General features: G+C 45.6%; 1 protein-coding gene across 2 annotated transcripts; it reads left to right on the forward strand.

Annotated features, from left to right (window-relative positions):
* The first annotated feature begins 167,351 nt into the window (after window positions 1-167,351).
* DDR2 (discoidin domain receptor tyrosine kinase 2) lies at window positions 167,352-904,372 on the forward strand. 2 transcript variants are annotated; one of them, XM_069231100.1, is made up of 17 exons: window positions 167,352-167,642; window positions 287,800-287,912; window positions 333,798-333,900; window positions 446,281-446,512; window positions 447,260-447,407; window positions 462,070-462,172; window positions 505,659-505,842; window positions 532,758-533,001; window positions 535,645-535,707; window positions 547,722-547,852; window positions 570,915-571,131; window positions 660,428-660,651; window positions 790,281-790,411; window positions 835,327-835,518; window positions 837,437-837,671; window positions 855,195-855,344; window positions 903,959-904,372. In XM_069231100.1, exons 2-17 carry the CDS (start codon window positions 287,831-287,833, stop codon window positions 904,094-904,096), a joined length of 2,577 nt encoding a protein of 858 aa, XP_069087201.1. In that variant the 5' UTR covers window positions 167,352-167,642; window positions 287,800-287,830; the 3' UTR covers window positions 904,097-904,372. The 2 variants fall into 2 exon arrangements, with proteins under 2 accessions (XP_069087201.1, XP_069087202.1); XM_069231101.1 differs by lacking the exon at window positions 535,645-535,707 and having other exon boundaries at window positions 167,433-167,642.
* The last annotated feature ends 249,061 nt before the right edge of the window (window positions 904,373-1,153,433 follow it).

A 1,153,433-nucleotide genomic window follows, 5' to 3' on the forward strand; every position in this document is an offset into this window, starting at 1 on the left:
GGCCTGGAGTTAGTCTTTGAGTGTGTGCTTCATCTCTTGACTGTGTGTGTAAAACAAATGCTTTGCACTACCCTCGGATAAGTCTAACTGTTCGACCACACTACTACAAAAGAGAGCATTAGTATCATCAACTTCAGCCTCTGTTATGCCTCTGGGGAACCCCTGGACCCTGTGCACACTATACCTCATTTTGGTATAGTGTATACAGAGCCAGCTTCCTACTAACCTCCTCCACAATTTCTTTGTCTCTACACAAACCTACAATTCTACTATTCTATGCAACATAAAGTAGCACTTTTTGTCTGCCCCTTCTAAAGAAAACAAAGAGAACAATTCAACAACCAGAATATTCAGATTTTAACACCCTCGGAATATTCTTAATCAAAAAGATTTTTTACACACACCAATAAAATCTTGACCTTCAGGAAATCATCTTAACCAATGCAATGCCACCTTTGCGCATCAGGTTCCACTAACACTGACCAATAGTAGTACAATCACAATAAACTGTTACTGTCCCTTTCTCGAAAGTGCAGTCGACAGCATCTCCCACCCTGCAACACAAATCTTTAGCAGACAAGAAGACCATTAAATCAACTCTGTATACATACTGAGATCATAGACTACCTCTTAGTCAGATAAACTCTTTATCTCCTTCGACAAAGGGGATAAGCCTCAGCAATTCCTAAGCATCAATAGTTAATTCAACACATTACACCAACATGTAAATAAAAAAAACACAATAATCAATAATCAATGACTATTTTGAAGCATAGCCCTACTGATACTCACACCCTCAATTTATCAACCACCTTAGAAATCTCCACTCCTTCAGTCTCGGGCTTTGGGCAATAGGAGATAGGCATCTACATACCTCGGGGCAATTTGTAATTACTACAGCACCTCTTTCTCATTATGTAAACCATTCTCTTGCCACCAACGTTGGTGGAGAGGGGAATTTTGAATAAATATTTGGTTTACGGCGTAATCCTACCAACTCATCAAATCAGCAGTCCTTGCTTGTTACTGGACCACACCGACAGACCTCTGCTGTAAGAATTAATCAGGAGCAGCAAATCAAATCAACTAGACATCAAAGTTTCCATTTCAGTCTTTTAGGAGTAATGATGAAAGTTGGTGTGAGTTTCAAAAGTATTTAAAATCTTTTAGTAAGTAAATCTTTATTGATAAGTATTAAAAAATATATATTATTTGAATATCAATATAATCAAATAACCACAGAGAAAATGCATAAAGTGCAGTCCATAAAGGAAAAGTCTCTATTCTAAGCTTGGGACAATAGAGGGAGAGGAAAGATTCAGTTAGAATCCATAAAGAGCTCTAAATTGAGAGGTAAAAGCATGAAGCTTTAATCATCAAATCTCAAATCACAAAGCATAAATTGCCACAAAGAGAGGTTCACAAGACTCGGTAGAGTCTCAGAGCAGCATAGATTCAGGCAGGGAAAATAAAAGAGTCTCTCAGAATGAATATGAAAAGTTTCAGCACAGGGCTCTGCAGGGAGTCTGGAAAGGGTTTGCAAAGAAAGTGTGAAAATGTGGTCCACTGACTACTGTAGGAACATTCATTTTTATAATATTTTCATATTATTATTCGGGCCAAGTTGTTTCCATCTTCAGTCAGCTCATTCAATCAGCTTGAGGTGTCTTCATGGGAATAGAAAAGCTTCCGTCACCAAAGCAGTCAAATGACAATAGCTCACTGATATTAACATTTAACTGAAACACTGTGAAACATTTTGTCGAAACTCAGGAGAGTTCTCACCATTTTTCTACTAAAAGAAATGTACAGATCATGGTTAGGTCTTTGCATCACTCTATTAGCTCATTAGTTTCTCACCTATTTCAACTAACAAATTATTATTTGTGTGAAACATTGTGCAGAAATGAACTACTCATTTTAATACATTATTTTATTCTTAACAAAATATGCAGATGGGAAGGTCATAATCTAACATTTTCTATTAAGTAATTATCTTCCCACCACATATGTGTCATTGAAAGTTTAACATTTCACATTCCTGACCTTAGGTCAGATGTAAAAACACAAAAATGCATGTTCAGGTATTCAAACATAATGTAAATGAGAATCCCTAGAGCTCTCAGTTGCTTTTAAATATGGCTTTTCATCCAAGGGCTACCTGTTGTTTCTACATGTTCATTGTATTCATTTTTATTATGTAACAACACTCTCACAAGACCTAACTATGCTGAGACCTTTTTTAGTTGCTAATGCTCAAGTCCAGAGATGGCCTTGTCTGGTATGTTGGAGTGCACTATTCCCACTGGTGCAGGACAAATGCTGATTAACATATGGCCAGTCTCTGTCTCATTGGCATGTAGGCAAACAATAATGAACAGGAATGTGGCCCAAGCTATTGCCAGTGGCTGAGTCTGTTACAAGCATCCACTTTGTGTTTTCATCAGCATTGAAGTTTTAGTCAAAGGTTTTTGCAGAGAGTGGAAGTTTGGAAGGCAGCGCTCTACTAACTATTATTGATTCTCATTTGTGAAGTAATTCCAGCACTGCAAGCTTGTTTTGTAGCACCGTGAGCAGCCTTATTCAGGGGGTGAGGATTATCATCTAGTATAAGGACCTTCATTTTATCAGAGATTAGACAGATAATGTTTGGATTCACCACTACTGGTTGTGCTGGATAACGTCTGTCATCTACTCATGCCTACCATCTACTTACTGTGGCTTGACGTAGTGCTGGGCTTATTCCACGCTCATGTGATAGACTGTGCTGGAGATGTTGTTATTTTAACTAGCAGTATGATCCAAAGATGATATTAAATGGCTGTTTCAAGTTCGTGTCTGACTATTGGATAGATCTTCATATTTCATCAGCGTCTTCCATTCTTGGTGCGTGTGTTGGCTGCAGGGACCAGCTGGTGTGAGTCAGGGGTCTTCTGCCATTTTTATCTCTTTTCTCTCCTTTTCATGCAGTTTGACTGAGACGTCTCTGACCGTGTCATGTTGAATATGCATCATCAAATGTATGATGCATGTGTATCAGTCCTGGAGAATCTTCCTGGGGATGGCACACTTGTCTGCATGGAAGCCATCGCTCAATAGGTACAGGACAGAAAACGGACTACAATATGCAGTAGCATGGACTACATCAAATAGGCAAGAACAAACTTGATTATACCCTGTTAACATCGTCAAAAGCATAAGAACGTTGAACATTCCAGGTTCTCTTTTAACATTCTGTAGTAATTTCAATGACTTAATGAATGAACTTCAATGAATAAGTGAAAGCCATGAAGCACTCGAAAGTCTATTGTAAGCATTTATGGAGCAATGTTCTTAGGTCCATCAGCAAGGCATGGTCATAGTATTTTTTAATGTAATCTAATGGTTTTATTATTGATGCGGTATAACAAGGAAGTTAATTATATGCACAGAAGCAATATAATGTTTTCCATAAACAGTAAAATGTCCCTACAGAAATTAACATGAGACACAGCTAAATAAAGTGAGCATAACATAAGTAAGTTTGGAAGAGAACGCACATTTAAGCACAACTAAACAAGAAAGTCCCTATGGAAACATACCATCATATATTATTAAATAGTGGTTTAAGATAACATATTCAGTCATATTGACTTTAAGGTGCAGTTACTGTTGATGGGGGACTCTTATTTGGGTCCACAGTACGTTTGTGGTAAACACAATCCGCCTAATGTCTGACTAGGCAACTGGAATCAGAATGAATAGAATAGACGTTGTCATTCTGTACATATAAAAGGTCCAAAATTGTGGCCTGCATTAGACGTGTCTCCTATCACATGTTAAGGTTACTGAGATCATTCATATTAGTATTACATTTTATGTCAAGACTGGACACTCATATTACTCAATTCTTTTCTTCTGTTTTGAGGTTGTGCATAGCAGCGCGCAAGAGCTCCTTTTCAATCTGTCATTTTCTATTCTGTGGGCTTTAACCACGCCCATCTCACGTCATCACTTTCATTTGTTCCAGGGCCTGCCTTTCAAAAATCCCTTGATGTCGTTGGTACATGCTTTACATTTAGAGGCTGGTGTGTTGCCACCTTGGAGGCTGATCCTGTTACATGGATTATTGCACGATCGGACAGACAGCTTTGTGTCTGCACACTATTTTTTCTCCTGCCTCGCTGCTTCACTCATGGCAGTATGTTGTTTCTTCGTCTTCCTTGGTTTCGGGCATCATGCTGTTTCTTTTCAATGGCTGCAGGGTCTTTTTTTGCAGTTTATGTAGTGCAAACTCGGCACAAAGGTATTGGAGAGCTTTATTTATTTATTTTGCAGTTTTATGCAAGCTCCATACAAAGGTATTACAGCGCTTTACATGAGCACCGGTTACATTACACAAGAAGACATTCATTTTTGGTAGCAAGAGGAGATTGCGTGATTTGCCCAGAATCACAGGATGTTGAGCTAGTGCCAAAACTCAAACCGTGTTCCCCATCTCCAAAGTCGTCAGCTCTCGCCCATACGCCACATACTCTCTCCTAGGGTTCTTTGTTTGGTGCGTGTTGGGGCAATATGAGAATGACTCGTTTTCTTTTATACAGCACTTGGTAATACAGGTTCTGCCATTTCATAGCACTGCAAAGCAGGTGCCATACTTAACAAAATTGTTATAATTCATTTCCATCGACCTTGCAGAGATGAAAAAAGCTATGTCAGGATTATTTCTAATTTTTGCATTTTTATGTAGCGCAAACACAGCACAACGGTATCGGAGGGCAGTATGTATTTTGCAGTGTTATACAGCACAATCTCAATACAAAGGTACTACATCACTTTACATGAGCACCAGTTAAATTACACAAAAACACACTCATATTTGGTAGCAATTTGACAAGAATCACAGGATGTTGAGCCAGCAATAGCACTCGAACCATGCTCCCCAGCTCCAAGGTCAGCAGCTCTCGCCCCTACACCACATCCTCTTCCCTACGTTTCTTTGTCTGGTGCGTGTTGGGGCAGTCTGGGAATAACTTGTGTTTTTTTTAAATATGGCGCTTGTTAATACAGGTTCTGCCCATTCAAAGCGCCGCAATAAAGTGCCATTTCTTAACAAAATCACTATAATTCATTTGCAGTTAAGCTGCTTCTTATGTTATTTTCTTTGTATACAGTCAATGTTTTTAAAAGTTAGGTTGGTATTGCCAATGTAGAAGAATAATTCATTTAAACGTTTAACACAAAGAGATATACGGCTTCCCCCTTGTCTTTGCTCCTAACTCTTTTGACCTCCTCATTCTCCAGGTTAAATGCCATGAAGGTGCCTCTTTGTGGCTTGTTTGGTTCTATAAAGTTTAGGTAAACACACTAGAAAGGGTTGCATCTCTAGTGTATCACAGCCAGTCTGTAAGAATGAAGCAAAAACACTTTCAAGGTGGCGGCCTTGTTGTGTTGTTCTCCTGCAGCAACAGGCCTGGGAGAGGTGCTGTGGCACCTGGCAATACATCACTACACTCCAAATCAAAACACACAGGTAAAAGGCATTGCCATTTACAACACATTTAGCTCTAACTCTCACAAATGCGAGACCTATTGCTCTACAAAAGCTGGTTTTCCATAGAAGCCAGATAAAGAGAAAGGTTATGTTTTTGAACAAATGAACTACAGTAACAAGCAACCCAAAAACTACTAATACGTACAACTGGGATGCTTAATCAGTCCATTATAAATAGGATTACCTTGAGACATTTCTTTCCTTTCATCTTTTTCATTTCATAATTGTACATGTGGGAATATCTGCACTGATTTTAGCATTTTTCTGATATCAGGGCTCGTGTTTGCCTGAGTCTTTTTATGGGCAAGCACAAAGTGCTCCGTCCATTCTGTAATCTCTCTTTGGGCTTGAAACCACGCCCATGCCACTTCAGTCACTTACATTGGTTTGTGGGCTTGCCTTTTAAAATCCGCTTGCTTTCATTTGTGAAAGGCATGCATAGGTCATGCCTTTTCCGGTGTTTAGCCCACCTACACAGCACCGGTAAAGTTCCAAAAACATATGTGGCTCGATGTTTTCAGCCTAGAGTCTGGACTACTTTATCTGTTTATTTTCCACGCAGCGCGATTGCGCTGCATTTTACATAGCGCAATTGCGCTGCGTTTTTTTTTGCTTTACAACGCTAATAGCTCTAACTCGAACAAATGCGAGACCCAATGCATTGAAAATCAGTGGCGGCCCGTCCTTTAGATCGGAGGAGCCACACCCTCGACCCCATGAAGAGTGTCTATCAGGCTGAACAAAGGTCAGCCTGACAGACACTCTTCATGTTCAGCTCAGGCAGCCAGGAGTGAGACATGCGCGATTTGTGCAGACTCCTGGCTGCCTGAGCTGAACTTTGCTGGGCTGAGGAGATCACAGCTTCTATGGGCGTGACCTCTTCGGCCCAGCAAAGGTGCCTCGAGGCCCTCCCCTGGGTGACGAGGAAAGCGTCACCAATTGACACTCTCCCTGGGCGCTTCAGTTTAAGCCCTGTAGTGCCCAGGGCGAGTGTCAATCAGTGACACTTCGTCCCAGAGTGGGGTGGGGTCAGCAGTCTCACTGACCCCATCCCACTCTGTGAAATGAATGTTTGGTGCATGCGTGCATGTTTGAATGGAATGAGTAAGTTTGGAAGAGAACGCACATTGAAGCACAACTAAACAAGAAAGTCCCTATGGAAACATACTATCATATATTATTAAATAGTGGTTTAAGATAACATATTCAGTCATATTGACTTTAAGGTGCAGTTACTGTTGATGGGGGACTCTTATTTGGGTCCACAGTACGTTTGTGGTAAACACAATCCGCCTAATGTCTGACTAGGCAACTGGAATCAGAATGAATAGAATAGACGTTGTCATTCTGTACATATAAAAGGTCCAAAATTGTGGCCTGCATTAGACGTGTCTCCTATCACATGTTAAGGTTACTGAGATCATTCATATTAGCAATACATTTTATGTCAAGACTGGACACTCATATTACGCAATTCTTTTCTTCTGTTTTGAGGTTGTGCATAGCAGCCTTAGGTCCAGTTACAAAGATATTTGAATTGGCTGAACTAATCAGGGACGGGTATATTACGGTTGATCCATCAGAATTATATTACTGGTCCCAGTGGGTCATTAGTTTTATTGGGAAAGCCAATTTGGCATTTATTTAGAACTATGCAAAGGCCTATTGATAAAATGAGATCCCAAGTTGGCTAATATTACTTCTTCAGAAGAGGGCCCTGCAGCTGTGTGCCGTTTTATTCAGGAACAATTGTATAAAGGAGCTCTACAAATGTGTGTGTCATTTTAACTCAATTTATATGGCTCAAATATTATTGAGAAAAGTCTTTGGGCAATGTGTTTTTTCAAGGACCAGTAGAAGATGTGGCCACTCTGCCAGTCGTTTCCAGTCCAATAATCAGTCCCAGTTTTCAAACAGCAAATGCCCATCTAGACACCATCAAAAGAGACCAATTGTTTACTCATACAGGCAAAGAGGTTTCATAAATCCATATTCCAGAAGACGGACAAGAGCTGCCAATAGTGTACAATCAGCTGATTTGATTCTAATGGAGCGAATAGCATTGTTTTTATACAACTGGCACCACATCTTAACAGATGCTTGGATTCTCTAAACAATCTTAAGATTCAAATAGAATTTTTCAGTCAAACTGTTCAAACTTTCCTTCAATCCTTTCTTCACCTTTCATGAACAGAACCTTCCTTGATCGCCCAAGAGGAAAGGAGCAATAAAACCCACTTTTCTCAATCTGATAGGTTTTCACAGCAACCTCTTCTTGGTGAAAAGGGAAGAACAAAAACTGTGCAGTCATAAATGTTCTCTACTTCCACCAGTTTGGTTATTGGCATTTGAAGATGGAAATGAGTTTCTATGTGAGGGTCTGTGTCCAGCCTTCAGATTGGATGGTCTCTCTCGACCTGCAAAATGCTTATCTACCTTATCTAGTTTTCCTCCCCTTCGAAAGTTTCTCAAATTCCAATGGAAAGACAAGATTTACAAATTCACAGTTCTTCAACTCAGTCCGTCGTCAGCTACTTGGTGTTTCAAACAGTTCCTAAAGTCTGTGATTGCCCATTTGAGATCTCACGGTATTCATATGTTGATCTGTGTAGATGACATTCTGATATCTCAAGACAAAAATGTTCTCATGCCTCAACTACAAATCTCCATTCATCAGTTGGGATGGTTAGGTTTAGTCATAAATCAGCCCAAAACCTTTCTTAAACCAATGCGGTCTGTAGAGTTTCTGGGTTTCTTGGTGAATTACAAATCATGTACTATTCAGCTTCCAGACACAAATCTAAACTCTATTAGATAGCAAGCATCTCTCTTATAAACCCTTTCTCACATATTACTCCATCACCTAGCTCACATAGTAGGAGTTTTAGCATTGTCTGTACAAGCTATTTTTTTTGGGGTCTCTCCATTATGTGAATATTTACCATCTAAGATGGGGCTGAGTTTCTCAGGTATGATTCCACTGGAATTAGAATGGGGAAACTATCTTCAGTTCTATCCAAGGTCTTTTATTAGAGTCAATTGCAAGTTCGTCCAGGTGGGGCGTTCGCTGCAGCCAGTTCTTGACTTGTGACACATGGTCACAGAAGGAGTTCTCCATGCATGTCAATTATTTAAAGATTCTTAGCGGTTCAAGTATTGACAGAAACATCATGCCATCTGTTATTTATTTCTCAAAATGCCCAATCTCACAGTAGTCAGGTATATCAATCACCTAAGCAGCGCCCTTTCAGAAATCCTTTCTTCTCTTGCAAAACACTTTTGTGGATAGTCTTGCAAAACACTTTTGTGAAAACTGTCTCCAGCACCGCTTAATGCTGATGATGAAATATCTTCAAGGTCTTCTGAACTCAGCTGTAAATTTGTACTCACCCCTTTTCAGAGACTTCCACAATTGGCAACTGCATGTTTTCATTTGTCAACATCTTCAGCAAATGAGGCCCTTTCTAATAGATCTCTTTGTCTTCAGACTGAACTCCCAGCTAACTCAGATTTGCAGCCAGAGAACAGACACTGTGGCCTTTGCAACAGATGCCTTTCTACATCCTTGGAGTAAGGGGTTACCCTATACTTTTCCCTCATTCCTCATCATGTCTCACTTCTTCTCCAAGATCTGTAGGGAATGAAGCCATCTGACGTTAATCTTTGTTGGCCATCTCAAATTTTGTTCCCAGATCTGTCAAATGTCAGTGAACATTCCAATCCTCCGTTTTGCTAGTTCATCTAAAACATTTTGTTGTAAGGTACTCAATGTCTATAAGTCCTTCATTTCCGCTCCCAGAACATCTTCGGCTCATCTTCTCATTTCATTCATAAAACCCCATTCTGCTGTTTCGCCTGTGACTTTGTAAAGATGAGTTAATTGGGTCGTGTTTTATGCTGACAATGTCATTTCTGTGCTTGGTGCTCACTCCTCCAGGTTTGCTATGGCCTATAAAAGTCTTTTGGACTGGGGCTAGATTGGAAGACATTCTGAGAGTGGCTTAGAGGCCTTCAGCATCAACATATTAATTATTTTAATGTAAGCTAGTTTGTTACACTTCAGTCTCTGTTTTTAATACACTTTAAAAATGCATAATAGGAGCCTCCAGCCTAGACATGAAATGTGAATTCCCAAGCGGTTAATGTAAGAAAGTACAAATTTTTATTAAAGACATGAAGGTGAGCATTCTCTCATCTCTGAAAAAACGGTAACTTGTAAATTACAGTTCTCTAGCGTGTCAACCCTCAAATACTTTTATATTACTAGTTTTTTTCTCTTTTACAATGCCACAATCTACAGTTCCCCTATTCTACCTGTTTATTCATCGGAGGACAAGGACTGGATTGCAGCAATTTTAATTTTCTTCACCTGTTGCTTCCTCGCTATGTGCTTGTTTCTACACAAAATGGATTAAAGTTAGGTGCATCAAGAAAGGAGATCTTATGTATAGTGGATTGATTAAGCCCGAGTTGTGTACATTGCATTGCTGGGTATTGTAGTTTGTTTTCGTCAAATATATGTTCTTGTTGTTCACATTATAGGGCTCTTAAGGAAATACACAGCAACAAAGAAATATATAATACTCACCCCTCTGTCTTTCATAAAATTACTATAATACATTAAACAATTTTTGGTCCTTGCATAAATCTATCCAAAAGTTGTTGAAATCCATTTAAAGAAATACCAGTAGATTGGGATAGTACTCCATAAACTGATGATGCTTAGGTGGTTCCTTTGTGAGAAGGATGTAGTCCGATTGGGCAACTGAAAACAATTTTCATTCACAAGAAATCTGCTTTTATTGCAAAAAGGGCAATATCTCTCTCAACCCAAAATGATCTTCACTTTTTGCTGGACCCTATATGTTTGCTGGCTTTAGAACTCTGTGGGGCAAATTTAGAAGCCCTTGCGTCCCTTAGCGCCCCTCAGCGCCACAGTAGCGTCATTTTTTTATGCTACAGTGGTGCTAAACAGGCCCTCATGCTGCGCAGTATTTACAAAGTGGCGCAATACTAGCATTGCACCACTTTGGAAACCCTTGCACCACATGACACTTGCGTCAGGTATAATGTATGCAAGGTGGGCGTTCTCCCGCAGGAAGGCCCAAACAAATGGTGCAGTGAAATTTACAAGATTTCACTGTGCCATTCCTGTATCAAGGGCAGGCGTTAAAGTGGGGCTGTTTTCTATGGGCTTCCCCGAACTTTGCTGGACTAGTGTCAACATTTTTGTTGCTAGTCCAGCAAAGTGCCACAGTAGCGTAAAAAATGTTGACGCTATTGTACTAACGCTATTGCACTAACATGGGCCATGGCGCACTGTAGTGTAAATACAGCACTACCATAATGTTGTTAGGGGGGCACAGGGCGACCAAGGAAACTGGTGCATCGGAGCTGATGCACCAGTTCCTTGAAACTATGCCCCTGTGTACTTTAACCCTGATAACCAATGGTAAAGTGCCTGTATTTACCCTTTAAAAATGGCTGAATTGGCAGACTCCTAATTGGCATACTTACCTTACCTATAAGGCCCTAGTATATGGTACAAAATGTACAAAGGGCCTGGAAGTTAAATGCTACTAATGGAATGCAACAACTACTGTAGTGACAGTGCAAATATGGCTTCTTCCCTACCACTTTAGCCTGATTGTTAACAATGGAAAACATACACTGAGACCTGTCAAAATAGACCATTTGTGACAGGTAAAGACCTTCCTTTTAGAAATTAATATGTCACTCCATGTAGGGTTTTTAGCCCAGATGGCAGGGTACATGGTATTGAAACAGATGTAATGTCGATATTTAATGATAACATGTCCTTACAGGTAGTGACTATCATCCAAGCTAATTCACTGTGCAGGTCTAGCTGTCCTATTAAGAAACCCAACGTACAGGGTAAAATATGAATACTGTGAATCAGGAATGGGACCAGCTAGAAAAGTAACTGAACAACAATCTTTAATGGTTGTTAACAATCTAATTCCATGGCAAAGTCACATGTTCGATCAATATTAGGGAAAAGTAATTTTATAAAGTTACATTTTCCTTGCCTCAAGTTCCTGTAGGTTAATTTGCATTGGCTCACCAGCTTCTCCAAGTCAGTTAATAACATTGCATAGGAGTGAAAAAGGTGTGAAATGCCTCCCAGAAGCAAATAATAGGCTGATCTCAATGGGCAGTGATGACTCCGCCGAACTCCACAGAATATGCAGAATGGGGACTGTGTGCATCATTTATGACACTATAGTGTTAAATTTTGTTTGAGTGTTAAATGTTGCTTGACAGGTCTGCTGGGTTTACATATTACAGCTGGGGTGCAGTTAAAAGGGAGACAACAGGATGCAAAGACAGTTGTTGTGTATCCACTGTCTGGTTGCTAAAGAACCTTACTTTTTGATCTACCAGGACATACCGTGCAACCTCAGTTTGGGCCCAGCTATATGCAAATCATTCGTAATCCTGCTCTAATGGGAAGTCAACCCCAAACTACTAAACCATATTCTCCCTGAACCAGAACACAAGTAACCCAGGACCTATATCACCCTACTTAGGGCTCATCAGCCACGTATAGCTTGGTTCCAGTGGCACAGTGTCCATGGGACCCACATCTGGGCATACCCATCCCACTTAGGGTGAGACCTTACCCATATTCAAGAACTAGAGTAGTTAGGACAATCGGTTATTCTGTCCAACAATATTAGGGTGAATTGCTATGCCTCATCTCTGATTCTCATCGTCAGGATATAAATATGGCTACTTCTAGGAGGCAGAGAGACTCTCAGGATACCTGGAAGTGCAAATTAGGACCGGAGGTGGGGGAGGGAGAGTCTGGACAGGTGTATGTATATGGCTGTGTTTTTCATGCCTTTTGTCACTGTCTCTGTGTCTGAGCTGAACATTGTTTTTACAACATCTGGCGTTATGTTCGATACCAAACTCATGGACTACTCTGGTGCCCCAAATTTATTTAGGAGTACAGGAAAAGCAAACTGCATCATTCAAAATACTTCTGTCATACATTGGACAATTGGGGTGGACTGAACAGTGTTTCCTTCCCGGAAAATAATCAAAACTGTTCAATTTTCCACATGGACCAACATAATAGATAACACAATTATTGTTAGAATTTTTAGTGGCACCCAAGGAATTTCAGGAAAATGGTAATTCACCTATTCAGTTTAGAAGCATTTGAGCCTTATTTGATGCTTTACTTTAAACATATCCCAGGTTTAGATTAACAGTTTTTAGAGGTACTCTCCAAGTGATTTTTTGCATACAGAAGCGATAACATTGGGCAGCTTTAAAGCATGTGTGCACATTGCTATATCCAACAGGATACCGTTTCAGGTCAGATGCGCGCATTACAAATACCAATAACATTTGTGAGAGATCGTTAATAAAGGATATTGATAAGCATTCATGGAACTGTGCCTCTTTGTGATATCTGTGCAGCTCATTTGTAGGTGACAGTGTTTCACCTTCTGGAGAAGTATATCACTAAATGTAATAATTATCTATTGAAGGACCAAACTACTTAAGCAAGTATGAAAGGTGATGTTTATCAACTATCCTCTGTTAAAAGGTTGCTTCTGAGGTGGCATGCTGTGCAAAATGCTAACGGACTGGATGTGGCCCGAGTAATTACCAGTGGATGAGATTAATAGAAGCATTCGATCCATCACGTGTTTTTAGGTCTCACCTGCATGCGCACGTGTTCTCACTTGCAAGTCTCTTGTGATCAACAATGGGCTGGAACCCACTCATTGGATACCACTGGCATCATTGTATCTCTTCTTTGCTGCCTTTTAACTGAGCACCATTTCTTTCCGTAGTGCACGGACCAAGCACAGATAAATTATGTTTGAGTAGTATTCCTCCCTGGCCAACTGCTGCTCGCGGTGTGATTCAGGTACTATTTATTCTAATAAAAAACACTATGACGCAGACAACACTGCCTGCATCATATCACTTTTTTCCCCCTCCCACTTCGTCCCTATTTTTTCTTCCTTCCCTCCCTCCCACCAGCCTTCCCGTCCCTGTTCATTCTTTCCCTCTTGTCAATGTTTTTTCTCCCCCTCACCCGCCCCGTCTCAGTTTCTTCACCCATGTAGCACCCCTCTCCCATCCCTGTTTCTTTTCCCCCTACCAGCCACCCTTCTCCGTTTATTCTCCTCCCACCCGACAGAAGGAAAAGAGAAGAGCTATGAAGCAGCCATTGTTGCCCACTTCATAGTGCTTTGTAATCACCTTATTATCCACCGCCAGCTGATCCCCCGCTACCCACTCCCACCCGATTGTCAAAGCCAATAGGTCAGCCATAGGCAAGATTATTTTTGGCAATGCTTGCTTTAAAATATTATAGCTCTGCTTAACACTTTACTCGGATCCCTATGTCAATTTTAGATATTGATATACTTTTGTTGTAAACTGTCCAAGCTCTTGCATTCAAGCAAGATCCCTTGATCCATCAATGCAGGAAACTTGGCAGAATGAATACTTGTAATTTCTTTATTCGGGGTGTGTATTCAATGTATTTTAATGACCCAGTAAAGCAATAATTCAATCGCTTTCTTAAGCGAGTTCAGAAATATTTCCTCTTCTACGGTAAAGTACCAAGTTATCATTGCCTAAATATATTTGAACAACAAAAACTGTGCCCTAAATTTCTTATAGAAGAATATCACTCCAGTGGACTTAATATAAGATCTACACACAATAGAGCAACATTTTTGTAAAATCTTTTAAGGCAAATGTGTGCGATTATATTTTTGTTACTTTTTTAATCTGCTTTCTGGAACTCTTAGGGAACAATTAAAGTTTTTTTTCTGGGAGAACTTTAGTGACAATAGCAGGTCTGAGAGGATACGTCTACAGTAAATACCAGGAACGTCAATCCAGTTCCCGATCTATCCCATCCATATCTGCAAAATGGAGGTGGCAATCTGGGAGTCACTTTCGTTTGGACTCGAAAACATATTCTTTCATGAAGGTGTTCTAGCTCCTTCTCCTGCAGTCAATGAAATCATGTCAGGTGAATCAGTAGGGGGGCGAGTTCATGGGCTTCTTAAAACTATTCCTGGGTCCTGACCCTGCCACATGGGACCCAGGCGGGCACTTCCCTGCCGTGCCGTGTGGAGACAGCGGTAGTGGGGGAAAGCGCTCAGGACATCTGCAGAGGAGGCATAGCAAGTAAGCCTTCTTTTTTTCCTTTGTTAAATGAAATTTAAAGTAGCCTGTGGAGATATTGGGGGAGGTAAGGGAGGAGGGGAGCGTCAGTTGGGCCGCAGGATAGTTTGAGGCCTCTCCAGCAGGAGCTCATGGCTGACTAGTGCGCGTCTGCCATGTTCACCCAGTGTTTGAGGCAAAGTTGCTTTAATAATTCAGGAAAGATGTAGGACAAGCTAAACCTAATTCACCTGTACGAGGGAAGAATCCAAGCAAGGCAAAAAGACCTAAAGAAATAGAGGGCAAAAATAGAAAGAAAGCCCCTGTCACTCCGTTGTTGAACTCTCTTTTTTAAGGCTATTTCCTTATCTTCTACCCGAAGTGTAGAGAGGGACCTTTCTAACGAAAACCTGAAAGAACAGAGGGCAAACCCCACCTTCCATCCCACAGTGAGACTACCTTCAGCAAGGAATGCTGATGGGGAAGGTGTATAAGACATTATGCAGGTTGATCCCTCGGTGGCAGTCATCAACCAAACCACTCGCCAGAATCGCAGGCAACAGATTTCAGATCCTCGCATCCCTTCCGAAAGGGCAAGAGTGAGAGTGAGAGTGGAGGTGAGTTTAGCTCTCATGGCGCACAACAATTTGATGTAACGTTTGATCCCAAAAATACCAGCATGATGGCTGGGAAAATAGAAGGGTCTGTGCAGTCAGGCTGGTCCCTTGCATCAATTGCTCTGAGCCTTGAAACTGAAATTCAAAAGAGATTTGAGGTTTCTGAAGCCAATCAGTTGGGAATCCAAACTTCCTGCCAAGCCCTTGGTAAAAAGCTGGATGACATCATTGAAAGACACACTCATCCAGGTCAATCACGATAGCCAGAAAAACTCTACTGGTATTACCCACCTGGGAAGGCAGAATCAAACATTGAGAGAGGATATAGAAAAATTCAAGAACCACTCTAGAAGAAATAATCTCAATATTTTAAATGTTCCAGAAGCAGGGGAGAAGGGGAATACGAAGTGGTTTATAATATCACTACTCAAAGAAACTGTCCTTAAAGATCAGCCCAATTTAAATCTCAAGACTAAGGTTAAGTATATCCCGGGCACATTTCTGATCTCTGCACCAATATTATGGCATTAGAGTTTTCAACTGAAAGCGAAAATCCCAGGTGGAACATAAATCAGGCCTTGCTGCAAGATGCAGAAATAGGTCAGGTATTGAACTAGGAGAGCCAAGACTTTTTTTACTGATAACCTTGGGACAGCTCCCTTAGCTTTTGTTTGGAATACCTACAAGGCCTTCATCAGGGGGATCATATTCAATCAAGTGCCTATTAAGAACAAGAGCTCTAGAGAAGATGTACACTCCATTGAGCGGTACATTAGGACCTTTGAAATCACTTTACATTCACACAACCCACAGGTGGATATGGACTGAGCCCTAAAGAGACTTAAGGAGTTACAGGTTAGATATAAAACCAGGGTCAAATTAAAATGCCAAGAGACATGTTATGGTTCCTATGAATTTAGCAGGACTGTGTATTATGTCAACAAAAACTTCACAATATAGAGACTTAGGGACATATTTTTGGGAGGCTTGCGCTGCAATTGCACTGAACGTTGTGATGCAATTGTGATGCAAGCACTACATCATGTCTATGAGAGAAAGCATTTGTTCAAATGTGTTTGTTTTTCAAGATTTCAGGGAAAGCTGCACCTAAACCAGCTGTGCCACGCAGAAATTAAAATAGCAAGATTGGCATTCCCACGTAAACAAATCACACAATAAGAATGCAGTGATATTTATGGGTTTTGAATGTGGGGGAGCCTGAAATGTGCCAACAATTCTGCCCTTTTGTAACCCAGTCATAGGAAATGATAGAGTGGCTGTGGTATAAAAACCTGAATATTCAAAAAACACATTGGTAAGTTCAACTACGAAGTTTTGATCTTGAGGCTTGACATCGCAACCACCACCACATAGGCAGCGAAGAAGGAGGGAGCGTGCGTTCTGGAGGCCATCTCCCTCATCAACCTCAAGAAGGACGAGATAATAAAATTCCATAGGCTCAGGAGGGAGTCCTTAATAGAATTGCTACAGAAGATTGGGCCAAGTCTGCTGTCACCAACTGCCAGGCCCACCAACATTCCTCCCCAAGTGGAACTGATGGCTGTGCTCCACATGCTGCCTCTGGGTCATTCCAGGTCACAACACCAAGAGTGGCAGGAAAATGCCAGGCATCATTTTCTGCCTTCTTATTCACTTTCATGGGTGCCATCATTAGTCTCACACCCCAGTACCTCCTCTTCCCGGGTTTCACCAACAACAGCTGGAGACCATGCAAGGCTTCTATGCCATTGCAGGGTGTCCACATCGTGGGTGTTATTGATTGCACACATCTGCAGTTGGTTTCCCCAGCAGAAACAGCACACATGTTCCAGAATGGAAAACATTCGTACTCAATCGATGTCCAAGCCTTTGTGGACCATCTGGGGATGTGCATCAATGTGCTGTCCAACTACCCTGGATGCCTACATCCTCTGGCACAGTATTATCAACATGCACTTCCAGAATGCCTGATATGGGAATGGCCTACTTGTTGGTAAGTAAATCTGAAGTATGCAATATACCAACAAACATGTATAAATGTATGACATAATATCCATCTCTGTGCCTGTTGATGGAGCTTGGGGCATATGTAAGAGTGGTGTGCCTCATACTTGCACCATACATAGTGGTACATGTGTGATGCAAACTCATAAGTCAGATATTTTAGGACACACCAAGACACTGTGTGTGGTTTGGAATGCCGTACTAAATCTGGAGTCATGCAATATAGCGACAAATGCTGTGTTGCATTACTGTGAGTAAGGCAGGTGTTCCATGCGCATTGTGTGAGTGTATCCATGCAGCTCCCAAGTTTGATGATGCATTTAATAAATGAAATATGCCTTCCCAGATGATGCATAACAAGGATGAATTATGTAATTTGTCCAAGTCCCTTCTGCTTCCTAATTGAGCTTCATCCTGTGCACACATAGATACAGGAACATGCCTTTAAAGATTGAGAATGTGCTGGAAGGTGCCCCTTCCTGCACTAAAACAATAATGCATGCAACACAGGCACCCCTGTGCTATGGTGCAAGGGTGCCTGTGTTTCTTCTAGGCAGACCACTATACCACTGCATAGTGAAAGGATAGGAATATACCATATGGCATAAATACTGTGCATTCCTACCCTTTCCCAGTGACGCAGTGCAGCACAGCAAGGTCACTTGCTGTGCTGCATTGTGCCTCTTTGTCAAATATCTGCCCGCTAGTGTCATGTGCCCATAATGGGAACAACGTACATCAATTTGTAGACAATTTTCCATTCTGTCATACCTTCACTAATCCTCTAATGGCAGTAGCAACATAACATCTGCGTGTAGTATTGACTCATCTCACACTGTCTGAATAGACTGAACCACACCATCTGCACTGGTTAAGGAATCCAGGTAATAATCATGTGGTACACAAGACAACTTAATATAAGTGCCAGCTGCACATGATGTCTAATTGTGGGATGAGAGTTTGTTCAGTGGTATACCTTGTCTCAGTATCAGTTAAACTTCAAAAAAATGTATGATGTATGAGCTAATCCTGTGTTCATAAGCAAGTATGTCACACATGGCTGACGACTTGTATGTTGGCCATAGTTCTTGAAGCATCTCTAGAAGAACTAGTTGTAAATTATATTTGTGTCATGCAATGTAAGTGTAGGCCACAGTCATGTGTAAAAGTCAATTTAGTGTACCAATGTGAGAGTCAACATGATAAAACACCCGCCTCTGCAATACTGACAGTCGAGGTACACCCACCGACGTATGTATCAAGCCACACTGACATATGTAACCAATGTGATACATCACCAGTGTTTTTTTGGCCCAATTCCCATTATACTGTTCCTTCTATGTTTAACTCACAAACTCAAACACAATGCTGTCAAACATGTCAGACACCAGTAACTAACACAGAAAGGAATGCAACCAGGGCAGGGCATCCTAATGTATCCAGCATCCCAATCTCAACATTCTCAAGCCACATCAATGATAACAGAATCAAGGCATAGAAGTACAGATTCCCCTTCAAGGTAAAATCAAATACACACAGGGTACTTGTATCTGCATCAGTGTGTTCTACCTACTAATGGCCCACATTGCCAGACCTATGTGGCTATATATGTTCAGCTGAAGGCTGGCAACAAAATGTATAACTAGCTATGTCACATGTTGCAAAATATAAACGTCAGCAGAAATTTGCAACATTAAAGTAAGTGAATACATCAAAGCCTAAGTCAAAGTCATGTAGCCAAGCAACAACATTCAGAAATTTCAAGAGGACATATGTAAGTGTGAGTGTCAAACAGTTGCCACTGTCCAACCCCACTTAGCGTTGAATATATGATACAAAACTGGATCACTACTTTGTCTCTATGCACATGTAGTCAGTGCACAGAACAAAGAGTTGTCCACAACTTTCAGAAATACCAATCACAGTAATCTACTGCCTAAACATGAAAGTCAGCGTGTGGAAGTATCCAAAGTATCAGGACAAGGACAACATTAGCAATGGCACAGATAGCTGGAAGAGACATGTGACAAACCATGGTCAACTGTATTTATAACCCATAAAGTTCTATACTGTAAGAAATATCTATAAGTTGGTCAGTTTACATAACTCACATCGGCAGGTATGTCTTTGTAACAATGTGCATAATAATTCATATATCTTTTTTTCTACTTTCAGCTGACCAAGCTTAGGGTTTGCAGCTGTGGGTCATGACCCTATTTCCCCATCCCGAGATGGAGGCTGAAAAAAGGTACAACCAAGTGCTGGGCAGGACTCTGAACATTGTGGAATGTACATTCAGTGTTTTGCAGTCCAGGTTTCGGTGGCTGGATATGTCTGTGGGAAGATTGCTCTACTCACCCCCTGTGGTGTGCAAGATCATCATGGCATGTGTCATATTACACAACATTTGTATCCAGACAAATGTGCCATGGGACTTTGATCCAGAGGAGCGTGAGCCAATGGAGGAGGAGAAGGACAATGTTGGGGACGTCCAACACATGATGGCAGGCAGTCAGGAATTATGTTGAATTTCTTCTCCTAAACCTTTTCCAGAATGGATAAAATGTCTAAAATATTCTTCAATGTTCAACATGAAAATGAGGGGCCTATTTACAAGCCACTGTGGCGCAGGGCGGTGCAGCAAGTGTATTGCTGCGCTGCCCTGTGCCACGGGGAAAGTGCAGAAATGCACTGTATCTGCAAGATACAGTGCATTTCTGTCCTTTCCCCCTGAATCAGTGCTGAAATTAGCTGCCTAGCACCAGCACAGGCACCCTTACACCATAGTGCAAGGATGCCTGTGTTGCAGGTTATTGTTTATGTGCTTGGAGGTGTCCTTTCCTGCATATAAACAATAAATAATTGCGATTTGTTACTTCTGTGTGTGCTTCAGAATGCTGCACACATAGAAGTAGCAAATTGTCATTATATATTGATTGTTTATATGCAGAAAGGGATACGTTCCTGCACATAAACAATCATTAAATGTGTTTTGCTTTTTCTATGTGTGCTGCAGAATGCAACACACATAGGAAAAGCAAAAATGAGGAGAAATAAAAGTATTTCTTCTCGTTGCGCCACTCTAACACCAACCATAGGGTGGAGTTAGTATTTGGCACTTCCCCAGATTTATGATTTCTCATTAATCTGGGGCAGTGTAAAAAGCAATGGCTGTTGTGTGAAAACAACCACAGCAACACCAATTGCATGCCCCTCTGCCGCAGAAAACTGCGTCAGGGGACATATTTACAAGGCCGCGTTAAACCACGCAAACTGACTTAGCGCCTCCTTGTAAATGTGGAAAAGGGCACAGCGCCTCTGCAGCATTGCTGAAAGTGACGCACCACTGGCACTAGGAGCTTGTAAATAAGCCCCTAAATGTTTGAACTAATTCTTTGTGTTGTCTGTATGTCACAGTCAATGTAAACAACAAGTCAATTACATTTTCTCCACTAAAAGCAGGCCTAAACATGTATCAGTCATGTTGTCAGACCCATTAAGCAACATGGGGCCATGGCTCTGAATATTCAGTCAAACAATGCAGAAATGGACTGCGATACAGTGTACTGCAAGTAAAGGACAGGCCAGGCTTGCCACATATTCACATCTAAATAGCACATTTCTGTCTTCAAACTCTTGAGCAGAGTAGTGCTGCACAACTAGCAGTCTTGCTGTACTCTGCAGCAGCAAAGTGTGTTCCGCATGGTACTCATTGAGTGTTGCAACACAAATCACCCACCATGTCCATAAATGTGACAGTGTAGTGTGTCTCCCCATGTGGAAATATGCAGAATGGATGCATTTTGCTGTAGCAGATGTAAAAAGAACAAATGATGGATAGAAAGTTGAACAATGGCAAACATTCACCCCTCCCCACCACCCAATACAGAGACCTGGGCCTAAATCCATTGTTTTTTTGCTCATCATGCCACTTCAGTTTGGACACAGCCATATGCAAATCAGCCCTGACTCTGCTCCACCTGGGAACACTTTCGTCCGAACTGCCAGGTTAGGTCCTCCTTCGACCTGATACAAGCAGCCTAGAACTGTTTTCCAGGTCTCATCCTTGATCAGCCAGGCTAGCTTGACTCCAGTGGCATGGGGAGCACGGGACCCATGTCTGGGCATCCCCATCCCACTTGGGGCGATAAATGCAAAAAGAACAAACTATAGACAACATGCTGAGCAATGTCAAACATTCAACAACATGGCAAGAGTAGCTTACCTCTGACCTGAGTGTACAAGTTCTTAGTTAAGGAGATCACAAATCTTGTATCATTCCAAAGGTGAAATGTAAGTTGAGTGTGTGCCATTACATATGCCTGTGTCAGGGAAAGCAGTCTTCTTGCACCAGGAGGGCCACACACAGTTCTGCCCTCAGAGTAAATGTACTGCTACTAATTTTGACAGGGGTAAGACAGAGATCATGTGTGTTTGGCAGCATTAAGATAATTAAACATCAGTAGTGAAAATGACCATGTGTACCTGGTTCACAGCAGGGAGGCCTAATGGCTCACTCATCTATTCCAAAGGTCTGTTGCTGTGTGTCATATTCACCCCTGCCCAATATCATGTTCTTAGAAGTATATTTGCATGATAACACCATGTGCAGAACACGTGCCTGTGCAAGACATACACAATAGAAAGGGTGCAATACGGAACAGTGTGCACATCATAAGGGCCTCATTACAGCCCTGGTGGCTGGTGGTACACCAGCGGTAACACCACCAAAAAGGCTAGCGGTGTACCAGCAGTGTATTGGGACCATGGCACATTAGCCACGGCCATACCGCCGGCCCCTGCAACTGACCGCCAGCCTTCTGCCAGGCGGTCATAATCCCCAGGGCAGTGGTGCAAGCACCGCTGCCCTGGGGAGAATGAGTCCCCAACCGCCAGTCTGTCCATGGCAGTAAACACCACCATGGAAAGGCTGGCGGTAAGTGGGACTCGGGGTGCCCCAGGGGGCTCCTGCACTGCCATGCACTTGGCATGGGCAGTGCAGGGGGCCCCCAGGCACAGCCCCATCGCGCATTTCAATGCCCGAATTTCGAGCAGTGAAATGTGCGATGGTTGCTGCTGCACCTGCTGCACATCAACATTGCAGCCGGCTCTATTATGAGCCGGCGGTAATGTTGATGTGACTTTTCCACTGGGCCAGTGGATGGAAACGCTGCTTCCGTCCGCCAGCCCAGCAGGAAAGTCATAACAGGGAGCCACAAATAGCGCCAGCACTGGCGGTATAGTGGCACCTGTAGCTTCAGCGGTCTTTTTGTAAGACCGCCGAAGTTGTAATGAGGGCCTAAGAGTGTGTGCTGTAAGAGTGTGTTCAGCTTCAGACACTCTAGCACAGTCAAAAGGGAGGGTAGTTCCCAACAGTGTGCGATGACTGAGTGTGAGTACTGCACATCATGATAATTTGTTTCCATCCTACATATGCGAATCACAGTATAGTTTCCATAATATGTTGTGACTGTAAACAGAGGGGCATATAAAGAGCATGGCCACACAGTGAAGAACATATATTCTCCCTACTGCGCAGCTATGTGCGAAAGCAAATTGCAAATAATGTTCTGTATCTAACTTAATACGAAATAGTGATGCCTTTTCCCAGGTGCTGTTTTGCCTGCCTAGGCCCAAACCAGGTACACTTGCACCAGGGATCAAGGATGAAACTATTGCATGCAGGAATGTACGTGAGCATGAAGGTATATGTTACTGCTAAGCAATATATCCTGTGAGCCATATTGCCCATCTATGTGTGCTGAAGAACACAGGACAAACAGACAAATGAAGTAACAACAATAATTTAAGGTCTAACTCCATGTAATGCTGGGAAGGAAGTGCTTACTGGTGTATTTCCAGGTTTGCCTGGTGTTGTATGTTTGTTAATACTACCAGATGTGAATGACTACCCATATGCAATGGTCAAGGAGCCCTTCTCTGGTGCAGAGTAAGGCAATGCATTGATTTGCAATGTATTGTGTCATGTGTGTCGCAGAACACAGGACATATAGAAAAATGAAGTAACAAGGAGAATTTACGGTCTAACTCCATGTAATGCCACTCCAGGGAAAAAAGTGCTTGCTGGCGCATTTCCAGGTTTGCCTAGTGTTGTATGTTTGTTAATGCAAATATAACCATCAGATGTGAATGCCTACCCACATGCAACGGTCAATGAGCCTCTCTGTGGTGCAGAGTAAGGCAATGCAGTGATTTGCAATACACTGTGTCACTCGTGGTTAATGACACTTGTCTTGGTTAATCAAGTTGGCCTTGTTAGGGTCAAACAATAGACAAACATTTGTGAAATACCTTTACCATAGTGCATTGTGCAAGTGCCACACATATTGGTTCAGACATACAGCCCTGAATGCAGACATGTCTTTACCACCACATTACATTCTAGAACTTGCCTAGCTTTGTGTGCAAATACATGGCTGCCTGACAATCACATGTGCCGTATTGGAAGTACACCATATTGTTTTAAATAATACAGTAAATCTGTAAGCTGCCTGGCACACTGTAGAATGGGTGATCCAGACTGTCTCTGTGGTGTGTATTGTAACACATCTAATAGCAGAAATCCTGACAGACTGACTGAATAAAGATATTGGGCAGAAGAGGGAATACAACAGCGTTGCACATAGGCATTGTAAACGCCTACTAACAGCATTACTGCAGCTACCTATGTCGACCCATGCCTACTACAAGCCACAAAAGGAAGATAAACTTGAAAATGTCTCAATACGTTACAATATTTACTTGTTTTCCCTCACAATAAATTGTCACTCAATATGTCGCACCTAAGAAGGTAAAACGTCACACATAAGCATACTATGACCACTAAAAAGTCACACATTAGCAAATTTTCCAACATGTCTAGTAAAAAAGGACCAATGAAAGTGTGCCCAAAGTATGTTTTCCTGCATTGCAAAATCCTCTACAGTGGATCCCAGACAATAGGCCAGTTGCGTGAGTCAGAACCCAGGCATCAACCCAGTTGCGTGGCATAATGCAGCAGTGATGCCAATTGTAAGCTGAATATGAATTCAATACGTGGAAAAAAACTGCATAAGTGCTAATGCATCATGCAATGGCAATTTCAGTACCAATGCGTCATAAAAAATTACACATTTATTGAAAACGAGCAGGGTACACCCAGGAAATGAGGCAATAGATGTGGCAGGCTGCATAATAGGAAATGTGAAGTTACTTTCAGTTTCTCTTACTCTGTAAGTTTGTACTGGGTGTTGGAGGTGTTAGGAGAGTGTGGGTGAGATTGTAGAGTGTTTTGGTCTTGTCCGTGTCTTGTCAGTGTGTGCTCTCTCCCTGTCTTGTGTCTTTGGCATACCTTTTTCATAATTTTGTCAACATAGTTGTCACTGTATTGTTGGTAGTTTGTATTTTTGGGGTTTATTCTGTTAGAGGTAGTTATAGTTGTTAACGGGCTTTATTTCATGCTTAGTGTGTTTGGGATGGAGAGGGACATGTCTGAGATGGGGAAGAACTTTTTCAGAGATTGGGTTTAGAGGACTGATATGGTTAATCGTCCATAACCTGCCCAGGATGCTGGTCGCTGGGAATAGGGTGAGCCAGGGTACCCTGCCAAGGATAAGAAGGATTGGTAGGAGTGTGCGCGCTGGCACCACCAGAAAACATTTAAGGTTGATCGGACCAGCGTTCAGATAAAGCATAGATAGGTTGGCATGGTTGCACGGGAGGCTGATCTCATTGACCTTCTTGGACTGGAGATTGGCAGACCCGTAGGTAGGTTTTATGTTCCTTCTGTATTTTTGTGATGTAGCTATATCAGTATTGCCAAACATAACCAAGGACTGTACATATTTTTTTTTTGTTTTTCACATTGCAACATTTAAGATGTATATCAGGATAAAATAATATGAGGAAATGAGGGAAACTAAAAGAACTTTATGTGCCTCAGAGTGACTGCATTAGGCAAACGTGAAGTAAGCAGTGGGCCATTTTCTCCTTTCCTATACTCTGGCACAAGGGGCTATTCAATGGTTAGCTGGTGGTAGTTCTAAATGAAAATGGGATTATGAGCATTTCCTTGGGTAGCATACATGAATGACCAGGGGATGCTCCAAAATTGCCAGAGCACCCACTGATGAAGGCTAAGCAGGAGATCTATGTCCAAACTCCATTTATGTGAAATCCTCCCTGTGTGCTGCATTGTGCTGCACATGTGCACAGATAAATATGCCTTATGAATATCTACATGTGCAGAAATGTGTCACTGACCTGGCCAGTGAACTGCTCTGCCTCCGGCAAGCTCCACCAGTAAGTGGAAGACCATCCTGTCTTGAACTCTGACCTCGGTCAGAAGTTCGAAGCTCTCTTCCACCCACAGACTTCTGCCTGTGCCTCATCCCTGGTGCCTAGTGGGAGAGCTCTGCTCTTCGGCTGGGCAGCATTCTGCCTCTTTTGTCTTTTCTCCTCCTTTTTCTCTTAGTGTGCTGTTTTTGTGCCTTTCGCTTTCTGCGCTTTCCTCTTTCTTTGTCTCTTTCCCTTTTCTCTTCCTTTTTCTTTTAGTGTGCTGTTTCTGTGCCTTTCGTTTTCTGCGCTTTCCTCCTCACTCCTCCCATTCTCAAATCTCTCTCTCTCCTCTTGCTCACACTCCCTGCCGCAGCTGCCCCCGCCCCCCTCCTCTCTCTCATTCTCCCCACCGATGCTGCCCCCGTTGCCCGCCCCCCTTTTTTCGTGCTGTTTCCCGCTCCCTCTCCCGCCTCACAGCTGTCCTCTACTCCCCCCTACCTACTTAATGGCAGCCGCTGCGCGGTAGGAAGAGCAACCTCACTGACCTGGTCAGTGAACTGCTCTGCCTCTGCATAGCTCCACCAGTAAGTGGAAGCTAATCCTGTCTTGAACTCTGACCTCGGTCAGACGTTCGAGGCCCTCCTCCACCAGCAGGGTTCTTCTGCGCCTCATCCCTGGTGCCTAGTGGGAGAGGTCTGCTCTTCTGCTGGAATGCCGTCTCCCTATTTTCTCTTTTCTCCTCCTTTTTCTCTTAGTGTGCTGTTTTTGTGCCTTTCGCTTTCTGCTCTTTCCTCTTTCTTTGCCTCTTTCCCTTCTCTCCTCCTTTTACTTATAGTGTGTTGGTTCTATGCCTTTCGCTTTCTGCGCTTTCCTCCTCACTCCTCTCATTCTCGCATCTCTCTCTCCTCTCTCTCACACTCCCCGTCGCTGCTGCACCTGCGGCCCCCCTCCTCTCTCTCACACTCCCCTCCGCTGCTGCCCCTGGGTCCCCGCCCCCTCCCCTCTCTCATTCAACCCGTCGCTGCTGCCCTCGTGGCCCAACCCCCCTTTTTTCACACCGTTTCCCACTCCCCCCTCCCAGCAGTCCTCTCCTTCCCCCCTCCCTACTTAATGATGGCTGTTGCGCGGCTGCGCCGCTGGCGTGCCAAAGGTGTGCCTAAGGCAAGCCTGTCCGCATCCTGACCGCAACCAGCGCAGGACCCCTGGACCTCTCAACCACCACCGCTACACGCCAGCAGCACTCATCGCACTCAACCCAGGACACGATAACAACTGTAAGCAGGCATCTCCAAGTAACACCAAAGGACCCTTCACCTGTCACCACTGCAAATTCACCAGCCTCCAATAACTCAAGCTGATCACAGCCTCAGATGTATCCTGATCAACAGTCGCTCCATCCACAGGCACGCCATCAAACTCTGGAACCTCATCAACACCACATCCCCGGACGTCTTTCTCACAGAAACATGGCTTAACCTCTCCTCGGCTCCGGACATCACCATTGCCATCCCAGAGCTACAAGAGCATCCACAAAGACCGCAGGAACCGCCCCGGGGAAGCCATCGCCATTGTCCACAAAGAGACCCTACGTATCTCCACCAGCACTGAAGACTCCACAACCAACATGGAACTCCTCCTCTTCCGGATTGGAACCAACCCTAACACCACTCTGCGGGGCACCCTTAAATACAGGCCGCTGGGCCCCTGCCCCCCTTTCTGTGACACCATCGCTGACCTAGCCACCACCCACGCTCTCACATCCAAGGACTACATCCTATTTGGGGACCTCAACCTCCACCTGGAAAACCCAAAAGACAACAACTCCACCACCCTGATCGAAAACTTCGCCAACCTTGGACTCAAGCAACTCATCACTGCACCTACTCACTCGGCCAGTCACACACTGGACCCCATCTTCTCCACCAGAAACACTTCTCCGTCAGCCACACCGCTGAACTCCAATGGACTAACCACCGCTGCATTCACTTCACCTTCAACAAACTCATTGGTTGCCACCAGGCTCCCCAACTTCCCCGCAGAAATTGGAACAAGGTCACGGAAGCCCAGCTCACCGCCAGCATCAATGCAACACCCCTCCAAGCTGACGACAACGTCAACACTGACGCACACAACCTCCACAAATGGATCATCGACTGCGCCAACACCCTCGCCCCCTACAGACACCCCACTACAGAGGCACAGTGAAGAAAGCAAACTAGTTCACACCAGCACTCAAAGAATTGAAAAAAGATCTGCAGAGGTCTAGAGAGGAAATGGCGTACCAACAAGACGCCCGCAAATCACGAAACCTCCAAAAACACTGTCAAACATCACCACCAGATCATTAGGATCACCAAAAATCTTGCCCTTCAACAACACATCAATAAAAATGCCCACAATAGCAAGGAACTTTTCACCTGCATCAAAGAGTTCACCAACCCCAACTCCAACTCCACCGACATCCCCCTGTCGCAAGAACTCTGTGAAAAACTCGCCAACTTCTTCCATCGCAAGATCGCAGACATTTATGACAGCTTCACCACCCAGGGCCCCCCCCACTCCTCTCACCACCAGCTCGTCGACCAAAGCATCACCACGCCCCCCCACCCTCCTCCGCTGGAACAACATCACCGACAATGAGACCCACAACATCATAGCAACCATCCACTCAGGAGCACCCACCGACCCCTGCCCTCACCACATCTTCAACAAAGCCAGCGACATCATCGCACCCAAACTCCGGCATACCTTCAACCATTCCTTCGAAAATGCCACCTTCCCAGAGAGTTTTAAACACGGCAAGATCAACCCTCTACTGAAGAAACCCACCGACAACCCGTCAGACCTCAAGAACTACCGGCCCATCTCCCTGCTCGCCTTTTGGCCAAAGTCATCGAGAAGGCAGTCAACAAACAACTCACCGCCTTCCTGGAAGCCACCAAATCCTAGACCTCTTGCAGTCAGGATTCAGAAGCTACCATAGCACCGAGACCACCCTCCTCGCTGCCACAAACGACATCCGCACCCTCCTCCCCTGGAACAACATCACCGACAATTAGACCCACAACATCATAGCAAGGCGAGACCTTCGCCCTCATCATCCTGGAACTTTCTGCCGCCTTCGACACAGTCTCACACGACACGCTACACACCCATCTCCACGACGCCAGAATCCAAGACTCAGCACTGCAATGGCTCTCCCCGTTTCTCACGGGCAGAACACAGAAGGTCCGACTCCCCCCCTTTCTCTTGGAAGCCACCAAGATCAGCTGCGGCGTCCCCCAAGGAGGCCCACCCTCTTCAACATTTACATGACCCCACTGGCTGCCATCACCAGAAGCCATGCACTCAACATCATCTCCTACACCGACGACACCCAACTGACAGTCTCCCTCACCAACAACCCGACCACCACCAAGAACAATTTCCACTAAGGAATGAAAGCAGTCGCCACCTGGATGAATGACAGTTCCCTCAAACTGAACTCAGATAAAACAGAAGTCCTCATCCTCAGGTCCACCACCTGGAACGATTCCTGGTGTCCCACTGCCCTCAGAAATTCCCCCACCCCCACCGACCACGCCCACAACTTTGCCGTCATCTTAGACTCATCGCTCTCAATGGACTGACAGGTAAGCGCCGTCTCATTGGGCTGCTTCCACACCCTGTGCATGCTTCAAAAAATCTACAAGTGGATCTCTACCGAAGCCAGAAGGACAGTCACCCAGGCCCTCGTCAGCAACCACCTCGACTACGGCAATGCACTCTACACCTGAACCACTCCAAGACCCGGAAAAGACTACAACGCATCCAGAACAACTCTGCCCACCTCATCAAGAACACCCACGACACAGCTACACTTCCCCTCTTCTGAGAGACCTACACTGGCTGCCTATTGACAAGAAAATCACCTTCATGCTCCTGACCCACGCTTACAGGGCCCTATACAACGCCAGAACAGCCTACCTTAACCACAGACTCTCCTTCTACACTCCCGCTAGACAACTCCGCTCCGCCAACCAGGCCCTCTCCAACGTTCCCCGCATCCTGAAGACCACAGCTGGAGAGGGATCCTTCTCCCACATCACCTCCTGGAACACCCTCCCCATCCACCTCAGGCAGTCCCCCACCCTGTCACAGTTCAGGAAGGACCCCAAGACCTGGCTCTTCGACTTATCCTGAGCAACCCCCCTACCTCCCCAGCACCTTGTGACCCTCACGGGTGAGTAGCCACGCTTTACAAATCCCTGCTTTGATTTGATTTGATTTGATTTTTCAGGGCAACATTAAAACATTATACCTGCTGATAAGGCATGCATCCTTGCACAAAGCTAGCACTTTTTACAAAGCTATAACACATCAGCACTCTGTACATTGGTGCCAGTGAAACCTAATAAGGCTTTAAGGACGTTACATACAGTTTATGCATGTCCTTTCCTATCATAACAACAATCCAAGGGTCAATGTTGTCACCCATGTGCCATGATACAATAGAGCCTGACATGATGCTGGCCAGCATTACTAAATACATCACATGCCAAATGCATGCATCAGGCATGTGATGATGCGTACATTATCTAGCCAGTTCAAGTCTGGAATTAGACTGGCTGCGTTGAATAATCTGGTTATTTTTAGATTTGTGTGTCTAAGCCATTGTTTAAATCTGAAATACTGGGATAACATAGTTTGTAAGATATAAATGTAAGCATATGTGAAAGCACTATTTACAACTCATTGTCCAAAATTATGGGGGTCATTCCAACTTTGGCGGGCGGGCAAAGTTCCCCCGTCGAAAGACCGCTCCGCGGTCAAAAGACCGCGGGGGTCATTTCGACTTTCCCGCTGGCCCGGCGGGCGACCGCCAAAAGGGCGCCCGCCGGCCCAGTGGGAAAGACCCTGCAACAATGAAGCCGGCTCCGAATGGAGCCGGCGGAGTTGCAGGGGTGCGACGGGTGCAGTAGCACCCGTCGCGATTTTCACTGTCTGCAAAGCAGACAGTGAAAATCCTAATGGGGCCCCCAGGGGCCCCATGACACCCTGACACAGAGCGCTCCCGATAACGAATCGGACAGTGCCGATTCGTCATTTCCGCGTTTCCCCGTTGCCGGGGAAACGCGACGAGAACGAGGCAGGCAGCCTTGCGTTGCCGAGGAAACCATTATGGTTTCCCGGCACAGCGAGTCAAATAAATCGGACGCGCCGCACCAGGAAGGCAGCACGGTCGGAGGAAAGGAGAGCAGGAGAATCGACGAACCCATTGGAGAGCAGGAGGGCCCGAGCATACTACCGCCTTGGAGGGAACCACGAGGAAACCCTGGGGACCCCAAAGAGACCGAGCACAGAAACCCTGAGAGGAGAGTACAGCCGGAGGACTGCTACAACGCCAGCCACGACCCTGGAGGGTCGTGGCTAACCAAGGAACGGTCCTTGTGGACTCAAAAGAGGGGCATAACCAAGAAAGGGACTGGGGAGGGGATATAAAGGAGAAGGGGGGGGAAGAAGAAGAAAAGGGAATTAAAAACGGGCACAGCAACCAGCACCTGTGTGGCACCTTCACAATACCCCTATTAGGTTTGTGTTTGGACACATTCACTTCCCCACTTCCTCACGACCACCAACCCCCTCCTTGTGTTTTACCCTTCTTCCCCAGTCCATAATAGGAAAAAGAGGAGAACCCTATTAGAGGACCCTATACTTACCCGGCCTTTTGTCCTTCTATTTCCGGTACCATCCTGGATTCCTCTGAGAGGGTACGCCATCACGCAACCTGAAAAAAAAAAGAAGAAAAACAATTAGAAGACAACACCACCCCTGGAAGGAAAAAAGCAGGCGAACAGGCTCACAAGTGCGGGAAGAATAACCACCTCCATCATAACCTTTATTTACTATCAATTATTCAGAATAAACCACTTATACATCAACTCCATACCTCTCCGTTGCCTTTATACTGTTCGAACTGTCACAGTGGTGTCAGAAGTGGGATCGAAGAAATTTAGGACCCCTCCCAGACAACCGAACAGTGGCAATCATGAGTGACACCCCCTCGTTGGAGGATATGATTAAACAACTGGCCGAAGGACAGCGACACCTGCAGCTGGTGTGGGAGGCGCACCAGCGAGAAGCAAAAGAGGACAGGGAAGCCTTGCAGTCAGCTCTGAAGAGCCAGGCCACCATCCTTGCAAATAATCAATTAGTTCACGAGACGGCCATGAAGAAATTAACTGAAACTATTGCGGCTAGTAAGGTTCACCCCAATGTCCCAAGTTCGGTGTTACAGAAGTATCAAGAGGGTGAAGACCCCGAAGCTTTTTTTACTAATTTCGAGAGGGTAGCTTCATCTGCCCAATGGCCTGAGGATAGATGGGGGCAGTTTGTAGCACCCTTACTTACAGGAATATTACAAGCGGCATACCAAGCAGCAAATCCGGGGGGAACTACGCCATACCAAGAAATAAAGACGAGTATCCTTGAACGGGTGGGCCACGACACTGAATATTATAGGGTCAATTTCCGGAAAATCAAATGGGGACCGAACGAAGACCCCCGAACTTTTTACTATCGTGTAAAGGATTTGGCTATGAAGTGGTTGGGTCCCTCAGGTAATAGTAGAGAAGAAGTGATCCAAACAATCATACTCGAACAATATCTTGATGCCTTGCCTACAGCGACAAAACATTGGATTCGTCAACATCCTAAAGTAAATACGGAAATGGCAATTGATCTAGCATGTGCCTATCATCGTTCGGTGGATGTAAAGAATGTACCAACACGACCCAGCCTAAAACCAGGGATACCCAACCTTAGAAACCCTTCCCGAACCCTCCGAGACGAACCCGTCCCTCGCCGGCCCATCGATCAACCACCAGTGACGGGACCCCAATGTTACAACTGTGGGGAATGGGGACATATCGCTCGTATGTGTCCAAGGAAACCAGACAGCAGTGAGCCAATGGAAATCGGAGTAACTCGACGACGGGTACTGTGTACAGGCCGAGGTAACCTGAGGTTTAAACATACTCTGAACATTAATGGACGAGCGGTATGCGCCCTTATTGATTCCGGGTGCAGCCAATCCGTAGTAAGGAACGATATAGTAAACATGGCAGGCAAGGAAGGAGAGCGATGGGTGAATATTTGTTGTATTCACGGGGATAAAGAGCAATACCCATTACATGATCTAACAGTAGAGTGGAGAAATTATCGGGATGTCCTCCCCATGGGGATAATGACCAATCTGATCGAGGAGTGTATCATCGGAACTGATTATGAACATTTCCCAGAACTTCTGGATCACGTCAGAAAACCCAAATGGATACAGGACTGGTGGGGGGAAGCTCCTTTTTCTAATAGCAATATTGAGTGTCCCATACCCCGTAGGAAATTGTCCCGTAGAGAGAAGCGGGCAGACAAAGCAAACCATCGGGAAAGACAGGGATCAGGACATAATCTAGGTCTTGTTGCCGAAATACATGATGTACCTATCAGTTTTCCCCAACGACAGAGAGAGGACCCTTCTCTTGCCCAAGCCTGGAAGTCTGCTAAATCAGAAGAAACCGAGGAGGTGGGTCCCTACTTCTTAATTAAGAAAAATCTTTTATACAGGGTAACCACTACTCGTGCGGGGAGCCATAAACTACAGTTGTTAGTGCCCGAATATTATAGAGAACAAGTCCTCACTTTGGCTCATTGTCAACCAGGTGGGGGTCATTATGGGAGGGAAAAAACCGAGGAGTACCTTCTTCGGCGGTTTTATTGGCCGGGGGTTTTTGCCCATATACGCAAATATTGCTCTCAATGTCCCAGGTGGCAACTCACTGAACCAGGTAAACCTAAAAAAGCCCCCTTAATGCCCCTACCCATCAAAGATATACCTTTTAGTAGAATAGGAATGGACTTGATCGGTCCTGTGATACCGTCGACTAAAGGTCACACGTATATCTTAGTTATGGTTGATTATGCCACTCGATACCCCGAGGCCATACCTTTGAAAAGTATAACAACCAAGACCGTTGCCCAAGCTATGATAAATGTCTTTTCTCGAATTGGATTCCCACGTGAAATACTTACCGACCAGGGAACCCCTTTTATGTCTACACTTATGAAGCAGGTGTGTAAGACATTAGGTATTTCCCAAATTCGTACTTCGGTGTACCATCCACAAACGGACGGGCTGGTAGAAAGGTACAACCGGACCATAAAAACCCTACTAAGGAAAGTAGTGGAGGACACGGGGAGAGACTGGGATCAGAAATTACCATTAGTATTATACGCAATACGAACTCATGAACAGGCCTCAACAGGCCATAGCCCTTTTGAGCTCGTGTTCGGGAGACAGCCACGGTCCCTTTTGGACATGGCCATTGAAACTTGGGAGGAAGAGGCGGAGGAAGGGGGAAAACCTTTATTAGAGTATACCCACACTTTACGTTCTCAACTCCACGATTTATGGGAAACAGTCAGAGCCAATATGGAACGCGCTCAACAGAACCAAAAACAGTATTATGACCGAGGAAGCAAGTTACGGGTTTTACAACCTGGAGATCAAGTACTAATTATGCGTCCCATGTCGGAACAAAAACTGGTGGCCAAATGGCAAGGTCCCTATAAGGTGTTACGATCCGTTACTCCAGTCACTTACCTAGTTGAGATAGCGACCACCCCTCAGAAAACCCAAATTTATCACATAAATCTCTTTAAAAAATGGGAAGAACCAACCAATTCCAACTCTGTCGTAGCAATGGGCCAGTTCGTCTCTCCTAGCCAAAACTGGCATATCGAGTTTTACCCAACCGAAAACCATGATGGGGAGAGACTACCAGTAGTAAACGAAACCTTAACGGAAGCGGAAAAAGAACAGATATATAGCCTACTAAAACCCTTCAAAAAGTTTTTTTCAGAAATACCAGGTAAAACCGCCTTGATAACCCATAAAATAAGAACTACCCCGGGTAAAATTGTCAGGTTAAGGCCATACCGTATTCCCGAGGCCAGGAGGCAGATTATGGAAAACGAAATCCAGAAAATGTTAGAACTCGGTGTGATAGAACCTTCCACTAGTCCTTGGTGTTCCCCAGTTGTTCTAGTACTGAAACCTGACGGTACTCTTCGATTTTGTATTGATTTCTGTAAACTGAACGAATATTCCATGTTTGACACGTATCCCATACCTAGAGTGGATGACGTACTAGAAAAACTGGGAAAGGCAAAGTATATGTCCACTCTGGATTTGACTAAAGGGTATTGGCAGATTCCCTTAGCCCCAGAAGATAAGGAGAAAACAGCTTTTGCCACACAGTCCGGTCTTTATCAATTCACCGTGTTACCGTTCGGGCTACATGGAGCCCCAGCCACGTTCCAACGGTTAATGGAAAGACTTTTGAATCCGTTTCAAACATTTACAGCAGCGTATTTGGATGATGTTGTTATTTTTAGTGACACTTGGGATGATCATCTACGACATCTACAACAGATATTCTACACTCTGGCACAGGCTGGCTTAACCGCCAACCTAAAAAAGTGCGTCATAGGACAATCAGACATATCATACTTAGGATATAAAATCAGTCAGGGGAACCTGCAACCGCAAACTACGAAAGTAGACGCCATTCTGAATGCACCTAACCCAACAACAAAGAAAGAATTGCGTTCATTCCTTGGGTTGGTGGGCTACTATCGACGATTCATACCCGACTATTCCACCCTAGCCGCACCCCTCACCGATCTTCTGTCTAAATCACACCCTAATCGGTTAGTCCCTTTTTCGGAGCAACAGAAGGCTAGCTTTGAGCACCTCAAATCCTGTCTGACTAGGGATCCGATTCTGCGATGCCCGGATTTCTCAAAACCCTTCCATCTATATACAGATGCCTCTGATGTGGGGTTAGGGGGTGTGTTGACCCAACCAGATGAAGACGGTAGGGATCGCCCAGTAGTGTATATCAGTAGGAAGTTATTTCCCCGCGAACGCCACTATCCTACCATCGAAAAAGAATGTCTGGCCATAAAGTGGGCCGTGGAGACCTTACAATATTACCTTTTGGGTCGGCCTTTTATACTGTTTACGGACCATGCTTCCCTCACTTGGTTAGCTGCTCATAAAGATACAAATTCGAGGATTTTGAGATGGTTCCTTGAACTTCAACCGTTTTCCTTTCAGGTACGTCACATTCCCGGTTCCCTGCAAGCCCCGGCTGATTATTTGTCTAGATTCCCGGACTCTACTGTGGTCCTCGAACAGGACCTTTCGTGGGGGGGGGGGGGTGTGACGGGGCATCCCTGACACAGAGCGCTCCCGATGACGAATCGGACAGTGCCGATTCGTCATTTCCGCGTTTCCCCGTTGCCGGGGAAACGCAACGAGAACGAGGCAGGCAGCCTCGCGTTGCCGAGGAAACCATTATGGTTTCCCGGCACAGCGAGTCAAATAAATCGGACGCGCCGCACCAGGAAGGCAGCGCGGCCGGAGGAAAGGAGAGCAGGAGAATCGACAAACCCATTGGAGAGCAGGAGGGCCCGAGCATACTACCGCCTTGGAGGGAACCACAAGGAAACCCTGGGGACCCCAAAGAGACCGAGTACAGAAACCCTGAGAGGAGAGTACAGCCGGAGGACTGCTACAACGCCAGCCACGACCCTGGAGGGTCGTGGCTAACCAAGGTACGGTCCTTGTGGACTCAAAAGAGGGGCATAACCAAGAAAGGGACTGGGGAGGGGATATAAAGGAGAAGGGGGGGGAAGAAGAAGAAAAGGGAATTAAAAACGGGCACAGCAACCAGCACCTGTGTGGCACCTTCACAATACCCCTATTAGGTTTGTGTTTGGACACATTCACTTCCCCACTTCCTCACGACCACCAACCCCCTCCTTGTGTTTTACCCTTCTTCCCCAGTCCATAATAGGAAAAAGAGGATAACCCTATTAGAGGACCCAATACTTACCCGGCCTTTTGTCCTTCTATTTCCGGTACCATCCTGGATTCCTCTGAGAGGGTACGCCATCACACAACCTGAAAAAAAAAAGAAGAAAAACAATTAGAAGACAACACCACCACTGGAAGGAAAAAAGCAGGCGAACAGGCTCACAAGTGCGGGAAGAACAACCACCTCCATCATAACCTTTATTTACTATAAATTATTCAGAATAAACCACTTATACATCAACTCCATACATCTCCGTTGCCTTTATACTGTTCGAACTGTCACACACCCGTTCCCGCCATCCTGGTTCTGGCGGTGTAAACCCAGAGTTTGTGGGTTCCCCTGGAGGCGACCAAGAAATTAGCCAAAATACAGCAAATATTTTCATTTTTGTAAAACAAAATGGGGAAAACAGGGCTGCAGAAAAAGGCTTGTGTTTTTTCCCCTGAAAAACGCATGCACAAAGGGTTGCAGTGCTAAAATCACCATCTTCCCAGCTTTTAGGAACAGGCAGACTTGAATCAGAAAACCACAATTTTCAACACAATTTTGGCATTTTACTGGGACATACCTCATTGTTACTATTTGTTGTGCTTTTAGCCTCCTACCAGTTAGTGACAGAAATGGGTATAAAATCAATGCTGGATCTTGGACAGCTAAACATTTCTGAAAAATAGACAAAATTCTCAATTCAGCAAGGGGTCATACACGTTTTTCCTACAGAAAATAACAGCTGAAATAAAAAAACACTGAAATTGAGGTAGAAAAACAGCCCTTTCTCTCAATGTTTTACTGTGTAACTTTTTCCTGCGATGTCAGATTTCCAAAAGCAGTATACCGTTACGTCTTCTGGACTCTCCTGGTTATGGGGATATATAGGGCTTGTTTATCAAGACCCCTAGTTACCCAGAGCCAGTAAAGGAGCTGCACCTTGCAATGGGTCTTCATTGTATACCGGCTATACAGCAATTCATTTGGTGAAATATAAAGTATATAAAGTATGAAAAATAGGTATCAAGGAAACCTTTGTATTTCCAAAATGGGCACAAGATAAGGTATTGAGAAGCAGTGGCTATTTGCACATCTCTGAATTCTGGGGCCCTCGTACTAGCATGTGAATTACAGGGCATTTCTCAAATAGTCATCTTTTTTACACACTGTCATACATTTGGAAGGAAACAATGTAGAGAAAGACAAGGGGCAATGACACTTGTTTTGCTATCCTGTGTTCCCCCAAGTCTCCCTATAAAAATGGTACCTCAATTGTATGGGTAGGCCTAATGCCTGCGACAGGAAATGCAACATGGACACATCACATTTTTACATTGAAATCTGATGTGTTTTTTGGAAAGTGCCTAGCTGTGGATTTTGGCCTTTAGCTCAGCTGGCACCTAGGGAAGCCTAGCAAATCTATACATTTTTTAAAACTAGAAACCTAGGGGAATTCATATTAGGGTGACTTGTGGGGCTCTCACCAAGTTCTGTTACCTAGAATCCTTTGCAAACCTCAAAATTTGGCCAAAGAAAAACACTTTTTCCTCACATTTCGGTGATAGAAAGTCCTGGAATCTGAGAGGAACCACAAATTTCCTTCCACCCAGCGTTCCCCCAAGTCTCCCAATAAAAATGGTACCTCACTTATGTGGGTAGGCCTACTGCCTGCGACAGGAAATGCGCCAAAACACCGCATGGACACGTCACATTTTCCCAAAGAAAACATACCTGTTTTTTGCAAAGTGCCTGGCTGTGGATTTTGGCCTCTAGCTCTGCCAGCACCTAGGAAAACCTACCAAACCTGTGAATTGTTGAAAACTAGACACCTAAGGGAATCCAAGATGGGATGACTTGTGGGCCTCTAACCAGGTTCTGTTACCCAGAATCCTGTGCAAACCTCAAAATTCTGCCAAACAAAAACACTTTTTCCTCACATTTTGGTGCTGCAAAGTTCTGGAATCTGAGGGGAGCCACAAACTTCCATCTACCCAGAGTTCCCCCAGGTCTCCCGATATATATGGTACCTCACTTGTGTGGGTAGGTATAGTGCCTGTGACAGGAAATGCCCCAAAACACTATGAGGACAAATCAAAATGATCAAATCCAAACGACCTGTTTTTGCGTGGGAGGTACCTGCGTGTTTGGTCCTGGGTTTTTGATCCTGGCCTCAGCAGCCATCTAGGGAAACCTACCAAGCCCAAACATTTCTGAAAACTAGAGTCCAGGGTGGTGTGACTTGCGTGAATTCCCCATTGTATTCTTACCCAGAATCCTCAGCAAACCTCAAATTTAGCTAAAAATCATGTTTTTTTCCCACATTTCTGTGTGGGATCACTGCACTGGCACAAATTTCCTACTACCCAAAGTACCCCTAAGTGTCACGGTAAAAATGATACCTCATTTGTGTGGGTGGGCTAAGTGCCTATGACAGGGAAGAGACAAAAATATGTTGCAAATAAGGGGGAACCAAAGCGGGTCCAAAAGGGCAGTTTGAAAAAAAAACACATTTTAGGCTGACAAGTGAGGCAGAATTTTTATCGGTATAGATGCGACAATGCTGGGCAGTAGGACGTTTGTGGATTCTTGCAGATTCTGGAATGTTCCATCACACAAATGTGGGGAAAATGTGTGATTTCAAGCAAAGTTGGAGGTTTGCAGGGCATTATGGGTAAGTAAATAGTGCAGGTGCATGTGAAGCACACCACCCTGGACTCACCCAGATGTTTAGTTTTCAGATGTGTCTAGGTCTCGAAGATTTTTCTTCATGGCAGCGTCCCAAAGTTTCAAAAGTGCAGCCCTCACCATTCCAAGTGGGACGATTTTGAGAGTCAGACAAGCTCTCATGGCCCAAATGTAAAACCAAATCTCAAAATAATTGAATGTCCTCTTGCTTTCTGTGGGGTAAGATGTTTTAGTGTTCAGGGGGGAGCTGAAAGTCTGTTACCCCCTTCAGCTGGAGTGGGGGTATAACAATGCCCATACTGGTTGGTAGCCACCACCCCACTATTTTTTTTTTTTTTTAATTCCCTGTCATCTATTGGGCTTTCTGCCCTCCTCCCAACCCCCCTGGGGAGTGGATCTGATGTAAGTGACTCATCTGCCCACTGGTGGGCAGAACAACTTTGTCCCCATTTATTTGGGGTGTGGGTATAGCCATACTCCCAACCTCTTTTAAAAAAAAAAAAAAAATCTTCCCTGTTCTCTGGCGGGTTTTTTGCCCCCCTTGCGGAAGATGGGCTTTACCAAAATAGGTTGATCTGCCCCCAAGGGGGACAGAAACGGCCTAAAATAAATTTACTCCCCCAAGGGAACGACCCTTGCCTAAGGGGTTACTCCCCTTGTGTGAAGAGGCGCCCCAAAAAAATCCCTGGTGTCTAGTGGTTTCTGCCCCCCTTGGGGGCAGATTGGCCTAAGTAAAGTAGGCATGTGTGCCACCGAGAGGGGCAGAAATGGCCTAAAATAAAATTGCCCCCAAAGGGGGCGACCCTTGCCTAAGGGGTCACTCCCCAGCTGTAAAAAAAAAAAAAACAATAAAAAATCCCTAGTGCCTAGTAGTTTCTGCCCCTCTTGGGGGCAGATCAGCCTAATTAAATAGGCAGATCTGCCCCCGGGGGAGGCAGAAATGGCCTAAAATAAATTTGCCCCCTAGGAGAGCGACCCTTGCCAAAGGGGTCGCTCCCCTTTTTTTAAATTGTCGCAAAAAAAAAAAAACATGTGTGCTGTGGTTTCTGCCCACCATGGGGGCAGATTGTCCTAATAAAAATAGGTTGATCTGCCCCCAAGAGGGGCAGAAATGGCCTAAAAACAATGTGCCCCCCCAGGGGAGCAACCCTTGCCAAAGGAGTCGCTCCCCTTATAACATTAGACAAAACAATCCCTGGTGTCTAATGGAATTCCTCCAGCATGATCGCTATGCAATTGTGCTGCAGAAATGCTCAGAGAGACATGAAAAGGAAAGGAAAAGCATGCCTCCCTGACCTCCCCCGCCTCCATACCGAGGAGAAACTAATCTTTTTTTCTTCAGTCGCGGCGGAGGCGGCCTCTTATGAGGTCAGCACGCGATCGCGCGGTGATGTCATCAGACGTCCCTGTGAGGGTCGAGGGGGTCGGAGTGGAAGGGGAAGCGATTCTCCGTCCAGACCTTTAGGAGGGTTGTGGGAGGCCCTTGGGACGAGAACTAGCGCTTCCCCGAGGGCCGGTACAAGGATGTAATGGTTATGTCTGTGGTGCCTCAGCGCCGCGTCACCAGACGTAACCATCATGTCCTTGGCGGGGAACGGGTTAAAAAAATACAAACAAATGTATATTTGTTTAGGTTTACATGTGTAGTTTATGTTTAGGGGTGGGTGTTTGATGATTAGCATGACATTTGTGTATATTGTTTAAGATAATTTAGGATAAGTGAAGTTAGTGTGAGGTAGTGTTAAAGTTAGTTAATTTAGGATAGGGAGTTGTAGGTAGTTTAGGGTATGTTTAGATAGTATAAGGTAGTGTTTAGGTTAGTTAGTGTAGGATAGGTCATTGTAGTTTGTTTAAATAGATTTGTTATTAGTAAAACCTTTAACGTAAAACCTTTTATACTTTCACACCATTGTAATCATTGCATCATTAAGAGTTTATAACACTGAGTATGTTGAGCTGAGTACATGATGTAGCAATTGCCCTGCAGTCTTTAGAGGTATATGTTGTTTTGTGAGAGGCTTATGGTTAACAGTTAGTGAATATCACATTTGAGTCACTCAAGGATTATTTCAAATTCTTAATGCATTGTAAGTGGTTGTAGTGTGATTTGACACACAGCCCAACACCTACTGTAACACTGAGTGTGAAAGACATACAGCATGTATAATGTGGATGGTTTAATCATAACAGATTACAGTTTCTGGGCTGTGCTGGGACACACACTATTGCCTGCCACTATCCCACACACTGTTGCACCATTGTGAAAGTACTTGTTGCTAGCTGGTTACAAATCAAGAATGCAGCCCCCACCTGCCTGGAAAACCTCAATCATCGTTGGCATTGAGTACTTCCGAAGTGCAGCACTACATGTGTGTAACTTTCTGCAACTACTTGCAAAGTTTGAAAACCATCCGTCTCCCATTTCCTCTTACCCTGGATAGGTGTTGCTTTGTTCCTGGGTCTGTGCCCTGGCTTATAATCAGTAATATCTGTGTATATTGTACAATTTATGTAATGTGTGGTTATACTCACACTCAATACATGTGAGGCTCATCAGGGGCAGAGGAACAAATGTATCCCACATATCCAAGTATACCTTTCAACACCAATTATCATTTCAACTGGACCTGGAAAAAAATTGTTGCATTTTATGCAAACTGACCTCCAAGTTGTTGGACTGACCTTCCACATCCTTGTGCAGCACAAGTATGATGTTAATTCAGAAAGAGTCTGGGCATAAGTGTCTGCATACTACCAGTACAAGCATGATTCAAGTTTTTTAGGGCCTCTTCATTGTAAGCACTGAGGCTATTATATGTGCTTGATCACGTTATCATGTTCACTGAGCTAGAAATATGTGGATGAGTAAAACAGTTTTAGTGGCTCACATGCCCCACAGGTCCCATTTTGAGCAGGTAGTCATTTGTTTAGTTAAGCCTTTTCATTATGTGCTAGTCAAGTAACTGAAGCTCATTGTCACACCATGACATTCAGTTGGTAGACAAGACATTCCGCATAATGACATGGCAGTGGATGTACATGATGTTTGGGCATATACAAAAAGAGCTGGTGATAGTGACATTAGCTCAATCTCCTTGAGATGGTAAGAAGTAGGTTTTGTATATACACATAACACATGTTATAAGTAGTCCTTTGTGCAACAGACATACAACACTCAGGTTTATAGGAGTGAATTGGCCAGCTTGAGCATGTTTACAATGTTGAGGCAACAACACTAAAAGTGATAGTAAGCAAAGGATGTCCAGATAGAGTCCAATTGGGAGACATGACATGCATCATGTAGCCGTGATGAGAATTTCAGTGAGGATATACAATTGCCATTAGGGAAGGTAGACCACTTCAACAGTCCACAACTGGATCAGATTAACAGATGCACAAACAAAAGGGAACAGTACTGGGTAAGAAAGGAGGTGGCATGGTGATAGGCACAGGATCACTGGGGGAGTCTGCGGCACAGACAAATGTTACCTGGCAGGTCTCTGACTGAAACTGGAGAAATATACATCTTCCTCCTCTGATGGGTATTTTGCGGCACCTGCCGAAGAGGTTTTTGTGTGTGGGGCATCTGAGGCACATTCACATCATACCCTGTCCGCAGTAGGATTTCTCTGTGCTAGCAAGGAAGGCAGCACAGTGCTGACAAGGGTTTGATGGCTTCTCAGCAATACAACAACATCGCTATGGAGAGCACCCGTTGCTGCTAGGTAGGAGTGCAACTTGCACTTGATAGGTGCCATGATGCTAATGATGGTCCCCAGCTTAGTGGCAACCTCACTGGTGTCAGATGTTTAGGCCTGTTGATTCTGACTCATGACACCATCAGTCAGCTAGGGACTCATCCATACTGTGGAGGCAAGTGTAGGTGCCTTTAACTGCCTGAGATGTATCCATATTGGGATTGAGTCACCTATGGACCCCTTCTATGGTGTCCGCTATGGTCCCCATACCCTCCCACACCTCATCAACCATCTGCTGCTGGACTCCTACCACTTGCCATTGGAAGACAACTTGGGGGTCCTCAGAGTCCACAGCTAATTCTGTGGGTGGTGGCTCCAGAGACCCTGTAATACTGTTGTCTCTTGCCATGTCTGGAGAAAGAGATTCTATGGAGTCCAGGAGTTGCTGGAAGGTGTCATCGTCCATGAGGGGCAGAATGTCATCACCAACAGGTTGATCATCAAGGATAGGCTGCTGAACAGGTGGTGTTTGTCCCACTGCAATGAAATAATAATATGTTACTGTCGCGGTTTCGGGCAGGTCTTGACAGGACTCTGGTAGGGACACCCCTTGAGGTCACAGAATCTCCCAAAGAGGTAGTGTACTGAGTCAGAAGAGCAGCTAAAGGCATACACTGGAAAAGACAGCTATGGAAAGGCACAGGAAACAGGAAAGTAAAAGCAGAGCAACCTTAGTGAGAACAACAGGGAACGGATTACTAATGGACAAACACTGGGGTTACCACTACGGTTGTACACAGGGTAGGGCTCGGAACTTCCCACAGCACAGGGAATGTCAATGCCTCTGTGCAAATGACTCTCACAGATAGTCACCCCGCAAGCCCCATAGAACGGAGGCAGCAGAAGTGATTCTGTCTTTGGACCCTTAGAGCACAAACAAGGATTGTACTTACATACACAAGACACGCTCTTGTGGGTCCAGCTGGAAACACAGTGGCAATTCCTTGAAAACAGCAATAGCACACTGTCACTGTTAGGAACTAAAGACTACATACAACACTAGACAAAGGATGAGGACTGGAATTGCCTCCTGGAACCAGGAGCCAACCCCAGTACAAAGGAAAACACTTATACACAGGTGAAGACTGATAGTACACTTACTAGACATGATAACCCAAGAGGAAACAGAAACAGAAGGAACAAACTAGGAGGCAAAAGCAGGAACAGGGAACAAGCTCAGGCTGAAGAAAAGCAGGAACAGGACTGGAAAACAGAGAGCAAGGTCTGGCTGGAACAAGCAGAAACAGGAATGGGAAACAGAGAGAAGGCTCTGTCTTGAACAAGCAGGAACAGGACTGGAAAACAGAGAGCAAGGTCTGGCTGGAACAAGCAGAAACAGGAATGGAAAACAGAGAGAAGGCTCTGTCTTGAACAAGCAAGAACAGGACTGGAACACAGGGAGCTGGAACAAGCATTAACTGGGCTGGGAAACAGAGCAGGTTCAGGCAGAAACAAGGCAGGAACAGAGCAGAGAAACAGGGAGCAGGCTCTGGCTGAAACACACAGGAACAAAGCTAGGAAACAGGGAGCAGAATCTGTCTGATGCTGTTGCTTCCATTTGGTGCATTTGTTTTGGTCTGCTGTTCTGATTTTTGAAATGTGTCTTTTTTTAGGCATCCCACAACCCTACACACACCTACAATGCTGATTTGCATCACTTTCAAATAGTTTATCAATCAATAGATCATGATTGTGTCACTTAAGGGCCAGTTGCCTTACACCATATTGCCTCCTTTTTGCATGCGTCAACATTTGTGACGCAGCTTAGGACCTTGCGACATGGTGCACAGTTCCATAGATATGGTGCATCCATGTCACAAGGAAATGGCACACCAAAGCACACTTTTTTTGATGCATCGCTGCCTCAGTTCAGCATTACATCCCTTCTCATAAATCTAGCCATTAGTCTACTCACATCATCAGTAAATGTTGGGTTTTTAGGCTAACTTAAAGTACCACATTTAAACCCTAACCTTTCAGGGTAATAGACCACTCTGATTCCCACAGAATTAGTGGAAGCACATCTAACCCTTTTATTGCACATCCAAGATGTCACAAAGAAAAGATATGAAAATACATTTAAAAATATTTATTGAAACGATCTTATTCTTGTAAATAAAACATGAGCTGCGATTATGAAGCAGATAAGACACATCACTGTAATAAGCATTATTAGATTGGTGAAAAATACAAACAATTCAACTAGATTAATTGCTACTAATAATAGCAGGAGTACCCCACGGCCAGACTTGTTGGGATGGTATAACCCCCATACCTTGGTATTATGTGTCAGGAAGCCAGCCTCAGTGCATTCACAAATGCACCCGTCTAATTGTGCAAGCCTGCACATTTATCTTTGCACAACTATTTTCTTTCTCATGATGAAGGTCGGAGTCAGCAGGGCAGCATCTCAGTCACAGATGTTCCATGATAACCTCAGTGCGAAGTGCTCCTCTCACCCAGTTTAGTATATATGCTGTATATATAATAAAACACAATCTGTTGGGACTGAAAATCCGAACATGCTCCAGAACCCACATCTGGCGTTTAGTAAAGTGTGCCCCTAAGCAAAACACCTACTCTTGCATGGACCAGTGATTGTTGTCGCCTTTGAGAAATGTTTACTTGAGCCAATGCTTGCTTTAGAACTTATGAAGGAATATGGGGCACATGTCAACTTGTTGCCTGAGCTTGTGGTCTCCTCATGACTCAGACTGGGTGTGCTCAGGTACCGCAGCCTTATGACTCAGACTGGGTGTGGTCAGGTGACTCAGACTGGATGTGGCCAGGTGCAGCAGGCATTTAAAGCCACACCATTCTTGAAGTGATTGCTTGCTGTCAGAGGTCTTCAGATGCAGAGTGGGATTCTCTGCTCCTCCTCGCTTGTTCCTGGATCATCTATTCCACAGCTCAGCATTGCCGATCCTAGAAAAGAAGAGATCAAGGAGATTAGCATCATAAAAGGCAGTATTACGCTGCACGTGCTTGAAAGGCTTCTTACCGGTTACCTTTCATAGTTGATTGCCGGATGTTCAGACGGGCAGCGCGCACTAGAAGGGCATGTTATCACTGTTTTGGGTTACTTGAATACTTGCTGTCTGCTGGATAATAATGCTCATTGTTGTTAGCTTGCAATGACAGTACAGATTTGAGCCCATGTTGGACAATTGTTATTTTAACGATGTACTATGAACATGTTTGTTATAGTTGAGCTTTATGTAGCATTTTATTGATACCAATCAATGTCTATGATAAAGAACACTCAGGGGCATATTTATACTCCGTTTGTGCCGAATTTGCGTTGTTTTTTTCGACGCAAATTCGACGCAAAACTAACTCCATATTTATACTTTGGCGTTAGACGCGTCTAGCGCCAAAGTTCATGGAGTTAGCGTCATTTTTTGGCGTGAACACCTTCCTTGCGTTAATGATATGCAAGGTAGGTGTTCCCGTCTTAAAAAATGACTGCTATGCATATGCGTCGTATTTATACTCCCGGGCAAAAATGACGCCCGGGAGTGGGCGGGACAAAAAAACCTGCATTTGCGCCAGATTTTAGCGCCTGGGTCAGGGCAGGCGTTAAGGGACCTGTGGGCTCAGAATGAGCCCAGAGGTGCCCTCCCAAGCCCCCAGGGACACCCCCTGCACCCTTGCCCACCCCAGGAGGACACCCAAGGATGGAGGGACCCATCCCAGGGAAGAAAAGGTAAGTTGTGGTAAGTATTTTTTTTTTTTTTTTTGTGGCATAGGGGGGCCTGATTTGTGCCCCCCTACATGCCACTATGCCCAATGACCATGCCCAGGGGACAGAAGTCCCCTGGGCATGGCCATTGGGCAAGGGGGCATGACTCCTGTCTTTGTCATGTTAATGGCGTCTGGGCGCCAAGAAAAAATGGCGCAAATCGGGTTAAGACGATTTTTTTGCCTCAGCCTGACTTGCCCCATTTTTGGACGCCCAAACGCCATTTTGCCCTACGCCGGCGCTGCCTGGTGTACGTGTTTTTTTTTCACGCACACCAGGCAGCGCCGGTCGGCTAACGCCGGCTAACGTCATTCAATAAATACGGCGCCCGCATGGCGCTTCAGAATGGCTTTAGCCGGCGCTAATTTTTTTGGCGCAAAACTGCGTTAGCGCAGTTTTGCATCAAAAAGTATAAATATGGCCCTCAGTGCTTGGCACATGTTAGTTTCAAAACATGAATCAAAGGTGTAGGAGGCTGACCAGGTTTGGTTGGGTACCTTGGGTACTTACACCTTACACCAGGTACAATTATCACTTCTTAGTGAATGTAGTAGTGTTCTAGCAGCTTAGGCTGATAGAGGTAGCTATAGCAGAGCAGTTTAGGCTGAACTAGGAGACATGCAAAGGTCATGCAATACCACTTATAGTTACACAGTACTTATACACAAGTAAAGACAATACTCAGTGTTACCAAAAATAAAGGTATTTATTTGGGTGACACAGTACCAAAAATATCTTAGAGACAATACTCCTTCTGGAGGTAAGTATTATACACAATATGTACACTAGATACCAAAATTAGACAAGTAAATAGTCATAGAACAATGCAAACAGTAGGCAATCCTATAGAATGCAATGGGAATAAATAGGTATAGGGGCAACACAAACCATATACTAAAAAAGTGGAATGTGAATCACAAATTCCCCCCTAGACAAGTGGAGTGTGTGCAGAATCGCTGGGAGTATAAGAATACAGTAAAGGTAAGTAAATTACCCCACCCCAGAGCCCAGAAAAGCAGGAGTAAAGAACTGTTTCCTTAGGACACACTACACCTCGTTTTGGGGATTTTGCAGCAGCCAGCCAAGTCTGCAAAGAACAACTGCTGCATTATTGGACCTGAGGACCTGCAAAGGAAGGGGACAAAGTCCAGAAGTCAAAAGAAGTCCCAGGAAGGACAGGAGCCCCTGCCAACCCAGAAGAGGGTGCAACAGAAGAGTCCCTGGTTAGTTGAAGACTGCAGAAATGCACCCTAGGAAGATGCGAGCGGGTTCCTGCATGATGCAAAAGATTTCCCACGGCATGAAGATCGTTGCAGACAAGATTTTGTGGTGGAAGGCGCCAATAAGCCTTGGCTACAGCAAAAGTGTATTTTTCTTCAAAATGGAACTGGATGAAACCAGGAGGGACCTGGGGGCCTCAACTCTGTGTGAGGAGGAAGAGGGGGCTCTCAGCACTTTAGAGAGCCCTTAGGATGCTAGGCAGCACCCACGGGAGTCCCAGGACACGGGGGCAAAGGAGGTGCAAAATGCGTTGATGCAGCACAACAAAAGAGGGTCCCATACCGCTGGAGAACAACTCAGCGAGTTGAGCATCACAGGGTGAAGTGCTGGGGACCTGGGCCAGGCTGTGCATGAAGGAATTTTGCAAAGAGTGCACAGAGGCCTCAGCAGGCAAAGAAGACACAAAACACAGGGGTACTGTCATTCTCAGGTCTTACCTCGTCTAAATTGCATCAGCAGGACCTCAGGACAGTCTATATTGATGATGTCCAAAGTCTGGGGGTCTATCCAACCCTAGCGGTCCAAGACCGCCAGGGCCGGGGACCACGGAAGCACCGCCAACAGGCTGGCGGTGCTTCCCAGCCCATTCTGACCGCCGCGGTCAGAAAAGGGGATCCGGCGGTTTCCCGCCGGATTTCCCCTGCATGGGCTGAATCTCCATGGCGGCGCTGATTCCGACCCCCTTCCCGCCATCCTGTTTCTGGCGGTTTTTACCGCCAGCTACAGGATGGCGGGAACGGGTGTTGTGGGGCCCCTGGGGGCCCCTGCACTGCCCATGCCACTGGCATGGGCAGTGCAGGGGCCCCCTAACAGGGCTCCATAAAGATTTTCACTGTCTGCCTAGCAGACAGTGAAAATCGCGACGGGTGCAACTGCACCCGTCGCACCCCTGCAACTCCGCCGGCTCCATTCGGAGCCAGCTTCCTTGTTGCAGGGCCTTTCCCGCTGGGCCGGCGGGCGGTCTTTTGGCGGTCGCCCGCCGGCCCAGCGGGAAAGCCAGAATGGCCGCCGCGGTCTTTTGACCGCGGAGCGGCCATATGGCGGTAACCGCATGGCGGGCGGCTACCGCCGCGATCAGAATGACCGCCTCTGTGTCCTTAGGAGCATGCGCGTTGCTGTGAGAGGAGTCCCAGGGTACCGGTCATCGCCTTGTAAGGTGCCTGCTTGGAGCAGGGGAGTGACTCCGTCACGCCACCTGAGATTTCTTTGGTTCTTCTGGTGCAGGATGAAGACAGGGAGTCCCCAGAGCATGCACACCATGGAAACTGTTGCAGTTGTTGACTCGGAGCTGAGGTTGCTGAAGAAAAGTGTCTCTTGTAGACACTTTGTTGCAGTTACAGCGTTTCTTGGAGCAGGCTGCGGCTGATCCGAGGTCAGAGGATGCTGAAGTTGTTGCAGAGGATTTCTGAACAAAACTTTCAAGCAGAATATGAAGAGAACCCACAGAAGAGACCCTAAATAGCCCTGAGAGGGGGATTGGCTACCTTACCAGGTATGGACCTATTAGGAGGGGTCTCTGATGTCACCTGCTGGCACTGGCCACTCAAAGCCCTCCATAGTGCCCCCACACCTTGCAAAGCAAGATGGCTGAAGTCTGGGACACTCTGGAGGAGCTCTGGGCACCACCCCTGGGGTGGTGATGGAGAGGGGAGGGGTCACTCCCCTTTCTTTTGTCCAGTATCCCGCCAGAGCAGGGGAAAAGGGGTCCCTGAACAGGTGTAGACTGGTTTATGCAAGGAGGGAACCATCTGTGGCCTTCAAAGCATTTCCAGAGGCTGCGGGAGGCTACCCCTCCCCAGCCTGTAACACCTATTTCCAAAGGGAGAGGGTGTAACACCCTGCTCTCAGAGGAAATGCTTTGTTCTGCTTTCCTGGGACTGGGCTGCCCAGACCCTAGGAGGGCAGTACCCTGTCTGTGAGGTGGCAGCAGCTCTAGCTGCAATGCAAGCCTCAGAGAGCTGGTTTGCCAGTGGGGTCCATGGTGGAGCCCCCAGGATGCATGGAATTGTCTTCCCGATACCAGATTTGGAATGGGGGGACAATTCCATGATCTTAGACATGTTACATGGCCATATTGGGAGTTACCATTGTGAAGCTACATATAGGTATTGACCTATATGTAGTGCACGCGTTTAATGGCGTCCCCGCACTCACAAAGTCCCGGGAAATTAGCCCCACCCCCAAGGCAAGTAAAAATAGTTTTATCTCAGAAAAGTAAAATTCTTAAAAAAGAAAGCAGAGATTTTGATTAAATTTCCTCCAAAGAGTTAAAAATCACATAAAACCCCAATAATTTCCTAACTAAAACTCACACAGTAAAAATAAAAAGAAGCAACAATCAGCTCCCCAACAGCTGGGATCAATTGAACCAAATTATATGTAGTCTATGCTGCACGTCAGCAGCATAGGCTGTGTAAATTAATAGTCAAAAATCAGGAGAATGGAATAGGGTCATTGGTAGTCTCAGCCGCTAGAGCCCTTATTCATAAAAATGGGTTCTCTGCAGCGGCACAAGAGAGCAGAATCCTTCTTCAATTTCTTGTGTTTATTTCTGGAATTACCTGACAATTTTGACTGTTACGAAAACTGACCTCTTGAGCGGCTCTATGACCTCCAGGAATGGTAACGGAACCAAGAATGAATTTTGGATGTGGACTGCGACTTGGAATGGTCCAGTATTCTTATGCTTAGCGATATAAAATTTCACCTCGCAGTCCCTTCGGTGCCATTGATGAACAGTCGCTCCAGGCCTTGGAGTCATTGCTCAACCACAGGCACATTTGGTGGGTATCCGTCACTGACATCTGTTTGCGGCAGTCCCTACAGAGCTTAAAACATGACATCCTGGGTGGTAACAACCCTTGCACACTGAAGGGAATTTTGAGACTTAGGGCCATATTTATACTTTTTGACGCAAAACTGCGCTAACGCAGTTTTGCGTCAAAAAAATTAGCGCCGGCTAACGCCATTCTGAAGCACCATGCGGGCACCGTATTTAATCAATGACGTTAGCCGGCGTTAGCCGGCGGCGCTGCCTGGTGTGCGTGGAAAAAAACGACGTACACCAGGCAGCGCCGGCGTAGGGGGATATGGAGCTTGGGCGCCAAAAAATGGGGCAAGTCAGGTTGAGGTAAATTTTTCGCCTCAACCCGATTTGCGCCATTTTTTTCGACTCCCAACCCCCATAGAAATGACTCCTGTCTTAGCAAAGACAGGAGTCATGCCCCCTTGCCCAATGGCCATGCCCAGGGGACTTCTGTCCCCTGGGCATGGTCATTGGGCATAGTGGCATGTAGGGGGGGCCCTATGCCACAAATCTTTTTTACAAAAATACTTACCGGAACTTACCTTAATGTCCCTGGGATGGGTACCTCCAGCTTAGGGTGTCCTCCTGGGGTGGGCAAGGGTGACAGGGGGTGTCCCTGGGGGCATGGGAGGGCACCTCTGGGCTCCTTCGGAGCCCACAGGTCCCTTAACGCCTGCCTTGTCCAGGCGCTAAAAAACGGCGCAAAAGCGGCCGTACGTCATTTTTTTTGACCAACCCACTCCCGGGCGTGAATTTTGCCCGGGAGTGTAAATACGGCGCACATGCCTCGGAGTCAATTTTTTAGACGGGAACGCCTACCTTGCATATCATTAACGCAAAGTAGGTGTCCACGCTAAAAAATTACGCAAACTCCATGGACTTTGGCGCTAGACGCGTCTACCGCCAAAGTATAAATATGGAGTTAGTTTTGCATCGGAATTGCGTAAAAAAAACGACGCAATTCCGGCGCAACCAGAGTATAAATATGCCCCTTAGTCTCGGATAAAAATTAAGGGAGTTCTGGATCTGCGCCTGGTGGCACAGAAAGAAAGAAACTGACATCAGCACCCAGGGGTGGTGCCTAAATGGGCTCTGCATTTCATTTCTGAAGCAGGATGGCATCAGTGCAGAGCTACACAGAGCCACCTGATAGAGCTGTTGTAAATAATGAGGGTCTCATACAACAATATAAATTCCTAGATGTCTCTTTATTCAACCTGCGAAACGTGACATGTCCCAGCCACCTTTCACACATTTCACTGCAACTACTGTAGTTTAAATCTTAACATTCTTTTGGAACTTTAGGGAATGTGTTCCACTACATCATAAATATGACACATTCTACTTCCTTAATAAAACTAAAATACATTGAACAAAAACATAAATAAATATCACATTTTCCCCCTAATCTAATCACTTAGCAATAATAAATTGAGAATACATTGAGAATGAATGCACGGAAATTGAAGAGGAAATTTTTAACAAAATAAGAAACATAACATGATAACAAAAATAAAACATATAAACAAGTGCTACCTAAAGTATATACATAACGAGTTTGGTTCTGGGGTTACCTTCCCTCATCAACTCATGGAGTGACTTACCAGGCCCCTTGTTCTCAGTGGTACAATAAGCCCACACCATCTCCTCAACTGCTTCACACACCTCTGATCTATTGTGCACTGATATCTGAATAGTCCCCTTCACCATGCGGTTCATGCGTTCTGAAATGCCAGCCACCTGGGGATTGTGAAAGGAAGTGCGATGATTGTAGGAAAGTACCATCTTGCCTGGAATGTTACCCCCTTTTCACTGTATGTATGTTTGTTTTAGCCCTTGTGTCACTGGGATCCTGCTAGGCAGGACCCCAGTGCTCATAGTAAGTGCCCTGTATGTGTTCCCTGTGTGGTGCCTAAATGTATTACTGAGGCTCTGCTAACCAGAACCTCATTGTTTATGCTCTCTCTGCTTTCTAAATGTTGCCCTGCAGGCTAGTGACTAAATTTACCAATTCTCATTGGCACACTGGTACACCCACATAATTCCCTTGTATATGGTACTTAGGTACCTGGGTATTGGGGTTCCAGGAGATCACTATGTGCTGCAGCATTTCTTTTGCCACCCATAGGGAGCTCAGACAATTCTTACACAGGCCTGCCACTGCAGCCTGAGTGAAATAACGTCCGCGTTATTTCACAGCCATTTTCACTGCACATAAGTAACTTATTAGTCACCTATATGTCTAACCCTCACTTGGTGAAGGTTAGGTGGCAAGTTACTTAGTGTGTGGGTGCACTGGCACTAGCCAAGGTGCCCCCACATCGTTCAGGGCCAATTCCACGAACTTTGTGAGTGCGGGGACACCATTACACACGTGCACTGCACATAGGTCACAATGGTAACTCCGAACATGGCCATGTAACATGTCTAAGATCATGGAATTGTCACCCCAATAACATTCTGGTATTGGGGTGACAATTCCATGATCCCCCGGGTCTCTAGCACAGAACCCGGGTACTGCCAAACTGCCTTTCCGGAGTTTCCACTGCAGCTGCTGCTGCTGCCAACCCCTCAGACAAGATTCTGCCCTCCTGGGGTGTGGGCAGCCCCGGCCCAGGAAGGCAGAACAAAGGATTTCCTCTGAGAGAGGGTGTTACACCCTCTCCCTTTGGAAATAGGAGTGAAGGGCTGGGGAGGAGTAGCCTCCCCCAGCCGCTGGAAATGCTTTTATGGGCACAGATGGTGCCCATCTCTGCATAAGCCAATCTACACCAGTTCAGGGATCCCCCAGCCCTGCTCTGGTGCGAAACTGGACAAAGGAAAGGGGAGTGACCACTCCCCTGACCAGTACCTCCCAGGGGAGGTGCCCAGAGTTCCTCCAGTGTGTCCCAGACCTCTGCCATCTTGGATTCAGAGGTGTTGGGGGCACACTGGACTGCTTTGAGTGGCCAGTGCCAGCAGGTGACGTCAGAGACCCCCTCTGATAGGCTTTTACCTCTCTTGGTAGCCAATCCTCCTTTCTTGGTAGCCAAACCTCCTTTTCTGGCTATTTAGGGTCTCCCCTCTGGGGTATTCTTCAGATAACGAATGCAAGAGCTCACCAGAGTTCCTCTGCACTTCCCTCTTCGACTTCTGCCAAGGATCGGCCGCTGACTGCTCCAGGACGCCTGCAAAACCGCAACAAAGTAGCAAGATGACTACCAGCAACAATGTAGCACCTCATCCTGCCAGCTTTCTCGACTGTTTCCTTGTGGTGCATGCTGTGAGGGCTGTCTGCCTTCACCTGCACTGGAAGCCAAATAGAAATCTCCCGTGGGTCAATGGAATCTTCCCCCTGCTAACGCAGGCACCAAAAGACTGCATCATCGGTCCTCTGGGTCCCCTCTCATCCTGACGAGCATAGTCCGAGGAACACAGGAGCTAGATCCAAGTAGCCCCCACAGTCCAGTGATCCTTCAGTCCAAGTTTGGTGGAGGTAAGTCCTTGTCACCCCACGCTAGACTGCAAACCTGTGTACTGCGTGATTTGCAGCTGCTACGGCTTCTGTGCACTTCTCCAAGGATTCCTTTGTGCACAGCCTAGCCTGGGTCCCCAGCACTCCGTCCTGCAGTGCTCAACCCTCTGAGTTGGACTCCGACGTCATGGGACCCTCCTTTTGTGACTCCGGTTACACCAATCTTCTAAGTGCCTACTCCGGTACTTCTGCGGGTGCTGCCTGCTTCTGTTGGGGCTCTCTGAGTTGCTGAGCGCCCCCTCTGTCTCCACCTCCATGGGGCGACATCCTGGTCCTTCCTGGTCCCCAGCAGCACCCAAAAACCTCTACCATGACCCTTGCAGCTAGCTTGTTTGCAGTATTTCTGCGTGGAAACAGTTCCGCAACATCCAGCACACCGTGGGACATCTTCCATCCAAAGCAGAAGTTCCTAGCCCTTTTTGTTGTTGCAGAATCTTCAGTTTCTTCCCCCCGGAGGCAACCCTTTTGCCCCTTCATCCGGAGTTTCCTGGGCTCCTGCCCCCCCTGGACACTATCGCAACTCTTGGACTTTGTCTCCTTGCCTTGCAGGTCCTTACGTCCAGGAATCCATCTTCAGTGTTTTGCTGGTGCTTGTGTTTCTTGCAGAATCCCCCTATCACGACTATTGTGTCCTTTTGGGGTCGTAGGGGAACTTTACTCCTACTTTTCATGGTCTTGGGGTGGGGTATCTTGGACACCCTGACTGTTTTCTTACAGTCCCAGCGACCCTCTACAAGCTCCCATAGGTCTGGGGTCCACTTGTGATTCGCATTCCACTTTTGGAGTATATGGTTTGTGTTGCCCCTAGACCTATGTTCACCTATTGCATCCTATTTTGATTCTACATTGTTTGCACTACTTTTCCTACTGTTACTTACCTGTTTTGGGTTTGTGTACATATAACTTGTGTATATTACTTACTTTCTAACTGAGGGTACTCACTGAGATACTTTTGGCATATTGTCATAAAAATAAAGTACCTTTATTTTTAGTAACTCTGAGTATTGAGTTTTTTTATGATATTGTGCTATATGATATAAGTGGTATTGAAGGAGCTTTGCATGTCTCGTAGTTCAGCCTAAGCTGCTTTGCCATAGCTACCTTCTATCAGCCTAAGCTGCTAGAAACACCTCTATTCTACTAACAAGGGATAACTGGACCTGGCACAGGGTGTAAGTAACACAAGGTACCCACTATAAGCCAGGCCACCCTCCTACATTGGTGGGGCAGCGGTGGGATAAGTACTTGCAACTGCTTTACCACTTTGTCATTTGGTGCTTTTCATAAGAAAATCATATACCATATAGTTCAGTATATGTACACTTAACCAAAACTGTTTACTTTTCTACTCTAAAACTTTTAACAACGTTTCTGAAAAGTTTTGAAAACTTCTAAAAGTTTTCCCAAAGTTTGAAAAAGTTTTTTCTGTGCTTTCTAAAGTTCTAAAACTTTTTCTCTCACTATCCTTAAACCTTTTTCTATCATGTCTGTTGTAGAGCCCACTCCCAAAACTGTTAATGCAACATATGAGAGTTTGAACGATAAAAGTTTGAGGGGTCTCTGCCTGGATAGAGGTTTGAGTATAGGTAAGAATCCTACAAAAGAGTTTCTCTTTAACATGCTCATTGTAGATGACCAGAACCAGTCTGGCCCATCTCAGGAGAGGTTAGAAAATGGGGAAGCTTCCCAGTCACACTCAGAGGAGTTCCATGCGGATGCTGTGGAGGGTTTTTACAAGGTCCTGCCCCCTAGCAGGGCACCTGGTGACACTGGTAGTGTTAGAGGGTCCCACACCAGTAGGGCATCTTTCACCCGTAGAGGCCAGGTTACTAGGGTCCAGACAGTTAGGGACAGGTCTCCCTCTGAAACTTCCCACATTTCCTCTGTGTCTAAACATTCCCAACCCACCCACCCTGAGGATGACTTAATGGAAAGGGAACTCAGAAAGCTGAGGGTAGAAGAGACCAGACTGAAGCTTAAACAGCAGCAGCTGGCCTTAGATAGGGAATCCCTAGACATAGAGAGGGAAAGACAGAGGTTGGGGTTAGTTCCCCATGGTGGTAGCAGCAGTATTTCTGATAGCAATCCTGTTAGAGAGCAAGATTCCAGGAATCTGCACAAGATAGTCCCCCCTTACAAGGAGGGGATGGCATTAATAAGTGGTTTGCTGCACTTGAGAGGGCCTGTATGGTAAAGTTGGTCCCTCAAAGGCAGTGGGCTGCTATTTTGTGGCTATCTTTCACTAGAAAGGGTAGGGATAGACTCCTTACTGTCAGAGAAATTGATGCCAATAACTACAAAGTTTTGAAAGATGCACTCTTGGATGGATTTGGCTTATCCACTGAACAAAACAGGATTAAGTTCAGAGACACCAGAAAAGAGTCTTCTCAAGACTGGACAGATTTTGTGGACTGTTCAGTGAAGGCCTTGGAAGGGTGGTTGCATGGCTGTAAAGTTTCTGACTATGAAAGCCTGTACAATCTTATTCTGAGAGCATATTCTTAACAATTGTGTGTCTGACTTGTTGCACCAATACCTACTGGACTCTGATCTGACCTCTCCCCAAGAATTTGGAAAGAAGGCAGACAAATGGGTCAGAACAAGGGTGAACAGAAAAGTTCATACGGGGGTGACAAGGATGGCAAGAAGAAGGAAGTAAGTCTTCTGAGAAGGGTGGGGACAAAAGTAAACATTCTGAGTCTTCATCAGGCCCACAAACATCCTCTGGGGGTGGTGGGTCCAAATCCTCTTCTAACAATCAGAAAAAGCCCTGGTGTTATTTGTGTAAAGTCAAAGGTCATTGGGCAAGTGATTCCACTTGTCCAAAGAAAAACACCAAATCTCCCACAACCCCTGCTGCAAATTCTAGTACCCCTAGTGATAGCAGTGGTGTTGGGAAATCTACTACTAATAGCCAATCCAAGGGTGTAGCTGGGCTCACTATTGGCAATGTAGTTGGGGTTGGTCTTGTTAGGGAGACCACAGAGGATGTTTTAGTCTCTGATGGTGGCCTTTGACTTTGCCACCTTGGTTGCTTGTCCCCTTAATATGGGTAAGTACAAGCAACTTCCCCTAATCAATGGTGTTGAGGTTGAGGCCTACAGGGACACAGGAGCCAGTGTAACTATGGTGATAGAAAAACTGGTCCACCCTGATCAACACCTACTTGGTCAGCAGTACCAAGTGACAGACGCTCATAACAACACTCTTAGCCACCCCATGGCTGTTGTGAATCTCGACTGTGGGGGGGGGGGGTTTACTGGTCCAAAAAAAGTTGTGGTAGCCGCTGATTTACCTGTAGATTGTCTACTTGGAAATGATTTGGAAACATCAGCTTGGACAGAAGTGGAGATGGAGACCCATGCAGCAATGCTGGGCATTCCTGGGCATATTTTTGCTTTGACAAGGGCTCAGGCCAAGAAGCAAAAAGGACAGGGTAGCTTGGATCCTGGAACAATGGACCAAGTGCTCCCTAAAGCTAGGGGTAGAAAGGATAAATCCCTACCCACTATCCCTCCCTCTACAGATGATTCCCCTTTTGAGGAAGAGGAATTCTCTCCCTGTGCAGAACCTACACCAGGGGAGCTGTCAGCAGACACTGCTGAGCTTTTGGGTGCAGGGGGCCCTGCCAGGGAAGAGCTGAGTGTGGCACAGCAAACCTGTCCCACATTAGAGGGTCACAGACAGCAAGCTGTCAAACAGCAGAATGGGGATGTCAGTGACAGTCATAGGGTGTACTGGGAAGACAACCTCTTGTACACAGAGTCAAGGGACCCAAACCTGGAGCTTCCAGGAGATTGGTCATTCCCCTGCAGTACAGAGAGTTTCTTCTCACCCTAGCACATGACATTCCTTTGGCTGGGCATTTGGGCCAGAAAAAAACTTGGGAAAGACTTGTCCCCTTGTTTCACTGGCCTCATATGTCAGAGGACACAAAATACTTTTGTACATCTTGTGTGACCTGCCAAGCCAGTGGCAAGACTGGTGGCACTCCAAATGCCCCTCTAATTCCACTTCCAGTGGTTGGGTGCCCTTTGAAAGGGTAGGGGTTGACATAGTTGGACCCCTTGACCTTCCAACTGCTTCAGGCAATAGATTTATCTTGTTGGTAGTGGACCATGCCACAAAATATCCTGAAGCCACACTTTTAAGGACCACTACAGCTCCTGCAGTGGCAAAGGCCCTCCTGGGAATCTTTTCCAGGGTGGGTTTTCCTAAAGAGGTGGTGTCAGACAGAGGTAGCAACTTCATGTCTGCATACCTAAAATCAATGTGGAAGGGGTGTGGTGTTACCTACAAGTTCACCACCCCTTACCATCCACAAACAAATGGTCTGGTTGAGAGGTTTAATAAAACTCTCAAAGGTATGATAAAGGGACTCCCTGAAAAACTCAGGAGGAGATGGCATGTCCTGTTACCTTGCCTCTTTTTTGCTTACAGGGAGGTACCCCAGAAAGGAGTGGGCTTCAGCCCCTTTGAACTCCTCTTTGGGCACCCTGTAAGAGGTCCATTGCTCTTGTGAAGGAGGGTTGGGATCAACCTTTAAAAACTCCTAAACAAGACATAGTGGACTATGTACTTGGCCTAAGATCCAGAATGGCTGAGAATATGAAAAGGCCAGTAAGAACCTTCAGGCCAGCCAGGAGCTGCAAAAGCAATGGCATGACCAGAAGGCTGTCCTGACCCAGCACCAACCAGGACAGAAGGTGTGGGTAGTGGAGCCTGTTGCCCCAAGAGCACTCCAAGACAAATGGAGTGGACCCCATCTTATTGTTGAAAAGAAGGGTGAGGTTACCTACTTGGTAGACCTGGGCACTGCCACGAGTCCCCTTAGGGTGATTCATGTCAACCGCCTAAAACCCTACTATAACAGGGCTGATCTCACCCTGCTCATGGCAACAGATGAGGGACAGGAAGAAGAGAGTGACCCTCTCCCTGATCTCTTCTCCACCACTGAAGCAGATGCCTTAGTCCAGGGAGTAGTTTTAGCAGATTGTCTGACTGCAGAACAGAAAGACAACTGCATCAATCTCCTAAGCCAGTTTTCAGACCTCTTTTCACTTGTACCAGGTACAACATCCTGGTGTGAACATACAATTGACACTGGAGACAGCCTGCCTATCAAAAGTAAAATTTATAGGCAGCCTGACCATGTCAGAGACTGCGTCAAACAAAAGGTGCAGAAAATGTTGAATTTAGGGGTGATTGATCCTATTGTGAGTCTACATTGTTTGCACTACTTTTCCTACTGTTACTTACCTGTTTTGGGTTTGTGCACATATAATTTGTGTATATTACTTACCATCTAACTGAGGGTACTCACTGAGATACTTTTGGCATATTGTCATAAAAATAAAGTACCTTTATTTTTAGTAACTCTGAGTATTGTGTTTTCTTATGATATTGTGCTATATGATATACGTGGTATAGTAGCAGCTTTGCATGTCTCGTAGTTCAGCCTAAGCTGCTTTGCCATAGCTACCTTCTATCAGCCTAAGCTGCTAGAAACACCTCTATTCTACTAATAAGGGATAACTGGACCTGGCACAGGGTGTAAGTACCACAAGGTACCCACTATAAGCCAGGCCAGCCTCCTACAATGATGTTTAATACCATGTCCCTCCAAAAATTCTCTCATCTCCATAGATGTAAGCTGGGTGCCATTATCAGTTATCAAAGTATGAGGAAATCCTTCTTTCCTTCTTTAATACGCCTCTCATTTTTGATGGTGTTCCTTGTGGTCACTTTTCACATAAATATAATCTCTAACCATTTTGAATATACGTCAACCAAAACCACCTCAAACCTTAATTCTTGATTCAATCCTGCCAATAGACTAATTAAAACCATACACACACTGTACCATGGTTCCTTGAGACTCTGAAAATGACCAGAATCAGACAGCACACCCACCTTCAATCTGTTCACACTTTCCTTGTAGTCCATACACCTTTCTACTCTCTGAGCCATTTGTACATCAATTCCCAGCCACTAGAAATGTTCATTTAGTCTTCTTTGTGTCATTGTCTGTCCCAAATTACCCTCCTGTGCCATTTGGATTATCTTGCTTCTAAGGTTTTCAGGTGGTAAACCCATCCCCCTCATTAAAACATTCTCCTCACTCAAAGATAACTCATCCATGATTTTAATGTAAGGTCTCACAGAAAGAACCGTGCTTTCTCTTCTTCCTCCATTGATAATCATTTTGCACACCTGCTTCATTACGTTATCAAGAGTAATTTCTTGCACCCACTCATCCTTTGTAAAGGCTCCAACTCCATCATACACTGCATCATCCAATCATACCACCGCATCTTCTTTTTCCTTGTCCATCACACTTGCTTTGTCCACTATCACTCAATGTACAGGCAAACGAGAAAGGGCACACGCGTGTACATTACGCTACCCAGAAATGTAATTCATGCACGCATCCTGCCAATGTAATCTAGCCGATCCTTTGCCAGCACCACCTACTGCAAGTACTTTCAATAGGGGTTCATGATCTGTTCTCAGTTTGAAACTCACACCCCATAAATATGTCCTGAAATATTCTGCAAACCAGGCTGCAGGCAATGCCTCCTGCTAAATAATAGAATATTTTTTTTCTGAGACTCTCAATCATCACAATGCAAAAGCTACAGTTCTCTCACCTCCTTTATGGATTTGGGAGAATACTGCACCAACTCCCGCAACACTTGCATCTACAGTGAGAACAGTGCTCAACTTGACATCAAATGGCAACTGGATTTTTGCTTTACACACTTCTGCTTAATATGATCAAAGCAACTTTGTTGTTCCTCACTTCGCTTGAATGTACATCCTTTCCTCAATAATATCTTTAAGCCTTTCAGGCAACTTTTTCCACAAATTTGGCATAGTACTCAATTAATCCAATACATTACCTCAATTGGTCGTTATCTTTTGGTTGAGGACCCATCTTTACGGCATCGAGTAAATCTTTCTGGAGTTTTACACCTTCTCCGGAAATCGTATGACCCAAGTATTCAATTTCTTCACACATAAGCACACACTTCCCTCTCTGCACTGTGAAACCTGCTTCCAGCAATTTGTAAGAACTTTTCTCAACACAATGTTATGTTGTTCTACTCTAGCTCCATATATCAAAATGTCATCTTGAAAAAAATTTATTTTGTGAAACCCTCAAATATTTGTGACATTAAGCCCATATTTATACTTTTTGACGCAAAACTGCGCCAACGCAGTTTTGCGTCAAAAAAATTAGCGCCGGCTAACGCCATTCTGAAGCGCCATGCGGGCGCCGTATTTATTGAATGACGTTAGCCGGCGTTAGCCGCCGGCGCTGTCTGGTGTGCGTTAAAAAAAACGACGTACACCAGGCAGCGCCGGCGTAGGGGGAAAATGGCGTATGGGCGTCCAGAAATGGTGCATGTCAGGCTGAGGCAAAAAAATCGGCACAACCCGATTTGTGCAATTTGTTTACGACGCCCATCCCCCATTGAAATGACTCCTGTCTTAGCAAAGACAGGAATCATGCCCCCTTTCCCAATGGCCATGCCCAGGGGACTTCTGTCCCCTGGGCATGGTCATTGGGCATAGTGGCATGTAGGGGGGCACAAATCAGGCCCCCCTATGCCACAATTTTTTTTAAAAAAAATACTTACCTGGACTTACCTTAATGTCCCTGGGGTGGGTCCCTCCATCCTTGGGTGTCCTCCTGGGGTGGGCAAGGGTGGCAGGGGGTGTCCCTGGGGGCAGGGGAGGGCACCTCTGGGCTCATTCTGAGCCCACAGGTCCCTTAACGCCTGCCCTGACCCAGGCGCTAAAATCCAGCGCAAATGCGGGTTTTTTAGACCCGCCCACTCCCGGGCGTCATTTTTGCCCGGGAGTATAAATCCGACGCAATAGCATCGGAGTCATTTTTTAAGACGGGAACGCCTACCTTGCATATCATTAACGCAAGGAAGGTGTTCACGCAAAAAAATGACGCTAACTCCATGAACTTTGGCGCTAGACGCGTCTAACGCCAAAGTATAAATATGGAGTTAGTTTTGCGTCGAATTTGTGTCGAAAAAAACGACGCAAATTCGGCGCAAACGGAGTATAAATATGCCCCTAAGCGTTGCCAGCTGATGATAAACCAAACAGCATTCTTGTAAAGCAAACTATCATTTCCATAGCAATAAAGGCAGTTAAGTCTTGCGAATCATGGTATAATCGGATTTGATGGCAAGCACTCTTCAAATCTAATAATGAGAGGAACGTGCCACCATTTAGCAAATTATCATTAATTATATTTTGATTGACACTGCGAAGAGCCACGCAAAATCTTAAACGTCTGTCCAATTTTTTTTTGTTATCACTACTGGTGATATCCAGGTAGGCGCTTCAATAGGCTCAATTACTCCATCCTTCACCGTTTCACTCAATATTTATTTGAATTCTTTAACTATTATAGAAAATTTCCTCACTTTGTGCTTCACTGGTACAGCCCCATTCCTCACCCTGATCTTATGTACATACCCTCGCAACTCGACAAACTCTTCTCTGAACACTTCCTTTACCTCACTCAAACTGTAATTCACACTTTTGTCATCAACTACCATTATTTGTTCCAGAACTCTGGGATTCACTCTGATGCTCAAATCATATTGGTGCATCCAACCTAATATAGGAGGTCCCGCTTCTGAAACATATACTTTACCTTGAGTTTTCCTCATCTTAAATTCAATAGTTGACATAAAATACCCAAGAATATTAATTTCTTCTTCCTGATACCCCCCCAGACAAATGTCTTTTGGTTGTAAGTTCACCCGTGACTACGTTTTGTTGAAAATATTTTTAAGTATAATGGTATAATGCGACTGTGGGAGTTGGTGCAGTTCTCTCCCAGATCCATAAAGGAGGTGAGAGAACTGTACCTTTTTGCATCACGCTCATTGACATACTCAAAATAAAATTATTCTGTCATTGAGTGGGAGGCATTGGCTACAACACACAAAGGACAAGAAATCAAAGTGAAGACCCAAAAGGGTGGGCCCCACCAACTAGAAACACAGCATATATGTTATGTTATGTTATGTTATGTTATGTTATGTTATGTTATGTTAACTGCCCTCACCCACTAATCATGGCATGCTTCATCATAGGGTTATGCTGGCACATTCCCACGCTGACCAACGTAAGGAATGGAGCAAAAGGGAGAAGGAACAACAACCTAAAAGGACAAACAGGGATCAGACATACAGACCACCACACAAGATTGTTAAAACTATCTAAAGTGAATACATAGTTAATCTTTATTCTGGGATTCACTGGATAGGATTTAAAGGATTAGAAAAATAGTGGTGATATAGGTATACAATCACCCCTTCACCTCAAATATCTGTTCTAGGGTCAACATGTTTCGGCTGTTTGCATCGCCCAAATAGGTTGTCTGGCCTTCATCAGGACCATTGATCCCTTCAACATAAAATTCCCTACCGGTTGTCAACCAATGTTTGATCAACGGATGAGCTTGGGTTCAGTTGTCCCCTTTTAGTACACACACTCAGGATTACCTACAATGGAATAGAAAGATAGACATGTAAACATGTGTGAAGGCTACTTCATTAATATATTTCCTCTTGCTCCCTCATATTTCTATTCCCTTTGCTTACACCCAAGTACCCTTCACCCCATAGTAGAACCATGAACTACATACAGAGTCTATTCTCAAATCGGGAATTAGTGCAAGCTCAATGCAAAGATATCCTTTTAAAGCACTCATCACCCCAAGCAGTGACCCAGGCAGCAAGCTTTACGATTTGCGTGAATATTTTCACTTACCGAGTTATCATTGTATACCTCCCAAACTGGAGTTCGGTGGGAGCACCTCCCTGTAGTCATCCTCTAAATATGAACAAAGAACAATGTGAAGAGGCATTTACAGCTTCATCTTTCATTCCCCTTAATGCGGTCAGATGATCACATATTACAGAAAGTGAAATTTGACTGTCTTACCACATGATCACATGCGCATTAATGGTGGTCATATTGGGTGTTCTATATGTTACCAATACTCCCAATAGTTACGTCTAGCTTGGATGCCATACGTGATTCAATAAGGTTGCTGAGCCGATCATGTTCTATCTATAATTATGAGGTCTATAATCTATCTTTCAGCGGCCAGGTGATTCCATGTATTATATTCTACCTGTTGGTGCTACCAGTGACGGCTTCTCCGTCCCCCTGACGGAGCAGAAGCTGCAAACCTTTCACAAGGAAGGGACAATAAACTATATTTATTGTCTCTTCCTTGTGAAAGAGGCGGGCCTTGGGGTGACGAGCAGTGAGGGGACTGCACTGTGCACTTGCCGGGCTGGAGAGAGCCTACACAGGCTCCCAGTCTGCCTGGGAGTGCCCTGTCTGGGCACCCCCAGCCAATCCTCATGCTGCTCTGAGCAGCGTGAGGATTGGCCGCAGGGCAGGCTGAGAGCCTGTGCATGTGTGCAGAGTCGACGCGGGAGAGAGGAGCGGTGCAGCGAGGAGCAGCGCAGAGGTAACTTTATTTTTTATTTTTAATTACATTTCCTCTACCCCCCACCCTCACATGCCACCCTGCCCCCTGTGACCCTGGCGAGCCGCAACTAGCTGCTACATTCTGACTGTCTTACCGCACGATTACATGCACACTTATGGTGGTCATATTGAGTATCCTATATGTTACCAATACTCCCAATAGTTACGGCTATCTTGGATGAAATACGTGATTCAATAAGGTTGCTGAGCTATAATCTGTCTTCCCGCCGTCAGGTGATTCCATGCATTATATTCTACCTGTGGGTGCTACATACATGCAATCACTCTCAGAATACACTTGGTTTTGTTTCAGGAATACCATTTGCAGTGCAGTCCATAAAGGCAAATACCCTTATTACAACATCATGCTAATTGTACTGCCGTTGTGCTCACTGTTTTTACATTTCATCCTTGAGGTTTAGATGGCTACACAGTTTCAGTTCTCTCTTGTGAAAGGAGCCACGTCACCTAGGATTGCATCATTTTACTTTTGAAGAAAGTTTATCTTGGCTCAGCGATCGCTCCATCATCTGCACTGGCGCTTATATTATGCTGCAGTGAGGATTTTCCCACCATCGTCACCCCCTCTAAGATGTCAAACCCGGTATGAGGATTTCAGCGACCATCTATAGGTGTGCATTAACTTATCATATGAGGTATGCAATGTAAAAGTAAAACAACTGCATATCTCTAGGTTGGGTGACCCCCTCCCCCATATATGTCACATCTCAGGAAGGTCTGGGGAGATTATATATGGTAATTACTGTCACCCTTAGTATGCCAAGGGCTGGCACCACCTGATCACATCACTCCCATCTCGGAGATCACTATGAGCCCAGTACACCTACAAGAGGCACTGCATCAAATCTCCTCGACCCTACTGATCTCACAGATATCACCAGCAATTCAATTGGTGCCAGGGTATGTCATCGTTTAATCCCTATTCATGACTCCAGATGTGGTAATTCCATTGTTTTCTCATCTAAATAAAAACATTTTCATGCCCACTGTATATGGGGGAATAGTGGGTTTATCCGGTACTGTCCAAGTAAAATCCCCTGCGTCATGACTTGTTTCTATAAAGTGGGTTGTCATTTTAGTTATTGTTCTCTTACACCTGATATTTCTTCGATGTTCCATAATATGGGTTTTTACCTTTCGTGTGGTCATTCTGTCGAGAATTCTACATTCCAGAAGGGGACGGTTGGGGCCGGATGGAAAGACGGAGGTGGGCGAGGGATCGTTTCTGTGCTTCGGCAGGATTCTACAACACAACATATCCACCCCCTTTACAAACAATGAATGACAAAATAGGGGATTGAAAACAATAATAGACCATCAAACAAATAAGTACAAATTACAGATTGCACATTAAAACAATCGGAAATAAAATTCATGGAGTTAAAACAAAAATAGGATGCACAATCCCATATAACTTAAAACTCTATACAAAGTTTTACTAGATAAACTACATATGTAGTATAAATTAAAATTAACTTCACTCAACATAATCTCATAAATAACCTGGAGGTTTACGAAGTCTTAACCCTACTCTTTTAGTTTGAACATTCCCTTTATTCATATTTGTAAGTGTTTCCATCTCTGTCTTAACATTCCCTTTATTCATATTTGTAAGTGTTTCCATCTCTGTCTCATGTTGACTTCCATTTTGCAAATAATCCCTCTCCTGTACATCCACTCTTCCTTTATCTAATAAATCTTCATCACTCATAAACAAAAAAACACTATTCTCGTCTGGAACCCATCTCTTAGAGCATATCTTCCTCTTTCCATTTCCATTACCTCTGCAATACAAGGCTACTTTCCTCTTATTCCACTGTTCACCATTTTCCAAAACAACATGAAATTCACGTACATCTTTAACCGAGTAGGGCCCCTGAAACTTCATAAAACTATTTCCAGAACCCACCACTCTAATTTTCACCAAATCTCCTTTCTTAATATCCTTTTCCCAAACTGATTGTGATGTCCCTGCACTCTTTTGGATCGAATCTCCTTCCTCTAACACTGACACCAACCATGATGGGTTAACTTTTGTACATGCTTTTCTGCCTCTCATCGCCTCAAAAGGAATTTTACCCGTAACACTGTGCACAGTGGTGCGATACGCCCACACAAGATCATCAACCATGGTACGTACATTCTTGCCATTCCTTATAGCCATGTTGATAACCCCCTTTACCATCTGATTGCACCTCTCTACCATGCCATTTGCCTGAGGATTGTACAATGCAGTACGGGAATGATGTATCCCTGCGTACTTAAGGAATTGTTCCATCTCATGGGAAACTAACTGTGTCCTATTATCTGTAATGAGTTTCGTTGGATTACCTTCTTCATGAAATATTTCCTGCATTGTCCTAATAGTTGCTCTGGTAGTGATCTCCTTCATAAATTTCACTGTCAACCATTTTGAATGCACATCAATCATTACTAAAGCGTACTTTAGATCCCATGGAACACCATTCAAAGGTCCAATGAAATCCATGCACACTGTATGCCACACTATGCCAGGATCTGATATGGATCCCAATAAACCTTGTTTTCCCACTTTCAATCTCTTCTCACTCTCCACACAATCAACACACCTTTCAACCCAATTACTAACATCACTATCAATCCCTGGCCACCAAAAGTCTTTTTTTCGTTAAAGTCTGCCCTAAATCACCTTCGTGAGCCAACCAAAACAGTTTGTATCTCACACCTACCGGAGGGACAAACCTGTCACCCCTCACAACGATATTCCTAGTGACCATAGACAATTCCTCCAGAATCTTTGCATAGGGTCGAACCTGAGGGTTCAATGTACTCTCTCTCCTTTCTCCACCAACAATTAAATTAATAACGTCCTTCATCACCTCATCTTTTTCCATTTCCTCACACCACTCCTCACGCGATACCACACCTTGAGTGCATTCCAGCACGTCTTCAACACTTGCAACAGCACCTTCGTTCTCATAGTCCTGTATACGTTGTTTATCTACCTCCTGCCAATTCAATGGCAAGCGAGATAAGCAATCTGCCTGAACGTTATGCCATCCAGGAATGTATTCTATAGTAAACTGATACTCCTGTAACCTTGCAGCTAATCTGTCCAGGCGTGGAGACACTTTGTTAGCAGTACTCTCAACAATGGTTTATAATCAGTGCGCAATGTTATCTTACGTCCCCAAATATAAGTTCTGAAATACTCAATGCCCCACGATGCAGCCAATGTCTCTTTTTCAATGACTGAATAATTCTGTTCCGATTTGGTCAATGACCGTGATGCAAATGCTACAGTCTCTTCTCCTTTGTCAGAGTTCTGCGAAAGCACAGCTCCTAGTCCAATTGCACTCGCATCCACTGTTATAATAGTTTTAGCTTCAACATTGAAAGGTACCAAAACTTTAGCTTCACACATTTCTTTTTTTATGTTTTGAAAAGCCATCTCTTGATCACTCTCCCATTGGAACTTTTTCCCCTTGCGTAAAAGTTTTCTTATACTCTCCGTTTTGTCAGTGAAATTCTTTATGAATTTGGAGTAGTACTCAATGAGTCCCATGAATGATCTCAACTGTTCTTTATTTTGGGGGGATGGAACCTTTTCAATGGCATCCAAAAGTTCCCTCATTGGTTTTACTCCTTGTTCAGATAGGGTATATCCCAAATACTCAATTTCCTCAACTAAGAATTTACATTTTTCTCTTTTTAGGGTAAGACCTGCACTCATAACTCTCTCTAATGCACACTTCAATACTTGGTTATGTTTTTCCAAGGTTTCCCCCAAAATTAAGATGTCATCTTGAAAGTACAGCACGTTATCAACCCCTTCAAACACATCACTCATTATTCTCTGAAACACACCTGCCGCAGAGGCCAACCCAAATGGCATCCTATTAAACTGATAGACCCCCTCCATAGTAATAAACGCAGTTAACTCTTCGGATTCATCATGCAGTTTGACCTGGTGATATGCACTCCTAAGATCTAACTTAGAAAAATATTTTCCACCTCTCAGGAGTAAAACTAATTCGTTAATATTGGGCAATGGATAATTATCCACCACAATATTCTGGTTAAGTGACCTGAGGTCGACACAGAATCTCAAAGACCCATCAGGGTTACTTGTGATGATCACTGGGGAGATCCAACTTGATGTTTCAATACGTTCTATGATACCCTCTTGTACCATGTCACAAATCATTTTTTTCACCTCACTCCTTGCCTTAATAGGAAACCTCCTCAATTTGTGCTGCACAGGAACAGCATCTTTCCTTAGCATGATCTTGTGTGTATACCCTTTAAGTTCTCCTACCTTATCAGTGAAAACTTTTTTGTATTCCTCCAATATATTGCCTAAGTTATCGTCTTGCAACAACATGACCCTATCATCTGTCCTGGGATCCAATCTTATGTGTAAACCATACTGGTGATGCCAACCTATAATTGGTGGACCATTAGCGGCCACATAAACCTAACCCTCAATTTGTCTCTCAGCAAAACTTATATTGGCCAACATGTAACCAATTATATCTATTTTCTCACCTTGATACCCACCAGGATTGATATCTTTTGGTAGAAGACGCACATTGGGCCATTCTTTAACTAATAAGCTCTTGGGCACAATTGTGTATAATGACACACGTACCATAAAATTTGCAGTTGGTCTGGGAGGTCTATGTATACTTCTTATCTCCTGTCCAGTGTTCTCTATGGATAAAACTCTATCTATTTCCTCGGCCTCCTCCATATGATCTTGATGTATGATACCTACTCTAGATTTTCTAGTATTCTTACACATATGTGCAAAATACCCCTTTTTACCACATTTCATGCAGTCTTTACCCAAGGCAAAACATGATTTTGAGTCTTCATTGTGAAACTTACTCCCACATCTCGTACACACCTTACTGTAACACTTGTTGACATTGTTATTCTTATTGGCACCCTTGAGCATACGCCCACCTTTTGTATTTGCCAAAACATCAGTTCCTTCTGTCATAACACAAGTTGTATTTGTATCAGAACTGCCATTGGACACTCTCTCTTTCTTTTCCATCTCCCTCATACAATATTCAGATTTTTCAACAACTTTTGCTATATCGATAGCATCCTTCAACGACGGATTTTTGGCTGCTCATAACCTCTCCTGCATTTTTTTGCTATGCCACTGAACGATTAATTGATCTCTTATTAATTCTTCAGTCATCACACCAAATTTACATTTGGTGGATAACTCTCTCAACCTTGTGACAAATTCGTCAATACTCTCCTCTGATCTTTGTGGTTGAGTATAAAATGTATGTCTTGCCATGACAATGTTGATTTCTTTCGAAAATATTTTTTCCAATCTTTTCCTCGCCTCCTTATATACATTCATTTCCGGTTGATCTTCTTCTACTAATGGTTGAGGTAAGTACTTAAATATGCGTTGGCCTTCCTGTCCTATAGTACTTAAAAGAATAGCTTTTTTTCTTACTGGTCTCAAATCTTGGCCATCAAGTGCCACCAAATAATTCTCAAAATAGGTGGATTACCTGGTTGTGCAAGGAACGGGGGAGGTGGCACTATACCTTGCGTATTGGTAGCCATGGTACCACAATGTAAATATTGGACAGTTTATTGTTAAATATATTTTGTTTTAAGATAAGTCCTGCCCACCAAATCTTAAAACATAATCTAGGCAATATCTAACATTGGTGATAGGCAGTTACACTTTTGTATAGTACTTTGATGACCTTTTACATTAAATTGTCCAATTTCAAAAGAGAAGACCGATTTTCTACTCTCAAGATGGCCGCCACGTTATTTGAAGATCGTTCCAGCCTGTATTTCTACCCCCAAGATGGCCGCCACGTCATTCGGGGTTTTCTTTATAGGCGGTAGGGGTTGTTTTGTTGAAAAATAGATTTCCTGCTTACTAGCTTCAATCCGCCTCAAAATTCATACACGTCGACCCTCATCTCCTTCGTGCCATACGAATTTCAGAAGGGAAGTCGCCTTCACCGGTCGCAGTCAGGATCGCGGGTCCACTCTCAACGTTTTCGTGCCACGGTGACGTGGAGGTGGAGGTAGGCGCTCATCGCCAATGTAATGAAGCACGTTGCTCCAATTAATGGTTAATACTTAAGTATATTTATTGCGATATGCTGCCAAAGCACAGAAACGATCCCTCGCCCACCTCCGTCTTTCCATCCGGCCCCAACCGTCCCCTTCTGGAATGTAGAATTCTCGACATGCACGTGCCTATCGAGAATTCTACAACACAACACATTCCAATATAGGGAAGGTTACAGGGGCACTTGATCAGATAGATCACATTTTCAGAGTTACAGTACATATGTTTTGTCTGTATCCAAGTGGATGCCAAACCTAAATCAACCATCTTGGTATTCTTCGTTAGAGGGCAGACGCTACAGGAGCCACAAGCTGTATGACCCCTTCGCTGGTGGTAAATTCTACATAAAGGGTTCATTCCTAGTTACTGATGGTTGGAGTCTTGTATGTATCAGGAGATCCCGGGTACTCGCACTTTTTTTTAAAGAAAACATTGTTTTTTCCAATTTGAGGCCACCCGAGTTTATAATTCTCCAATTTCTATTGATAATTTGTTTCACTGCGATGACGTGCAGGAGGAAATGATTTCTTACGTGTGCTGTTCTTCCTTACCGGAACAGGCCCTGCCGCGCACTGACTGCCGACAAGAGGGAAAGCTCTGCCAGGTATTGCTCGGCGAACCTTGTGCTGAGAGCGCAGTTGCTCCCACTTGCATCGCAATAACAAATCAGTACAAATGGTTGAGTCTGCTCTGTAATAAATTGCCCCTACGGCAGATGACAAATGATGCAGGTGAAGTGCTGAGACAGCTGCACTAATAGTGAAGTAAATCAATCACAAGTTTGACTCAAACTAGCAACGCACAAACATAAAAACACTACCTGGTGGCAGTCAGGGTTAAGGATTGCTGAAAGGTTAGTAACCCCAACAAAGCTTCAAAGACAGGACCCTCCTCCTCAGCAGTTCGCCTCGGTGCGCACGCACAGGATAAGCCTTCATCCATCACACAAATGTTGCTTGGCAGGTTCACATCTGGAAAGCTGGCAAATGGTTGCCAAAATGTTGTAAATAATGAAGGTCTCATAGAACAAGAGGAATTACTAGAAGTCTCTTTATTTAACCTGCCAAACGTGACATGCCCCAGCCAGCTTTCACTGCAACTGCTGTAGTTTAAACCTTAACACTCTATTGGAACTTTAGAGAACGCGTTTCATTACATCATAAATATAACAAGAGCTCCAAGGTTTCTGTATGGTCAGAAAATCTGCATTAATTACTACAGCTGGTGAGGTATTTATGTTTATATTGTTCATTTGTTTGGCTTACCAGAGACTTTCTTACAAGCCCACCGCCAGTTATTTTGAATGTCAAGTTTGCCAAATACCAAGGCTAATCACCATTTATTCTATTTCAGATCTCTTTCTTCCCCAACCCAACACTTCCTGACTCTTTTATGTTAATCCTGCAGGCTATATTTCATCCTTGTTTTTGCCCTTTGTGCCTTTTTTTCTGATTTTCTCTTCCTCCTTTCTCCCGTTCTCTTCTTGCTCTGGGTCAAAGTCTGGTGATGAAAAATGGTACATAAAAATGAATGTCGGAGTCCACCATCTGCGACTTTTGCCACAAATTAAGCAATGAGACAACAGAGCTGAGTTTACACTGCTGGGCCGTAGAGAACAAGCTAGTATATGTGCGCTAGGCAGAACGAGATAGTGGAATAGATTGTGAAATATGTACATTTGCATTATGTGACTGGCTTACTTAAGCTATGTTTTCTTACTCTTGCTATCTTTGCCCACAGGAAGTGTCTGTCTCTGACACAGAACTAACTGTTCCTGGCTCCTGGCTCCAAAGGTGCAAAAAGGAACACTAGCTTCTAATGTGCTCGGCCTAGACACTTGCTTGTATTTGTTTAATAATTAACCACAAGACCCTATTTGAAACTCATGGAAATTGGTTGGTGTATAAGTATGTGATCTGCCATCGCCTTAGGAACTTGTTGCATTCACTCATGCTAAGGGGGTCTCTGGCAGGTTGACATTGTGACTCGTAGGTTCTTATTTTTCTTTTGTTAATAAATACTTTCAGACTTTGGCTTGAGTGAGAAGATTTTCTTTAACAAAAGAGGCGCAGCTCTGTTCGGTACCTGGAGTGTGGACTTCACACAGCCACAGAAAACGATAAGCAGTGTATTGTGATGCTGATGCCCGCAGTGCAGCACTATGGAGAAGGACAAAATGGGAAATAACGCGCTTTTCCCTGTAATTGTTTTCATGCCACAACGCTGCCTATTAAACAGCAGCTTCCACAGCATAAACTGGTTGACGCGCAGCTTTGGTCAGGGCATGTTTTTTGCCCGGTTTAACGTGTGTTGTCCTCTTGTGTTCTCCTGCCTCAGCAGTGGGACACTAAGTAAAAGTACTGTATTTATGAGGATCCTGTACATTCAGGATTGTTTGCTCTGGCCTTTCCTGCACAAGTTGCCATGGAAACACCGCTTGACCCTTACCTCTGCGCCAAAATGCGTCCCCTCTAGCTCACTTCCAGATTGATGACACTTGAAGTGTGCCAAGGCCCCTAGGCAATCATTTTCTTTTCCAAACCTATTGTATACCATTCAATCTGTGGCAATATTAAATGATCATTCACCCCACTCTGCGCAAAACAGACAGAAGACTTTGGGCCTCATTACTAGTCTGGCAGTCCAAAACCCAGACCGCCAGACCCAAGGAGAGGAGACTGCCACAGAGCTGGCGGCACCCCCCCCCCAAAACCTATTACAGGGTTTCAACTGAGCTGACTGGTGGAAACCTCAGAAACTGGAGGTTTCCGCCAGCTCCTCATGGAGCCGAGGCCAATTCCATCGCACAGAGATTGCTCCCAGCACCCTCGGAATGCACTCTGCCTGCCATAGAGTGCTGCACAGGGGGCCACATTGTGGGCAATGCAGGGGCTCCCCTATGGCCCCCAGCACTGGGTTTCTGCCAGCCTTTTCATGGCGGAGTCCCTGCCATGAAAAGGCTGGTGAAACCTGGACTCGTGATTGGCACGGCGGTGCTGAACTCAGTGCCGCAGTGACTGACCATGACTCCAACCATCATCATGCTGCCGGAAACCATGTTCCTGGCGGTGGTGCCGGTCGGGCCGCCTGGAGTGCGACGGCCCGACCACCACCATGAGACTGGCGGTCTCAAGACAGCTAGCCTCGTAGTGAGGACCTCAATCTTTGGGGGCTACAAGGACACAGCAGAGACCCACTGTCCACCTAGCTAGACACCGAGCACTGCACAGCATTGCCTGGAATCTATGTGCCATTTCTCAGCTGTGCTGCTGTCTCCAAAGCAGCCATTTCTCTCTTCCCACAGACAGGGACAACTTAAACATTTGGGGGGCCCTGGGGAAAATGTGTTTTGAGTGCCCCTGTTCAGAACAGTTTTGAATTTATAATTCAATTTCAGCTCTTACATGCCCTTTTTGGCTACGTCACTAACAGTGCAGAGACACAATCAGATTCTAAATGTGTTTACATCTAATATTCAGGGATAGTGATGTGTGTTTTCAATATTGTAAAAAAGCAGAAGCTCACTAATATTACTGTAAATAATTTCTGTGACACCACATAATGAGTAACAAAATATGTTTAGAGTAATGCGAGACAGAAGAAATTGTGGAATGGTGCTAAATCCAGTATTCGTGGAATGTGAGAAAATGTTTGGGTACTTTTATTGCACAAAATGCATTAGTATAAAGATCCATAACTCACAGGGAACCGTAAAATATGGGGACGTTTCACAGTTCAAAGTGAAATACAGGTTCTATCATTCCATCGTCACATTCTAAGCCCCCAAACCACAATACAGAAGTCTACCATTATCAAGACCCACTAAGAATATGTGGCAAAGTTATTTGAATTATGCACGAAGGGTTTCTAAACTATGCAGCAAAAAAGCAAATTGTTCAGCACATTCTCTAGCAGTATTATTCTCATCTGCTTGAGGTAGAACGTGTTTTTTGTGACATCTGCAAATTATGTGGCAAATGTTGTAAATTCACAATTTTGTGGTATTGTTTTGTCAACAGTTTAAACATGAAAGATAAACCTAAACATTTTCATTCCAATTAGTGGCCATTGTTAGATGCACTTTGAAGAAACCAGCCTTTTCAAGATGACTCTGCCAAAATAAAAATATGATATAAAACATACAAAATAGGTAACACTTGGTCCTAAATTGCCATCTCATGGTTCCTGTGACATTTACCAACTACTGGGCTTTGAGCTTTGTGGTTTATATTACCGAAACCATTCAATAGCACTATTACACCCTGTTATGTGGTTACCTTATATATATATCCTAACTCTCCCTTATAAAAATATATCTATATTTTTACTGAAAAACACAGTTAAAAACTGAGGTATGGCTACTGCAACCTCAGATTCCTCACATTTTGAATTCCGCCACATGCCATACTACATCTGGCAACTTTTTCCATTACTCTTTCCGGTGAATCGATATTTGGCGTCATTGTACTCCGCAGCGGCTTCATCCCTGTTCCGGAAGGGACGCCACAGAGCCATATACAGGTGCTACTCCTGCGTGATGACATGTTTCCTTTTTTCACATCCTTTGATGCGAATCTGGAGCTCCACTCCTAAACTTTTTCAGTTCCTCACCAACTTTCAAAACATTTTTTTCAGTGACTCTTCGCTAGGCATGTCTTCCCCATAGCCCACTGGCTTCAAGCTGTGCCGCACCTGCAGGAAGTAAAGTTAGTCTTATACCAACATTACACCTGTGTTTGGTGTTTTGGATTTAAAGATGATCAAAGCCATGCAACAGTTGCTCTCTGATGCATCAGAAGGCCATCAGAGAGCAGGAGCCAAACATTGCAGCGCACAAGAAATGGTACTAGTCGGTGTCAAGACACAGGATTATTTCCTCTCCAGGTACTAGTGCTGCTCCAGGTCCCAGGTAGGTCTAAGACAAAGTCCAAGGATAAATCTCAGAGAAAACATGTGCAGATGGGAGTTCTCCTCCTGTCGCTCCCCCCAGTCACAGATCTCATAGTCTGCATTTGAAAGTCCTGATTCTACACCAGTCATCCAAATCTGACCCCATTCCATGGCAAGATCCAATGCGCCCAGATTTTCCGGGCTATCCTCAACTCTGCAGCATTAAGAGGTCTTCAAGGATTCATGCTGTAGCTGTTTGGGATGATTCTTAGTCGCCCTTGAGCATCCTCGGGCCACACAGATCGGCTGGGATCCCAATCGGGCTTCTGCCAGTGGGGCCTTCCCTGATGCCGACTGAGCACGTTAAGCTTTTGCCCGGTCCTAGCTGGCACCAGGCCATGTCTCCACATGCCAGTTTGGGCCACTACTACACTGGTCCCATTCCTGGAAACCCGATCGCGAAGCAGATTACTGATCCGGAGACGAGTTCAGATATATCTCGGCCGTGTCTCATGATACGATTATGAAGGCACAGCCAGTGGTGTTGGAGGAATCTCTATCAGTGTTGTGCGCCAATATCTTCCACACCTTAACCTCTTAGCTGCTGGGCCTTTCCCCTCCCCGCGCTGAGCCCTTTTTTGGCTATTTGGGGTGGTTCGCGCTTAGGCCTTCATAACCTTTTGTCCACATAAGCTATCCAAGCCAAATTTGCGTCCTTTTTTTCCAACATCCTAGGGATTCTAATGGTACCCACAGTTTGTGGTTTCCCCTGGAGGAGACCAAGAAATTAGCCAAAATACAGTGAAAATTTCGTTTTTTCCAAAAAAATTGGAAAAAAGGGCTGCCGAAGAAGGCTTGTGGTTTTTTCCCTGAAAATGCCATCAACAAAGGGTTTCTGGTGCTAAAATCACCATCTTCCCACCTTTCAGGAACAGGCAGACTTGAATCAGAAAACCACATTTTTCAACACAAATTTGGCATTTTTCTGAGACATACCCCATTTTTACTATTTTTTGTGCTTTCAGCCTCCTTCCAGTTAGTGACAGAAATGGGTGTTAAATCAATGCTGGATCCCGGAAAGCTAAACATTTCTGAAAACTAGACACAATTCTGAATTCAGCAAGGGGTCATTTGTGTAGATCCTACAAGGTTTTCCTACAGAAAATATCAGCTGAAATTAAAAAATATTGAAATTGAGCTGAAAACAACAGCTATTTTTCTTTATGTTTTACTCTGTAACTTTTTCCTGCGATGTCAGATTTTTGAAAGCAATATACCGTTATGTCTGCTGGACTCTTCTGGTTGCGGGGATATAAAGGGCTTGTAGGTTCATCAAGAACCCTAGGTACCCAGAGCCAATAAATGAGCTGCACCCTGCAGTTGGTTTTCATTCTATACTGGGTATACAGCAATTAATTTGCTGAAATATGAAGAGTGAAAAATAGGTATCAAGAAAACCTTTGCATTTCCAAAATGGGCTCAAGATAAGGTTTTGAGTAGCAGTGGTTATTTGCACATCTCTGAATTCCGGGGTGCCCATACTAGCATGTGAATTGCAGGGCATTTCTCAAATAGACGTCTTTTTTACACACTCTCTTATATTTGGAAGGAAAAAATGTAGAGAAAGATAAGGGGCAATAACACTTGTTTTGCTATTCTATGTTCCCCCAAGTCTCCCGATAAAAATGATACCTCACTTGTGTGGGTAGGCCTAGCGCCCGCGACAGGAAATGCCCCAAAACACAACGTGGACACATCCCATTTTTTTGACAGAAAACAGAGCTGTTTTTTGAAAAGTGCCTACCTGTAGATTTTGGACTCTAGCTCAGCCGGCACATAGGGAAACCTACCAACCCTGTGCATTTTTGAAAACTAGAGACTTAGGGGAATCCAAGATGGGGTGACTTGTGGGGCTCTGACCAGGTTCTGTTACCCAGAATCCTTTGCAAACCTCAAAATGTGGCTAAACAAACACGCTTTCCTCTCATTTCGGTGACAGAAAGTTCTGGAATCTGAGAGGAGCCACAAATTTCCTTCCACCCAGCGTTTCCCCAAGTCTCCTGATAAAAATGATAACTCACTTGTGTGGGTAGGCCTAGCGCCCGCAACAGGAAATGCCCCAAAACACAACGTGGACACATCCCATTTTTTGACAGAAAACAGAGCTGATTTTTGCAAAGTGCCTACCTGTAGATTTTGGCCTCTAGCTCAGCCGGCATATAGGGAAACCTACCAAACCTGTGCATTGTTGAAAACTAGGGACCTAGGGGAATCCAAGAGGGGGTGACTTGTGGGGCTCTGACCAGGTTCTGTTACCCAGAATCCTTTGCAAACCTCAAAAAATGGCTAAAAAAACACGTTTTCCTCACATTTCAGTGACAGAAAGTTCTGGAATCTGAGAGGAGCCACAAATTTCCTTCCACCCAGCGTTCCGCCAAGTCTCCCGATAAAAATGATACCTCACTTATGTGGGTAGGCCTAGCGCCTGCGACAGGAAATGCCCCAAAACACAACGTGGACACATCCCATTTTTTGACAGAAAACAGAGCTGTTTTTGCAAAATGCCTACCTGTAGATTTTGGCCTCTAGCTCAGCCGGCACATAGGGAAACCTACCAAACCTGTGCATTTTTGAAAACTAGAGACCTAGGGGAATTCAACATGGGGTGACTTGTGGGGCTCTGACCAGGTTCTGTTACCCAGAATCCTTTGCAAACCTCAAAACGTGGCTAAAGAAACACGTTTTCCTCACATTTCAGTGACAGAAAGTTCTGGAATCTGAGAGGAGCCACAAATTTCCTTCCACCCAGCGTTCCCCCAAGTCTCCCGACATAAATGATACCTCACTTGTGTGGGTAGGCCTAGCGCCCGCGACAGGAAATGCCCCAAAACACAACGTGGACACATCCCATTTTTTTGACAGAAAACAGAGCTGTTTTTTGAAAAGTGCCTACCTGTAGATTTTGGACTCTAGCTCAGCCGGCATATAGGGAAACCTACCAAACCTGTGCATTTTTGAAAACTAGAGACTTAGGGGAATCCAAGATGGGGTGACTTGTGGGGCTCTGACCAGGTTCTGTTACCCAGAATCCTTTGCAAACCTCAAAATGTGGCTAAACAAACACGCTTTCCTCTCATTTCGGTGACAGAAAGTTCTGGAATCTGAGAGGAGCCACAAATTTCCTTCCACCCAGCGTTTCCCCAAGTCTCCCGATAAAAATGATAACTCACTTGTGTGGGTAGGCCTAGCGCCCGTGACAGGAATAGATCACAAAACGGTCAATGTTGGTCCTTACATGAGGCAGCTGTTGACCCTGGGGTGATCCATTCCTGACGCAGGCACTAGGTGTAGGCACTCAAGTGGGGTAGTGTTTTTATCAGGACAGGTGAGGAATCACTGGGTGGTAGGAATTTGTGGATCCCAGCATATTCCTGTACTTTGTGTGACAGAAATGCGAGAAAAATAGAGTTTTTATTCAACATTTCAGCTTTGCAGGGTATTCTGGGTAAGAAAACTTTGGGGAATCCACACAAGTCACACCTCTGTGAACTCCCCGAATGTCTAGTTTCCAGAAATGTTTGGGTTTAGTGTGTTTCTCTATATGGCCGTCGAACCCAGGACCAAAAACACAGGTGCCTGCCTTACAAAACCAGTTTGTTTTGCGATAGATAATTTTGATGTCTCCACAATACGATTTGGGCGGTGGAATTTGGGGCTGAACTAAATTGGGGAGCTCCCAAGAGAGCACTCTCTCTCTCTCTCTGCTTGCCGCCGCATTCACCTGCTCTCTGGGTTGGGCTAACCCACTATTACCCAGTTGCACAGACTGCTTGCGAAGGGACAGCAGGACTGTCCTCATCCCCTCCCTCATAATGTACTGGAAGAGGAGTTATCGAATGGGACTCCTCCGACTGAAAAATCACTCCCAGAGTCTGCGCCATTGTCCTATCCCTCAGATGCTGTCTCAGTATCTGATGTCTCAGTCTCTGATCCTATGTCAGAGCTGTCCTCTATAACCTGAGTGCCGGCAGCAGTCATCCATCAAGATGCCATCTCTGCTATTGGCTAAACTGTTGCTCTAAAACACTAGCCTACGTAGACAGTCACAAAATCGATGGTGTGTGTGAGATACGTGCAACAGTAGAGGCCACCTTACCTGCGCTTCTTCCCTCAATCAGCACGTTCTTTCAAGACACTCAAAAAACACCTTGTCACATACCATTCGTCACAGTCTTTAGCACCTCCTGCGCCCAGTCCAACAATCATTATTGGTGCTCCCACTCACTCCTCCTCGGATTCCCTCATTACCACCCAGCAAAAGTGCCCTTCATCTCTCCATAGCCGCCCTCCACCCCACACATAAATTTCATTTGTATTATAGCGCAGGTAATGGCTGACTTTACTAATGTACTCAGCTATTTACATAAAATACAGATTTGTTCTTTGCAGTAGGCATATAAACCTTCTGCGCTTCTTTATGGCACTAAAACTGCCACTAGACAAGTCTGACCCTTTTGTAGCAGAAACATAATCACAATACTTATTTGACTTTTTTATTGCTGCCTAAAAGCTACAGTTGAAAAGCGTCAGTTGAAGTATGTGCATTGCTTTGAAGACGCAAGCTGCAACTGCAAGACAACTGGTGGCAAATCTATATATAAATATATATATATATATATATATATATATATATCACTTTTATATGTGGGTCTGGTTTTCCTGGGGGCCGATCGCAGCCCCCAGGGAAACCACACACATATTGACAAAAATGATATATACATATATATATATATATATATATATATATATATATATATATATATATATATATATATATATATATATAAATATAGATCTATCTCTATATATCTATCTATCTGGATAGATGCGATCACCTGCGATCGGGGGTCAGGAAACAGTTTCAGAAGGCCGCGTAAGAAAGGGGAGACTCTCCCCTTTCTTACGAGGCCTTCCCGAACGTGGGGAAGGCCGTTTTCCCCATTGGAACAGGAAGCGGCCGCAAGGCTGCTTCCTGCTCTGATAGGGAAATCAACATTGTTACATCAGCGCGCCGCGACGTCACAAAGGGGCGGGTGGGGAGCGGGGGGAGACACGGAAGAGCTTCCGTGTCTCCCTGGGACTGAGAAAAAAAAATAACCCCCTCCCTGGTGTCGCCCACTGGTCGTGACCCGCACCAGGGAGGTAGTGCGGGCGTCGGCCAGTGGCCGACGCCCGCATTGAAGGGGTTAAGGCTTTCTTTGCCTCAAACTCAGACACCGTACAGGTCCTTCATATAGTGCCATTTGACGAGGATGATGGGGAGAGATGGACAGTTTGTTGCCACCTCAAGGTGCTGGTGGTGGACTATATAGAGAGCACTAAAATACCAGTGGTCTTGGAATCTTACAGGAGTTGGATTGGACACTCCCTTTGGGCCGCCCAATGAGAAAGGAGCAACAGAGGGGCTGTAACTTGAATTGCCCAATGTGGAAACGAACGCTAATTTTCTCACAGAAATTTAGTACGCTGGCCATTCAACTTCAGATTCTTTGCTGCTTTTCAGTGAAAACATTCCAGACACACTAACTGTTGGTAGTCGAGGCATTAGGCAGCGGTGCTGGAAGTTGACCCATCATTAGGCAATGCAGGCCTGCTTCCGGTGACCTACCTTTCTCGACTCAGCACACAACAAAAGTCTTGTAATGCAGGCTTCAGCAAGGAAAGGCTGAATGCCTTCCTTACTGCCCCTCCTATTAGAGAATCGTAGCACATTTTGTGCTTGGCAAGAAAGTATTTTCCTCTGCCAGTTTGCCACTATGACCTGTGAAGGTGATCTGCCTACTGGACAGGTACATACATACACCATGGGATATGTAGAGCAAGATCTTGCTTGCACTCCTAATGAGTTTTGAAATATCTGCGTTCACATAGATAGACAGGACACAGCAAAATGTTTTGCTGGCTGGGCTAAGCACCCTGGAAACTCATCATCATGCCCGGATGTGCCCACAGTTTTCTCCAGGGATATGCAGACATTCCTCATGGATATGCCTTTTGATGTCTTCAGGCTGGTTAGAGACAAATGCTACAGGCCGCTCCTTGGGATTGCTCTCCCCACCCTGCCAGTTCCATCAACAATGCCAGAAGTTTAGGGATCACTCCCAGGGCCTGGCTTACTACCAGAAGCAGAAACCTCAGCCCATGCATGAACCTTCAAGCACTTCTGAGGATCCAGGAGGCATGGTGGTAGCAGAGGATGTGGCCACCAACAGCAGCCTGTTATCATCTTTCTCTTCCTCTGCCACCCCCAAGTCACTCTGATTCCCCCTTCAGGAGTCACCCATAGGCAGAAAGGGTTGAAAACACTTTTCCATGTGCAACCAGCAGACAGTTACCTCACACCAGTGGGGCCAGCACGTTATTTATCACTGTTACGCCTCCTCTTCTGGTCAACCTACACTATAGTTACTCCTTTTTGCCACTCAGACCTCAGCACAACATGCTTCCGTCTTTGTCAAAGAGGTTTAGTCATTGCCAGCTAAAGGAGCAACAGAGTCAGAGAGAAGGGGGTGGGCAACCGGTGCTACTGCTATTATTTCTGAGTGCCAAAAAAGGTTGGCCGGCCTTCGGAAGGACATATTCAAGATGCTGCCTCAGTTCCTCTGCATTAAAGATTTTGGGGAGCCAATGGTGTCCTTGGACTTGCAGGATGAGTACTTCCATGTACCTGTTCATCAGTCCTACAGGTGTTTCCTCACTCTCATGTACCTTTCCTGCAATCTCACAGATGTTTTCTCCAGTATGTTGTGGGGCAAGAACACTTTCAATTCACCATCATGCCCTTTGGCTTTACATCACACCCAGGCTAATGCGAAGTTTAAGGCGGTGGACGCAACCCATCTTCCTAGGTCGGGAGTGTACGTATTTCATACATCGAAAACTGGCTATTAAAGACTGGGTCTTCAAAATCAGTCGCAGACCACGTGGCGTTGACCATCTTGGAGATATTTTCCCTGGGGATCTCTATCAATGAGCCAAAATCTCACTTTCCTCCAGTGTACAAGAATTCCTTTATAGGGGCTATTCTGCATGCAGAGGCTTTGAACATTTTTCCACGTCAGCAGCGAATCCAGGATGCTTAGGGCATGATCCAATATTTTGGGTGCAGTCCTGTCTTCCAGCCCAGACATTTATGAGGCCTCTCGGTTTCCTGGCCTATTTTATCCTGCTGGTGCCTCATGCCCATTCGGACAAGTGGTCTCTACAGTGGAACCTCTGCCTTCAAAGGGCTCAGCATTGGGGGTGCTTCTCAGACAACAGCTGTCTGTCAGATGATGTGATCTTGGAGCTTCAATGGTGGATGAAGGATCCAGCCTGACTTGTGGCAGTCCGTTCTCCAGACCCCATCACAGTGTGATGGATGGATCAACTCTGGGCTGGGGTGGCCAACTGGACAAGGTGGACGTTGGAGGACTCTGGTCTCCAATGGAGCAGAGGTACTTCAGTCTTTGGGAGCTGCATACCAACCCAATGGCTCTGAAGATATTTCTTACTTTGAAGAATGGCAGCCAAGTGCAAATTCTGACAGGCGACATGACCACCATAGTGTACTGCAACAAAAAGGGTGGTGTGGGTAAGCGTTCTATGCCAGGAAGTGCTGAGGATATGGTACTGGCTGGACCTTCAGAGAATTTCCTTAACTCTCAGCCATCTGGCAGGGTCATTACACACCAGGTCGGACAAACTCAGCACACTCCATCCAGCAAACCAAGAGTAGTGTTTGCACCCTGACATAGCTGGAGGCATACTGGCCCAGTGAGGCATGTAATGGGTAGATTTTGTGCTACCTCTGAGATGGCTCATTGTCAAGCTTTTTGAGAGCTTGAGGTCCTGCCTCAATATTCCATAGGAGGCATGTTCCACATGCTCTGTGACACTGATTTTATTTGCATATTCCCACTTCTAATCCTTCTTTCTTGGTTTCTGAAGAAGGTCAAGAAGGGCTGGGCTCACCTAACCCTGATAGCCCCAGACTGGGCTTGAAGGGTCTTGTACTCCAACCTGCTGAGTTTGACCATCTGCCCTCCTCTCTGTCTACCTCTTCAGAAGGACACGCTCTCCTAACAAATGGGCATGGTTCTAAACCTGAACATCGACAACATGCAAATCAGTGTGTAGCGATTAACCAGAATGAGCTGAGTGAGCTTGATCTTCCTGAGATCGTGGTGGATAGCCACCTTTATTTTCTTTTGTCCTTGAAACAGCTCAGATTCATAATTCAGTGACAGAGTTGGCATCTGATCAGTTTTACTTATTCTCGCTATAGGACACGCTTTTTCCTCAGCTTTCCGAAGGCCCTTCATCTTGGTGTAATCATTGGACTTTCAGGGGAATGGGTGCTTATCCACCTCGCAAGTGGCACCAAATTTGAGACTTCTGATTGGAGAAACACAATCCTAAAACACTTACATGCTTTAGGTATTTTAGTCAGATCATATATTGTGGGTATACTGCCTGATTTCAGTTTTTGCTTATTTCTCTCCCAGCCAACAATATCATGTAAAACAGGAGCTTACATGAGTTGGGTGATAACAGCATTCTTTCCCATCTTCCTTCCTTCATAATCCCAAATATGATAAGGGCAGTGCTTATGTCTATAGTTCCTTGAAGTATCTCCGATATGGTCTGGCACACCTTAGACCAGAATGGTTGCAACATCTTGCAGGTAATGAACATATGCATGTCATCAGCCATTTTTTTCAACATTTTGGACAACAGTCATTCAATCACTTCCCACACTTCACCAATTTTGCGGGACTCCAAAAAACCCTGTGAAGAGTGAACAAGTGTTTTTTCCTTAAAGGTACAGCCTTTACTATCACTTATAAAATAGCAATGGATACTTGCCATAAACTTTCTTGCTCCCTCGTTGGGAGGCATTCATCCCATATCGCAATTGGGTTGCTTCCACGCCCTCAACTAATCTCCAGTACCATCTTGCCACTTCTATTTACCTTGGAGCCGTATTCTCCCATTCCAGTTCACTTGGACTTGATTCCTTTAATACCTCTTGGTGCTCTTTAGGCCATTCTACCAGTTGGCTAACTAAAAACTTGACAGCTGCCACTTGTTTTCTCTTGCAGAGTCTCCCATAGCAATAACCCTCCCCTACTCATCAGGTGTCCCCCATTCTAGATTCCTGCCTCTTTTAGCGTATGCACACTCTGATTTTTCAAACATTTTGATGTGCCTGGGACATCTTAAACTGAAGAAAATAGACTATAGTATGAAAATCCCAATTCAGACCTTATTTTGTACTAAAGTTAGTGCAGCTTGAAGTGCCTTCAGGTGAACTGTCTTGAAATAGTGCAGCCCACAAAACTTACACAGAAAGGCTCACACTCCCTGGCCCCCAGTCAATATTGCACAACAAATATTCCCTATTATTGAGAGGTCTAGTACTCCCATTAACATCCTGCAGTTTTTACATTAAAATGCCTAACAGTAGTAAATGGCTAACAGATTCTGTACATCCGCAACTGCTAGTCCCCCGCTGTCTTGTTTTCTCCTCAATTTATTCCATGAGATTCTATTCCTTTTGAGGCCCATATAAAACTACTTATTCTACCTTGTAGCTTAGCTATCTTCTTCTTGTCAAACGTTAGCAGAATATTTTCACACAAGAAAATAAACTTGGGTAAAGCCAGCATCTTGATCAGGTTAACCCTCCCATAGATGGTTAATGGCATGTTCTTCTATTATCTCAAAAGTGTATCTATTTGTGCTTCAACTATTGCAACGTTTACCTCTGGATTTGTTTCTAAATCTTGCTGAACAAATACCCCTAAATATATCATGCTCTTTTCCACTGGGCCTCTATTGTTGGGCATATTCCACGCCATTTTTCAGTTTTTGTTCTGTTCAGTGCATTGCATAGCCCGAGACTTGACCAAATCGTTTAATACTCGCTCAGCTTGTGGGACTGGTCCATCTAAGCTACATGTATATATAGACTGCCAGTCTATAATGCACATTTTCTCTCTAGCCAGTTTTAAACAAATGGGACTATCAATTTTTTTCCTGAGCTGATGCACTAGTGGTTCAATATACAGATTAAAGAGAAGAGATGAAGGGGGACTCCCTTGCCTGGTACCTGGAGTGATCTTTAACATAGAGAACAACTTCCCATTTACCAGCACACTAGCTGTGGGTGTATTATATATTTGTTTATTAACTCCAGGCAACTCTTCTTCAAAACCAAAGTGGGCCAAAGACTCCATCAGCTATTTCCACCTCACTCTGGCCAAAGGTTTCAATACATCAAAAGTCATAACTGCCAGGGGTAGGTTGTGTGATATGGGCAGATCTATTGATCCAAATAAGGTATGGGTCAACTCATGTAAATACCTGCCTGGAATAAAGCCTCCTTGTGCCCTGATGTATTAGATCATGTACCATCCTACTTAGCATCTTAGCTAAAATGCAAGAGAAAAATCTTATAGACACAGTTTAATAGGCTATACAACTCACATTTCTCAGAGGATCTATTTGATTTCAAGATTATGTTAATGGTTGCTTCATTCCATGGGGCTGGTATTGGGGGCTCCCTCAGCAAAATAACTCAATTAAACAGTCCCTCCCATAGGGGGATAAAAACATCATAAAGCCTCTGATATAGTTCATTCGATATACCTCCCGGACCTGACGCTAGCCCTTCTTTGGTCTTTTAATCTGCTCCCAAATTTCTTCCCCCTTCATTTCTGGGTTTAGATATATAAACTCTTCTTCACTCAGTCTAGGAATCTTCTAATTTGCTAACCAGCTCTTTATTTCCATTCCCTCCACTTCCTCTTCTCTATAAAGATCCTGATAAAGTTCTAGGATAACTTGTTCAGTTCTATTATTATCAACCGCCACAATACCTGACTCCTCATTCACAATCTCTTTTATGTTACTTTTGGTTTGATCTTGTCTGGCAATTTTCCACACCTTTCTCCATACTCGAAGTGCCCCAACCTACTAGCCTCCCAACTCTTAAGAAGCTTTTCTTCTATCTTGAGTTTAAAGTTCTGTTGGAAGTTTCTTAGACTTGGCCCTCACCTTAATTTTTCTTTGTCACATACCTGATTCTTTAGGGACCTTTCCATCTGCTCTAGCTTCTGCTCTGGCTGTATTGACTCCTCTTTTTCCTCTCTTCCTTCTATAGTATACCATATTGCCTATCCTTCCTCTCATGTAAGTTTTATATGCGGCCCAGACTACATTTACTTGTGCTGATCCTCTATTATGGCAAAAACTGTTTGTATCCTGCTAAAATGCTTGAGTGCATCTACATCAAGGAGAATCGTCCTGTATAATGTCGAAATAGGATTGTTTTTAACTTCTACCAGTTTCAGTTCCACATCTACTGCTGAGTGATCTGATAGATCAGCAGGATAGTGCTTGACATTGATCACCTCATTAAACACAGTATCCTCAATCAGAAAGTAATCGAGCCGTGAGTGGCTCCTATATTTCTTGCTATGGAATGAGAAAGCTCTGTCAGAGGCAGCCTTTTTAGTCCAAACACCACATGGGCTTAACTCCCTAATTAAGAACTTTAGATAGTCCCTTGTTTTTCTCTGGTTTACCATAGACCTCTGCGAGGGCCTACCTATTCTCGGGTCGAATACTATATTAAAATCTCTGCCCATTGTAATGGAGGACTTATGCTTGGCCAAAGCAGAACCTAACTGCTTAAATGCCTTTAGATCATCTATGGTGAGGCCGTATTACCCCGTGCAAGTAAACAAATTGTGAAATATTTTCATCTCTGCTACTACCTATCTTCCTAGACTATCAGTCTCATACTTCACTATTTCTACACCCTGATTTGCTCTTACTATAATTACCACCCCGTCATTGCTACAACGTGCTGAGTCCAATTATGATTGTTACACATCTGTAATTTGATTTGTAAGTAGTTGTCTTTCTTGTAAGATAATACATTTGCTTTCATATCCTGGAAATAGTCCATTATTAATCAACTTTTCCTTTTCATCCTCAATCCATTCAAACTCCGTTTCAGGATATCTGGTTTATTCATATCCCCCATCGACATTTTCTCCTAGAACTTGCTGGTATATCATCCGTGAACTGATGTAAACTCCCTGCCACCTCAGTATCCACTGCTGAGAGTTCTGAGGAGGTCTACCCCAACCTCCTTCCCACAAATGCTTCACCGGTGCCCTATTTTTCCCATTGCCATCCCCATCCCCAGCCTTCTCTCGACCCTGCAGAACCCTCCCCTTTCCATCTGTAGGCATGATTTCTATTGTCTTTTGACAACCAGGACGGTACAGAGCAATACAGGAACATTATTCCTTTCTACATCAGTTTTTTTTCACTTCCCTCCTGTCACCACAAAACCAAACCCCAAAAAATGATCCTAATATCCTTTTAAACAGTTTTTGCTACCTTATGATGATTTCTTCTTCATCTGTAGAACGAGGGCTTGTACCTCACTGGGTTCACTCAAGTTCATCATTTTATTCTCCCACATAACCCTCAGCATGGCGGGGAACTTCATCTGTACTTCTGCACCCAGTTCTGTGAGCTCGTCCATTTGCTTCCTCAGAGCCCACTGTCTGTCTAAAGTTGCATGTGCAATGTCTGAGAAGGTTTTAAAAGAGTGTTCTCCCACCTGCAAGTTTTTTGTTTTGAGGCCCAGAGCCGTTATCTGTTCTTTTAAGGAGTAGGTAAAAAAAATTACTAAAATCTTCTGTTGCTTACTTCTATTTGAATTTAGTTTAAAAGGGTCACAGTGAATCTAAATGTTAGACCTGGCATCCTTGGCATGGTCTCTCCTGTCTTTTTTGCCTCTGCTTCCCATGTTTTGACTGTGTGCTGGACTCTGTTTTGCTGTTTTTGGTACTCTTAGCACTTTACCACCAGTGACCAGTTCTGAAGTGCAAGTGCTCCTGTGTAAAATGTATGTGTAATGGGCTTTCCATAATTGGTATCTTTGATTTACTAGTAAGTCTCTAGTAAAGTGCACTAAAGGTGCTTAGGGCCTGTAAATCAAATGCTTCTAGTGGGCCTGCAGCACTGGTTGTGACACCCACATACGTAGCCCTGTAAACATGGCTCAGACCTGCCACTGCATTGTGTGTGCGCAGTTTTTACCTGCCAATTCGACTTGGCAAGAGTACCCACTTGCCAGGCCTAAACCTTCCCTTTTTATACATGTAGGGCACCCCTAAGGTAGGCCTTAGGTAGCCCCGTGGGCAGGGTGCACTGTATGTTAAAGGTGGGGCATGTACTGATGTGTTTTACATGTCCTAATAGTAAAATACTGCCAAATTTGGTTTTCACTGTTGCAAGGCCTATCTCTCTTATAGGTTAACATGGGGGCTTAAATATTTTTTTAAAGTACAGATTCCCTTTGAGAGCAGATAGAAAGATGGAGTTTGGGCTCTCTGAACTTATACTTTAAAAAAATATGTGTTAGTGCAGTTGGGTTTTAGACAGTTAGTTTGAAAATGCCACTTTTAGAAAGTAGGCATTTTCTTGCTTAAACCATTCTCTGACTCTGCCTGTTTGTGGTTTCCCTTTCTAGGTCAGTTTGACAGTTGGGCTGTTTGTGAATCCCCTCTAGAAAGTGAGACAAAGGGTGCTGGGGTGTAGCCTGCATATCCTGATGAGCCATCTGTGCTTGAGTGGAGGGAGGAGTGGTCACTTACACCTGAATGAGCTGTGCCTGCCCTCTCACAATGCAGTCTCCAACCCCCAGGTGTGTGTTTGGGCCCTGGCCTAGGCAAGGCAGGATCCTCCAAACAAGAGAGACTTTTCTTTGAAGTTTGCCTACTTCAAAGGCAGAAAGGGGTATAAGTAGTGAACCCAAAACCCCAGACTTTAGATTTCTCAAGATTACTTCTCAGATCAAGAGGAATATCTGCCAAGGAGAAGAGCTAAAGAGCTGAGGAGAAGTGCTGCCCCTGCCTGTGACTGTGCTTTGTTGGGATATCCTGCAGTTGCTGCTTCTGCCTGTGAATGGGGACAAAGACTGAACTTTGTTGTCCATTCCTGCTTGAGAAGAATCTCCAAGGGCTTGAACTAAGCTTGCCTTCTGTTTTGAAGTCTCAGGGCCATCAAAGACTTCCTCTGCCAGCACCTGGACTCTCTGCTGAAACACCTGCCCTGCCAAGCGGTGCTCCATCCAGTCCCTGGGCCCTTGAGAAGTGAAGTTGGCAGAACAAGGACTGGAGTGGGTGGGTGGAGGTGTTCCTGGGGCTTGAGGAGGGCACCTGTGGACCCATTCCATGGTTTTTAACCATGGAAATGGGTCCACAGGTTCCTTAACGCCTGGTCTGACCCAGGCGTTAAATAATGGTGCAAAGTAAGCTTTGAACCATTATTTAGCCCCTCCTCCCACCCGTGTGTCATTTTAGCATGGGGGATAAATATGGGGCTGTGGGGTTAGCACCATTTTTGAGATGGGAACGCCTACCTTGCACATTGACGCAAGGTAGGATCACGCATCTAGAAAATGGTGCAAACTCCAATATTTTGACATTTAATGTCAAAAATTAAATATGGAGTTAGTTTTGTGCCAAATTTGAATTTAAAACAATGGCACAAATGGGGTATAAATATACCCCTAGGTATATTACAGGCTGTTTCCAGGTAAGCCAAAGCTATATGTACCAGGAAGGAGAGGTGGGGTTTTAGTTCAGTATATTTTTTACAGGAATTTGGGCTTAGAAAAGTGTCTGCGGAGGCATGCCTCATTTCGTAATGATCGGAACAGGGAAGTCTGAACTCTATGCGTTTCCCCAAAATGTATCTCATTAAGCACAGCCTATGTCACCAGATTCGAGAAGGTACATTTTCGTGAAATGGAAAATTATATTTCCATGCTCAGATGTTACATAAACGCACTACTGAGGCCTGTAATAAGAGGCTTTATCTGTTTATATTATGTAATAATTGAAAATGTGTATTTCCCCCTTGCAAAGTAAACTGTAAACTGTGAATCGGACACGCTTTATAAATAAAATTCACAATTACAATTACACCCCTCTTTTGAAACATTCCGAAACAACCTGCACATCCTGATCACAAGTTATCTACAAATAAATGACCGCATATCTGAAAATATTAAATTTGCCTTCCTGAATTGAGATGGTCACGCGATCTCCTGTTCCTTTTGCGTTAACATACTACATTGCCGCGCTCATGTTTTGATTTATTGCTGTAAAATAGAAGTTATTCTGGTATAACCATTTGCTGTCAATGTTACTTCTGTCGAAGAATGTTATTCCATGTTGTAACACTCTCTGAATTTGAAAATGAAATATCGGTTTTGCTCCTGTACAGCGGTCTGACATACACTATATAACTGCTGAATGATGAATACATATAACACGGGATTCTTGGATAATAAGGCACTTCCAAATCTATTAGATTTCTGGTACAAACCTAAAAGCAATTTCCTGTCTGTGACTCAGTATGTTTGCCCAGGGCTATAATCACGTGTGCCTTTTCGCTGCTAAGAGGGCATGGCCCACATATTAATCTATTCTTGAACTTGAAACTTTGAGTCACTAAAGCAACAAATTGAAACCATGTGGTCCTCAAGTGAGCAATCATGTTTTTTAATACAAGCCACGATCCAGGACGGCGGGAAGTCCTTTGCAAACTATTTTCTGTAAGAATTGCTTTCCAGTCCTTTATAATGTTCATTTGCAGCTGTTTGCCTTTGGGGTGGGAACAAATTATACTTTGGACCAAAAGGCGGCAATTTAGCTTGCACAGCTCTCCATAGATCATAGGTTCTCAGTGGTGCAGGCCTCTATGCCTCTTGTCAATATGGCATATTACTGCCTCAAACCATATCTTATATGAAGCACAGGACTAGTCCTTATAGCCAACCGGGCTCCGGGTTATCTATACCATCAAGAAACAACTTCAGGATTCACTCAATAAGGTGCATATAAAGGGATTATACATCCAACCTAATCTGTAATAGTAATTGTGAGGGAATATCAAATATCTCATGAAATATATTTGTAACCCACTTTTATGGTGCAATCAACTCACATTGTATTCATATTAAAATAATGATACAGACAAAAAACATTGTTGAAAGAGTTGTGCAGTGCACTGTAGTACGCACTTCAACCAAAATCTCTAATAGGAAGCAAAGGGTGCCTAGTGTTAATGATGCAGAAGCCACTCACAGTAATGATGTTGCTATAGTACAGTTTTCTTTTACAGACCAATATTTTAGTGTCTGTGTTTCAACACAGGGAGCCTAAGCCAGTTGTTAGACCTGGCATCCTTGGCGTGGTCTCCCCTAACTTTTTGCCTCTGCTTCCCAGGTTGTTACTGTGTGCTGGACTCTGTTTTTGCTGTTTTTGTTACGCTGGGCACTTTACCACTGCTGACGAGTGCTGAAGTGCAAGTGCTCCCTGTGTGAAATTGTAGGTGTAATTGGCTTTTCCCTGAGTTGCATATTTGATTTACTAGTAAGTCCCTAGTAAAGTGCACTAGAGGTGCCTAAGGCCTGTAAATCAAATGCTACTAGTGGGCCTGCAGTACTGATTGTGCCACCCACATGAGTAGCCCTGTAAACATGGCTGAGAGCTGCCACTGCAGTGTTTGTGTGTGCAGTTTTAAACTGCCAATTCAAACTGGCCAGTGTACCCACTTGCCAGGCCCAAACCTTCCCTTTTTATACATATAAGGCACTCCTAAGGTAAGCCCTAGGTATCCCCATGGGCAGGGTGCAGTGTATGTTAAGGGCGGGACATGTACTGCTGTTTTACATGTCCTAACAATGAAATACTGCCAAATTTGGTTTTCACTGTTGCAAGGCCTATTTCTCTCATAGGTTAACATGGAGGCTGCCTTTAAATAATCTTAAAGTGCAGTTTCCCTTCGAGAGCAGATGGAAATATGGAGTTTGGGGTCTCTGAACTCATACTTTAAAAATACATCTGTTAGTGCAGTTGGGTTAAATTGTTAGTTTGAAAATGCCACTTTTAGAAAGTAGGCATTTTCTTGCATAAACCATTCTGTGACTCTGCCTGTTTAGGATTCCCGATCTGGGTCAGACTGACAGATGGGCTGTTTGTGAATCTCCTCTAGACATTGACACAAAGGGAACTCGGTGTAGCCTGCATATCCTGATGATCCATCTGGGCTATAGTGGAGGGAGGAGTGGTCACTCACACCTGAGTGAGCTGTGCCTGCCATTACACAATGCAGACTCCAACCCCCTGGTGTGTGTCTGGGGCCTGGCCTAGGCAAGGAAGGATCTTGTGAACAACAGAGACTTTCCTTTGAAGTTTGCCTACTTCAAAGGCAGAAAGGGGTATAAGTAGTGGACCCAAAATCACAGACTTTAAGATCACTTCTGGAATCAAGAGGAACCTCTGCCAAGGAGAATAGCTGAGGAGAAGTGCTGCCCCTGCATGTGGAACCGACTCAGTTACTTACAAAGTAACAGAAACCTACAGATACACACCATCTCTTTAGGAGAAGAAATACTGTAACAAAGTTTTTCTAAAAATAGAGCGGCTTGACAATCCCCTTTGTAATACAAGTCAGGCTCTTCTCCATTCACAAAGGAGCAAAACTGCGTCACTCCTTTACAGAACCATCTCATCTCTCCAGGTGATTTCATACTATTAAACAACTGCCATAGTGAGTGTGTAAATCTCTAGTGGTTAATGACAGAGCACGAAAACTAGATATTTTTAGGTTTACCAGATCTAACATGTGTCCTGTCTACTAACAAGAGTGAGAGCTCGGTTACAATAGACACTTCACCTAAAGGACTCTCTGTGAAGACCAAAGATTTCATGACAAAGACAGGCATCGACACTGCCTCAGGTATCGCACCACTGATCCTCCTCCGCTTCATCCACTGTCTACTCTGTGTTCAAACCTGTTAAGTGGATGACATGATAAGAGATTTCAGTGATTTGTTCCAGGGATTTGGAGCATATAAATATGTTGGTCAAGCCACACATCAACAGAACAATTTGTCAGTTGCATTGCAGCACCAATGAGTGACGTTTAATGCTATGCAAAATGTGGATGACGTGCTCACCAAGCTTGTCAGGACAAATGCCTTAGATAGGGTCAAAAGCTTAATAGGGTGGGCCTCCCTCGTCGTTTTACTAGTACAGAAAGCCCAGTGAATCATACAACAACATTGATATGCATTCTTTCGTCACTACAATTTGCAGGGAATACTATCTCAAGTCGCTGGTGGATGACTTTGTCATGGAAGTGAGAGACTCTCATTGATTCCCAAAGTTCAACCTGAACTGAGAATAGCACCATGTGCTTCTTGAACAAAAATCTTGAAACATTACGACCTTTTCAACACGTTTGTCTGTGGTGCTACAAGCTTCTTAATTCTTATGGATACTTCCAGCCGTATCCCCAAGCACCAGACAGAATCTAAATAATTTAAACAGCATTGCTCCCATGCATCAGTAGATGGCGCCGTGTACCTTTGCGTAGACTTTATTTTGTCCTGGAAGTAAAGATGGAGTCCAAAATAAGTAAGTACCAGTCTTGAAAGTCCTCATCAGTTCCATTCTTTTTGCGCCTTCATACAGGGATTTTGGAGCTCGCTCCCAACTTTTTCCTCGTTAGTTGTCAAGATCTTTTTTTGTTCACATTTTTTTTCTCAGTGTGCAAGGGAATCATTTTCTCTTTAGAAATTACAGGGTTTACGCTTTGTAAGGACTGTTGTTAACAAATGTATTTGACAGTGCCTCACTAGATGTGTCTCTAGTGTCTGGATTCGGGGCCCAACTCCAAGTCCCCCGAGGAGCGTGCCTGTATGAATCAGAGGTCGGGTCTCAAAGTGAAACTACACATTGCCAAACACCGAAAGGAATCACAGAAGTCTACATCCTGATCAAAGTTGAGGGCAGAGACCAATTATTGCTCTGGGGGGGCATACAAGCGACAGGTGCTCGTCGTGGTCCAAGTCTTCCGGTAAGTCGAAGCAGAAGCACAAAAGGTTCAACAGGATTTGGCCCAGTACCGACAATCACAGCCTGAGAAGTATGAGGGCATCAGAATGCTTCTCAGTCCTAGTCTCCAAACCAATTCTGCAGCTAAACCTGATGGATCCTAAGTTTCCCGGGCCGTGGGCAATGTCTCAACAGATGAAAACATTTAAAGAGGCCATGTCGCGTATCTCTGGCACTCCTCTGGCTCCCTTTCGCTCACATTTGGGACTCAAGTCGGTGGAGGCCTCCAGCCGGGTTACTGCTGGCAGGTTCACCTTCACTACATCTGCACCTTCTAAACCTGCCTTGGGTTACACTCTGACCCTGAAGCTGACTTACAATCCATCTGGCACCAAAGTCCACACCAATCCCTTTGACATTGACAATTCAGGCTAAGGACAACCATGTCCTAATAGTTCTTTCTGACCGAGATTAATTTGTTTCAGCACCGTCACATCCCAAAGTAGCACAGGAAAGCCTGGCCCCAGTACAATCCAATTCTGAAAGAAGAATGACTTTGTGTCAGATCTGCACCTCAGCGCTCCATCGACTTTTTGGTTCAGCCTCAATTCAGAGTCAACCACCCTTTGGAGATGATAATTAGGATGAGCGGTATTGTTTCCCCATTCTCTGATGATGTCAATTCATACATAGATTTGCAGGAGGCCAGTGGGTTGGACACTTGCACTGAAACTGGGTTGTTTTATCCCTCTGGGCCTCCTTTGCCTTGTTAAAGAGACGGACATCAGAGGTATTGGATTTACAACTGCAAACTATGGAATTCAAAACAAACATACTGACAGAAGTTTTTTACAACCTGGGTGAACTTCATCTGAACAATTACTTCCATTTACTGAAGCCCTGACTGACATCTTTATGGGTCCAGGTCCAAGACTTTAGTGTCCACCAGTGAAGAGGCAGATTGGCAGGCACCACAGGCCAGCACTAGGCAGCACCAACTTCTTGACACAGCACCCTATGCCAGAAAATTTGGTGGCTCGGACTTCTACCAGTAGGGTAAACCACAAATAATTTCCTACGACTCCCCTAGGCAGAGAATCAAATCAAGGCATTCGGGAAGCAGATGTCCTCAGCCACACTGGTCAGTCAGCGAAAGCTGTTTGTTGGGGAGATGTTGCCATGCTTTATGGGACATGTTTGACAAGAGCTTACTGGCAGTCCCCGAGGAATTGCAGGCCAGCCTGGCTCATACTTCCAGGATGGTCATAATACCACCAAATATATTATTCATTCTTGGCAGAATACTACCAACTGCTTAGGCAGAGCAGCTGGCACTGGCGTGGTGCTTCAACAACACTCTTGGATGAGATCCATAGGTTTCTCTGGTGAAGTGCAACCCTCTCTGATGGACATGCCATTCGATGAACCTCACCTGTTTGTCAAGAATGCCAATTCTGCATTGGAACGCTTTAAGGACATTCTGGCCCTTGTGAATTCCATAGGCTTTTTTACCAGTGTGAGCCAGTAGCTTTTCTGCTTTTGAGGCTATTCCAGAGGGTTGGCACACCAGCAATGCTAAGGACCACCTCCCCTGCAACAGGCACCCCATTTCTTTCGGGGATGGGGCAGAAATCTAGCAGACAAGGCCTGGGTCACCAGGAATAGCGCACTTTCTAGTCCACTGCTCCTGCGGCATCAGAACCTAAACTGCTTTAGTTTGCTCTTAGTGTCACAAGACCACACTGTGTAAGGCAGGATCAGACATTTCCTTCAACTGTGGGAAAAGATAAAATCCAACAGGTGGATCCTTCAGATCTTTCAAAAAAGCTAAGCCCTTCCATTCCTTTTAAACCTGCTGTGCCTCCTGCCCACGTCAGAGTGTCTTTGAGAGGAGCACCTGCCCATCATCCTCCAAAAAGTGCATGCTGTTCTGGTCAAAAGAGCCACTGAGGTGATTCCAGACACCGAAATAGAAATTGGCTGTTACTCACGCTATTTCCTCTTGTCGAAGAAGGATGGAGGCCTTTATCCCATTGTAGCTCATTGTACTTTGAACGTCTTTTCACGGAAGGACAAATTCAAGATGCTCTCACTGGCCCAGGTTCTCTCTGCCCTGGATGCGAGTGACTGGATGGTGGCTTCCTGAGCCCGGAGCATTTTCAGTTTGCTGTGCTTCGCCTCAGGTGTTTTAAAGTTATGGAGGCGGTGGCAGCACAGCTTCAGAGGGTGGGAATTCCAGTTTCCCCCTATCACGACATCTGGCTATTGAAGGGGCGAGTTCACCACAGTCAGTCGTAGACCACCTCCAGATGTCAGCGACCCTCCTGTCATCATTTAAGTTCAATATCAAAGTGCTGATGCCTTACATTTTTGCAGAGGCTCCTTTCGTTCGATCCATTCTGGATACGGTGCAGTTTCAGGCCTTCCCTCTATCATGAGTGCAGGACATTTGGGCTCTGAACCCGATGTTTCAGCCTCATTACTGGGTCTTGGTGAGAGTGACTCTGAGGCCATCTGGCCTCTTGCTTCTTGCTTATCAACTATGCCAGGTGGTATATACAAGCTCTGCAGTGTAACCTGAAGTCTGAGTGGGCCCTGCACCTGGGAACATATAAGACTCCATCCAGGTCTCAGAGGAGACTGCAAAAGATCTGCAGTAGTGGCTGCTTGATTGCTCTTGGACCAGTGGCAGACACCTCTGCCTGCCCCAACCAGAGCTGACAGTGGTGACGAATGCAACACTGCTAGGATAAGAGGCCATCTGGGATAGGTGTCGAGCAGAGGACTCTAATCTCTGGCGGAGACCCATCTCCACATCAACCTATTGGAGTTGCGGGCAATTCACCTGGCACTGAAATACTTCCTACCATCCATCAAAGGGAGACTGGTTCAGATTCTCATGAACAACAACACGGTCATGTGGAACCGCAACAAGAATGGTGAAGTGGGGTCCTGTACCAGAGTCACACTGTCTCTGGTGGTCACTAAAGTGTTGTGACATTTCTATAACCTTTAACCACATGGCTCTTACACCCCGAGGTGGCACAGGGCATCGATCAGCAATGGGGTGATCCCTGGCTAGATCTCTTTGCCACCATTAGAACCTGCAGTCTCAAAATGCTTGGATGCTGGAGTTTCCAAGAAGGATCTTTCTCTAATTCTGGAAAGATTGGAGCACAGGCCTCCTGTGCACCTTTATACCATGGCCTCTCCAGCCGAGCTCAGCAAAGGGCTTTGTCAAAGTGGATAGTTCTCTGTATTTAGATTGACACTCAGTGACCAAGAAGTAACTTTCTGAATAGTGTGAGGGCTAGTTCCACCAGGGGCAAAGACGCTACCACTGTGCTGGAACATGGAGTGCCTCTCCTTGACATCTGCCAGACTGCAACATGGGGGGTCAGGTCACTGCTGCCTTGACAAGCAGGACAGACAGGAGGAGTACATTGCTGATTCGGTTCTGTAGAACGTTTTAGTCTGACCGATTCCTAAGACCCACCACCTTGGGAGGTACTGCTTTGGTATATGTTCTAAAGGTGAGGAATCTGCAGTTAGAAGTATCCATCAGAAGAACAAGTTACCAAACATCAGGGACCTTTTGTGATGGATGTTCTAATGTACCACAGATTCACCACCACCCTCCCTCTTTCCCTTCTTGTGAAATGTTCTCTCTTTTCAATCTAAAAAGGTCCTAAATTAATGTTCTGCACACCGGTACTTCTGATTATTTCTAGGCTCTGTGTTATAGGGTGCGGACAGTCAAGAAATAAACTGAGCTGTCTGAGAAGTTGGACGCTCTTCTCTGGATTCCATACTTCAATCCAGTTCATCTGTCAAAATCCATTGCATGGACAAATACTTTGACCACCTACATGGTGGAAGTCAATGCAGGGGGACTCCCCCTTCCTCTCCAGTGCAGGAAAAAGGCTGATTGAGGAGTGAGACTTGACAGCCGCGTAAATAGACAAGAACAAACAAACCCTTCAGCCCATGCAGGTGAAAATAGATTTACTAAACATAACCCTCCCTCGGATGATGCAAGACATGCACATGGAGCAGTCTCCTGTGGAGTGACCTCCTCTGGACCACATGGCCTTGAATGTGAAGTCAATACAGGACTCGAGATTATAACTGTAAGGGAAGATTGAGGAATTGTGCCTGGACCTCTCTTTGCTTTGCCAAGGTCTGAGGAACACTCTTAAGAAGGTAACCAAGGCAGGGGAGAGAATTTTCAGAGGCTGAAGACTCCATACAAAAACTTCAGGCCACTTTACTGAGACGTTATGTTTGTCCTTCCACACATGCTAGGCTTAAGTGGGGTGCACCTTTGTGCCACTGCCTTGTCCAAAGTTACTTTCAGTTGCTTAGCACATGTGAGATTTCTTTGGGGAGTTTTAGTTCCCAGTTAACGATGGGTCGACAGATACTTTGAGGGGAGAAGTGTAGGGTGGAGAGCAATGGGGGGGGTTATATGTTCATGTTTGTAAGTCTAGAAAATTACTCCTATGTACTCTCCAATGAGATAAAGCAGATACTACTCAAATATTGTCGAAGTTGAAAGTAGGATAACCCAGTTACAGTTCAAATTCCAATCTTGAAATGTCAATGGAATAAATAACTGCAATAAGAGGAGACTGGTCCTCATTGGACCAAGTCCTGTCTGTTCCCACTGTCTCTGGTGCCAGAGAACAACCGAGAGGCCTTGTCATATTCTAGGCTTGAGTGAAATTTTGAGGCGTTTAGGTATCTGAGAATCCAAATTTACCACAATGACAATAACTTATTGAAGGGGAATGCGTATAAGACTCTTTGCACAATCCGTAGACTTCATTTTGTACATCACTCTTGCTGCGCTGGGTCTTGTAGCAAAAGCCAAGATCCTGATACTGCCAAGACTACTGTACTTTTTCACAGCCCTACCATTACTACTCCCCACACATTCCTTCAGGGAACTACATGGGCTGTTATTGGACCTGATATGGGGAGTGGGTAGGAAACAGGTGGTACTCTAAAAAATGCAGTGCCCACTCTTGGAGGGAGGAATTGGTTTCCCCAACTATGAGTTGGCTGTACTATACAGCAGCTCTATTACAGTGGCTTCTATGCTGGTTGGGAACAGCCCCCTGTGCAAAAAGATCCAACATTCAACACATACTCAATGGGGTGCACATTTATACCTGGTTATCAAAACCCCTGGAAATACCACCACAGGAGACTCATCTGATGAGAGCTGTCTGCATATGTTGGCATAAATATATCCACAAATGCAGATTGCTCTCCCTATATTCACCATTGATCGGCAAGTGAAAATTACCGACATTACAAGTTGCAACCCAACAACACAACTGGACACGTAGGAAGGAGGCAGGGATAGACCTAGTGGGAGACCTCTAGGCAGAGGGCGTTCTGTGTCCCTTACAGGAATTCAGGGACTCTTATTACCTACCCGCAGGACAATTCTTAAGATACAATGCTGTACAACATGGGGTTGCCATGCAATGGGGACAAAGTTGAAACAAACCACCTAAGGCATGACCACTACAAACAATATTATCTCATGGAGACACATGAAAAATCATAACAGATTTGTATGCTGCTCTGCAGGCACTAACACCACAAACCGGACACAAGTTTCAGGAACCATTGGGCAGCAGACCTTCAGATAGAACTCAAGCATTGGCCTGGGAGGCATGGCCGAGACGTCAAGATGACAGTCGCACTTTAGAAGTGCTCCCGACCTCTCCATCATCCGTCTTAATGCCCAGATCACCAGCATCTTAAGACCCCATCGGCTGTCAGAGAGCCTACAAGACCCCTGTGATGCCGACAGTGACGCGAAACAGAAGCCTCAATGGGTGGAACATGGCAGCCCCGAAATTGATGCGGCCAATGAAAATGGCAGCCGCCATCTGAGGCTCCGATCTAGACCGGGCCCACCCACTCAGCTAAATACCAGTTCAGATCTGCGCCAAAGGCTCTGTTGTGGACTGCCTTTGACCCGAGGGACGGTGGTGAACTTCGGTCTCTGAGTCCCCCTTCCCCAGTCTGCACTTACCTGCGGCCGCGCCCGGCTGCCATGGTGGGGAGAGCAAGGAGGAAAGACGCCGCCCTGCACACACCCGAGAGGTCCAGTGTGCCTGAGGGGCCTGGGCTCTGTCTATACGTGCACCGCCTGTGCTGTGGTTCTCTCTCCCAGCCGCTGCCTTCCCGGACCTGCAGACTGCCTTCCATGAAGTACGTGAACTGGGCAGGTCAGGGGGCAGGAGAGGGTGGGCAGCCCTGCGTGGCTTCACTGGGGACTCCACAGCCTAGGAGGAGTGCCTGACGTGGAGTGCTAGGGCCTTGGTGGATGGGCCCCAGGAGAGGCGTGTCGCGTCTGACTGCAGAGCTGATTTTGGGCCTCAATCTGCATTGACACGCCAAGGGAAGCAAGCATGCCTGTGCACAGTGTACGGGGCCCGCCTGACCCATTTTCAGGAGAACAGTGCCAACGGGGGTGTCTGAGACACAACAGACCCCCCCTTCTGTGATTGGCACACAGGATCACTGGCGCACCCTCTGAGTGAGGGGACACTGACAAGTACCTGCTGGGAGAGGCCTGCGGACACTTTCTGCTACCTCAGGGCGTGGGGTGCTGAAAATGAGGCACAGGACTGGGAAAGATACGTGGTCCTGATCTCTTGAGGACCTGAGCATTTCCACCCTGGAAACCTGAGTGATTAGCTCCTGAAGGACACTAACCTGGAGAAGGAGACTCATGAGTCTTATCCTTGCATGACAGCACCATTATGGGTGGTTGTGCCTAATCTGCATCACAAGCTCACATCTGAGAGTGCAGGGGGGGTGGCGCTGGAGTGCAGCAAGGCAGTGGTAGGGCCCATGTATCAACCTGATGCACCTGGGGTCCTGAGAAGTTAAATAAATATGATGGTGGCCCCAGCGCCCCACCTAGACACTCTGTTGGAACTCACACTCAAATTAATTATCTTCCACATCCTCCTGATTATTTTCTGGGCACGTGGGTCCATCGATTGGGGTCAACATTGGCCCACCCCCTTGGCATCAGCACCTTGTGTTGGTGAATAGAGGTGGCGGGAGAATGGACTAAGACGCTAAATACAGCAGACATAGGCAAAGACAAGGCGGCCCACTCCTCCACGACTCAAACACGGTTAAACCAATACACTACCACCCCACTGGTGGAGTCCATAACTGGCCCTCAGCCAACAGTTGACCTGGCCACGATCTTACAGGTGATCCAGTCATAATCTGAAGCAGCTGAAAACAAAATAGGGGAGGTCAGGGTGGAAGTTACATTGCTGTGTCAAGACTTCCGTAATGCAACAGCCAGGATCACGGAGGCTGAGGCCCGCCGTTCTGATGTCGAGGATGAAAAGAAAACTCTTAAAACTCAAGTAACAACTCTTCTGACACATACATGCGGACGATGCGGAGAACTGCTCATGACGTAACAATGTACATATCATTGGCATTCCCAAAAATGAAGAATCCCATTCCGATGGTGGAATTCCTCGAAAGTTGGCTCAGATCCTGGATGCCAGAGGCCCATCTGTCACCCTGGTTCTCATCAAAAGGGCCCACCGCGCACTGTTGGCAAGACTTCCCCCGGGCACCTCGCCTCGGCCAGTGATAGTCTGATTTTTTTAACTTTAGAGACAGAGACGCAGTCATACAGGTGGCCAGAACCCATAAGGTCCTGCGATGCAAGAATGCCAAGGTTCTCCCTTTTCCAGACTATACAAAGGAGGTCCGACAACAAAGTAGATCTTACCTCAACGTCAAACAAAAACTCAGATTGATGGGGATACCATACCATCTCCTTTCCCCTGCCCGGCTCCGAGTGGTCTACAATGCTTGCTTAAACTTGGTTCTTCGAGACCCCGACCTCAGCCTTACTGAGGAATAGTCGTTGTCCGACTCTGGGCGTAGTCGCCCTCCAGATTCAATACAATCCAATTATCGTCACACTGATGAAAGACATAGGACACAGTGGAAACGTCAATGCTCCCGGAGACGGGGGACATCCCAGAGAGCGAGATCTTCATCTCTGGGGCTGGGACATAGAGGAGTCTCGTCACGAGTAGTGACAACTGACAGGGCCGATACAGCACTAGAACAGACTCCAAGGTCTGGGGCGCTTTCTGAGAGATCCAACCCTGAAAGGATTCACTCAAGCAGCCATACCAGTTTGTCCTGAAGTCCCACAATTTAGTATCGGAAGTGGAACTGCTGCCTGAGGTCTACAACTTAACTGACCATGAATAGTTATACTATGTTAAGGTGATGTGGTGCTGATGGTTATCCTGTATTATAGAACATTTGTCCATGACTTGATAGTTTTAATTCTTCTTCTCTGTTCCTTTAAGTTTATACAGATTTGTGATTATATGGGTGACCAATGCTTATGGGGAAAGTATGGGGAGGGGCAGGAGATGGGGGGTGTAAGTCACGAAGCAAGTTGCTATTGTTTGGGTATATGTTCGACACACCAACTTTGGCACGCATGCAACTGGGAACACACCTTCAATGGACAGACATGCTTTATGGGTACAGGTGCCATTACAGTGCCCCACAGACTTGACACTGAGCAGTGAGACTAGGCCTGTCTGCCTATCCCCTCCTGTAGCGGCATCATTTAACTTCCCACTGGCAATGACAAGACCTTTTCAAATTTTGTCCTGGAATGTCAGCGGTCTCCTGGACAAGATAAAACGTGCCGCAGGCTTCACCTTTGCCCAGCAACATCACCCAGATGTGCTTATGCTACAAGAAACCCACCTGATGGAGGAATTTTTCCCTTTCCTGCCCCGGCAAGGGTATGACTGAGTTTATCACACTGGCTTCACTCGGGGATCCAGGGGAGTAGCTGTTCTACTGCAACGCTCCTTCCCGATGGTAGTTGATAAGGTCATCAGGGACAAACAAGGGAGATATATCATTCTAATGGGCGCAATAGAAGGCCACAGACCTAATTCAGTGAGTTTTTATGCCCCTCCAGTGGCAGTACAGACCTGCTTACGAGATCTCACAAAAATATTATTAGAATTACCCTGTCGCGTAGGCTCTCATTATTCTAATGAGACTACTGGATTTTGAGCAGCAAGATCATCCACGGTGTGAGAGACTGAGTCTGACCCACTGTGGGTGACACCTGTCACCCTAAATCCGGGTTTTGCTCCAGCTTACTACCAGTGCCTCATCTCTACCAAAAGATAGAGATGATTGGGCAGCCGAGCGCATGACATATTAGGCTTCTCAGGGAAGTTGTGGTCACTCAGGTCGCATCCGGTTCTCTCATCCACAATTCGGTCTCATATACAAATGACAATAAGAAGCAGTATAAGTTTTAATGACTGAGTTAATAAAACAACTGCATTTTAGATAGCAAAGCGTGAGCTGCAATAACCAGGACAACACAACATGACAATATTAAAATGGTGACGAGGAGAATGAAGCATAAGAATAACGCTATCATATTTTCACTAGAATTTATGGACTATTTCCTATCCAAGCCATAATCTGAGCATAGCATGTTACGCTCTGGTTCTGCCTTTCAGGTTCCCCCTGGAGGACATCGACCCTCAGACCTGAGCAAAGGCCTGTAGTCTGCGATAGCATCTGCAGCGAAGCATTCAGCAATCAGCATACAGTCATGGTTCCCTGGCTGGAATCTCCCTCTTAACGTGTAATGGGACTAGGAAGTGTTTTTATAATAACACATCTGATGTTCTAAGAAAATGTCCCTACGTAAGGATGTGTATTTTCTCCGAATGTTGGAGACTAAACTTCTATCACGTTCACCGGCAATGTACCAAACTGTAGCCTTGACTGAAGCACAAAGTGATCAAGAATGTCTTGTTTGAGAAGACAGTGCTGGGCTAAGCAAAAACAGTTAGATAGATGAAAATAAAACAAGACCGTAAAACTGGTTATTGTAAAAATAACAATGTGAAGCCGAATAAAATATATCTAGGTCAAAGTGCACAGCAGCCTAGTGTGTTAAACTAACGTGCATGGAGCTATAACTAAAATGGCTACACAACAACTCCACGGGCAGACACTGATAGGGGGTGACCTTGATGCTGCCCTTGATCCGGAGACAGACACGTCAAGCCTACCCTCCATCTCCCAATGCACAGCAGCACTGCACATATCAGACTGGCTCACATCTCTGGGACTAAGCAATGTATTGAGAACTTGGCACCCATGGGCCCATCAATTTATACAAACCTCAGCGGTGACCCACATACAGTTTAGAACAGATCTTATCCTTACTCCCAATAGAGAGTATAGGGCCATTGCTAAATCCTTCTGAGAGGCGTCTCTGACCATGCCCCACTTCTTGCACATATTGGATCTGCTTGGAGAGAGGCTTGTCCCCTACTGCGTCTTAACGCTTGGCATCTGCAACGCAAAGCCTGCATTCACTACCTACAGACTGAATTGCAGGCATATTTCGACATCAATGATTGTTCCGTCCCACTACCATCTCTGGGCGGCTAGTAAGGCAGTGATCCAGGACTTCGCCAAGGGATTTGTGCACTCTGAGAAGCGATTGCGCATGTCACATATTGGCCAGCTAGAGACCCAGGCCCTCTGGCTTAAGGCTGAGTTGGTAACACAATCCAGGGAGACAGATTCCCGTCACTTGCCAAGGATTCTGCACAAAATATGCAACCAATCGATTGAGGCGGCTAAACACCTGTGGAGGGTGTCCACATCCAGGGTATACGGCTGGGGGGACCAGAATGGGAAGTTACTCTATTGGCTGGTGTCCCACCACCAGCCATCCAGAATTATTCCCGAAATGAAAGACCCAAGGGGTAACACTGTGCATACCCTCCCGGAAGTGTCAGGAGCATCTGCCGAATACTATTGGTCCCTCTACACTGCCTCCCCAACGATTACCCCGAGTATTCAGCTCAGTTTCTCAGTGACATCTCCCTTTCACCATTACCTCTTTTTGAGAGAAAAATCCTAGATGAACCCATTTCCAGTACAGAAGGCTACCTCAGCTTTAGCCTCCGGGAAATCTCCGGGACCCGACGGCCTCCCGGTGAAAACTATGCTCAATTTTGTGAAATCTTAACACCTAGACTTCTTGCCCTATATGGAGAGGTTGATTGCACTGGTGTGTTCCCTCCAGAGATGGACATGGGCATGGATAGTGGTGATTCCTAAGACCCAACCTCCCTCCCGGGCGTGTGTGGACTATCGCCCCATTTTGCTGATAAAAGGTGGGCACTATATGTTAACCCCGAGGCCCTGGTACTGATTAATGGTACTCTGTCCCAGGACTTTCCCACACTACACGGCATGCGCCAGGGTTGCCCCCCTCCTATTCACCCTAGCAATGGAACCGCTGGCGCACCTAATCAGGAACAATTCTCTTTTTAGGCAGTGGAGATGGGGCAGCGACCATGATGGCCGCATAGCTCTCTATGCGGGTGACATTTTCATCTATCTGGCGGCCCACGCAGCCTACACCTATTAAAATGCTTTCAGGAGGCATCGGGCCTCTGAGTGAAGCCTTCAAAATCTTTGATAGTGCCCTTATCACCATCACATGACTGCTTTGCCTTGCAGGACACAGTGCCCATTAGGTGACAAAGTTTTAAGTATCTAGGTATTTGGGTGGCACCTCTCCCCGACCTAACTTGGGTCCTAAATCTGCGACCATTAACACAACGTGAAACTGCGGATTTGATGAAATGGCACTCCCTTCCATTGAACGTTTTATGTTGCATAGCACTCTTTAAAATCCTCTCCTGATTCTTATATAGCCTACAGAATCTATAATTTTGGCTGCCGCACTCCTGGTTTCATACCTTCGATACAACTATAGCATTCTTCCTCTGTCAGGGAATTAAACATCACGTAGCGCTGCAGCATTGTCAAAGGGGTCCATACGACGGAGGACTGGGCATGGCCAATCTTTATCACTTGGCGACTCAACTTTTAATCCTTTGTGAATGGTTTGCAGGAGGGATTTCGGATCCAGCATACAAATTGGAACTTAATACCCTGGAATTCTCTAAAATACTAGACATATTGTATGGTTCACTGATTCCAAAAGACTTAGCCTTGGGGATCAAAATGGTGTTCTTGGCATGGTGGGGGGCCTTGAGGCACACTTGGTGGGTGACAACTCTGACTCAACAGCCTCCTCTTTGAAGCAGTACCTGGCTGCGGGAGACAGCAACACTACGAGGGTTCACTAGATGGGACCAACTAGGAATTTCACAACTTGGAGATGTATGGCAAGGAACGCATATGTGTTACTTCCAGGAGCTACAGACGACCTACCAGTTTGCTCACTCACAATTCTATAAATAACTCCAACTTTGCCATGCGCTCCAGGAAAGGATGGTTGGGACCGCTGTAGGGGGAGGACTGTAGACGCCCTAATGACCCTGCAGCATCTATTCATGTTGTTCCGGCTGCAACTCATACAAGCATATTGTCTTTATGGGATGTATCTCTCCCCCACAAGACTGCACCGAGCAGGGCTTCTCGCAATCCTTGATTGTCCCAAATGTGATACAGCCCTGGCAGAATTTTACCATATGATATGGTCATGTCCTCATATCCAGCATTATTGGATTAAGCTGCTGGAGAAACTTTCAAAGCTCCTGGGATGGGTGGTTCCACTGTCCCTGTTGGTTGCGATACTGGGAGTCATGGAAGGTATAGGGGAACAAGAATGGATCAGATCTTCCTGGGCACTGCTCTTCAGGTTGCCAAAATAGACATTGCAGCTCGTTGGAAGGCTGCTACACCATTGACACTCTTGAGATGGAGAAGAGGGATGGACCGGTGTGCTAGGCAAGAGAAACCAGTTTATGAAGCACGGGGTTGCCCCTGTAAGTATGCCAAGATCTGGGGAAAATGGCTGGCGAAATATTGTAAATGTTATTGTTGTGGGCTCTCATAACTGCCTTTTTCATATATATGCATATCTTTTGTATACACCTGATCAAAACCATTGTCTTGCCACTGACTGTACTTGCGCAGAATCTGTCCTGAGAGTGTCATTTCAAACCTTCTGTATTTAATGCCTTCAAATTCATAAAAATTGTTTATCAAAAAAATAAGCAGTGGGCCTGAGCCCCGCAACAAGTACATGAGATCTTGCGAAATCCACGTTTCTGCTACACACAATTTAATTACTTACATCAAGCCTTAGCTCACACCAAGGCATATACAACAAATGTTTCCTGGGGTATCATCTAAGTGTCCCGGATGCAGTACCCTTAAGGCTGGATTCTTTCACATGGTATGGGATTGCATGGTCATACAGCACACCTAGGGGGAGGTCCAATCACTTCTACCCTGGTGGAGTGTGTGGTGCTGAGCACACCTGAACCATGCCTGCTGGGCCTTACTCCCAAAGCCAAAGGGGATACATATTTACACAGATTCAATGATCTAGCCTTTGTGCCATTTATGAGACAAATAGCAATGGCACAGAAGTCCGACACAGCTCCAGATATGAAGTTAGGCAAAGGCTGTACTAGATGTTATAACCAAGTCCAAAACTTGGGGAGGGAAGGGTACAGGAGCAGTGGTTTAGGATATATACCTGATGAATTTGGAAGCAAATAAAAAACATGAGGCTGTCCTAATTTCCCCCTCAGCTCATCCTAAGCCAGGCAGGTGGTTCATGCTCTGCACCATGGGCTCAGTTATGAAGCAGGAGGGATTTGGCCCCTGCCCCTTTGTGAACTCCATAGTCAGCCATAGAAATGAAACACACACTGGATGCAGACTTAGTGGCCCCTAAGCACAGGACAGAGATGTGTCCACCAGTATATTGTATATAACCAGGTTCCATTGGCTGGATACACTGACATGCAAATTACTATCTACTACAACCAGATTGGGATGCTGCCAATGTGGAAATGCACTCTTGTGATCTTTACTCACATGCAAGTGTTCCCAAATTGCACATGTACTTAATGTGGTACCCTAATTCTATGCAGGTGTTTTAATGTTGGCAAGTATACACTTACCACGGCAAGGGTGGGCTAATTGTTTTGGCTCTGTTACTTCAATGCTTAAGTTCTTCGTAGCGGGTAATGTCCCACAAATGCTATCGTGGTTAGGCCCGGGCAGAAAATGCTGCCCTGCTCACCGAGTGTTTTGAATTTGGCCACTTTGTGCCACGCAGAGTTGTGCTGAGCTCATGAATTTTGCCTTCCAGCGTGAAGCAGAGGTTTTTCTCCCATTCACACCCGTGAGATTTGTTTTGGCGCTCACTCGTGAGACCACTATATTCACAGGCCGCAACCAAGCGTGCACAAGATTTTGCTGCTTCGATGACACCGATATAGTGCCATTTGCGAGCACAAATGCACCTCAAGTAGATTTCCTACTCGAGAAGCAGCTAAATCTACTCAAAAATAGGTTATCTAGTGGATTTTCTTCTCCAATTAAATGTTCAAGTTGTTTAGTGCCTTTCTTGTTTAATTTTTTCTCCAACAGAAAGGAAGTCCCCAGAGACTCCAACTTACTGTTCCTGTCCAGTAGGCTCCTTCCAGTGCTTTGTCCATCTTCTACTCACTTTTAAATTGGATTTTGAGGTGGAAGGTTCACTCTCTGTGTCTCCTGGCTATGTACCTTTGGTCTAAGGACTTTGTTTTTGTGAAAAAAAGTTGTTGTGTAAGGGTGTTGGAAATGTTGCTGTGGTGTTTGGTTTAAACACTTCATTTAGAGAAGAGATGGCATTGGATTAAATTAAAAGTGTTGGCTATTTTTTGCATTTGTTTTTTCTGCAAAAAGTGTATATGTTGGGTAATATTTGACGGCATAGGAGGATGTATGTTGTTGTAAATTTTTTATAGCTCAGTTCATTTTCATCTTTTGCATTGCTGAATTAATGTTAGTGTTTTCTTCAGTTTTATCATCATGTCTCCTTTTTCTGGCCAGTGTGTGTGTGTGTGTGTGTGTGGGGGTGTGTGTGTTTGTGTGTTTGTCATCAGCCACTATTTGTCTTTGTATTCCATGCCATGTGGCCAGGAGCCCTTTTGTGTAGTCTATTGCCATAGACTTACATGTGTTCTTTGTTCCCCTTGATTCCTTTCTTGCTGTTGTTGTTTGACCATGTGGCTGGCAGCCATTTTGTGCATCCAGCCTGTGTGTTTTTGCCTCATGCTTGCATGTGTTCTTTGTTCCCCATCCCACCTTCCTCGCTGCTGTTGTTTGACCATGAGGCTGGTGGCCATTTTGAGCATCCAGCCAGTGTGTATTTGCCTTGGGCTTGCATATGTTCTTTGTTCTCCATGCTTCCTTGCTCTCTGTTGTTATTTGACCATGTGGCTGGAGGCCATTTTGTGTATCCAGTTTAATAATATGCTTGGGGATTACTGTAGTATATGTACACTAAGAATATGATTCTGAGGAACAGTGCTTACATTATTACAAGCTTTTTTGCATTTTTTATTATGCACCGCCTTGCCTCTCAGTAGGTTTCTTTCTTTTCGTCTTCCCATACAAACATCTGCAATTATTGATCATTTTTTTATTGTATTTTTTTTTATAATGTTAATTTTTATTTTTATTTTACCTTTTCAAATGTTTATTTTAGATTTTGTAATGTTTTAAAAAAATGTTTATCTTATTTTTCAAATGTATTTTTTAAATTTTTTGCACTTTGCCTTGAACTATCAATCCATCAATCCATCCACCATATGCACACATTTTCACTACAACATTCAGTTTTGTTAGGTATAATTCCATTTTCTTCTGGACACCCTTGCTGGGGTGCACTGCAGACACATCAGCAGCATAATTCATTTTCTAATGATTATTCAATTCTCCCTGGACCACCATACGTGGCTTAGGTGTTTTATGGATTATTCCATTTACCCATGCACTTCTCTGACTATCACAGGTGTCTCCTTTGGAACAGATGAAAAACTATATTTGTATGTTGTGTTGCCTGATTTGAAATGACATCTTATTGTACGGTGGTGTGGTTGGACTTTACAATGTTTGGATATGTTATTTATTATGTAAGTAACCATCCACACTAGTGTTGCATTTGCCTGTCCTATTTCAACGTGCAAAAATGCCACTTTTCACTAACTACATGTTTTTCTTGCTTGGTTGCTTTTAGGTGCACAAGAGAAGAAGAGACATTACCCGCAGTACTGCCAAACAGAAGGCCTGTACAGTGAATTGAGTCCTCCAATCTCGTCCGCTTGTACAGCTGAATGCCACTGGCAACTGAGAGCTTTAAGATGGCCCCAAAGAAAGCTTCTCCCAAGAAAGTGGTAAGGGAGGAGAAGCATCTTTTCACCAGTGGCATTCCGACCACCTTTTTCGGGAGACGTGTGCCTGTCACACTCCAGGAAGAAACCTGGGAGCAGCACTCCTGCATCAACAGCATCACCCCAACCTAAGCCATGTCTGTCAGTGAGGCAGCCACTGCAATCATGGTGACGCCAACAAGCAGCAATGTTGAATTGGATTTGTCAGTTTCACAAAGTAGTATCCAATTGTTTCAGGAAACAGAGCAAAGTGGACAGCAGCCACAGTCAGTAATAGTAGAGCTTTCTGAAGTTGGATCAGAACAAGAGGTTGAGCTTCCCGTCGAGGAAGAACCTCTTCTTTTAGAATCATTGGCTCCCAGATCTCTAGTAAGGGAAAGGAAGGGTACTACTCCAACATCTTCTCTAAGCACCACTTCTGATGACGATGACAGGGAATTGGAGTGGACTCCGGTAGAGTCTCAGAGACACTAGGAGAGGCAAGGGAAAAGAAAAGTTCCTGAAAGCCTTAGAATCATGGGAGGGGATGATGACGATGACAATGATGAGCTAGTCATTGTGGAAACTGGCACAGAGGTGTCCAAAATTACTATTCAACCTGCTCCGAGGGATGTGGCAAAGGTAGTACCGCCAGCACCCTTATTTGTAAAGCCCCAGCTGAGACCTGTACCAACGTCTACCTCAGTAGAAGTATGCACTGCAGAGAAGCAATCAATGACACACCCTCCTACCTTTAGCTCTTATTCAGGCATTGACAGCGGTCCACTAAGAAAGTACTTTTCCCGAGTTTGCATTTTTTTTATGATTAGCAAACAAGAGGAGAACATTGCAATAAGCTACATTTTCCACGCTAGTAATTGTCGAGGTAACTCTGGTTCACATTGTGGTACTGGAGGCCAAATGACCCATATGAAAAAATATCACTCAATTCAGTGAGAAGAGCACCTTAAAAAATGTGCTTAAATGTGGTTGTGGTGGTGAAGGTGAGAAGAGTCCAGAAACATCAGCTACAAGTCCAATCAAAGTGGGAGGTGATCAAGAAGAGGGTAACATCCTCATGCAAAGCAGCCTTGTCCCAAGCAGTGCGCCAGAGTCATCCACCTCAGCCACCTCACAATGGCACAAGAAGACTCAGAGTCAGTTGAAGACACCACAGAATACAATGACTGTCCCATGATGCATATTGAGTCTACCACCACTTACTTCTCGAAAGTCACCTGCATCAGTGGCCCCAGAAAAGAAGAAAATCCAGGCTACTATTATGGATATATTTAGGTAGGAGGGGCCCTACGACCGCAACCACCCAACAACACGTTTGTACAATGGGAAGCTGGCAAAAATGTTAGCACTGGACCTTCTCCCTTTATACTTTGTGGAAGGAGAGGAACTCTGAGAATTTGGGGCAGCCGTCTGTTAGAAATGGAAGCTTCCATATTGGACCTATTTTGCCAGAGTTGCTCTTTCCAGCACTGCATCACAATGTGCTGCAACTGGATGGACACCCTTTGCAGCAAAGTGTTGTCCACACTATCTAACTGATGACAGACATGTGGGCCAGCTGGCAGGTGACTGATTACATGTGCACCACTGCACACTTGGTCTCTTTTGCGGGGGTAAAGCAAAAGCTATCTACAGGTCTTGGCCCTGAAGAAAGTTGTAAGAGCATTCAGTGGCATTCAACAGTAGCCATGGTCGCCATGGAGAAATCACATACAGTTGCAAACATCTTGGAAGAATTTAACAGCAGGGTGTCTGAATGGCTGCGACCCACAGGCCTCAGAAATTGATTTGTTGTCACAGACAACAGCACTAACATAGTCAAGGCCATGGCAAACAGTGGCTATTTCAGGGTCCTGTATTTGGTGCACTGCATCAACCTGGTTGTGCAAGACTTTCTCAAAAAAGGAAACACAGTCAACAACATACTGACCACCTGCAGATGACTCTACACTCATTTCAGCCATTCTTTTATAGTCTGGAAACATTTGTGGATTATTCAGCATGCTACTAGAGTACCAGATACCGGAGGTGCCAGCACGTTGGAAGTCGACCTATTATATGTTGCAACGTCTGTTTGAGCAGTACAGACAGGTCAATAACCATGTCATTCAAAGAGGAGAGTATTCAATTAAGAAAGCTATGACCACAGATGCGGACAAATTGGGCCTAGTCAAATGTCTGACACAGATGCTGCGCCCTTTTGTGGTTTTGACATGGGAAGTTAGCAAGGAGGACTGTACTATGGGCCAAGCTATCCCATTGTTGCATCTGCTACAGGGCCAGCTAAAAAAGATGTCTGAAAGGTTTGCACCCAGAAGTGTGAATGAAAACCCAGAAGCGCATGCATTGGCTTGTAATTCAAGGCTGCAGAATGACATCATCTTGTCCAAAGAGTACATCTGAGACACCCTACTTGATCCATGCTACAAAACAAATTATCCCAACTTTCATTCCTTTTTCTGACACAAATGTTTCAAAATATAAGAGGTGGAATGCTGAGCAAGCTGGACACCAGGAAGAAGAAAGGCTAGAACTTAGAGTCCCACTTCACAGTTCTGGGGTGCTGCCTTCAACTTCCAGAGAGGGCAGGCTTGTCTCAACACAAGAAACAAGCCAACACCAGCAAAAAGAACACTGGCAACAACAGTAACAGAAGAATAGGACCCAACCCATGCATTGGCTTGGTTTCAAGTGACAGGTCTTAAGTCCAGCGCAAAGGCGAAGGTACAAGAGCTCGAGCAAGTGGCAGCACCAATTATCATTCAGAGGATGTTCCAGGAGTATCTGGATGACCCAAAAGAGGTATATGTGGATCCAAACCCATTGGTGTATTGTTATGGGAAGCACCACCAAAGGCCAGAGCTTAGCAGGCTGGCAATAAAGTAGATGACCTTTCCTGTAGCCAGTGTGTCTGCTGAGTGTGTGTTCAGTGCAGCTGGTGCAGTTGTTACAGTGAGAAGAACCAGTCTCTTGCCTCAAATCATGAAGAAATTGACCATGATCAAAATGAGCCAACATTTCATACCACCTGATTACACTGTTCTTGAAATACCACAGGGGGATGATGATTTGTCAGAATCAAGTGTGTTATCTGACCAACTTCTGGGTGAACCACCTGAGTTTGACGACAAACTCCACTTCCCAGACTGAGTATGCCAGTGCCATGATAGAACTTTTTAATTATTTCTCATTGAATTTCCTTCTTTGGAGAAAAAATAAAAGTAACTAGTGGAACATTAGGTTTGTGTTGGATTTATTCTGCCTCACAATTGTTTGTCACATATATGGCTGGATTGGAGTTGGACCAGTGTGCAGTAACGAAGCCTCCACATTCCCTTCAGGACATTGGAGACAATGCCTGCCTCCCTCATATGCCATTGCCAATCCATTTTCTGCATCACCTAGCAAGGCTGACCCTAGAAGATCAGTGATTAAAAGATTGCCAGTGCCAATGACAAATTCCAATGTGTTGCTAGCATCAAAGAGGAGATACAATTTTGTATCTATCACCTTGAGTGGATTGGAAGAGGTAAATACTAACTAGTGCAGCAATGACTGATATATTGAGTGATTGTGAGTGATGATTGGTGATGTATGTGGTGGTAAACTTGATTTTGAGGATTTGCAATGTTTGGGGTATGATGGGTGATCATTTTTCCTGATGGTGATTGGCCTGTTTAACTTAGTGAAATTTACCTGCAGGCCAAACACACCTTTTTTCTGGTTCTTCAGAGACCAGACCAGTCGCTTTAGCTAACAAACACCAATTCTGTTTTTCTATTTGTTCTTCAACAGCAGTGCACTACACAGGTCTAGCTCGCATGGGTTGAGAGTTGTATGGAGTTACTCGATATCAGGAGGAGCAGGATGGAAGGACTCAGGGTGGGACTACCTCAACAGCTAGTAGACAAAAGTTATCAACTTTAAAGAGAAACCATTATGATGATGAAGACTCTGAGGCCTATTATTCACTCAGCTCCATGGACTACAGAAAGGAGTGTTGATTTGAGAAATGCTATTGAGGCTATTGAGTTTGTGTTTGCTGCACTGCTGGCTCAAACATGAAACTCCTCTTTATGTTCTTGCTCTGCCTCTGAGTCTTCTTGGTATACTCCTGACTCCTCATGAAGCTTGCCGTGCTTACTTCTGTCCTCTCCTTTACTCTATAGTACAGTTACTGTTTTTCAATACGGAGGCCTTTTCCTAGTCATCTCCTGCACAAAGGAAACTTGGTGAAAGCTCAACACTGCAGCTCACCTACCAGACAGATTCAGCCAGGCACCAAAGAGTGATGGACATTCTCAGAAGAATGCAGTTCCACCACCCAATTTGGCAATACAGTATAAATTTCCTTTTAAAATCATAATTTTTAGAACTGGGGGGGTTAACTTAATTCCTCCATAATTTGTATTTTTCAAACCTAGAAATACCTAGAAGACATAACACTTAGGTGGTCATTACAACCTCGGCGGTCTTTTTGCAAGACCGCTGAGGGACCGCCGTGCTGACGACCGCCAGTGCAGGCGGTTTTCCACTCGGCGAATTATGACTGCTGGCAGCCCTCCGTCCTTTTCCGGACGGAGAGCCACCAGCAGCCATACCGGCTTTTGGCGGGGAAGTGGAGGTTGCTCCACCTCCACTGCCTTGTCAACAGAACACCGCCCACGGAATCACGTTCTGTGATTTGGCGTGGTGGTGTTCTGTTGATGGGGTGCTAGCGGCGGAGCAGCCCCCATGGATCCCATCCCCTCCCGGAGGATCAACGGAACAGGTAAGTTGATCGTTCGTTAAGGGAGGGAGTGGGGAGGTGTTGTGTGTTGTATGCGTGCATTGAGGTGTGCGTGTGAATATGTAGAGGGGGTGTGTGAGTGCGTTATGCATGCGGGGGATGTTGTGTTTGGAAATGTGTGCATGTCTGTCTGTATGTATGTCTGAATGGATGTGTGCGTGTATGTCTGTGTGTGTGGCTGTTGGCATGTTTGTTGATAAGTGTGTGGGTATGTGTGTTGGGGGTGTCTGCATGAGTGTACGGTGTGTGTGTCTGGGTTGCGATGTTGGGGGTAGGGGTGGGGAAGGGGGCCTGCCACCTTTAGGGGGTGGCAGGGGTGTGGGGGGAGGGCTCAGGGGTGGGGGTGGTGGGTGTTGGAGACCCCTTTCAGTGCCAGGGAAGGAATTCTCTGGCACTGATAGTGCTTACCGCCATGGATTTCATGGCGGTTCCCAACCCCATGAAATCCATGGCAGTCAGCCGGGTCGTGATACCGCCGGCGGTCTTGTGACGGCCGCCGGGCTGGAGACGCAAGTCTCCAGCCCAGCTGTCGTCTCCGCCCTGGCGGTCGGATGGAGAAGTGGCGGATGGTCATAATTCCATTTTTTTACCACTAGCCTGTTGGCGGTAAGACTACAACTTCTCCACCAACCGCTAGGGTCGTAATGAGGGCCTTAGTGATATACTATATTGGTTCTCTCTGGGGCTGATGGACTGTTGTTTGCAATGCATTTTATTGAACTGTGTCATACTCATTCCTTCATTTCCTTCCACAACAGATTGATGTTGGTGTGCTGCTCAGTGCCTCAATGAATATTGTTGTTGTTGTTAATTTTGTGTAGTGTTTGTCTTTGTCACACCTTTCCCCAAAGCCCCTTTCCCACCCATTCATCAAACCCCTAACCCTCTTCCCCTGGGCTGTGTGGCCTTTATAGAGGTTTGACTTAATTTTACACCATAAATGGATCACACACTTGCTGGGGCGGATGGGTGAAAGCAACACCAACTCACTGCATGATCCTCTTTTACATGAACAACAGCCCACACTGGCCGCATTTACTTACCTATGCATCATTCATCAACATCATCATTCAGGCCTTGTGTTGTGTGTTGTTTAAACACTTAAACTTATCCACACCACTCCTGACTGTGAGCCCACCTCTCCTGCCTCGAGGATTTCATTTCTTAAGTTTAGTTTTCATTAAATACTAGCTCCCTATTGCTCTGAGGAATTTGCTATTGCTAGTTTTTATTATCATATCCGGTCTTCTTTGTTGTGTGTCATCATACTGTCATCGTAGTAGTCTGTCTCAGTCCTTCTAAAGTTATGATATAAAATGACCCACTAACTCTCTGTTTTCTTTCAATCTAGTTGACAGTGATGGATAACCCTTTGATTAATCTTACAGCTGAAGTTTGCATAGGTAGCAGTGGCACCTTGCTTGTGATGTCTTTCCTGTTAGCTTGCTAGCCTGCTACTACTACTACCACCAGCACCATAAGATGGCACCTTGGAAAAATCATGCAGTAAGAAGTCTGAGCTATCAGCCCTCGCTTCATCTACTCAGGTAAGAGAACTATGGAGTTAAGTGAAATCATATAGTTAGCAATTAACTTCTACTGAAGATGGTACTTTTGAACATCTAGGTTTTGTAGGCAAAATAGGCAATGGCAATCACCCCCTAGTGGTCAATATAGTTATATAGGGCAATAGAGAAAGGGTATAACTAACTGACACACTTTGTAAGCAGATTTTAAAAACAAGCTACATTAAAAGACATCAGTGCAAACTAAAACACCAAAATGAAGATTTGAGGAATAAATAAAGTTAAAAAAAAGAATTCCTTGTTTATTTTTTACAATTATAAAACCCATCCTTTCCACCCACAACAAGCCCACCCCTTCGCCAAACAAATCATCCCATCCCCAACCAAAGTCCAATGAAACTAAGTCCAAATTCCAACAAAAGTCCAAATAATATGTCCAAAAAGAAGAAACCCAGTCACAACTCCCTTTCCACCCTCTCCACCCACCACAAGTGTCCATCCCACCAAAACAAAAAACTAAAAAAGGGTTTAAAAGAGGGCGTTCTCCGTGCAGGTCTAGAGATCATTGAGGGTTACTTCGATCTGTGCCACCCGGAGTTCCAGGCGCACAGGGTGTTGGAAGATGCAACACTGAAATATGCAGTCGGACCATGAGGGAGCAATGGGGGTGGGGGACAGTCGGGCTGCTGCCAGATGGCAGCAGCACTGATGGTGTGGTTGATACCGCTGGGAGGCTGAAGGCACTGTCGGCTGGTTGGAGGAGCTCAGACCCTTGGGCATGTTACCAGCTGCCTAAGCCTCATTCTCCTTCTTGTAAAGAGCTGCCAGCTTTTGGTATTTTGTGCAACTAGCCTCCAGTCTCTGCCCCCACAGCCGAGCTTCTACCTCCTGATGTGTAGGAGTATGTCCATCAGGAGTACCTACAGCAAGAAAGAAAAAGGAAAATGACAAATTTTAAACAGTGCTCTGTGCAAACAATTGTTTAATAAGTAGAGTGGCACAGTAGCAGTACATTGCTCGACCCCTTATGCCATTGAAATTTGGCTGATTACGAGTCACAGGGCCATTTTTTACCCACACGTGCCTTAGTGTAGTTGACGAATATCGAAAGGGTAAATTTTGAATTGCCCTGAACCCATTATGGAAGCCATGAAATATAAATCACTTGTAAATAAATGCGGTGCAGGCCAAAAAGAGACTTTTAAATGTTTTTTTGGGTGGCTGGTACAGAACTTAGGAAAGAATATAGGACTGAAGTACTAGGAGGTGACAGAGTGGGCACTGGGTTAAAAGGGAAACATACCTTGTTTTACATTTGCAGTGCATTGACAACTTTGTAAATGCCACATTAACTGAAGCAGATGCACATTGCACAGACTATACTCCCGAACTGAACCGCGCTGCAGTTATGTCATAGTAGCATGGGTGACTAATGGTCAGGGAGGTAATGAATGATGATGGGTGGGAGGATACGTATCTGCCTTGTTTAACAACTACAGTGAACCAAAGCTTTGATAACCAGCAAACCAAGCAAAGTAGGTGAACAGACATGTCCCTCTCCAAAAGAGCTCCCTTCTTGATCCAAGCAATTATCCATTCATCCTTTCATTGTTCTATTCACTCTTTGATACCCACCATTTAAGCTTTACATTCTCTCTCATCCAGTCTTTCACCTTTCCAATCCATCTAGCCATATAACCACCTGTCCATCCATACACTCAACTTCCAGTATCCACCCTTTCAACCATCCCTTCACCTATCCATTTATTTACACATGCATCATTCTTTACCATCTAACCATCCTCTAACCCATCCGAGCATCCTTTTACCCATCGAACCTTCACCCACTGAGGCATCCTTTCACCAATATATCCTTTTAACCATCCTTTCACCCACCCATGCATCTCCTATCACCCACCTACGCATCCTTTCACCCACCCACACATTCTTTCACTCATATATCATTTCAGCCATCCCTTCTATTATCCCTTTTCCATCAACCATCAATTGTAGTGCATGTTCATTACGAGCTTTTGTTTGCTGAGTTGCAGCTAGAAGAGGCTATTTAGAACTTAGCCCCTGCTGTAGCTGCTAAAGCAGGGGGTTCACAAGCAACACCCTTGCAGTGAGTTTAGTAATACTTGTCTATAAGCAAGCAATATGACCTACCAATGCCCGTCCCTGCTGTGGCTGGTTCTCCGCCTCCGACTGCTGCTACGTCCAACACACTTGTGCTGCTGCTGGTCCCTGCTCTGGTGGTTGGTGTGGCTGGAAAAAATGTTAGACATTTTAGATGCCAGGTATGCCTCCCCTTGTTATTTGTTGAGAAATAATTCAACAAAATACAACTACAATAGATAACTACAGTTCTTACTTCTTTGATCATTCACTTTAGGAATTATTTTGATTAACAATGTCAGAAAAGTCAGGCAGTCAAGTCAACCACAAACATTTCATAATGGAGGGGCAGAGCTAGGTCACCGAAGTGCAATGAAGGGGTGGAATGTTTGGTCAGTCCAGGAGGGCCTATAATGATATGGTGAGGTCTTGACTGGCAAATGCAATGGGACCGTCCTCATACCACTTTCCAGCCATGCTGCACTGTCATTGAAATTGCTGGTATGGTATACTACTGTATAAATCAATAATACATACACACAACATGGAGGGCACCATGGCAATGGCCACTCGATTGTTTTACTGTTTGAACATTAGAAAACCTTCACAAACATGTGTAGAAAAGCTGATTTACACATGCAATTTTCTTGGTAGAGTGCCTGTCCTAAAAATCTGTCCTCTTAGTTTAAAGTACCAATCCGCAAGATATATAAGCGGAGAAGGGAAAGCTAGGCTTAGTAACAAAGCAGAAGAAAGCTACATACTAATACAGACAGGAGGGAGTCAGGTACAGAAACATGAAAAATAGAAAAATGCAGGCAAAGCTTAGATAGAAAGAAATTAAGTACCAAAAAAAAGTAGAGAGGCACAGTAAAAATAAGAAAAAATATTCTAAATCAGGAGAGATGAAAGTTAGGGAAATAATATAACAGGAACACTTACTATGGTCAGCAGATCTGCCAGCTGCCGCACTGGTGGTGGCACTGACACCCTCATCTTCCAGACCCACCTGAGGCCTTGCCCGCTTCTTCCCCTTGGGTGCTGGGGTAAGAAATAAAGAAGAGAAAAAAACAGATTAGTGGTACACTCCCCAAAAAATATTTATAAAGGCAAACACAGTAACATTGTACTTTTCTAAATAAAATTGCCTATAGTACTAGTATTGACTCTAGTTGACCTATTAATTTTCTACACCTAAGCCCTAGTCCAAATTTCCTAAACTACATTTGCACCTATGTACCACTGCTACTGCATTCATATTGCAATGAATGATCTTTGCTTCTCAACCACCTTTGATGGGCCGACTTAGTCTCCCTTTTTTTTCAGTGCATAGATGCATCTTACACATCACTGGGAGATTGCATTTGGGACTGCAGAAGCTACATAAAGAAAGGCACAAAGAAGAGAGTGCTAACTCACTGATATTACTTACCACTCATACCACTATTTATTCTTGGTGACAGGAGGAGACTCAGTCTGCATAGTTTCTTAAATAATCAGCACAAACGTGCATTGTTGTGAGCAATTAAGAAGTACTGACTGAGCACCTTGCTAGCTCAAACTGGATCACATAATATTTGTTGTAACATAAACTTCACTTACTTCTGAGAGGTAGCACTGCTATTAGAAAAAAATAGCATTGTGAAACACACACAACAAATAAAGAACTATTTTCTCACTGAGCCCTGACACCTCGATGGCCAGCAGGCCGAGCAAGTGCTGCTCGAGGTTCAGTATGTCCACCCATTGGTGCGTCCACTGCTTCTGGGTGCGCTGGATCCCAGTGTGCCGATGCGCACACCAGTGCACCCTCCCCAATAGCAGTCAACAATCCAGAAGGGCATAACTGTTCCCAGGCCTGCTGCCAGCACGGACGGGAGGTGGTGCTGCACAAAGAACACAAGTGCTGCCATCTCTGCCTCAGTAAAAATGGGTCTGGCTGCACCCCTTGGCGGGGCCGACGTCTGCAGGGTAAGCGGCTGGAAGCTGCACCAGTGCCGCCACTCCCTCTGCTGTCCTGCTCTGCCATGGTACTGAGTAGAAAAAAAGGGGAAGAAATGGAAGGAAGCAAAAAAAAAAAAGTATTAAAAAAGTCACTAAAAGCACACAAACAAATGACAGAAATGTAAAATACACAAAGACACACACTGATGAAATAAAGGAAAATGGATAATTTAGAAAAAGGTGGTAGTGAAAAGATTAAGGGTGATGCACCACGCACAGCGATACAGAGAAAACAAAATGGCCTCACTCATGCAAAACATATGGGGTTGTTCACACCATATTTTCTGCATGGGAACGCACATCATGCTCCTGGTTGTGAAAAACGTAGCGCAAACGGGCGAATGGAGCAATTACACCCCCTGGTGGAATTCTGCTGAGTTTTTTAACCACTTGGCAGAGTTCCACATAGCTAAACTCCGTGAGCTACACCCACCTCCTATCGGTATGTGTTACAAAATCAATATTTCTGTTGCTGCAGAATAAACACCTCTTGGGATCTAACTGTGCTTTTCTGTGTAGACATTGCTTTAACAACATATATCATGCTGGATTTTCCTCTGGCTCTAGGGCAGGAGCCATTCCCCTTCATAAAACATTCTCCATGGTTAACCAAAAAGTTGAAATGGACAAGTTGGATAAATACATCCGCCTCAGGGTTCAAGGCTGGTCGATATTATCTGTCTGTCCCCCATTACCATGTTAGAGGAGACACTGAGTGGTCTACCAGCACTTTTGTTCTGCTCAGTGGTGGGAAAATTGGACAAGACTTGAAGAGGGTAATGGACGCCCAACAGTATACATGGCGCCTGCACAGAGATCACCTAGACTCAGATCGTGGGCGGCTGCTCTGGGGTTAGAGGACACTTGGTGTCTGTATTGTGGGGAGAAAGGGCATTCTCTTTCCTCTTTGGCATACATGATTCATTTTCCTGCATTGTTTATTGCTTCCTTCCCACTGTAGGGAACGGTGACATTAAGCTACTCCAAAGATGGATTTCTAATCATTCATGGGTTCAACTCTTGCTCTATGGCCAGGAGAAATGTTCCAGTGGGATGTGGAGACCGAACACTTAGTGGCTGGTGGACGGGGGATCTGAAGATTACTGTGAGGCAAGATGTAGAAGAACTATTTGCTTTCAATGTTAACTTGAAAGACTCCAAAATCTGCCTCTGGAGAGCATTTACAGCTGTTGTAAGATGAAAAGCCATGGCCTATGTTAGGGTTCGGAAACTGCGTAAAGAAGCCAAATAGTTGCACTGAAAATCAGGGTATCCCACCTGGACTACAAGATCCATAACCTAGGGCAGACTCAACTTCTGGGTAAAGCTAGGCTAGCAAACACAGGCTCAATATCTCTCTGGAGGAAGAGACTATGATGACGAAGGGGCAAACGGTTTTATTGATTAACAACCAAGGAAAGGGCCCCTCGGGATATTTCGGCCACACATGACTCAGAGGGCTGGATGGTTACAAAGGTCAAGGGAATTTCAGGTCTTTGCTTTGCACTTTAAAAACCTGTACACTCATGGCCCTATCTCAGAAGTGAAACGAGGAGTCCTCCAAGTGCCGATCTGTACATAAGGCAACTACGCTTCTCCAACTGACAACAGCTGGATCAAATGATCACTGACGAGGAAATCCTAATGGCTACTGAAAAGCTGCATTCAGTGAAGACACCAATTCCCAAGGGATTCTGGCAGAACTCTTTAAATGGTTTGCTTCGGTAGTAACCCCCATCTCTTGAACATGGTCAAAGAAGCCACCCAGAGTTGAAGACTACCCATGGACTTGGGTGAGACTTGGGTGAGACCACCGTAGTGGTGATACCAAAGTATGATCAGCCTCAGACCTCTTGCTCCTCCTAGAGGTCCATATCACTCTTAAACATTGAAACTAAATCACTTGGCAAGGTCCTGGCCGGCAGCTTAGCACAGGTCATTAGGTGACTTGTGCATCAGGAACAGAACAGCTTTATGCCTTGGTGGGGAACCAAACACTGCATCATAGGCTTACATATAGAATTGTTAAAGCGCCACAAGATTACAGGCCCTTCGGCTTCAGTCCTTCCGGACTTTGAGAAGATCTTCAACTTGGTTAGCTGAGGTTTCCTCTTCCAGGTTTTAAATCAAATGATTGCATCACCGTTATCTGGTCCCTGTCTTGGCTTCTTGGGTGCAGGTAAAAGGAGCACTACTGACCCCTTTCTGTTCGCCCTGTTAATTGAACCATTGGCAGAGTAGATCTGGAGAAGGATACTGAAAGACCGCATATTACTTAATGCAGAAAAAGTCCTTCTCTATCTCCAAGATTCTGCAGCGACAAGAGATTGGATGATGGAAATATTGGAATTTTTTGCAAGGCCTTGGGCCTTGTTGTCAACTGGACTAAATCCAGAATGGTCCCAGTCAGGATCGAGACTTGTTCCTGGGGGCAAGTTGCCATGGTTGCAAATTTGCCATGACAGTTTCAAGTATCTGGGAATGTATATCTCTCTAGACCTACAGATGTATTGGAACAATTACATAACCCCACTACTTGGCAAAACTGACTGAGACTTAAAGAAATGGGCCTCCCTGCCACCTTCTATTCTAGGTCAGATAGCAATGTATAAAATGATTGCACTCCCCCTGTGGTTGCACATACTTCCAAACTTCCCTTAGAGAGACCAACACTAACCTTTAGGAGACTACAAGCTTCTTATAGGTCCTTCTTTTGGGCAGGTAAAAAACCTAGGGCCATACTTATACTTTTTGACACAAAACTGCGCTAACGCAGTTTTGCGTCAAAAAAATTAGCGCCGGCTAACACCATTCTGAAGCACCATGCGGGCGCCGTATTTAATCAATGACGTTAGGCGGCGTTAGCCGCCGGCGCTGCCTGGTGTGCGTGGAAAAAAACGACGTACACCAGGCAGTGCCGGCGTAGGGGGATATGGAGCTTGGGCGTCAAAAAATGGGGCAAGTCAGGCTGAGGCAAATTTTTCGCCTCAACCCGATTTGCGCCATTTATTTCGACTCCCAACCCCCATAGAAATGACTCCTGTCTTAGCAAAGACAGGAGTCATGCCCCCTTGCCCAATGGCCATGCCCAGGGGACATCTGTCCCCTGGGCATGGTCATTGGGCATAGTGGCATGTAGGGGGGCACAAATCAGGCCCCGCTATGCCACAAAAAAAAAAAAAAAATGACTTACCTGAACTTACCTTAATGTCCCTGGGATGGGTCCCTCCAGCCTTGGGTGTCCTCCTGGGGTGGGCAAGGGTGACAGGGGGTGTCCCTGGGGGCATGGGAAGGCACCTCTGGGCTCCTTCAGAACCCACAGGTCCCTTAACGCCTGCCTTTTCCAGGCGCTAAAAAACGGCGCAAAGCGGCCGTACGTCATTTTTTTTGACCCGCCCACTCCCGGGCGTGAATTTTGCCCGGGAGTGTAAATACGGCGCACATGCCTCGGAGTCAATTTTTTTTACGGGAACGCCTACCTTGCATATCATTAACGCAAAGTAGGTGTCCACGCTAAAAAATGACGCAAACTCCATGGACTTTGGCGCTAGACACGTCTAACGGCAAAGTATAAATATGGAGTTAGTTTTGCGTCGGAATTGCGTTAAAAAAAAACGACGGAATTCCGGCACAAACGGAGTATAAATATGCCCCCTAGTCTGTACTTCAATAAAAGTGCATTGCACAAATTTAATGGAGGAATGAGGACAATGAACATCTTGCTGAACTACCATGTGGCCTATCTGCTCACTATCAATGACTGGCTTTTTGGGGACAAAAATGATCTGATGCACCACTTGGAAATAAAGCAGTTTAAAAAGAGGGGAGCCCTGCACTTTGTGTATTCATCCAGGCTTCAACCTTTTGTTCCTGGGGTCAGGAACTCAACTCTGCAGGCTTGGAGAAATGCTGTGTAACACTTTAAATGGTTCAAAAGCCCTTTACAATAATACCACTGCAGCCAGAACACTAGATGGCTAGCTGTAATAAGATCAGAAACTTTAGGACCTGGGGCTGCATGGGGCTTTCAAAGCAAGGGGATGTCTGGCCTGGTCGGGGTCCTACAGAAAATCATATGGTGAACTCAGATCAATTCATATTATACAATTCACAGTTCTTCAGATTTTTAAAGCAAGGGAGATTGTTCGATCCTCTGAAGAATTGTCCTGCAGCTCTCCCTGAGGTCAGCCCCCTAGAGTATAAACGGATTTGTGAGCCCATCACAGCTTGTGGTTTATCTAAACTCTACAACTCTCTTATAGTCAATGCTCCGGACTGTCTAGATGCTAGATGCCTTAACAAAGGACAGGAGGATATAGGGTCCTTGGAAAATGATGAGTGGAGAGAGGCACAGATCGCACTCCATGTTTTGCCAATCTCAGACCACGTCCAGCTGATCCATAACAATCAAACAATCAATCAATTCTATTAAGATTTAGATCTATCAGGAAAGCCACATTACTAATAACACAAAATCAAGACAAATTTAAAAAACCTTTGAAAAAAGTAACAATTCTAAAACAAATAATTTCACTCATTGGGTTAGCAATAAAAATGCAGTACATCATTCACTGAGCAAGCCCTATATTTCACGAAAAATGGTTTTAAAAAACGGCAACGATTGCAATGAAACTGAGGACAGACATGAAAGATATGGGCAAGGTCTTTTGAGAGATGAAACAAAAATCATATAATTTGTCCTGCCACTTTAAACCTTTCCAAGCACCAATGACCATGTTTAATAGTAGAATCATCGTCCTCTACAATAATACAAAACAGTGGACTCCGTGATCCAAATTCCAGGTTAGATAAGGTTGCAGTTTTGATTCAATACAAGTAAAAAGAACAAAATCCAACTATTCATTCCCCAGCACATTGACAGATCATTACCATCCTCATCCTCTTCCTCGTCCCAGCCCTTACTAAATGAGGTTTACCTCCTCTACTCCCTTTCCCCACACCTTAACCAAGCCTTGTTCCAGTTCTACTATCCCTCCAAACTCCTCCCATAAAACCCTTTCTAATGCCCAGCACTTCCTGTTTTCCTTTTGTGTGCATGTCCCACTCAGGCTTGGATGGGTTGCTGGGGGACCCCTTATTTAGGGTCGAGCACACAAGTGCTCCGTCCCTGTTGTAATCTCTCTTTGGGCTTTTAAGCACACCAATGTCACGCCTGTCACTTTCATTGGTTTGTGGGCTTGCCTTTTAAAATCCACTTGATTTCATTAGTGAAAGACATGCAAACATCATGCCTTTTCCGGTGCTTAGGCCTCCTTGAGCGCACCGGCCAGCTACTGAAAACATACGAGGCTCCATGTTTTCAGCCTGGTTTCCGGACTATTTTTTATTTATTTTTTCATGCAGAGTGATCGCACTAGGTTTTACATAGCGCAATCACGCTCGTTTTTTTGTTTTTCAATTTCAGCCCGACCACGCTGCAAAATACATAGCGCAATCACACTTTTTTTTTTCTTTCAATTTGGGTGGCAAGAAAAGACTGATTAGGAGCTTACAACGCTAATAGTTCGAACTTGAGCAAAAGCGAGACCCGTTGCATTGCAAATGCTTATTATTCCTTTTCTTGGTGTTTAATTCTATGGACATGCAGTGCGGGTTCATGTGTATTCATGGGCTGCAGTGGTGACACATATCATGGATTGGGGTGCAGAGGTGCGTTCTGTTTTTGCTTTTGTTCACTGTGCAGATGCAGGACATCTGGGGAACTCCAGCTACTTCTCTCCCTGCAGAGCGAGAGAAGAGGAAAGGGTGGCATGCGAAGTGCTGTGCTGCTGTTCCGGTTTCTACAACAGCAGGAGCTGTGGAAGACCATCTCCCTTTACAGGCTCGGGGGTATTCCACAGTGCAGTGGCTTGTGAGTTGGAGAATACTGGACACAAGGTAAGCCAAGTGTGTTGGTTTTCACTTACACTGTCAGTGGTTGGTATTGTTTGGTGGTGTTGCCTCGTGGAGGGGAAAGGGTGAGACAACAGAGAATTGCATGTTTATGTACTTCCTTAGGTGGCTAGTGCACCTCCTGTATTCAGAGGATATTAAAGGAGGACTGGTAATGGTGTTCCCTCTTCACTTATTCTTTCAGAATGATGTGCAAGAAATAGTGGTTGGTCTCTTTAAGCAGATGCTTTCGGTGTTTGGGGATTCTACCTTGGCCATTGGGTTTGAAACGTACTGCACTTAAGTGAACTCTGTATGGGGTTCTTGTCCCTTTATATTTACGTAGAACTCTAGGTGCTGAAGTTCCATTGTGAAAGCTCCTGCCTGATGGTCAAGATGTGCAAATATGCGCAGAAACTGAAGCATGCTTCTCCCTCTCACTCTCCGGGGTGTGAGGTTCTTCATGTTGCCAGGAGTAGTTCTCACAGCAAATCTTGCTCTTCTCCTGTTGTGCACAAGAATTTACAGGAGATGGTAAAATCCTTGTCCATTTCGGGGTAGGATGGAATCCCCTCATCATTCTTCTCCTGTTTCAGATTACTCTGGGATTTCAGTATCCTCTCCTTCCTCTGTTTCATCCTGAGTCTTACCAGATTATGATGAAGAAGATGTGGGGTTCCCAGATAACTCTTCAGCTCCAAGGGGGAAGTATATTCATAATGAAGAAATGAAGCCCATCCTTGACTATTGGTCGTCCAACTTACAGCTTCCCACTGATTCAGAGCAACCATCCTTCAGTGGAGATTGGTTCAGCCAATTTCAGAAACCAACAGTTCCTAAACTCCTTATTATTCCTGCAGACCAGTGTTTGTTGCAGAGAGAATGGAAGGATCCAAATAGAATTACTGTTTCTGGGGAGAGTGTATCCTTTGACATCAGGGGAAGTGGAACTCCCTCAAAGTCTCTCTATTGATACCCTGCATGGTAATCTCGTGAGGCATAATGCCCTGTTGAGTGGAGATGTAGTAGGGTCAAATACGATGGACAAAAAGGCTGAGGGGGCTTTGAAGTGGGCCTATGCTGGTCTGAGCCTTTCTATAAGGTCGGAAATGTATTCCGCTTGCACTTCCCAGTCCTTGGTGAAAGACTTTCAATCCCTATCTTCTGATATTTTTGAGGGTGAAGATTGTTCTCAACTCCTAGCACATATGGAGGTCCAGGTGAAACTCCTTTTGGATGTGGTTTTTGAGAGCTTTAGGACCTCTGCTATGGCTTCAGCTGGAGTAGCGTTGGCCAGGCATCATTTACACCCTAGGGGCTGACATACATAGCCTTCCAAATGCAGACAAAGTGATGTTGATAACAAAAAGGAAGGGGTGGGCAAGTACAAAGACAAGAGGCCCATTTTTTCTTTCAGTAGGTCTAGAATCCAGCCTACATCCCAAAATTATGTTCTCCTTCACCATCCTCCAGTTACCAAAGACAACTCTTCGCAGCATTCCTGACTATGCAGTGAAACCGTTTGGAGGTTGTCTGTTTTTTACAGGACTTTTGGCTCCCCAGGATCCATGACAAGTGGGTTCTACAGGTAATCAAAGAGGGTTACGCTATTCCCTTTTTTCTGGGCCTCAGACTCTTTTCTCTCTACCCCTCTTCCAGTTCACAGCTCCAAGAGGATGGCATTACTGGACAGTGTATTGACTTTAGTCAGGAAGAGAGCTATCATCCTGGTCCCACCAAGTCAACACCGGCAGGGAAGGTATACTCAGGACTTCCTGGTACAGATCATGGGAATACAGAATGACCATTGATTTGAAGCTACTGAACAAGTTCATACCAAAGGCCCATTTCAAAATGTGTTTCCTCCAGCAGATCATTCCTTTTATCTCGCAAGGGGTTTATCTTACCAAAATCGACTTCTAGGACGCTACCTCCATGTCTACATAGAACCAGCCCGCAGTTTCTCAGCTTCTGTATAGAGACAGAGCACTGGCAGTTTGGGGTCCTCCCATTCGGAATAAAAACATTCCCAGAGTGTTCACAAAAATCCTGGCTCTGATGATGGCTTACTTGCACGACAAGGGGATAAGAATTTTTCCTGCCACTTCTTTAGATATTCCTGATTGTGAATGTCTGTCCTTCTCTCTAGCTGTCAATGTCACATACACCCTATCTGGACTACTTATCTTTCGTCCCCCGGGTCCTAATGGGAACTTTTTACAAGCCCTACCCGATGCAGTAGCAGGCCTGTCCTGTAAAACTCCCAATTTTAAAATTCTTGGCGACTTTAACATCCATGTAGACGACGAGGACGGTCTTGCAACTAAGTATTTATTATCCGAGCTGGCCTCATTAGATCTCATACAGTTGAGTAAAGGACCTACCCATATTAAAGGGCACACTATCGATCTAGTCTTCAGCAACCTCTATAATTTAATCTCTCATGTCCCTCTTCCACTTATCTGGACTGATCACTATTTATTGTCTCTCACGTTTTCTTTTCTCCTCTCCTCTCTTCATCATATTCCAAGAAAAGCGACCTTCCGTCAATGGTCAAGACTTAATCATACAGACTGGCTAAACATTTTACACCTATCACAACCTACCTGTGATGAATCTGGCTTTTGCGCAATAGTAAAATTTAATAATTGGATATCTACCGCTTTAGATACCATATTACCCACAAAGATGGTCACTAGAAGGACCAATCACAAGATCAAACCATGGTTCACACCCCAATTGCTTCAACAAAAAAAGAAGTGTAAGCAACTTGGAAGAAAGTGGAGAAAGAACTATGACATCACCTCTAAAACTCAATGTAGGGAGGCGATTAGATAATTTCATGCGGAAATTAAATCAGCACAAGCGGCAATCTATACATGTAAAATTGAGCAGTCCGCTAATTCTCCCAAAGAGATCTTTATGATCCTCAAAGAACTGACTCTAGACCCTTCAGTAGACAATCTAGTGGAGGCTTCTACAGCTCATAGCAATGATTTGGCACATTTTTTTCAAAAGAAAATCACAGACATCTATTTAACATTTCCGCCTAACCATTCCCAAAAATAAGAGTGTTATTCAGATGACAATTCCCAACTTCCCAGATCCACTTTCGCTTCTTTCCAACCTACAGCTGAAGCCTTAGTCACTAATTATCTGCACACCATAAAATATGGATCCCCTTTAGACCCAGCCCCACCTCATGTTTTATCCTCGGTCTCAATCATAATCTCACCCACTTTAAAAGATATTTTGAACCAGTCTCTAACCTCTGGCCTTGTGCCCTAGCCCCTGAAACATGCAGTTGTTAAACCTCTACTAAAAAAAAACAAGCTTGATCCATCTCTCTTTTCTAACTATAGGCTGGTTGCTCTTCTCCCCATTGTATCAAAGATAATGGAAAAACATGTTAATAAGCAATTAACATACTTTCTTGAAGATCACAAACTCCTCCATCCTTCACAAATGAGATTTAGATCACACCATCGTACAGAGTCAGACCTGCTAGCAGTTGTGTAAGACACTCGTAAACTATTAGATTCAGGCTGACTCGCAGCCATTATTCTACTGGATCTCAGTGCTGCATTTGACACGGTGGATCACGATATATTACTTCAAAGACTCTTGGGTTTAGGAATTGAAGGTACAACGTTAGGATGGTTCTCCTCCTTCTTGAAAGATAGAACTTTCCAAGTTCTTCACTGCACATTTCTTTCCAACACATTTCCTCTTACATGCAGGGTCCCTCAGGGCCCTTCATTGAGTCCCACTCTTTTTAATGTTTATATGCTTCCTCTAGCTAAAATTTTTGAACCTCATGGTCTTTCTTTGGTGTCATATGTAGACGACACCCAGCTGGTAGTCTCTCTCTCCAACACCAGCAACACTCCTCAATCCAATCTATCTTCATGTCTTGTGGATATCGCCAGGTGGATGACTATCTCTAAACTTAAACTGAACGATGAGGAAATCTGAAGTAATGATAGTTGGAAACCAAGCTCTTCTCAAGTCTCCTTCTTTGGCTCTTGAAGATCTTAAAAATGTCCCTTTCCCTAAGGAAAAGATAAAAAGCTTGGGCTTCTGGCTGGACTCGCGCCTCAGGATGGATTGGCAATCTAAAAATCTGGCCGCATCTTGTTTCGGCGTATTGAGATCCCGGAGGAAAATTCTTAATATTCTTCCATTTCTGGCCAGAAGGCTTATCATCCAAGCTTTGATACTGTCTCGCCTAGACTATGGCAATTCCCTTTTCCTCAGCTCTCCAAATTATGTAATCAAAAGACTGAAGGTTGTGCAAAACGCCGCTGCACGCCTGCTTATGAACACACCCAGACATATGTCGGCCAAACCAGCATTGGCCTCACTTCACTGGCTCCCAATTAAACAACGGATTAATTTCAAGGCTATCTGCATGACACACAAAGCCCTTCATAACAAAGGTCCTATGTTTCTTAGGAAGAGTATCATGCCCTACATCCCGCAGAGGGTACTTAGGTCTTCACCTGCCTCACTGGTGATCATACCTCGTTTCAAGAAAGTAACTTGGGGAGATAGTTCTTTCCTAGTTAAAACCACGTCCCTCTGGAACTCTCTCCCTCTGGATCTCCGTCAGGAACAATTGGAATCTGCGTTTCGGAAGAAGTTGAAGACATTCTTGTTTACAGCATAGATCAATTTGGAGTCTGATTCCTCTACCTTAAGCGCTAGGAAGACTCCGGGTAGCCATGCGCTCTATAAATTCATTAAACTAAACTAAACTTTTCTAAACGATCTTCTGATTCAGACCTTTTCCCAAGCTATGTCTATGCTGCAGACAACTGCTGTTTGCAGGGATCTGGAAGACTTTGGGTTTCTCCTCAACAGAGACAAGTCGGTTCTGGTTCCATCTCATGACTTGGAATGCATAGGGGCAAACTTCCGGACGGAAGTGGGAACTGTCTTTCTGTCAGTGACAATGACAAGAAAGTTGTGTCACCATGTGGAGATCCCCCTTTGTCAGACTTCAGCCCCGGTGAGAGACTGGCTTCAGGTCCAGGGGGACATGGTAATTATAATATGTTGTTCATTCCCTTCTGGTATTATATGCTTCACCATGGGTCAATAAGCTAATTGATTGCTTTTCTGTTGTCTTGTTTTCTTTCTCCAGGTGGCTATAATTTTCATCATTCCCCGGGCCCATTTCCATCTGGATCATATTCTTCACCATTGGTCCTCGGTGTCAGAAGACTACGAGAGCCTCATTCCATTCAATCCAGTGATCAATTCTCATCTGGGCTAGTAGATACATTCTCCAGCATTGGCACAGGGTGCCCCCTTTGCCCTTCCAGATCCCTTGATTCTTACCACAGACACCAGCTAACAGGGTTGGGGAATGGTCCACTAGGGTTTTTAGTCCTCCAGGGAAAGGGTGCATTCCTCGAACTGGAAGGAACTGAAAGCAGTGTAAGAAGCATTAAGGCTCTTTCCGCCTCAGCTGAAGGGTTCAGCCATGGTGGCCAGAATGGGCAACTCAATAGCAAAAGCATAAATTAACGGGCAGTTTGATACAAAGAGTCAGTCCCTGAATCAGTTTGTTCTTCAGATAATGGCTTGGTCAGAGGTACATCTCTTGTCACTCAGGATGATTCACATTCAGGGCAGTCTCAATGTTCAGGCAGACAGAGTTTTTCCTGTTCCCAGGAGTTTGTCCTCCATACCCTGGTGTTTCAGGATTCCTGGATTCCTGCAACAGGTGGAGGGTTCCTGTCACAGATCTGTTTGCCAATTTGTCAACTACTCAGCTTCCTCCATTTTGTTTTCAGACGCAGTAGAGTCATTCCCTAGTAGTAGATGCCCTTGTCCCGCCTTGGCAGAGGAATCTCCTGTACGCCTTCCCTCCTTTCCCTCTCATCTGGAAGGTCCTTCTCAGAGTCCAGATGGAGGGGTTCGATGTGATTCTGATTGTCCCGTATTGGCTGAGGAGGGTGTGGTTTCCCTGGCGATCCCTGGCAATCTCCAAGGAATGGATTCTTCCTCTAACCCCATTCCAATCATTAGAGCAACCTTGTCACTCTCATCTCTCAGCTTTCTTCGGCTATTGGGCTGGAGGTTGACAGGAGGGGTCTGTTGAATAAGGATCTCTCCTTGTCTGTTTCTTTATTCTGCAGGCCTCAAGGTGAGAATCGATCAGGAATTTGTACAACTATCAGTGGGCCTCTTTTGATAAGTGGTGTCTCGCTAAGGGTTTTTCCTCCCTGGATTGCTCCCCTGAAACTATTTTAGATTTCCTTCAGGAGTAATTTGACATATGTTTTTCTGCTTATACGTTAAAACTGCAATGGTCGGCAATCATGGCTTTTAGATCTGCCTGTGGTGAACCGAAACATCTTGAGTTCCTGGTTAGTTGGCTTGTTTGGGGTTACTCCCTCCTTAGACCTAAGGTCAGGTTGTTTTTTTCCTCTGTTGGATTTACCCTTGGATTTGTCTCTTCTTCATGGTCACCATTTTGAACCTTTGGAAAATGTCTCTGAATTTTTTTTGTCATTGAAGATTTTTTTCTTGATGGCTATCACTTCGGCCAGGTGCCTGGGGGAATTCTGATCTCTTCAGTGCTGTTATCCTTACTTGAAGGTGTTTGATGACAGGTTTGTGTTGTCTTTAGGTCCAGATTTTCTCCCCAAGATTATCTCTCCTTTTCACCATAATCAGGAGATTGTCCCTCTATCTTTTTGAGGGAAGTCTCTTTGGACCCATCTGTGACTTCCCTAGATGTGGTGAGAAATCTTGAGGTGTATTTGAAGACATTCTCCTTGTTTTGGAAGTCAGATTCCTTGTTTGTTAATTTCGGTCATGCCAACAGGGCATGTAAGCCTTCGGGATACACGCCTGATCACTTGATAAAAATTGTAATTACTTTGGCTTACAAACATTCTGGACCTCAGTTTTCTGAGACAGGTAAGGCTCATTCTACTCTGTCTTCCTCCTGGGCTGAATGGGCTGGGGTCTCTGTCGCGGATATTTGTGCTGCTACAACCTGGGCTTCTCTGTCCACATTTGTGTCCCACTGTAGACTGAACGTTTGGAGTCTATTTTTGCTTTGGGATCCTTTCTATGGCTACTTCACAGATTTCAGGGTGAGATATTTAGTCCTGTATGGGTCTGGGTGGCTAACTCTTGCAGGACTGACATTTGGGGTATGTATTGAGGTGTGTTTTGTTTCAATAAAGATGAATAGTTCTTATATGTCTGGGTATGCTGGATTTTTTTGGTCCATCTTATCTGATAAGAAGGCCTTTGCTTGCCCTCATTTAGTAGGGGCTGGGACGAAAAAGAGGATGGTAATACTCTGGTTACTTACTGGTAATCTTCATTACTCCGATTCTCTCTTCCTCGTCCCAGTACTTTTATACACCCTCTGTCCCTCCCTGGATTCCTGGCCTTCTTATATGGGCTTCTCTGAACTACGCTTGCGTATGGCTCAGGAAGTGCTGGGGATAAGGGAGGGTTTATGGGAGGCGTTTGGAGGAATAGTAGAAATGGAAAAAGGCTTGGTTAAAGTGGTTAAGGTGTGCGAAAAGAGAGTAAAGTCGGTTAAGCTCATTTAGTAAGTACCGGGACGAGGAAGAGAGAATCAAAGTAATGAAGATTACTGGTAAGTAATCTGAATATTAGTTATTGAACTGCTTATACTACTCTACTTCAAATAAGTTTTCAATTGAAAGCAAGGCATTCCCTCTATAGCCAACATAGGGATTGTAAACTGCCTAAGTGTCTGGTTAACATTTTCAAAAAGCTTAAAACTCTTCATATTCTGCCAAAATCATTCTGTATGTGAAATGCATGTTAATGATTTTTCCGTACTATGTAAAAGCCAGTGTCAACAACAGAGGGTTGCTGCCAATCCTAATATAAAGCTGCTTGGTAAACCCATCTCAAGATGAATAGCTTCTATCAGGGCAAGGAAGTTTAAAGTGCAAATTTACCCTCCATTTTCTGCCGAAAAAAACTGTGTTTTGGGTGAGCAACTTCTATAGCATATAACAGAGTAGGGCCGGACTTTAGCCTGGCATACTGATAACAAGTATTGAAAGTGCCTTTGTCAAGTAGCTCTATATAGAGATAAATGTTCATCTACATAGGACTGTGTTTTGCTTGAGATATGCAAAATGTGCTCTTTGTCTAAGAGGTTAACTGTAAATAAATTCCCTAAATAAAGATATGAATCAACCTTTTCCAGCACCCCACTCCCCACATCCCATGTATACCTCTTATTCTTTTTGTTGCTCTTACGTCGACACGACATCACTTTACTTTTATTAATGTTAAAATGATGATTAGGGGCATATTTTTTCAAGCAATCCGATTGTTTTGTAAACCTTTAGGGGTCAGGTCCAAGTAAAGTATTGTCAGCTTAAAGCAACAATTATATATTTGGATGACCTAACTTCGGGGCATCGCCTCTCAGTTCATTCAATGCAGTAGGGAGATCATAAATATATAGGGAGAGTAAAAGGGGAGCAAACAAACACATTGTTTTAAGCCATTTCTGTAATGAATTTCATGGACAGCCCTCGATCACCTCCTAAAAGTCCAGGTCACCAAGTTGATGAGATAAACCTCAATTAGTATTTTAACAAGAGGTTCTGGTATTTTTAAGACACATAGGGGCATATTTATACTCTGTTTGCACCAAATTAGGGTCATTTCTTTTACCCTAATTCATTGCAAAACTATCTCCGTATTTATACTTTGGCACTAGACCCGTCTAGCGCCACATTTTTGGAGTTAAAGTTATTTTTTGGATGTGGAAACCCACCTTGCCCTAATGAGATGCAAGGTAGGCTTTCCGTGCCAAAAATGACTCTATGGCCTTACTGCCATATTTACGTTCCCATGCAAAAATGGTGCACAGGAGGGAGGTGGGGTCAAAAAATGGAGCAAAGCTTGCTTTGCCCCATTTTTTAACACCTGGGTCAGGGCGTTAGGGGACCTGTGGGCCCTATTTACATGGTAGAACACCATGGAATAAGTCCACAGGTGCCCTCCCCGGGCCCCAGGGACACCCCCGCCCACACCAGAGGGATAGCAGAGGCTCTGGGACCCCATCCCAGGTAAGTACAGGTAAGTATTTTATTTTATTTTTTTAAATGCCATAGGGGACCCTGAAATGGGCCCCCATACATGGCACAGAGTGCAATGGCCATGCCCAGGGGACCCTGTTCCCCTGTGCTGGCTATTGGGGTGGTGGGCATGACTCCTGTCTTTTCTAAGACAAGAGTCATGTCGTATGGATGGTTTTGCATCAGAAAATGACTCTAGGCAGGTTAGAGTCATTTTTTTTACTCTAACCTGCCTAACGTCATTTTTTGGTGCAAAAACCCCTTCTTCCATACCACCAGCCTCACGGGCCCTTTGCACCGACTTGCACCATTCCATAAATGTGGTGCCTGGCTGGTGCATAGAAATGGTGCAAGCCAGTGCTAAACTTTAAGTATAAATCAGGGCCATAGCTTTCGCTAAAGACTAGGCCTATCCAGATGGTCAAAAGGTGTTGAAAAGTCAGTATAGGCAGCATGGACAACATACACCGAGTAAGTACATATTTCTATAAAATCATATGTAATGCTGTCCTATTGTCTAAGGTGGAACTGTTTGATTTAAAACTGGTTGGCTCCAAAGATATTATATTGTTATCATTTGCCCAACTGTGTAAATGGATTGAGACACTCTAGGCAAATATTTTTCAAATAGAGTGAAGCAGTGTGATCGGCCCAGGATTACTCTGTAAATTCATGGGATCTTTCTCATGTAAAGAAAGTATGATACTACCCTTGCATGTATTGGGGACTTTCCCACTTGTATAACAGTATTTAAAAAAAAAGCACCAAATCGCTAGACCACAAACATAACTCCAACTTTTTGATGGAATATGTAATTGATCTGGACCCCCGGCCCCAGAAGTTCTAGAACTATGTATAATGATCATGATCAGTGATTTTGATGGACAGTAAGAGTCTGCTTCTTGTAGCGCACGAGAACCTATAGAATAATGATTCTCAATCTCAGGCATGTTACCAGCATAAAGTGTTGAGATATAGTTCGCCAGGCCTCACTCGTGACTGAGCAGATTTTTGTAGGATGCCCCACTTCTGCAGGTCACATAAATTATTCTCCAAAACTTTCTTGAGTCTCTTATCAGACTGTTGTTTAGCAATAACAGCTCTCCATCAAGCTGTCTTCTTTTTTAATAAATTAAATACATTTCTTCTCACCAGTTAAAAGTATATAAATTAGTGCCTTCGCAGTTTATTAATAATTTATTTAAATTAGAACCTTTACACGGATCCTTTGAGGGTCCTCTTTTTACCTGACAAACTCCTTGTATTCAAAAGTTGTTTTCTAACGAACTTTGCCATATCCTGCTCATATCTGGTCAGAAAGATTGACCCCTGTTCTGCCGTATCTTTTAGTGCATTGAATAATCCTGCCCTTGGATTTTCTTTAGTATTGGCTGACCAGTGCACCTTCCCATTAGATATATTAAGGTGCACTTTTTTTCCTACCATGTTGCAGGGAAGATTTTCCTCTGGGGGCGATAATAACTAAAAATCTTAAGATTTTATGAACACTCAGAGGGGTATCGATGATCTCAAATTCAGACGACAAGTTAAAAATGGGCAAGGTAACAATGACATAATCAATTATGGACCTGATCCAGCTCAATTAACTAGACCGGGTTTACTTTACATCTGTAAGGCTTTGAGAAGGGGCAGCAGACCAGACCTGGGCTGCACCCAATGCACTGATGGAAGGGGTATGTTTTTCCATATGGTCTGGGAATGCCCAGTCATTTGGTGATACTAGGGACGGGTGGAGGGCTGTGCTGGGGAGACAATACAGCTGCTCCCCAGGATAGTGCTACTGGAATTGCTTGAAGAAGAGAGCGGGCCAATGTGTCACAACTTGTTTCTGGGGATGTGATATATGGTGGCCAAAAGAGACATAGCTTACAAATGGATTTCTAAAGAAGCCCCGATTCAACAGGAAAGGCAGTGAGGGAGGGACTGTGGTGAACTGATGGAGTGAGGGATATTCCTGACCGAGGCATACCCACACAAACAGGAGAACATATGGGGTCCTTGACAAACATACTCACAAGCGGTGAACTAATGGCAGTATGCATAGGAAACATTGGTGATGATGAGGTATACTTGAACCATCACGCCAGGTATTTGTCTCACTATTTGTGGGTGACCTATCTGATCACAAGAACCTTTGTCTGCCTCTGTGGTCAAGATTTTACGGGGCTTGATAGAAGTACCTACTCATGTTCAAATATGTAACAGTATGACTTGCTCTTTCACACACCATCAGTGTGAGGCTATGTTAATTTGTTCTGTCAATTAACTTGCTTTATGAACTAATAACATTTCTGTAAAAAAAAAAAGAAAACTTACAATGCGCAGGAGTGGGGCCTAATGCGACTCCGTTGTCATTTCCGGGGTGGAAGGAAGTCAACATGAACCCACTCTGCACTACCTACTGGCGCATTGAAACATTGCTGTTTAAATGTTATGGATTCAGTCTGGTGCTTTGGACGATTCTAAAGTTGGGGAGCCTGCCATTAGTTAAAGTATCCACCAGAAAGAGCATTACTGAAAGTGAGTCTTTTGTTCCTCTGGCATCTCAAGTGCGACAGAAGTATTCCAAAACTGTGTCAGATGTTTTATTCAGCCTACTAAGAGCCATAAACCTTACACAAGCATATCCTGGTCCACGCACCACCATCACTTAGGACATCAGGCTGAGAGCTGCCTTCCAAGGACTCCAGGACAACGTAATGTTTAACTGCAAGGAGGATGAGGACCCCATCAAGAAAAAAAGACATGAAAATGGGTACTCCCACAAATCACTTCTGAAGAGAGAAGCTTTCTGGGTATTGTGACTTACAGTGAGTGGGAGGTTTATCCACAACCTGACATACCCTATAAGTCCACTTCACAACCTCATCAAGTCATCACAATGTCATAGGGATAATAAACTTATGAACATGCATCCAAAGCCCCACATAAGGTTTATCTTTCAATACCACTGTAAAGTACTACAACCAGACAAAGGACAATTAAATATCTATAGGCGCCAGCCTCACCAGAATCGAGAAGTTCTATTTCAAAAACAAGGCTGTGGTGAGGAGGCACCAGTTGCATACACCAGCAGTGCTTTTACTTTTACTAAGCAGCTCTACTTTTGAGAAATAGGCAAAGGCTATTCTGTGTGGGTGCCATAATTTCCAGCTGCACTTATACGGGGATTCCTTAAAAATGGCCATGGACCACAAACTTCTGATTCCGCAGTCATAAGAACCTTCATCAAAACCACCTCTAAGGATCAAGAAATGGATCCACAATTACAGGGATACTCCATGTACACTAGACTGATTCGGACAACCCTGCTCACTACCTTTCTCTGTATTCCCAGCCTGCCATATGCCATGAGGTTATGCAGGCTGAAGATCCGGAATATTATACCAGATTTGTGGTGGAAGCTCCCTGCTGCTACCTATCTCCACTCAAGACATCTGCATAACCTCCACAGATAATGACTACTTACTTTTGGCTAAGGCCTTGATTCAAGCCACCTGCTGGATGTCCTGTCTAGGACAGTATAATTGCACCAAGTTTGCCACAAAAACATTTTGCAGTTTACAATGTCTACCTGGAACTGTATATAACAAGGGATGTGTTTCTTCTCACAGGAACATGATCAAGAGTGACAGCTCATCTGACTATCTCCTAAATCTGGCCCATGCCAGGTATCAGGAAGGTCTGATCCCCCATTTGGATGCCATGAATGGTTGTCTGGTAAATGGGTGCACTATTGGGAAAACATCACTGAAGCAATACACTAAATTATCTGGGCCATTCTTAGTGCCGAATTCTACAGTCAACCTAATGGGTGCCACTTTTTGGAGCTGATCAGTGAATTCATCAAATATTAAGAGGTTGAGCTCATGCAAACTATTGGGGTGGAGGAGGTAACTGCAAAGGTCACTAAGCTCCTGGCTACCCCTGGGTTAATTCAAGACATAAGAATTGACAACTGACCCCTGTTGCAAAGACAATAATTTGACAACTAACTCAGATCCATGTGGATCAAACATCTCAATCATACTCCGTATCCCCAGGAGAGCTGTAAAGGTGAATGGTTCAAACATGCATACAGATATTCAGAAAATAGTACAATGATCTCTTTGCTCTTTACTTGAAAAGAAAAGTACTTTGATTCACACAAAAATACTGCAATACTGAATTTAAAATTAAGATTAGCAAAGAACACCGGAATTATCCAGCCCTTTTCTTGGCAGAGATATGAGTCCATGATTTCACAATAATTAGGTGGGAAGCGCCAAATGTTCTCATATTGTTAAGTCTGTCAGCAGTGTTTTTCAATGGTGCTCGTGTACTCCAGGTCCATAATCTTAAACACAGTCTCCAAACCTGCCAGTCAAACGTGCAATGCTGAACTCACGTGGTTTACTAAATTAATCCAGAAAAACGAGATGGGGAAATCGATCTCCTTCTTATACTCTGAAGATATGGCGAGATGAGTGCAGCCCCTCCTTAAAGTCAAGCAAGACCGAGGCGGCACTGGGTCACCAAATCACTAATAAATCATTGGCATATTTCTGTGCCCTAGTCCGAAAAGCGCTGATTAATTACAAGCATACATTGATCTTGTTCAAATTCTTACATCACTTCTATTAAACTCAGGAGTGGATAGGTAAATTTAAGCTGAAGAGTCATATACAAGAAGTACTGGTTTATAAATGTGCCATTTCTCCAAAGGGCATGGTCATGTTTTCTGGTCTCAGATATTTATATTGCTGATTGTCATAGTAAGAGCCACTTTGTGTCCATCACCTTTGTCTGGTTGTCGGGTGCCACTGCTGCCTTATCTTAGAAAACACAATGTTTTGTGTCCACGACACTAATATTGGTAAAACGACGAGTGGCGATGTCCTGGATGAGAAGAGAAGCTCCTAAAAGGGCCCAATAGCTCAGGGATATGGTGTCCTGTAAAGAGCAGATCGAAGTGAACACTACAGACTTGTGCCCCAAGGCTCACCCCAAAGACTTTTGGGAGCCACTTCGAACTTATCACCTGGAACAAAGGTCGACACTTGACATTTTGCAAATTCTGACCGCCCCACCATGTTTTAAATAGAGGTTTTATGATGTGAAGAGATTGTAAATACAAAAGCACTGCTGTAATTTATTATTCACATGGCCTTGATGACAAATCTACGGTACTGATTGCTGAGCAGCTACTCACTCAGCTACGAGGACAGCGCATGTTCACTGGCGCCACATTCATATTCTGTAATCTGGGAAATGTGATAATATACAATATTTCAAAAAGTGCAGTGCTGCCACCATTCCTCAAAGTCACTGAATTGTTGTAAAAAATGTATCGACTGGTCACCCTACCTGTCTTTGAGCCACCTCTAATCCCACATAAATACACATAATCAGACGAAGCTCTGAATAAGAAGGGGAAGGGGGCATGAGAGAGTGACAAATAGCTGGCACATGGTGGACTGCAATCATATCAAGAGCTCGGCAATTGTCTGTTCCCTCAATTCAATTTACCTACGATTTATCGGAAATAGATTATTCAAGGAAGCATTCACTACAAAGCTATACCTAAGCCTATTTATATCATGTGCCAATTGACTCTTTATACCTGTTTTTGCTCAACCTCACTCTTCAGACATTGAATTCCCTTTACTATGCTACGGTCTGCACCTAATTAAACGTATGAAGTCTCAGTTAGTCCTTTTCTCCGAGTAATCATATACAAATAATATGAACACTTGCTAGAGACTTGACCCACCTCAGTAATTATAATATCTACAGACAGTACCTTAACTCACTTGACTTTTTCTGAGACCACAAATAGGCTGAGCACTGACGCTCATGAAAAGAGTTTGTGGCATGTTCCTGCACACCCACAACTCTTTTATCCTAAGTATCATATTTCAAGATTTTGACGAAAGAAACACAAAAGCCACCAATAGCTGCGAAGTCTATTTGAAAAAATCTAAAGAACACTATCACAGCAATATGAGCTGGATCACAGGAGTCTAATGGGAAGCAGCGAGTGTGGTATGCTTTGCCTTCTTATGGTCCACGTTCCAAGATGGCAGCCGCTATTGAGACATGTTGTAATTCTTGCATTCCCAGTACACTGCAGTATTTGGGGCTGAACACTTTAAGCCCCTAGCCAGACACATCAGCTCATGTGTCAGCAGTGAATACAGATATGCTATGCTTTGTCACATTATAATTCTCTACATTTCCTGCCCAACTTTGCTAAAAGTCACATCAGCCATTTCCCCCTACTGCAACCTGTCACATGATGCATACAGGATACACAGGATAGGACAAAGCTACAGCTCGGTTTTTACTAGATGCAGTTAAACTGCCACCCACTCAGAACACTACTTTTCAAGTGGGAATGTATCAGTGTGTTTCACTTTACTGGGAGATTGGTCGCCACTTCAAATGATTGAATGATGGTACAATGTTCCTATGCGTTTGTACTGAAACCAATCAGACCTGCCCCAATGCCCACCCGCCAAAATAGCCAGAAGAGCCCATCGAGGAGTGACGATGCCAATCAGACATAAAGATATGGCATGCCAGGGGCACCATCCGATGCTCAGTGCTGTGAATCTAAAAATGAACGGGGCACCTGAGCATATATGCAAGTAATAATACGTCCAAAATAGATATTTTCAATAACATTTGATGTTATTTTAATTACTAAAATGCATTTTCTTAAAAAAATCTTCGTGGCAACATAGTCGAAACAAAGCAGCCTGGTACGAGACAATGTGAACAACAACAATACAAAGCTCAAATGAACCACATGTTTGAGGAAAGCAAAAGGGTGAGGTCACACATTTAAATATAATGTATATGGCTGTCAATCGTTAGCATGCTTAGACACCATGGTAATATGTGTGTATGTCTCTAAGGTCCATATTTATACTTTTTTAGCGCCGCAATTGCGTCATTTTTTGACACAAAAGCGGCGCAAACTTACAAAATACAATTACGTTTTGTAAGTTTGCGCCGCTTTTGCGTCAAAAAGTGGCGCAAATGCGGCACTAAAAAAGTATAAATATGGGACTATGTGCTACAAAGTCTGTCTGCCTTCCTGTTCAATAAATTTCTTATGTCAAAGTTTCATCTGCAGGAACGCTGCCGTGAGGTAGGTCCTTAACGGAGGATCGGCTGCTACCAACCCATGCACCCGCCTCCCAGCAAGAGATTCCTAGGGAGCTGTTTCCATAATTTGGGACGGGTGACCCGGACTTGCTAGATTAGCCAGTTGTAAAATTTTTGATAAAGTAAGTGACCGTAGCCGAGTAGACTGACGGTCACAGGCACAATGTGGTCTGATGTCCGTTCTTAAGGAGAAGTTCTTTTTCTTTTGTTCCTGAAGAAGCCTTGTTGGATCCTTTTGGACCCTAGAGACGCGAAACATGTAGACCCACTTGAGAGGGGGTAAAAAATACTTATTTTCCCCTCCTAATTACTTTTGAGAGAGTGGTTGAGCATTATATCAATACACTCCACTTGTTTTTTAACCTTGGCCTTAACCTTTTCTTAATCCAATGAATAAATTGATGATGAATAGAAGGGCTCTGAGCCAATTTTCTCTTTCCTACTCTCCTTTCCTTATTGATCTTGCTTGGTGGCATCCGCCCAGTTATTTTCCAACGGCACATCGATATTGTTAAAGATCTCCAGCAAAGTGCCCCTACATGGGTAGCATGTCAGACATTGCAGTGCCGGTCTGACGAAGAGCAGGCCCAATGATGAAGCATGACATCCAATTGGATGTGTGAGGGCTTGTGCTTCTACCTTTAGGGTTGTCCTGTGTTCTTCCTTTCCTCTGTTTGAAACAGTGTACCTTTTGTTTGTTTAGACTATACCCCAGAGACAGTACACTGGACAACTGATCTCCCAGTCCCCTCTCTTTTTTAAATAAAGTTTCAACCCAGCTAGAGTGACTAATCAAGATCTTCTTCCGGACCAGGTCAATGTATCCACCTAATTTCTAGCAGCAGGTTCCTTGTTCAGGAGAAATGCTGAGATCACACCAAAAATCAATAGAGACTGAATAGTGGTTGCACAATTCAGAAACAGAATATCTGTCTGAGATTGCAATAAGTGCACAGTCCTCTGTGCACAGCTTACTTTGATTTGCACAGAATGAAGGGTGTCAAAATACCTGATAAAATTGAAGGCCCAATACAAATCCCAGCCAGTGCGTAATTGGTGCAAAACACTATCTTGGAAATGCAGGCCTCACACCAACTCCCAAAAGGCCCTCAAAATACTGGGCTGATAAACTTCTTCTTACGGAAGGCTCTCCACTGCATGGTACAATCCATCATCTCCTCTCACAGCAGACAGGGGCATTTCTCCTGGCAAGACAATCTAGTGGTGCTTCCATCATGAAGCTTTGGTACAAACTTGAATTCAGCTTTTTGGGTATTCTCAAATCAAAAAGTGCCTGGTCAACATATATTCAGCTCATGCCTGAGCCATACAGCAGAAGTCCCTCCTAAGCTGGTTTCATCCAATACATATACAGATGTCCGATGGGCACAGAGAGCAGGCCAAATCTTTTGTGAATGCAGATCAGGCAAGAAGGATGGCGGAGCTGAGAGTACTCTGGCAGGGGAGAAGTAGGCAGGCAACAGAGGAAGGATCTAACACACAGTCTGAACACAGTAATTGCCTACAGCAGGATACGTGGGGAGGGAAAGAACATCAGAAGTGCAGGCAACTTTGCACAAAAAAACACTGCCATCTTTGGTTGTCATGCACATGTGAAAGCCACAATAGATTTCCTTCAGTTCTTTGTCAGAAATACACGAAATCACAGGGGTGTCAGTCTTCTTCTATAGTCGTCCTCATGTCATCCAGCATCGACCCAACTAGACTCAATAGCTCAACTGAGATTCAAGTCAGCCTTGCAAGCTCAAGACTAATATTCCACTTCATTACATCCTACAGGTGCCTAACTGATGCATATTTCATAGCGTTCACTGGAAAGTGGGGCTGCAGAATTGGCCAAATTAGTCTTATCAAGCATAGGCCCTCATTAAGCATTGGCGTTAACAGATCTGCCATGCGGCAACCATATTACCACCACGGCGGTTAACCCACTGAAACCAAGCCAGTTTGCCGACAGTACTACCAGTGCGGCCAGACCGCTGCCGACGGCAGTTGCCATCTTCAGGCTGGCCGTAGCCACTGCACCACCCACTCTAATACGACACTGCAGACCGCCACAATTTCCGGGGTGGGACGCCCACCACCCAAAGCCTGGTTGGAACAGCAAGTACAAAAGGAGCCACTCACCTCCAGGGTCGCAGACGACTCCGCGGAGGCCAGGAAAGCCACCTTGAAAACTTCCCTTTGCTCTGCCTTATCTTTCTTCTCTATGACCGCCGATGACATCGGTACCTACATCTGCAGAGCACACAAGGGGGGAAGAGGAGAGTGGCACACCCATACACACCATGCACGAACTTCAGCGCTCACACACGTGCACACACGCAACACAACACCCATACTGAGACACACAGAACACAGCCACGCCAAACACACAAGTCGCATACACACACCCCGGATTACAGCTACACAACCACACCAATAGCACCAACAAGCAGAGACACACAAACCAATACAAAGGCACAACACTACATACAATGCCCAAATACAATAAAGAACTGTGAATCTGAATGAAAAAATGCCTAGAAATGCACATTTCACAGCACATGATAGATAGATGGAAACTCATCAGAGAACAAAAATACTCAACAACTGTATGTGAAGTAAAACAACAGGAACCTTGTATTGAAAACATGAACATATAAATGGCAAATGCAGATAAACGAGGTCATAAAGCATCAAGGCCCCTAGGTCCAAAGTTCAAAGTCCAATGGGCACAACTGTGCCCGTCAAAGGCCCCAACTTGACTTCTGACAGCCTAATGTACTCCACAAGGTAGGGGCATCAATGGGGCAGGCAGGCACCTCAAGGGTCTGGGGGTAGGGGGTTTGATTTGGGAGGGGGGTCCTTGGGCTTTGGCTTGGGAGGGGGGTCCTTGGACTTTGGCTTGGGAGGAGGTGGGGGTTTTACCCTTGCTCTTGACGGAGGGGAAGGGGCCTTGGAACCATGTTTCCGGCCAGCTTCCTTCTTGAGAACAGGGAACAGCTTCTTCGCAGGTGGAGGGGCAGCAGAGGTAGCAGGGGGGTCACCGGAGGACTTGGAGGTGGAGGGACTTGGCGTGGGGAGGGAACCATGAGGGCGAGGGGCAACACGGGGTGGGACAGGGTCAGGATACAGGTTTAGGTGGGATAGGAAAAGCTTCTTAGGACCAAGGGGGATAGACTGGGAAACAGGTTTGGGAGTGGAGGTAGGGGGAGTGATCATAGGACGTGTAGGTGTGCTCGATATGGGTGCAGATGTATGCAGAGTATGTATGTGTGAGGTGGAGGAATGTATGTTGAGTGTCTGAGTGCGGGCGTTTATGTGTCCTTGGAGGAGGGATCGAAGAGAGGGTGGGAGTGGACAGACAGGTCGTGTGGATGAATGTTGGGGTGGTGTCGGCATGCAAGGTGGGTGTGGTGCATGTGTGAGTGATGGTGGTTGTGATGAGTGCGGATGTGGTGCATGGGGTGCATGATCTGCTGTTGTGGTGATCGAGGGCAAAATGGTGACAGGGACTGTGAGTGAGGATGCAGTGCTGGCAGGTGTGAGTTGTGTTGTGACAGCAAGGGAGGAGGTGCTGGGGGAGGCAGGGGAGGTAGTGGCTGATGTTGTGTCTGCTTTTGTGGGTTGAGTGTGTGCATGCTTGTGTTGTGATTTGTGGTGCCTGTGTTTGTCTTTGCGTACTCTGTCTGTTGATATGGGTGAGTGCTTGTCTGTATGTGTGGCTTGGCTAGGAGAGGGGAAAGGGCTTTGGGATGGGGCACAGGTAGCAGGAGGGAGGACGGAATTACTAGGGACACTGGCTGTCATCAATGAAGAGGCCAGAGCCTTAAATGATCTCAGAAGGCCAGTCAAGGCACTGTGAATGTCCTCCAAGTAGGCATTAGTCTGCTGCATCTGGGATGCCAGGCCCTGGATGGCACTCACAATGGTTGACTGCCCTACAGGGATGGACCTCAGAAGGTCAATACCCTCAGCAATGAGGGCAGCAGAGCTGACTGGGGTAGTGGCAGAGGTGCCTGCGGCGAAGGAGACGCCCACCTTACTGGGTGAGCGGGCATTGGCAACTGGGTGGGGAGCTACTGGGAGGGCGGTGCTGGTAAGGGGGAGGCAGACAAGGATGGTGCTGGGATGGTCCCCGAAGGTGCCGTCACCGCCAGGGAGCTTCCATCGGAGGAGGAATCTGTATCACTGATATCCGCTCCAGTATCTCATGTGGTGCTCCCCTCACCCTCCGTCACACTGGTCCGCTCGGCTTCGGTGGTATCTGCATCCTGGGTCCTGTGGGCTGCAGCCTCCCCACTCACTGGTGTCCCTACTCCTTCACCTGCTGATTCTAATTCACACAAATATAGAATTGTGCAAAAAGGAGGGGAGGGGGTGAAACAGATGGGAACATAAGGTCAATACCAATCCACATTGCACATATGTAGATCACAACAACATGCCTCTATGTACATTCCTGAATACACCCCCCTACAACATCAAAGGAGATCTCCCTACACCCACTGTGTCTACACTCTGATGTGCATGCACGATCATGATGCCACTACAATTACTCTCAGGTAGTACTCTACACTCTTAGGGCTCTTGAATACAGGACCATTACTGTGAGAAACCTGTCAATGAGTGACATGTGTACGTTGTCATACCTACCTGTGTCACCCATTATGGGCATGTATAGATAGGTCTGAATACCAACTGAAGATCCTGTATGTCCATGTGAAGTCCAAAAATTTGGCACTGTAAAAATGCCATGTACACCTGATGCTCAGATGCTCACCTATCACAGCACAACTGTATCCTACCTACATTAACTGTCATAGCTACAGTTTACATCTTTGATCCCATGGCTAACACACCCATCCAGTCCATTGCAAACTGTACAGGACATGCACTATGTCACTCACCCCCTTGTGGCTGATGTGTTGCACTCAAACGCCCATCTAACTCCGGGTAGGCCACCGCCAGTATGCAGGCCATCAGGAGGGTCAGAGTCTGACAGGCACCCCTTCCTCGTTAGGAGGCCATTCCCAACTGGGCCTCTGTGGTCTTCCGGGCCCAGCGTCTCAGATCCTCCCACCGCTTCCTGCAGTGGGTGCTCCACCGGGTATGGACCTCAAGGGTCTGTACTTCCTTGGTGATGGCTTTCCACAATCCTTTCTTCTGATGGGCACTGACCTGCACAGGAGACACAGAAGGAAAGGCACATTAATGTAGGTAAAACAACCTACACCATTCATAGACCTACCAACAGTACACTAATCAGCATTGTACATGACTATAAACTTCCACAACATTTCTAGCAGTCATATCCGTAGATACATCCTCCACTGTAACGTTCTGCATACATGTAGCAACATACATTACCATTATGCGCCTTACCTGCTGTTCTGGAGCCCCATACAGCTTTGTGTACAGGGGTAGGAACCCATCCACAAGTTTCTCCAGTTCTTCAGAGGTGAAAGCGGGGGCCCTATTCCCGGTAACACACGCCACCATGGCTCCCAGGAACACAGCACAGCAGCACACTCAGTGGAGGTCTTTATGGCTAGAGAGTCTGGAGTCAAGTGAGATACACTGTAGAAAATGGCGGTCACGGCCGCAGCGGTCTGCACTGTCACCGCCGGCAGTAGTCGTCATTGGTCCCTAGATGCCATAGACATGACGGCATACGCTGGCAGAATAAGCTCACTGACATCTTTCCCCTGCATGCAGGACAGGCAGCGCCAATTTTGCAATACAACTGTAACGAATACATTTATTAATTAAGTCACTACTCATTTCCAACATGGACATGCAATGAGTTACGCCCTGGGACAGTGTTAACTACAATTAGACAGCATGAACTTGGAGTGTGCACATATTCTGGGACTGACACCATGACATTGTGGGAATGCTCTTACATTTTGATGGTGACTGTAGAGTAGCATTGACAGACAAGCATCTCACTATTGTCATACATTGCAAATACCAGATGTATGTGTAACTGACATGGGAATTACAACATCTCAACACATTAAAGTCTGCTTTGCATGCAACAAGTGGCAGCATATGTGATGTTGATTCACCGTTTGTCACTCTGCAGTAGAATGCATGAATGGTAATTGTTGACATACTTGTGTTGTATGCCATGTGTAGATGCAGACCACTATGGAGGGTGAGGTGTGCACCTGTGTACCGGCCCCTGGTTTACTTGGCAACTATGGAAGATGCCACATTATCTCCCTCTATCGACTGAACCGTGCTACAACCAGGGAGCTGTATACCCAGTTGAAGACTGATCTGCTGCCAGCCATTCGACAAACCTACAGCCATTCCTCCAACTGTGCAAGTGGTCTCTGTCCTCCATTTCTTGGCCACAGGCTTATTCCAGGGGATAGTGGGAATGGCATCAGGCATGTCTTAACCTATGTTCAGCAAAGTGTTGGGGAAAGTCTTGTCCACCTTAGTCAAACATATGGACAGCTACAGTCAATGTCCCAAACCTGTAGATATGCCCAGTGTGAAGACTGATTTCTGTGCATTGTTGGTCGTGGCTTCTGTCCCTGCAGGATGTCTGAGTATGTGCCCATGTTTGCATGGGGGTTCCTCAGCAATGGGGTAGCTCAGTGGTGACTTGTGAGTCCTCAGGCATGACCATCATCCCACTAGCTGCAGCAGATGTAGAGGGCTGGTCAGTAGGTTCGCTAGTGGAAGGGGCCTGGTGGTGGGTGGAGGACTCATGCAGGACTGGGACAAGCTCCTGCATCAAGCCTTTCATGGAGGCCATGGTGTCATTGAGGACATGCCACTCCTGCATGGCCTCCTGATGGTACTCCCTCTGCTGGCTCTGGTTTTTCCCCAACAAGTCTACTAACTGGCCCATCTTTTCCTGGGATAAGTTTTATGCTCCCAGGACTTCTGCTATAGCCTCATGGGCAGGTGGCTCTCTGGGTTGTCCCGTTCTGTGACCCCTAGGTGCACTCCTACTGGCCCTAGCCCCCTCTACCTGTGTCTCTGGCATGGTGTGCCCACTCCCACTTAAACCAGGACCTTCACTGTCTTGTGTGGTGGATGCTGATTCAGGTCACAGTACAGGTGGGCACACTGTGGATTGATGTGGCCTTGAGACACTGGTGTGGGGGCGTTAGATGACAGGTGTTGTGGTGACAGAGGTTGTGGGGGGCTCCATGGTGTCCTGGGTGAGGTTGGTGGAGGTGGACTGCCCAGAGAGCCCTGATGGACCAGGTAGGTCTTCCAGTTCCAGACATCCTGTGTCACTGTCATCACTGGGGTCTTCATCAGGTCGGGGACTGGCTGTAAGTGGCACTAGTTGGCTGGCGACATTCTCAGTGGCACCTCTGGATGACAGGGATTGTTATTCACATCTGCCTAATGTACTTTACAGGGGCTGCAGGGTGAGTGCTATGTGTCATGCTACAGGACTCAGGTGTAGTTGTGAGAGGGGGAATATGCATTGTTAGGTGGCTACAGGGTGATGCATTGTGGGAGTCATAGTGCTTCATGCTGTACATGCATTGGGTGCATTTGGGAGTGTGAACTTTGGGATTGGTGTTAGTGGGGAGGGATGGAAAGGCATGCATTACAGGTATACTGCATACAAGGGGACTATAGGTGGCTTACCAGTTTCCAGTTGTCTGGGGATTCCACTGAGACCCTCAGGGTGCAGGATCGCAAAGACCTTCTCCTCCCATGATGTGAGCTCCAGGGGAGGTTGTGGGGGTCCACCGCCAGTTTTCATGAGGGCGATTTGGTGTCTGGACGGCATGGAGCAAACCAACCCCCTCATGTCGTTCCTCCTCTTGTGTATGTCGTCCTTTGTGCGTGGGTGGCTTCCCACTGAGTTCACCTTGTGGATGATCGTCCGCCATAACTCCATCTTCTTTGCCAGTGATGTTTGCTGGACTCGTGCCCAAACAGCTGTGGCTCTATCCTGATGATATTGTCCACCATGGTCCTTAATTCATCATCGGTGAGACGGGGGTTATTTGTAGGGACATCCTGAGTGTGATGTGTGTGTGAGTGTTAAATATTTAAGTGAAGTGTGATGCATGAGAGGTGTGCAGGCGTCTGTTATGTCTGTGTGCAGTGCGGACTTCAGCATGGACGTGCAATGTCTGTCAGTTATTTGTTGTGGCAAGGGGTTGTGGGTTGTGTGTGAGTGTGTGTGTGTGTTTTATGGGGGGAATGTGGTGTGTGTGCATGTGTTTCAGGTGTCGGTCATTCGAATTGGCCTAAGTGGTGTTTTGTTGCAGTGGAAGTTCCATCTTGGCCGCCACGGTCCCGACCGCCAATGGATTACTGCTATACTATGTCCGCTGTGCTGATTTGTGGGTCATATTGGGGGTGCGGTCTTCTTCTGCCATGGTGGTGTTGGTGGTGGCTTCGCATCTCTGCCGCCATCGTTCAGCCTGACGGTGTCAGTTTTGTGGCTGTGTTCTGGCGATTTTGTTTTTATATGTCGTAATTGGGCGGGTGGATTGCCGCCACCACTGCTGTCTTTTGGCGGCTGCCACCACGGCGGTCTTCGGGACAGACTGCCAATGTCACAATGAGGGCCATAGTCTTTTTTAGAAATGGTCAAATCACAGCTTTCTTCAACTCCAAGGTACATATCCTGTTGTAACCAGTGTGTACCTGGGGGGAGTGGACGCAGGTCAACATTTCCCCAAACTTTTCGGATATGTGGTGCTGTTAACAGTGACCCCAGTTTTAGGATAGGTCAGTGGGGTGAGGTTTAACCAAAGTGAAAGGTAAGTTCCGGGACAGGGTGGTCTCTTGTGCCATGCTCAGGGGTGGGAGTTATCAAAGACAAAGGACTTCTAGAATGGATGAAAGATGTCAAACTTGAGCTTCTTCCTCACATACATAGTCAATGCCCTGTATTAAAAGAGAGGTAATTGGTCAAGCCTTAAGAATTGCCCTTTCCAAAATGGATATGAGGTCCCCAATCCAAAATGAAGTTGAATCTTTTTCTGTAATGTCAGCCCTTGTTGAATCATACATAAAGGAGTTATTAATAAGTGATGGATGTGTCACAACACATTAGTTCTCAACTTGCTACTATTTTTTGTGCCAGAGCTTTGCTACTTGCAGCCTGAATTCTCTTTGAATTTTCTACTGGGTGTAGTTGCTTGGCTCTTTCATCTTCCCTGATGTCAAGGAGAGGTTGGTAACTTGCTTATCTACTTCTAAATAAGTTGTGTCTTCAATCATAAGCTAAGAGTTTTCCAAAGATGTTTTTTGCCCCTTCTGGTAGTTTCTTTTAACTGGTTCTCTCTTAAGGAGACACTTGACACTTTTCACTTGTACTGCTAATTGCACAGTGGCATATGTGGCTACTAGGAGACATCACCCTTTCCTCATGTAATAAGTATATAAAGTTAACAGATCTTCACAGCATTCAGTCCTTCACAGGAAGTTACATTTGGTTCAAAGATGTTACCAGAAAATGAGAAAGACTGTTTGGGAAATGAGTGATGGAAGTGTTGGAGATGGTGCAGTGCCAAATACAAGTGGAGTGATGGATGGATAGTGAGGATGAAAGCCTGAGTGTAGAAATGGATTATGGCAAAGACAGCTGAAATGAAAGAAGGGAAGATTTGAAAGCAGGGTGTGGCATTGGATTGGAATGTGCCTTAGAAATTATGAATATCAGAGGAGTGGTGTGGGTAGAGTTAGTAATGGGTGAAGGAGCTTTTATGTCTAGAATGAGATAAAAAGCAAAGAAGATTATGAAAAGGCGCTGAGAAAATTAAACAGGATGCAAAGCCATAGGATGAAACTGCAGCCGGTGCTTGGAGATTTTACGGGCATGTATGAAAGGCTGGTAGTCTATGTGGAAAGTTGATGGTAAAAAAAGACAATGGTAGGGCAGTAGTGAGGTCAGTGGTGTTTGTGGAAGGTGCACTTAATGAAGACATCTTGAATGCTATTACAGAGGATATAGAAGTTGATAAAGGATTTGGGAAGCAAGGGGCAATCACAGATAGAAAGATACTGAGGAAGTTGAGCATAATAAGGATGGGGGAATGGAAGGATGATGAGAAGACGGAAGTGGGTGATAAAAAGGTGATTATGAAAAATACATTTCCATACATGGTATTAAAGTGCCACTCAGAGCTCACTTGTCTTCACCAATGAAGGAAAGCTTTCGGAAAGGAGAATCTGTGGATCTATACAGGCTACAGCTCATAGATGTATTGATGAAAGAGGATGCCAAAGAGGAGGAATGAGAACTTGCTCTAGGATTCCAGTTAACATTGACACTTGGCATCTTTGTTTTCGATTTGCATGTGCATGTAATGTAAGCACTACTATGATGAGTCTCTCTGTATAAATGCTCTGATTACTCAAGGACAATGTGTAAACTGCGGCACAAATGCTGAAAATGTGACCATAAAAATGCAGATACCCATTATTTTGAGCAGATCGATTTTGGTGCAAAGTTGCAAAATGATGAGGTCAAGGTTGCCAACAACAACAGCAACTTGGAGTAAGGGGCCTATGCTATGTATATTCCAAGTCTAGGTTGAGTGGCTGGCTTTTATCCTAAAGGATACCAGGAGAATAACTTTGAAGGCAGGTTTAGGAAGGGTTTTAAAATATGTTATCAAGATCCAAGAGTATAAAGATAGGCACAGAATTTGAAATTAGCAAAGGTTTTGCTGCATGTGGTGCAAAACAAAACTTAAGGTAGGGTAGTTGGCCCCTTCTTCGAATGGAGTTTAGAGACCTTGATTGTGTCCCTTTTGGCAGGGTGTCAAAGAAGCCAGCATGTAAATACAGAGTATTACATCACTTGTCTTGGCAAGGTCAGTAAGATAATGATTTTATCTAAAAAAATTACGCTTCACTTCAGTATGCAACAGCGGATATGGCACAGGCACAGAAATAGTTAAATGTAACATAAAATCTGCTCTGAGGTTGCTTCTGGTGCATCATAGTGATCTCATGTTAATGTTAATATTGATGAAAACAATGTCAATGTACGCCATGGTATGTGTACGCACTACAACAAACGTGCATCACTGTTGTCGAATGTGACCTCCTCATCAACCCTGAGCCAGAAATATGAATTCAGACAAGCCCTACAACCTAGGCTTGAAGCAAGTTATTGACAGATCACAGGTGGGGTGACATGTAGCCCGTAGACAAATGGGCAAACAGGAAAACTCAGATCAAACCCTCAGATAGGCAGCAACACCACAGTTGTCCTAGGAGGCTGGCCCCCAATAAAACCCGTTTGGCCGGAGGGGTGCACGTTCCCAAAACACCATAAAAGTTAGATGACACTTGAAGTTAGGAACACTCAGCCAGTCAGAACGCAACACCCACACAACATTCAGTGATCACTTGCTTCCCATGCTGGACATCTGGAAATGTTACCTACTGGAACCCATTATGGGCCTGCAAGGTCGAGACCCATCTGCACACTTTATCAGATGGTCAGATTTATGACTCCATGACTTAGCCAAGATTCCTTTCTCTAAAGAATTCATAGAATTGTTTTATAATGTTACGAGAAATGTATATAATGGCGCTCAGAACCAACGCACCTCGAGACAGTCATCAGACCCCCAACTCTGAACTGCTGTCACAGCCGCTGCATTTAATTAAACCAATTGTTCCTTTTTTGCCAGACTCCTCCTGTCTTTCATTTTTTAAGGTAAATCCACATTCGAGCAACCTTATGAAACTAATTTGAGTGAATCATTTATGTGAATAAGATTTACCCATGGGTTGTGCCACTTCATTTGCTATGTTTCAAGTTTTTAGAATTTTCTTACAACCGGCTTTTATTGGTGCCCCTGGTTTTCATCAGGTGACACATAACTTGAATAATTTTCTTTTTGTAGGCAGACTAGGTGTTGGGACCTGTGATTTGCCTTTAACACAATCTCATATTCTGATGGGAGAATTGGGAGTTCTGATGTCTTCTAAGAAAATTGAAGGCCGAACCACGGTGTTGAAATTTTTAGGAACTGAATTGGTTATCGACAGAGTGGAGGATAAAAAATCCAGATTGTTGCATACACTACAGTAACGTAGTAACAAAGAAAATACATTTGAAAAATGCTTTGGCGTTTAAATTTCACCTTGAAGGTTGTTTGAACAGAGAGGATTATTTCGCACATGATTGGGTGTTAAAAGTGACTGGCCTGGCAGACTCTCAGACATACGAAATTACAGATAGTCACTGTTTTCCCATAACCTGTGTGGAGTGAATTGGCAACGTTATGGAGCTGTAAAACAAGGATGAATAGAGGGAGTGAGAGAAAGACACAGAAGCTCTTCTTAGTATTCTGTACGGCACTCAACCTTATCTAGTAAGAAGGTGGCAGCATGCAGGTAGAAGGAAAACTTTACACAAACAGGAACGAAAGTTTTAGGGTTTAGGAAAACAAAGCAGGGCACCTTGATTTTTATGATGAAATGACTCACCAGTCTCTGGACAAAGGTATGTTATAAGGCTCATCTAAACCCATCAGAATGCAAATAAAGAACCAAGGAAACCCTGGAGACATGAGGTACTGCAACTGACGAAAGGAGCTGGAATACACCAAGTGAAAAGCAAAACATTAAGGAAAACCTAATCTTGAGAGAACAGAAAAGGGAAGAAGAACACAAAGGTGCAAGTACGCAAATCCAGCTGACAAGAGCAAGGAGCTGGGGCAACTTAGGAAGCGCTGCCAGGCTAATGCATTACAAATGAACTCATGGTTTGTGCTGACTCTGCCTACCCTGCTCTGGAAGTGCATCATGTCTGACCCAGACGTACCGCCCTATCGTTTCTGATGGGCAACCCCACCTCTGGTGCATTCTCCACAATCTCCTGGCATATCGTCTGCTTCTTCTAGAGGTAATGCTAGTGTGATATTGAGTGGATTGCATGTGCACTATATCAGATTTTGTAACTATAATATATCACAGTAATGCCTGTAACCCAAGGCACCTTGCCTCATCCTGAGCCAGAGACCTGACATTGAGCTTTGCAGTGTGCAGTGTGGTATTAACACATCATAGGAGTGGGGTTTTCAGCTGGTCTGCAAGTTAACTTTCAAGTTTGGAAATAATTTTTGTCAAATTTCAATTGAGTTATGTTGGTTATTCATTATGAGTTGCATTGTCATGTTAAGGTATTTTCGCATGAAGCGGATGTAGAGATTCCTTCGGCTGACACCAAAAGGAGATACAGAGTTGTGGGAATTAGGAGACTGTAGGTTCAGGAGCTTGTTAAACATTTTTAGCACCGTCCACTAGGAGGAGTTATAGATAGGCTTGGCGTGAGTTTGTCACTACGAGTACAAGAATAGAGGGCAATTCATTAGGAGTGGAAAGAAGAAAAAATTATGTTGTACAGTTTATCATGTCTTTGAGAATGTGATTTATCATTGTTCAGGGGAATTGGCAGGTACATCTTTTTACTGTAAATATTTTTGAGGGTACGAGCCATCAGCGGTAGAAATAGGTAGGATAATACTGGCAGGCTTGTTGAGAAAAGGAAGAAATGCGAAGGGTGAGACGATCTATTATGGGTGGTTTGTTAGGGAAGATTTGTGGCGTCATAGAGGTTTGTTATTACTAGTCTTTCAATGTATTATCGGGCAAAATGGCGTACAAACCAAAACTCACCAATTAGGGGTAAAAGGCCTCTTTAATATAACAGGTCTCTGTAAAACAAATAACCTTGGCATTTAGCCTTACAAAACTAAAACTCCTCACTAATACATATAACTTCCTAAAAGCCCACCCCCAATCTCTACAAAACTTACCCCTCATCTATAACCCCTTCCCATCCCCACCTTGAACCAACCAATCCAGTACCCACCTGTCCTGCTGTCCACCTTCTGTAGTTACCCTTACCTTTTCCTCCCTTTTGTTCCTTGTCAAAACTCCCTGACCTCTCATCTTTGTGCATATGTACCCTCCCCACCCCCCAAAGCATGTCTGTAACAACCTGCCTAAACCAGACCAGCCTACCAGCAGCAGAAAATGAAACAGCACATTACCTAAAACACCTAGGACCTGTCCTATTAAAAACGATGACTAAACATTTTTCAATGTAACCTCACCCTAACTTAGACCAGGGGATCCCTAACTTAACCTGACTACATGAATGAAATAAATAAATAAAGCTGAAATAAATAAAATACATAAATAACATAAATTTGAGGCAAACCCTCATATAAAAAAAGGGGGAGGGAGGGAGGGCACAACTTCCAAAAAACGACAATACTGAGTGTGCCAAAACGGCCAAAGAGGCCGCCCACAATTTCCCCCTTATTTATAAACCCCCCCATTACTCCCACCCTTCCGCCATAACTAACCAATCCTAAAAAACCTGTGTGGTGGATTCTACTACCGATGCAGGATCAGCCCAGGGTTAGACCGGGCAATCCCTTGCTCCCCCCAATCTCCCATGGGCGAAATGGCATAAAACCACAACTCACCAATTAGGGGTAAAAGACTGCTTTAATAGAACACATATAAAACAAATAACCTTGGCATTTAGCCTTCCAAAACTAAAACTCCTAATACATATAACTTCCTAAAACCCCACCCCCACCCTCTACAAAACTTACCCTTCATCAATACCCCCTTCCCATCCTCACCTTGACCTGACCAATCCAGTTACCATCTGTCCTGCTGTACACCTCCTGTAGTTACCCTTGCCTTTTCCTTCCTTTTGTTCCTTGTTAAAACTCCCTGACCTCTCATCTTTGTGGATCTGTGCCCCTCGCCCACAAAGCATGTCTGTAAAAACCTGCCACACAGGAAAACCTGCAAGGTGTTTTCCTGCCCCACTAGAAAAATTCTGTAATTATTCACGATCCCATAAATTCTCACCTAGTAAATCGGAGATCCTCATTCTAAGGTCCAATAAATAATGCTTGTACCCCATCTTGCCTAAAAAGATCTACATCCCCATGCACAATCTCCTCATGCTGCAAAACTGAAAACCCATGAACATGACAAAAACTTCTCATCTCCCGGTTCACCTTTTTCCGCTGCTTTTCTATCCCTTTGAATGAATTTGCTCCCCTTCAAAATAGCCTAGGCACCAACTTCAAAAATGTATGTCCCAACTCATTTCTGCTTGATCCTCAATAGATCCATCTTCATGACCTTCAGAAGCCCGATAATGCCATTAAGTCATTTTTACCCAAATGAACCACCATTAAATCAGGACAAACCCCTTGAGCTAATCTTTTTGAAAGAACATATAATATTTCTTCCCACCTCATACCATTTTTGCCCACCCAACAGATCTTAATTCTGGCCCCATCCAAACCCAATTGCTGCCCAAAATGTCTTGATGAAGCCTGCTTCTTTGCCCACTGCATGAAGGAATGCCCCACTATGCAAAATTAACAAACAGGCCTGCCACACAACCTGAAAAAGGCAGAAAAACACACACAATTACCCATGAAAAACAACTGCCAGCCATGTAACATTTCAAAATGCCTCAGAATGGCTTGATCTAACATAACGCTTAAAACACTGAGACTTCCAACGACCCAAATCCATTATTGCCCTGTCTGATCACCCAAGTTGCTTAGCTTCTGTAGCTGCCTCAATTCTACACAAATCGGTACCATAAAATTTTGGATCCATCCCCAGTTTTTTTATTGCCATCTTCAAAACTGAAAGTAACTGATGCGACTTCAATTGTGCACCATCCTGATGAACGAATACAAACCTGGAATCGTCCAGCAAAATCCTGGCAAAAGAAGACCAACAATATACAGGACATTCAGGGGGATCTCTCCCGCGCATTACCACTTCATGTCCTCTCCCCAACTGATCAACCTTTGATGACCGTAACCACAAATAGATAACTCATTCTCTCATAAGCACTTCCAAGCGCAAAATACTTTTTTTACCTTTGACACCCAACAGCTCCGAGACTCTAAACGCCCCATGAAAAAGCCATGACATGCACAGGGACATTAGAACCACCTCCCATGGAGAAAAACAAGCTTCTTTTAAAACTAAGATTAAGCCTGTCAACAACTGCAACTTTATTGGGCGTCTCTGATCACACCTTGTATCCTCTTTTCTAGCCCAGCCCACGATTATCCTTCTGCAGATTTCTCCATCCATTGGAACCATAACCCCAAAAATACCTGACAACTTACCCGATATGGGTACTGCCGACAAACCCAAATCAGTCTGTTGCATGATGAAACTAACTAGATCCTCCCGCCTTTCTCTACAAGCCAACCCCCCACTCTCCTAACTGCACCCGATTTTAGAAATTCAGACCAAGCCTGATCATAACTTTTCCGTGTAGACGGAGCTATGGACTGTTGAATCAGCTCTAATATCCGCAAATTCCCATCTCCCACAATGCCCCAGGATCTGCTGTCTTCTGTGCATCTGCTCCCGGTGCAAGCCCACAGAATCTCCGCCACTGCGAACGAGATAGCGCACTAGCAATGTCATGATTAACACCTGGAACATACTTGGCCTTGAACATTATATTGAACTTCAACTAATTCAGTAAAAACAACCTCAATAATCTTAACACTTTCTCAACTTTTGCTTTCTGTAATTGCACTAGATTCACAACTGACTGACTGTCCACATTAAAAACCACATTTCTATTGGCTAATGTGTGTCCCTAAATCGACAATGCGACAACTAATGGAAACAAATCCAAAAGGGCAATACTATGCTTGGCTGCTTTCCATGCAGGCGGCCAACCGTCAGCAGACCAATGTCCATCCCAGAACAAGCCAAACCCATGCGCACCTGAAGCATCAGAGAAAATTTGAACTTGCCAAAACCAATCCTCATCCTCAAACATCGTCATTCCATTGAAATCTTGTGAAAAAGAAATCCACATACTCATATCAGCCCGAACACTGCCTGAAAGCCAGATATGGTGATGAGGCAACACCGCACCACTAAGTGCAAAACCCACCCTCCTACAAAAAGCCCTTCCAACTCTTACAACCTTACAAGCAAAATGTAAATGCCCAAGCAAACTTTGCATCTGCCTCAACTCCAACTTAGGTCTTTAAACTGCCTCATTTACCAAAGTAACCAGTGACTGTACCTTTTCCGTAGGTAAACATACTTCCATTGTCTTTGAATCTAGCTCAATACCTAAAAAATTCAAACAAGTCGTGGGCCCTTCAGTTTTTTTTCGAAGCCAATGGAACTCCTATATCGAGCACGGCATTTTGAAAAGTCAAAATAAGCTGTCTGGCATTCTCCTGAATCAGGTGCTCCCACCGAAAAGAAATCATCCAAATAGTGAGTTACAAATGTATAACCACTCTGTGACTGAAAGAAACACTGTAAAGATGAGCTAAACATTTCAAACAGAGAACACGAAACCGAGCAACCCATTGGCAACATTCTATCAACATAAATGGCATTGTCAAACTGAATGCCTAACAAAGAAAAGTCATCTGGATGCACTGGAAGGAGTCTAAAAGCTGACTGAATATCGGATTTGCCATTTCTGCCCCAATGCCACAGCTTTTCACCAGAGAAATTGTTTTGTCAACTGACACATAATGAACCATGGAGTCTTCTTGGACAATGAAATCATTAATGGATTCCCCCACCGGCCATGACAAATGATGAGTCAACCAAAACTCACCCTGTTGTTTCTTTGGCACAACACCCAGTTGGGAATTCGTCAAATTTGGCAACGGCCAGCAATCAAAGGGGCCCACAATTCTCCCCAATTCAATTTGCTTCCGCAACTTAGCCCTCACCACTTCTGATTATTCCATTGCCGACCTCAAATTTCTGGCCCACCTCTGTATTCTTGGCCCTTGGTAACATAACCTAAAACCTTCTGTAAACCCCCACAACAAAACCTTTGCCTCGGAGTTGTTTGGATAACATTGTAACAAATGCCGCAAGATCTCCAACTTAATAGGAGTAAGGCCCCTTACCAGCCGCCTGCTGCATGTGGCCCCTGCCCCTGTCACCGCCTCTACCATGTGAACCTTGGAGTCCCCAATGCATCTGTCCGAAACATTGGTAAACTGGATGTCTCCCTCCATAGCCGGAGCAGTCATGTCTAAATTTACATTGCTGTCTTGTACACACACTGCTGTTGAACAACCAGCATGCCCCATTCTGAGGCAGCTGTCCTCTCGACACATTCCCCACCCCATATTGGGTGGGACGACCCCGAAAGGCTTATATTGTAACGGCAAACCACTAGCGGTGTGCATTACCGGCGCGCTCCTCGCAGTCCGAAGCCACTGTGTCCATAATCCATTGTCAATCTCCCCCCATTCTTTAACCGGATAAATAGCCATCCTTGCCTGAAATTCCTCATCATATTTAAACCATCCAAAACCACCATAATCCATTTGAGCCCTCCGTACAATATCCATATACTTGAATAAAGCTACACACTTCTCCGGATAGCACTCACAATAAACGCTTGCATGTATCAAAAAGGCAGAAGTCCAGTTCTCAATAGTGGTAAGTACCTTGGGCCTACGTGCTAACTCCCACTCTTCTTCTTTTGAACCTTCCTTGGTCTGGACTTCCCTGTGAAGGAGCTAAAAAACATCAATAAATTCACCTCTACAAATTTTATCCTTCATGATCTGAGTGAGATGCACTCCCAAAGGCATCGACACTCCCATGTATGGAAGTTTTTTGTTTTTAACACTTCCTCCAGTCCCCTCTCTTTCAGCCTTATGCTCTTGAACTTGACTTTTCCCAATTTGACTCAGCTCCGACTTACCTGAACCCATAGTTGCTCCACTTACCTCTTGTGTTAAATTTCCACTGACCATATCACTTTCATCCTCTATAACCGCTTGAATCCCCATGTCTTTTACCAAGGCCTTTACACCCAAATCTGCCCTCACAACTTGGGATACCTCTCCCCTCCCAAAACATTCCCTTATCTCCTCATCTTGAGGTAAGTTTCCAGCTGTGATGGTATTTCGACTTCCTCCAACCCGACGATCGTCCCGGACCGCCCTTGTAGGTCCCTCCTGAAAAACACCAAAACTTCTTCCTCCTTTAGATTTTGACTGTTCCCCAAAACCTTCCTTTACCCCCTCTGTTGCACAATTTCTGCTTCTTCCGGTTCATCCCCATCATCATCATAATCTAAAACTTCTTCTTCCAAATCAAAATTCTGCTCCACACAACCAGCACCCCAGCTGGTAGATGGCTCTTCAGACACCAATTGTTGCACATCTTGAATTACTGGACCAAATATACCCCCCAATGTCAGGCGAGCTGCTCCGAGTCTCGCCCTCTCTTCAATCCGGTGTCTTGGTGGTGCCCTAGCCCCCACCGACACCCTCTGATTAACCGCAGGCCGCCCAAGCCATACTGATGATGACTGCTCCTCATACCCGCCCATTGCATGCTTGCCACACCCAGTCTCGGTACCATTGGCCCTGGCTGCCAGAAATCCAGTCTAACCTGCGCCATACCTGCCTTTCTACTAACATCAGTCTCACAGTATAATATACCTCTCATAGCTAACCCACCTTTGTCTGCAAATTCAATATGTTGCCCTGTCTGATATATAATCTGGTTATTGACATCCCATTCCTGAACCTTATGTAGCTTTGGACTAAATAACCTTGGAATAAACTGCAGCTTTCTGCCATCCTGCATCATCACAGGCATATTAACCACTTCAATACCTTCTTCCATAAGCGCTTCATCCTCCTCATCCGACACCACTATAACCATGCCACGATTTACTGCAGTGGGTGCCACCTTCTTTAAAGCCACTCCCAACGGTTTTTCCTCTAATGCTCTCTCCCCTCGCTCACTCATTGTTTCCAAGGGGAGTAGAGCTTGTTTTCTGACTGCCCTCGAGACGTGCGTCACCACAAGCGCATGCGCAATATCTCCCCAATCCCCCACGCGGCCCTCCTCTGCCACTGCACACTTCCAGGAGGCTCCTCTCCCTCTGGCTACAATATGCTGCCTAATCATCGCACCTGAATGACGTGCAAACCTCGCATCACCTCTACGACTGCCCGAACTTTGCACAAGTAAACACCACATTTATCAGCCTTATCTGCACCAACGCGCCCTGGCGATGCCCTAATTTTCCTTCCTAATACACTTTTTTGACTGAACGTTTTGTTTTACGATTCGGTGACGCGCATGCAAGTGCTGCCGCCGCCACGCCAGGCTCTATTTGGCCTCCTTAATCACACCCATGCCTGCTCCAACACCCCATCTTATAGAAGATCCTCTCTGCCTTCATCCTGCAACATTTTCAATGCCTGTATTACTTTATTGGAATTATCCTTTATGACCACTTCTGATCTAACCATCAACACCTAAGCAAAACAGCCAACACCAATTACACAATCTAAGGCCTACGTCACAACTTCCAAAAAACAACTATACTGGGTTGGACAAAACAGCCAAAGAGGCCGCCCACACCTTGCCCCTTATTTATAAACCCCCCTATTACTCCCGCCCTTCCGCCCTAACTAACCAATCCTAAAAAAAACAGTGCAGTGGATTTTAGCACTGACCCCCGATTAGCCCGGGGAAGACCAAGCAAGCCCTTGCTTCTCCCAAGCCTCCACTGTCCTACTTATGCAAGGCATGGTTATTTTTTAAGTACTTAGAATGTTATAGCTCTTAGGCACAGGAGGAGATTGGTGAGGCAGGATATCACAGAAGGATTCTTTTTGGGGGGAGTTTATTTGAGACAGCAAAAGAACTGACCAGGGTGGTAGGATTAGGTTTAACGAGGTTGTTGATGATCTTTAGAGGCCATTCACAATTTAGTGGACTTTTGTAAGGGTGAGAGGAGACTGTTGTTGAGAATTCTTTTGTCAAGAAAATGTGAAGAAACGGTTTGGCTTTTCAAGTTATGAGTATGTTGAGTCATGCTATGTTAAAATCCTGGTTTCTTCGGTGCTGTTTGGAGCACTTCTTCAGAATCAGAGCAGTAACAGAGGCAGATAAGATGGGGTTTCTGAATCTGACCTTTGACACACGGATCGTTGTAAATCTGGCTGCTGCCAGAGTTACATTAGGATATAAGGTCTTTTTGGATATGTGTTATTTCCTTGTTTATATTTTTATTGCATGTTATGTTCCAGGACTGTGAGCTGGATGAACCAATGAATCGACAATGGGACACTCCTGCCAGATGAGTAGCAAAGCAGGCCGACGCCAGGCCTTTTGCACAACTATTAGGAGTGGATGCCAAGTGGTAGCTATACAGTGGTGGGCAGGAGTGTTATACCCGTGGGCCAACTCTGACCCATGTTAGCTGACTTTTTTTTAGGTTCGAGGTTGTCTACATTTGTTGATATTAACCTTAGGAGAAAGCTACAGTGTACAACTATTGGGAATGTTACTTTTGAAGGCAATGAAAGCTGATTTAGTAAAAGTGAAGTATTAGTGGATGCAATTGGTCCCAAGATTGATATGGACTGGTACCAGGATGCATGCAGCAATTGAAAAAGCCCAGAAAACGTTATAATCGCGCAATAAGGGGTTTCCGTGCAATGCATAGTTTTGGTATGATTAAGTATACTGTGATTGATATGGAAGATGATACTTGTACAGATCAGAGGGCACTCATTTATTGTTTCTTGGAAATTAATATTATGAGTTGAAATCCTGAGAGGTGATTTCCAAACCTTTAGTTTTGTCTTTTCGTTTTTAACATAAACTGGTGTAGTATTTTGTTCTTCGATTATTTCTGTGGCTTGGGAGAGGGACACTCAAACACCTAGTTACTTTACTTTTTGTTACAGGATGAGAGAAGATGCTTGTGTTATTCTGGAGAGTTTAGTTGTTACTGAGGGGGAGAATCCAGCTTGTAGAGAGATGAAGGAAGTAGGCACTGAAATGATAAGACTTTATTTAAAGGAGGGAAAGATGGGCAAGGTCAAAGTGGTTAGCCAGGGGTTCACGAGGATCTAGATTTGAGAGGATGGTAAGATAGTTTTAGGACACATGTCTGATGTGAGCTGTGATTAGCTTTGGTGGCTTCAGGCTCTAATGAGTTTTTAAGGTGGGAATATTAGGATTTGTGTTTGCATTTGTGAGGTTGGATTTTTAAGTTATAATAAGTTATGATTATTGCTCACAGACCTGTCCTATGAAGCAGGTTTTTTTTCCATTTGAATTGTGCTGCCAGTTTTATGATTGTGCATTCTCGTCCAGGGGAGTGGAGGGATGTCATCTCTCGACTCTGGGATTTTTGAACATGTTGTGTAGTCCACGTGTCCCAGTGCTATGGTAGGTCAGTGGGGGGAGAGGGCGGTATGAGGTTTGGGTGAATATTATGGGGTAGGTCTGTGGCAGGACGACCTCTTGCTCGCCTAGAGGGGTTTAATCCCGGCCATCTTTATTGTTTGTTGAGATATGAAGGGGGTGGAGGTTTTTTGAGTTATTTGTTGGTTTTGCATGTTTCAATGACAAGGTAGTTTGGATTGCATAGAGGAAGCCTACTGATTTTATAAAAACATAAATAAAAAATGAAATGGGTATTTTTTTTATCAGGCCAGCCCAATGTATGGTTTTACTTTGCTGCTGTAAGGCAGCCTGCGACTTTAGAGAGCAGCTGCTTGCGTATACTGCACATCTGGATCGGTACTAACTGGTCTAATTCAGCCTGGGCGGCGGGTGGTGAGGGGAGCACTGAAAGATGGGACCTTTTTGGTACAGGAAGGATAGGTGGGCAAGGTCAAGGTGTCTAGGGACATGCTCAAGAGAAACCGAATCTGAGAGTATGAAGAGGTGCTTTGAGGACAAAAGATAATTGATGTGGGTTGAGGTTGGTTTTAATAGGGTTTGGGACTCCATGGACGTTTAAGGATGGGAATTTAAGGATTTGTGTTTATATTAGTGAACGTACGATTTCGCGTTGCAATTGTTTATGGTTGTTGTGCACGGGCCTGTCCTGTTAAGGTGGTCTTTTACACTTAAATTCTGTAGACTCTAGTATAGTTGTGCCTTCTTGTCCAATGTAACCTTTATAAATATAATCAAAATGGTCCGGTGGATACCATCACGGGTATGCTTTGTGCTACCAAAAATATTTGATGCATACGGAAAAATATGGGTGTCAAAATAAATGTAATGAAAAATAGATCACCCCAAAATAAATGTAATGAAAAATAGATGACCCCTATATTCCAGGCGCACATTAAAATGAAAAAAAGAGATGAAGGATTAGCCTAAGAAGGGAGTCGTTTCTCCATTGCCCCCTTTCTAACAATCAGATTGTCAGTGCCTGGGTTGATTCTCAGCTCTTCTTGATGGCCACTGAACAGTAAACCTGCATGCTGGCATGTAAAATATGTCATATCTCCCTTTAGAGTTAATTGAGTATAGATATTATAAATGCCCACGTTCCTTAACTGAACGTAACCGTTTTCAAGTTCAGCGAAGGTTTGTGAATGTTTTCAGAAGTTATTTGGGAAATAAAAGCATGGTTTTGTCCCAGGACCTGCATGACGACCCTCACGAGGCGCAGCAGCTAGAGAGCAGCTTTATTCCAGTGTGCACGTATTCCGTCCGGCCTGTGGTTGGCACGCTTGCTGTAAATCAAACCCTGGACACATTCCCTTGGGTCTGCAGCAATAATAAACCAGGCAAACAGCAAACAGTGCCCGACTGCTGAGTTTGGAGGATGTTTCTTCGCTCCTAATTGAAGCCAAATGTTGAGCAGACGGAGCTGAGCTGGGGCCGGGCCTGCGCGGTCCTGTGATGTCTGGATCAGTGCCAGGAATCCCTGGATGGCACGACTCTCCGTGAGTCCTTGCATCAGCCGACAGCTACCCTCCACAGCTTCCCGCGGTACGGCGCCCCAGAACCCGAGGAGCTTCGGACTTTAAACCATAGGGTGTCCCCACGACGAGGGGAAGCAGCTCAACAACTTTACTGCGTCCACAAGGTGCCAAGGCCAGCAGCTTCCATCCCGGGATCCCAGCACAGCACGTAAGTCTCATCTCATCCTTGGCTGTCCTGGTGGTAGTTCTTTTCCATGGGCAGGTTGACTGGCGGTTCGGGTTATTAGAAGATTCTAGAGCTTTGTTGTGCACTGGTAGGTAAGTTTTAAGCGATTGGTACCACTTTGAAATAGTGAGGTCTATTGACTCAGTCAGATGCTCTCCTATAGTTGCGTGCATGGCAGTCCAGAGCAGCTGCGTACCTATCTCATAGATGGATTCAGAGACTCGGTGAGTACCGTTTATGTAGGACACATAGCTTAATTTGTAAACAACAAATAATAATTCAATGTTCTCCTTAAGGGCCCCTTCACGTGACCTTCCCGACATCGGGGTTGTCGAATACTAAAGCTGCCTCGTCTTTAACTGATTCCATCGATGCCTCTTTTCCAGTGGCACTAAACTTACTGCATCCTTTTGTTCACTCTTTTCGTCCGTGCTTTCTGTAAACCTTCGTCACTGTTCTCCTGTCTTTCTCTTCCTGCTCCTTTCTCCTTTTCGTTGTGTGTCAAAGTCTAAGAATAAATAAATAAACACGGCTCACGGAAACGAGTGTTGGTGCCCGCCAAGTATACCACTGGCACAAATAAAGCATTTTGTCACACGGTAAAATACAACTACCTTTTGTTGGCTGACTGAAGTCATATTACACCTTCACAACAACAAAAAGTGATGGATGAATTGTTTAGGCCAAACCTTTTTACTCACTGAGAATGTCTGCTGGAAACTTTCCATTGTTGCGCGCTCTTCTCTGCAGTTAGTGAAGGAAACAGACTGTATAAAATGAGTTTGCTCTCCGCCGAAGGTGCAAGGCCTCAGTTCCGAGGCACTCAAGGACTTCAGAGCTACCGAGGACAGTGCGGTGGCTGTCGTAGTTTTGCCAGAACTCATGGTGTGGAGAATGTCTCCGAGTTGTGTGTTGCTAACTTTTCACCCGTCTGCCAACAGTGGCACTCGTATATTGTGGGTACACGAAAGGGCAATCAGCACTGTGCTCAACGAGAATGGACTGGAGCCATTCGCTGGTGTGTACCGGTGTTGAAGACTAGAATAATAGATGGCTTGGCAGCAAACATAATGGTTTATCCCCAAACGCACAGCTCAGTAATTATTCTAGAGCTAAGATTTTAAGACTTATTTGGACATCTTTAATACCTGCTAAGCATATCTTATTTTAACATGTTGATGTATAATTAATTGAGGGATGGCTTTGGAAACACTGCTCTGTATTTTGAACACCTCCTGTATGCAAAGCAAATGTATAAACCTCCACTTGACGTTCACAATAGTAAATTATCTCCTAACGCCCTGCGATGTTTTATGTCCTATAAATAAAGGCCACACAATAGATAAATCTAATTTGGGTCCATATTGCCATTGACAGTTCCCGGTAATACCATAAACCATGAGGTCATAGGTCAAGTGGTTTGTAAAAGTCATCAGAACCCTGGGATGGCACTATAGGATCATATTACATATGTTATGTTTTATGTATTTTTATATTATATGCTCTTGTTTAGGGTACTTAGCTTGAAACGTTTTTTTTCAAACGGGGAAATGTTTATCGGAAATAGTATGTGGAATACCAGACTATACCGTTTGGTTGTCTGCAGTAAAAATGAGAGAATAATAATCATGTAGTAAAGAATGCAGAATTTTAGAAGAACAAAAACAGAACAGTCGGTGCCTTGTTCAAAAACCCAGGGAGACACTGTTGAAGCTGTTCTCTGCATGATGCATCTAACAATGGGCATTATTTGGAATTATAATGTTTACGGTTTGTTGTTTTGTTGATCTTTTTATGAAAACATTATAAAACAATAGACAGAGGTTAGAGCAAGTGGAATTATGCGATTCTGTGCCTGCAACATTTACTGCATAATTGTGGATGTACCCCACTTGCCACATAATTCATTATTTTTTTTGTTTCTAGAAAATACCACTGCTACAGAATATGTCACAAAATACCACATTAATTTGCCTTTCATGCTGCATAATTTAGATAACCCTACTACATAATGATGGCCTCCGTTGCCGCCTGTTGGCTGTGGCCCTGACAATGGTAAAGGTCTGCAGAAGGGTTTAGGAGCTGTCATTATCATGAAGAAACCTATATTTCAAAAGTACCCATGAAATACGTTGCACATTTTTTACAGGTCCTGTGAAATATATTTGTTTACCACTGCATTTTGTCTAACAAAAGCTTCCCGACGTAATATATACCAATGCATATGTATATACATGCATACATTGATGTTAATTGTTGTATCAAAGTCCTCATATTGCTGGATTGTGGCTAAGTTCTCCTGGTGCAGCTGCAGTATTAAAAGCTGTAGTAAACATCTTCTGAATTAAGAGCTGTAATGAAGGCCTTCTAGTACCTGTATCGTAGAACAGGCTTCTGTGGCTACGGCAGCAGTAAAGATTTGGGCTCAGGTGTTTTACGAAAGGCCTACAAGGTTGAGTGGAGATGTTGTAAAGAGTCCAGAGGCTCTGCACAGTGGGAAAGATAAATGTGCAGGTGTAGTAACGACCCTCCTTACTAAAGACCGTAGTGAAGGTCTGGGTACCACTGGGAAGAAACAAGAGAAATAATCCCTTCTCTCCAAATACTTGCAGTTGGTCCAGAAGATTAATCCACAATGTCAAGTGTTGCAGTAAAGACCTGCTGGGCAAGCCTGTAGTAAAGTTTCAAGTTCAGGTGTAGTAAAGGCCTCCTACTTTAGGGGCTCTACTAAACGTTCTGATGCAGGCGTTGTAGTGAGTCCTTCTTACCTAGAGCTGCAGTGAAGTTCGGGTACAGATCTTAAAGTAAGGGCCTCTTAGCTGTAATCAAGATGTTGGTCGGGATGCTTTTGTAAAGGTCTTCAGACTAGGAATTACAACTGAGCTCCTTTCACGCATCTTGTAGTACAAGTCTTCTCTGCTCGGGTCCACAATGAAGGAGTTAGTGCAGGTGTTTTAGTGAAAGCCTCCCAGGCTGGGATGTGTAATAAAGGCTCTGGGGAAGGTGTTGTAGTAAAGACTTCCGAAGGTTTGTGGCTGCAGCTGGTGAACTTTCCAGTGCTGGTGAATACGTACCTGATGATTTGGACTGACTGAGGAAGCAAGGAGGGCAAGCCTGACTCTCTTATGTGGAAGTTCGCTCCCAAAATTGTTTTGCAAAATCAAGGGGCTAATTTGTGCATTTTTACTGCAGAGTAGTAATTTAAATGGATTAAAAATCCAGAGTAACTCAAAGGGCAGCAGTGAAGGCTTCAGTGCTTAATGTGGTTTCCGGTGCTCGGCACTTAGGACAGACTGCCACGTGGTGGTGTTGCTTATGGCTAATTTAGAGATTAGCACTACAGTTGTTTATTAATTCAATATACATCAATATGACTAATGCCTGCTGCCAAGCCATTGCTATAACCTGGGTGGCCTGTAATAAATAGTCCGAATTGTCACACTTGTATGATTGTTATGTTTAGTTGTTGTGTTGGTGGTGTCATTGGCAGCGCTGGCAGGGACAATAGGTGGTACAGGCTGCAGTGGCCTCAAGATGAGGGCCCTGGAACTTATTTTACAAATTAAGCACTGGAAAGCACCCATTCCTTTTGTAAAGTGCTGGCAAACCGTACCTCTCCAGAGGTATTGGAACTCATCCAATCCAAGAAAATTTGAAAGAATAGTAGTGGCAAAACTGCTGCTTGTTCGGGACAGTTTCCCTTATGATTGGTAAAAAGTTATAGGTACTAGATTCAGTTAAAATAATATGTTTAAACAACGCCACACAACCCATCATTTTTTTCTAAATGTATGCAAAATGTTTCTTCTTCAATACTACCTCTTGTAGGAAAGTGTCCATTATGTATGGTCACCCCCACTTATTGCCCCCAATGCTAACGTGTATGACTTTGTAAGTACACTGGAAGTCTGCTAACCAGTCCTCAGTGCCTGTGTTTTCTCCCTAAATTGATTTGTCGACATGGAGATTCCCTGATTGGCAAGACTTTATCCCCTTATAAGCCCCTAGAAAATGGTACCCATGGTACACCAGGGTACCCAGGGCATAGGTGGTAAAGGGGACCCCAGGGCTGTGGCACAAGTTTGTGCCACCACACAAAGTTTTGTTGGCAGGCCTGCCATTGCAGTCTGCCAGAGTGGTGCAAACTGCTCACGTTAAACTGTGTCCTCACCATGAGTGGCACAACCCCATACACTGCCTTATATATGTGTCAGCCACCCCTAAGGAAGGCTTCTACAGCCCAGAAGGCAGGGTGTGTTATATTTAAGGTAAAGGCATGTAAGCACAAGCTTACAAGTCTATAGTGTCCTTTCCATTAAAGTACACTATAAGTGCTGGCCGATCCATAGGATAACATCGGACTTAAGCCTGGGTAGGCCCGGGCTGCTAGCTCCATTATGGTACTGCCAAGGTATGTCGAGTTTGCTGTCAAACAACTTGCTTTCTCTCCCCCCAACAAAAGTCTGAGTGGAGAGATGGTTGACGTGCACCCATGTAGCACACTAGAGGTTGCTCACCTTTTTGCCACCCTTCTTTGTGCTCTGGCCGATCAGCCCACACTTTTTCTCATGCTTAATGCCATCAAGTCAGGTTTCTGATTTCCTCCCAGGCAGCCTCGGTGCTCCTAGGAGTCGGAGACAAAGGTTGAGGCACAGTGGCTTAACAAAACTTAAAGAGGCCTTCTTGCAAAGTACCTGGAGGAGGCCCCTTTCCCCCTGGACTCAGTCAGGGGCCTATTGCTCATGCACAGAGTGAGTGCTGAGGGGACCCCCTGGAGCTCAGGGTAGCCCCCGCTCCGTAGGGGCTGCAGGGGCCTTCGTTATGCCCCTGCTGAGGCAGGAAGGAGGTCACGCCTCCCACCCTCCAGCCGGGATAGCAAATAGAACCATCAGGTCGCTGAGCTTCAAAGACTTTACTGCCTCTGATAGCCATCTGTGCTGTCCCCCCAGCAGAGGAAACAGCCCTCCCCCTGCCCCAGGCATATTTGCTCGTGGTCAGGTGGGAAATTAGTTATGCATGAAAGTGCACACCCCCAGCAGGTTGACCACACCTTTAGGATGAGCTGCCCAGTCTGTGCATTAAATTCTGATCTCTGCCATCTTGGGAGTAGCAAAATATAGGGTTCTGAGTAGCTTAAGGTGACCTACCCCACCGGATGTGATCACCCATTGGCCACTAGTCTCCACACCTCTAACTCTCCTAAATTAAGGATTTAAGGGACTTCCCCGACACCAGAACCGCAGTTCTGACCAACCAACTTCAGAGATGGACAAAGAGAAGCTGTGCATCACCGACAATAAGACTCTGCTCACTGCACCAAGGCAAAATAGGGATACTCTATCCCTGAGGCAATGGACTGGGAATTGCATGAATGACCCTCATCTTTGGTTGAAACCCTTCCCTCCTGACCAGAAGGACCCTTGTGGAAGCCAGAAGCACCCTCTGGCTCCCTAGGACTAGTAGCAGTAGTCCCCTGCAAACTGTAGGTAAAAACACTCACAGGATCTGAAGTTTCACTGGCCATCGGGCCTACTGTGGGATCGTCGAAAGACAAGTCGTCAAATGTCTTCTGGGAGTTGTAGTCCTACCTACCTCCAAGTTTCATGGTGCTACACCGCTCCTTAACGCCGCCAAGGCTTGTTGGTTGCCAGTCAGATAACTAACCCCCACACTCGACATTGCAGGAACAGGGCACAACATGCAGCCTGCATCCAACATCTGTAATCCAGCCCCAGCTAAGATTTTGCATCCATTTGTTAGCACCGTTGTGAAAGCGGTAAAACCAGCACCAGCGCAAGACCCATTCAGCACTACAGACAGCCAAGATAACGCTGCACCCGGACCCCACAGACCAGGTAGAAGTGAACTGACAGTTGAGGCCTAGTCCTAGGACCCGCACAAGCTTAACCCTATAAGGGTCACTTGCAGCTCGACCTCCAAGTGATTGCTTGCCACAGTACTTAATTTGTAAATAAAAACGTGCTGCTGCCCAAAGCCCTCCTCTTAAGCACACAGCTGCTGTAATTAAATGTGGGAACATGGAATACTGAGGCGGTGTAATCCTGAAGCCACCTCTGGCCTCTTTAATCCATTTACAGCCACTCCCTGCCCCTTCAGCTCACTCTAGCAGCTTTCTGCTTTCTCTCTTTGTGACGCTTTTTCGTTTTTCCCTTCCTCCGTCTTTCCCATATGTGTCTTTTGCTTGCAGCAAAAGCTTCAGGCAGAAGAATAAGCCCCAGCCCTCAAAAATAAGTGCTGGTGCTCAGCACCGGAAACAACAAGCACAAATTAAGCAGTGGCTTCCCGTCTTTGACTTCAACACAAGTCCCAATCAGTACCACAGACAGGCACAGCAACACTGCACGCGGAAGGTACGAGTCAGTTAAAACTGAACTGACAGTCATGATCTGGTCCTAGGGACTCCACAACCTTAACTCTGTGTGGGTTCCATGCAGCTCGCTTTCTAAGTACGTTTTTGCAAACAGTGATATTTCTCCATAGACCTCAATGTAAAGTTTAAATGTCAGTTCTGCTGTGATTTAATATTGCTTCTAAAATGTATACCTCTGGTTATACAGATTCAATTCTGTTTGTTTTGGTGTCCAAATTAAGATAAAAATAATCTATATTTTTATAAATTGTTGGCTGATTTATTTCAAGTCGTGTCAATTACTTATCCTCCATGATGGTGCTATGAAATATGGAACACATGTTCCTCTAAGTAAAGCCCGATTGCTCTTTGCCACAATACCAGGCCTGAGCTAAGGATTTGCTGGTGTGAATCTAAGGACCATCTTTGAGGTATTGTGAGAGTATTAAAGGGTGAGGACTTACCCCAATACCACATAATACTCCACTTTCCTACACCGCTTCTTAGCAGCTTGAATAAAAATCTACTTGAAATGGCAAGGGTCGAAAATCAAAGGTTAAAATGTATGTAACTCTTACAATCACAAGCAACAAAAATCAGAGCTAGACAAATCTTACATGCTTGTACAGTAGTGCTGTTGTTCAGTTACACTGAGCTCACAGGATTGTAGAGCAAGACAGGTTACACCAGTCGTACCTGCTTCAGCTCTAGAGATCAGTATTGATTATATCATAAAACTCTTCATCTACGCAGATGATGAAATGCATCCTCACTAGTTAGGAAATAACATTTATAGCAGTTAGTACACGTTGGTACCCAAGCAACACAAAATAAGCAATATATCTAACAAAACAGCATAAATTATCCATTAAATATCAGCTTGATTTACATTTCTGAAGTGTGTTGTTAGGAAGATCGGTTGCCATTTCCTAAAAATTGAGACATTGCTTCAGGAAATAATATTTCATTTTGGATTTAAAAAAGATCAATTCCCTCAAAGAAAGAACTTCTAATTGTCATGGAAAACATTATGTTTGTCCTAAAAATGCTTGATTTTTATTTTTAGTGAATTCAAAGACCCATTTGTCGTGTTCACCAAGCACTAATGTGTACTGCTGTCACACATGATCAGATTCTGCCTTTCCTGTCCATTTATCATTATCATTAAATACTTGGGTTGCTCCTTACATGACAGGAAGTTTTAGGACCATTGTGCTGGGCATTCCCACAATTAAGAATGAGCACCACCTTAATGCAACTGACAGCCACAATTCTTTTAAGAACGCCGGGTATATGTCTAGGATAAGCCACTATTATTACAGAATGCATACTATGCAACATAGATGGGCTGTAATTATGCCAGAGATAGATCATTTCTAAGAATGCAAATGAGATGTCAGGAGGGATGCGGGCAATTATTAATCCAACCAAAGGAACAGTAACACTAAGAATGTTCACAATATGTCAGATATGAGTTATGGGCCAAAAGTATGCCAGGGACAGCCAATAAACAATCAAGAGTAGATAGTATAAGGCAAGAATGGGCAACTATTATACCACTGCTAAATAGTAAGTTACCAGGACTGCACACAATCTTTCATGGATGGGCCACTATTTTGCCAGAAACAGCCAAATTGTTGTCATGAAGATTCCCTGTGTGGCAAGGATAGGCCTTGTGACATCAGGAATTCCAAGAATGTCACCATGAATAATCATATTTTGGATATATGCAGATTGGAGGAAAATAACAGTCTCTATTGCCCAACGACCCTGAGAAAACAATTACGAATGCCCATTATATGCCAACTCCATGCAAAGAATAGGCCTCCATTGTTACAGGGATACCCAGCATGTTTTCCAGAATAGCCATTCTATATCAAGGATGAGCCTCTTTACTTGCGCAGCCTTCTTGCCACGTACCTTACTTCAAAGGACATTTCCCTGCTTGCAAACCACAAAAACAAACAGCAGATGCAGATGCAGGGAGATAAATTCCTTCTTGATAACAAGCATTAGCAAAGCCAATAGGTCTCGCCTATGGAAGAGCTGTTGGCTTTGCAAATGTGTTTTAGCCATGTTGTACACCAGCGTGGCTGCTATTCAGCATGGTTAAAAGTTAGTGGCGTGGAGGAGAGTGTCACGGAGTGGCATAGAATGGAATGGCAAAGAATGCAGTAGAGTAGAGTGGCCTAGAGTGTTGTGTATTGGAGTGGCATAGAGTGGAGTCACCTAGAGTAGCATACAATGGAGTAGAGTAGAGTGGAGTACAGTCGACCTGTGTACAGTAAATTGGCATAGACTGTTGAGAAGTATAGCGTCGTAGAGTGCAGTGGCATAGAGTGCAGCAATGTAGAATTTAGTTGCATACCATGCAGTGTCATAGATTAGAGTGTTGCATAGTAGAGGGCAGTGGTGCAGAGTGGAGTGGTACTGACTGGAGTGATTCTGAGTAGAGTAGAATGGCATAATGTGTAGAGTGCTGAGTAGAGTGGCACAGAGTGCAGTGGCGTAGAGTGGTGCAGAGTAGAATATAGTGACATAGAGGGCAGTAGCATAAAGTGGAGTGATGCAGAGCAAAGTGGCGTAGAGTCCAGTGGCGTAGAGTGATTGACATAGAATGCAGTATTACAGAGAACAGTGGCGTAGAGTGCAGTTTTGTAGAGTAGAGTGTTGTAGAGTGCAGTCGTGTAGAGTAGTGTGGCACTGAGTAGAGCAGTGTAAAGTGCAATGGCATTAAGTACAGTGCTGCAGAGTAGAGTGCAGTGGTGTAGAGTGCAGTGGTCTAGAATGCAGTGACATTGAGTAGAGTGTAGTGGCCTGGAGTGGAAAAGAGCAGAGTGGACTGGTGTAGAGTGCACTAGGTAGAGTGTTGCAGAGTATAGTGAGGTAGACTGCAGCTGCAAAGAATTCTGCAGCGTACAAGGCAGCGTCGTAGAAAGCAGTGGCATAGATTAGAGTGGTGCATAGTAGAGTGCAGTGGTGCAGAGTGTAGTGGTGCAAAGTAGAGTGGCATAGAGTGCAGTGGAGTAGAGTGGTGTAAAGTAGAGTCACAGAGAGTGCAGTGGCATAGAATGATGTAGAGTTGAGTGGCATAGAAGAGTGATGCAGAGTTGAGTAGCGTAGAGTAAGGTGATGTAGAGTGCAGTGAAATAGAGTGTAATGGTTTAGAGTAGAGTGGAATAGGGTTCAGTGGCATAGAGTGGAGTGGCGCTGAGTAGAGTGGCATAGAGTGTCGTGGAAAGAGTACACTGTTTCAGAGTAAAGTGGTGTAGAGTGGAGTGGTGCAAGATAGAGTGCAGTAGCGTATAATGGCCTAGAGCGTAATGGCTTAGGGTAAAGTGGTGTAGCGTGCAGTGGTGCAGAGTAAATTGAAATGGCATACAGTGGATTGCCATAGAGTGCAGGGGCATAGAGTTGAGTGTTACAGAATAAAGTGCATTGGCGCAGTGTATTGGCATAAAATGCAGTGTTGGAGAGTGGCGTAGAGTGGTGGGGCGTAGAATGGATTTGTGCAGAGTAGATTGGAGTGGCCTAGACTGGAGTGGTGTAGAGTGCAGGGGTGAGAAGTGCAGTCAGTGGTGTAGATTAGAGAGACATAGAGTGCATTGGCATAGAGAACACAGGCATAGAGTGAAGTGGCGTAGAGTGCAGTGGTGCAGAGTGCAGTGACGTGGAGTGGTGCAGAGTAGAGTGCAGTCATGTGGAGTGGTGCAGAGTAGAGGGGAGTGGCACATTCAGTTTTCTTAATATCACTATACAGTGCACAAACAATGTGTGAAAATGGCATCACCTAATGTATTGATTTGTTTTGATCATATTCAGTTATTTGTTTCCAACACACTTCAGAATTAACAAAAATGTGCATCATTTGGGCATTCATTATTCTGATAAATTCTGAAATACTTGCACAGTTCACTTAAAGGTTCTTCTGTACTAGATAAAACCCTTCTCTACCCGGTATCTTGCAAGCTGGAGCTTGAAAACAGAGCCTGATATTTGACCTCTGTTTTGGACGCACAGCAAATATGATAAGATGAGAACAAGATCTACAGGCCTGTTTACAGAAAGGAGGACTTGTGAAGGAATAAAAGGGGAATTGGTCTGAGAAGGCTTTGCGCCTTCAGAAGGATGAACTTGCTCTGGACAGCCTAAAACAAATAAGGCCAGCAAATAGAAAGCCAGAAAATGTGAGTTACCGTTCCCAGGGAAGCTTTCTGAATGTTCCCAAGATGTCTTTTGGTAAACCAGACAGCTGAACTGTCTGGTAGGCTTTGACTTCTAAGACAGCATATAGAAACCCACTAAATGTGAGTTACATACCATAAAGCCAATAGTAAGCAACGGGTGGAATGCATTCCCAGGGAAGCTTTCTGAATGTCCTCAAGATGCTTTAGCAAGCCTGATAGCTAAACAGTATAGCATTGAGCTACCCATGCAGAGATTATAGTGGGATAAAGGTGGATTGGAAGTACCTGATCTCGAACTATACTACCTCGCATTGCACCTAAAGCATGCAGTACATTGGTTCGATGCCGAACCCAACTGGGAAAAATCCCTCTGAGCCACTGCTACTGGGAGTAAGTACCTTGGGTTCCTCCTGCTGTGTGGTAATAGAATACCAGGGATGATGCCACATGTGTTGAGACTAGTATGCAGACTCTGGTAACAGGCAGTACAGGTGGTGCTGCATAGGGCGCCGCAAGCACCTGAACTGGTGGTATGGGAAATCCAGCACTTTGTACAAATGGCTCAAACCATGAGTATAGCCTTGGAATATCTATATTCATCGGGCTGGTTTATTACTTTACAGGAGGCAACTGAGACATTTATGCTGGGAAGGGGCCAGTTTCTCCAAAATGCCAAAATAGCAGCTATGGCTAGGGAGATATGGCCTGGGTTTTCAGATGCCCCAGACCCTACCCAGAATATGGTTGCAGTGCTGAATCTGGCAGGTGGTCAGAGAATAATTGCCCACATTTACTGCACTTTGTGAGCTAACAGGCCCGATCTCCCCTCAAGGTGGAGGGCACATGGAAGCAGCTGAGTGAGTTCCCCATTACGGCTGATGAATGGAATAGGATACATAGAGGTGTGCGTGAGGTCTCTGCCAATGCATGATTCAAATCATCTCAATACAACAGAGTCCATATAACATACCTCTCGCCCAGACATCTACACTCAATATACCCCTCTAGAAATGCGGGGTCTCCACACTGCAGATAATTGTCGCGGATTTCCTTCATGTTGTGTGGGGATGTCCTCGGTTTGTATGTTAGTGGGACGAGGTCTTGGGACACGTGCATAGTGCTTCAGGATAGCTGATACCCAGGGAATCGAAACAATGCCTGTTGGGGTTGATCCCTGCCAAAAAAAAATCAATAGGAAGCCTAGCAGGATATTTTCACTTGTTGGACTGACTCTGGCCAAGCGAAGTATAGCCATTAGATGGCTTAACCCAAACCCCGATGGCTGATTGGTTGTGAGATATGACTGAGTGGCCTATAATGCAGTGGTGTAAAGTTCTTTGGTGCAGAGTGGCACAGAGTACAGTGGTTCAGAGTACAGTGCAGTGGCTTAGAGTGTGGTGGCATAGAGTGCAGTGGCATAGAGTGCAGTGGTTTAAAGTAGAGTGGCATAGGGGGCAGTGACACAGATTGGAGTGGCGCTGAGTAGTATGGCATAGAGTGCTGTTACGTAGAGTACATTGTTTCAGAGTAAAGTGGCATACAGTGGACTAGTGCCGAAGTAGCACATGCACATATGAAAAAGTAAGGCGTGATAATAGACTGACGGATGATCTACTGGCATGGGGAGCCATAACGAGCGACAGAGACGGGGAGCCTATACAGAGATAGGGCTCTTGGCCTCAGGGGGTAGTGAGCCTCGACTCACTCAAGGTGTCACACACTGGCACAAAGAACTGGACCTATGCAGGTGGATGAACTGCTACAGTTAATCGGTAATGCATGTGTCATTTGAATAATGGTCTATAGAATGAGCTGAGCATGGCAGGGGTGGGTGTTTCTCATTTCTATTTTGTTTACTGGTATTTTATGCTATGTTCCGAATGACTTGGCAACGTTTTGGAATTCCACATACTGCTTGATATGGTTGTAATGAATGGTAATATTTCCAATAATGAAATTGTATAGTGTTGAAATGCCTATAAAAACATATTAAGAAAAACAGACACCTGAGCTGTCTGGTAACCTTCTCCCTAAAGATCTGGGGAGCAACACTAGAGGTTGCATGGGGACCTCTCCCCTAAACCTTCCCACTTTCCAAGAAGAGGAGAAGGGCGCGGGGTTTAACTTTATTAAATAAAATAGTGGGAACGGATCACAAACACTTAAAAAACATGTGAGTTGCAGCCCTCCTCATAGCCACAAAGCCAAGCCACTCATTCCACTGCTGTAGCCTAACATAAATAGAGAGAAGGGTCAGAGTCATAAATATCAATTCACCAAAAGGTCTGGGGTAGTAGAAGTGATATCACACACCATTTGACCTTTACGTTCACTCACACACATGTTTACATTTACATTCATGATCACACACATTCAAACACTCTCTCTCACATAAACACCCTGTCACCTGCTTGCATGAAAACAACATGCATTTAAATGCATTTGTTACTTACCTCAGCTGCCAGGGAGGGTCATATTCCAGCTAATTGTACTCCATTTTAATTACACTAATAGTGAATATTATTATTCACTATTAGTGTAATGAAAAAATTGACAAAAAACAAGGAGAGTGGAGCCCCAATTGATGTCCATAAGGATGAGCTGTCACTGTGTTCCTGGCACTGACTTTGCTAGCTCTGAGGCAGAGGGCCGCAAATACAGTGCCAGAGGTTGCAAGGGGCAAGCCCTAAATGTCATCCATGGGCAGAGCAACAAATTAAACAAAAACAAGCAGTTGGCATAGGCGATAGGTCTCACCATTGGGACCTTATAACTGTCAAGGTCTGTGGTACATCATCTATGATATACTGGCCCTATTAGTACCAGGCATTAATTAAAGCCCTTTAACAGTATTGGCATGTGTAGTCTCTGGCATTGGTGTCCTCCCATTATCAAGTCACTAAAAAGCCCAAACTGACTATCATACACAGTCTAAGGTAAAATGTACTTATCTATCAGTCATTAATGCACTTTTTTCAATTTTGGCATTTGCAATGCATGGTATGGGTGACCTTCCACATGGCCATGCCCTTTAAAAAGGCAGCTGCATAGTCTATATGGCACACATGCTACTACTGCTAGTCATTTGATGCCCTCACTCTGCCTAGCACATGGCAGCTAAGCTGCAGGGTGCCCATTAACTATCATGACAGGGATGCCCTTCTAACTCGGAGAGATGCAGTTTACGCCTCTCTGGCCCGTACCTGGCACAGGACTCCAGTTGCTACTCCTAGCTCTTTTTCTGCTGACCTCTTCCATGTGCGCTTGTGCAACTCCTGGTCTTGGCTCGTAATTAAAATGCACATGCACACAGCTTTCTGGTGGCAGCACAGCATGTCGGGAACTGTAGTCTGTTTATGCAATAGCCATGCACATTATAATCTCAGCAAGAGAGAACTGACAATATGTGGAGTCCCAGAAGGACCTGGGAGAGATGGCTGCCATCTTGGAGTGGTGCGACCCATATCCACGAGGGAAGGGGGATCACAAACATGCACAGGACATAAAATATAAGTTCGAGCAAAAAAATACTACTAAATCAATCATCTGACTGCCAACAGTTCTTCTGGGCAGTCATCCATTTTATGCAATACCCCGCAGAGTGTCTTTACTCTCCCTGTCACGACTACAGGAAGAGGGGGGAAACAAAACCATTACCGGTGTGACTGTGAAAATGAAATTCAAATAATGCTGCCTTATCATATTAAGAGCTGCTCCCAAGGAGTTAAATTCCTCAGACATTAATTCCTGCTGGCTGGAGTATTGCACGTACATATGCTGTTGCGGGGAGTGTGCCAGTCTACTGTCTAGGGTCATACTCTTAGGGGTGAGGGCATTTGCAGTTTGAGTGCCCCCACTTCTCTGTGCTACTCTTATCTTGCAGGCATGTCCGTTTGTGCCAGTGATTTCATGTTAAATGGGCCCTCCTCTCACTGCAGCTCACTTCTGAGAAACTAGGGACAAAAAGAAGCGGGTTATTGCAGTTATTGTAACCTGCTAAGGCTGCTATTTAGATTCTCTTTGTGGCATGTCCAGGTCCCAATTTATTGTCTCAGGTGGGCTGAGATATTTCGCATCGGAAGCCCCCAGCATAACCTTTCCTTTTGCAGACTTTGCAAGGGCACTGCAGAATAGGGGACCAGGGGCTCAATAGAAGGCACAGTTCAGGAGGAGTTGACGAAGGCGCAGGGGGCTGGAAATGCTGCAACCATCGCTCCCACTGGATGCCGCAGCCAAGCACAGCCCAGGTTTCAACGACTGTGTGTGCACAGCAGGCACAGAAGGCAAAAAAATCAGGGGTGTGCAGGCATATGCAAAAAGAGAGCGTGAGTTCTGCACTATTGAGAACCACATCATTTCAGATCAATAGTAAAAACAATAGAGGTTCACACAACAAATAAACACACGGATACACATGCATGCACACACACATACACACATGGACATGCACTACTCAGAGAGAACAACAGATGGCCATTAGCACATGTAGGTAGACACAGACATGCTTGCAGAGCCACACACACCCACAGGCAGAAAGAACACAAACAGCTACACAGCTTCCTATGCCGCTCTAACAGAATGTGCTGTGTTTATCATCGTGCAGCTGAAAGCATCACAGTATAGCCCTATGGGTAAATGGCAGCATCCCCAAAACACCTGCCTGTTGCCCTGAGCCTCGTCCCTTCTGCTGCGGCAGGACAGCACTCACCGTTTTCATTAAATAAATACATAAACACAATGCTGCTCGCCCTGGAGTGTGAGGAACTCAAGGGTTGAGGTCTGCGGCGTGTAAGATAGACTTGGTTAGGAGCCGGACACCACCTTGCCAAATGGGGTGTTCAAGCCTTCAAATCCAGCAAGGGTTGATAATCCTTCAGCGGACGGGATGGCCTTGAGCCAAACGCCACTTACTTTTGCTTTCTTTCGCCATTAAGAACCTGAGACAGTGGTCGAAGTGCATTAAAACAAGCAGCGATGGAGAGATTTGGGACGGGCAATCGTCGACTTGGGAGGGGTGGTGGAGTGGGGAAAGCAGTGTTGTGGGATGGGGTTGCGGAGACTGATGAAGAAACAACATACCGCTCACAACAGAGCTCGAAGCGCGGCGACTGAAAGAAAACAAGTCATGCACTTACCACAAACATGAGCAGGAAACAAAAAAAATAGTTCTAGAGAAAAAACCACTTAAGCACACCGGAAGATTAATACTAGTAGTTAGTCCCTGCTTCCTCAGCATTAGCAAGCAACGAAAATTAGTGACAAAGATGAAAGATTACCTACTAGAAATAAACCCTTTTGAAATGACAATCCAAGTTACCCATAAAAAGCCAAAAGGTGGGCTATAAGCCCATATAGTGAATACTGCTTGTCTCGAAGAGACAGCGCATGCATGCTGTTTAGGCTCGACCTTAAAAAAAGGTTAAACAAAATGGGGAAAATTACAGCGCAACAAACACTTGCACAAACTTTCAGTGGTGATTATTTTGCAGTGAAATATCCTAGAATTGCCTCTATTACATCAGGAATGGCCAAAACGTTGAAAGGAATTCCCACAGTGTGTCAAGGAAGGGCCTTTATTATATCAGGTATAGCCAAAATATTGTCAAGAACGACCACTAAAAAAAAGGAAAGTTTAAATTTAATTGCTAGAAAACAGATTGATATGGTATCATGAAGTTAAAGCCTTAACTGCTGGATACTAATTACAATTCTCACTGAATACTATTCTACAGTCTATGTCAAACCACCTGTGAGGCAATGCAGGTAGTCATGCCAAAACTGAATGAGGAACCAATTCTTTAGGTTTATATTTGAAGCTCAACCTCCATTACAAGGGCTTGTGGAAAGTTCTAGAGAATTGGATTTGGTCAGTGCTCACCAACTTGGCCTACCCAGACCAGAGTGGATTAATCCCAGAGCGATAAGACCTCACCAGACTTTAGTTGTTCCTAATGGCTAGTCCTCCAGGCAAAGGCTTATTGTACAATCTCTAGCTATACTAAAAACATTTTATATGCTGGGATAGTACTACCTGTATGTGGGTCTGGCACACATGATTTTTGGTGCGGTCCTGATATTGTAGATTAAACATTTGTCTTCTGAACCGACTGTAAGTATTTGGAAAGGAGAGAATGTTTCTCTTGTTCCTTCCCAGTGATTAATGGAGAGGTGCAGTGGAAGTTGTCTCTGGGTGTTTTTTCTTTGGAGTCTTAGTCTGCTACATTGAAAAATTATTTTTTAGAGTATTAAGTTAGGCTAATGTTCTACACAACATATCACTTTATCAGGATTATATCCTCTACTATATCCTCAAAAGCTGATGTAGCACCACAGATGGAACTTGTGTACAATTTTGGACTTCCCTTTGATTTGAAAGTTAATTGGAGCAAGCTGTGCTTGTTCTTTCTGAAGCCCCACTACCTGTACTGTCCTCACTTCAATGTGACCCACTGAAATGGGCCCTCACTTCATTTAAGTGCTGGATATTGTGGATGACAACTACCCTGGGTACTTTCATCTATCTGGTAAAAGCTCCTGCTGCTGGTGGCCGTCTCTGAGTTGGTCATGCTCCACATCTATTGTACTTCAATTTAAATGTGCTGGTGATACAGCCACAAAATGTGTGTTAAGGTCTGCAGTTATTGATGAGCTGATCTGGAGCCATGGAAGATGGCAGGTGACATTAGACAAAGAGGATTAGGGGTGCCTGTCTTTGAGCTGTATTGTTGAGTGGCATAGTTCACTCAAATGGGCTGCTAAGTGGCTGGCAGCAGAAGAAGCTACAGAGACACTGGCCCATATTTATGAGCTTTTAGCGCACGGAACAGCAACAAGTCGCCTTGCTGTGCTGCCTGGTTCAAAGGGAAATGGCAGGAATGCGCCATATCAATGGCATACAGCACATTCCTGTTCTTACCCACGGCACTGATGCTGTTTTGCCAGCCTAGCACCAACGCATGCACCCTTGCACCATGGTGCAAGGGTACCTGCATTGTAGGCAGGATTGTATTTGTGCAAGAGAGGGTACCTTCCTGCACGAAAACAATCCTAGAAGGCGGTTTCCTCTTTCTATGTGTGTTGCAAAATGCAGCACACATAGAAAGAGGAACAAATGAGGAGAAATAAATATATTTTTTCTTGTTGCGCCACACCTGGAGAGGCACGCGGTTTTGGTTCATACCAGGGTTTACAAGGTCTTGTACATCTGGGGATGCATCAAAATCCATGGACGTTGCCTGGGAATACCCACCCCAATGGCCATGGAGTGTATCCTTTCCGCAGAGTAAGGCAGCACAGCGATTTGCGCTGCCTTGCCTTACTCCGTATCTATCAGGCCATTCAAAGCCACACAAACTGCCTCTGCGTGTCCTAATAGGCATGATTTTAAGTTTTACACAGCCATTGCGTCAAAAAAAGTAAGGCAACAGCAGTGCAAGTGGCTCGTAAATATGCCTCACAGTGTTTGAAGATAGAAATATGGCCCCTGTGATGGCTGAAGCCACGTGGATTGATCTAATCCCAGATCTTCCTCTTTCAGACATCTATAGTGGTTGCTTGACACTGATGGAAACATTGCACGCAGTGGTTCAATGTATCTGTAGCCTGTGCACTAGATCTTTCAATGTGGTGTCTCCTCAGATTCCACAAAGCTGCACAGTTGCTATAAATAAGTAAGCAAGCAACAGTTATGTACACATTTTCAGATATTAGATCTGGATTTGAAATTCCCCCTAGCCACTACCTAGCAAATGGATGTGTAGCAAGAGTGATGAGTGAGTCATTGGGCTGTGAGTTGGCAGAATGGGTGAGGAAAGAGGTGCAACAGATTGTTTTGGGTCATGGCATGAGTCGCAGGGCTGTTAAGTACTGGAATTGAGCACTGCTACTTTCTTGTGCAACTGTTACAGTGGTCTGAGTGCCCAGAAGCAAACTGAAATTTGTCAAGAACTTTCTGATGAAAAATGGTCCAAGGTGGTGAGCTATGCATCAATTCTCCCATAATGAGAGATTTAAGTTACTTCATTTTAGTTTTCTTTGTCTGACACATCTGACTCCAAAGAAACTGACTAGGATGTATGTAAATGCAGTAGACCAAAGCATGTGGTATACAATAAGCAGAGCTGGCTTCCATCATATAGTGTGGAGGTTTTGCAATTTCCTAGGTGGGCGTTGCTATCTCAGTGACATAGGAAATCAAATGTGACTATTGGGACGTAAACATTTTCCGAGTGTACCTCTGTCCAGAGTGCCCAACTGTACTGTTGTCTGGATCCTAACTGCTGATTTTTTGTCATGGGTAAACATAGGTCATGCGTGATCGCCATGGCATAGGCCTGTCTCAAGAATTGTGACCTTGTTGGCCTGGGAGTGGTGTCCAAATTGCGGCCCTCATAGAGGTGGAAGGCTACTGCCTTCACCAAGAGTGAAGCAGCACAAGTGTGGTGGTGGCAGCATACTGTGTAGTGATCAGTAGCAGTGAACAAGCCCTTTTTATTCTGTGTCACTGGAGTGAGGCCTACAGGCTCACTCACCTTTTCAAATGTTCTGCAGCGGTGTGCTTTCTTCACCCTTAGCCAACATCAGGTATATTTAGATTGCTCTGCAGCGCAGTAGTGACTGTGCTGGATGTGTGTGTGCCTGTGAAGGGTACAGTACAGGAATAGAACAGTACTGTGCAGTATATGTGTAGTTAATAATGCATCTACTGAGTTTATGTATGACTGCAAGAAATGCATTATATGAGAGATGTAGTTCTGTGCAGTGTGTGCACAATAAAAGCATGTGCTGGATGTATGTGTGCTTGCATGAATTACAATACATGAATTGAGAAGTGTTGTGCAGCACATGGTGTGTGTGCTGGAAGTGTGTGATGGTAAATAACACACACTGGTATAAAACAAAACAGCTACAGTACTAAACAGTGCACATAGACAATGTGCGTGATGAATGTATGTGTGTCTGTAATGGCACAATGCATGGAGTTAGCAGTGCTGGGCAATAAGTGTGTTGTCAATGTACACTGAGTGCAAGTGTGCTTGCACTGGTACATTACATGGAGGACCTTAGGTTCTATTTTGGGAAGCCCAAGCCTGTCTGGTGAAGACACGAGGAATAAAGGAAATCCCCTCAGACAGATTTGTGCATTGCTGCATTCCTAAGCGCTGGATGGGACACACGCTGGAGGACAGGAGGAAGAGAGCCCTCCTTTAAACTTTAGAAGGTTGTTCTTTGATTCAGTGATACATCACAAGGGAGGGGGCTGGACACATCTTAGGAAGGAGATCGGAATGATAAGGGAATCATAAAGAGTAGGGCTGGGATGCATATATCACTGTGGCTAATATCCAGGTGTGAGCTCTGGCCACTCCCATGAATTGTGTTGTGGATCGATCAACTTCAGAGTGTTGCCTGCTGTGACCTACATGTTTTCAATGGTAAAGAAGAAAAGAAGTGTACACTTCAAAAGAAACAGAACCCTAATATAAAACTTTAAAGGCTCAGAACCTAAATCATATTTTGATCTCTGAAAATAGTCTATAAAAAGGTGAGGTTGAGACCTCAAACTCTGTCATCTGCCAAGCAGCCAGATGGGTTGTATGGATGTGGGGGGGGGTGCTCTGCAATACCTCTGCCTGTGATCAGGACTGGGGGCCAAGGCCTGCCAGTTTCCCTGCTGGGTAAGGGGAAATCATCCTGAGAAACCAGGATCACCTACCCCAGAGCCTGGAGCACCAGCGTCTACCATGCTAGCCAAGACCAGTTTTCCCATCTTAGGAAGAGGAATTCTTGTGGGGAGCGCGGTCCAGTGGGAAGCACTATCAAGAGGACTCCCTGGGTGAGGTGTGAGGAGAACAGCTGAGCATCGACCGAGCCGTTGCCCATGTGCAGGAATGGTCTGGTGACCCCAGTAAGCCAGGAGAGGGTCACCATGATTTGAGCCATGCAAGGAGTGCTGTGTGGGAAGCGCCAGTCCTCACCTCTTCGCCAGCTGAGCATCGATCAAGTTGTTGCCCATGTGCAGGAACGATCCAGCAACCCCTGTATGCCAGGAGAGGGTCGCCATGATTTCAGCCATGCAAGGAGTACTGTGCAGGAACACACTCAGCCTCGCTGCGGTGACCCCATATGCCAATATGCCAGAGGGAGCCACTGTTGAACTTACTTGGCCCAGGAGTGTAAGACTTGTGTCTGCAGATATCAGCGACCCTGTATGCCAGGAGGAACCACTGTAATGAGGTTGAGCACACTGTAAATGTTTGCTTTCAGATTGTGAGTAACACAGCAACCCAATATGTGAGGAGGGGCTGCCTGTACCACAGTGGACCAGAGTATGGCGGGTCTTTACCCAGACGGGAGTATTACTGCTGTGTCCAGTGGCTCAAGCCCGCACACTATGATCTTCACCTGACAGAATCCTTGAGAATGGCTGCTGAAAATGTGGCACTCACCCCATTCCCTGTTTGGAAAAAGTGACTTACCTCATGTTTGCCAAGCAGGAGCATCTCAGATCGCTGGAACGGACCTGCAGCGCTGCTCGAAGGAGGGTGCCTGTGCCTGCCAGGTGCAGCAGTGTATACTGCGAGCAGCCCAACTGCGCCAAACGGGATTAAGGCTTGGGAGCACATGCAGAGAGGGCACTTGCTACACCCCTGAATGTTTCCATTGGAGTGAAACTGGGCCTTTGAGGCCCTGAGGGCTTGCTGTTAGTGTTGCTGCGGCATCATTAACACCTTTGACTATGAACTAAAGGAGTCACAGGAAACATTTGAGTGCCGCCTTCTAGTACACCCTCCCTGGATATGGGACACCAGTGAATGAGAAATAACTCTGACCATGTTATAAGAACAAGTGTGGGACAGAGATTTGCCTGACAACGACTAGTGCTCCAACCTCAAGAGGATTGTGTTATTGCTTAAGAATGTCTTTATGCCTATGCATTTGTAGAAACAGAAATAAAATACTTTTTTTACTTATAAAAGTAAGTATTTGGCTGGTCATTGATTTATTGTTTGTACTGTGTACACTTTGATTTATGAGTTGTGGTCACATACTGGTATCTACACTTCCACCCAGTGGGAGCCTTTGACTGCTCGTCAACTACTACCACTGAGAGTCAAGTGCAGAAGGGGTTCTTGGGCCAGTTGCTCAGGATTCACAGCGGGTCAGAGAAATTAGAAATAGAAGGCCTCAAATACCACGGTTGGGCCCAGTAGCCCTCACGTGCCCGTGGCCCTCTGGAAAGGGTGTTGACAATTGGTCACAGTAACCATGGGATATGCCTGTGCAGCCTGTCAGACCGAAAAATTCTTAGTTTAACAGCTAGACTTGCTGATCTGGCTCTACTGACGGCTAAGTGCTGTATAGCGATGGCGTAGAAATCACATTTGGCCCCTAAAAAGTCTGCTTCCTTACAGAGGTGTGCATGTGGGCAGAAGTGACATGTTCAGTGTTGAGAAACATGGTATCAGGGTTTGGGCAGGCCTGAAACGACTGCCATGTAGCATATCAGAATGCTTGAAATGGGTGGGCATACAGAGTTTACACCTCTGAGAACATGACACGTAGGAATGTTGAAGCTATTTCGATGTATGAATGTATGTAGTTAACAAGGCAAAATAGATTGCTATGTTAATTCCTGACAGATACAAGAGGTGGCAGATTGTTGGTAACAACCTAATATTGAACATCCACCTAGCTGATTTTACTGTGTACACTGTATGTACTCTTATAGAATATATCTATTGGAATCAGACCATAATATGCCACCCTACTGGTAGTTATTTAAGATGGTTTGATGTATAGATGCTTTATGTTGACCCTGCGCTTTAAGTGTGTCCAGCACTCATAAAGCCGTTTGTAATGCAAAGTTCATGTAGTTTTACATTTATCATTAAAAAAAATTATTAAAAAAAATAATGACCATTGTGATCACAGTGCATCTAGGATGGGTCTGTACGATGCCAGGGATACTCAGAATGTCATTGAGAATGCTCTCAATGCCAGGTTTAATACATGGATGACCTTCTGTCTCCCCCACCCCAAAAACACATGAAACAAGAATTTGCAAGGTAATGGGTCTCGCATTTGTTCAACTTCAAACTATTAGTGTTGTAAAGTCCTCACCGGACTTTTCTTGCCACATAAATTGAAAATCAGAAGTAGTACAGTTTTACATAAGCAGGTTGATTTAAAGCGCCACGCCATGCACGTGAAGCAGCACACAAAAGGAAACAGAAGTTCGCTCGCAGTCAAACGCATCAGCAGCTGTGCAATTATCTATGTAACAGGGTCGATGTCATGCAAAGCGCTCGACTACTGCGTAGGAAATAAAAATAAAAAGTAGTCCAGAAGCCATGCGGAAAACATGGAGCCTCATATGTTTTCAGTAGTTTACCAGTGCTCTCAAGGAGGGCTAAACACCGGAAAAATCCATGACGTATGCATGCCTTTTACAAAAGAAATCAAGTGGATTTTAAAAGGCAAGCCCACAAACCAATGAAACTGATGAACATGACAGGAGCGTGGTTAAAAGCCCACAGAGAGATTACAACAGGGGCCAGTGCGCTTGCACAGTCGACCCTAAAAACCTCTGGCACCAATTCACAAGCTTATACGATACACACAAACACCACAAACAAATGAAATGGTAAAGGAATCACGTTGTATATGTGCGAAAAGGCTCTGCTGCTGGTGCAGTGGGAAAGGGATTAGGACAGATGCAGTGCAGTGTTTGATTACAGTATTCAAGTACTTAATGGCGCGTTAACTGGGGAGTATAACACAGCAAATAATATGTAGCAGATGATAACTGTGAAAGAGGCTCAAACCAAATGAACATGGAAACTGTGCGAGGCAGGGTATATTTATGGAGTGGGATATAGTCTACATTGCCAAAATCAAAGTATAGGCTCAGCATTACAAGAATAAATATGTAGATATAAAAAAGCAGCGATTTGCATGAGACATTATTTGTCATACAAATAGGAGCGTATGCGCAATAGAGTACAACAAGAAGAAGTACACAAACACAGGAATAAAGATGTAGGAAAAGTAAACTAGAAACATGAACTTGGGGGCAGCTTATGGCCCGTAGAAGACTCAGAATTTAGAAAGTAAGGGTCAGAGACCGGCAGTGGCAAGTTGAACACCCTGGGAGTTTGTGGTGGCTATGGACTTTGTGAATCCCCAAGAATTGGCAAAGCCAATGGGTTTTGCTTTTGAGACCTATTGGCTCTGTCAAAGCTTTTTTTTCATGCTGTACGTTTGTACAGCATGAACACAACAATAAAAAGGCAAATGACGCAGCTGCATCATTCTATAGGTCCAGTGCATCATTTTGTAGGTGTACACATATATTATGATGTAATCATATGATGTGGGTGCCATTGTGTTTTTTTGTGATCTGAGATGGATTGGGAAATAAAACAAATATGACCGTGATTAAGCACAAAAACATCTTTATTTCTGAAGCAGAAGGTCCAGCAGCATTTTGCTGCCTCGACCTCCGAAAAAGGCTAAACTTTAAAAAACAATAGGAACAAAGGGAGGGCCTGGAGCGGGCAATAGAGGAGTAGCTCAGAGTAGTTTTTTTTTGGGGGGTGGGGGCGTAAATAGAAGGAAGCACACAGGGCGAGGGAGCACACAAGGGAGGTGGGGGGAGGAGTTGTACCACAAGGGGGAAAACAACACGGCCAACGGGAGTAGCACACCGGCGAGAGCAAATGGAGCATGGCTGGAGAAGCAATAGGCAAGAGAGAGAAAGACAGAGGGCTAGGGAGAGGGAAGCATTCGTATGGGAGTGCAACACAGATCACGGAGGAGAAAAGCACACAAGGGAGACAGCTGTAAAACAAATGCAGTTTCATGGAGTGCTTAAACTAAAAGAAAGTAGTACTTTCCTTAACCCCTTCGCTGCCAGGACTTTTCCTACTCAGGTGACAGGCCTTTTTTTGGGGGGCCATTTTGAGGCAGTTCGCGCTTAGGCCCTCATTACTTTTTGTCCACATGAGCTACCCACGCCAAATTTGCATCCTTTTGAACAACATCCTAGGGTTTCTAGAGATACCCAGAGTTTGTGGGTTTCCCTGAAGGAGACTAAGAAATTAGCCAAAATACAGCGACAATTGTTTTTTTTAATGGGAAAAAAGAGATTCAGAAGAAGACTTGTGATGTTTTTCCAGAAAATGGCATCAACAAAGGGTTTGTGGTGCTAAAATCACCATCTTCCCAGCTTTGAGGAACAGGCAAACTTGAATCAGATAACCACATGTTTCAACACAATTTTGGAATTTTACTGGGACAGATCCCATTTTTACTATTTTATGTGCTTTTAGCCTCCTTCCAGTTAGTGACAGAAATGGGAATGAAACCAATGCTGGATCCCGGAGGGTTAAACATTTCTAAAAGATAGACAAAATTGTGAATTCAGCAAGGGGTAATTTGCGTAGATCCTACAAGGTTTTCCTACAGAAAATAACAGCTGAAATAAAATAATATGGAAATTGAGCTGAAAAAACCAGCAGTTTTTTTCCACGTTTTACTTTGTAACTTTCTCCTGCGATGTCAGATTTGTGAAAGCAATATACCATTACATCTGCTGGACTCTTCTGGTTGCGGGGATATATAGGGCTTGTAGGTTTATCAAGAACCCTAGGTTCCCAGAGCCAATAAATGAGCTGCACCTTGCAATGGGTTTTCCTTGTATACCTGGTATACAGCAATTCATTTTGTGAAATATAAAGAGTGAAAAATAGGTATAAACCTGTGTATTTCTGTATTTCCAAAATGAGCACAAGATAAGGTGTTGCGAAGCAGTGGTTATTTGCACATTTCTGAATTCCAGGGTCCCCATACTAGCATGGGAATTACAGGGCATTTCTCAAATAGTCGTCTTTTTTACACACTGTCTTACATTTGAAAGGAAAAAATGTAGAGAAAGACAAGGGCCAATTACACTTGTTCTGCTATTCTTTGTTCCCCCAAGTGTCCCAATACAAATGGTACCCCACTTGCATGGCTAGGCCTAATGCCTGCGACAGGAAATGCAACATGGACACATCACATTTTTGCATTGAAAACTGACGTGTTTTTGGGAAAGTGCCTAGCTGTGGATTTTGATCTCTAGCTCAGCCGGCACCTAGGAAAACCTACCAAACCTGTGCCTTTTTGAAAACTAGACACCTAGGGGAATCCAAGATGGGGTGACTTGTGGGACTCTCACCAGGTTATGTTGCCCAGAATCCTTTGCAAACCTCAAAATGTGGCCAAAAAAGCACTTTTTCCTCACATTTCGGTGACAGAAAGTTCTGGAATTTGAGAGGAGCTACTAATTTCCTTCCACCTTGCGTTCCCCCAAGTCTCCCGATAAAAATGGTACCACACTTGTGTGGGTAGACCTCGTGCCCGTGACAGGAAATGCCCGAAAACACAACATGGACACATCACATTTTCCCGAAGAAAACAGAGCTGTTTTTTGCAAAGTGCCTAGCTGTGGATTTTGACCTCTAGCTCAGCCAGGCACGTAGGAAACCAACCAAACCTGTGCATTTTCGAAAACTAGACACCTAGGGGAATCCAGGATGGGGTGACTTGTGGGGCTCTAACCAGGTTCTGTTACCCAGAATCCTTTCCAAACCTCAAAATGTGGCCAAAAAAACACTTTTTTCTCACATTTCGGTGACAGAAAGTTCAGGAATCTGAGACGCGCCAAAAATGTAATTCCACCCAGCGTTCCCCCAAGTCTCCAGATGAGAATGGTACCTCATTTGTGTGGGTAGACCTAGTGCCCGCCACAGGAAATGCTCCAAAACACAACATGGACACATCACATTTTCCCAAAGAAAACAGAGCCGTTTTTTGCAAAGTGCCTAGCTGTGGATTTTGGCCTCTAGCTCAGCCGGCACCTAGGGAAAAATACAAAACCTGTTCATTTTTGAAAACTAGACACCTAGGGGAATCCAGGATGTGGTTACTTGAGGCGCTCTCTCCAGGTTCTTTTACCCAGAATCATTTGGAAACCTCAACATTTTCCCCCCAAAACATTTTTTCCTTACATTTCGGTGATAAAATGTTCTGGAATCTGAAGGGAGCCACAAATTTCCTTCCACCCAGCGTTACCACCAAGTCTTTTGATACAAATGGTACCACACTTGTGTGGGCAGGCCTAGTGCCAGCGAAAGGAAATGCCCCAAAACACTATGTGAACACATTAAAATTATCAAACACAAAAATACCTGTTTTTGGAGGGGAGCACCTGCATTTTTGGTCCTGGGCTCAGCAGCCATATAGGCAACCCTACCAAACCCAAACATTTCTGAAAACTAGACACCCTAGGGAATCCAGGGAGGTGTGACTTACTTGGGTCCCCCAGTGTTTTCTTCCCAGAATCCTCAGCAAATCTCAAATTTAGCTAAAAAATCTAATTTTCCCACATTTCTGTGTGGGATCACCGCACTGGGACAAATTTGCTACTACCCAACGTTCCCCTCAGTATCCTAGTAAAAATGATACCTCACTTGGGCCTTCCAAAAATAGGCCCCCAAGGGGGGCACATATGGCCAACAGTAACGTGCCCCTATGGGAAGCGACCCTTGCCCAAGGAGGTGCCCCTCCAAACAAAACACACACACACACACCAATTCTGGTGCCTAAGTGGTTTCTGCTCCCCGGGGGCAACAGAGACCCTTGCCTAAGGAGTCGTGCCTAGTGGTTTCTGCCTCCCTTGGTGGCAAATTGGCCTAATAAATATAGGCCAATCTGCCCTGGGGCGGGGGGGTAGAAATGGCCTAAAATAAATTTGCCCCCCAGGGGACGACCCTTGCCTACGGGGGTCGCTCCTCTTGCGTAAAATTGACGCAAAAAAAATAAAATCCCTGGTGTCTAGTGGTTTCTGCTCCCCTTGGGGGCAGATTGGCTAAATAAAAATAGGCAGATCTGCCCCCAAGGGGAGCAGAAAGGCCTAAAGATAATTTTATCCCCAGGGGGAGCGACCCTTGCCTAAAGAGTCTCTCCCCACATATTAAAAAAAAAAAAAGATCCCTGGTGCCTAGAGGTTTCTACCCCCAAGGGGGGGTAGAACGGCCTAATTACAATAGGCCAATCTGCCCCCAAGGGGGGCAGAAATGGCCTACAACAAATTTGACTTGCCTAAGGGGGGTTGCTCCCCTCACGTGAAACTTACAAAAAAAAACCCTGGTGTCTAGTGGTTTCTGCCCCCCTTGGAGGCAGATTGGCCTAATAAAAATAGGCCAATCTGCCCCTTCTGGGGGCAGAAATGGCCTAGAGTTAATTTTGCCCCCAGGGTAGCGACCCTTGCCTAAGGGGTCACGACCCACATATAAAAAAAACACACACAAAAAAAAAGATCCCTGGGGTCTAGGGGTTTCTGACCCCTCCCCCCATGGGCAAATCGGCCTAATTATATTAGGCCGATCTGTCCCCAGAAGGGGCAGAAATGGCCATAAAATAATTGGTCCCCCTGGGGAGCGGCTCTTGCCCAAGGGGCCGCTCCCCTTATGGATATACAACAAACAAAAAAACTCCCTGGTGTCTAGTGGGCATTTCTGCTGCCCGATCGCCCTGCGCACTGCAGAAATGCTGAGAGAGACATGAAAGGAGAGGAAAGGCCTTTCCTCCCCTTTCATGTCTCTCTCAGCATTTTAGCTGCCCGATTGCGATGCGATCGGGCAGCAGAAATGCCCAATAGACACCCCTCCACGTGATCGGAGAAGAAATGCTTTTGCATTTCTCCTCCGATCCTCAGGGTAGGCCTCTGATGAGGTCAGGCGCGATCGGATGCTGATGTCATCAGATGCCATGGGGGTGGTGGAGAAGGGGGGCGATTCCCTTTCCATCCCTGCCCAGGGGAGGGGGGTGAGGGCCCATAGCAGGACAAGCTGGTCTTGTCCACGGCACTGGAGCGCCATGGCCGAGGGCGAGACCAGCTCTTTCTGGGCACCTGAGGGGTTAATGCGAGCAGTAGAAGGTAGAATAAGGTAAATAAAGAGACTGTGCTCCAGGGGAAGAATAATCACAAGATGAACAAAGCAAGCCATTGACTAAGAAGCAAGCAAATGAGAATGACAATAAAGCCAACCTATGGGAAATAATGGGCTGACTTTAAAACCACTGTACCATCCCGGTAAGCTGACAATAGGTCTTTTGCAACAAGACAGCTTGCACTGTCTGGTAGACTTGATCTAAAAATGAAGGTAAGTATTTGGGTAAGAAGAATATAGAAGTTAGCTAAGAACACAAAGTTGTCCTGTGAATAATAACCAAGTCAACTGTGGCTGACTTTCTTTGTATTACACAAAAGTGAACAGTCTTAGGTAAAATTAAACGTACTGCATATTCTGAAGACCCTATCCCATTTTGCCACTGAGTTTGCAACCCTCTGGCTCCTGCTAGTGAATGCATCCTTTTCCTGTGGTGTGTTGCAATGGCGGCTGGTAATTTTAGGAAGGAGGGGGGCGGACCAGACACATGCACTCATACACATGCGCACACACCCATTCACAACACTCATTACCAAAAATTCAAACATACATGCACACACCAAACATTAATTAAATAAAGAATCACACTTACCTGCAGCTCTGCCTTAGAGATAACCAGGAGAGTTGGGACTGCTGCCTTCCCTCACTGGCTGACCCTAGTGAGGAAAGGCAGCAGTCCCAAACTCCTCACAGAGTGTGATGGGGTCAGTGAGACTGCTGACCCAACCCCTCTCTGACAAGGTGTCAGTGATTGACACTCGGCCCTTCAGAGCTTAAACATTTAAGCGCCCAGGTTCGAGGCAATGAGTGACATTACCCCTCGTCATGGAGGGTGAGGACCTCGAGGACCTTTGCAGAGCTGAGGAAATCACGCCCACACAAGCTGTGACATCCTAGCCCAGCAAAGTTTAGCTCAGGCAGCGAGAAGCCTGCACATTTAGCATCTAGCTCCTGGCTGCCTGACCTGAAAGTTAGGAGTGTCTGTCAGGCTTACCTTTGCTTGGCCTGACAGACACTCCTCTTGAGGGAAAAAAAGTGGGTTCTTAGCCCCTGTGGACAGGCCGCGGCTGGCATGTTCATTGATTCCTTGTACTCCGGTCAAGTCTTACCCCTGCTCAAAAAGGCCACAGTGCATCGGATCAATTTTCCAAGCAATATTTTACATAATCATCTCCACTTTTACCTATTATGCGTCTGTCCTAGATGTACAGCAGACTCTGATACAGTTGGATAGAGGTGCCTGTTTGCTCGCATTCCTAAATCTCTCACCAGCATATGATACGGGGACCCATAAGGTCCTGATAGCCACCATGGCTGACCAAAAGGGCCTGTGGATGGAATGGTTGGCTCTGCTTAGATTTCAGTAGTGAAGGTTTTCTTTTGTAGGTGTATTAGTTCCATGTGCAGCGATAACGTTGAGCTGTAGCAGTGGTTTGATATAGGTACATTAATGAAGTTACTTTGTTCTAGATGCAGAAGTGAAAGTATTTTGCTGCAGGTGTAGCAGTGGCCGTCGATTGTTGTTGGTGCAGTTGTGAGGGTGGTTTGCCACAAATGCAGAAGTGAACGAATTTTGATTCAGGTGCAAAAGTGAAGGTGTCCTATTGCAGGTACAGTATAATATTGCTGTAGATACATTAAAGACAGTGGTTTGTTGTAAGTAAATTATTGGTGGTAGTTTGTTGTAGTCTCAGTAATAAAGGATTCTGTTGCAGTGTAACAATGACTGCAGAAGTGAAGTTTTTTGTTACAGTAGTTACAGTGTTTTGTTCCAGGTGAACACTTGACTGTGGTTAGTAACAGTCCTAGTGTGTTGTGTTGTGCTGTAGTGAAGTGCATTGTTTAAGGTGAAGTAATGAATATGCAGTAGTAAAGTAGTAAAATATTTTTGTTTCAGGTGAAATAAGGACTCTGGGTTGTGTGATAGTGATTTTGTGTAGACCTTAATGCCCTAATTTCAAGTGGCCCGCAATTCCAATGGTGCAAGCACTGGAAGTTACTACCTCTATTAAAAATATGAATTTAGTTGGAATCAGCAGTTCCATAGTATTTTACCTGAAGATTGCCCCTGCAGCGAGCACCGAAAGTGATTAGGTGAAATGTGTGAACAACATACGGTAATGTGCACTGTTAGTCTGATTCCTGCATGATAGTCCCCAAAGTCTCAGAATTATCATCAATTCACCCTCTCCCTTATTACCAGAACTATAGGCTCTGGTAATTACATGGGATGGGGATAACAGCCAAGGTACCAATCTGCAAGTAATCATGGACTAAGGGAAAAATCCTCAAATGACTTAAATGCCAGCAGCTGGGTAATATATGTCTTAGTACCGACCATTAGAAACAAGCATTGACAAAGCCAATGGGTCTCGCCTGTACAAGAGGTATTGGCTTTGGCAATGTGTTTTAGCCATGTTGTACACCAGTGTGGCGTGGAGTATCGTAGAGTGAAGTGGGGGAGTAGAGTGTTGTAGAGTGGATTTGTTGGAGTGCTGTAGAGGGGTGTAGGGTTTAGTCGCAGAGAGTGTTGTAGAGTGCAGTGTCGTAGAGTGTCATGGAACAGAGTGGAGTGGGTTGGAGCGGACTGAGGTAGTGGGGTGGATTGGATTGGGGTACATGGGGTGGATTGAGTGGAGTGGGATGGATTGGAGAGGGTGGAGTGGGCTGGATTGGATTGGGCTGGGGTGGATTGAGATGTGGTTGACTGGCTTGGTGTGCGGTGGATTGGAGTGGGGTGGATTAGATTGGATTAAGGTGGTGTGGTGGAGTGGATTGGAGTTGGAGGGCTGGATTGGAGTGATTGGACTGTGGTGGGGTGGATTGGATTGGGATGGGGTGGTCTGGACCGGGTGGTTTGGTGTGGGGTGGAGTTGGTTGTTTAGATTTTATTCAAGTGGATTGGATTGAGTGGAATGGATTGTGGTGGACTGGACTGGAGTCATGTGGATTGGACTGAATTGGAGTGTGGTGGACTGTATTAGAATGGAATGGATTGGGTGGATTGGAGTAAGGTGGAATGGATTTGAGTGGGATGGATTGGATCATATTGGAGTGGGGCGGATTGGATTAGAGTTGGGTGGATGGGACTGGAGTGGGGTGGATTGGACCATGGTGAATTACAGTGGGGTGGATTGTTCTGGGGTGGATTGGATTGGGTGGGGTGGATTTGACTGGGGTAGAGTAGGGTGGATTGAGAAGAGTAGGGTGGATTGGAGTCGAGTGGGGCGGATTGTATTGGAGTGAAGTGGGGTAGATTGGAGTGGGTGGATTGAGGTGTAGTGGGGTAGTCTGAAATGGGGTGAAATGAATTTGATTGGGGTGAGGTGGACTGGAGTGGGGGATTGGGTAGGTGAGGTGGGGTGGATAGAACTAGAGTGGGGTGGATTGGAGTGGGTTGGGTTGGGTAGACTGGATTAAGGTGGATTTGTGTGGATTGGAGTGGTGTGAATTGCATTGAGGTGGGGTGGACTGGATTTGAGTGGGGTGGATTGGATTGAGTGAGTTGGATAAGAATGGGTGGACTAGATTGGAGATGGCTAGATTGGAGTGGGGCAGATTTGATTGGAGTGGGGTGGATTGAAGTGGGGTGGATTGTAGTGGAGTAGGGAAGAGTGGATTTGACTGGGGTGGATTGGATTGGAGTGGGGTGCATTAAGGTTGATTGGATCAGATTGGGGTGGGTGGATTTGATTTGATTGGAGCAGAGTGGATTGTAATAGATTGGCTGCAATGGATTTGAGTGGGTGGACTGGAGTGCGGTGGGGTGGATTAGATTTGAATGGGGTGGGTTGGATTGGAATGGGGTGGATTAGAATGGGGTGAGTTGGACTTGAGTGGATGGATTAGAGTGGGGTGGATTAGATTAGTGTGGGGAGGATTGGATTGGAATGGGGTGGGGTGGATTGTGGTGGATTGTATTGTATTGTGGAGGAGTTGAGCAGATTGGATTATATTAAGGTGAAGTGGATTGGATGGTGTGGGGCAGTTTGGATTGGTGTGGGGTGGATTGTGGTGGATAGGAGTGGGGTGAATTTGATTGCATTAGAGTGGGGTCGATTGGATTGAGTTGGATTTGATTGGGATGGATTGGTGTGGGGTCCATTTGAGTAGGATGGATTGTTTTGGATAATACTGTACCTAGAGTGGTGAATGTCTTTTGTCACTTCACAACCCAGCAAGGATGACATGTGGCAATCCTATGCTTAAAGATTTTTGCTGTAGAAATGGCAAATGACTTTGTCCCTGTCTAGCTCGGCATGGATTGCACTGTGCTAATTCTATATTTAAAAACTTTGCTAGATAAACAGACATTTGAGGTGAGCAAATCCAGAGTATTGTTGGTGTTGCGGGGTGCTTATTACTGGAGCTGCTCTCCACCTAAATGTGGGAACTACCCAGAGATCTTTCTTCTTTTTTGCATAATTTATGTATAATTTATGCCTCACCCTATCCCTGAAAGGATTTTGTTTTGATATTTATATATATATTGCAGTCGCCATGCACAGTTGTCTCGTCAATAAGTTATTGCAAATGTTGCATTGAGAGTATGAAAGATGGCATAGAATATGTCATCAGTGATATAATATGTAGAGTAAATAGCTGTGCATGTGAAGGTGTGAGTTATAGGTACCTTAGGGCACGAGTTTTAGTTACTTGAAAGAACTCTAATTATAACTGCTGAATTTCTATGGTTTTGTAGGAGTAAATTCAGAACCTAACTATAACGTCCCTGTAACCATTGTTTTTTTCTGTGAATTTCTATTATTTTTTTAAGGTATAGTAAGTTAAATTGCTTTACATGAGGCCAACCCCCTATAAGCTCTCAACCTTGCACCATGCACTGCCTTCTCCTGTGTACAGTAGTGGTTGCCCACAAGTGCTGGCCTGCAGCCAGTCCCTGCAGCCAACCCCCTTAACTACCCAACCCGATGTTGTGCATGGCCCTTTGCATATGCATGTCGGAAGTTAACCACGCCCTCTGTGGGTGTGATAATAGGTGTGAGAGGACATATCTGGGGTCTGTCTGAGTGGGTCTAAGTGAGTGCATGAGGGTCTGACCGGGGGTGTGAGTGGGTGCATGAGGGTCTGAGTCGGTCTGTGGGTGGATGCATGAGTGTCTGAGTGGGTCTGTGAGTGGATGTGTGAGTGTCTGAGTGGGTCTGTGAGTAAGTGCGTAAGTGTCGGAGTGGGCGTGTGAGTGGAGAACTGATTGAGAGTCAGAGAGAGAGAAAGAAAGTGAAAGGGAGAGAGAGAGAGTTTTTAAGACTTTGATGTCTGATATACTTAGAATGAGTTATTTGCCTCCAATTTAAAATAAAAAATAATAATATTTTTTTATTTAAAAAAAAAAGTGAAAATGAGTACAGCTGGACTCAAACCCTCATAGCTCAGTGGGAAGGTCTGCGATTCTGCGACCTACACACTGAGCTATGAGGATTCTTTTATATTTTTGAGCCCATTATGGGCTTTCATATTATGTATTTAAAATTTTGAAAAATGTATCAAAAAGCCCTTTACGGGCTATCTGTCACCACAGGGGCAGCCTTAAGGGCTCCCTGACATCCCTATATATGTTTTTAAAACAAATATTGCAAACTTGTGGCAAAAAAATTATTTACAAAAATGTTTTATTTGCACTTGGGGGGGGGGGGGGAGGGAGGGGACCAGTGCTAAGAGGTCAGGGTGCCCCAATCGTGGCCCATTTTTTAATTTTTTTTCTGGCCACAAGATGGCTGCCAGCACTTCCGGGTTTCAAGTGTTGGGAGCCAATCAAAGCTGTGCATTTCCCTGCACAAGCTTACCTTTATGCGAGAATACTTTGTGGCCAGAGCTATTCAGATTTAAATTTCCCTAAATTTCTCAAAAACTATGAACAAATTTACTTCAAATAAGCAAAAGCGTGATCAGCGTGCCAACAGCTGGCTTTCTGCCAAACTTGGTGTAATTCCGTCCAGTGATTCGAGCTGTAGTCGTGTCTAAAGAATCCTATGGAAACTAGCATGGGAAACACAATGGGGGTCATTCTGACCCTGGCGGCCGGTGGCCGCCAGGGCCACCGACCACAGGAGCACCGCCAACAGGCTGGCGGTGCTCCCACGAGCATTCTGACCGCGGCGGTTCAGCCGCGGTCAGAAGCGGAAAGTCGGCGGTCTCCCGCCGTCTTTCCGCTGCTCGGGGGAATCCTCCATGGCTGCGGAGCGCACTCCGCAGCCATGGGGATTCTGACACCCCCTACCGCCATCCTGTTCCTGGCGGGTCTCCCGCCAGGAACAGGATGGCGGTAGGGGGTGCCGCAGGGGCCCCCGTAAGAGGGCCCCGCAAAGTATTTCAGTGTCTGCCATGCAGACACTGAAATACGCGACGGGTGCAACTGCACCCGTCGCACCCCTGCAACTACGCCGCCTCAATTCTGAGCCGGCGTCCTCGTTGCAGGGGCATTTCCTCTGGGCCGGCGGGCGCTCTTTTGGAGAGCGCCCGCCGGCCCAGAGGAAATGTTAGAATGGCCGCCGCGGTCTTGTGACCGCGGTGCGGTCATTTGGCGGCGGAACCTTGGCGGACGGCCTCCGCCGTCCGCCAAGGTTAGAATCAGGCCCTATGTTTTTTTAGGCCCCCTTTTTCTTGGCCCCCACTTGACAGATCACACCAAAACTTTCCATGCACAACAAGAATCACTGCAACACTTTTTGGGGGGAAATTTAGTGAAGATTTGTCAAACGGTGCCATAGATATAGGTAAGTCAAAAAACGCGTTTCTTATGGAAACATGGTCCTAACTTCCTAACTAAAACTACCTACTGACAAGGTGATTAAACACCTTTAACAGCAAAGACTGAGCATCCTGTTGATTTCCTTTTTTTAGTAACATGGAAACGGCTCTTGGAGATATGTTACTCAGTGGCAGTTATAGTTCGAACGGCGTTTCCATAGGAAAAGAATTATTTGGTTTGCTAAAACTTTGTTGCAATTTGATGAATCTTTGTGAAACTTTAAAAATACCATTCATCACTTCAGCTTTTTCCTGCAAAAGTTCAGGATGATCTGTCAAGCGATGGCTGAGAAAAAAGGTGTGGTATCAAAACAAATTTTCCCCATGGAATTTTCCATAGGAAAATTAGACGTAGTTACAGCAAAAACAGCTGAACAGAATTACACCAAATTTGGCAGAACACTATGGGGGTTATTCTAACTTTGGAGGAGTGTTAATCCGTCCCAAAAGTGACGGTAAAGTGACGGATATACCACCAGCCGTATTACGAGTTCCATAGGATATAATGGACTCGTAATACGGCTGGTGGTAAATCCGTCACTTTTCCGTCACTTTTGGGACGGATTAACACCTCCTCCAAAGTTAGAATAACCCGCTATATCTTGGTCCAGAAAGCATGCTTTTTGAGATGTGGTATAAATCCGTTCAGTAGTTCTGTAGAAAATAAGGTTCAGAACTAGTGTATATTTCAGTTCGCAGAGGATCTGCAGAGCCAACAGATCTAGAGATTAGACAGATGATTGGCTGCCACCACATCAACAAAGATGTGGCTGCAGTCATTTTAGGGCTTGGGGAAACATATGGGGTGTAGGAAATTGGGTTGCATGCTGGGGCGTTGGTAAAACACTGCTCAAGCAGCAGCCATAACTCTTATTAGGCTGAAATTAAAGCAAATCCCAAATTAACCTGTGCCTAAACCTCTGTTAGTGTGGCACAAATGCAGTCAGGATTAGCTTAGAGACAATGTGTAAAGTATTAATGCAGCACCTCAGACAGCAATAAAGTGAAAACACTGCACAACAAAAATCCCATACCAATTTAATAAAATAGGGTGAAATTCTATAAATTATTTGAGACCTAAACAACACAAATCTAATCAGTATAACCAGAGAGATGCAATTTTAAAGATTTATGTAAAAATGAGTGCCTAAAAGCACAAAGTGCCAACTGTTGTTATTTGGTCGTGCTGGACCAGGACAAAGTCACAAGTTCAAGCCAGTCACAATGGAGCGTGGGTCGGATCCTGGGACGAAGTTAGGCCAGTTGAACAAAGCACCTTAAATCCTGGCTGTGAGGCTTTGTGAGGTCCCACTTTGAGGATGCAGTGCATTTGAGGTTCTGATGCCAGATCCTGTGTCAAGGATGCTTCACTCAGTGGCGGTTCCGAGGAGCTCCAATGCGGGGTCCTGTGTAGAGGAAGCATCGCGCAGTGGCGTTCTGAGGAGCTGCGGGGCAGCGATGCAAGGTCCTGTGTTGAGAATGCATCGCTCAGCTGTGGTTCCGGTGAGCTGCATGGTTCCTCGTTGGGGATGCGTCGTGCAGTGTTGTTTCTAATACAAGGCAATGCTTCATGCTACATCAGATCTGTTTGAACCACAGCTGGGCTGGCGTACAACCTTCAGGCCCACTTCCAAGGATCCACGACTGGAGTAGCTCCACCAGCAGGGCAAGACTCAGCGCAGACAGAGTGCAGGTGCTGGGTTCAAGGTGGTTGAAGCCTTTTCTAACCTAGAGCTCTGATCAGGAGGCCAGCAAACCAGCCCTTGAAGTCACTCTGGTGGTCCTGGGTTTAAGATGCTGGTCCAGTCCTTTTGCACTCAAGCAGCAGGGCAGCAGAATAGCAGCGCAGCAGTCTAGCAGTCCTTGCAAGAGAGCAAAAGTCCTTCTGAGTCTTCCACAGGTCCAGAGGTATACTAAGGAGTTGGGGCTGAGGGTCCTCTATTTATACTTGGTGCCAGTAGAAGTTTAAAGAGGTTTCATCCCAAGGTGTAGAATCTCCTGCTTCCATGCTCTGGCCCCAGCTTATCTAGGGATACAAAAGACTGGTGTAAAACCTTTTGTGAGTGTGCTGAGGTAGGGTCTTTGTGAAGTGCAAGTGTGGTAGGTGGCCACTCCACACCCTATCAAGTCAAACATGGCCCATCCTGCCAACACCTATTCCCTCTTGTTCTCACCGTCTGGGAGCAATGCACAAAAAGTAACTGGCAGTTACGATTAGTCATTTGACCAAAGATATAGGCTGCAGGCTCCAAATGGTTAGGACAAGAAAATTCCAACTTTCTATAAGTAGAATTTTCAGAATTATGACTTAAAATCCGACTTTATCATTAAAGAGCGTTTTAAATTACAATTCTTTAGGCACCAAACTCGACATTCCGACCTACTCCCAACTGGAAGTTATTGCTTATTAAATGTAATAAGGTAACCCAAAATTATCCTATGGGAGAGGCAGGCCTTGCAGTAGTGAAAAACAAATTTAAGAGTTTATAACTATTAGGACATGTAGAACTTAAAAGTATGTGCCGAACATTTTAAATACAGCGCACCTTCCCTATTGGCTGTTTAAGGCCTACCCTAAGGGTGACTTACCTGTACTAAAAAGGGTGGTTTAGAATGGACAAAAGGTTTATTTTGTGATGTTAAAATGTCAGTTTAAAACAGTACTACTTTATTACAGAGTTGAAAGTAAATGAAATGTGCCAAATGGGTGTAAGCCAATTATACTGTGTTTAAAGGATAGAGCTCAGGAACTGGTTAGCAGTGGTAAAGTGCACAGAGTCCTAAAAGTCAACAAAAACGGATTCAGAAAACAGGAGGGTGAAGGTAAAAAGTTTGGGATGACACTGCAGAGAGAGCCAAGTCCAATGGGGAGAGGGAAGGGATACCATGCCCCCAGACCTGTAGTGAGGGAGTTTTCCTCCTGGGCCCAAAAAAATATATGCAAGATTGGTGCCAGCTGGGGTGCAGTAAGGGCTTTGGGGCACCCTCTGCAACCCTCTGTAATCCCTGCAACATATCATAGACACCTCAACTCCCAGGGGAAAAATAATTGCTGGCTTTCATTGGCATTCATTGAGAGTGCTGGCCGGAGAGAGTCATGTGCCCTGGTACTCCCCCCATGGTCCCCAACTAAAAAAAAAAGTTTGGGGAGTAGGTGTCCAAAGTAGGACCGGGACAGCAAAAACATTACAATAAGAATAATAAATGAGTGGCAGGAGCCGCTCATTTATGATTCACTGCTCCTTGCTATGAGTGCCCTATAATGCCCTTTTAATCCTGGTGGTGGGGTGGGGGCACCACTAAACATTTTGTTTAATGTTCTGGAAGGGTGCAGGCTGGAGCTCTGTGCTCTTCAACTGGAGTGCAGTGACCTCTTGTGGCTGGTTCTATGGTTGCACTTTGTGGCCTGAAAAAAAATCTAAAACATGTTTTGTTAAAAATGCTCTATTTAAAATGTTTTGTGACAATCACTATTATCAAACAATGTCATCTGTGAGTTTATAAAATAAACATTTGATTATAGTTATAGATTACTTTATGACAAAGCCTATAGGCGGGCTTTATGAATGTTGATGTGCTGACCCCTTAATAAAGCAGGCATGGCCACTTCTTGTATATTTTGGTATTCTGAGCCTTTGACAAAGCCAGTATGTCTGCCTTACTTAAAATGACACCCTTTATATTGCTACATGACATAGTCAGCAGTGCGCAGCTGTGGGTTGAGCACCCATGGGGAGTTGGGCATAGGACCTGCCCTGAGCCAAGGTCCTGTTCCCAACTTAACGCTGTGCAAGCCAAAGGCTGTACATGGCCTGGGGATGGGTGCCTGTTGGAAGTTGGGCCTGGCCACATTCTCAGCTACCTGCCTCACAGCTGCATTCTGTAAGATCTGTAACCTGTGGATCAGAAAGGCGGGGAGATCAAAATAAAGGCTGATTGTGTAATCCCAATGTGATGTCACTAAAGCATGGATTACAGTGTTTTAGACCTCAGTTGCAGTTGCAGCTCGCGGGGATTCCTTGGGGCGGTGCGGCGCAGGGGTGGAATTAATAACATAAAATAACATCTTAAAAAACTTACCTTGACTCCTGCGCCGCCACTCCTGTGTCTCCTCAGGCTGCAGGCACATGCTCCCAGCCTGCCCTGCGGCCAATCCTGATGCTGCTCAAAGCAGCATCAGGATTGGCAGGGAGCACCCAGCCAGGGCATTCCCAGGCAAACTGGGAGCCTGTGCAGGCTCTCTCATGCCTAGCCACTGTGCTGCTGGGCTACAGAGAGCCCTGTGTGCATGTGTGTTTGGCAGGCCCAAGACGGTCCTCCAAACACACATGCGCTCGGAGAAGAGTGTACAGTGCACTCCCCTCTGCTCGTCAAACCGAATCCCTCCCCTTTCATGAGGAAGGGATAATAAATGCAGTTTATTAACCCTTTCTTTGTGAAAGAATTTGCAGTGGCTGTTTCTGGTGGTGGGCAACGCTCCTCTGCCCTTATGGAGGAGCCACCTCTGTTCAGCTGGGAGTATATGTAAAAGACTCCTGACTGATCTGCTCTTCAGGAAGCAGATTGAAGAGATCTGCCTGATCTGGGAGGAGAAAAAGCGCTTAGAGTCAAATCGGATCCCCAAGTTTCTGGCCAACAGACCGTTTCCAGGGGTGTATTCAATTCAGCCGGCCATCAAAGATTAGTGGGGGGGAACTTAGGGGTTAAAGAAAATAAACTCTGTTTTATCAATACTCAACTTTAAAAAGTTTGAATCCATCCATTTGACTATGTCTTCTAAGCAGTCTTTAAACTTGACTAAGGCCGCTTAGGAGTGTTCTTGAAATGTGAACACCAGTTGCATGTCGTCTGCATAGGATACAACCTTCACTCCCGAGGTTTCAGCGAGGGTGGCCAGGGGGACCAAGTAGAGGTTGAAGAGCAGAGGACTAAGTGCACAGCATTGAGGTACCCCACAGACCAGAGGTTTGGAAGAGGAGAAAAAAGGGTGGAGGAAAACCCATTGGGAAGGCTCTTCCAGGAATGATTGTACCCAGGACAGGATTGTGGCCTGAAAGCCAAAAAGACATAACCTATTCAACAAGGTGGAGTGTGCCACTGTATTGAATAATGCTGATAAGTCTAACAACACAACCATAGCAGCAGAGACTTTGCCCTCCGATTCTCTGACAGATTCTGAAACTTGCAAGATGGTCTCCATTCTGTATCCAGCACAGCAGCCAGAGTGGGTGTTGTGCAATAGGTTGTTTGCCTTAACAAAGGAAGAGATTTGGCGATATACTAATTTCTGCAAGACCTTTATGGGAGCTGGCAGAAGTGAGATGAGCCTAAAGATGTTGAGCACATTCGGATCCACATTTGCTTTCTTTAAGAGAGGTATCAGGCATGCCTGTTTTGAGATGACCGGGAAGATGCTGGATTTCAAAGAGGCATTCCAAATCATTTTGCGAAAATAAATTTAGTGAGTATGTGGCCAATCTAAGAATATGAGGGGGACAGGGGTCCTCTGGGGAGCCAGATTTGCATTTTAACTATTCCTTAATTGAATCGCCCTTCGGATAAATGCAAAACTCAGAAAGAATGGGTACATGGCTGGCAGGCAGCAGCAGAGGGTCAACTGTACCAGCAGATCTCGGGAAAGTAGAATAGAGTTTTAGGATCTTTTTGTCAAATAAATCTGCAGCATTGTGCAGAGATCAAGGGCCACATGTAGCAAGCTTTTTGCACGTCGCAAACAGCGAATTTCGCTGTTTGCGACGTGCAAAACGCACATCGTAATGCACAAACCCCGTTTTGCGATTCGGTAACCTAGTTACCGAATCGCAAAACAGGATTGCGACTCGCAATTAGGAAGGGGTATTCCCTTCCTAATTGCGAGTCGCAGTGCAATGTAGGATTGGTTTGTGACTGCGAACGCGGTCGCAAACCAATTGCATTTAGCACCCATTTCAAATGGGTGGTAACCCATTCGCAAAAGGGAAGGGGTTCCCATGGGACCCCCTTCCCCGTTGTGAATGGCACTGTAAAAAAAAATTCAGAGCAGGCAGTGGTCGAAAAATGAAACGAAAACGTTTCATTTTTCGTTTTTGTAATGCATCTCGTTTTCCTTTAAGGAAAAAGGGCTGCATTACAAAAAAAAAAAATGCTTTATTGAAAAGCAGTCACAGACATGGTGATCTGCTGTCCACAGCAGGCCACCATCTCTGTGAGGGCCCCTATTCGAAAGGGGTCGCAAATTAAGACCCACCTCATGATTATTCATGAGGTGGGCATTTGCGACCCCCTTACGAATTGCAGATGGCCTCAGGGACACCATCCAACATTCGGATTTGCGACTTGCAAATTGCGAGTCGCTCTGACTCGCAATTTGCGGATCGCAATTCTGAATGTTGCTACATGTGCCCCCAAGTGAGGGAAATATGGTACTTTTAATTGCATCAGGGAAAGTGAAGGATTATTGATATTGATGACTTCTCTAGAGGAATTGGCAGCAGTTGCAATCCGCAACAAGAAGTGCTCCCTCAGAATTCCGAGTGAGTTTATGGAATTTCTGAGAGCTGTGGGTCATAGGACTTTCTCCAACTGTGCTCAAGCTTTTTGCATCAACTTTTATCTGCTCTTAGAGCAGGAGAGAAGCAAGGCGCCTTCAGCTTGACTCTTTTTTCAAAGTGGGCTTTGAGAGGTGCAATCGGATCCAATAGTAAGAAGATCCATTGGTTAAATAGGATCGCGTTGCTGTCTGGATTGTATGGAAATGCACGGAGAGTAGATTCCAGGGATGGCACAAAGGGCAACTTCATTACCTTCTGCCAGTTTCTCTTCTTTACTGGAATGGATTTAATTTCAGGCTGATTGTGTGGGTGACAAAATAAAAATGGGAGAAAAAAATGGTCCTTCCACACTAGGTGAATAGGGGCGTTAAACTGAAGACCCGAGATATTGGAAAAAATTAAGCTCAGTGTGTGGCCAGCAATATGAGTGGGGTGGTAACACGTGTCAAGTTAAGGCCTGGATCAACTGAAAGGCTTGGGAGCAGTTGGGAGCGTCCACGTGCATGTTACAATCCCCCAAGACTGTGATGTTGGTGTATTATAATGGTCATTGCATAGCTGTTGGAGCAGCTGTTGGGGCAGTCTGGGGGCTTATAGATTAGCAAGCCGGTGAAGGAGAAAGTGGAGGTAAGTTTATTGAAGATGAGATCCTCAGTATTACCGATTTCACCCAGTATTGATAACAAGACCTCCAAGGTATCCCTGAAAAAAACGGCTAAGCCACCTCCCTTCTTGTCTCCTTTCCGTTTAGCAGATATGATCTGATGGCCTGGGGAGATGGTCAGGGGAAGGTTAGGATTCAACCCTTCCTTACGCTAAGTTTTGTAAAGAAATATAAGGTCCTATGTTTTGTCAGATCGTAGGAGTTGTAATATTGGAGGAGTGCTTGGGAAGCGACCTGCAGTTAATGCCCACCATTCCATAAGGTGCTGTAACGGCAGAGGAATGCCATCCTCATGTCTTTCTAAAGCGTATCGTACACCCTTAGGGGTAAAACCTCAGTCCTTGCACACAAAGTCCCTGGTATTCTCAACACAAAGGTCATAAGGCAAAATGAACGTGCAGGGACACAATTCAGAGATAAGACTGTTTCTTGTGTGAGGGGCGTGGCCTGAGTGGAGGGGGAACAGGCAGCATGGCCAGCACTGAACACGATCCAGACAAGGATGGGCACAGATATGCTTCCTTTGGCGCACCACGTTGTACCAGCTGCAGTCTGCCGAAAGGGTCGCCTTTTTTGGGAAGATTGGGAGCAGGTCTTACAAACACTAGACTGTTCTCCAATCTAAAATGGCGCCCAGAAATGGCCCTAAGACACAGAGTAAAAATGGTGCTCCACTCCATGCCAATGTGCGGTTGGAAATGCTCTCAAAATCGATCTGATGATGCCTCCAATGAAGTGCATAGTGCTAAAGTGCAAATGATTCTAATAGTAGCAAAAACAGCTTAAATTACCTAAGTGCAAAGGTTTAAAACAAGCAAAGCAGTTATTGGCGTTTCACTATTATTTCCCTCCGTGTTTCTGGATTTCAGTAAAATTTGTTTCAGCAGGTTTTTAAAAACCAGGAAGCAAATTCAAACATGTACCATTATAAAAATGTAATTCTCTTGCAGTCTCAAGGCTAAACTTAGAGACAATGTGTTAACTATTTATGCAGTACACAAATTGCAAAACAGTGAAAACACAACAAAAATTCCAAGCAAATTAAAAACAATAGAGAAAATGTTAATAAATTATTTGACACCAAAACCATCAAAATCCAATTAGTAGACCTGGAGTTATGAATTTTTAAAGTTCAAGGTTCAAAATACAAAGTCCTCAGTTTTACAAAAGGGACATCTAGGTACCTTTAGTTCCACAACCAAGGGCCCAGGAGTGGATGGAGACCACTTGAGGTTTAGAGGTCTCTCTGGCTGGGTCCAGGTGTGGGTGCAAGATGGTGCCTGTTATGTCCCTATGGGTTTGAACAGGAGGCCAGCAAAACTAGCCCTTGGAGTCACTTCTGGAAGTTGTGGGTGCAGGTGAAGATGCAGGACTCCGTAGCAGGGCTGGCCTCTGAAGATTCAAGGTAGGCTCCAGGCAGCAAAACTGTCCTTCCAAGTACAGCAGCAGTCTGCCTGAGTGCACAGCAGGTCACAGTAGCAGGCAATTCTCTGAGAGCCCTTCCGCAGGTTCAGTGGTGAACTGAAGAGTGGGTCTGAGAGCACTGTGTTTATACCCTGGTGCCCTGCTCCTAGAAGTTGGGAGACGTTTTCAGAAGTGGTTGTTGATGTTCCAGGAGTTTCCTGCCTTCCTTGCCTGGCTTCTAGATGGCTGCACTGACAATACAGGGTTGTTAAGCCTACTGTGTGGTGGCAGAGCCTAGCCTATTCTGGTGTAATTGGGGCTGTGCTTAGCTCCTCCCCCATCAAGTTAGTTAATAGCCCTTTCAGGCTCTGCCAAATCCCACTATTGTGTGACTGTCTAGGAGGATTTACAATGTCCTAACTGTCAGTTACACCCAGTCATGTGACCTAACGCAGGCTGCAGGCACAGAGGTTTAAGGGCGAGAAAATGCAAATTTTCGAAACGTGGCATTTCCAAACTTGCAATGATAAATCCAACTTTACTATTAAAGAGGATTTATCATTATAAATCCATAGATACCAAACATGATATATCTACCACCTCTTGTTTAGGAATTACAACATATTATATATAATACAGAATCCCTAATGTTATCCTATGGGAAGGGTAGGCCTCACAGTAGTGAAAACAAATTTGGGTGCTTTTCACTAGTAGGGCATGTAAAACGTAAATGTACATGTCCCACCTTTTCATTACACAGCACCTTGCCCCATGGGCTACCTAGGGCCTACTTTAGGGGTGACCTATATGTAATAAAAGGGGGGTTTATGGCTCAGCAAGGGGTTTTAAATGCAGATTGGCATAGTAGTTGGACACTACATTCAGGCTGCAGTGGAAGGCCTGGGACATGTTTTAAAGTGCTACTTAAGTGGGTGGCACAATACGTGCTGCAGGGCCACTGTTAGCTTTTAATTTACAGGCCTCTATACCAAACTAAAAGGGACTTACATGTAAATTAAATATTCCAATCAGATATATGCCAATCAAATCATGTTTTAGGGAGAGAGCACAAGCAGTTTAGCACTCGTTAGCAGTGATAAAGTGCACAGAGTCCTAAGGCCAACAAGCAAAAATCCAGCAAAAAGTAGGAGAAGGAAGGCAAAATGTTTAGTGGAACCCTGTAGAGAGGGCCATTTCCAACAGGAGGTCAAGAAGGATGAAAAGTAAGTGAAAGGGGCACTACATGTCAGGTGTTTCTGCACATGTGGTCAGTGTAGGAAAGTACCATCTTGCCTGGCATGTTACCCCCATATTTCACTGTATATATGTTGTTTTAGTGTATGTGTCACTGGGACCCTGCCAGCCAGGGCCCCAGTGCTCATAAGTGTGCCCTGTATGTGTTCCCTGTGTGATGACTAACTGTCTCACTGAGGCTCTGCTAACCAGAACCTCAGTGATTATGCTCTCTCTGCTTTCTAAATTGTCACTAACAGGCTAGTGACCCATTTCACCAATTCACATGGGCATACTGGAACACCCTTATACTTCCCTAGTATATGGTACTGAGGTACCCAGGGTATTGGGGTTCCAGGAGATCCCTATGGGCTGCAGCATTTCTTTTGCCACCCATAGGGAGCTCTGACAATTCTTACACAGGCCTGCCACTGCAGCCTGAGTGAAATAACGTCCACGTTATTTCACAGCCATTTACCACTGCACTTAAGTAACTTATAAGTCACCTATATGTCTAACCTTCACCTGATGAAGGTTGGGTACAAAGTTACTTAGTGCGTGGGCACCCTGGCACTAGCCAAGGTGCCCCCACATTGTTCAGGGCAAATTTCCCGGACTTTGTGAGTGCGGGGACACCATTTCACGCATGCACTATACATAGGTCACTACCTATGTATAGCGTCACAATGGTAACTCCGAACATGGCCATGTAACATGTCTAAGATCATGGAATTGTGTCTGGCATTGGGGAGACAATTCCATGATCTCCTGAGTCTCTAGAACAGACCCGGGTACTGCCAAACTGCCTTTCTCGGGGTTTCACTGCAGCTGCTGCTGCTGCCAACCCCTCAGACAGGTTTCTGCCCTCCTGGGTCCTGTCCCAGAAAGGCCAGTCCTGGCCCAGAAAGTCAGAACAAAGGACTTCCTCAGAGAGAGGGTGTTACACCCTCTCCCTTTGGAAAAAGGTGTCAGGGCTGGGGAGGAGTAGCCTCCCCCAGCCTCTGGAAATGCTTTGATGGGCACAGATGGTGCCCATCTCTGCATAAGCCAGTCTACACCAGTTCAGGGATCCCCCAGCCCTGCTCTGGCACGAAACTGGACAAAGGAAAGGGGAGTGACCACTCCCCTGACCTCCACCTCCCAGGGGAGGTGCCCACAGCTCCTCCAGCGTGCCCCAGACCTCTGCCATCTTGGATTCAGAGGTGTGCTGTCACACTGGACTGCTCTGAGTGGCCAGGGCCAGCAGGTGAGGTCAGAGACTCCTTCTGATAGGCTCTTACCTGTGTTACTAGCCTATCCTCCTTCCTAGGTAGCCAAACCTCCTTTTCTGGCTATTTAGGGTCTCTGCTTTGGGGAATTCTTCAGATACCGAATGCAAGAGCTCACCAGAGTTCCTCTGCATCTCCCTCTTCACCTTCTGCCAAAGGATCGACCGCTGACTGCTCAGGACGCCTGCAAAACTGCAACAAAGTAGCAAAGACGACTACTGCAACCTTGTATCGCTTCATCCTGCCGGCTTTCTCGACTGTTTCCTGGTGGTGCATGCTCTGGGGGTAGCCTGCCTTCTTCTTGCACCAGGAGCTCTGAAGAAATCTCCCGTGGGTCGACGGAATCTTCCCCCTGCAACCGCAGGCAACAAAAGACTCCATCACCGGTCCTCTGGGTCCCCTCTCAGCACGACGAGCGTGGTCCTTGGAACTCAGCAACTATGTCCAAGTGACTCCCACAGTCCAGTGACTCTTCAGTCCAAGTTTGGTGGAGGTAAGTCTTTGCCTCCCCACGCTAGACTGCATTGCTGGGTACCGCATGATTTGCAGCTGCTCCGGCTCCTGTGCACTCTTCCAGGATTTCCTTCATGCATAGCCAAGCCTGGGTCCCCGACACTCTAACCTGCAGTGCACAACCTTCTGAGTTGTCCTCCGGCATCGTGGGACTCCCTTTTCTGACTTCGGGTGGACTCCGGTTCATTCCTCTTTTAAGTGCCTGATCCGGTACTTCTGCGGGTGCTGCCTGCTTCTGTGAGGGCTCCCTGACTTGCTGAGCGCCCCCTCAGTCTCCTCATCCAAGTGGCGACATCCTGGTCCCTCCTGGGCCACAGCAGCATCCAAAAACCCGAACCGCGACCCTTGCAGGTAGCAAGGCTTGTTTGCGGTCCTTCTGCGTGGGAACACCACTGCAAGCTTCTTCACAACGTGGGACATCCATCCTCCAAAGGGGAAATTCCTAGTCATCTTCGTTCTTGCAGAAACCAAAGGTTATACCATCCGGTGGCAGCTTCTTTGCAACCTAAGCTGGCATTTCCTGGGCATCTGCCCCCTCTCGACATTGTTGCGACTCTTGGACTTGGTCCCCTTGTTTCACAGGTACTCAGGTCCGGAAATCCACTGTTGTTGCTTTGCTGGTGTTGGTATTCCTTGCAGAAACCCCCTATCACGACTTCTGTGCTCTCTGGGGGTTATAGGTGCACTTTAAACCTACTTTTCAGGGTCTTGGGGTGGGCTATTTTTCTAACCCTCACTGTTTTCTTACAGTCCCAGCGACCCTCTACAAGCTCACATAGGTTTGGGGTCCATTCGTGGTTCGCATTCCACTTTTGGACTATATGGTTTGTGTTGCCCCTATACCTATGTGCTCCTATTGCAATCTACTGTAACTTTACATTGCTTGCATTACTTCCTTTTGTTATTACTGCATATTTTTGGTATTGTGTACATATATCTTGTGTATATTTGGCATCCTCATACTGAGGGTACTCACTGAGATACTTTTGGCATATTGTCATAAAAATAAAGTACCTTTATTTTTAGTATATCTGTGTATTGTGTTGTCTTATGATATTGTGCATATGACACCAGTGGTATAGTAGGAGCTTTGCATGTCTCCTAGTTCAGCCTAAGCTGCTCTGCTATAGCTAACTTCTATCAGCCTAAGCTGCTAGAAACACCTCTTCTACACTAATAAGGGATAACTGGACCTGGTACAGAGTGTAAGTACCCCTTGGTATCCACTACAAGCCAGGCCACCCTCCTACAGACAGTCAAACTTTTATCACTCACAGCATAAGGCAGCCAATGGATGAAGTGTGCTTACCCGTTGCCCAATGCCGTACACTGTGGTGTGTGATAATAATATGTCAATGATACTGGAACAGACCAGTGGATGAAGAGCCCTCACCAAAAGCCCATCTGAATGTTTTGGGGCAGTCCTTCTTCATAGTGCTGAGCATACTATCCTTGTTGCATGAAGACCACCTTAAATAAATTGTCGCCAGTTGTTTTCAGTGAGCAGAGTATACATTCTCTGGCTTGGGAAACGTGTACTGGGATCCTGGGATTGCTCCCAGAACCACCATAATTTTGTTCATTTGATGGGTCCTGTTAATTAATACAGAAGATATCCAAAGCCTCAGTCTCTCAGTGTTTTGTTTGTGAGAGATGCCAAGTGAAGCTCTCTCTTTCTGGACTCCTTTTGATCAAGAAATACAACTAAATGGAAAAATGCTTTGAGACACAATGGGGCATATTTAAGTAAAGTGGCGCTTCACAGAGCTCAGTGCCACTTTTCTTGCGCCCTTTACCGTCCCCCTACCGCCACCATGTGTGTGCCGTATTTAAACAACGTCGCTCCAAAAATTGATCCTCCAGACGATCACACATGATCAATATGTTTAGAGATCGGGCCCAAACGACGTTTCCAAGGCTGAGATGGAGCGCAATCACTTCACAAATTAATAAATGCAGTTGCACAAACTGATTGTCAGTTTCACAAGGCAGTGAAAGTTGCAAAGAAATCCCCAGGACATCAAGAACTGTGTCAAACAACAGAACGTTGGTAAAAAGCAAATCACAATCTACACTAGGCCCACTTAAAGGGATGTGCATCATTTATTTGAAATTGACAGTTCTACAATGCACATGCTTGATTTTATTTTTTCTAATGTCTTTGGTAGAAATCGATTTTACGACTAAAAGTAAAGGCTCTAAAAGTAGAACTTTGATTTTCAAGTTAAATACATTTATTTACCAAACCGTAACTACTCGGTTAATTAAATTGACAACCCAGACACGAATAATGTTTCATCTAGTCCCTCCCCTACAAAACTAACACCTCACCCCGCCTATCACTGTGAGCAATGTAAACGAAACATCATTTTTTTTTTTTTAAGTAATGTTTTGTATAAATGATAGAATCACTAATTTTGTAAAAAGTGTTGTTTTAAACACATACCATTCCTATAGAAATGGGGGAAACGATAGTGCCATAGACTGCCACAAACAAGTTTCCTAGAGGGTTTTAGTGTGCCTCACTATAGTTTCACGCATTTCTGATACAATAAATACCAGTGTCCAAGAGTGATAGAGAAACACTGGGACATACATTACAGGAGTTATAACAAAGAGGAGGCAGGGTTTAACATAATTTCAACCCAAAAACATGTTCCAAAGTTTATATTTGCACTGCTTCACTAGACTGCGGTATAGGAGTTGCACTTTTTACATTAAGCAGCTTTAATATAAGCTAACAAAATCAGTGATCTGACAGATTAAATATTGTCTCAGAACCACATTTATTAAATAGAGTTTCTGGAGTAACATTAGAAGAGTCCTCCTAAGACTTTTCAGTTGGCCACAATCATTTTGACCTAAACTGGTCGAATTTGCCATTTAAAAAAATATATATTTTAGAGGCTCCTCATTTTCAGAACCAAAAAATTGAGCAGTAACATGTTAACAGCTGACAATGTTAATGAACTTGGCTAACAAGAGTCTGATACCATCACGTGCATTTAACTGTACTGGTTAATGAAATGTTACAGTTTGATCAGTGTCATGCATCCAATACCATACACTAAAGATAATGGTATTTGAGATTCTTTTCTTATCTTTTTTCTCTTCCCATTCAGTCTTGCTTGTGTTCTATTCAGGAGATATACTTGCATATAATCCTGGGTGGGGAATCTACTCTTGTTCCAGCTTTGGGATGCAATATTGGGCCAGATGTACTAAGAATAGATCCAGTAAAAGGGATCTCAAACTATGCACCAACATCTACTGATTCCATTCTGATTTCGCAAACCAACCTATATGATATTCGGTTGGTTCACAAAACGCAGATTTATAGTAGATTGTAATTCGACCTACTTTATCGGTATTGATGAGGTAGGTCACAAATTGTGACTGACGATTAATCACATCCATCAGAGGGATGGTGACTTGCTGAGGTTGCTTTTAAATGAAGCAATTTTTTTTTTTAATGCAGCCCCTTTTCATTAAAGGGAAACAGGATTCGTTAAAAAAAAATATGAAAAGTTTAACTAATATTTTTTAAGGGTACGCAGTGGTCTATGGTCCATGGGACCACTGCCTGCTCTTAAAAATGTTTTTCTCAACATTCACAAAGGAGAAGGGGTCCCATCGGGACCCATTCCTGTTGGCGAATGGGTTACCACTTTCTTTGAGGTGGCGGTAAAATATTAATGTTTTTCAACCAGATTTCAGTTGCAAAACATTAATACATATCACAAGGGATCGGTATTTGGAAGGGATGTCTTTAATACTCCTCTTCCAAAAATACCAATTCCTTATGCTTTCCTAAACCCATTTAACAATTCTGAGGCCTTTTCTGAATGTTTGAGTGGGAATGCTACATTTCAAAAAGGGTTTTAGTCTTCGCAAACCCTCTGATTTACCGATTAAGAGGGTTTGCGAATGCAAAAACCCTTTGTACATGAAGCTCATTATCTCGGTAGCAAAATCTAACACTGAAGGTTTCCCTCTCTTTTCTCTGATATAGCTGTCATCATGAGTCCTATTCCCTCTCAAATTCATGAAGCTGCGGATGTTAATGCAATTGGCCTTGGAGAACGGCCCCCGCTCTGAGGGTAAACCAGTGGGGGGTCAGGCGGTGCACTAAATTTCTCATCAACATATAATTGCATAATGTAAGATTCCCAGACGTCAGAACTAACATCAATTTCAACCACTGGGCTGTGGCCTTCATCAAACTTATTGATAAACTTCCAGAATTTGCTATGGTCTTCAGCTTTTGGGATCTTGTACAAGATTAGCCATTGCAAGACTACGTATTTACTTTTTGTGTCCCAGATCTTCCTCCTGTACTCAGTTTGCAAATGGCGGGTTTGAACTTGAAACAGTGGATCCAGGCAAATGCCTTATTTGCCAGTATACATTTCTTTTCAGATGGATTCATTCTGCTGTAAACCATTTCGTATTCATTGCTCTGGTTGGTATAGGTACCCAATCCCACTTTGTTCAGCAGTGATGTAGTAATCCTTGGCCACAAAGTGACAAGTTCATGGCCCGTTTTAGAGCCAAAAACTGTCTGAAGATCCAGACACTCTGGCCAGATTTGCCAAAGTTTTAGTCTGTCCTTATTCAGTACTTTCCAGTTTAGCCTCTTCAACGACTGAGGAGGAGTGGAAACCCCAACCATGGGCAGGATCTCTGCACAATTCATGATAATACCCAGAGAGATTAACACAGGAGAATGATCACTCTATTGTCTGTTCTTGATCGCATAATCCAGACAGACTGTGGAAAGGGAGCAAGAAATATAAGTGTAATTCAGGATGGCACTTCTTCCATGGAAATTATGATTAAAGTGGCATATAGAGCTAAATTGAGTACAAAAAGTAAGAGGTACTGGCTGAATACTGGAGAAAAATAAGTTCACTAATTTTCCCAATGAAACTTAATTGAGATTTTCTGGACCTAATTTGGAAGGTCTTTGGGCCAAATGGACAAGGACTTCTTCTTGCCCCAATAAAATCAAGTTAAAACTCCCTGTGATGATTAACTCATGGTTGGAGAACACCGAAGATTAATTTATCAAGCTGGCTGATAAAGTCCTCAAGTACGGACCTCTTGTTCTTTCTGTGTTTGTTATGATAATTTAAATAAACATTTATTTAGAGAAGGTCAATTTTGATATAAGCAGTATTTAAGTTGGAAAATAATCACAAAAAGTATAAAGTTGTCTTGACAGCTGTAGAGATATAGGCGGCCAGGCCACCAGAGGGCTTGCCAACTGATCTGCTGGGGATCGCTGCTTTAGCAAATTTATCATAAAAAGTTAAAGGAATTGAATGCAATGCCCAAGCAGATAATATCCAACTGAAATAAAAATTAATCACTACTTTTATTTCCTAATATTCTGGCCAGGGTAGCAATATTCCAGTAGATGATTTTGAGTGAGTTAGAGGCAGAGCATTGGTCAATGGCAAGGCATGCATGGGTTTCGTTAAGGTGTTGATGGTGTGATGAAACAAGTGCTGCCGGTAACTAACTCCAGTCTGCAGTTTGGTCATGGTCTGCGAGGGAGGGGAGAATACGTTCCAGATGATTTCCCTCCTGGAGAGTAACCCATACAGCCCAGTTCACATCTACTGCAGAAGTAACAGGGCACAGGCAGGCTTTTAATATAGTATGATTTATCAACCTCAGCTCCAAGTGCATAACGTTGGAATGTTTAAACAAAACTCTACTATTGACACTTATTTCCAAATGTCTTTTGTTTCCTCAGTCCTGGGGGAAAATGGATGCTAATTATGTCTTCCAAAGTTAGGCCCCCTAATGTGGGATATGGGCTAATAAATGCAGAATGTTGCCCCTGTTTATAATGTCATGTGTGCCCCTTGTTCTGTATTTAGGCATAAAAAATAGAGGGGATCTAGAAAACTCTGAGCAACCTAAATTTGGAGCCTGATTTTCTTCCTCTGGGGCAGGCGATGGTGGGAAGATATAGCTTTCAGCTTCAAGAGAAGGCCCATCCATGGGTTATAATGCCCGTATGTTTAAGTCTACCATAACTTGGGGGATGCAGAATACCTATCGCCCGATACCTGGGACATATTGTTTGGGGTCAAGGGCAACAAGTTTTCATGTTTATTTTGTCCTTGGGACAAGTAGGCCCAACCCCCTGCGGCACAAACCATTTGGTTGCCAGTTTACAGAGAAGGGACTGTCTGCAGCTGAGGTAATGTGTGTTGATATGTTAATGGTATTCAAACTTGTATTTATGGTTCATTATTGAGAAGCCTTTATTATTAGGGTGAGTGCTGTAAAGAATATTTTGACAGTGGTTCCAGTAAAAAAAAAAAAAAAGTGTACACACATTTAAAAAGTTTGACAATATAAGGCTATGTTTAATGCTCCCCGAATGCGCTCTGATTATATGCAAATGTTTGCAGAAGCTTGTAAGCAAGAGTGATGATTTTTTGCTTCCAAATAAAATGTTCAGAAAAAAATGCAGGTAGTGAACAAAAACCTATTGCTACTATGAAATTTTAGGTGCTATTTCTTCGAAGTGTCATTTAGTAAAATGTGTTGATGCATGCTAGTATTTCCCAAAAATATTCCTAATGGAAAATCAGTGTAACATTTTCAACAAGATTATGGAAAGCATGAAAATAAACAAGCACTTGCAAAGCCAACCAATCCAACATCTGTCTTTTGGGTCCGTTAATGCATGCCTTGTTTTGACGTGGCTTTTGTAACACTTTATTGTTGTGGGAGCTGCCAGGCCCTCATCATTGTAACAAACACTAGCAAAAAGCAAAAAAAAACTTTTTGGTCTCAAAAAGCACACATTGCCACTAGTAGTGTAGCAAAGTTCCCGCAGTCTGCGTGGTGCAGGGAGATCCCGCCAGGGGAGCCCCTCAGCACAGCACCTGCCCTGTGCAGGTCTGGAGGGGGGCCTCCATGTTCTTTGCAGAGAGGCCCCCTCCAGTTTTGTTACACTGCTGATTGCCACAGTAGTTCCTGTCACGGAACAAAACGACTTTTGTTTTGTGCCAATATTCTCCTTGCGGGACAGCAGAATGCGATCCTCACAGTAAAGCCAGACGATAGATAGATAGCTGGATAGAGAAATAGAATATTAATAAAAACAAAATGTTTTGGTCAACGCCAGACCTAACTAGGGAGCCAAATCTTAAAGGAAGTCACAAAAGTGCACCCATGCTATATGTCTTTGAATTTACAGAAGTAGACAAGGAAACCGTACTCCTAGAAAATATCTGTGACTGTATTTTAGCACAAGCACTTATGTATGTGTAGATTTGCTCATGAGAAAATCTATTGGGCATTTACAAGTTCACTTTGACTCCAACTACTTTTTTTCCCAATCCTAGAAGAACTTTTACTTCTGCCATTGGCAGGAGTAAATTTCCAACCTTTCTCAACATGGGGAAAGATTAGAGAAGTGCTAGTGAACATCCTTAAAACATGCAAGTTAGTTTGCAGGCTCAAAGGCATTCCAGCCCTGGAACTATTGCTTACTGCTTCCTCCAGCCCTGGTACGTAGATAGTATTTGCCCTGGCATGATCAGAGAGGCTATTATCAGAGCTCTTACAGAATGAGATTGCTGCCATAATTTGTTGCCGCACTACATGGCACCAGTGGGACAAGTAGATTGTTTTACAGGACAAGTAGACTTAAGAAGCAACCTGTCCCCTGGACAAGTAGATATTTTATTTAATTCCACATCCCTGCATTAAATTTAAAATAATGCGTGCCAGAGCTAGATTTCCCACTCTTATTTTACGGCTCACCTATTGATGACTTCTTTACGGTATTAGGAAGGGAATGAGCCTAAATCTGTTGCATTGGTTTCCATGGCCCTCCGCCGGATTTGTAGGCACTGATGCAAATTCTTGTTTACTTTCTCTTGTTTAGATGGTACGGTGTTCAGGCTTTTCAATAGTTAGCCACACATGGTCTATATTTGATGGCTTGATTGATCAACTTAGCTTTTGCCTGGGGTACTGAGACTGGCAGGAATTCTCCCCCACTGTGGTTGAGGACTGCACTGCGCCAGATGATGGTGCAGGTTGGGCTGCAACTAAATTGGAGCCACAGGTGTGCTTTTCGGACAGACTGGGCGGTTCCTGGGAGGTATTCTTCTCCACCTTGATTGATGGCTGCACTGCTGCAGAAGACAGAGCAGGTAGGGCTGCAACAGAATTGGAGCCGCAAGCTTGTTTTTCAGGAGAGGCAGTATCTTGTTTGCTTGCTCCTTGTGAGTTGGAAAAGATAGAGTAAATTTTTTCTGCCTTGCTGGAGCTGTCACTTTGGGAAAAGCTATCCCTGAAGACAATATTTCTATTCGATTGATTTTCTTGTTTAATCTTTTCTTTTCTCTCTGTGTCAGGGATTTAAGGTCCAAGCCATAATCAGTGCCAGGGGCCTGCTCGTTGTCCCATGTGGCAGGCAACCCAGGGCAATAGTCTGACTTCTGCTCAGTTGTGGAAACAATAGAATGCTACAATGATTGTGTTATTGTTACATTTATTATTCCACAATTTAAAATTGTCAGTTAAAGACTGTAGCATAGCCGGGAGAGAGCTAAGTTTATCAACGATGGGTGTGCAAGCATTGCTGCAGAAGTTGTTTCTCAAAATAAGCGTGTCCATCATTGCATCATTGCATCAAATTTGAGCTGAATATTGTTATGTTTATTATCAAGTAGACCTACACAAGTGGCCAAGGACTATAGCAAGTGGATCTGTAACTCAAGTTTATGCGCTTGCCAGCTCAGTGCCATATTAGCAGTGGCCAGCGATCAACTGATAGAATCATAGACAGTGCAGTTACTGCTTGAATTCTGGAAAATAGACGGGAAATTAAAGCGAAAGACAGAGAAAAACTATTGAACACCAAGTCATCTATAAATTGAGCTTTTGCGTTATCCAGGGTAAAGCTGGCTGAATTGGAGGAGTTTGTACCATTGAGGTTGTGAGGCTCCTTAGCCTTAGGGGGAGAAGGCATATCTGCAGTTGAAGATAGTTCAATGATTTGCAGTGCATCACTTTCACATATACCCTATAATTTGCTTAGCAGAGTAGCACTCTGCACACATTTACATTTAATTGTTTCTAGAAACAACAGCTTGGACAATAACTTTCTTTTCAACTTTGCCACAACAAAGGATGAACAAAAAAGGCCCAAAGCCCGCTGATGCATCCATACATCCTTGCTGCCCAATCATATCTTAGACTTGTGTTCAAGCAAAATGCCATTACTCAAGATAATGGAAAGCGTAGTATACTTGTTCTGTGGGCTGATCTAATAAAAGGCACAGTAAAACAGGAAGTCTTGTCACTGTCATGGCTGCAGGTGGCTAAGCATCAGCAAACCCAAATGGGTCATTTTCAGTATCATAGCTGGATGCCACACGGGTAAGTTTCAGCACAACCAAAACAGAAACCATCACCAGTATCAAGGCTGGATACTGTCTGGAAAAGCAGCATCACAGTCAAGCAAGCATTCTTGTTAATTGGAACAAAATACCTCAGAAAATGCATGTCACCAAATTCCTCCTTCCTTGATTTAGGAAGCGGTCTTATGATTATTTAAAACAATGTGCGGACCAGGCAGTTTTAAAGTTTTTTTGTTGTATTCATCAGAAAGATTTGTAGTGGTTGATTATAGATCTGATCGAGGCCTTGGTGACAGCAGTGGTATGAGTTCTAGATAAAAAACAGGCAGTGTCTGCAATGAGGGTTTCAAATGTATAGCTACACGAGGCGAGGTCCGTTCGAAAGTTACCTGTTTGATCAATGATAGTGTGATGTTGTTAGAATCAGCCCTTTCTGCAGGGTTATATCCAAACTTTGTGCCTTCCTCATCCTATTTTTCTGACCCTCTTTTTGTTGGCTTTAGCACTCTGGGGCATTTTACCACTACTAACCAGTGCTAAAGTGCAGGTACTCTCTTCCCTAAAACGTTGTATGTTTGGCTTGCGCATGTTTGGCATGTTTAATTTACCTATGAGTCCCTTGTAAAGTGGCATACCATAAACCCAGTGTAGGAGGCTGGCCTGGCTTATAGTGGGTACCTGATGGTACTAACACCTTGTGCCAGGTCCAGTTATCCTTTATTAGTAGATTAGTAGTGTTCTAGCAGCTTAGGCTGATAGAGGTAGCTATAGCAGAGCAGCTTAGGCTGACCTAGGAGACACGCAAAGCTCCTTCTATACCACTTATATCATATAGAACTGTATCACAAGAAACACAATACTGAGAGTTACTAAAAATAAAGGTACTGACAATATGCCAAAAGTATCTCAGAGGATATACTACCTTAGGAGGTAAGTAAAATATACAACATATACACACAACTCAAAATCAGGTAAGTAAACAGTTAGAAAAGTAGTGCAAACACTGTAGAATACAATAGGATGCAATAGGACACAATAGGCCTAGGGGCACCACAAACCATATACTCCAAAAGTGGAATGCGAACCACGAATGGACCCCAGGCCTAGTGTAGTGTATAGAGGGTCGCTGGGAGTGTAAGAAAACACTAAGGGTGTCCAAGATAACCCAACCCAAGACCTGTGAAAAGTAGGAGTATAGTTACCCTACTACCCCAGAAAGACAGTAAAGTCAAGATAGGGGATCCTGCAAAGGCAACAACTGACTGCAAAGTACTGAAGATGGATTCCTGGACCTGAGGACCTGCAAAGGAAGGGGACCAAGTCCAAGAGTCACGCAAGTGTCCGGGGGGGGGGGCAGGAACCCACTAAACCCCGGATGAAGGTGCAAAAGGACTGTCTCTGGGTGGAAGAAGCCGAAGAGTCTGCAACAACGGAAGGTGCCAGGAACTGCTCCTTTGGTCAGAAGATGTCCCACAGTGTGCTGGAGGGTGCAGAGTTGTTTCCACGCAGAAAGACAGCAAACAAGCCTTGCTAGCTGCAAGAGTCGCGTTGAAGAAAATGGGTCCTGCCCAGGCCCAGGCAGGACCAGGAGGTCGCCCCTTGGAGGGGGAGACAGAGGGGGCGCTCAGCAACTCATAGAGCCCCCACAGAAGCAGGCAGCACCTGCAGAAGTACCTGAACAGGCACTTAGAAGACCTGAGGACAGCGGTCGACTCAGAGTCACATAAGAGGGTCCCAGGCGTTCAAGAAATCTGAGTATGGCGGTCATCTCAACACAACAAAAGTGGGCCCCACGAAGCCGGTGGTCAACTCAGCGAGCTGAGCAAAGCATTCCTTGCAAAAGTGCACAAGAGCCCTAGCAGCTGCAGATCACGCAGTACACAGGATTACTTTCTGGCGTGGGGAGGCAAGAACTTACCTACACCAAATTTGGACAGAAGGACCACTGGACTGTTGGGTTCACTTGGATCCAGCTCCTGTGTTCCAGGGACCACGCTTGTCAAGATGAGAGGGGACCCTGAGGACCGGTGATGCAGAAGTTTGGTGCCTGCGTTAGCAGGGGGAAGATTCCATCGACCCATGGGAGATTTCTTCTTGGCTTCCAGTGCAGGATGAAGGCAGACAGCCCTCAGAGCATGCACCACCAGGAAACAGTCGAGAAAGCCGGCAGGATTAGGCGCTACAATGTTGCTTTTAGTCTTCTTGCTACTTTGTTGCGGTTTTGCAGGCGTCCGGGAGCAGTAAGCGGTCAATCCTTGGCAGAAGTCAAAGAGGGAGATGCAGAGGAACTCTGGCGAGCTCTTGCATTCATTCCTAAATAGCCCTCAGAGAAGGATTGGCCACCTAATCCAGGTAAGCACCTATCAGGAGGGGTCTCTGATGTCACCTGCTGGCACTGGCCGCTCAGAGGCCTCCACTGTGCCCTCACACCTCTGCATTGAAGACGGCAGAGGTCTGGGACACACTGGAGGAGTTCTGGGCACCACCCCTGGGGTGGTGATGGACAGGGGAGTGGTCACTCCCCTTTCCTTTGTCCAGTTTCACACCAGAGCAGGGGCTGGGGGATCCCTGAACCGGTGTAGACTGGCTTATGCAAAGAGGGCACTATCTGTGCCCTTCAAAGTATTTTCAGAGGCTGGGGAGGCTACTCCTCCCCAGCCCTTAACACCTATTTTTAAAGGGAGAGGGTGTAACACCCTCTCTCAGAGGAAATCCTTTGTTCTGCATTTCTGGGACTGGGCTGCCCAGACCCCAGGAGGGCAGAAGCCTGTCTGTGGGTTGGCAGCAGCAGTAGCTGCAGAGAAAACCCCAGAGAGCTAGTTTGGCATTACCCGGGGTCCATGCTGGAGCCCAGAGGATGTATGGGATTGGCCCCCCAGTACCAGATTTGGTATGGGGGGACAATTTCATGATCTTAGCCACGTTACATGGCCATATTTGGAGTTACCATTGTGAAGCTACATATAGGTATTGACCTATATGTAGTGCACGCATGTAATGGTGTCCCCGCACTCACAAAGTCCGGGGAAATTGCCCTGAACAATGTGGGGGCACCTTGGCTAGTGCCAGGGTGCCCTCTCACCTAGTAATTTTGCACCTAACCTTCACTGGGTGAGGGTTAGACATATAGGCGACTTATAAGTTACTTAAGTGCAGTGTAAAATGGCTGTGAAATAACGTGGACGTTATTTCACTCAGGCTGCAGTGGCAGTCCAGTGTAAGAATTGTCTGAGCTCCCTATGGATGGCAAAAGAAATGCTGCAGCCCATAGGGATCTCCTGGAACCCCAATACCCTGGGTACCTAGGTACCATATACCCAGTGTGCCAATTAGAATTGGTGAAAATGGTCACTAGCCTGCAGTGACAATTTTAAATGCAGAAAGAGCATAAACACTGAGGTTCTGGTTAGCAGAGCCTCGGTGATATAGTTAGGCACCACACAGGGAACACATATAGGCCACAAACTATGAGCACTGGGGTCATGGCTAGCAGGATCCCAGTGACACAGGCAAAAACAAACTGACACACAAGTAAAAATGGGGGTAAGATGCCAGGCAAGATGGTACTTTCCTACACAGAGGGTCTGTAAATTAAATGCTACTAGTGTGCCTGCTGCACAAATTCCGCCACCCACACAAGTAGCCCTTCAAACCTGTCTCAGGTTTGCCACTGCAGTGCCTGCATGTGCGATTTACTGCCATATTGACTTAGCATTTCAAACTACTTTCTAAAGCCTAAACTCCCCTTTACTACACCTAAGTCACTCCTAAAGTAGGCCTTAGGGAGCCCTGTGGGCATGGTGCTGTGTATGTAACGGAGGAACTGTACTTTTATGTTTTAGTAGTGACAAACAGTCTATTTTGCTTTTGACTACTGTGAGAGATGCTCCTCTTATAGGTTAGCGTTGGGAATTCCCTTATAAATTTTGAAGGGGTATTTTCTGATCTGAAAGGAGTAGTGCTGGCATGTTTGGTATGTTTGGAATGATAGTAGGAAAACCTGCTTGCTGGTGTAGTTGGATTTTACATTACTATTATAAAAAATTCCACTTTTAGAAAGTGGACATTTCTCTGTGCTTATAACTCTAATGTTTATCAGCATGACTTTAATGCACGTCTAGGGCAGAGTGACGGCTACACTTTGTGCATACTTTCCAGACAGCCACAAAACAGGGGGAGCTGGGTGTGACAGGTGAGGCATCTGCATCCATCTGCATACTGATAGTCTTCCTGAGCTTGGTAGGGGGAGAGGTCATTCACACCTTACATGACAATAGGCTGTGCCCTGCCCTCACACAAAGGGCTGATTCCCCCTACTGATGTCTGAAGCTAGGGATAGCTTGAAAGGGGTTGTGTTACACTTGGAAGGGTTCCTTTGAAGTCGCCCCTTGAACACAGACATTTTAGAGTATAAGCACAGTGGCTCTGACCCCATATTCTAGACCACTTTTGAACCTCTCTCGGGAGGACTGCTGCACTGCACAAAGGACTGCTCTTCTGCTGTTGTCCTGCAACCTTCTACTCATTGGTTGGCCTAGAGTACTCACTGGATTGTTTTACTGTTTGTTACCCTGCTGCCAGCTGCTCTCTGACCCTGTCCTACCAAGGCACTGGGGTGCTCCCAGGAGAAACCGCAATCCCTACTAATTGCTTTGTTGTGCTGGCCAGCTGCCTATCTGCTGGGTGGGACCACCACTTTGCAGTTAAGGTTGGATGTGCTGATCTGTTGCCTGCTCCCTGTTTCTCTGCCCCCAAAATACTCTGCAAGGACTTAGTTGCTTGTCCTGTTGTCGAGGTATCAGGGCCCTAAAAGACCTCATGGTATTCAGGCACTAAACTGCAGGAGGAATTAGTGGCTGTTTTTATTTAACTACCACCTCGGGTTGTAGTGAGCAGCATACCCGAGTTTGCCCGCCCGGTGCTTTGAGCATCGGCGCTGCCGCACCAAGAAAAACTGGCTTTGGCTGACCCCAGCATCCGCTGTTCTTTTTCACAGGAATTTTCAGCCAGCCACACCCCTGTGATCGTTACTCTGGGTGCCGCTTGGGAAAGGAAAGTTGCGGAGGGTGAATAGAGTGCCTGGAAAGCCCAAGATGCCACGACAGGCTGCAGGCTCACACTGAGTCTTGGTGTGCTCTTTTCACTTTGGGCAGCTAGGCTGCATGCGACGAAGGTCACTGAGGACCATGGGAGGCGGGACGATCTCCCTGAGAGCAACGGAGTAACCGCAGGAAAGGTACTAAGCCCGTGCAGCTGCACCGTGCAATCGTGGGCAGCTGGGTTTGGGAGTTGGGGTCAAGGTTTTCTCACCTATCAGTACTCATTTCTGCACTTCCCTTTGTATGCTGTGAGCTTCCAGGCCCCAGAGGCACCCATGAGGCATGCCGGATGAGGTATGTCAATCCCCTCATGCTTAACCGCTCTCCCTCTACTGAGCATGCCAGGAGGATGATGCACACGCCTGAGTTCAACCCTGGAGAAAATACACTCACCCTGCATCAGTGCCTACTCTTTGTTTTGTGTGGCCATGGAGTCCCCATCATCAATGGCATAGTTCTGGTGGGGGTGGTTCCAGAATAACCATAAAGGCCGTATTAAGGGCACCTGTGCTTTTGCGCTCGAAGCATTGGGCCTGTTCTAAAGAAACCCACAAAAAGTACCATACCAGTATAATAGAAGCCCCAGTGCTTTTGTGACCTCATTATATGGTGGTGATGTATTTTGTGTTCCTCCCCTAACTGGCATCATGCGCAGGGGAGTTATGATACAGGCCTAATATGCGAATTATCTATGGTTTATGGATTCATAGTGATAACGTGGTGATCTATTGACATGCTATGGTAAACATATCATTTATGTGTGGTTTCTAACCAGCCTAACATCAGCATTTCATGCCACAATGATCTGTTCTATGTTATCCTGAATACCTGCAATGTCAGGATAACGAATACTACAGAAGATGTACAATATGTATGATTTATGTCATGTTTGATCTTGGATATATATATACACACACATATTTACAATAAAAGAGGTGTATTTGTTTATATAATCCTGTATGGAGTCTCTTTTATGGTGTATTTACTGTGCCACTGGTGTGAGTGTGTTGCGCAAATGCTTAACTCATTGTCTCTGGAGAGAAGCCTGACTGCTCTGTGCCAAGCCACCAGGGGGTTAGCACATGTTATCTCTGGTGTGTAACTGACTTGCCATGACTAGAGTGGTGGCTTTTGCCTAGCTTAGGTGCATACGGTAGCCAACCAGAAACCCCATTTCTAATTGGTGTCGACAAAAAGATTTATTGATTTACTTTTTTTGTTTTTGCAAAGTGCACACATCGCACATACCCAAGAATGAGCTGTTACTTACCAGTAATCTTCATTACTTCGATTAAGGTCCTCCTCACCCCAGTCATTAATGTATGAGGTGGTATTGCCTTCTGACAGGCACCCTAAAATGTTTTTTTTTACTTTTTATTTTTATGACAACAAAAGCTTTTCCCACCCTCCTCCATGTCTTCTAAAAACAAGACCAGACACAAAGACAGGGTGGGGGCGGGAATAGGACAGGGACAGGAGGACATTAATTGGGGTAATGAACATTACCGGTAAGCAACGGCTCATTGTCCCATCAAAGGACCTACTTGTCCCAGTCATTAGTTACTGTTTGAGGACACACCGACAACAGAATTATCCATTGAAAAATGCAACACATCCAGACAACAGTGCTTAATGAAATTGTGGTGGGACTGCCAGGTGCAGCCCTACAGATTTCCTGGATAGACACCCCCTGCAGCCTCAGCTCAAGAAATGGAAACAGATCTGGTAGAATGCCCCTGAACCTGGGTTGGAGGATCCAAACCCAAGGATCTATAGGATTGACAAAATGCCTGACATACCCACTTACTGAGTGTAGAGGTAGCCACTTTTCCCCTTAGTAAACCTGCTAAAAGATACAAACAGAGCAGGAGAAAGACGAACATCCTGAGTGCACTGCAAATAGATCTGTAGAGCCCTTCTAATGTCAAGAGAGGCGGGGATCCAACCATCACCCTCACCAGGAAACTCAGGAAGAATAACCTCCTGTTGCAAATGGAACTGCGAAGAAACCCTAGGAACAAAGGCTGGACCCAACCTCAGAACCACTCTTTCCGGCAGAATCAGTAAAGCCCCCAACTCCCTCAGTCGTCAAGCTGAAGTAATGTCTAACAGAAAAGACATTTTAGCAGACAACCACATCAAGCCATTCTCAAGCAATGGTTCAAAAGGCGACAATTGGAGACCCAGGAGAACAGTAGGTAAGCCCCAGGAAGGGACAATTATTGGAGACACTGGGCACCAGAGCTGAAAACTCTGTAACAACCTTACCACCAAAGGATCAATACCATCCAGCGCAGCACCCAACCCCCTCCATGCTCTAGCAGCTGCCCACTGAGCAGCCAGAGTATAGGGACACCATTTAAAATAAAAAAAACATCCCTCAGAAACTCCAGCATCTGCATCGAATCCCCTATAGCCACATCCACCCTATGAGCTGCACACCACTTCACAAAAGAGCCCCAGTTTTTATTATAAGGCTAAAGTGTAGAATCTTTACCAAACTTCTAAATATTTGTTACCAATAGAGCACCCTGTCATCTCCAGCGCTAAGCGCTCAAGAGCCAAGCAGTTAATTTCAGTTAACAGATGCTGGGGTAAGGCCGGAACTGGAAACTAAAGTGAGAACGGCATCGCTGGTAACCTTACAAAATTGCCTCGGACAACTGAAGCAACAGGGAGAACCAAAGGTGACGAGGCCAAAATGGGGTGGATAAGATCACTCACACCTTCTACACCCAAATCTTCTGAAGCATCCTTGAGGGGAGGGGAATTGGAGGGAATGTATATAGAAGACCTGAGGGCCAAGGAATTGAAAGGGCATCCACCACCCAAGCCTGAGGACAAATCACCTCCGAACAAAACCTTCGAAGTAGGACATTGTTGGCAGAGGCAAAGAGGTCAATCCATGGATCCCCGAGTCGGAAAAATGTCCCTGAGGAGGGGTATTGACAGATAGTAAAGGACTTAGGAGGGCAGATTGGTGCACAAACTGTCGGCATGGTAATTGAGTTGACCCTAAATGTAAATGGCCCTCATTGTTATGAGAATGACCCTCCCCCAGTGAACAAACCGGGGAAGCCAGATGATTCAGGGGGGTGCTCGTGTACCTCCCTGGTAGTTCAGATAGCACCAAGTCACCTGATTGTTGGTACCAACACCCAGATCCGACTCCCACAACTGGGCCTGAAACACCTGAGCCGCTTTCCAAATTGCAGCCAACTCCAGCCAATTGGAGAAACAAACCCTCTCCCCCTGGGACCATTGCCCTTTGCCTCCAAAGTCCCCAAACCCACCCCCCCAATCCCACAGACTGACATCTGTTGTCAACAGCAACGGAAGAGGGAGCTGAAAACTGACCCCACTTCTCCACGTTGGGAGTGTATAGCGACCAACCCAAGTCCTGAACAAGAGGAGGAGAAAGGGGAACTAGGGAGTTAAAAACTGCAAAGGAGGGATTACAAGGGACAACAGATGCTTGATGAGAGGTTTCCGGTGTAGACCATCCCAGGGAACCACAGCAGTGGTAGACACAATCAAATCCTGGACCCTTAACCAACTCTGGGCTGGAGCCAACTGCTGAGGCAAGAGAACCGTCAGGAGTCTTTGCAGAGTCTCTCTGCCTCTAAGCAGAAGGCAGAAAAACTGCCTCCATCTGAGTGTCGAATACTGCCTCAATAAACTGCAACCTCTGAACAGGGCAAGGTTCGGCCTGAATCCCAACCACTGAAGCAGAGCCTTTGTCAGTTCCACCACCATCCGAGCCTTAGGGAGGGAGGAAGCACATATCAAATAATCGTCAAGGAGTGGAAACACTGAGAACCCCTGAAACTGCAAAACACCCACAGCCAGAACCAATACCTTGATGAAGGTTTTAGGAGCAGTTGAAAGACTGAATGGCAACATTTGGAACTGGAAATGAACCTTGTTCACTGCAAATCTCAGTAACATGATGATGGACTGGAAAGTGTTCATCCAAAACGTTTCCACCTTCACCAATCTGTCGAGAGCTTTCAAATACAAGCTTGGCCAGAAAGAACCATCTAGTTAACGGACAAAGAACAGAATGGAGTAGAATCCTAATCCCTCCTCTGCAGGTAGTACTCTAATGACTGCCCTCTTGCTGAGCAGCTTCTCCACCCCTTACAAAATAGCATCTCAGTTTTGGAGGTCTTTTCATAATGGAGCATCCCAAAAACTGACCCACTGGGGGAGGGCCAACAAAGGAAATCTGATAACCTAGACTGATCATTGGCAAACCCACTAGGTGGAAATCAACTGGAACCACTGGTCCTGGAAAACCCAGAGTCTAGCCCTGACTCCAGGATAGTGATTTCTGACTAGCTCCCTGGGACTGTTAATTCTGGGATTGGAATTTATTGGTCAACGCAGCTCCCCGACCACAAGCCCGTCCTCGAAAGGGATGAGATGACACCACCATCGGAAAATTCTAATTGTGAAAGAAAGACTTCTTTTTCTGAAATGACTGAAAAGGTTTCAACATCTTCTTTTCCTCAGCTGACCTTTGCACCATATGTATCAACGCCTTTTGTGCCGCCTCCAGGTGCCATGGTTTAGTCCACAGGGACCTGCGCCCTGCCACCGCAGCCCCAGCCAAGGAGAAAAAAGCCCACATAATATCGAACGTGACATCAGAGAGGAAGTGAGCCAACAGTTCCATATGAACTAGGACAGGTGTTAGGTCCCCTTGGTCCTGAAGGCAATCAAATAGCCACTCGAAGTCCTTAATTAGGACCTGTGATGCATAAGCAGAATATGTACTGGCCCTTATCTCAAAATTAGAAGCTGCGTAAGCCTGCTTCAGAGCAGCCTCCACCTTTTTCTCAACAGGATCTGAAAGGGTTGTCTCCTCAGATGACAATGAGGAGGAAGAGGCCATAGGGGACAAAATTGAGTTAACTTTCTGAACCTGCAGGAACTGTTCATCAAATTGAGCCAGAAGTTATTGTTTGCTCAGAAAACAGGGCATACCTTGGTTATCAACATCCTTACATTCTTTAGCCCGGATTTCCTCGATAATGTCATGCTGGGGCAAATCATCTACCACCAAGGAACTGTGTTGCAAATAAAACCTATCATCCACCAGTGTTTTGGGTTTAAATCCTAGTATTTCACAAATATGTGCCAACATGTCAGAAAAAGAATTTCCCTGCACATATTTACCCTTAGGGGAGTTGTCCATATCCTCATCAACACCCCCCTTCTTCTTTTTGGCCTGAGGTTCACTTAAAGCAGCCTAGACTGCATTATTAAATGGATCCTGTAAATAAGATCATGAGATGTGCAGTAAATCCTTCTCCTCCAATTCTTGCATATGCTTCCGTTTAGAAGTAGCTTTCCCAGACATAGGGGGTCATTAGGACCCCGTGATCGGCGGGAATATGGAGAAAAGTACTGGCAACAGGCTGGCAGTACTTTCCTCCATATTATGACATTGGCGGTTTGGCTGAAAAATGCTTTTGGTGCACCGCAGAGTATGCAATTTGCAGGAGGCCTCCCCATTTTAAACTAACTGCCACCCCACCCACTGTTACTACTGTTGTATCAAAACATATTCTGTTTTGTTGTGTTTCTGTAGTGAATAATGAAAAAATAATTGATTGGAACAAACAGTTTTTTCTTGCACTTTAAAGATTTTTTAATCCACTTTCTGTTACTATTTTATGTTCTGTTTTGCCACCACTGTTGCATAACTTAACACTGTCCATTAAGATTATGGCCAATAGTATTTGTGTGATGTGTATGTGATGCTAAAGGAAATCATCACCAGTTAAAAAGGCTTTCTCTGGCTATTTTATAATTGCATTGAAGGTTGAAAAGACATTCACCTTATAAGGATTATATTTACAATGACACTGTGCCATTCTATTGCATTCAAGACGGAGGGTATGTAGAATTTTGTTGTATTGTTATTATAGCATGCCATCACTGTTGATGTTTTTGCAATGCACAATGTTCAATTGCTGCTCTGTCTATTTTCCATCTGGATATCTGCCTAAAAGCGGTGTTCCAATTATTGCATTTACTTGGTTTGTAAGATTCTGTGAAAACCTATTGCACTCTATGTTCAGCTTAATCATTTTGCTGTGCCTATTCTGCTAACTGGTGGCTACATATAACATAACATATTTTCAATGTCAATAATGATGTTTTTGTGAAACAAACAGATGGCTAAGAAAGACAGGCCTTGAAGGCGAAATAGCGGGTGATGTCATTGGGTGGGATTATGGTACTGAGGTCCTGTAATCACTTCAGTCGTTGTTGGCTTGTTGATTCTTGTTTTAATTATTTAATTTTATGCCAGCGGAGAGTTTGCCGAGAGGAAGTTGTTGGTCTATAATCACAACTGCACAAATTAAGGAATGAAAAGTGAATGAGAGACATGTCAGGCATGACAGAATTAAAAAAGAGGGATGTGGCGGAAAGAATAGCTGGAGTTCTGTCTGGGAATATGCTGTGAGTGTGATAGAAGCGAGATAAAAGCGAGTGACTTGCTGCGAAATTAAAGGGTCAAAGGCTGGGGATTCGGACTAGTGACCTGTCGATCACCCCAGAGTTCAGCAGCGAGCGCTTAACTCCCTGAACAACCTGTTGGATTATGAGGAAAGAAGATTCCGTGACCTAGATTCTGCAAGCAAAATCCCTTTGCACGAATACAATTTGGAATCTAATGTGCATGTTGCTAGTCAATCCGATGAACCATTGTGTTTGAACTTTGTCTTCTTTAAATCATTCACTTGCTGCAAGGCACAGTAGATGTTATTAACTGCCCATATCAGCTCCCCGTGAATCTTGAAAACGCACGAATCATCAGAACAGATTAAAACTATTAGCATTAGAGGGCCTTGGTCGTACATTTCACACGAGGCTAAAGTGAGACACTTGCAGACACTGTTCAGGCTCAGGGGCTGGTAGCACCAACTCTCATAAATCTATATGTGACATGTCTGTTGCTGTTGGTCTGAGCAGTGCTGTGCTCACTGCACCTCCTGGAAACCCTCTTTGCATCCCTGTACAGGCTTCTGGTGTGTGAACTGTTCTAGTGATGGGAATCGCGGGGTGGTCTTGTGACACAGGAATGAAGTACAGGGAACCTTCGCTGACAGGCTTTAACGATGAGTGTTAGTAGACAGACAGAATGATGAACTGTTAAGAATTTCCATTGACTGTCACCGAACACATTTTCCTTTCCATCCAGCAGTAAATGGAGATGTCTTCAGTGAAGACTGATTACACGTGCAGCTGTCTTACAGAGTACAAAGAATTCTTTTAAGAAATTCACAAATATAATTGCAGAGTATAACTGCTACTGCCTCTAAATGACATTACTTTGCATTGAGAAATTTCACTGTAATGCGTGTGCTTTGTTGCAACTGTTTTCTATTTCACTGAGTAAATAAAGAGTCAGCGTGAAATACTACAGTAATCCACCCCGTGACCCTTTGGATGAGTGAGTAGGTGAAGGAGAAGCCTCCCTGCTACGATACACCATGAAGATTTACGTTATGGCAATCTTCCCAGAGAGGAGATCACACGCCTGTCTGACCCCGCTCCCTATAGCCATCCCTCTCACACCTTCCATGCAGGGCTGGGAAATCTAGAGAGGCGTGTGATAGTGACATTCTTTGGTATAACTAGAAAGTGAGGCCTTTGTGCTGAGTAGCAAAATATATCAAAACAATACTTTATTTTATTATCAGTTTGAGACATATCATGTTTACTGAGCTATATAGTGTTAATGTGAACTGCTGCTGTGCAGAACAAAACATAAACATCAAAAGGTGACTGTGGCCCTAGAAAAAAAGGCATTTCATTCATCGAGGTAAATACTTTGCGAAGATCTTTCACTGTGAAGAATGTGGCTTGATGGCAGAAATTGTTAAGCAATTACCAACAAACATGATGAAAACCCTGCCTAAGTAATTATTATTTGAAATTTGCAGCTGGCTCCTCACTATATTTGGTTAAAGCAGTGGTTCTCAGACTGTGTGTGGCGTCCCTGGCTATTTGAGACGGCGCACCAATGAGCCGTGGCGCACAGATTGGGAACCAGTTGGTCTAGCACTTTCTCTTACCTGTCGTCGGACAGGAAAACAAGCAGGCATGGAGGATGGTGGGAGGGGCCTTTATTGTAATAAAAATAAAAAACAGACTACCTTGTTAAGGTGCCTGTAAGGAGGCGGGACCCCTCATACAGTAATGACTGGGACGAGGAGGTCCTATGAGGGGGTAATGCTATGGGGAGTGAAAAAAAAAAGTAGAAAGTATGAGGGTCACTGCAAAAAATAGGAAGAAATTAAATTGTACAAAACAAAAGTAAAATGTCCCAGATCATGGAAGCCTCGAAGGTTACGTTTTCTCTCTCGGGGGAACAGTCTTTTCAGTATTGATACCCCAAGAGTATTTTTTGTTTTCTTTTTGGGATACATAAGTCCTCCTCCTACACAGTATAACCACACGAAGAGATGGGCACAACTCTGATAGTTTTATATCACAATAAAACCACTGTCAGCATGTACCTAGCCTATATGCGCTATGTAGTGCACAGCACACAGAGAATCATAGCCTCAGCGGCTGCTTGGTCAGTCAACAGCAATCAAAGGCAAGGTTGTGAGCCCAGAGGTGAGATATTCATCTCACTCATGTCCAACTCTACTTGGTGTTACATCCATTCTTGCTTACTTTCAACCCTACTCAGGGTATGTGCCTCTCTTGGCCAGTCACCCACGAATAGTCAATGAGACTGGGAGTCACTGTCAGTCATCTACTTTCCCAAGTATCCAACACCATGATACACAATATACAGACCTGCCACCTCACACAGTGCCACTGTGTGACACACAATATCATCACAGGGTCACCCGGTGAGGAGCTGATATCACACTGTGGTAGGAAAAACGAGCTAAAAGTCACTGTAAACAGTGGTTTTCAGAGACTTGAATTGCTGACCACTAATAATGGATGTGAAAACACCCCAGGGCATTGGCAACAGCCTCAGCAAGCTTTTTTTAAGAAGAAGGAGGGGGCTTGGGGCAAAAGTGCCGCTTAGGTACTTCTCCGCACAAGGCCCTGCCCCCACCAAATACGCGCCCCTCCTCACATGGTTGAGATTTGGATTCAAGTTGGCTCGTCTGAATTTATAAAATAGAATTTCACCTCTACCAGCCACTTGTTTCAAAGGTAGACGGCAATATCACCCAGGAACTACGCTGGCACTGAAGTTCTTGTTAGCATTAAAAGCCCTTTTGTCGGTAGAAAACCATAATTTACCGTAGAACCGAACACAGAATGCCCTGTGGACCAGTCACTTTCTGATAACACGATCTGCTGCGTTCTGAACCCAGAAGCACTGCACATGCAGCTATCAGGAGTGTGCACCACATTATAAAAACTCTGAATTAAAAATAAATAAGTATAGTACTATGATTTTTATTGACTACATTTTGTTTGCTATTGAAAATAATCAGGAGCAATGTGACAGTTTTGAGATCTTGCAAGACATTTTTTTTATTACTGTTTTGCTGAAAAGCTAAACTAATTCTGTAAATTCTGTGGAATTGTTGGCATCTTAGGTGAAAATGCTATGAATAGTTCGCATTCACCTCCCTGCTTGGTGCTGGCCTGTCATGATGGGCTAAAAAAATGCTTCTTCAGCAGAACACGTGTTATACTTTTGAAATCTGGGTAAAACAAACCGCGTTGCTGTTTCACGGAATGCGAGCAGCTCCTCCGTGCCTGCCAAGTTCAAAATGGCGTAGATTCTCCAGCTCGGGAAGTGCTTAACAGATTTTCAACTGGGAGCAAGTTAGGGCTTTATTTTGCAAGTAAAGTGCTCCTACATTTGATTAGAGTCGTTTCTGATGTATTTTGGGAGGAATACCTTCATAGCTCTCTGACAGCCTTGTGGAAGCCTCTCATGTATTTGTTAAAGGGGAGATTACATACGTGCCAACATTTTAAACCTGTAAAGAAGGAAGTTTTGAAAATAAAATCAGAAGAACGTATTTTCTACATCGACTTCTATTTATGCAGAGACGATTTTAGGAGAGATACAGCTCATATAAAGCTATTTTGACTTTGAAAATCGTGAGTTTCCCACCTGATTCGCAGTTTGTTGGCATGTAAGATGTTGTTTTCAATCGTGGTTGAGTTGCACCATTCACCCTTCTGTTAGCTAGTTAATTTCAGTTTAGATAATTCATTGGTGAGCCATTTGTTAGCAGATTCAATTGCTAGCTTTGCTTTTTGTAGGTTTTTTGCTGTGGTTAGCTTGTCAGTAGTAGAAGATTTTTGCGGTACAGGTTCTTCAGCGTGGCTCAGTATCATCTGGTTAAACGGGTTGTTTTTGACAGCATTCTATGTTTCCACAAATAGTGGTAGACTGACATTTCTGTAGTTACTGGTTAGAATGGGTGCTGGTTCATGTTAGCCACAGAGAATAGTGGTAAATTACACATTAGACATGTAAACTGAGATGAATGAATAGTCAGAGCAAGCTGGGGTTGCACCAACATGCCGGCATTGTCAAGTTTATGTATGAACACACGGCTCAATATGTGTCAAGCATAGTGTAAAAGACAATCATTTCTGTGAATTAATCCATGGTTTTTGATGAAATGTTTGATTGGTATGGGCTGTAATGTGTCAGCCCACAGTTTGAAGTCACCATTATCACAAATGTCTTGGCTGCAATCTGCAAGTGGCTGTTCATTTTGAGGAATTCATCCAGGAATGTAGGTCTATATCTCGAGCTTGGATATTCAGCTTCGGCTTCATGTAATAAATGTGGCCAGTATTGTCAGCATGTCTGGGTCTCCAGGCCCCAACTGCCACTGCAGTGTCATCAGTCTTCTACCCATTGCAACCACAGTATTCTGGTGGGCCACCTTAGAAACTGTAGATTTACCCACACCCTTATAATTTGCATGCAAAAAAATGAGGTAAAATACAAGTTTTGCATTCCCAGATCTTGTGAGATAGTCTTCGATGGCCAAAATGGGAATTACTCACATTTAATGTTAAATAACGTGAATCAGTACCTTTGGAATGTCCATACTCTTGTTGTTAGGCCAAGCAGAGCTATGCATAGTATGCTATTGGCCTTCACCCTCATATCTGTATCACTGAGAGAATTTCTTGCTGCTCAAAACTTGTGAAGCCATTTTGGGGAGAAACAATGGTCCAATAATATACAATAAAGGACCTTTCTATAGATTTGCTGTTATTTTTTAGGAGTTCCTAATCCTTAGAAACTGATCTGTGAAAAATAAAGGACGTATCTAGTGAAGTGTTCTTTAAAAAGGGGAAATGTAAACTGAATAAAAATAACAAATATGGTCTTTTTAAAGTATCTTTATTTGAATGTTGCATATTGTTCATACAAGTTTTAAATCCATGACCCAATTACACAGTGATAAAGGCATACCCCTATTGTCATTTCTGTTATGATGCCTCTCAGGGACTTGATTAATAGGGCATATCACATCTAACAAGATATTACAATCATTAAACTACTTAACTACTAACTAAGTTAGGAACATTTAGTAGGCGTGGTCTTCTCAGATTCATCATTTGCGATACATGAATTATATACGCTATTGTAGAATTTAATAAGTGAGGAAGCCTGTCATCCCCTCTGCTAGAGGTAAGAGTGCTGACAATCTTATCCTTACAATCCCCCGTAGCTGTCTGGAGAAGTGCTCAGTTGTCCTGTGATGAACGACTCACAACAGTCTTCTGACTGATCCCTTTCGTATCCTCCATACTCCTCCAGGAGGTGATTGCTGTCAGCACTTCATACATACACTACAAATATGTGCAGCAGGGAGTCCTAAGGCTGCAGTCATGCTGCCAGCCCACTTCACAACAGCATAATACAAGTGTTTGTGCTAATGGAGTGTTTGTTGCTTTCCATGCCATGACAATGGCTCTTTTGGCCAACAACAGCTCCTGATCCAGAAACCTGTTCTCTGCTTTCCACATATGAGGAACCTCTGGAAAGAGGTTGAGCAGGCAACACTCTGTCCTGTCTAGTATGCCAGAAGAAGAAAAAGACACTCCGAAATTGGAACCGCTATTAGGGAGATCTACATCAAGAGATAAAACTCTGTATCATTACGCTCACTTGTCTGAGGTGTTATTATAAATTTTGTTCATCCTTCTTATTGTCAAGTAGGTCCTATGAAATGATTGAATTGAGTATATTTAAGACGTGTTCCTAGAGACCTTATAAGCATAGCCTAGCGATATCTTCCAGTCACATTCATTTTTATCTTCGCCCAGTGTGTCTCCCATTTCAACTTCATGTTTTTAGTGCGGCTATAGGCGCAGTGAATAGGGCCCTATAGAGCCAAGTTACCAACCTTTGTCAGTCCCTAAGGAGAGTAAGAGTTGCATCAATAATAATTACAATTCATGTGTCTTAGGATCTGTTGTTTTGTTTCTCAGTTGCCACAGTATAGAATTTACCAATGCTGCTTAGATTAGGAACTGTCTTGTTAGGACCCTGACATTGTCCATCATTTCATCTATGGTCTTGAATCCCCCCACAGGGCAGCAGTCTCCGACCATTATTATTCTCAATTCTGTTCAAGCTTTCATCAAAATGCACAAAGTTACCTCAGATCTTTGTCCAACCTATAGGCAATTCAAAGGGAAAGATTCTGCAGATATTTAACACAGTCAGGTTCCTCTAGCGTCTTTTAAGTGCTCAGAACAGCCAAGATAAAAAGAAAAATCAAACCTTGAGGTATAATAAAATAGCTCTGGGAAACGTAGAGGGTTTGGATATTGGGTACCTGGGGGTTAGGCAGGTGAGTAAGAGAAATCCTGTTCTCCAGCCTCATTTGTAAAAAAATCCAGTAATTAGAGGGTAGCATGAGGCTGAAGTCTATAGAACAATGGATGATGACAAGGGTCTCTAGTGTGTGTGTGTGTGGTATATATATATATGTATATATAAATATATGTATATATATACACACACACATGTGTTCGTTCCTCAGCTCAGGATCTCAGTGTGGCATGGAAATGCAGTAAAGACGAGGTAAATCACCAGCAGTTAGAAAGATGGGTGCGATCCTGGCAATTTCACTTACATAAATAACAATCTCTAACCTGGAAAAGTTAATTATAGCCAAACCCTATTCACTAGCCACAGAACAAAAGCAAATGTTAGTGCAAAAAGCACAAAGTAGCTTCATATACTTTTATAGCAGGCCCTGTGAACTTGGTCATACCTAAGGGTGCACTTTAGCTCAATTGTTCAACGTTGATAGTGCATAGTTGGTCCCATGAAGATGGAGATGTGTCCTGAGAGACCGAGAAGGGATTATTGGGTGTTAAGGACCCAGTAGATAATGCTGCAGCCTAAAACCCAACCTAGTGAAGGAGGGCATCTATGCATGGGCCGGAGATGAAGGATTGGGCAAGGTGGCACCATAAGATGCAAAGGAAGTCTGCAGGCAAAATCTCTCAAGAATGTGAAGAATGAAAGACATATGCTGCACTGCAGTCTAATTGAGAAAAACCCTCCAACTAATCCTTTGGGCAAAACTCAACAATTTATTGACCTGATTCTTGGAATGTCTCCCATGGTAGATAGCCTGCCCCAGTTGTATAAATGCAAGAGGTTCTCTCTGGGAAGTCTCTGGCAAAGCATCAGGACCTGCAATAGTGTTACATTCTCTAGTTGGTCTGCAAGCGGATGACAAACTTTATTTGCAGGGCAACATGTACCTTGGGATATACTGCAAGGGAAGGCTGCAGGCTCAGAGCTTCCAAGCTGAAGGAGTGCATTGATAGTTGTCACACTGCAGCCCTACAGGATATCCTGTCCTTGGGATATGGGGTAGGCCTCTAGGCATACAGAGATGCAGCTTAGCAGCATATCTTCGCCTCTGGATTCTTAATGTTGCATAGAGAGAGAGAAAAAAGAGTAGTGCATGCATGTGTCAGAGAGAGACCAGATAGAGAGAGAGAGAGACTGTTCTTCAGAGCTCTATGTGATCACCCCTCCACAGACCCCTAGAGACAGTTAGATGCTTAGCAGAAAATCCACAGGAGAGGTGGGATTTACAGTCTAGTGGTGTCAGAAACCACCTCAGGTTGTTTGTGAACTCTGAGTGGAGTGTCCCGGATTGTTTTAATAATGTCATGGGCATCTACTATCAGAGCCAGTTACCCTTTCCCATTTGGTTGTCCCTTTGCTTTCTCAATAACATTCACCCTGGATCTAGGACTCTCCCCAACCAGAACCTCAGGTAGTTGTCATCCCTAACAGGATGCCCCCCTTCACAATGTGTCCCTTATTCTGTAAATGGGGTCAGAGCTGCACTAAAGCTGCAGGTTGTTCAGAGAGTATGTGTAGACTTAACTTTAGAACCCCTTTATAATCCAGTGCAGTGCACAACATAATGAAGCATAATGGGCACGAGGACATCTGGCACTTTAAACTTCTATACCTGTTTTGAGCATAATTTTCTGACCACCTAGAACGGCCTGTTTTAAAGGTAGCAGGCAGCCATGTCAGCGTTAGTGTTATATGCCTGAAATCAAGTCCTGTATGGATCACTATACCACACCACTAGAGTGAGAATTGTAGGAAGCATAGTCTATGTGAAACCCATTTACGAGCAAACTGAGTGTTGATCTAGAATTGTGGGCAGTGTCCAAAAAGCAAACTCCCTTCAATTAGACTGGCTTCAGGCCCAATGCAAGCACAGAGGATAACCTAGTAGCACTTCAAATGCTTGTGGGAAAATCAATCAGCAAACTTCAGCTACTCTATGGCTGTTTTACTGACTTTTGGAAGACATTTGGTCATGTTGACAGTTATCTACTCTGGGAAAAACTCAAGGGGGTGAACATTCCTTCAAAACTCCTTGAAACTTGAGATCCTTCAAGGTGTTTACGCCATTGTTTATATAACAGTTAAAAAGCATTGGTGCTAAGACGTAACCTTGTTTGACGCCTTTGCTGAATTGGGATCTCTGTAGTGTATTCACCTCTTGTGCTGTATCTGACCTTAGTGGTATTGCCAGAGTGGAATTGGATTACTAGCTTCAAAATCTTTTCTGGGACTCCCATTTCCTTTCAAATTTGCCACAATTTAGGGCGGTCATTGCTCTCAAATGCAGTTTGAAGATCACAAATACCAAATACAGCAATGTTTTTTATAGACAGATCAAATTCAGTCTAAATACTTGGTCTACTGTGCTCTGATCTCTCCTGAAACCTGCTTGGTACATAGTTATTAGATCTCTTTCTTCCAGGCACTGGTCCAAGTGGGATAGCAACAGTTTTCAAAATATTTTTGCCACGCCATCGAGCAGCGAAATCAGATGATAATTCGACACAAGGTCCATGCAGCTTTTTTTTGTTCAGCGGCACAATTATTGATTTTCTCCACGATGAAAGAATATCTTCTGAAAAATCAGATGTTATAAGATTGAGTCGGGATTGCTAACCATAGTGTTAAATGTCTGAAGGGATTTTATCCATACCAGCTGCCTTGTGAGGTTTTTTAGCGAGGATCGCTTGGGCAACTTCCTTTTCGCTAAATTCATACAGTTGCTCCAAAATCAAGAGATTGCCAGGAATTGTGGAAGCTGTTGCAGCTTGTACATGGTCTAAGGTATGCTGCTTTAAAACTTCATGCTCGTTCATTGTTGACTTTAAGTCTGGTTTTCTGTTATGATCTGATTGAGGTTTCTCAATTAGATTTGGGGGTCACACCCATACATCTCCTGGAGTTGGGCTGATAAGTCATTTAACTCATGGTGCAAGGTGTCGCCATCGCTCTAGTACATAGTGGTAAAGTGGTCTATCCGAAGTTGTGAGATAATATTCAGCTCCATGTTCTTTGGAGGACCAACGCAGGTCCATCTGATCGTTTCCCAGAACTTCTTTGAATTTTGTGAATATGTTGCATTCAGGAGATCTTGCCACAGTTTATACAAATAATGCTTCTTTTTATACTTTAATAGCCCTTTTTACTGCTTCCTGCTATCAAGGAATAGCTGTTTGTTGGATTCAGACAGATGTTGGTTCTTTAAAGCTAGTGACAGAGTTTTTTTTAGTCTCATGCATTCCTTGTCGAACCAGTCCTGGCCCTCAAGAGAGGGATGTTCAGTGGCAGTATTGATTCTGTTCTTTTTCCACAGTTGTTTGGACCAGCAGCTCCTCGAACTTTTGTAGCTGCTGCGCCCCCCATTTACAGGTGGCCGGGCCGGCTTTAGGGCGTTGCGGCTGCACCGGGTGCTGACCTGGATTGGGGGGGCGCTGACCTCAGGGGGGGGGGGGCGCTGCATTTAGTAATAACTTAGAAACTTGCAATTTAAAAGCACCTCCTAAAAAGTTTCGGGAAGCAATTAAAATGTCAAGATACCTCTTGTGATTAATGTTCTTGCTAGGAAGAGAGATGGGAATTTTGTCTAGTGACAGCTTTGATTCGCCATAAAGTAGCGTAGAGGGTTATTATGCCTGCTGCAACCACTTTTAAAACAAATAAATGTATGTGAAAGGGACGCTATGGAGACGTGAGGGGCACATTTGCCGGGTGGTAGTGAGGTAATTCGAGGAGGTGGTCATGGGGCGGCGTCAAAAAAGACTATCACACATGGTGCCACCAGTGCTAAAGCTGACCCTGATAGGTGGACTTAAGACTGTGGTTTGTAGTGCTATCCGTTTGTGACTGGTAGTATAGATGTTTATATCGTACTTACTATAAATCCTGACAATGTTTTTCGTATTTGGTTTTAAAACGGTTTTAGGGATACTATGTTTTTGGCTAGAAGTTCACAACAGAGAGCCTGGCTCTGGATGCACCAAGACAAGAAGCAATGGATCATGGTCACTTTCGATCCTGACAGTTACTCCCATATTGATTATAAGATGCCATGCTTCGATATTTATTGCCATGTCGTCAATGACGCTTTGCCTGCCACCAGCTCGGAAGGTGGGTTTAGGTGGTTTGCCTTATTTGGTGTGTCTGTTCAATGGGCACATACCTCCTGCAACTAAGGCTTAGAAGATTAATTCACCCTTCTTTGTGTTGTGCAACACGCTGTAGTTGTTAGCGGTATGTTCCAGGCTCGGTCGTCATCAATTATTGATTGGTCCCACATTAGGGGATGCAGCTTGGTATTGAAATCACCGCAGACGAGTATACAGTTCTTTGTAGAACAAATAAATCCTTCTGGCATAATTTCAGGTGGGAGCTTTGGCGATTCTTCCAGTCTTTTCATCAAAAGGTATTCTTTGAGAAGCAGGATGTCTCAGTTCACTAGGGACCAACAATCTGGTGGAAGGTATACTTTCAAAATCATCTGCCTTTTTTTTTTTTTTTTGATTGCAGGTAGATGATATGTTGAGTGACCGTCTAGGTCACTGTATTAATGGTCCACATCACCTGGAAACAGCAGATGTCTTGGGTTAAAAAAGACAACCAATCCTTATCCTCCATCTTGGACCTTAAACCTGCTATGTTCCAGCTTATAATTTTTAACTGTGTTTTTGCCCTAGTGCAATTTGAAAATTTTAGGTTTATTTTTCTTCTTGAGCGACCAGTGACGGTCTTGATAATGGCTGGAAGACTGAATGGGATTTGTTTTGTAGTGTGTTATTTACTATATGAAACTTCATGTCTGCTAAGTTGGACCATTTGGGGAGCAGCTTGTGAGAACTTTGATGCATCTTGTAGTAGGGTATATCAGAAGGGAGAAAATCTAGTTGAAGTACAAACAGATTTTGCTTTTAAATATGTTAACATAATACAGATTATTGGTTGTTGTATGACACCATCCTGCGTTTTAACACCTGTATGCTACATGATTGTTTGACCTGGTTTTGCAATGATTTTCATTAATCACACAATAACAGTTATTTATTCATTCATGTGTGTTGCCAGCAGGAGACAGGTGACATTCTTGTAGTGGACAATATTCTGCGTCGATGTATAGTCCAGGTTCCTCTGATAGAGCGTTCCAACCTAATAATTTACCTGTATCTGGACGCTCTTAGGTCGATGAATCTTTTGACCAAGTGGAACTCTCTTCACTCGAGAGTAACCAATCAAATCAACAGTCAATAATCAATAACGAACATAAGCAATGCCCTGATCAACATAACACTTCACAATTAATCCAGAAAACATTTCGGCGAACCATGACCTTTCGGTCATGAATAACCACACCAGTTTATTCAAAGTTAATGCATTTATTTCCCTATATTAACAAAGCTAGCATGATATAAATGTGTCTCAACACCAAATGATATATGTAAATGAACATTAATAGCTGTCCATAACGGCGAAACAGATGCAATCTATGCAGCATTTGAATAACAATGCATTCGATGATAGCAACACAAACCACTAAAACTATAATCTGTAATGAGCTAATTGCATACATTGGTCAGCATAACAAGGTCTCAAATTGCATCGTGCATCAAATGAATCCTCATCTAACCTCAAATTAGCATCTGCATGTGGGACTTCATGCAAAACAATTTAGCACCATTAATATGGAAAACTCCTAACTAGGGTTCTTATCAAAAATCAGCAGTTGGTTACCTAAAAAGAAAACACAATGCAATTGTACATTTTCCTTTCATATTTACCAAATTCAATCAGCATTCAAGGAAGTCTTCGTCTCACAGGTACCGGTTCTGATCAGCATGGGACGGGGCAAAGGGGCAGGGTGGACGGGGCAATTGCCTCACGGCGGCAAGATAAAACTACTACTTCATGCAGAGGGGCAAATCAAAGTTAAAGTCTCTAGGGCGAGAATTACTTAAAAGTTTCTTTCTCTCTATTAGAGAAAGCATCAAAGTCTCATTCAAAATGGCGTCGCAGCAAGATGGGCCATAATGTCTGCAATGTCCTGCAAAATGGCGGGTGATTGGGCGATGTCCGATTTCCTTTCGTGCACCAGGTTTAAATAGACAACAGTTCAAATCCAGTAGGGTCTTCCATTGGAGGGTTCATAGGTTGGCTTCAAATTGTCCAATCAAAAACAACAGTTCTCAAGCTTCTACCTAGGCATACATTATCCTTGGAGTCGGGAACATAAGTTGCAACATATTTTACCAATTAACTCACTTTCAGAGCGTCCATTGTCTGCACCTGCAGATTGACCTTGGAGCAAAGAAGAAGATGCCAGGCTGGCACGAAACCTTAAAGATAAGCATGTGAACCGATCTCACTGGAAAAGTACAGCTTCAAGCAAGAATACACGTTTATTAGCACTTTGGAAAAACACGAGCATCTAAACCGTGAGACAAGGCAACTAGGCCAAAGCCTCCACTAAAGTTATGCTAAGCTAAAACATTTCAAACAAGCAAATCATAGCACACGTTTACGGTTATGTCGGATTAGTGCAATTCTAATACATCACGTTATATAAAGCACGCTTATAAATGTTGGCAAACTACTCTGAGGGCACATTTGTCCCCGTACAATCTTTACTAGTTCGGTCAAAGTCACACTTGATTACTGCAGCACTACGTTTATGCGCTAATAAATGTAAAACCTTAATTTCTGCGTCATCACCTCTAAGGCCGTAACAAACATTACTCATACCAGTTGCGTTCCAGGTCAGGAGTTGTATGGTCTAGTCACACAATCCTTCTCCTTTCCTGTGTCTATCATGGATAATTGGACCCAAAAGGGTGACACAGGTGTGCGAAACCACTGTATTGGAAACAAAAGCAAGAATGTATGTGTCCTGCAGAATCTTGAGCCATATAGTAACCCCAAGAACGGACCCTCTCTGTAGCCACCCAAACTGAATACTCCATCTTTGTTTAAAAACTTCATTTGTAATCAACCCCACAACTGTGCAATAAACTGTACTATAGTGCTGTATGCTTCAGCAACCGATTAACGCTACGGAAGCTATCCTAAAACAAAACACAACACCCATTGCCTCCGTGAATTTTGCTCAATATGCCCCACAGTACCTTCTAAAAGGTTAGCCCCCTATATAGCACACCTGTATCTCATTGGGGCAAAGTAGCACCCTCAAAGGCATGCCTTTGCACCTATTCAAATCAACCCTGTAAGCAAATCTGGAAATGAACATTAGGTATAGTCTCCTTCATGAGTCAGATAATTAGCAATCCCTCAACTCTGGATAGTGGGTATGTAGGAACACAATATTTTAGAGGCACCAGTTAAGAGACACCACAAGGTTGTCTTAATAAGGGCAAAAGAGTAAACAAAGACCCGACAAACGACTTTAATAATCGTCACTGAATCTGGAGCTTGTTTCTTAATTTGATTTTGTTTACCTTCTTTTCACTAAGGAGGTATTGCTTCATCTCGGCTGAAGCAACCCAGGGGTTGTGAAAAATACTTGCTTGAGCCTGTCTCGAAACAACAACTTATAGTCCATTTCAAGGCACTGTAGCTTCTTAACAAATGTGAATGTCCTCCATGTCTCCAACTCTGCTGTAGTGAATTTATGTTATGCTGGGTTGGGGCACCTGAAGCTTGACTGGGCCAGGGACAATGGCCTTTCTCGATGAGAACCAGACTTGAAAAGTTCACTTTGACCAAAGTATCTAAAAGCACACACTGCACATTATCCTTATTTGTTGACACAAGATTGCGTACTATTCTGAAGTTATTGCATCCTGTTATGGCATTGTGCTATTCATCCTTATCCCCTCCAGGAACTTGTCCATTTTAACCAGCTTTTCGCACCTAATGATGACACAATTTTCAGTATCAGATATTTCTTGTTCTAAGCAATGACTTCCCCCAGAGATTATTGCCATTAGATCAGCTTTCCGCCTTGTACAATAACAAATACTACATCACGCTTACTATGTCCCAACTACATTGTTCAAAATGGGTAGAACGACATCGACCACCTGCAGGAGAGGCTGTAACCAGACGGGCACATTTTACCATGTAATTTGGGACGGTCCAAAACTGTCTTTTTGGGTGAAGTGGTGGAGTGTCTAAATGATGTGTTGGGAACATCCCTCATCCTGGAGGCAAAGAGGTGTCTCTTGAATATATGGGGGAAAACGGATATCTCCCAAAAGCCATGAAGGTGGGCAAAGCACGGCATTGCAGTTGCAAAGAACAACATTGTCAGACCGTGGGGGAGGAACACATACCACTAGTGGCCGAATGGGGTAAAGATATGGATTGGTGCATGCTGGCGGAAAAAACTGTGTATAAAAGACGAGGATGCCTGAGGAAATGGGACAAAATCTATACCAGAGGGAGCCCTGGCCTGTTAAAGCACTGGTTGGTCATTGAATATCAGCAGAAGATAGCAGCTGCCCTTCTCCTTTACCTGGCCCTTCTCCGAACAGCTGGGAGTTGATGGGCAGTAGTGCTCCAGGAGTATCCATGTCACTCTAAGCCACCCCACACCCCATGCCCATCTGACTCAGAAGTTCACGATGACACTTGACTTCATGCCCACCAACAGTCCCCGTCACCAACAGACCTCTGCAGGAGAGAGACACAAAATATAATCCTATCTTTCTGACACCCATATCTGAATTTCCTAATAATGTACGGAAAATATAGAGTACCTGCAGTAATGGCTTGGGTGGCAGGAGTCTGTGAATTTCTGGACTTTTAATACAACGAAACCAGCTGGCTGGGCGCTTAAGCAGTGTGTGAACCTTCTTCTAGTGCAAGTATGACTTCCCTTTTTTCTGTTTTGTAAAATAGCTGGGTGGACATACAGAGCACGGTTAATACAAATACTGCTGAGGGGGTGAATGGCGCAGGGGCTTGACAACAATTCATATCATGTAATCTCAACTCTAGAATGAGATGACGGATGAGAAACGTCTGGTAAATATAGGCTAGCCAAGAATAAAAAACATTACTGTGATGGACATTTTTAGCAGACACTGTGATCAGCTGGATAGACTTGTTACAAAATACTCTTCGCCAATTATTTTCACATGCAGCAATCGATTTCTTATGACTTCCAGCTCATGCAAGATTTATTTATTCAAAAAGTATTTTATTTAGCAAACAGATATGTACTAAGGTCCATCTTTCTCTTTTTTACACTGAGCATTGCACTTATATGTAGTATAGGTTGGTGCTAGTTGCATGGGGATTGTATAAATAGCCAAGCATATAATTTTACACAAGTGGTAAAAAAGAACACATGACCTCTATTATCTCTAGACAGACTGGATTCATAAACAATGCTGCACTCTGGGAACAATTTATTAATTTACACAAAAACACATAAGCCTGCATCATGCTTTCAAAGCACATTGTTATTGCATTCATTTATGCCACTATAACTATTTCCTTTCTAGATAAGATTGAGTAATATATATTTGTAAATCTTCGATGAAGAGAGCAATGTTTATACCTGCCTTTGGTTGCCAGGTATGATGGTGTCACAGTATCTATGAAGGGTACATCTAGACATTCATTCACAAGCGGTCGAGGAGGGGAACGGAGTAGGTGCACAGTGAGCTCCTCCTTTGGAGTATGTTTGACTATAAGGGGACACTCCCCCTCCCATAGACCTGGGGATATTTGCCCTTCAGGATTAGGTGTAGCTTCCCACAGGTAGGCCCTCTCCTTTTACAGCACCCGAGCTCCTCCTATTGAGGTAGCCCTTTTCTCTTGCGTCTGTAGTGCATGACACTGAGGGATCCCAGGTCCTGAAGAATGCCCCAGACCTCTTTTGGCTCTTAGCAGTGGGCAGAAACATGCTGGCCAGTAACTAATAGATAGGTGACCCTGTGAGACTTCACTCTCCTATAGGTGTCCCATCATTTGTTCTTAATCTCACCAGCGGTCACCACGAATAAAGGTGTACTACTACACAGGTGACTGACTAGGTGTTTTTATATTTTCCCTAGCACAGCTGGATTCCACATTTTTCCAGATAACTTGAATTTCTGTACTCTCTCCTGTTCTTTTAACAGTGAGGTTGAGTCCGTCCAGGTGGCACTGTCCTATCCGGATGGGGCTAGGTGGTCATATGATGAAGCAAGACATTATATAGTGTGTGAGACCACATAGTCTGTAAAGGAAATTTCCCCCACCACATAGCTTAAAGCAACGCGCAAAATTATTCCCATATTGTGAGATAGAAGAGCCCTAGGTACATTTGTTACCAGTGGTTCCATCTAACGAATAATTCCATACTTCCTGTGTTTAGGGTACATCTAGACATTCATGTGAAACTGGGTAAACCTGAATTGTTCCCTAGATTATCTTGCTATGGATCTAGTAATCATGTGGTGGAGGGCATGGCTTGGATTCAATTATATGATCGGTAAGATCACTATGCAGGCCACTTCTCTCATGCATAAACACAAAAAATCGTAGAACAATAGATTTAAATGTGAAGTTACCTTTGCCTTTTACTGATCTGTCCTGGAAACATAATTGTCCGTTTATAGAGTGGTTAGTACCACTATAACTAGGTTGTTGGTACTCTCAAGTGGGGCAGGAAAAGGAACTGAGCCACATGATTGGAAAATGTATTCATGTAGGTGTTAGGAAATGGCCATCTTTTGTACGGTGTATCCCCAGATTTATTTATTTTGGCTCTAGAGCTCTGTGCACATTACCCTGGCTAACCAGTAGTTAATTGCCTATGCTCCCCCTTTTATACGTGGCTGAATTGACATCACTTTAATTGGCATATTTAACTTACCTAAAAGTCACTAGTATATGGTACACGGTGTACCTGGGGTCTTTAAGGTAAATGTCTCTAGTGGCCTGCAACAACTATGGTGCCATTCATTACAGTGGTAGTGCAGTATTGCTTCAGGTCTACCACTGTACCCTGACTGTAGCAAAGTAAAAAATGCAATTCAACCTTTCAAAATACAACATTTGGTGGGAAAAACTCCCTTATCAATATTAATAAGTCACCCTTGTAGCCCACAAGGCATGGTGCATGGTATTTAAAATCCAGAAATGTGCTGAAGTCAGATTTTCTTTCTAATAAATATTAAGGTAAAATAAATTTTAGAAAGTTACATTTTCCCTGCCTGAAATTCCTGGAGGATAATTTGTATTGGCACTCTAGTTTCTCCCAGGGAGTAATTAACCTTAAATAGATGTGAAATGCTTCCCAGAAGAAAACAATTGGCTGACTCGAAAGGGCAGAGATGACTCGTCTGAACTGCATCGAAAATGCAGGGTGGGGGCTGCAGCCATCCTTTTTGACTACCTGGTTCACTTATAACACTTAGGGCACACATGAAAGAGGAGAGAACAGGATACAGATACAGTTCTTGGGGGTCTACTGCCTGGTTGTTGAAGGACTATGCTTTTTCCTGATCAGACTTCTGTCTCTGGGCTTTCATATAACTCTTGGGGCAGACTTGAAAGGAAGGGGAGAGAACAGGATACCAAGACAAATTGTGTGGATCCAATGTCAAGTTGCTGAACAACTCTGCTTTTGTCCTACCAGATTTTTCCGTGTTTATTGTGAGTACAGTGACTGCCTCAAACTGGATTTTAGTATTATATGTGGGAAGACACTAGGACTACTGAAGTACACTGCCCACATACACACCTAGCCCTCAGAACCCAAGTTTACTGTGGTCAAAGACTTTCGCCATCATGAAAATCCCCAAAGTGGATAGGGTTGACCCTGGAAATGTTTATCCCATGTCTGGAGTCATTCCCATCCATTAGCTAGAGGCAGGCATAAATGTGGTATTCCTAGGCACCCACACCTGAACACCTCCTGGTAGTGCGGAAGATCTGAAGATGACTGGACCTGCTGTTGGTGACCTGAGAGGAGCCCTGAAGGACTGGACCTGCTCCCTCTTGTACCCAGGACAAAGTAATGGACTCCAAGGGTCTTAATGCTGGCCTCCTTTTCAGGCTACAAGAATACAACAAGCTACAAGATGCCTTTTCCTGGAAGTACCCTGCTGACCATTGGCAATTGGACTTGAACTGGATCCTAGTTTTGGCCTCTGCCTGTCAACCTGTGAAGTCTCTAAATGCCCCCTCCCCTGAGTTACTGTACTCCTGTGGTATATTGGGACTTAAAACACTAAGTCAGAAGCTAAAGATCTTTGACTGGGACTAACCTAGTTGGTGCATCTGACCTGCGCTCCACCGCAGTCCTTCTCAGGTTGCGCCTTGGGTGTGATTTACCACAACCATTGACTATCATTGGCTCTTTGTGCTTTTTGACACTATTTCTACTTAAAACTTTGAAAATTCTTATCTCAGGTTCCTCTGATTAGATTTTTGTCATTTTGTTTATTAAATTATACTCTATTTTCTAATTCAGTGAGGGATATTCACTGATTTGATTTTAACTTTTACTGTTTTCATACTGCATAAATGCTTTATACATTACACAGCCTGTCTGCGCTCTTCTATATTTACCAAGGGGTTGAACTCAGGTTCATTTAGTGACTTTATGGGTTCACCCTGACTACGGTTGTGGTTATTCCTTGAGGTGGGTAGTCATCCCCCAAATTAATAATCCAGTTACTTGCTGTAGGGAAAGCTGGATTTACAACTAAACCCTTCTGGCTTCACAGTAAACACATTTGTCATTAGGCCACATCTCCTTATAATGTCCAATAGTGTCTGGTTTGTGGATACAGTTTAGGTCCACTACAACTCATACGTCTGTCTCTTACAACACAATGTTTTCAGTCTTGGTGGATCTTGAGTAGAAACGTCAGCTATTGTTGACACCACACAATACTTAATAGAATTAACATTGCTGGAATAAAGCACTGAGTGCCATTCACCAGCCCATCTTGATACCTGGTGGAAGTCCAATCTTCCTACAGTCCTGGACTTTACTGCTTGTCACCTAGGATCGAGTTGGGCACGTTTACAGGTGATCTATGACTACCACAGCAGCTATTGCTGCATTTGTATTTCTTCTGTTTATACATTTTTAAGTTTCCTTCTCAATTACTCACAGTATTATCATGTAGCACACCCAGGAAGGCTATTGAAGTAAATATAAAGCATAAATCAATCTTTAGTGCATGAAATAGCTTTTGTGTGAGAAATGTTGGGGATCCATAAAGTGTGTGTATTATTACAAAGTCTCCTCAAACAATAAATTGCCATTAACAAAAAAAGGATGTTGGTAAATGGGGTAATATTGGGAATCATCTGCTGCATTCTAAATGATCAGTACTGCATACTGTATATAAAAGCAATAATCAATATTCAAATGGGCTCACAACATTTGAGAGGACTCATTACTCGGTGAGTCTCTAAACAGAAGCAAAAACAGAGCTTCTTGTTGTCAGTAGATATAGATGATTGCACAGCATAAAATGTACATATATTTTACTTTTTCCTTCAGCCAGCTAACACCTTTCATCTACTGGCTTACTCACTCTATGACCATGAGCATATAATTTTGTAATGAGGCACCAAGGTACATTAGTCTCGTATTTTCATATAACAATGAATATTATAAAACACTGTAACCCATTATGCTAAGTTATATAACCCATAATGTAAAATGAAAATAATGTAACCACAAATGTAACCACTCTCTTTACCACTCAGTGCCCCATAGTTGAGAAGTCACATGGGTTTGGCATTGAGATCCCTATGTGTGTGGAGCTACGGGACGCCAGGAGGATACCCTTCCCATGAGGTGACCATAAACTGGAACCTTTAATAAATCAAATATAGATCAGATCCTGAAAGAGGTACCAAGATTTATTACATGACTAAGCATGTCAGTTTTGGTGGGAGGGATGAACATTAAAAGTATAGGCAAGTTGGTGATGATGTGCAAAGGTCGAGGGAGGTAAACGTATGTTGGATACCTTGTAAATTTGTTGACGACCATATTAGTTTTGAGAGTTCAGTGCCCTTAATAGTCTGTCTTGCAGAGCTGGCTTCTATGTCACCATTCGTGGCATTGAAAGAAGGCTTTAAATCCCTCTCTGAATCATGCAGTATTTGCCTCTTGTTGATTATGCTCCTTTCCCTCCCACAGTTGTCTGCATTTAATTTTACAATACCATGCATTTTGAATATATGTGTACTTAATGGATGACCAGCAGTCCACAATGAGCCTCTTCAGTCTTTAAAGGAGTGAGAATTTCTCAAAAATGTTACAAATAAATTGTTTTAAAAAATTATGTTCATTTTAATTTAATGATACATTGCGCTTGGAAATGATGAATGTATTATCCCCAATTGTTTGAATAAATTTTGGGATACATACAATAAGGGCAGTGGTGGCCCTACCCAATTTGGAGAGTTTCCAGGAGCATATGGAGTCTGAGCTGATGGCAAAACGACAAGGCAATTTATTTTGTTTTAATCATGCACAACAGAGAATGTTACTCAATTATACCCACATAAATCTGTAAAGGTTTAACTCCCTTAAATGGTTAGAGCGTAAAGAAAAATCATATAGTTCATTCTGTAGGATATAATTCAATTAGACGTCATAGCAGGGTACAAAATACACACACAGATGATTATTAATAGCAATCTGGTATAAGCCGTTGAGGTGCATCAGAGTATCAAAGCCACTTTATAGGATGAGATTAGAGGGGATGATGTCCTTCCAAAGTACCGTAAATCAATGTAAGTTTTTGTACAGAAAATGCTTCTGTGGGGACCTCATTCAGGTTCCCCACACACTGGTCTACTTAAGAGTCTGTTTCCAGAACTATAGCAGTGGCTGATGGGGCTGGGTTTCGGTCATTTGTACAAGCCATTTTGCTGCTTGATGAAGAAACAGTGGCACAAGAAATAAAGATGCTAAAATGCTGGGTGACCTTGATGCACATATCAGTGAAGAATGCTCTTGAAAGGACTTTTTTCTTTTTGGATTTTCTAGTAATAATATTAAGTTAGGAAAAAAGATCTTTCACAAGATGTAGTTACACCTAACAAACTCAAAGTTATGAGAAGGAGGACATTTCGGAAGATTACTGCTAAAAGTTCAACCCCTGGAGATATTGGGATGCAATTAGCAGATATGCAACCAAGGACTCATAGCTCTCAGAAAACAACTTACCTCTACAAAGTACACCTTCTGATCCTAGTAGGTATGTGGTGGCATTCAGTCACCTTTGTGAGAGAATTTAGTTCCTCTTCCACAGATCAGGACTTTGAGGTGATTTCTCAGGGACAAGACACTATAACTTGGAGTATGTGGAATCTAAGCTCCTAGACTATGGATAGCGTGAATGAATTATCAGCTGGTAAAGAGTAATCTCTCTTACCTGTAGTCAGTAAACATTGGGGAACAATTGTGGCAGAAAGTCAGACCTTGCACTCAAACACATCCAGTTACAGTTTGCAACACACAAGGTACACCATAAATCACCTCCGCCATGGTCAATACACTCCTCAGTAGTTAGCATGTAAAACAAGAATTTGCAAGGCAAATAGTTTCACATTTTCTTGAGTTAGGGCTATTAGCATTGTAAATTCAGAACTGTACTTTTCATGCCACATAAACTGGTCAAGTCTGTGTAATAATTTCATCTTTTCCTGTCATGTTTTGGTGGTCATTCGTGGCTACAAACATCACAAATTTCTGTACAATAATTTAAACATAAGGCTGGAAAAGTATTTTCTTTTTATTTTAACAGAATTAAAATTCTTGCAAGAGTTATTGCCTCGCATTTCAACAATGCTCTAATAAAGTTAACATAGCAGAGCAGCCTGAGATTCATGTCCCCAATAGAGCTAAGCAATGTCTTGGGTGTGATGTCCTGAGTGCTGTCAATGAGGGGCCCTGGAGAGACAGACTCTGTGAGGCAAAGCAAGTTTCACATCATTGCTTCTAGTTTAGCTACATTCTACCAGAAAGGGCATATTGGGGCTTTTGTGACCAGTGAGCTAAACAACTGTGTGTTTCTCTTGTAAAATAAGCTTATTTTAGGAGCCAGAGGTAAACAAGAACAGCAATGGAATAAAGCCCAGTGACATGGGAGGAGGTGGGTGGAACAGAATGCTGCAATAAAACAGGCAGCTACCAGCCTAAAACACCCACAGTGAAAATGCAGCAACAAAGAAATAACAAAAACATCTGTCACAGCAACAGATAAAGAAACCAAAGAGGAATAATACAGTAGTTGATAATTTCTCTGAAATGGAAGAAGGAGGGAGAAAAAGGCAGAACTGACCACTAGTGAGCAAGACATTTTAAAGTACACTGCAACCAACAAATGAAATTGCTTTAAGCCATAAGAAGCATAATAAAGTATACATGAGGTTGAACGCTTACCCTCAACCTAAAAAGAGCAAAATATGGTGATCTTGTGAGTTATGGTGTGCACTGTATACTGCAAAAAATGTCTACTGTTTCAGTTTTGTGTTCGATGGTCTATAATCTTTAACAATGCATTTTTGGTGTGTGTATGTGTATATTTTTAGGGCTAAAATGTAATGGTGTATTACAAGCCAGCTTCTAAAGGAAACAAGGATAGGCCAGAAGGCTGGTTTAGCCGTACCTCCAAAGCTTCCCTCCAATATGCTGCTAGGCAGAGCCGGCTGTAATGCTAGGTTGCCAGTTGTGTACCCATGTGAATCTAATTTAGTACTGGACTTGTCACAATCCCCAAACCTGAAATGCCACTTGACAAAGATGCAAATTATTGCTGGATGTACCTTCTTCATTAAATCAAATTGTTAAATCTGCCTAAGAGGTATATAGAATATTCCTACAAGTAACAGAATATGAGTAAGTCATGAATTCATTTTATGTCCTTAAATATAGATGAATATCACAGCAGTAGTAAGTCACTCACTAGGAGGCACTTTAGCAGTGATTATTTCTCTTCGATGTGTTTTATCACCACCAATGTATGCTTGTAAGTTTGTTGCAGAGTAGGTCCCACCTATAGACTTCTTCCCCTGAACAATATAATTCACTGATTCACACCAAGGCACCCAAATGGCAGTGCTGAAGAAAGACTCATCAGCAATCCCCTGCTAAAAGGTCCCCGTAGAATTTCTACGGCAGCCCTATCTCTATTCTCCTCCACCTTATAGTGTCCTGTTGGACACGTTCTAGTGTTTGGCCAGCCATCACACAGAAGGTCATCAGAAGTGACCAACCCTTCAAAGCACACAAAGACTTCAAGCAGAACCCAGTGCCGAGAAGGCACAAGCACTGTGCCCTCAGGTGAAGAGGAGGCGGAAAAGAAAGTGACCCGCTGTCACTGCCCTGCAACGGGCCAAAGACTAACCAAGGAGTGTCCTCCCCCACACTGCCTCAAGACGGAGTCAGCAGCAACTCACAACAGGCAAGAGGAGAGTCGCACACCCTGAGTGGCACGACGCCACCACTGCAACACGGGGATGAGCCCATAGTCCTTCGACAGGACAGGACCTTCGAAAGGTCCACACGAAAGGAAGACAAGTGGCCAGATGCCACAACAAAGGAGAAGAAAGCGTGGCGTAGCACCACGCTATGAAGGAGGAAGAAAGGAGACTGTGTGACATCACCTGTCACACTGCAACAAAGAAAGGAAACTGTGTGACATCACCTGTCACACTGCAACACCTGACGGCCACAGAAGAACAAGAACGGAAAATCAACAGGGTGGAGAGATGGAGGACTCCCACAACAAAGGAAGAGTGCACCCACAGACAAGACAGCCACCAGGGTGCGATGACGTCACTGGAGACAGCTTGGCTGGAGTGCCAAATGTAAGGCGCCATGCGCGAACCGCGTACTTACCCCACACGTCAAAGGTGACCATCCAAGCCACCTGTCATCGGCTGCTTGAAGCAGATGGCACCACTGCTAGCTTGCATCTGCACATGAGCAAAAGAAATACTGCACTCGCTGTGACGAAGTTACTCCAATCACACTTACTCCAGCAACATCACTTGTCCAGGTCTCCAAACGGCAAACATCATCATTGCCATGTGCATCACGGTATCCATCAAAGGAGCAGTTAAACAACCAGAATGGAGTCCTACACCTCTGCTTTAATGCTCTGAAGAACTAGTCAACCAATGACAAACTGCTCGCCCTATCGGTATCCTGCTCTCGGTGACAAGAGCAAGTCGTGACCCAGATCCATCTACCCCTGTAATTGCACGAGCGACTAGGCAGTGGCTCCTAGGAGGTCTTGTAGCTGCCCTATGTGGCACACAAGCAGCCCCAGCGTAGACCACAAGCAGTCCTGTGACAACCCAGACAAGGGGCCTCTCAAGCTTTTGAGAGGACTGGACTTTGCCCCACCAATGAAGTCAAGGAGACAAGCAACGCTGTGCAATGGAGACTCCAACAGGTCGCAGCACACCAAGACTGTCTTCAGTGAAATAACATGACATCAACTAGACACCCTCCTGGCAACGTGAGAGACAATTGCCCTAAGACCGTCTGAGAACCCGCATGAACCTGATCCATGCCGGCAAGCGCCCTGACCACGAAACATCCACCCTTGTGGTTGCACGAATGAGATGACCATGGATCATGTCGGAGAGCCTGCAGCGGCCAGCAGATGGCCCACACGCAGCCCAGCACAGTCCATGCCAATCCTGTGGCAAACCCATCGAAAAGGCCTCGAGGAAGTTCCAGAGTGAAGAGTCCACAACCGAGAGGTGGTCTGGAAGCAGCTCTGCCGTCAGAGTGTCAAAATGTACAAAGGTTTCAGAGGAGGACTTCACTCCATCACAGATGTCATCCGTCTTCGAGGGATTGGTCTTCGTGAAGCCAGGACGTCTCGGCAAGCAGTTTCACAGTGGACTCCACCAACCCTCGTGATGCACCCAATTCGAATGACACACCCAATTCGAATGATACGCCCTATTTGAACAAATTGAACTGTAAACACCACCAGCCTCGCCACGAGTGCCCACAGGACTGAAACACGGCGCATCAGTGTACACTTATCCAACCATCTGACTGTCAGAATCCAGATTTCTTCCACACAGTGTTCATGCCCGGCTGTGACTGGTTAAATCATGAACTCATGCAGAAGGATCTGTGTGCTCCCAGCTGCACCTGCCCACTGCAATCCTGCGGCCTGCCTTCTCGAGGCCGAGAGACTGATGGTGGTGTTTTTGTTAATGTGTTTTTTCTCTTGCAGGTTGGACTTTGTTTTTGTTCCTCAAAATTTTGGAGGAATGTAGTGTCCTGTTGGACATGTTCTAGTGTTTGGCCAGCCTCTCTGCTGAGGGCTGGCCTCCCACATACACCCCACACCCACCCAACACAGGCGTCACTGGTCAGGTGACCCTGGCAATAAAAAGGGCCGGGCGCACGTGTCCAGGGCCAGTTCCAGATACCAAGCAACCGTGTCTACATCACTTATTTCTAGTAGCATGGGGGCCTAGGGCCCCAACACTACACACCTCAGTGTTGGGTCTCCTCCCTCTAGCTTCAGAAATGTGGGCAGTACACTTACACAGTATGGGAAAGCTGTATCCATTCACACATTTTGTGCCATTTCAAACCAAGGATCCTAAAATGTATCCCCCAGATACCAGCAAAAATGCCATGCACATGCCTTACACTCATGTACCATAAATAAATACACTCACCAGAAACGGGATGTCAGCCCAAAGGTCCGGGTGTCAGGTAACAGCATAACTTTAAACGAATGGGGATGGTAGGCACATTCTCCTTGAAACAAGGTTAATTCCAGTCTGCTAGTGCACTAAATCAATGTACTGCCACCACCAGTTTATGATAAAACCCTGCGACTTGGACAGTAGTCCGATGTCAATAAAGAGGCCATGCTTTGTGCTCCCCTCGGGATCTAGAACAGGTTTTCTTCCTTGGAATTGCCATGCGCAGTCTAGCCCTCAGTGTTACTGCTGGATGAGCGTGCCGATTGGGTCAACACAAACACGGGCACCAGGCTCACATGCAAGTCACTCGGCCCATGCACCATGCAGGGAATATTCCCGTCCCAACATCCCCATGTCCTTGCTTCGCTATATCGCTCGGGCCCATTGGTAGTAAATGCAGACTCATTCAGGTAGGCGGGCATGAGCTGCTTCATATTGTCATTTCTACTCTGTTGACATCTCTTTGTATTTACTGATGAACACTTAAAAGTCGTTTTTTTGTTTACGTGAAAATCTCCGTGCCCCCCTCCCCCCAAGCACACAACAGTAATTACGTGTACTTGTATCATCTATACCTGCGCTTCTTGGCTCTTTGAACCTGACCCACACCCACACCGTGGGCGCTCCTTCCTTGCCCACATATGTAATCTGACATAACCTCGAAGAAGAGACTCTTTGGCAGAAGTGGGGAACAAAACCTCAGCTTTCTAGCCCCTGGCATTACCTACAGGGTTGGCGGGAACAAAAGGGACCTTATGTGAAATGAAACTGTGGTAAAATAAATTCGTTCAGGGCGCTTTCCAGGAATAGCAGCACCGCCCTCACCCCCAAATACTGGCCTCCTGCACACCTCGCGTAGATAAACATGGCCTTGGCGCTAAGCTCCACCGCCTTCCGATCTGCAGGGGGAGCAACACGTTGCCATTTATATTGTGAAACTAAACACACACGCATGTCCTTTTGCTCTCTTTCCAAAGCACACAAGTCCTGCTTCACTTTTGAAAATTAACTCTTATTTCTGTCTAATAAACATGATACAATTTGAAGATATAATCACATACGTTATACTTGATTAGCTTTAAAAATCTCCTATATTTCTTTATTCGCTCTTATGACTGTGGTATTATGGTTCAAAATCAGTGCTCACTTCTGATACCGTCCTGTGTGGACCTCTAGGAGTTGGTTTGTTCACGCTGAAAGGTTTATAGCTGCGGAATCTTGGGTCCCGAGTTCTTTTCCTGCCTTGCAACTTGACCCCACAACGTGATATAAAGCAAATTATTGATTTTCTAGTGGAGCAAATGGTTAAGTTCCTAAAAATAGCAAAGAGAGAGGAGCCACGTAGGGCATAGATTTGAACGTCTGGCATTTCGCTAAGGAAAACTAGCAATACACTAATTAGACCAATAGATTCCGTTCGCATCATCTTCGTCAAAATGAACAAAACGCAACTCATATGATTTCTACCAACAAATTTGCATATCCACGCCCCGCCAAGAAAGTGATCACTGAACTCGAGAGAAAAGTTAAAATGTAGTAGCAAATACTCTATTGCCCGAGTTGCATAACCACACATCGAGATGGACACTTGCAAAACCTGAACACAACAAGTATGTTTATCACAGCAACCAACCCTCATTCGAACACCCACAGTATGAATCACTCTAAGGATAAAAGAGCAAACATACAAGTCTCAAAATATAGGATTTAATCAAAGCACACAGGAAGGACAACCATAGCACTTTGAACGCTGCTGGCAAAAAGAACAGAGATCAAATGAGCACATTTTTGCTCAAAGGGAACACCAGCAGCATCGTTATTAACGCATGGGATGCAGTGGTGCTGGGACAATTTTCAGAGTTCGGTTGCTGGCATCAATGTTACCTCAGTAAAGTCTTAGAGAAATTCAAGCGTCATTCTAAGAACAACTGTAGCAAATGAGCCACGCCAAATCAGCAGGACAGTGGTAAGAGTGTGGGCCATAGCTTTTGGTGCACTTTGGAGCACACTGTCTCACATCTTAGTAAAGTATGGTGTGGTAGTGCACATCTACAAACAGCACATTTGTCATTGAAATGGCTACTAATTTTGCCTAGACAGGCAGTTTTAGTGATAAAACTATCGGGCCTGCAAACAATAAGGTATGGAAATCGTGTTTCACATATATTTATCATTTGCGCATCACCAAGTTAAGTGGTTTGATTTGTTTTGTTTGTATTAAAGTCTATCTTTCCATCATACTTCAGAATTACAAAAAAAGTGCTTTGTTTGTGCTTTCCTAACTGCTGATGTATTTTGAATAATTTGTACAATTCATTTATAGATAGTTGTTGTATTGTTCTATGTTAGAAAATAAATTGACATCCTACAGCCTTTCTTTTCACACTCTATACCTTAGCAAGATTGTCAAATACTTCACTTTACAAAATGTTCTCCTAGTTTGAGAGAAAAAAGTAAATACCATCTCAGTGTTAAAAGAATAAGCAACAATTTGACAGAAGCTATAACCTAACATATGACCTCTGTCTTTGAACACACAGCAGATGTGACAAGATGAAAACAAATTTTAAAGGCATCTTTATTGCTCGCCCAACTTCTGAACTCAGGCATGCTTATTTTTAGGGTGCTGAAGAACCGCCCACACCCCTACTTCCAATGTTTATGAAGGGATGGCCTTTACTAGTCAGATATCCTGCTTTAAGGTCCCAGTCTCATGCACGTGCATCACTACTAGGCATGCATACTCGGGTGACCCTCCAGGAGGCGAAGAGGAAGAGAATATACTGGAAAAGTAAGTTCTAGGACTACAAAGATCTGGAAGAATAAAGAGACTCGTATACATCTAGTGCACCAACAGTAAAATCTCAAAATGTATCTTCTGAGTCTCCCCGGTTCCCATCTGTGTAGCGAGCAGTGAGTCAATCAAAGCTGCCCACTCCCATTACTTCCATCTTGTTACCATTTAGGTCGAAGCCTACCAGACAGCGCAGCTGTCTGCTTTGCTTATGACTTCCTATGGGCATTCTGAAAGCTTCCCTGGGAATGCATTTTGTCCATTGCTGACCTCTGGCTTTGAGGTCTGTAACTCACATTTTCTGACTTTTTGTTTGCTGGCTTTATTTGCTTAGGCTGTCTAGCATCAGTTCGTCCCTCCCATACCCTATTCACTGTATTCTACAAACTCACTGTCTGTAAACAGGCCTTTAACTCGTGTTCTTATCTTGTCATTTTGCATTCAAATGAAGATGTAAAATGTCAGGAGGCTCTGACTTCCTGGAGCTTGGGTTCTCTTTCTCTTACTTCAAAGTGAGAGAAATTATGTGACAATCCTGCCGAGTACCCATGTGAGATGAGCAGGTGTAGGATGTGGTTTTTTTTTGCATACAACCAAAAAAAGTGAAGTATACTAATGTTTCGAAATATATATCAGAATTAGTACAAATGAAGCACCTTTTTCTGATTCTGAAGTGTGATCGGAAAAAATATTTGAATACAATCAAAACACATTAATACACAAAGTGATGACATTTGAACACATTACGTTTGTGTGCAGTAAAACGTAATTTCAGTGCAAATGTAATGGTCATTTCAATTGAAAATCTCTTGTCTGTAATGGCAGTGCACTACCACACCATGCGTTCTGCACACTACAGTTTTCCACTCTACTGTACGACATGCCACTCCACTCTGCGCCACTCACTCTATGACACAACAGGCCACTCCACTCTCTGTCCTCCACTCTGCACCACACTCTACTCCAATCTACCCCACTCCATCCCAATCTATCCCACTCCAATATATACCACTCCAATGTACCCCAATCTATTCCATTTAGCTACAATCTACTCCAATCCAAACTACCCCACCCCAATCTACACTAACTCCCTCCACCCTACCCCAATCTACCCTGCTGTAATCTACCCCACTTCTTTCTACCACAGTCTACCCCCACTCGACTCCAGTCTACCCCAATCCATTCCACTGCAGTCCAATCTACCCCACTCCAATATATCCAACTCCAGCACAGTCTACCCCAATCTACCCCACTCCACTCCAATCTACCCCACTCCACACAATCTAACCCAGTCATCCCAACACTTCAGTCTATGCCACTCCACTCCAATCTGTCACACTCCACTCAAATCTACCCCACTCCATTCCAATCAACTTCAACCTACCCCAACCCAGCCCACTCCAATTTACCCCAATCCAACCCACTCCACTCCAATCTACCCCACTCCACTGCACTCCAGTCTACCCCAGTCCAATTTACGTGATTCCATTCCAATTTACCCCACCCCACTGCAACCTATCCAACTCTCCTCCACTCTAATCTACCACACTCGACTTCAATCTACCCCTCTCCACCACAATATACCCCACTCCAATCTACCCCACTCCATTCAAATCTACCTTACTCCATTCCAATCTAACCCACACCACTCCACCCCACTCCAACCCAATCTACTATACTCCAAGCTATTCCTCCCCAATATACCCCACTCCTATCTACCCTTATCTACTTCACTGTAATCTACTCCACTACACTCTATCCCACTCCACACAGGTCCACTACATCATGACCTATCCCACTGTACCCCATTCCAGTCCACCCAGTCTACCCCATTCTACTCCAATCTCCCCCACTTCAAACTACCCCACTCCAAACTCCCCTACTGCAATCATCTCACTCCAATCTACCCCACTCATATCCACCCAATCTGTTTCACTCCACTCTACCCCAGTCTACCACACTCAGTTCCACTCTACCCAATCGACCCCACTCCACTTCACTCCAGTCTACCACACACCACTCACCACTCTAATCTACCCCATTCCAGTCCAACCTAACTCACTGCACCCCAATCCACCAAACCCCTTCCCACGCCACACCACTCTTCCCCACCTACTCCACCCCAAACTACCCTACTTCGATCCACCCAATCTGCCCACTCCAATCTACCCAAATCTACTCCACTCCAATCTACCCACCCTAACCCAATCTACCCCACCCCATCCCATTCTACGACACACTCCTCAATCAAACTCACCTTCAGTATACCCCACTCCACTCCAATCTACCCCACTTCAAACTACTCTACTATAATCTACCCAATTTACCACACTCCAGTCTACTCCACTCTACCCACTTCACCCTATCTACCCCACTCCATTCCAGTTGTCCCCAATCTACCCACTCCAATCTACCCTAATACATCCCACTCCACTCTACCTCATCTACCCCACTCCAGTCTACCCCACTCCACTCCGCTTTAATCTACCCCACTTCTCTCCAATCTACCCCACGTCACTCCAACATATGCCAATCTACTCCACTCCAGTCTACCCCTCCACCCCAGTCTGCCCCACTCCAATCTACTCCAGTTCAGTCTACTGAACTCCACTTCAATATACCCCAATCTACTCCAATCCACTCCATTCTAAACTACTCCACCGCACCCCAATCTACCCCACTCCACCCCACTCTAATCTACCCCAGCCTATCCTAATCTACCCCCACACCACTCCAATATACCCAACTCTGCTCTAATTCACCTCAGTCTACCCCACTTCAAACTACCTCAATCCACCTCCACTCTATTCCATTCTGCCCTACTATAATCCACCCAATGTAACCCACTCTAGTCCATAACAATCAGTCTCACTACAATCCAAAATAATCTGCCTCATTACAATCCACCCCACTCTAATCCCATCCACATCGCTCCAATCCAATGCAATCCACCGACTCCAATCCACTCCACCTCATCTGATCCTCCCCACTCCGCCCCACCCAAATCTGCCCCACTGCAATCGGTCATACTCATTCTGCCCCACTCCCATCTGCCCCAACCAGATCCAAAACAATCTGCCACACTCAAATCTATCCCACTGTAATCCAAAACAATCTGTCCTACTCCAATCCAAAACAGTTTGCCCCACTTCAATCCAAAACTATCTGCCCAACTGCAATTTAAAACAATCGTCCACACTACACCACTACAGTCCAAAAAACCTGCCCCAGTAAAATCATAAAACAAAGTGCCCCATTAAAATCCAAAACAATCTGCCCCATTCCAATCTGTCCCAGTGCAATCCAAAACAATCTGCCCCACTTCAATCCAGAACAATCTGCTCCATTCCAATCCAAAACAATCTTCCTCATTCTGATCCAAAACAATCTGCCCTAATTCAATCCACAATAGTTTACCGCACTCCAATCTATCCAATCCACAATAGTTTACCACACTCCAGTCTGCCCCACTCCAATCCAAACCAATCTGCCTCACTCCAGTTACATACAGTCTGTTCCACTCCATTCCAAAACAATTTGCCTCACTCCAATCCAAAACAATCTGCCCCAGTCCAATATGCCCCACCCCAATCCAAAACTATCTGTCCCACTCCAATCCAAAACAATTGGTCCTACTCCAATCCAAAACAGTTTGCCCCACTTCAGTCCAAAACAATCTGCCCCACTGCAGGCCAAAACAACCTGCCCACTCCAATCCAAAACAATCTGCCTCATTACAATCCAAAACAATCTACCTCACTGCAATCCGCCCCACTCTAATCCCATTCATGTCACTCCAATCCAGTCTAATCCACCAACTCCAATCCAGTCACCATCACCCCGATCCACCCTACTCTGCCCCACCCACATCTGCCCCACTGCAATCTGCTGTACCCATTCTTCCCCACTCCCATCCGCCCCAACCCGACCAAAACAGTTTGCCCCAATTCAATCCAAAACAATCTGCCACACTACAATCCAAAAAAGCCTGCCCCACTACAATTCAAAACAATGTGACCCAGTAAAATCCAAAACAATCTGCCCCTTTCCAATCTGTCCCAGTGAAATCCAAAACAATCTGCCCCATTACAATCCAAAACAATCTGCCCAATTCTGATCCAAAACAATCTGCCCCAATCCAATCCACAATAGTTTACCGCACTCTAGTCTGCCCCACTCCATTTCAAACAATCTGCCTCACTCTAATCACATACAGTCTGTTCCACTCCATTCCAAAATAAACTGCACCACCCCAATCTAAAGCAATCTGCCCCACTCCAATCCAAAACAATCTGCACCACCCCAATCTGCTGTAACCTAATCCAAAACCATCTGACTCAATCCAGTCCAAAACAATCTGCCCCAGTCCAATCTGCTCCACCCCAATCCAAACCTATCTGCCCCACTCCAATCCCAAACTATATGCCCACTCCAACCCAAACCAATCTGCCCCACTCCAATCCAAAACAATCTAGCTCATTCCAATCCAAAACAATGTGCCCCAATCCAATCCACAATAGTTTACCGGAGTCCAGCCTGCCACACTCCAATCCAAACCAATTTGTCTCATTCCAATCACATATAGTCTGCCCCACTCCAATCCAAAACAATCTGCCTCGCTCCAACCTGCCACACTCTGATCCAAAACATGCTGCTCCACTTCAGTCTGCCCCACTCCAATCCAAAACAATCTGCTACACTCCAATCCAAAACAATCTGCCCTAGTCTAATCCAAAACAATCACCCCCACTCTAATCCAAAACAATCTGCACCACTCCAATAACAAACAATCTGCTTCAATACAAAACAATCTGCCCCACTCCTGTCTAAAACAACCTGGCCCGTTCCAATCTAAAACAATCTGCCCCACTCCAGTCTAAAACATTCTTCCACACCCCAATCCAAAACAATCTGTTCCAGTCTAATCTAAAACAATCTGCACCAGTCCAATCCATAGTAACCTAGCCCACTCCAGTCTTCTCCACTCCAATCCAAAACAATCTACTCAGCTCCAATCTGCCCCACTGCTAACCAAAACAATCTGCCCCACTCCAAGCTGCCTCACTGCAATCTAAAATAATACGCCCCACTCCAATCCAAAACAATCTGCACTAATCTAATCTAAACAATCTGCCCCACTCCAATTTAAAACAATCTGTCCCACTCCAGTCTGCCCCACTCCAATTTAAAGCATCTGCCTCACTCCAGTTGAAAACAATCTGCCCCACTCCAATCCAAAACAATCTGCCCACGCAAATCCAAACCAATCTGCCCTACTCCTATTCAAAACAATCCGCCCCACTAATAAAATAATCTGCCCCACTCTAATAAAATATCTGCCCCACTCCAATCTGCCGCTCTGCAAAACAAAACAATCTGCCCCACTCCAATCCAAAACAAACTTCCCCACTCCATCTAACCTACCCCACTCCAATCCACCACAATTCAAGCCACTCCAGTCCAACCCACCCCAATAAAGTCATCCCACTCCACTCCAATCTAATCCATCCCACTCAAATCTACCACATTCCAATCCAACACAACCCACTCCAACCCATTCCAATCCAACCCATCCCACTCCAAACCATTCCAATCCAACCTAACCCAATCCACCCCACTCCAATCCACCCACCACACTCAAGTCCACCCTGCTCTAATCCAATTCACCGTAATCTACCCCAGTCCAGTCCAGTTCACCTTAATCCACCCTACTCCAATCCAATCCACCCCATACCACCTTAATCGACTCTACCCCAATCCAATCCACTGTGCTCAATATCAATCTAATCCATCCCCCTCCAATCCAATTCATCCCAATCCAGTCCAATCCACCCCAGTCCAATTTAATCCACCCCACTGAATCCAATCCACCTCACTCCATTCCTGTCCACCCCACTCCAGCCCACCTCACTCCAGTTCACCACACTCAATCCAACTCACCCCACCCCAATTCAATCCACCCCACTTCAATGCATTCCACCCCGCTCCGATCCACCTCAACTCACCCCACCATATACAATCCACCCAACTCCAATTAACGTTTCTCCAATCCACCCCATCCTGTCCACCCCACCCCATTTCAATTCACCCCAGTCCAATTCAATTCCCCCATTCACTCCACTCCACCCCATTCTAATGCGCCTCACCCCACTCTACTCCAATCCACCCATTCTACCCCAATCCACCCCACTCTACTCCAGTCCTACCCACTCTGGTTCAATCTACCTCACCCCACTCCAATCCACTTTATTACACTCCAGTCCACCCCCACTCTACCCCAGTCCACCCCAATCCAATCCAATCCACACCACCCCAGTTCAGTCCACCCCACTCCACCCCACTCCAATCCAGTCCACCCCACTCCAGCCCAATACAGTCAACTTAATCTACCCCTCTACTGTACAATTCACCCCAATCCACCTCACCCCAAACCACTTTAATCAAACCCACGCCAAGCCACACCAATTGAATCCACCAACACTAATCCAATCGAAACCACCCACACCAATCCACCCCACTCAATCCAATTCACCCCACTCAATCCAATCCACCCCATTCAATCCAGTCCACCCCACACCATTGCAATCCACCCCACTCCAATCCTCCCCACTCCAGTCCAATCCACCACAATCTATCCTACTCAAATCCGATCCACTCCAATCCAGTGCACTCCACCCCAGTACAAAAAATGAATTTTACTCCAATCCACCCCACCCCACCCCAATCCAATCCACACCACCCCAGTTCAGTCCACCCCACTCCACCCCACTCCAATCCAGTCCACCCAACTCCAGCCCAATACAGTCAACCTAATCTACCCCTCTCCTGTACAATCCGCCCAATCCACCTCACCCCAAACCACTTTAATCCAACCCACGCCAAGCCACACCAATTGAATCCACCCACACTAATCCAATCCAAACCACCCACACCAATCCACCCCACTCAATCCAATTCACCCCACTCAATCCAGTACACCCCACTCCATTGCAATCCACCCCTCTCCAATCCTCCCCACTCCAGTCCAATCCACCACAATCTACCAACTCAAATCCGATCCACTCCAATCCAGTGCACGCCACCCCAGTACAAAAAATGCATTTTACTCCAATCCACCTCACCCCAGTCCAATCCACCCCACTCAATCCAACCCAATCCACTCCAGTCCACTGCAGACCAGTTCACCTTACTCCAGTCCAATTCAACCCACTCAATCCACCCCACCTCAGTACAATCCACCCCACTTCAGTGTAATCCATCCCACCCCACCCAATCCGAATCACCCCACCACAGTCCAACCCATCCTATCCAATCCAATCCACCCCACTCCAATGCACCCCACCCCAATTCAAACCAGTCAACTCCACTCCAATCCACCTCACTCCTATCCACCCACTCCACCTTCTCCATTGTAGTCCAATCCATCTCACTCTACTGTAGTCCAATCCACCCCACCCCAGTTCAAACCACCCCACCCCACTCCAATCCATCTACTCCACTAAAACTCCAGCCCAATAAACCCCACTCCAATCCATTCCACCCCACTCCAGTCCAACCTAATCCACCCCACTGCAATGCATCCCACCCAAAACCACCCCAATCTATTTCACTCCACTCCATCCCATTCCGATCCAACCCAAGCCCTATCACTTCAGTCAAATCCACCAACCCCAATCCAATCTAATCACCCCACTCCAATCCACCTCACCCCATTTCAATCCACCTGACTCCATTTAATTCACCCCTATCTACTCCAATCCATCCACTCTACTCCAATCCACCCCGCTACCTCACTCCACTCTAACCCACTCCACTCTATGACACTCTACTCCCCCTACACCACTCTATAACACTCTACTCTCCCACTCCACTCTACGCCACTCCAGCCACTGTTAGTCAGTGTGGCTGAACAGCAGCCACACTGATGTACACAGTGACAAAAACACATTGCCAAAGCCAATAGCTCTTCTATAGGCGAGACCTATTGGCTTTGTCAATGCTTGTTTTCCTGAATGGGACCGCTATGCATAGCATGGACTCCATGCCCATGGGAAAACAGAACATTGTCCCCCAGGCTCTGGGAGGACATCTCCCAGCAGAAATTCCTTTTCATTTTTCATAATCAAAGCCCTACTTTACAGGGGTGGGGTGGGGTGGCTGTATGTAACAAATGAAACAAATGGCCTGGTCATCCTGACGTCCTGGACAGTATTTTCCTACCATGCCCTTAGTGGAGGTGGAGGTGGAGGTGCTGCCCGGTGGCTCAACTGCTGACCTCCAAATAAAGTGCTGCTTTTGCCCTTTGCTGTCTGATGTAGTTTGGAATGCATGGTATTCTGCGCCTAAATGAACATATTACAGTCGGACCACCCTGCAGTCTCCTTGCTGGTTTTCTTGCTTTTTGCAAGAACTAGTCAAGAGGCATCACAGTTTGCTTTCCTGCGGAACGATGGCATCCTCCGGTTATATATACATGTCATGATTTCTGGAATTACATTCTTCAGCCTTCTTCCGCGTGAACGAGCTGACCAGAAGTGCCTTTCAGGGCTCCGCGACGGCTGAACAGACCGCCAGTGAGCCACCTCTGGAGAGTTTGGAGCAGTCCCTGCACTTGACTTCACAGACCAGAGGGGACCAGCAGCTGCATCCTGATGCTGATGCTCATTTGAGATCCTGTCTCCTTCCAAAAGACCTCTGGGCTGTGCGGTGGAGCACCAGAAATGCAAAGCTGAAGCTTTGCAGAGATTTGCAAACGCTGATCTAGGCTCAGATGCAGAACACCAAGATATGAACTGTCTAGAGCTATTCCATACTGCCCAGCTTCTCTCTCCAGAAATGTGGAGCTTAGAAGATGACCGTACTTGCAGGTTTCTGTTGTAGATGTACGGAGCTGCTCTAAGTGCTACACTGCAGACACAGGGAAACACTAGAAGAGCTTCTATCTACAAAATGCATACCCACTTCAAAAAGTGTATAAACCCCAAGCAAAATAGGAAGTTCCCAGTGCTTGAAATGGAAAAATAAAAGTGCAGGTACTCTGTAACAGCCGCGTGTTTCAGAGGAGGGCTTTGGGCATGGCACGTTTTTATTTACAAATTAAGCACTGCACACACCTCACACTGTGCACACATCATGGCTGGAAAATATTCTCCAGTTATGGGAAGAGCCACTCGCCTTTTCTTCTCAGTGTGTTTAGGTAAAACAAGCATTGGCAAAGCCAACAGTCTGGCTTTATTGTGCTGACACATGTAACCTCAGGCACTCACACATGCTGGTTATAGGCATTCATTACACAAATGTTTATCATTACATTAAAGCCAGCACTCTTGGCTTTTCCAGTGTTAAGAAAAAGTGACCAATAATGATTGCTTTCTGTCTAGAAGGCATATAGGAAATAATTGTGTGTGACAAACAGTGTGATGTTTGAGTATATTATCCATATTTAAAGCAGTCCCTCATGCCTCATGCATTCCAGTGGAGCACTTCCTAGAAGGCAAAATAATGTACCAGACAGCCATTAGCATGCAGTGAGTAATACTCCTCTGGTTGAGGCAAAAGAGAGCACCAGACATATATATATATATATATATATATATATATATATATATATATATATATATATATATAGATATATAGTGTGTGTGTGTGTGTTAAATAATTGGTAAAAATAGAATTGCAGACAGCTCCACTCCCAAGTCAGATATGAAAGAAGAGCTAAGTTACTAGAAGTTAAGTGTCTCCCAATAGGGAACCGCCACAACAAACAGAGCATTGTGCTTTGCGGGGTAATGTCACCAAATATACTTAGCACTAACAGTAGGCTCGTAAATTACAGAGTACACACTGGGACAAAAACACAAGAGAAAACTAAGCCCAACAGGAACAGCACAGTTATACGTGGGCTTTCATCCCCACAGTCAATTCCCACAAACATTTAAACGAAAAGCTCTTTGTGATGAGTTCAGACTTAAAAATGTATTGTGAGACTTCTGAATGAACGTTCTTACCACAACAGGCCACAAATCAAGGCCTGGCAGCATTTTGACTACAGGAGGTTTTTGTGGCCCACCGCCACTTTGAAGTATTTTTCGTGTAGCTACATCCTGTATTTATTTATGAAATCCTTTCACGCAGTAGTCATATGCAGTAAAGAACATACGGGTCATCTCTCCATTCTTTAGTTTTATCCATTCTTTCACTTATTGCAGAATCTCAAATCCATAACTATGTAACCTGTTACAAAAAATAATATTCAAGAAAATAACACCCACAGATTTGGGGGAAAGGGATGTGTCGAACCTAGAATGTGTAAGTCAGGTGTACTATGTTTCAGAACTTCTTGGCGGAAGTGAAATTGGCCTGCAGCTGGACTGGGCCTTAGTTTTCCTTTAGACTGGATATGTTTTCAGAATGCTTTCTGGTTCGTCTGTTATGAGATTTACATTATAGCTTGATCTTCCCGAAAGATGCATATACTTTAATTTAGGGGAATGATCTAAGAGCAGCCAGAAGCTCCACGGTCCCTGTGATGTCACCATGAAATATCGAGCTTGGAACTATCTGAATCCTGTGTGATTTCCCGTGGATGAGAGAGACTGAGATTGAGCTGAAGGCTGGAGGGGGCTGTATACCTGTATCTCCGCAAGAGCCTCCATTTGAGTTGGGATCCGGGGTTGAATTGTTATACTTGTTAGGAAACTATTCTTCAACCCTCCTCAGAGTGACGCAAAGAAAACACAAACACCAGGCAAGGCTCCGGAACAGATGAAATGCTTTTATGAGGTACCAAGGTTTATTGGCAGGCCAAGGCAGAAGGCAGACGCACATCCCAGTGTAACGTCTTACAAGCTGGCATCTTCTGCCCTGAAGCATATAAGTCAGGCATTTATATATGTTGATAAGTGCTGTCACTGCACAACCCAAAAAGGGGACACAGTCCAAACATGGGCACGCACATACAAAAGAAATGCTGCACATACAAAACTAGAAGTCCATAGTGTAAAAATATACAGAATGCAGTGTGAGCATGAGCACGTGAACAGACAACAGGTGGTCCCTAAAGAAATGGGGGCTGGGTTGCTGGCTAAACTTAAAGTGTGAGACTCAGCTAAACTTAACAACGTGGCCTGGAGAGGTTTGTTTGTACAACTGGCATAGGTGTCAGAGAGGTCAGTAGGGAAGTCTTACTGGGATTCAGATAAGGGTAAAGAGAGTTGGAACTAAAGTATAATATCTATAGGTACATACATGTGAATATATATTTTTCCCAACAATATCTCCTTTTTGATAGTAATATCATACTGGATTGCAAAAATATATATATACATTGCAGAAATATAGTAATAACATATCAAAAATACATATCTTTGGATGGCATTACACATTTTGTTCAGATGAAACACATATATTGTCATCTAGATATACATCTATGAGGTATTCATTATTTAAACATAGACTAAATGATATGCTAGTATTTAATCTAAAGCATTCATGTGTTATGGGTCTATAGCCATTAAATCAAACATTTCTTTGTGTGCTTCCTCTACATCTTGTTGTATTGTAAGATATCTGAGGGCTATCTCCTGCTCTGTAGGATGTAGGACTTTAACAGCAGAAAATGAATAGATGTTCTTACTACAGAACTGCTGGAGCATGGAGCAACAGCACTGGAGGCAACACAAAAGTACCACTATTGTTATAAAGATACCTAATAGCGCTAGAACTAAGCTCTTCAGCCATCCTGTTGGTAACCATGACCAAAGCCAGGACCAATTATCAGAATCAGACATTTTCTCTGCTCCATGAAATATTCTAACTGCTTTTTTAATTTGGGTGACATCCCTTGCTATGTTTCCACTTTTATTTAAAAAATAACAGCAAGAGGAATTCAACAAAACGCACAGTCCTCCTTGTTGTAGTGTCAGGAGGTCAAGGGCAATTCTATGTTGGATAGTCATGGCAGCCACTGAATTAATTTCCACCTGCAACTCTTGAAGTGCATCTCTTGTTGCATTGAATGCTATGGCTAGCTCAGCAGACATGTTAACAAGGGCCAATTCCAAATCATATACGCCATATCCAGGGATTAATATACGCATTAGCTCAAAAAATAGACCTTGTCTAGCCTCCAGAATAGGTGTATGTATATCTCTTTGATACCTATGAGCAAAACTCCCCAAGTTTAATGGCTCATGCACTGCAATATGCGGTACAACTGAAATGTTTGGTGTTAGATAAGAAATAGCACACATGCCTTCCCAATGCAGCGGAAGCACCTTGTAAGCCTTAGTTCCACAAATGAAATACATACTGCCCTGTAACTGTGTGTCCAATGTGTGATATTTACTGAGAGGAAGGCCTACCCCCTCAGGGAAAGTGTTCTGAAATTGGTCACACCATTTATAATCAATCCATGCAGAGTTTATAAAAGTAACATTTGCCCACGGCGCCATGTAAGAGCAGCGAGCTGACCATAAAGGATATTCTAATATTTTAGAAATCACACTTGGTGCCCTAGTATAATAATTTTCTTGTTCAATTAGTGGATCATATAGAAGACCATCAGGTGTTATCAACAGTGTTTCTCCAAGAATAGTGATGTTCCAGTAATGTAAAGTGTAGGTAACTTTCTTTCCTTGCCTCTTAGTTGTCCAGATCCTACTTATTAACTGTCTGTCCTTTAAATTCCAATTACCCGTGGTATCATCAAATTCTAATATGTTAGGACACTTGCTACTTGCGAGGTATCCTAAGTATCGGGAATCTGGGTTACATCCTGAAACTTGATGCTTTATACATACAGGAAAAGCACTGTCCTCTGCATTGTTCTCTCTCATAGGTGACACTGGGTATTCAGCTTGAATATTGGGCAGTATGGTACAACGTGGGTACCATCCAATCCTTCCTTCTCCACAGTCCCAAGTTACATTTGGTATAAGGCATCCTTTTCCTTGTGCATAATTCTGTATAGGCACAGGTGTCCCATGTAAGCCAATGGGGTCATTGGGGTTTCTGGATAATTCTCTACACATCCAGCAGTTTTCAAGACCTAAGACTTGGGCTACTTTCTCATGTACCGCAATGAGGGGATGGTCAGCTGTTTGTCTAAATACTGTTAGGACATACAAAATTAAGGTACTAAAAAATATTATTTGTACTATGCAATGCATTTTCTTTTTTTTTCAAAAGTTATAGAAATAAATATGAAGTCTGTTCAGTAAGGCAATGGCATGCAGTGTGCTGTCCTCGTCTTCCCCTACTAGTCTGCAGTAGTCTTGTTCAAGGGCGGTTTCACGGACCTGCCCTGCAGTGTCCTCTTCAGTCTATTTTTCTGCAGGTGTGACTATCACCTTTCTTCGAGACTACGTTGTGTGCTTCACTCAACTGCTTCAGTTGGTGTCACCTGACACTTGATGACGGACCCTCAGCGTGTCTCTTGGGAATGGTCTGGTCTGTCTCCCCTTTTTCTGGTAAGCTGTGCTGCTCCACGGGTTGCATGTGCTCATCCGTTGTAGGCACGTCGGTCTTTGTTGTTGATGGTGCGAATCTGCAACTAGTGCCGTGAATCCACTCAGGACGTCCCTGTACCTTCACCGCCGTCCGCGTCACCAGTAGCACAAGGTGTGGTCCAGTCCACCTAGAACTAAGAGAAACATCTTTTATTTTTCTCACCATGACTATGTCTCCAGCTTTAAAAGGATGTGTGGGCTCTGAGGACGGATGGGGCAAAGCTTCCTTCACCTGGAGATGGTGATGCCTCAAGACTGATGACAATTTTATAGCATAATCAGAAATGTTTTCATCTGTCCACAGCAGTGCTGCTTGAGATGCTTGTAGAGGCAACCTCAACCCCACAGACATAGGCCGCCCCATCAGTACCTCATGGGGGGACAAAAGGGTTGTCCTAGATGCAGTTGCCCTTATGGCATGCAGCACTAACGGTAGAGCATCAGGCCATTTCAGGCCTGTTGCATCAGTTGTTTTTGCTAATCTATTTTTTATAGTGGAGTTCATCCTCTCCACCTGTCCTGAACTTTGGGGGTGGTAAGGGGCATGCAGTTTCCACTCTATTCCTAAACATTCACACATCTTTTGCACCACTGCAGCCACAAATTCACCCCCTCTGTCGCTATTAATGCCTTGGGGGACCCCAAATCAGGGTATGATATCTTTCATCAAGCATCGCACCACAGTTGCCGCATCATTCTTCCTTGTGGGAAACGCCTCCACCCATTTTGAAAATTGATCTACACACACCAGCAAATATTTGAATCCATTCACTGGGGGCATATAGGCAAAGTCTATTTGGACATTGGTAAACGGCCCCTGTGGTACTGGTAAGTGATCATGTGTAGCAGGGGACCGGCCTTTAGTATGCTGGGCACAGACAAGACATTGGGAGCAGAATTGTGCAGTGAAGGCTGTTATCCCTGGTGCAAACCATTCCTGTCTAATTAGCTCATTCATCCCCCCTTGTGCCATGTGAGTGGGTCCATGAGCAAGCCTTGCAAGGGGAAGGAACATACTACGTGGAGCCACAGGTCTCCCATCCTGGTGGACCGAAAATCCCTCATCATTTTGCAAACACCCAGCATCAGTCCACACTCTTTCCTCAGCTAGTGCTGCAGACCATTGTGCTTCCTTTACATCAGCTAGTAACAACTGTCTCTGAATAAGCTGAATTTTAGGAATGCTTTTTGCCATTAGGGGCACCATTTGTATTGGCTGTAACATGCTTTCTCTTGCTGCTGTGTCAGCCTTGGCGTTTCCTCTGGCTATCTTGGTGTTAGCCCCTGTATGTGCCTCGCATTTTATTACTGCTATGCTGTTGGGTAGTAGTATTGCTTTTAACAAGTTCTTTACTAAAAGGCCATTTTGGATGGGGCGCCCTGCTGCTGTTATGAAACCACGATACTGCCACAGCTGGCCAAAATCGTGGACAACTCCAAAGGCATAACGTGAGTCAGTATAAATGTTAACACTTTTCCCATCGGCTAGGATGCATGCTCTTGTTACAGCATACAGCTCAACTTGCTGGGCAGATGTGCCAGGGGGCAGAGCTGCACTTTCAATTATGGTGTCTACTGTTGTTATCGCATACCCTGCTCTGTAATCGGTGTCTGTTAGTCTACTGGAGGAACCATCAGTGTACCACTCATAGTCTGCCTTTTCTAGAGGTGTCTGTTGTAAATCTGGTCTGGGTGTGGTGCATGTTTCTACAACCTCAACACAATCATGGTCGGGGGTCTCATCATAATCACCTATGGCAGGTAATAATGTTTCCAAATTAACAGGGGGGCATTTTTTAATGGTAATATTAGTGTTAGACAACAACGTGACCTCATAACCCGTGCGCCTGGCTGCCGAAAAATGCTGTGTTGCTGCTGATGACAACAACAACTGTACCGAATGTGGCACATAAACAATACAAGGGTAGTCCATCACAATGGGAGCCGACCTCTCTACCATCACAGCGGCTGCCGCCACTGCTCTCAAACAGGCTGGATGCCCAGTCACTGCCGAAGGCAAAGTCACAGAGTAATACGCCACAGGTCTTTTTCCAGAGCCATGCTGCTGTGTCAGTACACCATTTGCAATGCCGTCTTGCTCTGACACATAGAGATGGAAGGGTAGTTTGTAATCAGGGAGCCCCAATGCTGGCGCAGTACACAATGTCCCTTTCAGTTTCTTGAAACATTCTGCAAGTTCATTAGTCCATACAATGTTGTTGGGTGCATCCTGTAGTGTGCATTTCCTCAAGAATGCATCATAGGATCTGTACTCAGGGATCCACTGGCGGCAGTAGTTCATTATCCCCAGGAAGGACATCATTCCTTTCTTGGTGGACGGTGGCTGCATGCTTTGAATCATTTTTATTCTGTCAGGTGATATGCAGCGCGTACCTTTGGATACCACATAACCAAGGTAAGTCACCTCTTTTTGGCAGCACTGAAATTTTTACAATGAGGCTTTGTGTCCTCTCTCCTGGAGGTGGTTCAGCAGAGCTACAGTGTCTTTTTCACAAGCCTCTAGTGATGGGGATGCCACAAGCAGATCATCAGCGTACTGCAAGATGACACTGTTGCCTTCCAGGTGTAGGCTGTCCAGGTCTCTCTTTACTGCCTGTGCATAGACCATGGGACTCTCTGTGAAGCCTTGGGCCAGTCTTGTGAAAGTGTACTGGGTATCTTTTATTGTCAAGGCAAAGAGGTACTCACTCTCTGGATGGACTCTAATACTAAAAAACGCACTTGAGAGATCTATAACTGAGAAGAACTCTGCTTCAGCAGGTATAGAAGATAATATAGTATTGGTGTCAGGCACAACAGGTGCTAAGGGAACCACAATGTTGTTTATCTGGCGTAAATCCTGTATGAATCTATACTGCCCAGTGTTGCCCTTGGGCAACGGCATTATTGGACTGTTACAGGGGCTAGTGGTCTTTTTAATGATACCCTGTTGTAAAAGGGACTCAATCACAGGTTTTATTCCCTCCTCTGCCTGAGGTGACAGTCTATACTGACGCACATAAGGTAGTTCTGCATTCTCCTTAAGCTTCACTTTATGGGGAGGGCATGTTTTTAACAATCCTGCCTCATTTTTGTGTTTTGCCCAAACCTCTGAGTTCACTTGTTCTAGGACCTTGTTTTTTGTCAGCTGTAAAGCCATATTCCCTTCAATCTTGTCAAAAACTGCAGTCCTGTCATTTCTGAGCATACACAACGTCCAACACCATCCTTCTCCATCTCCCAACACAGACACAACTCCCAAAGGAAATGTAAAGTCCTTAGTTCTTGGTAAGACCCGGAGACGTTGGACCATGGGGCCCAAATCTTTAGGGTAAAATCCTGGTGCTACAGCTATGGACACATGTGGTTCTGAAGCTGGTACTTGAAATAACCTCTCTTCCTGTGATCCTAGCTTAATGCTGGCAGCACAACCCTCTTTTCCTACATACAATGTGTCTTCATGCAACTCCGTTGTCCAGTACAAATATTTGTCTGCCATGTAGGCGTACCATTCAGGCACTGGGCCTGTAAAAAATGCTGCAGTACAGTGTCTTGGCCCAGGTACTAATGCCAACTGTACTAACTTGATCATCAAGTCAATCTCAATGTCAGTGCTGTATTTAAACAATTCTTGAAACATGTCATTGTAGAAATCTCCCTGTAACGTGGTCCATTGGTATCGTGTTGGAGAGAGAGACAAAACTGGGTTTGGACATAGCATAGAGTCCTCATTCAATTTGCAAGCAGTAAGTGCTCTATTAGCCAATTCTAATCTGTCCTCAGGCACTTGTAAGTAAATCCCATTTTGTGAAAAATATAATGTTGCATGCAATTTACAGAGGAGGTCTCTTCCCAGCAAATTGATGGGTGCATCTGGTGACAGGAGAAACTGATGGGTCGTTGTGAAATCCTCAACAGAAACTGGAAGGGGTTCTGATAACTCTTCATGCATCAGCATTCCATTTACAGCTACAGTAGTTACTGTTTTACCACTACTGGGACCCAATTTGTTTCTTACTGCAGAGATAGTTGCACCACTGTCTATTAGGAAATAAATTTCCTTACCTCCTACCTTAATTGGGAACATGGGATTCTCCTCAGGCGTGTCAGATACCTTCATCATAAAGCACTGTGTTCGCCGGTTTTCTGTTGTTTGGGTCATCTCTCTCTCCACGTGGTCCTATGCTGATCCATGTCGCTCCTGAAAGGGATTCCTCAGGGAGTGCTGTGTTTGGTTGATGTCTCTAGGCATGGGTGGTGCTGATGGCTGGACCTTGTCCCTGTCAAACCTGTCATACCTGTTGTTTCTGTCTTTTCTCTCATACCGGTCATTTCTGTCATTTCTGTCTCTTCTACCTCTATAATTTTTACAGTTTCGGCCCCAGTGCCCATACCTCAGGCAAACATAGCACTGATCCCTAGCCAAGTCTCTTCTCTGGTATCCTTGTCCTTCATCCTGTCTATTACGCGCCCCCTGATAGTACATTCCCTCTGGCTCCTCCTCTTGCTGTACTTGTTGCAACATCATCCCTTTGTCAGTTTTAGCTGAGTCCTTTTTTACTTTAAAAATGCCATCCCTTTCCATAGTTGCCAGAAGTGTGCACAACTCTTGATATCCCTTAGCAGACCAGTCAGGGTGGCGTAGTTTACAACTATGGGCCACAGATGCTAATAATCCATTCATAAGGGTCTGAGTTGCTAATACTTTATATGCCTCTGTCGTGCGTGGTACACCTGCACTATTATCCCATGCTTCATTGAACCTTAGGATGTAATCAGCCACTGATTCCCCTGATTTCTGCAATGTGGCTGTTACTTGAGAAAAATCACCATGTTTTACTGCTAAGCCATTTATTGTGTCCCTGACAGACTCTAACCAATTCATCAATCTATTTTCTGTGACATCTATATTATTAGTCAGTATTGTCCAGTCCCTCTCCTGTGGAATTTGGAACGCACTCTTTACTAAAGACCATCTGCTACCATATCCTAGTTTTAGTAACATTTCTACGTCTCTGGGAAGGGGGGTATAAGCAATGCATATTTTATGGAGCCATTCATAATATTTCACACTGGCTGTGAATGGGTCTGGGGCATCCTTAGCCATTTGAGCTGCTTCCAAGGGGGTCCATGGTTTTAACATTGCTGTCCCTCCTAACACTATTTTTGGTGCAGTCATTCTAGCGTTTAATAGTGCATCATCAGTATAGGAGTTCTCACCCTTTCCTTTTAGCGCCCGTGTGCAAGACTGTGTAAGTATCAGCCGTTCTCTGCTATCTATCTTATCCTGGAGATTATGAATGGAGCGTTGTATTTTCTCCCTTTCTGTGTTCACTTCTTCCTGGAACCTGTCTGTCTCCCGCCTTCGTTGAGCTAACTGCCTGTGTTCCTCCTCATTGTTTTTTCCTTGTGCACTCATCCCTAAATCCTCCCTTAGACCAAAAGTGGAAGTTGGTACAGGGGTTTCAAAAGCAAGCGGTATGTCCCCCCCAAAGGACAGGTGTCTATTCAGGACCGGTGTTGTGGCACCACCTTCTCTGGCACTAGTTGGCATGTCAGATACCCTAGTTAAATCACCCTCCAGGGAAATATGGAAATAAGGCACACAGGGCATGCCTTGTTTTGGACCCAGACCCTGCTTGTGTGTGTTATTTCTTTCACAATGTACATAGGGGCCTGAAAGTGATGGGTAAATTGAAGTTGTTGGAGGAGGTGGAACTGGCCCTGCAGAATGGATGCTTTGATCCAATCTTAGGGGGCTGCTCTCATTGTTATTTCTACCTGTGTTCCAGGAATTGAACTCACTATTCACATCCAATCTCTGTCTTTTCCTTTCTTCCTCTGTAAGTAACAGTATCTCTTCCTCAGTTATTGTACTACTCATTATTTGCTCATTATTCCCTCCTTCCCCCAATTTTACATAAAGGCCATGAGGCTTGGAGGTCATAAACAGTTTCTTCAATTTATTTATATCAATATACACCTGGCGGTGAGTCCAAATACACAGCAGAGCAGCAGCCCTTCTTGAAGTAGTGGCATTTGGGATTGTTTTAACTCTGTCTATGTCAGCTGTTGTCAAACCACAGTGGTTACATAGTGACAGAAAATGCTGCTCTGTTTGCACATAGTTACTTAATTCCAATAAACATTGGCTATATGTTGTGGGCCAATCCTTTGCTAATTCTAGCTCCTTTTTATTATGTTTTTCGCATTCCCTGTTCACCACTGCCACTGTAGAACAGTCTCTGGACTCTGTGGAGACTATTTCCTGGCCTTTTCTTTTTGAAAGGAGAGCTTTCTTCTTAGCAATGGAAAGCCACTGCTGCAAGCAATCGCTTATGTAGTGTGAATCCTATGATGGGTCACCCCGTAATTCTATAGTTTCTGTCAATAGTTCAATATCCTCTACCTCAAGAGAACCAAATCTAGGCCACTTCCCGTTATTCCCTTTCCAAGTCCAAACTAGCGCGCAGAAAGGTGTCACATATTCCAGACAATTTATATCTTCTAGAACCTGGGCTGCAGGGCTATCTGGAGGTAATTTGAAACCTTTCTCTCCTGTCAACTGTTTAAACAACTTTTTAGTCTTTTTCAGCATTCTAGGGCTTACCACCATTACATTTCCTTTAGACTTTCCGCTGCCCATTGTGCCCTTCCCTCACAATTTTATAATATGAAAAAATAAACACAATGGTTGTATCCTGCAAAAAAAATTGTTAAACAGGGGAGAAAAATGTTATGCGGTGGTGGATAGAGAGAGAGAGATAGAGAAACCAAGAGCTGTTGACAATTTCGAGGCACAACATAAAACAGTTTTTCTTGTCTATTGCAGTGCTGCACTACTTTACAAATAATTCAAAATCATTGCAATGAAACATAGTGACGCATTTACACTTAATCAACACATAATTCAAATACAGCCATTGATCAATGACAGACTATTTGTTTGCGCGCGTTTCAAAATCATTTCTTGAGTTCCGGCGCCAGCCGATCAAATGCTTCCCAAGCTACACTCCAGGAGGGTTTTAAATAATTAATTAATTTATTTTCTCTCTGGGATTCCCATTAAACAAAAACAAAATTCTCTTCTTTCTGTTCAGGATCTCCTGCGTGGAATTACAATTCGCCGTACGAATTTGCCACTATCATTTAACGCAATGATACGGATAACTTTGTTACTCCTCAGTCACCTGTTTAAGAAAAAAATTATCTTCAGTCTGGCCAGGTTCTCCTGCGTGGAATTACAATTCGCCGCACGAATTTGCCACTATCATTTAATGTAATGATACGGATAACTTAGTTACTCCTCAGTCACCTATTAAATAGCCAGCTATATTTTTATTTAAATCAATCCCCAGTTTTAACTCTTAGCTAAGCGTTGAAAGGCCACAACAACAGGCATTCAATTAACTTACCCGTGGTGGCATTTCACACATCCCACTTCTGACACCATTTGTTAGGAAACTATTCTTCAACCCTCCTCAGAGTGACGCAAAGAAAACACAAACACCAGGCAAGGCACCGGAACAGATGAAATGCTTTTATGAGGTACCAAGGTTTATTGGCAGGCCAAGGCAGAAGGCAGACGCACATCCCAGTGTAACGTCTTACAAGCTGGCATCTTCTGCCCTGAAGCATATAAGTCAGGCATTTATATATGTTGATAAGTGCTGTCACTGCACAACCCAAAAAGGGGACACAGTCCAAACATGGGCACGCACATACAAAAGAAATGCTGCACATTCAAAACTAGAAGTCCATAGTGTAAAAATATACAGAATGCAGTGTGAGCATGAGCACGTGAACAGACAACAGGTGGTCCCTAAAGAAATGGGGGCTGGGTTGCTGGCTGAACTTAAAGTGTGAGACTGAGCTAAACTTAACAACGTGGCCTGGAGAGGTTTGTTTGTACAACTGGCATAGGTGTCAGAGAGGTCAGTAGGGAAGTCTTACTGGGATTCAGATAAGGGTAAAGAGAGTTGGAACTAAAGTATAATATCTATAGGTACATACATGTGAATATATATTTTTCCCAACAATACTACTGCGGACCTTGCCTCATAATAGATCATGAGGGAGTTCTAGCTTTTTTTTTACTCAAATTTGTTTAGCACACTCTTATATTAGAGTAATACTGGAAGGTTAGAGGTGGGCTCTGTAATCACTGGATCATAGGTGTACAACCAGGTTCTGAACTTAAGTGGCTACTCACACTCGCATCATAGTGCAAGTTGTAGTTTTATGTATTACCAGGCAATAATGCCCTAAAGGAAAAATGAGGTCTCATTTAACATGCAATTGCGCCCAAAGTGCTACTCAAGTACCTTAAGAGGATAATTAAGATTCATTGCATCTATAGAAACATAAATGTTTTTCCCCAGACATAATGAAGAGTTATAAAACAAGGTATGCATCCTTTTGCCACCCAGGATGTTACCACTCAGGTAAGTGCCGCACAGTTAAGTACCACACAGCCATGATCTGGTATAATACTTTACCTTACAGGTTAAGTATAGGTTTAATTGATAGGGGAGGACTAAGGATTTGAAGGGAGACCTAGGGTACTAGGATATTAAGTGTAAGGAATAATAAGGATTTTTTAGGTTTAGGGAAGGATAGAGCTAAAGGCAGGTAAAGGGTTTATATAGGTTTTAGGGACAGGTAGAAGTAAAGAGGGTAAGGGGTTTATAGCGTTCAGGGACATGTATAGGTAAAGGAAATGTAATAAATGATATAGTGCACAAAACCAGTTCTTTAGCAGTGTTAAGAGGGTTGAAGAGATATGTCCATGTAGGTTTTCTTGTGGTTTAATGTTGCCACCAGGAAGCTGATAGTGTGGTTCTTTTCAAATACAAGAGTGTGGGAACAGCAAACACGTGTTTCGTCCTGTGGACTTTCTCAAAGCTTAAGGAGTACTTCGCTTAATCAACGGATGATAAAAAGAGGATTTTGCTCACATGTACCATCTTTCTTTTCCGCCCTTTACTGCCCATTTCTTTGGTACTGTCGGTCAAACTCTGATGATGAATAATAAATTCCAGTCTCTAAAAATGAATGTCAGTGCCATCCCCATCCAAGCAGTCGTAAACAACTTTGCACTGCCTCTGGGCGTCATTTCTTGAAGTTTGGACTCTGTAGCGTCCACTTTATTACACCCTACGGACCACAATGGGTAGAGGGAAATGTTTTGCCTTGGATGTTGTTATGCACCATTTCCTTTGCTTTAATAAAAATCCAAAAATCTTTTTTCAAAAAAGCCAACCATGGGAAGATACTAATTTCAGATTCATTGTTCGTTGCCCTTTAAGAGGTACCCCAGTTGGAATAACATTACTTTCCATTATCATATAATCAGTGCCTAATTTGCTAAAAGTGCAGCGGCCCAAAGATATTCTTAGAAGCCTGCTGCTGCCAAATGATGGGGTTGCCGAACCACAGGAGAGACTCTTCATACCTCCGCCTCATCCCTTTACTTATCACCAGTTCCTTTTATCTTCATCTACCCAATGGAAGATTTTCATCTTTTCGTTCTCACTTTGCCCCTGTTTGTCTTTCTCTCAATTCGTCTTTCTTTCTCTTTTCCCGCCCTTTTCTCTCTTGTTCTGAGTTAAAGTCTGATGATTATAAATAATTCCTTGCCCTTAACAATGGGTACCTGTGCCCACCACTTGCAACCACGGGAAAAAATAAAGTACTGAAGCTAATTGTCATTTCTTGTTGTCAAGTTCTTCCTATGTATGATTTGCATACACCAGAGATGCAGAGTCTCGCAAAGAAGAATGATATAACCACTTAGATCTTTTTGAAAAATCTGCTATTGATTTCATTGTTGTTTTTGTTTTCCTATTGCACATTCTAGATTGGCGAGCACAGAAATCATTTGATGGAAAATGATGTCTTTGCCCTTGATTCCGTTCATGCTGCTGATGCTGCTGCACATCCCAAATTCTGCCAAAGCCCAGGTTAATCCAGGTAAGATTGAATTTCAGTATTGTACAAGCACCTATGCTAATGTTCTACAGTTGTGTGTATTCTGAACATGAATGTGCACCAGGTTAGTCATTGGCTTGAGCCTTGGCGAAGGTAGTGTAGGAATGGTCCAGGGTTCCACAGACAAGAAGGCCTATATTAGCACAAGGTTCCAACCTGTCCCTGCTAAGTGTGAACTTTGTTAGTTTCATCCTTGACTCCATAGGCCTAATTCACAAAGGTAATTTACACTCTTGACTAATTAACACTTTTGAGTAAGTTTGCTTCTTTTTTTTATTCACAAACTCAAAGTGTAAATTTACTACCAAAGTGTAAGCTATATGTCTTCACCCCCTGAATAAAGCAATTGGCTTTCTATTATGTAAGAAGGTGACGCATGACACTCATTAAAACCGTGTAATTCCTTGCTAATTCCATCCCCTTTCCCACCCACTCCCTCCAGTCCCAATCATATTTACTGTTAAAAAGTATACTTATGTTTGCGGAGACTCCGTAGTCGGGGCTAAGAACTCCACACGCATAAGTACAGGCAGTGCGGAGGCGTAAAACTCTGCACCAAGTTTGTGAATTGAAATTTGTAGTACATTATGTAGAACTACAAAATGTAATACAAAGTGCAGTTTTTGAATCAGGCTCCATGTCTGTATATTGGAAATTGTAGCTGCAATAAATAACTGAATTGCTCCCCCTTAACCCACTGCTCTTCACACCGCAAACCCTTTCAAGGCTATTTACAGAAGTGCAAATGGGTGCCTCAGGTACCATATGTGGCCCAAGAGCTTTGTTTACAGGTCTACCAGACAACATAGGTGGTATTTTGGAGTGCCCTCTCCATTCCCACAAGTCTTTGCAGTGATGCACTATCGTTTTATATGGAGCGTGCCCAGTTCACTCAGCAACAGGACCTACCTATGTAAATTCCAAGTCTTCCTTAGGTATCTAATGACGCCTGACCACAGCCATCACCACCCCTTAGCACTTCATCACCTCCGACAGGGCTTAACAAACTCACATCTGCACCTAATGCTTGTTGTGAAAGTGTGCCAGTGAGAGGATGTGGTGTTTCTATACAGGTGTGCCCCCGATTGCAATTTATGGTTAGGTCTAGTGGGGGCTGGTGCTATCCTACTGAGTGTGATTCTGTTTCAGGTCCTAGCAATAGCTCTTTGCAGTAGTGGATTGGTTTCAAAGTCCAGGCTATCTTTATTCATAGAAGTAATCATTAATTTTTAGATCTCCCTTAACAGCTCAGTTACTTACAAGACCAATTGTTTGGAATTCTTTAAAATATACTCGGAGTATTTCTCTCTTACCTCATGCTACTAGCTGTTCGGTGTATGATTTCACTTCTTCAAGGTGCTTGCATTACAATTCATGAGGGACTGTTTTACATCATAAAAGTACCCTGAATCATCATTATATTTATTTCATAGATGCATTGTATGCAGAAAACAATCGGTTTTGTCTGTGTTTTTTCACTGACCGCAGCAGGCTGTTGTTACTCTACTAGTCAGGACTCACAATTCAAGCCCGACCTGTTGGCTTTGCCAATGCTTGTAGTTCAGTGTTGTCACTGCTGTCAGTGCAATACGTAAGTGAACATTATTCACTTAGGCTTTGTCGATATCATTACACCTAGAAAACAAATAGCTGTGTCTCACCCCACCAAATGTATCCAAGGAACTTTTTTAGTCAGCTCTTACCCCATGCTGCCTTTGAGCTGCCATTGGCATAATACCCTTTTCCAAAACGAGCTATCCTTTGAATCTCCGTGCCTACCTTTTCCAAAAGTTAATCTGTGGTAGGCTGTGTTGCTGCTTCTTCTGCCATGTGCATAGCAGATGACCCCTTTTCACAAGAGACACTACATGCCAATCATGAGCTTGCCTTTAACACTTCCTTGTGATCTGCGGCAGTATTCGAATTTGCTAAGGAAATAGCGCCAAGTGTGTTGCTCAGATTACCAGTAGGCCGTTAAATTCCAATACTTGCAAAGTAATCAGGATGAAGAATTTGAAATTTACGTGATTTTTGTGGATACCTTTTGTGATTCAGCCCCACACTGTTTTCTTGAAGATGTGTACATAATTTCCCCTCTCAGTTCCTCCTGGAGTCACTCAGATCCACATAGTACACTCAGTGAATATAATGTGGGGCTGGTAAGGATACATTTATCTGGGCTAATTTTAACTCCACCTCATTGTGCCTCATAATGGTTGTCACCCTGTGCTGAAGTGCCCTCATGCCTGTCTTCTTGTGACTCAGCCTTTACGGAAAATCCATCTAAAGCCTTGACAACTTCCAGCTTAAGAGAGGCCTAAACATAAGAACACTGCTTCAGGTCAAATGCTGAGTGAAAGAAAACCTCATACATAAACATAATCAGAGCAACCAGCATCATGTCATACGGAAACAATCAGCCTTGGAAACAATCCCGGCTGTTAACAAATGGCAAAATCTCCCAAATAACTGAAAAGAGCTTTTTCAAAACCCCGGATCCAGTCAGCACTTTTGTCCTCTTCAAGTAAATGACTCACTAGCATCAGTCCATTCCAAACACTCAACATAGTCAGCTCCTCTGAAGGTCTTGTATTTTTCTGTGAACAGCAAAAAGCAGAAACAAGGTGGAGGGGTGTTTGACCCTTATGTAAGGTGTCATTTTAGAATGTTGGTGATATTCCGTTTGTGAAGTTATGCTGCATGTATCAAATTAGTTTAAACGTACAGTTAAAAATACTCCTGATTACATGTTTCTGGGGATGAGCCTGTCGGAATCAGTGCCTCCCCATCAATACCTACTTGCTTTTAGCATATTAATGTGGAGTTTTCTGAATATTTTGCCTGCTCTTAGCAGGTGCAGTGTGGGTGAAAAATACCGGACCTGTGTTGATCCAAGGGATTTATTAACCACTAAAGGGCTCCTGTTACTGGCCCCATCGAGATAACAGGGCCACTCATAATGAGGCCCATTGGTAAACTGTTTGTGGTACCCTAAAGCAGTGGTTCCCAACCTGTGGCCTGGGGACAACTGGGGGTCCGCAAAGCCTTCTCAGGGGTACCGTGACTGCTTAGAAAATTAAATAATATTAACAGATTAATACAGTGGTATATAAAGTGCCAAAATGTACAACTGAACATTTTAAAATGTACTGTAAATGTTAAGGAATTTGAAATTGGAAGCTAAATATTTTAAATTTGTACCCTCAGATTGATTCGTCTGAGCAGTGCAGGTGCATCAATCAGAATGTAGTATGAACGATGTGTGACTTCAATTGAATTTAGAAAAGGTCCAACCTTGCTATTAAAAATTTTTTTTTTTTCTTTATTTATATTTGTTTGCAAATTAAATAAAATGTGTTATCATGTGTGTATGTGTTTGATGAATGCTTGTTTTTTGTATTTCTGTGTGCATTGTTTTGTGTTTCAAATCATCAATAATGTTCAAGGTCCCTGGATTCCAATAATGATTCAATGGGGTCCCCGAGTTCCAGTAATGATAAAGTCGGGGTCCATAGAAGTAAAAAGGTTTCAGAACCACTTTCCTAAAGGCCTTGAAAAAATAATTTTAGTAGAAGTAACGGCCTGAAGAAGAATTTGCCTTAGGGATGGCAGAACACTCGCTATCCTGACTGCAATCTGCCCACCAGTCATTTCCGCACACTGAAAAGGACTGCTTTACTCTTGCTAAATGAGGGTTGCTTTCTGAAAAACAAATCTAATGATCTCAACGCCCTGGAAGTTTTCTCTCAGAGTGTGGGGGTCATTGTTGTTTTTCAATGTCCTTCACCACCAGGTTTTTCCTAAATAGGTGGGTGGTGTAACGCCCTGCTTCTTTGGGTCATCAGAGGAAGTATTTGTTGATAAAACAAATGGAGGCACTGTCGACAAACTACTTAAGGTCCACCTGCCTCTTTATGAGGCTGGAGACAAAGGGTTTTTCATGGGCAGGGTACTCCATCACTTATGCTATGGAGCACTCTGGATGCCAAGCTGTAATTAAGGCTCTAAATGTATTAGACATTGTATTTGTATGACATGGGATGTCCGCAGGGAAATCTTTTTCAGAGACCATTTCTATTTAAACTTTTCATTCTAAAACAATCAAAACAGTGCTCGTCCCCTCTTGTAAATTTTTTTCATAAATCTTTATTCATTTTATAGAAGACATAAAAGAGAAGTACGTACTTATTTTACAAAATTGTTTCACATGCCAGGAACAAATGTTGGCAGTTCTATTTTTGTGCTATATTATGGAATAATTGTTTGTCAGTTATGGTTTCCATGGTGTTTAGTTAATACCATGGAAGTAACAGATATAGAGGGGTCGCACATCCAACTTTAGGGACACGCAGTAGTGATGTTTCCATACTGCGAATGTGTGCTCACAAACTATGCACTTTGCTACCCGGAGGAGCAAAACAGATCTAAATCAAAGGATAGTTCTGAACAGCATAGACTCCAGTTTGTGTCACACCCTTCATTGATCGGAGGTAACCAACTTAAATACAGTATATTTATATTGATTACAATAGTCATATTAATAGTTGATTGCTGTTTTTTGTTGTTCTTCTCAAATGTTATGTTAGCAGTATTGTCAAACAATATTTCATTGGCAGAAAAAGTTACAGTTCACTAGTGATTTTAGAAACAGTAACCACAGGCAACACTTGTTTCTTCCGGTACACTCAACTTTTATAACCATTATTCCAATTGGTCAATAAAAAACATCATGACTGACATGAAATCAAACTGGTAATACACCATTGAAGTAAGCGGTGATTGATACTACATAGACAATAGTGGTCGAAGCAAGATTAAGAGATACATTTGAAGAAGGGGGAAGGAAAACGTATGTCCGTAGGAGAACAGGAAGCAAGGTAGTTTCACGTAGTAGGTCATGCATTTGGTCTGTATTTGATTCCTGATGCAGAAATATCATGGGAGTATAGTGAAAATAGCAACTCAGTCAAAATGCTTTGTATTAGGATATCAAGTTAAGTGCACCATTGCCTAAGCTTGTCTGAATTATGATCACAGGTGTCTTTTGAGGCATAGGGGCAGATCATTAGAATCCGAGTGGCTTTGATGTTTTCAGGTATAGTATACCTTAGGCCATGGGCAAGGTATAGTATGAGTAAAGTATAAAGGAGAACCATTGTCAGAGTGGTCCATGTGGGATATTAAGATATGTCTACAATATTCTAAATTGTCCTGAATTATGATTGCAAGCATCATTTTGCAGGCTGGTACACTTCTGAGTATTTATCAGTGATCAATAGTCAAGGTGATTTTGATTTTTGCAGTTATAAGTCATTATTAGACCACAGACAGTAAGAGGAATTGAGTTTGAAAGTATTATTACACACAGTGTCGTCTGCACTTCTTATAAAACACACCCAAGCCCAATAATTGTAATATGAGATAATATTGTAGTTTTTCTATCCGCATAGAAACTTTTGATAACCGTTTATAAAATTAAGCCTAGGACGAGGAGATCAGTGCTCTTGGTGCTTGATTGTGGGTTAACAGACCAGGGACCTAGATCTATATTGACAGGGTTGTGTATTATGTTTATTTGAAATGTATCATTGTGTTCTCAATTTCCTTCCAGAGTGGTCTTATGTGTATACAGTTAAAGAGCATATGTTCTATTTTTCCCGTTGGTTGAGATCATTCCAACATAAATTGGATTTTAAAAGGCCAATTTTAAATAATATATAAGGTGTCCAAAAGCTTCGATGTAGTGTTCAGAATTTACATTGAGCTAGTAGGGGGATATTTTGCCCTTTGTGGAGGATTTCCATGAGTCTGACCATACTTGATCAGTTAAAGGCTAGGGGTTTAGTTTGGCACACATACTTTTCTATTTTCTAATGTATATAAGTATTGTTTTTGGATTATCTGTGGTATGCAGTTTGTAGAGTTTTGCAGCCATATGTCCTTGTGAGACTAGTTTCCTAATTAGACAGTCTAGGTCAGTGGTATGTGGATTCTTTAGTTTACTTAAGTCTGTTGTGAGTTTATGGAGCCTGTAAAAGTCCAGATTCAGTAGTTCATATTTTTGTTGCAACATTGCGAATGAGATAGGGTTGTCTGAAGAACTGAGGTCTTCAGTATAGACAACTTCTTTCTCAATCCATTCCTTCTAGTATATCACCATTCCTTCTAATTTATCTATTTTATTCTGTATGGTAAATTTTAACTATCTCAAATAAAACAGTGCCTCATTTCGACCACAAAGTAACCCACTCAATCACAATGGGAGATGGTGGGGAGGGGAATGAAGGGAGGGGAAGAAAACTCCACTATTGCTATGTTAATCAGGATAGGCTGTCTAAGTATAACCCACCTTCCTGTGGCTAAGAAGGGAACTACAACTTAATGCAATCAAAGAATCAATGGATCTGGAACAAACACCCATAATCAGTCTCAAGTTACAAATGGGAGACCTATTCAGAATAATTTTCTCCGTAAGGATTTTGAGGAAAGTGGAGCGTTTCACTATTTGAGGGCTTCGGAAAGAAGATAGGCATTACCTTTTTTCCAGAAAGCAGAGTTTGTTGTCTGCTATTTTTGAAACTGTGGTTTCCATGCTGTACTCTTACCTGAAGCCTAATTTAGCTAATGTAGGATGTTGTTCCCCACTGAGTGTGAGCTTGGTCTCAACTCATCTTTATAAAACTTTAGCGTGGAAGGGTAATTTAGAGACCAAAGAAATTGTTCAAATGCTCTGGATCTAATTAAGCTTTTCTTTAGTAATAGCAAGACCAGGACTGCTTCTAGGTAGGCTCTGAATTATCCATGAGACAAGGATATGTTCAAATTAGGCTAGTATAGTGTAACCGAGAAAGTGCTTTCTTTAAGATGTGAGGTACAGATGGGTTATAAGAAATGGGATGAATACTTGGTGATATTCGCTACTTCTCTAAATGAGGGCCATGTAACCTTAGATTTATAGATTGTTTCGCTATTGTCTTAAACTTACAGAGAGTGCATGAGAGAGCTCTCTCAGTCTCCTCAACAAAGAAGACAAGGAACTCCTCACAGTTTTCTTTGGAGATGTATGTGATCCCTGGTGGGCAGAGTAGATTGTTGCACAATTTCAAACAGCTGTTTTTAGAATGGTCTGTTTCCATGATACCAATGTTTTAACTTGGTTACAAAATGTTGTTTGTATTTATTTGTTGCCAAATTCGGTCTGTGGGTTTGAAAGTTGGCTTTTCTTCAGTTTTTTTAATACCATTAAGTACCGTTTATGTTTTTTTAGCAATCTTGTACATGATCACTGTTGTGGTCAGAAAAGTAACGAAGATAGCGTAATTATTGAGCAGGCCCGTGACTATTGCATGGGCCATCCAGTTTGACCAGTGCTCACATCTTCAGAGGAGCAAAGTGAGCAGGGGATGAGAGCGTGATCTGACTAAATCATAAGGATGGGAGTATCGCTCTCATGAAATGATTCTTTAAAAATTAAGAGGTCCAGCATAGAGCTTTTTATGTGAGTGGATTATGCAATGCACTTGAATGAGGTCATTATTGAGTGGAATATAACACTGATCAAACTTTGAACTCTTTAAGGTTTCCCCATTGTAAATAGACATTTCTAGAAAGATAATGTTATCATCAACATCACCATCATCATCAAAATGTATTTTCTGATGGATACTTCTAACCAGATATTCCTCACCTTAGAACTCTTTCCAGGTGCCACACTGGATTAAGAAAACCTTTCATAGCAGTGCTACTACTTGCTACTTACCTTTTCTCTACTTCCATACTGTCCCAGAAGTGACGGATCTAGCCAGATATAAGTGTCACCCCTGTGCACTGATTTCAGTTCCTTTCTTTCTGTGCCTTCCAATGCAGATCTGGAGGTCCACTTGCAACTATGTTGGTTTTCTGTTGACTTCTAAATTATTCTACTAGTGTGCTAGGGAATTGATGTCCTCATTCAAAATGGTAGGTTTCAAGCTTTGCCACGACTGTAGGTAGCAATGTCGGTCACAGATCTACACCAGGTGTGCCTTTGGTATCTGGGCCCGGGTCATGCCTCTAAGTCTTACGATAAGTGAGCCCTCATGCATGCAGCAGTGATCTGAGACTGAGAGGCGAAGCTTTGTGTCGTGGAATACAATAAGTCATGCCAATCCAAGTTGCAGATCCTGTCCCAAGGCCATTCCTATGACTGCTCAACTTCACGCTCAAAGCCTTCCTAAATCCAAGTCCAAGTGCAAACACAGGAAAGCAAAGCAGAACTCAACCCCAAAATGCTACTCTGATTCCAAAGAGAAAGAGATAAGGGTATCATGATGTTAGTGACACCCATTTGAGGGCTCCAGACAGGAAACTGATTCCTCAGCTGGTCCTGATGTGCCCCAAATCTTTTAGACCATAGTACCCCTCAAGAAGGCAATGCCTCTGCTGCAAATATTCTGTGCGCTTCGGGCTCCTCTGGTGCACCTTCAAGCCCCATGGAACCGCAGGGGCCCACAGTTGAGTAACTGTTGGCGGGTACATTCTCAATGTCATCTGTCCTACTGGGACCCGTTAAAGGGCCCTATACCTAATCAGATATAGACTTATACTCTCTGCCCAAGATCCACACTGGTCCTGATTACACAGTCGCCAGTGCAGATGCCCTCAACCCTAGAAGAGGACCCAGTAGAGGCTCTATTTCCTTTTTGATTCTGACTCTGATCTTATGCTTGATCATGGGTCACTCTAGGATGCTGCTGCTGATGGTAATGGTGGTGGCTTGCTTCCCCTTCTCAAACTGATGACCCATTATATTGTATTGTAATTGTAATCGTATTTATATAGCGCTTACTACCCCTGATGAGGCGTCGAAGCGCTTTTCGATGAGTAGCGCGCTACTCTGGAACCCAACAAGAATTAGTGATGGATTAGTATCGGGAAATAATCAGTACAGTTTTAGTATTATTATGAGTTAATTTGAGCCGCGGATATGAGAGTTTGTTAGTTAGATTGACTGGAGTAATGAAGGGGTGGAGGAGAACAGAAATCCAGAAGTGTTAATTGGGAGTATATCCTTCATTTACTCAACCCAAAGGCTTGGGATGAGTAAAGGGGGGTGGAGGAGGGAAGAGTATGTGGAAGGGTTAGGGAGAGCATAGTAGCAGGGCGAGATAAATGCGGGAGAATTTAGTAGGGTTGTGTGGGAGGTCACAGTAGTAGAGTGAGGTTTGGTGAGTTAGATGTGGAAGCAGAGGTAAGAGCTTAGGCAGAGTTATTTAGGAGATGAAAGTAGTAGAAGGGATTTGGGATGAGTCAGAGTGAGAATGGAGGATAGTTTGATAGAGACATGACATATGAGTAGATAAGTGTGATAAGATGAGAGCAGGAATTCACAGATATCTAGTATAACAACCCACCCAGGAGCCATGCAAATGATCCACGAACATGCCAAGCACAGAAACAACATATACACATACATACATATATATATATACACACACACATGAATACACACACATATGCACATACAATACATAATTAGAACCATGGGTAAAAAATACTTAGTCAAACAGGTTTAAAGAGTGTGTGGTATTTTATTGTTATGACATAGTAGCGATACATATTTTCTAAAGAAACTATAAATAAATAGAAATATACATATAATCTGAAAAAATATTTATCAACATAGGCATATACAGTTCATAGTTGTTTGAATATGGTGGTTATGAAGGAAAGAGCCAACTCTTGAGTAGTTTTCTGAAGACAAGAAAGTTATCTGTGGCTCTTATAGTTGGGGTAATTAATTCCATAGTTTGGCTTCTTGGACGGAGAAGGATGTACCACTTATAGTCTTTTTCTTGTAAGGTGGTGTTCTAAGGCGGGGTGCCAATCTTGAGCGGAGGTTTCTTTTTTGGATGTATTTGGTAATTTTCTTTCTGATAAAAAGCGGTCCTGTTCCATGTATAGCTTTGTGGGTGATACAAAGCAGCTTGAAAGTGCATCTTCTGGCAACGGGTAACCAGTGTAGTGCTCTCAAGGCAGGGGAGATGTGGGCTTGCGGATTTACATGTAATAGTAGCCTGGCTGCGGAATTCTGTATACGTTGTAGTTTTTTCATAACAGATAGAGATGATCCATGGTAGAGGCCATTGGCATAATCCAGTTTGGATAGTAAAAGCGAGATAGCAGCTTGCACCTTGTGTGGAAATCCGAGGTGGGGGAAATATACTGATTTACAGACTGCCAGAAGTGTCAACCACTCACCTGAGTAAGAGCCTTTTCACCACTTGGACCACCACTGGAAGAGAGTGCTTTCTTTGCGATTTTGGTCCGGAGGGCAGCCTAGATGCTAGAATTACAGCTACCCTCCTTTGGGTGAAAACAAATGTTCTTAAAGAGATCTAACAGTCTGGGCCGGCTACTTCTGTGCTCTTGCTTCCATTTAAAGATGCTGTCACTGAAACTTTGATGGCTACTTGTCAAAGCCTTTTTCTTGCCCACCTGTGCCTGGATAGGTGGCCAGACATCACAGACTGGTGCTTAGTAACCCAGATTTTCCCACCAAGCACTCAACTCAAGAGAGCCTTATTGCACAGACCACAACCAATAAGGTGAATCCAAGAGGATTGACACTCTTGGCAAGTTTTCTTCCACCAGTCTAGCATTGCGATCCTTAACCCCTTCACTGTCAGGCCTTTTCCCCTCAGGTGCTGAGCCTTTTTTTTACTATTTGGGGCAGTTCATGCGTAAGCCCTCATAACTTTTTATCCACATAAGCTACCCATGGTACCCACAGAGACCAAGAAATTCGCCAAAATACAGCGAAAATGTTGTTTTTTAAAAAAATTGAAAAAAGGGGCATGACCAGTGAAATTTTCACTGCAGTCCATGAACATCAATTCAGCAAAATGCCAGGGGTAGCGGAAGTGACATCACACACTCATTTTTACCTTCAATTCCACTCACACACACATGCTTACACATACACACATTCACACTTCCACACACATTTGCTCATCTAAACAGACACACCCTCAAGGACGCACACAATATGCATGTAAAAGCTTTTTTTGTTTACCTCAGCTGTGAGGGAGGGTCTAGTCCAGCTAATTGTTCTCCGTTTTTTAAATTACGCTAATAGTGAATAATTAACCATTTTTCACTGTTAGTGTAGTAAAAAAAAATGAGTTAAAACAAAGAGAATGGAGCCCCAACCAAAGTCCATAATGAGGTGCTGCCACTGTGTATCTAGCGCTGCTTTTACCACCTCTGAAACCAGGGGTCGCAAAGGCAGTGTCAGGGGTCGCAAGGGGCAAGCCAGGGGTCGCGACTGCGACCCCTGGCGACCACCAAATGACATCCATGCTGCAGTCCCAGGGGACCTTTGTGTCTCTTTGACTCAAGTGATTCATGAGTCATGATGGACACAACATGATCAAGCATGTTATCCGCGCAGGTCTGGATACTATGAATTGCCGGGGAAGGGCAGTAGGTATTAGTGTTACACTTCATTGGCAGGGCTGTGTGCATCCTACAGTATTCTCTGGCAAGGTACAGGCCTTCTTCATGGATATGACCTTTGATGGGTTCCACCTTTTTGCTGAGAAGACAGACACTGCATTAGATTGCCTTAGTAGCGGCAGAGCTACACCACACTCTTTAGGAATGTTGTCTCCTGGTAAACAGTTTCCGCATCAATTCAGAAAGTGTAGAGGGTATTCCAGAGGGCTTGCACATAAACAAAGACAGCATTCCTTATTAGTGCAGTAGGCACCGCAGTCCATTTGAAGCCATGGACATCGGTTTTGGAAGGCAGCGTGTGGGCCAGAAGGAGATCCATCACATCAGATGCCATACCTTTTCTTTTTGCCCTGCCGGCTATTCCTCCTATACCAGAGCAAATTTCAGGAGGTGCTGCTGTTGCTCTCCAATATGCCATTGAGAGAGTTCTGAATACGGAAAGACGAGGGGGTTGTTACTTTTGCTGTTTCCTTGTTCCAAAGACGGATGGGGGCCTCAGGGCTATGTTGGACCTTTGGCTTCTGAATGCCTTGCCGCAGAAGGACAAATTAAAAATGACCACTGCATGCCTTCCAGCCCCTCCATCTCGTACCTCAATTTTTGGAAAAGATCTGGACCAACCGTTGACCATTTCCTGTGGTTCTTCAAATTTAGTACAACATATATCTTTCTTTTATACTTTGGCATATGGGTTCACATAAAGTCTAGCCCATAACAAGACGACTTAAGGCAGTGAAATCAGAAATAGAGCACATACCATTTCCTAACCGTGGAAGAAGCCCAATTTTCAATTGTTTCAATACGATTTGACTTAATATATCCCTAACAATCTTTACAATACAGTGTTACATTTGCATCATTGGCTATTGCATTCAGCATGTTACAACTAAGGTTATGGCAACCAATATAAACAGTGAAGTTTTTTCCCTTTTGTTGGTGCTGCTGCCAATGCAAGAAATTATCTCTAAGGCTACCTCCTTAACCTTAGATTTTTGTTTCAGCTGGTGTCTCAATTTTACAACCATAAACTTTGTTTTGCTTATATTATTTGTTTATTTCCTTTGCGGCAACAACTTTTGAAGCCCACCAACAGACGATGCATTGCTAACTCGGCAGCACCGCATTGTCCACAAACAATAGTATAGAGATGCTATCACTAGCTAACTTATGCGAGCTCGGGTTCATCTATGCAGGATCTTCACCAACCATATTAATGAACAGACTAAACAAAAGCAGTGCCAGGAAACATCCTTGGCGAACACAAGCAGCAGTCTGGAAGTTAACTGTACATTCATCAGACCTTCCACACACATCATAGCAGAGGTTGCTTCATGTAAAGCAAACCTTTCAGCATACCCAAATTATCTAAGGCAGTGGAGGAGCACGAGAATCAATTCTGACTTCAGGTCGATAAGTTAGGTTGCAGTGTTAGTACAGGTCAAATACAACCTCAGAACCTGCTTGATGGCGCCCACCACTTTCCTAAAGCCAGCTTGTAGGGGTTAAAGAATATTATTACAGTCTACTCCTTCTAATAGACTTTTTGAAAGGTACTTTACGTGCTCCATCCAGCAATGATATTGGTTGGTAATTTTCTGGATCAGAGTGTTTGGCTTTTTTTGCAGTGGGACAGTAATTGCTGATTTCCATGAATCAGGGACCATAACACTGTTGGCTACGGCTTTGAATACTGATGGTAAAAACGTTCCTTGGTTAATATTTTTAAGTCTACGGGCACCATGTTACGGCCTGTGTACTTTTTCGCCAAATAAGTTATTGACTAATGCATAGTCAATAGGGCCCTAATATCTTGTATTTCAAAAGTTGTGTTGGCACCCTAGTGGATTCTTCTCTCCGCCTAGCAGAGCATAAAACGGGTTTAAGTGTTCCATCCAGTCAATGGCACTAACACCCATTCCCGCCAGGTAGGCCTCACTTGGCTTTGCCATGTAAACATGTCCTAACATATGGTAGTACTTTTATTCCTTACTGCTAAATTTAGAGTTAACATTGGTAACAGAGCACCAGTAGACATGTCTTAGAAACTTACTGTGTTCTGCATCAGGGTAAGACAAGAGAACATAAATGGCTCGATCATGAGTTCCCCAGTTAATTGTGAAGTGTGCAGTAACTCTTGTTACCACACTTAATGGAGTTTAGAGGAAACACCACACCCTTACAGTTTTCCCCGGGCAAATTTGGGAGGAGAAACTTGTCGATATTTACTGGAGGCTAAATATACAGTAAATAACAGGACGCTGGATGTCATGCCCCATTTTGTTGGCAAACGTTTGAATGGAGAATAACAATCGCACCCGATAAATTCTGAACAAATCTATTTCAGATTTTGACATATGCAATAATTATGACATACAACACCGGGGCGCTCGTAATCGGGGCCATACTTTCAATATACTCCCACTCTCCCGTTCTCCACACACAGGAGAAAATAATGACAGTGCCCACAGTCGTGTATTCTAATATTGATACACACTGACAGTGCTGAATTAAGTTCCGGTCCCCAAAAATCAGTGCGGTGGGGCCACCGGCACTCATTTTTGGGAACCGGGACATAGTTTTCCTCATCAGACATTTACCAAAAGCAAAAGTGAGAAAACTCATAGAGAGGAAAGAAGAATGAATAGAAAGACGGAAAACCGTCACAAACGGAGAAAGCAGGAACTTGCTAGAGTGATGTAAGGGGTCAGGAAGTGAATTAAATGTCATGAGGTGGATTCAAGACTATGCAGCTCAGGTATTTGGCATGCCGACATTTAATAGTACGGGCTGCAGGCTTTTAAGCAAAGCTTTGGGTACCAGTACTCATTTGTTTACAAATCATGCACTTCACTCTAAGAAGATGAACCTCACGGGCCTAGAACCAAAATAAAGGGTGGGAAACACTGAGTTGAATTTCAACTGATTCTGCATTTGTCCCACAAGTTGCTGGGTCAATTAGTCACATTAACAACCTGGCAGCCATGATTAGAAGTATTGGTACTGTCAAGTAAACTTATAGCACGGCTGTCTCAGGGTTTATAAGTTCTATTGCCTACATGGTGATAACATGGTGGGTTTAACAAGTAAATTTCATCTAAACAACCAATGAATTGATTGATGCTAAGAAGATTCAGCCCAGACCTTTGTGACCCCTATCACTTCCCATGCAGTTGCGAGGAACAAAGTGAAGGTACCTGGCTTTCCAGCGTCAAGAATGCCAGCTCAACCTCTGCATGTTGGATCAAAAACCGTTAGAAAGCTGCGTAGATGGCACCGCTGTGATGGGATCCATGCACTAGATCAGTTGCAGGAAGAGGGAGTGAGGGGCCTGCTCATTCAGTGTGTGCTTGGCCATCTTTTGCCGTTTGTGGCAATCATCCTCTTAGTGAAAGGGGTACTTTTTACATCAAGCCACAGAGAGACTGTCCAGTACAAAGCAGGAATGTGGAAAGAGGCAAATGGTATGGCGCTCTGGATCAAGGAAGGGGCTGGTGCTTGTCAAGGTCATGCTGCTGTACCTGGACATGGAAATGTATTTTCTGGTCTCAGACATGACTACAGACCTCACCGGAGTCCTGACCACATTGCTCTGAATGTGTTCTCCTGTCTGTTTGTCTCAACATTGCATGCCATGCAGGGGCCACGTACACTTTCAGTAGTGCTACCAGAATGAGGATGATAGGGAAATGTCTCTGTTGGGGAATACTTCTGCCTTGCTACTGTCTATGCGCTATTTGCAAAACTTTTTCTCAAATATTCCTTGATGGAGAACCTTCAAACCCCCCCTTCACCATTCTACTGAGAGTTTAGCCAATCCAGAACTGTGTCGTTGTCCAATGCGATTTGCCATTCATTTTGCAAGAACCTCCTATAAAAGAATGCCTTAAGTCTCAAGATTTAATGGTTTTCCAGATTTTTTTATTTTATCCCACGTTGATCAAATGATGCCTTCACAGTGTGCTGTGTGTGAAATCTTGTTTCCAGCAACACCCACACTCCCTGTGAAGTTGCTTCTAGTTTCTATCCAGTTGTGACAACGTTTTTGCTCCTATTAGCTTTAGGATGTACCATTTTTAGCATATTCCTTAGTTGTTCCTTGGACAAGAAATCACTATATTAATAATAATTCCATTGGCCCACTGTGCTTTAAACTGCAACGCCCCCATGAATGCTCCCCAATTTTCCTTGTTGTACAATAATCCAACCATAAAAAACCTAAAAATGTACTTGTATTTAATATCCCATTAAAATGTTTAGTTATTTTCAGTTAAATCATGGGGGTTCCCCCTCCCTTCAGAAAGTATTTTATGTTTCTGGGGTTCTTAATATCAAAACATTAATTCCTGGCTACAGGCCTTCTTCCCGGCCAGACCACAGCAGCACAGCTTTACCAGTGCCTAGACCAGTTCCTGGCACCCAAAATGAACATAAACAGTCCTGTCCTGGGGGCATGGCCAAGCAAGCTAAGATGGAGGAAGTGCTTTAGCAGCACTCTGCATCATCCACCCTGCGTCCAAGCCTAAACTATGCTCTGGGTCAGGCATCCACGTTACTATCCTTCTGATAATGCCTGCTGAAAGGTTACGTCCATCTGTCCTGGAGGTGGGTAGCTCTTAACCCCCTACTTCATGGCCGTTGCCTGGATCACAGGCTGCATCACCCAGAAAATGATGGCTAGTGCAATGGTTAGCACGTGCATGCGACCACACTGGCTGAGACCCCTGCGAGTTACTGCATGGGTCCTTTTAGCTCCCTGAGTCCCTCTGGAACACCGAACATCACCTGTGGGGCCCTCAATACTCATACCGGGGCACGGCCTCCACAGCGCTTGCCAACCAGGCCGAAGACTCTGCAGCAGCCTCACTGATGGGCGACCCACACCAGGACCTGGCGGCACTACACAGACTGGTCTGAAGCCTGTGCTACAAGAGCTGATCCATGTAGAAACAATCCAGGCCTGTGCGACCTCCATGTCCCTACCTGCCATCACCAGGATCACAACCTGCATCATCCATAGGATGGCGGCCCATGCTCTGGCATAATGCAAGGCTGCATGGGAAGTACACCTCGCTCACCATCACCTGTATCTGCTGATCTCTCTGCGGCTTACCATCGGACTCCCAGTGGGATCTTAGGGCTCAGACTGGGGCAGGGCTCCCATGCCCCACACCATCATCCTACAGCACCCCACAGCTGCCATGCTGGTGGGTGCACCACACCGGGAGCCTCGGATACTGCAGCAGCTATGCTGGGATCTCAGCCACACCGGCTGCTGACCGCAGACTTTCACAGGTATGGCGCTGCATACCTGCGGGGGGCACCACCGACCGTATGGCCTTCTCGCAGCCCTGCGGTCCTTGAAGTGGGGGGGGCACACTCTTCCCACCTCCTTGCCCGCTGCCTTCCCCGCCAGCTGCATTAGTCAGGTGCTGATGGCCTGTGCCTCAAACTGGGGTCTAACTGAATACCTGAGGGGAAGCCTTCTGCTATTGTGTTAACCCTTGCGGCTTCCTGGGCGCAGCCATGAGTTGTAGTTCCTATAAGAGGTCCCTAGTGCCCCCGTCGGGGCACAGCCAATGAACAGACTTTTACTCCGACCTCAGACCCTGGGACTGCCACTCTGCAGAGAGGCCACCTGTGCTAAGGGTTGAGGGTGCAGTGCCGACCACGACGTGCGCTGTGTTATTAGAGCCTCCCCCCCACATCCCCCCCAAAGAATCTCCAGTTGCAGTGTGAGAAACGGCGGGGCCCCGTTGATCTTACTTACAGTCTGATGCTGCTTTAGCCCATCGGAGGCCAGTTCTGGGGGCCATAGACACTTGCACTGACGAATTAATCGCCGCCAGGCTTTCGGTGCCCATATCGGGACACCTGCTTGCCCGTGGCTGACTGGTGGGGCTGGACGTTGTGCCATTACCAATGGGAACACACTGTCTCGAGGTCGGTGGACACATCACCTGTCTTGGTTCCCTCATACTGCCTGCGACATCCCCCACCGGGGATTACCCGCTATACGACATTGCCTCCTCACTATCGTCAGTCCCCTGAACTGACCCATATTATCTGTCACACAGCCCTCGATGTCTGGATCCTAAAACAATACCCAGGTGGCGCGCTCTGTGGCCAAAAGCCCCCTGAACCATAACGTACGTACCCAGTCACATACCTACCCACTTTGCCAACATCGAAGGGACAAAGGCCCGTATTTATACTTTTTTTAGCGCCGCATTTGCGCCGCTTTTTGACGCAAAACGGCGCAAACCTACAAAATACAATGGCATTTTGCAAGTTTGCGCCGTTTTTGCGTCAAAAAACGACGCAAATGAGGTGCAAAAAAAGTATAAATACGGGCCAAGGTCCTTTCCTTGCCACAAACAACAATAGGCCGTCCGAAGACCACCACATTGAAAATAAAGCCGATACAACCCGATTCCCCTTCCACTGTGCCGGCCACTCTGCCACAGGAAGCATTGGGTGTACCCCTGGAGCCGTCACAAGATAAACTGGACTAAGTTTTAGCAGTTATCGAAAGCTCTAAGGGATCGATGGAAACCGACTTCCCTAGTCGCAGAACTGAGCTTCTTCAGAGACAACCATCGAAAAATTACAGACCGGGTAATAGAAGGCTAGAAAACACTGGCAACGCTGCAAACAAAAACATCGCACAACCAACGAGCCATTTGTGATCTAAAGGAGAGCGCCACCCTTGGCAGCATGGCAAAGTGCAGTCAGCAAGTGTGACCTTCCTTTACGAAGAGGCACACCACATCAGCCGGCGTCCATATCCCCAGAGTGGGACACGCTCTCCTTACAGTTCCATCAGCTCATGTCCCAAGACGATATTCTTCCGTGAACTCATCGCCCCGACACCTCACCCTGAGGATGCATGATGTACAATCTCCACATGAGTCAATATATTTCAAAATTATCCTCTGGCACCCTATTTCCCTCCTTTCCCTACATCACTCCATACTGCACCCTCGCATGACGGGTCTGCTCTCCAACCCTGCCTTCACAACTCCTATGCCGCGATCGAATCTCCACTCACCCTGTGTATCATTAACCAAACTTCACACATCTTGTCTGTCTCTGAAACCACCCCTTTACCCAGTTCTAGTTGTAAAGATATTGTATTGCCATTGTATCACATTTTCTAATAACTACGGGACCTATGCAATTGTTCGTAACAATTAATATGTACACTATCTTGGTGTCTCCTATTATAATACATTTTTGTAAAATCTAGCATATTGGTTCTGTTGAAATATTATGTTTTTTCACAATGCCAAATTCTAATAACATTTGGAAAAAAATAGTCCTGTCCCTGGAAAAAACATTTAATGGTTTGTGCAGTCAGGTGTGCTGGAACAATATTCAGTGCGGGGATTCTGGTCTTCATCATCACATTACTTAAGACATATGTGCTATGAAAAACTGAGGAATTACTTAAAGAATGACTGTTCTAAACGAGAAAGACTGATTCCAAGACTTTGACTCCAAGAAATGTAATGATTTGGCGACCTTCTTTGTGGATAAAATTGACAAAATTTATGCTGAATTCCACAATGACTCTAATCATGCCAGTATTATCACTAAATCCCAATCTACTCACTCTTTACCTTTTCCTATCATTCAAGAAACAACCCAAGTCAATCATTCTAACTTACTCAATGAATGGCTCCCTATGGATACTGCCTCTTTCTCTAATATTCTCACAAGCATTAAAACTGGTTCCCCGCAAGATCCTATCCCCATCTCGGTACTTCAAAAGCTTGACCCCTCCATACTTCTCTTCATTATGCAGTTTCTTAACTTGTCATTTACCGAAGCTTATGTGCCGGCATCATGGAAGCATGCAATGGTTCTTCCTTTACTTAAGAAAACTAACTCTGATCCTGAAATTTTCTCTAACTTTCGCCCAATTTCTCTTTTGCCTGTTTTTTCCAAAATTTTGGAAAAACATGTTAATTTTCAATTATCCCAGTTTGTAGAAACCAATAACATCCTCCACCCTTCCCAATCTGGTTTTCGTGTTGGCTACTCAACTGAGGCGACCTTACTGGGTGTGACTGAAAATATCCGCCAACAAATTGACAAAGGAGAAACTGTAGCTCTTATCCTATTGGATTTAAGCGCAGCTTTTGACACTGTATCTCTCTCATCTCTCCTAAAAACTCTTAATACTAAGGGCATTGGCGGCAAAGCCCTTCTGTGGTTATCCAGTTTTTTATCTAATAGGACTTTTCAGGTTTTCTCTCATATAGCTTCATCTTTGACTCATGCATCCCCTTATGGAGTTCCCCAGGGCTCCATTCTCAGTCCACTACTCTTTAATATATATGTCAGTCCTTTGGCGAGTATAGCAGAACAAGCTGGTTTAACTATTTTTTCTTATGCCGATGACACTCAACTTATTTTTTCACTCTCTTCTAAAGAAACCGCTAACCCTCCCTCTTTGCAAATGGGACATTTCTAAGATAGCCAATTGGATGCATTTTAATAAACTCAAACTTAATGGAGGTAAGACAGAACTCCTCATTTTTGGAAATAAAAAATCTCTTTGGGGCCCCCAACATTGGCCCTCTGAGTTGGGTGCCCCCCCTATGCCTTCCCTCTCTGCACGTAACCTAGGCATCATAATTGATGATCAGTTGAATATGAAAAAACAGGTGACCAAAGTAGCTTCTACCTGTTTCGCTATCTTGAAGTGGCTTCGCAAAATTCTCTGGATGCTTCCTATGGCTGCCCAGAGAACTGTGATCCAAGCGCTAGTTATTTCTAGACTGGATTACGGAAACGTGCTCTATTTGGGTGCGAATAAAGAAGCGCTACATAAACTGCAAGTTGTTCAGAACTCGGCGGCCAGGCTTCTTTGCCAACTTCCCAGAATCACTCCTACTTCTGGTGCACTTCGTGAACTTCATTGGCTAAGAATTGAGAATCGTATCAAATTTAAAGCCCTATGCTACATGCATAAAATTAATACGGGCCTAGCTCCTAGCTACCTTAATATCCTGGTCCAACAATACCGGCCCTCTCGTTTACTTCGATCCTCTAATCAACTAAAATTCCAGGTGCCCAAATTCAGACGTGCCAAAATGGGGGGACGCTCTTTTGCTTTCCTAGCTCCCTCTCTCTGGAATTCTCTTCCCTCTTACTTGCGTCATGAAAGGGTGTTCATTAGATTTCGCAAAGAGCTTAAGACATGGCTCTTTAACCAGTAATTGCCTAAGTTGCTCGCCTGAGCCTGCCTTTGTCTTGCATTGTCTTTAGCGCCGGGAAACCTTCGGGTAGCTGTGCGCTATATAAAATCAATAAATAAATAAATAAATTCAGCGTTAGTAGTGGCAGTCCTTTGTTGTTTTTTGAAAAACATGATACAGCTATCTTGTTAAAATACAGAGGGGTTCCGTACTGAGCGAGTTTAGTAGGGTTTCTTGATTCTAAATTAACTACCAAATATCTTTCGGCATAGGGATTGGTCCTGTGTCATCTTTTTTGCACCAATTTGTTGAGTCCAGTGGTTTTTCTTGGACCTCTAAAATGTTTTATTCAAGGACCTTTATCTGTGTGGCTGGCATGAGATCTCTTGGATGAGTAGGGTAAATTGCATAAGAATTTTTTTTTCTCCCACGTCAGCTTTACGTGGTTCGGGTTCTCCCACTTCAGATACAGAAGACGGTTGTTGTGCAGGTCCAGAGGAAGCTAAAGTCCTTTGTGTGGAACAACAAGCCTCCCAGGGTGGCTAAGACTGTTTTATACTGTTCTTCATGAGAGCGCAGGTTCGGGGTCGGGGGTTGAGGTGGTTTTAGGTTTTAGAGGTGAGGGTTGCAGTAAATTTATGGGCAGGGTGGGGTGTTGGGGTGGTTTTAGGTTTTACGGGCGGGGTCGCGGTAATTTTAGGGGTGGGGGTTGAGGTTATTTTTGGATTTAGGGGCGGGGTGGGGGATCGCAGTAGTTTTGGGGGTGGGAGTGGGGGGTTGGGGTAGTTTAGGTTTTAGCGGTGGGGTGGAGGGTTGAGGTAGTTTTAGGTTTAGGGGTGGGGGTTCCTGTAATTTTAAGGGCGGAGGTTGGGGTGGATTTAGGTTGTAGGGGCAGGGTGCGGGGTCGCGGTAAATATAGGGGCAGGGTGGGGGGTTGTTGCAGTAGTTTTAGAGGTGGGGATGGGGGTCAGGGGTGTCGCATGCTGGAACCATGTATGCCATTCCTGCATGCCTTTACCAGGAATGCCTTTACAATTAAAAATTGTTGTTAAGGCATTTGTGGTAAAGGCATTAGTGGTAACAACGCGGTCGTTGTTCCGACTGTGCTGTTCAGGCATGCGTGGTTCCAGCATGCGTTCTGACATACATTCAAATTAATTACTTGTGGTTTAGTGGCGGCTCATCAGGTGAATGCCTTTCGTTGGAAGGGCCCGAAGATCCCTACTATGCAACTGTGGTGGACAAAGATCTGGGATATCTATGCTATGGATAGCCTGACGGCTACTTTGAGGGATACTAGATTGCACTTTTACAAAATCCGGACCCCCCTTTCTGATTTTGTCAAAGTTAGCTCTGTAAAAGTCAGGTGTATGCTCCTCACCAAGGTTTGGTAGCTTTGCAGGTCTGGTAGGCCGAACTGGATTGAACATGATGGGAGATAGGGAGATGTGTAAATGTGGGGTGCACACGGTCAGTTCTGCGGAAAGTATCTGTTAGTGTTCCATGTCCCCTCCCTCCAGAGAATTGCCTTGCCCGGGGACTGCCTCACCAACCCGTTTTTACAGAGCGCTAGAACGCCCTTTGAATGTGACCAAGACAGGCTACATTGTACAATGGGCAACGGATCTGAATATTGAGATTGACGAGGGGGTTTGGAGTGCAATTTGGCAGAGGGCAGCTAAGTCCTCTATGTGTATTCAATACAGGGAGAGTGCTTACAAACTGCTCCTGCACTGGGATCTCACCCCCGCCAGCTTACCTACATAAGATGACATTTTCAAATGTGGAGGGAGTGTCCAGTTGTTGCTGATTTTGGGAGTGTGTGTTTCTCCAAAGTTAGGACATCCTGCAGGTCATGCTCACCCCCATCCTCTCAGGCACTGTTAGAAGCTCCTGACAAAAAGGGTCTTTATCCTCTCAACCCCTCTTCTGGTAAATTAATTGGGAAGCAGCCTGAAGAACGACGCCGGAACAACAAGGGTCATTGTCCACGAAAGCAGAACAACGCTTTCCTGAACAACGACCCTGTTTTCCTCTGCCTTAACCATGCATGCCCGGAACAACAAACATGCCTGGTTAAGGCAAAGGAAAACAGACTCTGGATCGGAGAGGACGCGGTCATGTAAGTGGGAAGTTGAGGTAGTTTAGGTTTTAGGGGCGGGGTGGTTTTAGGTTTGGGAGTGGGGGGTTGCTGTAAATTTAGGGGCAGAGGTGGGGTGGTTTGAGGGGTGGGGGTTGCAGTAATGTTAGTGGTGGGGATGGGGGTTTGGGTGGTTTTAGGGGTGGGGTCGCAGTAGTTTTAGGGGCGGGGTAGGGAGTTGGGGTAGTTTAGGTTTTAGGGGCGGGGTGGGGGTTTAGGGTGGTGTTGGAAATGGCCCTTTTTGCAGGGTTATCCCCAATCTTATTGCCTTCTTCCTCCTATTTTTTGAGGTCTGTTCTTTCTGGTTTATTGTCTCTGCGCACTTTACCACTGCTAATCAGTGCTAAAGTGCACGTGCTCCCTATAGAAACTGTACTGTTGATTGTTTTTTCCATGATTGCCATATTTGATTTACCAGGGCCTGTAAATCAAATGCTACTAGTGGGCCTGCAGCACTGGTTGTGCCACCCACATTAGTAGCCCTGTAAACATGACTCAGACCTTCCATTACAGTGTCTGTGTGTGCAGTGTTAAACTGCCAATTCGATTTGGCAAGTGTACCCACTTGCCAGGCCTCAACCTTCCCTTTTATTACATGTAAGGCACCCCTACGTTAGGCCCTAGGTAGCCCCATGGGCAGGGTGCAGTGTATGTTTAAGGTAGGACATACACTAGTGTGTTTTATATGTCCTAACAGTGAAATACTGCCAAATTCGAGTTCTCACTGTGCAAGGCCTATCCCTCTCATACGTTAACATGGGGGCTGCCTTTAAATATCTTTACAGCGCAGATTCTCTTTGAGAGCAGATGCAAATGTGGAGTTTAGGGTCTCTGAGCTGACAATTTAAACATACATCTTTTAGTGAAGTTGGTTTTTAGATTGTTAGTTTGAAAATGCCACTTTTAGAAAGTAGGCATTTTCTTGCTTAATCCATTCTGTGACTCTGCCTGTTTGTGGATTCCCCGTCTGGGTCAGTTTGACAGTTGGGCTGTTCACACCTCTCCTCTAGACAGTGACACAAAGGGGGCTGGGGCGTAGCCTGCATATCTTGATTAGCCATCTGTGCTGGAGGGGAGGAGTGGTCACTCACACCTGAACGGACTGTGCCTGCCCTCACACAATGCCGTCTCCGACACCCTGGTGAGTGTCTGAGGCCTGGCCTGGACAAGGAAGGATCTTGCAAACACTTGAGACTTTGCTGTGAAGTTTGCCAACTTCAAAGGCAGAACTGGGTATAAGAAGAAGACCCAAAACCCCAGACTTTTAGAATCTTTCTGGAATCAAGGGGAACCTCTGCCCAGGAGAAGGGCTGAAGAGCTGAAGGAGGAGTACTGTCTCTTTGCTGTGTTGCTTTGCTGGACTGGCCTGCAGTTGCTGCTTCTGTCTGAAAAGAGTGCAAAGGGTGAACTTTGCTGTGTCCTGCTTGAGAAAATTCTCCAAGGGCTTGGAGTAGAACTTGCCTCCTGTTGGAAGTCTCAGGGACAGCAAAGACTTCAGTTTCCTCGACCTGCAGCACTGGGAACTGTGTGTTCTATGCTTCAAGAGGAGAAGCCACTGCGACGCCGCCAACGACGCCGCTGGCCTGTACCGTGACCTGCTGACGCCACACGGAGTCACAATGCCCTGCTTCACACCACGACCCTGGTCTCCCCGATGCCATCATCGGACGACTTCACCGAGCCGCTGCTCGCACCGCGACCTGTGGGCCCCGCACTCCGGCATCGCGTGCTCACACCGGAGCCTGGGCATCTCCGATGCCGCCGCTCCTGCTGACACCGGCGCCGCTGCCTGCACCGTGGCCTGTGGACACAGCTCATGAGGTACACGAAGCACCGTTCCATCCTGCACCGCAGCCCCAGTCCACCGACGTCAGCACCATCGACTCCTGTGTCGTCACCAGGCATCTTGCCTGCACCATGACCTGTGGACACTGCTCGTGAGGGTCACAAAGCACCGTCCCATCCCGCACCGACACCAGCGCGTCAGCAATGACGATGACGCTGCCTGCACCGAGACCTGTGGACACTGCATGTCGCACCGCCCCACTTCACACCGCAGCCCTGGTCTCACCAACACCGCTAGATGTCGTCGCTGATCCGCTTCCTGCACCGTGACCTGTGGGCACCGCACGTCGCATCATCCCGCTTTGCACCGCTGCCCCGACACCATCCACGCCACCGCACCTGACTTCATCAGCCTGGAGTTCGATCTGCCACGCATGTGACCTCAAGCGCCTGACGACTCCTGCACCGACTCCGGAACCAACACTGTGACGTCAGTGACCCCGCTGTCCGGAGCTCACAGCGAAGATCACAATGCCCTGCAAATCCAAGATACTGTTTGCAGGTCTTCACGACACCGTAGCTGGCCCGCAATGCTGCGGCGTGATAGCCCCAGGTGGAGCTATCGACTTCAAGGAACTGTAGTTTTGAGTAAATCTTGCAGAATTCATATTTTTCTTACTGTATGTTGGATTTTTATCGTATTTGGTCTTGTTTTATATAGATAAATCTTGGCTATTTTTCTAAAACTGGTATGGTGTCCTTTTGTAGTGTTTTCACTTATTACTGTGTGTTATGTGCAAATGCTTTACACATTGCTTCTGAGATAAGCCTGACTGCTCGTGCCAAGCTACCAAGGGGGTGAGCAGGGGTTATCTGAGTGGGTATCTCCCATATCCTGACTAGAGTGAGGGTCCCTACTTGGACAGGGTGCAAACCGACTGCCAACTAGAGACCCCATTTCCAACATTGGTTGTCAGCGGTGAGGATAGGACTTGCATTTGCACTTGACCTACAGTGATTGGTGTACAGTACTACCATATCGTAGACCATTACGTGGCACATACCGTTTTTTGTTTTTGATTTATTTCTCTTTGACCTATTTTTAATCTTGAGTTCAAGTGGACCCCAGCGACATCATGTCTCAATCAAGAGCATCTTCAGTTGCATCCCAGGATTTGGTTTTTGAGGAGGATAGGTTGGAAACCATAAAGGAACTGAAGGCTCTTTGTAAAAACCTCAAAGTTCAGATCAGAGGCCTCACCAAAAAGGAGGAGCTACAGAAGGCACTGAGGGCCTGGGTAGCTGCCAGAACTGCCAGTGGGCAGTCTGAGGATCCAAATGGAGAATCTGCTGACACAAATTCTAGGGAAGATGTACTGAGGGTGCGGGAGCTTCCAGGGGGGGGAGGTACCCCCTGTGCCAAGCAGCAGCGGTGGATCAAAAGGCCTGACTCCAGAGGAGCTGGAGGACAGGAGAGAAGCCAGGAGGCACAAGATTGAGTTGGAGAGATTAAAAATGGAGGCTCAGAGGGAGCAGCGAGCCATGATAGATGCTTTTGGACCATGAGCTTAAAGTAAAAGAGCTGGATGGGAGGAGCAGGTCCAGCAAGGATGGTAGCAGCAATTCCTCAGTGCAGTCAGAATTGTGCACATTCCTAAAAAACATAGAGAGAGAGTACAAGAAGGGAGATGACAACCAGAGGTGGTTTCAGGGATATGAGGCGTCCATCCACATGAATGGGGTCCCTGAGAAGAAATGGGGAGCAGGATTGTGGAACCACTTCACAGAGGAGGGGAGGGACACTTTGCTAGCTTTGGGTAAGGGGTACAATCTCACCTACGCTGACATGAAGGAGGCCCTTCTCACTCGGTATGGTCTCACTCCTGACAAGTACAGGGATCAGTTTAGGCAGAGTAAGAAAACTGAGTCCCAGACTTGGTTAGTGTGTGTAGATTCGTTTTGCAGAGCACTGGATGGTTTTTAGGTTTTAGGGGTGAGGGTTGCTGTAAATTTATGGGCAGGGTGGGGGTTTGTTGTGGTTTTAGGTTTTAGGGGCGGGGTCGCCATACTTTTAGGGGCGGGGTGGGGGGGTTGGGGTAAATTTTGTATTTAGGGTTGGGGTGTGGGATCGCAGTAGTTTTAGGGGTGGTTGGGGTAATTTAGGTTTTAGCGGTGGTGTGGGGGGTTAGGGTAGTTTTAGGTTTTAGGGGTGGGGGTCCCTGTAGTTTTAGGGGCAGGGCGGGGGTTTGGGGTAGTTTAGGTTTTAGGGGTGGGGTGGGTGGTCATGGTAATTGTAGGGGAGGGGTGGTTTTAGGGGCGGGGTCGGGGGTCGCTGTAGTTTTTGGGGCGGAATGGGTGGTAGGTGTAGTTTAGGTTTTAGGGGCAGGGGAGGGGGATTAGGGTAGTTTTAGGGGTGGGAGTGGGGGGTCGCGGTAATTTTAGGGGCAGGGGTGAGGGGTTGTGGTGGTTTTAGGGGTGGGGAGGGGGGCCACTGTAATTTTAGGGGGGTGGGGTGGTTTTACGTTTTAGGAGGGGTGGTGGGTTGCAGTAATTTTAGGAGCGGGTGGGGGATTGGGCTAGTATTAGGTTTTAGGTGCGGGTGGAGGTTGCAGTAATTTTAGGGGCGGGGTGGAGTTTGGGGTAGTTTTAGGGGCGGGTGGGGGTTCACAGAATTTTAGGGGCGGGGTTGGGGTGGTTTTAGGGGCGGGTGAGGGTGTCATGGTAATTTTTGGGTAGGGATTGAGGTGGATTTAGGGGCAGGTCGCTGTAGTTTTAGGGGTGGGGGTAGGGGTTTGGGGTAGTTCAGGTTTTAGGGGCGGGATGGGGGTCGGAGTAGTTTAGGTTTTAGGGGTGGAGTCGGGGGGTCGGGTAGTTTTAGGTTTTGGGGGCAGGGGGGTCACGGTAATTTTAGGGGCAGGGTAGGGAGTAAGGGTGGTTTTAGGGGCCGGGTGGGGGGTTGCGGTAATTTTTGGAGCGGGGTGGAGGGTTGCAGTGGTTTTAAGGTCAGGGTTGGGGGTCGTGATAGTTTTAGTGGTGGGTGTGGGGGTTTGGGGTAGTTTAGATTTTAGGGGAGGGGTTGGGGTTGGGGTGATTTTAGGGGCGGGAGTGCGGGGTTGTGGTAATTTTATGGGGGGGTGGGGTTTGGGGTGGTTTTAGGGGTGGTGGTGGGGGGTTGCTGTAATGTTAGTACTTGTACTGCCTGCTCTTGGTGAGAGCACATTTTTTATATTTCTGTAATGTTTTGTTTTTTATTCCTTTGTTGGAATAATTTGATAAATAAAGTTGTTACAAATAAAAAAAACATGGTGAAGTATTGTCATTTGTAGAGAGCCCATTCTCTTTCGAAAAAGCCCTTATGTGTTTGAGGTAACCACGGAACTACAAACTTACTTTCAACTGGAAGAGAGTGAGGCCTTTGTTGTTCTTCAGTACTTGGGATGGGTTGCTTTAAACAGGCCCTTGGTAAACCAGTGTGCTTAGCATGAAATGACACTGTGTGCTCTATAAAGGTTAAATTGCATTGTCAGCCTGTTCCGGTTTAGTCCCTGGTTAGTGTATTTTGACTCTGAGTGTTAGTGCATCTTCTCACAAAGACATCACCCTCACCAGTTCGGCGCATCCAGAAATTGAGTTGACTGTGCCTTAGCCAAGTAGCTAGAGAGACTAGTTGTGGGAAAGGAGAGTCCCCTCTCTCTCATGTACTGAAATCCACCCATTCCTTAGTCTTTGAAATAAAGAGGATGCAGGAAAGAGGAGTTAGGTCACTTGGTTATTGTCTCTGTAGTTGTGGAAATAAGATCTGGATAATTCCGCTGGTGGAGGCGTAATAGTTCTCAGGCCTCTTTATGTTGGTTTCTGTGCCTAATTTGTAAACTAGTTTCCCCTTTGTGTATTTTCCCTCTCTTGCTCACAGAAAAAGTTTGATGAGGAGAAATAAGTGATAGTTCCCAAAAATGTGTATCGGCGGGCCCTACCGACTACCACCGGCTCACATTAACCACCCGCTGGTTCCTGTCCAGTGCACACAAAACCCTGAAAAGTGGCACGTGGCAAGCGTCTAATACCTCATAGTTTCCAAACTTGCCCAGGGATGCATTAGTCCACCATTTTGTGCCTACTTTCTGTCAAATCAGAAATTCCCTTCTCCTTTAACACTGAGCCACTGCAAAAGTATTGCCCTTGGTAAACAGGGTGCCAGGCGAAATAGTGAGTATCAAAAATATTGTGTTATTGTAAAATTAATATGTAACACATAAATGCTTATCGTGCCTGACAAACAGTGCCACCAGGGGGCCAGTAGAAATAATGGCCAATGAATGTTGCTTCTGAGTGGAATACTGTGCCTGGTACCGTACCACAGAAAAGTATGTTTTTTTTAATACGGGCCAGGATAAATACGTGAAATATTGCTACAGAGGATTGTACTATTATAAGCAGAGGTTTATAGCGTATATCATCTCACGCTTTCTACCTATGTGTTTAGATTGCGCCTAGTTGGCAGAATACCATTTGCTGTATCATGAAAGGGCACACCAACAAATAAGCATTGCGAGCATTTTCATGCCTTCTTTTGTACAAAACAATACCCTTCATTGTTGTTTTGGAACCTCGTTTTTAATTACTATTGGTGCATTTGTTTATGCTTGGCTAGTTCGTATTTTTTGTCCTGTGTTACTTATTAGTTGTGTTGCTGCTGATTAATTACACTATCAAATGCGTGTTGCACATTGCATTGCGCCTCACACAGCGATAAATAGGGCTGACCGTGGATCACCAGAAGCACTTCCAGTGTGTAACTGTGTGCTAGGTTGCAGCATATCCCTTAAACTGAAAATACACAAATGTTGGCAATGTTTTAGTGTAAATGTACAAAGACAGATAGAGTAAACAGCATGTGCAATTCCTTAGTTAGGGAGACAGAAAGTGAACTTTCCATTACTGATGGTACGGTGTGACCATATAATGTTTTCTTTCCAGAGGTACTTACTGTGCCCACTCACACAATAGCCACACGTATATTGCAGTACCAATTATTTTCGATACACACCTGTGCTTTAGATGCTTGTGGGGGATACAGAGAAGTTCCTCCCCAAAGCAAGAGATGTCATTAAATAATGATGCTAATTTATGACTGGTCAATATGTCAGTGTGCCCAGTAAGTTAATAATACTGAAGATCTGAAAAATAGCATTGCAGGATGGATCATATATTCATTCAGAGCCCTGTGTTTTTCACATGGGGTGATTTGCTCTTATTGCATGTGTGTGAGCATGTGTTTCTCTTTATTACATGACAGTCTGCAAAAGCTAAAATTACTGGCTTTGTTAGTGCATGTTTATCCTGTCTAATCGTCCCTTACACAGGCATTTTTCTCCCCATGCTCTGTGGTTTTCCCACTCACCTCCTTTTGCTTTCCCTATGCTGTTTGTTTCTACCCTCCCTTTTTCACTGACATTCCATTCCGTGGTGCCAACCTAGAAAGGCCATTTCATTGGCTGGAGCCAGTGGCAAGACAGTAAACATCATGGAACAAGCAGGTCTTTCACTGGCTCCCGGGCCTCTGTAGGCCTCTGAAAACATGAGCTGTTGTTACTAAGGCCTGCTTGGAAAGCGAAGCCAGGCGCTTGCATTCCAAGACGGAGGCAGGGAGTACTTTTCCACTGCTATGGCAATGGTATACTTTTTACGAACAGTCACAAAATCAGCAACTACAGACGGTCGTTTTGGGGGCAGCCATGCGGAAAGCGCGAGGCGCCTGGGGCGACAAGTCCCAAGCAAACAAGGGCCCAACCGCACTTCTCCTCCAAGGTGACCACTCTGTGAGACATTTTACTTCCTTAGACCCTGCCGTACAGGATGCGTGTCATGCATTGATATATTGATGTGTATTCTTTTAGCATTAACGCTTTATACCATTTTAAAAATATGTCCATAGTTGCTTCCATGCACTATGTGCTGCATGCCATAGGTGACACCTTCCACCAGTTTGGCCGATAGCAAGCATCGCCTTTAGTTTCCCTTTTCCAAGTATACTCCCTCAATTCCCAGCGTGCAAGGTGTTGTTATCTGATAAGTCCAAAACGTGTACAGTTGAAACTTAATTTTATCTCATCAGCTGGTAACACTCTGGACCTCATTCGAGTCCAGTGATCTTTGCTCACTATGCTGCTCCAGGAGGGGACCAATCCTTTAAAAATTCTATTTTGACCTCACAACATTAGGAACAGTCCAGACCAAGCTGCTATTCCATTTCCCGCTGAGGAAGTACACGCACAGTAGAAATATGTGTCAGCCTTGTTGGGCCTCCGTTGGGTGCAGCCTGAGTTCTGTGCCTGAGTAAGCAAGACTGGTTAATCCATTAGTTTCATCAAAGAGGGTACTTCACAGCTACCCCCCTTGACAGCCACCCTGTGGTAAGGCTCATCTTGCAGGCTGCTTTCGTATGAGACATAGTAAAAAATGAGTAGGAAAATCATCAGAAAAGGAAAAATAATACATGTGTGTATTCCTGGATGTGCTGAAAGAATAAACAAATCAACTTCTACAGAAAATGTTTTGTTCCATTGCTTCTGGTGAAGTACTGGCGCACAGATGAAGATACACGCAAACGCAGACACATCGGAAAACCAGGGAAGGCCTAGAGACCAAGACCAAAAGTAACATTTTTGCCGTTAGCAAAGATCATATGACCAAGCAGGGCACGAAATTAAAACGCAGGAAGCAAGAAAATAATCTGAAAAATAAAAGAAGCCAATAATACTTTGTTGCTTACACTGCAACTTTTAAAATTAAAATTGGGGTGCACTTAACAACTCAACCGACCATCAAAAGGCTCTACAATTCTTAGGATGCTATGTATCCAAAAAATAGCTTCAGTACCGTAGCTATGTTACCTTACTTTACTGGTTGCATTTCAGTTGTTCAGTTGTTTTTATGACTTTGTTTAGCCACAGTGTGTGCTACCTACCCTTGTTAAGCCTCACATCCTTTACGACTGCTGTACTGTGTGGGTGTAGGTATGATGTTGACTATTCCACATTTCCACAGTATCATTTTATTGCTGCAGATACCACATTCCCATTGCTGTTTCTGTAATGCCAATGCTTAATAAATGTGTGCTGAACCCTCTAAAGATCGTCTCCCAGTGCTGGTCTGTTTTGAAGTGTTTTCTCTCTGCTTTAGAGGTCAAAGGGAGACCTTTAATTATTTGTTAGGTCCACCTTCCTACAGCTATTTCTTGCGGAAAGAGTCATTCACTTTTTGAATCAACCAAGAGGAGTTTTTATTCTTCACTAGCCTTGAGTCTTTATTGGTGAATACGTTGAATCAGTCTGCCTAAGGCGTGTTTCATAACCACTGATTCGCGCCAGGAGTGAAACAGAGACTGACACTAATCACCAAAGGATGCACCGTGGAAGAAATGCAGAGAGCTGGCAGTGCCCAGAGCTAAAGACCTTTCATGAGTGCACACTCGTGATTACTGTTCCTCCTCTGTGCAAGTAGTACTATGTTTCTGCTGCTATGTTGGCCTGGTCAGAGTTAACTGGATCTTGTATTTGGAGCTTAGACTGATGATTGGTGTCTTTAGTATGAACTTTGATTCGTGAGCTGTTTCTATTGCATATGCTTTCCTGGTGCATTGATCTGTCTTCTGCATGGCAGGGTAAGGTGAAATAAGAGTAGAGACAGTGCCAGTGAACATGCAGTGATGCGAGTCCCTCCTTTAGAAATATTTGCATTCATCTGAGCTTTGTGCTGACTGGTGTCCCAGCTGCAGACTGGGTCTGGTTGAAAAGGAGGAGGCACGCGTGGTGGTGGGACTAGGGCTGTCGTACTGCGGAGGCTGTTTCTATTCACTTTGACCTCTCACGAGCGAGCATGCACTGCTTAGGGTCGTCTGGAAGGGGGTGTCGGTTCACAATGACCTCTCTCGAGCGAGCATGCACTGCTTAGGGTCGTCTGGAAGGGGGTGTCGGTTCACAATGACCTCTCACGAGCGAGCATGCACTGCTTAGGGTCGTCTGGAAGGGGGTGTCGGTTCACAATGACCTCTCACGAGCGAGCATGCACTGCTTAGGGTCGTCTGGAAGGGGGTGTCGGTTCACAATGACCTCTCACGAGCGAGCATGCACTGCTTAGGGTCGTCTGGAAGGGGGTGTCGGTTCACAATGACCTCTCACGAGCGAGCATGCACTGCTTAGGGTCGTCTGGAAGGGGGTTTCGGTTCACAACGACCTCTCACGAGCGAGCATGCACTGCTTAGGGTCGTCTGGAAGGGGGTGTCGGTTCACAATGACCTCTCACGAGCGAGCATGCACTGCTTAGGGTCGTATGGAAGGGGGTGTCGGTTCACATTGACCTCTCTCGAGCGAGCATGCACTGCTTAGGGTAGTCTGGAAGGGGGTGTCGGTTCACAATGAGCGCTTTAATGAGCAGTGCTCTGTCACTCATTAAAGGCCAATTTCTCTTTGCTTTTTCATGTCTCTGCAAAATAGTTTTTTAGGAGTTTGGTAGGAATGGTCCCTTTTCTTTTTAATATGCAGTAGGGTTACAGTTGTTAATAGTGATAACATCCTACTTCAGATTAACTTCGTGAACAAGCTAAAGGAATGAAAGTGAAGCCAGCTGCCAAGTGGAACTCGTTTTTTATTCTCTGCGCGGGACGAATTCACTGATACTTTATTGTTGATGTTCGTCACATTGTTCTTTATCATGATTTTCCTGCCATCAGTGTATTTTCTGTTTAGTATTCTACAGTGATGTTTTCCAGCCAAAATGGGTATAAAGTAATATCTTATATCGGTTATATCAATGTTTGTTTTTAATACACTCTGCAGTAACACCAGCGTTTTAAATAGTCCTCGAAACAGTAAACTTATTGTGTATTGGAATGGAATTTTCGTTTCTGAATACTGTACCGCCTATAAAGGAGGACACATATTCCATCCATGTGGCAAAAAGTATGTCGTAAAAGGCTTCAGGGTGTTAGATGTACATTACAGAAGAGGGCCCAGTGGAAAACTGGATTTGGAACCAGGTTTTGCACGTGGGCTTGGCACCGGCTCACAGGAGTGCCACAGAAGGGGCTCTGTGGTCAGTGGAATGTGCCAGCAGGTTTACTCCACGAGGGCACTGAAGAAGTTCCCTTTATTTGCATATGTACTTTGTTTATGTAAATGTAGGAATCTCTTTTCGCAGCCATTCTGTATGTATTAGCAAGAGTCTGCGGCCATGAAAATAATCATGACACTTGACCAGACCCATGCTACAGGCTCCGATAGCTCTCAGGAAGCGTGGTACAAGTGCTGACACCTGCCTCGTGAAAGGCTGTACACACCGACACCTTATCGCTTGGGCGTGGTGCAGATGCGGACGTTTTCAGAAGTACCAGGAACTGAACCATACTGTAGGTACTGATACATTGCCTGAGCATCCACCTCCCTCATAGTGCACAGTGTACACAACCTGACACCTTACGGTGGCCACGGCACCGGTATTGAGTCCCCGCGGGGGCCATTGCGCCGGCTCTACAGGTTCATACACCACAGGGGTACCTACCGTCCTTAAAAGGCCCGTCTAACGGGTGCTGAGATCTTACAGGGCCAATGTGCAGACACTGATGGAGTGTCTCAGAGCCGCCTGTGCAAAAGGCTTAAACACATCCCTGTGGTCCTGACTTAGGTAAAAGCACCTGACTGACAAATAGACTTCCACAAATTAGTTTTGTACCAGAAGCTTTTTTTTTTTTTTTTAAAGAACATTTTGTATGTTTTGCCCAACCGGCCTGTTCTGGCTATGACCCTCCTACCTCACTTCCTGACTATTGAACTGTTACTGAAAATTCCCTTTTCCTCTCTAAATACCTGCTATTTTAGCGGATTTTCATTTTTTTATGGATGATTATAATTTTAGATGTACAGATACAGATGACATGATGCCAATATAATCCTGGGTCTGGCACTTGTATAACAATGTTAATTCTTTGCTTGACGCGTATACCTTAGCATGATGATATTCACTGCTGGCTGATGTTTACATTGACAGCAAAGTAGTAATCCTTGCCATGTTTTGAGGACCCCCGGCATAATATGGCTTAATGGTTGCCCAGGCATTCATATCATGATGACACCAGCTTCTGGCATAAAGCTGTCAATGGCCACATAGGTGCAAAACCTGGCATATTGTGAGTATCCACTCATATGCACTACTAGTTGCATCCACTATAGCAGTGTATGGCAGGTTTAAACCAGTATTTGATTGACTGAGGAGCACATTTCCATTGCACCGCACTCTGTAAATCTCATTAATCCATATTTACTCACCTATTGATCTATCACGGATGTTATTGAATCACATATGCAGCAACTTTCCTGTGAGTTATACCACAATTGACCCCGAATAAAGCCATGTAGGGTGAGATAAGGAAAAGTTCTGTTTTGAGGAGGTTCAGTTTGAGATGGTCCTATTCATCCAGGATTGTATATCTGCCAGAGTAGAGGTTAAAGCAGTAATATTTTTGGGGGTGGAGGGATACTTTGTGGTAACTACTGAGTATTGTCGTTATAGAGATGATATGAGATGGTGGTGCGGCTAAATATAGATCTTAGAAGTCTAAGACATTTATTTAAATACTCTGCTCGTACAGCCTTTCATGCAAGCAGATAAAAACAATAAAATATTAAATTTCAGTTCAGTACCACTCAGTTTGAAATACAGAAACACATTTAAAACACGTGGCACGAGTAACTTAAAGTCGTGGGCAGGAAATAGACATGACAATGTCATCTATGATCTGTGTAAGCCTATTTCACTGGAAACCAGCAGCAAAATATTTATTTTGAACTTTTGGGACTCATATTTTAACACAATACAAGAAAGACAGAAAAAACCAAACCCATAAACAGCGGAAAAGCAAAGAAAAAGCATCGATTTCAAGTAAAATGATGATGAATGTAGTAGAATGCTGATTTCTTTTGGAAAAATACAGAAAGGGCAACAGCTGAGGAAATCGGTGTACGGATGAAAAGTGTTGGGGAGCGGATGGAGCCCTGAGGAACACCTTGTTTCATAGTTGAGGGGTCTAATAAGGTGTTGCTTATTTCATTTGCATCATATGGTTCAAACAATTTATCAAAAGGGGTCAGGAGCCTATTGGTCACCTCTCGTAAGTGTGGGTGAATGTCCCAATGTTTGATCGGCATATATTGGCACATATTGGATCTTGTGTAGCTCAGTTAGATTGAGGGTCTTATCACATTCTAGAAAGGACTTCACTGTCCTTTTTCAAACACATTTCTAATCATTAGGCACTCTCTCTTTCGCTATTTACCAGATCTCCTGCCATCCATCATTGGACAAACACGGGGTTAAATTGAATCAGCTTGTATTGGGCCAGCTAAGTGGTGGAAGCTCTTTCACCCCCATACTATCCCATTACCAAGAGGGGGGGTTTATTGATTTCTGAAACATATTACTTTCTTGGCTCACTTCCTTCCTGAGCCATGGGATATCCCACAGGGAACAACCTGCAAGAGTTCTTTCCATAAAGAGCCACCTATTTTCAGACTCTCAAGGGGACAGTATCATACCTCTTCTGAGCAGTGTAGTGTAATCCTCTTTGAGAATATTTGAGGTGTCCAAGCCCCCTCTACTTAGCTGGACCATAGCTATATTTTTGTCAAGTCTAGCTAGCTCTCCCTCTCGCACAAATGTTATCACTAGGTACTGTAGGGTTCCTATTTCTGTGAATGAGACCAACTTCAGTAATTCTTGAAAAAGACAGAGTAATTGTAGCAAGATGTTCGTCTTCACCACGTTGATCCTGCCCAACCAAGGAAGGTATTGTGGCTTCCACTTGGCTAGATATGCTGTAATTTGATTTTATAGGACTTGCCAATTGGCATAAGTCCGGTTTGTCACTGAGTGAAAACTACCCCAAATATTTGATCATTGTTTTGCCCACTTCTTCACACATCTATTTCTAAGCATTGCTTCTCTTCCCGTCTGACCATAATATTTAAAATCTGATTTTATTTTGAATTCCACAGCGCTTTCGAAGTCCTCCAGGTATCTTATGGATTTGGGCAATGAGGTTTTGGGTACAGTCAGACAGAGAAGCACATCGTCCACAAATAGGCTGATTTTGTGCTCTTCTGCCCCTAAGTACACCCTGCCGAAGGCTCCTATCAGTGCTGTTAAAGATTCAGTAAACAGAGCAAAACGTATGGACACCAAGGGGTAGCGTCATCATGTGGTTCTGAAATTGAGATTTATCAGAGCTTGCTCCATTCATCTCAATCTTTATTTCTGGATTTTATAATTAGCAAGGATTCATCCCTGGCTCTAGCACTATCTTAAGGAATTTCCAGCTCACCCATTCCAAAGGCCATTTCTGCACCTGAATATACTAGGAGAGCTGGAATTCCTTTTCTCATGATATTCTCTGTTAGATGGGTTGCTTTCCTAATGTTATCTGAGCCTTGTCTATCCCTTACAAAGCCCACTTGGACTGGCTCTATTAATGAAGGCAGACCATTTCTAATCTTGCAAGAACCTTCATGCTAATCTTAATATCTGCATTGAGTGGGGCTATATGTTTATATGATTAGCATTGTCTTACCAGTTTCCCCGACTTTGGAATACCCACAACCTTAGCCTCTCTCATTGATAGAGTAAATATCACGATTTCCTTTAATGAGTTGACAGGAGTCATAAATATGCGTAGACAGAAGCAATGTAGTCCTTGTCAAAGACTATTGATAGCACATTTTGGCCAGGAGCCTTGTTGGGATGTCATACATTTGATGGCAGTCAGGATCCCCAGCACTTCTAAAGGTTTATCTATGGTTGGGAGCTGGATCCCCTCAAGAAATGCACCTATTAGGCCCTGTTCTCCTCTCCTGCTGTCTATAGTTTTTACTAGAATACAAAAAATAGGCATCTCTTTTCTCGCTCATCTGTCACACTGTGACCATCAGGAGATTTTAATTTAGCCATAAGATTGTTCACTCTTTGGTCTCTCAGTCTGCTAGCCAGGAGTTAATGTGCTTTATTGCCTTTTTCATAAAATAGATGTTTTAAGTGTACTAGTTTTCTTTTATCCTTGGTCCTCAATACCCTCAGCTTGCCTTGTAGGAGTATCAGCACTCGCTCCTGAGTTCTGTCGGGTTTTTGCTTGTATTTGCTTTCTATTTTTTTGTACTCCTCTGTAAGTTTAGATTCTTATAGGCGTTCCTTTCTTTGCAGTCTTGTAGCCAAAGAAATATCTAGACCTCCGAACGTTGCTTTAAATACTTCCCAATTGTTACTGAGGGGAATTTCTTCTGGGTTAGTATATTAAAAGTAATCTCTCATGCCCTGTATTAGATCAGCTTCATTTGCTGGGTCTCTTGTTAGGTTTGGGTGATATTTCCAATTTCTCATTATTTTGGTATGAGCCAACCCTCCAAATCGGTCTCTATGTCGGAGTGGTGTGATTTTGTGTCCTCTGTCATTTTGGCATTGCGGAGCCTGTGGCGTAAGCTTGTTGAGATGAACACCTAGTCAGTTCTGTTATATTACTTGTGGACATGGGAAAAGAAGGGATAATCTGTCTCCTCTCTGTGGAGATATTGCCAGGTATCTACTAAGCCTTTTTTGGGAAATTTAAGTTGTATCTGCTAGGACATGGCCTTCACTGATTGGGTGTAGAGGGCTGTTCTGTCTAATGTTGGTTCCCAGATTATATCAAGATTGCTAAAAAATGAGATGCCCCCCTGCCATCTCTACCCAGTCTCTCAATCCTGTGGAGAAAAGCTTCTTGATCCATATATGGGGCACGCACACATATAAGAGTGTAGTTTATACCCTGGATCTCAGCAAAGACTCAAATGTATCTGCCCTCCGAGTCTCAGTTGGTCTAAGTTCCATCTATGCCACCCCCACCATTTTCGTTCCCTCTGAAGCCCATAACTGGACAGAGTAACTCCTTTTTTAGTTATTAATTTATAGTGTTTTAATAAGTGAGATTCTTGACTAAAGATAATGTTGGCGAACTTCTGTCTAAGATATCACCCTGACAATACATCTTTTATTGGGAGAGTGTAGGCCCCTCACATTTAGAGAAATTAATTTAAATCGTGATTGGTGATAATATGCTTGGTTGTGGCCCACTCCTTGGTGAAGTGTGTAGAAAGGTGTGATGGGTGTCATTAAAGACATAACCATAACCGTCTTATTAAGTAATTCACCATGAACAAAACAACTTTAAATATGGAATGTTCACCCATTTTCCCGCTTTTGAGTTGTCGGAAAATATGATCTCCACCATACTCGGTCTTCATGCCCTGTGGGAAAATAGCATACCACTTACAAAAGACTGTGTTACTTTATCAGTCTCTGTGTTTATTTCTTACTCATTCACATTTATTTTTGTTTACTGCGATTTCTTGTGTGACCTTGAGTAATTTTCATCTAAGATCTGGGATTTAGCATTGACAGTGCTGCAGTGTCACCTCCGTCCAAAACTTGACAGATGTATTCTGACACAAGTAATAAAGCAGACTTCGTACTGTAGGAAGGGCGGAATCCCGTTTGTGTCCTATGGAGTAAGTTATTGGCTTCGGTAAAGGTGGAAAGGTGCAGATTGTCCTATTTTTCTGAGGCCTTGGGGGAAGTAACAGCAAGACAGGCTGATAACTTTCGGGCTTAGTGGGGTCTAACACAGCTTTTTTAACCAATTGGGCCACCATTGCATGCTTTCAATTCAGTGGAACCTGGCCTGAAGCCAGGGAATGTTTAAGTAACTCCTGAAACACCGGCTGTACAGTTTCTACCCCTCGCTCCAAAATGAAGGGGGAAGCTGGGTCTTACGGTGAGCCAGACTTAACTGACCAATGAAAGGAGACAACCCCTCAGGTCCGAAGGATTTGATGTAAAACAATCTAGAACAGTACTCTTGAGAATTCATACCAAGAGTTAAAACACAGTGCGTCTCTGTAGTGCAATGGAAAGGATGGGTAGATAATTGCCACTTTATCAAAAAAGAATTGAGCTAAATAATTACATCCCTCCTCAGAAAGTGCAGTGTAGGCTGACACTCGAGATAATGAGGAGAGGGACTTCACAATGGAAAAGATTTCTCAAGAATAATTCTGGGCCAAAAGAGTTTTGTTGGCATAAAAATCATGTCGAGATTGTCTAATTCAGTCATGATAAGTTTAAGGGGCAAACCGATAATTAGCCTTACTAACAGGGTCATAATCTTTGCGCCGAAGACACTACAAGTGCTTGCAATTCTTTTTAAGCAGGAGTAGCTCCACACCAAACCACTCAGCTGATGGTTTCTATCTATGGAGAGTCCGATCAGCCAAAGGAGCTATTTGGCCTAATGCATCTCTAATCCAGCATTCCAATTGGGAAGTAGCTACATCAATACTACTATCAAGAGAAGTACAACTGGAGTCTGATTCTTGAGTAAAACAAGTAGGAGACACATTATCACACTTATGTGACCAAACTACCTGAATAGTGGATGGACAGGATGGGGGTTTGGCAAGGGAACCGAAAAGGAACAGTGCGATGGTCAGACCAGGTGAGCAGATGAGGGGGATCAATAGATAAATTAACCATGTTGGAAGAAATAGGATTGAGGATGCACCCAAGTCTCTGTGGAGGGGAAATAAATCTCCTCTAACCAAGAAATTGGAATAACGCAGGACAAAAGGAGATAGCACATTTTCTTAGGTCATTATGAAACTAGAGGCTGAGCCTGGAGGGTGGTAGATTAAGGGTCCTGTTAGAGTAAAGTTATTCAAGAGAGTTAAGGAGAAGAAAGCAGCTTCACACTCTTCAATGGGCAGTTCCATAAAGGAACATTGCAAAAACTTCTTAAAAATGATGGCAATACCACCCCCTCTCTGTGTTTGACTATCCAGTTTCACAGTTGTGAAACCTTTGGGAATGGTGTGTAAAATGTCATCTGAGGAATTTACAGTCAACCAAGTTTCTGTCAGAAACTAAGCTTCTGGCATATGATCTTCCAAAAAGTCATGTCTCTTGATTATGTTTGACTAGTGATCTACAGCTCAGACAGAAGAAGTTCGCTACAAGCAGAGACTGTGGCAAAACACTAGCCTTTGTGCTCAGATATGGTACAGTCGAAACCAGAAAACCACACTTTCCACAGCATGTCTGTGCTTGCATGAGGTCGAGCACATGGCAGCATGTATCTGGCAAAACAGTTGTTAATTGTTTCCTTTGGCGTGCCCGTGCCATAGCCCGAGATGGCTTCAGGATTATGCCATGTTCACACATTTAATCACAACAGCCGCATGTTTAAGAGGAGGGCTTTGGGCACCGGCCCCTTTGTATTTACAAATTAAGCACTGCCGCAGCCCGTCTTCTATTGGATCTTTCCAGACGGGCCCCTATGGGGACTAACTCACCAAGCTGCACTGGTTGCTTTGAAACAAAGAGTTTCCTTTAAAGCCCTGCACATTTGCTACAGTGCTTTTTCAAAAAAAGATCCTCACTATTTACACTCTTTTATCCAACCTTGAGTCCCTGCCAGGAATCTTATATCTTCCGGGGCACTGCTGGCTAGCATTCCCATAGCAAATAGAGTGCATACTGGGGGCTCCTCATTTGGCTATCTGGCACCAACATTGTGGAACTCCCTGCCTTGCCAGCTTCGGCAGGTCCCGTCGGAATCTCTTTTCCCAATGAAATTAAAAACCTGTCCTTTCAGCTCGGGCTGATAATACGATACTTTGGCAGTGCTTGCAGATCACTGGGAGTTGGTTTTTCAGCACTGGGACACTTCGTTGAAATATCCATGTGCTTTATAAGTGACATTATTATTATTATTTATTATTATTTATTGTCTGTTGCTGAGATTGCAGTGGGGGCTCTACTACATTATCTTCATACTGCCTAAGTCTTATCCCCCTCATAGTTCTCTGCTACACCTCAACCATTCTAGGTTGTTCTGAGTAGTTAAGGGTCGTAGCTTGTCTCTTTCCCTTCTCCTCTCACAGCCTCATCCTGTTGTGCTTTTAACAACTGTTTACAAGTTTCTGTCGTCTTCTCAGTTGTCTGTGTCTTTGGTTGCTCTCCAATGCTGCTGCTATCAAATCCGTTGCATAGTTGCTTTGCATTTGGGAGTCTTCGGTCTCGACCTTCCTGTTTTGTTTCTCTGAATTCTGAAGCAGGATTTCCCTTCCTTCTAGATACAGGCGCTTGTAAGAAAACCTCTAATGTAGGAAAGTGCACTATTATGTGGTGTTCTGAGACCACGCCATGTAATAATATCAATCTCTACCAGGTCCTGTTAGGTTTCTTTACCAAATCTTTAAGCTCAGTCCTGGGTAGCTGTGGCACGCAGCAGGCAGGCTTAGTCAAAGGAACAAGTGTAAAGCGCTTAGAAGTGCCAATAAACAGGTATATAAGAAACTCAATACAATACAAAATCCAACACCGATTTATAAAAATAGAGTATTTTTATCTTAAGTTGATACCAAAGCAACAAAAATCTAGACGAACTGAACAAATGATTTTTAAGAATAAGTAAATTCCAATAATTTTTTTTAATCAGCATTGCTGTTTGTGATCCAATGTGCTAGCATGACTACCAATCGTCTCTTGGACTGGCCATCACAGGTTGAGAGTCAATCATTGGAACCACTTAGGTCCAGGGAGACAGTTACCTCCCGGGTCCAGCGATCTCAGAGTCCTTATAGAGGATTTCACTAGGGTCACAGTTCCAGGCAAGAAATGGTCCTGATCGGCTGAGGATACAGGATGATGAGAAGATGCTAAGGATGCTGAGAATGCTGTAACTGTAGAAGAGATGCAGTGAGTATTCCGGGATCCACCGCAGTCTGCCTGAACATCAGGCCTCAGGGCTTGATTTCCCATGATGCCCCAGTGAAGTCCAGTGCAGGTCTAGTTGCCACTGGTCAACTCTTCTCTGGATACAGTGGTGTTCAGCGATTGTTCACAGGTGAGTGTCTCACTTGCACAAGGTCCAGGGTTGACTTCGATGAAGGCTAGGGTTGGGGGCACGTTGGGCAGATCAGGGCTCATCTCCCAGCCGGCACTTCAGTGTCCAGTTTTGGACAGGTGATCCTGGGCAGCTGGGCTCTCACAAGTGCAGGCTTCCTTCAGCTTTTGTGTCTCTGGTGATGAACAAGGGGCTAGCCACCTAGCCCTTGGAGCCAATTCTTCTATCCTGGCACAAGTGGATCCTTTTTCTGTGAGTTAGCACAGCAGGCACAGTCCTCTTTACCAGTCCCTTGAGGTCAGCAGTTGCAGTCCTTTCTTGGTGCAGCCTCTCTTTGCTTGATCCTGGAAGCAGCAAGGTGATCCTTCTTTTGTCTTTTTGCCAGCCCAGTAGTGCTCTGAGGACTGTGGGTCAGGGTGCCAGTTTTATGCCATCTTCTCGCTTTGAGGTGGCAAGGACTCCTAGCCATTAGGGCAATACTTCCCAAGAGGCTACCCTGCCCACTTCACGTCACTTCCTAGGTGTTCAGCCCTCTAACAATCTCAGGATAACCCTCTCTACTGTAAATGAAGATGATGCAAGCCTTCTTCCCCTGTGAGAAGCCATGAGCATACCCATGGGGTGTACCCAGCATAATGAGTCACTCCTCCTGGAAAACTGGTTCTGCAATAGGTTTTGTTTTTGCTCCTCTGTAGGAGATGAAAACTTGACTGCCTCCACAAAGGAGTGGCAGGACAAACGTGTGATCACCATTTGCTTCCCTGAGATGGTAGGCTCTTTAAAGCTAGGCCAAATGTGGTCACAGCTCAGTAGTCATCCTGCTGGGGGAGGTCACACTGCCTTCCTTAAGCAGTTCTCTTTGATCCCTGTGCTTGGGAGTGCTTCACACTTTCTAGCAGGGTGGTTACATGTGTTGTCAGGTGAAAACTACTGCAAGTAAACAGAAAATGCAAACAACATAAAATGGATTCCTTGTCACATAGGTTTTGACACAGGAATGGGTCTGCCTTTGCTGGTTTCTTTTAACATTTTCTGAGTCCTTTGGTTCCTGTTGAATATCACAAATGGAGGAATGCTATCCACCCTTGTTTGGCATTACTCTAAAGCACTTTGTTAGACTGTAGAAGAATTTATCTTGAAAAAGGCTAAATAATGGACGTACAGCTCCGCATTACCTTGGTATTTCATCAAGTCACCCTTCAGTACCTGCATTCACACAAAAAATACGATAAACTGACTTTGATGGCAGCAGGGTCGGTGATGCAATGTAGCTGGTAAAGCACTGCCCAAAGCCAACAGGTCAATGCGGAATCCAGCCCATATAGCGCCCGGTACGTTGTGGCAAGCTGGTGTCCTGCAGAGGAATTAAAGTAGCCTGAGTTAGCAGAGTTTTTTAAAACCGGCAACAAATTACAATGATCCTTGCACTTAATGAGATGTTCAGTATCAGACCTCTCCAGTGTCAGGCAGCAATTCGGAAAAGAAGTGTTAAAGCAATCACACAGTGCTAGGGATAAAAAAACAAAGAAATAGAAATGGCTCTGCGACCGCCATAAGCCAATATAGCCACACCCAACATCAAACAACCATATAGCTAATGAGTCCAAAAGAATACCAGAACTTCTGCTAACTCATTCCTATAAATCATAGTACTCAAACACCACAACAACAGCTATCATAGACCATAAAATAACTTCAGCTCTGTAGCTGGCACAGAGTACTACACCAAGCTGTGTTGGAATAATGGGAAGCCGGTAAACCACCCAAGCTATCCATTGACCGGAGTAAATCTCCCCCCATAGTGGATAAAGATGACACTGCATTGACCGCCGGCAATTTCCAACAGTCTGCCAAAGGCAGCCTCCGATGAAGACATAAGAACAATTCTACGGAAGATGAAGCACTGCCTTCAGTCCGTAGACTCCAAAATAAGTGGCTGTCATCACAGGGTGATTTTATGATGGAACAACTAGATGAACAAGTGTTGAGGCTTGATCAAGCCGAATGAAAATATCAGACATTGAGGATGAACTTGCCCTCAGGACAATAAAATAACCAACATGGAAAGAATGATGGAATGCATCAGATCTGGGAATGAAGATCTGGAAGCAAGATTGTAACTCAACTATTTAAGAGTGGTCTGTCAGAATCCATTGACTCTGGCAACTTGAAAAAGTATGTAGGAACGTTACATCGGCCTGCTCACGCACAAAAATGTCTCATCCTTCATAGTCAACAGAGTGCACAGGTTGCAGGCCCCAAGATCATTGCGGGAGCCTTGTCAATACAAATAACTGCCCGTTGGTTGAACTCTAGGGATCGGGAGACGATGCTGAGGTTGGCCCCTATGAAAACGAGATGTCAACTATATGGGTTCCCCAATATCTTTATTCCCAGTCTTCAGTGTTGTGGTTTAGATGGCTAGATGTTCATTCATTACAGTAGAAAACAAGGTAGTTCACTGCACTTGAGGTTCCACCTGGACAGAAAATATATATCTGCCTCAGATCAATGCCCAGACAGAACATGTCCTCTTGAAAGGAGCTGAAGGTAGTATGGAAGATAACAGATTACCCTGATAAATGTGCAGGACTTCATGCAGCATGGCAAAACTGATTGGTCTTCTAAAGAGACCTTGTAAATGACTGCTAAAGATAAGACCACGTTAATTGCGGGGTAAAAATAGGAAAGCAGTAGATTGAAGTTCAAGAATGCTACATATCACTAGCACAGCCTACAAGAATCGAATATATGAAGATGAAAAAAAATTGTTGCCTGGCAGATATCTCACGCCGAGTGTGTAAAGACATGACACTCAATATGAGTCTCACTGCCCTCAGTGAGGGTCCATTTGGCTTGTAGCTATTTTCTGAAGAGGTATTATTTTCTGTTTTCTTTATTTCCTGGAGGACATAATGTGAGGATAATGTGTACTTGTGCATAATTCCAGACTTTAGAAAAAGGCACTGGAATTTCTCACCTAGTGATGGTGTATTCTCCCAGATAACCATACACTAGCTTTCTATTTCAGTATTACTTTGGGTTTACTGTTTGTATAACGCAGAGAACTGAATGTTCCTGGTAAAGGGTCAAAAGTATGTATACGACCAGTATGCATTGGGCTAAAATGAGTGCATGGCCTTGATACCTAGGTAGCAAAAACTCTATAGAAGGACTACATTGGAGTTTTCTGAAGATTAGTTTGTTAGCTTATTTTGTTTTGTGGTGGAAAGGGTTAGTAACATGTCCTTCTCTTATTCCAGTGGTGTGCCGCTTTCCTTTGGGAATGTCTGGTGGTCACATTCCTGATGAAGATATCACAGCTTCCAGCCAGTGGTCTGAATCAACAGCAGCCAAATATGGAAGGTGAGTCCCTATTATCATCAGATACTAGTTTTGTCCATGGCGTATTAGCTGTAGAACAGATGTTGTTTCACTATGCTTTGTATGAAAGGAATAGAATGTGATATGTACCTATTACTGTGTACAGACAGCATTTTTTCTTTAGTGGGTTTGTTTCCGGCATTAAAGCTGTAACTGAAAATATGGCTATGTAACATGGTAGAGTGTGCACATTGGAAATGTTATATGTGCTAATGCCTTGTGTTCAAGACACAGCACCTCCTCTAGGTTTGCCCATGCTATTTGGGGTTACCTCAGATCTTGGGAGGAATTGGGTGGCCAAACTAAAAGTGGCATTAGAAAGAGAGTGGAGGTTGCTCTACTTTATCCTCCTCGGAATGTCGAGCCTGAGAGATGCTGCCTTATGCTTGGCTTTGGCATAATAACAATAAAGTGGAATTCCAGCCAGCAATGGATTGTCTTGGAGAATTCATGGAATTCAAGGAGAATGAAATTGTGATGCAGTATATGATTTGCTAATGCTTCATACACTCTGACTGAAAATTCCCGCAAGTGCAACTGCATACTTGTGGTGTCTGCTTTAACATTTTTAAAAGTGGGTATCAATTTAATTCTGCTGCACGCCCTGGCAGAATATATGTTTGAATGTCCAGTTACTGCCACAGATGTGGAAAGGAGAAGCTAGCTACCCATAAGTTAGAAAGCATATGACGATCTATTTAATATTTAGGTGCTAACAACTTCTAATTAGACAAAAACTCTGACTAAAAGAATAAATCAGAGCCACTGATTGTGTAGTTTTTGGCAGCTAATACTTCAATTTTTTTAAAAACTAAATCAAAGTTAAACACACCAAAATGCTTGCAGCATGCCGTAAATATGTTATGTTAAATCGACTTCTTGAGTGCGTCTACTCACTCCTAATGGAGTATCAATGCACTATAACAGGCTAACTTAACCAAGCAGAGAAATAAAAAAAACACATTATAACGTCACTATAATCACACCTATTGGTTTGAAGGAACCAATGCTTAATTTGGAAATAAAAAGGTGCCGGTGTCCAAAGCCCTCCTCTTAAACACGCAGCTGCTGAAATTAAATGTGTAGGCACGGATTACTGAGGCGGCGTAATCCTGAAGCCACCTCTGGCCTCTTCAGTCCATATATAGCCACTCGCTGACCCTTCAGCTCACTCTTGCAGCTTTCTACTTTCTCCCTTTGTTATGTTTATTCGTTTTTCCCTTCATCCGTCTTTTCCATATGTGTCTTTTGCTTGCAGCAAATGCTTGAGGCAGAAGAATAAGCCCCGGCCCTCAAAAATAAATGACAGTCAGTAGGAGATTAGGTGTTTGGTTTTTATGTGTTTTAAGGCCGTAAAGGATGTTCTTTTTTACTCCTCTTATTTCCTTTTTTAACTTAATTTTTACTTATCTTTTATCTTTTTACCGGTGGTTGTTTTGCTTTTATGGTTGAAAGTAACCGAATAAAGCTATGTATTGATGAAGTGCCGGTGCTCAGCACCGGAAACAACAAGCACAAATTAAGCACTGGAAGGAACTCTTGAATTATTTCATGCGGTTCAGCCGGTCCCGTGGCTTGGAGAATAATGCTGGGAAGCCTAAGTTTATGGCCTTAAACCCCCATCCTATGTCTAGGAACAAAATGGCTGTGGCTGGAGCTACTGAGCAGGTCAGGAACTTTGATTACTAGGGATAAGGCTCACGTACACAGTTTCTTGGGATTTCCAGTTGTCAAAAAGTAACTATTGTTTTGCATAAATCAGCAGCCATTGTGACAAAATTGTCAGCATCTAGTAGGACAGTCTTCTCAGCCCTTGAGGTATATAGAGCTGTGGCCCTTGGAGGAGCATTGTGAGAGGCAGGTATCTGGGCCTTCGGGGGCAGCATCCAACTCAAATGATCTGAAACTAAATTTGTGAGCTCTCTTCTGAATGCCCCAGTCAGTACACCTTTAATACCCCTGAGGAGGGATCTGAATTTAAAAGGGATTGATCGCATTGCCCGACTTAAAATCTTGATTTACTCGGTCAGAATTTGGATTATGTCCACCCTGGCCCATACAGAGCTGCTCTGGAGGAGCCACTACACCTTGGTTGAAAGCTGTGAAAGCATTGTGCCCCCAGCTGAAAACAAAGGAAGTATGGGAAGACCCCTGTGAAATTGGGAACACATCAGATTAAGAGTATTCATTGGGACCACATGCTCCAGGAAGTATGGCATGAGTCGAAGTCTGATGGTCTGATTGACAAGGTTCTAACTCTCAAATTCAAAGTATTTCTTAACTGAATTAATCCTTTTGATGCCAAAACTTTACACATTCGTTTTGGACTTGGTATATTCCCACATAAGGCCTTCTCAGTTAAGAGGGGAAAGGCAGGGGGGACAGCAGGAGGATGCCCCTGCTGTCATAACACCTTGGTAACAGGAAACCTTTTGGTTCTATTGCCACAGATACAAAATCCAGAGGTCAAAGTGGATTCTCCTGATAATGCTGCAACCTGGGTGTGAGACGGCACATGAAGGCCTTACGTCTATTAAAATCTGATACATCTGAAACAATTGTTCTTGCCCTGTCACAATTTTTAAAGTTGGCTTGGCACCTAAGATCTAGTTCAGTGTAGGCATGGGGTAGAGATCCTTCTTTGTCCATAAACTGCTGTACTCATTAGGCATGGTTACCTATAGTCAGTCTAGAATTGTTGGCTTCTGTAGTATAGCCACCTATATGTAAGCATTCTAGCCATTAGATGTATCTAAGACACATGTAGTCTCATAATGTTTTGACTATTCATCTCTGCAACCTGGTCATTGAAGTAGGATGATGCCTTCATTGTTTTTTAAATAGGACTTTTTAAAAGTATGTTTTACATACAGTGTTTTGCACAAGTCACTTTAGTGTTTGACCCTCTTATATCATTAGGGCAAGTGTATCAATGAATTTTGAATTGCGAGATCTACATCTTTGCTGCTTTTCTGAATTGTTCAATTTTTATTTTGAATCATGAACTTGTGTTCCAAGTCGAATGTGTTCTGGACATGGGACTTTTTTGTAAAAGTTGCACTTGCCAATTTACTAAAGCTTAGAGTTTGCACATGCTGATTCTTCTGTATATTCTGAACATAAGCCTTGACGCACTATCCCTTCAAAGTTGATTGACTTTTTACATTACAACCTTGCCTGGGGAATTGTGATTCCACACATGCAGAATAATGGATTGTTTCAATTTGCTTATTCGTATCTGGCTGATGAGGTTCATATTTAGGGCAAAATCGGTCCTAGGGTGCTCGTGGTCTGGTTTATGGAGGACCTGGATTGGCAGTTCAGCTTGGACTGTTCCTATTGCAGGGTAAAGACTGATTTGCATATAGCTGGGTCAAAATGAGATGGCATGGTTTGCAAATTTATGATGGATTGGGATGCATCCCTGATTGATACCAGTGGCTGAGATTAATTCAAGCATTTGATCCACAACTGTTTAGTATACTTAAGGTATGAAAATGAGCACCCTCCGCTTCTGGCCGTACGAATCGTACAAATCCAGAGTGAGTTTGCCAGGCAATGTCTGAAGATCATATGTTTCTGCCAAGTTGACAGAAGCGAACTCTTGCTTAAAGATAGTACGGCTTCTTATTATATAGAGTTCTATAGGAATGACATAGCAATTTCATACACTGCCTTTCCTAATAGGTAGCCAATGCATTGAATTCAGAAGTGGACCCTTGGCTGTCCTAGCAAAAAGATGGCAGCCCGATCTAGCTGCTGCTTGCTGCACTATATGCAGGTGCAACAGAATCAACTCATTTATGACTGTGAATAAGACATTGTCATGTTCAAGGCTATAAGTGATAAGGGGTTGCATAATAGTAATCTGGCACTGCAAGAGAATCTAACTGAAGAGTTTTCTAAGCATACGCAGAATGCCAAAGCAGGAGCCTCAAACCACCACATCTTGATTTTTCATACTGAGCATGCCGTCTTGCAAGATACCCTGGTTTTTGCATCCTTTTTGGAAGAAGGTGGAGGGCCATGTTTGTGTGGCACCAGTAGCCTATCTAGATTCTATTAGTCTTACCAAACAGAACAATCTCTGTCTCTTCCCCATTTAATTGTATGCACGTCTGACTGATCCTTCAGGCCACCAAGTGTAAGCAGTCACAAAATCTTGTTTTGATAGCTTCATGACTGCTGCTGACTGATACCTCCAGCTGTGTATCGTCAGCATAGGACGTCTATTAATATTTTTCTTCAGTAATTTGAGTAATGGGAGAAACTAGATGGGTAGACGGGAAGCTAGATGGGTCAGAGGTTTGATAGGTTGGAGGGGTCCATGGTTGGCTTCCTAAGTATTGGAAGCACATTGGCATACTTCCAAATCATTTCAACCTTAGCAGTTTTCAGTGAAAGGTTAAACATGTCAGCCAAGCAGGGGAAAAACAGGGGCAGGAATGAAGAGGCCACATGTGCCAGCAATAGGTCGTCTGGAGATCCTGAATGAATGGAGGGAATCAGGCCTGTTACTTGCTCAACTGCGATTTCGGCAGATATTCTAAGGCTTGGCAGGTCCATGGGAAGCGCATTGCTAATGGGTACAAGAGCATTGTGATTCTCTGTGACTCCCAAAATGTGGCGGATAAAAGGATTTGATGGCCTGGCGCTGTGAGGAGGGACTACGTGTCCCAGATATCCTGCAGATCTCCCTTGAGGTTGAGGAAGCAGACCGCTACACCACTTCACTGTAAACTGCTGAGGGCATCCTGTGGCGTGTGGGGGGTGAAAGGACTTGACGGACAGGTGCTGTGAGGAGGGACTACGTGTCCCGACTACCTAATAGCTCTCGCTGCTTGCATGAGAAAACGGAAAGCTCGTCCCATTAACGAGGCCCCCTCAGCTAAGGAAGGAATGGCTCCCAGGTCAATGTGGGGTAAATCCTCCATTCAAATGCCTTGGTATCACACGTAGATCAGAAAGTACGTTCTGGGACTTGTGTGAACAGTCCTTGTCATACCAATGCAATTATTCATCAGCCACCATCTTCTCCTATATCAACTCTGCAGACCCCAAAGAGAAAGTCTGTCCCTAGAAAACGTATTTCACCTCCAAATAAGGGTTTTGGTCAGCTGTCTCATGGTTTGCATCAGGCTGGGCAACAAAGCAGTCTACGTAATGCTTTGGATGGTATTGCTCACAAAATTGAGAGATTGGTAACTAAACTCTTGGAGCCTGTTTGTTTCTCGCCTGGAGCAGATTGAGCTGTTGATTAAAAATCAAGCTGAAGATGCCTTGCTGTAGGAAAGTACCATCTTGCCTGGCATGTTACCCCCATATTGCACTGTATATATGTTGTTTTAGTTGTATGTGTCACTGGGACCCTGCCAGCCAGGGCCCCAGTGCTCATAAGTGTGCCCTGTATGTGTTACCTGTGTTATGACTAACTGTCTCACTGAGGCTCTGCTAATCAGAACCTCAGTGGTTATGCTCTCTCATTTCTTTCCAAATTGTCACTAACAGGCTAGTGACCAATTTTACCAATTTACATTGGCATACTGGAACACCCTTATAATTCCCTAGTATATGGTACTGAGGTACCCAGGGTATTGGGGTTCCAGGAGATCCCTATGGGCTGCAGCATTTCTTTTGCCACCCATAGGGAGCTCTGACAATTCTTACACAGGTCTGCCACTGCAGCCTGAGTGAAATAACATCCACGTTATTTCACAGCCATTTTACACTGCACTTAAGTAACTTATAAGTCACCTATATGTCTAACCTTTACCTGGTAAAGGTTGGGTGCTAAGTTACTTAGTGTGTGGGCACCCTGACACTAGCCAAGGTGCCCCCACATTGTTCAGGACCAATTCCCCGGACTTTGTGAGTGCGGGGACACCATTACACGCGTGCACTACATATACGTCACTACCTATGTGTAGCTTCACAATGGTAACTCCGAATATGGCCATGTAACATGTCTAAGATCATGGAATTGCCGCACCAATGCCATCCTGGTATTTCGGAGACAATCCCATGATTCCCCGGGTCTCTAGCACAGACCGGGATACTGCCAATCTGCCTTTCCCGGGGTTTCACTGCAGCTGCTGCTGCTGCCAACCCCTCAGACAGGTTTCTGCCCTCCTGGGGTCCAACCAGGCTTGGCCCAGGAAGGCAGAACAAAGGACTTCCTCAGAGAGAGGGTGTTACACCCTCTCCCTTTGGAATAAGGTGTCAGGGCTGGGGAGGAGTAGCCTCCCCCAGCCTCTGGAAATGCTTTGATGAGCACAGATGGTGCCCATCTCTGCATAAGCCAGTCTACACCGGTTCAGGGATCCCTCAGCCCTGCTCTGGCGCGAAACTGGACAAAGGAAAGGGGAGTGACCACTCCCCTGACCTGCACCTCCCCTGGGAGGTGCCCAGAGCTCCTCCAGTGTGCTCCAGACCTCTGCCATCTTGGAAACAGAGGTGCTGCTGGCACACTGGACTGCTCTGAGTGGCCAGGGCCAGCAGGTGACGTCAGAGACTCCTTCTGATAGGCTCCTTCAGGTGTTGCTAGCCATTCCTCTCTCCTAAGTAGCCAAACCCTCTTTTCTGGCTATTTAGGGTCTCTGCTTTGGGGAATTCCTTAGATAACGAATGCAAGAGCTCATCAGAGTTCCTTTGCATCTCTCTCTTCACCTTCTGCCAAGGAATCGACTGCTGACCGCGATGGAAGCCTGCAAAACTGCAACAAAGTAGCAACGACGACTACTGCGACACTGTAACGCTGATCCAGCCGCCTTCTGAACTGTTTACCTGGTGGTGCATGCTGTGGGGGTAGTCTGCCTCCTCTCTGCACTAGAAGCTCTGAAGAAATCTCCTGTGGGTCGACGGAATCTTCCCCCTGCAACCGCAGGCACCAAAGAACTGCATCACCGGTCCTCTGGGTCTCCTCTCAGCACGACGAGCGAGGTCCCTTGAACTCAGCAACTCTGTCCAAGTGACTCCCACTGTCCAGTGACTCTTCAGTCCAAGTTTGGTGGAGGTAAGTCCTTGCCTCCCCACGCCAGACTGCATTGCTGGGAACCGCGTGTTTTGCAGCTACTCCGGCTCCTGTGCACTCCACAAAGATTTCCTTTGTGCACAGCCAAGCCTGGGTCCACGGCACTCTAACCTGCATTGCACAACCTCCTGAGTTGTCCTCCGGCGGCGTGGGACTCTCTTGTGCAACTTCGGGTGAGCACCGTTTCACTCCACTTCGTAGTGCCTTTTCCGGCACTTCTGCGGGTGCTGCCTGCTTCTGAGAGGGCTCCTTGTCTTGCTGGGCGCCCCCTCTGTCCCCTGACGCAATTGGTGATATCCTGGTCCCTCCTGGGCCACAGCAGCATCCAAAAACCCTAACCGCGAGCTTTGCAGCTAGCAAGGCTTGTTTGCGGTCTTTCTGCGGGAAAACACTTCTGCACGACTCTTCACGACGTGGGACATCCATCCTCCAAAGGGGAAGTTTCTAGCCCTTGTCGTTCATGCAGAATCCTCAGCTTCTACCATCCGGTGGCAGCTTCTTTGCATCCACAGCTGGCATTTCCTGGGCATCTGCCCACTCCCGACTTGATCGTGACTTTTGGACTTGGTCCCCTTGTTCCACAGGTACTCTCGTCTGGAAATCCATCGTTGTTGCATTGCTGGTGTTGGTCTTTCCTGCAGAATTCCCCTATCACGACTTCTGTGCTCTTTGGGGAACTTAGGTGCACTTGGCACCCACTTTTCAGGGTCTTGGGGTGGGCTATTTTTCTAACCCTCACTGTTTCCTTACAGTCCCAGCGACCCTCTACAAGGTCACATAGGTTTGGGGTCCATTCGTGGTTCGCATTCCACTTCTAGAGTATATGGTTTGTGTTGCCCCTATCCCTACGTGCCCCCATTGCATTCTATTGTGACTATACATTGTTTGCACTGTTTTCTATTGCTATTACTGCATATTTTGGTATTGTGTACATATATCTTGTGTATATTTGCTATCCTCATACTGAGGGTATTCACTGAGATACTTTTGGTATATTGTCATAAAAATAAAGTACCTTTATTTTTAGTATATCTGTGTATTGTGTTTTCTTATGACATTGTGCATATGACACTAGTGGTACTGTAGGAGCTTCACTCGTCTCCTAGTTCAGCCTAAGCTGCTCTGCTAAGCTACCTTTTCTATCAGCCTAAGCTGCTAGACACCCCTCTACACTAATAAGGGATACCTGGGCCTGGTGCAAAGTGTAAGTACCCCTTGGTACTCACTACAAGCCAGTCCAGCCTCCTACATTGGTTGTGCAGCGGTGGGATAAGTACTTTGCAACTACTTACCACTTTTGTCATTGTACTTTTCATAAGAGTAAAATATACAAAACAAGTTCAGTGTATGTACACCTAACCAAAAAGTTTTGCTTTTCGTCTCTCACTTCTTTTCTAAGTGCTGAAAAGTAACTCTAAACTTTCTAAAAAGTTCTTAAAAAGTTTTAAACGTTTTTTTCTGTCTCTCAAAAAGTTCTGAAAAACTTTTTTCTCACTTTTTCTATCCCTTAAACACTGTCTAAAATGTCTGGTACAGGCCAAACTCTTGATCTGTCCAACATAGCTTATGACAACCTTAGCTGGAAGGAAGCAAGGATTCTCTGTATAGATAGAGGTTTAGGGGTAGGGAAGAAACCCTCAAGACAACTGTTGGTTAATATGCTCATTGAACAAGACAAGACCTTAGGTGGCACTTCTGGTGAGAAATTAGCTGATGGTTCCCACTCTGATTCTGGGGCACCCCTAGCAAAAGATGTGGGAGGGAAGCTTTCCAACCTGCCCCCTAGCAAGCCACCTAGCATGGCTGGTACTGATGTGAATTCACATCACAGTAAGAGTGTTGTCTCACATCACAGTAATAGTGTTGTTTCTCATCATAGTAGAAGTATCACTTCTGTAGGCCAGAATGTTAGTGTGACATCTGTTAGGGCCAGGTCTCCTTCTGTTCATTCTCACCATTCTTCTGTTTCAAGACATGCCCTACCCACCCACCCTGATGACAGAGTGTTAGAAAGGGAGCTCAATAGATTGAGAGTGGAACAATCCAGACTGAAGCTCAAGAAGCAACAGCTGGATTTAGATAGGCAGTCCTTGGAAATAGAAAGAGAAAGACAGAAATTGGGTTTAGAAACCCATGGTGGCAGCAGCAGTATTACAAATAGTCATCCTGCAGAAGAGCATGATTCTAGGAATCTGCACAAGATAGTTCCCCCTTACAAGGAGGGGGATGACATTAACAAGTGGTTTGCTGCACTTGAGAGGGCCTGTGTTGTACAGGATGTCCCTCAAAGGCAGTGGGCTGCTATCCTATGGCTATCTTTCAGTGGAAAGGGTAGGGATAGGCTCCTTACTGTAAAAGAAAGTGAGGCCAATGATTTCAAAGTTCTTAAGAATGCACTCCTAGATGGTTATGGCTTAACTACTGAACAGTACAGGATGAAGTTCAGAGAAACCAAAAAGGAGTCTTCATAAGACTGGGTAGACTTTGTTGACCATTCAGTGAAGGCCTTGGAGGGGTGGTTACATGGCAGTAAAGTTGCTGACTATGAAAGCCTGTGTAACTTAATCCTGAGAGAGCATATTCTTAATAATTGTGTGTCTGATTCGTTACACCAGTACCTGGTGGACTCTGATCTGACTTCTCCCCAAAAATTGGGAAAGAAGGCAGACAAATGAGTCAGAACAAGGGTGAACAGAAAAGTTCATACAGGGGGTGACAAAGATGGCAAGAAGAAGGATGGTAAGTCTTCTGACAAGGGTGGGGACAAATCTAAAAATGAGTCTTCATCAGGCCCACAAAAACACTCTGGTGGGGGTGGTAGGCCCAAATCCCCTTCAAATCAAAACAAAGAAAAGAAACCATGGTGCTATTTATGTAAAATAAAAGGCCATTGGACAACAGATCCCAGTTGTCCAAAGAAAAGCACCAAGCCTCCTACCACTGCAACCCCTGCTGTTACACCTAGTGCCCCTAGTAATAGCAGTGGTGGTGGGAGCAAACCTACTAATAGCCAATCCAAGGGAGTAGCTGGGCTCACTTTTGGTAACTTAGTTGGGGTTAGTCTTGTTAGGGAGACCACAGAGGCTGCGTTAGTCTCTGAGGGGGCTATTGATTTAGCCACCTTGGTTGCTTGTCACCTTAATATGGATAAGTACAAGCAACTACCCCTAATAAATGGTGTTGAGGTTCAGGCCTACAGGGACACAGGTGCCAGTGTTACAATGGTAATAGAGAAACTGGTCCACCCTGAACAACACCTACTTGGTCACCAGTACCAAGTAACCAATGCTCATAACAACACACTTAGCCACCCCATGGCTTTTGTAAATCTCAACTGGGGGGGGGGGTTACTGGTCCAAAGAAAGTTGTGGTTGCCTCAGATTTACCTGTAGACTGTCTACTAGGAAATGATTTAGAGACATCAGCTTGGTCAGATGTGGAGTTGGAGGCTCATGCAGAAATGCTGGGCATTCCAGGGCATATTTTTGCTTTAACCAGGGCTCAGGCCAAAAAGCAAAAAGGACAGGGTGACTTGGATCCTGGAAGAATGGACCAAGTGCTCCCTAAAGCTAGGGCTAGTAGAAGTAAATCACTACCTACTATCCCTCCCTCTACAGTGGATTCTACTTCTGAGGAAGAAGAATTTCCACCCTGTGCAGAACCTACACCAGAGGAGCTGGAAGCAGACACTGCTGAGCTTTTGGGTGAAGGGGGGCCTGCCAGGGAGGAGCTGAGTGTGGCACAGTATACCTGTCCCAGACTAGAGGGTCTAAGGCAGCAAGCTGTCAAACAAGCAAATGGGGATTTCAGTGACTCTCACAGAGTTTACTGGGAGGACAACCTCTTGTACACTGAAGCAAGGGATCCAAAACCTGGAGCTGCCAGGAGATTGGTGATCCCTCAGGAGTACAGAACGTTCCTCCTAGCTCTAGCCCACGACATTCCCTTAGCTGGACATTTGGGGCAAATGAAAACTTGGGACAGGCTTGTTCCCTTGTTTCATTGGCCTAGAATGTCAGAGGACACAAAGGAATTTTGTAAGTCCTGTGAAACCTGTCAAGCCAGTGGCAAGACAGGTGGCACTCCAAAGGCACCTCTTAACCCACTGCCTGTGGTTGGGGTTCCCTTTGAAAGGGTAGGGGTTGACATAGTTGGCCCCCTTGACCCTCCTACTGCTTCAGGCAATAGATTTATCTTGGTGGTAGTGGACCATGCCACAAGATATCATGAAGCAATTCCTCTAAGGACCACTACAGCTCCTGCAGTGGCAAAGGCCCTCCTGGGAATATTTTCCAGGGTGGGCTTCCCAAAAGAGGTGGTATCAGACAGGGGAAGCAATTTCATGTCTGCTTACTTAAAGGCCATGTGGAAGGAATGTGGTGTGACATACAAGTTCACCACACCCTATCATCCACAAACAAATGGACTGGTGGAGAGATTTAACAAAACTCTCAAAGGCATGATTATGGGACTCCCTGAAAAACTCCGCAGGAGATGGGATATCCTGTTACCTTGCCTCCTTTTTGCTTACAGGGAGGTACCCCAAAAAGGAGTGGGCTTCAGCCCCTTTGAACGCCTATTTGGACACCTTGTAAGAGGTCCTCTAACACTTGTTAAGGAGGGTTGGGAACAACCTTTAAAAGCTCCAAAGCAAGACATAGTGGACTATGTACTTGGCCTAAGATCTAGGATGGCTGAGTACATGAAAAAGGCCAGTAAAAACCTTCAGGCCAGCCAAGAGCTCCAAAAGCAATGGCATGACCAGAAGGCTGTTTTGGTTCAGTACCAACCAGGGCAGAAAGTTTGGCTCTTGGAGCCTGTGGCCCCAAGAGCACTCCAAGACAAATGGAGTGGACCCCACATAATTGTTGAAAAGAAGGGTGAAGTCACTTACTTAGTTGACTTAGGCACTGCCAGGAGTCCCCTTAGGGTGCTCCATGTCAATCGCCTGAAACCCTACTATGACAGGGCTGATCTCACCCTGCTCATGGCAACAGATGAGGGACAGGAAGAAGAGAGTGACCCTCCCCCTTATCTCTTCTCTTCCACAGAACAAGATGCTCTAATGGAAGGTGTAGTTTTGGCAGATTGTCTTACTGCTGAGCAGAAAGACCACTGCATAAATCTCCTGGGTCAGTTTTCTGAACTCTTCTCTACTGTGCCAGGCACCACATCTTGGTGTGAGCACACTATAGATACTGGAGACAGCTTGCCTGTCAAAAGTAAGATCTATAGGCAGCCTGACCATGTCAGAGACTGCATAAAACAAGAAGTGCAGAAAATGCTTGAACTGGGAGTGGTTGAGCACTCTGAAAGTCCATGGGCCTCTCCTGTGGTACTTGTACCAAAACCTCATTCCAAGGATGGAAAGAAGGAAATGCGGTTTTGTGTAGACTATAGAGGTCTCAACCAAGTAACCAAAACTGATGCTCACCCTATACCCAGGGCAGATGAGCTACTAGATACACTGGCATCTGCCAAGTATCTAAGCACTTTTGATTTGACTGCAGGGTATTGGCAGATCAAGTTATCAGAAGATGCAAAAGCAAAAACTGCATTTTCAACCATTGGAGGCCATTACCAATTCACAGTAATGCCTTTTGGATTGAAAAATGCACCTGCCACTTTTCAGAGGTTGGTGATTACAGTCCTGCAAGGGCTGGAAGCTTATAGTGCAGCATATCTAGATGATATAGCTGTCTTTAGCTCCAGCTGGGATGATCACCTGGTCCACCTATGGAAAGTTTTGGAGGCCCTGCAAAAGGCAGGCCTCACTATCAAGGCTTCAAAGTGCCAGATAGGGCAGGGGAAAGTGGTTTATCTGGGACACCTGGTAGGTGGAGAACAGATTGCACCACTTCAGGGGAAAATCCAAACTATTATAGATTGGGTTCCCCCTACAACTCAGACCCAGATGAGAGCCTTCTTAGGCCTCACTGGATATTACAGGAGGTTCACAAAGAACTATGGCTCCATTGCAGCCCCTCTTAATGACCTCACATCTAAGAAAATGCCTAAAAAGGTATTGTGGACAGCTAGCTGTCAGAAAGCTTTTGAGGAGCTGAAGCAGGCCATGTGCTCTGCACCTGTCCTGAAAAGCCCCTGTTACTCAAAAAAATTCATTGTCCAAACTGATGCATCTGAATTAGGGGTAGGGGCAGTCTTATCACAACTTAATTCTGAGGGCCAGGATCAACCTGTTGCTTTTATCAGCAGGAGGTTGACCCCTAGAGAAAAGCGTTGGTCTGCCATAGAGAGGGAGGCCTTTGCTGTGGTCTGGGCACTGAAGAAGTTGAGGCCATACCTGTTTGGCACTCACTTCATTGTTCAGACAGACCACAAACCTCTACTTTGGCTAAAACAAATGAAAGGTGAAATTCCTAAATTATTGAGGTGGTCCATATCCCTACAGGGAATGGATTATACAGTGGAACATAGACCTGAGAGTACCCACTCCAATGCAGATGGACTCTCCAGATATTTCCACTTAGACAATGAAGACTCATCAGGTCATGGCTAGTCTTATTGTCCTTCGTTTGGGGGGGGGTTGTGTAGGAAAGTACCATCTTGCCTGGCATGTTACCCCCATATTTCACTGTATATATGTTGTTTTAGTTGTATGTGTCACTGGGACCCTGCCAGCCAGGGCCCCAGTGCTCATAAGTGTGCCCTGTATGTGTTACCTGTGTTATGACTAACTGTCTCACTGAGGCTCTGCTAATCAGAACCTCAGTGGTTATGCTCTCTCATTTCTTTCCAAGTTGTTACTAACAGGCTAGTGACCAATTTTACCAATTTACATTGGCATACTGGAACACCCTTATAATTCCCTAGTATATGGTACTGAGGTACACAGGGTATTGGGGTTCCAGGAGATCCCTATGGGCTGCAGCATTTCTTTTGCCACCCATAGGGAGCTCTGACAATTCTTACACAGGTCTGCCACTGCAGCCTGAGTGAAATAACATCCACGTTATTTCACAGCCATTTTACACTGCGCTTAAGTAACTTATAAGTCACCTATATGTCTAACCTTTACCTGGTAAAGGTTGGGTGCTAAGTTACTTAGTGTGTGGGCACCCTGGCACTAGCCAAGGTGCCCCCACATTGTTCAGGGCCAATTCCCCGGACTTTGTGAGTGCGGGGACACCATTACACACATGCACTACATATAGGTCACTACCTATGTGTAGCTTCACAATGGTAACTCCGAATATGGCCATGTAACATGTCTAAGATCATGGAATTGCCCCACCAATGCCATCCTGGTATTGGGGAGACAATCCCATGATTCCCCGGGTCTCTAGCACAGACCCGGGTACTGCCAATCTGCCTTTCCCGGGGTTTCACTGCAGCTGCTGCTGCTGCCAACCCCTCAGACAGCTTTCTGCCCTCCTGGGGTCCAGCCAGGCTTGGCCCAGGAAGGCAGAATAAAGGACTTTCTCAGAGAGAGGGTGTTACACCCTCTCCCTTTGGAATAGGGTGTCAGGGCTGGGGAGGAGTAGCCTCCCCCAGCCTCTGGAAATGCTTTGATGGACACAGATGGGGCCCATCTCTGCATAAGCCAGTCTACACCGGTTCAGGGATCCCTCAGCCCTGCTCTGGCGCGAAACTGGACAAAGGAAAGGGGAGTGACCACTCCCCTGACCTGCACCTCCCCTGGGAGGTGCCCAGAGCTCCTCCAGTGTGCTCCAGACCTCTGCCATCTTGGAAACAGAGGTGCTGCTGGCACACTGGACTGCTCTGAGTGGTCAGGGCCAGCAGGTGACGTCAGAGACTCCTTCTGATAGGCTCCTTCAGGTGTTGCTAGCCTATCCTCTCTCCTAAGTAGCCAAACCCTCTTTTCTGGCTATTTAGGGTCTCTGCTTTGGGGAATTCCTTAGATAACGAATGCAAGAGCTCATCAGAGTTCCTCTGCATCTCTCTCTTCAACTTCTGCCAAGGAATCGACTGCTGACCACGCTGGAAGCCTGCAAAACTGCAACAAAGTAGCAACGACGACTACTGCGACACTGTAATGCTGATCCAGCCGCCTTCTCGACTGTTTTCCTGGTGGTGCATGCTGTGGGGGTAGTCTGCCTCCTCTCTGCACTAGAAGCTCCGAAGAAATCTCCCGTGGGTCGACGGAATCTTCCCCCTGCAACCGCAGGCACCAAAGAACTGCATCACCGGTCCTCTGGGTCTCCTCTCAGCACGACGAGCGAGGTCCCTTGAACTCAGCAACTCTGTCCAAGTGACTCCCACAGTCCAGTGACTCTTCAGTCCAAGTTTGGTGGAGGTAAGTCCTTGCCTCCCCACGCCAGACTGCATTGCTGGGAACCGCGTGTTTTGCAGCTACTCCGGCTCCTGTGCACTCCACGAAGATTTCCAGCCAAGCCTGGGTCCACGGCGCTCTAACCTGCATTGCACAACCTCCTGAGTTGTCCTTCGGCGGCGTGGGACTCTCTTGTGCAACTTCGGGTGAGCACCGTTTCACTCCACTTCGTAGTGCCTGTTCCGGCACTTCTGCGGGTGCTGCCTGCTTCTGAGAGGGCTCGTTGTCTGGCTGGGCACCCCCTCTGTCCCCTGACGCAATTGGTGACATCCTGGTCCCTCCTGGGCCACAGCAGCATCCAAAAACCCTAACCGCGAGCTTTGCAGCTAGCAAGGCTTGTTTGCGGTCTTTCTGCAGGAAAATACTTCTGTACGACTCTTCACGACGTGGGACATCCATCCTCCAAAGGGGAAGTTTCTAGCCCTTGTCGTTCGTGCAGAATCCTCAGCTTCTACCATCCGGTGGCAGCTTCTTTGCATCCACAGCTGGCATTTCCTGGGCATCTGCCCACTCCCGACTTGATCGTGACTTTTGGACTTGGTCCCCTTGTTCCACAGGTACTCTCGTCTGAAATCCATCGTTGTTGCATTGCTGGTGTTGGTCTTTCCTGCAGAATTCCCCTATCACGACTTCTGTGCTCTTTGGGGAACTTAGGTGCACTTGGCACCCACTTTTCAGGGTCTTGGGGTGGGCTATTTTTCTAACCCTCACTGTTTCCTTACAGTCCCAGCGACCCTCTACAAGGTCACATAGGTTTGGGGTCCATTCGTGGTTCGCATTCCACTTCTAGAGTATATGGTTTGTGTTGCCCCTATCCCTATGTGCCCCCATTGCATTCTATTGTGACTATACATTGTTTGCACCGTTTTCTATTGCTATTACTGCATATTTTGGTATTGTGTACATATATCTTGTGTATATTTGCTATCCTCATACTGAGGGTACTCACTGAGATACTTTTGGCATCTGTGTATTGTGTTTTCTTATGATACGTTTGGCATCTGTGTATTGTGTTTTCTTATGATATTGTGCATATGACACTAGTGGTACTGTAGGAGCTTCACTCGTCTCCTAGTTCAGCCTAAGCTGCTCTGCTAAGCTACCTTTTCTATCAGCCTAAGTAGCTAGACACCCCTCTACACTAATAAGGGATACCTGGGCCTGGTGCAAGGTGTAAGTACCCCTTGGTACTCACTACAAGCCAGTCCAGCCTCCTACACTTGCCCAATCCTCCAATCTCGCTGACAGAACCGTGTGTGGAGCAGCTTATGAGGCTGGGCAACGATGTCCTTTCCAGAGACACTGTGCCTAATCAAGCAGCTGTTAGACTCAACGATGACCCTGCCTTAGCTTTGACCCCCAGACAGCAACAGGGTTCAGTTAATGAGGGGGTTAGACCTCCTTCTACAAACAGGGTGAATGGCAGAGATCCCCAACCTCCACCTCAGGAGACCCTCGCCACTGCCTTGTCAAAGGATAACCCAAGAAATCTGCATGATGGTCCCAAGTTGTTATGTTATAGGGAACTTCTGAAGTGCTCGTTCACCAAAAGGTTTTAAGGTGCTGGGAGCACTAGCAGCAGGGCGGAGAGGCAAATAATTGTAAGTTTGCCTAAAAAGCCATGCTTTTAGAAGGGTTATAAACTGCTCATATGAGGTGGCTGCTGTTATGTTGCCAGGAGCGAGTTCTAGACACCAAGAGCCGACACAACACACCTCATACCCCCAAGCCTTTTCCTGTTGTATTTAGGAATCTCTAAAAGATTGAGGTAAAAGACTGAGGTATGCTGGTCTGAGGTTACACCTTGGAATGTAATTCCACATTTTGGAAGATACATAGGCAGATTTTAAAGATTGTGCGATCCGTTTTAAACAGGGTTCTTTGTGCAACTGGAAGCCAATGCACTTTCTTTAACAAAGGTGTAGTGTAGCAATATCTTGGTTGCTGAAAGACCAGTCTACCTGCTTGATTTTGAACAAGCCGCAGTCTTTGACTAGGACCTTTAGGGAGACCTCGGTAAAGAACGCTGGCATAACTAATGTGGGACATCACTAGTTGGAGAACAATCTTGATGATGGACTCAATAGAAAAATAATTCCTGATTTTTTGTTTTGTTTGCAGAGCTGGACGAAGCAGGAAGAAGTCAATGCTGCAATCTGGGGGGTCATTGAACGATCTTTCTCGAAAAAATACCAAGGCTCTTCTCAGTTATTTTTGGAACAGGAGGGGGCAGAGGTCCTGTAGCCAAAAAGAAGGGCTCCAGCAATGCAATGAGTTTTTGAACATCACTACCTCGGTTTTGTTAATGTTCATTTTTAATTGATGGCAATTCATCCAGTCCTAGATAAAAATCATGGCATTCTGGAAGAATGCTATCGATTCTGGATTGTCCTCTAGATTGAACACTAGCTGCATGTCATCAGCATAGTTGTATATTTTTACTTTTAGGACTAGGGTTATTTGTGCTTTTAGCCTTTGTAAGGAGACTATCAATGGGCGAATATTAAGACTGAATAAGATGGGGGACGGTGCTTAATTTATAAATTAAAACGTTCAGGTGTCCAAAGCTCTCATCTGAATCATGCAGCTGCTGCAATTAAACGTGCAAGCACAGAATACTATAATCCTGAAGCCATCTCTGGCCTCCTAAATCCATTTACAGGCACTCCCTCCCCCTTCAGATCACTCTTGCAGTTTTCTGCTTTTTCCCTTTGTGGCGCTTTCGTGTTTTTCTCTTCCTCTGTCTTTCCTATATGTGTCTTTCAGTCACATTAAATGCTTGAGGCAGAAAAATAAGTGCTTGCCTTCAAAGATAAGTGTTGGTGCCCGCACCGGAAACCACCGACTAAAATTGAGTAGTGATGGGGGTGAGGAGGACCCAAAGGTACTCCACTGCTGAGATTGACCATGGAGGAACAAAAATGGGTGGCGATCCGACTGTGATCGGTCCGATAGGAAGGACTTCATCCAATCCAGAGCGCAGTAGAGTGAGAGGGGCAAATGCCTACCTGATGGCGGTCTAGAAAGGAAGAGCTTTCACTAAATGAGCAAAGATGATGAGCAATGTGGGCTTCCAGAATCTTAGTTAGATAGGGAAGAAGGGAAATTAGGTGGTAGTTCTTTAGACTAGAAGGATCATCCCAGGCTTTTCTTAGAAGGGGAAAAACAACTACTTCTTTAACAGTGTGGGTGACCATGCCTAGGCTCGAGGATACATTAAGCATGGCCAATGCCAAATTAGGGAATTCTGAAAAAATGGCTTTTTGGATCGAGGAGGGGGCAAATATCGTTAGGGGAGCCAAATTTGACATTTGTTAACAACTTTGACAGACCATCTCTAGTAATTAAATGGAATACATTAAGATAGGAGGGGTTTCTGTCTTCTAACGGAGCAGGGCTGCAAGGGGAACTAGAAGTGCCTTTGACTATTCAAATTTTTTTGATGAAAAAGATGTTTAGTTCATTGCACAAGACTTGTGTGGGGACCACTGAAACACTTAGGTGATCAGGATTAGATAATTTTGAGACTGTTTCAAAAATTACTTTGGATTTATTTCCAGAGGTTATGAATTTATTGAGATGTAATTGGATTTGGATTCCCAAATTAATTTCTTGTAGGACTTTAGCTGAAGGAGAAATGTATCCTTTTCTTCGGGATCATATGCTTTGCGCCATTTGCCTTCAGATGGCGTAGTGCAAGTTTGGCTTGTTTGAGTTAATTTGAGAACAATTTAGATGTCTTGTGTCGGTGATTCAAGTTCGTCCTATGCAGAGGGGCATGTATATCACTAGCTTCCCTGAGCCAGGTCATCATTGCCCTCTCAAACTCCTCAAGGCACTCGATCTGGGTGGGGAGGGATTGTGCCAGAGAGTTACATAAGGCAGTGAGATCTACGTGTCACCATTTCCTGGACAGGATGCCATGGCATGGAGTTGGTATTCTAAAAGAAGAACTCATACTAACTTTAATGAAATGGTGATCAGTCCAACAACAGGGGGTGACATGAAGGTTGGAGATGGAAAGATTCAATGTCCAAATTTGATTTAAAATGTGGCCCTTGACCTGGGTAGCTGTGGAAAGATGCTGGACAAAATTCTAACTAGTTAACTGCTCAGTCAGATAGGAAGAAACGAGGCCACCGTTTGGGTCATTAGACCATAAGTTAAAATCAACAAGAAGTAAAATATTTGCATAATCAATGGTCAGTGCTGACACCAAGTCGATCAGTGATAATGGAAACTGTGATGTGTGGCTAGGAGGTCTATGTAAGATAATACATATCGGGGAGTGGGTGGGGGGGCAGGGGAATCTAATTTAATTATTATGTTTTCTGCCAATGAAAGAGGTAAAGATGTGAGTCTGGTGAATTTTAACTGTGTTTAATGATCGCTGCTATTCCACCACCTTTTTTCCATGAGGTCTATTCAGGTGCAAATTATAAAAAAAACTATCTGGGAGAGCTGCTAATACCTCAGGCGTGGAATCCTCTGTTAGCCAAGTTTCTCTTAGAAACAGTATATCTGGGATTCTGACTCACGAAGGTCATAAATCCCGAGGTGTTGTTTTAACGTGTGTTAAGAAAAACAATGTTTAAGTCTCTGTTAGCGCTGAGCAGAGGGCAGTTTCCTTCAAAATATTCTGCCTCGCCTGTTTTTCCGGAAGTAAGGGGAATGGCATATTGCGATCTAAAATGCCCAAGTCATCCAATATTTGTATTACAGATTCCTCCAAATAGATATTGTTGGCTCTTAGAGCTCTAAAATCGTTAGAGGAATATATTAAAATTGGGGCATAATGGCTGGCACCGACCCTGACCGGCCCGCGGTGCACCCTCTGCTGCACACCTTCGCTTCCAGCATCAAGATAAGGGCCCGGAGCTCTAACTGACTCCGCCTTCACCGGCCCTGATTGGCTAAGCCGCCCCAGCCAATGAGGATATAACAGCGCTCAAAAACCAAGTAATTTAAAACCAATATTAAAACAGAAATGGAACTGTGCAAAATGGAAAGGAGTGCAAAGCAGGCAAAATGCACTACGGATACTAAGTGTGGCGCACCTGCACTGCCAGCACCACGATAAGGGCCTGGGGTTCTAACTGACTCCACCTTCACCTGCCCTGACTGGCTAAGCCCCCAGCCAATAAGAAAATGTCCCAGCACATCTAACAGCACGCCAAACCAGTTAATTTAAAACCAACATAAAAACAGAAATTAGAATGTGCAAAATGCGAAGGAGTGCAAAGCAGGCAAAACAAACTGCCGCCACTAATGGGCAGATGTAAAAAGGCGTTTGCGAGTCGCAAACGGCGAAAAATACCGTTTGCGAGGCGCAAAAGCCTCACCGGTATGCAGAAATGCATTTTGCGAGTCGGATCTGACTCGCAAAATGCATTTCCGACTCGCAAATAGAAAGGGGTGTTCCCTTCCTATTTGTGACTCGCAATGCAATGCAATTTCATTTCGGTCGCAAATGAAATCGCAGTTACCATCCACTTGAAGTGGATGGTAACCCAGTTGCAAACGGGAAGGGGTCCCCATGGGACCCCTTCCCCTTTGTGATTGGAAAAAAAATATTTTTTCAGGGCAGGCAGTGGTCCAATGGACCACTGCTTGCCCTGAAAAAAAACGAAACTAAAGGTTTCGTTTTTTTTTCCAAGTGCAGCTCGTTTTCCTTTAAGGAAAACGGGCTGCAGATGGGAAAAAAAAAACTGCTTTAATAAAAAGCAGTCACGGACATGGTGGTCTGTTGACTCCAGCAGGCCACCATCCCCGTGAGTGCCCGTACTCGCAATGGGGTCGCAAACTGCGACCCACCTCATTAATATTAATGAGGTGGGTCTTTGCGACCCCATTGCGAGTTGCAGAAGGTGTCTGAGACACTTTTCTGCATACCAAATTGCGACTTGCAATTTGCGAGTCGCACGGACTCGCAAATTGCAAGTTGCAATTTGCAAGCTACCTACATCTGGCCCTAAGTGCGGCGCTCCCACACTACCAGTATCAAGATATGGGCCGGAGCTCTAATTGAATCCACCTTCACCGGCCCTGATTGGCTAAGCCCTCACCCCCCCACCCCCAACCCCCGCAAATGAGAAAGTGTCTCAGTGTGTATAACACCGCTCAAAAAACAAGTAATTTAAAACCAACATTAAAACAGAAATTAACCTGTGCAAAATGCAAAGGAGTGTAAAGTGGGCAAAACACACTACTGCTACTAAGCGCGGTGCATCCACACTGCCAGCATCAAGATAAGGACCCGGGGCTCTAACTGACTCTGCCTTCACCGGCCCAGGTTGGCTAAGCCCCCAGCCAATAAGAAAGTGTCTCAGTACGTCTAACACCGCACGAAAACCAAGTAATTTAAATAAAGAAATTAAACTGTGCAAATGCAAAGGAGTGCGAAGCAGGCAACAAACACACTACTGCTACTAAGGGCCAGATGTACCAAGCAGGCCTTTTGCGAGTCGGAATATTTCTGATTCGTAAAATGCAATGTATCACATTTGCGATTCGGTAATAGCGATTTCTTAAAAATCGCAAATGCTATTACGGAATCGCAAATTGCGATACCGGCCTTATTCGCACCTATGGGGCCCATATTTGTGAATTTTTTGCATTTCGAAAATTGTGATTTCTTAACTGGAAATCGCAATTTTGGAAATGCAAAACCCCAGGGTGCTGCTGCACCACAAAAAGTTTTTTAGGACATGTAAGGTTCACACATGCCAAAAAGGCATGTGTGCTTTAAATGTACATTTTAAAAATGCATTTTAAATGCATTTTAAAAATTTGCACATGGTTACCACCAAGTTCAACTTGGTGGTAAATAGCGATTCCTTAATTCCCAATTCGCATTAAGGAATTGCTTCTTACATGTGCTTAGAAATCGCAAATAAGGAACCCTTACTTGCGATTTCTTATTTAGAGAGTCGCAATTTGCGACTCCCTAAACAGGGTCACAATTTTAAAGAATCGCTATTTTAGCGATTCCTTAAAATTGCTTTCAGACTGCCTTTAATACATTCTGAAATGGCTTTTTGCATTCGCACCATTTGCGAATGCAAAAAGCTTTCATACATCTGGCCCTAAGTGCGGTGCATCCACGCTGCCAGCATCAAGATAAGGGCCGGAGCTCTAAGTGGCTCTGCCGCTGACTGATGACCGGCCCTGATTGACTAAGCCCCCGCAAATAAGAAAGTGTCTCAACTCGTCTAACAGCACACACAAACCAGGTAATTTAAAAACCAACATTAAATAGAAATCAAAATGTGCAAAATGAGAAACACAATACTGCTACTCAGTGCTTAAAGTTATAATTAATCTTCCCCCAAAAGGGACCCCCCGTGTTGGGGTCCTTAACCACAATTCTGATGAACATTTCTCACAACTTAAGAATTAAGTGATGCATTGGTTGGGGGCTCACGCTTCTCTGGGGCTGTACTCTGGTACTTGGATCAATATGGTGAGGCGGGTGCACTTTATTGGTAGCGGGCAAAAGTATTTTTTGGGGGACCGTGTGATCATTAATTTCTCCAGGGCCGACATGGCAGCACGTGTTTTGAACTCTGTCAATCCATCTGCCAACTCTTTAAATTGTGCCTAGCCACTGGGCTATTTCTATAGGCCAAAATTAGTCCTCTATAATCTTGGTCCGGCACCCTCTCTGTGCCCCAGGAGCTGGAAAAACAGCACATGTGGCCCCTTTTATGTTGGAAGCCTCGAACAGATTGTTGCCTCTTGGCTCCCTTGACTGTTCAGATTGACTGACCCAGTCTGATTTCAGCCCAGTCTCTCCCACGGGGTTGAATATCTCTCGTAGAAGTGCTTTGCGGACTACAAACAAGTTAACTCTTATTAGCTGGCATATTGCTGGTCCTTGGGCTAAGCCCAATGATTTAGTCTGTGTGTAGTATGTGAAACAGTTTGCAGTGGTCTGCCTTCAGGAGATGTGCGACACAGATAGCTGTCACTTGAAGGGCTTCAAGTCCTAATTTGCTGAAGCCAGAAAATCCTGCAAAGGTCAGGCAATGAGTGGCTTGATTGTGTCCTCTCTTGCAATTGAAGGAATTGTGGAGGCTCTTGAAACTGGGTCCCCTAACTTGCAAGCTTTGTTACTTTCTTTTGAAGGGGCCCCGGCTCCCCTGTTGTTCAGTTTTTTATAACACCAAGATTTCCCTGCAGGAACCTAAGTAACATACATCTTCTGGATTGTTTTCCTGGTTCCTTGGAGGGCTCCAGACGAGAGGGTGTACACATTATACTGGTGGGTGATTTTAATTGTCATTTATGTGAGGATCCCTGTATTTTGCCTTACAAACCCAGTCACTGCTTCTCACCAGAGGGCTTGTATTTTGAATACAGCCCTTCAGGGAATCTGTTGAACTTGTTTCTTAGTAAGTATGATCTGGTTTTTACTCTTAACAAAACTGTTTATCCTGCCAGGGGTGTGATGGTTCCGACATTTACAGGAAAAGGATGTGCCTCATTTATAGATTTTATTTTTGTTTTGCCTTTCATTATTTCCCACATTTTTGAGGTCTCCATAGGCAGCAGCCCATATAGTGACCATGACCTTAACTGTATCTCCCTTAGATGGGGTAAGTCTCTAAAGCAGAAACCGGGAGGGCTTAGAGGAGCTCTTTAACCTTCAAGTTAGGGTAAATGCTTAGCTGGTCGAAGGTTTCTACAGATTTTTAACCTTGCCCTCGCCTCCAAATGTTTGCAGGAGCTTGTCACCTATTCCAGTGGGACTTCATGCCCCTGAAAGATTTTAGATGTCTTCTCTTATAATACAACAAATCTCTCACTTGTTCAAGGGGCTCTAGAGTTGCTACAGATCGTAAAAGGTTTGATAAAGTTTGTTCATTTACACTAAGAGAACTAAAACGCGCCCTTATGGCATTTTCGAGAGACGCTTCCCTGGTGTCATTATGGCATTGTAACTACAACGTCGAAATAAACCGTCGTGAAAATGGGATTAGGGATGTTGCATGGGGAAATCATTTGACCCAAGTTGCTTAAGGAATAATGCTGAGCTCTGGAATATTATCAATGTTCCTGTTTTTGCACAGCCAGATGTCCCTTCCCTAGTACATCATACTGTGGCAGACAGGTGGATTTCTCACTTTAGCGAGGTATATGATGGGGGAGCGGATATAGTGTGAATTGAGGCTGGTATGCAACTGGAAGAGATTTCCCTCTGTGTTTTTGCCCTGGAAGAAGTAAGGGAGGGCATTAGGGGTCAGTCTACAAACAAAACGCCAGGTCAAATGGAATCCCCAGTGATTTATACCAGAGTGGTGTTGATACCTGGGCCACTATCTTGATCAATGTTTTATAGGGATAGTCCTTCATGTTACAGACCAATCTCTCTTCTTGATTCCATAGTTAAGGTTTTGGGGGAGTCCTATCAGATAGACTCACGCAGTGGTCCGAGGAGCTTAGTATATTGTCAGACCTCCAATACGGTTTCAGGCTAGGAAGGTCAACGGTTGACCAATGTTAAAACCTTTACCTAATCTTGAATAAGTATACAGTCAGCCTTCATGGATATTTCACCTCAGCCTTTGACAGGGTTAATCGTGACAAACTTTGGAGGATTATTCTGGATATGGGGGTTGATCAGAACATAGTTTTTTTCTTGAGGGATCTCCACGCCGACACCAAGACTGCAGATAGATATACCTCAGATTCCCTTTGTACAGAGAGTTTTAAAGTGTTGTGGGCCAATAGGGAGGGGTGCATGTTGGCCCCCTTTTTATTTACCCTGTATATAAATAAACTTGAGCAAGATCTAGTGAAAGAGGAGGTAGATTACCCACAAGCAAGGGGCCTGCCTCTGCCAGTTCTACTCCATGCAGACAATGCCATTTAATGGCCAAAACGGGCAAGGGCCTGCAAGCACTTATTAATGCTTTTGTGGGATTTATGGGTGAGTTAGACCTCAGTACTACTATTCGTAAGTCACACATGATGGTAATCCCCCCAAGAAACACAAGAACGTTGACTTTTAAGATAGGGTTTTGTGCACTCACACAGATTAAAGCCTTCCCGTAGCTAGGTGTCTTATTTGACGCTAACTTACGTTGGACCAACTAACGAATCTATCCAGCTACAACGGTTTCTAAAGCCACCTATGGGAGCGCCATCTGGTGGTATGTTAAGCATGCCCCCCCCTCCCCCCCCCCTTTCAGGTAGCTGAAAACAAGTTTTTGCGATGGTTGCTCTGTGTCCCTCAAAGAACCCCTTTCAATATAGTGCATGAAGAACTGAGGCTTAGCTACAATACCAATACTATTGCCTTTTGTCCTCTTTTATGTTGGGCTGATCCGTGGGCCAAAGGAGCACAAATGAATAGGGATATGGAATCCCCCTTCTCGAAGAGCGTAGTTTTAAACAGGGGCGGCCAGCACTTTTATTTCTGCAAATGCTGACAGTTGACTTTGTTTTCCATGTTGCTAGGTTTCTAAAAGTACCTGTGCCCTCAGCACGCTACACTGTGCACGGGCGGCAGGCCCCTGACTGGTTCCAAGGGGGACTGGGGGCCCCCTACAGGTACTTTGTAGGGCGGCCTCTCTAAGTTTTGTTACGCCACTGGAAGGATGATAGCACAACGTTTAACTGGGGCTGGAATTGATGACACACAGCTCTCAGGCTGCGTACGCTCTTTCAACATACAAGAAATCTCTTTAGCAGACGATAAGTTGTTTCAATCCTTTTTGCTAGGAATGTCTTGTACGCTACATACGGCTGGCTGTTTATGATGATAGTCATTGAGAAGGTCTTGGAAATCGACTATATCGTGCGGGGACTTTGAAGTCTCCCTGCTCTTTACAATCTCTTAAACCCTTGTTTATCTCTTCTTAGGTCTTCCATTTACCAATTGGCTCTGGAAATATTACAAAGGGATTTTACTGACTGGGGGACAGTATTGTCGGAAGGCCGTGGTCAGCGCTGTGTTGCACATAACGGAAGCTGTTTCAATATCCACACAGTTTGCTGAATTCGATATATTCTGAAAGAAGAATGTTACCCATATTTATTATTAGAAAAATAAATGCATACATAGTTATATCATTAATATTTCAACGTAGTCTGTGATAACACTCTTCTAAACACTCTAGTCTAAAGGATTAGAGAGAACAAATTTTTAAGAAAACGAAGGACATTCCAATTATGTTCTTTTAAAAGTGTCAAAAATCAGATTGACTATTGATCTCTTTTAAACAGTCTGTTTCCACAGTGTTTTCCGCTGAGAGCTATTGACTCCTAGTATACTTACATCATTGGTTACTTCAGTCCTGTCAACAGGATAGCCTCATGATCTCTGATAGGCTAGCTGATGAAACAGTGAATGCCTACTGGCAGTAATTTACTGGCAGTAATTTACTGGCAGTAATAAAACGTTTTCTGGCCTGAGGTGAAGTTCCAGTGGAACTCAAATCAGCTGAATAGTTTGTTGGCATAGTCTGAAGTTATTCACAATAAAAGAGCTAATATTTGTATCACAATAAAATCACTTATTCAGAACCGAATAATTTTTTTTTTGGAGGAGAACAAAAAAACTAAGGGTCTGATTTAGATATTGGCAGACATGTTACTCCGTCACAAGACAGGTATCCCGTCCGCCAAAATCTAAATCTCATTATATCCATAGGGATTTATATTTTGATGGACGGGATATATGTCATTGTTGTTAAGGAATAACCTGTCCGCAAATGTCTAAATCAGGCCCTAAAATTTTGTGTATACTCAACTTAATCATTGATTAATGTGCTGAAGTGTACAATGATAAATACAAATATAATGGAATTCTCCTAAGTTTGTCATTGTTTGAAACCAATTTTACTTAAGGTTACTTAATACTTGTGCAAATATTTAATTTCCTTGAAGAATCCTAGACTTGTCAATGATGTTTTAAAGGGAGAATTTGAACTGGGGTGAAAGGTACCTAAAGAACACATTTATGCTGTGAATGTACCAAGGTAAAATATTGCAATTACCTTTGGCATTTCAATGATTGTTTTCGCTATCCGCAGCTTATTTTCAAACAACACTGTACATGATTTAATGTATAACAAAATGTGTATCTTCAATTTTGATTTAGATTGTTGGTGTCTAAATGAAGACAAAGTAAAGTAAGGTTATTCTCTTTTTTGTGATGTGAGGTTTCTGGCTTCCTAAAAGCTTTGCCTTGTATACTCAAGCGTATTTACCATCCCATCTGTACGTTAGGAAAACACAATTTACTCCTGTGAGACATTTGTGATTCAATAGTACACTGACACAACCATTGTCATTCAGGAAAACTATGGCAGCTTCATCAGTGGCATTTAGAAAAGAGTGGATCATTGGACTAAATTGCCACTGTCGGTCAGGGTCATCCTAATGAAAATGGTAATCCTCCCTAAACTACTTTACCTCTTCCAAAACATTCCAATACCCGTAACTAAATCATTTTTCAACCAACTGTTTTCTTTTTTTTTTTGTTAGCAATTCATTTATTTAGCTTATACAGAAAAACAGCACTACAGCGTTGCGTAATACAGTAAACAATATCAACAGCATGACAGGTTAGAAGTGTGTTTTCACATAGCCACTTTTTCAGAGCGATATCCAGAATTCATCAATTCCTTAATGACCTAAAGGCATATAGCAAGTAGGAAAATAAAGAAAAAATGTGGGGTGAATGGGGAGAGAGAGGAGAGAAGAGCACCAGGGCATCCAGAAGATAAGCTCCAGAACCTCCCACAAGTGACACCTAGTTTCTATGTAGGCAGGAGGGAGATCCAACGGGTCCATGCACACCAGCCACATCCCACTCATCTCCCCTATATATCACTAGTCCGCACCCCTCTTCACACTCTGGGATCCTGCCAAAATAGCCAAAGAACTGAGGTCCGCTCCTCCGCAACCGCCGTCATACTCCACCCCCTTACTCTGCTCGTCGCTCCCCTTATGCCATCCTCCCCAAGAATTCCATTCACTCAAACCATTGCGCTGCAGCACCCGGCAGCCATTCCTGATGGTCAGAGTCACACAAGCTCCCAGTAGTCTGCCCATCAATGTCTCCCTCCGCAGGCTCACCTCCCAGACATTCAGTCATACTGTTCCAAGCTTCCAGACCCGCCATCCATTTGTCACAGGTTGGGGGGGGTTGGGCTGGTCCAGTGAGTGGCAATGTGCTGCTTTGCCAGTATCAGCCCTAGCTGCGCAAACCGGCATGTCACTTTGCGACCTTTTTTGGGGACAGGCAACAATCCCAGAAAACAGTGCTGCATCGTCATTTCTATTTTAACTGTTGTGGTAACTTTTAGCACTCTCACTATCTCACACCAAAATGATTACAAGGACCTGGAGAGCCATGAGACATGTCCAAAAGTGGCAGGGGAGTTACTGCAGCGCACACAATTGTCAGTGCGTGCTGGAAACTTTCTGTGCTAACGCTCCTGCATCAGATATGCCCTATGCAAATAATAGAATTGTGCCAGTTTAAATTTGTCATTACTGGACCCTTCCTGCACCAGCGTGCATGCCCTGTTCCATTACCATCCTCAAGCGGTAGCTCTAGATCTGCATCCCACATCGCACGCATCGCCGACATATCTATTTGTCTATCTCTTTTTTGAGCTGCCTACACTCTGGAGAGGAGACCTTGAGTAGTAACCGGATCCAACTATGTCTTCATCAAATGGGACTCTGGGAGTTCCTCCGGAAAGGAGGTCCAAATCTCTCGAGCTGTACTCGATATACTGGTATAGTGCAGGAGCTGTCCCTGTCCAACTCCGAAGTGTGTCACAGGCTCCTCCAAGGTGACAAAAGTGCCATTCTGATATAAATCACCTGCATTGTTGCAGCTACCTATTCACCAGCTCGAGGAACACAAAAGGGCGCAGCCACCAAATTGGAAGCAGGCATGCATAAGGTGCTCGTCGGATCACCCGGGTGACTCCCGCTCCCATATCTGGGCCACCTGCGAGACCACAAATGGAGCACCCACCGGGAGCCCAGTACCACTCATTAGATGTGTTGGGAGTTCCGCTATAGGCACTACCCCGTCAAGTAAGTTTTTCCCTCAATTAGGTCCTTCATCGCACCAGAGGTCCGCATATTGTAATAGACCTGCCATATAATATAAAAGGAGATCCGGCACTCCCACCCCATCGTCCACCAGATCTAGTTTCAGTACCTTGAGATAGACCCTTCACCTCTTACCTGCCCACATCAGAGACACCAGCAACCTATCTATCTGGTGAAACTGTGCCAGTGGCACCTCACAAAAACAATTCTGCATAACATATAAGCAGCGAGTGAGGAATACCATTTCACTAAGCTCGACCTTGCCCATGACTGAAAATGGGAGTGTGGTCCAGAATTGGACAGAGGTGCGGAGTCCATCCATCACTCTGCCAATGCTCAAACTATATTGTAACTGAGGAGAGTGAGTCACCTTCATACCTAGATATTGAAATGACTCAGTCTCTCATGCCAGACCCACACGCAGGAGTTCCGGCACCGTTAGGTCAACCAGAGATGCCATCGAGTAGAGTACTGTCTTGAGCGAGTTGACACAGAGGCCCAAAATTGCTCCAAAGTCGTCCATAAAGCTCAATTTGAAGAGGAACCGAGCACTCCGGATCCCCACCTTCATACCCCACGCTCTGAGCCTTGCCCTATGCTGCACAGCCAACGGCTTCATCGCTAGCGCAAATAGGAGCGGGGACAATGGGCAACCCTGTCTTGTACTCCGCTCTATGTGCAGGGGGTCCACCGTCGCCCCAGGAAACAGCAACATGTACGTGTACCCCAGTGTCTTTAGCTTTTGCTTAACTCCACTAAATGATTATCGCTGGAGCTGAACAGTTCTCGTGTAGTCAGGGAAGAATCGTATAGTGTGATTCTCATATGAGGGGTCACAGAGCTTGTGCACTTCTTGCAGTATAGTGTCCCAATCTTTATAATTGAGGATATTGGCAATGATCGTCCTTGGGGGGCCTCAGGAGGCAGCCGAGAGGCTAAAGCCCTATGCACCCACTCAACTACAAACATAGCTGACAGGGGTGCTGCAGGCAGCACCTTCTTAATCCAGACCTCTAAAAATACTTCTGGAACGGCCTCCTCCACCCCCTCCAGGAAGCCCAGAACTCTCAGGTTGCACCTTCAAGACTGTCCCTCCGCATCCTCCACTCTCATCTGCAGCTTACACGACTTGGCCTCTAGAGTAGCCACAGCATCCTTAAAGGCATCTAGATCTGTTCATATGGTGTTCATCTGTTTTTCCGTGGCCACGGACCTTTCAGCCACAGCTCGCAGGTCGGTTTTTAATAGGTTAACATGTACCGCAATAGCTGTGATCTGTGTCTGCACCGCTTGCCCCGAAGTCTCAATGACCACCAGGATCTGGGCCTCGGAAGGCTCTCACACTTCCCCCGGCAGTTGTCTAATTTCACGCTGTGACCCTCCTCCAGGATGCTGCGCTGTTAATTGGTCCTTCTTAGTTTGCTGCGCACCTTTTGCCACCCTATCCTTGCCCATGTTGCTTAAGGCACAACGTGTCCATAGTGGTATGGCCCTTCAAGGAACTGCACTATGGAGAAGTATTCAACAAGTGAGTGCCTCACTCCGCATGCATATCATCCGCTGCCATGCTATGCTGGACACAGTGTGAAACACTTGCTAGGTCAGCACCCCCATCCCAGTCACGGCCCAGTCTTCCCCCAGTCGCAGCCGATCGCCTCTGAGCACGAGGGGTGCACATGGGAGGAGGGGGAGAAATGGACACCGCCCATAGCAGCTATCCATCAGCCATCACTTTCGTCTCTGCACTCACTGTCTGGCGCTGTCCGGTGTTGCATCCCGTCAAGTGGCACCAACCTCCTGGTAGTAGGAGGCTCACCGCCTCAAGCCGTCCTCTATTATCCTCCGGCGCGTCAGCCTCTGGCGTTTTACCCTGAAGCCGAGCCTATGCCGCCATGCCCCATATTGCTACCCTCGCTGCACCGTTTCTGGCCACAATGCCTCAGTGCGCTGCACGCACTCACCGTCTCCTCTGCACTTAAATTGAGGAAAAACCAAGGAGGGGCGGCGTTGGGAATCCGCCTACCACTCTGCATAGCACCCCCTTTCTCGGTCCCAGTCCTCCAGCTCAGGCAGCGCTGTCCGTGTCTCCGCAAAGCTGTGGTAGGCCTTCTCTCACCCGACCTCCTCCTCCTGCAGCGAGCAGGCAGCCGAGTGTCATGCGACCTCGCAAATGGTCGTGCACCACTGGCACTGGGGTCCTTGGTGTCCCGAACTCTGCGCGCGGCCTTACTCACGACCAGGGGGCAGCCAGCGCTCACCGCCTCAGCTCCATGCCAGGACCCTCTCTCACACACGGCAGCCATTTTGTAGGTAATGCCTCAGCTGCTCCTCTATATCAGAGCCGCAAGAACGGCTCCGGTCGTCACTCTTCTACCCTTGGAGCTGCACCTTGGGCCCCCCCAAACTCTACACACGTTCTCCCCGCTTTGCAGGGTCCGGGGGCAGCAGGATCATGTAGGATTCTGTACTTGGGGGCCAAGTCACTAACTCAGTGCTATCGGTTGGCCATTTTGCTCAAACAACTCTGTTTTCTAAAGCAGAGGGTGACACTGGCAGACTGTCAGCTCAGAATACCATGGGCAAAATGCCACTGCAATACAAGCTTGGGCAATTCGGTGTCCCACATTTGGAAATATATTACATAGTGGCTCAGACTCAATTTCCTCAGCACTGGGTACATGGCACTTGCCATGCCCCTTATCTGAATCTAGAATTTGGGTTATTGCCCCTACCCCACTCTGTGCTACTGAACCTAACATGAATTGACATACGGGCTGGTGGACACGCAATGGCTATACTGCTGCATAAAGACCTAAAATGTCTCCTTCAATGGCCGATTCAGACTCATACACTTACAGTTTCTGTATAAGACACATAACACCCCTTTTGCCATGCTCTGTTATAGTCTTTCCGCTGACCCTGGCTGTTGGTGCTGCAGAATCCTTGACGCAGGCTCTGTATATATAAAGTGGGCTTGCCCCGGCATCCACACCTACTGGCATACTGGCAGAAACTCACCGGCAAGCTACAGGCAATACCCTCCACAGACCTGAAAATAACACATATGGTAGCACTTCTCAGATACGTAAAAGATGCTACTAAGCTCTACCGTAAACTTATGGCATTAGCCCTATTGCTCACAAAGAGAAGGATAGTTATGAACTGGAAATCAAAAGTGGTTCCTAGATATGCCCAGTGGCTTCAAGATCTTACCAATTGGACTGAACATGCTGACATGTAAACCATTCTCTTCTCCCCTACCTCCAGACCGAAAAAATATATGGGCCCCACTACATTGGTATCTAGCCAGGCCATCTAAATATACCCACAACTCTGATGCTGGATATGGAAGATGGAGCATACACTGTGGTGAAACGTTTGTTACCTACTGATGGCGATTGCTGTGGACACAATACTGTAGCGTCTTCCCCATACTGAGCTTGCCTTTCAGAAATCACTTGATGTCATTGGTAAATGCTTTACGTTTGTTCATCCTTGGGGTGGTTTTGTTACAGCCTTGCAAACTGACCCTGTTCCATGGATAATTGCACCATTGCTGATATACTTCAGTGTCGGCGAACTTCTCTTTTCTTTTGTCTCTCCCCTTTGCGCTCCATGGCACTTTGAAGTTCCCACTGCTAATGTATGCAGAAGGAGATGTGACCTAACAATCGCACATGTTTTTTTTATTCACATGGAGTGCCTACTCTGGGAGCACTGTGTTTGATTTCACCGTGAACTATTTCCATGACCACAGTGTAGTTGCTGAATTGTATAAATGTGTGTGTTTTTTGGCTCTACACAGTCCTGGTTCAATTGGCTAAATAGCATATATGTGTGAGGTGCCTGGTAAATGTAATGTAGAATCCAGAAAGTTACCTCCGATCGTTAATGTGCACACCAAGCCCGTGCCACTTTATTGTCTAGTGGGCTTTCTCTGAACACTTCACGGATGCCGGTAGACGTAAACTAGAAGTCAGGCACTAGAGTGGTCCCCCTCGTTCCACATCATGGCGGGGTTCCTGTGGCTGCGGTTTGCAGGTCGCAGAGCACGCTCCAGTGCCGCCACGGTTGCAACAGAGTCCACAGTAAGGGAGGCTGCAGCGCCATCCAAAAAGAAGAGGTATTTGGATTAAAAGCCTTATGCATGATTATGCAGAGGCGTGTTGAGATATTGGAATGGGCATGAAAGAGCGTCCTCAGAAAGCCGCAGTCTATCTCTCCCTCCTTAACGGAGCAGGCATCTGTAACCACAACTCCCCCTTTGAAATGTCTTTTCAGTCGTCTCCTGGATGCTGTTGGAACCCTCTTGTTCCTCTCTCCCTGGACCCGGAACACATGCTCTGAAGGCCACTTACACCGATTAGTTACTTTACGCAACCAGGGCCGGCTTCGCTATCGGAGTCTGGTCTTCTTTGCTGTCACATATGAGGCACCCTATGACCAGGACTGTAACCTCTATGATTCCCTGTGCAAGCACCTTGTTCCTCGACTACTAGACTTCCCCAGCCAGGTGTGCGATGTGGGCTTTTTGGGATGCTGGTGGGTTTTGGATTTCTCTAAATCAGACCACACAGACTAAACGCCCTACAAATGCACAATGCAGTAACATCCTTTATGTGAATCAGTGTGCTGCTGAGAAAAGGGAAGGAAAGGTTATGGAGGCTTCTCATGAATTTCACTTAAATATTGAAAGGACTGTGTCAAACATTTTACTTAATATGCTATATTATTGACCTTAATTGAGTAGCAGATGTGGTCTTACCCCTTCAGTAGCAGACAGTGTCTTAATATAATCTGTGTGTTTTTCCTGTCCTGCAACACAAATGCACTTCGGCCACCTTCAATAAATGTTGCACCTAGTACATATGATAACTTAGTTCGGTGGACTTCATGGCTTCCAGTAAGCGTGCTGAACATATTTTCTTATTCCTACACTGCTTCTCAGAAATCATCTTTCCTATCCTACTATATTATGAAAATTGTGCTTTGAGAGGCTTGAGAATGTAAGCGATTTTCTACCGCCTCCATGTAAACATTCCTGTAGCCTTTTCTTGGTCTTTCACGCAGAGGCTGCACAATCCAATATGTTATCTTTACCATCTATTAAAACTTGCAATTTGGCTTCTGTTCATACACCCCAACTTTATTTTGGTGATTCCTCATCCCTCTCTGAAGAAGCCACGGAACAGTAAAATACAGTCAGTTGTGGAGGACACCAAGTTTGTGGTCATAGTCCATGTAACCAATCAACTTTTAAAAATATTTTAATAACTAAACCTGCGAGAGACCATTTGCAAACATTCTTTATAAAATTCCACAGAGCCCTTGCCCCAATTTCATATTGCATAACGTATTCCAAATGAAAAACACGTGCAGTGAGACCATATAGTCGCCGTTAAGCAGCAGCCCACATTTACTCTGGTGTTTTTTTTTTGTAACTGTTCACTTATGCAGCTTGACCAAGAGCCCACTTGATTTCTGCAAATGACAGGAGATCTTTGCCCCTGTCTCTTCTCGCACTGCTCAAGGTCTGCTGTTGCAAAAACTAGGTAAACAGTTAAGGGCCGATACTGAACCTTTCCATCTATGTAAAGGTTACATGCCCTTGAAAATGTTAGGCAACATTACAAGCTGTGCCTCTGGGTTGTTATGAACTGACACCAACTAACATGAGATCTTGCATTGGTGAGGCACTTTTGAAAGGCCTCCAATGCCTGAACAAGGTCTTTAATCCTTTTAAAGCATTTATGCACGTGACGGTGCCGCCCCCGCAAAAAACTCTGGAAGCATACATTTATATCTGTGCACTTTAGTTACATGCAGGGCCACTGGAGTTATATGGAAGGCAAAGACAAAATTATGAGGCAGGGTTTACCAATTTGTTGGACAAGAAAAGTCCAGTTGTGAATTTACAACACCAATAGCTCTAACTCAAGCAAATGTGAGACCCTTGGATTGCCAATGCTTGTTTGCCATTTACGGGCTATCTTGGACCACGGGGGAGCCTCAAGGCCGACACAATTCCGCAACAACATTTTGAAAAACATTTTTTTTTGCTCTGGGGTCAGAGTGGCTCTACTCTGACCCATTGTCTTTTTTTTTTTTACACTATTTTTGTGGGATCAGCTCAAGCTAAGTCCCAAAATGGCTGCCAACACTTCCTGGTTTGAAGTGTTGGCAGCCAATCAGAGCTGTGAATTTCAACGCACGAGCTCATCATTGTTCGCAAAGTCTTTGTGATCACAGATATACAAATTTTGACTTTAATATCTGAAAACTACTAAACGGATTTATACAAAATAAGCAAAAGCATATTCTGCGTACTGAAAGCTAGCTTTCTGCCAAATTTGGTGTAATTCTGTCCAACAGTTCGGGCTATATACGTCTCTAAAGGTCCTACGGAAATGAACATGGGAAACACAGCTTTTTTGACCCCCCCTTTTTCACAGCCCCCACTTGACGGATCACCCTGAAACGATCCATGTGCAACAAGATTCACCGGGGCAATTTTTGGGGGAAAGATTCATCAAACGTGCCAAAGATATAGGCAAGTCAAAAACGCTTTTTCTATGGAAACATGGTCCTAACTATAACTACCTAGTGACGACCGCTACTACTTGGTTTTTATATATATATATATATATATATATATATATATATATATATATATATATATAAATGAGTGTACATCTATGCTGGTTTGATCATACAATCTGATCTGGTTACTGGAAGATGTAAGCTGTCATCTTCAGTGTCATCGGTTACTGTAGTTGGTAAGGAGTCAGCAGCTGTCACTTAGTTTGCTAGGTCAGTTTTCTTTCACCATTTCGAGCTGAAGACCAATGAAACACAGGCCTATAGTAAGAAGAGTGTTTGGTAACAGACTTCCCAGGGCGCTGGGCACTCACCATGTGTCCCTTGGTAGACACCATTCTGAAAGGTTCAGCATAATATGGAGTATCAGATATTCTTTTGCGCATCTATCGGGCACTCACCAAGCAAGCTGTTTTTTGCATGTCGCCTCATGTCTGCATAAGCTTTAATTTCTCTGTTTGTTAACCAAGAGCCTGATTTAGACATCGGCAGATGGAATAATCTGTCCCAAACATGACAGATATAATTGGATCATAAGGCGGACGGGGCAGGCAGGGGAGCGCATGTGGGCAGGGGGAACAGCAGAGGGAGCCGGAGGACATGCCCATGTGGCTTGGAGAGCAGTAGCGCCAGGGTCGAGGATACTAGAGGGGCCTGAGCAGAGCACTTCCCTGACCAGCGCACTGCGACCCCATGAAGCAAAAGGGAGCTTCCCATTGTACAAGAGAGCGAGCACTGCAGTCGCAAGGACCGGAAGGAGAAGAGCATGTCGGAGAAGATTAGAGCTGCAGCGTGTCTGATGTCTAAGGTATAAGTCATTACACGATGAGAGGGCTTACAACACTGACCACACATGCTCAACACAGCCAGCTGAAATCTCTATAAACAACTCAGCAACCACACTGCAGGATATAACGCTTGAGACACCATTGCGGATCAACAAGTTCTAAAAACGTGGTTCCATAAGTTACATCAGAAACTCTTTATAACGCGCCCGAATCGAAGACTCTTGAACTCGTAACTAAAATTTACTCTATGCTACTGATCAATGTGGGGGCAGTGTCGCACTAACAGTCGATCTTTTTTGGCTGCACTTTGGAGTGCGTCCAAAATGGCGGATGCCTTTGGGCAGCGGAACCCGACATCGCAAACGGCGCACCTGGTTAACACTGATTCCTGTCGACTACGAAGTTTCCACATCAGCGGAGAAGGGAAAATCCTGAGGGCAGGCCCCGAGACCCAGAACATGATCCAAGCTCAAGGAAGGATCCCGCGTGTGAACAGGTAGCACGACTGAGCGAGCACCCACGGATAAGTGACAAAGCTCCCATTCGATCTAGAGAGCCTCTGCATCAGGCTCTAGGTTGCCAGAAGAAACTGAATAAAGTGCTTCCCCGACCAGCACATGGTGATCCCAAAAAGTAAAAGGAGACTCCGGATGCAGAGGAGAACGAGTTCGGCAGCTACATTACCCGGTAAGAGAATGATATAGTAGAGGAGACCGGCTACGTCTGCTATGCCAAGAAAAAGTCACTAAATGCTGCGGGGGTATAAAACACGGTTCACACGAGCCCAGCACAATCAGCTAGAATCTCTTCTAACAGAACAGCAGCAGCACAGCAAAAAGTAGCGCATTAGGCACCACTGCGAATCAGCAAACTTAACGAATGGGAAGCCATAGTGTATATAAGAAGCTCTTCTTAATCTGCCCAACGTATAACCTCTCAAACTATTAGCTAAAAACAATCCTATATTGTTGGTCAGCGTGACAGCAGTATCACACCAATACAGGACTTGGAACTGCACCGCGGGGGTTAAATAACAAAAAAAGAAAATCATCAAGATGACAATCGTAGCGCATAGATGGGGAAGACCACCAAAAAAGAGATTGCGACATTGGGGGTCCTCCATATCCTCGAACACACACAGAGGGGACTGGCCTCACAACGCATAGTTCACCAGTAACGGAACCCAATGAACCAACTCTCCAGGATGTATTACAAGCCATAGCAGCATCCCGAACAGCATTGGAAGTCAAGATAGATACGCTAAGTATAGACCTGGGGCTCCTAAGAGATGACCACAAAAGGCTGGCAGAAAGAGTATCCACCACCGAAAGAGACCTAGCAGAAGAAATTCCTACGTTGGCACTAACAAGTAACAGATTAAATAATGTGGATAATCGCCTTAAAACACTGGAAGACAGAGCGGAAGACGCTGAAAATAGGGCGAGGTGCAACAACATAAGAATCATTGGACTCCCGGAAAAAAGGGCAGGGTCAAACATGATAGACTTCCTGGAGAACTGGTTGAGGACAGAAGTCGCCCCGGAGGGACTGTCCACCTTCTTTGCCCTGGAGAGAGCCCACAGAGTTCCTAGCAGGAAGCCACCCCCAGGGACCCTCCCAAGACCTGTGATAGCGAAACTACTCCACTTCAGAGACAGAGACCACATACTGCAGCAAGCACGTCAGCGAGGAGAATTAACAATAGCGAATAGTAAGATCTCCATTTTCCCAGACTTTACAAGGGAAGTGCAAAGATGTAGAGCAAACTACAACACAGTAAAACGAACTCGAGATTCCCTATTCCATGCAATTTCCTGCCAGACTCAGAGTGGTCACCCCAACGGGTACAGAATTCTTCTCAACACCTGAGGAAACCTGGGAATGGCTGGAATCCAGACCAACACCAGATCGAAACTTTAGCCCACAACATGAAACGAAGCAAAGACGCCCCAGATCGAATAGGCGACAAACAGCCTACAGAAGGGATCCCCCCACCACAGACGAGGTCCAAAAAGAGAGTAGGCAGGCGATGGAAGCAGCAGCAATGATTGGCAGGGGAGCCGGGAGGTCAGAAGCTACCTCGCCTCAGAGTACACAGAAAGAAAATGAACATTCAGACTCCGACAGTGAGACTGCGACCTCCACACAATCAAGCGTATTGTTGCCCATGGTCACGCCAGGCACGGCTGATGAGATCATCTGAACAGCAAACACCAGCTCGGAATGCCCGAGCCGTAAGACAAGATGCACAATAAAAGATCAAGGCCTACTGCAACGAGATTAACAATCCGATTGAGGTAACATTTTTACACATTTCCCACAGCATCGATAATCGGTGTGATGGGATCGGTCCGGGGGATTCATGGAGCTCCCAATTACTAAACGACAAACGCAACACCCCGCAACAGCTGTGTATAACACAGCCAAAACTAGGATACTAGCTTAAACCTTGTTTCTAATTAAAAGTTTGGACATAGACATTATGGCCCTCATTATGACCCTGGCGGTTGGCGGAGAAGTGGCGGTCTTACTGCCAACAGGCTGGCGGTAAAAAAATGGAATTATGAACCGCCATGGTCATCCGCCACTTCTCCGTTCCGACCGCTGGGCTGGAGACTTGGGTCTCCAGCCCGGCGGCCGTCGCAAGACCGCCGGCGGTATCACGACCCGGCTGACCGCCATGGATTTCATGGGGTTGAGAACCGCCATGAAATCCATGGCAGTAAGCACTATCAGTGCCAGGGAATTCCTTCCCTGGCACTGATAGGGGTCTCCCTGACCCCCCCACCCCCACCCTTGAGCCCTCCCCCCACACCCCCCTCCCACCCCCCAAAGGTGGCAGGATCCCCCTCCCCACCCCTACCTCCAGCATCGCAACCCAGACACACACCGTACACGCATGCAGACACCACCAACACACGTACCCGCACACATATCAACAAACATGCCAACAGACACCCACACAGACATACACGCACACATCCATTCAGACATACATACAGACAGACACGCACACATTTCCAAACACAACACACCCCCCGCATGCATACACGCACTCACACACCCCCTCTACATACTCACACGCACACCTCCATGCACGCATACAACCCACAACCCCTCCCAACCCCCTCCCCTAACGGACGATCAACTTACCTGGTCCGTTGATCCACCGGGAGGGGACGGGATCCATGGGGGCTGCTCCGCCGCCAGCACCCCGTCAACAGAACACCGCCACGGCGAATCACGGAACGTGATTCGATGGGCGGGGTTCTGTTGACGGGGCGATGGAGGTGTAGCAACCTCCACTTCCCCGCCGACCGCCAGTATGGCTGCTGGCGGCTCTCCATCCGGAAAAGGATGGAGGGCTGCCAGCAGTCATAATTCGCCGAGTGGAAAACTGCCTGCACTAGCGGTCTTCAGCTCTGCAGTCCCTCGGCGGTCTTGCAAAAAGACCACTGAGGTTGTAATGACCACTTATGTCTGTTGCCTTGGGTATGGGGAGTTGGGATTATTGTTATTTAGACATGTTACAGTTTATGCCGAGTATCCTGGGTAAGATGCAAAATTACGAGCCAAATGGAATCAGCTACAAGACTGATGGGCGGTGCAAGGGACCTGAAATGTCTAACATGGAATGTTAGGAGGATAAGATCCATGGCCAAACGTTACAAAGTGTTTGCTTACCTCAATAGAAGGGGAATCCATGTAGCAATGCTCCAAGAAACACACCTAGATACGACCGAGGGCCAAGCTCTCCAGAAGCGCTGGAGGGGCAGGGTTTTTTATACAACCTACTCAGCCTTCGCTAGGGGGACCCTAATATGGATAAGAGCAGGAGTCCCCTATCAACACATGGCAACCATTAATGACCCATTAGGTCGCTACACTGTAATTACAGGAAAGTTAGACGGGAAAGAGATAACACTAGGTAGTATATATGGACCCAATTCAAACCAAGGAGGGTATTTAGCAACCCTATCATCAAAGCTAGCAGGACACTTATCGGAGACGATAATTTTGGGAGGGGACTCCAATTGCATGGCAGACATAGAACTGGACAGGTCACACACCCCCACTCCCCACTTCACAAATAGTACGAATGGCGCACACATACCATGCATGGCGAAACAACTGGGGACTAGTAGACATATGGCGTGCCCAACATTCTCAAGACTGAGAATACTCATTCTACTCGCACATGCATGACCTACACGTCAGATTAGACACTTTTCTCACCTCACCAGAACTACATAGGACAGTACAAGCGAGCGAATACCTTGCCCAAACGATTTCAGACCATAATCCACTTCTTGTCAGCTTGAATTGGTCCCGGACAAGAACTCCAATACCCACCTGGCGACTACAACCTGTCCTGCTAGAAGACGAGGCGTTTAAACACGCAGGGGAAGGACCCGACGGATGTAGCTTCCTATCGACCACTGTCAATGTTAACTACAGATAACAAAATATTAAGTAAAATATTAGCAACTCGGCTCATGCATCATTTGCCCCAATTAGTACACTCAGACCAAGCAGGCTTTATTCCAGGGCGCCAAACAGCACAAAATATATGCCGCCATTTAGCTTTAATAAACAGAAGTGGGTTCGATAAAAACGCAGCAGCAGTTTTTACCTTTGACTTCGAAAAAGCATTCAACAGCCTGGAATGGAGGTATTTACACGAAGTTCTCCACAAGCTCGGACTGGGAACTCGGTTTATTGCCTGAACGAAATGACTGTTCTTTAATCAAAAGGCCAGAGTTCGCACAGGGACTATTATCTCTGACAGCTATGAAGTTGCAACAGGAACTAGACAGGGCTGCCCTCTTTCCCCCTTGCTATTCGTGGTAGTGATAGAACCACTGGCCTGTATGGCTAGAGAGGGCAGAGCTTATAGAGGCATCACCATAGCAGGCCAGACCCATCATATAGCACTATATGCGGACGACCTTCTACTTTTTCTTAGGAATGTGGAGGGTGACCTACAAGGGGCTCAGTCGTTACTAAAAAACCTCGGAGACCTATTGGGCTTGAGAGTGAACTGGAAGAAATCCAGCCTCTTCCCATTTGAGGAGGGAGGGACCCCCCCCCCACCTACAGGAGAACTGCAGTAGGAACCAAGGTGCCTAAAATATTTAGGGGTCCATATTTACCATGACTCCCAGAACCTCTAGGAAGGCAATATAGAACGAGCGCTAAGAGGTATTAAAGGCTCAATGGGGTTCTGGACTACACTACCTATCTCAGTGGCAGGCAGAATAGAACTTTTAAAGATGATAGCCCTCCCTAGGCTACTCTATTTTTTTACGGCCCTCCCAGTATGGATACCGGGTAGCTTCTTTACTAACCTGAACTCTATGCTCAGAGGATTCATATGGGGTTCAGGCAGGAGGAGACTCTCGCTTGCAGCGATGCGAAGGACAACTGAAGAGGGCGGTATGGCTATCCCAGACTTCGAAGCTTATTACCTTACTGGCCAACTTCAGTAGCTGACCAGGTGGATGGCTGCCCGCACAGTACCCGAAAGTGAAATTTTACCTTTCACTCCTGAACTATTCGTTGACTGGAGCCATTCTGGACATGGTCGGCCCAAAGGCCAGTGGTCTTCAGGCTTTAGAGGACATCCACAGATGCTGGAGGAGACATCTACGTAAGACACAATGCCCCAGACCCTACTTCCCTGAAATTCCACTGAGATGCTTTTTAATGTTTCCACACAAAGGGAACTGGGGCGCGGTTAGGGGTTGGGAGAGTGCGGGAGCCACTACACTGGGCTCATTATACGAAGCAGACTCCTTGCTACCATTTGCAGACTTACGTGACAGATACCAGTTACCAGTGGGGAGTTTCCTACTACATAGAGCAATCACAAACACAATAAGAAGACACTGGGGTGCGGGATGTACAGAGCCCCCCACCTCGGAGGTTGCGCAGTACCTCGTGAGCTCAGCAGGGACACATAAAGCAGTAACCACCCTCTATAGAAAAATCTGAACTACCATGACCCGCCCCTTGTCGGACCTTAAACTAAAATGGGAAACGGACCTGGGGGCAACAATAGAAGGCCAGGTGTGGGAGGAAATACTATCCCGGACCACGAGAGCCTCTAGAAACGCCCAATTTAAATTAATCAATATATACGTTCTACATAGAGCATATCTAACGCCGGGCAGAATTAAAAGACACTTTGGGGTCTCGGGGGCTAGTTGCCCCAGATGCCGGGAGGAGGGAGCTGAATTTCTACACGTTTTGGGCCTGCCCAGTAATAAGTGAATACTGGCATGACATAACACAACTTTTCTCTGACATTACTGGGCGTGTGGTGCCAGAGTACCCCAGACACTGCCTTCTAGGAGGTTATCGGCGTAAGCCCAAACACAAATACACTAACCAATTTCAGGATCTAGCACTTGTCTTGGCCAAAAGAGAGATAGCAATGACATGGAAAGCGGCGACAGGACCAAGGATACAAGCTTGGACAAGGGAAGTCCTCAGATGTTCAAAAGCCGAAGAGACGATTAGACATAGAGATGCACGGAGAGACCAGGGGCCTATAAACAGAGCTAGGGCTTGGAGCACAATGGTAGGTGAATGGGAACTGCGAGTCGAGGAAGCTCAGGACCTCTGACACCCATAAGGGAACGCCGGCAGAATGGCACAAACCCCAGAAGCCCTCCATAAAACACGTACTCTAGCGAAGCACCCATACAGGAATGCCCCTATCACACCCATGAGCGAAACACATTCCAGACCAACCCATACGAGACCAAGGGCCAGATGTAGGAAAAATCTGGATTGCGACTCGCAAATTGCGAGTCAGACCGACTCACAATTTGCGACTCGCAATCCAGAATGTAGGATGGTGTCCCTGACACCATCTGAGACTTGCAAGGGGGTTGCAAAACCCCACCTCATTAATATGCGACCCCCTTGCGAGTGGCAGCACTAAAAGGGATGGTGGCCTGCTGGAGACAGCAGACCACCATGTCTGTGACTGCTTTTAAATAAAGCAGTTTTTTTTTTGTAATGCAGCCCGTTTTCCTTAAAGGAAAACGAGATGCATTACAAAACGAAAAAATGAAACGTTTCCGTTTCATTTTTTCAGAGCAGGCAGTGGTCCATAGAACCACTGCCTGCTCTGCTGCTCTGAAAAAATACCTGCCTGCCTGCTCTGAAAAAATGTTTTTCATGCCATTCACAAAGGGGAAGGGGTTCCATGGGGACCCCTTCCCTTTTGCGAATGGGTTACCACCAGTGTGACACTGGTGGTAACTGTGATTGCTTTGCGACCGCGTTCACAAAACAATACAGCATCGCGCTGCGACTCGCAATTAGGAAGGGGAAACCACTTCCTAATTGCGACTTGGAGTCCCGTTTTATGAGGCGGTAACCAGGTTGATGCTTGATGTTCAGATGCTCCAAAAACTCTTTGAATTCCTTACTGTTAAAGGAAAGGCCGGCTATTAGAATTCACAATATCTAGGATTCCCCATGTCGCGAATATGCCATCTAGTTTATCAATAACTCATTTCTGAGTTGTGGATGAGCGATCTTCAACCAAAGGAAAACATGAGTATTCATCTTCAACCACCATTAGATTATGTCCGTTATCAAGTGTACCAAAGAAATCAATGGCTGTTCTCTCCCATGGATGTCTAGGAAGTTCCGACATGTTCGGAGTCTGTTGAGTAACACTGGTTGACAGGCAATTGTATATATGACAGGCCTTTTCAACTCTTACATCTAAGTATGGAAACCAAACTTGGTCTTGAAGGGCTTTCTTTGTGGCAACGATTCTACGATGTTCTTTGTGAGCCACTTCAATCACTTTCTGTCACAGACTCTCCAGAATCAGGATTCTTGACCCTTGCAGTATAAATTATTCCTGAGTTATGGACAATTCATCTTTGGCATTTGTGTATTTTTGGCAGTCAGCATCTTTATTGAGAGGTCAAACTGTTTGTTACATGACTGATGTGTAATTATGGCCCTCATTTCAACCCTGGCGGTCGGTGTTAAAGCGGCGGTAATACCGCCAACAGACTGGCGGGAAAAAAAACGGGATTACATCCGTGGCGGAAACCGCCAACATAACTGCCACTTTAACACTCCGACCGCCACGGCGGTAGAAACAAACAGCACGGCGGACACTCCCAACAGACAGGCGGGAGACAAAGTACCGCCCACTGTATTACAAGAGGCCTATCCGCCACCTTTCCCGGGGCAGAACCAACGCTATCAAAAGCACGGCAGAAACAGTACACAGAAGGGAAAACACTCACCTCCCGACACCCAACGAGGAACCAGGACGCCATGGAGCCCGAACTTCAGGTGTTACCCATGTTGGTTTACCTCCTCTTCTACCAGGAGTACGAACGGCGGCAGCAGCGACCACGGTGAGTACTGAACCTACAACACAGGGGAGGGGGGGAGGAAAGAGAGTGACACACACAAGCAACACCCCCACCCTCACCTTCATACACAACAACATACACACAAATACATGCAGCAACATTACATATACACCCCCCCACCCCGTGGAAGAACGCAAGGAAAAAGGAAATGATTTTAATGATTGTAATCATTAAAAATCCATTAGTCAAAAGTCAAAATTTAGTATATACAAATATGTACAGCAACTACACAAGTCCGGATATTGTACTAATCATTGTCCGTGGACCACTGGGCCCAAAATGCATGGGTGAGGCCCACACATGATACCTGACTGGAAACGGAGAGAACACTGCTGGGGTATCAGATCGAAAATATACAGGCACCTCAGGAGGAGGAGGAGGGGGTGCACCTCAGCCTGATGAACGCACGACGCCACTGCTGCACGAGGGGGCTCCATGCCCATTGATGTATCCTGGGGAGTGCAAAGCCACAGTCTCTCAAGTCTCTCAAGTGGGTGGTTTGCCCACTGCTTTAATCTGGGGAGTGCAAAGCCACAGTCTCTCAAGTCTCTCAAGTGGGTGGTTTGCCCACTGCTTTATCCTGGGGAGTGCAAAGCCACAGTCTCTCAAGTGGATAACAGTCTCCACTGGTTCTGGAAGGGGCCTGGTGCCCAGTGTGCTTCATCCTGCCAAGGACTGAGGTAGTGGATGTGATACTCCACTGGTTCTGGAGGGGGCTTTGTGCCCAGAGTGCTTCATCCTGCCAAGGACTGAGGTCGTGGATGTATCTCTCCACTGGTTCTGGAGGGGGCTTTGTGCCCAGAGTGCTTCATCCTGCCAAGGACAGCGGTAGTGGATGTATCTCTCCACTGGTTCTGGAGGGGTCTTTGTGCCCAGAGTGCTTTATCCTGCCAAGGACAGAGGTAGTGGATGTATCTCTCCACTGGTTCTGGAGGGGGCTTTGTGCCCAGAGTGCTTTATCCTGCCAAGGACAGAGGTAGTGGATGTATCTCTCCACTGGTTCTGGAGGGGGCTTTGTGCCCAGAGTGCTCCACGTGCAGTGTGGCCGGTACAACTCCCTCACCTGGGTGTGCGTGCCACGAGATTTGCGAGGTTCAGGTAGCATGATACGCCATGGAGGCAGCGATATACCCCACACTGCTGCGGCTGCGCCTTCCACCTGCAGGTGCAAACAGTGATGGAAGAAATGCCTCATGGAAGCTACCCAGGGTCCAGGAACTCTCCTCCAGCCTCAGACGACTGATCAATGTGGATGGTAGTCATGTCAGCGGTGGTGCCTGTGTCCGAGGACGCCGCGGGGCCGGTGTCGGTGCTTGCGGCGGTGTCTGTTGTGGCAGTGCTGGCGGCGGTGCATGGGTCAGCACCTTCTGAGGGACACAGCAGGACGTCTCCTGCAGCATCGGACGGCTGCCCACTGGGGAAGAGGCTGGGGTCTGTTGCTGAGGCTATAGACGTGCCAGGGGCGGTACAGGTGGCGGTGCTTGTGGCGGTGTCTGTCGCAGCGGTGCTTGCGGCGGTGTCTTTTGCGGCGGTGCTGACGGCGGTACATGGGTCAGCACCTGCTGAGAGACACAGCAGGATGTCTCCTGCAGCCTCGGACGGCTGCCCACTGGGGAAGAGGTTGGGGACTGTCGTTGAGGCTGTAGACGTGCCGGGGGCGGTGCAGGTGGAGCTGCAGGTGGCGGTTGTGGTGGCGGGGCAGCTAGCGGTGTTCGCCGCCGTACAGGTTAGCGTGGTCGTGGACAGAAAGTGTGACACTCGTCCCTCAGTCGGTGCCACCATGCCCTCACCTGACCTGCTCTTCAGCTTTTGGCCCTTCCCCAGCTTTGATGGTGCCGCAGTTGTCTTGCCACTACCCCCTTTGTTTTTTGCTGAGCCCTTGGTGGCTGATACTTTCGCCTTCTCCCTCCAGGATGTGGGCACCTTTTTCACCTTGGCAGGTGTCAGAATGTCCTTGCCCTCGCTACGTGGCACACTGGCAGCCCTGATGGGTGGCGCACTCGATGACCCCGCAGTTGCTGGCACCACTGTGCCTGGGGATTTGGTGGCTGAGGTGCTGGGCTGGGACCTGGAAAGCCTGGCTCGAGGGGAAGGATGGGGGGGGGGGGGAGGAGGTGAAGGGAAGAGGTCAAGGTTTGCCAGGAAAAGGTTTTTAGACACACTGGGACAGGAAGATGGAGCGGGTTTGGGAGTGAAGGGGGTTTGGGAGTGGAGGTAGAGGTAGTGGTTGTGGGAGATGTACGTCTGCTTAATTTGGGTGAAGGTGGATGGGCTGGAGGCTTTTGTGAGGTGGATGGCTGTTGGGTGGGTGTGTGCCTGCGTTTGTGTACTTTGGGAGGAGGGCTCACTGACACACTGGGAGAGGACACTGGGCATGTGTGAATGGCAGTTGGGGGTGGTGAGTGCACGTGAGCGGTGTGTGGTGATCGGCGTGCTGGTGATGGAGGCAGTGGCTGAGGCTGTAGTGTATGTAGGTGTGAGTGGAGACGAGACAGGGAGGGAGGAGGAGGACATGGAGGAGAGGGACACAGTGGAGGCAGTGGATATTGTTGTGTCTGCATGGGGATGGTGCTTGTGTGAGTGCCTCTGGGATGTGTGGTGCTTATGCTTGCCATGTCCACTCTTGTGTGTTGATGAGTGTGCATGCTGGTTTGATGGTGTGCTTGGGATAGGCTGAGGTACAGGGGATTGGGTCTGGGTGGAGGAGGTTGGAGGGGGGAGGCTGGACACAGGGACAATGGTGCCATCAGTGCTGAGGCCAGAGTCTGAAATGCTCTCTGTTGGGCTGCCTGGCCAGAATGAATGCCCTTCAGGTATGCATTTGTTTGTTGCAAATGCCTCTCTACACCCTGGATGGCATTCACAATGGTAGATTGCCCAACAGTGAGGGATCTCAGGAGGTCAATAGCCTCCTCACTGAGAGTAGCAGGGCTGACTGGGGCAGGGCCTGAGGTGCCTGGGGCGAAGGAGATGCCTGGGTGAGTGGGCACGGGACACACGCTGAGGGGCTGCTGGGAGGGCGGTGCTGGTAGGGGGGGGGGTGACGGCTGTACCTGTTGATGCGGTGGGCACAAAGGTGCCCACCACCGCAAGGGAGCTCCCATCAGAGGAGGAGTCGCTGTCACTGCTGTCTGCTCCTGTCCCCGCCGTGGAGCTCCTCTCGCCCTCCGTCCCACTGGTGGCTTCAGACTCCGTTGTTTCGCCCTCCAGGGGCAAGTGGGTTGCAGCTCCCTCCTGCTCCGGTGCCAGTGCTCCTCCGCCTGATGATGCTATTCCACACAAGAACAGGGAGACCACAAAAAGTGGGGGGGAAAGACAGAAGAAAGACGTTCAGTGCATGCAACACCACTACCGTTGGCGGACACAACACACAGGGAGCAGCCCTCTGCACTACACCATGCACTGACAGTTCCTAGAAATTTCAGCTGACTATGGGGTACGAGGCCTAAGACCAATTGCTGCACACCTGGAAGTCACAGGAGCCTGACTAGGTGTAGATGGCTATTACCACTGGTGGGGTTGGGGTGCCACATAGCCTGCCTCACAAGGGACCTTGCCTACCAAGTTCGCCCTGGCCTAGGGGAACCCACTGCCCACCTTCCCCACCCAGACTCCTCGTAATGCGCGCAGAGTCAGCTGAATGAGAGTGTACTCACCCCCTTGTGGCTGCCGTGATGCCCTCAAGCGCCCATCCAACTCCGGATTGGCCACCGCCAGGATTTGGAATATCAGGGGGGTCATGGTGCGACGGGCACCCCTCCCACGTTGGGAGGCCATGTCAAAGCCCAGCTCACCTGAGTTCTTGTTCAGTTCTGATGGAGGTTGAAGACAATCCGACCCCACCCTGAAACTGCTTGTTCCAGCACACTAGTTTTTTAAAACAGTGCAATAAGAACAGAAGCTCAAGGGAAGGGGGGAAGTGGATAAAATAAAAAAAAGAGACAACACCGTTCTTGCGTTTCCACTGTTGAAGTGCTGCACAAATCTGCGGCCCTTTCTGACTTCTGTAGAAACTGGTGCCTAATGAAACATAAACAAAGAACAGATAAGTGCAACCTATTCCTAAATGGGTTCCTGACTATCCCTTTATTTATTAGAAATTCTCTTCTAAAAGTACCTCTTGGATCCTGGTCTCTAGTTTCCAGGTTTGGAATGTGTTACTGCTCTGGGATGTGTTTTCTATTACTGTAAAGCTTCTAAAACATTAAACAAATACCGTTATCAGAATTACCAATATCAAACATTCATCATAATATAACTAAAGCCTAAATTCCCAATAGCAGACTCACTTTTCCCATATTTCCAGAATCTTTTATAAAACAAATACTGTACTTTTACATCAAAATACAGCATGTAATTTGTGCAAGTCCTTGATTTACTGTTTGCCTTGCTGTCAATGGTTTCCACTGTTCGATTCCCAAAAGTTCCATGAAAAAAAACAATGTCCGCTTCACAAAGTTCCGCAAAATACTCCTGCAACAAAGAGCCTGAATCACAATGCTCGTGGAAGGCACTTCGCCTCAAACTGTCTATACAGGAATCCAGAAATTGCCGTCAAAGCTCCCTCAGGTAATAAAAGGTTTTGCACTTACTTGTTGCTGGCAAGAGATACTGATCAGTCTAACCTTGTCTTCTTTCTCTTTTGCAGGTTACTCGTAGGAGAGAGGCTGAGGCAAGGAGGAACCGGAAACCGGAAGAAGGAAGAGCCAGCAGCTGCGCCCATTGAAGTCAAAGAAAGTCTGTAAAGAGCAGGAGTGCCAGCGCCGAGGGATCTGTTCTCAGGTAAGCCGGAGGTAGACGAGCACAAGCACTGGGTGAGGCTCGGGGATGCCTTTTATAGACAGGGCTGGGTGTGGTTCGAAGAGCTGGGTGTGGTTTGAAGGGCTGGGTGTGGTCCTCACATGCTGCACATGTTTTTGGAAGGTGTGCAGAGCTGGGTGTGGTTTGAAGGGCTGGGTGTGGTCCTCACATGCCGCACATGTTCTTGAAAGGTGTGCAGAGTTTCAGTTATCATGCAAATGAGTTGGATTAACACATGGCCTAGGGAGGAGTGTTTTAAAGAAGCCTTGGTAAAAGCAAGGCCCAATGTGTAAACAAAACAGCACATTAAACAACATACACAGAAGCCTAGGGGGGGGGAAGATGAGATAACAAGAAAGGCTTTCAATAGTAAGTTTAAAAGGGAGCTATTACAGAACCCACTAGTGCAGTGAGAGGGGACATGCTCTTTGCTGTGTACAAACCCTAACAGGCCATTCCCAGCTGGGCCTCCGCCATCTTCTTGCTCCAGCGGCGCAGATCCTCCCATCTTTTCCGACAGTGGGTGCTCCGTCTGTGGTAGACCCCCAGGGTCCGAACGTCCTTGGCGATGGCACGGCAAATATCCTTCTTCTGGTGGGCCCTGACCTAGAGGAATGGTACAGGGGGAAAGGAAATTACTGACCCATCCGGACCGTCATACTCATTGTCCCCCAGTTCCCACCCTTGCCCTGACGCACATACACTCCCCATCCGCTCATGCAGGCCTCAGCCCCCCCATGTATCTTCCATCCACACCACTCAAAACAGGCATTGCCCATGCAGCATGCTCACAGTGTACTCACCTGTTTGTCTGGAGGACCGTACAGTTGTGTGTACTGGGGGAGGACCCCATCCACTAGTTTCTCCAATTCCTCCGAAATGAAGGCAGGGGCCCTTTCCCCAGACACATGAGCCATCGTCGCTTCCAGACACAGGTCACAGCAGCACTTGCAGTGTAGGTCCTCTCCTGTTGAAGGTCCGGTATCAAGTGAGTGAACAGACAGAAAATGGCGGTCATGTCCGCGGCGGTGCGTACCGTCACCGCCGGCGTACATCGTCATTGGCTCCTGGGACCCATAGGACCCAATGTTAACCAATGCAGAATTGCGCCGCCGTCTTCGACCGCCCACCGCGACGGTGTAGAACGCCAGCGCAGTTACTTCATATCCCCTTGTCCCACCTTAGAGGTCAGGCAGCCCCCATTTCAGGAGGCCACATTGGATGGATGTTAACTGCGTCACACCTATCTAGGCCGTGAATATAGACAGATACCGGCACATTGCAGATTAATAAAGTTTCTGCAAATAACACATTGTGATACCTCAGTGTTGGATGACTCTCTGCTGGCTGTTCTCCTCCATAGGGCACGTCCGCTGGGGCAGGTGATGAGATGGGGGCATCCTTCGGTGTACAGACCCCTGGTGGACCTGTCGACAATGGAAGAGAGATACATCCTAGTCACATACAGACTTGATCGTGCAACAATCCAGGAACTGTGTGCCCAGTTGGAGCCGGACCTGATGTCAGCTATCCGCCATCCCACAGGAATCCCCTCTCTAGTGCAGGTCCTGTCTGTACTCCATTTCCTGGCCAGTGGGTCTTTTCAAACAACAGTGGCCATGGCATCAGGGATGTCCCAGCCAATGTTCCCTAACGTGTTGTCCAGAGTGTTGTCTGCCCTGCTGAAAAACATGGGCAGCTACATCGTGTTCCCTCAGGTAGAGGATTTGCCCACAGTGAAAGGTGACTTTTATGCCCTGGGACATATCCCCAACATCATTGGTGCCATTGATGGTACACATGTGGCATTTGTACCCCCCGCAGGAATGAACAGGTGTACAGAAACCGGAAGAGCTACCGTTCTATGAATGTGCAGATGGTGTGTTTGGCAGACCAGAACATCTCCCATGTGAATGCCAAGTATCCTGGCTCAGTCCATGACGCTTACATTTTGAGGAATAGCAGCACCCTTATGTGATGGGCCAACTCCAGAGGCGCTGTGTGTGGCTAATAGGGGAGCCTTAAGTCCCCACACAGTTTCATTTGCTGTCTGGGTATGGGGCTGTCCCTAAGGGTTAGTGTGTGTCTAACAGTTTTTCCTCGACATTTGGAGGTGACTCTGGTTACCCCAACCTGTCATGGCTACTGACCCCAGTGAGGAATCCCAGTACAAGGGCAGAGGAACGCTACAATTAGGCACATGGGTGAACTAGGAGGGTGATCGAATGCACCTTCGGCCTCCTGAAGGCCAGATTCCGGTGCCTTCATCTGACAGGTGGCTCCCTATACTACTCACCGAAGAAGGTGTGCCAGATAATCGTGGCCTGCTGTGTGCTGCACAACCTGGCGTTGTGACGCCAGGTGCTTTTTCTGCAGGAGGATTTGCCAGATGGTGGTCTTGTGGCAGCTGTGGAGCCTGTGGACAATGAAGAAGAGGAGGCAGAAGAAGAGGATATCGACAACCGAAACAACATCATCATGCAATACTTCCAGTGAGACACAGGTAAGATGTCACTGCTTCCCACATCTCATTCTATTGTTGGAACTAGCATGTGTGTCATTTTCATTTAGTTTATGGACCCTGACTTGTCACTTTGACTTTCCATTTCACAGATCTGGGTCCCACTTTGTGCCCTCTGCTATGTTTACTGCTGGCCTACAGCTGTGTTACATTGGTATGTGAACAAGTACATTGACATTGCTATATTCCAGAGTTATTGCAATTGCACATTTGTGAAAGCACAGACTGACTCCAGATTGTTTTGTGATTGAAGTGTGTTTATTCCTGTGCTAATAAGTGGAGGGGGTTGTAAAATGGGCTGGGGGGATGGTGGAGGAATGTCCATGGCAGAGTCCAGTCTATTTGTTTCACAGGTGCATTGTCCAAAGGGGCATAGGAAATGAAGCAATTGCAGTTTAAGGATGGACAGGGTGACATAGTGGGACAGAAGGGTGACATTCATGGGGGTCTCATTTCCTGGTTGGGGTCTTGGCAATGTTCTCTGTCTTGTTCCTGGATCTCAGGGACCGTTTGCGGGTGGTTCTCCATCTGCAGGTGGTGGGGTGCTGGTGTCCTGTTGTTCCTGTGGCAGTGCCTCCTGTCCACTAGCGCTGGCGGAGGTGGAGGGCTGTTCATCGTCCAGGCTAGTGTCTTGGGCCCCTTATTGTGCCACTGTGTCACTCCTGGTGTTGACAAGGTCCACCAGCACCCCTGCAGTGGTGACCAGGGTGGTGTTAATGGACTTCAAGTCCTCCCTGATCCCAAGGTAGTGTTCCTCCTGCAGCCGCTGGGTTTCCTGAAACTTGGCCAGTACCGTTGCCATTGTCTCCTGGGAATGACGGTAGCTCCCATGATTTTGGAGAGTGCCTCGTGGATAGTGTGTTCCCTGGGCCTGTCCTCCCCCTGTCGCACAGCAGTCCTCCAGTTTCCCTGTTATCCTGTGCCTCTGTCCCCTGAACCGTGTGCCCACTGCCACTGCCCCCAGGTCCCTGATTGTCTTGGGTTGGTGGGTTTGCCTGGGTTTCCTGTAGTGGTGAACACACTGCTGATTGACGTGTCCTGGGGACAGAGGGGTGGGCCTGCTGGGTGGGTGCTGTGCTGGTGTTTCCTGAGGGGGGAGGCTCTGTGGTGGCTTGTGACAGTGTCAGGGGAACCGACTATCCCGAGGTCCCAGATGGGCTGGGCTGGTCATCTTGATCAGGCGTGCAGAGCTGCTGTCATCACTGTGGGCCTCTTCTGTGGGGGGACTGGATATGTCTGGCCCCTCCTGTCCGGTGACGTCGGGTAGGGGTCCTGTTGGGGTGTAAATGCATAATTATTGTATCTGTGTGTGCCATCGTGTGCAATGGGTGGTTGACCCTCTACTCCAGTGCTTGCATTATTGGCTTAGTCCTTGTGTGATTGGTGATTTTGGGACTTGAGTGAGTCTCTGTAGTAGACATGCTTGGGTGATGGGTGTCCATGCATTGGTGTTACATGCAGGGCTTGGTTTTGGGATGTGTGGTTTGTGTTGGTGGGGTATCTGTGGGTTGTTGGGGTGGTGATGGGTGTGAGGGTAAGGTTGGGAGTATGTGATGGCATGCAGGTGGGGTGGGGGATAAGGTAGTAAAGATTTGCCTTACCAGAGTCCAGTCCTCCTGCTACTCCTGCGAGGCCCTCAGAATGCAGTATTGCCAAGACTTGCTCCTCCCATGTTGTTAGTTGTGGGGGAGGAGGTGGGGGTCCACCACCAGTCCTCTGTACAGCAATCTGGTGTCTGGAGACCACGGAACGCACCTTCCCCCGTAGGTCGTTCCACCAATACATGGAAACGTTCACAAGCACATACCACAGCCAAACCTTCTTTCTTGGATTGTGAGTAAGCACTTCTGTTAGGGGCAGACTTCTATTAGCATAGACCACAATATGCTGTGGAGCATTTGGGTGTCCACTATGTTGTGCAATGGTAGTGCCTAACCTGACCAGGCTATAATCAACCACAACTTCTGATTGAAGCTTTGGAGTAAAGTACACCATTTCATTAGCATTTTCAATGGCATGTTTGATTCTCTTGAAACTTTCTCACATTCTTGCAACCACTGAAAAGAGACATTTTTGTTTGTCAACTCTCGTAGTGGAGCACTAGAAGGGGCAAAGTCTTGTATGCATCTTGAACAGTAACTGGCCAGGCCAAGAAAAGAATGTACCATTGATACATCTTGTGAAAGATCAGCATTTGACAGAGCTTGATCTTTTGTAGGATCAGGCGTCATACCTCCATCAGAAAAGTTATGGCCAAATAATTTCAGTTATGTTTTTTTGAACTCGCACTTGTTGGCATTTAAAGTCAAACCCACATCACTGAGTGATCCTTCTATGAAGCTTTGAAATGTAATATGTCATGGCTATAGTTGAATGCATTTACAATAGGTTGTTAACATGTCAAATGATGTTCTGCAACCAATGACAAACCAAAACGAAGTTTCTGGTATCTAATCTAACCAACATGTGTAGAAAAGGTTCTAATGTACCTGCAGCTGTCTTCAGGCTCTAACTGATAATAACATTTATTTAAATCAAGTTGAGAAAAGCCCTTGGCACCATTCAGTTGCGTTATCATGTCAACAGTGTGTGGCACTGTTGTCTTTCTCGTCCAATTGCTTTGTTTGCCTGACACATGTCAACGCTTATGCAAAAAAGCTTCTTGAGTGTCCTTTTTAGGCCCTTCTACTTTGGATGAAACCCATGGTGTTGGGCCAGTGGAATGCTCAATAATGTCATGTCATGCTCAAGAAACAATTCAAGTTCAGCTTCTTGTAAATGAAAAATAATTTGTCCATGTCCTTGAGCAACAGGACGGGCATCCTCATTAATGTGCAGTTTTACTTTCATAGTTTTTAGCATTTGTAAACCATGAAACAAAGAAGGGAATTGGCTTACTATTTCGTGATGAGAATGCATGTTGTAATTCACAGAAATCAGTCCCATATCTGCAGCCGTATTGAAAATGAGCAAACAGGCACTTGACTCTGTACTTTGAAGCACATGATTCAGCGGTTGTACCTTTGTTTTCTTATGTTTCACTGTCTCTACAAATTAACCTTGACTCTATGGGCATCTATGCAGTTCAAGTATACACTTTGGTCTTCGATCGCATAGGACGCAGTAATGGAGACAGTTCATTGAATTTCTCTTCAGATATCATGTTTATTGAAGCACCACTTTTGGTAATGAAAGGTATCGAACAGCCATTTATTTTTAATGTAATCTTTAGACAGTGTTGTCGGAGTTGGTTGCTTTGGTATGTCAACGTTTCTTTGACTGATATTTTCTTCACATGGGCCCAGTCTGACATGTGCACATTTTTCTGAGGTAAACATTGACATGGCACAATCACTTTCTTCACTTTCACTTATCTTTAGAGAAAGTTTAGTATCTTTTTGCCTCAACTGATGTTGCTGCTTGGCTATGTGAGTGTGCATCCAACTTTGCTTCTGGATCGTTCTAGCAGCCATTTTGTCTTTGCGCTGTGATGCACTTACTTTTTCCTTCACTTTACACACCATCACAAAATGGTTCTCTTTACCACAGCCTTTACATATCTGTCCAATGGTGTTAACCTTTTCTTCCTGTGGAAATGAAAATCCACATCTACAACACTACTTCTTTTTACTTGTATGCAGCACTTTGTGTCCTTTAGTCTTTTGCTTCGGATTACTTTTCAAACTCATTCCCGTGGGCACCTCCGGCCTACATTATCGGCAGTTTGTCTCTCAGCACGTTCCTCAGCTCTGGCAGCCATCAACACTTGCTCCAGACTAAGAGTTTCTCTAAGCATTCGTCATCTGAATGAATCAGACAAGCATCCATCAATAACTCTAAGATGCATGGCTTTTTCATCATTAAATTCAATTAACTTACAGTGTCTGATGAGTGCAACTAGTCTTTCCACTAATTAATCAGTTGTTTCACCAACTCTTTGACGGTCTTGACTGAAAAGGTACCATTCATAATCAACATTTGGAACTGGAGTGAAATTGAGATTCAACACATCTTTAATTTGACGGTATGAGACTTCTTCCACAGTTCTCAAAATTTTAGTTATGACTTCTTGCACACCATCACCAGCAAGATTGTTGAAATGCTTTATAATCTTCCTATTATCAGTCTCTTCAAATGCCTTAATGAAATCTTCAACTGTCTCTATTCAAGCAGTCCATCTATTGCCAATATTCTGCATTTTAAAGGTATCAGTAAAGTGGCAGCATTGTAGACTAGTGTAAAACTTACTAATCTTGAGAGTAGCATGCTCCCTGATGGTGTGACCGAAGCTCTCTCGGGCTCCACTTGCTGGACAGTTGTATCAGTTCCATTCCTGCCCTGACAGTGCAATGGCCAGCGTCAGGGTCATCCTTGGTGGGCTCCATCAGCATAGTGGCCCGCTGACATCTTTCTCGCCACTGCAGGTATGGACAGCTCCATAGGCACAACCCCAAGCACTTCTCATGGAGCCACCCTTGGCTGTAGGATGATGACTCTGTTTAATTGGTTTAGGTGAGCAGATGACCCTTTTATGTACTTGAAGGAACTTGTTTTCAGTCTCTTTTCACAGTGCTTTGTAAACATGCTTGTATCTGCCATTAGCATTAACACTCCGTACAACTTATAACTTTATTTTGCGTTGCAGCGCTGTACCTTTTAGTAGGGTCTTGGTCGTAGCTTCTTGACCAACAATGCGTAGTCTCCTTAATAAAGCTTTATTTCTATTCAAATGCTTCACACTGGCTGGAGTTGCACTTTGACTCCACATACTGGGCTGGACTGTTCCCATGGGGAACAGGGTCAGGACTGATTTGCATATGGCTGGGTCCAAACTGGGTTGGCATGGTGGACAAGAAAACAATGGATTAAACCTAGATCTTTGTGACTGGGGTAAATGTTTACATTATTCACCACACCGTCCATCATCTGTTCTCTTTGCTTTTATCACCCCAAGTGGGAAGGGTATGCCCAGATGTGGGTCCCATGCTCAGTACACCACTGGATTCAAGCTAGCCTGGCTGATGAGGAGTGATACCCTGAAACCGGTTGTAAGAGGCTTGATTCGAGTCCAGGAAGGACCTGGCCAGGAGGTTTGAGCTGGACTGTTCCCATAGGGAATGGAGTAAGACTGATTTGCATATGGTTGGGCACTAGGGTAGTGTGGTGGACCAAAAAACGATGGATTAAACCCAGGTGTTTGTGACTGGGGTGACTGTTGCATTATTGAGCATTCCATCCAACATCTATTCTTTTTGCTTTTGTCACCATAAGTGGGAAGGGTATGCCCATACGGGGGTCCAATACCAACTGGGCCACTGGATTCAAGCTAGCTTAGCTGATGAGGAGTAATATCCTGAAAATAGTCCCAGGGTGCATGATTCCGGTCCAGGGAGGACCTGGCGTGGGAGTTTGGGATGGACTGTTCCCATGGGGAACAGGGTCAAGACTGATTTGCATATGGCTGGGTCCAATCTTTGGTGGCGTGATGGACAAAAAAAGGTGGTTTAAATCCATTTTTTTTGTGATGGGGTGAATCTTTGCATTGTTCAACATTCCGTCCATCATCTGTTATTTTTGCTTTTGTTGCCCTAAGAGGGAAGGGTATGCCCAGACATGGGTCCAGGGCTCACTGCACCACTGGATTCAAGCTAGCCTGCTTATGAGGGATGATACAGTGAAACCGGTCCTAGGATGCTTGATTCCATTTCAGGGATGGCCTGGCCTGGCAGTTTGGGCTGGACTCTTCCCATTGGGAACAGGGTCAAAACTGATTTGCGTATGGCTGGGTCCAAACTGGAGTGGCGTGGTAGACAAAAAAACACAGGATTAAACCCAGATCTTTTTGACTGGGGGTGAATTTTTGCATTGTTCAGCATTCCGTCCATCATCTGTTCTTTAGGTCGAGCGCGCAAGCTCTCTGACATGTTTTAATCTATCTGTGGGCTTTTAACTAGGCCCATCGCACGCCCATCACTATCAATCGTTCGTGGGTTTGCTTTTTAATAACCCTTTGTTATCATTGGTAAATGCTTAATGTTTTCCCACCTTGGGTCAGTTTTGTTACCACAAGGGCCACCAACCCTTTTACCCTAAGTGGGAAGGGTATGCCAAGACATGGGTCCTGTGATCACTGAACCACTAGATTCAAGCTGGCCTGACTGATAACGGGTGACACCCTGAAACCAGTCCTAGGATGCATGATTCTGATCCAAGGAGGAGGTGGTTTAGCAGTTCGGGCTGAACTGTTCCTATGGGGAACAGGGTCAAGACTGATTTGCATATGGCTGGGGGGGCGTGGTGGACAAAAAGAAAACAGTGGATTAAACCCAGATCTTTTGACTGGAGGGTGAATTTTTGCATCGTTCTGCCTTCCGTCCATGATCTGTTCTTTTGGCTTTTGTCACCCTAAGTGGGAAGGGTATGCTCATACATTGATCCTATACCCACTGCGCCACTGGATTCAAGCTAGCCTGGCTGATGAGGAGTAATACCCTTAAAACAGTCCCAGGATGCTTGATTTCAGTCCAGGAAGGACCTGGCGTGGCACTTTGGGCTGGACTGTTCCCATTGGGAACAGGGTCAAGACTGATTCGCATATGGCTGAGTCCAACCTGGGGTGGCGTGGTGGACAAAAAAACTATGGATTAAAACTAGCTCTTTGTGCCTGGGGGCGAGTCTTTGCATTGTTCAACATTCCGTCCATCATCTGTTCTTTAGGTCAAGCGCACAAGCGCTCTGACATGTTGCAATCTATCTGTGGGCTTTTAACCACGCCCACCACACACCCATCACTATCACTCGTTCGTGGGTTTGCCTTTCAATAATCCTTTGTTATCATTGGTAAATGCTTAAAATTTGTTCCACCTTGAGGCAGTTGTGTTACCACAATGGACACCGACCCTGTTACATGAATAATTGCACGTTTGCCAATACGTTTGACTGCAAGCAAGTATCTTTTTCCTTTTGTGTCTCTCCTTCGCACTCATGCTTATGACGGCCATAGCGCTTTGAATCGGCTCATCTATGTCAACTGTTTTACTTTGCATTTTCAATTTAAATGGCAAGAAAAGTCCAGTTAGGAATTCACAACGCTAATAGCTCTAACTCGAGCAAACACAAGACCCATTGCATTGCAAATGCTTGTTGCTTTTGTTGCCCTAAGTGGGAAGGGTGAAACCAGTCCTAGGATGCTTAATTCTGATCCAGGGAGGACCTGGCCTGGCAGTTCTGGCTGGACTGTTCCCATGGGAAACAGGGTCAAGGCTGAAATGCATGTAGCTGGGTCCAAACTGGGGCGGCATGTTGGACAAAAAAATGATGGATTAAACCCAGATCTTTGTACTGGGAGTGAATATTTGCATTGTTCAGCATTCCGTCCATCATCTGTTCTTTTTCCTTTTGTCGCCCTGAGTGGGAATTGTATGTCCAGATGTGGGTCCCGTTCTCATTGCATCACTGGATTGAAGCTAGCCTGATTGAAGAGGGGTGATACCCTGAAACCGGTCCTAGGATACTTGATTCCAGTCCAGGGAAAACCTGGCTTGGCAGTTTGGGCTGGACTGTTCCCATGGGGGACAGGGTCAAGACTGATTTGCACATGGCAGAGTCCAATCTGGGGTGGCATGGTGGACAAAAAAGCAATGGATTAAACCCAGATCTTTGTGACTGGGGGTGAATGTTTGCAGTGTTCAGCATGTCATCCATCATCTTTTCGCGCTTGACGCCACATACGGCACTTCGACAGAGGCACACGTGGCATGCAGGAGCAGTTTGCTTGGACCACTGCAAACTCTCTAGGAGAGCACTTTCTTCTTTGGGGGACCTATCCACTATCTTGTAGCCAGTTGTAGCATCTTCCACACCCTGGATACCCCCCAATGACTACACCACACACGGAGCTGTAAATCACGTCTTCATTCCTCTGCATGTACCTATGAACTCCAACATTCTTAGTCAAGCTTTTATTGCATTCTATTCTAGTGATTATGTCACACTGATACGGAGTCCGTTAGGAGCCAGAAAAGTTTGATCCTAAGATATGGAAGACACTGCAAACATCATGATGTTATTCAATGCCTAGTGTCTCCCAAGTAATATTTTGTTCTGTGTTCATGTCGTATCACATAGATGTAACAAGCAGATCAACAGTACATGCCTAATATTGTTTGATCACATGAAAATAAAGTTTCAAAAACAAATGGAAACACAACTCACACTAAAATGTGCCCACTCCCACTACTACTGACCACACCATCTCTCTGCAAGATTGACCATCCCATGCTCAACTAATACTGTAGTCCCATTAAAAAAAAACAAGAACTTGTGTCACGCTCCCAGAGAAACCAGAGATGCAACAAATAGGTGTAGGAGGCTGGCCTGGCTTGTAGTGGGTACCAAGGGGTACTTACACCTTGCACCAGGTCCAGGTATCCCTTATTAGTGTAGAGGGGTGTCTAGCAGCTTAGGCTGATAGAAAAGGTAGCTTAGCAGAGCAGCTTAGGCTGAACTAGGAGACGAGTGAAGCTCCTACAGTGCCACTAGTGTCATATGCACAATATCATAAGAAAACACAATACACAGATATACTCAAAATAAAGGTACTTTATTTTTATGAAAATATGCCAAAAGTATCTCAGTGAGTACCCTCAGTATGAGGATAGCAAATATACACAAGATATATGTACACAATACCAAAATATGCAGTAATAGCAATAGAAAACAGTGCAAACAAAGTATAGTCACAATAGAATGCAATGGGGGCACATAGGGGTAGGGGCAACACAAACCATATACTCTAGAAGTGGAATGCGAACCACGAATGGACCCCAAACCTATGTGACCTTGGAGAGGGTCGCTGGGACTGTAAGAAAACAGTGAGGGTTAGAAAAATAGCCCACCCCAAGACCCTGAAAAGTGGGTGCAAAGTGCACCTAAGTTCCCCAAAGAGCACAGAATTCGTGATAGGGGAAATCTGCAAGAAAGACCAACACCAGCAATGCAACAACGATGGATTTCCTGACGAGAGTACCTGTGGAACAAGGGGACCAAGTCCAAGAGTCACGATCAAGTCGGAAGGGGGCAGATGACCAGGAAATGCCAGCTGTGGGTGCAAAGAAGCTGCCACTGGATGGTAGAAGCTGTGGATTCTGCAAGGACGACAAGGGCTAGAAACTTCCCCTTTGGAGGATGGATGTCCCACGTCGTGAAGAGTCGTGCAGAGGTGTTTCTGTGCAGAAAGACCACAAACCAGCCTTGCTAGCTGCAAGGGTCGTGGTTAGGGTTTTTGGATGCTGCTGTGGCCCAGGAGGGACCAGGATGTCGCCAATTGCGTGAGGAGACAGAGGGGGCGTCCAGCAAGACAAAGAGCCCACTCAGAAGCAAGCAGCACCCGCAGAAGTGCCGGAACAGGCACTACGAAGTGGAGTGAACCGGAGCTCACCCGAAGTCACAAAGGAAGGTCCCACGACGCCGGAGGACAACTCAGGAGGTCGTGCACTGCAGGTTAGAGTGCCGGGGACCCAGGCTTGGCTGTGCACAAAGGAAATCCTGGAAGAGTGCACAGGAGCCGGAGCAGCTGCAAAACACGCGGTTCCCAGCAATGCAGTCTAGAGTGGGGAGGCAAGGACTTACCTCCACCAAACTTGGACTGAAGAGTCACTGGACTGTGTGAGTCACTTGGACAGAGTTGCTGAGTTCAAGGAACCTCGCTCGTCGTGCTGAGAGGAGACCCAAAGAACCAGTGATACAGTTCTTTGGTGCCTGCGGTTGCAAGGGGAAGATTCCGTCGACCCACGGGAGATTTCTTCGGAGCTTCTAGTGCAGAGAGGAGGCAGACTACCCCCACAGCATGCACCACCAGGAAAACAGTCGAGAAGGCGGCAGGATCAGCGTTACAAGGTCGCAGTAGTCGTCTTTGCTACTTTGTTGCAGTTTTGCAGGCTTCCAGCGCGGTCAGCAGTCGATTCCTTGGCAGAAGGTGAAGAGAGAGATGCAGAGGAACTCTGATGAGCTCTTGCATTCGTTATCTAAAAAATTCCCCATAGCAGAGACCCTAAATAGCCAGAAAAGGAGGTTTGGCTACTTAGGAGAGAGGATAGGCTAGCAACACCTGGAGGAGCCTATCAGAAGGAGTCTCTGACGTCACCTGCTGGCCCTGGCCACTGAGAGCAGTCCAGTGTGCCAGCAGCACCTCTGTTTCCAAGATGGCAGAGGTCTGGAGCACACTGGAGGAGCTCTGGGCACCTCCCGGGGGAGGTGCAGGTCAGGGGAGTGGTCACTCCCCTTTCCTTTGTCCAGTTTCGCGCCAGAGCAGGGCTGGGGGATCCCTGAACCGGTGTAGACTGGCTTATGCAGAGATGGGCACCATCTGTGCCCATCAAAGCATTTCCAGAGGCTGGGGGAGGCTACTCCTCCCCAGCCCTGACACCTTTTTCCAAAGGGAGAGGGTGTAACACCCTCTCTCTGAGGAAGTCCTTTGTTCTGCCTTCCTGGGCCAAGCCTGGCTGGACCCCAGGAGGGCAGAAACCTGTCTGAGGGGTTGGCAGCAGCTGCAGTGAAACCCCGGGAAAGGTAGTTTGGCAGTACCCGGGTCTGAGCTAGAGACTCGGGGGATCATGGAATTGTCTCCCCAGTGCCAGAATAGCATTGGGGTGAGAATTCCATGATCCTAGACATGTTACATGGCCATGTTCGGAGTTACCATTGTGACGCTATACATATGTCGTGACATATCTATAGTGCACGCGTGTAATGGTGTCCCCGCACTCACAAAGTCCGGGGAATTTGCCCTGAACAATGTGGGGGCACCTTGGCTAGTGCCAGGGTGCCCACACACTAAGTAACTTAGCACCCAACCTTTACCAGGTAAAGGTTAGACATATAGGTGACTTATAAGTTACTTAAGTGCAGTGGTAAATGGCTGTGAAATAACGTGTACGTTATTTCACTCAGGCTGCACTGGCAGGCCTGTGTAAGAATTGTCAGATCTCCCTATGGGTGGCACAAGAAATGCTGCAGCCCATAGGGATCTCCTGGAACCCCAATACCCTGGGTACCTCAGTACCATATACTAGGGAATTATAAGGGTGTTCCAGTATGCCAATGTAAATTGGTGAAATTGGTCACTAGCCTGTTAGTGACAATTTGTACAGAGAGAGCATAACCACTGAGGTTCTGGTTAGCAGAGCCTCAGTGAGACAGTTAGGCATCACACAGGGAACACATACATATAGGCCACAAACTTATGAGCACTGGGGTCCTGGCTAGCAGGGTCCCAGTGACACATAACAAACATACTGAAAACATAGGGTTTTCACTATGAGCACTGGGCCCTGGCTAGCAGGATCCCAGTGAGACAGTGAAAACACCCTGACATACACTCACAAACAGGCCACAAGTGGAGGTAACAAGGCTAGAAAGAGGCTACTTTCTCACAATAGGGTAATCTCAAACTATTCACTTGGCAAGAATATGCTAAAAGCACCCAGGCTATGGTTTTAAGATACACAATCTACCTTGATCTTCAGTATTTATGGAACCCACCAAAATTGAAACTTTTTAAAATTTTTGGATAAATATTTAAAGTCCACATCAGACATTCCGGGACCTGCAAATCTGGCAGTATGTTTCATTGTGCCATCAAAATGGAGGAAGCACTTTGAACCAAATACAGTTCAAATGAATGACTACAACCCATGGTCTCTTTTATTCAGTCACACAAGCTACAACCGTAAGCTCCTGCTAATTCCAAGGATAATCTAGCCATCCGGAGGAACACTGAGAACATTTTTATTGGCACACGAAAAACACACTCGCCGTAATCAATTGGACTTGCATATCTTGGTTATCATGCCAAGGACATGGGGCATTTGTGATATAGCAGAAGAGCTGAAAAGCAGAGTCCTAGAAAGTCTGCAATGCAATTGGAAGCCAGACAGAGAAGAATCACTAAGGCAGCGAGAAAACACACCTGAAAGTCATTCTTACAATTTTGCTGGAGTTAAGTTCTTCATTTTACATTATTGTTAATATTAATATATTTATACGGCTCTCCATAAAGCAGCTTCTGCTGTTGCAAAGTGCTGTAAATAACAGTTGATACTGTTATCTAGTGTAATGCTAGATCTGAGAAGTATAAATGGCTGATTTTTGCCTACATGGGCTTCTCACCGATGATCCACATTTCACACTCAATGTCCACTTCTAGCAGACATAGCTTTTTTTAAAAATAAAGTCCATAGGTTTAGAGAAGAAGGAAGGGAGATGATGAGAAATAATTTTCTGTTTATTTTGAAAACATTCGTTGCCCCCAGATCTTTCACCCTCATTGTTTTCTAATGTACTGAAAATATATAAAGCTATCCCCCAACTCCATAAAATTCCTTAAGTGGATGTCTATTCCTACACATGGACAAACCTGATGTTGAAGCATGTAGAAGCTATAGGTAAGCGTTCAACTTCTTTTATAAAATGAATACATATTTCGTAGCCATTTTAGTATACCACCTAGTCTAATATACTCAGTCAGGTCCCACACTATAGTGGAATTACAGTAAGGAGAATTGCTGAGTAGTTTTACAACATCCTAGGTAACAAGAGGGTTAGATAATAATTGATATTAAAATTAATGTGAGTAAGGTCATAGAATTTTTCCATAGATGTACTCTTCACTTTACAGCAATCCTTTGTACATACATTTGAGGTTCTGAGAAAAATGTGGGTGTGAATGCAGAGAAGTTTAAATGGAAGCTGTAAAAAGGTATCTGCCACAGTCAAGAGATTTACACAGGGAATATGATCCTATAGAAGATTATTCAAAGGGCTAGGTTAATGTTAAGTTTACACTTCAACCTAAAAAAGCATTATTTTGTTATTCTAAACCGATGACAAATGTTAAAAATGTGTGTTATGCCGTACGCCAATGGTGGTTTCTGAACGGTGGCTCCGATGCAATGTTCAAAAGTGTTATAACATATGGCAAAATTTATGTTTTCTCTTGAAAGAGACTGGCTAATCAATTAAGCCTACCATGGCTTCAGAGGATTGAATCAAGGAAATCAACACCACCCTAGCTATATGACTACAAGACACAGTGACTGTTGCAGTATTCTTCTGAAAACATGTTTCTGCACCACTGGAGTCTCTATCATAAGTTGCAGCTGAATCTTCACAGAATCTTTCCTGAAGACGATTCTCTTTGTCTTCCTACAGATTTGTAGGTGGTATGGAGATTGACAGATCTGAATCTGGATGGAGCTCCAGGTACTTAGTAGATAGCAGGGAAGGCTTTTCATATTGTTTTCTACTTTTTGTGATTGGCTTGGTCAGTGCATTGTCCACTGGTGATCTTGATTTTTGCCCATAAGGTAGGGTGGTGTGTTGCAGTCGCTGCCTTGAAGGATGTGCTTCAGATCTTGAATGTAATATTGCTGGACAGTGGGAGCTCTTGGAGTTTGTAGAGGTAGCACTGTCATACATTCTTATTCCCTTGATTAGATGTGCAGCTCCTTGGATAGTTCTAGTGAAACATAACAAATGTGTATTCGCTATACCGGGCTGCAAAGGTTTGCACGATCGAAGAAGGAAAGGGCAATTTCTTGAACAGCTGTTCTGTCTTCCAGCGGCAAGTCATCAATGAGGCTAATGATGCTGAGACACATAAAAAAAGGATTGGGCTGATGAAGTTGATTTTACTGAGGTACTCCTTGACTTTGCAAAGAAGCAAGAGTTGGTGCTGTCTTGTCAATGTTTTTCTAGAAGCTTAGTTTTAATTGTTGCCAGTGCAAACCCATTTTATTCTGGTTTCCCATTTTAATGTGTAGTACTGGCCCTGAGCTGTCCAACAAGATTGGGTTGGGTTAGGACTAGTGAGCAGAAGCTGGTTTGGATCTTTACTGCTGCAGGACATGAGACAACACATCCGCCCCGCAAATTTCTAAAAAAGTGCAGTTTAAACACATAAGGCTTGATTTAGAGTTTGACGGACAGGTAACTCCGTCACAAATGTGACGTATGTCCCATCGGCTGTATTACAATTCCCGTAGGATATAATCAATCAGTCATTTGTAAAGTGCATCTCTATCACCCCTAGGGGTATCTGGGAACTGCTGTCATGTCTCTACCGAAAAGCGAGGTCTTGAGTTTCTTTCTGAAGGCCGCCAGGGAGGGTGCCATTTGGTGGTGGAGGGGCAGGTTGTTCCAGAACTTGGTGGCGATGTAGGAGAACTAGAGGCCCCGCTGCAGCTGTGGTGTATGTGGGGGGGCGAGGATGAGTGAGGCAAATTTCAGGTGTCTTGGAGGCAGTTGGAAGTTGAATTGATGGTTGATGTAGGATGGTCCTTGCTTGTGTAGAGCCTCGTATGCATGATAGAGAATTTTGAAATGGCATCTGCTCTGGATGGGGGGGGCCCGGTGGAGTTGTCTGAGGTGTGGGGGGGTGATGTGGGTCTGTTTGGGGAGGTCCAGGATAAGTCTGGCTGAGGTGTCTGTGGGGTCTGGAGTTTCCTGAGGTGCTGGTTGGAAATTCCGGTGTAGAGGGCGTTGCCATAGTCGAGATGGCTGGTGATGAGGGCCTGCGTGACGGTCTTTCAAGTATTGATTGGGATCTATCTGAAGATTTTGCGGAGTATGCAAAGGATGTGGAAGCAGGTGGAGGCAACTGCATTGACTTGTCGTGTTTTGGTTAATTGGCTGTCGAGAATGATGCCCAGGTTGCATGCATGGTCTGTCGGAGTGGGTGTTAGTCCAAGTACTGCTGGCCACCAGCGGTGGTCCCATACGGAGGTGTTCTTTCTGAAGATTAGTACTTCTGTTTTGTCAGAGTTGAGCTTGAGGCAATTGTCTCTCATCCAATTGGCTATGTTGGTCATGGTGTTGCAGAAGTTGGTTACGGCATTGTCTGGGTTGTTGGTCAGCGAGAGGATAAGTTGGTTGTCGTCTGCGTTGGAGATTATGTTGAGTCCATGGGATCTGACGATGTCTGCGAGGTGAGGCTGAGGGATGATCCTCAGGGAACGCTGCATATGATGTTCCTGGATGAGGAGATGAAGAAGGGCAGTCAGATGCTTTGTGTGCATCCTGTGGGAAAAGATGTGATTCACTTGAGGGCTCTTTGCTGTATACCAATGTTATAGAGTCTGTCGATGAGGGTGTGGTGGGAGGCTGTGTTGAAGAAGGCAGAGAGGTCGCAGAGGATCAGGGCCACAGTTTCTCCATGGTCGAGGAGTGTTCTGATGTTGTCTGAGATGTTGTTGGCCCAGAATCTGGATTGAGAGGGCCTTTTTGGGTACTTTCGCTAGGTATGATCGTAATATGGCAGACAGGATATCTGTCACGTTTGTGATGGAGTAACTCGTCCACCAAACTCTAAATCAGGCCCTTAATCCCCAATAAAACAAATGTGAACATCAACTAAATATTTACTTTCAGTACCTGACATCATAGTGTAGGTTCTCCAGTGTTGTACTCTTCTTGCAGCGTTGCAAAGGGCTTTATCACTTCATCATCCACCACATGTTTCAAGTTGTATTGTGTGTATGGCTTTAAAGGACCATTCTTTCCAATGAAAGGGTGAGTTGTCAATATACAGCACTACATTATACCAGCGAGAGACATCTATATGTAGCAATCCATTTTATTTGAAAGAGTGGTGTATGGACTTCCAGATATATATATATATTACACATTGAAAAAACATATTGTGTGGATCTGGTTCACGCTACCCCCTATAGAGGTTATCTGCATTAGTGCACCATTTAGGAGATGACATTAGATGAGGACCCCGTTAAGTGATTCCACTTCAGAATAGAAATAGTAAATTAACTGTGGAATTTGGTGCGCTGCATAGTAATTCTCAATGTTGGGAAGCCTTAATCCCCAGATGACATGTCTGTATACAGTTTGGACATTTGGGGTCCTATTCACAAAGGTAAACTTGGACCAAAAGTTTAAGCTTAGGCCAAAAGTGTACGTTTTGACCTAAAGTCTAACTTTACTCGTAGTAAAGTTAGACTTTTGGTCAAGTTTCTTCCAGGGTGCCCACTGCTGTGGTTTTGGACATGGGCATGGCCTTGCATTTTGTCCAAGGTATTTTGTATTCGAAAAATATAGAGAATGATTGTTTTATGGGCATAAGTTCCAGAATGGAGGATCCTGGCGAGGTCAGAGTCTGCAGAACATCATTTACATACATGATTTCTATGTCTCCAGCCCCTGTTTGCCCAATCAAGTCAAACACAGTTTTGTTATTATCCTCGGCCTTTTTCAGCAGTGCACTCCATGTTTCCTATGGTCTTGTACCTAGATTACCCCATACACGATTTACAACATTAGATTAGTCTGTACAGTTAATGTTTTTATTCACTGTTTGGCAGAGCCAGGAGACAGGGTTATGAAATGGTGATGTTTGGATGAGAACAGTGGCACAGATGTTCAGCACTAATTTTGCACCCAGGACTATCATAGGCTGGTGGCGAGACAAGATTTTATTTCTCCTTCATGGGGTCTGCCAGTTCAGTTGAGTTCAGAGGGAACCTCAGCCTGAAACATAAAACACAAACTTTAAAAGGTAGTGTGGAGCTGTTAGTTCCAGACTGACTGGTTGATAATGTCTGAAGAGACAATAAATAAACAATTTATGATGAATCATTCCTAAACCAACAGAACTGTCATTTTCCACGGCACCACATAAAGTTAAGATTACCCTTCAATACAATTTTTCACATTGGTTTCCTAGGACCACTTTTAGAAGTGAGTGACCATGAGAAAAATGCTGAAAATCTTTGTCTGTTATTAGACATGGCGCTTGGCAGCTAATTAATAACATGACCCATCCCGGTTAAACCATATGTCCTGGGAGATTTGGAGATCGAACAGTTGTTGTGTCTTCCAGCAGCAAGTTACTAATGAGGCTAATGATGCACAGACATGCAAGGAAAGGACTGGGTTGAGGACTCCAGTGCTACAGATGTCTAAGATGAGACATCTTTTTCCCTGTTCAGAATTGTTAGTGCACAAATTTGAGTTTGCTCCTTCCAGAATGAAGTCTGCAGTGGAAGCTATTGAAGTGCTCCTACACTTTGATCTTGCTCTTGCTCTTGCTCTGGTTCTTGCTCTGGTGTTTTAGCCTTGGCAGCTGGGGATATGTATGGTGGGACTGGGAACATGAACCATCTCTAACATAATTGTTCAAACAAATCCTTTTTCCTTCCATCACTCTAACTCTTTCTTCCCATCCATTCTCCATCTCTCTCCCCTCTCTCTTCTTCCTCTCCCTCAGCGTCCTGTATTGCTTTTCATCTGTTCTCTTTCCCTCATCTCTATCTTTTATTCTCGCTCGCTTTGTTCTTATCCCCTGCTATGGCTGCTGCAATAAACCCCATAGAGCTGCAGAGAATGAGTGGAACAACAGCAGCACCTGTGGGCCTTTGAAAAAGCCTCCAAAGGCTCCATGCCACGTGGAAGTGCCCAATTAGATTAAAGCCAGTTAGGGCTCTGGCAGAGGATAGGGGGGTGTTATTGTATCCTATTTTTTCTTATCCTACTTCATGTTATGCTATGTTATGATATATTATGTGGTATTTATAAACACAGGTACTCCTAGCCGTCTTGGCGCTGAATAGGGCTCCCCTCTACATACCCAATTAAAAGTGCTGCAATGGCATGTCATCTTTACAAAGCACCCTTTTCCACACAACACCTTTCCCACGCAGTGTTTAAAAACAGGCACAGGTCAGTTCCACACAGCCTACTTTCTAGGTACCTTCAAAAAGGAAGTACAATATATATATGTATATATGTTCGATGGCATGTGTAGCTGCTGCTACACATGCTGTGCATATCTCACCATCTAGTGTTGGGCTCGGAGTGTTACAAGTTGTTTTTCTTCTAAGAAGTATTTTTTCGAGTCACAGGATCCAGTGACTCCTCCTCTCAGTGATAGTGCGCATAGGGATCAACTCCTTTGTTAGATTGTTTTCTTTCCGCCGTCGGGTTCGGCCATGTTCCCTCTAACTCCTGTAGATCTCAGTTTGGTACTATCTGAACTCTCTTCTTTTTCTAAACATCAGTATCATTTTCGATTGCGTTTTTCACACTTATATTTCGGGCGACTGTTCCCTTCTCGGGCCTACTTCGAATCATGGTTGTCGAATGATGTCAGGCTGATGGATCGGACTCCATTACACTTTTGCCCTCGGTGTCACAGCAAGTTCCCATACACCGACACGGTGTGCAACCTCTGCCTCTCTCCCGATCACAAGAAGGAAAGTTGTGCAGCATGTCAATCCTTCCGTTCCGAGAAAACTCTGCAGGATCGAAGAGTGCGTCAGTTAGAGATGGCCTCCAAGTCGTCAGAATAAACGCCCAACATTTTCGGAGAGGAACAAGCTCAGACTGCAGTTTCCATCGCAGATTCTGATTACGTCCGAGACTCCGATGGGGAGAGCCAATCAATTCTAGTGGTGCAGTACGTGAGTACATCAGCCCCTTCCCATCACCAAAAACCATCTAAAAAGACATCAGCACTGGTCTTGGGTCCACCAATGCTTGTCGGCCATGGTCGGACCCGAAAAATACATTACGATGACCACCCCTCAGGTTCAGCACCAAAAAAGACCAGACTGTATTCTGCGTCCACCGAACAGCGTTCCACACCTGTTTTGGGATTGAGTAAAAGAGTGGAGACTTCCACCTCGGGCCGAGACACCTATCTTCCACATTGGAGCCAAAACATCCACCATCCATTTCGGAGGTGAAAAAACTACTTTCTCGGCTCGATTAAAACATTTGGTCTCCAAACTTTCAGAGCCAAAACCTGTAAGAGGGAAATATGCTCAACTACAGAGGCGTCTTCAGAAATAAGGCCCATACTTGAAGTGTTGGACGCCAAGCAGCGCAAAATCCAAATACGTAAAAGTACTGGAAGGATTAATGCTTCTCCTCCTTCTACCACTAAAAAGGAAATCAACTTTCCAAGAGACTTTAGAAGCTGGGCCTCCACCTGCAAAAATATTCAAGCACAAGGAGAAACTAAAGGCAGTACATCAGCCTTCACCACCACATTCTCCTTTCTTTGCTTCTGTCTTCTCCACCACCTGATAACTCCACCACCACCACCTTCACCTACACAATTTTCTCCACAATCCCCCGTTTCTTCACATGGGGATCAGTCGGGCGTCACTCCTTACAATGTAGACCCATGGCATTTGTATGACCCAGACCCTATTCCATCCAATGATCCTGATGTATACCCCGCTAGGCCATCTCCACCTGAAGACACCACTGCCCATAATCAGGTCACTGCTAGGGCAGCTGCATATCACTATGTGCAGTTGAATTCAGATCCCATAGAGGATGATTTTTTATTTAACACACAAGGAGTATCAATGGCTACCAATGCTCCCAGGCATGCTTAAACATGCAGATGACATTGTTAAGGAGCCAGTGAAGGGTAGGGTTATTACACCAAGGGTGGATAAAAAATACAAAGCTGCACCTTCAGATCCACTCTTTATCAAACAACAATTGCCACCTGACTCTATTGTCATTAGTGCAGCAAGGAAAAGGGCAAATAGTCTGTCCACTGGGGATGCTCCTCCCCTAGATAAAAAAAGCTGCAAGTTTGATGCAGCAGGGAAGAGAGTGACAATTCAAGCTGCTAATCACTGGAGAATTGCCAACTCTCAGGCTATTTTAGCCGGATATGATAGCGCTCATTTGTATTGTATTGTATTGTATTGTAATCGTATTTATATAGCGCTTACTACCCCTGACGAGGCATCGAAGCGCTTTTTGATGAGTAGCACGCTACTCTGGAACCCAACAAGAATTAGTGATGGATTAGTATTGTTAAATAATGAGTACAGTTTTCGTATTATTATGAGTTAATTTGAGCCGCGGATATGAGAGTTTGTTAGTTAGATTGACTGGAGTAATGGAGAGATGGAGGAGGAAAGAAATCCAGAAGTGTTAATTGGGAGTATATCCTTCATTTACTCAACCCAAAGGCTTGGGATGAGTAAAGGGGGGCGGAGGAGGAAGAGTATGTGGAAGGGTTAGGGAGAGCATAGTAGCAGGGTGAGATGAATGCAGGAGAATTTAGTAGGGTTGTGTGGGAGGTCACAGAGGTAGGGTGAGGTTTGGTGAATTAGATGTGGAGGTGGAGGGAAGAGCTTAGGCAGAGATATTTAGGAGATGAACGTGGTAGAAGGGATTTGGGATGAGTCAGAGTGAGAATGGAGGATAGTTTGATAGAGACATGACATAAGAGTGATGAGTAGATAAGTGTGATAAGATGAGAGCAGGAATTCATAGATATCTAGTATAACAACCCAAAGAACCAGGAGCCATGCAATGATCCACGAACATGCCAAGCACAGAAACAACATATACACATACATATATATATATATATATATACATATACACACAAACGAATACACACACATATGCACATACAATACATAATTAGAATCATGGGTAAAAAATACTTAGTCAGACAGGTTTAAAGAGTGTGTGTGTATTTTATTGTTATGACATAGTAGCAATACATATTTTCCAAAGAAACTATAAATAAATAGAAATATACATATAATCTGAAAAAAAATATTTATCCACATAGGCATATGCAGTTCATAGTTGGTGGTTATGAAGGAAAGAGCCAACTCTTGAGTAGCTTTCTGAAGACAATAAAGTTATCTGTGGCTCTTATAGTTGGGGGTAATGAATTCCATAGTTTGGCTGCTTGGACGGAGAAGGATGTACCACCTATAGTCTTTTTCTTGTATGGTGGTGTTCTAAGGCGGGGTGCCAATCTTGAGCGGAGGGTTCTTTGTTGGATGTATTTGGTAATTTTCTTTCTGATAAAAAGCGGTCCTGTTCCATGTATAGCTTTGTGGGTGATACAAAGCAGCTTGAAAGTGCATCTTCTGGCAACGGGTAACCAGTGTAGTGTTCTCAAGGCAGGGGAGATGTGGGCTTGCGGCTTTATATGTAGTAGTAGCCTGGCTGCGGAATTCTGGATACGTCGTAGTTTTTTCATAACAGATAGAGATGATCCATGGTAGAGGCTATTGGCATAATCCAGTTTGGATAGTAAAAGCGAGATAGTAGCTTGCACCTTGTGTGGAAATCCGAGGTGGGGGAAGATGCGTCGTAAAGTCTTTAAGGTGATGAAGCTTGTGCGTGCTAATTTGTCTACTTGGGCATTCATAGTTAACTTGGAATCCATGGTGATTCCTAGGTTTTTAACTTCCTTGGATAATTGAGGAGGTGGTCCGAGATCGTCAGGCCAGACGCACAGAGAGTCATAATTTTTCCAGTCACCACATAGGAGTATTTCTGTTTTGGAGGTATTTAGTTTGAGATGACTCCAGGTCATCCACTGATCAACGGCTCTGAGGCACCTGAAGATTTGTGAGTTTTCAATGTTTTTGGGGTCTTCTAATTTAAGTAGTATCTGTGTGTCATCTGCATAGTTGTAGCATGTGAGATGGAAATCATTGATCAGTTCTGGTAAAGATATCATGTAGATGTTGAAAAGCAAAGGTGAGATGATTGACCCTTGGGGGACCCCTGCTTTTGTGAAGTAGGGTTCGGACGAGAAGGGGGGTGAGTGGATGATATTTGCTCTTTTTTGAAGATAGGAAGGAATCCAGTCGAGAGCAATCCCTTGTATGCCTGCTTCGTGGAGTTTTTGAGTTAGGGTGTCATGGTAAACCGTATCAAAGGCAGCTGAGAGGTCCAAGAGAAGTAGTGCAGCAACTCCATTTCGGTCGACTGTGTTTTTAAGATCGTCCCAGATTGCCATGAGTGCTGATTCAGTGCTTCTTCCTGGGCGGAATCCAGTTTGGAAGTCTGAAAGTATAGAATTGTCTTCAATGAATTGTGACATCTGGGCGAATGCTGCTCTTTCTATCAATTTGCCCAGGAAAGGTCCATTTGTGATTGGTCTGTAGTTGTTGGGGTCTTGCGGGTCTAGGTTTGTTTTCTTTAATAATGGTCGTATGTATGCCTTTTTCAGGTCTGCAGGAAAAGTTCCTGAAGTTAAAGATTTGTTGATGATTCTTCTTACAGGTGTGGCAGCAGAAGTAGATAGCAGGATGTTCTTGAAGATTTGTGGTGGGCAAGGGTCAGAAGGGCAACCAGAAGGTCTGCTTGCTTTGACCAAATCCATAAATTCATCCTGGGATATTTGTTTGAAGGACTGTAGAGGTTGGGATGGTTTATTCTTAAAGGGTATTTTAGTAAAGGGGTTGGTGCTGATGATTTTCTTCTGTTTTAAATAGGAGTCCAATGTGTCTGCCTTGGTTGTGTAGTGAGTTGCCAATTTGTTTGTAAAATCTTGAGTGGCGGGATGACTTCCTTCCATGCATGTAGGTTTTCGAAATTCATTGAGAATTTTATAAAATTCCTTGGTTGTAGATTGAGCATTTTGAATTCTGTCTGAGTAGTATCTTTTTTTAGCTATTTTGATTGATGATTTGTATATCCTGTTAAGTTTGTGTAGCTGCAGTTTGTTGCATGTTGTAGACAAGTGTGGCTGCTGTTCATCATGGCTAAAACTTAGTGGCATATAGGAGAGTGTTATGGAGTGTCTTAGAGTGGAGTGGCGAATAGTGGAGTTGAGTGAAGTAGGGTGGAGCAGAGTGGAGTAAAGTGGAGTGGAGTAACCTGGATTTGCACAAAGTGTAATAAAGTGTCATAGGGTGGAGTGTCAGAGTGGAGTAAAGTTGTGGAGTGGCAAAAAGTGGAGTAGAGAGGTGGACTCAAGTAAAGTGACAAAGAGTGAAGTAAAGTGTAGTGTTGTGGAGTGGCGTACAATGGAGGGGCATACAGTGGAATAAAGGGGTGTAGAATAGAGTAAAGGGGCGTAGAGTGGAGCGCATGGTGTGTTATCAAACTGCCATTGTAGACAGCAAATTTTTAATTGAATGGCCATTACATTGGAACATATAGTTATACTGATAAAACTCTACAGCGCACAAATTATAATGTGTGGAAATGCCATCACCTAATGTACTGATTTGTTTTGATCATACTCAAATATTTGTTTCCATCACACATCCAAATTACAAAAAAGGGCTTTCTTGGTGCTTTGCTAATTTCTGTTATATTCTGAAATATTTGTACAGTTAATTTACTGTCATTTAAATGTTGTTGTGTGCTAGGAAAAAAACCTTTTCACATAAATCTTCTCACTTTGAAGTCAGAGAACAAAAAGTAAACACCAGACTACCTTGGAAGACAGTGCCTGACATTTTACTTCTGTCTGAACGCACAGCAAATATGACAAGAACAAAATGTAAAGGCCTGTTTACAGAATGCAGTAACTTGTGGAAGAATACAAGGAGCGATGGTGAGCAAGCTGAGCTCGATACAGACACGCTAGACAGCCTAAAATAAATAACGCCAGCAAATAGAAAGCAAGAAGTACAAGTTACTTACCTTCGGTGATGGAATATCTGGTAGAGACATATTTTAGTTGCAGATTCCTTACCTTAGAATTTTCCCCCAGGCGTCAGACCGGATCCGGCGATTCTTCCCCCGAGCAACACCCCCGCGCATCGGCAGGTGGAACCGGTCGACCCCGCGCGCGTGACCGGCATCGCAGTTGCCGCGACGAAGCCAGAGCAGCACACAGACGGCGCCCCAGCGCAGACACGTCAGCTTCTTTTAACGACTTTTCACGCTAAAGCGCAGAGCCGCTAAGAACACTGAGATTGGTGCGCCAGAGCTAAGGACCTCAAGGGGAATCCCTGTCCCTAGAAATCAGTTTGCAAGCGGGGAGGATGGGTGGGTAGGTAAGGAATCTGCAAATAGAATATGTCTCTACCAGATATTTTGTCACCGAAGGTAAGTAACTTGCACATCTGATAGAGACTTCTAGTTGCAGATTCCTTATCTTAGAATAGATACCCAAGCAATGCCATCCTTGGAGGTGAGCTGAGAACAAAGATCATCCTAGAAAGTCCTGCAGGACTGAATCACCAAAGTAGCCATCCCGACGGACCTGACTGTCCAGACAGTAATGTTTAGCAAACGTGTGCAGGGATGTCCACGTAGCCGCCTGGCAGATATCCAGGACGGGAACTCCGCGTGCTAACGCAGTGGAAGCAGCAGTTGCTCTGGTGGAATGATCGCTGAAACCCTCAGGGGGTTGCTTCTTAACCAAAGCGTAGCACATCTTGATGCAAAGAAGTACCCATCGAGAGATGGTACATTTTTGCACCGCCATCCCTTTCTTTGCACCCACATACCCGAGAAACAGTTGATCGTCCACCTAGAAATCTATAGTACGATTTAGATAGACCGCCAATGCTCATTTTGGGTCCAGACAGGGGAGTCTCTCCTCCTCATGAGAAGGATGTGGAAGAGGTGTAAAAAGTAGGCAAGTTGATGGACTGGCCTACATGAAAAGGCGTAATAACCTTGGGAAGGAAGGAAGCCTTAGTGTTTAACACCACTTAGTCCGGGTGCACAGACAAGAATGGAGGCTTTGAAGAAAGAGCTTGAAGCTCACTTACTCTGCGAGCTGGAGTGATGGCACCCAGAAAGACAGTTTTGAGGGTTTGGAGGCTGCAGCGGGGGGACTGGGCAGACCTCTGGTTCCCTGTCCCATGCCCACGTGAGATTCCGCATCCCCGGCCATGCAGCAGCTGAACAGCATGGGTGACACGGTGGCTGGGTTGAGGACACGACAGGGAGGCAAGGGGCAAAAGGTGGAGTGTTGGAGGCGAGGGGCAGTGGAAACGCCAAGGGACTGAGCCGTAGCCCGGGAGTCCTTGAATCTCTCTAAGGCCGGGTCCCCCTTGTCTTCAAAGAGACGGGAGCCATCAAAGGGCATGTCCATAATAGACTGTTGGACATTCCCCAAAAAAACATAAGTACGCAACCAGGCGTGGCGCCTCAAGGTCACCGTTGTAGCAACTGATCTGCCCAGAGAGTCGGTCGTGTCCAGCCCACATCGGATCGTGAACTTCGCCACATCTCTCCCATCGGTGACAGCTTGGGAGACGATAGCACAGGCCTCCTCCGGTATCGGTGGCAGAACTTGTGCGACCGTATCCCACAGAGAGTGGTTATAGCGGCCCAAAAAACATGCGATGTTCACGGACCACAGCGCGAGACTGGAGGAAGAAAACATCTTCTTCCCAAATTGTTCCAGCCTTTTTAAATTCCCTATCCGGGTGTGCGGAAGGGAATGCACCTGAGAAAGAGGAAGCCTAGACTACAAGACTCTCAGGCGTGGGGTGTTGGGACAGGAATTTAGGGTCGTTTGGGACGGGCCGATGGCAGCGTGCGATAGTCCTGTTCACAGGATGAAATGGAGGAGTTCTTACAATACCTTCCACCGGAACATCAAAAAAGGGCACAGCAGATAGTTACAAAAGGGCAGGCTGTCTCCAACAACAAAGTTAGAACCACTTTAGATGAAGCAGACACCCCAGCAAGGGGTATTAACACTAGTGTGGTTATGAGAAGACATCCATAGTTGCAGACTTCAGGGTTCAAATATGAGCTACAACAGGCAGTACTCAATATGCCTTTTGACAAACAGCACTCATTTGGCCCAAAGGTGAATACCACCATAGAAAAATTGAAAAAAGACTCTGAGACAGCTAAGGCTACGGGGGCCCTTTATACTACACCTGCTCGGGGTACTTTTCGTAAGCCCCAGTTTAGAGGTGGTTTTGAAACCATCAACATCAGCCCTCTACATCCCAACAAAAGCAGGGACAACAGTATTACACCAGAGGGTCTTTCAGAGGATCCTACAAGGGAAACAACTTTAGAGGTAGAGGGAAATCCACCACCACAAGAGGTGCCTCCACCTCAACTAAACAGTGACCTTCTCCACATCCCACACAGTATACATCTCCTGTCGGAAGAACATTTCTAGCACCAACATTACATCAGATCAATAGTTGCTGTCAATTATCCCAAATGGTAATTGCCTAGAACTCATCTCTACTCCACCAAACATTTCCCCTTGCTCGCACGTGCTTTCTTTAGGACACCTCAGTTTGTTATAACAAGTACAATCACTTCTACTCAGAGGTGCAATAGAGATGGTACCTATACCGCAACAAGGAACAAGAGTATATTCTCTATACTTCCTTATACCAAAAAAGGATGGTACTCCCAGACCAATCCTGAATCCTCAATCAGTACATTCTCTCAGAGCATTTCCATATGGTCACTCTTCAGGATGTCATTCCCCTACTACAAAAACAGGACTACATGACAGCATTAGTTCTAAAAGATGCTTATTTCCACATTCCCATACATCCAGGACATCGCAAATACTTAAGATTTGTGATATCAGGCAAGTACTACCAGTTCAAAGTGCTACCCTTTGAGGTAACAACGCACCAAGGGTATTTACCAAATGTCTAGCAGTGGTTGTGGAATACCTCAGAAGGCAACATATACATGTCTTTCCCTATCTGAATGGCTGGCTCATAAAAGCCAGCACCACTCAAACCTGTCAACAGCACACACAATACACAGTTGATACCCTGCGTAGTCTAGGGTTCACAATCAATTACCAAAAATCTCATCTGCAACCAGTGCAAATACAACCGTATCTGGGAGCAATTCTGAACACTCAATCGGCATTAATGTACCCACGCCCACAGAGAATTCAAGCTTTCCACAATCTCATATCTCAACTACAATACAATCAAACTTACACAGTAAGGTTTATCATGAAACTGTTAGGAATGGTGGCATAGTGCATAGCAAAAGTACCCAATGCACTTCTAAGCATGAGACCCCCTACAACAGTGTCTCTCACAACAATGGTCTCAGACACAGAGTCAACTTCACGATCTAGTGTTGTTGGACCGCCAAACGTACAACTCTCTGCAGTGGTGGAATCACACCAACTTATCAAAAGGGTGGCCATTTCAGGACCCTGTGCATCAGACCATAATCACCACTGATGCATCAATGACAGGTTGGGAAGCCCATCTCAACAGTCTTACTATTTTGGCAGAATGGACCTCAAGTCAACAAACTTGCCACATAAATCACTTGGAATTGCTAACAGTGTTCCTAGCACTCAAAGCATTTCAGCCACAGATCACCTTGACAAAAATGTATTATCTGCAAAAACGGGGGGGGGGGGGCACTTATCTCAATTGTCCCTTCTAGCACAGACAATCTGGAAATGGGCAATTCACAATCACATTTAACTACTAGCAGAATATATCCTAGGGATACACAACCAACTAACAGACCTCTTAAGCAGGTCGCAACAACAAACATACGAATGGGAGATTCACCCACAAATAATTCAACAGTACTTTCACATGTGGGGAGCACCAAACATAGACCTCTTCGCAACAAGCAAAAACGCAAAATGCCCAAACTTCACATCCAGGTACCCACACCCTCAATCCAAGGGCAATGCTCTATGGAAAAATTGGTCAGGGATATTTGCTTATGCTTTTCCCCCTCTCCCACCAATTCCATTTCTGGTCAATGAGATCTGTCACACCTCCCTCACTATGATACTCTTAGCTCCCACGTGGGCACATAAACACTGGTACACAACACTATTGGATCTATTTGTATAATCACATCACAAGCTCCCAAACAGACCAGACCTATTGACTCAAAACAAAGGTCAAATCAGGCATCCCAATCCCAGTATGCTCAACCTGGCGATTTGGCTCCTGAGGTCATAGAGTTTGGATATCTACAGCTTTGATCAGAATGTTTGAACATTTTAAAGGAAGCACGCAAACCTACAACCAGACAGTGCTATGCAGTTAAATGTGAACATGATGTATATTATTTCCAACCCAAAAACATTGATCCGCTTTAAGCATCAGTACAGGACATTGGGGCTCATTCTGAGCCCGGCGGGCGGCAGGAGCCGCCAAATGACCGCACCGCGGTCAAAAGACCGCGGCGGCCATTCAGACATTTCATCTGGGCCGGCGGGCGCTCTCCAAAAGAGCGCCCGCCGGCCCAGAGGAAATGCCCCTGCAACGAGGACGCCGGCTCAGAATTGAGCCGGCGTAGTTGCAGGGGTGCGACGGGTGCAGTTTGCACCCGTCGCGTATTTCAGTGTCTGCATTGCAGACACTGAAATACACAGTGGGGCCCTCTTTCGGGGGCCCTGCAGGGCCCATGCCATTGGCATGGGCACTGCAGGGGCCCCCAGGGGCCCCGCAGCACCCCCTACCGCCATCCTGTTCCTGGCGGGCGAACCGCCAGGAACAGGATGGCGGTAGGGGGTGTCAGAATCCCCCATGGCGGCGCAGCAAGCTGCGCCGCCATGGGGGATTCCAACGGCAGCGGAAAACCGGCGGGAGACCGCCGGTTTTCCTTGTCTGACCGCGGCCGAACCACCGCGGTCAGAATGCCCTGCGGGGCACCGCCGGTCTGTCGGCGGTGCTCCCGCCGACCCTGGCCCACCCCCATTGTCTGTTATTTGCTTCACTTACAAAAAAAAATCTTGCATACTCATCTATCAAAATTGATTTGACAGCGATATCAGCTTACCTCCAAAACAGACAGCATACTTCTTTGTTTAGAATTCCTATTCCTGTCATAAAAGCATTTATGGAAGGCCTTAAAAGAGGTATTCCACCTAGAGCTCCACCAGCTCCTGCCTGAATCTAAAGTTGTGCTCACAAGGCTTATGGGTCTACTATTTGAACCCCTGCATCTTTATATTTGTTTAAACTGTTGTGTTCCGTGAAAGCAAAAAAGAGAAATTTCTTATTAGGACAATCATTCTTCTTCTTGTATGTATCTTGATATAACACAATCCTGTGTCTAAAACACTTTGATCCACCCACCCAACTTTAAAGTAAATATTAGTACTCCCTTGAATGTCTTATATTGATGACTCCTACCTCATCTACATGCTGATCAGTATGATAATTTTACCTCCAACTCCCTTTGAAGTGAATAACTTTGCCTTTGATCTCCTTGCTAACCTGTGTACATCTATCTAGGGTTTTCCTATGTTGCCATTGGTCCCTGGATTGTTATCTGTATCCAGTGCTCAACTTTTAAAGAAAACAAATTAGTGCAGTGGCCCGAAGATGTTCTGAGTAACCCACTGAAGCCACTGCCTAATGCCGGGGTTGCCAAATGCCAAGGTTGCCTGATGTTGATATCACCTCATATTTCTTTTTTCTAACTCCCTACACTTGCTGCCTCACAGGGGCTGTTTTAGGCTTTGGCTACAGGCAGCTTAGCATTGGTTCCCAATGCATAACATATACTTAGAATAGGCTTTTGGTCAGTCCCAGGTTCCTAACTGGATGACATTGTTGTCGATCCCAGGCATCTTCTTTCAGTTCAGTGGCTTTCCTCCCTATATTTGATTGTGCTGTGCTGGAGCATTTCAGTCTTCTGGTGTTCTGAATGTATGAGTTGTATCCTTCCATGGCTGACCTAATGGGACTTTTATTTTGTATTTACTGCCAGTGGACGAGTTTGTGATTCCCTGTTCCCCCCTGTTAGGATCGGGGTATGACCCATCTCTGGGTCACTTCACCACCCCACTCTAGGGACACCAGAGCCATAGGGCAGAAAAAGTCCTGCCCATAGGCTGGAGTTGCTCTACACACCTGGCCGGTGTACTTCTCGGGGTAAACTAGCCATTCCACAACCATGGTCCGGCTAACCCCGTGTCCCTCAGACCAGTGACTGGGACCCCCTCCACTTTCACCTGGTGGAAGTGATGACTCCCACCCTATGGGATCACCAACTCACCCTCTGAGTTCACCTCCCAACTAATTGGGATTACAGCATGTCTATGACCTGTCCTTGGGGATTACCTCCCTCTAAGGCTGCATGGGCCACCACTGTAGAGGGGCCACCAGTGTTTTTTTTTCTTAGGACAGAGTCCCCCTTTCTTGTGTCCTAGCTGGGAACACTCAAAGCAAAAGGGTTGAAAATGGGGTGCCCTGGGCCATTATCCACCAGACCCTCCCTGCTTCCTGTCAGAAGGGACATGTGAAACTTTTTCTCCCCCGTTATCAAGGGACCTGTCTGTCTCTCCCTTGATGCCCCCTCCTTCTTCTGATGGGAACGCTGCCCACCCTTGGCAGAGTCTCCCCCATACAACTTCTTGTGGGCCCTGGTACTCATCTTGCGGTCCGCCTGCTGAGCAAGCTTCTTGGGGTCAATAAGCCTGCTGTTAATCAAGTGCTGGCACAGCTCTGGAAAACACAGACTAGACAAGTGCTCCCATACAAACAAATTGTACAGCTCCTTATAATCTGTTACCTCACTGCCCTTCACCCAACCATCCAGTGTTCTGCACAAGGAATTCACACACCTAAGCCAGTTCTGGGAATCAAGTTTCCTACTCTTCCTAAACTTTCTTCTGTACATTTATGGTGTCAGGCCCATACCTAGTGATAAGGGCACCCTTCATGGTAGAGTAGGTGAGCTCGCTAGCTACCCCTAGTGCCAACAAGGTGTCGCTGCTTTCCACTGTGAAGCAGTTCCACAAACCAGCCCGCCAGACTTTCTCAGGGACCCTATACATGTGTTGAGCTGCCTTATAACTCTGAAACCACCTGTGTATGTGATCCTCCTTAGTATACTCTTTTCCTAGATTCTTGGGTAGGTGCACCCTTCTCTCAGACTGCACTGATGAAATGCTGCCACCATCTGTGCTAGCCTTGCCTTTCAAGTCCAGCTCCTTTAAGCTCCCTTTGTGACCCAAGATAATTTTCCTTTCTTCTATGGCCAGTTTCTATGCCTCCATTTCCAGCCTGAGCCTTTCAAGCTCCAAAGTGTATGTCCCACCTTCCCGGCTGTCCTCCAGCTCCTCTGGGATCAGACCCTTCAAAGAAACATTGCTGCCTGCCCTGGAGGGTGCCTTCCATCTAGGCAGATTCTGTTGTGCCACAAAATCACCATGTAGACTCTGCGCCTCCAGATCCACACTATCTACTTCTGTGTGCTCACCAGCCTCCCTGGCTGCCAACCAGGCCCTCTGCATCTTTACCAGCTCCTTGACCAGCTCAGCCTTTCTAGTGAGGCCTTTAAAAGGACACCTGAACGCCTTGCAGAACTTTTTGAGCTGAGGCACCTTATTGGTCTCGAGCCTGTCCTGCACAAAGACCAAATGTGCAATAACTGCTCTTGGCTCACCAGACTAAGACATGATTGTGGATGAAATTAAGAGGTTGCACAAAAGCTCCAGAAGGCAAAAAGAAAAGGCCAACAGAAAAAAACAGTATGTGGTTGTGTAATGGTCTGCTATATGGAAGTAGTGTCACCAATCAATGTATGTCAAGTACAAATACAAGTCCTATCCTCACTGCTGATAACCAATTTTATAAATGGGGTCTCTAATTGGCAGCGGTTTGCTCCCTGTCCAAGTAGGAACCTTCACTCTAGTCAGGGTAAGAGAGACACACAGCTAAAATAATCCCTGCTCACCCCTTGGGTAGCTTGGCACGAGCAGTCAGGCTTATCTCAGAGGCGCTGTGTAAAGTATTTGTACACACACTCAGTGGTGACATCCCTCAAAAACTCCACCACCAACCCCACTTCGAATGAATATCCACCACCACCACTGCAAATCTCATATCTAGAGACAATTCTCTCAACGGTCCAATAAAATCCAAACAGACCGTATGCCAAGGCTTTCCAGGATCTCCTAAATTTCCACCCTCACACTTCTCAAGAACCAACTTCTTTTCACTTTCTCTACACAAGCTACAATTTCGCACCCATTCCTTGATCTGATTGTCCATGCCTGGCCACCAAAAGTTTGCTCTCACCCTTCTGGTGATCAGTCCTTACCCAAGATGACCTTCATTCGCCAGCTAGAAAATGCAGAACCTTAACCCCACAGGAGGAACAAAACAATCCCCCTTCATGATCACACCATCACCACAGACAGAGAGTTCTTCCAGCACCCTCCAATAGGGACTCACAGCTGGGGCCAGAGTGCTTCCCTCTCACTTCTCCACACCTAATCATTTTAATTACGTCTCTCATTACTGTATCTCCTTCCATTTCCTCTTTCCACTGCAAAACCGAAAATGAACCAGTACCACTATCCACTGCATCTTGTTCGGTGGCGACTGCACCTTCCACATTCGTATCTCTCACACCAACATCATCAACTTCTTCCCAGTTCAACGACAACCTAGACAAGCAATCCCCCTAAACATTCTTCCAGCCTTGTAAAAACTCAACAGTGTAGGTATACTCCTGACGTCTTACTGCTAGCCTGGCCAGCCTGGCTGAACCTGTTCCTGCACCACCTGGAGCTAGAATCCTTACTAGCGGCTTATGATCTGTCTGTATAACAAACGGTAAGCCCCACAAGTACACACAGAAATATTTGGCACCCCAGGCTGCTGCTTAAGCTTCACGCTCTATGACCGAATAGTTTTGTTCAGCCGATGTCAGAGTACAAGAGGCAAACGTCACGGTCCTTTCCTCACCGCCATGGAATTGTGAAAGAACCACGCCCAAGCCAGATGCACTGGCATCTACTGTGAGCGCAGATTTCAGACTTCTGTCAAACACTGTCAAAATGCCCGCTTGGCATATTTCCTTCTTAGTGTTGTCCTCACACTCTAGAATCTATGATGCATAGAACTTAGGAGGCATCATAACACAAGCGGTGTCCCACTGCACAATGATTGGCACATGTGTTCTCCCTGGCAGATACAAGCCATTGTTCTTTCCAGGTGTGAACTTCACTCAGTCTTTGGTGACATCACGGTTGTGGACACTTCCAGGTTGTCCTCGCCATGACTGTAGATTTGGTTGATGTCTGCAGCCCCCATGCTTTGCTGCTGCTGTGCTGGTCAGCTTGAAGAGAGTGCTCCTGCCCTGTCCAGAGACTGCCGCCTTAAGAGTGCCTGTCAATGCCTCGCTGATCAATGGCCTGGCCACAAACGAAGGGCAAGAGTGACCTCTCCTTATTTACTATTCCGCAAGAATACGGTGTCCCTGCTCCCGTCTGCCCAGCTATGAATTCCATTAATGCAGGGACGTTATTAGTCCTCAAACGTCACATGTAAAGCATTCATTGCATGTTTGTTGCTGAAGTGGCTGTTGCATTTAAAACACAGGCAATAGAGCACTTCCGCCTCAGCTGTGCACTCCTGTCCAAAGTTAGGGTAGGGGGGTGAGCATTAGTTTGGAATATGCTGCTAAGCGACTAATGCTGGAGCAAGTCACAGTTAAAAATACTGTGTCAATTATGCAACAAAATCCCTGTGGAAGTCTGACCACATGAAGAATGGCCTCTTGCTAGACGAGCTCCTCGTGCCGGTGTGTGACTTGGGGCGGCAGCTGAGCCGACGAGCTATGGGGGGCATAACCTCCCCCCCCCACCTGCCCCTGATGACTGGGGTGCCACGCCGCTGGACAAAGGGGATCGTCTGAGGGACAGCGATTTCCCCATAATTTGCCGATCGCAGCCGGCATGGTGCCACCGTAGAGGCCTGACAGCTTGCTTGCCTACCCGTCTCAACTGGGCCCGGCACCGCCGGTCCCGTGGCAATAACCAGGGGAGTGGCCCCGCAGCCCTGCAAGGAAGTCTGGGTCACAGGGCATTACGTGGAGCACCCCCCTTCCCCTCGCGGCCGGCTACACCTATCCATGCACTAATGCCCCTGAACCTCCCTCAGTGCTCTGAACACGCTGGCCGTCACCCTCCCGAGGTGACAGAGGCCAAGGCCCAATCCGGCAGCTGGGGGCCTCCAACAACGGCATTGGGACAGAGGACCTCCGCTGGTGGCCCTTTTATGCAGCCTTGGGCTGATAGCACCATCCCCTCTGCCTGGGAGACCGCGTGGACTGCGGACGTACAGCCTGCGCCACCACATTAGGTGCTACCCCATCTACCCTGCCATTTGGGCTGGGAAGTACCTCCACCGCTGCGGTGCACCTAATGAACTAGAGGCCCCACCTGGTCCCCCCCAACCTCATCACGACAGGAGAACTTCTGCACCCAGATGGGTCAACGCTGGGTGGTGGGTGAGGGGACACGTGGTTCACACCATCAACGGTGTTAGCACGGCTGAGAGGCCCCTCTGAACTAGGTCAACCGGTTTCTTCTTCTGACTCCATCGACAGCGCCATATACTCTGCATGGCTATGTCTGCCAGTAAACCCACTCGTCAGCTGCTTTTCTCAGAAGGTATTTCACAGCCATGGACCATGGCCTCCTCCCATGCTCCTAATTGTTGAGGCCCTAATGACGCCTCGGTAAGCACACGTCCGAACATTACCATGCAGCGCATACTACAGGAAATTACCGCAGTGGGGCGTCGCCTGGAAGTCATGGAATCTAAGATCACGGACCTTGCCACGGAATCCAAATCGATCAGGATGGACATAGCCAGATTTCAGGACAGGATGATGGAGTTCAACCACCGCCTCACACATGTTGAGGGCACAATCTATGCCTTGTCTGACAGTGACTAGGAACTACAGCTCCTCAGAAACAAATGTCTACTTCTTTTGGAATTCTGGATTGGAAGGAGGCACAGACACCAGGGCTTTCCTCAGGGACTTACTCCCTGGCCTCACAGGCCTTGTCATCTCCTCCATACTGGAATTCCAACGGGCCCATAGGATCGGCCCCCCCACAAAGACACTTCTGGGAAACCGTGCCCCATAATAGCGTGCTTTCTTAGACATGAACAAGTGCGCCAGTTGCTAACTCCTGCACGCACTCATGGCCCATAAACCTACGACAGATATGAAATACGCATAGCAGCAGATTTTTCCAGAGAAACCAATGAGAAGCGGAAAGTGTTCCTGGCCCTTCAACCCCACTTGTGGAATCTGGATGTTAAGTTTTGCCTGTTCAAGCCTGCCTGCATGTGGATAACGAAAGATGGCAGGTCCATGGATTTCTATGACCCAAACCAGTGGGTCACAACCTTTTCACTTCTGTGGACCCCCATTTTATCATTACGGGAACACGGGGACCCCCACTGAATCATTATTGGAATCTGGGGACCCCCCAATGAGTCATTGGGGACATAAACATTATTTAATTTTCTGAGCAGTCGCGGACCCCCTAAGAAGGCTTTGTGGACCCCCTAGGGTCCCCGGACCACAGGTTGGGAACCACTGACCCAAACGAACTGAGACTATATTTGGATGGCCTCACTGTCCAGCCTATGGATCATATCCCCCAGATATGCAGTCGGCATCCTCCAGTGCGGATGACCTCTTCTCCTCCCAAACCACTATCAGCGACCATCAGATCACCCCTATGTCACAAAAAAGGGGAAGGACCTTTGAACATCCACAAAGGTCTCAGGATGGCAAGGACAGCGCTTTTCAAGCAGTGGTGGCCCTTACTCAGGACCAATGCAGAGACAAGTCGAGATCCCCATTGAAACCCCTACCTCCAGGAAACTGAGTCCACAGGGACTACTGGGTTCATCACAGAACTTACCTGAGATCCTTCAGGGCGCTTACAAAGCGTCCGGCTAAGTATCTCACCTGCACCTTCCTGCTCTTATTGCAAATGTTTTATTGCATGGTTCTTTCTGTTTTGCCTTATGGCTTGTTTGTAGCTAACCTGTTAGCGACTAATGACTACTGTACTACTGTATAATGGTTAAGCATTGATGTACCACGTATGCCATATGTTAGCATGTGTGTATTATCGGCGACCCCCTGCCTGAAGTTGGGTTGCCTGGCCCTGTATCCCATCCGACTGAGGGCTATAATGGGTTAGTGTTCAACACTAACCCTCGTGTTGGAATAAGAAATATGCCACTGCGAAGCATTAGATCGCTATGCGACCATTTTCCATTTCCCATTTATCACGACCAGCCATACATTTTCTAATTGTCACCTCCTCCTTTTCCTTTTCTTTTCTTTTTGTCCTTGCCCTGCTCCAGGCTCTGTACTCAAGTCACAGTTCATCCCAACTTCCTTGTCCTTCCCTACATGTTTAGGGGCCATTCAGGGACAGGCCAACTGGCCGGTACTTATGGTGGTTGTCCAATTCTGCTCACCGTGTGGGGGCATGTTCCCTTGCCCCCCCTCCTAATAGTGTAGCATGCCACTCCCCCTCTCGCTCTGGTGGACATGAAAGGGGCACGTGGGGACTTCCACCCCCGCCCTGTACCCATATCCCGGCTTCATTCTTCCTATGTCACTGCTGGATGCTAGCGGAGCATCCCTGTGATGCTACAACACTGTGACCCTGACACCCAGTTCCTGGCAGAGAGTTAGAGGAGTTGGTTTACAACCCCTTATCACCAGCCCTTACCACTCCTTCCTTCTGGGGTCCTAATATGCATTATGATATATTAAATTCCTCTCCGGGGTCCCCCCCACCGCATTGCACACTGACACATATGGGTTCTTGCGCTTTCCTTTCCCTACTCCCACCCTCCATCCATCTCTGGCCCCTCCCTCAATAACAGCCTGGCCCATCCGCAGATGCTCTACTCATTGGCTCTGCCCACCTCCGGGTTGTGCCCGGCACGCCAGTGGCGCAAGTTTAGATCTGCAGATTAATGGTTTTTGGGTCTCGCAAAGTCTCCCCACTCGGTTTAGAGCCAGTTTCGGAACACTTCTTTTCCTCTTCTCGATTTCCCTTATTTCTCCCCCTCCTCTTTTCTTTTCTCTCCCTTCGCTCCTTACTCTCTCCCATTCCCTCTTCCACTTTCTCTTCTCTTCTCTCTTGCTGGTCTGTCCTTTCTCTTCCATTTTCCTCTTCCTCACACTACTACCTGTCACCCCTTTCTTCCCCCGCAACCCATAGCATCTGTTGCTGATCCTCCAACTCTTATCATGTCAATGTCCACAACAGATCTGGGGACCACCCGCACACTGAGGACCAGAACATGGAATGTTATTGGCCTCACACATTATATCAAACGTAAGAAGGTCCTGTCCTATCTACAGTCCAAAAGAGCAGACATTGCCCTCCTACAGGAAACTAACCTCTCTCACCTGGAGTCGGAGAAGCTGCACCGACTGACCGGAAATACACTTTCATACTGCCAGTCCATGGTACCCAGTCTAGACTGGACTATTTTTTAACCACTCGCAGAACAATCTCCCTGGTCAGGTAGTCCCAGATTCTGGAGGATGCTCTGTCGGACCACGCCCCTGCCCTACTTGCACTGGACCTATGCCTTGCCACTCCAACTTGCAAGCCGTGGCGCTTGAACTCTTTGCGGTCCCGCACACCACGGGGCTAGGAGCAGTTACATTGCCACGTCTCTGCCTATCTGGACAACAACAAAGGATCGGTTCCCTTCCCCAGGTTCTGTGGGCAGCCACAAAAGTGACTATACGAGGACAGCAAATGAGGGATGCCGCCATCGCCAAAGGCATTCTCATCAACGGATTCTGGAAACCACAATAGCAACATGCATGTGCAAATATACTGCGACTGTTTCCCCTCTCATACGTTGCCACCTTGATCAGGCCAAAATAGAACTCAATGCCCTGTACACTTCCCAGACGGTATACGCACTGCAGAAGATGAAGGGGTGGCACTATGAGCACGGAGAAAAGGCAGGTTGCCTCCTGGCAGCCCAGTTATCCCAACAGGAAGCAGCACTAGCTATCCCGGCCATCCAGCCACAGATGGCACAACCCTCACTCACCCTCAGGCAATAGCCTGTGAATTTGTGAACTTTTATCGGATTCTATACACTTCGGAGACAGAGGTAGATCACACCCGTCTTGCTGCGTCCTTCAAAAACTCCTTAATTCCAAGCCTCACCGACGAGGGTAGAGTACTGTTGGAGGAAAAATAAGTAAGGAAGAGATAATACAGACAATTTCTAAACTCCTTCACCATAAGGCCGCGGGTGAAGATGGATTCCCGGTGGAATTCTACAAATGGCCATGAGTGGAAACAGTGGATTCATTGTATGAGGCCTTCCGAGAAACGGCAAACACAGGTTCCCTGAACCCCATTTCTAATAGAGCGTTCATAGTGGTCCTACCGAAACCCAGGAAGGAACCTCTATTTTGCGGCAGCTATAAACCCATCTCCCTCCTCAATGGAGATATTAAGATATGAGAATATTTTGCTCACACTTACGGACCTCACCCATTCCCTTCCGGCATTGCGATCCCTCTTAGCCGACTTTGAGGCACTGTCGGGATACAAAATAAACTTGGACAAAAGCGAAGCATTACCTTTGTCCCCAGTAACCACTTGTATTGCAATAACGGAACTCCCAATCCACTGGAAACAGTCATGCCTCAAATACTTGGGCTCTACATTAATAGAGGCCTGGACCATATGTTGGCAGACAACCTGGAACCACTGCTTAGCCGCACAAAGTGGGACTTTGAGAAGTAGTCCCACTTGAGTTTATCCCTGTGGGGAGGGTGCAGACGGTCCGCATCGCCTTGCCACCCTAAACCTATGTACCTGGAATGTTTCCCCTTCAGGTCCCTCTCCCCATGTTGCAAGCAGTGGACAAATGCATATGCGCCTTTGTGTGGGGTCAATGCACCCACGGCTTGCCAGTGCTAAACTTATAGCCTGTTGTGCGTATGGCAATCTGGGCCTATCCATTGTAGAGCATTATGCACTGGCTCTTCACCTTTCCCAACTCTTTATCTGCTCCATGGGACACCGGAATCATCGATGTAGGTTGAGACTGAACACATACTGTTGAGGAGTGCCCAGGGACTCAACTTGCTTTACAATGCTAGGGATACCATGATCCGCCACGCCAACCCAGTGATACAGGCCATGTTGAAATCTTGGTGGAGGGCTCACCGCCTTTTAGGAGTGGACCCACAGACCCACGATCTTGTACCAATCTGGGGTAATGCCAGTTTGCTAATCGGAGGTGAGACAGCTAATTGGGAGGGTTGGAGATCGGTGGGCATTTTGTATATAGGCCAGCTTTTGGTTAATGGGGGTCTTAAGCCCTTTACGTCCCTCCAAGACTAATTTGGCCTCCCAAGACAACAATCATGGTGATACTTGCAGCTCAAGCACTGTTTTAACCGCCGCATGGGTGTTCGCCTGTGGACTCTCCAGCCTTGGCCTGTGCTTTTCTACCTCAAGTCCTGGGGTACCTCCAGGGGAGTGATGTCGGGCATCTACATCCTGATGAACCGCCACTTATTCTCCCTACCCCTCTTAACCACCCTCCAAACGAAATGGCAGTTGAGACTACAGGTAGATACGGAGATGGAAGACTGGGCTGACTTATTAGAGGCACAACAATGTGGTGCATGGGAGGCTCAGATGAAATTCTGCGTTTTTAAGACTTTACATGAATGGTACTGGACACCTCAGAAACTTAGGGCTGCAGAACTCCTATTACATGAGAACCTGCTGGTGGTGTCCTCATCCACATTTTTACCTGCTTCACATCCTATGCGACTGTCCCTCCATTCAACCTTACTGGGAGGCAGTGGGGAACATGATACAAGAAGTCATACCAATCCCATCCTCTCTTTCCCGGCCCCTGATCACTCTGCACGACACAGGTGAGATGCAAAATCTCTCTCGCCCGCAAACTCACCTACTACACACAGCACTGGCCACAGTTAAATTGTGTATCCTCCGACACTGGCATGCGACCATGCCCCCCACCCATGATGAATGGCTTACGGCAATGTAACAAACAGCCTCCCACAAACGATTTGTGTACAGTCTGCAGGATAGGACAGAGGTCTTTCTCCAAACCTGGGCCCCTTTCTTCATAATACTGAGCACTGATCGCAACCAACTTGGTTCCTCGGCATTCTCCTAGACCTTAGCAGGCCTTTTCAACCTACGCTGTACCTTCCTTCCCTCAAGGGCGTACCCATACACATTAGGTCATTCATATATACTCTTCCCCCACTATCCCCCACCTCTTCTTGCATCCCCCCCGGGTCACCCTTCTTATCTTCTTTACTTATTTCTTTCTCTCCTTCCTTCATTACCTCTCACTTCCTTACTTACTTACTCTCCCCTCGCCCCTTTCCTCCTTTCTCCAGTCTTTCTCTGTCCCTTTCCCTCTCTTTTGCCTTCTTTGAGTACTCCTCCCCTCTCCCTAGCACTGGATGCGAGCACCTTGTGATGGGTCATGCCATCCTCCTTACCTCCTTCCTCAACACCATTATTGTCACACCCCTAGCTCCCCACCATACACCCTAGGATGCACATAGGTCTGCCTTAGGACAAACGCCTAGGTGGTTCTATATTCTTCCAAAGTACGGACTTCGTGCTGGCCCTCTGCTTTAAACCCAACTTGAGTCAGCATTCCAGTGATGCACTGGAATATAGACTTCTCCGATTGACCCCTGCTTTCTGTTGTTGTACCCTATGACACTGTATCTGTCAGTCTATTGATTTTGTTGACATCCTAGAGGGTATCATTTTTCCTCATTGTTTCTGTATTGTTATGCGCCAGGTAATCAATAAACAATTGAAAAACAAAAGGAGCAGAATGGAAGAGTGAGAAAAGCCGAACTGGGTGAAAACAAAAGTGCTGAGGAAATTAGGCATTAGTAAAAATTCAGGTTTTAAGATTTTGTGCAAAGAAGAGTGTGCCATAATTTTGGTCCTGCAACTGCTGCCGAATGCCCTTTTGTCCATACTGGAGGATAGAGAAGGTATCAGAAGATATCAAAGGTCTGGCCAGCGAGTGGAACTTAAATCGTTTTTTGAGACTGTGGGGACCATAAAGATATAAACCTCTGTAAATGTGAGTCAGAGTCCTGAAGTGAATACTCCTTTCTATTGATCACCAGTGAAGGCCATTCAATTTAGTTGAGATAAAACAGTGCCAGGGAAAAAAGTAGTCTGGCTGCTGAATTCTGTACCAACTAAAGTTTGCTTGAACGTTTCTTGAGAAGGTCTAGGTACAGAGAGTTAGAGTAATCCTTCCCCGAAGTTTTAAGAGCAAGGATCACAGTTTCCCTAGCCTTAAAAGAGAAACAATTTAAGACCTTGTGGAGAACTTTTACAAATCTGAAGCAGGTGGATGTGACAGTGAGAATCTGGTGTCTAGAGGAGAGCTAGCTGTCGAGTGCTACATAGCTACTTAGACAGACATTTATGAAAAAGTTATAGCTTTTAGAAATATTCATGGCTCATCCACCACAACAATGCCATTAGTCAACTACGAAGTAAGTCAGTAGTCATGTAAACCTTAATCGCGGCCTGAATTTTTATTATTGATGGAGCAACATTACAGCCCTTTGAATCAAACATTAGAGAGGATTGAACTCATCTATATAAAAGTGTGTTCATATGTTATAATAAAAAAAAAGTAGGCTCTTTGAAATAAAATATTTTTCTATGATCACACATTTTAAGCAAGCAAGGTAAGTAATTATTGATTCAAGGTTATCTAGTTTCACATTTTAAAATTCAGCCACCAGATGGGTAGCGCTCTCTCTCTCACTCTCTCTCACTCTCTCTCTCTCTCTCTTTTCCTCTCTCTCTCTCTCTGTCTCTCCTGCGTGCATAAAACAATAAATATTTTGTCTTTCTTCTTGGCTTCCTGGCTCACAAGGAGAAAAACCAACAGAGACAGCAAACTTGACTCTGGGCTCCCATATCCCACCACCAAGCCAAGAATGTATTTATATGGGGAGCGTCAAACCCAAAACATCCCTCTAAAGCTATGCCCCCGATGGGTCCGGGAACACAGTCTGGTGTTCTGTGACTCCAAGGTTCAATAGTATTGTGGTTCAGACTTCAGCTATCATTCTACAATAGTTACGGCGTGGCTATCTAGGAGCTCTTGGTCGTGGCTGTCTTCAATAAAGTGGTCATTGGAGGACATTATACCAGTTTGGTGCAGAGTGCTAGTCTGCATCCCCGCAATGGTCAGCCATTCAGCGAAGCTCAAGAACCTGCATGCATGTAGCAGCAACAACGTTTAAACTACTGATACAGTTCTGAGGCTCCTCAGCAGCAACCATTCAAATCCACTTCACAGTCACTATTAAGTGCCTACCAGTGCGATTGAAACACTGAAGGAAAAGTCCACCCATCTGTGCAATTTTAAAGACCAGCACATTCCAGGGGCATAAAACCAGCTCCTTCTGAATCAGTGACTGCTGGCTTGATTACAATCCCAACTCCACACTGAAAAATGCAGTATCCACAGTGATATGCTGGCCATTTTGTCAAGTTGGGGAGTTTTGACCTGTGATACACTGGTACTAATGTAAATGCAGTAGATCGTCAGCACTGTTTCTTTCTGACAAACATTTGCAAGATGGTGCTGTTCCATAAGGGTAGTAGGTACTTCCCCGAGTTGGATACAAGGAGTACCCACCATTAAATAAAACTGCATGAAAATTCCAAACTGCTCACCACTTTCATGAACACGTTTGAAGAGCTTAAGCAAGAGACATGGGGGTGATTCCAACCATGGCGGTCGGTGATAAAGCGGCGGCCAACCCGCCAACAGGCAGGCGGTCCAAAAAATGGAATTCTGACCCTGGCGGGAACCGCCAACACAGCCTGCCACCTTAACACTCCGACCGCCACGGCGGGACACACAAACAGCGCGGCGGTCACCGCCAACAGGCAGGCGTCAGACAATGTACCGCCCACACTATCACAACTCACCAATCCGCCACCTTTTCCGGGGCGGGAGCCCCGCCGATAAAAACACGGCAGAAACAGACTACGAACGGGAAAACGCTCACCTATACACACTCCACGAGGACGGAGAACAGCATGGAACCCGAATTAAACATCCTACCAGCTATTGTCTACCTGCTCATCTACCACGAGTACGAACGCCGGCGCAGACGACAACGGTGAGTACTGCACCTACGACACACAGGAGGGGGGAGGAGGAAAGCTTACGAGCACACACATATGCGACCCCCCCCCCAACTATCTACACACCAATGCAGAGCACCAAGTCACAGTGACACCACCCAACCCCTCGGAATAATGCAAAGACATAATTAAAGTGAGAAACAAAATTTATGTATAAAAGAGGTTCTTTGAAGTCATGGTAAAATAGCAATATGAATTGTAAAAAATCAAGTAAGAACATTGCGAAACCGATAAACATAGGCAATAAGTCCTGCACAGTCACTTAAATTTCCACTGTCCGTGGGCCAAAGTGTATCAACACATGGGCAAAGCCCACACAGGAGACCTGAGTCCGTTGGAGAGAACACTGCTGGGGCATCAGATGACAAAACTGCAGGCACCTCAGGGGGAAGGGAAGGGGGGGGCACCTCAGCCACATGAGTCCACGACGCCAGATCCACGAAGGGTCCACCATGCCCACTGTGCCATCCTGGGGAGTGCAAAGCCACAGTCTCACAAGTCTCTACAGTGGGTGGTCTGCCCACTGTGCCATCCTGGGGAGTGCAGAGACACAGGCCATCAGGTGGATTACAGACTCCACAGGTAATGGAGGAGGCAGGGTGCCCCGAGTGCAGCGTGAACACTAGCTCGACACAGAACCGGCACTGTCAATGGGCCAGCGGTGCTTGACAGGAAGGGCCCAGCAAAGCGGTGTTTGAGACGGCGGGGCCCAGCGGAGCGGTGCTTGAGACGGCGGGGCCCAGCGGAGCGGTGCTTGACAGGTAGGGCCCAGCGGAGCGGTGCTTGAGACGGCGGGGCCCAGCGGAGCGGTGCTTGAGACGGCGGGGCCCAGCGGAGCGGTGCTTGACAGGAAGGGCCCAGCGGAGTGGTGCTTGAGACGGCGGGCCCCAGCGGAGCGGTGCTTGAGACGGCGGGGCCCAGCGGAGCGGTGTTTGAGACGGCGGGGCCCAGCAGAGCGGTGCTTGAGACGGCGGGGCCCAGCGGAGCGGTGCTTGACAGGAAGGGCCCAGCGGAGCGGTGCTTGAGACGGCGGGGCCCAGCGGAGCGGTGCTTGAGACGGCGGGGCCCAGCGGAGCGGTGCTTGAGACGGCGGGGCCCAGCGGAGCGGTGCTTGACAGGAAGGGCCCAGCGGAGCAGTGCTTGAGACGGCAGGCCCCAGCGGAGCGGTGCTTGAGACGGCGGGGCCCAGCAGAGCGGTGCTTGACAGGAAGGGCCCAGCGGAGCGGTGCTTGAGACGGCGGGGCCCAGCGGAGCGGTGCTTGAGATGGCGGGGCCCAGCGGAGCGGTGCTTGACAGGTAGGGCCCAGCGGAGCGGTGCTTGAGACGGCGGGGCCCAGCGGAGCGGTGCTTGAGACAGCGGGGCCCAGCGGAGCGGTGCTTGACAGGAAGGGCCCAGCGGAGTGGTGCTTGAGACGGCAGGCCCCAGCGGAGCGGTGCTTGAGACGGCGGGGCCCAGCGGAGCGGTGTTTGAGACGGCGGGGCCCAGCGGAGCGGTGCTTGAGACGGCGGGGCCCAGCGGAGCGGTGCTTGACAGGAAGGGCCCAGCGGAGCGGTGCTTGAGACAGCGGGGCCCAGCGGAGCGGTGCTTGAGACGGCGGGGCCCAGCGGAGCGGTGCTTGAGACGGCGGGGCCCAGCGGAGCGGTGCTTGACAGGAAGGGCCCAGCGGAGCGGTGCTTGAGAGGGCGGGGCCCAGCGGAGCGGTGCCTTTCTGCACGGCGGGGCCCAGCGGAGCGGTGCCTTTCTGCACGGCGGGGCCCTCTTCAGCGGTGCCTTTCTGCACGGTGGGGCCCTCTTCAGCGGTGCCTTTCTGCACGGCGGGGCCCTCTTCAGCGGTGCCTTTCTGCACGGCGGGGCCCTCTTCAGCAGTGCCTTTCTGCACGGCGGGGCCCTCTTCAGCGGTGTCCTTCTGCACGGTGGGGCCCTCTTCACCGGTGCCTTTCTGCACGGCGGGGCCCTCTTCAGCGGTGCTTGTCCAGTCATTCAAGGGAGCCAGACCTGGCCAGAACTCCCTGCTTAGTCGCCCTCCGACCGTGCAGTTGCTGGACCCTTCTGTGACGGAGTCCTGGGCCCGTGGGTGTCCTCCCTCACACCCGGGATGGGGCTTGTGGGGCCCTCCTGGTCCGCGCCCCTGCTGGCTGACTTCTCCGCCCTGCTGCCCTTGCCTTCCTTCAATGAGGCTCTCTGGCCCTTGCCTCCCCTGGATGTTGTGGCAGGTGACGGCCCAGGACTTTGCTCCTTGGGGGCAGCCGTGTCAGTCTTCTCGCGGTGGCCCTTGATTTTACGGGTCCTCTTTCCAGGGGGGGGGCTGGCTGTCCCCTTGCTGCTGGCCGATGTATCAGTGCTGGGAAAGGGTGGACTCCAAAACCCGTGCACAATGGTGACACTTTAAGCAGGGCTGGTGGTGGCTGAGGTGCTCTTGGGACTCTTAGCAGATGGAGGGGGTGGGTCAGGTGGGGCAAAGAGGTTAAGTTTGGAGAGGTAAAGTTTTTTAGGACCAATGTAAAGGGTAGGTGTAGTGGGTATGGGAGTGGAGGAAGAGGATGTGGTTGTAGGAGAGTCAGGTGTGCTGTCTTTGGGTGCAGGTGCTTGTGACGTAGGCTGTCGTGAGGTGGTTGGCTGTTGGGTGGGTGGCTGCCTGCGTTTGTGTGTCTTGGAAGAGGGGGTGACAGACACAGTGGGAGAGGACACAGGGGACGTGTAAATGGCAGTGGGGGTGGTGACTGCACGTGTGCGGACTGTACTGGAGGGTGTGCTGGTGATGGAAGTACTGGCTGATGGTGGTGTGCATGCAGGTGTGAGTGGAGACGTCACAGGGAGGGAGGAGGGAGACGACGAGGAGAGGGACACAGAGGTGGTAGTGACTGTTGGCATGTCTGCATCTGGGTGTTGCTTGGGTGAATGCTTGTGTGATCTGTGGTACTTATGTCTGGATGAGCTGCCCTTGGGTGTTGAGGTGTGTGCAGGCTGGTCTGATGGTGTGGATGGGATAGGCTGAGGAACAGGAGACAGAGACAGGGTGGAGGCAGTTAGAAGAGGGAGGCTGGAAACAGGGACAATGGCTGCCGTCAGTGCTGAGGCCAGAGCATTGAACGATCGTTGATGGGCAGCCTGACCCGAATGAATGCCCTCCAGGTATGCATTGCTCCGATGCACCTCGCTCTCTACCCCCTGGATGGCATTCAAAAGGGTAGACTGCCCAACAATGATGGTCTGTAGGAGGTCAATGACCTCCTCACTGAGGGCAGCAGGGGTAACAGGGGCAGGGCCTGAGGTGCCTGGGGCGAAGGAGATGCCCCCCTTCTTGGGCGAGCGGGCACAGAGCGAAGGCTGAGGGGCTGCTGGGAGGGCGGAGCTGGTGCGCTGGGTGGCGGCTGTACCTGTAGAGGCGGGGGGCCCGGATGTTGCCGCCACCGCTAGGGAGCTCCCTTCCGAGGACGTGTCGGTGTCGCTGGTGTCACCACGGGTCCCCGTTGTGGTGCTCCCCTCGCCCTCCGTATCACTGGTGACCTCGGTGTCTGTACCATGGCCCACCGGGGCCTTGTGAGTTGCAGCTCCCTCGTGCTCCGATGCCAATTCTCCTCCGCCTGATGATGCTAATGCACACATGCACAAGAAGATAAAGAAAAAGGGTGGGGGGAGAAATAAAAACAGGTTGAGTGCATGCATTGTCAACACCGTTGGCGGAGAGGACAGACACAGGAGCCTCATGCACTACGCCGCGCAATCGGGGTACACTACTCAGTACTTGTGACTAGGCCAACAGGTCTATGGACAACAAATGCGCACATGGGTGATGCAGGACCATGGATTGCTGTACTTGGCACCCTACAGTGGTGGGGGGCGGGGGCACAGGGCCATGCCTAAAGGAGGGGACTACACTACAGAAAGCACCCTGGCCTAATGTCACCCACAGCCCTCCTCCCCCACCCAGACGCCTCCACTGCGTGTAAAGATAGCAGAATGTGCTGGTACTCACCCCCTTGTGTCTGCTGTGATGTCCTCACGCGCCCATCCAAATCGGGGTAGGCCACCGCCAGGATCCGGGACATCAGGGGGGTCAAGGTATGACTGGCACCCCTCCTACGTTGGGAGGCCATCCCCAGCAGTGACTCGCGGTCTACCTGGTCCCGCGGCGGATGTCCTCCCACCTCTTTCGGCAGTGGGTGCCCCGTCTGTTGTGGACCCCCAGGTCCCGGACTTCCTTGGCGATGGCACGCCAAATGTCGACTTTCTGATGGGCGCTGACCTATTTGACATGTACAGGGTGGGAAAGGAAATTTCAACATTTTTCTGCATGTTAGATGTGATTGCCCCCCCCTCCCCAACCCTGCCATGTGGCACATGCTCTCATCTGTCGTGCCTTGCACTCCTCATTCGCTCCCCACCCCACCATCTTACATCCACCATACACAACCCAGGCATAGCCCATTCAACGTGCACCCAGTGTACTTACCTGTTGGTCTGGAGGACCGTAGAGTAGCGCATACTGGGGCAGGACCCCATCCACAAGTTTCTCCAACTCTTCTGAAGTGAAGGCAGGGGCCCATTCCCCAGTCGCAGCAGCCATTGTCTCTTCCAGACCGAGGTCACAGCAGCACTTGCAGTATAGGTCGTCTCCTGTGGATGGTCAGGTCTCGAGTGGTTAAGCAGATAGAAAATGGCGGTCACGCCCGCGGCGGTGCGTACCGCCGCGGTGCGTACCGCGACTGCCGGCGCACATCGTCATTGGCGCCTGAGACCCATAGGGTGCAATGTTAACCAATGCGCCTTCGCACAGCGGTCTTCGACCGCCTACCGCCACGGTGTGCCACGCCAGCGCATTGACCTCACATCCCACTGTCACACTTCTCAGGTCAGGCAGCCGCCATTACAAGGGCCCACATGGCTTAATTGCTACTGCGTCACACAGGCCTAGGCCTTGCATTGCCACTCATACAAGCCTTTCAATGCATAGCGATTCGTGTAGTGTGCAAGCTGTGTGAACGAACCTGTGGGTTGCTTGACTCTGTGCTCCATGTTGTCCTTCCTAGGCACCGTCCGCTGGGACTTGCGAGGAGAAGGATGAATCCTCCCGTGTACCGACCGCTGGTGGACCTGTCGACAATGGAAGAACGACATATTATACTTCGATACCGACTTGACAGAGCCACTATACATGAACTGTGTGCCCAGCTGGAGCCAGACTTGATGTCCCCCATCCGCCAACCCACAGGGATTCCCCCTCTGGTGCAGGTTCTGTCAGTACTCCATTTTTTGGCAAGTGGGTCTTTTCAGACAACAGTGGCCATGTCATCAGGGATGTCTCAGCCTATGTTTTCTAAGGTTTTGTCCAGAGTGTTGTCTGCCCTGATGAAATACATGCGGAGATACATTGTTTTCCCTGAGGAGGGTGATTTGGCCACTGTGTAGGGTGATTTCTATGCCCTTGGACATATCCCCAACATCATTGGTGCCATTGATGGGACCCATGTGGCATTAGTACCCCCAAAAGACAATGAGCAGGTGTACAGAAATAGAAAAAATTACCATTCGATGAATGTCCAGGTGGTCTGTTTGGCTGACCAGTACATCTCCCATCTAAATGCCAAGTTCCCGGGGTCAGTGCATGACGTGTATGTCATGCGAAATAGCAGCATCCCTTATGTGATGGAACAGCTACAGAGACACCGTGTGTGGCTAATAGGTGACTCTGGTTACCCCAACCTGCCTTGGCTATTGACCCCAGTGAGGAATCCCCGGACCAGGGCAGAGGAATGGTACAATGAGGCACATGGGCGAACTAGGAGGATTATAGAACGGACCTTCGGGGTCCTGAAGGCCAGGTTTAGGTGCCTGCATATGACAGGTGGATCCCTAATGTACTCACCAAAGAAGGTGTGTCATATCATCGTGGCCTGCTGTATGCTTCACAATCTTGCATTGCGACGCCAGGTGCCTTTCCTGCAGGAGGATGGTCCAGATGGTGGTGTTGTAGCAGCTGTGGAGCCTGTGGAGAGTGAAGAGGAGGAAGACGACGGGGACGACACGGACAACAGGGACACAGTTATACAACAGTATTTTCAGTAGCACACAGGTAAGAATCACCCACACCATTTTACATTTACTTCTGGCCTCCTGCATCTCTACTTTCTGTGTTTCCCCCCAGTTCCTTTTAACTGATTTTTGACTTTCCCTTCCCTTTTCAGAGCTGTATGACCCACAGCGTGACTTCTGCTTTGTTTGCCCATGGACTAATGCTTATTGACACTGGTATGTTGTCATCACAATGTAAATGAACATTATTGCACCATTATGTGTAATACATTTGTAAAGAATACAAGCAGACTCCTGACATTTGAAGAGCAATTGGTGATTTATTTTAAGTGCTGCGTATAGGTCCATGATAGTAAAACGGTGATGGGTGGGGGTGGAGTAATGTCCATGGCAGAGTCCAGTTCTCAGTAGCACAGGTGCATTGCCCATATGCCTGTGGAAGGATGGAGCTGGGGCAGTTCAAGGTTGGACAGGGTGACAATGTGGGACAGTGGGATGACATCAGGGGGTATCGTTTGCTGGCGGGGGTCTTGGCATCCTACTCTGTCTTCTTGTGTGATCTCAGGTTCCGCTTGTGGGGTGGTTGATCTTCAGCAGGAGGTGGGGTTCTGGTGGCCTGTCGTTGTGTGGGGGCCTCCTGTCCACTAGCGCCGGCGGAGGTGGTAGGCTGTTCGTCGTCCGGGCTGGTGACAGGGGCCCTTTGGGGTGCCACATGGTCCCGCAATGTGGTGACTATCTGGTTGAGGGCCAGGACGATGGTCCCCATTGCGGTACCGATGTTCCTGAGTTAGTCTCTGAACCCCATGTACTGTTCCTCCTGCTGTGCCTGGATCTCCTGGAACCTGGCCAGTACCGTCGCCATCGTCTCCTGGGAGTGGTGGAATGCTCCCATGATGGTGGTGAGGGCCTCTTGGAGAGTGGGTTCCCTGGTCCGGTCAACCCCCTCTCGCACAGCAGCCCTCCCAGTTCCCCTGTTTCCCCGGGCCTCTGTCCCCTGGCGGTGTGCCCACTACCACTGCCCCCAGGTCCCTGTTGTTGTTGGGGTGGTGGGTCAGCCTGGGTGCCCTGTAGTGGCGGACACACCGCTGATTGACGCGTCCTGGAGACAGAGGCATGGGCCCGCTGGGTGGGAGCTGTGCTGGTATTCCCAGAGGGGGTTGGGTCTGCTGTGGCCTGTGTCTGTGTGTGGGGAACCGACTGTCCAGAGGTCCCCGATGGTCCGGGCTGGTCATCAGGTTCTAGGTCGACAGAGCTGCTGTCATCACTGGGGGCCTGTTCTGGGGGCGGGATGGACAAATCTGGACCCTCCTGGCCGGTGTGTTGGCGTTCGGGCCCTGCAGGGGTAAAAGAGTATGGTTATTGCTTCTGTGTGTGCCATGGCGTGCGATTTGTGGGTGCCCTTGTCCCCCAGTGCTGGCATTCCCTTGTGGGAGGAGTTGTGAGGGTGGTTTGTGGGGGGGGATGGGTATGTGCAGTGGTCATGCTTGGGTGATGGGTGTCCATGGTTTGTGTTGGCATTCAGGGATTGGTGTTGTGTTGGGTGGGTTGTGCTGGTGAGACATTGGCAGGGAGGATGTGTGCTGGGGGGTTGGGGGTGAGGGTGGGGGTGTGGGTTGGCATGCTGGTGGTTGGGGGGGTGAAGTAGTTGGGATTAGACTTACCAGAGTCCATTCCTCCGCCTACTCCAGCGAGGCCCTCAGGATGCAGGATGTTCAAGACCTCTTGCTCCCATGCTGTGAATTCGGGTGGAGTGTGTGGGGGTCCGCCGCCAGTCTTCTGCACAGAGATGTTGTGTCTTGACACCTTCGACCGCACCTTCCCCCGTAGGTCGTTCCAGCGCTTTCGGATGTCTTCCCGGTTTCTGGGATGCTGTCCCACAGCGTTGACCCTGTCGACGATCCTTTGCCATAGCTCCGCCTTCCTGGCTATTGTGGTGTGCTGCACCTGTGTGCCGAATAGCTGGGGCTCTACCCTAATTATTTCCTCCATCATGACCCTGAGTTCTTGGTCCGAGAACCTGGGGTGTCTTTGGGGTGCCATGGGGTGGTGTGGGGTGGTGTTTGTGGTGATGAGTGTGGTGTGTGTGGTGGTGTGTGGTGTTTTGTGCGTGGATGTAGTGTGGGTGATGATGTTGTGTTCCTCTGTGTGTTGGGGTTTTCGATAGCTGTGCTCTCTCTCTCTCTCTCTCTCTCTCGCCTTCTCTCCGAATTTCTAGTAGTGGGGGTTTGTGGGTGATGTGGGTGTGTGTTTTATAGTTGATTGGATGTGTGGGTGTGGTGTGTGTATGTGTATCAGGTGTGTGTATTTCGAATTGTCCAATGTGGCTGTGTTTTGTAAAGGTGTGTGTATTTTGACCGCGGCGGTGTGTACCGCCAATGGAATACCGCGGTTGAAAGACCGCCGCGTGGATTCGTGGGTCGTAATAGCATGGGCGTGTTTGTGTTGGCGTGACGGTGGAGGTTTGGTCATCTCCAGTTTATCGCTGACCGCTGATGAGGCGGCCTTCCGTGGATGTCGGGTTTTTGGCGGTTTGGCAGTTGTGGGTCAGAATGACCGTGGCGGTTTACCGCGGCCGCGGCGGTAGAATGGCGGACTTCTGACCGGCGGTAAGAGCCTTTTACCGCCGAGGTCAGAATGACCCCCATGGTGTTTGATAACATGCAGCTTCATCACAAGGAAGAGCACAGTTAGTTTCCATTTCCTTTGCAAAGAGTAGCGTGACTGCCTATGAGAAATACTGTAAGAGGTCCATAGTAGACATGAAGAGGTCTAAAAAGGTGCAATTAACCAGATTTAAGTGTGCCCTTCAGGGAGAACTCAATGATACCACTGCTACTGAGATCAATTTTCAAGATCTCATTGATTAGATCACTGACATTAGAACTAAATGACTGATTGATTAACAGAAATGTTTCAGATCGATTAGGCCCATCCTGTGGAGAGATGAATGCTTTGTTAAAAGATACAGAAAACAGCCTGCTGGAAAAGCCAGGCTCACAGGGGGCAGGGGACATTCTTTTAGCCAGGAAGTACCTGCTGTCCTATCATATAATAAATGTTTCCAGACCTGAAAAGTGAGCACAGTTATTGGTACCAAGTTGACATCTTGAGCTATATCTGATCATACTAATGTGCAGTAATTAGTCCAGTCTAGATTGCTTCTCCTTTCTGATAGAGACTTTTAGCTCCACATTTCTCACCTTAGAATATTCCCCAGGCATCAGTCTGGGTCTGTAAAATCTTGAGAAGCACCACTGTGCAGGTGTTAGGTGGTGTATTTTGGCATCATCCACGTCAGAAGTGATTTTTCAGTGCCTATATAGGCACCACCAGGGCACGCTGATATCAGTTCCTTTCATTCCGCATCATCAGCGTGGATCTGCCTTAGACATTTTTTAACTGACTTTTTGAGGTTTTTGGCAAACATTTTTGAGCTTTGCTCCCGGTGTGCTAGGATATGTCTCCTGCAAAATCTTCAGGGTTCAATCCTTGAGGGGATTGTCACACGCATATTTCTGTGTCCACTCTCCACTTGGTTTGTCTGCATGAGCCGAGTGCAAATCAGTACACCGTAAGGCGATTCGAGAGTGGGCAATAAATCTTCTGGAGGTGTGGCAAAAGATGGTTCTGCGCCATCCCTGGTCTCGTTCCTGTGGAAGTTCTTGGGCCCTTCTCTGGAATCATTGCTGTGGACAATCGTTTTCCTGCTCCAAGACCTCCTTGTTGAAGTCAGGCAAGTCGAAGAAGCAAAAGAAGAAATAGTCAAAGCATTCTTCAACTCCACCCCTTCTGCTCGACCTCATGCTTATAAGCCTCGCTCAGTTCATCTGAGGATTGGTGTCAGGGCCCACTTCATGCTACCCTGAGTTTCATGGTGCGGGAGCAATGCCTGCCCAACGTAAATAATTATTTTTTGACTCTATGCATGCCATCTTTGGGCCACTGATTCCCTCTAGCACTCCTTTGAGCCGCACCAAGCCGACAGATGCCCCTGCTGGGTTACAGTGGATAGATTCACCCTAGACCCCAAACAAGCCCTCTAAATCTGACCCCCAGATCTGGACTGACACCACCAAGGGTGTCTCCTTCCACCCCGGCTTCATCTCTCCCAGTGCTGAGCTGATCATAATCCCTAACGCTGATCCAGTGCCGTTTGACATTGATGCTGGCGCCATCCAGTTACTATCATTCACTGGGTAATACACCCATTGACAGGCCCTACCTCCCTGAAGCGGGAGATGAGGTATTTGATTCCCTAGAGGTTCCTGATGATGATAACTGGTATGAGGAGCTTGGTGATGGGTGATGGCCAGTGGCTGGATACCTTCCCAGACTCTGGCATGCTCTCACTTCGGGGCCAGGATTCGGAGGAAGGTGTACCTTTAGCCACTGTGATGGGCAGTGTGGTGGAAGTCCTCAGTTTCCAGCTGTCGGCTGTGGAGGTCAAGACCAGTGTCTTGAAACAGATGCTTCAACTTGGGGCAGGTTTGCCTGAGCCCATACTCCCCTTTAATGAAGCCCTCAGTAATGTGGGCCTGCAGGCCTGGGCAAAACCTTGCACAGTGGCTCCTGTGCCTCAGCTGAGTGCTCATCGATACCGCCACACCCCAGGAGACACAGACTTCCTCTTCCATCATCCCTCCCCTGAGATCCTGGTGGTGCAGGTCTCAACAGCGAAGGTCAGCCCTAGCTTCCCACCACCCCACTGGATAAGACATCCAATAGGATGGACACCTTTTGGAAGAGCATATTCTCTTCCACCAGCCTTGCCTTGGAGTTGGTGAACAACGCATGCCTTTTGGCCCCGTTCGTCAGCTGGTGTAGACTGGATACCACAGACACCGTGGGTAGAGCCATGGCTTCTACAGTGGTGCTCTGTCACCATGCCTGGTTACGGTCCAGTGGGTTCTAGTGGATGTCTAGTCACCACTGATTGACATGGCCTTCAATGGCTCCCTCCTTTTTGTTGATAAGGCTGACTTGGCACTTGAGCCCCCTTGCGAGAGCAGGGACACTGTCAGATTATTTGGACTTTCTTTATCAACTGTTCCGCCACAGCAGTACTTTCCCCACTCCCGCAAACGTGCAAGGGGCAACTTTGGGGGTCCGTGGTACCAACCATACCCAATTCAGCAGCCTAAACATTCCCTTTGGAGATGGGGCCATGGAGCCTAAAAAGGACACAAGAGCCAGTACCAGCATGCTGCCCAATCCCCTTGCAACTCTTGGTGCCACAGCCTCCAAGCTTCTTTAGTGTCCCCTCTATCCAGCACTGCTATCCCATTGGAGGCAAAATCAGGTACCACCTGTCCCAAAGATCAGCAATTACATCCGACAAATGGGTGCTTCAGATTGTGCAGCCTACCATTTGTGGAAACACCTCAGCATCTCACACGATCCCAAGAATGGCTGACGGTAGACCGTTTCTCATTACTCCATCAGGAAGAGCAGGCTGTTTTGGCCAAAGGAGCCATCAAGAGGGTGCGTGCACCTGAAGTACATCGAGGTTTTTATTTCCACTACTTTCTGGTGTCAAAAAGGGATGGAGGTCTCTCCCCTATACTAGATCTGCAGCCTCTCAGCTTCTTTCTGAGAAAAGAGAAATTCATGGTGCTCTTGTTGGCTCAAGTTCTGTCTGCCCTGCATCCTGGATACTGGTAGCACTGGACCTGCTGAATGCATATTTCCACATCCCCTTTCAGCCGGCCGGCCCAAAGACGTTACTTGTGATTCAAGGTGGGCCACAAGCATTTCCAGTTTGCTGTGCTCCCCTTTGGCCTCAACAGTGCCCCTCGGTGTTCACAAAAGTGATGGCGATGGTTGCAGCACATCTGCGAAGGTCAGGGGTTCCAGTCTTCCCCTACCTCGACAACTGGCTGGTGAAGATGGGTCCACCCTAGCAGTTGTTGCCCATCTCCAGACCATGGCGAACCTTCTGCATTCACTGGGGTTCACTATCAACATGCCAAAGCCACACCTGACTCCTTCCAGAGGCTCCCATTCATCTGAGCCATTCTGGACACAGTGCAGTTCCTCACCTATCCTCCGGAGTGGCAAGTCCAGGATATTCATCTAGGATTCCAATGTTTCGCCTCTATCCTGGATTTTGATGAGACTGACTCTGAGGCAGCTGGGTCTCATGACATCCTGCTTCCTGCTGGTAAAGCATGTCCAATGGCATTTGCAGGGCCATCAGTGGGATCTGAAGTCCCAGTTGGCGCAGTATCAGATGAATTTTTCCGACCTGGTCCAGAAAATAGGAGGATTCAAAAAATCTGCAGTGATGGCTGCGGTGGCAGACCCCTTTCCCTTCCTCAGAGCTCACAGTTATGACAGATGTGTCACTCCTGGATGGGCAGCCACCTACGAGAGGTGGAGATCAGAGGACTCTGGTCCACATCAGTCTGTTGGAGTTGAGGGATTTTTGCTTCGTATTGAAAGCCTTTCTTCCGTCCATCAAAGGACAGCTGATTCAAGTGTTAACAGGCAACACCACCGCCATGTGGTATTGCAACAAACAGGGTGGGGTAGAGTCATAAACAATGTGTCAGGAGGCTCTGCTCCTCTGGACTTGAATGGAGCACCAGGATATTTTCTTGCTCGTGCAGTACCTGGTGGGATCTATGAATACCAGGATGGGTAAACTCAGTTGTCGATGCCTCACACATCACAAGTGGAATCTACATCCAGGGATGCTACAAGGTCTCGTACTAGACTGGGGAGAACTATGGCTTGATCTGTTCGCCACCACAGATAACGCACAATGTTAGCATTTATACGCGCTGGAGTTGCAAAGCAGATGTTGCCCACAGACTCATTCTGCCTTGGCTGAAACTCTGGACTTCTGAACTCCTTTCCACCAATACCACTCCTACAAAAAGTTCTCAAGATCAAGACCGACCGGGCCCAAGTCATCCTAGTGGCTTCTGCATTGGACACGGAGAGTATGGTATTCCGAACTCCTAAGCATCTGTCCTGTGGTCAGGCTGCCCCTTCGGGAGGATCCCTGTCACAACAACAGAATAGGGTCCTGCACCAAAAAACATGCGCACACTGCACCTTCATCTCTGGAGACTGAGCGGTGACAGCTGAGGATTTTCTATCTCCCTCACAAAATATAGGATGTTATCTTAGCTGCTAGGTGTCCATCTGCTAGAACTGTCTACGCCTGCCCCTGGGATAGGTTTGTGTCTTGATGTGTCTCATGTCATGTGGACCCCTCTGTGCACCTGTTGGAGGTTTTGCTGTTTGTTCTATTTCTACCCCGGCAAGGGCTTGCCATGAGTACCCTTAAGGATTACTTGTCAGCTATTTTGCCCTTTCTGTGGATGCCAGATAAACCCTCCGAGTTCCATTCACCGGTTGTGTCGCATTTTGTGAAAGGTTTACAGAGTTTATTCCTGCCTACTCTCTTTGTGACGCCTCAATGGGATCTTAATTTGCCCTTATTTACCCCATGAGTGCTCGTTCTGAGCCCCTTTATTGCTGCCCTGTGTGGCTTTTGACTCTCAAAATGGTTTTCCTGGTGGCCATTTTATCAGTCAGGAGAGACAGTGAGCTTCAGGATCCGTCACTTCAACCTCCATACACCAACTCCTTCCCTTTCCTTTCTTTGCTTTTCCTCCTTTTAGTTCACATTTTCTTAAGAGGATACTACAGATAACAGCAATGCACTGCATCCTGCATTGCCATTTCTTCTAATCAAGGCATCTATTTTTTAATTCTGTTATTAGTAGTGTATCATTAGTTTACCATTCCAAGATGGCTAACACATTGTTTCTAAGAATGGAAGCCATGGTGTAGCTTTAAAACAATAGGCGATGCAAAATACCACTGCAAGACCTGCTGCTGTGTTTAGCTGTGTTATTGCAACCATATGTCCACATATTTAGACTGCAAGATGTTTTCTTTTTTCTACTTGTATTCTTGTAGTTTATTTTGCATAAGTTGTTGAGTGTGTGTTTTACTTTGTTTGGATCAGAGAGTGAATGTAAGAATGAGTCAGTGGGTGGGTAAATGGACGAATGAGTGCCAACATGAGTGACAGAGTGCATGTATAATAACGTATTGAGCGCCCAAATCCATCAATGATCACAAGCCAGACCTGCTGACATTGCCATGCCAGTTTCAAAGAGAAAAGAAGTCTTAGAGAGTGATGTATTCAAAATTTTAGTAGTGACAACAAAAGTTGTCAAAATGTGACAGTTTATGCCATTTGGTAAGCACTAATGGTTTGAATGTAGTAATTGCACTGATGTTTTTATTAATATGATTTTGTTTATATTGTAGAGTTTGACATAGGAGTCATTTGAAATAAATCAAATATTAGAAGGATTAAACTGATATTATGATGTAATTTAGACTCTACATTAACAGTATGTATTGATACAATATTGCATTTCTAATGATTAATTATTTAAAAATGCATGTAAAATTGAAACAATTTTACTTCCCCATTATATTTAATGACATGTATTAACAATGTCTTTTGCCCAATAAAGTGACTGTAACACTCATCTTTACGAAGTATTATTAATGTTGAATTCATATGTTGCATATTAAATGTGTTTTACTAAAATATATTAATTAAACGTATTGTTGTAATTCTCTTGCGTTAGCCTAAGTGAGACCTGCTAAGTTTGTATTTTGTGACTGTGCAGGAAATGCTGATTCATTCCTTAACACGAGTTTTCTTTCAGACTTTGTTCCCATGAGAAGACTAGCTTTTGGTAATAGGCCCCTATTTTTTAGACATAGTGAGAAAGTGTAATAGTGTACTTGAGAATGGCACATCGTGGAACATGGACTGCCTTTGTATACAGTTGTTTCAAACTCGAAATTGAGTCACACAGATGGGAGACGTTCCCATGACAGACTTGGGAAAAGATGTGGATGTTTCAGTTTGGAGTCTTGTAATCAATTTTTATTGGATGATGGCCCTTCAGCGTAAATTGGACTGATACCTTTGGCGAATCAGAATTCTGTATGAGCTTTGATATATTGTTGACCAGTTGGACTTGGGTTCAGAAGATGCTTTTCAGATTTCCCACTTTGATGCTGTCAGATCCTCAGATTCTCCCAACTCCTGCTGATGAAGAACCCTGCATGCTGTGCCCCTTTGAGGTATCTTCCTCTCTTGCTTTGCCCTTTGAGATGTCCGACTGAGACTTATTCCGCTACAGAAGACTTTTGACCGAGTTTCCGACACGCTGACATTTTTTCCCTTTTTGTTTATCTTTTGTCTACCTTAGTAACTTGCAGTCCGAGATAAACTTTTTCCAAGTTATTTTTGCAATTTTTTTGCTTTTTGTCTTTTGCCCACCTGTGTTCCGCCTCACACATGTATTTCCCTGATAGGGTTAACTGTAAGGCTTTCCTTGTGCCCAGCTAAATTAATGATTCTGCTAAATTGAATTGATTGGTGATTGCAAATCCTGAGAGTTATGCCTTGCAAGACCATCTTGGATTTTAGGCTTATCATGGACCCCAACACGAGCCAAAAAAAATTACACTACTTGTTATCCATAGATAGTTTTAACCGCTGGGCCCAAATTAATTTCCGTAATTCCTTTAGAAAATTGCTTACCACTAGGGGATCATTTATTGTGCATTTGTGAACCACTAATGTATATTAAAAGAGCTTGTAAAAATGCTCTGCAAGGAGCTCATTAAGAATTGCACCCCCCCAACCAAACGTAGAGCACGACCCAATGATGATGCATGTAACCTTAGTGGGTGACGTTCCATGCATCCTGAAAAATTATCATCCCTGTACCGAACAATAGTCTACTTTTGCATCTTCAGACAACTCAATCAACACAGACATCAGTTTTGTTTGTAAAATATTCTGTCCCATATATCATTTCTTTAGAAATATATCTATAAATCCACCTTCAAAAAATATGTACTTCAATGTAAACTCCAAATGGACAACATTTAATGGAGATGTGTATGTAAATTCTTTGGAATCTCATAACTTTTGCATCTCTTGTCCACTTTTTCCTTATTTCAGAATGATTTTTCAAAGTTGCTGAAAGTTTTTTAAATAATTTGGTGAAGAATGGTCAAGCTGGCCTAACATTAAGTAAACAGTATGTTTATGATGCAAAGCTTAAAAATTCCCAAAGATACTTATAGTGTGTAAGTCATGAAATATTTTAGGAAAGAGTATTGCCAGTTCTTTCAAAATATGTGGTAGATTAATTGTGGTGTGAGATCCAGGTGAAATGAAGTGGCCACTCAGTAAACGGTTGTGTGTAGTCCCTAAAATAAAATGTATCTTAATACAAATGTTCCTGAGCTACACCTAAAAAAGGGGATCAATGTGCTTTCGTAGACAATAGCAAAAAGTTGAACTTCCTTTCAGTTAGATTCTGGTTTTGATTCCCCTAAAGAGTGAACAACTCAAACATGCGAGATATTAAAAAAAGTACAGAGAAGTAAAGACAGTGAACTAAAATATGTGACAGAGACTCCACTCCCAAGAAGTACAATGATACCTGGTAATCATCTAGAAAATTTAACATTAGTATGTTTCCTCTTCAATGTAAGTTCTGCAGAATTCTGGGAATTCTCCTTTTAAAAGCCCAGAATGCTCCAAATGTTATCTTCCTTGACCCACCTTACCCTATACTTATATATGCCACATCTTTGAGAGGGAATGAATAATATATCCACCACACCAAAATCCTGTACACTGAAATTCCAATAAAGAAAGACTGCGTGAGGTTGTGGGTGGAAGAGTCTATCTGCATTATGGTTAGTAGAATGCTTGCAGAGGGAAACTAATGCTTGGGCAAGCGACCACCAAACTTTAAACATAATAAATATATTTGTACTGTGATGTGAACTGTGAAGGGTGACATCAGAACAACTGAACAAGAAGTGAGATCTTTACCATCAATATAACGCGTTGACCACTGCTGAAAACATATATTGAAAGTAATGAATACATTTGACTGTAATGTCAAATGTATTATCTGTTGGAATTATTCACAGAAAATAAGATTTATAACTCTCTCTTGTGCTTGACAGGCTGGATTCAGAAGATGGTGATGGAGCATGGTGTCCAGAATCTTCTGTGGAGCCAGGAGACCTGAAGGAGTTCTTACAAATTGATCTCCGTGTGCTGCACTTCATCACCCTTGTGGGCAGTCAGGGACGCCATGCTGGGGGTCATGGAAATGAATTTGCCCAAATGTTCAAGATAAAATATAGCAGAGATGGAACCCGATGGATCTCCTGGCGAAATCGACATGGGAAAGAGGTGGGTTACAGTAGAAACAGGTGAGCATATAGAGGGGGTTCACATTTGCTGTGGGCTTCCGAAATTGTGAAAGATCAATAAACAGGAAATAGTGAAAACTGCTGTTTTCCCATTGGATTCTTCCACTAGAAAAATCATAAATATCAAGACTTTTAAAGAATAAGTCAATCAATAGACTACATTTTAAGACCTGAAGAGGAAGAATCATTTAACTCTTAGCATCCAATCTCTAAATGGTGTGGTTCACCGAACCTAAGCACTTTTTGGAAACAACTATAAACATATCTTGTCAAAGTGTTTCCTGATTGCTTGCAGGTTTCTAAAAGGACAGCACCTAGTAGATGTCCACTCCATTTAGGCCATTCTAGATATACTTCTTCATTCATTCTGAAAGGCATTCTTTGATGTGGCATTCTATATAGAGGTGAAGCAATTAATTGTTGTCCACACAGAGGTTCGACCTGAAACTAGAAGAATTTCTTTGAAGCATACGTGATAGAGATTAATGTCTGCCTAATCGAGTGCAAATTAACAGCACCCTAGAAAATCCAGGGATACAGTAAGGTGCAACAGCAAGTCTAAAGAGCAATTAGAAAGGTGATGCAGGACATGTGTGTCGCTGTCTTTTCGTGTTACAGGCTTCATCTTTATTTTTTAAGTGTATCAGTGGAAGAATTTATGCTATTGTATAGAATTTCACGTTTCCAAGTTATCCAAAATCATGGCTGTATATTTGTTTCTCTTCAGGTTCTTGAAGGAAACGCCAATGGGTATGACATTGTCCTGAAGGACCTAGAACCACCCATCATAGCCAGATTTGTTCGCTTCATCCCTGTAACGGATCACTCTATGAACGTCTGCATGCGAGTGGAGCTTTATGGCTGTGTGTGGCTGGGTAAGCCTTATTTTTGATGTACAGCATCCAAAACAATAAGTTCGGTATTTTATTCATCTGTTTAGTTTATGTACAGAGTTTTATATTCCCCTGACATTGTTACCTAGAGTACTGGTAGTATTGTGGTGGATATAGTCAGAATAGTAACAGAAACAGTGAAGGAAAGTTAGAGGCCACCTGGATCTGAGGTTTCAGCATTCTTCAATCGCTACCCTTGAATGTCTATATTTTGATACCTGTTCTAAAAGGTTCCCTGAAGTGTGGATGCTTCAGTTCAGTCTGAGTGTAGGGGCCTTTTCTGTTTTGGAATTTCAGTCCTTGCACTCCCAGACATCTTCCTCGATACCTATCAAACATTTGAATCTCCTTTGTAGAAGAGGGTGAGCAATAATCTCTAACTGTTATGTAGTGAGGGGAAAATTCTGGTATATATATATTGGCATTGTGAACTGTACACAGAACTATGAATTTAATTCTTAATTCCTCTGGGAGTCAATTGAGAGCTTTCAGTGGTTGTTTAACATAATCTTATTTCCTGAAGCTGAGACAGAGTCCAACAGGCTGAACAATTCTTGTTCATGCAATTTATACTACCATTCCAGGAAATCTCTCGGAGGCAGTCCAATGCTAAGTAGTCTACACTTGTTGGAGTCCAGTCAAACTCATGTTTCTCCAATACTTTCTCTTTTTGTTTTGTGGCCAATGTGATACACATGGATTTGTTATGTTACGCCCAAGACGTTCTGGAAACAATGCAGCTCCTCTAGCAGTGCTGGTACTCATACTTTACTATTGTTCAAAAAGCATAGAACATTGCAAACAATGCAACTTTAACCTGACCACAATTTATGTGCAGCCCCTGCTATCACGGCCTGGTATAACCTTTGGAACAAATGGCTCAATTAAAAGGGTGAAGAACATTAGAGACAGTGGGCAGTGCTGTCTAAGTCTCATGGAAAAAGTGATGGGTTCAGGGACACAAGATCAGACTTTCAGCTTGGTGGACTAATCCAGACCTTATCAAGGTCTTGTGGAGAAAATTTTAGTCCTCTCTATCACACTCTTCCTCTGCATCAAGCGAGAGAAGATTTGTCTGAGTAATTTTGCTTACAGCATTGTCAAAAAACAGCAAAGGCTAGTTCTGAATAATTACTAATCTGGCAATCTTTTGTGAAGTCTGTTTTGTAGGGAGAAACTAGTAATGGCCAGATATATGTAAGCTTTGTCATGATATCAAGATCATAATTTTCAATGTTTTCGAGATACCACATTCATTTGGAGGAATGTGAGGTCCTTTCATTAACAGTGACAACAATAACGGCATCCATCGGGCAACTCACACTCCGGTGTAAAGAATGCAGCCAGAAATATTTAGAGACCTTGTGGAACAGGGCAGTGGACAATATAATAGAGAACAAATGTGAACCCCCTGACACACAAAATAAAAGAAGTCCTGGTTAAGAGGTGAACACTAAGTTGTCAACATGGGCAAAAGTATTGTTGGTTAAAACAATTGTGGCACTATATTTTAATCACCCATTTGCAGTGCTGCCATTATGACTTCCCATGACATTGATTAACCATGTGACCAAACGGCTAAAGTTGTTTATCTGGGAGGGCAGGACACCACAAGTGAAAATTACCTGTATGCAGCCACCAAAATAAGGAGGGTTTTGATTACCACATGTAGAGACATACTGACTGTTATTTCTGTTTGTGCTATTAAAATACATGCTTTGGATATTCTCAGGTGGGTTAAGATATAAAAAGCTCTGGTTGGCAAGATTGAAGGAATATGGTTACTGTACACAAAACACAACCAGAGAGGATACATATTAAATCGTATTTAACATGTAATGCCTTGCACTACACACATGGTAACTTGATGAAGAACAGTAATTTACGTATAGAGGCTCCATTGTTGACAACATGCATATTAGGAAATTGGAACCTATATCGACAGGCCATGGAAGCATTGAATAACTACCTATAGATAGAAGGTTGAAAGCACTTCCATAAGTGCAAACCAAATTTGGACTCTGTCCGAAACAATTTTGGAACTATCAACGGTTGACTCACTGCATTATAAATACCTTTTTAGGTCCACAACCCATTGAACTACCATAATCTAGTCTGTATGATAGCCAGGGACCCCTACAAAGAGGCAGTTTCAGGGCTATAAAGGATCATGGCATATTTCACTTTCTTAAGTCCCGTAGCCGTGCTATTGAAAGAGTGGTGGTCACTTAGGTTACAAATTGACTACAGGCAAGAAGAATGGCACAAGTTACTGGTGACACATGATACATATCTGAGGGAGGGTTGGTTGATATTTTACACTGGTCTCCTAAAATGGTAAGAGCTACAGGAAAATGTCCCAGGGCAGTGTATTGGAGTTGTGACCAATCGGACAGCGACATAATACAATTATGGCCTTATTTACAGTTCAGCAGATGGCATACATTGTCAAAACATGGAGGATAGCCTGTCAGCTGTACAACAAATGCTATAGGCTGTAATGCATTTGTGCTATGGTAGACCAGATATCTGCCACATTTGTGATGTAGCAAACTCTAGATAATACCCTCAAGGGCATATTTACAAAAAAGTGGCGCATCAACATTGATGCACAACCACCCCAACGGCACCATGAGTGATTTACAATATGATGCACCATATCGCACAATACCACAATACCGTCAAACTTTTTGGTGCTATTGTGGTGCTTTTCTGAACTAGCGCCAAAAAGTCTGACGCTAGTCCAGCAAAGCACAGGGAGGCCCATAGGAGTTTATCAGTGCATCAATTAAATGCCTGCCCTGAGCAGGCATTAAAAATTATGAATTTCACTGTGCCATATTTTGGGCCTCCCTGCGTGGGAACGCCCCCTTGCAAATATAATGCCTGGCACTGGCATTTTGTGGGGCAAGAGTTTACAAAGTGGCGCAATGCATGCATTATGCCACTTTGTAAATATGGCACAGGAATATTGCCTCCTAAACGCAACATTATCATAAAACAAATGATGCTACTGTGGCACAAGGAAGCGCAAGGGGCTTGTAAATATGCCCCTTGGTGTTGGAGTGCAGAAGGTTGCAACAGTATTGAGCAGAGGTATGAAAGATTATGAATGACTCCGTGGACATTTCTGGTCTTCTGCTGAGTTAGACGGTATTTTTGCATGGTACATCAGAGTACCCATAGATTACTTACTAATGTAAGTGATGGTTTTCAACTGCAGTTGCTAAACTCGGTATATTGAGGTTACCATGGACAAGCAGCTGCCCAACAAAAGAGACTTTGGCGCAAGAAATGTTCAAGATGACCTCTTTCGAAAAAATTGAGTGGTTTGAGAAGATCTTGGGCAGCTTTATTCGGATGAATGGAGGTGAAGGGTACATACTTTGTATAGGGGACCAGGGGGGATACATAGAGAATGCAGTCTCTGGAGATGACTGGCTGGGGTATGTGAGGAAAAGGAGAAGCAGGTGACTCATTAGGAGACGCAGGCATTTACCTTGCTTCTGTTGATCCATTCCATCTTTCCTTTCTTTAGGTTCCTTTTACTAGCTCTATCCCTTTTCTGTGCTTTCCTTGATACTGTTCTTTCTTCGGTTATTCTCTATGGATATGTACACAGAGCTTGAACCCAGGATTGGTACTGCAACAGGCATGTGGGGGGAATACATTATGTTTAAAACTTCTTTAAGACTTGTTTTATTTCCTTTACTTGACTAACAGTGTTTAATTAATAAATGTGTCCAATGGATAATGTTTATGGTGTCATAATTTTGAAAAATATAACTACTAAAAAATTGTTAAAACAGGAACTAATTTACAAGACCAGAGAATGCCCACATAAACACATGACCCTTATGAGACTACTTCAATATTCCTAAAATATAATTAACACTACACCTATAGTTTAAGGCAAAGCTGGCAAAATGTATTTAATTTCCTTATATAATACTGTAAATGGTGATCCCCATGTCATGCATGAATCTAACCGGTGGTTCAAAAATTTAATAAAATCTGCTTTATTAAAAAGAACCCTAATCCTCTACATCCCTTCAGGTTGGAGAGAGAGGCATGCCCCTCTTGCATCAGTCGCTGTTCTCGACACCCTTTAAATCACTTTTTCCAGGTCTCTGGGGGTGGAAAATATCCCAAGCTATTTTGTGGCACCCAGGTCTGACAGTGTCCCTGTTTATCTAGCACACAAGCACAGGAAATGCATCCATAGTCTGGAGCTCGATAAGGACACATCTACATGGATCCTCATTTCAACCACACCTCAAACAGGAACTGTAGGAAAAAAGTATTATGCAGTGAGGCTGGTTAGGTCTCACTATGTAATACTCTCACAGTACCTGAAACTGGATGCTATGGATTCACAATAATAAACTCCTGGCTCTGTGTAAGTAGTGTGGCACACAGCAGTCCGGCTTCGCTAGAGGAACATGTGTTATGGATGATAAGTAAAAGACATGACTCAAAAGAAATCCGACACCAATTTATAAAAATAGAGCAGATTTTATATAAATTTAGACACCAAAATGAGCACAAATGGATCAGTCTAAATGGAGTTATGGATTTTAGAAGGAAAAATAAATCAGTGCAGTTCAATACTGTTAGAAATGGGGTTTCTGGTTGGCTAGGGTATGCACCTAAGCCAGGCAGAACCCACCCACTCTAGTCAGGGGAAGGGAGTTACACATCCAAGATAACCCCTGTTCACCCCCTTGGTAGCTTGACATTAGCAGTCAGGCATATCCCAGAGGCAATGTGTAAAGCGTTTGCACAACACACACAACACACGTGACACAATATGTACACCACAAAGTAAACAAAACACTGAGCTATGTACAAATAAACTGTATTGCACAAAACATAATTAGACCAAACATTACACGTTAGTAATACCCTGCTACCTTAGCAGTTGTCAGAACGTTACACAAGTTACTAATACTCTGCTAGAATAAGCAGTTGTCACAATGGAACACGCAAGTACTCAGGATTCTGCAACATAAGCAGTAGTCAGGGATCACAGTAAATAAATGCACTTGTCATAGAAAATATCATAAAGGCCTATATCAGAAACATTATAAAATTATATGGCAAGTCATGAGAAAGTAAACATACATCAGCCTAGCATGCCCATAACAGGAACATATAGCCAATATATATCATTAGAAAAATAACCCTGGAGCATACCACCCTCCCAGTGTCCCCAAAATTACCTTATTTTGTGGAACAAGGCACTCCTAGTGCCTGGAATGTCGTGGTGGGGCCCCTGACGCTCCTATGTGCTCAACGGGGCCCACAAGTGGTTCCTAGGGGAGAGGGGCGGTCAGCACCTTCTCTGATGTACCTAGCAGGCCCCTCCTGTGGCCCGTGATCTCTGTGGGGCCTCCCCCCGGGCCCTCACTGGCCCTCCAATGGAGGGGGGGGGACAAGGCAGCCCAACAAAGCAATGGGGACTAAAGGAAGGGGCCTCCGGTGAGGCCTCCCTTCTCCATTTTACCAAGCCCAAGTTGGGCAAACAAGGTGTGAGGCTCGGCGGCTTCCTGCAAGGACCTTTGGAAACGGAGAAGGCCTCCTGTGGTCATATATCCGATGAAAGGCAGAAGGGGAAGAGGCGCACTGCAAGCTCTTCTGAGCCCGGCGCCTCCTTCTCCCAGCACACTCGCACCCGATCCTGGTGAGCGAGTTCCCCGGCTGCGGTGGTGATGCCGCACTACAATTAGTGCCGGTTTGTCCACCTCCTTCAGTGCGCTTCACCCCAGGGGGACTTTGAAATGCTCGGCAGCTCCAGTCAACGCTTTCCCATGCCCCAGGGGCACCCACTGTAGCGCGTCTCCAATGCACTCAGATTTCCAGCAGAAAGGGAGCCCGGATTTGCAGTGGTGAAAGCGTGCGCTCAATCCAGACAGCGCTTACGAGTGCCAGGGTAAAAAAAAAAACACTCACCAGGCGCTGGGGGGGGATGCACTCAGCATATGGGCTCCAACGAAAGAAGATGGAGCACTCCTCGTGCTCTGACTGTAATGACAGGGGTCGAGAGCCACAGCACCCTGCCCCTGGAGACAGGAGAAGAAGAGGGAGCACAGGGCTGGCAAACCCAGCTGCAGGCCAGCACAAAAGTGGATGCAAGCAGTGGCAGTTCTTCCTAGTGACCAGGCAGGTCACACGTCAGCACAACAGCAGCAGTCCAAGGTGGGTCCTGGTGAGTCCTCTCAGCAGCGTCCAGTGTCCAGTTTCAAGAATGTTCTTCAGTCCTCAAGAGTGTCCAAATTGTGGGGAAAATTCCCCTGTACTTATACTCAGTTTACAGTGTCTTTGTCAATGAGGAGGAGAGGGGGTTCCAACCAGTTACAACTGGTTCTGCGAGTGCCCCTTCTCTCCTCCAGCACAGGCTCCAAACATCAGTGGGGGGTAAACGACCCTATTGTGGGAGGCCAGGGCACAGTCTTTACAAATGCAGGTGTGCCCCGCCTCTCCCTTCTCTGAGCCCAGGAAGACTATACAATATGTAGATGCACCTCTGTTACACCTCCATCCTCCCTGTGTACAGGCTGTCTGAAAAGTATGCACAAAGTCCCAACTGTCAGTCTGCCCATACGTGGATTGGAGTCAAGCTGCAAAAACACCAGAGTCATAAGCACAGATAAATGTGCACTTTCTAGAAGTGGCATTTCTGTAATAGTAATAAAAAATACACCTACACCAGTAAGCAGCATTTCTTATCACTATCACCACCGTACCAAACATGCCTACGCTACCCCTCATAAATCAGACAATACCCCTTACACATAAGGCAGGGCATTTCTAATGCAACCCTATGAGGAGGTAGCACTCACAAAAGTGAGACACCAAGTTAGGCTGTTTGTCACTACCAGGACAGGCCATGCAAACTGGCACGTGTCCTGCCTTCTACATACATGGCACCCTGCCCATAGGGCTAGCTAGGGCATACCTTAGGGGTGACTTACATGTAGTAAAAGGGGAGTTCTGTTCCTGGCAAGTAAAATTTAGATGCCAGGTCCATGTGGCAGAAAACTGCACACACAGGCCCTGCGCTAGCAGGCCTGAGATAGGTTTGAAAGGCTACTTCAGGGGGTGGCGCAAGCAGCGCTGCAGGCCCACTAGTAGCATTTAATTTACAGGCCCTGGGTATAGGGATATCACTTTACAAGGGACTTATAGGTAAATTAAATATGCCAATTAGGTGTAAGCCAATCATACCAATTTTACAAGGGAGAGCACATGCACTTTAGCACTGGTTAGCAGTGAAAAAGTGCTGTAAAGGGGCCAGGTCCAACAACTACAGTCAAACTTTAACATTGCGGTCAATGGAGAAAACAGCTAGTGACAATCAGTCTATTGCAGTTCCAGTCCAGTGGAAACCACTGGGGGTTAAGGTGATGTGGGTCCTACGACCAGGGTTTAGCAGTCAGTAAAATTTGACCTGGCTCGAAGGGCCCAGGTGCAGAGTTGACCTGTTTGTCCTTGGTGCTGAAAGCGGGAGCAGTAGGTGCTGGAAAAACACACTAGTGACACTTGTGACACTCAGTCATTTGCAGGTCGAGTTCAGTGGAACCCACTGGGGGTTAAGATGGTGTGGGTCCCTGGACAAAGGTTCACCAGGCAGTACAACTTTACCTGGCTTTTTACGCCCCGGGTGCTGAGTGGTACTGGCTGTCCCTGGTGCTGAATACGGGTGCTGCGGGTGCTGGTTTTACCAGACAGTATTAGAGAGGAAACTGATAAAAAAACAACAATGGGGCCACTGAGGTGGATGATTGAAGGTGCTGCAGGGTTCCCTCGAGATGCAGCATAGAACACAGGTACTGATAGCCTGGCTGGGCACCAACAAACCTTGGCAGCGGCAACCACAGTGTACGATTACTTCGACGTTCTGGAGTCCAGGGGGAAACAATAGCCATGTGAGACCTGCTAGAGGCTAGTACTACGTTTCCACAATGCACTAGACCATTTACTTTTGGACTATCCCTCGGCGGGCCTAATGGCCAGTGATTCTTTTGTTCCAGGAGCATGCTTTTACCTGTGGGCTGCAAGGGACTAGCACCTTTAGTCAAGGGGACCTCTGGAGTTGCCTTTGGTGCTCACAGACGTTTCTCTTGCCTTCGGAACATATCACTGATCTGGAATGAGTCGCAATAGTGCAGTTGCAGAGTGGTTGCCCCAGGTGCAGAGTACCACACCTTAGGTTTGTGCAGGTACTGAAGTCGCAGACTCCTGTCTCTTCTTTGTCTTTGGTTGCAAGCTGAATCAGATCTGAGGTTCTGGTGTCAGGGGTGACCCTTAAATCTTAGATAGGTCGCCTGTACAGACCAGGTATCCCACCATTAGACCTCTGAGCAGATTTTGATACAGTGAGTCATGTGGTTCTACGTGAGTGTTTTGCCGAGCTTGGGATCACTGGCTCCACTTATGATCCGCTCTCTTTCTTCTTAGAAGATTGTGAACAGGAGGTGACACAAGGGGACCTTAATTCCAAAGCTTTTACTCTGCCTTGAGGGGTTCCGCATGGGTCATCCCTTAGCCCCATGTTTTTTAATTTGTATGTGGCTCACTTAGCCAAAATTAGTCACTTGTTTGGCTTCACTACTATAGCATGTAGACGGCACCCAGATTGTGGTTTCAATCTCTGGGAACACCAAAGAAGTGGCAGACTGGTTTAACCACTGTATCCAGGCATTGAAACATAGATGAAACATACTTGTTTAAAACTGAATTCACAGTAAACAGAATTTCTTCTTTTCTGCAAAGATTGTACTTTCTGGAATAGATCTTGGTGGCCCCAAGCCTTGGGGGACCTCACAGGGCCAGCCCCGAAAGTTAGGAACCTAGGAATTATTTTTGATGCAGAATTGGCATTTGAGAATAAGGTCAATAAATTGTCATCATCTTGTTTCTTTGTTCTGAAAATGTTTTTTCTTTCATTCCTTTCGAGCTACAAAAACTGGTGGTCATATCCATAGTCCTATCTAGGTTAGATGATTGTAATGCCTTGTACTTGGGCATTAATCAGAGACCACTAAATATGTTCCAGTTGTTGCAAAATGCTGCCTGTCGCCTGATTAAGAAACTACCAAAGCACCAATCTGTTAGGGCAGCATTGGCAGATCTTCACTGGCACCTAGTCAGAAAGAGAAATGCGTTCAATGCATTATGTTTTGTACAAAAAGCACTCTATGGAAATGGTCCGTAGTATCTTAAAAATAAATTTTCGTGGTATGTGTCATCAAGACCGCTGCAATTTGCAACAACAGTTCAGATTCCTAGAATTAAGAAAGTGAGCTGGGGAAGTCGTATTTTTGTATACCACACTGGTCACCTCTAGAATAGATTGCCTTTGACACTTAAATGCCAAGAAAATGTAGGCTCCTTTCATAAGTCGTTGAAAACATGGCTGTTTGTTAAAGCTTTATAAAATAATGCTGTGACTGCTGTAAAACGTAGTATGTTGCTAGCGCGAAGACACCTAAGGGTATTTGCTCGCTTTAGAAACTGAAAGTCAAACTCAAAACTCAAACTAAGGGTGTGGCTAGCTTTCTGTGGCAGTACACCTCCTGACTACTTACTTTTTCCACCTGCCCAGGTGCAAATGTGCCTGGGGGCATAGGGATGCCTTATCCTCCTTTGGGTGTCAGCCTGATTCATATCAGAGGCAGTGTGGGCTATGAAACTCACTACTGTGATGTGAGACTTCACTATCCACTCTGTCAGAAAGTGAGGTGACACCTCTCGCCCAGGGACGCCTTCGTTTCCGACTCCTGGGATAGTTCACAACTCTTGGCAGGGAGGTCAGATTCCTGTTTTGGGGGCAGCACCTGCAGACTGCCAGCCCAGGCACCTTGTGCATGTCACATCAAATCTGACTTTGGAATAAAGTCAGGTTTAATAAGACAAGTCGTTTGATACCAAGCACAACATACTTCAATGGGGCCATAAAAAAGTTGGCGAACTTGGGATGCCCAGGTATCATCCCATTTTAACCTATGGCCCCCTGGCCACTTATAGTAGCCCTTAGTGGAAAGAGACCACTTTGAGGACGTATAAGCTTGCACTTATATGTCCACACCTTTAATATAATACGCCCTCCCTCCTGGGCTTAGGAGGCCTACCTCAGGGGTGACTGGCATATTTTAAAAGTAGTGCTTTGACCTTGCCACACATGGTGAGGCCAAGTCGAGTTGGAGCAGTTTGCACTGTTCCTGCAGTCTGCAATGGCAGGCCTGCTGTCATATGTTTAGTTGGGTCACTCAGGGTGCTTCAGGCTGGCTCTTGTGACTCATTTGACTCACATGCCCTGGGTACCACTGGTACCATTTACTAAGGACTTATATGTAGTTTAAGATCCTTGCCAATTGTGTGCACCAATTCACATACATCATATTTAGGTAGAGACCACTGGCACTGGGGCCAGATTAGCAGGCTCCAGTGCACTTTCAGACCATCAGCGCTGGGGCAAAAAGTGTGGGGCTGACATACAAAAAGGGCACTTTACTACAGGAACACTTTTAACAGGCACTGGAAAAGCCAATAGGTTTCACATAGGAGATCAATTGGCTTTGTCAAATGTTTTTTAAATGTGTGCTATATAACTTAAAGTTAAAAGAAGCTATATGATGTGGCCAGACGTCTTCATAGCGCTTTCTTTTACTTAAAGCTGTGCATGTTCAGACAAGTTAAAAATGCTGTTTTCCATAAACTTAAAATGCAGCTTATTTTCTTGAACAAATGCCCATTGCAGTTACCAATATGTCAAAGTGTAGCTCGCTAGAACCCAAGGCATGTAGAGTCTGTGGTATTATGGCCAGAGTTGCTGACTTTGGAGCTGGGGAACCAGGTTCAAGTCTCAGCATCAGCTCAATATCCTGTGTGTCTGTAAAATTGTGTTCTTGAATGATGTAGTTGGAACTTATGTAAAGCGCTCCAAATCCTTCTAGTTGACTTGACGCTATATAAAACAAGCTATGATGAGGTAGGAGGGAGGCAGCTAGCAACAGGGTGAGGAAGGGTCATGCAGTGATGGGAGCGAGGTAGTGGGAGGGACAGGCCAGCAATGAATGGGGAAGGAGCATGTGGGTAAGGGGCATGCAGCAACAGATGTGAGGTGGTGGTAGCGACAGGCAAGCAGCAAACAGAATGTGGATGCCGGAAAGATATAGATCATATATATATATAATGTTACAAGTGCACAGCCAGTGGAAGGACTCTGGCTGCCGGAAGCAGTACTTGGTCCAAGCTTCACAGCAAGGACGAAGGTGTGAAGGTGTGAAGCCAAGCAGGAGGAGGTGCTGATCAACAGGAAGAAAGGAAAAGAGAGTGATGTGGCAACCAATCAAAGGTAAGTTATGGGCGAGCTCTAAGCCCCTTTTAAGATTTTGTTTTCGTTGCAGGAGATTTTGCAAGCAACGGCGCAAGCAAAACCTAAAAACAAGATTATTCCACAAATGGTTGCACCTCACTAGTTTGAACCTTTCCTGTTACCACTGTAATGTAATCTGAAGAACTATCTAGTTATTATCCCAAAAGCACCTGATGGTTGAGGAAGGTATATGGGTCTGAGACAATGGAGTTCAAAAGAAGGGTACAGCAAGAGCAGACTACTGGGAATTGTTCAGTAGAATTTGAGCAAATTTTACTTGCCCTTATCTTGTCAATAGCTTGTCTGAGTAAAACGTTTAGATGGCCCCGACAAGTACTGGACCAGTTGTAAATGGGGACAAGAGTAGGTCCAATTGTGTCTTTATTAAAATATGAAGCATAAGGGCTATGAAAGGTGGTTGAAATGGTGTTGGAATGAAGGGTGAATCGACCTAGCCAGAAGAGCCTAGCCTGCCTATATGGGTCTATATTTATCTAATGCTAGGAGCACTAGCCAGCATCCATGACCAAATAAGTAGGCAGGCACACACTTGAAAAGAAAATGAGGATTCCAGGGAGGCATGGCAGATTCACCAGAACACAAAGGGGTAAGTCAGAGATGGCCACAGGGTATAGACAGAGCTCCCACAAAGCAGACACTCTGAAAGTGGATCATTCTACATCTGAAAAAAGCATATTTCTGCATCAGAACAGGTTTTGTGTTCATGCAAGGCTCAGAGATAAGTGAATTTTACAGCTAAAACCAGGCAGGGTTGAAGCTGCTATGGCATCTCAGTGATGGAGCCACTGAGGTCATTTGAGTGAAAACAAATCAGCCAAGCCTTTACCTGTTCAGGGGTCCCATCTCTATCTGTAGTACCTACTATTTCCTTACAGAGGAAACCACTAATACCACATTTTGCCTTGAGGCACACCATAGATAAGCCCAAACACTCAGGCATGTTCTATGACAGGCAGCCCAAAACATACATGCTAGGGTAGTGAAGGACACATGCTTGCGTACACTTTGGATGCTGCCCTGGCCTATAGATACAGTAGAGTTCCCTGAGCGCAAAACAACAAGTTACACATTCACAAATTGAAAGTTAAACAATTTGATCCTGTTATCGTTGGTAGTTTTAAGGATTTCATAGACAGTGAGGTGGCCAGAGAGACTGATGAACTCCAGGAAACAAAGAGTAAGTGGTAGGACACACATGTCACATATAATAATACTACTATTAGTGATAATAATAATAATAATAATTATAACAATAATGCCTTCTGTTCATATATTGCTTCACATCCTAGGGTTTTTGTTTCAAAGCAATTTACAGGTGTAACAGAGTGTTCCTGTTACTCAGTTTAGTGATTCTTAGTTTATCCACTATGGAAGGATGGAAGATAGTCTGCTATAATTCAGACTCTTGACCTGATTAACTCATGTTTCAGTGGTGAGCAGTCAACTTGTTTAAACCATTCTGCTGGCTAACCATTGCAGTGCTGTGACAGCAACACATAAGAAAGCCAAGAGATGCTAGCACAGTGCATAAATGTTGCAAAAAACGAAAGTACAAGGGCCCGAGGTATTAAATGGGAGGCTGCTGTAGCTTGCACTGCCTAATGGCCCTGCCAGCACTGCCTGAAGCTAGTGGTACTGTTATCTGCTAACAATCACACTCCAACACATGTGACAATTTGGACTATTCAGTGCCACCCAAAGCTGTGAGAATGGCCCTGACAAGGTATTAATATTGTTGGAATGTTAAATCACTTTAAAGTAATTTCTGCTTAAAAATCAATACAAAGCAAGTGGTGGACTGTCAGAAATGTGTGCCGGTGTTATGAAATAAGTGCTTATGCTGAGCACCGGAAAACACTGGTACAAATTAAGCATTGCATAGTCGGGTCTTTCACTACTGTAGAAAAATGGAGGAGATTGAGAGTGGTACAAAGGTGCTTTTGTGAGAGCAGAGCTGAAAAAGCTGGACATGTGTGGGTGCCTGAAGGAAGATTGATGAGAAACAGATTATATTGAGATGGTTGGGCTGAGATTTGTAACTGATGAGACAATTAAACACAGAGCAACCAAGGGTTTTAGAAAAGGGAAGATGGGATACAGGATAGTATTTGGATAGAAAGCAGGAACAAATGTTTTTAGCAGGGTTAGAACTACCATGGATATACAGAATTCTAGAATTCTAGAAAAGTGACAGAGAGGTGAAAGTAGTTGAAGGAGGAAAGGCCTAGTAATGTGTAACAGAATAATAATGGTTTTGAGATACAAACAGTGAAATTGAGTACCTTTTCATTAGATACGTTAATCTATTTGGTTAACTAGAAGCAAATAAAGACAACAAATACCATAATGGACTGATTCACCAAATAAAAAAGAATTATTGGAAACATGGTGTTGTTACACCCGCTTGGAGCAATCTGGAATCCCTAGTTATCAGTCCAAAACATTTAAGTAAACTTCCATCTTTAGCCCCTCCATTACAGACATAGGGTCTAATTGATGCAAAGCAGTTAGGGGAAAAGTCGTTTATATTGTTCAACTTCAGGGGATTCCCAATTGAATCCTGCTCCGGCTGTTGTTCTCTGTCGAGTGCATTTAATTGACAACACGCTTTTTAACTTACCTGTAGGTATTGACCTTAGCTCTCATAAGGGGCTTTCATGATATGGTTTAGCACTCAGTCTGAAGTTTCCAAATCACTTTTCAGTTTGTCATTCCTCATTGAGATGAGTTGTGTAGAATGAGGCTTTAGCTCTATGTTGATGCAACAGATGATCGAGTTTCTTTTTGGAATATCCTTGAGGCTTTGGGTTGGTGAATATATGTATGATCAGTGCTTCTGTTTTTTCCTTGTTTCGTGGTAAATCACTTGATGCAGCAGGGTTGTTGCTAGAAATTGTTAGAAAAATAAGACAGTTAAAATATATGCCAAAGAGATGTCCACATTTGTAGCTATAGAACTTGGAGCTTGTATTCCTGAGACCTTTACAACCTCATTCACACATTTCAAGAGGGAGTTCTCTTTCTGTTGCCTGGTATGCAGGATAGAAAATAAATGTGTTGATTTTGCTATTTACCAGTGTCTTTATTCTTTCTCTTTTCGGTTAAATTGACAAGACTGCCTTCTAGTGGTGCTGTAGCTTTATAAACTGTAACTGTTGTAATCATCTTCTCATGCTTTGGTCTTTGTCGGTGTAGTGAGCACTGCTTTGTCTTACGACCTGTGCTTTTTGCTTTATGTTTTAGATGGTTTGGTCTCCTACAGTGCTCCGTCCGGGCAGCAGTTCGAGTCTGAAGGGAGGTTAATTTACCTGAATGATTCTATCTACGATGGAGCAGTTGGATACAGGTACTATGTGGTTAATGAACCTTACACAATCTGGCCCGAAAGTAAAAAATGGTAGAAAAAAAGCAGCAAAGACGTGTCTCTAAATCATGAACAGTGCTTGGGTGTTTCCGCTGATTTGCTCTCGAGCATGGCTGCGAAGATGCTCATGAAAGTGCTTGGTGTGGCCTCAGTTTTTTGATAAACAGTAACACATCCTGTTTGGAGGCGAGTTATTCTTCACCATCAGTTCCTGCATATAAGCTGATAACATAATATTGTTTAGGAGCACATAGCATAGACTCAGTCACAAGAGAGGGTGATTTGGAGCCCTCATATTAGTGGAGTTATTTTACAGTGGAGTTATCCGTTGTTCCAAATGAGGACTATGTTCAAAGGTGCAGATTAAATATGTATACTGAAAACAAAAAATATAGAGAGCATGCTTTCATGCTATAATGTATTATGTTATGGGCAATTGGGGTGAACTACATACACGTAGGTTTCACTCAGTCAGACAACCATAGCTTCTAATTATGAGGAACATATAAAGTTGCACAGCAGGGATCACATTTTATTTCTGATAACGCGTCCCACCTCTAATAATTTAACTCACAGGGACTCGTTTTAGGCAAATGATTCTTTTGACCCTAATTGGGGACTCCTTAGGACGAGATATCTATTCAGCATTTCAATCAATAGATCAATAACCTTATCATTATTCACAATAACGATCAATCAAATTAGTTAACGACATTAATAAGAATCGAAACACACCATGACCTTTTAGCCATGAATAACCACACAAATTTAGTAAGATTTATGATATGTATTCCCTATTTATACTCTACTAGCAAGTTTATTAGTCTCAATACCAGAAAGCACATCAACAATACTACAATATGGCAACTTGAATAAGACTTTAGCAAAGCAAAGATCATGAACATTAGAACAAAGCACGACGTCAACATGAATCAACTTTAGCAGAGTATCATTAGCACATTATTCAACAAAGCATAGATTCAGTCATTTGTCTATTTGCACCCGATATTAGTGAACTCCTTAACTAACCATGAATTAGCATCAGCATGTTGGGCTTCATGCAAAACAATTTAGCAACACAAATTTAGAAAACATCTAACTATAGCCTCTATCAAAAGAGCAGTTGGTACCTAGAAAGAAAAGGCAAACAGACAATTACAATTTCATTATCATATAGTTACCCTCCATAATGGGTCAGCATACAGAGTCAGTCTTCGTCCTCAGGACATCAGTTGATTCGCCATCAGCCAGGACAGGACAGCAAAGTCTCAGCAAGACGGGCAGTAAGGGACACTTCCCTCATAAGGAGGAGAAGTATGTATCGGGCTAGGCATGAAGTGAGGATGGTTTAAAGTATCAGACAAAACTCTCTCAGGAAAGCAAAGTAATGGCTCAATGAGAATGGCAAAGTAAAGGAACTGTAGAGAATGGCTAGGTAATGGCACGTAATGACTGATTTCGCCTTGTGGCATGTCGTTATATCGAATCCGGCTAACAAGCTTCTAATTTCCAATTGGGCAATATTTGGTGCATCGTTATCTCTGTCCAATGATCCATTGATCACCTTACTAGAATTTTCTCTTAAGACAGTTCTCACGTAGTTTATTGGCTCCTGTAATTGATGTCTTCAACGGGTAGAATGTCAGGTAAGAAAAGTTACACTCGTTGCTCCAGTCAGTAGTTTCATTGTCTTTACCAGTTCAGGGGACCTTGCACCTGTTGCGAACTACACTGTTGCATTCGGCAAGAATGTCTCCTTGAGCAAGTCGGGTCTCATGAGAAAGAATTTACTACGGTTACACACACATCTCTAGCTTCTGGAAAAGTACAGTTTCATGTCCTTCAGGAAGACAGCACATTGCACGTCAGAAAAACACTTTTAATATGGCACCAGGCAGCTAGGCCCAGACCCTTGCTAACTTAGGCCTAGTGATTAATTTAGCAAAACCTTAACATATAACTCTTAATGCTAATACAAAATCATACATTAGTACATTATTAATTAATTATTAATCAATTTCATTAATCATCGTATACATTGGTGGCCACTCCCCGTGGGCACATTTCAAACGCGTACATTAGTAGCACATTAATACATTCTCTATGCAACTTCATTATACATTATTTTGCAAGCATTTCATGTTAATATTGAATATAAAAGCTACACTCCAACATTTCCATATAAATTACTGTACTTTGATATCTTACAATGAAACAATTGTTCACACTAGTATTTTGTATATTTACTTTTCTTGAGAAAGGCACACCACAACATAATACATACAGTAGCATCACTGACTGAAGCAGTGCTAGAATCATCCACACATAGGGGGGAAGCAAGTATCCTTTGTTTTATTGTACAATCCACACATGGTACAGGAGACATAGGTCCTCATTAAAGTGCGCTGGAATTTGGTGCATGGATACAGGGCAGTCAGGCTCTGCGATTCCATTTGGTCTCCCCGCATCAAATTCTCAAACACACAGGTTTTCTCCTTAGAGTGGGTGAATAACTGCACGGACCTGGAAATACTGGGTCTTTCTTCGTGCATTTTTTCCCATTCCAGGGAGAAAACTGATCATAATTCCCACCTCCTAAAAGGAGGCAGAAAGTGCCAGTCGAGGTAGGAGGAGGGTTAGGGTAGGCATCAGTCATGACGATGGGGACTTGCAGTGCTGGACTTTGAAAATAATTACTTGGCTGCGCAGTTCCAGTGGCTGACACAATGGGTGGCGATCAGACTGACACCTGGGTGCACACTTTAAATCAGGGAACAAGATGCCCACACGCTGGGTAGCATGATTCTGTGGCTGCAATACCCTTTTGAGAGGTACAAAACAGTGTTTCAGACACTGCAGTGATGCTGGGTTAGGGTGCTTCAGAAGACCCACACAAAGGTCCTGTACTCACCAGACATACCATTGAGGCAACCAGTTGCACTGCCACATGGGGCAGACTGGAGAGGACTGGAGACCTGGGTGGAAGTGGGAGCAATAATGATAGAGGACTTGTACTACGAGAATGCGTCCTCCCGTTTGAAGAATTTGGGCCTAGTAGTACCTCCCTGGATGTCAATTTCTCTTATATAGGGCAGTGACTTGTGCGATTTGAAAACACTTGGGAGGGGATTGGAGGGACCACCACATCATAGGATCTTTCAATATATTTTTTACATCCTCTGGGAAGTACAAAGCTGTCACTTGTTTGTACAGATTGATTCTAGAGGATGGGCGGATGCCTATACATGATTTCTGCACTAAATGGGAGACTGACCTAGGAAGCCCTACAGCTGATAAAGCCTGGGCTGACATTTTAGAAAGGGTACCAAGGGTGTTGCCCCCCTTCAAATTGAGTAACTACTAGGTAATCCATCGTGCTTACCTTTCAACAAGAAGAATTAACTGTCATGTCAATGTCGCAACTGCAAAATGCCCAAGATGCTTTCAGTGTACTGGGAACAAATTACGGACATTTCACAACATTGTTTGCTCAACTGGTTCCCACGCAGCAAAAAACGAAGCTACGAGCAGATTCCAGATTTTGGCTCTCCTATTAGCAAAGCCGGAAATAACACGCAATTGGAAGGTACCCGTAGGTCCCAAAGGGAACGTTTAGAAGAAAGAGTTGGAGTGATGGGCAGGATACGAGGGGTCGTTCTTGGTACAAGAAGCTAAAAGAGGGCGGAGCACCATGGAAATGGTACAGACATGGCAAACTTTGTTCGGAAGTCTAACGAAACCAGTTACTTCCCCAGCGGGCACATCAGGGGGAACCCCATGAAAACGAAAGAGTATACCCTACCTAGGCTAATAAAGATATATTATATGGTATTATATTGACTTCTATGGATCTGCTGCCTACCATACGCACAGAAAGACTATTGTGCACTAACTACCAGATCCAACCGCAACTGACCCCTCCTGAGGTGATTATTAATATGAATGAATTCAGAAGGAGGAAGGCACAGCGGGAAGGGGGTAGTTAATGCGAAATGTCTTAGTTGAATAGCAGCTGGAATGTTGCTTTAATCATTGTGTGCATAATATGAACTGGTGAAGAATGCTATCTGGTTGTTGTACAAAAATCTCAATAAAAGTTTGTTGAAAAACAAAAAGATCAGTCTGTCTAGGAGGCGCCTTCCTTGCTCCTCTATGCTGCTGCAGAGGTTTGGAAGGGGTCAGGCTGTGCTAATGCCTTCATCTCCTGCTCCTGCAGCAGTGAGGACAGGTCCGTTGTCCCTGAGCCAGGAATTATAGAGGGTCTGGAGTTTGCTGCCCTGATAATTGTGGACATGGAGATATTTGTAATTGCAGGTGATAGGGAGTTTGAGTTATTGCTCTGGTTGGAATTCCACCAGCTGTAATGAGGGTCATTGACGTTAACTATGGGGTTATAGTAACATTCATTTGCAGCTAATATACACTACATCTCTTAAAGAGGCATTTGGGAAAGCTCGGAGATAGAGCCTCTCAATGCTTTCTTTCTTTATATGATGTGGTCAGTCAGATTATTCCAAAAGACTCGGTGTGGGTAGTCATGCAACACAATTATAGGTATTAATCAGTTTTAGAACAACTGACATTTTCGGACTCAGAGTCCTAGTGCAAACTGTCTGTTCCTTAATAATGTAGTCAATACGACAAGACCACCTTCCTACAAATTTCGACCCTGTCACTTAATACATTTATAGAGATTTTTTCATTCTCTCAAATGTCCCATATTTTCACTCATCACATACCCAGTGAATGGGACACAGGGGATTTGTAGTCATGTGTTAAAGGGACTCTCACCGCCAAGAAGTAGCAAATTATCCGTTTCCAAAGTGGAGGGTAAAAGAATAATGCAAAGATAAGCTGTGAGATGTGGCACCCTTGACAGATACTTCTGAAAATTTGTATTCTAAAAGTGAGAAATGTTTAACTCTAATTTAATCAGTCACTATACCTAGTTCAACAGCATCAACTTAGTAACATTGAGGCTTAATCCAAATTCGTCAGAATGATATTGATAAAAGGACAATTCACATGATCAAACACTTTTTGGTGTCAAGGGGGAGTAATTGCACAGGCTGTTTTATTTCTTAGTTAGTTTAGTGTATATTAACTTCCTGATGTTCTTTGAGTTGCAGTGGTTTTAAAAGTAACCTCCTTTGGTTCAGTTTGATTAGGAGAGGGTCTAAACAGAAGGCAAATAAATTATAAAGTCTTATCCCAGCATTTTTGGGTTGAACTGGAACTTGTGGGGTATTTTGTGATCACAGTTCTGTTTAAGTCAGCCATTGTGGGTGTCATTTGACATCTGTCAAGAAAGGTGATACAGAGTCCCCAAAAACGGTCAATACGTACCTTTTAAAAGGCTGTCGGAAAACTATGTGGACCTTAGGCCTTATTACTTAGAAGGTCCCTAATGGGCTGCCAAACATTAGCAGTTTGTTAATGTTTGGCAGCTCCACACAGACTCTTTTCCCTTCAATAAAATTCAATAGTCTGATCTCTGCTAGATTAGTGGACAAAGACAGTCTAAAGAGAATAATGTTCTATAACATATTTAACCTGCAAATGAGAGGACCGAAATCTCTGACATTTTCCACTAATACATTAACCTTCAAAGGCCATACAAGTCCACTACGCTACAGTGATATGTCTACAGGTACTTGAATATTGTGTAAATTATGAGTAGGATAATTTGTACCTTGCTTGAGTTCACTGCAGTTTCCTACGCAGGATGTATTTCCTCAGGACATTGAATTAGTGTCTTCACCCCAACCACTGCTGCAAGCATTCAACTATAATTAAGTGCCAGTAACTTCACACTCAGAGTGAGGAAAATGTATATCCATTCACCAAGGACACCTCACTCACTAATTAAATCTATTTTTCTGATTTAGGGTGACATTAACAACACGATTTCCAAAGCTACTTGGTCTGGCATTAGCTGCCAACCTTTTGGCTTTATCAATGCATGTTTTGTTTTGTTATTGTTTTTGTAAACCATTGTTGTTGAGGAAGCTGCTAGGCCCTCATTAATATAAAAAATGGATAAAAACAAAAATATTATTTTGGTTTCAAAAGGCACATACTGCCATAGTAGTTCCTGGCATTGATGAGAACAACCTTATTTGCAAATGTGCTCTTGTGAAGCAGCACAATGCAATTTCTCACTGTGGGTGCAGTGGGCTGACACATTGTCCCATGTTGTATGCTATAGTGGGCAGAAGGAAAAATGTAACTGGCACCGGTGGATGATGGGGCGGACTGGAAGCCCCTTAAAGTAAGTTTATGATATATATTTTTTAGTAATATCAGAAGGTTTTGGTTAACACCAAAAATAATAATACTTATGGAGGCACTTAAAGACTCTACCTGTGTTTCATGAGACACTCATGACAATACTGCTTGTAAAGGATTCAGAACCTCTCTCTTATCTTCTATACCACCTCCACACATTGTACCATGAAATCGTGTCTAGCCTGTGCACTGACTGAATCGGAAATGTTGTAGTTTTCTGAAACCTATTTATGATCTATAAAGTGAAGTCAGCCTCTCAGCCTCTCAGCCATCAGGGCTTGCAATCTTGTTACCCGAAAGACTTCCTCTTGTAGCACAGAAATAGCCCAGGATAAGGCTCACAACAAAGAGACCTAGTTCAGGGGCTCAACTCTCAATCCAAAATGTTTCAGGAGAGAAGTCACTTCCCGAATCCCTGCCACTGACTTATTCTCTTGCTCTGTACTCAATTCCCATTCCTTTTATAACAATACTTACCTGCATTCACAGCCATGTATGTGTGTCATGTGACATATATTGATAAGGCTTGTTTTTGTCTCTTGTCTGTAAGGTATAAAGTTGGGCTAGGGCTTGGTTGCAGGTAGTTCCGCAAGTGCCCAGAGATGTTAGTAGCTATGTAGCCAATTTCTGTAGAGTGTCATGAACATGAAACAAGTTGATTTTGAAAACGTTTCAGTGAAGTTCCTGCTTGTAGTGGTGATTTTTGTATTAGATAGATAAGATATACATTCAATGAAAAAACAAAGGTTAAAGTAATGTTATAGTTAGTTGAACATGTCAGTGACAACATTACTAATTTGAATTAAACAAAAACAGAAAAATTCACCAATTATAGTTAGCAAGGCTAACTATAACTTGCGCCCGCCATGCACTGCTTATGACCTCACATATTACATTGCTCGTAACATGTTATTTTACATAATAATTTATTACATCACTGATGACATCATCCAAGCCTGTTTTGCACACAGTGTGCTATAAACTGGTATGGCATTAGAGGCCTGAAAATACGTACAGAATACCTCAGAATAATATGAAGCATCATTAATGTAATTACACAAACAACTCCTGTGAGTGTAACAAGCATGGGTTATGTCCAACACTGATCCTATACCATACACTTCACCAGTAGCCTAGTTCACATTCACAATCAACCACAGGTATCTGGGAAACCCTACGGGAGCATGATGGCCCAAGGGAAAAAAGCTCCCTGGCACAATCAGAATGCTAGATTTTTTAAATTTGGGTTCCAGGGACTCTTGTGAGAGTTCTGCAAACCCAAACATCTAGAGATCTTTGTTTAACCTTAATTTCTCGAAATCTACTGGTGACAGTGCTACAGAGCCTGCACATCAAACAACAATGTTTCAGTATGGGGTTAAGTAAACACAGAGAGAAGTCCACAATAGTCCTATGTCCGTAGTATACAGATGCAGAAGAATTACAGCCAGGCAATGGTAAAAATGGAAATAAACGCCATTTCCATTACCATTTGGGTTCCTGTGTGAGCAGCATAAGGCTTATCATTGTACATGCTACTTCAGTCTTCATTTTTACTATTGCCTGGCAGTAATTCCCACCACTGACCACTATATTTCTGTATTGAGGGAGTTCTCGTATTATTACTTTTCTCAGGCACACCATGGCCATATTGTACTCCATATAAAAACAGTATTTGCATTATGGTACTTCTCTGAACTTGTACTTATGACATTGCAACCATGATAAAGTCCATGGGACGAAACACGTGCCGGCTGCTGCTTTTTGAAGAATGAATTAACACCCATATTGATGACTGAAAATAAACCAGTACTTCATGACAAGGAACAAGATTGCCTGACTGGGACTTGTTTTACTCTTGTACAGTATGCTGTGGGATCCTTTGTTTGGTCTCAAAAACTACTGAACAGATTTACACCAAATCATAAAAAGCACAATCTGTGGGACCAAGATCTAGCTTCCTACTCTCTGCTAAATTTAGTGTAGTTCCGTTCAGCAGTTTTTGCTGTAGCTCAGTCTAAAGAAGTCTATGGAAAAAGCACAGAGATTTAGGCCCTCATTATGACCTCGGCGGTCTTCAAAGAAGACTGCCGAGGTCCCTCCAGACCGAAGACCGCCAGTGTTGGCGGTCTTCCGCCAACCATATTATGACTGCTGGCGACCCTCCGCCATATTTTGGTCGGAGAGCCGCCAGAAGCCATACTGGCGGTCAGCGGTACAGTGGAGGTTGCTCCTCCGTCACCGCCAACTTCATCAGAACACCGCCCACCGCATTATGTTTCAGTATTCGACGTGACGGTGTTCTAGTGATGGCTTGCTGGCGGCGGAGCAGCCCCCATGAAACCCGTTCCCTCCCGGACGAGCACCGACTCAGGTAAGGCGATCGTCCGACAGTGGAGGGGGTTGGGGGGGGTTGTGTGGTTTGTGCGTGAATGGGGGTGTGAGTGGTTAGAGGGGGTGTGTGAGTGCGTGTATGTATGCGGGGGTGTGATGTGTGTAGGGGGATGTATCATGTACGTATGTGTGCATGTATGTACACATGCATGAGTGTGAGTGGTGTGTGCGTGCGTGAGTGGGGGGGTATGTCTGGGGGGCCAATGGAGGTAGGGGGAGTGGGGGAGGGGAGGGGGCCCTACCACCTTTGGGGGGTCATGGCTGTTGGGGGAGGACTCTGGGGAGGGAGGCGGGGGAGACCCCTATCAGTGCTGGGAAGGAATTACCCATCACTGATAGTGCCTACCGCCATGGTTTTCATGGCAGAACAAAAACCTCGAAAACCATGGCGGTATGCGGGGTCATTATCCCGCAGGCAGACTAGTGACGGCCGCCGGGCTGGAGACTGTTGTCTCCAGCCTGGCGGTCGTTACCGCCGTGGCGGACGGTGTGGTACATTGGCGGTAATTACCACCAGCCTGTTGGCGGTGCTACCGCCAACTTAACATCGTCCGCCAGGGTTGTAATGAGGGCCTTAGTGTTTTGGGACCCCCCCTTTTTTTCCCAGCCCGCATTTGCTGGATCACTCCAAAACTTTCCATGCATAGACTAGTAAATAATCAGCAACGTTTTGGAAAGTTGTGTGGAGTGTGGAGATTGGACAAACAGAGCCAAACTTATGAGCAACACAATAAACGCTTACGATTATATATGTGTGTGTGTATATATATATATATATATATATATGTTCGGTGGCATGTGTAGCTGCAGATACACATGCTGTGCACATCCCGCCATCTGGTGTTGGGCTCGGAGTGTTACAAGTTGTTTTTCTTCGAAGAAGTCTTTTCGAGTCACGAGATCGAGGGACTCCTCCCATTTCGGCTCCATTGCACATGGGCGTCGACTCCATCTTAGATTGTTTTTTTTCCGCCATCGGTTTCGGACATGTTCCTTTTCGCTCCGTGTTTCAGGTCGGAAAGTTAGTTAGAATCTCGGAAAAATCGTCGGTATTGTTTGCGTTCGGTATCGGGTTAGTTATAACAGATCGACACCGACTTTTGAAGAGCTCCGGTGGCCCTTTGGGGTTTTTTAGATCCCCCCGTCGGGGCCTGGTCGGCCCGGCCACGTGTCTCTTCAAGGCTGATGGAACGGACCCCATTCCGCTTCTGCCCAAAATGCCATAACAAGTATCCATATACAGATCAGCATCTGGTCTGTAACTTGTGTCTGTCTCCAGAGCACAAGGAGGATACCTGTGAAGCCTGTCGAGCGTTTCGGTTGAGGAAGACATTAAGAGACCGAAGAGCAAGAAGACTGCAGATGGCGTCGGCGCCGACAGGACAAGGGCGTTTCAAGGAGGAAGAAGAAAGCTTCTCCATCCATGAATCGGACTCGGACGAGCTCGATCCTGAAGAAACGCCGAAAACCGTGAGTAAGACATCGAAACATAAAACTCACGAGAAGACAGCAAAAGCCCAGGGGACGCCACCGCCAACAGGCCATGGCTTAACCCGAAAGATAGGTGACCGATCATCAGCACCGAAAAAGGGCATGCATGTGGCGAAGTCATCCGACTCCGGTCGAGATACCGCCACACAGCAATCTCGGGCCCGAGACACCGGCCCCGAACAGATTCGGCACCGAGACAGTGGCACCGAAATGGTTCGGCACCGAGAAACCACGATGCCGAAAATAAAGAAGGTTGCCTCGGAGCCCAAAAAGGCGACCGAAAAGATTTTGATTCCGAAACATCCAGCATCAGAACCGAAAACAGGTTCCTACACAGAGGAACAGGGATTGTCCTCCCAGATGCAAGGACATAAGTTCGGAGAGGAACTTCAATCTGTTGAGCCAGACTACACTCAAAGAAGGCTCCACATTCAAAAAGACACAGGGAAGATAAGCACTCTTCCCCCAATTAAGATGAAAAGAAGACTTGCCTTTCAAGAAAAGGACAAGCAGCCACAGGCAAAGGTGGCAAGACAAACAACTCCACCACCATCTCCACCACCATCAATGCACACATCACCGGTAGCCACTCTACCACTGATGCAATCTCCGACTCATACTGCAATGAGTCAAGATTATCCTGATGCATGGGACCTTTATGATGCTCCTGTATCAGAAAACAGCCCAGAATGTTACCCTACAAGGCCGTCGCCACCTGAAGACAGTACATCCTACACGCAGGTGTGCTTCAAGGGCAGCTGCGTTTCATAACATCACCTTGCATTCAGAACCAATTGAGGATGACTTTTTATTTAATACACTCTCCTCCACTCATAGCCAATACCAAAGCTTACCTATGCTCCCAGGAATGCTAAAACATTCAAAACAAATATTTCAGGAGCCTGTTAAAGGCAGAGCCATAACTCCAAGGGTGGAAAAAAAGTATAAGCCACCACCAACAGACCCTGTTTATATTACGCAGCAATGTTTATATTACGCAGCAATTAACACCAGATTCTGTGGTTGTTGGGGCAGCTCGCAAGAGAGCAAACTCTCATACCTCGGGAGATGCACCACCTCCAGACAAAGAGAGTTGCAAATTCGATGCTGTGGGTAAAAGAGTTGCAGCACAAGCAGCAAACCAATGGCGTATTGCAAATTCACAAGCACTTTTGGCAAGATACGATAGAGCTGATTGGGACGAAATGCAGCATTTCATAGAACACTTACCCAAAGAGTTCCAGAAAAGGGCACAACAAGTGGTAGAAGAAGGACAAAGTATCTCCAATAATCAGATACGGTCATCAATGGACACAGCAGAATCAGCTGCAAGGACAGTAAATACTGCAATAACAATAAGGAGACACGCATGGTTGCGCACGTCAGGATTCAAGCCGGAAATACAACAAGCCGTGCTGAATATGCCCTTTAATGAACAGCAGTTGTTTGGGCCGGAAGTCGACACTGTTATTGAAAAACTCAAAAAAGATACTGATACCGCAAAAACCATGGGCGCACTCTACTCCCCACAAAGCAGAGGCACATTTCGCAAAACACCATTTAGGGGAGGGTCTCGAGGTCAACCTACAGAGGCCACAACCTCACAAGCAAGGCCCACTTATCATAGCCAATACCAGCGGGGAGGTTTTCGGGGGCAATATAGAGGGGTACAATTCCCCAAAAATAGAGGAAAGTTCCAAAGCCCCAAAACCCCTCAAAACAAACAGTGACTTCCAAGTCACACATCCCCAACACATAACACCTGTGGGGGGGAGACTAAGACAATTTTACAAACATTGGGAGGAGATAACAACAGACACTTGGGTACTGGCAATTATCCAGCATGGTTATTGCATAGAATTTCTCAAATTCCCTCCAAACGTGCCACCGAAAACACACAATATGTCAAAACAACATATAGATCTTCTAGGACTAGAAGTTCAGGCATTACTACTAAAAGAAGCAATAGAATTAGTACCAGAACACCAGAAAGGAACAGGAGTTTACTCTCTGTACTTTCTCATACCCAAAAAAGACAAGACTCTGAGACCTATATTAGATCTCCGAACATTAAATACCTACATCAAATCAGATCACTTTCACATGGTGACATTACAAGACGTAATCCCACTACTCAAACAACAAGACTACATGACAACACTAGACCTAAAGGATGCATATTTCCATATACCGATACATCCTTCACACAGAAAGTACTTAAGGTTTGTATTCCAAGGAACACATTACCAATTCAAGGTGTTGCCATTCGGAATAACAACTGTGCCAAGAGTTTTTACAAAGTGCCTAGCAGTCGTAGCTGCACATATCAGAAGGCAGCAAATACATGTGTTCCCGTACCTAGACGATTGGTTAATCAAAACCAACACTCTAGAAAGGTGTTCACAACACAACAAAGTATGTCATAGAAACCCTACACAAACTAGGTTTCTCAATCAACTACACAAAGTCACACCTTCTGCCGTGTCAAACACAGCAATACTTAGGGGCGACAATCAACACAGCAAAAGGGATTGCCACTCCAAGTCCACAAAGGGTTCAGGCATTTCACAATGTAATACAGGCCATGTATCCAAATCAAAAAATACAAGTAAAAAAGGTGATGAAACTCCTAGGCATGATGTCCTCATGCATAGCCATTGTCCCAAACGCAAGGTTGCACATGCAACCCTTACAACAGTGCCTAGCATCACAGTGGTTACAGGCACAGGGTCAAATTCTAGATCTGGTGTTGGTAGACCGCCAAACATACCCCTCGCTTCAATGGTGGAACAGTATAAATTTAAACCAAGGGCGGCCTTTCCAAGACCCAGTGCCACAATACGTAATAACAACAGATGCCTCCATGATAGGGTGGGGAGCACACCTCAATCAATACAGCATCCAAGGACAATGGGACACTCACCAAAAACAGTTTCACATAAATCACTTAGAACTATTGGCAGTATTTCTAGCGCTGAAAGCATTTCAACCCATAATAAGCTACAAACACATTCTTGTCAAAACAGACAACATGACGACGATGTATTACCTAAACAAACAGGGAGGCACACACTCAACACAGTTGTGTCTCCTGGCACAGAAAATATGGCATTGGGCGATTCACAACCACATTCGCCTAATAGCACAATTTATTCCAGGAATTCAGAACCAGCTAGAGGACAATCTTTCTCGGGATCACCAACAGATCCACGAATGGGAGATTCACCCCCAAATACTGAATACTTACTTCCAGAGTTGGGGAACGCCACAAATAGATCTATTTGCAACAAAGGAAAACGCAAAATGCCAAAACTTCGCATCCAGGTACCCACAAGATCAGTCTCAGGGCAATGCGTTATGGATGAGTTGGTCAGGGATATTTGCTTACGCTTTTCCCCCTCTCCCACTCCTTCCATATCTAGTAAACAAGCTGAGTCAAAACAAACTCAAACTCATACTAATAGCACCGACATGGGCAAGGCAACCTTGGTACACAACACTATTAGACCTCTCAGTAGTGCCTCATGTCAAACTACCAAACATACCAGATCTGTTAACGCAACACAAACAACAGATCAGACACCCAAATCCAGCATCGCTGAATCTAGCAATCTGGCTCCTGAAGTCCTAGAGTTCGGACATTTAGACCTTACACAGGAATGTGTGGAGGTCATAAAACAAGCTAGGAAACCTACCACTAGACATTGCTATGCAAATAAGTGGAAAAGATTTGTCTATTACTGCCACAATAATCAAATTCAACCCTTACACGCATCTGCCAAAGACATCGTAGGATACTTACTACATTTGCAAAAATCAAAGCTAGCTTTTTCTTCCATTAAAATACATCTTACAGCAATTTCAGCTTACCTGCAAATTACGCACTCAACTTCTCTATTTAGAATACCAGTCATAAAAGCATTTATGGAAGGTCTAAAGAGAATTATACCACCAAGAAAACCACCAGTTCCTTCATGGAACCTCAACATTGTCCTAACACGACTCATGGGTCCACCTTTTGAGCCCATGCACTCTTGTGAAATGCAATACTTAACATGGAAAGTTGCATTTTTAATTGCCATCACATCTTTAAGAAGAGTAAGTGAGATTCAAGCATTTACCATACAAGAACCATTTATTCAGATACACAAGCATAAGGTAGTTCTACGAACAAATCCTAAAGTTTTACCAAAAGTCATATCACCATTCCACTTAAATCAAACAGTAGAATTACCAGTGTTCTTCCCACAGCCAGACTCTGTAGCTGAAAGAGCACTACATACATTGGACATCAAAAGAGCGTTAATGTACTACATTGACAGAACAAAACTAATTCGCAAAACAAAACAATTATTTATTGCTTTCCAAAAACCTCATACAGGAAATCCAATTTCTAAGCAAGGCATTGCTAGATGGATAGTTAAGTGCATTCAAACCTGTTATCTTAAAGCTAAAAGAGAACTGCCTATTACACCAAAGGCACACTTAACTAGAAAGAAAGGTGCTACCATGGCCTTGCTAGGAAATATTCCAATGACAGAAATATGTAAGGCAGCTACATGGTCTACGCCTCATACATTTACCAAACACTACTGTGTAGACGTGCTAACAACACAGCAAGCCACAGTAGGCCAAGCAGTACTACGAACATTGTTTCAGACAACTTCAACTCCTACAGGCTGAATCACCGCTTTTTGGGGAGATAACTGCTTACTAGTCTATGCACAGCATGTGTATCTGCAGCTACACATGCCACCGAACGGAAAATGTCACTTACCCAGTGTACATCTGTTCGTGGCATTAGTCGCTGCAGATTCACATGCGCCCACCCGCCTCCCCGGGAGCCTGTAGCCGTTTAGAAGTTGATCTTGAACATCTGTATATTTGTAAATATATATATTACTTTAAACTACATTATGTACATACGTATTCACTCCATTGCATGGGCACTATTACTAGCATATACAACTCCTACCTCACCCTCTGCGGGGGAAAACAATCTAAGATGGAGTCGACGCCCATGCGCAATGGAGCCGAAATGGGAGGAGTCCCTCGATCTCGTGACTCGAAAAGACTTCTTCGAAGAAAAACAACTTGTAACACTCCGAGCCCAACACCAGATGGCGGGATGTGCACAGCATGTGAATCTGTAGCGACTAATTCCACGAACAGATGTACACTGGGTAAGTGACATTTTCCATATATATATATATATATATATATATATATATATATATATATATATAAAATGTTCGATGGCATGTGTAGCTGCAGATACACATGCTTTGCATAAGTCTGCCATCTAGTGTTGGGCTTGGAGTGTTACAAGTTGTTTTTCTTCTAAGAAGGTTTTCGAGTCACGAGATCGAGTGACTCCTCCTCTCGGTGATAGTGCACATGGGCATTGAGCCCTTTGTTAGATTGTTTTATTTCCGCCGTCGGGTTTGAACTCTCACTCTGGTAGATCTCTTTTCAGTACTATCTGAACTTCTCTCTTCTTTTCTATAAACATCGGTATAGTTCTCAGTCGAGTCTTCCATTCTTACATTCGATCCGATTGTAATCGCCGGGGTCGATTACACGCCCCTAAGAGTCGACCTCGCCCTTCTTGGGCCTACTTCGATGCATGGTAGTCGAACAATGTTAGGGTGATGGAACCGACTCCGTTTTGCTTTTGCCCTCGGTGTCATGCCAAGTTTCCATACACCGATCAACACTTGGTGTGCAAACTCTCTCTCTCTCCAGATCACAGAGAAGAGAGCTGTGATGCTTGTCAATCCTTCCATTTGAAGAAGAGCCTTAGGGATCGAAGAGCATGGTGGTCGGAGATTTTGTCCAAGTCGTTGGAACAAACACCCGACATCTTCAGAGAAGAACACGCACAAGAGGAATTGACACATCACGTGACCGTTTCCATCGCAGACTCCGATTCGGATCAAGATGCCGATGTCAACAGCCAATCTACACCACCATGCAGTACGTGAGTACATCAGCCCCTTCTCATCAACCTAAGGCAACCAAAAAGACTTCAGCACTGGTGTTGGGTCCCCCACTGCTTGCCAGCCATGGTCGGACCCAAAAAATACAATCAAATGACCAACCCTCGTGTTCGGTGCTGAAACATAAGGCCAAAGTGCAATGGGCACCCACCAAACAGTTAGCCACACCTATTTCTGGATCGAGCCGAAAATCAGAAACTTCCACCTTGGAGCCGAAAAAAATAGCAACACTTTCGGAGCCGACTTTTTAGGATCGACTCAAACATTTGGTGTCCAGACTTTCGGAGCTGAAACTAGCGGGTGGAAAATATGCTCCAGTTACTGAGCAGTCTTCTGAAATTAGGCCCATATTAGAAGTAATGGATTCTAAACAGCAAAAACTCCATATACGTAAGGACACAGGAAGAATCATAGCTTCTCCTCCTCCAACAATCAAAATAAAATTGACTTTCCAAGAAACTTTAGAAACTGGGCCTCGACCTGCTAAAATATTTAAACAAAAGGAGAAACCAAAGGCACCACAACAGCCTTCACCACCACATTCTCCTTTACTTCCTGCTTCTTCATCACCAGATACTCCACCACCACCACCCTCCCCTACACAGTTTTCTCCACAATCCCCTAGCTCAACACATGGTAATGATTTATATGACCCTCAACAGGATATAGATCCATGGGACTTTTATGATTCAGATCCTATCCCTCCAAATGATCCTGCTTTATACCCGCAAGACCATCTCCCCCTGAATATACCACTGCTTACAATCAGGTTGTAGCTAGGGCAGCTGCGTATCATAAGGTACACTTACATACAGATCTCATTGAGGATGACTTTTTATTTGATAACCTAACAACTAATAATAAGGAGTATCAGTGTCTCCCTTTGCTCCCAGGCACGCTTAAACATGCAGAAGACATCTTCAAAGAACCGGTAAAATCTATAATTATTACACCAAGGTTAGATAAAAAGTATAAACCTGCACCCTCTGATCCGGTTTTTATTAGGGCTCAATTGTTACTTGACTCTATAGTTGTCAATGCAGCAAGAAAGAGTGCAAATAGCAAATCTACAGGGGATGCTCCTTCTCCAGACAAAGAAAGTCATAAATTGGACGCAGCCGGAAAGAGAGTAGCAACTCAAGCTGTGAACCATTGGAGGATAGTAAACTCTCAAGCACTGTTGGCAAGATATGATATAGTTCATTGTGACCAAATGGAAGATTTGTTACAGTACTTTCCACCAGAACACCAGAAAAGGACACAACAGATAGTAACCTAAGGGCAGGCCATTTCCAATAATCACATTAGATCTGCTATGGATGCAGCAGACACAGCAGTAAACAGCAGTAAACACTAGTGTCATCATTAGAATGCACGCATGGTTAAGGGCTTCAGGGCTTAAGCAAGAAATTCATCAGGCAGTGTTGAATATGCCCTTTGACAAGCAACACCTATTTGGGCCAGTGGTTGATACCACAGCAAAAAAGCTGAAATAAGAATGGGTGCCCTTTACACTACACCAACTCGGGAACTTTTTGTAGGCCGCAGTTTAGGGGTGGTTTCAAACCATAAACCTCAGAGCCATCAACATCCCAACAGAAACAAGGGCCACATTTTTATAACAGAGGCTCCTTCAAAGGCTCTTACAGATGGAATAATTATAGAGGGAAAGGTATATCAACCGCCACAAGAGGTTCTTCCACCTCAAACAAACAGTGACTTTTTACAGATCTCCACACAGCATACATCTCCTGTGGGAGGAAGACTGGAAAATGTATACCCACAATGGCACAATATTACTACAGATCAATGGGTTCTATCAATTATCCAACATGGTTATTGCCTAGAACTTATTTCCAAACATTCCCCCTCGCTCGCACAAACTTACTCTGGAACATCTCAATTTATTAAAACACGAGGTACAGTCACAACTACTCAAAGGTGCCATAGAGATGGTACCTATATCCCAACAAGAGTCTGGAGTATATCCACTACACTTTTTCATACCAAAGAAAGATGGTACTCTCAGACCAATCTTAGATCTCAGACCCCTCAATCAGTACATTCTGTCAAAACACTTTCACATGGTCACTGTACAGGACATCATTGCCTTGCTACAGAAACAAGATTACATGGCAGCATTAGATTTGTTATAGCAAGGAAGCACTACCAATTCAAAGTACTACCCTTTGGAGTAACAACAGCCCCAAAGGTATTCACCAAATTCCTGGCAGTAGCTGCAGCATTCCTCAGAAGACAACACATACATGTCTTTCCGTTTCTAGGCGACTGGCTCATAAAAGTTAGTACAATTCAAACCTGTCAATAGCACACACAGTATACAGTGGACACCCTACACATCCTAGGATTCACTTTCAATTATCAAAAATCTCACTTGCAGCCAGCACAAATGCAACCGTATCTAGGAGCAATTCTGAACACTCAATCAGCATTGGCATACCCAAACCCAGTGAAAATTCAAGCATTTCACAATCTCATATCGCAACTGCAATACAACCACACTTACACAGTGAAGTTGATAATGAAACGATTGTGAATGATGGCATCATGCATAGCAATAGTACCCAATGCACGCCTACACATGAGACAACTACAGCAGTGTCTTTCACAATAATGGTCTCAGACACAAGGTGATATTCAGGATCTAGTGTTGTTGGACCGCCAGACTTATCACTCTCTGCAATGGTGGAACTACACCAATTTATCAAAAGGCGGCCCTTTCAGGACCCTGTGCCACAGACCAAAATAACAACAGATGCATCAATGATAGGTTGGGGAGCCCATCTCAACAACCTTACCATACAAGGGGATTGGGACTCAATTCAACAAACTTATCACATAAACCATTTGGAATTACTAGCAGCGTTCCTAGCACTCAAAGCTTTTCAAACGCAAATCACACATAAGGCAGTGTTGATAAGGGCAGACAACATGACCACAATGTATTATCTGCAAAAACGTGGGGGGACACATCTCAATTGTCACTGTTCGTACAATTTGGAAATGAGCAATTCACAATCATATTCAACTTCTAGCGGAGTATATTCCAGGGATACACAATCAACTAGCGAACCTCTTAAGCAGGACGCAGCATCAAGTGCGCAAATGGGAGATTCACCCACAAGTGATTCAACAATACTTCCAAATGTGGGGGACCCCAGACATAGACCTCTTGGTCAAGTGAAAATGCAAAATGCCCAAACTTTGCATCCTGGTACCCACACCTCAATCCAAGGGCAATACTATATGGATCAGTTGGTCAAGGATATTTGCTTACACTTTTCCACCTCTCCCACTATTTCCATTTCTGTTCAACAAGATCCGTCTCACGTCCCTCACTATGATACTCATAGGTCCCACATGGGCACGTCAACACTGGTACACAACACTGTTGGATCTTTCTGTAGTACCACATCACAAACTACCAAACAGACCAGACCTATTCACCCAGAACAAAGGTCAAATCAGGCATCCCAATCAAAGTATGCTCAACATGGCAATTTGGCTCCTGATGTCATAGAATTTGGCTATCTACAGCTTCCATCTGAATGTATGGATATTCTAAAGGAAGCATACAAACCTACAAATAGACAGTGTTATGCAGCTAAATGGAAAGTTTTGTATATTACTGTCAGCCCAAAAACATTAACCCACTTAAAGCGTCGGTACAGGATATTTTCTGTTATTTGCTTCATTTACAAATAACAAATCTTGCATATTCTTCTATTAAAATCCATTTAACAGCAATAGCTGCTTATCTCCAAACAGAAAGCATACTTCTCAGTTTAGGATTTCTGTTATAAAAGCTTTTATGGAAGGTCTTAAAAGAATTATTCCAGCTAGAGCTCCATCAGCTCCTGCCTGGAATCTTAACATCGTGCTCACAAGACTTATGGGTCCACCATTTGAACCCATGCATTCTTGCCATGGAAGGTAGCAATTACTTTTCTTAGTAGCAATTACTTCCTTAAGAAGAGTTAGTGAACTTCAAGTATTAACTTTAGAAGAAACTTTCTTTCAAATTCACAAAAATAAAATAGTCCGTAGGACAAACCCAAAATTCCTACCAAAAGTAGTTTCACCATTTCATATCAATCAGTCAGTGGAATTGCCAGTCTTCTTTCCACAACCAGATTCAGTTGCTGAAAGAGCACTTCATACCCTTGATGTTAAAAGGACTCTCTTGTAGAATATAGATAGAACAAAAAAAAGAAATCTGAAAGGCTAAACAACTCTTTGTGGCTTTTCAACAACCTCACAAGGGTAATCCTATTTCAAGATAAGGATTAGTCACATGGATAGTAAAGTGTATTCAAACTTGCTATCTTAAAGCAAAAAGACAGTTACTAGTAACCCCTGAAGCACATTCTACTAGAAGTAAAGGAGCTTCAATGGCATTCTTTGGAAATATGCCAATGGCAGATATATGTAAAGCAGCCACATGGTCAGCACCACACACATTTAGAAATGTCCTTATACAGAGCAACACGTGGTATGTAATCTCTGGCTCTCTCCTGACCATCGAGAAGAAGACTGTGAAGCCTGTTGGTCGTTCTGGTCGAAAAAGACACTGTGTGACCGAAGAGCCAGAAGACTTGAGATGGCGTCGAAAAATACAGAGTACATCGACACCGTGGAGGAAGAACAGGCCCAGGTGGCAGTTTCCATCAAGGACACCGACTCTGAAGAAGACTCAGAGGAAGATAGCCAACCGATCACTGCGGCTCAGGATGTGAGTACAACTGCACCTACGTCCACTACCAAAAGACCAGTTAAGATCTTGGGTGCACCACTGCCAGAGAGCCATAGTTCCACCTGAAAGAAAATAGTTGGCGACCGGCCTTCGGGTTCGGCACCAAAAAAGGCCACACCAGCTTTGATGCCGGAGTCGAGCAAATCTATCAAAAGCTCCACATGAGAGTCAAGCCGGCGTCCACACTCTTCAGAGTCGAAGTTTGTCATCCAGCTTCAGAGCCGAAACCACAGGCTGTATCTTTGGGACCCAAAAAATTGTCAACTTCGGACCTGAAAAAATATTCGTATACAGAGGAACAAGGACTTTTGAGACGAATAAAGCAGAGCTCAAAGACATTAGATCAACAGTCCTCTAATTCGCCAAAAACATCAGAGTATATTTCTGAAGATTCAGACATTCAGCCTAATCTTGAGATCATGGACACCAAACACTCAAAGATTCATATCCACAAAGAGACTGGGAGGATCATTGCTTCACCACCTCCACAAACAAAAAGAAAGTTGGTGTTTCAAGAAAATCTTGATACTGCTCCACCACCGGAAAGATTTTTTAAAGGAAGGAGAACCCTTGCAAAATTCTCCACATTCGCCACAACTTTCTTTCTCACCACCACCAGTAAGCCCACCACCATTGCCTTCACCAACACACTCCTACACTTATTCACATGGTGATACAATTGATCCCTGGGATTTGTATGATCCAGATCCCATACCACTAAATTACCCAAACTCTATCCTTCCAAACCTTCGCCACCAGAGGATACAACAGCATACACACAGGTCATTTCAAGGGCAGCTGCGTACCATTGGGTACTTATGCATAGTGAGCCTTTAGAAGAGGATTTCCTTTTCAATACACTATCCTCCAGGCATTCACGCTACCAGTGCCTGCCAATGTTACCTGGCATGCTAAGGCATGCAGATGAAATTTTTAAAGAACCGGTTAAATCTAGCATTTTAACACCATTTATAGATAAAAAAAATACAAGCCTGCACCTACAGACCCAGCTTACATCACACATCAGGTACCACCAGACTCTGTTGTCATCAGTGCTGCCAGAAAAAGGGCCAATAGCCAATCTTCGGGGATAGCCCTCCCCCTGACAAAGAAAGCAGGAAGTTTGATGCTGCTGGTAAGAGGGTAGCTACACAGGCAGCTAACCAATGGTGCATTGCCAATTCACAAACCTTGCTAGCAAGATTTGATAGGGCGCACTGGGACGAAACGCAGGAATTGTTACAACACCTGCCAAAAGAACATCAAAAAAGGGCTCAACAAATTGTTGAAGAAGGTCAGGCAATAAGCAACAACCAAATAAGGTCTGCTCTTGATGCTGCAGATACAGCAGCTAGGATCGTAAATACTGCTATAACCATACGTACACATGCCTGGTTAAGATCATCTCGTTTCAAGACAGAAATACAACAAGCAGTACTAAATATGCCATTCAACAAAAACCACCTATTGGTCCTGAGGTTGACACAACAATTGAAAAACTCAGGAAAGATTCAGACACTGCAAAAGCAATGGGAGTTCTATACACAACACCTTATAGAGGCTCCTGTCGTAAGCAACAGTTTAGAGGAGGCTTCAAGCCCCAATCTGCAGGTGCTTCCACCTCCCAACCTAAACTAGGCCAACAGCAATACCATAGAGTCCAACACTTCAGAGCCAGAGGAAAATTCCAGGCCTCAAAAAGTGTCACCACTCAATCAAAACAGTGACTTCCTAAGCATACCACAACCCCACACATCTCCTGTAGGGGACAGGCTGCAGCAATTCCACTCCCAATGGCAAAATATTACTACAGACCAATGGGTACTTTCAATTATCCGCAATGGTTATTGCCTAAAACTGATTTTTACTCCTCCAAATATTCCTTCTCGTTATCACAGACTGTCCCCAGAACACAACGTTCTGTTACAACAAGAAGTACAATCGCTACCACTAAAAGAGACAATAGAATTTGTTCCAAAATCTCAACAAGGAACAGGTATATATTCACTATACTTCCTCATTCCCAAAAAGGATGGCACTCTCAGACCCATTCTAGATCTCAGACCACTAAATCTATATACCCTGTCAGAACCCTTTCACATGGTGACTCGGCAGGACGTCATTCCACTACTAGAAAAACAAGATTACATGACTGCATTAGATCTCAAAGATGCGTATTTTCATATCCCCATACATCCAGCTCACCAAAAATACCTAAGGTTTGTGATAGCAGGAAACCACTACCAATTCAAAGTTCTACCATTCGCTATATTAACAGCTCCAAAAGTATTCACAAAATATCTAGCGGTATTTGCAGCTTACCTAAGAAGACAACTCATACATGTCAAGCATTATTATACAATGTCAACAATACACTCAATACACAATACAACCCTACACACATTAAGGTTCACTGTCAATTACCAAAAATCTCATCTTCAACCAGCACAGATTCAACCTTACCTAGGTACTATTCTCAATACACAAAAAGCCTTCGCCTATCCTAATACACAAAGGATACAAGCTTTCCAAAACCTCATACGACAAATCAACATTACACAGTAAGGTTTATCATGAGACTATTGGGAATGATGGCATCATGCATAGCAAGAGTACGGCATGCAAGATTAAATATGAGAACAACAGTGCCACTCACAACAATAGTCTCAAGCACAGGGTCAATTGCAAGATCTAGTGTTGTAAGACCGCCAGACGCACAAGTCCCTTCAATGATGGAATCACAGCAATTTAATGAAGGGGCGGTCATTTCAGGACCCTCTGCCTCAGACCACAATAACAACAGATGCATCAATGATAGGTTGGGGAGCTCATCTCAACAACCTTACCATACAAGGGGAATGGAGCTCAACACATTTAACTTATCACATAAACCATTTACAACTGTTAGCTGTGTTCCTTGCCCTGAAAGCATTTCAACCCCTTCTCAAACACAAAACGGTCTTGATAAAAACAGACGATATGACAACCATGTATTATCTGAAGAAACAAGGGGGGGACACATTCATCTCAACTGTTCCTTCTAGCCCAAACAATTTGGAAATGGGCGATTCACAATCACATTTACTTATTAGCAGAATACATCCCAGGAATACACAATCAGCTAGCGAACCTGCTAAGCAGGACACACCAACAGATACACGAATAGGAGATTCCCTCTCAGGTACTTCAAGTGTACTTTCAAAGGTGGGGGACACCAGAAAAAGACCTCTTCACAACAAGTTAAAACGCAAAATGCCAAAACTTCGTGTCCAGGCACCTACACCCTCTGTCCAAGGGCAATGCTCCGTGGATCAACTGGTCAGGAATATTTGCCTACGCTTTTCCCCATCTCCCACTAATTCCATTTCTGGTCAACAAACTGTGCCAAACTTCTCTCACCCTGATACTCATAGCCCCACATGGACATAACAACATTGGTACACAACACTCCTAGATCTGTTTGTAGTACCTCACTGCAAACTTCCAAACAAACCTGATTTGTTTACACAAAACAAAGGTCAAATCAGGCATACCAATCCCAGTGCTCTCAACTTAGCCATTTGGCTCCTGGAGTCATAAAATTTGGATATTTGCAACTTCCATTAGAATGTATGTAAGTTCTCAAACAAGCATGCAAACCTACAACTAGACAATGCTATGCTAACAAGTGGAAACGTTTTGTTTATTACTATCAATCTAAAAATATTGACCCACTTACAGCATCAATACAAGATATTGTATCCTACCTACTTCATTTACAAAAGGCAAATTTAGCTTTCTCATCTATTAAAATTCATCTTACCTCTCTTTTTAGAGTTCCAGTTATTAAAGCCTTCATGGAAGGACTAAAACGTATTATTCCACCAAGAACCCCACCAGTTCCTGCTTGGTATCTAAATATTGTACTCACAAGACTAATGGGGCCACCATTTGAACCCATGCATTCTTGTGAGATTCCATTTCTAACTTGGAAAGTTGCTTTCTTAGTAGGAATTACTTCATTAAGAAGGGTTAGTGAAATACAAGCATTCACTATTGAGGAACCTTTTTTACAAGTACACAAGCATAAAGTTGTACTTAGAACTAATCCAAAATTCTTGCCAAAGTTAGTCTCTCCTTTTCACATTAACCAAACAGTGAAATTGCCAGTCTTCTTCCCACAGCCCGATTCAACTGCTGAAAGAGCCCTTCACACTCTTGACCTTAAAAGAACTCTAATGTATTATGTAGATAGAACAAAAGAGTTTATAAAAACTAAACAGCTTTTCGTTGCTTTTCAATAACCACATAAAGGAAATCCTATCTCTAAAAAAGTATTAGGCAGATGGATTGTAAAATGTATCCAAAGATGGTACATTAAAGCAAAATGATTACTCCTAAAGCTCATTTTTAGGAAACATGCCCATGGCAGACATATGCAAAGCTGCCACATTGTCTACACCACATACATTTACAAAGCGTTACTGTGTGGATGTATTTTCAAAGCAACAGGCCAGTGTTGGTCAAGCTGTACTAAAAATATTATTTCAAACTACTTCAACTCCTACAGGCTAACCACCGCTTCTTTTGGGGAGAAGAACTGCTTTTCAGTCTATGCATAACATGTGTATCTGCAGCTACACATGCCATCGAACGGAAAATATCATTTACCCAGTGTACATCTGTTCATGGCATGTAGTGCTGCAGATTCACATGCACCCTCCCTCCTCCCCGGAAGCCTATAGTCGTTGCAGTTTCTTGTATATATATTTACATTTCCTTGGACATCTTATTTACTTATTACATTTTGTAGCACATTTACATTCTTTCACTCTATCACTCCTTCCTACACCCTTTTGCGGGAAAACAATCTAACAAAGGAGTCGATACCCATGCGCACTATGACCGAGAGGAGGAGTCACTCGATCTTGTGACTCGAAAAAAGACTTCTTCGAAGAAAAACAACTTGTAACACTCCAGGCCCAATACTAGATGGCGGAATCTGTGTGTAGCATGTGAATCTGCAGCACTACATGCCACGAACAGATGTACACTGGGTAAGTGACATTTTCCATACATTGCATGGACATCTTCTTTTCTCACCATACACACACACACACACACACATATATATTTATGTTCGATGGCATGTGTAGCTGCAGATACACATGATGTGCACAGTCCGCCATCTGGTGTTGGGCTCGGAGTGTTACAAGTTGTTTTTCTTCGAAGAAGTCTTTTCGAGTCACGAGACCGAGGCACTCCTCCCATTTCGACTCCATTGCGCATGGGCGTCGACTCCATCTTAGATTGTTTTTTTTCCACCATCGGGTTCGGACGTGTTCCTTTTCGCTCCGTGTTTCGGGTCGGAAAGTTAGTTAGAATCTCGGAAAAAATTGTCGGTATTGTTTGCGTTCGGTATCGGGTTAGTTAGAACAAATCGACACCGAATTTTGAAGAGCTCTGGTGGCCCTTTGGTTTTTTTTCGATCCCCCGTCGGGGCCTGGTCGGCCCGGCCACGTGCGACTTCAAGGCTGATGGAACGGACCCCATTCCGCTTCTGCCCAAAATGCCATAACAAGTATCCGTATACGGATCAGCATCTGATCTGTAACTTGTGCTTGTCCCCCGAGCACAAGGAGGATACTTGTGAAGCCTGTCGAGCGTTTCGGTCGAGGAAGACGCTGAGAGACCGAAGAGCCAGGAGACTACAAATGGTGTCCAAGCCGACAGGTCAAGAACGTTTTGAGGAGGAAGAAGAAGCTTTCTCCATCCACGAGTCGGATTCTGAAGAACTCGACGCCGAAGACACACCCCAAACCGTGAGTAAGATGTCGAAAATCAAGACTCACGAGAAGTCCACAAAAGCCCAGGGGACGCCACCGCCAACAGGCCATGGCTTAACCCGAAAACTAGGTGACCGATCCAAGGCACCGAAAAAGGGCATGCTGGTGTCGAAGTCATCCGACTCCGGTCGAGATACCGCCACACAGCAACCTCGGAGCCGAGACAGCGGCTCCGAGAAACTTCGGCACAGAGACAGCGGCACCGAAGAATTTCGGCACCGAGACACCACGCCGAAAACAAAGAAGGTTTCTTCAGAGCCTAAAAAGACTTCCGAAAAGGTTTCGGTTCCGAAACATCCAGCCTCGGAGCCGAAAACTAGTTCCTATACAGAGGAACAAGGATTAACCTCCCAATTACACAGATTTGGAGAGGAGCTTCAAGCTGTGGAGCCTGACTACACGCAAAGAAGGCTTCATATTCATGAGGACACAGGGAAGATCACCACTCTTTCCCCAATCAAAATAAAAAGGAAACTTGCCTTTCAACAAAAGGACAAGCAACCACAGGCAAAAGTGGCAAGGAAAACAACCCCACCACCGTCTCCACCACCATCAATACATGCATCACCAGCAACAACTCCACCACTGATGCACTCACCAGCTCATACTACAATGAGTCAGGATGATCCCGATGCATGGGACCTTGACGATGCTCCAGTGTCTGACAACAGCCCAGACTCCTATCCCACAAAACCGTCACCACCTGAGGACAGTACATCCTACACACTGGTGGTCGCAAGGGCAGCCGAATTTCACAACGTCACCTTACATTCTGAACCAATTGAGGATGACTTTCTTTTTAACACCCTATCCTCCACCCATAGCCAGTACCAAAGCCTTCCCATGCTCCCAGGAATGCTAAGACATTCAAAACAAATATTTCAGGATCCAGTTAAAGGCAGAGCCATAACTCCAAGGGTGGAGAAAAAGTACAAGCCACCGCCAACAGATCCAATCTATATTACAACACAACTAACACCAGACTCAGTAGTTGTCGGGGCAGCTCGTAAGAGAGCCAACTCTCATACCTCAGGAGACGCACCACCTTCAGACAAAGAGAGCCGCAAATTTGATGCTGCGGGAAAAAGGGTTGCAGCACAAGCAGCAAATCAATGGCGTATTGCCAATTCACAAGCACTTTTGGCAAGATACGACAGAGCTCATTGGGATGAAATGCAACATTTCATCGAACACTTACCCAAGGAGTTCCAAAAAAGAGCGCAACAGGTGGTAGAAGAGGGACAAAGTATCTCAAATAATCAGATACGGTCTTCCATGGATGCAGCAGATACAGCTGCAAGGACAATAAACACTGCAATCACGATACGAAGGCACGCATGGCTGCGCACTTCAGGGTTCAAGCCGGAAATCCAACAAGCTGTGCTCAATATGCCATTTAATGAACAGCAATTGTTTGGGCCGGAGGTAGATACTGCCATTGAGAAACTCAAAAAAGACACCGATACAGCCAAAGCCATGGGCGCACTCTACTCCCCGCAGAGCAGAGGCACATTTCGAAAAACACCTTTTAGGGGAGGGTTTTGAGGTCAACCCACAGAAACCACAACCTCACAAACAAGGCCTACTTACCAGGGTCAATATCAGAGGGGAGGTTTTCGGGGGCAATATAGAGGGGGCCAATTCCCAAGAAATCGAGGAAAATTCCAAGGCCCCAAAACTCCTCAAAATAAACAGTGACTCACAAGTCACACAACCCCATCACATAACACCTGTGGGGGGAAGACTAAGCCAATTTTACAAACTTTGGGAGGAAATAACAACAGACACTTGGGTCTTAGCAATTATCCAGCATGGTTATTGCATAGAATTTCTCCAATTCCCTCCAAACGTCCCACCGAAAACACACAATATGTCAAAACAACATATAGATCTTCTAGGACTAGAAGTTCAAGCATTGCTACAAAAGGACGCAATAGAATTAGTACCAAATCTACAAAAAAACACAGAAGTTTACTCACTGTACTTTCTAATACCCAAAAAGGACAAAACTCTGAGACCAATACTAGATCTCAGAACACTAAATACCTACATCAAATCAGACCACTTTCACATGGTCACGTTACAAGACGTAATCCCACTGCTCACACAGCAAGATTACATGACATTAGACCTAAAAGATGCGTATTTCCATATACCAATACATCCTTCACACAGGAAATACCTAAGGTTCGTATTCCAAGGAATACATTACCAATTCAAAGTGTTGCCATTCGGAATAACAACTGCGCCAAGAGTTTTTACAAAATGCCTGGCAGTAGTAGCTGCACAAATCAGAAGGCAGCAAATACATGTGTTCCCGTACTTAGACGACTGGTTAATCAAAACCAACACGCTAAGACAGTGTTCACAGCACACAAAATATGTCATACAGACCCTTCACAGGCTAGGTTTCTCCATCAACTACGCGAAGTCACACCTTTTGCCGTGTCAAACACAGCAATACTTAGGAGCGACAATCAACACAGCAAAAGGGATTGCCACTCCAAGTCCACAAAGGGTTCAAACATTTCACAAGGTAATACAGGCCATGTATCCAACACAAAAGATACAAGTCAAAATGGTAATGAAACTCCTAGGCATGATGTCTTCATGCATAGCCATTGTCCCAAATGCAAGATTGCACATGCGGCCCTTACAACAGAGCCTAGCATCACAATGGTCACAAGCACAGGGTCAACTTCTAGATCTGGTGTTGATAGACCGCCAAACATACATCTCGCTTCTATGGTGGAACAGTACAAATTTAAACCGAGGGCGGCCTTTCCAAGTCCCAGTGCCACAATACGTCATAACGACGGATGCTTCCATGACAGGGTGGGGAGCACACCTCAATCAACACAGCATCCAAGGACAATGGGACATACATCAGAGGCCGTTTCACATAAATCACTTAGAACTGTTAGCAGTATTTCTAGCGCTGAAAGCATTTCAACCCATAATAACCCAAAAATACATTCTTGTCAAAACAGACAACATGACAACAATGTATTATCTAAACAAACAAGGAGGGACACACTCGACACAGTTGTGCCTCCTAACACAAAAAATAAGGCATTGGGCGATTCACAACCACATTCGCCTAATAGCACAATTTATTCCAGGGATTCAGAACCAGTTGGCATACAATCTCTCTCGAGATCACCAACAAACCCACGAATGGGAAATTCACCCCCAAATACTAAACAATTACTTTAAAATTTGGGGAACACCTCAAATAGATCTATTTGCAACAAAGGAAAACTCAAAATGCCAAAACTTCGCATCCAGGTACCCACAAGATCAATCCCAAGGCAATGCTCTATGGATGAACTGGTCAGGGATATTTGCGTATGCTTTTCCCCCTCTCCCTCTCCTTCCATATCTAGTAAACAGGTTGAGTCAAAACAAACTCAAACTCATACTAATAGCACCAACATGGGCAAGGCAACCTTGGTACACAACACTACTAGACCTTTCAGTAGTACCTCATGCCAAACTACCCAACAGACCATATCTGTTAACACAACACAAACAACAGATCAGACATCCAAATCCAGCATCGCTGAATCTAGCAATTTGGCTCCTGAAATCCTAGAATTCGGGCACTTAGACCTCACACAGGAATGTATGGAGGTCATAAAACAAGCTAGAAAACCTACCACTAGACACTGCTATGCACATAAGTGGAAAAGATTTGTTTATTACTGCCATAATAATCAAATTCAACCTTTACAAGCATCTGCAAAAGAAATAGTAGGATACTTAATACATTTGCAAAAATCTAACCTAGCTTTCTCTTCCATTAAAATACATCTTACGGCAATTTCTGCTTACCTACAAATTACGCACTCAATTTCATTGTTTAGGATACCAGTCATAAAGGCGTTTATGGAAGGCCTAAAGAGAATTATACCACCAAGAACACCACCAGTTCCTTCATGGAACCTCAACATTGTCCTAACACGACTCATAGGTCCACCTTTTGAGCCCATGCACTCTTGTGAAATGCAGTACTTAACGTGGAAAGTTGCATTTTTAATTGCCATCACATCTCTAAGAAGAGTGAGTGAAATTCAAGCATTTACCATTCAAGAACCATTTATTCAAATACACAAAAATAAAGTTGTTCTACGGACCAATCCTACATTTTTACCAAAAGTAATCTCACCGTTCCACTTAAATCAAACGGTAGAATTACCAGTGTTCTTCCCACAGCCAGATTCTGTAGCCGAAAGAGCACTACATACATTAGACATCAAAAGAGCACTAATGTACTACATTGACAGAACAAAACTAATTCGAAAGACAAAACAACTATTTATCGCCTTTCAAAAACCTCATACAGGAAATCCAATTTCAAAACAAGGCATTGCTAGATGGATAGTTAAGTGCATTCAAACCTGCTATCTTAAAGCTAAAAGAGAACTGCCTATTACACCAAAGGCACACTCAACCAGAAAGAAAGGTGCTACCATGGCCTTTCTAGGAAATATTCCAATGAACGAAATATGTAAGGCAGCAACATGGTCTACGCCTCATACATTTACCAAGCACTACTGTGTAGATGTGCTAACTGCACAACAAGCAACAGTAGGTCAAGCTGTATTAAGAACATTATTTCAAACTACTTCAACTCCTACAGGCTGAACCACCGCTTTTGGGGAGATAACTGCTTACTAGTCTATGCACAGCATGTGTATCTGCAGCTACACATGCCATCGAACGGAAAATGTCACTTACCCAGTGTACATCTGTTCGTGGCATTAGTCGCTGCAGATTCACATGCGCCCACCCGCCTCCCCGGGAGCCTGTAGCCGTTTAGAAGTAGATCTTAAACATTTGTACATTTGTAAATATATTACTTAAAACTTTATTATGTACATACGCATTCACTCCATTGCATGGGCACTATTACTAGCATACACAACTCCTACCTCACCCTCTGCGGGCAAAACAATCTAAGATGGAGTCGACGCCCATGCGCAATGGAGTCGAAATGGGAGGAGTCCCTCGGTCTCGTGACTCGAAAAGACTTCTTCGAAGAAAAACAACTTGTAACACTCCGAGCCCAACACCAGATGGCGGACTGTGCACAGCATGTGAATCTGCAGCGACTAATGCCACGAACAGATGTACACTGGGTAAGTGACATTTTCCATATATATATATATATATATATATATATATACACACTTATATTTCAAGACTCTGTACTTCACCTTCCTGCAGGAAAACAATCTAACAAAGGACTCGGTGCCCAGATGCACTATCACTGAGAGGAGGAGTCACTCGATCTCGTGACTCGGAAACCTTCTTCGAAGAAAAACAACTTGTAACACTCCGAGCCCAACATTAAGTGGCGGACTTATGCAAAGCATGTGAATCTGCAGCACTACATGCCACGAATGGATGTCTACTGGGTATATATATATATATATCAACAACATTCATGAAGTACTTCACAAACGACCGCACTCCGGGATCTCTTGTTTCACAAATTTCATTTATTCAGGCTCAGTTAACTTCGTCTACAGCTCAACAATCACCTGCCCTACGCGTTTCGGTCTGAGAGACCTTGATCACAGGCATTTCCGGTAGGGGGTTTCTGTTTCCACATTTATATCTACAGATAACAATTCATTAAGACTCAACATATTTCTGAATGCACTTAGAAAATACTTCTCTCTGCTTGTTAAGTTTAATAACTGCGGTCTACACAACTAAAACTCTCCCATAATTTCCAAATAAATCCAATTATTAACTGGTGCACTATAAACTTATAATGCTGCATTCTGGGAGTTGTAGTTACCGCAAAACAAAACCACTTTAACCAATCTGTTGATACACCTCATAAATGTGCGTATGTGACATACTGTCCATGTCTCCCCCCATAATAAAAAAACTAAAATATTAACCAAACTGAATATTAGCTGCAAGTGCTGCAGAATAGAAAATAGAAAATAGAAAAAACTGTGTTTTATGATTATTTGCAATGGCTGCCATGTAAAATTACAAATGTACAAATAACTCCTCATCCTGATTCATCCCCATAGGGGTCAAGGTTCGAATCTCCAAGATGTGTTTAGACTCCAATTGTCATAGTCTCTTTTCTCTGTCCCCTCCTCGTTCACTTATGGGGACATGGTCAATCGCATAAAAAGTCATTGTTTCCCATTGGCTATCATGTTCCAACTCCATATGCTTAGCCGAGGCGTAACTTCTGTCTGTGTTGACGATGGCACGAATATGTTCAAGGATCCTTTTCTTTGTTTCACATATGGTGCTCCCAACATACTTTAAACCGCAGGGGCATTCAATAACATATACTGTGAACCGGCTCTTACAAGTGATATGTTGTTTAATGTTTTTTGCAACACCATTACCAATGGTGTATTCCTTGGTGTTTTTCGCAATTTTGCAAGCCTTGCAATTGCCACATTTCCAAAAACCTGGTTTTTTGAGCCAGTTGCCCCTTTTCTGAGAGCTAAAGTGACTTTTCGTGATTCTGTCCCGCAAATTTGGTGCTCTTCTAAAAGTCATTCGAGGAAAGTCTCCCATAATCTCCTTTACTATAGGATCCAATTGGAGAATAGACCAGTGTTTGGTTAGAATCTTCCGTAACTGGGAGACATTATTGGAGTATGTTGTGATGAAACGTATAGGATCCTCCGATTGACCTTCCAACACAGAAGTTTTTTTATGAACTAATTCTGTTCTCGAAATCTTTTCCACTCGCTGTTTTGCCTTATTAATACATTTCCTGGGATATTGTCTGGAAATAAATCTTTCTTCTGAGGCCTTTATATGTTTAGCAAATTCTCCAGATTCTGAACAAATTCTTTTTATCCGTAAGAATTCACCATATGGTATGTTCCATTTAGTATTAGGTGGGTGAAAACTATTGGCATGTAACACTGAATTTGTGGCAGTAGATTTTCTGTGTAATGTGGTATGTATCTCTCCTTCTCTTATATAGATTTCTGTGTCCAGGAACGTCACTCGTGTGTCACTGATTTCATAAGTGAATTGCAGTTTGGCAACAGTATTGTTCAGAACGTTAAAATATTCTTTAAATTCAATTTCTGTGCCATCCCAAATTAGAAATAAATCATCAATGAATCTTAACCAGCTAATGACTTTCTGCTGGAATCTTTCATTTTCTTCTGCCCATGCTATTCTCTGTTCAAACCAGCCCATTGTTAAGTTCGCAAAATTAGGAGAAAAGGAAAAGCCCATGGCTGTTCCTTTTATCTGTAAAAATAACTGCTGGTCAAACTGAAAGAAATTATTGGTAAGGCAGAGATGGATCATTTCTAAAAGCATTTCATTATGTTGGGCAAATTGAATATTTCTTTGGCTCAGAAAGTGCCTACATGCCTGGATGCCAATCTGATGTTCAATATTGGTGTATAGTGAAATGACATCCATTGTTATCAACTTATATGAGTCCTGCCACGGAATGCCATCCAAATGTCTCAATAAATCCCCTGTGTCTTTCAAATATGAATTTAAGTTACACGCCACTGGTGCTAAAAAGAAATCAATATAATTTGATATAGGTTCGAATAGAGATTGATTCGCTGAAACTATTGGCCTCCCAGGTGGATTTTTTAGATCTTTGTGAATTTTGGGAAGAAAATAAATTGTGGGAGTGACCGGATGTTCAACTGTCAGGTATTTAGCCTCCTCTTGATTAATGAGGCCATGTTCTATCCAATTTTGTAAATATGTTTGAATCTGAACTGCCACATGTTTTGTAGGATTGCTATTTATGGGTTGATAATAAGTTGCATCTGATAGTTGTCGCATTGCCTCCTGTACATATCTGTTTTTATCTTGAATTACAATATTCCCGCCTTTGTCTGCGGGTTTTATTATTAAAGTTTCATCTTTTTGTAAATCACGCAAAATTTGTACTTCAGTTTTTGTCAAGTTGTTTTTGCCACGAATCCATTCTGTTTTATACAAGTCATCAACAACAATTTCAGCAAGTAAATCAATTTTATTTCCTGCTGGTAATGCTGGGCAAAACTTGGACCTAGGTCTTTTTTTAGTTAGGCCTGCGCCTAATGGTATTATCGCCTGTGATTCGCTAATCGGCTCTTCCTCTTGCGTGCAATCCAGATTTATTAAAGTCATTAAGGTATCTTTATCTTGTACTGTTAATTCATAAATTGGCGTGGTGATACTCGTTTTACTAATGAGATTTGCATCTCTGTGAAACTTTGCCAATTTGATTTTCCGTATATATTTGTATAAGTCAATCCGTGTCTGTACTAAGTCAATGTCGATGGCAGGACAAAAACTGAGGCCTTTTTTCAATAAGGACTCTTCTTGTGATGACATTACTCTATCAGAGAGATTTATCACATTTAATTCTTGAATAATGTTGCGGTTTTCGCTCTGGTGTTTCTTTGAATTCCCCCTCTGTCCCCTTCTTGTGCGTTTGTTTTTCTTTCGCCCCGTCCTCGTCCTTTTCCACGTCTGCTGCTCTGTTGGTCCTTGGATTGTTGTTGGAGGGCGAGGCGCATTTCGTTTAAAAGTGTCAGATTCGATTCATGTGATGTTGCACTTCCATCCTCACTTGCGCTGGTGTCACTATGCACAGAAAGAGATTCAATACTTGAATTCTCCGATCTTTGAGATTGTGGCGAATCAAGTTGAGCTCCATATTTTGCACTCTGAAATTTGTGCGAAAATTTGAATATTTTTCCTTCTGCATAATCCTGTTTATCTCTCTGAAATTTAAATTGCTTGCGCGCTATAACAGTTTCCTCATGTTGCTGTACTTTCAAACTTAAATCATTTTTAATTTTCTTTTCTTCCTCAGTCAGAGTTAGAGAGTCCAAATCTTGTTCAAGATTTTTAAAATTTTGATAAATTACGGAGTGTCCTGCCGTCACCAGCACCACTGCTGAATTAAGTGCGCTAGTACATGCCAAAACAGGGACAATCTTTGAAATGCTTATATATATATATATATATATATATATATATATATATATATATATATATATATATAGATATATCTGACAGATGGCGTAATGCTTGCAAGCTCCTTACCGCCAGTGGTACCGACGGACAGTGCCACATCGTGGTTAAAATTACAACATCGGCGACTTCTCACTCTTTAAACAAAGTCACGACACCCATTGGAAGTTTCCAAATGCAACTTTATTCTGACTGTGCAGAGGACTCGTCAACGCGTTTTGGCATGTACCAAGCTTTTATCATCATTCTGACTGTTACTTTGTAGGAGCAATATATAAAAAAAACAACTTGTGCTGACACATGAAAACAAACTACAAGCAAGGTTCATCATAAACCATACAGCACCATTTTGAAATGGCTTTATTCATTATTCTGGAAATGTTGGTTAGCCTCAGAATACAGTTCTATGTTCACAATATAACTATTGTGAAATGTTCAATTTTACAGAAAATGTAAAACTTAATAAACAAATATAATTTGGCACTTTGGGTCTCTGAAAACCATAATTTGAGTTCCTTCATAGAATATACAAGCGTGCTTTGTTTAGGAAACAACATTCACTAGATATTTCATGGTTATTCCAAAATACTGGCCTATCAACCAATGTCACTATGTTACGCCCCAGTGGGCAATCTACACTTAAAAAACAGTATTATTTAAAACAAAAATTTAAAACTAAAATGATTTTGTTAATAAAAAATTCCATTCTCCCTGAATGTTACTGGTACTCTGTATTCAATAAATGTCAATATTAAATGATAGACACTGGTTCTATTGGTAATACTCAGATATTTAAGCCAAAGTGGGCTATAGCTACAGTGTGTTGTTTTTGATCAAAATAAACACTTCTACATTCATGAATATTAAACAGAAGCCAAAACAATCTAACGATCTAACCACAGACAGGTTGTAGACACTGGTTCTATTGGTATCACTCCTATAATTACAAAAGGGTTGTAAATAAAGTATGTTGTTCTTGGTCTACATAAACACTACTAAAGTCTTAAGTAATAAACATAAACCAAAACCATCCTAACCGTAGACGGGTTTAAGGCCAAACTCCTTGGGACGATGCAATGCCCCCCAGTAGAACCTCTGTCCCTGAAGAAGTTTTCATGTTGATCTTTGCTGTCTAATTTCAAAAGTTGCTGTCTTCTGACTTTGTCTCTATAAAAACATACACATGAAAAACATTAAAGTTAAGACCATTAAAACCCCTAATGATCTACAGATTGCTATACGGCTGCCGGGGGAGTTAAAGGTGGACATAAAATTCTTTGTCAATATTCAAACCAAATGGTTACTTGTTGTCCATTTCCAGGATGTACATGGACTCCAGCCTTCTTAACTCCCTCTCCCTATCTCCCCCTCTTGCTTTCTCGGGTACATGGTCAATGGAAATGGAAGTAAGCAGTGTATGGTCCCCTTGTAAATTCTTTGGAAGTGGCGAGCCACAGGATAACTTGTTTCATTGTTTTGAATAGCCCACAAATGTTGGAGTATCTGTTTATGCACTTTGTATTCCTGATGTATACCTTTGGGCATGGACAGAACAGGGTATAAGCAGCAAACTTAGTTTTGCAATTTTGCAGTTTTACAGTTTTGCCATGTATGGTTTTATGAAATAGTGTGTGCAATTTACTCTTGTTTTTACCATTAGCACATGCTTTGCATTTCTGACATTTACGGAATCATGGACTTGGTTTAAGCCACTGTTTAGCAGTGGTCACCACTTCACTCTTAACCAGAAAATCCTTAATGGAACGGGCCTTTCTAAAAGAGATCAATGGCCTAGATGGGACACTGGCAACTATTACTGGGTCACTGTTTATGAGGTGCCAGTGTTTCTTTAGAGCCTTCCTCACAATGTAGTGCTAGACATGATACGCAGTAATGTATCTTGTTACACCTCCACCGTTGATGTTAAGTTTTCTCGCACTCTGTCCAAAAAAGGCATCCTCGATCTAGATAAATACAGTTACAGTTATATAACTACTGAGATGCCCTAAATTTGGTGGCTCTTAAAGTGGTTTCTGTATACCCATGTGCTAGTAGCCTGTTCAACATATCCTCCTGGGTAGCCTCAAACTGTGTTTGTGTACTGCATATATGTCTAGCCCTTAGAAATTCACCAAAAATTATGCTGTTCTTAAGGGTTACAGGATGAAAACTGCATGCATGTAACATACTATTTCCTGCGGTTTTCTGAAAATCGTGGTTACGAATTTAGAATCTTGTACCAAAACCCTAACATTCAAAAAACCTTACAGGGACTGACTAGTTTGACATGTAAAATGCAAATTGATATTATTTCATTAATGATGTGAACAAACTGATGTGTTGAGCATTCATCGCCTTTCCACAGTACAAACAAGTCATTGATATATCTAACTAATAATATACTTTCCTGTGTCCATTCACTCATCTTGGGGCAGTAGAGTACCTTCTCATCTCACCAGCCCATATGTAATTCGCATAGCTGGGGGTGAAGCAGGTACCCATCGCTTTCCCTTGTTGCTGTTTTAAAGCATTCTCCATTGAAGAGGAAAATATTCTTTGTCAAGCACCACTCAATCTTCTTAAGGCGAACGTTGTTATGCACATAAAACTTTATTGAACTGGCCCTCAAAAATGTTGGGGTGCCCTCAGGCAAGCCTCATGCCTTATGCTGGTATAAAGAGAGAAGACATCCAAGCTCATCATTATCTTCCCCTCCTCCCACCTTACGTCAAAGATAATCTTTAGAAATTCAGTAGTCTTTTATGTATGATGGGAGATAAGGCACCCGGGGTAAAAGTGTGCTATATAAATTGAGGTGTTTTAGAAAAGACTCCCGATGGCTGCAAAAATAGCTCTCCCTAATGGTTTCATCTACTCTTTATGTATCGTGGGGATGAGATAAAATACTGGCAAAATGGGCTCATCAGTCTTCAAAAAACTGTATTCATCCCAGTTCAATAATTCTACCTTCCTCCATTCCATCATTTGTCTGGAAAAGTCTTCTTTGACCTTAGTGTACTCTTTTCATAAAATCCTTGTGTAACACTGCGTATCATTAAGTTGTAAATATGCTTCTTTCATGTACATATATTTACTTCATAATACAACACTGCTGATCCCATTATCTGAGACTCATACCAATCATCTCTTGCTTCCTATTTCTGTATGACCTGTTTGAATTTTCCATTCTGATTCACAACATGCCTTCTACTATGTTTGGACTCAGTTTACATTTTCCTCGATTCCCCAGTCATCGGTTCTGAAAATACCTCAATATTGTCATGAGTTGATGGTGGAATATATCTGGACATGGGTATAAAATTGGTATCTCCTCCTTCATCAAGTTCCAATATCATTGTAGGAAAGTGCCCTCTGTTTGGCATGGTTACCCCCACTTTTTGCCTTCTGTCAGTGTGTTTTGACTGTGTTCAATGGGATCCTGCTAACCAGGCCCCCATTGACTGTGCTTTCTCTCTCTAAATTTGGTTGCTTAGAACTTCACACACCCCACATTTGGCATACTGCTGCCCACCATATATTTCCCTAGTATATGGTACCCAGGGCATTGGGGCACCAGAGGTTCCCCATGGGCTGCAGCATGTATTATGCCACCCATGGGTGCCCATGTAAATTGTGTCTGCAGGCCTGCCATTGCAGCCTGCATGAAAAGATGCATGCACCCTTTCACTACAGGTCACTGTAAGTCACCCCTGTGGTACGCCCTCCTAGCCCAGAGAGCAGGGTGCAGGTACCTTTTTATGAGGGCATCCCTGCATGAGCAGAGGTGCCACTACGAACTCCAGCTTAATTTTTTCTGTACTTCGTAAGTGCGGGGAAGCCCTTTTACCCACGTACTGGACATAGGCCACTACCTGTGTCCAGCTACATAATGGTAACTCCGAACCTGGGCATGTTTAGTATCAAACATGTTGGAATCATACCCCAATACTATTACCAGTATTGGTTGTATGATTCCATGCACCCTGTGGGCTCTTTAGAAGACACCCAGCTTCGCTCCTACCAGTTTGCAGGGTTTTCCCGGGCAGACAGTTTGCACCAGTCCAGGGACCCCCGGTCTGCTTCCTCTTCCTGCAACTCTCCTCACTGCTGAGGGTTACCCTGGACTTCCCACCATGGGTTGAGTCCCCCTGGACCTACCTGGTCCCCGGCAGCCCTGCATTTCATCATCCACAACTCTTGCATTTGCCAAGGCTTGTCCATTGTTTGTTTTCATGTAAGTGTCAACACAAGTTGTTTTTGTATATATTGCATATACAAAGTAACGGTCAGCGTTGTGACAAAGGCCAGGTTCACACCAAAATGTTGACAAGTCCTCCGCAGAGTTGGAATAAACTTGCATTTGGAAACTTCCCATGAAGTGCAGTGACTTCCTTAGACGAGTGAGAAGTCGCTTATGCTAGAATATATATATGTATATATGTATGTCACTGAAAAACTAAAATGTTAAAGTGATGTTATAGTTAGATAAAAAAGAACAAGTTACTTATGTTCGGTAACGTATTATCTGGTAGAGACTCTAGCTTCACCTATAGGCAATTTTCTGTTCACCTTAATAGGATTATCCTCTTAAAGACTTCACATGATTAACGATTTTGAGTCAAGAGGTTGACAGGTATACATTTGTCACTGTGAAGATATCTTCTGGAAGGCTTTATGGTCAACATTCTGTAGTTTAGTAAAATACATGATACATTCCTTAGCTGAGTATCAAAGCATACAACGTTTGGGCCATGCTTTCACCACAAGTATGAGATAAACCACCTCTTGGACGCCCCTACAGTCTACATTATTCAATAATATGCAATGTCTTTAAACATGCACAGCTTATAAAAATTGCCTATACAACTGTATTACAGCTGCTTATCATGGGCACATGGCTAGATATCCACTGGTGGGTAATATATTGTCATCAGCAGCCTTGGCCATTCTCACAGATTTTGTAGAACAGGCATTGGCTATAAGTGACAACCTATTTTCAAACATAACTTTGCAACCCACGTCAGGTGCACTGGGCCCTTAACATGAAGTACTTCTTCTACCCCAAACTTTAGTGATTTGTAAAGAGTGCACCTTAAAGCTTTTACAAAGTACTACTACCCTTACCCTATTTGTATGCTATCAAACCAAATGTGTACTCTCAGTAACTCTATGCAGTATGTGACTTGTGTTAACACTGATGTCATCAGTGATGTAAACAATTATGCCAACACCTACCTATAACTTCACTTTAACCTTTGTTTTTGTTTTTCAGTGAATTTCTGTTTTTTTTAATGTAAGTTAGCATCTTATTAGCATACCTAGCTATAACGTTACTTTAACCTTTGGGTTTTTCAGTGAAAAAAATATATATATATGGGGATCTCACCCACCCACACCAGATACGACAATTGCACTACTCTGGGGTTTGAGGCATGTAACTTATACTTTTTTAGTAAATTTACACTTGAAGTTTGGGAATACTGAAAATAGTAAACTTACAACAAAGTGTAAACTTACCCAAAAGTGTTACTTACATTTGTGAATCAGGCCCAGAATATTTTATTCAAATGGACAAGGAAGATATTTGAGACTCTAATGAATCGTGTACACATTTGGTTATTTTTTATGGTAAATGCTTTAGGTTTTACAGCTTTGATGCCATTTGCCATAAATACTCAATGCTAAGGCTCTAGTTGTTTATTATAACAAAGCGGGAAGCTGCAGTAAAACACTGGAGGGTTAATTGACAGACTTCTGCTGGTGTTGAAGTACATGTTTCAGACTGCATGTCTGAATGTTTTACTGTTTTACTGACATGGATCAAAAAGATATCTGAGAACCATAGAAAATGTGTCCTCGTTTTAGCTTTCTAGAGCACTAACCATAATTTCTACGACAAAACCGACCCTCTAATTTTGTTAGTTTCTAAAGAAAATGCTTCAGGATGGCTTCAGATCTTCTACGCTTTTGTCATAAATAAGAATATTAGCGCACTGTAGTAGTTCATTAGAACACAGTGGGAAGCTGCATTAGAACACCAGGGAATTAACTGACTGGCTGCAGCTGCTCTTGGAAGTAAGTTTTTTTCAGAATGCCGGACTTTATTCTCACATGTATGAGGAAGATAGTGAGGATTTACAAGAACATGCTGACATTTTAGCTTCTCGAGCACCTTCTACAATCTTTGAGAAAAACTGTTTTCACTCTAACATTGTTCATGAAGGCCCAGCATGGGATCAGCATTTTTCACAGGGAAACTCATCTTAGAGCACGCCAAAATTGTCCTGTAATGGTTGCAACAATGTGTTGCTCATGTTGTAACCAGCCAGTCAAGGGAGGGAGTTTCTTTGGGACCCCTTTCCCCAAACTTGCCCCTTTAGGTCAGTGGGTCCTCACCCCCCCCCCCTTATATTTTATTTTGATTAATTTTCAGGGTGCACAGGCCATGTCCTAGAGACCTCTAATGGCTGCCACAACATATTGCTTGGGCTGTTCCCAGCCAATCTGGATTCATGGGGCCCCTTTAAAGGGGCCATTCAGGGCATATCTGGGCACCGAAAGTCCAAATATACCTATTTTTTTACCTCCTTCATTACCACTAGAGCACCCATTCAAATGCAAATTTCTTGGAAACAGCTGGTTTACTCCAAATTACAAAAATCACACTTTCTAAGTAAAGTTTTAATTTTTTACTGAATTTGGTGTCATTCCAGTCAGCTGTTTTTTTTCTCTATCGCTTCCCAAAATTTACTACGGCAATTAACATTGAGAAACAATTGTTTGCCCCTCTCCTTTTTTCTTAGACCCCCCCTTGACAGATCCACATGATACTTTCCATGAGCTGAGGTGGATGAATATTTTTTTGCCAAAGTTTGGTGATGATTTGTCAAGCCGCGCCAAATGTATTAGCAAAACAAAAAACATTCTTCCTGTGGAAACTCTGTCATATACACATATATATTTTATATACAAAGTTTAGTATGGTTACTATTTATTAGCATTGTTGAGGGTGGTAAGGGGCCAACTATCACAAGAGACCAAGCCTCGAGTAGATTATGATGCCCTAACATCTCTAAATAATGCTGATAAATGTCATATTACATTCTGCTCATCTGCATATATGGTTTATGCCATGACATTTTCCATGTGTGCTTGTTAAAAACAACAAAAACTCCTTCTGCCAAAATCAGGCACTTAGGGCCCGATTTATACTTTTTTAGTGCCGCATTTGCATCATTTTTTGATGCAAAAGTGGCACAAACTTACCCAATATAATTGAATTTTGTAAGTTTGCACCACTTTTGCATAAACAAATGACACACATGTGGCGCTAAAAAAGTTTAAATCAGGCCCTTAGAGGTTACATCTGTGCTATGAATTACAATCACATTGCAAAGGCTTTGTGACTATTCAGAGTTGTTCCCATATGTAAAATAGCTGTGAAAAATAACAATGTGTGAGACAGTAAGCAGTGTTTTTCACATATTATCACTCTGCTTCGGTAATTAGGTGGAATTTGACTTTTGCACTAAAGTTATAAATGTGTGATGTGAGTATATTAGTACAGGTGCCCTAAATAACGTGTTATCGTGCTACATTTATTTTTACTGTCATAGCAAACACACTATGTAACATACAAATGCATTCTGTTCAAGTATGCAGGAATGATTTATGCTGTTCTGACTTCCAAATTTCCTTCTTCAAAGCATGATCGAGGGACTTGGTCAGCTCACCGATGGAGTCTCTGGTCTTGATGACTTCACACAGACCCATGAGTACCATGTCTGGCCTGGCTATGACTATGTGGGATGGAGAAATGAGACTGCAGCTAACGGCTACATAGAGATCATGTTCGAGTTTGACCGCATTCGGAACTTCACGACAATGAAGGTTTGGAGAAGAAGAGGGGTATCACATACAAAGCCAATTATAGGTTGTGTTTACTTGAAAGAGCTTCATAATCATAAACACTGTTGTGTTTTGAGATCAGATCTCCCTTCCATTCTCTATAGCTTTACTTGTGTCTCTGTGTAAAGATTAAAATAAAAACACAATTTAGGCAGCTGAAGAAAAGTTGGAGTGTGTATGGAAGAGCGATTGAAGAAGGAAGTGATGTGAAGGGAAGTAGCTAAAACGGAGTTAGGCATTGAATGCCTCACACGCTGGTAAGATGAGAGGGAAGGAACATAGAGGATGGATGTGTAGCTTTTCAGACTTGGAGCAAAATGTGGCTGCAGAAGGGAGAGGGTGAAGAGTGAGTGTATCGATAAAATGTAGAGGAAGAGAATAAAAGGGGATGAAGGCAGCTATTACACAAAATGACAGCCTCAAGAAATGCTGCTAAGCCAGGAGGCTCTTTAACTAACAGTTACAACGTTTGCTGGTGAAGTAGCTGTTATCACCATTAGAACATATATTTTTGGTGAAAAAAATCATTGCTTGAGCATACAAATCACATCTATGTTCTGGGAAATGGTTTAATCTTCATAAATATGGAACCATGGATTCGGCAGAGTAACAGAGGTGTGTTCATACCGTGAGAAATATGGTTGTGTAGGCTGAGCAGGGATAATTGCAGAAGGCAAGGAGCTATTGCCTCTGTGCCATAAAGCATATTAATTCATTTATGTATATATTTTGTATATTTACATTGTACATACGTAGCCCTATGGTCAATGGAGCCCCTTATATTTAATAGGAAATACAACAGAATGCAGCATTAGAATCCTAAAAACATAAGTGCAAAGCAAGGCCAGAGTAAAAGGTCAGAGGAAGATTGCTGTGGAAGCCATTTGTATGGTAAAAACCTGGGTTTTTTAATGTATTTGGACGTTTACAGCTACATTTCGAAAGGGCAGGCCTTCAGCTTTTTCCTAAACAAAAGAAGGGATTTCTCGGATCTCTGAAGCCTACAACAGTGGTTCCCAACCTTTTGACATCTTTGGCCCCCCACTTTATCATTATTGGAATCCAGGGGAGCCTCCCCAATTTTCTAAGCAGTCACGGACCCCCTGAAGAGGCTTTGCGGACCCCCAGGGGTCCCCGGACACAGGTTGAAAACCACTGGCCTAGAAGTCATATATGAAAATTAATTCGTTTTAGTCTCCTTTACTTTACAGGTTTCCAGTATTACATAGGATTTGTTCCTTGTATTTCTGTGCCCTCCTGATATAAGTAGTTTGTCATTAAATTAGCGGGAGCATCATATTTGAATGACTGTATGTTAAGAACCCCCTTTTCAACAGATTCTGACCTTCAACAGTAGTCAGTGGAAGTCTCTCGAGAAAAGGGTGATGTCTGATTTCTTTGCCCTCTGATTAGCTGTGCAGCTCCATGAAAGATCACTTTGAGAGAGGGTAGAACATTTTGGGACAAGACCTCCTTGTAAAGGATTAATCCTGTCTAAGCGAAAGATTAATGCCTGAAATCTTTGAAAGAACTGTGCGGCTTCAGTTGGTTTAGAAGATGTTCCAGACTTTGTGTAGTATTGGCCAGACATGGAAATATTTTGATCTGTATAAAACCAAGAGGTCTTGCTATGTGAACCAAAGTTGGAGGGAAGGCAACATCTTTTGGAGTGCACAGCCGTTCATGTAAAAGCAGAGGGTTTGTGAGTTTATGAAGAAGTAGGAACTCAGTTTATTGTAATTAGGATGTGGATGTGTTACTCAAACATCCTAGGTTTCTAAGAATATTTTTAGTGGCTCAATGTCCCTTAGGGTGGATATTTGTACGCCCAGTTGGATATCATCAACTTATTGGTGTTTACATATTCTATTCTTGATTAAAATTGGACCAAGCGATTCCATGTACAGAGTGAACAGAAAAGAAGAAAGACTCAGTCCTTGAGGAACACCACAGCAGGTTAGGTGATTCTGTGATCTTTTGTTGACCGCTTTTTATTCATTGGAATCTGTTTGTGATGAAGGATTAAAACCATTTTAGGACTTAGGCATTCATTCAAGTTTTAGTGTTGAGAATGTTCAAAATATTATTTAATATTGTGCATGAACTGAGAGTAGTCACACATAGATTGACACATACTTGAAACATCAGCAGTTGGTAAAGATTTAGCAACTACGTGGATGACCAAAACGATTGTATATTGGATGACTTGCAGATCTATTGTAAGACTCCCAAGTATTCATTCACTGGTATGCAGATGACACACACATTTGCATGAACATTTTATATTTCAGCACTGTCATAACCATCAAAAATATATTTAAAAATGTATGTCAGATAAATTTCTGAAATTAAATTCAGAGAAAACAGAATTAATCTTGATTAGCTGATGCTTACCCTCTAAAATCAACGTGGACTGTGTAACTGAACTCATACCGGAAGGTTTCATGCCAAATTTAAAGAGAATATTCTGGTTTTATTCAACCCTACTCATAAATTCTCACATTAAGCACACCACCAAATCAGTCCAAGCAACCCTTTTTTCGATCAAACATATCAGACCCGCCCTTATAAAATCAGACTTTGCTTCAGTTGTACTAGCCATTGTCATCTCAAAAGCAGACTACAGAAACGAGCTGCTCACAGGAATCACGAAAAATGCCCTTGGTCCTCTAAAAACCCTCATTCATTTGGCTGCTTGTCTAACAGACACTAGGAGATTCGATCAAATTTAGCCCATTTTGAAACAACTCCTTTGGCTCTCTCTAAAGGCAAGGGTTGACTTTAAATGTGCCTGTCTGACTTGCAGAGCAGGGAAACTAGTCCAGTCGTCCTAGCTTCACCCCCGCCTCTCCATATCTAGTGTAACCTTCATTTTGGGACGGAAGAAATATAAATCTCACCAAGCCTGGGTCGCTTCGTCGATGCAGTCCTCACTCTCGAACTCTCTCCCAGATGAAGCCAGGTGCAAAAAAGGTTTAGGCTGCTTACGGAAACAGCTGAAAGCAATTATTTTCAAACAATATTTGAATGCTTGAAACACAGCTGCTAGTACAACCTAAATGAATATTAAATGTCGATCCAGAATTTTGCCTATGCATCCCAATCCTCCTTCCCTCCTTTCCTTCCCGTCTTCATCCTGTCCTTATCCTTTGAGTTTAACTCCTTATTAATACGGTAACTGATTTACCTTTTACTCTGTTATTTGTAATGCCTGGTTATTCAGGTAGAATTGTTCAAACTGTGCAGCCCTCTTACACTCCGTGTATAAGTATCGCTATACGGGAACAGTAAATAAAACAAGATCAAAAGACAATTTAACAGTCACACTCTAGTTATAATTAAATAATGTATTCATCACTAAGGGAACTTAGGGCCAGATGTACGAAGTATTTTTCAAGTCGCAAATGGCGAATCGGGCCGTTTGCGACTTGAAAAATGCTATTTGGGAGGTACAAAGCCCAAACTACGATTCAGTAACTTGTAACTGAATCGCAGTTTGAGTTTTGCGATTCGCTATTAGGAAGGGGCGTGTCAAGGGCATCCCTTCCTAATACCGAATCCAGATGATATGCATGATTGTTTTGTGACCGCGAATGAGGTCGCAAAACAATCGCAGTTAGCACCAGTTTCATACTGGTGCTAATCCATTCGCAAATGGGAAGGGGTCCCCATGGGACCCCTTCCCCTTTGTGAATGGCAGCAAAAATATTTTTTCAAAGCAGGCAATGGTCCCACAGATCACTGCCTGCTCTGAAAAAATGAAAAGAAAACTTTTCATTTTTGATTCTGAAATGCATCTCGTTTTCCTTTAAGGAAAACGGACTGCACTTTTTAAAAAAAACTGCTTTATTTAAAAGCAGTCACAAACATGGTGGTTTGCTGTCTCCAGCAAGCCACCATCCCTGTGAGGGCAGCCATTCCCAATGGGTTGCAAATGACCTACCTCATGAGGTAGGTCATTGACACTGTTGTATATCAGGTTTTGCAACTCGCAAATTGCAAGTCGTAAAACCTGATTTTTGTACATGTGGCCCTTAGTTCCTAAAATCAAGATTTGATACATTTTCTCAGACACGACTTGTGCCTAATCAGTGTTCGGGTTGTAAAATGGTATCAGGCCACTTGTTATTTGTCAAAAGCAAATAACCCCCCATCTGCCTCTCCCTCATCTGAAACAGAGGCACTACTTGCTGCCTAATTCTAAGCATTCCGCAATCTTGTATGCTAATCGCACACCCATCAAATACAGATACCCCAGAGTATATTTGCCAGGTGAACAATGTCACCATGATTTCGAGTTTCAGACTTTGCAATCTGTGATGACGCCCAAATGGCGTATGTTTTTGTTATGTACTGATTTGCTCAAACTCAGATTTCACACAGTTTGCTCGCATGATTTGACCTTGTTTTTTTGACTAGGGAAGAAGCATGTGGGTGATCACCTGCAAGGTTTAAAAATTAAGTTTGCCACCTGGTCTAGGCTGGTAAAAATATGGGGACAAGCAGTGAAATCTGGCATTTTTTCACTTTTGAAACACAAACCTAAAATATCAAACACAAAAAAATCAATTAAAAAGTATTTGATAGCTGTCTGAATCGTTTTAGAATGATTATTAGAGAAAATAGACGGATAATGATCATGTTACAAAAATTGCTCACAATTTCAACAAAAATCCTTTTTCACCTACCAGCTATTGGCTGTTCCAGAACAGAAAAATCATAAACAAATGCCTAGTATTTTTTCTACGAAAGACATCTGCCCTACTCATAATTAATGCCGAAATCAGGATTTTCATACCAAATGGAATGTCAATCTTGGAGTCAAAATCTTCTTCCCTGTTGTGGAGTTTCTCTTGACACTGTCATACCTTTTGTAGATACATTTGCCCTTAACTTGGTTGAATATCATATAGCTAATGCATATATTTATATATATATATATACATACATATATATATATCTATATATATACACACGGGCGCCACTAGGTTGTTATAGTTAGGACCATGTTTCCATAGAGAAAGCGTTTTTTACTTGCCTATATCTTTGGCACCATTTAACGAATCTTCACGATTTTTGTTTTTTAAAAAGTGGCCCAGTGATTCTTGTCGTGCACAGCACGTTTTGGGATGATCCAGCAAGCGGGGCCCGAGAACAATGGGGGATGAGGGGGTAAAAAAATGTGACTCTCCTAACTTAATTCCTATAGGATGTTTAGACACAACTACAGCCCAAACCACTGACGAAATTACACCAAATTTGGCAGAAATCTATCTTGCAGTACTGGGATTACGCTTCTGCTTATTTGTTGTAAATCCGTTGAGTAGTTTTTGAGATATTAAAAGGAAAATAAATTTGTGTATCAACGGACGCGGATCCTTTGCGATGCATTCTAAATAATGACGAGCTCGTGCAGGAAAATGCACATCTCTGTTTGGCTGCCAACACTTCAAACCAGGAAGTGTTGAAAGCCATTTTGGGACTTGGCTTCAGACGATACCCACTAAAAAAGTAAAAAAAAAAAAAAAAGAGGCCATGGTAGAGTCACCCTGACCCCTTAGATTTGGTGCTGGGGTCCCAGATAGACAACCACCCCCCCCCCCACCAAAGAGCTGAAAAGCATTTTTTTTTATTTTCACCATGATTCGTGGTGGATCTGGCAAAAAGGAAATAAACAAGCACGGGCTCTTGCACTTGTTTTCTATAGAGCCCCCAGGTGGGCCTAACTATGTTATAGTTAGGTAATAGAATTTTAAAAAAACATAGAACTTCATTGAAAAAACAAAAGTTACAAGGATGTTATAGTTAGGCTCATATTTTAAATGTACAAAACTATAGAAATTCAGCTGTTAGAGTTAGCTCAAGTAACTATAACTCGTGCCCTAAGGTAACTATAACTCGCGCCCACGCCATGCACTGCTAATTACCTCACAAAATACCACACTCCTGACATCTTTTATAACATCACTGAAAGTATTAATGTCATATTTGCAGTAAAACATTTTACGAAAACTGCATGGCGGGGCGCGAGTTACAGTTACCTAAGGGTACAAGTTATAGTTGCTTGAGATAACTCTAATTATACCAGGTGAATTTCAAAGGCTTTGTACGTTTAAAATGTGAGCCTATCTATAATTTCCCTGAAACCTTTGATTTTCCATGAATTTCAGTTTTTTAAAATTCTATATCCTAACTATAACGTCCCTGTAACCTACATGTATTTTATGTATGTATATACATGGAAGCCTCCAATACCTGTGCAAAAGCCTGTCTTTGATTTCCTTACTACAGCAGAGTTGTTACATCTCTAATTACCTGTAATAAGAAAATGACGAAGCTCCTTAAATGTAATCGCTGATTACAGTTCAGGCCATTTATATCTAAACTCCAAACTTAACTCCATATCAATTAAATCACTTCCATCCTGTAATCCAACTATCATTGTTTTCATAATCAAAGTCATTGACAATTTTCAACAGAATAGCAAATACTTCCCTCCCAATTATAACAAAGCAAATCTTCAGACAACAGACCCGTGACCAGTCTCCCTTCTCTTTCCCACTGATCCCCACTGCTGCCAGTAAAGAGTTCACGAAGTCTACATTCCCACTTCTTGTCCATTAGCATTTAACTAACACAACACTTGAAAGAGCAGACAGACAGCTTGGTACCCTGCAACCTTGTTTCATATACAAATAACTCAGTCAAATAAGTAACAATTATAAAAACTGTCAAGCTAGCACTTTTCCCGGACCAGCTGATGAAAATTATCCTCCATCAACAACTTCATACTCATTTTTAACCTCCCCACTGTCTCAAGGTCCTTTAGAAAACACTGTTGGCCAACGACAGACTGGCTGCAGCAAGCAGTGCCTTCTCAATGTTTTAGAGTCAAGTTTTGTCCTGTAAATAACACTTCTCAAAATCTAGAAAGATGCCTTAGTAGCAGGTTTTAACAATATTCCTTTGTGGACCTTTTATGATCTCAGCACTACCTTTGACTGAAGACTCCAAGATACTGCTCCACTGCCTCTAAAATATAGCAGGTTTTTTGCACTTCTCTCTCCCCAGTTAGAGTCCCTGTTCTCCAGCTTATGTCTGTGAAATTAACTGAGCCCATTCCTGTCCATCTCCGGTCAGGTCTCTGGGGTGTCCTGCAGCAGAGCTGAATCTGGCAGTGCTTTTCAACACTTTGCTTATGATCACACTACCTATGCTACTAGTCTACCACTCCTGTTTTGACTCTGCCCACGAACAGCAGGTAAAACCAAAATCATACCCTTCAAACTCACCTGCCGGTCAGTGAATCATGGATGGCTGTCGGCATTCCAGAACTCAGTGGAAACAACACTGAATTACTTTAATTCACTTACAACTGCACCACCAATCTCCAATAAATCCTACTACTTATTTTAGGATAGTACCTAATTCAAAAGATGATTAGCCTCCCTCCAATCAAAGTCCAGATCAAACTAGTGATTGGCTCCTCTTACCATTACCTACACCTCCTCCTCTTTCAACCTTTCTGAGAACCATTCAGTCATAGTAGGATCTATCAGCAGCATGACTAGATTACTCCAGGGCGCTCTACTGGCACCTGCTAAACTTTAAAATCTCCCATCTTTGCATAGCCCAAATTGCCACAGCAACACTAGTAGCTAAGGTGACAATCTGGGAATTCATTCCTTTTGTACTGACAGCGCTACACTGGCCTACCATCAAACCCCAAATCACTTTCAAGATTCTCACATCTAAGCACAAATACATAAGCAAAAAGGCCATACATTAGCACAACCAGACAAATGCAACAGCATACCCACAAGTACTCCTTGAGGCTATCCAATAAAAACCTATATGAGATTTTACAAACACCCTCAAGCTGGGGATAAGAACGCTTTGTAGGCTAAAGACCTCAGCTGTGGAATGTGCTCTTATTTGCTAACCATATCAATGAAAACCCCTTCGTTCTCGGAAAGAACACAAAACATATCTTTTATGAGTCCTTGAACTATTCCTTCGCCCTAGTCAAAAAGCTACTTGAGGCCAGACAGCCTGCAGAAGAATGCACTCTGCATTATTTCATTCATTCAGTGGAACTTGAAAGTGTCTTATTCAGCATCGCCATTAGGTTTATGTAGGGAAAGCATTATCATAAAATATTAATACAAACTACATAGAGCAGATAAATCAAGAATAAAAGATATGTAGAAACATCTATGCCAAGGTCATAAAACATTAAGAACGAGACTAATAAATGTTTAAGTCATTGCCTCCTCACGCTAGACTGCAAAGCTGTGTACCGCGTGATTTGCAGCTGCTCCGGCTTCTGTGCACTCTTCCAGGATTTCCTTCGTGCACAGCCTAGCCTGGGCCCCCAGCACTCCGTCCTGTAGTGCACAACCTTCTGAGTTGTCCTCCGGCGTCGTGGGACTCCCTTTTGTGACTTTGCGTGGATTCCAGTTCACTTTTCTTCTAAGTGCCTGTTGGGGTACTTCTGCGGGTGCTGCCTGCTTCTGTGAGGGCTCTCTGAGTTGCTGAGCTCCCCCTCTGTCTCCTCCTCCAAAAGGCAACATCCTGGTCCTTCCTGGTCCTCAGCAGCACCCAAAAACCTCTACCACGACCCTTGCTGCTAGCAAGGCTTGTTTGCAGTCTTTCTGCATGGGAACACCTCTGCAAGGTTCATCGCGACGTGGGACGTCCGTCTTCCAAGGAGAAGTTCCTAGTCCTCTTCTTTCTTGCAGAACTCCAAGCTTCTTCCAACTGGTGGCAGCTTCCTTGCACCTTCAGATTGGGTTTCCTGGGCTCCTGACCCCCCTCGACACTGTCGCGACTATTGGACTTGGTCCCCTTGTCTTACAGGTACTCAGGTCCAGAAATCCGTTGTCAGTGCACTGCTGGTGTGTGTTCTTCCTGCAGAATCCCCCTATCACGACTTCTGTGCTCTCTGGGGGTAGTAGGTGCACTTTACTCCTACTTTTCAGGGTCTTGGGGTGGGGTATTTTTCTAACCCTCACTTTTTGTTACAGTCCCAGCAACCCTCTACAAGCTCACATAGGTCTGGGGTACATTTGTGCTTTGCATTCCCCTTTTGGAGTATATGGTTTGTGTTGCCCCTATACCTATGTGTTCCTATTGCAACCTATTGTGATTCTACACTGTTTGCATTACTTTTCTTGCTATTACTTACCTAATTTTGGTTTGTGTACATATAACTTGTGTATATAACTTACCTTCTTACTGAGGGTACTCACTGAGATACTCTTGGCATATTGTCATAAAAATAAAGTACCTTTATTTTTAGTAACTCTGTGCATTGTGTTTTCTTATGATATTGTGCATACGATATAAGTGGTATAGTAAGAGCTTTACATGTCTCCTAGTTCAGCCTAAGCTGCTTTGCCATAGCTACCTTCTATCAGTCTAAGCTGCTAGAAACACCTCTTCTACACTAATAAGGGATAACTGGACCTGGCACAAGGTGTAAGTACCTCTGGTACCCACTACAAGCCAGACCAGCCTCCTACATTGGTTGTGCAGCGGTGGGATAAGTACTTGTAACTACTTACCCCTTTGTCATTGTGTACTTTTCATAAGAGAATCATATACAAAACAGTTCAGTGTATGTACACATAACCAAAAAGTTTTGCCTTTCTTCTCTAAAACGTTTTACAAAGTTCTGAAAAGTTTCTTAAAACTTCTAAAAGTTTTCTAAAAGTTAGAAAAAGTGTTTTTCTCTGTGCTTTCTAAAGTTCTGAAACTTTTTCTTTCTTCGCACTATCTCTAAACCTTTTGCTATCATGTCTCTGGTAGATTCAGCTCTTAAAACTGTCAATACAAGTTATGAGAATTTGAATTACAAGAGCCTAAGGAGTCTCTGCTTAGATAGAGGTTTAGTTATAGGAAAGAACCCTACAAAAGAGTTTCTGTTTAACATGCTTATTGTAAATGATGAGTCCCAAGCAGGCCCATCAGATGAGAGGTTAATAGAAGCTTCCCAGTCTGACTCAGAGGAACACCTTGAGGAAGGTGGGGAGGGTTCTGAACAGGGTCTGTCCCCTAGCAGGACACCCAGTAATGTTGGTAGTAATGGAGGTTCCCATCACAGTAGGGCATCCTTTATTCCTAGAGGCCAAGTTACCAGGGTCCAGACAGTTAGGGACAGATCCCCCTCTGTAGTTTCCAACTTGTCTTCTGTGTCAAAGCATTCCCAGCCCACCCACTCTGAGGATAACTTGTTAGAAAGGGAACTCAAAAAGTTGAGGGTTAAAGAGACCAGACTGAAGCTTAAACAGCAACAGCTGGCCTTAGATAGGGAATCCCTAGACATTGAGAAGGAAAGACAGAGGTTGGGGTTAGGACCCCATGGTGGCAGCAGCAGTATTCCTGATAGTAATCCTGTTAGAGAGCATGATTCCAGGAATCTGCACAAGATAGTCCCCCCTTACAAGGAGGGGGATGACATCAGCAAGTGGTTTGCTGCACTTGAGAGGGCCTGTATGGTACAGGGTGTCCCTCAAAGGCAGTGGGCTGCTATATTGTGGCTATCTTTCACTGGAAAGGGTAGGGGTAGGCTCCTTACTGTTAGAGAAAGTGAAGCTAACAATTTCACAGTATTGAAGGATGCACTCTTGGATGGATTTGGCTTAACCACTGAACAATACAGGATTAAGTTCAGAGACACCAGAAAAGAGTCCTCTCAAGACTGGACAGATTTTGTGGACTGTTCAGTTAAGGCCTTGGAAGGTTGGTTGCATGGCAGTAAAGTTTCTGACTATGAAAGCCTGTATAATCTTATTCTGAGAGAGCATATTCTGAATAACTGTGTGTCTGACTTGTTGCACCAATACCTAGTGGACGCGGATCTGACCTCTCCCCAAGAATTGGGAAAGAAGGCAGACAAGTTGGTCAGAACAAGGGTGAATAGAAAAGCTCATACAGGGGGTGACAAGGATGGCAAAAAGAAGGATGGTAAGTCTTCTGACAAGGGTGGGGACAAAGGTAAAAATACTGAGTCTTCATCAGGCCCACAAAAATCCTCTGGTGGGGGTAGTGGGTCCAAATCCTCTTCCAATAATCAACCTAAAAAGCCTTGGTGTTATTTGTGTAAAGTCAAAGGCCATTGGGCAACTGACTCCAGTTGTCCAAAGAAAAACACCAAACCTCCCACTACCACAACCCCTGCTGCAAATTCTAGTGCCCTTAGTAATAGCAGTGGTGGTGGGAAACCTACAAATAGCCAATCCAAGGGTGTAGCTGGACTCACTATTGGCAATGTAGTTGGGGTTGGTCTTGTTAGGGAGACCACAGAGGCTGTTTTAGTCTCTGAAGGTGCCATTGATTTGGCCACCTTGGTTGCTTGTCCCCTTAATATGGATAAGTACAAGCAACTTCCCCTAATAAATAGTGTTGAGGTTCAGGCCTACAGGGACACAGGTGCCAGTGTTACTATGGTCATAGAGAAGCTGGTCCACCCTGAACAACACCTACTTGGTCAGCAGTACCAAGTGACAGACGCTCATAACAACACTCTTAGCCACCCCATGGCTGTTGTGAATCTCAACTGGGGGGGGGGTTACTGGTCCAAAGAAAGTTGTGGTTGCCTCAGATTTACCTGTAGACTGTCTACTAGGGAACGATTTAGAGACATCAGCTTGGGCAGAAGTGGGGTTGGAGGCTCATGCAGCAATGCTGGGCATTCCTGGGCATATTTTTGCTTTGACAAGGGCTCAGGCCAAAAAGCAAAAAGGACAGGATAACTTGGATCCTGGAACAATGGACCAAGTGCTCCCTAAAGCTAGGGGTAGCTAGGGTAAATCCCTACCCTCTATCCCTCCCTCTACAGATGATTCTCCTTCTGAAGAAGAAGAATTTCCTCCCTGTGCAGAACCTTCACCAGATGAGCTGGCAGCAGACACTGTTGAGCTTTTGGGTGGAGGGGGGCCTGCCAGGGAAGATCTGAGTGTGGCACAGCAAACCTGTCCCACATTAGAGGGTTTCAGACAGCAAGCTGTCAAGCAGCAAAATGGGGATGTCAGTGACTCACATAGAGTTTACTGGGAGGGCAACCTCTTGTACACTGAGGCAAGGGACCCAAAACCTGGAGCAGCCAGGAGATTGGTCATTCCCCTGCAGTACAGAGAGTTCCTCCTAACTCTTGCACATGACATTCCTTTGGCTGGGCATTTAGGCCAGAACAAAACATGGGAGAGACTTGCCCCCCTGTTTCACTGGCCTAGGATGTCAGAGGACACTAAAGATTTTTGCAAGTCTTGTGTGACCTGCCAAGCCAGTGGCAAGACTGGTGGCACTCCAAAGGCTCCCCTTATTCCACTACCTGTGGTTGGGGTGCCCTTTGAAAGGGTAGGGGTTGACATAGTTGCCCCCCTTGACCCTCCTACTGCTTCAGGCAATAGGTTTATCTTGGTGGTTGTGGACCATGCCACAAGATATCCTGAAGCAATTCCTCTAAGGACCACTACAGCTCCTGCAGTGGCAAAGGCCCTCTTGGGAATCTTTTCCAGGGTCCGTTTCCCTAAAGAGGTTGTATCAGACAGGGGTAGCAACTTCATGTCTGCATACTTGAAAGCAATGTGGAAGGAATGTGGTGTTACCTACAAGTTCACCACTCCTTATCACCCACAGACTAATGGACTGGTAGAGAGGTTTAATAAAACTCTCAAAGGTATGATAATGGGACTCCCTGAAAAACTCAGGAGGAGATGGGATGTCCTGTTATCTTGCCTCCTTTTTGCTTACAGGGAGGTACCCCAGAAAGGAGTTTGCTTCAGCCCCTTTGAACTCCTCTTTGGACACCCTGTAAGAGGTCCACTCACTCTTGTGAAGGAGGGTAGGGAACAACCTTTAAAAGCTCCTAAACAGGACATAGTGGACTATGTACTTGGCCTCAGATTCAGAATGGCTGAGTACATGAAAAAGGCCAGTAAAATATCCAGGCCAGCCAGGAGCTGCAAAAGCAATGGCATGACCAGAAGACTGTTCTGATCCAGTACCAACCAGGACAGAAGGTGTGGGTATTGGAGCCTGTGGCCCCAAGAGCACTCCAGGACAAATGGAGTGGACCCCATGTAATTGTTGAGAAAAAAGGTGAGGTTACCTATTTGGTAGACCTGGCAACTGCCAGGAGTCCCCTTAGGGTGATTCATGTCAACCGCCTAAAACCCTACTATGACCGGGCTGATCTCACCCTGCTCATGGCAACAGATGAGGGACAGGAAGAAGAGAGTGACCCTCTCCCTGATCTCTTTTCCACCACTGAAACAGATGCTTTAGTGGAGGGAGTAGTTTTGGCAGATTGTCTGATTGCAGAACAGAAAGACAACTGCATAAATCTCCTTGGACAATTTTCTGACCTCTTTTCAATTGTGCCAGGTACAACATCCTGGTGTGAACACACAATTGATACTGGTGACAGCCTGCCTATCAAGAGTAAGATTTATAGGCAGCCTGACCATGTCAGGGACTGCATAAAACAAGAGGTACAGAAGATGGTGGATCTGGGAGTGATTGAGCCTTCTGGAAGCCCATGGGATAGCCCAGTGGTGCTTGTACCAATGCCTCACACCAAAGATGGAAAGAGGGAGATGAGGTTTTGTGTAGACCACAGAGGTCTCAATCAGGTAACAAAAACTGATGCTCACCCTATACCCAGGGCAGATGAGCTCATTGATACACTGGCATCTGCCAAGTATATTAGCACCTTTGATTTGACTGCAGGGTATTGGCAGATCAAATTGGTAGAAGATGCTAAACCCAAAACTGCATTTTCAACTATAGGAGGGCCCTACCAATTTACAGTGATGCCCTTTGCTTTGAAAAATGCACCTGCCACTTTTCAGAGGTTGGTGAACACAGTCCTGCAAGGGTTGGAGGCTTTTAGTGCAGCATATCTAGATGATATTGCTGTCTTTATCTCCATCTGGGATGAGCACCTTTGGAAAGTTTTGGAGGCCCTGCAAAAGGCAGGCCTCAAAAACAAGACCTCCCACAAAGTGCCAGATAGGGCAGGGTAAGGTGGTTTATCTGGGACACCTGGTAGGTGGAGAATAGATTGCACCACTACAGGGGAAAATCCAGACAATCATGGATTGGGTTCCCCCTACAACTCAGACCCAGGTGAGAGCCTTCTTAGGCCTCACAGGGTATTACAGGAGATTCATTAAAACCTATGGCTCCATAGCAGCCCCTCTTAATGATCTCACTAGTAAGAAAATGCCTAAAAAGGTATTATGGACAGCTAGCTGTCAGAAAGCTTTTGAGGAGCTCAAACAGGCCATGTGCTCTGCACCTTTCCTAAAAAGCCCATGTTACTCCAAGAACTTAATTGTTCAAACTGATGCATCTGAATTAGGGGTAGGGGCAGTCTTATCACAACTGAATTCTGAGGGCCAGGATCAACCAGTTGCTTTTATCAGCAGAAGGTTGACCCCTAGAGAAAAGCGTTGGTCTGCCATAGAGAGGGAGGCCTTTGCTGTGGTCGGGGCACTGAAAAAGTTGAGGCCATACCTTTTTGGCACTCACTTTATTATTCAGACAGACCACAACCCTCTACTTTGGCTAAAACAAATGAAAGGTGAAAACCCTAAATTGTTGAGGTTGTCCATATCTCTACAGGGAATGGACTATACAGTGGAACATAGACCTGGGAGTACCCTTTCCAATGCAGAGGGACTCTCCAGATATTTCCACTTAGACAATGAAGACTCATCAGGTCATGGCTAGTCTTCTTGTCCTTTGTTTGGGGGGTGGGGGTTGTGTAGGAAAGTACCATCTTGCCTGGCATGCTACCCCCATATTTCACTGTATATATGTTGTTTTAGTCTATGTGTCACTGGGACCCTGCCAGGCAGGGCCCCAGTGCTCATAGGTATGTGCCCTGTATGTGTTCCCTGTGTGATGCCTAACTGTCTCACTGAGGCTCTGCTAACCAGAACCTCAGTGGTTATGCTCTATCTGCTTTCCAAATTTGTCACTAACAGGCTAGTGACTAAATTTACCAATTCACATTGGCATACTGGTACATCCATATAATTCCCTTGTATATGGTACTGTGGTGCCCAGGGTATTGGGTTTCCAGGAGATCCCTATGGGCTTCAGCATTTCTTTTGCCACCCATAGGGGGCTCTGACAATTCATACACAGGCCTGCCACTGCAGCATGCGTGAAATAACGTCCACGTTATTTCACAGCCATTTGCCACTGCACATAAGTAACTTATAAGTCACCTATATGTCTAACCTTCACCTGGTTAAAGTTGGGTGCAAAGTTACTTAGTGTGTGGGCACCCTGGCACTAGCCAAGGTGCCCCCACATCGTTCAGGCCAAATTCCCCGGACCTTGTGAGTGCGGGGACACCATTACAAGTGTGCATTATACATAGGTCACTACCTATGTATAGCATCACAATGGTAACTCCGAACATGGCCATGTAACATGTCTAAGATCATGGAATTGTCACCCCAATACCATTCTGGTATTGGGGTGACAATTCCATGATCCCCCGGGTCTCTAGCACAGAACCCGGGTACTGCCAAACTGCCTTTCCGGGGTCTCCACTGCAGCTGCCGCTGCTGCCAACCCCTCAGACAGGTTTCTGGCCTCCTGGGGTCCAAGCAGCCCTGGCCCAGGAAGGCAGAACAAAGGATTTCCTCTGAGAGAGGGTGTTACACCTTCTCCCTTTGGAAATAGGTGTGAAGAGCTGGGAGGAGTAGCCTCCCCCAGCCTCTGGAAATGCTTTGATGAGCACAGATGGTGCCCATCTCTGCATAAGCCAGTCTACACCGGTTCAGGGATCCCCCAGCCCTGCTCTGGCGTGAAACTGGACAAAGGAAAGGGGAGTGGCCACTCCTCTGACCTGTACCTCCCAGGGGAGGTGCCCAGAGCTCCTCCAGTGTGTCCCAGACCTCTGCCATCTTGGAAACAGAGGTGTTGGGGGCACACTGGACTGATCTGAGTGGCCAGTGCCAGCAGGTGAAGTCAGAGGCTCCTTCTGATAGGCTCTTACCTCTCTTGGTAGCCAATCCTCCTTCCTTGGTAGCCAAACCTCCTTTTCTGGCTATTTAGGGTCTCTGCTTTGGGGAATTCTTCAGATAACGAATGCAAGAGCTCACCAGAGTTCCTCTGCATCTCCCTCTTCACCTTCTACCAAAGGATCGACCGCTGACTGCTCCCGGACGCCTGCAAAACTGCAACAAAGTAGCAAGATGACTACCAGCAACATTGCAGCGCCTAATCCTGCGGGCTTTCTCGACTGTTTCCAGGTGGTGCATGCTATGGGGGTAGCCTGCCTTCACCCTGCACCAGAAGCTCTGAAGAAATCTCCTCTGGGTTGACGGAATCTTCCCCCTGCTAACGCAGGCACCAAAAGACTGCAACACTGGTCTTCTGGGTCCCCTCTTATCCTGACGAGCGTGGTCCCTGGAACACAGCAACTCTGTCCAAGTGACTCCCACAGTCCAGTGACTCTTTAGTCCAAGTTTGGTGGAGGTAAGTCCTTGCCTCCCCATGCTAGACTGTAAAGCTGTGTACCGTGTGATTTGCAGCTGCTCCGGCTTCTGTGCACTCTTCCAGGATTTCCTTTGTGCACAGCCTAGCCTGGGTCCCCAGCACTCCGTCCTACAGTGCACAACCTTCTGAGTTGTCCTCTGGCGTCGTGGGACTCCCTTTTGTGACTTCGCGTGGACTCCGGTTCACTTTTCTTCTAAGTGCCTGTTGGGGTACTTCTGCGGGTGCTGCCTGCTTCTGTGAGGGCTCTCTGAGTTGCTGAGCGCCCCCTCTGTCTCCTCCTCCAAAAGGCAACATCCTGGTCCTTCCTGGTCCTCAGCAGCACCCAAAAACATCTACCGCGACCCTTGCAGCTAGCAAGGCTTGTTTGCTGTCTTTCTGTGTGGGAATACCTCTGCAAGCTTCATCGCGCCGTGGGATATCCATCTTCCAAAGGAGAAGTTCCTAGTCCTCTTCTTTCTTGCAGAACTTCAAGCTTCTTCCAACCGGTGGCAGCTTCCTTGCACCTTCAGCTGGGGTTTCCTGGGCTCCTGCCCCACCTCGACACTGTCGCGACTATTGGACTTGGTCCCCTTGTCTTACAGGTACTCAGGTCTGGAAATCCGTTGTCAGTGCACTGATGGTGTGTGTTCTTCCTGTAGAATCCCTCTATCACGACTTCTGTGCTCTCTGGGAGTAGTAGGTGCACTTTACTCCTACTTTTCAGGGTCTTGGGGTGTGGTATTCTTCTAACCCTCACTATTTTCTTACAGTCCCAGCGACCCTCTACAAGCTCACATTGGTCTGGGGTCCATTCGTGGTTCGCATTCCACTTTTGGAGTTTATGATTTGTGTTGCCCCTATACCTATGTGTTCCTATTGCAACCTATTGTGATTCTACACTGTTTGCATTACTTTTCTTGCTATTACTTACCTAATTTTGGTTTGTGTACATATAACTTGTGTATATAACTAACCTTCTTACTGAGGGTACTCACTGAGATACTTGTGGCATATTGTCATAAAAATAAAGTACCTTTATTTTTAGTAAGTCTGTGTATTGTGTTTTCTTATGATATTGTGCATATGATATAAGTGGTAGAGTAGGAGCTGCTAGAAACATCTCTTCTACACTAATAAGGGATAACTGGGCCTGGCACAAGGTGTAAGTACCTCTGGTACCCACTACAAGCCAGGCCAGCCTCCTACATCCATGAACAGCATTTCATGGCACAATTTCAAGATAATTTAATCTAGTTTTCCCAAAAGTTACTAAAAATCGAGATAAGGCAAAGAACAATGAAAGAGAGGTGTTGGATTGAGCAATTTGAAAGGTGACCAGACAACCCCGAAAGCCTATATTCAGAAAAAAAAGAATAATCCACTTCATCATGATATTGCGGTAGAGGGGCCAAAATAAAAATAAATGCACATTTGTCTCGTGTTGCTTGTCTCGGTAGCAGTACTATGATCTCATGGTGACTAAACCAACTAATAGTAAAATTTGCTAAAGGTAAAGTTCCAATTCCGAATTTCACATATAAAGTTTCAGCTAGTTGTGGAAGTTTACAATTTAAGTAAGTTTCCAAAAGAGCAGTATTTCTGAATAACAAAGAATGTTCAATAAGGATCATTTAACTGTTACAACGCAGTTTGCTATGCTTCATGCCAGCACAATAGATGTTTTAAGGGATAAAGCCATAGAGGGTGTTATACGTTCTGGGGTATACTGTTAATGTAGAAGCCCTAATTGCACCAAGAACTAACATTCTTAAGCCAAGCCTTTCCAGTGGCCAAGATCTCTTGAATAACATCTCTGAAATGCCTTAGTGCTTCATTTGAACAAGCTCTACATCAAAATATGGTTTCAATTTTGAAATGTGGTTAATACTTATTATTCCTAATGCTTTTGTTAAATAGATTGTTGGGGTACTCCTGGGTGATATAAAACAAAACAAAACTATTTTCTACTACCTCCATTTTCTCAAAATCTACTATACCCCTTTATGCACCTGGGAATTGTAGACTTCTAATAGTGGCAAGGCACCCTAGCATTTGCCAGAAGCTAATGTTACCTTCATTTAGCTCCTGAATAATTACATTTTATAAGGAAATTGTTAACCTAAATGCTTAGAAGGTTAAAAAATCATCAATTTAGTTTTAGCAGCATTAATTTAATAACCTCTTTTCCCACAGAAATCCAGGAAGCAATTCAGGTTTGAAGACTGCTTGATGTTTTGGAAATCAAGTAGGTGTCATGAGCAAAAAGAACCACGTCACAAAAAACACCTAACGATAAGAGGATTACAACACCATTTATAAACAAAGTAAATATAATGGGTGCCAATTTAATCCACTGACAAACTCTGCTGTTGTGGCAAAATTCTGGTGTGACTTCCCAACAGGGTCCAGATATGATTTCAACATAGTTGTCATCTTGAAGGAAACTAATTACATTAAGGAGATTGGCTGTAGTATCTTTTTCATAAAGGACTCTCCAAAGCATGTGTTTTGGCACTGTGACAAAGGCTGATTTTAAGTCAGCGAATGCCACTTATGGGCATATCCCCCATAGTCACATGTTTCTATATCAACAGCAGCAGCTCAAAAGACCTGGTCAGTTGTATTGGCATTATTCCTAAACAAGCCTAAAAGTGTGGAAATACCTTATCAGCCTAAATCCGCTCTTTCAGTTTTACTAGCAACAACTTTGCATATAACGTCTGTAAATAGTCAATCAGGCTAAGAAGAATGTCATCCCTGAGATTAGACTAACTACTTTCTTGTGGATTGGGAGATTTTCTGCACCCAGCCTTAAATGTGGAATTGAGGACCCGTGAGAAACTGTATTAACAACTCTATGTATATGTAGGCCCCACACCACTTGCTCGGATATATAAAAGTCATTGTGAATTTTATCTGTCCTAGTAGCTTTACCCAACTTTTGTGAGAGGATAGCTTTCATTACTTTTTCTAAGGAGAAGTTTACAAAATCTGGACAATGAGCAGTCTCATGGAACATTTTTAAAAATACCTCACCCACCACAGACAGACCTGTCTCACATCCCAAATAAAGAGCAGAAAAATACTGAATCCAGTTATTGGGCAGTATATGAGTTTCTAGTGGGCTAGAAAGGGCCAAATAGTCATGGCAACAATATTCTATAAAGCTCACGCCTTATCTAATTGCATCAAGTGAATCAGCCCATTGTTTCTCCTCCCACCCTTCATGTTTTCACTAAAAAACATCTTGTAAGATTTCCTAGCTGCCTTTATATTTTCTATGCTATACCATCAAAGGGCAATCATAAGTATCCTTTATGGATCTTTACAAGCCCAGTCATGCCCGGGTAAGGAGGACATATCTCCCCTATTCGCAGTTCAGTTTGTGGAGCAATAAGTGCCTTTCTGAAATGCTAAAAAATATGGATCCAGAAATTCTGTCATTAGTAGAGATAAACGATAAATGCCTTCCAAGGCAGAAAATATTAGATGGTAAAGGCAGGTAGACAGTCCAGATTTAAGATGGATTCCATTCTGACCCTCCTTAGGTTAGGGGATACAGAGAGTTATTATTCAAGTTACAGAAAATAGTAGAATAGGCTTCCCCACTTCAAACTAAGAATCTTACGCCAGATGTAAACATATACCTGGTCGCAATAAGTGGAAGCAAATTTCACACTTACTTTTTGTAACCAATATCTGATTTACTAACCAACATATGTACTGTTAGGGCAATCTGCAAAACTACCATGTGTAGGGAGGCACAGAACTAACAATAATAAGATAGGTTCTGTTATTTTCTGTCCCCCCACTACAAACACAGGGATGGTGACCTACAAGGGACATTACAAAAGAGGCCCAGCTAAAAGAACTACCACAAGATGGATAGGAAACGGGATTTTCCTGTAAGAAAACGCTCACCCACCAGGTTTACCTCTTGGTGGCATGCTTCATCATTGAATTTCTTCCCATTCCAGAACAGAGCGGGCATGCTATGTACTATGGGATACGTGGGAGCACTGATGTAGTCTTGTCAATGTGAATCACAGGAGGGACAGGAGTGGTGGGGTCTTGGGTGAGTTAAAAATACCTGTCTCCTAGTAATTCCAATGATTTAATAGATCTCTTGGAGATGGTATGATTAAAAAGGGGCTGCGGAAGTGGGGGATGTAATGTACCTGACTTCCTAGTTTACATGTTTCGGAGCCTTACCTCTAGGCTTCTTTTCAGGACCAAGGTTGACTCCCTGGTGCCTCTCCTTGTTTGACTACCTCTAATGAAAACATACATAATACCTGATCTGTGGTATGGTGCAATTCACCCAACTAATGTGGTTTCATAAGATGATACCTATCGTTTATTGTGTCAGCCAATGATACTCTATAGTATTTGGACTCTCATATCATAGATCCTCCGGGGGGGTGGTGTGCTTGTAGTAACACTTTCCTCAAAGCGACACTCCAGTGAGAAGGTGAGCATTAGGTACAGAGCGGGAGTGTCGCTTTGAGAAAGGTGTTACTACAAGCACACCACCCTCCCGGAGGATCTATGATTTGAAAGTCAAAATACCACCATGTGTGCATCATATTTAAAATACGGCACACCATGGCGGTAGTTAGGGGACTAAAGTCAGACTTTTTTACTCTAGTCTGGCGCTTTGCAGGATTGGCGTAAAAAATGTAACAAATGGAAGCCTCCTTTTAATGCATGCTCTGACCAGGCGTTAAAAATGCTGGTAAAAAATGACGCAAAGAAATCGGACAGATTTCTTTGTGTTATTTTTTTGGACTCCCTAACGGGGGGATGCCCCCTTTGCATACATTTTGCCTGGTGCAGGCATAATGTAGTGCAAAGGGTTCCAAAGTGGCGCAATGCATGCATTGTGCAACTTTGTAAATATGGCGCAGTGTTTTTGGCCTTCTAACGCCACATTAGCTTGAAAAAAATGCCACTAATGTGGCGTTAGAATGGCACTAGGGGCTCTTAAATATGCCCCTATGGGGCATATTTGAAAAAAGTGGCGCTGCACACAGTGCTCCCCCTCCTTAGCGCCCCCTAACGCCACCATGTGTGCACTGTATTTAAAATACGGAACACCATGGTGATAGTTAGGGGACTAGCATCACATTTTTTTATGCTAGTCCGGCACATTGCAGGATTGCATTGCAGGATTAGCGTAGAAAATGTTGATGCTAATCCTAAAAAGCACCCAGAGGCCCATTGTAACCAACAAAAGCTTCCTTTCAACACCTGCTCTAAGCAGGTGTTAAAAGTGAAGAAAAAATGACGCAAAGAAATCTGTCAGATTTCTTTGCGCCATTTCCCCCCCCTCCTGTCCCCCCCCCCCTTAATGGGGGAATGCCACCTTTGCATAATGTAACGCAAAGGGATACAAAGTGGCGCAATGCTTGCATTGCGCCACTTTGTAAATATGGCACAGCATTTTTGGCCTTCTAACACCACATTAGTGTAAAAAAAATACACTAATGTGGCGACTCTTAAATATGACCCTATATTTTATGTGGATAGCTGAGTGGATTAGTAAAGCCAGTCTTTACAAGTGCTTTAAAACACATGAATATATGTGAAAGGGGAGCGATAGAGAGATGAGGGGCACAATTGCCAGGTGGTAGTGAGTGAAACCGAGGAGGAGGTCATGGGGTGGGTGGTGCCAAAATAAACTGTCGCACAGGGCGTCACCAGTCCTAAAGCCGCACCTGTATCTGGTGGACTAAACTCTGGCATATTTGGAGTTCTCTACCTGCCTAGCAGAAATCTTTGTGCCTTCAGAGGAGCCACCACCATAGCAGATCCTCTGGAGGCATTGAAAGTTTGCTGAACGATTGCCATGTTTCCTGTAGCTGCTCAGCATACTGTTTGGTTTCCAAAAACAATAAATCAATCAGTATTTGTAGAGGCAGCTAATCACCTTCAAAGGTATTTAGCACCAGCAAACAAAAGGAGAAAAGGAAGACAGACAAAGGATTTTTTTATTTACAAGAGAAATAGTAAAAATTCCAGACCCAACCACTAGATGGTGGAAAAATGCACAGCACGTGAATCCAGAAAATTCTTTAAGCTGCAAAACTACACCTAGAAGTAAGAAATTTTACGTTGAGGTGATGGGTTCTGACGATGTTGGCCAGAGGCATCATGTAAATGTTGAAAAGGGTGAAGCTGGGGGATCAACATTAAGGGATGCCGTAGATGGAGCTCTTTGGTTCCGAGGTGAAGGGTGGCAGGTGAATTCTCCAGGTTCGCCCTAGGAGGAAGGATGAGATCCATCTGAGTGCACTCGCCGGATCACTGCTGATGAGTGTGTGGTGGGATACCGTGTTGAACGCTGCTGATAGATTGAGAAGGATCAGGGCCGCCAATTCTCCCCTGTCGAGGAATGTGCATATGTCCTCAGTGGCCATGATCAGGGCAGTCCCAGTGCTGTGGTTGACACGGAATTCAGATTGAGAGGTGTTGAGTAGGTTGTTCTTCTCCAGGTGTTCGTTGAGCTGGCCGTTGGTGGCCTTCTCGAGGACTTTTCCTGGGAAAGAGAGCAGGTGCGGCATCTTCTCTCCAATTGTTTGTTGCTGCGTTTGATTGTCCTGAGTTCTGGGTTTTTGAAACAATATGACACCGGTACCCTGGAACTTTTTTCCTCAGGGTCATATTTTATTTTTTCTGTTCGGGACCACCAGGCTTTTTGTGGTAGATCCTAAAAGGAACAAAAACATTGAACCATCCGCTCTAAAAAAGGCACACATTCTGAGGTACTTAAACCAACTCCATCAACTCCAGCGGGCTGTTGGTCTAAGGTTTTCGCTGACAAAAACATGACAATCCTCTATGCTTTGAATACAGTGGGTGTTTCATCATTTGGTGAACAGAGTACTGTTTGTGGCGGAGTACCTGTCCTCCAAACTCCAAATTAACCACTTTGTCAGTATGTATGTCCTGATACAGCTCTGATTTCTGTTTAAGGCTGTAAATCTAGCTTCAATGAGCTTATTTTCTTTAAGAGTAATTAGTTAAGAGGCATCAGCAATGTGAGAGAAGTGTAGCTGTACCAGAGTGTTTCGGAGATAAGTTAACCATGGGATAGAGTGCTCATCCAGGTGCTTTGTCAATTTTCCTACTAGTTCCAGGTAACTAAGGAGTGTGGATTAGACCACACAGAGAGCCATAGAGTGACAGGAGTCAATTTAATCTTATGAATGAGATAAGACACCCCAGTTTTTTTTCTGATATGTTAAAGTAGAAGTTCCTACCAGCAGTTTCAGAATCTTCAGTGCAAAACTATTCCCCAGAATCTGTAATTTCTGGATGTTCGTGCATCTATGTGCACTTGACCCATAAGTTGTGATTGCAATGGTCTTGGCTCTGTCTATCATGAGAAGTGAGAGAATGTGCTTAGTAGCCTGTCTTTTGTTGTGATTTGTTTTTATTGATTTTAACCACAAATCTCCCATGGGTGGTAAAAGACAGATAAGAAAGCAGTGTATAGACATTACAGTATATATCATAGAAAGAATCAAATGTCCATGACATACGCCAGCAGAGAACACAAAGTAACCCCTCACATCAGGCCCGGAGACTCATGCCTCCGCACAGCAATCTTATTCCATCCTGAAGGAAAGCATGTCTCTGTCCAAGGACCAAGGTTTAGCTGGGCAAGGTTCTAGCATTGCCCCTATGACTGGCCTACTCTCTCTCCCTCTGTACCTAAACAGCAAGACCTTACTCCAAAACTCCACCGTCCCATCTTCCTGAAAACTACCCCATTACCTTGATAACTATTATCCCATTAACCACATTGTCTTCATTGACAAAGTCCTGAAAGGTGCATTAGCTTTTTAACTTCAAAGCTACATCATCGCCGCAACCTACTGCAGGCATATCAGTCATGTTTTCTCCCACATTATATATTCAAATGCACAGCTCGATCCCCTGCCACTCCTAGCCCAACAATGTTCCATTGTCACACCCAGGCTAAGAAGTCCGTATGTGGAGGCCATCTGATTACTCCTGGCAAAACGTTGTATTGCAGTCCATCAACATACTGATTGTACTCAATTAGATTTTCAGATATTTTCAACATATGCTAACATGCTAGGCTTAAGAAAATGCCTGGACACTATTGAATCTTTCATGACAGCAGTATACATATAACCAGATGTGAAAGATGAGTTTACACTGATCAAATGAGCTGGACTATAACTGCAAATTGGGAAATGGATCCACATCATGCCGCTTGTTAGATTCAAACCCTTCATTATCAGAAGTGCCAAATATTTAGACTTCCAAATGTATTCCAGCCTTTCTTTCAAGGAACATGCATTCAAAAAACGAAAGCTGGTGTAGTATCAGTATCTCATTAGTCACCAATGCAACTATGATCCCTCCCGCCCAAGCTTTGGCCGCCTTAGTTGCCCACTCCCCCAAGATTGCATTAAATTCAGATCCTTATAAATTTAACTAAAGTATCATTGTAGCTTGTCTTATTGATTAAAACATGACCTTCAGTAGTGTGGACAGAGACTTACTCTGGAAAAAGCAACTTAACTAGGACCATTTTAGCTTGTGCAATTCAAAGCATCTACATCAGTGTCTTTGTGTAAAATTGGAATGTGATTTCTCCATTTCATTAACCAAGGTTCAAAGCAGGGACACATTTTAGTACTGATGCTAGTCATTCTTCAATCATGGCAGATCCGGGTAGACAACCTGTGAAACATATTTTCCTACAAAGCTTGTCTCTATACACACTTCTGTGTTGCAGTATAGAGGAAACATAATAAACTTAGACTGTGCTATATAAGGATTACAAAAGTTGTTGCAGGCTTTAGAACTTAGGGGTCCTCATTTACAAGCCCTTTGCGCCTGTGTAGCATATGTTTTTCATGCTACAGTGGCACAAACAGTCCCCCACACAATGCAGCATTTACAAACTGGCACAGTGGTACCATTGCGCCACTTTGTAAACCCTGGTGCCACCTTACACCAGTGCCAGGTATAATGTATGCAAGGTAGGCGTTCCCCCGGAAAAAAACCCGCAGAAAAGGCACTGCGATATTCTGTTCTGCCACAGTGTCATTTTTGTAACGCCTGCTCAGAGCGCACTGTGCTCTTTTTAATGGGGCCCACTTGGGATTACTGCCCTAGTGTCAACATTTTTGAAAGCTAGTTCAGCAATGCTAAGGTTTAGGGCCACAACTGCATCAGAAGTTTTGATGCAGTTGTGGACACTGTGCGCCGTGGAGCACTGTATTGTGAATACAGAGCTTCCATGGTGTCGTTAGGGGGGCGCACGGCAGCCCAAACAAAATGGTGCATCGATCGCTGCACCAGTTTATTGTAAATAAGGCCCAGAGTGTGTAATTAGGAAAATAAATTGTCAATTGATCAAAAACCAGTATTTTAATCTTTTGGTTATAATTGTCGTGAAACTAGCACTTGGTTTCCTAACAATATCTCAAATGAGTGCTCACCTTCACAACTAACTGGGACGCTGACTTTAGGAGTTTGATAGCCATTTGTTATATTTCAATCCTGAGAAGTAGATCTTCTACCTTGGTTTTTGATGTGAAGACAATCTGTCTCAAATTACCTGGTCCCACTGGCTCTCAAACCCTTTCTATAATTCAACCCAAAATGTTCCATAAAGTAGGAGTTTGAGACATTCCAGGGAGGCCCTATAAAGGCTTTGCTCTGTCCTGTGCACATCGTTTGTTTCTTTTTGATACTAAATGAAGGTTTTAGTCTGAGCCTAATTAAAAAGTTTTTTTTAAAGCCAGCAAAGTTGTGTTTCCCACCTCACCAATCCATTCTCCATGATGTAGGTCTGTTCTCATGTTCTTTCTCTCCCTCCTTCAGTCTAATTTTGCAAGTCTGCTCTCAAGACATATTGTCACCCTCTCTCAGATATGTTCTCACAATATGTTCTCTCAGACACCCCCCCCCCTTAAAAAAAAACATCTCTGAGATGCAATTCTGGTACCATGACTTGTTGAATCCCACCCCCCAATCTCCATGATACAGATTGTTTTCATAAATTCTGAATCAGGAAGAAATGCTCGCTGGTCTATATTGTGTAAATAACACAGAACGTAAATAGTTGTCTGATAATCAAGCATTAGAAGTCTGATCATTTAATGTCTGGATGAACTGACGTTCAATCATTATTAAAAAATGATTTAGCCTTCTTGGCAACCATGGCGTAGTGTTTTCCTGGGACTGGTAAACAGATTACTACTCAAGCTACAGATTGTTTTCATGACATTTTGTGTAACCCCCTCCCCCCAAAATCTCCACGTTGCAAATATGTTCACAGGACATTTTGTCTCCCTACTGCACTCCACTCTTACATGTTTTTTTCCTTTCCTCTAATTTCCCTGATACAGGTCCACTGCAATAACATGTTCACCAAAGGTGTGAAAATCTTCAGGGAAGTCCAGTGTTATTTTAGATCTGAGGCCAATGATTGGGAGTCAAACTCCATCTCTGCCAGCTTGGTTCTTGATGATGCCAACCCCAGTGCCCGCTTCGTCACTGTGCTGCTGCACAATCGCATGGCCAGTGCCATTAAGTGCCAGTATCACTTTGCAGATACCTGGATGATGTTCAGTGAAATCACCTTCCAGTCAGGTAAGAGGTTGGTTCCCATATAGTGGCAGGTGCAAAAAACCTGTGGAACTACACAAAGTTTTGTATTCATTCAGTGTACTAGGGTTTAGAGAGCAGACGTTTTCATCAAACTAAAAGAGGTATTCTTGAGTATCGCCAGATTGCAGTATGGTACAAATTCAATTAAATGTTTTTATGTTTTGGCATTGAAGAGGTGTGGCATTTCGCTGTGATAAAATGGAGTTGCATTTCATAGCAATGAAGTGACCTGGCATTTCATAACGACAGTGTTAGTACCATAACCACTGAGATCTTTTGTGCTGTGGACACACTTAGGGGCATATTTACAAGAAACTGGTGCATCATAGATGATGCACCACTTTTCTTGAGCCCTCCTTACTGGCATCTAACAAGACCATGGCAGTCGTTATCACAACAGCGTCAACATTTTTTACGCTATCGTGGCGCTTTGCTACACTAGCTTCAAAAATGTTCACACCAGTGCAGCAAAGCACAGGGAGGCCCATTAAATATAATTGGTGCGTCATTTTAACGCCTGCTCTGAGCAGGCGTTAAAAATGATGGAAAAACAATGGCACAGTGAAATATGTAAATTTCACTGTGCCATTGTTTCGGGCCTCCCTGCGCCGGAATGCCCTCATGCATACATTGTACCTGACGCAGGCATAATGTAGGGCAAGGGGGGTAGCAAAGTGGCCACTTTGTAAATATGGCTCAGCAGAAAACCCACCTTAGCGTAAAAAAATGACACTATGGCGGCGCTAAGGTGGCACAAGGGGCTTGTACATATGCCTCTAAATTCTGAGTTGTATCGTGACTCAAACCGTGTGCTCTGAAGATAATGGCACAGTTCTATATGTAAAACATATGCTCACCGAGGTCAGCTGGTTTCCTTGTAAAATGCTTCAATCGTACATAAAAAGCACTGACACAAGCCAAAAATCGTTTTCTACTTTGATGCAGATAAACGGCAAATAAGTGAACCAGACACCTACGTTGCTGAGGCAGTAGCAGTCTCTTTACTACCCGCGGGGAATAAAGGTTCTTTGTAAGGGAGTCTGAGTTCTCCCTCTTGGACCTTAGTTACATAAATCAGGCAACCGATTTCTGTTGATCAGATCAATGGAAAGTGTTTCGGCACAAGTAAAACGATTTTTTTACGGAGTCTGGTCCCTCTGTGAAATTAGGCATTGACCCTTGTGATTAACAGAATTTTATTTTTTGAAATAATTAATTGGTCGATGATTTTTTTTATCAGGTTTTATGACTTGCACGTCACCTCCCTATGATGATCATGTGTGTTCCTAAAATCGTTAGGAAAAATGTCACCTGCTTGTAATGTTAGATTACCTAATTCCTTTTACAACAGTGTCAAGTCGTTTGCTACACCACCAGATAATGATCTCATTTTATTTTCTTTGGTTTCATTGTATTTTATTCATTGCTGTGCTTTGTGATGGTTTTAATTAACTGTACAAAAATGTTATAAACTCACAAAAACAAGTAACAAATATGTTTCCCTTCCTAAGAAAAAACTTAAGATGTACCCTTTAGACGCCATAGGGTTTTTGAAGCCTGTTTTCAAGTGAACATTGTCTCTAGTGATATGTAAATGGTGAAGGTTAAACATATTTTGTTCATCTTATTCACTGCAGTCTTGCACACTACATTTCTGAGTGCGCCACACAAACTGCAAACAGTTAGTTAATATGAACAGCACCTAAGGTTACTGATGTTGCTATCAAAGTGGATACGAAAGACAGGACTCATTGAATTTGTATTTACTGCATTCTTCCTGTGAAATATTGTGTGACACTCCCCTATATTTCCAGAAAGACACTACAGAAGTCCAGAATAGATCTCCTAGGCACATATGTATCCTTGTGCCACGAATATTGATCCTAAGTATGTATGTTCTTGAGGTGCACCTAAGTCTGACAGGAAGGTCAAGCCCACAAGGCAGACATACTAGTGCTCTCCAAGCAGCTTCCCATTTCAGGGAGTGCATTGCATGTCTAAACCTGTCAAAATAAAGGGATAGCAACTTGGTATCAGTGGTGATCAGGAGTAGTGTCATGTGGCAACTTGTCATCTGTGCATTTCCACATTCTTACTGACTATGCTGGACGAGGCAACATCATGTCACGGAGCTATGAAGGCCCACAGCACAGCATTTAACTTATATCTCAGCATTCTCTCTTTCGATATGTATATTTCCAATAAAATAGATGAACTGCTGTTCACTGGTGTAAATAATGTAAAGGCAATGAGCTAGGCGACAGGAATGTTAATTGCTATACTTGTGTTTCCAGTTCTCTACCACTGAACGTCTGAGTGCCTCTTCCTACCAATCTATCATTCTCATAGCACAGTGGCATGCTTCCAGAACGTTCACCAGACAGGGCAGCATCTTAAGAATCCTTCAACTGCCATGAAAGTCGAAATTATTTTTAACAAATGGCCATGCACTTCTTAGGTGAGGTATCTTTAAGGGCTTTGAGGCTCCCAGGAAGTCGTAAACATTTGTTACTTAGCTCCGGTCCTGTTTCATGAATATATTGCTGACATAAATCAATAATACTACAGTGCTTCAACATAAAATGTTTCTTATTTTAGGATGTTTTGCATTTCATTTTTGTACAGATGCAGCAATGTACAACAATTCAGGAGGTCCTCTTGAGGCCCCGGGTGCCCCCACTACATACGGTATGCCATGGTTTAAAATTACTCTTTATCTAATCATAAGTTCACAGTGTCATGCGTGCAGCTTCTTGCGAAGGCAGACTTCTTCCTTACGCATCAAAGAAGCCTTTGGCCTTAATGATGAAGATGAAGAAGGGATTTTAGGAGAAAACAAGACCCACATCAGGCCACGTATGGAAGATGTACAGGGTAGATACTGACAGTAAATTACATTTAAAAAAATGTTGACTCCTGGAGTGCCCTTTTTTCACCATGTTAGTTCCAGTTACTTACATTAAATTAACAGATGCATGGCAGGATACTAAGTTTTCCTTTCGCCTCTGTGGTTTCCTGCTTAGATAGAGCTATGCCACAAAGTCATGTTCCATGTTTTTGAAGTCCTGAAGGTAGAAACCTAATGTACACCATTTGCTGCTACTTTTGACCAAGATTCAGTTGCAAGCCTACCACAGCTCTTTTGGGCCATCAACCCAGGTATTCCCCCCCCTTTGCTGTCATGATAACTGCTTTAATCTGATTAACCCTGCTGGTATGCCTGCCAGGTCCACCAGATTGCGATTTTGTTGGGACAGCCTCTCTCTAGGTAAACCTCCCTCTCCATATGTGCACAATGGTCCAAACCTCTCCTCTCGTTTCAGATGGCTGGGGTATTTCTGGAGATCCCCCTGCTAGCTATGTCATGCTGAGCCACCATACACTAATTCCTCAACAACAACCACTCACCTCGAGGGCCTCCTTCCTCCTCAGCCAGATCCAGCAGTGCCAGCTTGGGGGTAAGCTGCACCAGTCTACCCATTACCTACATCAGTTCCTGTCCAATCTGTTCCCTGTACTGCACCTCCTTGTGGCATTCCCATTTCATACGTAAGAAGGTCCCTATACTTTCACTACTCCTAAGGCATCCCAGACCCGACCTGCTGCCCATCTTCCACATCAGCTCCAGGGTGTAATAGGCCCTATGTAAATAGTGTAACTGGATGAGTGGAAAAAGTGCTGAGATCGCCAGGACCTGTAGTACCATCAGCACCTCTCTCCACTCATCATCCTCCTGGGTCCCAGTGTCCTTCTGCCACTTTGTCCTGAGGCTATGCATCAAATTGGGAATATTAACTTTCAAAGAATGAAACAGACTCAAAATCCTGTGCACTCCAATAGGTTCCATTGTTAGTCGGGCCTCTAGTGGGTTGAATTCAGGGGGCGACCAGGGAGTCTCTGCAGGAGATTCAGCATGCTCCTCAATCACAAGAACCTATAACAATGTGAGTTGTACTCCTTTCTTAAGTCCTCCAAGGATCACATTTATGCCCTTACATCTCCTAGCCTGGACAACCCTGTGATGTCCCACTTTCTAAAGTTCAAGGCCCTGCTCGGGGTCTCTAGCCAGTCACCCACCCACTGTGGCATCTCCTGCATGGGAGTTCTATAATATCAGATATGTTATAATGCAGCCCTGGTGTCATACAGGTAATGGTGCAACCCCTTCTCCCCAGAATCCTTCAGTTCTATTCAATGGGCTGGGTGGAGGCGATTGCCAAAGAGCCAGTCATTAATAGTTAGCTGGTGGACTGTTCAGTAGTAAAGCAGCAGGTTTATGGCGCTCATGCCCCCATCGTATGAATGTTGTGTTCACTTACCAAAGGAAATCCATGATTGCCATCCCGTGCAGATGTATGATCTGTAGGAGGACTGAAGACCAGTAGGGCAATTTTAAAGGGATAGTTCTAAAGGATATGTTATTATTTTGTACACGGCAATTCTGCCTGGAATAGACAGAGGGAGAGGGCCCTATTGGTTACCGGCCTGACCTGTCCTGGTCAGAAAGGAGTAATGTTCTGCTCCCAGCACAAAGACCTGTCCAGGGAGACCTGCAGTCCCAGTTAGCGGAACTGATTGGTGCAGCATTGTAGGTGTGATAACCTCACCCATTCCTGTTGCGATCACCTTAATGGCACTACTAGCTATTTAATCCAGTTGAACACTAGGCCTGAGGCTGGACCGAAGAGCTTCAGGACATTTATCACCTGCTCCCTCGTGGTCACTGGATTACTGAGAAAAACCAAGGCGTATCAGCATTTAAAGAAATGTGATCCTCCAAACCTCCTTCCATTTGAACCCCCAGAATTGGGCATCCCCCTGGACTAGTTCGGCCAACGGCTCAATTGGCAGGGCAAACAGCAGGGGAGAAAGATGGCGATCACCTTGCATAAAAGTTTAACACAAAGCCATACCTTGTGTTCAAAGGTCATGCAAGATACTGGCAGAAGGACTTGCTTGAGTTCAGAATGTCTTCAGCAAGCAGTTTACTGTTCAAAACAGTCTCAAGTTGAAACAATTGTCCAACATTTTGCTGATGCCAACAGTTCCACTGTTTCAAGATCAGGTCTTCAATTCCGCAATTCACGAAGAAGGCAACTGAGGCATTAGAACTCAGTTGAGGCTCACTGCACGCTGAAGAGGTGGGGTGGCATTAAATTACAAATAAAAAACTAAAAACTTACCTGCCTTGCCGCCGATCCTTCTTGCTGGTCACTGGATGCACAGGCTCCCAGCCTGCCCTGTGGTCAATCCTGACACTGCTCAGAGCAGCGTTAGGATTGACTGGGAGCGCCCAGCCAGGGTGCTCCAAGGCAGACTAGGAGCCTGTGCCTGCTCTCTCCAGCCCGGCGAGAGAGCTCAGTGTGCATGTGTTTTTGGCCAGCCCGGGACAGCCGGCTAAACATACAAGCACACGGAGGGGAGTGCTGTGCACTCTCCCTCCATGCTCGTCACAGCCTGTGGCCCCACCTCTTTACAAGAAAACAATTATACACAGTTTATTATTGTTTTCTTGTAAAGGATTTGTAGCTGCTGCTGCTGGCGGGGGGGAGCGATGCTCCTCCGCCATAGCAGTATAGCCGCCGCTGTTAAAACTTACTTTGTACATAAACATTTAAATCAATGGGACTACCAGGCATAGAAGTATGTTAGATGGAAAAATTATGATACAAGATTAAAGTGCAAAAACAAAAAGATAAAAAAGGTCTAAATGAGGAGTGCGTAACCCAGAAAGTGACATACTGAAGAAAAGTAGTTGCAGCAATTATAGAGAAGTTTTACGGATAACATATTATCATCAACATTTCAACATGATTTACATAGAGGTGATGCGTACAAAGCTTGAGGGCGTGAGAGCCCTTTTGCAAAAACCAAAAAAAAAGTGTATTAGAGGCATAAAGTGCAACTGCAAAAAAATAAAACACCAGGAGAACCAGTTGAGGAGTGAGTGACAGAATTCACACATAATAAAGTGAGATCAGAATTAAAGCAACCATGACACAGAGTAGACAGAGCAAGGCAAAGGTGGAAATACATAACAAAATGTACAAATAGGTAGACCTAAGATAGCAAACGTATATATGTAGTTAGCAAGGACGTACCAGTCTGCTCCAACTCACCTTAAATTCCTATTGGCCTAGCAAATGGAAGATAGTTTATGTGGATTAAGTGTCTTTAGCCAAGATGGAACTGAAAGTGAATCACAACCTCCCTCCATACAAGTTGCCAAAATCCATTAATGCAATAGTTGTAAAGATTGTTACATCAGTAAGTTTGGCCTTAGAAATGTGAATTCCTCTTGTGTAGTTGCTAGATACTTGAATCTGTTGTAAAAGATTACCAAATAAGTAACAAGCTGACAGATACATCACAGTAAGGGATGAGTCACTTGGTTAAGGATGGTGCATAGTCCTCCAAACACATATTGTGAACAGGCTTGGATAGGAAAGGCTCTGTGGCAGGCTCCTGTACCTTATTGGTGACAATCCTGATCCCATTGATGGAAATAATTAAATTGTGGCTCTTCTCTGGGTCTAGCTTTATCTGCAAAACAACTACAGCTGTTAAAGGCTCCAACATTCAAGTCTATGACAGCCCCAAGTGTTTGAGAGTAATTACCAGTTTCTGAAATAATGAAACCATTCCATCCATCGCTTGTTAGGCCTCACCTAGAAGCAGCTTTGGCTTTGTCATTGAAAGACCTATTGTATCCAATACTTCAACGTCTACGTAGAAGTAGCTTTGTCTAAACTCACTTCAAAACATTGGCTTTTCTGTTCTTCCTCTTTCAACTACTGGCTTGAGACATTCTCAATCACATCTTAGATCAGCACAAATGCTTTTGGCTATCTTACCTCATGATGTTGGATGTTCCTGTGTCCTTTCTTCTCCTGTGGATAAGTTGCATTCCAGACAGGATATCTTTTTCCAGCTTCTCCTTTTCTCTCTCTGCTTATCACTGCTCTGCCTTCCCTCCCTAAAACCCACTCTCTCTGTCTTCCCTCTTTCATCTCGCTCATTTTACAAGGTCCCGCCAGCAGCACACTTAGGTACTTGCTTGTGCACATACCTACACACATGCACTACGGCCATCGTGGAGTGTTTTTTTTGGTAATGAAGTATACAAAACCACTGAAAGATGGCTGCCTTCAGTTCGTATATATGTATACACACAGGCATACGTATTTCAATGTTTTTGCTATGAACAATGGCAGAGGCTGAAGTGCTTTGGAAGGTCAATAACAGCACCACTATGTCAGCCAGTAGGGAGTCAACACGTAGAAACAACATGTTTACCCATAATGTTTACCCTTAACTTGATGTTTGGTTTATAACGGTATACACCACCAAATATAGTGCTAGAATGACGTCTACATTGCTGGAGTTTCTCAGTGGACCTAGCCAAGTGCCCCACACAACTTCCATTGGCTGTTAGCTTTCAGCTACAGGATACTAAGCACTAATGCCAACCTCCTCAGTTTTGTCCCAAAGCTCAAATTGATGAAGGCAAGTGTCTGGTTGTATCTTGATGAAGACACACCCTCTCCTTAATTCCGAAAGGTGAATTGGAGTGGTGGCTTATGTAACAGCACAGAATTTGCTTGGATCTGTTCAGCCTGCAGTAGGGCTACCTCCTATGGAGACAAGTTCAAGGCAAAAGGCCCCCAGACAGTTTCTATGCTGGGGTAGTGGTCAGCATTCCAGTAGAGCCCCAAATACATTCCAGACCTTCTGCCACACTGTATTCTGAAAACCCAACTCACCTTTCCCGTTGGGCACTTGGCTTTTCAGCAGCACAGCATCACACTGTCAGACTTCTGCCTGAGCTTACCATAAAACTCTGATCCTTTATGCCTCGGTGCTCCAATCAATTTCCTCCTGTGCTCCAGAAGTGTCCACTTCAGATGTCAGTGCTCTGCACCAGACCCCAGACTGCACTGACAAGACAGAAGTAGTGATCTTCAGCAGGAACACCTCACCATGGGACACCAGCTGACCCACACTCGCACCCAGAATCTCAGAATAATCATTGACATCAAACTGGACATGACGACAGAAGTCTTGCTTCCATACCCTGAAGATGCTGAGAAAGTTCTTCTAGTGGCTCCAAAGCACCACTTGAAAAACTGTCACTGGTGCCCTATTCACTGGCAAGTTGGACTATGGGAACACCCTCTACGCTTGGATCACCAAACAACTCAATAGAAGACTACAAACCATACAGAACTCGGCACCCAGGCTCATCCTCCACCTCCTGCTCAGAAGTCACATCACATCACACCTCAGGGAACCACACTGGCCCCTGGAACAATAAACTGTGTCAATTCTGACTCCTTACCCACATATTCAAGGAATTACACAACTCAGGTCTCACCTACCTGAAAAGTCGCATCTCCTTCCACCCACCACCGAGACACCTTGCTTTACAAGACACGTACTCACACATATTCTATGCATGCAAAAAATTTATCAGGAGGACAGGCATTCTCCTACAACACTCCCAAAGTGTGGAATGACCTCCCATGTCACACCAGATCCTCCTACACTCTTCTTGAATTCAGGAAGAAGCTGAAGACCTAGGTTTTCAATTTACCAACCTACCATAGGCCAGACCATTCACACACACCTGCTCAGTGTCAGGATACCCTTGTAGGTGATAGTGCCCTTTACAATACACATAAGATAATATTTTGGAGTCCCTGGTGTTCAGGAGAAATCTCCTTCTTCTGATTTGCCAAAATTCACCAGAGGAAAATTGACCAATAATCACTTAGACAAAAACATTTGTTGCTGCAAGCACCAAAATCGGAAAGTTATTCGCCATTATTACAGAGACATTTGTAATTGGAGATATTTTTCACACCCAGTAATGATTCCAGGGGTATCATTTTATTGGAGCTTGCATAGCTGTCTACAGTTGGACTCAGAACTAATGACTCCCTATCCTGAGCAGTAGCCCAGGACATCAATGGCTTCCAGTCTGATGACAACGAAAGAGTCCTTTGTGGTACAAAAGAGAACCAGATGGAGTGGGTCCTCTTTGTACGTCACACATTGACCGACTCTGGAGAAGCTGAATCTCCAGGTGTCCCACTAACACCCATATCCAGGACAAAGATCAGCCATCAGATTTCAGCAATGAAAATCAAAGACTGGTCATAACACCCCTACCTTCAAACAAATATAACACCCTCACACACAGGACCCTCCCTGTGGGACTCAATCTCCAAAGGAGTCTTAAAATGACAGGGCAGAGAGCGCCATGCCTCATCCAGAGAAGCAGCTCTATAAACGGCTCAATTATCAGCATCTCCCATTCTACTCGAGGCACTTCAAAGCAGAAAGGCTCACTCAACACCAGAGGAAGCCCAATGTCAAGGAATTAATTCTCAGAGCAAAGAAGAGGCCTTCAGCATTTTAGCACCTGGAATGTCAACGGTATATGAATCTACAACACTACAAGTTGCCAACCGATTGTTACAGGTTAAATTGTTTTCCTCCCAGGTGTGATGAATACTGCACGAAACATTAGGCCACTAATAATTAGGGTCTAATTTCTGCTGCCATTGTGAGGGACTGCAAGTCCCAGGAACCACCAAGGAGCCCGGGGGCAGGGCCAGACATCCGCACCAGCGCTACAAAGTGCCACCGGCCCCCGCACTGCAGGACATTTCTGCTGCCATTGTGAGGGACTGCAAGTCCCAGGAACCACCAAGGAGCCCAGGGGGCGGGGCCAGACATCAAATCAAATCAAATCAAATCAAATCATTAACATTTATAAAGCGCGCTACTCACCCGTGCGGGTCTCAAGGCGCTAGGGGGGAAAGGGGGGGTTATCGCTGCTCGAACAGCCAAGTCTTTAGGAGTCTCCGGAAAGCGGAGTGGTCCTGGGTGGTCCTGAGGCTGGTGGGGAGGGAGTTCCAGGTCTTGGCCGCCAGGAAGGAGAAAGATCTCCCACCCGCCGTGGAGCGGCGGGTGCGAGGGACGGCAGCAAGTGCGAGGCCAGCGGAGCGGAGGGGGCGGGTGGGGACGTAGAAGCTACAGCACCAGCGCTACAAAGCACCACCGCCCCGCACCGCAGGACATTTCTGCTGCCATTGTGAGGGGCTGCAAGTCCCAGGAACCAACAACGAGCCCAGGGAGCGGGGAAAGACATCCGCACCAGCGCAACATAGCGCCACCGGCCCCCCGCACCGCAGGACATTTCTGCTGCCATTGTGAGGGACTGTAAGTCCCAGGAACCACCAAGGAGCCCGGGGGTGGGGCCAGACATCTGCACCAGCACTACAAAGCGCAGCTGGCCCCACGCACCGCGGGACGTGCACAGGCCAATGGCGGGCCTATCCACGCCCGTCAGCGACAGGAAGAGACAGGGCAGGGCCCCCCTCTTTGCTTTTTCAACAGGAATCCTCCTGGTGAGTTGTTAATACTAACTTCCTGTGCTCTTTCTATTAGCCTCACAGAGCCTATTTGAAGTTTTGATTATCCCCACAAGCAGGATGGGGAAAAGGAAAGCCAGGACAGGGAGGGACTAGGAAATTACCTAGCCATTCAGCTGAGAATTGTACCATGGAACAAATAGACAAACTTATAGCGGAAGTGGAATGTCTATTAGCCCCAAAGTCCAAAATACCTGTGAAGAGGGGGGCTGATGTTCCAACGAAGGACATAAAGTCCTTCTTCGCCCCCACAAGCAGAGAATCTCAGCCAAACTCCCCAAGGAGGAACCACTTGGAACCCATTATCCCCACAATCTCTGCATCTCCCACAGACAACTTGCAAGTGAGGGTTCCAATTTTGCACGGGCCCATATTTCCCTCCATAGAGTGCTCTAATTGTTTTGCACCACTTGCGTCCCTATTGAGCAGCAATAACGATGATAATAAATTTAAGGGCATAGAGGAGATATCAAACCAGACAGCTAATTTGGGGGAAGATTCTGTTGGGTCCTAGCTAATCAAATTGAGAGGTGAGATTGTGACCTTAAGAGAGTATATGATAACCTTGAGTAACACGATCCATGAGAAGCTGGATGGCATAACTGCTATAATTGGGAACATAAGGAAAGTGTCTCCTGTGTCTGACCCTAAGCGCCTTGAATCACAAATCCAGCAAAGTGGAACCCCCTTCCTTGGAGGACAAAATGAAGAGCGAGTAAACATGGCGCTATCAAGCACCAATGGGAAGAGACGCGTTGCCTCTGATGCAGCTAGCATACGACCAAGTGACAGTGACATATTGGAAGGGGAGAAACAAGATTTGTATCATAAAAAAGAGTGGTTGAAAACTAGGAACAGAGCTACCTCCTGGAAACCTCCCCAGGCTCTTAATAGTCCCAGTCAGCATGATTTGTTCCTGACGAACATCCCAAAGTTAACCTATGGACACAAAGAATCAGAGGACTCACTAAAAAACAAAGTAATCCATTGGATTAGAGGAACAAGGAAATGTAGATCAGTCATAAGAGAAGATATAGTTCATGCCCAGAGGTACTCAGGCGAAGGTCCTGGAATGGACTTTATAGGCTTGAAACTAACCAACCAGTCACTAGTAAAAGGATTACTTGCACTCGAACAAAGACCAAGACCTTGTATCCAATCTCAAATTAGTCTCAGCCGGTCAATTCCTGTCCCGATCGTAAACTTTTGCTGCATGGGAAACCAAAGTATTCCACCTTCCAAAAACTCATATAGCTTAGATCAAGCCCCAAGGGCTGAAATCTCAAATGTCGATTGACAAAAAGCCTCCCTCCCAAATGGATTGGGAAAGGGCACCCCAACCAATAAAACTGTGGAGTGCTGTGAATTGATTAGCCCTACACCTGGTCGTGTGGAAGTGAAGGATACAGTGCACTGGAACATCCCCAGGGGACGTCAGGACGGGAGAGATAGGGAAGTAACTATTTTCCCTATCAATGGCACAGACAAGAGGTTGGACTTGGGAGACCATGATGATTGTCAAATCAAACTTCAATCTTGGAATGTGGCAGAATTGAGACTCAAAACAAACAACCCAGAGTGGTGTAATTTCATAGCTCAGCACCAAGTTATCCTGTTACAGGAAACATGGGCACCCTCACCAACCCATAGACCAGGCTATCTGACTTTCCAGAAGTTTGCTCTCCCTTCTCCATCTGGGAGAGCCTCGGGGGATTAATAATCTGTCTGAAACAAGACTTGTTCCCGAAGGCAAAAGAGTTACCCTGCCCCACTAGCAATATATTGGTAGTGGAACTGGTAATCAGGAATGCTAAGGGCTACACTCGGGTAGTGATTGTAAATATCTATATCAGACCTGGGTCATGAAGCTCACAGATTGCTATGCTGAACCTTCTTACAGATCTCCTGATCCAGGTGCCTGGGGGAACAGGCCTAATTGTAGCAGGGGATTGTAATATGTAGCTAAGTGCCAAGGATGACTTTTCCCGACCAGGAACACATTATGTAGGCCATTGGGATAGATCAGGCCCAGCTAAGGAAATGACAAAACAAACTGGGGGAGTGATAGTTCTATTAGAGAATGTAATAAACAATGTGGGGTTAAGGCAAGTAAATGGGAATATCAAGTCGGATACCCCGGCTAAGCCAACATATAGAAAGGGAACTTATGCGAGCCTCCTTGATTACGTTTTTGTTGATGATGTCCTTTTGCATTCCCTTAGCGATATGGCAGTGCTGATAGTGACCACCAGTCCCTCTTTGCAGCTTTTTTACCCTCCACATTTAGAAGCAGCAACCTGTCCCAATGGGTGACGGGCAATAATGTAATGGTGACTAACAATAACAAAAATGTTAGATGGGCAGCAATGGCAAATGATAAGAGACAGGTTGCAAACTATGATGCAGTTGAAATGGTTTTTCTCCCCTGAAGTATAGTGATTTTTCATTAGTGGACTTCATTCACATGCACTGCTCCTTGATGAATCAGTTGAGGCCACTCTTTCTGGTAGTGAGAGAAAGAGGGAAAGCCATAGGCAGACCATTGAGATGGGTCTCTAGCTCTTTCCGCCTGGCCAAACTGCTGCAAAAAGAGAGGTTTGCCCAAAGTAACCCTACCTGACCTGGGTAAGGAAACATATATACAACAACAGTTGATCAAAAGGCTGGGATAAATTACTAAATTTTCTGACAAGAAGAGTGCCACATACTATCTTGGGGACATAATTTCTTTGTCAAAATGTATTCATCTCTAATTGTATAGAACAAAGAGAATCATAAGCAAAACAAACTCTCACAATTAAGTTAAACTATTACACCAAAACTAATATTTAACCAGGGCCCCCGAGCGGTGTTGGGAAACAAAGGAAATTCTCACACGGACTTACCTGAGATGAGTCCTCCATCCTTAGGTGTCCTCCTAGTGTGGGTGGGGGTATCCCTGGGGCCAGGGAAGGGTCTCTGACCATGCAATATGCCTACAGGTCCCCTTACACCTGCCCCTACCCAGGTGTTAAAAAATGGCGCTAAGCAAGCTTAGCGCCATTATTTAAGACCCCCATCCCCCGTGGTGGATTTTAGCACAGGAGGCTAAATATGGCGCAAAGGCCATATCGGCCTTTTCTGGACGGGAACCCCTACCCTGCATCTTATTGACACAAGGTAGGTTTTTTCCCTACAGAAAACGATGTTAACTAGTAACTAGATGTGTCTAGCGCCAAATAGTAAATATGTAGTTAGGTTAGCGTTGGATTAGCATAAAAAAAGTCAACGCAAACCTAGTATAAATATGGGCCTAAGTTGGATTTCGAGACCACTGAAAAGCTGTGTTTGATTATATTTCGACCCTGGTTCCCTTGGTGGTTTAACTACTTAGGCTTAAGGCTGTGAATTTCTTTATGTTTTGAGGTGAGATCCGTGACAGAGATTATTGATCTGACTCAGTTGAGATACTAATTTCCACTACCGAGGGTCGAGTTGGTCTTAATATAGCCTACACTGTATATATGTGTCAAGCAATCAGCTGTGATTTGCTGGAAATGAAATCGTTGGAAGGGTGGTTTAATTATATTATTAAATGTATGTATCTAGTTCTTTCTTTTGACTTGTTTCCTTTTACTAATGTTATCAATCAATGATATTGGGGAGTTAGGCATGAAGATGGACTTGTTGTGAAGTAGTTCTTTGAAGGCACACAATATTCTTATAAAGCTTGTATTATTGACCCTCTGTAAATTTTGCCTGATAATAATGATGGATAAAGCTTAGGAAACATTGACGTTGTCAAATATATACATATATAATTTAGTCAAGTAAAGGAAAATCAGGCTCCAGCTATACTTTATTAACAAATTGATCATTGTTCGGTGTTTGTATCAAACCTCAGGACACATCTTGTAAATTAGGCTGCATTGAATGCAGTCAGAAAGGTATTTCATTTCGATGTGATATTCATTAGGGAAACAACCGTGAACGAAGCAGTTGTTTATGTCCAGGGAATGTGGTGGGTGAGTGAGGTGAATATTTGGCTTAATTATGCGAATCTCAATAAAGAATGAAGAATATGTTTTTGATGGTATTTTTATGAAAAGCTTGTTTTCTGATGAGAATAATTTGATAATGGTGGACCAGAGAACTTTGAATCGATTATCTTCCTGGTCAGTCCACCAGTAGGCTAACTGTATTTAAGTATTTCAGGATAGACACACTTGCTGTATTACACACTTTTCTAACGATTGCTTGCTCTTTTTTCCTTCCTGACAACAGATCCAACTCTAAAAGTAGATGACAGTAACACACGCATACTGATTGGCTGCCTGGTCGCAATCATCTTCATCCTGGTAGCCATCATTGTTATCATCCTCTGGCGACAGTTCTGGCAGAAAATGTTGGAAAAGGTAATTAAAAGGAACTGCTCCTTTTCCGTGGATCCACAATAGCCATAGAAATATGCATGGAATTAATACAGAGGCACTGTATCGGAGATGTATTTATCTGTATGGAGCATTCATTGACAAGCCTCTAAATGCTTTAGACACCGTTAATAAGCCCTAGTGCTTTCAGGCATTCCTTCTTTACATACGCTGTAGGCTTTCTTGATTGCTACTGTCATTGACTGTAAAAAGAAAAAGCTATTGTGTATCTGCCATGGTATATCATCTATACTGATCTTGTTGCTCTATGCTACAAAATCCACAGGTTTTCAGTGTGATAGAGCTCAACCAGAAGAAATGCCCGCATGGATCACAAGTTTAACCGATTGTTGCATCTTGTTTGTGCTGTTAGCGCAATAGTTATAAAATATGTTTTCAGCAGCATGTCTCAAGAGCAACAAATCCATTGAATGGGTGCACTGGCTATTACACTGAATGGGAGCTGTGTGTTTTGTGTGCTTGGCCGTATGTGTATTGTTTGAGTCACTCTGCCAGTTTGCAGTTACACTCCAAGGAATGCAAGTATGAAAGAGAAATTCATCAAACAATGTCTCTGGACTGATGTGATTGCTGCTTGTGGTGTTTACTTCAGCGGTTTACATTTTGTTTTGAGAATAAGTTATGTATCTGATATCAACAATATATCATTGGGTAGGCCCCACAGTTATTTTTTTCTGACTTCGGGTTCGGAGCTAAAATATATCACAAGCAGAAAGATGGGTTTTCTAGCTTGGCACCCAAGACAAGAATATACTGAAGGGCATCAACAACTTCTGCAGAAAGCTGAACTCCATAATGACTACAAAACGCATCAAAATGAGTCATTCACATTGCTCAATCTTGCAAGCTTCATACTATCATTCCAAAATATATGACCATGCCTCTTTGGAGGTGGAGTTTTGAAAGTACACCTTTTCAGTGTTGTCCTTAATGTAATATGAAGTTGGCACAATCTTGTGGCACTGGATATGTCATATGTGCCTACCATGGGAACACATCAAAGAAAGTTGTTCAACTTGTCATTTCAAGTGTAAACAGACTATTCATCAGCACAATGATTGTAGGTGTGTTAATCATGGGGGCAAACCGTCAAAATAAAGTAGTTTTAGTGTGTATAAATAATGTGATGCAGTCTAAAACTCTTACGTTGCTTTGTGGGTAGTGAACCTGTAAGAAGACTCACAATTTCAGGTTGTAAAACTGACACTGTCTACACAATAGGGGTGCCCTAAACTCGTCACACACTAATGGGACCAAACACACTCCAAATCATGACCCCAGCACCTGATGTTTCCTGAAAGTCTGCCTCGTAACACAAGGTGATTCATCCCATGAAACCCTTTGTAATTCTAAAGGAGGATCGGCCTAGAAAACAAATGATTAAAGGCATGCCTTCTTCAGGTGCCAAGTGAGCTTCAGCCTGAAGACCAAAGGAAGTCTAAGTTCAAAAGTATTCCTTGTCACTATCACATGATCACACAACAGACAGTCAGGATTTTAGAGCAAAGTGCTCTTACAAATTCCACAAACAGCCAATCTTTTAACAAGATCTCAGATGGTTGTCTTTAGGCCGAGAAACAAAACTAAATCAATCAGACCTTCATTATAGAATGTTTCAACCTCAGGCAAGACTAGTACTAAGTGAAATATTTCTTCAAAAAGGTCATTTCACTTAAGCTAAGTACCTGCCACACTCCCAAACAAACAGTGGCCCCGGATCAGACAGGCACCACCCATCTTGCCATCTTAACAGGCACCTGTACATCAAGGCACACTACCCTACTCACCCTCTAAGTACATCACATACAAACACATACAATGCTGGGAACCATAGGAAGGCTTATGAGGAGCTGGTACAACGTTTTGAAGATGCATGCAAAAAATAATTAGTACAATCTGATAATGAAAAGCCTCTGGAAGAGTACCCTGTTAAATCTTCTCTGGAGGATGAAACATGAATATACCATGCTATAATGTAATGGGCCACTCAGCATGAAGTTGTCGATTTGGCTGCAGAAAAAGAGCAGGTAGATTTTCTTGTTGAAACATTGTCCAAAAATGGTAGAACAGTCAAGAATGTGCCTAAATATTAAACAGTTTTAAAACACAACTGCAGAAAATTGCACAACTGCCCAAGCGATTGATGCTTGAGAAGATCAGTGGTTTTTGTTGCCTCAGGTCAAGCACAAGTGCAGTGGTGGAACATACAAAATATCACAGTATTGCAGATCCCCAGCCTCACATCACATTCAAGATAAACACCTTCCTTTCGGTTTTGTGAGAGTACATCTATCCTATTTCTCAGTTAAGGGCAAATAGATCAATGTTAAACAACTGCACATCAATGTCTTACATCTAAAAGCAATGTTTCTATGGCTGACAACTGTAGGAAAGAACCCTCTTTTTTTGGCATGGTTACTCTCACTTTTAGCTTGCCGTCAGTGTGTTTTGACTGTGTTCACTGGGATCCTGCTAACCAGGACCCCAGTGACTGTGCTCTCTCCCTCTGAATTTGGTTGCTAAGGACTTTACACACCCCATAATCGCCCTACTGGTGGCCCCATATAAGTCCCTTGTATATGGTACCTAGGTGCCCAGGGCATTGGGGCACCAGGGCTTCCCCATGGGCTGCAGCATGTATTGTGCCACCCATGGGAGCCCATCCAACATGTGTCTGCAGGCTTGCCGGTGCAGCCTGCGTGAAAATGTACATGCACTGCTCCCTTCCATTACACGTCACTGAAAGTAACTCCTGTGGCAGGCCCTCCTAGCCCAGAGGACAGGGTGCAGGTACCTGTGTGTGAGGGCTCCCCTGCATGAGCAGAGGTGCCATTACGAACTCCAACTCCATTTTCCTGGACTTCGTAAGTGCGGGGAAGCCATTTTACCTGTGTACTGGTTTCCAGCTACATAATGGTAACTCCGAATTTGGGCATGTTTGGTATCAAACATGTCTGAATCATACCCCAGTACTGTTACCAGTATTGGTTGTATGATCCAATGCACTCTCAGTGCTCCTTAGAGAACCCCCAGCATTACTCCTACCAGTCTTTTAGGGTTTTCCGGGCAGCCCGCGCTGCTGCCACCCCACAGACAGGTTTCTGCCCTCCTTCTGCATGACCAGCTCAAGCAGAGGACGGCAGAACAAAGGATTTCATTTCGGAGAGGGAGGCAACACCCTCTCCCTTTGGAAATAGGTGGTAAATGGCTTGGGAGGGGTATCCTTCCCAAGCCATTGGTATGCTTTGAAGGGGACATCTGGTGCCCTCTGTGCATAAACCGGTTTGCATCAGTCTATGGACTTGAATCCAAGGTGGGCAGAGGCCACTGGGAGCATCTAAGTGGCCAGGTCAGGCAGGTGATGTCGCAGCCCCCTCCTGATAGGTGGTCACCCTGCTAGGTGACCAACCCCTCTTCCTGAGCTATTTAAGGCCTCCCTCCCCGGTGGGTCTTCAGATTTAATGTGCAAGATTCCAGCAGGACTCCTCTGCACCGTTTACTTCATCTTCTGGCCACTGGAACTGCAACTGGACCCTCGAGGAACCGACAATCTGCAACTACAGCGACAACTCTGTTCTGCAACATTGTTTCCCCGACTCCTTCCAGCAACTGCAACATTTCTCTGGCTGTGCATCCTCTGAGGGTGACGAGTCTTCAGCCTGCACAGGAAGCAAGAGTGAATCTCCCTTGGAGTGAAGGAGCCACTCCCCTGCATCCACAGGCATCAACTGCAATGGCGATCGGCTGCAAAGATCTTCTCTCCTCTGGGACTGGGTGGATCCTGCATCACAGGTGGTAGTCTGGAGTACTCCCCTTGGTCCTCTCCTTACCAGCTGTGCAACTTGGGTGATGGTAAGCCCTTGCCTCTCCTCGCAGGACAGAACCGTTGTGCACCGTGACTCTTGCGGCTACCAAGGCTTGTTCGTTCCTCCTGCAAGGGTTCTACAGGCTCCATGTAGCCCCGGCATCCAGCACTTTTCCCTGCAAAGCACAGTCTCCTGCCTGCTGCTCCAGCGATGTGAGACTCCTCTCCAGGTATGCTGAGTGGGCCTCACTGCGACTCCTTGCCTGCTACCTGTAGGTCGCCTAAGGGGGCTGCCTCCTCTTCTTGTGGCTCTCCCAGCTGCTGAGAGTCACCTCGGACTCCCCTCTTTGGGTAGAGTCCCCTAGGCCTTGTTGGTCCTTTTCAGCCTTACATAACCTTCTTCTCCGACTCTTGCATTTGACAAGGCTTGTTGGTGTTTTTCCAGCACCAGTGACTGACTGCATCACGACCGCCGATGTGGGACATCACTTGCATCACCTGTTGAACTCCTCTTCTGCTCCTGTGCTGCACTGCTGACTTTCTTCACCCACCATCGACCTGGTCCTATATCTACAGAAGGGTGGGTAGTGGCTCCTGCCACAGCCAGACGCTCCAACTTGAACTGGACTTGGTCCCCTTCTTTGACATGTCCTCTTCTGTCAGGATCCACCTTTCGTTTTTTCCAGTCTTGTAGAGTCCTTATCCAAAATTCTCCTGTGGGCTTGGGGGAAAAGCAGGTACTTACCTCTTCTTTCCTAGTAGCTGGGGGCATCCTGGTACTTACCTTTTGGGGTTTCTAGTTCCTCCAGCTCCCCTCTACTGATTCCACTTCCTTTGGTGGGGGACTACCTTTCACCTTCCACTTATTTAGTATATGGTTTGGTCTCCCCCTAGGGCCTTCACTATTTCTATTGTTTTACTATTTGCTATTGCTTTCTATGCTAATCACAGACTTCTAATGTGTACATAATAGTGTGGCTACTCACTTCCCAGTGGAGTATTGCCTATATATTATTTTAGTATTTGTGTTACCATAATAAAGTAACTTTATTTTTGTAACACTGTGTGGTTCTTTCATGTGTGCAAGTGCTGCGTGACTGTAGTGATATTGCATAAGCTTTGCATGTCTCCTAGTCTTGGCTGCTCATCCACAGCTACCTCTAAAGAGCCCTCGCTTCCTAGACACTCTACATCTCATTAATAGGAGATACCTGGACCTGGTATAAGGTGATAACACCATAGGTGCTCACCACACACCAGGCCAGCTTCCTACATTACTTCTGAAAACAATGTTTCTACAGCTGACAACTTTCCAAACACACTCACAATGCAAGCCTGTTCTAATAAGTCCAAACAACATGAGAGCCCTTGTATTACATTCAAAAACAGCAAGAGACCTCCTTTCTACTGCTCTCATTAATTACATAAAGGATGCAGCACTGCACCCTCAAACAGCACATCCACCTCTAGGAAAACACCTACCAAGGACAGACAAACAATTTCACAGACATTCTCTGCAAGCACAATCAAATCACACACAAGTCAGAACCGAATACCTAAATTCTCGATTGGTACTTCAACAGTAATGTGTACCAGATATAAACCTGTGTGTAACAGTTCACAAAAAATGCTTAAACATCACATCCAGGTTTCCACACGTTCCTCAGTAAATCCACTCACTGCAACTGCATCATAGATAGTGCAATATCTTCACTCCCCTGAGCAGGCAGGAGTAGCCTACACTTTTCTTCTGGGTAGACATGTCAGCTTTAGCAGCTTACTTGCAAAACAAACTGTTTGTGCTTGGGACATTCCATGGATTAAAACTTTATGCATAGTTTGTTATGACCAGAAAAAATGCTTTCTATGTTGATTATAGTTCTAAATTAACAAGGTAGAAACAGTTTAATTGTGCTGCATATGTGTTGTTTTTTCCTTTGTTACACCAAATAAAAAAAAGGTTTTAAATACAAAATAACAAGGGAGAAACAGAAGACGAACATTGGAATGTTGAAGCAGAAATCATATAAAAAGCCATTTTACCCCTCTGGCACTCCATTGTCTCCAAAGAGCCCCCAATATTCTAATTGGATTTATGTAGCACTTTCCACACCAATTTGCTGCAAATCCTGGGTTTCAGGCACCAAGGGCCATATTTATACTTTTTTGGAACGGCATTTGTGTTATTTTTTTACGCAAAAGCGGTGCAAACTTACAAAATACAATTATATTTTGTAAGTTTGTGCTGCTTTTGCCTAAAAAAATGATGCAAATGCGGTGTTAAAAAAGTATAAATATGGCCCAAGTCTGCAGGGGTTAGGTGCCTAACCCACAGGTGCAAAGACTTAGTACAGTGCACATTTACTGATTAAGGAAGTCAAATTTAATTGCAGCCCCACACAACCCAGTGAGCATTCCTGTGAGGCATTGTGTTTGTGTTTTATGAGTTGCTAACAGTCACATAAATGGTTCAGGTACACAGTGGTAATTCAACCCCAATTTTGTTATAAGAATAGCACACTCAAGCATAGCACTAAGAAAGACACTTTGGGGGTCATTATGACCCCAGCGGTCGGTGCTAATATGGCAGTAGTACCGCCAACAGGCTGGCGGTACTTACCGCCACATTATGACATTGGTGGGTTGGCTGAAGCCAAACTTCCAATAAACCACTCCAACCGCCATGGCGGTAGCAGCTGCCGGGCTGGATATAACCATCTCCAGTACGGCGGCCGTCATTGTGCCACCAGCGGGATTATGTCCCTGCCTACCCCCATGGTTTTCGGGTCATTCGTAATGCCACGAAAACCATGGCGGTAGGTCCTATCAGTGACAGGGAATTCGTTCTCTGTCACTGATAGGAGGCCCCCTCCCCATACCTCTCCAAACACCCTCCCACCCCCTCTATATCCCCGCTCCCCCATTCACACACACACATGCAGACACACACTCATTCACACATACATACATGCATTCATCCATTCACACACACATCCGCACACACATCAAAACATACACACAGACATGCATTCCAATTTTCATGCATACACCCACACACACATTCATGCACACACGCACACAGCACAAAACACACACTCGCATTCATGCACAGACTCACACATACATGCACACACCCCCACACACACACACCACCCCCCTCCACGGTAGGAGACCCAACTTACCTGGATACAGGGGGTCTTCCGGCAGGAGACGGGGCGGGGCGCTGCTACCACCAGCAGCGCCCACCAGCAGAACACTGCCAGGCCGTATTATTTGACATAATACGGCTGGCGGTATTCACTGGTGGTAGCAGCGCCACCTTACCGCCATCCCGCAGGATGGTAGCAGCCAGATTTCCACCCTTCTTGTGGCGGAAATCCAGCTGTGGTCATAACATGGCGGACGGATGATAGCCGCAGTGACAGTCTTTTACCGCCAATCTTAAAATTAGGGTCTATATATTTTAAAATGTTTTTTGTTGCATAGTACACAAATAATAATCACACAGAATATAATTAAAAAGCACTTATGCATGTTGCTAGCAACAAGAATAAAACAAACAGTTTTAACATGTTTTAGAATGTTCAAAACAGCCTACCACCCTAACTCTACTTCTATGTGTTACACCAGTGGTTACCAACCTTTTGACTTCTGTGGACCCCCACTTTATCATTAGTTGAATATGGGGACCCCCACTGAATCATTATTGGAATGAGGGGACCCCCCATTACGTCATTATTGAATGACGGTGACCACGGTCTAAACATTGTTGATGATTTGAAATGAAAAACAATACACGAAAAATACAGAAACAATCATTCATCATATACAAATGATAACACATTTTATTTAATTTGCAACCAAATATCAATACAAAATTTAATTGGAAGGTTGGAGCTTTTCTAAATTCAACTGAAGCCACACACCATCCATAATATATTCTGTTTGATGCACCTGCACTGTTCCCATGAATCAATCTGAGGATACTAATTTAATTTTTAGCCTCCAAATTCAAATTCCTTGACATTTACAGTATGTCTTAAAATGTTCAATTGTACATTTAGTCACATTATTCATGTACACTTTATTAATCTGTTAATATTAATACATTTTCTGCATTCACGGACCGCCTGAGGAGGCTTTGCAGACCCCCCCAGGAGTCCCCGGACCACAGTTTGGGAACCACTGTGCTACACCTGTGCGACAGTTTATTTTGGCACCCCCCCACCTCCTCAGTTTCACTCACTACCACCTGGCAATTGAGCCCCTCATCTCTCCATTGTTCCCCTTTCACATACATTCATGTGTTTTAAAGCACTTGTAAAGGCTGGATTTACTAATCCACTCAGCTATCCACATAAAATATGGGGGCATAATTAAGAGCCCCTAGTGCCATTCTAACGCCACATTAGCATCTTTTTTTTACGCTAATGTGGCTTTAGAGGGCCAAAAACACTGCGCCATATTTACAAAGTGGAGCAATGCAGGAATTGTGCCACTTTGTATCCCTTTGCATTACATTATGCATGCACCAGGCATAATGTATACAACGGGGCCATCCCCCAGTTAGGGAGGCCAAAAAAATAATGCAAAGAAATCTATCAGATTTAGTTACTTTATTTTTTTCTGGCACTTTTAACGCCTGCTCAGAGCATGCATTAAAAGGAGGCTTCCATTGGTTACAATGGGCCTCTGAGTGCTTTTCAAGATTAGCGTCAATATTTTTTACACTAATCCTGCAGAGCGCCAGACTAGCATAAAAAAATTCTGACTATAGTTCCCTAACTACCGCCATTGTGCGCCGTATTTTATATATGATGCACACATGGTGGCTTAGGGGGGATGCGCCACTTTTCCTAAATATGCCCTATAGTTCTGTTTTTTTGCAGCAGGCATATTAATCCTCTATGCTACTTTATGCTGAGTCAAAGCTGCCGCTAGGCAAAACTCCAATCTCCCTCCCTAACAGGAACATTAGCACAAGAGGTATCTTGACATTTTAATTGTTTCCTGAAGGCTGGACTCACAAGAACTTTTCAGCAGGTGCCTTTAAATCACAAGTTTCAGAAGTTATTGCTAAACACAGCCCCCCCCCCCACCGAGGTCAGCGCCAGGGGCGGCTGCACCGCTCGCACCACCCAAAAGCCGGCCCTGACTACACTATGAAAGCATGGAATAGCTAACTTGACTTGAGAGTTTCTTGGGGGCCTGTGCACTGCATATGTGTTTTCAGCTTTTCAGCCATGTTATCAGCTGAAAACACAGCAGCTAGGCTCAGATCCTCTCATTACTGAATCGACTCTTGACATAAGACTGGATGTACCAGCAGTCTGGTAGAAGCTCTTGTGATAACCTGGTATCTAGATCTTTCCAGCTTCATGGTCAATTCCTAGGATAGTGACCACTGACGTTTAGACTGAATTGCACAATCTAGTGGGGATTTTCCTAAGTCCAAGATGTAACCCGTCTAAACTAACAAGATAAAAATATGTGCACTTAGACTTCAGGTTTACCTTAATATCTACTGTTAAACCTTGAGATGTATATACCAAAGAGATTGTGTCAAACTTGTGTTATGTAATAACAAAATCAGAAAATGGCCCTTTCATTAGTTTTGCGAACACAAATGACATGCAGATTGTGGACTAAAGGCAGACAGGCTAATTTAACATTATAAAAAATGGAGTCTGACTTGGGATATATTTACAAAATGTAAAGCCTTATGTAAACATTCTCAGTAAGGGTCTCTGTCGGGCTAAGCTGTCTTGATAGACGTTGGAAGACTGGTTGGATTATCAAGGACAGCCAATGTGGTGTTCAGCTTCGTAGTTGACATGTTGATTGCTAAGAGTCAACCAGTCACTTGATGTGTCAATGCTGCTTGAGGTTTTGCAAAACTCAGATTCTGAACACACTGTGGCACATGATTTGGATGGGATTTGTTCTGCTGATAGGAGAAAAGCTTTTGAGACAGTGGATGGATAGAAAATATTAATTCAAGGGATAGGTTCTATGTTGCTGAACACTGCTGTAAGATGTTGTCTACTGTGACTCTCTTTTCCTGAACTACAAATTGTTTAGAAAAAGAGTAACTCGTAACATATGGGAGACAAGAACCTTCTACTTATTTGCAGTGCCTGCACAACTTTGATTTTGTGTGTGCCTTGACAACTGAAAGTTGGTCTTTGCACTTTAAGCATATTCTGTAGTTTTAGACGTTTTTATAATTATTTTTATTGAGATTTGACATAGCATACAAAAAACAACTACAATAAAGCAGTGTGTTCTTGTACGCACATAACATCCCCAACAGATGATTGTGTTCAATATCAGGTGTATTTCAAAGCTCTTTTGTACACCAGTGTAGGAGCCTTTAAAGTTTCAAAGTGGAATATATCACTCTCCATCGTCTGGTATTGCTTGACACAAGGCTCGAGGAGAATACCTCTATATTGGCACTAATCAGACCTTATTTTGTAATGTTTGTGGGGGCATCCTCTAGCAACACAAATAGGTCTTTCTGAACGTGTACAGTGGTCCAGACCCTTCTTCCACCCCTCTAGTGATGGGGGTTTGTTTCTTTCCATGACAGTGTCTCTCATGGCCACTACAGGACCCAACTACAGCAGTACCAATTTATATATGTTACTGTCTATGTCAATTGTAATGTGTAACAAAGTGAATTTGGGCTTTCCGGGAAGGCACAAACCCATCACCCTTCCCAGGCATAGGAGTACCCCTTCTCTGAAGAAAGTCACCTTTGTAATGGTATCTATGAAGTCTGCCCTCAGGGAGAAGCATTTCAGACAACTCGGTGAGGACACCATTTCCATCTTCCACACCCTGGTACATCTGGAGTATGCTCTGTGTGAATACTTCAGTTGTGTGCCTCTGAAATGTGATGCATTTGCAGACTCCCAGGGGGTGGCTCATTTTTTCCTCTAATCAGCTTCTGTCAGAGGGCTTAAATTGCTTTTCCCTTTCTTCTTGCAGATGACCAAATTAGTCCAGCGAAGTGGTCACTAGGGAACAAAAAACTTGCAATAGTTTATGATCCCTCAGTTTTCCAGCTAAAACTTTGGCCTCTATCGGGCTAGTCTGGGAGCTCCTCTAGGCCCAAATTATGAGGCATAAAGGCATGCAGAATCTGCAAGTATCTAAAGAATTGACTACTTTGGAGGTCGTAGTCTCTCAAGAGGTCTGCACACAATCTTAATATGACTCTGAACAGTGTCCGACCCCCAATTTTGAGTAACAAATAGCATCCCATTGCCTAAATCCATGAAACTCGGGCACCTGTCTCAACCAGCACCCCGGCCATAGAGGCGTCTCCTTTGTCAAACATCATGCCCTTCCCACATCCAGGAAGCCTCATACCAGATGCAAAACACCACTTTTCAGGCCGGTGGAAGAGAAAGAGAGGTCAAGCCACAATAATGTGGGTGCGAAATCTGCATCCACTGCATTGTCCATTTCTCAGAAGCAAGGACGGGTTCCCATCGCTGTTGAACCACCATTCCTTTATGATAATTGAATGAGAAGCCCTATAGTATTAATAGATGTTGTGGGTCGCTACATCTCCTTCAAAAGTAGATTTAAAGCATTTCAACAGAACAACCCTACAATGGTGATTCGAAGGAAGTTCCACAAGAATGCATCAATGCTAGTAAAGGAGGAGCTCAGAATAGTATATGGATAGTTTTGTAGTTGATTGAGCAAGCAGTATAGGACTTCCATTTTGTAAATAGAGGAGCATCCTAAGAAGCACAGAGGGTGCACCAACCAAAACCCCAGGTCTCGGTTTAAACAATTCACCTGTGGCTGGATGTTTCTCACCCACAATCTTTGCAAATCTTCTGTAATGTAAACTGTGAGGTACCTAACCCTCTCATTCAGGACCTGTAAGTCACCAGCCCATTCCAGTAAGGCAGACGGGCATCCAGTGGGGTACACAGAATATTTAGCTTTATTGATGGTATGCTCTGAGAATTTCCCAAAGATCTGAGGCATCTGAAGAGCCAGTGGTCCTGACAATTGATGATCATCCAGGACAAACAGGATGTTGCAGGCAGACAACACCTCCCTGTCCAGTACTCCTGGGGCCCACTCAAAACCCCCTAACCTCTGTGCTGATCTTCAACTGCCAGGCCAGAGGCTATGTGGCAAGAGCAAAAGGTAAGGGTGACAGTGGTGCCTCTGAAGGGTACCAAGCGTTACACTGAAGAGATGGGACACATATCTTCCTACCCTACTTTGGCAGGAAGGCCTTTTGTACAGCAGCCATATATAGTCAATGAACTTAGGGACGAAGTTAGTTTTAACCAAAAGCAGAAACAGATATTCCCAACTCATCAAGTAAACAGCGTCGCTTGCACTCCTGTCAACCAAGTCCAACGCATTGTGCACATGTCTAATATTAAGCCTTGTAACTCAATGAGGCTTAAAACCTAATTGTCCAGGGTGAACCAGTGAGCCGACTACTTTTAAAAGCCAATTGGCAAGAATCTTGCTCAGATCTTCACCTTCACATTGAGCAAAAACGTAGAACAGTATGAGGGACAACGCTTAAGGGGGTGTCGAGGTTTAGGGATGACAACTATCCTGGCTGTGCGTAGATCATGTGGAAGCATGCCTCTTTTCAAAGCCTCCCCAAAAACCTCTTTCATGGGGAACCCTTTAGGGCCTGGCATATTCCCCAACCCTCGAGGTGGTCTCTGTCTTCTGCTATCAGTGTCTCCGTAAGGGAGGTCAGTCATGAACTCCCCTACATACCCAAAATCAGATGTATCCACTCCGAAGTACAAGGCAGCATAGTAAGATGCAAAACAACAGGGAATCTACTGGTCCTCACTCACTTTATTCCTGCCCTCATCAAGGAGCTAGGCAAAAGTTTCACATTTGGAAGTGTTGCTGCATAACCAACCAAGGATCCTACTCGTTTTGTCACCCAGTTGATAAATTTGACTCTGAATTACAAGCCAACAAACAATGTCCCCTCTTAAAGTGGCTTTGAACACCTACCAGAGTGTACTGGGTGATTCACTGGGTGATTCAACTGAGCTTTTGTTCTGTGGCATTGAGTATATGTTGTTGGCACTGTGAGTCTGACAGATACCGTGTACTAAGCTGCCAGATGGTTTTGATATGTCCCTGTCTCAGTCAAAACAGCATTATTTCCAGGGAATAGTCTGAAAGTCGCCTCCCAATATGTGTGCCCCTACACACACTTTCTGGACCTCAGATTTTGGTACAAGGAAGAAATTCAGACAAGAGACTACCTGTGTTGCCTGGAGTAGAACATAAAGCATTTTTCTGTTGGGTCCGGGCTCTTCAGACATCTGACATTCTCAAAGCATCAATGAATCTAACAAAGGGCCGTTGCCCCGGTTTCTCCTGGATATCCAATTTGATCTGTTACTGGACTAATCTCCCACCCCATTTAAATCACCTTTCAATATCCAAGGGCCTGGAGGAAACTGTTGTTAAATCTTCAATGATCAGAAGGAAATCTACTGACAATGGTGTGGGGCATAAACAATAATCATGGATTGTGGTTCCCCTTATAGGAACCCTGTAACTGCAGCAATCTTCCTAACTTATCATGCCAGATTCTTGTGGCTTTAAAGGACACATGATTTCGGATCAGTATGACCACCTTCCAGACAATCTGGAGAAGCCTACTTAGAACACCAGGGAGAACCCCATCAGAGGAAGGAAGAAACGGACATCTGCTTCTCATCAAATGGGTCTCCAGAAGAAAGAGTATATCTGCAGCAGGGTGTTTAGCTGTTTTCAGTACTGCTCCCCTCTTGACTCTATCTAGCAGACCTTTAATGTTCCAGGTGAGGATGCCATGTGGCCTTGTGTTATCATATCAGCATGATCAGCCATGGGGAAAGCATGGGTGTTATCAAATGGATCATCAATGGTGGAAGTTGATGTTTTCGAACGACGTCATGGAGACGTGTCTAGTGCAAGTCAGTTGATATTAAACATGCTCCTTCTATTCACCCCTACCTATACTTTGAGAACTGGAAGTACCTGTCAAGGAATAAATTGGTGACTCTAGCCAACTAGGCAAGCAAACAACAACTCCATCTCCTTTCACCTGAACTCTCCTACCCCTGACCCACAAATCCTCAAGCAAATGTAAAAGGTTGGAGTTAGGATATACTTCTTAAAACACCCCACACATACAGTGGAACTTAAAACACACTCATTTAGGTCTGCAGCTCGGAGAGCTGGACATCCTCGGCTAGACTATCACAGAGCTTTGGTTCTTGTGGCAACCAAGACCTTCCCCTCGGACGAGGGACATCAATGATTCAGACTCCTTCCGGTCTTCTCCCCGGAACAGCGTCTTCTCCTCTTCCTAGTGGCATTAGAATTTAGCAACTTTGGAGTCAGTATAGCATGTGGACAAGGGGTGATCATTTTCAAACATAGGTAGGTTAGAAGCATTAATATGGAGACAGTGAATGAACAGTTGAGTGACTGTGGGAGTTGGCGAGTGTATGAGCAACTTTGTGAATGTGAGTGACTATTTTACAAAAGGGTGCAAGCCTAACCTGTGTTGAATGTGAAATGGCAGAGAAGGGCTCAAGCATACCAACAGGAAAGGATCACACTGTAAAATATCACTATTTCCTCTCTATTGAACCGGACAACCTTCAAGGAAACATTTGAACTGAGATGCACATACTTCCAATTGTCTCCTGTGACTTAATGGGCTGCCAGTAAAGCTTGGAATGTCTTTTAATGAACAATAAGGTGATTTACAAAGCACATGATGATGATGCTTAGATTTACAGTTACTGGTATGGATAGGGATTAGGATTAGGAATAGAGAAAGGGGTGGGATAAGAAGGTCTGGCCTAGGGCTGATTGTAGGTTAATGCATGGTATAAGATACAGGCTAACTATATTATATGACTATTGGGTTAATGTAGTGATGTCCATGTAATCCCTGCGAACATTATGTACATTTCTGCTTGATGTGGTGGTACGTTGATACATTGGTTACTACTTAGTGGTAGGTAAATATAGCTGCATTTGAGGCTGTAGTTTTAATCTGTCCGAAATACATCCAGTGTGTGGCAGTAGTTGACAAGAGAAACTTACTAGACAGCGAGTTAAATCGAAAGCTAACTAAATGTTCTGGAGCACTTCTGCAATATTGGGGAATCTCCTAGCTTGCATGGTAGCTGAGATAAAATAATGGCGCCTATGGAGGATGTGTGATATAGCATTAGCAAACAGATGATTGCTGCAAAATACGCAAGTGATTGAGCTTCCTTTAAAGAGAAGGGGTACAAATATCATACTCAGACAAATCATCCAGGGATAATACCGATATTAACAAACCTGTCCATCTTAAGTGACTATTAATGTCTACCTACCAAGCTCAGCTGTCATTATAAAATGCTAAGAATACATTATACCATAAATAATATAATATGAGTGAAACACAGAGTGCACGTTGAATATTAGTTTGTTTTGTAAAAAAGTAAAGAACACAGATAACTGTGCTTAAACACTAAACCATAAATCAGACTGATGTGTTGGAAGAATATAATTAAAGAGTAGAATATGTTGTATCTAAGACATAAGTAAATGCAGGAGGGCTTCTTGCAACAGAATCTCCTGACTCAGATGTATTCTAATGATAATATAATGGAGCAATACATCAAACAAATTCAGTTTTCATCCTAATTTTCATATGGCATGGAGCAGTTACATGGATCATAAAGTCCATACTTATTGGTGTCACAAATCACAATGATAGCTTTGTAAATGCTGTAGGCATTGTAGATGGTGAGACTGTGAAAACAGTGAGCACTTATGTGCTAAACATGGAGGGTGAGAAAACATTTATATTGTGTATTTCACTCAACCCTAGAATGACTCTTTTATTGAATACATTAGGTCTGATAGACATCTTGGTGGCACAACACAGGCAAGATATAGCTAATTTCTGTGACTCGGTTGTACAGTCTGCCTTGTTCTGTGAATTTTCAAGCACTTTCAGTCGCTATGTCAGATATAGCATGAAGTGGACATAGAGACACCCTCTTTATCCCATGGTTGTCTGGTACGGCCACTGTATGTCAGATACGTGCCAGGTTACAGCAAAATGGCTCACAAGCAGCACAAGATGAGTAGCACCCCTATCTCTTTCTCGACCCAAGCCCAGCCGCATTTGATTGTGGCTCCTAAGGAGGAAGAAGACCGGACCATGGTATAGGCACTTTGAAAAAAAAGTATAACCATGGAGTCAGCAGTGGCAGTACTGCAGAGCACATAGCTGAAATGCACCAAACAAAGACAGGTATCAGATTAACTAGGAGAGATGTGCTTTAGAAAACTCATGTGAATAACACTGACCTGTGCTGAATGGTGAAGTGATGTAAATTTAAAAAACATATAGAGACAAAGAATACAGGCTACAGCAAAGGAAATCGGTAGTTGTAATCTACAAGAGTAAGTCCCAAAATAGTACAATAGTCTCTTATTGATGCATATGAAAAGCATAAATGGATTGGGCCAAGAAGGAAGTTTAGAACAAGATTTTTGAGATGTCTATTTTGCCAGAGTGCCTTTAATAGGCCCAAATGATATGAAACCCTCCTTCTGTGACTGTCATCTTGAATTGGGAAGCTGTTATGGTTTTTGTAAGGCTCCACCATCTTGAGCTGGGCACGTCATGGGTTCCTATGGGTGCTTTCTTTTTTGCAAAGGTGTATGTTCAACCTGCCATATCTGTTCCTGCTGGGGGATTGTCTCCATATGTTGCTGCCAACTCCCCTGCCTGTGCCACCTCCTACCTTAATGAATCCACACTCTCTGTTGTCACAGATGTGCTGGCCTGAAGGATGCTTCTGAACATCTTCCATTCCTACAGCTCTTCCAGAACCCACTTGCATTACTAATAATTGTACCTGCAAGCATGTCCTAACAGTACAGTATGTTCCTCCCAAGGTTCTACAGAAACCCCTTCCAAGGGATGTAGGTCACTTGGGCATCAAAGACAAAATGCTCTAATCAATGCAAGAGCAAATAACTGTGACATTGGGACCCATTCCTTATCCTCTGCCTCACAGCCTTTCCAATCCACCAAGTAATCCAGTGACCTCAGTTTGTAGCAAGAGTCTAGTATTTCCATCATCTCAAATTCTTCCTGTCCATTAACAACCATTGAGGGTAAGGGGCGGACACCTCATGAATAAATAGTGAGAGTTCCACAGCTTTCAACAAGGCCAGGAAATATGGGGCCTATTTTCAGTGTCTGAGGCATAGTCAGATATACAGCATTAGGGCTAATGATTTATCTATGATATAAGATCCGTTGTATCTGAGTATTAGTTTAGGAATAGTTCCATGAATGTGTAAATGAGCAATAGAGAGTTGGGCTTGCATGCCCAGTTGATACAACTGCGCTCGAACATAAGGTTTCTCTGATTGTTTCTCGACGTCTTTTTATTGTGCTTAAGTGAACTTCATCCTCTGTGGACATCCTTGCTTCATGGCGTAAGCTATATTTCCTGCTTCAGCCATCAAGAATAGAACTGGGAATAATACTGTTTGGATTTAAGGTTTTTCACTGCTATGGCTTATGTGTATAAGTTCATATGGCTGTGAATGGTAAATAACACCTAGTGAGCATGCCTGAGCCTCTTAGGTGTCTGTAATTTATTAAATGAGACCTTTGGTAATTGTGGCTGGCAGAAAGTCCCCTTCTGAAGTCCAAAAACACATACACTAAAAACCTTGTGCATATTAGGTTGTGCTTTGTCAAGGGCAGTGAGTGTTGCAACATATTTACTGAGAGATTTAATCATGTCTTCACCAAAGAGAAGACCCTTAGGATTCTCGGAATGCTCCCTTTCCGCAAGGTCTGCAAGCTTTGGATTAATCTTCATTAATACAAGTGTAGTGTACGTCATTTGGCATTAAGGCCTGCAATTGCATTTCCAAGGAGAGCTCTTTGGCTCCATCCTCTGAGTAGGTTTATGTCCATGGGGTGCCTACTCCACCTAATCAATTATTGTCACCAGGGGTTCAACCACCTCAAGGAGGCGATGTTGATATGATTTAAGGGACTTCTCCAGTCTCTTCCTAGGATCTCTAATCAGTTTAAAAGGAAAGGTGATAAGCGCTGGGTCTAAATTAGGGGTAAGACACACTTTATCCTGTGTTACTGGCCTTGAGCATTCTGCCCTTAAAATGTTCCTTGCTCCCTTTTCAAGCAGATTTCAAATCCAGCGCTTTATGATCTTGGATACATGGTCAAGAGGCCACCACTCAGCACTCCTAGGGTGTTTTATGTTGTCCAGGGAAACATTTCCTCCCCTAAGGGATCTCTTCTTACATCTTTGGAGTTAGGGGAGTCATCATCCTCCGTAAATATTTCAAGGTAGGTAGAAGTGCTGTAGTTTGTAGAGTTATGAAGGGTATTCTTTGAAAAGACCTCCTAAGTCTAGGTATGATACATTATGGGATGTGAATTTGATTCTGACTTTGACGGGTGGCCCACAAACAGGTATTTAGGTTTGAGGGAATTGTCTTGGAAGTTAGCAACTTTATTATGTTTAATTTCTTTTAGAAGAGTTTCGGCTGTACGGATGTTAGATTTAAAGACTAGATTTTATCAACCAGAGGGATTTTTGTTTGACATAATTAGAAGAACTAAATGCATGTCAGAGTCAGTACTTTATCCTAATTTTGAGGCGAAACCCAAATTTTGTGTGGTCGGTTGTATAAAAGAATATGAAAAAAGGATGGAAGAATTTAGAGCGGATGTTGTCACTCAGTTATTGATATCATACGTGAAACCTTATAGAGAAGTTTCAGTTATGGCCATTGCTCAGTGGGTGAATAATATTATGAAAGAAGCAGGTGTGGATGTGCAAAGATTAAAATCACATTCAATAAGAGGAGCTATGTCCTCGCAAGTTTTTAATAGAGGAAGGTAAAATGCTAGCCTCCTGTCTTGCATAAAATCTGTCAGTGAGTTAGCCCTGCTAAACCATTACCTACCAAATTGCACTGTGAAGCCCTTATATTTTTCTATATGCACTATCACTTTAAAATGTGCTTTTATGTGAAAGGTGTGATGAAATTGATCTGCACCGGCAAATTCAGTAAAAATGAAAGAGATGATTAGTACAGCCTCCAAGCACACTGAAGTATTTGCATGAAGTCAAAAAAGAATCTAAGCCAAATTGTTTAGTCATCATGAAATGTTTTGATGGGTCAAGGAGACTTTTGTGGACACTGACGGTAAGAAAATATGCAATATTCAGGGCAGATGCTCCTTCTTGCCGATGCTATTTGCATTGGAACCCTTAGCTTAGTGGATATGAGTGGATGTACAGATTAAAGGTTGGAAATGGAACCCCCCTCCCAGTGGGAGGATCGTATCTTGCTATTTGAGGATGATGTGTGTTTAGCTAATCCCAATAGGACCCTGGAAAGAGTGGGCAAAATATTTACAATCCATGGGAAATATTATGGGCTTCAAATCAACCAGGGAAAATCCATGATCTTCCCGATGGGTGCGTGGAAGACAGGAAGTGGCCTCCCAACGCCACTCCATATTGAATTTAAGTGCTTTAAGTACTTGGGGATATGGATTTCCAGAGAGGAAGCCTCCCATTATGAGGACAATTTTGTTCCACTGCTTCGGAATTTGAAGGCAGATGTTAGACACTGGGGAGTGCTGCCTCTTTTCTTAATGGATAGGGCAGCACTGTTCAAAATAATGGCACCCCCACGTTTTACTTATATACTACAGAATAGCCCCCATATAGTTCCCCAAAGGTTTATTAAAGTCATTGATGCTTTACTGAGAAAATTGTTATGGCAAGAGGGTGACCATAGAATAACACTTTCCACTTTACAGTGATCCACCCATGAAGGAAGTATCTCATTGCCTAATGTTAAGCGATACAATGAGGCGGCACACCTAAGTGTAATCAATGATTGGGCATATGCACAAATGGAGAACCCAGCATTTAGATTTGACAATGAGATGATAGGAGGGAAGGGACATTTTCAAGTTCTTCATGGTGGAAAACTAAACGAGAATCCCCCCCCCCCCCACACACAATGAAAGCGGTCATGGCGATATGGCATGAGCCTCATAGAGAGATGTGATGGTGAGGGCACCTCACCCCTGGGACTTTATTGTGGGTAGGCACACAATTGACAGAGGTATCTGGCTTTAGTGGCTTCTGCCAGTGGGACGCAAAAGGTCTTAGTACACTGTCAGATGTATAGGACGCTAATGGGATGTCTTCTTCGTATATCTTCAAGTAGAATACAAGATGCTGCCTTCCCAGGTATTCAAGAAAGGATTGCACAGATGAGGAAGTTATGGAGGCCTTGCCTCTGGAGAATAGATTGCCAAAGGGGCAAATAATCACCAAAATGTTTTCTTTCACTTACCACCTCCTGATAAGGAATGCCCAAAGGGGTTTAAAACCCTTGAGGATGAGATGGCAGAGGAACATTGGAGGCTTACAGGATGAGGACTGGAGATAGGTGTTGCATTTCCCTAGGAAGGTAGCGATGAAGGCTCGTTACAGATTGATACAACTAAAAATCCTGCAGAGGGTTTATTATTATAGAGTTCTACTCCACAAACTGGGGAAAGTGTTGGATGATAACTGTTTCTAAGGATGTGGAATGCGGGGGACATTGCTTCATACACTCTGGGACTACCCGATTTTACATGAATTCTGTGAGGGAGTGACCCTCAGACTGGAGGGTGGGACTGATTTTCAGATTACTCTGGGAGCTCCGTTTAATTTTCTAGGGATATGGAATGAATCTGGTACACTTCCTACCAGGGCATATTATTTAACCTGGTGTTCCTCCTTGCCAAGAGAGGAGCAGCACATATGTGGGGCCCTTCAGTGGTTCCTACGGTGAGAGACTGGGAAATAGAAAAGAATATTAGCTATGCACAAGAAAAGATGATCTATAAGGGAAGTGGATGTACAAATAAATTTGATAAGAGATGGAAAAGATGGATAAATGATGTTTATGGTAAGTTGGCTGGTGACCTCAATGGGAGGGGTGTATTGGGGATTTGTTGTTTGGCATGCATATATATGCTTTATTGTTTGAAGTATCAAAAAATACTAGTATAAAAATATTGAGGGAGGATGGTGTAAATTGCATGAGTAGGTTGGAAGGTGATGAGGCTTCACTGATTTATATAGACATTGTAAAATAGAACCCTGTTTCAGCACTGTTTGACTACAAATAAGTAGAAAACCCGTACAATGGGTCCTCTACACCTGGACCTCATATAGATCATTGGTTGTAATGTACATTGGGCTATTATCGGGTCCGTATAATTTGTTTGTGGGTAAAAACACTTTAAAATTAAATTGAGTTTGAGAATCTTGGGATTATGTACCTAAACTTGTTTTCCAAAACTCCCGGACCATTAATTTCAGAAAATTTGACTTTTATCTTGAAACTTCTTTCCCCTGATTTTTATATCCCCCACTCTCCCTATTTTAATGCCTAATCCTAATCCTCTCTTTTTCCTTTCAGGTTACCCTTATCCTAACCTAACCCTAAACCTTAAAGTGTAATCAATCTCAACTGTCACCCTTTTATGCCTTACTCGTAATTGAATCCAGTTCCTACTCTGTATCCTAATCCTAACCCTCAAGCTAAACCTCTTCCTTATTGTAATGTGTCCCTTTGAGCTGACTCAAACCATTAGGTTGTATGTATGTCTTAACCTAAACATTACACTAATGCTAACCCAAACACAGTCACTTGTGTACTCTTCTGAGACATTTGTCTTTAATTGTTTTGAGCATCTCTTTTTCTTAACCTGATAAATTAGCCCTCTACATTGCTGTACTGTTCAAATGACATGGCACCATTTCCTACAATAATGTACGAAAAAATTAGTTTTTAAAAAAATGACACTTTGCCGCTTATCCTTAAAAATCAGTACAGAGTTTGCGCTCTTTCATGCATGTACATTTTTAATACCATTAGTCTATGCTGCCCTCATCCTTCATGATGATTTATTTATTGGTTTAGTGGGGAACATTGTTGATCATTCATCTGCATTTACTATTGTAGTGCATCCGATCTTCCACACTGTTGCTTCACCTATCACATGCACTCTTTCCTAATAGGTCAACTCGCTTTCTTGGAAAAATGTATTTTCCTCATTGTTACAGCACTTCTTCTGTATCTCTATAGACTTTGTCCAAGGGTCTCATTTTTGCAATGGCATCTACACTGTCATCTTTTGAGTTCACCTCCCGTTAGCAGAAAATGATCAAAATCATTCTCTTCTGTCTTGAACAACCCATTCATAGCTACTTTTCTATTATTCACATTAAAACTTCAAGGTGGGAGGTTATCTTCATTCTTGCTTTCCTCTACATCACAACTTATCTTCACATTCTGTTCATCTCAACTGCTTTTATTACTCCAGCTTCTTCAGCACACAATCTCATATTTTTCTTACTTTTTCTGTCCACACTCTTTAACTTAACACCAGGTACATTTTACAAAGCCTTTTGCTCAGACTATCTTCCTCAATCATGATTGTTCATTACTTTTCATTAGACTGATCTCTATCTTCTTTCTTATCTATCGTATCACCCATAATTCCACCACAATATGAAAATTCCATCTTCCTTGTGCCTCTCCAGGTTTTACCACTTTAGCGATTCTTGCACATCTTTTAATGGATTATGACTTTCTTTTTCACTCTCTCCGACTGCTGTTGAAGTTTGGCCAGCTTTTTGCATCTCCCTGTCTTTCAGCTCCATGTCTTCAGCATCACACTCTAAAATTATTCTTGTAGTCCTCTGGTTCAGTCAATCAGTAGATACAAGCTACACAACATACTTTGCCAGAGATCTTACTCTTACGCACTTGTCTATTTCTATACAAGGGGAGAGATGTATCTTCTTTCCTTTTTCTTCTTAATGGTCCTGCTCATTTTTGTCTCTATTTATTTGCCCTTTTTGCTAATCTTCAGAAATTTGTTTGGCGAAAAGTGTAACATTTAGTAAATGAATAATAATGGCACAATGACTTGGACCTTCAAGGCGAGGAGCAAGGAAAACAATATGAGGAAAATATAAGGAAATGTCGACCACCCCTGCAAATGGAGTGGCAGTTAACACAATTGTGGATATGGCAACACTTCTGTGACATGCACCTTCTGTCTTTCAGGCTTCTCGCCGTATGCTAGATGATGAACTGACTGTAAGCCTCTCGCTACCAAGTGAGTCCAGCATGTTCAACCACAACCACAACCGCTCCTCTTCACCCAGTGAACAGGAGTCCAACTCCACCTATGACAGAATATTCCCACTTGGGCCAGACTACCAAGAACCCTCAAGACTCATACGGAAACTTCCAGAATTTGCAACAGAGGAGGAGGAAGCAGGTTTGAGGCAAATGTTTTTTGTTTTTGAACAGATGATAACCCTACTCTATCCCTAATGCAGTGCACCACTTTTCTTGAAATATTCCTTATGGTGCACAGAGCACCCTTTTGTGTATAATACCTGGCCTTGCTGGTGCCTGGGGATGATTGTCACTGTCATCCCTCTCTATGTAGGGGAATCCACTAAAAGGACAGAGAGTTGATAAGCTCATTCATTATTAGATGGATTTTTTGGAAGCATTGCTACGCTATGTTGTCTGCCAGTCAGCAATGGAGGGGGTAATATAGAAGTCTGTTTTCTACGTAATTGGTCTATGTGAAAATTTGGCGTGTACTATATGGTATGGCTGGGTAGCCCTACCGGGCAGTATACTCACAAATACTGTCTTTGGTCCAGTCAGGTACGCTTACTCAAACTTAAGCTCAACCCTGTGTAGCTGTGGCTGTGAGCAGTAAGGCTTAGTAAAGGAGCAATGTGTAAAGCATTTAACAACACCAAACAACAGAATTTGAAAGAAACAAGTCACCAGGTTAGAAAAAGAGATTAACATCTTCATGATATTAATCTTTAGAGACCTTACCCATCAAAATCCACTGAAGGGTTCCAGAGATCTATATTTTTTTAAAGGAATAAATAACTGGTATCAATCGCAAACAAGCAGTGGTTACCAAAAACGTTTTAATCTTTTGAAAAGTTCGAAAAAGTTAATTCGGCAACTCCAGCCTAAGATGGGCAACCAAGTCTGGCAGGACAAAAGTGCATGGGGCCAGAGAGGATACTTTGGACAGTTACCTGGCCACCAGAGCATTGTTAGAGCAAGATCTAAACTTTACAGGATGACCGACGTATAATAGAGTGGTCATGATGCCAGGGATGCAGTCTCAAGGATGCTGTGCGATCTGTGGGGGTGAAGTTCTGTCAAGTCCTCAGTCCATAGATGAGTGGAGGTGACTCTGTCCATGGATTTTAGGGTCTCATGAAGTCCTGTTTGCAGGGTTCCATGGGGTGCCAATACAGACCTTGCGTATTTGCAACACAGTGGTCAGGGCACAAACCTTTGGTGTAGACTGGTGTCCTTCTGCGGTAATGAATCTGGTCAGAACTAACACTCACAAGCTCAGCAGACACAAGTGCACCTTTTGGCGATCTCCAAATTGTCCTTGATGTTGCCTGGCGTCCAGAAGCGGCAAGACTTCTGTGGTGGCTATCTAATGTGCAACTTGGGCTTCGTTGACTTTGATATCCCCAAAGTCGTTCATGGGGGGCCAGCCAACTGACCCTTAGAGTCTCTGCTTTGGACAGGGGCAGGAATCAGCTTTTTCCCAGACCAGGCATGCAGAACAGGGTCCAAACTCCACTAGCCTAAAATGCAGTAGGAGCAGTCGCGTCCTCTCTTTGTGTGTTTCCAACGGGTGCAGAGTATTCCTCTCACCAAATCCAGTGAGTACTGAGGGTCAACATACAAGGGGTGCCATATTTATCCCAGGAAAGTGCCCTTAGGGGACCACACGGTCACTAGCCAATGGGCTACTGGGCCACTTCCTACCTAATGGCACAGTTCCAGTGATGTGTGGCATCTGGCTATCCCAGAATGCCACATTCTTGCCCCCTTCACGATTGCACGTCCCTTCCTCAGTTGTGAAGAGCAAGGTAGCCCACCCCAGAGGTGTGGCTACCTGGGGACAACACGCCCTCAGTAAAACTGGTTTGGGGCGGTCCCTGGCCTTGTCTCCACACTGCCTACAGGGACAAAAGGCATCCTGCTCAGGGGTGTTGGGCCAGGCAGCCCATCAAAGGCAGCTTCCCCTTTGAAGCATTCCTCTAGGTTAATCCCATGAGTGGCCATTCTGGGAGATGAGGTGATACCTAGCTGCTGGGGCACTACCTTTGTCCCAGGCCTGGGAGCCGTTCACACGTGTCTCCAGGAGGTCAGAAAGCTGTCTGTGCTTGTGTGCTTTTGTGAGGCCACTGGGCGAGTAGAGCACACAGTTGTCACTTTTCTAAAAGTGGCCAACTATCAATAGTGAGCATCAGATCACATTTAATGTCACGATTAACTTGATACATTACATGACCCAATTAGGTAGTCTCAGTCAAAAGTTAGCTTGGTGTGGATGCCACCTGGTAACCCTGTGTTAGCAAATAAGCTATCAACTTTATCCACAGTAAAAACGACAATTTGGAAGTGTTGCTGTTGAGTCATATCAAAATCCATAAATAACAAAATACAGCTCCCTGCCAGCGGGATCCATAGGCTTTCTATAGGGGAGACCTATATATAGTGGTAAGGGGCAGGGTGGCTTTGTCATTAGTTTGAATGGCAAAGCCAGAATGACAGTGAAAACACAGTCCTTCAGTCTGCAGTGGCAGGCTAGGAGCCACTCGGAGTGGCAGAGCCAGTGCTCCAGCCCTGAGTGGCACTCTGCCATACATGCCCTGGGTACCATATACTAAGGACTTATAAGTAAGTCAGGCCTTGTCAATTAGGGGTATCCTATTTGACGTATATGTTTTATGGGGTTAAAACACTGTCACTGAGGTCTGGTTACCAGGCCTCAGTGCACTCTCAGAGTCGAAAAACCAGCAGCTAATACTCCAAACGGGAGTTAAAAGTTGGGGGAACCTGCAAAAAGCATGTTTCCTTACAGTCTACCTCAGTGATCAGTTTGTTCTCGAAGCAGACTGCATAGCTTTTTAGGCCAATGACAGAGCTCAATGTGTTTTTGCTGCTTCACAGGCTGGCTGCTCACTCACTTACCATCCCGTCAATTGTAGTGCTAAATATTTTAGGACTGGATTATGAATTTCTAAGTAATGAGTGACTGAGTTTTTCTCCTGACTCTCTTCAACAGTGACCCTAGTCATGACACTTTAACTAAGTAGCATGACTAAAAAATCAATTAGGATTCTAGATACCCTCTCGATTCACATGTTAGTTTAGTATTTGAACCAATATGCCTGTAGGAAAATATGGAGAAAGAAGAGATTTAGAGGTCAAAACTGAAAGATATGGTTTTCCTGCTTTTCCCGCCACTGGGAAAGATAAAGGGCCTGGTTACTACTTCAGTGGAGGGGATTACTCCGTCCCAGGTGTGATGGATATCCCGCCCCCGCATTACAAGTCCATTATATCCTATGGAACTTGTAATACCCCGGGCGGGATATCCGTCACATTTGGGACAGAGTTATCCCCTCCGCCGAAATCGTAATCAGGCCCACAATCTCAAACAAGGTACACAGTTAAATTGAGATCCCTGTCTAGTGGGGAGTACGGGAGATGTCGAGGAACAGAGCTAGTGACAGTGAGATATTGCTTGTTGGCAACAGTGCATCAGTGTGGTAGAGTACATGGGGAAGTAGATAGGAGCCTTGAAACAATAATGGTGTGCACGACCAAGATGGTATGGCAGAGCTTCCGTCTTATAGTTGAAAATGATTAGGGCAATGGCAGGTTTACATTGGCACAATATAGATTCGTGCTCAAGGTGCATCTGACCCCTGCCATACTACATAATATATACCCAGGCAGACCAGATTCTGGTCCAATGTGCTGTAATAGTTCTGATTGTAATATTACCTGGGATTTTAGTGTGCTAAGAATGTATTGGAATACATTTGTTCAAAGAATGGAATGTGGTGGAATGAATGATGCAGTTTTAAATTAAACATTGTATATTTGGGATACACCAATGTCTGAAAAAAGGTAAAATGAAACATACATTTGCGTCTCTTTGCATGTGGTTGTCCAGTGGAAGATAGCTATACCTTGTCTCCAACCGTCATGCCTCTCTGTGGAAAGATGGCAGAGTGATGTATTAGAGCGGCTTCTGATGAAAAAAATTGCACATGGTTAAATCCTATACACACTGAAAGGCCTGCAACAAAATAAGGCAGTCGAAAGTATTAAGCAGATCACTACTGCTCAACATGACACATGACCATGATAACCTGTTAGTTACCTTGTTAGTTTGTGAAATATGATTGTTGCACGTTGTATTGATTGTAATACTCATTCCGACAGCAGATTTTTTAACCTGGCACCCCTAGGCAAACCCTTTTGTTCCAATAACTAATGGTTTTCTACTAGAAAACAATATATATATATATATATATATGTGTGTATGTATGTGTACGTTCGATAGCATGTGTAGCTGCAGATACACATGCTGTGGATATACTTCTGCCATCTAGTGTTGGACTCTGAGCGTTTCAAGTTGTTTTTCTTCAAAGAAGTGTTTTCGAGTCACAGGATCGAGTGACTCCTCCTCCATTGCGCATAGACATTGACTCCATGTTAGATTGTTTTCTTTCCGCCGTCGGGTTCGGACGTGTTTCCTTTCGCTCCGATAGTTCAATTCGGAAAACTTTGAAAACGCTTCATTTTTCGCCAGTATTGTATCTATCGCGTTACATCTTCTATCGACACTTCGGTACCGTCGGAACAGACATCTCTACTTGCCCTTTGGGACGTGCACGCCCAACTCGGGCCTGGTCAGGCCGACCGCGTGGAAGCCTCATGGATTGGACCCCATTCTGATTCTGTCCTCGGTGTCGTGCCAAATTCCCTTATACAGACCAACACCTCGTCTGTAATCTTTGCCTTTCCCCGGATCATCCAGAAGAAAATTGCAAGGCCTGCCAATCCTTCCAATCAAAAAAGACACTTTGGGACAGAAGAGCATGAAGGCTCGAGATGGCGTCCAAAAGCTCGAACATCTCGACGTCGAAGAGGGAGAGATCATGCAAACAGCAGTCTCTGTTCGAGGTTCTGACTCCGACCAGGAATCTGAGGAAGACAGACCGGTCACGGCAGGACAACACGTGAGTACACCTCATCCCAAAGACCGAAATATAAGGCTTTGGGTACGCCACTGCCGGAAGGCCATGGCTCGACCCGAAAGAAGACACCCGGTGACCAAACCGCCAGTTCGCCACCGAAAAAGGCCACTCCTCTGAAAACATCGGAGTCGATGAAAGGCTCCGTGTCCGACTCAAGCAAACGCTCTTCGGAGTCGAAAGTTTGAAAATCACTTTCGGAGCCGAGACCATCCACATCGATACCGAAAAAGCCAGCTTCGGAGCCGAAAAGAGCAGGTTACACTGAGGAGCATAGACTTTCTAAAACACTCAAAGAAAGCCATAAGACTTCTGAGGAGGACACCCAAGTACAGCCAATACTTGAAGTGATGGACAAAAGGCAAGCCAGGATTCATATCCACAAAGAAACTGGCAGAATATTAACAGCACCTCCTTTAAAACCTAAGAGGAAATTAGCCTTTCAGGAGGAATTGGACACTACACAGCCTCCAGCTAAAGTACCAAAGCCAAAGGAGAGACCACCACCTCCTCAATTCATTTTCTCCTCCTCATTCTCCTCCTTACTCTCCACACCTGCATATCTCTCTTCCTACCAGCCCTGCACCAATGCAGTCACCATCACATTCATTTGACTTGCAACAAGATAATGTAGACCCATGGGTCTTTATGATCCAGATCCCATTCCCAGACTGCTATCACTCTAAGCCTTCACCACCTGAGGATAGTACAGGGTACAATCAAGTACTAGCTAGGGCTGCAGCATACCATAGTGTCACCATGCTCACTGAACCGTTGGAGGATGATTTTTTTGTTTAAAATACTCTCCTCCACGGATACAACATACCAGTCGCTCCCTATGCTCCCGGGCATGCTAAAACATGCTGATCAAATATTTAGCGAGCCTGTCAAAGCAAGAATAATAACTCCCAGGGTAGAAAAAAATACAAGCCACCTCCCTCTGATCCTGTCTATGTAACTCAGCAGCTCCCTCCAGACTCAGTAGTGGTATGCGCTGCCAGGAAGAGGGCAAACTCACAGTCGTCAGGTGATGCACCCCCACCAGACAAAGAGAGTAGGAAATATGATGCTGCAGGGAAGAGAGTGACATCCCAGGCAGACAACCAATGGAGAATAGCCAACTCACAGGCCTTGTTGGCTAGATACCACCGGTCCCATTGGGATGAGGTGAAAGATATAATTCAGCATCTCCCCAAGGAACACCAAAAGAGGGCACAGCAGATAGTGGAGGAAGGGCAAGCCATCACCAATAATCAGATTAGGTCTGCCCTAGACTCAGCAGACACAGCTGCCAGGAGTGTCAACACTGCTGTAACAATCACGAGGCATGCATGGCTGAGGTCCTTGGGATTCAAACCCGTAATCCAACGAGCGGTGTTGAATATGCCGTTCAACAAAAAACAACTTTTCGGCCCAGAAGTGAATACTGCTATTGAAAAATTGTGTAAGGATTCAGACACCTCAAAGGCTATGGGTGCACTATACACCACACAATACAGGGGATCCTTTCAGAAACCTCAGTTTAGAGTTGGATTTAGGGCTCAAACTGCAGAGGCGTCCACATTGCAGCCAAAACCAGCCTACCAACCTCAATACCAACGAGGTGGTTTTAAAAGCACATATAGAGGGCAGTACCCCAGAGGTAGAGGGAAATATCAAACACCTAAACAAACCTCACAACACACTAAACAGTGCCTTGTTTCATTCCCTTCCACTCCACACATCCCCTGTGGGAGGAAGACTACAAAGGTTCCACACCAATTGGCAAAACATTACCACCAAAAATTGGGTACTATCAATTATCTGCAATGGTTATTGCCTAGAATTGATACAAACTCCCCCAATCATTCCACCAATACCACACAAACTATCCACAGAACACATCAGTCTGTTACAGGAAGAAGTCAAATCTCTATTACTCAAACAAGCAATAGAACCAGTGCCACAAAATCAAGTAGGGAGCTTACTCACTGTACTTCCTGATTCCCAGAAAGGATGGCACCCTAAGGCCAATAGATCTCAGGACCCTCAACCTTTACATCCTGTCAGAACACTTTCACATGGTAACTCTCCAGGATGTTATCCCACTACTCCAAAAACACGATTTCATGGCAACATTAGACCTCAAGGATGCGTATTTTCATATACCCATCCATCCGGCGCACAGAAAATATCTCGGGTTTGTCATTCAAGGAAAGCACTATCAGTTCAAAGTGTTATCCTTCGGAATAACAGCAGCTCCAAGGGTATTCATTAAGTGCCTAGCAGTAGTCGCAGCCTCTCTAAGAAGACAACATATACATGTCTTTCCATATCTAGACGATTGGCTGATAAAATCAAACAGTCATACGCAATGTCAAAACCATGCGCATTACTTAATACAAACCCTGCACATGCTAGGGTTCTCAATAAATTACCAAAAGTCACAACTATAACCTGCACAATACAACACAATTCTAAATACTCAAAAAGCGCTAGTAAGTCCAAATACACAAAGAATACAAGCATTCCAAAATATAATCGCACAGATCCCAGGACAATGGAATGCCCAACAGAGACAGTTACACATAAATCACTTAGAGCTGTTAGCTGTCTCCCTAGCACTCAAAGCTTTTCAGCCTCTTCTCACACAGAAGAATGTTCTTATAAAAACAGACAACATGACAACCATGTATTATCTCAACAGGGAGGGACACATTCATCCCAACTGTCCCTTCTAGCCCAGAAAATTTGGAAATGGGCAATCCACAGCCAAATTCATCTATTGGGTTGGGCTCGAAGTGTTACAAGTTGTTTTTTCTTCGAAAGAAGTCTTTTTTCGAGTCACAGGATCGAGTGACTCCTCTTGGTGATAGTGATCATGGGCATTGACTCCTTTGTTAGATTGTTTCCCGCAGGAGGGTGAAGTAAGGAGTGAAGAATTGTGTATGTACAAATATATGTAGGAAGTAAAGAAGGTGCACCAAGACTACATTATGACATTCCTCTTTAGAATAGCGTTAGTACTACATTTCTCCATTTCAGGATGGCACTGATAACAAATGTAATCAAATCTAAGTACCTTCAAGCTCATCCTAGTCTGGGGCAATCCACAGTAAAACGATGTAACTTCTTTATACGATCACAAGTTGATGCTTTCTCTCCCTCGATGTTTAGCACTCTGTTCTTTCCAACCAAGGGTCTGATTTATGGTTTGGCGGACAAATTAAAGGCCAATAGCGTGGCAGAGGACTTTATGTCAGCCACTCTGTATTTACTCAGCTCAGCAAAATTTAGAGAAGTCCGCCAGCGCTGCGGACATCCCTGTACATTGGCAGTTCCTGTCAATATAAGAAAGGTTTGACAGACTGCTTGGTCAAACAAGACAAACAGCTCTCAAACTTTTTGCAAAGTTTTTTATTTTTCAGACACAAATTCCTAAAGTGGGAGTATGTTTCTGAAAACATAAAAAAATGAATGACCCCACACAATGGGAGTTTTCTCCCTTGGGACTGGGGTCATTTTTCAATTTTAAATGTTCCTCATGGCGACAGACCGTAGAAAAAAGCCATTGGATTGCCCACTCTAAATAGGGCAGACAATCAGATGGTTTTCCTCGGACTCGCTTAACAGAGTAAATTTTATTCTGTTGATGTAAACCTGGTAGTCTGCCCACCCCTAAATCTGGCGAGTGTTTGGCCAAGAGGGTACTTCGTCGCCATTTCATCCGACAACTCTCTCAACTAAACTCTAAATCAGCCCCTAAGTTTGTCCAGAGCCAGTTCAGTGATAGGGTGCAGTTAGGACCTTTAGTACTAACAGTTTCCATGGGGTCAGCCTGATGTTTCCAATGGATCTTGCTGTCAAGTGTATCACATTAATAGCAAAGTAGGATTTGTATCTGGAAAACTACCTCAGAAAAGGCCCAGACCCTATCAGACACAACAGGAGTGAGGTTCACCACATTAGACATCCAGAAATATACAGGCACTGAAAAATATAGGGGCAGAGAAGAGCAAGGTGCTTGAAAATCTGCTGTGCCCGGAAGGAATTAACCTGTGCCGCAGTATAGGTGGGATCTTCACCCATTTGGACTTATTTGTAAATTGATGTCATCACCACACAGGCCTCAAGTATTGCACATGGTATCACATAATCAATGTAGGTCTGGCTGCTATGTTTGTGTTTGAAAGGCAATTAGCATAGTCCTTCCTGAAGAGGGTAATGACTGAGAAAAATAAACTTTTAAAGCTGATGGTTAGCGCCGGGTGAGAATCCAGGTGTGGTTTACACGATAATGAGAATTAAGGTGCAGTTTACACCATAATGTCAAGATTGTTTGATCAATTTTATCTGTCACTGGATCGGTACATTACAAACCAAACTTCAGGGTGATCAACAATGAAGATTATTTCTTCTTTGCTTACGCATTCAGTGTTCTGCATAACACACTTCTTAGCAGCCACTTTAAAGCACTTAAATAGACTGCAAGGGGTACGACCATGTGAGCTCCAGAATAGCAATTCTCCCCTGAACACTGTGCTGCTGCTGATTACTTTCAGGGCAGCTCAAAAGAAGCTGTGATGACCAGAAGGCTGAAGTCGATGATGGGTGTTTGAACTCCCACTGCCCCTGATAGTGACTGCGCTACTCAGAAAACTGAGCCTTCTGTAATTAAATTGAACGAGTTCTGACCAAACACAAGGCTGACCTTGACTTAGCCAAAGGTGAACTACGATACTAGCATGACGCTCTTACAAGCGTTGAAACTGTGGTACTGGTGGAAGACCACTGTTAAGCAGTGCATTCTGAGGATCCTCTGACAGCCCAGGGAAGTGTTCTTGGCTAGTATGGAACCAGAGGAAGAAGATGAGGCAGACTTGTGGTGGTGTTGGGTGGGGAGGGATTGGGAAAGGGATGTTTCTGCATTTGAAGGTGTGGCACAGAGAGAAACATGAGATAACTGCCAATTATACTTTGAAGTGACCAAAATTTGAACTGTAAAAAGTATGGACAAATATCAAAGGAAACACAGGGTAGCCACAGGGATAACCCAACTAGGAAGAACATGGTGCTAGAATCTCTGATGCAGATGACAGTGTCTCTGTGGACGGACTCATACAGAGGAAGAACTTCTTGTTGGAGTACCTAATGAGAATGCATGAGAGATAGATGAGATGGCAACGAAGTCTGCACACCTGAAGAAGCTGTGTAGGAGGTAGGAACTAAAGTGGCAGTGGTGGAGCTGTGCTTTCTATTAATCAACTAACACAAGGATGTAGACAACGAAAGGAGAGATTGGAAAGCTCTGAGAAAGCAAAAACAGTTCCAAACTTGAAGATTCTTAATGGCGAATAAGCAAATCTATTGCTACGAAGATAGGATACCTGTTTGGCTAAAAGTATATCGCTTTCTGATAAGGAGAAGCAAAAACCAGTGATAAAAGGGCAGGCACAATCCTGCAAGATGACCTGTTCAGGGAAAACACATTAGGCCGGTGACAAAAACTTATGCTGTATGGAGCATTGAGCACTGTGCTTTCCTTGTACTCTCAGCAGAAGCAGACAGGCAGAGGTTGCAGGACAGGAAGAAAGCATTTACTGCAACGGGACTGCAAGCAGGTGTACTATACCCACTGCATCTCTGCTGGTCGATAGGTGAGATAACCTCAATGTTTTTACAGGTTAAGATGGCTGCATAGTTCCTGAAGACACTTCAGATGTGAAAAATGTGCCTGTGTGTCCTGTGTTCCACTTTTGCATTAAACACTCTCGTTTAAATAAGAATGATGTTATATGTTATTCATACTTCTCTGGGACCCCTACACCTCACCTGCACTTATGGTTTGACCGGAATCTTCTGCTTAGACCCTTGGCAGTGGACTACAGAGTACCAGTTACTGTCAGCAACACAATAAATGAATGAAAGCATTTTTCCTCCACCTCTCAGGATGATTCTTTATATTGAGAGTCCTTCATATGTTCTCTTGATTCCTGTGCCATTATGGGATGGAGGAGAGAGTGACAGGATCGCAGGGGGAGCCTCAAAGCTCTGTGGTCCTAACCGGCTTACCATGTCCGGTGGCAGCCGGCACTGCTCTCACAAGCAGGAATCAACTTTAAATAGCAGCTCCTTGCTTGCGGCAGCAATGATTTCATCTCTATGGGTGCAGGTAAACAGATTAAAACTCTGGTTTCTGCCAGCGGAAGCTGTTTGACAGCTCTCGCTGTCAGCAAGCGGACTTTGTCTGTTTTTGCTTGGTTGGTGCTATCATCTCCATTGCAGGGTGCGCAACCCCCCCTGCCGCCCCCCCCCCCCCAGCATGACTTTACATTGGCCCCAGCGAGGTAGCGGTCCCTGGGGATCCCAGGGGGCCAGGTTGCCCCCGCATTTAACTAAACATTAGCACCGGGTAGTGGTGGTCGCGGGGGCACGCGCCCCCCCTTGCATATTACTGAAAGTTGGACCCAGGGAGGTGCCTGTTCCCGGGCACAGGGGGGTCTGCAGGTCTCTGCCTGCATTAGCAAAAGCATTTTGTCTCAGGGAGGTTTTGGTCCTTGGGGTGTGTGTGTGTGTGGGGGGGGGGGGTCATGCGCCTCCCAATGCAATCTAGTAATCGCCCTGGGGAGGTGGTGGTCCCTGGGGGCTCAGCAAGCACAGGAGGGGGCCCCATGCGCCCCTCCTTATTTTTGGCATGCCCGCGGGAACTGGCCCACCCATGGGCTTCAGTAAAAAAAAAGGTGAGAAACCACACTTTTTTTTTTAAAACCTCAGAAAACATCTGTGGATCTACGTTTTTTTCTATCATTTTAGAAACAAATGATTTTAAGCCCTGGTGTCTTCTCTCTGGGACCCCAGCACCAGAACTAAGGGGTCACGGTGGCCCTATCCTGGCCCCTTTTCGTTTGCCTTTTTTGCTGGGACTTGGCTAAAGCTGAGTCCCAAGATAGCTGCCAACACTTCCTGATTGAAGTGTTGCCATCCAATCAGATATCAATATGTACCAACTAGGGGAGCCCTAATAACCCCACTGTACCTGGGCAACTCTGCAAAACCAAAATATCAATGAACACAGGGGATTAACATATTTACTTTGTGTCTAAGTGGACATATTAATTAATCACTGAACAAAATTACTTTCTTTCATCCTTATTATTTATTCCTGTTTGTCTATCTTTGTCTTGCTTTACACACATATATATATATACAAAATATACAAAGCACCTGCACATACACATACACTTATAGACATAAATGATATTAAACACACATCCAGTGGCAGCGCGGTATTGATCACTACCTCATTTTGAAGACTGTTGGTCCGACAAGGGCTTTAGCAGCCTAGTTTTTTAAATTGTGTTGGAAGCTGTTAATTCAAAAGACTCTTTAAAAAACTTTGAGTACCTTTGGATGTATGTTTAATACCATGTATGTCTATTAGTGTATGTGTATGTGTAGGTGCTTTGTATATTTTGTGTATATATATATATATATATATATATATATATATATATATATATATATATATATATATATATATATTAATGTGTGTGATTAAAAGATTAGTTTGATATAGTAAAGCGAGACAAAGAGAAACAAACATGAATGAATAATAAGGATGAAAGGAAGTAATTTTGTTCAGTGATTAATTAATATGTTCAATTAGACACAAAGTAGAGGCAATCAGATATCAGCATGGGGACAGCTGGATCCGCATAGGATCTGAATCCCTATATGTGAGAAACTAGGGCTGATTGCAGAGGCCCCATAACTTTTTGCCCCCATTTTCCACTTTATGCTGGTGTTTTCCTGACTCTGATGGTGCCCTGGGTACTGCTAACCAGTCCCAGGGCCTGTGCTCTGTGTAAAATGGATATGCAAATTAGGCTAATTATAATTGGCTAAGTTAACCTACCTATAAGTCCCTAGTATATGGTAGGGCATGTAGGTTTAGGGACCACAGCATAGGTGGTGCACACCTAGGTGCATTGCTGAGGTGCCCAGTGTCATTTTAAAAGCAAGCCTGCCTTGCTGGCTGCTTTTAAATTAAAGTTATATGCAAATTCGACTTTGGAATTAAAGGTACTTCCAAAGTCTTAAACTACCTTATTTTTACATATAAGTCACCCCTAAGGTGTGCCCTATGTGCCCCTAGCGCTGGGTGCCATGTAACTATAAGCAGGGACTTTATAAAAATAGATTTATAAGCCCTGGTGAGGTAAAAACAGCCAAATTCGTTTTTCCCTCATTGAAGTAAATGGCCTTCATAGGCTAGAATGGGCAGACTTTATTTTAAATTTTAAAGTCTCCTTAAATGTTACATACCAAGAATTTGGTATCAAATTAATTGTTGTAATAAATCCCACAACTTCCAGTTGTTGGATTTAATATAACTTGTCCAGGTAAAAAGTTTAGACTTTACCTAAAAAGTTGCCAATTTCAGCTCTGCATTGTTTTTGCTGCTGTGCTCTGATTGGCCAGCCTGCAGCAGCTTCTGCCAGGCTACCTTGATGAGGTGTGAAGTGGCCTGACTTCACACAAAGGAATGTGCTTGGGGGAGAGAATCTCCCCTCAGCAGATGGTGAGGCAGGAAGGGGGAGGGCTGCCAAACTGGTCTTCAAAGGCAGAGAAGGACATTTGCAGCACCCAACAACACCCCCACATCCTGCAACCCCAGACAATTAGGTGCCCCCTTGATTAGATTAGGAGAGGGCAGGAGAGGGGTGTGTTTATGATTTTTAGCCACACCAGTGGGTGGGCTCAGCCAGATGTAACCTCCAAAAATCAGATTCATCCATGTTGGATTTTTGGAGACTGTTGCCTTCTGGGATGGATTTTTGCCACACTTCCCAGGAAGTGGTCATCACAGGGGGACGACCCTGTACCTGATTGGAGGATCAGGACCCCCCTGCTTTTCACCCAGGAGCAAGGATAAAACTGGCAGACCTGACCCCACACCTCAGATCCCCACCAAATTTCAAGAAGAAGGAACTACAAGGAGAAGAAGGAATGCCCTGCTGGACCCCTGGCCTGCACCTGGACCCTGCACTCAGAAAGACTGCACCAGCTGCACACTTGGGCTTCACCACAAGAAGGACTTTGCCTGGCTTCCACTGGTTCAAGGAGGGACTCCCTGTTTGCTACAGGTGAAAAATTGCTATCCAGAGTCCCCTGCACCAACTCCTGAAAAAGTGACCAGCTGACCACTGTCCAGTGGCCAAAAAGGAGTTTGCGCCAGGTGTATTCTGGGAGTTGAAGTCCGCACTTCCCAAGGACCATCACAGAACTTCTGGACCCTTGGGGTGAGCTGTGGACCCCAAAAGAACCTTAAAAGAACATCTGGGTGAAGCCCCAGAAGTTTGGAAAAGATTGGAGAATTTTTGAAAAAAAGCTCCATAAAGTGACCGACCCGACGCGGAAATTCTAGCCGGCTTGCCTCAACCGCGACCCGGCCTGACTTCGTGGTTCGTCCCGGTAAAGAAAAACATCCAAAAAAGAGACTAAGTCCGAACGTAAAAAGTTGACCGGGACCTTCCAGCCATCGTATCCGAGAAGGGCTCCACGGACGTCGGATCAAGATCCAGGTTTACCCCGGTCGAAGGATTTTCATCTCGAAAAAACGACTAAGTCCGAAGGTAAAAATCACCACAGAGGAAACCGACTTCGCGTATCCGGACAAGGGCTCCAGGAGGTCGGATCCAACTGGCAGGTTCGTCCCGGGGAAGAAAAACATCAAAAAAGAGACTAAGTCAGAAGGTAACTTTTTAACCGAGGCCTCCCGCGACTTGTAGCCGAGCAGGGCTCCATCGCGGTCGGCCTGAAAGTTTGACTTTGCCCCGGTCCTGGTGCAACCAGATGACCCGATTGGCGCTTTTTGTTTCTAAGCGCTAGAAAATAATAATACTTTAAAAATTCATATCTCCGGTTCCCCTGAACCGATTTTAATCGTTTTTGTGTCATTTTAAAGATAAAAATATAAGCTATTTTTATAAATTGGTTTTGGATTTTTAAACTGTTTCCTGTGTTTTATTTAATTACTGTTTTGTGATATTTGAATGCTTTACACTTTGTCTCCTAAGTTAAGCCTTGACGCTCAATGCCAAGCTACCAAGGGTAGAGCTGGGATTAATTTACTGAGACCTAACTGTACTTATGTGGAGGTTTGTGGCTTGTTGCTAGGTGTAGGTACCTACCTGCCCTACCAATAACCCATTTTCCAACATAATTGGAAGCAGCGACGGGATCCTGTACTTGTGTTCAATATCACGTTACAGTTTTGGGTAAAACAAATTAAAAATCCTTTAAATTGTCCTAGTGCAAAAATTGTTTTTAATTTCTAATTTGGATTAATTTCAATTATTGAATTTTTGTAATTTTTCTAAATTCTTGTTTCCAATTTTTGCAAAAAGTTTTTGTTGACACAAAACTAGGGAACCATGGAGCTTGATCTGGCTAGCCTACCCACACTGACAGTAGTCCAGCTTAGGGGGTTGTGTATCGAAAGAGGGTTGCCTGCAACCACTGATCTCAAGAAGCAAATCCTGATCACATCCCTGACAGCATGGACTGAGGCCCAAGAGGTAGAGTCAGAAGAAGCTCCAGAGGAGGGAGAAAGAAGGGAGGATGCAAGCTCTAACCACTCAGGGGAGGGAAGGCATCTGACCCTAAGTGAGGACGAGGAAGAACGGTACTCAGTAAATACAGTCACTAGGGGCAGATCCAAAGCTAGTGGTGGGAAGGGGGTCCTTTCAGGAGGAGAGAACCCATCCATCAGAGAAAGAGAGCTGGAGGCCCAGCTAGCATACATAGCTTTGGAAGCAGAGAAGCTGGCCCTAGAAAAGAAAAAGTGGGCATACAAAGAGAAAAGAGATGGAAGCAGCGATAAAGAAGCTGAGGTGTCCATGGGTGGGGGAGTTTGCCCCAGATTACCCAAGGGGGTAGTTCCTGCTTATGTAGAGGGGGATGACATAGATAAGTGGCTGGGGGCCTTTGAGAGGGCACTCCAAATGAGAAGGGTTAGGCCTCAATACTGGGGTTCCCTTTTGTGGGAGTTGGTCACCAACTCAGGGAGGGATAGGCTTCTGACCTTAAGGGGGGAGGAGGCAGATTCATACCCTAGTATGAAGAGGTGCTTAGCCAAGAAGTTTGGTCTGACCCCAGAGCAATATAGAATGAAGTTCAGGGACACCCAGAAGGTCAGTACCCAGTCTTGGGTTGACTTTGTGGACATTTCACTAAAGGCACTAGAGGGCTGGATTATTGGTAACAAAGTAGATACTTATGAGGGGTTATACAATCTGATCATGAGAGAGCACATCTTGACCAATTGTACCCAAGAAAGGTTACGCCAGCATCTAGTGGACTCTAAGCAGACCAACCCTAGAGAGCTAGGAGAGGCAGCTGATGAGTGGTTGAGAACCAGGGTGGTTGTCAAGTCCCAGGGGGGAGACTCCAAGAAGGAGGAGAGTAAATCCCACTCCCACTCTGACAAGCAGAGACAGGGAGACCCAGGGTTAAAACAACTCTTGGACAGTAGGGCTTGCTTTGACTGTCAGCAGACAGGTCACTTCAGAGGAGATGCAGCCTGTCCAAGGAAGGTGGTTAGCACTGGGCTGTCCAGTGTAGCCATAGAGGAGGATTCCTCAGATGATGAAGTCCTCCTAGCATTGTGCTGGGAGACAGGACCAGATGGTAAGCTGGTGATCCCTGAGGGTGGGAGTAGGCACTTCCACCACATTCAAGTGAATGGGATCCCTACCACTGGCCTGAGGGACACCTGTGCCAGTCACACTATAGTGAGTGACCGGTTAGTGACGCCAGTCATGTATGTCCCAGGAAAGACAAAGAAAGTCAGGATAGCCACAGGGGAGGTCACCTCCAAACCTGTAGCCATAGTGCCCCTAGAGAGGGAGGGTATCCTTGACTGGATTAGGGTGGTAGTCAGTGCTGACCTTCCCCTAGATTGTATCCTGGGCAATGACCTCCCAGAGGTGAGTCTGGTCACAGATGGGGTGGTCGCCCAGGGCGCCCCCCCAACCCAAAGTCCTGGGGAGTCAGTCCCTACAGTTAGGAGACAGGGGTCCCCAAGAAAAGGAAAGAAGAAAAGGAAGGGTAGGCCACTCTTAAAGAGAGTTCCAGGGAGCCAAGGGCCCTCTGCCCCAGTAAGGGGGGAGCCCAGAGTTGGCACTGGTGAGGCCTCACCTGACCCCAAGTAAATCCTGAGTAGTCAGGCAGCTGTCCAGATGCAAGGTGTTGCCCCTGCACTGACAGAAGGGAGAGTGGAAGGAGGGTGTCTGCCACAGGAGGTGGTAGCCCCCCACTCTAGACAGCAAGAGGGCTGCCAGGACCCCAAAGATGCCCCTAAAGCAGCTCAGCCACCTGTCAGTGGAGAGCTTAGGGTGTGGTTCTGGGTACTGACAGCTGTCAGTAGCCTCTGCTGGGTGCTAGCCTTCCTGGCAGCACTGTACTTGGCCTGGGAGGCAGACCCCAAGGCCAATAGCAAAGTAGGCCCCCTGACCCTGTTGGTCATGGTGGGGTTGCTCAAGTGTTTGGTGACCTCTTTGGGTAAGCTAGGTGTTGCCCTAGCAAAGTTAGGAGTAGGGGAGGTGGGCACCTCACTACCCAAGTTGGCAGAGAGAGAGGAGGAAGACCCCCCTAGAGGGAAGTTTCAGTTTGAATTGGGTCCTTTTACTGTTGGGATGGCTTCACTACCCAGAAGGAGTGACCCTGACAGGAGGATATAAGGCAGAGTAGGCCCTGCAAAGGGACAGCCAGTTTTCTTCACTGTCTTCCTCGCCTAACAAGCCAGGAAGACTCTCCCAGGGTTGGGCTGAGTCTCCTGGGCGTGTGGGCTGGGGGGGGGGGGTTGTGTGAGAAACTAGGGCTGATTGCAGAGGCCCCATAACTTTTTGCCCCCATTTTCCACTTTATGCTGGTGTTTTCCTGACTCTGATGGTGCCCTGGGTATTGCTAACCAGTCCCAGGGCCTGTGCTCTGTGTAAAATGGATATGCAAATTAGGCTAATTATAATTGGCTAAGTTAACCTACCTATAAGTCCCTAGTATATGGTAGGGCATGTAGGTTTAGGGACCACAGCATAGGTGGTGCACACCTAGGTGCATTGCTGAGGTGCCCAGTGTCATTTTAAAAGCAAGCCTGCCTTGCTGGCTGCTTTTAAATTAAAGTTATATGCAAATTCGACTTTGGAATTAAAGGTACTTCCAAAGTCTTAAACTACCTTATTTTTACATATAAGTCACCCCTAAGGTGTGCCCTATGTGCCCCTAGGGCTGGGTGCCATGTAACTATAAGCAGGGACTTTATAAAAATAGATTTATAAGCCCTGGTGAGGTAAAAACAGCCAAATTCGTTTTTCCCTCATTGAAGTAAATGGCCTTCATAGGCTAGAATGGGCAGACTTTATTTTAAATTTTAAAGTCTCCTTAAATGTTACATACCAAGAATTTGGTATCAAATTAATTGTTGTAATAAATCCCACAACTTCCAGTTGTTGGATTTAATATAACTTGTCCAGGTAAAAAGTTTAGACTTTACCTAAAAAGTTGCCAATTTCAGCTCTGCATTGTTTTTGCTGCTGTGCTCTGATTGGCCAGCCTGCAGCAGCTTCTGCCAGGCTACCTTGATGAGGTGTGAAGTGGCCTGACTTCACACAAAGGAATGTGCTTGGGGGAGAGAATCTCCCCTCAGCAGATGGTGAGGCAGGAAGGGGGAGGGCTGCCAAACTGGTCTTCAAAGGCAGAGAAGGACATTTGCAGCACCCAACAACACCCCCACATCCTGCAACCCCAGACAATTAGGTGCCCCCTTGATTAGATTAGGAGAGGGCAGGAGAGGGGTGTGTTTATGATTTTTAGCCACACCAGTGGGTGGGCTCAGCCAGATGTAACCTCCAAAAATCAGATTCATCCATGTTGGATTTTTGGAGACTGTTGCCTTCTGGGATGGATTTTTGCCACACTTCCCAGGAAGTGGTCATCACAGGGGGACGACCCTGTACCTGATTGGAGGATCAGGACCCCCCTGCTTTTCACCCAGGAGCAAGGATAAAACTGGCAGACCTGACCCCACACCTCAGATCCCCACCAAATTTCAAGAAGAAGGAACTACAAGGAGAAGAAGGACTGCCCTGCTGGACCCCTGGCCTGCACCTGGACCCTGCACTCAGAAAGACTGCACCAGCTGCACACTTGGGCTTCACCACAAGAAGGACTTTGCCTGGCTTCCACTGGTTCAAGGAGGGACTCCCTGTTTGCTACAGGTGAAAAATTGCTATCCAGAGTCCCCTGCACCAACTCCTGAAAAAGTGACCAGCTGACCACTGTCCAGTGGCCAAAAAGGAGTTTGCGCCAGGTGTATTCTGGGAGTTGAAGTCTGCACTTCCCAAGGACCATCACAGAACTTCTGGACCCTTGGGGTGAGCTGTGGACCCCAAAAGAACCTTAAAAGAACATCTGGGTGAAGCCCCAGAAGTTTGGAAAAGATTGGAGAATTTTTGAAAAAAAGCTCCATAAAGTGACCGACCCGACGCGGAAATTCTAGCCGGCTTGCCTCAACCGCGACCCGGCCTGACTTCGTGGTTCGTCCCGGTAAAGAAAAACATCCAAAAAAGAGACTAAGTCCGAACGTAAAAAGTTGACCGGGACCTTCCAGCCATCGTATCCGAGAAGGGCTCCACGGACGTCGGATCAAGATCCAGATTTACCCCGGTCGAAGGATTTTCATCTCGAAAAAACGACTAAGTCCGAAGGTAAAAATCACCACCGAGGAAACCGACTTCGCGTATCCGGACAAGGGCTCCAGGAGGTCGGATCCAACTGGCAGGTTCGTCCCGGGGAAGAAAAACATCAAAAAAGAGACTAAGTCAGAAGGTAACTTTTTAACCGAGGCCTCCCGCGACTTGTAGCCGAGCAGGGCTCCATCGCGGTCGGCCTGAAAGTTTGACTTTGCCCCGGTCCTGGTGCAACCAGATGACCCGATTGGCGCTTTTTGTTTCTAAGCGCTAGAAAATAATAATACTTTAAAAATTCATATCTCCGGTTCCCCTGAACCGATTTTAATCGTTTTTGTGTCATTTTAAAGATAAAAATATAAGCTATTTTTATAAATTGGTTTTGGATTTTTAAACTGTTTCCTGTGTTTTATTTAATTACTGTTTTGTGATATTTGAATGCTTTACACTTTGAGGGTCATTCTGACCCTGGCGGCCGGTGGCCGCCAGGGCCACCGACCACGGGAGCACCGCCAACAGGCTGGCGGTGCTCCAATGAGCATTCTGACCGCGGCGGTTCAGCCGCGGTCAGAAGCGGAAAGTCAGCGGTCTCCCGCTGACTTTCCGCTGCTCTTTAGAATCCTCCATGGCTGCGGAGCGCGCTCCGCAGCCATGAGGATTCTGACCCCCCCTACCGCCATCCAGTTCATGGCGGGAAAGCCGCCATGAACAGGATGGCGGTAGGGGGGGTCGCGGGGCCCCTGGGGGCCCCTGCCGTGCCCATGCCAATGGCATGGGCACGGCAGGGGCCCCCGTAAGAGGGCCCCGAAAAGTATTTCAGTGTCTGCCTTGCAGACACTGAAATACGCGACGGGTGCCACTGCACCCGTCGCACCTTCCCACTCCGCCGGCTCGATTACGAGCCGGCATCCTCGTGGGAAGGTCGTTTTCCCCCTGGGCTGGCGGGCGGTTTTACTGGAACCGCCCGCCAGCCCAGGGGAAAACTCGTAATACCCGCCGCGGTCTTTTGACCGCGGCGCGGTAATTTGGAGGGCGGGATCCTGGCGGGCGGCCTCCGCCGCCCGCCAGGGTCATAATGAGGCCCTTTGTCTCCTAAGTTAAGCCTTGACGCTCGATGCCAAGCTACCAAGGGTAGAGCTGGGATTAATTTACTGAGACCTAACTGTACTTATGTGGAGGTTTGTGGCTTGTTGCTAGGTGTAGGTACCTACCTGCCCTACCAATAACCCATTTTCCAACACTATGGGCCTGATTCTAACTTTGGAGGACGGTGTTAAACCGTCCCAAAAGTGGCGGATATACCACCTACCGTATTACAAGTTCCATAGGATATAATGGACTCGTAATACGGTAGGTGGTATATCCCCCACTTTTGGGACGGTTTAACACCGTCCTCCAAAGTTAGAATCAGGCCCTATATATCTATATTTTTTAAACTCTAATTTCTCCAAAACGTCTGAAGGTATTTACACAAAATCACAATAAGCGCGCTCTCTGGAAAAAGAGCTGTCTGCCGAATTTGGTGTAATTCCGTTCAGTGGTTCAGCCTGTAGTCATGTTCAAAAATTTAAAAAATCCCATTGATGTAGGAAATCCACCCCCCTTTATCGAGACCTCCGCTTAACGGATCACCCCTAAATTTTCAAAACAGCAGCTAAACAGACAAGCGGCTCCAAAGTTATTGGCAAAACAAAAAAACGCTCTGTCTGTGGAAAAAATTGTCCTAACTATAAGTATCTACAGGCGACCACCAGTAGATAGATAATATATAGATAGATAATAAATATATATATATGTATATATATATATATGGTAATTTATACACACATACACACACACATATATATATATATACACAAAAGGATTCTGCATTACTACATAAATTGGCGATGAGGGCAGACAGTGTGCGGTGACCTCTACCCTTGGAAAGGTATTGTCTACAAGAACAGCAATCAAGTAGAAAGGAGTCAAAATAAAGGGAAATCAACAAGAATGAATAGGAATTGTAAGTTATTTCTTTCATTTGTGCTGCCTGAGGGAAGAATTGGTAGTTGTACAGCTTCTCTAATGCCAAATTGAAATTGAAATTTGGGCTATATTGAGACAAAATATTGGCCTGATCGTCTATTGTATCTAGAGAAGGATGCATTTTTCGCCCTCAGTATGCAAATTTCGCTCTAATCAGTGTGAGAGATTTAAATTAATTCAATTGTTGCAGAAATTGGAAGTAAAAATCTGTTGAAGGCGTAAGGATTTAAAAATAAATAACTGTCATACATGTGGAGCAGCATTTTTTTAACCCCCCCAACCCCAACCCGGGGAGGGTCTGATCCCGGGGGGAGACCAGTAAGTTGCTGGAGGAACACGCCAATGACCTCAAGAAGCTGACCAGGCTCCTCATGGAGCAATGGCCAAAGAGGGATACTGTAAGATCTCTTTGTCTAGTGTGTCTTGTTTTTTCCAGCTGGCAACAGGCATGCTCAGCAGCATTCCAGGGAGTGGAGAGAGGCAGTCTTTGTTTTTGTTCTTCGATGGCAGTGCCTGTGCCTCACTTGGCTCCATACCCAGTAAAACAAAGGCCTTTTGAGTAGACCAAGGTCTCTGTGGCCCTGCCAATCGCACACTCGACACAGGAAGATCCCCTTGTGATGCTGTCTCAACAGAGCACCTATCTCTTGGCTTCCACTGAGTTCCCAATAATGTTGCTTTCTTGGCTGCCATTTTTAGGTCAAGTGCTTTGACCTGTTGTAAGCATTATGGGTTTTTAACCACGCCTACCTCAAATCTCACTTTTTCACTCGTTTGTGGGCTTGCCTTCCAAAAATCCCTTGATGTCAATGGTAATTGCTTTACGTTTGTCCCACCTTGGGGTGGTTTTGTTACCACCTTGTAGACTGACCCTGTTACATGGATAAATGCACGATTGCCGATATACTTCAGCGTGGGTGAACTATTTTTCTCTTTTGTCTCCGCCCTTTGTGCTCCTTGGCAGCCATGGCCCTCACAGCATGAACAGCAACAAAGGCGCAAACTCCATCGGAAGTATCGGAGCGTTGAGCACATTGTTGACACTGTTACCTAATCAGAGCCATTTCTTTTGGCTCTCCCCTTTACACTCCATAGCTTTCCCAAAAACACATAATTGATAAATGCTTCATGTAAAAAAACTCAAAAATCCACAATTCAGCTCTCCTGGTGCAGCAATACTACAATATTCACTGCAGTTCGGAAAAAAACCTCAACCCATAATGCTTTGGAGGCATTCTTTTTCAAAACATTTTTGCCCATAACTCAGCCTGTGGTGGTCCTAGGACAATGGGACCATCAGCAAAATGTTCAGCATGACACACTGTTTCTTTATGGTTTTATAAGGGTCACCACACTAGGTTAGTGGGTACCACAAAATAATAACCCCTTCCACCATGCAGTCTCTCTCTTTTTAAGCTCTCATATGGTTGGGAATTTTTGTTTTACAGCTTACAGTAGTTCTAAGGGCCTTAGTATTGCAGAAGGCCTGCTAGGCCCGAAACGGCGTAAGGCACTATGCTCTCTAGGGGCTAAGTATATGGTTGCACTACATTACTTTGTACCATTCTATTTTCATGTTGTTATGCTCTCTAGGGGCTAATTATATGGTTACATGACCATGTTTCTTACAAATTATATTTTTATTGTGGTGTTCTCTCTGGGTTGTTCTGAGCATTACAGTCAACATACTACAATATTTGCTGCACGTGGTCGTCCCATAATGCTTTTACAGGGCATTCTTTTACAAAACATTTTAGCTCATTACTCGGCTTGTAGTGGTCCTAGGACAATGGGGCCACCTTTAAAACGTTCACAACAACCTGCACTTTCTGTCTAGATCATCTCTGGGTTCCCCACACCGCAAATTAATAAACCCTCTTTCCATTCAGTGTCTTTTAACCTTTCTCATGGCTGGAACTTTTGATTTACAGCTGAGAGTAGTTTGTGTTTTAAGGGTCTTGTTTGTAATATCATTGAAGTAGGCCTTCTAGCCTGAAAATGAGTCATGTACTACGTCCTCTAGGGACTAAATGTATGGTTATACTGCAATACTTTCAGTCAGTCATTTTGTTTTCCTACTATGTGGTAACATGATCATGTTGCTTACAAATGTTGTTTTCATTGTGTTGGGTTTATATGATAATTTCATATGTCTTATTAATCACTCCTTATTGCAATTATGACAATGATTCAGGCCAATTTAACATCGTTATTCCACTATGACTGTTTGAACACTCTTGATATGTCTGGGTGACTCTTCTAGTTTATTTCTCTTGTTACTCCTCCGTCGTTGTCTTGTTTTAGAAATTGTGTTAGCCAGTCAGCAACTCTGATGGTGGGGTGGTGGAAGTGGTATTCTATTGGAATTAGCATGGCAAATTTAAATTAGGATCCTAAATATCAACATTTTTATTTTTGGCTGCCGCTTGAGGAAGAAGGTAAATGGAAGTGCTTTAATTATATTCAGGGCCACTGGAATTATGTGGTAGGAAAAGACCAAATTATGCAGCAGGGTCGACCAACTTATGTGGCAAGAAAAGTCCAGTTATGAATTTGCAACACCAATAGCTCTAACTCAAGCAGTTGTGAAACCCATTGCATTTCAAATGCTTGTTGATTGGTATGTGGTTGAGGCTCATCAACTGGATGCTCCCTTGATGGAGAAAATATATTCATAAAAACCCTATGACTAGTTTCTAAACACGTTGTGTGTTTGCTCGTGCATATTGTCTCATGTCTTCATAGATGACCGCACTGACTACATTCTCGATAAAGTGATGGTCTTTACGTGCCTTCTCTTATATTTCTCTGTAAACCTAGGCGCTCTTTGTTTTCTGTTCCCTCGGGGTCTCTGTGTGTGCTCTTTGGCAGCTCTCTTTTCACTGGCTACTGTTGATAGAGCAGCGGTGCGTTTATGGTGTCCAGTTGGTCTTTCTTGAATGACCTTTTCTTTGGGTCCCCTCTGCACCTCTCTGACTGGATTGTGCTGGTCTCATTATTTTTCGGGGTCTGTACATCTCCTAACTGCACTCCGGCTGCACTGGTTGTAGCATATCCGTTTGTACTTCTGCTGCCCTTTTAATTCTCTGGCTGCTCTTTCTTCCTTCTCTAGATGTTCCCTATCCCTTCCTTCTCTGGCTACATCTTCCTCCCTCCGCTGGCTGCTGTTTCTTGTACAGTGGTTTGCACCATCTCTGATTACATATGTGATTGTCTGACTGCTGTTCATATCGAATTGACGAACTATGTCCCTGCTCTTACTTCACTCTTGCTGCTCCTCTCTGTAGCGCAGTTTGCCTCCAAACTACATCCTTCTCTTCTCTGTATGGCTGCGTGACGGGTGTCAGCACGTCCCACGACTGCATTCTACCTTCTGTTGCTATTGTCTGTAGCTTGGAGGTCTGTATCTCCTATGGCAGCTCTCTAGTCTGCCTACTAGTGCTGCATTTTATCTCACGTGGATGTTCTGTAGCTTGGTGCTCTGTAGTCCTCTGACTGCATTCTACCTCCTGTGACAGGCCTTCACAGCAAAGGGTTCAGCACGTCCTCTAACTGCATTCTTCCGCTTGGTGTGGCTGCTCTCTGTAGTTTGGGGGGGTCTCTCCCTCCTAAGACTACTCTCTAAAGTATGGGGTCCTTACCTCATAGAACTACATTCTACCTCGCATGACTGCTCACTGTACTGGCCTCTATCAAATGGGGGTCTGCATGTACTCTAGTTGCATTCTGCCTCCCATGGCTGCTCTCTGTACTGTGGGGTCGACACCTCCAGTGGCTACTCTTGAGGGCGAGGACTTCGTAGGGCTACACTCTACCTCCTCTGACTGGTCTCTATAGCTTTGAGGCCTGCACCTCTCACTGCTTTCTATCTCCTGGCTGCGCCCTCTAAAGTTTAGGACTGCTTGGTATCTCCTCTGGTTGCTATGGTTTCTCTCAGTGGTGTGTGGTCTCCCAGTACTGCTCAATAGTGAAGGGTCTCTACCTTCTATCACTGCCTCATAGGACTGCATTCTACCTCCTATGGTTGCTCTTTTTAGCGTAAAGGTTTGCACCTCCTAACTGCATTCTGCCCCTCGTCACTGCAGCATGGGTTCCGCGCTTGCAGTGGCTGCATTCTACTTGCTATTGCTGGCCTTTATAGCGTGGGTTTCTGAACGTCCACTGACTGCTTCCTATCTTGTGTGGCTGCTTCTATAGTATGGGTGGTTATATCTCAAATGGCAGCCCTCTCTAGACGGCTGGGTCTTTTCCTCATAAGACTGGTTTCTACCTCCTATGGTTGGTCTTGATAGCATGGGAAGGAGGGGGTCTGCACGTCCTCTGACTACTTTCTATCTCCTGTGGCTGTTCTTTTTAGTATGGGGTCTCTTTCTCCTGTGGCTGCTAGTGTGGAGTCTGCGCCTCCAGTGGTTGCTCTCGAAAGAGCGGGGTGTTTCCAGCATGCAAATGCCTGGAATCTCCCTCCTGTAGCTGTTTTTTAAAGCTTGGGGGTCAGAATGTCTGACTACTTCTACTTCCCATGGCTGTTCTCTTTAGTATACGAGTCTCTACCTCGTATGACTGGCTTCTATAACGTGGGGGTTTGCACTCCCTCTGACTGCTTTCCACGTCCTATGGTTGCCCTCTGTAGTGTAGGGAGGTGTTTTAAGTCGGATGAAAAAAACTGGAAGGTCTCTGAAAGGGATGTGACCTCTGTAACGTTAACTAAAAATCTGTGATTCCATAGTGTGCCGACCAAGTGGTATTTTGCTGCATCTCTGTGCCTTCTGTTATTGCCTCCACTAATATAACACAAATGACACACACCTAAAATAAGCAAGAACTAATGACTTTTTCAACGGTTGTCAGCTGTACGAAATAAATGAGTAGCAAAGTTTTGGTTGTAAATAATATTGAAAAATGTTTAAATTCTGAAATTATGAGCCTGAGGGGCATATTTATACTCTGTTTGTGCTGGATTTGCGCCATTTTTTTACGAAAATCCGGCGCAAACTTAACTCCATATTTATATTTTGGCGCTAGACATGTCTAGCGCCAAAATATTGGAGTTAACTGCATTTTTTAGCTGCGGAAAACTACCTTGCGTCAATGAGATGAAAGGTAGCCGTTGCCGGGCAAAAAATGACTGAAAGGCCCTAGCGCCTTATTTATACTCCCATGCAAAAATCACGCAAGGGAGGGAGAGGGCCTTAAATAATGGCGCTAAGCCTCCTTAGCACCATTATTTAACACATGGGTCTGGGCAGGTGTTAGAAGACCTGTGGGCCTTTTTCCGTGGTCACAGACCATGGAAAGAGCCCACAGGTGCACTTCCCTGCCCCCAGGGATACCCCCACCCACCCGCACCCACACCTGGAGGACACCTAAGGATGGGGTGACCCATCCCAGGTAAGTCCAGGTAAGTATTTTTAATTTTTTTTTAAGTGCCATAAGGGGGCCTAACTTGGCCCCCCCCTACATGGCACTGTGCCCAGTGACCATGCCCAGGGTACATAAGTCCCCTGGGCATGGCCATTGGGCTGGGAGGCATGACTCCCGTCTTTACTAAGACAGGAGTCACGTCCCTGGGCATTGTGCGTCAAAAAAATGACGCTAGTCAGGTTAGAGTCATTTTTTAAATTCTAACCTGACAAGTGCCATTCTTTCCCGCACAACCTCCAGTTTTCCTTACGCCTTCCCTACCCGGTTAGCGTCATGTATTTTGACGCTAACCAGGCCTTAGCGCTGGCTTGCGCATTCCTTAAATATGGCACCCGCCTGGCGTCCTGGAATGTCGCTCGCCGGCACTATACTTTTTGATGCAAACCTGACCTGAAGACACAGCCTCAAACTTCCAGACTCCTTACTCACCAGACCTATAGAGAAACCCACTCAGGTGATTAGGAAGAGTCTATTATACCTTTCTCACTCATGTAATTACTGAAACTGCGCCATCCTTACGTTTGATATCATGGGAAAACCCACTTTGCCCAACACTTTCTTTAAAAAAACTCCTTGTTATCATTTAAATTGAGTGACTCCTTACTAGCTTGATCGTAAATACATGAGGTGGGGCACCAACGCTCCACCTATTAGCACGACACATAAATACATGTGGTGCTCCAAAAGAAACTGCCCTTTGTAGATGTGTAAACTTATACCACACATTTTTTATCATCAAACTGAATATCTGCACATATTAATTGAACTTCCACAATAAGACATTTTCTCATCATGATTCATAATGAATTGTCTTGCACCCCATATTCTAAAAGAACAAGTAAGAAATAGTTGTGCGGGGAGATCCTGAGCTAGTCAGAACTGTAGAAGAGACATCATCATGTGTTATAGATAAAACAGGAGTTAAGTAAGAAGGGCTCTTCATCCTTGGTTATCACATGCATGTCACCTGCTGACTTAGGGCCTGATTTAGATCCTGGCAGAGAGGGTTACTCTGTCACAAACATGACGGATATCCCATCTACCAGATTATGATCCCCATAGGCTATAATTGGATCCTAATACGGCAGACAGAATACCTGTTACGTTTGTGGAGAAATAGCCCCCTCCGCCAGGATCTAAATCAGGTCATTAGACTCCATTGTAGAAACGCAAAGCTAATTCTCTGACACTGTTACTGTTGGAATAGAAAAATCCTCTGCATGGTAAAAGACATATACCCTTGCCCTGAGAGCCCAACTGTACTGTTGTCTGGATCCCTAATGCTGATTTTTGTTGTCATAGGCAAACATGGACCACGCATGTGTGCCATCACATAGGACTGCCTCATGGATTGGGGTCTTGTTAGACTAGGAGTGGCATCAAAAGCGCTACCCTAATAGTGGTGGAAGGTGGCATCAAAAGCGCTACCCTCATAGTGGTGGAAGGCTACTGCCTTCACCACCAGTTAAGCAGCACGAGTGCAGTGGTGGCAGCATACAACATAGTGATCAGTAAGAGTGAACAGGTCCTTTTTACCCTGTGTCACTGGAGTGAGGCCTACCAGCTGCTTTGTGCTTAACTTACCCATGGCCTAAATCAGTTGGATGTAGAGTGCTGCGTAGCACAGGAGTGGTGGCACTGCTGAATGTATATGTGTCTTGGAAAGGTGCCTTAGAGGGATAAAGCAGAGCTGTGCAAGCATGGTTTGTGCATGTGCTCAAAGTATGTAGGCCTGCAAGGAATATATTACATGAGATATAGTGCAGTGCCTGCTCAATGAAAGCATGTGCTGAGTGTATGTGTACTTGCGAAAAGTACAATACATGAAGGGTGAAGTGTTGTATAGTATGCATGGCGAGTGTGTGTGTTTTGCAAATACAGAAAGGATACAGTACTGAGCAGTGCACACAGTGGTTGTGTGTGCTGGAGGTATGTGCACCTGGAGTGGCATAATAGATGGAGGTGACAATACTGGACAGTGTGTGTCCTGTGTGCATACACAAAGTGCAAGTATTCTTGCAATGGTACATGGATTATGTTTTGGGGAGCCCAGGCCTGCCTTGTGAAGACATGAGGAGGAGAGGAACCTGCCCAGACATATTTGTGTATTGCTGCATTCCTGTGAGCTGGGTGGGACAAACCTTTTTAGATTGCACAACCGAAGAGGTTGGTAAATTCCTAAACAGTTTTAACCATTCACAATTTTTCTCACTGCCACTTAACATTGCACATTTGACCTCACATTCTTAGGATACCCTCACACTTATAGACTTCAGAATACCACATTGAACAAAAGATCTCTGCTAAAGTGACCCTTCGCGTGGCCGTAGGACATTACAGCGCCGGTCCTACAAGGAGCAGCCCTATTATGAACCATGACACCTCTAGTTGGGGTGTATGAGGGCATCAAGTATTAAGGGAGTAAGGGCCAAATGTACGAACACATTTTCCCATAGACACAAAATGGGTAAAACCCTTTGATACATCTGCCCCTAAATCCCATAGTATCTGACATGGGCAGCCTTATAACACATTCTTGATTAGGAACAGTATCCCAACATACGCCTTTGTTACTTGCTTCCCGAACTCTACGGTTAGAAACAGGTCTATTTCATCGTGTGGATATCTAACTGAACACCATCAGCCATTCTTTACCTAAAAAGTATAACTAGAGCCTTGAAAAAGTCCGAGAGGACGAAACACGTGTTGGCTGTTTTGTTGCTCATCTATGCCTGTTCATTCTGAGGAGTCAGTTTGTTATTGTAACCTGCTATATACTTTCTCATATGTGGATTCAAACAATTTTGAACTATGATTCAACGACCAATTACTGAGGATTAAACTTTTCCACACTAAGTCACCCGACTTTTGGACTCTCTTTGTTTGGAGTGCCCCGGTTTGCTCTTTTCTTAGATTATGTAACCTACAGCGCTCGACAGAGGTGGTTGTCGCCATCCACCTCTGTGTGTGTGCACCTTGAAACCCTCGGTGGTTGGGTTTCTCTGCACCAGGCTGGCACCCGCCACAGGACTTGCTGACGACATACTATTGTGTTTGTTGTTTTTTGTTTCTTGGTTTCAGATGTGCGTCGCTAAGCATCAACCACCTTGTTTCAGTATTGTAGTTGCACAGCACCAATAGTGTTCCCAAAATGCCTAGCAGTAGTAGCAGTTCATCTATGCAGGCAAAGCATTCATGTGTACCCATATTTCGACGACTGGGTCATCAAAGCCAGGTCTCATCCACAATGTCTCATCCACATTCAAGCCACAATATATCTGCTTCACCAGTTAGGGTCTACAATCAGTTTTGAGAAGTCCCATGTCCCCCCACTACAGGTTCAATCTTATCTCAGGGCTATTATCAATACACGCATAAGAGTAGCTTATCCAAATGCAGCAAGGATACAGAACCTTTAAACGCAAATTCTTCACTTCACCCCAGTGAGGGTAGTTATGAAACTTCTGGGAATAGTGGCTCTTGCATAGCAATTGTCCCACAGTCATGACTACACATGCATCCATTGCAGGACTGCCTCTCACGCCAATGGTCTCAAGCACAGTCATTCGGAGAATCTAGTGTTGGTCGACAGCCACACCTCTTGCACTCTCCAGTCGTGGAACAAAACCAATCTTTTCAAAAGGCAGCCATTTATGGATGCTGTTCCCAAAGTCATTCTCATAAGGAACCCTTCACCCATGGGATGGGATGCTCATCTCCACAACCACACAATCCAAAGTCTTTGGAATCATGTACACAAAGATTTGCACATCAACTATTTGGAGATGCTAGCAATTCACCTAGCACTCAAAGCCTTTGTATTACATCTCAAAACAAGGTAGTCCTCATACACACAGACAACATGACAACCATGTTTTATCAGCAGAAATGGGGGGACACATTCAATTCAGTTGTCTCGCCTTCCACATACAAGTTGACACTGGGCCATTCGTTACAACAGCTACATACTGGAGGAACACCTTCTGGTGACACACAACACCTTTGCCGACCTCCTCAGCAGGACGCCGCAAAAAGTCCACGAATGGGAACTCCACTTCAGAGTCCTACAACTCTACTTCCAAAGATGGGGTGTTCTGGACATAGACCTATTTGCAACAAAAGAAAATACAAAATGCCCATACTTCGCCTCCAGGTTTCTACATTCTCAGTCCAAGGGCAATGCTCTATGGATGAATTGGCCAGGGATATTTGCTTACGCTTTTCCACCCCTCTCTCTTCTTCCATGTGTGGTTCGGAAACTTACACAAACCTCTCTCACAATGATACTGGTGGCATGGGCAAGGCAACTGATAGAGCGGTCCGTAGTAATAATTTACCTGTGTTTGGACGCTCTTTAGGCCGATGAATCTTTTGACTTAGTGGGAACTCTTTGTACTCTTAATCGATCAATCTCATCAAAATCAATAATCAATAACGAACATAAGCAACACCTTGAACGACATAACACTTTACAATTAATCCAGAATACATTTCGGCGAATCCTGACCTTTCAGTCAGGAATAACCACACCAGTTTATTGCAAAGTTAGTGAATTTATTTCCCTATATTAACAAAGCTAGCACAATATAAATGTGTCTCAACACCAAATGATAAACATATATGAACATTAATAGTTGTCCATAACGTCGAAACAAGTGTAATCTATGAAGCATTTGAATCACAAGGCATTCGATAACGGCAATGCAAATCACTAATACGATAATCTGTAATGAACCAATGGCATACATTTAGTCAGCATAACAAGATCTCAAATTGCATCGTGCGACATATGGAATCCTCATCTAACCTCGAATTAGCATCTGCATGTGGGACTTCATGCAAAAACAATTTAGCAACATTAATTTAGAAAACTCCTAACTAGGGATCTTACCAAAAATCAGCAGTTGGTTACCTAAAAGAAACACAATGCAATTTTACAATTTCTTTTCATATTTACCAATTACGATCAGCATACAAGGAAGTCTTCGTCTCACAGGTACCGTTCTTCAGTCAGCATGGGTACCGTTTCTCGATCAGTATGGGACGGGACAAAGGGGCAGGGTGAACGGGGCAATTGCCTCACGGCGGCAAGATAAAACTACTACTTCATGCAAAGGGATCAAATCAAAGTTACAGTCTCTAGGGCAAGAATCATTTAAAGTCTCTTTCTCTCGATTAGAGAAAGCATCAAAGTCTCTCAAAATGGCGTCGCAGCAAAGTGGGCCATAATAGCTACGAAGTCAAAATGGCGGGATGTCCGATGATAGAGAGAGCTTCCTCTTGTGCACCTGGGTTTTATAGACAACAGTTCAAGTCCTGTAGGGTCTCCATTGGAGGGTTCATAGGTTAGCTTCAAATTGAACAATCAAAAACGACAGTTCTCAAGCTTTTACTTAAGCATACATTATCCTTGGAGATGGGTACGCAAGTTGCAACATTGTCTCCCAATTAGCTTACTCTCAGAGCCTCCATTGTCCGCACCTGCAAGTCGACCTTGAATTAAAGAGAAAATATGCCAGGCTGGCACTAACTTAAGATAAACATGTGAACAGTTTCTGTGGAAAAGTACAGCTTCAAGCAAAAATACACGTTTATTAGCACAGTGGAAAAATACGAGCATCTAAACCGTGAGACCAGGCAACTAGGCCAAAGCCTCCGCTAAAGTAATGCTAAGCTAAAACATTTCAAACAAGCAAATCGTAGCACACGTTTATGAGTATGTCGGATTAGTGCAATTCTAATTCACCACGTTATATAAAGCACGCGTATAAATGATGGCAAACTACTCTGAGGGCCCATTTTGTCCCCGTACAATCTTTATTAGTTCGGTTAATGTCACACATGATTATTTCAGCGCTACGTTTAAGCGTTAATAAATCAAAACCTTCATTTTCTGCTTCATCAATCCCTCCTCTGATGACTACTTGTCATCACACCAAACCACGCCCACAAGTTTTATTCCATTAAAATTCTGTCAGTTCCCTTTTCCTTTTAGTACCCCTAGTTTGCGCTTTGTATTCTTCCGCCATTCTTTTCATAATTTTCTCCTCTTTTCTTCTTTTAATTCTTTCCATAATCATTATTATTCCCCTTTTTATTCCCCAAATTCCAAATACACAAATTATTACTATTAATACTCCTTCTATTATTTTCAATAATATTCCATTCCAAATTCCCCCAATCCAATGTCCCAGTGAAGCAAGTCCCTTTCCAACCTTCTCCCACACTCCTGGTTCTTTCAATTCCTTCAAATCTGCACTTTCCTTTGTTAGATTAGCAAGCATAGTTTTAATCTTCACACTATTATCCGGTATATAGGTACAACAGTGACGTGCACCAATCATTTTGCAAACGCCTCCATCCTTTGCTAAAAGAATGTCTAAAGCAAGCCTATTTTGAAGAGTCATAGCTCTTTCTGCTGCAAGCTCAGCATCTATCAGGATTATAGCACCTGAAAACTTTGTCAACATGTTATCCACTATAGTAGACAACTTTCGTATCTTGATGGAATTCAACACAACTCCCAATGAAGGAATCATGGCTCCAAATATATCACCTACCACAGCAGCTGCGGTCTCTCTTTTCTGGATACAATGGGGTCCAGATGTCTTTTGAATCATCGATACGTCATCCAGTTGATAAACCTTTGGGAACACTATACCCAAATAACATCTCCCCCACCATCCCTTTGGAAGACGATAATAAGCATTATGCCCACAAATGTAATATACCCCTGGAATGACAGGGTCAAGTCCGTTCATCATGAATGTCCATTTGGCCTTAAAAATAAACGTATGTTTGCATTCACTCGCTCCTACAAAAATATTGTCATAATAGGATTCACCTCGATATATACAAAATTTCCCTACATGCCAAGCATCTAAAGCTATTTTCCCTTGTGTCTTTATAGCAGCAAAATCATAATTATCTACTGAAGTCCTCTTACTTAGCTCCTTTTCTAATTTCGCATTCATTTGTGCCCTTCTATCATCTGTGCGATCTAAAAAGCTTATTTCTACAGCAGAGACTGAGCAAGTAAGGTTCTCCCTATGAGCATGAGCCGTTTCAAAAGGTTGCATTGGCTCGAAAAATTCCCTCATTATTTTAGCATCCCAATCTTTAGCAATCTGGCTAAGCTGTGCTATTATAGGAACATAAGCAAAGGTAACATCATAATTCGAGTAAAAATACTGTATGTTAGTTTGACCATAAAACCTAGACATTACTATACTACATGTAATCCCATATGTAAGAGGCATGTGGTGATAAGTCACCCCTTCCTTTACTGATGTCGGTATCTGTGTACACACATAACAATCCTTCGCATCCATAGTCTCAACATACTCTGTTAGCAAGCGATAGAAAACGTTATACGAAAGCTCTTTCTTATCGTGCAAAAGCCTCTCATCCAATGTTAGTCTTTTCAATGGGGTTAGTTCAGTGACAGTAACAGGAGCAATAGTAGAAGCCTCGATATTCTCACTTTCACCCTTTCCATGCATTCCAAACACAATTGCCATTATTATTATTACACATGTAATTACCAAGCCTATACACACATATTTACAACATTTCTTTCTATTATTTTGCGTAGCGTACCTAGTCATGATCTGTATAGAATCAGAGAGCTAGAAGCACCTATAAATGAAACTATTTAGCAATTCTGTTACGAAGCTGAACGAGCGCAATGTTCACACCGTCTTCTTCAAAAGGCCAGTCACTTATCGGTTAGCAGCATTTGTCTCAATTCGGCAATAACTCAGTCTTTATCAGTTTAGCAAATGTCTCATCCTGTTTAACAATGTCTCAGCTGGTTGTTTCTTTCATGTTATATTGTAGCAAGCAATATCATTTATTCTTTCAATCGACAGAGTCTATGAAACTTTTCTTTTCTATTGGTATCTCTTCTTCTTCTTCGTTCTCGATGCTTAGAGATACAAACTCGTCAGTCCAATCATCATTGACTACATATGCCCATTCAGGACCGGAATACCTCCTGTTTGGTATCCTTTTTCTTTTCAATTTTGCTTCTCTTTTCGACTCTGCTTCGCTGGTACTTTCCTCTTTTGTCAAGTCTTTTTCCTCATTTGACGATTGTTCCACGACAGTCACTTCTTTTCTTTTCTCTTTCACTTTCGGCCTTCCTCCTTCGTTCAAACTTTCTTTACCCTTTTCTTTTATCGGTGAGATACTTAGTCTTCTCTTTGCACCATGTCCATTTGATGGACCTGCTGTCTTTTCTGTGGAAGCTTGAACCTTTTCGTTCTGTTCCGCCTTGTTCCCTCCTTCTGGGGAATCAATCACGTTCTCTTTTTCTTTTTCTGTATCGTCTGTTTCTGGGACAGCCCTCCTCTGATCAGGCTCTCCTGCCTCTTCACCTTTTTCGAGCCCTTCGTCACCGTTACTTTCTTCAGGCTCTTTATCACTTTCAGCTGTTTCAGGCTCCTTGTCGCCTTCAGCTGCTTCAGGCTTTTTGCTACCCTCAGCTGCTTCAGGCTCTTTGTCACCTGCAGCTTCTTCGTCGCTGTCTGAACTTTCTCCTTGGTCTCCCCCAAGCGAGTTGGTGTCTTCGTCGTCGGAGAATATCTCTTTCTCTCCTGCTTCTGCCTGTTCGCTTTCAGTTCGCTTTTGTTCTGTTTGAGCACTCGGCACTGCTTTATCAGGCACTGGTAGTTTCAGCGCTTCAACTTCCTCATCTGTGGGACACAACACCTTCTTTGTGTGACTGGCGTGAATCCAGTTGGGAACCCCCGCACACTTCACAGCAGTAGTTGTCGTCAGGATCACTTGAAAAGGGCCTTTCCAACGGGGTTCCAGACACGACTTTCTCACGTGCTTCTTTACCACGACCCAGTCACCTGCTTTCAGTGCGTGTCCTGGACCTTGGATCGGTGGCAAGGTGGTCGCTTCCACCTGGTGAGAGAAAGAGCGAACCACGTCAGCCAGTCCTTTGCAGTAGTCTAACACCATATCATCTGTAATATTCAAAAGCATGTTTGCGGGAACTGCAGGAAGTCTCATAGCCCTGCCCATGAGTATTTCATGCGGAGACAATCCAGTCTTTCTATCAGGAGTGTTTCTCATTGACATTAGTACTAAGGGCAATGCGTCAGGCCATTTCAAATTTGTCGATGCACATATTTTTGCCATTCTTGATTTCAGCGTACCATTCATCTGCTCCACCAGTCCTGAGGCTTCAGGGCGATAGCTACAGTGCAGCTTTTGCTCAATGTTCAGCGCTTCGCAAAGTAACTTTATCACCTCGTTATTGAAGTGACTTCCCCTATCTGATTCTAAAGAGATCGGGAATCCGAAACGTGGTATCAACTCCCTCAACAATAGCTTGGCAACTGTAAGGCTGTTGTTTCTACGTGTGGGGTATGCTTCAATCCAGTGACTAAAAATGCACACAACCACCAACACATATTTCAGACCCCCATGCACAGGCATCTCAATGAAGTCCATCTGCATTCGACTAAAAGGACCGCTTGCCCTACCAATGTGACTCGCGCTCACGACTGTTCCCTTTCCTGGGTTCATCTGCTGGCAAGTGACACATCGATGGCAAACTGCTTCTGCAGCTTGGCGAAATCTGGGGTTAAACCAATCAGTTTTGAACAATCTTATCATGGCATCTCTCCCTAGGTGAGCCTGCCCATGATAGAACCGCGCAAGCTGTGATAAGAGACTATTTGGCAAAACATATTTTCCCTCATGTGAAACCCATAACTCGTCTTGTCTCTTTATACATTGTGATTTAATCCAGGAATCCCTTTCATCCTCCCTGACATTGTTCTGCAGTGCTTTTAGTTCATCTATTGTATCTACGACCTTCAAGGCAAATGCTTCAGCTGGTTCGAGTTCTGGCTCATTTATTGTATTCCAATCATCCCTTAGTAATATACAGTTCAAGGCACAAAATCTTGCGACTTGATCCGCATATGCATTTCCCAGAGACACATAGTCCTGTCCTTTCGTGTGAGCACTACACTTTACCACTGCAACTTCGGCTGGCACTTGAATGGCGTGTAACAATTCCCTTATCCTCTCCCCGTTCTTCACTGGGGATCCTGAAGAAGTCAGGAACCCTCTCTGTGACCATAGTTGTCCAAAGTCATGCACAATCCCAAACCCGTATTGACTATCAGTGTAAATGGTGACTTTCATCAATGCAGACAATTGACATGCTCTGGTAAGGGCTACAAGTTCTGCTACTTGTGCAGAATAGACTCCTTGAAGCCATCCCGCTTCCAAGACCCCTGTTACCGTACATACAGCATATCCTGCTTTCAAAATCCCCATCCCATCTCTTAGACATGAACCATCAACAAAAAGAATTTGGTCATTTTCATCAAGCTTGGTATCCTTGATGTCCGGTCGAGGTTTTGTGCAAAATTCAGTCACCTGAAGGCAGTCATGCTCGACGTCTTCAGCGTTCTCAATTTCGGCATTTTCTCCAGGAAGCAAGGTTGCTGGATTCAACGTAGTGCACCTTTTCAGCTGCACATTCGGTGAGCCCAGAATTATCGTTTCATACCTTGTGAGTCTTGCTCCTGTCATGTGCTGTGTTCGGGAGCGGGTCAAAAGTATCTCAACTGAGTGAGGGACCATGACTGTTACTGGATGTCCCATCACTATTCCTTCACTCTGAGTGAGGCTGATACCAACTGCTGCTACGGCGCGCAAACACCCTGGGAGTGCTGCTGCAACCGGATCCAAAGTAGCTGAAAAATACGCCACTGGTCTGTTCACGCCACCATGGGCTTGGGTCAAGACAGACAAAGAACATGCATCACGTTCATGACAAAACAATGTGAAAGGCTTCGTGTAATCAGGCATACCTAAAGCTGGAGCCCTGCACATGCATTCCTTTAGTTCAACAAAAGCATCCATCTCATCTCCTTTCAGCTCAATTTCATCCAAGGCATCCTTCTGGGTCAATTTCAGTAGAGGCTTTGCTAGAGACGAGAAGTTGGGGATCCACTGGCGACAATATCCCACCATTCCCAAAAACTTCCTCACCTCCTTCCTTGTCTTTGGTGGACTCATTTGGAGTATACTTGTAATTCTTTCCTTCATTATTCTCCGTGACCCTTTCTCTATTTGGTGACCCAAATATTTCACTTTCTTCTGACAGAACTGTAATTTGGAAGGAGACACCTTATGTCCATTCCTTCCCAAATGGTTCAACAGAGCAATGGTATCGGCTGTGCAGCCACTTTCTGTCTTTGATGCAACCAGTAAGTCATCAATGTACTGTACTAGAATTGACTCGAATGGCAATTCTAATGCTTCCAGGTTTTTCTTTAGGATCTGATTGAATATTGACGGTGACTCAGAAAACCCTTGAGGAATTCGACACCAACTGTACACTCTGTCTAGGAATTTGAAACAAAAGAGGAATTGGCTGTCCTCATGAAGAGGCACAGAAAAGAATGCTTGTGACAAATCGATGACTGAAAACCATTCAGCATCACAAGGAACTTGAAACATTATCACAGCTGGATTCGGTACGACAGGGCAGCACTTGACTATGATGTCATTTATTTTCCTCAAATCCTGCACGAGTCGGACCTTTCCACTCGGCTTTATTAGTCCCATTATTGGCGAATTACATGGACTGCTTAACACTTCTTTCAGTACCCCCTGCTTTACAAATTCGTCAATGAGTTGAGCAACTTTCATGAGGGTATCTTGTGGCATGTGGTATTGTGGGGTCTGGGGAAAGATTGCATTGGGCTTTACAGTCACTTTTACTGGTTCCACTCCTTTCATCAATCCCACCTCTTTCCCTGTCATGTCCCACACTTCCTTTCCGACTGTTTCCCGTAATTCAGCTGGGATATCTTCTTCAGTTATCATCGGGAAAAGACAAATCAGAGGATACTCTTCATCTACAGTTTCCACCTCATCCCCCTCTACACTGTCCTCTTCTTCCCCGTCGCTGCTCGTCTGGATTGTTATTCCTTCGTTCGAACACATGATCGAACAACCCAATTTGCACAATAGGTCTCTTCCTAATAGTGCTATCGGGCTTGAGTCACATACCACAAACTGATGCACCCCTTGATTGTTACCGATGCTGACTGGTACCGGATCTGTTATTGGGTTCGTCAGATGTCTGTTTGCTACTCCCACCACTTGAACTGTCCTCCCTGAGAGTGGCAAATTTGGTACTTCACTGCTCTTAACTGTTGAACGTGTGGCTCCCGTGTCAACCAAGAATGAGACACGATGACCCATTACTCTTCCCTCTACGTACGGACCCCTTTGATCAACTTCCAAGGATGCCGCAAGCACACAATCTCCTTCTTCTCCTGAACTTTCACTCTCCCATATGTTATTTATTCCACTCTCACTGTGTAATGGGAACTGTTGTACGGTGCCATTTGTACTCATTACCTGACCCGTTACCTGCGGAGGAACCATCACTTGCTGCTGACTCATTGGTGCCAATGGTATTTGCATTTGCTGATTAGGTACCATAGGTAACTGCTGTTGCATCGGCTGCATTTGCATCATCTGCATACGAGGCATCTGCATCTGCTGCGGCTGCATAGGTTGTAATCCCTGCAATTGATTTACAGTCTGAAAATTTGGGCTTGGACCTCTCAATTTCGGTCCCCTCATTGTCTAAAATGCATTGACATCATTGTTTTGCTGACCAACACCTACACCTGCACCTACACCTGCACCTTCCTGCACCACCATCGGGCACTCGCGTTTCCAATGACCGACGATTCCGCACACGTGACACGGCATCACCTTCTTCATTGCCTGCACACCTGTCACAACAGTGTTCAAATCCGGACCATTATTCACAAAACCTCCTCTGCCTCTGCCTCTGGCCTGTGGCTGAAACGCCATGTTTCCCTGCAACTGCGGCTGCAGTTGCGGCACCTGCTGTTGGAACCCTTGCATCCCTTGCAAACCTTGCAGACCTTGCAAACCTTGCAAACCTGTTTGAGCTGCCTTAAGCTGCATCATCATCACCTTCTCTTTCAGCCTTTTCTGTTTCACTTCAATTTCGTCGCTACAGTATTTCGCATAAGTCAAGACCTCGTCAATCGGTTTAGACTGCCAACAAATCAAATGTGACTTTATCATTTGACTTATTTCTGGTCTCAGCCCTTCCACAAATCTGAACACAAAATGGAGCATGTCCTTCGCCTCTATTGTTTCCGTGCCACTGTAATTCTTGAACGCCTTCAACAACCTCTCATAGTAACTATGAATCGATTCTTTGGCCTCTTGTGCAGTTCGATCAATCTTCTGCCAATCCACATTCTTCACGGGTACCTTAGTCTTCAAATGCTCAATCACCTTATAGTACAAGCTCATCACCATAGGTGATGGTGCACCCATCTCCCTGTCTCTCTCTGGTTCACTTGTCGGCCAACCCACAGCTCTTTTGCAATCCTCCCACAAATCTGCCGGAACCACAATCTCAAAGAGAGTGTTCAGGTCTTCCCAGAGACATTTTGCAAGCTTCACAAACCTATCAGTCTGCTGATACCATTCAATCGGCTTCTCTCTTAGTTTGGGAAAATCGTCCGTAAAGGACTGAATGTCGCTTCTGTGCCATGGTACATGTACTAATTTTCCCCCTGCTGTCTCCCTCATTGGTAACATTGTTACTGTATCACTACTCTGCGGTCTTTTCTCATTGTGCTCTGTAGCACTGTCCCTCCTCTTTTCCTTCCTCTTTACCCACCTGCTTTCCCATTTGTCTAAGCACCTCCACACTTGTGAACTCTGCAGCAATTCTCTAAGGTGTGTCTTCATGCCTGCTGACCTCATGTGTTCAAAATCTGTGGTCCCAAAATCTAACCTGTAGCTCCTGCTCAAGTGTTTCGTCTTGTCTATGTCAACCCCGTTTCTGTCAGCTGCTTCCTGCACGCTCTTATGTATCTTGTTCACTTCCTTCGTAATCCTGGGACATAGATACCTCAGTTCTTCTTCTGTGTAGGACTCTAACCTGTTCACACCCATAGTCCCTTCCACCAATTCTTGTGCTTCCATGTTCAACCTGACCCTGTTCATATAGTCTTCTCCTTTCCCACTAGCTGAACTTTGTGTAGAATTCAGACTGTTGAACCACTGTGTCAGCTGTTGCGCATTCACCCCCATCAGGGTAGCGTTCACATCGACTGCCATCGATGGCTGCGGCAACTTTTCAGTGTTCGATGTTAGGGGTATTATCAGTGGGGGGCTCGACCTCACCAGTGTTGACTGAGCACATATGGGACTAAACTCCATCAAGGATCCAGACCCAGTTGGCTGAGCCGCTATCGGAGTTATCCCTGGGGTGTTCTCTATGCACCTCCTTTCTGTCCCATTCGGCAGCATTGATCCCTGACCGCTCGGACCCAAGTTAGGCTGACTATACAGAGGTACCGCTGGACCTACAGTAATGGGTAGTGATATCGCATCTGGGTTTTGTCCATTTCCCATGTTCTGAGGCATGTTCATTCCCACACCATGGGTCATCATTGCCGGCATGCCCATCTGACTCCCCGTCATTTGAGCATGTGCATTTCCTCCCTGCATCTGCTTTTGAGGCATCAAAAACTGAGTTGATTCAGCTTGTGCCATTGTTGGGTTGTAACCATTCTGTACTCCCCTTACGGTTGGATCTAGAATCATTCCTGCACTGTTATCACTACTGTAGTACCCTGGCATCTGCGGCTGATAATTTTCTGCTGGTTTCAACACGGGCACATCTGGATATATTCTCCTAACCTGCGGTATCTGCGGGGTTAACATCAGACTCGGGTCCTTTGATCCCGATGACGCTCCTGAACTCTGTGTTTCATTGTTCTGTACCGGTGCTGGAGGGGCAGAACTGGTACTTGGACCTTGTCCATTCCCTGCATAAGGCGGTGGACGGTCGTTCAGCAATTGCATTATTAATTCCTCGTCCTCTAACTCCTCTTCTCTTCTCAACTTTTCCTCGTCCTCTCTATCCTTGGAACACTTCCTGTCTGTCTTACAGGTGGCTTTCTTACCTGTCTCTTCTCCTTCCTTAGTAATTGCGGGGAACAATTTTATCCCCTGCAATACATCTGACCTCCACACCTTTTGTGCATTATCCCACCTAGCATCCGCTAGTGTCTTTTCTACCTTTCTCATCCTGGTCTCAAACTTCTTCTGCTGTTGCTGTCTGGCCATTAGTTCCCAAATTGCTAGAGCCTCAAACTGTGCTGGCCTTGGAGGCACCTTCATGTCATACATCGTGAATCTCAAATTCTCTAGAACCCTTATATTGAATGTCCCATGTATCGGGAACGCTACGCTCCCATGTTTCTCTGTCCACTTGTGCCATTGCTTTAGCCAAAGACACGGAGCTACCCCCTTCTCTTCCATTACAATGTAAGCTGGTGTACCCTCGGGCGGCGTCTCCTCTCCTACGCTCGCTTTAATGTAAGACTCCCCCTTCATCGCGCTCCTGAATGCTTTAAAGAATTTCATTTCCTCGTCTTTTATTTCACAAAGTTTATAATCAATAGGTGACTTTAATTCCACAAAAATTTGTAATCAATAGGTGACTTTAATTCCCGGAATACTCTTCACCTGCCTTTCCCCTTCCAAACGAGTCCCACGGACTGCGTCCAATCCGTGCGCGACCCTTCTCTGCAACCAACCTATCCCAGCGCGGCTCTTAGTGACGTCACACTCACACACACTGCGGCTGACAAAGCCTCGCGGCTAGTCTTCCTTCACTCACCTCCTCTCGTAACAACTTCTGCATGTATCGCGAGCTACCAAAAAATAAAACAGATCTGTCGGTTTACTACAGGAAGGGTACCACAATCGCTTCAGGACCTTAGGGACCTTTCACTAGCCTCGGGACTTTTCACTAGCCTCTGGCCGCTATTCCGTCTTTCTCAGTCCCCACATTCGCAAGCAAATCTGACCCGCAGACCTACTCTCAACTTGTCAATGATCTGTTCTAGTGCACTTAGAATCTTGTCAAAGCCCGAAGTCGAAGTTTCTTTCACTCCCTAACACACGTACCGACTTGTTGACCACGCCCGATCAACCTACTAAACCGCCCAGACCACAACATGGATCAACATACTCCGGAGTCTCTTGACCTCGCAGGGCCCGTCTCAACAACAACAACCACGTGGACCTTTTTATGCACAAAGCGCCACACGCACATGAAGTTCGACGACTTCCCTACTCTCACACTCGGAGCCGCACCTCCGCTATCTCTATGAAGTTCGACGACTTCACTACTTCTACACTCGGAGTCGCACCTCCGCTATCCTCTAAAAGAAAATCCTCGCAACCTTTTCACACACCCTGCGGCAATAAGCTGTGCAAGCGCAAAAAACCCTAACTTCACTCATACCATCACTAGTACCGCCAACGCTGATCCCACACCTCCGTTCTCTCCATTCGCAAGCTCCAAGATCCCGGGAAAGTCGCGGTGAACCTAGCCCATCATCATCTTGTCAATCCGTTTTATCCAAGAAAATCTAATTCAACCTCTCGAATGGGGTCTCAAAATGCGTAACCGTTAATTCAACACCATGTACTTTAGGAGTACAGGGTCCCAAAAGACGTAACCATCCTCTGCTACCATCTACTGATAGAGCGGTCCGTAGTAATAATTTACCTGTGTTTGGACGCTCTTTAGGCCGATGAATCTTTTGACTTAGTGGGAACTCTTTGTACTCTTAATCGATCAATCTCATCAAAATCAATAATCAATAACGAACATAAGCAACACCTTGAACGACATAACACTTTACAATTAATCCAGAATACATTTCGGCGAATCCTGACCTTTCAGTCAGGAATAACCACACCAGTTTATTGCAAAGTTAGTGAATTTATTTCCCTATATTAACAAAGCTAGCACAATATAAATGTGTCTCAACACCAAATGATAAACATATATGAACATTAATAGTTGTCCATAACGTCGAAACAAGTGTAATCTATGAAGCATTTGAATCACAAGGCATTCGATAACGGCAATGCAAATCACTAATACGATAATCTGTAATGAACTAATGGCATACATTTAGTCAGCATAACAAGATCTCAAATTGCATCGTGCGACATATGGAATCCTCATCTAACCTCGAATTAGCATCTGCATGTGGGACTTCATGCAAAAACAATTTAGCAACATTAATTTAGAAAACTCCTAACTAGGGATCTTACCAAAAATCTGCAGTTGGTTACCTAAAAGAAACACAATGCAATTTTACAATTTCTTTTCATATTTACCAATTACGATCAGCATACAAGGAAGTCTTCGTCTCACAGGTACCGTTCTTCAGTCAGCATGGGTACCGTTTCTCGATCAGTATGGGACGGGACAAAGGGGCAGGGTGAACGGGGCAATTGCCTCACGGCGGCAAGATAAAACTACTACTTCATGCAAAGGGATCAAATCAAAGTTACAGTCTCTAGGGCAAGAATCATTTAAAGTCTCTTTCTCTCGATTAGAGAAAGCATCAAAGTCTCTCAAAATGGCGTCGCAGCAAAGTGGGCCATAATAGCTACGAAGTCAAAATGGCGGGATGTCCGATGATAGAGAGAGCTTCCTCTCGTGCACCTGGGTTTTATAGACAACAGTTCAAGTCCTGTAGGCTCTCCATTGGAGGGTTCATAGGTTAGCTTCAAATTGACCAATCAAAAACGACAGTTCTCAAGCTTTTACTTAAGCATACATTATCCTTGGAGATGGGTACGCAAGTTGCAACATTGTCTCCCAATTAGCTTACTCTCAGAGCCTCCATTGTCCGCACCTGCAAGTCGACCTTGAATTAAAGAGAAAATATGCCAGGCTGGCACTAACTTTAAGATAAGCATGTGAACAGTTTCTGTGGAAAAGTACAGCTTCAAGCAAAAATACACGTTTATTAGCACAGTGGAAAAATACGAGCATCTAAACCGTGAGACCAGGCAACTAGGCCAAAGCCTCCGCTAAAGTAATGCTAAGCTAAAACATTTCAAACAAGCAAATCGTAGCACACGTTTATGAGTATGTCGGATTAGTGCAATTCTAATTCACCACGTTATATAAAGCACGCGTATAAATGATGGCAAACTACTCTGAGGGCCCATTTTGTCCCCGTACAATCTTTATTAGTTCGGTTAATGTCACACATGATTATTTCAGCGCTACGTTTAAGCGTTAATAAATCAAAACCTTCATTTTCTGCTTCATCACAACCATGGTTCACCACGCTACTAGATCTGTCATTAGTACCGAACGAGAAGCTTCCTCTACACATAGATCTTCTCACTGAGAACAAAAGTCAGGTCAGACACCCAAATCCCAAGAACCAAAATCTTGCAATTTGGCTCCTGAAGTCATAGAATTTGGGTATTTAAATTTACCTCAAGAATGTATTGACATTCTTAAGGAAGCACACAAACCAACCACTCGAGCTTGTTATGCAGCTAAGTGGAAGCGTTTTGTTCATTACTGTATTTCTCAAAACTGGAATCCTTTTCAAGTATCCACGCAAAACATTATTTTAAACCTTCTCCATTTGCAAAAAGCTAATTTAGCATATACATCTGTAAGGTAACATTTAGCAGCTATAGCTGCTTATTTACAAAACATACAATGTTCTTCTCTTTCTAAAATCCCTGTTATAAAGGCTTTTATGGAAGGACTTAAAAGAGTAATACCGCCAAGGCTACCTCGAGTCCCTTCCTGGAACTTAAATATGGTACTCACCAGCCTTATGGGACTACCTTTTGAACCAATGCACTCATGTCTTCCACAATTTGTATCGTGGAAGGTAGCCTTTCTAGTTGCAGTTACTTCCCAAAGACTTGTGTGTGAGCTTCAGGCATTAACATTACAAGAATAATTTTTTCAGGTACATAAGGATAAATTAGTTCTTCGTACTAATCCATCTTTTCTACCTAGCATTGGGTATCATTTTCATATAAATCAGACTATTGAATTGCCAGTTTTTTCCCAAAACCTGATTCGGTTGAAGAGAAAGCCCTACTCACATTAGATGTGAAAAGAGTGCTTATGTTCTATATTGATAGGATAGAACTAAAATATTTAGACAGACAAAACAACTTTTTGTTGGTTTTTCTCCACTATATAAAGGTAATCCTATAGCTAAATTTACTATAGCAAGATGGATCGTTAAATGTATTCAAATTTGTTATGCAAAAGCTAAAAAGGCACTACCTATTACCCCTAGAGCACATTCAACATGTAAGAAAGGTGCATCTATGGCATTTACAGGCAACATACCTATAGCTGACATTTGTAAGGCAGCAACATGGTCAACACCACACACTTTCACTGAACATTATTGTGTGGATGTTTTAGCATGATAACAATCCAATGTACGACAGTCAGAGCTACATACTTGATTCCAAAATACTGTCACACCCACAGGTTAGCCACCGCATTTATGAAGGCACTGCTTTTCAGTCTATGCAGAGCATGTGTATCTACAGCTACACATGCCATTAAACCGAAAATGTTACTTACCCAATAAGCATCTGTTTGTGGTATGTAGTGCTGTATATTCATGTGCGCCCTCTCGCCTCCCCAGGCCGCCTTTGGCTGTTACAGTACATAATACATGTTTTCATGCATGATCCTTGAGGATATCTGCCTTTCCATTACACTTGCGCACTCATGCGCATAGCAAACAAGAGGAAGAGTCACTATGTCCCGTGACTCAAAAGACTTTCAAACAAAAACAAGTTGCAGCCTTCCGGATCCAACACTAGATGGCGGAAGTATGCAGCGCATGTGAATCTACAGCACTACATACCACAAACAGATGCACATTGGTTAAGTAACATTTTCCTTTTTTGTAGTCTACCTCTTAACTTGAATATATGTACAATGTTGAGAAACCTCTAAGGAGAGCCCCTACTGCAAACGTGTAAAGAGTTTCAAACCATTCTCATTCCACACATATCCCACCTTAAAGATCCCAATCTAGACTGACTGCCAGAATCCCTCCAGATCTCTGAGTTCACCCAGCAAAGCCATGTTCCAGAGCACAGTCTCTACAGTTATGATCCCTTTTCATCCAAAAGTTGCAGCAGCTGCTCCAGAGAAGACTGGAAGGTTATCACAACCCTCTCACCATAGATGGTCCTATAATAACTTCTAAAGCATGCATATAAATAATCAAGGAAGGTTCCTGTTTCAGAAGAGATACCAAACAGCTGAACCGTCTCAACCAGATAATTGGTGGTGACAAGGCAAAGCTGTTAATTTGTTGAATGCATCTGCCAGTGACAAACATTCTCCAAGTTTGCAAATATCTAATTGAGACAATGAAGCTGTTTGACTGTTTAGCAATAAGATGCTTCAAAATATTGATGTGGAAGGTCAAAATCAGAAAACACTTGACAATTGTACTTCTCAGATTCCAAAGCTTTTATGCTTTTATCCCTGCCCCAAAAAGAAAACATAGGGCCTGATTTAGGGTTTGGCGGAGGGAATTACTCAGGGGGTTACTCAGTCACAAGCATGATGGATTTCCCTTCCTCCGTATTACAATTCCATTATAGCCTATGGAACTTGTAATAAGGTGGACAGGATATCTGTCATGTTTGTGACAGACTAACCCCTCCGCCAAACTCTAAACCAGGCCCATATTTATCAACAAACCAAAAAGTGCTCTTTAAACCTAACAAGAAAAATAATCGCCCCACAGGTTGAAGAATGTAAAAAATCTACATGAGTAGTTGGATTGGAAGATAAACAGCAAATGTCTCTGGAGATCTGAAAATTCATTGGCACTATATGATTGAATCAGGTTCTATGGCGACACCATGGTTTGACCTCAAAGAAGGCATCAGCATGCTTATGCCGTTACATCTAAAATGATCTTGATAACTCGAGAAATTGTTTTTTAGCTCACAACTTATCATCAAATCCAACAATGGTGGCTTACATCACTATCAGACACATGGACTAGGATGTGTAGTAACACTCCATGTTTCTGCCTTAGAACAAATATTTTATATTTACAGGCATTACTTTGGAAAAGGTGGGCATTATGAACATTTTCTCCTTGTTCCAACAATGTTAATTTAACCTGACTCCTGTCCATATCAAGCAATTCAGCTAGGTCAGAGCAGCGGCATACAAATGAAACCAAACCCTCAGACTTCTTATGAATACCTCAACAACGTCTGTGGTAATGGCCAGCAACATATCCAGTGAAATTCAAATGGACAACTGGCCCCACTCAAGTACAGTCAGGAGGCACTGTGTGACCACAAACAAGGGTTAAATCTATGCTATGCATTACTCTGAATCCTGACTAATGATGTCCAAAAGCTTGTGGACCACAACCTGTGGTACAAAGGCTGAAAATTGGCTTTGGAGTTGAAAGTGGGTTTGAAAAGAGTTACAAAATATAATCACACTAGATATGGATTTTCGATGATTGCTAAGCACATTTTGTGAGTTTGAGAACAGTTGGTTGAAGCTTGGTTCTCTTCTCTTCTTTCTTCCTACATATCTCAGGCATCGTCTCTCAGCTGCATTTCAGAGTCTCAACAACCCTCTCCAAATACATAGGAAGTCTCTGAAACAGCCATTTACTTTTCAAATTGACTTCTCCTTCAGAAATCCCAAAATAACATCCTCTTGTCCTTAGCAAGTAGAGCTGAAACTTTATCTTTCCCTGAATCTGAGATGGATTGCCCAGCTATAACCAAGAGTCAAAAATGTGCTTGTGTTTTGGTATGGCAGACTCCAGGATGAGTTTGGACACATAAAATATTATGTTTGTAATGTCTGCTGAAAATTCTGTAAATATTTATCATAAGAAGTCTGAGTAACAAAGAGGTCATACTTGTCCACAGAAGAGGACAATGTGAGCAAATGTATTGGTTATTACACAGAATTGTACATCTTGAAAGGTACACCTGAAAGGAGTAATATCAGCTCCTATCTTGAAGACATAGCACTAACATGGACAGGAGAGGTTTCCAGGGAGCCTACTCTTAGAACTAATTATTGCAGAAGATGTTAAAATTTTGATAGATAGCTCCATAAACTGTAAAGACCCTAGACGGAGTAGCAACTCGTGCCTCTAGTAGCGGCTTTGTCTTCTAGTCCGCAGTGAAACTGGTTTGGAGACCTGTAATGGGAAAGGACAAAGTAGCCCATTCAGCGACAGCATAGATGTGCATTGATCAGTTCACAACGGCTCCTCATCGACTCGATCTAGTCGGAGCCTGGGTCTAAGACAATACCTGCTGGGGGCCTGGCCACAATTTTCTAGGCAATTCAATCGTCACAAGCTGCAGCAGAAACAAAAATTGGAGAGGTCAGAGTTGATGTGGCCGTGGTACGTCAGGACCTCTGCAACACAACAACCAGGCTAACGAAGGCAGAGGCTTGATTCTCCAGTGTTGAGGATGATGTGAAAACTCTTAAAACTCAGGTGTCTGAACTACTGGTACGCACCTTGGAACTGCACTGAAGGGCTGAGGATGCAGAAAACCACTCTAGGCGCAACAACTAATTGACCTCCCCGAAACCATAGAACCTGGGCCGCTGGTCCCCTACCTGGAGAAATGGTTAAAGACATGGATGCTGTCTAAACGCCTCTCCCAGTGTTTTGCTATTGAAAGAGCACATCACGCCCTGATGGCCAGACCTCCTCCTGGTTCATCACTGTGACCAGTGATACTTAGGTTCTTCAACTACCAAGATAGAGATGCGGTCCTGCAAAAGGCCCGATCCCAAGGGGTTCTACGCTGTGGAGACACGAAAGTTCTTCTGTTCCTCGTCTACACCAGGGGAGTACAGCAACAGCCCAGGGCCTATACAGAGGTGAAACAGAAATTGTAAGCTATGGAGGTGCCATACCATCTCCTCTTCCTCTTCTAGAGAGTGATCTATGCTGATACATCACATTTGTTTGAGAAGCCTACAGCGGCCTGGAGTTGGCTCACAGAGGAACGCCTGCTGACCTCCTCTGAATGTAACTCCCTTGGGGGTGGGGAGGCACTGGGTATGGGTCTCTTATTGGTGCACCCCAAGCCCAAGAGGAAACGCACTCGATCCCATAGGAGGATGTCACGCAGGAGGTTAGAGTCTGGGTCTCTCCTGCCTTAATCTCGAAGTGGAGTCCCTGGGCCTGGACCGAGGGGAGAGGCCATAGAAATCATTTAAACAGGGGCAACCATAGGAACGCTCCTGATGGAACCTTCCCCTGACCATACCATGGCCTCCTGCGACACAGACTTATCCTGAAACCTGATAGGCTGTGATAGGCTGGCGTGCCTGAATTTGAAAACCGGCGAGTAACTTAATGACTTATGAACTTATTTATTTGTCAATATGTGGGGTGTTAAATAGTTTGAAACCTATCTAATGGAGGGGTCTGCCAATGCTCGTTGATAACGGGGTTATGATTTTTCATTTTAAAAGTTCTATAAGGGCGACAGATGTCTCTGGGGGGAAGTATGGGGTGAGGAGGGAGTTGGGGGGTAGGCGTACATAGAGTTTGACATGTACCAGTTGGTGTCTTACAGTACAGTATATAGTTCTTTTATTTTTCCCTTTACTCCACTACTCCATATACACACCTCAGCAAGTCAGGTACTCAAACAGGCGTTCACAAGACAACCTTGGTCTCCCTGCCCCCGGTCCATGAAAGGGAGGGACTGTGCTGGTACAGTTTAGGATGTTTACACAGATACATGATGGGTCCCTTACAAGTGCTCTCCTGGAATGTTAACGGACTCTTAGGTAAAATAAAGCGTGCAGCATTCCTAACTTTTGCACAACAACATCATCCACATGTGCTGTTGCTCCAGGAGAACCATCTTATAGGAGAGCACTGTCCCTTCTTGGTTCGGGGAGGGTTTGATAGGGTCTACCACACCAGTTTTATTCGGGGATCGAGGGTGGTAGAAATTCTTTTACATCACTCCTTCCCTATTATAGTCACCAAGGGGCAAAGAGAAAAACATGGGCGCTTCATAGCATTTTCTGGGTCACTGGAGGGCCATTTGATAAATCTAATAAGTGTGTATGCCCCTCCGGCGGCTCTACCTACATGCCTGACTGACTTAACTAAGTTACTCCTGCCCTTCTCCCAGGGGACTACTCTTCTTGGTGGAGATTTTAACACAGTACCAAACACCAAAGTGGATATCTTGAATACACCCTCCACCCACAGGCTTACCACAACCCACACCCTAGTGAGATGGTTGGACTCACTGGAGCTCTGCGATGCCTGGAGAATGAGGCATCCACGACATTGCCAATAAACCCATACATCAGCGGCACACCACACTCATTCTAGAATAGATCTCCTTTTGCTAACATTAGATTGTTTTCAGCTCACCCATGCAGAGATTCTTCCACAGGGCACTTCAGATCATGCCCCATTGCGATGTGTTATTGGCTCCAAAGGTGAGGGAAATCACCCTATGTGGCATTTGAATGCATGGCACTTGCAGCACAAGGGATGTGTACAACACCTACAGAAAGTAATTCAGGGCTACTTCGAACTCAGTGAGGGCTCAGTCGCCTCAAGGGGCACCCTCTGGGAGGCAAGTAAGGCTTTCCTTAGAGGGATGGCAAAAGCGTACATAAGTGCGCAAGAGAGGAAGCATTTGTCTCATGTCACCCTTCTGGAGTCCTGTGCCATTCAGCTGGAGGCTTATCTGACGCCACAGCCGACAGGTCCAGAAGCCCGCCAACTGTTGTTAATACGCAAAGAGATTCTGGATTACTCAATGGAGGCAGCTAAACAGTTGTGCCGGGAGTCGAATGCCCGGGTTTATGGTTGGGAAGATAAGAATGGGAAATTACTCTACTGGTTAGTCTCCCACAGCCATCAATCTAGAATAGTCGCAGAGATAGCGCACAGGGAAAGACAATGACAAATGTACAGAAGGTGGTGGAGATATTAGCTGATTATTATAGCGAGCTCTACAGGGAGGTGTCGACTGCTGACCCGACTTATATACCTCAGTTTCTGGCAAATGTCTACATTCCCGCACTACCCAAGATAGAGACAGAAATTTTAGTCAAAACCATTTCATGTGCAGACATAAAGGAAGCAATTTCATCGCTAGCCTCAGGGAAAACACTGGGCCCTGATGACTTTCCAGGTGAATATTATAAGGTGTTTCAAGACAGCCTGACACCTTAATTAATGGCCTTGTATAATGAGGTAGATCACATAGGTTCCTTCCCAGAAGTACTGGAAATGGCAACTATTGTGGTGATTCACAAAACTCACCCTGCATCAAGATCGTGTACTGATTACAGGCCAGTCTAGCTCATTAATAGTAATGTTAAATTGTCTGCTACTGTTCTGGCGACTCGTCTTAAGAGGGTATTACCTCTACTGATCCATGTGGATCAATGTAGTTTCATGGCTGCTCGAAGCACAATACACTGCCCCCTGATCTGGCCCTCCTGTTTGTAGATTTCAAAAAGGCATTTGATACGGTGGACTGGACGTACTTGCAGTTGGTCCTCCTTCGGATGGGTATGAGACCTTGGTTCTGCAGGATGGTGAACGCCCTTTACAGGAGCCCAGTGGCCCGCGTTCAATGAATGGCATTCTATCCCATTTATTTGCAGTCCGTTAAGGGACCTAACAAGGGTGCCTCTTCTCCCCTCTTCTTTTTGCCTTGGCCATTGAACCGCTGGCGCAACTGATCAGAGAGGACCCTATCTATCGGGGCTGGCACTAGGGCCACACCCCAGAAGACCGTATAGCACTAGCCCCTGATGACGTACTACTTTATATGGCGAATCCGGTTGACACTGGTTCACGTAGCCTTCATTTACTCCGCTGCTTTGCGAAGGCATCGGGGCTTCATATGAATCCCTCCAAGTCAGTACTGGTGCCATTGTCGCCCTCACAAGACTTTTATGACTGGCAGGACTAGGTGCCTAAATGCAGGCTAAGTTTGAAATACCTGGGCATTTGGGTGGCGCAAATTCTACAGCTGACATGGTCTCTTAATTTGGCGCCTTTGGCGCACCAAGCCAATGTGGATTTGTTGAAGTGGCAAACTCTACTCCTAAGTGTGTTGGGCCGGGTAGCATTATACAAAATGATGATCTTACCACAACTCTTAAATGTATTCCAAAACATCCCGCTCCCAATTCCACATACCTGGTTTCAGGCCCTGGACGTAACACTTCATTGTTTCTCTGGCGAGGGACGAGACACCGAATTGCACTGGCACATGACCAGAGGAGTATTTATGATAGGGTGATGGATATGACTAACCCATATTTGTACTATTTAGCAATACATAAATTGATCATTAATGACTGGTTTACCGGGAAATGGGCAGACCCCGCATACCGCCTGGAGCTGGCCTCATTGGGCTTCCCGTGGATTCTAGACCTTCTGTATGGATCCCTGATTCCTTTGGAGATGTCCACGATGACCAGAGTAGTGTTCCTTGGGTGACAGGTGGCCTTACGATATACTCAATGTAGTGGCACTTTGTTCAGCCAAACACCTCTGTGGTAGGGTACTTGGCTGAAAGAATCAGCAGCTCTGGAGGGCTTTAACAAATGGGATTCAATAGGCATATCTCAGCTTGGGGATATATGGGTGGGTACATGAATGAGATCTTTCCAAGACTTACAGGCTACTACCCTCTCTCCCACACTCATTTGTATAAATGCCTGCATCTCCTTCATACCCTCTCTACACACTTAGCACGTCAAGGCCATGTTCCCGAGTACAGCCCACTGGAGGCCAATGTCCTTATGGGAGCCCTCGGTAGGGGCGGAGTAACACAAGTGTACAAAATGCTGATTAACCCTGCACCAGGGAACTTGACCCAGGTGAGGACTCGATGGGAACACTGGGTGGGCCCCTTGAGGAGGAGGATTGACGAGACGCCTTATTGGCACCAAGGGAGGTCACCATGTTGTCCAGATTAGGAGTGATACAGCTATATTTCTTGCATGGGGCCTATCTTTCGTTGGACAAACTACATAGTGCTGGGGTTCGTATCGATTCTAACAGTGCAAAATCTCTAATGACAGCTTCAGACTTTTACCATGTGGTATGGACATGTCCACGCATTGTCTGCTACTGGACTAAGATTGTACGTGAGCTTACAAATGCAGTGGGATGGGTGGTCCCATTGTCCCCAATATTGGGCCTCCTGGGGGTGTGGGAAGGGGTGGACAGAATACGATCAGAATGCATTTTCATGGGGACGACCTTGATGGTGGTGAAAATTGACATAACAGCCTAATGGAATTCTCCTAATCTGCCATCCCTCTCACAATGGAGACGTGGGGTGGACTGGAGCACCCGACAAGAGAGACCAGTCTATGAAGTTCGAGGGTGCCCTCGTAAACACTCTAAGATATGGGGGAAATGGTGGGACAATTTCCATGATCAAATGTGGGGACTAAAGGATGTTAAGCTGTGCACTTACACCCGTAGCCTGCAATTGACTAGCAATATAAATGCTTCTAAACAAGGTGTGAATTCCTATGAAAGTATTAGTGTGGAGGATTGTAATGTTTTCCTTTTATATCTGTTGATTCAAAAGTCAAGTTAATAAAAAATGCTTATCAAAAAAATAACACATGATCACACCATCACCTTTCCCACAAACCACGTAACTCCATGGTGGGTATTTCTTTCATATGAAGAGAGCATGTTTGCAAAGATGAGTAATAAAAATAGAACCTCTAGTAAAAAAAATAAACATATCAAAAACCTGTTAGATATTTGTTGCAAAAAGATGTTAGAAACAGTTCAATACACGTCACTTAAAAAAAATCTAAATACATACATTTAATCGAATTATACATGTTTACATGCACAGGCATATGCTGTACATTTGTGTTTTGAGTATGGTGATCATGTAGGAAAGATCCAACTCTTGAGTAATCGTCTGAGGATATGATAGTTATCAGTGGATCCTATGTTTGGTGGTAACGAATTCCATAGTTTTGCTGCTTAAACAGAGAAAGATCCACAACCCATGGTTTGGTTCTTGTATGCTGGGTTTTGAGTTAAGGTGTCAATCTGGAGCTGAGTTTCCCTTGATATATCTGGTGATTTTATTCTTAATGAATAGTGGTCTTGTCCCATGCATTACTGTGTGGGTGACACAAAGCAGTATGAAGGTGGTTCTTCTAGCAACCAGTAACCAATGAAGGGCCCTCAAGGCAGGGGAGATGTGACCTTGTAGCTTTACATGTAGGAGTAGTCTGGCAGCAGAATTCTGAATTTGTTGTAGTCTTTTCATAGTTGATAAAGATGATCCGTGGTAGACGCCATTGGCGTAATCAAGTTTAGGCAATACAAGGAAAGATGGTGGCTTGTATACTCTGTAGAAATCCTAGTTGGGGAAAGATGCATTGCAGAGTAAAAAAGCTTAATCCTGCAAACCTATCCACTTGGGCATTTATTGATAGCTTGGTAATTCCAAGGTTTCTTACTTCCTTGGATACTGTAAGAGGTGGTCCCACATCATCATGCCAGGTGCAAAGCAGGTCATAGTTTTTCCAGTCACCACATGTGAGTATTTCGGTTTTGAACGCATCCAATTTGAGACAGTTTCCTGTCGTGCACTGATCAAAGGCTCTGAGGCAGCTAAAGATTTTTGAGTTTGCAATGTCTTTGTGGCTTTCCAGTTTAAGAACTATTTGTGTGTCACCTGGTAGTATTAGCATGTGAGCTGAAATGAATTGATCATTGCTGGTAATGGCTTCATGTAGATGTTGAAAAGCATGGGTGAGATGATAGAGCGTTGAGGGTCCTCTGCTTTTGTGAGGTATAGTTTGGATGAGAAAGGTGAAGTGGATGAAATGTGTTCTGTTTTGAAGGTAGGATGTGGTCTAATTGAGAGCAGTACCCTCTATGCCGGCTTTATAGAGTCTTTGGATTAGAGTGTCATGATAAACCCTGTTTCAGTCAACTGTGTTTTTAAGGTCATCCTAGATGGCGATGAAGGCACATTCTGGACGGAATCCTGTTTGGAAGTCACAAAGCATGGAGTTATCTTCCATGAACTGTGACATCTGGGTGAATGCTGCTCTTTCTATTCAGTTTGCTCAGGAAAGGTCCATTTGCAATCAGTCTGTAGTTGTTTGGGTCATGAGGGCTGGGGTTTGTTTTCTTTAATAATGGACATATGTATGCCATTTTTAAATCTTCTGGAACAACTCCTGTAGTTAAAGAATTATTGATGATTGCTGTGACTGGTTTGGCAGCAGACGTAGTTAAAAAGAATGTTCTTGAGGAAGTGTTGGGGACAGGGGTCGAAAGGGCAGTCGGCTGGCCTGCTTGCTTTGACAAGATCCATAAATTCACTTTCTCATAGTTGTTTTTCGGAATGTTGAAGCTAGGTTAGTCTACCCTTGGAGGTTATTGATGGAAATGGGTTGGTGCTGGTGGTTGTTCTTTGTTTTAAATAGGAGTCCAACATTAATATTTTGGTTGTGTAATGATTTGCCAGTTTGTCAGTAAACGTTTGAGCAATGGGATGAGCTCCTTCTGTGCATTTATGTTTATGAAATTCTGTGAGAATTAAAAAAATATATATTTGCACATTTAACATTTTCAATCTGTTTGAACAGTACAGTTTTTAGCTTGTTTGATTGTTGACTTGTATAATCTTGTTTTTTTTAATCTTTTTTTTTCATTGCTATTGAATGTAGAAAGGAATAAACATCAAACAGTCTCAACATTGAAATATCGATCCAGGGGGAACTTGGGGAATTCCAAAGGGGGTGGGAGATCACCCGGCAGAAGCAACACAGGGTGGGCACAGAGGCCCTCATTACAACCATGGCGGTCCGTAATAAAGTGGTGGTAATACCGCCAACAGGCTGGCGTAAAATACCGCCAAATTGTGCCTATGGCGGATAGAGCTCAGACAGACAGCCACTTTAACACACCGACCTCCAGGGCGGAATAAACAGGCACCACGGCAGTAGCCGCCAACAGCCAGGCGGAAGCCAATGTTCCGCCCACTGTATTATGACAGGCCAATCCGCCACCTTTTCCGGGACGGTACCAACTACATCAAAAGCTTTGCAGAAACACTGCACAGAAGGTAAACGACTCACCTGTGGAGACTCAGGGAAGAACCACACCGCCATGGAGCCTGAACTGCATATATTCCTGATGCTGTTCTATGTCCTGCTCCACCACGAACACCAACAACGGAGAAGATGACCAAGGTGAGTACAGCCGTCTAGCACACAGGGGAGTGGGGAGGAAAAAGAGAGTGACACACAGACACAACACCCCCACCCCCAACACCATACACACAAGCAGATGCTGCAGTAATACATATACACCCCGTACCCCTCTGGAAAAATGCAAGGACACCACCAATAGCTAAAAGTGAGTGTAATAAGATAAATAAAATAGTAATACGTGCATCTAATCTAAAAGTATATACATATTTACAAATCAAGGGACACTGCTCAGACCTCAATGTTAGTGGGCCACAGGGCAACATCACAAAGTCCAGGCCCCACTTTACTCCTGCGACAACACAGAGAAAACACTGCAGGGGCATCAGTTGGAAAATAGGCAGGCACCACAGGGGAACGGGGAACGGGGGGCACCTCAGCCGGCAGATGGAACAATACCACTGGTCCTGGAGGGGGCAACATGCCCTGTGCTTGGTCCTGGGGAGTGAAAGGCCACAGTCTCTCAAGTGGGTGACCTGCCCACTGGATCTGGAGGGGGCAACGTTCCCTGTGTTTGGTCCTGGGGAATGCAAGGCCACAGTCTCTCAAGTGGGTGACTTGCCCACTGGCTCTGGAGGGGGCACCATGCCCTGTGCTCTTCATACTGGGGAGGATGGGGGGAGTGGATGGCTTCTCCACTGGTTCTGGAGGGGGCATCGTGCCCTGTGATCTTCATCCTGGGGAGGATGGGGTGAGTGGATAGCTTCTCCACTGGATCTGGAGGGGGCATTGTGCCCTGTGCTCTTCACCCTGGGGAGGATGGGGTAATGGACGGGTTCTCCACTGGTTCTGGAGGGGGCATCGTACCCTGTGCTCTGGATCCTGGGGAGGATGGGGTGAGTGGATGGGTTCTCCACTGGTTCTGGAGGGCGCATCGTGCCCTGTGATCTTCATCTGTGGATGATGGGGTGAGTGGATGGCTTCTCCACTGGTTCTGGAGGGGGCATTGTGCCCTGTGATGCAGGTCTTGGGGAGTGCAATGTCACAGTATCTCAGGTGGGTGTCAATCCCACAGGATTGGCAGGGGCAGCCCACATAACATCCCATGGACGCAGGACTACACACTGTCCGCCGGCGGTGACGGCTGCTCAGTGGTGGCTCCTGCCCATCCCCTGCAGCCTCGGACGGCTGTCCCTGGTGTTGGTGGTCGTGCTGGTGCTGCTGCTGATGGTTGTGGGGGGAAGCTCCTGCCTATCCCCTGCAGCCTCGGACGGCTGCCCACTGGTGCAGGTGGCGGAGCTGCTCCTGGTGGTGGTGGTTTTGGGGGGAGGCTCCAGCCCATCCCATGCAGCCTCAGACGGCTGCCCACTGGTGCTGGTGGCGGTGCTGCTGCTGGTGGTAGTGGTGGTTGTGGGGGGAAGCTCGTGCCCATCCCCCGCAGCCTCGGACGGCTGCCCACTGGTGCTGGTGGTCATTCTGGAGCTGGTGGTGGTGGTTGTGGCGGGAGGTTTCTACCCATCCCCTGCAGCTTCGGACGGCCGCACACTGGTGCTGGTGGTCGTGCTGGTGCTGCTGCTGTTGGTGGTTGTGGGGGTAAGCTCCTGCCCATCCCGTGCAGCCTCAGACGGCTGCCCACTGGTGCTGGTGGCAGTGCTGCTGCTGATGGTGGTGGTTGTGGGGGGAGGCTCCTACCCATCCTCTGCAGCCTCGGACGGCTGCCCACTGGTGCTGGTGGCAGTGCTGCTGCTGGTGGTGGTAGTTGTGGGGGGAGGCTCCTGCCCATCCCCTGCAGCCTCGGACGGCTGCCCACTGGTGCTGGTGGTCATGTTGGTGCTGCTGCTGCTGCTGGTGGTTGTGGGGGAAATCTCCTGCCCATCCCCTGCAGCCTCGGACAGCTGCACCACCATGGTTGGTGGTGAGCGCTCCCACTTAGTCCCAGCACCAGGCCCCTTGTCCTTTCTGCCTGTGGGTCCAGGCCCCTTGCCCTCAGACAGCTGCCCACTGGTGCTGGTGGCAGTGCTGCTGCTGGTGGTGGTAGTTGTGGGCGGAGGCTCCTGCCCATCCCCTGCAGCCTCAGATGGCTGCACCACCATGGTTGGTGGTGGAAGCTCCGACTGAGTGCCAGCACCAGGCCCCTTGTCCTTTCTGCCTGTGGGTGCAGGCCCCTTGCCCTTCCTGGCAGCAGCTGGGGATGGCTCCTCGCTCCTCTTGGCAGCAGCTGGGGATGGCTCCTTGCTCCTCTTGGCAGCAGCTGGGGGTGGTACCTTGACTGTCCTGGCAGCACTTGAGGCAGGCACTCTTTCAGTGTGGCTGCCTGGTGCCCAGGGTCCCTTCCCACCATGAATGGGTGTGGACACTACTGGGCCCGCGGACTGGGTGGCTGAGGTGCTTGCCTGGGTTTTACACATTGAGTCCAGATGTGAAGGACGAAGAGGGAGAGGGGTAGGGAAGAGGTAAATGGTGGAGAGGAAAAGCTTCTTAGGGACATTGGGGTGGGAAGAGGGAGAAGGTCTGGGAGTGGAGGAAGAGAGAGTGGTTGTAGGGGGTGTCTGCTGTGTTTGGGTGCTGGTGCATGGGCTGGATACTGTTGTAAGGTAGATGGCTGTTGGGTGTCTGAGTGCTTGTGTTTGTGTACTTTGGGAGGAAGGGGCACAGACACAGTGGGAGAGGACACAGGGGACGTGTGCATGGCTGTTGGGGTGGTGACTACTAGTGAGGTGTGTATTCTGATAGGTGTGCTGGTGATGGCGGTATTGGATGAGGATGTAGTGCATGCAGGTGTGGGTGTACACACAACTGGGAGGGAAGTGGAGGGTGAGGAGGAGGGGGCCACAGTGGAGACAGTGGATGTTGGTGTGTCTGCATCTGGACGGTGTTTGTGTGAGTGCCTGTAGGATGATGTGTGGTGCGTGTGCCACTCTTGTGTGCTGTCTTGTGTGCATGCTCGTCTGCCTTTGTGCTTGGGATAGGTTGGGCTTGAAGGGAATGGGATTGGGTAGAGGAAGTTGGAGGGTGGAAACAGGGACAATGGCAGCCATCGGAGAGGAGGTCAGAGCCTGGATTGATCTCTGTTGGGCCGCCAAGCCAGTGTGAATGCCCTCTAGAAATGCTTTGGACTGTTGCATTTGGGCTGACAGCCCCTGGATGGCTTTCACAATGGTTGACTGCCCAACAGATATGGATTGCAGGAGGTCAATAGCCTCCTCACTCAGGGCAGCAGGGGTAACTGGGGCAGGGCCTGAGGTGCCTGGGTTGAAGGAGATGCCCACCCTCCTGGGTGAGCAGGCACAAGCTACTCGCTGAGGGGCTGCTGGGAGGCCAGTGCTGGTAAGGGGGGTAACGGCTGTACCTGTAGCTGGGGTGGGCACAGAGGTGTCTGCCGCCACCTGGGAGCTTCCATCGGATAAGGTATCCGTGTCCGAACTGTCCCCTCCAGTCTCCGCCGTGGTGCTCCCCTCATCCTCCGTCCCACGGGTGCCCTCACCGTCGATGGACTCTGCCTCCTGGATCCTCTGGGATGCAGCTCCTTCCGTTGCCAGTGCCTCTGCTCCTTCGCCAGATGATGCTAATGCACATAAGGACAGGATGACAAAACAAGAAAGGGGGGGAGAGAGACAAAGGCTACACTTGGTCAATGGCTGCACCAACACAACGTTGGTGTACACAGCACCCTCACACACAGGGTACAGCCCTACACATTATGCATGGCACTACCAGTAACAATGTCACCAGGGCATGGGGAGGGAGACATATCGCACTCTGGAGCATACCTGGGACCCACACACCCCTGCCCAGAAATGGATGCCTACTAGCTAGGTTGGAGGAATATCACATCAGAACCCTGCCCAACATGGGACCTACACTACAATGTCAGCCCTGGCCTAGGGGCACCCACAGGCACACTTCCCCCACCCGGATACCACCCCACCAGGCGTAAGTAGTAATGATGGGCTCTGTACTCACCCCCTTGTTGCTGCTGTGATCCCCCCAAGCGCCCATCCAGCTCCGGATAGGCCACCTCCAGTATGCGGGCCATCAGGGGGGGTCAGGGTTCGACGGGCACCCCTTCCAGGTCACAGCAGCATATGCAGTGTAGGTCCTCTCCTCTTGAAGGTCAGGTAGCAAGTGAGTAAACAGATAGAAAATGAAGTGACGTCCGTGGCGGTTCATACTGTCACCGTCGGCGTACATCACCATTGGCCACTGTACCCCATAGGGCTCAATAATAACCAATGAGGAGCGCACAGCGGGTCCCGACCGCCTCCCGCAATGGCGCACAACGTCAGCGGAATTACCTCACTTCTACCTGTCCCTCCATACAGGACAGGCGGACGCCATTTCAAGGGGGGGGCTAGACCATGGCTACTAACTGCGTCACAGATTACAATTGAAGATTCAAGACATATGCCACCAATACATTAATAAATCACATCATGCATTGAACTGTAGTGGCTACAATGTACAGATTATTACCGGATCCTCACTCTTTTGCCCCATAGATTACAACCGCTGCAGATGAACCCCTGGTGGACTTGGCAACAATGGAGAACAGGCACATTATCTTCACCTACAGACTTGACAGGGCCACAATCACTGAGCTGTGTGCCCAACTGGAGCCTGTCCTGATATCTGCTATCAGTCACCCCACTGGGATCCCCCCCTCTTGTGCAAGTGCTATCTGTGCTCCATTTCTTGGCAACTGGTTCTTTCCAAGTGACAGTGGGCTTGGCAGCAGGAATGTCACAGCCAATGTTCTCAGTAGTGATGACCAGAGTGTTGTCTGCCCTGATTAAACACATGTGCAGCTACATTGTTTTCCCCCAGTGGAGGTTTTGGCCACAGTGAAGGCTGACTTCTATGCAATGGGACATATTCCCAACATCATTGGGACGATTGATGGAACACATATTGCATTTGTCGTCCCCCCCCGCCAGAATGAACAGGTCTTCAGAAATCATAAAAGTTTTCACTCAATGAATGTGCAGATGGTGTGTTTGGCGGACCAGTACATCTCCCATGTCAATGCTAAGTATCCAGACTCGGTGCATGATGCTTTTATCCTGAGGAATAGCAGCATCCCAAATATGATGGGCCAACTACAGATGCACAGGGTGTGGCTAATAGGTGAGCCCTGGTTCCCACCCAGTGGATGTTGGTGTATAGGTGTGGTGTGGGCCATATGGCATAGTGTGTGGCTAACAGTTGTCCCTCCATATTTGCAGGTGACTCTGGTTACCCCATCCTCTCATCGCTACTGACCCCTGTGAGAAATCCCAGGACAAGGGCAAAGGAACGTTACAGTGAGGCACATGGGCGAACAAGAAGGATAATAGAATGTACCTTCGGCCTCCTGAAGGCCAGGTTTCGGTCCTCCATCTAACAGGTGGATCCCTGTGCTACTCACCCAAGAAGGTCTGCCAGATAATCGTGGCATAATGCATGTTGCACAACCTTGCCTTGAGATGCCATGTGCCTTTTCTGCAGGAGGAGGAGGAGGCTGGAGATGGCCGTGTGGCAGCAGTGGCCCCTGTGGACAGTGAAGATGAGGAGGCAGAGGATGAGTACTTTGATACGTCAATACTTCCAATGGAACACAGGTAAGACAGTGCAACTTCACATTTCAATGACAGTTTTGTGTTTTACATTGTCACTGGCAGGCTGTGAATTCCCACTTCTATGCCCACTCACTGTACCCTTTGGCAACTCTTTTTGCAGATGTTGGTGCACCACTATCGCTCCTGGTGTGTTCACTGCAGCCAACTACAGGTCTTTCCTATGTATACATTACTGTACAGTTGAATTGCAATGTTTAAACCTTGTTAAACAAATACATACTTAAGTCATTTGACATACTCCATACTTGTATTTTTTCAAAGGCTGTTTATTTAAGTGCTAAGAAGTAGAGGGGCAAGTGTAATGGGCTGGGGTGATGATGGAGGAACGTCCAGAGTAGAATCTAATCTATTGGTAGCACAGGTGCATTGTCCAAGGGGGCATAGGAAGGGGAGCAATGGCAGCTCAAGGTGGACAGGGTGACAGAGTGGGGCACAAGGGTGACACTCAGGAGAGACCAGGGGTCTTGGCAATAGTCTCTGGCTTCTGCCTGGATCGCAGGGAATATTTGAGGGGTGGTTCTCCTTCTGCAGGAGGACAGGTGCTGGTGGCCTATTGGTCCTGTGGCGGGGCCTCCTGTCCAATAGCAGCAGCGAAGGTGGAGGGCTGTTCAGTAGTCTAACTAGTGGCAGGGGCCCGCTGGTAGGACACTGCCTCCCTCATAATGTTGGCCATTTCTGCCAGCACCCCTGCAATGGAGACCAGGGTGGTGTTAATGGGCTTCATGTCCTCCCTGATCCCCTGGTACTGTCCCTCCTGCAGCCGCATGTTCTCCTGCAACTTGTCCATGATCTGGCCCAGTGTATCCTGGGAATGTTGGTATGCTCCCAGGATCACGGTGAGTGCCTCCTGAAGGGTCAGTTCCCTGGGCCTGTCCTCCCCCTGGCGCACAGCAGTCCTCCCAGCTTCCCTGTTGTCCTGTGCCTCTGTCTCCTGAACGGTGTCCTCTGTCCACTGCCACTGACCCTAGGTCCCTGATTGCCTTGGGTATGGGGGGTGCCCTGGGGTCCTTGTAGTGGTGGACACACTGCTGATTGACGTGTCATAGAGACAGAGGTATGTGCACGCTGGGTGGGTGCTGTGGTGGTGTTTCCTGAGGGGGGAGGCTCTGTGGGGGTGTGGGACTGTGCCTGACTGTCCGGAGGTCCCTGATGGGCCGGGTTGGTTATCCCGATCCTTGCGAGCAGATTTGCTGTCATCACTGTGGGCCTCTTCTGTGGAGGGACTGGATGTTGCTGGCAACTCTTCTCCCATGGCATTGGCTGGGATACCTGTGGGGATGTATATGCAGTGTTATTATTTCTGTGTGTGACATATTCTGCATGGGTGGGTTGCCCTCTACGGTTGTTATTGCCCTGGCAGCTTTTCCTTGTGTGAGTTGTTAAGTGGTGGGCTAGCTGATTCTCTAGTGTGCATGCTTTAGTGATAGGTGTCCATGCTGGTCTGTGAGTGGTCTCCATGCACTGGTGGTGCATGCTGGGCTGGGCATTGGGATGAGTGGGTTGTGATGGTGGGGTGTGTGGGAGGTGGTGGAGTGATGGGAATGAAGGTGGGGGTATGTGTTGGCATGCAGGTAGGGGGGTGATAGTTATAGAGAGTTGACTTATCAGAGTCCAGTCCTCCTGCTACTCCTGCCATGCCCTCAGGATGCTTGATTGCCAAGACTTGCTCTCCCATGTTGTTAGTTTTGGGGGAGGAGGTGGGGGTCCACCGCCAGTCCTCTGTACAGCGAGTTGGTGTCTTGCTGCAATGGAATGCACCTTCCCCCGTAGGTCGTTCCACCTCTTCCTGATGTCATCCCTTGTTCTTGGGTGCTGTCCCACGGCGTTGACCCTGTCCAAGATCCTCCGCCATAGCTCCATCTTCCTAGCAATGGATATCTGCTGCACCTGTGATCCAAATAGCTGTGGCTGTACCCTGACTATTTCCTCCACCATAATCCTTAGCTCATCGTCAGATAATCCGGGGTGTCGTTGGGGTGCCATGGGTGTAGTGTGAGTGGTGCGGGTGAGGGTGTGTAGGGTGATGTGTTGGGGTGTGTGATGTAAGGTGCATGGGTGGTGTATAGGTGATGGTGGTATGTGGCTCTTGTTGTGTGAGTGTTCTTGCTGTCTCTGTTGCCAATGGTTTGTATTCGTAAAGGGTTGTGGGTAGTGTGGGTGTGTGTTTTATAGTGGTGTGGGTGTCTGGGTGTGGTGTGTGTATGGGTGGGTGTCAGGTGTGTGTAGTTTGAATTGTCCAATGTGGTTTGGTTTTGTATGTGTGTGTGTATTTTGAGCGCAGCGGTATGTACCTCTATTTTGATCATGAACGCATCCCATAAATCACAAATGCCACATACTAAGCCCTTATCTCTCAATGCCCTCAATACAGCGGCCTCCACTCACTTGTATATTCTTCTTAAGTTTGTGTAGATGATGTTTGGAACACCTCAGTGACTTGCAATATCCTTATACAGCCATGCCACATGCCTCGCATTACGTGTTATATTAACACATTTAAAGTAATGGTTCAACATTACCGGAGTGCCAGAGATCGTCATGCAATAAATGGCACTTGCCAGGACTGTGACAGCATATCACCTAAAGCTAAACCTCATGTTGTGTCATGCATGCACTGCCCAAGGTAGTGGTTGCACTGCAGGGGCCAGTTGGAGGTGTCAGCATGAATGATTATGCAATCACTGACCACACCTCTGAGGCCAGCCTCACAGAATGTTGCCTTTGAGCCAGGTGAACCAACCCACAGTTGGCGTGAAGCAGTCACACTCTCCCTGCACCTCGCTCTCTCAGCACACATCACAACAGCAATGTATAAGTGAGTAGTCAAACCGGAGTTCTTGTACACTTAAATGAATGACAACAGAGGTCAGGGTTTATACAGAAACATGGCGAATTATGCCCACTCACAAATGCTTGCACAAGTCAAAGTACATCTACCTCGGCCAATGCCTGGAAGCACACATATCTACACTGTTGTAGGGCACAGCCTTCAAACTTCCAATCTTCGAGCAATCTTCCTTCCATCTCACCTTTTTGGGCCACAGTAATTATGGCCACCCACCCCCTATGCCCACCTCTCCAAGCATAGAACTATGCTGGCTCTCAGCGCTGTCAGGATTTCTAACTCTCTTAGTCCCTTTTTAAGCTTTCCCTCATGTCTAATGACAGAGCTTAAGGCAGCGCTCCGGAACGTGCTACATTGCTGCTCTGCCTCTCCAAAGGGAAAAAGTGTATAACGCCTTAACCCCAGTTAGCATACCCCTACAACTCCCAACTCTCACCCCTCTCTGTACACCTAGAATCATCAGCCCCACCAACTGGCCTGATGCACCTGATAGGTCTGCCAGGATAGGGCAGGGTGGGGATGGAGGGAGGAGTGGTTGTATGTGCACCTTAAGTGCGTATGTCTGTTTGGCTGGCTATGTTGGGCATTTTTTGAGATTGACAGAGAGAGACAATACTTAGTGGTAACTGTGAAATATGATCCTAGGTTGGCATTGACAGATTCTGATGACATCATAAACCCCAAGGCTGACCGACAAGTGGTTTATAAATGTCACCCAAAAAGCAGAAACCCAAGATGGTAATATAGGACCATACTACGCATGTAACCCTTTATGCACTTTTTTATTTGACATGATTATTTTGAGCACTTGAAAAGGTTTTTTTCCCAAAGAGGGTAATATTTCTTGACATCACTAAGTGAAATACTGGACAAGACTGTCTGACTGCCTGTAGTAAAAATAAGGGAAACATACTCAATTATATGATTTAGTATGTAGCATTTAGAAAAAATACCCTTTGCTTAAAAAAACATTCTTCTGTCGAAAGGGGAAATTGTGAAAGCTATTCTCTGCAAAGTAAAGCTAACAATGGATACTGGCTGAAATTATAGTGTTCATTTTTTAATGTTTCATTGACCACTGTTGAGTGTGGGGAGTGGGCTATGTCAACAATGGTATTACATAGTAATATTACATGCAGCACTGCAAGACTGTGTAACAAGGTCCACTACTTATAATAATTTGAAAGTGGTGGTTAAATTGAAAAGTTATAACTATGACTTCTGAACTTTTAAAGCTTGTGTACTTTAAACTTGGTTTCTATAGAGAAAATAGGTTTTCCTAACAATAACTAAGCTTTAACATTTGTTTTTGTATTGAATTTCATTCAGGTATGAGGGCTCTCTGTACCATTTCACTGTGCCCTTGGACACTATGATCACCTCAGCTGAACATTGAATTTCAATGTTTTTGTTTTAATTTTTTATAAAAATGTGTGACCCTAGGGAGCTTGCTAAGGAGATCCAACCAAGGGTGGACGGGGTTCGCAGCAGAAGAAAGGGGGGAACAGAAACAAGAGTAAGAAGTTCTCAAAATGGCCCCTAATTAGTTCCCAGGATCAGGGTTCCCAACCTCTTACAAAGAAGAAGAAATGGTTCCTGTCAGGTAAAACTGCAGGGAAAGGACCTCGGAAGTGCTTCTTCTTTTGTCAGGAAGGGCACTTCAGAGGGGCTCCTGCATGTCCTAAGCGGACACCACCTCCCAATGGTGGACATTAACTGGAGATGGCAATTGTAGCGCTTGAGGAAGAGGTGGCTCTAGCTAGAGGTGGGGAGACAGCTGAGGTGACCGTAGTGTCCATGGGGACAGTGAAATGGTACAGAGAACCCTCATGCCTGACAATACTAAAAAGTATAGGCAGTAAGTTACCATTAATGGGCATAGGGTGGAGGCTTTGAGAGACACAGGGGCCAGCATGCCTACTGTCCGGTGTCATCTGGTGTCTTCAGAGCAGGTAGTCCCTAATGTGGTCCACCAAGTTGTTGCTGTAGCCAACCGCAAGAATCAATGGAAGGTGACCCAGGTTCCCTTTGAAGGGTTGTGGGGGTGTCAGGATCCTTGAGGGTAGCTGTGAGTCCGTCCATGCCTGTGGATTGTCTGTTGGGCAATGACCTGTAGCATACCGTCTGGAAGGAGGTGGAGCTCAGGTCACACTTGGAGATGTTGGGATTGCCTGAATGGGTGTGCCTGAGCACACGGTCCATGCCAGCCCACGAGGATGGTAAGAAGGACCTGGAGCCTGAAAGAGTGGCATAGGTGTCTGTCAAGAAGAGGAATGGCAAGGGGTGCGAGAAAACCGCTCCTGAAATTCCAATGGTCCAGGAGGAGGCTGACATTGAGGGGGATTCCCTTGAACTTAGAGGGGAAGATGTGGGCCGAACTAGTGAACCGGCCTGAGCTGACTAATTGGCAGCAGAAGGAAGGTCACTCCAAGGAGGATTTCTGTGCAGCACAGAGTGAGTGCCCTACTCTTGTGGGCCTTAGGCCTAGGGAGCTGGTGATGCCTCTGGCAAGCACCTGATTTATTGGGAGAATAGTCTCCTATACAGTGAGCCGAAGGCTCCTGAACCTGGGACAGCCTGTGCACTGGTGGTACCCCAGTGCTTCAGAGTCTTCCGACTGGGTCTGGCTCATGATGTGTGTAGGAAGTTGGCTCTGTATGTGCTATTTCAAAGTAAGGAATAGCGTGCACAGAGTCCAAGGGTTCCCCTTAGAGGTAAAATAGTGGTAAAAAGAGATAATACTAATGCTCTATTTTGTGGTAGTGTGGTCGAGCAGTAGGCTTATCCAAGGAGTAGTGTTAAGCATTTGTTGTACATACACATAGACAATAAATGAGGTACACACACTCAGAGACAAATCCAGCCAATAGGTTTTGTTATAGAAAAATATCTTTTCTTAGTTTATTTTAAGAACCACAGGTTCAAATTTAACATGTAATATCTTGTTTGAAAGGTATTGCAGGTAAGTACATTAGGAACTTTGTATCATTTCAATTGCATGTATACTTTTCAAGTTATTCACAAATAGCTATTTCAAAAGTGGACACAGTGCAATTTTCACAGTTCCTGGGGGAGGTAAGTTTTTGTTAGTTTTACCAGGTAAGTAAGACACTTACAGGGTTCAGTTCTTGGTCCAAGGTAGCCCACCGTTGGGGGTTCAGAGCAACCCCAAAGTTACCACACCAGCAGCTCAGGGCCGGTCAGGTGCAGAGTTCAAAGTGGTGCCCAAAACGCATAGGCTATAATGGAGAGAAGGGGGTGCCCCGGTTCCAGTCTGCCAGCAGGTAAGTACCCGCGTCTTCGGAGGGCAGACCAGGGGGGTTTTGTAGGGCACCGGGGGGGGACACAAGCCCACACAGAAATTTCACCCTCAGCGGCGCGGGGGCGGCCGGGTGCAGTGTTAGAACAAGCGTCGGGTTCGCAATGGAAGTCAATGAGAGATCAATGGATCTCTTCAGCGCTGCAGGCAGGCAAGGGGGGGCTTCCTCGGGGAAACCTCCACTTGGGCAAGGGAGAGGGACTCCTGGGGGTCACTTCTGCAGTGAAAGTCCGGTCCTTCAGGTCCTGGGGGCTGCGGGTGCAGGGTCTTTTCCAGGCGTCGGGACTTAGGTTTCAGAGAGTCGCGGTCAGGGGATTCCCTCTGCAGGCGGCGCTGTGGGGGCTCAGGGGGGACAGGTTTTGGTACTCACAGTCGTAGAGTAGTCCGGGGGTCCTCCCTGAGGTGTTGGTTCTCCACCAGCCGAGTCGGGGTCGCCGGGTGCAGTGTTGCAAGTCTCACGCTTCTTGCGGGGAGATTGCAGGGGTCTTTAAAGCTGCTCCTTTGGATAAAGGTGCAGTCTTTTTGGAGCAGGTCCGCTGTCCTCAGGAGTTTCTTGTCGTCGTCGAAGCAGGGCAGTCCTCAGAGGATTCAGAGGTCGCTGGTCCCTTTGGAAGGCGTCGCTGGAGCAGAGTTCTTTGGAAGGCAGGAGACAGGCCGGTGAGTTTCTGGAGCCAAGGCAGTTGTTGTCTTCTGGTCTTCCTCTGCAGGGGTTTTCAGCTAGGCAGTCCTTTTTCTTGTTGTTGCAGGAATCTAATCTTCTAGGGTTCAGGGTAGCCCTTAAATACTAAATTTAAGGGCGTGTTTAGGTCTGGGGGGTTAGTAGCCAATGGCTACTAGCCCTGAGGGTGGGTACACCCTCTTTGTGCCTCCTCCCAAGGGGAGGGGGTCACAAGCCTAACCCTATTGGGGGGAATCCTCCATCTGCAAGATGGAGGATTTCTAAAAGTTAGAGTCACCTCAGCTCAGGACACCTTAGGGGCTGTCCTGACTGGCCAGTGACTCCTCCTTGTTGCTTTCTTTGTTCCCTCCAGCCTTGCCGCCAAAAGTGGGGGCCGTGGCCGGAGGGGGCGGGCAACTCCACTAAGCTGGAGTGCCCTGCTGGGCTGTGACAAAGGGGTGAGCCTTTGAGGCTCACCGCCAGGTGTTACAGCTCCTGCCTGGGGGAGGTGTTAGCATCTCCACCCAGTGCAGGCTTTGTTACTGGCCTCAGAGTGACAAAGGCACTCTCCCCATGGGGCCAGCAACATGTCTCTAGTGTGGCAGGCTGCTGGAACTAGTCAGCCTACACAGACAGTCGGTTAAGTTTCAGGGGGCACCTCTAAGGTGCCCTCTGGGGTGTATTTTGCAATAAAATGTACACTGCCATCAGTGTGCATTTATTGTGCTGAGAAGTTTGATACCAAACTTCCCAGTTTTCAGTGTAGCCATTATGGTGCTGTGGAGTTCGTGTAAAACAGACTCCCAGACCATATACTCTTATGGCTACCCTGCACTTACAATGTCTAAGGTTTTGCTTAGACACTGTAGGGGTACAGTGCTCATGTACTGGTACCCTCACCTATGGTATAGTGCACCCTGCCTTGGGGCTGTAAGGCCTGCTAGAGGGGTGTCTTACCTATACTGCGTAGGCAGTGAGAGGCTGGCATGGCACCCTGAGGGGAGTGCCATGTCGACTTACTCATTTTGTTCTCACTAGCACACACAGGCTTGTAAGCAGTGTGTCTGTGCTGAGTGAGGGGTCTCTAGGGTGGCATAATACATGCTGCAGCCCTTAGAGACCTTCCCTGGCATCAGGGCCCTTGGTACCAGAGGTACCAGTTACAAGGGACTTATCTGGATGCCAGGGTGTGCCAATTGTGGGATCAATGGTACATTTTAGGTGAAAGAACACTGGTGCTGGGGCCTGGTTAGCAGGGTCCCAGCACACTTCTCAGTCAAGTCAGCATCAGTATCAGGCAAAAAGTGGGGGGTAACTGCAACAGGGAGCCATTTCTTTACACAAGCCCCCCCCAGCCCACAGGCCAGGAGACTCAGCCAAAGCTGGAAGAGTCTTCCTAGTCTGTCAGGCGAGGAAGAGTAGAGGAAATGGCTGGTTTGTTGCAGGGCCTACTCTGCCTTACATCCTCCTGTTCAGGTCATTCCCTCTGGGGAACTGACCCACTTCCACAGTGATAGGACCTAGTCTGAACTGCCTCTTGTCTGTGCTTTTTATGTCTTTACCCATTCTCTCTATTTTGAGGTCAGAGGTATCCACCTCTGCTAATCTTATCTTAGCCAGGGTCACCCCTAGCTTACCCAAAGAGGTTACCCAGATCTGGAGTAACCCCACCATGACCAACAGGGTCAGGGGGCCTAACTTGTTATTTGGCATGGGGTCAGACCACCATGCCAAGGATAGTGCAGCCATAAAGGCTAACACCCAGCAGAGGCCACTGACAGCTGTCAGTGCCCAGAACCACACCTTTAGCTCTTCACCTACAAGGGAAGGGGCTAAGTTACAGGCTTCTTTGGGTTCAGGGTGCCTGTCTGCTGTATTAGAGTGGGGGGTTACCACATCTTGTAGTAAACACCCTTCTTCCACTCTTTCTTCTGTTAGCTGAGGAGCCACCCACTCAGGCTTAACAGTTGCCTGACTAGCCAGGACTTCTTGTGAGTCAGGTTGGACTTTATCAGAGCCACTTTTGGAGTTCTCCTCTACTGGAGCAGAATCTCCTTGGCTTGCTGGAACCTTGGCTAAAGGTTGTCCACCTTTCCTACTCTGTTTCCTTTTCTTTTTCTTCTGGGGCCTACTTGCATTTACTGCAGAGGCAGGCACTCCAGAATCCTTGGGAGAGGACTGGCCCTGGACCAGTTCTTCTCTTAGGCTCTGACTAACCTCTGGGTAATCATTTCCAAGGAGACAATCAAGGGGGAGGTCTGTACTGACTACCACCCTTCTCCAGCTAAAAGTTCCACCCACTTCTATGGGCACAAAAGCCACAGGCCTATTAGTGACCCTGTCTGGGCTAACTCTTACTCTGGCCATCTCACCTGGGATGTACTGGTTTGAGAACACCAGCCTGTCATGCACAATAGTGTGACTGGCACAAGTGTCTCTTAGGGCAGTGGCTGGGATTCCATTCACCTGTAGGTGGTGGAAGTGTCTACTTCCCTCTGGAATCTCCAACTCACCTGTTGGGCCCTTTTTCCAGTTGAAGGCTATGAAGACCTCCTCATCTGAGAAGTCATCCCCAATGTCTACACTGGTCACCCCTGGGATTTTGCTGGGGGGTTTGTTTTTGGGACAAGAAGTGTCCTTGGTGTGGTGCCCTGTCGGTTTACAGTTATGGCACCATGCCTTAGTGGCATCCCAGCTCTTACCCTGGTACCCACCTTTGTTTTGGGTTGTGTCTCTGGGCCCACTCACCTGGTCTGGTTTTTGGGGGCCTACAGGGGACTCTTTTTCTTTGTTTCTAGTGTCACCCACTTTCTCCTGGAGAGGCTTTGTAACCCCTTTCTTTTGGTCACCCCCAGTGGAAGTTTTGGTTACCCTAGTCTTGACCCAGTGGTCTGCCTTCTTTCCCAATTCTTGGGGAGAAATTGGACCTAGGTCTACCAGATACTGATGCAACTTTTCATTGAAGCAGTTACTTAAAATGTGTTCTTTCATAAACAAATTATAAAGCCCAACATAGTCATACACTTCATTTCCAGTTACCCAACCATCCAGTGTTTTCACTGAGTAGTCAACATAATCAACCCAGGTCTGGCTCGAGGATTTTTGAGCCCCCCTGAATCTAATTCTATACTCCTCAGTGGAGAATCCAAAGCCCTCAATCAGGGTACCCTTCATGAGGTCATAAGATTCTGCATCTTTTCCAGAGAGTGTGAGGAGTCTATCCCTACACTTTCCTGTGAACATTTCCCAAAGGAGAGCACCCCAGTGAGATTTGTTCACTTTTCTGGTTACACAAGCCCTCTCAAAAGCTGTGAACCATTTGGTGATGTCATCACCATCTTCATATTTTGTTACAATCCCTTTGGGGATTTTCAACATGTCAGGAGAATCTCTGACCCTATTTATGTTGCTGCCACCATTGATGGGTCCTAGGCCCATCTCTTGTCTTTCCCTTTCTATGGCTAGGATCTGTCTTTCCAAAGCCAATCTTTTGGCCATCCTGGCTAACTGGATGTCCTCTTCACTGGAGTTATCCTGAGTGATTTCAGAGTTGTTGGTCCCTCCTGTGAGGGAACCAGCATCTCTGACTATTATTTGTGGAGTCAGGGCTTGAGAGGCCCTGCTCTCCCTAAATAGGACTGGTAGGGGGGAATTTTCCTCCAAGTCACTATCTTCATCCTCTGTGTTGCCATCCTCAGAGGGGTTGGCCTTTGCAAACTCTGCCAACAGCTCCTGGAGCTGTAGTTTGGAAGGTCTGGGGCCCATTGTTATTTTCTTTATTTTACAGAGTGACCTTAGCTCCCTCATCTTAAGATGGAGGTAAGGTGTGGTGTCGAGTTCCACCACATTCACATCTGTACTAGACATTATGCTTCTAAAAGTTGGAATACTTTTTAAGAAACTAAAACTAGTTCTAGAATCTAATTCAAACTTTTAACAAACTTTTAAACTCTAAAAGAAATGCTAAACAGGATCTAACACAAGGCCCTAGCAGGTCTTTTAAGAATTTAGAAAACTTTTCAAATTGCAAAAATCAATTTCTAATGACAATTTTGGAATTTGTCGTGTGATCAGGTATTGGCTGAGTAGTCCAGCAAATGCAAAGTCTTGTACCCCACCGCTGATCCACCAATGTAGGAAGTTGGCTCTGTATGTGCTATTTCAAAGTAAGGAATAGCATGCACAGAGTCCAAGGGTTCCCCTTAGAGGTAAAATAGTGGTAAAAAGAGATAATACTAATGCTCTATTTTGTGGTAGTGTGGTCGAGCAGTAGGCTTATCCAAGGAGTAGTGTTAAGCATTTGTTGTACATACACATAGACAATAAATGAGGTACACACACTCAGAGACAAATCCAGCCAATAGGTTTTGTTATAGAAAAATATCTTTTCTTAGTTTATTTTAAGAACCACAGGTTCAAATTTAACATGTAATATCTTGTTTGAAAGGTATTGCAGGTAAGTACATTAGGAACTTTGAATCATTTCAATTGCATGTATACTTTTCAAGTTATTCACAAATAGCTATTTCAAAAGTGGACACAGTGTAATTTTCACAGTTCCTGGGGGAGGTAAGTTTTTGTTAGTTTTACCAGGTAAGTAAGACACTTACAGGGTTCAGTTCTTGGTCCAAGGTAGCCCACCGTTGGGGGTTCAGAGCAACCCCAAAGTTACCACACCAGCAGCTCAGGGCTGGTCAGGTGCAGAGTTCAAAGTGGTGCCCAAAACGCATAGGCTATAATGGAGAGAAGGGGGTGCCCCGGTTCCAGTCTGCCAGCAGGTAAGTACCCGCGTCTTCGGAGGGCAGACCAGGGGGGTTTTGTAGGGCACCGGGGGGGGACACAAGCCCACACAGAAATTTCACCCTCAGCGGCACGGGGGCGGCCGGGTGCAGTGTTAGAACAAGCGTCGGGTTCGCAATGGAAGTCAATGAGAGATCAAGGGATCTCTTCAGCGCTGCAGGCAGGCAAGGGGGGCTTCCTCGGGGAAACCTCCACTTGGGCAAGGGAGAGGGACTCCTGGGGGTCACTTCTGCAGTGAAAGTCCGGTCCTTCAGGTCCTGGGGGCTGCGGGTGCAGGGTCTTTTCCAGGCGTCGGGACTTAGGTTTCAGAGAGTCGCGGTCAGGGGATTCCCTCTGCAGGCGGCGCTGTGGGGGCTCAGGGGGGACAGGTTTTGGTACTCACAGTCGTAGAGTAGTCCGGGGGTCCTCCCTGAGGTGTTGGTTCTCCACCAGCCGAGTCGGGGTCGCCGGGTGCAGTGTTGCAAGTCTCACGCTTCTTGCGGGGAGATTGCAGGGGTCTTTAAAGCTGCTCCTTTGGATAAAGGTGCAGTCTTTTTGGAGCAGGTCCGCTGTCCTCTGGAGTTTCTTGTCGTCGTCGAAGCAGGGCAGTCCTCAGAGGATTCAGAGGTCGCTGGTCCCTTTGGAAGGCGTCGCTGGAGCAGAGTTCTTTGGAAGGCAGGAGACAGGCCGGTGAGTTTCTGGAGCCAAGGCAGTTGTTGTCTTCTGGTCTTCCTCTGCAGGGGTTTTCAGCTAGGCAGTCCTTCTTCTTGTTGTTGCAGGAATCTAATCTTCTAGGGTTCAGGGTAGCCCTTAAATACTACATTTAAGGGCGTGTTTAGGTCTGGGGGGTTAGTAGCCAATGGCTACTAGCCCTGAGGGTGGGTACACCCTCTTTGTGCCTCCTCCCAAGGGGAGGGGGTCACAAGCCTAACCCTATTGGGGGGAATCCTCCATCTGCAAGATGGAGGATTTCTAAAAGTTAGAGTCACCTCAGCTCAGGACACCTTAGGGGCTGTCCTGACTGGCCAGTGACTCCTCCTTGTTGCTTTCTTTGTTCCCTCCAGCCTTGCCGCCAAAAGTGGGGGCCGTGGCCGGAGGGGGCGGGCAACTCCACTAAGCTGGAGTGCCCTGCTGGGCTGTGACAAAGGGGTGAGCCTTTCAGGCTCACCGCCAGGTGTTACAGCTCCTGCCTGGGGGAGGTGTTAGCATCTCCACCCAGTGCAGGCTTTGTTACTGGCCTCAGAGTGACAAAGGCACTCTCCCCATGGGGCCAGCAACATGTCTCTAGTGTGGCAGGCTGCTGGAACTAGTCAGCCTACACAGACAGTCGGTTAAGTTTCAGGGGGCACCTCTAAGGTGCCCTCTGGGGTGTATTTTGCAATAAAATGTACACTGCCATCAGTGTGCATTTATTGTGCTGAGAAGTTTGATACCAAACTTCCCAGTTTTCAGTGTAGCCATTATGGTGCTGTGGAGTTCGTGTAAAACAGACTCCCAGACCATATACTCTTATGGCTACCCTGCACTTACAATGTCTAAGGTTTTGCTTAGACACTGTAGGGGTACAGTGCTCATGCACTGGTACCCTCACCTATGGTATAGTGCACCCTGCCTTGGGGCTGTAAGGCCTGCTAGAGGGGTGTCTTACCTATACTGCGTAGGCAGTGAGAGGCTGGCATGGCACCCTGAGGGGAGTGCCATGTCGACTTACTCATTTTGTTCTCACTAGCACACACAGGCTTGTAAGCAGTGTGTCTGTGCTGAGTGAGGGGTCTCTAGGGTGGCATAATACATGCTGCAGCCCTTAGAGACCTTCCCTGGCATCAGGGCCCTTGGTACCAGAGGTACCAGTTACAAGGGACTTATCTGGATGCCAGGGTGTGCCAATTGTGGGATCAATGGTACATTTTAGGTGAAAGAACACTGGTGCTGGGGCCTGGTTAGCAGGGTCCCAGCACACTTCTCAGTCAAGTCAGCATCAGTATCAGGCAAAAAGTGGGGGGTAACTGCAACAGGGAGCCATTTCTTTACAATGTGCCACTGGTAGATCATTTGGGGTAGGACAAGATCTTTGACAGGCTTGTCACCCACTTTTATTGACCTCAAAAGCGTAAGACCTCAGATACGTTCTGCAGGTTTTGTCTTGCCTGCCAGGTGAGTGACAAGTGGGGAGAAATGCAAGGCCCCCCCTACAACCTTTTCCTGTAGTGAGCATCCCTTTTGAGTGGGTGGGCACTGACATTGTGGGGCCTCTGTATCCCAAGACAGCAATGGGCAGCAGGTTTGTCCTGGTCTTGGTGGGCCATGCCACCTGGTACCCGGTGGCTATCCCTTTGAGAACAGTGACTACTCCCACTGTGGCCAGGGCACTGATGGAGCTCTTTGCCTAAGGGGATTTCCCCAAGGAGGTGGTTTCTGACCGCAATACCAACTTCATGTCCTTGTACATTAAGCCCATGTGTAAGGCACTTGGGGTAACTTACAGGTTTTCCACACCTTACCACCTCCAAACCAATGGGTTGGTTGAGAGATTCAACCATGCCATGAAAGGCATGATAATGGGTCTACCTGAACCCATGAAGCGTAAGTGGGACGTCTTCCTTCCAAGTCTGCTGTTTGCTTACAGGGAGGTACCACGGAGAGGGATTGGCTTCAGCCCTTTTGAACTTCTGTATGGGCACCCTTTGAGAGGCCCTCTCAGTTTGGTGAAAGAGGGCTGAAAGCAAGCTCCCAAGAAGCCGCCCCAGTATGCATTTAGCTACATTCTGGCCTTCTACAACCGACAGCCTGCTTTCAGAAACTCGCACAGGAGAATTTGGAAGCTAGCCAGAAGGACATGAAGCATTGGTACAACCAGAATACCACTCTGATTGAGTTAAAGCCTGGTCAAAAGGTGTGGGTAATTGTGCCCATGGAGCCCTGTGCTCTGCAAGACCACTGGTCTGGCCCATTTGAGGTGGAGCGCAAAAGCGGTGGACATGCAAACTCCTAGGAACCCTTTAAGGGTTCTGCACATGAACCGCCTCAAGCCACACTGAGAGATCTGAGCTGACCACACTCTTGGTCACAGATGATGGGGTGGAAGAGGAGAGTGAACCTCTCCCCGACCTCCTATCTTCCATAGAGCAGTATGAATCAGTGGAAAGTGTGAGCCTCTCCCCTACTCTGACCCTCAACCACCAGAGAGACTGTGACTGGTTGCTGGTACAGTTTGCATCTCTGTTCTCACTCACCCTAGGGTTCACCCATTGCTTCACCCATGATATAGACATTGGGGATAGCCTGCCTTGTCAAGTACAAAAGTTACATGTTGTCTGACAGGTTGAGAGCTACCAAAGGAGGAGATATGCAAGATACTAGAGCCTGGGTTATTGAGCACTCCAACAGTCCTTGGTCCAGTCCAGTGGTTCTGGTCCCCAAGGCTGCCCCATATGGTGTCACACCTGAACTCCAGTTCTGTTTAGACTATCAGGGGCTCAACGCGGTCACTAAGACTGACACACACCGCAGCCCCAGAGCAGATGAGCTCATTGATCAGCTTGGAGTTGTCAAGTTCTTCAGCACATTTGATTTAACGTCTGGATACTGGCAAATTACCTTCACCGAGGGGGCAAAAGAGAGGTCACCGTTCTCAACAACAGAAGGGCTTTACCAGTTCCGGGTCATGCCTAATGAGTTGAAGAATGCCCCTGCCACCTTCCAGAGATTGCTCAACCAGGTTGGTAACTGGGTTGGAAAACTTCAGTGCTACCTATCTTGACGACGTTGCAGTCTTCAGCTCCAGTTGGGAGGACCATTTCTACCACCTCCAGGAAGTGCTGAGTAAAGTGGACCCCTTTCTGACCTTCTGTTTTGACTGTGTGCTAAACTTCGTTTTTGCTGCCTTTATGACTCTGCACGCTTTACCACTGCTATCCAGTGCTGAAGTGCATGTGCTTTGTGTCTAAAACATGGTAGCATTGGGTTCTCCATGCTTGGCATATTTGATTTACTCGTAAGTACCTATTCAAGTGCACTATATGTGCCCAGGGCCTGCAAGTCAAATGCCTGCAGCACTGGTTGTGCCACCCACTACGGTAGCCTTTGAAACATACCTCAGGCTTGCCATTGCGGAGCCTGTGTGAGCAGTTTAAACTGCCATTTCGACCTGGCAAGTGTACCCACTTGCCTGGCCCAAACCCTCCTCTTTACTACATGTAAAACACTTCTAAGGTAGGCCCTGGTTAGCCCCGAGAGCAGGATGCAGTGTATTTAAAAAGTTGGACATGTACTTTTAAGTTTAACATGTTGAGGTAGTCAAAAACACCTACATTCATTTTTCACTATTGCAAGGACCATAGGCTGGTGTGGGATTACCTTAAAACATCTTTTAAGTGTAATTTCAAATTGGGAAAGATAGAAAAGAGGAGGGGGGTTGGTGTCTCTGGACTCACAATTTAAAAACTCATCCTTTGGTAATGGTGGTTTTTAAATTGCAGTTCTGAAAATGCCACTTTTAGAAAGTTGGCCTTTTCTTACTTTAACAATTCTGTGCCTTAGCCTGCCTCCAATCCATGTCTGGTCTGTGTGGGTTTAGGTGACAGCTACATCTGTGCATTCCATCCAGACAGCCATAATAAAACACAGGACACTCCATTGCCTCTGCATTCAATCTGCATACCAGTGGGTCTTCCTGGGCAGGAAGGGTGGAGGGGCTCTCACTCACACTTCAAAGGGTAGTGACTTGACCCTACACAAAGGGCTGATGACACCCACAGACCTCCTGGCAGACAGGACTGGGCTGAAAGGAAACTGGGGCACTTCAAAACCACTCTTTTAAGTCTCCCCCACCTCAAAGGCACATTTGGGAATAAGTACTGGGCCACTGACACCATCTAGTAGGAACACTTCTGGACTGAGGACATTCTACAAGGAAGAAGGATCGCTGGGCTATCAGGAGGTATTACCACTTTGCTTTTTGCTCTGCTGTGTTGGCCTGGTACCTGTTACTTCTTGCCTGTGAGTGACAAGACTGGATGTATCTGTCTACATCCTGCAATCTAAAGTTTCTCCAAGGGCCTGACTGAGTTTTCCTCCTGTTTCTGAAGTCTCAGGGACATCAAAGACTTCACCCGCATCTTGCTACCAGCACATGGATTTCTCTGCTCAAAGTCCTGCTCTGCCAAATGGTGTCAAATCGAGTCCTGTACCATTGGAGATGATTATCATGCTACAACACAAGAACTGATGTAACAACACCGGCGTGTCACTTAGAGCTGATGCATCCCACTGCAGAAACCTCACATGTGCCACTGCCTGCACTGAAGCCATAAATGCTGTTCGCTGACTTCAAGACGCAACAACCCTTACTTAGAGTGTAGCCCCAACTTGGCCGACTCAGCATCGACGCAACGGAACAAGTACTCATCGCTTCTGGAACTTGACACATCACCGATGTTGCCCAAACAGGAAACGATGCATCACCTGCAAGCATGACGCATCCCCTGCTAGGATCAAATCATCGTCATTGAGCCTCGACTCAACCAAGTTACTGTCCGTGGGTCTGTGTGACTTCTGTACCCAGCCTGTGCTCCATTGCAGTTCGACTGAACTTTTGGATTTTCCCCAGTCCAGTGCGACCAAAAAGCCCTGGGTGGGAGCTTTTGTCTTCTAAGCACTGCAGTTTGATTTAATCTTTCAAATTTCATTACTTGGCTTGTGTATGTTGAATTTTTGTCATTTTGGTCATGTTCCACTCATAAATATTGGCTACTTTACTAAACAGGTGTGGAGTTCTTTTGTGGTATTATAACTGTGTTACTGTGCACAAATACTTTACACATTGCCTCTTTAGTGTACCTGACTGCTCTGCGCCAAGGTACCAAAGGAAGAGTACAGGTAAACCATTAGTGTGCATCTTACGTGCCCTGATTAGGTTTGTGGTCCCTACTTGGACAGGGTGCAAACCTCTGCCAACCAGAAACCCAATTTCTAACACAGTACAGTGGCAGTGAGTGGACTGCAGGGGTATAGACAGGAGTAAAGTGTCCAATAGTGGCATACAGTATAGTAGAGTGTTGTAGAGTGAACTTACACAGAGTACAGTAGTGTGTGAAACATTGGAGTGAGTTAAAGTCTCATACAGTGGAATAGAGTTGTGTGGAATGGTATAACGTAGTGTGGAGTAAAGTACAACAGAGTGTATTTGTGTGTCGTAGAGTGGCATGGTGTGGAGTGTATTGGCGTAGTGTAGGTAGTAACCTGCTATAAATTGGAGTGGGGTCTCGTAAAGTAGAGTGGAGTGCTGTGTTCTATAGAAAAGTGTTGTATAGTGGAATAGTGTTGTACACTGGAGTGTACGGCATAGAGTGGAGTATAGAATTGGACAGTGGAGCGGATGGTGGTAGAGCGGAGTAGAATGTTGTAGAGTGCCATGAAGTGTGGTAGACTTTTATTGAGTGAACTTATATAGAGCAGAGGAGAGTATCATACGATAAAGCAGCGTAGAGTGGAGTGGCATACAGTGGGATAGCGTACAGTGGAATACTGCACAGTAGAGCGTAGAATAGTGGAATAGCATACAGTGGAGTGGTGTAGAGTGGAGTTGGGTACAGTGGATTAGCATAGAGTAGGGTGGCATACATTGAAGTGGTGTAGTGCAGAGTTGAGGAAATTGTACATTTGGAGTGACATATCATACAGTAGAGTGGAGTTCTGTATCGTACAATGTTGGAAACTTGTAGAGTGGAGTAGAGTGTTGAACAAACAGAGTGTGCTAGAATAGAGGTGAGTGCAAATTGGGGCAGTGGAGTGTATGGGGATAGAGTGGAGTAGAGTCTGGAAGAGTGGAATAGAGCACAGTAGAGTTTTGTAGAGTGGAGTTATATAGAGTGAACGAGAGCAGAATGGAGGAGAGTTCACTGGAGTGGCATAGAGTGGAGTAACATACAGTGGAGTGGTATAAAGTGGAATAGCGTAGAGAGGAGTAGCGTAGACTGGAGTGGCGTACAGTTGAGTGGCATAGAGTGTAATTGTATATAGTGCAGTATAGTACAGTGGAGAGGAATGGTGTACACTGTAGTGGTGTACTGCGCAGTGGGGTAGAGTGTAACAGCATACAGAGGAGTGGCATATAGTGGAATGGAGTAGAGTGGTATAGCATACAGTAGAGGGGCAAAGACTGAAGTTGTGTACAGCTTAATAGCATAGAGTGAAGTGGCGTACAGTGGAATAGCTTAGAGTGGAGTATAGTGGAGTGGGCTAGAATAGATTAGCAAAGAGAGGAATAGCATGGAGTGGAGTGGTGTAGACTGGAGTGGGGTAGAGTGAAATAGTATGTAGGAGAGTGGCACAGAGTGGAGTGGCATCAAATGGACTGGTGTAGAAAGGAGTGGCATAAAGTGGAGTGGTGCAGAGTGGAGTATCATATAGTGGAATAGTGTAGAGTGGAGTCGTGTACAGCAGAGTGGCATAGACTGGAGCAGCATATTGTGGAGTTGCGTACAGTGCAGTGGCAAACAGTGAAGTGTAGACTGGACTGGCGTACACTGTAATGGGGTGGAGTGTAATAGCATTAATTGGAGTGGCGTACAGTTGATTGGGTGTCCAATGGAATAGTGTAGAATGGAATGGAATATAGTGGAGCACCGTACATTGGAGTGACGTATGGTGGAGTGTCATACAGTGAAATAGCCAAGAGTGGAGTGCCACACAGTGGAATGGCATAGAATGAAATAGCATATACTGGAGTGGCATATAGCGGAGTGGCATACAATGAATAGGTGTAGAGTGTAGTTGCATAGAGCGTAATAGCGTAGATTGGTCTGGCGTAGAGTTGTGTACAGTGTAACAGCATAGAGTGGAGTGGCATAGAGCAGAGTGTTCTGGAGTGGCATAGAGTGTAACAGTGTGTAGTGGAGTAGCGTATACGGGAATGGTGTTCAGTGGAGTGGTGTAGACTGGCAAACAGTGGCGTGAGGAAGAGTGGAATAGCACAGATGTGTGCAAGTTGCCTTCTTTGAAGAAGTCTTTCGAGTCACAAGGTAGCATGGGTGCTGTGGTTCGACACTGTTGCAGTGCACTTTTCAGTTTACACTGTACCTTCCCTCCGTATTGTTCTTCGTTCGTGGTCCCTTCTTTCCATTGCAGGTCGACGTTCAAATTCTCTGCTCGAGGGGGTCCATATTGACTGTGGCCCTCCTAGCCCCCGCCCACTCGGGCCTACTTTTGTCTCTGTCACGTCTTTCTACCATGCTTTGTCAGTGATGTAACATACTTCTTTTAGGTATTGTCCTTGCTGCCATGCAAAATATCCTAGTACCAACCTTCATCAGGTCTGCAATCTGTGTTTGTCACCGGAACACAACAAGGCTGCCTGCAATGCCTGCCACTCCTTCCGCTCCAAAAAGACTCTTGGCTTTCGTCCACTTGAGATGTCGCATAGAAGCGGAGAAGATAAACTAGACTTTTTGGGTCCAGGGGATGGCGAGGTGAAACAACACTCATATCCGTTCGTAGAAGAAATCTCTGGCTCGAACATGGAGATCAAGGACCTCCCACCTGCTCAGCAGCATGGGAGTATGGCACCCCCTTCCCCTCAACATTGCATGCATTCCTTGCAGCCTTCAGCCAACTGATACACAGCCCCTCTGGAACATCAGAGACAAGCTTTCAGACCGCCACTACCTTTGGGACCTGGTTGGCACTGAGTAACTGCTTTGGACGCCCCACCAGCTCTGCCTTTTTGCCAAAGAGACCCAAAAGACAGAGCACTTTGGCGTCGGACACCCCTATATTGGCACCAAGCTGACCCTTGGCATCAGAATCATCCGCCTCGCCACCGAGCGGCACCTTGGCCCCGAAACAGAAGGCCCCCTCAGAATCAAAGATTTCGGTATCGACCGCCAAATCTGACACTGGAACTGTTGAACTCATCCTCCATAAGATGCAAGAGCAGCTCGACTCAAGACAGAAACAGCTGGTTATCCACCCACACAAGGGCCGCATCCTTGCTCACCCTTCTGGCCCTGCTGCTCCATCGCCGAAAAGTCAGTTGCCCTCCGAGGAGGCCTTGGATGTTCCAGTTCCTACAAAACTGGGCAAAAGGTGGATAAGGCATCCAGCCCTTTACCCCTTGCTGCACCACCACCACCACCTATCCCTTCGCTGCAGCCTTCACCCTCTCCACCTCCTTCTCCAGGGGATCCCCTTAACATCACACCCCATTCTGACACGGGTGGGCGTGATGGGGGTCAGGACACATTTGGCACTCCCCCTCAGAGTGACCCATGGGGCTCCTATGATATAGAGCCACCACATGACTCCGACCCAGACGCGAACCATGCCCGCCACTCCCCTACCGATGATTTGACATCCTTTCAAGAACTCATCATTAGAGCTGCCTCCCTCCATAAGGTGGAGCTTCACTGGAAACATCAAACACTACTCAAAGATGAGGTCAAAGCCTCCTCCTCAATGGGGCTAAAGAACCCGTTCCCAGCCACCATCAAGGTACAGCAGTGTCCTCACTGTACTTTCTGATACCCAAAAAAGACAGGTCCCTCAGGCACATCCTGGACCTCAGGCCCCTAAAGAAATACATCCTATCAGAGCGTTTTCACATGTTAATCCTTCAGGGTGTCATCCCACTTCTCCAGCAAGGCGACTTTACAGCTACACTCGACTTAAAGGATGCCTATTTCCAAATCCCAGTATAGCCGGCTCATTGCCAATATCTCAGATTTGCTGTTTGCAGAAGGCACTACCAGTTCAAGGTGGTCCCCTTTGGGGTCACTACTGCACCTCAGGTGTTTACCAAGTGCCTTGTGGGGGTAGCTGCACACCCCTGCAGACAGGGTGTCCATGTTTCCTCATATCTGGACGATTGGCTTATCAAAGCTGCCACCCATCAGCAATGCCGTAAACACACGCAGGGCACAATAGATCTGCTTCATTGCTGAGGGTTTACCATCAACGCCACCAAATCCTACCTCCGACCCCTACAGATTCTGCCTTACCTAGTGGCTATTCTAAGCACAGAGGTGGGTTAAACCTGCCTAAATTCTGCCAGGATACTGTCTTTTCAGGCACTGATTCCATTGTTCCAACCAGATCAACAACTCATAGTCAGGCCACTCATGTGCCTCTTAGGCTCGATGGCCTTCTGCATTGCTACAGTGCCTCATGGTAGGTTTCACATGCATCTGTTGCAGGAATGTTTGGTGAAACAGTGGTCTCAGACAGAAGGCCACTGGGACGATCTAGTGTTGATCAGCTGCCACGCTCATCACTCTGCAGTGGTGAAACACTAACAATTTGTTGCAAATGCGGCCTTTCCTCAACCTTGTTCTACAGACAATTATTACAACGGACACCTCCCTCACATGGAGTGGCGCACACTTACAAGATCTGACTGTACAGGGTAAGAGGGACCAAATATCAGGGTCTCCATATCAACTACTCGAGGTTTCTAGCTATTCACCTAGCGTTGAAGGCCTTCCTACCTCACCTGATAGACAAGGTTGTCCTTGTTTGGAGGGACAATATGACAGCCATTACCTTCAGAAAAAGAGTGGGACATGCTCTCCACAGCTGTCTCAATTATCGCAGACCATTTGGCATTAGGCTGTCTGTCACAAAATTAATTTGTTAGCACATTACCTTCTGGTAATGAACAGCGACTTTGCTGACCTACTGAACAGGATGCAGTAACAAGTCCACAAGTGGGAACTCCACCCACAAATCCACCTCCATTGCTTTCACAGATGGGGATTCCCTCAAATAGATCTGTTCACAACAGCATGAAAAATGCTAAATGCCCACTCTTTGCCTCAAGTACCCACACCCACAATCCAACAGCAATGCACTATGGATGAACTGGGCAGGGATATTTGCCTAATCTTGTCCTCCTTCTCCCCATTCTTCCATGTGTGGTTCGGAAGCTTTGGCAGATGTCCCTCACGCTCATCCTGATAGCTCCCACATGGCTTGCCAGCCATGGTTCACAACTCTACTCGAACTCTCTACCTGGTTCCGCATGAGAGGCCCCCACTAACAGGCAGGACCTTCTCACAGAAAATCATGGAGAAATCAGGCACACAGGTCGCTCAACCTTGCGATCTGGCTCCTGAAGTCTTAGAATTTGGATATCTTAATCTTCCACCTTAGTGCATGAGCTTTCTCGAGAAAGGCAGTAGACCTACCACCTTTGCCTGCTATGCGGCCTTATTGAAGAGATTTGGCTGCTACTGTCACTCAAATCAAACTGACCTGATTAAAGCTACAGTACAAAACATTGTCATTTACTTGCTTCATGTGCAAGTTTCTGGGCTAGCCTTAACTTTCATACAGTTACATCTAGCCGCAACAGCTGCATGTCTTCAGAATAGACAACACATCTCTCTCTTCAGGGTAACCGTCATTGAAACATTCATGGAAGGTCTCAAAAGAGTGATTCCTCCCCAGGTTTCACCGCACACTCATGGAATCTCAACACTGTATTCACATGACTCATGAGTCCACCTTATGGACCCCCTCAAGCACAAATCCAGGAAGGACCCTTCATCCAAATACATAGGGATAGAGTTGTCCTCCACTCCAGCCCCAAATTCCTTCCTAACGTAGTGTCTCAATTCCATCTTAATCATTGAATTTCCCTACCTGTTTTTTCCCGAAACCTGATTCAGTTGCAGAACACGCTCTCCATAGTTTGGATGTAAAACAAGCCCTAATGTATTACATTGATAGAACTAACACTTTTAGAAAGACACAACAACGTATTGTTGCTTTTCCTGAACACCATAAAGGGTAGGCTAAATCCAAGTCGGACATTGCCAGGATGGTAGTTAAAAGCATTCAAACATGTTCTGTTACAGCAAAAATAATTCTACCCATTCCTCCTAGATCACACTCTACCGGAAAATAAAGGAGACTCTATGACCTTCCTGTGGTACATTCCAATTGCTGATATATGCAAAGCAGCTACCTGGTCTACACCACACACTTTTACAGAACACTACTGTGTGGAATTTCTAGCCCACCAACAAGTTAATGTTGTTTAGGCAGTTCTTCGTAACACCCACAGGCTAGCCACCACTTTTGGGAAGGACTGTCTTACAGTCTGTTCACAGCATGTGTACCTACTGCCACACATGTTTAAAATGGAAAATGTTACTTACCCTGTAAGCATCTGTTTATGTCATGTAGTGCTGTAGATTCACATGAGCTCTCCCTCCTCCCCGGATGCCTGTGGCTTCTGCACTATCTTTTACTATCTCTTTACCTCTTATGCATGGACATCTCTTTATCACCGTGCTTCACATTCTATCCTCACCGCCGTGCGGGAAATCAATCTAACAATGGAGTTGATCACCATGTGCATTATCACCAAGAGGAGGAGTGACTTGCACACATCCAGGCCCAAGACTAGTTGACAGGAATATGCACAGCATGTGAATCTACAGCACTACATGGCATGAACACATGCGTACAGCTTAAGTAACATTTTCCTTATCTATTTATATATTTTTAAATAAGTTTACAGCCATGTACTGTGTTAGGTTCACAAAACTCTACCGTACTCAACTTCAGTATACCCAAAAAGCATAATCTCTGTACCATAGTGTACAATCCTGCTAAATTTCATGTTAATCTAACACAGCGGTTTTTTTGGTGCATCAAATTCAATAGTCTATGGAAAATGCATTAGTGAAAAAGCACATTTTGGGGCCCCCTTTTATCTTTGCACCCCCCTAACGATTCACCACAAACATTTATGCTTCTCAAAATGTAGAAAATGCTATAGGTCTGGAAAGTATTGTGGTGATGTGTCAAACGGGTGGAATGTTATTAGGGAGCTAATATCTGAGGAATTCATATCTTTGGGAATATTAACTATAGCTATAGAGTGGCAATCAGATTTAATGTGATTTTTTTCTTTTTATCTATTGTATTTGTTATGTATTTGTTTATTGGTTTACATAATCATGTGACCATAAATGTGCCTTTTAGTTGTTCATGTAGTAATTCTGAAACTTACATATGCAGTCTAGTTTATATTTTGGGCTTCCTTACAACTTTTAGTAGAATTGTGCGTCATATGAAGGCAAAAGTGAATGAAAGCCAATCATTGTTGTTATTAAAATCAAGATTATTATTTTTTCTTCTAATGGCCAATTATCATGTCCTTCATATAGTAGTTTTTGTAGCTCACTGCTAGGTCACTTTTCCATTTTGTTGCACAGGAGTTTATAAGGAAGATGTTTTTTGTTTGGCTTGGTGTGCACAGTTTTAGTTTGTGAGCCAGAAAGCATGCAAAGAAAACATGTGAAGATTAAGATGTATTCTGTTTGTGATTCTTTTGTTTATAGGTTTTCATCAGCATGTGACCATAAATGGGTCTTTCAGTTGTTCATGTAGTAAATCTGAAACTATACATATGCAGTCTAGTTTATTTTTTGGCTTCCTTGCTACTTTTAGTAGTATTGTGCTACAAGCTATCATAAAGTAGTTGGCCCTTATAAGTTTATAACCACTTCATAACACCACCTCAATATAAAAAATAATCATATATATATTCCAGGTATCTCCAACCAGACGATCGCGAGCTACCAGTAGTTCTCAGACACCTTCAGAGTAGCTCACAGACTTGAGTCCATTTTTAAATAAGCACAGGGTCACTTTTTTTGTTAACGTTAAGGGAAGGCTGTGTTTATTTTACATTATTTTCATCAGGATGAAGATAGCAAGGCCTCAAAATATGCAGTGCTGGAATCAGATTTACAGCCCACGGTGAGGCAGAGAGGTGAAGAATTGAAACACTAAGGTGTTTAACCATTAAATAAAAGTCCTTGTCAACTCAATATTGGAGTGAGAACAAAATGCAGTTTCTCAATGCTTTTAAATCAGACAAAATTAAAAAGAAAAGTTACCTTAATGGTTAACTTTTCGTTTTAATGTTCTTAAATTATTTTTCAAAGTGTTGCATTTACAAACAGCTCCCAGTGGACAGTAGAAAACTGTGCCATAGCTATAACTTAAAAATACTGTTGTTTTTTAAATGGGGGGAATTTAAAGTGCAGAAAAATTTCCATGTTATGAACATTTTTGCACTTTACATGTCTCCCATTTACAAAAAAATGGTTGTGTGTTTGTGTTATACATATAATGGTGCCACATATGGCAAAAGGGTCCTCCTGTGCCACAAGGGCATACGACACAGGCTTTCAGTCACCTATACACATATGCACAAATGTTCATACATTCCCAAAGACCACACTCTCACTGACATACATGGCAGCCCTGTCAATGTGCCCGTAGTTAAAGTATTTTCTTCAAACCACAGTATCTGGCTCTTTGGACATTAAGCCTAAAGTCAATGAAGTTGGTCATAGGGGAGTCTGGTAACACTGCGCAAGTTGCTTAAACTTCAGTAGCTCACAATGATTTTCAATGATCCAAAGTAGCTCTCTGCTACAGAAAATGTTAGAGACCACTGATATAGTCTAATGTACATTGCTGTCAAATTTCATTACAATCTGTTCAGCTGTTAGGCCGCTGCGTGAGATACAAAAGTCTATGTAATATGCATTGGATTTCAAGCGTATTTTGGGACCCTCCTTTTTTCTTTGCGCTTCTTTACCAAACACCGCAAAACTTTGGATCCTCCAATGGTGTATCAAGTGCAACAGCTCTGCAAAGTTTTGTGATATTCATCAAATGGGTGCAAAATTATTAAGGGACAAAAATCCAAGAAATCCCTATCTCTGGCAACCCTAACTATAAATACAGAGTAGAGTGTGTGTGTCTGTGTGTATGTGTCTGTGTCTATTGGTTTCCAGTGCATTATTAACTGTGTTTTGTTTCCTGTGCATTTTCACAAACTTTGAACACAGGCAGCCTATCATTTGATGTCTTATCCTAGGGACATTTCTTACTGTTTCTCATTTGTGGTCAGGCTGCAGCGGAGTTGGAAAGGCTGGACAGCTTAGTGGCCCTGATGGTGTCCCTCACTATGCCGAGGCTGACGTTGTGAATCTTCAAGGTGTAACTGGCAGCAACACATACTCCGTGCCTGCCATTACCATGGATCTCCTGAGCGGAAAAGACGTAGCTGTGGAAGAGTTCCCAAGGAAGCTTTTAACATTCAAAGAGAAGCTTGGAGAAGGACAGTTTGGGGAGGTTAGTTATTTTGTTTGATTGTTGTTTACGTATTTTGCTTTGCCTTAGTTGAATACCCTGCATTCGTAGTCTTTTCTGAGGCTTAATGGTTTGCGTAATGCCAAGAAAGAGACGCGAAAGATGCAGTTTTTTGCACAACAGGATTGTGCCACTCTGAAGAAACTTTTAAGAATGAATAACTTTTGTGAAGAAACCATTTTAAAGAAAAGTAGTAATTGCACGTGTTATTTTATTTCAGCTTAATAGAAATTAAAATAATAATGTTGGTTGTCGCTTCTAGTAAAAAAAAAAAAGTGCCTTAAAAATAAAGAGGTGTGGATGTTACACAGCACAAGGGTTTCTTATTGGGTTTAGAGTAAAGCACAGGTTTGTAGCTCTGGATCATGTGTGGGATGTTGTTAGGCTTAATATGGGTGAGTGTGTTTGTAGTACTTTTACTTCATTACTGAATTTGATAAATAAATGTCATTCTTGTTGTCTAATTAAATATTTTGTTTTTGAGAATGTTTAATGCTGGGTTCTTTGTGATTATTTTTCTTCATAATTATTCTTTATTGTGACTTAGATCCTTGCTAGAATTTGACTTTAGGTTTGAATACCATCTTCCGGAATTATGGCAATCCCTGATAGTCTCCTTGCATGACAACAGGCCACAATAGGCATGAACAAACACTTGTTGCCTGGCGAAGGGACGCCTGCTATCAAAATCTAAACTGAATAATCTGTGGATAAGTGATATTCATTGACCATAAATTGTGAAGTCACTCTACAGAGCCCATGGAGATATGTGTACCCATCCTCACGGAAGCTATTCTTTGCACATTTTTGCACTCATAAAATGATTATTTAATGAAGTTACCTATTTAAAATTATTTTAACATGCAGATTAATTGAGGCAATTCTAGTCTGTGTACTTGTAATGCTTTCCTTGTTTTCATCTACTCTGTAATTTGTAGAATAGCAGGTCATTATTATCAGTATAAGCATTAAAGGGTACCTGACTATTCAGTTGCAAGTAAAATTGGAATTTTAAAATTTCTTATATGGCACATGCTGTTCTCGTGATCAAAAATCACAATTTCATCAGCAATTTTATTAATTTTAATTCTGAAGTAGCCCTAACCCAAACCTTATCTCAAACACTATGCCAAAAATGTAGGCGTATTATGAGGATTTTGTTAGTCATAAAGCAAATGGAGAATGTTAAATATGCTGAATCGATTGGAATTGTATGTGATTGATCGCTTTTCCATTGGTCTAGATGGCCTGATATTCTCTAGTAAAACCTCACAAATGTCATTCTAGAAAGGGTACCTATAGACAATGGCCCCCAATAGCATGGCTTAACCTGAGTTCTCTCAAAGTGGATTTCATATCAAACGCACAAAAGGTGAATGAAGAATGCTAGCAATAAGTCTAACCACTGGCAATTGTTCAGCGTAGCATTCCAACTCATCGTTCTTTTGCCCACCGTGCTACCTAAGTTTGGGCACAGCCAGAGGCAAATCAGTTTTGACCCAGTAGAAACAGTCCAGCCTGAACTGCTGGGCTAGGCCTTACCTAACCCTTAACACTAACTACTCAAAAACAATTTCACCCTGACTGGGGTTCTTCAACCAGGTATAGCTTGGTTCCAGTGGCACAGTGAGCACTATGTACTCCTACTGAACCATCAACACTCACGGATACCAAACATATTCCAATATCCTCCTCCTCCAAACCAATAATTTCCTTAGCAGTGTTTTCCGGTTCATGCGCACCATTAAAATTACACAATGCTACCTTGCTCATGTGCCAGCATTTGGGACCCCTCAAATGTACAGCATTCTTTAAAAATTGAATGACCCTTGGAGGTTGAAAGAACTGACTCTGACGTTTATGAATCTTTCTTCGTTTCCTTATTCTTCGCCACTTACCAACTTTCACATCACAAGGCTTAATACCTCATTTATAATCATAAAATTCTTATAACCTCTTGGTGTCTCCCATCATTTTTCCTTAACCTCCTCAAAAGACCAGCCCAACAATCTTTCGTCTGGCCAGCCAACCCAGGTTGCACTTAGAACGTGGTTTCCTTCCGCATACTACTTCAAAGAAACTTAAACTTGTTGCTTTTGCTACAATAATTCTGGAAGTCCACACTATTTTTATTAATTGCTCTTCCCAAGCCATGTGGTTCTGAACAGACAGCTAGATAGCACCTTAAGTACTCAATTAAAATGTTCTACCATACCATTCACGCTTGGTTTATACAATAAGGTGGTCTATGAATTATACCTACAGCTGACATGTACTAAATTGTAAATTATGATTTAACAATTATCAAAGGACACCTTCACATAACAACTTTGTCCAAAAAATTTAAAACACTAGACATAGTAGCTTTATCAACAACTTGAATTCAAGGCCACCTCGAAAAAATGTCCCTTATCATGATAAGGAACTTTTCTTCATCTCCGCCTGATCCCACAATATCAACAACAATACTCTTCCATGGGGCACTTAGACACTCACAACTGCATAATGTGGTTTTGAGGACTTAAAGGCCTATCAGATGCCAAACAACTGGCACAATCCCTCACTACTTTCACTACTACTGTGGCTATACCAGGCCACCAATAATCACTCTTCACTGTCTGCATTGACTTTGCAATACCAAGATGTCCTTCAAGCCAAAGAACAATGCTTTTCCACTGCAGATCATTAGAGGGCACTACTCTATCACCTCTAAACAAAGATCCATTGAAATAAGAGAGTTCATTCTTCACTTCCCAAAAGGATCTGAAACCCCCCAGCATATTTTTATCAGGCCAACCATTCCTCACACACTCAATAACATTCTTCAGAATCAAATCCTTGTAACTTGCCTCCTTACAATCACCCTTGTCAAGAGCTTGTAAACCATATACAGTACAACTTTCAATTCTTCAAGTTTGTCTTCCTCAGTCTAAAGAGCCATCAGCATCCTTGAGAGAAAATCAGCTAACACATTCTTCTATTCTGATATGTATTTCAATTATTATAGGAAATCTTGTAAACACAGTGCTAAAAGTGCTAACTCACAGATGGGTTCACCACACCACTAATTGACAGAAGTTTAGCCAAAGATGTATAATCTTATCTTATTATACATTTGCCTTCCCAAATAAATGATTCGAAATAAGGGCCCATACAAATTTGAATGCTTCACACTCTATGACAGTACATTTCTCTTCTGATGAAGACAATGCTCTTGATGCAAAAGCTACAATATACTTTCCTATGTCTGTCCTTCTGATAAAGTACAGTTCCTAACTCCTTCCCGCTATCATCAGTAGTGACAATACTTAAGAATTGTGGATTTATCAAGTGAAAAGTTGTAGCATTGTAAATGGCTTTTTGATACCCTCACAAATTTGCTGGAACTCTTTAGGCCACATAAATTTGTTTGATCCTTTAGCATTTGTCTCAAATGGTAAGTCATATAAAATTCAGCAAGTCCAAGGGATGACCTGACATCATCCTTACACGTAGAAACCATAGCATCTGTGATGGCTTCCAACTATTCAGCCTTTGGTTTAACCCTGGCTACTAATTTCATACCCCAAATAAGTTACTTTTTCCTGACCAAATGTACAATTTGAAAACTCCATTATCAATCCATTACAATGCAGAATTTTCAACACTTTCTCCAATCTTAGACCATGCTCCTCCTTGCTTTTCCTCATGACCAGAATGTCATCCTGGAAGAAATTAACCCCTTTAACCTCCCCTTATGGATGTTTCATAAGCCTTTGAAAAACCACAGTGGTGGTTGCCAATCCAAATAGCATCCTTTTAAATTGAAAACAAAAACACCCTCTTGAATATTGAAAGTTGCCAATATTTTGCTCCCAGAATGCAGCAGTACTTGATTGTATACTGTTGATAAATCTATTGAGGCTAGAAAGTTTATGCCTTTAACTAATGACAGCATTAATTTATCTTTGGGAACGAAAACCAATCTACAAAAATGCTACTGCTCAAGTCCATTAGGTCCACACATAACCTCAATTTGCTTCTGGCCTTACACACTATGACCAGTGGAGCTAACCAACCTGAGAATTCAGTGGGTTCTATTATATCTGCCCAATTTCTCAAGTTCCTGGAAGCTACCTCTGTGAGTAAAATTGGCACACTTTTAGCTTCATGAACTTTTGGTGTTACATTTTCTTTCAGAACAATCTTATGCTCAAAAGAATGCAATTTTCAATTGTTACCATTAAATGCATGTGGGAATTTCTCCATCATATGTTTAGCTGTCATGCCTTCTTCATCCATTATCATAGCATGTTCTTTGCTTTCGTGGTTTAACACCATATCTAATTTCCCTTCATCAAACCATCCCCAAAACTGAAGGACCCTTATTAGCAGCACACAATTTTCTAACTGTTTGCCGATGCTTGAACTGTAAGACCAAATTCCAACAACCAAGCATTTCTATAGACTCACCACTGTAACCGTCTGGACTAGTATCAAGTAGTAATAGTTTAGAAGCCATCTTGTTTGGAAATTTGACCTTCCAAACACTCTCATCAACAATGTTGCATGGTAAACCAGAATCTGCTACAACAGGGATGCCTTATACCTCCTATAGTCATTGAACAAGTAGGTTTATTTTTCATCGCTCCAGTTTACATTATTTTCAGTATAATCTTTTCCCTTAGATTAAGAATCTCCTCATTATCAGATTTATCACTACCACTAGAGTCACTTATCATCCTGTTCTCTGACGTATTTCACTTTCTTTCCTGATTTTTTTGTTACATACATTTGCAAAGTGGCGAATCTTGCTACATGCACTACATATTTGCTTTTCTGCTAGGTAGCTCTATGCGAGATGCTTTGTGATATCACATCTATAACAATGACGTTCTTCATTCTTAATTAGCAGCTTATTATGTTTCCTATCCTTCCCATGAAATACAGATTTTTGTTTTCGTACATTGATGGTAGCAACAATATCTCTTTAATGCTTTAGCACATTTCCCTGAGAGCCGCAAAGTTGTTTAATAGAGAATCACAAATGACCCACAACCTCTCTTGTATTGCCTGATTTGCTGTATGCATAACAACCTGGTCTCTGATTAGATCATCCTACAAACTCACAGTTAATTGTCAGTTTGTTGAGTGCATTACATACTCATCAATCAAATCCTCCTTCTGTTGCTTTCTTGCAAAAGTGATCCCGATGCACACCTTAGGACTAAAATAAGCCTCAAGATTGGCTAATGCATCAATAGACTTATTACTGTCCTTGGAGCATCCCTCCTTAGGTATTTGTCAAAAAATTCTTAGACCCTCTGGACATAATGAATGAAGTGCAATATTTGTTTTCTCTGCCATATACAAATGTGAGTCTTCCACATTGTCTTAATAGTTTAAAAAATATTCTCTCTGGCCATTTTACCAAACGGTCACCAAATGTAGTTAAAATTCCTTTGATGTACTAATGTTGAAATTGTTTGTGTATTCCATAGTAAAAGTAAATGGAATAGCTCTAATTCTTCTCTTCACCTTAATTATAAAGATTAAGGGCCAGATGTACCATCACGGCCCATTGCGATTCGGTAATAGCGATTTTTAAGAAATCGCTCTTACCAACTCGCAAAGGGCCATGTATCACATTTGCGAATCTGTAATAGTGATTTCTTAAAAATCGCAAATGCTATTACCGAATCACAAATTGCGATACCGGCCCCATTCGCAGCAATGGGCCTGTTGACCCATAGCTGCGAATATTTAGCATTTCCAAAATTGCGATTTCTGAACCAGAAATCTCAATTTTGGAAATGCAAAAGGCCAGGGTGCTGGGGGCCTAAGGCCCCCTCTCCTGCACCCAAAAAACTTTTTTTTAAACATGTAAGGTACACACATGCCAAAAGGGCATGTGTGCTTTACATGTTTAATTTAAAAATGCAGTTTAACTGCATTTTTAAATTTGCACCAGGTTACCACCTGGTTGCAAAGCATGGTATTTTGCAAGTGCAAAATGCCATTTTTGGAAAAATCGCAATTTACGATTTTTTCCAGAATAGCCTTGCGACCTGGAAATTGCGAATCGCAAATTGCGACTCGCAATTTCCAGGTCGCAACGCAAGAAATCGCTATTTTAGAGATTTCTTATCTGTGGTCTACGAATGCATTTCATGCATCGCAGACCAAGGGTTTGCACTCGCAAACGGCCGAATTTACCGTTTGCGAGTGCAAAACCTTTTAATACATCTGGCCCAATATCTTAGCCCAGGCTTCACCACCTAATACATGTGCAATAGGAATTCCACTCAATATGCATGCAATGGAAAATGAACAGAGTCGCTCAATAAGGTGGTGACCAAAAGTACAACAAGAAGATTTTACTCTTCACCTGTGGTTTAGCTTTTCTCTTCCCTGCCATAAAACTTTCCATAATGACTGTAATCCACCTTCAATATTATCCTTAAACCAATCCATGATTAACACCAATATTTGGATTTCTCTCCCTTGAAGAGTAAATACCTTCCGATGCATGGCAAGGACTGACATGTAGCTACCTACCCATACATACTCCTCATAGATTCCTAAGTTAGACCAACTGAAAATGGCTACAATGTGAGGTCACATAATGAGCTTACACAATTGTACTTCTACAGATGTCGCCCACACCCTACTGGACGTCACCAACAGAACGCGATCTCCTGTAAGGCTGTTGATGCGTGAGTCCACTTCGTTCACATGCCAGGAGACCAATAGTAACCATGCCAGAGACACTATGTGGCCCAAATTGAGGTAACACTGGCTGCCCCTGAATTTTTCTATGAAAAACGCACGCTTATCTCCAAGGACCTACGTTATACACACCAATAAACGAATATTCCTTTGATTTGTTCATCTGGCGTTCAGCTTCTTATACTTCTCTTCAGTTTTATCTGTTTGGTCCCTTAATCCTGTGCTTTTCTCCAAATTTGTGTAGTAAAATACATATACAACACCGAAAGAGTCCGTTTATTAGTGACCGAACAGCTACAGCCTTGACATGAACTCTCCATGCTCAACTGACAGAGTGACATCATTAGAACTAGGAAGGTTGATGTGATACAAATATTAAAGGCACAAAGCACCTACCTAAAACTCCCAAATTCAGAGCTCAACTCTAGGATAAGCCCCCATCACCCCAGTCTAGACCCGATATTGACTTACTCACATCAACCCCTTCCCTTGGTCATCCAATGCTCAAAATGGTACAATCACAAAAATCCTCACAGCCTTCACACGTCACATGAGTGGAAAGCCGTCAGCCTTACATTCCTTCTATTTCTCACTCCTTTGTCAGTTTCAAGGAACTAATGAATTTCAGAGCAAAATTCTAACTGCAGTGAGGTGTAAATAAATATTTGCTAGCATGTGCTTTTGCCAAAAGGTAAATATCTTAGTTTTTCACAATTAATAATCTGTTCATCACATTGCAGAAAAATTCACACATTTGTGGTTCTTTGTTGTTGAATAATGTCATTTGTGATTCTTAAAGCCAGAAGCAGTGCTAACACTTTCAGCAGTCCTATGTTGCACTGAATGGCAAAGCAAGCTTAATGAACCCAGACATACCCATTTAATACATGTGCCATCCTCAAATATATTTGTGAGAGAAACGGGGCCAGGTCAAGAGTTGTTCAGGTCTTCAAATACAACTATGATTACATCATTGTAAATGTAGATAATATATGAAAGAGAAAAATCCTGTCAAATGAGCATACAAGAGTTTGATGTACACGTCTACCCCATTTGACATTTGCCAGGGGCATAAGAAATCCTTTAATTACTTGTGGTCTTTGTTGCACTTTTAAGGCCGGGAGTAAGGAATGAAAACTTGTCAAAATTATGTCAGTGATTAGTGACAACCTACAAAAGGAACTACCATCCTGTGGTTCTGTTAGAAAACCAGTGTTGCACTATTATGTGCTCCTTGAAGTGTAGTCATCGGTCCCTACCAACTGCATCATTTCACTCATCATTTGACTAAATTCCAGTATTTCCTCTTTTCCACTACAACGTTTGTTTATTTCTGCATTTCAAACCCTGCCATGCACAGTTTTGTCATCAAAAAGGTTACTGCAATTATTACGTTGATATTATCAATTATGTTATGAAAGATGGCATGAGTGCCGTAATTTGTGGGTTAATTAGCAATGCATGGCGAGGGCGCGAGTTATATTTATCTTAGGCCACGAGTTATAGTAACTTGAGGTAACTCTAACTATAACTGGTGAATTTCTGTGTGGTTTTGTATGTTTAAAATGTGAGCCCAACTACAATGTCCCTATAACCTTTGGTTTTTTAAGTGAATGTTTTTTTAATTCTATTTCCTAACTATAACATCCCTGTCACCTTTGTTTTTTTTCAGTGAACTTCTTTGGCCGTGCGCAGCAGTGGTTGGCCACAGTGCCTGTGACCAGGCACTGGGGTCCACAACCTATAAGCACCCAAGCTTGCACCATGCACAGCCTTCACCTGTGTGCAGGGGAGGTTGCCCACAAGACCTGGCCAGCAGCCAGACCCTGAGGCCAACACACATTAACCACCCAAACCCATACTGTGCACGAGCCTTTGGCAGTGTGCAACAGGAGTATGGCCATGGCTTCTCTCGGTGTGAGAGGGTTATTTGGGGGTGACAGCGGTTGTGAGATTGGCTGTCTGGGTGTGAGAGTGTGTACATCAATGTTTAAGTGGGTGCATCAGTGTATGGGCAGGTCTGTGAATGGGTGCATGAGGGTGTCAATGGGTCTGTGAGTGGGTGCATAAGTTTCTGAGTGGGTGTGTGAGTGGGAGATATTAATTGAAAGAGAGACAGAAAAAGAGAAAGAAAGTGAGAGTGAAAGAGATAGCGTTTTTTAAAGCATTAATATTTCATATACTTAGAATTAGATATTTGTGTTGGATTAAAAAATATATATATATTTTTTTTTTAACTATAATTTTTTTTTATAATAAAAAAGAAATGAGTCCAGCTGGACTCAAACCCCCAAACCTCAGTGTGAAGGTCTGTGACCTTCACACTGAGATATGTTTTTATTTTTGACCGCTTTATGGGCTTTCTGGAACCGCGAGGGAGCCCTCAAGAGCTCACCCGGGGTCCCTATTTTTTTTATATATATATATATATATATATATATATTTATTTTATTTTTAAACCCTTACAGGCCTTAAGGCTTCCCTCACAGTGCCATTGCTTCAGCAAGCCCTGAGCTGGTTTGACAGCAGCTCTGTGCTTGCAGAAGCATTTCATCTCTGTCCCCTGCAAGCATGCAGGTGACAGAGATGAAAGCTTTGGTTTTTGACAGCAGGACCTGCTTTACAGGTCCCACTGTCAAAAGCCAGAGTGTTTGCTGTGGTTTGGCTGCAGCTGCAAAGCTGCATCCAAGCCACAGCAAACAGCTATGTCCAGGGGGTGGGCACCCTGCGACATAGCAGGAGCCGACCCTGGGGGGGTGGCGGTCCCCAGGGCCATCAGTGGCTCCAAGAGAGGGGACATTGGGCCCCCCTCCACCCTCCAATGAGGACATAGCCCCGGGGGTGGTGGTCCCTAGGGCAAATGTGGGTTTTTTATTTCAAATATTTGCCCTAGGGTTGGTGGTCCCTGGGGCAGCGGGTGGACCACAGTTCCTCCCGACAATCATTATGTGAACACCCGGGGAGGTGGTGGTCCCCAGGGCAGCTGGGAGGGGCACACGGCTCCCCCTTGCATACAAATAATAAGCCCCGGCGGGGTGGTCCCCAGGGCAGTGGGGTGGTTGTCTGGCCCCAGCAAATAAATCACATTTTGCCCTGGGGCAAAGGGAAGGTGCCAGGGGCCGGCCCCCCCAAATAATAACACACAGCCCTTGGGAGGTTGCGGGCCCCATGTCAGTGGGGGACACGTGGCCCCCCACATACAAATAATAATCCCTGAGGAGGTGGCAATCCCTGGGGCAGCGGAAGGGGCCAGGAGGCCCCCCCCTGTTTTTTTTCTACACAGAAGCCCCTACTCTTGGCCTACCCGGGGCCATTATAGTAAAAAAGCGAAGAAGACAGCACTTTGTTTTTTTGGTTTTTGATTTTATGGCGGATCCATGGATCCACTGGGACTCCACTCGTAAAATAAAATAAATGCTTTTTATCCTGGGGTGGGGGGGCTGTAGAGTTCCTTTGGGACCCCACCACCATAGCTAAGGTGTAAGGGTGTCCATACCCTGGCCCCCTTTTCTTTTTCTTTTTTTTAACTTTTGTTTTGGGATTCGGCTGCAGGCGAGTCCCAAGATGGCTGAAAACGATTCAATGACTTCTGTTGTTGAAGTGTTATCAGTCAATCAGATCTCTGCATGAGATCAGGAGTGGTCTTAAAACCTTCGCTTCCCATGTGACAATGTGGATTTTCTTTAATTTCTCTAAAACTACTGTACAGAATTACACCAAAGCAAAAAAAAACACTCTTTCTGGACCAGGACTTACTTTCTTGCCAAATTTCGTTTAATTCTGTACAGTAGTTTTTGCCCTGTTGCTGTTCAAAATTCCTAATGAAAAATAAATGGGGAAAACTTGTTTTGGGACCCTCCTCCTTTTTCTTGCCCACCCCTGGACGGGTCACCCCGAAACTTTCCAGGCAGCAGCTGACGGGACTGGCAAATCTTTTTGGAAACTTTGGTGAAGATCCGTCAAGCAGCGCCAAAGATGTAGGCAAGTAAAAAAAATGCTTTTTATATAGAAACTAGGTCCTAACTATAACTACTTAGTGGTGACTGTCACTGTCACTGTCACTATGTAAATAATATATATATATATATATATATATATATATATATATATATATATATATATACAGTATATACACAGAGGGCAATTAAAACATGCGGAGCCAAACTCTTTAAATAATATTCTGTGGTCTGCAATTGACAATTTGAGCTACAGCAAGCACAGCAAAAGCCTTAAAGAATATCTGGACCAATGTCTAGTTAACTTTCACCTTGGGAATCTCTGGCCTTTATATATATATATATATATATATATATATATATATATATATATATAATCCTTGACAGATGGAACGATAACCATCCAACGGCTGCACCAATCCCTTTGTTGAATCTTGTCCATTAAACCAAAGTCGGATACAACATTGTTGAATTGAATTAGTTCAGATTTATTCCTTATAGTGGTTGCACAGAGTCCTGCAATAAAATGTCAACGCGTTTCGGCAAAAACGCCTTCTACTGGACAATTCCGGTCAAGAAACCGGCACCATATATACACAAAATGAAATCCTTCATTTGTTTTCATTATATTGTAGTGTGCTCTAATGCAGCAGCCATCTTGGAACATGCAACAACCTACACACAATCAACATATCTACACCCAGTTTTAACATTGAATGGTTGACATGAACTATTTTCAATGGTCTAGACATAAAAACATTATGTATTCCATATATATTTTCTAAATTCCTGGAGCTTATCCATAATTTGATGAGAAGAAAACTTGACAAAAAATTAATTGAGAATTGAAAATTAGAAAGTTTAAGAATTGTGAATGCTAATTAATAATTGATGATATGTCTCATTCATGTGTTGGCCTAACATGTGACTAAGTGATTACATGTACCTCTATTTTATCATGCCAAAATTGGCGTTGTGAGGACCTTACATTATAACACTTATTTGGCCAATGTCATCAATGTCTTCTGGTCAGCATTTTTCAATCCAGTTAATCAAATATATAAAATATATTCTTCAGTGTTGGTTTTTATATATGAATATTTTAAATACTTCAAACAGTTTGGGTATAAAAATCTCAAATGTTTTGTACGTTGTAAATAATGTAAAATATTGTAAAATATATAAAAAATTATTGATACATATAAACCAATTACTAAAATGGCTGTTACTTTATAATTCAATAAGAGATATGACGGCCATTGTATTTACAATTCTCACAATTAATAAGATCTTAGTCATTGTTCAATTCAAAATCTAAAACCAATAATAAAAAATGTCAAATGCAATGAATATATACAATTAATTGCAATATCTAGCTAAAACATATGGAATTTCGTCTTTTATATTGTCTATAAATTTAATGTCGACCTATCTTTTAGCCCCATTAACATGATAAAAGGAATGGATTTGTTATATGAGGTTGATGTGTTCTGTTTTAATCTATACTGCAAAGTTGTGATTACTATAAGTGTACAGGATGGAAACAGAGAAAAGCCACAGACTAAAGTGCAAGGTGCCCACTTAAAACAGAGGGCGCGGTAGTGAGTGATTGGCGCTCCTATTCCAAAAAATCTGGCCTTGTATAAATATATCACCACGGTGCACAGAACTCAGGTATCTACCCTCCAAAAATACCTACACGATATACCCGCATGGGATATCTGACAATAAACTAAAGAGTAATGGCACACATGGAGTATTTAAACAAACCAATGTAAAAAAGTTTTTTGGGTCAATGCAATCCAAACATCATTATTATCTGGTATGGCACAAAACAATAGTCTTTATATGAGTTTATTAAACCTTTATCCGAAATGTTTCTGTCTCTAAAATATTGTCCAACTTAATTGTTCATATTCACAATTTCATAATTAGTCCAATTATCCCATTCATATAACCGTAATTTCCAACTTGCTTGTCCGTCGTCAACACGTTTTTCATCCGGGGGAGTACCCCTGGGATTTCCTCAGGACTTTCTTGTCAATAAAGTTTCATTAAAAAAAAACTAAAACAATATTGTCATACATTATAAACAATTTCGGCTATACAGTATCTATAACCTAATCAATTTAATCATGTGCCAACCTAGTAACCAGGTGAGAACCCTGCTAAATGCCCTCATTTTTCTTTTTCTTAGTAATATCTCTTAACGTGAGCCTAAGTGAAAAAGTTTGTTTAATTTTAACCCCCTTCAAGTGTGAGATGTCTGATAGTGCATATAAAACAGATAAGTGCAGCCACCTTATAAGTTAGATTGAGGTGAAAGGTTATTGATGAAAGTGTAAATCTTGCTCCTTATTATCTGAGAAAGACCTCCCTGTGCTTCCTTATACCCCCAATGGTTAGAGGTGTATCCCCTTATTCCATTTAGTTTTAACTTACTAATTCCATTGCAACTTATTCCTTTAGTAGTTTCATAGTATCTCTCGAGTTTCGAAGAATAAAATCTAGTTATATGTATAATACAAAATAACAAATACATCAGTATTTCATCGATTTACGTTACTTTCATAGCAGATTATAGTGTTCGTTTTAAACTCAAGGGGCGCTTACCATTTCCTTGTTCCCTTGACTAAATTTTGAATCGTCTCTCCACGTTTTTCTTATTAGTAATACCTATTTCAAAATGACAACCGATTAATTAATTACCCCGACATCGTCTATCCGATCTGGGAGTATTAACTACTACTTTTGTGTCCTTACCTGTTACACGATTCTTTTAGATGCCAGCGAGTACGCTCCTGACCGTCTAACCCGAGTTGCTACGATGCGTTCTATTTAAACGCGTAGGTTTCATAACTGAAATAGAAGACGGACTTCAGAAATTCCGCCGTCTTTCTAGCGAAATAAACGATACACTTCTTTGTAAGGGTTCCCCTCTCCTAAATACATTCTAAAATGCTAGGAATCGAAAACGGACTATATTAACTTCACATATGTCCGTAAGAAAAACAGCCACACAAGTTAGTCTTTATATAATCATTAAAGGCTGATCCATATCCTACGTGCCCTGTCTCCCTACAACTGTAATTTATGCTTTCTATTCTAAATAATCAGTAATATTCTGGAGATGATAATATGGTAACAAACTAATAAATTACTGTACATATCATATGGACTTTTCACTATATATATCTAACCCGAGCCACTAACCCAAATCTGTAAATATATATAATTGAAAATATAAGGTACATCAGACACTCTCTAAAATAAGTATTTTTCATTTCCTTAATTTAATTAATTCCACCATGAACTAGTACTTTTATTAACTCAGTACCCCTGTACTCACTAGTTATTTCACACCCAGGAAATATTCCATCTCGTGATCTGTATTTAATCCTAGTTCTACAGCTCCTAATTTCATAATCCATAATGATTCCCTCCTTCTCAGAGCCAATTCTCTGTTACCTCCCGTGGGTTCTTTTCACATTGTTCAAAACCAAAAAATTTGAAATCTTTATGCGCCCCTTGTGCTTTACATATCATCATGTGAGAGGCTATCGGATAGCGTTCATCTAGTTGTCTTATCGCTCTCCAATGTTCAGAAATTCTTGTCTTAAGTGGACGTATTGTGCTACCCACGTATATCCTCTCACTTTTGCATATAGGCATATATACTACAAATTTTGTGTTACAATCTATGGCGGTCACCTCCAAATGGCCGCTCCGCGGTCAGGAGACCGCGGATGCCATTCTGGCTTTCCCGCTGGGCCGGCGGGCGACCGCCAAAAGGGCGCCCGCCGGCCCAGCGGGAAAGGCCCTGCAACGAGGAAGCCGGCTCCGAATGGAGCCGGCGGAGTTGCAGGGGTGCGACGGGTGCAGTTGCACCCGTCGCGATTTTCACTGTCTGCAAAGCAGTCAGTGAAAATCTTCATGGGGCCCTGTTAGGGGGCCCCATGACACCCGTTCCCGCCATCCTGTTCCTGGTGGTAAGAACCGCCAGAAACAGGGTGGCGGGAAGGGGGTCGGAATCCCCATGGCGGCGCATGGAGGATTCCCTGGGCCAGGGGAAAACCGGCGGGAAACCGCCGGTTCCCCTTTTCTGACCGCGGCGGTAGAATGGCCCTGGAAGCACCGCCAGCCTGTTGGCGGTGCTTCCGTGGTCCCCAGCCCTGGCGGTCATGACCGCCAGGGTCGGAATGACCCCCTATATGTGATTTTATTAATATTTTGCATCCTCTTCTGTCAAGAAACTCTTTTTTAGCTTGCCATGCCCATTTACACATTGCACATGAACCACACTTGAAAAAGCCTCGATTACGTACACTGAGCCAATCTACCTTAGTCTCATCTGGTAAATAGCTTGGACTCAAAATATTATTGAGGGTATTCCCTCTTCTAAATGAAACCTCCGGTTTGCTCCCTATATATTTCTTGAGCGTCTCCTCTTGAATTAGTATTGGCCAGTGTTTTTTCATTATTCTCAATAACTTCTGAGAGATATCCGTATAGTCTAAAACAATCCTCAATCTCTGAGCACTCTTGCTCCTGATCTCTCTATTTTTTTGAGATGTTAGTGATAATGTCTGTGAACGGGAGGTCTTGAGAGCCTTATTGCGAGATTAAGTATGTTATTCTAATAAGGAGCAAGATTTACACTTTCATCAATAACCTTTCACCTCCATCTAACTTATAAGGTGGCTGCACTTATCTGTTTTATATGCACTATCAGACATCTCACACTTGAAGGGGGTTAAAATTAAACAAACTTTTTCACTTAGGCTCACGTTAAGAGATATTACTAAGAAAAAGACAAATGAGGGCATTTAGCAGGGTTCTCACCTGGTTACTAGGTTGGCACAAGATTAAATTGATTAGGTTATAGATACTGTATAGCCGAAATTGTTTATAATGTATGACAATATTGTTTTAGGTTTTTTTTATGAAACTTTATTGACAAGAAAGTACTGAGGAAATCCCAGGGGTACTCCCCCGGATGAAACACGTGTTGACGACGGACAAGCAAGTTGGAAATTACGGTTATATGAATGGGATAATTGGACTAATTATGAAATTGTGAATATGAACAATTAAGTTGGACAATATTTTAGAGACAGAAACATTTCGGATAAGGGTTTAATAAACTCATATAAAGACTATTGTTTTGTGCTATACCAGATAATAATGATGTTTGGATTGCATTGACCTCAAAAACTTTTTTACATTGGTTTGTTTAGATTTAAATACTCCATGTGTGCCATTACTCTTTAGTTTAAAGTGCAAGGTGCTAATGAGAAAGAACTACGTCTATATTAAATATGTGTCTATAGCTAGTGAAAAACAATGATAAAAACTTATATCTATATATCCACTCTTCTGTGAATATCAATTTCAAGCGGAAGAAAGAATCTAAACAGATAAAAATCTGAAAGAGTCTAATCATGTTTCAATCAGGGACAAATTAATATTCCTATAAAATCTGCAAAATCACATATATCGTTTATGTCAATAAAAATGCCCCTTGTATATAAACGGCAGTTATGAAGATCATATTATATCCACAGTTCAATATGAACAGAATTTCACAACATTTTCAATCACCCTGATAGTGTTTCATGAGTATAAAAGGCATTCTATGCTTAATATCATAAATGAACATGTAGTTCAGCATCAAGATTATGCCCCCAGGGGGATTCGGAACCAAGCAATAAAATCATCTTGGATTCCATTTGTCTAAGCTCAGATGTTCTATCACCGGCCCTGGGATTATTCTTGATAGATTTGATGCCATAAAATGATAAAGTGCTAAGGTCCCCTTTATGTATATCCCAAAAATGTTTAGCCAGGGGATATGTTCTATCTTGATTCTTGATGGCTCTAAAGTGTTGTAAAAATCTGACTTTTAGTTTGTGGATGGTACTGCCAATGTATTTCTTATGACATCCACATTCAACAATATAAACCACAAATTCAGTGTCACATGTAATACGGTCCTTGATGTCACAGTAACGACCATCAAACGTTTGATATTTTTGCATGTTGTGTGCATAATTGCAAGCCTTACAGTGGCCACACTTCCAAAATCCCAACTTTTTTTACTAAGCCAAGATGTCTTTTCTTTTGTAGAGAAAAAGCTTCTAGTTAAATGATCCCCTAATGAGGGAGCCTTCCGAAAGGTTATGGATATATATATACACACACAAATATGTATGAACAGTGGGGGTTAGGCCAATGTGCAGTTAATGCTGTATTGGTCAAATTCATGATTTAAAAGTGGTTTTAAAAAGGAAAGAAATAATAAAGGGGAAGAATGTCCCAACAGAGGAGCCCAAGTTGGTTAAAAAAACAACAAACAGGGAATTGGGTGTGTAATGCATTGGGTACTGTGAGTATGTGATGGTTGGAAGAACCCCAATAGAAGTGTGGCAAGACAAGGTAATGGAAGGGTAATACTATTAATCACTTTTAATACAAGGGTTAGGAGTTTCAGCTGGACACTGTTACTGACAGGAAGCAACAGGCTTGATGCAGTAGAAGGCAGTGCACTCATAGTGAGGAAGGAAGCTGATAACTTGGTTGTTGGGGGGGGGTGTAAATATGTGAAAACACATAATTAACTGTTATCCAACATGAGTCTTTTATGTTTAATGGAAAGGTGGGGTACTCTGTTGAGCAGCTGGTAGTGAGTCCCTGAGGCTGTTGTTGAGATGAAAGAGCTTAGCCTCAGTTTAAAGACAAAAAGAAACCCCAGATTTCTGGTTGTGTGGGATGGGTGAGAGGGAAGAAATCAGATGCAGGGAAGATGAAGCTCTCTGTTTCTGAAAGTTGATTATGTGGAAATACTGAAACTAATAGCTGTAAGGCAGATTAATATTTTGTTTTGTTGTGAGTGAGGGGATAATGGAAATAAGATTTGCCTACTTTCTGCATACATGTGATATGAAAAGCAAAGATAATAGATAATCATACCCAGGGAAGAAGTGCAAAGTGAGAGTGGTAGGGGACCAAGTATAGAGCATTGAGGGACTATTACTGCTAGGGAGTGGGTGAAGACAGATCCGAGCTGGAATTGTGACTGAGAAAGAAGGGGGAAGTTGTGTGTTGAGCAGGACTTAGTGATCAACAGTTTGGTAAGTGGACTGGAACGGGTTCTGGAGAATTGATGTGATGAAATTAGATTTGTGCATGAGAGTTATTTCAGAGACAAGGACAATTGGAAAGCCTGATTTGGGCAATTCAGTGAGGTTGTTAAAAGATAACAGGTGAGACTTTTGAAGACAAGGCATGGTTAAGAGAAGAATGGTAGCATTGAGATGGTGGGGTAGTTAGTTGGTGATGAAGAGTTAGGTGTAGCTTTTTTTTAAAAGGCCTAACCTTAAGCAAGAGAGTCTGCTCTATTGAGGTCTAAGAGGTTCAGTAAGTGAAATAGAGAGGCAAGGATACTACAGTACATTGAGGGAGATTCTTCACATTTGTGGGCAGAGAGATTGCATTCAAGAAAATAAACAGTTACTTACCTTTGCAACAATATTTCTGGTTTAGATACAGTCCTCATGCAGATTCCTCACTTTAGTATATATTCCCTGGAGTCAGGCAGGTCTAGAAAAGCATTTCCCACAGTAGTAGCTTTCAAGCTATGACAAGCAGCGCTGTGCAGTTGCATCCCTGATCCTTCAGTCGGACATGACAACATTGCATAAAATAGGAACCAACACGCGCACAGATATAATTTCCTGATATTTTATTGTGTACCAACGAGGTGTACAGAGTGGAACTGAAAGAGCTGTGCAGCAATGATAGCAGCACAAATGTTTGCATTCCTTGGGATCTTATTACATACAATACTGACTCATCAGGGAGGGAGTGAGGGTGGTGAGGACCTGCAGGAAGATTAAGTTACCAAAGGTAAGTAACTTACTTTTGATGGATACACTAATTCTGCAGAATTCTCACTTTACGAATGAGCATCAAAGCAATATCCCCATAAAGGGGACTACTTAGTGACAACCATCTGAGGAAGTCATGCATCAAATCCCAGGCAAAATATTTATCAATCTATACTTGAGGTAAGAGACAATAATGTTTAGTAAATTTATGCAGTGGTGACCATGTTGTGGTGCATGGCAGATTTTAGCCACAGGAACACACATGGTAAGTGCTCTGGAAGCACCTGTGTCTCAACGACAAATGGTGCATTGTCACCGCCATGACTTTCATGGATCCAGCAAAGCTCACCAAGAAGGAATCCTCCAACCTTCCGTTACATGCAGCCAGTGTAGTGTGAGACAGAATGTCTAGGATCTAGTCTATTTAGACATTTTTCCTGCTGTTTCGTAAATGGAATCTCTGGCCCAGCTCTACAAGGTTTGCTTTCACACCGATGACAAGAGTGAACTTAGTTCAATGCACCAACGCTTGAATGTGAGAGACAGGTTTTAGTAGCCCCATAGAACTCCGGTCAGTTCATAGTCAAAGTTGCGTCAATGCCTTTAGGTAACCAACAGTCCCTAAACAGGGATCCAGAGACACCGTGGAGATCAGAAACAAACCTTTTTCAGTATTCTCAACCACACCGACACACGATGTGCTAAGAAAAAGGCACTTTAACTAAAAAGCATGTATATTTTAACAGCTGTACTCCACTGTTCAACACATCTAAGATAACCACACAGAATAGGATTAAAACAGCACAAATGCATGTTGCGAATAACAAAAATAAAATAAACTTTTTTACCATGGTTAAAATATAATCTAAAAAAATTAACACCCTTCCTAAAACCTAGTTCTGTGCACTATACTTCGGGAGTATTATAACTTGCAGCTAGATTTTCATAGGGAGAATGAGTGCACTGCATACTTTTTTTATAGCAAAACTATAATTATAACGTGTCAGGGGGGCCGTGGTCCATGCGAAAAGCGGTTCACAATGCAGAAGCGGAGTCCAGTGCAGGTTCAGATGGCACTGTTTTTTTAACTTCTTTTTATTATTATTATTGTTATTAAGTTAATACATTAAATAAACAACAGTAAACAAACCTGTCAGGTATGCTGGCAACCCTGCCCAACCATCACCACAGTCTGTGGATCTGTGTCCCAGCAGTAGACAGATATGCAGGTGTCCAGTGGTTTCCTCCTACGAAAGCACCTGTCCACATCCCTTTCTAGGGCCCCTTTACATCAGACCTTTTTTTTTAATTCATGACCTTTGCTACCCGCCAGGTTCCCCAGATTTTTCTTAAATTCCGCGAGCAGCCTCTAGCCTGGTAAACCATTTATTCGCCCCTCATGCACCAGTTCATATTTGATTCCCAGGTGCAGACTGATGGGGTCCCACTGTGACCCCACGTTCTGATCACATCCTGTATACCCACCATGAGAGCTACATTACAGAACAGGAATGTATACCGGTCCAGTGTTTGCTTCCCCTAAGTGTAATCAACTGCAGTGTGAGCTCCAAAGTGAATTCCAAGATCACGGAAAGCCTAAGTCTATTTTCACCCAGTAGTCCTGATTCTTGGGGCATCCTCAAAAGTGTGTAAACCAGGGCACCTCTCTGTCCACAGCTCTGCAAACAGGGTACCCCTCTGCCCTGCAAACACAGATCCGAATCAACTCATCCCATGCAGCTCTGGTGTAGTATGTTCTATGGAGTATCCTTAGTGGGATTAACCTTTAGCCTGCTCTGATGGCCACCTTGAGTGGATATTGGTAAGCCAAACCCCAATCACGGTCCTCTACCCTGCCCACGTCTTGTTGCCATTTGTCCCTGAGTTTTCGCAGCAGAGGCATGCTGTTGAGTAGGAGGGAGGGGTACAGCCAAGACACAGCACGGCTGGTCAAGGGAATCCTTAGTGCTCTGTATTCCAGGGGTGTTTCATCAGGAGCCTCCTACAACAGTTCTCTGTGTGTCGCAGGCGGTAAGGCAATTGCTGGTATGGAAATATTGGCTCCATGTCAACTCATCTTGCTCCTGTATTTCGGACAATGATTTCATCTCTCCTCCTCTCCAAACATCCCTCATCTTGGAAATATGCAACAAATTCCCTTCTTTGTAGACGTCCATTACACTTAGCCCCTGTAGCACCAGAGAGTCCCACAGGGGGTTCTCCATCATCAATTTCCCTTGCCATCCCAGGGTTCGAGTTGTTGTATGCCACATCTTGATCACCACCGCCGTGGCAGTCGGGGAGACTGGCCTCCCCTGCTTTCCGTAGAGCCATGAACCCCTCTGGATCCATTGAATGCCTTTCAGCCTGTACTGAGGTTTCCTGCTGTGAGGAAAAAGCCCAGTCATTGATCACCTACAGCTGCGTCACCCAATAACTTAGCCTCAAGTTACGTAGGTCAGTACCACAATTCAGGGGTTTCCTTGTGGGGGTGGTCATGGCTATCCAAGGTGCCCCGCCGCCCCAAAACAACCTGCATGATATGCCAGCCACTGCCCAAAAGAAATGATCTGGGACAGCAAAGGTGTTTTTTTGTAACACATACGAGAACTTGGGCAGGTAAATCATTTTACAGAGGTCTGCCTTGCCCATCAGAGAGATTGGGAGCCTACTCCAATGAGCCTAATTATCTCTATTGGAGTCCAAGATCATCAAGGTTTTCCCCAAACATCTGATGTTCGTCCTTCGTCATAAAGATTCCCAGATAACGGAACGCTGTGGGCTCCTACCTTGGGGTGTATTTCCAACCCAGGTCAGTGCCGCCCTCCATCAGTGGGGATGTGAGAAATTTGTGCCAGTTGATGCAAATCACCCCAGGATCTCCAGTGCACTGGGAACAGAGTGGTCTGGGTTGTCCAGGTATAGAAGAACATCGTCTGCATAAAGAGAGACCACGTCCTCCTATTTCCCATCTCAGCAGAGTTCCCGTATCAGGGCATCCTTTGGCAACCAGCAGGCCAGAGGCTCTATGGCCAGTGAGAAGAGCAGCGGGAGAGGAAACAACCCTGCCAGGTGTCTCTACCAAACAGGAACTCCCTGGAGACTTGACCCTAGCAATTGGGTCTTTGTATGACAGCTACATCTCGGCCAGGAATTGTGATCTTATCCCCATTTTATGCAGGAGTGCCCATAAGTAGGGCCATTGCACTAAATCGAAGGCCTTTGTTGCATCTAATGCCAATAAAACAGCAGACTCCCAGACCTGGTTGCAATGTGCCTGACATCCAGCCAACTGCGAAGGTTGTGCTGTGCCGCTGTATGAAGCATAAAACACGATTGGTCTGGGACCACTAATGTATCGACCACCTGCAGCAGGCGGTTAACCAGGACCTTCACCAATATCTTGGTCTACAGACTGAGGAGTAACGTTGGCCTATATGAGGCGCAGTAATCTTGTGGCTTTCCTTTCTTATGTATCAGGACTATCGTCACCTGATGCAGGTCTCATGGCAGCCTTAACTCCTTGTGTGTCCTAGAATACAACTAGTGCAGTAGGCCCACAACACAGGATTTGACATATTTAAGGAACTCAGACGCCAGACCATTTGTAAACCTGGGATTTACCACTCTTGATCTGCTGTAGTGCATCAGTGATCTCTTGATCTGTGAGGTCTATGTCAAGGGAGTGGCTTGCTTCCTCTTGCAGCCATGGTGGAAGGGGGTTCCATAATAAAACTCTCTTAGTAGGACTGGTCTATGTCATTCTGTGCTCAATATGGATAGCCACTTGTGCAGCCAGAACCTCTGCCACCTCCACCAGGGTCTCCGCCTTCCCTCCAAGGCCCTGTATCTAGCTGGGAGATCTAGTTTTGTCACTCCTCTTTCTCAGCCAACCACGCTAATAATTTACCTGCTTTGTCTCCCATCTCATAAGGTCTACACTGCCTCGCCCTGAATTGCGCTGTGGCCTTTTGCTCCACAAGACTATGTAGATTTTCCCTCAGTCTCTCAGTTGTGGCCCCCAGCCTCAGGGTGGGAGCTTTGGCGTATTTCGCTTCTTGCCAGAGCAGCTGTGCATCCAGCTTCTTGGCCTCTCTGTTCCTCTCCTTCCGCTTCCCAGACACGTGGGCTATTAATTGTCCCCGTTTGACTGCCTTGTACGATTCCCATAACAATATCTTCGAGTCCACCCTGCCCCGGATTTCTTTAAATTAAAGATCGGTAGTGTCTGGACTCAACTGTCTAGTGGCCCCATCTGTAGGCTACCATGGGTCTAGCCACCAGTCCCCCATTATCCTCGGGATAGCGGTGGTCAGTTGCATTGTCATTGGTGCATGGTCTGAGATGCCGCAAGGTAGAATTGTTGTGTGGGTAAATCTGTATGATGGGGCAGGGTGCCAGGAGGTAGCCAAGTCTGAATACGGACCAGATCTAGTTTGCACATATGTGAATTGTCTAAACAATGGCTGGTTCTTCCTCCACAGATCAGTCTTCCCAAGGGAGTCAAAGAAAGCCGCCAGCCACATGTCTGACCAAAGTCTATCCCCAGACCACATTGTGCTATCTAGGTCCACGTGCAGGGTCATAATAAAGATCACCTCCATCCAATGGAGCAGTGCCTTTGGGGTCTCTGCCACATACCTCCCCATTTTGTCCAGTTCCTCACTCTGCAACCCTATGGGGGAAGTACCAGGAAGCAAGCAAAAGGCTTTCACTGTTCCAGCAACCATCCACTGCCACTTGGCACCTCAGATTATCCACCCAGGTGTGGGTCACCTGGAGAGGGAGGGTCTTCTGGGCAAGGATAGTGACTCTCCGGGACCCCGTTAAGAAACCTGCGTGGGCAAGAAGAGTATAGCTGCCATGGTTTACTACTCTGCAGGTACTGCCTGCCAGGTGTGTCACCCCAGGTCCTTCCACATGATGCTACTTAAGTTTACTGCCCAGGCCTTTCACATTCCGGGACAACACCCTAAGGACTAGCCCCAGGCTGGTAGACTGTGTTGAATGTGTTGCCATGTATGCATGGTTCTGTTGGCTGGTGATATATGTGAGATGTTCCCTTCAAGCCACTAAGGCCCATATTTATACTCCCTTTGCGCCAGATTAGCGTCATTTTTTTTACGCAAATGTGGCGCAAAGCTACACCATATTTATAGTTTGACGCTAGACCGGTCTAACGTCAAAATATCCCAGTGTGCGTCATTTTCTAGATGCGTGAAACCGCCTTGCGTCAATGAGATGCAAGGTAGGCGTTCCCGTCTAAAAAATGACTTAAACACCCTTGCGCCACATTTATCCAACCGCGCAAAAATAGCGCACGGCTGGTAGGTGGAGCAAACACACCAGTACTTAAGGAAAACTCACAGAAGCAACATCAGAACTCAAAAAGGAAGACATGGAGGTGCTATTCATCCAGCATGCTTGAAGATGCAGAGCACAGGAGCAACAGCAGCAGCTACCAACACACCAACAGGGACCCCAAAGGCAACCCAGAAGGCAGGAGAGGATATTCAGGACCAGGACAACCCTTGTGGGCCTCAGGGAACATGACATCATCCAGAGGTACAGACTAAACTGGCAAGCCATACAGCAGCTGCTGCGCCACATTGAGCCACAGTTGGCAACCAGCTTGCAGACACCCCACATTATTCCACCAGAGACCAAGCTGCTAGCAGCCCTGCACATGTTGGCAAGTGGCTCTTTTCAAACCACTGGTTCCCTGGTTGCCGGGATCTCACAGCCCTCATTCTCCGCCTTCCTTCCCAAGGTACTTGATGCCATCATCTCCCTCACACCCCGCCACATCAGCTTCCCCAACACACAGCAGAAGCAGCAGAAGACCAAACAGGGGTTTTATCAAATCAATCGCTTCCCCATGTGCTTGGTGCCATTGACTGCACACATGTACGGATTGTGCCACCTACTGCAACGGAGCATCTATACCGCCACAGGAAGCAAACACACTCCATCAATGTGCAGGCCATTGTGGATCACCGTGCATTGATCACCAACATCGTGACAAAGTATCCTGGGAGTGTACATGATTCATTCATCCTCCGCCACTGCACCATCAATCAGCACTTCCAGGATGGACGATATGGCAATGGCCTACTTGTTGGTAAGTACAGAAATCTAGGAAGTTACACACAGCACAGCAACCCTGTAGGACACACAACACATACACCAATACATTGACACGTGGCCAGGAAGACACTAAGGTTGTGACACTGGTAGTCACGTTTGATATCCTGACCCAATGGGATACACACTAATGGACAATTGACAGATGCAAATAACAAGACATGCCACTCCAGAGCCACACGGGCCCAATTTAAAACCACACAATGACCATTACATGAGCTTAACTGGCAGTACAACTTGGAAGATGAATCTTCCAATATCACATCAATAACACTCTATCACACACCCTTCCGAGTAATACGTCCTGTGTAAGGGGTGTGTAATGTGTTTTGCTGCAGGTCAAACACCATGAGACACATAGCATGATGATGCTGACTCTAATGAAGGTGACATGGAATCATTGAGGCAGTACCAACATCTCACATCACTCCTGGGGTGACATTACCCGCTAGCAATAAGGAAGTGGACTGTGCTATGAAAATATGTGGATGTGACACTAATGCAAAGTGCACACTGCTACACATACGGATTGAGACAATTCCCAATATACATAACAGATGTACAGGCACATGGACCTTCTGACACTAAAACCTTCACCCCCACAACCAAGTTAGCCAGCTTTCCTGGAGCAAGTTCAGTAGTGTAGGCACATGTTTGCACATGAGCCAACTCAGTGAGTGCACAAAAATAGGTTTGTATAGAACTTGTCACACATGGGATAATTGTGCATTGCCAATAGTGAACACTTCAGTGCTTCCTACTTATGGAGATGTGTTGTGCATTGACACCTAGCCAAATAATAGGGCCTCACTGTTGCATTTTACATGCAATTACATATGTCAGATTGGATGGGATGTTCAGCCCATATAGTGCAACCGTGTTACCACCACATTGGAATCAATTGTGTGTGTGGAAGTATTATGTCACCTCCAGTGAAGGCACACGGACTCTTCTTTCACATTACATAATGCATGGGAGATACACTGAACAGCAAGTTTAGAAATATACCACTGATATCAGGTCAATCAGCCAAACACTAGTTTTGATAGTTAAACAACCCAATGCAGAAAGAACATCACAGAAGCCTAGGATCCCACACCATACCACAAACACTGAAGAGTCACAGACTAAACAAGTTGACAACTGCCACGCAAAGTGATAATCAAGGTGCAACCTACAACCGAATATTTATCCTCATTTTCTCTTTCAGCTGATCAGGGTTACAGGATCCAGCCATGGATCATGACCCCATTTGCCAATTCAAGCACAGCAGCAGAGTGTGCCTATAATGAGGCACATTGTAGGACACGCACCATAGTTGAGAGGACTTTTGGCATCCTGAAGTCCAGATTCAGGTGCCTGAGCATCTCCGGAGGCAGCCTCCTATATTCACCTGAAATGGTCTGCAAGACCATTTTGACCTGTGCCATCCTGCACAACATTTGTGTAAGAAGGAACATTCCGCTGTATGAACCAGACCCACAAATGCCTGAAGAGGAGGAAAAGGAGGATGCTGTTGGTGCAAATGAGTGTGAACATCCAAACACTGCTGCAGGATTGCGTTGCAGACAACACATCGTATTAAACTTCTTCTAACTATAGTCAGCATCACCTCTTTGTTATCATATGTCATTAAACACCTAACTTCATCACCCAGTCATGCTCTGGGTAATTTTTTATGCATCACATGATCCCTAGGAATCATAATCAGAGTTTAGCCTCATGGAGCATTGCAGAAATACACATTAGGATACTGAAAAAGCCACATCACATTTGATGGGTATGGATGTACAGCCAACATCACACACAGTGTAAATGACATATACCCTGTCCATTTCACATGTGAAGGGCAATATCGGCAATATCAGAGGACCACAGCTATGAGACACATCCATGTTGCCAACATGGTCCATTGCAGCAAATGACGCACAACTAAGACACCATCAATCATAAGGTAAAAAAGTGTTTCATACATGAGGCAGTGGATGTGCTATTGCATTGGTAACAGGAATGTATGACCAGACCCTTGACAGAAGTAAGTGTGACATCAGCTATCTAAGCTGAAAATGGATAGCACGAGTGCCCCAGGTATGACAAGCATTTCTCACAAGACATGCCCTACGCAGTCCATCCCAGGTAATAAGTACTGCCAATGCCTTTTTTAAGTCTCTCCCCACCCTTCTCTTGGGGGCCCTGTAAATGGGCTATCTGTACCCTGAGAATCTTCGACTACACACACCCAGACTCCCATTCTGACTCCTGTGTGCTTCCCACTTCTGTATGGCATGCCATAGTCATAGTTTATCAGTCTGCATGGACTTCAGGTCAAATAATGCACTGCCTGGTAGTCAGTAAGACCTGTAATCAGCTGTCCATTGCTTCCCATGTGAAAGGTCCAGTTGGCCCTTTGAACTTGAATCTCAACTCCACGAGTTGTGAGAGACTGAAGCTGCACACACCTGTGAGCCCTACCATGCAGACCAGCCATTTGAACCTGTCCTGCCCTTGCTGCTGCTTGGAACTGCTTAAGAGCTGCCATTTTCAGAATTTCCTTGTTGTGCATTGGCGTACAAATCACTTGTGTACCAGAGCCCTTGGGAGCTAGTGTAAAGTTGGAGACCACAGCACAAACTGTTTTTAGTTCCCACAGTGTTGTTCCAGCATTACCCAGTCAGAGTCTGCACACTGTGTATTTGCCTTGTTCATGTTTGTTCCTGACAGAGCCTGCATCCTGTTAGCCAGACTGGTTCCTGTCTTTTCGTTAACCATAGAGGTTCCCTGTGGCTACATCTGTCTCATAGTTGCTTTCCATGCCCTCTCTTTCCTCCTGGGATATTGTGTATGGTAGGTCTACAGTGAATCTTCAAATAGATAGTATAGTTTAATCATTTTACTCATCATAATCAGTTCTTGGACATATATTCAAATTGCCTAATCCAGCCCCCATCCCTTTTCTGGTTTTGCATGTATTCATTATTGGCAAACATTGACAGTGTGCTATGGCTGTATGCATGGATTCGGTACGGTGCTCCCAGCACAACAAACAAGGCTTGCCAATTTGTATGTGAGGATAAACATGTTTGTGCCCTGACGGTCGAGACACAGATTCACTTCTGCCGCCACCTTTTGATGGTGCTTGCGTGGTGACTAGCTGTGAGATTAATTAGCACAGAGGCACTGATGTTCCCTGTTGCAGTGGGAATTTTCAAGCCCACCCTGTGTACACATGTTGTGATGAAAGCTGCCTGTTTTCTATTACCCATCCATAAAGTTTTTAAGCATACCAAGGTTGCCCTGTCGTCAGCCTCATTAAAGTTCTGCAGTGCCATAGCTGAACTATCAGCATGTGTGTCATTAGTTGATCTTTGGCTTTAGGTCAAATCTGCTTTGAAGGATACTCTGTTAATTCAGGGAATGGCTCCACAGACTCATGACTAGACCTGCACATAACTATGACAACATGGAGGCCAATACTGACCCAGGGTACACATGGCCACACACTTGAACTGGACACCTTTGTGCAATAAACCACTGGAAATATGGGAAAACATGCAGCATGGTCTGCTGGTCCTTCACAGACCCAGGAGAAACATAGGTCATAGGTCATGTCAAACTGTGTTGTACATAACAATTTTTGATTGGATTTGAGACTCTGTGTCAGAAACACTGTACCTACCTAGCATGTTCAAATGCCTGACTGATGGGTAGTATACACACAAGTGACCATGAAGTGGTGCCCAGAATTTCATTAAATGTGATGGGTTACATTTCTGACATTGCCATTATCAACGGTCCTCTATCTATCCTGTGTATAGTTTGTCATGGGAGATGTTTTGTCCCCAAAGTCAAGGAAGTACACGTAGCATAATACGCAACAGATATAACAAACACAAATCATGACTGATGTACCTCAATGAATGGCATCTGATGGTTATATACAATTACAATACATTCATATATGCACATTTTGCAAAACACTTCTTGTGACGTTCACACAGAGGCACAAAAATAATTGAAATAGCCAATTCACAGACATAAACATACTGGCCATGAGTCTATTTGTTTAGTTGCGTAGCCTTGCTATCCTCTATTGATTCAACACCTGCTCAAACTAGGAAATACCAGTTTTATTCTAAAAGTCTGTGTTGCTGTTGCATCAGTTAAGCGAGCTAATCCTGCACAACAACATGAGTATTATGGTCCGCAGTAGTGTGGTCTGCCACGTGTGCCCAAACACTAGAACACACACAGCAGGTCATAACATCCTATCTTTGTATAGAATTACACAAACACAATTATAGACAATTGTTTTGATGCAAAAGCGTAAAAAAGACGCATATGCATTAAAAAATGTCGCTCACACCCATAATACATCGATTGGTCCCTAGCGCTAATTCCAACACTGCACCCCATGAAATCGGTTATCCATTAAAAATGTATTGATCCTTGAATGCTGGGGAAATTTTAAGCATATTCGTAAAAAAATATTGACGCAAAGCCCGTAAGCGTCATAAAATTTCATGCAATATAATAAAAAACGCTCCACGTTTGAGACAGGAATTGATGTAATAGGATATCCTGTTTACAGAAATGGTACAGTGGGTGTACTTTCACTTTCACTTTTGCAGTCTGTGATTCTTCTAGACTGTGTGGCTGTGTATAAAGTTGTGTCTGTGAATATTGTGCTTTTGTCTCCTGTGTGCTATTTCCATTGTCATCTGTTGTTTTTGTAAGTGTCTGTGTAAATCAGTGTTAGTGTGTTTTTGTAATTTTTTTAGATTAGATTTGTCTTTGTACTGTTGGGAGTGTGTTAGTGGGTATTGTTAGTTGGGCTATTGTTGGGCTGTTTGTGTGTTCTTTAAGTTTCCTTTCCATACCTCCTTTCCCTGTTTTTCCCTCTTTACCCTTTCCTATCCTTATTATTGTTGAGATGTTGGGAAGGCCACGTCTGGGGAGAATGGGTGAGGAGGAGCTGGGGGTGCCTTTGTGTGGCTGGTGTGCCACTCCCTCCCCCTGATGTTGGAGGCTGGTGGCAGGGTGATACAGGGGTATCACACGGAGGCTAGGAGGCTGAGGTGGGCAAAGGTGCTGTTCCACCTAAGAAGACTGTTCAATAGCCAGCGCAACGACCACCAATTAAAACATCGCTGGGCTGACCTGGTGGCCCAAGAGCAGGACCTGCTGGACCACCTGGGCGTGGTGATTGGTGGCCCTGTTGGTGAGTACAAATTAGACGAATGTGTATAGTAAAATGCTCTGTAGTGACAGTAGCAGATTTTGTGACATGCAATGTTTGTGGACATGTGGAATGCAAGTTGAACAAACAGTGGCCCTGATGTATATAATTTTTGCTACGCATTACTGTCATTTGTTGACGCAAAAGCTGCACAAACTTACAAAAGACAACTTTATCTTGTACATTAGTGCCGCTTTGACGTCAATAGATGATGGTAATGCAGCACAAACAAAAGTATTATTCAAGGCCTGTGAGTGTACCAGGAATGAGATGTATTTCACATGCTAATGCAAGGAACTAATGTAGTCCTCGTTTTTTTTAAACCATGTTTGAACAGTATTCATGTTCATACGTACAAAGATCTTCCTAACCTTTCTTAATATCTTAGGCTGATATTTTGACTTTGTTTGTGCAGCATTTAAATTAATTCTGGATGCCAAAGTAATGCACACTTGATAATATCTAGATATTTTGTGCTACTTTCCAGAGCTGTAGCATAAACAAATGAATCAAATGCTACACATAAAAAAAAAAATCTGGCCCTAAATTAATTGTTTCTGTGTGTTTACGTCTGGACAGATAATCTTTCACATGGCCAAATCTAATTGTGCCCGGATTCATTGCAGTAACACTAAACAGGTTCATCTCATGGCTTTTCGGAGTAGGCGTAGAAATCCTATTGAGTTGCATGGCCCAACAACATTTTCGCCTTGGGCACAATTGCTGGTACAGAGCTGGTGCATTTGCCATCTGTGTCACTATATAGCTAAACAATTTTCTACAGCTAATGGTTCATCATGGGATCCCTGAACTTTGTGAATGCATGGTCACAAATTATTTATTTGCATGATGTTGTGCAAGGGATTACTGACTGCTTCCATCATACATTTACAGTTAAGAAATAGTTTGCTATTTCACATATGGTACACCCCTGCTGATAAAGTGCAGCATATGTACAATTGTTAACTTCTCAGTATGAAGGCTATTACAGACATGGTGGTATGCTAAGATCAGCAGGCCAGCATTCCTGTGAGTACCGCCATTCGCAAGGTGCTTAGAAATAGAGACCTACCTCATCAAGATTGCAGAAGTAGGACATTTGCTTACACATGTTTTAATTAGCGGACAGTGTCAGTTTGGTTGTATTACCACAGATCACCCAACTTGGCAATTATATGATAATGAATGTGGCAAACTGTGATCTACAATACCTGATATGGGTACACAGGGTCCAGAGGAACACATTTCAGGTGCAATGACTACACCTGTGCCCATGCATTCTGTCATGGATGATCCAAGTAGACACTCTCAGCATACATGTTGTTTTGATTTAGATAAATGGCCAATCCATGTTTAGCGTAACATTGTCATCAAGTAATGATTAATTTGGAGGTGGCCAGTGTCATGATTTAGTCAGCTACTCATACCCTGATTCACACAGACCATTGATGCTGAAGACTTACCCACAGACATGTGCATCCCTGTTAAGTAATGAACATGTAGGACTGTATGTTTGACTTCCTAGCAGCATCTAGCTCCACATGTTGTGCTCTGTTTATGTGGCACTTGAGTCAAATGTTGTAGGCATGCATGCAGGTCAAGGCCAGATGGGTGCTTGCATCAATGTGCTTGATTTTGGAAAGGTGTCAGTGAGATGTAATGATGTAGACAACTGTCCACATTTTGAAAATTAATGTGGATGTGATTATCCAATGTTTGAGTAAATCCTAGTTGGCAGGCCTCCTTACCTGTGGTGGACTGACTAAACCCATGGACAGCTGTCCAAAGCTTCCTGGCTGTCCTTGATGTTTGAAAGTATGTGTTGCATGTCTATCCCCCCCTGAGGCACAGGGTTAGGGTTAGAAAATATGTGTACCTAGGTGTGAGGATCCCAGTGTAGAAGACATTCATGTAATTCAAACATTCATGTGTTTGAACCTACAATGGCCCCTCATGATCACCAACTGCATACCGTCCAGCCAGTTCCATTTACAATTCACAGGTCTTGTGGGCCTGGATTGTCATCCAGAAGATAGTCATTAGTTGGCCTGGCACATGTGGAGTACTTGCAGTATTTGTTATGTGACTAATAGCAGTACAAAGATGCACAGATCATTTAATTAAGTACACACCTTGTTGTGCATTGCTGCGTTGTTAGATAGTAGATGTTTAGGCTGCGTTGGCATGTAATTCCTCAGGGACATTCTATCATCTGTACTGTGATTTGGACTGTATGTGCTATTTTTTATGAAGTGTTAGACTATCATCTGTAGATGTATCACACAATGATGTCACTAATGTTTGTCTTTCTCTATTTTTACAGCTGCCAACATGAATGCCCATGAGATCAGGGAATTCCAGAGGAGGGCAATGCCTTACCGCCACATACTAGATGTGGAGGCTGGGTTCTGCAATATGGCACACCGTTATCGCGATGAGAGAGCCACAGGGGTCTGGAGGGCATTTGCCCAAGGGGGGGGCAGCCTTGCCCACAACAGCCACCACCACCACCACAGCTCAGACCACAGTGGCCCCAAGGATGACAGCCACTGTAGCAGGTCCCTCAACCTCGTCTGCTCCAGGCCCACAAGCAGCACCTCCTGCACCTCCCCCTCCAACCACGGCACTGGCAATGGCATCAACAAGTGGAACACAAACAACCCCAGCTGCTGCGATAGACAATCAGGACATACAGACACTGAAACGTGACACGCAAAGAATGTTGCGCGGGATGAACAGGCTGCAGCATGAAGTGTCCCGTAATAGCAGGAGACTGCGGGTTATCAAAAAAATCCTGCGGAGGTCCAATTTGTAATTAATGGATCCTCACCCATGATTTCCTCCCCTCCCTCCTCTTTCCTCGTTCTTATCTTTAGTGAGTTTAGGGGGCTTAGTGTTAGGTTTGAGTAGGCTGGTAGTTTAGTTAGTATAAGTGGGTTGGGGGGTGGAGAGGGTTATATTATTACATGTTTTTGTGGATGGGTGGGTGGGGGATGATGTTGGGGTTATGTAACATACAAAAAAAATATATTTATTTAGGATAAGTTAGTATGTGTTTAGGTTAGTAAATGTTGTCCTACATGTGTCCCGTCATATAAGGGGGGTGGGGGGTTGATGTTTAGAGTGTTTAGTTACATGTGATAAGTAAGTTTAGCTTAGGGTAGTTAGGGCCAGTTGTGGGTAATATATAGTTAGGATAGGTTAAGTTAGTTAAGGTGTTTCCCCTAGTTTAAGTTTCCTTTATTACTGTAAAGTAAAGTTTTAGGTACTCCTTTACAGTATGTGTCATATGCATGTGGATCAGGGCCTTGGCATGGGTGTACAGTGTCAATTTAGTAATTGCATTTCTGTTCCATCCTGCATCAGAATCCCATTATTGACATGGTTATTCCCAATTCCAAATGAGCTGTCACATTGGCAGCTACACCAAAGCTACTTCTCTATGCATCTGCCATCCGTTGCACCCACCACTCAAGGTTACTATGGTTCCCAATGTGTTGTGAAGGTTGGATGTGTTTTTAAATTTGTCATTGTTTGAGTCCTGAATTGGAATCTTGGGCACTGTGGGATGTCTGTCTGCAGCCTGATGTTCATGTGAACCCTGATAAGCTGAGTGATGGTATAATCTTATGTAGTTCTGTTTACATAACTCACACCTATCATTTTTTACATTGTACTCCCAGGTTACATATTTGTCCGTACACTCGTACACATCGATTCCTGCTGTATGGAGTATGTATGATGAAAATGTATAGTCAGATGTCACATACATAAAGATTGTCTTTAAGTGAATGTTGGCCACATTGAGTTTCAGCTTATACATATTTTGAAGCTGACTTCTTTCCTGTTCTACACAGCATTGTACTGTTTTCATTTCACCTCAGAAATAAGCCTAAGGAAGCACATATGATGATAAAATCCCGACCCCAGTGCATAGTTATCAGCCCACATTCTTTCAACACTGTTGTATTGACATTCTATGGTCATTGATATGTGACATACCTCACTAATCTCCTACACAGTTGATGTGTCACATTACACAGAGACAAAGCGGTTGTGTAAGTGCTATTTATTTTAAAGTGCTGTAGTGCAATATTTACAATTCCAGGATTGTGAATCCATTAGTGTGACACCTTCTATTGTGATGCAACACAAGTGCAATGTGAGGGACATGTCATTGGACATGCTGGGGTGAAGTGCCATACAGAGGAACATGAATTGCCAATGAGGTAGTGAGAGACAATTACAGTGCATAGTGTCAAGGTAAACAGTGTGCTGGAGAACAGTGCATGTGACCAACTGTAGCAAGACTGGCATGTTAACAAGCACAGGACCTAGGATATCAGTGCCCATGTGGCATGGACTTGTGCTACTGGGTACTCCTACGGGTCAAGGTGATCTGTTCCACGTCTTCATCTTCTGATGTGTGTCGTCTCCTCTGCCCTTGGTGGTGGTGGGTTTGAAGGGGTAACACACACTTCAGTGTTTGAAGACGTGGAGTCAGAATTCCTGGTAGCTTCCAACTGTGGGGCTATTAAGGGCATTACTGCAGCAAGGAGGAGCTGCTGGTTCTTGAGTATAGCAGCTACATCACTGTGGTAGACAGCCAGGTTGGCCGTGAGGGTGTCATGATTGCATTCGTGCACGCAGTGAAAGGTTTGGGATGCCAGGTGTTGTGGCAACTCCCTAACTGCTGTGGTGAATTCCCTTACACATTGTTGTAGTCCTTGCAGGAGGGATGGTAGCGCTTGCATGGCTGCTGCCTGTTCTACAGATGACATCATGCACGTGCGCATCCCCTCAAGGCTGGTTGCCATATTTTGCATCCCCACCGCACCTCCTTGGCCAGCTCCCGCTGTACTCCCACTACTGTCCTTTCAAAGGTGGTACCAGTGTCCTCAGAGTCCTCAGCTGGGTTGGAGCTGGCAGGTTGTACTATTGGGGTGGTGGGTGGGTCCTCTTTGATGGCTGCTGTATCTGTACTCCTCCTTGCGAGTGAAGGTGGGGTCTGGAGGGTTCCAAGGTGTCTTGGAGGGTCTGCTGGCTAATGTTTGTCAGCTCGTCACTTGTACCACACTTAACAATATGTAACTGACCCAGTCTCGGATATATCACATACACCTATATGTTGCTAAGACCAAGCACATACTATGTATAGCATTGGCATGGCACGATACAGGTGTCAGCATTGGTAGTGTGTAATGTTGATGTTGGGGAATGTGTGTTACATTGGATTGCACTGATGGTCCTGGCAGTGTTCCACTTCCTCCTGCGACGGTGCAGGTGCGTTTAGCTAGACACATATGTCCTCCTTCTCAATGCTGTTGTCTTAGCAGTATGACATTTGGGATGATGCAAGGTGGCATTGCAGCTTTTGTAACACAGGCACGGGGTAGACCCTGAAATGTGCAGTATGGGTATGACATTACTGCTGTGTACTTCATAATGTAAGTAACAATACCTGATGTTTATAGCGCCTATAGACATGAGCATTTGACAGGATTTACACTTTGTTCGGAATTACAGGGGATTGATAACGTCTTCATCTGGAACCCTCTATTTTGGGTGTGTTAGATCCATGGGCACGTAACTGCCATTAGCTACTTGACCTGCACACACAGCACAGGGGGTAGTGGCAACTGTTGTCAATGGTAAATACCACTTGCGGATATGGCCTAGTTCATGTAGCGACAATACCAGCTGTCGTGTGACAGCAGGCCAGTTTTATTGTACCCTATCCTCCTGGACTGGCTTTGCCTTTCCAACATCCTTGGCATGGCAGAGTAGCCCCATGCAAAGGTTGTTGGTGTAGTGTTGTGCTGTGCCCCTGGTTTCCCATGCACAGCCCATGCACCCGTGCCGTGCCCCTTTGCCCTTTCCACTGCCTGATTTTCATGGCTGACATGCATTGTGTAGTAGGTATGTCCCCCCCCTGCTTACAGTTAACATTTAGGCAATTTTGTCCCCCATGCAACTTACCCTGCATCTGTGTGGTTTCCTGGTAGTCTGCGCTGTCCTGTCCTTGAATCCCTGTGACGATCTCCTCTGGGATGACGGCTGCCACCATCTCGTCCAGGGCCTCCTGTGGTGCTGGACTCCCACCTCCAGTCTGCAGTGCTGCCTTCCTGTTCCTTGCCATCTTTTCCTTGGTCCTGCGCTTGCAGTCATACTAGCGTTTCTTGCACTCAGTGACTGTTCTCCGTACTTCTGCCACACTGTTTATCTTGTCTACAATTTGTTGCCAAATTGCCTCCCTCCTCCCAATTGGCAATTTTGAGGTGACAAAACGTTGATGCTGGTGTTCCGTCACCTCTTTCACCAGTATTTCCTGCTTCTCTGCACTGAACTGACACTTCCTTTTCTTCTTCTCCCTCTCCTGGGTCTTGTCTGGGTCCTCCTGGCTGGTTCCTGGTCGGTTGGGGTCTTCCTGGGGTCTCACATGGCTTCTGAGATCCATTTTGGGGCGCCTTAGCACATTTTGCTGTGTTTGCACCACTTTTTGACACACTTGCGAAGAAAAATGGCGCGTATCTGCTTTGCAACGTCGTAAACCGGATGAAAGTCATTTTCGCAGCATTAATGTAATTTTTCTTTACGACGTGGCGCAGTGGTTAGAGTAAAAAAAAAGACTCTATCTCGTGGTTTGCACCACGGAGCGTCAAAAAGTAATTTTGGCATTGGCGCAGTTTTGCGTCAAAAAGTATAAATATGGCCCTAAGTGTCCCCCAATAATTCCTCCAAACTCCCTTGCGCTGCAAGTCTAAAACTACCCGCCTCCCCAATGCTTGAGGTGTCTGTAACCCCAATGTAAGAAATTGAAACGTGAGCGTCCACAACTGTGGAGTTTCACTCAAGTAGTGAAGAGGGCTCGACTCTGTGGCACAGCTGCCCCCCTGTCAAGCACAGCAGGTCATGATGCTCATCCTCCCTGTGTATCTCTCAGTCTAGGCTCCGGCAGCCCTGACCATCTCCAGTCCCGCTAGATGACAATATCTGCCTTCACCAGGGTGACAGCCAGCGGTGCCACATCTTCCCCAGCTTCCAGGGGTCTTCAGAGTCGCTGGACACCCTGTCCAAATCCTGCGAGACATCCACCCATTTATTCGTCACGTCAAGGGTGGGGAATTGAAGAATGTTGGCAACCACTTTGACTCTTTCAGTTTCCACCTTAGTTGGGGCAGTTTGTGACCATCTGCATGATCTACACCCGGATCTTTGAGTTTGCCATTGCGCTAGTTGGTTTGGCTCCCTCGACTCTGGGAGCAGGAATCCCTGTAATTTGAACCAGTGCTGCGCCTCAGGAGCAGAGATGAAGAAGTGTGATTCTCCCCTGGCCAGTATTTGCTGCCACGCTTGAAGAACAGTGCGTATTTCAGAATCCAGAGGTGCCTCTTATTGATCAGGAAGGATTCTCTTTGGCGCTGTATGGCACTAGTTTAGTCGGGATGGATGTTCATTGCACTGCTAGCTATCTGCCATGGAGCCTGGGCACGCATCACCTGCAGGATGTGGTCTCTGTCCCCAAAGTTGAGCAGGCAGTCCATGACTGGCCTTGGCATCAGAGGCCTGCTCAGCACTCTGTGTACCCTTTCCACTGTGAATATTGTGGATGTTTTGCCACCCAACACCTCCGAGAGCAGTCAATCTTCCCGCAAGAGCTCCATGCTCAGACCCTCTGATTTCTCTGGGACCCCCAACACCCGTATGTTGTTGTGACTGGTTCTCCCCTCTGCATCTTCCACCTTGTCCAGTAATTGCCCAGAGATCTTCTGGAGAGCCTGGATCCTCTTCTCACCATCTACACCCTTGGGTTCCAACTGGACCAGTGTGACTTCCTCCAAGTCTCCTGCCCCTATCTGACAGCTTTTTATGGTCTGCCCATAAGAGCCCAAGGTCTAGGGCTACCTCATCACTTTTGAGCTCCAAAACTGTTTTTTATGTCCCTAATAACCGTCATGATGACTGAGGTGGGAGCTGACAGGTCTGTTCCCATTTTGGGTGTTCTCTGGTTGACTGGGTCCTCCCTCATCCTGCAGGGGTCCAATGCCACTCCTATCTTTGGTCCCTTGGGTCTCCCTATCCTGTCACCTCAGCTTGTATGCACCTCCCACTGTAGGGCCGCTATACACTGTGGGAGCTGGATGCCTCCCCCAGGGCCTTCTGCCCACTGAGGGCCGGTTCCCCAGCTCCTGTGGCTCAGACCTAGGGAGGCCAGGCCCACCTCAGGCCATGATTCCTTAACGTCCCTCCGCACAGACACAAGCACTTCCGGCTCACCCTAGGGCCCGGTCTTCACTGGCAGATGATGTACTGGGTGGGGCTCCCCGTCCTCCTTTCTATTCTGTGTGTGGTCCAGCACCACTCAACGTTTCGCCTGGTGGAAGGGCCCCCACTAGGCAGCTCCCTCACCTCCACACCAGGTCTCCTCCGACAGGGTGCGTTCGGGTGCCCTCCTCCTATGGGCCATGATTCACTGCTGGGCTCCTTTAGAGCTCTGGGTCTCCAGGCCAGTGGCACCTCCTTGCTGGCCTCCCATTACGTGGTCTTCCTCTGGTGGAGGAAACTGCCCGCACTCTGGACACCGTAGTACCCTACGGCCCGGCGTGCTGTTGCTTGGATTGGCTGTTAGGGCGAGGCGACCACTGTCATGAGGGGCTGCGTCTCCACGGGTGCCCGGCTCTCCCTCCACTGGTAGTGCCCCCGATTAATTCTTGGTGCTGCCGGGCAGCTCCATCCTGTCTCCGATGCCACTCTGAAGGCCTCAATGTCCCTGGAAGAACTGGGTCTGTGCTGACTCATGGTCGCAGGGTAGGATCTTCATGCTGCGGCTGCCACCATGTTGCCGGGCTGCATCTCTGCTGGTGACCAGCTCTCTTCCCCACTAGTGGCGCCCCCCTATCGCCACATGGCACCACTGAGTAGCTTTGCTGCCTCTCAGGTTTTGTCCCCGATAGCAGTCGATGGCCGCCCTCCCAGATACAGTAGGATTAATGTGTACATGGGACCATGAGCCGGAGAGCCATGCTCAGGCGGCCATCATGTTAGGCGCATTAGCATCCCCCTCAGTTGCCACTCAGTAAGTGGTCTCTCTGTTACAGAGGTTCAGCGGTAGTTTGCAGGTAAGCAAATCCTTTTTTAGGGAGACCAGGGTCTACTTTGACTTCAGCTGTGGGTCCCATGGGCTTGGGGACACCTCGGGAAGGTCTGGCTCGGTTTCCCAGCAGAAACATGGTCATCCAGCAGCAAGCAAACATTGCTTTCAGCTGGGCTTTTAATGGGTGCAGGTTCCTTTAGGTTTGGTGGTCCTGACGCTTAACAGGAGCGTAGCCACCTAGCCCTTTGGGTCACTTCTTCCTTCCTGGCACAAGTGGGGCTCATTTGCATGAGTGTGTACAGCAGGTACAGTCCTCTTTGCATCTCCCTTGGGTGTGGCAATTGCAGCCCAGTCTCTTGTGCAGCATCTCTTTTCTGGATCCAGGAAGTAGCAGTCCATTTATTCTGTCTTTTTAAAGTCCAGTAGTGATCTGAGCAATGTGTATTTTGGGTGCCACAATTATGACTCCTTCATGTTTTTGGGAGGGGAGGACTCACTAGCCAATGGTATAGTAGCTCCCAGTGGGCAACCATTCCCACTTGACATCACCTACTAAGGGCTTGGCCACCAATCATTACCAGGACTCCCCTCTCTACACCAAACCAAGATGTTGCAAACCTTCCCAGCCATTGGGTGTACCTATCATAATGAGCCGCTCCTCCTGGGAGACTGGCTCTGCAATAGGTTTCCCCACTCTGGGGGTGACACCAGCCTGTTGACCTACACAAAGGAGCGGGCAGGCTAAGGTGTGATTCCTTCACTATGGCAGTAGCCTCTTTGAAGCTGGGCCATCTGTGGCCACTACTAAACAGTCATCCTTATCGAGGAGGTCGCACCTCATCCCTTGAGCAATTCCATTTGTTCCTTGTTCCTGCGAGTGCTTCACACTTCCTAGGATGGGTCCAACATATTGTCCCACAGGAGAACTTTGCAAATTGCAACAAAGTGGTGACTTTCTAAAGTTACCAGTCTAATAACAGTTACCTTCAATCCAATTTCAGCAATGAGTTGGGTTAAGTGTAACAATTAATTTGCTACATTAGAATAATATTGGTCGTCCCAAATGGAAGTTAGCACATAGCGCAGTAACTAGTGAAACTCCCTGCTAGCCAACAAGACCACCGGTCTTGCTATAGCAAAAATAGCAAATTTGTGCTTTCACTGTCAGGACATGTTAAATGCTAAAGAAACATGCCCTTTAATTTAATATTAAGCACCCTGCCCGGTGGGCCCAGTCCTTCCCTAGAGGCAGCTTAATAATATCAACAAGCATTTGCAATGCAATGGGTCTCGCTTTTGCTCGAGTTAGAGCTATTAGTGTTGTAAATTCCTAACTGGACTTTTCTTGCCACATAAATTGAAACTAAAAAGTAAAACAGTTGACATGAGCAAGTCAATTCAAAGTGCCATGTCCACCATGAGCGTGAGCGTGAGAGTTATTGGCTCCCTCGGTGAATGTCTAGAAAGGATTGCGGCTGGGATGAAAGGCAAACCGAAACCAGAGTAGGGGCCATCACACGCTGTAACAGGAAGAAGCCTGACGTAGTGTGATGGCCAACAAAATGTTCACTTAGTGAAATCGCCTGGGAGGGAACTCTACACACAAAGGAGGGACATTTCACAAAATGCACCAATAAAAATGAAGCATTTAAGGCAAGCACAACAAATAATGAATAGCAGTAGTGGGGGTGGTTAAAAGCCCACAGAGAGATTACAACAGGCCAGAGCGCTTGCACGCTCGACCTTAAAAGGATGGTTTTGACCGGACAAAATAGTTTTTTTGTCTTGTTGAGTTGGCACATTTAAGCTGCCCGATCAGGCAGCAGTTTGCAGGACTAGAGTTATGTTTTCACCTTTTCACAGCAGGGGTGACAGAATCAAGTGCAGCAGTCCAATGATGATATTTAACTTACTAGTCTTGGCTACTTCTGGTACCATATATTCAGGACTTTTAAGTAAGTTAAATTAGCCAGTCAGGTATTAGCTAATTGTACATGTACTTTGGGGGTCAGAGCACATGCACCGGGCCCTGGGCAGCAGAGCAGGTCAAAAGACCAGCAGCATCAGTCAGAAACTTGGAATGGGGAGCAATGATCATACAAAAGGAGGTCCTGTCCTGCAGGGTGGAAGACCTAACTGTGAGAGCAGTTCTGCCATATGCCCAAAGGGAAGAGGTAACTAAATGCTAATTGACAACTGACAGGCAAACCAGACCGTCCTTGCCCAGTTGGGTCGATCAGGGTCCACTGCACCTTTGACATGGCTTTCAGCAGAAAAGAAATCAGTGGAAATGTGTACATTGGGTCCTGAGACCAGCTGAACCTGGGGGCAATCCCTGGTGACCATTTACAGGGAATTGCATGGCACAAATCTGAGAACGCTTCTTCTTGTCTGTAGCGACGCGGTCCATGGATGGACACCCTAATCTGACTTCCGCCACTTCAGGGCATGATTCTCACTCATGATCCATCAGCAAGAGGTGACAGAACATCTGCTTTCACGTTGAGGGACCCTGTCAGATTAGCTGCCACTAGAAAAAGTCCATACAACTGTTGATATAATGGACCATAGGTGTAGTGTCAAAGACACCACTGGAGTTCCTTCATCCGCCATCCTGGGCGCAGACCAAACAGGATGCACAAAGCCATTAGGCCAAGAACAAAGGACCTGGAGATACGTTTGAATCAGAAACATCAGAATCATCTCCTTAGAATGCATAATGCTCTGAGCAGGAGAAAAAGCCTGCCCACCACTGCACTGGGCCATGTCCAGCACTGCACCTATAAAGGTCAACCTCTGCACTGGAGTGAGGTAGGACTGTTGGGCATTGATGGAAAAACGTAAGACTTGGAGAAGAATCATTGTGCGCTGAAGATGTTCGCCGACCAGTGTTGGAGTCTCCGCTTTCACCACCCACTCATCCAAGTACAAAACTACTTGCTCTCCTGATGGTCTCCCACTGGCACATTCAAGAGAACACGAGGCACCATCATCAGCTCCAATAGTAGTACCATCAACTGATATTTCTGGGACCCCAAATTAACCCCAGGTAATGCCTATGAATGGGTAAAAAGTAGGTCAAGCGGCAGAGATCCAAGTTGGGTACTCAGACATCTAACCTTCTTTGGGACCATTAAGTAAATGGAGTAGAATCATTTGCCCCATTTTTCCATAAGTGACACCTCTATGGCCTTTTTGGCCAACAGGATAAGGCTCCAGAATCAAGGCATCTTTCACAAAGCTTATCATCTAAGGTTATGTCAATCAGGGTGGCCTGGAATTCTCTCAAAAAGCCTGTAGGACACACCCAGGCATGGTGGTGCTGTGGAACCCGTGTCCATGGACCAGGTCACTGTATCTGCAGAATCCAAGTATACTTAGAAGCATTCAAGCCATGAATGACTACTTCTTGTGATTAGGTACATTTGCAACTACTAACTTAACCACATTCTGCAAATATAGGCATTGCTGAACAACAGGCATGTGGCATTCACCTTCAGGAGCCTAAGTCGTCCAGTTATTTTCACTCCCTGTCTGGAGGGGCCGTAGTCAAGGCAATCAGTTCAGCTCTAAGGGGGAAGCCAGTAGCACCAGGTAGTCTGATGATGGATGAGAGGCCAAAAGCAGAAGGTCACCAGGAGGGTGTCTGTGTCCTCTGGTTATGTGTCTCTATAAAGCTGGGCTTGAGAAGAGCTGTTCCCTGGCAGCCAAAACAGACGATTTCAGTCAAGCTTCATTAAACAGGAACAATGGCTTGGTAAAGGAAGAAGATGATGATTGCAAAATATCTGTAAAACTATTACAATTTGGTATTTCATATTGCAAAGTCAGTTCGAGAGTTTCTACAGCTTTCTGCACTACATTGGCAAAAGGAGACTTCCTCTATCGGGACTTGAAGGGGTGAAGAATGTAACCTTCTGGAGATGTGTCTAGAACACTGACATTTTGTAAATTAAGGTAAAGACCAGCATCAGAGTAAGGTGGGGGATGTAGATTATGGGCCTCATCCTCTGTGCCACCATGCTCTTTATCAAGCAAGGTTATGGCCTCGGAATTAGATGGATTAACTCCACTGATTGAATATCTGTGTCCTATGTAGAATCTGTTTATTAAGGGAACCTCTGGTGTTCTTTTGTGCCACCTGGAGCCAAATTAGAGGATCATGATGGTATTGACTCTGAGGGTGACATGGAAACTGGTTCCAGGGGTGAATTTGTGGGTGGCGCCTGATGGACAGAGATGGTACTATGGTCCATGTGTCCTTTCTAGGTGCCGAGGCCATAGACTATGGAAGACTTGAGTCGAAAGGTGTTATGGTTGGATCCACAGGAGTTACCAAACCCAGAGGCGCAGTTCTGCCCTTGCAGAACAACCTGCCCAGAGTGTTCCAGAGTCAGCCTAAAGGTGTCCGATGTGGCCCAAAAGAAAGCCTCCACCTGTGCAGGGTAGAAAGGTGAAGCAGGAAACTCTGGCATGTTCTTCTGTAACTTTGGAATCAGCTCCAAGGACAAGGAAGATTTTACGTCAGGGAATGGCACTGACAGTGCTTAATCTGTGTAAAAAAAATACTAAGAGCAGAGACTCAAAATTATGCTTCAGGATCCTCATGCTGCCGAATGCCTGGCTTGCTGAATACCAAGGTTGTGTCACCTTGATTCCACCTCATGCCTCTTTTTTACATCACCATTCCTTGTATCTTTTTTCCACTCTTGCAGGTTTTTTTATCCTTGCCTTCTTCTTTTGTAACTTTTGTCCCAACTTGCTCTTTCTTTCTACCTATATCTCTCTTGCTTGTGATTATAGCCTAGTGATAAGTAAGCCCTGATCCCAAAACTGAGTACCAGTGCCCACCACCTGGAACCGCTGGCACAGATTAAACAGTGGGCACTTCTACTTTCTATGGTGCTTTTAGGTTGTTTCTGGGAAGAACATTTTGGAGATCGTTTTCTTTCAGGAGACTTACATATTGGCTTTGGTGTCTCATTGCAGTCCTTGACCAAGAAGAATTTTGCTTCAAGCGCTGAAAGCCTTCTGATGACTGCAGTGTCATGGGTGGACCCAAGGTCCAAGACCCAAATGCTGATGTTGAATTGATCAAATAAAGATACTTGCTTGCAGCACTTATGAAAGGGTTTGAACCCTGAAAGTTTCAGACAAGACATGTCAGCTAGTCGCTGTCAAAGTTGAGGAAAAATTCTGTAGTGAAGCACAGAGAGAGACCCCTGGACCACTTCCATGAGATGTGGAAAAACAGAAACTGATGCTAGCATGCAGGGTGGCAGCTATCATACAACAGTGATGTTGTGTCTGATGGATTAACTCACAGTTTGAGACACATGGGTGCCATGTGATTGTACTGAAGAGTTACTGCTAGGGTCAGAGCTTTTCCAGACCAGCCTAAAGCCTGGGTGAAACTATTCCTAAGGTGAGGAATCTGCAGGAGCTTTGTTGCGAATGAGAAGGCTTTGCCTCTGGCTTACACAGAGAAGTACTTTAGTGTGGGTGCAGAGCTGAAATAATGTGTTTTGTGTGTCAGATGTGCATAGTTGGTCTAGTATAGTATCAAGATATTCGAACAGCAATTGTTTGAACCAGTTGAGCAGTGTCGGTGGTCACCTCCTATGTGTTACAGTATTAGTTTATTCAGCAGAATTCTAGGGACAGTATGAAGTGTTCTTACACCCATGCACGACAGCTAGAATGCAACATACTATACTGCTCCTCCTTCTGTCATGTTTGATTGTCATGGCTAGAGCTGGTTACCGCCTGAGCTTTACCTTACTCTGGCACATTCTTTTCAGATGTCTTTCTCTGCTGTTTTCTCCATTGCTTTGGTGAAGGTTTAGGAAATTGGGTTCTTCTCACTGAACAACTATTAGGCCTTGACTGCCTTGTATATGGTGTATTGCAGAGTGAAGACACCATCCAGTTGGCAACTGAATTAGTCACAAAATAGGTTAACATATCAATTTGGGTAAACAGTCTGGGAATTACTGTCAGTAGACAACATCAGTCTATGAGCCATGCTAGGAAAACAGGATCCTATAAGATAGCCCACTCAGGGATGCCAGGACCTGCTTAATGTTACAAAACCTATGAGTTTTGTACGTCTGGGCTACAAAACCATAGAAATTCAGCAGTTATTTTAAAAGTTATTTCAAATAACTATTACTCGTGCCCTAAGGTAAATATAACTTACTCCCTTGCATTGCGTAGTTTTCTTATCAATAATTTTATTGCAAATGTTGCAGTGATAATATAAAAGATGCCAAAGAAGATGTAATCGATGATATAATATGTGGAGTAATTAGCTGTGCATGGCCCTGCATCCAAGCCCTTATAACCACCCAACCCAGTGCTGCACACATCCGTGGGCTGTGCGCAGAAGGGGTTGGCCACAGGGCCTGTTTCTGTCAGTGGATCTGTGAGTGGGTGTGTGAGTGAGTCTGAAAGTGGGTTTGTGAGTCTATGAGTGGGTCTGAGTGAGTGCATGAGTGTCTGAGTGGGTGTGTGAGTGGGCGAATGAGTGTCTGAGTGCATGTATGAGTGAATGAATTAGTGTCAAATGAGTCTGTATTTTTTTCTTTTTGCAGATTCTCTAATATCTTCAAATATTCATGAATATCACGCTTGGCCAATATTTCACTTTGGCAATGTTTGCCAATGTTTTTAGGTCGACCCTAGACTGCGATTGCACTGTCAGATGATGATCTTTTGTATGTACTGTGTGGGGTTTAACTCATCCCATCAGCTTGGATTTGTCTCATGTTTAAAAATCCTTGCTTGTCAGTGGTTAATTTGCATCCCGGTCTGGCCTTTTTGCAAGTGGTTCTCACCCCTGGAGTATTGCTCCAGGACTTCTTGGTTTCCGCTTTTCCCTTTTTAACTTTCTGTTCAGGAACTTTTTTTTTTATATTCCAACTCGCGGTTACCTGGCTGAGTGTGTTTCCTTCAAAGTGATGTTTTTAAATTGAAAACATTGCGTATATAGGCATACGTTACACTTGCAATTTAAAAGTATAAATAGGAAAGGACACTCTACCTTTAAAATGCCCCAAATGCACGTTATATATATTTTTTTTAAATAGCATTTATCGTTTCAGTTCGTTTCCTGCTCATGTTATTATTTAACAGCTTGTTTTTCGAGTTTGGATCTGTAATTGGGCCTCAGCGTGTCACTTTTCTTTTTCTGTGAAGAGCATTCTCGCTCTGATATTTACACCGGAATTTGAAACAATCCTGAACTGCATCTGGCCGCCTTCCCCTTTCCAATCTCGCAAAGTTAATGATAAATGGCTCTGTGTCTGTTTTCAAAATGGCAGTGTGTCGCTTTTAATTTAATTTCATTTTCAAAACTCCGCTTCCAATCTATCAGCCAAGCTGACTGTTTTCTTTCCCTACCAGAGCTAATTTTCAGTTTAATTACTTTCCTGCTTGTTTTCCCGAACTGCGATCCTTAACACTGCTTGGTTCAGGTTGGTTAGTTTGCTGCTTGTGTTCCAAGCCTGCCACCCCCTTCCAAATCGCACAAAGGCACCTATACATAGATGCGTGTCTCTTTTGTTAGGGGCTATGTTTTTTTATTTATCACTTTCCTGCCTTTTTTTGCTTTTTTTAATCAGCAAGAGCATTTTCACCCCGATATTCGAGAAACGTGTTTTCCTTCAAAATGATGTTTTTAGATTGAAAACGGTAGGCATACTGTTTAAACAATGTGCTTGCCTACGTATGTAACAGAAAGACACGCTGCCTCTCACATGCACATTAACTCTATCTGCTTATCTCTCATTTTCTTTCTTCAGTGGCTCCATTTTGGGTAAAGTATATTCGCTCTGACATTCAGTTGTATTTTTAAACATCCATGCATGGCATCTGCCTGCCGTCATCTTTCAATTTGCCCAAATGCACCAAAAAAACGTTTTATTAAGTGCAAACACAACATCACATTAAAAATATGGTTGCAGTTTAGGAAACATGAGAGACACCCTGCCTTTTACTTCACAAAGTAAATGCAAATAGAAAGGCAGAGTCTCTTTCCCTTGTTTGCTAAACTGCTGCACTATTTTCATTCAACATCGTGTTTATGCTTTAAAACAAAGTTTGTGCATATTTATTAAATCTTACACAATTATGAGTGCATTTATGCAATTAAAAAGGTTGTGTGTCTCTTTTCCAAATGTTTGTAAGGTAATATGCTTTAGGGGCATCTAAAAGGTAGTCTATCTTTTCCTTCCAATTTGCAAAAACAAAAACAGAAGCAGTTTTATACATACTCTTAAAGGACGTTTCCCCTCCACGAAACACTTAACTATTTACTTTACAAAGACTAAAATATAGGTAAAACACATCAGATGTGGTTTATTAGCTTCACCAAAGTTAGCTCAGTGGGAAGATTCCTATCTTGTAATTGCGGACGATCCAGTAAAGGTTTACATTCCCAAATAAAACCTGTATGCAGAGAGCGATAGTAATCTTTATAGTAATATGTCTGCTTTCACAAATGAACCAGAAACTATTCAGCTCTCCTTCACCACCCCTCCCTCTTTGTCGCACCCTTTCACTACCAATACAATAATGTGTCAGCGCTTACCAAACAGCCTGCATGCTGGCAGCCTGTTTCTCTTCTCCAAAGAGAAACAATTGGCCCAACCATTGTGCCCACACAATTGCTTGCCAACTTCAAAAAAGGATTTATAATAGAAACAAATTCCATACACAATCACATATATGCAACATTTTGTACATATATTTCTAACCATCTCAACAGAATGAAACATTTGCAATATAAATACAAAGCAACAAAGTTACAGGCATGCTGTCCTTAATATGCTGCACAAGCATATTACCAATAAGAATAATAAAGCTATAGTGGATACTCTGCAGGAGAAGGATTGACTAAGAGAGCCACAGTGTCATAACGCTACGGCCTCATGGCAGTGTGGGTATTCCTTCGCAATTTTTTTTTTTTTTAAAGTACATGTGAGGGAAGCTTGCATTGTATATTCTCTGTGAGGGAAGCTTCCATTGTACCTTCCATGTGAGGGAAGCTTCATTGTACCTTCTCAGTGATGGAAGCTTGCAATGACCCTTCCGTGTGAGGGAAGCTTGCATTGTACCTTCTCTGTGAGGGAGCCTTGCATTGTACTTTCTCTGTGAGTGAAGCTTGCATTGTACCTTCAGTGTGAGGGAAGCTTGCATTGTACTTTCTCTGTGGGGGAAGTTTGCACTGCTGCTGTGAGGTATTGGCTCTGTGTGGAAGAACCTTGCACTGCTGCCCGCCCTGTATCTGTTCCTTGTGTAAGGAAAGCTTGCATTGTACATTCTCAGAGAGGGAAGCTTGCACTGCTGCTGTGCTGTATCTGCTTTGTGTAAGGGAAGCTTACACTGCTTCTGCCTGTGCTGTATCTGGTGTGTGTGAGATAAGGTTGCACTGCTGCTGTGCTGTATCTGTGCTGTTTGTGGCGGAAGCTAGCACTGCTGCTGTGCTGTATCTGCTGTGTGTGATGGAAGTTTGCATTGTACCTTCCCTGTGAGCGAAGCTTGCATTGTACATTCTGTGTGAGGGAGGCTTGCATTGTACATTCTATGTGAGGGAAGCTTGCACCAGTTCCTAAATAAACTACCTATCCCTCTCTATCGTCCTTTCCATCCATGCTATGCAGCTCTCACCCATATATATTCACCATGCCACATAATTCCACAACAAAAATACACTCCGTACCACACAATTCCACATTGCACAATTCCACAAGTAACAATTAAAATACTTCCACTCCACAACACATGCATCCCCTACACTCCAAACCAAAACACATAAATAAAAGACATTCTCATTTACAATGCCAATACTTGTAACTCTCGCAACTGCGAGACCTATTGCATTGCAAATGCATGTTTCCTTTCCATTCTTTTGCTCCCTTTTACTTTTTTACTCATTCATATGTGTTTTAAACATGTTTTTGTGTTACAGTAATTCAAAGCATTTATACCAATAACACTAATCACATTTGACCCTGAAGCGCATTACAACTACAAAGGGTTTCTATACCTGTTTTAAGTATGCCAACCTGCACAAAAACACCTGTAATGTTCGATTAAAATTATAATGTGATAATATATATATTTTTTAATTAAAAGTTTTTCATACAGGCATTTAGGTGGCTGGATTTTTGTTTTTGTTTTTGTGCCACGTGTATCCAATGGAAAATACCAGTATGCCAAGACCATACCTTTTGACTTTATTAATGCTTATTATAGAAGAGATGAGGGACAGGCTTGATTTAGGAATAGGCTTGATTTAGAAGCAGCACAACCGTGCCTAGGCTACATCGACTGATTTCAGCAAGGAACAAGGAAAATTAACTTTGATAGTCTAGCGGGATCAAACAAAGCAGGCTCGGTCCAACCCAGGGGCTAGTCCATCTGTGTCCATTGAAGCCTGGAGAAGGCTCAGAATAGCCCATTTTCTTTCACCTAACCTGTTCTATCTTATATACTTCAGGTACTGTAGACACTTTTCATTCATCATGCTGGTTTTAACATTTCCATTTCTGCTACATGTTTGTCCATGGTAATATGTGTGCATTTGGATCTAGTTTTGAGTAGTTTTAAAGCCTATTGTTGGGGTTTATGCATCTTATAACGTGGCTATGTTTTGACATGTTCTCTGGTTTTCTTTCCAGTTGAGAGTGAGATTAGTGTTATTAATTGAGTTTAAAATGGGCAAAAGAAACTCCTAAGATATCTCAATTGCTCTCCCTAGAGGTATATTACTATTCAAATGATAATTAATTTGAAAATGATACATTTCATAATACAGTTAAAATTAAATGTGAATGAAGGAGGATATTCCCATTGAGCTAACTCTGAAAAATAAATATCTTCTTTGAGATATAATATTATCGCTTGCTATGTGTAATCAGTCAAGTTACTATAATGTAAAACTATTTAATCTAATTACAAATTAGTTGAGTTGATAGGAAAAACTTAAGAATATTTACTAAAGTTAATAACATATTAATTAAACTAATTAAGGATCAATATTAGGTACAATATTAGAATGATAATTATAAAACATTTGAATTTGTTTAGGATTAGCTAAAACACAATTAATGAAGTAAAATAATGAAAAGGGTTCAAATTAGTATTAGAGTTTGGTTAAGGTTGAAGAATAATGTATTTAAATACAAAATATGAAATTTAAACCGATCTTGATGGTGTAGCAGCACATTATGTTGTTCCCTCAATATAGTTGTAGGTCGAATATTTACCAAAACTAATAAAATAATAACTACATTAATTAAGTGTTAGTTTGAAGCATGGGATCAGAATGATAATAATGAATAAATGATATTTGTTTAGAGTTAGCTAAGACACAATACATTAAATTAATAAGGGTGAAACATAGAAACTTATCATTTGAATGGACATTGATGTTGTAGCAGTCCTTGTAACATCCTCAATATAGTTGTAGGTTGATGTTTTGGTAGTATATACAGCAACATAAACCTGCCAGAGTAAATAATTGTCTGGTCCTTCAAAGTGATGGACCAGGATAATCAATCTATTTCAAGGTGAGCGGTTAGCTTGAACCAGCAGAAGAAGTAGGTGTGCTGAAAGACAATTTTGATGACCCACCAACTTGCCCTGGTCAACAGATCAGTTAGACAGGATTCAGACATATCAAGATGACTGTGGACCACTATGGTCTATTAAGCAACAATGTAGCATAGAAAGGTGATTGCTGTAAGGAGGAGCCAGTTTGATTAAACAGATAAAGCAGAAGCTTCAGGTGGAAGCAGTAATGTTGTTGTAAGGAAAGTGCAGGGACGTAAGGCACCAGCTTAAAATGTGAGGCTCCCAAAGAAGTTAAGTGGCATTCTCCAAGAGGTGGAATGAGTTGCTGCCAAATTTAGTGATAACAGTTCTAAATAGGATAGGCAGCCTGTAGTGGAGAGGTGCTAAGTGGGGCCCCAGATTACTCCTACAATCAGCAAATATGACACAATTGACAGATGTGCTGAGAAGGCATGGTGGCAGAAGGGCAAAGTGTAATTTGCCTAGTGCAATAAACTGCATCTACTGTACGAATGTGCTCATACAACTCCCCCTTTGAATAGTACAAAGCATAAATTAACAAAATAAAACAAAGAATCGGGCAATTAGGGAATCCTCCAGCACCTCAAATAAGCAGAAGCTGTGCAAGCAGAGAGAAGACAAAAATTTATAGTTTTTCTATACAGTGCCCCAATGGAGATCATGTAATGAGATTGAAACAAAGGAGGTACACAAGTGAAACATTCTGAAAGCATGAGAAAATATGAAAGCGACCTTCAGATATCTCAGAAATTTAAACTCTTGTGCTATACAATCTTATATACTTGAAGTACTGTACAATCAGAATTTCTTGCTTTGCACAGGTTTACTCGGCATGGACATGACATGGTTAGCACTGAGCAAAAGGATGGCTGCAGCAGTTACAGTAAGGGAAAATTCCACAGTATGAGATCTTGGTCTCTCCAGAGTTACCAGCTATTTAGACCAGGGAATTTAGTGCCAGAGGAGAAAGAGATGAGTGGGGGATTGTGTGGTGGCAAACTTCAATCAACCCTCCATTGCTGCTCATTTCTTGGAACCCTCAGTGCTCCTCTAGGCTTTTTAATCCAACCAACATCTTAGCTCACCCCCTGGGTTACTTGTATAAGCCTGAGCTGGTTCGTACTATCAGTGGAACCTGGTTGGTCAAAAATGGCCCTCTCATGACAGCCCCTGTTCTAAGTCTGGCGAACAGATTTGCATCCTTAACCAATCTTGAGTCTTGCGACTGACTGAACCCCTCTGTTCAACCTGGGCCACCCTCTGGGCTTGTTTCTTCGCCAGATGTCACTTTGGTGGGCAACCTGATTGTCGCGTCGTTGCTTTCATGAAACATTGCTGGGTTGTCTTCCAAGTTTAACGATCCTTGCTGGGTGCAATTTGTCAAATTGTATCTGATTATCTGTCTCCAGGAAACCTGAGAGGTGAAAAATGGCTTCATATTAGAAGGATATAAGACCTACTTTTCCCCCACAGTACCGCAGTAGCTGGGGGGCCAGTGGGGATTTGGTCACTTTTGTGGCAGTGAGATTGTGTAGGCACGTTAAGGATTTGGATGGGAAAGCATATATAATGCAAGGGTTGAAACTTTTAGTCCCGGGTGGCTCCCCAATAGTATTGGTCAACTTCTACAATGCTAAGGCTGTGCGAAATGGGGACTCTAGTCTTTATCATTTATGATCAGCATTGTATTCCTTGTCTGTACTGGTCTGGGAAGGGAGTTTATAATGCTTGTTGGAGTCTTTAACTGTCATCTCTGTGAATGCCCTCTAGTGGTTGATGTAAATACGCCCACATATTTGTTGAATGAGGGGCTCCATCTAGTTCACACAGGGGAGGGCCCAGAACTTACTTCTATCTTAGGCACTTATAATCTTTCTTTGCTTTGGAGAAGCTGGTCACTTCTTCCAATTCTCCTATTCTGCCTACATTCAAAGGTAGGGGTTGTAGGGCCATCATTGATTTAATTTTTGTCTTAGCCAGCCTGTTTTTGAACATTTTGCATTTCAATTTTATTCATAGCCTCTTAAGTGACCATAATCCCCTACTGCTAGGCACTGATGGAGTAATTGCAGCCAGGGAGCGGGGCGTGGAGCAGGGGTGGGCTTTCTCTGTTGGACCATGACAGGAGCCTTAAATGGTCGCAGGTGGACCCCGTGTCTTTTAACACACTTTGTTTTTCTAGTTGAGAGCACAAGATAACCACTTGATGTTTGATGACACTTTTGTTTCTTACATTACTTTTCAGAACACCAGGAGAACTTATCATGGTTTCTCCTTTATGGGTATTCTCATATAGTACTGTTGTCCTGGTGCAATTTACGTGTTCGTCAGGTATGCAATGCAGCAATACTTTTCGGCAAATATTTTCTTGGCTTCTACTTACCTTAAACAATTATGTGGTATATTACAACTTTGGTGTTTTTGATTTTCTGATAGATTTGTAAAACAAACAGGAGTTTGTAACTTGGCTCATGGTTTCTTTGACGATTTATGAACTACTGGACGTTTATAGCCCGTTTGCTTTTTAATTATTGAATCTCAATCATCTCACAGTGCCACAGGTAAACATTACTATTGGCCCTTTTGCTTTTGACTTACTTTTTCACAAACAATACTCTTCTTGCTTTTTCACATTTGTACTCATAAGTGTGTGTGGTGTTGGCTATTTTATCTATTATATTTTTTTCACTCTGCTCAGCTCACATTAGGTGTCCTGGAATTGTATTCAATGGTAGTTGCTTTTTCACAGTTCTGTATAAACATACTGCAGTCACAGTTTGTGCAGTGACCGGGTCAATCCTGCTTATTCTGGTTTTGAAAATATTTATGTTTACACTTGCAATATATCATTATATCTTTTTGCATCCTTGAAAAAGTCGTCATAGACGAAACACGTGTCAGCTGCTCATTCATCTTGGATTAAAAAGCATATCTGTCCATTGAGCCCCAGGTCTGGACTATATTTTACTGGTGCTACTTGCTTGCTTTGATGAATTACAGGATCTTGCTCTGGGTGGTATTTTGTTGTTACTTCTGTGGGAGATTTCTCCCAACTTGCAGCACGTAGTTGGTAGCACAGTGCTGTCACCCGTGGAGCCTCTACATTATTTGTACTCTTATTACATTGTATACTATAAGGGTGGAGCGATTTCTTTTTTACCACTGCTACCATATCTGTATTCATACGAGATCGGCTGGACCCTAGAGCCCTGGGGAGGGATGTTTTGCATGCATTTGCAGTTTTAGTCTGTAAAGCCTCAGAATTAATGTCGGTTCATGTGCCTAAATCTGCCACACAGAATCCTAAGTGGTTTGATAAGGACTGTTCAAGGAGCCTGTGCCGGCTGAAGGAGGCCCTCAAGGCAGTTTCTAGGGATAGTAATTTGGCAGCCTCTTGTTGCTTGTGAAATAAAAAGGCTTTAGCCTCACGTAAACCCACCCAAGGGATAATGCCTGGGAGAAGCTATGGCAGGAATGTGAACTTAGAGATAGGTCACTTTTTTGCAGGGTGATAAACAGGCCTTGCTTCGCAGAGGGTAATGGCCTGGCAATCTGCTATCATATTTTAAAACAACAAAGGATCGAGCACTTTGAATGGGTGTATAACTTTGGGGTCACTCGGTGGAGTGGAGAGGGTGATAGCCGTGGTAAGGATGGCTAGTGTGGTGTTTACTATGGAAGAGGTCACCAATGGGAATTGTGCTTTATCGCATAATAAGGCTCCCAGCCCTGATGGGATCCCCCGGATTTGTTTCTGGACAATATTGAGTTTTGTGGCCCCGGTTTAACCCTGGTCCTGAATGCATCGGCAAGCCTTGTGGTCCAGCCCGGTTATTGCACCCGTTTTCAAAAAGAGGGATAAAGATAGTCCCCTGTGCTATCACCCCATCTCTTAGATTGACGCAGAAGTTAAGGTTCTGGGGAGGGTCATCTTAAATAGGTTGAAGGCATGGTCAGAAGCCAACAACATTCTTGCTTAGGTTCAATTTTGCTTTCGTCCCAGTATGTTGACCACCGATCAATGTTTGAACCTTTACTTAATTATCAACAAGTATACAGTTGCGTGGTCAGAATCCCTACATCTGGCATTCATGGACCTTACGTCCCCTTTTGATAGGGTCAATCAGGAAAAATGATGAGGTTTGCTTCTCGCATTACGAGTCGACCCGAATGTAGCACCCCTCTTGTCTGATTTGCATTCTGGTACCTCGGCTCCAGTGCGGTATTCCCAAGGAACTGCCTGCATCAAACCTTTTTCCACCAGTAGGGGGTTCGTCAGGGGTGCATTCTTGCACCGTTCTTGTTCATCCTCTACAATAATGGTCTGGAGCAAGCCCTTCTTTCTGTCCAGGCTGATTGTCTGATGCTGGGTTGTTACAGTGCTTCTAGTATTGGTATATGCCGAAGACGCGGTTCTCATTGCTCGGACTGCTGTAGGGTAGCAGCTACTCCTGGATAGGTTTGTGGCTTTTAGGGGGATTTGGACCTGGCAGTTAATTTTACTTAGGGCCTGAATTAGGTCTCGGCAGAGAGGAATACTCTGTTACAAATGTGATGGATATCCGATCCTTCGCATTACGATCCCATTATCTCCTATGAGTATTCCCTTTGCCAAGACCTAAATCAGGCCTTAAGTCTTATGTCATGGTCATAGGTTCTCGGGCGACTAGTTCCAAGACTTTTAAGGGGGCGAATCATGTCCTGGCAAAGGTTCCAGCCTTCCTGTACCTCGGGGTGCTATTCGATGCAAATAAAACTTGGAGGCCCCTGACTGAGGGAAGGAGGGTGGAGCTTTTCAAGGCCACGGGTCATAGTAAGTTTTGCAAGCAGACTGGGCTCTTGGTCACCACGCATTCTGTTCAAGCTCTATCATGTCAAATGTGTGTCCCAGCTCCTGTATGGCAGCGAGATGGGGGTTTGCGAAGACTGATACAATTCAGATTGTTGAAAATCAGTTCCTAGGAAGGCAGGTGCAGGTGCCTCAAAGCCCCCCTGCCTTCTTAGCGCACGCAGAGCTAGGTACCAAATATTTAATTGACTCAGTTGCCCTTAGCCCATTGTTGTGTTGGACCAACATCTGGGCTAGGAAGGGTCTCGAGATAAACAAACAGATTCTTGCGGATTGTCTGTTCCTTGAGTACGTGTGAATAATTTTGTAGATTGCCTATTTCAAGGCTGCCTTTTCCTCCTTAAGGAGAGAGGTCATATTCCTCAAGTCCAACTCTGTCGCTCCCTGATGTGCACAGGGTGAAAGCTCTGTTCTAGGAGTGGGCTTCTTTAGCTAGAGAGCAGGAACAGTTGATAAAACCTTGGTGAGGGGACACTTCCTTTTGAAAACTGTACTAGGCCTGGAGCTTTACTTCATTCAGGTTTCTGACATGAGGTACAGGTTCGCCTTGGCCAGGTTTAGATTTAACTTGTTGAATCGTCTCCTGGCTTCCCCCTGCGGCTGGGATCACCCGGAGTCTATGTTGGTTCGTGCAGGACACTTTGTATTTTGTAATGTTTTGCCGTTATTTTAGCTTACCAAGAAAGTTTATTATCCCTCTGCTGAAGCCCTTAAATTTTAACCAAGTCTGCCCTGCTTTAATGTATTTACAAATGTTACCAAATGTCCATTTTTTATGCTGTCTCTTTTTCTTTACGCACTGCCTTGAGATCGAGGCGTTCGAGACCAGGCTGATTTATGAATTGCTGCCTTGATTTTACCTTGTTTTTACTGCCCTCTTGATGTCAATTCTAACTATTTGTACGTTATGTATTGCCTTATAATGTACGGATTTTGACTTGTTTTTTTAGATGCTCTTCTATGGTTGTTTTGTTCAACCGAATAAAGGTTTTATGATGATGATGGCCGGTCGGGTCGTCATAATTTGGAATTAGGCCCTGGCTGTTGTCAATTTGAAATCAGTGCTGCGAGCCAGCATCTTTGCAAGAGTCTCATACAATGCAGAATGTTTCTAGTGTTCTGTGGTACCTCTGCACGCAAATTAACTTACATGTGGCTTCTGAGAGTCTGTGTTTGTTCCAAAAGCAATTGCCTGACTCTCCTGACACTTGCCGGCAGTTTCAGACCTCCTGTTCCATGATTCGAATGGCAGGAGCTTGCATGTTGGTGTTCTGGGCCATCTCTCCTCCCATCCGGGATGGATTTAAAGAGCCATGTCCACATTTAAGCTCCATCCTTCCTGCAGACCCAGGTATACCTGCGTGGGCATCTTGGATGTTGGTCTGACAATCATACAGTCAGCAAGCTGCCATAGAAATGTAGAGCAGGTCCTTAGGAGTCATCCTTTGAGCACAGCTGCTACTTAGAGCCCAAGAGCCCACTTCACTGACCTCTACCACCTGGGACAGTGCAAAGAATCAGGAGCCCATATGCAGTTCCCACTGTAGACAGCACTGTGTAATTTGCATTTCATTTTGGTCCCTGAAAGCGTGCCTTCTAAGTTTGTTTCAATTGGATTTGCAGTGATGGATTTTTTTTTAGATATTTGAGCTCGTTATATGCTTATATGCTTTCATAACAAGAAAGCACAGGAGGTTGATTCCCTTTTATTAAGCAATTGCTTATAGGTTCAAATCTCAGCAGGCCCTACTGTGCCCTTTATCTGTCTAAGGTCTTGAAAATGAGCACTTTTTACAGTGGTTTGCAAGAAGACCCCCAAAGCATAAGGAAATGGATAGCCCAGTCCTGGTGTTTGATCTAATAAGATAATGCAATCTAAGATTTGCGGTCTTATTTCCCTTTATTTAAACTAAGGAAATACCAGATTATAATGGTTTCAATGATCACGAATTAATGTGTGCAAGTCCCAAATTTTGGAGCACCAACTCAATAGAACACCTTCTCGTAGTTTGCTTTTCTTCTTTCTGGAGATTGTCAACTTACGTTTCAGTGGTGTTACCCAGACAATTTCTGATATTTATTAGATTATGTGGACCTAACTGCTTGGATGTGTTCACATCAAAAGTGTCACAAATAAGCTGTCAATATGTCACATGTGCGAAGAGTGACAGTTTTGAAATATTGCAGCCGGAACATTGAAAGCATGGCAGCTCCACCAGTCCACCTCAACTAACTCAGTCAGTCAGATGGTAGGCACTCTGTGGAGAGCTAGAAGAGGAGCACTCCTACATGATCCCTGTATCACCTTATCCCTTTCTTTATTTGTGACATATAAGAATGCAAGATTCCTAAGGGCCCCCAAATTACTATTTTGCAAAGGTGCATCATTTTGCCTTAACCACTGAAATAGTCCTCTATTTCTAGCAGCCATTTCTATGTACTTTCTTACAGTTTGCAATTTTTTTGCTGCCATCCGACCTACCAATTAGCCCTGACATGATTGTGCAATTGTCCTCATTCTTAGATCACAAAAAGGGCACAGCGATGTACACACTGTTTGCTAGTGAGAAAGAGCAACACATGCCAAACCATGTACACAGCAGTGGCATACGCGCATACATACTTGTGTATATCCTGTGAATGTGGTGCTGCATCATGCCACTTTGTAAATACAGCACTGTACCATGTGACTAGCGTATGAATTTGATTTGTATGCATTTGTGACACAACAGGGCTGTATGTTCATGGGTAGGGACACGGAGATGTTTGTTTCTGCCAGCAAGGTTTTGCAAAGCTCTAGATTATTAGCATTTGTGGAAAGGTCAGGACCATTAGCACCACTCCACAGCAGCCTCCTGTAGCCCATGCATTATTGCATTTTTAGTTGGGTACGCAGCCTTTTTTTTGTTAAAACTAACGTTATTTTCATTTTTATTTAACAACCAGTCAGTATAAAATGACAAGTCAATTGCTGGCGAGGTACATAAAATATGAACATAGAAATTACAGACTATCAGTGAGTTCAACCAAGTGTTGGAAAAGTCAGACAGAGCAGTGTGAATTATGCAATAGCAACAGGCATTTCCCATTACCGGTATACAATATTCTGGAAGAAGCCAACCCCGGAGACCCAATGTACGGCTCTCTGGTTAATGTCAGTGTGCGTTAGCATGGACGGGATCCTTCACCCCATCTCTCAACAGCACCAGTACTCCCACCAGGCATTGGACGCTCGCTCCAATAAGCACATGACCTGAACTTTGTAATGCCTCTATGACTCGGCTCCACTTGTTGCCTCGTCTCCAGTGTCTTCACTGCATGTGTGCGCCAGGTATGCCCGGTAAGGGCCCCAAATACCCCTCGGACTATTGAAAATGGGCAAGAGTTCATGATAGGTATCTGTTTAAGTATCACAGTACGTCATGTCAGTATGCCATTCTTGTATTGTGGGTGGGGGGGGGGCACCATCCAGCACAGTGCTATTCTACTCCGCACCAGTAGAAGTCCTAAAGTGACTAGCCGCCTGCAGGTCTTTGGGACAGTCCGTCACAATCCAGTATCGCTAACAGAGGAGTATGTGCCATGTCTTCTCTTGTCGCTCCCAGAACACTGCAAGCCAGTAGCACTGCATGCCTGGGCTAAACCATGCAACATGCACAAATCCAGCATCATCCCTCCGCACCATGGACGGCTGGAATCATCATGCAGACCATAGCGGACGAGTCGAGCAGGGGTGTAGTACACCTGATGAAGGTATTTGAAATGTATTAATAGGTGACGGCCATTCAAGTTCAAGGAGATTGTACAACCTGCTGAGCAGCAGTTGGCCGATGGATGACTATATCTAATTCCTCTTGCCAGTCCAAGCATGCCTTAGGGACATCCGGCTGTTGGGCCTCTTGTGATAAGGCAAGTTGTTTGGCATTTATTTGTAGCAGTGCTGTCCTTTACAGCAGATAAGTCAAGGTTGGTAGTTCCAAGGTTTCTGCTAGAGACCTGCCTATAAAAATGAAATTGTGGTAGTATTGTAGACACGTCAGTCTTTGCGCGTACTCACGTAAGACTCGTTCTTCAAAAAGTCTCCCTATGCCAAGCTTGTGTAAAGCATTCACCACCGCCCTCTCCTGCCCCAGTGGGAACCACATACACCACTCCAACAGCAATCAAGGGGAGTAGAGCTGGGGCCCAGCTTGCAGATCTGCTGAGTTCCTCCACAAAAAGTGTGTAGTACCGGAAGGATCTACTGGACCACTAAACAGAAATTGGGTTAGTGATAGAGGAAGAGCGGCATCCCACTCAAGGTAGAGGTGTAGCAAATCCGCAAGGCCATGTCACCAAAAGTGAGCATATATACTCTGCATGGCTGTTTAATAAGCTTCGATGTCCAGAGCTTTCAGCCCTCCCATCGTGTACGGGAGCATAAGGGTGTCCCAACGCACTCGCAGCTGCTTACCTACTCATGGCAAGCACCCCATCAGGGTACGCAATTTCTGGAACACTGCGCTAGACAGTAGAATAGGAATGTTGACAAAGAGAAATAGAAAATGGGGGGTATGCACCCACATAGGGAGAGGGATAGACTGATCCAACAGTCAATGGTCTCCGTCAGATGCCACATCGCCCTCCCATAGTTCTCTGACATGGCTACCTCCGGGTGCGTGTCGACCTGGAAACCCAAATATCGCACTGGGTCTGTTGTTCCCTGTAATGGATACTCCGGTCGTATTCTGTATTCTTGTAAATAAAGTGGCTGAAATTAGGGTGAAGATGAGGGATTTTTCCTAGTTGATTCACAAACCAGAATGGCCACAAAAGAAGGCAACCTCCCTTAAGACTGGAGAGATATTATGCTGCGGATTTATGACATATAAAAGAGGATCATCCACGAAGGTGGACACTATCAGGTTGTAGTGTGGAAAATGTATGCCCCAGTGGGTGTGGCATTCATGCAGAGAACAGGCCAGTGGTTCAGCTACGAGTGCATAGAGCAGCTGGGGAAGGTGGCAGCCCTGACATGTACCTCTCATAATAGGGATGGGATCAGACACTATGGGGGTTATTCTAACTTTGGAGGAGGTGTTAATCCGTCCCAAAAGTGACGGAAAAGTGACGGATTTATCACCAGCCGTATTACGAGTCCATTATATCCTATGGAACTCGTAATACGGCTGGTGGTATATCCGTCACTTTACCGTCACTTTTGGGGCGGATTAACACTCCTCCAAAGTTAGAATAACCCCCTATGTCATTAACTCAAACCTGTGCTGTCGGCTCAGTGTAAAGAACCTGGACCAACTTAAGAAAGACATTACCCACTCCCATACAGCGAAGCATAGAGAACATGAATCCCCACTCCACTATTGAATGCTTTTGCTGCATCTAAGAAGATCACTGTGGCGCGTACATCATGGTCGATGAGGGATATCGTACCAAAGAGGGTACGGAGACTATATATACGGGACGTACCAGGTATAAAGCCGGACTGCTCCAGACCTTATACCTGGGAGTAGTGGTGCTAGCGGGTTAGCTAGTATTTTTGCGAATATTTTCATAAAAGTATTCAGGAGGGACATTGGCCTGTAAGATGAGCAATGGTCCACTGGTTTACTTGGCTTGAGCAAAGTGCTTAAAGAGCCTTCCCACATCGTAGATACAGCCATCTTTCACCATCTCTTTGAAAAGGCTGATCAAATAGGATCAAATGGGATACAAGTCTACCCGGATAGGCCTTATAAAAGGCCACTGTCAACCGATCTGTGCCCGGTGCTGTAGCACTTTTCATATCTTTCAACTCCGCCACTATTTTTGTAGTGGGGAGCAGGGCCATGAGACAATCCCTATGTTAACTTGTCAGCCACTTCATGGTGATAATGGGACAGGTGCTCCATTGTGGCCTGCTCGTTGTAAGTGATCTGCAAGGTGTAGAGGTTGGGATAATAGTGGCAGAACCGATCTGCCACGTGAGTAGCAGCCTGAAGAAGTATATCCATCTCATCAGTAATGGTGAGCACTGAGCTGTCTTCACGGCTTGGACGAATAAGGGCAGCCAGAGTGGCACCCAACTGTTCACCCTCCGCGTATCGGGCGTAGCACGCTGGCATGTTTTGAGATGGCTATTCCTCGTATGTAGACCTTAAAGGCCTCCCAAACAGCAGCAAATTTCTCAGCTGGTCCCAGATTAGTGCAGATATATTCATTGATTGCCTGAGCAGCCTCTTCACAAAAAGCAGCATCTAGCAAGGAGTACTGCAGAAACCTGCCAAGAGCTCACAGGGGGTCTCAGACCATCCAGCTCCAAGACCATCAGCACTTGGGCACACAATCTTACTGGTATGGAAATGTCTGACTCGCATGCCCCTAATATTACTGACTAAGCAACGTCCCTGACTGTCTGGAAGTAAAATCCAGAAACAACTAAGAAAATGTAAACAAACTGTTGAAGCACATGCATGTTACAAACCATTAAAAACAAAATAGTACTGTCAGTAAAAGATAAGACTATGAACCATTGTGGTGTTCAGATTAGGAATATGTAAAAGGGGAAAAAACAAGCAGAATGATTGGGGCTTATGCAGCTATGAAACTACGGTAGATAAACATGGTAGCTCTGGAAGCATTTTTCATTTAGACCAAACTGTCTTGCAATGATTTAAAGGCCTTACACTTTTGGGGGATAAAGAGCTGTCATACTGTCTGAGTGCTTGCACCCCACAGGGAATTTAAAGCCTATTCTTTTTTTGGAGCTAGAGAGATGCCATACTTTCTGAGCTAATCAGTCACCTATTGAAGTGCACATGTAGTGCAAGGCCTTAGATAAGGAAAACACAGGACAATTGGCAGTTTTTCGTGTCTGTGTGTGTGTGTGTGTGTGTGTGAGAGAGAGACAGAGAGAAGCTCTAGTGGCATACTCCTACACGTATGGAAATGCGCACCTTGCTGATCTACAAAGCTGAATTCAAAACAGATCAGAATGGAGTAACTTATCTTATTCCTTGCTTGCAAGCTAAGACTACACACTAGTGTGGAGCAAAAGAGATACTGACACATTTCCAACACACAAGAATAAAGAGGTATAGGTGGTGCAGAGCCTTTTATTTCAACTTTTTCAACTTTTTGCTTCCTGGTGGACAATATCAATGTGGTGTGCACATAAGTGGGTTGAGGTTTTTTTTAAACACATGAAACAACAGGTCCTAGGACAGCAATACTGAAGGTTTGTGGTCAGTGAGAGAGGCCACCAGGAGCACGAAAAAGATCAAGAAGAGGCAGACGGAGCTCAAGAGGCACAACACAAACTGCAACCAGGTTTATGTGGTGCTAACAAAAAGGGAAAGGCAAGATACAATAAAGTAATGCAATGCTGGAGCTTTACATATGCTTAGAGGAAGAGACAAGGAAACAGCTAGGCATTAACATGTGAATATTATCTCTCCACACCAGCACCACCATCTCACCACACTTCACAAACATCCATTCACACTATATCACTCGCAACGGACTGACTTTAACAGCCATCCTTAATTCATAGTTCTTGTACCCCCAACTCACATTTTCATACTACTCCTCTTACCCCTTGGCCCCTCAAAGACCCTCACACTACTAACATCACAAGGACCCCATACAAATACATGCACCCAGATGCATAACAAAGTATTGCCTCTCACAACAACACAACAGACCGCATATACGGCATTTATACTATGAAATGTATACATGCCTCCTCCACATGTATACATGGAGATATCACAGAGGAATTCAAAAGCTGTGAAACATTCTGTCAGTCCCATGGATAACCTCTTCTAGGGGCCACAATGAGAATACTCACAAGTTAGAGATACTGTGATATCACTGAAGGTTATTAAGTGTGTAACGTTACTACTGCTACAACTGAAATTCTGCTGAATTGACATCCATTAACATAAGTCTAGTTAGATCAAATTGTAATTCACCATGTGACTGGCTGCAGGATAAACACTCTGGCTTAATGTACATCATTGCATGCCTCTTGTTAAGGTTTCAGTAGTGCTGAAAGTTTCTGCTTGGTAGAGAAGACTTAGTTGCAGTTAAATGGATCCATCATACGTAATAAGACAATGTCTAGATACCAACTTTATCATTATTGTAATTATTATTATTTATTAAGTGCACATTACCTGAAGTAACTTGGAACTAGAAACAGAAAAATGAAACAAGTAAATAATCAAAAACCTATGGGCATGCACATGTCTGCTGAAAATTGAGGTTGATGGACTTATAAATACAGAATCCTTCTCAGCATCACAAACAGTGAGTCATGTAAGGCAGATTTACTTTGAAAGCCGTTCCTGTAACCTGTGGTGTTCCCCAGGGTTTCTTACATGCTGCTTTATTGTTCAGCTTGCACATGAAGCCACTCAGAGACTTAAAGGAAGGGGCAGGTGTGATGATTCATCAGTCTGATGATGACACACAGCTTTACCAAAAGGATTCATCATTCCTAGAAATTATCTCACTGACCGACTGCCTTTCAAAGCTCCAGCATTGTATGGCATATATGCTTTGGAAGCTCAATCCTGAAAAAAATTAGTTAATCTTGATTTTCTGTCTACATGACGTGAAATTCAACCCAGTTTGGCATATTGAACTGCAGAATGTGGGGTTCCCCTCCCACTCTTTCCGATTATGTCAAATCACCTGGTCTATGGCTGAATTAAAATGTATCCATGTCAACATCTGTAAGGGATATTGCATTCAAGACCAAGGCATCACTTTTAGTCATCCAGAAACTCAACCCTTTTCCTTCTCCCAACAACTGCAGACAAGTCAGGCAGGAAATAACAGTATCTAAAATTGACTATGGTAATGCCATCTTTCCGTGTACCCCAGCTTCATTACTCAGCCCGTAAACGCAGTACTTCATTCAGACACTGGCTTTTTTCCTGCACAACAAAATGTGACATCCCTATTGTGCTTAGGCAATTGTACAGCCTGTCCACCTTAAACTGCCATTGCACCCCTTCCTATGCCCCAATTGTACAGGCTCCACCTCATTACTGGAATTAGACATAAGGTAGACTGCATTATCTACAAAGCACTACATTTACAGCGATCTAAGAACAGAACTGGACACATATTAACTCTGGAAACCCAGATATACTGAAACCACACAGCTATGAATAAATACATTTTTCATAAATGAGGTCCAGTACTTATACTCAGTTGTGCCTTTGATGTAGGGGTGACTTCAAAGAAGGGTCTTTGAAGTGCAAAGAGGTCCTTTCTTCATGTCCTGGCTCCAGACTCACTACAGGGGGATATGCAGCTCTTCATGTTGACGCAGGAGACTGCCCATTGAGATTTAAGTGTCAGCTCCTCCCTCCCATTCTGCCCAGGATGGCCCATCATGATTTTGATAACTTATCAGTCGTACTTAAGTGTCCTCTGAGTGTGGCTGTCTAGAGGGAATGCACAATCTGGTTGATACCCCACCCCAGACGTTTACTGTAGGCAGTCTGCAGGGGCCTAGGCTAAGAGCAGGGCAATGCCAACATAAACCTGACTTTACCATCAGAGAGGATTTATAAATATAATTCCTTAGGTATTAAACATGATATGTCTACTCATTCTCAATAAGGAATTACAGCTTATTAAATGTAATAAGGAATATCCAGTGTTAACCAAGTTTAATTTACAGGCCCTGGGCACATATAGTCAGGGGCACAGCTTGGTCAGTAAGACTTGGGGTGAGGGGGTTGTGAGCTGCAGATTTCCGAACAGTCATGCTGGCGTACAATGCCAAAATACATTATACGACAAACAGGGCACATGAGAAGGACTAAAGAGGCAGTAAAAAGAGAGATGAATGCTGATTGGCAGGGGTACTACATGAAAAAAAGACAATGGCCCTCATTACAACCCTGGCGGCCGGTGTTAAAGCGGTGGTAATACCGCCAACAGGCCGGCGGTTAAAAAAATGGAATCACGACCATGGCGGAAACCGCCAACATAGACAGCCACTTTAACACTCCGACCACCACAGCGGTAGAAACAAACACCGCGGCGGTAACCACCAACAATACAGGCGGAACACAATGTACCTCCCACTGTATTACAACAGGCCTATCCGCCACCTTTTCCGGGGCGGTACCAATGCCATCAAAAGCATGGCGGAAACAGGACTTGGAACAGAAACCACTCACCTCTCGACACCCAAAGAGGAACCAGGACGCCGTGGAGCCCGAGTTACATGTCCTGCCCATGTTGGTTTACCTCCTCTTGTACTAGGAGCAGCAAATACGCCGGTGACGACCACAGTGAGTACTGCACCTAGCACGCAGGCGAGGGGGGGAGGAAAGAGAGAGTGACACACACACATGCAACACCCCCACCCTCACCCACAACAACATACACACAAATACATGCAGCAACATGACATTTACACCCCGTCACCCCCTGGAAGAACGCAAGGACAAAATGAAATGATTGTAACAAGTGTAATCATAGAAAAATCATATAGGCCAAGATAACTTCAAATCATCAGTGTATACAAATATGTAAAGCAACTACACAAGTCCGGATACTGTTCCAATCGTTTTCCATGGACCAGTGGTCCCAAAATGCATGGGCGAAGCCCACACATGATACCTGACTCGAAACTGAGAGAACACTGCTGGGGCATCAGATCGAAAATAAACAGGCACCTCAGGGGGAGGGGGGCACCTCAGCCGGATGAACGGACAACGCCACTGCTCCACAAGGGGGCTCCATGCCCACAGTTTGGTCCTGGGGAGTGCAAAGCCACAGTCTCTCAAGTCTCTCAACTGGGTGGGTTGCCCACTGCTTTATCCTGGGGAGTGCAAAGCCACAGTCTCTCAAGTCTCTCAAGTGGGTGGGTTGCCCAATGCTTTATCTTGGGGAATGCAAAGCCACAGTCTCACAAATCTCTCAAGTGGGTTGGTTGCCCACTGCTTTATCCTAGGGACTGCAAAGCAACAGTCTCTCAAGTGGGTGGGTTGCCCACTGCTTTATCCTGGGGAGTCCAAAGCCACAGTCTCACAAGTCTCTCAAGTGGGTGGGTTGCCCACTGATTGGTCCTGGGGAGTGCAAGGCCACTGTCTTTCTAGTGGATGTTTTTCTCCACTGGTTCTGGAGGGGGCTTTGTGCCCAGAGTGCTTCATCCTGCCAAGGATTGTGTCATTGGATGCTTTTCTCCATTGGTTCTGGAGGGGGTTTGGTGCCCACAGTGCTTCATCCTGCCAAGGATTGTGTGAGTGGATGTTTTTCTCCACTGGTTCTGGAGGGGGCTTGGTGCCCAGAATGCTTCATCCTGCCAAGGATTGGGGTTGTGGATGCTTTTCTCCACTGGTTCTGGAGAGGGCTTGGTGCCCAGAGTGCTTCATCATGCCAAGGATAGGGTGAGTGGATGTTTTTCTCCACTGGTTCTGGAGGGGGCTTGGTGCCCAGAGTGCTACATCCTCCCAAGGATTGGAGTTGTGGATGCTTTTCTCCACTGGTTCTGGAGAGGGCTTGGTGGCCAGAGCGCTTCATCATGCCAAGGATAGGGTGAGTGGATGTTTTTCTCCACTGGTTCTGGAGGGAGCTTGGTGCCCAGAGTGCTTCATCCTTGCAAGGACTGTGTGAGTGGATACTTTTCTCCACTGGTTCTGGAGGGGGCTTGGTGCCCCGAGTGCTTCATCCTGCCAAGGACTGTGTTAGTGGATGTTTTTCTCCACTGGTTCTGGAGGGCGCTTGGTGCCCAGAGTGCTTCATCCTGCCAAGTATTGGGGTTGTGGATGCTTTTCTCCACTGGTTCTGGAGGGGGCTTGGTGCCCAGAGTGCTTCATCCTGCCAAGGATAGGGTGAATGGATGTTTTTCTCCACTGGTTCTGGAGGGGGCTTGGTGCCCAGAGTGCTTCATCCTGCCAAGGATTGGGGTTGTGGATGCTTTTCTCCACTGGTTCTGGAGGGGGCTTGGTGGCCAGAGTGCTTCGTCCTGCCAAGGATTGGGGTTGTGGATGCTTTTCTCCACTGGTTCTGGAGGGGGCTTGGTGCCCAGTGTGCTTCATCCTGCCAAGGACTGTGTGAGTGGATGCTTTTCTCCACTAGTTCTGGAGGGGGCTTGGTGCCCAGAGTGCTTCATCCTGCCAAGGATTGGGGTTGTGGATGCTTTTCTCCAATAGTTCTGGAGGGGGCTTGGTGTCCAGAGTGCTTCATCCTGCCATGGACTGTGTGAGTAGATGTTTTTCTCCACTGGTTCTGGAGGGGGCTTGGTGCCCAGAGTGCTTCATCCTGCCAAGGATTGGGGTTGTGGATGCTTTTCTCCACTGGTTCTGGAGGGGGCTTGGTGCCCAGAGTGCTTCATCCTGCCAAGGATAGGGTGAATGGATGTTTTTCTTCACTGGTTCTGGTGGATGCTTTTCTCCACTGGTTCTGGAGGGGGCTTGGTGCCCAGAGTGCTTCATCCTGCCAGGGACTGTGTGAGTGGATGCTTTTCTCCACTGGTTCTGGAGGGGGCTTGGTGGCCAGAGTGCTTCATCCTGCCAAGGACTGTGTGAGTGGATTCTTTTCTCCACTGGTTTTGGAGGGGGCTTGGTGCCCAGAGTGCTCCATCCTGCCAAGGATAGGGTGAGTGGATGTTTTTCTCCACTGGTTCTGGAGGGGGCTTGTTGCCCAGAGTGCTTCATCCTGCCAAGGACTGTGTGAGTGGATGCTTTTCTCCACTGGTTCTGGAGGGGGCTTTGTGGCCAGAGTGCTTCATCCTGCCAAGGACTGTGTGAGTGGATGCTTTTCTCCACTGCTTCTGGAGGGGGCTTGGTGCCCAGAGTGCTTCATCCTGCCAAGGGCTGTGTGAGTGGATGTTTTTCTCCATTGGTTCTGGAGGGGGCTTGGTGCCCAGAGTGCTTCATCCTGCCAAGGACTGTGTGAGTGGATGCTTTTCTCCACTGGTTCTGGAGGGGGCTTTGTGGCCAGAGTGCTTCATCCTGGCAAGGACTGTGTGAGTGAATGCTTTTCTCCACTGGTTCTGGAGGGGGCTTGGTGCCCAGAGTGCTTCATCCTGCCAAGGACTGTGTGAGTGGATGTTTTTCTCCACAGGTTCTGGAGGGGGCTTGGTGCCCAGAGTGCTTCATCCTGCCAAGGACTGTGTGAGTGGATGCTTTTCTCCACTGGTTCTGGAGGGGGCTTTGTGGCCAGAGTGCTTCATCCTGGCAAGGACTGTGTGAGTGAATGCTTTTCTCCACTGGTTCTGGAGGGGGCTTGGTGCCCAGAGTGCTTCATCCTGCCAAGGACTGTGTGAGTGGATGTTTTTCTCCACTGGTTCTGGAGGGGGCTTGGTGCCCAGAGTGCTTCATCCTGCCAAGGATTGGGGTTGTGGATGCTTTTCTCCACTGGTTTTGGAGGGGGCTTGGTGCCCAGAGTGCTTCATCCTGCCAAGGATTGGGGTTGTGGATGCTTTTCTCCACTAGTTCTGGAGGGGGCTTGGTGTCCAGAGTGCTTCATCCTGCCAAGGACTGTGTGAGTGGATGTTTTTCTCCAATGGTTCTGGAGGGGGCTTGGTGCCCAGAGTGCTTCATCCTGCCAAGGATTGGGGTTGTGGATGCTTTTCTCCACTGGTTCTGGAGGGGGCTTGGTGGCCAGAGTGCTTCGTCCTCCCAAGGATTGGAGTTGTGGATGCTTTTCTCCACTGGTTCTGGAGAGGGCTTGCTGGCCAGAGTGCTTCATCATGCCAAGGATAGGGTGAGTGGATGTTTTTCTCCACTGGTTCTGGAGGGAGCTTGGTGCCCAGAGTGCTTCATCCTGGCAAGGACTGTGTGAGTGGATACTTTTCTCCACTGGTTCTGGAGGGGGGTTGGTGCCCAGAGTGCTTCATCCTGCCAAGGACTGTGTTAGTGGATGTTTTTCTCCACTGGTTCTGGAGGGCGCTTGGTGCCCAGAGTGCTTCATCCTGCCAAGTATTGGGGTTGTGGATGCTTTTCTCCACTGGTTCTGGAGGGGGCTTGGTGCCCAGAGTGCTTCATCCTGCCAAGGATAGGGTGAATGGATGTTTTTCTCCACTGGTTCTGGAGGGGGCTTGGTGCCCAGAGTGCTTCATCCTGCCAAGGATTGGGGTTGTGGATGCTTTTCTCCACTGGTTCTGGAGGGGGCTTGGTGGCCAGAGTGCTTCGTCCTGCCAAGGATTGGGGTTGTGGATGCTTTTCTCCACTGGTTCTGGAGGGGGCTTGGTGCCCAGTGTGCTTCATCCTGCCAAGGACTGTGTGAGTGGATGTTTTTCTCCACTAGTTCTGGAGGGGGCTTGGTGCCCAGAGTGCTTCATCCTGCCAAGGATTGGGGTTGTGGATGCTTTTCTCCACTAGTTCTGGAGGGGGCTTGGTGTCCAGGGTGTTTCATCCTGCCAAGGACTGTGTGAGTGGATGTTTTTCTCCACTGGTTCTGGAGGGGGCTTGGTGCCCAGAGTGCTTCATCCTGCCAAGGATTGGGGTTGTGGATGCTTTTCTCCACTGGTTCTGGAGGGGGCTTGGTGCCCAGAGTGCTTCATCCTGCCAAGGATAGGGTGAATGGATGTTTTTCTCCACTGGTTCTGGTGGATGCTTTTCTCCACTGGTTCTGGAGGGGGCTTGGTGCCCAGAGTGCTTCATCCTGCCAGGGACTGTGTGAGTGGATGCTTTTCTCCACTGGTTCTGGAGGGGGCTTGGTGGCCAGAGTGCTTCATCCTGCCAAGGACTGTGTGAGTGGATTCTTTTCTCCACTGGTTCTGGGGGGGGCTTGGTGCCCAGAGTGCTCCATCCTGCCAAGGATAGGGTGAGTGGATGTTTTTCTCCACTGGTTCTGGAGGGGGCTTGGTGCCCAGAGTGCTTCATCCTGCCAAGGACTGTGTGAGTGGATGCTTTTCTCCACTGGTTCTGGAGGGGGCTTTGTGGCCAGAGTGCTTCATCCTGCCAAGGACTGTGTGAGTGGATGCTTTTCTCCACTGCTTCTGGAGGGGGCTTGGTGCCCAGAGTGCTTCATCCTGCCAAGGACTGTGTGAGTGGATGTTTTTCTCCATTGGTTCTGGAGGGGGCTTGGTGCCCAGAGTGCTTCATCCTGCCAAGGACTGTGTGAGTGGATGCTTTTCTCCACTGGTTCTGGAGGGGGCTTTGTGTCCAGAGTGCTTCATCCTGGCAAGGACTGTGTGAGTGAATGCTTTTCTCCACTGATTCTGGAGGGGGCTTGGTGCCCAGAGTGCTTCATCCTGCCAAGGACTGTGTGAGTGGATGTTTTTCTCCACAGGTTCTGGAGGGGGCTTGGTGCCCAGAGTGCTTCATCCTGCCAAGGACTGTGTGAGTGGATGCTTTTCTCCACTGGTTCTGGAGGGGGCTTTGTGGCCAGAGTGCTTCATCCTGGCAAGGACTGTGTGAGTGAATGCTTTTCTCCACTGGTTCTGGAGGGGGCTTGGTGCCCAGAGTGCTTCATCCTGCCAAGGACTGTGTGAGTGGATGTTTTTCTCCACTGGTTCTAGAGGGGGCTTGGTGCCCAGAGTGCTTCATCCTGCCAAGGATTGGGGTTGTGGATGCTTTTCTCCACTGGTTCTGGAGGGGGCTTGGTGCCCAGAGTGCTTCATCCTGCCAAGGATTGGGGTTGTGGATGCTTTTCTCCACTAGTTCTGGAGGGGGCTTGGTGTCCAGAGTGCTTCATCCTGCCAAGGACTGTGTGAGTGGATGTTTTTCTCCAATGGTTCTGGAGGGGGCTTGCTGCCCAGAGTGCTTCATCCTGCCAAGGATTGGGGTTCTGGATGCTTTTCTCCACTTGTTCTGGAGGGGGCTTGGTGCCCAGAGTGCTTCATCCTGCCAAGGATAGGGTGAGTGGATGTTTTTCTCCACTGGTTCTGGAGGGGGCTTGGTGCCCAGAGTGCTTCATCCTGCCAGGGACTGTGTGAGTTGATGCTTTTCTCCACTGGTTCTGGAGGGGGCTTGGTGCCCAGAGTGCTTCATCCTCCCAGGGACTGTGTGAGTGGATGATTTTCTCCACTGGTTCTAGAGGGGGCTTGGTGCCTAGAGTGCTTCATCCTGCCAAGGATTGGGGTTGTGGATGCTTTTCTCCACTGGTTCTGGAGGGGTTTTGGTACCCAGAGTGCTTCATTCTGCCAAGGACTGTGTGAGTGGATGCTTTTCTCCACTGGTTCTGGAGGGGGCTTGGTGGCCAGAGTGCTTCATCCTGCCAAGGACTGTGTGAGTGGATGCTTTTCTCCACTGGTTCTGGAGGGGGCTTGGTGGCCAGAGTGCTTCATCCTGACAAGGACTGTGTGAGTGGATTCTTTTCTCCACTGGTTCTGGAGGGGGCTTGGTGCCCAGAGTGCTCCATCCTGCCAAGGATAGGGTGAGTGTATGTTTTTCTCCACTGGTTCTGGAGGGGGCTTGGTGCCCAGAGTGCTTCATCCTGCCAAGGACTGTGTGAGTGGATGCTTTTCTCCACTGGTTCTGGAGGGGGCTTTGTGGCCAGAGTGCTTCATCCTGGCAAGGACTGTGTGGGTGAATGCTTTTCTCCATTGGTTCTGCATCGGGCTTGGTGCCCAGAGTGCTTCATCCTGCCAAGGACTGTGTGAGTGGATGTTTTTCTCCACTGGTTCTGGAGGGGGCTTGGTGCCCAGAGTACTTCATCCTGCCAAGGATTGGGGTTGTGGATGCTTTTCTCCACTGGTTCTGGAGGGGGCTTGGTGCCCAGAGTGCTTCATCCTGCCAAGGATTGAGGTTGTGGATGCTTTTCTCCACTAGTTCTGGAGGGGGCTTGGTGTCCAGAGTGCTTCATTCTGCCAAGGACTGTGTGAGTGGATGTTTTTCTCCAATGGTTCTGGAGGGGGCTTGGTGCCCAGAGTGCTTCATCCTGCCAAGGATTGGGGTTGTGGATGCTTTTCTCCACTGGTTCTGGAGGGGGCTTGGTGCCCAGAGTGCTTCATCCTGCCAAGGATAGGGTGAGTGGATGTTTTTCTCCACTGGTTCTGGTGGGGGCTTGGTGCCCAGAGTGCTTCATCCTGCCAGGGACTGTGTGAGTTGATGCTTTTCTCCACTGGTTCTGGAGGGGGCTTGGTGCCCAGAGTGCTTCATCCTCCCAGGGACTGTGTGAGTGGATGCTTTTCTCCACTGGTTCTAGAGGGGGCTTGGTGCCTAGAGTGCTTCATCCTGCCAAGGATTGGGGTTGTGGATGCTTTTCTCCACTGGTTCTGGAGGGGGCTTGGTGCCCAGAGTGCTTCATCCTGCCAAGGATTGGGGTTGTGGATGCTTTTCTCCACTGGTTCTGGAGGGGTTTTGGTACCCAGAGTGCTTCATCCTGCCAAGGACTGTGTGAGTGGATGCTTTTCTCCACTGGTTCTGGAGGGGGCTTGGTGGCCAGAGTGCTTCATCCTGCCAAGGACTTTGTGAGTGGATGCTTTTCTCCACTGGTTCTGGAGGGGGCTTGGTGGCCAGAGTGCTTCATCCTGCCAAGGACTGTGTGAGTGGATTCTTTTCTCCACTGGTTCTGGAGGGGTTTGGTGCCCAGATTGCTCCATCCTGCCACGGATAGGGTGAGTGGATGTTTTTCTCCACTGGTTCTGGAGGGGGCTTGGTGCCCAGAGTTCTTCATCCTGCCAAGGACTGTGTGAGTGGATGCTTTTCTGCACTGGTTCTGGAGGGGGCTTTGTGGCCAGAGTGCTTCATCCTGCCAAGGACTGTGTGAGTGGATGCTTTTCTCCACTGGTTCTGGAGGGGGTTGGTGCCCAGAGTGCTTCATCCTGCCAAGGACTGTGTGAGTGGATGTTTTTCTCCACTGGTTCTGGAGGGGGCTTGGTGCCCAGAGTGCTTCATCCTGCCAAGGATTGGGGTCGTGGATGCTTTTCTCCACTGGTTCTGGAGGGGGCTTGGTGCCCAGAGTGCTTCATCCTGCCAAGGATAGGGTGAGTGGATGTTTTTCTCCACTGGTTCTGGAGGGGGCTTGGTGCCCAGAGTGCTTCATCCTGCCAGGGACTGTGTGAGTGGATGCTTTTCTCCACTGGTTCTGGAGGGGGCTTGGTGCCCAGAGTGCTTCATCCTGGCAGGGACTCTGTGAGTGGATGCTTTTCTCCACTGGTTCTGGAGGGGGCTTGGTGCCCAGAGTGCTTCATCCTGTCAAGGATTGGGGTTGTGGATGCTTTTCTCCACTGGTTCTGGAGGGGGCTTGGTGACCAGAGTGCTTCATCCTGCCAAGGACTGTGTGAGTGGATGCTTTTCTCCACTGCTTCTGGAGGGGGCTTGGTGCCCAGAGTGCTTCATCCTGCCAAGGACTGTGTGAGTGGATGTTTTTCTCCATTGGTTCTGGAGGGGGCTTGGTGCCCAGAGTGCTTCATCCTGCCAAGGACTGTGTGAGTGGATGCTTTTCTCCACTGGTTCTGGAGGGGGCTTTGTGGCCAGAGTGCTTCATCCTGGCAAGGACTGTGTGAGTGAATGCTTTTCTCCACTGGTTCTGGAGGGGGCTTGGTGCCCAGAGTGCTTCATCCTGCCAAGGACTGTGTGAGTGGATGCTTTTCTCCACTGGTTCTGGAGGGGGCTTGGTGCCCAGAGTGCTTCATCCTGCCAAGGATTGGGGTTGTGTATGCTTTTCTCCACTGGTTCTGGAGGGGGCTTGGTGCCCAGAGTGCTTCATCCTGCCAAGGATTGGGGTTGTGGATGCTTTTCTCCACTAGTTCTGGAGGGGGGCTTGGTGTCCAGAGTGCTTCATCCTGCCAAGGACTGTGTGAGTGGATGCTTTTCTCCAATGGTTCTGGAGGGGGCTTGGTGCCCAGAGTGCTTCATCCTGCCAAGGATTGGGGTTGTGTATGCTTTTCTCCACTGGTTCTGGAGGGGGCTTGGTGCCCAGAGTGCTTCATCCTGCCAAGGATTGGGGTTGTGGATGCTTTTCTCCACTAGTTCTGGAGGGGGGCTTGGTGTCCAGAGTGCTTCATCCTGCCAAGGACTGTGTGAGTGGATGTTTTTCTCCAATGGTTCTGGAGGGGGCTTGGTGCCCAGAGTGCTTCATCCTGCCAAGGATTGGGGTTGTGGATGCTTTTCTCCACTGGTTCTGGAGGGGGCTTGGTGCCCGAAGTGCTTCATCCTGCCAAGGATAGGGTGAGTGGATGTTTTTCTCCACTGGTTCTGGAGGGGGCTTGGTGCCCAGAGTGCTTCATCCTGCCAGGGACTGTGTGAGTTGATGCTTTTCTCCACTGGTTCTGGAGGGGGCTTGGTGCCCAGAGTGCTTCATCCTCCCAGGGACTGTGTGAGTGGATGATTTTCTCCACTGGTTCTAGAGGGGGCTTGGTGCCTAGAGTGCTTCATCCTGCCAAGGATTGGGGTTGTGGATGCTTTTCTCCACTGGTTCTGGAGGGGTTTTGGTACCCAGAGTGCTTCATCCTGCCAAGGATTGGGGTTGTGGATGCTTTTCTCCACTGGTTCTGGAGGGGGCTTAGTGCCCAGAGTGCTTCATCCTGCCAAGGATAGGGTGAGTGGATGTTTTTCTCCACTGGTTCTGGTGGGGGCTTGGTGCCCAGAGTGCTTCATCCTGCCAGGGACTGTGTGAGTTGATGCTTTTCTCCACTGGTTCTGGAGGGGGCTTGGTGCCCAGAGTGCTTCATCCTCCCAGGGACTGTGTGAGTGGATGCTTTTCTCCACTGGTTCTAGAGGGGGCTTGGTGCCTAGAGTGCTTCATCCTGCCAAGGATTGGGGTTGTGGATGCTTTTCTCCACTGGTTCTGGAGGGGGCTTGGAGCCCAGAGTGCTTCATCCTGCCAAGGATTGGGGTTGTGGATGCTTTTCTCCACTGGTTCTGGAGGGGTTTTGGTACCCAGAGTGCTTCATCCTGCCAAGGACTGTGTGAGTGGATGCTTTTCTCCACTGGTTCTGGAGGGGGCTTGGTGGCCAGAGTGCTTCATCCTGCCAAGGACTGTGTGAGTGGATGCTTTTCTCCACTGGTTCTGGAGGGGGCTTGGTGGCCAGAGTGCTTCATCCTGCCAAGGACTGTGTGAGTGGATTCTTTTCTCCACTGGTTCTGGAGGGGGCTTGGTGCCCAGATTGCTCCATCCTGCCACGGATAGGGTGAGTGGATGTTTTTCTCCACTGGTTCTGAAGGGGGCTTGGTGCCCAGAGTTCTTCATCCTGCCAAGGACTGTGTGAGTGGATGCTTTTCTCCACTGGTTCTGGAGGGGGCTTTGTGGCCAGAGTGCTTCATCCTGCCAAGGACTGTGTGAGTGGATGCTTTTCTCCACTGGTTCTGGAGGGGGCTTGGTGCCCAGAGTGCTTCATCCTGCCAAGGATTGGGGTCGTGGATGCTTTTCTCCACTGGTTCTGGAGGGGGCTTGGTGCCCAGAGTGCTTCATCCTGCCAAGGATAGGGTGAGTGGATGTTTTTCTCCACTGGTTCTGGAGGGGGCTTGGTGCCCAGAGTGCTTCATCCTGCCAGGGACTGTGTGAGTGGATGCTTTTCTCCACTGGTTCTGGAGGGGGCTTGGTGCCCAGAGTGCTTCATCCTGGCAGGGACTCTGTGAGTGGATGCTTTTCTCCACTGGTTCTGGAGGGGGGTTGGTGCCCAGAGTGCTTCATCCTGCCAAGGATTGGGGTTGTGGATGCTTTCCTCCACTGGTTCTGGAGGGGGCTTGGTGCCCAGAGTGCTTCATCCTGCCAAGGATTGGGGTTGTGGATGCTTTTATCCACTGGTTCTGGAGGGGGCTTGGTGACCAGAGTGCTTCATCCTGCCAAGGACTGTGTGAGTGGATGCTTTTCTCCACTGCTTCTGGAGGGGGCTTGGTGCCCAGAGTGCTTCATCCTGCCAAGGACTGTGTGAGTGGATGTTTTTCTCCATTGGTTCTGGAGGGGGCTTGGTGCCCAGAGTGCTTCATCCTGCCAAGGACTGTGTGAGTGGATGCTTTTCTCCACTGGTTCTGGAGGGGGCTTTGTGGCCAGAGTGCTTCATCCTGGCAAGGACTGTGTGAGTGAATGCTTTTCTCCACTGGTTCTGGAGGGGGCTTGGTGCCCAGAGTGCTTCATCCTGCCAAGGACTGTGTGAGTGGATGTTTTTCTCCACAGGTTCTGGAGGGGGCTTGGTGCCCAGAGTGATTCATCCTGCCAAGGACTGTGTGAGTGGATGCTTTTCTCCACTGGTTCTGGAGGGGGCTTTGTGGCCAGAGTGCTTCATCCTGGCAAGGACTGTGTGAGTGAATGCTTTTCTCCACTGGTGCTGGAGGGGCCTTGGTGCCCAGAGTGCTTCATCCTGCCAAGGACTGTGTGAGTGGATGTTTTTCTCCACTGGTTCTGGAGGGGGCTTGGTGCCCAGAGTGCTTCATCCTGCCAAGGATTGGGGTTGTGGATGCTTTTCTCCACTGGTTCTGGAGGGGGCTTGGTGCCCAGAGTGCTTCATCCTGCCAAGGATTGGGGTTCTGGATGCTTTTCTCCACTAGTTCTGGAGGGGGCTTGGTGTCCAGAGTGCTTCATCCTGCCAAGGACTGTGTGAGTGGATGTTTTTCTCCAATGGTTCTGGAGGGGGCTTGGTGCCCAGAGTGCTTCATCCTGCCAAGGATTGGGGTTGTGGATGCTTTTCTCCACTGGTTCTGGAGGGGGCTTGGTGCCCGAAGTGCTTCATCCTGCCAAGGATAGGGTGAGTGGATGTTTTTCTCCACTGGTTCTGGAGGGGGCTTGGTGCCCAGAGTGCTTCTTCCTGCCAGGGACTGTGTGAGTTGATGCTTTTCTCCACTGGTTCTGGAGGGGGCTTGGTGCCCAGAGTGCTTCATCCTCCCAGGGACTGTGTGAGTGGATGATTTTCTCCACTGGTTCTAGAGGGGGCTTGGTGCCTAGAGTGCTTCATCCTGCCAAGGATTGGGGTTGTGGATGCTTTTCTCCACTGGTTCTGGAGGGGGTTTGGTACCCAGAGTGCTTCATCCTGCCAAGGACTGTGTGAGTGGATGCTTTTCTCCACTGGTTCTGGAGGGGGCTTGGTGGCCAGAGTGCTTCATCCTGCCAAGGACTGTGTGAGTGGATGCTTTTCTCCACTGGTTCTGGAGGGGGCTTGGTGGCCAGAGTGCTTCATCCTGCCAAGGACTGTGTGAGTGGATTCTTTTCTCCACTGGTTCTGGAGGGGGCTTGGTGCCCAGAGTGCTCCATCCTGCCAAGGATAGGGTGAGTGGATGTTTTTCTCCACTGGTTCTGGAGGGGGCTTGGTGCCCAGAGTGCTTCATCCTGCCAAGGACTGTGTGAGTGGATGCTTTTCTCCACTGGTTCTGGAGGGGGCTTTGTGGCCAGAGTGCTTCATCCTGGCAAGGACTGTGTGGGTGAATGCTTTTCTCCATTGGTTCTGGATCGGGCTTGGTGCCCAGAGTGCTTCATCCTGCCAAGGACTGTGTGAGTGGATGTTTTCCTCCACTGGTTCTGGAGGGGGCTTGGTGCCCAGAGTGCTTCATCCTGCCAAGGATTGGGGTTGTGGATGCTTTTCTCCACTGGTTCTGGAGGGGGCTTGGTGCCCAGAGTGCTTCATCCTGCCAAGGATTGGGGTTGTGGATGCTTTTCTCCACTAGTTCTGGAGGGGGCTTGGTGTCCAGAGTGCTTCATCCTGCCAAGGACTGTGTGAGTGGATGTTTTTCTCCAATGGTTCTGGAGGGGGCTTGGTGCCCAGAGTGCTTCATCCTGCCAAGGATTGGGGTTGTGGATGCTTTTCTCCACTGGTTCTGGAGGGGGCTTGGTGCCCAGAGTGCTTCATCCTGCCAAGGATAGGGTGAGTGGATGTTTTTCTCCACTGGTTCTGGTGGGGGCTTGGTGCCCAGGGTGCTTCATCCTGCCAGGGACTGTTTGAGTTGATGCTTTTCTCCACTGGTTCTGGAGGGGGCTTGGTGCCCAGAGTGCTTCATCCTCCCAGGGACTGTGTGAGTGGATGCTTTTCTCCACTGGTTCTAGAGGGGGCTTGGTGCCTAGAGTGCTTCATCCTGCCAAGGACTGTGTGAGTGGATGTTTTTCTCCATTGGTTCTGGAGGGGGCTTGGTGCCCAGAGTGCTTCATCCTGCCAAGGACTGTGTGAGTGGATGCTTTTCTCCACTGGTTCTGGAGGGGGCTTTGTGGCCAGAGTGCTTCATCCTGGCAAGGACTGTGTGAGTGAATGCTTTTCTCCACTGGTTCTGGAGGGGGCTTGGTGCCCAGAGTGCTTCATCCTGCCAAGGACTGTGTGAGTGGATGTTTTTCTCCACAGGTTCTGGAGGGGGCTTGGTGCCCAGAGTGCTTCATCCTGCCAAGGACTGTGTGAGTGGATGCTTTTCTCCACTGGTTCTGGAGGGGGCTTTGTGGCCAGAGTGCTTCATCCTGGCAAGGACTGTGTGAGTGAATGCTTTTCTCCACTGGTTCTGGAGGGGCCTTGGTGCCCAGAGTGCTTCATCCTGCCAAGGACTGTGTGAGTGGATGTTTTTCTCCACTGGTTCTGGAGGGGGCTTGGTGCCCAGAGTGCTTCATCCTGCCAAGGACTGTGTGAGTGGATGCTTTTCTCCACTGGTTCTGGAGGGGGCTTGGTGCCCAGAGTGCTTCATCCTGCCAAGGACTGTGTGAGTGGATGTTTTTCTCCACAGGTTCTGGAGGGGGCTTGGTGCCCAGAGTGCTTCATCCTGCCAAGGACTGTGTGAGTGGATGCTTTTCTCCACTGGTTCTGGAGGGGGCTTGGTGCCCAGAGTGCTTCATCCTGCCAAGGATTGGGGTTGTGGATGCTTTTCTCCACTAGTTCTGGAGGGGGCTTGGTGTCCAGAGTGCTTCATCCTGCCAAGGACTGTGTGAGTGGATGTTTTTTTCCAATGGTTCTGGAGGGGGCTTGGTGCCCAGAGTGCTTCATCCTGCCAAGGATTGGGGTTGTGGATGCTTTTCTCCACTGGTTCTGGAGGGGGCTTGGTGCCCAAAGTGCTTCATCCTGCCAAGGATAGGGTGAGTGGATGTTTTTCTCCACTGGTTCTGGAGGGGGCTTGGTGCCCAGAGTGCTTCTTCCTGCCAGGGACTGTGTGAGTTGATGCTTTTCTCCACTGGTTCTGGAGGGGGCTTGGTGCCCAGAGTGCTTCATCCTCCCAGGGACTGTGTGAGTGGATGATTTTCTCCACTGGTTCTAGAGGGGGCTTGGTGCCTAGAGTGCTTCATCCTGCCAAGGATTGGGGTTGTGGATGCTTTTCTCCACTGGTTCTGGAGGGGTTTTGGTACCCAGAGTGCTTCATCCTGCCAAGGACTGTGTGAGTGGATGCTTTTCTCCACTGGTTCTGGAAGGGGCTTGGTGGCCAGAGTGCTTCATCCTGCCAAGGACTGTGTGAGTGGATGCTTTTCTCCACTGGTTCTGGAGGGGGCTTGGTGGCCAGAGTGCTTCATCCTGCCAAGGACTGTGTGAGTGGATTCTTTTCTCCACTGGTTCTGGAGGGGGCTTGGTGCCCAGAGTGCTCCATCCTGCCAAGGATAGGGTGAGTGGATGTTTTTCTCCACTGGTTCTGGAGGGGGCTTGGTGCCCAGAGTGCTTCATCCTGCCAAGGACTGTGTGAGTGGATGCTTTTCTCCACTGGTTCTGGAGGGGGCTTTGTGGCCAGAGTGCTTCATCCTGGCAAGGACTGTGTGGGTGAATGCTTTTCTCCATTGGTTCTGGATCGGGCTTGGTGCCCAGAGTGCTTCATCCTGCCAAGGACTGTGTGAGTGGATGTTTTCCTCCACTGGTTCTGGAGGGGGCTTGGTGCCCAGAGTGCTTCATCCTGCCAAGGATTGTGGTTGTGGATGCTTTTCTCCACTGGTTCTGGAGGGGGCTTGGTGCCCAGAGTGCTTCATCCTGCCAAGGATTGGGGTTGTGGATGCTTTTCTCCACTAGTTCTGGAGGGGGCTTGGTGTCCAGAGTGCTTCATCCTGCCAAGGACTGTGTGAGTGGATGTTTTTCTCCACTGGTTCTGGTGTGGGCTTGGTGCCCAGAGTGCTTCATCCTGCCAAGGACTGTGTGAGTGGATGTTTTCCTCCACTGGTTCTGGAGGGGGCTTGGTGCCCAGAGTGCTTCATCCTGCCAAGGACTGTGTGAGTGGATGTTTTTCTCCACTGGTTCTGGAGGGGGCTTGGTGCCCAGAGTGCTTCATCCTGCCAAGGATTGGGGTTGTGGATGCTTTTCTCCACTGGTTCTGGAGGGGGCTTGGTGCCCAGAGTGCTTCATCCTGCCAAGGATAGGGTGAGTGGATGTTTTTCTCCACTGGTTCTGGTGTGGGCTTGGTGCCCAGAGTGCTTCATCCTGCCAGGGACTGTGTGAGTTGATGCTTTTCTCCACTGGTTCTGGAGGGGGCTTGGTGCCCAGAGTGCTTCATCCTCCCAGGGACTGTGTGAGTGGATGCTTTTCTCCACTGGTTCTAGAGGGGGCTTGGTGCCTAGAGTGCTTCATCCTGCCAAGGATTGGGGTTGTGGATGCTTTCCTCCACTGGTTCTGGAGGGGGCTTGGTGCCCAGAGTGCTTCATCCTGCCAAGGATTGGGGTTGTGGATGCTTTTCTCCACTGTTCTGGAGGGGTTTTGGTACCCAGAGTGCTTCATCCTGCCAAGGACTGTGTGAGTGGATGCTTTTCTCCACTGGATCTGGAGGGGGCTTGGTGGCCAGAGTGCTTCATCCTGCCAAGGACTGTGTGAGTGGATGCTTTTCTCCACTGGTTCTGGAGGGGGCTTGGTGGCCAGAGTGCTTCATCCTGCCAAGGACTGTGTGAGTGGATTCTTTTCTCCACTGGTTCTGGAGGGGGCTTGGTGCCCAGATTGCTCCATCCTGCCACGGATAGGGTGAGTGGATGTTTTTCTCCACTGGTTCTGGAGGGGGCTTGGTGCCCAGAGTTCTTCATCCTGCCAAGGACTGTGTGAGTGGATGCTTTTCTCCACTGGTTCTGGAGGGGGCTTTGTGGCCAGAGTGCTTCATCCTGCCAAGGACTGTGTGAGTGGATGCTTTTCTCCACTAGTTCTGGAGGGGGCTTGGTGCCCAGAGTGCTTCATCCTGCCAAGGACTGTATGAGTGGATGTTTTTCTCCATTGGTTCTGGAGGGGGCTTGGTGCCCAGAGTGCTTCATCCTGCCAAGGATTGGGGTCGTGGACGCTTTTCTCCACTGGTTCTGGAGGGGGCTTGGTGCCCAGAGTGCTTCATCCTGCCAAGGATAGGGTGAGTGGATGTTTTTCTCCACTGGTTCTGGAGGGGGCTTGGTGCCCAGAGTGCTTCATCCTGCCAGGGACTGTGTGAGTGGATGCTTTTCTCCACTGGTTCTGGAGGGGGCTTGGTGCCCAGAGTGCTTCATCCTGCCAGGGACTCTGTGAGTGGATGCTTTTCTCCACTGGTTCTGGAGGGGGCTTGGTGCCCAGAGTGCTTCATCCTGCCAAGGATTGGGGTTGTGGATGCTTTTCTCCACTGGTTCTGGAGGGGGCTTGGTGACCAGAGTGCTTCATCCTGCCAGGGACTGTGTGAGTGGATGCTTTTCTCCACTGGTTCTGGAGGGGGCTTGGTGCCCAGAGTGCTTCATCCTGCCAAGGATTGGGGTTGTGGATGCTTTTCTCCACTGGTTCTGCAGGGGTTTTGGTACCCAGAGTGCTTCATCCTGCCAAGGACTGTGTGAGTGGATGCTTTTCTCCACTGGTTCTGGAGGGGGCTTAGTGGCCAGAGTGCTTCATCCTGCCAAGGACTGTGTGAGTGGATTCTTTTCTCCACTAGTTCTGGAGGGGGCTTGGTGCCCAGAGTGCTCCATCCTGCCAAGGATAGGGTGAGTGGATGTTTTTCTCCACTGGTTCTGGAGGGGGCTTGGTGCCCACAGTGCTTCATCCTGCCAAGGATTCGGGTTGTGGATGCTTTTCTCCACTGGTTCTGGAGGGGGCTTGGTGCCAGAGTGCTTCATCCTGCCAAGGACTGTGTGAGTGGATGCTTTTCTCCACTGGTTCTGGAGGGGGCTTGGTGCCCAGAGTGCTTCATCCTGCCAAGGACTGTGTGAGTGGATGCTTTTCTCCACTGGTTCTGGAGGGGGTTTGGTGCCTAGAGTGCTTCACATGCAGTGTGGCAGGTCCCATTCCCTCGCCTGGGTGTGTGTGCCATGAGATTGCCTGGGAACAGGTAGCATGATATTCCATGGAGGCAGAGACACACTCCACCCTGCTGTGACTTTGCCTGCCACCTTGTGGTACAAACAGTGCTGGGTGTCGTGCCTCGTGTACGCTGTGTAGGGTCCAGGATGTCTCCTGCAGCCTTGGATGGCTGTCCACTGGTAATGTTAGCCATGTCTGCTGTGGTGGCACTGTCTGAGCACGTCGCGGGGCTGGTGACGGTGGTTGCAGGGGTGTCTGTGGCGGAGATGCTGCCGGTGGTGAATGTGTCAGCACCTGTGGAGGGAGACAGCAGGACGTCTCCTGCAGCCTCGAAGGGCTGCCTACTGGGGATGATGTTGGGGACTGTTGCTGAGGCAGCAGACGTGCAGGTTGCGGTGCAGGTGGCGGTGTCCACCGCCGTACAGGTTGCTGTTCTGGTTCACAGAAAGGGTGACTCTAGTCCCTTAGCCGGCGGCTCTGTGCCCTGTCCTGACTTACCCTTTGCTTTGTGTCCCTTCCCCACCTTGGATGTCGCTGCTGGTCTCTTGGCACTGTCCCCTTTTGGCTTGGAGGAGGCATTGCTGGGTGGTTGGTGCGGCTTTTCCCTACGGCATTTGGGCACCTTCTTCACCTCAGCAGGTGGCGGAATGGGCTGATCCTTGGCCTCGCTAGGTGGCACACTGGCAGCCCTGATGGGTGCCGCCTGCGATGTGACTGGACTTGATGAGACCATAGTGCTGGAGGATTTGGTGGCTGGGGTGCTGGGCTGGGATCTGGACATCCTGGCCCTAGGGGAAGGACGGTGGGGAGGTGTAGGGAAGAGGTCAATGTTAGCCAGGAAAAGTTTTTTAGACACACTGGAACAGGAAGATGGAGGGGGTTTGGGAGTGGAGAAAGAGGTAGTGGTTATAGGAGGGGTATGTCTGCTGAATTTGGGTGAAGGTGCATGGGCCGGAGGCTGTTGTGAGGTGGATGGCTGTTGTGTGGATGTATGCCTGCGTTTGTGTACTTTGGGAGGAGAGCTCACAGACACACTGGGAGAGGACACAGGACGTGTGCATGGTAGTGGGGGTGGTGAGTGCATGTGAGCGGTGTGTGGTGATGGGTGTGCTGGTGATGGAGGTAGTGGCTGAGGATGCAGTGCATGCAGGTGTGAGTGGAGACAAGACTGGGAGGGAGGAGGAGGACGTGGAGGAGGGGGACACAGTGGAGGCAGTGGATGTTGGTGTATCTGCATGGGGATGGTGCTTGTGTGAGTGCCTGTGGGATGTGTGGTGCTTATGTTTGCCATGTCCACTCTTGTGTGTTGATGAGTGTGCATGCTGGTCTGAAGGTGTGCTTGGGATAGGCTGAGGTAGAGGGGATTGGGTCTGGGTAGTGGATGTTGGAGGGGGAGGCTGGACACAGGGACAATGGCTGCCATCAGTGCTGAGGCCAGAGCCTGAAATGCTCTCTGTTGGGCCGCCACGCCAGAATGAATGCCTTCCAGGTATGCATTTGTTTGCTGCAAATGCCTCTCGACACCCTGGATGGCATTCAAAATGGTTGATTGCCCAACAGTGAGGGATCTCAGGAGGTCAATAGCCTCCTCACTGAGGGCAGCAGGGCTGACTGGGGCAGGGCCTGAGGTGCCTGGGGCGAAGGAGATGCCCACCCTCCTGGGTGAGAGGGAAACTCGATGAGGGGCTGCTGGGAGGGCGGTGCTGGTGGGTGGGTGGTTGCTGTACCTGTTGTTGCTGTGGGCACAGAGGTGCCCGCCACCGCAAGGGAGCTCCCATAAGAGGAGGAGTCGCAGTCGCTGGTGTCTGCTCCTGTCCCCGTCGTGGAGCTCCCCTCACCCTCAGTCCCACTGGAGCCTTAGACTCTGTAAATTCACCCTCAAGAGCCATGTGGGTGGCAGCTCCCTCCTGCTCCGGTGCCAATGCTCCTCCGCCAGATTATGCTAATGCACACAAGGACAGGGTGACAAATCAAAAAGGGGGGGAAAGACACAAGAGACACATGGTTAATGCCTGCAACACCACTACCGTTGGTGGACACAATACACAGGGTGCAGCCCTATGCACTAGCGCATGCACTAACAATGCAGGTGAAAAGCACATGCCCATGGGGGACTCTATCTAGACCCATTTCATGCACAGCTGGAACCCATAGGAGCCTGACTAGGTGTAGAGGGCAAATACCACCTTTGGGGTTGGAGTGGCACTGAGCCTGCAAAACAATGGATGTACCTTGGCGCGTCTGCCCTGGCCTAGGGGAACCCACAGCCCACCTCCCCCACCCAGACACCTCGTCAAGCGCGCAGAGTCAGCTGAATGATACTGTACTCACCCCCTTGTGGCTGCTTCCAACTCCGGATATGTCACCGCCAGGATCCGGTACATCATGGGGTCATGGTGCAACGGGCACCCCTTCCACGTTGGGAGGCCATACCCAGCTGTGCCTTCGCCGTCTTCTTGCTCCAGCGGCGCAGGTCCTCCCATCTTTTTCGGCAGTGGGTGCTCCGTCTATGGTAGACCCCCAGGGTCTGCACTTCCTTGGAAATGGCACGCCAAATACGATTCTTCTGGTGGGCACTGACCTAGAGGACATGTGAAGTAAGAATGGATGTTACTCCCCTGTACAGTTCTTCTCACTAATTGGCCGCAAACCTCCCACCCTGGCCCGGAAAAACATACACTCACCATCCTCACATGCTGGCCTGTGCCCCCGGTCTCTTCCATCCACGACACTCCATACAATCATGTGTCATCCACCATGCACACTGTTTACTCACTTGTTTGTCTAGAGGACCGTAGAGTAGCGTGTACTGGGGGAGTACCCCATCCACCAGTTTGTCCAACTCCTCCGCAGTGAAGGCAGGGGCCCTTTCCCCAGACACATGAGCCATTGTCGCTTCCAGACGCAGGTCACAGGAGCACTTGCAGTGTAGGTCCTCTCCTGTTGAAGATCAGGTATCAAGTGAGGGAACTGATAGAAAATGGCGGTCACGTCCGCGTCGGTGCGCACCGTCACCGCCAACATATATCGTCATTGGCTCCTGGAACCCATAGGGCCCAATGATAACCAATGCTGAATTGAGCAGCGGTCTTCGACCACCTACCGCGATGCTGCACAAGGCCAGCGCAGTTACCTCATTTCCCCTTGTCCCTCCTTACAGGTCAGGCAGCTGCCATTTCAGGTGGCAGCATGGCAGGCCAACTAATTGTGTCACAGCACTTTTGGCCAGGAATACGGACAGACAAAGGCACACAAAGATTATTTCACGATTGTGCTAAACAGCCTTGTGAAACCTATGTGGTGTATGACCCTCTGCTCACTCTTCTCCTCCATAGGGCACGTCCACTGCGGCAGGTGATGAGATGGCGGTATCCTCCGGTGTACAGACCCCTCTTGGGGATCTGTCGACAATGGAAGACAGACACATCATTATCACTTACAGACTTGATTGTGCCACAATCCAGGAATTGTGTGCCCAGTTGGAGCCAGACCTGATGTCAGCTATCCGCCATCCCACAGGAATACCCCTTCTAGTGCAGGTCCTGTCAGTGCTCCATTTCCTGGCAAGTGGCTCCTTTCAAACAACAGTGGCCATGGCATCAGGGATGTCACAGCCAATGTTCTCTAACGTGTTGTCCAGAGTGTTATCTGCCCTGCTGAAACACATGCGCAGATACATCGTGTTCCCTCAGGTGGAGGATTTGCCCACAGTTAAAGCTGATTTCTATGCCCTGGGACATATCCCCAACATTATTGGTGCCATTGATGGTACACATGTGGCATTTGTCCCCCCGCAGTAATGAACAGGTGCACAGAAACCGCAAAAGCTACCATTCTATGAATGTGCAGATGGTGTGTTTGGCAGACCAGTACATCTCCCATGTGAATGCCAAGTATCCTGGCTCCGTGCATGACGCTTACATTTTAAGGAATAGCAGCATCCCTTATGTGATGGGGCAACTCCAGAGGCACCGTGCGTGGCTAATAGGTGAGCCCAAGGTCCCCACACAGTTTAAATAGGTGTCTGGGTATGGGAGAGTCCCTAATGGTTGGAGGATGTCTAACAGTTGTTCCTCGATATTTTCAGGTGACTCTGGTTACCCCAACTTGTCATGACTACTAACCCCAGTGAGGAATCCCAGGTCAAGGGCAGAAGAACGCTACAATGAGGCACATGGGCGAACTAGGAGGATAATAGAGCGCACCTTTGGCCTCCTGAAGGCCAGATTCCGGTGCCTCTATCTGACAGGTGGCTCCCTATACTACTCACCGAAGAAGGTGTGCCAGATCATCGTGGCATGCTGTATGATGCACAACCTGGCTTTGCGACGCCAGGTGCCTTTTCTGCAGGAGGATGGGCCTGATGCTGGTCTTGTGGCAGCTGTGGAGCCTGTGGACAGTGAAGAAGAGGAGGCATACGAAGAAGATATAGACGACCGAAACAACATAGTCATGCAGTACTTCCAGTGAGACACAGGTAAGAGGATGGCACTGCTTCTCACATCTCATACTACTGTAGGACATAGCACATATCTGCCTTTTTACCTCTGTGTATGGACCCTGACATGTCACTTTGGCTTTCCATTTCAGAGATCTGGGTCCCACTTTGAGCTCTCTGCTATGTTTACTGCTGCCCAATAAATGTGTAACATTGGAATGTGAACATGAACATTGACATTGCTATATTTCCGAAATGTTGCAATGACACATTTGTAAAAGTACAGACTGACTCCAGATTGATTTTTTGATTCAAGGGTGTTTATTTCTTTGCTAATAAGTGGAGGGGGTGTGCAATGGACTGGGGTGATGGTGGAGGAATGTCCATGGTAGAGTTCAGTCTCTTGGTCTCACAGGTGCATTGTCCAAGGGGGCATAGGAAGGGGAGCAATGGCAGTTTAAGGTGGACAGGGTGACAAACTGGGACAGAAGGGTGACAATCAGGAGAGTGTTATTTCCTGGTGGGGGTCTTGGCAATGTTCTCTGTCTTGTTCCTGGATCTCAGGGACCGTTTGCGGGCTGGTTCACCTTCTGCAGGGGGTGGGGTGCTGGAGGCCTGTGGCGGGGCCTCCTGTCCACTAGTGCCAGTGGAGGTGGAGGGCTGTTCATCATTCAGGCTAGTGTCAGGGGCCCGTTTGTGTGCCAATGTGTCCCTCGTGGTGTTAGCCAGGTCTGCCAGCACCCCTGCAATGGTGACCAGGGTGGTGTTGATGGACTTCAAGTCCTCCCTGATCCCCAGGTAGTGTTCCTCCTGCAACCGCTGGGTCTCCTGAAACTTGGCCAGTACCGTGCCCATGGTCTCCTGGGAATGGTGGTATGCTCCCATGATGTTGGAGAGTGCCTAGTGGAGAGTGGGTTCCCTGGGCCTGTCCTCCCCCTGTCGCACAGCAGTCCTCCCAGCTTCCCTGTTATCCTGTGCCTCTGGCCCCTGAACCGTGTGCCCACTGCCACTGACCCAGGTCCCTGATTTTCTTGGTTTTGTGGGTTTGCCTGGGGTCCCCGTAGTGGTTGACACACTGATTGACGTGTCCTCGGGACAGAGGGATAGGCCCGCTGGGTGGGTGCTGTGCTGGTGTTTCCTGACGGAGGAGGCTCTGTGGTGGCTTGTGACGGTGGCAGGGGAACTGACTGTCCAGAGGTCCCTGATGGGCCGGGCAGGTCATCCAGATCCAGGCGTGCAGAGCTCCTGTCGTCACTGTGGGCCTCTTCTGTGGGGGGACTGGATATGTCTGGCACCTCCTGTCCGGTGACGTTGGGTATGGGTCCTGTTGGGGTGTAAATGCATAGTTTTAGTATCTGTGTGTGCCATCTTGTGCATTGGGTGAGTTACCCTCTACTCCTGTGCTTGCCTTGTTTTGTTTGCCATTGTGTGATTAGTGTTCTGGGGTCTGTGTGGGTGTCTTTACTGGACATGCTTTGGCAAGGGGTGTCCATACTTTGGTGTTGCATGCAGGGCTTGGTATTGGGATGGCTGGGTTGTGATAGTAGGGCATATGTGAGGTGTTGAAGTGATAGGGGTGAGGGGGAGGGTGGAGGTATGTGATGGCATGCAGGTGGGGTGGGGGATATGGTCATTAAAATTTTACTTACCAGAGTCCAGTCCTCCTGCTACTCCTGCGAGGCCCTCAGGATGCAGTATTGCCAAGACTTGCTCCTCCCATGTTGTTAGTTGTGGGGGAGGAGGTGGGGGTCCACCGCCAGTCCTCTGTACAGCAATCTGGTTTCTGGATACCACCTTTCCCCGTAGGTCATTCCACCTCTTCCTGATGTCATCCCGTGTTCTTGGATGCTGTCCCACTGCGTTGACCCTGTCAACGATTCTCCGCCATAGCTCCATCTTCCTAGCAATGGAGGTCTTCTGCACCTGTGATCCGAAAAGCGGTGGCTCTACCTGGATGATTTCCTCCACCATGACCCTGAGCTCCTCCTCAGAAAACCTGGGGTGTCTTTGAGGTGCCATGATGTGGTGTGGGTGATGTGTGAGGTGATGTTTGTTGTGCTGTGTGAAACGTTGTGTTGGTGTGTGTTGTTTGAGGTGCGTGGATGTTGTATGAGTGATGGTGTGGTGTGCTTGTGGATGCTGGTGTAGTGTTGGCTAATCTCCCTCTGTGATTCTTCACAAAAATGGCATTGTAAGGGGTTGTGGGTAATGTGGGTGTGTGTTTTTTATAGTGTTGTGGGTGTGGTGTGTGTATGTGTATCAGGTGTGTGTATTTAGAATTGTCCAATGTGGTTGTGTTTGGTAAATGTGTGTATATTTTGAGCGCGGCGGTGTGTACCGCCAATGGATTACTGCGGTTGAAAGACTGCCGTGCTAATTCATGGGTCGTGATAGTGTGGGCGTATTCCTGTTGGCGTGACGGTGTGGGTTTTGCTATTGCCAGTTTATCACTGACCTTTGGTGTGGCGGACTTGTGTGGGTGTCTGTATTGTGGAGGAATACGAGATGTGGGTCGTAATACCTGTAGCGTATATCCGTTGCGGCCACGGTATGTTGGCAGCCTTCAGCACGGCGGTAAGCGAGATTTACCGCCAGGGTTGTAATGAGGGCCAATATTTTTTAACACTTTCAGAGTAGAGAGGGAGAGTGTGTGTGTGCATTTTTGTCTCTGTTTAAGTAAACATTTCTTGTGAAATCTGACAGACACTTCACCATACCCGACTGAAAGCATCTTTACCCAACTATTTTCTTGAAAATACATTTATTAGGGGGGTGTAATACTCCAAACACCCCCACTGAAGGTACACCATTGCATGTAGTGCACTTTACTAGGTATTTATACATAAATGAACTATGTTAATTGTGGATGTACCAATCAAACCTTGTTTAGAGGAGAAAGGAAATGCACTTCAGCACTGGTCAGCAGTGGTAAAGTGCTCAGAATCATGAGGCCAACAAAAATAAATCAGCAAAAATGTGAGGCAAACAGGCAAAAGGTTTGGGGCAAGGCCACCCTAAGGCTGCCAGGTATAACACATATAATGATACATGTCTTTTGGTGTTTGAATGTACATTTCAACTACCATTTTTTGTAAAAGCAAACACTACTTCTGTATATTCTATTCTCCATTTAGATAGGAACAATGGACATTTACAGTGAAGTGCAGGAATTGTCTATGCAGTATGGACCACTGCAGCACATATGAAAAATAAATTGAGACTAAAGTGTTATCCACTTAATGTGACAACTTCTTTTTGGGTGTATATTACCCATCTCCTAGTGTTTAATAAAATCTTAGATTTTCTCTGCACCTCTACTGGGAACAGCCTCATTGTACGTTATTATTGTGGAAAGCCAATAGCTACTGGACCATAATGTTCCACAAAATATATGATTACTGTATGAAAGTTTTTAATTGGCTTGATAGGGAATTGTTTATGCTTAGGTCTGAAAGCCTCACAGAAGCAAAGTGTGGTGTTAATGATGTGAGCAAAGAAACAGCAATTTGCAGCCACATTTGCTAAAAAGCTTCAGGTTTTGAAGGCAGTTCTCAATTGGTACTCATTAAAGTTTCCAGTTCTTCCTGGTGTGACCATTAGGTTTGACACTCCGTTGGGTTTTAAATGAAGAGAAGTCATCAAAGTGTTATAAGCTGTTCATAGTTTCAGGGAGAGCAAGTTGACGTAAACTCCTATAATTTTTTAACATGTGCCTATCAGTAACCAAGGACAGCCATCACATGCCTGGGGTGGTCACCATTTGTACTAATGATACCCATTACTTTGCTTGGAAAAGCCACCAACCCCAAAGATGTACAGAGAATGTTTAAGCTGTCCGCAGTATGTGATAGAACTATTATGATAGGGATGACAACTACTATGCTTCGAATGGCCACTACTATGCCAAAGGATGCCCATAATATGCCAGGGCACACTAATCCCAGCCTCAGTTAAGCCACAGATAGTTAAATATATTCCCGGTATGGGAATCTTTTTGTTGAGAAGGGAGAGCAGCTATAACAAAGGATACCCTTATTTTGCCACAGAAACCAATATATCAGTGGTGGCCAATATAAAGCCAAAGAAGGCACAGTATGCGAAGGATGAATACAGTATGCCAAGGCATATCTAATGCCAAGGATGGTCACCGGAAGAGCCTGCAGTATTCCTAAGGTGGCCGGGATAATGCCAACGATGCTCTCCCAAAATGTGCCAGGGCAATAATTATGCCTGGTATGGTAACCATTATACCCCCTAACCCCCCCCCCCCCCAATTCCAGTAGAAACAAGGTATACACTCCCAAACACTGACAGAGAAGAATGCATTAACATGTGTGGAGCAGACACAGGCAGCAACCTGCGTGCGCTCACACACAGTGATGTACATATGTTTGATTACTTATACACACACATATTCACAGATACACAGGTACAGATTCACTCACTCACAAATATGTATACATAATACTCTGGGCCCTACACCTCTTCCCACGTCCATGCAAACAGGTGCCCATTGATGGTGCTTTGGAGTTTTTCCACTTGAAATGGAAGCATCTACACCCACCAAGAATCATTAGTTTTCGACATAGCAGAGGACATGGAGCTATAGGGCTTGCAGATACTAAGCCATGTGTCATAATGTCAGAAGACAGTTGTTTTTACTTTGCATATCATGTCAGAATTTATGCAGCTGCAAAGCACTGTTACTTACAGGTATTTCTATTGCCAGTTACCAAAATGTAATAGTACTCACTTTACTGAGATCAAAAGGATTTAAGTCTAAATTCATTTGCTGGGGCGCAAGTTCATAGATAAGTACTTCATTCATTTACCCATAGAGCTCTCTTTTCTCACCTTTGCGGACACCTAGGCAACAATAGGCTTTGAAAGGTATCACAATGGGCAGAGAGTAGGGGAGGGAGCAGGCTGGATTCTAGTCCATCTCGAAGAGCAGGCAATAATTGGGGCAGGGAAAGGCTAAGACAGCAATGACTGTTGAATGCCCACTTTCATATCCAGGATCTTTTTCAGCTTCAGTAAGGTTCAGCTTCTGCTAAAGCTCATGGTGAGTTTTTTCTCATTTTGAATGGGAGAATATCGTTAGTAAATACAAATCCCCACACAAATATTGTGTCCTAATCAATAATTACAAAAACACTGTTCTATTGGAGGTTGGTGAAGATATTCTACTATTAACTCCAATGGCGATGTAGATATCCATTTATTAACTCCAGTGGGCTGATGATGTTCTGGTATCATACCTTTGAGAATGTGTATAGTTTGGCAGTGAGTATCTCTTGTCGCCTCTGAGTCACAAATACATTTACTGCATGAGGTTTTTTGGCTAAATCAGAGGTGTGCCACTCTCATGCATAGTGGGTGTGAGCTTCTCTTTCATACTACCGCTCATAGTCAAACACATCTAGCTGAGATTGAAGAAAGTGAGAGTAAATGTCCAGGAAAGCACCCTCCAATCCTATACATATATCTGCATTTCCCAGGCATGGATACATCCCATACAAACAAAGCTCAAAGTATGAAAAAATGATAGGGGCGATGGGATACCTTTCCAGCCTCTGCATTATTATGGCAAGAATCTTATTCAACTCCTCAATCACCCAGCATCACGGGGACAGTGTTGGGTGGATGGGTATAGAGAAGGAGCCCGTCAACAGATGCTGGCTGCCATACTAGAACTGGTACTGATGGGCAGCCGGCTGTGGTGGCAGCACGCTGTAGTGGAGCTGAGCGTTCTGGCTGGAATACGACGAGAGGGCTTGGCCTGTCCCCCTAATGGCACACAAATCATGACTTCCTTTGGAGGTAGTGGAGGAGGCATTTTCCCTGGCATACCAGGCAGTTTTGCAGGTGCTCCGGAGTCTAGAACAAAGTTACAATACACATCATTAATCACTGACAGACAGCAATGCTGCAGATTCACACCGAAGGTCAGCTTCCTTCTGTCACATTAAGTGAACACTGCCAAATACAAGAGCAATTTGAAGACAAAAAATTCCGTTTACAACTTTTTGGTGTCAAAACAAAATTTGCCATTATCAGCATTACCAAAATGAATTGAACAAACACAGATAACTTCTGTTATACGTTTATCATACTTTAAATTAATTTAGAAAAACTGTTTATAAGTTCCAGTAGCACAAACGGGATCTTCTTGGTTATACTTCGATGCTTGACTTTTCAGCTGTGTGACAGCTTGGGGTCTGGGAAACTCAACTTGTTTGTTAAAAAAATCGAAACCTACTTTCAGACTCTGCATTAAATGAACTTCCAGGAAAAGCAGAACCTGACGCTTGTCCCCAGGTCACACCAAATCTGTGTCGCTTTTAGGCAGCTATTAAATAGAACTTCACCCCAGTCCTTTTTTGTGCATTATAATATGATAGGTAAGGACTGAAGCTGGAATTCTGTGGACAGTTTTGCTTTAATATATTGAAACAATATATATATTTAAGTTGCCCAAAAGAGTTTGAAGCATATAGCTTTTCCCAGGGCACAAGTCGTAAAAAACAGAAGTGGAGGGGACTAACCAAGTTAGGCAGTATGCAGGTGACTTTACAGCATGTGGCATCGCAAGTGGCATCACAGGAAGTGGCATCACAACCCATAATTTTACAGGAAGTAACATCACAAGAAGTGACATCAGACCTTACGACCTCACACATATGTTTAGCATGCCTATCATGAGTACATTTGAGTGCACTGAGAGTATACATGTAAACACACCTAATTTAGGCAGTAGACTCACACCTTTTCAAGCAACTTATAAAACAATTTGCCTATTGTCAGAGTAAAGCTTATTTTACCCAAGGATTAAACAAACAAACTACTCCAACAGGCACAAATTCAGCACATTTCCATGTAGATGTGATTGCTTTAGCTACCTGCGCTCTCTAGTGGAAATGATGATAAAGATAACTTGCAAGAAAAAAGCACACACAATTCCAGTCACAACTAGCACTTTCAAGTAAATATTGGCCTGCTGCAGGAAATATGGCTAGGTTGCATATAAAGACTATCCAAGTGAGGAGACTAGGATCAGCAAGAGACACCACAAACTATGGCCAGCAATCACTACATTAGAGTATACTTGCTAATAAGAACTCTGAATATATCAGGGCTCCAAAAATCTACTTGAGTTTTATTTTATGAGGTCAAGCTATTTTTAGATTCCACTCAACCCTTCTAGTCAGTGGACAAAAACAGGTGTTCTTTTCAGTCAGAAACTGAATTAGCAATTAAGATGCCTTTAAATCTTATTCTTGTCACATTTGCTCTGTGTTCAGAGACAGAGGTCAAAAGTCAGTTTGTCTTCTTGCAATGCAAATACTTTTCCTTGTGACAGCAGAGTTCCAGAGTTTTGTGAGGTGAACTGTCTGACCTATGTGAAATGAAAGACTTTTGGTATCAGGTTTTTCCTAACACACAACATTTATATAACTAAGTCAACTTTACAAACATTTCAAAATATATTTCAGTAGCTGTAAAAGACCATTTTTTCTACTTGTGTGAGATGAAAAAAATATTTTAATAGAATGAAAAAAAGTCTGAACACTTTACTTGGTGATGTGCAAATGATACTGAAACCCAATTTTGACAGATTATTATTAATGCACTATATAGTTTTATCAGTAAAGCTGCAAGTTAGTGGGAAGGTTTTTGGACATTTCTTGGAAATTTACTGTCTGTAAATGACAGTGCACTACCACATCATGCTTTAGTAATATATTTATTAAAAGAGTGTTTAAACATAAAATGAGAAACACTCCTGCCCTGATGGCAAAGCTATTAGTAAACTAAGGGGCATGTCATGCATGGATCATGTGTACCCTATATGTGGGCTGGATGTATTACACATGGAGCAAACGTTAGGGTATATAATCAAACAAAAGAGGATTTTTTTTACAGCAGAAATGCTGAGCTCACATATTTGAAGGTGCACTCATATGTGAGAATGAAAAAAAGGCTACTGTAAAATACAATATTTGCCTAGGATCACACAATTTGAGACCTTTTCCGGGTCAAGTATATTACAGTTAGGTCGAGTAGTTTATTCAAGCTACTCGACCTGCAGGTCTAGTAACATTTTTATGATTTTTCGAGGCCTGTACTATACATGTTACACTGTCCACATGTTGCTCTGGAGACACCCTACTTGACCTACTTGTTTACTATAACATTGGCCTGTGGGCTCACCTATTCACTGTAATCTCATTCTGAAGGAGTCAGTTCTAAGTAAGCACATAGGAGCTTACATTCCATACACAGCCTAACTCTTAATTACATCCGTCTCCAAGACCCAAGAGCATCATAGCAACAAAGCTACCCTGTGTTATTGTGTTACAATACAGGACATTGCAAACTTTGCAGCATCACTGCAGTGAGTAGATGTTAGAAGGGCAAAAAACAAGACCACCCATACCCCAGATTTAACACAGCCCTATATAGCGCTCTCGAATTTCCAGAGCTACAAAAAAACAACTTGTCTTCCTTTCAAGGGAAACAGCTCTTCAGCATTTAGCGATTGGAACTGGTAAATAAAGCACATCATTTAAAATGTTTGGAAATCATTTTGTATTGTGGTGTGACAGATGTAGATAACTGTGAATAAAAATGAAAGATATGAGTCATGGGGGACCAAGCAGGAGTATGCAGGGCAGTCTTTACTTGAAGTGAAATATGCACAGATGTGGCATTTGTCTGCCACCCATGCTCCAACCGCATGTACCAAAAATTAAAGACAAATATTAACCTTTGATGTAAAACAGGACAAATAAAGAAATATCCATCTAATGGCTGAAATTAACAACGTGAAATCAGAAAACCTGGGATGAATCCCACTTTGACCAAATTGTCTGATCCTAGGCAAATCTCTCTTTTGTGTCTGATTTAATAAGCTGAAATGTTGCACCATGTATAATAAGAATCTAGGCCACATATAGCATGCACTTAACTTTCATGTGGCTTCGGCCTGCCAGCCACACTCTAACCTCATGCACCAAGAATTAAATAAACAAACATTAACCGTTGATGAGAAATAGGAGAAATAATGATATGGACATTTAGTGGCTGCATTACACTAAGTGAATGCAGGAAACCTGTGTGCTGCCCATGACTTCCGAATGCCAGTTGGGTGCCGCAGACTCTAGTAGTGCATTTTAATGCACAATTTTCTCATAAATTTGGTAAAAAGCCATATGCCCCTAGAAGATGCTCATTAAGTATTCAAGTGCTTTCATGGTGTGATAAGCTAATGAAGGCCTCATGAGTTGGCCCAATTAGGTTTTTAAAGTGTCCCCATATGTCCAAAACTACCTCTACTGCTAGGACCAATATTTTGTCATGGGTGCCCCTTCTGTCCAAACATTACATACAATATACCAGTGCAAACATTTTACTAATGCTGCTGGCCACTCACATCAAAAGTATGTCTAGTATTTTGGAAACCGCAATGTGTCATTAATGGCCCCCAGACATATGCCACTGTTGTCCCCCCATATGCCATGAATGTCCTTCAATGTGCCAGCGCAAGCATTTTACCACATGTGCCACCTGTGGCACATGTGAAGAATTGTCAAGAATTCTATGTCAAGAATTTTTTTTCAGGATACCTGCGCTGGCATTTTTCCAGGGGTGACCCATGCCAAAATATAGCAACAGTTTGCCAGCGCTAGCATTTCGCTGTGGGCATCCCATATGCAAGTACTGCCTTCAGTATGCCAGCATCAGCATTTTATCAAGGGTGCATCTATAAGCCAAGAAGCATGCCAGTTCCAACAGCAGAACTGCACGTGTAACAACTCATTCTCACTCATGTTCACCAACATTCACTGACTCACACTCATACTCTCACACTCAAGTCTCACTCACTCATTAGTACTCACTTGCACTCATTAGTTTTCACTTAGTCTGTTGAACTCACTCTTACCCTGACTCACTTATTCACACTCTCAGACGCAGAGGGTAATGTTCTATTTATTACCAATATTTAATGTAGGGGGAGATCATAACTCATGATTGGTGATGAATAGCATATGAGAGTGCACATCGGCATATATGATTTATGAAACAGCATTTTTTCATGTGTGTTTTATTGAAAGATAGTTAGGAAAAACCATGCTACAAAGGATTAAATGTGTGCCGCAAGGTAAAATCACATTCAAGAGATCTTGTGACGATTAGTAGAGTTCTTTACCTAGGTAAAGTAATTGTTACTTGCTATCTGTGAAGCAGTAAAAAGTGTTTTGTTCGTCATTTTGCTCTACTTTGGTAATAAACTCGAATTTGATCTTTGCACTGGATGAATAAAGGTGTGAATGTGCATTATTACAGCTTCATTAAATGATGTGTTACAGAGCCCAGTTTGTTTTCGTGTGTGTCTGTGAGTGTGCAAATTAATAACACATATAGGCCCTCATTCCGACCCTGGCGGTCATAGACCGCCATGGCCGCGAGTGACGGAAGCACCGCCAAAAGGCTGGCGGTGCTTCCTTGCCCATTCTGACCGCTGCGGTAAAGCCGCGGTCAGAAAACCGGGTCCGGCGGTTTCCCGCCGGATTTCCCCCGGCTGGGCGAATCCGCCATAGCGGCGCTGCAAGCAGCGCCGCCATGGGGATTCTGACCCCCATACCGCCAGCCTGTTTCTGGCGGTTTTTACCGCCAGGAACAGGATGGCAGGAACGGGTGTCCTGGGCCCCCTAACAGGGCCCCAGCATGCTTCCAACTGAGAGGGATCCATTTTTGATCATTAGAGGAGCACAACTCCTGTATATATTACCTAAATTACAGAATTAGAACTTAGTCCATGAATAGCCTTCCAAATCAAGCCCAGGGCATTCAAGGCATTCAACTGAATTGGTTGCTTAATAGGGAGCATACTGAGCGTTTTGGTAAACATTGACACAATGGTCAAATGTTGGTAGAACTACCACAAACAATTTTGAACTTCTTTGAACTAGCTTTAAGTTGTAGTGAGTCACATTTAAATGTATGGCAAATCACTATGAAAGTCACTTATCTTCTTTTGTATCCATAGATCGCTGAATTATGGATAAAAGAGAAGCCTTTGTGAGAGGTGCAATTTTAGACTCATTACAAAGTTGTCAATGAGCTGCGTTTGTAACCACAGTGATATGCAGCTCAAACAATAGTGACAACTTAAATCAGAACTTCAAGATTCCTTAATGATTGAAGAGGTTAGGATGTCTCTGCAAGTTCAATAGGCCAGATCTCACGGGTTGAATGGAAATTCCCTGAAAGCAGACTCTCGGTTTGTCTGACATTGAAACATAGATGGTTAATGGATATATCCTCTGATATAGTTTAAATAAATGGTCTCATTAGCAACCGTGACAAATTATACTTGCAGATTACATAGGACTTGGGTATCATTCGCATACACCTGAAACCGCAGCCAATAGGATGCAATAAGACGAGAGAAGAGAATTAAATATACGGTATGTTAAACAAAAGGGGCTAGTAAGCAGAGTCCTGCAGAACCCAAATTGGTCCGTCTTGGACTAGTGTTCTAAACCGACCAACCCGGACAAACTGTACCCATTCGGTTAAAAATGAGAAGATTGAACTCAAGAGCTGTCCAACTCACCTCCAGCTCCAGTCATTGACAACGCAGACCACTGCCATATGCTGCAGTGAGATACAATCATAATAATTCAACAGAGTAGCCCCTGCTTTGTAATGTCAGCTTCTGTTCTGAAATGTCTAAAATGGAAGTATCATTACCCCCTAGCCCCCCACCACACCAGAACGCCCAGGGAGACTAAATGAAAAGCGGCGCTGGATCAGTGTAGAATATTAGGACTACCCATTTAAGAGGGTAAAATATACCCCAAGAACCATGAGAAAACATGGAAGGCATGGACGTTAAATCGGTATTGTGCAATTTAATTGATTGCTTGTATGAGAAGAAGTAGTCATGACTGGTGATCAAACTTGTGTTGCAACACAGAAGTGTAGTAAATGCTGTTTGTGGCAAACAGGTCACAATCAGCTATGGAACTTGTTATTTAATAAAATACAAAGGAAGAAGTTTAAAATAATATGAATAATACTAATAATAATAAAAGGGCAGTCTCCTTTTCTTAATGAGAACGGAAAACTGAAAGACAGTCTTCAGACATCAAGTTCTCCTTAATCAAGGACCAGATTTACTTATTTCCGCATGCAAAATACTGGAGGCAATTTATGACCAGCATTTTTGCGATCAGTAAAGAATTTTAGGAAGCAACCTATGTACTGACAGGTCAGTTCTTAAAATTCCAAATTGTACTGGATCCCACTCCGAGCTACCTCATGAATATTAATGAGGTGTGTTGCAAATTGGAGGCCATTACAGGGATGGTGACCTAGTGAGGTCAGCAGACCACCATCTCTGTCATCACTTGTAAATAAAGCAAACTTTTTCTTTAATGCAGCCCATTTTCCTTAAAGGAAGCAAGACTGTGTTTAAAGACAAAAGCTTCCTTTAAAAAAAAAAATGTTGTTTAAGAGTTGGCGGAGGTATGGCCTAGCACGTGATGGAGTGATACACGTGTCTTCATCTTTCCGGGCTCCAGTTCTGTTCTAGCCACCATATAAAGCACTGGGGCTGCCCCGTGGCCAGAAAAGCACCGGGGGACCTCCACACCATCCATGCACCAACCTGACGAAGATTACCTGAGATCTCTGGGCCTTCGGGACTGACCTGGGCCAACAGTGCCGCCATTTTAAACACCACATTGAGCCTGCAAAGCAGCCGCAACCTGCTGAACGCTCTGAGGTTTCCATGGCGGTTCCGCTTTTGGGTCCCCACGCCTCCTTGCCCTGTCCAGCTTTGCATTGTGGCCCCAGACGGGACATGAATTCCGACATCCACATCTATTTACCGGGGCCGCCGCTCCCTCTACAGTACTTCGGCCCGCCGGGAGGGGCAGACAAGCGGGGAGGGGTCGCCTCAGAGGACGCCTGGGCGGGCTTTACTAGAAAGGACTATCTTTGGCACCAGGGGTCTGGAATGGCAAAGAGAGCCCAGCTGACTGCTGTTGAGCCAGATGAAGGATCAACAGCCTGCTGGCCTACCACGTGACGGAGCATGGACGAGTATGGGCCCGCAGAGTGCAGCGGTTTTGGCAGCAGGTGAGCGCCTTAACACAGCTGATGCACACCTCTGCTTTAAGCAGTTAGGCCCTGCCTGAAGGCTAACAACAGTGCTTGTTGCAGTGACATGTAAGGGGGAGAACACCAGCCTGACTCCTGTGCGGTGCTATTACTGAGGACACACGTTAAATGCTCGCTTAGAGGACCCTGTCACTGCTGACAGCACCTAAGGGAGCTTGGACCCACCCGTTAGCTCCTGCTGCCTTTGACCTTGGACTGCGCCTTCCCCTCCTGACCAGGCTTTGGGGGCTTGAACATGAGCGCACCTTTCACTATTCTTTGTAGGCTCTGCGCTGCCTGAGGACCCAGAGGCGTCACCGTGGGGGCCTCATGGGGGTCGAAAGGCATCAAGTATCTGACAGGGTTGGTGCAAAATCCCTGCTTTCATTTCCTGCTCCCTATTTGCGGACCTCCCGGCAAGGGGGAGGGTGGGGGCTAAGAGGATAACTTCCACATAGGGAGCTGCACAAACAACATCCACTTAGGTGGTCCGGGGCACCAGGGGGAATGGTGGGAGGGCTAGGTGTAGATGGGGGTGGCGAGGAGCTGCACCCTGTACCTCCAGCCCCCTACTGCCTTGAACAGTCGACCCACTGCTCCTCAGATATACACCCCCAATATTGCTTGGATGCCCAAACTGTGCAGTGTCCCCTGTCCCTCCCTACTGAGAGAAGATACCTGACGAGAACGCACCTTCTGTGAGAGCAGCACCTTTGAGCCTTATCGTTGATGGAATAGGATCTAGCGTGGCCTTCCGCTGCAGTCCCTTGTTGTGATGGGGTGAGCGCCTGAGGCATCACCTACATGATTGACCATCATCAGCATGACTCCCCTACTATCCGGCCAGCAGTCCACTCAGTGGAGACGCTCCCAAAATGGACGCCCCTGCTTCTCTACGACGGGTGTTTCGTACTACTCCCTGGAGGCTGTTAACTCCTTGTACCTTCCAACACCTGACAGCAACACTTCTGAGCACTGGCCCCCACACTGGTGTTTGACTCCCTCTCTCCTTGAGCTATGTCCCGCAACAAGCCAACAAAGGAAGTACTGATGTCTTCACTTTGGAACAAAACTAATATGGTGGAGCAGGAAAAAACAACGGACAAGCCAGAAGCCCCCATCCCACCTCTCTCCTGATCACGCAGGACTTCATGGCACAATTCCTACAGGGAATCCGCACAGGGATGGGCCCGCTCAAAACAGATCTTAAAACTTGCATCAAAGACATCAGAAGGGATGTCACTGACATAGGAGAACGGGTCGATGACTGTCAATGCCAGATTGGAAGACCAGGAGATGCTATGGAGGTGAGTTGCGACACTAGAGGAACAACACATTGAACTTCAAGGTAAACAGGAGGACCTTGAAAATCAGGGCCGCCGCAATAACATCCGCACTCGAGGGGTGCCGCGAGGAGCAGAAGGCTCTGATATCATGGTGTTTACAGCGGCCCTTCTCCACTCAATAAAGGGCGACCCAGATGCCCCTCCGGCAACCCTTGACTGAGCTCACCGGGTAGCATCTGCTCTGGGCCGTCCTAGTGCAGCCTCTGACTTCCTGACCCATGTCCATTATTGCACAGAAAAATAAGCTATTCTCAAAATTACAAAGCTGCTATCTGATCTGGTCTTCCTGGGACACACACTCCAACTGTATCAGGACCTATCCGCCACCACACTATGCCGCAGAAGAGACTTTACACCAGTAACTGGTAAACTACGGAGCATGGACATTAAATATCAGTGGGGACACCTATTCACATTGTTATTCGAGTGGGAAAGGAAAAGGGGGAAGCTGCGCTCCCTCAGGGAGGTGGAAAAGCTGTTGGGCCTTGCCACAGCGGATAAAAATGAGCACTCTCCTTTGGGCGAAGCGTCATCTAACCCCTGTCTCAAGCCAGCTTGGTCCATTGTTTGATATCAACGCACTGACAAATGCCGAACGAGTCAGTGACCTAGGATGCAGGGTGAGACATTATTCAACGGGTCCGTATGATGGATGCAACCCCCTCGCTGACCCCCTCTGTTGCAGGCACTCTTTGAACACAGTGGCGATACCCTGCTGATGAACTGCCACTCTATGGTCGAGCCTGCACATTTGGCCACCATCCACGTCTTGCACTAGCAGTGGGAGTGGGCAACCCGGGGAGGCTCCTCACAACCTACTGCGCCACACCTCTCTTCTGACTCAATGGTCCCTCCATCTCCCAGCGGTTTCCGGGAGGGGGATTCCTCTGGCGAGATCCAGACACTGTTGTGCCGGTCTGTGTGGACACAGATGGCAAAAGTTGGACCCGGTTGGTCCATAAATGTTGTTGAGTTTTATTCACCCTTCTTCCTTTCCAGGTCTGGAAGCTCGAGTATGAACTGTGGTGGATATGGGTGTCTCCCCCTACTCATTATTTTGTCTACATCCTCTACCCATTCCTGTGGGGGCCTCTGGTTCAGACTACACTACAGACAGGTTTACCAATAACCTGTCATCCTTCACTAGTAGTATTAAACTTTTATCCCTCAACATACGCTGCCTCAACTCCCCAAGTAAGCGCACACAGGCTTTGGGCTACATCTTGCAACCTGACCCAGATGTGGTTTTCTTACAGAAAACCCATCTCCGAACGGTTGCAGACATAGAATGGCTCATCCAAAATAGCCTATGCACCACTGGGCTTATACAGATTCCAAAACACTGGGTGTGGGTATGCTTTGTAAATTGACCCTTGGACCCCACATTACCAAAGTAGTAACATAAGGGAAAAAACAAGAAATGATAGAGCAACTAGCCTAGGTGTTGAAAAGCCAGGTCTCAAGCTGTCTCCTTAAAAATAGGGTCACTGTCTCACATTACATTTTCTCCGGGAGGAAACATAGACTTACTATGCTTAACATCTACGACCCAAATACAGTGCAACGCGCCAGTATCTGCCACACTCTATGGGAATAACTTCAGGGGGTTGAAGAGGGCATAATAGTTGGAGGGGACTTCAACCTGGTTTGGGATTCAGCAATGGACCGACACTCCACCACCTACCAGGGGTTGGGAGCTATGTCTTTTCAATTGAAGAGGGAGATTACAGCCCTAGGCCTGACTGACACTTGGCACTACACACACCCTCATTCGAGGGACTACTCCTTTTATTCCCACGTCCACTCCACATTCTCTTGCATTGATTACATCTTTGTCACACATGCCCTTCTTCACACCCTCAAAACTCTCGAGATTTTGGATATTTCCATATCAGACCATGCCCACAATGATCTCGAATGGTCTCGAGTTGCGCCCTCTACGGAAGAATCTCCACATTGGTGCCTGCCTCTGCGGCTCCTTCGCGACAAGAAATATGTAAAGGTATCACTAACTATTTCACCCATAACACCGAGCATGCTCTGGGATCGGTTTAAAGCTTATATACAAGAAATCATTTCTTCGGTGGCCATTGCGTGGGGACTAGAGGCCCAGCTCTTAGAGGACGGTTTAACCTTCGATATTAAGAACCTAGAGCAAAATGGACAAGGCCAATCCTACCCAGCGGAATAAAAGACAGCACGCCATTCTGTGGGGCCAATTGCATGCCCACAGAACAAAGAGGGCTGAAAAGTTCCTTTTTGCACTTGATCAGCGGTATTGTGAAGTGGGTAACAAGGAGGGTTGGCTCCTAGCCCATAGATTATGCCAGATGCTGGCCAGGGCACACATTTGAAAACTCCACAGATCTGATGGGGTTTGAGTGATCACGGAGTGCGATAAGAGGCAGACATTTTACACCTACTATCAAGCCCTTTATGAGCGGGAGGATGCTCCCCACAAGCTAATTGACTCTTACCTAGCAGTGTGTGATTGGACTCGGCTCCATTATGGTTATGTGGAAGAGTTGGATGCCCCAATCACGCTGGAGGAAATTCACCTCATCCTTCGGGCCCTCCGACTGGGCAAGAAACCTGGGCCAGGTGGCATTCCAGTTAGCTTTTACAGATTGTTTTTGATGGATCTGGGTGAGCACTCAGCACAACTTTTAAACTCCTTTACATACACCACGTGCCTCACCCATACCTTGGCAGTGTCGGAAATCTCTTTAATCCCCAAATCTGGTAAAGGCCCAGAACTCTACTCCTCCTACCGCCCTATTGCCCTCATAATCACTGACGCAAATCTCTATACCAAGATGCTATCCACTAGGCTGGACCGCTATCTTCAGAGTTTTATTGACCCTGACCAAGTGAGATTTATTCGGAACCCCCAGGGAGCAGGGTGACACACCTGGTAGAAAAGGTGCACTGCCACCGAATCCTGGCCTGCCTTCTTTCGCTTGTCGCAGAGAAGGCATTTGATAGAGTGAACTCAGCCTTCCGACACTCTGTCCTGAAGAAATTCAGATTAACCCCCACTATGATCTCCAGAATCATGGCCTCCTATGCTGCTCCGACGGCCACCATCCGGGGCACTGGCTGCATTACAGATTATATATCTCTTTTCAGAGGCACCAGACAAGGATGCCCCCTGTCACCGCTCTTCTTTGCACTAGTGGTTGAATCATTTGCTATCACAATTCATTGCATCGAAGAGACTGAGGGAATCCTTTTTGGAGGGCAGATACACAAGGTGTGTCCTCTTTGGGGATGACCTGCTTCTTATTCTGACATGCCCTGCCACCTCACTCCCGGCTGGGGTGTCCTGCCTTCACACCTTCGCAGCGGCCTCCGGCTTTAAGGTCAATATGTCCAAGTCCAGCATATTTAACCTGACAATCCCAAATCCTTATGCACCTATACTGCAGAGCTTGGTGCCCTTCAACTGGTCCTCCAGTATGATCATATATCTGGGCCTCCATTTATTGTCTATACTTTCCACATGGATGGCAGAAAACTGGCCACCACTCTGCTGCATGATAGGGGAGGACCTCAGATGCTGGAAGACTCTCTAGGTCTTATAGGTGAGGGGGGGGGGTGATCAAGATGAATATCCTCCGACATGTCCTGTTCTCTTTCAGACCCTCCCTACCCCAGTTCTGCAAGACGATATCATGCAGCTCCAAAGCGACTTGTAGGCATTAATTTGGGGTGGAAAGAGACCCTGAATCTCCCCTGCAGTACTGATGGAGCCCTGTGACAGGGGAGGCCTGACTTGCCCTAACCTCCTGGAGCATATTGGGTGGCACACCTGTGATACATCTCTGCTTGGGTGGCACACAAGAGTGAAAGTCACTGGTTCCATATGGACAAGGCGTTAGCGTGTAGGCCTTTATGGGACCTACCTTGGCTTCCTAGGCAGGCTTGACCTCGCAGCTCGTATGCTGCTACCCTGACTAAGACAGTACTGGGGCAAATTAGTATTGACCTGCTTCCCCTCCCCAACACTCTGATCTCCCAAAACCCTAACTTTGCTCCTGTCCAGTCACTTCATGCCTTCCAAGCCTGGATGGACAAAGACTGTTGGATGTTACGCAGTCTCTTCTAGAGACCTATTATGAAGTCCTTTGAGTAGCGTAGGTCGGAGTACTATCTCCCTGAATCAGCTAGACTGCAGTACCTCCAGTTTCAGCATTGGGCACTCTATCCCTCAGTGTACTGAGTGGTCATTCGACCTTGTACCCCAATCGAAACCCTGGTGAGAACAGATGACGGATCGAAAGTGCTAATATCCAATACCTACAGCACATTCCAACACTCTACATCCACCGCCACCCAACCCTACCATATACATTGGAACAAGGAAACTCCCCCTAAAATATACCACAGCCTATCCCTGAACAAAACAGCTTACAAGCTTATGTTCCTTTGGTTTTACACACCCTCCCATTTATCAACTATTTACCCTGACACATCAACCTTGTGCTGGTGGTGCAGTCTGGAAGAAGGTGATTTTGTGCACATCTGGTGGACCTGCTCTCCTGTCCACACCTTTTGGGAAGAGGCTCTGAGCCATATCAAAGCCGTGGTGGGCTATGCCTTCTCTGCTACTTGCCTCACTGTCATCTTGGGGCTCCGGCTCCAGTCCCTTCACCTGGCGAGCATGACATACAATGAATGGGTGCTCATTAGCTACATGCTAGAGGTGCAAGGTAACTGATCACACTGGCGTGGAAACAAACAGCCCCATCATCCTCGGCACAGTGAATCACCCGCCTGTGGCATGTAATCGCATTAGAACAACTCTTCCGAAAATTGTCTGGTACAGATGCCAAATTTCAAAGAATGCTGTGCCCTCTACTTATCCACTTTTCCTGCTGAGTTTACCTGCTTCACTCCGCCGGAAATGTTCCTCTGATCCCTCACAAATCAGCACCTCTGACTCTCAATCATACACCCTCCTTGTTAGCTGAGCCCGTAGGGTAGAAGGACATCACTGATTGAACTCCCACCAATACCAAATGGATTTAACTCTGATCGGACTAATGTTTATTTTTGACTTTTGTTAAACATACTGTTAGTCCAAATCTCCCTTTAGACCCCCATCCTCCCAGTTTTCCTCTTTCCCCCCTCTATGCACAATGCACCTGTTTGCAGCAGTATATGAATCATATAACGACCAAGGGCATCAGCCTTTTTTACCTCACTGTCTATTGCTGGGCTTTTTTGCCATTGTATCTATTGCATATATTGCACTTTCTGTAAATTTCAATAAACAGATTTCAAACAAGAGTTGGTAGTGGTTCCTTCAGTAAACTTTGTTTTACATTCACAGAGAACAATAGCCCTCAAGGGTACCTCTTCCCTTTTCTGAATGCTTTACTATCTCCTATGTGGATTTGGTAAAATTTCAGTGTTTTTTTAACTGAATTTCAGTTGCAAAACATTAATAAATAGGATTCTCATTTTGAGTTTGAAAGGAATCCTACAACTCTCCCTTTCCAGATACCAAATATTTATCATTTGGATTCCCATTTTAGTTTAATTCTGTTTTATTGAGTTTCACCAAAGTAATTCCCACTTACAACCACTGGCCGGTGGGCGGCACAGAAAATCAACACCTTAATGAACAGAGATGAAAAGGTGGAAGAGAAAGGATATAGGGAAAAAGGAAGAAGGGTATATCAGACAGCCTCAACGAAATGCTCTAGTGCACACATCTCTCTCACAGGAAGAGACTAGGCGAAACAGGTTGTGATGGAAGTCAAATGTTATGAGGGAGTGGACTGTGTGAGTATTAATACACATAAGTAGATGGGACATGTTAACTCATGAAATTCCCCGGACAAGAACTGTAAGCCTGGAACCCAAGTTCTATTGAATTGAGGTAGGGCGTGGTGAACTGCCAATATAAGTTTCTCCATCCGCAAGATTTCCCATAATTTCTGAAGGCAATCTATGTGTGTCAGTATGACATCAGTGCATCAACGGGACAGTACCACCTGCCTGGCCATCCCTTAGTTAGTGTTATAGCCTGCCCTCTTGATGATTTCAGTGGATAAGTCAAGACATTGGGAAGGCCCAACAAAATATAACTAAGGAACCAAGATTAGCCAGTGTCATACATTATGTCAACATCTGCTAAAACTTCCGTCCAGAACCTCTGTATTTTAGGGCAGTGCCACAGTAGGTGTGTAAGAGTGCCAATTTGACCACAGTGTCTCTAGCAATGAGGATCCCTGCCTGGCCTCCACACGGCCACCGGTGTGTAGTACCAATAATGAGCGATCTTGAGGAACATTTCCTTACCCGATGTACTGCATGCTGAAGCACGTGCTCGGCACACAATGTCTTGCCACTTGCGTGGGGTGAACGCTCATTTGCATTCCTGTTCCCATCTCAGCTGTGCTGGGGTTTTACTAGGGTTGGTGGGGGTAAGCAAGAATATGTGAATGTCCAAGAGAATGCATTTGTCAGATAGGCAAGTAAGGAGCCATTTTTCAAAAGGGGTGAGCGGCCTGATAGAGTGAGGCTGCACCACCCAGTGATGGATAGCCATATATTGCCAAAATTCCAATGGGGACACCATAGTCATCCTGTAATTGAGCAAAGTCCATGATGCCTTCTGTACCAAGAAGGTCTCCTACCCTCTTGCAACCCGCCTTCTGCCAGCACATTTACGTTGCTCCCAGGGATGCCGGAGGGAAGTCCAGATTACCTAAAAGCAGGGTTAAGGGGGAGACACTGTAAGATAATCAGTTCATTCTTGCACTCCTTCCCACACTCCTACCCTTGCCTTCACTAGTAGGGAGACATAGACCACCACCGGTCGATGAACCCTAGGAAGCCAAAGTATCTTCCAGATGTGCACCGCGGCGATAGCATGATCTATAAAGCACCAGTGTTTTTCAGTGCTCGTCTTGGCCCGTTCCACACCCTATCCCTCAGTTGAGCAGCCTGGAGCACTAGGTGAGGCACACCCAATCACCCCCTCTGTTTGCCGTAAGTTCATCTGCTTCTTTGCCGTTCAGGCCTTTTTGTCTGCCCAAATAAAATCTTTTATCAAGTGAAGTATTTTGTCTAAGACATGAGCAGGCGGTTGTAAGGGTAATGTCTGCATAACAAAGAGGAGCCTGGGGAGCAAGGTAATCTTGACTGCAGCCAGATGCCCAAGCCACGAGAAGATGTACTTCTTCCAGATTAAGAGGTCTGTTCTAGCCCTAGAAAGGATTAAGGCATAGTTTTCATGAGCAGTGTGCTCCAGAGTATAGTAAAGTCAGAGACCTAGATACTCTACTCCCTGGGAGGTCCAGTCAAGTGGATGAAGCCTTTCCAAGGCCACCTGATTTGCTTTCGGGATTCTTACATTGAGGGCCTGTGATTTCTGAAAATTAATTTAAAATCCCGATGCCTTCCCAAAATCTTCCATTTCTGCCATGAGATGTGGCAGGGATGTGAGTGGTTTTGTCACCAAAATTATCAATCATCAGTGTATAAAGATAGTTTATGTTCCCGGCTTACCATGGGGATTCCATATTTAAGTTGGTGTTGCCTCACTCGTTAAGCGAAGGGTTCCCTATATAGGGCAAGCAGGAGTGGAGACAGCAGGCATCCCTGACGGCTGCGACAAGCTATCTCCAGGGGCTTTGACACCAATCCATTGACCCTGACCTGAGTCTGTGGGTGGGCAGAACTGCATCCGATCCATCGTCTGAACCAAGGGCCAAGCCCAAATCTAGCCAGAACACATTGGAGGTATTTCCAGTGGATGCAGTCGAAGGCCTTTTTGGCATCAACAAACATTAGCAGCGTGGGCAGGGATGCTCGGTGGGCCTTATCTATGAGATGGCAGAGATGTTTAGTGTTGATGCTGCAATCCCTCTCGGGTATAAACCATGATTGATCTGGGTCAATGAGGACTTGACTAATGGGGGTTAAACGAGATGCCAACACACTAGTGAAAATCTTGGTATCCACATTTAAAAAAGAAATAGGCTGGTACGACGCTCAGCGTGCCTGGTCCTTACTTGGTTTAGGAAGCCATTCTCATGGTGCCTGTAAGGGCTCCAGTGTCACTAAAAGAATTAAACAGGTGAGTCAGAAGCAGTGAAAGAATGGTTGCAAAGATTTTATAGAAATCTGAAGAAAACCTGTCCTGCCCAGGGGCCTTCCTCAATGGCATACGTTGGATAGCCGGCAAGTACTTCAGTCAATTGTATATCTTTGTAGAGTTTGAAAGATTTGTCCTGAGGAAATTGGGTGATAGACGCATAGGCTGCATATCGCTTGGATACCCTTGGGTCAAGCGCATCTGCTGAGTATAGGGTGGAGTAAACTTTTTCAAACTCAAGTGCTATATGTTCATCCTGATGGGTTCGAAACTCCTGTGGAATTTCTATTTTGTGAATCCCTGGTTTGCACAGTTTGTGCCCAGAGCTCCTGTGCCAGGAAGTGACCTGCCTTATTTCCCCGCAAAGAATTTCAGTTTTGTGCACAGGAGTGCATACTCTGCCTCATCTAAGTCTAAGGTCTTCAATTGTTTACGGGCTATTGTCCGTTTGCGGCATATTCCAAGGGAGCCCGTGCAGACGTGAGCCTCCTCCAAGTTCCCTACAGCCCCCTCCAACTGCTCACGTTTTTCCGCCATTCCCTATCTCTGATCTCTGTAACAATGGTGGGGTAGGAGAGGAGTTTGTGATTCAAATGCCAGGTGCGCTGCTGGGGTCCTGTATGAGGTAGCTGAAGAGTTATTGTTATGGGAGAATGGCCTGAGAGGGCCACTGCCCCAATATCCACAGCTGTTGTGTTTATGATGAGCTGTGAGGAAGTCAAGAAAAGGTCCAGGCGAGCATAAATTCGATGTGCCACGGGAAAAAAGGTGTATGCCCTAGATTGAGGATTGTACTGCCTTCACACATCCACTAGCCCCACATCTGAAGGCCATAGCTGACACCGTTGCGAAAGTGCTCCCGTTTATCCCACACTATGTATCGATCTGTCAAGGAAAGAGTCAAATACTGTGTTAAAGTCCCCTTCCAGAAGGGTGTCCTTGTCTGTGGTAGTCACCACCTTTCTGATCGCATCATGAAGAAATGCCGGTTTCACGATCGTTCGGGGCATATACCCTAGCAAGCGCAAAGGTGTAAATCCCACTTCAAGGGGCAAGGAGAGCAGCCTGCCCGGAAGCTCCGACTGCAATTGTACTACCCTCCCTGGAAAGTTAGTAGCCAGCAGAATGGCAACCCCTGCCCCCTTCCCTGATGAGAAATATTGCTGGTCAAACCACCAGGATTTCATGTGCCTCCAGTCTGAGTGGACCAGGTGGGTTTCCTGTCACAGGCAGAGTCCCTGAGGAAGGTGAGAAGTGCTATTCGTTTTGTAGAGGTGATAAAGCCTCGTATATTAAGGCTTAAAATCTTAACCATCATGTCAAATAATTGTGGAAGCTGACTAAGACACAACTAGGTAAGTGACGTGTTGGGGTCAAAGGGATGACCATGTTGGGAGAAATGCATGGTGCGTGTATGATGAGATGGGGCCTGTCTAGTGAGAATAAAGAAGGAAGAACCAAACAACAACACAACTTAATATGTCCCCTCCGTAGGACCAAACCATCAAACAACCAAAGGTCATGTCTCCGATAAGTGCCTTCTTCTTCGGTCCGTATGGTGGAAGACTGGGAACTCCCCTGAGAACATTCCTCCAATGTCCTTGAGGGAGCGAAGCAGCAATCAAACATGATGGGCCCTCAGCAAGGACCCCGTGGGTGCCAGATCGCCAATGCCAGTGGCACCTCAATCAGAGTCCAGTTCCGAAGCTTTATCCTGTTGCTGCAAATGACACAGAAGAGCCACACTTTCTTTACGGCTCTCCATGTCTGAGAGGTTCTAGACATGGTTCTTAGCTGTTCAGGAGGAGGTGGCTTGCGTATCCCTCAAGGTTTTGCGAGCAATCTTGGTGGGGGGACAGCGCCACCTTCCTCTCGCTGGTCATCCAGGTTGAGTAACGATCAAGCCTCCTCCAGTGTGTGGACCCTCCTGGTTTCTTTATTCAAAACAAAAGTCAATCTAAATGGATGACCCCATTTATAGAATATCCCACGCTCCCTGAGGAATTCTGTTTTATGTTGGAGCATTCTGCTGCATTGGAAAGTGATCGGAGATAGATCCTGATAGAGCCAGACCTTGTTGCTCTCGAAATCCACAGCTGCTCTATCCTGGACGGCTGCCATGATTGCTTCCTTTTGGTGATAAGAATGTAGACTCGTGAGAATGTCTTGTGGCATACCAGGAGATTTAGCCGGGCATCCTGCCCTGTGGGTATGATCCAGTACTATTTCCTTTTCGGCTAAGTCAGGGAACCACATGGCGGAAGAGACAAAGAACGTAGGACTCAAGGCTTCCAGAGTCAGCCTGCAACGGAACCCCCTTGATTTGAATGGTGGCGCACCAGGACCTGATCTCTAAATCCTCTATCTGGTAGAGAAGATCCTCATTTTTATCTTTAAGCATCAGGAGCTCCCTTCTGTGTGCCTCAAGTTCCTCCTCACAGGAGTCCCCTGCTTGCTGCCTGATATTGCCTCTTTGGCCCAGTTTGTTACGGTCTTTTTTAAGTCTTTAATGTCTGCCGCACTGTCCAGCTTAAAGGTGGCCAGGTCTTCCCTCAGGGTGCCAAACAACTGTTCAAGGAAGGACATGTAATTGGAGAGTCATCTGCTGTGTGTGATCCGGCATCAATTGGTGCAGTAAGTGGAGACTCATTTGGTAGGGACGCCCCAACTAAGTCAGCTTTCTTAACTTGAGGTTTCACGTACATATCGTTAAGAGTGGTATCCTTTTCAGTGCTTTGGTTGGATGACATTCTGGCGGAGGGGGATGCCACAACAACCAGGGGGCCAGACAGTTGACTTTCAATGTCACCTCTGTAGAAATAGTGGCCCCTGAGCCAAGGATGGGAGGTCTCTTTTGGCAAGCGATGCTCCCCCTGCATCAAGAGGAGTGGGGCCAGGGGGACTGGCACAGTGATGGAGTGACAGGGGACAAAGCTTGTGTTGCTATATGTAGGTCAACCTGGTGGTCTTCCCTACACCCAAGGTGATGCGCAGGTGTTCCTCCCTAGGGTCCGAGCCTCTCCAGATCTCTGCAATGTATAGGCGCAAGAACCAGTCGATCAGGGCCTCCTCTCCTAGCCCGAGGCTCCTCTAAGCATCAGTACACTGGGTGCCCAGTGGTGGCCGTGTTCCTTGAATATACCAATGTCCATAGAGGTCAGGTGGGGGAGAGATCCCCCCAACCTGGGCCAATGAAGACATTTCAAGGGGGGCAGGTGACCTGGTGGGGCCAAGACAGTCGGCCAGGTGGGCTAGACTTTGATGGAGGGGGACTGGGCGCTATGTGCAGTTAGTCCCGGCACTTGGAGACTGTCCTGTTGAATCAAGAACCTGTGGAGAGGCTGGGTCATGACCTCCAAGGGGTTAAAGCAGAGCCTCCCCCACCACAACCCACAGCTACCGACTGTTCCTACCAGGGGGGCGCCATCAGCAGTCCTTTTCTTATCACACCTCTGCTTCTTGGCTGGGCCTAAGCTGGGTCCTCCTACACTCCACACTGCATTCCAGGACAGGCCCCGAGCCACAGGCCCTACTGGGTTTGTCGGAGCCATCTCACCTCTTTCGTGCACATATCGGCGAGGCAGGGAACCGCAATAGGCATCCGCTGCTCAGCTCACCTCCCACGGGTGCCCTCACTCCTGCCGTCAGCTTCATTCTCTACTGGAGGCAGCACAGCCTCACTGTCGCCATTTTGGGTCGCCTTCAATCCAGTGCTCCATCCGTAGGCAGTCCTGGCGTAGTGCTGCAAGGTACTATTCGGTGATCGTGGCCACCCAACTAATGTGCAGGGGCCACAGCTTGACAGGGTGCTGTTGTAAGGGCTCCCGCTGCCTGCCTCTGCCCAGTCTATTGTTCAAGAGGTGGAGCTTCAGCAGAGCGCGTCTACATGGGTGCCTTGTTGGAGACGCTCCCACTTATTTTCCATTTTAGAAGTTGGAAAACCAATTTTTAATCCTAAAATGACGTGACATATGAGAAAACATCTTAATGGTTGTAAACACTGAATTTGAGCATTTGTGACAGTTACATTTCTTAGTACATCTGGCCCCGTGATTTGTAAATGATTTGTTACTACTGAGTTTTGTTAAAACTGATTTGGAATAGATCAATAACTTACTGACATATTGGGAATGAGCATACATAGGCTTTTTATTTTACCAGTCTAATGCAGTATATATATATATATATATATATATATATATATATATATATATATATACACACACACACACATATATATATATACACACACATACATATATATATATATATATACATACTCAAAAAAACTAGGTTAACGTAACATTATAGTTAGGTGTTGAAGTGAGATAAAAACTAATGTTTAAAAATGTTAATAAAACATGAAACTCACCAGTTATAGTTTACTGAGTTAACTATGGCTTGTGACCCCACCATGCACTGCTTATGACCTCATATTTTACACTCACGACATGTTAACTGACATCACTGATGACATCTCAAATTACATAATTGATGACATAACTGATGACACCATAGTCTTATACAGCACAGAGTTACAGAGTGTACACATGTGGGTCCATAGCATGGAAATAGCATAAGCCCTGGAGGCAAGTGTGATTGTGCATGTTGAAAGTTATATGGCTCACCGTTTACAAATCACTGAAGTCTGAAGTTCAAGTATGTCTCTATGTGACACATAGGGGGTGATTCTAACCCTGGCGGTCGGTGTTAAAGCGGTGGCCAACCCGCCAACAGGCTGGCGGTAAAAAATATGGAATTCTGACCCTGGCGGGAACCGCCAACACAGACAGCCACTTTAACACTCCGCCCGCCACGGCGGTACAAACAAACAGCGCGGCGGTCACCGCCAACAGCCAGGCGGCAGACAGTGTACCGCCCACACTATCACAACTCACCAATCCGCCACCTTTTCCGGGGCGGGAGCACCGCCGATAAAAACACGGCGGAAACAGACTACGGACGGGAAAACGCTCACCACTACGCACTCCAGGATGAAGGAGGACAGCATGGAACCCGAATTAAACATCCTACCTGCTCTCGTCTACCTTCTCATCTACCACGAGTACGAAGTCCGGCGCAGACGACAACGGTGAGTACTGCACCTACGACACACGGGAGGGGGGAGGACGAAAGGTTACGGGCACACACATATGCGACCCCCCCCCCCCCAACTATGTACACACCAATGCAGAGCAACAAGTCACAGTGACACCACCCAAACACCCCTGAAAAATGCTAGGACATAATCAAATTTGGAATAAATATTTATGTACCAAAAAGCTCCTGAAAATTATCGTACAACCATGAAAGATATTCACAAGAAAACAAATGACATACACATCAGTGTATAACTGAAGTAACAAGTCCTGCACATCCTACGAATTCATCATGTCCGTGGGCCAAAGTTTTGAGAAACAAGGGCAAAGCCCACACAGGAGACCTGAGTCCTTTGGAGAGAACACTGCAGGGGCATCAGATGTAAAAACTACAGGCACCTCAGGGGGAAGGGAAGGGGGGGGCACCACAGCCACATGAGTCCACGACGCCAGATCCACGAGGAGCCACCTCTGTACCATCCTGGGGAGTGCAAAGCCACAGTCTCTCAATGTCTCTACAGTGGGTGGGCTGCCCACTGTACCATCCTGGGGAGTGCAAAGCCACAGTCTCTCAATGTCTCTACAGTGGGTGGGCTGCCCACTGTACCATCCTGGGGAGTGCAAAGCCACAGTCCATCAGGTGGATGACAGTCTCCACTGGTCAAGGAGGAGGCATGGTGGGCACAGTGAACCATAAACAGTGATTGAGACGGCGGTGCCCAGCGGAGCGGTGCTTGACAGGAAGGGCCCAGCGGAGCGGTGCTTGAGACGGCGGGGCCCAGCGGAGCGGTGCTTGAGATGACGGGCCCAGCGGAGCGGTGCCTGAGATGAAGGGCCCAACGGAGCGGTGCTTGACAGGAAGGGCCCAGCGGAGCGGTGCTTGAGATGAAGGGCCCAGCGGAGCGGTGCTTGAGATGAAGGGCCCAGCGGAGCGGTGCTTGAGACGGCGGGGCCCAGCGGAGCGGTGCTTGAGAAGAAGGGCCCAGCGGAGCGGTGCTTTAGATGAAGGGCCCAGCGGAGCGGTGCTTGAGACGGCGGGGCCCAGCGGAGCGGTGCTTGAGAAGAAGGGCCCAGCGGAGCGGTGCTTGACAGGAAGGGCCCAGCGGAGCGGTGCTTGACAGGAAGGGCCCAGCGGAGAGGTCCTTGAGACGGCGGGGCCCAGCGGAGCGGTGCTTGAGAAGAAGGGCCCAGCGGAGCGGTGCTTGACAGGAAGGGCCCAGCGGAGCGGTGCTTGACAGGAAGGGCCCAGCGGAGAGGTGCTTGAGACGGCAGGGCCCAGCGGAGCGGTGCTTGAGAAGAAGGGCCCAGCGGAGCGGTGCTTGACAGGAAGGGCCCAGCGGAGCGGTGCTTGACAGGAAGGGCCCAGCGGAGCGGTGCTTGAGACGGCGGGGCCCAGCGGAGCGGTGCTTGAGAAGAAGGGCCCAGCGGAGCGGTGCTTGACAGGAAGGGCCCAGCGGAGCGGTGCTTGAGACGGCGGGGCCCAGCGGAGCGGTGCTTGAGAAGAAGGGCCCAGCGGAGCGGTGCTTGACAGGAAGGGCCCAGCGGAGCGGTGCTTGACAGGAAGGGCCCAGCGGAGCGGTGCTTGAGACAGCGGGGCCCAGCGGAGCGGTGCTTGAGAAGAAGGGCCCAGCGGAGCGGTGCTTGACAGGAAGGGCCCAGCGGAGCGGTGCTTGAGATGAAGGGCCCAGCGGAGCGGTGCTTGAGATGAAGGGCCCAGCGGAGCGGTGCTTGAGACGGCGGGGCCCAGCGGAGCGGTGCTTGAGAAGAAGGGCCCAGCGGAGCGGTGCTTGAGAAGAAGGGCCCAGCGGAGCGGTGCTTGACAGGAAGGGCCCAGCGGAGCGGTGCTTGACAGGAAGGGCCCAGCGGAGCGGTGCTTGAGACGGCGGGCCCAGCGGAGCGGTGCTTGAGAAGAAGGGCCCAGCGGAGCGGTGCTTGAGAAGAAGAGCCCAGCGGAGCGGTGCTTGACAGGAAGGGCCCAGCGGAGCGGTGCTTGAGATGAAGGGCCCAGCGGAGCGGTGCTTGAGATGAAGGGCCCAGCGTAGCAGTGCTTGAGATGAAGGGCCCAGCGGAGCGGTGCTTGAGACGGCGGGGCCCAGCGGAGCGGTGCTTGAGAAGAAGGGCCCAGCGGAGCGGTGCTTGACAGGAAGGGCCCAGCGGAGCGGTGCCTGAGACGGCGGGGCCCTCTTCAGCGGTGCCTATCCTCATGGCGGGCCCTGTTCAGCGGTGCCTATCTTCACGGCGGGGCCCTGTTCAGCGGTGCTCTTCTGCACCGCGGGCCCTGTTCAGCGGTGCTCTTCTCAACGGCGGGCCCTGTTCAGCGGTGCTCTTCTGCACCGCGGGCCCTGTTCAGCAGTGCTCTTCTCCACGGCGGGCCCTGTTCAGCGGTGCTCTTCTCCACGGCGGGCCCTGTTCAGCGGTGCTCTTCTCCACGGCGGGCCCTGTTCAGCGGTGCTCTTCTCCACGGCGGGCCCTGTTCAGCGGTGCTCTTCTGCACCGCGGCCCTGTTCAGCGGTGCTCTTCTCCACGGCGGGCCCTGTTCAGCGGTGCTCTTCTCCACGGCGGGCCCTGTTCAGCGGTGCTCTTCTCCACGGCGGGCCCTGTTCAGCGGTGCTCTTCTGCACCGCGGGCCCTGTTCAGCGGTGCTCTTCTCCACGGCGGGCCCTGTTCAGCGGTGCTCTTCTCCACGGCGGGCCCTGTTCAGCGGTGCTCTTCTCCACGGCGGGCCCTGATCAGCGGTGCCTATCTTCACGGCGGGGCCCTGTTCAGCGGTGCTCTTCTGCACCGCGGGCCCTGTTCAGCGGTGCTCTTCTCCACGGCGGGCCCTGTTCAGCGGTGCTCTTCTGCACCGCGGGCCCTGTTCAGCGGTGCTCTTCTCCACGGCGGGCCCTGTTCAGCGGTGCTCTTCTCCACGGCGGGCCCTGTTCAGCGGTGCTCTTCTCCACGGCGGGCCCTGTTCAGCGGTGCTCTTCTCCACAGTGGGCCATGTTCAGCGGTGCTCTTCTCCACGGCGGGCCCTGTTCAGCGGTGCTCTTCTCCACGGCGGGGCCCTGTTCAGCGGTGCTCTTCTGCACCGCAGGCCCTGTTCAGCGGTGCTCTTCTCCACGGCGGGCCCTGTTCAGCGGTGCTCTTCTCCACGGCGGGCCCTGTTCAGTGGTGCCTATCTTCACGGCGGGGCCCTGTTCAGCGGTGCTCTTCTGCACCGCGGGCCCTGTTCAGCGGTGCTCTTCTCCACGGCGGGCCCTGTTCAGCGGTGCTCTTCTCCACGGCGGGCCCTGTTCAGTGGTGCTCTTCTCCACAGCGGGCCCTGTTCAGCGGTGCTCTTCTCCACGGCGGGCCCTGTTCAGCGGTGCTCTTCTGCACCACGGGCCCTGTTCAGCGGTGCTCATCCAGCAGGTCAAGGGAGCCAGACCTGGCCTGGACTCCCTGCTCAGTCGCCCTCGGACCGTGACGTTTCTGGACCCTTCGGGGACGGACTCCTGGCCTCCTTAGTGTCCTCCTTCCCAGCTGGGATGTGACATGTGGGGTCCACCTTCTCCGCGCTCCTGCTGCCCTTCCGCTCCTTTGATGGGGCTCTCGGGCCCTTGCCTCCCCTAGATGGTGTGGGTGGTGAAGTGGCCGCACATTGCTCCTTGGGGGCAGCCCTGTCGGTCCTCGCACGGCGGCCCTTGTTTTTGCGGGTCCTCTTGCCGGGGGGGGGGGGGGCTGGACGTGTCCTTGCTGCTGATCGATGTATCACTGCTGGCAAAGGGTGGGCTCCAGAACCCATGCACAACAGTGACACCCAAAGCTGGGCTGGTGGTGGCTGCGGTGCTCTTGGGACTCTTTGCAGATGGAGGGGGGAGCTCATCGGAGGGAAAGAGGTCAAGATTAGCCAGGAAAAGTTTTTTAGGGCCAAGGTAAAGGGTAGGAGAAGTGGAGATGGAAGTGGAGGAAGAGGAGGTGGTTGTAGGAGAGTCAGGTGTGCTGTCATTGGGTGAAGGTGCTAGTGCTGTAGGCTGTCGTGAGGTGGATGTCTGTTGGGTGGGTGGCTGCCTGCGTTTGTGTGTCTTGGAAGAGGGGGTGACAGACACAGTGGGAGAGGACACAGGGGACGTGTAAATGGCAGTGGGGGTGGTGACTGCACGAGTGTGGACTGTACTGGAGGGTGAGGTGGTGATGGAAGCACTGGCTGATGTTGGGGTGCATGCAGGTGTGAGTGTAGACATCACAGGGAGGGAGGAGGGAGACGAGGAGGAGGGGGACACAGAGGTGGTTGTGACTGTTGGAATGTCTGCATCTGGGTGTTGCTTGGGTGAGTGTTTGTGGGATCTGTGGTGCTTGTGTTTGGATGAGCTGCTCTTGGGTGTTGAGGTGTGTGCAGGCTGGTCTGATGGTGTGGATGGGATAGGCTGAGGAACAGGAGACAGAGAAAGGCTGGAGGCAGTCAGAAGAGGGAGGCTGGAAACAGGGACAATGGCTGCCGTCAGTGCTGAGGCCAGAGCAGTGAACGCTCGTTGATGGGCAGCCTGACCCGAATGAATGCCCTCCAGGTACGCATTGCTCTGTTGCACCTCCCTTTGCACCCCCTGGATGGCATTCAAAAGGGTCGTCTGCCCAACAATGAGCGTCCTCACCAGGTCAATGAGCTCCGCACTGAGGGCAGCAGGGGCAACAGGGGCAGGGGCTGAGGTGCCTGGGGCGAAGGAGACGCGCGCCTTTCTGGGCGAGCGGGCACGGAGCGTAGGCTGAGGGGCTGCTGGGAGGGCGGTGCTGGTGCGCTGGGTGGCGGCTGTACCTGTAGAGGCAGGGGGCCCGGATGTTGCCGCCACCGCTAGGGAGCTCCCATCCGAGGACGTGTCGCTGTCGCTGCTCTCACCAGCGGTCCCCGTCGTGGTGCTCCCCTCGCCCTCCGGATCACTGGTGCCCTCGGTGTCTGTTCCTGGGCCCACCGGGGCCTTGTGTCCTGCAGCTCCCTCGTGCTCCGATGCCAAATCTCCTCCGCCTGATGATGCTAATGCACACATGCACAAGAAGATAAAGAGAAAGGGTGGGGGGAGAAAAAAGAAGACCAGGTTGAGTGCATGCAATGTCAACACCGTTGGCGGAGAGGACAGACACAGGAGCCTAATGCACTAAGCCGCGCATTCGGGGTACACTACTCAGTACTACTGACTAGGACAACAGGCCAAGAGACGTCAAACGCGCACATGGGAGATGCTGGACCCTCAATGGCTGTACTTGTCACCCTACAGAGGTGGGGGCCGGGGGCACAGGGCCATGCCTAAGGGAGAGGACTACACTACAGAAAGCGCCCTGGCCTAATGTCACCCACAGCCCTCCTCCCCCACCCAGACGCCTCCACTGCGCAGAAAGATAGGAGAATGTGCTGATACTCACCCCCTTGTGTCTGCTGTGATGTCTTAAGGCGCCCATCCAATTCAGGGTAGGCCACCGCCAGGATCCGGGACATCAGGGGGGTCATGGTGCGACTGGCACCCCTCCTAGGTTGGGAGGCCATCCCCAGCAGTGTTTCTGCGGTCTTCCTTGTTCCGCGGCGGATGTCCTCCCACCTCTTGCGGCAGTGGGTGCCCCGTCTGTTGTGGACCCCCAAGTTCCGGACTTCCTTGGCGATGGCACGCCAAATCTCGATCTTCTGATGGGCGCTGACCTATTTGACATGTACAGGGTGGAAAGGAGGAAATCATCAATGACCTGCATGTTAGATGTGATTGGCCCCCCCACCAACTTTGCCATATGGCACATGCTCTCATCTGTCGGGCGTTGCACTCCTCATTCGCCCCCCACCCCACCAACTTACATCCACCCCAATCCACACAGGCATAGCCCATTCCATGTGCACCCGGTGTACTCACTTGTCGGTCTGGAGGACCGTAGAGTAGCGCATACTGGGGGAGGACCCCATCCACGAGCTTCTCCAACTCTTCAGACTTGAAGGCAGGGGCCCTTTCCCCAGTCGCAGCAGCCATTGTATCTTCCAGACCGAGGTCACAGCAGCACTTGCAGTATAGGTCCTCTCCTGTGGATGATCAGGTCTCGAGTGATTAATCAGATAGAAAATGGCGGTCACGCCCGTGGCGGTGCGTACCGCGACCGCCGGCGCACACCGTCATTGGCTCCTTAAACCCATAGGGTTCAATGTTAACCAATGCGGCTTTGCGCCGCGGTCTTCGACCGCCTACCGCCACGGTGTGCCCCGCCAGCGCATTGACCTCACATCCCATTGTCCCACTTCACAGGTCAGGCAGCCGCCATTTCAAGGGCCTACATGGCTTCATTTTGACTGCGACACACAGGCCTAGGCCTTGCATTGCCACACATACACGCCTTTCAACCCATTGCCATTCTTTAACTGTGCAAGCTGTCTGTACGTACCTGTGGTTTGCCTGACTCTGTGCTCCATGTTGTCCTTCCTAGGCACCGTCCGCTGGGACTTGCGAGGAGAAGGACGAATCCTCGCGTGTACCGACCGCTGGTGGACCTGTCGACAATGGAAGAACGCCATATAATACTTCGATACAGACTTGACCGTGCCACTATCCATGAACTGTGTGCCCAGCTGGAGCCAGCCCTGATGTCCCCCATCCGCCAACCCACAGGGATTCCCCCTCTGGTGCAGGTTTTGTCAGTCCTCCATTTTTTGGCAACTGGGTCATTCCAGACCACAGTGGCCATGTCATCTGGAATGTCTCAGCCTATGTTTTCAAAGATTTTGAGCAGAGTGTTGTCTGCCCTGATGAAACTCATGCGGAGCTACATCATTTTCCCAGAGGAGGGTGACTTGCCTACAGTGAAGGGTGATTTCTATGCCCTGGGACATATTCCCAACATCATTGGTGCCATTGATGGGACCCATGTGGCTTTGGTACCCCCAAAAGACGATGAGCAGGTGTACAGAAACAGAAAAAGTTATCATTCAATGAATGTCCAGGTGGTCTGTTTGGCTGACCAGTACATCTCCCATGTAAATGCCAAGTTCCCAGGGTCAGTGCATGACGCGTATGTGATGCGAAATAGCAGCATCCCCTATGTGATGGAGCAGCTACAGAGACAACGTGTGTGGCTAATAGGTGACTCTGGTTACCCCAACCTGCCTTGGCTACTGACCCCAGTGAGGAATCCCCGGACCAGGGCAGAGGAACGGTACAATGAGGCCCATGGGCGAACTCGGAGGATCATCGAAAGCACCTTTGGCCTCCTGAAGGCCAGGTTTAGGTGCCTGCATATGACTGGGGGATCCCTGATGTACTCACCAAAGAAGGTGTGCCACATCATCGTGGCCTGCTGTATGCTTCACAATCTGGCATTGCGACGTCAGGTTCCTTTCCTGCAGGAGGATGGTGCAGATGGTGGTGTTGAAGCAGCTGTGGAGCCTGCGGAGAGTGAAGAGGAGGAAGACTCAGAGGACGACACAGACAACAGGGACAGAGTAATAGAACAGTATTTCCAGTAGCACACAGGTAATAATCACCCATGCCATTTTACATTTCCTGAAAGCCTCCTGCATCTCAACTTTGTCGATTTCCCCCCAGACCTATAAACATGATGTTTGATTTTCCCTTCCCTTTTCTGTGCTGTATGAGCCACTGCGTGACCTCGGCTTGGTTGGCCCATGGACTAATGCTAAGTTACCTCGGTATGTGTAATTCACAATGTTAATAATATGTAATTGATATGTAATGTGTCATACATTTGTAAATAAGACAGGCTGAGTCCTGATTGATTTCAGTGCAATGTGTGATTTATTATTAGTGCATAGATATCGGTACATGATAGTGAAACAGTGATGGGTGGGGGTGGAGTAATGTCAATGGCGGAGTCCAGTTCTCAGTCTCACAGGTGCATTGTCCATATGCCTGTGGCAGGATGGAGCAGGGGCAGTTTAAGGTTTGACAGGGTGGCAATGTGGAACAGTGGGAGGACTTCAGGGGGTATGTGATGCTGGCGGGGGACTTGACATCCTACTCTGTCGGTTTTTTTGATCTCAGGCTCCTTTTGCGGGGCGGTTGTTGTTCAGCAGGAGGTGGGGTTCTGGTGGGCTGTCGTTGTGGTGGGGCCTCCTGTCCACTAGCGCCGGCGGAGGTGGTAGGCTGTTCCTGTTCCTGGCTAGTGACAGGGGCCCTGTGTGATGCCACATGGTCCCGAAACGTGTCCTCTATACGGTTCAGGGCCTGGACTATGCTCCCCATAGCGGTTGAGATGTTGCTGAGTTGGTCGCTGAACCCCATGTAGCGTTGCTCCTGCTGTGCCTGGATCTCCTGGAACTTGGCCAGTACCGTCGCCATCGTCTCTTGTGAGCGGTGGTAGGCTGCCATGATGGTGGTGAGGGCCTCTTGGAGAGTGGGTTCCCTGGGCCTCTCCTCCCCCCCCTGTCGCACAGCAGCCCTCCGAGTTGCCCTGTTTCCCTGGGCCTCTGTCCCCTGGACGGTGTGCCCACTCCCACTGCCCCCAGGTCCCTGTTGTTGTTGGGTTGGTGGGTTACCCTGGGGGCCCTGCAGTGGTAGACACACCGCTGCTTGACCTGTCCTAGAGACAGAGGCATGGGCCCGCTGGGTGGGAGCTGTGCTGTTGTTCCCAGAGGGGGTTGGGTCTGCAGTGGCCTGTGTCTGGGTGAGGGGAACCGACTGCCCAGAGGTCCCCGATGGTCCGGGCTGGTCGTCAGGTTCCAGGTCGACAGAGCTGCTGTCATCACTAGGGGCCTGTTCCGGGGGTGGGATGGACATTTCTGGTCCCTCCTGACCGGTGTGTTGTCGTTCGGGTCCTGCATGGGGTAAGAGGGTATGGTTATTGTTTCTGTGTGTGCATTATCTTGCGTTTTATGGGTGCCCTTGTCCCCCAGTGCTGGCATTCCCTTGGGGGAGGTGTTGTGAGGGTGTTTTGTGGGGGGGGGGATGGGTATGTGCAGTGGTCATGCTTAGGTGATGGGTGTCCATAGTTTGGGGGTGGCATGCAGGGGTTGGTGTTGGGTGGGTTGTGCTGGGGAGACATTCTCAGGGAGGATGTGTGCTGGGGGGTTGGGGGTGAGGGTGGGGGTTAGCATGCTGGGGGGGCGGGTGAAGTGGTTGGCCTTGTACTTACCAGAGTCCATTCCTCCGTGTACTCCAGCGAGGCCATCAGGATGCAGGATGTTTAGTACCTCTTGCTCCCATGTTGTGAATTCAGGTGGAGTGGGTGGGGGTCCCCCGCCAGTCTTCTGCACTGCGATGTTGTGTCACGAGACCATCGAGCGCACCTTCCCCCGTAGGTCGTTCCATCGTTTGCGGATGTCCTCTCGATTTCTGGGATGCTGTCCCACCGCGTTGACCCTGTCCACGATCCGCTGCCAGAGCTCCGCCTTCCTCGCTATGGTGGTGTGCTGGACCTGTGAGCCGAAGAGCTGGGGTTCCACTCTTATGATCTCCTCCACCATGACCCGGAGTTCTTGGTCCGAAAAGCGTGGGTGCCTTTGTGGTGCCATGGGGTGGTGTGTATGAGGTGTGGGGTGGTGTATGTGATGATGTGTGTGTTGGTGTGTGGTGCTTTGTGCTTCTATGTGGTGTGTGTGATGTTGTGGTGTGCCTCTGTGTGTCTGGCTCTCTATTCTCTGATGTGTCTCTCTCTCCTTCGTCTCTGGTTTTTGTTGGTAGGGGTTTGTGGGTGATGTGGGTGTGTGTTTTATATGGTATTGGATGTGTGGGAGTGGTGTGTGTATGTGTTTCAGGTGTGTGCCTTTCAAATTGTCCAATGTGGTAGGGGTTTGTAAAGGTGTGTGTATTTTGACCGCGGCGGTGTGTACCGCCAATGGAATACCGCAGTTGAATGACCGCAGCGTGGATTTGCGGGTCATAATGGGATGGGCGTATTTCTGTTGGCGTGGCGGTGGAGGTTTGGTCTTCTCCAGTTTACCGCTGGCCGCTGATGTGGCGGACTGCAGTGGAGGGCGGATTTTCGGAGGTTTTGCAGTTGTGGGTCAGAATGTCCGTGGCGGCTGACCGCGGCCGCGGCGATATTGTGGCGGCCTTCTGACCGGCGGTAAGCGGCTTTTACCGCCGAGGTCAGAATGACCCCCATAGTATCCACCAGTGGATAACTGGGCATGCATCCATGTTAAATAGCTGTTATAAAGTGCTATAGGAAAATGCTGCGTAGCAAGCCTATATTATAAGCTATGGGTGTTTATTTCCAGAATGATGCTGAAGATTTTGAGACATTGCAGGTTGTTGAATAATGTAGAATATAGGGGTGTACCACCTAAGGTTGGTTTATCTCACGCTGATGTTGTAATAATGGCTTTTATTGGTTGTATGCTATTGTGCTCATCTCAGGCATGTGTAATGTATTTTACGAAAATATAGAGGGTTGTCCATAGGGCCTGGCTGAAGGTGTCTTTTCAGTGGCAAATGCATACGTTTCAACTGCTTGACTTAAAATTGCGGGTCATTAAAGAATCCCATTAAGGTGACTAGAAAATGGGCTACAGGTGTAGCACGTTGAAATACTTCAAGTCCACAATCCCTATAGGACACTGTCACAATGAATTAGTGATGTCATCAATATTGTAATTTGAGACGTCATCACTGCTGTCATTTACCATGCCATGAGAAATTTAGGGGGTCATTCCGACCCTGGCGGTTGACTACCGCCAGGGCCGGGGACCGCGGATGCACCGCCAACAGGCTGGCGGTGCATCCATGGGCATTCTGACCGCGGCGGTACAGCTGCGGTCAGAAACGGGAAACCGGCGGGACACCGCCGGTTTCCCGCTGCCCTAGGGAATCCTTCATGGCGGCGCTTCCGACCCCCTTACCGCCAGCCTGGTTCTGGCGGTTTTGACCGCCAGAACCTGGCTGGCGGTAACGGGTGTCGTGGGGCCCCTGCCAATGGCATGGGCACTGCAGGGGCCCCCTAACAGGGCCCCACCAAGATTTTCAGTGTCTGCCAAGCAGACACTGAAAATCGCGACGGGTGCAACTGCACCCGTCGCACCCCTTCCACTCCGCCGGCTCCATTCGGAGCCGGCATCCTCATGGAAGGGGGTGTCCCGCTGGGCTGGCGGGCGGCCTTCTGGCGGTCGCCCGCCAGCCCAGCGGGAAACTCAGAATTACCGCGGCAGTCTTTTGACCGCGCAGCGGTATTCTGACGGCGGGACTTTGGCGGGCGGCCTCCGCCGCCCGCCAAAGTCAGAATGACCCCCTTAATATGTGAGGTCATAAACAGTGCACGGTGGGGCTCAAAACATAACTATAACAACACTTTAACCTTTCTTTTTGCGTTTTTTTCAGTGAATTTCTGGTTTGTTTTTTTCCTATTAAAACTTGATAATACACCCAATCCCCTGGGCAACCTACAGCCAACGCCTCTGCTGCAAACAGGAGTCCGCGTGGGTGGCCAACACATTGCTGTGCACAGCGTTTGAGTGTTTGTAATGGGGGTAGGCTGAAGGACCCGGCCTCCCCAATAAAACTTTAACTGTGTTGGGTTACCATTGTGTGAAAGCTTTAGCAGTGGCTCCTGCAACTACTGGAATACCGCAGTGCCTCACAGGAGGGTTGCAATGGATCCCGCAAGAGTACTGTGGTACTGGTGACCCAAATCTTTTTTAATTTTAACTGCTTGGGGGTCCCTCTTAGTCTCCTCAACAAGTCCCTGAGGGTCATGGTGTCTCTTCCATGGCCCTTTATGCATTGTTTTAAAAACGTTTGCATGAAATGGAGATCAAGTACTCCAGTGGCTGCTGCAACATTTTCTTCAGAGTTTTGGCCAATCAATCAAATTGCTTGGTACCACTGGACTAGTCCTGGGAAAAAGCTCCCTTTGTTAATCAGAAGACCCTATTCCTAAAACCTTTCAGTATAGTAGGACTCCCACGGGTCCAACCATCTTTTTAATTCCTTCATGCCCACTAAGGGCACCTCTTTAAGTGCTGAATTTTCGAGAGCAGCTGAACAGATTTACACCAGATCACAAAATGCATGCTTCCTGAGAAACGTTGGAACATTCTGCCAAATTTGGGGCACTTCTGTTCAGACATTTTTTATGTAAAATTTGGCCTGTGCACTATATAAAAAAATGTTTCAATGCGCGTTTATTAGTACTCTTGATCTAACTAAGGTGTCGTTGAGCCACATTAATTTTCACTGCCATGGCATAGATATATGTCAAACTTCTCCCCTGAAACCTTACCCTCTTAAACATTGCCACCACGCCTCTGGCTGACAGACGATGGAGCAGTTGCATTCTGATTTAATGTGCCTGATCACATTTTCTTAAATCCTATTGGTTTCTGGCTTACGCAGTGGGTAGCTGTTGTCACAGGGGAAACATCACAAACAACGAGGTGAAGCCAACGAAATGCTTTTACCACGATGCATTTACAACGCATATGTGTTTACCATGCATGGCTTTACCACGCATGCCTTTACCACGAATATACCTTTCCCACACATGCCTTTACAACAAATTTCTTTGTAAAGGCATGCATGGTAACGGTGTATTCGTGGTAAAGGTTTTAAAGGTAAGTACAGGTAAGTATTAAGTGGGTTGAGTGATATATATATATATATATATATATATATATATATATATATATGTGTGTGTATATATAGGGGGTGATTCTGATTCTGGCGGGCGGCGGAGGCCGCCCGCCAGAATTCCGCCCTCCAAAATACCGCGCCGCGGTCAAAAGACCGCGGCGGGTATTTCAAGTTTTCCCCTGGGCTGGCGGGCGGCCGCCAAAAGGCCGCCCGCCAGCCCAGGGGAAAACGACCTTCCCACGAGGATGCCGGCTCGTAATCGAGCCGGCGGAGTGGGAAGGTGCGACGGGTGCATTTGCACCCGTCGCGTATTTCACTGTCTGCCAAGCAGACAGTGAAATACTTGTAGGGGCCCTCTTACGGGGGCCCCTGCAGTGCCCATGCCAGTGGCATGGGCACTGCAGGGGCCCCCAGGGGCCCCGCGACCCCCCCTACCGCCATCCGGTTCCCGGCGGGCGGACCGCCGGGAACTGGATGGCGGTAGGGGGGGTCGGAATCCCCTCGGCGGCGCAGCAAGCTGCGCCGCCTTGGAGGATTCCAACGGGCAGCGGAAAACCTGCGGGAGACCGCCGGTTTTCCTGCACTGACCGCGGCCAAAGCGCCGCGGTCAGAATGCCCTGCGGGGCACCGCCGGTCTGTCGGCGGTGCTCCCGCCGACCCTAGCCCTGGCGGTCTAAGACCGCCGGGGTTAGAATCACCTCCATAGTGTTTAGGGTGGCTAACAGTTATTGGCGGTAATTGCATTTTTATGTTTTAGGGTGGGTATGGGTTTTGGGGTGGTAAGGGCATTTTTAGGTTTTAAGGTGGGTATGGGTTTTGGGGTGGTAAGATAATTTTTAGGGTGGGCATGGGCTGTTGGGTGGTAAGGGCATTATTAGATTTTAGGGTGGACATGGGTTTTGAAGTGAAAAGGGTATTTTTAGGTTTTAGGGTGGGTATGGGTTTTAGGGTGGTAAGGGTATTTTTAGGTTTTAGGGTGAGTATGGATTTTGGGGGTAAGGGTATTTTTAGGTGTTAGGGTAGGTATGGCTTTTTGGGTGGTAGGGCATTTTTAGGTTTTAGGGTGGTTATGGCTTCTTGGGTCGTAAGGGCATTTTTAGGTTTTAGGGTGGTTATGGGTTTTGGCGGGTAAGGGCATTTTTAGGATTTAGGGTGGGCATGGGTTTTGGGGTGGTAAGGTTATTTTTAGGTTTTAGGGTGGGTATGGGTTTTGGGGTGGGAATGGGTTTGGGGATTGTAAGGGCATTTTTAGGTTTTAGGGTGGGTATGGGTTTTGAGGTGGTAAGGGCATTTTTAGGTTTTAGGGTGGGTATGGGTTTTGGGGTGGTAAGGGACTTTTTGGGTTTTAGGGTGGGCATGGGTTTTGGGGTTGTAAGGGTATTTTCTGGTTTTAGGGTGGGTATGGGGCTTGGGGTGGTAAGGGGGGTTTAGGTTATGTATGGGTTTGGGGATTGTAAGGGCATTTTTAGGTCTTAGGGTGGGTATGGGTTTGGAGATTGTAAGGGCATTTTTAGGTTTTAGGGTGATTATTGGTTTTGGGGTGGTAAGGACATTTTTAGGTTTTAGGGTGGGTATGGGGTTTGGGTGGTAAGGGGTGATAAGGTTTTAGGGTGGGTATGGGTTTTGGGGTGATAAGGTAATTTTTAGGGTTAGGGTAGGTAGAGTTTTTGGGTGAAAAGGTGTGTTTGTATATATATATATATATATATATGTATATATTCCATATATATATATATATATATTTGTATATATTATATATATATATACACACACACACACACATTTATATATATATATATATATATATATATATATATATATATATATATATATATATATATATAAATAAATGTATGTTATACTTACCTCTAGTTTTTTCCATGCATATGCCTTTACCAACCATGCCTTTACTTCAAACTTTTAGTGGTAAAGACACTCGTGGTAAAAGCATATGCATTGTAAAAACATTTCGTGGTAAGTGCATGCAAGGTAATGACCATGCATTGTATTTACCGCGTTGTAAAGGCAAGTATTGTAAGTGGATGCGTTGTTCCATCACACAACCTTGCCACAGCAGTATTGTTTTGATCACTTTTATGAAAATGCTGCCTGCAGTGTTTTGCAGCTTTGTGTTAGCTGGCACTCAAAGATAATGTGATTTTTTTATTTTTTAGGACGTTTTTAACAATTCTGATTCTTTTGTTTCGGAAATATTTGTTACTTGTAATGTTACATTACAAGATATACAAACAATTTCGCTGCACCTGTGAAAAGATTTACATTGCCACTACTACGTTTTTGCTACTCTCCTACAGATGTGTAAATTAACATCTGAAATACTGGGCCAGTTTTCTGGGTGTGTGACTGTTTATTGTGAAGGATGCATGTTTGCAGCATATTTTACAGTGGTTGAAAAGTGCATGCTGCACTAAGATTTTATATTGTCTCATTCTTCTCCTAGGTTCATCTTTGTGAGGTAGAAGGCATGGCGGAGTTTCTGGGGAAGGAGTTCACGATGGACATCAGTTCCAGCAACCAGCCTGCCTTGGTAGCTGTGAAAATGCTGCGAGCGGATGCTAACAAGAACGCCAGGTCTGTCAACTCAGATTGGGTCATTGGGTTTTCAATCTCATCAACCGTGTTCTCTCAGTGAGGACAGCAACTGCAGTGGTGCATTGTTGTTTGTGTGTGTGAGAGAGACACTAACATAATGACATGGCTGGTGCTTGTGCTCTTGTATAGAATTTCGAACTTTCTTCGAACAAAATAGAACAAGTTACTGACCAGTAACAATAGTCTTGAGCTTGAAGTTCTTCTAGATTCACATGTTGTCCAGTATGTTACCATATATTAGTTGAACCCGGAAACTTCCCCTGTTTTCCCATTGTTTCTTCTTTGGGTGTCACAAGCACAAGAGTGATGACAATGAACGTAAACTCACTATGGTCCGTATGTGGCTGCCTCTCTTAAAAAAATGTTCTGGGGGCATGGCTAAGATGGCCGCCGCGTAGGAGCCTTTTTCCAAAGCTCCACCGCCAGCCGTGTGGAACACCTGTTTGTGCACCCGTCGCACCCCCGGTGGGCCCGTGTGGTGTCCACTGGTACCGTGAGGGCCCCTGAGTCAGCCCGCAGTATCGGAGCGTACCCCATCGGCTTGCGGGGGCGGGTCTGAGGCAGGATGCGCGGGGCGCAGAGGCCTCCCAGGTATTGGACGGCAGAAGAGGAGTGAAGGGTCCGGTCAGCAGGTGTGCGGCATGTCAGACGCCCCTGACGCGTGCCTCCGTGGCTCGGTGGTGGTCCCCTGGAACCCAGGGCCCTTGAGCGGGGTCACGGGCCAGGGGCACTGGAAGGTGGCACGTCGGAGCAGACCGCAGCGGACCGCAGGTGACGCTGGAGCTGCTGGGGGCCTTCGCGGCCTAGCCGGATGACGAGTGGTGGTCCAGTCCGACCCCCTGATCGTCGCTCACCGTGCGGGCGAGGGACAGACCCTAGAGCGGCACTGACCTGAGGGAGCCCTGGATGGGCCCAGCAGAGCAATGGCCTGAGCGCTCGTGAGGCTGTTGACAAGGTAGGAGGCAGAGCTGGCAAAGGCGGAGAGCGGGATCCGGTCGGCACCCTTTGAAGACAGGAGCAACTGGGTCGCGGCTCTGGCCTTTGGCCACCTGTGACCACCGAGGCCGCTAGAAGATGCGTAATGAGAGCAGCGGTGCTGCACGGACAGAAAAGTGAACCTGCCTTCCACTGGAGAATCAGAGCAGCTTACCACTCAGAGCAGAGACTGCCTGGGGCTATGGGCCACGGGTGAACGAAAGGGGGGAGTGGGCGGACACCCCGACCCGAAGAACTACGTGCCTGCTGTGCCCGATCACTAACGGCGAGGCATGTGCCTGAGGTGGGTCTTTCCTGGGCACCTTAACCCCAGCACGAGCACTACGACGGAGGCCAGAGTGGGGGGTTCACTTGGAACTAGGAAAGGGACAATTTGCATAGCCCAGAGACTGGTCTGTGGGCCGTTACCCGTCCTGCCAACTCAAGCATCAGCGACGGTACAGTAGCACTCTAAGAGCCGAGGACATAGCTGTTACAAGACATAACAAGAAGGAGGGCTCCCTTAAGGACCTCTTCAACAAAACCCTGCTAAGAAGACGCTATCAGGCGAGCCCCCGGCAATGGAGGGTGGAGACTTGGTGGACTTGGTGGACTTGGGGGCACTGGGGGATGGAGAGGCGCCCCTAACCAGGTCCTTCATGGAACAGCTATTTGGGGCCCTACGTGGAGACTTTGCTACCTTGAAACAAGAAATAGCGGCAAAGGTCAAAGAACTTAAACGAGAAGGCGTTGACCTGGGGAAACGAGTAGACATACTGGAGCAAGCTTGCGATGCACGGGAGGAAGAATTGGACTGCCACAGGAAGGGAGCTTCTTACCCTGCTAGACAAGAATCAAGAACTGCAGTACCAAATTGAGGACTTGTAGAATAGGTCACGGCGTTCCAACATCCGAATTAAGGGCATACCATCGCAGGCTGAGACGGGAATACTTGAGGACTTTGTGGTGCGCCTCTTCCACCACGTGGCACCGGCCCTAAAGGACCAGACTGTGGTACTCAATAGAACACACAGGGTTGGCCGTCCTGCCCATTCTCCGGGTCAAGCCCAGGACATACTGACCTGCCTGCACCACTACAAACAAAGGGAGACCATAATGGCAGTGGTCCGAGACCAACCATTAAATGACTTTGAGGGCTTCCAAATTGGCCCATTCCAGGACTTATCGACGCTGACATTGCAGCGTCGTAGATCGATCAGACCCGTAACGGACTTTCTAAGAGAAAGTGGTATCAGATATAAGTGGGGCCATCCTTTCCGCCTCCACTTCGTCTGGCAAAATGAAACTCGCAGCATCTGCACATTGGAAGAGGCACAGGCCTTGGAGTGAATGCCAACCCGCCTCGGAGACATGGTACAGTCACCAAGGGAACGAGAGCAGCGACCACGCACTGATGAGGGCCGCTCAAAAACTCAGGCCAGACAAACCAAACAGCATAAACCCACAACGGCAGTTAGCCACAAAGAGAGGGCGGCGTTTGCTCAGACGTCTATGCAGCCAAGATAGCGTCTCAGATGTGGACTTGGACCAATGAAACCCACAGGATTCGTATACAACCCCCTCGCTGACGGAGAACTGCAGCCTGCTGGGCAGTTGGAGCAACAGAACACGAGCTGGTGAAGGTAAAGAGACACTTGCTTGAGACAGCTGTGTGGCAGAGCTCCGACCCCCTCCAGAGTGGTGATCGCCTTACGACAGCATGAGGACCGGACTCACCCCCAGTTTGATCCACGTTTGTTCCCAGGCGGGGAACACTTTTTCAAGTTTATACCTTACTCTCTGTTGTTTCCTTACCTACTTCCTATCCCTCTGTCCTGAGTTTGCAGGGGCCACACCTTACCCTATCGCCAGTCATGGGTACACATACCTGGGCCCCTTTATACCTTACTCTCTGTTTTTTCCCTACCTACTTCCTATCCCTCTGTCCTGAGTTTGCAGGGGCCACACCTTACCCTATCGCCAGTCATGGGTACACATACCTGGGCCCTGTTCTTGTCGGGCAGGGGCTTCCATCAACACTGTAGCGGTCGGCCTCACCTTCCCCATGACTAAATGTCCGGGGCCTTAATCCAGCAGTAAAGCGTCGGGCACTACTGATACAACTCAGAGACACAAGGGCTGATCTTTGCCTTTTACAGGAAACTCATTTAGTTCTTTCATACTGAAAAGGGCTGAGATCACGCTGGTTTGACAGACAATTCTACTCCTCAGGCCCTGGGAAGCGGGCAGGTGTGGCAAACCTGTTGGCCACCAGCTCCCCGGGACAGGTACTTGGTGTGCAGGCCGAGATTCCCAGGAGACTTCTCTCCCTTCACATAGACCTTCGAGGACATAGGCTGATGGTAGCTAACATTCACGGTCCGAATGACCAGCAGGAACGATTCTTAAGGGACTCCCTGGGGAGGGTTATGGTGACCCTGGACGAGGACATTGTGGTGGGGGAGACTTTAATCTAGTGCCAGACACCCAGCTTGACAGATCAGCCCAGAGATAGGCTAGACTGGTGCCTTCCCAAAGGACTTCGGGGAGTGGGTGAGGACTCACAGATATCTGGCGTAGGCAACACCCAACAGAGAAGCATACTCATTTTTTTCCGCAGCTCACCAGACCTATGCACGCACTGACCTTTTCCTCACCTCACCATGTGTTACCAACCGAGTGGCCAAGACTACGATAGGAGTGGCGTCCCTGTCAGATCACGCCCTGCTCACGCTGTCACTTGCCCTTCCACCACATGCTCCAGCTGCTAAATGTTGGTGCCTTAATGTGAGACTCCTAACCTACAAAGACATACTAGCGGAAATTGAGGACATGATAAAGCATTACCTAGAAGTAAATTATAGCCCTGAGGTTAGTGTTGCCACTTTATGGGAAACATTAAAAGCAGTTATTAGAGGGCAGTTCATAGCGATAGCGGCAAGACTAAATAAGGCCCGATGGGTAAAATGCCAACAACTAGAGGAGGACATAAGGAATTTGTAAGCCAGCCACGGTCAGACTGGGTTGTTGGTGGTGCGGAGACAGATTGCCATTCTTCGTAAGCAGCTTGGACGGCGATAGGGTGGAATACGCCCTGTTGCGGACCAAGCAGAAATATTACACAGGGGGTAATCGGGCGGGCCACCTACTGACTCACCGGCTTTGGGTGCAGGCTGCGGGAAGACATGTGGCAGAGATCCAATTGCCTGATGGCACGCGGACCTGCCAGGAGGAGCAAATCGTGAACCAATTTGAACTGTTCTACTCCGACCTGTATACAGCGGAGGAACTTGACGAGGATGGTGTGGAGGGATATCTGAACTCCGTCCCCCTCACCCAAATCTCTCCAGATGCTAGTGAATTGATGGACGGAGATATCACTACAGCAGAGGTCCTAGCGGCTATACACAGCCTGCCACTGGGTAAAGCACCTGGTGCAGACGGCTTCGGAGCGGAGTAATATAAGTCCTTTAGCCCCCTGCTGGTGCCAGTGTTGGCTCTATTATATAACACATTGGGTGCAGCTTCCCCTCTTCCCCCCACAATGCAACTAGGAGTGGTGACCGTCATCCCCAAGCCGGGGAAAGACCTGCGCCTTTGCTCCTCATACCGACCCATCACGTTACTGAACGTGGACGCCAAGATCTTTACAGGAATCCTGGCCCACAGACTGAAACCACACATGCAGGGCCTGATTGACCCAGACTAAACCGGGTTCATCCCTGAACGCTCCCGTAGCTATAACACTAAAAGACTTTGCCATCTATGGACAAAGAACAGCGAGCGCAAATCCCTCTATTGATGCGGAAAAGGCCTTTGACCGGGTCCACTGGTGATACCTCCATGAGGTTCTGAGGCACACCGGACTTGGTTCTAGATTCCGCAAATGAATACGCTGCACTTATGATAAACCTAGAGGTATGGTGTCTGTGAATAGCAAATTGTCCAAGCAGTTCCCAATTAAAAGGGGCACGCAGCAGTGCTGGCCCCTACTATTTGCCCTATTCATGGAGCCCTTTGCTGAACGTATACATAATAATCCAGACATAACTGGCCTACCGATGGCCTACCGATAGGCGGCAGAACACATAAAATGGCTCTCTAGGCAGATGACGTACTGCTCCAGCTCTCCCAGCCTCAAACCTCCCTGGCAGGGTTCATGACAGAACTGACGACATTTGGTGAAGTATCAGGCTTTAAAACTAATCTCACCAAATCATCGATCCTGAACTTAACTATCCAAGAGGCGGAGGGGTGCTCCCTGGAGGTGGGGCTCCCCTTCTGTTGGGCCGCACAAGTAATCACGTATCTGGGCCTGAACATACATCCCACGCCTGAAGCGACGGCGGCATGCAACTACACGAGGATATTAGACTCTGCCCGCACTGAACTGACGAAATGGAGGGCTTAAGGCCTCTCGTGGCTGGGTCGTATAGCTGCGATTAAGATGACTCTCCTGCCTAGAATACTTTACCTCATGCAGACACTGCCGCTGCAGTCGCCCCCCCCATCGGCTAGACAAATTGCAGGCGCTTATATGGGAGTATATTTGGAACGGTAAGAGGGCTAGAATGTCGAAGGGCCAAGCATCCCTACCTCAGGCGGAGGGAGGCCTGGGTGTCCCGCATCTGGTTAGCTACTACTATGCCGCTCAGCTGCGCTACATGGTTGAACGGGCCCGCCGGCAGATGGAAAAATACTGGTGATTTATCGTGGAGGCAGCAGCGGGAATGCACATATGGAAAGTGCCATGGCTCCCTAAAAAGCACCGTCCGCCTGGAGTGTATGTTTCCCCAGTCCCGAGAACTATGCTGGGAACATGGGGCAAGGTTCAGACGGCAAAGGGACTGTCCACCCCTGTCTCTCCCCAGACACCGCTTATCGGCAACCCCGATTTCCCTCCCACAGTCAGGGAACCAGCTTATCTAGAGTGGCAGGAAACACAATGCAAAAGAATCAGAGACCTTTTTGATGAGGAAGGTGTTATGATTTTTAGAAGATTACAGGCAGTGTATGGTCTCCCTGAGAGTGCGTACTGGCAGTACCTGGTTGTCCACCACTGGGTAACCTCCCCCGCTATTCGTCCCCATGTGAGCAGACCCCAAACTCACTTCGAACAGTGGCTCCTAACTAGGGTCACGGACAAGCGACTCCTGTCCGATATTTATGCTTTCTTGGTTACGCCGTCTCAGCTTCTCGACACATCAGCCAAACGCAAATTGGAGTTCGAATGCGAGCGCACCTTTACAAACCGTGAGTGGCAGGATATCCTCCACAGGACACGAGTGAAGGCCCGCGCCACAACCACCAAAGAAATGTTCCTGAAAATAGCCCACCATATGTACTATACACCCGCTAGGATGGCTACATGGGGAGTGCATAGCGATGTAGATGTTGGCGTGGATGTGGGATGGAGGGCAAACTCACTCACTTGTTATGGCATTGTCTGAAGGTCACCCTCTTTTGGGGTCCGATCCTCCAGGCAATAGATGATATTTACGACACCAGCATACCACAGTTTCCTAGTTATATCCCGCTGGGCCTCCCTAATCCCCTGACGTACCCACTCCGCTCCCCTAGGGGCCGGGCTATTACTCTGGCCTTGGGGCCACTAAGCAGGTACTGCTGGCACAATGGGGCTCAGAGTCCATCCCCACTCACACTGACTGGTTGCCTAAATTGTGGGCACGCATGGGCATGGAAAAACTGACGGCTGCAGTGACTAGTACACTGCCCCTCTTCGACAAAACATGGGGACCGGCTCTTAGATACATGTCAGCAGATTTTCGGGAACTGACCTGCCTCTCATACCTCTGCATACTGTGGCTGACAAGGGCAGAAGATTCTCAGGACTGAACGGTGGACTTGCCCCAGCCATACCACTCGAGCAGATAATTTGAACTCTGGGTAGACCCAACGGCTGACAACAGTACACTATTGAAATAAGGTCCCCCCCATACACCCCTTCCCCCTTCTCTTCTTTCTTTTTTCTGTTTCCTCCCCACCAGCCACTGGTTGTAGGTGGGACATGTTGTAATGTTTCTTAAGATCAATAAAAGAGATCTTAAACCTAAAAAAAAATTCTGCCATTGGTTTTGGAAGCAGCACAGAAGCTGCAAGTCAGCAGTGTTTAAAGCACAGGGAGAGAGAGTGGGAAATGCCTATGCAGGGATTTGGACCAGGAAGTGACATAGAGACAGGGTCAAAACGACGGGAGCACCTCCAACAGGCTGGAGGTGCCTCCCGGCGTATTTGGACCGCGGTCGCACCGCCGGGGCCGGCGGTATACCGCCATTTTAGCCCCGCCAGGGCCAAAACGACGGGAGCACCTCCAACAGGCTGGAGGTGCCTCCCGGCGTATTTGGACCGCGGTCGCACCGCCGGGGCCGGCGGTATACCGCCATTTTAGCCCCGGCGGTGATAATCTCCCCTACCGCCAGCCTGTTTCTGGCGGTTTGCACCGCCAGGAAGAGGCTGGTGGTAAGGGGACTCAGGGGGCGCCTGGGGGCCCCTGCACTGCCCATGCACTCTGGTTAGCTACTACTATGCCGCTCAGCTGCGCTACATGGTTGAACGGGCCCGCCGGCAGATGGAAAAATACTGGTGATTTATCGTGGAGGCAGCAGCGGGAATGCACATATGGAAAGTGCCATGGCTCCCATGCCCTGGGGGCCCCTGCACTGCCCATGCACTTGGTTAGGTACTACTATGCCGCTCAGCTGCGCTACATGGTTGAACGGGCCCGCCGGCAGATGGAAAAATACTGGTGATTTATCGTGGAGGGCATGGGCAGTGCAGGAGCCCCCAGGCAGAGCCCCGTCGCGCATTTCACTGCCCGAATTTCGGGCAGTGAAATCCGTGACGGGTGCTACTGCACCCGCTGCACATCAGCATTGCCGCCGGCTCAATTACGAGCCGGCGGCAATGTTGATGTGACTTTTCCGCTGGCCCAGCGGAAATGTCAAAATAGGGAGCCAGCCATACCGCCAGCAATGGCGGTATTCTGGCGCCTGCAACCTCGGCGGTCTGCCATGCAGACCGCCGAGGTTGTAATGACCCCCAATATGTGAAACATCGGAACATTGAAAGACCAGTGTCAAAAACTGAAGGAAACGTGTTTTTCTAAATGGACTTCAGCCACGGGGGGATGGAGGATGCAAAATTGGGGTTTTGAGACAGTCCTTGTTATCTTCAGAGCATTATGGACAAGAATAATGGAAAATACTTCATTTAGATTTTGTCAAAAGTACTAACTAAATTGCCATAAAAACTGCACTCACAGATTTTGCAATTTATACCTGCCAAAAAAACTGTATGTCAGAAGGGTGTACAGTTTGTCAAACTTACCTGACAAGAAAATGTAAACTAAGGGAAAAACAACAATGGGCACATTATGCCATTGCATGGCAAAACACATGTTCTTGAACGTTCTAGCTCTTTTAGATGCATAGGATCCAGGAGTGATGAAAGGCGACTGAAAGGCCCAGTGGAAGCAGCAAGGGTCCCACTTTGAGGTAGATGACGTTATCCAAGAGATACCCAAAAAGATCACAGAGAGGTTTGGAGTGTCCCACATGTGACTTTAGAAAATATGTATTTTTTAAATTAGAGAGTTTTCTAAAGTGCGAACACGACCTAAAGGTATCAGAGTGCTGTACACAGGGAGTCTTGTTACATAATATATAGTACTATGTATCATACAGCCGAGAGCACTCTGGACAACTTTATCAGTCCATACATATCAAATAGTGATCTCTAGTATCCACCATAGAGCGCTGGGCAAAAAGATTTTTGATCAAAACTGTCTTTTGGTGGGGCTGCCAAATGCCTACACATTCAACGAGATAAGGCAAGGTGTGGATGGTTGCTAAATCGAGTTAGCCCATGCACATTAAGTTAGTAATCTGTTAGTAGAATCGTCTTGATCTCTTTTTTGAAGGCCCTTGTGGATGGGTTAGACTTATATCTGCAGGAATTTTCTGGTGAGCTTAGGTCTTCTTTTTTCCATTTTTGGGGTTACTGCACAAGGGAATTAGCACTTCATAGGGAGCAGGTGCCTCCAGAGGTATCTAAGTTCATCATGGTGCAGGGCTTGTGTGTCAAACATTCTGTCTTCAGCCGTATTCCAGCTTCAAAAAGTAACCGAGGAGAGACTTTAGGGAGGGTGTAATGTAGTTGAACCATTTTATTCCTATTATCAGTTTTGCATCAGGGTTCAAGGTCTCAAGTGGTGCTAAGCTTGATTTTGGTAATCCTGTTAGTGTTGCACACCCATAGTTTAGTATTGAAACGACTAAGAATTGAACTGCAGTCTTGAACTGGGAGGAAAGGTTTTCCCTTCTTAAGGAGGGTGAGTTGGAGAAATGCACTGCAAGCAGATGAGCTGGTGTGTGCTTACACGTTAAGGTTCTTGTCAAAGATAATCCTGAGAGATTTTGTTGGTTCAATGGTGGCTATTTACAATTAAGGGAATCTGGGAGTTTAAACCATTCCTGGCTGTTGAGGGAACTGTGAGGTGGAGAAAAGTATGAATTCAGTTTTTAAGGGATTTTAGTTCGAGGTTCTTATGTGACAGCCAGGTTTGGGTTTTCCTTGAGCCGTGTGATATCCTCTGTTGAGGAATCCTTCAAGTATAGCTAAGTGCTGTCTGCATAAATGTGGTATGACAGGTTCGCTTGTGTGAGGCTCTCTGTTAGAAGTTCCATGTATAAGTTGTAAAGTATGAGAGAGATGGTTGATCCCTGAGGTACCCCCACTTTTCACCACAGGTCACTACACCAGGTCACTGTAAGTCACCCCTACGGAAGCCCTCTCAGCCCTGAGGGCAGGGTGCAGGTACATGTGTGTGAGGGCACCCCTGCACTGGCAGCGGTGCCCCCACAAACTCCACATCTATTTTCATGGACTTTGTGAGTGCAGGGACACAATTTTACATGTGTACTGGACATAGCTCACTACCTATGTTCAGCTACATAATGGTAACTCCGAACCTGGGTATGTTTGGTATCAAACATGTCGGAATCATATCCCAATACTGTTGCAAGTATTGGAAGTATGATTGCATGCACTCTGGGGGCTCCTTAGAGGACCCCCAGCATTGCTACCACCAGTCTTACAGGGTTTTCCGGGCAGGCCAGCTGCTGCCACCCCTCTACAGATTTCTGCTCTCCTGCTGCTTGATCTGATCAAGGACTCCCCTGCAACCTCTGCTTCGCATTCTGGCCTCTGGAACTGCGATTGGAACCTCCGGGACCTGACAAGCTGCTTCCAATAAGAAAGGACTCTTCACCAACATTGTTTCCAGGGCTCCTGCCAGCTTTGCAACATTTTCTCACTGTGCATCATCAGAAGACTGCAACCGCAGGCAGCTACAACGAGTGACACCCTGCTGAGTGGATCCCCTCTTCTGCTGAGCTGCTTGAACCCTGCATCACAGATGGTGGTTCAGAGTAGTCCTCTTGGTCCTCTCTGCCAGCTGTCCAACTTTGGTGGAGGCAAGCCCTTGCCTTCCCACGCAGGACAGTACCCCGTGCACCGCATCTCTTGCAGCTGCCAAGGCTTGTTTGAATCTCCTCCAAGAGATCTTCAGGTGACGTGTATCTCCAGTCCCCAGCACTCCACCCTGCAAAGCACAGGGATCCTCTTTTGTAGTGATGCGTGGACTCCTTCTGCGACTCCTGCGTCCTAGTGCTGTTGGACTCCTTTGGGTTTTGCCTCTGCTCCTGTGGACTCTGTGCGGTAATGAGGGTCCCTTTTGACACCCCCTCCTGAGCCTTGCTGGTCCCTGGCAGCACCTCTTCTCCACTAACCGCAAGTTTGCCTTTCCCAAGGCTTGTTGGTGGAATTCCTACACCAACATTCATCTGCAATCTTCCTTCCAGCATGGGGCTTCATCTGTATCCATCAGGAACTCTTCTCCGGCTCCAGGGCTGCAGTACTGACCTGTTCTTCATCACCGTTGACCAACTCCTGCATCCACAGCTGGGTGGGTAGTACCTCCTACTCTTACTGGACTCCACTGTGACTCTTGGACTTGGTCCCTTCACCCTGCAGGTCTTCTTTCTTCAGGTATCCACCGCTGGTTTTCTTGAAGTACTCTCTGGGTGTCTTCTTTTTCTTCTTTCCCCCTTTTGGGTGGTTTGGCAAAAATCCAGTGTTTTACTCCTGCAATTCTGGTAGCTGGGGGGTATTGTGTTACTTACCTCTGAGGTTTTCTAGTACTCCCAGCTCCCCTCTATATATTTTACTTACCTAGGTGGGAGTACCTAGTTCGCATTCCATTTTTCTAGTATTTGGTTTGTGCTCCCGCTAGGGTCACTATTGGTTATTGTTATTTGCACTGTTTCCCAATTTTTTCTATGCCTATTTCTGATTGCTAGTGTATATATATAGTGTATTACTCACCTCCTAAGGGTGGCTTACCTGTCTAGTATTTTGTGGTTATTTGTTCCAGAAATAAAATACCTTTATTTTTGTACAACTGAGTGTTTTCTTTCATGTGTGTAAGTGCTGTGTGACTACAGTGGTATTGCATGAGCTTTGCATGTCTCCTAGATAAGCATTGGCTGCTCATCCACAGCTACCTATAGAGAGCCTGGCTTCTAGACACTGCTTACACTTCACTAAGAGGGGATACCTGGACCTGGTATAAGGTGTAAGTAACATAGGTACCCATCACAAACCAGGCCAGCTTTCTACAACTGTAGTGTAGCCATTTTTAATGGAGCTATCTGCGCGTTTGCTTAAAGTATTAGGCCTCTTTGCACTTTGCCCTAGATGCATTTTATTTAGCCTCGCACTGTTATTTTACAATAACCAGTTTCACGGTCTTGATTTATTTTCTTCTATTACACTGTTTAGCTTACTTCAGCACTGAAGTTCTCAAACAATACATTCTTGCTCGCTCTGTGCTTCAGTCAAGGTTACAGTCCGGTACATTGCCGATAGACGTGGTAGAAGTTTAGTCTTTAGGGTTTGTAGAAAGTACACATTCTTACGTAGGGACGTTTCTTAGAACACCGGCGTGTTAGTTATAAAAACACTTCCCAGTCCTGGTACACGTAAGAGGGAGATTCCGACCAGGAACCCACAACTAGATGCTGACTGCCATGTTACAGATGCTGATCCAGATCACAGGCCTTTGCTCAGGTATGAGGGTCGATGTCCTCCCGGGGAACCTGAAAGGCAGGCTTAGAGCTTCACATGCTGTGCTCAAAATATAACTTTGAGAAAGAACGTAATCTGGTTGCACTATGATAGCATTATTCTTATGTTTCACTCTCCTCGTTACTATTTCAATCCTACTGTGTTGTATGGTTCTGGTTATTGCGGCTCACGCCTTGTTATCTAAAATACAGTTGTTTTATTAAACCAATCTTTAAAACTCAAACTGCCTTTGGCATTTATATATGAGACCACACTGTGTACGAGAGAACTGGTTGTGACCTGAGTGACCACAACTTCCCTGGGAAGCCCTAAGATGTCATGCGCTCGGCTGCCCAATTGTCTCTTCCTTTTGGGAGAGATAAGGCACTGCTAGTTAGCCGGAGCTCAACCTGGGTTTGGGGTGACAAGTGTCCTTCGCCGTGGGTCATACTTAGTCCCCCACACTGTGAACGATCTTGCCGCCCAAAAATCCAGTAGTCTCAATAGGATAATGAGAGCCTACGCGACATGGCGCCGCCAACATTTGGTCTGGCTCTAATTTTCGGGTTCACCGGTTTCTCTCAGTCTCATATAATATAATGATCCCTCAGTTCCTTTAACGGAGACGTCCGTTGCACTGAGGACTTCCACCACCGCGGTATAGGTAACCCTAATTACAGCGGATGGTTGTTCAAGCAAGACCCCGTCTTGGTGTGCCTTCTCTGAACTCTCGCTGTTTTTCTAATGGCGAATCAGGTAATACAAATAGCTCTTAATATGAGACAACCGCTCACAGCACATTTGCTTGCACATGGTCTTACGATCCAGGGTGGTCCAGTAACGTTTGTGGTGGCCGCCCACGCAGCCTATAGAACAGAACTTTTTTACTCTTGGGTCACATTTCCAGCAGTTGATGGGAATACAAATACATTTCACACATATACGGTTGCGAAAGCGCCTGGCCAGTACAGGGCATACGCATACCTGGAGATACCTCTACCTTATCAAGAACATCATAATTGGCTTGATGGCGCCCTACCCCATACAATATTACCTGTAAGGTTAGGTCCACTGAGTAATGATGGTCCGACCTGGCCTTTATTGGCCACATATACACCACATCCTGCGGTTGCAAATATGCCGGTGGCTGAAGTTGGTCGTTTATATACAGACTTAACGGCTACATATAGATGCTTAGTACAATTTGTGATGCAGACATTAAATACAAACCCAGCGCCTGCTGCTCCAGCACAACCACATGCAGTAACACCAGGTATAAACCCGGTGACAGTACACTCTATTATGGGTAAAGTTCCAGCAAAACGGGAGGAGACTCCATTTTGGCTGGCACAGAAAATCAATACGCTGGAGGCGGTATTTCCCCATACGGGACCCCAGGACAAACATAGAATATTAACTATGTGTTTACCATTTGGCATGGTTCCCACAATGGAACATTGTAATATATGGGGCACGGTGTTTGCCGCGCTCTATACAACGGCACACGGTACACCGACATTAGCCAATCTACCAGAAGTGCTTAAACAAATTCAGGATGAATACGGGGCTGCCCCGGCCTTAGATTTAGGAATGCAACTGATGGGCAACTTTGCCACGGTTTCTTCAATAATCCTAAGTAGTCTTAAAGGGGAGGCAGTTGCACTTGCAGTGCATATGCGTCTTCGTGACGTCCCGCAACTAGATCAGGAGCGGGCACTGCCAAAAATAATAGCGGAAACATATTCCGGTATCGGTCGAGATGGCCTAGGGGCTAGACCACAAAAACCTCAATTTCAGGGAAAAATTAGTAAAGAAAATGCTAAACAGCAACCGAGGGTAATAAGAAGCGCTGGGAGAAAAAACAACAGACGCCGAAGAAAGAAAAGGGAGATTCTCCACGTACGGAGGCCCCGCAGAATAGGTATAATCTCAGAAATAGGGATAATCTAAAAACGCCTGATAGATATCAATATACTGATACACGCCAATTTCGTTCCTTTCAGGACTCATCGGAAAAGAGAAACGAGAGAGGTGGGCGGTCAGAGCGGAGAACAGAGTACGTGAAACCAAGACAGGAATCACAACGCTCTTCGGAGGTTTCTGTCAACAAGGAAGAGAAACCGATACAATAAAAACAACAGTTTAAAAAGAAAAAGGTGGCAGCAGTCTCAGTTAGACATGCCACTCAGGAAGAGAGTTCTCTTGAAGAACAAGACATGGGCACTAGCACTGCTAGACAGCGCGGCAGAGGTCACAATAGTTCGCCGGAATCTTCTAGAGCCTCTGGAGGTGAAAGCAACTGATGACTTCATACAAGTTGAAACAGCAGATATCCGTGTCTCTGAACCTGATAGGGTGTATACAGTGACTTTACAATTGGAAGGAGACATTGAACGCACTATACACGCAATCTTTTGGGATCGTGTAGTCAAGATATATGACATTTTGCTGGCTGAACAGGATTGACCGCCTGATTTTGTCCGCACCTGCCCAGTTGGGGAGGAGGTTATTAAACCTTCGTTCTCGCCCCTTGTTCCAGGGGAACTCGCAGAGTCCTATTGCATCAAAAGGGCTCTAGCACAAGCACCTGCCTTATATCGAAATCACGTAGGGTGGGATAGGGATTCTCCATATCATGTAATTCCGATTAACGGTGAACCTCAGCCACAACCGCAGTATCCCATAAAACATGAAGCAAGGGCACAGGTGAGGGAAATACTTACACAACTGGAATACCAGGGGGTAATTGAACCCTGTGTCTCACCGATGAATAATCCCTTATTCCCTGTAGCTAAACCGGACCATTCATATAGAATAGTCTTAGACTACAGACATTTGAACGGACATACACGTACATATGCTATACAAAATTCACATAGCGCCGCACTGATGAACAACATTGTGTGGAAAAAATACAAAACGACTTTAGACATCTTGAATGGATTCTTCTGCCAAAATATATCACCCGAAAGCAGGGATTTGACAAGCTTTAGCGCGTTAGGCTCCCAGAAAAAATTCAGTCGTTTGCCTCAGGGGTATAAGAACAGCCCGGGACTGTTTGTGGCTCGTGTGACTGCAATTTTACACGAGTTAGACCCTGAAGCATTGTCTTATGTAGATGATATATATCTCATGGATGACGAGTTGCTACAACATTTAAGACGAGTAGCCCGCATTGTTGTAGGGTTTGCCGACATTGGCTACAAATTTAACTTAAAAAAATCTAAAATTGCCTTCCTCAGCGTCATATTCCTGGGATACAAGCTGTCGAATGAAGGTAAGAGCCTGGCACCCCAATTCTTAGAAAAGTGTGCACAATTGCAACCACCTAATACGATTAAGAAACTCCAGTCATTATTGGGCTTTCTAAATTTTGGCAGAACGTACATTCCTGATTATGCTACACACATTAAACCTTTATATGAATTAATCTGTCCTGATTTATCAAGCAAATTCTGGACAATTGAACATACACATACTCTTTGGGAGTTACGAGCAGATCTACTAGCAGCAAAACATTTACATACACGGGACAATAAGACGCATTTGGTCATCAGGGTGATAGCTGGGGCCATTGGGTTTACGTATGTCACATTTAATGAAGGTGAGACAGTCCCGATTGGATACAAGTCCCACTTGTATTCGGCTGCTGAACAACGATTTGCACCCACAGAGAAAATTCTCACTGCTGTACAGATGGCTGTTATAAAGAAAGACCTCTTGCCCAGGGTAAACGCATTATTGTTGTTTCCCCTATTCCGGCCCTAGAGGCTGTTACAAAAGCTAGCTTTCCCAACGCAAAAGCACTGCACCCGCGATGGATACAATGGGCTACGTCTTCAACAGCCACTGATGTAGATTACATTTTTGACCCAATATTACAAACTCAAGAATTTCTGCAATATGAAGTTGAATATCCAGTTCCCGCTGACACGTTGCCTATTGATCAATATCAAGTAGTCATGTACACCGATGGCTCTGCGCAACCGGCGGTTGGAACAAAACACCAATATTCGGCTGCATGTGCGGTAGTGAGCGGCCATATGGAGGGGGAGAAATTCTGCCCCCAACATACTTATACACAGACCTTAGGGGATTGTACGGCACAATTGGCTGAGCTGAAAGCTCTATTGATGGCATTAGAACATACAGATCTGACGCAGTTTACACTGATTGTTTGTGATTCGTATTATTGTGTCCAGTCTTTTAATGAATACCTACATTACTGGTGCTTGAATGGGTTCAGAGATTCAAAAGGCAACACCATAAAACACAGACTACTGTGGGGGAACTTAGCAGACCTGAAGGAGACGCTACCCAAAGTCCATGTTGTACATACTCTTGGACACCAGCGCGTTGGAATACACGTTGCTGGGAATACTTTGGCTGATGAAGCCGCAAAGTCGGCAGTGGCGGTAGCCACTGTGGCTGCAGTGACTCGTTCGAGTTCCAAACCAGACACTGAGATTCTGGCTGCCATAACAGCTACGGTTGAAGGCACGCCTTATCCTAAGGATTTCCTAATAAATATCAATACTTCATGGGAAATATGCTCAACGCTGAGGTTAAAATACCTAGCGTAGGCGTAAGCGACATCCCCAATAAAGTTGTAAGACCACAATTGATTAAAGCAGCGCATGAGGGAGTGGCATCTGCACATGCTGGCATGGCCGCCACAATTTCGCTATTACAGGCCTGTTACTGGTGGCCTGGTCTCTATAAAGAGACTAAGCAGTATGTTCTTTGTTGTGACATCTGTCAACAAATTAAAGTTTCAACAGCTAAGCGCCCGCCGCAGACACCCCTCTTAATATCCAACAGACCATTACAATGTGTGTACTTGGATCATTGCGGTCCACTAACACCGGATAGTGCATACAAATATATACAAGTCGCTGTTGATTCTTGCTCCAGATTTGTGTGGGTGTGGCCACAGTGCTCGGCTGACGCTCAAACTGTTATCAAAGATTTGCGTGTCTTTGTCGGTAAATATGCAGTTGCGGCATTCCATTCGGACCAGGGCCCTGCTTTTGCCTCAAGGGCATTCAGGAACACCATGGCTTCGTTGGGGGTCCAGCTCCAGTACTCATCTCCATTTCATCCTGAGGGAAATTCTGTCGTGGGGCAATTAAACCGCAATTTAAAGCAATCCTTAACAGCCAGAGTCTTAGGTACGGGTCGTAGTTGGCTAACCCACCTGTATGGAGTTCAGAGAGCACTAAATCACCTGCCTAGAAGGTCCCTGGGGGGTCGTACTTCATATGAGTGCCTGTTCGGAACACAAATGTTTGTTCCGGATCTTGATGGTCCTTTGCTCCATTAATTGCTTTAGGTGTGAAATCGTTCAGGTCTCCATTATCGCTTCGCAAGTCTAAGGGCCTGATTTAGATATTGGCGAAGGGTTACGGCGTCACAAAGGTGATGGATATCCCAACCGCAGAAATCTAAATCCAAGTGGATGTAATGGTATTTAGATTTTGGGGGACAGTATATCCGTCACCGTTGTGATGGAGTAACCCCTCCGCCAATATCTAAATTAGGCCTTGACTCTTCTTGGCTCTATATTTACGCTTTGATTTGAATCAGGGTGAAATAATGTATTATTTTGTCTTCTAAGGTGAAGAGGTGGTACGCCTAATGCCAGCCATTTTTTTGTTCTAGTGTTCCATCAGATCTAGCACATTCTTTGGGGGTGAGAGGGTTTTCTGGCAAAGGGGGGCTTGTTCAGACCTGATCTCTTGCTTTCTGATCATGTGCAGTGATGTGGAATAGGATTTGGTGATCATCCCACCAGTCAGTTAGGTAGATAGAGTCAACGCTAACCCCTCCTTCTTTTAATATGATTAATTCAAGTGCGGCACCTTTGACGTGGGTCAGTCCGGTACATGCTGTAGGAGGTTTTGATCAGTAAAGACGTTTTTTAGATTAGACACATGTACATCTTCATCATTGTTACAGTGGTGGATGAAATCACCTAGCTTGATGGCTTTACGGATTTAGAATGGAGTGTACCATTACTGTGTACATTATTTGTTCTAAGAGCAATTAGTTGTTTCCCAGAGGTAGTAAAGAAGATGCAATCTCGAAAAAGATCTGCCAGCTGAAAAGATTTTCACTCCCATGTATTCACACAACAACACTTTTTCCACTGGGAGATGGTTAAGGTGTAGGACGTTTAGGTGAATGACTGCAATCCCATCACCATGGCGCTGCAGATGATCTTGCGTTTGATGGTGAAGTTAGCTGGTGTTAGTAAATCCATAAGTGGGGGCAAATGACTGATTTACCCATGTTACTTTAAGAATAATATGTCCACCCAATGAGATAGGATAGTTTAAGCAATGTTTGTGGTATGTTTTGCTGCCCATCTGCAGTTGTGTATATGCATTTCAGGATCAGCTTAGTCTTTTCAGATTTGATTGTGTGATTATGGATAATTGGTATAGTGGTTAGGTTCTCTAGGTTAATGTTCTGTGTTTTGAGGTGTGTTCCATGTTTGTTAGAGAGTGTTACGGTATGTATGGTCTACGTTAGTGGTGTCTGTATCTATGAGGGATCTTGGTAAGGTAGCAGCAGGGATCCAATATTCTCTTCAGATAGCTGGTTGAATGAACTTTTGGATATTAGTGGTTGTTAGATAGTGGAATGTTTGGCCAAGGATGCGTGATACAGCATGTTGGTGTGTGAAGAAGTCTATCATTGGAGTGTGTGGACCCCTGGTGTGATCAATCACTATCACTTGTATGCTTGGGTAGCTTCAGATTCAATTGGTCATGATGGTGGTTAGATGGAGATGGGGTTACAAATGTGAGGAAGGTTCATGTGTACTGTCAGGTACCTTTCCAGGGGTTGTCTCATCATAGATTCTGGTCCGCTGAAACAGTTGGCGTATCACGAAGTTGGTTCTTCTGTGTGCGCACGCTTTGTGTCTACTCGTGGCAGAATTATATTTCCACTTTTGTGACAGTGTCTACGAGTCTGGAGTGATGCATACAAAGGTTACTTTTCCTGTTTTGAGATTTGGGGGCTGGTAGTTGCATTGGATTATGTATAAAATCTTATGTTTGCAAATTTAACATGACCATTTGCCTTGTGTGTGCTTTAAAAATGATTTAGGAATAGTTTAGTCTGCTCAACAATATATTTTACATGTTTTCTCCTTTTAGTTTCTGTTAACGTTTATATTTCAAGGAACAAAAAATACTGGCTTTTGATGATTTCCCAAGTACTTTCATTGGCCTATACATGAAAATACTGGCCATGCTGGTAGAATACTGGCTAAGTGGCAACCCTAGTTGTCAAGGTCTTTGGGCATTAGAGCTAGTAATAAAAATGCAATGACTGGCCTAGCTCCATCTCTACACTAAGGGATGCACTGCTCAAGATAGTTTCACTATCCCATTCTCCAGTTTTTTGCTTTCTAGCCCCCAAATTGACCTCAGCAAGGTCTCTGGTCCTGTGAAACTACAGCCAGAGTCTGGTGAGTTTTGTGCCTAGAGATCAGGGTAAATAACACACACATCATTAATATTATCACAGTACTCTGGTCGTACTACTGCTCTCTTAAACCTTATTCTTTCTGAGGTCAATAAAGAACCATGTGGGAGTGGATGGGTGGAAGTGGGGAGCTGAGTAGAGTGCTGGATAGCAGTGCTTTTCTGAAACCCTAGACTGTCTTTCCGATCCAAGGCCATCCACAAGGCTTGGCGAAATGCTGGTACAGCCAGTTGCAAGAGAATTGGAGGAAAGGCAGCATGGCCTGTCTAAATTACAGAGGTAAAGTGATTGCAATTGCAAGGAAACTAGTGATCAGGAGATCTTTGACCTGTGTCGATCTGAGTACCAACATGGCAGTCATGACACGAAGCAGGCCTCTGGCTCTGTAGCATGACTGGTAGAATGGACGCACTTGAGTTGCTGACAGAGGACAGGCCCATGACATAACACTGTAGTGTTTTGTACCCTGTCAAGTCGATTGAACATAGTGGTTTAACCAGAATCCTCTCTAGGAAGGCAAGGACGGAAGAGGAAGACTTGTGGTCACAATGTCTGCTATACAGCTCTGGGAGGGACTAGGCCATTGTATAATTGCAGCATATAGTGTTTGAGGCCTGCAAGATGTTGAAGCAGCAAACATCGCAAGACAAACAAAACTTGTTTTTTACCCCACAAATGAGGAAGAAGAAAGAGCTAGAGGGGGAAGAAAGCAGAAGAGTGAAAACTGCAGAGCTACTGATGGGACATAAATATTTGATATGGGTGCTCAAAACTTTTATAAGAAAAGCTAGGGCTAGAGAAATATGTTGCAATGATGAAACATCACCCCCTTCCACCACATAAGAATAGTAGGTCAATATTTGGGGAAGCTGTATCTGAGGAAATAAGGCATATTCCAGCCCAAAGAAAAAAAACAAATGCAGGCTAAATCATATGCAGGCTAAATCACATAAACTGTGTGTAGGAAGTTGGCTCTGTATGTGCTATTTCAAAGTAAGGAATAGCATGCACAGAGTCCAAGGGTTCCCCTTAGAGGTAAAATAGTGGTAAAAATAGATAATACTAATGCTCTATTTTGTGGTAGTGTGGTCGAGCAGTAGGCTTATCCAAGGAGTAGTGTTAAGCATTTGTTGTACATACACATAGACAATAAATGAGGTACACACACTCAGAGACAAATCCAGCCAATAGGTTTTTATATAGAAAAATATCTTTTCTTAGTTTATTTTAAGAACCACAGGTTCAAATTCTACATGTAATAGCTCATTCGAAAGGTATTGCAGGTAAGTACTTTAGGAACTTCAAATCATCAAAATTGCATGTATACTTTTCAAGTTATTCACAAATAGCTGTTTTAAAAGTGGACACAGTGCAATTTTCACAGTTCCTAGGGGAGGTAAGTATTTGTTAGTTTTACCAGGTAAGTAAGACACTTACAGGGTTCAGTTCTTGGTCCAAGGTAGCCCACCGTTGGGGGTTCAGAGCAACCCCAAAGTCACCACACCAGCAGCTCAGGGCCGGTCAGGTGCAGAGTTCAAAGTGGTGCCCAAAACACATAGGCTAGAATGGAGAGAAGGGGGTGCCCCGGTTCCGGTCTGCTTGCAGGTAAGTACCCGCGTCTTCGGAGGGCAGACCAGGGGGGTTTTGTAGGGCACCGGGGGGGACACAAGCCCACACAGAAATTTCACCCTCAGCGGCGCGGGGGCGGCCGGGTGCAGTGTAGAAACAAGCGTCGGGTTTGTAATGGAAGTCAATGGGAGATCTAGGGATCTCTTCAGCGCTGCAGGCAGGCAAGGGGGGGGTTCCTCGGGGAAACCTCCACTTGGGCAAGGGAGAGGGACTCCTGGGGGTCACTCCTCCAGTGAAAGTCCGGTCCTTCAGGTCCTGGGGGCTGCGGGTGCAGGGTCTCTCCCAGGTGTCGGGACTTTGGATTCAAAGAGTCGCGGTCAGGGGAAGCCTCGGGATTCCCTCTGCAGGCGGCGCTGTGGGGGCTCAGGGGGGACAGGTTTTTGTACTCACAGTCTTAGAGTAGTCCTGGGGTCCCTCCTGAGGTGTTGGATCGCCACCAGCCGAGTCGGGGTCGCCGGGTGCAGTGTTGCAAGTCTCACGCCTTTTGCGGGGAGCTTGCAGGGTTCTTTAAAGCTGCTGGAAACAAAGTTGCAGCTTTTCTTGGAGCAGGTCCGCTGTCCTCGGGAGTTTCTTGTCTTTTCGAAGCAGGGGCAGTCCTCAGAGGGTGTCGAGGTCGCTGGTCCCTTTGGAAGGCGTCGCTGGAGCAGGATCTTTGGAAGGCAGGAGACAGGCCGGTGAGTTTCTGGAGCCAAGGCAGTTGTCGTCTTCTGGTCTTCCTCTGCAGGGGTTTTTCAGCTAGGCAGTCCTTCTTCTTGTAGTTGCAGGAATCTAATTTTCTAGGGTTCAGGGCAGCCCTTAAATACTAAATTTAAGGGCGTGTTTAGGTCTGGGGGGTTAGTAGCCAATGGCTACTAGCCCTGAGGGTGGGTACACCCTCTTTGTGCCTCCTCCCAAGGGGAGGGGGTCACAATCCTAACCCTATTGGGGGAATCCTCCATCTGCAAGATGGAGGATTTCTAAAAGTTAGAGTCACTTCAGCTCAGGACACCTTAGGGGCTGTCCTGACTGGCCAGTGACTCCTCCTTGTTGCTTTCTTTGTTCCCTCCAGCCTTGCCGCCAAAAGTGGGGGCCGTGGCCGGAGGGGGCGGGCAACTCCACTAAGCTGGAGTGCCCTGCTGGGCTGGGACAAAGGGGTGAGCCTTTGAGGCTCACCGCCAGGTGTCACAGCTCCTGCCTGGGGGAGGTGTTAGCATCTCCACCCAGTGCAGGCTTTGTTACTGGCCTCAGAGTGACAAAGGCACTCTCCCCATGGGGCCAGCAACATGTCTCTAGTGTGGCAGGCTGCTGGAACCAGTCAGCCTACACAGATAGTCGGATAGGTTTCAGGGGGCACCTCTAAGGTGCCCTCTGTGGTGCATCTTACAATAAAATGTACACTGGCATCAGTGTGCATTTATTGTGCTGAGAAGTTTGATACCAAACTTCCCAGTTTTCAGTGTAGCCATTATGGTGCTGTGGAGTTCGTGTTTGACAGACTCCCAGACCATATACTCTTATGGCTACCCTGCACTTACAATGTCTAAGGTTTTGTTTAGACACTGTAGGGGTACCATGCTCATGCACTGGTACCCTCACCTATGGTATAGTGCACCCTGCCTTAGGGCTGTAAGGCCTGCTAGAGGGGTGTCTTACCTATACTGCATAGGCAGTGAGAGGCTGGCATGGCACCCTGAGGGGAGTGCCATGTCGACTTACTCGTTTTGTCCTCACTAGCACACACAAGCTGGCAAGCAGTGTGTCTGTGCTGAGTGAGAGGTCTCCAGGGTGGCATAAGACATGCTGCAGCCCTTAGAGACCTTCCTTGGCATCAGGGCCCTTGGTACTAGAAGTACCAGTTACAAGGGACTTATCTGGATGCCAGGGTCTGCCAATTGTGGATACAAAAGTACAGGTTAGGGAAAGAACACTGGTGCTGGGGCCTGGTTAGCAGGCCTCAGCACACTTTCAATTGTAAACATAGCATCAGCAAAGGCAAAAAGTCAGGGGGCAACCATGCCAAGGAGGCATTTCCTTACACTGTGTCAAGACCAGTGTCAAAAACTGAAGGAAACATGTTTTTCTAAATGGACTTCAGTCACGGGGGGATGGAGGATACAAAATTGGGGTTTTGAGACAGTCCTTGTTTTCTTCAGAGCATTATAGACAAGAATAATGGAAAATACTTCATTTAGATTTTGTCAAAAGTACTAACTAAATTGCCATAAAAACTGCACTCACAGATGATTTTGCAATTTATGCCTGCCAAAAAAACTGTATTTCAGAAGGGTGTACAGTTTGTCAAACTTACCTGACTAGAAAATTTAAACTAAGGGAAAAACAACAATGGGCACATTATGCCATTGCATGGCAAAACACATGTTCTTGAACGTTCTAGCTCTTTTAGATGCATAGGATCCAGGAGTGATGAAAGGCGTCTGAAAGGCCCAGTGGAAGCAGCAAGGTTCCCACTTTGAGGTAGATGAAGTTATCCAAGAGATACCCAAAAAGATCACAGAGAGGTTTGGAGTGTCCCACATGTGACTTTAGAAAATATGTATTTTTTTAATTAGAGAGTTTTCTAAAGTGCGAACACGACCTAAAGGTATCAGAGTGCTGTACACAGGGAGTCTTGTTACATAATATATAGTACTATGTATCATACAGCCGAGAGCACTCTGGACAACTTTATCAGTCCATACATATCAAATAGTGATCTGTAGTATCCACCATAGAGCGCTGGGCAAAAAGATTTTTGATCACAACTGTCTTTTGGTGGGGCTGCCAAATGCCTACACATTCAACGAGATAAGGCAAGGTGTGGATGGTTGCTGAATCGAGTTAGCCCATGCACATTAAGTTAGTAATCTGTAAATAGAATCGTCTTGACCTTTTTTTTGAAGGCCCTTATGGATGGGTTAGACTGTTATCTGCAGGAATTTTCTGGTGAGCGTAGGTCTTCTTTTTTCAATTTTTGGGGTTACTGTACAAGGGAATTAGCACTTCATAGGGAGCAGGTGCCTCCAGAGGTATCTAAGTTCATCATGGTGCAGGGCTTGTGTATCAAACATTCTGTCTTCAGCCGTATTCCAGCTTCAAAAAGTAACCGAGGAGAGACTTTAGGGAGGGTGTAATGTAGTTGAACCATTTAATTCCTATTATCAGTTTTGCATCAGGGTTCAAGGTCTCAAGTGGTGCTAAGCTTGATTTTGGTAATCCTGTTAGTGTTGCACACCCATAGTTTAGTCTTGAAACGACTAAGAATTGAACTGCAGTCTTGAACTGGGAGGAAAGGTTTTCCCTTCTTAAGGAGGTTGAGTTGGAGAAATGCACTGCAAGCAGATGAGCTGGTGTGTGCTTACACGTTATGGTTCTTGTCAAAGATAATCCTGAGAGATTTTGTTGGTTCAATGGTGGCTATTTACAATTAAGGGAACCTGGGAGTTTAAACCATTCCTGTATGTTGAGGGAACTGTGAGGTGGAGAAAAGTATGAATTCAGTTTTTAAGGGATTTTAGTTTGAGGTTGTTATGTGACAGCCAGGTTTGGGTTTTCCTTGAGCCGTGTGATATCCTCTATTGAGGAATCCTTCAAGTATAGCTAAGTGCTGTCTGCATAAATGTGATATGACAGGTTTGCTTGTGTGAGGCTCTCCGTTAGAAGTTCCAAGTATAGGTTGTAAAGTATGAAAGAGATGGTTGATCCCTTAGGGACCCCCACTTTTCACTACAGGTCACTACACCAGGTCACTGTAAGTCACCCCTACGGAAGCCCTCTCCGCCCAGATGGCAGGGTTCAGGTACATGTGTGTGAGGGCACCCCTGCACTGGCAGCGGTGCCCCCACACACTCCACATCTATTTTCATGGACTTTGTGAGTACAGGGACACCATTTTACATGTGTACTGGACATAGCTCACTACATATGTTCAGCTACATAATGGTAACTCCAAACCTGGGCATGTTTGGTATCAAACATGTCGGAATCATATCCCAATACTGTTGCAAGTATTGGAAGTATGATTCCATGCACTCTGGGGGCTCCTTAGAGGACTGTACCACCAGTCTTACAGGGTTTTCCGGGCGGGCCAGCTGCTGCCACCCCTCATACAGGTTTCTGCTCTCCTGCTGCTTGATCTGATCAAGGACTCCCCTGCAACCTCTGCTTCGACTTCTGGCCTCTGGAACTGCGATTGGAACCTCCGGGGCCTGACAAGCTGCTTCCAAGAAGAAAGGACTCTTCACCAACATTGTTTCCAGGGCTCCTGCCAGCTTTGCAACATTTTCGTGCTGTGCATCATCAGAAGACTGCAACTCTACAGCCTGCACAGGAAGAAGAAGGAATCTCCCTTGGAGTGAAGGAGTCACTCCCTTGCAACCGCAAGCACCTACATCGAGTGACAACCTGCTGTGTCGATCCCCTCTTCTGCTGAGCTGCTTGAATCCTGCATCACAGATGGTGGTTCAGAGTAGTCCTCTTGGTCCTCTCTGCCAGCAGTCCAACTTTGGTGGAGGCAAGCCCTTGCCTTCCCACGCAGACCGCACCGCACCGCATCTCTTGCAGCTGCCAAGGCTTGTTTGAATCTCCTCCAAGAGATATTCAGGTGACGTGTATCTCCAGTCCCCAGCACTCCATCCTGCAAAGCACAGGGATCCTCTTTTGTAGTGCTGCGTGGACTCCTTCTGCGACTCCTGTGTCCCAGTGCTGTCGGACTTCTGTGGGCTTTGCCTCTGCTCCTGTGGCTCTGTGCGGCACTGAGGGTCCCCTGTGACACCCCCTCCTGGGTTGGGTCCTCCTGGGCCTTGCTGGTCCCTGGCAGCACCTCTTCTCCACTAACCGCGAGTTTGCCTTTCCCAAGGCTTGTTGGTGGAATTCCTCCACCAACATTCATCTGCAATCTTCCTTCCAGCATGGGGCTTCATCTGTATCCATCAGGAACTCTTCTCCTGCTCCTGGGCTGCAGTACTGACCTGTTCTTCATCACCGTTGACCAACTCCTGCATCCACAGCTGGGTGGGTAGTACCTCCTACTCTTACTGGACTCCACTGTGACTCTTGGACTTGGTCCCTTCACCCTGCAGGTCTTCTTTCTTCAGGTATCCACCGCTGGTTTTCTTGAAGTCTTCTCTGGGTGTCTTCTTTTTCTTCTTTCCCCCTTTTGGGTGGTTTGGCAAAAATCCAGTGTTTTACTCCTGCAATTCTGGTCGCTGGGGGGTATTGTGTTACTTACCTCTGAGGTTTTCTAGTACTCCCAGCTCCCCTCTATATATTTTACTTACCTAGGTGGGAGTACCTAGTTCGCATTCCATTTTTCTAGTATTTGGTTTGTGCTCCCGCTAGGGTCACTATTGGTTATTGTTATTTTCACTGTTTCCCAATTTTTTCTATGCCTATTTCTGATTGCTAGTGTATATATATAGTGTATTACTTACCTCCTAAGTGTGGCTTACCTGTCTAGTATTTTGTGGTTATTTATTCCAGAAAAAAAATACCTTTATTTTTGTACAACTGAGTGTTTTCTTTCATGTGTGTAAGTGCTGTGTGACTACAGTGGTATTGCATGAGCTTTGCATGTCTCCTAGATAAGCCTTGGCTGCTCATCCACAGCTACCTCTAGAGAGCCTGGCTTCTAGACACTGCTTACACTTCACTAAGAGGGGATACCTGGACCTGGTATAAGGTGTAAGTACCAGAGGTACCCATCTCACACCAGGCCAGCTTCCTACAACCCTGTTTAGGAGGTTAAAATGATCAATGTGTTGGCATAGTTGGTTATGAAGACATTTTTCTAACAATTGTGTAAACAAGGGGATGTTCAGCACCAGCTTAAAATGATTTGGGTCCCTCGGATTGGCGCCTGTTGTTTCAGGAAAGGCAACATTTGCCCAATTTTCTAGCAGTTAGGAATCATTCCTTGGGTGAGGAATGCGTTGATGATGTTCTTCCAGGTAGGTGCAAAAGATGGTTGATGTCTTTAATGATCACAAAAGGTATTGGACCATCAAAGTTTGTTGTTGGTTTCATAGATGCTATGATCTTGCTGACCATGTCTTCACTTAGAGTTCTGAATTTGTTCCATGTAGCCTCATTTTTGGTAATAGTGGAGTGGATGTGATTGTGAGTTGCGTCATTTGCTTTAGATTTCTGTGTTAAGGACTGTGAGTTTATGCTTTGATTTCAAAATGTGTCACTGCTGGTCACATTGATTTTCAGTTTTCATTATTTACTCTTCAAACAAAATTGAGTCGGGTCACAGTTCTCAACAGAGGTGTCCATGAACACAGTGGGGTTGTTGGTCCCTATCTGCTGTTTGACATTTTCGAAGAGTTTCCCTTTTCGGCTTTTGGCTCTATCTAGTTGAGATCGGAAAAAGATGTTTTGGCATTACATAACATTTTTGTATGTGTTTCTTTGCTCCATTAATTGCTTTCGGTGTGAAATAGTTCAGGTCTCCATTATCGATTCGCGAGTCTAAGGGCCTGATTTAGATATTGGCGAAGGGTTACTCCGTCACAAAGGTGTTGGATATCCCAACCGCAGAAATCTAAATCCAAGTGGATGTAATGGGATTTAGATTTGGGGGGACAGTATATCCTTCACCGTTGTGATGGAGTAACCCCTCCGCCAATATCTAAATTAGGCCCTGACTCTTCTTGGCTCTATATTTACACTTTGATTGAATCAGGGTGAAATAATGTATTATTTTGTCTTCTAAGGTGAAGAGGCTAATGTCAGCCATTTTGTTGTTGTAGTGTTCCATTAGATCTAGCACATTCTGTAGTTCCATTGGGGGTGAGAGGGTTTTCTGGCAAAGGGGGGCTTGTTCAGACCTGATCTCTAGCTTTCTGATCATGTGCAGTGATGTGGAATAGGATTTGGTGATCATCCCACCAGTCAGTTAGGTAGATAGAGTCAACGCTAACCCCTCCTTCTTTTAATATGATTAATTCAAGTGCGGCACCTTTGACGTGGGTCAGTCCGGTACATGCTGTAGGAGGTTTTGATCAGTAAAGACGTTTTTTAGATTAGACACATGTACATCTTCATCATTGTTACAGTGGTGGATGAAATCACCTAGCTTGATGGCTTTACCGATTTAGAATGTAGTGTACCATTACTGTGTACATTATTTGTTCTAAGAGCAATTAGTTGTTTCCCAGAGGTAGTAAATAAGATGCAATCTCGAAAAAGATCTGCCAGCTGAAAAGATTTTCACTCCTATGTATTCACACAACAACACTTTTTCCACTGGGAGATGGTTAATGTGTAGGACGTTTCGGTGAATGACTGCAATCCCATCACCATGGCGTTGCAGATGATCTTGCGTTTGATGTTGAAGTTAGCTGGTGTTAGTAAATCCATAAGTGGGGGCAAATGACTGATTTACCCATGTTACTTTAAGAATAACATGTCCACCCAATGAGATAGGATAGTTTAAGCAATGTTTGTGGTATGTTTTGCTGCCCATCTGCAGTTGTGTAACACGCATTTCAGGATCAGCTTAGTCTTTTTAGATTTGATTGTGTGATTATGGATAATTGGTATAGTGGTTAGGTTCTCTAGGTTAACGTTCTGTGTTTTGAGGTGTGTTCCATGTTTGTTAGAGAGTGTTACGGTATGTATGGTCTACGTTAGTGGTGTCTGTATCTATGAGGGGTCTTGGTAAGGTAGCAGCAGGGATCCAATGTTCTCTTCAGATAGCTGGTTGAATGAACTTTTGGATATTAGTGGCTGTTAGAGAGTGGAATGTTTTGCCAAGGATGCGTGATAGAGCATGTTGGTGTGTGAAGAAGTCTATCATTGGAGTGTGTGGACCCCTGGTGTGATCAATCACTATTACTTGTATGCTTGGGTGGCTTCAGATTCAATTGGTCATGATGGTGGTTAGATGGAGATGGTGTTACAAATGTGAGGAAGGTTCATGTGTACTGTCAGGTACCTTTCCAGGGGTTTTCTCATCATAGATTCTGGTCCGCTGAAACAGTTGGTGTATCACGAAGTTGGTTCTTCTGTGTGCGCACGCTTTGTGTCTACTGGTGGCAGAATTATATTTCCACTTTTGTGACAGTGTCTACGAGTCTGGAGTGATGCATACAAAGGTTACTTTTCCTGTTTTGAGATTTGGGGGCTGGTAGTTGCATTAGATTATGTATAAAATCTCATGTTTGCAAATTTAACATGACCATTTGCCTTGTGTGTGCTTTAAAAATGATTTAGGAATAGTTTAGTCTGCTCAACAATATATTTTACATGTTTTCTCCTTTTAGTTTCTGTTTAACGTTTATATTTCAAGGAACAAAAATACTGGCTTTTGATGATTTCCCAAGTACTTTAATTGGCCTATACATGAAAATACTGGCCATGCTGGTAGAATACTAGCTAAGTGGCAACCCTAGTTGTCAAGGTCTTTGGGCATTAGAGCTAGTAATAAAAATGAAATGACTGGCCTAGGCTCCATCTCTACACTAAGGGATGCACTGCTAGAGATAGTTTCACTATCCCATTCTCCAGTTTTTTGCTTTCTAGCCCCCTCAGCAAGGTCTCTGGTCCTGTGAAACTACAGCCAGAGTCTGGTGAGTTTTGTGCCTAGAGATCAGGGTAAATACCACACACATCATTAATATTATCACAGTACTCTGGTGGTACTACTGCTCTCTTAAACCTTATTCTTTCTGAGGTCAATAAAGAACCATGTGGGAGTGGGTGGGTGGAAGTGGGGAGCTGAGTAGAGTGCTGGATAGCAGTGCTTTTCTGAACCCCCCAGACCGTCTTTCCGATCCAAGGCCATCCACAAGGCTTGGCGAAATGCTGGTGCAGCCAGTTGCAAGAGAATTGGAGGAAAGGCAGCATGGCCTGTCTAAATTACAGAGGTAAAGTGATTGCAATTGCAAGGAAACTAGTGATCAGGAGACCTTTGACCTGTGTCGATCCGAGTACCAACATGGCAGTCATGACACGAAGCAGGCCTCTGGCTCTGGAACATGACTGGTAGAATGGACGCCCTTGAGTTGCTGACAGAGGACAGGCCCATGACATAACACTGTAGTGTTTTGTACCCTGTCAAGTCGATTGAACATAGACCAGAATCCTCTCTAGGAAGGCAAGGACGGAAGAGGAAGACTTGTGGTCACAATGTCTGCTATACAGCTCAGGGAGGGACTAGGCCATTGTATAATTGCAGCATATAGGGGCTCATTCCGAGTCTGGCGGGCGGCGGGTGCCGCCCGCCGGCTGGAAACCGCCCAAAGACCGCACCGCGGTCAAATGACCGCGGGGGCCATTTTGACTTTCCCGCTGGGCCGGCGGGTGATCTCCAGAAGATCGCCCGCCGGCCCAGCGGGAAAGCCCCTGCAACGAGGAAGCCGGCTCCGAATGGAGCCGGCGGAGTTGCAGGGGTGCGACGGGTGCAGTAGCACCCGTCGCGATTTTCACTGTCTGCATAGCAGACAGTGAAAATCATGGTGGGGCCCTGTTAGGGGGCCCATGCCAGTGGCATGGGCAGTGCAGGGGCCCCCAGTGGCCCCATGACACCCGTTCCCGCCATCCTGTTCCTGGCGGGTTTTACCGCCAGGAACAGGCTGGCGGTAAGGGGGTCGGAATCCTGGGGAAAACCGGTGGGAAACCGCCGGTTCCCCTTTTCTGACCGCGGCTTTACCGCCGCGGTCAGAATAGCCCTGGAAGCACCGCCAGCCTGTTTGCGGTGCTTCCGTTGCCCTCCACCCTGGCGGTTTCAAACCGCCAGGGTCGGAATGAGGGCCATAGTGTTTGAGGCCTGCTCGATTATTTGAACAGATCCTCATTATATTAAACAGTCATAGTTAGGGCTGCAGGATATCATAAGACTCCAATACATGTAGATAAAAAGTAAGATGACTTCTCAAGAGAAATCCTCTTGAAAACAGAGCATACTACCCAATTTAATTTGTTTTACCAATGCTAAAGACAATGCTTAAATCTTTCACTGAAAATTCTAAAAACACACTGAAATCCAGGGTAGTAACACTCAGTATATATATAAATGTCATACACACATCATAAGTTCCATTAACAATAAGAGGCCACTTTTCCAGACTTACTCACAGTCCACACAGCCAAAAAAGAGCAATCATACAAGGGACTTGAGACTTGTCACAAGAGACTGCAATCGTATTGACGCTAAGGGCTTGACAGAGCCGTGCACTGCAAATACAATGGCTGTCCTAGACATGATAAAGATCAGTTGGAAGAGATGAAGGCAATGCTACAACACCACCTGTAGAAGTATAAAAACGGTTAATGGCATTGTGCAAAAAGGGCAGTCTATCTCTCGGGCCCTTATACTGTGTGCCATGAATGCAGCAGATACAGCCTTAGGTGCAGCTTCATCTTATGAGCCTCTCTTTTCACTGACAACACCTGTTTAGCCCTCAAGTTGATGCAATTCTTATGAAATTAAAGATAAGGACAAAGCCAAAGCCATGGGTGTTTTGCAACACTAGCAGCAAAGGGAAGGCTTTCAGAGATCTCAAGCATGTGGAGCAGAAGAAGGGACACCTGCCACTACATGGCAGCACTATTGAACAAGTTACTTACCTTCTGTAATGCTTTATCTGGTAGAGAGTGTATCTGACCGCAGATTCCTTATGTTAGAATTATCTCCAGGCATCAGACTGGACCCAGAAATGTTTCTTGAGCAGTACTCCTGCGTGCTGATAGGTGGGGTTGTTTGGTTCCACGTGACGTTGTCAGCATCATTTGTGACGGAAATTACATGTGCAGTGCCTCTATAGGCTCCACCCCGCATGCTGTTGTCAGTTTTTTTCTCAACTTTCCATGCCAGGAGCATGGAGCCATGAAGAACAACGACGACTGGTGTGGAAAACCAGGGCCCTCTAAAGGGGAAAACCCTGTCCCTAGAAATCTGTTTCAGAATGGGGAGGATGGGTGGTCAGTAAGGAATCTGCAACTAGATAGAGTCTCCACCAGATAAAGCGTTACCTAAGGTAGGTAACTTGTTCATCTGACAGAGATTTCTAGACACAAATTCCTAACCTTAGAATAGATACCCAAGCAATACATCCCCGGAGGTGGGCCTGTGGACTAGTTTCATATGAGGAAGTCATGCAGGACTGAACAGGCTTAGTGTCCTTCGCGATGGACATGACTGTCTAGGCAGTAGTTTTCTGTGAGCGTGATCAAGGAAGCCCATGTTGCTGCCTGGCAAATGTCCTTGACCGGAGCTCCGCATGCTAACACAGTGGTCGCTGCTTTAGCTCTGGTGGAATGAGCACATAAGCCCTCAGGGGGTTGCTTCTTGGTCAGTGTATAGCACATCTTTATAAAGAGCACGATCCCTTAAGATATGGTCCACTTCTGTGTGTCCTGTCCTTTCTGTGCTCCGACGCACCCCACAATGAGTTGGTTGTCAACCTAGAACTCTTGTGTCTGATCAAGGTAGAACAAAAATGCTCTTCTTGGGTCCATACTGTGAAGTCGCTCCTCCTCTTTGGAGGGACATAGCAGATTGTAAAAAGTAAGTAGAGTAATGGATTGGCCTTTGTGAAAGGTACTGACCATTTTCAGTAAAAAGGAAGAAGAGCCCTGCTGGGCAAGAGAAAGAATAAAGAGAAGAACCTGAAAAAGAAGGGTAGAAAACAGATCAATGTATCTTTCTGAACACCAATCCACATATTTTCCATAATGGCAAGCACATACCTGTCATGATGGAGGGACACCTGGCTGCCAAGATACACTTGTAGTCTTTGGGAGGAAGTTGGAAAGCTGTCAACTGTAGCCACTCAATCTCCATACAAGAAGGCGAAGAGTTGACAGGTTCAGGTAGAGGACCCTCCCCTGCTGCTTCAACAGAAGTTCCTCCCCAAAGGGGCAACCTGATTGGAGGACTGATGGCCATGCTCAAAAGCTCAGGATACAGAACTCTCCTTGCCCAGTTTGGGGCCACAAGGATGACTTGTTCCTGATATTCTTGAGAACGCTGGGCAGGTGTGGTATTGGCGAAAGGCATACAGGAGGCCTGAGCTCTATTCAAGACAAAAAAGTGTCTCTGAGCGTGAGCCGCCTTGGAAACTTCAGTGCACAAAACTGCTGACATTGCGCGTTCTTGTCAGAGGCTCCTTGCACCACCTCCAGACGGAGACAGGATGCATGATCTGCTAGGCATCTACAGCTGAGTTTGTCCACCCTGGCGTTCATAGAGCCCGCCAGATGATGAACCACCAGGGAAATGCCCTGACATTCCAGCCATGTCACCCACCCCACTCCGTCTGTTGCAGTACCACATGGTGGTGGTGTTGTCTGTGAACACCTGCACCTGCCTTGCCTTGATGGAGGGTAGAAAGGTTTTCAATTCCAGCCAGATCACATGGAACTCCAGTAGGTTGATATGTAGTCCAGATTCCGCCAGAGATGTGACACCTCTGATCTCCACCTCTTTCAGGTGGCCGTCCCATCCCAGAAGTGACGCATCAGTCACCACTGTCAGATCAGGTTGACAAAGAGAGAGGAGTCTGGCGCTAACCCAATTGCGGTTTGTTGGCCTCCATTGCAGGTCCTTTGCAGTTCCCTCCGAGATCTGGACCATGTCAGAGAGAATCCCCTGATGCTGCGCCCACTGGAACTTCAGGTCCCACTGAGGGCTTGTGTCAGCAGCAGAATGCAAAAGGCCATGAGTCCCAGTAGCCGCAAAGTCAGTCTCACCAAAATCCAGGATAGAGGCTGAAACATTGGTATCATAGCCTGAATATCCTGGACTTGCCGTTTGGGCAGATAAGCCTAAAACAACATTGTGTCCAGAACAGCTCCAATGAAAGGGAGTCTATGAGAAGGAGTCAAGTGTGACTGGCAAGTTGATAGTGAACGCTAGCTAGTGCAGGAGGTCTGCCCTAGTCTGGAGGTGGGAGAAGACAGCCTTGAACGAGCCTGACTTCAACAGCCAGTCGTCAAGATAGATGGAAGATTGGCACCTCTGATCTCTGCAGATGAGCTGCAACCACACCATCACCTTGGTGAACACCTGAGGGGCGCTGGTAAGGCTACAAAAGGCAAGAGAGGAACAAGTTGTCCTACAGAATATGTTAAAAAAAAGATGAGCCTCACTGCCACCTTCACATTTTCACAAACTGTAGTCGAACAAATGCACATCTATGAAACATGTTACATGCATATACACTTAAGAATTTGAAGATGATGTCCGCAGCCCAATAGTAAAAGCTGTCAGCTAAAACACAATGAGGTGGATGGCTTAAACACTATGGCCTTCTTGTGCAAACACCTGTGGTCGCAATTATAGTGTAGCGATGTTTATCACACCCGGTAATTACTGGTGTAACAAAGACTGCACACCTCATTACATTTTGTCTGGTGAAACTTGCTGGAATTTAACGGGGGAATAATGCCCAGAAAATAAGCAGACATGTGGATTTCGGCGTGGTAACAACAAAATCCGTATGTTGTGCCACATTGGAAGGCAAAACTTGTAACAGGTGATAATTATTTCATCTGACATCAGCGTTAGATTTTATCAGGTGAGTTCACTTTCGCACCAAACACCAGGCCACTCGTATTGAGAGTCCTATAACATTGAGTGAGGATACACATAAATAAAATCATTAAGGACTACCGATTACAATCAGTGGCTGCTCTTTCTACTTAAATTGTTTAAAAAAGGTGTGTCTTATAATTGAACTCTTGTTATTTTGATGTATTGTAATTGATTTCATCTATCTTAAATACTACCATTATTGCTATGGCACTTGTTTAAAATACATGAAAGCCAGCAGAACAATAGTGGGCTATGAAGTATGATATTGTACAGCTGATATCAAAGTTTCTAATCGCCCATGAAGCAGCATTGTACAGAGGCGTGAGAGAAAAGGAGGCTGCGGGTGAGGGAAAGGAACAGATGCTTCCCCTCTCTCCCCATTGCCCCTAATGTCACTACTATGCAGATCCAGTGATAGCCAGACAAGATAGGCGGAATCTCTATAGCCCCTTCTCTCCGTCTGACTTGAAAGAGAAAGTGAAAAAAATTGGGAGAGACAAGGAGGAGGAAAGTGTTCCTCTTCCTTCTTCCCCAGCTAGAATGGTCCATTTACATCAGTTTCTTCTGAGGCACCACATACAAACATACAGCAGGAGAGGTAAAGGAGGGTAGGCTGCCGAAAGATGTGCGTTTTTCTAACCTCATTGTTTCTGCTGTGAGGCTAGTCTTTCAACCTCAGTATTCCGCTCTCTAGGATGAAATGTTCTAATTGTCTTATAGTGTATTTGTGTATGTGGGTACACCTTCAGAATAATTCCTCTGTTAAGTCACAGAAATCCCCGTTGACTTGTGAAATTCTTAACTCACGGAGTAGGATAGGTGGTACTTTACCACATATATAAAACAAGGAGTTCAAGCACGCCAACTTACAATAAGAAAAATGAAACTTACTCATTCATTCAAAGATACCAATAAAAACTATGATTTTGGTGTCTGGCGAATCGTGTGCAATATAAGGTTAACATACAAACCTGAATTCTTTTTTTGGCCTGCACAGTCCAGTTTTCCACTGTCTGAGTATGAGCACATTTGATAGAAACTTCTAGCCGCAGATTCTTTACTTTAGAATTATTCCCAGGCATCAGAATGAATGCAGAAGATTTTTCGATTAGTACCAACGCACGCTAGTTGGTGTCATCGTTCAGCTACGTGTGGTCTCATTGTCTGCACTGTAGGGGACATGCACAGTACCTATATAGGCACCACCTTGGTATGCTGACATCAGTTCTTTTCTTTCCATGACAGATAGCCCTGATTGGTCTGAGCTACCTCTCAGACACTTTTTGACTGGCCTTTCTCGACTTTTTTCATTCTTTTTTAGATTTTCTCCTGGTGTGAAGGATGTCACCCAAGTAACCGGAAGGTTTCAACCCATGTGGGGTCTGTCACAGGCAAGTGTTGGTGACAGACCTTTACTTAGTGTGTTTGTAGTGTCTGGAGTGGGACCACGACTCCAAGATCTGTGAGGACTGCTGTACCATGCATCCCAAGGCACAGAGGTAGCAGTCCCTCAAGCTCCCCACCACCTGACGTCAGTCGACTCTGAGACACACAAGGTCCCGTTCAGGCAGAGGTCCCAGAACCGCTCGTGGAGTCCCTCCCAACGTTCATTGTCACATTTCAAGTTGTTGGGGAAGTCCGGTAAGTCCCACAAATACAAGAAGTCAAACAGTCTAAGAGATCTTAGACTTCACCGCATCCATTGAAGTCTTCCAATGAGACAGGGAAGCGTCAGCACTCCCAGTCCTGAGAGTTGGCAGAACCTGAACCCAGGTCCTCTCCATGCTCACCCAATTTTCTCTGAACCGGAGCAACGCTCACCCAACTCACCTCTTATTTAGGCGGCCCGCCCCTTCGGAGTACCTGTGAGCCCCACAGGCTTGGGAGGGGCACCTCCTGGATCCACATCAGCGGGATTACCCATGGTGCCCGTCAGGCCCCACAGATCTGTTGCTTGATCCGGAGTGGAGTTGTCAGCAAGAACAAGACCTTCCTCGATGCCCGCTCCAGTGCCTGTGCTGCTGACGCTCTTAGGTGGCACCACCCCCATTGTTATTCCTGACTCTGAAACAGAGCCAGGACGATGTCATACAACGCCAACAGTGGCACGTGAACCATGCCCATGCTTTCCGGAAAACAGCCCAGCCCCTTATTTGCTTGACAGGCCTGGGGAGTGGACGAATGGGAGAGGTCTATGGACCCATATGGTTAACAGCTCCATGAGGAAGATCAGGAACAGGACAACTGGTATGATGAACTGGTAGAGGCCAGTGGGTTAGACACCTCACCCGACAATGGCTTGGTCTCTCCTCCTACCATTGTTACGGAGGAGGGAGCCTCTTTTGCAATGGTTTAACGTAGGGCAGCTGAGGTTTTTGACCTTCAGCTACCCACTGTGGCAGCCAAGATAAACGTCTTGACAGAGGTGCTTCAGATGGGAGTCTCCCCTTCTGTATCCCTACTTCTATTCTCCTATTAGATCTTACTTGGGCCTGGTCCAAGCCCTGCACACGGGCTCCTGTGCATAGGATGATTGCCCACCACCCATTTGGGCAATCATCACCCATTGAATTCCATTTTCCTCACCCAGCACCCCAACTTGGAGAGGTTGGTGGTCAAAGCCTCCACGTCCAGGATTAACCTTGGCATGTTCTCTACCACTCCACCGGATAGGGAATCCAAATGGCTGGACAACTTAGGCAGGAGAATGTTCTAGCACTGCAGCCAGATAACACTGTGTGCTTCTTCGGCCATAATTCCCATATGATATTAGACTCTGTTGTGCAAGTGCTGCTGTGGTCTTGGAGGAGGCCCGAACCATACTCACCCAGGCTATTGCTGATGGGTGAGATTCAGCTAAGTTCACCAAAAGGTGTGGGCTCAACACGACCGACTTGCTGGGCAGAGCAATTTCTTTGTCAGTGGCCTTGCGGCACCACGCTTGGCTGAGAACAACTGTTTTTTCAGGAGATGTCCTTCGCTTACCCTCCCAGCCACCACAGCCCACACGCTTCCCAGAATTTTCATGGCCGAGGGCAGGGGTTTCACAGACCGCGTGGAACAGGCGGCCAGCGGTCAAGTCAATCCACCACTCCCCCAGCAGCTGCTGCTTCGGAGCCTCTTTAGTTTGCCCTCCGACCATCATGGGCATCCGGTGGGAGGCAGGATACGCCATCACCTGCCCCACTGGCGGTCAGTGACAGCAGACTGCTGGGTTCTCCAGATCGTCTAAAGCGGCTAATCCCTCACCTTTGTGACTACCCCGCCACCCATGCCACACACATATGATCGAGCTGATGGAGGACCATCTCTTCTTACTCTGTCAAGAAGTGCAAGCTCTTTTTGCCAAGGGAACCATCGAGAGAATGTCTGCATCAGAAGTAGGTTGTGATTGTTATTCCTGCTACTTTCCGGTGCCAAAGAAGGACAGAGGACTTTGTCCTATCCTGGATCTGCACCTTCTCAAGCTCTTTTTGAGGACAGAGAAATTCGAAATGCTCACACCCAGCCAAAGTCTGTCCGCCCTCGACCCAGGAGACTGGATGGTAGCGTTGGACTTGCAGGATGCATATTTCCACATCCCTGTCCTGCCTGCCCACAAACATTACCTTTGGTACAAGGTTGTCCAAGAGCAGTTTCAGTTTGCTGTGCTCTGTTTCGGCTTTACCCGCGCCCCTCTGGGGCTTCTTTTCATCAGATCTGTTGTGGACACAGTGCAGTTTCAGGCCTGTTCACCCAAGCGGTGATTCAACCAATCAATCAATCAATCAGTAGATTTGTAGAGTCCTTCTTATCACCCGTGAGGGTATCCAGGCGCTGGCAGAGTCCAGTTGATTAGTCGAATAGCCAGGTCTTCAAGGACTTTCAGAACACTGAAAGAGATAGGGTGTCCCAAGAGGAAAAGGTAGTTTGTTCCATGTCTTCGCTGCTAGGTAGGAGAATGAGCAAACTTCGCATATGCTATGTTGGATGTTGGGGGTGAGGGGAGAATGGGAAGCAGAGCAGAGTTGTCTGGGGGGCTGATATATGTTCAGGTAGTGGTTCATGTAGGGGGTCAACAGTTGTGTAGGGCCTTGTATGAGTGGGTCAGGACCTTTAAATGGCTTATTTTCTGTACAGGGAGCCAGTGGAGTTCCCTGAGGTAGGGTGATGTGGGTTAATCTAGGGAGATCCAGGAATGTAGTTGTTGTGAACCCTGCATAAAGAGCATTGCCATAGTCCAGTCGGCTAAAGATGAGGGCCTGGGTGACGTTGCGTCTTGAGCTTTGGAGTAGCCATTTGAATATCTTACGAAGCATGTAGAGGATGATAAAACAGGAAGAGGAGACAGAGTTGACCTGAGTCGTCATGGTTAACTTGTTGTCCAGAAAGATGCTTAAGTTCCTAGCATGGTCAGTGGGTGTAGGAGTAGGTCTGAGTTCTGAGGGCCACCAGAATGCTTCCCATGGGCAGCTTTTGTTTCCAGAGATCAGTAACTCTGTTTTGTCCATGTTCTGCTTCAGACAGCTGTCCTTCATCCAGCTGGCGGCACCTGTCATGCAGTTGTGGAAGTTAGTCTTGGTGTTGGTGGTGTCTTTGGAGATGGAAAGGATGAGTTGCTTGTCTTCAGTGTAGTTTATGATGTTGGGTCTGTGGGTTTTGACGATGCTGGCCAGAAGTGATATGTAAATGTTGAAGAGGATTGGGCTGAGCAAGGGTCCTTGGAATACTCCACAGATGATTTCACTGGGTATGTAAGTGAAGACAGACTTTTTGTGTTATGCAGGGAGGAAAGAGGTGATCCACCCGAGAGGGTCTCCTTGGATGCCTATGTTGTGCAGCCTTGTGATGAGTGTGGAGTTGGGTATAGAAGGATCAGAGCCACAGTCTCTCCTTGGTCAAGTGGGATGTTGGTAGCCGTGATGAGGGCTGTCTCGGTGCTGTGGTATCTGCGGAATCCGAATTGGGAGGAGTCGAGTATGAGGCTCCGTTCCAGTTCTGAGGAGAGTTGTTGGTTAATGGGATGGCTTTTTATAATACTTTGGTCAGGAATGGGAGCAGTGAGATTGGTCAGTTGTTTTTGAGTTTGCTGGTGTCTGCTGATGGTTTCTTTAGTAGGGCGTTGACTTCTATGTGTTTCCAGTCCTCAAGGAAAGTGGCTGTGGCAACTAAGGTGTTGAACAAGGTGGTGAGTACATGACTGACTTTGTCTTTGCCTAGGTTGAAGATATGGTGAGGTCATTGGTCGGTTGGGGCCCTTGAGTAAACAGAGTTGATGATGGAGGTGGTGTCCTGTGGGGTGAGCTGGCTCCATGTCTGTGGTGGTAGTGGGGTTGTTCATGTTGCTATGCATAGAAACAATGTCAATGTACACCATGTTATGTGCCAGCATAGCAACAAACTCACTTTGCTATTGTCAATTGCATCTGACATGACCTTCCTGTTAACCCGCAGCCAGAGGTACATGGTCAGGCAGACCATGACCCAGGCCTGAAGCGACTGATTGACAGATCACAGGTGGGGTGGCACGTAGCCATAGGCAAACATGCAAAACAGAAAATACCCAGATCAATTCCCCAGATAGGCAGCAACACCACAAAGGTCCTAGGAGATTGGCCCCCAATTAAACACATTTGGCCAGAGGGCTACGCTTTCCCAAAACTCCATAAAGTTATATGCCACATGAGGTTAGGAACACACAGTCAGTCAGAACACAGCACACACACTACACGCAGCGATCACGCGCTCGCCATGCCAGACATCGAGACATGTTACTTACTGGCCCACACTATGTCTATGCAAGGTCGAGACCCGCCTGCACACATTATTAGATGCTCTGATTTATGGCCTTTTGTCTAGGCTCGTATTCCTTTTTTCAAAGAATATATTCAATCGCTTTTTGCACCTCAAGACCATTTATAAAAAGACACTCAAAACTCTGTAACTTTGAGAGACAGTCATCAGACCCCGACTTTGTACTGCGCTCTCTCAGCCATTGCGTTTAATTAAACAAACTGTCCCTCCTTTGCCAAATGCCTCTTGTCTTTCATTTATTTAAGGTAGTTCTGCATTCATGCAACATTTTGTTTGCTTGAAGAAGTCAGTAACCTTGGGCTGGGGATTGACGTTTATGTCTATGTTCACAATCTTGCTGTAGAAAAAGTCACAGGGTTTCTGTGAGGGATTATGTTGTTTGTTGGAGCTGAGGGGTGGTGACTTCTTTGATGATGTTGAAGCGTTCTTTGCTGTTATTGGAGCTTGATTCGATGCATGAGAGTAATTTCTTTTTCTTCGATTCTCTCAGCTGTATGTGGTATGAGGGCTGAGTTGAAGGCGGTCTTGTCGTTCATGTCCCTGCTGGTGCACCATCTCTTTTCCAGTTGTTTACAGTGCCTTTCAGTGGTTCTGAGGGCTTCAATGTGCCAGCTAACCTGCTGGTGGACCTTCTGTGGGTGTTGCTGCTGATGGGAGCGATGCTGTCAGCGTAATTGGTGATCCAACTGTTGATGTTTCTAATGTTCTGGTCTAGGTTTTAGGAGAATATAGTGTGGGTGGTGTTCAGGGTGTTGATCCATGTGTCCTTTAAGACTTTGCTCCAGCTGTGGTGTGGGGTGTTGGGCAAACTGGGGGCAGAGGTTGATGAGCTGCTGATGTTGAATTGAACCATGGAGTGTTCAGTCTAGGTGAGTTCTATGGTGTGGCTGTACCTGCTGCGGTCGCTAGAGGTGAAAATGGGGCTTAGCGTGTGACCTGCGGTGTGCGTGGGGTTGTGGATGAGGTATTCATGCTGTTGAGGAGGTTGGTAGTGTTGATGTCATTGTGCTTGTCGAAATGAAAGTTAAAGCAGCAGAGGAAAATGTAGTTGTTGGAGTCTATGTTGAGGGCAAGTGATGAAGTCAGTGTTGAATTTGCAGTAGGCTAGAAGTGATCCTGGAGGATGGTAGGTGAGGGTGCCCCTAATGGTGGTTTTGCTGTCTGTTTGGAGTCAGAAGTTGAAGTGTTCCAAGGCTGAGGTGATGTTGTCAATTGTGGAGGTGCTTTGGATGGATTCCTTGTGTATGATGGCGTTCCCTCTGCCAGACTTGTTGATGCGGGCGCAGTGGGGAATCTGGTATCCTTTGGGGATTGCAGTGGCAATGTCAGGCGTCGAAGTGGGGTTGAGCCAGGTTTCAGTGAGGCAGAGGATGTCGGGTGTGAGTGTGGAGATGAGGTTCCAAATCTCAGTGTTGTGTTTTCATAGTGAGTGTGTGTTGAGACGGGCACATGTGAGTTGGTGTTTTTGTTCAGGTGGTGCCTGTGGTGTGCTTGGGGCGGGGCTGGTCGGTGGGCTGGTGTTTGGCCTGTGGCAGGTAAGGTTGCAGTGGGTGCAAATGGAAGGTCCTGGAGCGTGGGCATTGTTTGTTTTGGCGTCCGGGGTCAAGGGTGTAGAGCTCAGCAAAGGTATACGTGCTGGGGGGGGCCATGGGTCGTGGCGCTGGGTGTGGTCCAGGATATTCAGGCTATGAATTTGATATTTCAGCCTCTATTCACGCTTTTGGTGAGATTGACTCTGAGGAAGTTGGACCTCATGGCCTCCTGCTTGTTACTCATGCCCAATGGCATATGCAAGCTCTGCACTGGGACCTCAATTCCTAGTGGGCACAGCATGAGGGGAACCTCTCCGACATGGTGCAGATCTTAGAAGAAACTGCAAATTATCTGCACTGGTGGCTAACAAACTGTGATTGGGTCAGTGGCAGAACCCTCTCCCTTCCCCAGTCAGAGCTGCCTGTAGTGACAGATGCATCACCTTTGGGCTGGGGCGGCCCGCTCAGGGAGGTGGAGATAAAAGGCCTCTGGTCTCTAGCGGAGTCAGAGCTGTACATCAACCTGCTGGAGCTTGGGCAATTCGCTTGGTAGTGAAAGCTTTTCTTAATTTGATCAAGGGTAGACTGGTGCAGGTGTTAAGGGACAACACTACCACCATGTGGTATTGTAACAAACAGGGCATAGTGGGGTTGTGGACCCTTTGTCAAGAGGCCCTGCATTTCTGGACATTGCTGGGACATGTGGGCATTTCCCTGATAGTTCAACACCTGGCAGGCTCTATGAACACCAGAGCGGACAAACTTAGCTGCAGATGCCTAGTGAATCACGAATGACGTCTCCATCCGGACATTGTGCAAGGTCTCTTTCAGCAGTGGGGAGAGCCTTGGTTAGATCTGGTCATCACTTCGAGAATGCGCAATGTCCGCAAATTTGCGTGCTGGAGTTTCCAAGGTGACTCTCGTTCAGAGATGTTTTTCCTCTTGAGTGGAGCTCCGGCCTCCTACAACTTTTTGCCAATACCACTCCAGCTCAGAGTTCTCAATAAGATTAGAAACAACTGGGCCAAAAATATTCTGGTGGTTACGCATTGGGCACATAGAGTCTGGTATCCCAACCTGTTGAGCATGATCATCAGTCCTCCAGTCAGACTGCCTCTTAGAGATGATCTGCTGTGGCTGCAACAGGGGAGGACTGTAATTTTATGTCTGCTGCCATGCGTCCCTCCACCAAGTCAGTAAACGCCTGCCATTGGCACAAGTTTGTTTTATAGTGTGTTTGGCACAATGCTGACCCACTTTCGGCTCTTTTATCATAGGCTTTTTGCTTGCATTGTCTTTGGCACAGCAGGGCTTTGCTACGGGCATAGTTAAGGGTTACCTTTCTGCCATCTTGGCATTCTTGTGGTTGCTAGACCAACCTTCCCTCTTCTAGTCGCCTGTTGTGGCTAGCTTCCTTAGAGGACTGCAGCATATGTTTGCACTTATGCCCTTCATCATGCCTCAGTGGGTCCTCAATCTGGTCCTCACCTTTCTAATGTGTGCACTATTTGAGCCTTTGCAAAATTGTCCTCTTAGGCTCTTGACAATAAAAAACTGTCTTTTTGGTGGCCATAACATCGGCTAGGAGGGTCATATAACCATAAGCGCTCTCTGTGCACCCTCTTTACACCACCTTTTATCTGGTCAAGCTGGTCCTCCAGACATGTGCCTCCTTCCTTCTGAGGGTTGTGACTCCATTCCATGTAGGCCAGAACATGATTCTGCCTTCTTTCTTTGCGCCACCTCATCCCTTCAAAGAGCAAGAGAGACTCCACCATCTGGACCCAAAAGAAGAATTGTCATTCTACCTTGACCGCACAAGAGAGTTTGGGGTAGACGATCAACTCTTCGTGGGCTATGTGTGAGCAAAAATGGGGAAGGCAGTATAAAAGAGAACCATCTCAGGATGGATTGTCCTGTGTTTTAAGATTTGCTATACATTAGCCAAGAAGCAGCCCCACAAGGGCTTGTGAGCTCCAGAGCCAAGGCTGGGACCACTGCATTAGCACGTGGCGCCCCGGTCCGAGACATGGGCCAAGCAGCAACGTGGGCCTCACTGCACACGTTCACCAAGCACTACTGGTTGGATGGTCAGGTATGTTGTGATGGGCACTTCGCCTGTTCGAGCCTGCAGGATTTTCTGATCTGAATAATTTTGCAATTCCACATCCTGGGAGGTATTGCTTGGGTATCTATTTTATGGTAAGGAATCTGTGGCTAGAAGTCTCTATCAGATGAACACGTTTCTTACCTTTGGGAAAGCATTATCTTGTAGAGGCTCTATCTAGCCACAAAGTCCTTACCCACCTTCCCATCCTCCCCGCTTTGGGAAACAATTACGATGTAGAAAACACCTCTTTAAGGGCCTTAGTTTGTCACACTAATGCTCATCGTGGCTCCACACTCCTGATGTGGAAAGTTGAGAAAGTAACTGATGTCAGTGGGCCCAGGTGTCACCTGCATAGGTACCACACACGTTACTTTCCGGCGTGGATGATGCTGCCAATGCCATGTGGAGCTGAAAGAAGCCACCTACTAGTGCACAGAGGTACGCTCCAAAAACCTTTTTAGATACAGTGTGATGCCTGGGGATAATTCTAAGGTAAGGAATCTGCAGCTATCTAGAATCTCTATCAGATATGCCGCTACTGAAGGTAATTATCTTGTTAGTCATTGCAACTTCACTCAACATTGTTTTCTTATCTTTGTTTCTTGTCTTTGATACACTGTTTCGATCATAACATTGACATTCCATACTGATGAATGGCTACTGAAACCAGTGCATCAATGTTTCCATCTTCCCTTAGAAATGACTTCCTGAAAGAAATTAAGATCATGTCTCGGCTGAAAGACCCCAACATTATCCGACTGTTAGCTGTGTGCATTAACGATGACCCGCTCTGCATGATCACAGAGTACATGGAGAATGGAGACCTGAACCAGTTCCTAACTCGACATGGCCCAGCAGGCGAACTGACACTAGCCATGCCAACTGTAAGGTAGCTATGTTAAGCAATACTTAAGTACTGCATTGAATCCTCAGACTCAACAACAGCTACTACTCTGTCACTGATTCCAATCCCGATGGACAACCCTCTACCATTCCAAAGGGAAATGTGTGTATCTATACTTCTGTGATGCTGGATAAATGTTAGCACACATGTTCATATCACTTCTGCCCACTCCTATGTGCTGGATGGCGTCTAGCCACACTCACCCATTGCTGCTACTGTTTAAAATTATTGGGCTTCCTGGGCAGTTCCATATGTGTTTGTGATTCGTAAAAAAAATTATGCTCTCCAATTAATGCTTTTGCATCCATACTGCCATCCACAATAGTTAGGTGTTTAATATTTTAATTCAGTTAAGGTTTATTTATATTCACAAATCTATAAAACGCATTGTCAGATAAAATGCAATTTATTATACAGATTAAGAACATGGGGTTAGGTATAATAAGAGTGAATTTGGCAAAAGTTGTTGCAAATTGTGCACTGACTTTTACCAAATCCATTCTGTTTGTTGCGAACTGACCTATGTACTAATAAGTTGGTTTGCTAAAACCAGATCATTAGTGGGTCGCAATTCAACCTACCTCACAAATATTATTGAGGTAGCTCACAAATTGCGACCCGCTAGGAACCTTAGCCATCACAGGAATGGTGGTCTGCTGAGACATAGACCTCCATGTCTGTGACTGCTTCTAAATAACCAATTTATTTAAAAAGGCAACCTATTTTCCTTAAAGGAAAAGGGAATGTGTTTAAAAAAAATTAAAAATAATTGTAACTAATATTGGACCAGTGACCACTCTTAAAAAGCGTTTCTGACAAAATTCAGGAAGGGGTCCTGTGAGGACCCTTTCCAGTATGCGAATACCTTACCACTACCTTGCAGTAGTTAGTAAAACATTAATATAACTCACAGTGAATCGCTATTTGGAAGGAAAGCCTCAAACACTCCCTTTCCAATTACCAATTTCCTATATAGTCCCAAACCCAAACTGAGATCAGTAACGTGTTACCAAATCACAATTTGGGTTTCTTCCATACCTTTTTGTGGTCGCTAACTGATTGATTCTGCGAATCAGACCTTTTGAGATTATAAAAACCTTTTGTAAATGTGGCCTACATTTTCAAAATTCTTTCTGTATAATCATTCACTAAATGATCTCAAATACGGAACAACTATGCAGCAACGCAGGCGTGGGGATTCTGAACATGTACACTGAACCGGAGGAAGTCCAAAATCGCTGACAATCTTGATTTCTATTGTATGGGAGATAGGCTATTTTCAGCAGACATTTTGTGGCAATCACAGAACAGAATCGAGTATATTTTTATTCCAAGCACACATATGAGGATGGATGCAAGAAAGGTTTGGTCAAAAATAGAGACATGCTGTCAGAGAGGAAATCCTGTCCCAGAGTAATGTGATATTATAGCACAAGCTTTACGTAGTAAAGTCTAAGGAACTTCAAGGACATATGGAAAATGTAAGCATGGGACAGTTGGTAAACTAAGATGATCATTTTTATCCTGACAGATGCTTAAAGCATTCCACTTCATCTGGCATTTGACTGGATATACTGTTCTAGTTTCAAGGCCTCTGTTCATTTTTTCTGTATCGTTGGTAAGCCCACAGTTGCTCATTTTTTACATCTATATCTGCTCCCACATCCTACTATTATCTGATTGCTCCCATAGACCACAACTTACTGCCAATTGTACAACAACTGTTACGCACAACTTCATCCCTGCACCTTGAAAATGACAGACTGGAATGGGCACCACTTTACTAATCATCAAGTAAATACATGCAAATAAAACAAATAATTCTAATTTGGGAGGTTATGCTTATTGAAGTAATACAGTTTGTAATTTCTTTCACAACGCCCTCCTCTTTCTGTCTCTGCAGCCATGTTGACCTGAAGTTCATGGTCGCTCAGATTGCCTCTGGTATGAAGTACCTTTCATCTCTAAACTTCGTTCATCGGGATCTCGCCACACGCAACTGCCTTGTGGGCAAGAACTACACCATAAAAATAGCTGACTTTGGAATGAGCAGAAACTTGTACAGTGGTGATTACTACCGCATCCAGGGTCGGGCCGTACTACCAATCCGTTGGATGTCCTGGGAGAGTATCTTGCTGGTAAGTTAGGATCGTAGGAATCACTGGCGGCTGGTGTTAGGGAGCATGGGCGGTGTTGCCCTCCCATTCATGTAGGGTAAAGAGCACTCCAAGCAGTCCGAGGCTGGGGGCAGTTTGCTCACAGTAAATTAGTTGAGACTGTGTTTATTTAGAAAGAGGAAGGGGTGATGGAGTGGGTACTTCTGCACATGTGCCGATTAAGGTTCTACTCGCCTTCAGGTCCAAGCCAGTGTAGTGACATCAGGACCAGTGGGCATGGCCTGTTTTAGCAGCTCTGCATAAGTCTGCCATGGAGCGCTATTGTTGTGGCCTAGGGTGGAGTCCGCAGAGCTTGATGCAAGTGAATGGCAGGGGGGCAGGCTGGCTTAGTGTGAATGTGAGAATGGGTGGTCCTGAGGGATTGTGTTGGGGAGAAATGTGGTAGTTAGTTCCAGCCCTGGAAGCTTGGCCTCAAGGGGTTAAGAAGAAGTGCAGCCTGCAGCAGTATGCTAAAGATAAGCTGCTTGCTAATGGAGTGCTCCTTTCGTCTGCTTGGAACCCTAAGCTTTGAGTTGCCCTTGACATACCTTTGGGTTGAAATGCAGGACTTCAGCAACAGCAGAAGCTTCACAGCCCCTCATCCTCCTCCCTTCGACAGCTTCTGAAAGTGGCAGGGAGCTGGGGTGGGGGGCATCATTAGCACTGCAGCCAGGCTAAGGCACAGGCCTCCCTTCACTGCATGATTTAAAAGTTTTCAGCAGTCCCCAGATGCTTGGTTACTGGAACTTAACATTCTTTCTGCAAAGATCAATGTATAAAAGACAACTACTGGTATCATGGGCTATACATGTTGATATCCATTTCCTGAAACGCAGGATTTAAATTGCTGCTCTGCTAATTTTCATGTCGCCAAACCTGACTTTTATTAACATTTTTAGTTAAAGAGAGCAATGCTACGATGCTTTGGGGAAGCCCCATTTGATTTACTACACCATTTTTCAATGGAGACACAGGATTTAATGGGCAGTTCACAAAAAGAAAAACCCCGCAAAATCCTCTTTCATTTCAAACATGCTTGCTCACTTGTTCAGTGCCCCTCCCCCAACACACCTTTAGACTCCACCAGCCCCACTGGTAAGAATCAAACTAACAGCTGTAGATGGCAATGAGCTCTCCAAGAGATCTAGGCCCATATTTATACTTGTTTAGCACCGCATTTGCGTCATTTTTCGACGCAACAGTGGCGCAAACTTGCAAAATACAATTGTATTTTGTAAGTTTGCACCGTTTTTGCGTCAAAAAGCGGCACAAATGCGGCACTAAAAAAGTATAAATATGGGCCCGCGTGTTCCAATTTGAGCTCGCATTCAATGCGCCTTTTGCTCATACAGTCATGATCACTGCAAAGGTTGTTCTACAGAATGTATGTGGTCTCTCTTTTGTCAAAGAATGTGGACCACGGTCAATAAGAAATCAATATTGTTTAATTATGAATTTTACGCCAACAAATAAAATGTCTTTTGCTTTGGCTGTACGTTACAAACTTTACTGTTGTTTTTTTTTTTTCACAAACGGTAATGGTTCACTGAGGAGCAACTGCAGGGCCCAATTTTCAGTTAGGAGGTAAAAGCATGGGGACTTGGGTGTCCGGTTCCTAGGTCCTTTTTCAGTATGACCAGAATGCGGCACGGGCTAATTAAGCCTTCAGAATCACTTTGGTCAACAATTTTATCTTCTCAATTAGGCCCTCATTAGGAGAGGCCTTTTTCTTACGATGGTGCGGTTAACATGAGCTGTTTGCCCACTCTGAATTTTATGACCTTCCAGGACACCGCAGATCTGATGTATTTCAGTAAGGCATTTAAGCTGAGAGCAGCCAAAACACTACTAACTACTAGAGTGAAATAAGGATTATATACATGAACCTAGTGTGGAATTACTGATCCCCTGGTAAATCCACATTTCTGAGGCTACCTAAGGGTACACCTCTGCATTCTGTCCCTAGGAAATAGGGATATGTAGGAAAGTGCCCCTTTTTGACATGGTCTCCCCCACATTTTGCCCATTATTGAGTGCAATTTTGACTGAAAGTGCAATGGCTTCCTGTTAACTAGGTCCCCAGTGCCAGATCTCCTTCCCTAAAACTGTGCAATTGTTCCCCAATTGGGAATACCTTTGGTCTCCCTGTAAGTCTCTAGTAAATGGTACCTAGGGCATGGGTTCCAAAGGCGGCCCCCAAAGGCTGCAGCATGTATTGTGCCACTCTCCGGGACCTTCTCACCTAGCACATACAAACTGCTATTGCAAGCTCAGTATCTTGGTGTAATAAAAAGGCATACACAGCCTGTGCGTCATATCCCCTAACACTGCATGCACTATATGTAAGTCACGCCTACAGCAGGCCTTACAGCCTTAAGGCAGGGTGCATTATATTACATGTGAGGACATATCTGTAAGAGCAGATATGCCCCTGCTATGTCTTTGTTGATTCTTAAACATAGTAAGTGGACAGGTAAGCCATTTTAAGTACATGTACTGGACACTGGTCAGTACGAGCTCCCCAGCTACATGATGGCTTCATTGAAAATAGGGATGTTTGGTATCAAACATCTCATATTAATAAACCCTCACGGATGCCAGTGATGGATTTATTAATACATGCACCCAGAGGGCACCTTAGAGGTGCCCCCTGAAAAACCTACCAACTACCCATGTGGGGGCTGACTCGTTTTAGCCAGACTGCCATCACCACCTTGTTATTTTTGTAAATTGGTGTGGATCTCCTTCTTGAGTCGTGTGTCTCATTTATTGACTCTGTGTTTAGTTGCAAATGTCTCACACTCCCGTCTGATAAGCCTAAGGCTATTCAACCACACTACCCCTAAAAAGAGCACCTTGGGTTTCCTAGAGCAAGCCCCTGTCTACTATTAAGGGAACCCCTGGACTCTTTACACAATATATCTAATTTTGATATATCATAGAAAGAGACATCTTCCTACAGGATGCCCACAGGCTGGGGTGTGGTTCAGCAGGCCATACTCTGGGACTCCATATTGAGCACTTGGACTTCATAGTGGAAGTTAAAATCCTGCAGTGGGCAGGACAGTGTGACTGATTGCGACTCTACAAGACCGGATACAATGATGTTGACATTCAACTGACACCTTCAGTTTTACACCAACAACCTCAGCATGACTAACTTGAATAGTGAGTTAACTGCTTGTGCCAGACACATTCTAATTGTCTTACTTTTAATTAGACCTCATATTTGGGGTAAACCAGGGGATGGAATTTACCTCCCATTGCTTAACCTTTGTGAAGGAAGCATGTGCTAAACCAACCCAGGTGTGAAGACCCACGTTCTGTCTGGAGTATCTTTAAAAGGAACATCAATTCTTGAGAACACTTCTGAGGCATCTTTTTTATGAAGAGCGTGTCAGCATCTATTTAGTGGCAAATACAAAAGTGACAGGAAGAGTCCAACTAATCAAAAGATGGTGTGACCAATGGATATGTCTTCTAGCTGGTGGTCCAAAGACTAGAGCTGGTCTGGGTAATAGCCCTTAGCATGTGTTGATCATAAAAGCTGACAAAGGGTCCATAGCATTTTTAGCTGAGGGATCAGCCTCCACTACATCAATCCAAAAGTTGCAATCAACTACCAGGAAGAGTTCAGAGTAATTCAAAACACTATTACCAATTAAGTTGTACAGGTCCTCCAAGAGCTGAACAGGTATGTTAGAGGGGGTCTATAAACTACCATTGCCACTAAAGTGAGATCTCTAAAATCTACCTTAAACTGTAAACACAGCCACATTGAGAGAGACTTCCTGCAAAGCAGTCACATTTAATGCGTTCTTCAAAATGGCAGCAACCACTCTTCCATTTTCTCTCCGAGTACGCTTGACAATGACAATTCATAGCTTGGAGATATAGTGCTGATAATGTCTGGTCCTATAGTATCCAAAGTAGGGTTTCTAATAATAATAAAAGGACCACATTAATTTCTTCAAGAAGAAAACATCTCTGTGCTGTATTTAGAAAGAGTGTTTAGATAGGTGCAATGCAGCTGATAAGTATCACTGTCACCCTATGACTTGCTGGAAAACTGTGTATTAGCCCACTCCCATCTCTCCACCTTATCAAAGCCTTGCCTATTTGAATTTTCGTGCTCTCATTATGTTGCCCCATATATTCACATACATTCAATACTTCCTCTCAATAACTCAAGACTGGATGTGAAAGGCGACCCCCTACCTCCTCTCTGTGAAGTTCCCTTAGTCTAAGGTGCAATTCCTAAGCACAGTATAGCTGAGTTAAGGTTATAAATTACAGAGTGTGTGTAAAATTAAAACATCTTAAACAGTGACAGTAAAATGGTTAAAATGGTCAGCATAGGTTGCCACAAACAATCAGAAGCTCGTCTGCTTACCCAGCCCTCATTAAGTCCTAACATTAGGTAAATCTAACCTAATTTGCGAAATAACACACACATTTTACTTTGTTATTATTTATTTAACAAATAAATCAGCGAATGTTAGAAATAAAGTTTCTGGTTGACTAAGGTAGGCACCTAGACAGGCAGAACCCACCACTCTGGTCAGAGTAAGTAAGCTACACACTAAAGATAACCTGTGCTCACCCTCTGGTAGCTTAACGCAGAGCAGGCAGGCTTATCCTCAGAATCAATGTGTAAAATATTTGTGCAACATACTCACAGTGACACAGTAAAAACACCACAAATGGACTCCACACAATGTTAAGAAAATAGTGCTTTTTATAATGGAATCATAAGGTCAAGACAACAAAAATTGCAATAGATAGTTTAGGAGTTGTGCTTTTAAATAAATTTGGTCTAAATCGTATCAGGACCAAGCAAGGAATACACATCTATGATCATTCCACGCAGTGGTTAAAATATAGTTGCACCAAAAGAAATTAACCAGTGTCCCCAAGTGTGCGGGTCTCGTATTAGGGCCTTTATGGTAATGCCAGGAGATGCCCAGTGAATTATGGTTATCCAAGCTGGGCTGTGGCTAGGGGATCAGGTCAAGCCTCACTAGGCGGGCTTAACAGACGAACTGCGGTAGTATTTTCACACCAGTGAGGAGCTCCATATGATCAATCTGGGACTGCTCGGGTCCACCCCTTTCTGCAGTCACAAGCAGGAGGGCCGGGCGACCAACAGGTCTGTGATCACAGTTTGTGGGATGTCAGCAGGCCTCTCACACTGGGTCCACGTTACTGGCTAAGCAGTGGCAGTACATGGAGGCAGGCGGGGCTGGAGGTGTGAGAGTCATATAGAGCCTTTTACTCCGAGCGCAGACTGGTGCGGTTCACCATATGAACTGCGCTGTAGTCCAAGGGTTCCTTTAAGATAATGTACAAAGTCTCCTAACACTGGGGCTACTTAATCGTGGTCCGTGCTGAAACGCTGGAGGTCTCCGCAACCACACTCCCACTGTGCTCAGTCCTCGATACTGGGGCTGCACTGCAAGGGCAGGCAGAGAGGTAGGTCTCTTTATGGCGAGGTCTGAGTTGTTCCTGAGACTTCAGGAAAGGGCAGGCGCTAGCTAACAGGCCCTTGGAGTCACTCTGGAGTTGGCTTGATGGTTCGGTTTGCAGGGCAGAGGTCAGCAGGCACTAGGACAGCTTAACAAGGCAGGGCAGTAGTTCCTGGGAACAGTCAGGCAAAGCAAAGTGGCAATCTTTCTGGTGCAGCAGCCTTTACTCCAGCATAGTTTCTTCTTATTCCAGTAGTCTACTGTCTTAGTGGGTCAAGAAGCCCAAGTGCCCTTGATGTGGGGGAGGACTACAAAGCAATCCTGTGAAGTTCGTAGGTCCCTCTTTCAGCTCAGCCTCAGCTCCAGACTATCAGTGGGGGGTAATCAGCCCCTTTGTGTTGGCTCTGGTCACTACTTTGGGATGTAAGTGTGAGCCCTTCCTAACCTCCTCCCCAGAAAGACCCATCAGTATGCAGATGAATGCAGATATAGCTGAGTATCCAGTGTTGTGGGTGTCTGAAGGGAATGCACAAGTGTAACTGTCACCTAACCCCAGCCAAATGTGTACAGGAGACAGGCTGTAGGCACACAGGGTAGAGAGTGCAGAGAAGTTTCTAAAGGTGCCATTTCTATAACAGTAATAATAAATATGACTTTACTAGTAAAGAACATTTATCATTACCATTCCAATAGTACTAAACATAATGCAGCTACTCCTCTCAGATCAGGAATTGCAGCTTAACAATATTATAAGGAATTCCCAATGCTGGGCTATGAGAGGGGCAGGCCTCATAGTAATTAAAATGACTTTAGGAGTTCTTCATTACTATGACATGAAAAACATAAAGTGACCTGCCCTGCCTTTTGCTTACGTGGCACCCTGCCCTATGGGCTACCTAGGGCCTACCTTACTGGTGACGTATATGTAAGAAAAGGGGAGTTCTGGGCTTGGCAAGAGGTTTTAGATGCCAAGCCAGGGCGGCAGTGAGACTGCACTCATGGGCTCTGAAGTGACAAGCCTGAGGCATGTTTGCAGAGCTACTTAAGTGGGTGGCGCAATCAGTGCTGCAGGCCCACTGGTAGCATTTAATTTACAGGCTCTGAGTATATGGCAAACCACTTTACAAGGGACTTACAGATAAATCAAATATGACAATTGTGGATACACCAATGTGACCATGTATAGGGGAGAGGCACATGCACTTTAGCACTGATTAGCAGTGGTAAAGTGCTCAGAGTCCTTAGGTCAACAAAAAGATACAGCAACAAAACAGGAGGTAAAAGGCAAAAAGTCTGGGGTAAGACCACCCTCAGGGTGCCAGGTCTAACAGTAATCTTTAAGTAATGTTCATTTGTCTATTTCAGTAAGGCTTGAAACACACGATTAATACATTCACTATAACACACAGCAGGGCAAAAACGTGTTTACTTGTCCTTTTCAGCGGTGTCTTAAAACGAGGCCCCTTCAAAATATGTATTACGGCGTGAAATCTGTGGAAGTTTGGGGAACTGGCAATATGTGAACTGCGCAGGCTTTTGCCTTATGGCGGGCCTGCAATATGTGAATCACTTAAGGTTTCTTGCTGTTTGGTGGGCTGCACAATTTTCTGTTATTTTTACACACTTGTCCAGATGGAACAGACCATATTTCCTACTTCTCTGCCATGTTCGCATTATCTTGCAACTTTTCCCTTTAGCAGTGGGAAAGTGACATTAACTTCATACAACACAGCATTCATGGAGACGTCTCCCACAGGTGCTAATCATCACATCACCTTACTAGAAGAAAGCCTTTAGGACATTCTAGCTAGCTAACTTCTCTCTTGCTGGGTAATAAAAACATTCCTAGCTTTTGTAACAGAAAGTCTCAGTTCTATTAAGGACATGGAGGTGAGAATTATCCACAACTTTCTCTCTTTTTATTAAGTTCCAGTAGCATTCAACATTAACAACACTACCTTTCCCAATAAGCAACGGAAAAGGACTACAAAAAATGTCATCCAATCACAACCAGTCCAGTCCATCATAAGCAGACATGCCCTGATCAACTTCCTCTTTCTTGACTGTGACAGAAGCATTCCCAAACGTTTGCTTTATTCACCTTGGTTGAATCAAAACCTGGGAAAAACATAGATTGTAAGAGTACATGCTACTAGACTTGTATTTCTCATAAAAGCAATTCTTGCCTTGTATATAACCTCAACAGTTCCAGATCTTAGAAAAAATATATATATCTCAAGCAACTATTCTTGCAAGTTACGCAAAACAAACAATCTAGACTGATATAATTTCCTTTGAACCATGAAGGGATGGGAAGTTCTCAGAAACCTACTTTCCATTACAAAAGCTAGGAAATTTTTCATTCCATGTAAGGACTGGAGGTGAGGTTTATCCTCGTTCAAAGCTTGTCCACCACCAAAGATGCCATATCTATTACCGGTTTTAAATAAAACTGTTTGAACATGGAATCTGAAGACCAATCTGCAGCATTAAGGATATTCTCTAGACTGGCCCCTAGAGAGAAGGCTTTAGCGGCCATCGCCCCTCTCACAGAGTGAGCTCCAAATTGTGACACATCTATGTCCGCTTCCTGCATGACCCAGCTGTTCTAGCAAGCTATGGTGGGAGAAGAGACAGCTTTGAAAGGTTTCTTGAGAGCTATTAACAGATGTCTTTCACCAGGGGGACGGACGTCCTCTGTCATATTCTCGTACGCCTTGAGACATCGCATCACACATAACTTGGGGCATTTATCAAAAGCTGGGTAACAATCCACCTTAGAATTGGATTTTGTTCACCTTGAGATGTAAAAAGTGACACCTTGGGGAGTATCAACTCAGCCTGTGATGTCCAGCGCTCAAACATCTGAAACTCTGTGGCAAGAAACCAAACATAGCAGCTTTGGAAGTTATGCTAATAACTTGTTTCTTGACAATAATTTGGTCCTCTGCCATGACTGGAAAAGTTGCAGAACCATATTGACATCCCATATGGAGGAATCTCTGGGTTCGGGGAGCATAGCCAGATGAATTCCTCTCAGGGGTTTGCACACCAGCAGAAGTTCTCCTACCTGAGAACCCTGTATTGGCCGGTGACCGGAAGAAATGGCTGACCAGTACGAATTGACCATCCAGTAAGCTAGACCTTGTGATGCCAGCGAGGCCAAGAAACTCATAATAGGGATGAGTTCACACCCTGTGGGATCCTTTTTGTGTTGAACAAACCAACAAACGCACTTGGACCTTGCAGACTTATATTGTTTTGCAGTCCCATCTGCCCATGGTGTGGCCAGCATTCTTTCAGCCTCTCGAGAAAGTCCTCGGACTCTCCATATTTCCCTGTTATCCTCCATGCCGTGAGAGGCATTTGTCCCTGCAGGATTAATGGGTGATAACTGCATAGAGGATCCCGAAAGAGATCAGGAGCGTGGGGCAGAAGATTTGGAGAATCCCAAGAAAGTTAAAGAAGAACCAGAAACCAAACTTGAGTCCTCCAGAATGGCGTGATCAGGACTAAGTTAGCCTGTTGTCTTCTCAGCTGTGCTGACAACCTCATAATCACTACGAAAGGGGGGAACATGTATCCTCTCTCCCTGAACCAATGCTGCAGAAAGTCATCTGTCACCATTGCCAGCGGGCCCGGCTTCCAGCTGAAGTATCTGGCCACCTGGTGTTCCAGACGGGAAGCAAAGAGGTCCACTGTGAAATTTCCCCAACGATTGCCCAGTTTCTTGAAGTTCTTGGGATCCAACTGCCACAAGCTCATGTCGGACCATTCCCTCGAGCACCAGTCCGCTACCTTGTTGGAGGCTCCCCGATGATAAACCACTGTGACTGAGATGTTGTTGGGAAGGCAGAATGCCCAGAAGTCCTTGGCCAGATGCACCAAGACGTTTGATCTGGTGCCCTCTAGAGCACTGAAATTGCCATTTTTAGGAGAACACAGCAGCTCACCTTTTCTTTGGTCCAGCATTGGAAAGCGAAAGAGCCCAGCATTAGCTCCAAGGTCTTGAGCCGTTGGGGGGGCAAGTAATGCAATGAGCCCGGAAAAATTTCCTGAATGGAGGAGGACAGAAGCCCCACAACCTAGCAGTGAGGTTGTGGGGCTGGGCGGAGACTTCCTCAGCTCTCCGAATTTTCATCACTTTCCTGGATGTTAGACTTAGGATCATCTTAGGCAACTGATTGCTCAGCCTGAAAGGGCATTGGTCCATGAGGAGGAAATTGTCTAGATAAAGTATCACGCAGTAGCCTTGAGTCCTCAAGGACTCCATCACCGGCTTCAACACTTTGGTGACGCACCAGGGGGCCAAGGAGAGGCCCAAAGGCAGTGTCCTTAATTTTTACACTGACCCTGCCACCGGAAATGCAAAAACCTGCGATGCAGTGGAAAAATAGGAACCGCCAGGTATGCGTCTTCGAGATCGAGATGCACCATACCGTCTTCTGGCTGCAACTGATCACGCAGGAGATGGATACCTTCCATCTTGAAGTGACGTTAAACTCTTTTAGGTTGATCACATGTCGTTGACCTCCGTCTCATTCCTCCTCCAAGAAAATATTGCTAAGAAAGCCTCACGGGTGGAGACTTGCCAGGGAAATCACATCTTTCCGCAGCAGATCTGCCACCTCCTGATCTTTTAAGGCTAACTGGCCTCCTGAAAAAAACAACAGGTGTGGTTATGAGTGTTGGATGGGGGTACCATAAAACTTGATCTGAAAACCTTGGACAGTTTGAAAGACCCATGCATCGGAAGTAAGAGCCTGACAACTGTGTAGAACAAATGCCAAGCGGCCACCCACCTTTTGTTGGGAAGAGAGGTGAACATTCATCTGACTAGATGGGACAAGATGGCCACAGCAGTATAGCAAGAATAGATATTCCTGATGTCGTATTGCAGGTTGGAGGAAGTATGTGGTTGAAAAGAGTCTCAAGTCTTGTTTGCAGATGGTGTCTTTATTTGAAGGTGTTAGAGATCATTGTGTCATCATGGAGATACAGCCAACACGTGTTTCGTCACACAAGTGACTTCATCAAGGCTGGGCCAGCCGGCCAATGTAGGTAGGTGGTGATGCTGAGTAGCAAGGATGCTCTGTGATCAGTTGAGTGGGCTTGAGAAAGTAAAAAGGAAGATCTTTTTATAGTAGTAGACCTGAAAGTAGTATGGCTGCCCAAGCAGCTGCAGGTGCGTAAGGTAAAAATCACGTATGGTAAAGCAAGTATAGCAGGCCCTGATACGCCTGTGGTCATAACCTGGAAAGAAGAGTAGCGAAGTGCTGCACGTAGTCTCGAGAGCGTGTAATGGTCGACCATACGTGATTTTTACCTTACGCACCTGCAGCTGCTTGGACATTACATTCTGTGTGCTGTGGCCATCTTGTCCCATTTTTTCCTAGGGTACTCCAAGTACCCGTGTTGGTGCCTACTGGGTAGTAAGGCACTGGGCCAGGTTGCACCAGACATCACTCGTACTTCTTTACTTGGTTAAAATCATTTGTTTATTGCCTAGAGGTGCGGCGCCTTTCACCCTTACTACCCTTTTGTCTATTCATCTGACTAGCTCCAATCAATCAATCAATCAGGAATTTGTAAAGCGCAGTACTCACCCGTGAGCGTCTGAATGTGTAGCATGGAATTGCTGTCTGGATGAGCCCCTGGCATTGCGTCCTCTTTGTACTCTTCCGCAGGGGAAAAAATCCCCGAAGCGGGATTGGTTTTGGCCTTTGTGGTAGGTTTGACGCTGAGGAGGGCCTTGGATGTAGAAGCAGCCAGTTGAGAGCCCTCTGCCACAGACTTTCCGACATAAATCAGGGTGGAGGATCTGTTTTTATGGAAGCCTATTCCTTTTCTAATCAGATGAGAGTGGTGACAAACTTTCATAGTTCTTTGATGAAGGGCTTTCCGAAAAGCGATCCTTGAACCACCATGCCAGCCTCTGAAGATGCCAGGTCCCCAGCTTGGGGTCCACCTTGATCAGGAGAGAGAGGCGCCTCTCAGTAGACAACGTGCAGTTGGTGTTACCCAAGAATATCACATTGCGTTGTCGATCCTGTCTGGGGAAATTGTGGTACCTGAGGCCTTGGCCTCCTTTGCCAGTTCCAGTATCTTTGTCAGGAGCTCAATAACATTCAGGAGTTTGTCCTGCCATGATTTCCAGGACCTGTCAATGCTTTTCTTAGGATTGTTTATATATTTCTGGAGAAACATGGCCATTTCGGTGTCTATCTCCGGGGTTATGACCACCTTGCCTGACAGAGAGGGGTGTGGACACTCTGCCCTGAGTCATGCCTGCACCTCCTTCTACAGGATCTTCCTAAGGCAGCTCACCACATATTTGCACACTTTTTCCAAGGGAAACCATTCTTCTGTTCAAGGATGGATAAGGTCGTCAGGATCTAGCATGTCAGAGGGGTCATCTGACCCTTGGACGTCCAAGGGCACTGAAAGGGTAGGAACAGGAGATAGATGCCAGGGCCAAAAGCGGCCAACCTCATCATTGGAGTCCCCATGGGAGTTATCATGATCCCCATCAGCCAAGTGAGGAGGAGGAATCAAACCATCTGTAGAGCATAAGGCATCTGCTGGGCAGAGTGTGCCAGAAAAGCCCTCTTAAACCTTTGGAAAGTGCTCAGGTCTACATCTTGGGTTTGGAAGGGCCTTGCGCGGTCTGATCAAGTCCCTAAATGGCACGCCAAGCACAGGGTTGGTCCAAACAGAGGTTTAGGGGAACTGGGCAGGCGTAATCAAATTAATTAGGCACCTCTCAAATGGTTAAATGGCGGAAGCCACCACCTGTTGAGTGGAGGCATCCACCGCTTCACAAAACTCGTCATCCAAGGGAAGGAACGGATAGACTTTTCCTCCTGGTAGCTGTAGGAAGTTGGCCTGGTGTGTGGTGAGCACCTATTGTGTTATCACCTTAAATCAGGTCCAGGTATCCCCTATTAGTAAAGAGTAGGCATTGTCTAGGAAGTCAGGGCCCTATAGAGGTAGCTGTGGATGAGCAGCCAAGACTTACCTAGGAGACATGCAAAGCTTATGCAATACCATTATAGTCACACAGTACTTACACACATGAAAGAACCATACAGCATTACAAAAACAAGGGTACTTTATTATAGCAAATACTAGAATACTGAATAGGCAATACCCCAACTGGAGGCAAGTAAACACACTATTATATACACATTAGCAATCAGTAAATAGCATAGAAAGCAACATGCATCGGCAAAAGCAATAGCAAATAGTGAGGACCCTGAGGGAAGGGAAAAACCATATACTAACAAAGTGGAATGTGAAAGGCAGTCCCCCACCCAAGGCGGTGGAATCAGAAGACAGGAGCTGGAGGAACTAGGAACCCCAAAATGTAAGTACCAGGGTGCCTCCCAGCGACCAGGAGAGGAGAGTGAAGTACCTGGTTTTCCCCAAAACCCACAGGAGGACTTTGGAAAAGGATTGTGCAAGACACAAAAAAGACTGGAATCCAAAGGTAGATCCTGACAGAAGAGGACCTGCAAAGGAAGGGGACCAAGTCCAGCTCGGGTTGGAGTGTCCAGTGGTGGCAGAAGCCACTACCCACCCTTCGGTGGATGCAGGACCAGGTCGACAGTGGACGAAGAAGGTCAGCAGTCGGTTAGTGGTGCTGGAAGTCCACCAACAAGCCTTGGCAAATGCAAACGTCGGAGGAAGAAAGTTTCCAAGGCCGACGAGGACCAGCAAGGTCCAGGGGACTCAATATAAAGAGGGTAGTCCAGGGTGACCCTCAGCAGCTGGGAGAGTCACAAGAAGAGGAGGCAGCCCCCACAGGCAACTCACTGGCAGCAGGCACAGGAGTCGCAGTGAGTCCCACTCAGCACACCTGAAGAAATGTCCCACGTCGCTGAAGCAACAGACCGGAGTCTGTGCGTTGCGGGAAGAAGTGCTGGAGGCCGAGGCTAAACAGAGCCTGAAGATCCCTTGTAGGAAGAGCAAACAAGCCTTAGTAGATGCAAGAGTTGCGGTGCACAGGGTTACTGTCCTGCAAGGAGAGACAAGGGCTTACGGTCTCCCAAGTTGGACAGCTGATGGAGAGGACCAAATGGACCACTCCAGACCACCAGCTGTGATGCAGGATCCACGCAGCTCCAGAGGAGAGAAAATCCATGCAGCCGGTCGTCGTTGCAGTTGGTACCTGCAGATGCAGGGGAGTGGCTCCTTCACTCCAAGGGAGATTCAAGGCTGAAGACTTATCACTCTCAGAGGATACACAGCTGGGGAAATATTGCAGTTGCTGGAAGGAGCCGGAGAAGCAATGTTGCATAGTGGAGTCATCGCTGGAGTTGCAGATTGTCTGTTCCTGGAGGGTCCAGTTGCAGTCCCAGTGGCCAGAAAATGAAGTAAATGATGCAGAGGAGTCCTGCTGGAATCTTGCACATCGAATCTGAGGACCCACCCAAGAGGGAGATCCTAAATAGCCCAGGAAGGGAGACTGGTCACGTAGCAGGGTGACCACCTATCAGGAGGGGACTATGATGTCACCTACCTACCCTGGCCACCCAGATGCTCCCAGGGGTCTCTGCCCACCTTGGATTCAAGATGGCAGAATCAAGTGGCTACCTGGAGGAGCTCTGGGCACCACCCCTAGGATGATGATGGACAGGGAAGTGGTCACTCCCCTTTCCTTTGTCCAGTTTCATGCCAGAGCAGGGACCGGTGCAAACCAGTTTATGCAAGGAGGGCATTGAAGGTGCCCCTCAAAGCATACCAGTGGCTTGAGGAGGCTAGCCCTCCCAGACCATGTAACACCTATTTTCAAGGGAGAGCGTGTTGCCTCCCTCTCCCACAGGAAATCCCTTGTTCTGCCTTCCTCTGCCTGAGCTGGTCAAACAGCAGGAGGGCAAAAACATGTCTGAGGGTCGTGGCAGCGGCACGGGCTTCCCGGAAAACCAGAGAAGACTGGTAGCAGCAATGCTAGCGTCCTCTAAGGAGCCCCCAGAGTGCATGGAATCATACAGCCATACAACCAATACTGGCAACAATATTGGGGCATTATTCCGACTTGTTTGATACCAAACATGCCCATGTTTGGAGTTACCATTATGTAGCTGGACACAGGTAGGGAGTGACCTGTGTGCAATACACGGGTAAAATGGGCTCCCTGCACTTACGAAGTCCAGTGTAATGGAGCTGGAGTTTGCAGGGGCACCTCTGCTCATGCAGGGGTGCCCTCACACACAGGTACCAGCACCCAGCCCTCTGGGCCAGGAGGGCCTACCATAGGGGTGACTTACAGTGACCTGGTGCAGTGACCTGTAGTGAAAGGGTGCATGCACCTTTTCACGCAGGCTGCAATGGCAGGCCTGCAGGCACATTTTGCATGGGCTCCTACAGGTGGCACAATATATGCTGCAGCTCATGGGGAACCCCTGGTGCCCCAATGCTGTGGGTACCTAAGTACCATATGTTATGGACTTATATGAGGCACCAGTATGCCAATTGTGGTGTCTGCAAAGTCCTAAGCAACCACATTTAGAGGGAGAGAGCACAATCACTGGGGTCCTGGTTAGCAGGATCCCAGTGAAAACAGTCAAAACATACTGACAGCAGGCAAAAAGTGGGGGTAACCATGCCAAAAAGAGGGTACTTTCCTACAGTAACCACCCTTCATATCGACCTGCGTTGTAGTGTATGTACTTCGGTGTTGCCCAAAGGCATTTCACAATATGATAGCAAATTTGAAACAAATGAAGCCTATCCTGTAGCCCAGAGGGCATGGGTGCAATCCTAGACAAATCCAGTGAATCTCTGGGCACGCTAGCTTCGCGAAAGGAAAGGCAAACAGTCAGCCTGGTAGCCTGAGAGGCCGTATTTTCATCACTGGGTGGGGGGGGGGGGGAACCAGTTCTATTTGGACGGGCTAGAAGAATGAAATATGGGTCAAAGCCTCAGGCTGACACACCCTGTATTCGTGAAGGGCAAAATCAACTTCTGCCTGGGATCAGCCCCCAGCAGCACTAAGAATGCTATTGCGCTGCCAACACCTGGCTAAATACTTTGCCTGATATGGACCACAGTCACCAGGCATAAGCCGCTTATTAAAATCCTTAACACAGACCTCGAGAGGTGTAGGAGGCTTCCAAGGTGGCTTGGGGAGGCACAGACTCCACAGGGACGCAAGCTCATCAGTATCACTAACAGAATCAAGCTCATCCCCCACAAAGCAACGTCTAAGCAATGCCCCATGCCCTCTAATGGGTAGAATGGCTCACTCACTTGCGCGGCCTGGAAAACGATGAAAGGAAGCCATGAGTGGAGCTCCAGCGGTGGGAATATGTAAGGTTACCTTTTGTTAATGATGATATCTGCTGGAACGTAATAAAAGGAACAAAGTTAAGCATAATCCTCACCTCTGGTCCCGGCCCAGAATTACCGCTTCAAGCCTAAGCTTGAAGCAGTTGTGGAAATCCATAGGCCCAGAGCAATCAAATTATGAGGTAACAGGCTGCCCTGGATCCTTTACAAATTATATACTGTCTTGTCAAATGTACCTGGCTAGTTACCCACTGCACAAATGACCCACTTTTATGCCGACACTCTCTAGGCCAGGCTTCTCCACCAAGTAGCTTGTGAATTACTGGCAGCTCTCTAGCTGCCTTTAAGTAGATCTCCAGTGTGCAGCCCACCCTACTAAATTCGATGTTTTTGCTTGGTTGAGTTAATATGCTTATACCAAAATTGAGACTTTATATTCAAGATGAAAATGTGTTCATTTTCAGAACTCATAAGCTGATATATGGAGAAAAATTGCAAAATTTGCAAAATAAATTTAAAGCTACTATTTGAGTGATAAATCATGTGACATTGGGGAGACTTTTTATAAATGTTGTTACCTACGTCCCCAGCATTCCATATTGACAAAGACTTTTTAATATTACTGCTGGCAACCATGCCTGATGCGCTGAAATGACCATAGGCAATAATCTTGCATATGGTGGCCACTAATGTAATCTCATCTGACATGATCACTGTTACATCCCTAATAATATTAGATGGGCTCGATGTGTTTCAATGAACATAAGTAGCTTGTATTACATAAAAGGGTGGAGAGTCCACTGTTTTAGGCTATTGGTGGCATCATCTTGTACATGGTGGGGGGACAGACTGTTGAAGGATGGGCAAAAAACGATCAAAGAGAAGCGTGTTTGGAAAGAGAATGGACAGAAGGGCACCAAATAAAAAGGAGAGGGCAAATGGGTGCTGCAATAATTCATACAAGAGATTATTTTTGATGCAAGAACTCCGAGGATCGCACTCAAAAATCTTATCGCCTTCCTGTTGTAACTCATGTAATTTTCACTTACGGTTGCAAAACAGATTCAGAAAGTTGGCTTCACCTTTGATAAAATGACCCATGGCCAAAATATTGGATATGATTCCCTTAAGCTGGTGGTGGGAGCAACCATCTTGTTTTACATCTCATCTCCACATGTTTCAACTACAGTATTTATGTAGCCCTAAAACATAGAAGGGCCCTTATCAAAACGTAGTTAATAAAAAGAGGGAAAATTGATATACATTGATTACATTAGCATTTTACTTATGCATTGATGTCATCAGTTGTGTGATTATACATTCTGATTTTACATCTAGCAGAGAAGAATACGTTAATAGAAATGTAATTGTGTATATAAGAAGCAAAATGATCTTGCAACTAAAACTATTATATGTATCCTCTTATAAAAGCAAGTTTGAAAGGCCTTAAATTAAGCGCATAATCTTGCATAAAGGCTTGCATTTTCAATCATTTACGTTGTCACTTGTGGGTAAGACTCCTTTGTGAAACTGTCAATACTACCATCTATGGTGATTTCTGCATCTTGGCATGCAACACATTTGTGCATACTGTGGCAGCACAATCATAAGACCTGAGCTGAACTAAGAATATGACTCAGATATTCAGAAACATTATCTGTTTGAATTTGAACCGCTTCCTGTAAATTAATTTCCTATGATGTCAATACAAATATGAGTAAATTACAGACGTTGTGCCGTTTTCCTGCAGGGGAAGTTTACCACTGCCAGTGATGTCTGGGCGTTCGGCGTAACGCTGTGGGAGATGTTCACCTTCTGTCGGGAGCAGCCGTACTCACAGATGTCAGATGAGCAGGTTATTGAGAACACTGGGGAGTTTTTCCGTGATCAAGGACGACAGGTATGAGATAATGCCAAGGAAACAATTTCCAAAACTATTATAATAATTAATAGAATTTTCTTCTTTCACTATGACTCTCATTAGAGCACACAGCTGAAAATTAGAGGAGAACATGGATATGATTGCTACCAAACCCCTGCTGGGAAAATGAAGGCATCCTACTTGTTAATCTGTCATCAATCATCAATAGCACAGTTTGTGGATAGTGGGGATAGAGAATAGCAATGCTCATCAATAGAGCAGGACAATCAGCATCACAAGTAAGGCCTTCCTAGCTGGGTCAACCGATAATTTCACCTACATTGAGACTGACTTCCTCACTTCACAATGTATGTGTATGGGAGACGATGCATGCTGAGAAGGTCACAAGTTCATCATCAGCAGTTCCAGAAAAGATACAGAAATGTATTAATGGATTATTCATCTAGCTGTGCATGATACCCATCTGTCCAGTATAGCCGTAAATTATGAGAAGATTATGCTATCTCACCACGGACAGTAGTTCTGGGAAGTGAGAAACAAGGAAAGTAGCACGAGGGAGATGAAGAATTTAGATAATGGAAATATGGTATTAGTGAGAAATTGCTAAAATTATGTTTTGTGGTGTAATGTTACCAATTAATTCAGGGATATTATTGGTTAGGACATAGGTGGTTTAACCAGTATTCATTTAGTTTGCTATGCCTGTGATACCTTGAAACCTATAAACCTAATTTTCTGTGTGAGGAGGAGAAGCAAACGAAGAGAGAATTGGGCTAAAATGTGCAATTGAGTGGAAATGTTACCTCTGCTTATATTTTTAAAGTTCTGTTTTCTCAAGAAGGAGCTTATCTTAGTGCGGCTGTGTGTAACGACGAAAATCAAATTTGCAGAAGCTGTTTGTTATGACCCCTTTTTGTAGAACATCACCACCAATGACGTTCGGAGGCTGATGAAAGCAACCTGGTGAATGTCATAATTGGTGAAAAAACTGAAATCTAGTTTGTTTTTCCCCACTACATTTTTGTCCGACCTTCCAGAACTCTTTTTCTTTCTTTTTTCCGTGGGGGGGGGGGGGGGGCCCTATGCCTCTTCTCATGCTACACCTCCCCCTTCTTCAAAGCTTACTGCCTTTTTCTACTTAAGCCCCCACCCACTTCCCTCCATGTTTTTTTTTTTTTACATCAGGGGATATACAATTGCCTTTATCCGTGCTTAGCTCATCCTTATTTGTTTTTTTGGTCTCGACCTGCAGACAACTATATCTATCGGTTGTTGAAAACATATTGGGGGTCATTCTGACCCTGGCGGCCGGTGGCCGCCAGGGCCACCGACCACGGGAGCAGCGCCAACAGGCTGGCGGTGCTCCCACGAGCATTCTGACCGCGGCGGTTCAGCCGCGGTCAGAAGCGGAAAGTCGGCGGTCTCCCGCCGACTTCCCGCTGCTCGGGGGAATCCTCCATGGCGGCGGAGCGCGCTCCGCCGCCATGGGGATTCTGACACCCACTACCGCCATCCTGTTCCTGGCGGGTCTCCCGCCAGGAACAGGATGGCGGTAGGGGGTGCCGCGGGGCCCCTGGGGGCCCCTGTAGTGCCCATGCCAATGGCATGGGCACTGCAGGGGCCCCCGTAAGAGGGCCCCACTGTGTATTTCAGTGTCTGCAATGCAGACACTGAAATACGTGACGGGTGCAAACTGCACCCGTCGCACCCCTGCAACTACGCCGGCTCAATTCTGAGCCGGCGTCCTCGTTGCAGGGGCATTTCCTCTGGGCCGGCGGGCGCTCTTTTGGAGAGCGCCCGCCGGCCCAGAGGAAATGTCTGAATGGCCGCCGCGGTCTTTTGACCGCGGTGCGGTCATTTGGCGGCTCCCTCCAGGCGGGCGGCTCCCGCCGCCCGCCGGGCTCAGAATGAGCCCAATTGTCTGCAATATCATATTCAGAGTGGGCGTTAGGTCGTCTCTTTGCTTAGTTCTAGATTTCTGTCAGTTCCCTGCTGCTTAATCAATGGCTTTCTTCCATATTCTTCAACTATTCCCACCCCTGGACAACTGCTTATTTTCATCCAACCGGATTGAAAGACTTGTATCCCTTCACTGCTGTCGTGAGGGGAGTACTTTTGTTTAGCTGTGTCAGCACTTTTTGGACGTTTATCACTTTCCTTTCTGTCTCTGCTCCATGAACAGAATCTCCATGCCCTCCCCAGTTCGTCCATTGCTCTCCAGACACTCCCCACCCCCTGATCCATTTATTGTTTTTTAGGTTTCAGCCTATCTGACAGCGCAGCTGTCTGGTTTGCTTAAGACACTTGGGGTACTTTCAGAACAGTGACCTAGGAATTAATTCTGCTCGTTGATTACCACTGGCTTTGTGTTTGTGGTCTGTAACTCACCTTTACTGACTTTCGATTTGCTGGCTTTATTTGCTTTTGGCTCTCCAGGTTCAGTTCGTCCCTCTTGTTGCCTAAACCGCTTTTATTGTATTCTTCCCTGAACTCGCTTTCTTTTAAATATTTAGGTATTTAAATCTTGTGCTTATCTTGCCACATTTGCTGTCCATTCAAAGACAGAGCTCAAATGTCAGGCTCTCTCTTACAGGTAGCTTGGTGTTTATTTTTCTTTCTCTGACTTCAAAGTGAGATAATTTACATGACAGTCCTGCAGAGTACCCATGTAAGAGGAGAAGGAATGTTCTTTTTTTCCTAGCACACAACAAAAAAAGAGGTGAACTGTGCTGTTGCTTCAGAATCTATCAGAGTTAGCACATATAAGGCACATTTTCTTTCTAATTCTGAAGTGTGGTGGAAACAGATGTTTGAATACAATCAAAACACATCAATACACTAGGTGATGACATTTGCACACATTATCATTTATGTGCAGTAAAACTATATTTTGGTGCAAATGTAATGGTCATTTTAATTGAAACGTGTTACTGTAATGGCAGTGTACTACCACACTATGCATTCTCCACACTATGCCACTCCACCTAATCTAACCCAACCCTCTCCAATCTACCCCACTCCATCACAGTCTACTGAACTCCACTCAAATCTACCCACTTTGCTCCTATCTACCCCAGTCTACCCCACTCCACTTCAATCTACTACACTCTAATGTAGTACCTCACTCCAGTGTGCCTCAATCCAACCCACTCCACTCCAATCTACCCGAATTCATTCCAAACCACCCTACTCCAGTCTATTGTACTCCAGTCTACCTCACTCTAATTTACCACACACCACTCCAATCCATCCAACTCCTCTGCACTCTATTTAACCCCACTCCAGTCCAATCCACCTTACCTCCCTTTAATCTACCCCTGCCAATCTACCACAATCCACCCCACTCCAATCAACCACTCTCCAATCAAATCTATCCCACTACACTTCTCTCTAATCTAACCCACTCTATCTCAATCTAATCCCACTCCAATCTACCCCACTCCAATCTACCCCACCCCAATCTACACCTATCTACTCCACTCTATTCATCCCTCTTCATTCTAACACACTCAAATCTCCCCCACTCCATTCCAGTTTCCCCTACTCAAATTCACCCAATATACCCCACTGTACCCCACCTTAATCTACCCAACTACACTCCAATCCAGTGTACCTCGCTCCACTTCTTCCCAATCTACCTCCCTCCACTCCAGTCTTCCAGCTCCACTCTGGTCCAGTCCAATCTACCCCAATCTACCACACTCCATTCCACTCGACCCAATCTACCCCACTCCACTCTAATCTATCACATGCCACGTAAAAAGTCATAGATGACGATGTGCTAAAAATGCTAGATGAGAAGGAACCTCTTTTTTTCCCACTTTTATTTATGCAAGTATCACATTGTATGTACATTTGCGCCATATGTAGAGCCTTAAACTCTAAGCCAACACTATATTGTGCCCCAAACATTATAACAGACCAGAAGGAATCTTTACTTCTAATCCTCCTAGACCTATCCTCTGCTTTCAATACTGTAAACATGAGAATCTCCTTGTCTTACTGGAAAGAACAATGGTTCACCACGTTTCTCCACAATAGAACCCAAAGAATTAAGAGCAACCTATCCCCATCCAATTCCACTGCAGTCACATTAGGGGGTTCCTCAGGGGTCCAAACTCTCTCACACACTATTTAACCTATTCATAGATCCTCTAACTGACATTCCAAAATCTTCCAACGTTCAATACCACGTGTACACAGATGACACACTCTCCTCCCTTGAAGATATCCAGTCTCTCAACATAATGCTGCAAAAAACCCACAACTGGGTAACCCGCAACCACCTCAAACTTGACGCTCTCAAAACGGAATTCCTCTTAATCGCCCCACCCAAGCAATCACTCAATATTGAAGAATGGTTGAAGCAACTAACAACTCTTATCTGCTTTCCACACATTATAGACTCCACAAGATCACTGGGAATAATACTTGACAAGAACCTAAGCATGCAGGAACACGTTAGCTCTGCCACCAAAGGAGCAAATTTTCATGAGCATACTAAGAAATATAAAACCCTTCTTTCCCCTTGACAACTTCAAATCAGCTGTTAAGCTCTGGTGATCTCCAGATTGGACTATGGAATCAAAACCCTTTGTGGCCTCCCTAGTTCTAAGCTGGCCACTTTAAGGGTTTCCCTGAACTTTGCTGCAAGACTCATCACAGGATCCAAAAGAAATAACCACATCACTCCTAAACTGGCTCTCACACGAGACAAGGATACAGCTAAAAATCGCCAGTATGACCCATAAACCCCTTCTCTACAACATACTAAGGTATCTGGTAGAAACATTGGAGCTCTCTGGCAGCTGCAGATCCTCTGGAAGCACCAGCATCTTATTGTTGAAACCTCAGAAATTCCTCAGAAGAAAACCTAAACTCATAATCTGGAATTCCCTGCCCCCTGAAATCAGATTAATCTCATCAACTGCATCATTTACAAAAGAAGTCAAAATGTTTCTGTTGAATACATATCTGCCCTAGAACACTTACTTTTCTGTATGAAAACCGACACGACTCAATGGTTACTTACATGGCTTTTACTCTCTTGCCTTGGCCCTTTTTTACTACCTGTTGACCTTCTTCCTTCTGCTGTATCTTTAATGTCCACGAATAGATTAGCGGTATAATCTACCTGTTGCCTCTACTTGACAGATAGACTTTAGGGTCAAGTTTGTGCTATATAAAACTTTATAATTAAATAAATACATAAAATTACCCCACTACAGTACAATCTTACCCACTCCAAACTAATCCAGCCCATTCCAATCAACCATAATCCTCTCCACCCCAAACTACCCAGCTCCAATCTACCCCATCCAATCTGCCCAACTCCCACCTACCCCACTCAACTCCAATGTACCTCATCTACCCCTCTCCAAACTATTCCACTCCTATTTCACTCCACCCTACCCCACTCCACCACTCCAGTGTGCCACACCATAACCCATTCAATCTGTCCCACTCCAGTCTACCCCACTCTACCGTACTCTACCCCACTCCACTTCAGTCTACTCCTCTCCACTCCAATCTACCCCACTCCACTCCAAACAACCCCACTCCAGTCTGCCCCACTCCGCTCCACTGCACTCCACTATTCCCCAGTCAATCATACTCAACTGCAATCTACCCCAGTATCTCACTCCACTCTACCCCGTTCTACCCCACTCCCTTCAACACCACTCCAATCTACCCCACTTCAATCTAACCCACTCCACTCCAATCTATCTCACTCCACCCCAATTCAAGATACCCTACTCCCCATTCCAATGTATCCCAATCTACTCCAAACTACCCCTCTCGACCCCACTTCAATCTAACCCAAGCCACTCCAGTCTACTACAGTGCCTTGCTTATCCCACTCCACTCTACCACACTCCACTCTACCGAAACCTAACCCACTCGACTCCAATCTGCCAGTCTCCTCAAAGCTACCTCACTCCATTCCAGTCTAACCCACTCCACCCCACTCTGCTCTTATCTACTCTACTCCACCCCACTCTACCCTACTCCAATCTACCACACCCTAATCTAACCCACTCCAATTTACCCTACCCCTCTTCAGACTACTCCACTCTAATCTCTTTTCAATCTACCTGACTCCATTTCAATCTACCCTACTGTAATCTGCCCAATCTACCCTACTCTACTCTAGTCTACCCCACTACACTTTTCACCAATCTATTTCACTCCACTCCAATCTCAACTGCAATCCAATCTATCTAACTCCATTCCACCACAATCTACCCCACTCCAATATACCCCTCTCAATCCAACCAATCTACCCCACTCCACTGGACCCCACTCCAATCTACTCTACCCAATCTACCCCACTCCATAATACCACATGCCACTCAAACGTATTATACTCTAGTCCAATCTAACCCACTTCACCCAAATACACCCCACTCCCTTTCTTATGATTGTTTGATTTTCTCGTCTGTCTCATCTGCTTGCTCCTTAATCATTGGCTTTATTTCCTTTTCGTCTGTTTGTCTCTCCCCTGAGTATAGCTTCTTTATCATCCTTCTGAAATGATGGCTTGTATTCTTTCACAGCTAAAAATCAAAGAATGTTTTTTTTCTTTTTCTTTCAACACACCATGGGAGTGTGTTTTCTTGCTAACTCCACTGTGTGCTGCTTCTTCCCTCAGATCTTTGTCACTGTACTTTTTTAGTTGTTCCCTCCCTCTCCCAGTTCAGCCCAGCAGCTCTAGGTACCTCTGTTCCCTTTGTTTACTGGTGCAGGCTTTCTAACAACCTTCTACCATTAGCATTTCATCATGCATCTTTTTTCCCCAATGAAGTACAGCTGCTTCTTATGGCCATCTGATGTTATGTGGAAATAAAGGTAGCTATCAGGAGTTACCTACTGAAACAATTGTCTTTGCTAGCAAAGGAGGAGCTGCAGGGACAACCTAAGGTACAAAATAGACTCACCCGTTCTGTTCTCCTGCTGTGTCTCCTCCAATGTCTTCCAATTATGCTAAAAAGAGTGTAGCTCCCTTACAGTGAGACTCCATTCCCCAGCACATACCTGGGACACCTGAGAGAATTGCACTATATAGCGCTCTCCTGATTCCCACTGCGGGGGACGCATCACAGATAGTCTCCATTTTCCAGCACGCACCTGGGATGCTTCTAAGAGACTCACGCTATGTAGCACTTGCATGATTCCCACTGTGCAGGTCACATTGCAGGGGTACTGAATTCCCCAGCACACACCTGGGACGCTTGGAGTGAAGGTCCCCTCCCCTGAGAGAATAAGTTCACAAAGCGCTCAGCTGATTCCTGCTGCGCAGTTCATGCCCTGGCAAAGCCAGGGCCAACGGCAGGCCAGCCTGTGCCCGTGAAAGACCGGAAGAAGCAGGGCTGGGCCACCCAATTAGTCCTCCATTATTGGGGCTCCATTTTCCTGCTGTCAAGATAAACATCAAGCATCTTGAAGAGAAGTCAATTGCCGTATGCCCACGGTGTGTCTATGTGACTAGCTTTTAGTAGATTATGAGATACAGGTGACACAACTACAATAGGTCCAATGTAACTAGCTTCATAATCAAACATGTCATTTTTTGATGGTGGTAGCATGCTGATACTGATTTCGTTATTGATGAAGTGAGGTTAAACCCCAGACAGGGATGGAGAAACGGAAAGCTGCAGATAACCCAACTGGCGCTGGTAAAGCAAAACAACAGACCAAGAATGCTGCTGAAAACTGCACACTGTCCAAGATACTCAAGCTCATCCAGGAAGTTGAAAATTTGCTTAACAATAAAGAAAAGAGACACTGGGGGTTATTACAACTTTGGAGGATGTGTTAATCCGTCCCAAAAGTGACGGTAAAGTGACGGATATACCACCAGCCGTATTACAAGTCCATTATATCCTATGGAACTCGTAATACGGCTGGTGGTATATCCGTCACTTTTAGGACGGATTAACACCTCTTCCAAAGTTGTAATAACCCCCACTGTTTCAATATGAAAACGAGAGATATAAAATCTTTTCTCGGCAAAACTAATAACGCTGCGGGACTTAAGCATGTGGCCAGTATTGAACCAAACACAGATGCGTTGATAAGCAGTGAACTTGGTAGTGGTTTGGGGGCGTGGCCATGGATCTGAACATGGCGCACGCTTAGTCGTTCGGCTCCGGAGGGGCCGACAGCAAACTTTGTGCCGGACACGCCTGACCGGGCAGTCCCTCACCGGGGTGCGGGCGCGGCGATCAGCACGAACAGGCGGAGCCGCTGGGACTCAGCCGCAGCCCTGGCGCGGGCTGTCGGCTGCGTCGAGTCGCCCGGCGCTGGCAGAGACCTGCGGCCCTGCCGCTTAATAGAAGGCGCGGCCCCGAGTGAAGACGTGGGCCGCGCTTGGGACCGGGTGGGCGGCCCGCGTGCGGCGGCGCTCGGGCGCTGCAGCCGCTCTGAGGTACCAGGGGAGCCTGAAAAACGCGCTGGGCCCAGGTGGATCCCAATATTAATAGGGATTCCTGGCCTCTCGGGGCCGTTGGAGTGGGCGTGGCCCAGATTCCTTTGAAAAGCCCGGACATATGGAATGGGGCCCTGGCAGCAAACGGAAGACCCAAGGCGACTATATGGAGGCCCCCCAAGGAACTGCTGAGGGGAGTATTGACCCCTGGTAGCCCCCCTCGGGGGGAGCACGCCTGGCAGAGAACCCGCAATTGAATATCGGACGTGCTAGAACAAGGGAGCTACTGGAGACCCGAGGACACCAGTGACTCTCGACCGGAGATACCAGGTGCAATCATAAGAAGCACCAGGGACATAGAGGTGGTACCCAAGAGAGGGTGAGTGCATCAAGTGGGGAGATAATTAAGCCACAGTGGTAGCGTGTGCTTGGCTCCGGTCGACGAAGTGGGGCCCAGTGAAAGAGAAGAGTGCGCGAATGGCCTAGGACGGGAGCAGGTCGCAGTCGCTCATGGTTGGCTAACGTAACCCTTCCCACGGGGATTGGGCGCTGGAAACGGCCGGCAGAACGCCTAGGGCTCGCCCTGGAACACCCGGGACCAGTGACTAAGACAGCTGAGGCTTAAGTTAGTGGACAAACCAGAAACAAGCAGCACAAGCGCTTGGACTACGTGCCGGGCCCCCTGGGGCACTTCCCCCTGCTTGACCAATGCCCCCTAAGGGCCGGCATAAGAACAAAGCCATGGACCCCCTGACACCGCCGGGGGACAATGAGACGACCATACAGAACCAGTCACAAGTCAAAGTGCAAGACACCCTAGACAAGATACTGGGAGCCATTGAGGACACCAAATCAACATTGCAGCGCTACATCAATCAATTGGCGATAGAGGTTGGCCTCCTGAGAGCTGATCACCATAAATTAGCCGACAGAGTTAAAGAAACAGAAACAATACTGGCGGATGTCGTGCCAAAACAAAAAGATGTGACAGCAGAGGTGACCTTCTTGGCTAGCAGAGTGGCAAAGCTTGAACAGCGGGCTGAGGATGCAGAGGGTAGAAACGGGAGGAACAATGTGCGCGTTGTGGGCCTCCCCGAGGGGGCGAACATGGTGGAATTCCTGGAGAAATGGCTAAGCACGGTTGTCGCGCCGGGGTGCCTGACCCCCTTCTACACACTGGAGCGAGCGCATCGTGTGCCGTCTAGACCACTGGCTCCTGGTAGGCCCCGCGGGCTGTAATTGCTTAACTTCTGCATTATAGAGACAGAGACATCCTCCTACAGAAAGCCAGGGAAACGGGCCCATTTAAAGTAGCCAATGGGGAAGTGACCCTGTTCCCTGACTTCACTTTGGAAGTCCAGAACAAGCACGCCTCTTTCCTGGCGATTAAAAGAGCCTTGCGAGATGAGGGGATACAGTACTCGCTGCTCTATCCAGCAAGACTACGAGTGGTTGCAGAGGGAAAGACCACGTTCTTCCAAACCCCAGAGGAAGCATGGGAATGGCTCGAGAGGCATGGGACACAGTCGGCGCGGCCTATGCACGAAAACCATGGTGCGGGTGGGACCCGCCGGGCCCCGAGGGGGAAGAGGCCCAGAGATCGCCCAAGACTGACGCCAACGCGGACACAGAGGGAAACTGGCAAGAGGGAGGCCCTGGAGGCAGCAGCCAGAGTGGGTGGAGAAACGTCGCCCCAGGAGGGTTCTGAAGAAGAATCGGATGACACAGTGGTGTCCTCTCCCGATGGCTCCGGAGGCTCAACTTACACACCGAGGGTGACCCCGCAAACTGCTGATGAACTCGCATAGTTTGGACCCGCGCTGGCGCCGAGCGGCAAGACAAACTAAGTGGAAGAATGGCCCCTCCGGACCTGGCCACCCCCCCCTCACTTGACTCTCGCCTGTCAGATTTGGCTGGCGAGTATTGCAGTGATGTGTTTGAACAAATTGCAGTGTTGCACAATTTTCTGGGCAGCCTACAGTTCCGGAGGTGCCCTGGGGATGGGGAGTTGGGGTTTGCAGTTACGAGTTACATCGGTTATATGTATGAAATGGATCGACCACAATGAAGGTACGAGCTTGCGGGGGGGTCAATCAGGGTCCCGGGCGCGCCAAGCTTACACTCAACAGGCTTTAAGAATGAGATGGCAGACCACAATATCATAACCTGGAATGTCAGGGGGATGGGTACTCCAGCCAAGAGACATAGAATTCTTTCCTTCCTAAAGAGAAGAGGGGTGCAGGTAGCTATGTTACAAGAGACCCGCCTGGCGCCAGGAGAAGGAGAAAAGCTAAGACGGAGATGGAGGGGACAGGTGTTTGCCACAGAATATTCAGCTTATGCAAGAGGCGTTCTGATTTGGATTAGGGCGGGGGTCCCCCTGACGACTGATTCCTCCAACATAGATAAAGAGGGAAGGTTTGTCATATTGGAGGGGAAATTACAAGGGCTCCCGTTGACTCTGAGTTGCATCTACACCTCCAATCAGGACCAAACCTCATTTATGATGGGCCTATCTAGACACCTTACACGTCAACACATAGGGGAAGTACTAATAGGAGGAGACTTTAACGCAGTGCTAGACATAGACATGGACAGGTCCACCCCCCCTCTGCAGGGGGCAACATCAACCAAGACAACACAAAGACTAGCTGAGTGGCTAGGCACCTGGGGACTGGTGGATGTCTGGCGGCTGTGACACCCGACTATCAGGGACTACTCGTTTTACTCGGGCCTCCACCAGGTGCACACTAGAATCGACAGGATGGTCTGCACTGCAGGATTGTCTCGAGGTGTGACCCACTCTGAATACCTTGCCCGCACAATATTGGATCATAATCCTCTATTACTGACATTGAGGGTATCACAGGACAGACCCCCCATACCATCATGGAGAATGACCCCCGCGGCGCTAGAGGACCAGGCATATAGGGAGGCGTTGCGATGCCACCTAACAGAACACATTGAAACTAATAAGGGATCCACCCCTACCAGAGCCGTGGAATGGGAGACACACAAAGTGGTGACGAGGGGTTGCTGTCTTGGGCAGTCCGTGGGGGTAAGACGCACACTAGAGAGGGAACTAAACGCTCTGGTGAAGGTCATTCACAAAGGGGAACTGAGACAGGGCCCTGCAGCGCAAGTAGATGAAGAGTATGACCGCGCACGCAGAGAACACTCCCAAGTCGAAGAGCGGCTTAGATGCATAGCATGCAAAGGTACCTGACATCCCTACAGTCGGAAGAGGGGAGATCAGGTAAACTCTTGGCATGGCTGGTACGCCCAAATGGGGACAGCGAACCTATCACAAGCGTATTGGACAGAGGGGGAACTCGCAGACTCAGCCCAGGCTCCATTAATGACGCATTCAGAGATTATTACTCGCACTTGTACAGGAAGCCTACCGACCTGGGGACGGGAACACTTGACAATTTCCTGACCCGGATCCCCCTGCCGGTACTGAACTTAGAAGATAGGGTCAGTCTAGGAGGGCCAGTGACCACGGAAGAGATAAACGAAGCACTTGCACAGCTGGCCCCTGGGAAGACCCCTGGCACAGACGGTCTTCCTATGGATTTTTATAAAAAGTATAAGTCCTTACTGGGACCCAGACTGATGGAGATGTATATGGAGGCGGCACAGAGTGGAGAACTGCCATGCACACTACGTGAGGTATTGGTAGTGCCACTCCCCAAAACAAATAACAATGAGGCATCAGTAGCTGACTTCCGCCCGCTATCAATGTTAAATAGCGACTTTAAGATCCTCAGCAAGATCATGGCCAACCGGCTGCTACCCCACAGGCCCACTCTGATATATGATGACCAGAACGGTTTCATTCCTGGTCGCAGCACCTCCCTGAATCTTAGACAAATTTTTTCCATCTTACATATGCCCGACGAATCGAAGCCACCAACTGGGACCCTATTGGCGGTGGACTTCGAGAAGGCCTTCGACTCAATCAGATGGGACTACCTGAGGGCGGCAATGTTAAAAATGGGCCTGGGGGAGTGCTGGGTCAGATGGGTGGACCTGTTATACTCATCCCCACTAGCAAGGGTCAGGGCGGGTAGGACAATCTCCAGTGCATACCCGGTGCACCGGAGAACCAGAAAGGGGTGCCCCCTATCCCCATTGTTGTTCGCCCTGGCGATAGAACCCCTAGCCGCCTGGGTACGTGGTGAAGGAGCGGGCAGGGGGATTGAGTGGGGACCAACTGAGCACATTATCTCGCTATATGCAGATGATATACTGATCTATCTCAGAGATGGAACGAGCGGTCTCCCTTGGGCCCTGGAGGTCCTAGAGGACTTCGGAGAGGTATCAGGATTATGACTTAATTGTGGCAAAACATATGTGTTTCCCTTGACGCCTGGTTATAGACGCCCTGCAGAATGCCCAATGGACTTGAAATGGGCCCCGCGGACCTTTAGGTACCTGGGGATTCAAATTTTCCACGAACTGGGAGACCTAAGAGAGGGTAACCTTGGTAAAGCGCTCCGATCCCTGCGGTCCTCAGTGGGGTTTTGGCGCTCTCTGAAACTGCCAGTGATGGCCAGAGTGGCACTGTCCAAGATGATCATGCTTCCCCGACTTCTCTACTATTTTGCCAACTTGCCACTGCTGATCCCCCAGGCATGGTTCCGCGACCTGAATGCGTTGCTCAGAGAACTAATATGGGACGATGGACGTAGACAAACTACACTCACGACTATCTGTAGACCACCCCATACGGGAGGACTGGGAGCCCCTGATTTTGAGGCATACCACCTGGCATCCCAACTACAGTGGGTATCCGGCTGGCTGGCGGGTAGGGGCCAACTGGATTTATGTACTGCCCAAGGAGTAACGGACACGGCATGGATTGCGGCATGCATGGCAAACAGGAAAATAACCCCCCCCCCCGGAATAATATAATGATAAAAGTTGCGATGGCATGCTGGAAAAGATGCACGAAAAGGGTGGGAGTGGGACCTCCATATTCTCCAGCTTTACCACTGTCGGTGCTTGCCCTGGAATCTGTGGGGAGGGGACCGGGAAATATGGGACTTGGCCCTTGGTCGACAGCTGGAATAGAAACAGTGGGCGGGCTCTTCAAGGAAGGTGTAATGAGGGGATTTGCTGAACTAACGGAAGAGGGTGTTCCCCGGGGTCAATTTCTGCTCTATGGGAAGCTAGTACACACTCTTAAAGTTCAGTGGGACACAATGAATGCGGAACCCGCTACCCACGGTGTCCTGCACTTATTGTTGACATCAGGGGAGGAACCACATCTGATCGCCAAAATATACTGGGCCCAAGTTGAGGCAGCCTTAGACCCTTTACAGTCTTTGAGAGGTCGGTGGTAGAAAACGATTGGGCGGGAACTGTCTGACTCAGAGTGGAACAGAGTACTGGCCTACCCCCGGGTGATCTCGCATAACACGCGGTTAAGATACATCCAATACAATTATCTACATAGGACGTATCTCACACCCCACAGACTGTTCCGTATATACGGGGGGGCCCTGGGACATGCCCGAGATGCGGAGGAGGAGAGGCGGATTTTGACCACATGGTTTGGAGATGTCTAGTGATCCAATCTGGTTGGAGGGAAATATTGCCCATCCTATCTGAATTATTTGGGACGGAGTTGCGACTTACCCCTGAGCTGTGCTTACTGGGCCTCAGACCAGCTGCGCTATGCGGAAAGGTGAGGGGACGCTTCCTGGACCTATCCCTGGCCCTTTACAAAAGACTAATCTCGAGGGGCTGGAAGGCTTCAGGCCACCCTATGCTAACTGACTGGAAAAGGGATATTTCAGCATGGTCCAGAGCTGAACTACAGGTCCTAAAAGCAGAAGAAGCCAGGGACATCCGCCGGGTTCCCATTGCCCCGGGATGGGAAGACTTAGTGACGAGTTGGGATGGTATAAACAAGAGACTGGCAAACCCAGTAGGAGCAACAGGCGAAATCTAACCCACACTGGGAAATGAACCGAGTGGGGAAAATACATAAACAGACGCCCAGAACTGGTCCAAATCACAAATAGATCACACCGGGAGTAGGGATACGAAGACAATTGACCCGCTGGCTCCCACTCCACCATTAGAAGCAGCGATAGGCATGAGTGACCTACCGTCCCCGCTGCGCGCTGGTGTGCCCTGGGCTGGCCCCCCCCCCCCCAAAAGTTGATACACTATCGTACCTTAAACACTAACAACTACAAACTCCACTCACACAAAGCTGTAAAGTTGACCCCCTGGGGTCTTTATCTCCCTTCCTCCTTTCCCCCTTTTCAATCTTCCCAACATCAACGTCCTTTTGAGTTTTACATCCCCCCTTTTTTTTTTTTTCTCTTTTTCTTCCCTCTCCTCTTTTTTCCCTCTCCTTGTCTTTTCACTTTCCACACCCCCTCCTCCCTCCCAAGTTATAGTTAAGAAGGGACTTAAGTTTAATGTTCGATTATTAGTTCTACAAAAATAGTGAAATGAAACAAGGGACGCACTATAACATGTAAAAGAGCACAATTTATTAAAACAAGAAGCAAAAATGTCAACAACATCAAAGCAACAAACAATGAACCAAAAGTAAAGTATATCATAAAAGCGAAATGTTAAAAAGGCATGTGTAACAAATGCAGAATTGTAACATGAACAAGCATACAATTGTAAAAGAACAAAATGCTAATAAAAATATATTAAAAAAAGAAAAACTTGGTAGTGGTTTAAGCATGGCACTGAATGAAGGGACACAATGCCATCATTATTCACACAGTCCTTATCATGACCCTCCCAGTGTTTGATATTATATGTAAAAACAGGTGGCAGGTGTTAACAGGTATTATTAAGGCTGGTACCAAGTCATGCACACCAAGTAAAATTTGTAAGACTTCACATAGCTGGAGGGAGGTAGGAGTGGAACGAGGATCAAGGTACTGCAAGAGGACATTTCAAATTTGCAAACTTCCCTGAACAATATTTTTAAGATCATCTTCTACAAGATTGAAGAAATTGCTTGTAAAATTACCAGTCATGCATTGACTGGTTCTGCTGCCTATGACCAGCACGAAATCAAACGCATTGAACAAAATGGCGTCAATCTCTCAATATGCCACTCAAAGGCAGGACACTCGTTTGGGTGGGTAGGGAATATAACCAACCCTGGGGTGCTTAGGAATGGTGAACCTACTGGAAATGTAATACACAAGCACAACCGTTTGGCTGATAGCATGGGCACTCAAGTACATAACCCTCAAACATTGACTGGTAAAACTGGTGGTAGATTTAGCACTATGCCGAGTAGTGAACATGCACAAAAAACTGGCTAGCGGGGATATAGCAGTGCCTCTACTACAGGTACTCATAAACCTTGTCTGAACAAGAGAATACACTGTTCCAGCTAGAAAGAGAAAGGATATGAAAGAGGGGTCCTAATTTTTAGGAGCAAAAAACCTCACACACCCAGAAGGGTGTCATGCTTCATCATCGGAGTTGCTCCTCGTCAGACCGGCGCTGCAATGTCTGACGGGCACCGCCCCAAATGCTGGGGCTCTTTGCCGGAGATCTTATCTGAGATGATGCCACGACCCTAAGTGTGAGTGTAAAGGAAGGAGATCAAAAGTAGGAAGTTTAAAATTGACTCTCTAAACCTCAAGAGATAATCTGTTTATTAGTCAAAATGGGGGTCAGAGGTCAAGGTTAAAAATAGTCAAAAGAGTGAAACAGGGATAATGGTCAATCACTCTATAACACGAGGGTGGGGGATTTCCAAGCCATCCCTCATAAGGGTCAACATGTTTCGCGTCTCCCAAATGAATGGAGACGCGGACCCGGGTAGGTCACCCGCCGTCAGGAGCACCATCATTAAAGTAGTCTTGCGCCTGACCATTGGTCCGTGGGGTCCCATGTAGCGCGCTCCCTAATGGGGATGGGCGACAGTTAGGATTAATAGTTCCTTCCCATACTAGGGTAAGTGATTGTATACGTTTGTCCTGACAATTTCAGGTTGTAGTTATCCGCATTTTTTACGCTTAGGAGATACATTTAGTCAACTGGTCCTGATGAAGCGTCACTGGACCCTTATGGGCCACGAGAGACGCGAAACATGTTGACCCTTATGAGGGATGGCTTGGAAATTCCCCACCCTCGTGTTATAGACCTGTCCATATGGACCTGGAATATAAATGGTCTGGGTGGTAAGATTAAACGGGCATTGGTCCTTCAGTACCTCGGACCTAGTATTATTCAAGGAGACACACCTTCGGGCAGGATGTACAAAGTGTTGGACAGGTTTGGCTACAAACTACTAGCTCATGCAGGCTACACATCTGAATCACGGGGTTGGGGATATTAATTGAAAAATCAGCTCCTCTTATCCACAAACGTACTTGACATGACCCACTGGGCAGATATGTGGCTCTATCAGGCTTCTGGGAGCAAATGGTCCTACATGTGTGTTCCCTTCACATTTCCCCTCCAGACCCAAACCCTCCTTGAGATCAGCGCACTCTTGTTGGAAACACCACCAGAGATCCTAATCACGGGTGGAGATACAAATGCGGAAATTGACTCAGTACTTCATAGACTGTCTGGGGCCACCACAAGGAGTGAGAGCCGGGCGCTGCACTCCTTAGTGGGCGCACTGGGGCTGCCGGACCATTGGCACCTACACAACCCGGAGAGTCAGGGATACATATACTTCTTCACAAATCACCATAGTTTTTCACTGATAGACCAGCTCTTTACACAGTGCTAACATGTAGATAATTTTGGGGTGGTGCAGATCAGACCCAGAGGGGTTTCAGAGCACTCTCCAGTAGAAGTTCAACTTCAGAGTACAATCCACACCATGGTGATGGCCTGAGGCTAAATATATGGTACTTACGCGATTCATGTATTAAGGATATACTGGGGACAGTGGCAGATACCTACTTAAAAAAAAATAGGGACAGTTGCCTCCACGAATACCATATGGGAGGCCTTCAAAACAGTCATACAGAGTCAAGCCCAGACCCACGTTGGAGGTAGGAAAGAGAAAATGCCTCTTCACTTTTAGCAAATAGAACAGGATATTAAGGAACTAGAAGCTAGGGTGCTGGTGAAGAACACCAGTGAGCACCACCAACTGCATATTCACCAGAGTGAACTCTGAGAACTAGTGGGAGAGAAGGCTTGTAGCTGTACCCTAGCAGTGCAGCGCCATCTGTATGATGTAGACGACAAGGCAAACAAGCTACTGGCTTGGTTACATCAACAGGACAAGGAATGATCCTGGGTACTCAAAGTAATGGAACAAGTGGGTAGGCCGCAGACAGATAGTAAAAGCGTAGCCAACACATTTGCTGATTATGAAGCACTATACCAATCTACATCTGCATTGTCAGACAGTGATTGTGTAGACTTCCTTCATGATATGAACCTCTGTGAATTAACGAGCGAATCAAAGGATGCCCTGAAGGCTGACCGAACATAGGCTGAGATTGCATTAGCCATACAAGACCTTCAGTCCGGGATGGCGGTGGGTCCCAACGGGCTGCCAGTGGAGTTATATAAGGGAATGGTTGATAAAGTGGCCCCACATATGTTACCCATGTTCCAGGCAGCATTGAAGGAAGGCGGCCTCTCACAAGATCAACTGATAGCCACGTTTATAGTCACCCATAAGGCTGGGAAAATGTAAACGGACTGTAGCTTTTACAGGCTGATTTCCCTGTTGAATGTAGAGACCAAAGTTTAACCAAAGCCCTAGCAAATAGGCTTTGCAGTATTATTACCATTATAATTCACCCAGACCAATCAGGCTTCATGCGCTATAAAGGCACTCAAATCAACCTACGCCGCCTATATGGGACGCTGCATATGACTGACAAATGCCCCTAGAACATAGATACGGTCCTGATGGCCTTAGATGCAAAAATGGCATTCAACAGTATAGAATGAAATTACATCTTCTCAACACTGCTGAAATTGGACTTTGGTCCGGAATTCTGTAACTGGGTTAAACTCCATGCACAGGGGAACGAGGCAGGGTTATCCCCTCTCTCCCATGATCTTAACCCTGGCCCTTGAGCCACTCAGCCTGGATACGCCAGGATCAATTGGTGCAGGGGGTGTCCATGAACGGCAATCAGGAGGAGCGTGTCTCCCTCTAAGTTGACAATGTGCTGCTGTTTCTCACACAACCCACCCTTTCAATGGACAGGATCCTGCAGATATTCCAGACCTTTGGAGACCACTCAGGACAATGCATAAATTGGCCACAATCCATGGTCTTTCCACTGGAGGGAGGCACCCATATCCCACCTCACCATGTGAGGCATAAGTGGTACCAGACAGCATTAAATATCTGGGGATTTACATCCCGAGTGACCCACAGCTCTTTCTTAACCAAAATTTACTGCATTAGGTAGACCGTCTCCACACAGATGTAGCTCATTAGAGGTCATTACCCTTGTCACTGATGGGCAAAGCAGCTCTTTATAAAATGATGTCACTTCCCCGTCTCCTTTATGTTCTTCAAAACACACCAAACTGGATTCTGCTGGTCCTGTTCCGGCAGATTGATCAGGCACTCTGTTTCCTCCTATGGGATGGTAAAGCCCCACATATTGCCTATGCAAACTCCAGAGGAGGGTTGTTGACAGAGGTCTGGCGATCCCAGACATATTAGTAAATACTACTGGGCCTCGCAACTAGCAGTCATAAATGAGTGGGACTTTGCTGACCATGACAAACCAGTATTACTGGGTAGACAGATCAGTGATGGGTAAGAGGGGATATGTGGCAGCCCTATACAGACGTCAGGTAGAAAGTGGGCTACCGGCACACACCATGTCAGTGATGAGGGCCTGGAGGGAGGCACATAAGGCACTGGGGTCGAATATTACGCTTATGGAAATGACGCCCTTGTGGGAAGGTGACTTGCTGCAGGGGGTGGGAGGACTGGCGGGATTTTCCAAGTGGGAGTTGAAAAGCATTGAGCAGCTGGGTGACCTCTGCAGATACCGGGGGCTCGTGCGGTTTGAGTCCCTCTCTCAGGGGTATGCCCCAAGGGGGGCAGATTTGGCCAACAGTAATATGCCCCCATGGGGAGTGATCCTTGCCCAAGGGGCTGTTTCCCCAAACAAAACACACACATACACACACTCCTGCCCCCGGGGTCAGATCGGCCTAATAGAAATAGGGCAATCTGCCCCCAAGGGGAGCAGAAATGGCCTAAAATAAATTTGCCCCCCAGGGGAACGACCCTTGCCTAGGGGGTCGGTCCCCATACATAAAAACATAAAGTAAACAATACAAAATATATATCTCTGGTTTCTAGGGGTCCCGCCCCCCCCCCCCCCCCCGGGGCAGATCGGCCTAATTTTAATAGGCCGATCTGCCCCCAGGGTGGGCAGAAAAGGCCTAAACATATTTTGTCCCCCCTGGGGAGAGGCCCTTTCCCAAGGGGCCACTCGCCTTATACGCAAGTATGACAAAAAAAATCCCTGGTGCCTAGTGGTTTCTGCCTCACCTTGGGGCAGATTGGCCCAATAAAAATAGGCCAATCTGCCCCTAAGGGGGGCAGAAATGCACTAAATACAATTCCCCCCCCCAGGGAAGCGACGCATGCCTAAGGGGTCGCTCCCCATACTTAAAAATATGAAGTAAATAAAAAATTATATATCCCTGGTGTCTATGGATTTCTGCCTCCACGGGCCAGAAAAGGCCTTAAAATATTTTGCCCGCTTGGGAGCGGCTCTTGCCCAAGGGGCCGCTCCCCTTATGCGTAAGTATATAAAAAAAGAAATTCCCTAGTGTCTAGTGGTTTCTGCCCCCCTTGGGGGCAGATTGGCCTAATGAAAATAGGCCGATCTGCTCTCAAGGGGGGCAGAAATGGCCTAAATACAATTTGTCCCCCAGGGGAGCGACCCTTGCCTAAGGGGTCGCTCTCCATACATAAAAATATCAAGTAAACAAAAAAAAATATCCCTTGTGTCCAGGGGTTTCTGCCCCCTGGCGGCAGATTGGCCTAATTATAATAGGCTGATCTGCCCCCAGGAGGGGCAGAAAAGGCCTAAAAATATTTTGCCCCCTAGGGAGTGGCCCGTGCTCAAGGTGCCGCTCCCCTTATACGTAAGTATGAAAATAATAAAATTCCCTGGTGTCTAGTGGGCATTTCTGCTGCGCGATCGCATCGCATTTGCGATGGGAGGTGACTTCTGATGACGTCAGCACGCGATTGTGTGCTGACGTCATCGGACATCTCTGGAGGGGGGTCAGGGTTGAAAGGGGAAGTGATTCCCCTTCCATCCCCGACTGATGGGTGTGGGAAGGTGGCCCACAGGGGAGCTCTAGCGCTTCCTCCGTGGGCCGGGTGCAGAACGAGATGGTCTCATCCCCAGCACACGGGAACCGTGTGCGAGGACGAGACCAGCTGCTACCGGGCACCCTAGGGGTTAAAAATGCAGTAACGTTTACAAACATGAGCCCTAATAGCCAAATGTGCTTGGCTCCATTTTTGAATGATCCCAGATCAGGTGGTGCTCATATCTTATACATTAGGCAGCAGCTCTAAAACAATTGTACGTTTTAGTATTAGTCATGAAAAAAAACTATCGACGGTTTATCGACTGTATTGCTAAAGTCTCTGGTCTGCCCAGTTCCTGATATTTTTACGTTTTCTGCTTGACTTAATAACTCATTGTTCAGCAGAGAAGTTCATATTTAACTAGATTAAAGCTCTCCTCAGCACTACTGAGTTCTGTAAATGAAATCATGTGCCCAGATGGCATTGCAAGTATACTTGACAGAAAGTACACTTAACCAGCAGTTTACACAGGGAGCAGTCAAGCTTTTTCAGAGAAGCAAGCTGCTATGGCAAAAAGGCACAGATTTCAGACTTTATTCACTGTGAGCTTTCCAGCCTCCTTTGACGACCGCACCAGAAGCATCCTCTTTTGACGCACACTCTTTCTCCATAAAAGTTTCTAAGCCAGAAGGTAAACTTTCCATCGGGATGAACAGGGACCTTGTAACCAACATATGTGCCATAGTGGTTGGCCTTAACTTTTGACTTTGTCTGGGGCAAGAGCGACCAGATAACTGCAGCTTGCACTTTGTGCTTTCTGGCAGATTTTAATATAATTTTTTAAAAGCCCATCTCAGTTCTACGTATTGGATTTTGGTTGTTTTAGTGTCAATTTATTTACTGAAATTTACTCTGCTTTTCTAAATTGGATTGGAAATTTTCTTGTTATGTTTCCACTTTATATCTCTTTGAGTACTGCATTATTACTTCACTCATTGCCTCTAAGTTAAGCTTGACTGCTTTGTCTCAATCTACAAAAGGGGTCAGCACAGATGTATTTATTGACTTTTGTAATTTACCCTGACAAGGATTGTGATTATTATTTGAGGTGGGTTCTCACTACCCTCAATTAATACTCCAGTTTCTTACATCAACTTTCTGTCAAAATAAGGATCAATAGATACCTGTAATGTTTCGGAGAGAAGCTGAAGATACTAGAGGTAGTACAGTGAATTGTGACGGAGTGCTGTGGCACCAGCCGCCTTCCACATCTTCTCAAGCACAACGCACTGACATTAAATGACAACCACAGGTTCTGCTGTCCTCTGGATGCAGCATGGCATGTTCAGGCAGTAATTCTCCTCCCCTTGAACTGGGCTGACCCCAGCCTGGGCTCTTTTGTCACGCCTGGACCCTGACTAGGCCTCCACTGTGCTCTGGGTGCTGCTGCCCACTGTACTCACCAGCTGGGTTCTTAAAGGAATAGTGAGGAGTGTTCTCTCGGACTCACTAGGTGTTGTAAAAAATTAGGCTATCGCCTAGGAAAAGCCTATCCATCTTCAGTATTTTAAAAAATATATTTTTATTAGAAACTTGGCAAGAATACATGATACATTCTAAATACTGTCTAGGATTGAACGGCACTAATGGGACATAAATACTTAAAACCACATTTTCCATCGCCCAGTAGGAGTTTTGTGCCCAATTCCAGCCCCATCAAGTTGTTACCGGTGTATCGGTTATCGTTTAATGCAATTGTGTGGCGGGATCTTGGGGTGGGTGGGGCGTGCATAGTCTGCCTCTGTATTCATTCCATCTCCCTCACACTTTCTTCCATTTCTGTGGGCACCCCTGACTTTCATAAGATACCCTTTCTGCCAGCATGCACCGGTCCATGTCTCACTTCCAGTCTCCCAGTAGTGGTGTGTGTGGCCACCCCCATAGACTGGCGATAGTTCTCTTCGCAATCGCCATGCCCAAAGTTATCAATAGAATCTCCAGCCTCCTAAGAACTGTGGCTTCCGGTATGTTTTATAGACACCATTTAATTGAGGTCGACAATTCATTGCCGAAGAGGTTGTTTAAGCATACAATCACTGAGGAACAGTAGAGCCTGATTTCTGGAAATTCCCAGAGAATGTGTAATAAGGACCCCTCCAGTCCAAACCATCTGAGGCACACGTTTTGGGGCACACTGCCCATCTTGGCTCTAACTTTACATGACAGGTATGCTCTGTGGAGAACTTTCAGTTGCACCAAACGAAACCTAGATTGAATCCCCACCTGCCTCGGGGATGCCAGTGCTTCTCCCATTCCTTGTCATCTATACTTCCAACGTCTTGCTCCCATATCATTTTAAGGCTTTTTAGTGGGTCTGGGAAGTTATTAACGTTTTATATGTGAGGGCGATGGCTTTTTTGTGTAGGTGTTCTTCTATCAATCTGCGCTCCAGAGAGGAGGATTCTGGTAACTCAGTCCCCCTTGGGAGTGCAGAGTGCAATGCATGTCGCACCTGGAGATATCAGTAATGTTCGGAGGGTGCTAATTTGTACTCCTCTTGCAGGTTTTTGAAAAGTGAGTGCATTGTCATGTGGCCAGAGGTCCACAACTTTTGAGATGCCAATAATTTTGCAAATCCAGGGAGGTTGCTCAATGTGCCCAGCGCCTTTGAGTCCCAAAGCTTGGTGGCCTGCGTCAGTTTTCCCTCACATCCCAGGTCACGGAGTGCGACGCACCAGTGGTCGATGGTCACTCATGTGGGTCCCAGGTCATGTGTCAGTTTGGTGGGGGGGGGGCGTAAATGGCTGTAAGAAACCCTCCCAGGAATAGCAGCTGCCTGTCCATTCTCTATGCTGGTTCGTCTTGGGGTGCCTGCATCCAGTAGTTTAAGGTTGTCCACTGTGCCACCCAGTGATACTTCCTAATGTTGGGAAGGGAGATTCCTCTGTCTTACCATCCTTTGGTCCACTTGACTAAGACTCTTTGTGCCTGTCCCCCATTCCATGAAAGGGTCCTGAGCTCACTGTCTATCGCTTTGTAGTAGTGTTGATGGACAGGGTATGATATGTTGTGTAGGACATACAAAAAAGGTGGCAAGGCCATCATTTTAAATAAGACGGCCATTCCCAGCAGTGAGAGTGGTAAAGATCCCCAGAGTTGGATGTCCAGTTTGAGTCGAGTCAGGAGGGGGAGCAGATTATGGGAGTAGTAACGGGCAGGGTCTGTGGTCAAATAGATGACTAGATACTTGAAGCCTTCAGTTACTATGATATTGCAAAATGTTACCTGCATATAACCATATTCTCTCCTCCCACTGTTCCGTCCAATGTATCCCGTTGATCAGGGGATCCACCCTCACCCACACTGCCAGTGGCTCAAAAACCAATGCGAACATTAGAAGGTAGAATGGGCACCCCTGTCTTGTACCATGTTGAAGTGCATATGTCTTCGACCGGATGCCGTTCACCACCACCTGTGCGAGAGGGGAGAAGTAGAGGAGTCATATCCACGCCAGGAATCGGGGGTGGGGGGGGCAATGCTCAGTCTCTCCAGTACAGCAAATAGGTATCGCCATTCGAAGGTGTTGAAGGCCATATGGGCATCAAGTGATAGGATCACTGCTTCTTTGTGCAGTGAGCCAGTCTGGCCATGCATACTGGGTCACTCCACAGTCTCCGGAGATTTAGAGCTGTATTCCAGTATGGCATTAAGCCAGACTGGTCAGGGTGCACCAGTGTATGCATGATCGGAGTGAGGTGGGAGGCCAACAGTTTACCTAGTACTTGACCTCCGGTTTGAGCAAGGAGATCGGTCGGTATAATCTGCATTCTCCTTCAGGTTTCCCTTCCTTTTGTACAACAACTATGGAGGCAAGCATGTTCTGGGGGTAGTTCCCCCATTCCAGGCTTTCCTCTTTTTTAAGTGGGGGGCATGTTTGGTAGCTGCCAGGTTATATAGTTCAATAGGGACTCCATTGGGGCCCACTGCCTTGCTAGGTCGTAGATTTCTGATGGCCCCCACTATCTCCTCCAGATAGAGTTCTTTCTCTAAAGTCTCTCTGTCGTCAGCGGTAAGGTGGGGAGAGGGATATCTGCTAATAATTCACAGGAGTACTCTCTCTTGGTTGTGACCCCCAGGGAGTACAGTTCGATACAGTAATTCACAAAGGTGTCTGCTATTCCCTTTCTGTCACTTACCAGTTTACCGGACGTAGTCCGAAGTCCCCTCACCCACCGATTTGCAGCCTCATGACTATCTAACCAGGCCAAGAGTTTCCCCTCCGTCACTGGCTTCATAGAGAAGGTGCTGGACTGCTCTGTGGTGGGTTTGGCCCGTCTCCTGTGCTACATTTCGATACTCACTTTGTTTGGGGGCCAAAATGTGGGTTGCGTCTGTCTCCTTTGGTTCCGGAGGATTCGTTTCCAGAGCCAAGATCTCCCGCTCTAGAGCCTCCATCTTTGCCCAAATTTACTTTCTTTTGCCCCACTACGGCAGAGAGGTCTATTCCTTTGTTTACTGCCCTGTATGCCTCTCACACTGTCTGCGCTGAGCCTACTGAGTAATGGTTCTCCTCAAAGTAGCGCTCCGTCGTTTCTGTTAGAGTTGCCCTGACCTTCGTCACCTTAAGGTACCATAGGTTAGTACTATCTGTCGGTGGCTGCTGCTACCCCTTGAGCCACAGACCATCCATAGGGGAGGAGTGGTCCGAAATGCCTTCCACCAAGTGGTAGACCTCTCGTAGTCATAACAGTTGGTGGGATGGTGTGATGAGGTAGTCAATGTGGGAAAGACTGTTGTGTGCCACGGAGTAAAATGTGAAGTGTTTTTCAGTGGGGTGGAAGGCTCGCCACACATCCATCAGTGCCTGGGTGGCAAGGGAATCGACCAGGGGTTGTTGCATTGGGTTTGCCTGTCTGGGGGGTTGCCAATTGGTGATGTCGCAGAGTGTTGCGTTAAGGTCTCCTCGTAATATTAATTCCCCTTGGGAATCGCATTCAGTGATGGGAGTGTGTTATCATGTAGGCGGCGGGGATGTACACTGAGAGTATATTTATTATGGTTCCCTCACAACTTCCCATGAGGGCTACAGGTGTACTGAAAGTCCAGGGAAAGTGATTGTTTCACAACTATGCCCACCCCCCGGAGGAGATGGTGTAGCCGGCGTGGGCAACCATTCTGGTGGGATGATGCGCCAAGTTTCAGGGATGCGCCTGGCACTCGATGTGCTATTTCTATGGAAAATGGAAAAGAGAGACATTGAGGCTGCAGCTGCTTCACAATGAGGGCTTCCATGAATAGGTCCACTGCTGGACCTTCTAATTTCTCGGGCCCACCAGTTATTCGGATGTTGCTCTGGCGGGAGTGCCTCTCGAAGTCTTTGATTTTTGCCTCGTGTGTCGTAGTGGTGGTCTTGAGCATCTGGACTTGCTCTTTGAGGGCTGATGAGTCATCTTCAGGGAGTCCTTTGTCTATTTTACTCTAGCGCTCAGTTTGTGAAAATTTGCTCTGATCAATACGACTTCTGTCGAGATTGTGTTGATCTTGGTTTCTAGAGCACTGCATATGTCCTGTATAGCCACCATTATGTGTTTTAAGGTTAAGCTGTCCCCTTCTGGGTTTGTAGTCTCAGCCTCTGACTACGGCTCTTCCAGTCTTGGGGTTCCAGTGGTGTCCCTTGGCTAGCTGAATTTATCCATTTTCATTTGGTGCCCATTTTTGACCCCTTTGCTGCCTGTCATGTTCACGGCGAGTTCAAGAGTAGGTAGCTGGCAGGAGTAACTGAGGACGGTGGGGGCAGAAGGTGTCATGCATTACGCCCAGTTAGTGGATCCGTTGCCTGGTGAAGAGGGTAGCACCACGGCTTGGTGAATGCCGCACTTTAGTGACAACTGCTTGGGCCTGTCACCTCCGTGTCCTCCGGTAGTTGCAGTTTATTGGGTCAATGCTGGGGACCACCATCCATCTTGGGACGTTTATGGGGAGAAAGAAATAGATCCCAGGTTGAGTCTTCCCCTAGTGGGCACTGTGGTGATAGGAGGGCTAAGTGCCTCAATCTCTATTTTGGGGGGGCTCTCAATTCTCTGTGGTTGCATTCGGGATTCCTCAGCGGACCTGGTGGTGTGCTGTCTTTGGGCCCTCCCCCGCACGTCCCATTCTGCAAGTCACACGAATCGCGGCGGGAGACGAGTGGTCCCGAGGTGGCGCTGCAAGTCTCTTGCCTCTGGGCCTGTACTTGTGCCACCACCATTGCAGTCCGTCAAAAGTCGCTGCCTCTTCTTATCTCTGGGTCCGGAAGCGATTCTCCCACTGCCAAGGTGGGTCGTGGTTGTCCCGCGGCTGCATTAACTGGATTGTTTATGATGGAGCAGGGCTTTCTGTGTCTGCGCTCCCTCAATGTCCACCATCGTCCTCTCTTCGCCGGCAATCTTCGGGGGGCACTGCTCCAATCGGAACATGCCTGCCGTCAGTTGTGCTACGTCTGCAAGGGCCTTCGCTGTTGTCCGCCTGGTCAACTGCTGACTAGTAGTGAGGTCGGGGGCCGTGGAGCGCCTCAGTCCTTTTCCACCACCTTCGATGCTTCTGTCACTCAAGGCCACAGCCTCACCTATGATAGTAGACCCCACTGACGTGCGTGGCCCCGGGTCACAGAAACAATGCCTTAATTATTGCAGAGTGGGTGCGTACTCTAGGGCCCGATATTTTTGCCGGATTTAAGGGGGTTTAGGTTGGGGGTTGGCTGGTGCTCTGCAACTGTGCAGCCATTGCAGTTGGCGGATAGCCACGTCCCCCCATCTTCAGTATTAAACCTGAATACTGGACTTCACCACAAGGTAGGGCCTGAATTTTTGATTCATTGCTGCACTTGCCCCGATTCAGAGTCTAAGGTTAGATGAACATCAAGTTGTTTTTCTGGAAACCAGCAAACCTGTTTTTCCTTACAGTTATGTGTCAGCTTGTTTGAATGAGTGTATCTCTTCATATTTCTTGTTTGGGTGTGTCAAGATAATTCCTCTAACTTGGAAGGTGGACAAGAAGATGTTAACACCATGTCTACTGTTACTTTTTTACCTCTTGTTAGTTTGTGAACAGCAACCTCTCATCCATCTGACGTTCAGCTATAACAACAAAAAACAAGCATTTGCAATGCAACGGGTCTCGCGTTTGCTCGTGTTAGAGCTGATAGCGTTGTAAACTCCTAACCCGACTTTTCACTGGTAATGAAACCTATCGGCAAAAGTGCATTTATGTATGTAACCCCAAAAAAAAGTGCAATTAACTGTGTAACAGGGCCGATATTATGTGAAGCGCTCGACTTCTGCCAAGCGAAATCACGCTGTGAAAATAGAGAAAAAGTAGTCCACGAGCCGGACAGAAAACAGCGAGCCTCGCATGTTTTCTGTACTTGGTCTATGCGCTCGAGGAGGGCTATCCACCGGAAAAGGCATGACATGTGCATGCCTTCCACTTATGAAATCAAGTACATTCTAACAGGCAAGCCCACAAGCCAGTGACAGACACTGACATGACGTGGACAGGGCTCCGAGCCCTTTTTAATTACTAAAGCGTCTCGCTTAGCGAAACGCATGCGACGCAGGCTCGACCCTAAAAAACATTCACCTAAATTAGCTTACAGCTACTGGCTTTACCAGTGCTTATTTGTTTTCTTTTTACCAATACTGTTGCTGTTTTGCAGCAAGCACTGTCTTAGGCAAAAGGCCAGTTAGTACCTTTTAAATGTGTGATCAACTGGCTTGTATTTCTTTATTGAAGCAAGTGCTCAGAAGCTACACACTGCTACAGGGCAGCTGGGTTTTAGTCCCTGGTTCCTCATGCCCCTGTTTCATGCCTCCAGTGCCCCCTTTCATATCGCCCCTTTATTGTTTTTCTTTTAATGGCATTCTCTGAAGACTCACAAGTTGGACACTGCTGCTGTCGACAGCTCGCTTTTCCTTGAATGTGCGTGACACAATTTTTTTTTATTTACTCTTCCAAGATGGCTGCTGGCCATCTTGGAATGGTAAACTAAAAATAAAGTAAAAGGATGCCCACCTGGAAGAAAAATATTACATGATGCCTCCATCCAAGTGTTCGCACACAAGCATGGCAGCCATACTTGAATAAATTGTATGGAACCAAAGAAAAATCATTCAAAGGTGGCTGTCAAGCTTGTGCAGGCATGCACAGTTGCCATCTATGAATGATTTTTGATTTTACTTTCTCTTTAAGAAAAGTCATTTAATAATGGCTGCCACCCTTATGCACGCGGGCAAACATGATGGCCATCTAGGGAAAAAATTTGGAAGCCCCCCCCACCCCTAAGTCTTCAACTGACCACTAGGATGCCACTGAGACCCTTACCCCTTCTACTCCACTGCTTCCGTATCCTCCTGCCAGAACTTTACCACCTTTTCTCTGACGCCAACCCTATCTTATGTATTTACCATATGTTCTTTTTGATCTTCAACTTTGTGGCTTTTTTTTTCTATTGTATCTCCCTTTCCCATCTTTTTTTCATTTTCTTTTCACAGTAGACATAGGAAAAAAGATTACGGTAACTAGATTTTCTTTGTCTCTCCCTTTTTTTAAATAAACAAAAATAATGATTCTTACAAATACTTTTATGTTAGGAATTGCACAAAGTCTGTTCAAACCCTAATCCAGTTTTTTTTTTCCGACAGTAATCTTCTGATTTTTTGAGGAAATTAGCTTTCCTTATTTTGCCGGTTCCCCAAAATGTTGTTTTGTTAGGCATTGTCCATTATGGGAAATCATAAAACTGAGACAATGTTGTCACAGGAGCTTTTCGAAGCAAGCTCCAAAACATAATTTTGGCTTGGCAGCCAACCTCTTGGAAGATGCACTTACAGAAGACCTGTACGTGGGAGATGTTCCTTCCGGGGGCAAAGCAGGATAGGTGTTACCCTATTTAACAGATTTTTAACTATTGAGAGCAAGATGCAATCGTTCAGACAGCGCAGAGCACCCCACCCCTTTGAATCGGAAGCGCAAACATTGCTTACATTCCTGAATTCACACTCTGTGTACAGAAACTATGCCGCAGCTTTCTCAAAGTTAAAAGAGCCCTTATAGAGCGTTAACTCAAATACTCAATGCTATTCCCGGCACAACTCTGCTTAATAGCCAACGGAAAAACTCACTTTTTCTCCTCCCCTGGGACTGGCTCAAAGGCTGGCAGTGGGTTAGTAATGCGAGAAAATAAGACCAATCCAGAAGGCAGTGAAGGGAAGCCCCTCCTCCCCAGTGGGACAACAGCGACACTCAGAAGAGGGGCCACTGTGGAGCCCCACCCACCAAACTCGGACCGCCGACCGTCCCAGCTAGAATCAACTCAGGAATAGTACTCAGAATGGACTGAACTCACACACTGAGGCCACCTACTTGGAAACACATCCTGCAGTACACACTTGAGGCCCCCTTAGGCATTCTGGGTTGCCGCACACAAGCCAGGGCAGACATAAAAGAACTGGCTGGCGATGATTGCATCTTGGTAAATGCAGACTTGTCTCAGGGGTTGGAAGGGGAATAGATGGGCATCAACAACACCCCCTTATCAGTTTTATGTTCAGTAAGGGCAATAGGCACTCTGCACAGTTAGGGTGGTAGGTAGTTCAGGACCCAAATTGCAGAGAGGGGAGGAACAGGTCTCAGAGATTGTTGTTTGTTCATTATTGTAGTTAAAGTAAAGGCAAGTAACAAAGGTGCACATATTAGCACAATGGGACAGTGTCACTCTACAACAGACAAGACCATAGGTGTTATCATCCTAGGTCGACAGAGTCCACGACAGACCACACACTTTCAAAGAAAACAAACCCACATGAACACGCCAACACTGAGCTTCCTATCCTAGAATGTCAATGGGCTTGTGGATAAGATTAAAAGGGGTGTGGTCCTGCAGTACATCAAGAGGCATTCCCGAGATGTGGCTTTCTTGCAAGAGTCCCACCTTTTGGTGAATAAATGTCAAGCACTATACAGGTGGCACAAACACAACAACAGCACAATTCTGGTCATGACATGCAATATCAAAGCACTACCGGTAAAGCCCACGAGACACATAGTTCACCATCTGAGTAGTGTGCGACCTGTCCTCAAATGTGCTTCGGTGCCTTGTCAGGGGTACGAAGCACTCTAAAAATACAAATACTATACATGCAATATTACATATAGGTAGCTTACCTGGGACAAAGCCACGCTGAAGACCAACATGGCTCCCAGGCACTGAAGCTCCGACAGGCGATCTCCTCCCACTATGCAGATGGGGCCAGTGGTGTGGAATTAAACTATAGTGGGATCTGCCCAATGTGCCGAGAGGCCCCCCGAGCACGTGGTAGAAGAACAGGCCCGGCGTGAAGTGAGTGGCCGGGGGACCGCCCCAGGGCCTCCCTAGCACACTACGAACCCCGGAGGCCCAGCAGTGACAGGGGCCACGGGTGAGCCTGGGGCGAGGGGCGGGATGGCTGTGCGGTGCGGCCTGAGGTGCTGGACGGATCCCCACAACCGTTAGGGAGGCCAGGGTCCCGCTGCAGCGCTGTCCCTGGTACTGTGGCCCGGGTAAAGACCTTCGTACTGGGCCCCGTGCTCAGGAGGCCTTTTGGTGACAAAGGCCACGGGCGAGCCCGGGGAGCGGGGCGGGCAGGCCGTGCGGTGTGGCCTGATAATACAAGTTGCTGCTCACGCGCTGTGGAGTGAGATCCTGCTGGCAACCAGCCCAGAAACAGAGAGAAGAGAACGGCGGCACTGGGCATCCCATGGTGCGGCCTGGCTAGAGTGAAAAATGCACCCCCTGCTGGTACACACCTGCCCGAGATCTCTTCCCATTTACAAACACATACCCCGCAGACCAGGATATGTGAGGAGCAAAAAAGCGGCTACAAACAATGAAGTAGTGCCTGGGGGGTCGCTGGGCTGCAGTGTGCGGGCCACTATGAGCTGGAGATTGGCTGCTTGAGAATGCTCTGGTGCGGTGCTGGGTCGCAGGCGACAGTTCGTAGCACCGACCATGGTCAGAGGGGACTCAAAGCAAAAGTAGCTCACATTCAAGAGGTCACGCCGCGCCACATTGAACGACTGAAGCATAGCTGAGTGGGGTGGTGAGACCGGGGCTCCGAGGTGGCGCAGCCTACGGACCTGGGTATGGTCATGGCTGAGCTGCAATCGGGTTCCGGGTGCAAGGTGCCTGGTTTGACACAATAGTGTCCCACCTGGATAAGATGGGGGACAGAATGGAAAAACTAGATACTAGAATCAAGGGAGTCGAAGATCGTATCTCCCATCTTGACAATGGAGTAAACAAAGCAGAGAAACATCTCGAATAGTTGGAGGATAGGCTTCGCATGGTCTCAATTAAAAATGAGGACCTGAAGGGCTGAGGATGACAGAACAACATCCTCATCCTGGGAGTCGCGGAATCCACAAACACTGGCCGCTTAGACACTTTTGTAGAGACCCCGTTAACTGAAATGCTGGACTGAGACAACTTTAGCGCTACGTTTGTGGTGGAACATGCCCACAGGACCCTGGGGCTGCGCCTTGTGCCTGGGGCACCGCTGAGACCTATTTTGGCCAGCCTGCTGAGTTTCAGGGATCGCAATACTGCCCTACGCCTGGCAAGAGAGAAAGGCCCCCTGCAGCATCAGGGCATGTCGGTGTCATTATTCCCTGATTTCACGATCGCAGTCCAGGAGACGTGGTGCAAGTTAGCGGAGGCGAAACTACAACTACGCAAACTTGCCATCCAATATGAAATGTTGTATCCAGCACAGCTGCGAGAGAACATTAATGGCAAAGCACGCATTTTAGAGAGCCCATCTGACACCTTGGATTTTTTTACAAATATTGCTAAACGATGTGTCAGAGACTCGGAGAGAGGGCCTTGGATTTTAGTAACAATATTGCCAAACGATGTGTTTGGAGACACGGGGGGAGGGCCAGGGGGCTCCCCACCCGATACACAAAATTTGACCAGTATGGACATGTTCCCAGGAGAGTAGCCCAGATGGATGATCTGAGCACCGGTTGTGCAGCCATTGGTGGATCTGGCCTACGCGCATTCTGAAAGTGCGAGTGCGTCATTAAAGGGAGCACAAGATAACACATCGGGCTGACGTGTTGGACTCCTCTAAAACTCATCACAGGTGGATCCTAAATTAGTGAAGAGATGCCTGTTGTGGTGTTGCTTCTCCCCATGGTGGATACCACATGCATCTTTTGGGTGACTGTTTTTTGTTATTGATATATACGTTCTATATGTTCTATTGTTGGGGATTCACCGGGCAGTTTTTTGCTGGGTGTGCGTGGGAGGATGGGTTAGTCTTTCGCATAATTGTTGCCTACCAGTTACATGTTAACTTTTTTGTGCTCAGATTGCCAACATTTGTAATGTATCATGCACACACATACACCCAAATACATGACAGGCTGTAGCTCTGGCTGGCGGGCGGGCTGCCATGAAGATCATCTTTGTATCCTGGAATATTCGAGGTCTGAATAATCCCCCCAAGGGCAAACAGGTGCTGCAGTACCTAAATAGACACGGGCCACAGATAGCATTCCTACAGGAGACCCACCTCCCACCACAAGACACGCATAAATGTGCAGCTAGCTGTGGGCCCAGATATTTCTCCTGTTATAGCTCATACTCCTGTCTGTACGTTGATTCATAAGAACCTGTAGTTCCACCCCATTTACACCTCAATGGACGACCAGGGCAGATATATATTGGTGACAAGATTGTAAATGTTTATGCCCCGGACAGAGATGACCCTGATTTTTTTCTGCACCCAGCTGTCCGGAATAGACCAATTGGCAGAAGACCACAACATTGTGGGTGGAGACTTTAATATGATTATAGATGCATTCAGTGACACCTCAGCTGTAACCCCCACTGTCAAACCTCAATCCTTGCAGATTCTGTGGCACATCTGTGAGATCCACGGGCTACGGGACCCCTGGCGTATACAAAACAAACATGCCTCAGATTACACCTTTTATTAGGCTTCAACAAAACCCATAGATGCGGATAGACTACTGGCTAGTTTCGAGCACCACCACACTCTGGGTGGAAAATATCACACATCTCCCACACACGTTGTTGGACCATTCCCCAGTCAAGCTTTTCTGTAAGATCCCACAGACAGTCCCACAAGAGCATAGATAGAGATTTCCCACCCTGGCATTACAAGACACGTTCTTCTGCACCGAATTACAAAAAGCGATTACAGAGTACTTTTACCTCAGTAAAGGCACGGTGATCTCTTACGCATCCTTATGGGAAGCTTTTAAAGCATACACAAGGGGGTTCTGCATAGCGAAACAAGCGGGAGTCCTGCGCGACATCCGCAGCAGTCTGTCCAGGGTGGAGAGGGCACTAGCAGAGCTGGATCGCACCGATGCACTGCATTGTTAGCAAACTAATAAGAGCCATCGGGCCTCCCTCATGGAGGAGTTTTGAGACCTCACCTAGCGTGAAGCCCATTACTTAGGCAAGTATGCTAACGCCTGGTGGAATAGGGAGGGGGAGTGACCGGGCCACACCCTGGCAAACCTACTATGACCCTCGATGGCCTCCTCACATATACTCGAGTTGTACACGGTGGACGGCGCACACATAACTGACACAGTAGGGATACAGTCCGAATTTCTCACCTACTACACGCAACTATACACCTCCACCCAGCACGTTGATAACCCAGCCCTGACACAATATTTTGACGACATAGCCATGGTGTGGCTTACGAACGCACAACTACAGTTTCTGGCTGAACCAGTCACATGTGTGATCGTCCGTGCAAAAGAGGCTCTGGATGGCTCTAGGGCCCCTTGGCTTCACAGGTTCACTGGCTTCTTCTACAAGGCATATAGGAACATACTAGCACCACACCTATTGAAAGTGTACATAGATGCACTGGAAACTGGAGTACTACCACCAACACTTAGAGAGTCGGTTATCACACTGCTGCCCAAGCCAGACAAAGAGCAAACAAAATGTAGCTCCATGAAAATGTGGCTCCTACAGGCCCATTTCCCTACTACATTTTGATAATAAAATCCTGGCTAGCAACACAACTGTCATTACAGCTGAACAGCGTCATGTCATATCAGCACAATCATGATTCGTTCCACAGCGATCAACAGCCATTAATCTCTGTATGTTGTTTGCCACGCTTAATAGAGTCTCCCCCACAATTCCCGCAGTGGTGGCACTCCTGGACGTGGAACAGGCGTTCGACTCGTAGTGGCCATTTTTAATGCCAACTCCCCATAAGCTTTGCATCCCCAGCAGCTTCTTTTCTCTGATTAAGCTGCTATATACTGAACCAACAGCCAGACTCAGAATTAATGACACGAGGCACACGGCAGGGATGCCCATTGTCCCCCCTTCTTTTTATAATCGCCATGGATCCATTGGTAAGTCACCTGCAAGAAAAACATATACATAGAGGACTTCAACTCAAAACTGAGCCATTGCTCATATCACTATACGCAGATGATGTGCTGCAGTTTTTAAGGAACCCTGGGGACAATTTAGACCCTGTTCTACAATAAGTGGCCTGATTCGGTACATACTCTGGGATGAGAGCCAACTGGTCCAAATCCGAACTCTTCCCACTCACTGGCAAGACGTCATCCAGCCCATCAATTTTCACGCTGACATGGTGTGATGAACACTTCACGTATCTGGAAGTGTACATACACAGAGACAAGAACCAAGTGATCCGACTCACCTATAGGACCGCCCTGGACAGACTGTCCACACAAGTAGAGGGATGGATCTGCCTCCCACTGTCAATGCCAGGCCATATAGCCATTATTAAAATAGTTGTCTTCCCCCAGTTTCTATATCTATTCATGAACATTCCTGTACCACTCTATAATTCATTCTTTTCGGAACTTAGGAGACTTCTCACACAACTAATTTGGGCAGGTAGGTGCCCTAGGATCAGTTGGGATGGATTGACACTTCCCTATGAACATGGCGGATTCGGAGTTCCACACTTCCAATTGTATTATATAGTCGCACAAGGCCATTTTGCATCACACCGGTACCACCCAGATGCCAGGTTGCAGTTTAACATACCCGAAAGTGACCTTACCTTCCAGCTCCCTTACGCTCTCTCCTGGAGGGATATCCACTAGACTCCAATGATTTACAAACAGTTTTGACCCGACTTATCCACGCAGACCATCTCTATTCACTTGCATTACCCCTACCAAGTCATGCATGGCTCCCTATCACGAAGGAAACATTTGTCCAACGCACACTATCCACATTTTTCCTTCATACCTTTGGCAGCCTGCTCCTGACAGGGCATGTATTTTCAAGGAAGGTTTGCCACTGCAACTAATATGGACCACTTACTGCTCGGGCGCCTACCAAGTGCTTTATGGGCATTGATTCCCACATACCCCCTAGCACCAGATGACTTTAAACCCCTGACTCTGTTGGTTACAGATATTGAACACATGACACTAAGCTGCGCATCACCTGGGGGAGGAAATAGGACGACTGATCACAGATAAAATATGGAAGGCATGCTACTTACAAACTTGATTAATCTCTATGAAATAACGCTACATACTCATACATTATACATTTCTACGATGGGCATATGTAACCCTGGCAGCTATAGCCAAGCTGGACCCCACACGCTCACCAAACTGTCCTAAATATCTGGCCCTTCAGGCAGATTTTGAACATATGACATGGACGTGCCCCTTATTGGCACAATACTGCCAGGATATTTTTGGCAAACTCTCTTTAATGAGAGAAGTTGCACTAGACCCCTGCCCTATACTTGCACTTTTGGGTTAAGTAGCTGACATTCCCCTATCTGTAAGACGGGATACGGTGCTAGCCCTGCTATTAGCACAACGCCATACACTGGTGCAATAAAAAAAACGCCCACAACAGGAGCATGGCTACACAGTCTTATCTATTGCGATACTACCAGCAAGTTATATGCAGTGCTTCAACCACCCACATCACGCCCCAAAAGCATATGGCAGCACCTGCGTAACTATCTGATGTCTGCTGACCTACACCCAACATAACACGTTTACGGGATGGCCACTTGCAAGGACTGTGGTAAATAGAGGACAATGAGGTACATGGGGTATAGAACTCAGATGATGCGCATCTGTCTGCCGCAAGTATACTCCCCAAATGGTTGGAATATTGTAATGCCTGTACTCACAAGGAAAGCCTGTACTCACATGGAAAATGTGCGGCCTTAGCACGGATCAACCTAGCCCCACAGACAACTGCAACAAGGACAGCAACAGCTTCAACTATTGGATCAAGAACTGCGCTGACTCCTTTGCATCCATCATACCCAACATGCATAATAGATCACACAAGAAAACCAGCTGGAACACAAAAGACCTCTGAGACACTAAACAACACTGTAAATAGGGAGATAGGGAATGGAGAGCCAGCCATGAAACCACTGACAGAACTAGCTACAAGGCTGCACTCAGACGCTATCACTGGCAAATACAAGACACCAAGAAAAAAACACTAGTGGACAGCACTGAAGGAAGCTCCAACACCTTGAAGAAGATCTTCTAGATTATTAAGGAATTCACCTCTCCCTCAGCCACTGTCACCAACATCGCTGCCTCCCAGCAACTCTGCGGCAACCTATTCAACTTCTTCCACAGTATAATCGCAAACATCTAGAGCAACTTTGCACACCAACCCAACTTCAAATAACTTGTTGCTAGCCTATCCACCAACAACCAAGACGGCCACCTGAACAAAAGGACATCCCTCACCAGAAACAACATAGTAGCAATTATGTGAACTGTTAGAAACTGGCTTGTTGGGTGACTGAGGTGTAAACCTTAGTCAAACAGCAACTACAATACTAGTCGGGGTAAGAGTCAGGCAAACCCTAAATTAACCTCTGCTCTTCCTCTGGTAGCTTGGCACAGAGCAGTCAGGCTTAACTTAGAGGCAATGTGTAAAGTATTTGTGCCACACGTTAAATAGTGATTTAATAAATAAAACATGACCAAAATGACAAAAATCCAATAAGTAGAACTTAAGTTATGAATTTTTAAGAATTAAACTGTAAAATTGCACTTAGAAGCAAGAAACGCCAAGCGGCAATATCTGGTCGCGCTGGACGGAGACAGAGTCAAAAGTTCAGGCTGACGCGATAGAGCACATGCTGGCTACAGGGACCCAGTTGAGCCTGCTGAACAAAAGTACCATAAATCAAGGTTACAGAGCGTTCTTTTGGTCCCGAACAATGCCTTTGAGGAGATGCGTTGATGTTCCACATGCAGTGATGGCGATGCGTTGGTGTCGAGATGAGGGGGGGTTTGGGTGCAGGTTTTGGCTGCGTCTACATCGATCCTGAAGAATGCAGAGGCTGTGATGCAGAATATCGTCATCGTTGAATCTGTTGTCGACGGGATTGCAGAGAACTTGCGCAAAGAAAGTGCTGCAGTGTCAGTTCTTAATGCGATGCACCAGTTCTGTTCTGCGCTACAGCGTTGATGCATCAGTTCTGCCCATGTAACGGCAGAGATGCGTTGATTCTGCTCTGCCCACGCAGCAGAGGATGCATTGGTTCAGCAGGAGCAAGCCATTTCGGTCCACGTCCAAGCATCCAGGCGTGGGGTGGCACTATTTGACAGGACAGATTCACAGATGGCAGAGTCCAGGTGCAGGGACAGAGTGGTTGGAAATCTGTTATGTCTCTGAGGCTTCATATCAGGAGGCTAGCGGGCTAGCCCTTATAGTCACTCTGGGTTCAAGTGATGAAGGTCCAGTCCTTTTCACCTAGGCAAGGTAAGAGCAGGCAGCAGGACAGAAACAGCAAGGCAGGAGTCCAGCAATGCAGCAGCCCAGCAAAGTGTCAGTCCTTCAGCAGCCCAGCAGTCCTTCTTCCTTCAGGTCCAGAAGTGTACTGAATTGTTGGTACCAGAGGTCTAGTACTTACAGCCAGTCGGGCCTTTGAAATGGGGGAGACTTGAAAGAAAGGCCTTTGAGGTGCAGAGAGGTCCTGTCCTGGCTCCAGACGTACTACAGGAAGTTATGAAGACCTTTGTATGGGGCAGGACACAGTCTATTCAGGTGTAAGTGAGGCTTCTCCCTCCAATCCTCCCAGGATGGCCCATCAAGTCACACCTAAGCTTGCATTGTGTGTGGCTGTCTAGAGGGAATACACAAAGACCAGTTGTGACCCACCCCTTACAAGTGATCAGAGACAGGCCGCAGGCACAGCTAAAGTCAGAAAATGCCAACTTTCTTAAAGTGGCATTTTCTGAATTGCAATTTAAAATCCAACCTCACAATAAGTTGTGATTTTAAATTAGGATTCCAGAGACACCAAACTCGAAAGGTTTATCCCTTCTAGATTGTGAATTACACTTATAGGATGTAATAGGTTAATCCTAATGTTACCCTATGGCAGAGATAGGCCTTGCAGCAATGAACAACTACTATGGGAGTTTTTCACTATCAGGACATGAAAAACTAAAAAGTACATGTCCTGCCTTCTAAATACATTGCTCCCTGCCCTCTGGGCTGTCTAGGGACTACCTTAGGGGTGACTTATATATGTATAAAAAGGGAAGGTTTGGACCTGGCAAAATGATTATTCTGTAAAACTACACAAAGGCTCTGCAATGGCAGACCTGAGACATGGTTAAAGGGTTACATAAGTGGGTGGCACAATCAGTGCTGCAGGCTCACAAATAACATTTATTTTACAGGTCCCCAGGCCATGTAATGCACTTTATTACGGACTTATAAATAAATTAAATATGCCAACTGGAGACAAGACAATATTAACATGTTCAGGGTAGAGAGCACCAGCACTTTAGCACTTGTTAGCAGTGGTAAAGTGCACAGAGTCCTAAAGCCAACAAAAAGGAAGTCAGAAAAAATAGGAGGCCTAGGAAGGCAAAACCTTTGGGGATGACCCTTTAAAAAAAGCCAGATCTTCAAATCAGGGGCCCCTACGGACCCATGCTTCCACCACACCTACAACCTGGTAACATCGCAATCAGCACCACCCAGACCCAAATCATCAACAACTCCATCACGTCTGCCACTTTCCCAGATGAATGGAAAGTTGCAGAAATCAAAGCCCTCCTCAAGAAGCCTACAGCTGACCCAAATCAACTGAGCAGCTAAGGACCCATTGCCCTGCTTCCCTTTCAAGCCAAAGTGATTGAGAAGGGCAGCAAAAACAACTCACAACCTACTTAGAACTTCACCATCTTCTAAACAACACTGAATCAGGATTCAGAAAAAACTACTTCACCGAAACAGCAATCATCACAGACACCAATGACATTGAAATCTTCCTGGACTGAGAAGAAACAGCGGCCCCAGCCCCCATCCTGCTCGACTTTTCTGCGGCCTTCAACACTGTCTCCCACAACACCCTCATCAGAATATGTCACAAGATTGGTGCACAAGGATACACTCTTAAATGGATCTATTCCTCACTGAAAGAACCCAAAAGGGTCAGGCTGCCACCCTTCACATCAGAGACCTAGAAACTGATATGCTGAGTCCAACTGGGATCGTCCCTTAGCCCCACCCTTTTCAACATATACATGACACCACTTGCCAACATCATCCGATTACAGGGCATCACCGTCATCTCTTACGCCAATGCCACCCAACTCATCCTCTCCCTGACGGACAAAACGGCAACCACCAGAACCACTTAACCAAATGCCTGCAGCTCAACTCCGACAAGACCAAAGTACTGGTCTTTGGCAACAAGATCTACCTATCGAACTCCACCTGGTGGCCGTCGGAGCTAGAAACAACACCCACACCCACAGACCATGCAAGAAATCTCTGAATCATCCTAGACGACAAGCTAAACATGATGGCTCAAGTTAGCTCAGTGTACTCCCCCTGCTTCCACATCCTATGCATGCTTTGAAAAATCTTGAAATGGTTGCCTCAGAACACCAGATGGACCGTCACGCAAACACTCATCACCAGCAGGCTAGACTACGGCATCACTCTCTATGCCAGAATCTCCAAACAACTCCTAAACAGACTCCAGACCATCCAGATCACCGCTGCAAGATTCATACTTGGCCTCCCACGCCGCACCCACATCACAACCCGCCTCAATAATCGTCACTGGCTCCCCATTCACAAGTGCAGCCAACTCAAACTTCTCATGCACACATACAAAGCCCTTCACAACACAGGACCAGAAAACCTGAACAGCCACGTACACTTTCACCAACCCACCAGACATCTATGCTTTGCCTCCCTCTCACCCACACACATTCCCTGCATCCAAAAAAAAACTGGAGGTCACTTATTCTCCTATATCACACCCAAGACATGGAACAAACTCCCTCTACACATCAGAGCCTCCTCCTCATTTCTTCAGTTCCGCAAGAAAATGAAAACTTGGCTCTTTGTATAAGAACCTTGGGGACCACAAAACTGCACACTTGCCCGAGCTCCTGGATACCCTCCCGGGTGATAAGTGCGCTATACAAATCAATATAACATAACATAACATCCAGTGGTCTGTTTAATTGCCAGTCACATTTTGCTTCTGCCCACTTGCAACATGTACTTCACCCACTAGCTTTCTTCTCTTTCAATGACTGCACTAAGTCTGTGCACATTGTTCATATCTACCTAAACCTCCTTTTCAGTGGCAAAGTTGAATAAAAGTGTGCCTTACTTTATTTCTTTATTAATTTTAAATACTTGCTATTTATTTTGCCTGTATTTTGGGTGACCTGTTAGTTGGTATTTATTTTATGTTTCCTTTTTAAGGTTTGTGTAATAAAGGGGACAATATATCTCTTGGTGGTAAGGATACTCCGTCACAATGGCGATGGAGTATCCTTACCGCCAAGGATGCGATCTGCCTGCTGCATTTACATGAGGGCGGATCTTAGGGTTAATCACTGTGGAGACTATTGTGTCGCCACCGTGGTTAATCCATTGGGGGAATGGTTGCATGTACCTGGCGGTAAGTAACAGTAAACAATGATAATGCTCCCACCTATGGCCAGGGGAGCATTACGTTTTTCTTTAAAAAAAAATCCTGTTTTGGTATTTTCTTTTTTAAAAGAAAAAATAATCCTTTTCTGACTCAGCTGTGTAGCAAACAGTAAAATACATTGGCGTGACAGCGTTTCCTACCAATGCCTTTATAAATGACCAACAGTTAGGCAGTCATTTATGAATCTGGCAGCCTAGTGGACGTAAAGTTCTCCGCCAGGCCAAGGGATAATACTCCTTACGCTGTAACTACCTCCGTTTTAAGTGCTTGATTTGGTGGTGATGTTCTTGTCTCCCTCTCAAATAATATATTATAATAAAATACACGGCACAACTGAGAGACTTGTTCTTTGAAAAGCATCACTAGTAAAGTGGCTGCCTCAGTGAATGTTTTTTCATTTTAAATTCTTATTGCAAGCACATGGCTGCCACCTATTTCATTTTAATGATGTATGTAGATATGTAGTATTGTATGGCGCAAACCTAACCAAAAGGCAGGGAAGCTTAGTCTGGAATTCATAATGTGATAAATACTACAGGGATCAGCACTGTGAGGAAAAAAAACACAGGACTCGATGAGATTCTCACTACTCACAAGAAAAAAACAAGAGACCTCCAATGGTAGCAGCTAGTGCTTCCCTAACACACAACATCCTGTGCTCTCCTGAGGTACATCAGAAAATAGTCCCCTGAAGTACATCCATCATCCAGTGCTGGTACACATTATCATGTTCTTTCCTGATACACATGGATACATGATTGCTGGCTTGTATGGGTGTTGGTGCAATATTTGTGTTGGACTTTTTGCATGTGTATTTGTATGTCTCTTGGTCTGTGTCCATAATTACATAGATGTTTAAATCTGTTAAACTGTCTGCATGAATGAGTGCATGATGCAAGTATGGTTATCTGTTTGCCTATTTTAACTAAATTATGTTTTCCCAGATTGAATGGGTATCAGCAGATGAGTGCATGCATGTATGTGTACTATCTCTGTGTGTAAATTAATGCTCCCATGATGTGTGCTTCTTTGTGTATGTCCTATAAAAACGTCAGACCTATTCGGTTTATCAATGTTAGTTTATTTTTATTTCAAACAGCAAGCATCAAAAATGCACTTGCCTAGCAATATATTTCGGCATTGTTTATATCACTGATGTTAAGACTTTAAACATTTGATTGGAACAGAATTGCTTATTTTTACTATAATGGATTCTTTTACACTGAGATACCTTACCTTATGAATTCCCCTGGCACCGAACTGGATCTGGAAACTCATGAAATAGTTTATCAGCAACGACAAATGGGGTCACAAGGCTTCAATGTAGTGTTGTAGAGCTAGATAGGGTCTCACAGTACCCACAGATGTCAGTACCTTTTTCCCTCCCACCCTCCGACACAGATTTGGAGCTCTTCTCTTCGGTTTTACAGACTTTTAACTTCTATTGGCAGTGTAATTTAGGGCCCTGCTGATCCCTTCCCTAAGTTATCCTTCAAAGTTATCCTTCATAAGGTCCAGAATTGGAGAGAGTCACTCTTGCATGCCGAAAGGCACAGGGTGGATTATATCAGTAATAAAACAAAAAATACATTGAGCACGTATACCACAATAAAACAAAGGCATAAAGGGTTTTATTGTGGTAGACATACTCAATGTATTTTTTTCATTTTTTTCTATTTTAGTGTATACTAATTAAGCCTGAGGCAGACAACAGTGGGATACATATAAGAGTAAGGTTGCACAAAAGGGACTTTGTTTGATTATTGATGCTTCAAAAGGTGCCATTAGTGTAAAAAACAAGTCAGTTTCCGATCACCATAACACAGGCCTTTGGTGTTTAGACTCCGGTTCTTGAGGTAAGAATGGCCTCATGCAACCCAAAGAAATTAAAGAGAGGGAAGCCACGTTCTTCCAGGCAAAGGCCCAGGACCATTGGGACAGTTCCCGCTCTAGATCACCTTCAGTAGGTAAGTCATTGATGTGAGAGCACTCCTATGGGAAGCCTTCTGAAAAAAAGTTCAAGAAGGATCACAAGCAAATTTCCACATAGAGCCCTCCACTTCAATCCCTCCTTCCTAGCACTGACCTGTTCTTGGGATAGGTCCGAAAGCCAGAGGCATCGTTCTCTGACTCCAGTGTGAACGTCACCATTAGAGTTAATTGCAGTGCTTGAGAAGTAGTGTACGAAGTTTCTTCATCCATTGATTAACCTTCAGCAGATTATGGCCTTCATGCAAGTTATACTCAAAGTCTTCTGCTCCGTTCTGCCCCCCTCCTGTGCACCTTCTGGCCCTACTGTACGTTTGGTACCCTGTCAGGTAGCTAGGTGCCTTAGGCCAGAGCCTAATGATTGCAAATTATTTTCTGCTCATCCTTCTCCTTATAGTCTATATGTGCAGCCTACCTCCTCTAAGAACAGCTCATACTATTTCCACCCCACTCCATCCTCACAGGAGTCTAAGTGGATTAATGCTATGTTGATAGACCTACTCCTTTGGTAGTCACTCTTCCAAGGCCATCTGGTTGCTGCTGTGCTGCTTCCATGCACATTGGGCGCTGGCTCAACTGGTGGCAGGTTATGCCCCGGACCAGTTGATGTTTTTTGTTCGCTTGTGAAAAAAGGCAGGACACAGCCAAACAGATTCTCATTGTAGATTGGACAGGTCCAATTCTGTGACCCGTCTGATGGGCTCTTCCGTTGACATCCACAGAAACACTTAAATGCATTCCTCTTGGATTATAGTGACATCCTGGTGAACCTAATTGATATACTTTTCAAAAACACCTGGTTATTTGGTGAGTGAATGACCCAGCTCCGGAACATTTAATGTTTCGCCAGGACATGGCTCCCTCACCTGGTTTAGCATATTTGGCCTATCAGCTCAAAGAGCAGTACTGGAAATTCCAGAGATTTGGGGGTGTTAGGCAGCTCCATTATCAGCGGCATCCTAAAAAGCATGTGCCGCAGACACAGCACTTTTTTGAAACTTCAGGGAATTTAGCAGTGCTAAAGGCAAGGTACTGCAGCTTTAGAAGCAGCTGTCTTCCTCTATTTCTCCACTAGGTTACAACCTCTTTAGTTCACCATTGTTCTAGTATGTGCTTCCTGTGGGAGAGCAGGTATGTCTCATTTTGCAGCACAGGAGCAGGCTAATACATCAGAACATTGTGCCATTCAAACTGTAAAACAGAATAGTGACCCCTTTCCCTTGTAGGAACCTCCTCAGTACATCACTCCGGTTTGTTCTGTTATGTCAGCTGACTATGCTAGGATTATGCTCAACGAGGTGTGGTCTCTGAGAAACAAGAGAGCCACATAGCTGAAGAAAGGTGAAACTTGACCAGAAGTGCTACTTCCTATACTTTTTTGGTCCCCAAGTAGGACCAGGTTCTTAGGATCAATGCATTCCAGATTCTTTCCTCCACAAGAAGAAGTTCAAGATGCTATCCCTGCTCAAGTTTTTTTGGCCTTCCAAACCGAGCTGCAAAAAACAGATTTACGTATAACAATCCTAAAGCTTCAAATTGAGCATGTGGTAGGCTCCACTCACCACCAAGTTGCAGTAATCAGCTTCGCTCTTATCTCGAACCTCAGGTTTTTACGAAGGCAGTGTCATCTTTTGCTGTCCATATTTACAAGAGGCAGATACACATTCTCCTGTACCTCAATGACTGGCTGTTGAAGCTATTTCACCAGCACCACCTTGCTCTTCAACCTGGAGTTTTTGATCATTTACTCCAAGTGCCACTTCCAATCCATGCTATGCCTTCTCTTCATTGAGGAGGTATTCTACACAGTTGCTTTCAACGCATTTCTTTCTACTCAATGAGTCCTGGCCTTTTGCGTACTTTACAGAATGGTTTTGTGGTATTCTTTCATTCTTAGTAGGCATAGGTTCAGTAGTGGTTTATGCTTTTATCTTAATTTTATCAAGAATGTGTACATATACCCACTGGCGACTCGTTTCGCTCTGACAACTTGGTTGTTGAGGCAAATATTATGAATAAGTCACTGTTATAATAATATCATATCAGGTTTCAGAACTAAAATTTGTTCAGTTGATCACCAATTGTATTTCATGTTATGCCCCCATCCTTCTGCATTGGGGTTCACCCACATACTGTGGCCAAAATCAACTCTGCAGTGGTGCCTCCATTTTCAGAGTGTTCAGCCCTGGGGATGCTTACAGACCGGATTCAAATTTTCCTCAGTGTGTCTGGGAAACTGCAGTGGTAGCTGGTTCTAGATCATCTGACTTGCGGGAAGCCTTTCTGTCATCCGTGGGCATTTGCCTGTGTCATGACTGACTCATCCCTCGGCTGGATGGTGGCATCTAGAATCGATGAAGATGCAAAGTCCTTATCTTGAATCATTCATTGCCATGAATTAATAATTTCTAAGCACTGCACGCCTACCTGTAGGCCTTTCACTTTTGAGCCCCTGCATACCTCCCTTACTAGGTTGCTATGCCTCTAATTTGTCCCTGACACTGTCCTGATCTTTTGAAAGTTACCCCTCTGTCTATGTGTTCAATATGTGAGCTTGTTTTTTGGATAACAGCTGAATTATTTCTATAGCAATTCAGTTATTTAATTGCCCAGAATGAACCATTGATTTTGTTTTACACAACTGCACTGGTTAATTAGGGTTAATAGATCTGCTTCGTACATTTGTAGATGAATAGAGGTGCCACATCAATCTGTTTGCTGTGTTGAGTTATTATGGGTGATTTGGTTGGTTACCAAGGAATGTCTACCTTTTTTCTTTGGATGGGCAGGTCACAGACACAACAACCTCGATGCGGTCCTCCCAAAAACTAGGGAGGGATTTAGGGGTGGAGGTGTTTTGCAGGGGGGTCTCATCACCTGTGCTTGAATGCACTGACGTTATGGTGCTGGGCAGAAACTCAATATTTTGCTGTCCCTGAATCACCTGTCAGGATCTCTGAATGTACAAGCTGAAGACCAAAGAAGGTTTCATCTTGCCAATCACATCTGGTGTCTCCATCAGGATGTGGTTTTCTTGATCACTGCCCTCTGTGGATTGCCCAAGGTGGACCGTTTTGACGCTCACAGAAAAAGGAAAACACCCACTATGCATTGACCTGCACCCTGCAGTTTCCCTTGCAAGGGCTCCGGGGAGTATGCTCCATGTGAAATGGGGTTGCACGATGCGATACCACGCATTCTCATGGTTCCTCGAGGTCTGAGGAAGCTCACAGTGCTGTGCACAGATGATTCTGACTGCCTTGGACTAGGCCTTTAGTAGTATGCAGTTTGGCGATGTTCTGTTTCCCTGTTTGGCCTCCTCTTTTGTTCGGAGAGGACAGCTTCATCATTTGAACCTCCAGTCTCCACCTTTGTACTTTAAGATTGAAAAAAGCAATCGAGTGGCATTTGGTTTGCCCTTGGAGGTTGTGGAAGTCATACTCACTGCTTACTACCCCCAACAAATGGTTTATTATGAAAGTCATGTTTCATGAACTTGTATCCTGATATTTAATGTGACCTGGTCAAGGCATAGTTGTTTTTTGTTTTGAGGTCTACACTTTCTTTGGCCTATCAAGGCTTCACTCTAGGATCCATAAAAAAACATTTATATCTGCTTTTCTTCATTTCGGATCAGTCTTCCTTGTTCAAATCACATGATGGGATGACTTTTATGAAGAGTCTGAGCCGTATGTTTCAACCTCCTCCATACATTAAGCTCCATTGAATCTTAACTCGGTGCTGACTTTTTTCATGAGTTCAACATATGCTGCATATTGAAGCAACTTATATTTGAGATGGTGTTCCTTATCGCTGTTGGTTCTTCTTGCAGTATTAGCAAGCTGCAGCCCTTTCTCTTCCTCCTACAGTAATCTAAATCTTCCCAGACAAGCAGGTGCTTTGAAAAAAGGGTTTCTTTCTGCCAAAGGTGGTTTCTCAGTTTCATGTTGCACAGAATGTATCTTCTGGCTCTGACAGTCCTGCAAGTGTTAGGATTCCTGGCCTTTTGAATGCTGAAAAGTAAGCTATCTTGGCACTCTTCTATTTGTTTCCTGTCAATGGAGTTCATTACCACATTGCTGTTCCTCCCTTCTCCACATACTGTCTAGGAAAAGAAAAGGCTGCATCCCTTAGACCCTAATAGGGCTCTGAGTTTTAACATTTGCAGGACTCTGAACCTTTGTGTTGGCAAAGCAGTTTCTTAGCTTTGCTGTACCAGGAATGAGGATGATTTGCTGTTGGATTGTCCTCTGTATTAAGTTGGTCTACACCTTGCCATGAAGGATCACTGTGCACACATAAGGAAAATTCTGAAGGTTGCTTCTTCAGTGTTGTTCAGTAGTCTTCCTATTCTGGACATTTGTCTGGAATTTTGCCAGGTCTGTGCTGCAACTACCACCTTAGAGGTATTGTTCTGGTACCGATTCACAAGATGACCAATCTTCTGGTAGAAGAATCCATCAAAGGACAAGGCAATTTGAATTTGGCAGTGATCTTTCTGATGGATACTCTGTCTACCCACAGGTTCCTCACAGACTCTTTCTCATCCCCATTCTGGTGATTGGCCTTATGGATTTATTACCAGAAGGTCAAAATTCACTTACAGTGGTGCCTTATACTGCTCTATAGTGTCCCACCCTGGGGATAACTCAGAATCGATCCAAGAGTAATACTGCACCATCTTCCAACACTGGGGAGCTATTGCAAGAGTGTCCACATCTAGTCTGGTGCCTGGGCCATTATAAAACGTGAAGAATCCGTGGAAAGATAGATCACTGACCAGAAAGATCATTATACAAGGTAAGAACCTTTTCCAGTTTGCTCACCATCCATTAGAGTTCATAATCTTCAAAACAGATATTACAAAATGTTTGTTCTTTTTATTACTAACTTTCTTTTTTGCATGTTTAAGATTTACCTTCCACAGCCCACCATCTGCCCAGACGCTATATACAAGTTAATGCTCAGCTGCTGGAGACGAGAAACCAAAGACCGTCCAGTGTTCCATGAAATCCATTGCATCCTGCAGGAGTCACCTATTGGAGAGTGACATATCAGCTTCATTATATGCCAAAGAAGGGACAACTTGTGGCGGCCTTTTCGCATTGTGTCGCCTGAAATCTGAGCTTTTCTGCTCGATTGGCCAGGACGGAGTGTGGTAATTTTTCTGAACATCAGCAGGATAAGTGACGATTGGGAAGGAGGAAACTGGAAAGAGACCAAATGTACATGCAACCAAAATGAATACATATATATTTTATATTTAAAAACGGAAAAGGTCAGCAACTTATAAATAAACCTATTTCTCAGCTGTTTAACAAATTTATTTTTGCTTTTTTTTATCATTTATTGGTATGCTCTTTTCAAAAGAACATTTCTGAGTTTTCCAATCTAAAACTGTCTACCTCATAAGAAAGGTTATCGTGTCAACATTGATTAAGATCAATGGGTAGACATAATATCTTGATTGCGCTTCAATGGTTCGCAAATTTCTAACAGTTGAGTAACCATATCACAATTTATATGTATACAGCACATCTTTTGAGTCAAATACTGACTTAAAAGGTGTTTTAAACGATGAGGTGCTTTTTAAAAATGATTTGATTTAAGCCACTAAGATAATCCATAGCTCACAGGAATCCATATAGCAGGGCTGAAATTTACCATTCAAATATTTTAAATAAAAATAGTTAATTTTCGTCTTTATGAACTTGTCACTTGAACAGCTCACAAATGTGGTATAAGACAGTAGATAATCTTTTGAATTTACTTAATTACTAGAATCATCATCGAGATTAGTTTCACAGTAAATGTTTGATGTGGGCTAGCTTAATTAAAGTGCCACAAGAAGACTGTCTCTCTAAGTTATAAATTTAATAATTTATCACGTAGGGTATTTTACTGCATCAGCCCTACTGAGAATTTTTAATCAACTATTTTTTTAATGATTTTTTAACCCACTTAATGTATAGGTCTGTGTTATTATAACACATCCAATTGAAAATGTTCATTCCAGGACTCCCATGGCTTTGTAATTATTTGAGCATCCCTGTGATTGATAGACTGGTTCCTCCATTTTCATGCTCCAGACCATGCGGGTCATTCCGACCCTGGCGGTCGGTGGCCGCCAGGGCCACCGACCACGGGAGCACCGCCAACAGGCTGGCGGTGCTCCTACGAGCATTCTGACCGCGGCGGTTTAGCCGCGGTCAGACGCGGAAAGCCAGCGGTCTCCCGCTGACTTTCCGCCGCTCGTAGGAATCCTCCATGGCTGCGGAGCGCGCTCCGCAGCCATGGAGGATTCCGACTCCCCCTCCCGCCATCCAGTTCCTGGCGGTTCTCCCGCCGGGAACCGGATGGCGGGAGGGGGAGTCACGGGGCCCCTGGGGGCCCCTGCCGTGCCCATGCCTATGGCATGGGCACGGCAGGGGCCCCCGTAAGAGGGCCCCTAAAAGTATTTCAGTGTCTGCAAAGCAGACACTGAAATACGCGACGGGTGCAACTGCACCCGTCGCACCTTCCCACTCCGCCGGCTCTATTACGAGCCGGCGTCATCGTGGGAAGGGAGTTTTCCCCTGGGCTGGCGGGCGGTCTTGCGAAGACCGCCCGCCAGCCCAGGGGAAAACTCGGAATACCCTCCGCGGTCTTTCGACCGCGGAGCGGTATTTCGACCGCGGAGCGGTATTTCGACCGCGGAGCGGTATTTCGGAGGGGGGAAGTCTGGCGGGCGGCCTCCGCCGCCCGTCAGACTCAGAATTAGGGCCCATATCTCTTAACTATGTCTTTGACATGCCTGTGAATGCTGATCTCCACATAGAGCTATATCTTGCTTGGCCAGAAGTGCACTCACGCTCAACAAAGTATGCACATCCCTTGTTTTGTGGCACTGGTTTCATCTGGTATATGCAGTGATATCATCTAAGTTTAAAATGTTATGGGTCCCTCCAAAACCGGGGACAGAGTGTAGATGATTGTGTAGTAATATGCTGCTATCCAGGAGTACATTCATACCATTTGAAAGAAGTCACAAAGCTCCGCCCCACATCTACTGTATCAGGAGTATTGCGGCTGACACATTCTCCATAGGCAACTGGTGGTAAGGTAAGTGCTGTGCAGGCATTTAAACTGCTACAGGCTGGGAATAGCTGAAATTGTGTAGCAACACTAGACCCTCTCTCCAGCTGGAATAATCCAGTGGGCCCAAGGCCCTTCCCAGTGAGCTTTGAGGAATCCCAGATAGTGTTTGGAGTTACTAGGGAATGGTATAGTCTTCAGGCTCCATCACAACCCAGAAGAATGTTGGTAGTGTGAGGCCACCGTGATATCAAAAGGCAGACAAGCCTCATGATCAGCCATCTCTCCAGAATGGCAGACAACAGCACGAGATCCTGTGCACTTCGAAGACAACCACCAACGAGATGGTCCCTAGAAAACGCAAGGAATCCGTCTCCATTCCCTGGTTTCACAACACATCACAGGAAAAGGCTCTATTTGTCGATGACTGACCTCCAGGAATTTCAGGTCTGCACAGCAAAGAATAGGCTATCAGCACCATCCTGTCAATAAACAAACCTGATATACAGACAGCTCCATAAGCCTAGGAGAGACCCCCCACACACCAACAAGGTCATGACATCCAATGGGCCACATTCTGCCATCCAGTTCCTCTACACCTTCATGCCTAACAACCCACTGATGATGTCCCTCACCCTCCAGGAACCTCACCCTCAGGATATGGCACCCAACTGAACTGCAGCCCTAGAGATGGCATAGGCCACCTGGTGACTATAATAGTGTGTGAGATAGCACAATACTACTGTTCTTGGATTAGAGAGCATGAAAGAACGGCATTCCTGGTCTAGATGATTGTTGATGAGAAAGAAGAAAGGTCCTGGTGGTCATGTGGAAACTGGCATTGTTGGTGTCATGCATTGTGTTAGAGACCCCTCCCCCACACACACTTCTGATCCATTTTTTGTATTTCCTTCATAGGTCTGCTCTTTCAAATAGCTACAGGCTGCCTTCTCTCTCTGGTCTGCCACAACCGCCTATTTCACTGCTCCCGTAGACTGTCCCTTAGTGGCTCCTAGTTACCCTTACCTCTAGTTCCCCCAGTCTTGCACTCTGGCCCACTTTTATTACTCTTACACACCCCCACTCTCCCTAAATACTAAGGACCTCAGCTTTCCCTTATTGCCACAGACTGCCATCAACCCTCCAGAACTCCCTTTCGTGCCGCCTGTTCCTGCAGTCACAACTTCGGCCCTCACAACATACTTTCTCCCCTCCAATCTGCCTAATTGTGCTCCCTTCTTTGTCTTTATTCACCTATGTGGTTTCTTTACCTGGTTTTCACAAAGGTCTACTCATGCAGAGAGTCTAAAGGGTCAGATGGTTAACAATGGCTGAGAGCCCAGGTGCCCAGAGGATACACACCGAGGTGCGCAACAAAAGGCAAAATGGTGGTAGGAGCCACAAGAACAAAAGTGGGTCGCTCAGTCCGAAGTGGTGTCAGAAAGCACTGTGAAGCCCACCAAGTGAAAGTGCAAAGTTAGAACAAAGGGTGCAAATTCAAACACCTGTGATTAGATTGTGGCTCTTGAATAAGCCAATCAGAACCTCTTCAGGGGCTAATTAAAGAGGCCTCCACCTTCAAGAAAGCCATCAGATCAACAGCGGGTGACTTTGATTCACACACCGTTGCCTGGAAAAAAAGAAAGGAACTGAGGTGAAAAAAAGTCGCATTGATATGGGCAGTAATCTCAGAATCAGGTGCATGATAATGGTGTTTCAGCTGGATGGTATTTGCACCTTTTGTTGGTGCAAACTCAAGTACAAGTTGCACTTGAGCGGATGGATCTTTATGGATTAGATTTGACATCCACATATTAAAATTACATCAATAAAAGTGAATTACATTAGGCCCATAAGGATGACAGAGTAGTAAATTTGCAACCATTAAGGTTTATTAGCAGATTAGCAAAGTTACAAACTCAAATCGTTAAATGTTATCAGAGATAAAATGGTCAGTGCATAAATGTCTTCTAATTGTAATTCAAATCAGTTCAAAATTAGCTAATACAAGGAAAACTGCTAAAGGTTTTCATGGAGTTAAATGGAGCAAATAAAATTTCCATTAAAGGGGAGATTCCCTACCATGCTAAGCTAAAGAAAATGGGGAAAATCCATGAGAGAAGTCAAGCAGGCGGTATAAGCAAATAAGGCCTCTGAAAGACAGAAACAGTTCAGTCAGGTAAGTGAGAATTGTTTTTTTATCTGAAGTCTAACTCTTTCAGCTGGAGAGGAGTAGGGCTTCTGATCCCAAGAAAGTAGAAAGGAGATCTGAATCTCTAACTAGCTCAGTATCGCAGAATTAAAACACTGAATTTTAACATACAATTCTCAACGAGATGCAACACTTTGTACAATTCCCAAGGAAAGGAGGCCAATCAGAATGGAACATTCCCTGATAAGACTGTTTCACACTTCTTTCCAGCTATCACACAGTAGAAGATTTATGCTGCATGACCTTCAAGGGGTATCTCATAGCAGGAAGGTACATCACAGTCAGCCTGTCCCAGGCATAGGTGTAGAAATTCATTATTCAGCACTCTGTAAAAAACACAGAAACCACTCTGACAGGAACCAAAACATTTGTAACATTCTATTGACTACTGTAGGTTGCCTCCTGGAATGAGAGGAAGAACTCATTATCTAAAGACACATTTTCATGCTAGATTGAAACATTTAATCTGAGGCCTACAATAACCATGGCTAACTTAACATGACCACACATTAACTATGCTCAATCAACATGAAATCACAGTATGTATATGTGTATGTAGTACAGAGTAGTATGTATGTTATGCAAAATGAAAAACAGTGCTAAAGCGTCATCAATGGTGTTCCCCCACTGGTCAAAAAGGAGCTGGAATTGAGGGATGAGTTGTAACAAGATGATTTGCAACTGCAGCTCTTGAGATATCAAATAGCAGGGTTGGCTGAGAATGGAAAGAGTTGGTCACCGGCACTTGGAGTATAAGCCTGGCCATTAGACGGCTACCCAGAACGAACAAATATAGCAAGTTGAACCTAGAACCTGATACTGTGGGTACCACAAAACAGACAAAACTGACTTCAATTTTGTATGATCATTAATGATGGATTATTGCCAAGTTTGATTATTAATCGTCATAAATATTGAAACTGCTTTGTCATGTGCTTCTTAAACTGTAAATAAACTGTGGACATCTTAGCTCTTGCTTTCATGTTTTTCTCCAAGAGTGCGGATTTGGGGTTTCTGGTTGAGTGGCTTGATTGCTTGGGTTAACAGAATGCCTAGTTATCATTTTTCCCTTACTTTTTAGGTTGCAGCCTACAGCTGTAGGGTTTGCTAAAGACATCTTGGGGACATTCATAAAGCTGACCTAGGAATGCATTCTGCATGTTTGTAACTCACATATTCTTGCTTTCCATTTGCTGGCTGTCCAGCTTGAGTTTGTGCCTTCCCTTGCCCAAACCTTATTTACAGTATCCTTTCGAGCGCCCCCTTTCTGCACACAGGCTGGCAAATCTTGTTCTTATCTCATCACATTTGCTGTGTATTCAAAGACTGAGGTCAAATGTCAGGCGCTGTCTTCTGAAGTTTTTTTTCTTTTCTTTTCTTTCTCTGACTTCAAAGTGAGAGGATTTATGTGATAATCTTGCTGGATACTGGGGGTAGGAAAGAGTTTTTTTTTTAGCACTACAACATTAACCGTGTATGTGTTTCAGAATATATCAGAATAAAGAACAAATGAAGCACATATTTTGTTATTTCTGTAGTGTGTTTGAAACAAGTACTTTAATATGATCAAACCAACTCATTACACTAGATGATGCAATTTCCACATTTTTTTGTCTGTGCACGGTATAGTTTTATTGGTAAAACTGCATGTGACCGGAGGAGTGACGATATGGGGAACAGCAGCTCAGACGTGGACCCCAGGGGCATGAGACGGGAAAAACTATTGTTCTAGTTGTTGGTTGCAACTCGGCCCTGGATACAACCTATTTGGGTAAAAAGGCGACGGAGTCTGCCTATGGGATGTGCGGCGGGAGGAAGGAGGAAGAGGCAGCATGGAGATTCAGCGCAGGAATTCTAGCAGGAGGACAACCGGACGCCTGAAAGGACGCTGGCTGGATATGGTGGGAACAGGAGAAACAATTGAGTAACAGATAAGGATCACTACTGGCCAGCTCATCACTGGAGGAACGGAGAACCGGAATGGAGAAGGAAGCTGGTGAACGGCAAGAAGATCAAAACCACTGCGGCTCTGTTCTCGTGCTGTGGCCTCAGACAAGTCACCGAACCAGGCACCCAAGCAGTGGTTTGGTGGTCAGGTGTACGGGGGTACTTGGTGGGCCTCTATTAAGAGGGGGAGCACTTGTAGACATCTTCAATTTCCCTTTTTCCTTCCCCCGATAAATCCTTCAGTACACCAGATGTGATTTTTGGTCGTCGTGGGTCACCCACAATACGGGGATTGGGTTGGTTTGTTTTTCCCACTGCGTTGTTTTTCTTTCATACTATCCTGGTGATCACCAGGACCCGATTGCTGGTTTCATGTGGTGGTGATAGGAAGTATCGCCTGATTCAAGGACCTGATGACTAAAGGTCTCCCTTTATGGGGAGGAGTGGGCAAATTTATGTAAACAGCCAAGATCTGACCCGGAAAACAAAAGTCCACGCCCTCAACTCTACATTGCCAACCCCATAGTTCCATTTTACTTAGTAGTAGCAGCAAGGAAGAAATGGGCAGGTAGGACGGGAGACAGCTAGGCAGTGAAGGTCTCAGTCAGGGTTAGCTGAACCTCTAAAACACTAAATTTCAATTATTGTTTTCTCAACATGAGTCATTTTGCATCTTTCTGGTCACATAATGCTGACAAATAAGAAACTACTGTGCTACACGACTGGTGGTATTTTATTTAGTTCTACCATTTTTCTTTGGTGCCTAAACGTTGTAGTTTTGTTACTCCTCCCTATATATACATACAGGCCTTTAATTACCAGCATGCACAGAAAACACATATTTGCTACATTAATGGAGATAATAGTTTGCTCCTTGTGTATCTCAATTTACAAGCTACAACTAGGGCGAAAAGTGGGGCAAAAGGGGCATCACATTTGATTCTGCCTAGGGTGCTATCTGAGCAAAGGCCTGTCCTCCTACTCTGCACTACTCCATACCACAAAACTCTATTCTGCACCACTCCACTTTATACCACTCCACACCACTGCACTCTGCACCACTCCACTCTACGCCACTCTACCCTGTACCACTCTATTCTTTGCCAATGCACTCTTTGCCACTCCACACCACTACACTCTTCGCCACTGCCCTCAACACCACTTCCGTCTAGGCCACACCAATTTCTGCACAACTCCAGCCTGCGCCAGAGTACTCTACATCACTCTGCAACAGTGCACTCTATGCCACTGCACTCTATGTCAATACACTGTACGTCAATGCACGTTGCTCTGTAAGACTCAAGTCTATGCCCCTGCACTCTACGCCAATTCACTGTACACCACTCTAATCTATTCTGCACCTCTGCACTCTACACCACTTTATGCCATTATACTATATGCCGCTCTACGCAATTGCACTCTACTCTGCACCACTCCACTCAATGCCACTTCACTCTACTCTAAAATAAGCTACTCTATGCCACTGCACTCTACACCATTCTACTCCACTCTGCACAACTCCACACCACTGAACTCTATGCCCCTCTAACCTTAACCACTGCACTCTACACCAGTGCACTCTTCTCTGCATCACTGCACTCTAAGCCACTGCTGTCTATGCCATTCTACTCCACTCTACATCACTGCACTCTGACATTCTACTCTGCAACACTGCACTCTCTACCACTGAACTCTATGCAATTCTTCCATGTACTACTCCACTCTATGCCACTGCATGCTACGGCACCATATTCTACTTTGCACCACTTTATGCTGCTCTGCTCTACACCACTGCACTCGACTCTGTGCCACTGCCCTCTACATCATTCAACTCTACTCCACTGTACAGTACTGTACTCTATGCCACTGCTCCATATACCACTCTAGTCTACTCTACGCCAGTCCACTCAGCGCCACTCCACTCTACTATGCACCACTCTAACCTACCCACTGCATTTTACAACGCTGCATTGTACGTCCCTGAATTCAATGTAACTGCACTAAATGCCTCTCCACTCTATAACCACTATACTCTGCAACACTCTATGCCAATGCACTCTACACCACTCTACTCTATGCCACTCCAGTCTATGCCACTCTAAGCGACTCCAAACTATGCCAATCCAATACACAACATCCCCTGCCACTCCACTCTACAACACTCTACTTCACTCTTCACCAGTCCACTCTACGACACTCCATGCCACTCTCCTCTACGCCACTAACTTTTAGCCATGCTGAACAGAATCCACGCTGGTGTACAATATGACAAACATATTAGCAAAGCCAATAGCTCTTGCATAGATGAGACCTATTGGCTTTGCCAATGTTTGTTCTCTTTCCAGATCCTCTAAACCAACAAGAGACTCACACTCTCTGACAGGGAGGAGGTGTGGTGAGAAGGGCTCCACATTGATTTATGGTTGCTTTCACCAGATTAACATTGTTGTGCAAAACGAGTGAGTGTGAAAAAGATTCTGAAAAGACTCCTCAGGCAGCTTTGCTACGAGAACAACACCATCCCTTCTCTCAACATTTATAAGGTGTTTTGGGAAAATTATTTCTCATGGGGATGACAGTAATCACCTCAAAAGATGGAGTGCACCTTTCTGAGTTTCAGGAAATAACCTACCAAAAAAATGATGGGGTCTGAGATTTTTTTTTTTGTCCTGAAGAAAACCATCGACCTTGGGGCACAAACAGACTGAAACATGTTGACCTATTTTTTAATCTCATAGACGGGATGTAAAGGGCAGCTAGCACACCCTGGTAAACGTACTGTATATTTTTAATATTGTCCAGGTCCCTGTTAACAAAAATAAAAGAGGTGATTTTACAGGGACCTGGGGCAATTTTAAATCACTTTTGCACAGACCGCACCACACCTCAGAGGAGAATGATTTTACCTCCTGGTGGAGGAGAGACCTTATGATGAAGCTATTAACTATAAGTATGGAAGTGGGTATCAAAACCCCCTGAAGGACAGTAATCAGTGAAGGTTTCACTAGCATACAGAGACAAATCTGATTGACTGAGAACGGTTTAGGGACACTCCTGCTAATTTTTGGTGCAGGGTCTCATAGTCTTGCTCACCAACTGCAGTTAGCTACCTACCTCGCTTTACCACCTTTTCTCTAATCCCCCAACCTCCACCTGACTAAAATACATTTGGGTAGTGTTGAGCAAAAGAAGGGGAGGATTGGCCACTCCCTCGTTTTAGCATCTAATTAAAACTGACAACCTGTGGAGATCCAGCAGCTGGGAGGGAATCCGGTCTGGGAGGTGAGACTGCTAGGCCACCATCACACCAGCAAGGATGACCACTCCACCACTCACCTTGGGAGGCATCAGGTGTGACAGCATTCCAGGTGCTAGTGACTGGAACACATTTCTTGCTGATATGAGAAAGGTGTTTAAAGGCAGTTCCCACTTGGCACAGAAGATTATTCTTTTATCAGAGGAGAAGATTAAACAAAGGACCAGAAGGCCTGGAGTTGTCTGTGTGTTGCTATTTAGCCATGATTCAGTAAGAAAGATCATGTTAAGGGTTTCTATTATCGTGAGGACCTCTAGAACCCACGATGGTTACCCCTGTTTTAGCTTTGCTTTACAGTTCATATTTTATTCATTTTAGTAAGGTTGCTTCTAGAAATGTGTTTTTCTTTACATATTTTTATCAGTTTGTTTTTTTCTACGAAAACAAGCAACAAGTTGCCTGTTTAGTTAGCTTTTGCATGATAAGTAATCTGTACTTTCTGTCGAAAGCTACAGACCTCTGTACACGATATACTAGTTTGTGGTGCCCATTCAAGAGACAGCTTCTAACACCTAAACACAGCATTGCATCAGAATGGTATTTCCAATACAGTATGGTTTAAAGGTGCACAGACCCGGAGTGCCGGCCACGACTATCCTGGGATGCATGCTGTGCGACATGCAGCTCGGCCAGCACTGATCTACCAGCCTCCTCAGACAACTGACATCTACATCACTGATGAACTCCTGACACTGTTTCCAAGTATGGGTTTGGGGCTAATCCCTTAGATCGGGTCAGGCAGAAGGGTACACCCGCTGTGCTCTCAGGGTAGTCATAGTTCTAGGTAAGAGCCCCTAGTCCCTCTAGAACATCCAGAACTACATACACCATGGTTGGATTGTTTATCTCTTTACCATGTTTGTAATGCTGATTACCTTGCTTTATTTTATCTGCCTAATTATCGCAGCTCATTCTTTATATGCCAGATTGTTTCAATAAATGTTTTGAAAACTTATCTCACTTATTTTGTGTTTAGCATGCATGAATAATAATACAAAAAGGGTAAGTTCTGTTTCTATGGCTTCTCTGGGGAGTCAAGTGTCATGTTCAGGTTGCCATAATCACCTTCCATCCGGGAAGGCTTGGGGTTCGGGTGAGACACTATGAACTTGTCAGGAGTTAGGCCGACAGATACTAATGGTGTGGATGGACTCAGTCTCCCACACTCTGACGTTCTGCCGTCCTAAACACTCAATCCTCTTATCTGAGTAGGAACTGCATAACACAATATAAATCAATTTTCTAGCTCGGACTCAGGATAATATTTAAGTTGTGAGACTCATCACTATGATCGAGTGAGTTATAGGGGTTTCACGTCAAGCATGGAGGACATTTAGTGCCACCATGAATAGGGCAATTGTGCATCACAGCGGAGAATTCCCTGAGCTTGGATCTAAGGTGACCACTGCCCACTGTGTCATTATGGACCGTGTTTCCATTGTTGGGCTTTGAGCGGGCAACTTAATGCATTCTGGGTACTGTTGTTTTGGTTGCTGGCCATTGGTTAACAACCTGATAACAGTTGTTTGCAGGTGAAAATGTCAGGCCTTGAAACTATCTTTGATGATCTGAAGTGAGGTGGACATAAAGGGCATGTCCAAGGTTGCTCTACGGAGAAGAAAACCTTGTAATGCAATCTAGCATCTTTTCTGTGTCAGAGTTGTTTAGATAATACTAAGAGTACTGACTTTTTTAAGCCAACTTGTATATAGTGGATTTCCCCACGCTTAAAACTACTGAGAGAGCGTAGTTTATATAATCAATATTAACATGAAATGTTTATGAACTAATGTGTGATAATGCCGCTTAGAAATTTTATTAAATGTATTTTGCTTAAACGTGCACTTGAAATGTGACCACGGAGAGTGGCCGCCAATGTATACGGGGACTAATAGAAATGACTAATATTTGTGTATTTTGGTATTAAAGTATGAATTGTACTAATCATTAATGATTAGGTTATTACAATTATGCTAAATGAATCTTGTAGGCCTTAAGTTAGCATGAGCCGAAGCCTAGCTGCCTAGCTCTCATATTAAATGTGTTTTTTCTAAACGTGCAGAGTGCTGACTCGCAAAAGGACATGACCTCTTGTTTTTCTTCAACTAGAAGCTGAATGTAACCATAGTGGATCCGTTCTCATGAAATTCATCTTGCTTTTAGAAATGTTTAGTTAAAATGCAACAGTGTAGATTAATATAATGTACAAGGTCGTTTAAACAGGTTCGGACAATGGAGCTACTGACCAAAAGATGTGCAAAGAATTACAGAAGGATGAAATCATACCGGACGTGCTACCTCTGAAGACGTCAGTCATATGGACCAATAAAATGTCTGTAAATTAATATGGGGTGAAAGATTAATGACATAATCTGTTTTCCAATAGGGTAGAGATAGTGGGGTGCAACCCCTTAGCCAATTAGATTTTAGGGGAATCTACAACAAAAAGGGATAAAAACCCCTGTCACCAGGAAATAGTTTAGAATTAGGGAGCAGGAGAGCCTTTTGAGAATTGGTTAGGGAAATGCTGTCGATTTGATCCAGAGACTTTGTCACTTTACCTAGTGACTTTGCTGATTTTTACTTAAAACCATCCTTTTCCTTAGATTGCCCATTTTACACTTTACCTCCTTAGGAGGGAAGTGCCCCTTTTTGCCCCAGAGCTGAGTTTTGACAGATGGCGAAACGACGGATGTCCTGAAGACGAAGACTGAACCTGAGTGCTGACCTAAACTTTGGAGGGTAACTATGACAATGAAATCGTGATTTGTCTGTTTGCTTTTCCTTTCTAGGTACCAACGCTTATTTTGACAGAGACCATAGCTAGATGTTTTCCAAATTGGTGTTCTAAATTGTTTAGCATGAAGCCCAACATGATAATGCTAATCAGTGGTTAGGACAGGGGTTCACTAAAATTGACGCAAATAGATAAACGACTAAATCTATGTTTTGTTGAACTGACGCGTTGATGACACTCTGCTAAAGTTGATCTATGTACACGCCGTGTTATGTTCTGATGTTCGCGATTCTTGCCTTAATGAAATCTTATCAGAGTTGCCATATCGTGACTATGCTGTTTTGTTTCTTGGTTTTGAGATTAACACATCTACTTTTAGAATTGTAACTAATAGGGAATAAAACTCATAAAATTCTACTAAACTGGTGTGGTTATTCATGACTGCAAGGTCATGGTGGTGTCTCGAGTTGATTAATGTCTTTGACTAAAGTGAAATGCATTGTTGTAATAAATATTGATGACATTATTGACGTATTGTTTGACATTTTGATTAGCTATCTCGTCCTAAGGTGTCTCTCAACTGGGTCAAAAGATTCATTGGCCTAAAACAAGTCCTAATGTGTAATAAATTATCATAAAGGGATGCGTTAACAGTTCTGGTAGCAGAGCGACGGTTTGGCCCTTTGGGGCCCTAGGACGGAGAATTACTGTTTAGATTGTTTTTCTGAGATAATAAAATTGGAGATATGATGTGTTTCTACATTTCCCCATGACTTTCCCAGGATCTCAGAGCCTGCCTAAGTGAGTTGGGAATGTTCTCAGTGTCTTAGCATGTGTGGTATAGATTTTGCGATTGCTCAGCTTATGCATTTTGCAGGTGATTTGTGAAGATTATGTGTGTTTAGGCCAGGGAATGTTGTTTTACAGGGAGTGGGCGTACTCCACAGTATGAAAGTAGGGAAGTCAGCGTACTTCATGTGAGTGTGGCGCTTTGTGCTAAAAAATTAGCAACGTGGTTGGTTGGTAATGTACGGACCCGTCGTGGTCTAAGACTCCGGAGTATATTGACAAGTGTAGGAGACGCTTGGGTTTATGTTGTAATTTGTGCGGTTTTATAGGTCAAACGGGTGTGGTTGACAAGTCAAGTTTGAGTCAATTGTATGTGTGAAAACTTCGATGGAGATTTGGCAAGTTCTAAAGTGCACTAGAACGAACCATTGACAAGTCGAGAGTAGTATTTGCGGGTCGAATTCTGCTTGCGTATGCGGGAACTGAGAAAGAGAGAGTAGCGGCCGAGGCTTCAAGTGAAATCTCTGTAAAGTTCTGAAGCGATTGTATACCCATCCTGTAGTAAACCGGCAAATTTGGGTTGTTGTTGTTGTTAAAAGTGCTCGCAGTAATTTTGCATTAGTTTGGTGTGAATCCAGTGAGGGGCGGATAAGCCGCAAGACTTTGTCAGCTACAGTGCGTGTGAGTGTGACGTCAGTGGTGCCGCGCTGGGATAGGTCAGTTGTCGAGAGGGGTTGCGCACGGATTGGCAGCCGTCCGTGAGAGGTAATAGGTTGAGAAAGGTGGGTGAAGAGTGTCCTGGGAATTAAAGTCACTTCCTGATTAAATACAAAACAAAAGAAAGACGCAAAGATGAATTTTATCAAAGCTTTTAGGAGCGCTCTGAAAGGAGACGCATACATTATGGCGAGTGAAGGGGAGCCTACACCGCCTGAGGGTACTCCAGCTTATATAGTAATGGAGGAGAAGGGAGTCGCGCCTTGCTTATGGATGAAACAGTGGCGCAAATTGACAGAAAAGGAGGGATGTTTGGCGTTTCCGGAGCACGGGACGTTCAATACAAGAATTTTAGAGAATTTGAGGTGGATGTTAAGTGTACAAAAGCCACCTCCGAGGCCATCTCAGTACGAGGCATTAGCAGTCTGGGATTTAATGGCTATTAAACAAAGACAGCAGAAATTCGAGAGGCGAATGAGAAGGGCAGAAAAGACTTTAGCTGAAGCTAGATGGGATAATGAGAGCAAAATGTGGAGAAGGGGAATAGTTGACGGACTAGCAATAACACAGGGAGACGAAACACAGGGAAAGAAAGCCACCTGCAAGACAGATAAGGACTCTAGTAAACCATAAGAGACTAAAAGATCCTGGATAGAAGAAGATGACTCAGATGATGAAGAGTTTCTTAATCAGTTGTTACATGATCGCCCGCCACCTTATGCAGTAGATGACAATGCCCCGAGCACTAGTGCGGGTCCTGGGAACCAGACGCAGGAGAAGGGAATTACTGATAAAGCACAGACTAGTGATACAGGTTTGATACAGAATGGTGTCAGTGTACCCACTGCGCCAGACATGCAGATACAGTTGCAACCTCCACCGCAGATACAGAGAATCTATCCAGACGTCCCAGTACTAGAGACTACCACGAATCTGATAGTGCCGCCCGATCCGATATATACAAAATCGAGGTTAGTGCAGATTGAGCCAACTCCACAATTGCTGCCCCAGCCGCAGCAACAGCTGATTCCGGGGTATAGTCCAGCAGCAGGACCTCCGTTAGTACCTGCCCCAGCCTCAGTGAGTCAAGCCTTAGGAGTTACTGCTCCGCGGGGTTTGGGACCAGGTCAGACACCAGCTGCCATATCACTACCAATTACTGTCGGTCCACCGGTACCATTATATACGCAGGGAAAGCCTGAGATGAGTGATCAAGGGTCAGCGACCCAGGAAATAATAAGAGGAGGGTTCACAGGAACCCCCGATCAATATCACCAAGATCAAAGCAGCCAAACACCTTAGATCTCTGTTAGATCTTAGCCCGATTGGGGCTCCTTTGGAGGCAATGAGACAAGTAGGGTCGAGTGTGTTAGCCCCACAGATGATGAGTGTGGATGCGTCACAAACACCATTGATGCAGTCAGGAAATACCTCGTTGCAAGGCTTTTCCGTGCAAAAGTTAAACAAGAGGCTGGGAAATAATAAAACCTCACAACCTGCCATAGTGACTGCTGAGAAATCTGAAAGAGATGACTACCTAAATTTTGTAAGACTGGATGTGGAAGCTGCTGAACTAGTGGAAGGGACAATAGGGGTGAATAGATTAGAGTCATACACAGAAGCAGAATTGAGATACTTGTGCCCCAAAATTACTAAAGAAGTGGGCAAGGTGCATCAGAGGTTGGCGAACCTGGCAGACAAATACAATATTGATATTGAGAATACTAAACATTTGAAAAGAAGCTACAGACTAGACTTTGACTCTAAAGATTTTGATCACATGAGGTCAGCCGGAATAAAAGCTCATCTTAAAGAAATATTGCAAAGTGCGCAAATCTGGGAAGCCTTAGAAAAATGGGAAGGCAGATGGGCAAAGAAAAGAGATAAGGAGAAAGGTGACAGTCCGGGATCAAGCCAGACTTAACCTTCACCCGATACTGAGACATTAAAGATGTTACCGATGAGAGAAACAGCTGGAGGAGTTTTAGTCCATGTACTGTGGACTAGTATAAGATCGATTATAGGTGAGTTCCCACTTCAAAAATTACTAATAATGAGCACAATGCTTCAGTAGTTGTTTATTACATAGAAGACATTCTTTCCATAGGTTTATAGTCCAGTTAATTAATGATAATCTTGAAGCTGAGATTAAGTTCCAAGGATCAGCAACATAATAGTGCAATCAACTAATATCAAGGTTGGAGAGAAATCAAGTAACAATATTCGATGGAAGGACAGCCAACACGTGTTTCGCCCCTTTAGCGGGTAGGCGGGGGCTTTCTCAAGGCTGTAGAAAATATATATGGACAATGTAAGTCACATACCGAACAAGAATATTACCAGATTGAAAGCATGCTTTCCGTGCATGTCATGCAAGGCATGTTGTGCTCCCTCTCGGTGAAACCTATAGATATAACAGTGTAGTCCATAGCAGACTCCCCAGTGTGAGCCAAGGGCTAAAGTCATAAAAAGAATATTATTAAAGTGAAGCCATAGATGAGATTGAAAGAGTACATTTTACTGCTCTTTTAGTTTATGAGAAAACAAAAGGAAAGATAAAATTGTTATAGTCCTATCTTAATGGTGAGTAAGAGAATGCATGCTGGCACTCGCGTGATGTTAATACATGCTTAGGAAGGATGCATATGGGCAAATACTATTAAAAACATCCTGTGAAGAATATTAATGTGAAAGAAATAGAAGACACTAAGGGATTGATAACATACCCAGTTCAGAGCATAATGAAAAACTTCTGACATCAATTGTCACAATTATGGATAGAAATCTAAACATGAAAACAGGTTTTGAAAACGCTCATATACAAACAATATTTGCTAAATAACACAAGTAACTGAAAACACCCTGATGGTTATGATGTCAAGATTACCCCCTTTAGCCATGTCACAGATATTGTAAACCAGCAATGTTGGATTGAATATGAGTCAAATGGAAAATAGGAAAATATCATGATGTAACAAATAAATATGAGCGACATGCTCGTGATTCGCTTTGTCACCATAAGCCTTTAAATCCCCTTTTTTTTACCCATGTCACAGATTTGTAAACCAGCAATATTAGGTTATATAAAATATCAAAAGAAAAAAGAGAAAATATCATCATTTGACAAATAAATATGAGCGACATGCTCGTAATTAGCTTTACCACAAAAAGCCTTTTACTCATAAGATAGTGCTCTCCGTCTAACGAGCCAGAAACATTAGTAAAGTTAGGTAATTTGGCTAAGTGAATGAATTCCAAGTTCTCAGTAAATAAGTAAACTGTGAATAAAAGGAAATATTTATACCTAAAGATGCGGTAAGCAAAGGAAATACTGGCGAAAGATCACCGGCGCGTCCTGCGTTCAATCGCTAAGACGCCGTCTGGCTGCAATGCGGTTTACATAACAGAACATCCCTTCTCTGTTTCAAAAGCAACGAGACAGAGAAGGGACACGGCGTGCGATGTGCAATAAAACGGTGGCGGCCATATTGGAAGAGGTCGAGGCTGCAGCTAACAATAAGTCCCACAGGACAGAAGTATGGGAAACAGTGTAGGAAGATAATTCTTTTACTTGTGTTATTTAGCAAATATTGTTTGTATATGAGAGTTTTCAAAACCTGTTTTCATGTTTAGATTTCTATCCATAATTGTGACAATTGATGTCAGAAGTTTTTCATTATGCTCTGAACTGGGTATGTTATCAATCCCTTATTGTCTTCTATTTCTTTCACATTAATATTCTTCACAGGATGTTTTTAATAGTATTTGCCCATATGCATCCTTCCTAAGCATGTATTAACATCACGCGAGTGCCAGCATGCATTCTCTTACTCACCATTAAGATAGGACTATAACAATTTTATCTTTCCTTTTGTTTTCTCATAAACTAAAAGAGCAGTAAAATTTACTCTTTCAATCTCATCTATGGCTTCACTTTAATAATATTCTTTTTATGACTTTAGCCCTTAGCTCACACTGGGGAGTCTGCTATGGACTACACTGTTATATCTATAGGTTTCACCGAGAGGGAGCACAACATGCCTTGCATGACATGCACGGAAAGCATGCTTTCAATCTGGTAATATTCTTGTTCGGTATGTGACTTACATTGTCCATATATATTTTCTACAGCCTTGAGAAAGCCCCCGCCTAACCGCTAAAGGGGCGAAACACGTGTTGGCTGTCCTTCCATCGAATATTGTTACTTAATTTCTCTCCAACCTTGATATTAGTTGATTGGACTATTATGTTGCTGATCCTTGGAACTTAATCTCAGCTTCAAGATTATCATTAATTAACTGGACTATAAACCTATGGAACTGATGTCTTCTATGTAATAAACAACTACTGAAGCATTGTGCTCATTATTAGTAATTTTTGAAGTGGGAACTCACCTATAATCGATCTAGTACTATAATTATTGGGAGGCTTAGGGTCCAGGCCTTCCGGTTTGGAGTTCTCACAACTATCTCATAAATTCTGCATTCTAAGGAAGTCAACTGGCTGGACTCCCTTTTTTCATTTCCTGTGGACTAGTATATACTGTCTGTCTTTCACAAATGATTATCCCAGGTCGAGGGAGAAACCAATAGAGTAGTATCAGCAGACAGATAGGTTTGTGAAACTTGCAAAGTGTCTCTGGGAAGACTTGAATACTTTGTTTGAGATCATTGTTCCACCTGATTTATGGCTTGAGTGCAAGAGAGGTGTGGACTGGCCGACGCAGGAACCAGCAAGGGATAAGGTGACCGGGAGCACCAACTGAGGAGGTGATGAATTATTATCATAAAGTGATTGAGTTTTTGAAGCAGAAAGTGTCACCGAAAGTGACTGATTGGCAGAAAATCGACCAGACCTCACAGGAGGTTAAAGAGTCAATCCATGCTTACTATGAGAGGTTGTTGAAAGCGTTCAAACATTACAGTGGCACAGAGACTATTGAGCCGAAAGACATGAACCATCTTGTGTTCAGATTTGTTGAAGGGCTGAGACCAGAGGTTAGCCAGATGATTAAAAATCATTTGGGGCCAGATGTAGGAAAAAATCAAATTGCGACTTGCAATTTGCGAGTCTGTGCGACTCGCAAATTGCAAGTCGCAATTTGACATGCAGAAAGGTGTCTCAGACACCTTCTGCAACTCGCAATGGGGTCGCAAAGACCCACCTCATAAATATTTATGAGGTGGGTCGCAGTTTGCGACCCCATTGCGAGTATAGGCACTCGCTAACATGGAGGCCTGCTGACATCAGCAGGCCTCCATGTTAGCGACCTGCCTTTTAAATAAAGTTTTTTTTTTTTTTTGAAGTGCAGCCCGTTTTCCTCACAGGAAAACGAGCTGCATTTAAAAAAATTCCGAAACCTTTAGTTTCTGAATTTTCAGGGCAGGGAGTGGTCCCTTGGACCACTCCCTGCCCTGAAAAAATAATATGGGGTCCATTCACAAAGGGGAAGGGGTCCCATGGGGACCCCTTCCCGTTTGCGAATGGGTTACCATCCACTTCAAGTGGATGGTAACTGCGACTCCATTTGCGACCGCATACGCGGTCGCAAATGGAATTGCATACCATTGCGAATCGCAAATAGGAAGGGAACACCCCTTCCTATTTGCGATTCGGAAATGCATTTTGCGAGTCGGTCCCGACTCGCAAAATGCATTTCTGCATAGGAATCACGCATTTGCGAGTCGCAAACGGCAAATTTTGCCGTTTGCGACTCGCAAAGTGCTTCCTACATCTGGCCCTTGATCTGTTGGCAAGCGAAGCCGATTGATGAGGTGTTACAGTATGCGAAATACTGTAGTGACGAGATTGAGTTAAAGCAGAGAAAGTTGAAGGAGAAAGTGATGGTGATGCAGATAAGGGCAGCGCAGGCAGGTATGCAAGGTAATGGAATCCAGCAGATGGTACAACAGCAACCGCAAGTGAATGGTGTGTTTCAGGCGCAACCGAGAGGCCGAGGTCGAGGTTTTGTGAATCGCGGTCCAGACTTGAATACTGTTGTGGTTCAAAATGATGTGCAAGGGATGAAAAAGATGTCACCATGTCACGCGTGCGGGGGCGTGGGGCATTGGAAGCGGAAATGCCCGAATGCGGTGCATGATGGTGTCGTTCAACAAAGCACTGATGTCGGTACATTTCAAAATGTGAGGGGTCCAAAATTAAGAGGTCAAAATCAGAACTTCCAGAATAACATGGTTCAGATGCAGGGGTTACAGCCCATGCAGCAAAAGCAAATGCCGCGTGTTCAACCAGCACAAATGCAGCAAGTACAACAGCAGGTTCCCATGGTACCTAGACAGCAAATGCAATTACCATTAGCTCCAATGGGACAGCAACAGGTGATGCTTCCTCAGCAGGTCACAGGTCAAATGGTGAATCATAATAACACAGTACAGCAGTTCCCATTGCGTGGTTAAGATGGAATGAATGATGAATGGTCGGATGACAGTTCAGACAGTGAGGAGTGCAGGCTTGCAGCGTCCCTAGAAGTAGATCAGAGGGGACCTTATGTAGAGGGAAAGGTGATGGGCCACAAGGTATCATTCTTGGTTGACACGGGAGCTACACGCTCTACAGTCAGAAGTGCAGAGGTTCCGAAATTACCACTTTCAGGGCGTACCATAAGAGTGGTAGGAGTAGCAAACCAGTACTTGACAAACCCAATTACCGATCCAGTTCAAGTCGAGATTGACAACTTTCAGGGACTGCATAAGTTTGTAGTCTGCGATTCGAGTCCTGTATCCCTACTGGGAAGAGACTTAATGTGAAAGACGAAGTGTTCGATTACCTGTTCTAATGATGGAATTGAGGTGCAGACAAACAGTGATGATGAAGGGGATGAGGGTCAATTCTCAGAGTTAGAGACAGAGACCGCAAACGAAGACCACCCTTTGATAACCTTATTCCCGATGCTTACAGTAACTGACTTGCCAGCTGAGTTACAAGGAACGGTGACAGAGAAGGTGTGGGACCTGACAGGAAAAGAAGTGGGACTGATAAAAGGAGTTGAACCGGTTAAGGTACAAGTAAAGCCAAATGCAGTATTTCCCCACGTGCCGCAATACCACATGGCACAATATGTCCTTATACAGGTGTGGCAGATAATTGCAGATTTTGTAAAGCAAGGAGTCCTGAAGGCGGTATTGAGCAGTCCATGTAATTCACCAATAATGGGTTTGAAAAAGCCTTGTGGGAAAGTTCGAATTGTGCAGGATTTGAGAAAAATAAACGAGATTGTGGTAAAATGTTGCCCCATAGTGCCAAATCCAGCAGTAATCATGTTCCAGGTTTCATGTGATGCAGAGTGGTTCACAGTTGTGGGCCTGTCACAAGCGTTCTTTTCGGTGCCTCTTCATGAGGACAGCCAATTTCTCTTCAGTTTCAAATTCCTGGCTAAGGTGTACAGTTGGTGCAGAATTCCTCAAGTTTTTTCTGAGTCACCTTCCATTTTCAATCAGATATTGAAGAAGGACTTGGAGTCGCTAGAACTGCCTTTCAGTTCAACTCTAGTACAATACATTGACGACTTGCTGATTGCGTCCAGAATGAAAGACGATTGTAGGTATGACACAATTGCCTTACTGAACCATTTGGGAAAGAACTGACATAAAGTGTCCCCAAAGAAGCTGCAGTACTGTCAGAAAGAGGTGAAATACTTAGGGCACTTGATTGAGAAAGGGTCCAGGAGAATATCAAAAGAGAGGGTGACGGCCATACTACAGATGAATCCCCCAACAACAAAGAGAGATGTCAGAATGTTTTTGGGAATGGTGGGTTACTGTCGTCAGTGGATTCCCAACTTTTCGATTATCTCAAAACCATTGATAAAGCTGACAGGCAAGTATACTAATGATGAACCGTACACCATAGCTTTGTCCAAGGAAGAGCTTGAGTCATTCATGGAATTGAGAGAGTGCATGTGTAGGGCACCAGCCTTAGGTATGCCTGATTACACGAAGCCTTTTCTATTGTTTTGTCATGAACATGAGCTTGTTCTTTGTCTGTCTTAACACAGGTCCATGGCGGTGCAAACCGCCCTGTAGCGTATTTTTCAGCTACCTTGGACCCAGTCGCAGCAGCCTTACCAGGTTGTTTGCGTGCAGTTGCAGCAGTTGGTCAGAGCCTTACACAGTGTGAAGGCATAGTGATGGGACATCCCTTAACAGTAATGGTTCCACATTCAGTTTAAATTTTGTTGACCCGAACTAAGACTCAGCACATGACAAATGCTCGACTTACTCGATATGAAACAATTATTTTGGGGCCGCCTAATGTCTCCTTGGAGCAATGTACTGTATTAAACCCGGCAACTCTACTTCCTGTTGAAAATACTGAGATTAATAATACAGAGGAAGTGGAGCACGACTGTCTTGAGGTAACAGAACTGTGCACCAAACCTAGACCTGACATTAAAGATATGCAGTTAAAAGAAATTGACTGCATTATGTTTGTTGATGGATCATGTTTGAGAGACTCAGTCGGAATACTGAGAGCCGGAAATGCCGTGTGTACAATAACCGGTATTATAGAAGCCTCCTGGCTCGAAAGAGTGTATTCCGCACAAGTGGCTAAACTAATTGCCCTTACCAAGGCATGCCATGCAGCTGAAAATCTGAAAGTCACTATCTATACTGACGGCAGGTACGGGTTTGGCATTGTACATGATTTTGGCCAATTGTGGTCACAGAGGGGTTTCATGACCTCTTCTGGTTCTCCAGTGAAAAATGGCGAACAGATTAAGGATTTGTTGCATGCGATTCAGTTGCCTCTTGAAATTGCCATGGTGAAATGCAACGCTCATATTAAGTCACAAGACTTTGGGCCTCATTCTGACCCTGGCGGTCCTAAACCGCCAGGGCGCGGGCAACGGAAGCACCGCCAACAGGCTGGCGGTGCTTCAGTGCCCATTCTGACCGCGGCGGTAAAGCCGCGGTCAGAAAAGGGGATCCGGCGGTTTCCCGCCGGAATACCCCTGGCAGGGCTGAACCTCCATGGCGGCGCTGATGGGGATTCCGACCCCCTTCCCGCCACCCTGTTTCTGGCGGTTTTTACCGCCAGGAACAGGATGGCGGGAACGGGTGTTGTGGGGCCCATGGGGGCCCCTGCACTGCCCATGCCACTGGCATGGGCAGTGCAGGGGCCCCCTAACAGGGCCCCAGCATGATTTTCACTGTCTGCTTAGCAGACAGTGAAAATCGCGACGGGTGCAACTGCACCCGTCGCACCCCTGCAACACCGCCGGCTCCATTCGGAGCCGGCTTCTATGTTGCAGGGGCTTCCCCGCTGGGCCGGCGGGCGCTCCTTTGGCGGGCGCCCGCCGGCCCAGCGGGAAAGCCAGAATGGCCGCCGCGGTCTTTTGACCGCGGAGCGGCCAAATGGCGGTGACCGCATGGCGGGACCGCCTTTGTGTCAATGGGAAACGGTTATGCAGATCAAGTCGCAAGGTTTTACGCATTGAACTGTATATCGTTTAGGGATCAGTGGGAATTGTTACCGCAAACTGAAAATTAGACATGTTTGAACTTTGCATTAAGAGTCGTTGACACATTAGATGAGCTAAAATCACTGCAGGGTCGTGCAAGCAGGGAGGAAAAACACTCTTGGCAGAGAATGCAATGTGTACAAAGAGCTGACGACTTGTGGGTCTTAGAGGAGGGGAAACTGGTATTGCCCAACAGTCTTTTATCGCAGTTTGCAAGACTTTACCATGGTCAGGTACACCTAGGGAGAGACGCAATGATCAGATTGTTCAAAATTGATTGGTTCAATCCGAAATTCAGACAAGCCGCAGAGGTTACCTGTCACAGATGCATCATCTGTCAACAGATGAATGCCGGCAAGGGAACTATGGTGACTTTGAGCCACATAGGGAGAGCTGGAGGTCCGTTTAGCAAGATGCAGATGGATTTTATTGAGATGCCTGTATGTGGAGGCTTGAGGTACGTGTTGGTGATTGTGTGTGTTTTCAGTCACTGGATTGAAGCCTACCCTACACGTAGAAATGACAGTCTCACAGTTGCAAAACTATTGCTTAGAGAGTTAATACCAAGGTTCGGTTTTCCGGTCTCTTTAGAATCAGATAGGGGCAGACACTTTGACAAAGAGGTGATAAAGCTCTTGTGTGCTGCATTAGACATTGAACAGAAGCTGCATTGTAGCTACCGCCCGAAGCATCAGGACTAGTGGAACAGATGAATGGTACCTTGAAGTCGAGGATGGCAAAAATGTGTGCAGCTACCAATATGAAATGGCCAGATGCATTACCTTTAGTGCTAATGTCAATGAGAAACACACCTGATAGGAAGACAGGACTTTCACCCCATGAGATTCTCATGGGCAGAGCTATGAGGTTGCCCGCAGTACCTGCAAACGTTCTTGTGAATATCACGGATGAAATGGTGTTGGACTACTGCAAAGGTTTGGCTGATGTGGTCCGCTCTTTTTCCCACCAGGTGGAGGCTAACACATTGCCACCGATCAGTGATCCAGGTCACACTCTACAAGCCGGTGACTGGGTGGTTGTCAAGAAGCATGTGAGGAAATCGGGTTTGGAGCCACGTTGGAAGGGGCCATATCAAGTAATACTGACAACAACCACTGCTGTGAAATGTGCAGGCATTCCGAACTGGATACATGCCAGTCACACAAAGAAGGTTTCATGTCCAACTGATGAAGAACAGTCAAAGGGGAACTGAGACTGCAGGAGAGCCCACTGAGGATGGCCTAGTCCCTCAAGCAGTAAACGAGTTCGAGAGAGGTGACAGTGAGCCTATCTCAGTAGAGGCAGCAGGAGAACTAAGTCAAGGACAGGTTCTCCCAGAAGTAGACGGATACGGGTTAGAGCTTGAACCCGTTACAGACCCAGAGGAAGAAGGGGAAATAATAGAGCAAAGTCAAAGCACACCGGCATCTCCTGAGCCAGTTGCAGGTCCGTCAGGAGAAAACACCATAGTACAAGAGGAGGGTGCTGTTCAGCGTCCTGAAAGGCCAAGCAGGAAGAAAACGCATGAAGGTGCTAACTGGCCAAAGAAACAAGCTGCAAGGGAAAAGATCGTCCCAGGTGAGAAAATAGAAGAAGAAATCGACACAACCAGAAGGGAGGATCTAAGTGAAGGAGAATTGCAAAGTGAACGAATGCTGAAAAGAAAAACAGTTGCAAATAGAAGGTACGCAGGTCCTGAATGGGCATATGCCACAACATCTGAGTGGCAACAAGAATTCTTAGCGTTTTGCTTTGATCAAGAAGTACCAGGCCAATACTACGGTACCTGAAACCACTTTGAGCAAGAGACTGTGTTAAAATTGAAATTGAAATTGAAAAGCTGAAAGCTGAGAAAAGAGACTTATAAATTACCGGATGTGACATTTAAAACCTGAATTGACTCTGAAAAAACGATTATGACAAGCTGCTAACCTGATTTGACAAAGGGGTCCTGGGGTGAGTGAAACGCTGTAAATACACGCAGAGAGAAAGAGAGACTTTGCATTAAGAAAAAAAAAAAGAGAGAGCTTTTAAATCGTCCTCAAGTTGATTGTTTGTTTTGAATTATTCTGCTATCTGATTCTTTACAGATCATGGCTTACACTAGAGGTAGTAGCAAAAAGGGTAAAATGTGTGGTTGGTTAAGTGTTATATTAGGTATTGTGTGTGCAATAATAATTGTGGGCGTGATTGTGGGAATGCTGTGGTTGGATAAGAAAGTGACTAACAATGCTTCAAAACCTGAGACTGCAACACTAACACCATGGGAAAAATTTGAGCAAGATACACAACACTTGCATGAGGGAACTAATTCAAGGGGGGAACTCTCTACTAATGTCTTCTATCGCTTGCTGAATGAGTATGTTGATACAATGGATGCAAGAAACTGTTATGTGTGTACAAAGATTCCTTCATCAGTACAAGAGGGGGTCACCTACCATAGTCTTCCTTTAACTCATGGGATAAGCTGTAGTCTGCTACTAACAAGATTCTATGACCAGGAACATGTGCAATATTTTTATACAAATTTATATGTAGTGTTTTCTTTTGTGCCTGTGATTGAGTTTCTGAATAAGTTAGCTAAAGAGCATAGTATAAAATTAGTTAGAGGTTTCTTTGACCCAACACTGACATTTGGGACAGCTTATGCACACCGCAATAATTTGACCTTCTTATTAACACCTGTAGAGAAGAGCTTCTTAGATCATACTGACGATAGACGCAAAGCACTTAAAGAAAGACTAGAAAAGGGAAATGGAGAAAAGCACATATGCAAATGATTATGCTTAAACTGTAATAAAGATGCAAGGCAAACTAGCTATAGATGCATTACATGTAGGAAGGCTTTGTATATATAGGCCGAAATCTGATTATGACACTTTATTTGTGGGAACGAGTGAATGCAGACATGTGTTTTTGTTTCAGAGTAAGTGGACATTCATGTTAAATGGACAGGATCCAGCGATCCCTGGGATCTATTATATCTGTGGACTTAATGCTTATTACCGTCTCCCTAAGGGATGGTATGGGACATGTTATTTGGGGATAGTCTTCCCAAAGATTTACCAGATTGATGACTTAAAACAAATACCTAAAATGTCTGAATTACAACATGCTAGACAAAAACGAGAGACAGCGGCTGCTGTCGTTGGTGACATATTTGGAGCCATAATTCCTTCACTAGGGGTTATCTTAAACTCCATACAAATTTGAAAGTTGTCTACTATTGTGGATAACATGCTGACAAACTTCACAGGGGCTATACTCCAGATGGATACTGAACTTGCTGCGGAAAGAGCTATGACTCTTCAAAATCGGCTTGCTTTAGACATTCTTTTAGCAAAGAGCGTCAGAGTCTGCAAGATGCTCAACGAGCGTCATTGTTTCTCATTTATTCCAGATAATAGTAAAAAGATTAGAAGTATGCTTACTAACCTAACTAGAGATAGTGCAGATCTGAAGGATTTGAAAGAACCTGGAGTTTGGGAGAAAGTTGGAAAAGTAATTGCCAGAGTAGGGAGCTGGTTTAGTAATATTTGGAACGGGGTGCTTGCAAAAATATTAGGGGGTCTATTAATTGTTTTAATTTGTTTATTGGGTTTATGGGGAGCATGCAAAATTAATGAAAGAATTCGAAGAAATTGGACCAACTGTAACAAAAAGAATGAAGAAAATGAAAGGGAGAAAATGTTTAATGAAATCTTGGAAAGTTCACACAAAGGACAAGATGCTAAAATGCGCATTATGCGCAAAATGAAAAATTTGAAAAGTGGAAGGTTGAAAGGGAAAGGTTTGTGTGATGACGAACGTCATCAGAGGAGGGACTGAGAAAGTGTAGTTTATATAACCTATATTAACATGAAATGTTTATGAACTAATGTGTGATAATGCCGCTTAGAAATTGTATTAAATATATTTTGCTTAAACGTGCACTTGAAATGTGACCACGGAGAGTGGCCGCCAATATATACGGGGACTAATAGAAATTACTAATATTTGTGTATTTTGGTATTAAAGTATGATTTGTACTAATCATTAATGATTAGGTTATTACAATTATGCTAAATGAATCTTGTAGGCCTTAAGTTAGCATGAGCCGAAGCCTAGCTGCCTAGCTCTCATATTAAATGTGTTTTTTCTAAACGTGCAGCGTGCTGACTCGCAAAAGGACATGACCTCTTGTTTTTCTTCAACTAGAAGCTGAATGTAACCATAGTGGATCCGTTCTCATGATATTCATCTTGCTTGTAGAAATGTTTAGTTAAAATGCAACAGTGTAGATTCATATATTGTACAAGGTAGTTTAAACCGGTACGGACAATGGAGCTACTGACCAAAAGCTGTGCAAAGAATTACAGAAGGATGAAATCATACCGGACTTGCTACCTCTGAAGACGTCAATCATATGGACCAATAAAATGTCTGTAAATTAATATGGGGTGAAAGATTAATAACATAATCTGTTTTCCAATAGGGTAGAGATAGTGGGGTGCAACCCCTTAGCCAATTAGATTTTAGGGGAATGTACAACAAAAGGGGATAAAAACCCCTGTCACCAGGAAGTAGTTTAGAATTAGGGAGCAGGAGAGCCTTTTGAGAATTGGTTAGGGAAATGCTGTTGATTTGATCCAGAGATTTTGTCACTTTGCCTAGTGACTTTGCTGATTTTTACTTAAAACCATCCTTTTCCTTAGATTGCCCATTTTACACTTATCCTCCTTATGAGGGAAGTGCCCCTTTTTGCCCCAGAGCTGAGTTTTGACAGATGGCGAAACGACTGATGTCCTGAAGACGAAGACTGTACCTGAGTGCTGACCTAAACTTTGAAGGGTAACTATGACAATGAAATTGTGATTTGTCTGTTTGCTTTTCCTTTCTAGGTACCAACTGCTTATTTTGACAGTGACCATAGCTAGATGTTTTCCAAATTGGTGTTCTAAATTGTTTTGCATGAAGCCCAACATGCTAATGCTAATCAGTGGTTAGGACAGGGGTTCACTAAAATTGACGCAAATAGACAAACGACAAAATCTATGTTTTGTTGAACTGACGCGTTGATGACACTCTGCTGAAGTTGATCTATGTACACGCAGTGTTATGTTCTGATGTTCGCGATTCTTGCCGTAATGAAATCTTATCAGAGTTGCCATATCTTGACTATGCTGTTTTGTTTCTTGGTTTTGAGATTAACACAGCTACTTTTAGAATTGTAACTAACAGGGAATAAAACTCATAAAATTCTACTAAACTGGTGTGGTTATTCATGACTGCAAGGTCATGGTGTTGTCTCGAGGTGATTAATGTCTTTGACTAAAGTGAAATGCATTGTTGTAATAAATATTGATGACATTATTGACGTATTGATTGACATATTGATTAGCTATCTCCTCCTAAGGTGTCTCTCAACTGGTCAAAAGATTCATTGGCCTAAAACGAGTCCTAATGTGTAATAAATTATCATAAAGGGACACCTTAACACTACCTAAATTGAACTGCAATCAAATGGCAAAATAAAAGCCTAATTGCTGTCAAAATGTGTCGCATGTGTGTTCCGAAACGTTAGCATGTACCTCTCTTTATGTTGTGGTTACCTAAATTCAATGATGTACCAGATACTAAACAGCACCGCAATAGGCGACTGCACAGTGAGACGCTACTGTGGGCAGCAGGATCCAACAGGGAATCCAGATAATATACAGCACCAGCGTATTTTACCGCGGGGCCTGCAAAGTGGCTCTCCTCAAGCGGCGGACCTCCTCAAACGTGTCAGGCCTAATCCCCACGGCTCCGCGCCATGCTCAGCCGCGCGCCCAGCCTACTCTGGGCGACCGTTAGAGCTCGAGCCTGAGCTGTGCTGCAGGCCGAGGGACGCCGCTCCTGGCAGGCTTTGGGGCCGCTCTGATAAAGTCCGGGGAAACTCTCGCAAGTCATCTGGAGTGCCATGGGACTAACAGCAGCCCCCCCTTACAGAGCCACGTGATCCGAGGCAGCAAAACCAACAGGTACGGGACCCAGGAGTGGTCTAAAGGCTCAGAGTCAAAGGGCAGCCTTCTTACGTTGGCAAAACTTAGTTTTTACCATGCGTTTGGAAAGACGACAGCGGTACTTGTTGGAGCTCATTAGGACTAAACAAGAAATTAAATGGGTGTGTTGTAGGCACTGGCTTTTGTTTATAACTTCAGCCTTATGGGCAAGAAATCCAAGAATCGATTGCACCAATTGATACATAAGATGGCCCTCCCGTAGAAGGCAGAGAGAAAAATATGTCACTTGCCCGTAGTACCAATGAGGTAAGGATAGACACGTACATGAAGTCGGCGCAGCGGGACATTGTTTGTGAACAGTATACTGGCACTTGTTGTTTGTTCCAGCACAGTAGGCGAGGAAGACTTTGTGGACAACAATGGTGTGTGTGTATGTGTGTGTGTGTGTGTCACTACGTGGACTGTGACCACCTTGCATTGAAGCAAATTCTGAGTAGTGACTGTTAAAATTCAGAACAAAGAGTACAAATTTAGGACAAAAATTCAGGAGAACGAGTCCATTTTCCAGTAACATCTGAGTAAGTGAAGCAATAAAATAAAGTTGAGTAAACAGCCAACACAAGTATGAGTCAGTTCTTGGCAGCTTTCCTGACTTGCTTCTGTGGATGCGGGGGACCTATGTGAGGATGAGAGAGGTAGAGCTTAGCCGTCTGACCTATTTGAGGATGAGCGAGGTAGAGCGTTGCTGTCTGGAGAGATGGTAGAGTTGAAGTCAGTTGTTGAGTTATGCTGGTCCCATGTTGTGGAAGGCTTTGGGGGCATGGATGAGCAGTTTGGATGGACAACGTTTCTGGATGGGTAATCAGTGTATTTCAGTTAAGTAGAAAGTGATGTGAGCACTCCGTGGCACGTCTAGGGTGAATCTGGCGACGGCGTTTTGGATGGTTTGTAGTCTTTGCATGAGCTGGTTGCAGTGGAATAACAAGGGGCCCTCTCCTCCGGACTCATGCAGAAGCTCTCAGGCCAGAGTAGTGTGCTGAGGGGGGCCCCCTGAAACCCAGCACCCGCTCCTTGGAGGCCTTTGTTACGCCACTGGCTGGTTGGAGATGCCGAGCTAGAGTATGTTGCAGTAGTTAATGCAAAGCATTTATTATTAGGGTGAGACTCTAACGACATGTTGTATGCTTGGACTACACTTCTGACAGTGGTTCCAGGAGAAAAATGTGTACAAACGGTTGCAAAGTTTAACAATATGGGGTTACATATAATGTTCCCAGAATGCTCTCCGTTCAGATGCAAATATTTGCCGAAGCTTGAAAGCAAGATTGCTGAATCTTTGCTTTCAAATTAGATGTTCAGAAAAAATGTAACTAGGAAAAAAATATTTTGTTAAACTACTATGAAGTTTTAGGTACCATTTCTTTGAAGTATCAGCTACTAAATGTGTTGATGCATGTTAGTAGTCCCCAAAAATATTCATTATGGAAAACCAGTGCAATCTGAATCAAAGAACTTTATTTCGACCACAACAGCCATAAAAGCACATAGCAGTGAAAAAATAAATATATAAAGTATATACAGTACATATTAAAAGAATAAAACCTAATTTCGATACATTTTTACTAAACCCATTATGCAGATAAAAATTTTGCCCTGAGAATCCAACTTGCTCCAAGGCACTAGGCAACAGCAATTACCAGGGTTGTGCGAGTGTCTGGTCTAAGAATTCGAAGGGCTGCGTTGGTCCCATGGATTCCCAACAATCTACAGGCAGGGGCCCACTATTTCCTATGACAGGCAGCATAGGCAGGGCAAACAAATAGAACATGAGGGAGATTTTCAATAGGTGCTTTACAAGCTGGACAAGTGATTGTCCATTCAGGTGACCAGCGGGTGGTGAATAATCTTAGTGGCACAGTACCTATGCGAAACTGGAAGTACAATTTCTTTTCTCAAAGCACATGGATTATATCCCAGAAAACCTCGTATTTGCAGATCTCTTTTAGGTCAGCAAAGTCATTTGACAATTTGGAGTGAAGTGCTACCCCCAGTTCCTCAGTCTACCATCTTCCAATACTGTTTTTTGAGGTTGATTTTCAACAGAAAGGAGGCAGTAGTTGGAGAATCCCAGAGTTCGTTAAACCCAAGAAAATAAAGAAACTCTTTGATATGTCTAAGCCACGGGATACTAAAAGAGCGGTCAGTTTCTAAAATGACCTGCAGGTCTGCAGTAAAGGAGGCAAGCTCTGGGGTAGTCCAAAGATGCCGCCAATACAAGAGGGGACGTAGGCGAGCCTTGTAGCCTATGTGCTTCATGCCTAGGTCCTTGAGGTAGGGAAACAGCGGAGTGCTTGACGGTAGAGAACAAGATTTAAAACAAAATTGTTTTCAGAAGTTGATAGTTCTTGAGCTTTGGCATAGCCCTGTAGAGAGCCGAGCTCACAACCGTAGCTTCATAAATCTGGAGTGCAGGGCGTATTGGCTTAGTGTATGAAAGATTAAAATCCTTTACTAAAACCCCTGTAGTTTGCCTTAGTTTTAACGCCTGCTTTGCAATATGTGACTTCCAAGACATTTTCTCGGTCCACATTAAGCCCAGGTAACTAAGGGGGTCATTCTGACCCCGGCGGGCGGCGGTTGCCGCCCGCCTGGCGGGAACCGCCATTTGGCCGCACCGCGGTCAAAAGACCGCTGGTGCCATTCAGACTTTCCCGCTGGGCCGGCGGGAAGGAGCCCTGCAACACAGAAGCCGGCTCCGAATGGAGCCGGCGGTGTTGCGGGGGTGCGACGGGTGCAGTTGCACGCGTCGCGCTTTTCACTGTCTGCTAAGCAGACAGTGAAAAGCTTAATGGGGCCCTGTTAGGGGGCTCCTGCACTGCCCATGCCAGTGGCATGGGCAGTGCAGGGGCCCCCAGGGGCCCCAGGACACCCTTTCCCGCCAGCCTCTTCCTGGCGGTGTAAACCGCCAGAAACAGGCTGGCGGGAAGGGGGTCAGAATCCCCTGGGCAGCGCTGCTTGCAGCGCTGCCCTGGCGGATTTGCCCAGCCGGGGGAAATCCGGCGGGAAACCGCCGGACCCGGTTTTCTGACCGCGGCTTTACCGCCGCGGTCAGAATGGGCAGGGAAGCACTGCCAGCCTGTTGGCGGTGCTTCCTCCATTCGCGGCCCGGGCGGTCTTTGACCGCCAGGGTCGGAATGACCCCCTAAATGTGTTCACCTTTTCAAGTGGAGTACCTTCAAGCATAAACTTCCCTTTGACAGTTCTGTGAGGGTTGAGCGTCATTAATTTTGTTTTGGAAGCGTTGATTTCCAGACCCCGTGTAAAACAAAATTCCTCAAAGCATGTAAATAGCAGGACCGGAATTGTGACTGTGCTTTATGCTGGTGAGTCAGCCTCCACTCTGAGTAGAGAGGAAACAAGATCATTAATATATAAGAAAAACAAAGTGGGGGCAGGACACACCCTTGACGTACTTCCCTTGACACCAGGATTCTGTCAGTGAGCTGCCGCTTGTCCACCCCACCTAACACGTGCATAATTATCCTTGTGAAGCTGTATTAATAATGCAAGAATATGCTCGGGAATTGCCATCACTGTAGGAGGCTGGCCTGGCTTGTAGTGGGTACCAGAGGTACTTACACCTTGTGCCAGGTCCAGTTATCCCTTATTAGTGTGGAAGAGGTGTTTCTAGCAGCTTAGGCTAAGGTAGCTATGGCAAAGCAGCTTAGGCTGAACTAGGAGACATGTAAAGCTCCTACTATACCACTGGTGTCATATGCACAATATGATAAGAAGCCTCCAACCCTTGCACAACTGTATTCACCAACCTCTGAAAAGTGTCAGGTGCATTTTTCAACCCAAAGGGCATCACTGTAAATTGGTAGTGCCCTCCTATAGTTGAAAATGCAGTTTTCGGATTAGCATCCTCTGCCAATTTGATCTGTCAATTCCCTGCAGTCAAATCAAAGGTGCTTAGATACTTGGCAGATGCCAGTGTATCTATGAGCTCATCTGCCCTGGGTATAGGGTGAGCATCAGTTTTTGTTACCTGGTTGAGACCTCTGTAATCTACACAAAACCTCATCTCCCTTTTTCAATCTTTTGAGTGAGGCTTTGGTACCAGCACCACAGGAGAGGCCCATGGGCTTTCAGAATGTTCAACCACTCCTAGATCAAGCATTTTCTGAACTTCTTGCTTTATGCAGTCCCTGACATTGTCAGGCTGCCTATAGATTTTACTTTTGACAGGCATGCTGTCTCCAGTATCAATTGTGTGTTCACACCAAGATGTGGTGCCTGGCACAGTTGAAAAGAGTTCAGAAAACTGTCCAAGGAGGTTTATGCAGTTGTCTTTCTGCTCAGCAGTAAGACAGTCTGCCAAAACTAGTCCTTCCACTAAAGCATCATCTTCAGTGGAAGAGAAGAGATCAGGGAGAGGGTCACTCTCTTCTTCCTGTCCTTCATCTGTTGCCATGAGCAGGGTGAGATCAGCCCTGTCATAGTAGGGTTTTAGGCGGTTGACATGGAGCACCCTAAGGGGACTCCTGGGAGTGCCCAGGTCAACCAAGTAGGTGACCTTGCCCTTCTTTTCAACAATTAGATGGGGTCCACTCCATTTGTCTTGGAGTGCTCTTGGGGCCACAGGCTCCAATACCCACACCTTCTGTCCTGGTTGGTACTGAATCACAACAGCCCTCTGGTCATGCCATTGCTTTTGGAGCTCTTGGCTGGCCTGAAGGTTTTTACTGCCCTTTTTCATGTACTCCGCCATTCTGGATCTTAGGCCAAGTATATAGTCCACTATATCCTGTTTGGGAGCTTTTAAAGGTTGTTCCCAACCCTCCTTCAAAAGTGTTAGTGGACCTCTTACAGGGTGCCCAAATAGGAGTTCAAAGGGGCTGAAGCCCACTCCTTTCTGGGGTACGTCCCTGTAAGCAAAAAGGAGGCAAGGTAACAGGACATCCCATCTCCTCCTGAGTTTTTCAGGGAGTCCCATTATCATTCCTCTGAGAGTTTTATTAAACCTCTCTACCAGTCCATTAGTTTGTGGATGATAAGGTGTGGTGAATTTGTATGTTACACCACATTCTTTCCACATAGCCTTCAAATATGCAGACATAAAGTTGCTACCCCTGTCTGATACAACCTCTTTTGGAAAACCCACCCTGGAAAAGATTCCCAGGAGGGCCTTTGCCACTGCAGGTGCTGTAGTGGTCCTTAGAGGAATTGCTTCAGGATATCTTGTGGCATGGTCCACAACCACCAAGATAAACCTATTGCCTGAAGCAGTAGGAGGGTCAAGGGGGCCAACTATGTCAACCCCTACCCTTTCAAAGGGGACCCCAACCACAGGTAGTGGAATAAGGGGAGCCTTTGGTGTGCCACCAGTCTTGCCACTGGCTTGGCAGGTCACACAAGACTTACAGAAATCTTTTGTGTCCTCTGACATCCTAGGCCAGTGAAACAGGGAGACAAGCCTTTCCCATGCTTTGATCTGGCCCAAGTGCCCAGCCAAAGGAATGTCATGTGCCAGAGTTAGGAGGAACTCTCTGTACTGCAGGGGAATGACCAATCTTCTGGCTGCTCCAGGTTTTGGGTCCCTTGCCTCTGTGTACAAGAGGTTGTCCTCCCAGTAAACTCTATGTGAGGCACTGACATCCCCATTTTGCTGCTTGACAGCTTGCTGTAGGAGAGACCCTCTAATGTGGGACAGGTTTGCTGTGCCACACTCAGCTCTTCCCTGGCAGGCCCCCCTCCACCCAAAAGCTCAGCAGTGTCTGCTGCCAGCTCATCTGGTGAAGGTTCTGCACATGGAGGACATTCTTCTTCCTCAGAAGTAAAATCATCTGTAGAGGGAGGGATAGTGGGTAGGGATTTACCTTTGCTACCCCTAGCTTTAGGGAGCACTTGGTCCATTGTTCCAGGATCCAAGTTACCCTGTCCTTTTTGCTTTTTGGCCTGAGCCCTTGTCAAAGCAAAAATATGCCCAGGAATGCCCAGCACTCCAACTGTACTTCTGCCCAAGCTGATGTCTCTAAATCGTTCCCTAGTAGACAGTCTATAGGTAAATCTGAGGCTACCACAACTTTCTTTGGACCAGTAACCCCCCCCCAGTTGAGATTCACAACAGCCATGGGGTGGCTAAGAGTGTTGTTATGAGCGTCTGTCACTTGGTACTGGTGACCAAGTAGGTGTTGTTCAGGGTGTACCAGTTTCTCTATGACCATGGTAACACTGGCACCTGTGTCCCTGTAGGCCTGAACCTCAACACCATTTATTAGGGGAAGTTGCTTGTACTTATCCACATTAAGGGGACAAGCAACCAAGGTGGCTAAATCAATGGCACCTTCAGAGACTAGCACAGCCTCTGTGGTCTCCCTAACAAGACCAACCCCAACTAAATTACCAAAAGTGAGCCAAGCTACTCCCTTGGATTGGCTATTAGTAGGTTTGCTCCCACCACCACTGCTATTACTAGGGGCACTAGAGTTTGCAGTAGGGGTTGTGGTAGTGGGAGGTTTGGTGTTTTTCTTTGGACAACTGGCATCAAGTTGTCCAATGGCCTTTTACTTTACATAAATAACACCAAGGCTTTTTAACATGATTTGAAGAGGATTTGGACCCACCACTCCCACCAGAGTGTTTTTGTGGGCCTGACGAAGACTCATTTTTAGATTTGTCCCCACCCTTGTCAGAAGACTTACCATCCTTCTTCTTGCCATCATTGTCAACCCTTGTATGAACTTTTCTGTTCACTCTTGTTCTGACCCATTTGTCTGCCTTCTTTCCCAATTCTTGGGGAGAGGTCAGATCTGAGTCCACTAGATATTGGTGTAACAAGTCAGACACACAGTTATTCAGAATATGCTCTCTCAGAATAAGATTATACAGGCTTTCATAGTCAGAAACTTTACTGCCATGTAACCACCCCTCCAAGGCCTTCACTGAACAGTCAACAAAGTCTATCCAGTCTTGTGAGGACTCTTTTCTGGTCTCTCTGAACGTAATCCTGTATTGTTCAGTGGTTAAGCCAAATCCATCCAAGAGTGCATCCTTCAAAACTGCAAAATTGTTAGCATCACTTTCTCTAACAGTAAGGAGCCTATCCCTAACCTTTCCATTGAAAGATAGCCACAATATGGCAGCCACCTGCCTTTGAGGGACCCCCCAGTACTACACAGGCCCTCTCAAGTGCAGCAAACCACTTGTTTATGTCATCCCCCTCCTTGTAAGGGGGAACTATCTTATGCAGATTCCTGGAATCATGCTCTTTAACAGGATTACTACCAGGAATACTGCTGCTGCCACCATGGGGTCCAAACCCCAATCTCTGTCTCTCCTTCTCCAGGTCTAGGGATTCCCTGTCTAGAGCCAGCTGTTGCTGTTTAAGCTTCAGTCTGGTCTCTTCCACTCCCAACTTTTTGAGTTCCCTTTCTAACATGTTGTCTTCAGGGTGGGTGGGTTGGGAATGCTTGGACACTGAGGACAAATTGGAAACAACAGAGAGAGATCTGTCCCTAACAGCTTGGACTCTAACAACCTGGCCTCCAGGAATAAAAACATCCCTACTATGATGGGAGCTCCTATTACTACCAGCATTGCTATGTGGTCTGCTGAGGGGCAGATTTGGACGAGAACCCTCCACACCTGCCTCAAGGGGTTCCCCTGAGTCAGAATGGGAGCTATCTACTAACTTCTCAGTTAAAGTGCCAGCTAGGAACTTATCATTCTCAATGAGCATGTTAAATAGAAATTCTCTTGAAGGGTTCTTTCCTATCACTAAACCTCTATCAATGCAGAGACTCCTTAGGCTCTTGAAGTTTAAATTGTCATAAGTTGTATTGACCATTTTAAGAGCAGTTCCTACATCAGACATGATAGAAGAAGGTTTAGAGACAGTGAGAAGAGAGAAAAAGTTTCAGGACTTTTTAAAGAACAGAAAAAAAACTTTTCAAACTTTTTGGAAACTTTTTAGAAGTTTAGGAGTACTTTTCAGCACTTAGTAGAAAGTGTAAGAGGAGAAAAGCAAAACTTTTTGGTTAAGTGTACATACACTGAACTTGTTTTGTATATTATTCTCTTCTGAAAAGTACACAATGACAAAGTGTTAAACAGTTACAAGTACTTATCCCACCGCTGCACAACCAATGTAGGAGGCTGGCCTGGCTTGTAGTGGGTACCAGAGGTACTTACACCTTGTGCCAGGTCCAGTTATCCCTTATTAGTGTATAAGAGGTGTTTCTAGCAGCTTAGGCTGATAGAAGGTAGCTATGGCAAAGCAGCTTAGGCTGAACTAGGAGACATGTAAAGCTCCTACTATACCACTGGTGTCATATGCACAATATCATAAGAAAACACAATACACAGATATACTAAAAATAATGGTACTTTATTTTTATGACAATATGCCAAAAGTATCTCAGTGAGTACCCTCCGTATGAGAAATATACACAAGATATATGTACACAAACCAAAATTATGCAAGTAATAGCAAGAAAAGTAATGCAAGCAGTGTAAAGTTACAATAGATTGCAATAGGAGCACATAGGTATAGGGGCAACACAAACCATATACTCCAAAAGTGGAATGCGAACCACGAATGGACCCCAAACCTATGTGAGCTTGTAGAGGGTCGCTGGGACTGTAAGAAAACAGTGAGGGTTAGAAAAATAGCCCACCCCAAGGCCCTGTAAGGTAGATGTAAAGTGCACCTACAACCCCCAGAGACCACAGAAGTCGTGATAGGGGGATACTGCAAGGAAAACCAACACCAGCAATGCAACAACAGTGGATTTCCGGACCTGAGTACCTGTAAGACAAGGGGACCAAGTCCAAGCAGGGGTGTGGAATTTATTAAAATATCTACTTGTCCACGGGACAGGTTGCTTCTCAAATCTACTTGTCCTGTAAAAAGATCTACTTGTCCCTTTGGTGCCATGTAGTGTGGCGCCAAATTATGGCAGCAATCTCATTATGTAAGAGCTCTGATAATAGCCTCTCTGATTATGCCAGGGCTACTACCATAGTAGGGCTTGAATACTTGCAATTTCAATCCCTACTGTAGCAATTTCCTTATTTTTCCACCTTTGTACAGATCTGCATACTGGGGCTGGAGGAAGCAGTAAGCAATAGTTCCAGGGCTGGAATGCCTTTGAGTCTGCATACCTTCTAACCTGCATGTTTTAAAGATCTTCACCAGCTTCTCTCTAATATTTTCCCATAATAAGAAAGGTTGGACATTTACTCCTGACAATGGCAGAATTAGAACTTCTTCCAGGGTTGGGAAGAAAGTGGCTGGAGGGAAAATGAACTTGCAAATGCTCAATAGATTTTCACATGAGCAAATCTACGCATGCGTATTTACCCATGCTAAAATACAGTTCACAAATATTTTATAGGGGTACGACATATACCATGGGTGCACTTTTGTGACTTTCTTTAAGAATTTGGGGCCACATGTAGGTAGGTTCATATTTGCGACCTGCAAATTGCGAGTCGCAAATCCGAATGTAGGATGGTGTCCCTGACACAATCTGTGATTCGCAAGGGCTTCGCAAATGCACACCTCATGAATAATCATGAGGTGGGTCGCAATTTGCGACCCCCTTGCGAATGGCGGCCTCACAGGGATGGTGGCCTGCTGGAGACAGCAGACCACCATGTCTGTGACTGCTTTTCAATAAAGCAGTTTTTTGTTTTTTTTGTAATGCAGCCCGTTTTCCTTAAAGGAAAACGAGATGCATTACAAAAACGAAAAATTAAACGTTTTCGTTTCATTTTTTCAGAGCAGGCAGTGGTCCTGCGGACCACTGCCTGCTCTGAAATTTTTTTTACAGTGACATTCACAATGGGGAAGGGGTCCCAGGGGGACCCCTTCCCTTTTGTGAAAGTGTTAGCACCCATTTGAAATGGGTGCAAACTGCCATTGGTTTGCGCCCGCGTTCGCAAAACAATCCTACATTGCACTGCGAGTCGCAATTAGGAAGGGAACACCCCTTCCAAATTGCGAGTCACAAACCCGTTTTGCGATTCAGTAACCAGGTTACCGAATCGCAAAACTGGGTTTGTGCATCGCAATTTGCTTTTTGCACGTCGCAAACAGCGAAAGTCGCTGTTTGCGACATGCAAAAAGCTACCTACATGTGGGTCTTGGTCCCTAATTAGGTCTGGTGTTAAAGACATTTTGTTTTTATTAAACTTCTATTTCTCTCTCTTTCGGCTGGCTTTACTGTGAGTGATCGCATTCTTCTCTTCCACAAGGAGCATATTGGCACACAAAGTAGTTGTGTTCAGTGTCAGGAACTACAGTGGCAATCAGTGACGTAACGAAACTGGAGGGTGCCCCTTTGCAAAGAACATGGAGGAGCCCCCTCTCCAGACTCACTCAGGGCAGGTGCTGTGCTGAAGGGGCCCCCTGGAGGGCGGCTGCGGGGCCTTTGTTATGCCACTGGTGGCAACGTGTGCTTTTAGAGTTCAAAAATGTTTATTTTTTTTTATTGCCAGTGTTTGTATCAATGTTGAGGGCCTGGTAGCTCCCACAACAATAAAGTGTTACAAAAGCCATGTCAAAACAAGACACGCATTGATGAAACTAAAAGACTTATAAAAATATGTCAGATCAGTTGGCTTTGTCAGTGTTTGTTTATTTTCATGCTTCCCATAATCGTGTTGAAAATGGTTACACTGATTTTCCATTAGAAATAGTTTTGGGAAATACTAGCATGCATCAAAACATTTTACTAAATGACACCTCATTTGCATCTAATCAGAGAGCATTCTGGGAGCATTATACTTAGCCTCATAGCCTAAACTTTTCAAACATGTGTATACACGTTTTTTTTATTTGTACTGGAACCAACGTCAGTAGTGAAGTGTGACCTTAAAACATTTATTTACAGCACTCACCCTAATAATGAAGGTTTTCAAATAATGAACCATAAATACAAGTTCGAACAGCATTATCTTTTGGAAACACATTACCTCAACTGTAGAGAGTTCCACTCTCTGTAAACAGGCAGCCAAAGGGTTTGTGCTGCAGAGGGTTGGGCCTACTTGTCCCAAGGACAAAGTAAACATAATAACTTGTTGCCCTTGACCCCAAACAAGATGTCCCGGGCGTCGGGCGATGCAAGAACGAAGAGGATTAGGAACTTCCCCTTTGGAGGATGGATGTCCCACGTCGTGAAGAAGCTTGCAGAGGTGTTCCCACGCAGAAAGACCGCAAACAAGCCTTGCTAGCTGCAAGGGTCGGGTTTAGGGTTTTTGGATGCTGCTGTGGCCCAGGAGGTACCAGGATGTCGCCACTTGGATGAGGAGACAGAGGGGGCGCCCAGCAAGTCAGGGAGCCCTCACAGAAGCAGGTAGCACCCGCAGAAGTACCTGAACAGGCACTTGGAAGAGGAGTGAACCGGAGTCCACGCAAAGTCACAAAAGGGAGTCCCACGACGCCAGAGGACAACTCAGAAGGTTGTGCACTGCAGGTTAGAGTGTCGGGGACCCAGGCTTGGCTGTGCACAAAGGAAATCCTGGAAGAGTGCACAGTAGCCGGAGCAGCTGCAAATCACACGGCACCCAGCAATGCAGTCTAGCGTGGGGAGGCAAGGATTTACCTCCACCAAACTTGGACTGAAGAGTCACTGGACTGTGGGAGTCATTTGGACAGAGTTGCTGAGTTCCAGGGACCACGCTCGTCATGCTGAGAGGGGACCCAGAGGACCGGTGATGCAGTCTTTTGTTGCCTGCGGTTGCAGGGGGAAGATTCCGCCGACCCACGGGAGATTTCTTCAGAGCTCCTGGTGCAAGAAGGAGGCAGGCTACCCCCAGAGCATGCACCACCTGGAAACAGTCGAGAAAGCCGGCAGGATGAAGCGATACAAGGTTGCTAGTAGTCGTCTGGCTACTTTGTTGCGGTTTTGCAGACGTCCTGAGCAGTCAGCGGTCGATCCTTTGGCAGAAGGTGAAGCGGGAGATGCAGAGGAACTCTGGTGAGCTCTTGCATTCGTTATCTGAAGAATTCCCCAAAGCAGAGACCCTAAATAGCCAGAAAAGGAGGTTTGGCTACCTAGGAAGGAGGACTGGCTACTAAGATAGGTAGGAGCCTATCAGAAGGAGTCTCTGATGTCACCTGCTGGCCCTGGCCACTCAGAGCAGTCCAGTGTGCCAGCAACACCTCTGAATCCAAGGTGGCAGAGGTCTGGGGCACACTGGAGGAGCTCTGGGCACCTCCCCTGGGAGGTGCAGGTCAGGGGAGTGGTCACTCCCCTTTCCTTTGTCCATTTTCGCGCCAGAGCAGGGCTGGGGGAACCCTGAACCGGTGTAGACTGGCTTATGCAGAGATGGGCACCATCTGTGCCCATCAAAGCATTTCCAGAGGCTGGGGGAGGCTACTCCTCCCCAGCCCTGACACCTATTTCCAAAGGGAGAGGGTGTTACACCCTCTCTCAGAGGAAGTCCTTTGTTCTGCCTTCCTGGGCCAGGGCTGCCTGGACCCCAGGAGGGCAGAAACCTGTCTGAGGGGTTGTCAGCAGCTGCAGTGGAAACCCCGGAAAGGCAGTTTGGCAGTACCCGGGTTCTGTGCTAGAGACCCGGGGGATCATGGAATTGTTCCCCCAATGCCAGGATGGCATTGGGGTGACAATTCCATGATCTTAGACATATTACATGGCCATGTTCGGAGTTACCATTGTGACGCTGTACATAGGTAGTGACCTATGTACAGTGCACGCGTGTAACGGTGTCCCCACACTCACAAAGTCTGGGGAATTTGCCCTGAACGATGTGGGGGCACCTTGGCTAGTGCCAGGGTGCCCTCACACTAAGTAACTTTGCACCCAACCTTCACCAGGTGAAGGTTAGACATATAGGTGACTTATAAGTTACTTAAGTACAGTGGTAAATGGCTGTGAAATAACGTGGACGTTATTTCACTCAGGCTGCACTGGCAGGCCTGTGTAAGAATTGTCAGATCTCCCTATGGGTGGCAAAAGAAATGCTGCAGCCCATAGGGATCTCCTGGAACCCCAATACCCTGGGTACCTCAGTACCATATACTAGGGAATTATATTGGTGTACCAGTATGCCAATGTGAATTGGTGAAATTGGTCACTAGCCTGTTAGTGACAATTTGGAAAGCAGAGAGAGCATAACCACTGAGGTTCTGGTTAGCAGAGCCTCAGTGAGACAGTTAGTCATCACACATGGAACACATACAGGGCACATACTTATGAGCACTGGGGCCCTGCCTGGCAGGGTCCCAGTGACACATAGACTAAAACAACATATATACAGTGAAATATGGGGGTAACATGCCAGGCAAGATGGTACTTTCCTACAATCACTTAAAGAACTTCCCACAGCTTATTACGAGACACTACATCAAACGCAGATTTCAAGTCCACAAAGGTGACATACAGATTCCCTTTGCCAATGAAAATAGTCTTCCAGTATAAAAGCAAGAACCTGAGGGCTTGTTCAGTAGTGGATATTTTCTTAGGAAACCAGCCTGTAGTGGACTAAGTATATCACGTTCAGTCATCCAATCTTGGATCTTGCCCAGAAGGCAGTGACAAAACACTTTCTGCATACAGTCTAATAGGCTAATAGGCCAATAATTACAAGGGAGGGCTCGTCACCCTTTTTAAAAATCGGGACTACAATAGCACCCTTCTAACACTCAGGTATAGGTGCCCCAGTCGCTATTGCATCTGATATGATAGTAATATATCTTGACCAAAATTCAATGTCATTTAAGAATAGGTCTGCCGTGACACCATCAGGACCAGGCGCCTTACCGCGCTTTAGAGTACCCAAAGAATGTACTATATCCGCATGGGAAAACTATTTCGTCGATGGAGGGGTAGGGATCGGGTTAATAATTGAAGAAGAGACCTGTAGTTCAGGAACCATACTACAATGATGAGGAAAGTATAATCTGCTTAAATGGTCTACCCAGTCCATTGGAGCAATATTCGTTGTAATATTCAATGTGCTATTATCAGAGCTGTGCGCCCCCAGGGACCAAAATTCACTGCAGTCCCTCTCACGTGAAGCATTGGTAAGTGCAACTCACCATTAGTCATCTTGCTCACGCTTGGCTTTGCAAACAGCTAATTTATAAAACTTCCTAGCTGAACAGCTGGCATATACATTCCTAGATTTAATTGCTTGGATTAAACGCTTTTTGGATGACCGACATTCTTTATTAAACCATCAGTGTCTACCCTTAATCCTCGCGCCACCAGAGACTATATCTATTGTAAAATGGGCCGCAATGCCCTCAAAGCATGAGGTATGAGTTAAATTTATGTGCTCGTTGGGGATTTTGGAACCCACCTTCTAGCACCTCAATGAGCTCTTCAGAACATCATTAGCAGCACTAATAATACCTGGTTGGGCCAGAACCTTATTCCACTGCAGGTGACGTTTGTCATTAGCCAAACCAATTCCCAAGGGTGCTGTAACTGTGGTATTAATCATAGACATTTGATTGCATAGAGAGGATATATGGACTAAGAGTGGGTTATGGTCGCTCTCAGATCTCTCAATAACCGTCCTATCGATGACTAGGGGTCAAAATCTTATATCAACTAGGCAATAATCAATTCTGTTAGTGTGGTTGACCTTGTTGTAAGTATAGCGACCCTTTGTGTCAGATTTAGTCCTACTATTGAGTCCCTTTAGCCCTAATTCGATAGTCAAAGACTTTGCCTGAACAGCATCTTGCGACCACCTTTTGATGGGCGAAATGTCCAAGGCGGGAACAGACCATGCCCGATCCTCCTCATGAGTAAATCCAAGATCGTCCCAATCGAGAGGTTCAAATGTGACATTGAAATCACCTGCCACAATTATCTTATAATGCTGGGCACATTTCCGCAGAAATGTCTCCAGGACACAAAGGGTTTCGGAAGCCCGACCCCTCTGGACCTCTCTAGTGTAGATGCTAAAAATGATCACAACTGCGTTTGCCCCAAATGATAGCCGAAGACCTAATAAGTCAGGGGAATCAATGGATAGATGAGATATACAACAATTTAGTGATGTTCTGGGCCAAATAGTTAAACCACCAGAAGGCCTACCCCTGGTACTGGGAAGAGCAGGAATATAAAAATAGAGGTAACCAGACCAGAAAAGTGGATCAGTCGACCATGTCTCCTGGAGGAGACATAGGTTATGCTCCTCGATTAAAGAAGTGAAGGTTGGAAGGGGGAGGGAAGATCTCAGACCTGCCACGTTCCAAGGAACATATTGCACCCCAGCACTTTGGGGAGCTGCCCTGCCCACATATGTGGTGTTCACAGGACTGGCTATCGGATTTTGATTTGGCAGGTGGAATTGGTGGTGGGGAGGTGCAGTACTATCACAATTGACCAGTAGGTCCTGGGTTAACTCGTGGAATCTATCTGGGGTAGCTAACCTGACCATAGATATAATGTTCTCACACTTAGCTGGCTGATCCTGGATTGACAGATAAGGTTGATGGAGGGATGAGCATGGGGTGTTATCACAGTTGAACAATTGGTCCTGAAAAGACTGATGGAGTCTGTCAGGAAGAGGAGCGTGAGTGCTTGTGGCATCAACGTTAGAAGAAGCAACTAGACAAGAGACAATTGTTATGTGTGAGTCAGAGGGTAATTCAGCAAGGGTTTTTGATGGTGCTCCAAGTCAGTCGTTCTCATTGAGAACAGATAGGTTACCTGCTGAATGGTTGGTAAGCCGGGCCCCATGGTATGAGGGGAGACTAGGGTATTCGAACTGGATACAAGAATGCCCAGGGGCACTTGTCCTTGCGTCTAGGCCACCAAATTATTCACCATGCTCCCGTCCCTAAATGTCAACTTTATCATATCATAGCATGTATCTGGATCGGGCCCTCTAACTGCTTCAATTATATCCTCACGAATTACAGAATAGCAACCTCTCACATGGCAAATCCAATGGATCGCCTTGTTTCTGACAGAATCTCCCCTTTCCCTTGGGGCCAGTAGATGTAATTTAGGGCCATTAGAACAGTGTTATTAAATTGGGATCGGTCAGTAATAGGTTGTACAGTGCGATTTGGAACAGTGTCATTCATAGGTTTAGAAATTTGACGACAGAACCTTGTTTCCTTCCCTATGCCTAAGCTGTTATGTGTCGAAGGCTGATAAGACTTCCCAGTCCTAAAACCTACTGGAGGTTGGCCAGCACAAGGTGCTAAGCCAGCGTCTGCAGGACAGAAAACACAAATATGACTATTAATGCAACTAGTCACAGGCAATTTGGGCAACTTCACAAGGGGTCCCGGGGAGTTAGACGTTGGGCTACAATACGATTCATGATGGTCGTGGCATCTAAAGGAATTAACTGCTTGACTATTGAGATTAAAGAATTTATCATAGATTTAAGCTCTTTCACCTCACTCTTTAGATCTTGTATACATGAGATGTACTGAGCAATAGACTGAGCTGAGTTCACATTTGTGTCTTCTGTCCCACCCACCATGGTTCTTAAGTCTGGATCGTTGTATGGGTCTGAAATATTGATTAGGGGGCTGAAGCGGTTGGTACATTGAAGAGCGTCACTAACAGCGAGTGAAGGCTCATTCACTGATATTAAGGGAACGTGGGTGATAACATTTCTGCCCCCCCGCCCTGTAGTAGCTGAGACATGTGGTCCACATTTTTTAAACATATCCGGAATTTTCCTACGACCCGCCCCCTTCCTGACTGGGGAGTGCTCGCACTCTGTATCACTGGAGACACTAACCGGGGAAGAGGTTAAGATTTCTTCACATTCACCCAGGAGATTATCAGTTCTATCCATAACACAATCGTTAGCTGCATGCTTTTGCCTTTTCCGTTTTTTTTTAAGCACCACCCCTGCCCAGCCCTCAATCGCTTTCCTTTTGCCCATCAAAAGTGCTTTGATCAATGGACAAGTGCTTAATAGTCAGTTAGATTGATAGAGCAGCCTACAAGAGATTACGGCAGTTAAAGAAAACTACTTGGTATTAAATGTTAGGGGGGTGCCCCAGCACAGCCTCCTTTGGGGGTCTGACGGGCGTGGACGGGACACCTTTGGCCCGGGCTTTGCCCGGGAACGTCCCACGCTGCAGTGAGCTCCCTAGCGCTTTATAGCGCTCATCGGTGTGGCGAGTGGGAGCAGCTGTGGCAGAAAATGGCCGCCTCCTGAGGCCACAGAGCAGTCTGGGATATGTAGTCCCCCTCCTGGAGTTAGCTCATCCCGCGCTGCAGTGAGCTCCCTATCGCTGTAAATCGTTCGTTGGTGTGGCGAGTGAGAGAAGCTGTGGCAGAAAATGGCCACCTCCTGGGGTCAAAGAGCAGCCTGGGTTATGTAGTCCCCCTCCAGGAGTTAGCGCGTCCCATGCTGCGGTGAGCTCTCTAGCGCTTTATAGCACTCGTTGGTGTGGCGAGTGGGAGCAGCTGTGACTGAAAATGGCCACCTCCTGGGGCCAAATAGCAGTCTGGGATATGTAGTCCCCCTACTGGAGATAGCGGGTCCCCAATCAGTTTCAACAAGATTATGGGAAACATGAAAATAAACAATGATTGTCAAAGCCAATAGGTCTGACATTTGTGGTCAGCCTTTTGGTTTTGTCAATGTGAGTCTTGTTTCACGTGTTTTTTGTAAAACTTAGGGCCAGATGTAGCAAACACTTTGCGACTCGCAAAAGGCGAAAATCGCCGTTTGCGAGTCGCAAATGCGTGTTTGCTATGTAGAAATGCATTTTGCGAGTCGGAACCGACTCGCAAAATGCATTTCCGAGTCGCAAATAGGAAGGGGTGTTCCCTTCCTATTTGCGAGTCGCAGTGGTATGCAATTCCATTAGCGACCGCGTACGCGGTCACAAATGGAGTCGCAGTTACCATCCACTTGAAGTGGATCGTAACCCACTCGCAAACGGGAAGGGGTCCCCATGGGACCCCTTCCCCTTTGTGACTGGACCCAAAAATATTTTTTCAAAGCAGGCACTGCCTGCCCTGAAAAAATCCGAAACAAAAGGTTTAGTTTTTTTTTTCTAAGTGCAGCTCGTTTTCCTTTAAGGAAAACGGGCTACACTTGGAGAAAAAAAAAACTGCTTATTTTAAAAGCAGTCACGGACATGGAAGTCTGCTGTTCCCAGCAGGCCTCCATCCCCGTGAGTGCCCTGAGTCGCTATGGGGGTGCAAATTGCGACCCACCTCATGAATATTAATGAGGTGGGTCTTTGCGACCCCATAGCGACTCGCAGAAGGTGTCTGAGACACCTTTCTGCATACCAAATTGCGATTTGCAATTTGCGAGTCGCAGGGACTCGCAAATTGCAAGTCGCAATTTGGTATATTGCTACATCTGGCCCTTAATTCTTGTGGGAGCTGCCAGGCCCTCACCACTATAACAAAAATTGGCAAAAAGATGCAATAGTTTTTTGGTCTTAAAAAGCACACATTGCCACAGTAGTCTGTGGCACTGAACAAAACTACTTTGTGTGCCGATAGGCTCCTTGCAAAAGTGCAGAATGCTATCACTCCCCGTGAAGCCAGTCTATAGAGAGGGAGACAAATTTTTAATAAAAACAAAAGGTTTTGTTTAACTTAAGACCTTATTAGGGGCCCAGTTCTTAAATAAAGTCTCAAAAGTGCACACAGAATATATGCCCTTACAATAGTGCAGATTAACAGCTTTCATGAACTCACTATAATTTGCTTTTCAAGGTGTGAAAGTGCGCGTTTCAGATGATGTTCCCACACCTCAGGGAGACGGGCTGTTAGGGTAACCTCTGGGAGGCAGGCTGTTAGGTAGACACCACACCTCGTCAAACAGTAGTCCTTTGACTACTCTGCAGAAGACTCTGTTTCCTTGTTCATTTAGGACTTGGAATTGGAATAAAGTGGATGGTGTGGGTCTCTCATTTATACACATTTTCTAGCCAGGGGTTGAGTATCGACTGTCTCAAAAGTCAGGATTGTTTTGGGGTGGTCCTCTTTTCAAGTGTTCTCAGGCTGATCTCCAGACTTAGGCCCTCATTATGAGTTTGGTGGGCGGTGGATGCCGCCCGCCAAACTCAAACCGCCAAGAGACCGTCTGTGCGGTCCAAACACTGCTGGCCCTAAGTGAACAGGGCCTAAACATTGCAGGTGGCTTGTAATCGAGCCAGCGGCAGTCGTGGTGCATTCCACTGCCGGAATGCGTGACAGGGCTGTGCATGAGGGCCCCTGCACTGCCCATGCCAACTGCATGGGCAGTGCAGAGGCCCCCATTCCACCAGCCTTTCCATGGTGGTGGAACGGCCATGAAAAGGATGGCGGTATGGGGACTCATAATCTGTGCTGCCCTGGCGGATTACAACTGCCGGGACTACCAGGCTGCCGGTGTCGGCAGTCCGAACGTGGCGGCTCCGCCATGGTCGTAATGTGGCGGTCCAACCGCCACCATGATTCTGGCGGTCTCAGGACCACCAGACTCATAATGGGCGCCTTAGTCTTTGTGTGGAGTGGTGCTTCTCACAGCAAATAGCACTTGGGCTGTCTCTAGATTAAATCATTCAAAACAAGGACATCATGAAGTATCAGATTTCTGTACTTGGCTGTCAGCAGTAAGCAGTAATGAGGAATAGATGAAAGGGCAGGCCTAACATAGAAACCTTCTCACCTAACACAACAGAAACAGAAGCTTCCACCCCTCACCCTACTGTCAACCAAATGACACCACCCATAAAGGACTAACATGCAGCCCTTTGCTAAATAAAGTCCTGATCCAATTTTTAAGAGTAGCTCTGTCTCCATTCTCCTCACTTGAGTGTTTGGCTCTCCATTTCCAGCCACAGGAAAGCATGCAGAGCTCTTCCACTGTCTGGGGAAGCTGCCATTTTCCTCCAGCTTGTGCTGTGACAAGCCACAGTCATATAAAATAGATCCTACTGGCTTCAGTTCTCAGACCCACTTACATAGTCTACTATTGCAAATGTGTGACACACTTACTACACACTCACACACACACACATGTACTTGACATATACACAGGATTCCATTGCAAGGTCATGGGCATACACATACAGCATAATGTTACAAAATAGAGGCCTGTAGGCCACACTCTCAATGACACAGATTACAAGATACAAATATTTCATTTTACTGAGCCTCCTTTGTCTTCATTCTCACATAGGAGTGCACCTTCAAATATGTGAGTTCAGGACGTGCACTGTACTAAAACATCTCTTGTGTTTATTAGACGATATTGTTCCTCCAAAAATATTAAAAATCTAAGCCACATATGGGGTGCACTTGACAACTGAATAGTCTTTCAGTTCGCTAATGCCATTGTTGTCAGGGCAGGGGGCATAATTGTTTCTAAGTTCATGTTTAAAAACTATCTGTTGGAAATAGCCCTTTCAGCAGGGTTATTCCAGTCTTTTTGCCTTTCTCCTCCTATTTTGCTGACCATCTTATTGTTGGCCTTAGGACTCAGGGCACTTCCCCTCTGCTAACCAGTGCTAAAGTGCATGTGCTTCTCCCCTAAACATGGTAACATTGGTGTCTCCACAACTGGGATATTTAATTTACCTGTAAGTCCCTTGTAAAGTGGTATACCATATACCCAGGGCCTGTAAATTAAATGCTACTAGTGGGGCTGCAGCACTGATTGTGCCACCCATGTAAGTAGCTCTGTAAACATGTCTCGGGCCTGCCACTGCAGAACCTGTGTGTGCAGTCTCATTGCCACCCCATCCTGGCATCTAAAACCGCTTGCTAAGCCCAGAACTCCCTTTTCTTACATATGTCGCCCCTAAGATAGGCAGTAAGTAGCCCATAGGGCATGGTGCCATGTAATCAAAAGGCAGGACATGTACTTTAAAGTTTTGTTTATGTCCTAGTAATTAAAAACTCCCAGTCGTTTTTCATTTCTGTGGCACCTGCCCACCTCATAAGACAGCATTGGGAATTCCTTATAATACCTTTAAGCTGTCATTCTTGATCTGAGAGGACTAGCTGCATCATGTTTATTACCATTGGAATGGCTACATCAAAAAACATGGCAGCAAAGAATAGATCACCTCACCTATCCCATGTTTCAAAATTAGTACTAAACAAACCATTCCTATTCATGTGCACTCACTAAAAAGCACCTGCTACCAAGATGCATCATTGCCATATATCAGAGGATAATCCATATTAGTAGTGCAGTGTGTCACTGAACATTCAATAAAAAATCAGTTTGGGCTTCTCAATAATATTCGGTTGTCACTTTCTTTTCCTTTTATCTTTAAAACCAACACACATCAATAGCAAATGACAACCAATGTGTTTTGTCCATACAAGTGGACTTCTTAAGGGTGGAAACGATTCTGATGTCAATTCTCCAGGCACAATTTTTTACAGTTCCATTGCGTTGATCACAATGACAATATCTTTCAGTCACAATAATCGTTCTTACCAGAGAGTGAGTGTTATTGTCACATTCTCTTAAATGTCCGTCCTTCCAAACGCCTCTATTTTTCAAAGACTTATTTCGTCATAAGAAAAAAGAGAATCACTTACATTCCACATTGGTACTCCATCAGGTCCCAAACGGTTATGTCTTTGAAAAATAGATGCTTTTGGAATGACGGACAAGGGCCCAAATCACATGGGCAAAGCCCACACAGGATACCTGACTCCAATGGAGAGAACACTGCAGGGGCATCAGATAGCAAAACTACAGGCACCTCAGGGGGAAGGGAAGGGGGGGCACCTCAGCCAGATGAGTCCACGACGCCAGATCCACGAGGGGCCTCCATGGCCACTGTTCCATCTTGGGGAGTGCAAAGCCACAGTCTCTCAAGTCTCTACATTGGGTGGTTTGCCCACTGTTACATCCTGGGGAGTGCAAAGCCACAGTCTCTCAAGTCTCTCCAGTGGGTGGGTTGCCCACTGTTACATCCTGGGGAGTGCAAAGCCACAGTCTCACAAGTGGATAACTTCTCCACTGGTTCTGGAGGGGGACTGGTGCCCAGAGTGCTTCGTGCAGCCCTGCCCGACACAGAGGCGGGCCTGCCCCTTCCGCCTATGGGCCAGCGGTGCTTGAAACGGCGGTGCCCTGTTCAGTGGTGCTTGAGACGGCGGTGCCCAGTTCAGCAGTGCTTGAGATGAAGGGCCCAGTTCAGCGGTGCTTGAGATGAAGGGCCCAGTTCAGCGGTGCTTGAGACGGCGGTGCCCTGTTCAGCGGTGCTTGAGACGGCGGTGCCCTGTTCAGCGGTGCTAGAGACGGAGGTGCCCTGTTCAGCGGTGCTTGAGACAGCGGTGCCCAGTTCAGCGGTGCTTGAGATGAAGGGCCCAGTTCAGCGGTGCTTGAGATGAAGGGCCCAGTTCAGCGGTGCTTGAGACGGCGGTGCCCTGTTCAGCGGTGCTTGAGACGGCAGAGCCCTGTTCAGCGGTGCTTGAGACGGCGGTGCCCTGTTCAGTGGTGCTTGAGATGAAGGGCCCAGTTCAGCGGTGCTTGAGATGAAGGGCCCAGTTCAGCGGTGCTTGAGACGGCGGTGCCGGGTTCTTCGGTGCTTGAGACGGCGGTGCCCTGTTCAGCGGTACTTGAGATGAAGGGCCCAGTTCAGCGGTGCTTGAGATGAAGGGCCCAGTTCAGCGGTGCTTGAGACGGCGGTGCCCTGATCAGCGGTGCTTGAGACGGCGGTGCCCTGTTCAGCGGTGCTTGAGATGAAGGGCCCAGTTCAGCGGTGCTTGAGACGGCGGTGCCCTGTTCAGCAGTGCTTGAGACGGCGGTGCCCTGTTCAGAGGTGCTTGAGACGGCGGTGCCCTGTTCAGCGGTGCTTGAGACGGCAGTGCCCAGTGCAGCGGTGCTTGAGACGGCGGTGCCCAGTGCAGCGGTGTATCGGATGAGTGTCCAGCTCAGCGGATCCGGCCATGGCATGGAGGTCATTCGCCACCTGACCTGTGGCTGGCGGTGCCTTCCTGCCCATCTGTCGTGTGGCTGGCGGGGCCCTCCTGGGCTGCAGTACCGGGCCTGTGGGTGTCCTCCTGCCCACCTGGGATGGGGCTTGCGGGGCCCTCCTGGGCTGCAGTACCGGGCCTGTTGGTGTCCTCCTGCCCACCTGGGATGGGGCTGGCGGGGCCCTCCTGGCCAGCTGGGCTGCTGGCGGACTTGTCGGGCGTGCTGCCCTTCCCAGCCTTCCCTGTTCGCCTGTGGCCCTTCCCCACCTTTGGCGGTGTGCCAGGTGGCACCACACTTCCTGCTGGAGCCATGGTAGGGATTTTGGTCCCTGGTGTCTTCAGCCTCTTGCGCCGGCCATTGACAATCTTCGGATGTTTTACCGGGGGTGGGCTGGCCGTGCCTTGGCTCCTTACTGAACTGGCTGCCCTTGAGGGTGGGGGACTCCACAGTCCATGGCACACTGTCATTACAGGTCCCGCTTTTGTGGTGGCTGAGGTGCTGACTGGAGTCCTATGAGATGGACGGGGTGGGGGAGTTGTTGGAAAGAGGTCAAGTTTGGAAAGGAAAAGCAATTTAGGAACAGAGGGACGGGTAGGTGTAGTGGGTATGGGAGTGGAGGAAGAGGTTGTGGTTGTAGGAGTCTTCAGTCTGGTGTCTTTGGGTGCAGGTGCTTGGGCTGGATGCTGTCGTGAGGTGGATGGCTGTTGGGTGGGTGGCTGCCTGCGTTTGTGTAGCTTGGAAGAGGGGGTCACAGACACAGTGGGAGAGGACACAGGGGACGTGTAAATGGTAGTGGGGGTGGTGACTGCACGTGTGCGGGGGGTTCTGGTGTGTGTGCTGGTGATGGACGTAGTGGCTGAAGATGTTGTGCATGCAGGTGTGAGTGGAGACGTGACAGGGAGGGAGGAGGGAGACGAGGAGGAGGGGGACACAGTGGAGGCAGTGGGTGTTGGTATGTCTGTATGTGGATGTTGCTTGTGTGAATGCTTGTGTGATGTGTGGTGCTTATGTCTGGATGAGCTTCCCTTGGGTGTTGAGGTGTGTGCAGGCTAGTCTGTTGGTGTGTCTGGGATAGGCAGAGGTACAGGTGATAGGGTATGGGTGGAGGAAGTTGGAGGGGGGAGGCTAGAGACAGGGACAATTGCTGCCATCAGTGCTGAGGCCAGAGTGTTGAACGATCGCTGATGGGCAGCCTGACCAGAATGAATGCCCTCCAGGTATGCATTACTCTGGTGCACCTCCCTTTCTACACCCTGGATGGCATTCAAAAGGGTAGACTGCCCAACAATGAGCGTCCTCAGGAGGTCAATGACCTCCTCACTGAGGGCAGCAGGGGTGACAGGGGCAGGGCCTGAGGTGCCTGGGGCGAAGGAGATGCCCACCTTTCTGGGTGAGCGGGCACGGGCCAAACGCTGAGGGGCTGCTGGGAGGGCGGTGCTGGTGCACTGGGTGGCGGCTGTACCTGTTGGTGCGGGGGGCACGGATGTTGCCGCCACCACAAGGGAGCTCCCTTCAGAGGACGAGTCTGTGTCTCTAATGTCTGCACGAGTCCCCGCTGTGGAGCTCCCCTCGCCCTCCGTCCCACTGGTGTATTCGGAATCCGTTGCATGGCCCTCCAGGGCCATGTGGGATGCAGCTCCCTCGTGCTCCGATGCCACTTCTCCTCCGCCTGATGATGCTAATGCACACATGAACAGGAAGACCACAAAAAAGGGGGGGGAAATAAAGACATGTTGAGTGCATGCATTGGCGACACCGTTGGCGGAGAGGACAGACACAGAAGCCCCCTGCACTACGCCGCGCACTTGGGGTCCACTACTCAATCCGTGGGACATGGCCTACAAGCCTATGGACAACAACTGCACACATAGATGACACAGGGCCATGGATAACTGTACTTGGCACCCTACAGAGGTGGGGGGCGGGGGCACAGGGCCATGCCTTACGGAGGGGCCTAGCCTACAGAAATCGCCCTGGCCTAGGGATACCCACAGCCCTCCTCCCCCACCCAGACAACTCCACTGCGTGCAAAGTCAGCAGAATGAGGTTGTACTCACCCCCTTGTGTCTGCTGTGATGTCCTCACGCGCCCATCCAAATCGGGGTAGGCCAGGACATCAGAGGGGTCAAAGTACGACTGGCACCCCTCCCACGTTGGGATGCCATCCCCAGCTGAGCCTCCGCCGTCTTCCTGCTCCAGCGTCGGATGTCCTCCCATCTCTTCCGGCAGTGGGTGCCCCGTCTGTGGTGGACCCCCAGGACCCGGACGTCCTTGGCGATGGCACGCCAAATGTCTATCTTCTGGTGGGCGCTGACCTATGTGAAATGTACAGGGGGAGAAAAAGAGTCATCACCTTCTGCACCCTCAATGTGAGTGGCCCCCCATCCCTACCCTTGCCATGTGGCACATCCTGTCATCCGTCGTCTGATGCATGCCTCATTCCCTCCCCACCATCTTTCATCCACCCGACTCAACACAGGCATTGGCCACAAAGCATGGTCCCAGTGTACTTACCTGTTGGTCTGGAGGACAGTAGAGTAGCGCATACTGGGGGAGGACCCCATCCACGAGTTTCTCCAATTCCTGAGCAGTGAAGGCAGGGGCCCTTTCCCCAGTCGCATGAGCCATTGTCTCTTCCAGACCGAGGTCACAGCAGCACTTGCAGTGTAGGTCCTCTCCTGTCGAAGATCAGGTATCGAGTGATTAAGCAGATAGAAAATGGCAGTCACGCCCGCGGCGGTGCGTACCGCGGCGGTGCGTACCGCGACCGCCGGCGCACATCGTCATTGGCTCCTGAGACCCATAGGGTTCAATGTTAACCAATGCTGCTTTGCGCCGCGGTCTTCGACCGCCTACCGCCACGGTGTGCCACGCCAGCGCATTGACCTCACATCCCATTGTCACACTTCACAGGTCAGGCAGCCGCCATTTCAAGGGCCCATGGCTTACTTTTAACTGCGTCACACATACCTAGGCCTTGCATCAGCACTCCTACAAACCATTCAATGCATTGGGAATTGTGTTTTGTGCAAACTGTGGTTACGTACCTGTGGGCTGATTGACTCTGTGCTCGCTGTTGTCCTACATAGGCACCGTCCGCGGGGACATGCGAGGAGATGGAGGAATATTCCCGTGTACAGACCGCTGGTAGACCTGTCGACAATGGAGGAAAGACATGTCATACTGACATACAGGCTTGACCGAGCCACTATTCAGGAACTGTGTGCCCAGCTGGAGCCAGACCTGATGTCACCCATCCGCCAACCCACAGGGATCCCCCCTCTAGTGCAGGTGCTGTCAGTACTCCATTTCTTTGCAAGTGGGTCATTTCAGACAACAGTGGCCATATCATCAGGGATGTCCCAGCCTATGTTTTCCAAGGTGTTGTCCAGAGTGTTGTCTGCCCTTCTGAAATACATGCAGAGCTACATTGTTTTCCCTGAGGTGGAGGATTTGCCTACAGTGAAAGGTGATTTCTATGCCCTTGGACATATCCCCAACATCATAGGTGCCATTGATGGGACACATGTGGCTTTAGTACCCCCCAGCAGGAGTGAACAAGTGTACAGAAACAGAAAGAGTTATCATTCGATGAATGTACAGATGGTGTGTTTGGCGGACCAGTACATCTCCCATGTTAATGCCAAGTTCCCTGGCTCTGTGCATGACGCCTACATCATGCGGAATAGCAGCATCCCTTACGTGATGTGTCAACTCCAGAGGCACCGTGTGTGGCTAATTGGTGACTCTGGTTACCCCAACCTGTCCTGGCTACTGACCCCAGTGAGGAATCCCCGGACAAGGGCAGAGGAATGGTACAATGAGGCCCATGGGAGAACTAGGAGGGTGATCGAGCGGACCTTCGGCCTTCTGAAGGCCAGGTTCCGCTGCCTCCATATGACAGGTGGATCCCTATTGTACTCACCAAAGAAGGTGTGCCAGATCATCGTGGCCTGCTGTATGCTTCACAACCTGGCTTTGCCACGCCAGGTGCCTTTTCTGCAGGAGGATGGTCCAAATGGTGGTGTTGTAGCAGCTGTGGAGCCTGTGGAGAGTGAAGAAGAGGAAGCCGAAGAGGACGACATAGACAACAGGAACACAGTAATACAGCAGTATTTTCAATGACACACAGGTAAGAGTCCAACCCGTCATATTACATATACTTAACCCCTACTACCTCTCTACTGTCTGACCTTTTCCCCCTGTGTATGGTAACTGAGTTGTGACTTTCCCTTCCAATTTCAGAGATGTGGGCCATGCTGCGTGACATCTGCTTTGTTTCCCCATGGACTACAGCTGTGTGACAGTGGTATGTTGGCATCACAATGTAAATATGCATTTTGGGACGGTAATGTCTAATACATTAGTACAAAATCACAACCAGACTCCTGATTGTTTTGTCGAATAACTGTTTATTTCAGTGTCCTATATTGGTGGGTGGTTGCAAGTCGGTGAGGGGTGATGGTGGAGGATTGTCCATGGCAGAGTCCAGACTATTAGTCTCACAGGTGCAATGTCCAAATGCCTGTGGAAAGTGGAGCATGGGCAGTATAAGGATGGACAGGGTGTCAATGTGGGACAGTGGGATGACAATCAGGGAGGTATCCTTTCCTGGCGGGGGTCTTGGCATCTTACTCTGTCTTCTTCCTGGATCTCAGGGCCCGCTTGCGGGGTGGTTCTCCTTCTGCAGGGGGTGGGGTGCTGGTGGCCTGTTGGTCCTGTGGCGGGGCCTCCTGTCCACTAGCGCCAGCGGAGGTGGTAGGCAGTTCTTGGTCCATGCTAGTGTCAGGGGCCCTTTGTCCTGCCACAGTGTCCCGCAATGCGGTGACTACCTGATTCAGAGCCCCTACAATGGTGGGCAGGGCGGAACTGATGTTTCGTAGTTCCTCCCTGAACCCCAAATACTGTTCCTCCTGCAGAAGCTGCATCTCCTGAAACCTGGCCAGGACCGTCGCCATCGTCTCCTGGGAGTGGTGGTAGGCTCCCATGATGGAGGAGAGGGCCTCGTGGAGAGTGGGTTCCCTGGGCCTGTCCCCCCCCTGTCGCACAGCAGCCCTCCCAGTTCCCCTGTTTCCCTGTGCCTCTGTCCCCTGGACCGTGTGCCCACTACCACTGCCCCCAGGTCCCTGTTGTTGTTGGGGTGGGGGGTTAACCTGGGTGCCCTGTAGTGGTGGACACACTGCTGATTGACGTGTCCTGGGGACTGAGGGATGGGCCCGCTGGGTGGGTGCTGTGCTTGTGTTGCCAGAGGGGTGAAGGTCTGCTATGGGCTGTGGCTGTCTGAGGGGAACCGACTGTCCCGAGGTCCCCGATGGGCCAGGCTGTCCTCACTGTGGGCCTCTTCTGGGGGTGGAGTGGACATTTGTGGACCTTCCTGCGTGGTGACGTGGCATTCGGGTCCTGCAGGGGTATAAAAGTATGGTTATTGCATTTGTGTGTGCCATAGCGTGTAATGGGTGGGTGCCCTTGTACCCCAGTGCTGGCATTCCCGTGTGGGGGCTTTTGTGACGGTGATTTGGTGGGGGATGGGTATGTGCAGTGGGCATGCTTTGGTGATGGGTGTCCATGCTTTGTGGTCGCATGCAGGGCTTGGTGTTGGGATGGGTGGGCTGTGATGTGGAGACATTTGCAAGGAGCAGGATGTGATGGGGGTGAGGGTGAGGGTGGGGGTATGAGTTGGCATGCTGGTGGGGTGGGGGGGATGAAGTAGTGAAGATGAGACTTACCAGAGTCCATTCCTCCAGATACTCCTGCGAGGCCCTCATGATGCAGGATCGCCAAGACTTGCTCCTCCCATGTTGTAAATTCTGGGGGAGGAGGTGGTGGTCCGCCGCCAGTCCGCTGCACCGCGATGTTGTGACTGGATACCATTGAACGCACCTTTCCCCGCAGGTCGTTCCACCGCTTCCTGATGTCGTCCCTATTTCTTGGGTGCTGAACCACAGCGTTGACCCTATCGACTATTCTGCTCCATAGCTCCATCTTCCTGGCAATGGTGGTGTGCTGCACCTGTGTCCCGAAGAGCTGTGGCTCTACCCGTACAATTTCCTCCACCATGACCCTGAGTTCATCCTCAGAGAACCTGGGGTGTCTTTGCGGTGCCATGGGGTGGTGTGGGTGATGTGTGGGTTGGATTGTGTGGTGATGTGTATTGGTGTGTTGTGTGAAGGGCGTGGAAATATTGCTGGGTGAAAGTAAAATGCGCGTCTGGGTGCTCAGTTCTCTTTTTCTCAGTGCGTGGTCCCGATTCTGTAGAAGTGGGGGTTTGTGGGTGATGTGGGTGTGTGTTTTATATTGTATTGGGTGTGTGTATGTGTATCAGGTGTGTGTTTTTCGATTTGTCCAATGTGGATGTGTTTTGTAAATGTGCGTGTATTTTGAGCGCGGCGGTGTGTACCGCCAATGGATTACTGCGGTTGAAAGACCGCCGCGTGGATTCGTGGGTCGTGATAGTGTGGGCGTATTTCTGTTGGCGTGACGGTGGAGGTTTGGTCATCGCCAGTTTCTCGCTGGCCTTTGGTGTGGCGGACTTTTGTGGATGTCTGCATTTTGGCGGTTTGCCTGTTGTGGGTCAGAATGACCGTGGTGGTTTACCGCGGCCACGGCGGTATGTTGGCGGTCTTCTGACAGTGGTAAGCGGCTTTTACCGACAAGGTTGGAATGACCACCTACAGTATATCTAGCTGCAGATTCCTTACCTAAGAATAACCTGATGTCAGCTTGGAATCCAGAGGTTTTGCTGAGCAACACCCTTGCACCTGCCGTCGTGTGGCGTCGTTCTGATACCAGTGGTGTAGTCAGTGTCGTCTGTGATGTAACGGTCGCCTATCAAGGCACTAACCAAGCATGCGTACGTCAGTTCCTTTTCCAATAACGTCTATGCCAGAAGCGCAGAGCCATGGAAAGAACTAACAGTTTGTCTGTGCAAAATATAGGGCCCTGAAAGAGACAATCCCAGACCCTATTAGAAGTGTCCTCAGAGCAGGGAGGCATGGGTGGGTGTTAGGAATCTGCAGCTAGATAGTCTCTACCAGATTATGCGCTATCAGAGGTAAGCAACTTGTTCATCTTTTAGAGACTTCTAGCTGCAGTTTCTTTACCTTAGAATAGATACCCAAGCCATAACCTCCTGGCGATGGGCTGTGGACAAATATCCTTATACTAGAAAGTCCTGGAGGACCGAACGGGCACAATGCCCGTCTCTATGGACCTGGTTGTCCAGATGGTAGTGTCTTGCAAACTTATGCAATGAAGCCCATGTTGCTGCCTGACAGATATCCAGGACCGGAACACCTTGTGCTAGGGCAGTGGTAGAAGCCTTACCCATGGTGGAATGAACATCCCACAAAGAGTTGGTTATCCACCCGGAATCTTTTGTGCGGTCAAGGTAGAACGATAATGCTCCTTTTGGGTCCAGTCGGTGGAGTCGCCTCTGTTCTTTAGAGGAATGCAGTGGAGCAAAGAAGGTGGGCAGGGTGATGTTTTAACCTAGGTAAATTGGGGTCACCCCTTGGGAAGGAAAGAGGCATGAGTTCTGAGTACCATTTTGTCTGGAAACATGGTGAGCTACGGCGGCTTAGACGAGAGACCCTGCATCTCACTCACCCTCCTGGCAGATGCTATTTCCACTAAGAAGGCTTTCTTGATGGTGAGCAGCCGGAGTGGACAGTTATGTAATGGCTCAAAGGGAGCACACATGAGAAATGTGAGAACTAGATTTAAGTCCCACTGAGGCATAACAAAGGGCGTAGGAGGAAACATATGTACAAGCCCTTTGAGAAAGCTTTGCACAATAGGAGACTTGAATAAGGAAGGCTGATCAGGCAGCCGAAGGAACGCCGATAGGGCGGAAAGTGTCCAAGGCAGAACCCTGCTGGGCAAGGGATAAGATAAAGAGAATAATGTCGGAGAGTGAAACAGAAAGAGGATCAATAGATCTTTCTGTACAATAATTTACAAATTGTTTCCAACGGCAGGCGTATACCGTCTTGGTGGAGGGACGCCTGGCTGGCAGAAAACTTTACAGACTTCGGGAGGAAGGTCGAAGGCTGTCAACTGTCGCCGCTTAATCTCCATGAATGAAGGCGCAGAGTTGACAGGTTCGGGTGGAGAATCTTCCCCTGCTGCTACGACAGAAGATCTTCCTGAAGGGTCAGCCTGTTCGGAGGATCGATGCTCATTTTCAAAAGCTCAGGATACCAGACCCTGCTTGCCCAGTCCAGAGCCACCAGGATTACTTGGGCCCAGTCGTTCTTGATCTTTTTAAGAACTCTGGGTAGAAGTGGTACTACAGGAGGCCTGAACTCCACTTGCTATGAAAAGCATCGCCGAGCGAGTGCTGCCTTGGAAACTTCAACGCGCCATACTGACATTGTGTGTTCTCTGCGGAGGTGAACAGATCTAACCAAAGCTCTCCCCACTGCTGAAAGAGTCCTTGTGCCACCTCTAGGTGGAGACACCACTCGTGATCCGCTAGGCATCAATCGCTAAGTTTGTCTGCCCTTGTGTTCAGAGAACCTGCCAGGTTTTGAACCTCCAGGGTAATGTCCTTATACGCAGGGCCTCTTGACAAAGAGCCCATGACTCCACACCGGCTTGTTGTAGTACCACATTGCGGTGGTATTGTCTGTGAACACCTGCATCATGTTCCCTTTTACAACTGGAATAAATGCTTTCAATGCCAGTCGGATCGCTCCAGTAAGTTGATATGGAGTCCGGATTCTGCCACAGACCTGAGACCTCTGATCCCCACCTCTCTCAGGTGGTCACTCCATCCCAGAAGTGACCCATCTTTCACTACTGTGAGATCTGATTGGGGACGGGAGAGAAGTCTGCCTGTGATTCAATCACAGTTCAATGACCACCACTGCAGACCTTTTGTAGGTCCCTTTGAGATCTGAACCGTGTCGGTGAGATTCTTCTGATGCTGTGCCCATTGGAACTTCAGGTCCCACTGCAGATCCCTCATATACTATCAGGCATATTTATCTAACAGGATGCAGGAGGCCATGAGGCCCATAGCCTCAGAGTCTGTCTCACCGAAATCCAAGATAGAGGCCAAAACATCGGTATCATAACCTGAATATACTAGACTCGCTGCTCAAGTGGATAAGCCCAAAACTGCACTGTGTCCAGAACAGCTCCAATGAAAGGGAGCTTCTGAGAGGGAGTCAGGTGTGAGTTCAGCACATTTATAGTGAACTTCAGTGAATGCAGGATGTTTGCCGAAGTCTGAAGGTGGCTGACGACAGCCTGGGGTATAGAAGCCTTCAGCAGCCGTTGTCAAGGTAGGAGAAGACTGAAACCCCTAATCTGCGCAGATGAGCTGCTACCACCACCATCACTTTTGGTGAACACCCTAGGGGCACTGGTGAGACCGAAGGGAAGCACAGTAAGCTGAAAGTCGATGTGGCCGACCTTGAACCGCAAGTAACGCCTGTGGGCAAGCAGGATGGGGATGTGACAATACGCATCCTGCAATTCCAGCACTACCGTCCAGTTTCCTTGGTCTAGGGCAGACAAGACCTGAGCAAAAGTGAGCATCTTGAATTTCTCCTTTTTGAGGAAGAGATTGATGTCCCACAAATCTAGAGTAGGGCAAAGACCCTTGTTCTTTTTGGGTATCAGAAAGTAGCAGGAATAACAGCCACTGCCTACTTCTGGCATCGGGACCCTTACCATCGCTCCCTTGGCCAAGAGAGCCGTAACTTCCTTGTGGACCAAGACTAAGTGATCCTTCATCAACTGTTCTTTTAATGGAGGCATAGAGGGAGGGAAAGACTGGAAGGTAAGGGAATAGCAATTTGTCCGATGTTATGGACTGCCAGTGTGGAAGATGAAATTTAATCCACCATCCAACTTGATGTGTGTGGTCTTGCAGAATCACACTAGGAGGACTTGGGCGCTGTGGAGAGGGGGGCTGGGTGGTGAATGACTTCTGACCAGACCTTCTTGGTCTGAAGGTACCACAACCTCACCCCTCACAGGATGCTGACCTGATGGAGGACAGTGGCTGGTCTGTTGATGGCGTGGTGCCCCGTCCCTTCTGAAGCCTCAAAAGGGGCGTAAGACAGACTGTTGGGAGGGATCGCCAAGAGGCCCAAGGACCTGGCCGTATCCCGAGAATCCCTGAAGCTTTCCAGCACTGAGTCTGCCTTTTCACCAAATAGGCGGGACACATCGAAGGGCATGTCCATAAGGTTTGCCTGGACATCCCCCGAAAAGCCGGATGTACGAAACTAGGTGTGGCAACAAAGGGCCACCGTTGACGCAATCGCTCTACCCAGCGAGTCAATCGTGTCCAAACCAAACCTGATAGCAAACTCCCTCCCATCTTTGACTGCTTGTGAGTGAGTGTCCCGCACGGCCTCCGGTATTTAAGGCAGCAGTTGCGCCACCGTATCCCATAAAGTATGGGAAAAACGGCCCAATAGGCATGAGGTGTTTACTGACGTCAATGCCAGGCTGGAGGAAGAATTTTTTTTCTTCCCAAGTTGGTCCAGCCTCTTGGATTCCCTATCTGGGGCGAGCGGAAAGGAAGGTGCCACAGGAAGTGGGAGATTGGACCACCAAGCTCTCCGGGATAGGGTGTTGTGTGAAGAAGCTAGGATCACTTAAGAGCTAGGTGATGGTGGCGGCCAATTTTCCTATTTACAGGTGCCCCTGTGCTGGGTTTGCACCACGTCCCCAGCAGGACATCCGTGAGGGCCTCATTAAAGGGTAACATCAGTTCCAATGTGGATACCTCTGGTCAAACCACCTCAGTCAGGAGGTTAGTCCTGACCGGCACTGTAGGCAGATCTAGGTCCAGGACCTGAGCTGCCCTAATCACCCCCATAGAATACGATGCTCCCTCCTCCGTAGCCACCATAGGAAGTGAGAGCATGCCAGCATCTGGAGAAGTGTTCAATCCACTGTCTTCTCCTAACTCCTCACACCAGTCCATCTGCTCCAACTGAGACTTCAGAGGGTCCTGAGACCCCTCCCATTCCTCACCAATTCCCGTCTGAACATAGAAGGGCTGAGGCAATGATCTGGCACCTGTTGGCGCCGTTAGCACTGGCTCCGGATCATCAGATATTAGAATGGGGCTTGCGCTACCGGTGGGCGCTGATGGCGCGGGGAGCGTCAACTTCAGAAACGACTCTGGAGGAGGCCGACTGTGTGGACTCGGCGTCAGATCCAAAAGACCCAATGGTGCTGAGGCAAAAGCCACTGGCGTGGAACCTGATGGGGCCCCCTGCTGATCCCACAGGGCCTGAAGGCGCACCCGCTGGGCCAGCCAGCTCAAATACAAGATGCATGGCCTTGTAAAACTCTTTGAGTTGAGTGGGGGTCGCTCCGGCTTCTGGAAAAGGGGGTGCTCAAGGTCAGCCCTGGCAATGGCTCTGCGCAATTGTGCCTGGAACGTCGATGTTTGTGACAACCTCGTTGGCCAACAGGCAAGGTGAAGTCGAAATCCTCTTGGACTTCTTCTTCTTGTGCCTCTTCCCCGAGTACCTAGAGGACCTGGAGTGTGATTAAGAGGACTTGGGACACCTGGAGCAGTCCTGCGACCTCCTCCTCGACTGGGACCATGACCTCCGAGGATTCTTGCCAGCCGACGTCGACTGCTGGGCCGCCATGAGCTTCAGGGACCGCTCCCTCAAAGCTTTCGGAGCCATGGCCCGGCGGTCGAAACACGACTTGGGAGTCGTGGCCTCGGACCAAAGACCAGAGACATACCTTATGGGGCTCCGTCACCGACATGGCGCGGTGGCAGGCGCAGCACAGCTTGAACCCCGTCTTCCTATAAGTCATTCTCGCACAGACTGAAAAAACTTTCGACAAATAGGTAAAAAAAGACCTGTCAAAAAAGACAGAGGGTAGCTCGATTCTGGATCTGCATTTTACCAAGCGCTGAAGGAAAACAACTGACGTACGCGCCTGGGTGGTGCCTGTATGGGCTGTGGGACTGTGACGTCACAGATAACTCCATTGACACCGACGACGCCACGCAGATCCAAACGATGCCACCTGACGGTGGGTGCAAGGTTATTGCTCAGCAAAACGTCCGGATTCCAACCTGACACCAGGAAATTATAACGTAAGGAATCTACAGCTAGAAGTCTCTTTCAGATATAATGTGTTACATATCCACAGTGCTTTCTGTTGCAGGCCGGGATCTCATGGCTGTATAAATACATATCACTTTACCATTGCGCCGACCAGGATCCCATTCTATGGCTTATATACATAGACAGCTTCAGTAATCACATTAACAAATTGAGGATTCATAACATGAGAGTACATTTTTCACTTAAGGTGTGCAGGGCTATGGTACAGATACAGTTACCCGAAGGTGAATGTCCAACAATATAGCTGTTTTTAGTCACGTCTCTGAATCAGCCCCCACTGGAATAACAGTTTCCATACTTTTTAATGCATTTCAGACGGCTGTGCTGGAGGGCCCAGGAGAAGGAAAGCCGGGCCATGTGCTGCATTACTGTCACAGGGCAACAGTTGCACACGACCCTTTGCCCCAGTTTACTCTAAGCAGAAACAGTGACTGATTGACTGCTCGAGACTCTTTCTAGTCAAGACCTGCTGGTAGACACAAAAATAATGAAATAGACTGTGGCAGCTCTTGCTACTGCTCACTGATAATTCTTATGATTACGGACAAAAGGTGTGTCTAAGAGATAATATTAACGACACATCACCTAAATAACTGACTGTGAAATTTCCGGACTAGTGGTCACTCTAACTAGAAGTGTGGCCTCCGATTGAATGAACATAGGTGGTCATTCCAACCCTGGCGGTCCATGACCGCCGGGTTGGAGGACCGCGGGAGCACCGCCGACAGGCCGGCGGTGCTCCAATGGGCATTCCGACTGCGGCGGTAAAGCCGCGGTCGGACCGGCAACACTGGCGGGCTCCCGCCAGTGTACCGCCACCCATTGGAATCCTCCAAGGCGGCGCAGCTAGCTGCGCCGCCGAGGGGATTCCGACCCCCCCTACCGCCATCCAGTTCCCGGCGGTCCACCCGCCGGGAACCGGATGGCGGTAGGGGGGGTCGCGGGGCCCCTGGGGGCCCCTGCAGTGCCCATGCCACTGGCATGGGCACTGCAGGGGCCCCCGTAAGAAGGCCCCTAAATGTATTTCACTGTCTGCTGCGCAGACAGTGAAATACGCGACGGGTGCAACTGCCCGAGCCGGCTTCATCGTGGAAGCCTCTTTCCCGCTGGGCTGGCGGGCGGCCTGAAGGCGGCCGCCCGCCAGCCCAGCGGGAATGTCAGAATTACCGCCGCGGTCTTTCGACCGCGGAACGGTAACCTGACGGCGGGACTTTGGCGGGCGGCCTCCGCCGCCCGCCAAGGTCAGAATGAGGGCCATAGTGTGTGAAGAAGGCAATGGTATATGTTTGTATTTAATTGGCGTTGTGTGCGGTTTGGGCAGGATCTATATGTTGGTATTAAAGTGGGAAAGGTTTCAGTGGGTATTTTGCATGTGAAGAGTGCTTAGTCATTGTTGGTAGTACCCACAGAAAAGTCAGTGACATAATTGGATTTGTATGCATGAACAGGGCACTTACAGGTAATACCTGCATACAAAGAGCAAGGATTCAATGGACTCTGTGTGTCTGTGTGAGAGAGAGAGAAGTGGTATGATGTAGAAGTGGTATAATGTACCTGGTCATTCTGTCAATGGAAAATCCAGTGAGGACCAGAAGGTGAGTGTTTGTAAGTTGCTCTTGATTCAGTAAGAAAGATCATGTTGATGTTATGACTGCTGAAATTGAGGGTGTTTAGTTCCAGCCAAGGTTTTTTCTGATGTGGATTTAGTGTTTTACCTTTTAATAGGTAAATTGACATGTTCGTTCCTTCTTAATGAAATCTATTTATTTCAGAATGTCTTCTGATGTTGGCAGAAGTAGTCAATTCATGCTGAGATTGTACATTTATATTTTAGATGACATTTACAATGGCTTCCGCTTTTGTAGCATAATCCTTTCATGTTATGTAATGTATGAGGAAACTAGGGACCTCATTTACGAGGTCCTATCGGCACACTGTGCCACCGGAGCGCCATTTTTTTGGATGCTCCGGTGGCGCATTGTGCCATCCCATATTTACAAGGCCACGCAAAGTCACCTTGCATGACTTCTCATGGCCTTGTTGAATATGGACCTCTTTCATGCATAACACTGCGTGAAGAGGGCGTTCCATGAGTGTTGCTTGGAGTGTGCCTATGCAGCACCCATGAAACCTGAAGGCATCTGACACATTCCCAGATGTACAAGTCTGGGAATGCGTCAGATTCCTACACTACCTCAGGGGTGGCATAAGAGTGACGCAAGGGGGAGAAATATCTTTTATTTCTCCCTGTTTTCCCTCTTTCTATGTGTGCTGCTTTCTGCCTCTTGTGATTGTATTTTGTGCAGGAAGGTGCCCCTTCCTGCACAAAAACAATCATCTCCACAACGCAGGCACCCTTGCACCACGGTGCCAGGGGGCCTGCGTTGGGGCATGTGCAGCAATTTGTGCGCCAGTGCAGGGGGTAGGGACAGAAATGCACCTTATCTTGTACCTATGGTGCATTTCTGCCCTTCCAGGTGGTGCAGGGTGGCGCAGCAAGGCACTTACTGCACTGCTCTGTGCCACAGGCATGGTAAATGAGGCCCTCAATTTTTCGACCCACCAAGATAACTGCCTTTTCTGCCTTAACTGCTGAGCGCTTATCATTTGAACAGCAGTATACTAAGTCTCAGGAGAGAGCTGGTGAGATACAATATTTAAAATAGGCAGCACTTACGTTCATTATGAATTGCCCTGCGTTCTGAAGCTTAAGAGAGTACTAATTTCGATTTGCAATAACTTTTCCAATACTTGGCACCTTTGAAAGTGTCTGGCTTCTGTACACCCCTATGAGATGTTTACAAAAAATCAAATAAGAAAGAAGCTTCAAAAGGCGAGTGCTGGGTCTTGGCCATAGACTGCATTCTTGAGTACCATTTCTGCCAGTGAACTAGCTAAAAAGTGCTCCTAAACCTTCCTCCTCCCATTTAAAAGCCACTGTTACGAGCTCTACACAAATTGTGATTATCATGATGGAAGGTGAAATCACATGATTACACAACCATTTCTCATTCAGGGCCATACATCCTGTTTCAGCTAAGTCCAGATGTCAGAGGCTAGTAAAAGGATTCTAAATGCCTGGGTGCTATTGCTGTTCAGTGACCGAACCCTCTGTTTCCCTACATCTACATTCCACTGTCAAAGCTCCTTGATTGATTATAAAGGTCCCAAGCTTTTGCTGCATTTTAGGAATAAGTTATGGAGTACATTTGTATTGTTGGTCTCATTCATTTAAGTGTACTAGTCAGTTTAATGTATACAACAAAAGATAATTTGAATCAAACATAATACAAACGTCAGAAAACCTTAGTTACAGTATACATTAATAGCATTGCATTTAAAGAATGAAATGATTAGACACGTATAGCAAAGCAAATATGATGCAATACTTTTACAGTGTAAATTTAGGTTTGTATCAATATAACAGAACCAACATAAGAACCAAAGCTGTACGATTGTTCACTGTAGAATCCATTTACTAGTCAGGGTAAGCTCTGTGTTAAATATAAAACACCCAGGGGTATGATGTGAACATTTTAACCTTCTAGGTCCTAGGACACACCCAGCAGGTCTCATCATGTCAGATATGCCAGCTGTCTAAATGCCTTTTGAATTGGTACTCGAGGAGTAGGGGGAATTAAATGCCACCTATAATACAGAGTATTGTAACTGGAGAGTACAAGTAGTAGGCCTGTGCTTTGGACAGAGATTCTTTGTCCTGCTCAAAACAAATAACTTGGTTGTTTCCCCAAATACTCTGAATTGTAGGCGGCATTTGATTACCACTATTCCCTGAATTCAGACTTTACTACTTGTACTGTAAAATTACAGTGTACTGCTGGTATATCCTTGACCTGTCCTAGCAAGAATACTAATGACTCTGGGTAGACATTTAACCGTAAGATGGGAGTTATGTAGTTAAATACATCAGCCTAATAATCTGCTACTTTATTGCACATCCAGGCTAAATGATTCAACCCTGTTTCTTGGACATACCATTACCAGTATATCGAATCCTTCTGTTACCCTTTTTCACTTCGTCCCGCTGATGTAAGATAAATTCTGTGTTGAGAGGACCCTTTTGCTTGCTAAAAGGCAAATAGCAATTTTTTGGTCAAGTAGAACTGCGCCCAAAGTAAAATGTTGGCTAGGGGACATGACCTACTTCTGCATACTGAAACATTGCATTTCCAGTCACGCCCTAGGTATTTTTGGAACCTCTTCGGTCCTATTTGTTATTGTAAGGTTTGGCAACCTCTATACCAGATTTGTATACAGCTTAGTCTGTGGATCGACTGGACTGATTATATGGTTTCCTGTATGCTTTGGTATGTTTTAATTGCCTATCCCTGAAGACGCTGTATAATTTTGCCTCTGATGTCACACTATACTTCTTGCAGTATTGTTTTTTTTTCTTTCACTAAAGTAAAATAATTTGCAAAAGAAAAATAATAAATTCTCTGTAGGAATATCTAACAAACTAACCTGTGTCTATTATTGAACGACCTCTCTTCTGTTTGAGTATGATAAATCCATTGTTTTCCTCTCAGATTATTGCTAATTACCCTCTCCTGATATTCCATCCACTGGAATCTCACTTTGCTTGTGTTTCCATGGCTCTTATAATTGTTTTTCTTAGTTTACACTGTGCACTTTGATCTGATCAATTTACCTTGCTGTTCAAAGAATGCTTGAACATCTGCTGATGACGCTACCAGTGTGTGCAGACAGTTAAGTGGAATCATTGTTTGTTCCATCTTCTGATTAGATAGTTTCCCTTCAGATCAACAAAAGGACTCTGGAGAGCAAACGTTTCTGGTGTTTTAATCACTGTTGTCATTGTTGTTGCTTACTATGCTCTGTGAACTCTAATTTGATCAACTTTACTAGCTGTTCTTGGAACAATTGAAAGTCCGATGTTGCACTGCTGGTGATCACTGAAGAACTAAATTGGTGGAATGATTGTCTGTGCCATCTTATTATATCCCGTCCGCCATGTTACAAGTTCCTCTATCCTATGGAGCTTGTAATATGACGGACGGGATATCCACCACGTTTGTGACAGAGTAGCCCATCTGCCAAGATCGTAAGCAGGCCCTGAGTTGTAGAGCAGAGTCATTTATTAGAGGACAGTGGTACTAGAGTATGCAGGATATTTTTTAACCCTATTCCAGTGTCCTACAGCCACAGATAAATAGTTTTTGGTTTTCAATAAGTTCTTGGCTCAGTCAGCTATTTTACGGGGAGGAAAATGAACCATTAATATTGTCAATAACCATCAACCTGTACTGAAAATCTAACTTAAAACTGATCAACACAGTACTTTTTGGACTGATGATCCATCAGCGGCCAATAATCAAGGAGGTTGGGGTGGCATTCCTCTGCCTGAAATTTGCTGCAGACCTAGGGCCGTATTACAGAAGTGCACTTTGGTATTACAGAAGGGACTGCAGACGCTTGTGCAGCTCCTTCCGTAATACCGACAGCTCTTGTGCACATATAGTGCCAGCGCTATCACCAGAGGGTGTTTCCTCATTTGCATGAGGACATGGCCTCATGCAAATGAGGGAATCCCTTTACATCTGCACCTCACCGTATTATAGACCCATGTGGAGCTGGCAGTAGGCGCACTAGATAGTGGCCACCTAAAAAGTGGTACACTGTGGCGCACTGTCATTGCGCCCCCTGATTGCAGCCATGTGGATGGGGAACAGGGGTTCCCATGGACCCCCCCCCCAGACATCCACTTACAGGTGGGTGTAGTCACTCACTGCACCCACCTGCAAGGGGGTCTATAATCCCCCTTAAAAGTGCCAGCAGGTTGCCGCCTGACAGTGAAAAACGAGGGGCTTTAAAGCAGCTGTTCCGTTTTTCACATGAATGCGCTGCCCCCAGAGCAGCGCAAGTTCGGGGCTGCTTTGGGAGCAGCACATTCATGCTCATAGGGCGCATTTTCCTTCTTTGCACTGGGTGCACCTTTTAAAAGGGGGACCTGGCGCAAACAAGGAAAGTACGCTGTATGTTTGATAGGGTCCTTGGTCACACAGATTGTTCCAAAAAAGAGTTCCTATGCTGCTGCAAAGATGTTGTCTAACAATTATAATTGTCTCTCTGTTCTTGGAGTATGGGTGATCCTGCAAGGATACTAGAAGAAAAGGATGTTTTATGTTTCATTACAATGTAGAGCACACTTTGTTCCCAAGAAACTTGACTTTTGAAGATATTCACCTTCCTTGATTTCATATTAAGGCTATGAAAAAGAGCTAATAGGGAAAGAGCCTTGTGGGGACTGGATTTATTGATCAAGTGTGTGTTTTCTGTCTGCTGAACAAGTTCAGGCTAGTTGTTCTTTTAGTTTGCTGATTGTGGTTTCAAGGAAAGTGTGTTATCAGTTTCTGCTTAGTTAACATATTAATCCTGGTTAGTGTTCAATGTGAGAAAGTAGCCTCTTTCTAGCATGGTTACCCCCCACATTTGGCATGTTTGTAAGTGTGTGTCAGTGTGTTTTTACTGTGTCACTGGGATCCTGCTAGCCAGGACCTCAGTGCTCATAGTGAAAACCCTATATGTCAGTGTGTTTTGCCTGTCTCACTGGGATCCTGCTAGCCAGGACCCCAGTGCTCTAGTTTGTGGCCTAATATGTGTGTTGTCAGTAGTGCTTAACTGTGTCACTGAAGTTCTGGTAAGTTTAACTTCAGTGCTTATGCTCTCTCTGCTTCCAAATTAGTCACTATAGGTTAGTGACTTCACTTACCAATTCGAATTGGCACACTGGACCCCCCTTATAAGTCCCTAGTATATGGTACCTAGGTACCCAGGGCATTGGGGTTCCAGGAGATCCTTATGGGCTGCAGCATTTCTTTGCCACCCATAGAGAGCTCAGACAAACCCTTTCACAGGACTGCCACTGCAGCCTGCATGAAATAGTGCACACACAATTTCACAGGCATTTTCACTGCATTTAAGTAACTTATAAGTCACCTATATGTTTATCCTCCATTTACTGAAGGCTAGGTGCAAAGTTACTTAGTGTGAGGGCACCCTTGCACTAGCAAAGGTGCCCCCGCATAGCTCAGGGCTATTTCTCGGGACTTTGTGAGTGCGGGGACGCCATTACACGCGTGCACTACATATAGGTCAATACCTATATGTAGCTTCACAATGGTAACCTCGAATATAGCCATGTAAGGTGTCTAAGAACATGGAATTGTCCCTCCCCCACTCCAAATCTGGTATTGGGGAGCCAGTTCCATGCATCCTGGGGGCTCCAACATGGACCTCCAGTACTGCCAAATCAGCTCTCTGAGGCTTGCACTGCAGCTACAACTGCTGCCACCTCACAGACAGGGTTCTGCCCTCCTGGGGTCTAAGCAGCTGAGACCCAGGAAGGCAGAACAAAGCATTTCGTTTGGGAGGAAGGTGTTACACTCTCTCCCTTTGGAAATAGGGGTAACAGGTTTGGGAAGGGTAGCCTCCCAGAGCCTCTGGAAATGCTTTGAAGGGCACAGATGGTGCCCTCCTTGCATAAGCCAGTCTACATCGGTTCAGGGACCCACAGTCCCTGCTCTGGCGCGAAACTGGACAAAGGAAAGGGGAGTGACCATTCCCCTGTCCATCACCACCCCAGGGGTGTTGCCCAGAACTCCTCCAGTGTGTCCCAGACTTCAACCATCTCGTTTTCCAAGGTGTGGGGACACTCTGGAGGCCTCTGAGTGGCCAGTGCCAGCAGGTGACGTCAGAGACCCCTCCTGATAGATGCGTACCTGGTTAGGTAGCCAATCCCCCTCTCAGGGCTATTTAGGGTCTCTCCTGTGGGTTTCTCTTCAGATTCTGCTTGCAAGTTTCCATCAGGAATCCTCTGCAACCACTGCTTCATCCTCTGACCTCCAATCAACCGCGGACTGCTCCAGGAACCGCTATAACTGCAACAAAGTATCCAGAAGGCCTACTTCGACTCTGCAACTTCAGCTCCAGCCAGCAACTGCAACAGATTCCACGGTGTGCACGCTCTGGGGACTCCCTGTCTTCACCCTGCACCAGAAGTCTCCTGTGGAGTGACAGAGTCACTTCCCTGCTCCAGCAGGCACCTTCTAAGACAACGACCGGTTCTCTTGGACTCCTCTCCTGGCGACGAGCATGCTTCTTGGAACACAGGTGGTGGACCCCTTCGACACAGACCGTCCTAAGGTCCTACTATCCAAATTTGGAGGAGGTAAGAGCTTGCCTTCCCCGTTTGCGACAGTACCCCTGTGGATCGCGTCATCTTCACCTCCTGAGGCCTCTGTGCACTATTTGCAAGAATCCTTTGTGCACAGCCTGGCCCCCAGCACTCTGTCCTGCGACGCTCAACTCGCTGAGTTGTTCTCCGGCGGCGTGGGACCTACCTTTGTAGTGCTGCAGCAACCGCAATTTGCACCTTCTTTGTCCCGGTGTCCTGGGACCTCCGGGGGTGCTGCCTGGTCATCTGTGGGTTCCCTCCAGTGTTGGGAGCCCCCCTCAGTCTGAGTTGAGGCCCCCAGGTCCCTCCTGGGCGCAGGTAGCGCCATTTTGACGCAATCTGCAACATTGCTTGAACCAAGGCTTGTTGGAAGAATCCAGCCCTGCAGCTCGCCTGCATCCAACATCTCGACATGGGGAATCCTTTGCATCACGCAGGAATCTGCAGCCATCTCCTTTGGTGCTCTTCTGCAGACTTCTTCCAACCGGAGAATCCTCTTTTGCACCATCTTCTAGGTTGGCAGGGGCTCCTGTCCTTCCTGGAATCTTCTGCGACTTCTGGACTTGGTCTCATCTCTTTACAGGTCTTCAGGTCCAGGATTCCACCATTTGTTGCTTGCAGTCTTGCTTGGTTTTTGCAATAACTCTAATCATGACTTGTAGTGTGTCCTAAGGAAACTTGCAGTACTTTACTCCTACTTTCCTGGGCTCTGGGGTGGGGTATTTTACTCACCTTTGTGGTTTTCTTACCCTCCCAGCGATTCTCTACACACTACACTTCTCTAGGGGGGAATTTGTGATTCGCATTCCACTTTCTTAGTATATGGTTTGTGTTGCCCCTAGACCTATTTCTTCCTATTGCATTGTATGATATTTTCTAGTGTTTGCACTATCCTATGACTATTTACTTACCTTATTGGTGTCTAGTATGTACATTGTGTATAATACTTACTTCCAGAAGGAGTATTGTCTCTAAGATATTTTTGGCCTTGTGTCACTAAAATAAAGCACCTTTATTTTTTGTAACACTGAGTATTGTCTTTACTTGTGTATAAATACTGTGTAACTATGGTGGTATTGCAGGGGCTTTGCATGTCTCCTAGTTCAGCCTAAGCTGCTCTGCCACAGCCAGCTCTAGACAGCCTAAGCTGCTAGAACACTACTACATTTCACTAATAAGGGATAACTGGACCTGGAATAAGGTGTAAGCACCCAAGGTACCCACTACAAACCAGGCCAGCCTCCTACATTAAATCACAACACATTCAGGAAATCTAATAGAGACTTCTAGCTGCAGGTTCCTTATCTTTGAATTCCCTGGCATCAGCTCCGAATCCGGAATTTCTTCTGCTGAGCAGTACCCTGCACACGCCATCTGGTGGCGTCGTTCAGATCTGCGTGCGTCGTCCGGCTCCGCATGGCGACGACAGCGTTGTTGGAGCCGTCTGTAACGTCACGGTCTTCTATATAGACACCACCCTGGCGCGTGTACGTCAGTTCTTTCTCTTCCGCGCCAGTTAAGCGCAGGTCTGGATAGAGCTACCCTTTTTTCAACGTTTCGTCAAAGATTTTTTCAATTGTCTGTGCGAATGACTTCAAGGAAGACTGCATTCAAACCGTGTGGCTCATGTCATCGTGCCATGTCGGTCACTGATCCACACCAAGTTTCTCTCTGGTGCTTTGACAAGGACCACGATGCGAACTCGTGCTCCGACTGTCAGGCCATTGCTCCGAAGGCCTTGAGAGAGAGAGGTCTAGTGACCCAGCAGTCGTCTTCGGTCGGCGTGACTCCGAGGAGGCCACAGTCCCACTCAAGGAGGAGGTCGCGGCACCGCTCCAGGAGCCGAAAGTCATCTTCCTCGCATTCGAGGTCCTCGGGGCATTCAGGTAAGGGGCACAAAAAAAAGAAGAAGTCCAAGCGGACTTCGACCTTTTCATGCCCATCGGCCGATGAGGCGTCTAGGAAGCGCGGTCCCTCTGAGCAGTTGACAGGGTCGACTCTGCGTCTCCTCCCCTTTCCGGGAGCAGAGCAACCCCCGCTCAATTAAAGAAATTTTACGAGGCTATGTGCCTTGTTTTTGAGTGGGCTGCCCCCTTGGGTGGGTCTTTGGGCCCTGCGGGGTCAGCAGGGGCCCCATCGGATTCGACATCAGTGGCTTTGGCCTCGGGCGGTTTGGGCCCCCAAGATCCCATAGTAGATCCGGACCGGCACCGGGTTCTCACAGTCGGCCTCCTCCGGCACCGGGCCCGACGACGACGATCACACCACCACCACCGGCACCCACTGGTGGTGGTAGCCCCATCCTAATGCTGGATGATCCGGAGCCGGAACAATGTTGTACGACGCTGATTCCGACTTTGACGGTGCCGATTAGGCCCAGATCAGTGCCTGAGGCTTATTTAGAACAGCCAGGCACATGTGAGAACTGGGAGGGATCTGAGGACCCTTTAGAATACGGATTGGAGCATGAACAGGACTGGTATGAGGAACTAGGGGAAGCCAGTGGACTGGATACTTATCCAGATACTGGCATGCTCTCACCTCCCGCAGTGGCTACGGAGGAGGGGGCATCTTACTCCATGGTGGTGCGTAGGGCAGCTGAGGTCTTGGACCTAGACTTGACTATGGTGCCAGTCAGGACTAATCTCTTGACAGAGGTGCTTCAGCCAGGGGTTGCTACATCAGAGCCGATGTTACCCTTCAATGAAGCTCTCACAGATGTCCTTCTGGAAACATGGTCTAAACCCAGCACCGGGGCTCCTGTGAATAGGGCAATCGGCCGCCTCCATAGACCAGCTCCAAGCAACCCTAGTTTCCTCACCCAACACCCCACCCCGGAGAGCTTGGTGGTCGAAGCCTCCACTGCCCGTGGTGCCTTCCCTTCCGCTCCCCGGATAGGGAATCCAAGAGGCTTGACCAACTTGTTTTCTTCCTCCAGCCTGGCATTGAGTTCGGTAAACACCTCTTGTCTATTGGTTTGTTTTTCCATACTTTATGGGATACGGTGGCACAAGTGCTGCCGCAGGTCCCGGAGGGTGACACTCTCAGCCAAGCTGTCAACGATGATAGAGATGCAGCCAAGTTTACCATCAGGTGTGGCTTGGACACGACCGACTTGCTGGGCAGGATGATTTCTTCGACAGTGGCCCTCTGACGCCTGGCTACGTACCACTGGCTTTTCGGGGGATGTCCAGTCGAACTTGATGGTCATGCCTTTTGATGGCATATGTCTTTTTGGTGAGAAGGCAGACTCTGCGCTTGAGAGGTTCAAGGATTCTCGAGCTGAGGCCAGATCCTTGGGCCTCTCAGCGCCTGTTCGCCAGCAGTCTGCCTACCGCCCCTTTTAATGCTTCGGGAGGGGCACGGTACTACGCCAACCACAGGTTAGCCACCGTCCTCCGGCTTCACAGCACCCTGTGCGAGGACGAGGTCGTGGTACCTTCAGACCCAGAGGTTAAAGCCCGAGGTCGGCCACCACCCAACCCCCCTCTTCCACAACGCCCAAGCCCTCCTAGTATGGTTCTGCAAGACCATGTTCATCCAGTTGGAACGAGGATTCAATTTCATCTTCCTCACTGGCTGTCCATAACATCGGACAAATGGGTCTTGTAGATCATATAGAAGGGATATTCCCTCCCTTTCCAGACTTTCCCTCCCTCTGTCCCTCCGATAAAAAAACGACTGATGGAGGATCATTTGATCTTACTCCACTAGGAAGTTACGGCTCTCTTGGCCAAGGGAGCCATAGAAAGGGTCCCCATGTCAGAAGTAGGCAGTGGTTGTTATTCCCACTACTTTCTGATCCCAAAAAAGAACAAGGGTCTTCGCCCTATCTTGGATTAAAGGGATGTCAATCTCTTCCTCAAAAAGGAGAAATTCAAGATGCCCACTCTTGCTCAGGTCTTGTCTGCCCTAGACCAAGGAGACTGGATGGTAGCGTTGGACTTGAAGGATGCTTATTTTCACATTCCCATCCTGCCAGCTCACAGGCCTTACTTGCGGTTCAAGGTGGGCCACAAGCACTTTCAGTTTACCGTGCTCCCCTTCGGTCTCACCAGTGCCCCTCAAGTGTTCACCAAAGTGATGGTGGTGGTGGCAGCTCATCTACACAGGTTAGAGATTTCAGTCTTCCCCTAACTTGACGACTGGCGGTTGAAGGCTCCTATGCCCCAGACTCTCGTCGCCCACCTTCAGACTACGGCGGACCTCCCGCATTCGCTGGGGTTCACTATAAACGTGCTGAAGTCGCACCTGACTCCCTCTCAGAAGCTCCCTTTCTTTGGAGCTGTTCTGGAAACAGTGCAGTTTCGGGTTTATCCCCCGAGCATTGAGTCCAAGTTATTCAGGTTATGATACAGATGGGGAAAGCAACTGGGCCGGATGGGGCTCTAGGGGGCCTCTTTCATCAGGATCCCAAGACCTGGGCAATTTATATAAATTGCTATCAAATGCAATTTTAGAGGGGGTTAACATCTCGAATAGTTGGAAGGTAGCCGAGATAGTCCCCATTCACAAAAGTAAAAAAAAAGGGTCCCAGGGACCTACCTCTGAACTACAGACCCATTAGTTTGATTGATGTCATTCAGAATTATTTTTGCAGGCAGGTCCTAGATAGGTTGAATGGTTGGATTGAGGAAAGTGGTGCCCTATCTAATGTGGAAGCAGGTTTCCAGACAGACATTAGTACCATCGACCAGGTATTTCGATTTCTGACCATTTATTGGGAGACTGTTATCTTGCAAAAATTGCATTTATATTTGGTCTTTGTAGACCTAAAGTCTGTGTTTGACCTGGTCCTGCGCTCTAACTTTTAGGCTGTCCTAGAGAACAATGGAGTACCTGAGAACATACTAAGTATCCATATGAGGTTACATCTGGATGCCTATGCGCTGCTGCATTGGGGTCTTTCAGGGGAATTAACAAGATGAAAACCAAACCCTAGAGAGGTGCGACAGGGTTGTGTCCTTGCATCCATCTTGTTCTCCCTATACCTAAATGATGTGGCGACCTCCCTTCAAAATTGTGACAGCGATGTCCTACAAATTGCAGGGTAAAAGATTCCCCTGCTTTTGTCCGTGGATAATACCTTATTGGTGTCTAAAACGCCTGTGAGTCTGCAGAAATTGTTTGACTGATTCTTGGCCTTTTGCAGGAAGAGAGGATTGACAATAAACCATTCTAAAACCATGTTTATGGCCCTCAATCCGCATAAGTCCTTTAGAGGAACCGTAAAACTTGAGGGGAAGGTACTCGAGAGAGTGTTCGAATTTGATTATCCAGTTATCAGGTTACAAGTAGTAGGCAGTGGTCATCTCAGATAAAGAAGAGCAGTCTGTACCTATGCTACCACGCATCAGGGATACATAGGATGTTCCAAGCTTCAAAAACCAAGCATGTAGCTCCTGCACTCAAAGCTTATAGTGTTAAGACTGAAGGTGTTGCCCTATACGGATTAGAACTATGGGCTCTGCAGAGCTACCGTCCTGGGGAAAGCTGAAAGTATCTTTTTGAGGTCCCTGGTAGGCTGTCCCTAAGAGCACACTGTTGCTGCCCCTGAGGTGGGATTTGGGGGTCAAACCTATTACCTATAAGGCCCAACTAAGACCGCTGATGTTTTGGAGGAAGCGGAGATCAACACCTGCCCTGGCCACTTATAATGATGCCCTTAACAAAGTGTTAGAGCAAGATCAGAATATAAAGATTTGTTGGTTACATTTTGTTAAGGACACCTTATCCAAAATCGGCCTGGAAAACTATTTGCAGGATCAAGGCTGACCTTTGAATCTTGCTAAGAACACAATCAAAGAAGCCTTTTAAGCGCACAAATGGGCTCAGAAGGGGGGAAGTAGTAGACAATGCTCTTTGACTATGGCCTACTTTGATTTAAAACTGCAATCCAGATATGAGCCTTTTTTTGATTATATAACGGTTCCAATAACGAGGTCACTTTATATAAAATTTAGGCAGGGCACACTTCAGCTTAATTCCTTTTCTATTAACTGGAAATTTAAACTTGGCTAGAATATGGCTTGTCCAGTATGTCAGCACAGCAAGGAGAACTTATTGCACTTTTTTCTCTTCTTCCTGGGTGTAGAAAAATGCCTCTTTTGGCATGTTGCCCCCCTCCTCCCCCCACACACACACCTTCTGCCTGATATTGATGCTGACTTGACTGAGAGTGTGCTGGGATCTTGCTAACCAGGCCCCAGCACCAATGTTCTTTCCCAAAACTGTATCATTGCTTCCACAATCGCCACACCCCCGGTACACAGTTAAGTCCTTTCTAAAAGGTACCCGTAGTACCAAGGAACCTGTGGCCAGGGAAGGTCCCCAAGGGCTGCAGCATGTATTAAGCCAGCCTGGGGGACCCCTCACCAAGCACATGCACACTGCCTTTGCAGCTTGTCTATACTGGTGGAGAGAAAAAGTAAAAGTTGACATAGCACCCCCCTCAGGGTGCCATGCCCACAAAGCACTTCCTGTGGCATACGTCACCCTTCTAGCAGGCCTTGCAACCCTAAGGCAGGGTGCACTATACCACAGGGGAGGGCATAGCTGCATGAGCAATATGCCCCTACAATGTCTAAGTCTATTCTTAGACATTGTGAGTGCAGTGGGGCCATATTGAGTATATGGGCTAGGAGCTTGTGTATACAAACTCCACAGCTCCATACTGGCTTCACTGAATACTGGGAAGTTTGGTATCAAACTTCTCAGCACAATAAACGCACACTGATGCCAGTGTTGGATGTATTGACAAATGCACCCAGAGCGCATCTTAGAGATGCCCCCTGTATGTTAGCCAAACAGCTAGTGCAGGACTGACCAGTCTGTGCCAGCCTGCCACAGACGTGTTTCTGACCACATGGGTTGAGAGCCTTTGTGCTCTCTGTGGCCATAAACAAAGCCTGCACTGGCTGGAGGTGCTTCACACCCCCCCCTGCAGGAACTGTAACATCTGGCCGTGAGCCTCAAAGGCTTAGGCCTCTTGTTAAAGTTCCCCAGGGCACTCCAGCTAGTGGAGGTGCCTGGCCCCCGGACAAAGCCCCACTTTTTGCAGCACGTCCGGTGGGGAAATGAGGGAAAACAAGGAGGAGTGACCACCTCTGCTGGGACCCACCCTAAGGTGTACAGAGCTGAGGTGACCACCTCCTTGCAAAATCCTCCATCTTGGTTTGGAGGACAGGGACCAATAGGATTAGGTCTATGTCCCCCTCTCGAAAGGAAGTGGTCACAGGAAGGGTGTAGCCACCCTCAGGGACATTGGCTAATGCCCTCTGACCCCTGTAACTCTCCTAAATCCAGGATTTAAGGGCTCCCTTGAACTTAGCTCATTAGATTCCTGGTGACCTCACAAAAAGGAAAACAAAATCGACTGCTAAGCTGACCACCAGCAGAGAAGACTGAAGATGCAAACTGACTTGACCCCAGCCCTACCGGCCTGTCTCCAGCTTCTAAAGCACTGCTAAAAGAAGGTCATGCATCCTGCCGGACCTGTGACGTCTGAAAAGCCTCAAGAGGACTACCTGCACCCCAGAGGACCAAGAACTCCAGTGGACAGTGGCCCTGTCCAAGAAGAAACTCCATCCAAGGATTCCAGAGCCTCTCCGGATCCGCAGGTCCTGTCCACTCTGCACTTGACGCCCATGGCCCAAGTGACTAGAGCTGCTCCCTAGGTGATTCTGAGCAAGTACCCACCCTGGTTTGACCCCTCCTGCCCAGCATGATGACGCCTGCAGCCTGAATCTGAAGGACCCCCTGACCATGACAGAACCGGACGAAGATTCCCAACGCCAAAAGTTGCCCCTGCACCCGCAGCCCCTTGGCCTTGGGGAATCCGACCTTCGGTGCAGCAAAGTCCACCAGGTGGACCCACTCCGCCCATGTTAAATCAACCTCAACTTTGACCTCTGCACCTGGCCTGCCCTGTGTTGCTGGTGGTGGGTGTTTGGGGTTAATTTGAACCCCAACCTGTGGACATCCTAACCCCCAGAGTCTGGAACTGTAAGTCTTGTACTTACCTTGAAACTATGCTAACTTATCTTCCCCCCAGAACTGTTTCTGAAAATTGCAGTCAACTTGTAAAACAGATTCTTGCTATTTATTCAAAAACCCTATAACTTGCCAAATTGAAATAAAGTGGCATTGATACATATGTTGGATACTTACTTGCAAATGTACTTACCTGCAACTTGTAGCTTGTGGTTCTAGAAATAAAGTAACGAAATATATTTTTGCTATATAAAAACAATTGGCCTGGAGTTAGTCATTGAGTGTGTGTTTCATTTTTTTGCATGTGTGTGCAACAAATGCTTTGCACTACCCTCTGCCTACTTGCTCGACCACACTACCACAAAAGAGAGCATTAGTATTATTTACTTCTGATGGATACAACTACCTGTGGATTCCTCACCTCAAGATTTTTCCCCCACGCGCCAGCTTCAACGGAAATTTTCTTCTAGCTCTGCACATCGATGATGACGTCACAATTGCCCGACTCCACGTGACGCCGTACGACGTCATCCAGACAATAAGAAGCCCTCGTCGACGTGCAGACGTCAGTTCCCTTTTTTCCGTGCCTTCAAGTAACGTTTTTTCTTCGAGGCTACCAGGGAGCTACAGTTTCACTCCGGTGTAACTATGTCTCAACCAAGGAAGTCGGGTTTTAAACCCTGTAACCAGTGTGGGGGTCGAATGTCAGTCACGGACCCCCATGAAAATTGTTTATGGTGCCTTAGTTCCGACCATTAGGTCGAGTCATGCGGCTCATGCCAACGCATGAATCCTAAGGCCCTTAAGGAACGAGAGACAAAATTGTTTCTTGTCCGTTCGAAGAAGAGGAAGGAGAGGCGTCATCGGAGAGAGTCTTCTTCGCGTTCTTCGAAGACTCATCGGCGCCATGGGGACTCTCGGCGTCGTCATGAATCACGGCGCCGATCGGGCAGGGACCGATCCCGTTCAAGATCTCCGTCAGCTCGGTGCCGGCCAACGTGGGAGATTAGCCCGACTGTCACGCCTCCACCTCCAACGACTCCAGCTTCTCTGACGTCTCCACTGTCGGTATTAGAGGTCGAGCCACTTCAGGAGCTGAGGGCTTCTCCGGGCCTGGACCATCATCGGCTTCTCCTCCGGCGCTGGTTCCTCAAAGTTATCCAGCTTTCCCGGCGCCGGGCACGGATTCCGCTGCATTTTTTAATGCAATGTTTAATATTTTTGCCACCATGGCGCCTGGTGGAGGGCATGCGGGTCCGACAGGTCCTTTGGCCTTTAACTTGGGGGCTCCGGCTCCTTACAAGCTGACACCCTTTATGCCCTTTCTTCCTTCCGGAACTGCTTCGGTGCCGATGCCCTTTGTGTCGCCCAGAAGACCTGTGACGCCGACGATGTCCGCTGCTCCGGCGCCGATGGATTTGCCACGGATCCAATCAACGGTGAAGTTGCCTGCGGTGCCGGAGGGTCCTGCGTTGGATGGCTCTGAGGAGCGGCGCCGTCGAAGATCTTTGGCGTCGGCCGACGCCTTATCAACGCCAGGGCTCGAATCCAGGCTCCGATCCAGGAGATTGGCTTTACGGCTCCTGGAAGAAGAGGAGTATAGCAGGCAGCATTTAGAGGAAGGTGAGATTGTGGAGCCTTCAGGGGACCTGTATGGCTTAGACACAGCAAGTGGCCTGGACACTTCCCCGGAATGGGATCTGGCCTCCCCGGGGGAGTATACGGAGGAGGGTGCTTCATTTCATGCTGTGGTGAGGAAGGCAGCAGACTTTTTGTGCCTTCCACTTCCTGCTGCGGAGGTGAAGACAAACCTCCTGACCGAGGTGCTGCATCCAGCGTCGGTGGTGGCGGAGCCTCTTATGCCTTTTAATGAGGCTCTTTTGGACCCCATTAAAGACATCTGGAAAAAGCCAGTGACTTCGGCGGCCGTTAACAGGGCGGTAGCGAGACGGTATCGTGTGGCTCCAGGTGACCCAGATTTTCTCTCCGACTCCGGAGAGTTTGGTTGTCCAGGCGTCGTGCTCCTCCCGGTCTGCTCCTGGTTCGTTCCCCGGGGCCCCTGCGGACAGGGAGTCTAAGAAGATGGACCAGGCAGCAAAAATACCTTTTCTTCTTTCAGCATGGCATTAAAGTCAACCAATGCGACTTGCATTTTGGGGTGTTATATTCATGACCTTATGGATGAGGTTAAGGGCCACCCTAGTTTGCCACAGGAGGTATTGAACCTGTTGTGGGACGCTCAGGCTGTGGCGACGCAGGTAATTCAGTCTGGGCTGGACACCTCGGATTCAGTGGCAAGAGCTATGGGCACATCCATAGCGACGAGATGGCAGGCCTGGCTGCGTTCGTCAGGATTCTCCCCTGATGTACAGACTACTCTCCTGAACCTGCCATTTGATGGAGACAAACTTTTTGGGGCAAAAGCCGATTCCGTTCTAGAAAGTTTTAAAGAGAGTAGAGCCACGGCGAGGTCATTGGGACTTCAAGCAGCCACTTCCTCTACTTTTAGATCTTTTAAGAAGTTTAGAGGTTTTAGTCGTGGCGCTTCCTTTCGTGGCAGGCTCCATGCGGCAGGACAGCAATCTGCAGGATCTCTTCCTTACAGATCCTTCAGGGGCAGGGGTAGAGTACGCACTAGAGGTGGCACCCAGCAGCACTCTGCCTCTTCCTCTTCCTCCGGAGGGGTGCAGCAAGGAAAGCAGCCTTAGTTCTCCACCACTCCCTGCTCACACGTCTCCGGTAGGGGGGAGACTTGCCCATTTTCTTCGCATATGGGAGTCCATAACATCAGACTCCTGGGTCATCGGCATTGTGGAGAAGGGGTGTGCTCTTCCCTTTCGGAAAATTCCTCCTCCCTTCCCTCCCCGTCCCTCCTTCTGTTCGGACAACCATCTTCTGTTATTGCAACAGGAGATGATGTCCCTTTTGTTGAAAGGCGCAGTGGAGTTGGTTCCAGAGCAGGAGAGGGGTCAGGGCTGCTATTCAAGGTATTTCCTGATCCCCAAAAAGGATAATCCATTGAGACCAATCCTGGACCTGAGAATTTTGAATTGGTTCCTAAAGCAGGAAAAGTTCAAGATGATGACCTTGTCACAGGTTGTTTTGGCGTTGAACGAAGGAGATTGGATGGTGTCTGTCGATTTGCAGGATGCGTACTTCCATATTCCGATCCTCAAGTCGCACAGGAAGTATCTCCGGTTTGTGGTGGGGTCGCAGCACTATCAGTTTGTGGTCCTTCTGTTTGGTCTTACTTCGGCACCTTGAGTCTTTACGAAGGTGATGGCGGTGGTAGCAGCGGAGCCCTGAAGAAAGGGAATAGCCGTATTTCCTTATCTGGATGATTGGTTGATCAAAGCCAAGTCTCCGGAGCTCTTGCGGTGTCACCTGCAGTCCATAACTAAGTTGTTGTTCGACCTGGGATTCTCGGTGAATGTGCCCAAATCTCACCTGGAGCCCTCTCAACGCCTCCTGTTCATAGGGGCAGTACTGGACACAACATTGAATCGGGCCTTTCCTCCGCTGCAGCGGATTCAGGACATTCAGGCATTGATTCCAGTGTTTCAAGATGGAGCGGTCCTTCCAGTCCTCAAGGTCCTTCGTCTGCTCGGTTTGTTCGCTTCTTGCATTCTGCTGGTCACTCATGCACCCTTGCACATGAGGGCACTTCAGTGCTGCGTCCGCAGGCAGTGGTTTCAACACAAGTGAGATCTTGAGGATTCGATCAGGATCTCCAGAGACACTGCAGCGGATCTTCAATGGTGGGCTGCGGTCGGCAACCTGTTGCAAGGAAGGCCGTTCTCGCTGCCTGCGCCAGTGGCCACAGTTGTAACGGATGCTTCCACTCTAGGGTGGGGGGCTCATCTGCGGGACCCGGAGATCAAAGGTCTTTGGTCTCCAGTGGAATAGAGGTTTCACATCAATCTGTTGGAATTGCGGGCGATATGTCTGGCTCTCAAGGCCTTCCTCCCTTCGCGGTCAGTCAGTACAGGTCCTGACAGACAACACTACTGCGATGTGGTATGTAAACAAGCAGGGAGGAGTGGGGTTGTATCTTCTCTGCAGAGAAGCTCTTCTTGGTAGCAAATCATTTGGCCGGAGTTCTGAATGTGTGTGCGGACGTTCTCAGTCGGCTCATCTCGTCCGATCACGAGTGGCATCTTCATCTGGATCTGGTTCTTTACATCTTCCAGATGTGGGGGTTTCCTCAGCTAGACCTGTTTGCCACTCGGTAGAACGTGCACTGCACGTCGTTCTGCAGCCTCCAGTATCCAGTGCAAGGAGCTTTGGGGGACGCGTTTCAGATGTCCTGGAAGGGTCAGTTGCTTTACGCGTTTCCCCCCATACCTTTGATTCCTCGGGTGTTGAGGAAGATTCGACAAGACCGGGCCCAAGTCATCTTAATAGCCCCGGATTGGCCGAGAAGGGTGTGGTATTCAGACCTTCTCCAACTCTCTCTGTGCCCTCCGCTCCGTCTCCCTTACAGGGCAGACCTCCTCTTTCAGGGGCAGGTTCTACACCCCCACCTCCAGAACCTGCACCTTCATGCCTGGAGATTGAACGGGGCAACCTGAGTTCCTTTTCTCTCCCGCCGGAGTTGTTATTTTATCGGCCAGGCAACACTCCACCAAATCAATCTATGCAAGCAGGTGGGCCAGATTTGTCAAATGGTGTGGAGAGAACCAAATTGATCCCTTGAGGGCTCATTTGTTTGATGTGTTGTTGTTTGCTTTAACCTTGGCGCAGAAAGGTTGTGCAGTTGCCACAGTTAAGGGCTATTTATCAGCACTGTCGGCTTTTCTGCGTCTCCCAGACCAACCCTCTCCGTTTAGGTCGCCTTTGGTGTTGAGATTCATTAAGGGTCTCACTAATAAGTTTCCACCCACTCCGTTTATTATGCCTCAGTGGGTTCTTAATTTAGTGTTGATATTTCTTATGGGGTCGCGATTTGAGCCGATGCATTCTTGTTCCTTACGATTACTAGTTTTAAAAACTGTATTTTTAGTGGCCATAACTTCGGCCAGAAGAGTGAGTGAGCTCCAGGCTCTTAGTGTGGAGTCCCCATATCTTTCCTTTTTTAGAGACAAAGTGGTGTTAAGGACCAAGGCGGCTTTCCTCCCGGGGCAGACTATTACTCTCTCTTCCTTTTACCCTCCGCCTCACCCATCCAAGGAGGAGGAGAGGCTCCACCGGTTGGATCCGCGAAGAGCGTTGAGCTTCTTTGTCGACAGGACGAGGGAGTTCAGGCAAGACAATCAGCTCTTCGTTGGATACGCGGGGAAGAGGAGAGGCAGAGCAGTCCACAAGAGAACACTATCCAGGTGGGTCATTCTCTGTATCAAACTTTGTTATTCCTTAGCAAAGAAAGAACCCCATGTAGGACTCCGAGCTCATTCCACTAGGGCTAAGGCTGCTTTGTCGGCCTTGGCTAGGGGTGTTCCTGCGGTTGACATCTGCAAAGCGGCAACTTGGGCATCCCTCCATACTTTTGTCAAACATCATTGTTTGGACTCTGAGGTCAGGAGGGATGGCCATTTTGCCCGCTCAGTGCTGCAGGATTTCTTGGTTTGACCATTCAGGCACCCACCTCTGGAGGTGGTACTGCTTTGGGACTCTATTCTTGAGGTGAGGAATCCACAGGTAGTTGTATCCATCAGAAGAACAAGTTACTTACCTTCGGTAATGCCTTTTCTGGTGGATACATTAGCTACCTGTGGATTCCTCACGGTCCCTCCTGCCTCCTCGTTGCCTGTTTGGTCTTACCAAGAATTCCTTGGGTGAGCACCGATTTATTGTATATTTGTATATAATGATTAGATGTGATAACGTGTCCCTTTATGATAATTTATTACACATCGGGACTCGTTTCAGGCCAATGAATCTTTTGACCCAATTGAGAGACACCTTAGGACGAGATAGCTAATCAATATGTCAATCAATACGTCTATGATGTCATCAATATTTATCACAACAATACATTTTACTTTAGTCAAAGTCATTAATCAATTCAAAACACTACCATGACCTTTCAGTCATGAATAACCACACTAGTTTAGTATAATTTTATGAGTTGTATTCCCTATTGCTTCCAATTCTAAAAGCAGGTGTGTCAATCTCAAAACCAAGAAACATAATAGCATAGTCACGATATGGCAACTTTGGTAAGATTTCATTAAAGCGAGAATCACAAACATCAGAACATAACACGGCGTGAACATAGATCAATTTAGCAGAGTGTCAATAACGCGTCAGTTCAACAAAGCATAGATTCGGTCGTTTGTCTATTTGCGTCAGTTTAGTGAACACCTGTCCTAACCACTGATTAGCATTAGCATGTTGGGCTTCATGCAAAACGATTTAGAACACCAATTTGGAAAACATCTAACTATGGTCTCTGTCAAAAGTAAGCAGTTGGTACCTAGAAAGGAAAAGCAAACAGACAAATCACATATGCATTGTCATAATTACCCTCCAAAGATTAAGTCAGCACACAGGTTCAGTCTTCGTCTTCAGGACATCTGACAAATCGCCATCTGTCTAAACTCAGCTCTGGACAAAAGGGGCACTTCCCTCATAAGGAGGTAAAGTGTAAAATGGGCAATCTAAGGAAAAGGATGGTTTAAGTAAAACCAAGCAAGTCACCAAACAGAGTGACCAAGTTTCTGGATAAAATCAATAGCATTCCCTACCTAAGTCTAAATGGCTCCCTGTGTCGTGGGTTTTTTATCCCTTTTTTGTGGTACATTCCCCCAAAATTCTATTGGACATTTGTTATACCCCACTATCTTTAACCTATCAGAAAACACATTAGGTCACCTATCTTTCACCCCATATTATTTTACAAGTCTCTTATTGGTCCTCCTATTTGATGTCTTCAGAGGTGGCACGTCCGGTATGATTTCATCTTTCTGTAATTCTTTTGCACATCCTTTTGGTCAGCAGCTCCATTGTCTTCACCGGTTTGAATGACCTTTACATTACATTAATCTACATTGTTTCATTTTGTTTTAACATCACCCTACAAGCAATGAAAAATTCATGGGAACGGATCTAGCATGGTTACATTAATCTTCTAGTTTGAAGAAAAACAAAGGTTGTGTCCTTTTGTGAGTCATCACACTGCAAGATAGGAAAAATACATTTAATATGAGAGCCAAGCAGCTAAGCTTCGGTTCATGCTAACTTAAGGCCTATAAGGATTTCAGCACAAATTCAATAACACAATTATTACTAGTTAGTATAAACTTATTTAATATAATAATACATAAAACATTTTAGTCATCGTTATTAGTCTACGTATACATTGACGGCCACTCCCCGTGGTCACATTTCAGGTGCATGTTTAAGCAAAATTACTATTACAGTTTCAATGCGACATTATCACACATTAATTCATAAACATTTATGTTAATATGGATTATATAAGCTACGGTCTCTCAGTCCCTCCTCTGATGACGTTCGTCATCACACAAACCTTTCCCTGTAACCTTTCATTTAATTTTTCACCTTGCGCATAATGCGCATTTCAACATCTTGTCCCTTGTGTGAACTTTCCCAAATTTCATTAAACATTTTCTCCCTTTCACTCTCTTCATTCTTCTTATTCCTCTTTATCCAATTTCTTTTAATTTTATCATTAATTTTGCATGCTCCCCATAAACCTAATAAACAGGCCAGAACAGTTAATAGCCCCCTAATATTTTTTCAAGAACCCCATTCCAAATATTACTAAACCAGCTCCCTACTCTGGCAATTCCTTTTCCTAATTTCTCCCACACTCCAGGTTCCTTCAAATCCTTCAAGTCTGCACTATCTTTAGTTAAGTTAGTAAGCATTCCTTAAATCTTTTTACTATTATCAGGTATGTACGAGCAACAATGACGCTCGTTGAGCATCTTGCAGACTCCGCCGCTCTTTGCTAAAAGAATGTCTAAAGCAAGCCGATTTTGATGAGTCATAGCTCTTTGCTCAGCAAGCTCAGTATCCATCAGGAGTATAGCCCCTGTAAAATTTGTCAGCATGTTATCCACAATAGTAGACAACTTTCAAATCTTTATGGAGTTTAAGATAACCCCCACTGAAGGAATTATGGCTCCAAATATGTCACCAATGACAGCAGCCGCTGTTTCTCGTTTTTGTCTAGCATGTTGTAATTCAGACGTTTTAGGTATTTTCTTTAAGTCATCAATCTGGTAAATCTTTGGGAAAACTATTCCCAAATAACATGTCCCATACCATCCCTTAGGGAGACGGTAATAAGCATTAAGTCCACAGATATAATAGATCCCAGGTATCGCTGGATCCTGTCCATTTAACATGAATGTCCATTTACTCTGAAACAAAAACACATGCCTGCATTCACTCGTTCCCACAAATAAAGTGTCATGTTCAGATTACGGCCTATACATACAAAGCCTTCCTACATGTAATGCATCTATAGCTAGTTTGCCTTGCGTCTTTATTGCAGTGTAAGCATAATCATTTGCATATGTGCGTTTCTCTAGCCCCTTTTCTAGTCGCTCTTTTAATGCTTTGCGTCTATCATCAGTGTGATCTAAGAAACTTTTCTCTACAGGTGTCAATAAGCAAGTCCGATTGTTGCAGTGTGCATAAGCTGTCCCAAATGTGTCGGCTCAAAGAAACCTCTAACTAATTTTATACTATGCCCCTTAGCTAATTTATTCAGAAACTCAATTACTGGCACAAAGGAAAACACCACATCCAAATGTGAAAAAAAATATTGCACATGCTCTTGATGATAGAATCTTGTTAGTAGCAAACTACAACTTATCCCGTAGGTTAATGGAAGACTATGATAGGTGACCCCCTCTTGTACTGATGAAGGAATCTTTGTGCACACATAACAGTTTTTCGCATCCATGGTTTCAACATACTCATTCAACAGGCGATAGAAGACATTAGTGGAGAGTTCCCCTTTTGAGGCAGTTCCCTCATGCAAGTGTTTTGAATCCTGCTCAAACTTTTCCCACGGTGTTAGTGTTGTAGCCTTAGGTTTTTGAAGCATCGTTAGTTGCATCCTTATCCAACCACCGCATTCCCACAATCACACCTACAATTATTATTGCACACACAATACCTAATATAAGACTTAACCCACCACACACCTTGCCCTTTTTGTTACTACCTCTGTTATAAGCCATGTCTGTAAAGAATCAGACAGCAGAACAACAATCAACTTGAGGACGATATAAAAATCATTTTTTTTTTCTTGATGCAAAAGTCTCTTTCTCTCTGCGTGTATTTATAGCGTTTCACTCACTCCAGGACTCTTTTGTCAAATCAGGTTAGCAGCTTGTCATAATCAGGTTTTCAAAGTCAATTCAGGTTATCAGTGTCACATCTGGTAGTCTATAAGTCTCTTTCTCAGCTTTTCAGCTTTCAATTTCAAATTTTAGTTTGAACAAAGTCTCTTTCTTTGATTGATTTCAGGTACCGTAGTATTGGCCTGGTACTTCTCGATCAAAACAGAACGCTAAGAATTCTTGTTGCCATTCAGATGTCGTTGCGTATGCCCATTCAGGACCTGCGTACCTTCTATTTGCGGTTCTCTTTCTTTTCAACCTGCGTTCACTTTGTAATTCTCCTTCACTCAGATCTTCTGTTCTTGTGGTATCGTTTTCTTCTGTTATTGTTTCACCTGGTATGACTTTTTCTTTCGCAGCCTGCTTCTTTGGCCAGTTATCTCTCTTATGCGTCTTTTTCCTGCTTGTCCTTTCAGGACGCTGAACAGCACCCTCTTCGTGTGCTATGGTGTTTTCTCTTGATGGACCTGCAACTGGCTCAGGGGATGCCGGTGTGCTTTGATCTCTCTCTACTATTTCCCCTTCTTCTTCTTCTGGATCTGTGACAGGTTCAAGCTCTAACTCGTATCCGTCTACTTCTGGGAGAACATCTCCTTGATTTAGTTCTCCTGCTGCCTCTACTGAGATAGGCACACTGTCACCTCTCTCGAACTCGTTTACTGTTTGAGGGACTAGTCTGTTCTCAGTGGGCTCTCCTACAGTCTCAGTTCCCCCTTGGCTATTTTCTGGCCCTGAGACTTCCTTCTCTGGACTTGCTGAGTCGGAGGCTTCAAGTTCCTCATCAGTCGGACACCTTACCTTCTTTGTGTGACTGGCATGTATCCAATTTGGAACGCCTGCACATTTCACAGCAGTGGTTGTTGTCAGTATTACTTGGTATCGCCCCTTCCAGCGCGGCTCCAAACACGACTTTCTTACGTGCTTCTTGACAACCACCCAGTTACCGGATTTCAGGGTGTGACCTGGATCACTGATCGGTGGCAATGTGTTGGCTTCCACCTGGTGAGAAAAAGAGCGAACCACATCAGCCAAACCTTTGCAGTAGTCCAACACCATATCATCCGTGATATTCACAAGAGCATTTGAAGGTACTGCGGACAGACTCATAGCTCTGCCCATAAGGATTTCATGGGGTGACAGTCCTGTCTTCTTATCAGGGGTGTTCCTCATCAACATCAGCACTGGCCATTTCATACTGGTAGCTGCGCACATCTTTGCTATTCTCGACTTCAAGGTACCATTCATTTGTTCTACTAGTCCTGATGCTCCAGGGCGGTAGCTACAATGCAGCTTCTGTTCAATGTCCAATGCAGCACACAAGAGCTTAATCACCTCATTGTTGAAGTGTCTCCCCCTATCTGATTCTAAAGAGATCGGAAAACCGAACCTGGGTATTAGTTCTCTAAGCAACAGCTTTGCAACTGTGAGACTGTCATTTCTACGTGTAGGGTAAGCTTCAATCCAGTGGCTGAAAACACACACAATCACCAAAACGTACTTCAATCCTCCACAAACAGGCATCTCAATGAAATCCATTTGCATCTTGCTAAATGGACCGCCAGCTCTCCCTATGTGGCTCAGTCCCTTTTCCTGCATTCATCTGTTGACGGATGATGCACCTGTGACAAGAAACCTTTGCGGCCTGTCTGAATTTCGGGTTAAACCAGTCAATCTTAAATGATCTGATCATTGCATCTCTCCCAAGATGTGCCTGTCCATGATAAAGCCTTGCAAATTGTGACAGAAGACTGTTTGGCAAAACCAGTTTCCCCTCCTCTGAGACCCATAAGTCATCAGCTCTTTGTACACATTGCATTCTCTGCCAGGAGCGTTTCTCCTCTCAGCTAGCACAACCCTGTAGTGTTTTTAGCTCATCTAGTGTATCAACTACCCTTAATGCAAAGTTCAAGCATGTGTCACTTTCAGTTTGCGGTAACAATTCCCACTGATTCTTGAACGATATACAGTTCAGTGCGCAAAACCTTGCGACTTGATCTGCATAGCCGTTTCTCATTGACACAAAGTCTTGTGACTTAACATGAGCATTGCATTTCACCACGGCAATTTCAAGAGGTAACTGAATTGCATGTAGCAAGTCCTTAATGTGTTCGCCATTTTTCACTGGAGAACCAGAAGAGGTCATGAAACCTCTCTGTGACCACAATTGGCCAAAATCATGTACAATTCCGAATCCGTATCTGCTGTCAGTATAGATAGTGACTCTCAGATTTTCAGCTGCGTGGCACGCCTTAGTAAGGGCAATTAATTCTGCCACTTGTGCGGCACACTCTCTCGAGCCAGGAAGCTTCAATAATACCAGCTATGGTACACACAGCATAACCAGCTCTCAGCATTCCGACTGAATCTCTCAAACAGGATCCGTCAACAAACATAATACAGTCATTTTCCTTTAACTGCGTATCTTGAATATCAGGTCGGGGTTTGGCACATAGTTCTGTTACCTCAAGACAATCATGCTCCACTTCCTCTTCATTATTAATCTCAGTACTTTCAACAGGAAGTAGAGTTGCTGGGTTCAATACAGTACATCGCTTCAATGAGACATTAGGCGACCCCAAAATAATTGTCTCATAATGGGTAAGTCGGGCATTTGTCATGTGCTGGGTTTTAGTTCGAGTCAACAGAATTTCAACTGAATGTGGAACCATTACTGTCAAGGGATGTCCCATCACTATGCCGTCACACTGCGTGAGGCTTTGACCAACTGCTGCAACTGCGCGCAAACAACCTGGTAAGGCTGCTGCGACGGGGTCCAAGGTAGCTGAAAAATATGCTACAGGGCGGTTTGCACCTCCGTGGACCTGTGTTAAGACAGACAAAGAACAAGCATCACGTTCATGACAAAACAGTAGAAAAGGTTTCGTGTAATCAGGCATACCCAAGGCTGGTGCCCTGCACATGCACTCTCTCAATTCCATGAATGACTCAAGCTCTTCCTTGGATAAGATTATAGTATACGGTTCATCCTTAGTCTCTTTGCCTGTCAGCTTTATCAATGGTTTTGAGATAATTGAAAAGTTGGGTATCCACTGGCGACAGTAGCCCACCATTCCCAAAAACATCCTGACATCCCTCTTTGTTGTCGGGGATTAATTTGCAAAATAGCTGTCACCCTTTCCTTTGATATTCTCCTGGACCCTCTCTCAATCAAGTGTCCTAAGTACTTTACCTCTTTCTGACAGTACTGCAGCTTCTTTGGCGACACTTTATGTCCGTTCTTTCCTAAGTGATTCAGTAAGGCAATTGTGCCATACCTACAGTCATCTTTTGTCCTGGACGCAATCAGCAAGTCGTCAATGTACTGCACTAGAGTCGAACTGAAAGGCAGTACTAAGGATTCTAAGTCCTTTTTCAATATCTGATTGAAGATGGACAGTGACTCAGAAAACCCTTGAGGAATTCTGCACCAACTGTACACCTTGTCCAGGAATTTAAAACTGAATAAAAACTGGCTGTCCTCATGAAGAGGCACCAAAAAGAAAGCTTGTGACAAGTCTACAACGGTGAACCATTCAGCATCACACGGAACCTGAAACATGATCACTGCTGGGTTTGGCACTATGGGGCAACACTTCACTACAATCTCATTTATTTTTCTCAAATCCTCCACAAGGCTTTTTCAGACCCATTATCGGTGAATTACATGGGCTGCTCAATACTTCCTTCAGGACTCCTTGCTTTACAAAGTCTGTGATTATTTGCGACACCTGAAGAAGGACATCTTGTGCCATGTGATATTGTGCCACCTAGGGAAACACTGCATTTGGCTTCACTTGAACTTTAACTGGTTCCACTCCTTTTATCAGTCCCACTTCTTTTCCTGTCAAATCCCACACTTTCTCTGTCACCGTTCCCTGTAACTCGGCGGGCAAGTCAGTCACTGTAAGCATCGGGAATAATGTTATCAAAGGGTAATCTTCATTCGCGGTTTCTATCTCTAACTCTGAGAACTGACCATCATCCCCTTCATCATCACTGTTTGTCTGCACCTCAATTCCATCATTGGAACAGGTAATTGAACATTTTGTTTTGCACAGTAAGTCTCTTCCCAGTAGGGACACAGGTCTTGAATCGCAGACCACAAACTTATGCAGACCCTGGAAGTTGCCAATCTCAACTTGCACCGGAGCTGTAATCGGATTTGTCAAATACTGGTTTGCTACGCTGACCACTCTTATGGTACGCCCTGAAAGTGGTAATTTTGGGAACCTCTGCACTTCTGACTGTGGAGCGTGTAGCTCCGGTATCAACCAAAAATGATACCTTATGACCCATTACCTTTCCCTCTACATAGGGTCCCCTCTGATCTACTTCTAAAGACGCTGCAAGCCTGCACTCTTCACTGTCTGAACTGTCATCCAACCATTCCTCATTCATTCCATCTTCACCACGCAATGGGAATTGCTGTACTGTATTATTTTGGCTCATCACTTGTCCTGTGACCTGCTGAGGAAGCATCACCTGTTGCTGTCCCATTGGAGCCAATGGTAGTTGCATTTGCTGTCTAGGTACCATGGGAACCTGCTGTTGTACTTGCTGCATTTGCACTGGCTGAACACGTGGCATTTGCATTTGCTGCATGGGCTGTAGCCCTTGCACCTGAACCATGTTATTTTGGAAGTTCGGATTTTGATTTCTCAATTTTGGACCTCTCACATTTTGCAATGTACCAACATTAGTGCCTTGTTGAACGACACCATCCTGCACCACATTTGGGCATTCCCGCTTCCAATGCCCCACGCCCCCGCACGCGTGACATGGTGACATCTTTTTCATCCCTTGCGCATCATTTTGAACCACAACAGTATTCAAATCTGGACCGCGATTCACAAAACCTCGACCTCGGCCTCTCGGTTGTGCCTGAAACACACCATTCCTTTGCGGTTGCTGCTGTATCATCTGCTGGATTCCATTTCCCTGCATCCCTGCCTGCGCAGCCCTTATCTGCATCACCATCACTTTCTCCTTCAACTTTCTCTGCTTCAGCTCGATCTCGTCACTACAGTATTTCGCATACTGCAACACCTCATCAATCGGCTTCACTTGCCAACAGATCAAATTATTTTTAATCATCTGACTTACCTCTGGTCTCAACCCTTCAACAAATCTGAACACGAGATGGTTCATGTCTTTCGTCTTAATAGTCTCAGTACCACTGTAATGTTTGAATGCCTTCAACAATCTCTCATAGTAAGCATGTATTGATTCTTTAACCCCCTGTGAGGTCCGGTCGATTTTCTGCCAATCAGTCACTTTCGGCAACACTTTCTGCTTCAAAAACTCAATTACCTTGTGATAATACTTCATCTCCTCCTCAGATGGAGCTCCGGTCACCTTATCCCTTGCCGGCTCATGCGTCGGCCAGTCTACCCCTCTCTTGCACTCAAGCCATAAGTCGGGCGGAACAATGATCTCAAACAAGGTATTCAAGTCTTCCCAGAGACACTTTGCAAGCTTCACAAACCTATCCGTCTGTTGATACCACTCTATCGGTTTCTCCCTTAAACTGGGATAATCATTTGTGAAAGATAGGATGTCTCCCCTGGACCATGGTACATGGATTAGAACCCCACCAGCTGTTTCTCTCATAGTTAACATCTTTAATGATTCCGTATCTGGTGAAGCTTTAGCTTTACTTGATCCCGGACTGTCACTTTTCTCCTTATCTCTTTTCGTGGCCCATCTGCCTTCCCACTTTTCTAAGGCTCCCCAGATCTGAGCACTTTGCAGTATTTCCTTTAGATGCGCTTTCATTCCGGCAGACCACATATGCTCGAAGTCTTTTGAGTCAAAGTCTAACCTGTAACTTCTTTTTAAATGTTTAGTATTCTCAATATCAATATTGTATTTGTCTGCCAGGTTGTCAGAGTCACCAGATCCTAGGGGTCTGTGCACGTTCCCAACACGTCCACCACTGAACAGCTCCAAGACTCTGATAGATAAATCATAGAGACTGAGAGAGTTCAAGAGGGGAAGAGGGGATTAGGAACGGAACAGCTGGGAAGGAGACCTGTAGTAAGAAAAAAGTTAGAACACACAATATGAAAATTATATCTCCTGAAATCAGTACTAGACTATGGGGGTTATTCTAACTTTGGAGGAGTGTTAATCCGTCCCAAAAGTGATGGTAAAGTGACGGATATACCACCAGCCGTATTATGAGTTCCATAGGATATAATGGACTCGTAATACGGCTGGTGGTAAATCCGTCACTTTTCCGTCACTTTTGGGACGGATTAACACCTCCTCCAAAGTTAGAATAACCCCCTATGATTCTAAGCCTAGTCGCTCTGAAAACATGAACAATCTAAGAGTTAAGTTTAAAATGACTAAGTTTCAAGATAGCCGGATACCTGTAGGGGAATCAAGATGAATTAAATGAAAACTTTCTTATTCAAGTACTTTCCTTTACATGAGAATCAGAAAAACATTCTGACTAAATTTTAAACCAGTCATATAAATCCTGTTTTGAGAATGTATACTAGGACCATACAATATTGCATCTAGAAACTCTGGCCTTCTTTGTACTCTTAAAATGTTTCAACACTAATTGCGCATATTGCAGATATATATATATATATATATGTATATATATATATATATATATAGTAAACACCACAAAAAGATTGTGCACCATGAATAACACAATATGGATTCAGGAAACAAATCACATAACTTGTCAACTCGAATATTACATAATAAATATCTTAGAATAGTAGCATACAATAAACAACATGAATTAAACTCGAGAAGAGAATCGTGCGTCTTGCCAATTCGAGTGTTACCATGTAAAATACCGAGAAATGGTAGCACGCAATGAATATCAAAGTCAAATCATCATTAATCGAATCGAGTGTGTTGCCGATTCGTAAAACACAATGTCAATGTCAAGGGATAACAGCTCACAATAAATAACAAGATCAAAGTACAATGAAATGAATCGCACTTCTTTTGCCGATTCTTAAGCCATCATGTAAAATGTCAAGAAATGGTAGCGCGCAATGAACAACAAAGTTAAATGCTCATGAAACGAGATGTGCGTCTTGCCAATTTGTAAAATGTCATGTAAATGTCAAGAAATAGTAGCGTGCAATGGACAACAATGTTTAAACACCATAAAACGAATTGCGCGTCTTGCCGATTCTTAAGCCACCATGTGAATGTCAAGAAATGGTAGCGCGCAATGAATAACAAAGTCAAACCTTTATGAAATAAATCGCGCGTCTTGCCTATTTGTAAACTACCATATAAATGTCAAGAAATGGTAGCGCGCAAGTAATCTGTTACTCATTTAAGAATTTAAACCAAGAATATGAAAATTCTAAATAACGGTGTCGGAACAATCCAACCACTGTCTTACCGCCTGGAACAATGATCACCAATGAAGGATTAGGGCAGAAGACTGGAAGATCCAAATAGGCCGCCGGGACAGGAGCTCAGGAAGAAGCTGCTGCTCTGCACCGGGACCTCTGAATAGTGAGCACTGGGAGTTGAGCTGGCTCTCTTTTATAGAGTCTTGGCCCAGCCCAGAACCACGCCCAGGCATGTTGCAGGGAAAGTCTCTGGAAGGCCCTGGAAAGGGTCCACACCCTAACACACTCTGAAAACCTGCAGCAATACATTGCAAAGGAACAGTATTTGTAAGCATATTAAAAATAAGTTTTCAGGATTGAACTCTGCAATGCAAAAGGTTAAACCACAACATATCAGCACAATGCATAAATTACTTTGTTTTGAGAATGCTTGGTTTTTGCATTTTTGTCGCCAATAGAGCGCGTACTGCTCTGGTGTTGACAGTACTCCCCTCTCCCAGACGTGCTCTAGGGCCTGGTTTGCTTGGATGAAGACGATGAAAGCGTCTCACAAGTACTGTAGCATGAACATCAGATGCGGATACCCATGAGTTACTTTCAGGACCATAACCTTTCCATGAGATTAAGTACCATAGATTACGCCCTCTCAGTTTAGAATCCAACACTTTCTTGACTTCGTATTCTTCTTCCCCTTGTACTAGAACAGGAACTGGATGAGGGTGGAACTTTTGGACTGCCTTTTTCAAGAGGGAAGTGTGGAACACTGGATGAATCCGTAAGGATCTGGGCAATTGTAGTTTATAGGTCACCGGATTGATTTGCTGAAGGACAGTATAAGGACCTATGAATTTAGGGTTAAACATGTGCTTCTTCTTGAAGACTATAGGTTTTGTGGAAAGCCACACTTTGTCACCTGGTTGATATTGCGGTCCCTCACAATGTTTCTTGTCATAATGCCTTTTATATTTTTGTTTGCCTTTTTCTAAATGCTGTTGAATCAGTTTCTGGGTTTGATGTAAATGCTGAATGGTTTCTGACACAGCTGGAGTAAGATAACTTTCTTGAGGAATTGTGATGGGCAAGGTGTCAGGATGATAGCCAAATAAACCAAAAAAGGGTGTAACGCCAATAGAAGTGTGGAATGAGTTATTGTAAGCTAACTCAGCTAACCATAGCATAGATGTCCAAGAATGAAGTGCCTTTTCAGCGTAGGCACGTAGGTATTGTTTCAAAGTCTGATTTAGTCTCTCCGTTTGACCATCTATTAGAGGATGGTGACTAGTAGATAGCGTAGATGTCACTTGGAGTGTTTTACACCTTGTCTTCCAGAAATTGGAGGAAAATTGTGACACCTGATCGGAGAGGATAACCTTTGGCAGTCCATGATAACGAACCACTCTGTTCAGTAAAATAGTTGCCAATTCACTAGAAGTGGGCAATTTTTTACAGGCGATGAAATGTCCATATTTCGTGAGACTATCTACTACCACCAGAATTACTGAATGCTGTTGAACCACTGGCAGACCGGTTATAAAGTCTAAAGAAATGTGCTCCCATGGACGACTTGGGGTTGGAAGTGGATGTAACAACCCTTTTGGTTTTGAATGACTTGTTTTAATACAAGCACAAACTTCACAGTTGTTTACCATTGCTTTTACATCTTTTGTTAGGGTAGGCCACCAAAAATAGCGTTGGATCAGTTCAAGAGTTTTAGGAGTACCTGGGTGACCTGCTGTAGGTATAACATGCAACCAAATGAAACACTATCTTGCGAAGTTTGGTAGTGGGTACGAACAAACGAGCGTCATGAAAGGGTAAACCTTGCTTGATTGACCTTTTGTGATCTGCTTGGGACCATGTTTGCCATTTTTCAACAGTGGAAGAGTTGCAAATTTCTTCAAAGAAATCTTCAGTTTTTATGATACATAGAACCTTGTCAGGAGCAATGATAGCTCTGGAGGCTTGAAATGCAGGCAACATGGTAGACTCTTGATGGGACAAGGCGTCAGCCTTGCGATTATCTTTAACAGGCCGGAAGGTTACTACAAAATCAAATTCGGCAAAAATAAGCATCCAGCGTAATTGCCGAGGGGTCAAAAGTCTGGCGGAACTCATGAATTGAAGATTACGATGATCAGTATATACTGTAACAGTGTATTTGGCCCCCAACAAATGATGTCTCCATCTTTAAAGGCGTCACGAATCGCCAGAAGCTCTTTTTCAGCAATGACATAGTTCTGTTCGGCTTCGTTCAACTTCCGAGTCATATAAGCTACAGGATGAAGTTGACCAGTGTCTTTATTTCATTATGATAAATCTGCTCCTATTGCTACATCTGAAGCATCAGCTTCCACTATGAAAGGTTGATTCGCATCAGGATGAGTTAAGACTGGGGCAGTGGAGAAAGCCTCCTTCAAAGTCGAGAAGGCTTGATCAGCTTCTGGGGACCATACAAACTTTTCTTTCTTTCTTAGTAGCTTAGTGATTGGAGCCACTGTCTGGGAGAAATGATTTATGAACCTCCGGTAAAAATTTGCAAACCCCAGGAAACATTGTACAACACGAACAGTCTTTGGGGTGGGCCAATCAGATACGGCTTTTACTTTCTTTTCTGCCATCACCATACCTTGAGGGGTAAGAATAACCCCTAAAAACTCAACTGTGGTAACACTCACACTTGGTTAGTTTGCAGTATAAATTTTCTTGACATGTTGGACACGTTCGTTTTCATTGTCTGAGTAGATCAAAATGTCATTGATGTAGACTATGGCAAATATGTCGAGGTACTCTCTAAGAACGTCATTCAAGAAAAATTGAAATGCTGCTGGAGCATTACACAGCCCAAAAGGCATGATGGTGTATTAAAAAAGGCCATATCTTGTCTTGAACGCTGTTTTCCATTCGTCACCCTCTCTCATTCTGACCAAATGATAAGCACCTCAAAGGTCAAGCTTTGTGTAGATCTTTGCTCTCTTTACTTGTTCCAATAAGACCGGAATTAGGGGCAAAGGATATTTATTCTTGATGGTGACTTTGTTCAAACCCCTATAGTCGATGCAAGTTCGAAGTTCTTCATTAGCTTTTGGAACAAAAAACAAAGGCGAAGCTGCAGGAGACTTAAAGGGGCGAATAAAGCCATTCTCCAAAAATTGATCTAGGTATTTTCGTAAATGTTGATTTTCATGTTAAGTTGGGAAGTATCGCACCTGGGGCTAGATCAATTTGACAGTCATAAGATCTATGAGGAGGTAGAGTCTCTGCTCCTTTCTCATCAAATACATCTTTGTAAGATGAATACGGTTTGGGTAGCTGAATTTCTTTCTCCGCGGCAGTAGCTATGTAAGAGTTGCAAACTTTTGGTACTTGAATCTTTTGGAGACATTGTTCGTTACATAGCGCAGTTGAGAACACGATCTTTCGTTCTGCCCAATTGATCTCCGGATTTTGATGAGTTAACCATGGCAAGCCGAGGATAATCCCATATTGGGAGCATGGATCACGTCAAAGATGATTTTCTCTTTATGTTTCTTTCTTTGAATCTTAAATTCACAAATCATCGACAAGGGGATAGTCTGAAGAGTTACCGGACCTCCAGTCAAGAGTTTTCCATCGACTGCCTGGATGATTTCTGGGGTCTTCTTTTCAATACATGGAATCCCCCATGCACGAACCAGTTGGACATCAACAAAATTCCCAGTAGCCCCAGAATCGACTAGAGCTTTTTTTGAAATAGATCTTTTTCTTGACCTGAACTCTTATTTCCAGTTTAAGATGTCTAGATTGTGAAGGGTCCACGGTGACACCCAACAGCAACCCTTCTCTGCATCTCGGGTGTTTTAGTTTTCCAACTCGACTGGTGCATTGGCTGCGACCTTCTGAACTGGACCTTTCCTTGTTCTTTGGTTTGATTGGACAATCTTTGGCAAAATGACCTTTTCGCCCACAATAAAGACATTGTCCATTTTTTCTGCGGAGGTCCCTTTCATTTTTGGTCAAAGGTCTTCTGATGGTTCCAATTTCCATCGGTTCCGGCGTTCTTTCTTTCAGAGTTCTTGAGTCTCTGTTATCATGAACGCGCCAGGAATATTTTTCAATCTTTTTGCGCGTTCCTTTACGTTCTGCTAAACGATGATCAAGTCTCAAGACAAGATTTATTAATTCTTGACAGTCTGTAGGTTGTGGATCGATTTGCGCGAAGATATCTTTTAATTCCTCTTTGAGTCCCTTATAAAACAAGACCGCTTGTTTTTCTTCAGGCCAGGATGTCTCGGCAACCAGCCGGTTAAAGTTGGCTAAATACGACACTAGGTCTTGATTTCCTTGGCGTAAATCTAATTCACGATCTGCTGACTGTGTTACAGTTCTACGATCAAAAACTCTCTCAAATGCACAAACAACATTTCTCCAGCTATACAACAAGGGACTATTTTTACGCACAAGAGGAATTGCCCAAGTAGCTGCATCCCCAGACAGATATGATAACAAGAAAGCTACTTTGGACTGGGCATCGGGAAAAGTATTTGGTCTACAGGTGAAGTGTAGTTCCACTTGAACCAGGAAAGATTGCGCTTTCAAAGGGTCACCTGAGAAACGTTCTAGGGGAGCTAAAGGAATTGCAGAAGGAACATTTAGGGAAATCGGATTACTTCCAGAAGCCTGAGAAGAAGTACCTGGCCAAGACACACCTGTTGGACTTTGTTCCTTCTTCTCTACCTTATCTTGCAACTGACTCACTCTCACTGCTAAGCTAGTTGTCAATTTTTTGGATGATACCACCTCTGCTTGGAGCTGGGTGATAGCCTTGACTAACTTGTCTAGCGTGGCCATGCTGAGAACATACACAAGCCAGGAGGATAATAATTTGTGGGCTCACTATTCTGTCAGAGTCACCAGATCCTCAGGGTCTGCGCACGTTCCTAACACGTCCACCACTGAACAGCTCCAAGACTCTGATAGATAAATCACAGAGACTGAGAGAGTTCAAGAGGGGAAGAGGGGATTAGGAAGGGAACAGCTGGGAAGGAGACCTGTAGTAAGAAAAAGGTTAGAACACACAATATGAAAATTATATCTCCTGAAATCAATACTAGACTATGATTCTAAGCCTAGTCACTCTGAAAACATGAACAATCTAAGAGTTAAGTTTAAAATGACTAAGTTTCAAGATAGCCGGATATCTGTAGGGGAATCAAGATAAATTAAATGAAAACTTTCTTATTCAAGTACTTTCCTTTACATGAGAATCAGAAAAAACATTCTGACAAAATTTTAAACCAGTCATATAAATCCTGTTTTGAGAATGTATACTAGGACCATACAATATTGCATCTAGAAACTCTGTCCTTCTGTGTACTCTTAAAATGTTTCAACACAAATTGCACATATTGCAGATATATATATATATATATATATATATATATATATATATATATATATATATATATAGTAAACAGCACAAAAAGATTGTGCACCATGAATAACACAATATGGATTCAGGAAACAAATCACATAACTTGTCAACTCGCATATTACATAATAAATATCTTAGAATAGTAGCATACAATAAACAACATGAATTAAACTCGAGGAGAGAATCGTGCGTCTTGCCAATTCGAGTGTTACCATGTAAAATACCAAGAAATGGTCGCACGCAATGAATATCAAAGTCAAATCATCATTAATCGAATCGAGTGTCTTGCCGATTCGTAAAACACGATGTAAATGTCAAGGAATAACAGCTCACAATAAATAACAAGATCAAAGTACAATGAAACGAATCGCGCTTCTTTTGCCGATTCTTAAGCCACCATGTAAAATGTCAAGAAATGGTAGCGCGCAATGAACAACAAAGTTAAATGCTCATGAAACGAGTTGTGCGTCTTGCCAATTCGTAAAACATCATGTAAATGTCAAGAAATAGTAGCGTGCAATGGACAACAATGTTTAAACACCATAAAACGAATCGCGCGTCTTGCCGATTCTTAAGCCACCATGTGAATGTCAAGAAATGGTAGCGCGCAATGAATAACAAAGTCAAACCTTTATGAAATAAATTGCGCGTCTTGCCTATTTGTAAACTACCATATAAATGTCAAGAAATGGTAGCGCGCAAGTAATCTGTTACTCATTTAAGAATTTAAACCAAGAATATGAAAAATTCTAAATAACGGTGTCGGAACAATCCAACCACCGTCTTACCGCCTGGAACAATGATCACCAATGAAGGATTAGGGCAGAAGACTGGAAGATCCAAATAGGCTGCCGGGACAGGAGCTCAGGAAGAAGCTGCTGCTCTGCACCGGGACCTCTGAATAGTGAGCACTGGGAGTTGAGCTGGCTCTCTTTTATAGAGTCTTGGCCCAGCCCAGAACCACGCCCAGGCATGTTGCAGGGAAAGTCTCTGGAAGGCCCTGGAAAGGGGCCACACCCTAACACCCTCTGAAAACCTGCAGCAATACATTGCAAAGGAACAGTATTTGTAAGCATATTAAAAATAAGTTTTCAGGATTGAACTCTGCAATGCAAAAGGTTAAACCACAACATATCAGCACAATGCATAAATTACTTTGTTTTGAGAATGCTAGGTTTTTGCATTTTTGTCGCCAATAGAGCGCGTACTGCTCTGGTGTTGACACAGGTTCACTAACCTCTGATGTACCTTACCCACTTCTTTAGTGATTTTAGGGCACAGATACCTCAATTCTGCTTCTGTATATGACTCTAGTCTGCTTACCCCCATCGTTCCTTCCACTAATTCAGCAGCCTCCACTCCGAGTCTCACAAAGTTCAGGTAGTCATTTTTCTCAGACCTTTCTAGCCTCTCTACAGTTGCTACGGCTTTTGTAGCGTAAGTTTTTTCTAACCACTCATTCACTTGTTGCACTGTAAAACCTTGCAGTGAGATATTTCCTGAATGCATCATTGGTGACTGTGAAGCATTCGTACTTATTGTCTGTGGGGTTAGCACACCTAGCCCTGCCTGTCTCATTGTCTCCAACGGTGCTTCAACCGGGTTAAGGTCTAACAAGGACCTCGGTCTTTCGACCGCTTGATCTCCTGGGGCCATTAACTGGGGAGTTCCTATGGACCCTCCTCTTAGTAGATCTTGTGTCATTACCCTCTGATCACACATGCCAGGCTTGTTTTGTGCATACAATGGCACCGGTGGACCAACAGTAATTGGCAATGATATGGCAGCTGGTGTCTGACCTGGTCCCAAACCCCGTGGAGCAGCGACCCCAAAAGTTTGATTCTCTTAAGCCGGGGCAGGTATTAATGGAGGTCCTGCTGCTGGATTATACCCTGGTATTAGTTGTGGCTGCAGCTGGGGCAGCAATTGTGGAGTTGGCTCAATCTGCACTAACCTCGATTTTGTATATATCGGGTCCGGCGGTACTATCAGATTTGTAGTAGTCTCTAGTACTGGGACGTCTGGATAGATTCTCTGTATCTGCGGTGGAGGTTGCAACTGTATCTGCATGTCTGGTGCAGTGGGTACACTGACACCATTCTGTATCGAACCCGTATCACTAGTCTGTGCTGTATCAGTAACTCCCTTCTCCTGCGTCTGGTTCCCAGGATCCGCACTAGTGCTCGGTACATTGTCGCTTACCGCATAAGGTGGCGGGCGATCATGCAATAACTGATTTAGAAATTCTTCGTTATCTGAATCATCTTCCTCTTCCCAAGATCTCTTAGTTTCTTTACGCTTACTGGAGTCCTTGTCTGTTTTACATGTGGCTTTCTTCCCCTGCGTCTCATCTCCCTGTGTTATTGTTGGGAACAATTTTAGTCCGTCAACTATTCCCCGTCTCCACATTTTACTCTTGTTGTCCCATCTAGCCTCAGCTAAAGTCTTTTCTGCCCTTTTTAGTCTCCTTTGAAATTTTTCTTGTCTCTGTTTAGTAGCCATTAAATCCCAAATTGCTAAAGCCTCATACTGAACTGGCCTTGGAGGTGGCTTCTGTACACTTAACATCCACCTTAAATTCTCTAGAACTTTCGTATTGAACGTCCCATGAACGCCAAACATCCCTCTTTTTCCATCAATTTATGCCACTGTTTCATCCATAAACAAGGCGCAACACCTTTTTCGTGCATGACTATATAAGCTGGAGTACCCTCAGGCGGTGTAGGCGGTGTAGGCTCCCCTTCACTCGACATAATGTATGCATTTTCTTTCAGAGCGCTCTTAAAAGCTTTAATAAAATTCATCTTTGCGTCTTTTCTTTTGTTTTATTTAATCAGAAAGTGACTTTAATTCCCAGGACACTCTTCACCCACCTTTTTGCACCTATTGCCTCTCACGGACGGCAGCCAATCCGTGCGCGACCCCTCTCGACAACTGACCTATCTCAGCACGGCACCACTGACGTCACACTCACACACTGCAGCTGACAAAGTCTTGCGGCTCGTCCGTCCCCCACTGGATTCACACCAAACAAATGCAAAAATTACTGCGAGCACCTTTAACAACAACAACACAAATTTGCCGGTTTACTACAGGTAGGGTATCACAGTCGCTTCAGAACTTTACAGAGATTTCACTTGAAGCCTCGGCCGCTACTCTCTCCTTCTCAGTTCCCGCACCCACAAGCAGAATTCGACCCGCAAATCCTACTCTCGACTTGTCAATGGTTTGCTCTAGTGCACTTTAGAAATGGCCAAATCTCCATCGAAGGATTCACACATACAATTTGACTTAAACCCGACTTGTCAACCACGCCCGATTGACCTAATTAAACCGCACAAATTACAACATAAACCCAAGTGTCTCCTACACTTGTCAATATACTCCGGACTCTTAGACCACAACGGGTCCGTACATGAACAACCAACCACGTGAATAATTTTGAGCACAAAGCGCCACACTCATATGAAGTACGCCGACTTCCCTACTAAAACAACATTACCTGGCCTAAATACACAAAAACTTCACAAATCACCTGCAAAATGCATAAGCTCAGCAAGCGCAAATTCTACACCACGCATGCTATGACGCAGAGAACATTCCCAACTCACTTAGGCAGGCTCCGAGATCCCAGGAAAGTCATGGTGAATTTAGAAACACATCATACCTCCAATTTGCATTATCTCAGAAAAACAGTCTAAACAATAATTCTCCGTCCTAGGGCCCCAAAGGGCCAAACCGTCGCTCTGCTACCAGAACTGATAACGCGTCCCTTTATGATAATTTATTACACATCGGGACTCGTTTCAGGCCAATGAATCTTTTGACCCAGTTGAGAGACACCTTAGGACGAGATAGCTAATCAATATGCCAATCAATACGTCTATGATGTCATCAATATTTATCACAACAATACATTTTACTTTAGTCAAAGTCATTAATCAATTCAAAACACTACCATGACCTTTCAGTCATGAATAACCACACTAGTTTAGTAGAATTTTATGAGTTGTATTCCCTATTGCTTCCAATTCTAAAAGCAGGTGTATCAATCTCAAAACCACGAAACATAATAGCGTAGTCACGATATGGCAACTTTGGTAAGATTTCATTAAAGCGAGAATCACAAACATCAGAACATAACACGGCGTGAACATAGATCAATTTAGCAGAGTGTCAATAACGCGTCAGTTCAACAAAGCATAGATTCGGTCGTTTGTCTATTTGCGTCAATTTAGTGAACACCTGTCCTAACCACTGATTAGCATTAGCATGTTGGGCTTCATGCAAAACGATTTAGAACACCAATTTGGAAAACATCTAACTATGGTCTCTGCCAAAAGTAAGCAGTTGATACCTAGAAAGGAAAAGCAAACAGACAAATCACATATGCATTGTCATAATTACCCTCCAAAGATTAAGTCAGCACACAGGTTCAGTCTTCGTCTTCAGGACATCAGACAAATCGCCATCTGTCTAAACTCAGCTCCGGGCAAAAGGGGCACTTCCCTCATAAGGAGGTAAAGTGTAAAATGGGCAATCTAAGGAAACGGATGGTTTAAGTAAAACCAAGCAAGTCACCAAACAGAGTGACAACGTTTCTGGATAAAATCAATAGCATTCCCTACCTAAGACTAAATGGCTCTCCGTGTCATGGGTTTTTTATCCCTTTTTCGTGGTACATTCCCCCAAAATTCTATTGGACATTTGTTATACCCCACTATCTTTAACCTATCAGAAAACACATTAGGTCACCTATCTTTCACCCCATATTATTTTACAAGTCTCTTATTGGTCCTCCTATTCGATGTCTTCAGAGGTGGCACATCCGGTATGATTTCATCTTTCTGTAATTCTTTTGCACATCCTTTTGGTCAGTAGCTCCATTGTCTTCACCGGTTTGAATGACCTTGTACATTACATTAATCTACATTGTTTCATTTTGTTTTAACATCACCCTACAAGCAATGAAAAATTCATGGGAACGGATCTAGCATGGTTACATTCATCTTCTAGTTTGAAGAAAAACAAAGGTCGTGTCCTTTTGTGAGTCAGCACACTGCAAGATAGGAAAAATACATTTAATATGAGAGCCAAGCAGCTAAGCTTCGGTTCATGCTAACTTAAGGCCTATAAGGATTTCAGCACAAATTCAATAACACAATTATTACTAGTTAGTATAAACTTATTTAATATAATAATACATAAAACATTTTAGTCATCGTTATTAGTCTACGTATACATTGACAGCCACTCCCCGTGGTCACATTTCAGGTGCATGTTTAAGCAAAATTACTATTACAGTTTCTATGCGACATTATCACACATTAATTCATAAACATTTATGTTAATATAGATTATATAAGCTACGCTCTCGCAGATGTATATGTACATATTTATTTATATATATGGTGTTTTTTAAAGGAAACATGTTTGGATAGGTATATGTGTATATATATATATATATATATATATGTGTGTGTGTGTGTGTTTCCATATGAGTGCGTTGTTTCCATTAGTATTGTTTTATATTGTTCAATAAATATTGGTATATCATTTTATTTGATGTAAGTATATTTCTCTGCAAACTCAATGTCACCTGTTCGCCTCAAAGGCACGTAAAAAAGTGGTGATAACTGACGTCTGCACATCGACGAGGGCTTCTTATTGTCTGGATGACGTCATACGGCGTCGCGTGGAGTCGGGCAATTGTGACGTCATCATCGACGTGCAGAGCTAGAAGAAAATTTCAGTCGAAGCTGGCGCGTGGGGGAAATTTCTTGAGGTGAGTAATCCACAGGTAGCTAATGTATCCATCAGAAAAGGCCTTACCGAAGGTAAGTAACTTGTTCTTTAGTACCTGTTAAGCCTCTGGGGAACCCCTGGACTCTGTGCACACTATATCTTATTTTTATATAGTATACACAGAGGCAGCTTCCTACACCGTGGTATAGCAAATGGAGGTCAGTGTGGATTTTGCCAATTTGTAGACAGTTAAGTGTAAGGCCATGCTGTGGCCCAGAGGATGTTGAGTGCTGAGACTAAGGTGCATATAGTTTGTGTAGTTGCCATATTCCTCCATTGCAGCTGGAATATTAGATCTGATGCATTGAGACACCCAGGTGATACCACCTAAAGGACATAAGTAGCCCTAGTTGAGGCTGTACTGTTTTGCACAATATGAATTATTGTTTAGAAATGGGCAGAGAGTTTTAAGAAGAGTGTAAGCTCCTGTATAAAGTAAAATTATGCTTTGTATTCGTTATTGGATAATATCCATATTTTTATTCTTTTAGATTTTGTACTGAAATGGTTTTAACTTGTACTATGTATTTATTACGGAATACTACATTTCAGATATGTCTGATGTTTTATCAATGGTTTGTTGAAAATATGTGTTTCATTTATTTTATTGTGTTTATGATCGTATGTACTTTGATGGCATACATGCCGAATAAAGTTGTTTATGACAAATACAATCTGGAACTTTGCCTTAGTCTCCTGAGTGAAAGATAATGAGGGAGAGGATATATTAAAATCCCTCCATAGGTTAGGATTAAGGGCTTTAAATGGGGAGTTTGTGATTGACATCTCCTTCAGTGCCACTCGTATATCAGGCTTATGTCAGACAGTTTTTAATCATTCCTTTGTTGCTATTTTGGTCTGGACTTAACTATGCTTAACAGAATAGAAATTAAAATGTTTCCCCGGATGTGTTCATTTAAATGCCTGGGAAATAAAAAACAACAGTGAGTGCTCAAATAAAGTTCAGTGGCTTTCAATAGATAAAACATATTACATGAGTGTAAGATGTCAATAAACATTTTACTAAATGCAAATCTTCTTCAGCAATCTGCATAATGTCAAGTAAGCTATCTCAAGCAGTAGATACTTTCATAACAAATCATTAGAAAGCACTCAGAGAATTTGTATTAGAGACTGTACTCCCATTGCTTCCTGCAGAATCCCTAGACCTTGTTACAGACAGAACGGTAGTCAAGGAAACTGGTATTCTATTAGTCTGAGAATATGGAATAGAGAATTAAATCGAGCCATTAGGTACTTCTTTTGAAAACAGTGTCAAAGTGTTAATTAATACATACAAGCACTCTTTTTGGAAGGACAAAATAATACATTGCATTGCGTTGGGTTGAAATGTATAAGCTATGTAAAGTGAATGTCTCTAAGATGTTCTGGGATTTTATTAATATGCTTGACACCCTTAATATGTCAAGCACTGAATGTTCGGTGGCTCTTACAGACTGAGCACATTATATTAATTCCTTCTACGTGGATAGTTTTGCATGTTCCTTTAGCACCCGTAATTGTTTTTATTGTGGATGCTAGTCAGCCTGTTAATGTAAACACTATAATCAAGGTGACAAAAGCGTCCAGATCATGTGGAACTTTAGACCTTCCTTCCATCTGCTTTACTTTAAGCAAGATTTGAACTTTTGGACCACCTGCATTTCCTTTGTTTAAAAATTTTATTCAAAGTGTGTATATAAAAGAGGCCCCCTTAATACCCCCAGCTCTTACAGGCGAAAAACACTTTTACATGTTGAGGCAAAGTATTATACTAACATGCGCTTGTTTGAGCTGAATAGATGTGCAGTACAAAACAGCTTCACTAGTGATAATATTACTACCTTATTGCTGAATGATGAACAGGACTTTGCAATCTTGAAATCTTTTCTGTATGGGATGTATTGATAGTGACTGAGGACCTTATTTAGATCTCGGCAGAGGGGTTACTCCGTCGCAACGGTGACGGATGTCTTATCTGCGGAAATCTAAATACCATCGTTTTCTGTGGTATTTAGATTTCGACGGTCAGGACATCCGTCACTGTTGCAACAGAGTAACCCCTCCGCCAAGATCTAAATCAGGCCTGAGTCTGTATGATAGAACGTGGTTTCACATAAAAAATAAGCTAAACCAAAATCTTATCCCTTAGGACATATATCAATAGGAGATTAAAGCGGTAGATTCTGGCACCCTTGCTCATCAACATTCAAGTGGCTGACCTGGGCAATGCATTGACTGATGTTCGCCCTTGTCCTCCAAAATGAGGAGGTTCCATAACACCAAACCTCTAGTACTTAGATAATACAGTCCTGGTAGGTAGCACCATGATTGGACTTCAATGTCTGTTTTGTACTGTACTGCTATTATATAACAATTGAGATGTTAATAAATATGAATAAAAGTAATATTGTAACTTTTCAAGGGAAAATCAAAAAATACAGGGAGCTGGCATTTGAGTCTACCAAATGAGAACTGCTGCTTATAGTATTTGGGATTCTGGCTCCATGAGAGCCTGGTCATTGGTCACAACCAGCCGGTTAGAAGCTGAAGGCACATTACTTAAAATTTCAGCTACACAAAAATCTTAGTGAATTATTAGTTCTATCAATGATGTCCTAATTGAACATCTTTAGGGCGAATTACCTACTCTCAATAATAAGTGGCAGTGATATGTCTTTCCCAGGAACATTCACTAAATGGCTTGATTCAGAGCAATTCGGCCATTTTTAGAACCTCCTTCTTCTTCCCAGACTGATTTGCCGAGGCATATTAAGGCATGGGCAAAGTGGGCATTTGCCCAAGGGCCTCATCTTCCCAAGGGCTCCCGGTAAAGTGAGTGGACAGTCAGGTTTACTCTCATAATAAGGGGGGTCATAGAAAACAGCTTACTTTCTAATTTGACAGGTCAGCATGCTTAACAGAAATTAAAGGAATTCATGTACCTCAGCAACCAAAGTTGCTGTGCTTCGTTTTGTGAAATGGGGCAGCCCTGTTTTCAGCTCTCCCTGTGCTTGCAGATTTTAGGCAGCATTGTACCAATGTACAAACCCTAACTCAGAAATGGATAGGGGTTGGGTATATGATATCAAGCATAAGGTTTGTAATGGAAGGTTACTCTTCTACTTCAAAATATTATTCTTTGGCATAGTTTAACCTTTTTATAACTTTATATGTGTGCGGTGCAAGAGCAATACACTGCAAAGTTAGAAATGTTTTGCAGAAAGGAATGTTTTCTCGAACTTTATGCCTTTCTAGAGGAGGTGTGAGTTTTTGGTCCAAATCTCTGTTTACCGATGTTAATAGATATGAACTTGCTTCAAACCCCATGGGTGGTACTGTGTACTACCTATGTTATTCCCCCTTGGTGCAAAGTAGCTCAGAGTTCGACTTTGTGTTACTTTGGGGCTACTTTTCAGCTCAAAAAATGTTTTTTTGCCAAGAAAGAGAAAAAGTGTGAGCACATAATCATGTGGAGAAAGAGTGAAAGATTAAGAGATATAAGCAGGGTAGAAGTGAGGAGAAATTATACCGAAAGATTAATTTTCGATTTCCTTGTCAACAGTTGTGTCAGAGAGTAAGGGTTAATTCTAGGCTGGTCAGGCATGTACACTAAGGGCGAAATTTACTAACCCTTTGCACCAGGTTTGTATCACAAAAGTGTTGCAAACTAGGGCAATTTCTCTTTTCTTACTTCGCATCCTCTGCCTCACCTGTCTCTCTTAACCTCTCATTCTTTATCCGCATCTTTATTTGCTTACACTCCTACACACCTCCTCTCCTTCTAACCTACTTGATTTCTCAATTTACCTCATCATTATTACACTACCTCACCTCTTAACCTCCCCTTTCTCTCTTTCTAACACTGTTCCTTTTCCTTCACCTTTCTAAATATCGTTTGTGGCTAATTCTATTTCTCTACCTCTTTGTCTATCATCAGCTCCTACCGCCCCACCTCCCTTTCTCTCTTTCTCTCTCTCTGTGGACCTCCTTCACCATTTCACCTCACCCTCTCCACTTCACCTATCTCTCTATACTACTTTCCTCATAGATTTCTCTACCTAACTTACTTTTCTGCTTCCTCAAGCCAAAAGCTCTCTCTACATATGTATTAATCTCCCCTCACTTTTTTTAATTCAATTGTCTTTCCTTCCTGTTTTCACTCTACACCACATTTCTCTTTCGTCCCTTCACACCCTCTACCTTTGTCTTCCCCATGACTCTCTTTATCTGACGTCCATACCTTTTCTCATTCTGCTTTTCCCTACCTTACATCTCTTTGATTTTCGCCGAGTGTCTGTGTCTATCTCTGCCTCCCACTGCCTTTACCTCTCTGTGATTCAACTCTTTTATTACACTATCTCCATCTAAATCCCACTGTACTGCACTGCCTCTACATTTCCTTGTCTCTGTCTTTTTCTCTCTCTCTACCTCACTCTAAAAGTTTACCTATTTCTCTACTTTTTTCTTCCTCTCTTTAGATTTCCTTCTGGCTTCCTCACCCTTTTCTATTTACTTCTCTCCATACATCAAAATATGTCTATATCATCTATATCTCTACTGCTTTCTATCTCTACTTCAGCTGTCCATCTCCTGTATCTTTCCCTGTTCCATTTCTCTGACTCTCCCGGGTCACTGTCTCGTCAGAGAAATGCTCACATATAAAGAGAGGAACATGAGCATGATAAAGGAAGAAATAGGAGAAAATAATCAGATTGTAACCAAATCGAATGCTGAAAATCCTCAGAGTAGAGTTTTGATTTTTACTGTTGGCAGTCAGACCCCTAGTAGTGAAGGGGAAACATTGTGATTCCCAATATCCGACAACTCGAGCTACAACTTCAAGTGTTAGCATATATGTCTCATTTTAAAGTTATGCCCTAGTCCACTAAACATCTACCAAGTCAAGCTTAGAATGTTTTTCTAACAGTGAAAACAAGCTGATTAGGAATTGGATTCTACATGAATTGTTGTTGTTGCAAGTAAGCAATTCTAGATCTAAACCCAAAAAGAAATGGCATTATCAACGTTTGTTCAAGCTTTCTTTTGGTAAAGGTTTAATATATAGCTCGATATTGTTTGATATAATGCGTGTCCTAATGACCTGAAAAGAGGAAATACATTCAAAGTTGTTCAAAACAGGGACTTCCGAAATAGATCTTGCCCATGCCCCACAAACGTTTAAGATGTCACTGCAGATAAGATTAGAGTACCCTCTTTTATTAGTCCCTGACTTTGGACACCAGCTTTCTCCGCACCTGGTATTGCCCAAAAAATGCAGATAAGGACTCTCTCAGAGATTGCTCTGGAAAGAGCTGCCGTGACATTTTGTTGTTACAATTCTGCCTAGCGAATTTATTTAGAACAATTTAGAAACGGTTAACTGTTGAAAAAATCTGAACCTTTCACATGCTGCTGTTGAAAAACATTATGGGGTAGAACTTTGCTTTCTTTCTCAAATTAGTCTAATTGGATCGAATTCTCCCGTAAAAACAATACACATGAATTTTATTTCATTTATATGCTGAAAATACGATTCAGAAATATGTGACTGAACCCATTACAATGTCATGAGCATTACCTTTTTTACAAGACGTATAAGAGAATGTGATTTTAATTGTTTTCTCTGGTTAGCTGCAGCAGTCCTGGAAATGCCTGCAGAGTTTTTGACTAGAAAGAGGAGACAATTATGCGTGTTCTTTGCAGCCAGTCGGCTTTTTTACAGAGTTCATAAGATTTGGCCTGTGCAGCTGTTAAAGTTATTTATTGTCTTGATTAGTATAAATCATCAACAATACAAAGCTCGTGATCCAAATCATTTAAAAATTTGTATCAAACAATCTTAAAAAATAAAGCAAAAACAACTTGCAAAGATATGCATTTAGAACCGGATTGTGAGCATGTGCATGATTAAATGTAGTTCATTTTTTACAATAGAGGAGTATTTGTATGGAGACAACAAGTTCCATAAAATTAATCTTCCGATTCCAAGACTAATTAGCTTGTTACAATAACAGGCTGGAAACCAGTCTTTCATTAAGAAATATATGTGCCACAAAACTATTATATTACATTGTGATTGAAAAAAGAAACTTTCCGCCCACTCAGTCACTGCTATACATGCTGCTAAGCTGCTAATAAGATTATGGTTGAAAACATTTCATATACGCAATAACACTTGATGTGCAGCCCAAGGTGTCAAAGTCTACAGTGATCCAAATGATCTGCTCAAGGACCTTGTGGGTGTTGGATTGCCTTGTTCCTTTTGACTGTCCTCCCTGCAGCCTTTGTCATGAATTTTAACAGTTGCCTTTTCCAGGGCTCCCAGTGCCACCTGGAGAAATGTGACTGCTCTGCAAAGAAGCGGTGTGTCCTGACCCATGACGCAGGCAGTGGTTCCTGATTGTTTGGACCGCCAATCTCAAAAAGCAGGGTTTTAGGAGATTGAACATTGGACTAGATAAATAAGGGCTCGAGCGCAAAATAGGAGATAATGATTTGCTCGTATAGTTGCGTCCTCTGCAGCATTTGCATGACATTGTACATCGTGGTTTCCAATTTGCTCTTTCTGTCGCCCAGTTTGGAATAGGTTAGAGTTTTAGATGCTTAAATTGTGATCTCTATTTTCAAATTCATTGTTACTCAGCTCTGAACCTTACGTGAATTACAAGCGTGAAGGAACTATCCCCTTTTTTGACTTTAATAACTTTTCCACATTCTCCATAAATGGCATTCTCTCTGTGGACTCATTAGTTATGTCCTTGAAAGAGTTACAACTTGGAGATTTGTCCCAGAGCTTCTTGAGGCTCAGCCATCTAAGATTCATGTGAGGTCCTCAATGTCAATGAGATGTAGATTTTCTGATTAGCATTGATATCTCTCCATAGCACGTTCTTGAGGGAGCTTACTACACTGTTTTTCAGTCAAAAGCAATGTTTGATAAGCAGTAAATCAGCCAGCCTGGCACAATTACTGATATCAAATCCTAGCCTTAGTTGGCAGACGGTGGTACTCAGGATAGCTCAAACATAAATCTAATAGAAGTGGACAATATGATCTTTATGCAATTCGTTGCCGTAAGTAGATGAGCCATATAAGACAGCCTCAAAGGGCTTACAGTATGGGCTCACCGGATGGACTTCAGAGCTTTGAATATATTTGGCAAACTTGATATTGCAAATGGCTTGTTCTGCTTAGCATGGTTTTATGCTGCATTTTATGGGTCATATTACCATCTTCCTAGACCCCCACCCAAGGTACTGGTACGTGTTGACTTTGTCACTGCATTCCCCACCCATTGACCAGTTATGCGGGTCTTTCGGTGCTCCAAATGAAATAATTTAGGTTTTATGTATTACGCTTTATGTTGTTATCAACAATGTACCTGTAGGGACAAGTCAGAGAGCACATTAGGCCAACAGCTGTGTGGTCCAAAAGGACTATATTGTCTGCGTAATGAAGGGCGATAACGTGCTCATAGTCCAAGTAATAAGGCCCTGATTTTTTCAACTCTATGATTAAGTTTGCTGCGTACAGATTGAAGAGGTGCAGGACCAACCCTGTTCAGCCCTCCTGACTTGGGTTACAGGCTGTGTGAGAAGGTAGCCTCTTTCTAGCATGGTTACCCCCACATTTGGCCTGTTTGTGAGTGTGTGTCAGTGTGTTTTTACTGTCTCACTGGGATATTGCTAGCCAGGACCCCAGTGCTCATAGTGAAAACCATATTTGTCAGTGTGTTTTGCCTGTCTCACTGGGATCCTGGTAGCCAGGACCCCAGTGCTCATAGTTTGTGGCCTGATGTGTGTGTTGTCAGTAGTGCTTAGCTGTGTCACTGAAGTTCTGCTAACCAGAACCCCAGTGCCTATGCTCTCTCTGCTTCCAAATTAGTCACTATAGTTAATGACTTTATATTCCAATTCTAATTGGCACACTGGGTCCCCCTTATATATCCCTAGTATATGATACCAAGGTACCCAGGGCATTGGGGTTCCAGGAGATCCTTATGGGCTGCAGCATTTCTTTTGCCACCCATAAGGAGCATAGACAAACCTTTCTTAAGGACTGCCATTACAGCCTGAGTGAAATAATGCACACACTATTTCACAACCATTTTCACTGCACTTAAGTAACTTATAAGTCACCAATATGTCTAACCTTCATTTACTGAAAGCTAGGTGTAAAAGTTACTAAGTGTGAGGGCACCCTTGCACTAGCAAAGGTGCCCCCACGCTATCCAGGGCCAATTCCCTGGACTTCGTGAGTGCGGGGATACCATTACACACGTGCACTACCTATAGGTCAATATCTATATGTAGCTTCACAATGGTAACTCCAAAAATGGCCATGTAAGGTGTCTAAGATCATAGAATTGTCCCCCATTCCAAATCTGGTATTGGGGAGGGCAATCCCATGCATCATGGGGGCTCCACCATGGACCCCCAGTACTGGCAAACCACAGCTCTCTGAGGTTTGCACTGCAGCTAGAGCTGCTGCCACCTCACCTTTCTTTTTGGTAACTCTGAGTATTGTTTTTTATTGTGTATAAGTACTGTGTAACTATAATGGTATTGCAGGATCTTTACATGCCTCCTAATTCAGCCTAAGCTGTTCTGCTACAGCTATCTCTAGACAGCCTAAGCTGCTAGAACACTGCCTATATTTCACTAATAACTGGACATGGTATAAGGTGTAGGTACCTTAGGTACCCACTAGAAAAAAGGCCAGCCTCCTACAGGCTGCCAAAGCTATGTCCCCACATCACAGCAACAAGAAGGTACTTCATCTATGGCAGCAACGTGAACTGCCGCAGTTTTTATCCGGGATGCTGCACTGCGGGGCTCAACATCGGGACCGGGTGGGTGAGGTCCAGCACACGCCTCAGAGGCCCCACGGCGACAGAGGCCGTGGGTGAGCCTGAGGCTGCTGAGCCTCCCCCACCCCCACTGGAGATTCACCGAACCCACCCTTCCCATCCCCTGCCACACTGCAGGGATATACGAACATGATATTGTGGCTTGATGTGGCCTCCAGAACCCTGGAGACACTGAGCCAGCCCTTGCAGACATTGGAAGCGTCCCTCCCTCCACCCACGCAACGCGACCCCGTGGTATTGAGCAGCTGAGAATGTAATTTACGAGCTGTCAGAGGCCTTGACCATCGAGAGGCTGCCGGGTGGCCGGGCCGCAACTGGGTCAGGTCACACACATTCCGGTGGCTTGCTTTAAGCGTTGCCGGCACCAGTGCGGTCCTGATCACTTCCAACCTGAAACCTAATTGCTGGCCCTATGGCGGCTGCACAGGCCTTGGCAGCTGACATTGTGGGAACACCCCGGCCTCATGAGTACCTATCTCCCTCTCTTGGGCTAATCTCTTGGCAGCGGGAGCTTGCCTGCCCTCCACCAAAGTGCCTACTACCTGCCCTGGTTGGCCAAATGATGGGGATAAATGGGTGATAGCCAAATTTAACGCCACCAGTGTCCTTCTTAACGGTCCCCCCGCTCTGCTTTCTTCACGACTTCCTGCCGCTGCTCGCAGCTGCTCCTTGATTTCATTGTAAACTGGGGGGATCTCACTGCCTGGTCATCTCCTACCATATGTGACTGCCATTGGGTGCATATTGTACTGCACTGGTCTGTTTTGAACTTGTAGCTGCTTCCTACTTCTGAGTAACATTACTTGCATCACTATCTATGCCCTAGTGTCCTTTCCTGGTTCAGTCACAAGTGATTTGGGCGTGTCTACCTTGATACCCGGCTCTGGGCTTTGCTATTATATTTGACATTGTACACCCACCAGGAGCTGGTCGTCGTGGGCAGAGGGGACCCCAAACAGTGCAAACTCACATTTGACCGCACCAAAGTGGCTGGCAGATCGGAATCCCCATCAGATGCGGAAGAGAGACCAAGTACCACACAACCAATTGACCCGCAAGGTAGTGCCGCGGCTATCATGGCAGACCTTTGCACCATCAATGTTCGCTTTGACACATTAGCTGGACACTTGGACTGCATTGGGGAGCATCTTGTGCATCACAATGTTCGAATGGGTAATGCAGAGGAACGTATTTCCAGCTTGGAGGATGGTGCAGTGTCCCTTACAAAGTTTGGAAAGGACCGAACGGGTCCTATAGGCACTGCCCATTAAAAAAAAGGACCTTGAACCAAGGTCACATAGAAACAACATCCACATTACGGGAATTGCATGATCTTCTGACATGGAACGCCCTGATCAATTTGCTGAACTTTTTGAACGCCAAAACTTAACATCTACCTTTTTGGTGGAGAACACCCACAGAATCCTGGGCCCCAATCCCCAGCATGGTGCCCCTCCTCGTCCCATCATCTCATTGTTGCTAAACCACAGAGATCGCAACATAGCACTCTGGTTGGCTCAGGAACATGGCCCACTGCAGTGCCAGGGCTCTGCTGTTTCCCTATATCCGTATTTAACATTAGCGATACAGGAGACGTGACACAAGTTCAATGACTTTAAAACTCTACTCCAGAAACAGGGTCAAATATGGCATGCTGTACCCCACTAGACTACTTGTGGTTGTCATTGGGAAGGCCAGGTTCTTTGACACGCTGGCTGAGGCAATGTCCTTCTGCAAACAACAAGGACCTGACAAGCCCACCTCTCCTTGTGCCACCCGGGAGCGCACCCACCCCGACCTCCATGCATCAGCTAGCACGGACCTCTTTCCACCAGATTGAACTGGCTTCCAAGTTGCTCCACTGGTTACTGTTCTGTGCTTCACAAGAAGGAAGTCCTTTATTATGCCTCCCCTTTCAGGTCGAGGGCAAGCGATTTGACCGGTTACAAATATTGTGGGCTTTTAACCACTCGCACCTCATGCCCATCTCTTGCACTCGTTTGTAAGCTTGCTTTCAAAAATCCTTAGTTATCATTGGTAAATGCTTTACGTTTGTCCCACTTTGGGGAGGTTTTGTTACCGCCTTGCAGACTGACCCTGTTATATGGATAATTGAACGATTGCCGATATGCTTGACTCTGAGCAGAGCTTGAAATGGAAAAATAAAAGTGCAGGTACTCTGTACCAGAGTACCTGCTTGTTTCTGAGAAGTGCTGGTAATATCCAATTAAGAGTATTACAGTTTTTGGGGGGAAAGTGAAGGTACTCTCCCTTTCCAAATAAAAAAGTGCTGGTACTCAGTATCTGACAGTACAGGCCCATTTAAAGCACTGATTCAGTGAGCAAACTTCTTTTTCCTTTTGTGTCTCCCCTTTGCTCTCATGGTAAGGATGGCCATGGCGATTTAAATCTGCTCGCTTATGTCAACTGTTTTACTTTTCATTTTAAATTTATGTCACAAGAAAAGTCCAGTTAGGAATTCACAACGCCAATAGCTCTAGCTGGAGCAAATGCGAGACCCATTGCATTGCAAATGCTTGTATTACGAGTCTTTTCACTAATACCAGTATATTTAATTCCGTATGTAATGCATTATAAACACAGTAAAACAACACCCAGTTTAATGAATCGTTCCTTGAAACAATCACGATTTATTTTCGTTTTATTGATTAGCCGGTGCACTTTTTCTTTATCATTTTCTCACAATGATATTCCCTGCGGAGAGTAGCGTCTTTTTAATTTCCATGGTTTGACAGTGGTGCCACCTAGCGGTAGACAACAAGGTTGCATTTTCTTATTTGAGTATTTCATTGTCCCTTTGAACTAAATAAGGATTAGGAAGAATTCCAGTCGAATTTAGAAAGGAGGCTGCTAGACCATTGCACTCGCCGAAGAGCGAAGGGTAAAAGTAAGGAACTGCGGTGGGTGCGAATTGGGTTGGGCGACCCCTGCGTATTAATCTCAGATACTTTCATTTGGTGATTTTTTACTAAATCGGTTTTGGTCTTGAGATGCAGGGCTTTGGTTCGCTGATACTGCTCTGTAAGTATCTCTTATCAAATGGAGGTGCTCCAAAATGTCAGTGGTGTCCTGTTGTAAATTAAAAAATGAGTTTGTGGAGCTGCACGTGGTGCACGGCAGCTTGCGATCACTGACTAGCCTTTGGTATTTTAATCTACGCATAGTCAAGCATAGAATTTGGTGGTACAACCAGTTCATGGATGAAGGAACACCCGGGGTCATAACTATGTGTGCCTCGCAAATTTACAGATTCCCAGCTAGTGTGATAAAGTATAAAGTTGGCAGCATGCATGCATAACGGGGTGGAGCATACAGGGTGCATGTGCAATAAGTACTCCCAAGCAAATTCTTACCTTTGCTGTGCACGAGATATTCCAGGCATCTAGTTCACATGTAAGATAATGTATGTGTGTCAGGGTGGTATATTATACTTCCTGAACAACCCCTAGGTGCTTGTGAGCCGTGGAGTAAATTACTGCATATTTCTTTTTGGTTGGCTTAATTTGTCTTGAGAGAGCGTAGATTATATACTCAATATTAACATGAAATGTTTATAAACCAGTGTGTAATAATGCTGCATAGAAAATGTATTAATGTACTTTGCTAAAATGCGTGCTTGAAATGTGCCCACGGGGAGTGGCCGCCAATATATACGGGGACTTATGAAAATGACTAATAATGATGAAATGTTATGTTAAAGTATAGTTTTACACTAATTATTGAAAGGTTATATGCTAAAGTTTTGCCAATAAACCATTAGGCCTTAGTTAGCGTGATTCGATGCCTAGCTGCCTGACTTTCATATTAAATGTGTTTTTCCTAACGTGCAGTGTGCTGACTTGCTGAAGGACATGAACTCTTGTTTTTCCAAAGCTAGAAGATGAATGTAACTGTAGTAAGTAGATCCGTTCTCATGAAATTTGACTTGCTTGAAGAAACATTTTAGCTGAATGCAACAATGTAGATTAATCCCAGGTACAAGGTCGTCTGAACCGGTACAGACAATGGAACCACTGACTGAAGATGTGCAAAGGACCACAAGAGTATTAAATCATACCGGACATTCTACCCGCAGAAGACGTCAATCATAAGGACCAATAAACTACGTGAGAACTGTTAAGGGGTGACAAATTTGATGAGCTAATTGGTAACCTATTGGTTGGAGATAATGGGGTGCCAACCCCAAACCAATCAAGAATTAGGAGACTGTAAAACGAAAAAGGGATAAAAAACCCTCGACACAAGGAAGTAGTTTAGACGGAGAGACGAGGAGACTAGGAGATTAGGAGTTAGGGAGATGCTATTGCGAATTGCTATGACCCAGACACTTTGTCACTCTGTATAGAGACTTTGCTGTTTGGTTCTTAAAACCATTCTTGTCCTTATATTGCCCGTTTATACTTTACCTCCTTATGAGGGAAGTACCTTTTACCCTTTTTACCCTTCCTGCCTGAGCTGAGTTCATAACTGATGGCGAATCAACTGATGTCCTGAGGACGAAGACAGAATCTGTATGCTGACCCAATACAGAGGGTAACTATATGACAATGTAATTGTGATTGTCTGTTTGATTTTCCTTTCTAGGTACCAACTGCTTCTTTTGATAGAGACCTTAGTTAGAGGTTTTCCAAATTGATGTTGTTAAATTTTTTTGCATGAAGCCCAACATGCCAATGCTAATTAGAGGTTAGTTGAGGGGTTCATTAATCAGACGCAAGTAGACAAATGACTGAATCTATGCTTTGTTGAAATGATGCGCTAATGTTACTCTGCTAAGGATAACATATGTTGACTCCGTGTTATGCTCTAATATTCGTGATCCTTGCTTTGATGAAGTCTTATCAGAGTTGCCATATTGTGACTATGCTAATGTGTTTCTTGATTTTGAGATTAATAAATTTGCTAGTAGAATTGTAATCAATAGGGAATAAATATCACAAAATCGTACTAAACTGGTATGGTTTTCATGACTGAAAGGTCATGGTGGTGTCCTGAGTCTTATTAATGTCTTTAACTAAAGTGAATTGTCTTGTTATGATAAATATTGCTGATGCTATTGACATATTGATTGACATGTTTATTAGCTATCTCGTCCTAAGGTGTCTTCAATCAGGGTCGAAAGATTCATTGGCCTAAAACGAGTCCCAAAGTGTATAAATTAGTCATAAAGGGACGCGTTATCAGTTCTGATAGCAGAGCGACGGTTTGGCCCTTTGGGGGCCCTAGGACGAAGGATCATTGTTTAGAATTGTTTTTCGAGATAATGCAAATTGGAGGTATGATGTGTTTCTAAATTCCCCATGACTCTCCCGGAATCTCGGAGCCTGCCTAAGTGAGTTGGGTATGTTCTCGGCGTTTTAGTATGTGTGGTTTAGAATTTGCACTTGCTTAGCTTATGCATATTGCAGATGATTTGTGAAGTTTGTGTGGATTTAGGCCAGGTAATGTTGTTTTAGTAGGAGAGGGCGTACTCCGCAGTATGAGAGTAGGGAAGTCGGCAAACTTCATGTGAGTGTGGCACTTGGTGCTCAAAAAATTATCCACATGGTTGTTGGTGATGTACAGACCCGTCGTGGTCTAAGACTCCGGAGTATATTGACAAGTGTAGGAGACACTTGGGTTTATGTTGTAATTTGTGCGGTTTAATAGGTCAATCGGGCGTGGTTGACAAGTCAAGTTTGAGTCAAATTGTGTGAGTGAAACCTTCAATGGAGATTTGGCAAGTTCTAAAGTGCACTAGAACGAACCATTGACAAGTTAAGAGTAGGATTTGCGGCTCGAATTCTGCTTGCGAGTGCAGGAACTGAGAAGGAGAGAGTAGCGGCCGAGGCTTCAAGTGAAATCTCTGTAAAGTTCTGAAGCGATTGTGTACCCTTCCTGTAGTAAACTGACAAATTTGGGTTTTGTTGTTAAAGGTGCTCGCAATATATTGCATTTGTTTTGTGTGTGAGGAGGACAAGCCGCAAGACTTTGTCAGCCGTAGTGTGTGTGAGTGTGACGTCAGTTGAGCCGCGCTGGGATAGGTCAGTTGCCAAGAGGGGTCGCACACGGATTGGCAGCTGTCCGTGAGAGGCAATTGGTTGAGAAAAGTGGGCGAAGAGTGTTCTGGGAATTAAAGTAACTTCCTGATTAGATTCTAAACAAAATAAAAGACGCAAAGATGACGTTTTTCAAGGCTTTAAAGTGTGCCTTGAGGGGAGATACATTTATTGCAGCGAATGTAGGGGAGCCTGCACCGCCCGAGGGTACTCCAGCTTATATCGTAATGGAGGAGAAGGGAGTCGCGCCAAGTCTTTGGCTAAAGCAGTGGTGCAAACTGACAGAGAAGGAGGGATGTTTAGCGTTTCCAGAGCACGGGACGTTTAATACAAGAATTTTGGAGAATTTGCGATTAATGTTTAGTGTGCAAAAACCGCCTCCGAGACCAGCTCAGTATGAGGCATTATCAATCTGGGATTTAATGGCCATTCGACAGAGACAGCAGAAATTTGAAAGGAGAATCAAAAGAGCAGAAAAGACTTTAGCTGAGGCTAGATGGGATAACGAGACCAGGATGTGGAGAAGGGGAATAGTTGACTGACTTAAAATGGTTCCGGCAATAACTCAAGAAGATGAGACACAGGGAAAGAAAGCTACTTGTAAGACAGATAAAGGTTCTAGTAAAACAAAGGAGACGCAGAGGTCTTGGGTAGATGAAGATGATTCAGACGATGAAGAGTTTCTAAATCAGTTGTTAATTGATCGCCCGCCACCATATGCCATAAATGACAATACACAGAGCACTAGTGTGGGTCCTGAAGGTCCGGCACAAAATGTACCAGTGTCAGTGTACCCACTGCGCCAGACACGCAGATACAGATACAGTTGCAACCTCCGCCGATTCAGAGGCTCTATCCAGATGTCCCAGTACTAGAGACAACTACAAGTCTGATGGTGCTGCCTGATCCAGTATACACGAGATCAAAGTTAGTGCAGATTGAGCCAAATCCACAATTGCTGCCCCAGCCGCAGCAACAGGTGGTTCCGAGTTACACTTCTGTTGCAGGATCACAGTCAGTAGCTACAGCACCTATGATGAATCAAGCTATGGGATTTAATGCTCCACAGGGTTTGGGACTTGGACAGTCACCAGCTGCTATATCATTGCCAATTACTGTTGGTCCACCAGTACCGCTGTATGCGCAAGGTAAGCCTGGCGTATGTGATCAGGGAGTAATGACCCAGGAGGCGATAAGAGGAGGGTCTACCGGAAACTTGCAGGGAATGACACAGGGAGGACAGTCAGCCGAAAGGTCAAGATCTTTATTAGACTTTAGTCCGATTGGGGTTCCTTTGGAGACAGAGACAAGCAGGGTTAGGTACGCTAACCCCACAGGTAAAGAGTACAAATACGACACAGACACCCATGGTGCAGTCTGGAAATGTCTTGTTGCAAAGCTTGACAGCGCAACAACTGAATGAGTGGTTAGATAAGCTCAACTCTCCGCAGACTACTACAGTGACCGCGGAAAAGTCAGAGAGAGACGAATACCTGAATTTTGTGAGACTGGGTGTAGAAGCCACAGAACTAGTAGAAGGGACAAGGGGAGTGAACAGATTAGAGTCATACACAGAGGCAGAGTTGAGGTACCTGTGCCCCAAGATAACTAGAGAAGTGAGCAAGGTGCATCAGAGGTTGGCGAACCTAGCAGATAAATACGGCATAGACATAGAAAATACTAAACATTTGAAGAGGAGCTATAGGTTAGACTTCGAGCCTAAAGACTTCGAACATATGAGATCTACCGGAATGAAGGCACATCCTAAAGAGATACTGCAGAGTGCTCAGATTTGGGGAGCATTAGAAAAGTGGGAAGGCAGATGGGCAAAGAAGAGAGATAAAGAGAAAGCTGACGGTCCGGAACCAAAGCAGGCTAAAACTGCACCGGATACGGGAACAATAAAGATGTTACCAATGAGAGAAACAGCTGGAGGGGTTTTAGTCCATGTACCGTGGTCTAGAGGTGAGATCCTCTCATTCACAAATGATTATCCCAGGTTGAGGGAGAAGCCAATAGAGTGGTACCAGCAGACGGACAGGTTTGTGAAGCTTGCGAAATGTCTTTGGGAAGACTTGAATACTCTGTTTGAGATTATAGTTCCACCTGACTTATGGCTTGAGTGCAAAAGAGGTGTAGATTGGGCGACAGAGGAGCCAGCAAGGGATAAGGTTACTGGAGCACCATCGGCAGAGGTGATGAGGTATTATCATAAAGTGATTGAGTTTTTGAAGTAAAGTGTCGCAGAAAGTTACTGATTGGCAGAAAATTGATCGAACATCACAGGAGGCCAAAGAGTCGATACATGCTTACTATGAGAGGTTGTTGAAGGCATTCAAACACTATAGTGGCACTGAGGTCATAGAACCGAAAGACATGAATCACCTTGTGTTCAGATTTGTTGAAGGGCTGAGACCAGAGATTAGTCAGATGATTAAGAATCATTTAATCTGTTGGCAAGCGAAGCCGATTGACGCGGTGTTACAGTATGCGAAATACTGTAGTGACGAGATTGAGCTGAAACAGAGAAAATTGAAGGAGAAAGTGATGGTGATGCAGATTAAGGCAGCGCAGGCAGGGATGCAGGGAAATGGAATCCAGCAGATGGTACAGCAGCAACCGCAGGGAAATGGAATGTTTCAGGCACAACCAAGGGCACGAGGTCGAGGAGGTTTTGTGAACAGGGGTCCAGATATTAATACAGTTGTGGTTCAGAATGATGTGCAGGGGATGAAAAAGGTGTCGCCATGTCACGCGTGTGGGGGCGTGGGGCACTGGAAGCGGGAATGTCCAATGGTGGTGCAGGATGGTGTTGTTCAACAAAGCAATGATGTCGGTACATTTCAAAATGTGCAGATACCATTAGCTCCAATGGGACAGCAACAGGTGATGCTTTCTCAACAGGTCACAGGTCAAACGATGAGTCAAAATAACACAGTACAACAGTTCCCATTGCGTGGTGAGGATGGAATAAACGATGAATGGTCGGATGATTGTTCAGACAGTGAGGAGTGCAGGCTTGCAGCGTCCCTAGAGGAAGATCAGAGGGGTCCCTATGTAGAGGGAAAGGTGATGGGACATAAGGTTTCGTTCCTAGTTGATACAGGAGCTACACGCTCTACAGTCAGAAGTGCAGAAGTTCAAAAATTGCCACTTTCGGGGTGTACTATAAGGGTGGTAGGAGTAGCAAATCAGTTCCTGACAAACCCACTTACAGATCCGGTCCAAGTTGAGATTGGTAACTTCCAGGGATTACATAAATTTGTAGTCTGTGATTTGAGTCCCGTATCCCTACTGGGAAGAGACTTACTGTGCAAAATGAGGTGCTCAATTACCTGTTCCAATGAAGAGATTGAGGTGCAGACAAACAGTGATGATGAAGGGGATGATGTTCAGATCTCTGAGCTAGAGACGGAGATGGTAAATGAGGAATACCCTTTGATAACATTATTCCCAATGCTCACAGTGAATGACTTACCAGCTGACTTGCAGGGTACAGTGACAGAGAAAATGTGGGACCTGACAGGAAAGGAAGTGGGACTAATAAAAGGAGTAGAACCGGTCAAAGTAGAGGTAAAGCCAAATGCAGTGTTTCCCCAGGTACCGCAGTACCACATGGCACAAGATGTCCTTATACAAGTGATGCAGATAATTGCGGAATTTCTGAAGCAAGGGGTTCTGAAAGAAGTATTGAGCAGTCTGTGTAATTCACCAATAATGGGTCTGAAAAAGCCTTGTTGGAAAGTTCGAATTGTTCAAGACCTGAGGAAAATAAATGAGATTGTGGTAAAATGTTGCCCCATAGTGCCAAATCCAGCAGTGATTATGTTTCAGGTTCCGTGTGATGCAGAGTGGTTCACAGTTGTGGACCTGTCACAAGCATTCTTTTCGGTGCCTCTTCATGAGGACAGCCAATTTCTCTTCAGTTTCAAATTCCTGGACAAGGTTTATAGTTGGTGCAGAATTCCTCAAGCGTTTTCTGAGTCACCTTCCAGCTTCAATCAGATATTGAAGAAGGATTTGGAATCGTTAGAATTACCTTTCAGGTCAACTCTGGTGCAGTACATTGATGATTTGTTAATTGCGTCCAGGACAAAAGATGACTGCAGCTACGACATAATTGCCTTACTGAATTATTTGGGAAAGAATGGACATAAAGTGTCCCCAAAGAAGCTGCAGTACTGTCAGAAAGAGGTGAAGTACTTGGGTCACCTGATTGAAAAGGGGTCTAGGAGAATATCCAAAGAGAGAGTGACAGCCATACTGCAGATGAATCCCCCGACAACAAAGAGAGATGTCAGGATGTTTCTGGGAATGGTGGGCTACTGTCGTCAGTGGATCCCCAACTTCGCGATTATCTCTAAACCTTTAGTGAGGTTGACGGTTAAGGAAATTCAGGATGGCCCGGGTGTCATAATCATGTACGAGAAAGAGATAAAGGCATTCATGGAACTGAGGGAAAGTACGTGCAGGGCACCAGCTTTAGGTATGCCTGATTACACAAAGCCTTTTGTACTGCTTTGTCATGAACGTGATGCTTGTTCTTGTCTGTCCTGACACAGGTCCATGGAGGTGCAAACCGCCCAGTAGCATATTTTTCAGCTACTTTGGACCCAGTCGCAGCAGCCTTACCAGGTTGTTTGTGTGCAGTTGCAGCAGTTGGTCAAAGACTCACTCAGTGTGAAGGTATAGTGATGGGACATCCCTTAACAGTAATGGTCCCTCATTCAGTTGAAATCCTGTTGACCCGAACCAAGACGCAGCACATGACAAATGCGAGGCTTACAAAATATGAAACAATTATTCTGGGGTCACCTAATGTTTCCCTTAAAAGATGCACTGTTTTGAACCCGGCAACTTTGCTTCCTATTGAAAATGTGAACATTGATGATGCTGAGGAAGTCGAACACGATTGTCTTGAGGTAACAGATCTGTGCACCAAACCAAGACCTGACATTAAAGATACCCAATTGGAAGAAAATGATTACATTATGTTTGTTGATGGTTCATGCCTGAGAGATGCAGTAGGAGTACTGAGGGTTGGATATGCCGTGTGTACAATCACTGGTATCTTAGAAGCTTCCTGGCTCGAAAGAGTATACTCTGCACAAATGGGCGAATTAATTGCTCTTACTAGGGCATGCCACGCAGCTGAAAACATGAAAGTCACTATCTATACTGACAGCAGATATGGATTTGGAATTGTACATGATTTTGGCCAACTGTGGTCACAGAGGAGTTTCAGGACCTCTTCTGGTTCTCCAGTGAAAAATGGCGAGAAAATTAAGGATTTGTTACACGCGATTCAGTTACCTCTTGAAATTGCCGTGGTGAAATGCAATGCCCATGTTAAATCACAAGACTTTGTGACAATGGGAAATGGATATGCAGATCAAGTCGCAAGGTTTTGTGCATTGAACTGTATATCATTTCGGGATCAGTGGGAATTGTTACCTGAAACTAAGAATGAAACATGCACAGCATATGCATTAAGAGTAGGTGACACATTAGATGAGTTAAAATCCTTACAGGGACGTGCTAGTAAAGAGGAGAAACGATCCTGGCAAAGGATGCAATGCGTACAGAGGTCTGATGACTTATGGGTCTCAGAAGAGGGGAAAATGGTTTTGCCAAACAGTCTTTTGTCACAGTTTGCGAGGTTTTACCATGGTCAAGCACATGTTGGGAGAGACGCAATGATCAGGTTGTTCAAAATTGATTGGTTCAATCCGAAATTCAGACAAGCTGCAGAGGTTATTTGTCACAGGTGCATCATCTGTCAGCAGATGAATGCGGGGAAAGGGACTGTGTTGAATTTGAGCCACACAGGGAGAGCTGGAGGTCCGTTTAGCAGGATGCAGATGGACTTTATTGAGATGCCTGTGTGTAGAGGCTTGAGATATGTGTTGGTGATTGTGTGTGTGTTCAGTCACTGGATTGAAGCTTACCCTACACGTAGGAATGACAGTCTCACAGTAGCGAAACTGCTGCTTAGGGAGTTGATACCACGTTTCGGGTTTCCGATCTCTTTAGAATCACATAGGGGCAGACACTTCGACAATGAGGTGATTAAGCTCTTGTGTGCCGCACTGAACATTGAACAGAAGTTACACTGTAGCTATCGCCCTGAAGCATCAGGACTAGTGGAACAGATGAATGGTACCCTGAAGTCGAGAATGGCAAAGATGTGCGCAGCTACCAATTTGAAATGGCCAGATGCATTGCCCTTAGTGTTGATGTCAATAAGAAACACACCTGACAAGAAAACAGGACTGTCTCCTCATGAAATTCTTATGGGTCGAGCTATGAGATTGTCCGCAGTGCCTGCAAATGCTCTTGTGAATATCACGGATGATATGGTGTTGGACTACTGCAAGGATCTGGCTGACGTGGTCCGCTCTTTCTCTCACCAGGTGGAGGCTACCACACTGCCACCGATAAGTGATCCAGCTCACACCCTGAAAGCCGGTGACTGGGTTGTTGTCAAGAAACACGTGAGGAAGTAGTGTTAGGAGCCACGTTGGAAGGGGCCATATCAAGTAATACTGACAACTACCACAGCTGTGAAATGTGCAGGGCTTCCGAATTGGATACATGCCAGTCACACAAAGAAGGTGACGTGTCCAACTGATAAGGAACTTGAATTATCCAAAACAATAGCTGCAGAGAAGGAAGTCTCAGGGCCGGAGAGCAATCAAAGGGGAACTGAGACTGAAGGAGAGCCTGCTGAGGACGGCTTAGTCACTCAAACAGTAAACGAGTTCCAGAGAGGTGACAGTGAGCCTATCTCAGCCGAGGCAGCAGGGGAACCGAGACAAAGGGAGGTTCTCCCAGAAGCAGACGGATACAGGTTTGAAGTTGAGCCCCTAACAGACCCTGAAGGTGAAGGACGTGAGGCAGAGGAAGGTCAAGGTGTTCTGACTCCTCCTGAGCCACTTGCAGGTCCATCAAGAGAAAACACCATAGCCAAGAGGATGGTGCTGTTCAGCGTCCTGAAAGGCCAAGGAGAAAGAAAATACTTAAAGGAGATAATTGGCCGGAGCCACAAGCTGCAGGGGAGAAAGTGATCCCTAATGACACAATAGAGGAAGAAGTTGATACAACCAGGAAAGAAGATCTCAGTGAAGGAGAGTTACAGGGTGACGGCAAACTGAAAAGAAAAAGAGTTGCAAGCAGAAGGTACGCAGGTCCTGAATGGGCGTATGCAACGTCAGCTGAATGGCAACAAGAATTCTTGGCGTTCTGTTTTGATCGAGAGGTTCCAGGTCAATACTACAGCACCTGAATTCAAACTTAGAAACAGACTGTGTTTAATTGAAATTGAAATTGAATAAAGCTGAAAAGCTGAGAAAAGAGACTGATAAATTACCGGATGTGACACTGATAACCTGAATTGACTCTGAAAAACCGATTATGACAAGCTGCTAACCTGATTTGACAAAACGGTCCTGGAGTGAGTGAAACGCTGTAAATACTTGCTGAAAGAGAGAGACTTTTGCAGAAAAAAACAAAACAAAAAAAAAGGAGCTTTTTATATTGTCCTCAAGTTGATTGTTTGCTTTGTACTATTCTACCTTCTGATTCTTTACAGATCATGAGTTACACTAGAGATAATAGTAGTAAGAGTAGGACTCGTGCATGTCTAGCTGTTGGTGTGGGAATTATGTGTGCAATAATAATTATAAGTGTGATTGTGGGAATGCCATTGGTGGATAAGAAAGTGACTAACAATGCTTTAACTCCTGGAACTGCTACACTAACACCGTGGGAGAAGTTTGAGCAGGATACTAAATACTTGCATGAGGGAACTAATTCAAAGGGGGAGCTATCTACTAATGTCTTCTATCGCTTGCTGAATGAGTATGTTGACATAATGGATGCAAGAAATTGCTATGTGTGCACAAAGATTCCTTCGTCAGTACAAGAAGGGGTTACTTATCATAGTCTGCCGCTCACTTACGGAATAAGCTGTAGTTTGCTATTAACAGGATTCTATAATCAAGAACATGTGCAATACTTCTACTCTAACTTAGATGTAGCGTTTTCTTTTGTACCCGTGATTGAGTTTCTAAACAAATTAGCTAAAGAACACAGCAAAAAATTAGTTAGGGGTTTCTTTGAGCCGACACTGACATTTGGAACTGCTTATGTGCACCGCATTAATTTAACCTGCTTACTAACACCTGTAGAAAAAAGCTTCTTAGATCTCACTGATGATAGACAGAAAAGCACTAAAGGAAAGGCTAGAAAAGGGATTAGAAAAACGCACATTTGCAAATGATTATGCTTACACTGCAATAAAGACACAGGGTAGATTAGCTATAGACGCATTACATGTAGGTAGGCTTTGTATATATAGGCCGAAATCTGAGCTTGATACTTTGTTTGTGGGAACGAGTGAGTGCAGGCATGTGTTTTTGTTTCAGAGTAAATGGACGTTCATGTTAAATGGACAGGATCGAGCGATCCCTGGGATCTATTATATATGTGGACTTAATGCTTATTACCGTCTTCCTAAGGGATGGTATGGGAAATGCTATTTGGGAATAGTTTTCCCAAAGATCTACCAGATTGATGACTTAAAGCAAATTCCTAAAATGTCTGAATTACATCATGCTAGACAAAAGAGAGAGACAGCGGCTGCTGTCGTTGGTGACATATTTGGAGCCATAATTCCTTCAGTGGGGGTTATCTTAAACTCCATAAAGATTCGAAAGTTGTCTACTATTGTGGATAACATGCTGACAAACTTCACAGGGGCTATACTCCTGATTGATACTGAACTTGCTGCGGAGAGGGCTATGACTCTTCAAAACCGGCTTGCTTTAGACATTCTTATAGCAAACAGTGGCAGAGTCTGTAAGATGCTTAATGAGCGCCATTGTTGTGCATTCATTCCTGATAATAGTAATAAGATTAGAGGTATGCTTACTAACCTAACAAGAGACAGTACAGATTTGAAAGAGCTGAAGGAACCTGGAGTGTGGGAAAAGGTTGGGAAAGGAATTACAAAAGTAGGGAACTGGTTTAGTAGTATTTGGAATGGTGTACTTGCAAAAATAATAGGGGGGTATACTGAGTTCTCTATTTGGACTATGGTTATCATGCAAAATTAATAAAAGAATCAAAAGAGATTTGGCAAAACGCAATAAAAGAAAAGAAGAAAAGGAAAAGGAGAAAATGTTTAAAGAAATTTGGGAAAGATCACATAGGGAGGAAGAAATTGAAATGCGTACCCTGAAGAAAAAGAAAGGTTGTGATGGGAAAGGTTTTGTGTGATGACAAGTGTCATCAGAGGAGGGACTGAGAGAGCGTAGCTTATATACTCAATATTAACATGAAATGTTTATAAACTAGTGTGTAATAATGCTGCATAGAAAATGTATTAATGTACTTTGCTAAAAGGCATGCTTGAAATGTGCCCACGGGGAGTGGCTGCCAATATATACGGGGACTAATGAAAATGACTAATAATGATTAAATGTTATGTTAAAGTATAGTTTTACACTAATTATTGAAAGGTTATATGCTAAAGTTTTGCTAATAAACCATTAGGCCTTAGTTAGCGTGAGTCGAGGCCTAGCTGCCTGACTTTCATATTAAATGTGTTTTTCCTAACGTGCAGTGTGCTGACTTGCTGAAGGACATGAACTCTTGTTTTTCCAAAGCTAGAAGATGAATGTAACTATAGTAGATCCGTTCTCATGAAATTCGACTTGCTTGAAGAAACATTTTAGCTGAATGCAACAGTGTAGATTAATCCCAGGTACAAGGTCGCCTGAACCGGTACAGACAATGGAACCACTGACTGAAGATGTGCAAAGGACCACGATAGTATGAAATCATACCGGACATCCTACCCGCTGAAGATGTCAATCATAAGGACCAATAAACTACGTGAGAACTGTTATGGGGTGACAGATTTGATGAGCTAATTGGTAACCTATTGGTTGGAGATAATGGGGTGCCAACCCCAAACCAATCAAGAATTAGGGGACTGTACAACGAAAAAGGGATAAAAAAAACCTTGACACAAGGAAGTAGTTTAGACGGAGAGACGAGGAGACTAGGAGATTAGGAGTTAGGGAGATGCTATTGCGAATTGCTATGACCCAGACACTTTGTCACTCTGTATAGAGACTTTGCTGTTTGGTTCTTAAAACCATTCTTGTCCTTATATTGCCCATTTATACTTTACCTCCTTATGAGGGAAGTACCTTTTACCCTTTTTACCCTTCCTGCCTGAGCTGAGTTCCTAACTGATGGCGAATCAACTGATGTCCTGAGGACGAAGACAGAATCTGTATGCTGACCCAATACGGAGGGTAACTATATGACAATGAAATTGTGATTGTCTGTTTGCTTTTCCTTTCTAGGTACCAACTGCTTCTTTTCTCAGAGACCTTAGTTAGAGGTTTTCCAAATTGATGTTGTTAAATTGTTTTGCATGAAGCCCAACATGCCAATGCTAATTAGAGGTTAGTTGAGGGGTTCATTAATCAGACGCAAGTAGACAAATGACTGAATCTATGCTTTGTTGAAATGATGCGCTAATGTTACTCTGCTAAGGATAACATATGTTAATGCTGTGTTATGCTCGCTCTAATATTCGTGATCCTTGCTTTGATGAAGTCTTATCAGAGTTGCCATATTGTGACTATGCTAATGTGTTTCTTGATTTTGAGATTAATAAACTTGCTAGTAGAATTGTAATCAATAGGGAATAAATATCACAAAATCGTACTAAACTGGTGTGGTTTTCATGACTGAAAGGTCATGGTGGTGTCCTGAGTCTTATTAATGTCTTTAACTAAAGTGAATTGTCTTGTTATGATAAATATTGATGATGTTATTGACATATTGATTGACATGTTGATTAGCTATCTCGTCCTAAGGTGTCTTCAATCAGGGTCGAAAGATTCATTGGCCTAAAACGAGTCCCAAAGTGTATAAATTAGTCATAAAGGGATGCATTATCAGTTCCAACTACATTTAAAAAAAAGTCACTGTGGCTCAAGATAATCCACTCCATAGAAAAATCTTCCAATTTCATGTTGGCAAACTTCATTTGTACACACAAAGAGTGAGATAAATAAACACTTTGGATGAAGAATCATGAGGGAGGGCCAGTGTTGTGGTCTTATCGTGTTTCTTACTGCATCTTGCAACCTTGCACCACACCGGCAAACAACAAAGGTCTAAATGTGAGGGTATGAGAAGGGAAGAGCCAGCAACTCCAGTCCTTGCCAGGTTAGTTTGGTAACATATGTGACCACTACATGTCAATGGCCTATCATACAGGATATTAAAACATTTTAACAATGCACCCCAAAACTCTACCATATGCTTCGAATTTTAAATGTAGGTATATTACCGGCACATCACAACCCACATGGGGGGGAACTCCCCTTTGAACGTTGTCATGGAGGTTTCAGTTGAAGTTTAACCAAAACTTTCCAGCAGTATCTTACAGCATATTACGCAGCTTATGCCTGTTTCAGTATTTGCCAATAGCATATGATAACCCTGGAACTTCAGCTTTCTTAATATGAAGCTTACACAACATTACTGCACTTCTGTGGATCTAATTCTAATATGATTTTTCCCAAATGCCTATATGCTTTGTCACCGGCTTGACAAGTAAGGAGGAAGTTCTTAGCCAAAAACCTGCCTATCGTTTTCACCGTCACCCTTCCGTTAACTCAATAGCAAGTAGTTGTTTCAGTCATCAACATTAGAAAAAAAGGCTGGTCCTCAGCCAGTAGGGTATTTACAGTAAAGTGCTCCACAGATCCATTTCTCTGTAATCTGCGAGACCGACAGTTGGTTGTGTAAGCTTCAGATTGAGGGTGTAAACATTTCTAATATTCCAGTATTAAGACGTCTCCCACCCATGATAACATTTCCTCTTATCTGAAAGATCGTTCCTTCTAAGTCTCTATCAAACCTTTGCTGTTGATCAGTTTTCTGGTGCCATGTGGCACGCTTCAGGGCTCTTCCCTGAGCCCCATGCTTTTTAATATCTATATATGCCCCTTGGCCAATGCCGTACAATCTTTTGATTTTACTTTTCTGACATACTCGGATGACACTGCTTGTCATCTCATTGAAATAAGAATCTCCACTCTGTTTCAGAACTCCAAGAATCTGGTTGTAATTCCACTGTGCTTCGGAAATCCAAGAATCTGATTATAACTCCACTCTGCTTCGAACTGCAGTTGCCAATTGAATTGCCCTCAAATGTTTCAAGCTGAATGGAAAAAAGACAGAAGTCATAGTACTTAGTAATCAACCCAACCTATGGTCCACAAGCTAGTGGCCAGATTATAATGCAATTAGACACTTCTTAGACAAAATTTGTTGTGCAGGAGTTGATAAAGCAATGAATATAACTTGGAGAGGACACGGTCTAGGTAACTGCCAGGACTGAATATCCGCCTTGCACCTGATGTAGCTTGCAAGATGTGGATCCTTAAGCCTAGTATAGGCCTGCACAGATGTGTAGTAAATGCTTTAGTTTAAAAGCATTGTCCAGGAAGTGCACTTTGTATCTCACTCAGTCCAGGTTTTTAGGTCGAGCCTAGGCAGCGCGCATGCGCTGCCTCTCGACTGTTGTAATCTGGTTCTATGTGTATATGTGTGTAAAATAAATACATATAATAAATAATGGGAATGTTTTCATTTTTTGCTGCAGATAGAGGAAGAAGGTAAATGGAAGTTCTTTAGTTATATGCAGGGCCTCTGGATTTATGTGGCAGCGAGAACAAAATAATGCAGCAGGGTTGACCCATTTATGTGGCAAGAAAAGTCCAGTTTTACTTCATCAATACCATTAGTTCAAACACAAGCAAATGCAAGACCTATTGCATTGCAAATGCTTATTTCTTCTTGTGACCATTCTACTGTAGCCTACATGCTATGTCTACTCATCAGGGATCCCTCAATGACTGGGTTGTGTTTGCTGTAGTGTCACCTGCCTGCCAAGATTTATACCAAAAATATAAATGCTATTTTTTTTGTTTGTTATAAGGGTTCTTTAGGGATTCACTGGTTTGTTGGTACCTTGTGAGAGTGGGGGACAGGTGCTTGAGTGTTTACTTCAGTGTTGTATTTTATTTTGTTGTTAGTCTAGCTGTTTGGAAGGGAGCACTATGTATTGTATGCGCACAACTGCATACTCACAACTTCCTCCATGACCTCTAATTTTCTGGGCAGGGACCTACTGGCTGAACATTACGTTCATAATGTGGAACATACACAGCCTCCATAACCCCGCAAGGGTAAACAAGTCTTATCATATCTCACTAAACATGGTGTAAAAATGTCATTCTGACAGGAAACTCATTTGCTGCCTCAGAGATAAGCATTTGTACTCCTCTAGCTAGACATGGATACTGATGCGCAGAATAAATACTTAGAGGAAATTACAGTGGTGTGGATTACCCAAGTGCAGCATCAATACCTGAGCTAACCTAATTCTAGTGAGCAGATAAGCCAAGCTATTGACTACTTTGATGACTCCAAGGCCCCTGGCCTTGACAGCCTCATGGGCCCCTTCTACAAGGCATATGAGCATCTCCTAAACCCCACAGCTTTTGGATGGGTACGCTGAGGCCATCAATGCAGAAACCTTGCCGCCTTCACTGTGTGAGACAGTGATCACCCTCCTGCTAAGACTTGGTAAGGACCCTTACCTCTGTACTTCCTACTGGCCCCTCTCATTACTCAGTTTTGATAAGAAGATCCTCGCCAAGGTGGTTGCCAACAGGCTTTCCCTATTGATTGACCTGATCATCTCGCCTATCCCAACTGGGTTTGTTCCTACTGATTAACCAGATCGTCTCGCCTCTCCAAACTGGGTTTGTTCCCTACAGGTCCATCTCCTTCAACCTGCTCACTTTGTTTGTGGTTCTCAATAGAGCCTCCCCGGAGATGCCTGCTGCTATCCCACTATTGAATGCAGAGAAGGCCTTTGACTCCCTGGAGTGGCCCTTTCTGCATTCAACGTTGCAGAAGTTGGGGCTCCCTAGGGGCTTCACTGCCCTGATCATGCTACTGTACTCCAACCCAGTGGCACAGTTACGCATGAATGGCTCTGTCTCCAAGCATTTTGCTATTGCCAGGAGTATGAGAGAAGGCTGCCCCTTATCACCACAACTGTTATAATTGCTATGGACCCTCTGGTCCGTCACTTACAAGAAAATCATATGCATTGTGGCCTTTGATTTCAGCCAGGCACCTTTTATCTATGTACGCGTGCAACAAATTATTTATCCGCTACCCCTCGGACAACCTCGCCCCTATTGTATACGGATTTGGTGGCCTTTCTGGATAGATTAACATGGGCAAAATCAGAGTTGTTCTCTCTACAGATATCACCACACTTGTACCTTGTGAGTACCCACTCAAGTGGTATGAGGAGTCTACTAAATATTTGAGTATTGTTTTACACCATGATAAAGAACATGTGATCTGCCTCAACTATGGCCCAACCATTGACAAAGCTACAGTACAAATTGAACAATGGCTATGCCTCGCCCTCTCCACGGTGGACTGTATCGCCATTATCAAAATGGTTGTCCTTCCCCGCTTCTTATATTTAGTTTCAAACATATTCATACCTCTGACAAATTCCTTTTTCCTCACACTACGGGGTCCGATGTTGAAACTAATTTGGGCAGGCCGTAGGCCTCAGAATAAATTAGGTACGCTTGTCCTACGAACAGGACGTGTTTGGAGTCCCCGATTTTTAGATATACTACCTCACAGTGCAATGTTATTTCGCATCTCACTGGTTTCATCCAGATTCTCGTCTTCTCCCATATGGTAAGCTAGAGCGCGATCAAGCAGGGTCAGTCCCCTGGCATCTCTACTACCACAGGGCCTTAAATTGGAACCCTCGACATACAGCCATTATCTACCATGAGCTGGGCGTGGAGGATACTCTGCTGTGTCTTCGGGATTGGCCTCATGTATTCCCCTGCACTTCTGCTTACACAAAATCCGTGGCTGCCCTTAACCCTAGAGAAAGTGGTCCAACGTACACTGACCCGTCACGAACTACACAAAAAAGGTGATCTCTTTCCTGAAGGCCATGTCCTCACACATACAGATGACACCAGTTTCGCAAATGCCTCCTCTCATATGGATCATTTGATCCTCTGTCGTCTACACAGCACCTTGCAGATACGGATCCCCTTCTAACCTTTGCCCCAGACAACTTCACCCCTCTGACATTATTAACTTCTGATGGATACAACTACCTATGGATTCCTCACCTAATGAATTCTCCCAATGCGCCAACATTCAACGGAAATTTTCTTCCAAGCTCTGCACATCGACGAGGACGTCACAATTGCCCGACTCCCACGCGACGCCGTCGTGAGTGGTCTCTAATTTTTACTGTTCAAGCATGCATGGCCCTCAAACACACCCATGGTATGAAAATCAGGGCATAGTGGGAACACGACCTGGGCCGCCCGCTCTCTGACAAGGAATAGTACTATTGCTGTACACAGATGAAATTGGTCTCATCTAATCATCAACATAAACTCAGACTGGCCCAACTAAACCCCACCAGATCCTCCCATTGCCCAACATGCAGAGCCCTGAAGGCTGACCTCTCCCACTTGACATGGATGTGTCCACATGTCTGCATATTCTGGACCAAAGTGTTTGACTCCTTTCCTGTATGACAGAGACGAGAACTGAGCCAGACCCCCTTTTGGGCTATGTTGCAGACATCCCGAGGAGTACTCCCAGATTCGTTGCCATAGCTTTACTTTTAGCTAAAAGAGAGATAGCATTGCGCTGGGGCAGCAGCGCCCGCCCCGACTAAAAGCCTGGCTAAATAGTATGGTATACTGCAACATGACAAGCAAAGTTTATGTGACGCTATAACTTTTTACTGCAAGGCAGATAGACATCTGGCAACCTCTCAGAGAATACCTGCCATTCATTGAACCAGATGATCAGAGCAGAATCAGTAAATCACTCCTGAATATGTTCTGCATTACTCTCTCTAGGGCTCTAGCCAGTGTAATGGGGTTGCTTTGCATTTCCTCATATAAGCTGCTACCCTCCCACTACCTGGTAGTCGCCCAATCCATGGATAATTCTGGGATTTTAATTTATTACTGCCCCTTACATATGACTTTGATGTAACAACGATTGCTGGAGGGACCCACAGCGTTATAAAAGTAATAGCACAAAAGTTTAATTGATTGGGGTGTACCACCCATAAAATGTGTATCCCTGTATTCTTTGTAGGCACAGAAAAGATTATAAAATTGCACATTGTGCGAACAAGAAGCATTAGATGCCTGCTGGCTCTACCCCTGTAGGATCTACGGGTTGGCACACAAAAACTCTGATAACCTTCCCAGGTGAGGTGGTCAAAACACCAGGGGGGTCATTACAACAACCGCCGTGCGGCCGCCAATGCGGCCGCACTCTTGCGGTGCCCATTATGACATCCCCGCTGGGCCGCAACATGGGAGCCGGCGCCAAATGGAGCCAGCGGTGTTGCGGCCGTGCGACGGGTGCAGTTCCACCCGTCGCGCTTTCCACTGTCTGCAGAGCAGACAGTGAAAAGCCGCATTGGGACCCTGTCAGGGGGCCCCTGCACTGCCCATGCCAGTGGCATGGGCAGTGCAGGGACAGTGCAGGGGCCCCCAGGGGCCCCGCGACTCCCCATACCGCCAGCCTTTTCCTGGCGGTTCAAACCACCAGCCTTTTCCTGGTGGTAGGGGGACTCGTAATCCCCTGGGCAGCGCTGCTAGCAGCGCTGCCCTGGCGGATTACTACCGCCGTGGCCATTGTGCGGGAAACCGCTGGCCCCGGCGGTGTGACCGCGGCGCTTCCGCTGCGGTCGTAATGACCAGGGGAGCACCGCCAGCCTGTTGGCGGTGCTTCCTTTATTTCAGCCCTGGCGGTCCTGTACCGCCAGGGTTGTAGTGACCCCCCAGGTTTCTTGTAACAAAATTAAATAAAAACTTGTGACATAGGTAAGACAGTCCTCATCGTTCAACATGGACATCAGGCCAAACACGTTCCAGCAAATCAGTTTCAGAACCAGAGCAACCACTCCCAAAAGGACAGGACAAGGTATGATAAAAGCTGGGTTAGCAGGCACAGTATCCCCTATGACCTTCCTGCATCGAGGAGGGTGAAACAGTCGTATAATCTGCCTGGGAAACTAAGTTGGACATACCAAGAAGGTTCTGGCTGCCTATAGGTACAGTTCAGGCCACAATTACCCATGACGTAAGTTCATATCCTTAAGGTCTGTCAGGGGCACAAAGTGATTTCTACAGGGGCTATTGGGGTCTTCAACCTAAGTTGGAATTCGCACTCCCATTATAGGGATCGGAGCCAGGCCTTTTTGTAGATGTCTGTAGAAAAAAACCTAGGGCTAGCACGCATATATTTCCTTTTGTAACACTAAGCCTTCAATGTTTGGAGGGGGCACACCTTGCTAGAAGCGGATGTCTAAAGTTAATGATTACGCAATTACAGTGGATTAATTTTGCAGTAGGCTCAATCCAGCCCACTCTACAAGCCATCAGAATGTTGTGGTAATCCCATACAGAAAAGTTTGAGTGGCCTGCTAACCAATGACATACTTTATTAGTTGAACAATGAACTCTGCTCTAGGATCCTCTAGCTTTGGACATTTGCCAGGACTATGAAGAAAGGACAACTTTTAGGGGGTAGGCTTAGGCGTGGTAAAAGGTTATTGAAGCAGGGATCAGGGTTAAAATGTGATAAATTGCAATCTAAAGCATTAGCAGATTATTCGCTGAAAGCTGGTGATATGTAACTCTCATGGAGCCTACTCCAGGATGTTTAAATGGTGTCCTTGACCAATGCAGGAAGTTCCCTAGTCATGATTGACTTAGGCTTATACATATGCTCAACTGCTGGGATAGTGACATGTTACCTCAGTGGAGGGGACTTAGAGTAAAGGTGACCGGGTCTAGAGTTCTTGGTGACTTCAACATCGATTTTGACAAGCTTTTCAACTAAAGGTGCAAAACATTTATTAAGGACGGCTGATAAAGGCTGATAAAGGACGGGTGATAAACGTGCCCATGCTGAGTCAGTCTGGGTGCAAGGGCTAAAGAGAGGGAAATCGTATAAATCAACTTGGGAAGGATAATTCTTGCCTCTGTGTCCTTAATAGAATTGAAACTTTCCTTCACAAGGGCTAGGAAATTTTGTATTCTATGTCAGGACCGGAGGTTCAGATTATGCTAGTTTGAAGATGGTTAACAACCAGTGTACCTGTAATCTGTTTAAGGTAAACGGTCTTAAAATTAGAGTCTGAGGACCAATCCACTGCTCTGAGAATGACTTCCAAACGGCCCCCAGGGAGAAGATCTTCAAAGCGATAGCTCCCATTGTAGAGTGAGCCCCAAAAGCGGCTGTATCCACACCAGATTCTTGTATAACCCATCTCGCTCAACTGGTAATAGTAGTTGTGGAAACAAGTATGAAAGGTTTCTTGAGAGATGTTAATAGTTGGGTCACCCCCGGAGAACGATATTCTTCAGTATTGGCTTCCTATGCTCTCAAGCAGCGAACCATGCACAATTTGGGATGACAAGGAAAAGCCAGGTAAAGAACCAGGCTGGTATTGGACTTAGTGCATCTAAAGATGGTGAAGGATATCCAGTCGCTGTAAAATCAAGGGCGCGGACATCAGACACTGTCCTACAAGCAATAAGGCATAACAGCATTGCCAGCTTACCTGTTCCTTACGGGACAGACACTGGTTATCCTGCCGTGATTGAAATGTTCGAAGCACTACATTGAAATCCCATGGCAGGCCTAAAAAAAATCATAAAAATGTTACTAGACCTGCAGGTCGAATAACTTAAATAATCTACTCGACCTAACTGTAATGTACTTGACCAGTAAACAAATCTCAAATTGTGTGATCCAAGGCAAATAGTTTACAGAGTTGCCTTTTTTCATTCTCACATATGACTGCGCCTTCAAATATGCGAGCTCAACATTTCTGCAGTACAAAAACCTCTTTTGTTTAAGTAGACTAAAGTTTGCTGCATGTATCACAAGAATCTAGCCCACTTATAGCGGAAACATGACCCATGACTTCTTTTAGTTTACTAACAGCATTGCCATGAGGGCAGGAGTGATTCTCAGTTTGTTTAAACACTCGCTTTTAATAAATATATTACTAAACCATGATGTGGTAGCATATTGTCATCTACACACAGTAAATTTCCAAAAAATGTCCAAAAACCATTTCATTAACTTGCAGCTTTACTTATAAAACTATATAGTGTTAACAATCTGTGAAAATTGGGTTTCAGAAATATATCCTTTGCACATCAACATGGAAATAATTCTGATTTGTTTTCATTTTATTAGAATATTTTTTCATCACACAGAAATATAAAAAGTGGCTTTCACAACTACTGAAATATATTTTGAAACATTTGCACAGTTGACTTAGTCATTTAAATGTTGTGTGTTAGGAAAAACCTAAAACCCCATATCCTTTTATTTTATACTCTAAACAGCTGGTCACACAGTTCAGCTTACAGTTCAGCTTACAAAGTCCTGGAACTCTGCAGTCAGAAGGAAAGTTAATTGTTAGACATGCTGACTTTTTACCTCTGTCTTTGAACACAGAGCAAATGTGACATAAGAACAAGATCTTTTATTGCCCCTCCACTTTTCAACTCAACAGAACACCTGTTCTTTGCTCAACTCGCCAGAAGGGGCAATTAAGTCCTAAAAATAGCATAACCTGATTAAATTTGACTCGCCATAGCAAGTGGTCAAGTAGATTTTTCGAGCCCTACGTAGGGAGGAGTGCTTCAGTTCAGGTGGAAAGCACAAGCGAATATCCCTCAGAAGTTGACAAATCAAAGGATGTTCTCCCACCAGAATGTCATGAAAGAGGCACATGTCCCGCTGAGATTGCTGATCCATAAGCGTTAATTGTGCAATATGCTAGCCGTTTGCCAGCCAACACCAACAATAAATTGATATACTACATCTGTCCTCACAGGATCAAGGTCCAGTCTCAGACACCAGTGTGACCATCTATGCCAGGCCGAGACATATCTCTTGACCATAGAGTCGGCCCATGCTCTCCTGTTAAGAGAAGACAGCCTCTGCCGAAAGTCTGGGACTCCCCTGTAATCTTCCAGAGCATCAGCAGGAGAGTTCCTTTCTGAACCAGCTGCTGCAAGTTACCATGAGGATCAGTCAACAGGTGCAAAGTCTGGGCAAGTGGGATTGGAAAATCCATGGAAAGTTCCAGAAGGACTGAATATCATACTTGCGATTTCCAAAGTGGTGTCACTAGGATCACCTCCACCTTCTGATGTCTGACTAGAGTCATGAGTCAGGTGATCATGGTGAAGGGAGGGAACGCATACCTCCAGTGGCTGACTCCATTCTTGAAGAAAGGCATCTGTTGCTTCTGCTGGTGGATCCAGGTGCCAAATGAAGAAGCATGGTAGTTGATGGCTGAGCCTGGACGCAAAGAGATCAATTAGGCAGGGGCCCCACTGATGAATGATCCTCAGAAATAGCATAGGATCTAGTTTCCACACGCTGTAGTCCTTCTGGTGTCTGGATTGCCAGCCTGCAGTTTGATTGAGTTTCCGAGATAGGTACTCTGCTGTCACCAACAACTTGTTTTCCAGGCAATGATACGAGAAATCTCTGGCCAGATTCACCAGTACCTTGTACTGGGTACCCCCTATGCAGTTTATTTACCTCACTACTGATATGTTGCCCATCTTGGAGCAGGACATTTTGTGGTCTGCTAAACTCTGCACCACATAGGATCCTGTGAAGAGTTCTAGACAGTTGATGTGAAGAGCCTCCTTGTGCTCTGATCACTCTCCTCATGTAGTAATATCCCCACAGCATGTGCCCCAACCCCGTCGACTGGCATCAGACTCTATTACCAGATCCGGGGCTGATCTAAAGATGGCCCTGCCTTTCCATGAGCGTGTGTGGTCGAGCCACATCATAGTTCTGTTGGAGCATCTGGAGAGAGGGAGATCTCATGTGCATAAGTCAGACCCTTCCTGAGGTGTTTTGCCTTCAAATGCTGAAGAGTACAGTAGTGCGGTGGACCTGGAAGAAGACAATAGTCCTACAATCCTGGCAGGTGACGGAGTGAGAACTTCTCCTTCTCCAGTGTTTTGCGTAGTTCTCGAAGTATGAGGAGTATTGTCTTCTGGGGTATTCGGAGTGACTGATGGACCGTATCATTCTTAAAGCCCAGGAAAAGCATTTGTTGAGTTGGGACAAATTCTGATTTCTGAACGTTCACAAAGAACCCCAGATGTTGAGTTGGTGATTATAGTGGATCTGTCTTGAAGAATTAAGAGTATGTCGTCCAGGTACACTCTTAGTCTGACTTCTTTTGCACATAGCCATTCCATGATGGGCCATAGCACCCTGATGAAACACCAGGGTGTGCAGGACAGACCGAACGAAAGCCACTTGAATTTGAAAACCTGACAATCCCATTCAAATTGCAGAAAGCGTCTGTAGGGCAGAGATCGGAATGGTCAGGTAGGCGTCCTTCAGATCGAGCCTCACCAACCAATCATTGAGTAAAAAAATATCCCCGAGGAGGTGAATGCCCTCCATTTTGAAATGGTGATACACCACCCATCTGTTGCAGTCTTTCAAATTTATTACTGTCCGATAGCCCTTGTGCTTCTTCTCCACCAGGAAGATATTGCTCAGGAAACCCCTGGGATGAAGAATAGAATCGGTAATCACTCCTTTCTCCAGGAGCTCTGACACCTCTCGGTCAACCTACTTCCCCTCCTGGGAGAGCACCAGATGTCTGGGACTGAATCATTGGCATTGGGTACCATAGAACTCTCTGTAAAAACTCTTGACTCTTTGGAGCTACCACGCATCTCCTGTTACGGCTGCCCAGTTTGACTGAACCACTGCAACCTGCACATCACACCGCGTAAGGAAGAAGGGATAATGCTTAACGGTGGTGCCAACTGGTACGTTGGTAGCTCCTCAGAATGCTCTTTACCTCCCTGACCTCTGCCACAACCACAGGACGGGTAAAACCCTTCAAAGTTCTTCTGGTCCTGCCATTGGATGAATCGTCAAGTTTGAAGTTTGGGGGTTGGAAGTTTAGGCCCAGGCTGAGGAGCACTCGCTACCTCTTCTGGCCCCTCCAAAAACCTGTTGGTTGAACACCTTTCTGATGGCTTGCTATGCCTTGACAAGGGATGAAAATGTATTAACAAAGCATGATAGTTCTTTAATGAAGGGCTCCGCCAAGAAACCCCCATTCGCCACCGGACCATTTTCTGTGGTGGCCAACTCGCCCAGTCTGGGTTGAAATGTAATTAATAGCAAGCGCTGATGTTCTGTGGATAAGGACCAATTAATGATGCCGAGGAAACTCTGGGCCCGCTGGGCCCAGCCTGATAGAATAGTCGGGTCAATCATGTGGCCGGAATCTTTGGCATCTTCTGCCATATAGAGAATCTTGGTAAGGGGGCCCAGAACATCAAGGGGGTGATTCCAACATTGGCGGGCGGCAGAGGCCGCCCGCCAATGTTCCCCCGTCAAAATACCGCTCCGCGGTCGCAAGACCGCTGAGGGTATTTTGAGATTTGCCCTGGGCTGGCGGGCGGCCGCCAAAAGGCCGCCTGCCAGCCCAGGGCAAATCTACCTTCCCACGAGGACGCCGGCTCAGAATTGAGCCGGCGTAGTGGGAAGGTGCGACGGGTGCAGTTGCACCCGTCGCGTATTTCAGTGTCTGCTTTGCAGACACTGCAATACTTTGTGGGGCCCTCTTACGGGGGCCCCTGCGGCACCCCCTACCGCTATACTGTTCATGGCGGGTTTCCCGCCATGAACAGGATGGTGGTAGGGGGTGTCTGAATCCCCATGGCGGCGGAGCGCGATCCGCCGCCATGGAGGATTCTCTAGGGCAGTGGTAAACCGGCGGGAGACCGCCGGTTTACCCTTTCTGACCGCGTCAGAATGCCCTTCGGAGCACCGCCAGCCTATTGGCGGGTGACCGCCAGGGTCAGAATGACCCCCCAAGTACCTTATCTTGGCAGAATTGCCAGGATCAATCAATGCCTTTCTTTGGGTCTTTGACAAAGTTAGTTATAAATGTTGTCATCTTGGGATCAATATCAGGGGTACATGCCTCATTTGCCAAGGAGGGTCTAGGGCGCTCTGCTCTCAGATGCCCCCTGTTCTGCTTTCCTGCTCTTATCTCATAACCGAGCTTACAGAATCTCTCTGGAATGCACTTCTGAGTTTAAAGAAGACATTTATTATTATTATTTCTCCACGAGGTTCTTGAGAGACGAAATTAGTAGATTGGCAGCACACGTTCAAAAGTAGTCGCGGCAATGAAAGCAAAATATATCAAAGTACTTCTCAGTTACAATGTACACAGCAAATACATGTGATTATATTATAGCATAACTTCAAAGCAAAGCATAAAAGTCCAAATTCATCACCGTAGGGCAAGGCTGTCAAAGTAGGGCCTATATTCAGCTTCATCTTTCTGGGGCTTCAAGTTGATGACTCCGTTCAACTGCAAGAAAGAGATTTTCTACCCAAACGGGAGACAGGCAACTGACGTCTCCGTTCCTGTCTAAAGTCAAGCAGATTCCATCTAACTCACTCTGCCGTTGTTCAGAGCCATTGTTCCAAAAGCGTGCCCCCTCCTCTCAGACTCGGGATAACTACGCAAGCCTTTGGAGGCTGGCCAGATCTCCTAGACATCTCCTCTTCCCAAGGCTGAGCAGAAAGGAAAACACCAAATGTACTCTCTCTTATCAGGTCTAGTCTGGTGTGAAAAACACAGCTTGGTCTATCATGTGGAAAAACACAGCTTGGAAAAACACAGCTCATCTGCAATGTCTCAACTGCAATGTCTAACCCCACGTTAAAGCCAATAGGCAGCTAACCTAAATATCAAATGTCATGTCTAATGTCATGTCAAAGCCAATAGGCAGCTAAACTGAATACAGAATGTAATGGCTAAAGCGATGTCAAAGCCAATAGGCAGCTAAATTGAATACAACATGTAATGTGCTACTGATGAACAATGAGCAACTAATATGCGCAATGGTGAAACACAAAGTCATTGGTCAAACACAATTAATAGCATCACATTCCACCCTATGACCAATGAATTTTTGTTTACATACCTCTTATTTCAAACAAAAACAAAAACATCAACAAAAAAAAACATTATAAGCAAATCAGATTTGAATGATCAAAGCAATCACTGTAAAGCAATGGAAGTGGATTAACATATTGATCTCATAATCTTTCACATCAGATACATCTACACAGAAAAGACTGAAACTTATATACTCTGATTGAGATAATAACTGATTGAACAGTGTCTCTAAATTAGCAATTTGATGTAGCATGAGTTCTACTCATGTAAAGTTGCATGGTCCACCTGAAAGGTTTGCTGGAATGTAAGCGAAAGTCAGAGTTCCACACGAAAAAACACAGACAGTTAACTGTTAAGGTTGCTTAGTTCCAGTGAAAGAATGTAATCAAACAAGTTGAACTTGAACTGAAGGCGCCATTTGCGCAAAATGGATCCATGGGGGTCTGTACTTTACTCAATCAGGTTCAGGTTGGGGGTTCGGTCTCTTCCCCGACCCCACACACACACACCCGAAGGGAGACCACACAGCACACTCATGGTGAGTGGCGAAACGTGGTAGGATCTGCAAAAGAAAAAAGTATGACTTTTCTTGCAAATAACATTTGTCATCTGAAATGTGCCCTTCCTCCTTTCCCTGTTTTATAATCAGCAGGACGTTTTTGGGGCCCTTTGTTATGATTTCTGCAGGTTCTGGAGGGTCATTTGGGGATTCAACCCACACCTCAGCGCTGAGGTTTTTATCTGCTGCACCACAGCTTCCCTTTCCTTGCACTGTCAGAAGGGCTGGGGCAGACTCCTTCTTTACCAAACCTCCATTCACTGCACTTTTGACAAGTTGGGCCATTCTGTCTCCAATCTGTATGAATAAATCAGATTATTTTCCAGTTATCAGCATAATTTTGGTTTCTCCTAGGTAATCTGCAGCAATCATTCCCCCTAAAACCTGATCAGTTTGCCATATCTGTCCTGGTAACTTTCCTCTCTCCAATTAATCTTTGACTGTTTGTGGGACAGATTGCTCTTGTGCGTGCTGCACAGTTTTGATCAAATCTAGGGGAATGTGCATCTCTCTCATCGCTGCCCACCTGTAAGTGGCTTTTTCTTCCAGCTGTCCACATTTCTGGTGCACCCACTAAGCCATCCCCACTAAGTCAGAATTCTGGGTGGACACCTCTCTCTGAATTTTTCTCTTTAACATCTGCAAGGCAATTGAACCAGTTAGGTACAAGCCATGTGGAAAACCAAACAGCTAAACCATTGGCAGTGAACCAATAATCAGTGTAAAAATGACACATCTCAAGCAGCTCTTGCTTTAAAGTCTGACACACATTGTACAACACTGTTCCTTCTCCTGTGCTAGACAACAACTTTTCAGTAACTGGATTGTAATCATTAGTCAAACACACACGCTTTTTATCCTCAGGGGACACAAATTCAAATGGTGCACTCAATTTCACTGGTTACTCTTTTATCTGTGGTACTCCCTGCACCCTCTCCACATCCTGAAAATGGGCTTGTGATACCTGTTCATGTAGGGCTGCAGTGACTCTAGCCATGTCTTGCATGTACCAGATCCAGTGCATGATACTAGCCTCCTGTGCCTGTCCTAAACTGTGAGAGTTAGGTGAACTCATCACCCACTGATAACAAGTCAAAAGCTTACTCCAAAGTTGCAGGGGCACTCTTGTCTTCCCCTGTTCCTGATTTACATGTAAATCAGTGTTTCCCTCTTGCACTACGCAGAAACCTAAAGTCTGAATTATTTCATTTGCCAAATCACAAGCGCGCAGCTGCTCATGTTTTTTTTACCTAGTTACTTTATACCAAAGTGTTAGGATTTCACTCAGATGAGGGCTATATTGTTTCCAAAAATCAAACAAGCTCATGTAACTCAGTGTCTCTTGCTTACTTTGCAAAAGCGGCACATTCCGAGCTCTGTTCTCAGTGTTATCTGTCAAGGAATGCTCTCCAACTTCCAAAAACTGTGGGGTGTTTTGCTCTATGCTCTGGTCACACGGAGGCTCAGACTGGCTCACAGCTGTCTTAACCCCCTCATTACTGGAATGGGAAAAGCCAGATTCTTCTAAAACAGCAGTTTTATAGATTTCAGCATTATCTTGCATTAATGTGTTCTGGCTAATTTGCTCACGTAAATTCTTATTTTCATGTTCTAACTACCTACATCTCTCCTGCATTTTTCTGTAAGCAGATAAACGTATCCAAACCCTTCTGTCAAGAACAAAAGGAACATTATTTCTCTCAAAAGGCACATTTTCTAAGTATGCTTTATCACAGCACTCATCCCAAGACTCACACAGTCCTGATAAACAAGAGAACATGTTTCTCACAGCACCATAAGGCAGTTTAACTTCACATGCGTTTTCAAACATGGTCTGCCGTGCTTCTTTAATTTTCTAAACATCAAAAAAAAAATTACACTTTTAAATCGTGCACCTTGAAATCTCCAATTTGACTCCCAAAACTGACGACTATGCCAAAATGTTGTGCTTTCCTGCTCTTATCTCATAACCGAGCTTACAGAACCTCTCTGGAATGCACTTCTGAGTTTAAAGAAGACATTTATTGTTATTATTATTTCTCCACGAGGTTCTTGAGAGACGAAATTAGTAGATTGGCAGCACACGTTCAAAAGTAGTCGCGGCAATGAAAGCAAAATATATCAAAGTACTTCTCAGTTGCAATGTACACAGCAAATACATGTGATTATATTATAGCATAACTTCAAAGCAAAGCATAAAAGTCAAAATTCATCACCGTAGGGCAAGGCTGTCAAAGTAGGGCCTATATTCAGCTTCATCTTTCTGGGGCTTCAAGTTGATGACTCCGTTCAACTGCAAGAAAGAGATTTTCTACCCAAACGGGAGACAGGCAATTGACGTCTACGTTCCTGTCTGAAGTCAAGCAGATTCCATCTAACTCACTCTGCCGTTGTCCAGAGCCATTGTTCCAAAAGCGTGCCCCCTCCTCTCAGACTTGGGAAAACTACACAAGCCTTTGGAGACTGGCCAGATCTCCTAGACTTCTCCTCTTCCCAAGGCTGAGCAGAAAGGAAAACACCAAATGTACTCTCTCTTATCAGGTCTAGTCTGGTGTGAAAATCACAGCTTGGTCTATCATGTGGAAAAACACAGCTTGGAAAAACACAGCTCATCTGCAATGTCTCAACTGCAATGTCTAACCCCACGTTAAAGCCAATAGGCAGCTAACCTAAATATCGAATGTCATGTCTAATGTCATGTCAAAGCCAATAGGCAGCTAAACTGAATACAACATGTAATGTGCTACTGGTGAACATTGAGCAACTAATATGCGCAATGGTGAAACACAAAGTCATTGGTCAAACACAATTAATAGCATCACACCCCGTACCTCCTGGTCTATGGGCTTTTTAGTTTAGCTGGCTACTTATCGTGTCACCCTATAGGCGGGAACCCAGACTGCAGATCTGGGATGGTAAATGTCTTCCGGGTTCTGCGTACCCAGTACCCCCGGGAGTCCTGTTCGCCCTCTCTTCCAGCTTGGGTTTCTTTGCACCGTCTTCTCATCGCCACGTTCTGTTCGGGCCTGGTTTGTCACCCGAATCTCCATCAGGGGTGTCTAACTCCTCCCTCCTATTGTCATCTGTTCCCTGGTTGGAGCAGAAATCGTCATCAGGGATATACCTAGGCTAGGAATCCTCTTGTATATCTGGGGCATCAAGACACCTCTTTAAGAAGGCCTGGCAAAGCCTTTCAAGGGCATCCAAGGGGAGAAAGTTCACCCTCACCTTGGCAGCTTCTCTGGCTTTTCCCTTGCCCTTAGGGGCTGCCGAGTTTCAGTAGGAGGTGCAAGCCTCAAGCCTTCCCCATCCGGGGGTAAAATACTATGCCCTACCATCAGTTCAATAATTGTCTGACTCAGGGGTGCCAGAGCCAAGGAGACCGCCCTCTCAAGGGATGGATCAATGGCATCCACCAATTCCTTGTGGATTGGAAGGAGCGTCTGCTCCTCCTCCACAGATTCCCACAGATGATCAGAAACACCTGCCATGGTTGCTGAGGTACGCAGCTATCACCAGGAATCATTAGAAGAAATCACGCTAATACTGACACAGGCAATCATTTGGTGGAGCCAACGCTTGTTGGCTACTGGTGTGTCAAAGGATTGTGGGCTTGTCCTCCTAATTACAACATAGCTGAAAAGGCAGAAATGATCCGCGGGAGAACTGCTTATCTGGAGCAGCCATCTGAGTGATAGAAAAAAACACAAGAAACTGCAAGAAAAAAAACGACTGCACACAATGCGCGCGCTCAAAGAAATGTTTTCCCTTCACTGCAATACCGAAGGGGAAAACTGAACGTTCGAGACGCGCACCGAGGAATGTGAGGAATATGGAGAAAGGGGCACATCCTCCATCATCAGGAGATGCACGCCCTCCTTTGCCCATTAGCAGCCCCGACCGCACACTGCACGTTTCGCTACAGCGAGGGAGACATGCTATGGAGCGGGCATGAAGGGCTACCATAATGCCCCCTCGCGGGCCTCTATGCATGCTGTGCCTCTTGCTACAGCAAGTGAGGCACAGTGGGCGAAAGATTGCAGGGATAAAGAATGCCGCTAGCAGTCCAGGCAGCACACCACGCATCTCACTACAGCAAGCTTGGCGTGCGGTGAAACCTCAATAATATGGAACCTAGGACACGCTGCAAGCCAGTAAACTGCAAAACCGGGCACAATGATGTCAGCATCAATACCCTTTAATACATATTAATACGACAGGCAGTAATAACACCACACAGTGAGCACCATAAATGAGATATTAAGGAAAAGCACTTATCTGGTTGCTGAGCAGTGGAATGAGAGGAAGAGTTTTTTCCTTGATATTGAATATATGGGACTTACTCTTTGGTTATTGTGTTGACTTTTACAGCAAAGACTCATGGGGTATGTAGTCTTTGGGTGTTAATGCTATTATTATGGCTGCTAAGTAATACAGTTGGAAGAGATGAGCATGTTCTGATGGATACAACTACCTGTGGATTCCTCACCTCATGAATACTCCCATGGCGCCAGCATTCTACGGAAATCTTCTTACTAGTCTCTGCACGTCGACGAGGACGTCACTGTCTCGCACGCGACGCCGTCTGACGTCATACAGGCAATAAGAGGTCCTCGACGACGTGCGGACGTCAGTTCCCTTTTTTCCGTGCATTCGAAACGGTTATCTTCGAGGGAGCAACTGTTACTCTTGCGGTTACAGTGTATATCTTGCTGCGTACTCTTTCTCTGTGGAAATAATGTCGCAGAGAAAGTCTGGATTTAAGCCTTGTCGTGAGTGTGGAGGCAAGATGTCGGTGACGGATCCTCATTCCGATTGCCTTTGGTGTTTGAGCTCCGACCACGACGTCTCGACTTGTGATTCGTGTCAGCACATGAATCCGAAGGCCATTAAAGAACGCGAGGCGAAGCTGTTTATGGCCAAGTCAAAGGAGAAGCATCACAAGAAAAAGTCTTCTCCAAGACATCGGCGTCATCGAGACTCCCTGCGCCGTAGAGAATCTCGGCGTCATTCAAGGGAGGCTCGTTCCAGGTCTCCGGATCGGCGCCGGAGGACATGGGAGGTCAGCCCCACGGTGACGCCGCATCCTTCGACGCCGTTGCTCTCTCCGACGTCTCCAACTTCGCCTGGACAGGCGTCGGTGATTGAGGTATTGGAGCCTCAGGTGTTTTCTCCGGCGCAGATGCCGAGGCCGGCGTCGGGGTCGCCTCCGAGTCAGGCACCCCAGTATCCGGCTTTTCCCACCCCTGGAGCCGATAGTTCCGCATTCTTGAATGCGATGTATGCCATCTTCCAACAGATGGCTCCAGGGGGTGCTCCGGCTGGGCCTTTGGCCTTTTCTTTGGGTGATCCTGCGCCTCTTCGGCCGGCACCCTTTATGCCCTTTCTCCCGTTTGGGAACGTGGGCTCGGCGCCAGTGTCGGCGCCGGTGGCCGCTCCGATGGCTTCGGAGGGATTGGCCCCAGGGATTTCCATCCCGTCGACGTCGAGATTTCGGCCTGTGACTCCGGTGGGTCCATCCGTTTCATCTGCTCTTCAGTCGGCGCCGAAGTTACCTGTGGCGCCGGATGCGGCGTCGGTGGCTTCGGAAGATCGGCGCCGATCTCCGACTTCGGCGGAGGTGTTGTCGACTCCGCGGATTGAGCAACGACTGCATTCAAGGAGGCGTGCTCTCCGGGTACTAGAGGAGCAGGAGTACCAACGAGCCCTAGAGGAAGGAGAGCTAGAGGACTCGGGTGATGGGCTGCTTGGACTGGAGTCGGCCAGTGGGCTGGACACTTCCCCTGAGTGGGACCTTTCGTCCCCGGGGGAATATACCGAGGAAGCTGCTTCCTTTCATACAGTGGTACGGAAGGCAGCTAGTTTTTTGGACCTGCCTTTGCCGGTGGTGGAGGCGAAACAAAACCTTTTGACAGAGGTGTTGCATCCGGCCTCAGCCGCGGCGGAGCCTCTATTACCTTTTAATGACGCTCTGCTGGATCCGGTTTTAGAGGTGTGGAAGAAGCCGGCATCTTCCCCAGCAGTTCACAGAGCCGTGGCCAGGAGGTATCGGACGGCTCCAACTGATCCTGGTTTCCTATCTAGGCACCCTACGCCGGAGAGCTTGGTTGTGCAGGCCTCCTGTTCGTCCAAATCAGCGCCTGGTTCTTTCCCGACGGTGCCTGGGGACAGAGACTCAAAAAAGCTAGAGGCGCAGTCGAAGAAGATTTTTTCGTCCTGCAGTCTGGCGTTAAAAGCCACTAATGCGACCTGTATCCTGGGGAGGTATATTCATGCTCTGATGGATGACATCTCCTCTTCGTTTACAGAGCTTCCCCAGGGTCTTTTGGATCTTGTCTCTGACGCCCAGGCTGCTGCGACCCAAATTATCCAGACGGGACTGGATACCACCGACTCGGTAGCCAGAGCAATGGGCACAACTGTGGTGGAAAGGAGACAGGCCTGGCTACGTAACTCGGGCTTTTCGGCAGATGTACAGTCCACATTGTTGGATCTCCCGTTTGATGGGGACAAACTGTTTGGGGCTAAGGCTGATTCGGCCTTGGAACGTTTTAAGGAGAGCAGGGCCACGGCTAAGTCGTTGGGACTCCAAGCTCCTTCTTCCACGGCCTCTTCCAGATTCTTCAGGAGGTTTCGTGGATTTGGGCGTGGCTCTTCCTCCTCTTCCTTTCGGGGAAGATATCAGCAACCTGCCTCTTCCCACCCCTATAGATCTTTTAGGGGGAGGGGTAGGGTCCGCACCAGGGGAGCCTCTCAGCAGCACTCTGCCTCTTCCTCATCCTCTGGCGGGGTGCAGCAGGGGAAGCAGCCTTAGGCTTCCACCATTTCCCACTCACTCCTCTCCTGTAGGGGGAAGATTACAGCATTTTCTCACCAAATGGGAGACTGTTACGTCGGACACTTGGGTTCTCAGTGTTGTGGGAAAAGGCTACACCCTTCCCTTTCGGGAGTTTCCGCCCCTCATCCCGCCCCGCCCTTCGTATTGTTCACAAGAACACCTCCTGTTGCTAGAACAGGAGGTGGAAGTCCTCCTTTTAAAGGGCGCGGTGGAGTTGGTCCCGGAGCAGGAAAGGGGTCAAGGAGTTTACTCAAGGTATTTCCTGATTCCCAAGAAGGATGGTCGTTTGAGACCAATTCTGGACCTGAGGATCTTGAATTGGTTCCTCAAGCAGGAAAAGTTCAAGATGCTGACCCTAGCACAGGTGCTTTTGGCGTTGAACATGGAAGACTGGATGGTGTCTGTCGACTTGCAGGATGCTTTCTTTCATATCCCGATACTCAAGTCACACAGGAAGTATCTCCGGTTTGTGGTGGGATCGCAACACTACCAGTTTGCGGTCCTTCCGTTTGGTCTTACTTCAGCACCTCGAGTCTTCACGAAGGTGATGTCGGTGGTTGCGGCAGAGCTCAGAAGGAAGGGGATAGCAGTATTCCCTTACTTGGACGATTGGTTGATCAAAGCCAAGTCCCCGGAGCTTGTGTTGCGTCATCTGCAGTCAACAACCCAGTTGTTGTTCGACCTGGGCTTTTCGGTGAACGAGCCCAAATCTCGCCTGGAGCCCTCTCAGCGCCTCCTGTTCATAGGGGCAGTACTGGATACGACATTGGGTCGGGCCTTTCCTCCGCCTCAGCGGATTCAAGATATTCAGGATTTGGTTCCAATGTTTCGAAACGGAGCGGTAGTTCCAGTCCTCAAGGTCCTTCGTCTGCTCGGTCTTTTTGCCTCCTGCATTCTGTTGGTCACGCATGCTCGCTGGCACATGAGGGCTCTTCAGTGGTGCCTCCGAAGGCAGTGGTCTCAACACAGAGGGGATCTAGAGGGTACTGTCAAGATCTCCAGAGATGCTGCTGTGGATTTGAAGTGGTGGATTGCAAGCAACAATCTTTCACAAGGAAAACCGTTCCAGCAGTCGCCACCAGTGGCCACAGTCATAACGGATGCTTCCACTCTAGGGTGGGGAGCTCATCTGGGGGATCTGGAGATCAAAGGTCTTTGGTCTCCAGAGGAACAGATTTTTCACATCAATCTGTTAGAGTTACGGGCTGTACGTCTGGCTCTCAAGGCCTTCCTCCCTTCCCTTCGTGGTCAGTCGGTACAGGTCCTAACGGACAATACTACCACGATGTGGCACATAAACAAGCAGGGAGGAGTGGGGTCGTACCTTCTCTGCAGAGAAGCTCTTCGACTATGGTCCTGGGCAAAGGACCATCGGATTTGCTTGATAGCAAACCATCTGGCCGGAGTCTTGAACGTGCGTGCGGACAGTCTCAGTCGCCACTTCTCGGCAGACCACGAGTGGCGTCTCCATCCAGATCAAGTCCGTTTAATCTTCCAGAAGTGGGGGTTTCCTCGGGTAGATCTGTTCGCCACTCGAGAGAACGCGCATTGTCCGTTGTTCTGCAGCCTTCAGTATCCGATGCAGGAAGCATTGGGGGACGCGTTTCAAATGACCTGGTGCGGCCAGTTGCTTTACGCGTTTCCTCCCATACCCTTGATTCCTCGAGTATTGAGGAAGATTCGCCAAGACCGGGCTCTAGTAATCGTAATAGCTCCGGATTGGCCAAGGAGGGTGTGGTACTCCGACCTTCTCCAACTCTCAACGTGCCCGCCGCTCCGTCTCCCTTTCAGGGCAGACCTCCTCTCGCAGTCGCAGGGGCAGGTTCTACACCCCAACCTCCAGAGTCTGCACCTACATGCCTGGAGATTGAACGGGGCAACCTGAGTTCCTTCTCTCTCCCGCCTGAGGTAGTGGATGTGATATTAGCGGCCAGGCGACACTCCACTAAATCTATCTACGCTAATAGGTGGTCTAAATTTGTTGCGTGGTGTGGAGAGAGGCAGATTGATCCTTTACAAGCTCATCTATCGGACGTTTTGTCTTTTGCTCTATCTCTGGCGCAGAAAGGTTGTGCAGTGGCTACCATTAAAGGTTATTTATCGGCCTTGTCAGCCTTCATATGTCTTCCAGACCAACCATCTTTATTTAAATCCCCTATTGTTATCAGATTCTTGAAAGGTCTTCTAAATCAATATCCTCCAAAGCCATTCGTTATGCCGCAATGGGATTTGTCCTTAGTCCTGACTTTCCTTATGGGGTCCCCTTTTGAACCTATGCATTCTTGCCCCTTAAGGTATTTGTTTTTAAAAACAGTCTTCCTGATAGCTATAACATCAGCAAGGAGAGTGAGTGAGTTGCAGGCCTTATCAGTAAAACCCCCTTATACAACTTTTTATGGGGATAAGGTGGTGTTGAGGACCAAGGCTGCTTTCCTCCCGAAGGTTGTTTCACCCTTCCATTTGGCTCAGGCAATTACTTTGTCCACGTTCTATCCTCCGCCTCATCCTTCCAAAGAGGAAGAAAGACTGCACCGTCTGGCTCCAAAGAGAGCGTTGAGCTTCTTTATCAATAGAACAAAGGATTTCAGGCTGGAGGATCAGCTGTTTATTGGATACGTGGGCAAGAGGAGAGGAAAGGCAGTCCACAAGAGAACACTATCCAGGTGGGTTGTTCTTTGCATTAAAATATGTTACTCTTTGGCAAAGAAGGATCCTCCTGAGGGCATTAGAGCTCATTCCACCAGAGCTAAGTCGGCCACTTCGGCCTTAGCCAGAGGTGTTCCTGTGGTCGACATCTGCAAGGCCGCAACTTGGTCGTCCCTTCACACTTTTGCAAAACATTACTGTTTAGATTCTGAGGTTAGAAGGGACGGCCATTTTGCACGGTCAGTGCTGCAGGATTTCTTGGTTTGACCATTTAGGCACCCACCGCCGGGCGTGGTACTGCTTTGGGACTCTATTCATGAGGTGAGGAATCCACAGGTAGTTGTATCCATCAGAAGAACGAGTTACTTACCTTCGGTAACGACTTTTCTGGTGGATACATTAGCTACCTGTGGATTCCTCACGGTCCCACCCGCCTCCCCGTTGCCTTTATGGTCTTGCCAAGTAATCCTTGAGTGCGCTCCTCTTGATCTTTGAGTGTGCAATAGATGTATATATATAATATATTTATATATATATATGGGTATATGTGTATATATCTTTATGTATATACTTGGTGTGTGTATATATTTAAAAAAAAAAAAAAAAAAAAAAAAGAAAGAGTTTTATATATATATATATATATATATATATATGTACATAAAAAAGATTTACAGTTATTCATACAATGTGGTGTATTTTTACAATATAATGGATGTTGCTTTGTTCTTTCATTGCATTGCCTGGTTGTTCTCATGCACGTAAAAAATGATTGGTACTGACGTCCGCACGTCGTCGAGGACCTCTTATTGCCTGTATGACGTCAGACGGCGTCGCGTGCGAGACAGTGACGTCCTCGTCGACGTGCAGAGACTAGTAAGAAGATTTCCGTAGAATGCTGGCGCCATGGGAGTATTCATGAGGTGAGGAATCCACAGGTAGCTAATGTATCCACCAGAAAAGTCGTTACCGAAGGTAAGTAACTCGTTCATCTGAGCCTCCAGTCCTGCCATAGAACCTAACTCTTGCCAAAATACCTCTGTATCAAAAGCATTTTCACCCTCACTACTTTCTATGCTTGTTGTGTTGCCTGCGACTCAAGAGTGACGACTCAGGTGTGCTAATGTCTTACTCCCACGAGCTCCCTCTTGAATGCACTGCATATAGTTTTCTCTCTGTAGTTAATTAATGCCTTGTCACTTTTTCTGTTTCTTTATGATGTTCCTTCCATAGCTCCTCTAGTTGTCTGTTTCATGGCTGGATTAATTATCAGAGTTTTCTCGAGCATCGTTTTTTTTTTCTTCACAGGAGCTTAATTTTGTAATACTTTTTTGTGAGTTATTATATTGTATATTCTATCTCTCAAATCTGATAGAGACTTCTAGTTCCAGATTCCTTACCTTTTGAATTCCCCCACGCGTCAGACTGGATCCGGAGACTTTTTCTTCGAGCGGTACCTCTGCGTGCCATCAAGTGGCATCGGTCGACTCAGCGGGCGTCAGTGGCGTCGTGTTCGCCGTGATGACGTCGCAGTCATATATAGGCTACACCCCGGCTTGCTGATGTCAGTTCTTTTCTTTCCATGCCAGCCTACGGAGCTGCCTCAGTCATTTTTTCACTACGACAACATTTTTGTCAAACAATTTTGACGAGATCTTGGATGGGTCGAGGGATGTCCCTCAAGACCAGTTTTAAGCCCTGCGACCCTTGTCACTGACGGTGATGGATCCGCACCTCGTGTGTCTTTGGAGCGCGATCACGACCCAAAGTCGTGCTCCGAGTGTCGACTCTGCGGCGCTCACAATCTCGTTCGAGAGGAAGGTCTCGAGACCGCCGCAGGGTCACCACCACTCTTCATCCTCAAAGTCATCAGGACATTCGGGTCAAAACAAAAAGAAGTCGAAGAAGAACAAACGTTCTTCGACTTCACCCCTTCGCTCGGACAATGCAGCGAGGGAAGATCATCAACGCTCTAGGCCTCCATCTACAGTGCCTCCATCTGGGTCTGCCACGCTCTTCCCGGACTTCCGGGAGCCGTAGCCACCCCTGCCCAGCTAAAGGAGTTTTATAAGGCAATGCACTTCATTTTTGGGCAGACCGGTCCATCTTCGGCACCCTTGGGCACAGGTGAGTTGGTGAGGGCCCCCTCGGGTTCGAAGTCATCGGCTTCGGCCACGGTTCTGGAAGTCTCTTCTGGATCCAATCTCGGATCCGCTCCGACGCCGGTTGCGCCACAGCGACCTTCCCCGGCATCAGGTCAGGCGTCAACGCTCCTGATGTCGGTTGGGCCAACGATCGACATTGATCCTATTCTCATACCCGATGACCTGAAGCCGGAATGACGTCAACGCAATTACGTTCTCTGTGGGCTGTCCTGGGCCCAGGGTTGATCCAGACCTTTATACTTACGGGTACGGATATGGGGAGAATTTAGAGGGGCCACTGGACCCTTTCGAATACCAGCTTGACCCCAAATGGACTGGGTGCAGGATTTGGATGATGCCAGTGGTCTAGATACCTCCCCTGAAACTGGTATGCTCTCTCCCTCTAACGTGGCTACGGAGGAGGGCGCCACATACTCCATGGTGGTGAGAAGGGTTGCTGACGTTTTGGATCTTGAGCTACCTTCTGTGGAGGTTAGGCCTAACATCCTAATCGACGTGCTTCAGCCGGGGTCTTCCACATCAGGACCTCTTCTCCCTTTTAATGAGACACTGACGGACGTCCTTTTGGGTACTTTTTCCAGACCCAGCACAGGGGCTCCTGTGAATAGGACAATTGCCCGCCGCCATCGGCCTGCGCCAACAGACCCAAAATTCCTTACCCAATACCCCACGCCTGAGAGCCTTGTGATCAGGCTTCCTCTTCTTCCTTTGATGCATTCCCTGCCCACCCCTCCTCCCGCACCCCTCCTCCTTTCCCCACTCCGATAGGGAATCAGAAAGACTGGATAATTTGGCGAAGAAAATGTTTTCTTCTGCCAGTCTAGCCCTGCGGTCGGTGAACACTGCATGCTTTTTGGGCCGCCATTCCACACTCTCTGTCCTCTCCCAAGCGCTTGCAGATGGGAGAGATGCAGCCAAGTTCATCATCCGCTGTGGACTGGATACGACCAACTCTCTAGGCAGATCGGTTGCATTGATGGTGGCACTAAGAAGTAACGCCTGTCTGAGAACATCTGGCTTCTCGGGGGATGTCCAGCAAACGTTGATGGACATGCCCTTTGATTGCACCCTTCTCTACGGAGAAAAGGCGGACTCGTCACTCAAGCGCTTTAAGGATTCCCAAGCCACAGCTAGGTCCCTTGACCCCGCACCTGCCCCTAGACCCCACCAGTCCGCCTCTCGCCCCTTTTATAGGAGCTGTTCTGGACACAGTGCAGTTTTGGGCTTATCCTCTCGAAAAGCGAGTCCAGGATATTAGGCTATGAATCCGATGTTTCAGCCTTTGTCTTGGATTTCGGTGAGAATGACTCTGAGGCTGCTGGGCCTCATGGCCTCCTGCATCCTGCTCGTTCAAAAGGTCAGATGGCATATGCGGGCTCTGCTGTGGGACCTGAAGTTCCAGTGGGCGCAGCATCAGGGGAGACTCTCCGACAAAGTCCAAATCTCGGAAGGAACTGTGAAAGATCTTCATTGGTGGCTAAGGAATCAAGATTGGGTAAAGGGCAGATTCTTCTCCTTTCCCCAACCAGACCTCACAGTAGTGACAGATGTGTCACTCCTGGGATGAGGCGGCCACATGGGAGACGCAGAGATCAGAGGCCTCTGGTCTCCGGTGGACTCCGGGCTTCATATCAATCTATTGGAGCTCCGTGCGATTCAACTAGCACTGAAAGCATTTCTTTCCTCTCTCAAAGGGAAAGCAGTGCAAGTTTTCATGGACAACACCACCCCCATGTGGTACTGCAAAAAACAAGGTGTAGTGGGGTCGTGGACTCTTTGTCAAGAGGCCCTTCGTCTCTGGACTTGGCTGGAACATCAGGACATTTCCCTGGTGGTTCAACTTCTGGCAGGCTCCTTGAACACCAGAGCAGACAAACTCAGCAGACGATGCATAGTCGATCACGAATGGCGTCTCCATCCGGAAGTGACGCAAGGTCTCTTTCAGCAGTGAGGAAAGCCCTGGTTAGATCTCTTCGCCTCTGCAGAGAACGTGCAATGTCAGCTGTTTTTGCGTGTTGGAGTTTCAAAGGCGCACTCGCTTGGCGGAGCGTTTCGCCTCGAGGGAAGCTCAGGCCTCCTGTACGCCTTTCCGCCCGTACCACTTCTGCGCAGAGTTCTGAAGAAGATCAGGCAAGACTGGGCCTAAGTTAGTCTGGTGGCCCCGGACTGGGCACGAAGAGTCTGGTATCCCGAGCTCTTGAGCATGGCCATAGCTCCTCCGATCAGACTGCTCATTGGGGAGGATCTTGTGTTTCAGCAGCAGGGGAGGGTCATCCACCCAAACCTGTCCACTCTCCGCCTCCTTGCGTGGAGATCGAGCGGCAACAGTTGACGGCTTTTGACCTTCCACCCGAAGTCTGTAACATCATCTTGGCAGCCAGGCAGCCCTCCACCAAAACAGTAGACACCTGCCGTTGGAAAACATTTGTGGCATGGTGTATTGACAAATCTGTCGATCCTCTCTCTGCACCTCTTTCTGAACTTCTGCTCTTTGTTCTCTCTCTTGCCCAACAGGGCTCTGGCTTGGGCACCCTCAAGGGCTATCTTTCTGCTATCGCTGCCTTCCTGAGACTACGTGACCAACCTTCTTTATTCCAATCTCCCATTGTAGGGAGGTTTCTCAAAGGCCTCACACATCTCTTCCCATCTATCCCATTTATCATGCCCCAGTGGGATTTAAATTTAATCCCCACATACCTGATGTGCACTCCATTCGAGCTGCTTCAAAGCTGCCCTTTACAGCTCCTAACCATCAAGACTGCCTTCTTGATTGACATTACCTCTGCTCGCAGGGTAAGTGAGCTCCAAGCTCTGTTATCTAAACCAACTTTTCTGGCAGTACATCCTGACAAAGTGGTACTCTGTACTAGTGCTTCTTTTCTTTCTAAAGTAGTAACACCCTTCCATGTAGGTCAATCCATCACCATGCCTACTTTTTACCCACCCCCACATCCCTCACATGAGGAGGAGGTACTCCACCGCCTAGACCCAAAAAGAGCGTTAGTGTTCTACCTTGATCATACTAAAGACTTCCGGGTGGACGATCAACTCTTTGTGGGATATGTGGGAGTGAAGAAAGGGAAGGCGGTGCAAAAGAGAACCATTTCACGTTGGCTCCTCCTATGCTTCAAAATGTGCTATGCCCTGGCATAGAAGCAACCCCCTGAGGGTTTGGAACTCACTCAACTAGAGCAACTGGAGCTTCTACAGCGTTAACATGAGGCGTTCCAGTCCTGGATATCTTTTAGGCAGCCACGTGGGCATCTCTGCACACCTTCACCAAGCACTACTGCCTGGACAGTCACGTCCGTAGGGACAGCTACTTTGGTTGTTCGGTCCTACAGGACTTTCTGGTGTGATCTCGGTTCTCAGCCCACCTGCGGGGATGGTATTGCTCGGGTATCAATTCAAAAGGTAAGAAATCTGCAACTAGAAGTCTCAATCAGATGTACAAGTTACTTACCTTTGGTAACAATATATCTGGTAGAGACATATTCTAGTTGCAGATTCCTTACTGACCCACCCATCCTCCCTGCCCTGCAAACTGATTTCTAGGGGCAGGAACTTTACTTAAAGGGCCCTAGCTTTGGCGCTCCACTATCAATGTTCTTCATGGCTCCGCGCTTCTGGCGTGGAAAGTCCTGAAAAGAAACTGACATCAGCGCGCCGGGGTGGCGCCTATATACGACTGTGATGTCATCACAGTGAACACGATGCCTGCGGAGTCGACTGACGGTGCGCAGAGGTACTGCTCGAAGAAAAAGTCTCCGGATGCAGTCTGACGCCTGGGGGAATTCAAAAGGTAAGGAATCTGCAACTAGAATATGTCTCTACCAGATATGTTGTTACCAAAGGTAAGTAACTTGTACTTCTGTCACATATGCATTTCATAATTTTGTAGGAGATTCAACCGATTGCGCTTTCTTCAAAGTGTATAATGGAGGCTGCACAAACTCTGTTCATCTTCTCAGGGACTTTAATTTCCTATGGGTCACCCTCCAGTTATTCTTTGTAATCTCTATTGCTACTAATAGAGAGAAATAGTTTGATGTCCTTCTTGACAGATATTCTGTTTATCAGAGTTCAATCTTAACAGTGTCGCCTCAGCTGTTGACAGTGCATCGCAGAATGCAGTCAAGCCGAGGATCTAATTTCTGAGTAAGGTCAACAACACAAGGAATGTATGGTGGTAGTGCTGACCTTTTCAGGTCACAAGAGTTGTGATGTCTCTAGAGAATGCAGAGCATGAAGCAAAAAAATCGGTGGGTGCTCCATTTAAGTGCAATTGCGGTTCAGCATGTTTTGGTAAGTGTGTTTCTTGTAATATAGTAATTATCAACTTTGATGTAACCACCCATGGAGAAACATAACAGTTTCAGTGAGAGTTGAGGCAAACATTATTTCATTGCCAGTGAATAAACTGAACAACATTATCAGAGCATTTTATGGGGGTGAAGGGATGCACATCCCAAAGTGTCAGCCATAATGTAAAACACTGATTTGGCAAGATTGAACCCAAACCAAATTGCAATAAGTGACAAATAGAAAGCCATGTAAACATGCGATATTTCGAGCGAGTGTCCAAGGTAATATAGAGTTAGCATCATGGCATTACATCAATAGGAATAGTCAGCCTGTGTTACTCAATGGTGGGGGACCAGCTGCAGATCCATCTGTTTATTGCAATGGTGATGCTATCCAAGTCTTCTGTAGCAGCCTAGTTCAGATCGATGAAACAGTGCTGCTTGGTCTGTGTCATGGTCTTTAGGTGAGCTAAGTAGTTCATGGCAAAAGGTAAATTATCTTGTTGCAATTTTTTTCTTGGCGACTGACTGTGGGAGCCTGTCATGCTTTCTGGATTGCCACCAATGAATCGGGGAAGATGAAAATAGATGATACATGTTTTTTTTTATTTTATTTTTTTATGGTTTTCTATAGCGCCACTTTACCAAATGGTATTATAGCACTTTATAAAGAACGTTAAAAAACATATGTGAGACATGTTTACATAAAAAATGAAAACTAGAAAGCAATCAAATGATGGGATGGAGGAAGGATTGGAGAAGAGGCTTGTACAAAGGAAAGGCATGTAGCTTTGTAATTATGGAAACAAGCTTAGAAGAGAAGTATGCATCAGGTAGGGATGGAACAGGAGGAAAAAGGCTTGGTAGTGTATAGGTGAGAGTCTTGAATGATTTTGGCCTTGGAATTCAAACCATCCTCGGTTTACATCCATTAGATAAGTTGTGAAGAGGAAGGTCTTAAGCCTTCTTTGGAAGGACAGGTGTAAGAATAACTTCCTTAATAGGATAACTCACATTTTTCATGTACTAGCCTTAGAACAGTATTTCAGTTTCTGTAGTCCAAAAGGCCCACTAATATAGGTCACGTTGAGGTACCCGGGGGAGGCTTAGGTACCAGTGAGCGATGAGCTCGCTCCATTGTAAACAAGAGATTGAACTGTGATTTATCAAGCCAGTCTGTAAGCAGAGGCTCCACAAATGATGCCATCTTCCCTGTGTTTGTCAGTTCTAGGACTTCAGTGATGTGTATGTTGTTTTTTGTGAGCAGGCTTCGATTAATTGCAGAATCTTTTCTATGTCAAGGTACTTTTCATTTTGTGCAGTGGAGTCATCTTCACTATGTGAAACATGGTGCTTGTTATGTTTCACATGCAAGTAATTGTATTGATGGGGACCAAAGTGATGCTGGTGGAATGTATGTATCTCACACCAGCATCTTGGAATAGAATATATAATGTTACTGGCAGGCAGTTGGAGTTGCCGTCAGCTGTTGCAGATGTGTTGGCCTATACTTAAAGGCTTCTATAAATAAAGTATGTGTTGAATTCAACCTTTTTCGGAGTCATCACAACAATTTTGGCAATGAGTAAGAAGGATAAGTACCATACAAGCTCTTGTGGCAGTATCAACTCAAGACAAGCTATTCCAGCGGACACAGACGCTACAAAGATGCAGTACCGTGAGTAAATCCATATGCGGCGAGGACAGTGTGACTTTAGTACAGCCAAATACAGGGCCAACACAGTCTATATTTTCAGCTATAAACCTTTGAGTTTTCTTTGCTTTAAACTGACAGGAGCGAAATGTATGTGAATATTCGTTAAAGGTAGCGTGTGTACCGGCGCCTACACCAGCTGCGTGTGGAACCTCTACTGAAAAGCACGGAATCCTGGAATGTGCAGACTACTTCGCAATGAATGCTAGGAGCGTTTGTCAAAAAGTAGACATGCAGGAGGCCATCTTTTTTTGGGCAATGTTAATATCTCAGGGAGGGAAAATGTATGAAGAAACCACTTAAATTCCAATGTGAAAGAAACACTGGGGATCTCTCACCATGCGTTTCAAGAAGTTTACGGACAAATGTTACATGCTCAGGGGAGCGTCAAACTTGGCTGTTTTGAGTGACATCTAGAGCTCCCAGCACTTCTGATATTTTTATTTTGGCATATTAAGAAGCAATGGTGAACTAAGTTGTGGATTACTGTTAGGGACCTTGACAAGTCGTTCTCCACCACTTAATAACATAACTATTTAGCCTTACTTTGAGTTTAGCCATTCTGTATCATTATGTGTGTATCTCAAACATTTTCATTGACACCCCCACAAGTTTTCTTGGCTACAGTAAGTAAACCACCCATTAAATGGTACAAGTGGAAGGAGTATTTTTTAAACTATATCGACACCATAGAGGATGCGGTGGAAGAATCGTCTCCGTTCAGGAAGAAGATCTCCTACATTCATTGGGATGGCAGGGTCTGATAGTGTACAATTCTATAAAAAAGAAAAATCACTCTGTAAGTGAGAGTCAGGTTTTTCAGAATACGTTGGAAGACTTGGATAAGTACTATTCCATATTGGTCTGTATTGCGCTAGATCAGCATATTTGTTTCAATAGGAAACAAGGGAAAATAAAAACTGTTGAAGAATATGTAGCAGACCTAAAAAATGGTGTTAATGTGCAGATTTGGATTTATAGATAACAAACTTATTAGGAATCAGATAATCATGCATGTGAATAATGAGCATGTGCAGGAGAGGATGGAGTTTATGGAAAGTCCCAATTAGTGGATTTGGTGGTATTAGTAAAACATTTTTTTACAAAATCGAAATATCGAACAGATTCGCAAAAGCAATTAGTAATAATGGTAAAGACAATCAGAAAGATGTAGGTTGCAAAGTTAATGAAAAAAGAAAGAGGGACTGGGAGAATTGTGGTCCAGTGTACGATCTCCCTGAACCTAAACCTATAAATAGACTTAGTACACTGTTCCAATAGATCTACATGCAGGGAAAAGAGGTGTCAGTATTAGCAGGAGAGCCCTCCGTTGCAAAGTTAAACATAAAATAAAGATGGAATTACATGATCAGACAGAACGGAAAAAAGGGGATTCCAAGGCTATGGACACAAGATGTTATAGATGTGGAAGCATGGATCACTTGCGTATAGCAAAAAATGGCCAGTGCGAAATCAAAAATGAGGGGAGTGTGGCATTAAAGGACACTTTGCCGAAGTATGTTGGAAAGGGAGGAACAACAAGAAGGTGACAGTTGTTCAAGAAGAGTCAGGCTCAGATTCAAATTTTGAGGTGTCAGCAGGCGAGGGCAGTTTTAAGGATTATGAATGTGTGTTGGGTATCACAGAAACTAATGTGCCTAGGAGAGAGGTGATTAATCACCTTAGTAGGCAATCCAGGAATACATATGTGTGCAAAATAAAGTTGGGAGGAGTTCAATTACAAATTGTTGCTGATTCAGGGTCTCCCTATACAATCATAGACATGAAGATATCGGAAGAAAAGTTCATTGGAATTTTATGTACATGCTTAAACTCTTCAGATGTAGCTCCAAAAAGCTTTATTGGGACACCAATACCCATGTTAGGTTACAGGAAGGTTACCTTTGAATTTAAAGGAAGGAAAGCTATTTGTAAGCTGTACGTCGCAGAAGAAGGCCTATCCGTGTTGGGGTGGATTGATCAGAGGGAATTAGACATCATTCTAGACCCCAAAAGTGTTGAGCAAGTTTTAGTCTTAGGTGAGAGTGTGAGAAGTGGAGTCAAGTTCAAGAATGAATTTCCTGAAGTACTTTCTGGGGAAATTGATACACTTACAGGATTTTTTGCAGAAGGTCATTTTAAAAACTAGTGCCATTTCTGAAGTGAATAAATTTAGAGGCATTCCATGGGTGTTGAGAGAGGAAGTGAATAAATAATTAGATGACTTTCTCAGTGAGGGAATTGTTGTAGAAGTGGATGCTTCCGAGTGGATTGCAGCCCTAGTCGTTGCCCGTAAGGCCAATGGCAACATCCGCTTATGTGTAAATTTGAGGGACTGTAATAAGAATATAGTGGTAGAAAGGTTTCCACGACCGAAAATTAATGAATTGTTGGCACTGACAAAAGGTATGCAATGATTCTCATCAAAAGACTTTTCACCATCGTACCACCAGGTAAAACTGCACAATGAGGGTAAAAGTTTAACAACTTTTATGACTCCACAAGGCTGTTATAGGTATGTTCGCATGCCGTTTGGCCATGCGTCGGCGGCTGCTGTTTTCCAGAAATGTATGCATAAATTATTGAAGGACATGCCTGGTGTAATATTCTTCCAGGATGACATATTGGTGATGGGGGAATCAAAAGTACAGCATGATGTCAGAGAGAAAGGGATGGTAGAGAGTTTGCAAGAAATTGGCCTTACAGCTGAGTATACTAAGTACAGATTTGGGATACAATCATTGGACTATCTAGGGCATGAAATTATTGCTGATTGCATAAAACCTAAAGAAGCATTAGTAAATGCATCTACCCTGTGGTACAAGGATGATTTGAGTTTGTTCCTAGGACTAGTTGAATTTTACACAAAATGTATGAAGAATGTTTTGAAAAGAACATACACTTCGAGACAGCTGTTAAAAAACAAGTGTAAGTTTGTGTGGACTGAGATTTTGCAATGTGATTTTGAAAGTATTAAAGAAGACATTTGTCAAGCCAAACACTTGTTTGGGTTTGATCCTAAACTTGCTAGTGTGGTTACAACACATGCAAGTAACAAGGTGATCAGTGCTGTGCTTTCCCGGAAAAAGGAGGATGGAAGGAGGTACTACAACATTTGTGTCTAGGGTATTGTCACCAGCAGAAGAACGATATTCTGTTGTTGAAAAGGTGACTCTTGCTGTGGTATGGGGCCTAAAACACTTCAGGAATTTTGTATGCGGTTTCGAGGTTGAAGTTAGGTGTGGTCACAAGCCTCTTATAATGTATTGTCCACAGAAGGGTTGTTGATAGCGACACCTAGGATTGTAAGAATTTCAGTGAGATTATTGTATTACAGGCACCCTGTTGTTTATCTGCCGGGTGTCGAGAAAAATGTAGTGAACTGCTTGAGTAGGCTACCTTCACCTTTGGAAGGGGATCCAGGGGTTTGGGAGGAATGGAGTGTGGCATGGACAGATGGGAAAATCACTTGTGATGCTATAGATGACAAACAATGGCAGGATGCTGTTTAGAAGACAACGTTCTTGGTAGCATAAAACATTGTGGATGGATGGCCCAGAAAAAAACTTTAGAAAATGATGTAAGGAATGTTTGGGAAATACGCGGAACCTTCTGTGGTAAAAGACAATGTGATGAGGGGTGAAAGAATTATACCAGAAAGAGTTTGAGAGAAACACTGGTGAAACTGTGTCATGAAGGACATCTAGACAAAATCAAAAGCAAGAGGGAGGTTAAAGAAATGTATTGGTGGCCAGGTCAAGATGTTGAGGTGGAAAGGATTGTCAAACAATGTAGTCTGTGCATGAATGTAGACAAATGTCAAGTGTTGTTGAAATCCCCATTGTCTCTGGTTCCTTGTCCTGAAATGGCATATGTCTATATGGTTGGATATTATGGGGCTGTAGTTGAAAACAATGAAAGTTGGTCTGTTCTAGTGGCTATAGGTTACTTTTGAAAGTGGCCTGAAAATCAAACTGTGAATAAGGCTAATACTGAAAATATGATTTTGTTCATGCACAAGTTGTTTCAGAGTGAAGGTCTGTCTCAGAGGGTGATAACAGACAATGGGATACAGTTTAAGAGTATTGTAATGGACAATTTTTTTGAAGCAGAATGGCATTGAACATAAGGTACTTTCAATCTATTATCCTAGTGGTAACGGAGAGGTAGAAAAGTTCACTCGAGTGGTGAAAGATGCCTTGAAGTTCGCCAAGAGTAAAACTTGGCTGGAAAGTGGGGATTAAGGACATAGGCCCTCATTCGGACCTTGGCGGGCGGCGGAGGCCGCCCGCCAAAGTCCCGCCGTCAAAATACCGTACCGCGGTCGCAAGACCGCGGCGGGTATTTTGACTTTTCCCCTGGGCTGACGGGCGGCCGCCGAAAGGCCGCCCGCCAGCCCAGGGGAAAACGACCTTCCCACCATGAAGCCGGCTCGTAATCGAGCCGGCGGAGTGGGAAGGTGCGACGGGTGCTACGGCACCCGTCGCGTATTTCACTGTCTGCTATGCAGACAGTGAAATACTAGCGGGGCCCTCTTACGTGGGCCCCTGCAGTGCCCATGCCATTGGCATGGGCACTGCAGGGGCCCCCAGGGGCCCCGCGACCCCCCCTACCGCCATCCGGTTCCCGGCGGGAGAACCGCCGGGAACTGGATGGCGGTAGGGGGGGTCGGAATCCCTTCGGCGGCGCAGCTAGCTGCGCCGCCTTGGAGGATTCCAATGGGCGGCGGTACACTGGCGGGAGACCGCCAGTGTTGCCGGTCCGACCGCGGCTTTACCGCCGCGGTCGGAATGCCCATTGGAGCACCGCCGGCTTGTCGGCGGTGCTCCCGCGGTCCACCAACCCGGCGGTCATTGACCGCCGCGGTTGGAATGAGGGCCATAGTATGGATGATTCGTACCACCCCAACAGTTACTGGATATAGTCCCTTTACTATTATGAGAGGGAGAGTTCCTTTTACTAAGGAAAATCAAGGATGGTTACACAATTCAAGGCTTAAACAGTGGTCTCCCGTAGAGGTTAAGAGGAATATTCAAGAAGCTCAAGAGAAATTTAAGAAGTGTAAGGATAGGAAGTGTGGAGCAAAAGAATCTTGTCTCAATAAGGGAGATGTGGTACTTGTTAAGTTACTGTATATGGTCAAGAAGGGAGAAAGTAAATTCTCAGGTCCTTTGGAGATCTGAGAACTTTTCACCAGTTCAGCTAGCCTGAGTGATGGACATGTGTAGCATGTGAGTCATTTTGTGAAATATAGGGGAAGTATGGAAGATGAGGTTGTGGATGAAGAGAGGGACTGTAACTAGCTGGAGACACACATAGCTGAGGATGGTGAGTGGGTCTAATGAAGTTAGTCATGAGAATGATGTGAGTGGAAGTGATGTTCACAATTCTGAGGAAACTCCAATCTACACTCACTCAAGGACTTCTGAGAAAGCTCAAGATGTGGTTGTCATGAATATGGTGGTCCACTAAGAGGCCTTAACTGAACAGAATGACACCCTCAACGTTCAGGCTCCTGCCTATAGGTGATTGCCAGTCAACAGCAGGGTTAATTCAGTAATACCTATACACAAACTTCGTACATGCTTAGAAGTGTGGTAATAATGCAGTAACCCTGCATTGGGCAACGAGTCTCACCGCCATGCCATATGTCCAGCGAGCGGTAATTCCTTCTTCTCTTTCGGTCCATCAGTGTCAGATGGTTCCCTGTTAGGCCTGGTGCCCATTGCCCAGCTTTCCTACCCACCCCAGAGCCCCTGGATCTCTGATAGGGCTCGGACGAGTTGGGGAGCTGCTGGAACAGCCCACCACAGAAGTGTGCAGTGCCTAGGCCGCAGCTTTACTTTCGCCACAGCTTTACTTTCGCCACGTGTGAGATGACCTCCCCACCAGTTGTCAGGAGCATTCTGTTTGGTGCTCACCACACATGCTTGCAAAACGCAGAATGAAGTGAGCACATCACCTGTGATCAGGACCCATCCTTAGGCACTGCCATGATCTGCCCACACCCACAGGCCACACTACCATGATAGGTCATATGCAAGGCACACAGCGCATCAACTATCTGTAGATTTAACCAGACTCAATTGAGCATGTCAAAACTGAAATGTGTGTGTGTGGGGGGGGGGGGGGTGCACCTCAAACTGTACTGTCTTAATGTTATCCTGAAAAGCAGCCCAGGTGCACAATGCAAAGGATTGTCTCAAATGTTAAGTCTTGCCCAAGGACCCTCACTACAGTGTGGCCGTCTTGGATCTCTCATTGTGAGCACCTATAAAGCTGATTTAAATTTGGTGAATCTTCAATGCAATTTTAAATACTATCACAATTATTCTTTCTGTTGTTTTAGACATCTGACACTTGTGGTAATAACCTCTTCTTTCCCTGCTTCTCTTGAGGCAGGTGGAGGGCAGACTTTTCAGAAGCATTCAAAGTATTTTGTATACACGGACTAGACATCTTGATGCACAGTTTCTCATATTGCTGGAGGACAGCTAATTCACCCCCCCCCCCCCTCCCGTCCCGGAACAAATGGTCTTCAGGTCACAGCGGACAAAGGCAACATGCATAGAAACTACCATCTTGCGTGCACTCAGACAGTGTGAAACAAATTATCCTGTCCTTGGTTTCCTAGTTCCACACATAACGCACACTAAGAATGGATATTTTTGTGCAATCATTTTAGACTACACTCACAGTTAACTTGTAATGTTTGACATTTTAAACTTTTTTTCCTACTATGGTATTGCAAACTAAATCCTTCCCTCCATTGAACTGAGAAAAGTGGGATTTTGTTTTTGAAAAAGCAAAATCTGTCATGGCGTGTTGGTCATTTATACTTTTTTACTTTCCCTTTCTGACTCGTTTTTCACAGCTGTAACAGAGAAAAAACATTGGCCATTCATCTGCTCACTCTAAATCGGGCAGGTGGTCGTATGGCCAGATCTCTGGCAGCCTTTACGCCATTGGGCTTTCGGAGGAGTATGTCAGCGAGGGAGGCGGTGTAGTTTCTGTCGGTGACATAATTAAGGTATACCCGTCTATAAATTAGGCAGGCAGACTTTCAGTTTGGCAGACAGGGTACTCTGTGGCAACGGAGTACCCTCTCCGCCTATCTCTAAATCAGTCCACAAGCTTTATTCTCTCTTGGCTATTGAAAATAGTGCAGTTATGCAGTATGTCAGGGCCATGCTTAGCCATTGCATGCCTCTGAGTCAGCTGAAGCCAGTTGGCCTAGCCATGCTGCACTTTCCTACTGGGACGACCTTGGATAACAACCCTAAGAGTTGACCTGCACAACTCTTGAGCTAGGTAAACCTCTCCATTATATGTAGGGGGGTAGTACGATCGCAACATAATAGTCCAGTTTTAGAAGTGCTTGATAACATAACTGCTTCATTGAAGAAACTCATAGGTTATTTATTTGTTCAGTGCCGAAACATTCAGTTACCAAATGTGAATGGGGACACAGGTCATGAAACATACTGAGACGTCTTCGAGGGGTCAAATCACGGGTGCACCTTCTTCTCTGATTTATGGTCTGGTCAGTGACCTATCTGTTGCTGCTCACGCACAAGACATTTTTGGCATGATGGCATCCTAAAATTGCAGTTTCTTTAAATTACCGAAATGAGGCTGACGTAGAATAGTGTTTGTCCTGATACCTTCCCATTACCACATATTATTGACTTTTTATGCACCATTTTCAGCGCTTACGGCCGAAAACGAGCTGGATACATTTCAAGAAAAGCGCATATGACAGTATTACAGTTCATGGCCAGGAGTTTGATTCCTTGTCCACAACTTAGTCAGTCTCCTCTATGCAGTCTTTCTATACTAACATTTCGATTTAGTTGTCTGTTCAGCTTTGGAGTTTCACCACGTGATGATTTTGGGAAGTTTAGCATTTGTTTGAAGAAGCCAACACCTGGGCTTTTCCTCCAAACTGCTACTATATTTTGGTTCTCTAGATGCTTCTCATTCCATTTTCCACCTATTGTCGGGGCAAAGTTTTTAGTTTAATATTTCCAAAATACATTGCTGTTTGTAACGTGGACAACTGTCCTGTCTATCATTTTCAGAATAAATCCCCTCAGTTTGACGCTAAGAACAATCCCACAGCAATCTATTTTGATGAAAAGGGTTCGCAAAATGTTTCACCAAGTGGGTTTTCTGTGCTAATATGTATCTGTCACCTGCTACCCAACTGATAGCAGATAGAGGTTGATTATATGAAAGATTCATCTAGCCATTCTTGTAATGTTTTTAAAAACATATCCTTTCTTTCATTTATCCAGATATTTAATTTCTTCATTGTTAATATGAAACATGTTCTCAATAGACTGTCACTTGAAATGATTACATATTTTATTGCTAAAACACAATACATTTTGCATTTCAGTATTTCGATATCTTAGAAGTGCGTGAACACAATTCTTAATTCTGCAGCAACACAAAAACATTGTAAATATGGCCTTCTTAATCTACTTAAGTTCCACAGTTTTTCAAATTTTCAGCCCCTATTCCATACACCAGCATCATCCCGTTTTAGTACAAATGCACTACACCTATATTCACATCTTCACTGAATGGCAGAACTAAAATAATCCTCTCTGTTGATCCATGTAAATCATATTTTCCCTGCCCTTCTCTGCAATAGCCTATACCATTTTATTTGTAATACATACAAAGCATTTCTGATGGATACAACTACCTGTGGATTCCTCACCTAATGAATACTCCCATGGCGCCAGCATTCGACGGAAATCTTCTTCCTAGTCTCTGCACGTCGACGAGGACGTCACTCTAGCCCACGCGACGCCGTCTGACGTCATACAGGCAATAAGAAGTCCTCAACGACGTGCCGACGTCAGTTCCCTTTTTTCCGTGCATTCGAAACGGTTATCTTCGAGGGAGCAACTGTTACTTTCGTGGTTACAGTGTATTTTTTGCTGCGTAGTCCTTCGCTGCAGTAATAATGTCGCAGAGAAAGTCGGGTTTTAGGCCTTGTCGTGAGTGTGGGGGCAAGATGTCAGTTACGGATCCTCACTCCGACTGCCTTTGGTGTTTAAGCTCCGACCACGACGTCTCGACTTGCGATTCATGCCAGCACATGAATCCAAAGGCCCTCAAGGAACGTGAGGCGAAGTTGTTTATGGCGAAGTCGAAGAAAGAAAAACATCATAAGAAGTCTTCTTCGCCAAGGCATCGGCGTCATCGAGACTCCCGGCGCCGTAGAGAATCACGGCGCCATTCAAGCAAGGAGACTCGTTCCAGGTCTTCGGATCGGCGCCAGAGGATTTGGGAGGTCAGTCCCACGGTCACGCCGCATCCATCGACGCCGTTGCCCTCTCCGGCGTCACCGACTTCACCTGGACAGGCGTTGGTGGTTGAAGTGGTGCAGCCTCTGGTGTTGTCTCCGGCGTCGCAGATGTCGAGGCCGGCGTCGGGGTCGCCTTCGATACAGGCACCCCAGTATCCGGCTTTTCCCACTCCTGGAGCCGATAGTACCGCATTCCTAAATGCGATGTACACCATCTTCCAACAGATGGCTCCAGGGGGTGCTCCGGCTGGCCCTTTGGCCTTTTCATTGGGTGATCCTGCGCCTCTACGGCCGGCACCCTTTATGCCCTTTCTCCCTTTTGGGAACGTGGGCTCGGTGCCGGTGTCGGCGCCGGTGGCCGCTCCGGTGACTTCGGAGGGATTGGTCCCGGAGATTTCCATTCCGTCGTCCGGATTTCGTCCTGTGACTCCGGTGGGTCCATCCGCTCCGAGTGCTCTTTCATCGGCGACGAAGCTACCTGTGGCGCCGGACGCGGCGTCGGTGGCTTCTGAAGATCGGCGCCGATCTTCGGCTTCGGCGGAGGCATTGTCGACTCTGCGTATCGAGCAGAGGCTTCATTCGAGGAGACGTGCTCTCCGTTTATTAGAGGAGCAGGAGTACCAACGAGTCCTGGAAGAAGGAGAACTAGAGGACTCGGGTGATGGACTGCATGGTCTAGATACAGCCAGTGGGCTGGACACTTCCCCTGAGTGGGATCTTTCGTCTCCAGGGGAATACACAGAGGAGGCTGCTTCCTTTCACGCAGTGGTACGGAAGGCAGCTAGTTTTCTGGACCTGCCTTTGCCGGTGGCAGAGACAAAACAGAACCTTCTGACAGAGGTGCTTTATCCGGCCTCAGCTGCGGCAGAGCCTCTATTGCCGTTTAATGACGCTTTGCTGGATCCGGTGCTAGAGGTGTGGAAGAGACCAGTATCTTCCCCAGCGGTTCATAGAGCCGTAGCCAGGAGGTATCGAGCTGCACCAACTGACCCTGGCTTTCTTTCTAGGCACCCTACACTGGAGAGCTTGGTGGTGCAGGCCTCCTGTTCATCCAAATCAGCGCCTGGTTCTTTCCCGATGGTGCCTGGGGACAGGGACTCGAAGAAACTGGATGCGCAGTCCAAGAAAATCTTTTCGTCCTGCAGTCTGGCGTTGAAGGCCACCAACGCAACTTGTATCCTGGGGAGATATATTCATGCTCTTATGGATGACATTTCCTCATCATTTACGGAGCTTCCCCAGGGTCTTTTGGATGTTGTTTCAGATGCCCAGGCTGCCGCGACCCAGATTATTCAGTCTGGGCTGGACACGACCGACTCGGTGGCCAGAGCAATGGGCACGACTGTGGTGGCAAGGAGACAGGCCTGGCACCGTAATTCGGGGTTTTCTGCAGATGTGCAGTCAACCCTATTGGATCTCCCTTTTGATGGGGACAAGCTGTTTGGCGCCAAGGCAGATTCGGCCTTGGAACGTTTTAAGGAGAGCAGGGCCACAGCCAAATCGCTAGGACTCCAAGCTCCTTCTTCCTCTGCCTCTTCCAGGATTTTCAGGAGGTTTCGGGGATTTGGGCGTGGCTCTTCCTCCTCTTCCTTTCGGGGGAGATTCCAGCAACCTACCTCTTCCCATCCCTATAGATCTTTCAGAGGGAGAGGGAGGGCCCGCACCAGAGGAGCCTCTCAGTAGCACTCTGCCTCTTCCTCGTCCTCTGGAGGGGTGCAGCAGGGAAAGCAGCCTTAGGCTTCCACCATTTCCCACTCACTCCTCTCCTGTAGGGGGAAGATTACAGCATTTTCTCCGCAAGTGGAAGACTATTACAACGGACACTTGGGTTCTCAGTATTGTGGGAAAAGGCTACACCCTTCCTTTTCGGGAGTTCCCGCCCCTCATCCCGCCCGCCCATCTTATTGTTCAGAAGAACACCTCCTGTTGCTAGAACAGGAGGTACAAGTCCTCCTTTCAAAGGGCGCGGTAGAGTTGGTCCCAGAGCAGGAAAGGGGTCGAGGTTGTTACTCAAGGTATTTCCTGATTCCCAAGAAGGATGGTCGGTTGAGACCAATCCTGGACCTGAGGATCTTGAATTGGTTCCTCAAACAGGAAAAGTTCAAGATGCTGACCCTAGCTCAGGTGCTTTTGGCGTTGAACAAGGAAGATTGGATGGTGTCTGTCGACTTGCAGGATGCTTACTTTCATATCCCGATACTCAAGTCACACAGGAAGTATCTCCGGTTTATGGTGGGATCGCAGCACTATCAGTTTGCGGTCCTTCCGTTTGGTCTTACTTCAGCACCTCGAGTCTTCACGAAGGTGATGTCGGTGGTTGCGGCAGAGCCCAGAAGGAAAGGGATAGCAGTATTCCCTTACTTGGACGACTGGTTGATCAAAGCCAAGTCGCCGGAGCTTGTGTCGCATCATCTGCAGTCAACGACTCAGTTGTTGTTCGACCTGGGTTTTTCGGTGAACGAGCCCAAATCTCACCTGGAGCCCTCTCAGCGCCTCCTGTTCATAGGGGCAGTACTGGATACAACATTGAGTCGAGCCTTTCCTCCGCCTCAGCGGATTCAAGATATTCAGGAATTGGTTCCAATGTTTCGAAATGGAGCGGTAGTTCCAGTCCTCAAGGTCCTTCGTCTGCTCGGTCTGTTTGCCTCCTGCATTCTGTTGGTCACGCATGCTCGCTGGCACATGAGGGCTCTTCAGTGGTGCCTCCGAAGGCAGTGGTCTCAACACAAAGGAGATCTAGAAGGTGCTGTCAAGATCTCCAGAGATGCTGCTGTGGACTTGAAGTGGTGGATTGCGAGCAACAATCTTTCACAAGGAAAGCCGTTCGCGCAGTCGCCACCAGTGGCCACGGTCATAACGGATGCTTCCACTCTAGGGTGGGGAGCTCATCTGGGGGATCCGGAGATCAAAGGCCTTTGGTCTCCAGAGGAGCAGATGTTTCATATCAATCTGTTAGAGTTACAGACTGTACGTCTGGCTCTCAAGGCCTTCCTCCCTTCCCTTCGTGGTCAGTCGGTACAGGTCCTGACGGACAATACTACCACAATGTGGTACATAAACAAACAGGGAGGAGTAGGGTCGTACCTTCTCTGCAGAGAAGCTCTTCGACTATGGTCCTGGGCAAAGGACCATCAGATTTGCTTGGTAGCAAATCATCTGGCCGGGGACTTGAATGTACGTGCGGACGGTCTCAGTCGCCAATTCTCGGCAGACCACGAGTGGCGTCTCCATCCAGATCAAGCCCGTTTGATCTTCCAAAGGTGGGGGTTTCCTCGGGTAGATCTGTTTGCCACTCTGGAGAACGCGCATTGTCCGTTATTCTGCAGCCTCCAGTATCCGATGCAGGGAGCGTTGGGGGACGCGTTTCAAATAACCTGGTGCGGCCAGTTGCTTTACGCGTTTCCTCCCATACCCTTGATTCCTCGAGTATTGAGGAAGATTCGCCAAGACCGTCCGCTAGTCATCTTAATAGCTCCGGATTGGCCAAGGAGGGTGTGGTACTCCGACCTTCTCCAACTCTCAATGTGCCCTGCGCTCCGTCTCCCTTTCAGGGCAGACCTCCTCTCGCAGTCGCAGGGGCAGGTTTTACACCCCAACCTCCAGAGTCTGCACCTACATGCCTGGAGATTGAACGGGGCAACCTGAGTTCCTTCTCTCTCCCGCCTGATGTAGTGGATGTTATATTATCGGCCAGGCGACACTCCACTAAATCTATCTACGCTAATAGGTGGTCTAAATTTGTTGCGTGGTGTGGAGAGAGGCAGATTGATCCCTTACATGCTCATCTATCGGACGTTTTGTCTTTTGCTCTGTCTCTAGCGCAGAAAGGTTGTGCAGTGGCTACCATTAAGGGTTATTTGTCGGCCTTGTCAGCCTTCATTTGTCTTCCAGACCAACCATCGTTATTTAAATCCCCTATTGTTATCAGATTCTTGAAAGGTCTTCTAAATAAATATCCTCCAAAACCATTCGTTATGCCGCAATGGGATTTGTCCTTGGTCCTGACTTTCCTTATGGGGTCCCCTTTTGAGCCTATGCATTCTTGCCCCTTAAGGTATTTGGTCATAAAAACAGTTTTCCTGGTAGCTATAACATCTGCAAGGAGAGTGAGTGAGTTGCAGGCCTTATCGGTAAAGCCCCCTTATACAACTTTTTATGGGGATAAGGTGGTGTTGAGGACCAAGGCTGCTTTCCTCCCGAAGGTTGTTTCACCCTTCCGTTTGGCTCAGACAATTACTTTGTCCACGTTCTATCCTCCGCCTCATCCTTCTAAAGAGGAAGAAAGACTGCACCGTCTGGACCCAAAGAGGGCGTTGAGCTTCTTTATTGATAGAACAAAGGATTTCAGGCTGGAGGATCAGCTGTTCATCGGGTACGTGGGCAAGAGGAGAGGAAATGCAGTCCACAAGAGAACACTCTCCAGGTGGGTTGTTCTTTGCATTAAAATCTGTTACTCTTTGGCAAAGAAGGATCCTCCTGAGGGCATTAGAGCTCATTCCACCAGAGCTAAGTCGGCCACTTCGGCCTTGGCCAGAGGTGTTCCTGTGGTCGACATCTGCAAGGCCGCAACTTGGTCGTCCCTTCACACTTTTGCGAAACATTACTGTTTGGACTCTGAGGTCAGAAGGGACGGCCATTTTGCACGGTCAGTGCTGCAGGATTTCTTGGTTTGACCATTTAGGCACCCGCCACCGGGCGTGGTACTGCTTTGGGACTCTATTCATTAGGTGAGGAATCCACAGGTAGTTGTATCCATCAGAAGAACGAGTTACTTACCTTCGGTAACGACTTTTCTGGTGGATACATTAGCTACCTGTGGATTCCTCACGGTGCCACCCGCCTCCCCGTTGCCTTTCTGGTCTTACCAAGTAATCCTTGAGTGCGCTCCTCTTGGTCTTCAAGGTTGCAATAGACGTTGTATATATGGATACTTGTGTATATTTATCTATATATATATATATATATATGTATATATCTTTGTGTACATACATGATTTGCATATATTTGTTCGTTATATTAAATTTACAGCTATTCATTGCAATATTGTGTATTTTACAAGGTTATGGGATGTTGCCTTGCTCTTTCATTGCATTGGGTGGTTGTTCTCATGCACGTAAAAAATGTTGGTACTGACGTCGGCACGTCGTCGAGGACCTCTTATTGCCTGTATGACGTCAGACGGCGTCGCGTGGGCTAGAGTGACGTCCTCGTCGACGTGCAGAGACTAGGAAGAAGATTTCCGTCGAATGCTGGCGCCATGGGAGTATTCATTAGGAGAGGAATCCACAGGTAGCTAATGTATCCACCAGAAAAGTCGTTACCGAAGGTAAGTAACTCGTTCATCTGTGACTCATCGAGTTCTCTTTGACTCAAATGATCTTAACAGTCCATCACGTTGGTTTTGCACAGCCTTTATCTTCTCCTTACGGTAGTGTATCAATAAATAGTGAAAGTTAGACTCAAACCTCTCGTCCTTATTAGTCATAAGCAATAAATTGTCCAGCCCACTCACAGGAACCAGGAGGACGTTTTTCTCTGTGTGTGTGCGTGCGCACGCACATGCGAGTGCGTGTGTGTGTGTGTGTGCATATATGTTTTCCTTTTGAAAAATAACAGCCTAAAATAACGCTATATTTGACAGTTTGAAAAAATGGACCAGTTTTAAATGTAGAAAAAAATAGTCACTACAAATAATCTAGTGACAAGAAAGAAAACTCTTTCACAAACCTTTTTTTTAAAGAAAGGGTAAGAAACTACAGGGACAATGTAGTCTTATTGGATGAAGCCTGAAAGGCTGGTAAAATTGCGGCTGCTCCTTTAAGTAATAGCATAACACCAGTAGCCTGTCATGCCTTGTATGTGTCAGTTGGCCCAGCTCTGCTACCTGTTGACAACATCCTGGAGATTGAGTTCAGTCTTTTTAAGGTTGCATTCACTTGGAATCCTTCCCAGACCTTTAGATACCAGCTTCACTCGACAGGAAACATTTTGGCGGTCATTACAACATTGTCAGTAAAAGCCGCTTACCGCCGTGCAGAAGACCGCCAACACACCGCCGCGGCTGCAGAATTCCACCACAGCTATTATGACCCACATCTCGGAACCCGACAAAATTCAGACACCCACACAAGTCCGCCACACCAAAGGTCAGTGATAAACTGGCGAAAACAAAACCGACACCGTCACGCCAACAGAAATACGCCCACACTATCATGACACACGAATCCACACGGCGGTCTTTCAACCGCGGTATTCCATTGGCGGTACACACCGCCGCGCTCAAAATACACACACTCTTACAAAACACTGCCACATTGGACAATTTGAAATACAAACACCTGATACACATACACACACCACTCCCACACACACATGACAATATAAAACACACACCCACATCACCCACAAACCCCTACGACCACAATTACTGAGAGAAGGCCAGAGAGAGACACCACCATCAACAATGCTAGCATCCACAGATACACAACACCATCACCCACAGAACTTCCACGCACCTCACACAAGACACCACTACATATCACCAAACTTATCATCACACACACCATCCCACACATCACCCACACCACCCCATGGCACGGCAAAGACACCCCAGATTCTCGGAGGAGGAGCTCAGGGTCATGGTGGAGGAAATCGTCCGGGTAGAGCCACAGCTATTTGGATCACAGGTTCAGCACACCTCAATTGCAAGGAAGATGGAGCTATGGCGAAGAATAGTCGACAGGGTCAACGCAGTGGGACAACACCCAAGAAATCGGGAGGACATCAGGAAAAGGTGGAACGACCTACAGGGGAAGGTGCGTTCTGTGGTCTCAAGACACCACCTGGCGGTTCAGCGGACTGGCGGCGGACTCCCACCTCCTCCCCCACAACTAACAACATGGGAGGAGCAGGTCTTGGCGATTCTGCATCCTGAGGGCCTCGCAGGAGTTGACGGAAGAATGGACTCTGGTAAGTCAAATCTTAACTATTACATCCCCCACCCTAACTGCATGCAATCACATACCCCCACCCTCACCCTCACCCCTATCACTCCAACTCCTCACAAATTTACCAATATCACAAACCACACATCCCAACACCAAGCCCTGCATGCAACAACAAAGCATGGACACTCATCACTAAAGCATGCCCACTGCACATACCCATACAACCCCCTAAACCATCATCACACAAGCTCCCACACAGGAATGCTAGCACTGGGGTACACGGTCACCCACCCATTGCACACCATGCCACACACAGATGCAATAATCATGCCTTTCCACCCCTGCAGGACCACTACCCAACGTCACCAGACAGGAGGGTCCAGACATGTCCACTCCACCCACAGAAGAGGCCCACAGTGATGACAGCAGCTCTGTCTAACTGGATCTAGATGACCAGCCCAGTCCATCGGGGACCTCTGGACAGTCGGTTCCCCTCACACAGGCACAGGCCACCACAGACCTTCCCCCCTCTGGAAACACAAGCACAGCACCCACCCAGCGGGCCCATACCTCTGTCCCCAGGACACGTCAATCAGCTGTGTGTCCACCACTACAGGGAACCCAGGATAACCCACCACCCCAACAACAACAGGGACCTGGGAGCAGTGGCAGTGGGCACACGGTCCAGGGGACGGAGGCCCAGGAACACAGGGGAACTGGGAGGGCTGCTGTGCGACAGGGGGCGGACAGGCCAAGGGAACCCACTCTCCACGAGGCCCTCTCCTCCATCATGGGAGCATACCACCACTCCCAGGAGACGATGGCAACGGTACTGGCCAAGTTTCAGGAGACCCAGCGCATGCAGGAGAAACAGTATATGGGCTTCATGGAGGAACTCAGAACCATCAGCACCGCCCTGGGCACCATCGTAGAGGTGCTGAAGGAACTACTTAACACCAGGAGGGACACTGTGGCACTCCAAGGGGCCCCTGACACTAGCATGGACGATGAACTGCCCACCACCTCCGCCGGCGCTAGTGGACAGGACGCCCCGCCACAGGACCACCACACCAGCACCCCACCCCCTGCAGACGGAGAACCACCCCGCAAACAGTCCCTGAGATCCAGGAACAAGACAGAGCACGATGCCAAGACCCCCGCCAAGAAATGAGACCACCCTGATTGTCATCCCACCGTCCCACTTTGTCACCCTGTCCATAATTGAAATGCCCCAGCTCCACTTCCTATGCCCATATGGGCAATGCACCTGTGAGAATAATAGACTGGACTCTGCCATGGACACTCCTCCGCAGTCACCCCTCACCATTTAACTTCCCCCTCCAATATTTTGCATTTAAATAAACACACCTAAAGTACAAAATGACCTGGAGTCTGTCTGTGATTTCGAAATAGTGTATTTGCAATTACAGTGACAAAATGTTCTTGAAATAGTAATGTCAACATACCCATGTCACACAGCTCTAGTCCATGAGGAATCTAAGCAGATGACACACGTTGGGACCCACATCTGTGAAACCGTAAGGGAAAGTGACAACTCAGTGACCATACACTGGGTGAAAACGACAGACAGTAGAGAGGTAGTAGTTGAAAAGTACATGTAGTAGGCAGGAATGTATTCTCACCTGCGTTTCACTGGAAATATTGCTGGATCACTGAGTCCCTGTTCTGCATGTCTACTTCCTCTGCTTCATCCTCATCACTGTCCACAGGCTCCACAGCTGCCACAACACCGCCATCTGGACCATCCTCCTGCAGAAAAGGCACCTGTCGTCGCAAAGCCAAGTTGTGAAGCATACAGCAGGCCACGATGATCTGGCACACCTTCTTTGGTGAGTAGAATAGGGATCCACCTGTCATATGCAGGCACCTGAACCTGGCCTTCAGGAGGCCGAACATCCGCTTGATCACCCTCCTAGTTCGCCCATGGGCCTCATTGTAGCGTTCCTCTGCCCTGGTCCTGGGATTCCTCACTGGGGTCGGTAGCCACGACAGGTTGGGGTACCCAGAGTCACCTGCAAATGGCGAGGGACAACTGTTAGACACACACTAACCTGGAGGGATAACCCCAGACACCCATTCCCACTGTCTTGCTTCCAGGGGCTCACCAAATAGCCACACACGGTGCCTCTGGAGTTGACCCATCACATAAGGGATGCTGCTATTCCGCAGGATGTAGGCGTCATGCACTGAGCCAGGGAACATGGCATTCACATGGGAGATGTACTGGTCTGCCAAACATACCATCTGCACATTCATGGAATGATAACTCTTCCGGTTTCTGTACACCTGTTCACTCCTGTGGGGGGGGGCCAAAGCCACATGGGTCCCATCAGTGGCACCTATGATGTTGGGGATATGTCCAAGGGCATAGAAGTCACCTTTCACTGTAGGCAAATCCTCCACCTGAGGGAAAACGATGTAGCTCCGCATGTGTTTCAGCAGGACAGACAACACTCTGGACAATACGCTGGAAAACATAGGCTGGGACATCCCTGATGCCATGGCCACAGTTGTTTGAAAAGACCCACTTGCAAGGAAATGGAGCACTGATAGCACCTGCACTTGAGGGGGGATTCCTGTGGGATGGCGGATTGCTGACATCAGGTCTGGCTCCAACTGGGTACACAGTTCCTGGATTGTGGCACGGTCAAACCTGTAGGTGATTAACAAATGTCTTTCCTCCATTGTTGACAGGTCCACCAGCGGTCGGTACACCGGACGATTCCGCCATCTCCTCACATGTCCCAGCGGACGGTGCCTATGAAGGACAACAGCGACCACAGAGTCAAACAACTCAGAGGTACGTACCCACAGTTTACCCAGAACACCAATCATACACAATAGGTGGCCTGTATGTGTGTTGAGACTAGGCCTAGGTATGTGTGACGCAGTTGGACATTAGGCCATGTGGGCCTCTGAAATGGCAGCTGCCTGACCTCTAAAGTGGGACAATGGGATGTGAGGTAACTGCGCTGGCGTTGTACACTGTCGCGGTAGGCGGTCGAAGACCGCGACCCAATGCTGCATTGGTTAACATTGGACCCTATGGGTCCCAGGAGCCAATGACGATGTACGCCGGCGGTGATGGTACGCACCGCTGCGGACGTGACCGCCGTGGACGTGACCGCCATTTTCTATCTGTTCAATCACTCGATACCTGATCTTCGACAGGAGAGGACCTACACTGCAAGTGCTGCTGTGACCTCGGTCTGGAAGAGACAATGGCTCGTGCGTCTGGGGAAAGGGCCCCCACCTTCACATCGGAGGAGTTGAAGAAGCTCGTTGATGGGGTCCTCCCCCAGTACATGCTACTCTACGGTCCTCCAGACAAACAGGTAAGTACACAGGGAGCATGTCGTATGGGCTATGCCTGTGTGGAGAGGGCTGGATGTAAGAAGGAAGGGGGCAGAGTTCAGCGTGCATGAAAGACGGTGGGTGCATGTGCCACATGGCAAGGGTAGGGATGGGGGCCACTCACTTTGACGGTGCAGTTGGTAATGACTTCGCTTCTTCCCCTGTTCATTTCATGTAGGTCAGCGCCCACCAGAAGAAAGATATTTGGCGTGCGATCGCCAAGGACGTCCGGACCCTGGGGGTCTACCACAGATGGAGCACCCACTGCCGGAAAAGATGGGAGGACATTCGCCGCTGGAGCAAGAAGACGGCGGAGGCTCAGCTGGGGATGGCCTCCCAACGTGGGAGGGGTGCCCGTCGAACCATGACCCCCCTGATGTGCAGGATCCTGGCGGTGGCCAACCCGGAGTTGGATGGGCGTTTGAGGGCATCAGAGCAGACACAAGGGGGTGAGTACACTCTCATTCAGCTGACTTTGCGCGCAGTGGAGTTGTCTGGGTGGGGGAGGTGGGCTGTGGGTTTCCCTAGGCCAGGGCGAGTTCCGTAGGCTAGGCCCCTCCGTAAGGCATGGCCCTGTGGCCCCCCACCCCACCTCTGTAGAGTGCCAAGTACAGCTATTCATGCCCCTGTGTCATCTATGTGTGCAGATGTCGTCCATAGCCTTGTAGGCCATTTCCCAGGAATTGCACTGTAGAGCCCAAGAGCGCGGCATAGTGCAGGGGGCTTCTGTGTCTGTCTTGTCCACCAACGGTAGCGGTAATCCATGCACTCAATATGTATTTATTCTGTTCCCCCCTCCCCCTTTTTGTGGTTTCCCTGTTCTTGTGTGCATTAGCATCATCAGGCAGAGGAGCAGTGGCACCGGAGCACGAGGGAGCTGCATCCCACATGGCCATGGAGGGCCACACTACGGACTCTGAATACACCAGTGGGACGGAGGGCGAGGGGAGCTCCACGGCGGGGACAGGAGCTGAGACCAGCAACACGGACTCGTCCTCTGATGGCAACATCTGTGCCCCCCGCATCTACAGGTACAGCCGCCACCCCCCCTACCAGCACTGCCCTCCCAGCAGCCCCTCAGCCTTCGCCCCGTGCCCGCTCACCCAGGAGGGTGGGCATCACCTTCGCCCCAGGCACCTCAGGCCCTGCCCCAGTCACCCCAGATGCCCTCAGTGAGGAGGCCATTGACCTCCTCAGGTCCCTCACTGTTGGGCAGTCTACCATTTTGAATGCCATCCAGGGTGTAGAAAGGCAGTTGCAACAAACTAATGCATTCCTGGAGGACATTCACTCTGGTCAGGCGGCCCTTCACCGAGCCTTTCAAACTCTGGCCTCAGCACTGATGGCAGCCATTGTCCCTGTGTCTAGCCTCCCCCCTCCAACTTCCTCCACCCAGACCCAATCCCCTGTACCTCTGCCTATCCCAAGCACACCATCAGACCAGCCTGCACACACCTCACCACACAAGGGAAGCTCAGGCAAACATAAGCACCACACATCCCACAGGCACTCACGCAAGCATCAGACACATGCAGACACACCAACATCCACTGCCTCCACTGTGTCCCCCTCCTCGTCGTCTCCCTCCTCCCTCCCAGTCTCGTCTACACACACACCTGCATGCACTACCTCTACAGCCACTACGTCCCTCACCAGCACACCCACCAGCACACCCCGCTCACGTGCAGTCACCACCCCCACTACCATTCACACGTCCCCTGTGTCCTCTCCCAGTGTGTCTGTGACGCCCCCTCCCAAGATACACAAACGCAGGCACACACTCACCCAACAGCCATCCACCTCACGACAGCCTCCAGCGCTTGCACCTGCACCCAAACTCACCAAACGTACACCTCCTACAACCACAACCTCTTCCTCCACTCCCAAACCCCCTCCAGCTACCCGTCCCAGTGTGTCCAAAAAACTTTTCCTGTCCAGCCTTGACCTTTTTCCCCCACCTCCCCCACCCCGTCCATCTCATAGGTCCCGAAGTAGCACCTCAGCCACATCATCTCCGGGACCAGTGGTGCCTGTTGTCACAGGTATGTGGAGTGCACCGGCCACCAGGACAGCCAGTGTGGCACGGAGCCACAGCACAGCCAGTCCCCCCCCTCCCTGTGAAGCATCAGAAGTTGGCCAGTGCCCGGCGGGACAGGGGGAAGACTCCAGCCACCCAAGCCGCTCCCAGGGGTCCCGGTGGGAGTGTGGACTCAGCTGTGACACCTCCCAAGGTGGGGAAGGGCCACAAGAATCCCGGCAAGTCTGGGAAGAGCAGCACGGCGGAGAAGACCGCCATCATCCCCGCTGCCCAGGAGGGCCCGCCAACCCAATCCCAGCTGCCCAGGAGGGCCCCACCAGCCCCATCCCAGCTGCCCAGGAGGGCCCCGCCAGCCCCAGCCCAGCTGCCCAGGAGGGCCCCGCCAGCCCAAGCCCAGCTGCCCAGGAGGGCGCAACCAGCCCCAGCCAAGCTGGGCCATGAAGGACCGCCAGCCCCAGCCCAGCTAGGCCATGAAGGACCACCAGCACAAGCCACGCTGGGCCATGAAGGACCGCCAGCACAAGACCCGCTGGGCCATGAAGGACCGCCACCTCAAGCACCGCTGAACAGGGCACCGCCAACTCAAGCACCGCTGAACAGGGCACCGCCAAATCAAGCACCGCTGAACATGGCACCGCCAAATCAAGCACCTCTGAACAGGGCACCGCCAACTCAAGCACCGCTGAACAGGGCACCGCCAAATCAAGCACCGCTGAACAGGGCACCGCCAACTCAAGCACCGCTGAACAGGGCACCGCCAAATCAATCACCGCTGAACAGGGCACCGCCAAATCAAGCACCACTGAACAGGGCACCGCCAACTCAAGCACCGCTGAACAGGGCACCGCCAAATCAAGCACCGCTGAACAGGGCACCGCCAAATCAAGCACCGCTAGCCCATGAGCGGCAGGGGCACTGACGCAACTGGGACCGTCACGGGGTGAGTGATGCACTCTGGGCACCAGTCCTCCTCCAGAACCAGTGGAGACATGCATCCACTACCTCTGTCCTTCACAGGATGAAGCACTCTGGGCACCAGTCCCCCTCCAGAACCAGTGGAGACATGCATCCACTACCTCTGTCCTTCACAGGACGAAGAACTCTGGGCACCAGTCCCCCTCCAGAACCAGTGGAGACATGCATCCACTACCTCTGTCCTTCACAGGACGAAGCACTCTGGGCACCAGTCCCCCTCCAGAACCAGTGGAGACATGCATCCACTACCTCTGTCCTTCACAGGATGAAGCACTCTGGGCACGAGTCCCCCTCCAGAACCATTGGAGACTGTTATCCACTTGAGAGACTGTGGCTTTGTACTCCCCAGGATATGGCAGTGGGCAACCCACCCACTGTAGAGACTTGAGAGACTGTGGCTTTGCACTCCCCAGGATTGAACAGTGGGCATTGAGCCCCCTCGTGGATCTGGCGTCGTGCACTCATCCGGCTGAGGTGCCCCCCTTCCCTTCCCCCTGAGGTGCCTGTTGTTTTTCTATCTGATGCCCCTGCAGTGTTCTCTCTGTTTTGATCTTGTATCGAGTGTGGGCCTCGCCCATGCAGTTTGGGCCCAGTGGTCCACGGACTATAAATGGTGCAATACCTGGTCTACTATTCTTGGTGTATATTTTGTTAATAGTGTAAATATGTATATTTTTTCGTGCTGGATTTTAATATATTACAATGGTTACACTAATTTCCTTTTGTCTTTGCATTCTTCCAGGGGGCTTGGGGGGTGTAACTATAATGTATAGATATGTATTTGTGTGTTGTAGTGGATGAGGGTGGGGGTGGCGGTGTTGCGTGTCCCTGTTTTTTGCCTCCCCCCTCCCCTGTGTCGTAGGTGCAGTACTCACCGTGCTCTTCGCCGCCGGCGTTCGTGCTCCTGGTACAGGAGCAGGAAGACTATCGCAGGTAGGATTTGGAGTTCCGGGTCCATGGTGTCTTCGTTCCTCGTGGAGTGTGATGAGGTGAGCGTTTTCCCTACCGAAATTCCTGTTTCCGCCGTGTTTTAATCCGCGGTGAATTCGCCCCGGAAAAGGTGGCGGATTGGCCTGTCATAGTAGTGTGGGCGGTACATTGTCTCCCGCCTGTCTGTTGGCGGTGACCGCCGCAGTGTTTGTTTGTACCGCCGTGGCGGTCTGAGTGTTAAAGTGGCTGTCTTTGTTGGCGGTTTCCGCCACGGTCGTAATTGCAATTATTTTTCCGCCGGCCTGTTGGCAGTCTTACCGCCGCTTTAACATCATCCGCCAGGGTTGTAATGACCACCTTTGTTTTTTCTTCACAAAATGCCAACACCTTTTTGTCACACATGGGAGAAAAATGTCCATGCAGGCGCTCATGGAATCTGTAATGTGTCTTGTTCCTACTACTGTGAGCTCTGCTTGATGATTTTCAGGAAAACTTTGAAGCACAGAGAGAACAACAAGCTGCATGTACTACAGAAAAACAAACACAGGCATCCAAACGATCTGATCTACGTGGAGAGGGTGCTGTTTCTAAAACAGATAGCTTTTAGGTGCAGGATAGCGGTAAAGTGACAATCACAAATGACTTGGGGCCATATGTACGAACACATTTTCCCATTGACACAGAATGGGAAAAACCCTTTGCTACATCTGGCCCTAAATATCCAGCTTCACCTGTATTTCATCGTAATGGTATACTACCACAACAGTGATCCATGAGCCCACTTTACTCATACTATAATCCCTTCTTTATCTTCTATATACAAAAAGTGTATATAACTTTATTAAATCATCATATCTTTACATTTCTCCAAAATACTTATCACAAACAATAAATACATAATAACAAGTCCCAACACATTAATGTGCACATCTGCGTCAGACACATATCTCACAAACCCATACATTTTGTACATAGTCCAGGAGTCTCAATTTGGCACCCAATCAAGAGGGCATACATATTTCCTCTTCTAAAGACTGGCTCTGCATCTTTGGACAAAATTAAAACAAACAGTTGACGCATATTTCGGGTGCAACGTTCAATTAAGGGCCACCTTCGCCAGTGTCCAAAGATAATATGTAGCTTACAATTCGTTACTTAGTTCTGACCCACTAATTTGTAAATTGACCTTACAATGTTCAAGGTTGTTTTATATGTTGCCGCCACTCAATAGCTGTTCAGATTGGGGCAAGTTTCAGTTAGATGATATTCTACCTTTCTACATGAAAGGCCAAATGCTTATCTCCAAAGACCAGGTATAGATAAGTCCTGACAAGATATACAGTGGGAAGGACGGAGACTCTGGTTTCCACAGGGGGACCTCTAGAATGAAAGTCAATTACTGCCATTGCCAAGGAATCCCAATGGGGGAGATCCAGGGAAAGATATCAGAGGAAAAAATTAAGATGCACCCATTTACCTTCGCAGGCTATGATGTTGAAGGTAGGGTCAGTGACTACATCTTTGCCGTCAAAAGTTGGTTCAGCGTTGTGGAATAGAAGAGTGAAGTCGAAAAAGTTAGCATCATACTGTATTGATGTCAAAGAAGCACTTGTTATTGAGGGATACTTCTGCAAGAAGGTCTTAACAGTGGTCCGTAGAATGGGTCCACAAGATAAACAAGAGGTGGGTGCTACTTACAGTAGACTTAAAGTCCTCCAGGACCTACTAACCATCCAGAGCAGTCTCACCAGCAGTAACGCTATCCTCTGCCTCAGCACACCCTCCTGAGCAAAGGGCATCCCAAAAACATTCATCTACGGCATGAGTGCTGTGTGCACCTCCGGTTGCTTTATCTGCAGCACTTGATGGTGCCTCCAACTGTGCTGTCCCAGTGTTCTTTTTGATCTCCTTCTACAGAGGCCCCTTTATGGCCTATCAGGTGCCCCATGTTTCAAAAGGTAGATTCAGACCTCCAAGGAGGCGTTTTAGACGTTCTCATTGCAGGAGACGTCATCATTCAGGGTCCTTAAATTCATTCTTCATCACATCGGTTTTCCAGATCTATTCATTGTTTAAGATCTGCGCGACAGTCTAGATCTTGTTGTGGCCTAAAATCTGCTCATGACACATAGTTGTCATATTCTTCTTCATCAGTATTCCCTAACTCTTTCTGATTCTCCTCCAGTGAGAGTGTCACCTATAAATGACTTCACCACACTCAGCAATGTCTTTGGTACCTCTAAGCTTAACATTTCTATCCCAGCGACCATGTCAAAGATTATAGTCATCTTTGGGACCTTGCACCACCATTCTTCTGGACAGCCTTTGCTTCCCTCGGCCCAGGATTTCTAGAACCTGCTATGGAGTTGTTCCTAACTCAAGCCATGGCACCCTCGTTTCCTGCATGTGGACCCACCTCCTGATTTTTTTGTCCTAATGGCTGCTGCAAAGAAGTATCATCCTATTACACCATCTTCAACTGTACTTCTTGTAAAGGAAATCAAGTAAATAGATGCCATTTGTAGAATGTTCTGTATGTCAGCAACTACCATGAAGCTGGCAAGTGTCACTGCCCTACTGTCAGTATGATAGGACCCTGTGGAGATGTTACAACATTTTTGTGAGAAAACAGGCAGGATTTTTTATAAGTACTTTAAAAGGGGATGAAAGCCTACTATCAAGTTATTGGTGCTATTGATGATTCAGCTACCCCTGTCCTAATGTCATGGCGTAGCACTTCGTTGCACCTGATGCCATGCCTCAGCAGCTTGGCACGAGAGACTCAACAGAGGATTTAAACTTTCCATTCTCTGGATTCACTCTGACTGGGGCAATTGCAGATGACGAAATGCAGAAAATGAAGGCATAGTTGTAGACACTGAAGGCTTGGGCTTTGAAAAAATATTAACAAATACAGAAAGGTTAGTTCATACCTTCTATCGAATATTACCAGCATCACAGGGTTCAAGCTGTTTAATGGCTGCAGCAAAACCATCAACAGCAACAGCATCAAAAGTCCTTCCAGCCTTGTAAGTCCTTGAATGGAAGAGGAAGCTGCATAACACCATCTGCTGCAGGAAAAACGAACAGTGATTTTTCACTCCCCCCATCCTGCGTTTGCCACTCCAGTAGTGAGAAGTATCAGAAATCATCTGGTCGGATAGGAGAAAACAACAGACAGATTGGTTCTGATTACTGTGGAAAATGATGTTCTCTGAGGCTTTGGTCTTCTCCCCCTTCAAATAAGACATCTGAGTCCCATGGAGATTTATTTTATTTGGAGGTCAGCACACTTCTGAACAGAAGTGCAGTGGTATTGCTCCCTTTCTCCTAAAAAGGAAAGGGAGTTTACCCCTGTTACTGTCTGGTTTGAAAGAAAGGACCAAAGTGGGACTATCATCACATTCTAGATCATAAGACATCAAACTAGTACATTAGGAGAGGGTCATTTTTGTTTGTTAACACTTCACCATAAATACACCAGAAACATTAGTGATTCTTGTTCTTACAGCCAGGACGTACAGATTCTTACTTGGAATACAAATGGTTTAAGACCATTGGCTAAGGGAGGAACTGTCCATATTAAATCTTGACCTGGTCTCTCTGCAGGAAACTCATTTAACTATTTCAGCGTCCAGCAATGTCAGCAGTTTAGGATACACTACTTTCTTGGTATCTACTACTGACCTCACTGATCATGAGATGCTCTGCTGGCGCATGACCAGGGCTGGCATTCCAGGACAGACAAGATTGACTTGGTTGGTCTTGTGTTAATCACTTATTTAAACAGGGACAGCCTTGGATTAACAATTTGAACTTTGTATGCATCTAACAAGGATGATCCATCATTATTCAACTTTGTTCTGTCCGAGCTTAGTCAATGGCTGTAACCAATTATTATACTGAGACTTTAATCTCTCTAGTTTTGCAACGGGCATGGAATAAACCTCTTTAAAGGGGTCTCAACATCATATGTCCAAGTCTAGGATGGCAGTGAAGCAATTCATTGACCTTTATTCTCTCCTTGATGTCTCACATGAGTGTTGTCAAACAATAATGCAGCTATACAGAAGAGACAGATTTAGTATATATCCTTTGCTTCAACAGTGAAATTATCAATTAATCACTGGCAAGAATTTTTATTATTTCATATTCTTCTTCTTTATTATTTTTGTTTATCTCTCTTTCTCTCACACTATTAATTTACAACATAAAACATACAAGAAAAACATCTACACATATAACTGTGCTCATTTTTGTCCACTATACATATGCCACTTAGCATTTTAAAGTTCAAAGACCTCTTTTACGGTGACACTTTCCAATCATTAGTTCTTTAAAAAGTCTGCTGCTAAACCTTTTCCAGGTACACAGTCTTTTTTAGATGAGGTAGTGCTCTTTAGTACTGCCTTTTTTAAGGCTATTAGTTCCTGATGGCAATGTGCGGGACTATCCTATTTCATTCTTCTCCTTTATTCACCAATTAACACAACACTCCTCTGATAAACAGTCAACGCGTTTCGGCCTTTCAACTTCTGGCCTCTTCAGGACATCGGAAACAGTGCCTATAAATATTACAACATATTACTCCCTAATTCTAAATGCCTCAGAGCCATATCCAACATTACCACCAGGGTCCTTTCTAACCCTGTTCACCATTGTCTCATAAGCACCTTAAATCATCACAAGCTTTTTTGAATTCACCACAGAGGCTCTCTACCATGCACAATACACTATCTATGTGCTTATCAGTGATTTGTTGTAGTATCACTCTTTTTTAGAACCACAAGCAAAGCCCAATTGGTGCATGCATTATAACCCAGTGTCTCATATTACACCGCTTTTACGTGTGCACCTTACTGTATTTCATTTAGTCGTGCATATACTTCTTGTCTGACCTTAAAACTTGTCTCCAACTGGTCGTTATTACTTCCACACGATTTCAAGCGACATGAATGCCATTGGTGAAGAATGAAATAGGATAGTACCGCACATTGCCATCAGGAACTAATATCATTAAAAAAGGCAGTACTAAAGAGCACTACCTCATCTAAAAGAGACTGCGTACCTGGAAATGGTTTAGCAGCTGACTTTTTTAAGAACTAATGATTGGAAAGTGTCACCATAAAAGAGGTCTTTGAACTCTAATATGCTAAGTGGCATATGTATAGTGGTAAAAAATGAGCACAGTTATATGTGTAAAAATTTTTCATTGTTGTATGTTTTATGTTGTAAATTAAGAGTGTGAGAGAAAGAGAGATAAACAAAAATAATAAAAAAGAAGAATATGAAATAATAAAAATTCTTGCCAGTGATTAATTGATAATTTCATTGTTGAACCAAAGGATATATACTACATCTGTCCCTTCTGTATAGCTGCATTGTTGTTTGGTTATATTGCCCATATACAGAGGGGTTACAAGGGCCTCCCTAGATGGTATAGATGACATGAGTGTTGTGGCAGAGAGTATGGGTTCACTTATTTCTCTGCCCCACATTTCACACTCGTGTATATATATATTTTTGGTAAGCCTAGTCTGTTATTGGCCTTTAGGATCCAAAAAAATCCTAGGAATATTTCCAGTTATGATGCCCTCTCACTGTTTCTCAAAAAGTACTGGTTCACCAATGACCCTCCACACCTCTGATCATTCAATAGGAAGCTGTTCTTAGACACGGAGTTTGTCAAATTTATGCAGTCTGCCCTAGAGGAATTTGTGGGGAGGGAGTAATGTTGGCTTTGCGCAGCTAATTGTGGTACTGAATGCTTTAAAAGCATGTGTTCGGGGACAGACCCTGAGCTTTGCTATTCCGAACGTAAAAAGCAAGCTGATGTTAGATGTGCGTCTGTGGTCTCAGATTCATTAGTTGGAAGTGAAGCTGCTTGTCGCTATGGCTAATCAATGATCCTTCAAGATTATTGCCCACCAGTCTGAGCAGCTCTCCACACCAAGCAGAGCACTTAGGAAAAGGATATAAGTGAGGGTGTGTCAAAAAGAAAAGGCTAAGCAGGTCTCATGTTTTGAGAATAATGAGAAAATGGAATGATTACTGTAAATCAATGATAGGAAAAGGGTAAGTGTTATTTGAACCATTGAAGATGCCTTTGGGCAATATCTTAACAGAGCACAATGAAATACTGTCAGTTTGTAAGGAATTTTACCTTGTACCAGGATGATTGCTTAGCCCTCTTCCCCCCACCCAAGAAACAGCGAGACCTATCTTAATGCTGTAAGATTGAATCAACTAATGATGCATCAAAGATAAATCCTTGATGCCTCAGTTCGTCGGGCAGAAATAAAGGTGGCAATGGAGCAACCTGCGACTGGCAAGGCCACTGACCCTAATGTAATACCCCTTGTGTTCTATAAGGTTTTCTCTAGCTTGTGGTTTCAGTCATGCTAGATTTGTTAAATTCTTAAGCCTTGGCACACTAGTAACATGTGGTGAGACATCCATAGCAGTTTTCGTCCAGAAGGATAAAGATCCCACTTCACCTACTTATCCCCTAATTTCTCTGATCAATCCATATTCAAAATCCTATACTAGGATACTTGTAAATGGCTTTGCTATGGTCATTACTGATTTAGTGGTTTCAATGCAGCATTGATTTATTCCTGGCACATTACTACATCACATGTTAATCTGGCTATCCTGGGTGGTGAGGTAGTCAAGGTATTGGGGCAGACCACCAGGATGATCCTGCTCCTTGCTGAAAAAGCATTTAACAGGGTACCTTAGCGTTTTTATATGGTCAGTGATAAACATTATGGGTTTTGGCAATGACTGTTCTAGGGCTCTGTATGTATCATTGATAGCTCAAGTCGTATATAGATGGGCAGGTTGTCAGGTCCTGTCTATATAAGTAGAGGTACCAGGCAGGGGAGTCCTTTGTCCCTGCAGTTGTTTGCCATTTACTTAGAGCCCTTTATCCAGGTCCTGAAACAAACCATTACTATCCAACTACTACACCAAGATACACTGGAAGTTAAAAAGCTGGCTTACACAAATGATATAGCTATACTAACTTTCTCCCCTGTTACTGCCTTTAAGCCAAAAGAGAAAGAAGCTACTGCCTTCAGTCTAGTCTCTGGCTATAAATTAAGCACCCATAAGATGGAGATTTTAACAGATACCATCCCAGAGACAAACAACTCATCATCACAGTAACATATTTGGATGTGCAAATTTCTCTTGATATGACAGATTTATCAAGCAGAATTATGATGCCTTATATGCAAGTTCACTAGGGATCTTCTAGAAATGGGATGGATCACATTTGGACCTAATCAGCAGATGCAGCATGAATAACATGGTGATCTTACTGTATTTTCTCTATGTAGTCAGATCCGTAACACTGTATTTGCAGAAATCTTTTTTCAAAAGGGTTGAATCAATCTGGCTGAAATTCATTTGGCAGCATAAAAAAACAAGGTGTGCTATACTGTGGTGTCATCCGCACTGGACGTGACATGCCTCTTAAGAAGAGAAGAGACTCCACCGACTGGACCCCAAAAGAGCTTTGTTGTTCTACTTTGATCTCACTTGTGAGTTTTGGGTGGACAACCAACTCTTTGTGGCGTGCATCAAAGCCAACAAAGGGAAAGCGGTGCAGAAGCAGACCTTCTCAATGGATATTTCTATGCTTCAAAATCTGCTACGCATTGGACAAAAAGCAACCCTCTCGGGGTTTGCGCTCAATCTAATTGAGCCAAAGCTGCGACCACTGCATTAGGTTGCAGAGTTCTCATCCTGTATATCTTTCAGGAGCAACGACTGCCAATGCAGACCTCTTGCTTTTGCAACACAGCAGTCATGGTGCAAATCTGTTAGCTCAAATTAAGAATGGAGCACACCTAAACAAGTGAAAGGGATTACAATTTCTAGTTCAATACATGGAATCCATAATACTGTTGAGAAATTTGATAAATAGTCGTACTGTGATTTAAGAGAAAAAAAAAAAAAAAAAATAGACCTACGCTGTAAGACAATGGTGTATGATGTATCCGAGACTGTACTGTTGCAATACTTTTAATACCAAGCATATCTATAAAATGTGCATGTGTACAACAAAAGATTTGTGAAAGACCAACAAGAAATATATAATAAAGCCAAGTCAAGAATAAGCAAGAACACCACACATTTGTCCCAAGACCTATGACTTAGTCACAGCCTCGTATTTTGTGTTTTGGCAATGTCCAAGCCTCATGCTGCAATAAGTTCATCAGTAGCCGAGTAATATCCAATTCATTGGTTTGTTGCACTGAAAGTTCTTGTCATCCAATGTGGAAGATCGACATGTAATTTAATAATCCATTTCAGACCGATGTAGAAAATAAATTTGTAGATCAACAATCCAATTCAGCCATAATCCAATTCAGCCGACACGTGTTTCGTCCCAAGCGGGACTTTATCAAGGCTGATAAAACAAATCATATCATTTCTTAATATCACTTGTTTTTCCATAAATACTTTGACCAATCTACCATCTTGCACCAAAAAGTGAATTTTAAAATCCAATGTGATACCACACACCAACTACGTGTGAACACATCTAAACACCTAAAAGTGTGATAAGAAAAGGACCTCTACATCAAAACACCAGTCAACATGCCAACAAAATTCTATGTATTCAAAGTAGTATCAGACTTACACAATATATCTAAAAAAGTAGCTTTTGTATTAATTGAAATGCCAGAAAGAAGACAATAATTATCAGGTAGAAAGAGGGAAGAAAGAAGTGCATGCTATGTTCATGCCAGTTAATGTTAGTTGTTGCACCAAGTAAATCAGCAACACGATATCCTGTCACCATATGTTTAAGTGAAAGGAAATATCTATTCTGACCATGAGTAAGTGGCTCTAATAAAGAGCTGAGTAGTGTAAAATGAAAATTTGGATGTTTATATCCTGTACCTTATTTTTCTGTATTCTTTGTAAATAGAATGTCCTGTTTCAGATTGGGTGAATCAATTTAGATGCAGCAGCACTGTAGAGCTACAAAAGGACAAGGTCAGTAAACCATGTCAAATGAAGATAGCAACAAAGGTGTCCCGAAGTCAGTAAGCCCAAGAGTATCACTAACCTGTAGTTGTTTATACAATAAAATCCAAATGTGCAGTTCACAGGTATGGGTGATTTATGCACTGCATAACCTGTAATAAGTTGTACAAACAGAAAACTTAACGGATGTTCATCACGCAAAGTCTTGTAGCAAGTAATAGAAAAGAACCAGAAAACGCTACTGCCAAAGTAATACTCAGCATCCAAACAATTTAAGATTGTTAAGTACATGTGTATGCTAATTGCTATACAGTGCATACTCGCAATAAGTCCTCACACACAGAACCCTTAATATCCTACCTAGTTTGTAGTCCGATCGGACTGTGTCGAAAGTCCTTCCGTGTATGTAACGCGAACCGGAATGTCTCCTGACTGCGTCTTTAGTAGTAGTTAAAAACTGAGATAGGACTACCCGCGGCCGCCATCTTAGAGTGTGCAACGAGTATTTCGTTAGCACACACGGCCCATTACAGGGAAACGCAAATGTCTAGTATCGACCTAAAGGTTGCGGGGACTCCAAAAGGCAATATTAGATTATTATACGACTACGAGGATTTTGACGCACTTGTCACATTATGTCTCTCAATGTAGATAATGGCTATTTGCAGTGCTGTTAGTCTATATTGTGAAGTGAATTGGAAGTATCAATGGTTAGTGGAGATTATAGAGTGTCATGCAAACCATATTTTAACCATATTAAGATACATATTAGTTTTTCACAGTTCATATGCATAACGGAGTAAGAGTCACGACATATGTAGTTAGAAAACATGAGAGGCATACATAAGTACATGTTATTAATCTGGCCATGTAGCTTCATAGGAAATGGTACATTTCATGATCCACGTTCATACCTAGTAGTATGCTCTTTAGCCTGATTATCCATCTAACTTCATTTTTTCTGAGTTCTAACTCCCGATTGCCTCCTCTGGGATGTGCTCGTGTTTGACTAATACCCATGTACTTAAAAACAGGAGTCTCCATAAGGGAGTGTTCCTTAGTCACATGGCGTACTATTGGAGAGGCTGTATCATTATTCCTCAAAGCCCGTACATGTTCCTGAATCCTCTCCTTGAGAGGTCGAATGGTACTCCCTACATATATCTTCATGCATTCACATACCAAGACATACACAACATATCTTGTATTGCAATTTATAAAATCTTGGATCTTGTATGATTTACTACCGTTGAAATTAAAGGTATGTGTCTTGTGTAGAGCAAGGTGACATATGTTACATCTGCTACAATTGAAAAAACCTTTAGGTTTTCCAGGTAGCCAAGTTGATGATTTCTCCTTAAAAGGTGGTAGAAAGCTCTTACATATCAGATCCCTGATTGTGATGCCTTTTTTGTGAATCATGTGGGGCTTCCTAGATAGAATATGTTTTAAGGTGTTATCGGTGTGAAGAACATTCCAGTGTTTAAGCAGGATTCTATATATATCCTGGCTATTTTGGCTGAACGAGGTACAGAACGATATTGTCTTTTCTGATTTAACATCCTTTATTTTCCTATTTCTCAACAGCACTGATCTAGGTAGCTTGTTGAGTTTGGTTCTTGCACTATTCAAAGTAGTATTAGAATAGCCTCTATGGGTAAATCTGGTGACTAATCTGTTTAGTTCTAATTCACAGAGTCTGTCATTGCTGCAATTTCTCTTCACCCGAACCATTTCTCCAAAAGGAATAGCTTTGATCTGTGTAGTAGGATGGGCACTCCTGGCATGTAGCAATGCATTGCAGGCAGTCGATTTGCGATGTAAATTAGTGTGTACACAGTTGTTCTCTATAAATATTTCTAAGTCAAGAAAGTTGATTCGATCTCTGCTGTATTCATATGTCATGTTGATGTTAAAATCATTGTTGTTGATATACAGAACAAATTCAACCAACTGTGACTCATCACCTGTCCAGATCATGAGTACATCATCAATGTACCTTCCCCAGAAAAATATGTGTTCAGTTAGATTGGGAGGGCCATTCAACCACAGATGTGTTTTCTCAAACAGTCCCATGTACAAATTTGCATAAGATGGTGAGAAGCGTGAGCCCATCGCCACACCTTGTGCTTGTTTGTACCATTTTCCTTCATGAATGAAGACGTTGTTATCAAGTATAAACCGAATCATTTCCACTAACATGTTGGTGTGTTCCAAATAAGAGGCCGATCTATTGGCCAAAAAGTGACACGTTGCTTCCAGGCCTCTATTCTTGGGTATGCAAGTGTAAACGGAGCTGACATCCAAAGTTACCCACATCATTTCTGAAGACCAGATGACGTCTTCCAACTTAGTCAGAACATCACGTGTGTCTTGTAAATAAGAAGGAAGGTTTTTGACAAACGGCTGTAAGTAACTGTCAATATATTTGGATAGGGTTTCGGTGGGCGAGTCCAATCCCGATATGATAGGTCTACCTGGTGGTGCTGTCCTATTTTTATGTATTTTAGGAAGTATATATATACAAGGTACCTTTGGAGAAGCATTCAGGATATATTTGAATTCAGCGTCCGAAATTAGACATTGTTCAACCCAATTACGTAACAATATCTCTAATTCCTGAACGATTCTAGATAAGGGATTGTCTTTTAGTTTTGTATACAATATATTATCCCCTAGTTGTCGATTAATTTCATTGATGTAGTCTGATCTATTGAGAATGACTATATTTCCTCCCTTGTCTGCTTCCTTTATTACTATATCTTGATTGTAGGTTAAGTTTTTAAGTGCCAGTCTTTCTTTCATGCTGATGTTGAATGAGATGTGTGATTTGCCCTCAACAATCTTTTTTTCAAGTTTGTCAAGATCCTCCACCACTAATTTCTGGAACGTGTCTATAGCATTGTCCCCAACTAATACTGGTGTAAATAAAGATTTAGGTTTCAAGCCACTACTTAGGGACAAGTCCTGTGTGACATTTAGATCATTCAGAATTTGTTGAGTGTCATTGGCCACAGTCTCAGTGTCACTAAGTGAGATTAAGGTTTGAATGTCCTCAATATCCTTTATGGTATACGTGCTGGGTGATATGTCTAATATTTCTGGATGTATGCTTTTCCCTTTTTCTACAAAGTACTTTTTTAATTTCAATTGTCTTAGAAATTTGTATAGCTCAATCTGTACCTGAGTCATATTACAGTGGCTAGTGAGACAAAATCCCAGACCTTTTCCCAATATTTTTATTTGTTCATTAGATAGAACATAGTCAGACAAGTTGACAATTGCAATCTCATCATTGTGTGTACAGTCGGCCTCAACTTGTATCATCTGAGAATATGTTGTAGCTAAGTTTTTTGGTATCTGTTCTTGGACGCTCTGGTTTGTACACCCGTAGGGTTGGTAAAGCCAGCCGCCCCTTTTCCTTTTTCCTCTTCGTGTTCTTTTGCATTTGGTAGTACAGTTTGGGGAAACTTCCTCCTGTTGCCAAGACGATATCTCTTGGCCTCTCGTAAAAAAACAGAAGGGGCATTCAAGTTTGTGTCTGAAGATAAGTTAGAACTGTCGCTTTGTACTTCTTGTTCCTGATCCCCTGATGTTAATGAAATTTCAGATTCACTTTCAGAAGTTTGTCCGTTCCTGTTTGTCTCTTTCACTATCGATTTGATTGAAATGCCATCAAACCTTTTTGCAAAGGTATATATCCGTCCTTCCTTATAGTCCCTCTCATCTCTCCTTATTTTGGTCATCTTTTTGTCCTTAATATATGTTTGATGTCTCTCTAGTACTTCTTTTAATATCCTGTCATTTTTGTCCTTCACTTCTGGAAGGTTCAAATCCCCTATTTCCACTTCTAGGTCATGTATTTCCTTTAATAAATGTTCTCTTTTCTGCTCAGCGTGTTGAATTAATATAGTCATCATGCCCTTTGATGTTTCAAATAGGAGTTGTTCCCATTGTTGTAGAAGTTGTGGTGAAAGATCATCAAAAGATGGAAATATTACAATTCTAAGACCTCTTGGAACTTTTTTATTGTTTATGTATTTCTTTAGTACTGTGGCGTCCCACCAACGGGACAATTCCTGTTTTCTCAATTTTTCTAATCTAATGTATTTCTTTCTCATTCCCTCTGACTGATTGCTCCTTGTTCCTGTGTTTGCAAATGTCTCCATTTGTTCTGAAAACATTGTAGAGAAGATTTGTTCTCTGTCATCATTGAACTGGTCCATGTTTTCTAAGTATGTTCAATTTTATAAGTGATAGTTCAGTAAATAATTTTTATATCCTCTAATAAGAGAAGTGCTGGCCGGTTTAAGAAATCAATTAATTAACATGACAACAGAAAACCTTGCTATATGGCCTCACATTCCCATTAGTGTAGAGTATAGTATTGGTGCTCAATACATTCTGAACATGCCTGTTGTCAAACATGTATTCTGGGACAAGAAAACTTGTACCAACAACTTATAGCTCAAATTAGGAATGGAGCACACCTAAACAAGTGAAAGGGATTACAATTTCTAGTTCAATACATGGAATCCATAATACTGTTGAGAAATTTGATAAATAGTCGTACTGTGATTTAAGAGAAAAAAAAAAAAAAAAATAGACCTACGCTGTAAGACAATGGTGTATGATGTATCCGAGACTGTACTGTTGCAATACTTTTAATACCAAGCATATCTATAAAATGTGCATGTGTACAACAAAAGATTTGTGAAAGACCAACAAGAAATATATAATAAAGCCAAGTCAAGAATAAGCAAGAACACCACACATTTGTCCCAAGACCTATGACTTAGTCACAGCCTCGTATTTTGTGTTTTGGCAATGTCCAAGCCTCATGCTGCAATAAGTTCATCAGTAGCCGAGTAATATCCAATTCATTGGTTTGTTGCACTGAAAGTTCTTGTCATCCAATGTGGAAGATCGACATGTAATTTAATAATCCATTTCAGACCGATGTAGAAAATAAATTTGTAGATCAACAATCCAATTCAGCCATAATCCAATTCAGCCGACACGTGTTTCGTCCCAAGCGGGACTTTATCAAGGCTGATAAAACAAATCATATCATTTCTTAATATCACTTGTTTTTCCATAAATACTTTGACCAATCTACCATCTTGCACCAAAAAGTGAATTTTAAAATCCAATGTGATACCACACACCAACTACGTGTGAACACATCTAAACACCTAAAAGTGTGATAAGAAAAGGACCTCTACATCAAAACACCAGTCAACATGCCAACAAAATTCTATGTATTCAAAGTAGTATCAGACTTACACAATATATCTAAAAAAGTAGCTTTTGTATTAATTGAAATGCCAGAAAGAAGACAATAATTATCAGGTAGAAAGAGGGAAGAAAGAAGTGCATGCTATGTTCATGCAAGTTAATGTTAGTTGTTGCACCAAGTAAATCAGCAACACGATATCCTGTCACCATATGTTTAAGTGAAAGGAAATATCTATTCTGACCATGAGTAAGTGGCTCTAATAAAGAGCTGAGTAGTGTAAAATGAAAATTTGGATGTTTATATCCTGTACCTTATTTTTCTGTATTCTTTGTAAATAGAATGTCCTGTTTCAGATTGGGTGAATCAATTTAGATGCAGCAGCACTGTAGAGCTACAAAAGGACAAGGTCAGTAAACCATGTCAAATGAAGATAGCAACAAAGGTGTCCCGAAGTCAGTAAGCCCAAGAGTATCACTAACCTGTAGTTGTTTATACAATAAAATCCAAATGTGCAGTTCACAGGTATGGGTGATTTATGCACTGCGTAACCTGTAATAAGTTGTACAAACAGAAAACTTAACGGATGTTCATCACGCAAAGTCTTGTAGCAAGTAATAGAAAAGAACCAGAAAACGCTACTGCCAAAGTAATACTCAGCATCCAAACAATTTAAGATTGTTAAGTACATGTGTATGCTAATTGCTATACAGTGCATACTCGCAATAAGTCCTCACACACAGAACCCTTAATATCCTACCTAGTTTGTAGTCCGTTCGGACTGTGTCGAAAGTCCTTCTGTGTATGTAACGCGAACCGGAATGTCTCCTGACTGCGTCTTTAGTAGTAGTTAAAAACTGAGATAGGACTACCCGCGGCCGCCATCTTAGAGTGTGCAACGAGTATTTCGTTAGCACACACGGCCCATTACAGGGAAACGCAAATGTCTAGTATCGACCTAAAGGTTGCGGGGACTCCAAAAGGCAATATTAGATTATTATACGACTACGAGGATTTTGACGCACTTGTCACATTATGTCTCTCAATGTAGATAATGGCTATTTGCAGTGCTGTTAGTCTATATTGTGAAGTGAATTGGAAGTATCAATGGTTAGTGGAGATTATAGAGTGTCATGCAAACCATATTTTAACCATATTAAGATACATATTAGTTTTTCACAGTTCATATGCATAACGGAGTAAGAGTCACGACATATGTAGTTAGAAAACATGAGAGGCATACATAAGTACATGTTATTAATCTGGCCATGTAGCTTCATAGGAAATGGTACATTTCATGATCCACGTTCATACCTAGTAGTATGCTCTTTAGCCTGATTATCCATCTAACTTCATTTTTTCTGAGTTCTAACTCCCGATTGCCTCCTCTGGGATGTGCTCGTGTTTGACTAATACCCATGTACTTAAAAACAGGAGTCTCCATAAGGGAGTGTTCCTTAGTCACATGGCGTACTATTGGAGAGGCTGTATCATTATTCCTCAAAGCCCGTACATGTTCCTGAATCCTCTCCTTGAGAGGTCGAATGGTACTCCCTACATATATCTTCATGCATTCACATACCAAGACATACACAACATATCTTGTATTGCAATTTATAAAATCTTGGATCTTGTATGATTTACTACCGTTGAAATTAAAGGTATGTGTCTTGTGTAGAGCAAGGTGACATATGTTACATCTGCTACAATTGAAAAAACCTTTAGGTTTTCCAGGTAGCCAAGTTGATGATTTCTCCTTAAAAGGTGGTAGAAAGCTCTTACATATCAGATCCCTGATTGTGATGCCTTTTTTGTGAATCATGTGGGGCTTCCTAGATAGAATATGTTTTAAGGTGTTATCGGTGTGAAGAACATCCCAGTGTTTAAGCAGGATTCTATATATATCCTGGCTATTTTGGCTGAACGAGGTACAGAACGATATTGTCTTTTCTGATTTAACATCCTTTATTTTCCTATTTCTCAACAGCACTGATCTAGGTAGCTTGTTGAGTTTGGTTCTTGCACTATTCAAAGTAGTATTAGAATAGCCTCTATGGGTAAATCTGGTGACTAATCTGTTTAGTTCTAATTCACAGAGTCTGTCATTGCTGCAATTTCTCTTCACCCGAACCATTTCTCCAAAAGGAATAGCTTTGATCTGTGTAGTAGGATGGGCACTCCTGGCATGTAGCAATGCATTGCAGGCAGTCGATTTGCGATGTAAATTAGTGTGTACACAGTTGTTCTCTATAAATATTTCTAAGTCAAGAAAGTTGATTCGATCTCTGCTGTATTCATATGTCATGTTGATGTTAAAATCATTGTTGTTGATATACAGAACAAATTCAACCAACTGTGACTCATCACCTGTCCAGATCATGAGTACATCATCAATGTACCTTCCCCAGAAAAATATGTGTTCAGTTAGATTGGGAGGGCCATTCAACCACAGATGTGTTTTCTCAAACAGTCCCATGTACAAATTTGCATAAGATGGTGAGAAGCGTGAGCCCATCGCCACACCTTGTGCTTGTTTGTAACATATGTCACCTTGCTCTACACAAGACACATACCTTTAATTTCAACGGTAGTAAATCATACAAGATCCAAGATTTTATAAATTGCAATACAAGATATGTTGTGTATGTCTTGGTATGTGAATGCATGAAGATATATGTAGGGAGTACCATTCGACCTCTCAAGGAGAGGATTCAGGAACATGTACGGGCTTTGAGGAATAATGATACAGCCTCTCCAATAGTACGCCATGTGACTAAGGAACACTCCCTTATGGAGACTCCTGTTTTTAAGTACATGGGTATTAGTCAAACACGAGCACATCCCAGAGGAGGCAATCGGGAGTTAGAACTCAGAAAAAATGAAGTTAGATGGATAATCAGGCTAAAGAGCATACTACTAGGTATGAACGTGGATCATGAAATGTACCATTTCCTATGAAGCTACATGGCCAGATTAATAACATGTACTTATGTATGCCTCTCATGTTTTCTAACTACATATGTCGTGACTCTTACTCCGTTATGCATATGAACTGTGAAAAACTAATATGTATCTTAATATGGTTAAAATATGGTTTGCATGACACTCTATAATCTCCACTAACCATTGATACTTCCAATTCACTTCACAATATAGACTAACAGCACTGCAAATAGCCATTATCTACATTGAGAGACATAATGTGACAAGTGCGTCAAAATCCTCGTAGTCGTATAATAATCTAATATTGCCTTTTGGAGTCCCCGCAACCTTTAGGTCGATACTAGACATTTGCGTTTCCCTGTAATGGGCCGTGTGTGCTAACGAAATACTCGTTGCACACTCTAAGATGGCGGCCGCGGGTAGTCCTATCTCAGTTTTTAACTACTACTAAAGACGCAGTCAGGAGACATTCCGGTTCGCGTTACATACACGGAAGGACTTTCGACACAGTCCGAACGGACTACAAACTAGGTAGGATATTAAGGGTTCTGTGTGTGAGGACTTATTGCGAGTATGCACTGTATAGCAATTAGCATACACATGTACTTAACAATCTTAAATTGTTTGGATGCTGAGTATTACTTTGGCAGTAGCGTTTTCTGGTTGTTTTCTATTACTTGCTACAAGACTTTGCGTGATGAACATCCGTTAAGTTTTCTGTTTGTACAACTTATTACAGGTTACGCAGTGCATAAATCACCCATACCTGTGAACTGCACATTTGGATTTTATTGTATAAACAACTACAGGTTAGTGATACTCTTGGGCTTACTGACTTCGGGACACCTTTGTTGCTATCTTCATTTGACATGGTTTACTGACCTTGTCCTTTTGTAGCTCTACAGTGCTGCTGCATCTAAATTGATTCACCCAATCTGAAACAGGACATTCTATTTACAAAGAATACAGAAAAATAAGGTACAGGATATAAACATCCAAATTTTCATTTTACACTACTCAGCTCTTTATTAGAGCCACTTACTCATGGTCAGAATAGATATTTCCTTTCACTTAAACATATGGTGACAGGATATCGTGTTGCTGATTTACTTGGTGCAACAACTAACATTAACTTGCATGAACATAGCATGCACTTCTTTCTTCCCTCTTTCTACCTGATAATTATTGTCTTCTTTCTGGCATTTCAATTAATACAAAAGCTACTTTTTTAGATATATTGTGTAAGTCTGATACTACTTTGAATACATAGAATTTTGTTGGCATGTTGACTGGTGTTTTGATGTAGAGGTACTTTTCTTATCACACTTTTAGGTGTTTAGATGTGTTCACACGTAGTTGGTGTGTGGTATCACATTGGATTTTAAAATTCACTTTTTGGTGCAAGATGGTAGATTGGTCAAAGTATTTATGGAAAAACAAGTGATATTAAGAAATGATATGATTTGTTTTATCAGCCTTGATAAAGTCCCGCTTGGGACGAAACACGTGTCGGCTGAATTGGATTATGGCTGAATTGGATTGTTGATCTACAAATTTATTTTCTACATCGGTCTGAAATGGATTATTAAATTACATGTCGATCTTCCACATTGGATGACAAGAACTTTCAGTGCAACAAACCAATGAATTGGATATTACTCGGCTACTGATGAACTTATTGCAGCATGAGGCTTGGACATTGCCAAAACACAAAATACGAGGCTGTGACTAAGTCATAGGTCTTGGGACAAATGTGTGGTGTTCTTGCTTATTCTTGACTTGGCTTTATTATATATTTCTTGTTGGTCTTTCACAAATCTTTTGTTGTACACATGCACATTTTATAGATATGCTTGGTATTAAAAGTATTGCAACAGTACAGTCTCGGATACATCATACACCATTGTCTTACAGCGTAGGTATATATATATATATTTTTTTTCTCTTAAATCACAGTACGACTATTTATCAAATTTCTCAACAGTATTATGGATTCCATGTATTGAACTAGAAATTGTAATCCCTTTCACTTGTTTAGGTGTGCTCCATTCCTAATTTGAGCTATAAGTTGTTGGTACAAGTTTTCTTGTCCCAGAATACATGTTTGACAACAGGCATGTTCAGAATGTATTGAGCACCAATACTATACTCTACACTAATGGGAATGTGAGGCCATATAGCAAGGTTTTCTGTTGTCATGTTAATTAATTGATTTCTTAAACCGGCCAGCACTTCTCTTATTAGAGGATATAAAAATTATTTACTGAACTATCACTTATAAAATTGAACATACTTAGAAAACATGGACCAGTTCAATGATGACAGAGAACAAATCTTCTCTACAATGTTTTCAGAACAAATGGAGACATTTGCAAACACAGGAACAAGGAGCAATCAGTCAGAGGGAATGAGAAAGAAATACATTAGATTAGAAAAATTGAGAAAACAGGAATTGTCCCGTTGGTGGGACGCCACAGTACTAAAGAAATACATAAACGATAAAAAAGTTCCAAGAGGTCTTAGAATTGTAATATTTCCATCTTTTGATGATCTTTCACCACAACTTCTACAACAATGGGAACAACTCCTATTTGAAACATCAAAGGGCATGATGACTATATTAATTCAACACGCTGAGCAGAAAAGAGAACATTTATTAAAGGAAATACATGACCTAGAAGTGGAAATAGGGGATTTGAACCTTCCAGAAGTGAAGGACAAAAATGACAGGATATTAAAAGAAGTACTAGAGAGACATCAAACATATATTAAGGACAAAAAGATGACCAAAATAAGGAGAGATGAGAGGGACTATAAGGAAGGACGGATATATACCTTTGCAAAAAGGTTTGATGGCATTTCAATCAAATCGATAGTGAAAGAGACAAACAGGAACGGACAAACTTCTGAAAGTGAATCTGAAATTTCATTAACATCAGGGGATCAGGAACAAGAAGTACAAAGCGACAGTTCTAACTTATCTTCAGACACAAACTTGAATGCCCCTTCTGTTTTTTTACGAGAGGCCAAGAGATATCGTCTTGGCAACAGGAGGAAGTTTCCCCAAACTGTACTACCAAATGCAAAAGAACACGAAGAGGAAAAAGGAAAAGGGGCGGCTGGCTTTACCAACCCTACGGGTGTACAAACCAGAGCGTCCAAGAACAGATACCAAAAAACTTAGCTACAACATATTCTCAGATGATACAAGTTGAGGCCGACTGTACACACAATGATGAGATTGCAATTGTCAACTTGTCTGACTATGTTCTATCTAATGAACAAATAAAAATATTGGGAAAAGGTCTGGGATTTTGTCTCACTAGCCACTGTAATATGACTCAGGTACAGATTGATCTATACAAATTTCTAAGACAATTGAAATTAAAAAAGTACTTTGTAGAAAAAGGGAAAAGCATACATCCAGAAATATTAGACATATCACCCAGCACGTATACCATAAAGGATATTGAGGACATTCAAACCTTAATCTCACTTAGTGACACTGAGACTGTGGCCAATGACACTCAACAAATTCTGAATGATCTAAATGTCACACAGGACTTGTCCCTAAGTAGTGGCTTGAAACCTAAATCTTTATTTACACCAGTATTAGTTGGGGACAATGCTATAGACACGTTCCAGAAATTAGTGGTGGAGGATCTTGACAAACTTGAAAAAAAGATTGTTGAGGGCAAATCACACATCTCATTCAACATCAGCATGAAAGAGAGACTGGCACTTAAAAACTTAACCTACAATCAAGATATAGTAATAAAGGAAGCAGACAAGGGAGGAAATATAGTCATTCTCAATAGATCAGACTACATCAATGAAATTAATCGACAACTAGGGGATAATATATCGTATACAAAACTAAAAGACAATCCCTTATCTAGAATCGTTCAGGAATTAGAGATATTGTTACGTAATTGGGTTGAACAATGTCTAATTTCGGACGCTGAATTCAAATATATCCTGAATGCTTCTCCAAAGGTACCTTGTATATATATACTTCCTAAAATACATAAAAATAGGACAGCACCACCAGGTAGACCTATCATATCGGGATTGGACTCGCCCACCGAAACCCTATCCAAATATATTGACAGTTACTTACAGCCGTTTGTCAAAAACCTTCCTTCTTATTTACAAGACACACGTGATGTTCTGACTAAGTTGGAAGACGTCATCTGGTCTTCAGAAATGATGTGGGTAACTTTGGATGTCAGCTCCCTTTACACTTGCATACCCAAGAATAGAGGCCTGGAAGCAACGTGTCACTTTTTGGCCAATAGATCGGCCTCTTTTCTGATGGATACAACTACCTGTGGATTCCTCACCTGATGAATACTCCCATGGCGCCAGCATTTGACGGAAATCTTCTTACTAGTCTCTGCACGTCGACGAGGACGTCACTCTAGCCCACGCGACGCCGTCTGACGTCATACAGGCAATAAGAAGTCCTCGCCGACGTGCCGATGACAGTTCCCTTTTTTCCGTGCATTCGAAACGGTTATCTTCGAGGGAGTTACTGTTACCTTCGTGGTTACAGTGTATTGTCTGCTGCGTAGTCTTCTCTGCGGTAACAATGTCTCAGAGGAAGTCGGGTTTCAAGCCCTGTCGAGAGTGTGGGGGCAAGATGTCAGTTACAGATCCTCACTCCGACTGTCTATGGTGTTTGAGCTCCGACCACGACGTCTCGACTTGCGATTCATGTCAACACATGAATCCGAAGGCCCTCAAAGAGCGCGAGGCCAAGTTATTCATGGCAAAGTCAAAGAAGAAGGAGAAACATCATAAGAAGTCTTCTTCGCCAAGGTCTCACCGGCGTCATCGAGACTCCCGGCGCCGTAGAGACTCACGACGTCACTCCAGCAAGGAGTCTCGTTCGAGGTCACCTTCGGCTCGGCGTCGGAGGACTTGGGAGGTCAGCCCCACGGTCACGCCGCATCCATCGACGCCGTTGCCCTCTCCGGCGTCACCGACTTCACCTGGTCAGGCGTCAGTGATTGAGGTGGTGCAGCCTCTTGTGTTTTCTCCGGCGTCGCAGACGTCGAGGCCGGCGTCGGGGTCGCCCTCGATCCAGGCACCCCAGTATCCGGCTTTTCCCACTCCTGGAGCCGATAGTACCGCGTTTCTTAATGCGATGTATACCATCTTTCAGCAGATGGCTCCAGGAGCTGCTCCGGCTGGTCCTTCGGGGCCCTTGGCCTTTTCGTTGGGTGATCCTGCGCCTCTTCGGCCGGCACCCTTTATGCCCTTTCTCCCTTTTGGGAATGTGGGCTCGGCGCCGGTGCCGGCGTCGGTGGCCGCTCCGGTGGCTTCGGATGTTTCGGCCCCGGAGGTTGCCCCTCCGTCGAAGTCAGGATTTTGCCCTGTGACTCCGGTTGGTCCATCGGCTCCAAGACCTCGTCCTCCGGCTCCTGCCTCGGCGCCGAAGCTGCCTGTGGCGCCGGACGCGGCGTCAGATGCTTCTGGAGATCGGCGCCGTTCTTCGACGTCGGCGGAGGCCATGTCGACTCCGCGTATCGAGGAGAGACTTCATTCGAGGAGGCGTGCTCTCCGTCTTTTAGAAGAGCAAGAGTACCAGCGAGTCCTAGAGGAGGGAGAGATTGAGGACTCTGGAGACGGACTGCATGGTCTGGATACAGCCAGTGGGCTGGACACTTCCCCTGAGTGGGACCTTTCATCTCCAGGGGAATATACGGAGGAGGCTGCTTCCTTTCATGCTGTGGTGAGGAAGGCAGCGAGCTTTTTGGACCTGCCTTTGCCGGTGGCAGAGGCAAAGCAGAATTTGCTGACAGAGGTATTGCATCCGGCCTCTGCTGCAGCTGAGCCTCTCTTGCCATTTAATGAGGCTTTGCTGGATCCGGTGTTGGAGGTGTGGAAGAAGCCGGTGTCTTCCTCGGCCGTTCATAGGGCTGTGGCCAGGAGGTATCGAGCTGCACCATCTGACCCTGGCTTTCTCTCTAGACACCCTACGCCGGAGAGCTTGGTGGTGCAAGCCTCCTGTTCCTCAAAGTCAGCGCCTGGTTCCTTCCCGACGGTGCCTGGAGACAGAGACTCCAAGAAACTGGATGCGCAGTCCAAGAAAATATTTTCGTCATGCAGTTTGGCGTTGAAGGCCACCAACGCCACGTGCATTCTGGGGAGGTACATCCATGCGCTGATGGATGATATTTCGTCTTCATTCACGGAGCTTCCCCAGGGTCTTTTGGATGTGGTCTCGGACGCCCAGGCTGCCGCGACCCAGATTATCCAGTCTGGGCTGGATACGACCGACTCGGTGGCCAGGGCGATGGGCACGGCTGTGGTGGCAAGAAGACAGGCCTGGCTCCGAAACTCAGGGTTCTCTGCGGATGTGCAGTCGACCCTGCTGGACCTCCCGTTTGATGGGGACAGACTGTTTGGAGCCAAGGCAGATTCAGCCTTGGAACGATTTAAGGAGAGCAGAGCCACAGCCAAATCGTTAGGACTGCAAGCTCCTTCTTCCTCTGCCTCTTCTAGAATTTTCAGGAGGTTTCGGGGATTTGGGCGTGGCTCTTATTCCTCTTCCTTTCGGGGGAGGTTCCAGCAACCCGCCTCTTCCCTCCCCTATAGGTCATTTAGAGGGAGGGGGAGGGGTGGGGTCCGTACCAGAGGAGCCTCTCAACAGCACTCTGCCTCTTCCTCGTCCTCTGGAGGGGTGCAGCAGAGGAAGCAGCCTTAGGCTTCCACCGTTTCCCACTCACTCCTCTCCTGTAGGGGGAAGATTACAGCGTTTTCTCCACAAGTGGAAGTCTATCACAACGGACACTTGGGTTCTCGGCATTGTGGGAAAAGGCTACGCCCTTCCCTTTCGGGAGTTCCCGCCCCTCATCCCGCCCCGCCCATCTTATTGTTCAGAAGAACACCTCCTGTTGCTAGAACAGGAGGTTCAAGTCCTCCTTTCAAAGGGCGCGGTAGAGTTGGTCCCAGAGCAGGAAAAAGGTCGAGGTTGTTACTCAAGATACTTCCTGATTCCCAAAAAGGATGGTCAGTTGAGACCAATCCTGGATCTGAGGATCTTGAATTGGTTCCTCAAACAGGAAAAGTTCAAGATGCTGACCCTAGCACAGGTGCTTTTGGCGTTGAACAAGGAAGATTGGATGGTGTCTGTCGACTTGCAGGATGCTTACTTTCATATCCCGATACTCAAGTCGCACAGGAAGTATCTCCGGTTTGTGGTAGGGTCGCAGCACTATCAGTTTGCGGTCCTCCCGTTTGGTCTTACTTCAGCACCTCTAATCTTCACAAAGGTGATGTCAGTGGTTGCGGCGGAGCTCAGAAGGAAGGGGATAGCAGTATTCCCTTACTTGGACGACTGGTTGATCAAAGCCAAGTCCCCGGAGCTTGTGTCGCATCATCTGCAGTCAACAACCCAGTTGTTGTTCGACCTGGGCTTTTCGGTGAACGTGCCCAAATCTCACCTGGAGCCCTCTCAGCGCCTCCTGTTCATAGGGGCAGTACTGGATACAACATTGAGTCGAGCCTTTCCTCCGCCTCAGCGGATTCAAGATATTCAGGAATTGGTTCCAATGTTTCGAAATGGAGCGGTAGTTCCAGTCCTCAAGGTCCTTCGTCTGCTCGGTCTGTTCGCCTCCTGCATTCTGTTGGTCACGCATGCTCGCTGGCACATGAGGGCTCTTCAGTGGTGCCTCCGAAGGCAGTGGTCTCAACACAAGGGAGATTTAGAAGGTACTGTCAAGATCTCCAGAGATGCTGCTGTGGAATTGAAGTGGTGGATTGCGGGCAACAATCTTTCACAGGGGAAGCCGTTCGCGCAGTCGCCACCAGTGGCCACGGTAATAACGGATGCCTCCACCCTAGGATGGAGAGCTCATCTGGGGGATCTGGAGATCAAAGGGCTTTGGTCTCCAGAGGAACAGGTGTTTCATATCAATCTGTTGGAGTTACGGGCTGTACGTTTGGCTCTCAAGGCCTTCCTCCCATCCCTTTGTGGTCAGTCGGTACAGGTCCTGACGGACAATACTACCACGATGTGGTACATAAACAAACAGGGAGGAGTAGGGTCGTACCTTCTTTGCAGAGAAGCTCTTCGGCTATGGTCCTGGGCAAAGGACCATCAGATTTGCTTGGTGGCAAATCATCTGGCCGGGGTCTTGAATGTACGTGCGGACAGTCTCAGTCGCCAATTCTCGGCAGACCACGAGTGGCGTCTCCATCCAGATCAAGTCTGTTTAATCTTCCAGATGTGGGGGTTTCCTCGGATAGATCTGTTTGCCACTCGGGAGAACGCGCATTGCCCGTTATTCTGCAGCCTCCAGTATCCGATGCAGGGAGCGTTGGGGGACGCGTTTCAGATAACCTGGTGCGACCAGTTGCTTTACGCGTTTCCCCCCATACCCTTGATTCCTCGAGTGTTGAGGAAAATTCGCCAAGACCGGGCCCAAGTCATCTTAATAGCTCCGGATTGGCCAAGGAGGGTATGGTACTCCGACCTTCTCCAACTCTCACTGTGCCCTCCGCTCCGTCTCCCTCTCAGGGCAGACCTCCTCTCGCAGTCGCAGGGGCAGGTTTTACACCCCAACCTCCAGAGTCTGCACCTACATGCTTGGAGATTGAACGGGGCAACCTGAGTTCCTTCTCTCTCCCGCCTGATGTAGTGGATGTTATCTTAGCGGCCAGGCGACACTCCACTAAATCTATCTACGCTAATAGGTGGTCTAAATTTGTTATGTGGTGTGGAGAGAGACAGATTGATCCCTTACATGCTCATCTGTCACATGTTTTGTCTTTTGCACTGTCTCTAGCGCAGAAAGGTTGTGCAGTAGCTACCATTAAGGGTTATTTGTCGGCCTTGTCAGCCTTCATTTGTCTTCCAGACCAACCATCGTTATTTAAATCCCCTATTGTTCTCAGATTCTTGAAAGGTCTTCTGAATCAATATCCTCCAAAACCATTCGTTATGCCTCAATGGGATTTGTCCTTGGTCCTGACTTTCCTTATGGGGTCCCCTTTTGAGCCTATGCATTCTTGCCCCTTAAGGTATTTGGTTATTAAAACAGTATTCCTGGTAGCTATAACATCTGCAAGGAGAGTGAGTGAGTTGCAGGCCTTATCGGTTAAACCCCCTTATATAACGTTTTATGGGGATAAGGTGGTGTTGAGGACCAAGGCTGCTTTCCTTCCGAAGGTTGTTTCACCCTTCCATTTGGCTCAGACAATCACTTTGTCCACGTTTTATCCTCCGCCTCATCCTTCAAAGGAGGAAGAAAGACTACATCGCCTGGACCCAAAAAGGGCGTTGAGCTTCTATATCGACAGAATGAAGGATATCAGGCTGGAGGATCAGCTGTTTGTCGGATACGTGGGCAAGAGGAGAGGAAAGGCAGTCCACAAGAGAACACTCTCCAGGTGGGTTGTTCTTTGCATTAAAATCTGTTACTCTTTGGCAAAGAAGGATCCGCCTGAGGGCATTAGAGCTCACTCCACCAGAGCTAAGTCGGCCTCTTCGGCCTTGGCCAGGGGTGTTCCTGTGGTCGACATCTGCAAGGCCGCAACTTGGTCGTCCCTTCACACTTTTGTGAAACATTACTGTTTGGACTCTGAGGTCAGAAGGGACGGTCATTTTGCACGGTCAGTGCTGCAGGATTTCTTGGTTTGACCATTTAGGCACCCACCGCCGGGCGTGGTACTGCTTTGGGACTCTATTCATCAGGTGAGGAATCCACAGGTAGTTGTATCCATCAGAAGAACGAGTTACTTACCTTCGGTAACGACTTTTCTGGTGGATACATTAGCTACCTGTGGATTCCTCACGGTCCCACCCGCCTCCCCGTTGCCTTTTTGGTCTCTCCAAGCAATCCTTGAGTGTGCTCCTTTTGGTCTTCAAAGTTGCAATACATTTTGCATGTATGATATTTGTATATATGTGTATATTTATATATAAATCTATATATATATTGGGTATATACATGATTCGTATGTATAAATATATTTATTTGTTTAAAAAAAAAAAAAAAAAAAAAAAAGGTTATATTAAATCTACAGCTATTTTATTGCAATATTGTGTGATTTACAATATTAAGAGATGTTGCTTTGCTCTTTCATTGCATTGGGTTATTATTATTCTCATGCACGTAAAAAATGTTGGTACTGTCATCGGCACGTCGGCGAGGACTTCTTATTGCCTGTATGACGTCAGACGGCGTCGCGTGGGCTAGAGTGACGTCCTCGTCGACGTGCAGAGACTAGTAAGAAGATTTCCGTCAAATGCTGGCGCCATGGGAGTATTCATCAGGTGAGGAATCCACAGGTAGCTAATGTATCCACCAGAAAAGTCGTTACCGAAGGTAAGTAACTCGTTCATTTGGAACACACCAACATGTTAGTGGAAATGATTCGGTTTATACTTGATAACAACGTCTTCATTCATGAAGGAAAATGGTACAAACAAGCACAAGGTGTGGCGATGGGCTCACGCTTCTCACCATCTTATGCAAATTTGTACATGGGACTGTTTGAGAAAACACATCTGTGGTTGAATGGCCCTCCCAATCTAACTGAACACATATTTTTCTGGGGAAGGTACATTGATGATGTACTCATGATCTGGACAGGTGATGAGTCACAGTTGGTTGAATTTGTTCTGTATATCAACAACAATGATTTTAACATCAACATGACATATGAATACAGCAGAGATCGAATCAACTTTCTTGACTTAGAAATATTTATAGAGAACAACTGTGTACACACTAATTTACATCGCAAATCGACTGCCTGCAATGCATTGCTACATGCCAGGAGTGCCCATCCTACTACACAGATCAAAGCTATTCCTTTTGGAGAAATGGTTCGGGTGAAGAGAAATTGCAGCAATGACAGACTCTGTGAATTAGAACTAAACAGATTAGTCACCAGATTTACCCATAGAGGCTATTCTAATACTACTTTGAATAGTGCAAGAACCAAACTCAACAAGCTACCTAGATCAGTGCTGTTGAGAAATAGGAAAATAAAGGATGTTAAATCAGAAAAGACAATATCGTTCTGTACCTCGTTCAGCCAAAATAGCCAGGATATATATAGAATCCTGCTTAAACACTGGAATGTTCTTCACACCGATAACACCTTAAAACATATTCTATCTAGGAAGCCCCACATGATTCACAAAAAAGGCATCACAATCAGGGATCTGATATGTAAGAGCTTTCTACCACCTTTTAAGGAGAAATCATCAACTTGGCTACCTGGAAAACCTAAAGGTTTTTTCAATTGTAGCAGATGTAACATATGTCACCTTGCTCTACACAAGACACATACCTTTAATTTCAACGGTAGTAAATCATACAAGATCCAAGATTTTATAAATTGCAATACAAGATATGTTGTGTATGTCTTGGTATGTGAATGCATGAAGATATATGTAGGGAGTACCATTCGACCTCTCAAGGAGAGGATTCAGGAACATGTACGGGCTTTGAGGAATAATGATACAGCCTCTCCAATAGTACGCCATGTGACTAAGGAACACTCCCTTATGGAGACTCCTGTTTTTAAGTACATGGGTATTAGTCAAACACGAGCACATCCCAGAGGAGGCAATCGGGAGTTAGAACTCAGAAAAAATGAAGTTAGGTGGATAATCAGGCTAAAGAGCATACTACTAGGTATGAACGTGGATCATGAAATGTACCATTTCCTATGAAGCTACATGGCCAGATTAATAACATGTACTTATGTATGCCTCTCATGTTTTCTAACTACATATGTCGTGACTCTTACTCCGTTATGCATATGAACTGTGAAAAACTAATATGTATCTTAATATGGTTAAAATATGGTTTGCATGACACTCTATAATCTCCACTAACCATTGATACTTCCAATTCACTTCACAATATAGACTAACAGCACTGCAAATAGCCATTATCTACATTGAGAGACATAATGTGACAAGTGCGTCAAAATCCTCGTAGTCGTATAATAATCTAATATTGCCTTTTGGAGTCCCCGCAACCTTTAGGTCGATACTAGACATTTGCGTTTCCCTGTAATGGGCCGTGTGTGCTAACGAAATACTCGTTGCACACTCTAAGATGGCGGCCGCGGGTAGTCCTATCTCAGTTTTTAACTACTACTAAAGACGCAGTCAGGAGACATTCCGGTTCGCGTTACATACACGGAAGGACTTTCGACACAGTCCGAACGGACTACAAACTAGGTAGGATATTAAGGGTTCTGTGTGTGAGGACTTATTGCGAGTATGCACTGTATAGCAATTAGCATACACATGTACTTAACAATCTTAAATTGTTTGGATGCTGAGTATTACTTTGGCAGTAGCGTTTTCTGGTTGTTTTCTATTACTTGCTACAAGACTTTGCGTGATGAACATCCGTTAAGTTTTCTGTTTGTACAACTTATTACAGGTTACGCAGTGCATAAATCACCCATACCTGTGAACTGCACATTTGGATTTTATTGTATAAACAACTACAGGTTAGTGATACTCTTGGGCTTACTGACTTCGGGACACCTTTGTTGCTATCTTCATTTGACATGGTTTACTGACCTTGTCCTTTTGTAGCTCTACAGTGCTGCTGCATCTAAATTGATTCACCCAATCTGAAACAGGACATTCTATTTACAAAGAATACAGAAAAATAAGGTACAGGATATAAACATCCAAATTTTCATTTTACACTACTCAGCTCTTTATTAGAGCCACTTACTCATGGTCAGAATAGATATTTCCTTTCACTTAAACATATGGTGACAGGATATCGTGTTGCTGATTTACTTGGTGCAACAACTAACATTAACTTGCATGAACATAGCATGCACTTCTTTCTTCCCTCTTTCTACCTGATAATTATTGTCTTCTTTCTGGCATTTCAATTAATACAAAAGCTACTTTTTTAGATATATTGTGTAAGTCTGATACTACTTTGAATACATAGAATTTTGTTGGCATGTTGACTGGTGTTTTGATGTAGAGGTCCTTTTCTTATCACACTTTTAGGTGTTTAGATGTGTTCACACGTAGTTGGTGTGTGGTATCACATTGGATTTTAAAATTCACTTTTTGGTGCAAGATGGTAGATTGGTCAAAGTATTTATGGAAAAACAAGTGATATTAAGAAATGATATGATTTGTTTTATCAGCCTTGATAAAGTCCCGCTTGGGACGAAACACGTGTCGGCTGAATTGGATTATGGCTGAATTGGATTGTTGATCTACAAATTTATTTTCTACATCGGTCTGAAATGGATTATTAAATTACATGTCGATCTTCCACATTGGATGACAAGAACTTTCAGTGCAACAAACCAATGAATTGGATATTACTCGGCTACTGATGAACTTATTGCAGCATGAGGCTTGGACATTGCCAAAACACAAAATACGAGGCTGTGACTAAGTCATAGGTCTTGGGACAAATGTGTGGTGTTCTTGCTTATTCTTGACTTGGCTTTATTATATATTTCTTGTTGGTCTTTCACAAATCTTTTGTTGTACACATGCACATTTTATAGATATGCTTGGTATTAAAAGTATTGCAACAGTACAGTCTCGGATACATCATACACCATTGTCTTACAGCGTAGGTCTATTTTTTGTTTTTTTTTTCTCTTAAATCACAGTACGACTATTTATCAAATTTCTCAACAGTATTATGGATTCCATGTATTGAACTAGAAATTGTAATCCCTTTCACTTGTTTAGGTGTGCTCCATTCCTAATTTGAGCTATAAGTTGTTGGTACAAGTTTTCTTGTCCCAGAATACATGTTTGACAACAGGCATGTTCAGAATGTATTGAGCACCAATACTATACTCTACACTAATGGGAATGTGAGGCCATATAGCAAGGTTTTCTGTTGTCATGTTAATTAAATGGTGCAAATCTGTGATGGAGGCTGGTGTCCCTCTCGGGTGATTAATCTGGTCACAACCAACACTCACGGGCCCAGCAGACACGGATGCACCATTTAGCTATCTCTGAAATGTTCTTTTGGGTGCTCCGGTGTCTGATAGCAGAAAGACTTTTGCGGTGGCTACCAGAGGTACACCTTGGGCTCCGTCAGCTTGACTGTTCCCAGCAATGCAGCCTCTCTTTGTGCGCTTCCAACGGGTGCAGCGTGGTCAACTTCTCGTCCTCTTTCCAGGTACAGTGAATTCTGAGCATCAACGGACTAGGGGTGCTATATTTATCCCAGGAAAGTGCCCTGAGGGGACCATGCGGTCGCTAGCCTATGGGCTACTGGGTCCCCTCCTACCTAGTGACGAAGCTCCTATCATATGTGGCATCTGGCTATCCCAGAAAGTCACATTCTTGCCCCCTTAGGGATGGCTTGACCCTTCCTTGATCATGAGGAGCAAGGTAGCCCACCCTGGAGGAGTTGCTACCTGGGAACAACAAATCCACTGTAAATCTGGTTTCGTGTTGAGTTTCACCTCTCTGGCCCTGTCTGTATGCGGTCCACAGGGACAAAAGGCATCCTGCTCAGGGGTGTTGGGCCAGGAGGCTCAACAAAGGCGGCTTCCCCTTTGTAGCACGCCTCCAGGCTAATCCTAAGAGTGGCCAAGCTGGCAGAGGAGGTGACACTTCGCTGCTGCAGCACTGCCTTTGTCCCTGGGCATAGGAGTTATTCACACATCTCCCCAGGCAGTCAGAAAGCTGTCTACGTGTGTGTGCCTTTGCGACGCCACTGAACAAGCAGAGCTTAGAGTGGTCACCTTTCTAAAAGTAGCCATCCATTAATGGTGACATTAATTCCGACCTGAGCATCAGTTCGCATTTAATGTCGTGATTATTTTAATACCTCACATGACCCAGTTTCTTATTCCCAGTCAGAAGTTAGCCGGGTGGGGAGGTCACACAGTAATCATGTGTTAGCCAGTGGGGCTACCAACTTTACCCAAAGCAAAACAACAATTTGGAAGTATTGCTTCTGAGACATATCGAAGTAAATATGTCTCACTCAAAAAAATGCAGCTACCTTCCAAAGGGCTCCAAAGGCCTTCCTTAGGGTAGACTTTGTCATTGGCTTACATGTCAAAGTCAAACTGACAGTGTAAACACCATCCTTCCAGTCTGCAGTGGCAGGTTAGGAGCCATTTGTGTTTTGTCACATGAAGGGTGGCACAGATAGTACCTCAGCTCTTAGTGAACACTCTGCCTTACATGCCCTGAGTACCCTGGGTACCATATACTAGGGACTTATAAGTAAGTCAGGACTTGCCAATTGGATGTATCCAATTCGACATATACTTTGCATGGGGTCAGAACACTGACTCTGAGATCTGGTTAGGAGGCCTCAGTGCAATCTCAGAGTTGAAAAACTAGTAGCATCAGAGTCGGTGTGCCTGTTTTTTCTTGGTTTCAAGCAAACTTTTGCTCCCAAGGGCCCAGAAACTGGATTGCACCACTTGGCAAGTCAGGGTCCTCGTCAGGAGTACCCAGGTGCTGGCAGGCGACGTCTTTGATGTCCCTGAGACTTATTAACAGTAGGTAAGGTCAGTCCAAGCCCTTGGAGAAACTTCACAAGCAGGATTTCAGAAAGAAAAGTCGAGTCCTTACCCTCTTAAGGCAGAAGCAGCAGCAGCAGGCCAGCACAGCAAAGCAACAGGCAGACTGGCAGGTCCTCCTCAGACATCAAGTTCTTTTCCTTGGCTGCTGACAAGACAATGTCCACTCACCTGAATTCCAGGTTCCGCGGGAGCAAAGAGAATAAAACCCTTACCCCTAAACACTATTCTCTTGTATATGATATGAACAGGGAACAAGCAAATAGCCTCCGGAGGTAAGGAATAAGGGACAGGGATTTGGGAAGGGAAGAGAAACAAAACAGTGGTTCACGAAGGAGCATCACTGTTGTTCTAAGAAGGTTGCCTTAGGGCTTGGTACAGGAATTCTAAGACCAAAAACAAATCAAAAACAACAGAACTACAAATATCACAGTCTTTCAGCAACATAACAATAATTACTATTATTCGATTGAGCAATCACTGAGCCGTTCAGCAAAATCTAATTATGAGCACTTGAATGCTCAACTATTAAACATGCTTTTGTTACTCACAACAAAATCGTTATAAAATCAAACTTATAAGTTTCTCTTTTGTTATTCGTTTTCTCGCAATAGACTCGCTCCAAAAATAATCAGAATAAATATCTAATTTTGCATTGGTATCAAGCGATGCTTTCAGGACTTCACAACACTTAACTTCAATGCTGCTTTTAAAAATACTTCTGAAGCTGTCTTTGGAAAACAGTCTTGTATCACGGTTTTCTCAGCATCGACAAATGTTTTTCATAATGCACCAAAAGAGCACTAACTTCAAGAAGGTTGAAAACATGAGAACAAGAGGGGAATTACTCACAAACCGACTTCTCCTGGAATGTTTTGATTATTTGAGGAAGAAGGAATACTGCTCGTAAATTCTTCAGCCGCTGCGAAAGTAATCTGCTCCAGAGAGTGAAGCTCCGATGAAGCCTCGCACTGAAAAGATGACTTCTGAAAGAATCACGGAAATCCAGCTGAACCTGGAACACCTGCGAGCCAAGGAAGACTCGAAGCCAAGCACAGGAAACACCTTGGCAGTCCTGTTTATAGGCTGGTAATGAGTTATTAGACACATGCTGGTGATGAGCCATCAATCACTTCTGATGATTCATATGAAGGAATTCTGGTGCTGAGTCATCAGACACATGCTGGTGATGAGTCATCAAACACTTCTGAGGATTCATATGATGGAATTCGATGTCTCCATGAACCACTTGGCATACAGTTCACAAATGGGACAACACTTGCTTTTATCAATATAAACACACATTTAATGTAGTTTTCCTCACAAGTTACAGTGAAGTGCTGTGTTTTAAACACATTTATGACATGTTTCACCGTTCTTCATACATGCTGATTTATTTTGTGAGGGTAGCAAGTAGTGTGTTTGTGTGGGTGCGAGTCCTAACAGTAGCGGTTCCTCTTGATCCAGAAGTAATCTAAAATTGTAGGGTCAGGTGTCCTATACTTATACTCATTTCTGCCTTTGAAGTAGACAAACTTCAAAGGGAAGTTTTTGTAGTGCACAAGACCCTGCCCCAGACACACTCTAGGGGGTTGGAGACTGTTGTTTGAGGGCAGGCACAACCCTTTCAATTGCAGGTATCAGCTCCACCCTCCCACTTTAGGAACACTCATCATGATATGCAGGACACACCTCAGCTCCCTGTGTGTCACTGTCTAGAGTGAATTCACAAATAGCCCGACTGTCAGTCTGACCCAGACGTGTATTCAGCAGCTAAGCAGAAGCACAGAATGGTTAAGCAAGAAAATGCCCACTTTCCAAAAGTGGCATTTTCAAGCTTACTGTCTAAAAAACAACTACCAAAAGCTGTATTTTTAAACCGTGAGTTCAGAGACCCCAAACTCCATAGCTCTATCTGCTCCCCATGGGAAATTACACTTAAAAGATAGATAAAGCCAATCCCCATGTTAACATATGGGAGAGATAGGCCACACAAGAAAGAAAACCAAATTTGGCAGTATTTCACTATCAGGACATGCACAACATACCAGTACATGTCCTACCATTTAAATGCATTGCACCCTGCCTATGAGGCTGCCTTGGGCCTACCTTAGGGGTGACTTAAATGTAGTAAAAGGGAAGGTTAGGGCCTGGCAAGTGGGTACACGTGCCAGGTCAAATTGGCAGTTAAAAACTGCACACACAGACACTGCAGTAGCAGGGCTAAGGCATGTTTACATGGCTTCTCATGTGGGTGGCACAATCAGTGCTGCAGGCCCACTAGGAGCATTTGATTTACAGGTCCTTCGCACACATGGTGCACTATACTAGGGTCTTACCAGTAATTCAAATGTGCCAACCATGGAAAACCAATTACCAATATCTTTTAGACAGAGTGCACTTGCACTTTTGCACTGGTTAGCCATGGTAAAGTTCAGCAAAAACTAATTACAGCACAGGGTCCAAAAACAGGAGGTCAGAAGCAAGAAAAGTTCAGGGAAGTCAAGCCAAGAGCTGCCAGATCTAACAGGACTGATATTTTTTCTTTTTTTTCAGGGTAGTGGGGAAGGGATTATCTTAACACATATGATAAAATGGTACTTCTGGTGGATAGATCTACCTGTGGATTTCTGCACCTTTTGAATACTCGCCTTGCGCCACCATTCTACCTGTCCACGTCGATGAGGACGTCACAATGGAACGGCTCCGCACATAACTCCGTCTGATGTCATCAGAACCATAAGAAGTCCTCGGCGGTGTGCTGATGTCAGTTCCCTTTTTTCTGCACTTTCGATGCTAACGGTTTTTCTACCTCTCCATGTGGTTACACTGTTTCTAGGGAACTTCATGTAGGAAAGTACCATCTTGCCTGGCATGTTACCCCCATTTTTCACTGTATATATGTTGTTTTAGTTGTATGTGTCACTGGGACCCTGCCAGCCAGGGCCCCAGTGCTCATAAGTGTGCCTGTATGTGTTACCTGTGTTATGACTAACTGTCTCACTGAGGCTCAGCTAATCAGAACCTCAGTGGTTATGCTCTCTCATTTCTTTCAAATTGTCACTAACAGGCTAGTGACCAATTTTACCAATTTACATTGGCATACTGGAACACCCTTATAATTCCCTAGTATATGGTACTGAGGTACCCAGGGTATTGGGGTTCCAGGAGATCCCTATGGGCTGCAGCATTTCTTTTGCCACCCATAGGGAGCTCTGACAATTCTTACACAGGCCTGCCACTGCAGCCTGAGTGAAATAACGTCCACTTTATTTCACAGCCATTTTACACTGCACTTAAGTAACTTATAAGTCACCTATATGTCTAACATTTACCTGGTAAAGGTTGGGTGCTAAGTTACTTAGTGTGTGGGTACCCTGGCACTAGCCAAGGTGCCCCCACATTCTTCAGGGCCAATTCCCCGGACTTTGTGAGTGCTGGGACACCATTACACGCGTGCACTACATATAGGTCACTACCTTTATGTAGCTTCACAATGGTAACTCCGAATATGGCCATGTAACATGTCTATGATCATGGAATTGCCCCCTCTATGCCATCCTGGCATAGTTGGCACAATCCCATGATCCCACAGGTCTGTAGCTCAGACCTGGGTACTGCCAAACTGCCTTTCCTGGGGTTTCACTGCAGCTGCTGCTGCTGCCAACCCCTCAGACAGGTTTCTGCCCTCCTGGGGTCCAGCCAGGGTTGGCCCAGGAAGGCAGAACAAAGGACTTCCTCAGAGAGAGGGTGTTACACCCTCTCCCTTTGGAAAATGGTGTTAGGGCTGGGGAGGAGTAGCCTCCCCCAGCCTCTGGAAATGCTTTCATGGGCACAGATGGTGCCCATTTCTGCATAATCCAGTCTACACCGGTTCAGGGACCCCTCAGCCCTGCTCTGGCGCGAAACTGGACAAAGGAAAGGGGAGTGACCACTCCCCTGACCTGCACCTCCCCTGGGAGGTGCCCAGAGCTCCTCCAGTGTGCTCCAGACCTCTGCCATCTTGGAAACAGAGGTGCTGCTGGCACACTGGACTGCTCTGAGTGGCCAGGGCCAGCAGGTGACGTCATAGACTCCTTCTGATAGGCTCCTTCAGGTGTTGCTAGCCTATCTTCTCTCCTAAGTAGCCAAACCCTCTTTTCTGGCTATTTAGGGTCTCTGCTTTGGGGATTTCCTTAGATAACGAATGCAAGAGCTCATCCGAGTTCCTCTGCATCTCTCTCTTCACCTTCTGCCAAGGAATCGACTGCTGACCGCGCTGGAAGCCTGCAAAACTGCAACAAAGTAGCAAAGACGACTACTGCAACTCTGTAACGCTGATCCTGCCGCCTTCTCGACTGCTTTCCTGGTGGTGCATGCTGTGGTGGTAGTCTGCCTCCTCTCTGCACTAGAAGCTCCGAAGAAATCTCCCGTGGGTCGACGGAATCGTCCCCCTGCAACCGCAGGCACCAAAGAACTGCATCACCGGTACCCTGGGTCTCCTCTCAGCACAACGAGCGAGGTCCCTTGAATCCAGCAACTCTGTCCAAGTGACTCCCACAGTCCAGTGACTCCTCAGTCCAAGTTTGGTGGAGGTAAGTCCTTGCCTCCCCACGCCAGACTGCATTGCTGGGAACCGCGACTTTTGCAGCTACTCCGGCATCTGTGCACTTCCGGCGGAAATCCTTCATGCACAGCCAAGCCTGGGTCCACGGCACTCTAACCTGCATTGCACGACCTCCTAAGTTGTCCTCCGGCTACGTGGGACTCCTTTGTGCGACTTCGGGTGAGCACTGTTTCACTCCTCTTCGTAGTGCCTTTTCCGGCACTTCTGCGGGTGCTGCCTGCTTCTGAGAGGGCTCCTTGTCTTGCTGGGCGCCCCCTCTGTCCCCTGATGCAATTGGCGACATCCTGGTCCCTCCTGGGCCACAGCAGCATCCAAAAACCCTAACCGCACGACTTGCAGCTAGCAAGGCTTGTTTGCGGTCTTTCTCTAGGAAAACACTTCTGCACGACTCTCCACAGCGTGGGGCATCCATCCTCCAAAGGGGAAGTCTCTAGCCCTTGTCGTTCCTGCAGAATCTTCAGCTTCTACTGTCCAGTAGCAGCTTCTTTGCACCCACAGCTGGCATTTCCTGGGCATCTGCCCATCTCTGACTTTCTTGTGACTTTTGGACTTGGTCCCCTTGTTCCACAGGTACCCTCGTTTGGAAATCCATCGTTGTTGCATTGCTGATTTGTGTCTTTCCTGCAGAATTCCCCTATCACGACTTCTGTGCTCTTTGGGGAACTTTAGTGCACTTTGCACTCACTTTTCAGGGTCTTGGGGTGGGCTATTTTTCTAACCCTAACTGTTTTCTTACAGTCCCAGCGACCCCCTACAAGGTCACATAGGTTTGGGGTCCATTCGTGGTTCGCATTCCACTTTTGGAGTATATGGTTTGTGTTGCCCCTATCCCTATGTGTCCCCATTGCATCCTATTGTAACTACATTGTTTGCACTGTTTTCTAATACTATTACTGCATATTTTGGTATTGTGTACATATATCTTGTGTATATTTGCTATCCTCATACTGAGGGTACTCACTGAGATACTTTTGGCATATTGTCATAAAAATAAAGTACCTTTATTTTTAGTATATCTGTGTATTGTGTTTTCTTATGATATTGTGCATATGACACTAGTGGTACTGTAGGAGCTTCACTCGTCTCCTAGTTCAGCCTAAGCTGCTCTGCTAAGCTACCATTATCTATCAGCCTAAGCTGCTAGACACCCTATACACTAATAAGGGATAACTGGGCCTGGTGCAAGGTGTAAGTACCCCTTGGTACTCACTACAAGCCAGTCCAGCCTCCTACATTGGTTGTGCAGTGGTGGGATAAGTGCTCTGTAACTACTTACCACTTTTGTCATTGTACTTTTCATAAGAGAAAAATATACAAAACAAGTTCAGTGTATGTACACCTAACCAAAAAGTTTTGCATTTCTTTTCTCACTTCTTTTCTAAAGTGCTGAAAAGTACCTCTAACTTTCTAAAAAGTTCTTAAAAAGTTGAAAAAGTTATTTTTTCTGTCTTTCTAAAAGTTCTGAAAAACTTTTTCTTCACTTTTTCTGTCACTTAAACACTGTCTAAAATGTCTGGCACAGGCCAAACTGTTGATCTGTCCAAACTTGCTTATGATAACCTTAGCTGGAAAGAAGCAAGGAGTCTCTGCATAGATAGAGGTTTAAGTGTAAGGAAGAATCCTTCTAGAGAACTGTTGGTGAATATGCTTGTTGAACAGGATAAGGCCAGAGCTGGCACTCCTGTTGAAAAGTTAGCTGATGGTTCCCACTCTGATTCTGGGGCACCCCTAGCAAAAGAGGTGGGAGGGAAACTTCCAAGCCTGCCCCCTAGCAGACAACCTAGCATAGTTGGTACTGATGTTGAATCACATCATACAGATAGTGTGGTCTCACATCACAGTAAGAGTATTCCTTCTCATCATAGTAGAAGTGCTGTTTCTGTTAGCCAAGCTGTTAGGCTGCCTTCTGTTAGGGCCAGGTCTCCTTCTGTTCTATCTCAGCATACTTCTGTCTCTAGACATGCCTCACCCACCCACCCTGATGACAGAGTGTTAGAAAGGGAGCTCAATAGATTGAGAGTGGAACAAACCAGACTGAAGCTCAAGAAGCAACAGCTGGATTTGGATAGGCAGTCCTTAGAGGTGGAAAGGGAAAGACAGAAATTGGGTTTAGAAACCCATGGTGGCAGCAGCAGTATTCCCCATAGTTATCCTGCAAAAGAGCATGATTCCAGGAATCTGCACAAGATAGTTCCCCCTTATAAGGAGGGGGATGGCATTAACAAGTGGTTTGCTGCGCTTGAGAGGGCCTGTGTTGTACAGGATGTCCCTCAAAGGTAGTGGGCTGCTATCCTATGGCTATCATTTAGTGGAAAGGGTAGGGATAGGCTCCTTACTGTAAAAGAAAGTGATGCCAATAATTTTGCAGTTCTTAAGAATGCACTCCTAGATGGTTATGGCTTAACCACTGAACAGTACAGGATGAAGTTCAGAGAGACCAAAAAGGAGTCTTCACAAGACTGGGTAGACTTTGTTGACCATTCAGTGAAGGCCTTGGAGGGGTGGTTACATGGCAGTAAAGTTACTGATTATGAAAGCCTGTATAACTTAATCCTGAGAGAGCATATACTTAATAACTGTGTGTCTGATTTTTTGCACCAGTACCTGGTGGACTCTGATCTGACCTCTCCCCAAGAATTGGGAAAGAAGGCAGACAAATGGGTCAGAACAAGGGTGAACAGAAAAGTTCATACAGGGGGTGACAAAGATGGCAATAAGAAGAAGGATGGTAAGTCTTCTGACAAGGGTGGGGACAAATCTAAAAATGAGTCTTCATCAGGCCCACAAAAACACTCTGGTGGGTCCAAATCCTCTTCAAATCAAAACAAAGAAAAGAAACCATGGTGCTATTTATGTAAAATAAAAGGCCATTGGACAACAGATCCCAGTTGTCCAAAGAAAAGCACCAAGCCTCCTACCACTACAACCCCTACTGCTACACCTAGCGTCCCTACTAATAGCAGTGGTGGTGGGAGCAAACCTACTAATAGCCAATCCAAGGGAGTAGCTGGGCTCACTTTTGGTAACTTAGTTGGGGTTGGTCTTGTTAGGAGACCACAGAGGCTGTGTTAGTCTCTGAGGGGGCTATTGATTTAGCCACCTTAGTTGCTTGTCCCCTTAACATGGATAAGTACAAGCAACTACCCCTAATAAATGGTGTTGAGGTTCAGGCCTACAGGGACACTGGTGCCAGTGTTACAATGGTAATAGAGAAACTGGTCCACCCTGAACAACACCTACTTGGTCACCAGTACCAAGTAACAGATGCTCACAACAACACACTTAGCCACCCCATGGCTGTTGTAAATCTCAACTGGGAGGGGGGTTACTGGTCCAAAGAAAGTTGTGGTTGCCTCAGATTTACCTGTAGACTGTCTACTTGGAAATGATTTAGAGACATCAGCTTGGTCAGATGTGGAGTTGGAGGCCCATGCAGCAATGCTGGGCATTCCAGGGCATATTTTTGCTTTAACCAGGGCTCAGGCCAAAAAGCAAAAAGGACAGGGTGACTTGGATCCTGGAACAATGGACCAAGTGCTCCCTAAAGCTAGGGCTAGTAGAAGTAAAGCACTACCTACTATCCCTCCCTCTACAGTGGATTCTACTTCTGAGGAAGAAGAATTTCCACCCCGTGCAGAACCTACACCAGAGGAGCTGGAAGCAGACACAGCTGAGCTTTTGGGTGAAGGGGGGCCTGCCAGGGAGGAGCTGAGTGTGGCACAGCAAACCTGTCCCACACTAGAGGGTCTAAGACAGCAAGCTGTCAAACAAGCAAATGGGGATGTCAGTGACTCTCACAGAGTTTACTGGGAGGACAACCTCTTTTACACTGAAGCAAGGGATCCTAAACCTGGAACTGCCAAGAGATTAGTGATTCCTCAGGAGTACAGAAAGTTCCTCCTAACTCTAGCCCACGACATTCCCTTAGCTGGACATTTGGGGCAAATGAAAACTTGGGACAGGCTTGTTCCCTTGTTTCATTGGCCTAGAATGTCAGAGGACACAAAAGAGTTTTGTAAGTCCTGTGAAACCTGTCAAGCCAGTGGCAAGACAGGTGGCACTCCAAAGGCACCCCTTATTCCACTGCCTGTGGTTGGGGTTCCCTTTGAAAGGGTAGGGGTTGACATAGTTGGCCCCCTTGACCCTCCTACTGCTTCAGGCAATAGGTCTATCTTGGTGGTAGTGGACCATGCCACCAGATATCCTGAAGCAATTCCTCTAAGGACCACTACAGCACCTGCAGTGGCAAAGGCCCTCCTGGGAATATTTTCCAGGGTGGGCTTCCCAAAAGAGGTAGTATCAGACAGGGGAAGCAATGTCATGTCTGCTTACCTAAAGGCCAGGTGGAAGGAGTGTGGTGTGACATACAAGTTCACTACACCCTATCATCCACAAACAAATGGACTGGTGGAGAGATTTAATAAAACTCTCAAAGGCATGATTATGGGACTCCCTGAAAAACTCCGCAGGAAATGGGATATCCTTTTACCATGCCTCCTTTTTGCTTACAGGGAGGTACCCCAGAAAGGAGTGGGCTTCAGCCCCTTTGAACTCCTCTTTGGACACCCTGTGAGAGGTCCTCTAACACTTGTTAAGGAGGGTTGGGAACAACCTTTAAAAGCTCCAAAGCAAGACATAGTGGACTATGTACTTGGCCTCAGATCAAGGATGGCTGAGTACATGAAAAAGGCCAGTAAAAACCTTCAGGCCAGCCAAGAGCTCCAAAAGCAATGGCATGACCAGAAGGCTGTTTTGGTTCAGTACCAACCAGGGCAGAAAGTGTGGGTCTTGGAGCCTGTGCCCCCAATAGCACTCCAAGATAAATGGTGTGGACCCCACACAGTTGTTGAGAAAAAGGGTGAAGTCACCTACTTAGTTGACTTAGGCACTGCCAGGAGTCCCCTTAGGGTGCTCCATGTCAATCGCCTGAAACCCTACTATGACAGGGCTGATCTCACCCTGCTCATGGCAACAGATGAGGGACAGGAAGAAGAGAGTGACCCTCTCCCTGATCTCTTCTCTTCCACAGAACAAGATGCTCTGGTGGAAGGGGTTGTACTGGCAGATTGTCTTACTGCTGAGCAGAAAGACCACTGCATAAATCTCCTGGGTCAGTTTTCTGAACTCTTCTCTACTGTGCCAGGTACCACTTCTTGGTGTGAGCACACTATAGATACTGGAGACAGCTTGCCTGTCAAAAGTAAGATCTATAGGCAGCCTGACCATGTCAGAGACTGCATAAAGCAAGAGGTGCAGAAAATGCTTGAACTAGGAGTGGTTGAGCACTCTGAAAGTCCATGGGCTTCTCCTGTGGTACTTGTACCAAAACCTCATTCCAAGGATGGAAAGAAGGAAATGCGGTTTTGTGTTGACTACAGAGGTCTCAACCAGGTAACCAAAACTGATGCTCACCCTATACCCAGGGCAGATGAGCTCATAGATACACTGGCATCTGCCAAGTATCTAAGCACTTTTGACTTGACTGCAGGGTATTGGCAGATCAAATTATCAGAAGATGCAAAAGCAAAAACTGCATTTTCAACCATTGGAGGCCATTACCAATTCACAGTAATGCCTTTTGGATTGAAAAATGCACCTGCCACTTTTCAGAGGTTGGTGAACACAGTCCTGCAAGGGCTGGAAGCTTTTAGTGCAGCATATCTGGACGATATAGCTGTCTTTAGCTCCAGCTGGGATGATCACCTGGTCCACCTATGGAAAGTTTTGGAGGCCCTGCAAAAGGCAGGCCTCACTATCAAGGCTTCAAAGTGCCAGATAGGGCAGGGGAAGGTGGTTTATCTGGGACACCTTGTTGGTGGGGAACAGATTGCACCACTTCAGGGGAAAATCCAAACTATTATAGATTGGGTTCCCCCTACTACTCAGACTCAGGTGAGAGCCTTTTTAGGCCTCACTGGGTATTATAGGAGGTTCATAAAGAACTATGGCTCCATTGCAGCCCCTCTTAATGACCTCATTTCAAAGAAAATGCCTAAGAAGGTATTATGGACAGCAAACTGTCAGAAAGCTTTTGAGGAGCTGAAGCAGGCCATGTTCTCTGCACCTGTCCTAAAAAGCCCTTGTTACTCTAAAAAATTCTATGTCCAAACTGATGCATCTGAATTAGGAGTAGGGGCAGTCCTATCACAACTTAATTCTGAGGGCCAGGATCAACCTGTTGCTTTTATTAGTAGGAGGTTGACCCCTAGAGAAAAGCGTTGGTCTGCCATAGAGAGGGAGGCCTTTGCTGTGGTCTGGGCACTGAAGAAGTTGAGGCCATACCTGTTTGGCACTCACTTCATTTTTCAGACAGACCACAAACCTCTACTTTGGCTAAAACAAATGAAAGGTGAAAATCCTATATTGTTGAGGTGGTCCATATCCCTACAGGGAATGGACTATACATTGGAACATAGACCTGGGAGTAGCCACTCCAATGCAGATGGACTCTCCAGATATTTCCACTTAGACAATGAAGACCCATCAGGTAATGACTAGTCTTATTGTCCTTCGTTTGGGGGTGGTTGTGTAGGAAAGTACCATCTTGCCTGGCATGTTACCCCCATTTTTCACTGTATATATGTTGTTTTAGTTGTATGTGTCACTGGGACCCTGCCAGCCAGGGCCCCAGTGCTCATAAGTGTGCCTGTATGTGTTACCTATGTTATGACTAACTGTCTCGCTGAGGCTCTGCTAATCAGAACCTCAGTGGTTATGCTCTCTCATTTCTTTCAAATTGTCACTAACAGGCTAGTGACCAATTTTACCAATTTACATTGGCATACTGGAACACCCTTATAATTCCCTAGTATATGGTACTGAGGTACCCAGGGTATTGGGGTTCCAGGAGATCCCTATGGGCTGCAGCATTTCTTTTGCCACCCATAGGGAGCTCTGACAATTCTTACACAGGCCTGCCACTGCAGCCTGAGTGAAATAACGTCCACGTTATTTCACAGCCATTTTACATTGCACTTAAGTAACTTATAAGTCACCTATATGTCTAACCTTTACCTGGTAAAGGTTGGGTGCTAAGTTACTTAGTGTGTGGGCACCCTGGCACTAGCCAAGGTGCCCCCACATTGTTCAGGGCCAATTCCCCGGACTTTGTGAGTGCGGGGACACCATTACACGCGTGCACTACATATAGGTCACTACCTATATGTAGCTTCACAATGGTAACTCCGAATATGGCCATGTAACATGTCTATGATCATGGAATTGCCCCCTCTATGCCATCCTGGCATAGTTGGCACAATCCCATGATCCCACAGGTCTGTAGCTCAGACCTGGGTACTGCCAAACTGCCTTTCCTGGGGTTTCACTGCAGCTGCTGCCAACCCCTCAGACAGGTTTCTGCCCTCCTGGGGTCCAGCCAGGCTTGGCCCAGGAAGGCAGAACAAAGGACTTCCTCAGAGAGAGGGTGTTACACCCTCTACCTTTGGAAAATGGTGTTAGGGCTGGGGAGGAGTAGCCTCCCCCAGCCTCTGGAAATGCTTTCATGGGCACAGATGGTGCCCATTTCTGCATAAGCCAGTCTACACCGGTTCAGGGACCCCTCAGCCCTGCTCCGGCGCGAAACTGGACAAGGGAAAGGGGAGTGACCACTCCCCTGACCTGCACCTCCCCTGGGAGGTGCCCAGAGCTCCTCCAGTGTGCTCCAGACCTCTGCCATCTTGGAAACAGAGGTGCTGCTGGCACACTGGACTGCTCTGAGTGGCCAGGGCCAGCAGGTGACGTCATAGACTCCTTCTGATAGGCTCCTTCAGGTGTTGCTAGCCTATCTTCTCTCCTAAGTAGCCAAACCCTCTTTTCTGGCTATTTAGGGTCTCTGCTTTGGGGATTTCCTTAGATAACGAATGCAAGAGCTCATCCGAGTTCCTCTGCATCTCTCTCTTCACCTTCTGCCAAGGAATCGACTGCTGACCGCGCTGGAAGCCTGCAAAACTGCAACAAAGTAGCAAAGACGACTACTGCAACTCTGTAATGCTGATCCTGCCGCCTTCTCGACTGCTTTCCTGGTGGTGCATGCTGTGGTGGTAGTCTGCCTCCTCTCTGCACTAGAAGCTCCGAAGAAATCTCCCGTGGGTCGACGGAATCGTCCCCCTGCAACCGTAGGCACCAAAGAACTGCATCACCGGTACCCTGGGTCTCCTCTCAGCACGACGAGCGAGGTCCCTTGAATCCAGCAACTCTGTCCAAGTGACTCCCACAGTCCAGTGACTCTTCAGTCCAAGTTTGGTGGAGGTAAGTCCTTGCCTCCCCACGCCAGACTGCATTGCTGGGAACCGCGACTTTTGCAGCTACTCCGGCATCTGTGCACTTCCGGCGGAAATCCTTCGTGCACAGCCAAGCCTGGGTCCACGGCACTCTAACCTGCATTGCACGACCTCCTAAGTTGTCCTCCGGCGACTCCTTTGTGCGACTTCGGGTGAGCACCGTTTCACTCCTCTTCGTAGTGCCTGTTCCGGCACTTCTGCGGGTGCTGCCTGCTTCTGAGAGGGCTCCTTGTCTTGCTAGGCGCCCCCTCTGTCCCCTGACGCAATTGGCGACATCCTGGTCCCTCCTGGGCCACAGCAGCATCCAAAAACCCTAACCGCACGACTTGCAGCTAGCAAGGCTTGTTTGCGGTCTTTCTCTAGGAAAACACTTCTGCACGACTCTCCACGGCGTGCGGCATCCATCCTCCAAAGGGGAAGTCTCAAGCCCTTGTCGTTCCTGCAGAATCTTCAGCTTCTACTGTCCAGTAGCAGCTTCTTTGCACCCACAGCTGGCATTTCCTGGGCATCTGCCCATCTCCGACTTGCTTGTGACTTTTGGACTTGGTCCCCTTGTTCCACAGGTACCCTCGTTTGGAAATCCATTGTTGTTGCATTGCTGATTTGTGTCTTTCCTGCAGAATTCCCCTATCACGACTTCTGTGCTCTTTGGGGAACTTTAGTGCACTTTGCACTCACTTTTCAGGGTCTTGGGGTGGGCTATTTTTCTAACCCTAACTGTTTTCTTACAGTCCCAGCGACCCTTTACAAGGTCACATAGGTTTGGGGTCCATTCGTGGTTCGCATTCCACTTTTGGAGTATATGGTTTGTGTTGCCCCTATCCCTATGTGTCCCCATTGCATCCTATTGTAACTACATTGTTTGCACTGTTTTCTAATACTATTACTGCATATTTTGGTATTGTGTACATATATCTTGTGTATATTTGCTATCCTCATACTGAGGGTACTCACTGAGATACTTTTGGCATATTGTCATAAAAATAAAGTACCTTTATTTTTAGTATATCTGTGTATTGTGTTTTCTTATGATATTGTGCATATGACACTAGTGGTACTGTAGGAGCTTCACTCGTCTCCTAGTTCAGCCTAAGCTGCTCTGCTAAGCCACCATTATCTATCAGCCTAAGCTGCTAGACACCCTATACACTAATAAGGGATAACTGGGCCTGGTGCAAGGTGTAAGTACCCCTTGGTACTCACTACAAGCCAGTCCAGCCTCCTACACTTCATTGTTGAAGTTTTTTTTGTCCAACAATGTCTCCACTGAAGAAGTCGGGCTTCAAACCCTGTCAAGAGTATGGATGTGACATGCCAGTTACTCACCCGTATGAAAACTTCCTATGTAAGTTTGGTTCAGGGTGTCGGGGGATGCTCTTCGTGCCAGAGCATGTACTCTATGGCACTAAAAGAAAGGGAGGCAAAGTAGTTCCTGGCAAAAGCTAAAAAGGAGAAGCAGGGCTGTTGTAGATTTTGACCTCAAGAGGAGTCGTCATCCCACAGGTCTTCGAAGTCACACAAGAAGGGGCGTCATTATAGATCATGGCATCGTTCAGCCCGAGATACCACCCCCTTGTCTCCGGCTCCAAACTCCATGCGCCGTTCAGCTTGGGAAGTGAATCTTACTCTATCTCCTCCACAACCAAAGTTTCCGGAGGCATAACCAGTGCCATCTTTGGTGGAGATCTCAGGGTCACCCAATAGTCCTGTGGCGCAGTTCCCTCCCATGAATCCAGCGGATCAGGGAATTGAAGAGGAGGCAACAGGTTAGGGTTAGCCTCCGAGCAGGATCAAGAATATCCAACCTTTCCGCCCCAGGGACGAATCCTACCAACTTCTTAAATGCTAGATTTAGCATTTTTAATAGAGCTATGGCCCTCTCTGGTGCACCTTCGGGCCCCACGGGTCCATTGGCCTTCTCCCTGGGAGGTTTCCCAGTGCTGTATAGGCAGGCTCCTTTCCTGCCTTTCATGCCTACGACCTGCATCCTTGGTCTGTAACGGCGCCGAGATAAACACCATCATCATCGGAGGAGTTGTCAGATTCCGACGTTGCATAGATCTTGTTTGGCATCAACTCATTCTACCCCTGCTAGGAGTAACGTCCCGGTGCCTACTCCGGCTTTGCCGGTGCCACAACAGGCTTCATTGACACTGGTGCATTCTCTTTCAACACCGGAGCTGGAATCTAGGCTGAGATCCAGGTGGGAAGCCTTGAGACTCTTAGAGGACCAACAGTATTTGGAGGACCAGCAGTATCAGGACCTCGAAGAAGGGGAAATTTTGATGTTTTCCCAGGAGTTTGTATCCCCTGGGGGCATACCCCCTCCGTAGGGTTACCTCGTATCATGAGGTATTCAAGAAGATGAGCAGAACTTCAGGACTTACCACTGTCGAGTACAGAATTAAACTTGATCATTTTTAAAAGAGGTTCTCCATTCTTCCTCTACGGCATCAGAACCCCTGCTGCTATTCAATGAGGCTCCTGTAGTTTAGAAATCGATTGCCAGGAGTAGGGGATCCTCAGTTTCTGAGCCAACATCCAACACCTGAAAGCCTGGTAGTACAAGCTTTATGCTCTTTGAGGTCTGCGCCTGGTTTCTTTCCCACAACTCCTGCTGACAGGGAGTCGAAGCGGATGAAACAGTCGGCGAAAAAGATCTTTTCATCTGGAAGTATGCCGTTGAAGTCAGTTAATGCCACTTGCCTATTGGGTAGGTACATCCATGCGCTGATGGATTCAGCCAAAGAGGTCATCCCCAAACTGCAGCAGGATGTACGGAGACATTTTGCGGAACTCTTGCAGGACAGTCAGGCGGCAGTAAAGCAGGTTATACAAACAGGCCTGGGCACGGCAGGGTCATGGGGACTTCAATCGCCAACAGAAGGCATGCATGGCTAAGAGGATCAGGGTTCTCTCCTGATGTGCCGTCCACATTAATGGATCTTCCATTCGATGGATCTAGCTTGTTTGGATGCAAGGCAAATTCGACCTTAGAGAGGTTTAAGGAGAGCAAGGCCACCGCCACTTCCTTAGGTCTTCAGACACTCTCAACAAAATACAGACCTTTGCATAGGTTTAGGGAGTTTGGATGCAGCTCCTTCTTTCATGGGAGACAGTACTTCCAACAACTGCAATATACCAACCCCCTCTATAGTTCCTACAGAAGTCGTGGGAGAGCTAAGCAGTGTGATGCACTCCACCAGCCTTCCTCCTCATCCACTTCATCCTCCTCTGCTAACCTTTCAGGGAAGCAACCCTAGTTCTCCTACCCTTCACAACCATGTGTTACCCACGGTGGGGAGGTTAATTGATTTTCTTCAAGAGTGGGAGGCCATAACCACAGACAGTTGGGTGTTAGTCATTGTAGGAAATGGGTATGCCCTTCCCTTCTGGGAATTTCCACGTCCTTTCCCTTCACAACAAAGATTTTGTTCAGAAGAACATCTGCTTCTGCTTCAGCAGGTGGTACAAATTATACTTTTAAAGGGTGCAGTGGAGTTGGTTACAGAGCAGGAAAGGGGTCAGGGTTGTTATTCAAGATATTTCCTGATCCCCAAAAAGGGTGGTCGTTTACGGACGATCCTAGACCTGAGGACTTTTAATTGGTTCCTCAAACAGGAAAAATTCAAAATGCTGACTCCAGCACTGGTGTTTCTTGCTCTGGATAACGAAGACTGGATGGTTTCCATAGGCTTTGCTGGATGCGTATTTTCACATTTCCACCCTCCAGTCACGCAGGAAGTATCTCCGGTTCACGGTAGGGTCGCAGCATTACCAGTTTGCAGTCCTTACTTTTGGTCTTACTTCTGCACCTTGAGTCTTCACAAAAGTGATGACAGTGGTGGCTGCACATCTCAGGCATTGGGAAATACCAGTATTCCCTTACCTGGGCGATTTGATTACGCAAAGCTAGATCTCAAGAGTTGGTACAGTATGACTTGCTGTTGACAACGCACCTGGGGTTTTCCTTCAATGTCCTCAAATCTCAGCTGGAGCCCTCCCATTGCATCCTGTTCAGAGGAGCTGTACTGAACACCACAGCAAATCTTGCCTTTCCTCCTCCACACAGGGCTCAAGACATTTGGGTAGTACATCCAGTGTTTCAGAATGGAGTGCGTGTTGCAGTTCTTAAGGTCTTATGTCTGCTCGTTCTGTTCGCTTTCTGCATTCTGTTGGGCCCTCATGCAGACTGGCACAAGGCCCCTCCAGTGGTGCCTTCGCAAACAATGGTTTCAACACAACAGAGATCTCAAGGAGTCTATAAGGATGTCCAGAAGCACTGTGATGGATCTTCAATAGTGGTCTGTGGACGGCAACCTAACTCAAGGGAGGCCGTTTTGCCTACCACCTCTGGTGACCACAGTGATAACAGATGCTTTCACTCTAGGGTGGGCAGCTCATCTGAGGGATCAGGAGATCAAGGGTCTTTGGTCTCCAGAAGAACAGATGTTTCATCAATCTGTTGGAGTTGCGGGCGATACGTCTGGCTCCTAAGGCCTTCCTCCCTTCCATTCACAGTCAGTCGGTACAGTTATTGACAAACAACACTACTGCAATGTATTACATCAACAAATAGGGAAGAGTAGGATTGTATCATCTCTGTAGAGAGGCTCTACGACTTTGGTCCTGGGTTCATGACCATCAGATTTGGATTGCAGCAAACTATTTAGCCGGCGTTCTCAACGTATGTGCGGACAGCCTCAGCCGGCACTCTTCAGCCGACCAACGAGTGGCACTTCATCCTGAGATGGGTCTTCATGTCTTCCAGTTATGGGGGACGCCTCAGGTAGACCTGTTTGCCACTTGTGAGAACGCGCACTGCCCGCTGTTTTGCACCCTCCAGTATCCAATGCAGGGAACGCTGGGGACGCGTTTCAGTTGAGCTGGAGCAACCGGCTGCTTTACGCGTTTCCCTCCATACCCTTGATGACTCAAGTTCTGAGGAAGATTAGCCAATACCAGGCCCAAGTCATATTGATAGCTCCGGATTGGCCTCGAAGGATGTGGTACACTGACCTCCTTCAGCTCTCACTGTGCCCTCCATTCTGTATCCCTCACAGGGCAGACCTCCTCTCGCTGTCGCAGGAGCAGGTTGTACACCCCCACCTCCAGAGCCTGCACCTACATGCATGGAGATTGAATGGGGCAACTTGAATTTCTTTTCTCTCCTCCCTGAAGTGGTGGATGTTATTTTATTGGCCAGTAGACACTCCACCAAAACTGTTGATGCTGGTAGATGGGCCAAGTTTGTCAAACTTAGCCACAGTTTTGCAATTTGCTCTTTCTTTGGCACAGCAAGGTTGTGCAGTTGTGACAGTGAAGGGCTACCTCTCTGCACTGTCAGCATTTATTTGTTTACCTGACCAACCCTCTTCGTTTAAGTCCCCTATAGTTTTAAGGTTTCTTAAGGGTTTGACTAATATGTTTCCTCCAGCTCCGTTTATAATGCATCAGACGGATTTAACCCCTTCGCTGCCACGCCTTTTCCTCCTCAGGTGCCAGGCCTTTTTTTGGCTAGTTGGGGCAGTTCGCGCTTAGGCCATAATAGCTTTTTGTCCACATAAGCTACCTATGCCAAATTTGCGTCCTTTTTTTCCAACATCGTAGGGATTCTAGAGGTACCAAGAGTTTGTGGGTTGCCCTGGAGAAGACTAAAAAATTAGCAAAAATGCAGCAAATTTTCTTTTTTTTTTAATGGTGAAAAAAGGGCTGCAGAAGAAGGTGTGTTTTCTTCCTGAAAATGGCATCAACAAAGGGTTTACAGTGCTTAAATCACCATTTTCCCAGCTTTCAGGTACAGGCAGACCTGAATCAGAGAACCACATTTTTTAACACAATTTTGGCGTTTTACTGGGACATAACCCATTTTTACTATTTTTTGTGCTCTTAGCCTCCTTCCAGTTAGTGACAGAAATGGGTGTGAAACCAATGTTGGATCCCAGACAGCTAAACATTTCTAAAAAGTAGACAAAGGCCCTCATTACGACCCTGGCGGTATAGAACCGCCAGGGCCGCGGCACGCGGGAGCACCGCCGACAGGCCGGCGGTGCCCCGCGGGGCATTCTGACCGCGGCGGCTTAGCCGCGGTCAGAGAAGGGAAACCGGCGGTCTCCCGCCGGTTTCCCGCCGGTTTCCCGCTGCCCCCAAGGAATCCTCCAAGCCGGCGCAGCTTGCTGCGCCGGCTTGGGGATTCCGACTCCTCCTCCCGCCATCCAGTTCCTGGCGGTTCTCCCGCCGGGAACCGGATGGCGGGAGGGGGAGTCGCGGGGCCCCTGGGGGCCCCTGCAGTGCCCATGCCAACGGCAGAGGGCCCCAAAATGTATTTCACTGTCTGCATAGCAGACAGTGAAATACGCGACGGGTGCAGTAGCACCCGTCGCACCTTCCCACTCCGAGCCGGCTTCATGGTGGGAAGGTCGTTTTCCCCTGGGCTGGCGGGCGGCCTTTCGGCGGCCGCCCGCCAGCCCAGGGGAAAACTCTGAATACCCGCCGCGGTCTTCCGACCACGGTGCGGTATTCACGACGCGCAACTTTGCCGCCAAAGTTGTAATGAGGGCCAAAATTCTGAATTCAGCAAGAAGTAATTTGTGTAGCTCTTACAAGGTTTTTCTATAGAAAATAACAGCTGAAATAAATAAATATTGAAATTGAGGTGAAAAAACAGCCATTTTTCTCAACGTTTTACTCTGTAACTTTTTCCTGCAATGTCAGATTTTCAAAAGCAATATACCGTTACATCTGCTGGACTCTTCTGGTTGCGGGAATATGCATGGCTTGTAGGTTCATCAAGAACTCTGGGTACCCAGAGCCAATAAAGAAACTGCACCTTTCAATGGGTTTTCATTGTAATCCGGGTGTACAGCAATTCATTTGGTGAAATATAAAGAGTGAAAAATAGGTATCAAGGAAACCTTTGTAGTTCCAAAATGGGCACAAGATACGGTGTTGAGAATTAGTTGTTATTTGCACATCTCTGAATTCCGGGGTCCCCATACTAGCATGTGAATTACAGGGCATTTCTCAAATAGACGTCTTTTTTACACACTGTCTTACATTTGGAAGGAAAAAATGTAGAGAAAGTCAAGGGGCAATAACACTTGCTCTGCTATTCTGTATTCCCCCAAGTCTCCCGATAGAAATGGTACTTCACTTGTGTGGGTAGGCCTAATGCCCGCAACAGGAAACCCCTCATGGACACATCAAATTTTTACATTGAAATCTGATGTGTTTTTGGGAAAGTGCCTAGCTGTGGACTTTGATCTCTAGCTCAGCCGGCACCTAGGAAATCCTAGCAAACCTGAACATGTCTAAAAACTAGACACCCAGCAGCCATCTAGGGAAACCTACCAAACCCAAACATTTCTGAAAAGAAGACACCACAGGCAGTCCAGGGAGGTGTGACTTGCGTGGATCCCCTAGTGTGTTCTTACCCAGAATCCCCAGCAAACCTCAAATTTAACAAACAAAATCTAATTTTTCCCACATTTCTGTGTGAGATCACCGCACCGGCACAAATTTGTCGAAAATGAGGGGGTGCCAAAGCAGGTCCAAAAGGGCAGATTGAAAAAAAAACGTTTTTAGGCTGACAAGAGGGGCAGAATTTTAAACGGTACAGATGCGATAGTGCTAGGTGGTAGGAATTTTGTGGATTCCTGCAGATTCCGGAAGGTTCCATCGCAAAAAATGTGGGGAAAATGTGTGATTTCCAGCAAAGTTGGAAGTTTGCAGTGTATTGTGGGTAAGAAAATGGTGCGGAATGCATGTGAAGCACACCACCCTGGAGTCACCCAAACGTTTAGTTTTCAGATGTGTCTAGGTCTCGTAGATTTTTCTACATGGCCGCATCCCAAAGTTCAAGAAGTGCAGCCCTCACCATTCCAAGTGGGACAATTTTGAGAGTTAGACAAGCTCTCATAGCCCAAATGTAAAACCAAAACCCAAAATAATCAAATGTCCTCTTTCTTCCCGTGGGATAAGATGTTTTAGTGTGCGGGGGGAGAGCTGAAAGACTGTTACCCCCTTCAGTTGGGGTAGGGGCATAACCACGCCCATACTGGTTGGTAGCCACCACCCCACTATTTTTATTTTTTTTCATTCCCTGGCATTTAGTAGGCTTTCTGCCCCCGGGGAGTGGATGGGGGGTAATTGCCCCATTTGCCCACCGGTGGGTAGAACAACTTTGTCTGCATTTATTTGGGGTGGGGGTATGGCCATAGCCCCACCCTCTTTTTTGAAAAAAAATCTTCCCTGGTCTCTGGTGGGCTTTCTGCCTTGGGGGCAGATGGGCCTTACAAAAATAGGCCAATCTGCCCCCCTGGGGGCAGAAATGGCCAACAGTAATGTGCCCCCATGGGGAGCAACCCTTGCCCAAGGGGCTGCCCCACCCCCCCAAACAAAACATACACACACACACCAATCCATGGTGCCTAAGTGGTTTCTGACTGGTCTAATAAAAATAGGGTGATCTGCCCCCAAGAGGGGCAGAAATGGCCTAAAGATAGGGAGTGCTAGCGCTTCCCCCCAGGGTCCATACCAGGACCTAACGGTTATGTCCGCGGCACCCGAGCGGTGCAGCCGAGGACCTAACCGTTACGTCCTGGGCACCCAGGGGGTTAAATTTAGTTTTAACGTACTTGATGTGTACACCGTTTGAACCTTCACATAGTTGCCCTTTGAGGCTCCTTACATTTAAAACAGTTTTTCTCATAGCAGTCACGTCGGCTGGACGTGTTAGTGAACTGCAAGCTCTAAGTGTAAAACCCCCATTTACCACTTTCCATGCCAACAAGGTGGTTTTGAGAACCAGGGCCCTTTACTGCCAAAGGTAGTGAGTCCTTTTCATTTAGGTCAGTCCATCATCATCCTTCCTTTTACCCTCCTCTCCATCCCTCTAAGGAGGAGGAAAGGCTGCATTGTTTGGATCCAAAGAGAAGGTTGAGCTTGTACATGGACAGGACGAGCAAATTTAGGACGAACGATCAGCTGTTCGTTGGCTACATGGGCAAAATGAAGGGCAAAGCCGTCTACAAGAGAACGTTGTCAAGGTGGGTCATTCTTTGCATTAAAATATGTTATGTGCTGGCAAAGAAAGATCCTCCTGCGGGCATTAGGGCTCATTCGACCAGAGCTAACGCTACTACTTCGGCTAGAGGAGTGCCAGTTGTTGATATTTGTAAGGCAGCAACCTGGGCTTCCCTCCACACTTTAGCAAAACATCACTGCTTGGACTCGGAAGTGAGGAGGAATCGACATTTTTCCCGTTCGGTACTACAGAATTTCTTGGTATGGGCAGACAGGCACCCAACTCCGAGTGCGGGACTGCTTTGGGACTCTATTCAAAAGGTGAGGAATCCACAGGTAGAACTATCCATCAGGAGAACAAGTTACTTACCTTCAGTAACGCTTTTGCTGGTGGATACAATATCTACCCATGGATTTCCCACTGCCCCACCGCCTCCCCATTGCCTGTTTGAATATACCAAGAAGGAAATTGTTGTGTATATTTTGTATATGTTGCAAATTGTATATACAGAATGTATGTTTCTATATAAATGTATATAAATTCTTGAGTTGAATTCCCACATGCTGTTTTTGCAATGTTGGTGTTCACCTGTTCGCCTGGAAGGCACGAAAAAAAGTGGGTGAAACTGACATCAGCACTCCTGCATGGACTTCTTATGGCTCCGATGACATCAGACGGAGTCGCGTGCAAAGACGTCCTATTGTGAACTCCTTGTCATCGTGGAGAGCTAGAAAGAAGAAAAAAAACGTTGAATGCTGGCGCAATGGGAGTATTCAAAAGGAGAGGAATCCACAGGTAGGTACTGTATCCCCCAGAAAAAGTGTTGCCGAAGGTAAATAACTTGTTCTTCACTGATGCTCCTGCCATAGGAGAAAACTCCCATTGTGAGGGGGTCATTGCTTCAAGATTTTCTTTCAATGCATTGACAGGAAATACCGTGACAGTTGTTTCTGCCAATGTAAATGCCTGATGGGGCAACAGACATCTGTAAATTTGGAATGCAGTTATTCTGTCAAGGTGATAGAGTAAAATATCTTGCCTCTCTGACTGAGTAACAGCACTTTAAATGAGGCCCAATGTGTATGTTATTATATTGTATATTTCTCATATTTCAGAAAATTTACCGAATAAAGAAATAATCTATCCGGGCACTGGATGCATGCCATATATCTTTAGGATGTATATGTTCACTTCCTCATAAACATTGCACTTTCTAAGGTTTCTGGTATGGTATATACACCCCCAATTAAGAATCCTTCTTTTCAGCCTCATGCCAGCTCGACAAACCTTTTCAAAGCGAATGGCAGCAGTGGTGGCAGATCACACAAAGATGATAATTTTTCTCTTCCTCCCTGGAATACTGGCTTATAAAGGCATCACATTTTCAGGAAGCTTAGCTTCACTACCTCATAACACACCCGGCGCTTCATCATTTGGGTCTCAGAGAAAACCATCTATTACCTGGGAGCAGTTATAGACCCATAATTAGCACATATGTATCCTTCAGAGGAGAGACTGTGTTCTATTTGTCTGAATAGTGCAAAACTTGTAAAGATGAAACAGCGGAAGGCTCGTCAGGTAGACCCTGCTGGACTGCAAATGGCCTTCGGGTTTGTGCACAAGGACTTGATCTTTTCTTTTGGTGAGACCCATGCCTGCTTTTTTTTTATTAGCATGTGATTGTGTATTCAGAAGTGATTTGAGACTCTTGAAACTCTTCAGTCAGAAGTGATTTGAGAGTCAATGGAGATTGTGTTCTGTGCTCACACCTCAATGATTGTCCGAATGTGGGGCTTGAGTGTTTTCCACACTTCTGTGCACCCTTTAGCACTCCTCTGGATTCAGACATCTTTGAGGGTGGCTCCCCAGAGCTGTGGAAACCTTTCCTCCACAGCACAACACTCCTGTATCATGACCGACAATTTCAAGATGTCCAGAAAAAAGGCAATCATAGCCCTTATCCAGTCAATAACATTTCTTTAGAATAATCAAAAGATCAAAAATGGATAGAAATTGCAAGTTGTCACATTAGAGTTAAAACAGCAGAGATATACGTAGGTGTTAACCCTCTAAAGCCTTCTCTGAAACCCTTAAACTATTAATAACTCAAAAACTACTGAACAGATTTACACCAAAACTACGAAAGCTTGCTTTCTTAGTAAAGGTCTAGTTTCTTGTTGTTAATCTGTTCAGCGGTTCAGACTGTAGGCATGAACAAAATTTCTTGTGGGATCTAAAATGGAAAATCATTTCTTTATCTTTTTTCCCTGGCACATATCTGCACAACAATTGGCATGCTGGACCTTAGCTGAGTAAGCTAGTGATTTACCTAATTTCTTCTCCAGGGAGACAAAAAATTTAGGCAAATCAAAAAATACCTTTTCAAACCAATAAAATGTGCACAGCGGCTACCATTGGGTAATATATTTTAACAGTATTCTGTTCAGTGAATAATTTTTTTGATCTACTTAATTTCCAACCCCTGCTGTGCACTTCCATTTTTGATGAGCAGCGTGGATTGGGTGCAATGCCTGGCCTGCAGTCTGGTCCTGCGCACATTCTGCCCAGGTCACAACTCCCACTATTCATTGCTTTTGCCGTTTTACAGAAATAGTTGGGCAAGGCCCAGTGCCCAACTCACTGCAGGCAGCCAAATCCTGATGCACTTAAGGGGTTGTCTCACAGGGCCTGCCCCCCAGCCAAGTCCGTTTTTTTAAGGGGGTGGTAGGGATAATTTGTTTATACTTGGTAGGCTTTGCAAATAAGAGGCGTGCTTCACACTTTGAGCTGGCTTTAAATCTGTGTTTCCTTTGTGACTCTCAAATCCCAAATGTCTAAAATGGGGCCGAAGTTTAGCTTAGTACTGCAGAACCCAGCCACAATTTTAGTTGTCGGTTTTTCCTGAGCCACGAGGGGAACGTCAATCCCATAACATTTATGGGATCTGCGGTGCAAACTCTGGTACCATGGATCCGAAAGGGATGTTGGAAGAAAATGCTCCCTCTTTAAGTAAGATTATTTTATTTATTGAATTCCCAGACTCGCAAATTAATTGAGAATCCCAAATGGTAGACCTTTACAAAAGCGTAAATCACTTTACACCTTGCTCTGCAACTTTTTAAAATGCGAATATTTCAGAAACTACTGAACGGATTTAACACGCCAAAACCAATGAACACAAACTTTCTGAGTAAAGTTCTACTGTCATGGCAAGTTTGGTGGGAATCAGTTCAGCTGTTTGAACCGTAGGCTTGGGCAAAACTTCCAATGGGAGCTCAAATGGAAATCTTCTTTTTTTTTCAACCCCCACTTTTTTCCTCTAGATGGATCGTCACAAAACTTTAAATGCCAAAGCTTAGCTGAGCAAGCTAGTAAATTTCCAAATTTGTTTGGAAATCCGTCCATGGGGTCAAAGTTATAGGCAAATCAGAAAATGCCTTTTTAATAGAATGGGCATTTGAACCATAACGTCATAGTGGAGACTGTTAGTGTGTAATATATAAAATATTTTGTAAAAAGTGCTCTGTGATCGCACTCATTGGCAGGAGTATTGAGTGCTTATAACTATAATGAAGATTCCCCTTGAGGCATACTGGGATTAAAGGGAAGGAACTTTTCTTTGTTTCTAATTGTATCATTCAACCAATGCTTAGTCACTGATTTCTAATTTCAGTATTTCATTTATGTTTGTTCTGCCTTATGTTAGCCACTGTCTATGTCATGCTTAAGTAGTGTAGCCTGTTTAGACAAATTTCAATCTAAACACAGTATTGTGTATCACATGTGAAAAACTGCTTCAGTTTTTCTGAAGATGTCATATAATCATGACATCTAAGCAGTTTGTAAGGTTTAATTGTATTTTTCACAGAAAAGAAGGACTTTCATAACGCCCCCGTGAAACTCCCCAATCCCCCCCTCCACCACCACACACCTGGGATCATTCATAGTTGTAATAAGAAGACAGATACCATTAGTCCTCTGAGGGCACATGAGAACCAAAGCATGGGATGACAGAAAGGTCAGCCAGTCCCAGGACACAAGCGATTGAGGGCATGCTAGGCTTTTATAGTCCCTGGTAAGGTAGGAGCGCACTGGGTTCCACAGCTTAAGGAAGAGATTGGAGTTATCAGCTAACATGTAAGCCAATTCTTCATGCCTCAGGAGACACCAGAGTATATAGAGCCATTGTTCATAGGTCGGTTGTAGTGTTGCTCCAAAGTGAGAAGATAGTGTGTTCGGCTGCCAGCCGAAGATGGGAAGTTTGATTACTGGAGATGAAACCCTGAGGGTAGAAGCCCTCTGAAGTTCTGCCCAAAAGCGCCAATTCCTGAAGCTTGTTGAGGGGTTAGCCCTGTATCTGAGAGACCGCAAGAAAGGCTTTGTCCCAGAAGTCCCCTGGGGGAATGGGATACAACCACATAATATGTAGGACAAAGCCTGTCTCTCCACATCCCCACCATCAAATGTCAGGATTGGTAAGGTCAATACCAAGGTGTCTGGCGAGCATTATGTGCTAATGATGCAGCAGATTATATAAGGTCTCTCTGCCCTGGGCATGACAGGCAAAGTTAGTGTTGCAAATGTAAATTTAATTCCACTGTTTGGGATCAAGTTAATGTTCAGGTCTGAAGGGTGTTTTGCACGTGGAGGTTTAAGTGTGGAGGATCGGATACATCTGTGAGACCAGTTGTTTAGTTGTGGTGAGGTGCTGGAGGAATGTTTCAAAAGGTGTTAGGGCCATGGTGGTGTTAATGTTGGGGCGTGTGATCTAATGGCGGATTTGTAGGCACTGAAAACAGGATATTGTACTTGCTCTTAAGGTCTTCGAAGGACTTCAGGGCCCCCCAGGCAAAAAAGTTCCAAAGATGGAAACAGCTCTTGGACTTCCATGTTTGGTATTCTCTCGTGGACACACCTGAGGAGAAGTCTGCATGGTCTACTGTATGTTGAGCGTTATTGGAAAGGAGGTAAGGCTCCTTCAGAGTGCGGTTGAGTCCCACACGGCAAGTGTGGTCCGTGTGACTGGAGAGATGCACAGTAGTTGCTTCTAATGCCCTTGGAGACCCCCACTCCACCATCCCTGGGACCACTCATACAGGGCTTGGTCGCTAGCCGAGATTGGTGTCTTTGAAGGCGGTTCCCCTGCCCACATCTTCCTCTGCTGCATTTTGGTGGGGCTGGCTGGGGTTGGACTATGCCCCCCTGCTCTCCCTGCGCACAGGAGGAGCCAGACTTGATTGAAAAGCTCATAAGCGCCTGTGGCTTCTCGCAGGGCAGGTTCCTTTGAAGGCGGTTTCCCTGCCCGGATCTTTCTCAGCTGCATTTTGGTGGCCCTGGCTGGGGTGAGACTACGTCCCCCAGCTCTACCTGCGCTCAGGAGGGTCCGGACTTGATTAAACGTGCTCATAAGTGCCAGTGGCTTCTTACAGCATGGGTTCCTTTAAAGGCAGTTTCTCTACCCGCATCTTCCTCAGCTGCCTTTTGGTGGCCTTGGCTGGAG

The sequence above is a fragment of the Pleurodeles waltl genome, chromosome 4_2 (genome assembly GCF_031143425.1).
Source record: "Pleurodeles waltl isolate 20211129_DDA chromosome 4_2, aPleWal1.hap1.20221129, whole genome shotgun sequence".
Taxonomy (NCBI): domain Eukaryota; kingdom Metazoa; phylum Chordata; class Amphibia; order Caudata; family Salamandridae; genus Pleurodeles; species Pleurodeles waltl.

Excerpts from the sequence above, each read along its gene's own strand:
- DDR2 (XM_069231100.1), top strand. The coding sequence starts at position 287,831 with ATGATGTCTTTGCCCTTGATTCCGTTCATGCTGCTGATGCTGCTGCAC. Across the intron at positions 446,513-447,259 it reads GAAATCGACATGGGAAAGAG|GTTCTTGAAGGAAACGCCAA; the intron begins GTGGGTTACAGT and ends GTTTCTCTTCAG. Across the intron at positions 571,132-660,427 it reads AACAGAGGAGGAGGAAGCAG|GCTGCAGCGGAGTTGGAAAG; the intron begins GTTTGAGGCAAA and ends ATTTGTGGTCAG.